At 35.5% G+C, this 1,153,433-nt stretch overlaps 2 protein-coding genes, 2 long non-coding RNA genes, 1 other non-coding gene and 2 pseudogenes across 11 annotated transcripts; 4 read left to right on the forward strand and 3 right to left on the reverse strand.

Moving 5' to 3' along the window:
• Positions 1-35,809: 35,809 nt before the first annotated feature.
• On the reverse strand, positions 35,810-36,999 carry LOC100997613 (annotated as a pseudogene).
• Positions 37,000-142,355: 105,356 nt separating this feature from the next.
• Positions 142,356-732,663, forward strand: GALNT13 (polypeptide N-acetylgalactosaminyltransferase 13). 7 transcript variants are annotated; one of them, XM_031651262.1, is made up of 15 exons: positions 142,356-142,767; positions 170,690-170,761; positions 217,007-217,252; positions 285,936-285,980; positions 417,925-418,093; positions 519,016-519,182; positions 519,662-519,869; positions 522,561-522,731; positions 535,979-536,096; positions 579,063-579,243; positions 674,538-674,677; positions 687,458-687,556; positions 717,076-717,210; positions 725,082-725,279; positions 728,881-732,663. In XM_031651262.1, the coding sequence occupies exons 3-14, from the start codon at positions 217,111-217,113 to the stop codon at positions 725,265-725,267; spliced, it is 1,761 nt and encodes a 586-aa protein (XP_031507122.1). In that variant the 5' UTR covers positions 142,356-142,767; positions 170,690-170,761; positions 217,007-217,110; the 3' UTR covers positions 725,268-725,279; positions 728,881-732,663. The 7 variants fall into 7 exon arrangements, with proteins under 7 accessions (XP_031507122.1, XP_031507127.1, XP_031507126.1 ...); XM_031651267.1 differs by lacking the exon at positions 725,082-725,279; XM_031651266.1 differs by lacking the exon at positions 285,936-285,980.
• LOC116269360 lies at positions 192,043-192,149 on the forward strand. Its single transcript, XR_004176822.1, has one exon. It is a non-coding gene; the product is annotated as a U6 spliceosomal RNA (small nuclear RNA).
• On the forward strand, positions 563,133-565,278 carry LOC103876258 (annotated as a pseudogene).
• On the reverse strand, positions 722,610-736,056 carry LOC103876259. The gene is made up of 4 exons (XR_004176518.1): positions 735,893-736,056; positions 724,512-724,575; positions 724,322-724,399; positions 722,610-722,645 (listed from the first exon to the last, which is right to left on the reverse strand). It is a non-coding gene; the product is annotated as an uncharacterized LOC103876259 (long non-coding RNA).
• Positions 736,057-965,348: 229,292 nt separating this feature from the next.
• On the reverse strand, positions 965,349-975,196 carry LOC116269150. Its single transcript, XR_004176519.1, has 2 exons — positions 973,650-975,196; positions 965,349-968,252 (listed from the first exon to the last, which is right to left on the reverse strand). It is a non-coding gene; the product is annotated as an uncharacterized LOC116269150 (long non-coding RNA).
• A 133-nt stretch (positions 975,197-975,329) lies between these two features.
• On the forward strand, positions 975,330-1,134,698 carry KCNJ3 (potassium inwardly rectifying channel subfamily J member 3). Its single transcript, XM_003907486.5, has 3 exons — positions 975,330-976,540; positions 987,013-987,229; positions 1,131,109-1,134,698. The coding sequence occupies exons 1-3, from the start codon at positions 975,839-975,841 to the stop codon at positions 1,131,693-1,131,695; spliced, it is 1,506 nt and encodes a 501-aa protein (XP_003907535.1). The 5' UTR covers positions 975,330-975,838; the 3' UTR covers positions 1,131,696-1,134,698.
• Positions 1,134,699-1,153,433: the final 18,735 nt, after the last annotated feature.

Below are 1,153,433 nucleotides of genomic sequence, written 5' to 3' on the forward strand. Positions count from 1 at the left end.
TGACTGAAAGGTACCGCTTCAATTTGTAATTGATCAGATGTTTGCTTCCATATTTGTTCAAAGTCCCTTTGAAAAAAGCTAATATGACTAAGATGCAGGAGTTCTTCTTTTAAAGTCCAAAATAATATAAAATAATGGGAAGGTTTCAAATGATAAATGGATAGGGAATAGTTGAGAAAATTTTAAGATTTTTTGGAAAAATGTAAAGTTGATGATATTCTAACCCATTGTGTCCAAAAATCTGGTCCCATGCTGCCAGCTTCACAGATGCTACTTTTAAGGAAGATGGATGCCACTGGCAGCTGGTTCCAAAAATATAATTTGAAACTTTAATTGGCATTCCTAATGTGCTGCACAGCTTAATCATATGAAAAAAGAAGTGTTTCATGAATTTCCACTTTATGGAATATTCACATTGTGCTGAATGTTTAAATGATCTTTTCCCCCTCTTTGTGAAATAAATTATAAAACATTCTTTATACTATCTTTTGTGTGTGTATACAGTTATCTTAATTAGTATAATAATTTTTAATTATACTTTTAATTTTTCATATGAAGTGTTACTAGGAAATTCAGAGAGTAGCTATTTCTTAACAATGATATTTGATTATTATATAAGTTATTGTTCTATTGATGAGTATTTTAATGCCAACATAATCTTAAAATAGGGACTTCTGAAAAAACTAACATTTTCATGTATATTTGGAATGGCTGTTATAGTCCTTTCTAGAGGTACAAATACACATATTCACATGCATATACAGGAAAATTACAGAAATGTGGTAGACACCACTATATAAATGAGCTTTATATATTAGTTATTCAAAATTATAATTTGATATATTTGGACAATTTAATTCAAATGATTGACTGAAATGTTAAGTCAATGCTGTCTTTAGTAACTCTCATAGATGCAACTTGTGTCTTTTTTAAAAATTGCAAGTTTTTTTTCATGTGGAATCAGTACCTTAGGTTAATTTTTCTTTAACCATTCCTTCATGTACCCATAATTTGAATGTCATAAAATATTACTTTGAGAGGCACATTTTAATAAAATTTCTGCAAAGTAAATTTGATAAAAGAACTCCATTCTAGGTGTTGATAGGCAAATAAAACACTTTCAGACAATGAATGCCTAAACTTCTACCTGCTTATTTTCCACATAAGAAATCTCTTTATTTTTAAGATATATATTTGAATAAACCATGTCATTTAGCTCATGTACCTTTTTTTCCTTGTTAAGAAACACATATGACTGGCGCGGTGGCTCACGCCTGTAATCCCAGCACTTTGGGAGGTTGAGGGGGCGGATCACGAGGTCAGGAGATCAAGACCATCCTGGCTAACACGGTGAAACCCCTTCTCTCCTAAAAATACAAAAAATTAGCTGGGCATGGTGGTGGGTGCCTGTAGTCCCAGCTACTCAGGAGGCTGAGGCAGGAGAGTGGCTTGAACCCGGGAGGCAGAGCTTGCAGTGAGCCGAGATTGTGCCACTGCATTCCAGCCTGGGTAACAGAGAGTGTCAGTAAACCATTGGGTCCAAACTGATGATCTGAAATCACACAATCATAACTTCACATAGTAATATTGAAACCTATAAAACATTAATTACTATATAATTTTCAGTTATTGGATATAGACTTTAAAGCTTACCTCTTTCGGAAAGTTGTAGTTAAAAATAACAAAATCAAGGTTTTTCTGATTTCTCACATAATATATTGGTTTTGCCTGTTTGGGAGCTTTGCATGAATATAATTGTTTAGTGTGGTTTCTGATTTATTTTGTTTAATAAAAGGTTTGTGAGATTTGTCCACATTTTTGTTTGTAGTTGTACATCATTCATTCTCATTGTATATTTTGTTTTGTTAATAGGCCACAATTTATCCACTCTACTGTTGATGCATTTGGTATGTTTTTTTTATTCTTTCCTATAATAAATAGTGCTTTCATGAACATTCAAGTGTACACATTTCTGTTAGAATTGACTGAAGTAGAGTTGCTAGATCATATAGTGTATAAATGGTCATCTTTAGTAGCTACTGTCAAAGAGTCTTGTAAAGTGATTTTACCAATTGCCATCCATACCACTCATCTATAAGAGTTCTAGTTGGTCTGGGCCGGGTGTGGTGGCTCATGAATTCCAACACTTCGGGAGGCCGAGGCGGGTGGATCACGAGGTCAGGAGATCAAGACCATCCTGGCTGAGATGGTGAAACCCCATCTCTACTAAAAATACAAAAAAATTGTCCAGGCGAAGTGGCTCACACCTGTAGTCCGAGCCAAGATCGCGCCACTGCACTCCAGCCTGGGTGATGGAGTGAGACTCCGTTTCAAAAAACAAAAAGAGTTCTAATTGGTCTATAGCTTAACACTGGCTATTTTCTCCATTTTCTATTTTAGCTAAATTTTTGGTGTATAAAACAATTGCCTGTGATTTCACCTTATGTTTCTTAATAACTAATTAAGTCAAGCACTTTTTTTTTTTTTTTTTTTTTTTTAACTGTCACTTTAAGTTCTGGGATAAATGTGCTGAATATGCAGGTTTGTTACATAGGTATACTTGTGCCACGGTGGTTTGCTGCACCCATCAATCTGTCATTCAGGTTTTAAGCCCGCATGCATTAGGTGTTTGTCCTAATGCTTTCCCTCTACTTTCCCCTCACCCACTGACGGGTCCCTGGTGTGATGTTCCCCTCCCTGTGTCCATGTGTTCTCATTGTTCAACTGCCACTTATGAGTGAGAACATGTGGTGTTTGGTTTTCTGTTCCCGTGTTAGTTTGCTGAGGATGATGGCTTCCAGTTCCATCCATGTCCCTGCAGAGGAGATGAACTCATTCTTTTTTCTGGTTGCATAGTATTCCATGGTGTGTATGTGCCACATTTTCTTTATTCAGTCTATTATTCATGGCCATTTGGGTTGGTTCCAAATCCTTGCTCTTCTATATAGTGCTGCAATAAACGTACGTGTGCATATGTCTGCATAGTAGAATGTTTTATAATCCTTTGAGTATATACCTAGTAAAGGGATTGCTGAGTCAAATGGTATTTCTGGTTCTAGATCCTTGAGGAATCACCACACTGTCTTCCACAATGGTTGAACTAATTTACACTCCCACCAACTGTGTAAAAGTGTTTCTACCTCTCAACATCCTCATCAGCATCTGATGTTTCCTGACTTTTAAAAAATAAGTTCTTTGAAACCAATGAGAACAAAGAGACAATGTATCAGAAATCTGGAACACAGCAAAAGCAGTGTTACCAGGGAAATTTGTAGGGCTAAATGCCCATATCAGAAAGCCATAAAGATAAAAAATCAACACCCTGACATCACAATCAAAAGAACTAGAGAAACAAGAGCAAACAAATCCAGAAGCTAGCAGAAGACAAGAAATAACTAAGATCAGAGCAGAACTGAAGGAGATAGAGACATGAAAAACCCTTCAAAAAATCAATGAATCCAGGAGCTGGTGTTTTGAAGATTACCAAAATGGATCACTAGTCAGACTAATAAAGAAGAAAAGAGGGAAGAATCGAATAGACATAATAATAGTGATAAAGGGGTTATTTAACACTGATCCCACAGAAATACAAACTACTATCAGAGAATACTATAAACACCTCTATGCAAGTAAACTAGAAAATCTAGAATAAATTGATAAATTCCTGGACACATTCACCCTCCCAAGACTAAACCAGGAAGAAGTCAAATCCCTCAATAGAACAATAACAAGTTATGAAATTGAGGCAGTAATTAATAGCCTACCAACCAAAAAAAAGCCCAGGACCAGATGGATTCATAGCTGAATTCTCTCAGAGGTACAAAGAAGAGCTGGTACCATTCCTTCTGAAACTGTTCCCAACAATAGAAAAAGACGGGCTACTCCCTAACTTATAGCCAATATTGTACTGAATGGGCAAAAGCTCATTGAGATGTCCTCTTTGTAGAGTATGTTTAAAACCCCTTTTCCATTGGATTTCTGACTTTCGTTGATTTGAAAGTTATTTGGATATTTTAGATATGAATAAATGTCTTTTCAGATGTACATATGTTTAATATTTTTTTCTTCTGTGGATTAAATGTTCATTCTCTTAATGCTTTATGTTAATAAACACATGCTTTTAATTTTAATATAATTTAATTGATCATTTAAAATTTTTTTAAGGTACTGATTATTGTGTCATGTTAAGAAATACTTGCCTATTCTGTCACAAAGTTATTGTGCTGTGTTTTTTACTAAAAGCTTTCTACTGTTACTTTTGTATTGATATCTGTAATCCCTCTAATTTTGATATAAGGGTTCGAGTCAAGATTTTCTTTGCCCACTTTCACTATTCCTATTTAACATAGAACTGGAAGTCCTAGCTAGAGCAATTAAAGAGGAGAAAATGTAAAAATCATCCAGATAGAAAAAACAGGAAGTATTCTGATGACATGATCTTATACCTAAAAAATCCTAAAGAGTCATCCAAAAGATAACTAGATGTGATAAATGACTTCAGTAAAACTTCAGTATGCAAAACCAGTATTAAAAAACCAGTAGCAATTCTATACACCAAAAACAATCAAGCTGACAACCAAATTAAGAACCCCATTTACAATAGCTACAAAAATAGTAAAATATCCAGAAAGAGAACTATAAAACACTGATGAATGAAAGCATAGATGACACAAATACATGGAAAAAAAATCCCATGTTTGTAGAATGGGAGAATCAATATTGTTAAAATAACCACACTGCCCAAAGCAGTCTACAGATTCAGTGCAATGCCTATCAAATTACCAATGTCATTTTTCACATGATTAGAAAAAATAATTCTAAAATTCATTTGGAACCAGAAAAAAAGTCTGAATCATCAAAACAATCTTAAGCAGAAAGAGTAAAGTGGGAGACATCACATTACCTGACTTCAAATTATACTACAAGACTATATAGTACCCAAAGAGCATGGTACTGGTTTAAAAATAGATACATAGATCAATTGCAGAGTAGGGAATCTAGAAATAAAGTCACACATCTATAACCAACTGATTTTTGACAAAATTGACAAAATAATACAAATATACACTGCAGAAAGGACACTCTATTCAATAATTGGTACTAGAAAAATTGGATAGCCATAAGTAGAAGACTGAAACTGGACTGCTTTCTGTCACCATATACAAAAATCAACTCAAATGAATTAACAAGTTAAATATAAGACCTGAAACTTTAAACATCCTATAAGAAATCATAGGAATAATTTATGACTAAGATCTCAAAAGCAAATGTAACAAAATAGACAAATGGGACCTAATTAAAAAGCTTCTTCACAACAAAAGAAATTATCAACAAAGAAACCCACAATCTACAGAGGGATAAAATATTTGCAAACTATGCATCTGAAAAAGAACTGCTATCCAGAATCTATGGGGAACTCCAACAACTCAATAAGAAAAAAAACAAATAAGCCCATTAAAAAGTTGGCAAAAAACATAAATAGACATTTCTCAAAAGAAGACATACAAGTGACTAACAAATAAAAATGCTCACCATCACTAATCATCAGAGAAATGTAAATTAAAACCATAATGAGACATTATCTTACACCAGTCTGAATGACTATTATTAAAAAGTCAAAAGACAACATATATTGATGGGGATTCAGAGAAAAGGGCACTGTCGTACACTGTTGGTGAGAATGTAAATTATAATAGAACAACCTCTATAGAAAACGGTATGGAGATTGCTCAAAGAGCTAAAACTATAACTACTATTTGATCTAGAAATCTCACTACTGGGCATCTAGTCAAAGGAATGTGTATACATATATACACATACACACACACAAATATATGCAGGATATATATATATATATATCCTGCATTCACGCATTTATTGCAGTACTATTCTTAATAGCAAAGTCATGAAATCAACCCAAATGTCCATTATTAAATGATTGGATAAAGAAACTATGATATATATAAGGATATATAAGGGTGTGTATATGTTTGTGTCTGTGTGTGTGTCATATATGATGTATTTATATGTGTGTCATTTATATTTCACATATATGATGTATTATATAAAATATATTGTCATATATATGTTGCCTTTTGAAGCAACATGGATGAAACTGGAGGCCATAATCCCAAATAGAATAACTCAGAAAATCAAATACTACATGTTCTCATGTATAAGTGGAAGCCTCGTGGTCTGTACACATGGACATCCAGAGTGGAATAATAGACTTCGGAGATTGCAAAAAGTGAGACGTGGGTAAGGGATGAAAAATCATCTATTAGGTACAACGTCCACCATTTGGATGATGGGTACACTAAAAGCCCAGACTTTACCTCTACACGATATATCCTTGTAACAAAACTGTACTTGTATGCCCTGAATCTGTTAATGATAATATAATAATAATGTGTAGTGTGCATGGCTCCATTAACTCATTTTGCCACATCCTCTTCCAACAGTGAAGCAGGATATTACTGATGCATAGTAACTATGGCACAGGACTATAAACATAGGATTCAAACTTTACCTTATAGGAGGCATTGGTTGATTAAATAGACTTTTTAGATAAGTATTAATTGTTATTGAAAAACTAAGGTTTCAAGCAAAAAATTGGCATAGGAAATATTTTCTATTTGCCAATTTTGTATTTTGATATCATTTTTTTTCTGCAGTGCAGAGCTGCTATAAACTACTGTTGAGAAAGACGCTCTCTAAATAAAACTGGAGAACAGATCCTTGCCAGATATAAGACTAAATGCAGACAAGTGTTTTGTTTTGTTTGTTTTATATAAAGTAATGTGTTCTACTGTGGTATGTGGCACAACGACTGATGCTCGTTGTGCTACATACTGCACATGCAGTCACAACGACTGACTTTATAGTGATAAAGTCATGTGTTGCTGTTTTGAAATAAATATAATTCTCTCTTTTCTCATTTTAGAAAAAGGAACTACATTGTGAGTTTTTGAATTATCGGATACTCTACAGGAGCCATACAATGAGTAGTGGATCTCAGAAAATTTAACATTCAGAAAGATTTTCTGGACTAAAACTATCATTAGGTTATATGTAAATTTAGATAAATTTATACATCCTAAATCCACAGTAAATCATTAAATGGGGTTCAAGGATACATCTCTCATGTTTTGAGATGGGTCTCACAGAAAAAAAATGATACCTTCTTGTTTCAGTGTCTTTTGAGTTCACATTTAATAGTTTTGAATCATTTGCCTAACTGATGTGATTTTTAGTATTTGCCTAATTCGTGAGCATGTGAGTGTAAAATACTAATAATATTAAAATAATACGAACAGACATTATATATTATAATTTTGTTTTGGATTAATTACCACCACAGTTGATTTTCATATGTGTTTAATGAGGCAGAGGGCATGGATTTAATTTTTGGTTAGACCAGATAGCTTTTGTGTTGTAATATAACCATGAACTCTACCCTAGCACCTTTAAGACTTAAAAATGTGTACAACAGCTGAGTAAAGGTCAAGACCCATGTAAGAAGGTAAAAATGTATCTGTTATACTAAGCATATAATTTCAAGTAAAAACAAATGAGAACATATTCATGTAAGTTGAAAAATCTGCAAATGAGTATTAAAACATGTACAGAAACTATGATTGGTTATCCAAATATTATCTTATTAACTAACCCAACTCTGATTATTTTTTAGATAACAAGTTGGAAGACTTTGGATCCCAAGAAAAGTGGATTTGGCCTCTACCCTAGAGATAGGTATGTAATCCAATACTAGCCAATAAAATATAAGGAAATGTTTGTTAGTAGGAACTTACGGGATGTTTTGTTTTGTAATAAAAATAGAGACAGAGAAGAACTGCTTACTCTCCTAGCTTCTCTTGCTGCCTTTGAAGGTAGCTGTGTTTCTATGAGTTGAAATAGCCCTATTGCAAATATGAGGCAACATATCTAAGGATAAAAATTCAACATGTAAAAATGTCAGCGTGGAAGAGTAGAAAGATGTTGAGATCTTGATGAATCATTGAGAAGATAAGCTAAGCCTACTACTACTTACCTTCATATTTCTTGCAATGCAAGGAAAAATAAACCCTTGTTTGTTTGTTTGTTTGAAAAACAAACCCATGTGCTTGTTATTATGGGTGAAAGTATTTCTACCAAACAAAACATTGGCATAATTGGGTTATAGATAATCTCACTTCATTTATCATGTATCCATTGACCTAGATTAGAATATGGAAGAAATTAAGCTAGTGAAGTTAGCCTGCACCTCAAGTTGTTCTGAACACTTCAAGATGGCAGCTGAATTTGTTTATTCATATGCAGCTACTAGCAACATTCCTTAAAGCCTCCATAAATATATGTAGAATGATTTTCTTTGTGCCATAGTGACAAAAATCAGTTGGATACAGCCCCTATTTTTCCTAATTGTCTCTCGCAATACCCCCATGCATACATATTTGCACATTCATCATGCCATGTTTCATGATGAACTCTCTGTAAAAGGGCTATTTCCGGCAACCTTGTAATTCTGCCTTTTTTAGCAAAGACTTTTAGAATGAATGTTATTAGATCTTAAAGTGGCTTCCTCTCTGTGTAAGGCATTTAAATCTGCTATTGGGCAAATGGTTATTGGCAGTAGTGTGATGGTGGAAAGTGGAAGCCACTGCAGGCACGTAGTGGTAGTATTCATTTCATAGCAGGTGAACATGTGGAGTAAGACTTAATCTAAGTCAAATAATTTTGAATAAAGCAAGAGTAGTATGAACTCAGGGTCTTTAGTGGATTTTCCAGCAGACTGTCCTTTTAAAACACCTAAATCCCCTCTGCTACGCAACAGTGTTCTCTTTCAGATTGCTGAATTCATCTTAAAGCCATCCCCTTTTTATTTCTTCAGTGTCTACATTGTGTTTCTTGGGAAAGCAGTCAGGTTGCTTCTTTGTCTCAGAAACACTGGTACAGCTCAGGACCATGTTGGTTGTCTATTTCATTGCTTAAATCATTATGTCAGGTGACTGCCCTAAGACACACATGGTCAGAAGCCATGCTCCATGCAACTCAATTAAGTTTTCTGGCTTCTGGTGCCCGCCATGTGCACTCAGATGTGCTTGTTTTTCATGTTGCACTTTGAGGTCCTCTCTTCAACACTGTAAGACGTTGATCAGGAGAGGTTTTGCTTTTCAGTTTTCATGTGTTATAATGAATATCTCACATGATTGTTTTGACCTTTTCTCTTATGTGTGAACTCTTTGTAATAGTATTTACTAAGTAAATTAAAGCGTGCAGTGGATAAACAAAGAGGCAGTCACCTGAATTGTAATTGTTTTGACTTGTTGACTTACCAAAACAGAAATCTGGTAAGTCTAATCTGAATTTAGTGTAGGCAAACAAGAATGGAGTGGAATCTGAAGAAACATAAACAAGGGATCAGGGATAAATTTGCATATACAAGCAGCCTTCTTAAACTGCAGGCCCTCTAATTATTCAGTGTTATGCATATGTATTAGGTTGGTACAAACATAATTGCAGATTTGCTATTAAAAGTAATACTAATATTTTCAATTGGCTGCAAAAGGGGTGGATTCTGCCCTGTAACTCAGAGCTACTTTTCCTTTTAGGAGAAGCAATGTGGCTTAAACCTGTGTGGCACTGATTCCTCCCTAGGCTGTGACGCTAGATGCAAGTGTATCCTGTGCTACTTTTGAAGTTAGAAATTATATTCTGATCACGCTGACATTTTGGCCTAATTCATAGTTAAACATCTTGAGATATAAGTTGCATTTTTTACCCATAATTGTTGGCATTGTGTTTTTTAACTGGAAATACCAGCTTTTGCATTTTGGAGAGTAACCTCCTAGAGGGCCACAATCAAGATATAGAGCTGTCTTTTCTCTTGCACCTCCCTGAGTACCTGACAATGCAGCCTTGAACTGTGACAACTCCTTCAAAATCTGCAGCTTCCTGGCTGCCAGGCAAAGTGAAAGAACCACTGCTTGATATTACCCGAAGGACAAACCCTGAGTCACAGCTACAGGGCTTCCACTCTGCAGTGTTCCATGTCTTGTTTGGAGCTGCATTTCTAAATTTTTATTTTCAGAGAGTTTAATTAAAATACATGGGAATGCTCTACCTGATTTTATTTCTAAGAGCCAGTCTTGTTCAACTGAATTTTTAAAGTAAAAGAACTTTGAATTTTGTCTCTAGGGGTTGCTGTTTTGTTTTGTTTTTTTTTTTTAATAGTTTTAGTTTGTTGTTCAGCAGAGAGAATATACCTTTTCCCCCAAGATTTCATGCATCAAAGGCATTAAGTTGTCACATACACAGATTTTAGTGAGTAACACACAAAATAAGCTGCCTTTTTAAGCGGTTGCAATGAAAAATAGGTAAAGTTGATATTACTGAAAAAATTTGTAAATATTCTTTTTAGCATGTTATGATGATACTGCTAGGCCATCTTGATATGGACAGGCACAATGAATTTGCTTTTGTAATAACTATGGTAAGATAGATTACCACTATAATTCCACAGATCTTGCTCAAGCTTCCCCAGTTGTCTTAACAAGGGTCTTTATAGGTAACATATCCAATCCTGGATCATGTGCCACATTCCGTTGTCATATTTGTTGAGGCTCCTTCAATCTAGAAGGTATTCCCAGTTCCTCATTGACATTTAAGATCCCATTGTTGTTTAAGATCACAGAGCAATAATTTTGCAGAATATCCCTCAACCTGGTTTGTCTGCTTTCCAGGATTAGATTTGGGCCATTTATTTTGGACAGGAATATCACAGAAGTGATGCTGTGTTCATTCCATTGCTTTCTACCAGGTAGCGCATGATTTTAATTTGTCCCATTACTGGTCATGTTAACTCTGATCACTGATCACTTGATTTAAGTTGGTAGTTACCAAGTTTATCCTCTGTAAGATTATTTTCTTTTCCTCTTTGGAATAAATGTTTTGTGAAAGGGTACTCTGAAACTATGTAAACATTCCATTCCTTATCAAACTTTTATCCACTAATTCCAGTATCAGATAATGTTTTTTTAGTTAAAACAACAGTCACCATGACAGTTACCAAATGATGATGATTCTTTGTTTCCCTCATCATTTCTTCTACATTTCTTCAGTTGGCACTCCATCGTAGATAAAAGCTTTGTTTCTTCCTCATTTACTTATTCATCCATTCATTTAAATCAGTATGCACTCATGGATTCTCACTCTTCTCCATGGGTTTTAGTCTGTTGCTACTGTTATTTTGATGTCCAAATTATCTCATATTTGGCCAATGGGAGCCCTTCAGGATAGCTCCTGTGTCCTTTTGACATGCTGCTTCAATCTTTAAGATGTTGCAAGTTCACCTGTGCTTTCCCTACTTCCCCAATGTAATCAAGTATTTCTTCCTCTCAAGAACTTTGATTCCTTTTAATGGTGAATTCTGTTTAAAAACAAAGATCTAGGCACTAGATGTGTTTATTGTTGTTGGTATATTGCAGTTCCTTGTGCCCTGTCAATGCACCATACTTAGGAACATGTATATGTTCATGTATATTAGCACCCAAATATCCACATTTTCATATGTTTTTCTCTATATCATTATCTATCTATCTATCTATCTATCTATCTATCTATCTATCTATCTATCATTTATCCATCTATTTCTCTATCATCTATTGTTAAAACTTTAGGTTCACACCGATACATCCAGTCTGAACCTAATACCAGATAATTCATTTTACATTTTACCTTCCCAGGTATTCTTGTTTCTTCCTTCCTTCTTTGACATTATCTTCAGTCTATTTTCATTTTCTTCAGTCTCTCTGAATACAACCTAGCTCCTGTGACTGCTGCCACCACCTCCTACCCCCGCCAAATGGATGCCCTCCTCATGTTGCCACCCACTTCGAGTGCAGTTGCCCTTTTCCAACAACCTCTGACATTCTATGTAGAATTGCTACTGCCTTTCCCACTGCCACCATCACTCTTCTGGGAGGGCAGTCCTCTGCAAGCCCACTTGGGATCCAATATTCTATGTTGTTCTATCATCGGGCTGGCACACACATCCACTTCATCCTGTTTATGTTCCAGCAGTCCACACTGGGCCATGCTGGGCCTTTCAAGCACGCGTGCCTGGTGGTTTATGAACCTAATTATTCAGGGAGGAAGAAAGGAGCACAGGCAGGCAGACAGGGAGACAGGGTAGTAACAAAAAAGAGAATTTTAAATGATCAGGAAAGTCGGAACCTAAGAGGTCTTTATGAAAGTGTTATTATATTTTTTAATGGTTTGATTTTGAGGCTTTTTTATTCTTGTTTTCACTAGTCTTGTTACCTTTGTTCAAATATGTTGTTTTTCAACCTGTCTTGTATATATTTATTAGAATTGTGTTTTTTTTCCAATTTTTTTTTTTTATTTTGGTGGCCTTGTGTATTATCAGTTTTTGGACATTCCTTATGTTATTTTTAAAATAAAGCACATTTTCTGTTTTCATTGTGTAATATATATAAATATCTCCTAGGTTGCATACATTCATTATAATATCCAGATTTTCTTCTTCCTTACTTATGTTTATCTACTCTATTTTTAAAAACTTAGGAAATGTATCAAAGTCTTCCTTACATAACAATTCTATTTCGATATCTCCTTCATCATCTAGTAGTTTTGTTTCCTATATCATGAAAATATATTATTTAGCACGTAAAGTTTGGCAAGAGTTTAGCATAGTGTTTAAGAGCAGAAAACAGGAGTCAGATTTACCTATTGTGTTACTTAAACTACAGTTTCCTCACCTGTAAAATAATAATTATAATTACCTCCTGGGTTTTTTATTTATATCTAATTGTAAAGTTCCTAGAATAATGTCCAAGTTCTAATATAGGCTACTTGAGTTGTATTATAGAAATAAATGTAAGTAATATGTTTATGGGAATTATATATTTAACAAATATGCCAAACCGTGTTAATCGTTTGCTGGTCTACTTAATATAGTCTATCTTGTGTTTAACTGTATCTAATGTTACTCTTTCTCTCTTGTTCTGTTTTGTTTTGCTCTTGGGTCTCATTTTTCCAGTATATCTTTGTGAATATTTTTATTTTTCTGGATCTTTTTTCCCTCTTACTTAGAACATTATGTGGGTTTGTTTACTAATCATGTTAAACTCTTTGCTTTTAATACATGAATTGAATATACCTGTGCTTATTTTTATAACAAACTTTGAACTTTCTATTTTCATTATAATTTACAGTTTCTGTTTTTATTCTTACTAGGTCTTTCTTGCCATTTCAATCTTTTACTGTATTTTCCATGTTTTATTGAAAGTAGCTCCACGCTCCCCATGCCCCAACATGGAAATTTGCAAGTTGTATAGTTCACATCTGTTAATTTCATGATTACTTTTAAAGCCTTACATATTTGGGTGTAAACTTACACTTTTTATTTAGCAACTACTGAAATCTTGCCTCCCTTATGAACTACTTAAAAAATTAATTTATATTTCTTCCTACTCTATCTGTGCCACCTCTGATTTCTTCACAATAGACAATGAGCTTTTTGTTTTACTCTCTTAGTATTGCTCTTTTATTTACATAGGTTTATGCTTTTCAAAAACTTTAGTATGTATATGTTATTTTACAATAAAACATGTAAAAAATATGATATCTAGACAACTTCCTTTTTTTCTATTGGTTGAAATATGTCTTCGAGTTGATTTTTTAGGACAAACACATAAGCAATAGAGTTCTTGGGCTCTTTAATATTTGAGCATGTGTATCTACTGCCTATACATGTTATAATAAATTTATCTTAGTATACAATCCTGGAGTCACCCACTACTCTAAAACATTATATAAATTGCTCCATTGTCTTCTTTTTCCTTCAGTTTTTTTTAAATTATAAAAATGTCCATATGTAGAGCAAAGTCAAAAGAATTTTACAATGAACACCCCAAAACTAACCGGTTATATTCTACCATTAGCACTTTACCATCTGTGCATGATCACACATGCATCCATCTATACATCTGTGCATCCATTCATTTATCCATTTTATTTTGTGATTCTTTTGAAATAATTCAATTTAATAGTGCATTTCTCCCTCCAAATACTTCACATTTATATAACTAACTGGACTCTAATGTGTTTATAATTTTTAAATCAATAAATTACATTCAATGACATGTATAAATCTTAAATCTATATTTGCAACATTTTGGCAAGTGGATTTACCTGTGTTACCCAAACTCCTCTTTAGACACAGATAACTATTACCATCACAAAGAGTTCCCTAATACCTCTCCCAAGTCAATTCACATCCTAGTCCCCTAAGCTTATAATTAACAACTGCTTTTTTGTATCAATATATGTTAATTCTATTTTTTTAGATTCCATGAAAAATGGAATTATATACTCTGTATCCTTGTGTGTGAGGTTTTCTTCATTTTCCATACTTTGAAGATGCAGCTAGTTGTGAGTATTACTATGTGCTTTCATCTTTGGTCTTCTTGGATTAGATTTTTATTTTATTTATTTATTTTTTAAGCTTTAGTCTTTAAATAATGTACGTTACATTAATTGATTTATCAATGTTATCACATAAACTTACTTTGGATAAATTTTACTTGATCATGATAAATGATAATTCATATATGTTGTTCATTTTGATTTCTTAATATTTTGCAAAAAATGTTTACACCTGTAGTCGTGAGGCATATTGGTGTATAATTATCTTGTGAGTAATGTCTTTATCAGGTTTTGATTATAGGTTTAGGCTAGATTTACCTTCTAATACAGTTTGAATAATGTCATTTTTCATTTATTAAATATTTAATAGAACTCACCAATGAGAACATTTGTACTTGGAGTTTTATTTGTGGAAATGTTTTTTCTTCATAAAAATTGTATTTCTTCAATAAGATGTAGAAGTATTCAAATTTTCTATGTGATCTTGTGTCAGTTCTGGTATTTTGCAAAGAATTGTCTATTTTATTTAAGTTCTAAGAATTCTTTGCGTAGAGTTCTTCAAGCTTTTTGAATCTTTAAATTTGTCTTTTGCTATACTCATGACATTATCTTCAAATATATTTTCAACCTGGCTACTTTTTTTCTCTTCTACTGGGACTCTGATTACATCTACACTATGTGGTTTGATATTGATGACACAAGTCCCTGAGGCCCTGTTCATTCTTTATAAATGTTGTTTCTATTTTATTCATATTGGACCAATATTCAAGGTCACTGATTGTTTTCTCTTCTACTCTATTCTGGTATTAAACCTATACAGTGAATTTTAAATTTTAGATATTATATTTTTAAGCTCTAGAATTTTTATTACATATTTCTACGCATACCTTGAAAATTCTTACTTTTTCATTAATTGCAAGCGTGTTTCCTATTGCTAAATGGCTGCTTTTAAATTTTTGTGTGCCAATTCTAACATTAGTTCATTTTGGCATTCATCTTTTCTCTCTAGCCTTATTAAAATTTTCTGAACCATTATATGTATAATTTTGGATTTTATCCTGTACCTTATGAATGTTTTGTTTGTCTGTCTGTTTCCTTTTTTTTGTGGAGACTTAGGTCTGGTAATATTCCTTTGGAGTTTTCTGTGGTTTAAAAAGGCAGTTAACTTCATTTAACTCAAACTGCAAACACTGATTTCTGGGTGACAGCTCAAAAGTTGGCTGATGGTTGGGCTAGTTTGTGAATGCTCTGTATATATGCTTTGTTCATTTTCCATTAGATAGTTGAGCAGAGTTTATGCATATCATTTGTGGCAGACCCCTTTCAGCTCTCTCCTTTGCAATATTCCTCTTTCACTTTCTGGTGGCTCACCTCTTAAACTGTGAATTTTCTAACAGTGTTTTAGCCTTTCTGTGTAGTGTCTGCACTTAAACTAAAAGTTATGAAAGTGGGAATTTTAGCCACACTAGAAACGGAAGTCCTACTCCACTGTTTTCTGTCATTAAATGTTGGTTAATAAATGAATGCAAGTATCCTTTGTATTTCTCCAGCTTCTTCTATCCATATTTCCTAAGATTCTTTCTTTGATTTTGAAATTTGGTGAATTCAACAATGTAAGTCTCACTATCACATTTTATTTTTTTCTGGATCACTGTGAGTTATTTCAATCTATTTATTTATAAATACTATCTGTATTTTCTATCAAATATACTTTTCTATTTCATTATTTCAATTTTCTTCTCCAGTCATATCAACTATCCATATATTAATATGCTTTGTTTTTCCATTCTATTAGCTTCTCTCTAAACCTTTCATATCTGTCTTTTCCTCTGCTCTTTAAGAGATTTTTCTTCAATTGCTGTTATGTAAAATTATACTCTGATTCCTACAGTTTTTAAATCTATTTTTGACACAATGGTTTTGCATGTAATCTATGTTTATTTTCTTCATTTCTTGGTATTTCTTGATTCCTAATTACCAGGGAATATAAGTACTTAATACATCTTAGTTGCTGATTAATACTCAGGAGTGGGGTTCCTTAATTATATAATTTTATTTTAGTTTTTTTATTTCAATTTTAATTTTTTATTTTGAACCTACTTTATTTCAAGGGCACTTTTTTGAAGCTTTTGATTTATATATATATATATATTTTTTTTTGCGGATATATTGTAGAGGTATATATTTATGAGGTACATAAGAGGTTTTGATACAGGCATGCAAAGATAATAATCACACCATAGAAAAGGGGGTATCCATCTCTTCAAATATTGACCCTCTGTGTTTCAAAATATTCAATTCAATTATTTTAGTTATTCCAAAATGTACAATTAAGTTATTGACTATAGTCACCCTGTTTTGCAATCAAATAGTAAATCTTAGTCATTCTTTCTATTTTTCGTACCCATTAACCTTCCCCACTTCCCACCCCTACAACACTCCATGACCCTTTCCAGCCTCTGGTAAGCATCTTTCTACTCTCTATCTCCATGAGTTCAATTCCTTTGGTTTTTAGATCCCACAAATAAGTAAGAATATGCCATGTCTGTCTTTCTATGCCTGGCTTATTTCACTTAGCATCATGACCTCCAGTTCCATCTGTGTTGCTGTGAATAACAGGACTATATTCATTTTTACAGCTGAAGAGTACTCCAATCCATTATGTATATGTACAATTTGTTTTTAATAGAGAAAGAAAAGTGATCCCAGGGGACCGGCGCTCAGCATATGGAGGACCCACGACAGCACTGGTCTCTGAGTTCCCTCAGTATTTATTGATCATTATCTTTACTGTCTCAGAGAGTGGGATGTGGCAGGACAATAGGGTAATAGTGGGGAGAGGTTTAGCAGGAAAACATGTGAACAAAGATCTCTGTGTCATAAATCAGTTTAAGGAAAGGTGCTGCGCCTTGATGTGCACGTATGCAAACATCTCAAACATCTCCGTGCATTAAAGAGCAGTATTGCCGCTAGCATGTCTCACCTCCAGTCCTAAGGTGGTTTTCTCCTATCTCAGTAAATAGAACATACAATCGGGTTTTACACCGAGATATTCCATCGCCCAGGGAGGAGCAGGAGACAGATGTCTTCCTCTTATCTCAACTGCAAAGAGGCCTTCCTCTTTCACTAATCCTGCTCAGAACAGACCCTTTACGGGTGTAGAGCTGGGGGACACTCAGGTCTTTCTGTTCCCAGGAGGCCATAGCTCAGGCTATCACATGGGGAGAAACCTTGGACAACACCTGGCTTTTCTAGGCAGAGGTGCCTGTGGCCTTCCACAGTGTATTGTGTCCCTGGGTACTTGAGATTAGATAATGGCAATGACTTTTAACAAGCAAACTGCCTTCAAGCACTTTTTTAACAAAGCATATCCTGCATAGCCCTAAATCCATTAAACTTTGAGTCAACACAGCACACGTCTCTGGGAGCACAGAGTTGGGGCTAGGGTTACAGATTAACAGCATCTCAAGGCAGAAGAATTTCTCTTAGTACAGAACAAAATGGAGTCTTTTATGTCTACTTCTTTCTACATAGACACAGTAACAGTCTGATCTCTCTTTCTTTTCCCCACATTTCCCCCTTTTCTTTTCGACAAAATTGCCATCGTCATCATGGCCCGTTCTCGATGGTCGCTGTCTCTTCGGAGCTGCTGGGTACACCTGCAGACTAACAACAGACAGAACAGGCACACAAGGATTCATATGAAATTTACAATAGTAGTACTTCCAATGGTCTTCACCCAAGTGACAGGGTTAAGATTTGTGAGACCGTCAGAACTCCTGACATTGCCTCAGTTCCTAGTACCAAATTTTAATGGGCTTTTGATGCTTCAAAAATTTGTTCTTCTAATTTGGAAATGTCTAAAGTGAGATTATCTTCTCTTCCCTGTAGTTGACATCTAACCATGTCCCACTGGTGCTCAGACTCAGTATAAACTCAGGGTTTAATACAAAAATCTGATGTATTCCAGTCACACTGTAACTGGAAACGATGTTCTAAGCTCATGAGCCTATCTCCCATCCAAATGACAGTTTGTCTAAGATCATTAATTTAATTTCCAATTTTTGATCAATACCAGATTATGAATTCCACAATCTTGTAGAATTCTTTTGCCAATCGTTAACAAAGTTTACTGTCTGAAAAGAAGGGTGCAATGCAACTCCTGCCACAGCGGCCGTAGATGTGACTGCAATTAATCCCATAATCACTGCAATTAAAGTAAAAATGAATCTTTTGGATCCATTTAAAATGTCTTTTAATACTTCAGTCAAAATATGGACAGATGGTGAAACCTCCCACGGTCAGTCCCTGGACACAGGGATCCACACGCCTTCTCTTGCTCTTACTAGCAGAATACTGTGCTGCCAATTAAAAGTCAAATCAATACAAGTAAACAATCTGCAATTTTCACAGGTTATAGTTTGGGAGTCTCGTTTAATAACTATATTTCCTACAACTAGCACATAAGGGGGCTTTACACAACTTTGCAAAGGAACTGTGAGACTGGAATTTTGGACAATATGTAAATTAGTACAACCACTATAGAGAACAGTTTGGAGGTTTCTCAAAACAACTAAAAATTGAGTTACCATATGATCCAGCAATCTCATTGCTGGGTATATAGCCAAAAGAAAGAAAATCAGTATATTGAATAGATGTCTATACTCCCATGTTTATTGCAACACTATTCAAAATAACCAAGTATGGAAGCAACCTAAGTGCCCATCAACAGGTGAATGGATAAAAAAAAATTGCACAGAAGTTTTTTTTTCCTCTTGTTCTTGGCAGGTAATTTTTATTATTTCTGCAATTTCCATTTCTAAATTCACTGAAAGAAATTCTCAAATGATTGATTGAGCCTGAAATTCTAGTTTGGATTCATTCTTATTAAGCAAAAGTTTATTTAACATTAAACTTCAAATATTAAGCATAGGTTAATATAGGCCAAAATATCACAGTTATTTGTTTGTTTGTAGCTCCTAGTTTTGGTTTGTTGTTTGTTTTTTGAAACATGGTCACACTCTGTCACCCGGGCTGGAGTGCAGTGGGGCAAACATGGCTCACTGTAGCCTGGACTTCCTGGATAATCAAGTGATTGTTCCACCTCAGCCTCCCGAAGTGCTGGGATTACAGGCTTGAGCCACCAGGCTTTGCCTGAAGCTACTATTCTGTATATTGCAGTTTAAATATTTCATCAGAGTTGTTATTAACATCAGAAAACCTGAAACTGCTACTTATGATACATGGCCATAATATGGTACTGGTTTCCTAGAATGTAATAGAAAGTACATTTTTTAAGATGTATATACCTGCCTTACAATAGTGATATGCTATGCTTCACTGAATAAAAGTAAAATTTCTTAATACACTCATTGTATAAATGACATTTTCTACTCATTGAATTATGATATACATGCATAGCAGTGCAAATATCATAAGTGTACAGTTCAATATATTTCCCAAACCTGAACACACCTATATAACCGGAGCTCAAATTATTTTTTAAAAACAAAAATACCAAATAATACCAGCCCCTAGTAAGTATATACCTCCCAAAGGTTACCACTATCCTAATTTGTGGTATCATGGATTAGTTAGGTAATGGATTGGTTTTTTTGTGAAATATTAATGGTTTTGTTTTGAAATATATATGTAGATATGTATGCAATTATTGAATCGTATAGTATGTCCAAATATTTCTCCCAATATTGTTTTAAAATTCACCCATAATATTAAAGAGATTCATAGTTCATTTACTCTTGTTGTGTAATATTTTATTTGGTATATTTTCCACAGTTCACTTACAGTAATGAATATCTGGATGGTTTCTGATTCAGCACTATTCTGAATGGTGCTGCTATGAACATTTTAGTACATGGCTTTTGGAGAACTCATGTATTTCTATTGGGTGCAGTGAAATTTCTGGACCATAGGTTATACTTAATGTTAAATTTTAGTGGAAGCTGCCAAATAGGCAGGTCTTGAGAGTTTAAGTTATTCTGTATCCTTGCCAATATTTATTACTTTCAATTATTACAATTTTAGCCATTCTAGAGCCTGAGGACTGAAAACTTTCATTTCTCTAATGGCTGATGAAACTGAGCAACTTTCAATATGTTTATTAAATATTTGGATATAATTTCTTTAAAAATATTTGCTCAAGCCTTTTGTTCATTTTTCTGTTTGGCTGCCAGTTGTTTTTTAAAATTGGTTTTGAGTCTTTGTGTATTTGATATGAGTCCTTTGTTGATTATTTGTGGCACGAATATCTTCTCCAGCTTTCTGGGTTGCCTTTTAATTTTTTTGTAATTTTTAAAATTTTTAATCTTTGTGGGTTCATAGTAAGTGTATATATTTCTGGGATACATGAGATGTTTTGATACAAGTATGAAACGTGAAATAATCACATCATGGAGAATGGGGTGTCCATCTGCTCAAGCCTTTATCCTTTGTATTACAAACTATCCAATTACCTTCCTATAGTGATTTTAAAATGTACAATTATCATTGACTATAGTCAACCTGTTTTACTATCAAATAGTAGGTCATATTCATTCCTTCTATTTTTTTGTACCCATTAACTTTCGCCACATCCCACCCCCTGAAGCCCCCACTACCCTTCCCAGCCTCTAGTAATCATTCTTCTATTCTAAAATCTCCAAAAGTGCTTTTTTTTTTTTTTTTTTTTTTTTGAGATATAGTCTCACTCTTGTCCAGGCTGGAGTGCAGTGGAGCAATCTTGGGTCACTGCAACCTCCGCCTTCCGGGTTCAAGCAATTCTTCTGCCTCACACTCGCTAGAAGCTGGGATTACAGGTGTGCGCCACCATGCGCAGCTAATTTTTGTGTTTTTAGTAGAGACAGGATTTCACTATGTTGGTCAGGCTGGTCTTGAACGCCGGACCTCAGGTCATTTCCTGCCTCGGCCTCCCAAAGTGCTGGGATTACAGGCGTAAGCCACTGCACCTTACCCAGTTGTTTTGGTTATTAGATCCCACAAATAAGTGAGAAAATGGCATGTTTGTCTTTCTGTGCCTGGCTTATGTCGCTTAACATAATGATCACCAGTTCCATCTATGTTGTTGCAAATGACAGGATCTCACTCTTTTTGTGGCTGAATAGTATTCCATTTTATGTATGTACCATTGTGTCTATGTATCTGTTGTTAAGCACTTAGATTGCTTCCAAATCCTAGCTAATGTAAATAGCACTACAATAAACATGGGAATGCAGATATCTTTTTGATATACTGATTTACTTTCTTTTGAGTATATACATTATAAGTATACATAAAATATTAGTTTGGTGCAAAAGTAATTGTGGTTTTTGCTGTTAAAAGTAATGGCAATTTGATCTTGTTGTGTAATATTTCATTTGGCATATATTCCATAGTTCACTTATCCTAAGGAACATCAGAGTGGTTTCCGATTCAACAATATTATGAATTTGGAGTTTCCTCAAAGAACTAGTTTTCATTCTTTAGAACTTGTGTGAGCAACTTTCAAAATGTTTATTAAATGTGTTCAAAAGTTGCTCATACCCAGCAGTGGTATTGCTGGATCATATAGTAGATACAGTTTTAGTTTCTTTAGGAATCTCCAAATTGTTTTCCATAGTAGACGTAATAATTTATATTCTCACCAAAAGTGTACAAGGGTTCCCTTTTATCCATATCCTTACCAACATTTGTTATTATCTGTCTTTTGGACAGATCATTTTAGCTGAGGTGAGATGATATCTCATTATAGTTTTGATTTGCATTTCTCTGATAATCAGTGATAAGTACCTTTTTCTATGCCAATATGATATTTGTATGTCTTCTTTTGAGAAATGACTATTCAAATATTTTGCCAATTTTTTATTGGATTATTAGATTTTTTTCTATAGAGTTGTTTGAGCTCCTTCTATACTCTGATTGTTAATCCCTTGTCAGATGACTAGTTTGCAAATATTTTCTTCCATTTTGTGAATTGTCTCTTCACTTTGTTGATTGTATCCCCTGCTGTGCAGAAGCTTTTTAACTTGATATGATCCCATTTGTCCATTTATGTTTTGATTGCCTGTGCTTGTGAGGCATTACACAAGAAACTTTTTCCACCCTTATTATAATGATACCTGAAAAAAAGAAAAGAAAAAGAAAGTAACATTTGCCTAGACCAATGTCCTGGATATTCTCCCCAGGGTTTTGTTGTAGTAGTTTCATCGTTTGAGGCTTAGACTTAAGGCTGTAATTCATTTTGATTTGATTTTTGTATATGTTGAGGGGGAGAATTCTAGTTTCATTCTTCTGCATATGAATATCCAGTTTTCATAGCATTATTTATTGAAGAGACTGACTTTTCCCTAGTTTATGTTCTTGACATCTTGGTCAAAAATGAGTTGACTGTAGGGTGTATTCATTTTTTTTCTGAGTTGTCTATTATGCTCCATTGGTCTATGTGTCTGTTTTCATGACAGTACCACACTGTGTTGATGACTATAACTCTGTAGCGTAATTTGAAGTCAGGTAATATAATTCCTCCAGTTTTGTTCTTTTTGCTCAGGATTGCATTTACTCAAATTATTCTGAGTCTTTTTGTTTTGTTTTTTTTTTTTTTTGAGACGGAGTTTCGCTCTATCGCCCAGGCTGGAGTGCAGTGGCCAGATCTCAGCTCACTACAAGCTCTGCCTCCCGGGTTCACGCCATTCTCCTGCCTCAGCCTCCCAAGTAGCTGGGACTACAGGCGCCCGCCACCTTGCCCGGCTAGTTTTTTTTTTTTGTACTTTTTAGTAGAGATGGGGTTTCACCATATTAGCCAGCATGGTCTCGATCTCCTGACCTCGTGATCCGCCCGTCTCAGCCTCCCAAAGTGCTGGGATTACAGGCTTGAGCCACCGCACCCGGCCTATTCTGAGTCTTTTATGGTTTCATATAAATTTTGGCATTTGCTTTTTCTACTTTGAAGAATGTCCTTGATATTTTGATAGAGGTTGTATTGAATTTGTTGATTTCTTTTTTTTTTTTTTTTTTTTTTTTTTTTTGAGGCCAGTGCTTGCTCTGTACCCCAGGCGCTGGAGTGCAGTGGCGCGTCTCGGCTCACTGCAAGCTCTCCCCGCCCCGGGTTCGCCATTCTCCTGCCTCAGCCTCCCAAGTAGCTGGGACTACGAACCCACCACCTCGCCTGGCTAATTTTCTTTGTATTTTTAGTAGAGCGGGGTTTCACCGTGTTAGCCAGGATGATTCGATCTCTGACCTCGTGATCAGCCGTCGGCCTCCCAAAGTGCTGGGATTACAGGCTTGAGCCACCGCGCCCGGCCCCGAATTTGTTGATTTCTTTGCATAGTATGGACATTTTAACAATATTGATTCTTCCGATTCATGAACATGGAACATATTTTCATTTTTTGCTATCCTCTTCAATTTCTTTCTTCTGTGTTTTATACTTTTCATTATAGAGATTTTTCACTTCTTTGGTTAAGTTAATTGCTAGGTATTTAACTTTATATGTGGCTATTGTAAATGGGATTCCTTTTTTATTTCTTTTTCAGATTGTTCACTGTTGGCATATAGAAATGCTACTTATTTTTGTATGCTGATTTTGTATCTGGCAAGTTTGGCAAGTTTTTCAGTTCTAATGCTTTTTTTGTGACATCTTTAGATTTTTCCAAATATAAGATCATAGCATCTGCAAACAAGGATAATTGTACTTTGTCCATTGCAGTTTGGATGCCCTTTATTTCTTTTATCTGATTGCTTTAGCTAGGACAATCAACACTACACTGAATAAGAATGGTGAAAGTACATTCTCGTCATGTCCCAGATCTTAGAGGAAAGACTTTCAGTTTTTCCTCGTTTAGTATGATACTAGCTGTGGGCCTGTTATATATGACTTTTATGTTGAGATATGTTCCTTCTATCTTCAGTTTTTTATTTAGGGTATTTTATCATGAAAGGAAGTTGAATTCTATCAAATGCTTTTAATGATCAATGAAAGAATCATATGATTTTTATCCTTCATTCACTTGATACAATGTATCACATTGATTGATTTGCATATGTTGAATCATCTTTGCATTACAGGAATAATCCCCCTTGTTCATGATGGAAGATCTTTCTAATGTATTGATGAATTGGTTTGCTAGTGTTTTCTTCAGGACTTTTGCATCAGTATTCACTGGAGATATTGGCCTGTAGTTTTCTTTTTTTGATGTGTGTTTGTCTGGTTTTGGTATCACAGTAATACTGGTCTAATAGAATGAGTTTTAAAGTGCTCTGTCCTCCTCTATATTTTGGAATAATTTAAGTAGGACTAGTATTTGTTTTTCTTTAAATGTTTCATAGAATTTCAGCACTGAAACTAAGTCCTGGGCTTTTGTTTACTGGGAGAATTTTTATTACATTTTGATATTGTTACTTGTTATTAGTGTGTTCACATTTTGGATTTTTTTTTTATGGTTCTGTCTTTGTAGGTTGTATGTGTCTCGGAATTTTACTATTTCTTCTAGATTTTTCACTTTGTGGACTTACGTTGCTCATAGAGGCCACAAATAATCCTTTGAATTTCTGGGATAGCAGTTGTAACATCTCCATTTTCATTTCTGATTTTATTTATTTGGACATTTTTTCATTTTTTCTTTGGCTAAAGTTTGTCAATTTTGTTTAATTTTTTAAAAAACAACTTTTTGTTTCATTGATTTTTTTGTTTGTTTTTTATTTCAATTTCATTTATTTCCACTCTGATCTTTATTATTTATTTTCTTCTAATTTTGGGTTTGGTTTGCTCTTGCTTTTATAGTTCTTTAAGGTTTAGAATTAGGTGTTATTAGAGGTTTTTAATCTTATTTGTTTTAGGCACTTAAAGCTATAAGCTTCCCTCTGAGTACTGCTTTTGCTGTATCCCATAGGTTTTGGTATGTTTTGTTTCCATTGTCATTTATTTCAAGACATTTTTTAGTTTCCTTCTTAATTTCTTCATTGACCCACTGGTCATTCAGGAGCATATAGTCTAATTTCAATGTATTTGTAACATTCCCAAAACTCCTATTGTTATTAACTGCTAGTTTTATTCCATGGTGGTGAGAGAAAATGCTTGATATTATTTCAATTTTTTGTGTGTTTTAGGACTTCTTTTGTGACCTAACATATGGTCTATCCTTGAGAATGATCCTTGTGCTGAGGAAAAGAATGCATATTGTGCAGCTGTTGGATGAAATGTTCTGTAAATATCTATTAGATCTATTTGGTCTCTAATGCAGTTTAAGTCTCATTTTTCTTTTTTTTTTTTCTGATGTTGTGTTTGGAAGATTTATCCAGTGTTGAGTATGGGGTGTTGAAGTCTCCAACTATTATTGTACTGGGGCCTATCTCTCTCTTTAGCTTTAGTAATATTTGCTTTATATATCTATGTGTTCCCATGTTGGGTGCATATATATAAAAAATTGTTATATCCTTTTGCTGAATTGACCCTATTATCATTATATAGTGACCTTCTTTGTCTTTTCTTACAATTTTGTCTTGAAATCTGACATAAGTATAGCTACTTCTGTTCTTTTTTAGTTTCTATTGGCACGGAATAGCTTTTTCCATCCCTTTACTTTTAGTCTGTGTGTGTCTTTTCATGTAAAGTGTGTTTACTGTAGGCAACAGATCAATGGGTCTTGTTTTCTTTCATTCGCTCAGCTAGTTGATATCTTTTGATTGGAAAGTTTAGTCCACTTACATTCAATGTTATTATGTATATGTAAGAACTTACTCCTGCCATTTTTTTATTTGTTTTCCGGTTGTCGTGTGATTTTCTTTTCCTTCTTTCTTTCCTTCCTGTCTTTTTTTTAGTAGAGGTGATTTTCTCTGGTGACATAGTTTTCTTTCCTGCTTTTCATTTTTTCTGTATTCATTGTATGTTTTTTGGTTTCAGGTCATGTCAAAGCTTGTACATACTGTCTTATAACCCATTATTTTAACCACATAACAATTTAACACTATTTGCATAAAAAACAAACAAAACTAATGAAAACTCTATGCCTTAACTTCATCCCCTTGCTTTTAAATTATTATTTCTATTCATATCTTATTTTACAGTTGTGTCTTGACAAGATGTTACAATTATTATTCTTGATTGGTTCATCATTTAGTCTTTCTACTTAGGATAAGAGTAGTTTACACACCACAGTTACTGTATTATAATTTCTGTGTGTGTGTGTGTGTGTGTGTGTGTGTGTATGTATGTACTTGCTATTACCAGTGAGTTTTGTCCCTTTAGGTAACTACTTATTGTTCATTAATGTCCTTTTCTTTATGATTAAAGTAATACCTGTAACATTTCTTACAGGCAGGTCTGGTGTTGATGAAATCTCTCAAGTTTTGTTTATCTGGGAAAGTTTTTACTTCTCTTTCATATTTTAAAAATATTTTCACCAGATATACAATTGTAGGGTAAAAGATCTTTTTCCCTTCAGCAACTTAAATATCATGCCACTCTCTCTTTTCGGTCCAGTAAGGTTTCCACTGAAAAGTCTGTTGCCACATATATTGGATCCTCATTGTATGTTATTTGTTTCTTTTCTCTTGCTATTTTTAGAATCTTCTCTTTATACTTTATTTTTGGGAGTTTGATTATTAAATGCTTTCAGTTAGTCTTCGTTGGGTGAAATCTGGTGTTCTATAACCTTCTCATACTAGGATTTTGGTAACTTTCTCTAGGTTTGGGTCCTTTGTTATTATACACTGGAACAAACTTTGTACCTCTGTCTCTTTCTCTGCCTCCTCTTTAAGGCGGATAACTCTTAGATTTGCCTTTTGAGGCTATTTTCTATATCTTATAGGCATGTTTCATTGTTTTTTATTATTTTTCCTTTGAATTCCTTTGTGTATTTTCAAATAACCTGTCTTCAAGCTCATTAATTCTTCTGCTTTATCAATTCTACTATTAAAGGACTCTGATGCATTCTTCAGTATGCCAGTTGCATTTTTCAGCTCCTGAATTTCTGCTTGTTTCTTGTTAATTATTTCAATCTCCTCCTTAAATTTATCTGATAGAATCCTGAATTTCTTTTTTGTTGTCCTGAATTTCTTTAAGTTTCCTCAACACAAGTATCTTGAATTACCTATACAATAGGTCACATAATTCTGTTTCTCCAGGATTGGTGGCTGTTGCTGTATTTAGTTTATTTGGTGAGGTCATGTTTTCCAGGATGGTCTTGATACTTACAGATGTTCATCTGTGACTGGGAATTGAAGAGTTAGGTGTTTATCGTAGTCTTCACAGCCTGGGCTTGTTTGTACCTGTCCATCTTGGGAAAGCTTTCCAGATATTTGAAATGACTTGAGTTTTGTGACCTAAGATGTATCTGTTTTATGGTGCATCCAAAGCCCAGTAATACTGTGATTCTTATAGATGCACCGAGGTCCTACCTTGATAGTCTTGGACTAGACCCAGGAGAATTCTCTGGATTACCAGGCAGAGATTCTTGTTTTCTTCCCTTACTTTCTCTCAAACAAATGGAGTCTCTCCCTCTCCCTCTGTTCTGACCCACCTGATCCTGGGGGGTGGACTGACATGGGCACCCCTGTGGCCATTACCAATAGGACTGGGTCTCGCCTAAGGCTTGCTGTAACCACTTCCTGGCTACCGTCTATGTTCACTCAAGGTCATGAGGTTCTACAGTCAGCAGGTAGCAAAGCCTACCATGCCTGTTTCCTTCCCTTTAGGGCTGTGAGGTCCTGCAGGACCCAGGCAGGTTTAGAGGTGTCATCCAGTAGTTAGGGACTAGAGTCAAAAACCTTAAACATATATTTGGCGTTCTATTTTACTGCAGCTGAACTTGTATGCAAACTACAAGAGAGAGCATTTCCCAGACTTCTCTCCCTTTTCTAAAAACAGAGGAGAGTCACCTCATGGCCTACGACACCACAGTTCCACTGTAAGACTACCATCAATGTTTCCTTCAGGGCCAAAGGCTCTTCAGTCAGCTTGTGCTAAATGCTGGTGGCTGGGACACTCCCTTCAGGGCAGTGGACTCCCCTCTGGCCCAGTGCAGATTCAGAAATGCCATTCAATGCGAAGTCCTGGAATCACAGATCCCAAGAGCCAGCTTGGTATCTACCGACTTGTGGCCAGACTAGTACCTAAGGTGCAAGACAAAGTCTCTTTCACTATTCCCTCTGCTTTTCTCAAGCTGGAGTCTCACATCAAAGCCAGTGCAGCTGGGAATGTGCTCAGTCTCACCTGAAACCAGCAAGTCTCTGACCCTCAATGTAGTACCTGGGTATTATTGCTGGTTATTCAGAGCCCAAGGGCTCTTCAGTTTGCAGGTGATGAATCCTACCAGGACTGGATCCTTCCCTTCAAGACACTGTGTTCCCTTCTGGCCCAGAGTGTCTAGAAATGTTGCACAGGAACTAGGGCCTGAAATGGTGGCCTTGCAACTCTTGACCAGTGCCTATCCTGCTGTGGCTGAGTTGGTATCCAAAGTCCAAGACAGTCCCCTCACTCTTCCTGCTGCTCTGCTCAAGCAGTAGGAAGGAGTCTGTTTTGGAGCTGTGAGCTGTGCAGCCTGGGGTTAGAGGAGGGATGATGTCAGCACTGCCTTACTTTCCTGGCTGGTGTCTTAGTAGTTTGTGTGCCCCCTGAGTCCTCTAGCTCTAGGCCCAGTTCAACACTGGGACTCACTTAAAAGTTGTAATCCTTGTTGTCCAAGCTGCCTTTCAAGTTTATCAGAGCCCCAGAGGAGAGGGTTAGCCCACAGTGGCAAGGCTTTCAGGAAGTCAAATTTTGCCTGCTGGAATTGGCAATTTTACTCTGTCTAGGGCTTGTTTAAATGCTTAAATGCTCCCTGCATGGGTGGATGCCAGCTGAGTTTGGTCCAGTTTTGCTTTCTTTTATAACAGGGTAGCACTGTGTTCAATGCCTCAAAATTGCTACACTATCCCTCTCTCTATTGTGCAGAAACACTCCACACCACACTGCTGCTGCCAGAGGATGAGGGAGGAGTGGTGTCTATAATTTGAGACTGTTTTCTCTACCTCCTCAGTACCTCTTTCAGTTATATGAAGTTAAAACCAAGTAGTACTGTGATTGCTCATCTGACTTTTTGTTCTTATAAAGGTTTTGTTTGTTTGTGTTTGTTTGTTAGTGTAAACAGTTGTTAAATTGGTATCTTTGTGGTTGAGATGATCAGGAGAGGTTTCTCTTCTGCCATCTCGCTCCATCCCTCTCCTTCATTTTTAGTTTTTTGAGGAACTCTATACAGTTTTCCATAATGGCTGTACTAATTTGTATTCCTATCAACTGAGTAATCAATTTCCCATTTGTCCACATCCTGGCCAACACTGTTATCTTTCATCTTTTTCAAAATACCCATTCTGACAGGTACTAGATAATAACTTGTGGTTTCAATGGGCATTTCTCTAATGAGTAGTGATGCTGAGCATTTTTTAATTTATCTATTGACCACTTGTATGTTTTTTTTTTTTTTAAATACCTATTCAGGTCCCTTGTCCAGTTTTAAATTATGTTGTTTTCTTTCTACAGAGTGTTTTGAGTTACTTATATATTTTGTATATTAACCCCTTATCTGATGCATAGCTTTCAGAAATTTTTCCTGAATCTTGTTTGTCTCTTCACTCTGTTAATTGTTTCTTTTGTTGTGTATTTTATTTTTTCTTTAACTAGACTATATTATTGTGGTTGGTTATTTAAAATATCTCCTTCAACATACTTAATAGTCCTCCAAATTATCGTTACGATAAATACCCAAATCTTTATCTTGAACATACCCTCGTCACCAGGCAAAAAGTAATGGACATTTTCTGTAGTCTTCAGTGATTATTCCGGATTAATGTTTACGCCATATTGATTTTGCAAGAAGTTACTTCTGTCATTCTCGGCAACATTTTCAACAAATAATGCCATTAAGTAGGCTACTGGAAAAATATATTCCTACAAAAGTGTTTCATCTATAAGGTAAAAATAATTTATAAGATTATATAGTACAATTGAAGAAGTTTGGTAAGTATACATTCTGTCTTTCTTACCTTCTCTGATTTGATTGGAAAATAAATAGCATTTAAGCACGCAAATAAAAAATATTGTCTTCAGAGGGCAATTATGTATAAGATCACATTTATGAATACTATACTAGGATCAATTTGATATCTTTTGTGGAAAAGCCAATTATGAAAATAAGTATTTTACCTTATTTAGATTAAAAAGAGAAAAATGCTTTGGTGACAAAGAAAACATATTTATAAACCAAGTAAATAAATATGTGAATATAAGTGCTTATAAATTGTGCATTGCTCTGCTAAATGAACTATTTAAAGGAGACAGAACTAGTTGCCATAGCTATTTTATAAAATCAAACGTAGATTTCAGTTTACTTTTGTATCCTTGTAGTAGAACTTCATAAGACCAATAACTCACATTTTATCAGTTCAATTGATTTAAACTGGATTTTTGCTTTTAAATCACATGTTAAGATTGCTCTTAAAAAAAGCAGATGAAACTTGCTTTAAATACCTTATTTTATTTCCACTCATGTTGGGCATGAGTGCCTTTATCTTCTAATTATGAGAAACTTTTTTTTTTTTGGTGTGTATTTCAACATCCTTTCTGCTTTCCAGGTTTACCATTTTAGAATGTACCATTGACTAGCCTTTCCATTCCAAACTAGTATCTTCAAAATTCTCAGTGAAATTTATCAGTTCTATATCTTCAGGAACTACAGCTGGGCTTTCCTTGGCCAAAATGTAAACTACCTGTTCCGGTTCTCTAGGCTTTTTTTTCTACTCTGTTTTTTTCAGGTGTTTTTGTTTGTTTGTTTTCTCATCCAGCCAGTATACTTTTCACGCACTAAACACTTGTGTCACAAATGTAGAATCTCTTCCTTTTTTAGACAGTATTTTTTAAAGAAAATTTATTTATTTTTGTTAGCTATTGACAAATTATAATTGTATGCATTTATGGAATACAAAGTGATGCTATAATATCTGTATACAATGTGGAATGACTGAATTGAGCTAATTAACATAACCATCACTTCAAAAACTTATTTATTTCTCTTGTCTAAATGAAACACTGTACTCTTTTATCAACATCCACCTATCACCCTCCCCCACAGTCGCTGGTTTCTGGTAGCCACAGTTCTGCTTTCTTCCATGTTAGCTTCTTAGCTTCCACATACAAGAACATGTGGCATTTGTCTTTTTATAGCTGGCTTATTTTACTTAGCGTAATGTCCTCCATGCTCATATATGTTGTTGCAAATGATATAATTTCCCTCTTTGTAAAGGCTGAATAGAATTTTATTCTGTGTGTATACTACATTTTTTGTCCATTACTTGACTGATTAAGGTTTATTCCAAAACTTGACAATTATAAATAAAGCTACAATAAACATGGAAGTGCAGGCATCTCCTTGACATATTGATTTCAAATCCTTTAGATATACTGCTGAAATTGTATTTTTACTTTTTTGAGGAACCTCCTCCATACAGTGTTCACCAATGGTTGTACCAAATAACATTCCCAAAAATAGTATAGTAGGGTTCTCTTTCTCCACACCCTCCCCAACACTTGCTATCTTTCATCTTTTTGATAATAGCTATCCTGATAAGTGTAAGGACATACCTCAGTGTGGTTTTAATAGGCATTTCCCCAATGATTAGAGATGCTGAACATTTTTTAAATGTATCTGTCGGCCATTTGAATGTCTTCTTTTTAGGAAGTATCTGCTCTGATCATTTGCCCATTTTTAAAATCAGGTTATTTGTTTGCTTCTGTTGAATTGTTTGCATTTCATACATATTTTGAATATTAACTCCTTATTAGATGTATGGTTTGCAGATATTTTTCTCTCAATTCATAGGCTGTGTCTTCATTCTGTTAATTTTTTTCTTTACCCTATATAAGTTTTAAGTGTGATATAATTCTATTTCTCTATTTTTGGTTTTGTTCCCTGAGCTATCATGGTCAAATTAAAAAAAAATTGTCTAGACAATTATTGTATAGTTTTCCCGTGTTCTTTTTCTCTTTTAGTAGTTTTACAGTTTCACTTTTTACATCAGTTTTTAACCCATTTTGAGTCAATTTTTGTATGTGGCATGAGATGAGGGTTCAGTTTTATTCTTCTGCATGTGAATATCCAAATTTCCCCATTTCCTTTATTGAAGAGGCTTTTCTCTATATTGTGTTTTAGACAATTTTATCAAAAATCAGTTGGCAGTAAGTGAATTTTTTTTCTTTTTCTTTTTTGGCTCTCTATTCTGTCCATTGGTTGATGGATGTGTCTATTCTTATGCCAGTACCATGCTGTTTTAATTACTATCATTTTGTAATATATTTTGAATTCAGATAGTGTAATGCCTCCAGCTTTGTTTGTTTCGGTGTGCAAGATTGTCTTGGAAATTTGTGCTTTTTTGTGGTTTTATATAAATTTTAGTTATTTTTCCATTTCTGTGAAAAATGAATTTACATTTTGGTAGAATTTTCATTCAATATGTAGATCACTTTGGGAAATAGGGACAGTTTGTTTATTTATTTATCTACTGAGACAGAGTCTCAGTTTGTCACCCAGGCTGGAGTGCAATGGCATGATCTTGGCTCACTGCAACCTTTGCCTCCCAGGTGCAAGCAATTCTCATGCCTCAGCCTCCCAAGTAGCTGGGATTACAGGCCTGTGCCACTGTACCCAGCTAATTTTTTGTATTTTTAGTAGAGACAGGGTTTAATATGTTGGCAAGGCTGGTCTCGAACTCCTGTCCTGGAGTGATCTGCCTATCTCCGCCTCCCAAAATGCTGGAATTACAGGCATGAACCATCACACCTGGCTAATAGTGACATTTTAACAATATTAATTCTTCCAACCTATGAACATAAAATATCTTTACATTTACTTGTGTCATCAATTTCATCAGTTTTGAAAATTTTAGTCTGCAAATCCTTCACATCCTTGGTTAAATGTATTCCTAAGTACTTTTTATTCTTAGTAACTGTTGTAAATGAAATTTTTTTCTTGATTTCTGTTTCAGAATGTTCATTGTTAGTGCACAGAAACACTACTGACTTTTACATGTTGATTTTTTTTATCCTGCAGGTTTACTGTATTTATTAATTAGTTCTAACAGTTTTTTTGTGGAGTCTTTAAGTTTTCATGCATAAGATCATGTCATCACCAAACATGAACAATTTTCTTAATCTTTTTCCATTTGGAAGTATTTTATTTCTTTCTCTTACCTAATTTTTCTGGCAAGGAGCGCTGTAGTCACTTGCAGTACTATAGTGAATAGAAGAGGTGAAATTAGACATTTATGTCTTGTTCCTGATCTTATAGGAAAAGTTGCCATTGTTTTCATCATTAAGTATAATGTTAACTGTGGGCTTGTCATGCATGGCTTTCATTGTGTTGAGTTACATTCCTTCTGTAGCTAATCCATTGGGAGATTTTATCACGAAAGGATGCTGAATTTTGTCAAATGCTTTTTCTGCCTCTAATGAGATTGATCATATGGTTTTTGCCCTTCATTCTATTAATGAGGTGTATCACACTTATAAATTTGGATTATGTTGAATCATCTTTGCATCCCTGGGATAAATTCTACTTGATCATATTAAATGATTAAATGATTCATTTAGTACACTGTTGATTAGATATTGCTAACATTTTGTTGAGGATTTTTTGCTTTTATTTTCATTTGGGATATTGGCCTGTAATTTTTTTTTTCTTATAATGTCCTTGTCTGGCTTTGGTACCAGGATGATTCTGCCCTCATAAAAAAAATCGGAAATACTCATTTTTGTAAGAGTTTGAGATGGATTTATATTAGTTCTCCTTTAAGTGGTAGAATTAAGTAAAACCATCAGATCCTGAACATTTACTTCATGGGAGACTTTTTATTACTCATTCTCCCTTTCATGGTTATTTTTTATATATTTTCTATTTCTTCATGACTCAGACTGAATAGGTTGTATCTACAAATTTATCCATTTCTTCTAATTTATTCATTGGTTGGCATACAATTATTCAAAGTAATCTCTTATGATGCTTATATAGCTATACTATCAGTTGTAATTTTTCTCTTTTTTCTGATTTTAGTTATTTGAATTGTCTCTCTTTTTTGTTATCCTAGTTGAAGTTTCATGGACTATGTTTATCTTCTCAAAGAAATTCTTGATTTCATGTATTTTCTTCTATTGTTTTTCTAATCTCTATTTTATTTATTTCTCTTCTAACCTTTAATTTCTTATTTCTTCTAACTTTGGGCTTGGTTTTTTTCTTTTTCTTTTCTTTGAGGTATAGCATTAGGTTTTTCATTTGAGATTTTTAAATATAGAACTGATTTTGCTGTATCCCGTAAGCTTTGGTATGTTGTGCTTCCATTATTGTTTGTCTCAAATTTTTAAAAATGTTCCTTTTGATTTTTTCTTGACCCATTGATTGTTCAAGAGTATGTTGTTTAATTTCCACATATTTGTGAATTTTCCAAGATTTCTTCTGTTTTTGATTTATAATTGCATACACTTGTGATTAGAAAAAATATTTGATATATTTTCAATTTCTTCAATCTGTTCAGACTTGTTTTGTAGCCTAACATGTAATCTATCCTGGAGAATGTTCCATGTTCCCTTGAAAAGAACATGTATTCTGTTAAACGAAAGGTTCTGTATGTATCTATTATACCTGTTTGGTCTAAGGATATTTCAAAGCTAATGTTTTCTTATTAATTTTCCATCTGAATGATTTGTCCATTGTTGAAAGTAGGGAACTGAAATCCTCACTCTGATTGTATTGCATTTGATATCTCCCTTCAGATCCTTTAAGATTTCCTTCGTATATTTAGGTGTTCCAATGTTGGGTGTATTATGTATTTACACTTGTTACATCTTCTTGATAGATTTATCCTTAAACATTATGTAATAACCTTCTTTATCTTTTTTATTGTTTTTGATTTAAAGCCTACTTTAAGTGTAACTAACCTTGGTCTCTCTCTTTTGGTTTTCATTTACATAGAATATTATTTTTCATCCCCTCACGTTCAGTCTATGTGTGGCCTGAAATGTGAGTTGAGTCTATTTGGGTAGCATATAGTTGGGTCTTGTTTTTTAAATCAAGTCAGTAATTCTATGTCTTTTTATTGGACAATTTAATTCATTTACATTCAAAGTAATTAGTGATAGGTAAGAACCTACTACTACCATTTTGTAATTTATTTTCTGATTTTTTGAGCTTTTATATTTGTTTCTTATTTAATTTCAAAAACATTATTATAGTTGAATACTAAAACAAAAACAATAGCAGGTAGTGAACACATTATGATTACAATCCTTCACTCACTCACTCACTACTGCTCATCAAGTGCCAGGAGTGAGTGTTACTCATTGGTCCTTTTATGAAGTTTGGCACTGAACACCACCTCTAGGATGATGTTTATCATCCTCATCTGTTTCTCCATTGTAACAGTGCTGTCTTTCCTGATATGAATCAAAGTTCTAACTTGATCCATTTCATCAATCTCTTCTATTTCCTTCCTGTCAGGTAGAAGTTTACCCAACTGAGAGAGCTTATCATGAGAGAGAAAACCATTCTCAGGAAAGTTTACCTTGAATTTGATGATTAGGTGATGTTTTTCAAATGCTCTATGAAAAATTGGCATGACTTCATTTAGCACACATTTGATATCTCCATGTTTGACAATCTGACCTGGGTGAGAGGTGATGACTAGTTCAGTAGTCAAGAGTGGATATTGGTTTTTGGAAACCATGCAATATTTTAACCAGTTGTCTGTCCATAGACATAAACTAGTCTTCTTGTCAACTAAAAACAGCATGGTCCTTTTCATCTAATTCAATTATAGTATCTCCTGGTTCCAATCCTGGTTCTTTGTCTCCTTCACTATGAAATGTTATCTTCTGGCCATCTTTTATGCCTTTGTCAACACGAACTTCTAGAATCTTTTTCCTTCAAACTATCTTTCTTCCATTTCAGTTTTTACATCTATCTTTAGGACTGATTGATTCTCCATGACCCTGGCACTCCATGCATGCATACAGACTAAGTATGCTGAACCATCCCAGGCCCTGTCGCATGAATTCTTATTTGCAGTCCAGTAACTTGGCAATTGGGACAACATTATACTTCTCTCCTCTTTTTTTTCCCCACTTCTGCCTTCATATTAGTCACAAATTACATTCTTGTGAAGTGCCAATTTTCTTACTGTACCATCACAAACATTTTCTAAGGTTTTTGAGAGCTGATGCACAACAAAGTTACTCCTCTTTTCTCTCTGCATTCTTCTTCCTCCATAAATAATTATATCGAAGATGTCCATAGGGGACCCAGAACTGCCACTTGCTCAGTCCTCTTATTTACCTGTTATCTTCCTTTGTTATGTAATTCCCTTTTCTTGGCATCAGAAATAATTTTGTAAGCTTGAGAAATCTGTTTAAACTTCTCTCCATTTGGATTTTTATCAGGGTGGTACTTCAAGGCCAGTTTCCTATAAGCCTTTTTCAATTCTTCCTTAGTGGTACTTTCTTTGACCCTCTAAAAAATCATGGAAAGTGGTTTATTTCACCATTTTCTACAACTACAGCTAGTAAGGGTGATGAGGCCAGTGTGAGAAAACAGAAACGACTGTAGTAGCTTTTTGAAGCTCAGGCAGCTGCCACTTCTCTGCATCTCACTGAGTCTTCTGGAAAGTTCTGCCTAGTGAACTGAAGCCCTTGTCTTTTGTCTTCTGCTTGTTTTTTATACACGTTTTTTCTTCCTCTATTGCCATCATCATTTGTGACTTAATGGTTTTCTGTAGTGAATTGTTTATATGTTTATATTTATATTTTTAAAATCTAGTATAGATTTTTGCCTTTTTGTTATAAGACTTACACAAAACATACTTATAACAAACTATTTCAAGCTGATAACAATTTAACTTTGATTGCATTTGATTTTGTAGAGTTACAAAACTCTACACTTTTATTCTACCCACTACATTTTATGTTTTTGATGTCAAAACTTACATCATTTTATAATTTGTATTCCTTGAAAATTAAATTTTACCTATTGTTGTTTTGATGCATTTTTATTAACTATCATACTGAGATAAAATTGGTTTAAACATCACCATATCAGAGTATATTGAATACGATTCTGTATTACTTATACCATGATTTTTTTTTTGCTTTTGTATGTTTAAGTTAATAATTACTGGTCTTTGGTGCATTTTAAAGAATGTCCTCTAGTCATTCCTGTAGGGCAGGCTTAGTGTTAGTGAACTATCTTAGTGATATGGTTTGGCTATGTCTTCACCCAAATCTCACCTTGAATTGTAATAATCCCCATGTGTCAAGAGCAGGGCCAGGTGGAGATAATTGAATCATGGGGGCAGTTTTCTGCATACTGTTCTCATGATAGTGAATAAGTCTCATGAGATCTGATTGTTTTATAAATGGGAGTTCCCCTGCACATGCTCTCTTGCCTGCCACTATGTAAGACATGATTTTGCTCCTCCTTTGCCTTCTGCCATGATTGTGAGGCCTCCCCAGCCATGTGGAACTATGAGTCAATTAAATCTCTTTCCTTTATAAATTACCCAGTCCATCATATGTCTTTATTAGCAGTGTGAGAACAGACTTAATACAGTAAATTGGTACCAGGAAGTAGTGGGATGCTACTATAAGGATACGCAAAAATGTGGAAGAGACTTTGGAACTCGGTAACAGGAAGAGGTTGGAATACATCAGAGGGCTTCGAATAAGACAGGAAAATGTGGGAAAGTTTAGAGCTTCCTAGAGAGTTGGAGGTCTCAGAAGAGGAGAGGAAGATGTGGGAAAGTTTGGAACTTCCTAGAGACTTGGAGGGCTCAGAAGAAAAGAGGAAGATATGGGAAAGTTTAGAACTTCCTACAGACTTGTTGGATACCTTTGACCAAAATGCTGATAGTAATATGAACAATGAAGTCCAGGCTGAGGTGTTCTCAGATGGAGATGAGGAACTTGTTGGGAACTGGAGTAAAAGGTCACTGTTGCTGTGCATAGAGATTGGTGGCATTTTCCCCATGCCCTACAAGTCTGTGGGACTTTGAACTTGAGAGAGATGATTTAGGGTATCTGGTGGGAGAAATTTCTGAGCAGCAAAGCATTAAAAAAAAAAAAAAAAAAAAAAAAAAGCAGAGGCCAGACACAGCGGCTCACACCTGTAATCCCAGCACTTTGGGAGGCCAAGGAGGGCAGATCACCTGAGATTAGGAGTTTGAGACCAGCCTGACCAACATGGAGAAACCCCATCTCTAGTAAAAATACAAAATTAGCTACGCGTGTTGACACATGCCTGTAATCCCAGCTACTCAGAAGGCTGAGGCAGGAGAATTGCTTGAATCTGAGAGGCGGAAGTTGCAGTAAGCTGAGATGACACCATTGCATTCCAGCCTGGGCAACAAGAGCAAAATTCCATTTCAAAAATGAAATAAAAGAAAAAAAAGCATAAATGATAAAAGCTGCAAAAATTTGCAGCCTGATGATGTGATAGAAGAAACCCCATTTTCATGGGAGAAATTCAATCTGGCTGCAGATATTGGCATAAGTAAGGAAGAGCCAAATGTTAATCATTCCAAGACAATGGGGAAAATGTCTCCAGGGCATGTCAGAGGCCTTCACCTGCAGCCCCTCCCATCATAGGTCCAGAGGCCTAGAAGTAATAAATGGTTTTATGGGCTGGGCCCAGGGCCCCCCTGCTGTGTGCCGCCTAGGGACTTGGTGCCCTGCATCCCAACTGCTTCACATCCAGCCATAGCAAAAAGGGGCCAACACATGGCTCAGGCCATTGCTTTAGAGGGTGCAAGTGCAAGACCCATGCCTTGGCAAGTTATACATGGTGTTGGGCCTGCAGGTGCACAGAAGTCAAGAATTGAGGTTTGGAAATCTCCACCTAGAGTGCAGAAGATGTATGGAAATCCTGAATGTCCAGGAAGAGATGTGCTGCAGGGACAGAGTCCTCATGAAGAACCTTTGTGAGGGCAGTGCAGAAGGGAAAGTGGGGTGGGAGCCCCTACACAGAGTCCCCATTGGTGCACTGCCTAGTGGAGCTGTGAGAAGAGGGCCACTGTCCTCCAGACATCAGAATGGTAGAGCCACTGACAGCTTTCACTGTGCACCTGGAAAAGCTGCAGACAATGCTAGCCTGTGAAAGCAGCTGGGAGGTGACTGTACTCTGCAAAGCCACTTAGGCACTGCCTAAGCCCATGGGAGCCCAACTCTTGCACCATTGTGACCTGGATGTAAGACATAGAGTTAAAGTAGATCATTTTGGAACTTTAAGGTGTAATGACTGCCCCATTGGATTTTGGACTTGCATGGGACCTGTAGCCCCTTCATTTTGGCCAATTTCTCCTATTTGAAATAGGTGTAATTACCCAATGCCTGTACCCCAATTGTATCTAAGAAGTAAGTAATTTTTTAAAAAATTTTACAGGCTCATAGGCAGAAAGGACTTGCCTTATGTCAGATGAGACTTTGGACTGTGGACTTTTGAGTTAGTGTTGAAATGAGATAAGACAAGGCATGATTGTGTTTTTAAATGTGAAAAGGGACATGAAATTTGGGAGGGGTCAGGGGCAAAATGATATGGTTAGGCTGTGTCCTCATCCAAATCTCACCTTGAATTGCAATAATCCCCTCATGTCAAGGGTGGGGCCAGATAGAGATAATTGAATCATAGGGGTGGTTTCCTCCATATTGTTCTAATTGTAGTGTATAAGTCTCATGAGAGCTGATGGTTTTATAAATGTGAGTCTCCCTTGACAAATTATCTTGCCTGCCACCATGTAAGACATGACTTTGCTCCTCCTTTGCCTTCTGCCATAATTGTGAGGACTCCCCAAGCATGTGGAACTCTGAGTCAATTAAACCACTGTTCTTTATAAATTACCTAATCTCAGTTATGTCTTCATTAGCGGCATGAGAACAGACTAATACATACACTTGGCTTTTGTTTATCTGGAAGTCATTATTTTTGTCTTATTTCTGAAAGACAACTTTGTTGGATAAAATATTCTTTGTTGGTGTGTTGTTTTTTTTTCTCTCTCTCCCTTTAGCAGTTTGAATATATTACTTCAGTTTTGCCGGGCTTTGAGGTTTCTGCTGAACCATTCTCTTATAACCATATTGAGACTCTTTTGTATGTGATGTTTCTTATCTCTTGCTATTTTCATAACTTTTTTCTATGTCTTTGATAGTTGATAGTTGGTTATTATGTGCCATGATGATCTCCTCTTTTGTTTGAATCTAATTGGAGAATTTTGGGATTCTTGTACATAGTTGTTGGCATTGTCACTTAGATTTGGGAAATTTACAGCTATTATTTCTTTAAACATGCTTTCTGGCCCTTTTATCCATCTTCTCCTTCTTAAAGTCCTATTATGCATGGATTAGGCCTCTTAATGATGTTCAGTAATATTCACAGACTTTATTCATTCTTATTTTTTCTTGGCTTATTTTAATGGTTAATTTCAGATATTCTGTCTTCTAACGTACTGATTCTTTTCTCTGCCTGATCAACCCTGTTGAAGCTTTCTATTGCACTTTTCCTTACATCCATTATATTATTTATCTCTAGGATTTCTATTTGTTAGTTTTTTAATTTTTGAAATTTCTTTGTTAGTGTTCTCATTTTGTTCATTTATTACTTTTGAATTTCACTTAATATTATATTATTTTTTACATGTATTCTTGAAGTTATTTAAACTTCTTTAAGAGGATTATTCTTAATTCTTTGTCTGTCACTTCATAGAACTCCATTTCTTTAGAGTCATTGTTGGAGTTTTCTTGTTTCTTTTCACTTTTTTATTTATTTTATTGTTAAATTTCTCTTATTGTTTTTTAAAATATACTTTATTTTAGATTTATGGGCTATATCTGCATGCTTTTTTACATAGGTATATTGTGTACTGGTGGGGATTGGGCTTCTGGTACATTCATTAATGAAATATTGAACACTGTACCCAAAAGGTAATTTTTCAAAACTCACTCCATGTCTATTATTTTGGAGTCCCTAGTGTCTATTTTTCTATCTATCTATCTATCTATCTATCTATCTATCTATCTATCTATCTATCTATCTGTCTGTCTGTCTGTCTGTCTGTCTGTCTATCTATCTATCTATCTATCTATCTATCTATCTGTTCAATTGTTCGTCTTCGTCTGTCTGTCTGTCTATCTATCTATCTATCTATCTATCTATCTATCTATCTGTCTATCCATCCATCCATCCATCCATCCATGTGTACCCATTGTTTAGCGTATACTTACAGGTGAGAACATGAGATATTTGGTTTTCTGTTTCTGCATTATTTTGTTTAGAATAATGGCCTCCAGCTCTATCCATGTTGCTGCAAAGGACATGATTTTATTCTTTTTATGACTGGGTAGTATTCCATGGTGTATAGATACAATTTTTTCTTTATCCAATCAATCTTTGATGGACAATTAGATTGGTTTCATGACTTCACCATTGTAAGTTGTACTGCAATGAATGTATGAGTGCAGATGCCTTTTAATATAATTATTTCTCTTCTTTTAGGTGCATACACACTCATAGGTTTGCTGGGTCAAATGGAAGTTATATTTTTAGTTCTACGAAAAATCTCTGTACTGTTTTCCATAGAAGTTGAACCTATTTACATTCCCATGAACAGTGTATCAGTGTTCCCTTTTCTCCACATCCATAACAACATATGCTGTCTTTTTACAGTTTAGCAGTAGCCATTTTGAATGGCTTTACATGATATTTCATTGTGGACTTAATTTGCATTTAACTGATCATTACTAATGTTGAGCATATTTTTATACGGTTGTTAACCACTTGTATGTCTTCCTTTGAAAATAATGTAGTTTGTGTTCTTTGCCCACTTTTTAATGGAGTGTTTTGTTTTGTTGTGTTTTGTTTTGTTTTCCTGTTTAGTTGTTTGAGTTCCTTGTGGATTCTGGATATTAGTTCCTTGTCAAATGCATAGTTTGCAAATATTTTCTCTGATTATTTAAGTGGTCTATTTACTCTATTGATAATTTCTTTTGCTGTGCAGACACTTTTGGTTTAATTAAATCCCATTTGTCTATTTTTGCTTTTGTTGCATTTGCTTGTAGGGTGTCATCACAAATTGTTTGTCTAGGGCAGTGTCCAGAAGAGTTTTCCTAGTTTTTCTTCTATGTTTTTATAGTTTCAGGTCTTACTTTTAAGTCTTTAATACATTTTGGGTTTCAATTTTGTTTATCCATCCAAAAGACCAACAACTTAGTCCAAGAAAATATTTGTTATAATTTAGAGTTTTCTGAATTTATTAAGACTTGCTTTATGGCCAAGTATATGGTTAATTTTGGAGAATGTCCCATGCACAGATGAAAAGAATGTATATTCTGTGGTCATTGGATGCAATGTTCTGTAAATGTCTTATAGGTACATTTGTTCTATAGTCCAGTTTATGGCCAGAATGTCACTGTTGATTTTCTGCCTTGATGATCTGTGTAGTGATATCACTGGGGTGTTGAAGTCCCGTACGGTTATTGTATTGCTATCAGTTTGTTTTCTTAGGTCTAGTAGTATTGTTTTTTGAATCTGGGTGCCCCTGTATTAGATGCATACATATTTAGAATAGTTAAATCTTCTTGTTCTATTGAACCGTTTATCATTATATAATGCATTTTTTTTTTTTTGGTGTGTTTTTACTATTATTTAAAATCTGTTTTATCTAATGTAAGGATGGCTACTCTGGCTCACTTCTGTCCTTCATTTGTGTTATATATATTTTTCTATCTTTTTACTTCGAATCTGTAGCTGTCGTTAGTCATTATACCTTTCTATTGTACACAGCAAATGGCAGAGACTTATTTTTTAACCCAATTTGCCACTCTGTATCTGTTAGGAGTATTGAGGCCATTTACATTCCAGGTTAATATTATTATGTGGGATTTTGTTCTTGTCATAGTGTTGTTAGCTAGTTGTTTTGACGTTTCAGTTGTGTAATGTTTTCTAGGATTTGTGATTTTTGTACTTAAGTGTTCTTTTATGATGGTGAATACTATCCCTTCATTTCCATCTTTACAACCTCTTTGAGCCAGTCATGTGGTGACAAATTCCCTTAGCTTTTGTTTGTCTGGAAAATACTTTATTTATTTTTCACTCATGAAGGTTAGTGTAGCAGGATACAAAGTTGTTGGCTAGCTTCCCCCACCACCACCCAGTGCTAAAAATGGCCTTCTAAGCTCTTCTGGCTTACAGAGTTTCTGCTGAGAAATCTGCTATTAGTCCGATAGAATTTCCTTTATAGATGATGCTTCTCTATTGCCACTCTTAGCATTTTTTCCTTCCTGTTGACTTTGGATAGTTTGGTTACCATATGCCTTGGTGTGGTTCTTCTTGGATTGTATCTTGTAGGAGTTCTCTGAGCTTCTTGTATCTGAATATTTAAATATTTCCAAAGGTCAGAAGATTTTTCCTGAATTATTTTCTAAAATATATCTTCCATACTTTTTACTTTTTCTGTTATAGGTTTTCCTGTTATAGGTATGGAATACCTATAACTCATAAGTTTGAATACTTTACACAATCCCATATTTCTCAAAAGATTTACTCAGTTTTTAAAATTCTTCTTCATTTTTGTCTGAGTGAGTTAATTCAAAATGCCTCTCTTTCAGCTCTGAAATTCTTTCACTCAAGTTAGCCTATTGTTAAATATTTCAATTGTATTTTGTAATTTCTTTAATGGATTTTTCATTTCTAGGAGTTCTGTTTAGTTTTTTTTGTAATGATGTCAATCTCTTCTTTATATCCTGAATTGCTGTTGTGATCTATTTGTGTTGTTTTCAGCTCTCTATTTGATCTCATTTAGGTTCTTTAAAATGAACATTTTGAGTTTTTTATGTGATATTTCAAACATTTCATTTTGGTTAAGATTCATTGCTGGAGAATTAATGTAGTGCCTTGAGGGCATTGTGACACTTTGTTTTTTTCTCACTTTTATAGTCTCCCCCCTGTCCCCCTGGCTTCTTCTCCTCTGGATAATCTATCTCCCCTTATTTTTTGCATTTGATTTCATTTGGATGAAATTTCCCACCCTACCGCCCATTGTGGAGGTGTCTATAATATATGTTGTCTATGGTCCTTTGACTTTGGTCTGGTTGCTTTCAGTGACCAAGAGTCTGTTTTTAAGGTCCTTGGTTATAGATAGCCTTTTTATAGTGCCTTTTCTAAATTCTGATTGTAGTAGCCATGTTCTAGGCATGTGAGCAGATTCACTGGCACCTGTGGGACTGAGGTGATATTGGTATCAGGAAACTTACCTTGCTACCCAGTGCTATGCACTGGTTTCGAAAGATTTCCTATTGTGTTGTGCTGTTCCTCCTCCAGGCCAGTGGGTGGTGCTCATGGGTAAGAGCCAGAGAACTTCTCCCAGTAAACAAGGATTAAGTAGATATTCATTTGCATCAAGGATCAAGTATATACCCATCTACATCATCAGTCACAGCTGATACATATAGGTATATATACTTATTCCTTGTTAACCTGGAGAAATTTTCTATTTCATCAGATAATGGGCTGATTTGTGTAATGCACAGTAGTCTGAGCTCCCTGCTTAGCCCTGGAGGGAAGGACCAAGATGACAGGGCCTGAGCTGGGCAGACCCACCTACAGGTTCTCAAATGGTAGGCATAGGCACCATCTTTGAGGTATGGTCTTGTGGATAGCCATCAAGCACTTAGAGGTGTGTCTAGGCATGGAATTGGAAAACACACACTTGCCTAAGTTCTCTTCATGGGAAGGGGGGTGGCCTAAACTTCTAATCTAGAAGAGCTGGTGCTCCAAACACCTGGAGATATGTCTAGGTGTCAAGCGGAGAGAATGCCACTGCACTAAGATCTCTGCAACTGAAAGGAAAGGTGGCTCAGGCTCCTAATCCATGCAAATAGATGTGACTAATGCATGGAAATATGCCCCAGCAGTGACTGGAAAAACTGCTGTTACATGGTCTTTGCAGGGGATGGGAGAAACTACTTAAGTTCCTAATCTGGTGTGGAGGGCAGATGTGTCTCAAGGTGGGTGCTATGTCCAGAGAAGGAGCAGAGAAACTGCCACCATAAGATCTTTGTATAGGAAGGGCAGGGTAGTTCAAACACCCAGTATGTGAGAGTGAGTGTGCTAAATGCTTGTAGTTACATCCAGGTGTGGAGCAGAAGAAGTGCCACTGCACCAAGTCCTTTGCATGGGAAGGAAATGGTGCCTTAGGCTTCTATTCCAGGAAGGTATGTACACCAAAAGCCTGGAGATATGTCCAGGTGTGGAGCAAAAAGTTTACCTTTGCACCAAGATTTCTGCAAAGGGGATTGTGTAGTCTCCTAATCTAGGGTAGCTCAGTCTCCCAATCCAGGTGAGTGATTACTTCGATTGCCTGGAAAAATGTCCCTCTGTGAGAAGGGAAGTAATCACTGCTACAACAAAGATTTTGTAGGAAAAAGGAGGGGCACTGCAGGCTGATAATCCAGGTGATCAGGTGTGTGCTGAATGCCTGGAAACATGTCTAGGCATAAAGCAGAGAGGACTCCAGTGCCCCAAAATCTCTGCACGGAAAAAGAGCAAAAACTAATCCAAGTGAGTGGTGATTCAAATGCCTGGGAATATGCCTGGGTGTGAGGTGGAGAGAGGTTCTCTGCACACAGATGCAAGCAAAGGATTGATTGGACCGTACTCCCAATTCAGGGGAGCAGGACTAGGGTCTGCCTTGCTCTTGCTTCTCAAGACTGGTGGGGCACTCTCCCCTGGTTGACCAAGGGAGCAGTCCGGGACACCTAGCAATGGCATATGCAGGCTGGTTCCAAGTGACAAACCTGTCCCTGGCTGCAAATCCCAGATTAAATCTTGGCTTCAGCAACTCTTCCTGCTGCAGTCCTGTGACTGGAGAGAGCGGATTCCAGTGCTTACTGCTGCGGTGCTCTCCACACTTGCCATTCAATTCTGGCTGTGAGCATTATTCCTCCAGTGCAGAGCAGCTACTCCAATCTCTGGCCCTTGACCAAAATGCCTGCAGTGGCTGCCGCTTCCAGGTTACCAAACAATGACTGACTTTCTATAAGCCTGGATTAAAAATGATTTCCTCCTCTCAGTTCTGGGCATGGGAAAATGCCTACAGCTTTTCTCAATGCCTTTTCCTCTGGTTGTCTCCTCAAGTTTTCTCCTGGGCTTCAGAGGAACTAGGTGCTCTCTCTTGGCCTGGGTTGCATGGAATCCTAGTGGAAAGGTGAATCACAGCAGGAGACTCTCCTTCCTCATGTACTGGAGCTTCTCTCACTTTTATCAGCTGAATGCCATCATGGAGGCTGCTTGCCCACTTTCTCCTCCCTGAGGTCTGGGTTGTTGTTCACTATTCCAGTGAATTCTCATTTTCCTTCTTGAATTAAAGTGCAGAGAGTTTATCTTTATGCACTGTTTTGCTATTTCCAAGTGGTTGAGACATGCTAAAAGCCTCTAGTACACCATCCTGGGGAAAAAAGACTTTATTAGCTTTTTCTGGAGCCGTTGTGATCTCCTGATCCCTTATAGTCTTCACGTCCTTGTCATAATGTCGCATTTGTAGAGACAGCCACTCCTCTGGCTTTTATAGGTATTCTTTGGCAGACATAGGCCTTGCCTATTTAGTCTAGCCTATGATTCTAGATGGGCCAGATGGTAACAACCCTGGGCAAGCAGGGCTTGTTTTAGGCTCTCTACATGGCTGGGCTGCTGCCTCTGCTCTAATTTTAGGTGAGACTGCTCGCTGGACTCCCTCTGCAGTGAAACCACTGGCTGAGTTCTGCAATTGAGGAGAGCTGCTGGATGGCCACTGCAGTTGCCTTTGATTGGGCCAGGCCACAGAATGTGGCTCTGCAATTGACCACAGCTGCTGGATGTCCACTGCAAATGCCCCTGATTGGACCTGGCCAATCAGATCTCATTGGGTCTGGCTTGGTATTCCTTGACCGGGTAGTACTGCTATTTGATATTTGTAGTTGGACAAGGTTGCAGACTGGGCCCTGAAACTAGGCTGAGTCACTGCTTGGGATGGTTGGGACCAGTTTCTATGCTCAGTAGAAGTGATAGGTTGAGGTTTGCTTCCCTACCTAGGTAGGGTAGGATTTGAGACTGAGCTGAGTACTGTTTAAGCTCCCAGTGTGACAGAACTAGTTCTGGCACTTGCTGTAATGTGCTGTGGCAAGTTGTCTACCTCTCTGGGCAGGTGACACTCTTCATTTGTCAAACTAATTCTACTATAGTATTGGATACCAAGCCAGTAACATGCCACTTTAATTTGAATAATTTAGATCAGTGAGATTTTTGTAGTATTGTGTATTTGCATTTAAGCTCTATGTGGAATAGAATATAGATGTCCCTTATTGAAGTAATTTTGGATGTCAGAAAGAAAAGATTTCCCCTCTTTTTCTAGATTTTTTTTCTCTTTCCCTTACTTTTCAAGAGAAGAATGGTTGTCATAGCATTTACAGTCAATGTAATATAAGAGATTAACCTCTCTGGAGAAACAACTCACAGTTTAAAACAACTATTTGTGGTCTGTCTCTTTTCTTTAACTCTTATCCCAAGACAATTATATATAGCTCAATTTGTAAAACTGACCCTAATCTTAACTCTACCTGCAAATTCAACTGTAACTCTAACCATGAACACTATATTAATGTACATTGATGTGCATTCATTTATTTCTGACTGATATATATTGATATAATCAATTGGTGATTGATTAGTATAGAATGAATCATACTTTGCTGATGGGGTATAATTTGAATTTTAAGAAACTATTTTTCTGGAAAAGTAGTTGAAATACATATTCATGTTCTTATATTATAGAAACTATGGTATATTTACAGACTTTTAATCATGTATGTAAAGAATTTTTATTGATTAAAGTAATCAATAAATGTAATACATCATAAATATATAAATCATAAATATCTTGAAAAACTCAAGAATAAATGCTTAGTAAATATTGCTAGATATTTATGGGCTTATTGGTGACATTTCTTTTCTCTCTCCCTTTACTCTTTTTTCCATATTTTTCTAATATGTACAAATTAATTTCAGAATCAGAAAAATAATAGAAGATGACATTGCAATTATGAAAAAAGTAGAAGCTAAATTATATATCCATTGGGTTTTACATAAAGAGAGAATGCAGGCCGGGCGCGGTGGCTCAAGCCTGTAATCCCAGCACTTTGGGAGGCCGAGATGGCAGATCACGAGGTGAAGAGATCGAGACCATCCTGGCTAACCCGGTGAAACCCCGTCTCTACTAAAAAATACAAAAAAACTAGCTGGGCGAGGTGGCGGGCGCCTGTAGTCCCAGCTACTCCGGAGGCTGAGGCAGGAGAATGGTGTAAACCTGGGAGGCGGAGCTTGCAGTGAGCTGAGATCTGGCCACTGCACTCCAGCCTGGGCGACAGAGCGAGACTCTGTCTCAAAAAAAAAAAAAAGAAAAAGAAAAAGAGAGAGAATGCAGAGTTCAAGTAAATGCAGAGTTTACTTTTGACAAGAAAACTTTTTTTTTGTAAACTTATTCTTGTTGAAATTTAGTCAAGAACAAAGATAGGCTGGGCATGATGGCTCACACCTGTAATCATAGAAGTTTGAGAGGCTGAGGCAGGAGGAGTGTTTGACTCCAGGAGTTCGGACCAGCCTGGGTAACAATGAAACCTCATCTCTACAAACATTTAAAAACAAAACAAAACAAAACAAAACAAAAAGCAGGCATGGTGGCATGCACCTGTAATCCTAGTTACTCAAGTGACTGAGGCAGGAGGATTGCTTGAACCCAGGAGGTTGAGGCTGCAGTGAGCTATCATAATGCTGCTGTGCTCCTGCTTGGGAAACAGAACGAGATCCTGTCTCTAAAAATTAAAATTAGAACAATAATTTCTGCTGTTGTACTTCTGATCAAATACTGCACATGTCAAGCACATTCTCTGATGGTAGAAAACATCCAAATCATGTGTCATTATTACAGAAGTAAAAATTAATTTTTCTGTCACTTTATTATAGAAAGATAAATATTGCCTTGACTCAAGAAGTAATGCAAATTTTCCTTTTTTAAGAATAAGTAGATAGGAGAGGATGGGGGAGGGTTTAGAGACAGAGGAGGAAGTTTCTTTGCTCTTTAGGACACCTAATATTTCACTAAAATAATGTCATACTGACTTACAAAAATAGATCACAAATGCTTTCACTTTCTAAAACTTAGGGCATTCATTTGGATACAATACATTGATAGAAGCAAAACCAAGTCAAATATTAACACAAAATACATTATTAAAAATTTATTCATTTATTAAGTCAACTTTGAAATTTAGTTTTTCAATATATTGCCGGAATTGATATAGAGGTTGCATAGTGACTCCTAACTGCCTCATTCATATGTTGATATATTCTACTTACTTTTCAGATTTCTATTGAGGGCAAAATGCCAAGTTATTAAATGGAAATCAGTCATGTTATCATGCAAACTATTCTCTTACTAAAAGTAACTGAAATTTTCTATAAACTTTCTTAATTTTTTTTCATTATAAAAGATACATAATTCCCAAGTAAGATTAGGGACACTAAGTCTAATATCTTTTTCATCACGTATTCAGCTTATGTAATTTAAGTAATCTAATATATGTAAATATAAGTAATATGTCTTTATGCTGCCTTAAAAATATTCAAAGTTGTGCACTTATTTAAGAGCAAGAATCACGTCATCTTTCTAGAGCCTTCTTTGGACACAGTGCAACACACTGAATAATATTGAATGACTATGTCTTGTGTAATTACTAGAAATTAGGCTTATACTAAATATACTTCTCCAAGATTTGTTTTAAATTTCATTCTTTCTTTTTTTTAATCTGCTTTCTACTTGTACCTTTATTAAAACTCTAAGATTATTCATTAGAAAATTTGTCAATAATAAATTGTAAAATCACCTTTGAAATTAGGTGGTGATCTTATCATTGCAAATACAAATGAATCAATAGGAAACTTCGAAGAAATATTTTAATGCAGATACTATAATAAACAATAAGAAAAACCTATTATATCTGTTCAAGCACTCTTTTAACTCAGAGATTTGACATAGATGTGAAATATTATTGTAGAAATAAATCAAAAAACAAATAATGAAATCTGCTCTTTTTTTTTTAATTTATTTATTATTATTATACTTTAAGTTGTAGGGTACATGTGCATAACGTGCAGGTTTGTTACATATGTATACTTGTGCCATGTTGGTGTGCTGCACCCATCAACTCGTCATTTACATCAGGTATAACTCCCAATGCAATCCCTCCCCCCTCCCCCCTCCCCATGATAGGCCCCGGTGTGTGATGTTCCCCTTCCTGAGTCCAAGTGATCTCATTGTTCAGTTCCCACCTATGAGTGAGAACATGCGGTGTTTGGTTTTCAGTTCTTGTGATAGTTTGCTAAGAATGATGGTTTACAGCTGCATCCATGTCCCTACAAAGGACACAAACTCATCCTTTTTTATGGCTGCATAGTATTCCATGGTGTATATGTGCCACATTTTCTTAATCCAATCTGTCACTGATGGACATTTGGGTTGATTCCAAGTCTTTGCTATTGTGAATAGTGCTGCAATAAACATACGTGTGCATGTGTCTTTATAGCAGCATAATTTATAATCCTTTGGGTATATACCCAGTAATGGGATGGCTGGGTCATATGGTACATCTAATTCTAGATCCTTGAGGAATCGCCATACTGTTTTCCATAATGGTTGAACTAGTTTACAATCCCACCAACAGTGTAAAAGCGTTCCTATTTCTCCACATCCTCTCCAGCACCTGTTGTTTCCTGACTTTTTAATGATTGCCATTCTAACTGGTGTGAGATGGTATCTCATTGTGGTTTTGATTTGCATTTCTCTGATGGCCAGTGATGATGAGCATTTTTTCATGTGTCTGTTGGCTGTATGAATGTCTTCTTTTGAGAAATGTCTGTTCATATCCTTTGCCCACTTTTTGATGGGGTTGTTTGTTTTTTTCTTGTAAATTTGTTTGAGTTCTTTGTAGGTTCTGGATATTAGCCCTTTGTCAGATGAGTAGATTGCAAAAATTTTCTCCCATTCTGTAGGTTGCCTGTTCACTCTGATGGTAGTTTCTTTTGCTGTGCAGAAGCTCTTTAGTTTAATTAGATCCCATTTGTCAATTTTAGCTTTTGCTGCCGTTGCTTTTGGTGTTTTAGACATGAAGTCTTTGCCCATGCCTATGTCCTGAATGGTACTACCTAGGTTTTCCTCTAGGATTTTTATGGTATTAGGTCTAACATTTAAGTCTCTAATCCATCTTGAATTAATTTTCGTATAAGGAGTAAGGAAAGGATCCAGATTCAGCTTTCTACTTATGGCTAGCCAATGTTCCCAGCACCATTTATTAAATAGGGAATCCTTTCCCCATTTCTTGTTTCTCTCAGGTTTGTCAAAGATCAGATGGCTATAGATGTGTGGTATTATTTCTGAGGACTCTGTTCTGTTCCATTGGTCTATATCTCTGTTTTGGTACCAGTACCATGCTGTTTTGGTTACTGTAGCCTTGTAGTATAGTTTGAAGTCAGGTAGCGTGATGCCTCCAGCTTTGTTCTTTTGACTTAGGATTGTCTTGGAGATGCGGGCTCTTTTTTGGTTCCATATGAACTTTAAAGCAGTTTTTTCCAATTCTGTGAAGAAAGTCATTGGTAGCTTGATGGGGATGGCATTGAATCTATAAATTACCTTGGGCAGTATGGCCATTTTCACGATATTGATTCTTCCTATCCATGAGCATGGTATGTTCTTCCATTTGTTTGTGTCCTCTTTGATTTCACTGAGCAGTGGTTTGTAGTTCTCCTTGAAGAGGTCCTTTACATCCCTTGTAAGTTGGATTCCTAGGTATTTTATTCTCTTTGAAGCAATTGTGAATGGAAGTTCATTCCTGATTTGGCTCTCTGTTTGTCTGTTACTGGTGTATAAGAATGCTTGTGATTTTTGCACATTAATTTTGTATCCTGAGACTTTGCTGAAGTTGCTTATCAGCTTAAGGATATTTTGGGCTGAGACAATGGGGTTTTCTAAATATACAATCATGTCATCTGCAAACAGGGACAATTTGACTTCTTCTTTTCCTAACTGAATACCCTTGATTTCTTTCTCTTGCCTAATTGCCCTAGCCAGAACTTCCAACACTATGTTGAATAGGAGTGGTGAGAGAGGGCATCCCTGTCTTGTGCCAGTTTTCAAAGGGAATTTTTCCAGTTTTTGCCCATTCAGTATGATATTGGCTGTGGGTTTGTCATAAATAGCTCTTATTATTTTGAGGTACGTTCCATCAATACCGAATTTATTGAGCGTTTTTAGCATGAAGGGCTGTTGAATTTTGTCAAAAGCCTTTTCTGCATCTATTGAGATAATCATGTGGTTCTTGTCTTTGGTTCTGTTTATATGCTGGATTATGTTTATTGATTTGAGAATGTTGAACCAGCCTTGCATCCCAGGGATGAAGCCCACTTGATCATGGTGGATAAGCTTTTTGATGTGTTGCTGAATCCGGTTTGCCAGTATTTTATTGAGGATTTTTGCATCGATGTTCATCAGGGATATTGGTCTAAAATTCTCTTTTTTTGTTGTGTCTCTGCCAGGCTTTGGTATCAGGATGATGTTGGCCTCATAAAATGAGTTAGGGAGGATTCCCTCTTTTTCTATTGATTGGAATAGTTTCAGAAGGAATGGTACCAACTCCTCCTTGTACCTCTGGTAGAATTCAGCTGTGAATCCATCTGGTCCTGGACTTTCTTTGGTTGGTAGGCTATTAATTATTGCCTCAATTTCAGAGCCTGCTATTGGTCTATTCAGGGATTCAACTTCTTCCTGGTTTAGTCTTGGAAGAGTGTAAGTGTCCAGGAAATTATCCATTTCTTGTAGATTTTCCAGTTTATTTGCGTAGAGGTGTTTATAGTATTCTCTGATGGTAGTTTGTATTTCTGTGGGGTCGGTGGTGATATCCCCTTTATCATTTTTAATTGCATCGATTTGATTCTTCTCTCTTTTCTTCTTTATTAGTCTTGCTAGTGGTCTGTCAATTTTGTTGATCTTTTCAAAAAACCAACTCCTGGATTCATTGATTTTTTGGAGGGCTTTTTGTGTCTCTATCTCCTTCAGTTCTGCTCTGATCTTAGTTATTTCTTGCCTTCTGCTAGCTTTCAAATGTGTTTGCTCTTGCTTCTCCAGTTCTTTTAATTGCGATGTTAGAGTGTCAATTTTAGATCTTTCCTGCTTTCTCTTGTGGGCATTTAGTGCTATAAATTTCCCTCTACACACTGCTTTAAATGTGTCCCAGAGATTCTGGTATGTTGTATCTTTGTTCTCATTGGTTTCAAAGAACATCTTTATTTCTGCCTTCATTTCGTTATGTACCCAATAGTCATTCAGGAGCAGGTTGTTCAGTTTCCATGTAGTTGAGCGGTTTTGATTGAGTTTCTTAGTCCTGAGTTCTAGTTTGATTGCACTGTGGTCTGAGAGACAGTTTGTTATAATTTCTGTTCTTGTACATTTGCTGAGGAGTGATTTACTTCCAATTACGTGGTCAATTTTGGAGTAAGTACGATGTGGTGCTGAGAAGAATGTATATTCTGTTGATTTGGGGTGGAGAGTTCTATAGATGTCTATTAGGTCTGCTTGCTGCAGAGATGAGTTCAATTCCTGGATATCCTTGTTAACTTTCTGTCTCGTTGATCTGTCTAATGTTGACAGTGGAGTGTTGAAGTCTCCCATTAGTATTGTATGGGAGTCTAAGTCTCTTTGTAGGTCTCTAAGGACTTGCTTTATGAATCTGGGTGCTCCTGTATTGGGTGCATATATATTTAGGATAGTTAGCTCTTCCTGTTGAATTGATCCCTTTACCATTATGTAATGGCCTTCTTTGTCTCTTTTGATCTTTGATGGTTTAAAGTCTGTTTTATCAGAGACTAGTATTGCAACCCCCGCTTTTTTTTGTTCTCTATTTGCTTGGTAAATCTTCCTCCATCCCTTTATTTTGAGCCTATGTATGTCTCTGCGTGTGAGATGGGTCTCCTGAATACAGCAGACTGATGGGTCTTGACTCTTTATCCAGTTTGCCAGTCTGTGTCTTTTAATTGGAGCATTTAGTCCATTTACATTTAAGGTTAAGATTGTCATGTGTGAACTTGATCCTGCCATTATGATATTAACTGGTTATTTTGCTCGTTAGTTGATGCAGTTTCTTCCTAGCCTCGATGGTCTTTACATTTTCGCATGTTTTTGCCATGGCTGATACCGGTTGTTCCTTTCCATGTTGAGTGCTTCCTTCAGGGTCTCTTGTAAGGCAGGTCTAGTGGTGACAAAATCTCTGAGCATTTGCTTATCTGTAAAGGATTTTATTTCTCCTTCACTTATGAAACTTAGTTTGGCTGGATATGAAATTCTGGGTTTAAAATTCTTTTCTTTAAGAATGTTGAATATTGGCCCCCACTCTCTTCTGGCTTGTAGAGTTTCTGCCGAGAGATCTGCTGTGAGTCTGATGGGCTTCCCTTTGTGGGTAACCCGACCTTTCTCTCTGGCTGCCCTTAAGATTTTTTCCTTCATTTCAACTTTGGTGAGTCTGGCAATTATGTGTCTTGGAGTTGCTCTTCTCGAGGAGTATCTTTGTGGCGTTCTCTGTATTTCCTGGATTTGAATGTTGGCCTGCCCTACTAGGTTGGGGAAGTTCTCCTGGATGATATCCTGAAGAGTGTTTTCCAACTTGGTTCCATTTTCCCCCTCACTTTCAGGCACCCCAATCAGACGTAGATTTGGTCTTTTTACATAATCCCATACTTCTTGCAGGCTTTGTTCATTTCTTTTTCTTCTTTTTTCTTTTGGTTTCTCTTCTCGCTTCATTTCATTCATTTGATCCTCAATCGCTGATACTCTTTCTTCCAGTTGATCGAGTCGGTTACTGAAGCTTGTGCATTTGTCACGTATTTCTTGTGTCATGGTTTTCATCTCTTTCATTTCGTTTATGACCTTCTCTGCATTAATTACTCTAGTCATCAATTCTTCCACTTTTTTTTCAAGATTTTTAGTTTCTTTGCGCTGGGTACGTAATTCCTCCTTTAGCTCTGAGAAATTTGATGGACTGAAGCCTTCTTCTCTCATCTCGTCAAAGTCATTCTCCGTCCAGCTTTGATCCGTTGCTGGCGATGAGCTGCGCTCCTTTGCCGGGGGAGATGTGCTCTTATTTTTTGAATTTCCAGCTTTTCTGCCCTGCTTTTTCCCCATCTTTGTGGTTTTATCTGCCTCTGGTCTTTGATGATGGTGATGTACTGATGGGGTTTTGGTGTAGGTGTCCTTCCTGTTTGAGAGTTTTCCTTCTAACAGTCAGGACCCTCAGCTGTAGGTCTGCTGGAGATTGCTTGAGGTCCACTCCAGACCCTGTTTGCCTGGGTATCAGCAGCAGAGGCTGCAGAAGATAGAATATTTCTGAACAGCGAGTGTACCTGTCTGATTCTTGCTTTGGAAGCTTCCTCTCAGGGGTGTACTCCACCCTGTGAGGTGTGGGGTGTCAGACTGCCCCTAGTGAGGGATGTCTCCCAGTTAGGCTACTCAGGGTTCAGGGACCCACTTGAGCAAGGAGTCTGTCCCTTCTCAGATCTCAACCTCCGTGTTGGGAGATCCACTGCTCTCTTCAAAGCTGTCAGACAGAGTCGTTTGCGTCTGCAGAGGCTTCTGCTGCGTTTATTTTTTACTCTGCCCTGTCCCCAGAGGTGGAGTCTACAGAGACAGGCAGGTTTCCTTGAGCTGCTGTGAGCTCCACCCAGTTCCAGCTTCCCAGCAGCTTTGTTTACCTACTTAAGCCTCAGCAATGGCGGGCGCCCCTCCCCCAGCCTCGCTGCTGCCTTGCCGGTGAAATCTGCTCTTTCTTTTGTGGTTCGTTTTAAAAAGTGGTTGAAAGTAACATATTTTTGAAAATTTTATCCAGAATTGTTTCAAAAAACTAAAACACAAAAGAGGGAGAGTTGTTTATGTTTCACCCTTCACAGTTAGTTGTGAATACATCTGTACAAGGCTGGTGTTCTCACACTAACTTAGCTTTGAGAGGCCATAAAATTTCCCTTGAAATGTGTTCAATAAGGCCAAAGAGCACAATGCTTTAGATTTCCCTGTTTATCCTTCCCATAGCACCCTAGCTCTCTCCAAGGACAAAACAGCTTTAGTGCTTCACTACAGCTATTAAGTTATTTTTTATAGCTTCAAAATGTCAATTCCAACAAAGCATTAACATCCTAAAGGAGCTTCTTTCCATTTCTCAGTTGCCCATGTCTTTCATTCCTGATGCTGTCTACCCCAAAGATTTTTGAACTAACTACCTATAAAGCACACATTTATGAAAACATTTGTAAAGTGAATGTTTTTTTTTAAAAAAGACTGTCACCTTCTATAACAATCTTTGTAGCTTCTCTTCTCTGTGCAGCTCTGACATTTCAGTAATTGCTTCAACCTTAGTGCAGCCGGGCTTTGTACTTTTCCTAGATGAAACATTTCCTTGACTCCTTATTTTAGAACTTCTCTACTTTGATTATTAAGGCACTAAGTTTCTCTCCCTTGGCCAAGGCTGCTTTTAGTCTGTCAACATGTCTGAATCAAGTTTTCCCTCAGTGAATACGGAAACCCATGGTGAAAAGTGGTTCTACCATTTCTTGTCTTTTAAGGCTCATTCTGGATGAACTACACACACCTGTGGAAGTGTTTTTCCTTTTTTTTTCTAACTTAATGAAGTAGATTGACATTTTGTAACAACGACAAAGCTACTGAAAAGACATAGTTATAATATGCAGATCAGATGTTAGTGTCTTCTGTACGGTTTGTGGACAGTCAAGATTGTTTCAAATTGAAATAAAATCCTGCAAGGAAATGTAGATGCTTGAGGAGGAAATAAACCAAAACAAAGCAAATGAATAAGAAGTCACTGCTATTATCTTTGTTTAGGGCAGCAGACACTTTCCAGTGTTTCTGTTATCTGTTTGAGAGGTGGGATGGGGTGGAAGTAGAGAAGACTTAGATGCAGTGCATTTCAAAGAGGACGCTATGGTTTGAATGTTTGTGGTCCTCAAAAAGCCATATGTTGAAACTTAATCAGCAATGCGATAGTTTAAGCAGGTGGGGCTGTTGGTTGGTGATCAGGTCATGAGGGCTCCACCAATCATTATGGCAGAAAAGAGGGAGATAGAGGATTGAACGGACAGTTCACTGTGTCCATGTACAAAACTGACACATTTCTACTCACATTTTATTGGCCAATGCAGTAATTCTGAAATGGGAAAAGCTCCCTTGTCCCCCTCGCAGGGTGTGCAATGGGGGTGTGCTTGCTTTTCAGTGCCCCACTGTTCACACCTCTAGGGAAGCATACAGATGGGCAGGCTTTGGGGCTTTGACCCCACAGCAGTATCTAGAGGTGGATGTTTACAGCTCCTGAAGCCCCAGTGAGTGTGTGTTACAGGGTGCTCTTTTAGTTTAACCATCTGTAGGTGGCTTGGCTTAGTCAGCTCAATTAGACCCTCTACCTTGTTGCGAGGATGGAGGGCTTTCCGCATCCCGGGTTCTTGCCTTGTTGTACTGGAAAACTTGGATCACACATGGGCTTGGAGAATGAGTGCAAGGTTTTATTGAGTGGAAGTAGTTCTCAGCCAGAAGGGAGATGGTTTTCCCCTGGAGCTGGGCTGCTTGGCTGCCCAATCTCTCCTCCGACTGTTCTGGCCAAACTTTGCCTTGTTCCACCAGTCAATGGCCTGCTGGCATGCTGATATGCTCCTATGCCGGTGTGCTCCTATCCTGGTATGCTTCTATGCTGGTGTGTTCCTCTCGACGTCCTGCTCTTTGTGTGTTCCTCTGCTGATGTGCTCCTGTAGACGTCCAGCCACGTGTGTCTGCCTGTTAGAGTCTCAGAGTCTTTATAGGTACAAGATGGGGATGTGGCAGGCCAGGGTGGTTTTGGGAAATGCAACATTTGGGCGCCAAGGCAGGAATGCCTGTATTCACCTAGGTTTGTAGACACAGGACTGGGGTGGAGCCCTAGCCAAGGACCACGCCCTGCTCTACCCAGCACTTCCCTTCACCCCTTCTCCACCATTTTAAGGGACCATGCCCTTCCCTTCCCAGAACTTCTGTATCAACATGACAGGCTAAATTAAAAAGGTGAGGAAGTGCAATTCTCCATTCATAAGGAGAAGAGATAATGGAAACAGTAGAAATGTCTACTTCTTTTATCTAACCTACTAAACTCTATTTCCAAGTATCTTATGACTCGTAATAGAAGACAATACAAAAACGATCACATTAAAAGACTTTTAGCCCTCTCTGCTAAATAATCCCAACTTTCTCAATCTCTATTATAATCTCAACTTCTAAACTTTTAAAAAAATTTGTACAAATTTAAGTGGTACAAGTGCAGTTTTGTTACATGGGCATATTGTGTATTAGTAAAGTCTGGGCCCTTAGTGTAACCATCACCCAAATAGTTTTTCTTCGTTATTTTTCTGTACTCCTCTTTGTAAAGCTAGATGTTAATTTATATAGCAAAGTGAGAAGGTAGAAAAGCAGAATAATAGGAAATCAGTAAGATTCATATTCAAATCTCAGCTCTAAAACTGATTAGCTGTGTGGTCTTCGACCCATTACTTAATCTCTTTAAACTCAGCTTCCTCAGCTGAAATTTAGGGTGATCTATTATTAAGGTTTTGCAGAGAACAATTAATGTTTGTGAGCTCCTAATCCAGTGCCTAGTATATAATAAGTACTGAATAAATGAACTAACTTCAGAGATGGGCACATATCCAGGACATATTTTTCCTTTTTTTTTTCTTTGAAGAACTCTTGTTCTAGATGCAAAACATGTAATTTCATTTATGCTATTTGTTGAAAGTTTGACTTTTGTTCTGAGCCTGTGAAGAGATGCTAATAAGTAAAGTGTTGGAAGTTGTGTGGTGTTTCTATTAAAAGCAGAGCCAATGGCACTAACACAGTTTTCAAGTTATAGACTTGACACAGTTACTACAAAGACATTGATTCTGCTTCTCAGGCACCTCATTTAACAATGCACTGTCGTGGTTTAATTATTAAAGTGCATATTCTGTATTATACTTGGATTTTAAAACTTTGGTAAAAGTGGGTAAGATAGAGTTCATATAAACTCTCTTTTAACTTCAACTACTGTGATCTACAAGATTTTAAAAATAGTATATTTATTATTTCGTATTCTTATAAAGCAGGAATTTCAATGTTAGTCCCAAATGCATTGCTATGTTCCACTTTTATATTACAAAAATAATAGGGAAGGCAAAGCTGATCTGTGTATTTCTAGACTCACAATAAAAAGGTAATTTCTCATGAGTGATGGTTTTACTAGAGACCACAGTTTTCATAAAACATCTGGATAACAACAGCTAAACTGGTTCCAATTTTTCTTAGATGTAAATACAATATCCATATGTAGCACAACATGAAGATTTTCAGCTTTTCTTTCTTTTTGTCAGCCTCTGAAGTCTCAGAATAAATCAAGAACTGTTTACATTTTTTTCACTGTTCAGCTTCATTTCCATTTAGTTTAACATGTGTGGTGAATGTAATGTATTCATTTATTCAAGAAAGTTCTCTATTTTTCTGACACCTTGCATGATTCAGCAAGACATCATCAGAGTCAATAATAGCTCTGGTGAACTGCCTTCTTATCTCAGTTAGACTTCCTGAATATACTCATAAAGTAGCCTGTGCGTTTTCTCTCTCATGCCAATGATCAATTATATAATGGTTCCATACAGCTTATATCTTAAATCATCCCATCCTAGGTAACATAATCTTCTTTTGGAAAGAATTTGAAGATATATATACACACACACACACACACACACATATGTGTATATGTATGTGTATATATGTATATATATGTGTGTGTGTGTATATATATCTCAGAAGCTATCATTCTGTACATTTGACCTTAATATAATTCCTCTTAAGCCTCAGTTTAACCTACTTCTGGAAACATTAAAGTCCTTTAAACTACCAGGGTGGGCTGCTGATCCCTCAATGCTGTTCACTGTAATCACACAGGGCAGTCCTTGCTTATGCCTAATCCCTGATTGCTACAAATCTTGCTCAACTTCAAACCCTTGGTTGTGTATTTCCAAGTTTAATCATGTTTCTGGTTGTAAGGATTTAGTATAAATCTTTGCTTTTACTAGCAGACTCATATGAAAGAAACTCTTGCTCTATCTACCCATAATATCTTCTTGATGTTTACACAGTCATGCTCTAACACTAACCACTAGATCGTACCATTGCAGGTATTACAAAATAAGACATCCACATGGGAGAACTACAGAATACACAATGAATATATTTTTGGGGGAGATATGCCCCAAAATATATGATATGCCCAAAATAGTAGCCTACTTTCCACTCAAATTTGAGAACAGCAAAAATATTGCCTGCTCATTACGGCAATAAATTGAGGTGTTATTATGTGCCAAGCACTGAGTTAAGTGCTAAGGATATAGTGATGGCTAAGAGAGATATGATTCCTACCTCCCCAGGACTTACTTACAGTTTAATGGGTAAGATGGATAATTAAACATGGGGTTACAATGTCGTGTGATGAACTCTATGATAATTTGTTGGTGAATGCATGGAATGGTCGTGTGCCTGTTTCTAAAGGACAATTACATAAACTTGGACCTGAGAGGCAATTAGGTATTAACAGAGTGAAGTGGTGGGCTTATGGGAGAGGGTGACAGAGGTAAATAATCCAGGCAGAGGGAACATCATATGCCAAGGCACTAAAGATTTTGGTTCATTTGCTTCCATTGAATTGAAGTTTTGTTGCATAAGATACTGAAATTATCACATAGTCTTAATATTACATTTTGCCACTTTAAGATGTAGCATATTGGATTGAAAACAATTGTGATGTCAGAATCTATAAAATTGTTAGATTAGCTTTGCCACTGAGCAGGTACAGAGATGTGAAGTGACTTTCTATTGCCTCATTTTGCTCATCCTCACCCTGCCATCTTGTCCTGTTACAAGAAAATGCGCTTACATACTTTTTGGTGTCACACAATTAGAATGAACACATCTGTTGAGAACTGATTTGTTTTCTTTCTAGTTGAGATGTACACCATGCACTGGATGAGGAAGCTTCGGTATGCATGCTGGACAAGAATAAGTAGTCAGCTACTCCCTGAAGTGTGAATTCCCCTCTCCATGGCAAGAAAAACTCTCTGCCATTAGAAAAGTGGGCTTTTGTGTATACAACATATAAATATTCTTTATTTTTATGTATCTCAGAAAAGTACTAAAGATGAGGTACTTTTTAAAATTAAAAACTTGTCTTTGAGTTTAAAAAAAACACTGATATCTAAATATAGCAGATTTAACATTTTCTGTTGTTCCAGAACTAGTCAACAAAAATCAAAGTTGAGGAAAAGAGATGAGAATTACTCTAAATTCTATACAGAATTGCAAATGATTTGGATTAGATATCACTTCCAATTAATAGAATATGGAAAATGTCACTTCCAAGATTAGGTTATGAAAAAGTGCTGACTTTGTGTGCTTGCTCTCCTCATTATTTCTCTTACTTACTCTAAGCGAAACCAGCCACCATGTTTTGACCTGCCCTGTAGACAGGTCCACGTAATAAAGAACTAATGTCTATAGTCAACAGCTCAAGAGAGAACTTGAGGCCTGCTATTGTGGGTTGAATTTCATCCCACCACCCCCTAAATTCATATGTTGAAGACCTAACTGCTAGTACCTCAGAATGTGACTGAATTTGGAGACTGAGTATTTACTGAGATATAGTCGTATATGGCTTAATGATAGAGACACATCTGAGAAATGCTTTCATTAGGTGATTTTGTCATTTTGTAAATATCATAGATCTTTCTATGTATCATGGATCAAATATTCCTCAGATATATCTTACACAAGCTAGATCACATTTCTCAGTTGTATCTTACACAAGCTAGATGATATAGCCTACTACACACCCGGGCTATATGGTATATCCTATTCCTCCTAGGGTACAAACTTGTACAGCCTCCTGTTCAGTTCCTGTAATGAGTACTGTAGGAAATTGTAACACAATGGTATTTGTGTATCTATATACATCTAAACATAAAAAAGATATCATAAAATACAATATTATAATTGTGTGGAACCTCTGTTGCTTAAGTGGTCTGTTGTTGACCAAAAAGTAGTTATGCAGTAAATGACCGATTAAGTTAAAATGAGGTTATTAGGGTGGGTTGAATCTAATATATCTGGTGTTTTTATAAGAAGAGAAAATTTGGACACAGACAAAGAGAAGACAATGTGAAGATATAGGAAGACAATGGCTATCTACAAGCCACGGAGCTTTGGAACAAATCCCTCTCTTATGGCTCTCAGAAGAAACCAACTCTACCAGCACCTTGATCATGGTCTTCTAGCCTTTGGGAATCATTAGAAAATAAATTTCTGTTGTTTAGACTACCCAGTCTGTGGACCTTGTTATAGCAACCCAAGCAGACTAATATATCTGCCAACAACCATGTGAGTGAGCTTGTTAGTGGTTCTTTTGAGGCCTGTCAACACCCAGGTGAGTGCGCTTGGAAGAAACTTCTCTCCCAAGTCGAACCCTGGGAAATGGTTACAGACATAATGGAAACAGGTAGGCCCCAAAAGGGAATCTAGAGTGAGTGAAAATTGAGGATGCTTTGGGCTTACTGTAAAGGTAGAAGTGAATTCATCCAAAGGGCTGATGGATATTTAAGTCTAAAGTTTAAGAGTGAAGCCAGTTCATATTGATATAAAAATCTAAATTATGAGAATACATTACATTTCTGAGCTAGAAAATACATATCATGGAAATCAATGTGGCAGTAATAAAGCTTTGGAAAATACGCAGTTTGCAGTTTTAGTATTATAGTGGGAGAGAGGAACCAGCAGGAAGCCAAGGAAAGAAAACTCCCAGAGGTTACATATATCTTGAAACCAAGAGGAAATGACTTCATCTTAAAATTAACAAAATAAAAGAATCATCTAAGATATTTCTGTTTTTGTTTTTTGTTTGTTTTTCCTAGGTGAGAATGTATACCAGAAATAAACCTCATTTTCCTCCCCTTCCATATTTCATCAGTCACCTTCAATGGTACCATATTTCTTTCAGGCTCCATTTTAATGTCAACCTGGACTTCAAACCCCTTTATCAGTTGTCCAAGGCCAAGCTGATAGGGTTTGACTGTGTCTCCACCCAGAATCTCATCTTGAATTTTAATAATCCCCATGTGTCAAGGGCGGGACCAGGTGGAGATAATCCCTTCTCGGGAATAGTTTCCCCCATACTGTTCTCATGATAGCGAGTGAGTTCTCATGAGATCTGATGGCTTTATAAAGGGTTTTCCCCTTCATTCAGCTCTCATTCTTCTCCTTGATGCCTCTATGTGAAGAAGGATATGTTTGCTTCCCCTTCTACTATGTTTGTAAGTTTCCTGAGGCCTTCCCAGCCATGCTGGACCGTGAGTCAATTAAACCTCTTTTCTTTATAAATTACCCAGTTCAGGTATGTCTTTATTAGCAGCATAAGAATTGACTCATACAGTAAACTGGTACTGCAGAGAGTGGGGTGCTGCTATAAGGCTACTCAAAATGTGACCCAAAAATGTTCCAAAGCAACTTTGGAACTGGGTAACAGGCAGAGATTTTAAGAGTTTGGAGGGTTTAGAAGAAGATAGGAAGATGTGGGAAAGTTTGGAACTTCCTAGAGACTTTTTGAATGGCTTTGAGCAAAATGCTGATAGTAATTTGTCCAGGCTGAGGTGGTCTCATATGGAGATGAGGAACTTGTTGAGAACTGGAATAAAGGTAGCTCTTGCTATGCTTTAGCAAAGAGACTGGTGGCATTTTGCCCCTGCCCTAGAGATCTGTGGAACTTTGAACTTCAAAGTGATGGTTTAGGGTATCTGGCAGAAGAAATTTCTAAGCTGCAAAGCATTCAAGAGGAAGCAGAGCATAAAAGTTTAGAAAATTTGCAGGCTAATGATGCAATAGAAAAGAAAAACCCATTCTGGGGGTAGAAATGAAGCTGGCTGCAGAAATTTCACAAGTCATGAGAAGCCAAATGTTAATCACCAAGACAATGGGGACAATGTCTCCAGGGAATGTCAGAGACCTTCACAACAGCCCCTCTCATTACAAGCCCAGAGTCCTAGGAGGGAGAAATGGTTTTGTGGGCTAGCCCCAGGGCCCCCCTAGTCTATGCAGCCTTGAGACATGATCCCCAGAGTCCTAGCTGCTTCAGCTCCAGCCATGGCTAAAAGGAGCCAAGATACAGATCAGGCCATTGCTTCCGAGGGTACAAGCCCTAAGCGTTGGCAGCTTCTACATAGTGTTGGGCCTGTGGGTGCACAGAAGTCAAGAATCAAGGTTTCGGAACCTCTGCTTAGATTTCAGAGAATGTATAGAAACACCTGGATGTACAGGTGGAAGCCTGTTGTATGCACAGAGGCCCCTTGGAGAACCTCTGCTAAGGCAGTGCAGAAGGGAAATGTAGGATTGGAGCCCCCATGCAGAGTCTCCACTAGGGCACTGCCTAGTAGAGGTGTGAGATTTTCCAGACCCCAGAATGGTAGATTCACCAAAAACTTGCACCGTGCACCTGGATTATCCACAGACACTCAACGTCAGCTTGTGAAAGCCAGGAGGCGGGCTGTACCCTGCAAAGCCACAGGGGTGGAGCTTCCCAAGGCCATGGGAACATACCCCTTGCATCAGCATGACCTGGATGTGACATATAGAGTCAAAGGAGATCATTTTGGAGCTTTAAGATTGGACGGCCCCACTGGATTTTGGACTTGCATGGAGCCTGTAGCCCCTTTTGTTTAGGCCAATTTTTCCCATTTGGAACAGGTGTATTTACCCAGTGCCTATACCTCCATTGTATTTAGGAAGTAACTAATTTGCTTTCGATTTTACAGGCTCATAGGTAGAAAGGACTTGTCTCAGATGAGAATTTGGACTGTGGACTTTTCAGTTAATGCTGAAATAAGACTTTGGGGGACGGTTGAATTGTGATTTAAAATGTGAGGACATGAAATTTGGGAGGGGTCAGAGGTGAAATGATATGTTTGGCTGTGTCCTCACCCAATAGCTCATCTTTAATTGTAATAATCCCCACTTGTTAAAGGCAGGACCAGGTGGAGACAATTGAATCATGGGGTCCTGTGTTAAAGGCAGGAATAGGTGGAGATAATTGAATCATGAGGGCAGTTTCCCTCATACTGTTCTCATAAGAGTGAGTTCTCACAAGATCTGATGGCTTTATATGGGGCTTCCTCCTTTGTTCGGCTCTCATTCTTCTCCTTGCTGCTGCCATTTGAACAGGAATGTGTTTGTTTCCCCTTCTGCCATGATTGTAAGTTTCCTGAGGCACCCTCAGCTGAACTGTGAGTCAATTAAACTTCTTTCCTTTATAAATCACCTGGTCTCCTGTATGTCTTTATTAGCAGCCTGAGAACTAACATACCAGCCTTATACCTGTCAAGTGTATATCATCTTCTCAGGGTAATTCTTCTTTGGCACCTCCTATCTCCTATCACAGCTTTCATACAGTTTGCTCTTCCTAATTCCATATCCCAAAAACCTAATATATATTACATTTGAGTGGCATGCCATTTGTGTTATTTTCTATACACATCTATGTTTAAAATACTTCTTAACTTATAAACTAAACCAAAATAAAAGAATATTCAAAAGCCACATAACATTTTTTTTTTTTTAGTAAAAATTGTGGGCTGGCCAAAATGGCTGACTAGAAGTAGTTAGTGTGTACCACTCTCATAGAGGGAAATAGAAGGGGAAAGAAAATATGGCACCTCCAACTGAAACATCCAGTTACAAGCATTGGGATACATCAAGGAAACAACTTGACCCAGGAGAATGGAAGAAAGCAAGGCAGGATGACCACTGCCAACCAGGAGGAGCCACCCCAACCCAGGGAATTCATGAGTGGGTGAATGATCCTGGGGACCCACACTTTTCCCATGAGTCTTTGTGACATTCAGGTCAGGGGATCCCCTCATGAACCCACTCCACCAGGGCCTTCAGTCTGACATGCAGAGCTATGTGAAGTCTAGGCAGAGCAGCCACTCAGGCACACCCAGAGCCCCAGGAGCTTTAGATACCCAGGCTTCTCAGCAAAAGAGACTGCAACTTTGGCAAAGTAGAAGGCTAAACCCACGTACAAACCCCTAGGGCTGAATCCAGGGGGCTGCACAGTGACGTCTGTAGGTCCCACTTCCACAACACCTTGCAAGATAAGACACACTGGCTTGGAACTCCAACCAGCCATGGGTAGCTCCATTACACCTCCCTGAGGTGGAGCTCCAAGAGGGACAAGTGTTTTTGTTTTTTCTTTTGCTGTTTAACTGACTTAGCCGTTGTTGCCTTGGGGCTCTGGGGAATATGAGACAACTAGGGACTGAAGTGGTCCCCTGTCACAGTATAGCAGCTCTGTGGAGAGACAGCCAGACTGCTTTTTAACTCTAGTGCTGGATCTTGGCTCTCTTCACTGAGTGAAGTCTCCAGACTGAGGTGAGGTCTACAACCACCCTCAACAATTTTTTCCAGCCAGCAGCAGTTCCAAACCCACCTTAGAATGGAGCTCCCAGAGGGAATGGCCGAGCTCCATCTTTGCTGTTTCTTAGCCTTAGATGCTGTTGCTTTCAGGCTTTGGAGAGTCTGAGGCAACTAGGGGCTGGAATGGACCCTCAACACAGCACAACTGCTCTCTAAAAACCGGCCAGACTGCTTTTCTATGCAAGTCCCTGATCCTGTTTCTCCTCATTGGGCAGGACCTGCCAAATGGGGTCCCCAACCACCCTGGGCAGTGGATTCAGGTGGGTGACAGGTTTGTGCCCCCCTGGAGTGGAGCTCCCAGAGGAAGGGGCAGGCTGCTATCTTTGCTGTTTCATAGCCATCACTGTAGATATAGCCTTTAGGTACTGGAAAATCTGAGGTGACTATGGACTGGAGCAGACTCCTAGTGTACTGCAGCAGCCCTAAGGAAGTGGCCAGACTCTTTGTTATGTGGGTCCCCAATCCAGTATCTCCTTACTGGGTGAGTTCTACCAGCCTGGGTCTCCAGCCACCCACTCTGGGGCTATTGAGCCTGTAGCAGCTCTGCAACTCCCTGTGACAGAGCTCCCAGTGTGGGCGTGGGGGATGCCATCTTTGCTGTTTCATAGCCCTGGTCCTTGCTGTCTCCAGGCTCCAGAGAATCTTTGGGGATCAGGGGTTGGTCCTGACCTCCAGCACAGAGCACCCACGTCACAGAAAAGTGGTCCGATTGTTCCCCACGCAGGCCTGAGTCCTCACTTCTCACTGGGCAGAGCTGCCTGATGTGGGACTCCATCACAACCACCCTGCTTGTAACTCACCACTTCAATCAGAGGCAGTCCAGTATTTCTCTAAAGAGGAAACCCAGAGTCAACCAACAACCCTTCTGGCACTGCAGTTGCAGTGGTATTACCGTAATAGCCCTTGGGCTGGGGAAAGAACAAAGAACAAAGGGCCTAGTAACTACGCTGATACCTCCAGCACACTGCAGCCACCATATGGAGAGGAATCCAGCCCCTCTTCACCAGTTGGGACTTCACCAGTTGGGACTCCTGGAACAGTCACCCTATACAGCTGAGCATACTCACTTCTAGTGGCCCAGAGTTTTCCTGGGAAGAGACTCCCAGAGGCATTTGACAACTCCTCTGCCACTGCCATAGCAGCACTTTAATCCCTGCTGCCCTTGGGGAAGAAACAAAGAACCTAGGGCTACACTGAGCTTACAGCAACCCACAATTATGATGTTGAGAGGAGATGAGTCTCTCCTCCTAGTGAGCCTTTGATCCCCTGCTCCCCAACAAGCAGGACTCCAAGCTTATGCCAGCAGCGCGGCTGCCCCACCCCGCTGGCTGAACACTCCCAGTAACAGCGGCTCCAAATTCCTTGGAGGTGGAGCCCCCAGGGGCAATTGAAAGCCCCTCTTCCACTGCCACTGCAGTGGTACTACCCCTGCTACCCTCAGACTAACAAAGGAGCAAAGACCATAAGTATCTGTCCACACCTCCAACAAGTAGCAGTTGATCCAAGGAGAGGAGGCCGGTCCATCTTCCATGGGTAACACCCACTCCCACTGTTCATCAATAGGCAGGGAACTGCTGGCTGTGTCCAAAGCACAGGAACCCCATCTTGGGCTAATCACACTGAGTGATTGCTAACCTGAGTTTCCTGGGGTGGAGCTCCCAGGAGACAAGTAAAAGACCTTCAGCCACAACCACTGCTAAGGTCCCTTCCTCTGCTGCCTCGAAGCTGGGGAGAAAATATAAACCCCGAGATTATACCAGAGATATGATGGGAAGCCCAGGAGTACTAAGCTGTGATCTATGTCCAGCACTCAAATGAGAGGAGAGCTCACACTGTCAGAGCATCAAGAGGGAGAACAGCTGCAAATGTGAGGAAATACAGGGGAGCCACACAACTGAGCAAGAGCCTACCAACTGACCGCTACACTTAAGTGCCACCTACTGGATCACAGCCCAAAGCTTCAACACCAAAACTACCTCATTAGCATAACCCCCTGTGAAACCAAATATAAGTCAGCTACATATAAAGACCCTGTACAAAGTCTCAGTCCTGTGAAGATTCAGAAAATAAGTCTACTGACTGTGCTCAATGTATACAACAAAGAAACACCCAAATTCAGAGATGAGAAACAAACCAATGCAAGAACTCCAGCAACTAATTGGCCAGAGTATCTTCTGTCCTCCAAACAACTGCACTAGTTCTCCAACAAGTGTTCTTAACTAGGGTAAGTTTGCTGAAAATACAGAAATGGAATTCAGAATATGAATAAGAATAAAAATCATCAAAATTTGGGAGAATACTATAACATAATCCAAGGAAACTAAGAATCACAATAAAACAATACAAGAGCTGACAGACAAAATAGGTAGTATGAAAAAGAACCTAAATTATCTGATAGAACCGAAAACACACTACAAGAATTTTGCAATGCAGGCCGGGCGCGGTGGTTCAAGCCTGTAATCCCAGCACTTTGGGAGGCTGAGACGCGCGGATCACGAGGTCAGGAGATTGAGACCATCCTGGCTAACCCGGTGAAACCCGTCTCTACTAAAAAATACAAAAAACTAGCCAGGCGAGGTGGCGGGCGCCTGTAGTCCCAGCTACTCGGGAGGCTGAGGCAGGAGAATGGCGTGAACCCGGGAGGCGGAGCTTGTAGTGAGCTGAGATCCGGCCACTGCACTCCAGCCTGGGCGACAGAGCAAGACTCTGTCTCAAAAAAAAAAAAAAAAAAAGAATTTTGCAATGCAATTGCAAATATTAACAGCAGAGTGAACCAAGCTGAGGAAGAATCTCAGAACTTGAAGGTTGGCTCTCTGAAATAATACAGTCAACAAAAATAAAGAAAAAAGAACAAAAGGGAACAAGTAAAACCTCTGAGAAATAGGAGATTATGTAAAGAAGCCAAATCTACAAATCATTAGCATCCCTGAAAGTGACAGGGAGAAAGCAAACAACTTGAAAAATGCATTTCAGGATATTATCCATGAAAACTTCCCAAACCTAGCTAGGGAGGCCAATATTCAAATTCAAGAAATGCAGAAAACCCCTGACTTGGGTCCATTAAAAAATAGATCATCCTGAAGACACATAATCATCAAATACCCCAAGGTCAAAATGAAAGAAAAAATAATAAAGGCAGCAAGAGAGTAAAGGACAGGTCACCTGTAAAGGGAAGCTCATCAAACTAAAAGCAGACTTCTTAGCAGAAACCCTGTAAGACAGAAGAGATTGCAGGCCTGTATTCAGCATTCTTAAAAAGAAAAGTAACTCCCACCAAGACTTTCATATCCAGCCAAACTAAACTTCATAACTGAAGAAAAAATTAGATCCTTTTCAGCCAAGTAAATGCTGAGGGAATTGTTTTTAATCACCAGATCTGCCTTATAAGAGCTTCTAAAAAATTACTAAATCTTGAAAGTAAGGACCATTACCAACCGCCATGAAAACACACTTAAGTACACAGACCAGTGATACTATAAAGCAACCACACAAACAAGTTGGCATAATAAACAGCTAATAACACAATGACAGGATCGAATCCATACATATCAATATTAACCTTTAGTGTAAACATGCTAAAAGCCCCAGTTAATAGGTAGAGAATGGCAAGCTGGATAAAAAAGCAAGACCCAGTGGTAAGATGTCTTCAAGAGATCTAACTCACATGCAATGACACCCAGGCTCAAAATAAAGGCATGGAGGAAAATCTGCCAAGGAATGGGAATCAGAAAAAAAGCAGGGGTTGCAATCCTAACTTCAGACAAAACAGACTTTTAACTAACAAAGATCATAAAAAAGCAAAAAAGGGCATTACATAATGGTAAAGGATTCAATTCAACAGGAAGACCTAACTATCCAAAATACATATACACCCAACACAAGAGCACCCAGATTCATAAAGTAAGTTCTAAGGACCTTCAAAGACACTTATATTCTCACACAATAATAGCGGGAGACTTTAACACCCCGATGACAATATTAGATCACTGAAGCAGAAAATTAACAAAGATATTCAGGATCTGAACTCAACATTGGACCAAATGGATATGATAGATGTCTACAGAACTCTCCACCCCAAGACAACAGAATATATATTCTTCTTATTGCCACATGACACGTACTCTAAAATTGACCACACAATGAAACATAAAACAATCCTCAACAAATGCAAAAGAACCGAAATGACACCAAACACACTCTCATACCACAGCAGAATGAAAATAAAATCAAGACTAAAAGATTAATCAAAACCATACAACTACAGGAAATTAAACAACCTGATCCAGATGAGTTTGGGTAAATAATTAAATTAAGGCAGAAATCAAGAAGTTATTTGAAACTTATAGAACAAAGATGCAACCTGCCAGAATCTCTTTGATATAGCTAAGGCAGTATTACTAGGAAAATTTACAGCACTAATTGCCCACATCAAACAGTCAGAAAGATCTCAAATTAACAGCCTATTATCACAAGTAGAAGAACTAGAGAACCAAGATCAAACCAACTCCAAAGCTAACAGAAGATGACAAATAACCCAAATCAGAGTTGAACCAAAGATCAAGGCACAAAAGTGTATTCAAAAATTCACCAAATCTAGGAGATGGTATTTTGAAAAAAATTAATAGATAGGCCACTTGCTAGACTAACGAAGAAAAGAGAGAAGATCCAAATAAACACAATCAGAAATGATAAAGGAGATTTTACCACTAACCTCCCAGAAAAATGCATAACCATTAAAGGCTGATATGAACACCTCTACGCACACAAACTAGAAAACCTAGAAAAGATAGATAAATACCTGGACACATACACCCTCCTGAGACTGAAGCAAAAAGAAATTGATTCCCTGAGCAGACCAATAATGAGCTCCAAAATTGACTCAATTATAAATAGTCTACCAACCAAAAAAAGGTCCAGGACTAGGCAAATTAATAGTCAACTTCTACCAGATGTACAAAGAAGAGCTGGTAATATTCCTACTAAAACTTTTTCAAAAAATTGATGAGGAGGGACTGCTTCCCCACTCATTCTATGAGGCCAGCATCACCTTGATACCAAAACCTGGCAGAGACACAACAAAAAGTAAAACTTTAAACCAATATACTTGACGAACATCTGTGCAAAAACTCTCAAGAAAATACTTGCAAACTGAATCCAGTAGCACAACAAAATGCTAATCCACCACAATCAATTAGACTATCCCTGGGATGCAAGGTTGGTTCAACATACACAAATCAATAATGTGATTTACCACATAAACAGAACTAAAGATAAATATTACATGATCATCTCAATAGATGCAGAAAAGGCTTTCAATAAAATTGAACGCCCTTTATGTTAAAAAACTCTCAATAAACTAGGTACTGAAGGAACATACCTCAAAATAATAAGAGCCATTTATTACAAATCCATAGCCAACATCATACTGAATGGACAAAGGCTGGAAGTATTCCCTTTGAAAACTGGCACAAGACAAGGATGCTGTCTGTCACCACTCCTATTCAATATAATATTGGAAGCCCTCGCCAGAGCAATCAGGCAAGAGGAATAAATAAAAGGAATCTAAATAGGAAGAGAGGATGCCAAACTATCCCTGTTTGCAGATGACATGATTCTCTAACTAGAAAACGCAAGTCTCAGCCCAAAAGCTCCTTAAAATGATAAACATGTCAACAAGGTTTCAGGATACAAAATCAACACACAAAAATCACTGGCATTCCTATACACCCACAAAAATAAATCTGAGTGCCAAATAAGGAATGCAATACCATTCACAATTGCCACAAAAAGAAAATACCTAGGAATACAGCTAACTAGGGAGGTGAAATATCTCTAAAATGAGAATTACAAAACACTGCTCAAAGAAATAAGAGATGAGATAAACAAATGGAAAGATTTCGTGATGAAGACACCAAAAGCATGGCAACAAAAGCAAAAATTGGGGATCTAATTAAACCTAATTGTTTTCTGCATGGCAAAATAACTTATCAACAGAGTAAACAGGCATACTACAGAATGGAGAAAATATTTGCAAACTATCCATCTGACAATGGTCTAATAACCAGCATTTATAAGAAACAAATAATTTTACAAGGAAAAAAGCAAACAACCCCATTAAAACGTGGACAGCCACTTCTCAAAAGAAGACATACCTGTGGCCAACAATAATATGAAATAAAAGCTCAACATCCCTGATCATTAGAGAAGTGCAAATCAAAACCATAATGTGATACCATCTCACACCAGTCTTAATGGCCATTATTAAGTTGGTGCAAAAGTAATTGTGGTTTTTGCCATTATTTTTGCACCAACCTAATATTAAAAAGTCAAAAAATAGCAGATGTTGGTGAGGTTGTGGAGAAAAGGGAACACTTATACACTGTTGGTTGGATTGTAAATTTGTTCAATCATTGTGGAAAACAATGTGGCAATTCCTCAAAGAGTTAGAACTATTCTACCCAGCGATCCTATTGCTGAGTATAACACAAAGGAGTATCAATTTTTCTACCATAAAGACACATACATGTGTATGTTCATTCCAGCACTATTTATGATAGCGAAGTATGGAATCAACCTAAATGCCCATCAGTGGTAGAGTGGATAAAGAAAATATGGTATGTCTACACCATGGAATACTATGCAGCCATAAAAAAGAACAAGATCCTATCTTCTGCAGGAACATGGATGGAGCTGAAGGCCATCATTCTTAGCAAACTAACACAGGAATAAAAAACCAAATATTGCATGTTCTCATTTATAAGTGGGAGCCAAATGATGAGAACACATGGACACAAAGTGATACTGGAGCCTACCTGAGGGTGGAAGGTGGAGGAGGGGGAGGATTAGAAAAAATAGCTATTGAGTATTAAGCTTAGTACCTGAGTGATGAAATAATCTGTACAACTAACCCCAGTGACAAGAATTTACCTATATAACAAATGTTCACATGTACCCCTAAACCTAAAATAAAAGTTAAAAATAGAAAAAAAAAAATATTGTTTATAATCCTACTACATGTTGGTAACCACCATAAACTTTTGGCCTTTATCTTTGCAGTAGTTTTCTATATGTATGTAATTACCATCAGTCCTCTGTATTTGGTGGGTTCTACACCCATGTATTCAACCAACTGAGGATTGAAAGTATTTTAAAAAAAGATAGTTCCATGGTTGCATTTATACTGAAAATGTACAGACTTTTTTCCTTGTCATTCTCCAAACAATATAACAACTATTTATATAGCATTCACATTGTTTTATGTATTATAAATAACCTAGAGACTACTTAAAGTATACAGGAGGATGTGCTTGGGTTATATGCAAATACTACACAATTTTACATAGGGGACTTGAGCATTTATAGATTTTGGTATTCACAGGGGGTCCTGGAACTACTCCCTAAAGAAACTAATGGCCAATGCTCTTGATTTTTTTTAAATTATTTAATTTGGGATTATATTTTATATTGTATGATAACCTACTTTTATCACTTAAAATTCACGCTGAAAATTTTACACCTTTTCACATTTTTCCAGGCATGATTTTTAATGGCTATGTAATAAATACTTGTACAGGTATATTCTAAATGGTGTAATCTGTCTGCCACTATTGGCCACGAAGGTGATTTTCCTATATCATAGAAATCCTCATTTGTATTTTACCCTCTGTCACTGAGAGAAATTCCTAGAAGAGAATAGGAATATTCTTTTTATTTATTTATTTTTTATTTTTTTATTTTATTTGAGACGGAGTCTCGCTCTGTCGCCCAGGCTGGAGTGCAGTGGCCGGATCTCAGCTCACTGCAAACTCCGCCTCCTGGGTTTACGCCATTCTCCTGCCTCAGCCTCCCGAGTAGCTGGGACTACATGCGCCCGCCACCTCGCCCGGCTAGTTTTTTGTATTTTTTAGTAGAGACAGGGTTTCACCGTGTTAGTTAGGATGGTCTTGATCTCCTGACCTCGTGATCCGCCCATCTCGGCTTCCCAAAGTGCTGGGATTACAGGCTTGAGCCACCGCGCCCGGCCAAGAATAGGAGTATTCTTAAGGCATTTGATTTGTATTGTCAAATTGTTCTCCTAAAAAGTTGTATTATCAATTTGGGAAGAACTGGGATATTTACAACATGCATTTACAAAATGCATGTTTCCTAACAGAAACATACTAGGTCTCTCCATTTATTTAATTCAACTTTAGTGTTCTGAGGTAACATTTTTTTTTTTCTTTTTTTTTTTCTTGAGATGGAGTCTCACTCTGTCGCCCAGGCTAGAGTGCAGTGGTGCTATCTCAGCTCACTGCAACCTCTGCCTCCCAGGTTCAAGTGATTCTCCTGCCTCAGCCTCCAGAGTAGCTGAGACTATAGGCGTGTGCCACCATGCCCAGCTAATTATTTTGTATTTTTAGTAGAGACAGGGCTTCACCATGTTGGCCAGGATGGTCTGGATTTCTTGACCTTGTGATCTGCCTGCCTCGGCCTCCCAAAGTGCTGGGATTACAGGTGTGAGCCACCGTGCCCAGCCTTTTGGTAACATTTTATAGCTCTTATATGCTTTTAAAAAAAATACAGGTTTTTCTACCTTTTGTGTTAAGCTGTGCATTTTTTATATTGTTCTTTGAGATAAAAATGTTCTTGCACTTTGTCTTTATAGTCCAAACCCAGGACAACTTTAAAAAACTGAGCACAATATTAGGTACTCTAAAACTTAGCTTCTTAATCCTTTAATGGTTCAGTAGAGTTGCTCAACCCACAGCTCCTCAAATGACATGGGCAAACTGTATTATTTCATACTGCTCCTTGTCTCTGTTCTCTCACTTCAGAAATCAGAGTTATAGAACTGAAACCTAATATTTTCAGTTAGAAAACACTCTTCTAAAGTTAGACAACACTGTTGTTATTTTGCTTTTAAAAAAAAAAACCCACTAGAAAACACCCTTCCCATATTACATGTTATGTATCAAAGGAAATTCCAAATTTTTGGATTTAAGGACTAGTAATCCACCCTGGAAGAGTAAAATGAAAGGAAAAGAGCATTTTCTTATACTTTATCCACACAATATTTCATTTTCCTCTATAATACCTATAATACTGCAAGCAAAACAGAAACACATGTTAAATGAATAAATACTCTAGAAAGTTGGTGGTCACAATGATGTAATCTCCCACAGTGTATGTAGATTTTCTCTTATAAGGGGGTTGGTCTTGTTAATGCTATATACAGTATATTGTAGTTCCTCTTAGGGCAGACTACTTTGAGTTTTCAGAAGGTAGAAGGATTGTTCCGTTTGCTATAAAGTATCTGTTTTAGCTTTTAATATCAAAGAGTTTAGTTCCATTTTAAGTCTGAAAGCCAAGAAAAAAAGCATGGGCAGTTTTAATCTTGAAATTCAAAACTATTCATCACAAATAACTTAATTCTATTTTTGAGATCCAGGTTAATAAACTTTTAAATTAAACTTCACCTAAAATTTTAAAAATCAAAAAATTTTGATTTAAAAATTATAAACATTAAGTCATTACGTAAGGTACTATTTTAGTGTTCTTTTTTTTTTAATTTAGGAAATTTTACCAGTGGTTCCTTTAAAATGTCTCTCTCTCCCAAGTCATTATCTTTTAGAGTTAGTTTATTATTAGTTATTCAGAAAAATGTACAGCACCATAAAAGAGCATTTCATATAGTAACCTGCAGCTAAACACAATTGTGGTTAACAATTTTAAAACGAATGAATGTTGGGTTATTTTCCAAGAATACACTGTGTTTGGTCGATTAGGATAATTATTTTATTTTTGAGATGGGATCTTGCTCTGTCACCCAGGCTAGAATGCAGTGGTGTGGTCTCAACTCACTGCAACCTCCACCTCCCGGGTTCAATTGATTCTCCTGCCTCAGCATCCCGAGTAGCTGGAATTACAGACGCCCACCACTGCGCCCGACTAATTTTTATATTTTTAGCACAGATGAGGTTTCACCATCTTGGTCAGGTGAATAACTGACCGCGCCCAGCCTGGATGACTTTTTTATTAATGTGATACTTCAGCAATTTTTTTGTAGCAGAAATAAAAGAAATTTAAGCAATGATAAATATGGTTAGAAGAACTGTCATTCATATCTGGTAAAGAAATATTTTATTTATAGACAAAATAATGCTCCAGTAGAATTAGTTCCATTTTTTTCTTTGCCATAGTTTCAAAACAAAAGTGACACTTACATTAAAAAGAAAGAAACAAAAAGCTAAACAGGCCTCACAGGTTTGGCTTTCAGCTGAGCCAGGAAGGGTGGTTGTGAGTGCTCCAGATTTGTGACATTTTCCTCACCATATTAGTTTGCACTCATTTCTCTTTAAAATAATTGCACTAGAAATATCTTGCTAGCGACTGACAATTCATTTATAATATTCTAATTTTATAGACAAAATAATGCTCTCACATTATTTAAAGCATTTAGTTTGATTGGAAATCTGCTGAAAATTGAGTCAAGTTTTGGAAAATAATTGTACCGTACATGATTTTGTAGACATTCCTTGACTAAGGTAGTGGAAAATTCGCTCCCTGTTTACTTCCATCAAAGCTAAAAGGGACATTCTCAGTGGTGAAAACAGAGCTCAATTACTGGACCTTGGATCTGATACATACTTGCCAATGACCACATGAAACTACCTGATGACCTCCTGGGCCCAAATAAAGTGATTTATTTCGGAAAACAAATCCCAGCTAGGTACTTTTTTTGTTCCTTTTCTTTAGCTTTTGGAGGGAAAAATGTATCCTGTTTAAAACAAAAACAAAAACAAGCTTTGTAAGTTTACTTTATGACCTCTACATAAAATATGCTTAATTTATTCTTGGATTCTAGTCAACTTTAGGTTACAATTGATTCCTTGAAGACAGATATTCATGAAAATTCACTGTTGAAAAAGATTATTTCACATTTTTACCATTAGTTCTGTTGACTTGTTTGTGTTTTCAATGGTAAAAGATTACTCTCAATTTGATAAGCTTCATATGTGCTCCTACTATATCAAGGAAGACAGAGCTATGAACACAGGCAGTCTATTTACAATTATTTACTTAAGCTATCTGTGGCATATTTTATACCCATAATATGGTATGTATCTTGCAGTATTCTCTTAGAATTAGTACATGCTCTTGCCTCCATTCTTGAGTGTTTTCACCTGCAGATCAAATTGTGCCAGAATGCAAGTCGAGAAGAATGCCCTCACCTGCACCCTGTAGAGTGTTCTTAGTCCCGGTCAGAGAGTTCAAGCATTCATTTCTACTTCTTTTCCACGTACTTGCTACTTTAGCAATGATGGCCTTTGTGTGCAGATGATGGGTTTTATATAGATGAAGTATTTAATACAGGAAAAGACCCATTATAATGCAACCACATCAATATTGTCCACTTGACTCATTGCCCGTGGTCAGGCTTCTGGTATGGCACAGAATGGGAGAATGTGGTGTCAATTATTGCAAGAAGAGAGAAGAGAAAACACACAGTGGGGAGCATTTTCTCCCTACTGCAGTGTGTGCCACACATAAAACATGCAAAAGGTGAAGGTGACCTGTGCTGGGATCCTGCATTATGCATTACTTAATAAAATGTATTATATCTGTCATAACTCAAATGTTTAAATTCCAAAAGCAATCAGATGACTTGGTAAAAATGATCATGTCATGTGGAATAACTAATTTGAAGCTCTATTTTATCAATTGCCATGGTAAATAATCTTTTATAAAAATAAATATTACAGTAACATATAACAAAAATTATATCACAAATTTACTACGTTGAGATTTAAAGAAAGCATTCTTGGCAGTATAGAATGTTTGAAATTCAATACATGTATCTAGGAAATAAACAATATTGCTAAAAATATATTCTTTGGTCAAAATATTCTCTGTTTTTAACGCGGTAAAGTACATATCCATAGAAGTTTGTGTAGCATCTCAGGAAGGCAAAAGTAGACGTGTTGTTTCACAATACTTCCTTTGGTGTCATAAATTTAAAAAAATATATAATGGCAGGTCTTCTCCTGCCAGTTTAGAGTTAACTCAGCTTTTCCATTATGGCCAAAAAGCTGTATTTTATAATTTCCACGGATAAATGTAAATCATTAATGGGAGAAAATTAGAAAATTTATCTTCTCCCACATGTTTGATGCAGTAAGTTAAAGAGTTTATTTCTATCATTAATTTCACTTTAGTCACTTTTTTTGACAAATGGAAAAGAATGTTTAAAGCTTTAATTTTATATGATCTGTATTATCAAAGGAATGCATTTGATGAGTATTAACATGAAAGCTAGCACTCGGGCCACAATTAATGCCGACTTCATCAGCAGATGTAGAAGACAAGTAAATAACAGAGAGCCTAATGGCAAGTCCGTTAGATGTGTCATGGGCAGAAGCTTTTTGAAATTCAGTAAAAGCATCTAGTACTCAATTTCAATCTGAAAGAACAAATATCTGGAAGCATTGCAATTAGGCTATAAATAACTATTGGAAAGAGGCATGCCATATTTCCATAAATGGTTAGAAAGAATGACTTAGTGATGCTCTTAGTCTTCTTTAAGGTGTTATATTGTAATGTGAGCAAAGGTCCTTTTTGCACTACTCTCTGCACTGACAAAATAACGTTCACTTTATATGGGTCACAGAAGCTCAACCATCCTAGAAATTAATCACATTGGCTCAACATGTTTAATCTCAAGGGATCCCTCCAGGACTTTTCCTGTCACTCTGCTTCCTATGTCACCTCCAGTCTGCATGGGTAGAGATCAGAGGCTTAATGTGTTTCCCTGAAGAACCCATCAACTACGTTTCTTTTGGTCACTGGAAGTGTGTTGTAAAAGAATTAGAAACCTCCCCTTGTGATCAGAGACTGGTACTCCTGTGGGATTCAGTTACATCTTTAGACAAGAAGCTTTGAAGTAAAGATAAAATTATGATAAAGACAGGCAGTGCAGAAGCCTGCTGTTTGACCTTGCTGAGACTCACACTCCATGCTATTGCTGGCCTATGCTCACTGAAGTATACCCATAAGCAGGCTGGAAATACAATGACTTTTTGTCCAAAGGTGATGTGGAATGCCTTCTACATTTTACTGTGTTTTTCTGGAGTAACTCTGACATAAGCCCTACCATCATCTAGCACCCAGCTTTTCATGGGCCACAGCATCAGCATTACTTGGAAGCTTGTTAGAAATTAAGAATCTCAAGTTATTTCAGACCTACTGAAGCAGAATCTGCATTTTTAAAATATCCCCAGAATATTTGTGTGCACACTGAAATTTTAGAAGCCTTGATCTACATTGCCCCTATTTGATTGAAGTCAACACACAACTTCTTTTGTGCTAGCCGGTAGCTTCTCTTGATCTTACAGTTCAGGATTTGCTGTGCTTACTCTCCTACTACCTTTTTCCTCTTCACTGGATACATAGAAAATATTTGATGAGGGAAGAGTTTAGCATTTACTTAAACAAGTTATTTAGTTTCCAATTAAATATTTGAACAATTTTTACTATTGTATGTATAATATAGTTTGAGTAGGGCAATTAGAGGTAAAAAGAAATGTATAAGTGAATTGAATACTTTCTGAGTTTATTACTATATATGTTCGTGTTTGCATCACTGTCCAATCCTTTATGTTTTATGTGAGTGCATCTACTAAGATAAATGCAATGTTTACTTATACTGACACAATAATTGCAAATTGAATTACAAAATATTTATATGCAAACTAGGAATTTTAACAGGTACAGCATAAAAATGTCCTGGTAAAGATACAACCAATTACCTCCTGTTTCCTAATGAATAGGGAATAATGAAAATAAAAACTCCCATGAAGAACCAGTTTTAATAAGAAAAGCTCACTCTAGTGTTGTATGTGGAGAAATTATTTTATCTAAGTTGTTATAACAGATGCATTAATTTTCAAATTGAACTCTTAAAAAAGTTGTCATACTTCTGGTGTCTTTCCATGTTATAGTTTAATTAATTGCCAAGTTTTACTACCCTTTACTTAAAAGTAGTTAAACTGTTTTCCTCACATTTCTATCTGCATAACGTTGAGTACTATTACTGCTGATATTTTCTAGGTGATGTTACAAATGTTTGTGTATAAGCATGTGTACCTGAGAAATACTGACGTATTATTTTCATATCATCTAGATACAAACTCTGTATTTGTTTACTAGTTCTAATAGATTTTAAGGATTAAAATTTTACAGGAGATGAAATGCAAGCTCACAGGCTGCCTAACTGGGTGACTTAACAGGTGTTCATATGAAGAAAAAGTGGGCATTGTGACCCCCATAAGAAGAAACACAGATATAAATAAAGATCATGTCTTTTGGATATTTTCCATTAAGATTTAGTATTTGTTTTTTTCTGTGGTTAGTGTTAAGTTTGTTCTCTTTGTGTGTTCTTGCTAAATGTAAAACATTCGTCTTGCTTCATTGACCTGGAAAAATGAAAAGGACAGCTGCATAGAGCAGGGATTCTTGGAACTTCTTAAGACTTCTTCAAGTGCCTTCAGGCCCTGTCTACCTTCCCAAGCCTCCTCAACCAGAATGGCTCCGATAGTTGATAGAAATTGTATTCATTTATCTACATGCATACCCTGATAGTGTTTGTGTATGCCAATAAAACTGGGAGTAATGCAAAGGAATTGGACAAATACTCAGGAGTCTCAGCAATCACCATGTCAGGTCTCAGAGGCTGGAAAATCATCCAGAGCATAAGAATTGTCAAGTAGGTGTCCATTGCTTCCTATTCAAATGCTCTGCCATTAGAGTAACTATAGTCAGTTATATTATTGTCAGAAGTTATTTGCTATCCATCCCTATGAAATAATTACATTGTCTTGGCCTATATCACCCTATCAGGTATGATTCTATGACTTAGTTTGGCCTATTAAATGTAAGAAAACACGTGACAAACGGCATTTCCAAACACAACCTCTAAGTGCTACCTGTCTTTTTCCTTAGCCATGGGAATGGTATGTACCATAGAGTCCTGTCATTCAGTCAGAGTCCTGAAATGAAGGAACAGAACAAAGCTGCAACTGAGCCACATTGGTATATATTTGAGGGAGAAATAAGCATTTGTTTTTGTTAGACATTGAACATTTGTGCCATTTGTTACTGCAGCATTATTTTGCCTAGAATGACTGGCGTGGTCATCAGCTATTCTATGTTGCTATCAACTGATTTCTTTTATGCTTATTCCATTTAGCTTGCGCTCTCTCTCTCTCTCTCTCTCTCTCTCTCTGTCTACACCCCCACCCCACCACACACACACACGCATATCTCAGAGAAATTGCAGGTTTGTTTCCAGACCACTGAACACTGCAATAAAGTAAATATTGCAATAAATCAAGTCACACAAATTAGGGGGGCTTTCTCAGTACATATAAAAATTATATTTACTCTACACTGTACTCTCTTATGTGTGCGGTATTATTATGTCTATAAATGCACATACCTTAAAAAAATAATTTAATACAATTCCTAATGATCATGTGAGCCTTCACTGGGTTGTAATCATACCGCTGGCAGAGGATCTTGCCTCGATATTGATGGCTGCTGACTGATCAGGGTGGTGGCTAGGAAGCTTGGAGTGGCTATGAAAATTTCTTAAAATAAGACAATAATGACGTTTGCCACATGGATTGACGCTTTCTTTCATGAAAGATTTATCTGTAACGGGAGATGCTGCTTGAAAGCCTTTTACTCGCAGTAGAATTTCCTTCAAACTTGGGTCAATCTTCTCAAAACTTGCAGCTACATTATCATGTAAGTTTATATAATATTATACATCATTTGTTGTCATTTCAATGATGTTCACAAACATCTTCACCAGGAGTAGAACCTAACTCAAGAAACTGCTTTCTTTGCTTATCCAAAAGAAGCAACTCATTTGTTGAAGTTTTATTGTGACATTGCATCAATCCAGTCAGATCTTCAAGGTCTACTCCTAATTCTACTTGCTATTTCCATTACATCTGCAGTTACTTCCTCCACTGAAGTATTGAATCGCTGAAAGTCACAATGCTATTACTTCTACATTGACAATCTGTTGCTTAGTATGTCCGCTTTTACAAATTATTTTAGCTATATATTCCAGATAACTTGCTACGGCTTCTCCATCAGCACTTGCTACTTCACCATGTACTTTTATGTTATGGAGATGGCTTCTTTCCTTAAATCTCATGAACCAGTCTCTGCTAGCTTCCAACTTTTCTTTGGCAGCCTTCTCATCTCTCTCAGCTTTCACAGAATTAAGAAGAGTTAGGGGTGTGTTCTAGAGTAAGCTTTGGCTTAAAGGAATGTTGTGGCTGGATTGATCTTCTATCCAGATCACTCAAATTTTCTTGATATTAGCAAAAAGGCTGTTTTGCTTTCTTATCATTCCTGTGTTCTCTGGAGTAGATGTTTTAATTTTCTTCAATTTTTTTTCCCTTTACATTCACATCTTGGCTGTTTGGCTCAAGATGCCTAGTTTTTGGCCTACCTTGCTTTTGATATGCTTTTTTCCCTATGCTTAATCATTTCTCTCTTTTGATTTAAAGTGAGAGATGTGTGACACTTCCTTTCACTTGAACACTAAGAGGCCATTGTAGAGATATTAATTGGACTAATTTCAGTATTGTTTTACCCAGAGAATAGGGAGGCCCGAGGAGAGTGAGAGAGATGAATGAACAGCTGGTTGGTGGAGCAGTCAGAACACACACACATTTATCAGTTAAGTTTTTCTCTTGTATGGGCACAATTCATGGCACCCCAAAAGAGTTACGATAGTAACATCAAAGATCACTAATCACAGATCACCATCACAGATATAATAATAATGAAAGGTTTCAAATATTGTGAGAATAAACAAAATGTGACACAGAGACATGAACTGAGCACATATTGTTGGAAAATTGGTGCCAATAGACTTGTTGGACTCAGGGTTGGCACAAACTGTCAATTTATAAAACACCCAATATCTGAAAAGCATAATAAACAAAGGTATGCTTGTATATGGCTTTTTTGTATTCATTGTTTCCACTTATGTATGGTATCTATTGCTTCGTGTATTCTTTCATGTGATTTTATTATTTTTGGTCTCCTGTGTCTTTCTGCTTCTAATTTGTACTGTCCACTCTCCAAGTTTCTCATTAATATTCTCAAGAAAATTAGTCATTTTATCATCCTGACTGAGCAGAGTGTTCATGCCTGTCCAGTTTATTGGCCATTAGTCAGCCATTATAGTTGTATATCTGAGGACTGTGTTGTGGCATGTCATTTACTACATGGAGAATATTTTGGTAACAATTTTCATGATAGGTAAAACGTCACATGCTCTTAAGTTTTCTTAGAAATCACGAATAGTATTAAAATATCTTTCTTCAAGACTTTCTCAAAATGTTAGCATCTATAAATGGAATAATTGTATTAGTGCCATGGATTCTATTCAGGAAATCAGATGTAATCAGAAGTTAAAATACAATTAAAAGAAAACTGAGTGTTTCTAATAAGCTTTCTCTTTATTAACTAAAATACATATTATAATGAAAATCACATTGATCTCTCATTTTAGGATATTTGGTTTGGTTCATTCTACTATTAGTCACTCTATTAGTCATAGGAGATGAATGATGTCATCCTTTTCCATTTTCTCTGTTATCATTTTCTTGCAAACCTTATAGTAGAGAAAAAGAGTTCTATATAATCTCAAGGCTCTGCTCACTCTGCTGTGTTTATGAGTCCATCTAATCCTTACAACCACATTTCAGGTTGACAATTGTTAAGACATCAGTGGATATGGATGCCAATTTCGTGAAATATCCCTAAGAATAATACATCCTGAGTTATTTTTGAAACTTAAGGTATTCATCCTGCAGAGGAGGAATAGCTTCAACATTCTTTCATTTCTGTTCAATCAATTTCCACAAATTTGTATTCCAATGCAAGCCTCTTTCATTTAGTCACAGCATTACGGAAACCAAAAGCTCAAAATACCTCTAAAACTACTGAATGGAATCCTGTCAAAATAGAAGCTCAGGCTCATGCCTTAGCATCTGCCCTCAGAAAAACTGTGAAGTTTTTAGTGGCAACAGAGGAAGAGAGGATGCATTAGAAATAGCATTTGGCCTCACATATTTTTAGAGGAAATCTTGATTCCGCTACTTTCTGGCTGTGTGATCTTCACAACTCAGTGCCCTTAACAAGAACACAAATTAGATTTAATATTCATTACATCCAACTGAAGATTCTGATTTTGATGCCATCCTGGATTCCTCTATTTTAATGCCTGTAATTTCAGGGTGGCACTGGTAAGCTCAGTGTTCCCCTCAGGACCACAGTCTATGAGCCTCAAGCTCGTCTTACCCCATGTCCCAAATTCAGATGGATATTTTCATTGTTTTATTTCAAATAGTTTATTTCAGTATATTAATGCTACAGATTGAATTGTGTCCCCCAAAATTTATATGTTGAAGCCCTAGTCCCCAATATAGTTACATTTGAAGATAGAGTTTTTTAGGAAGTAATTAAGCTTAAATGAGGTCAATAAGGGTCTGGTCATAATCCAGTAGAATTGGTGGCCTTATAAGAAAAGGAACAGAGAGAGACTGATCTCTCTCTCCATGAGCACAAAGAGGTCATATGAGCACACAGCACAATGGGGGCCACCTGTAAGCCAAGAAAAAAGGCTTCAGAATGAAACCTATCTTGCCAGCACCTTAATCTTAGACTTCTAGCCTTTATAACTGTGAGAAATAAATTTCTGTTGTTTAAGCCATCCAGTCCATGGTATTCATTATGGCAGCCAAAATGAACAAATACAATTAATCCCTACCCTTTCATCCCTCAAACACTTAACCTGCTGCTGGAGTAACCACATCTGCATTTGTCAAGAGCCTCTTTAGACATTCTTAAACCCATGAAATGACATTAACAGGAGAAAAGGAATGTTGGGATTGAGACATGACAATGCAATAGAAATTAGGGCTAATAAAAAGAAAATCAAGACAGATATAAGTAAGATTTTTGTTGTTGTTGTTTCTTTTTGAGATAGGGTCTGGCCCTGTGGCTGAGGCTCGAGTGGAGCGGTGTGGTCATGGCCCACTGTAGCTTCAACCTTCCTGGCTCGAGTGATCTTCCTACCTCAGCCTTTCCAGTAGCTGGATCACAGTCATGTGCCATCACCAGCTAATCTTCTTTTTATGTTTTAATTTTTTGGTAGAGATGGAGTCTCACTAGGCTGCCCAGATTGGTCTCAAATTCCTAGGCTCAAGCTATCCTCCCAAGTCAGCACCCCAAAGTGTAGGGATTATAAGCATGAGCCACAGCACCTAGCTGGTAAAATTCTAGCAAAGGGGAATGAGTGGAAGGTGACATAAGTTATTAGTGAAAACATTGTATCTGATGGCTTTCCTGTTCTCTTTCCTTCATTTTCATAAAAAAAACCCTCATGACTAATTAAAAGGGAAAAGGAAGAGTGCACTTATTTTTTACCTCTTTAATTATTTTTTTCTTTGCTCTGAAGAAGTTCAGAGTAAATAACATGGAAATCACTACACAAACAAATTGTAACTGATTTCATGTAAAAATGAGTGACACTTAAGTGTAATGTAAAATCCTATACATTTTATTATAATAAAAGAAAATAAAGAGCAGAATGATGTCTACATAAAATGAAAGCACACCAGACATGCTTACATAAAATATGCAATTTTACATTTTCTTTCTAAATTAGTAAGAAGACAAAAAGGTTGTAAAATAAAGGAAACAATGTTAATAAGAATTAGAAAAGTTTAGAACATAAATGGCAGAACCTAAAAATTTATTACATAGAAAATATTACTTAGAAGTTAAAGTAGTCTAAATAAAACACAAGAGTAAATGAGCATAAATTATGAAATATATATGTAATTATGGTATACATAGATTGATATATATGAATTATTAGGTGGAATATAAAGAAAGTAAATTATGAAATAGAATATTAAAATGAGAAAAATTAAAAATAAAGAAATGAAAAGGTTTGAGGAGGAAATGAGAACTATTGATAGTCAAAGAAAAGTCAACATTTAGATAATATGAATCTCTGAAGACAAAAAAAATCAAAGCAAGGGTGTAGAAAAATACTAAAATACATTAAGTAACATATAATGAAAAGAATTATATTCTCATCAAAAATTTTAACACCAATAATTTATTCCAAAAGAAAATTGAGTAATAAAGTACTCAAGAAATTAAAATGTGAGCCACTAATTTTGTATCTAGCAAAGTTGATTTTCAAACATAAAAGTCACAGACAACTTTTTGTGACATATAAAAACTCAGTAAATTGTTTCCTTTTCTGAGGAATCTACTAAAGGCAATAAGTAGACAATCAAAATGACTAGAGAGACATTGACATAACTAGTGATGAACATTAACTATATAGTTACTTGTAGAATGAATCCTACGTCAGAGTTATGAGGGAGAGAACATAATATGCTCGGACCCTGTAGATATAGTTTAACTATAGCAAAAAGCAAGGTGGGGATTATAGGAATACTATATGTAAAAATAGTTTTGAGAGTTCTCAGTTCATGTGGTGGTATTAATATTGTTAGTCTAAAACTATGGTATATGTAATGTGTGAAAAACTAGTACTTAGGAGATTTACTAATTCTGTAATTCATTGTCCTTTGAAAGTAGGATTCTGATTCTTTATGAAGAAGAAAGCAAATACAAGTGTAATACATGTGATTAATTTGAAAAGCCTCTAGTACTAAATTTGAAATGGAAGTATAAATATGGAATTAAGAGTGTCCTGATTTATACCTATATAAACATATATAAAAATATATAATATAGTGTATGTATGTGTATATACAGTATATGTATGTGTGTATATTCCTAGCTTTCCTATCAAAGAGCCTAGAAACAATGACCAGCTCAGAAACAATGTATATCCCTAGCATCTGACATCCAGGTAGTCTTAAAATACTATTTCTCATGAACATACTAGGGTTGCTTAAAAAAAGTCTGATGATGTATCTGTGGCACCAAATGTCCAAGCTAAGTCTAAAACATCTTGTTATACCAATTGGTAATAAAGCTATCAAAGTTTGCTAGAGTAATGTTAAAAATTACTAGATTTATGTCAGAAGGAGACCATTTGAAGAAGCTCTCACTAGCTAAAGATACAATAATTTGTACTTTAATAAGGATAATTGCAATTGACTTAAATGTATTACTATACTATATTGACAAAAGATCAATAAGGGGAAATAAAAAGCATTTATCTTATGCTACTGGGTGACTAAATAATAGAGGAGAAGTGTCTCTCTTTATAATAATATTCTAACTAAAATATAGGCAAGAAATTATATAAATGAAATATCACTAATTTGCAATCCCCATTGAATTAATCAATTCAAGCATTGAATATTAACAGCTGCCAATGTCACAGAAAGAAAGGCAACCACACATTATGAGGGTCTCTAGGAAAGAAATCAATATCATTATCATGATGTCAAAGGGGTTGAACATGAGTCTGATAAAGAGACTGGATTTACCTGTCAACTTGTAAAAACAAAAAATAGGCAGAAGAATATACAAAGCTTTACCATGAGTATAAATTCAGTAAACTTTAGACTCTTTAATGCTGTAGGCCAAATGATTCAGATTCTTCAACAGATAAATTGTAAGGGAAAGGAATAGAAGGGAACCTGTAGATTAAAGGAACTTAACAACATACCAAATTTTAAAAAGTTAGTCAGTGCCACAGAGCTACAGTGTTTCAAGATGTACACGTTGGTGAAAAGAAGAAACTATAATGAAACAAAGAAATGATTACCATAAAAGTTAAAAGCATAATTACTTTATGGGGAAGGGGGAAAAGTGATGGGGATTGGGAAGCAATAGGATTTCAGAGGTGGCTGGCAATGTTCTTGATCTGGGTGTTGGTTACAGGGGTACTTACCATCATCATTATTCATGCCCAATCTGTATATTAACAGCACAAAATAAAAAGTTCATTTCCTCTTTTAGCAACCCCATCCCTCTTCTCTCATAAGTTATCACTTGTGACATACTCATGTATATCCTTCCAGATATTTTTCTAACCTTTTATATTAGATACACACATATATATATACATGTACATATGCAATAATGTATGAATACAAACTTGAATAAGGTTTTTATGTATTTTTTTAGAAATGCAATCAGCCTATATATATTATCCTTTGACTTCCTTTTCTCACTGAAAAATATATCTAAGCTACATTTTCTATTAGATAACTACCTTTGCCTCATCCTTTTGAATGGCTATATGATATTTCTTAGAATGGCCATAAAATTATTTAACTGTTTTATTAGATATTTTATATGTATAAAATGTTTATAAAAATATGAAAAATACAATGATCAGTGATAAAATGGAAACTTCCATCATATAGTTTAAAATATAGCTCAATATCTTTGAAGTTTGCTGTGTATGCCTGACATTATCCCGTCATCTTTCCTGAGTTATTTTACAGTATCAGGTTGATTATCCTCTAAGTTTTTTGTTTTGTATTCATATCTTCAAGCTTTTATTACATTTTTTAAAATGTGTTATAAAATTTATTTTAATTCTGTGTTTGATAATTTTGATATCCACAGTCTTGAGACCCTGGGATATTGTCTTGTATTTCATTTGTTCATGAAACTTTGTTTCCTTGTCCATTTTGTGACTTTCTGTTCACTGTGAGTTCGTAACTTTTTGGATCTTTATTTATAGGAATTCAGTTTTAGGTATGGGTTAAAGCCTTCGGTTATTTTATTAGTGGTAATTTTCATATGCTTTTGATAGATGCCTAGCTAAGTTACTAACCTGAAACCACTTTCAACTGAATTATCAGCTTCAGTTCAAACTTTGTAATCACTGGCTCTTTAATGTGCACTTAGGAGCACATGGAGCAAAGTGCAAAGTCAATGCAATAGCCCAAAGCACTGTAGTTAATACTGTGATAGGCAGTTTAAAATATACGTTACAGAAATGTGACTATGTTTTCTCTTCTATAATACTGGCAGCTTTGGGGGGTTTTCTGTATTATTTCATTCTATACTCAAACTACACTAAAAAGTCAATATTAGCAATACTCTATAGTTCAGCAAACTGAAGTAAGTAAAATTAAGCTATTTTTTCCCCACGACATTTTCAACTGGTGCCTGTTTTATATACCACATTCCATACCCATACCATAAGCCTAGAGGTAGTATAGTTGTCTTTCTTATTTCTTATTACCATTTTCAGCCCTTTTTTACTTTCTACTATTCAAATCTTGGGTTCTTTGAAGTACCTGCTTGCAGACTAGATCTGCTATTAGTTCTCCTTTTTGCTGTCATCTAATCTCCAGGGTTCTCCCCTGGGTTTTTAACTATCTTAATATCCAGCTCATTCCCTTTCTAACTTTATTCCTGTCATTATTTCTTGTGACTTCAGTCTCTTTGGTTGATGTCTTCAGTACTTAGCTTCTCAGAAAATCTCATATATAAGAACCCTACTCTGGGGCGAGGTGGCGGGCGCCTGTAGTCCCAGCTACTCAGGAGGCTGAGGCAGGAGAATGGCGTAAACCCAGGAGGCGGAGCTTGCAGTGAGCTGAGATCGCGCCACTGCACTCCAGCCTGGGCGACAGAGCGAGACTCCGTAAAAAAAAAAAAAAAGAACCCTACTCTGACCACTACATGCTCTCTTTCAAACTCACATTAGCTTCTTCTCTCCATCAACTCTTTTGCCCTCATTGAAACATCCAATGCTTTGGCCCAACCTATTTTTTACTGTCATCTGCTTTATCTTTTTTCTTAATTTTCTCTTTACCTATATTAGCCTCCATAATTAATCACTTTAACCACTCTCTTGCAGAGGCCCTCAACTCCCTGCCCTTCTTTAATGCTGTCAAAACTTCCCTGGCAAAATGCCAAGCCTGCTTAAACTCGTAATTCTGCTTATTCTGTGCATATACCTGAATATCTGAACATTGGATGGAGAAAAAGCACAACTACCCTGACTGTTTTACCCTTAAATTTATAGTCACTAATCTTTAGTGGGCACTCAGTAATGCTAAGCATTCCTTTTATACTTCCCTAGTAAATTGACTTGCTTTGTCATCAAAATGACTCGTATTTTCTCTCTCTCAATCACTTTAAGCTCTCTTCACTGACAGTAAAATCTATTCTTGCTTCACTGATAACACAGATGCCACCAGAATAGAATGCTCTTGTCTTTTTATCATCAAATCTTTCAGCCTCCATTAATATGCACACATTATTCATCGAACCATTTAGGATGTTTTATCCAACAATCAGCAAAATACACTATGAAAATTGGTTTTAAAATGGGTTTTAAAATATCACATTAAAGAAAAACAGAGATGTGTGGTTTCAGTATTGATTAGTTCCATGCTTAAAAATATTACGGCTCTAGGTGGCTTCTCTGTGATTCTCTTGGCTATAAGATAGTTGCCACAACTCCAACATCATGTCCTGATACATCAAAACATAGATAGTAGGAGTTTCTCTTTGCATGTGTCTCCTTTTAATCAAAGAACAAAACAATTTCCCAAACTTTTGAACAAACTATTACCTATATATCTTTGAGCAATTTTAACCATATGCCCACCCCTAAACCAATCATAATCAAAAAGGAAATACGATTGGTTAGGTCCAGTCCATTGAAGTGGGTCTATTAATCCTAGGCATATCTTAACATAATTTGAATCATTTTAGAAAAGATAAAGAAGGAAATAGCAATTTTGGAGACAACCAATATTATGTACTACACCTTTATATTTTGCTTTCTCTATTGTTATAATGGATGACTTGTCTCTATACTTTATTAAAGATCAACTTCCCTTATGCACTCGATCCCATCTTCTCTTGCTCGCGCGACGATTTTGTCTCTCAACCCCTGTTTTCTCTGTATCAACAATTTCTCCCTTTCCAAACAATTGTTGCCATTAACATACAAATATGCTGCAACATTTTTCTTTTTCTTTTCTTTTTTTTCTTTTTGAGACGGAGTCTCACTCTGTCGCCCAGACTGGAGTGCAGTGGCGCGATCTCGTCTCACTGCAAGCTCCGCCTCCCGGGTTCACGCCATTCTCCTGTCTTAGCCTCCTGAGTAGCTGGGACTACAGGCACCTGCCGCCACGACTGGCTTTTTTTTTTTTTTTTTAGTAGAGATGGGGTTTAACCGTGTTAGCCAGAATGGTCTCGATCTCCTGACCTTGTGATCCGCCCATCTTGGCCTCCCAAAGTGCTGGGATTACAGCCGTGAGCCACCACTCCAGGCCAACATTTAGCTAATTAGCTAATTCTTTAGCTAATTCTTTTGACTTGAAAATACCCTACAACTACGCCAGAGAAACAAAATTTTTTCAAAGTGTTGTGTGTAATCATTGTCTCTATTTTTTCCTTATTCTCCATAGTCAGATTAAATTACTGGTATCTATATTACATATTAAGAGGTTTTATCTAATTAAAGTTATTATAATTATTGTGGTTTACTCTCATCACAAGTTCACTGAATGAATGTGTTTTTTTAGGTTCCATCAACTTTATTTTGTTGCTTATACATTTGTTATTTTACAATTGTACCCATTCTTTCAATTAATACCAAAAAGAAAAAATAAAGCTGGGGAGAGAGAATTGAAGAATAAAGAGATAAAGGAGCTCTAAACAATAGTAGTAAAAGGTTTGGAAAAGTATAGGAAAGGATGGGCTAAAGCGAAGACATATTTATATGAAGATCTGTCAGGGCCATTGGCCTTAGAGAGTGGTCATCTTTTATTAAATCAAGGAGGAATACCATATACTTTTTTGTGGATCCTCATTTATCTAACAAAATGCTGTGCTTATAAGTAGGTACAAGACACTTATTTGTCAAATTTAAGTTTTCAAATTGTAGAGTATTTTCAGAAAAACTAACAAAATATCACATGTGATTTGTACAATCACTTCATGAGGTAAAATAAAAAGGAATAATTATCATTGTTTTACTATATTTGTGATTTCAGGCCAGTCATTTAACCTTTTTGAGCCCAGTGCCCCTATTACTACGGCTGTAGTGAGAATTGAATTAATTCAGTACCCAGCACATAGCAAGCATATTTGTGTTAGCTATTATTATTATTGTTATCATTATTATTTTAAAGACAGGGGAACCGAGGTTTAGAAAGGTGAGAACTACCTAACTGGAGAATGATGAGTTCTTGAGATAAAAATCCAGGTCTTTTTATTTCAATCTAATGATCTCTCTACCATATTGTTGGACAAAGTGGGTATCACTTAGTGTGGATTATAACATCAATTCAATTCCAGACAAATTTATTTCCCTTGGGAGACTGACATTTGTCTTCTCTTCAGATAATGGGAGTTAAAACACTGATTAGCTTTACCTCTGTTTACTGGCTGCTGAGAAAATGAATCAAATTTAAAGTGTAATCATAGCAATTATCTGTCTTTATTGACTTCATCTTCATTTTCTTTATATATGTCTTATTTGTATTCTGATTTGTCTTGGTAATTACTTTTTACATATATTTTCATATTAACTGTCCTCAATTTCTTAGGAGAATTGCTCAGCATTGCTGAACAAATAAATATCCGCTACTGCTCTTGTTGGGACTTGCAACATAGAGTTTGCCCATGTGAGAGGTAGAGAAATTGCAAGCCAAAGCCTACAGTTTGGAGCTTCCACCCTTGTGGCTCCTTATTTAGAGCTCACAATTGAAACCACTATTTGTTTTCTCTGTGATGTCTTAATATATGCAGAATGATTCTTTCAATTGTCAGTCACACAAGCCTCTTTTGATTTCTAAGCCTCAGCTGCTCTGGGGGACAACAGTCTTTCTTTTGAAGTGTTCACACTAGGGTTCTCCAAAATTAACACGTTTGCCTCAGAGCTTACATGTTGTCTCAATCTCTCTCTTTTTAAATTGAGATATAATAAACATATAGCAAACTGTATAAAGTACATTACTCTTACTGACGCAGTTTAAGAATTATTTGCATATGTTTGCATTCTTTTAACCATCACCTAGATCAAGATATAGAACATTTCCAGCATGCAATAAGGTTGTTTTGTGCCCTATCTTGTCCATACAACCTCCGCCAGGAGGTAACTTGTATTGTGACTTCTGTCATCAACAATTAGCTTTGCCTGTTCTTAAGTTTTCTGTAAATAAAATCATGCATATTGTATGAACATTTTTGTGTGTCTTGCTGACCTCTTTTTTATTATTCAACACATCTAAGATTTATCCATGTTTTCTCTTATACCTGTATTTTGCTGTTTTTTACTTTGTACATTCTATAATGGACATAAATCTATATGATGCAAGAAAAGGCAAAATTATGGAAGCAATTTGTTTTTGTTTCCTTCATTCCTAGGTTTCTATTGTTAATTTCCTTAATCCTTTATGTAAAATATATGATAAATATGGAGGCCTTGCAAGGGAAAGAGAATGGAAACTAAAATACTTAAAATACCAGAGTTAGAGGATAGAAGAATTTCACTTACTATTAAAAAATACTTCTCTACACATTTATTCATAATAACAAAACTAGTAGAAATTTTAGTTTTTCTTTATGGCCCATTCTTACTTTACTTATTTTTCACCCACAGCACAATAGAGGGAAGAGAATGCTTATTTAGCTGTGGCCATTCCTACAGATTATATTTCTCCCAAATTCTAATTTATATTCCATTCCCTTTAATATTTTCCCCTCTTTCCTTTGTTTATCTCAGGTGGAGGGAAAGGATACCCAGAACTCTTCCAACACTGATACTATCTGAACCACACTGGTGATTTCTCTCTACATAAATATCCTGCTTTCCCTATGCACACAAACTGTTTTCTTTCTAATCTTATGTAAATGGTGATATCTCATAGGAATGTTGACTGTAAAAGATCCTCCAGGGTTTCTTCTCCTTACAAAATTATCTGAACCATTCTACATACAGGTTTTGTGTTATCTTTTTCACTGATATTGCTGAGAGATTAAAATGTATAAAAATCATTAAAGTGGTTTTGCCTTCACTTTATCTTTTATTTTTATCTATATGCTTCATTTCTTATCAATTTTAGTAAAAATCCGATTTCTTGTTGGGTTCATCATTTCATTATTATTTCTCACTTAGGTCTGAGACCGTATATGAGTTTTGAATTCTTATCTGTTTTCAGTGATTCAGAATCTAAGTATACACTTTTCTATTAGAAATGAGTAAGCTAATATTACTGAGGCGGAGGTAGGGGTTTGGGGAAAAGTGAGCAAGTACAACATACTCTTGTTTAGGATTCCCTGGGACTGAATTTGCATGATTAAACAATCTTAAGATATAAAATATTTGCATTGGTAAGTTATTTAAATTATATTTTAAATATTGCTAGGCTATCAAAACAACTACAGACTGATGCATGTCGTTAATTTTCCTAAGTCTTGTAGCTATGCAGCTATAGGTCTCTTCTAGAATCAGAAAGTAGCAGATCACCCAGACCAATTCCCCATTATGAGTTATGGAGAGGATGGGAGGAAGACATACCTTATCTCATATTTTTTCTGTAATCAGAGGACCTGGAAAGGTATTACTATAGTATTCAATTATTAGAAAAGACCCCAGAGGCCATCTGACCTGACCTGACCTATCCTATACTCATTTATTTTCTACAACTTCCCACAAATGATTACAGAATCTCTTCTTGAATACTGCCAGTGGCTGGAAATCTCAATCTGATATGACACATGTGCTGATCATAAGCAGCTAGCATTTCAGAAATCTATTGATGTAGCACAAGACCATATCATGACTTTTAACAACTATAATTTATTATTTCTTGCAATTATATAGGTTAGGAATTTGGGCAAGAATTAATCGGGCTGTTTTTCTAGTTTGCATATTGCCAATAGGATCACTCGCTCAGCCAAATAGGACCCAAAGATTCAAGATGGCTTTATACCTGGCACTTTGGTGCTACCCGATATAGTCTCTCTCTTTCTCTGTAGTGTCTTATCCTTCAAGCTCTATGTGGCTCTATCTTCAGCATGAGAATCTGTAACCCCTTGTAGCATGACAGCTGGCTTCCAAGAGAGAACAAGAAAGTAGCAGGCATCTGAAAATCTAGGTTCAGAACAGTCTCCTCATCACTGATCACTTCTTTCATACTCTATTAGTTAAAACAATTCATGACTATCCCTGATTCAAGGCGTGATGAAACAGAAATACACTCCACTTTTTGAATAGAGTAGCCACAAAGCCTCATTGCCAAAAGCTGTAGGACGGGAGCTACAATTGCAGCTACCTTTGTAATACCCTACCACATTCAGAAAGTAATGCATCACACAACACTGCCTCCTCTCCCTTACCTACTGCCAATCAATGCTCCTGATTGTTTTCATTCTGATGCTCCCTCCACCCATTTCAGCTATCTTCCAACTCAGGCCTTATAAACTGTAATCTTGATTTGTAACTCTGGCCTAACTGAATTTGATATACAGCTGTATTATTCTGAAATACAGTTTTGCTCATTCTTTTAAGTGTTGGAGGTAGAAAATTCCATATCCTAGAGCAAGGCAGGGAGGAAAACAATGCTCTTCATGTCATGTTGAGACATCTTTAACTGTCAAAAATTTTTTCTACATAGAGAACTACAATTCAACCCCCTGCAAATATTATTGTTTCCTAGTTCTATGTGTAAGAGCTATTTAAATGCTAAATACAGCTACAGTGTTCTCAGACAAGCTATTGCCTACTCTTTGCTAAATATCTCTGTCTTCTGTCATTGTTTCCAAACCCTTTACTAGCATAACAATTCTTTTTCAGATGGACTTCATTTGGCTAATATATATCTTAAAGCAGACACAGTTTACTTGGAGAGATGATGTCATTTATATTCTAGTTCTGGACACTATAAATCTGTTGCCACTGTGGTCTTATTTTGAGCCTGTGATGAAACAAAATCTTTAAATGTTGTTCATAATTTCTGTTCACTCATTTATCTCTCATTCTATGGTTAATATACTCACATGGTTGCATATAAACCTGATGTGTATGAACTCGGGTGAAGTGCCTGGAACATTTGGGGAATGTAAACTCACTTTATTCCATGCAGGTACAGCTCAATTACCAAATTAAGAAATATGCACATCTTCAGATGAAAATTTCTAGATGATACAATTACAATTTTTGATTTCCCTAAGGTATATTCCTTTGATATCCTTACTCTCCAAACATATAAACTTTTAATACTTTTAGGTTGTAGCTGTAAGCTACTTCATAACAGGGGAGGGGAGGTGCAGGTCTAGTCATTAGGCAAGATCATTAACTGCATGTCTTACAATAAGAGTTTTTCCATTCTTAAAATTTTTTCTAAAAGTAATAAATCATTTAGAAAATGGTCTCAAATACTCACTTGTCATAATATCTTGAGGAAAGGTTTTCTTATATGTCTCAATTTCTATTGTTTGGTTTCATTAAAATGTGCTCAAGGTTTATTATTCTGTGTTAAGAAGTCTTCACATCAGAAATTCTTCATTCTAATACTCACCCAAGGTTTTAAACCTACATCCAGGATATGTATATTTATTCAGCTAACATGTCAGTCTCTTCTTTCTACAAGATGACTAACTGTGATTATTCCTTCAGTTTCTCAATTCATTCACTCAGCAAGTATGCTTGATGGAGGGTCTATACCTGAAAGTCAGAAAGGTCAGTTCCATGTTCTGTGAGGTTTACATTCTTATGGAAGAAAATAAATAGGTAAATAAATAAATATGTACTGTGATTGTAGTTATAAGTTCTATAGAGAAACATAATCAGAATAAGTAATCAAAAGCAAGGAAAAGTGAATGGGGTAGGAACTACTTTAAAGGCAGTCAGGGAGGAGAGTCCTCTCAATCTGAGGTCATGATGTTTGGACAGATATCTGACTCCTGGGCAGGAGTCAGTCTGAGGAGATGTGTGAGTGGAGTATTCTGCTCAGAGGTGCAGAAGGTGACATGGATTCAGGATGGATCAACTTTTGTGTGTTCCAGAAGTACCAGGAAAGTCGTGGTAAGCAATGAGAAGTGGTAAGAGATAAAGTAGAAGAAATAAGTGGGGAAGGGCAGTTCATGGAATAATTTTCATGCCATTGGACATATTTAGCTTTTAGCTTGAATGCAGTGAAAACTGTAGCAGGCACTGCTGCTGCCACATTTAGAAATATTTTCTGGAGTCTCCAGCTCCCAGCGCGAGCAACACAGAAGACGGGTGATTTTTGCATTTTCAACTGAGGTACTGGGTTACTCTCACTAGGGAGTGTCGGACAATTGGTGCTGGTCAGCTGCTGCAGCCCAACCAGCGAGAGCAGGGCAAGACATCGCCTCACCTGGGAAGTGCAAAGAGGAAGAGAATCTCTTTTCGTAGCCAGGGGAACTGAGACACACAACACCTGGAAAACTGGGTAACTCCCACCCCAATACTGTGCTTTACCAAGGGTCTTAGCAAATGGCACACCAGGAGATTATATCCCACACCTAGCCGGGAGGGTCCCATGCCAACAGAGCCTCCCTCATTGCTAGCACAGCAGTCTGCAATCTAACTGCAAGGCAGCAGTGAGGCTGGGGGAGGGGCACCCACCATTGCTGAGGCTTAAGTAGGTAAATGAAGCCACTGGGAAGCTCAAACTGGGTGGAGCCCACAGCAGCTCAAGGAGGCCTGCCTGTCTCTGTAGACTCCACCTCTGGGGACAGGGCACAGCTAAACAAAAAGCAGCAGAAACCTCTGCAGATGCAAACGACCCTGTCTGACAGTTTGAAGAGCGCAGTGGATCTCCCAACACGGAGGTTGGATCTGAGAATGAACAGACTGCCTGCTCAAGTGGGTCCCTGATCCCTGAGTAGCCTAACTGAGAGACATCCCCCACTAGGGGCAGACCGACACCCCACACCTCACACGATGGGGTACACCCCTGAGACGAAGCTTCCAAAGCAAGAATCAGACAGGTATACTCACTGTTCAGCAATATTCTATCTTCTGCAGCCTCTGCTGCTGATACCCAGGCAAACAGGGTCTGGAGTGGACCTCAAGCAATCTCCAACAGACCTACAGCTGAGGGTCCTGATGTTAGAAGGAAAACTAACAAACAGGAAGGACACCCACACCAAAACCCCATCAGTACGTCACCATCATCAAAGACCAAAGGCAGATAAAACCACAAAGATGGGGAAAAAGCAGGGCAGAAAAGCTGGAAATTCAAAAAATAAGAGCGCATCTCCCCCTGCAAAGGAACGCAGCTCATCACCAGAAACGGATCAAAGCTGGACAGAGAATGACTTTGATGAGTTGAGAGAAGAAGGCTTCAGTCCATCAAACTTCTCAGAGGAATTACGTACCCAGTGCAAAGAAACTAAAAATCTTGAAAAAAGAATGGAAGAATGGATAACTAGAATAATCAATGCAGAGAAGGCCATAAACGAACTGACAGAGATAAAAACCATGACACGAGAAATACGTGACAAATGCACAAGCTTCAGTAACCGACTCGATCAACTGGAAGAAAGAGTATCAGCGATTGAGGATCAAATGAATGAAATGAAGCGAGAAGAGAAGTCTAAAGAAAAAAGAGGAAAAAGAAATGAACAAAGATTTCAAGAAGTATGGGGTTATGTGAAAAGACCAAATCTACGTCTGATTGGGGTACCTGAAAGTGAGGGGGAAAATGGAACCAAGTTGGAAAACACTCTTCAGGATGTCATCCAGGAGAACTTCCCCAACCTAGTAAGGCAGGCCAACATTCAAATTCAGGAAATACAGAGAATGCCACAAAGATACTCCTCGAGAAGAGCAACTCCAAAACACATAATTGTCAGATTCACCAAAGTTGAAATGAAGGAAAAACTGTTAAGGGCAGTCAGAGAGAAAGGTCGGGTTACCCACAAAGGGAAGCCCATCAGACTAACAGCAGATCTCTCGGCAGAAACTCTACAAGCCAGAAGAGAGTGGGGGCCAATATTCAACATTCTTAAAGAAAATAATTTTCAACAGTGAATTTCATATCCAGCCAAACTAAGTTTCATAAGTGAAGGAGAAATAAAATCCTTTACAGACAAGCAAATGCTTAGAGATTTTGTCACCACCAGGCCTGCCCTACAAGACCTCCTGAAGGATGCACTAAACATGGAAAGGAACAACCGGTACCAGCCACTGCAAAAACATGCCAAAATGTAAAGACCATTGATGCTAGGAAGAAACTGCATCAACTAACGAGCAAAATAACCAGCTAATATCATAATGACAGGATCAAGTTCGCACATAACAATATTAACCTTAAATGTAAATGGACTAAATGGTCCAATTAAAAGATACAGACAGGCAAATTGGATAAAGAATCAAGACCCATCAGTTTGCTGTATTCAGGAGACCCATCTCACATGCAGAGACACACATAGGCTCAAAATAAAGGGATGGAGGAAGATCTACCAAGCAAATGGAGACCAAAAAAAAGCAGGGGTTGCAATCCTAGTCTCTGATAAAACAGACTTTAAACCAGCAAAGATCAAAAGAGACAAAGAAGGTCATTACATAATGGTAAAGGGATCAATTCAACAGGAAGAGCTAACTACCCTAAATATATATGCACCCAATAGAGGAGCATCCAGATTCATAAAGCAAGTCCTTAGAGACTTACAAAGAGACTTAGACTCCCATACAATAGTAATGGGAGACTTCAACACCCCACTGTCAACATTAGACAGATCAACGAGACAGAAAGTTAACAAGGATATCCAGGAACTGAACTCAGCTCTGCACCAAGCAGACCTAATAGACATCTACAGAACTCTCCACCCCAAATCAACAGAATATACATTCTTCTCAGCACCACATCGCACTTATTCCAAAATTGACCATATAATTGGAAGTAAAGCACTCCTCAGCAAATGTACAAGAACAGAAATTATAACAAACTGTCTCTCAGACCACAGTGCAATCAAACTAGAACTCAGGACTAAGAAACTCAATCAAAACTGCTCAACTACATGGGAACTAAACAACCTGCTCCTGAATGACTACTGGGTACATAACGAAATGAAGGCAGAAATAAAGATGTTCTTTGAAACCAATGAGAACAAAGATACAACATACCAGAATCTCTGGGACACATTTAAAGCAGTGTGTAGAGGGAAATTTATAGCACTAAATGCCCACAAAAGAAAGTAGGAAAGATCTAAAATTGACACTCTAACATCATAATTAAAAGAACTAGAGAAGCAAGAGCAAACACATTCCAAAGCTAGCAGAAGGCAAGAAATAACTAAGATCAGAGCAGAACTGAAGGAGATAGACACACAAAAAACCCTCCAAAAAATCAATGAATCCAGGAGTTGGTTTTTTGAAAAGATCAACAAAATTGATAGACTGCTAGCAAGACTAATAAAGAAGAAAAGAGAGAAGAATCAAATAGATGCAATAAAAAATGATAAAGGGGATATCACCACTGACCCCACAGAAATACAAACTACTATCAGAGAATACTATAAACATCTCTACACAAATAAACTAGAAAATCTAGAAGAAATGGATAATTTCCGGACACTTAACTCTCCCAAGACTAAACCAGGAAGAGTTGAATCCCTGAATAGACCAGTAGCAGGCTCTGAAATTGAGGCAATAATTAATAGCCTACCAACCAAAGAAAGTCCAGGACCAGATGGATTCACAGCTGAATTCTACCAGAGGTACAAGGAGGAGCTGGTACCATTCCTTCTGAAACTATTCCAATCAATAGAAAAAGAGGGAATCCTCCCTAACTCATTTTATGAGGCCAACATCATCCTGATACCAAAGCCTGGCAGAGACACAACAAAAAAAGAGAATTTTAGACCAATATCCCTGATGAACATCGATGCAAAAATCCTGAGTAAAATACTGGCACACTGAATCCAGCAGCACACCAAAAAGCTTACCCACCATGATCAAGTGGGCTTCATCCCTGGGATGCAAGGCTGGTTCAACATTCGCAAATCAATAAATGTAATCCAGCATATAAACAGAACCAAAGACAAAAACCACATGATTATCTCAATAGATGCAGAAAAGGCCTTTGACAAAATTCAACAGCCCTTCATGCTAAAAACTCTCAGTAAATTAGGTATTGATGGAACGTATCTCAAAATAATAAGAGCTATTTATGACAAACCCACAGCCAATATCATACTGAATGGGCAAAAACTGGAAAAATTCCCTTTGAAAACTGGCACAAGACAGGGATGCCCTCTCTCACCACTCCTATTCAACATAGTGTTGGAAGTTCTGACTAGGGCAATCATGCAAGAGAAAGAAATAAGGGGCATTCAGTTAGGAAAAAAAGAAGTCAAACTGTCCCTGTTTGCAGATGACATGATTGTATATTTAGAAAACCCCATTGTCTCAGCCCAAAATCTCCTTAAGCTGATAAGCAACTTCAGCAAAGTCTCAGGATACAAAATTAATGTGCAAAAATCACAAGCATTCTTGTACACCAGTAACAGACAAACAGAGAGCCAAATCATGAATGAACTTCCATTCACAATTGCTTCAAAGAGAATCAAATACCTAGGAATCCAACTTACAAGGGATGTAAAGGACCTCTTCAAGGAGAACTACAAACCACTGCTCAGTGAAATAAAAGAGGAAACAAACAAATGGAAGAACATACCATGCTCATGGATAGGAAGAATCAATATCGTGAAAATGGCCATACTGCTCAAGGTAATTTATAGATTCAATGCCATCCCCATCAAGCTACCAATGAGTTTCTTCACAGAATTGGAAAAAACTGCTTTAAAGTTCATATGGAACCAAAAAAGAGCCTGCATTGCCAAGACAATCCTAAGTCAAAAGAACAAAGCTGGAGGCACCACGCTACCTGACTTCAAACTATACTACAAGGCTACAGTAACCAAGACAGCATGGAACTGGTACCAAAACAGAGATATAGACCAACGGAATAGAACAGAGTCCTCAGAAATAATATAGCCATCTGATCTTTGACAAACCTCAGAAAAACAAGAAACGGGGAAAGGATTCCCTATTTAATAAATGGTGCTAGGAAAATTGGCTAGCCACAAGTAGAAAGCTGAAACTGGATGCTTTCCTTACTCCTTATACAAAAATTAATTCAAGATGGATTAGAGACTTAAATGTTAGACCTAATACCGTAAAAACCCTAGAAGAAAACCTAGGAAATACCATTCAGGACATAGGCATGGGCAAGGATTTCATGTGTAAAACACCAAAAGCAATGGCAACAAAAGCCAAAATTGACAAATGGGATCTAATAAAACTAAAGAGCTTCTGCACAGCAAAAGAAACTACCATCAGAGTGAACAGGCAACCTACAGAATGGGAGAAAATTTTTGCAATCTACTCATCTGACAAAGGGCTAATATCCAGAACCTTCAAAGAACTCAAACAAATTTACAAGAAAAAAACAACCCCATCAAAAAGTGGGCAAAGGATATGAACAGCCATTTCTCAAAAGAAGACATGCATACAGCCAACAGACACATGAAAAAATGCTCATCATCACTGGCCATCAGAGAAATGCAAATCAAAACTACAATGAGATACCATCTCACACCAGTTAGAATGGCAATCATTAAAAAGTCAGGAAACAACAGGTGCTGGAGAGGATGTGGAGAAATAGGAACACTTTTACACTCTTGGTGGGATGGTAAACTAGTTCAGCCATTATGGAAAACAGTATGGCGATTCCTCAAGGATCTAGAACTAGATGTACCATATGACCCAGCCATCCCATTACTGGGTATATACCCAAAGGATTATAAATCATGCTGCTATAAAGACACATGCACACGTATGTTTATTGTGGCACTATTCACAATAGCAAAGACTTGGAATCAACCCAAATGTCCATCAGTAACAGACTGGATTAAGAAAATGTGGCACATATACACCATGGAATACTATGCAGCCATAAAATGTATGAGTTTGTGTCCTTTGTAGGGACATGGATGCAGCTGGAAACCATCATTCTCAGCAAACTATCACAAGAACAGAAAACCAAACACTGCATGTTCTCACTCACAGGTGGGAATTGAACAATGAGATCACTTGGACTCGGGAAGGGGAACATCACACACCAGGGCCTATTATGGGGAGGGGGAAGGGGGGATGGCATTGGGAGTTTTACCTGATGTAAATGACAAGTTGATGGGTGCAGCACACCAACATGGCAGAAGTATATATATGTAACAAACCTGCACGTTGTGCACAGGTACCCTAGAACTTAAAGTATAATAATAATAATAAAAAAGAAATATTTTCTGATCCATTTATCAGGTGTATTAGGGTTCTCCGCAGAGACAGAACCAATAGGATGGATGGAGGGATAGATTAGATAGATAGATTAGAATGGATTGATAATTAACTATCACATCAAATTACTTAGAAGGCTGCTACTTTTTAGTAGGATCTATAGCAAGAGACAAATTTGTGGCAAGGTCAGATCATAGGTCAGTCTTACTGCTTGGTCCATATGACCTGGCAAATTCCAGAATTCTAAAAGTATCCATAGTAAATAATGGCAATATGTCACATCTCAGGCCAGCACCAATATGTGAGTTTCAATTCAGACTCTTTGGGTTCTGAAACAAGGTCACACGTTATGCAGAAGAGAAATGTTCACTGTTTTAAAAGCTCTCTTGGAATGGCATTGGGCCCCTGTAGAGACAGTGCCTGACCATGGAACATCAAATGTCTATGTAACCAGAGCCACCCATTTTAAGCTATTTTTCATCCCCAAGTTATAAAGTGTGGCAGAAACAGCAACAGTGCATCATATAAAAGAAGTGCTACATTTACAATCAGCCCTAAGCAAACAGCTCTGAACTTCATGACATCCGTTGCACCAATGACTCTTCCTCAGTGTAATCACATGTAAGTTTTCATGGGATGTTCATCAGGACCATCTGATAGAGGAGGAAAAACCTGACCAAGTTCAGAGGTGGGTTTACCCACTGACAAAGACTCTTTGCTTGGCCAAACTTTAGTCAGGCTTTTGAACCTTCTAGGCCTATCCACATACTTTCTCATAAAATTCAGTTTTAGCAAAGAACCCTGATAAATCAGTTTAGCAAGAAATCTCCACCCTTGATAACTGATAATCTTTCATATCTGACTGGGTTTCTCATCCCCCACCATTTCCCAGTTGATGTCTGATCACCCTGACCTGTCTTCAGCAAAAATCCTGTTAGGATAGTTTAGCCAGAATCTCCCTTATCCCTGATGTTTCCTCTTAGTAATTTTCCATCCACTGACCCCCCGCTCCTGCTCCTTGGCTGTAAATTCCCACTTGCTGATACTGTTTTTGGAGTTGGACTGCACCTTTTTCCCCCATTGAAATATCTCTGTTACAGCGGTCCCTAAATTTATTACAAAGGTCCTGAGTAAAGTCTTCCTTAACATGCTTTAACAAGTGTCATTGAATTTGCTTTAACACCGCATAAAATTTTGTACATAAATATTCATAGTAGCATTGTTTATAATCCCAAAAAGTATAAGCAACCCAAATTTACACCAACTGATTAATAAGGAAAATGTGGTATAACCATAAATGGAATATTATTCAACTATGAAAATAAATTAAGGAAGGGGAGGTTCAAGGTGGCTGACTAAAAGCGGTTAATGTGCACTGCTCTCATGGAAAGGCAACAACGACCTTGAGTAAATACCACCTCTTCAGGTGTATCATCTAAGAGATCATGCTGGGATTTACCAAGGAAGTGACAGGACCCACAGAGAATGGAGAGGAATAAAGCTGGGCAGCTGCCCACTCAGAACTGGCATGGAACCAGGGGAAGCTCCCTAATATAGGGAAAAGGTTAGGTGAGTGAGAGACCCCAGAATATCCACACTTCCACCATGGATCTTCGCAATTTTGGGAATGGGAGGACCCATGGTTTCCCCCGAGGGACTCCAGATCGACAAACAAAGTCACCTGGAGGCTTTGTAGAGTCTCTGCTTAAGCCTATGTGGAGCCCCACAGACCTTGGATCCCTGAGCAGCCTGGTGGCAGCTGCTGTAGCCCCAGTAGAGGCCACAGCCACAGTGCTGAAGAGTGGCCAGATTGCCCTGACTACCCTACTGTTTCTCACCGGGCAAGGCTCCCTGTGCAGCAACCCTACCTCTGTCTGAACACTGGGGGGCGGTTCTGGCCCTGTGCTCCTCCAGGAAGTACCCAGACAGCAGACTGTGTGACCTCTGCCCCAGCTTCACCTCACCAGGCAGGGCTCATAGGCTTGGGCTCCCAGCATAGTGACTCTGCCCCTGCCTGAACACTGTGGTCAGTCGTGGCTCTGCTTTCCTCTGGTACAAAACTCCAAGATAACAGGCAAGGCTTGGCACTTCCTTTGTGCGTCCACAACAGTGAAGTGGGAGAGAAATGCAAGTGTGTCACATGCCTGGCAGCCACAAGACTCTATTAGCATAGCTAAAGGCCCACAGCACAGCCACCCTGCCCCATCTGAGCATTTTATCTGCATCCCAGAGCCCTTCCAAAAACTCAGCCCCACTGGTCTGTAATATTCCCTCAGGTTCCCACTACCTAAGTATCCTACTTAACCATGCTTGAAAGTTCAGCCAGTGACCTGAGGATGAGTCCACCCCTCCCCCTCACAGCCAGCACCTGAACTTTGAACCAGCCAGACTTGGTTCCAGCTCCTTCAGCATACATACACGTTGTCCAGTGGGCCATATAGTGTGCTAGGGACTGAGAAACTCTCTACCCCATTCTAATTCTGCTAGCATCTGATCATTTCTCCCAGGGCCTGAGCTCAGGCCGACTCAACCATCCAATATCACCATACCATTACCAACCTATATGGATGCAAAGGTAGAGCCCCCCTTTAAAGAAGCAGCAGTACTGTTACATTTGAGAACAGATAAACCATAAAGCTATCTGTATCAGGCTGAGTGATGAGGTAATGCCCTAAAACCACAGCCATAGAGAGTTGCAAATTAGTCATTTCCCATGGCTCTCAATCACATTGTGGTCCAGGGATATGCTACAATTGCATAAGAACTAGGAGTTACAAGCCCTAGAACAAGGATGTGATAGCGAAACATCAAGTTGCTGCCTATCATGGAAGGGGAACCAGTGAATCTCCCTCACTCCGCACAGAGACTTCAGTGCACTTCACCAAGGCCTCCTCCAAGCCACCATTCTCAGGGCTGGTACCTGCACTTGCCATCAGGACATTTGCTCTGCCCAGCTCTGTCCCCTCACCCACATGGTACAACACTGTCTAGCCCTTCACCTGAAACAGCAGAGAGCACCTCACAGTAAAAAAAATCAGATACATACCCACCTGCTGTCCCATAGCTAGTTATTTCCTGCAAGCACCATCTACTGGCCTGTCCATCTAACCACACAGCCTAATATAAATCCTGCCAGCAGAAGTCCCTAGGACTTTACAAGCAAAGCCAAAGATCCTGTCCAACACACTCCTCTCCAGATGGGAAGAAACCAATATAAGAATTATGTTATCATGAAGAATCTGAATGTTGCAACACCACCAAAGGATCACTCTAGCTCTTCAGCAATGGATCCTAATCAAAATGGAAACTCAGAAATAACAGATACAAAATTCAAAGCATGGATTGCAAGAAAGCTCAATGAGATCAAAGAAAAGGTTGAAAATCACACAAAGAAACTTCTGAAGCAATCCAGGAAATGAAGAAAGAGATAAACATTTTAAAAAGAAGCTGATTAGAGCTAGAGCTACTGGAATTGAAAAACTCACTTAAGGAATTTCAAAATACAATTGAAAGCTAGACTAAGCAGAAGAAGCAATTTCAGAGCTTGAAGGCTGGTCTCTTTGAAAAACAAATATTCAAGAAAAAAAATTTTTTAAAAATGAACAAAGTCTTCAAGAAATATGGAATTAGTTAAAGTGCCAAACACACAAATTATTGGCATCCCTGGGAGAGGAGAACAAGTAAACAACTTGAAAAACATATCTGAGAGAATAATTCAAGAAAATTTCCCTAATATGGTTAAAGAGATAGACATCAAGATACAAGAAACCTAGAGAACACCTGCCTAATAATTTACAAAATGGACATCACTAATGCAAATAGTCACTAGACTAAGGTCAATGCCAAAGAAAAAATCTTAAGGACAGTTGGAAAAAAGATCAGATCCCATATAAAGGGAACACCCTTAGACTAACGACAGACTTCTCAGCAGATACCTTACAAAACAGAAGAGATTAAGGCCCTATTCTCAGCATTCACACACACACAAAAGAAATTTATATCCCACCAAACTAAGCTTCATAAGTGAAGAAGAAATAGAATCCTTTCTAGGCAAGCAAACACTTAGAAAATATGTTACCACTACACCAGCCTTACAAGAAATTCTTAAGGGAGTTCTAAACATAAAAGCAAAATAATAATACCTGCTACCACAAAAACACACTTAAGTACATAGCCAACACACCCTATAAAACATCTACACAATCAAGTCTACAAAACAACCAGCTACAAATATGACAAAAGGATCAAAACCTTATATATCAATATTAACCTTGAATGTAAACAGTCTTAACATCCCACTTAAAATGCACAAAGTAGTGAGTCAGATAAAAAGCAAGAGCCACCCATTCACTATCTTCAAGAGACCCATCTGACATGTAATGACACCCATATGATCAAAGTAAAGAGTTGGAGAAAGATCTATCATGCAAACAGAAGACTTAACTATCCTAAATATATATGAACCCAACATTGGAGCACCCAGATTCTTAAATATTTCTAGACTTATGAAAAGATTCATACAGCCACACAAGGGTAGTGGGGAGCTTCAGCACCCTACTGACAGCATTAGACAGATCATCAAGGCAAAAACCTAACAATAAATTCTGGACTTAAATTCAACACTTTACCAGTTGGACCTCAGATATCTACAGAACACCCCACCCATTAACCACAGAATATACATTCTTCTCATCTGCACCTGGAATATACTCTAAGATCAACCACATGCTTGGCCATAAATCAAGTGTCAATGAGTTCAAAAAAGTCAAAATCATACAAACCATACTTTTAGATTGCTATAGAATAAATAATACAAATCAATACCAAGAAGATATATCAAAACCACACAATTATGTGGAAATTAAACTTCTCCTGAATGACTTTTGGGTAAGCAAAAAAATTAAGGCAGAAATCAAAAATTTCGTCAAAGTTAATGAAAATAGAGACACAGCATACCAAAATCTCTGGGATGCAGCAAAAGCAATGTTAAGAGGAAACTTATAAATGCTAAATGCCTATATCAAGAGGTTAGAAAGATGTCTAATTGAGAATCTAACATTATACCTAGAAGAAATAGTAAAACAAGAACAAACTAACCCCAGACCTAGTAGAAGAAAAGAAATAAATAAAATCAGAGCAGAGCTGAACAGAATTGTGACCCAAAAATCCATACAAAGGATGAATGAAACCAAAAGCTGATTCTCTTAAAGGCTAAATAAGACTGACAGACCACAATCTAAATTAACCATGAAAAAGAGAGAGAAAATGCACATAAGAACAACCAGAAATGACAAAGATGACATTACAACTGATTCAACAGTAATACAAAAGATCCTCAGAGGCTAAGGAACTCAACTCTGTTCACACAAACTAGAAAATCTACAGAAAATGGATACATTTCTGGAAACACACAACCTCTCAAGACCGAATCAGGAAGAAATTGAAACCCTGAACAGACCAGCATGAGCTCCAAAATGGAATCAGTAACAAAAAAAAAAAAAAGAAAGAAAAACCCAGCTAAACAGAGTTCTGGATCAGATGGATCCACAGCCAAATTCTATCAGACATACAAGGAAGAGCTGGTACCAATCCTACTGAAACTCTTCTAAGAAACTGAGGAGGAGAGGCTCTTCTGCAACCCATTCTACAAAGCCGTCATCCCTCTAGTATCAAAATCTGGCAAAGACACAACAATAAAAGAAAACAGGCAAATACTATTGATTAACATAGATGCCAAAATGCTCAACAAAATACTAGCAAGTCAAATCCAGCAGCACACCAATACGTTAATTCACCATAATAAAGTAGGCTTTATTCTGGGGATATAGGGTTAGTTCAACATATACAAATAGATCCATATGACTCACCACATAAACAGAATTAAAAATAAAGGCCATATGATTATTTCAATAGACATATAAAAAACTTTTGATAAAAATCTCAAATCCCTTCATGATAAAAATCCTGAACAAACTAGCCATTAAAGGAACATACCTAAAATAATAAAAGTCATATATGACATACTCAAGCCAACATGTACTGAATTGACAAAAGCTGGAAGCATTCCTCTTAAGGACTGGAACACTGAATGGGCAAAAGCTGGAAGCATTCCCCTTAAGGACTAAAACAATACAAGGATACTCACTCTCACCACTCCTATTCAATATCATATTGGAAGTCTTAGCCAAGCAATCAGGCAATAGAAAGAAATAAAAGGCACCCAAATAGGAAAACAAGAAGTCAAATTATCTCTCTTTGTTTATATGATGCTATATCTAGAAAACCCTACAGACTCTGCCAAAAGGCTCTTAGAACTGATGAACAACTTCAGTAAAGTTTCTGATTACAAAATAAATGTGAAAAAATTAGTAGTATTTATATACATCAATAATGTTCAAGCTGAGAGTCAATTCAAGAACATATTCCCATTTACAATTGGCACATACACAAAATAAAATACCTAGGAATACATCTAACCAAGGAAGTGAAAGTTCTGTACAAGGATAATTATAAAACACTGCTGAAAGAAATCATAAATGGCACAAACAAACAGAAAACCACTCCAAACTCATGAACTGGAAAAATCAGTATCTTTAAAATAGCCATATTGCCCAGGACAATATACAGATTCAAAGCTATTCCTATCAAGCTACCAATATCATTTTTCACAGAAATAGAAAAAATATGCCAGAATTCATATGGAACTCAAAAAGTGCCAGAATAGCCAAAGCAATCCAAAGTGAAAAGACCAAAACCAGAGACAGCAGATTACCAAACTTCAAGCTATGCTACAAGGCTACAGTAATCAAAACAGCATGGTACTGGTACAAAACAGACACATAGACCAGTGAAAAAGGATAGTGAACCCAGATACAAACCCTCACACTTACAACCATCTGATCCTTGACAGAGTTGACAAAAACAAATAATGGGGAAAGGACTGCCTATTCAATAAATGATGCTGGGATAACTGGCTAGCTATATGCAGAACAATCAAATTAGACCACCACCTTTCACGATATACATAAATCAACACAATATGGATTAAATACTTAAATGTAAGACATACCACTCTAAAAATTTTTGAGAATACCTAGTTAATATCATTCTGGACATTGGATTTGCCACAAATGTATGACTAAGTCCTCAAAAGAAATTATGACAAAAACAAAAATTGACAAGTGGGATCTAATTAAACTAAAGACCTTCTGTACAGCCAAATAAACCATCAACAGAGTAAACAGACAGCCTACACCATTGTAGAAAATTTCACAAACTATGCACCCAACACGTTTTAATATCTTGAATCAATAAGAACCTTAAACAATTCAACAAACAAAAACTAAATAACCCCATTAAAAAGTGGGCAAAGGATATAAAAAGACGCTTCTCAAAAGAAGGCATGCAAGTGAATAACAAACATGAAAAGAACGCTCCACATCACTAATCCATCAGAAAAATGTAAGTCAAAACCACAATGAGACATTATCTGACACCAGTCAGAATGGCTGTTATTAAAAAGCCAAAAACAACAGATGCTAGTGAGGCTGCAGAGAAAAGGGAAGGCTTATTCACTGTTGGTGTGTAACAGACACACGGTTGGTGAGTAACTAGTATAAATTTGTTCAATCACTGTGGAAGCAGTTTGGAGATTTCTCAAAAAACTTAAAAGAGGACTACCATTTTACCCAGCAATCCCATTACTGGGTATATACCCAAACAAAATAAATCATTTTACCAAAAAGACAAATGCCCTTGTCTTTTTGGTAATTATATCCAGCATAATATCACCTTGGACCAAGGAATCCACATTTGTTCAGGGAGTTGTGACAATGGGCATATGACCATAAGATCCACCACTCCTGTCTTCTAGTATATAATGAAAAAGCTAGTGGATCGACAGAGCAAACATTGGGATGATGTGGGAGGCAAAATTCTAAGATGGATCCCCAAGATTTCCAGTCCCTGGTGTTTTTTCATATCTGATATTATTTGAATCTGTATTCTTATCCAAATCTCATGCTCAGTTATAATTCCTAATGTTGAAAGTGGGGCCTGGTGGGAGGTGATTGGATCGTGGGGGCAGATTTCCCCCCATTAGTGCTGTTCTCGTGATAGAGTTCTCAAGAGATCTGATTGTTTTAAAGTGTGTGGAACCTCCTCTACCTCTCTGTCCCTCCTGCTCCAGTCATGTAAGATGTGCTTGCTTCTCCTTTGCTTTCGGCCATGATTGAGAGTTTCCTGAGGCCTCCCCAGCCATGCCTTCTATACAGCCTGTGGAAATGTATAAATTACCAGTCTCAGATAGTTCTTTATAAATTACCGAGTTCTTTTCTTTATAAACTACCCAGTCTCAGGTAGTTCTTTATAGCAGTGTGAGAATGGACTAATATAACATCTTCCCCCAGGTATCCAACCAAACACTAATCTAGGTATTGCTGTGAAGGGGTATTACATATTTGGCAATATTTGAAGATGTTTTTGGTGATCAGAACTTAATGAGAACTATGCTACTCACATCAGTGGGTTGAGGTCAAAGATGCTGCTTAATGCTCTATAATGCATAGGACATCCCTAATCATAAAGAATTATATGACCCAAAATGTTAATAGTACTGAGGTTGAATAACTCTTAGATCAACATAAATGCTAACCAGTTTTAAAGGGAATATACAAACAGTGGTAGGAAGGAGATTATAAGTAACAATTTCAGTGTTAGAATCAATAACAGCAATGGCTCCTGTTGTATGTGTGTATATAAAGGCTATGACAAGCCACTATCTTGAAATTAAGTAAGTTATTAATAGATTAACACAGTGCAAATGTTATACTGTCAGTTAGCTCTCAATGTCTCATTCTTGGTCTCTGGCCACTTCACGTTTTTAGGAATGCAGGTATGACTCGCAATTGCTAGTACCTGTGACTCTTTCCATGAGTGCTCTGTGTGTGTGTGTGTGTGTGTGTGTGTGTGGTGTGTGTGTGTGTGTGTGTGTATCCACTGAAGCCTTCTACACCTCAGTGTTGGGCAGGCCAGAAATGCCAGGGAATTAACCCTGGCATTATATCCTATAATCCCCCAAGGAAACCCTTTGCAGGAACAGCCTAAAAAACAACTGACAAGATCTGGCTTCTTTGCTCCTCCAGTGGGATGACTGAGATAACATATTCTACACTGCTTCTAGCATTTTGTATGAAATTCATTTCCACTTCCTCAAAGTGGTGGCTTGTTTGGTGTCTTAGTCTACTTTCTGTTGCTTATAGCAGATACTTGAAATTAGATAATGTATTTATCCTAGCCCCCTGGTACTTCTGCATCAGCAGCTTTCTCCTCCTCATTTTCTCTAGAACATGTCTAATTACTCATGCCAAATTCTGACACCCTTCTCTATCCCCAGCTCTTTCATTAGTGTACTCAGTTTCTATCCAACACCACCAAATACATAAAATGTATTTTTTATACTTCTAGAGGCTGGGAGGACCCAGGTCAAGGGCTTGCATCTGGTGAGGGCCTTCTTTCTGGTATAGACTCCTTGCAGAGTCCCAAGGTGGTTCATGGTATCACATGATGAGGGGGCTGAACATAGTCCCTCAGGCCTCTCTTCCTCTTCTTATAAATCCACCAATCCTACTGCCATGATTAGAGCCCAGTAAGCCATTAAGCCAGTAAGCCATTAACCCATTACTTCCTTATTGAGGGCAGAATCATGTCTTCTCATGACCCAGTTATTAACACGTCTTGAGTGCCTCACCTCTCAATGCTGTCTCATTGTGGATTAAGTTTTAACATGAGTTTTGGAGAGGACAAATATTCAAACCCTAGCACTTGGTAATGTACAATTTTTGACTTTATTCCTTTTACTGTCTTACTTCCCCTACAAGTGTTCCCTGGGATTACCTGTCAAATAAAGTCTTATACTTTAATCCTTATCAAGGTCTGCCTCTGGAGAAACCCAAAGTAAGACAGAAAACTTTAAAGAGTTTTAAACCAGGAAATGACATGATCTAGTTGATATTTTTAATGACCCGTATAGCTATTTTATGACAACTGAATGTCTGGGAAAGAGTGTAATCAGAGAAACTAGACGAAAAATTCTTTCAAATGTTCAAGAGAGATACAGGGGGCTTGGACTCAGGTAGAAGCATCGGATGGGGTAGTAACTAGATACACTAATGCAAAAGTTGGGGATACAGAAAAGTGTCAGATTTTGGCAGTAGTAATTAGGTGTGTTCTAGAGAAAATAAGGAGGAGAAAGTTGCTGATGCAGAGTACCAGAGAGATAGAATGAAACAGAAGTAAGACAAAAAAAATTTTTTTGACATGTTCATTTTGTGAACTCAGACTTTGTATTAGTCTGTTTTCACACTGCTGATAAAAACATACCCAAGACTGGACAATTAACAAAAGAAAGAGGTTTAATGGACTTAGAGTCTCACATGATTGTAGAGGCCTTACAATCATGGCAGAAGGCAAGCAGAGGCAAGTCCTATCTTATGTGGATGTCAGCAGGCAAAAAGAGAGAGCTTGTGCAGGGGAACTCCCGCTTTTAAAACCATCAGATCTCCTGAGACTTATTCACTATCAAGAGAACAGCTAGGGAAAGACACACTGCCATGATTCAGTTACCCCCCACTGGGTTCCTCTGATGACACACGGGAATTATGGGAGTTACAGTTTAAGATAAGATTTGGGTGAGGGTCGGGCGCAGTGGCTAATGCCTGTAATCCCAGCACTTCAGGAGGCCGAGGCTGGCGGACCACGAGGTCAGATCGAGACCATCCTGGCTAACATGGTGAAACCCTGTCTCTATTAAAAATACAAGAAAATTAGCCGGGCATGGTGGCAGGCGCCTGTAGTCCCAGCTATTCGTGACGCTGAAGTGGGAGAATGGCGTGAACCCGGGAGGCAGAGCTTACAGTGAGAGGAGATCGTGCCACGGCACTCCAGCCTGGGTGACAGAGCGAGACTCCATCTCAATAATACAAGATTTGGGTGGGAACACAGCCAAACTATATCATTCTGCCCCAGCTCCTCCCAAATCTCATGTCCTCACATTTCAAAACCAATCATTCCTTCCCAGGAGTCCTCCAAAGTCTTAACTCATTTCAGCATTAAATCAAAGGTCCAAAGTCCAAAGTCTAATCTGAGACAAAGCAAGTCCCTTTCACCTATGAGCCTGTAAAATCAAAAGCAAGTTAGTTATTTTCTAGATACAATGGGTTTACAGGCACTGGGTAAATACATCTTTTCTAAATGAGGGAAATTGACCAAAACAAGGGGGCTACAGGCCCAGTGCAAGTCTGAAATCCAAAAGGGCAGTCAAATCTTAAATCTCCAAAAGAATCTCCTCTGACTCCATGTCTCACATCCAGGTCACACTGATGCAAGAGGCAGGTTCCCATAGTCTTGGAAAGCCCCACCCCTGTCACTTTGCAGGGTACAGCCTCCTTCCCAGCTGCCTTCATGGGCTGGCATTGAGTGTCTGCAGCTTTTCCAGGCACGCAGTGCAAGCTCTCAGTGGATCTACCATTCTGGGGTCTGGAGAATGGCGATGGGCTTCTTCTCACAGCCCCGCTGTGCCCCAGTAGGGACTCTGTGTTGGGGTTTCAACCCCACATTTCCCTTTGGCACTGCCCTAGCAAAGGTTCTCCATGAGACCCCTACCCTGCAGCAAACTTCTGCCTGGGCATCCAGGAGTTTCCATACATCCTCTGAAATCCAGGTGTAGGTTCCCAAAGCTCAAATCTTGGCTTCCGTGCATCCACAGGCTCAATACAATGTGAAAACTGCCAAGGCTTGGGGCTTGCACCCTCTGAAGCCAGGGCCCACGCTGTACCTTGGTCCCTTATAGCCATGGCTGGAGTGTCTGGGACACAGGGTACCAAGTCCCTAGACCACACACAGCATGGAGACCTTGAACCTGGTCAACAAAACTATGTTTTCCTCCTAGGCCTCCAGGCGTGTGAAGGAAGCGGCTGCTGTGAAGAGCTCTGATATGCCCTGGAGATATTTTCCCCATTGTTTGGGGATCAATATTGGGCTCCTCGTTACTTATGCAAATTTCTGCAGCTGGGCTTGAATTTCTCCTCAGATAATGGAATTTTCTATTCTATTGTATTTTCAGGCCTCAAATTTTCTGAATTTTTATGCTCTGCTTCATTATAAAACTGAATGCCTTTAACAGTACCCAAGTCATCTCTTGAATGCTTTGCTGCTTAGAAATTTCTTCCACCAGATACCCTAAATCATCCCTTTCAAGTTTGAAGTTCCACAGATCTCTTGGGCAGGGCCAAAATGCCACCAGTCTCTTTGCAAAAACATAACAAGAGTCACCTTTCTCCAGTTCCCAGCAAGTTCCTCATCTCCATCTGAGACAACCTCAGCCTGGAATTCATTGTCCATATCATTATCAACATTTTGGTCCAAGCCATTCAACAAGTATCTAGGGAGTTCCAAACTTTCCCACATTTTCCTGTGTTTTTCTGAGCCCTCTAAACTGTTCCAATCTCTGCCTGTTACCCAATTCAAAAGCCACTTCCACATTTTAGGGTATCTTTTCAGCAGCACCCCACTCTACTCTACCAATTTACTGTATTAGTCTTTTTTCACTCTGCAGATAAAGACATATCCAAGACTGGGCCATTTACAAAAGAAAGAGGTTTAATGGACTTACAGTTCCACATGGCTGGGGAGGCCTCACAATCATGGCAGAAGGCAAGAAGGAGTAAGTCTCATCTTACATAGATGGCAGCTGGCAAAGAGATAGAGAGCTTGTGCAGGGAAACTTTCATTTTTAAAATGATTACATCCATCTCATGAGACTTATTCACTATCACAAGAACAGCACCGAAAAGACCTGCCCCCATGATTCAATTACTTCCCACTGGGTTCTTCCCATGACACATGAGAATTGTGGGAGTTACAATGCAAGATGAGATTTGGATGGGAACGCAGTCAAACCATATCTGACTTCCATGGTTAGATGCCAAGTAGACAGTTAATTGTGTGTATCTGGAGCTCAGGAAAGAGGTCAGAAAATATAGTTTAGAATAATTAACCTATAAATGGCATTTAACTGATTATTTAACCTAAAAAATGAAGTTTCAAAATTAATATTTGGCAAATTCTATTTGCTGTAAAATGCTTGCATGTTGAATTGAACAGAACTAGAAGCTGATATTTAGAAGAGACTTAATTCCTTTATTTTATTTGTTATTGGTATGGAAGTCTCAGTCTTTACATTTTGTTTTTGGGGAATAGTGGGGAGATCTATTTGCTCTGAGAATGATTTTCAAGTTCTGATTATGTATGTCCTTTAAACAGATGTGCACTACAAATTGTATATCTTAGTGTTTCACTTTATGAATGGAAAATTTTAAAAGTATTTTTAGAAGTAAAACAATCATTCACTATTCTGAAATATTATTATTTTTATATATTACCTAGACTCATACAAGAAACATTATTTTGTATTTTGCTTTTTAAAATTTGCATGTTTTGAAAAGTTTCCCAGTTTATCAGATGTACATTTTTAGAACATGCTTTTCAAAACCTACATAATATTTCATCACATGGCTCTCCATAACTTTCTTATTGTTAGATATGTAATAAATTGACAATTTTCTTTATTATTATAATGACATTGAATTTCACATCCTCAAGACTTTGACTGTACCTTTGTTCATTTTCTCAGATTAGATTCCTAGAAATGGGGAAATTCTTTAATTCTCAAAAATTTTTAAGGGTTTAGAACATATATTGCTATTTTGTCTACTAAACAAGCTGTGCACACTTACTACTGTCAGCTGAGCATGGGAATGCCTTTAATATTGCCAATATTAAGTAGTATTGCCTTTGTCAATTTCATACCAAAAAGGATGAATTTTTATTTTATTGATATCTCTCTAATTGCTAAAGAGGCTTAATTTTTATATGTTCTTTATCTTTAACTTTCTCTTTTACGGTTTGCTCCAATCTTTTGCTCATTTTTCTAAGGAGAAAGATTTGCATTTGTATTCATTTATTATTTTTTTGGCTGCCAAGAACTGTTATCTCTATTCGCACAAATTTGCAAAACTTGTTCCTAGGTATCATTATCCCTTTCATTTTTGCTTTAATAACGTTGCTTTCAGAATTATACATTATATCTAATCAATGTAACTCTTCCTTTAATGTTTCTCTTTATATGTGTTTTCATATTCTTTCCTCATGCTGAATCCAGTAAATAATAACCATCATTTTTTTATATTTTATTGTCTTCCTTTTACACACTTGAAATCTTAATTCACTGAAAATAAAATTGGTTTGAAGTGTTACACATAAGAAAAGAATGTCTCAAATTTTTAGCAGCATTGGTTGAAAATTATTTTACAATTTAAAGACATGATAGTCTGTTTCAATAATTTAATTAATTTACAGTACAATCCTGTTATGGTTTGGAGTATCGTTTCTCATGCATTTTCATGTCCTTAATATAAAACTACTGTTATTATACTTGTTGACAAACTTTGCCTCTTTTTTTCCTTCAAATTTCAGTTCAACTTAAGTTATCATTATTCTATCACCCCAATCCACTTATATCTATTAACATACTTAGGAAAAGTGGACATTTGTTGTACCGTTTAATATGCTATGCTACTGTCTCTCAGCCCCAATTCTGCTCTTCCGTGCCCTGCTCTGAAAACTACATTTCCTTTAATAGTGTCTCTGAGTCTGCCAGTAAGGAGCGCTAGAAGGAGGCAGCAAGGACAGGATCATGGGGCTTGCTGCTTCTTATCGGCTTCCTGTGGGAGATGTGTTCTTCTGTTCCCATATCTTCCTAGAATGCTTGTTCCCTTTGGTAGCAGCAATTCCTTCCTGTAGCAGCCACTGTATCCATTTTGCTGATTTCCCAACCCTCACAGAATCAGCCTCATCACGCCTCAGCACCCAGAAACCCAGCACCATTGCCAATGCCCTCTCTTCACTCTGTGGGAGGCCCTCCTCGACTTCAAATCAACAATAAATCCAGCGTCTTCCCTCAGTTTTTGAAGCCCTAGCAGTGTTAATTGCTTCCGTTGTTGCTATCTCTGTGATTCTATAGTTCTCTTTTGAGTCACCCAGTTGTCAGTTTCCTACTTCTACGTCCTGATTGGGTTCATTTGCTTTTCTGAGTGGACTCTCGCTAATAACTGGAAGTACAGCATATCTCTTGATTTACTGTCTTCTTTGAACTCTGTTAACAGAAATTTATAGTTCTGGTTCTATATTCATGTGACATATTTCTAGTTAATTATGAGGTACTTTATGTTTTGTTGTTTGTGTGTATGGGCTAGCTTTGTCATGTATCTTCGAACAGGTCGTTGCTGGAATAAAGGAAAACTTTTAATTTCCATGTTGATTTTAAGCAATTAATTTTTTCGGAAGTTTAATGAAAGAAGAGAGCTGTATATTTGGGAGCATAATCACTGGAGATGTTTTTAACTATGTTAAAAGCTTATGCTAATAGCATAAATGAAGCCTACCTGTTCCATCAATGACTGAATAATCTGACTGTATCACAATTGACTTTCACTGGGAAAAAATGAAGAAGGCATAGTGGAGACTAACAAAGGACAGGGAAGATCACAGCAGACATTGCTAAAAATAAAAATTATTTCCAAAAGAAATGCTATTCATAGGGAATTACACGTTATGGGTGATGATCTGTGAAGGCATAAAATAAAATTTCATTATTTTAGTATGAGAGTCTTGATAGGTCAATTTTGCCATAATCAAAACAAGTTCAAAAATAAATGGAGTTATTATGGGATTTAAGTTGTTCAGAGAATTAGGTATGTAGTTGTAAAAGATCTTTATTTTGACTCTAGTGCTAATCCTGGGAGTGTGACTAACATAAAATAAAAGTTAGTAGTTTTAGTTACAAAATGGCAGAGTTGATTGATTGCTAACAGATTTCAATATGAATAAATAAATATTATTAATGATATTGTTTTGTAGTACTTCATTTCAACCACGGTCAAAATGAAATAATTAAATTAAAGCTGCAGCAGGAGATTTTAGATCAGGTAGAAGGAGCACTTCTGCTACAAGGGCCATTTTGTGATGTATTCTGGGTACCTAGTTATGTTTTTCTTTAGAAAAGGGATAGACAAACTTTTTCTGTAAAGTGTCAGTAAATACTTTAGGCTCTAAAGCTGGTCAGTCTCTGTCACAGCTATGCAATTCTGACTTTTTAATGCAAAAGCAGCCACAGGTAATACTAAACAAATAGGCATGGATGTGTCCCAACAAGGCTTTATATAGTAGTCCCCTTTTATCCTCTGTCTTGCTTTCCATGGCTTCAATTGCCCGTGGTCAAGCTTGGTCTGAAAATATTAAAAGGGAAATTCCAGAAATAAACAATTCATGAGTTTTAAGTTGCCCACCATTCTGAGTAGCCTGATGAAATCTTACATTGTCCCTCTCCATCTTGTTCAGGATGTGAATTATTTCTCCAGCATCTCCATGCTGACTATGCTCACTGCCCCCTTGTCATTTAGTAGCTCTTTTGGTTATCAGATCACCTATCCTGGTATTGCAGTGTTTGAATTCACGTAATTCTTACTTTACTTAATAATGTCGCCAAAGTGCAAGCATAGTGATGGTGACAATTCTGATACGATAAGTAGAAGTTATAATGTACTTTTTAAAAATCAGAAACATGAAAGTTCTAGACTTAATAAGAACAAAAATTGTATGCTGAGGTTGCTAAGATCTATAGTAACAACAAATCTTCTATCTGTGAAATTGTGAAGAAATCTTACAGTATAATGTTTTGTTCTATTTTATTATTAGTAATTGTTGATACATTTCTTAGTGTATCAAATTTAACTGAAACATTATCACAAGCATGTATGTATTGGGAAAAACATGATGTACATACGGTTCAGTACTACCAATGTTCATAGGCATCCACTAGGCATCTTGAAATGAATTTTTCATAGATAAGGGAAAACTACTTTATATGAAACAAGCAGCAGGCCAGATTTGGGTCATAGATTGAATATTGCCAACCCCTGTTTTAGAAGACTGGAAACAGAAATTGTAAAATCAACTCTCCAGGTAGAACCATTTGGGGAGATTTATATTTTGGCAGGTCTCAAAATATGGTGGTAGCTTGGGGATTCTATGCCACTAAGCTTTCTATTCCTTTTTGATTCCTTTCTTAGTATAATATTGGACAGCCACACCTTTCAGTCTTCAGAGTTATCACTCTAAAAGAGTGGTGTGATTTCTTAGCAATTGTTACTGATAAAAAATTAAATCTTGGTTTTTTTTTGTGATTTAGGCATACTCAATTTTGTTTTTATCATATTAAATTGAAAAAGTTAATATACTGGCCTGCCTGTCCTCACCCCCTTGTAAGGAAATTTGGACCACTTGTAGCTGTTTGTAGTTAGGCAGATATATTTTCTGTTCTAAAGCCCTCTCACTCACAGGACCCAGAGAATATGCTTAATTTAGGGAAGCCCTACCATAGGCTGGTCACCATGCTAAAATGAGACTGGAAGATACGCAAACTGGAAAGTTGCCAGAGGCCAGGCAGATAATATAAAAGACTGAAGGAGGCCAGATTAAACAGTAGTTCACTTTCTTCTGCTTAGAAGCTCTCCTCTAAAATATGCCAGGGCATAAAGACAAAGATAAAAGCCAAAGAATCTCAGCCTTATTGTAGGACAGAGTTGGGAGTGGTGGCAACCTGGACAGCACAGGCTTTGTCCAGGGGACGGTAGCTAATCAGCGCCAAGTAATTGTTAGCATGAACAAAACGCCAAGTGTTGCCAGCTCTTGTTTCTTTCAAGGGATGGCAAAAATTAGGATTTTTTGGTAAAAGTTACCAATTTATAAATATTGGGAGTTAATTCAGTTTTTTAAAACTTTAGTGGACGGGGGGCAACAGTATGTATGCTTAAAACATATCTGAAAGTTTAAAACGACTATTGAGCCACTATTTACAACTTCTATAGTACACATTGATTTTCTTTTTGGGGAACTTGAATTTGGAAAGATAATGAGGCATATAATAGGCTTATATAACAGGCATAATAAGAGGAAAGGAACTGACAAAAAACGGGGTGGAGTTGGAGCCATAGTAAGATGAAGCTCTCTGTACCTAGAACCTAGTCCCTGCCTTGTAAATATTTGCTTTTCAATGGGGATAAACATATTTTCAACTTAAATATTTGAACTACCATAAAGTATGAGTAAGCAGAATTAAGTCAATTGGCAGAAAATCAATTCAGAGAAGAGCAGAAAAGACATGCAAAGAAAAATAGAAACTCAAGAGGAGGTAATTAAGTCTGTGAAAAAGAAGAGAAGAGAGTCTGGTCCTTGGAGTTGCCTCCTTTCATGGTACTTTTTCATTCTAGTTCTAGACTTTTTCCTCTTGTTACCTTACAACAGAACTTCTTATCCTGAGCTGACTTGGATGGATTTTTTTTTTTTTTTTTTTTTTTTTTAATTAAAAGAACCCGAACCAAGCATATAACATTATAGCGTATATCTGGTTGCTTTAGATAGTGAATACAGGGTCATGGTGGTTAACCTTACATGTTGTGTCCCAAGAAAACTCACATGCAAGATAGATACAATTGCAAAACATAAGAATTATTTATGTCCAACAATGTAATTTCTTATTAATTCATTTAAGATTAAAATATTTGTTACCTGTCATTCAAAGCATCTGATTCAATATTTGGTACCAGTGATAGTTTGAGTAATAAAAATAATTAGAATAAAGAATGCAGTAATTTAAAAAATACAAATTTAATGAAAGGGGTTTTGGTTCTATGATGAAACGGTTTTAATGTTATAGTTTCTGGGAAACTGGAATCTTGAGGGTTTTGCTTTAAAAAAATTCCTTTAAATTGAAATTAATAAATTTAAAACTTACTTTTAAAATAATAGAAATACTTTGATAAAACCCAATTTGTCTATGCTTCATAATATAAAGAGTGAATTTTATCTGTTTATCACATATATTTACATGATTATTTTAGTGCTATCACTTCATGTCATATTACAATACTTTAAATATGTATTTCAATAACAAATTTTGGACTTATGGAAAACAGCAGATTAACTCTTATATTTTGATGGGTAATGAGTTCACTTGCTCTGTATGACTTGAGTGATTTGGCCACTCTAAGATTGAATATCAGATTACTCTTCTCTAAGTAATATGTCCATTTTAGCTGTGCCATTTTGGGGGGAATAATGAACCTATCAAAAGCATTGAGTTTGCCTTAATGTGCTGTATGTTATGAAGCTAATATGAATTTATCTTGTCCCCTGATCTATGGTTAAGACAAAATAATTTTAGGAGTCTTTAATCCTAGACTGTCAATCCCAAATTGGCAAATTACCTAAATATATCTGGAAAAGATGCAATATAGCTATGTCTTTGACATCTGAATGCAATGAAGGTGAAATAACACATGGGGCAATTTATTGATGTGATAAGACAAGGAGAAAATATTTTTATTGTATATATTTAAAATGTACAACCTGATATTTTGATATACCTACATCTAGGAAACATTATGCTAAGTGGAACAAGCCAAAAACAGAAAGGCAAATACTGCATAATCTCACTTAAATACATGGAATCTAAAAATGCTGAACTCATAGAAACAGAATAGAACAATGGTTGCCAGGTTATGGGACAGGAGAGGAAATAAGAGAATTTCTGTCATACAGTACAAATTTTCTGTTATAAGATGAATATATTCTGAAGATCGTATGTGTAGCATGATGACAATAGTTAATAATGTATTGTGTACTTGAAATTTGCTAAAAGTAGATTTTAAGTATTCTAACCACAAAAAAATGTAATTGTATGAGATGATAGATGCTATTGAGGTTGATTCTACATCTTGGCTATTGGGAATAATGCTGCAATGCACATGGGAATGCAGAAATCTCTTCCAGATACTAATTTTACTTTCTTTGCATATATTCCCAGAACTAGGTTTGCTGGATCATATGGTAGCGATAATTTTAGTGTTTTAAGGAATCTCCATACTTTTTTCCATAATGGCTATACCAATTTATATAATAGTTTCAATAATGTACAAGTGTTCCCTTTTCTCCAGTCCTCACCAACACTTACTATCATTTGACTTTTTAATAATAACCATTCCAACAAGTGTGAGGTGATATCTCATCATTTTGATTTGTAATTCTTTGCTAATTAATTGACACCTTTTCATATATCTGTTGGACATTTGTATATCTTCTTTGGATAAATCTCTATTCAGGTCCTTTGTCCATTTTTAACCATTTTGCTACTATGTTGTATGAGTTCATTATGTATTTCGAATGTTAAACACTGTCAGATATAAGGTTTGCAAATATTTTGTTCCATTCTATAGGTGGCCTTTTCATTTTGTTGATTTTTTCCCTTTCCTCTGCAGAAACGTTTTAGTTTGATGTAGTCCCACTTGTTTATTTTTGCTTTGTTGCTTGTGCTTTTGGTGTGATATCCGAAAAAGCATTTCCTAGACCAATGTCATGTAGCTTTCTCCCTATATTTCTTCTAGAATTTTTATGGTTTCAAATCCTATATTTAAATCTTTAATTCATTTTGAGTAGTTTTTGTATGTGGTGTAAGATAAGGGTCCAATTTTATTCTTTTTTGGATATATCCAGTTTTCCCAGCCCCTTTATTTGAAGGGATAGCCCTTTCCCTGTCGTGTATTTTTGATGCCTTCATTGAAGAGTAGTTGAATTTGTATGAGTTTTTATTTTATTTTGAGCTCTCAATTCTACTTTATTAGTGCAAAAGTCTGTTTTAATGCCAGTTCCATGGTGTTTTGATATAGCTTTATAAAATACTTTAAAATCAGGCAGTATGATGCATCCAGTTTTGTTCTTTTTGCTCGAGATTGTTTTTGGTCTTCTGTCTATTCAGGGATCTATTCAGGAACTCCTGTGCTTCCACACAAATTTTAGGATTTTTTTTTCTATTTCTGTGAAAAATGTCTTTGAAGTTTTGATAGAGATTGAATTGAATCTTTAGACAACTTTAGGTAATACGGACATTTTAACAATACTAATTATTCTAATCTATTAATAGAAGATATCATTCCATTTGTGTCGTCTTCAATTTTTTATCTTTTTTTCTAAGTTTCTGTGTATAGATCTTTCATCTTTTTGGTTAAATTTATTCATAAATATTTTATTCATTTTGATATAAATTGAATTATTTTATTATCTTTTGGATAGTTTTTTGTAGTGTATATAAATGCAACTGTTTTGTATGTTGATTTTGTGTTCTGCAACTTCACTGAATTTGTTAGTTCTAACAATTTTTTGTGCGTGTAATGTTTAGAGTTTTGTATATATAAAAATCATGCCATGAGCAGAGAGTTTTCATCTTCGTTTCAAACTTAGATGCCTTTTACATTTTTTTCTTGCTTAATTGCTCTGGCTAGAACTTCTAGTACTATATTGATTAGAAATTGTGAGAATGGACATCCATGTTTTGTTCCTGATTTTAGAGGAAAAGTATTCAGGTTTTCACTGTTGAGTATGATGTTAATTGTGGGCTTGTAATACATGGCTTTTATATGTTGAAGAACATTTCTTCTATACCTAATCCATTGAGGATTTTTAATGATGAAAAGACATTGAATTTTGTCAAATGCTTTACCTCTCTCTATTGAGATGATTATAATTTTTATCCTTCCTTCTGTTAATATTGTATATTATATAAGGAAATGTTAATATTATATATATTCCAAAAGGTATTAATTGTGAATTATGTAAGCTTTTTCACAATATTTCTGAACTGGAAATCCATATATTTAATACATTATTCATAATTTGCAACTTTAATAGGTGCTGAATTTTTCTGATCTGTTTTGAAACATATATTTGTATTTTTTTTAATCATTGGCACAATTAGAGACAGGAAAATGTTGGCCCATGTTAGATGATCTTTCTATTCTAAATCACTAAGGAGACATTGTGTATTTATTATCTAAAAGACTCAGAACTTCAAAACTGGGAGTAAATAAACACATTTTTTAAGCTAGTAAGTGTACTGCCAAAATCATGAAAAACTGGCTGTTTACAGAGCCAGCAGAGGATGACTTAGTGATGGGGCGAACCTGACTTAGAACATTTTTTTCAAAAGGTAATAGGATAGGAGATCTAGAAAGGTCCTCCTAGTAAGGAACTATACTTATTTTTCTTACTGCCAATGAATGTGGTTGGCACATTGTAGTTATTGCTTGTTTATTAACCTACATTTTTCTATGTAATGTTGCTCCAATGCATTGAAGAAGTTTGTTTACAAATAGAAAAATGAACAAACTAATACATAGTTCAACGTAAAATTCATTGGCAATAGCATGTCATTGAACAGGTTTTGTTATACTGTTTTCCTCTGGGTTTTGAAAATATTTGGTGTTATACTCCTATAATCTTAAAATATTCATTTATATAATTTGCTTTTACATTTAAAACTACATTTTAAGAGACAAAATGTTAATATATGACATGATGGCAAGCATGATAGACTTTATGAACATACTTGAGAAACAGGTCATTCTGTTGTAATCTACATAATAAAGCAATAACCTTCTGGGTAGCAACAATATATTTATCATATTGAGAAGCAGAAAATGTTGACTAATAAACCACAAAATTCTGAGCTCCTTTAATTTTTCTCATAGTAAAGATACGGTTTTTGTGTGCCTCAGGGTCCTGGCAGAATAAAAGATGGCACATGCAATCGAGTAATTTAAGAAATGCATTATAAAAGGCAGGGCATAAGTAAACCACAAAGGATAGTGGAAAATACCCTGATGCTTATAAAAGCATCTTTAAAAGCTATGTGGTGAGAATTGCCTGGCAGAAAATACAACCTTAAGTAAAAAAAGAGAATAAGCTAGAATGACCCTGGAGGGAGGCAAGAGGGGGACTATATGCCCTAACTTGCCTCTAATCTCCTGCTAATGTTGCTCATTGGATAAACCCAACCAGAAATCTTTTTGAGCACAGCGTAGGATGTAAAAGTATGGCAAGTGCAATTGAAGACATAAATTGAAGATATTCAGCACATATTCTAATCAGGTGTTTCTCAGGCTTTTTTTTTTTTTTTTTTGATACGTAACCTTGGAATGTTACTTAAGTATTCCAGATGTAAGAATTCTAAGATTTTAAATAAGATCTCTTACGGTTCTAAACCCCCCTGATTCTCTGAAAAAAATATTAGAATCAGTCTTGTCAAAATTGGCAAGGTTTAATATTACTTAATGGAAAATATTTTAGTCTCATAACAATTTAAATATTTACTTTCAATTACTCTTAATTTTTAGATGCTCTTCAAAAAGAACTTTAGTTATTTAATATTTTTCTTTCTATAGAGGAATTCTTTTGAACTTCATATTATTCCTCTATAGAAATTCATCATGTTTTATTTGTAAAAAAATTACCACCTTTAAAACTATGTAGCTATTCAACTGAATCTATTCCTTTATAATTTTAGAGCCAAACATTCCAGCATAATTCGAATTTATTTTTAGAAACTTTTACTTCACTGAGGAAATTATTCATAAAGGATATGAATGGGTGGATAATATTGACTAAGCACTTTGGGTAAAGTTGACTTCGAGTTAAATATTTTATATACACATTTCATTAAAACATACATAATCATCATAATATATAAATATTATGATTTAACAGAAAAGAAAATTGAGGAGGAAAGATACTACATTCTTGTCACATAGCAAGTGGTCAAACCAGGACTTGAGCACATACCATCTTATCCCAAAACTGAAGTACTTCCTGAAATATACAGCATAATATTTGTGCTCTTCCCCTACTCTCATAGTTTTTATTATACAAAATGTGCCTATGTTTTGAGAAAAATCACACTAGCATCTGTATTATGGTTAGATCTCAAGTTTAATGTATAACATCTGAAAGTATGTAATTATTATAAGATCCTTCATTATTAAGTAGTCTGTTTATAACAATATATTTTTGGTATCCAAAAGTACAAGTCAACACTCAAAGCAAAGTGCACAAAAGATGATGTTTACATTTCTGATTTGCACTGTTAGCAGTTCTCAGGGTTAGAGTTCAAGCTTGTTGGTCAAAAGGAAGACAAATGAGGCTAGTGCTAAAATTTTATGGGTGTTCTTTCCTATACAAAAAAAAGTACAGTGGGTGTTGGGGAGCATGGTGGAGGGTTGGGAGAGATCCTGTTTCCCATAATGGTAAAATAGTGTATTGTGGAACAATTCTGCTACCGAAAAAAAGTATAAAACTGGGGGTGGCGGGGTGGGGGGCGGGTGGCAGGTATAATCTCTCCTACAGCATCAGAGAACTACCAAGAGAGCCAGAATATGATGAAAAGGAAGTATACTGAAAAGAACCCAACATTCTTTATCCCTTTCTTTTCAAAATTATTTGCCAACTAATGTCACTCAGAGTTGAGAGGCTAAAACATGGAACAAAAGAGAGGCACTTGATAAATAAGAAACTGAGTAGAAATTTTGACAGCCCCACAGGCTGGTGAGAAAAATACTGGTGATTAGGGAGTATCAAAGAGCAGAGGTCCTGGAAGATTCTCAAGATGTACATTTAAGAACCTAGAAGTGCCATCACCTAAGAGTAAGGGTGAACTAGAAACACACAGTCTCTTACAAAAGACTGAAAAACAACTTCCAACCAACTCAGTCCTAAACTAAATGAAGGTCATCTATTTCTACACACACTGCCTGCTAAACAGTAAAAATAGGTTTTTTTTCGGAAGAAAAATTAAACTATCCAGAATCTCAGTTTATCCTTCATTTTTAAAAAAAACACAAGAGCTAGAATGCAAAAATAAAAACTAAAGCATGCTGACAGTGGGGCAAATTACAAAAGTATAACACACATACACACACACTCACACTCACACACACATACACCCCCCTACACCAGACCAACAGGTAATCCAGATGCTGTAATAACCACATATGAACCTTAAGATTAATATGTCTTAGAACAAATATGACAAGATTGAAGCATATCTGACAAGATTCCAGTTTTATCAAGAAAATGGCCCATATAAAATAGTATATACTTGACATTCTAGAACTGGAGAAAAAGGTAATAGTTTCAGATTAAATGAAGAATTTAATACATGTGTTTAGCAGCAAATTAAATATAGTGAAAGAGAAGATTTGCAAACTGGAAAAATATATTATAGAAAATATCCTTACTGAAGCATAGGGGATTAAAAAAGACGGAAAATACATTTTTAAAAAGCTTAAGAGACATATTAGGCTATTTTTGCATTGCTACAAAGAAATACCTGAGACTGGGTAATTTATAATGAAAAGAGGTATAATTGGCTCATGGGTCTGCAGGCTTTACAGGAAACATGGTGCTGACATCTGCTGGGCTTCTAGAAAGGCCTGAGGAAGCTTATAATAATGGCAGAAGGTGAGGAAGGAGCAAGTTTGTCACATCAGAAATGTAAGAGCAAGAGAGGTGGGGAGTGCCACACACTTTTAAATGACCAGATGCTGTGTGAACTCAGAGAGGGAGTTCACTTATCACCAAAGGGATGGCCCAAGCCATTCATGAGGGATCTGCCACTGTGATCCAAACACCTCCCACCAGGCTACACCTCTAACACTGGTGATTACATCTCAACATGAGATTTATACAGAGACAAATATCCAAATGACATCATTCTACCCCTGCCCCTCCCCACAAATCTCATGTCCTTCTCACACTGCAAAATACAATCGTGCCTTCCCAAAAGTCACCCAAAGTCTTAACTTAGTCCCGCATTAACTCAAAAACATAAAATCCAAGGTTTCATGTGTAACATGTGTAAAAAGGCAAGTTTCTTCCACCTATAAGCCTGTAAAATCAGATGCAAGATACAAACTGCCAAGATACAATGTGGTATAGGCATTGGGTAAACATCCTATTCCAAAAGTAAGAAATTGGCCAAAAGAAAAGGGCTACAGGCCCCATGCAAGTTTTATGGCTGACCCAGAAGGGCAATCATTAAATCTTAAAGCTCCTAAATAATTTGCTTCGGCTCCATGTCCCACATCCAGAGCAGACCAGTGAAAAGTGAGGGCTCCCAAGGCCTTGGGCAGCTGTACCCCTGTGGCTTTGTAGGGGCCCCCTGTAACCTGTGGTTGCCCTCACAGGTTGTTTAGTGCCTACAGCTTTTCCAGGAACAAGTGCAACCTCCCTTTGGATCTACCATTCTAGTGTCTGGAGGGTAGCAGTCCCCTTCATACAGCTCCACTAGGCAGTGCTCCACCGGGGACTCTTTGTGGGGGCTCCAATCCCACATATCCCCTCCACATTGCCCTTGTAGAGTGTCTCTGTGGGGGCTTCTCCCCTGCAGCATGCTTCTGCCTGGACACCCAGACTTTTTCATACATCCTGTAAAATCTAGGCAGAGGCTGTTCCTTCACTTTTGTGTTCTGTGTACCTGCAGACTTAACACCACATGGAAGCTGCTAAGGCTTACAGCTTGCACCCTCTGAAGCTGAAGTGGCAGTTCAAGCTGTACATAGACCCCTTTAAGCCAAGGCTGGAGCCAGAGCAGCCAGAATATGGAGAGCATTGTCCTGAGGCTGCAAAGGGTAGCAGTGCCCTGGGCCAGGGCAACAAAATCATTCTTCCCCACCTAGGCCTTTGGGCCTGTAATGGAAGGGGCTACAGTGAAGGTCTCTGAAAGGCCTTCAAAGCCTTTTCCCATATTCTTGGATAAGAGTACTTGGTTCCTTTTTAGTTGTATAAATATCTCTATCAAGTGGTTGTTTGTATTCTTCTGAAAAAGCTTTTCCTTTTTTTGTTCATGGCTAGGCTGCAACTTTTCCAAACCTTCCTCTCTGCTTCCTGTTTAAACACAAATTCTAGCCTTATGTCATTTCTTTCCTCCCACATCTGAGCTTAGGCTGTTAGAAGCAGCCAGCCACATCCTGAATGCTTTGCTGCTTAGAAATATTTTCCACCAGGTACCCTTGGTCATCACTATCAACTGCAAACTTTCAAATATCTCTAGGCATGAACACAGTGCAGCCAACTCTTTGCTAAGGCATAACATATGTGACATTTGCTCCAGTTCCCAGTAAGTTCCTCATTTCTATCTGAGATCTTGTCAGCCTGGATTTTACTGACCATATTATTATCAGCATTTTGGTCACAGTCATTTAACCAGTCTCTAAGAAATTCCAAACTTTTCCTCGTCTTCCTGTCTTCTTCCAAGCCCTCCAAAGTCTTTCAACTTTGGCATGTTACCAAGTTTCAAAGTCGCTTCCATATTTTCAGGCATCTTTGTAGCAGGGACCCCCTCCCAGTACCATTTTTGTGTATTAAGTCATTCTTGCATTGCTATAAAGAAATACATAAAGAAATACCTGAGAAGGGTAATTTATGATGAATAGGGGATTAATTGGCTCATGGTTCTGCAAGCTTTACAGGAAGCATGCTGCTGATATCTGCTCAGCTTCTAGGGAGGCCTCAGAAAGCTTACAATCATGGTGGAAAGTGAAGGAGAGCAGGCACATCACATGGTAAAAGCAGGAGCGAGAGAGAGAGAGAGAGAGAGAGAGAGAAATAAGGAATGGGGGAAGGTGCCACACTCTTTTAAATCACCTGATCTTATGTGACTGAACTCAGAGTGAGAGCTCACTTATCACCAAGGGGATGGCCCAAGCCATTCATGAGGGATTTATCCCCATGATCCAAACACCTCTCACCAGGCCCCACCTGGTGATTATATTTTAACATGAGATTTGGATGGTAACAGATATTTAAACTATATCAAGAGACATGAAGAAAGATAAAACTTTAGTATTTTAGGGGTTCCCAGAAGGAGAAGAAAGAAAATGAGCAGAAGCAATATTTGAAGACATGGTGATACATATTTTCCAAAAGTGACAATAGATGTCAAACCACAAATTTATGAATTTCTTCAAAAATGAAGCAGGGTAAATGTAAAGTACCATACTTTTGTATATTACAAAAGTATATACCAAACACAAATTGTAAAAGTAAACAGGAAAAATGTGTATTATTTTCAAAAAAATAATAAACAATAAGAGTAAGAGCTGGTTTCTCAACAGACATGAAGGAAAAACTAAGATAGTGAAATGACATCTTTAAAGTTCTGAGAGAAACTACTAACCTAGAATTTTATGTCCAACAAAAGTAAAGTCAAAGTAATGGGAAGTATTTTCCAGGATAACAACAATTTGATACCTTTCTATTAGCAAATAAGCAGTAAACAGTAAAAAGAAGTACCAAAGAAAGTAGTTAGGCAGAAGCAAAATGATTCCTTATGAACACATAAGAATACAAAAATAAATTTGAATACACGGAAAGGATAAATATATGGAAAATCAAAGTGAATTTTTCTTAAAACATTAATATTACTTAAAACATTAATACTACTTAAAACATTAATATTAATTGTTTCTGGTGTTTAAATATATGTAGAATTTAAATAGAGGACTGTAATATACACAAGGAAGAAAGTAAAGGGAGAAAAGTTTCCAAAAATACTGCCACTGCCATTTTCAGGAAAGAGACAAAAGTAGAATGTATATTGAATGTGTATAGGTATTCAAGAACTACTGAGCACATTTTTAAGCCAATGAGGGTTAAAAATAATGATAAATATTGTTGGTTCAATTAAAAGAAAAGGCAAACAAGTTGGAGGAATTAGGAAACATTTGTAAGATGTTAGATTTAAACTTAAGCAGGAATCACGTTTAAATGTAAATGCTCTAACTAATATAATTTAAAGATCACATTAAAAGATAATATTCAGAGCAAGCAGATTTGTGACTCTCATAAAGATATGAAAATATACACTTGTTAAACCGTTTAACTCATGAGTGAACTTGACATATGTTACAAATTAGTTCAAAAGAAAATCCAAAAAACAGACTTATTTATAATTCAGGAATAATGAAATGAATATGTAGATAGAGGCAAAAATTTTTCCTACAGGGTATGAAGGAAGACAATTGCATCTGCACCAAACCAAGCGGGGCATAATTTGCATGTCTATAAATTTACAGTTACAACATAGCCTAAAGGAAAAAGGCTAGAATCAGATAACCTGAAGAGGTGTCCCAATTAAAACATATTTTTCCTGCAATAAATATTTCTAGAATGAACATACAAATAAAATATAATTTAAGCTGTTTATAAGAGACATATCTTAAATATAAGGACACCTAAAAGTTGGAAGTAAAAGGATGGAAAAATGTATTCCCTACAAAAACTAATGGAAAAAGCTAGTGAAGTCACATTAATAAAGAAAAAAGCAGATTTCTAGGATAAACAACATTACTCATGACAAAGAACACCTTTCACAATTATAAAGGGGTCTGTTTATCAGGATACATTATATAACAATTATAATTTAATTCATCTAATATTACCTTCTCTTCAAATTATGTAAAAAGAATTATGAGTTTTGAGTAAGTAGATAAAACTACGGGCAGTAATAAAGGATTCTGAATACAAATATTTCAGTAACTCATGTAAGAGACAAAAAGGTCATTCAGAATATAGAGATTGGAATAACATGTTTGACAAATACACGTGCTCATGCACACACACACACACACACACACACCCCATAATATTTCACCCTAAGCTAAAAAAGAGTGGAAATATAACATATTGCAATGTCTCAGCAAATTCTAAAACAAAACCAGAAAAAATGCATATAGAATTAATTATCTAATCAAATTGGGAATAAGTTTGGAATCAATTGCAAAGAGACAACATGAAAATTCCTAGATATTTGGAAATTAAATAACACACATCTAAATAACCCAGGGGTAAAAAATAAATGTAATTATAATGGAAATTAGAAAATATTTTGAGTTAAGTGGTAATAAAAATAAAAATCTTGCAGAACTGTTTCATATATCCTGGAGCAAAAATACACTTAAATGTTTTCAGTTCTATTTCTTTATAAATTTGAGTAACTCTTAATATCCTATACTATAAATTGTGAAGGGTGAATTCCCATGTTTATAGAATTCTTCATGGAGAGAATAATACTATGTTCTTTATGGCTAATAGATTTCATTGCTTTTGGATTATACTGATGACTATTTCAAGGCAATAGTACTTCAAAATAGTGCTACATATTCCACCCTAATATTTCTTTCCTAACACTAATAAATGAGGCATAGCATTTAAATATTTTATAATTTTTCCTTTTTTAAGTGTTAAATTTTAATACTGTTCTTATTTTACTACACCTTACATTTGTAAAATGCTTTATATTTTCCAAAGAATTATACATATGATGTATTTTATAGCATATATATATTTGTATGGTTCCTTTTCATATACATATCATCAGATAATTACTACATACATCTGAATTAATGAACTCATGCATTCTAGGCTAATGAAAAATTCTAATATGTTATATTCTTATATTTAATCTGTACTATAATATGAACTTCTAATATTTTAAAATAAAGAATATCCCTTTATTTATTTAGCTAAGTTTCACAAAATTCTTCATAGTTAATGGTAGTCAACTTTTCCTGCTGGATGAGTCATTCCTTTTTCATTTAATATTGAGAAAATTGCCTCTTCACATCAATTTGGCCACATAGGTGAATTTAAAGTGAAACATATGTTCTCCTTTTTATCCATATCCTAACCAGATATTTAGATGGGATGCAGGACCAAAATTTGTGACACTCCACTTAATACCTTCTACTTCCTCTTCTCTGTTAAAATTGAATAATGTATTAGTTTGTCTACTTAAAATGTTCTTGTCTGGTACACATAAGTTTTGTTTAGTACATTATGTTACGTATAAATAATTACTTTGAATGAGATAGGTGAAGCAAAATGAGGTTTATGATGAAAATCCAATATGATTCTTGGAATCCTTTTAAATATTTAAATTTAAAAAGAGGCTTTCATACTTTTCTTTGTTCCCCATATCTGACTCACTCTAACTCTATAAGTCATCAATGCACAAATGTAAAATTATTGTCTTAGGAAGTTAGAATGATTCAGATATAAGCTATCTGTTGGATAAAAGATGTGGTTGTTACAGTTAGTATGCTGGAATTATGAGTAAAGCCTCAAACAACTAATTAAAACACACTAGAAAGTCCTTCATATAATAGGGAGATATTTTAAGTATAGCTTTAAAATAAAGTCCAAATGAAAACCAATAAAATGTATTATCTATTGAGCTATTGTTTATAAACATTCATGTTTAAAATTTAAATAGAGAAGTATTAGATTCTTAAACATGAAAACAGTTTTGTCATTCTAATGAATTATTCGTAAGCTTTAATAAGCAATCGAAACATGCTTGACATAATTATGCAATTTAATATATATATTTAATGAAATAATAACCATGTACTATGTGCCAGATATTGTACTCGGTCCTGTGAAGCAATGATACAGTCTCTGCCTTCCAAGGATTCACATTCAAAAAGAGGTATGACCATATGGTATATGTAAGTGAAAAAATCTTGAGAGATTGTGTATGTGTAATTGCTTCTTACATTGATTACTGATGGCACTTAACATTTTACTTCATATTTGCCTTCTGATTTGCAGAACTACATGGAAGTTACAAAGCAGCAAATCCACATTGCCATAACTGAATGCCAATACTTTTCCACATTGTCCCGATTTCTGCCTACTTACTTATCTCTGTTTATGAATTCTGGACTTATTATACATAAGTATTTTCCATGTTGTCCTACTTTCTATGTAGTTACTTTTCTCTGTCAAAAATGCTAAATAGCATACATAGTCAGGGTGGCATTACCACAACTTTTCTTGGCAGTGATTTGTTGCTCTCCGCGGTACTGAAATATCATTGTGGGCTGAAAATTAGTTGTTTTTTACTAATTCTTTGACAGGAGTGATTACTGCCCAATCAAGAATTCAAAATATGGAGAGAAAAGGTCTGTTGGGGGAAAGGAAAGATCAAAAACAGAAAGTCTTAAAGGAAAGATTTAACTGTTCATGAATAAATGGTTGGATTCATTTATCCATTCAACAAGAGTTTACTGTATGAAAGGCACTGTGCTTTGAATAAGTTACAACAACCACCTCCCCATATAAACAAATAAGCCTATTTTTTGTTTGCTCTCATATATCCTACTGTATAGTGGAGAAAATATATACAAATCACCGTTATGGAAAAATGCAAATTTGCCACTGTGTTTGGTGCAAATGACAAATGATATAAGGCTTTATGGATCATAAGATAAACTAGAGCAAATTTGAGTGTATTAGTATAAGGTTTAGCTTAAAACTATACTTTCTTCACATTATGAAATTATTACAAATCTATAGTAATAAGAAGATATATTGAATCCTAAGACTTCCAAATAAAACTTTAAAACTTTTAATGAGATCTTGTTTTCATAAACTAAACAGTTTAACAAAAGATTTTATGCTTGAAGTAGCTATATTATTTACTGATTGTGACATTTTAAATGATTGCATAATAGTTTATCATCATAAATGATGAGAAAATTTGTTTGCACAAGTATAGGTGAGAAAGATTGTAAACATTTGCGTCTATGACCAAATATTTACATCAGTTAAAATCTTATTTAAAATATATCATCTCTACTTTTCTTTCATTAATTGATTCATATTTTTTTGTGGCTATACATGGATTTTATAATATCTATTCAACATAATGATAAAGCCTGAATATGAAGAATGCCATCATGCATTATAAGAACAGTCAATCTGCAGCTGACATGGCTACCACTAAAATAACAAATCAACTATATATGAAATAGAATTACTTAATCTTTATGTTGCTAAATCTTTGGGTTATTAGCTGGAGCTATACCCACTAGCAGTTCCTGCCCAACCTCCTTGCTTTCCCACCCACAATGGGCTATACTTTGAACTGAACATGCAGGCCATTCTCTAAGAAGCCCTTATCAAATTTCTTATGACCAAGGCTATCTAATTATGGGCCCTAGCAACTTGAAGCTACACTAGTTGGCTACTGCTGATGGGTGTAGTGATCAATATATTATGGCATATCTATAAACTATTTGTGGTACATGAGTTGAAAAGCTCAACTCTTAGCCTGTTTCAATTTTCATCTAGAATTTATTAGCACCTGACATAAATACACACCTACCTGTTTATTTGGTTAGGACAGCACTCCCCAACCTTTTTGGCCCCAGGGACCAGTTTTGTGGAATACATTTTCCACAGACTGGGAGAGGGGATGGTTTCAGGATGACTTAAGCACATTACATTTATTGGGTACTTTATTTCTATTATTATTACATTGAAATATATTATGAAATAATTATCTAACTCACCATAATGTAGAATCAGTGGGAGTCCTCGCCCTCAGCTTGTTTTCCTGCAACTAGATGGTCCCATCTGTGGGTGATGGGAGATAGTGACAGATCATCAGGCATTGGATTCTTATAAGGAGCACAACCTAGGTCCCTCACATGTGCAGTTCACAACAGGGTTCACACTCCTAAGAGAATCTAATGCTGCTGCTGATCTTACAGGAGATGGAGCTCAGGCAGTAATGTGAGCAATGAGGAGTGGCTATAAATACAGATGAAGCTTCACTGGCTTACCCGCCCCTCACCTCCTGCTGTGAGGCCCAGTTCCTAACAGGCCATAGACCAGTATAGGTCTGTGGTCCAGGGTCTGCAGACCTTTAGGTTAGGACATACCTCAGCAAAATGTAATATTCATGAAGGCAGGATCTATATCTTTTTTCTCACTGCTAGACAGTGCTAGGCATTTTCTTCTACCCTCTGGTAGGCACTGGGAATACAGCAGTGAACCTTAGCCTTAGCTCACTGCTGTATTCCCACTGCCTAGTAAATAACTGTCATTCTGTAAGCGCTTAATGTATATTCACTGGATGAATGACTGAACCCTAAGTTTTGTGCAGGCTGTCTTTACTTTTCTCTTTGTCTTCAATACCTACTGCAGTGCTTAGCTCACTGTAAGTACAAAGGAGGTAAGCAGAGCCCCAGAGTATAAAGGTTCTTATAGGGCATGTTACAGATTTTAGACAATTTCTTAAAATCAATGAAATGTTATAATTAGAAGAAATAATTAGAAGAAAATATTACTAGATTTCATTTTAGAAATTAAAGATATTGCTTTCAGTTTCCCTTAATAATGACATCTTCATCATCCTACTCATCCAATCTCAATCTCTTCAAGTTATATAATACATTTTCCTTTATCCATCATTCCTAATAATTTGCCAAAACCTGGTAATTTAATTTCAGCAAGATAAAACTATCTCACCCTTTATTTTCCTTTAGAATGAGGGCCTTGGTTAATCACATAATAGACAATTGTAGCTGCTAAACTCATATCCCTGTCTTTAGTATACTCTGTAGCTAAGCCCCTTTGGCCTTAAGTTGGCCAATAGACATTATTGGCCTGGTAGCCATTATATTGACCTTATAGCCAAGAATTGTACAGTATTGGTCTTCCATTTATCTAAGCAAATACTTGCAATAGCTCCACTTTGATTAAAGAGAAATTTCTAACTTTCTATTTGAAAAAATATGACTTTTTAATAACTTTCAACACTCATTCAGATAAATTGTTATGGTTATTATTCTTGCGAGGTAAGTAATTATAACTGCTTGATTTTTGGAAAAGTATTGAAACTTCAAGAAATATTGCAAAATTACTACGAAGAATTAACATACACCCTTCACCAAAATTTACCAATAGTGTTATAAAAGGTTGCCACATTTGCTTCATCATTCTCTCTATAGGTATTTCTGGACCTTACAACCTCTATGTTCTTTTTATTTCAAAATATTTTATTATTCTTTTTAAAGATCAAGGGCTTTCTTATGTATGATCACAGTACAATTAAATTAGGACATTTAATATTGATATAAAACTAATTTTATTATAAATAAAAGTCCTACAGTTCAGATGTTATAGTTTTTATTAATATTTTGAATTAGATTATCTCAATAATGTTCTTTATATTAATAGATATTATTCCCAGTTTGCTATCCAATTCTGGATTACACATTGCATTTAGTAGTCATGGTTTTTAAATCTCCATTAGTCTGGAATACTTCCTCAGCTTTTCTTTGACTTTCATCACAGTGACATTTTTGAAAAGTATAGGCAAGATATTTTGTAGAATTTTCTTTAATTTGAGCCTGTCTTTGCTTTCTCATGATTACATTCAAGTATGCATTTTTTTGTCTGGAATCCTAGATAGATAATGTTATGTACTTCTCAGTACATCATATCATGAGGCTCATGATATCACTTGGTCCCATTATTGGTGACTTTAACCTTGGTCAGTTGGTTAAGGTGATGTTTACCAGATTTATTCACTACATGCAATTTATTATTCCCTTGTAATTAAGGATCTATAGTATATTATAAAAATGGCCTCAAGTTATTTTTATTTGTGTATGCATTCTCCTTGAAATATGGCATTATAGTTTTTCCCATCAAGACATGGACTATATTATCTATGTTTGGGTCATGTAACTTCCATGGCTAATGAGACACTAGCAAATGTACGTTCACAGATTCTCAGAGTGCTCCACATTGGAGCTTGCACTTCCTTGTTGCTTTTTGGAGCCCTGCAACTGCGACTACTGCTAGCCTATTGAAGGATGATGGCCTAGATGAAACAAAAGACAAAACATTGCAGCTGAGTCCCACACTCTCAAGACTAATAAGTATGCCACATCAGACAAGTGAGTGAGGCCATCCTAGGTCTCTAAACCAAACTGAGCTAGCCAGGGAAGACAACAACCTGACAACCCACAGAGCTTTGAGAAATTATAGATGTTTATTGGTTGGGGCTAATAAGTTTTGGAATGGTGTGTTATGCACCAAAAGCCAATACTTTCTAGGGTGATACTTTGGGACTATGTAAATATCCAATTACCCAAATAACTTCTACCAAGTTTATGATTCTTGCCTAAGTTAAATATTATCACAAAGATTGCAAGATGGAATTGGGCCTTTTTTTTTTTATGAGCTCGCTTCTGTTGCTCCAGGCTGGAGGCGTGCAGGCGATCTTGGCTCTCCCAACCTCCACCTTGGTTCACGCCATTCTCCTGCCTCAGCCTCCTGAGAAGGCTGGGACTACAGGCGCTCCGCCACCACTCGGCTAATTTTTTTGGTAGAGTTTTAGGGGTAGGAGACGGGAGCCACCTGCAGCACTTGACACCATCGAGGATGGTCTCGATCTCCTGACCTCGTGATTCACCCTCCTCGGCCTCCCAAAGTGCTGGGATTACAGGCATGAGCCACCGCGCCCGGCCGCCTTTTTTTAAGAGATGAAAAACGTAAGAATGGGGGCTTATTTGTCTTCAAAAAACATATGACTAGTAAGTAGCTGTATCAGCATTAGAACCTCAATCTTTTACCTGCTCCACAGTTTTTCTCAGTATACCATGTAGAGGTAAGTGACCTGATGTTAGGACTGTAATTCACTAGAGGGAGCAGTAGAGAGAAATTCCAGAGTGTTATGAGTGGGACCCTGTGTACTCACACATGCACAGAAGCATCTCTGGTAAATGCTCCATAATTGACAGTAGGGCAGGATGGACAATGTAGGAGGAGACATTAATACAGTTATTAACATAGAAGTTTAAATGATAATTGACTCATGAAAAGATATAAAGATAATATCTCTGGAAATTGCCTTTCATGAGTATCATCAAGAATGCCACTGACATACTAGATTATGATTAATAGTATCATATGTTTGTCAAACGTGGCTCTTAATATTTTTATGTAGCCGTTATATCCTCCCCCAATTCTGCCAAAAACATCCTATAAGACATGTGAAGTGACACTGTGAGAAGAAAGGACCCCTGTCAGCCGTTCTTACAAACAAGAAAACTGACACCCAAAGGGCCAAAACTAGCCAAGAGCCACAGTGAATAAAATGCCAAGCAGGCACTTGAACTCGGCAATCCCAATTTCCTAGAAAAGTTCCTCTCCCATGGCAGTGGGGGACAGGTCCCAAGTCTTTCAGATGCTGATAATGCCTGTGTCTTAGGTCTCTGCCTTCTGCCAGGCACTGTTCCAAAATCTTCACATGTATTTAAACTCAGTACCATGGGGGTACTGGTACTACACATTAACTTAGACATGCAAACGTCCAGGTACTTCGGAGTGGGTGTGTGTTTACTACCATACCTAACTGCCTGAGAAAGGAATTCAAAGCCCCACTTTTTTCTTTACCGCTTCATAAAAATTTGAGAGCTACAAGGAAGCGCTGTGTTCCCAGTACTCTTACAGTGCGTTCGGTGGCAGTAGCCACCGCCAACCAGAACACTAGGATCCTGCCAGGGTGTAGATACTGTAACCAACAAGGGGCCAACCTCCGTCCTTTCTGCGGAGGGCGCCGAAGCCTCAAGTACCCCGCAGCATCTCTCCGCTGGAGAGCCGACGGCAAGGGTGGGGTTGCCGGCGCTTTCCCCGAGGGCAATCTCTGATCCTCCAGCTCCCCTCTAAGAGGCTTCCTGGTGCTCTGGGCGAACGCAGTGCACGCAGGCCGGCTTAGACGTTGTGGGGCCCCAAGGCGGCCAGGGGTCGCCAGGCGCCCTCCGGAGAGAGGAGTTGACCCCACGGTTGCTCTTGGGGGCAGTGCCTGCCAAGTATCGCGGGACTTGTGCACATCGCAGAAGCGCCAGCTCCAGGAGCAGCTGGAGCGCGCTCGGTGCGCACCGCCTCAGCCCGGGGAGGAGCGGGAGCAGGGAGGGAGGAGGCTGGGGGTGCTGGTTACGTAAATGATACTAGCCCAGTGAGAGGCCTCCAGGCTGGGGCTACGAGAGGGGGAGGGACCACGCGAGGGGGAGGGACCGGGAGGCGGCGGGCTGGGGTGGGAGGGGGGCGGGGGCCGGGGCGAAGTGACCAGGCGGAGGCGGCGGCGGCTCTGCTGAGGTGACAACGTGCTAGAAGCCCTCGCTCGCTCTCGGCGCCTCCTCGGCCTCGGCGTCCGCTCTGGCCGCGCTCGAGGAGCCTTTCAGCCCGCCGCTGCGCTATGAGGGCCCCTCTCTGGGGCTGGCCGAGGCCGGAGCCGGCTCCCTCTGCTCACGGGGAAGTGTGAAGAGAGAGGCGCGAGCGGGAGCCGGGACTGAGCGCGGCGCTCGCGGGCCGCCGCGGGTTCCAGGTGAGCGCGGGCTTGGCGAGCCCCGCACTCGGCGCGGCTGGCCGGCGCCTGCTGGGCTTGATCGGAGGCTGAATCCCGTGCGTGGACCGCCGTTCCCTCTTCGCGGGATCGTTGGCCACGATAGCAGGTCTCCGTCTCTTTCTCGCTTCCTCTCTTTTCCTCTTGATTGTCTGGGAGGAGCTCCCTCTGGGCTGCCGGAGTCCTGGGGCTAGGTACCGCAAAGTCCAGGCGTCGAGTGCCAGGGCGCGGCGCCGAGCGCCCCGGGCCGGTCCCAGGGCAAAGGCAGGGGCGCGGGCGGACCTGGCGAGGCGGCCTCCCGGGAGCTCCGAGTGCGCTCGCCCTCGGCTGCAGGTGTTGCGGGAGGACCTCGTGGCGCGGAACTTTCTGCCGCCGCCCACCTTCTGCTCTGCTTTTCCGGCTACCCCACTGAGTTGGGGGGGCTCTGGCCTCTTCTGCGTTCTGGTGACGCTCCGCGGCGGCTGTGACTCGGCCTCCAAGCCCAGGCAACTTTCTCGCACCAGCTGCAGGCAGCCCCGGCTGCGTTTCGGGCGTTTCTCGACCCGGCACCAGGCGCTCCCTGGGTCTTGGGTGTCTTCCTCGACGGTTGCCTTCCTATCCTGCCCCCTTTGCCTCGCTTTTTCAGAGTCCTCCTGCCTCTCATTCTCACCATGTGTGTCTCTGCCTCTGTTTCTCTTTCTGAGCCTTGGTCCCCTCAGTCCACACTCTCCGGCCATGTATCTGTTTTTGTTTTCCCCCTCTTATGCTATATTTCCCCCTTTCTTGGGATGTCTGTGTCCCTGTTAATCTGTCTTTCCGCTTGTCTCTCCGTCTTGCAGCATTTGTTCTCTTTCTGTGTCTGCTTCTCGCAGCTTATCTCTGTCTCCCTCTGTCATCTCCCTGCCCCGTCTTCCCGAGCACGAGCCCCCTGATCCTGAAGCGTCTTGGTTAGGGGAGCAAGCCCTGGCCCATCTAATGGGCATCTCCAGGTGCAGAGACTTTCCTGTTTGGGGTCAGCGGGGACGCGGAGGAGACGGCCTGACCTTGTCTGGGCTATTGTGGACCTGAATGAGGGGCGCAAGGCGTAGAGTGGAGGGTGCCGCGGTAGGCTCCCCTCGCCGGGTCTGAGGGCGCTGCGCTGCCGCGAACCTGAGCGCACTGAGGCTGCTACTCTGGACAGCGAAAGCTGCGCAAGCCCCGCCCGCATACCCGATTCTTGGACTGTGGTTAGTTGCATTTCCAGGAGCAGAGTCTACCTCCCCAACCTTTATAGCAAGCTGCAGGAGAACGGACAGTGGACAGGCAAACATAGATGCTTGAAAGGGTGGGAGCTTTCTTCAGGCAAAGGTGTTGCTAGCAGAGGAGAGGAGCTTTTGGGGACTGAGGTATGCCTGCCTTAAACTACTATGTATTCAGTGCTTAGGAAAGCGGTTTCCTTGGAGAGATCGTGGTCAGCCTTCCCTGAAACAGCATAACAACATAGAGGTTTTATTCGCGAGGCTAAAGGAACTTGGCTGCCAAAGCCCCCTTGAAATTTCTGGTTTCCTTGAGTATTTTCAGCTTTATGTGAAAGCTGCCTTTCCTCAGTCTCTCTCTCTCTCTCTCTCTCTCTCTCTCTCTCTCTCTCTGTCTCTGTCTCTCTGTCTCTCTCTCTCTCTCTTTCTGTGTCTCTCTTGAGCTGTCTCCCTGTCTCTCTCTCTGTCTCATTCGCGTTCATGCCCTCTAGTGTTAAAAAAACCTGCTGGTTCAAGAATACTGAAAAGTAAGGTCAACCTATTGGTTATTTACTTTTGGACCTCTCACCTTCCGGGATCATTCTCCTTGTATTACCCACATCCTTTCCTTTTCCTCAATGAATGACTTTTGCATTACATTACTAATCTTTCTTTCCCCCGCACCCCCCTCCCGCGATCTCTATGTTTTTTTCCCCCGTCTCCTGCAGAGTAAGAACCTTCATATTGAAACCCTGTTCGTTTGATTTAGGAATTGGATAGATTTGGAGAATTTGCATAGCCTAAGGCAGACTTTGAACATTAAAAAGGTGCATTTCTCTGCACTGTTTGCTACAAACCAGGATTTCACGTCTTTCCTTTAGCCACTATCCACCTTCAGTTCCATGGAGAATTTTCCTGGCTGCTCCTGCTAGTTTAAATAAATGCTTTTATTTCACCATTTCTGTGATGCTTATCCCATTCCAGGGCTTCAGCTACTTGCTTAAGTAGCGGCACTATATCTCAGATCCGCTTTGGAGAGGAAGAATAGAAAGCTTTTCCAAAGGAATTATAGGGTGCTGTTGGTATAGATTAATTCTAGTTCAGAAAGTCCCAAGTGGGAATGTGAGAATGGAGGCTGTCTCAGATATGTAGTCCTTAGGACAGTGTGGGGAAACTAGTAAGTGCTTAATAAAAACTTATTGGTTGATTGATTAGCATGCAGTGAATCATAGGCTTCCAAGTTACCAGCTGTGTTAAGGAGCCGACAGTTGAATTCCACGTCCCCACTCCTTTTTTGGGAGGTTTCATTTAGATTTTTTATGAATGGTAATTGAGAACTAGTAGAAGGGACATTGAAACAGGAGTCTTCTGTTTCTTTGTAGTTCATGTTATTGCTTGAATTTGCCCCTTTTTGCAAGTTTACAACTTGGCTGGTGTTCTTTAACACAGTCATCGCAGATTGAAGAAATGAGTTTAGAGACCCTGAAATGTGGCATCTCCCAACCTCCTTACCTGAAAGTAAATTGGGACATGACATCATTTTTGGGTGAATACTTTCATGTGGTTTCTAACAAGTGAAAAGTTCTCTCTTTTAATATGAAGAACAGATATATCAGCTTAAAATACTTGGGGGCTATATTGATCTGTAAGCTGGATCACTTACCCTAAATAGTTTATGGATTCCCCTACTGCTTCATATATATATATCTCTCTATATATATATGAGATGTGTGATACTGCGCGAATATGAGAATTTCCTAGAGTACCTGGAAACATAATGCCTCCTAATTCAAAGTAATAATAGGAATTCATGGGCAGCAATACTACTTTTTTGATGATATGCTAGTCACCTCTTAAAATAGTTGGTAATTTACCATGAGTATAGTGCAGGAGCATGTTCAAAGCAATTTTCCTTTAAAAATATTATTTACAAATCACCTGATACTCTACCCAATTTTTATATTTAAAAATAGTAAAGACGTAGTGAAGGTGGAAAATCTGATACTGTTTGAGATACCTTCTATTTGTTTTACAGGTTTAACTTAATGCGTTTAACTTTTTCACTGAATGGGCAGTCATTTCAGCTTGAACGGTTATGTCAGAGTGAAATATGTTTTTATCATGCCAACTTGGTTTCTAGAAATAGTAGTTGTAACAGGAACATTTTCATGTAGTAGAGCTAGAGCTTGTACAGCTTATAAAAACTTTGGGATTTTAGGAAAGGGGTGAGATAAGAAGTAACAAATGGATATTTTTATTCTTTCTGAATGGGCAGATGAAGAGAATCCTGGTGTTTGTGAATAATAACAGTCGAGAAAATGATTGGAAATGAAATATTAATAGAATTGTCTTACTGTGTAAAATAAATTATGATGCTGCATATCTCTGTTAGGTGTTCATTGTCCTTTTAAAAATGGACACTTCATATAGTTATGACCTTTAACTAATTTGCCTTATTAGACATGATATTCTCAAGAGAAACCTCTTGTAACAAACAACACATACTTGACAGTGACTCTTAGTACATCACCTTCTTGTATTTGTGTCCCTATCAGTAGGAACATGTAGACATCTTAAATCTAATGGGATCTAACAGGATCACTGCTTTGAAGTCTGAATGACCATATGCCTAATTATCAAAGGATTTAAACTGGGCTTTGGTTCTAAATCCTTCCGTCTGCTCTTGTCATCAAAATAAACACATGTGAAACATCAAATCAAGACCTACATATATATACTCATATTTATTTTGACAACCTATTTAATGACATTTCTAACAGCACCCCCCCTGCCCCACCACACACACACAGTGGCTAAAGCATATGTTTGGAAACATAAATCACGTTTAAAGATCTGGCACTGTCTGCTTTGATAAACCATTTATTATTTTATCAGATTAGACTTCTGTTTACAATTTCTATCTGAAGGCACATTGTTGAAGGACTTCTGCCATTCAAATATATGCATACCTGTGTTTGAAAAGTCTGGATTTTCATTGTGAAATTTAGCTTTTCAAGGAAATTTATGAAAATGAATACATTTAATTCAGTAATAGTCATCCGTCTGAGGCATTATAAACAATTATCTCTAGTCTTTAGGAGGAGCCGTATAAACTGAACAGACTTAAATCACTTGATATTTGTTTCTTCTTAATTTCATATTTAGACCTGGTCTGTGTTTTCAGTGTAGTATATCTATTATAATACATTTAATTGGTCTTAGCTTGATTACCAAGAAATGATTACAGGTGGCTAAAGACATCTGTGTGATTCTGATTACTGTGTGCTCTCATGTCCCTAAATTCATTTTTAGCTATGAGCTTTTCAAGCTGTTTTTAGTATGTCTTTAGACTTATACATTTAAATGAAATTCTTAATTTTTAAAAGTTGTCACTACAGAGATTGATGGGATCTAAAATTTAAATTGTAAGTTAAAGTTGGGAGACATGCTTTTCCTTTAAGGGCTCAACTTCATTCAATGTCCATGTAATTAGAGTCCTCATGAACTGTCAGGCTCTCTCTTAATGTCTACACTACCATAATTACCTGCCCTTCAGAAATGAACTCAAATACAATTAAAAATATCAGTTATTAAAAATTGTTCCAGGTTAATGGCTAATCCTCTCGAGATAGTTTGAGAGGGATGTAGGGAGAAGAATGACTATTGTTATCACAGATATGAATATATTTGTTATCGTCTTGTAGACTATGTGAGAAAATTAAATACAATGTCCATAATAAATACTTAGATTTCTTTCATATTTTTTAAAGATGTGGTCATTGTTAAGATAGATGGGGGCTGTCCAAGATATATCATGTTAAGGTTTTAACATGAAGAGAAATTAATTGGGACTCTGTTTCATATATCCCGCTACATTGAATTGTCACTTAAATCTTATTTAAGCTCTTATACAACAGTTTCGGGAGAGTGTGATTAATCTGCTTGTTGACACTTTGGTGAACATAATGCATGTGGTGAGTAGCCACTGTAAACAGAAAGAAGAATTTAAAAGCATAGCACAATCAAAAATCATTGAAATAACATCTCGAAGATAGTAGTAAATGTCAACTTAGTGTCTTGTCTTATATTAATTGCCTTGATATTACAAGCAAAGCACCTCTTTTTGGTTAATAAAGTGGATTTTGACATATGAGGAGGATTATGTAGCTTAGAAACATAATAACTGGCTTAATTTCCTCTTGAGATTATTATTATTATATAATTAGTTTCAGATAGAGAGGGTGAGATTTATATGACTATCAAGACCCCAATGAAATACAACCATTAGTTTAAAGAAAGAAAAATGGAATGAAATATATGTAAAGGTATATCCATTCCAATTTATTTATGAAGAAGTTAAGATGGTGTATTGGGTTGTAAAATGGTAAAGTGGCTAAAATTTATTGGCTGTTTACTTTGTACTTGTACTGTCGTAAGTAAATATCTGGCAGGTCTTAACATGTTTTATCTTTGTAACAACAATATGAGTAATAGTATGTTACTGTTCCCATTGTATAAATGAGGCCTTACCTTCTCAGAATCACATAGCTCATATGTGTGAGAGTCAAGGATGACACTAGTTTATTCTGCCTTGAAGCCAATAATCTAATAGTTCTCAGTCTAACATTTTCACTGACTAATAATTTAAAAAAATCAAATGGTAAACTTTATGTGATTATTTTCTTTTGTACAGTAAGAATGATTTAAAAAGTCTACTTCTATCATCACAATTTTATAAGAGTGGACATTTTAACACCAAATAACATGGAAGAACTGAATCTCAAAATAAAAGTTATTTAAAGAGGATAAATTAAGCTCCCTGTACATTTTTCCACATTGTACTCATTTTCCTAATGGGATGACTTGTTCCTAGGGATGACTTGTTCCTTCTTGGTAGTTAACCACCGTTTACTGACACTAAGATGGTGCCACCGTGTGTCCTGGGATTGGAAATGAATATTGGGCAATGACAAAAAGAGCTTGTCAGAACTAATTTCTCCATCCTTCCTCCAAAAAACACATCCCAACCTGTAGGGATCGGTTTGCTCCATTTTTACTTTGCCTTGGCGAAAGCAAAGCAAGTTTGCTTAGTGCTTTTGTAAAACTGGCGGTTGGTTTTATATCCCAGGTTGTTTTAGATAGTTTCCATTTGGGCCATCAAAGAGGAAAAGAATACTGGTGGAGTGTGTGAAATGTGGCGAAATTGACCTAAGACATTAATTTCATTTCTACCAAAGCAGTTTGTAAATCCAAATTACCTTGAGCTTATTTATTCATTTTAGTTACAGGTGTTCAGGTCCCACTGATACAGAGTCTCATTTAACTGGGATGGATCCACAGAATCTATCTTTATACACATTTTCCTATGTGATACTGAGGTGCAGTGACATTTCAAGCAACTAATCTGCTTGTAGTATATCACTTAACAGATTTATTTAACAAAACATGGCAATTACTATGCTCCAGAGCTGTTCTAAGTGCTTTGCAGATACTGATTAATTTAATCATAAAGACCTTCAAAAGTTGATTTTATTAGTATCCTTTTTTTAGAGACAAGGAAAGTGAGGCACAGAAAGGTTAAGTAAGTTGGCCAGTGTAAGAAGATCAGTGGAAGGGCAAGGATGATGCTAATTTTGATGAAATAATTAAAACTACCTACGTGTGTGTGTTTGTGTGTGTGTGTGTGTATGTGTGTTTTGAGACAGGGTCTCCCTCTGTCACCCATGCTGGCGTGCAGTGGCAAAATTATAGCTCACTGCAGTCTTGAACCCCTTGGCGCAGCCTCCCAAGTAACTAGGACTACAGGATTGTGCTGCCATGTCTGGATAATTATTATTTTTTATTTTTTTGGTAGAGACAGAGCCTCACTATGTTGCCCAGGCTGGTCTTAAACTCCTGGCCTCAAGTAATCCTCCTGCCTCAGCCTCCCAATGTGCTGGGATTACAGGCATGAGCCACTGATCCCAGCCGTGCTTTAAGTCACAAAACTTGAAGTAGCAGAATTGAAAATAGAATACAGATTTCTGTGTCTTTTCCCTATTTGAGTAAGTTTTGCCTTTGAAAGTGAAGGAAGAAAAGCTGATATTTCTAGAGTTGGAAATGTTTTTAAAAGTTTATATTTTAGAAGTTGTGGCGCCAGATGAAGAGATAAATATAATTATGAATGGGATAATAAACATGGAAAAATCAGAGTGGTTTTCCTCAGGTAGTGTCATCATTGACTTGGCCTCTAATTAGACATAGACCAAACCAGTATTAATAATCACTACTACATAGTGTTGCAGACAAGAATATTAAAAGATTTAGAAAAGAAATTTTGTTTTCCAAAACAAAATTTGTTATGGGTTGTTTGTTTCAACCCATAACAAAATAACCATATATGCTTCAATACATAACTAAGATTTACATCTGTAACTATACTAAATAAGAAACATTTTATTTCCCTATAATGCTCCTCATAAGATCTTTAAATTACATTAGGAAATACTCATGTTTATGGCAGGATTGGGGAAATTCTACCTAAATTTATGGATTTTTTCTCAATAATTTTGTAAGCTTTGTATAAAATGGAATATTTGTAATTTATAATCACTTGTGAAAACCGATGTATTAATCTTTAAGAAAGTACATTTTCTCCTTTTCTGTTATTTAATATTTTTGTTTAATGCACTAAAATAATCTTGTAATATGGCTTTTCTTTAGTGTTTTTTAAAATAAATTTTATTTTAGACTGATGTTTGATTAAATTATGTAAAGTATTTGAATTCTAAACCCCCAATAATGAGTCATTCCACTTGTGTGGTTTAAAAAAGAGTTAAAAATCTGCATTTAGAAACAATGCGATTTCCAATTCTGTAAATGAGTTAAGGGTTTATGGGTTTACTAACTATTTTACTTTCAAGACTCAATACCATCTTTTCTCTTTTCCTTGTAGCAAATTTCACCAGGATTCCTGAGGCTTATATTTCTTTGATTCTCTTGATCATTCAGTCTCAAATAGGATTATATATCACTTGTCCTGAAAAATATTAGAAACAGTCTGTCACTGAATATGGTGCAGATTTTATTCATATGTTATAGATTTTAAGCATATCTTTTTATTTTTTTCTTAAGGTAAATACTGTGTTTATTATTTTTCAGTGTTCTTTTTCTTTGCCCCATATCTTTTTCTTTGTTCTTCTTTCCATTCTTCTTCATGGTGCTTTTCACTTTAAGTTGTCTTTCTTTTATGACTTAATAAATCTTCATGTAGCCAAACTGAACTATGTATTGATGTCCTTGATTCTGGTAAAACAAAACAAAACAAAAAAAACAACAAAAAAGGAAATAAAAAAAGTCTGTTCATTTCATCATTTAGTTTCTGAAAAGGTGAGTGATACTATAGCTCTTGCATCTAGGTCATTTAACAGGAGGATGGGGATGCTAAATTTGCATCTCATTACTTTTGTCTACTTTTAGATTTGTGTGTTTGGGCCCTGTGGTCAGTTGACAGGTGGCAGGCCATAGCTCCAAAGGAATGCCGTGTTATTTGAGGGGATGCCAATTTCAGTTGCCGCACGATTCTCACATTACTTGGTCAGACTTTTTAAAAATAAAACAATGTATGTTTCATTATTAATGCTAGATTACTGACTTCACGTCAAAAATCATTGTGATATTGATAGACTGTGATAAATATTTTTAACAATTTACATTCTGTGGTACCCACTGTCAGACTTATGGATAGTATTTCCCCTATTTTCATGACCTGGAGCAGACATTTTGTCAAAGATTTTTAAAATACTTTTATTGTTGTACACTAAAGTTGAGATGAATTGTAGGTAATTGGATGGCACAGCTGAATTAACACATTGAATTGCTAGTTATGAGACACATCATTTGCTGTTGCAGACAACAATAGGCCCATTTTTGCTTCTACAATGCACAAATTCTTATTATCTGTATAAAATTATAATTCAAGTGGGATAACATATACATCATTTCCATTCCTTTTGTAAGGAAAACTAACTTCCACAAATGTAAAATATTTACAACTATCTCAAATAATTTTGAACTTTAATTAATCTTTTTTTGCAAATGTTCATCAGTTTTCTCATTTCCCACAAGCAGAACAGAATATAAGGCGTTTAGAACATGAAATCAGTAGCATCAATTTTACCCTGTGTACCTTAAGGTCTGTGCAGATGGGCAATTCACATCTATCTCAACAGAGATCCTTATTTGAATCATTCTGAAGAACATTATTACTGTCGTGATTATGGTGATAGGCCACAGTGTAATAATTTTGTTGGCTCTTGGGTTTTTTTCATTTTAGACGTTTTAAAGTATAGCTTCTTAGTTTTCAATAGATGAGTATCCATTTTAAGAGGAAGGAATAAGAACTATTTTTATCTAAACTACCTTCTGAAAACTCATTAATTCAAGCATTAAACTGAGGGATTAAAAGTTATAAAGCTGTTACAAATTGTAGAGAATAAAGCAAGGCAAAGGAAACTGCCTAGAATGTAGTGGGAGGTCAGCGGAGCGGGGGAAGTGGGTTGGTGGCTTGAAGTTGAGGAGATTCACTCTGCCCATATTAAGGCCCCAAAGGCTTCATGAGGTTCAATAATGTTGAAAAAAGTAGAGAACAGAAATGAGAGTCTGGGGCTAAAACAAAATAATTTATCAAACATGTATAGATGAAATAGCCTTGTATTCACAACTCTACTTTCTGTGTAAACATCTCTATAGTAAGTTTTTCTTACTCGCTCACCTAACTATCCACTCTTAACATATACTAACTGCCAAGGGACAGCAAGGGCAACTAAGGATGGGTCTTAGAAAAACAATGCCCCCTTTATTTTGGCACTTACAGCCTTTAAGCCTGATGGGTCTGCTTTTTGGTTGCCCTAAAGCAAAGTCTTCTAGTCAACAAGACCCACTCAGGTTCACAGAGATCTGCATTTTCTATTCCTTTATATTCTTTACTTTTTTTTTTTTTTTTTTCTTGAGGCAGGGTCTCTTGCCCAGGCTGGAATACAGTGGCATGATCATAGCTCACTACATGTAACCTCAAACTCCTGGGCTAAAGCAATCCTCCTGCCTCAGCCTCCAAAGTAAGTAGGGCTACAGAAATGTCTCACCACACCCAGCTAACTTTTATATTTTTGTAGAAATGGGGAATCTTGCTATGCTGCCCAGGCTGGTATTCCTTCATTTCTAAATACACAAAACAGCAATCAAGGATCACAGACATTTAATAAATAACGTAAGAACAAAAATGTTAAAATGTCTGCAACATGAAAAAAAAAGAGACCAAGTTAAAGAAACCGATAACAACAAGATGACTTTGCAAGAAACACACAATTAGAGGACCATAAAAGAGACAAATGTTATATAATATATATATAATACACATATATAATATATGTATAATTCTTGAAAAGATCCAGGAAAATATTGCATTCATAAAACAAGTGGATGATATAGAAAAGGAACACTAAATGAGCAGGAAAAACTCTTGGAAATTGAATATTTTCAAATATTTTAAGGGAAAATTTTTAATTTTAAATAGAGAAAAATCTTGTCAATTCTAACAAAAATGAAACAAGATGGAAAATATGAGTCATAGTGAATCTCCATGAAGCATGACTTCCTACTAATTGAAAGTCTAGTAAGAAAGCAAAAAATACAGTTCGAGCAAGCATTAAGGAATTGAGGATAATTATCAAATTTCTGAGGAAAGATGATTTACAACTCAGCATACCATACCCAGTCAAAATATCCAGTGTCAGGGTAGAATTAAGACATTTTAAGACATAAAAAGACAAAGGTTATCTTCCTTAAATATAACCTTTCTTGAAAAGTTACTTGAGGTTGAACCCCAGCAAACTATGGTTAAGAAAAAGAGAAAGACATGGCATAATAGCTATGTGAAGTAGTCCAAGAAGGTGAAAAAATTGTGTTGTTTCAACCTGGTGTAGGATTAGTATAAGGAAATGGAGGCTTTGGTTGGTGGGAGGATTTGGGACAAAAAGGGGAAATTATAGAATATTTAATGTTTAAGGAGTATTTAAAAAGACAAAAAATGTACAAAGAAAAAAGTAGAAATGTCAGGAAAAACAAAAGAATATGCAAAAAAGCAAAATAACCATAGGACTTTAGTTGGCCCCAAAATGAATAATATTTTAAAATTAAATATACATGGTATTTACTGACTTTCATCTTTTGATTGATTTTCAGTCAATCTTACTTAAAATGTAGAAGATAATTTTGGTGATAGAACAAAATGCAAATATTATCAAGACTGACAATATCACGATAAACATACAGGTGGTTGAGGTTAGGAATTAGATATGGGGACTGGAGAGAGTTGAAGGAAATGTTAGGGATTGGAAGAGTAGCATATAACAAAATAGGAGTCAAGAGATAATGTCTATAGTTAATATAAGAAATAGCACTGATACAGTCCTTAAAGTTACAAAGATAACCAACACGAGGAATAACGACTACATTAGGAGGAAAGATACAGAGAAGTTCTGAATATGATGTGAAGTGACTTAGATAATGGCTAAACTACTCTGAGTCTGCTTGGTCAAAGTATGCTTTAATTTTTTTGAGAAAAAAATGCAATTATGCTTCGATGAGTGTGTACTTCCCAGATTTCCACATATTCCAGCCACTCTCTGTGGAGTCATCATGATCCATAAAGATATTGGGATTTAAAGGTTCTATTGTAGAGCTAATAAGCAATTAAAAGTTCCTCTGGGGAGAAGAACTGGTTGGGGTTGAGGGGCTTTACTATATAAAGAAATATAAATTCTTGGCACTTCTGTCACTGAACGTCATAGCAATAATTCCCTATAGTACTACATTATGGGACTGAGGGGAACATTGGATTTAGTCCTGATAAAGCCATTAATAAAAGTCTATAACATGTCATTTAAGTTCTCTGAATGTCAGCTTCCTCATCTTTAAAGCAACTGGTGCTGGACATGTAATCCCAGGACTTTGGGAGGCTGAGGCGGGTGGATCATCTGAGGTTAGGAGTTCAAGACCAGCCTGGCCAACATGGTGAAACCCCGTCTCTACTAAAAATACAAAAAAACCCAAAAAACAAACAAACAAAAAAACAACAAAATAGCTGAGCGTTGTGGCACACGCTTGTAGTCCCAGCTACTCGGGAGGCCAAAGGAGGAGAATCTCTTGAACCCAGGAGGTGGAGGTTACAGTGAGCCGAGATTGTGCCATTGCACTCCAGCCTGGCAACAACAGCAAAACTTTGTCTCAAGAAAAAGAAAATAAATAAAAATAAAGCAACTGGTATTTAAAAATACCCAGTACCACTTTGTAGTCTGTTTATTTTGTGAAGATAGGTCTATCATTTTATTGAGAATAAAGTGAATTAGAATTTTTCTAGGTATAAATCCTGAGACTGATAGAGAGCTCTTACTTGCTCTGGGTCTTTATTAGAGTAAAGGTGTTCATTGCCTTCTTAACAATGGTCTTCAGTCTCTGTCCTGTGTCCTTTAAGTTTGATTCTTTACTTTGTGTCTAACTGACTTTACCAATCAAATCAGAATAATACATCTTTAGTTTTATGAATGTGTATACACGGAACCTAAATATAATTGTTTTAATAGAACTTTTTTCATTTTTTAAGGCCTTGTTTTCCTATGGCTTATTTACTTATTTTTTTGCTGATGTAAATATGTACGTTAGAAGATGATTCTTTAAAAGATCGTATCACCATTTCACCTCTGTTTTCCTAAACACTTTCAAAGCACTGAGGAATAATTTGAAACAACATTTAGTATTGGATTCCAGATAGAGGCAGTAAATTTTACAGTTCTCTCTGTTGTTGCATTGTACCAGTTACTGTGATTACCTGATGTGCCTGCAGATTTACAGAAAAATTGGTAAATGAAGGATGGCCATTTCAACGTTCACAGATGTGAAGATATTGCCATCTTAGATCAGCAGCTGCTCTCGAAATGTTCACTCCTTAGTATCGTTGGGCTAACACTAATTTTGTAGCTGATCAGAATAGTTGCTGTAAAGATACTAGCTATTCATAATTAATGTGAGCATATGGGTAGTTCCCGCAAAAAATTTACTAACCTGCTGGTTGTTGCTGTGTAACATGTTCATGCTTTAGCATTCTTAACTATGAACATGAATCAGCTAACTAAAAAATAATCATAGTTAGCTTTCTATAGACAGAAATGGAGAGACAGAGAGAGAGAGAGAGAGAGAAATGAGGAAGGTTCCCAGTTTCCCCCCATAGTGTAGGATATGTATATCACAAAAAGGTATTGTGGAAAACTGAGGAAAAAAATAATTATATGGTAAAACCTAGTCTTTTATAGTATGAAAGGATAGGGGATTCTGAACTGAGGAAAAAAACAAAAACAAAAACAAATTAACAATAAGGCACTCTTTAAAGCTGTGAATATCCGGTTTCTGTTGACAGTTTGTAATTACAGTCTCTCTTGGTCACCTCATTTTACCATTTTCTGGGTGATCTTGATTTAAAGACAGTAAATTGTGGGCAGTTAGAGCTCTTTTGTCCTGTTATTTCATGTGGTTGATGAATCTGGGGTCCATTAAGTTACATATTAAAGTTGAAGTTCTTGGCAATTATTTAGGACCTTTTAGCATATTAACTTCCTCTTCATTCTAAAATAAGATAAATACAGAGATTCAAGTTAGGAGGAGACAGTAAAACACAATTAAGTGTTAAAGACACAAGTTTAATTTTGTGGTGCCGGGAATCACATAAATGTAGTTTAAAAATTCTTATATCTGATTACTAGAAGTATGACAGAAGACAGTTACATAGCCTGCATGGAACTTAGTTACCTCATCTTTAAAATGGAGATAATAGTCATAGTAGCTAACAAGAATACAACCCAGGTCTCTTACTGGGCAAGAAGGTCTCTTTTAAGTGCTTTACATAATATTAACTCATTTAATTCTCATAGCACTATGAGCTAGATATTCTCATCCACCTTATAATTGTAATGACATGAGGGTTGAGGTGACAATACATATAACGTACTGATTGTTGTGCTTGGCACTTAGCAGGTGCTCAATAAGTGTGAGCTGTTTTTTGTGTATCTCCTCTTCAATGGTCTTCTCTTGGTATCTAGTGTGACAGGTGCCTAGTAAATCTGACCTGCTTAACCGATTTTTGAAATAAAATCTCAGACCTGGAAGAGTTATTGTAAGGAGTTACTGCAAAATTGGGCCCCGAGTGCCAATAAATAAATAGGAGTTAAAGATAGGACTGAAGCCAAGTGAAGTAGAAACAGTAAAACTGTGTTAGTGAAATGCTGAGAAATCTTATTTAAGAGAGAAGGGAAGGTAAATGCGTGAAGGCAAAGGTGCATTCATTTCATGATAAATATTATAATATTATACACATTATACACAATGCTAAACAATGACAAACCACTTTGCAAAAAAAGTGTATCTAGCTGAGAACAAGGATGGTAAACATTTTCTATTTGGGAATTTCCAATATCTCTGTTGAGTTTTGTTAGGTGTTCTGCGTTAAGTGACAGCCATCTTGCATTTCCCCCTTAGTTATTTGATCTGCTTTGACTATGTTGTTTCTCTTGTGGAAGAGCCTTAGAGAAATTGAAAGATCAATGCTTTTTGTGTGTGTTAAGTATGGAAAATAGAGAACATTTTAAAACATTGCCATCCCACCCTTCATTTCTGAATGAAAAAGATGAAACATTGTATACTTCTTATGCTTTAAAGACACAGATTTTATTTTCAGTATATGATGTCTAGTTCTTAATTATTTTTATACATGCTTATTTGGAGATTTTCTACTTTTTTAATGTGGAAGAAAGCATAATTTGAAATAACAAATTGTAATTGATTTCCCATTTAGAAATATTTGAATTACGGTTCTCTTTTCTTATCAAGTAAGGAGAATATGTTTTGAGCACTGGTAGTTTGTCATATCCTTCATAATAATTTGTGCAAATGATAATTATACATAAATTAATAAACTGCTGGTAGGAATCTAATGATGCATCATACTGTTTTTGATTTATTTCCAAATCATTTGCAGAATGTTGAAATGTACAAAAACTAATTTTTAAATGTAACCTACAACTTCCTCAGCTCCAAAAACATATTCAGTAAGATAAAATAGTTATTTTAAAAAATGCTGGTACAGGAATAAATTAAATTATGTTTTGTGAGTTTATTATATGAGGACATTATAGGTTATTAAATAGTATTGTGTTTATCTGTGTTTAAAAACTGTTTCATATTGCAAGTAAATAAATTATTTTTAAAACTTATTATAACTTGTCCCATGTGATTCAAGCAATTTTCTAGTGCTGCCTAAAATAATGTTGGGTCCTCAGTTTGTATTTCCTTAGTGCTCCTGTTTTATTCCATCTTGAAGTTTTCTGTGCCACTTGAATACATTTTAAAAGTAATTAAAAACAAAATTTTGTTACAAGCTTCAATAACTGTGTAAGCAATTTCTACATAAAATATTTTTAGAATCAAGTACTAACTCCTGCCAATTCTGGGGACCATGCATGAGGTTAAGCATTTTCAGCCAAGGTAGCCACAGACAGACAATTGATTCATTTTCTTGTATTGTTGCATCTATCTGCCAATATATTACACCAATTATAATTATTTTATTTATAGAGTGATAGTCAATTGATAATTAATCCTGTAGTTTCACTTTCAGACCAGTCTTCATTTTATTCAACACCAAGCACCTTGGAAATTAGTAAGTCACAAAAGATATTTTCCATAGTTATAAAATAATTAGCAATATGATTAATTTTGCAATATATTTTTCATGAGCATGAAATCAAAGATATACTGTTTCCTAGCATAGGGCAGAGCTGATGCAAACTACCTGTGTGTGTGCTTTTCTCCAAAGCACTCCTATGGAAAGTTGATTTTTCATTTTTGTAAGTTTCCTGGCAGTTTTTAAGTGTGGTCCTCCAAGATCTTGGCCTTGGACACCACTAAAGCTAAGTATAAATTACTGATCTTATTTTATAATTCAGATTCATTTTTGACTTTCAGTTACTTACTTCATTAACTCTGGAGTTTATTTTGACCTTATATTAGATCAAATTAAATTTTGCCAGATGGATTTTTTTTAAAAAACGCTCCTTATTCCAAACCTTAACGTTCAGTATAACTGTCTTGTTAGGTTCTACTAAGTAGTTTTGAGTTTTTAACCAACCTCAAAGCCTTCCTGACACCCTTTTATCCTTCCTCACCCCACACTAACACACTCTAAAACTCCCACATGTAGTGGGAGTTACTTTCTGTCTGTTTGCTTTTTATAAAATCTCATATGTATTTACTACTTGCCATGGAAAAATTTTATTACGTGATTTTAATCATGTTGTATTATATGCACTTGTCAATTTATTATAATTCACTAAATACCGATGCGCTTTTATTTGGCCAGAGGCTTACATCTCACAGTAACTGGGTGGTATATAAAATTGTGGGCCAATAAAATGCTGCTACATTTTGATATAGAAATGACCGTACTTCATTGGTGCATGAAAGGATTCCTGCTTAAGCAGTCAGTATACATAATCAATCAATAAATTGGGCCAGTGATTTTGAGATCTACGTAATTTAAGGCACTATGTAAATGCAAGATCAGGCACTTCCAATTTATTGATACATACTTACCAGTGGGTTTTCAGCAGTGGGTTCATGCTCATGGCATGCGATTATTGAATTGCAATTCTAAAACCCTGGGGGTTGACTAGCCAAAATTTAGTTTTGTCTGCACTTCTGCTTGCTTCCTGTGAAGCATCTGCGCTACTGAAGTCTCATACTATCAAGAGAATTGTTCCCTTATTCCTGCTTCTGTTATTTCTTTTCTTAATCAGGAACGAATAACATCTGCAAAATAGAGCTACATGTTTTCATAAGGCTATTCTATCACGAAAGGGCCTCTTTGTCCCATAAACAAATGTAAAAATCATCTGTCTATATGAACAATGTTCCAAATGTATGAATCATGAATTACAAATGTATAAATTACATGTTGTTATTTTGTAGAATTTTTAGTTTTCCTGTTCTGTGTTTTTTAGTAAATGTGTTCATATTATGTTATTTGCGGCTGTGTTTTATGGGAAAATATGTGCCTCATTGATTCATTTACCACTGTGCAGGGGTTCAAGGTCAGGGAGTTCTGTTAGTATCGACAGTTCTGATCTCATGATATACTTGGCTGATTGCCATCAAACCAATCACTCAGGGGACTTAAGAATTCTGATCACATACACCATGTACTTGGTCTAAGGGATAAAATTCACACTGCACCCCAACTTAAAACTTTTTCACGTGTTGCTTCCTCAATCCAGATTCACACCTTTTATTTAGTAGAAATTGTATGAGTTCCTGCCTTTTAGCTGACACCTATATCTGGGTCTTCCTCTGTAAGGCTAAATGCTCTTGTTAGAATGGCACAAAAACAACAGCAACAAAAATAGAAGAGAAAACAAAAGGAAAGGAAGGGAGCTTGTATCCCCAGATTCATGCTGTGCGGTGGCTGGTTTGTTTCTTCTTTCTTCAGCACATCACTCCTGTGACATGCTGTGCCTCAGACTGCTTGAGTCGACCTTGCCGTTTAGAGCTGTCAAACCTGAATAGAGCAGAGCTTTTCTTTACCCTTCCAGTAGGTCTCAGGAGTGAGATCTGGTCACTGGCATTTATTCTCTGACCCTTAACTGTGGTTCCCCTTGAAATAGAGCTAATCAAGGTGTTGTTTCACTTATTCATTGATGCTCATGAAGTATTCATTGTTGGTACATATAATTTTGCCTGTTCCTATACTTGAATACATTCTTTCTTCTACCTAAACTAGGTGTATATCTACATCTATTTGCTGTTTATGGATTAGAAAATCCAGGAAGGCAGTCTAACAGGATTCTTTTTGTGCTGTACCTAGCAAAATGCTCTACACAATTAAGTCCTTACTACATGCATTTAACTACATGCATTTAATTAGATTGCATATGCACAGATAGGTCCCTTGGGCCTTCCAGAGCAGTAGAGGCTACTTTGCGAAATGATGCAGGCTAAAAAGGATTTAGGTCAGTCAAATTTTTATCTGGCTTTCCCAGTAGGATAGTTGAAACTGCCTTTTCACTTGCTATAAGAATGTCTTCCATGCGACTTTTTTTTTTTTCTTCTCAAATTCCATTGTTAGCTAGTAAGGGATTGTGCACTTTATATGCTTGTTGTCAAACTCATTTGGTATTTGAAATCACAACACCTTTATGATTTTCACCCAAGTGGCTTCAGAGTTCTGCCACTTCTGTCATTTATAAGAATTTGCCTGGAACTTGTTTCCTTTGACGGAGACGTAAGTCACAGGGTTTAAGATTGAAAAGGATCTCACGGGCTGATCCTGTCACTCCTGCCAGCCCTCAGTCAAGGTTGTGCTTAATCTAAACCCAAGACTAACATGTTTCTCTAAAATAAAACTACGCCTCATCATGTGGTTTGTTAAATACTCTACATTGCCAATAGAAGGATCTCTCTGAATGAGCATGTAACTCCTGGGTGTTAAAAACCTTCAAAAGCTCTACAAGTTAAATTTCAAATTCTTTAGCATCTCATTAAGGTCCTTCCTAGAGATCTATTTCAAATGACCTTTTTGGCCTTGCATCTCATTTTTTTACCCCCTCTTAATCTATTTTCAGGATTCACTGAATTGTTTCTCTGTTACCTGGACTTATCATAGAAGTCCATGATTGTTTCTTTGCTCACATTGCTTTGCAGCCTTGAATTACCTAGCTGCTCATTTCAGAGATCAGCTCACATGAGCAAATCCTTTTTAAAGGATTTCTCCAAATCCCCAAGGCAAATTTATTCTATTTTCTCTGTTCCCATAGAACTTTGTTTCTATTGCTGTTGCTAACTTTCAACCTGTTATCATAGTGGTGCCCTCACATGTCTACCATTTTAGATGATAAGCTTTTTCACAATGGAGACATCACGTTTCTCATTATTCCTCTGAGACCTACCAAAGTCCATAATATAACCATTCATTCAATAAATGTCTTGAAAAATTGTTAAATATTGATGCAGTAGGATGAAAGGCTATGAATTTAATGATGCTCTATTGAATGAATCTTTGTGACATGCCTTGTATCTTTTTCTGGAATATAATGAGGATATAAAAATATTAACATAATCTCTTACAATGATAATCACTACAAATTTATCAAAATCATGGGTCCAAGAGTACGCTAAAAAAAAATTTCTTCCATCCCATATTTATTGCACACTTCTAGTTGGATCTTTGTTTTAAAGGCCCCAGACTTAAAGTTAGGTTTAAAGATGTTCAAAAATGTCTTCACTTAAAACACAAAAAGACAAAATTAATATTTAAGCAATTTTTAATTTCTAGAAATTTATTTTTACAGTGTAGTGTAAACTCCTCCGGTACTGTTAAAGCTGTTTCTTATAATTTTAAAAATAATTTTTCACATTACTAAAAATAAACATTTCTTTTTATGAAATATAATTTCTTTATCTGGGTCAGTTTTAATGTATCCTAATTTTCCAACTGTTAATTCTTTCCATTTCTGTCCTCTGTCTTCATTTTAAATATGATTTGACATGTGAACCCTAATATTTAGTAATATATGCTAGCCAAATACTTATTAAACCCATGACAAAAAATTTTTCTGTAATCTTATGTGCAAATTTTTAGATAATGTGCATCATTTAGGAATTGTGCTCAGTGTGTATCCAGAGTGGCCTAAAGAAATTGGTACTTTATTTTTCCCTCACAAAATATGAAGTCTTGACGTTGGTAGTCTACTAAGATGACCTTTGTAATGTTACCAGAGATCTTGGATTCTTGCATTCATTCTAGGATTCTTGCACTCAAAAGAGCTGTCAGAGTTCCAATCTTTGTAACTACATTTTGAACAGGCAAAGGTCAAAAAGCATAAATGTGCCAACAGCAGCTAGGAAAGGAGAGATTAGATACGGACGAGGGACCTTTCAGGTTCAACCACATTTGTCAAAAAATCATGTTTTCTTAACTTTTGGAAAATTGATTTTGTTTCTTACTTATGTTGCAACTTTGTACTATTTTCCAGCTCTTTTAATGTTGAAGTTCTGCCTAGTTTATAGCTGTGTAATTGGTTCTTACCTATGCACTTTGTTGCTTTTGTTCACTTTCAGCTTTTAAACTAGTATTTTTTTGGATTATAACATGGTATGTATTTTTTGTCGAAGATTTGAAAATTAGAAAAAGCACTAAAAATATGACAATTACTTACATTTTTACACCATTTAGACATAACAACGTTAACATTTCACTGTATAGTGAGTTGTTATACTGAATTTATATACATATATAGGCACATATATTTACATATATGTAAATTATGTAATTATTTACAAAACAACTTTATTCTCCATATTATTTTAGAAATTATTGATACTGTTTTGAAGATTAGATTTCTGCATATAAGTAAATATTATTTGGGACATTATTTTTATGACTATATGGCATTTCATCATATAGACAAGCCATAATTTACTTAGTTGATCCCTAATTGTTGCTTTTATGGATTTAAAATTATACCAATATAAATGACACTGATTAAGTACTTTGAACATGAAATTTTGCCTGTATATCTAATTATGTCTTAGAATAACTTGATGGAAGTAGAATGGGTCAAAAAGTAAGGATATGCAAAGGAAAAGGCCACATTTCTTCAGAAACTAGGAAATAATGAAGCAAAGGGTATAAAATATGCCACACTTTAGTGTCTGTTTACTGGGAATGGAGTACAGTGAATAAAGCACAGATGTTCCATTTTTCATCCCAAAAGGGGGAAGAGCCAATATTTTCTCCTGTTTCTTCAGGTAGAGAGGGGCCAGTGGTGAAGGAGCTATCATTGAACACTCTTCACGTAGGCTGTTGGCTGCTTGGAACAATCATTTGGCTACTTCTTTTAACAATCAATGAAAAAAAGTGAAATAAAACAAAGGGAACAAAGAATTGACAGAGAAGCCACTTGAATCTCTGGAGACCCCACTTGAGAACCCACACGTCTCTGGCATCTCCCCAGTTGGATGAATAAAAAAGAGGAATGGATGATACAGTGTTCAGTTAGGAAATGCAACAACATGGCATCTAACCATGATGTAGAGACTGGATATAGAATTATGCAGGGATAGAAATTGGCTGATGGACTACAGAGAGGTTATGTTTAAATATTGGTTGTGTATAAATCAGGGGATCCTGATTTGTGATGTCTATGATCGAAAATATCATGAGGTCATTATCAAGTAGTATTTACAATAAGAAAATGTGCAAGGGAGTTAGTGGTCTTGAAGGTCAAATTAGAGAGAGAGATGGGGGTGACAGGGAGAGAGGAGAAGAGGGAGGACATACTAGGGATGACTTTAGAAGTTATAGATTAATCAGTTTGCTTTGATATGTATGAAAATAATAAGACAAAGTGATGATTGATTTCCATACACTTCAAAGAGCAGAAAAAATGGGGTAACAGCCAACATGTTTGAGAGAAGTAAATCACTCAGAGTTAATGTAATCTTCTCTGACACAATAACAGAACTTAAATATGAGAGGACAAAAAGTTCATGTATCTTTACTTTGGTAAGGTTTAGTTTTTGTCTGACATGATGTTCTGATCAACCAGCAAAGAATATATAGTCTTGTATAAAGGGAGGCATAGCCTGTTACTTGTCGCTGAATCAGTGACCTGGTAGGGCAAACAAAGCAAGACTCTAAAAGTGTTTGTTGGAGACTTATACTGAATGATATTTGTAATAATCTCTATAATTTAATAATACAAAATATGGAATCTGCAGACTAGGAAAATTGCTAAATCTGTGTGAATTTGCAGGAATCTAAAGTGAATATGGTAATTAAAAAAGAGGGACTAAAATAAGTTGGTCATCTATGAGAACCATTGATTAAAATGGCATTAAATTACCATTAATGATTAAAATACCATTAAAAATGGTAATATCTAGTGTCGCTGAGGCGTTTTGAAATATTGTTGCTGTAAAATAGAGATGAGACCTGGAATAGTTGTTTGTGTTGTTCAGGGGGATCTGTAGTGTTTCCTGCCTTAATTATATCCCTTAACCTGGAATGGCCATTTTTTTTCTATGTTCTGAGTTTCAAGATTATAACACATCTTCCTCTATTCGTGGGCATTTTTCTTTTATTAGTTCAACAAAATGAATAATTATTTTACTAAAGTTGCTTTGTTTCCATGCCTTTCCATATAAACAATTTTTTCATTTCGGTATTACCTTTTTGTGTAATCTTTTAGAAGACATTTTAAAAGGTAATTAAACTCCATATGTAGAATACCTAGAGTGCATACAACTCAAATGAACACATGACAATATGCAGAACTAGGGTCAAATTGGGGCATCGGCAGGCAACAAACACTTTGTCATGACTGCAACTATATTTCACAGTAATTTTAAAATATAAATTGATTTGGGAGTTGGTCAAATAGGAAAGTTGGGTCTATCAGTTTAATAAAATACGGTTTAACAAGTTTTAACAGTCTCATGCTACTTGACCCAGAAATCCCAGTTCTCGGCATTTTATCCTAAGGAAGCAATCAATCATGCTGTGACAGAAGATACATGCCCAAGGACCTTCACAGTGTCTTCTTTTTGCCACAAATATTTGATGATAATTTATCAGAAAATAAATAAATGATTTCATGCCATAGCAATAGGATATTAATCAGTGAAGTGATCTTGCAGTGTGATGAAAAAATGATGATATTGTCACACAGAGAAATTCACAATTAATTAAGTAAAAAGAGAATATAATCGTAAAATAGTTTATATAATTCTTTAAATAATAGTCTTCAAGTAAGAGCAGGATAGTTGTTTCTGGAATTAAGGATGATTTTATATTTTAATATTTGTTTCCTAAATTAAAAAAACTTGCAACTTTTGATTTAGAAAACTAATTGTATAAGGAAAAACCACTTACATTGGTAATCTTTAAAGACTGATAACCTTTTGTCTTTTTTCTTTAAGTCCTGACTACTTTCACTTATTTTTTGATTATCATTTCATTATTTAACTTTATATTGCTTAATTTGCTGACTATAATATAATGTTGTTTGTGTGGTTTATTTTAAAACTCTAAAGTAGATTTTACGTTTTTCTCATTCTCCTGTATTTTATATATTTAATGGGTATATATCAGTATATAAGTTATGAATAAATATCTTTCATTTAATCTAAATATATAAATATTAAATATATATAAAGATGTAAATTGTATATACATAAACACTATATGATATATAGTATGTAAGCTATCACTCTGGATTTCTTACTATACTAATTATACAAAAACATTGATGATTTTGAATTTTTTTAACCTTTAAATATTTTTCTGATTTATTTATTTAATTATTAGTTATTTATTTTTAACTCTTATTTTAGCTTCAAGTGTATATGTGCAGATTTGTTATATAGGCTAATTTTGTGTCACAGGGGTTTGGTGTACAGATTATTTTGTCACCAGGTAATAAGCATAGTACCCAATAGGTAGTTTTTTGATCCTCACCTTCTTCCCACCTTTCAGCCGCAAGTAGGGCCCAGTGTCTGTTGTTCCCTTCTGTAAAAGACTTCCTTGATGTATGTGTGACTATTATTCTGTGATTCCCAAATATAAATGTCTAGATTAAAATAAAACATTTTATTTTTATTTATTTTTACCTTGTTGCATAATTTTAAATTTTGACATAGCTTCAAATGTACAGAAAATGTACAAGAATTGTATTTAAGAATACCTTTTGTCCAGATTCAACAGTTGTTTACAATTTTGCCTTGTTTGCTTCATTTCTGTGTGTCTTTTCTCTCTATATTCCTGTGTGTGCATGCACACACCACACACACACACCACATTTTTTTCTGAATCATTTGAGAATAAGTTACAGACATCATGCTTCCTTAACTGAAGTGTTTAAGGGTACATTTCCTAAGAATAAGGACATTGTCTTCTATAACAAGAGTATAATTTTTAAAGATATTCAATATTGACACAATATTAGTTGTATTGTGTAACTCACAGTATGTGTCTAGGATTCCAGGTGTATTTTTTGGTCTTATCTTTAAAAGTCCTTTTATCTGGAACATCTCCTTAGTCTAATTACTTGGACATTTGAAGAGTTCAGATCAGATATGGAGTGCAGTATTCTCAATTTGGCTTTACTGAATGTTTCCTAACGGTTAATTCTGGTTTTGCATTTTTGACAAGCATACCACAAAAGTGATGTTGTGTTCTTCTCAAGTGCATCATACTTGGAGACATGTTGTATTTGTCTGATAATTGATGATATTGTCTTTGATCAATTTGTTAAGGTGGTCTCTGCCAAGTTTCTCCACAGCTAGTGACTATTTTCTCCATTGGAATTAATAAGAAATTTGTGGGAAGATACTTTTTGACTGGAAATACCTGTTTATCATCACACTTTTATGCACTGGTGCTGATCCACTAATGTTTTCTTTACTGAATCAGGTACCTAAAATATTATGGTGGTTTTCTAACTCCATCAGTCTGTCTGTACTTTTTAGGTGACATTATACTCGAAGAAAGAGTTTTCCCTTCTTAATTTCATACTTTATTATATTTTCTGTAATAAATTTTAATCCATTACAATAATTATTTATTTTTATTTCCCAATTGTCTCCGATTAAACCAGTAACAGCCTCTTAAAGCTAGGACCTGTGTCCTTTTGACATATCCCCATCATTTTATAAATGCCTTACTTGCTTTTCTTCCAAAAAAAAATGTCACTTCAAAATTTATGCATTTTTGTCTTTTCTCTGTGTCCATATTCTAATGTGCCAGAATAGGTTTGCAGAATTTTCATAGTTTGGATTTTCTGTGAATGATTTTCATGTCACTCTTAGGAATTCTGGTTTCCTTTACCTTCTTTCTCACAGTTTTTCTGGACCCCATATATCTCTGTATATAGGGGCAGCTTAAAGATAGCTGCATTAGAATTGGTGTCTAATTTTCTATTTACGTATAATCTGACATGTTTATTATTCTCCAGCTTCCAGTTGTGCTGAAGGATTTGGATTCGTGTGTTTTAATTTGTTTTGGTTAAGTGTATGTATTTTTTACGGTATGTGAACAGTTTGAGATTTAGGTGGCTCTTACTACCTGAGTTCCTCAGAATGCCAGTCCATATTTTTATGCATTCTGCAAAATGTATTGATATTTGAAGACAATTGCAATATGCCATTATTTAACCAAAATTTGTGGATTGCATAGCTTTACCTTTAGCTGTTAGTGTTCTGTTAATCCAGTGTATCCAACTAAATTGAAGTGTTTAATGTATCATAATTATTTTATTACCTAGTATACCTATCAATCCAGGAAATAACTCACTGGAAGACATACACGTCCATGGTAAATGTAAAATTATTCTTTGAGGTCACTCATTCTTTCACTTGATGATGTACTAATCAATTATGTTTGTAATATTTTCCCTTAGCTATGACAATTATCAAATATATATTTAAAAATAAAATATATTCAAACCCACAAAATTTTAAAACATGTATATAGATTAAAATAAGATAACTAATCAATAGCACCTGGTTATAGGAATCCAGTGAAATGTAGTATTTTAAGTGGTTATTTCAACTGACAAAATACGTTTTTTGAGACTAATAAAGGTAAATCCTTCCTCCAGTTTCACAGCAAAAAAAAAAAAAAAAAAAAAAAAAAAGAAAAAAAAAAGATGGCAATTCTTAATAAAGGAGAGCTTGGATCTGGTACAAAACACTCCAGTATTTAAAATTGTCAGAGTGAAAGATGGTTTGTAAAAGTAGGAAGTAGATGAATATGAAAACTCATGCTATCTAAGAGGGGCAACCATTTTTCTGTTCCATGCCTGAGTCCAGCCTTATAAAAATTTTCACTTTTTCAAAAAAGCTAGATATGAGGATTTTTTATGAGAAATCTTCTGCTTTTGAATATTGTGTAATATTTTAAAAACCATGGTGTGGGACAAACGAAATGTATCAGTAAGCCAGATTTGGTTTTCACACCCCCAGTTTTCAATCTCTGCTCTGGATGCAACCTAGAAATTAGCAGATATTATAGTAAGATGAAACCCAGGTCAGAAAAGCTGGTTTTGAGCCCAGGCTTACCTCCTATTGGCTGTGTCAGATTGAGCAAGTCATGTAATTAGAGTTCATCTCAGTATTCTTGTCTATGAGGATGAGTATGCTAAAGTATGAAGAAATATAGAGATTTGCTAATTGTTATAACTTTATAGTTCTACTGAATTATATGTGAAGAAGAATATATATATCTTTTATTATGTTTTAAGTTTTAAACTTAGAAAATACAAAATTTCTTGGAAATTTCTTGATTTACTTTTTCCATTTAACTATAAACTTGCTAATTATATCCAGTTTTCTCTGTTTGAGAGGTTCTGTGTAAAACACTAGTAAAATCATTTATTCATGGGCCAGGTAGAGACCTGTGCATTCCCAGTGTCTTTAACATACTAGAGGAAGATAAATTAGATTTTCTATTCAAAGTGCTTATTCTGAATGTTGAATTGTTGATTTGGTTACAGTTGGTTTTGGTGAACACAAAAGCACAACTTCTGTATTATTAAACTGCTAGTTCTGCTTAGTACCATCAAGACGCAGATCTCTCTGAGCAGAAATTCTGTTTGTTGCTGAGAACTAATATTCCTTTAAAGATGTTTGGTACTTAAGGGAATTTTTATTTGTATTGTTTATAGTGTGAGCTGTCTGAAAGAACACACTGTGTTTTTAAAGGGACATATATATATATATATTTTTTTTTTTGAGATGGAGTCTCATTCTGTCTCCCAGACTGGGGTGCAGTGGCATGATCTCAGCTCACTGCAACTTCTGCCTCCTGGGTTCAAGCGATGGTCCTGCCTTAGCCTCCTGAGTAGCTGGGGCTACAGGCACTCACTACCATGCCTGGCTAATTTTTATATTTTTATTAAAGACAGGGTTTCACCATGTTGGCCAGGCTGATAATTTTCATTAGGTTGCATTTTATTATATTTCTTTGAACAGTTCTTTTATAACACTGTATTTACTCAGTAGCATAAAACCCATTTAAGTTGAAATATTTTGAGATTCAAAATCAATATGCTCTTTCAAAACCCTACTCTAAAACGAACAAATTAATTAATAATGCTTGATTAAATCACTTTCTCCTTATAATCACATTGATATTCTGAAACACAGAGAATGGATCTGTTTGTGTATTTTTGTGAGGTATGCAGGTCGCATGCCTGCATTTTTCTCAGTGCATGGTTTTCAATTAGAATTGAAATGCAATTACAAAGTGAATTGGTGCAACTCTCTGGATAAATCAAGCAAAATTCTTTTCTAACTCAGTGATCCTCATGTATCAGATAATAGTACCTTTTAAAAACTTGAAATATTTGAATAATTACCTCAACTCTCCAAGTATATTTGAACATCTCATATTTTTGAATTACTTTTATGCCGTTCTGCCAACTGTGTTTCTTGCATATAATTATGAAGCTAGTATGCAGACTTTTCTTACCTCTTTCTTCAAAGTGTCCTCCTTGATTGATGTTTTGGAATATTTGCATGTAGTTGGGAATATTTCTGTTCATCAGCCCATTATACTTTGCTAGATGTATAGTCTACATTTTGCAAAACCTATTTTAGTATGTTACAGTGTATTGTGTTTAAGTGTGTGTTGGTCTGTGTTAGTTTTTCTGTGACCTTGACAAATTGTTTACTCTTTTGGATGTTTTTCTTCCTCCACAGATGCATTTTTGTAGAAGCATTTTGAGGATGTATGTTTGCAAATCATTTTGAAATTGCCAAGTGCAACATACAGTAAGTAATATTTTTATTGTTCTACTCAATTGCAGTCATGCTCGATTAATTTGGCAGTCATAAAAGAACCCATTTCCATTTACAGTCTTTGATATTTTTTGTCGGCGTTGTTAAAGATCAGAAGGTTGTATGTGTGCAGCATTATCTCTGGGGTCTTTATTCTGTTCCATTGTTCTGTGTGTCTCTTTTTGTATCAGTGCCTTGCTGTTTTGGTTACTACAACCCTGTGGTATAGTTTGAAGACAGGTAATGTGATACCTCTAGTTTTTTCTTTATGCTTAGGATTGCCTTGTCTATTTTGGCTCTTTTTTGGTTTATGAATTATAAAATAGTTTTTCCTAATTATATGAATGATATCATTTGTAGTTTGATAGCAATAGTATTGAATCTGTAAATTGCTTTGGACATTGTGGCCATTTTATCAACCTTGATTCATCCTGTCCATGAGCATGGGATGTTTTTCTATTTGTGTCATGTCTAACTTCTTTGACCAGTGTTTTGTAGAGAACTTTCTCCTCCTTGGTTAGCTGTATTCCTAGGTATTTTATTCTTTTGGGGGCTATTGTGAGTGGCATTGTGTTCTTGTTTGGCTGTCAGGCTGGAAATTGTTGTAGAGAAATATGCCTCTGCCCTGATGAAGTGCTCTGGCCAACACTACTCATCAGAGTAAATGAGTATTTTATGACTGAATTCAAATTAAAAAAATAACAATTGCCTTATATTAAGTGTCAGTAGAACCAATCAGCAACCCAAAATAAGTTGCCTTGAACAAAATGCTATTTGATTAGAGAAAACTTAAAAATATATAACAACTCCTCCCCTAATGGCAGAGACAATATCTTACTCTTCTATTATACTTTTTAGAATTAGCAGTGGCTGACCACACCCTTTTCTTGTGGTCCTTTTTAGTTGCTTTCTGCAGTGAAGAAAAGATTGGAATGAAAGGTTGAGCTTTACTTACCATTCTTTTCCCTCCTTATTATCTTCAGATGTGTAATATTCATAGTACTATCCTTTACATCACACTGGCCACATTCATGCTTTCCCTTTTGGACTCTGGTGGTCTTCAAATTCTTTCATGTTAGCCACCCATTGGTCCTAACCCTGTACACTTTATTTCTTGAAACAAACCATCAGTGACATTTTATATGGGGACATTTTCGGAATTCCTGGTATTTAAAAGACTATTGCTCTAAAATTGAATGGATCAGATCGTTCATGCTCCCACACTACTTTTGGTTTTGAGATTGAAGGATTTACAGAGGGGTGAGAATGAAGGGATGAAGTCTCCATTTCTAGATTTGACCTCTGGAAGACAAAGCTAGTGATTTTGTTTAGTAATTTTATTTCATTTGGTTCAATTAATAGTTCATGCTCCTAAATTGAGAGGTACTGTGTTAGTAAGGACTAGAGCAAGTAGGAGAGAAAGACAAAAAGAACTCTTAAGGAAACTTTGTCGTTGGTTTGAGGAAATAAGCTATTCCCTCATATAAATAAAGCAGAGGCTGTGGTAAGTTACATCATGAGAATGGTATAAACTAATACAATTTAAAAGCCATTTTAAATAATTTGAGAAACAATAAAATGCACAGATGTGTGAAAAAAAGAAGCCATTATAGGAGACCTCAGAAAGGAGATATAATTCTGAACCATATTGGTCCAAGGTTTTATGGAAATTGAATTTGGGCTAGATCTTGATGCAGATGGAGAATGTTAACAGAATAGTCAAGAAAATGGCATACTAACATTTAGAAGTAAAGAGGCATACTTCACACTCAATGAATGACAAATTAATTAGTTTGGCACAAGAATACGTTTCTTATGTTGGACTAAAAACAGATAACTAGAAAATAAGGCTGGTACCAGGTTGTGGGAAATACTGATAGCCCTTCAAGAAATTTGAATTTAATTGGTATGTAATTAAAAATAGAGAGCTAATATTTCATGAGGGCTAATCCTGTGAACAGAAAGGTATTTTTAAATGTTATTCTGGTAATATCTTCAAAGTGGATGGCAGTTGGAAGACTTGTTGCAAAAAGATCAATTTTTAAGCATTTATAGAGGGATAAGAATGAAGGGATGAGGGCAAGACCTAAAGTCATAGCAGTGGGGAGGGACTGGCAGGGTTTGGAGCATGTGAGATTTATTTGGAAGTAAATAGGTTCAGGGAGTAATGGTTATACTTAATGCTTGTGCAGGATTTACTGAGTGCCAGGGTTGTTTTAAATGTTAATGACTAATGTCATCCCCATTTGTGCAAGAGGAAACTGAGAGAGGCATCATTTAAGCAAATGGTCCCAGGTCACAAAAGTAAAACATACCATGCCTGACATTTGGGGCCATTTAGTCAAGCTCCAGAGTCATTGCAGTTTACCACTGTACCATCATTTCTCTAAAAAAATAACTGAAGCTTCCAAGTTGACTGAGCTGGAAAATGATGTTGCCAATAATCAGAGAAACATTTTTTTTTTTTTTTCAGAGTTTACCCTTTCTTTAGGTAGGTTTTTGGGTATGCAGAAAAATCTTGACCTTTAGGGAGAAATGTCCCTTATGGTTAGTGATGAATCTCTTGTATGCATTCACTTGTGTGTTGGGCAATAGGAACAGTAATTTATTACATTATTCAATTGTAAGTTATGATAGTAAATATGTCGTCTTAATCAGATTTGTCTTCCTTCCTTAGCAGAACTTAAAAATGAAACAAGGATAGGGTGATAAGTAAAAGATTTCATATCTTGGGTCCATAAAAGACCACTATTTTAGACTTAGTTTACCTATCTTGCAAAACTGATTTTGACAAGAGAAAAACATAACTCTCAGCATATGGAGTATCTTTTTTTCTGTTAGGTTGATGCAAAAGTAATTGCATTTTTGCCATTACTTTGTAAAACCGCAATTACTTTTGTATCAATCTAATATACTGGAGAAGTAGAATAATGTACTGCTTAAGACCATGGGCTCCAGGACCATTCTGCTTCATTGATTCATATTCCAAGTAAGGCCCATTTGCTGTGTGGCTTTGTGTCAATTATTTAAGCTCTCTGTGCCTCAGCCTCTATACCTTCAAAATGTGATATTAGTAATACTGTGTCTTCTGGATATTGTAAAGCTCAAATGAGATAAAGCACCTACAATGGCTCTTGGTACCAGTAAGTTTTAAATAAAAGTTATGTTTATTAAAATTTATCTCAGGTAACAGTTTTCTATTTTTTAATTTCATTACATAATTACTGCTCTTTTAAGCTTTTTGCTTTGAATTTTTACGCATTAAGGAGACAGAACAGTGATTTTCAGAAGCAAAGACCCATGCAACCATCACACAGGTGAAGAAATAGAACAATTGCTGCATCTCCAATCCTACTTTTTCTGCCTGCCAGCCATTACTTCCTTTCTATCAGTTTCCCATGGATAACATTATTCCAGATATTTGTGGGAATTACTTCCTTGCTTTTCATCATAGTTTTAACATTAAATAATGTATCCTTATATGCAAAATATTGGTATAGCCTGATTTTTAAATTAATGTACATAATATTTATATTACACACATTCTTCTGTTCATGGTGTCCTTTTCTGAATGTATGTTTGTAAGTTTCCTTAATGTTTTTATGTGGTTCATTAATTTTCATTCCTATATCGTATTCCATCATATAGAAATACTACAGAATATTTATTCATTTTGTTGTTGATGGACATTCATGCTGTTTCTAGGTTTGAGCCATTATAAATAATGCTGCCATAAACATTCTTTTAAATGTTTTTAACCAAATATATACATATATTTCTCTTGAATATATACTTACCAATGGAATTTCTTAGTCATATTGCATGCAATCTTTTAACTTTAGTAGATACTGCCAGATGGTATTCCAAAGTAAATATACTAATTTCACTTCATTCCTTAGTGTATAAGAGTTTCCATTGTTTCATCTTTACCAAAGATTGGTATAATCAGTTCTTTTAATTGTAGCCATTCTGGTGAGGGTTTGGTTTACATTGTCTTGTTGAATAATATGATTGTGTCATGTGGCTTAATAGCCATGTGCATATTATTGTCTATAAATTTCCTCTTCATCTGTGTATTTTTCTATTGTGTTGATTTTTAAAATTGTTAATATTCACAAGTTAGGTACACTGGATTAAGAGCCTCCCACCAGATAAATATGCTGCAAAGGTCTTCTCCCTTTCTATGATTTGCTTTTTCAGTTTCTTAATGAGGTTTCTCTGATGTTCCTAATTTTAATTTTAATCATTATGTCACCTCTTTATATCTTTCCACTTGTCTTTGGTTTTTGTGAGTGATGTGAGGTAGAAGTCAAATTCTAGATATCCAGTTGTTATAGAATCACACTGGACAATTCTCTCCTTTGCCCACGGTTCTTTAATGTCATGTTTACTACAAATTAAATTTCTATATGTGTCTGGGTCTTTTAGGAGCCAACTATTCTATTTAATTGGTTTATTAGTCTCTTCTTATCACTTATAACACTATTTTAACTATGGCTACTTTTTAAATATTCTTAATATCTATTAAAACAAGTTTTTCTACCACATGTTATTCAAAGGCCTCTTGACTTTGCCTTCTTTCATGTAAATTTTAGAATTACTTTGTCAAGTTAACAAAAACAATTGTTTAGATTTTAGTTAGAATTGCATTCAATCTATTGTTAAGTAAATTTTTAAAGAACTGGCATAATTACAATATTAACTTATTTCATTTATGAACATAATATATACTGCATTTCCTCCTTATTAACTGGGGACACATTCCAAGATCCCCAGTTGATGCCTGAAACTGCAAATAGTACCAAACCTTATATAGACTATGTTTTCTTCTACACATACATACTTATGATAAAGTTTAATTTAAACTTAGGCACAGGATGAGATTAAGAACAACTAATAATAAAATAGAACAATTGTAACAATATACTGTAATAAAAGTTATGTGAATATAGTCTCTTTGTCTCTCAAAGTATGTTATTGTACTGTACTTAACCTGCTTCTTGTGATAATGTGAGATGATACAATGCCTACATGATGAGATGAAGTCTTGTGAATGATTTTGGTCATAACTTTCATAGTATGAGGTGCAACAGCAAAAGTAACATAAATCTCTTGTTCTTTCTTCACAATTTCAAGGATAGAAGAAGCATTCTTACCAGAGAGCTTAGCAACCTGAGCAAACAACTTTCTCTCTTTATTCTTTTCTTAAAGGAAACACTTTATGGCTTCTCTTTGGCATATTCAAATTGTCAACATTATTATTCTTGTAATTTGGGTCAATTATTAAGTAATATAAGGGAGACTTGAACACAAACACTGTGATACTTTGGCAATCAATTCGATAACCAAGATGGCTACTAAGTGACTATAGGGTGGGTTGTGAATGTAGCATGAGGTTGCTGGACAAAGGAATGATTAAAGTCCTAGGAGGAACAGAGCAGAGTGGTGGGAAATTTTATCAAGCTACACAGAACAGCACACCATTTAAAATTATAAATTGTTTATTTCTGGAATTTTCCATTTAATATTTTTGGACCACAGTTGATGATGAGTAACTGGAACCATGGAAGGCAAAACCATAAGTAAGGGGGACTACTGTACTTTATTTATTTTGATCTTTTAATTTTTCTCAATCACATGTATGGTTTTTTGTTTAGAGGTCTTATGTATTTTGGTTAATTTGTGCCTAGAAGTTTAATGCAGTTTAATATTAAGATTATATATATACACATATAATTGTATACATATGTATCATATATACATATAATCACATACATAATACATACATATTATATACACTTCTTAAACTTTTATTTTAGGTTTAGGGGTACATGAGCAGGTTTTTTATGTAGGTAAACTTGTGTCATGGGGGTTTGTTGTACAGATTATTTTGTCCCTCGTATACTAAGCCTAGTACCCAATGGTTATTTTTTCCTGTTCCTCTACCTCCTGCCACCCTCTACCCTAAAGTAGACTTCAGTGTCTCTTGTTCCCTTCTTTGTGTCCATGTGTTCTAATCATTTAGCCTCCACTTGTAAATGAGAACATGTGGTATTTGTTTTCTATTCCTGTCTTGGTTTGCTAAGGATGATGGCCTCCTGCTCCATCCATGTTACTGCAAAGGATATGATCTTGTTTTTGTGTGTGTGTGGCTGCATAGTTTTCCATAGTGTATATGTGCCATATTTTCTTTATCCATTCTACCATTGATGGGCATTTAGGTTGATTCCATATCTTTGTCATTGTGAATAGTGCTGCAATTAACATACATGTGCATGTGTCTTTATGGTAGGATAGTTTATATTCCTTTATGTATATACCCAGTAATAGGATTGCTGGATTAAATGGTAATTCTGTTTTTAATTCTTTGAGGAATCATGACATTGCTTTCCACAATAGTTGAACTAATTTACACTCCCACCAGCAGTGTATAAGCATTCCCTTTCTCCACAACCTTGCCTGTATCTGTTATTATTTGACTTTTTCACAATAGCCATTCTGACTGGTATAATATGGTATCTCATGGTGGTTTTGGTTTCTGTTTCTCTAATGATCAGTGATGGTGAGCTTTTTCATGTGATTGCTGGCCATATATATGAAAAGTGTTGGTTCAAGTCCTCTGCCCATTGTTTAATGGGGTTGTTTGCTTTTTCATTGTAATTTGTTTAAGTTCCTTATAGATGCTGAATATTGGAGCTTTGTCAGATGTATAGTTTGCATATATTTTTCCCATTCTATAGGTTGTCTGTTTACTCTGTTGATAGTTTCTTTTGCTGCACATAAGCTCTTTAGTTGAGTTATATCCCATTTGTCAGTTTTTGCTTTTGTTGCGATTGCTTTTGGTGTTTTTGTCATGAAACCTTTAACAGGTTCTACATCCAGAATGGTACTTTCTAGATTGTCTTCCAGGGTTTTTATAGTTTTGAGTTTTACATTTAAGTGTTTAATCCATCTTGAGTTGATTTTTCTATGTGGTATAAGGAAAGAGTCCAGTTTCAGTCTTCTGCATATGGCTAGCCAGTTATCCAAGCACACTCCCATTGAATAGGGAGTCCATTCCTCATTGCTTCGTTTTGTTGACTTTGTGGAAGACCAGATGGTTGTAGGTGTGCCGCCTTAATTCTGGGCTCTCTATTCTATTCCATTGGCCTATATATTAAACCTAGTACCTTTGTACCAGTACCATGCCATTTTGTCTATTGTAGCTCTGTAGTATAGTTTGAAGTTGGTAACATAATGCATCCAACTTTGTTCTTTTTGCTTAGAATTGCCTTGGATATTCGGGCTTTTTTTTGGTTCCATATGAATTTTAAAATAGATTTTTCTAGTTCTGTGAATAATGTTATTTATAGTTCAATAGGGATAGCATTGAATCTACAAATTGCTTTGGGCAGTATGGCCATTTTAACAATATTGATTTCTCCTATCCATGAGATCCATGAGCATGGAATGTTTTTCTATTTGTTTGTGTCATCTCTGATTGCTTTGAGCATGTTTTGTGATTCTCATTGTAGAGATCTTTCATCTCCCTGGTTAACTGTATTCCTAGGTATTTTATTCATTTTGTGGCAGTTTTGAATGGGATTGTGTTCCTGACTTGGTTCTCAGCTTGGCTCTCACTGCCATATAGGATTTTTTAAAATGTGATTTTTGTACATTTTTTGCTAGTTTCTACAGATTTTGCTAGTAATTTTTGTACATTGACTCTTTATCTTGAAACTTTGCTGAAGTTTATCAGTTTAAGGAGCTTTCAAGCTGAGATTGTGGCTTTTTCTAGATACAGAAACATGTCATCTGCAAACAGGAATAGTTTGACTCCCTGTCTTTCTATATATATATGCTTTATTTCTTTTTCTTGCTGGATGTCTGTGGCCAGGACTTTCAATACTAGGTTTAATAGGAGTGGTGAGAGGGGGCATCCTTGTCTTGTGTGGCTTTTCAAGGGTAATGCTTTTGCTTTTGCTCATTTATTATGATGTTTGCTGTGGTTTTGTCATAGATAGCTTTTACTATCTTGACGTATGTTCCTTCAATATGTAGCTTGTTGAGAGTTTTTAACATGAAGGGATGTTGAATTTTGTCAAACATCTTTTCAGCTTCTATTGAGATAAACATGTGGTTTTGACTTTACTTCTGTTTTTGTAATGAATTGCATTTATTGATTTGCATATGTTGAACCGACCTTGCTTTCCAGGAATAAAGCCTACTTGATCATGGTGTATTAGCTTTTTGATGACACTGCTGGATTTGGTTTGCTGGTATTTTGTTGAGGATTTTTAAATCCATCTTCATCAAGAATATTGGCCTGAAGTCTTCTTTTTTGGTTGTGTCACTGCAAGGTTTTGGTATCAGGATGATGCTGGCCTCATAGAGTGAGTTGGGGAGGAGTCCCTTTTCCTCATTTTTTTGGAAATAATTGCAGTAAGAATGGTACTAGCTCTTATTTGTGTGTCTGGTAGACATTGCCTATGAATCCATCTGGTCCTGGCTGGGCTTTTTTCTTGGTTGGTAGACTATTTATTACTGATTCAATTTCAGAAATCATTATTGGTCTGTTCATGGATTCAGTTTCTTCCTGGTTTAGTCTTGGGTGGGTATATGTGATCAGGTATCTATCTATTTCATGTTGATTTTTGAGTTGTGTGAATAGAGGTCTTCATAGTAGTCTCTGATGGTTATATATGTATGTTTCTGTGGGGTTAGTGGTTATTGCCTTTGTCATTTCTGGTTGTGTTTATCTTCTGTCTTTTTCTGTTTATTAATCTAGCTAGTTTCTATCCATCTTTTTAATTTTTTAAAAATGCCAACTTCTGGATTCACTGATCTTTTGAATGGTTTTTTTATGTCAATCGCTTTCAGTTCAGCGTTGATTATGGTTATTTCTGGTCTTCTGCTAGCTTTGGAGTTGATTTCTTCTTGTTTCTCCAGTTCTTTTATTTGTGATTCTAGGTTATTAATTTGAGATCCTTCTAAGTTTTTGATGTGGGCATTTTGTGCTTCAAATTTGCCTCTTAACACTGCCTTATCTGTGTCCCAGAGATTCTAATATGTTGTAGCTTTGTTCTCATCAGTTTCAAAGAACTTCCTGATTTCTGTCTTAATTTCAATATTTACCCCAAAATCATTCTGAGGCAGGTGAACTTCCATATAATTGTATAACTTTGAGTGATTATCTTGAATTCTCTTTTTATTGTGCTGTTGTCTGAGAGAGTAGTTGCTATGATTTCAGTTCTTTTGCATTTGCTGATCGTTATATGTCATATTGTGTGGGTGATTTTAGTGTATGTGCCATGTGGTAATGAGGAGAATGTATATTCTGTTGTTTTTGGATGGAGAGTCCTATAGATATCTATCAGGTCCATTTGGTTTTTTTGAATTCAAGTCCTAAATGTCTTTGCTGACTTTCTGCCTTGATGATCTGTCCAATACTGTCAGTGGAATGTTAAAATTTCTCACTATTATCATATGGAAGTCGAAGTTTCCTTGAAGGTCACTAATAACTTGCTTTGTGAATCTGTGTGCTTCTGAGTTGGGTGTATACATGTTTAGAAGAGTCAGGTCTTGTTGACCTGAATCCTTTGACTTTACTTCTGTTTTGGTAATGAATTGCATTTATTGCCCTTTTTTGTCTTTTTTGATCTTTGTTGATTTAAAGTCTGTTTTGCCTAAAATTGGGATTGTAACCCTTGTGTTTTTTATGTTTTCCATTTGCTTGATAGACATTTTCCCCTTCCTTAAGTTTGAGCCTGTGAGTGTCATTGTATGTGTGATAGGTCTCTTGGAGACAGCATACCACTGAGTGTTTCTTCTTTATTCACCTTGACACTCTGTGCCTTTTAATTGGAGCATTTAGCCTTCTTACATTTAATATTAGCATTGATATATGTGAATTTGATCCTGTCACTGTGTTGTTAGCCAGTTATTATGCAGATTTGTTTTTATGGTTACTTTTTAGTGCCACTGGTCTGTGTACTTAAATGTATTTTTGTAGTGGCTGGTAACAGTCTTTCCTTTTTATATTCAGTGCTTTTTTCAGGAGCTCTTATATGCACGTTTGGTAGTAATGATTTCCCTTAGCATTTGCCTGTCTGAAAGCATCTTATTTCTCCTTTGCTTATGAAGCTTAGTTTGTTTGTATATGAAATTCTTGGTCAGAATTTATCTTTTTGTAAGAATGTTGTATATAGACCCTCAATCTCTTCTTGCTTGTAGGGTTCTTTCTGAGAAGTTGGCTGTTAGTCTAATGGGCTTCCCTTTGTGGTGACCTGTCCTTTGTCTCTCGCTGCCTTTATCATTTTTTCTTTCATTTCAGCCTTGGAGAATATGCTGATTATGTGTCTTGGGATTGGTCTTGTGAAGTATTTTGTGGGGGTTCTCTGCATTTCCTGAATTTGAATGTTGGCCTCCTTGTCTAGATAGGGGAAATTCTTATGGATGATAACCTGTATCATGCTTTCCAAGTTGCTTCCATTCTCCTTATCTCTTTCAGGGATGTCAATAAGTCATAGATTTGGTCTCTTTATATAATCCCATATTTCTCTGAGGTTTGGTTTGTTCCTTTTTATTCTGTTTTCTTTATTCTTGTCTGACTGTATTATTTCAGAAAGTCAGTATTCAGACTCTGAAATTCTTTACTCAGCTTGGTCTAATCTGTTGCTTTTACTTGCTATTGCATTATGAAATTCTTGTAGTTTTTTTTTTTTTCAGCTCTATAAGGTCAGCTTCTTGCTTTTCTATACTGGCTATTTTGTCTGTCAGATTCTGTATCATTTTATTATGATTCTTAGTTTCCTTAGATTGGGTTTCAGTGTTTTCATGAATCTTGAAAATCTTCATTCTTACCCTTATTCTGAATTCTATTTCTGTCATTTCAGTCATCTGAGCTCAGTTAACAACCCTTCTTGGAGAACTAGCATGGTCATTTGGAGAAAAGAAGACACTCTTGCTTTTTCGAGTTGTCAGAGTTCTTGTGCTGGTTCTTTCTCATTTTTTTGGGTCTGCTGTTCCTTCAATATTTGAATTTCCTATCATTTAGATTTTTTTTCTTTTATCCTGTTTAATGACCTTGGAGGTTTGATTGTGGTATAAGGTGTATTCAGTCAATTGGATTCATTTCTGGAAGATTTTAGGGAGTCAAGGCTTAGCTCAGGACTCCTGGACTGTGTTTTTCTAATTCTGAGCGACTCTTATTGAGCGCTGGCTTTGTTTTCTGGCCCCTCATGGTTAGGAACCTGTTGTGAAGGATAGGCTGAAATGCTCCTGGACTTCTGGTCATAATACTTGTATGCATGGTGCCAGCTAAAGCTCTTTGTAGGGCAGTGGCAGTGGAATCTATACTCATTTGCATGTGCTAGCAGCTGTGGCAGTGGCAGCATGGCCAAGTGCACACTTGTCAGCTGTGGCAGGGTGGTAGTGGGTGCTGGGTAGCCAGCAGGTGTTTGCAGCAATGGTGATGGCAGTGTTACTCAGGGAGACAGGGGTCCTCCACTGGCAACTGTCCATGTGTTTATGCCAGTGTTGGTGTTAGCATGGTAGTGGGGGTGCTGGTAGGCTCAGGACTATGCATGCCCTCTGTGCATGTTCACACTGGTGGTTGCGGCTGCCTAGGTTGTGGGCAAGCTGTCTGTTTTCCCTGCCTAGTTTCACTTTGGCAGCAGTGTCAGTGCAAGGGGTGGGTGCTGGTGGTGGCAGGGTAGGTGGGTTTCATGCCTGCTGATGCTCTGATGCAATGGCAATGTGACAGATGGGGTTGGGGGCAGCATGCACCCACACCAACAATAGTGGCACAGCAGGGTGCATGCACACACATGTGGTGGCAGGGAAGGGAAAGGAAGGTTTGTCTGTGCACACATGTCCTGTCTTATGGGCAAAACAGCCCTTCAGAGTTCAGGTTGGACAGTTCTCCTAAGGCTAAAGTCTCCTATGGAAACAAGTTGAGCCCAGGTAAATGGGCATCCCTGACCATGCTCCACTACAGACACTCCAACGCCAAACCCTCTGGGCTCTGCACTGGCTGGAGTTCTGCCCCTAACACTTTTCTAAGTTACTCTTCCTGCCAACTGAAGGGTCCATGGTGGTTGAGGGGTTTCCTACTGCAGGGATTCCAGAGGACTGTGATGAGAGCAGCTTCCTCCTTGTGTGATCAACTCCTAGTTTCTGCAGGGGTTCTTTGGGGCCAGGAATAAATCCTGGTGAACAGTAGTCCTATGCAGGGTGCCCAGTCTCTTCTCCCTTCAGTACAGCATCTGTGTCTTCCCTCCATCTGTTCTGAATACCTTGCCTCTGAAGATATGCTCAGAGGACTCCAGTCTTTCTGATGTTCTGGTTCCTTGGAGGGAGATGTTCCTCCTAGCGGTGTCTAGTTGGCCATTTTGGGGCAGGCAAGATATATCTTAAAAATTATTTTCTCTTAGTTCCTTGTATAAAAATACATGTTTAAATATCGACCTTGCATATAGTAGATTGTAAACTCATTAATTCTAGTATTTTTACGGTGGATTATTTTGAATTTTCCATGTAAATATCCATGTTGTCTGTGAAGAAAGATAGTATTACTTAACACTTTCAAAATCTTATAGCTTTATTGTATTTTATGTGTCTTATTGACTTGACTAGAGTGTCCAGAACAATGCTGAATGAACATAGGAAGAATGAACATTCTGCTCTTATTCACTAATCAAAGAGAACACTTTCCATCATTTTACTATTAAGAATGATGTCCATGAAGTCAGGAGTTCGAGACCAGTCTGGCCAACACAGTGAAACGTCGTCTCTACTAAAAATACAAAAACTAGTCAGGTGTGGTGGTATGTGCCTGTAATCTCAGTTACTTGGGAGGCTGGGAAATGGTATGTCTAGTTTACCTATCTTATATTAGCATAAATTCAGTTATTTAAGAGAGGACAGTGTCTATAAATTACTAATAAAGGTTGATGGAGTACAAAAGCAACTAAACTTGTTTCTCTTGAGTAGAGCTTTACCTTTTAGATGGGATTGAGTCTCAATTTCTGTTCTTTGATGTATAATTTCTATACTTTGAACTAAACTGAAAGATTGCTCAAAGTTAAGGTTTATGATAGGAGCACTTTATATAATGTTAAACTAAGAAATAGATAAGAATTTAAAGGTTTCTCTTTAACCTTTGCCATTGGTAGGTTATTAAACTTATGAAATAAATTGTATGCCTCTGGGCCTCAGTTTATTCAGCTGACAAATCAGTTGGTTGATGAGATGACCTCTACTACTTATTTACAGCTTTAAAACACCATAATTCTGTGCATTTTTTTTTTTGCCCAAGACAGATTCTTTTGCCAAAAGAAATATCCTAGTCTCTGTTTGTGTCTGTGTGTATATATTTATTCATATTGCCATCATCTTTAGAATATCTTGAAATATATCATATATGTATTAAGATGTGTATAGTACACTAATATTAAATATATGGATTGATGAGTTTTTACATAGTTATATGCCTGAATTACTGCTATCTAGATCAAGAACATATAGAATATTTCTGACCTCCAATAACTTCCCTTTACATCTCTTTCCCATCAATAACCTTCTGGTTTTTATTTTTTTTTTTATTTTGACTTTATGATAATATAATTTGAAAAAGGTATATAGTATTTTGAGGGATAATTCAAACTTCAAAAATATTCTAGAAGTATTAATAATTATGATAAAACCAAAATCTCTAAATAATTCTGAGAAGTGCAGTAAACTATAACAATAATGTCATAAGTAATAAACTTAATTGCACATCCACTGAAATGAAACAGAATTGCATTGTGAAAAATCTCTTAAAATTCTATCCAAATCTCCCACCTGTAAGCCAAAAAATAGAGCTACCACACAGGCTTGTGAGTATTCTATCAGTCATGTTGCCAGGCAACCTTAGTCCGTATGAGAGACACCCAATTGAGCAGCCTTAGAGTCAAACTAAAAGGTATCTTGGAAACAAAAGGGTTCAACTGATAGAGAGGGAGGAAAGAAGGAGAGAGAGAGAGAGAGAGAGAGAAAACAAAGAGACAGAATGTCAATTAGGCAGTTATCTGTGTTAATCATGACCATAAACAGTTTTTTTTTCCTAGTAAAATGCAGCTAACTTACAGCAAAATTACTTGGATTTCTAGTTCCTTCACTGTGTTTTTCTCCTGCATGTACACATGTGTGAGTGCAAAGGTTTGGCAAGATGTATCATCATTACTTTTTTGGAGAGAAGGACGTTAAAAAGCATTTTTAGCATACTCAAAACATGCTAACTAGGAGTTCATTGAGATTTTATTAATTCAGGATTATATTTGATTCAACCATGTTTAAAATAATTAATCTGATTTTTAAATTGAAATACTGTGTTTGAAAAATTGGGAATACGAAGTAAAAATATCTACCACTTGAACTGAAATCCTTGGAGGCTAAAAGGAATGGAAAGGGAGAGGCTCCTAATTCTCTCTGGGTGAACTTTAGTGGAGATAATATACACCAATCAAACAGGGTGAGAATTTGGGATGACAAAGTCAAGTAAGCCCTTGACTCTGAAAAGCAACTCTTAATGTGGTTTTCTAGAGAGGTATCTTCCATTTCCCACAGTTTCATTGTCATATCCAACCTCTGCTACTCCCGTATGCTCTAACCCACCACCATTCTCCCTTCCTTCTTAACAGATCATGTAAAGAGAAAATAGCATCAGTGAGACAGAAACTTTTGAGATTCCTACTAACTTACCAGTGTCCATAAATCCTTTTATTATCCCCTTCTATTGATGCCTCTTCCTCTATAAACCAATTCCTTCATCAATGCTCTGGATCCTACAGCTATCTGTGCATGTTCTAAGGGCGCTAGTTCAAATGAATATTTTAATTTTGCTTGTTCAACCTTATCCCTTTCTCCTGATTCCTTCCTCTTGGCATTAAACGTCAAAATATCTTTCCCCTTAAAACCAAAAATGCATTTATGCATAAATCTTCACCTTATTTTAAGTCCATTTTTAGCTACACTGTAACTATTACCTCTATTCATAGCTAAATGTCTCCAAGATTTGTCAATATTCGGTGTCACATTTATTCACACCTCAACACACTGAGGCTTTCCTTGTCTGCTTGTCTGAAGCTGCTCCAAGGTCACCAAAGTTAGTTATGTGACTTATATTGCATATAGAATATACTTCTTTGCTCTCTTAGCACAAATTTGTACTATTGATCATTCCTTCTATTTCAGAATATTACTTTTTGATGAAATCTATATTATTTGCACTTGTTTTTCTCCTCCCTTGATAGCATTGCCTAATCTCATATGTGTGCTTATCTTTCTTAAAATACATATTCTACAAGATTCTTTATGGCACCCTCGTTTTCTCTCATACTTAGATTCTCACTGAACAAATTTTATCAATTTCCATGACTTCCATTTCCATTGACTTGCTGACTGCCTCATCTTTACCTCTTCTGATATTCAGTCCCTATACTCACTTGCCTTCTAGGCAGCTCTGCTTCTGTATCCCATAGGAGATTCAAAAAGTATTAACATCTACCAGCAAATTTGTGAATACCACTATTTTTCCATTATAAACTTGATTAAAATATGTGATATTGATATATATATATAAACAACAAAATGAAAATAATAAAATTAATATTCTTAACAATGATGCTGACCCCAGAAACTTTAATCTTGAGCAGGCCTTTGATTTTATGTAGAACTTCTAGATTATAAACTGTGAGGTAAGGTGTCTCAAGCACCTAATTTGGGCTAGGGTTGGGAGCATATTATATACTCAAAAATTATTTGGGAAATAAGTAAATAGCTTAATATTTGAATTAATCTTAAAGGATTTTCTTTTTCCAAGTTGCTCGTCCTAATATTGATTACAAATTATTTTGCTCATCCTAATACTGATTACAATAATAGTAATGGCTAACATGTACTGATTAATTACATTGTGCCAGTTCCTCTGATTCTCATTTCATATATATAATCTTTACCATAATTCTATAAGTAGATATAATTCTTATTACTATTTTATAAACATGGGAACAACTGGAGTTAACTGGGCAAATTAACCTCTTCGGTATCTTCAAACTGAATGTTTATAGGGGTTGGACTTGAATCAAAGTTGTCTAATGCCCCATTATATATATTATACAGTTATATATATTATAATATATGTTATGTATATTATATATAACTAAATATAATTATATATATATATGAATTTTCAGAAAAAACAGTACCTTCTATATTCCTGGTTCTTTGATACAGACATTCATGTTCTAATGTTTTTGCTATTAGTAGGCCTCTTCGGATTCTCAGTAGGTGCACATGACTTAGGTGTCATCAATTACAATTAAAGTTTAAGTTGTCTTGAAAAAATAACTTAGAATATGCCTTCAGAGGCTACAGTAATCAAAACAGGATGGTACTAGTACAAAGACCAACACATCGACCAATGGAACAGAATAGACAACCCAGAAATAAGGCACTTCACCTACAACCATCTGATCTTCCACAAAGCTCACAAAAACAAACAATGGGGAAAGAATCTATTCAATAAATGGTGCTGGCACAACTGGCTAGCTATATTCAGAAGATTAAAACTGGACCCTTTCTTTACACTACATAAAAATATCAACTCAAGATTGATGAAAGACTCTAATATAAAACCCAAAACTATAAAAACCCTGGAAGACAACCTAGGAAATACCATGCTGGATGCAGAAACTGGCAAAGATTTTATGACAAAGATCCCAAAGCCACTGCAACAAAGGTGAAAATTGACAAATGGGACCTAATTAAACTAAAGAACTTCTGCAAAGCAAAGTAAACTATTAACAGAACAAACAGACCATCTATAGAATATGAGAAAATATTTGCCAACCATGCATCGAACAAAGGTAGAATATCCAGAATCTTTAAGGAACTTAAATTTATAAGTAAAAAACAACCCATTAAAAAGTGGGCAAAGGACATGAACTGACAATTTTCAAAAGAAGATATATATGTGACCAACAAGAATATGAAAACATGCTCAACATCACTGATCATTAGAGAAATGCAGATCAAAACCACAATGAGATCCCATCTTACAACAGTCAGAATGACTATTATTAAAAAGTCAAAAAATAACAGATGCTGGAAGGTTGTGGAGAAAAGGGAACACACATACATTGCTGATGAGCATGTAAATTAGTTCAACCATTGTGGAAAACAGTAATGATTTCTCAAATAACTTGAAACAGAATTAGCATTCACCCCAGCAATCCCATTTTTGAGTATATATCCAAAAGAATATAAATCACTGTACCATAAAGACACATGGGCGTATATATTCATTGCAGCACCATTCACAATAGCAGACATGAAATCAACCTAAATTCCCATCAATGGTAGACTGAATAAATAAAATGTGAAACATATACACTATGAAATACTGTACAGTCATAAAGAAGAAGATCATATCCTTATCAATAACATGGATGGAGTTGGAGGCTTCTATAGTAAGTAAAATAACACAGGAACAGGAAACCAAATACTCCATGTTCTCACTTGTAAGTGGGAGCTAAACAAGAACACGTGGACACAAAGAGGGGAACAACAGGCACCAAGACCTACTTGAGAGTGGAGTCTTGGAGGAGGGAGAGGATCAGAAAAATACCTTTTGGGTACTGTGTTTATTCTTGGGTGATGAAATAATCTGTACACCAGTCCCCTGTGACAAGCAGTTTACCTGTATAACAAACCTGCACGTGTACCCCTGAACCTAACATAGAAGTTATAATAATAATAAAAAAAGAATGCCTTAAGAGTTCATGTAAGAGTAAGGGAGATAGAATGCAAGTGAAAATTACGAGGAAATATTGAGATGGCCAAGAGATACAGTGTTTTCTCTATAGTAGAGAAAGAAAATACAGTAAATTTGAGAAAGATGGCAGAAACAATGGACAAACAACTAACAGATATATCCTGCAGAGCCAATTAAAAACTGAAATAAAAAATCCGGATCAGATGATATTTATAATTGAAAACAGACTATGGACAGGAAATAAGATGAATAAAAAGGGATATTAGAAATATCATAAGGATAAACATAATTTAAATATGTTAAAATACATCTATAATTTTAAAAATACATATAGAAAAAAATCCATGTATCGGGTTAATGGGCTTTATTAATTTAGATTGCTCTCTTTGTACATATCTTTGCCAGAAATGTGAAGCAAAAAGGAAAATAAAAGTTGATTGCTATTCTGCTGGAGTGGAGCTGAATGGATGTGGGAAATCAGAGAATTTTTGTACTGATTATGGTTTTTTGCAGGAAGGGGAATCATATGAATATTTTCTTCTCAGTTTGAACACTGTTTCATTTCACAGAAATTAGCAGATAAGAGACTTTGAACTAGAGTACACCTACTGATTTGTTCTGATGTCAGTCAGTTGTTAGAATGTATTTACTATGCTTTTCAAAATCAAAAGAAAATATCATAATCATTCAGCCACATAAATAGTGGAAGCTTTTCCTTGGAATAAACAGATCTTTTGATCTTGAAGCTTTATACCTTTCCCATTTAAGTTATAAAAATATATAATCTTTACAGAAAAGGTATGGACTGTTTCCTTTTAGAATTTTACCCTTGTCTCAAAAATAAACTATAATTAGAAAAGCTGTCTGTTAATAACTAATTACTTCCCCCTGCTATCATACCAATTATAAAGACTCATTTTAAGAAAGGAAGCTTTATAGTTAAGGTAAACTTAGGTAGGTGATAATCATTCCTCCCCCAACCCTTACTTTCCACCCTCTCCCAGTCCACTACCATGTTCTGCACAGCTAACTTCTGGTGGATAATGTGTAAAGAAAAACTGTTTTCAGAAATCACTTTAGTTAGCAATGACTGCCATGAAGTGATATATGGCAATGAATATTTTAAAGACTCAGAGATATATTATTTAATAATTATATCAAAGTAATAAGGTCATATCAAGTAGCATTTTTATTTTTATTTTTTATTTTTATTTTTTTAATTTTTTTATTTTTTGAGACAGAGTTTCCCTCTGTCGCCCAGGCTGAAGTGCAGTGGCATGATCTGGGCTCACTGCAACCTCCTTAATTCTCCTGCCTCAGCCTCCTGAGTAGCTGGGATTACAGGCGCCTGCCACTATGCTTGGCTAATTTTTGTATTTTTAATAGAGACGGGATTTCACTGTGTTCACCAGGCTGGTCTCAACAGGCTGGTCTCAAACTCCTGCCCTCAGGTGATCCTCCCACATCGGCCTCCCAAAGTGCTGGAATTACAGGCATGAGCCACCGGGCCTGGCCTGAAATACCATTTTTAGATTAGACATTTAAAAACAGAAAAAAAAAAAATTATGTATGAGTTAATAGCCTTCATTAATTCAGACTGCTGCTTTTGTACATATCTTTGCCAGAAATGTGAAGCGAAAAGGAAAATAAAATGTTGATTGCTGTTCTGCTGGATTAATAGCAAATTATAATAGAACCGATTACATCAGTTATATACTACTACTATATTTGTTAAGTACTTTTTTGGCTTTTGAATAAAATCATACTCTACTTTGCTCACTTTTTAAATTATTATTATTATTATTATTATTATACTTTAAGTTCTAGGGTACATGTGCATAACGTGCAGGTTTGTTACATATGTATACTTGTGCCATGTTGCTGTGCTGCACCCATCAACTCATCAGCACCCATCAACTCGTCATTTACATCAGGTATAACTCCCAATGCAATCCCTCCCCCCTCCCCCCGCCCCCCTCCCCATGATAGGACCCAGTGTGTGATGTTCCCCTTCCCGAGTCCAAGTGATCTCATTGTTCAGTTCCCACCTATGAGTGAGAACATGCGGTGTTTGGTTTTCTGTTCTTGTGATAGTTTGCTAAGAATGATGGTTTCCAGCTGCATCCATGTCCCTACAAAGGACACAAACTCATCCTTTTTGATGGCTGCATAGTATTCCATGGTGTATATGTGCCACATTTTCTTAATCCAGTCTGTCACTGATGGACATTTGGGTTGATTCCAAGTCTTTGCTATTGTGAATAGTGCCGCAATAAACATACGTGTGCATGTGTCTTTATAGCAGCATGATTTATAATCCTTTGGGTATATACCCAGTAATGGGATGGCTGGGTCATATGGTACATCTAGTTCTAGATCCTTGAGGAATCGCCATACTGTTTTCCATAATGGTTGAACTAGTTTACAATCCCACCAACAGTGTAAAAGTGTTCCTATTTCTCCACATCCTCTCCAGCACCTGTTGTTTCCTGACTTTTTAATGATCTCCATTCCAACTGGTGTGAGATGGTACCTCATTGTGGTTTTGATTTGCATTTCTCTGATGGCCAGTGATGATGCTTGCTCACTTTTAACAGGGAAAGTATTTTCTTCATGTTGATTTGATTTTGGAATCTGATTTTTTGTTAAATCTCAATCATGATTTTTTAAAATTTCCAACTTTTATTTTTAAATTCAGGGGCACATGTGCAGGATGTACAGGTTTGTTACATAGGTAAATGTGTTCCATGGTGGTTTGCTGCACAGATCACCCCATCACCTATGTAATAAGCCCAGCATCCATTAGCTGTTCTTCCTGATGCACTCCCTCTTCCCACCCCCTAGCCTCAGATAGGCCCTGGTGTGTTTTGTTTGCCACCATGTGTCTATGTGTTCTCATCCTTCAGCTCCCACTTATAAATGAGAACACATGGTATTTGGTTTTCTGTTCTGCATTAGTTTGCTAAAGATAATGGCCTCCAGCTCCATCCGTATTCCTGCACAGGACATGATCTCATTCTTTTTTATGGCTGCATAATATTCTATGGTGTATATATACCACATTTTCTTTATCCAGTCTATTGTTGATGGACATTTAGATTGATTCCATGTTGTTCTGCTGTGAACATATGTCTGTATGTATATTTATAATAGAACAGTTTATATTCCTTTGGGTATATACCCTATAATGAGATTGCTGGATTGAATGGAATTTCTGCCCTCTAGGTCTTAGAGGAATTGTCACACTGTCTTCCACAATGGTTGAACTAATTTACATTCTCGCCAACAGTGTATAAGTGATCCTTTTTCTCCACACCTCGTCAGCATCTGTTGTTATTTTACTTTTTAATAATGGCCATTCTTATTGGTGGGAGATGGTATCTCATTGTGTTTTTGATTTGCATTTCTTTAATGATCAATGATGTTGAGCTTTTTTTCATGTTTGTTGGCCACGTGTATGTTTTCTTTTGAAAATGTCGTGCTCACTTCGGCAGCACATATACTAAAATTGGAACGATACAGAGAAGATTAGCATGGCCCCTGCGCAAGGATGACACGCAAATTCGTGAAGCGTTCCATATTTTTTCAGCAATATTCTATCTTCTGTAGCCTCTTCTGCTGATACCCAGGCAAACAGGGTCTGGAGTGAACCTCAAGCAATCTCCAACAGACCTACAGCTGAGGGTCCTGACTGTTAGAAGGAAAACTAACAAACAGAAAGGACACCCACACCAAAACCCCATCAGTAAGTCACCAGCATCAAAGACCAAAGGCAGATAAAACCACAAAGATGGGGAAAAACCAGGGCAGAAAAGCTGGAAATTCAAAAAATCAGAGCACATCTCCCACCCCAAAGGAATGCAGCTCATCGCCAGCAACAGATCAAAGCTGGACAGAGAATGACTTCGATGAGTTGAGAGAAGAAGGCTTCAGTCGATCAAACTTCTCAGACCTAAAGGAGGAACTACGTACCCAGTGCAAAGAAACTAAAAATCTTGAAAAAAGAACGGAAGAATGGATAACTAGAATAACCAATGCAGAGAAGGCCATAAACGAACGGACAGAGATAAAAACCATGACACGAGAGATACGTGACAAATGCACAAGCTTCAGTAACCGACTTGATCAACTGGAAGAAAGAGTATCAATGATTGAAGATCAAATAAATGAAATGAAACGAGAAGAGAAGTCTAGAGAAAAAAAAAGGAAAAAGAAATGAACAAAGCCTCCAAGAAATATGGGATTATGTGAAAAGACCAAATTTATGTCTGATTGGTGTGCCTGAAAGTGAGGGAGAAAATGGAACCAAGTTGGAAAACACTCTTCAGAATATCATCCAAGAGAACTTCCCCAACCTAGTAAGGCAGGCCAACATTCAAATTCAGGAAATACAAAGAACGCCACAAAGATGCTCCTCGAGAAGAGCAACTCCAAGACACATAATTGTCAGATTCACCAAAGTTGAAATGAAGGAAAAACTGTTAAGGGCAGTCAGAGAGAAAGGTTGGGTTACCCACAAAGGGAAGCCCATCAGACTAAGAGCAGATCTCTCAGCAGAAACTCTACAAGCCAGAAGAGAGTGGGGGCTGATATTCAACATTCTTAAAGAAAATAATTTTCAACAGAGAATTTCAAATCCAGCCAAACTAAGTTTCATAAGTGAAGGAGAAATAAAATTCTTTACAGACAAGCAAATGCTTAGAGATTTTGTCACCACCAGGCCTGCCCTACAAGAGATCCTAAAGGAAGTACTAAATATGGAAAAGAACGACTGGTACCAGCCATTGCAAAAACATGCCAAAATGTAAAGACCATTGATGCTAGGAAGAAACTGCATCAACTAACGAGAAAAATAACCAGTTAATATCACAATGACAGGATCAAGTTCACACATATCAATATTAACCTTAAATGTAAATGGACTAAATGGTCCAATTGAAAGACACAGACTGGCAAATTGGATAAAGAGTCAAGACCCATCAGGTTGCTGTACCCAGGAGACCCATCTCACATGCAGACACACACATAGTCTCAAAATAAAGGGATGGAGGAAGATCTACCAAGCAAATGGAGAACAAAAAAAAGCAGGGATTGCAATACTAGTCTCTGATAAAACAGACTTTAAACCATCAAAGATCAAAAGAGACAAAGAAGGCCATTACATAATGGTAAAGGGATCAATTCAACAGGAAGAGCTAACTATCCTAAATATATATGCGCCCAATACAGGAGCACCCAGATTCATAAAGCAAGTCCTTAGAGACTTATAAAGAGACTTAGACTCCCATACAATAACAATGGGAGACTTCAACACCCTACTGTCAACATTAGACAGATCAACGAGACAGAAAGTTAACAAGGATATCCAGGAATTGAACTCAACTCTGCACCAAGCAGACCTAATAGACATCTACAGAACTCTCCACGTCAAATCAACAGAATATACATTCTTCTCAGCACCACATCACACTTATTCCAAAATTGACCACATAGTTGGAAGTAAAGCACTCCTCAGCAAATGTACAAGAGCAGAAATTATAACAAACTGTCTCTCAGACCACAGTGCAATCAAACTAGAACTCAGGACTAAGAAACTCAATGAAAACCACTCAACTACATGGAAACTGAACAACCTGCTCCTGAATGACTACTGAGTACATAACGAAATGAAGGCGGAAATAAAGATGTTCTTTGAAACCAATGAGAACGAAGATACAACATACCATAATCTCTGGAACACATTTAAAGCAGTGTGTAGAGGGAAATTTATAGCACTAAATGCCTACAAGAGAAAGCTGGAAAGATCTAAAATTGACACCCTAACATCACAGTTAAAAGAACTGGAGAAGCAAGAGCAAACACATTCAAAAGCTAGCAGAAGGCAAGAAATAACTAAGATCAGAGCAGAACTGAAGGAGATAGAGACACAAAAAGCCCTCCAAAAAATCAATGAATCCAGGAGCTGGTTTTTTGAAAAGATCAACAAAATTGATAGACAGCTAGTAAGACTAATAAAGAAGAAAAGAGAGAAGAATCAAATAGATGCCATAAAAAATGATAAAGGGGATATCACCACTGACTCCACAGAAATACAAACTACCATCAGAGAATACTATAAACACCTCTATGCAAATAAACTAGAAAAACTAGAAGAAATGGATAATTTCCTGGACACTTACACTCTCCCAAGACTAAACCAGGAAGAAGTTGAATCACTGAATAGACCATTATCAGGCTCTGAAATTGAGGCAAAAATTAATAGCCTACCAACCAAAAGAAGTCCAGGACCAGATGGATTCACAGCTGAATTCTACCAGAGGTACAAGGAGGAGCTGGTACCATTCCTTCTGAAACTATTCCAATCAATAGAAAAAGAGGGAATCCTCCCTAACTCATTTTATGAGGCCAACATCATCCTGATACCAAAGCCTGGCAGAGACACAACAAAAAAAGAGAATTTTAGACCAATATCCCGGATGAACGTCGATGCAAAAATCCTCAATAAAATACTGGGAAACCGGATTCAACAACACATCAAAAAGCTTATCCACCATGATCAAGTAGGCTTCATCCCTGGGATGCAAGGCTGGTTCAACATTCACAAATCAATAAACATAATCCAGCATATAAACAGAACCAAAGACAAGAACCACATGATTATCTCAATAGAGCAGAAAAGGCTTTTGACAAAATTCAACAGCCCTTCATGCTAAAAACGCTCAATAAATTCGGTATTGATGGAACGTACCTCAAAATAATAAGAGCTATTTATGACAAACCCACAGCCAATATCATACTGAATGGGCAAAAACTGGAAGCATTCCTCTTGAAAACTGGCACAAGACAGGGATGCCCACTCTCACCACTCCTATTCAACATAGTGTTGGAAGTTCTGGCTAGGGCAATCATGCAAGAGAAAGAAATCAAGGGTATTCAGTTAGGAAAAGAAGAAGTCAAATTGTCCCTGTTTGCAGATGACATGATTGTATATTTAGAAAACCCCATCATCTCAGCCCAAAATCTCCTTAAGCTGATAAGCAACTTCAGCAAAGTCTCAGGATACAAATTAATATGCAAAAATCACAAGCATTCTTGTACACCAGTAACAGACAAACAGAGAGCCAAATCATGAATGAACTTCCATTCACAATTGCTTCAAAGAGAATAAAATACCTAGAATCCAACTTACAAGGGATGTAAAGGACCTCTTCAAGGAGAACTACAAACCACTGCTCAGTGAAATCAAAGAGGACACAAACAAATGGAAGAACATACCATGCTCATGGATACGAAGAATCAATACTATGAAAATGGCCATACTGCCCAAGGTAATTTGTAGATTCAATGCCATCCCCATCAAGGTACCAATGAATTTCTTCACAGAATTGGAAAAAACTGCTTTAAAGTTCATATGGAACCAAAAAAGAGCCCGCATCTCCAAGACAATCCTAAATCAAAAGAACAATGCTGGAGGCATCACGCTACCTGACTTCAAACTATACTACAAGGCTACAGTAATCAAAACAGCATGGTACTGGTACCAAAACAGAGATATAGACCAATGGAACAGAACAGATCCCTCAGAAATAATACCACACATCTACAGCCATATGATCTTTGACAAACCCGAGAAAAACAAGAAATGGGGAAAGGATTCCCTATTTAATAAATGGTGCTGGGAAAACTGGCTAGGCATAAGTAGAAAGCTGAAACTAGATCCTTTCCTTATTCCTTGTACAAAAATTAATGCTACATGGATTAGAGACTTAAATGTTAGACCTAATCCCATAAAAACCCTAGAAGAAAACGTAGGTAATACCATTGAGGACATAGGCATGGGCAAGGACTTCATGTCTAAAACAGCAAAAGCAACAGCAACAAAAGCCAAAATTGACAAATGGGATCTAATTAAACTAAAGAGCTTCTGGACAGCAAAAGAAACTACCATCAGAGTGAACAGGCAACCTACAGAATGGAAGAAAATTTTTGCAATCTACTCATCTGACAAAGGGCTAATATCCAGAACCTACAAAGAACTCAAACAAATTTACAAAAAACAAACAACCCCATCCAAAAGTGGGCAAAGGATATGAACGGACATTTCTCAAAAGAAGACATGCACACAGCCAACAGATACATGAAAAAATGCTCGTCATCACTGGCCATCAGAGAAATGCAAATCAAAACCACAATGTGATACCATCTTACACCAGTTAGAATGACAATCATTAAAAAGTCAGGAAACAACAGGTGCTGGAGAGGATGTGGAGAAATAGGAACACTTTTACACTGTTGGTGGGATTGTAAACTGGTTCAACCATTGTGGAAAACAGTATGGCAATTCCTCAAGGATCTAGAACTAGAAATACCGTATGACCCAGCCATCTCATTACTGGGTATATACCCAAAGGATTATAAATCATGCTGCTATTAAGACACATGCACATGTATGTTTATTGTGGCACTATTCGCAATAGCAAAGACTTGGAATCAACCCAAATGTCCATCAGTGACAGACTGGATTAAGAAAATATGGCATATATACACCATGGAATACTATGCAGCCATCAAAAAGGATGAGTTCGTGTCCTTTGTAGGGTCATGGATGCAGCTGGAAACCATTATTCTCAGCAAACTATCGCAAGAACAGAAAACCAAACACTGCATGTTCTCACTCATAGGTGGGAATTGAACAATAAGATCACTTAGATTCTGGAAGGGGAACATCACACCCCGGGGCCTATTATCGGGAGGGGGGAGAGGGAGGGATGGCATTGAGAGTTATACCTGATGTAAATGATGAGTTGATGGGTGCTGACGAGTTGATGGGTGCAGCACAGCAACATGGCACAAGTATACATATGTAACAAACCTGCACGTTATGCACATGTACCCTAGAACTTAAAGTATAATAGAAAAAAAGAAAAGAAAAAAAAAAAAAAGAAAATGTCTGTTCATGTCCTTTGTGCACTTTTTGATGATGTTGTTTTTGGCTTGTAAATTTGCTTAAGTTCCTCATAGAGGTTAGATATTAGGCTTTTGTCAGATGGCTAGATTACAAAAATTTTCTCCCATTCTGTAGGCTGTCTGTTTATTTTGTTGATAATTTATTTTTTTGTGGAGAAACTCTTTAGTTTAATTAGATCCCATTTGTCAATTTTTGCTTTTGTTGCAATTGCTTTGGCATCTTTGTCATGGATTCTTGGCCTGTGCCTATGTCCTGAATGGTATTGCCTGGGTTTTCTCCTAGGGGTTTTATAGTTTTGGGTTTGTATTCAAATCTTTAATCCATCTTGAGTTGATTTTTATATATGGTGTAAGGTCCATTTTCAATTTTCTGCATATGACTAGCCAGTTCTCCCAGCACTGTTTATTAAATAGGGAATCCTTTCCCCATTGTTCGTTTTTGTCAGGTTTGTCAAAGATCGGATAGCTATATGTGTGCAGTCTTATTTCTGGTGTCTGTTCTTGTACCAGTACCATGCTGTTTTGGTTACTTTAGCTGTGTAGTATAGTTTGGCATCGGGTAGCGTGAAGCCTCCAGCTTTTTTTTTCTTTTTGCTTAGGATTGTCTTGGCTATTCGGGCTCTTTTTTGGTTCCATATGAATTTTAAAATTCTTTTTTCTAATTCTGTGAGGAATGTCAATGGTAGTTTAATGAAAATAGCATTGAATCTATAAATTGCTTTAGGCAGGATGACCATTTTCACGATATTGATTCTTCCTATCTGTGAGCATGGAATGTTTTTCCATTTGTTTGTGTCATCTCTGATTTATTTTAGCAGTGCTTTATAGTTCTCCTTGAAGAGGTCCTTCATTTCCCTTGTTGGCTGTATTTCTAAGTATTTTATTCTTTTTGTGGCTGTTGTGAATGGGAGTTCATTCATGATTAGGTTGTATGCCTGTTGTTGGTGTATAGGAATGCTAGCAATTTTTGCACATTGATTTTGTATCCTGAAACTTTGCTAAAGTTGCTTATCAGATTAAGAAGCTTTTGGGCTGAGATGATGGAGTTTTCTAGATATAGGATCATGTTACCTGCGCATGAAGATAGTTTGACTTCCTCTCTTCCTATTCTAATACCTTTATTTCTTTCTCTTGCCTGTCAATCATGATTTTTTTCAAATCGTTGTGCACCATTGATAGGAGACATTGCTTTTCTAAAGCAAAAATCACTAAGGGTTTCAGATACCTCAAGTTGCATGTGATTTTAATCTAAATCATATTAAAAAAATAATGTTCTGGGGTTGAAGTATGTATGATTTCAATACATTAAAGTTTATTTACATGAGATGAATATACAATTTATTGGTGTTTTTTCTTTTCTAAAGATTTAACTGGATTTGAGGGAAATACAGGCTGCAATGGTGAGAATAGTTAGAAGTGAGTACTCTTTTCCACTTTCAATAATCACTTTTAAATATGGTCCTGATGGATTTAAGGTTGTATTTGTTTGAAACAAAATCCACATATACAACTAGAAAGAGATAGTTCCTGAATTTTGGTTACGAGTCCAGGTTTGAAAAGTTAGCCATTTGCTTCAAAAGAATGTGAAGTTTTAAAATAATTTCATATTTGAGGCAAACTTTTATCTTTCTGGAGTCTGTAATACTAGAGACTAGTAAAAGTTAGAATTTTGGAAGCAGATTACTTAATTCAGGCTTCGTTTTAATGGAGAATTCTGTCTTCCTTTTTTTTCTCATTTATTTCATTTTATGAATAACCCTTGACAGTTCTTTGGGTCTATTGGTCTATGTTTGCATGGTTTTCATGACTGTGTGCGTGCCATGTGCTCACATACACATCAGCACAAATAGCAGATGAGTCAGAAATTTAGTCCGTATCACTATTTATTGGTGATTTTCTTATTACTTTAAATTAAAACACATATCTTCCCCATTGTTTAGATAATAGATACTATTTCTAGTTACTATATAAAAATCACAAAACTAATTAGAGAAACACAATGAAAATTCCCACATTTGCGCATGTTTTTTCCAGTGCTTGTATATGAATAAGTTAAAAACCAGTTACAATCATAGTGCATATGTAAGTAGACATTGTAATTTTAAAAAATAGTGTCATAATATCTCTTACCTTAAGGTAAGCCTTTTCTCAATATGGGGTATTTAAAAGAGTGTCCAGTGGAGAAATTACTAGTTCAAAGTATATGATATTTTTGAGAAAATAGGTCAAAAATCTTATTTTTAATAAATGCTATTTCTTTCCAAAAATGTTTTTACCAATTTATATTTCCATCTGCAAAGAAAGAAAGGACCCATTTATCCCGTCTTTGCTAAAATATAATTTTGTTACAAATACTGTTTAATTTTAATTTATAGTCCTTTAATATGCACAATTATTAATTAAATTAATTAGAAGTTTTGCGAGATGATAGGGGAAATGTTGCTTTGTTTACAGGTTGGATTTTCATGTGCTTGTACACATAATGATAATCTCTGCTTACCTGTTACATCTTGCAATACATTTTTCCTTTTCTCCTATATCTGTGGCAGATTTTCTTATTTTATAGCTTCTCTGTGTTTTCTATTAATGGATTATACGCTCCATTATATTAGTTGCTTTATATTGATTAACAAATTATCATCTTTAGCAATGTTATATGACAAGTTTGCTTTGCTAATAAGAATATGAATTTTAAGTCCATGGGGACTTGATACTTTTACTTTACTGTTAATTAATTGGTGAGTATTCAATATTTGGAATATTTAGTTGTTTATGTAATTGTTTACTTCTTTCCTCTAATTGCCTGTCTTTTAAGGCACTTAACTTATGATTAATAACTTTACCAGGAAGTTTGCAGGAAAAAAAACCAAAGCTGCTAATCAAATTATGAAGTACGTTCATATAAGCTTTAATGAGTTGTTTTGTTTTTTTTCCCCAGAGGGAGAAGATGACTATTTCACCTATTAATACTTTATTATCTAGTTTAAGAAAAGAGTGCATTTATTCCATGGATAAGGTGTAATAAAAAATCAATCATTAAAATATAGGAGCAGACAAATATAACTTTGTTTACATTTTTGCAATTTTAGTATGCTTCTAGAGTACCCTGTAAAGCCCCTTCTTCATCTCTCCTTTGTGCTACTAGGGGTTCTTTTGTGTCTAGGGTTCTGTGCTTTTGTTTGACTTTATTTCACCTTCTATCCCCCATTAATTGTCAACCAGACTAGTCGGAGTGACTCTGACATAATTTTACAAGATAATATAATATTATTCCTCATTATTTTCTATAACTAAATGTCCCTGTTTTGAAATAGAAGCCTACATAAGAAATAACCACATTATTCTACACATTTCAAAGAAAGAACACTTGTAATACATTCCTTACATATTTTGTCATGAAGAATTCAGAAGCCTTAAGGCCAACTAGGAAGCTGAGGTTTAGATTTTCTAATGGTTTGATGTCTCAGTGGAAACGTTTATTTTCTTTTTAATCAGGAGATTTATGGCAGAAGATAGCCAGCTAGCTGACAGATGTCTACTGGGAACCGTCTAAATGCTCTAGTGTTGTTTTAAATCTCTAGTTTTATATCTACTTGAACATTCTGAATTTTTCCCTTCCCCTCTTGGCGACTATTAATGAACAAGCTTGAACCATTGGTTTGCCATGTTATAAGATGAATACTGAGCAGTCATTAAATGCTATATCAAATGAACCACGAGAAATTTTTAGGTTGATGAATACGATTTTAAAAATCACTTAATTTCATTATGTTTTTGAGGCTCATATATTCCTTTTTAAAAGCTTTCTTTATGAGGACTTCTTAATTTCATTATATTTTAATAATTATCTATTCCTTTTAAAGCCCCACTATGATATATTGTAGGTTTTGACAGCCATAGCATCTTCATAGAGTGAATATCCCTAAATTCAAGCATGGCTGAAGGGAGCTCTGTGCAACAAATTGCCTTGATATGCAAGGCATCTGCCTTATAAAAATGTTACTGCTTTCTAAACATTCTCTGTTAATTTAGCTCCACCCTTATTTCACTCACTCTATGGCCAAGTATTGTTTGTCACTTCATTCTCTCAACATTAGTAGTTATGTATAAAAACTATCTGTTAAGAGTTTTACATATTGGAATTACTCCATATATTTCATACATCATTTTCTTATCCCTAATCCACTGCTCTTGTCTATCTCCCCTCCTGGATCCTAAGACAGAAGGCAGGAATTGTGTCTTGTTGTCTGTTTTATTTCATTCTCATATTTCTTTTTATTTAATTCAAGAGAAAAGTTGAAAATACATCACAGAACCTGCCTATCAGATATGGTGAGGTCGAGTGGGCCACAGCACTGGCATCACCCAGGTTGTTAGACATGTGCTATCTCTGGGCTTATCCCAGCCCTACTCTATTGAAATCTGCATTTTATTTTATTTTTCTTTCCAACATTTATTTTAGGTTTACGGGGGCAGGTGGAGGTTTGTTACATGGGTAAATTACATGTTGTGGAGGTTTGGTGTGCAGATTATTTCATCACCCAGGTAATGAGAATAGTACCCAAAAGGTAGTTTTTCAGTTCTTAACCTCCTCATACCCTCCACCTTCAAGTAGGCCCTTGTGTCTATTTTTTCTCCTTTATGTCTATGTGTACTCAGTGTTTAGCTTACACTTATAAGTGACAACATGCTGTATTTGGTTTTTCTGTTCCTGTGTTAATTCTCTTAGGACAATGGTCTCCAGCTCCATCCATGTTGCTGCAAAAGACACGGTTTCATTTTTTTATGGCTGTATAATATTCCATGGTGTGTATGTAGCACATTTTATTTATTTAGTCTACCAGTGATGGGCATCTAGGTTGATTGCATGCCATTGCTATTGTGAGTAGTGCTGCAATGGACATACACATATATATATATATCTTAAGAGTAAAATGATTTATATTCCTTTGGGTATATACCTACTAAAGAAATTGCTATGTCAAATGGTAGTTCTGTTTTAAACTCCTTGAGAAATCTTCAAAATGTTTTCCCCATTGGCAGAACTAATTTACATTCTCATTAGCAGTGTATAAATGTTCCCTTTTCTCTGCAACTTCACCAGCATCTGTTATTTTTGAATTGTTAATAGCCATTCTGACTGGTGTAAGGTGGTATCTCATTGTGGTTTTGATTTGCATTTCTCTAATTATTAGTGATGTTTATCATTTTTTCTTATGTTTGTGGGTCATATGCGTGCCTTCTTTTGAGAAGTGTCTGTTCATGTCCTTTGTCCACTTTTTAATGGGGTTTGTTTTTTGCTTGTTTATTTAAGTTCCTTATAGATTCTGAATATTAGACTTCTGATGGATGTGTAGTTTGTAGATATATTCTTCATTTCTGAGGGTTGTGAAGGTTGTCTGTTTGTTGTCTGCTTTGCAGAGGCTCTTTAATTAAGCCCCACTTGGCAATTTTTGTTTTTGTTGCAATTGCTTTTGGCATCTTCATCATGAAATCTTTGCCAGGACCTATGTCCAGAGTAGTATTTCCTAGGTTATCTTCTAGAGTTTTTATAGTTTTAGGTTTTGCATTTAAGTCTATAGTCTATCTTGAGTTGACTTTTACATATGGTGAGAGGAATTTCAATTTTCTGCATATGCCTAGCCAGTTATCTCAGCATCATTTATTGAATAGGAAGTCCATTCCTCATTGCTAGTTTTTTTGATGTTGTTGAAGATCAGATGACTATAAGTGTATGGCTTTATTCCTGGGTTCTTTCTTCTGTTCCACTGGTCTATGTCTGTTTTCGTACCAGTAAGTACCACGCTGTTTTGGTTACTGTAGTCTTGTGGTATAGTTTGAAGTCAGGTAGTGTGATTCCTCTGGCTTTGTTTTTCTTGCTTAGTATTGCTTTGGCTATCTGGGCTCTTATTTGGTTCCATATGAACTTTAGAATAGGTTTTTTTTTCTAATTCTGTGATGAATGTCCTTGGTGGTTTGATGGGATTGGTATTGAATCTGTAAATGGCTTTGGGCAGTATGGCCATTTTATCAGTATTGATTCTTCCATATTCATGAGCATAGACTGTTTAACCATTGTATCATCTCTAATTTCTTTCAGCAGTGTTTTGTAATTCTCAATGTAGAGATATTTCATTGCCCTGGGTAGCTGTATTGCTGTATTCCTAAGTGTGTGTGTGTGTGTGTGTGTGTGTGTGTGTGTGTGTCGTGAATGGGATTGCCTCTTTGATTTAGATCTCAGCTCTGACATTATTGGTGTGTAAAAGTGCTACTGATTTTTGTACATTGATTTTGTATGCTGAAGCTTTGCTGAAGTTGTTCATCAGACCTAGTAGCCTTTTAGCAGAGACTGTAGGGTTTTCTAGTATAAAATCCTATTGTCCACAAACAGAGATAGTTTTATTTCCTCTCTTTCTATTTGGATAGTTTTTTTCTCTCTCTTACTTGATTATTCTCACTAGGACTCCCAGTATGATGCTGAATATGAGTAGTGAGAGTGGGCTTCCTTGTCTTCTTCTAGAACTTAAGGAGAACGTTTCCAACTTTTGCCTATTCAGCGTGATGTTGGCTGTGGTTTTGTCATAGGTGGCTCTTATTTTAAGGTGCATTCATTTCATGCCTAGTTTGTTGAAGGTTTTAAACATGAAGGCATATTGAATTTTATTGAAAGCCTTTTTTGTGTCTATCAAGATGATCATGTGGTTTTTATTTTTTGTTCTGTTTATGTGTTGAAGCACATTTATTGATTCACGTATATTGAACCAACCTTGCATCCTAGGGATAAAACCTACTTGATCACAGTGCATTAACTTTTCGATGTGCTGCTGGATTCAGTTTGCTAGTATGTTGCTTTTACCTCTATGAAGATTTTTACATCTATGGTCATCATGGATATTGGCCTGATGTTTTCTCCTTTCATTGTGTTTGTTTTTAGGTTTTGGTATGATGATGATACTGGCCTCACAGAGTAAGTTAGGGAGGATTTCTTCCTCTTCAATTTTTGGGAAGAGATTCAGTAAGATTGGCACCAGTTCTTTATAGGTCTGGTAGAATTTGACTGTTAGTCCCTCTTATCCAGGGCTTTATTTGATTGGTAGGTTTTTTATTACTTATTCAATTTTGGAACTCACCCGGGAATTTAACCATTTTTTCTGTTTTCTAGTTTGTGTTAATAGAGGTGTTTACAATAGTGTCTGAGGGTTTTTTGTATTTCTGTGCATTCAGTGACAATGTCTCCTTTGTCACTTATGATTGTGTTTCATTTTCTATCCCTTTTTATTATTCTAATTAGTTTATTAATCTTATTTATTTTTTCGAAGAACCAACTTTTGGCTTCATTGATCTTTTCTATGGTTTTTCACATCTAAATTTAGTTTAGTTTAGCTCTGTTTCTGGTTATTTCCTTCCTTCTGCTTGCTTTGAAGTCAATTTGCCCTTGTTTTACTCATTCTTTTAGGAGTGATGTTATGTTGTTAATTTGAGATCTTTTAAACTTTTTCATGTGTTCTATAAACTTTCTTCTTAATACTGCTTTAACTGTGTCCCAGAGATTCTGGCATGTTACATCTTTGTTTTTCGTAGTTTCAAAGAATTTCTTGATTTCTACCTCAATTTCATTGTTTGCCCAAAAGTCATTCAAGAGCAGGTTAATTTCCATGTAACTGTATGCTTTTGACAGATCTTCTTTTTTTTTTTTTTTTTTTTCTTCTTTTTTTTGAGACGGAGTCTGGCTCTTGTCAACCAGCCTCGAGTGCAATGGCACAATCTTGGCTCGCTGCAACCTCTGCTTCCTGGGTTCAAGTGATTCTTCTGCCTCAGCCTTCCCAGTAGCTGAGATTACAGGGTCCTGCCACCATGCCTGACTAATTTTTGTATTTTTAGTAGAGATGGGGTTTCACCATGTTGGCCAGGCTGGTCTCAAACTCCTGACCTCAGGTGATCCTCCCACGCTGGCTTGCCAAAATGCTGGGATTACAGGCATGAGCCACTGTGCCCAGCCCAATTGATGTCTATTTTTATTGCTCTGTGTTTTGAGAGTGTGGCTGGTGTGATTTCAGCTTTTAAAAAATTTGTTTATAATTGCTTTATGGGTGAACATGTGATTGATTTTAGAGTATTTGCCATGTGCAGATGAAAAGGATATATCTTCTGTTTTTAAGGGGTGAAGAGTTCTGTATATGTCTGTTAGGTACATTTGGTCAAATGTTGAGTTCAGGTCCTGAATTTCTTCGTTAGTTTTCTGCCTAAATGATCTGTCTAATACTGTTGGTTGCATGTTGAAGTCTCCCATTGTTATTGTGTGGTTATCTAAGTCTCTTTGTAGGTTCCTAAGAAGAGAATTTCTGTGTCCCAGTGTTGGTAGCAAATATAATGTCCTTCTTTTGTCTTTTTTGATCTTTGTTACTTTAAAGTCTGTTTTGTCTGAAATTAGAATAGCAGCTCAATATTTTTTTGGCTTTCCATTTGCTTGGTAGATCATTGTCCATACCTTTACTTTGAGCCTATGGTTATCATTGCATGTGAGATGAGTCTCCTGAAGTCAGCATATGATTGAGTCTTGCTTCTTTATCCAAATCTTCACTTTGTACCTGTTAAGTGGGATGTTTATCCTGTTAAGTGGGAATGTTTAGCCTCTTTATGTTTAAGGTAAGTACTGATATGTGTAGATTTGATCCTGTCATCATGTTGTTATAGTAGCTTAGCTTGTTGTTATATAAACTTGATCATGGTAGGTATTTTATAGTGTCAGTGGGCTATTTATTTAAGTGGGTTTGTGTGTGTGGGTGTGTGTGTCGAGTAATGGTCTTTCATTTTCATGTTTAGCACTCCCTTAAAGACCTCTTGTAAGGTGGGTCTGGTGATGACAAATTCCATGAGCTTGTCTGAAAAGGATTTTATTTTTCTTTCTCTTATGAAGCTTCATTTGGCTGGATAGGAAATTCTTAGTTGGACTTTCTTTTCTTTAAGAATGCTGAATATAGGTCCCACAATCTCTTCTGGCTTACTGAAAGGTCCATTATTAACCTGATGGTGTTCCATTTGTAGGTGACCTGCCCCTCCTCTATAGTTGCCTTTAACATTTTTTTTGTGTGTGTTGACCTTGGAGAATCTGATGACTTGGGGATGGTCATCTTTTATAGTATCTCAGAGGATTTTTCTGAATTTATCTTTAGTGCCTTAGCACGGTGTTGGCACTTATGTGGGCACTAAATTGTATCTGTAGGATAAATGAAAGGAATATTTTAGTTTTTGTAATTAAGGGGGTTGTTTTATTCTTAAAGTAATACATGCTTATAGTAAAAATTCAAGCTTACAGAAGACTGCAAATTCTGTTGTTCAGAGATTACCAAGTATAGTGAGTGTATCTTTCTAGAAATTTTCTGGAAATATGAAAATTTACACAGACACACATACATATTTCCTGCTTTTTCTGTGTGTGATGATTTCAGGTCTGTGAAGGGTCTGGAATTTGATTTCACCTCACATAAAAGCTAAAAGTTAGCTTGTTATTATTTCATGGATTTTGGCAGAATAGACTTCTGTATTAGAGCAAAGGACATTTTTTACTCATGGCACAGGAAGTACATGAGCCATCAGATGTCACCTGTCAATGCAGTTTGTCACATGTTGGTCTTTTCACACATGCTTGCGTATAGGGATATCCATTCTATGAAGATGGTATGACTATAGAAGTACAATATGTATTTGTGTGAGTTCCACTTGCTTCCTGTGTTTGTCCCACATGGGACAAACAGTAGCCATTTTTTCTCACCTCCTTTTTCAATATTCCTTACTGCAAACACAATTATGAAAAGTGGCCTGGAGTGTTTGGGGCTTTGCATTGTTGGCATCCCCAGTAAGAAGTATTAGGAATTTATGAGAGTGGAGGAATGTCTCTCAATGATATCCACTCTTGATCTTCCATAATGTTGGCTTCTGGTGAATTTTCATGTGAGTATGGCACTCCATTGAACACCCTAAATAATGTGACAGTGGCTGGGGTCAGATTCACTTAGTTTTTCCTCATACAGTATTTACATAAGGCTATTATGAACAGAACTTCTAACAACAGGATTAGGCCAACCTGGAGTTTTGACTTTACTCATGTTTCCCCATGGTCCTGTACACAGTCACTGTAAATAAGTCTAAGAGGATATCAATAGGTTTTATTCTATAAAGCCAAACTGTAGTAGTCTAAGAACAATGTATTATCCAGCACAACTGATACAAGGGAGTTTACATATAACTGCTTATCTTTGTTCACCGTTGCAATAGATGATTTAATAGAATCTGAATTTCCATGGAGAGATAGTCCATGGCTCACTCTGCCCATGTACAAACATATAGCCCAAAGGGATACAAGTCTGTCCCATCAGAATTTTTTATTAAACTTTATTTGGATCATCATTACGTTGGTCTGATTAAGCATGTGCCATGTCACTGAAGAGTTGTAGCCTGGATTGTATACATGGCATAAGCCAAAGTGCTCAGATATCAGGAGAAGCAAGTGAATTTCTATCAGCCAGATAGAAAAAATGTTATGCAAGTTCTTGTGTTTGTTTAGGTGGGAGGAAGGGTATCTTTTTGGGAGCAGCCATTTATGGCATCAGGCACAGCAGAGCAGTTTAGGACTGGCCATGCCCACATGAGTTTTTCTGTTTCATAGCACTTGGAAGAGATGACAAATGGAACAGCAGGCTGGATTGTCAGCCACAGATGCTACTTCACTCAGGCAGGCCATATGATTATTTTGCCAGGCTCTGATTCTGGAGCTGGGTGACAAACACAGCGTTAATTAACCCATCCTCTTCCCCACAGCTCTTGGTGTACAAGCCATTTCTTCCCCAGATGTCAGAATTATTGCTTTCTCCACAGCCATGAAATTTTGTGTGCCCTATTTCAGTATAACTTTGCTTTTCTTCTCTCCAGTCCTCTATTAATCTAACCCAGAGCTTTCATATGAAAGTGTTAAATGCAAGCGGAACAGAGACATTTTTACAAAATATATAGAGACCCATTATACCTCCCATGTTTGCCCACATAGGCCATGGTAGAGGGATTCAGTTAGCAGTAATGTTAGCCATCTGTGTTTGCAGTTTCTGCATTCACAGATTCAAGTAACCTTGGATTGAAAATATTTGCAAAAGAACACAGTAAAAGTAGAAACACAACAATAAAATCACAGATAAAAACAATTTAGCATAACAACTATTTACATGGCACTTACATTGTATTAGGTGTTATGAATAATCTAGAAATGACTTAAGGACTACAGGAATATGTGCATAGGTTATATAAAAATACTATACCATTTTATGTAATAGACTTGAGTATTGAGTTTGGAAAATCTAATACCTTGACTATCATTATATTATTAGGTGGCCTTTGCAACAAACGGCACAACATTGCCAGACTGTAGATGGGTCTGGAAACCAGCAAATATGACCCAGTTTAGTTTCATGGTCCATAGTGGTATGGCTGGAAGTGACTGATTGGCCTGAAACAGCAGCCCTGTAACCTGAAACCAGGTAGGATGGTGATGTAGGCACCTTTATCAAAGAGAGCCATAAATATTCTTATTCCTGCCATCCCGTCTTAGTGTTGACCAATACTTGTGTTTCAGGCCAAGGATAGGATTTACAATTTATTTTAAATGTGATAGAAGCTGTTGATCAATAATGAGCAGAACAGGGAAGATAACTAATTAAATTAAATTAATTTTTTTTTTTTTTGAGACAGAATCTTACTCTGTCGCCCAGGCTGGAGTGCAGTGGCATGATCTCGGCTCACTGCAACCTGCACCTACAACGTGCAACCTGCACGTTCAAGCGATTCTCCTGCCTCAGCCTCCTGAGTAGCTGGGACTACAGGCGTGCACCACCAGGCCTGGCTAATTTTTTGCATTTTCAGTAGAGACGGGGTGTCACTGTGTTAGCCAGGATGGTCTCGATCTCCTGACCTTGTGATCTGCCCACCTCGGCCTCCTAAAGTGCCGGGATTACAGGTGTGAGCAAATGTGCCCGGCCATTAAATTTAAGTTTTAACAGGAACCACCTGCCTTTTGTGTGAAGAATAGATTATAATGGGGGTACATTTAAGATGCTAAGGCATAGCAGATTATCAAGCAATTCTACACCTAGGTATATACCCAAGAACAATGAAAACATGTCTACAGAAAATTTGTATGTAAATGTTCACAGCTTAAATTTTTCATAATAGTCAAAAGTAGAAATAACATAAATGTGCAGCCACTGATGAATGGATAAATAAAATATATATAGCTGTATAATGGAATATTATTTGGCAATAAAAAGAAATGAAGTACTCGTATATGCTACAACGTGAATGAACATTGAAAACATTGTGCTAAGTGAGAGAAGACAGTCATGAAGGCAACATATTGTATGATTCAATTTATATGAAACATTCAAAATAGGAAAATTCATAGGCAATGAATCAGATTAGTGATTACCTATGTCTATGGATGATGGTAGGATTTAGGGTTCTAGCAAAGGGGAGTGGTTTACTTTTTGAGAAAAGGAAATGCTCTAAAATTAATTGTGGTGATAGACACACAACTGTGTGACTATATTGCATTGTATACTTTGAATGATACAATGAGTGAATTATCAGATATATGAATTACATCTCAATAAAACTTTTTTTAAAACAATCTAAGGCAGCATTTCAGAATCCTGGCGGCTGCTTGGTCTATAGTTGGAGTGGTGGAATTGGTGAAAAGTGGCACAAATCTGAAAGTGGAGCCAACAGAATTTGCTGCACAATCAAATATAAAATGTGAAAGAAACAAGTTGCTAGAAAGGAGTACACGGTTTTTGGCCAGCCTGTACCAAATGCTGCTGAGGATTTGTGTAAGATAATGATTAAGAATTGATCATTGGATTTGACCCTGACCTTGTCACATAAGATTTCCACATAGTGGCAGGACCTAAAGCCTGTGAAGTTTAAGAGAGAATGGGAGGATAGGGATATATAGACATACATAATTATTTTCAAAAGTTTTACATTACGCGTGAATAGATGGATGTAGGGGTACCTGAAGAGAGATGTGTGGTGAAATTACTTTATTCAAAGATTATTATGAATATAACATCTTTGCATGTTGGTAATAATGACTTGTTAGAAAAGATAAACTAATACAGAAAAGTCAAATCCTTGAATATGTGAGGGCAGGGGACTTAAAGGGACAGTTCACCATGGTAACAGCTGGACTTGCCAAATTTGGTATGGGGGTAATAGAAACAAGCAAGCGATACATTTAACATGGTAGTATGCAAAATTCTCTCCTGATTGTTTATATGTTCTCTGTTAAATGTAGATGCATAGTGATCAGCCATGAGAAAAAGAAAGTGTGGAGATGACAGTATAAGGAAGTCAAATAAACTGCAAAATTGTTGTCTGGAAGATGGAGATTGATTTGGACTCCACTGCAATGTGGGCATAGATTTAAAATGAGAAGAGGTGGAATAATTTGGGAGTTTCGTGCCAGCCATGTTCACCTGTTTGCATGTAGAAGTGGAGTACAGGAAAGTGGGTTTAACTAGCCAGTGTTTTCCTTTGCTGGGATTGCTATAATTAATACCACAGACTGGGTGCCTTAAACAATAAAAATGTATTTTCTCTCACAGTTCTGGAGGCTAGAAGTCCAAAATCAAGATGTCAGCAGTGTTGATTTTATTCTGAGGCCTCTTTTTGTGATTGACAAATGGTTGCCTTCTCTCTGTGTCTTCACGTGGTTTTCCTGTGTCCTAATCTCCTCCTTGAAGGGTATCAGTCAGATTAGATTAGGGTCCACCCATCTCACCTCATTTCGTCTAATTACCTTTTTAAATCCACTATTTCCAAATATGGTTCCATTCTAAGATACTAGGGGTTAGGACTTGAACCCATGAATTTTTGGAATGTGGCAGGCAAGGGCAATTCAGCCCATAACAACAAATGCTGTAGTTTTAAAATGTAAATATATTGGAGTTAGAGAGGGTGTATGTAAGAGAAGTGTAATCCTGTTCTCATATAGCTTACCACTTAAGAAAGGGGGACAAATAAGAAACAAAAAACCCACAATTTTTCAGTAAATTGGGGGTGATAATTGCTAAGAAGGAAAGTTAAGTGGGGTGAGAAGATAGAGAGTGAGTAAGGTGTGTGTGCTGTTTTATATAGGCTGATAGGAAAGCTCTTGGTGATGTGACATTTGAGCAGGAAGGAAGGAAGATCTGAAGGAAACAAGACCAGGGAGCCATGAACCTACGACTGGGCAGAGAAAGCACAATCACACATGCGCTGAGGCAAGCTAGTAATTGGCATATTTAAGGAACAGCCAGGAGACCTAAGTGACTGATGTGAACATGGTAGGAAATGAGATCAGAAAGGCATTAAGTAGAAGCTCTCCTATCTGGTGAACTTATGACTACAATTTATTTAATTCAAAAGTTGATGATATCAGGGAATCATATGGTACCTATTTACCTTTAAAAGGGAGGTACAATTTACACAGAGTGAAATGCATTGATTTTAAGTGCACAGTTCGTTTGGTTTTTGCTATTGTAAAACCTTGTGTAACTCATACCACGTTAGAAACTACATCTAAAATAGTTCTGCTACGTGGTGCTCTTGTTCTCCAATCCCCTGAACGCCTACACACTGAGCATGCAATGTTTCCTCAAGGGTGGGCAGGGAGAATCCTCATTATTTTCTCTGGCTCTTTCACTGATGTTTCTGATGAAAACAATGTAAGTGTTACTACTAGTAATAATAACTAATGTATAATGAGTTCTTATGTGCCAGGCACAGTTATAAGAGGTTACATGTTACATCCCTGTACTCATCCTAGTCTTACAAGGTAACTACTATTATTCACATTCTGTGAATAGGAAAACCAAGGCCTTAAACATTTAAGGAACTTGAATCAAGTTGCACAATTAGTGAGTGTTGGAACCCAGACTCAAATCATGACAAAGTAACTCTGAAACGTTTTCTTTTACAGCCTATGTTAGGTTCCCTCCTAAGAATTGAACTTTATGTTATCAATATTCTCCCTTTCCTTAGTTGATATGCAAATGAGGACTTTTTTGTTGTTTTTCTTCAGTTTTGTTTATTTCTTCTCTTCTACCATCTTTCAGTAAAAAGCATTTATTTAGCACTATATTTGTTGGCTTCTTTGTCTCTTAGTTTAACCTTTAGTGTGATGTGGTTATTACAGTGGACACTTTGGTTTAGGCTGTGAGTGGATTTCCTGGGTTTAACTTAAGTTTTTGTCTTTTTTGTTTGTTTGTTTGTCTGTTTTGACAGAGTCTTGCTCTGTTGCCCAGGCTGGGGTGCAATGGCACACTCTTGGCTCACTGCAACCTCCGCCCCGCAGGTTCAGGTGATTCTCCTGCCTCTGCCTCCTGAGTAGTTGGGATTACAGGAGTCCACCACCATGCCCAGCTAATTTTTACATTTTTAATAGAGACAGGGTTTCGCCATGTTGATCAGGCTGGTTTCAAACTCCTTACTTTTAGGTGATCTACGTGCATCGGCCTCCCAAATTGCTGGGATTATAGGTGTGAGCCACTGTGCCCGGCCAATTTTTTATCTTTATTCATGCAAAGATCTGTTTCCCTATCAGTCAGACCTGAAGCTAATTTATGGTGTTTTTTCAGGGCTTACTCACTACATTTATCAGCCTATAAACCAAACTCTGCAAAATTATTTGGTCATTAGCTCACAGAAGCTCCTGCCTAGTTAAAACATTTAAAGTATGCTGAGTGCCTGAAACTTCTGGAAGGATTACCAGCAGCCTTATACTAGTTTCCAGGATCCCTTGGCAGCCTCAAGGATAGCCTCATAAAATAGACTGAAAAAATTTGCTCCCATTACACAATTTTCTACAAAAGAAAGTTTATGACTATAGATAAAAATGTCTAATAGCAAGTAAAGTAGATTCCCTGAGTAATAACTTCCTAATTAAAAAAGAACAACAAATAACAAACCAAAGCAAAAACTTCTTTTTTCTTTTTAACAACATAGTGACAAAGCCCTAAACTTTATCTAGATTTATTTCTTATATTTAAAATCAATTTTTTTTTTTTTTTTTGACATGGAGCTTCTCTCTTGTTGCCCAGGCTGGAGTACAGTGGTGCGATCTCTGTTCATTGCAGCCTCTGCCTCCTAGGTTCAAGCCATTCTGCTGCTTCAGCCTGCTGAGTACATGGGATTACAGGCACACACCACCATGCCCGGCTAATTTTTGTATTTTTAGTAGAGACAGGGTTTCAGTATGTTGGCCAGGCTGGTCTCCAACTTCTGACCTCAGATGATCCGCCCGTCTCGGCTTCCCAGAGTTCTGGGATTACAGGCATGAGCCACTGTGCCCAGCCTTAAAATCAATTTTTAATAAAGATAGGAAATATGGTACACATTTTCAAGTAAAAATACTATAATATAGACAATCTTGCTGATACCATTACTTAATGTTTTTGAAACAATTAGGAAAAGGGTAATAGTATTGGATAGAAAAGGCTGTAGTTGAGACAAGTTGCTCATGCACTACATTGGCTTGGCAAGCCAGGGATATTGAAGAACTTGGATTTTCTGACTGTTTGAGAAACAGAACAGTATTTGCAAATAAGTAGGGGTTTCCTGGAATAGAAACATAATGCAGACGCTGATTCTCTTAAATAAACCTGGGCCACCAACTGTGCTTATGTTGATTAGTATTCTGTGTTTAAAGTACCATTTTTCTGCTCAGTTTTCTTAAGAGGAATATTGAAATACAATATACAAGGTTATTATTTTTTAAGTGCCAGGGGATTAGATCTCTGTGAATGATAAAGTTTAGCCTGTTTTCAAGGCTTAGGTGTTTTCAAGATGTAGATAAAATTTAAAAACTTAAAAAAATAAGGAGAGTCTGTTTCGTAATTAGATAAGAAGTTTAAACAGCAACTTAGTTTTTCACATGAAATGGTATAGTTAGAATTCTTTCAGTGCTAGTGTCTTAATATATAGTGCTACCAGGCTATGAAATCAGGATAATTTGAATACTACTTGAAGTGGCAATAATATGTAATTTTGACTTTTTATCATAACTAAAGTTTAAATTAAATTCTCAATAACCTCAGCTGTTAGGCTCTTATTAGGAAATGACTTAGCTTAGACATTTTAATATTTAATTAATACTGAGTGATTTCAGATTTTCTATTATAATAATATTCTTCATCTTTTCTTAAACAATATTTTAAATTCTTTATCTTGCTTAAGCTTCACAATATTTTGTGAGATTGATGGGACAGGAAATATGTTAAAAACAAATGAAGCACTGAAAAGCAAGATACCTACCTCAGGTCATCTCCTTATTTGATGACAGAGCCAGGCATGGTGCTGTTTACATCTTCCAGGATCATTTATGTATAAGGTACTCCTTGTAAACTTGGGGATGGCTGTGTAGTGACCATCAATGTTATATGTACTTCTCCATGGAATTATTTTCTACGATAAACTGAAAGGATCTACCCTAAGACTGAATACAGAAAATTTGATAGCTTGAATTGTTTCATATCTCAAATTTAGAAAAGAATGTACACAGTAACAGGAAATAAGTATGGGACAATAATTCCTTTATTATCAGGTTTAGAGGCTGATTTCCAATATTTAGCTATCATTTTTATAGAAAATTAAAGTGGAAATGAAACAAAGTAGATAATAACATGTTACTTTTTCTAAGAAAAAAACACCCAAATGTCATGTATTCTCCATTTTATATGTGTGTATACATATATATTCTGAATAATGTAATAAATGTAAATGTAATTTTTTTGTAGTTACTAAAATAAAATCTGTTACAATAATTATTTTGTAACTGGCACTTTATGTGAATTTTGAATTTGTTGCTAGTTTAGGTTGGTTATAACAGGCGACAGAATTTCTGTTGCTTTATGGTGCTGTCAGCTGCTGTTAATTTAAAGAGCTTGTGCTTATCAAATTATATTTGATGTTTTTATTCTGAGACACACGTTTATGAAATATTTCAAGTGTCTTTGTATTTAATACTGTTCACCCCAAATAGCTCTGTCAAAACTTCATCACTTATCTTATTCACATCAATAAGTTTATATTTTACTTGATATTATTTGAAATGTAACAAATGGTATCAGATTATGTTTTGTCTGATTTACTTACTTTATAGATAAAAGTTGGTTAACCAGGTAGTTAAACAAATGTAGTAGTATAAATAAAATGCTCAATGTAGTATAAATAAAACAAATATGTGTAAGGTATTCATTCTACACTTACCTGGGAAAATGTCTCTTAATAATTATGTGTCTATCTTTGTTATAGCCATTAGAATTCTTGCTCTGATTATTTTAAATCATTTATATTAATATGTTTTTCCTCTGATAAATTGGATGCATGCTCTCTATTCTAAATACACATTTATTGTAGATACTTTCTATGCAGATCAGCTGGGATTTTGGAGGCTATGTAATTATTAATCATGTCTTGTAATTGCTCTACTTAAGAATATGAGAACAATTTTTGTTATTTTATATATTTATTTTATTTTTATGTATGTATGTATTATTTTTTTTGAGACAGAGTTTCGCTCTTGTCACCCAGACTGGAGTGCAGTGGTGCAGTCTCGGCTCACTGCAACCTCCACCTCCCACGTTCAAGTGATTCTCCTGCCTCAGCCTCCCGAGTAGCCGGGAATATAGGCATGTGCCACCATGCCTGGCTAATTTTTGTATTTTTAGTACAGACATGGTTTTGCCATGTTGGCCAGACTGGTCTCAAACTCCTGACCTCAGGTGATCCACCTGCCTCGATCTCCCAAAGTGCTGGGATTGCAGGTGTGAGCCACCATGCCCAGCTCTGTTTTATGTTTTGATAATTATCTGTTCTGCAAGATGCTTTATAAGTATGATTCTACGTAATCCTCATAACAAATGAGGTTTAGGTTTGGCATTTCTATCCACATTATACATGCGAGGAAACTGTGGTTTAGAAAGTCTTCTATTCCTAGGAGGTGTATGGACCTAGACGTGTGTGTCTATAAAGGCCAGATCTTAGAGGCTATAATATAATGTATCCTAGGATGATTTCTATTTCAGTATTATTGACTAATCAGAAGTACTGAATTAGAGTAAACTCAGAATTGCACTGTTTGACAACCTGGTGCTATAAAGAATATCATGATATGACTTTAAGGTCATTACAACACAACTTAAAGGAATCAAATAGTTTGTCAAGGGCCTAGCAGAGTAGTGGCAGATCTAGTGTTAGGTATTAAAATGTTAGCCAACTAGCTTGCTAGCAACTTTCATTTATTTAGGCTTTTAATTTTGGATTCGAAGGCTTGAGTGCTGATATACTTGAGAGCACTAAGTAAGTCCTACATTTCATGTTATATGTTCTTTATCCAAAAATCTATGTGTACAATTAATGAAATTTTCTTCTTCTTTTTTTTTTTAATACAGTGGAATGTATGCTGCTTTTATCTTGGAGTTCACCTGTGTGGCTTGGATTTATCACAGTAGCATTTGTCTTCAATCTGTGTGTTAACTAGAAATCAAGGAAAGACATGAGGAGATTTGTTTACTGCAAGGTGGTTTTAGCCACTTCATTGATGTGGGTTCTTGTTGATGTCTTCTTACTGCTGTACTTCAGTGAATGTAACAAATGTGATGATAAGAAGGAGAGATCTCTGCTGCCTGCATTGAGGGGTAAGTGCTTATGAAGCAAATATTTTTATAGAGATGCCTTGACAAAATAAGAAACTTCAGAATCAGAAGAGTTTTGCCTTAGTGAGTTAGAAGAGCATTTTGGCAGCACTATTAATGCATGTTTAACCGTGGGGAAGTTACTTTACTTTTCTTGGTCTTAGGTGTCTTCTTGGAAGAAATAAGAACAGTTAGCTAACCTCTAAGATAGTGTTGAACCTAATAAATTCTGGTGTTCTATGACTGTATGAAAAGAACATTTTAGTGAACATTCAAACTGGGCAGAATTTTAAATCTAGGCTCCTAGAAGCCAAAAGCCTTTAAAGACCAAGCACATAACATAAAACGGAAAAACCACTAAAGTGAGACAGGTGGCGATTTTAGCAAACGAACTGTGCATGAATGACACCACTAAAGACTTCCAAAACAGTTGAAATAAAACAACCAGTTTTTAAAACAAAACACATGGTGGTATGCAGATTTACCAGATTGCAGGCTGTATGTTAAGTGAAAAAGATAATTTCAAGTATACTATAAAATTACTTTAATTCAGTATTTTCCTCTTGAGGGACCAGTTTCAAAGACTAAATATGAATGTAAACATAATAATTTGTATGAATGGTTATTTATCAAGTAAAGCCACAGAAATTTGTTTTCTGTGAAGTTACTCCAAACGATTTTCTCTATGCTTTCTTTTCTGTTGACTTCAAGATCTATAAATATGTTTCTGAAGTATTCCTAGAAAATTCAATACTTCTAAAATATGTAAGAGTACTCAAAATTAGTTTTGTTCTCATTGAACGAACATATTCTCTGTTTGGCAAAAGTTTTATGCATAAATATGACAAAAAGCAAGCTTCAATTGAAGTTTGATGAAATGTTTGTACCTTTTGGAAAAGTGAATCTAAATTATCAAGTTGAGATTTACATTTATTTAATGAATGTGATCTGCTTTTAATGTTATAGATATTTTTGAGATATTTATTGAACAAAATATTTTAATAAGCAGAATTTCATTAACACTCTCGGGTTATATGAAGTTTAGGGAAACAGAAGAGCTTTTCCAAAATTTAATTTTTGTTCAAAGAGTATTTTAGATATGTTGAGTTTGCTTTAGATTACAAAAATACTCTTGTTCATTTAGGGAAATCCTGAATCGCTTCCTTGTCTTTGTAAATGGAGCTTTCATTTTAGATTTTGACTAATATAAATAATTAAACAAATTTTGGGAGTGACTGATGCTAGACCCATTTAGGTAGTTTACATGCATTTTTTATGCCTTTATACTACAGTTATTCTGAGAGGGGAACGTTATAAGTCCGTGTTTTTGACAAATGAACATGGGGAATGATTTGCTGATCTTTAGTTAAAACTCCAGAATTAATCAGCCTTTTCAGCTTCTTTGTCAAAATCAGTTGAGTTGCTGCTTGGCTGAATGTAGAAAAGTGTTTTTGATGGATTACATCAGTTTGGAATGATCACTCTGTCATTTGTTGAAGGAAACCATCTAGGTTGGTCACACACACACAAAAATGTTACAATCTGATTCAGCAAAACTTTGATAGGCTTTTCTACAAGTAACAAAAAGGTACAGTTTTGCTGATTTATGTCCTTAATGCTCCTTAAGTCTTAAATCTCAAAATGTGAAATTTAACAATGCAAGGCAAAAATAACTTTTCCTTGTACTTAAATTGTAATTAAACTGTTGTTCTCTTTGTTTATAAGACTTGTTGTTTTACTTAATTCAAGTTGTTAAAAAAATATAGACTTGGTGGCTAACAAAGAGCAGATATTTATTTCTTACAATTTTGTAGACTGGGGATTCCAAGATGAAGGTGCTAGCAGATGCAATTTCTGATAAGGGCCTATTCCTTATAAACAGCTGTCTTCTCACTAACTTCACTAGGCAGAATAGTTGAGAAATCTCTCTGGGGCATATTTTGTAAGGACACTAATCGCGTTCGTGAAGGTTCCACCTTCATGACTTAATCACCCCCCAAAGGCCCTATCTCCTAATATCACTTTGAGGTTAGGATTTCAGTATATGAATTTTGCAGAGACACAAACATTTAGTACATTGTACTACTTTCAAGTTTTATATTAATACTATTTGTCTTGAATAAATGGAAAATAGACTTGAGGGTTTTAATTTCATTTTCAATTGTCACTTATTTCAGAATTTTACTTTAGGAATTTGTATCTTGTTTTCAAAATATTTTATTTGTAAGCAGATGATGCTATGCAAAATGTACCTAACTGAATTTTTCGTGTTTTAGGTCTGCTAAAGACAGGCTTTTTTACTTATAAAAAGATCCTTCTGAACCTGTGCATGTCCATTATCAAAGCAGAGGTTTTGGAGTAGGCAGTTTCTGAGATCACTTAAATGTCTAAATTTTAAACAATTCATAAGGACCCAATATTAACATACACTATTAGTTAATTTTTGAGATGTTTTCATTCATTCCTTCATTCATCAATTAATTAATTATTTATTAAGTTCTTACTGTATGCAAATCCTGGGGATATAACTGAGGTCCCTGACATTTGGGACATAAAGGAACAAGGCTCCTACCTGTCATGGAGCTTAAAGTCAAATATATAGTAAACATTTTTCTCTTTCTATATGTATTTTTGTGACTCTGTGTGTGTGTGTGTGTGTGTGTGTAATCATGTGACATATAATGATTTTTTGGTCAACAACTGACTACATATATGATGGTGATCCCATAATATTTTAGTAATGATCACCGACATTGAGTTAGTTTTTTTCACATGATTTTTGGCCACATGTATGTCTTCTTTTGAGGAGTGTCTGTTCATGTCTTTTGCCCACTTTGTAGTGTTTTTTTTTTCTTGTAAATTTGTTTTAAGGTCCTTATAGATGCAGGATATTAGACCTTTGTCAGATGCATAGAGTGCAAAAATTTTCTCCCATTCTGTAGGTTGTCTGTTTACTCTGTTGTTAGTTTCTTTTGCTGTGCAGAAGCTTTTTAGTTTAATTGGATCACATTTGTCAATTTTTGCTTTTGTTGCAATTGCTTTTGGTGTCTTCATCATGAAATCTTTGTCTGTGTCCATGTCCTGAATGGTATTGCCTAGGTTGTTTTCCAGGGTTATTATAGTTTTGGGTTTTACTATATTCAAGTCTTTAATCCATCTTGAGTTAATTTTCTATATAATGTAAGGAAGGTGTCCAGTTTCCATATTCTGCATATGGCTAGCCAGTTCTCCCAGCACCATTTATTGAATAGGGAATCCTTTCCCAATTGCCTATTTTGGTCAGGTTTGTCAAAGATAAGATAATTGTAGGTGTGCAGTCTTATTTCTGCCTGCATTCACCGCCCATGTCTGTTTTGTACCGTACCACAAGTTGTTTTGGTTACTGTAGCCCCCTGTAGTATAGTTTGGTGTCAATAGCATGATATTCTCGGCTTTGTTCTTTTTGCTTAGGATTGCTTTGGCTTTTGGGCTTTTTGGGCTTCATATGAATTTTAAAATAGTCTTTTCTGTTTCTGTGAAGAATGTTAAATGGCACTCAAGGACTAGGAAAAAGCCCTGTGCACCATTAGATAATTGCAAATCAGAACCACAATGAGATTCCATCTCATGCCAATCAGAATGGCTACTATTAAAAAGTCAAAAAAACAACATATGCTGGCAAGGTTGTGCATAAAAAGGAACACTTATTTCCTGTTGATGGGAGTGTAAATTAGTTCAGCTGTTGTGGAAGACAGTGTGGTGATTGATTCATCAGAGACCTAAAGACAGAAATACTATTCAACCCAGCAATCCCATTAGTGTATAATACCCTAAGGAATAAAATTGTTCCCATTATAAGTTATATTCCCAAATGGTACAACTCTGTTAAAGGCCTGTATTACAAAATTAATGTGCAAAAATCACAAGCATTCTTATACACACCAGTAACAGACACAAACAGAGAGCTAAATCAGGAATGAACTTCCATCCACAATTGCTTCAAAGAGAATAAAATACCTAGGAATCCAACTTACAAGGGATGTAAAGGACCCTTCAAGGAGAACTACAAACCACTGTTCAGTGAAATCAAAGAGGACACAAACAAACCGGAAGAACATTCCGCTCATGGATAGGAAGAATAATATCGGCAAATGGCCATACTGCCCAAAGAAGGTAATTTATAGATTCAATGCCATCCCACTATACCAATGAGTTTCTTCACAGAATTGGAAGAAACTGCTTTAAAGTTCATATGGAACCAAAAGAGCCCTCAAGATTCCTGCATAATCCTAAGTCAAAAGAACAAAGTTGGAGGCATCACGCCACCTGACTTCAAACTATACTATAAGGCTGTTGTAACCAAACAGCATGGTACTCTGCACCAAACGAGATAGCAGAACTACTGGAACAGAACAGAGTCCCTCAGAAATAATACCACACATCTACAGCCATATGATCTTGGACAAACCTGAGAGAAACAAGAAAAGGGGAATTCCCTATTAACAAATGGTGCTGGGAAAATTCTACAGCCACAGGAAACAAACTGACCTTCCTTACTCCTCTTATATGAAAATTGATTCAAGATGGATTAGAGACTTAAATGTTAGACTCAATCCCATAAAACCCTAGAGGAAAACCTAGGTACCATCTGTGACATAGGCATGGGCAAAAGACTGCTGTCTAAAACACCAAAAGCAATGGCAGCAAAAGCCAAAATTGACAAATGTGGGATCTAATTAAACTAAAAGCCTCTGCACAGCAAAAAGAAACTACCATCAGAGGAACAGGCAACCTGGCCAGAAATTGGCAGCACCCTGCACCTACCATCTGACAAAGGGCTAATATCCAGAACCTACAAAGAACTCAAACAAATTTACAAGAAAAAACAAACAACCCCATCAAAAGTGGGCAAAGGATATGAACCAGACATTTCAAAAGAAGACATTCACAGCCAACAGATGATAAAAATGCTCTTCATCACTGGCCATCAGGAGAAATGCAAATCAAAACTACAATGAGATACCATCTCACCAAAGAATGGCAATCATTAAAAAGTCATGTTCAACAGGGCGCTGGAGAGGATGTGGGAGAAATAGGAACACTTTTAATAACGTTGGTGACCGTAAACCAGTTCAACCATTATGGAAAACAGTATTACATTCCCTCAAGGATCTAGAACTAGATCACATAACTCAGCCATCCCATTACTGGGTATATACTCAAAGGATTATAAATCATGCTGTTTGCACCATGTTCTATTGCGCACCATTCCGCAATAGCAGCGACTTTAGAATCAACCCAAATGTCCACTGCGACAGACTGATTAAAATGTGGCACATATACACCATGGAATACATGCAGCCATCAAAAAGGATGAGTTACAGGTCCTTTAGGGGACATGGATGCAGCTGGGAACCATCATTCTTAGCAAACTATCACAAGAACAGAAAACCAAACACTGCATGTTCCTCACCAGGTGGGAACTGAACAATGTGGGATCACCTTGACTCGAAGGGGAACATCACACCCCTGGGGCCAACGGGAGGAGGGGGAGGGACACTTGGGTTATACCTGATGTAAATGATGAGTTGATGGTGCTGACGAAGCCGGGTGCAGCACAGCAACATGGCACAAGTATACATATGTAACAAACCCGTACTGCTATGCACATGTACCCTAGAACTTAAAGTATAATAATAATAATAATAGTAATAATAATAAAAAAAACCTTTTCATCCAGGGATTGGCAAGATACACACTAATGGGCCAAATCTGGACCACCACCTGTTTTTGTAAATAAACTTTTATTGGAACACAGCCAAAAATAAAAAAATAAAAAAAAAATAAAGAGACATTCATGCATATGTTCATTGCAACACTATTCATATTAGCAAAGACATGGAATCAACCTAAATGCCCATCAGTGATAGGCTAGATAAAGAAAATGTGGTACATATATACCATGGAATACTATATAGCCATAAAAAAAGAATGAGATCATGTCCTTTGCAGGGACATGGATGGAGCTGGAGGCAATTAGCCTTAGCAAACTAATGCAGGAACAGAAAACCAAATAGCTCATGTTCTCATATATAAGTGGGAGCTAAACAATAAGGACACATGGACATGTAGACAGGAATAACACACACTAGGGTTGAGGGCAGGAGGAGACAGAAGATCAGGAAAAATAACTAATGAGTAATGAGTATTAGGCCTAAAACCTGGGTGATGAACAAGTGTGTACAACAAACCCACATGACACATGTTTACTGATGGAACAAACCTGCACATGTGCCCCTGAACTTAAAATAAAAGTTAAACAAATTATAACATTTTACTGTACCTTTTCTATGTTTGGATATGTTTAGATACACAAATACTTACAATTGTGTTATAATTTCTGATAGTATTGAACGTAGTAACATGTTAAACGTGTTTGTAGCCTGGGAGCAATAGGCTATACCATACAGCCTAAGTGTGCTGTTGGCTGTACTATTTAGTCTTGTGTAAGTACATTCTATGATGTTTGCACAATGATGACATCATCTAGTGATGCTCTTCTCAGAACACTTCCCCATCATTATGCAACGAATGACTGAATATTTATTTAACTAAAAAGGTAAAATAAGTTAGAAATGATTACAAAACATAATTGATATTGGGATCGGGAAGAAGAGGACACTGGATCTAGAGTATTGGATAACATTTCCCAAGCCAGGCATGGTGGTGTGTGCCTGTAATCCCAGGTACTCAGAAAGCTGAGGTGGGAGGATTGCTTGAGTTCAGGAGTTTGAGTCCAGGCTGGGCAATATAGTGAGACTTCATCTCAAAAAAGTGAAAAAAAAAATGAACCTTCACAAAGGCTGTAACATTAAAATTTAGGTTTACAGCATAAGAGTAGGAAATAACTAGTAAAAAGCAAAAAAAATACTAAAATTCTAATGGAATGATAAAGATTCCAGAAAGCCCAGGATACTTCTAAAGGGGAAAAATACAGAGTGGGGATGTGACAAGTAACAACTCTTAAAATTTAGAGTAAGTAAGGCTATATAATTGGAACAGAGAAGCACAGGGGGAGACAGATTGTCCAAAGGAAGAGAATTAGCCCTCTGATGGCGAACCACATATGTACCTATGTTTGGAACATTCTGTATATGACAGGAGAGGCACTGCAGATCAATGGGGAAAAGAGAGGCTGTTCAATAAATGGAACCGAGAATAAAAGTGGCAATCCATGTGGAAAGAGATGAAATTGGATGCCTAACTCATGTCTTGAAGTTTGGATTTAGGACTTAAATGTCAAAAACAAAGCTAAAACTTTAGCAGAAAAATATTTAGACATCTATAAGACCTTGGAATAAAAAAATTCTTAAAACATAAAAAAATTACCACAAAATGTTGACAAATTTGACTATGTTAAACTTGAGAAAGTTAGTTCATTCAAATATACCTTAAAGAAGGTAAAAAGAGAAGTTAAAAATCGTAGAATATATATAAAGAAAATGCAGTTGACAAATTATTAAGTACATATAAGTAACTCGATTGTTATATATATCAAGTATATATAAAAATTTTCTATAACTAATAAGAAAAACCCAAATAATCCAATAGAAAAAGTAGGCAACAGAACTGAAGTGACACTTCATAGAAAATGAAACACATATAGCAAATAAATTTGTGAAGAAATGATTAACATGAGCTTTACTTGGAAAAATGCAGATCAAGGCTACAGTGATATATCACTTGTATTTAGTCAGTTGGCAAACACTATAAATGGCTGATAATACCAATTGCTAAAGGTGATGTGTCTCTCCATTTTTATAATAACTTCAGAGAACAGTTGGGCATTATCTCTGAAATCTGAACATTCATATGTAACTCAGCACTTAAAGTCATATACCCAAGATAATCTATTTCACATAAACACAATATCCATAGCACTACAATTCATAAAAATAAAGCCTGAAAATAACCCATAGATCTATTAATGGAAAAATTGATGAATAAATGTTGGTATATCAATACAAGGAAATCTTATATAGTAGTTTAGTAGTTAAAATGAATGCAGTTCATTTTGACTTCCATCAACACGGTTGAATCTTGAACATATAATAGTTAATTATGTACAAAAACTATCTATTGGGTACTATGTTCACAGCCTGTATGATGGGATAATTTGTACCCCAAACCTGAGCATCATACAGTATATCCATGTAACAAACTTGCACGTATACCCCAAATCTAAAATAAAATTATAAAAAAAGAAAAAAAGTTATATCCTTCAAAGATTATATACAGTATAATACAGCTTAAAACACTAAAAATAACTAAAATTTTAAAAATGTAGAATTTAAGAATATAGAAAACTACAACAAAACTTTTCAAAAGCCAAACAATGCTAGTTATGAATATGGGAATTAGGATGTTGTCTGTCATGTGTGTGGGAGATTGAGGTATTAGATGAGGGTGAACATTTTGACTGAATGTAGGGTATTATTACAGTCCTAGATTTGATTTGGATATGGGTTTGATGTGTCTTTTTCATTATATGGATAACTAAATGAATGAATAAGATACACTGAATGGATTAAAAGTGGGAAGCCACTGAATGGACTTAAAAATCAAAGCAAACAGGATACGAGTTGTGTCACAGAGGGATTGCTGTGGATACAATGTAGAAAATGGAATAGAGAAGAGCTATTCTTTCCAGGAGGTCTGGGTAGGAGTCTGTGGCATTATTCCATGTATTCTGTGTAGGAAAGGATGTCTGCTTAGAGCCAAATAGTGCACAGTGAGGTGTGAGAGGAGTAGGTAATACCAAGAGGCATTTCATATATGAGATTAAGATTGCATGCTTGATTCTGGCAGGTGTAGGAGAGGGGAGTGTCAAGGTCAAGTCTCTGGATTTTTGCAGGAATTTGTTTGATCTAATTTCCTGAGAGAAAGAAGGATGTAGGAGATGATTTGAGGGTGGACATTGAGTTTATTTTGGACATGTTGCTCTGAAAGGAACTGTTCAGTAGGAAGTTGGCTACATTATTACACTCTAAATATCAAACTTGAAAAAACAGTCACTTTAATGGACATTTTTCTAAAATGGATTACATTCTCATCTCCTTTTTTAAAAGTGAAGTTTATGGGCTATAATGGAATCTTTGTTACAAAGTCAGTATTATCATTTTACACATCAATTATTGAATGATGCTGTAAAAAATAAATGATTTCAGGGACTTTATGGGAACATGTAGACCGATTCCAATATTAGATACAGACCCATGAACACTATTTGTTTTTCTGTTTTTTAAAGGATTGCTCTTGGGTAACATAAGTACTTGTTAGGGGATGATATTAACCCTTTCATGCCACTCTGATGCCACCTGGAATTAAAGTGCAGTAAAAATATTTCTGACTCCTAAATGGTATGGAATACTAAGTGCTGCTACTCTCAGTTTGGCAAAGTTAGAATAGGTATTTGAGAGAATAGGTGTTTAAAAAGCCGGGTGATGCCACAGTGTACCTGCAAACTCTTTGTGGAAATTTGAGGATGTGTGGTAGGTTTGCATGGACATTATGCAAGGTAGGTTTGCAAGGATCCATGCATAGTGGATCCTTGTCCTGGCTTCCCACTCATGGCCTATATTCTCAGGCAAGTAGGTTAGTCTCTCTGGGCCTCAGTAGTAATATGAAATGAATATGAGTCATGATTTTTAAAATCATGCCAGTCTGAAGTGAATGATTATATGTTTCTAGTTTTAAGAAAATAAGCCTATAGAAAACCAGCTATTTTATTATCTAGCTTTTGGTTTGTCTGTAGATAGTATTTAGTTTGAGATGAGAAATGGTCATACAGAGAATACAAAATGGGAAAGGATCTGCTTAGAAACTCCAGAGGTTTCTTATCATCACAGAGGGCAAAAGGGATATGATGTTATGATATCTATTAGAGTTATCTAGAGGGACAGAACTAATAGGATAGATGTATATATGAAGGGGATTTTCTTAAGGAGTATTTACTGATACAGTCACAAGGTGAAGTCCTACAACAGGCTGTCTGCAAGCTGAGGAGCAAGGAAGCCAGTCTGATTCCCTGAACCTCAAAAGTTGGAAAGTCGACAGTGCAGCCTTCAATCTGTGGTTGAAGTTCTAACAGCCTCTGGCAAGCCACTGGTGTAAGTCCAAGAGTCCAAAAGCTGAAGAACTTGGAGTTCAATGTTCGAGGGCAGGGATCATCCAGCACAGAAGAAAGATGAAGGCCAGAAGCCTTAGCCCATCTAGTCCTTCCTTGTTCCTCTGCCTGCTTTTATCCTAACCACGCTGGCAGCTGATTAGATTGTACCTACTCAGATTGAGGGTGGGTCTGCCTCTCCCAGTCCACTGACTCAGATGTTAATCTCCTTTGACCACACTCTCACAGATACACCTCACAGATACTTGCATCCTTCAATCCAATCAAGTTGACACTCAATATTAACTATCACATGATATTCTAGAAGGGAAGCAAAGCTACCTTTCTTTGTCCTATTCTGAACTTTAAACATATGACATATGCATAGGAAATGAAATGAAATTTACTTGAAAAAAGGGAAAAATAGCAAAGCAAGAATTTCTGATTCTATAGAAAAAAGATACATACATTAGTCAATAATAATAACACAATAATAATTTTAAGTATTAACTGTTCTAAATTATTTAAAGTGCTACGTTAGTAAATTCTCACAAAAAATCTGTAAAGTTGGCATTATTATTATTATTATTTTACATGTGAGGAACTGAGACAAAGAGAGGGTAAAGAGATCTGCCAGAACTTTTACAACCAATGGAACGAGCTTTGGTTATTATAGTATAAGTTCACAAAATGATTCTGTCATCAGTAAATACCAGTTTGCATTGGAATTCAAGCACTGTGTTTTCATTTGGATACCAGTGTGGAGATACACATTCTGAAAACTCCATGTTTTGTCTTTACTCTCAGAGACACTCTACACCCTCCAGGTCTCCCTAGCCTGTAGGATGTGTAAATCTCAGCCAGGAAAATATTTACTAGTGATCATTCTGCTTGCAGATAATTAGTAAGACAGTTATCACCTTCTCTGGCATTTTAAGTTGCTTTTATTCACTTTTGTCCCTCAGACCTCCCCAATGCTGCTCTAAATTGGGGGAAATCAAGAAAATGAGTGGAATTGCTGACCAATGATTTCAGTTCAAAACCTCTACATTTTTCTTGGTGCTGCCAGGGAGACTAAGGTTTCTTCTCATAAATCCAGGGAGACATATGGCCTTGCTCTCTTACATGTTTGGCAAAAGGCTGTTGTGTCAGCCTTTTCTTTTTTAGCTTTTTAAATTATCTCCTCCTTATAGCCATGCACGCATTTATTGAACAGCAAATGTTTGTTGATTTTGTCTGATTAATCTTTGGTGCTTTGGGGGAGAATTCCTGTGTTTACATAGGGGAAAACTAAACACTGGTGAATTAAAGCAATAAAACTAACAGCAAAGTTTTAAAATATATGGCTTCATCTTTTGCAAGATAGGTACAGGGTATGATTGATTAAAATGCATTGTCAATATTGGAATTGCCCTTAATAAATTATAATTACCATTGGAATGTTCAGATTATAATATTTATAATTATAAAACAGTGGAATATACCAACACAATTGATTTGGATTAAGGGCATATATGTCCTGGATAATTTTCAATCAGTTCTATATACAGTTTCTAAAAATTAATAGGCCTTATAAAATTTTGACCTCTGATATTTGCTTTGCTCTTTCATGCTCTTATCCACAATTCACTCTGACCCTTCTGCTCTTCTACACGGGCATAGTCAAGTCAGGAAGAACAATTAATTTTAATCAATATCATAATTATTTTAATAAATATGATAGTTATTATAATAATTTATTATAATAAATAGCAAAAAATTATTAGGTTTACTGTGCTAGGTACTTTACAAGCATTATTTTGAGTAACTTTAAAAGCAGCATTAAAAGGAGGTACTATTATTATACCCATTTACAAATGAGAAACTGGGCTATGGAAAGGTTATTTAAATTCCCCAAGGTTACAAACCTCTAGTAAGAAAGAAGAAAGGACCCACAGCTGATCTGTCAGATTTTGAGCCCATATGTTGAAACAGTAGACTGACTGTGTTGTGCCCCTGACCCAAGCATGCCTAGACTCCTTTTAGCCAAAGTAATCATAACATTTATATACTATGTATGAAGTATTTATACAAACAGGAGTATTTCTGGAGGACGTAGAAAGAGATGGCCACTGACTTTGGGTAAAAAAACATCTTATTTAATAGAAAAGTGAAAAGTACCTTTGCCAGGCTCACCTAGCCTTATTTTAGACTAGCAATTTTGCATTTATTGAGTCTCTAGAGCACACTGATTAATTTAGACTGCAGTTTTTCTCAGCAGTGAATTGTGGGGTCAACCTAACAAGTCTCAGAAAAAAATAGTTAAAAATTGAAAGCAGTAGTGGAACACCAATTTTTCCCCAAAGCTTAATAAAAATATTTGATGCCATACATTCATTCAGTAGATGTACTAGAGGTATGATGTGTTCATAAATAATACATTACAAAACAGAAAGTGGTACCTGCTCTAAGAGAAGCACCACATAAACTTGCATAAGAGTTAAGAGGCCTTGAAATATATGAGTTTTATGGACATGTGAAAATTGGGAGGGAAGAGATAGCAGAAGGAAGTGAAGTATCAGGAGAAGCAGGTGGCCTTTCCCAAAATATGGATATAAGAAATTAGAGAATTCGTTGATAGGAGCAGAATCAGTCATAAAAGAGTTTCTAGATTTTAGGTTGAACATCAGGAGAAAGATTTTAAAGGAATGAATACTGGGGAAAGGAATCTTAACCTTGTTCTTTAGGAACAGGGATCATTGATGGTTTCTCTTAAAAAGTGTGGATTTGATGCAGGACCGGCAAGCCCCAGAGTGGGTCTTAGCCTGTAAAGGTTCTCAGTTTTGCCCAGGAAAGAATTCAAGGGCAAGCCAGAGGTGGAAGAAAACAGTTTTATTGAACAGTGTTACAGCTCTGGTGGGGTTACAGCTCTGTGACTGCCAAGGAGTGCTTGCCCACCTCCACTCTCATCTGGCTGAGAACATCCAGCTGACTACAATTCCCCTGACTTGAAGTCCTCTGGCTCTGGGGGCCCTACCAAGGGACACGATGGACCTGAAGCTGGCAGTGTACTACCCTAGCATTGGTACAGGACAAAATAACAGCTTGGCCATTGACACTGCCTTCAGCACACCCTGAAAAAAAGAGGTGGGATACAAAACAAAACCCAAAATCTATAGGCCAAAGGGAATGGAATTGGGCAAGCACCTGACAATCTCAAAACACTTCTAAGCAAAAACTAAAAGCCAAAATGAGGTTACATGTTGAAGAACACCAATAGCATAGAATTAAGCTATGTTGGGAGAAAACACTGTTCCCATAGACCTCTAAGATAAAGCACTTTAGCATTAGGCCACAACAGCAGTCATAATCAGAGGAGAAAAACTCAAAGGAGCTGACAGAAAAGCCAATGGAGAGTGCTACATGAATCTGAGAAGCTCTCAAAAGAAGTAGATCACAGGATTGAAAATAAAAGTTTCTGGTAATTTAGCAAATTAATACCTTAAGAAAATTTGGTTCAGATATAGAGACTATTTTCTAAAAAGCCTGTTATACACAATTTCATTTTAATACATCCGTATATTCTCCTGTACAAACTTTTCAAAACTTATGCAGACCATCTATAACATGCTAGAATGTTCTGACTTGTTCTATGCTGCCTATTTCTTAAATAACCAGTCATTTTACTCTAGGGCAAGAATTTACTATACAAGATCCCTTCTCTTACAAAATTACTCTTTCTTTATATCCTTCCTTGCAAAATAATAATAAATCCTCTATTCATGATGTTCTTTACATCTCTCTTTTTTACTCGCATGTTCCCTCATATTTTGAACCTCCTTTTTAATAACTACCAAATTAGACAAAATTATTTTTCCCAATGAAGAATACATTTCTTTGGCACATTTTATGTAAACCTAGCAAGGAAGAAATCCTAAACTGCCCACCAGACACTGGCATTCTACAGATAAGAATTATTCTATCATTTTAAGACTTTAAACCACATAATAAACTCACTATTTAAGCATCTATTCCATTCTTTCACTTTTAACAGTTTTATGTAGACTATCTCCAAGAACCAAGTTGTTATGCAACTCTGGTCACCATTTAAAGCCACTTTAACCATTTCAGAGCCTATTAACATCAGTTATTTACCAAGGTAAAAATCTTAATGTCACATTTCAGAAGACATAACATTATTTTCAAACTAATAAATTTTGACTAGTCTTATTTATGAAGATTATTTATAAACCAATTTGATAGCATGCTAGACAAAACACATATCACAATACATGTTTATATGCCTAAACAAACACACTAGATAAAGTTACCTACACAAGACAACTGGATTCAAGTTATTTACAAAATTGGGACCATCTACTTGGCCAAATTTTGTTTGCCCCAATAGGTATGAAAACAGGAAGAGGCAGGGAAGGGGATCCAATAGCATCAAATAAGAAAGGGAGGTAGCGAACAGCACTGCTCGAGGGGAGACCCTGAGCTACCAAAGAGCACAGCCAGCAGTGGAGTCACTGAAGAAAAATGTTCAGGCAGCTGCTTGTCTGCCACTGTGGGAAGCCATCTGCAGGGACAACGGTTCAAGACTCCCAGTAAACTTACTTGAACAAGGCAGTTTGTTGGGGCTAGTGGAAGAAGGTTAGCTCTAGAATTGATGGAGGGCTTTTTTTTCTGTCTCTTACCAGGGACAGTTAGGACATGCTTATTGCCAAGGGCCCTCTTGCTTATAGTAGGTACACTGATTCTGGCCCAGGAGCTGGCAAGTTAGGGGCTCTTGTCTGGGCATCTGATCCCAGATGCCAATTTCATAACATTTTCTCATGATAGGTAACCCTTAGGGGGCAGGGGACTTAGGCAACCGTTAACAATTGTACTTTTTGGCTATTTCTTTTTTTTTTTCCTATTGCCCTGAGATAGTTCTCTAACTGTGTCATAACTGACTGACTTAACCGTATACTTTTTCCTTTACTTTTTTCCCACTGCAGAGCAAGTAGGTAACACTATTTGTAAGTCATGATGAGTTAAATCAAAGAACATGGTCAACTTAACAAACTCCTGTATACACTTTTCTGGATTTTCCGCAAACTTTCCACCTTTCTCCTCATATAAAGTCAAATTAGACATAGAAAATGGCACTTGTATTCTAAGTATTCCCTCACTTCTATTAGGTACCTCCTGCAATGGACACAGATTTGACTTTAGGAGCTGGTATGGGGCTGACTCCTGGTGGTACTGGTTGGGCTTACTTTCTAGGGCAGCAAGGGGTATAGGCTGAGGCTAGTTGGATAAGGATGAGGTGTGCCTGATGTCCTAGGGGTACAGTCCTTCATTAGAGAACTGGTGTACCCCCCAACCCACTCAGAGTTGGTGGACTGAGGAGACCCTGGGGAAGGAGTAGGCCTCCTAGGGGAAGCAGCTGGGAGGGGATCCTTTAGGCATAGATTTCTGGTGCCTGGAAGTAACAGGAGCCAGTAAAGGTCCATAACAGCCTATACATAAGGGACCTCTTCCCATTTTCTTTCTGTTTTAGGAAAGAAGTCTAATTGTAAAGTATCATTATAACATATAGAACCATGTTTAGGTCAAATGTGTTGGCTTGTCAATTTGCGTTGAACGCAAATATTATTGCCATACTAAATGAGTTTCTTCTTCTTTTAGCCGAATTTGAATTTGCTCCATTGGCCTAAAAGATACCCCAGTGGTGGGTCCTCTGGGATGCTTGCTGTTGTACCCATGTCTAGTAAGGATCTCTACAGAGGGTTTTGGTTAGCCTAAGTTTAGTAAATGCCGAGTTGCTTTTTCCCTTTTACATTCCCACTTTTCATAGGTAGCAAGGTGTTACAAATTAGATTACAAGCTACAAAAAGGCAGTGGGATGTTGAACTTAAATTCTAGAGAGAGGGTTACACAGAAAGGGAGGATAAACAAATGGCTGTGGAAGAGAGAAAGGAAAAGGTAAACAACATTGCCCAAGGGGAGACCTCAGAGGCCCTGAATTGCAGGAGATTCTACCCAATAGTGGAGACACCAAAAACAAAAATATCTGGATAGCTTCTTGTCTACTGCTGTAAGTGGCTGTCCATCAGGCCAGGGGCCTAGAAACTCCCAGTTCCTTTGACCAAGAGAGGCTTGAGCAATTCACTTGTTAGACAGCACACAGGAAGGGACTTGCAGCTGGCTGTTAGGAAAATAATACTTCTAACTCTAGGGCAGAAAAAGGTAAGACCAATATTCCCCTAGGAGGAGGGGCTATAACCAACCATACTAGAGAGAATGTCAGTGCTGAAAATCCCAGAGCATCTCAGGGGTGGCCAAAAATACTAATGCTGAAAACCCAGAGTTACTGAGTGTCAGCCAACGAGGGTCCCCTCACCAAATGCTGAAAACCTTGGGACAGCCAGGGGGCAGCCAACGGTGAACCCAAGACCAAGCTGGGGTCACAGAACAGTGTGACTCTGGCATCTCACAGTCAACACAACAGGGAACCTCTAACAACCAAGTATCCTGCCTTAATTGTCCACTCAAAATTAACAGAAAGTTTAAAACAAATTTAAGACTGCACATGAAACACACATTTTAAGGCATAAATCATTGAAGAAAATAAAACAAATGGTGGAGCAATAAAAAAGGATGAGTTTGTGTCCTTTGTAGGGACATGGATGCAGCTGGAAACCATCATTCTCAGCAAACTATCGCAGGAACAGAAAACCAAACACTGCATGTTCTCACTCATAGGTGGGAACCGAACAATGAGATCACTTGGACTCGGGAAGGGGAAGATCACACACCGGGGCCTATTATAGGGACGGGGGAGGTGGAGGGATGGCATTGAGAGTTATACCTGATGTAAATGACTGATGATTTGATGGGTGCAGCACAGCAACATGGCACAAGTATACATATGTAACAAACCTGCATGTTATGCACATGTACCCTAGAACTTAAAGTATAATAAAAATAAAAATAATAATAATAATAATAATAATAATAAATGGAGTTAGAAGACAAAGGACTTGGAGAAGGGGTGACAAGGATGTGTTTCAAGGCACCAAAACTGTGAGGAACTGACAGTTTAGCCAAAGGCTTTTATTCCCTAGCTTTACCAAATACTATGAAAGGAAGGGCAGAGGGGATACCACCCATTCAGCAGAAATGGCAGAGACTGTGGGACTTGATGAAGAGCTCTCTAGGATACCACAGCTTGGGGGAGTTCTGCAGGGCTGCCTCAGGTGGAGAGGCCTGCACCAGTTTGGTAACCTGCCCATTACTAGTCAGAGAGGCAGGCTCCACAGAAGCCAGAGGGCACTATGGCTGCCCCCCACCAATGGGCTTGGCTGCTGAGGTGGGAGAGGCCTGTACAGGCAGGTAACTGACAGGGCTGCCTGTCAGAGATTTCGGCCCCACACAAAGCAGACAGCATCACAGCCATCTCACCAGTGGGCTCAACTGCCACAGTGGGAGGGGCCTGCATGGCCAGTAACCCACTGAGTTTCTGGTCAGAGAGGCAGGTGTCACATGAGGCAGCACACTATGGCTGCTTGTTCATCTGATCAGCTCCACTGCCTGCCAGGGAAAATAATGGCTCTGGAAAGAGCCTTTGGTAGTGACAGAGCTCAAGCGTTACAACTCTGTTTTCCTGCCTCTCCGATCCTCAGTCTTCTGATGACTTTTTGCCACCACTGGCTCTGCTGATCACTGTTCCCTTAATCCTGCCAATTGCTGCTTCGCTGATTGCTGACTGCTGCCTCATTAGTCACCCATTACCATCTTCTGTCATTGCCCCATGTTGGGTGCCAAGCTGATGCAGGGCAGGAAAGCCCCAAAGTTGAGCTTAATCCATGAGGATTCTTGACTTTGCCCAGGAAAGAATTCAAGGGCAAGCCAGAGGTAGAAGGAAACAGCTTTATTGAACAGGCAGTGTTACAGCTCTGGTGGTGTTGCAGTTCTGTGACTGCTCCTGCAGAGCAGGCCCATCCCATAGGCAGAAAGTAGCAGTCAGGGCAGTTTTACAGTCACATTTATACCCATTTTTAATTGCATGCAGATTAAGAGATTAAGGGGCAGTTTATTCAGGGAAGGGGTAGTAATCATTGGGTCATTGCCATGGAAAGGGTCAGCAACTCTGAGGGTATCACCATGTCAATGGTAAATTGACATTGGTAGCGGTGGGAATGTCTGAGTGAAAGCTGCTTTTTCCCTGGCTTGTTTTAGCTAGTCCTCAATCTGGTCTGATGTCCAAGGCCTGCCTCTGTAGTTGAGTCTTACCTCCTATCTCAGATTGATTATTTGCTGATGTTTATAATACAATAGCACTAAAACATTTTAGTATTTATTTAAATAAAAATTCATACTGAAGTTTATTTCATTAATTAAAACCACTCAAATTGATAACTAAATGGAATACTGTCATTTAAAATTTTTACTTTACAAATCAATTGGTGAGAGAAATAAAGATTTTCATTCTGTAAAATTGAGTTTAGATATTATTTTTAAAGGTAACTACTCAAGTCCAAATTCAGCAAAATGTATACATCAATATGTTTATTTTTGTATATCAATTATACCTCAATAAAGTATAAAAAATTAACTACTCAAAAATCTTTACTCATGTAGTATAAGGTGAGACAACTTATCCAAGAAACGTTACTTGAATACTGATTGTGACGGAGCCTAGAGATAGTAAGAGAAAGAATACATATTCTTGTTTTCATGTTTAGCAGGGAAGAAAGGAATTCGGAATTAAGTGAATGAAATGTCAACACATCAGTGCTGTGCTATTAGGAGAGAGAGACTATATGAAATTAAGACCAAAAAATCTATAGGATGCTATCTGTCCATTGAAGGCAATGTCTAATATTTTTTTTTTGTGATATTGAACAACATATTCTATGCAAATACTTAATAAGTTAATATGGCAATGTACATACCAGGCAGATATTTTCATTCATGTTTATATAAGGCAAATGTATTAGTGTGAAGGGAGGTACTACATAATAATAAAGGTAACAGTCTGTCAAGAGGACAGAACAATTATAGACATGTATATACAACAGCCTTTATATAAAATTAGGAAAAAAAGAATTACAATGAAAAAATTAGCAGACCCAACTTCGTAGTTGAGTATGTAGCAAAATGCCTTCAAAAATTAATAGATAATCTTGAACAAATGGAAATAAAAGCTATACAAAACAAAATTTACAAGCTTGAAGATCAAATTTTCAATTCCACAAATACTTGAATTGATTGATTAGAGAGTGGGTAGCAAAACTGTTTACCAAATTGTCCACCAATAAAATGAGAATGGACAAATTTTATCTCTATTCAGTAGAAAATATTTTAATTAAAGGACTATGTTGTACAGAGACAACTGGCTATAATAAAATTTTGTCCACTTCTATCTTCATCACCTAAAACAGTGCCTGGCTTATAGTGAGTGCTCACTTAACAACTGCTGATTGAATAAGGAATGCATGATAAGTTTGGTACTCTGTTTTCACGATCATAGAGTAGCCAGTTTATGTATATAATTAAGAAACTTGATGTAACTTCAAATAGGCTTAAAAAATTGTTTACCTTACACACAACCCAGACGTAGAATATTTTCTTGTGTCTCTTCTTGGTGCATATAATTTGATTTGTAGCCCAAATTGGGCAAATTTATAGCCTGGAGATGATATTTTTTCCTTCAGAACCTGCCTTATGTTACATTGTATATACTTTCACTGTCTCCATGATATACAGAGGTTTTCATAAGATCACTGCATATTGACATTGTAGGAGTCAGTAAGTCAAGAGAGTAAAGTGAGTTATAGATGGAATAGATGTATCATGTGGAGTATGTGGAATGAATCAGTACGTAGAGGACTCAGCAGGAGCACTCACGAAAATAAGATTGAGGAACTTGGAAAAAGGTGGAGATAGGTGGTATATTTGACTTATGTGTAAAAAGCAGCTAATAAATGGAGACAATAGCAAATAATAAAGTAATAATGGAAAGTTTTAAGAGTGAAAAATTCAATCAAAAAGGAAAACTACTGAGAGTAAGGTGATTACATTGTAGGGCAGAACTCATGGTTTATTAGCCAATAAGTAAAACTCCATGGAAGTATAGCTTTGGGAATAAAGAACTTATTTCCAAAATCAACTTTATTACGGTATATTATAAAAAGCTCCATTTTACTTTTACAGTTTGATGAGTTTGGACAAATGCATCCCAGTTTTAATCTCACAATCATGACTCCCCCTGCACAATGTCCCTCATACGTCTAGGCAACCCATTCCTCCACTCGAGGCCTGGTAACCACTGATCTGGTTTTTGTGATTATTGATTACTTTTGTCTATTCTAGCAAATCTGAAAAATTGAATTGTACTACTCAGCATAAGTGTTTTGAGATTGATCATATTATTGGGTGTATCAGTGGTTCTATTGCATAAAAATATTCTGTGGTATGGTTTCTTTGTTGCATGCTGCTATAACAGAACACGTGGGACTGGGTAATTATTAAAGAATAGAAATTTATTTCTTATACTTTTGGAGGCTTAGAAAGCCAAGATCAAGGTGCAAGCAGGATTGTTCTCTGGTTCCAAGTTGGTGCTTTGTTGCTTTGTTCCCCAAAGAGGAGGAGCATTGTTGTCTTTATGTGCCACAATAAATCCTTTTAGTAGTGGCATTAATTCTATTAATTAGGACAGAGGTCTCTCTTCGTAGACACCTAAAAGTCTTCAGCTCCCTATACCTTTATACTGGAGGTCAAGTTTCCAACATATGAATTTTGGGGAAACATTTAGACCATACCATATGGATGGAGTACAATTATCTTTATTTTTGCGCTGGCTGGTGGACATTTAGGTCGTTTCCATCTTTTCATTATTATGAATAAAGCTGCTACATTCATACACAAGTCTTTGTGTGGACATATGTTTTCACAACTCTTGGGAAAATACCAAAGGATAGAAGTGCTGAGTCATATGCCAAGTGTATGTTTAATTTTGTGAGATACTGCCAGTCTGTTTTCCCAAGTTGTTAGACTATTTTCTGTTCCCACCGGCAATGTAGGAAATATCTAGTTACTTAACATCCTTGCCAACACATCATAGCCAGAATTTTAAATTTTAGCCATTTTACTGAGTTCATTGTGGTATCTCATTGTGACTTTAACTTGGATTTCCTGATAACTATTGATACTGAGCATCAATTTCTCTCTTTCTGTCTCTCTCTCTCTCTGTTTCTCTGTGTGTGTGGGGTGTGAGTGTGTGTGTGTGTGTGTGTGTGTGTGTGTGTGTGTTTGGCCAGACTTGTTTTATGAACTATCTGTTCAATCTTTTGTTCATTTTTTAAACTGGATTGCCTGTGGCTTGCCTTTTTACTTTTCTAAATGGGGTCTATGAAAGAGCAGACATTTTTAACTCTGATGAAATCTAATGTATTTTTATGCTTTATTGTTCTAGCTAAGAAATGTTTTCCTATGCCAAGGCCATGAAAATTCTTTCTGGAAGATTTATGGTTTTAGATTTTAAGATTTGATTTAATTTTGGTGTAGAGGGTGAGGAGAGTCAAAGTTCATTTTTTTCCCCAAAAGAAACCCTCCATTCATTCAAAAATATACATCCCTTGAAGATAAGAAAGGCATGAGTTTTAGAAATAAGAAAAGCATTTTTTGCTGGGTCCCAGTGACTCACGCCTGTAATCCTGGCACTTTGGGAGGCCAAAGCAAGGGGATTGCTTGAGCTCAGGAGTTTGAGAGCAGCCTGGACAACATGGCAAAAACCCATCTCTACAAAAAATACAAAAATTAGCCAGCCATGGTGGCGCGTGCCTGTAATCCCAGATACTTGGGAGCCTGAGGCACAGGAATCACTTGAACCTGGGAAGTGGAGGTTGCAGTGAGCCGAGATCATGCCACTGCACTCCTGCCTGGGCTACAGACCAAGACTCTGTCTCAAAGCAAAAAAAGGAACAGCATTTTCATATATTTCTCAGTACTCTCTTATACGTTTTTCTATTGCTAATATGGATAATTTAGTTATGAATACTGAGGTTTTTTTTTAAAATTCATTATGTATTATATGTAATGACATAAAATTCATTAGATAACTTGAAAAATATGTAATTGTTACAGACTGAATCTTCTCTAGATATTTCATTGAAGGATAATGAAAAATATATTTTGTTGAATTTCTTTAAAAAATAGTACTATTTATTTTTCCTAATAAAATTAATATTCATTGTAAAAAAATTAAAATATAAATAAAAATAAAGGAGGAAATTAAATTTGAATTCCACCTAGATATTGCCCTCACAGTAAAATGAAATTTAGTTTTTAAATTAATATATTATGGGCATTTTTTCTTTTGTAAGGTATTCTTTAAAATATAGTTTTAATGGTCATATAATATTTTATCATATGTCTGTATGGTAGTATTCATAACTATTTGTCATGAATTTTCATGTAGATTGCACCCAACTTTTTGCCACTAAATGATGTTATTATAAATATTTTTATGAAGTTATCTTTGAAAATGTGACTCATTTTTTATGTAATGGAAAGTATGTTTCACTATTTTTATGGATACATAACAGTTTTACATGTTTATGAGGTACATGTGATATTTTGATACAAGTATACAACGTGTAGTGATGAAATCAGGGTAATGGAGATATGTATCACCTCAAGCATTTATGATTTCTTTGTGTTAGGACCATCCCAATTTTCTAGTTAATTTTAAATTTATAATAAATTATTGCTAACTATAGTTGTCCTATTGTGCTATCAAACACTACTCCTTCTATCAAAAGTGTATTTTTGTATTCATTAACCAATTATTCTTTTCTACCCCTACCACATTATACCAATTATTCTTTTCTACCCCTACCACATTACCCTTTCCAGCTTCTGATAACCATCATTCTACTCTCTATCTTCATGGAATCAATTTTTTTTAAACTCCCAAATGTGAGTGAGAAAATTTAATACTTGTTTTTCTGTGCCTGGCTTGTTTTATTTAACAGACTCTCCTCCTGTCAGAGGAGAATCTGCGAAGGGACAAATGACAAATTCTACCATTTGTGATTATATGTATAGAATAGGAGGGTCTTGGTTTTTGGTTGTTTCATAAATCCTTTCTTTTCTTCTTAATTTTTTTTATGGATATGTAATTTTATTTGGTAGAAAGTTTTTTTTTTCTTGCTATTTGTTTTTTGTGTATCTATTTTATGTGATGCTTTGTAGTTACCATAAGACTTATAGATAATATCTTATAATCAATGATTTTAAAGCAATGACAACTTTACTTTGGTCACAATGAAAAGGAAAAAATAAGCAAAAAGAAAACTAAAAAACGCTACACTTTCATTCCATCCCCCCAACTTTAAGACTTCTGTTATCTCTACTTATATATTTTATATTATCGATCTCATAACAAATTGTTGTTGTTACTATTTTTGATAGGTTGGTTTTTAGTTTTCCTACTACATATATGAGTGGTTCACAGTCTGAAGTTACAGTTTCAGGGTGTTCTGTATTTTTTTGTGAACTTACTTTTGCCAGTGAGTTTTACATCTTCGTATCATATTGTATTGCCCATTAGTGTTCTTTTGTTTCAGATTGAAGAACTTATTTTAACTTTTTTTTTTTTTTTTTTCTGACATGGAGTCTTGCTCAGTCACCCAGGCTGGAGTGCAGTGGTGTGATCTTGACTCATTGCAAGCTCCGCCTCCTGGGTTCACGCCATTCTCCTGCCTCAACCTCCCGAGTAGTTGGGACTACAGGTGCCCACCACCATGCCCCGCTAATTTTGTTTTTGGTTTTTTTTTTTTGTATTTTTAGTAGAGACAGGGTTTCACCATGTTAGCCAGGATGCTCTCCATCTCCTGACCTCGTGATCCGCCCATCTCAGCCTCCCAAAGTGTTGGGATTACAGGCATGAGCCACCGTGCCCAGCCACATGTCTTGTAAGAAATGTTGATGTTGAAATTCCTCAGCTTTTGTTTGTCTGGGAAAGTCTTCATTTCTCCTAACTTTTCTGGAAACAATACTCGATATTCTAGGTTGGATTTTTTTTTTTTTTTTTACTTTAGCATGTTGAATATGTCATCCCATTCCTTCCTGGCTTATACGGTTTATACTGAGAAGTCTGCTCCTAGATGTATCAGAGTTTCTTAATATGCTATTTGCTTTTTTTGTTGCTGTTATTGGGATTCTTTTTATCCTTGACCTTTGAGAATTTAAATGTTTTATGCTTTAAGGTAATCTTACTTGTTTTGAATCTTCTTGGTGTTCTTTGATGTTCTTCTACCTGGTTATTCACGTTTTTTCCAGGTTTGGGAAGGTCTCTGTTGTCATTTCTTTGAATAAACTTTCTACCTTGATCCCTTTCTCTGTATCCTCTCACCTGGCACCTTAGATTGTCCCTCTGAGCGGCTGTCAGATCTATGGACATCATTCTTTTCACCCCTATCTGTATTTTCATACAGTCTATCTTCAGGTTTACTAATTTTTTGAATCATTTATTATTATTATACTGTAAGTTGTAGGTACATGTGTATAATGTGCATTGTTACAGGAGGTATTTCGTGCCTGTTGGTGCTTAAACCCATCAACTGCCATTTACACTCTCTGTGTATAACTCCTAATGAACCTCCCCCTCCCCCTCCCCCCATGATAGGCCCCCGGGTGTGATGTTCCCCTTCCCAGTCCATGATCTCATTGTTCAGTTCCCACCCATGAGAGAACATGTAGTTTGTTTTCTGTTCTTTTTTTTTTTTTTTTTTTTTTTTTTGAATTTGAGTCTCTGCTCAGGCTATGCAGGCCGGATCTCAGCTCACTGCAAGCTCCGGCCCTGGTTCCCTCGCTACGACATTCTCCTGCTCTAGCCTCCCAGTAGCACAGGGCGCCACCCTCGGCCTCGGGCTAGTTTTTTGTATTTTTTAGTAGGCAGGATGAGGTTTCACCAGCTGCATGGTCTCGATCTCCTGACCTCGTGGATCCGCCTGCCTCGGCCTCCCAAAGTGCTGATTACAGGCTTGAGCCACCGCTTGTTCTGTGATAGTTTGGTTAAGAATGATGGGATTCCAGCTGCATCCATGTCCCTACAAAGGACACAAACTCATCCTTTTGATACATTCCATGGTGTATATGTGCTACATTTTTCTTAATCCACCGTCACTGATGGACACTTAAGTTGATTCCAAGTCTTTGCTATTGTAGGAATAGTGCTGCACAAAACATACGCGGTGCATGCAAGTTCTTAGAGCAGCATACTTATAATCCTTTGGGTAAGGGCGTACCCAGTAATGGGATGGCTGGGTCATATGGTACATCCTAGTTCTAGATCCTTGAGTAACCACAATGTTTTCCATAATGGTTGAACTAGTTTACAATCCCACCAACAGTGTAAAAGTGTTCCTATTTCTCCACATCCTCCAGCACCTGTTGTTTCCTGACTTCAATGATCGCCATTCTAACTGGTGATGGTATCTCATTGTGGTTTTGATTTGCATTTCCATGGCCAGTGATGAGCATTTTTTCATGTGTTTGTTGGCTGTATGAATGTCTTCTTTTGAGAAATGTCTATTCATATCCTTTGCCCACTTTTGATGGGGTTGTTTGTTTTTTTCAAAATTTGTTTGAGTTCTTGTAGGTTCTGGATATTAGCCCTTGTCAGATGAGATTGCAAAATTTTCTCCCATTCTGTAGGCTGCCTGTTCACTCTGATGGTAGTTTCTTTGCTGTGCAGAAGCTCTTAGTTTAATGAGATCCCATTTGTCAATTTTTGGCTTTTGCTGCTGTTTTCTTTGGTGTTTCTTTTAGACATGAAGTCTTTTGCCTATGCCCATGTCCTGAATGGTACTACCTAGGTTTTCCTTAGGATTTTTATGGTATTAGGGTCTAACATTTAAGCCCTAATCCATCTTGAATTAATTTTCTGATAAGGAGGCAAGGAAAGGATCCAGCTTTCTAATTTTATGCCACTTCCCAGCACTATTTATTAAATAGTAAACCTTTCCCCATTTCTTGTTTCTCTCAGGTTTGTCAAAGATCGATGTATGTAGATGTGTGGTATGATTTGAGGACTCTGTTCTGTTCCACTATTCATATCTCGTTTTGGTACCAGTACCCGTTGTTTTGGTTACTGTAGCCTTGTATGAAGCTCGAAGTCAGGTATGCATTCCAGCTTTGTTCTCCTTCTTTTACTTAGATTGGTCTTGAGATGTGGCTCTTTTTTGAGTTCCATATGAACTTTAAAGCAGTTTTTCCAATTCTGTGAAGAACTCATTGGTAGCTTGATGGGATGGCATTGAATCTATAAATTACCTTGGCAGTATGGCCATTTTCACTATTGATTCTTCCTTAACATCCATGAGCATGGTATGTTCTTCCATTTGTTTGTGTCCTCTTTATTTCACTGAGCAGTGGTTTGTAGTTCCCTTCCTGAAGAGGTCCTTACATCCCTTTGTAAGCTGGGATCTCTAGGGTATTTGATTCCCTTTGGAAGCAATTGTGAATGTAGTTCATTCATGATTTGCCTCCTCTGTCAGGTCTGTGCCATTGTAGTATAAGAATGCTGCGGATTTTGCACAGCCACTTTGTATCCTGAGACTTTGCTGAAGTTGCTTATCAGCTTAGATTTTGGCTTATATAACGGGGTTTTCTAAATATACAATCATGTCATTCAAACAGAATAATTTGACTTCTTCTTTCCAACCCACCCTTATCTTTCTCTGCCTAATTGTCTCTAGCGCTAGAACTTCCACACTATGAATAGGAGTGGTGAGAAAGGTCCCTGTCTTGTGCCAGTTTTCAAAGGAATTTTCCAGTTTTGCCCATTCAGTATGATATTGGCTGTGGTTTGTCATGTCATTCTTATTATTTTGAGGTACGCTCCATCAATACCTAATTTATTGAGCGCTTAGCATGAAGGTTACCACCTCATTCTGCCGATCAATTCTGCTTTTTTGAGAGACTCCTATACTTTCAGTTTGTCACTTGAATTCTTCATCTCTAGAATTTTTGCTTGATTTAAAAAAATTATTTCAATCACTTTGTTAAATTTCTCTGGAGAAGAGAGGATTCTGAATTCCTTCTCTGTGTTATCTTGAAATTTATTGAACTTCCTAAAGACAGGTAGTTTGAATTTTCTATCTGATAGGTCACATATCTTTGCCACTCAAGGATTGGTCACTGGCGCCTTATTTAGTTAATTTGGTGAGGCTATGTTTTCCTAATGTCCTTGATGCTTGTAGATGTTTGTTGATATCTGGGCATTGAATAGTTAGGTATTTATCAGTCTGAGCATATTTGTGCTCATCCTTCTTTAGAAGGCTTTCCAGGATTTCAAAGAGGATCGAGTGTTTTTACTTAAACTTGTCGTCCCTGCAGCTGTTTTAGCGGTAGGTGGCCCCCACAAGCCCAGGAACACTGTGGCTCTTCACTTAATTACATACACCGTCTTGGTGGATTTGGGGAAGACAGAGTATTCCCTGTGTTCCCAGGAAAAGCCTCTTGTTTTCTCCCCTGTCTTTTCCCCAAGCAAAAGGAGATTTTCTCCATGTGGCACTGCCTGGAGTTGAGGGAGGGGTGATGTGGGTACTCCCATGGCTATCACAGCTGGTATCATGAGGAGTCACACCTGAAACCCCTGCCTTCCAGAGCAGGACACTAGTGGTGCTCACCCATGGAACACATCTACTCCTGTCTCTCTGCCACGGATATTTTTGTCAAGGCCCAAGGCCACTTTAGGCAGCAGATGGTGATTCTTGCTGAGACTCGGTCCAACCTGTCAGTGCAGTGGATTCCCTTCTGGCCCCTGATGGGTCTAGAAATGCCCTTTAGGAGCAAAGGTCTGGAATTGGGCACTTCAGAAATCTTCCTGATGCTTTGCTTTGCTGTGAGTGAGCCGGTATCCACGTTGCAAGACAAAGTCCTCTGTACTATCTCCCCTCCTGACCCAAGCCGAAAGAGTCTCTCCCAGTGCTGCACTGCCTACTGTTAGGACGGATATGACACAGGCACTCACTTGGCCACCACAGCTGGTGTTGCTCTGGGCCGTACCCCAAGTCCACTATCTCTGAGACCAGCCTAGCACCAGAGTTGGACCAAGGACTGCAGTTACTGTGGTCTGTATGCCACTCAAAGTTATTTGGAGCCCTAGACCATTTTAGTCAGTCACTGATAGAGCTGACTAGAATTCAGTTTCCTCCCACTGGGGCAGAGGATACTTCTCAGTCCCAGTGGTGGTCTAAGTCCTCTCTCTGTGAGCACCAGCAGAATTTTTCCCTGTGTTGTGCTTTACTGTGACAGAGTGGCCCTGACCTTCAATGCAAAGTCCCACACTTTCTTCACTGTCCCTTCTCCAAGCACCCGGATTCTTTCTCCAGGCTATGCCTCCTGGGGTTAGAAGAGGGGTGTTGTAGGCAATGCAAAACTGTTCTTCCTATCCCTCAATGCCTCTTTGTTACTACGCTGAACTCAGGTATGTGGTCCTTACCTGCTTATCTGATTTTTATGAATGTGCTTCCTTGCATAGATAGTTGTTGAATTTGATGTTCCTGTGGGCAACAATCTCTAGAGGGTTATTTTGGTCATTTTGTTCCACCTTCCTCTGAAAAGTAGTTTCTGATTATATTCTTAGACTGGATTATTGGTATTGGATTAAATTTTTAAAGACATGAATATTCTCTTAATTCTCTTGATAGAAACTTTCACTGCTTTAAATAGCCTTGTTTGTAATAGTTTAAAACAATAATTTGTTTTAATAGTTTAAAAACAAGGCTATTGATCTTCTTATCTCATCATCAGTATAGGTGTATACATATCTTACCACAATATTTACAACTTCATTTAAACACATTTGTGAGCTAAGTTAGTTTATAATCACAAATTCTTTGAGTTTTTCTGTGTTCAGTTTTTTTCAGATTGAATAATTTGATCTGTATATATTTTGATTTAGAGTAATAATGAGGATGTATTTTAATTTTTTGATAATGATTCACTTGTAACATATATTGGATTGTCTTTGCTCTCATTACTTATTTGTAATGTTAAAATTAACTTGTAGAAAATCTTTATATATATGCCAGGGTCTGTATACTTCAAAGTCTAATCCAGATATAATCTCACTTCCTCCACTTTCTGAGAATTAAAGAGGTAAACTAAAAAAATGCATTAGGCATCACAAAGGCCTCTAGAGAAAAATATTAATATACAAACCCCATAATTTACCTGAAGTTAATAGTTTAAAAACAAATCTAATTCCTTTAATTAGAAAAACTTAAATTTTTTTTAAATTAAAAATTACCTAAATCAAATATGTGATTTCCTTTTTAGAACACTTATTCTCCTTTTAGGTTACAATAACACATGATCTCTATTTAAACATTTTTTTTTCAATGTAGAAAAATAGAAGAAGTATATAAAAGAACTTATAAGCCCAATATATATATATATAGATTGTTACAATTATAATCTTGGTTTTTTATATTTATAATAGAGATCTTGCTTTATTTCATTTTTACATTCTGCTTTTATTGTCTGAATTTATATTTTGGACATTTTCTTACAGTATTAAATCTTTCTTAAATCACAGTTTTACTGACTGTACATTATTCCACCTATCATAATTTGCTTAAACATTTTCCTCTGGATTTTCCAAAGGGTGATAAAAATTTAAAAATCTTTCTTTACTAGTTCCTCATTCATAACTATAATTATTTTCTGCCACATAGTATGGTTCCATGTGTTTTCCTTTTCTTCTTTAATCTGTGTGTTATAATTTATTTCATTATTATTTTACTTATTTGGGGCATGCCCAATCCTACTTACTATTTATTATTCAAGATGTGAGCGGAATCTGAAAAGATAGATTACTGAAGGTGAGAGATTGTTCTTAAGGAAATTGGCACTCTTGTTGAATTTGAAGGTTTATGTGCATTATAAACATATTCACCATTATTAGAGCTACCACTTATTAGGTGTTTACTACGTACCATGCCATGAATTCAAAGCACACGTGCTATACCACTTAGTTTTCAAACATCACTATGGAGAAGTTCAGAGAGAATTATCTTGACAAAATTTTCTGTACTCATGGTCTCTGAATTCAGTTCATCGTTTCTTTCATAAAGATACTACAGTCAGCTTCTTTTTCACCATGACTTCACCAGAAATGCTTTTATTAAGACCACTTATTGTTTTCATATTGCTAAGTCCAGTGATTCTCAACCTTTATTTTACTTGACTATCAATAACATCTGAAACAGTTCATCATCCCTTCCTCCTTGTATTGCTTTTGTTACTTGTCTTAGAGGCTGTCACACCCTCCTGGTTTTCTGCCTCACTGACGACTCCTTCACAATATCCTTTGCAGGTTCCCTGTCTTCACTTTACCTCCTAAAGTTGAGATAGGCCAAGAAGCAGAATTAGATTTACCTGCTGTTTTTCTGTACTTATTCCTTTAGTGATCTCTTTGAATATATTGTTCATTTATATTCCTTATCATAAATTTATCACTTCAAACTTTCCATAGCCATTAGACACTTGTGACTAAGGCTTACTTGATATATCTTTTTGGATTCTAAGAAACATCTAAACTTACCATATCCAAAACTGAATTTCTCATCTTTCATCAAAAGCTTCTCTCTTTGTCATCTTTTCTATGTCGATTTTTAGCAGTTTCATCACTCCAGCTGCTTCAATTCCAAATTTCAGATATTCTCAACTTTTCCTTTTCTCTCCCATTTCACATTAGCACATCCTGTTTGCATTATTATATGCAAACTTTCTTTAAAGTATATTTAGAATTCAAACTTAAGTCAGATCATGCCATTCCTCTGCTCCAACCTTTCTGCTAGCTCCCCAGTACTCAGAGTAGAAACAAAAGTTCTTATGATGGCTTCCTCAAGTTCTGTGCCTTGAGCACTGGAGTCACATTGACTTTAGGTCTTGGTATTCTCCCCTTATTCATTCTGTTCCAGTCACATTGGCTTTCTTGCTATTCTTGTAATATGGCAGGTATCTTTCTTCCTCAGGACCTTTGTCTTGCTAACTCTTCTGTGTGTAATGTTCTTTCCCTAGTTTACTTCATGTCTTAATTTTCTACCTCACCTTTTTCAGGCATTATCTCAAATGTCACAGTAGACTTTGACTTTAGAAGAAATAAGTCTTGTAAAATAAAAATATAGCCCACATGGCCACGCTAACAATCCTGTAACTCTGTTTTACTGCTGTATCCCCAGTATCTAGAAGTGCCTGACACATCAGATGTGTCAATGAGGGAAGGAATACTGAGTGAATATTTACTTAATGCTGTCATGATAGAAGAATCAGCGGAGCAATAATTCAACTTTTGTTCCAATAATAATTTACCACTAGAGAGACTCATTTCAAGACTTTAACTTGAAATCTATATACAATATAAACAGTATATAAACATACAAAATTTATAAAGAAAGCATGAGGTTTTCAAATATATGTTTTCCAACAACTGAAAGCATCACAAAATTTGCTTTTATGATACAGTTTTATAGTACTGATAAAAATGCATGCATTCTTATAACTTGTAAATCTTTTCATATTTTATACAAATTGATAAAATATATCATAACCATTATAATGGGTTGAATAGTGTCCCAGAAAAAAAATCATGTTACATGGACTCTCAGAATGTAGCATTATTTGGATATAATGTCTTCGCAGATGTAATTAGTCAAGGATTGAGATGAGATCGTACACAATTAGAGTAGGCCCTAAATCCAGTGACCAGTGTCCTCATAGAGGAGAGAATGCAAAGAAATACATAGAAGGGAGAAATTTATGTCAAATGAAGGCAGAGAGTATAGTTATGTTGTCACATACCAAGGAATGCTTGGGTTCATCAGAGGAGATGAATGAGACAAGGAAGGAGTTTCTCCTACTGCCTTTGGAGGGAGTGCGGCCCTGCTGACTTCCTGATTTTGCACTTCTAGCCTCCGGAACTGTGTGAGAGAATATGTTTCTGTTGTTTTTTGACACCAGGTTTATGGTTATTTGTTATGGCAGCCCTAGGAAACAAATATAGCAACTAATAACAATTTTTCAAATGTTCCACAGTCATAAAAATACAGGAAGAGTGAAAACATGGCTTGTCCCAAATCACAAAGTGATTCAGTCAGGATATTGATGTGATATTAAGAAGTCTTGATTCCTGGTTCAAGATGCTACCACAAATATCCTTCTCCGTCTTTTTAACTTTAATATTAGGATAAGCAATATATAGTTCTATAAAAATGTAATGCATTTTTATGGAAGTCCCCTTATTAGAAAAACAATAACTACATATTGAGAATATATAACATTTATCAACTTATATGTAGGCTGCTGGTTATATTTCATAATTTGCAGTCATTACTTCTCATGACAAAAATGCTACAAATGAATTGGGGATGATGTCATAATATGGGCATATAACTCTATATTAGGTACTTGATGTACCTAATATAAAATAATGTATTAATGTTAATATAAGGACATTTATTGCTTTAGCTTATGATGCAGATACTTCCTGCACCTAACATGGAGTTATATGCCTATATTATGACATGTATGTCAAGGAATTCCTTCCTTTAATGAAGTAGAGCTTGCTAATTTAGATAATTCAGGATAACCTATGAAGTGGCCTCATTGATAGAATTTGTATTATGTAACACTTTAGAGTTAGTACTCATGTGACAAAGAATAAATGAAAAGAATGATATAAAGGTAGTCATTGAGTTTTAGAACTGGTCACAGTCTTAGAATTCATCTAAGCTATTTTCAAACTTCTGAAAATTCTCAATGACATAGAATACATTTTCAAATAAAATCTCATGTAAATACAATTTATTAATTGATAAAATATTTAACTCTTCTATGTAAAGAGGGGTTAGTCGTTCATAGCCCCTTTTTTTTCCTAACAAGGAAATGGAAATCCGAGGAAAGTACATCAATTATCAAAGTTAGACAAGTAGTAGAGGCCAAGCTAAAACTACTGAGAGCTTTGAGGATTCTGACCTAGAGCTCTATTTAAAAATTACAGTGATTGTGAAAATACCTCTATAATTTACAACCCTGCTTTTGGTCTTGTTAATTTTATATCTTTTTCTGAAATGTATCAACATCATCCTATCTGCTGTACCAGATATCATTAAGAGTTACTAATGTTTACCAAGCATTACCACAAATCCATTGATACACTATTTTGATGTACTTCGGTGGAATATATTTTATAACTCAATTACTAGCTACTCACTGAAGGTTTCTGCAATGCCAAATTTACAGTAACACATTTCATACAGTAACCCAACTCATATAGTACCTTATCTAAACGTCTCCCATTATAATATTATTATTTTCAGCTATTTATGTGCTTTTTTTGCCTTACCAAAGGCAGTTTGAGTTCAGAACCCATGATTGATCTGTGATTTAAGGAAAGCATCTAACAAAGTGTCTTTCATATAGCAGGTACGGAACCAACATGAATGAATAAACTTTGATGTAGTTTGGACACCCTTTCCTCCTTTTACTTTTTATATGTTCTTTGAAGATATTTAAGTAAGTTTTTTATGTTATTCACATGCGTACCTCGTGGAATGAGGTGAACATGACCATATACAGATGATCTTGTCTTACCAATTGACATGCAGTGTCTGATAGAGTCTGTTGATGATGGCTATAAACATTGCATACCCTCAATAAATATTTCCTGAATGATCATTTGTAATAGGTCCACATCTCAAGCTGAAGAAAAATTTGATGTTACCAATGATTTATAGACTTTTACTTTGGACTAGTTCCTGAAATTATCTTGACATTGTGCTTTTTTCTTTGAACCTTCTTGCTGCCTTGATGTTCTTCCCTTACCAATCTTTTCTCCACACTGATGGCAGATAAATCTTCCTGAAACACTATTTTGTGGCTGTTGCTTGCTTGCTCAGTGTCCTTCAATAATTTCCAACTAATGGCAGCTCTAAGTCATAACTCCTTACTTTGGCACCAGAAACTGTCTATGGTCTGGCTAGACATAGTCTTAGCTTCAAATACTTTCCTAAATATTTACTGTATAGTGGTTAACAAATGCACTTTTGTATGAGACAGATTTGTATTTTAATCAGTCTGTCATTCCCTGAAGGTGTGACCTTGTTAAATTCATTTGCTATTGTGAGCCTCAGCTTTTTCATCTTGAAAATAAGAATAATGACCACATGGATTTTTATTCCTTCCTTCAGTAAATAGCTATTGAGTGTTTTTTATGTGCTAGTCACTTCTTAGGTATTTGGATGAATCAATAAAGAAAGTAGACAAAATTATTTTGGAGCTTGCATGCTAGTGGAGGAGATAATAAATATAACAAATAAATAACCTATAGAGTAGGCTAAAAAGTGGTAAATGCTATGAAAAAAAATAAGTGGGTATAGGGGTATTAGGAATGGAGGAAGAGTTCTGGAGAAGGGGAAGGATGGAAATCAGTCTTAGCATAAATGAGATATTCTTCCTGCCTTGATTTCCAGAAGTCATGGTTACCAGAAGAATTAAGATTTTTAGAGATAGACTAATTCGAGCTTCCTATTATTTGTTCTGTCAGTAGATCCTAGGAGATTGGAGTCGTGTAAGGAAAAGAAAGTTAGTTTTGACAGTCTGGTCTTCCTATGTCTTTGTGATGTAAAATAGTCTAGAGGAAGGAAATCTAAATTGTTTTTTTCTTAAGTGATAAGTGGGAAACTTTCAGAATCTTGGTTAGTGTATTATATGGATATCACCATAAAAAATAATGGAAATTATTTTATACCCATTCCTTGATTTGCCTATGACTGTCTTTTTTGTTTTCTTTATGTTTGTCTGGGTAAGCAAATGAGGTAGGAAAAAAATGAAAAAGAATTTCAGCAAAGCTTTTACTCTTAATTCAAGGAAATGAATTTTGACATTAATGTTTTTAACCCTCATTATTAACCCTATGGTGGCATCTCTTGGCCTTCTTATGGTACCTTCAAGTATGTGATCATTCGTTCCTAACAATGGGTACATGTCACATTTACCTGGAGGATTTGAAAATGTGCTTTTTCTTATATACCATCCACCCCTGCTCCTTTTATATTGGTGCTTTGTCAAATTTCTCAGTTGATTCTAATATGCAACCTGACCTGAGAACTACTGACTTAGGTGGTCTGGCACATGCCTCTCTCTCTAACCTTATCACCTACCATTCTCTTTGCCACTTGCCTCAAAACGCTTTTCCACAGAGGCATTCATTTAACACTTCAACACATATTTGTTAATTAATCACCTATTCACTCTACCATGGATGAAACTGAAAAAAAATAACAATTCCTCTTAATTTGGCTGCTTCTCTCTCATCATTACAGGAGTCAATGGAGGGATGTTGGCCAAAGAAACCAAGTTTGGGAGATGATGTATAGCTTGGTGGCTACAGTTCAGAAAATTGTGTTGCATACTTGAAATTTGCTAAGAGAGTAGGTCTTAAATGTTCTCACAGCACCACACACACACAAAAATGGTAACTGTAAAGTGATGAATATGTTAATTAGTTAAATTGTCTTAATGATTTCACAATGTATACCTATATTAAAACATCACATTGCACCTCCTAAATATATGCAATTTTCTCTGTCATTTATACTTCAATAAAGCTGGAGGAAAAAAGAAAAATAAATAAATATCACATCCCAACATACCTCACCTGACCATTCCAGCTGACACTGCCACTTCAAAATTATTCTCTATCTTCCTTGTTTTATCACAGCTCTTGTTATATATTTTGATTTTGTCTTACATATGTATGTGTTATTGTGTTTACAACCTTTAAAAGGTATGTTCTATAAAAGTGAAAATTTGTGTATCTCATTAGCCATTTTACCCTGAGTGCTTAGATTAGCATTGGCTGGAACATAATGGGTACTCAATCAGTTAATCAATCTGTTTTATAATGTAACTAAATATGGTTTCTATAGTTCCTCAACTGAATCTTATCTACCATAAAGATATTGAAGTTTAACGTTTAGTACCCATTTTAATCATGAACCATTTTCAACCAATTTTATCTTTATAAAGCAGTCCTTCAAAATTCACAAATCTCAAGCCTTATAGTAAAATTTGAATGTCTTCTGTTCCTAAACTAAATTTTCTTCCAACCCAATTACATATTAGTTTATCAGAATAACATTTGTTTTATTTCAGTTAAAGTAGTAAAATAATTCTGCTCTAAAGAACAAGCTATATTGGAATCATGGGTTGAGTGAATAAAACATTTGGAAACAATAATAAATGGTTGAGGTAATAGCTCATTTTGGAAAACAAAAGCCGTTCATTTAGCTTTTCTTGTAGAAACAGAATTTTTTGTCAATCTATTATGTTGGGTTACTTATAATAAGTAACATAGTAAATATATTTAATTCCATATTACTAAGTGATTAATTCCCACAACACATTTCATATTTTTAGAAAATTTGCATATTTTTATAACAATTGGCAAAAAATTAATGTGGAAACATATGAAAAATTATTGATATGGGTATGTATTTAAAATAAATTTGAGCTTAGTTAGGAAACAATAATTTAAATAATTCCATCTACAGATTTTTTTAAGCACTTGCACTATACCTCCTCTAATAATAGAGGGCATACTAGTCATAATTGAACTGATAAATCACTTTATCTTTAAGTTATTTTTAACATTGCTCTTGTCAATGAGGGAATATTTTTCTTTGAGAAAGCAATGAAAGCAACTTTTGTGCTTGAAATAAAATCTAGATGTAGTAAGTTGTCATTCAAAACCCTTTATAATTTGACTTAAATAAACCTTTCCATCAGTTGCCTCTTAAGGAAAGAGTGCTACTGACTTATTCAAAGCATAGATGATTCTTTTATGCCTAATACTTGCTCATATTATTTTATATGTCTAGAATTACCATGCTAGTTATATTAGTATGTTCTCATGCTGCTAATAAAGACATACCTGAGACTGAACAATTTATAAAGGAAAGAGGTTTAATTGACTCACAGTTCTGCAATGCTGGGGAAACCTCAGGAAACTTAAGGCAGAAAGGGAAGCAAACACATCCGTCTTCACATGGCAGCAGGAAGGGAGAGTGCTCAGCAAAGGGGGAAGCCCTATATAAAACCATCAGATCCTGTGAAATCACTAACTCACTATCATAAGAACAGGATGGGGGAAACCACCACCATGATTCAATTACCTCCACCTAGTCCCTCCCACAACCTGTGGGGATTATGGGAACTATAATTCAAGATGAGATTTGGGTGGGGACACAGCCAAACCATATCACTATTCAAAGTGTGGTTCTGAAACCAGCATCATCATCATTATCTCAGAGCATTTTAGAGAAATGCAAAATCTCAAGTCCCACTCAAACCCACTTAATTAGAATCTGTATATTAACAATATCTGAGTTATTCATATGACCATTCAAATTTTAGAAGGTCCAAAATGCCCTTTTCATTAACTTTTTAATTTTTGAAATTCTAACTTTTTCTCAAGACCATACTCATATCCACTACTTATTGAAGTCTTCCTTGAATATGCTAGAGAAATACGTGATCTTTTAATCCTGGGAATTACTCCATTAAAAACAAAAAGTGCCTTCAATTACAGCTATTTGTAGATTATCTTCCTCTTTGGGGATGCTGTACATGCCTCAGCTATCACCTAGAAAAATAGATTTAATAGCTTTCCAAAAACATTGTTTCATTAATTATGGTCATGCTTTCCCAAACATTACAAATGAGGTACTGAATTTAATGCAGAGTAAATTTCTCAGAGATAAGAAGATAGAATATTGTCTATTTACTCCCTAAACTACAGCTTTCGTGCTGGGATTACAGGTCCTCAGGGTCAGAAACTTTCTTTCTACTTCCTGCATGACTAAGATAGTAGCATAAGAACAGAAAATTGAAGAGGTTTCCTACATTTTCATTATGACTGAAACTCAATAGGGTATACTTGAATCATCATCTCTACTTGCATTCAGCCTGGGTATGAATTCTTGCTTTCCTCTTTGTTTTGTGTGACCTTTGTCAAGTATCATAGTTTTCTATGTCTGATATGGTTTGACTATGTCCCCACCCAAATCTCAACTTGAATTGTATCTCCTTGAATTCCCATGTGTTGTGGGAGGGACCCCGGGGAGGTAATTGAATCATGGGGGCTGGTCTTTCCCATGCTATTCTTGTGATAGTGAATAAGCCTCATGAGATCTGATGGGTTTATCAGGGGTTTCCTCTTTTGCTTCTCTCTCATTTTTCTCTTGCCACCACCATGTAAGAAGTGCCTTTTACCTCCTGCTATGATTCTGTGGCTTCCCTAGCCATGTGGAACTGTAAGTCCAATTAAACCTCTTTCTCTTCCCAGTTTCGGGTATGTCTTTATCGGCAGCATGAAAATGGACTAATAAAATATCTTGTTTCTTTATCTATTAAATTGAGCTGGGTGTGGTGGCTCACATAGGCAGTCCCAGCTACTTGGGAGGCTGGGGTAGGAGGATCCTGTGAGCCCAGGAGTTTGAGGCTGCAGTGAGCTCTCATTGCACCACTGCACTCCAGCCTGGGTGACAGGGCAGCTGAGCTAGACTCTGTTTCTTAAAAAAATAAATAATAAGGAAAGATAATAATAATACAGTAATATGCTCCTTGCATCATAGGTTTGTTATTAGGATTAAATTATGTTACATCTACAGAAAATTTTCCATGGTTCTTAATATATAAGAAATACTCTGAAAGGTTAATAATAATAGTTATTATTATTATTTGATTATTTTAAATCTAGGTTACTTTTATTTTAGCTATCCGAGGAAAGCTCACACACAATTTCTTAAAATAAACTATTTAATTTACATTTGCTTATAATGAATTATCCCGAATCAATAGTTTTGTACTTTGAGGATGGGTATTTTTCATAAATCTTAGTGATTCAGGTAGCCACACTTATTTAAATAATATGCTGGGTTGCTGAGGAGCAGAGGATCAAAAATTAATGTGGCAATAAAGGCTTCCTTGCTTTTGAACAGATCAATATCTGTAAGTGAACTAGAGGCACTTACAACTAAATATCCAGGAATGAATTAAAAATAGATTCACTGATGCTTGATGGAGTTAAGGATCTGAGATTATGTTCTTTGGCAAACTTAGTGACCTGAATACATATTCCTTTTCTACCATCCTCCTTTTCTGCAATGTTCATCAATTTCAATAGATATTGATATGCCTGGTTGCATAAAAGGACGTTGAAGAGTTGAGCTCTTTATTCTAATAGCTTTTAAAATACACATGCAAATCATAATTATTCTCTAGTAGAATCTTTGTATATAACATCATATGCACAAATAAAACATTTGTAAGTATGATTATAAACATTCTTCAACCTCATTACAGATCTAAGGAAGCTGACAAAGAGTAGAGAAGGGCAGATTCAACATATACATGAGGCTGATATGTATGCTTTTTGCTGAGACCAAAAAAGATTAAAATGTTTAAGCCTTGTCAAAAGTCTATGAGAACCAAATGAAAGGTAGATTATATTCTTCCTCATATTCCAGATTATTATTTACTAATTCAATGGATAGAGGCTGATGGAGCTCTATTCAGTGCGATACATTAAGTTATGTGCTGTGATATGAGAGTAATCCAGAGAGTTCAGCTAATATTAAACATAAATGTTAAACACAGAATTGCATGTTGAATTACAATTGTGATATATATGACAGCATGAATATGATCTCCTTTGTGAAGGCCCTAGACAAGGAGGAATTAACAGTATTTCAGAGACAGGGAGAATGCTAATACTGCTGGAGCATAGGTGGACCAAGGAGGCTAGTAACATGATCAAATCATTGTAGACAATATTAAGAGTTTTGTTTTTAATTCTAAAAGCAGTGGAGCACCACCGAATGATTATAAACAGGGAACCTTAAACACTAAGGTCAGATATGCACTAAAAAGGATTACTAATTGCTATATGAAAAAATATGTTGGAGAAGATGAAAAGTGGGTGGGAAGGAAGACCTGTTAGGAGGTATTAGAGTAGCTTGGAAATGTACATAATGGTACCCTGAATAAGGTTAGTGAAAAAGAGATGGGGAATAGGAAGAGTAGACTGAATCAAGAAAGAAAGGTTTAGGAGGAGTAATAGGCATAGTTTAGGGATCTTTGGAAATTGTTTATGAGGTGTCATGTGGGTGATAATGATCTTTGCTAAGAAAATGAGTGTAGTCTTGGATAGGTTGCACTTGATGTTCCCTTTAGAGATTCATGTAAGAGTTTTGAGTAGGCAATTGGATACATATTTCTGAATCTTAGAGAACTAAAGGACAACTTTAAAAATTGAAAATTCTTATTTTAAGACAGATGAATGGAAAAACTTCTCTACTCATATAAACCTATTAAATTTGTCTTCCCATGTTTATTGAAATCTGAGTATGAAATAGAAGTAGGCTTCCAAATAATTTAGTCATGCACTGGTTTGCAAGCTTTGTTTGTTAAAGCCATATGGTATCATCAAGGTGGCTGCAGAATACCTTGTATATTGAGGAGGTATCTGTGTATAGGAAGCCAGGCTCTTCCTTTTCAACTCAAGGAACTTTACTTTTATATAAGTTGCAATATCAAATGATATTTTATTCATTTAAAAAATTTTAAAATCTCTTTATTCACGACTGGAAACTCTCTGGTACATTATTAAATAGTGAGATGTCTCAGTTCACACTCTAATTATTTGAGAATGAAGCCATGAAAGCAAACTATCATAATTATCTCCAAAATTATTTCTTTGAAGACTAAATACTAGATTGCAGCTACTACTCATTTGGTCTCATGCAAAATTATGTTCATCCTTGTCATATTTTAGAAATGTAACTTTTCAAAATAATGAGGCAAAAGTTGCTTAATATTCACAGTTTAACACTTTGAATTTTGCCTTGTCACCTGAGTTCAGCAATTCATTGAACCAGGTTATCTCCTTTGGCTTTCACAATTGTTTCTAGCTCATGGTATACAGATCTGTTGTCTATATCCAACAGTCCTCTCCCTGACATAGAATAGCCTGATATGTATATTTTTTGCTAGTTATTTTTTCTCCATTATTATTATTTATTTACTATATATATTATCATGTCTATTACTATAATGTCAGTTGTAGCATTAGTGAGTAGTCTTGTCCTTTTTCTTGCTATGAGGGGCAAATAATTACCACACATAGAATGCCCTTCTGCTACAGAAACTGAAAGGTGTAATTTCAGCTTTCTGATGGTCTTTCAAACTGACACTTAACTGTAACAAATGTGTGTTAGGAGAAATTAATATTTTTTTCTCTCATATTTCACTGCAATCCACAAGAACAAACAGAGTGCCAACATTTATCATTTTAGTTAAGTGAAACGCTAGGAATCAAAGTGACAGGCTCTGAAGAAGTTATACTGTGGAATAAAACTTTATGATCCATTTGCAAGGATGGAAATGTACTTGGATTATCTTAGTAGGTAAATAATGCTAAATTTATTTAAATATTGATCTGTTTTCAGTGGAAGAGTGAAATGAATTTCAAAATGTAGAGGTTATAAATGTATACAAAGCATTTTCTGCTGTAATACCAGTATTATGCTATGTCACTTTACAAATCTGTGACTAGGTTGCTGAAAACTGCAAATTTTGTTGTAAGTGGTAGTAGTCATCTATCACCAAGTTTGTATGTTGAAGTCAGTGTAGGTAAGGAAAATTAGTGACAGAGACAGATTAGTTTCTGCATAGCATCTGTCAGCATAGATAGCTACATCGTTTTATAGGTGAGAAGTTTAACTATCTTTAACAGGTAATATAGGGTCTATTCTAAGATCCACTCTATTTCCCTTAACAAGTGCCATGATGAAGCTCTAACTTCTAACTTAACTTCTAACATGCTTGGATACATGTTCAATAATCTTAAGTAAACATGATACTTTATTTTTATTTTTCAAAAGATTTATAAATTATCAAAGGAAATTTTTTTTGTTGTTTATTATACTTTAAGTTCTAGGGTACATGTGCACAACGTGAAAGTTTGTTACATATATATACATGTGCCATGTTGGTGTGCTGCACCCATTAACTCATCATTTGCATTAGGTATATCTCCTAATGCTATCCCTCCCACCTCCCTCCACCCCACGACAGGCCCCGGTATATGATGTTCCCCTTCCTGTACCCAAGTGTTCTCATTGTTCAATTCCCACCTATGAGTGAGAACATGTGGTGTTTGGTTTTCTGTCCTTGCGATAGTTTGCTGAGAATGATGGTTTCCAGCTTCATCCATGTTCCTACAAAGGCCATGAACCCATCCTTTTTTATGGCTGCACAGTATTCCATGGTGTATATGTGCCACATTTTCTTAAGCCAGTCTGTCATTGATGGACATATTTTATACAAAAACAATCCCAAATGACAGACATATTTAATATGTCTGGGAGAAAAAAAGAATATGAAATAAGAAGTTTTGGTATTTTCTCTGCCATTGTGCTGAGAAAATTTAAGTTACCAGGTGCTGAGAATTTTTGTTAGAATTTGAAGAGAAAAACACAAAAGGACTGAATTTTCTTAATGTATTGAAACAAGAACCATTTCTATCTGGAGATAAATTAGACAGTAATAACAATTTTATAAAGTTAATCTATCAGAAAACTAAAAAGCCATACTGAAATAAGTCTATTCTGTTTATAAACTAATTCTATCTTACATAGAGAGTGAAATTTGGTGTGAATAGCAAGTAGCAGAATTTGCTATAGTTTCTTCAATGTTTGCTGAATTTTTCTTTTTAAGTAAATATAAATGTTATTTTAATCTTTACAAATTCTGGGCTGAGATAGAATTTTCAAAGAAATCTGATGCAGGCTCTTATAGTAGCTTAGAAAAATATAATTACTTATGGTATGAAAATATTATCATCAATTGGTTCAATTTTTTAATTTTAAAAAACATATCTCAGTAGTTTCTACCTAGAAGTTGTGATAAATGATAATTAATATTGATATTTACTTATAAACTCTTTAAGTATTAGAAACTACAACTTAGATTATGCATTTAAAATAATGTAATTTAATTCTCTTCCACCTCTTTTCTTCCTTCAATTTTTGGGTTGGTTGGAGTTATCTGATAAAGTGAATCTGTGACATATACTGAAATGTTAAATGGATGGTTTTTTGTTTGCGGTAATGAAAGATTTAAGCTTTAAATATTCTCTCAGACTCTAATTTCCAAAAATGAAAAACTAAAATGAGATTCCATTTGCATAATAAAGTAGTGAGAAAGAATTTGAGTGTAATTTATTTCATCGCAACCCTTTATGTCCTTGGCATTCTATCTCATTACATAAACATGCTGTTTAACATGTGGCAATGTGTATTGGTCTAAATGGAATGAACATATTTCATTCTGTGCCCTTCGTATTGTGCCATACTGGCATTTTCAATAAAGGTGTCACTTACCTTGTTCCTTCTAGAGAAAATACTATGCTTCTTCTTAAAAGAAACCAAAGATAATGTGAGAACAAGACAGGTAAATGTTTAATGATATCACAGAACTGCAATAAATTTTGCTCGTTAGCTTAAGGAAAGATCTATCATACTTGATTATACCTGTCATCTTTAATTTTAAAGTCTTTTTCTATAATAAAATTCTTCTTATGTGAAATCCATTCAGTGCTTTTTTTATTTATAGAAGCTACAACTTTAGAAGTTTAATGAAATACCCAATTCTTAAGCTATATTGTCATCATAGAGGTTTTACAATAATATAATCTCTTTTTGAGTTCTTGTGTTTTAACATTTATTTGGAATTTGAAATGAAAAAATCATAGGTTGAGTTTATTGCAAGCTTAAATTATTTTTATAATTGAATAGATTATTGGCAATAGTTAACATCTTCAACACAATCATTATGTGTGCAATTTTGTACTGGTATTTGAAAGTATATTTAGGGGCTATATAGTAAAGGATACTAGCTCCAGAAGACTGTGGTATACTAAAGGTATCCAGAGAAGTTAACATTCAAATACCATCCTAACAGTGAAATTTGGAGAGACCAGATTTCTATTACTTTTAATATTATTTAAATATTATTGGAATTATATAAATTTTTTATTTTTATGTTGTATCAACCATCTTTTAAGCCAAATTGTGAGTTATCCATTTGGTTATTTTTTCCTTTAATCAATTGTATTGAAGTGTAATTTACAAACAATCATATTCACCAATTTTAAGTGTGCATTATGATGTGTTTTGACAAGCATATACAGTTGTATAAGCAACATGATGCCCTCCTCTCACCCCAAGTCCAGGAATTTACTGATCTATTTTTAGTAACTATAGCTTATTGTTCTATATATTCCTGATGCTTCTCTTTACTATTTGTTTTATATTTCCTCTATTTTTTTCATTTTGGATAGTTTTCAACACTACCAGGTTCACTGATCTTACCTTCTGCGGTATCAAATCTGCTGTGAATTCTATCTAGTTCTTTACTTCTATTGTATTTTTCATCTCTACAAGGAGTTCTATGATAAAATATGCATAATTTTTCAAATGACTGGGGGGTCAAATCCTGTTGCTGATGTTTTCATTTGAGGAACTTCCTTAATTATTCAGTGCCTTGCAATCTTTTATCTGAAAAATGGGAAAATAGTTCCATGTGTGTTGTAAGATCAACTACAACTATTTATATGTAACACTTGAAAGTAAAAAGTAACCTTTCTGTAAGTACTAACTATTATTTTTGTTATCAGTTAGCATTTATGACTTATTAAATGCCAATTCTTAGAAAAACTAAATAGGCCTATTATTTGTAATTCTCAGCTAAGCACATCACGTTCCTAAGTAAAAGACCGTTACATCTTACTTAATTCCTCTTCCCTCCAAAATTTAAATGTCCATTTCTCTTGAAGTCCATTTGGGTGCATCGTGCCCAGACTCCTCTCCTCACTGTAATACATAGAACATACCTTTTCTATTGTTAGTTGAGTTGTGTCAAGAATTTCCTACCTGTTCAGTTGTATTCCTCTTGTACATCAAGCTTTCCATTCTACTTTGATAATTTACATATGGATTCCTTTTCATAGGACTGTGAGTGACTGGAGAGAATAGATTTTCATATCATTTGTTCTATTTTCAGCACCAAACTCAGTACCTGGCTTAATAGTTACCTAATACTGAAAGGCAAAATACAAAAATAAATAAATAAATAAATAAATAAATTCAAGGGAAGAAAAACACATTATGACAGTTTTAGTGGACTCCTTCAGCTTAACACATTAATGGGCTTGCCTCTTACGTATCTTGGCCAACTATGGAAATGAAGAGCTGACCCCAACTGCTGCTTGACATCACATGAAAACAAGTCCTGACTGAAGGTCTCCCAGAGGAGTTCCAGGCCTATTTGCCTGATGAATTTTCCTGTTTCATTATTTATTAAAATGCTATTCAGTAGGAAGCTGAATTTGATGATAGTTTGCAGTGTTGCATTTTTATTGGAAATCTTTGGCTGTATTTAGTTTCCTTGGTGTAAGTTGTTATGTGATCTCAGCAGAGTTGTTCAGGTCAGAGCACTTTTGTCCTTTTGTGGTAGTTCTGAAACTGGCCCTTGGCCAGATTTATAAGCGTATCTACAAGAAACGTGAAATTGCTAGATAGTATTACCAGTGATGAGGTACGGAAATACTGGGCATGAGACTATCTGACTGTGACAGTAAAAAGACTGTAACTCTGTGACTTTACTTCCTTTTCAAATCATTACCTCATATTTACTTTATATACTAAAAAGCTGGCTTCAAACCATTAAATGCTACATGCATTAACATGGAGATGGTTTATTCTGAAAGAATCTCACACAGAAAATGCAACATTTTCTTTTAAAATTTAGACTTCCAAATCAGAGGAAAAATGTGTCATACTTAAAAATATATATCCCTCATTTAAAACAAAAGAGAAAGACAGGTATTGTTCCAAATGAGACGTTTCTGGGTAAATCAGATATCACACAGTAATCAGTAAGTGCTAGGATTACAACAGTATACTTGGTCATATAATACACATCCACAATATTGATACTGGGATGTGATCGTTACGCTTTTGAAAATCAGTACCTGGAGTTATGATTTGGGCAGCAGTTTCTCAATACGAATTTATGGACTTCACAATTGTGAAGTTGCTTTGAGTAGTTATTTTTTAATCCCCTGCCCTCAAATCCTTTTAGCCCAAGATTATCCCAATCACTGTGACAAGATTTTCATGTCACAGTAGAAGACTCTTTTCTGTACTCCTGCTTTAACTAGCAAAACAGCCTTTGTTTGTTGAAAGCCTCTGAAAGAGCTCAGAATGCTTAAGGAAATGAGTCATATTGGGTGTAACAAAGTGGATGAAGGGGAGAATTATAAGAGAGAACTATGAAAAGCTGGGCAAAAGGCTGCTCGTGCAGGGTCTTCTACATCCTAGTAAAACTTGTATTTCATCTGAAGTACAGTGGGAAGCCACTGAAAAATATTAACAACAGAGGAAGGGAATGAGAAGAAATAATATAATCAGATACACATTTTAGAAATTTTCCTGCTGGGTGTTGTTTGGCAGTTAGTTTAGAGGGAAATAAGAGAAGCATAAGAGCCAGTAAATAGTGTATCACAGTAGTCCCAAGAGGAGAGAGGAAGGTGGTTTGAACTTAGGAGCAGGGAATTCAAATGCCTAGAGTTGATATCCATTTATACACACAATAATATGTCTTGGTATTAGATTGGATCTAAAGGATAAAGGAGTAGGAAGAATCAGGATGAGAGCCAGGTCTCTGGCCTAAGCAAATGTATAAATGCTGATTTCATTTAAATAAAATCGGGCAAGTCTGTAGGAAGAATTGATTGGGAGTAAAAAGAGAGTTCTTGTGAAACTCAAGTTCATTGTCGTCTTTTGGATTTGAGAGGCTCATAATTCATCTAGGTGGTTAAATTCTAGTCTGGGCTTAAGGGAGAGGGGCCTTTTTACTGCCTCTATCTTGGAAACAAGACAACTGTTAAGCAAGAAGGTACCTCTTTAGACACAACGTAGATAAATATTATTAGACTCAATCATTGTAGTGAATGATCTCACACTTCAATGGGAGAAATTAAATATGTATACACATGTCAAATGTTCCCATAGTAAAGCCTAATCTTATGTTTATTGTAGTGAATTTGGGCATATTAACTCATGAAAGAGCAAGAAGCTAGGGATTATATTAGTGTAAGGTATCTTTGGAGGAGTTATACTACAAAATTAGGTGCTGACAATTGACCTCAGAGACTTGACCACATAGACAAAAAAAGGAAGATAGTTTGCCTGTTAAATTCCTGGGCATGGCACTAAATAGGATGATAACTGACCCTGAGTTGGGAGATAATTGACTTCAAGCATCTTGGCAGAGAACGATGCTATGAAATCATTTATTTAGGTTTCTGACCAAAATTATTGCATTGTTTGCAACAGTATTAACAGTATTAATCAAATAAAAACAGTTATAATATTAAAAGGTCTAAAACTATTCCTACAGTTAGGATTAATCCCATAAGTATTCAGGGGAGAAGAGCACCATAGAACAGGATGTTTTAAAAACTATTTTTAAATTAATATTGTTTTGACAAATAATTGTATACATTTGGGGGTAGAAGGTGACCTTTATATATATGTGTGTGTATATATATGTGTGTGTGTGTGTGTGTATGTGTGTATATTCATTGCATAAATGTGTATATACACACATACACATATACAATTTAGAATGATTAAATCAAGTTAATTGACATATCCATTGCCTCTTTGACCTATCATGTTTTATGGTGAAACGTTTATAATTTATTCACCTAGTTATTTTGCAATATACTGTGCATTGTCATTGACTATAGTCATCCTGCTGTGCAATAGATCTAAAACTTATTCCTCCTATCAGAAACTGTGTATCCTTTACTCAACAACTTTTCATTCCCTCTCACCTGCTTCCACCTGCCCAGTCCCTAGTAACCACCATTCTACTGTCTACTTCCATGAGCTCACCTTTTTTAGATTCTACATGTTAGTGAAATTATGCAGTATTTGTCTTTTTGTGCCTTGCTTATGTCACTTAACATAATGTCCTCCAGGTTGACCCACATTATCAAAAATAGTAAAATTTCCTTTTTCTGAGGCTGAATAGTATTCCATTGTGTATATACACTGTGCTTTCCTTATCCATTTATCTTTTGATGGGCACATAGGTTGATCGTGGACCATAAGTTTTAAAATATGAGCAACATTGGAATAAAGCATTGGCAGTGATTATAAGCAGCTGATGTTATGCAGTTGTAGGAAGCAAGGGCATTGATAGCCCTCTTGAGTAATATACATCTACCTAAACCCTCGGTGAAAATTTAAGAGGATGATGAGGACCTAAATATGCAATAAAAGTGACATATTTTTAAGTCTTTGGTGTATTTATTTATATTAAGTTCAGGTGACTAAAGTATGATTTTTTGCATCACTCAGGAAATAAATTGAGCCAAGTAAACAGTAAATGCCAGAGATGGTAGTAAAAAGGGAGAATTCCTTCTCTCATTGAGGTTCATCATGTTGAATTTAAATTGAACCTTAAAAGTGGGGTAATTTATGTTAAATGTTGTTAATCTTGGCCATGCCACGTGCTTGTAATAATAGATAGAGGTGCAATTAAGGAGTAAAGTTACATATTATTGTTACAACATTTTTTCCAAGGCCTTAAGAATGCTTGTATCCTCTCCTAGTCAAACTTTTTAAGGACATTTCTAAAGAATTAATACATAATGATATAAAACCGAGTAAAGCAATACTTTATGCAGCTACCTTTAATCTTGTTAAACATGCATTAACTTCTTATTTTTTTTGCCTTTATAATCTAGATTCAACATGCAATCACAGATCTGCATTGTATATGTTTCAAACTCTTAAGTATAAACCTAAATCTAAAATCATATCCCTCTACTGCTTGTAAGGCCACATCCTTTATGGCCAAAAATTAAGAGAGAGTGGAGAGTTCTTAGTTTGCTTGATTAATTATCTATATTCCCTCCTTTAAAGCACCAGTCATGATACAGATGTGGTCTAAATACGGTGATAAAAGCCAGCCAATACAATTTTCCTCTTTTGGGTTTGTGTGCAAGGAATCCTGGAGATTAAGTGAAGAATACTTCTTTATCTTTGACGCTAACTTACAGGCAGAATTTAGAAATCTGCAACGATGTGAAAGAGTACTCTTGGCAAGGTGGATTATGTAAGGAAAGGTATATGGGTGTAGCAGGTACAGGGCAATTCCAGGGAGAAAGTGAATATCACAGATAACTGTTGAGCATTTGCCATATTTATGCACACTACAAAATACTATAGCAGTCAAATACGCACATTCCTTTTCCTGCTCTCATATGTCAGGGAGTTAGTTGGAAATGCTAGGAAGTAAAATATTTTGATTGAAATGATGTTTTAAGGCATGTTGATATGATCTCAGAATGCATGGTGTTTTTGGTATAGAAAAGTCCAGAGGTAAATAAATTTGTCAGAAGACAATGGAATTAACTCCAATATGAAATGGGTGATATTTACTTTCAGAGATAAAATAAAACTAAAAGGATCAACAATATATGACAATATGCTGGTTGAAATAGAACAACATATCAAAGTAATTTTTCTTGTCCCAGAGGCGTCATAGAGTAACATAAGTAGCATTTATTGGAGGCAGCTTATGAATAATAGTTCTATATAGTATTAGTATTTTTTTGTTTAATCTCTCTGTAGGTTGGTGCTTTTTTTCGTTTCTGTTCATCAGATGTGAAAAATTAAGACCTGAAGAAATTAAATAACTTGCTCAAAATCAGACAATTAGTAAATGGTAGGGTTGGCATTCTGAGTCAGGCAGCTATCATTTTAAAAATAGCGAGGAAGAGAAAAAGATGTAAGAAAGGTGACAAGTTGTTGCAGAAGAGCAACGGAGAAGATACATTTGCCAATGGTGTGTTCTTTGTGTTATTATTTGTATTTAGAAGACTTTCCCACACTTAATTATGTGGAATGCCAATGTTAACATCCTGTCTCTGTGGTATAAGGTCTACGTGTAATAAATGAGTGAGTAATGAATATGCACTTTCAGTTTTTTAGAATAAAGTCTTTCCACATTTAATGCAGAAATGAAAATAAGTCATTGAAGAATGATAAAGTTTAGAAATCCTTGTTACAAGGGAATTAGGCTCTTTAAATCGTATTTTGAGAATGTGTTTCAGAGTCTGGCATAACATTCATTACGTAGAGTGGGGCTCTGTGACTTTGAAAATAAAACAAAAGGGTACGCTTGAGAAAATGGAATGATAAATATCCCAAAGCAGTGTTAGCAACAAGTCTAAATGAATAGTTTAATATGCATTTCCCTAGCCATACAGCTTACAAAGCAAAACTAAAAACTTTCTTCTGCAAATGTGAACTAGTTGAGATGAATATTTTAGAAAATTGGTGTACAAATGGCGATAGCTGTTGTTTCAACATTTGAGGAGCAGATTGAAACACAAAATTAGCTATTAGCCTAAAGCTTAAGTACTCTCTAGGAAGGGGAAAACAACTGAAGCTAGCAAATTGATTTTCATTTGGGATGGGTGCTCATGGTTCTGATGAAACTCGCACGTGGTAACTTCTGAATCTCTGGGGACATATGTTTAACTGACCTTTGGGAAGAAGAGCAAAGAGAAGCTGGGCAGCTTTATACAAAACCACCCTTAGCATTTTACTCAGCAAAACCTTCTCCACCAGAACACAGTATTGCATAAATTTCAAAGAAATCAAAGCCTAACTTGGAGAAGAACAGAATAATTCACTCATAATGTTAGGAATGCTGTTTAACACATCCCAGTAAAGCACCGGCTGGGCAGGGCTAGATTGTGATGGAGCAAAAAACGTGAGGATGAGCTGACACCTGGTCAAATCGAAGGATTGAGGATGCAGGGGCCTAAAGATAAGCCTGAAAAGACAGCTGGAGTGAGAGACCAGGAGTCCGGAAATTTGGTCTGAGTCAGATAGGTTATGAGAGGTGAGGCTGTGCTGGAGGATGGAAGCAAGATTTGGAGGAGAAAACAGTAAACACTGTCCAGAGGTCCCAGTGAGGGAGGAGTGTATGGGCAGGAGGATATACAATATGCCTTCTTTAGGGATTCGGCCTTGATTCTTAAAAATATACAATGAACCATCATTAGAACACTCTTTGGCCACTTCACAAGAAAAGAATGAACTTAGTGTAGGGATGGTGGTGAGGGCCTTATTAACTACTGGTAAATATAGACATCCAAGCAAGTAATTATATTATATTTTGTTAAACAGAGACAATAGTATGAAATGGTTTAAGGGGATAGGCTTGACTATATTTAATTCTCATTTCTGCCATTCCTGGTTGTGTCATTGTCAAGAAATTGTTTAGTTTTTTTTTTTTTTAACATCTATTTATACTTACTTAAAAGGGGTAAATAATATTACCAATGTTACTGGGCTGTTGTTTTGGATCAGGGTGTTGAAGGTCATCATCATCTGATGATCACTCCTATTTTACTAAGGAGAAGCTTGTACTTAATGCCAAAGAGAGAAATAAATAATGTGGAAGGCTGCTGCTGGTATCAACAGTGTGTTTTGAAATCATGGGAGAGTGGATCATGAAAATGAGACATTAATCTGATAATTGTTACCCTTTTAAAGGTGGAATAAACCTTTCGGGGAAATAATAATATCTGATAATTTTGTCCTAGGGTTTTACAATAGAGTGGCTTATCATTGTTATGTTTTTATGTTATGTTTTCAATCCATAAGTTCTTCAAATCACTAGAAAAATAGCAACCATTGTTTTGATTTAAATATTTCAGTATTGTGAAGTAAAATAATAAGAAATGCAATGGTAATTAATAGTTCAGTGTGTTTTAATATATCTCATGCATGTTAATAATTAGTATGCTAAGATTATATACACTTGTTCGTTTAACTAATTTCTAAGGGAGAAGTTCAGATACAAATTGTGCTTTAATGAAAATAAAATAAAAATGTTAGGAATGTTTAATGCTATTTATAATGCATTTATAAATACACTAAAGTTTATGAAAAACATATCTGGACCTAAAATGAAACAGGACCTAGTAATTTAATGCTAAATATTTCATTTTACATATAATTCATTGAAAAATACTTATGTGGACAAAGTTCAACCTGAACACTGAATGATCTGATTGCATAACTTGCTTCTGGGCATCTAGATTCATGAAGCTGATTCCCTAGTAATGGAAAGTCATTTGGGAGTAAGTGTATCCCCTTCTAGTAATTTCTAAACAACAAATTTCATTTGTAATATTTTGCCATGGGTTATAACTTTAGTCTGTGAAAACAATACCATAATGATACTTTTTAAAAAAATTTAGAAAATAAAGTGGAACAAAAAAGCAGAAAACTAATGGCAGCGCTAACAGTGAAAAAGGCGATCTGCTATTAAGTGCTGCCTCATCACCCATGCCTATTAGGCAAATTATTTTTCTTGATGCTTATAGAAGTAAATTAATATTCATTTTATTTGCACATCTTATATCTAATACCCAATTTTCTTTCATCATTAAAACTTTAAAATCCTACAAATGTTTACTTTAATATAAAATATACTGTGAAATTAGACGTGATAGACTCCGGGGAAGCATTTATTTGATTAGGAAATGTTAGTTCAAGCTGTTCTTTATGAAAGAATATTAAAAAATTCAGAAGATGATATATTTAGGACTAATATATTTTATATTTTTACCAAGTATGTGAAGTCAACTTATAAATCACAGAAAATTATCAAGATAAACACCAATCATTTACAACTATTGTATATATTAAGTTTTTATGTGCTATGTTTGACAACTGTAGATATTTACTATAAATTAAAAATCCAGTTCATTCTGAATAGATGTGTAAAAATAAAGTGACTGTAAATTCATTGAATAAAGCGAAATAAAGTAGTAGTAGTATTTAGAATAATATACTGAATTAAAAAATGATTTCTTCCAACATTCATAGTAGAAAGCATTATTAATATGATAAATTTGGCCAGGCACGGTGGCTCATGCCTGTAATCCCAGCGCTTTGGGAGGCCGAGGCGGGCAGATCACAAGGTCAGGATATCAAGACCATCCTGGCTAACATAGTGAAACCCCATCTCTACTAAAAATACAAAAAAATTAGCCGGGCGTGGTGGTGGGTGCCTGTAGTCTCAGCTACTCGGGACCCTGAGGCAGGAGAATGGTGTGAACTGAGGAGGCAAAGCTTACAGTGAGCCGAGATCACGCCACTGCTCTCCAGCCTGGGTGACAGAGCGAGACTCCATTTCAAAAAAAAAAAGAGATAAATTCTAATGACAGATGATTTGCAAAAGGATGCCAAATTTTGGTGGTAATGACTTTTATTCTTTTACATTTCAAAAAAATGTATGTAAGCCCCCTGTGCAACTGTGATCATGCTTCAACTACTTAGATCGTTTTTCTTTTGAATTAACTCTTGTATATTCAACAGAACACTTAATTGCTTTCTTAGTTGTATTATAAAATATGTCTCAGCCAAAAATCTCCTTAAGCTGATAAGCAACTTCAGCAAAGTCTCAGGATACAAAATTAATATGCAAAAATCACAAGCATTCTTATACACCAGTAACAGACAAACAGAGAGCCAAATCATGAATGAACTTCCATTCACAATTGCTTCAAAGAGAATAAAATACCTAGGAATCCAACTTACAAGGGATGTAAAGGACCTCTTCAAGGAGAACTACAAACCACTGCTTAGTGAAATAAAAGAGGACACAAACAAATGGAAGAACATTCCATGCTCATGGATAGGAAGAATCAATATCGTGAAAATGGCCATACTGCCCAAGGTAATTTATAGATTCAATGCCATCCCCATCAAGCTACCAATGAGTTTCTTCACAGAATTGGAAAAAACTGCTTTAAAGTTCATATGGAACCAAAAAAGAGCCCGCATCTCCAAGACAATCCTAAGTCAAAAGAACAAAGCTGGAGGCATCACGCTACCTGACTTCAAACTATACTACAAGGCTACAGTAACCCAAACAGCATGGTACTGGTACCAAAACAGAGATATAGACCAATGGAACAGAACAGAGTCCTCAGAAATAATACCACACATCTACAGCCATCTGATCTTTGACAAACCTGAGAAAAACAAGAAATGGGGAAAGGATTCCCTATTTAATAAATGGTGCTGGGAAAATTGGCTAGCCATAAGTAGAAAGCTGAAACTGGATCCTTTCCTTACTCCTTATACGAAAATTAATTCAAGATGGATTAGAGACTTAAATGTTAGACCTAATCCCATAAAAACCCTAGAGGAAAACCTAGGTAGTACCATTCAGGACATAGGCATGGGCAAAGACTTTATGTCTAAAACACCAAAAGCAATGGCAGCAAAAGCCAAAATTGACAAATGGGATCTAATTAAACTAAAGAGCTTCTGCACAGCAAAAGAAACTACCATCAGAGTGAACAGGCAGCCTACAGAATGGGAGAAAATTTTTGCAATCTACTCATCTGACAAAGGGCTAATATCCAGAACCTACAAAGAACTCAAACAAATTTACAAGAAAAAAACAAACAACCCCATCAAAAAGTGGGCAAAGGATATGAACAGACATTTCTCAAAAGAAGACATTCATACAGCCAAGAGACACATGAAAAATTGCTCCTCATCACTGACCATCAGAGAAATGTAAATCAAAACCACAATGAGATACCATCTCACACCAGTTAGAATGGCGATCATTAAAAAGTCAGGAAACAACAGGTGCTGGAGAGGATGTGGAGAAATAGGAACACTTTTACACTGTTGGTGGGATTGTAAACTAGTTCAACCATTATGGAAAACAGTATGGCGATTCCTCAAGGATCTAGAACTAGATGTACCATATGACCCAGCCATCCCATTACTGGGTATATACCCAAAGGATTATAAATCATGCTGCTATAAGGACACATGCACACGTATGTTTATTGCGGCACTATTCACAATAGCAAAGACTTGGAATCAACCCAAATGTCCATCAGTGACAGACTGGATTAAGAAAATGTGGCACATATACACCATGGAATACTATGCAGCCATAAAAAAGGATGAGTTGTGTCCTTTGTAGGGACATGGATGCAGCTGGAAACCATCATTCTTAGCAAACTATCACACGAACAGAAAACCAAACACCGCATATTCTCACTCATAGGTGGGAACTGAACAATGAGATCACTTGGACTCGGGAAGGGGAACATCACACACTGGGGCCTATCATGGGGAGGGGGGAGGGGGGAGGGATGGCATTGGGAGTTATACCTGATGTAAATGACGAGTTGATGGGTGCTGACGAGTTGATGGGTGCAGCACAGCAACATGGCACAAGTATACATATGTAACAAACCTGCACGTTATGCACATGTACCCTAGAACTTAAAGTATAATAATAATAAAAAATAAATTAAAAAAAAAAAGTAAAACGCTCAAGTTTGCAATAACAAGCAATGTAAAAGGGAAAGATACATGAAAACATTAAAACACATTCACTTGGACTTTGAAATAAAAAAAAAAGAAATCATCTAAGAAAGCTTAAATCTTTAATAAAATGGTGATATATATTTCTAAATAAGATAAAAAATATTGTAATGAATATTCTTATATTAGTATAGACACAAATTATTTGCATATACAGAAATTGTTGATCAACTCTAAAATAGTTTAGTTATAAACCTTTGCATATCTATATTAAATACTTTCCATGTTTTCAGCTTCTTTTTGTATTTAATATAAAACCCACATATTGATAACTTGTTTAAAATGCATAAAATCAACGCCTTTGATTTGCTTATTTAATAAAGAAAATTGAACTCTGTTCATTTTAATTAATACATTTATTTTATATTTAATTTTCTAGATTCAGTGCTGTGTTATACATAAAAATAAATACCACCACCTGTTCGTTTTGGAACCAAAGAAGGGTCGTATGTAAATTAATAAGTATAAGACATTGTCATTGCTCTCGGGAGCTTAGGGGCAACTTAGCAAACTATCGCAAGAACGGAAAACCAAACACCGCATGTTCTCACTCATAGGTGGGAACTGAACAATGAGATCACTTGGACTTGGGAAGGGGAACATCACACACCACGGCCTATCATGGGGAGGGGGGAGCGGGGAGGGATTACATTGGGAGTTATACCTGATGTAAATGACGAGTGGATGGGTGCTGATGAGTTGATGGGTGCAGCACACCAACATGGCACAAGTATACATATGTAACAAACCTGCATGTTATGCACATGTACCCTAGAACTCAAAGTATAATAATAATAAAAAAAAGATATTTTCAGTTATTTCATGACTATCATTTAAATTTTCTTTTTAAAATTTTTTGTTTATATTTGGCATATAATTTTACATGTTTATAGGGTACAGTGTGTTGTTTCAGTACGTGTATACATTGCATGATGATCAAATCAGTGTAGTTTTGATCTATCCCTCAGTGTCTATCCCTCAGTCCTTGATCATTTCTCTGTGCTGATAACTTTCCAGATTTTTTTTCTAGCTACTTTGAAATATGCAATACATTGCTATTAGCTAAAGTTACCCTATTATGTAATAGAACATCGGAACTTATTCTTCCTATCTAACTATAACTTTGATAAACCAACCTCTACCCTAACATCCCCACCTTCTCCCTTTCCTCCTCAGCCTCTTCCTAAACACTGTTCAACTCTCCCCTTCTATGAGATCAACTTTTAGAAATTTCGTCTATGAGTGAAATCGTGCAGCATTTGCCTTTCTGTACCTGGCTTATTTCACTTGACATTATATCCTCTAGATTTATCTGTGTTGCCGCAAATGACAGGATTTCCTTCTGGTTTTAATAGCCAAATAGCATTCCGTGTGTAAATATACCACATTTTCTTTATCCATTCATTGGTTGATGGATGCTTAAATTGCTTCCATCTCTTGACTATTGTGACCAGTGCTGCAATAAACATGAGAATGCAGTTATCTCTTCATACTGATTTCATTTTCTTTGGATAAATACCCAGTGGTGAAATTGCTGAATCATACAGTACTTCCATGTTTAATTTTTTGAGGAACTTCTATACTATTTTTCTGTAATGGCTGTACTATTTTATATTCTAACAGTGTATAAGAGTTCTTCTTTTTCCACACCCTTGCCAACATTTGTTCTTTTTTGTATTTTTGATAATAGCTATTCTAACTAGGATAAGGTGATATCTTATTATGGTTTTGATTTGCATTTCCCTTGATGATGAGTGTTAAGCATTTTTATCCTATATCTACTGGTCATTTGCATGTCTTCTTTTGATAAATGTCTATTCATGCCCTTTGCCTATTTTTGGATGGGAATTTTTTTTTTTTTTTTTGGCTATTGAATTGTGTGAGTTCTTTATATATTCTGGATGTTAACCCCTTGTCAGATGCATAGTTTGCAAATATTGTCTCTCATCATGTAGGTTGTAATTTCAGTATGTTGACTGTTTCCTTTGCTTTGCAGAAGTTTCTTAGTTTTACATCATTTCATCTGCCCATTTTTCTTTTATTGCCTGTGCTTTTCAAGATCTATCTGAAAAATTCTTCTTGAATCAGTTTTGTGAAGTGTTTCCCGTATGCTTTTTTGTAATAGTTTTGTAGTTACAGGTCTTATATTTGAGTCTTTAATCCATTTTGAGTTCATTTTTGTTTATGTGAGATAGGGCTCCAATTTAATTCTTCTGTTTGTGGATATTTAGTTTTCCTGGGACCAATTTTCTTTGATTGAATAGCCCGTCCTTTCTCTAATGTGTGTTCTCAGCACCTTTGTAAAAAGACAGTTTACTGAGATGCATGGATTTGTTTCTGGGCTCTCTATTCTGTTCTGTTGGTCTTTGTGTCTGTTTTTGTGTCAGTACCATGCTGTTTTGGTTACTGTGGGTTTGTAGTATATTTTGAAATCAGGTAATTGGATACCTCTACCTTTGCTTTTTGCTCAAGATTGCTTTGACTATTCAGGGTCTTTTGTGGTTTCATACAAATTTAGGATTGCTTTTTCTATTTTTTGAATGAATGACATTGGTATTTTGATAAAGATTGCATTGAAATTGTATATCACCTTGAATAATATGGACATTTTAATAATATTAAGTCTTCCAATCTGTGAATTTGTAATATATTTTTATTTGTGTCTGCTTCATTTTTTCATTAGCATTTTTTCATTACTGCTTTATAGTTTTTATTGTAGCGATCCTTTACCCCCTTGATTGACTTTATTCTTAGGGGGATAATTTTGGCTATTATAAATGGGGTTACTTTCTTGATTTCTTTTTTACATAGTTTGCTATTGCCTTATAAAAAATGCTTCTGGATTTTTTTGTGTTTATTTTATACCCTGAAACTTTACTGAATTCACTTATTAGTTCTAACAGATTTGTGGTGGTATTGTTAGTATTTTCTGTACATATGGTTATGTCACCTGCAAATAGGGACAATTTAACTTCCTTTTTAAAAAAATTTTTTTAACTGTACTTTTAAGTTCTGGGATACGTATGCAGAATGTGCAGGTTTGTAATGTAGGTATACACGTCCCATGGTGGGTTGTTCACCCATCAACCCATCATCTACATTAGGTGTTTCTCCAAATGCTATCTGTTCCCTAGCCCCCGACCCCCCGACAGACCCTGCTGTGTGATGTTCCCCTCCCTGTGTCCATGTGTTCTCATTATTGAGCTCCCACATATTTGTGAGAAGATGTGGTGTTTGGTTTTTTTTTCTTGTGTTAGTTTGCTGAGAATGATGGTTTCCAGCTTCATCCATATCCCTGCAAAGGACATGAACCCAACCTTTTTTATGTCTGCATAGTATTCCATGGTATATACGTGCCACATTTTCTTTATCAGGTCTATCATTGATGGGCATTTGGGTTGGTTCCAAGTCTTTGCTATTGTGAACAGTGTCTCAATAAACATATGTGTGCATGTGTCTTTATAGTAGAATGATTTATAATCCTTTGGGTATATACGCAGTAATGGGATCTCTGGGTCACATAGTATTTTTGGTTCCAGGTCCTTGAGGAATCACCACACTGTCGTTCACAATGGTTGAAGTAATTTACACTCCCACCAACAGTGTAAAAGTGTTCCTATATCTCCACATCCTCTCCAGCATCTGTTGTTTCCTGACCTTTAATGATCACTATTCTAACTGCCATGACATAGTATCTTATTGTGGTTTTGATTTACATTTCTCTAATACCAGTGATGATGAGCTTTTTTTCATATGTTTGTTGGCAGCATAAATGTCTTCTTTTGAGAAGTGTCTGTTCATATCCTTCGCCCACTTTTTTGATGGAGTTGTTTGTTTTATTGTAAATTTGTTTAAGTTCTTTATAGATTCTGGAGATTAGCCCTTTGTCGATGGATAGATTGCAAAAATTTTCACCCATTTTGTATGTTGCCTGTTCACTCTGTTGATAGTTTCTTTTGCTGTGTGGAAGCTCTTTAGTTTAATGAGATCCCATTTGTCAATTTTGGCTTTTGTTGCCATTGCTTTTGGTGTTTAGTCATGAAGTCTTTGCCCATACCTATGTTCTGAATGGTATTGCCTAGGGTTTCTTCTAGGGTTTTTATGGTTTTAGGTCTTATGTTTAAGTCTGTAATCCATCTTGAGTTAATTTTTTTTAAGTTGTAAGGAAAGGGTCCAGTTTCAGTTTCTGCATGTGGCTAGTCAGTTTTCCCAACACCATTTATTAAATAGGGAATCCTTAATACAAGCAAATGGAAAATCATTCCATGTTCATAGATAGGAAGAATCAATATTGTGAAAATGGCCAAACTGCCCAAAGTAATTTATAGAATCAATGCTATCCACATCAAGCTACCTTTGATTTTCTTCACAGAATTAGAAAAAACTACTTTAAATTTCATACAGAACCAAAAAAGAACCCACATAGGCAAGACACTCTTAAGCAAAAAGAAAAAAACTTGAGGCATCATCCTCCTTGACTTCAAACTATACTACAAGTTTACAGTAAGCAAAACAGCATGGCACTGGTACAAAAACAAATATATAGACTAATGGAACAGAACAGAGGCCTCAGAAATAACACAATGCATCTACAACCATATGAAATTCTTTTTTTTTTTTCCAATTTGAATGCCATTTATTTCTTTCTCTGGCCAAATTGCTGTGGCTAGGACTCCCAATAGTATGTTAACCAAAAGTGGTGAAAATGGGCACCTTTGTCCTGTTCCAGATCTTAGAGGAAAAACTATAAACTTTTCCCTATTCAGTATGTTATTAGCTCTGGGTTTATCATATAAAGCCCTTACTGTTTTGAGGTATGATATTTCTATGTCTAATTCATTGGGAATTTTTATTATGAGGGGATGTTGAATTTTGCTGTTTGCTTTTTCTGAATGTATCATAACATGTCTATGATTCTTTTGCCTTGATTTTGTTAATGTGATTTATAATGTTTATTGCTTTGTGTACGTTGAACCATCCTTTCATCCCTGGGATGAATCCCACTTGATCATGGAGTATATTCTTTGTAATACATTGTTGATTCTGGTTTGCCAACCTTTTGTTGAGGATTTTTACATTTATATTTATTAGTGATACTGACCTGTAGTTTGTTTTGTTGTTGTATTCTTGTCTGGTTTTGGTATCAGGGTAATGATGACCTTGTAGAATGAGTTTGAAAATATTCCCTCCTTTTAAAGTTTTTGCATGAGTTTGAGAAGAATTAGTATTAGTTTTTTTTGTTTGTTTGTTTGTTTTTAATGTTTGTTAGAATTCAACACTGAAGCCATTAGGTCCTGGGCTTTTCTTTGATAGTAGAGTCTTTCGGACTGCCCCAATCTTGTTATTTGTTATTAATTGGCTCAGGTCTTCCATCACTTCATGATTTGATCTTGGTAGCAGTTAGACAAGAGAAAGGTTGTATGTATCCAGGAATTTATCCATTTCTTCTAAATTTTCCAATTTGTTGGTATATAGTTGTTTATAATTATCTTATAATTCTGTATATTGGTTATAGTACCTTCTTTTTCATCTCTGATTTTTATTTAGTTGAGTTTTTACTCTTTATTTTTTAGTCTAGCTAAAATTGTATCTGTTCATATTTTCAAAAAATAACACTGTTCATCAGTCTCTTTTACTTTTTAATTTCTATCCCATCTATTTCTGCTCTGATATTTGTTATTTCTTCCCTTTACTAATTTTGGGCTTACTATGTTCTTTTTCCTTTTTCTTCAGCTATAACATTAGGTTGTTTATTTGAAACCTTTCTTCTTTTTGATGTAGGATTATATTGTTCTAAAATTTTCTCTTGGAACTATTTTTGCTGTATCTCATAGGTTTTGGTATGTTGTGTTTCCATTTTCATTTGTCTCAAAGAATTTTTACATTAAAAATAATTCTTCATTGATTTATTCATGTTGTTGAACGTCTTTGTATTAGAGTTTCTAACATTCCTTTTGTCATTTAATCCTAGTTTTACTCTATTGTGGTGAGAAAATATAATTGATATGAGTTTAGTTTTTTTAAAAAATTGCTAAGACTTGTTCTCTGACCTAAAATATGGTCTATACTGGAGAATGTTCCATGTGCTGTTAGGAAGCACGTATATTTCATAGCTGATGGATGGAATATTCTGTAAATGTCTGTTAAGTCAATTTGGAAAACAGCACAGTTTAACTCCAATGTTTCTTTATTGATTTTCTACCTGAATGATCTAAAATTACATTTACATTGCTAAAAATGGGGAGTTGACATCTCCTACTATTATTATGTTGCATCCAATCACTCCCTTTAGGTCTATGTATATTTGCTGTATATATTTCGGTGCTCTGGCGTAGGATGCATACATGTTTACAATTGTTATATTTTCTCGCTATATGGATGCCTTTATTATTATATAATGGCTTAAGTTTGATATTGTCATTCCTGTCTTAAATTTTAACTGAAACACATGTAGCGACTCACACTCTTTTTTTAAGTTTCAGTTTGTGCAGAATATCTTTTTGTGTCACTTCACTTTCTATCTTTGTGCATCTTTAAAGGTGAAGTAGATTTCTTGCAGGCATCATTTATCTGCACCTTTTAAAAAAGGTTGTATAGTCACTCTATCTTTTAATTGGACAATTTAATTCATCCACATTCAAGGTTATTGTTGACAGGTAAGGGTTTATTACTAACATATTTTTACTCATTTTCTGTTGTTCTTTTTTTGATTCTTACTATCTTTTTGGTTAAATGATTATCTGTATTAGCACATCTTGATTCTATGTTATTTTTAATGCATCTATTATAAGTTTTTGCTTCGTGGTTATCATGAAGCTTACAAAAAATCATATAGTTATAACAGGTCATTTTAAACTCATACCTTCTTAACTTTAATTGCAAAGAGAAGAAACTGAAACACACTCTATAGTTCAAACACCATACCCCACTCTTTTACTTTTTGATGTTTCAATTTACGTAATTTTATATTACATGTCTCTTAAACAATTATTGTAGTTATTATAATACTCTTTTTTGTTTTAGTCTTCATACTAATGATATTAGTGGTTTATAGGCCACAATTACAGTATTGGTGTATTCTTATTTTGTATACTTTTACCACAGAGTTTTATGCTTTCAGATGTTTTTTTGATACATGTTAGAATTTTCTCCTTTCAAATGGAAGGACTCCTTTTAGCATTTATTGAAAGACTTATCTGTTAGTGATGTATTTCCTTAGCTTTTGTTTTTCTGGTAAAATATCTTCCCTTCATGTTTGAAGGATAGTTTTTCTGGGTATAATATTCTTTGTTGAAAGGTTGTTTGTTTTTTTGAGTTTTGTTCTAGCACTTCTAAAATATTATCCCATTCTCTCTTGGAAGGTAGGGTTTCTGCTGAGAAATCTGCTGGAAGCTTTATTGGGGCTCTGTTGTATTTGGTATACTTCTTTTCTCTCACTGTTTTTAATATTCTTTCTTTGTCTTCAATTTTTAATAATTTAATTATGATGCACCTTGGTGAATTTCTCTTTGGATTGAATTTAATTGTTGACTTCTGAGCTTCCTATACCTGGATGTTGTTGTTATTCTCCTTATTTGGAAAGTTTTCAGCCATTATTTTCTTAAATAATCTTTTTAGGCTGTTTTCTCTTTTGTCTCCTTCAGTAATAAAAAGGTTTATTCCCTTTATGGTGTTTCATAATGCTCGTAGGCCTTCTTCACTCTTTCTTGGTCTTTCTTTTCCTCTTCTCATTGGATAAATTTGTATGTTCTGTCTTCAAGCTCACTGATTCTTTTCTCTTTGGATCAAGTCTGTTGTTGAAGATTTCTGGTGAGGTTTTTTGTATTTTTTGTATTCTATAATATTGTATTTATTGTATTCTATACATTTATACATTTATTATATTCTATAATATAAAATTTCTATTTTTATTGTTTTTGTCAAATTTCTCTTTTTATTGCTAGGCAGTTTTTCTTAATTTTCCATACATATTTTCCTGTGATTCTCTGCATTTTTTGAGCATTATTCTGAATTCTTTGTTAGATATGTTATATATCTTTAATTCTTCTGGCTCCATTACTGGAGCTTTGTTGATTTCTTTTGGTGAAGTCATGTTTCCCTGATTTTCCCTTGTGTCTTTATATTCATTCCTGTGCATTTGCTGAAATAGCCACCTCTTCCATCTATTGCAGTTGTTCTTTGGTGGTTTTAGACTTTCACCAATTGTTACCAGAATTTAATCATGGGACCGTTTGTTGCTTTGAATTCTGGGGAGGCCTTATAGTGAGCATCAGAACTAAAATATGGCACCAGAACTTACTCACTGCCCTTCCACTGTTTCCCATGCTGAGGATGACTTATTGCAGTCTGAAGAAAACTTAAGCACACATCAGAATTTAATTGGTAACCTCTCAGGTTTTGCAGGTTAGGGGATTGCTTGACACACTTAGGCTTTGAGAGGAACCCAGCCAGGGTTTTGGGCCTTCACATATACTAGGCTTCCTTTAGCACCAAGACACCAGGCCGCATTCTCAGTATGGCTTCCCAACTGATGGGAAAACAGAACAGATACCAAGATTTTCATGCTTGTCACTGCAATCAGTGTCCCCAGTTTTATTTCCAATTTACCCCACATCATTGAGACCTGTTGGCCCTCCCATTGTTTCCTGTGGAATGAAATCAGTGTGGGCCCCCATGAAGATTCCCAGACTGGTGAGGAGATTAAACATCCACCTTTATTTCTTCCCAAGAAACTGTGAGTCTAAGAAAATTCCCTGAGAGTAGTGTTATGCCTGCTTGGGAGAGGTGGGTGTTTACCAGCTGTGGCTTCTGTCATTTCTGTGGCTCAGGGTATTTTTGTGCTTCTTTTCCAAGTTCTTGTGAACTCAAGGTGGCATTCTTGGCTTTGAATAGTTTCTAGTTGTACTTTTGTTAAGGGGAGTAATGCTGAGGGATCTTCTATCCTACTGTCTTCCTGACATCACTCCTCTTAATTTTCTTTTAAATTATTGTTGAATACAAAGTCTTGTTGCATACTGATGTGGTTTGTATCTGTGTCCTTACCCAAATCTCATGTTCCATTGTAATCCCCAGTGTTGGAGATTGGGCCTGGTGGGAGATGATTGGATCATAAGGGAGGTTTCTCATGAATGGTTTAGCAATATCTCTCGATGCTTTTCTCATGATAGTGAGTGGGAGAATTGTGAGATCTGGTTGTTTAAAAGCGTGTAGCACCTTCCCCCTCCTCTTCCTCGTTCTGTGGCCTTGTAAGATGTGCCTGCTTCCTCTTCATCTTCCACCATTATTGTAAGTTTCCTGAGGCCTCCCCAGAAGCAGAAGTCACTATACTTCCTGTACAACCTGTAGAACCCTGAGCCAGTTAAACTTTTCTTTATAAATTACACACTCTCAGATAATTTTTATAGCAATGAAAAAAGAGACTAATACATACCTTTAATTTTTCTAATTAAAGGACTAATACTAATAACTTTCATTAGATCTTTAATGAATTATAGACTAATTCTAATACATTTAATTTTTCTCCATAGAATTATTACTAATTGTTATTACTTTGCTATAGAATATCCAAATAAAGTGTTTAATTCCCTTTATATATTTTTTTCTTTTTTTGAGATGGAGGCTTGCTCTGCCTTCAGGCTAGTGTAGTGGCGTGATCTCAGCTCACTGCAACTTCCACTTCCTGGGTTCAAGGGATCCTCCTGCCTCAGCCTCCCAAGTAGCTGGGCTGCAGGCACACAGTACCACGCCCAGCTAATTTTTGTATTTTTAGTAGAGACAGGGTTTCACCACATTGGCCAGGATGGTCTCATTCTCTTGACCTCGTGATCTGCCTGCCTTGGCCTCCCAAAGTGCTGGGATTGCAGGTGTGAGTCACCGTGTCTAGCCAGTGCTAAATTTAGTACATTGAAGGAGAGGTTCACTTCTGACAGAACATGGAACTTAAAATGAATATGAGTCAGTCTTTCTTACTACATATGGTAGATTGATCTCTCAGCATTTTGATTGACAGCTAGTATCTCAGTTGTACCATAGATCAGTACTCATCTCTTATGTCACCAGTGTCACAAAAATTGATCTGCCATTACTCTGTTACCTCCGATCTTTGAAGTGGTAGGGTAATAAACTTTTCTATTGGTGATAAACCTAATTTTAGCACAGTTATGTTTCAAATGTATGTTATTGATTGCTAAGAGAATGAATCATTACACAATGCTAAGCAAACAAATACACTGTAAAGCCCACTTATCAGGGTGGATTAGCTTTTTGATGTGCTGCTATTTGGTTTACTAGTATTTTATTGAGGACTTTTGTGTCTATGTTCATCAAGGTTATTGGTCTGAAGTCTTCTCTTTTTGTTGTGTCTCTTCCGGCATTTGGTATCAAGATGATGTTAGCCTCTTGGAATGAATTAGGTTAGAATTCCTTCTCCTCAGTTTTTTGGAACAATTTCTGTAGGAATAGTACCAGCTCTGGATCATACATCTGGTAGAATTCAGCTGTGAATCAGTCTGGTCCAGGACTTTTTCTGTTTGTTAGGCTTTATACTATTCATTTATTTTTGATATTTATTACTGATCTCTTCAGGGTTTCAATTTCTTCCTGGTTCAATCTTGAGAATATATTTTTCAATGGAATATTATGTATTTTATCTTTTTTAGTTTGCATCTATAAAAGTATTCATAATAGTCTCTGAAGGTTTGTGTGTGTGTGTGTGTGTGTGTGTGTGTGTGTGTGTGTATTTCTGTGAGGTCAGTGATAATGTCCCCTATCTCATTTCTGATTGTGTTTATTTGGATCTTCTCTATTTTTTTCTTTATTAATATAGCTAGTAGTCTAGTAATCTTATTTATTCTGCAAAAACAAACTTTTCATTATGTGATCTTTTGTCTTTTTTTCTCAATTTCATTCAGTTCAGCTCTGATTTTTTAAAATTTCTTTTCTTCTGCTAGTTTTTGGGTTGGTTTGCTGTTGTTTTTCCAGTTCCTCGAGCTGTTATGTTAGATTGTTAATTTGAGATCTTTCTAACTTTTTGATGTAGTCATTAGTGCTGTAAACTTTCCTCTTAGTGCTGTTTTAGCTGTGAACCAGAGATTCTGGTATGTTGTATATTTGTTCTCACTGTTTTCAAAAAAATTCTTGAATGCTGCCTTAATTTCATTGTTTACCCAAATGTCATTTAGGAACAGGTTGTTTAATTTTCATGTAATTGTATGGTTTTGAGCGATCTTCATAGCTATTTTTATCGCACTGTGGTCTGAGAGTGTGGTTGGTATGATTTCAGTTTTTTTGAACTTGCTGAGGATTGTTTCATGGCTGATTATGTGTTTGATTTTACAGTACATTTCATGTGCAGATGAGAAGAATGTATATTCTGTTGTTTTGGAAGAGTTTTAGAAGAGTTCTATAGATATCTGTTAGGTACATTTGGTCAAGTGTTGAGTTCAGTTCCTGGATATTTTTGTTAGTTTTCTCCCTTGATGATCTGTCTAATATTGGCAGTGGGGTGTTGAAGTATCTGACTGTTATTGTGTGGTTATCTAAGTCTTTCGTAGGTCTCTAAAAACTTGTTTTATGAATCTGTCTACTGCTGTGTTGGGTGCATATATATTTAGGATAGTTAGGTCTTCTTGTTGAATTGAACTATATGTAATTATGTAATGTGCTTACTTGTCTTTTTGATCATTCTTGGTTTAATGTTTGTTTTGTCTTAAATTAGAACAGCAACTTCTGGTATTTTTTAATTTTACATTTACTTGGTAGATTTTTCTTCATTTCTTTACTTTGAGCCTCTAGGTCTCCTTGCCTGTGAGATAGGTCTCTTTAAGACAGTACTGTATAGTTGGGTGTTTATTTTTTGTCCAACTTGCTACTTTATGCCTTTTAATTGGGGCATTTACCCAGTTTGCATTCAAGATTAATGTTGGTAAGTGGGTATTTGATTCTGTCATCATGTTGTTAGCTTAGTATTATGCAGACTGGATTGTGTAAGTGCTTTATGGTGTGAGTGGACTATGTACTTAGTTGTGTTTTTGTGGTAGCTAGTAACGGTGTTTTATTTCCCTATGTAGGACTTTCTTAAGGACCTCATGTAAGGCAGGTCTGGTGCTACTGAATTCTCTTAGTACTTGCTTGTCTGAAAAGAATTTTATTTTTCCCTCACTTATGAGGCTTAGTGTGGCTGGATCTGAAATTTTTGGTTGGAACTTCTTTTCTTTAAGAATGCTGATGGCCCCCCATCTTTTCTGGTTTGAAGGGTTTCTGCTGAAAGTTTCATTGTTAGCCTGATGGGGTTTCCTTTGTAGGTGACCTGCCCCTTCTGTCTAGCTGTCTTTTTTTTTTTTTATTTCATTACGAACCTGGAAAATCTGATAAGTATGTGTCTTGGGGATGGTTGTCTTGCATAGTATGTTACAGGAGTTCTCTGTATTTTTTTAATATGAATATTGGCCCATCTGGTGACATGAGAGAAATTTTTTGTGGACTGTATCCTTAAACATGTTTTCCAGGTTGCTTGCTCTCTGTTTCTCTCTCTCTCTCTCTCTGCCATGTCAATATGTTACAGATTTGGTCTCTTCACATAATCTCATATTTCTCTGAGGTTTTGTTTGTTCTTTTTTATTTGTTTATATGTCTGATTGAGTTAGTTTGGAGAACTAGTCTTTGAGCTCTGAGATTGTTTCCTCAGCTTGGTCTGTTCTGCTGTTTATACTTTGTGATTGTATTATGGAAGTATTTGTATTGTTTTTCAAGTCTATCAGATTCATTTGTATCTATCTTAAAACAGCCATTTCTTCATTCAGCTCCTGTATCTTTTTATTGTATTTCCTGGATTCTTTGGCTTGGGTTTTGACTTTCTCCAGGATCTTGATGACCTTCATTCCTATGTGTATTCTGTATTTTGTGTCTGTCATTTCAGCCTGGTGCAGAACCATTGCTGGGGATCTAGTATGGGCATTTGGAGGTAAGAAGACACTGGCTTTTTGTGTTACCAGACTTTTTATGCTGTTTGTTTCTCATCTTTCTGGGCTGATGTTCCTTTAATCTTTGAAGCCGCTGTCCTTTGAATGAAGCCTTTTGCTTTTATCTTCTTTGAAGCCCTTTAGTGTTTGATTGTGGTATAGGGTGCCTTTAGTCGACTGGCTTTGATTATGGAAGATTCCAGGGGGCCAGGAAGCCCCCAGCTGTATCTTCTGGCCCCTTGAGGTTATGACCCTGACCGCTAGAGGTGCTGAAGTGTTCCTAATAAGCTAGCCCCAAAACTTTAAGGGGAATGCTAGCTGAAGCGCTCCATAGCGTTGTTGGCAGTGGTATCAGCGCTCACTTGTGCTTGCCAGTCACTGTGGCCTTGCAGTGGAGTGCTTTTGTGTCAGTGGGGTGGTGCACTAGTGGGGGTGAGGTGCTGACAGGGGTGGGCGCACCGGTGTACACTGCGCTCACTTGCGCCAGAGTAGAACCTGCACCGCGGGGGTGGGCGTGCCGGTGTACACTGCGCTCACTTGCGCCAGAGTAGAACCTGCACAGCGGGGGTGGGCGCGCCGGTGTACACTGCGCTCACTTGCACCAGAGTAGAACCTGCACAGCAGGGGTGGGCTGCTGGTGGACGCGAGGTTCTGGAATTTGTGCATGCAGTCGCACCCACCGCTGTGCGGTGGCCTGCCCACACCTCAGCGAGGGCTGGCAGGGGTGGGCAAGGCAGCAGAGTGTGCTCATGACAGCAGCGGTGGGGCAGTGGGGTGCACACTCACATGCCTGGTAGGAAGAGGGTTGGCGAGGTCGTTCGGCCCTTGCGCACACACTGGCAAAGCAGTGAGGGGAGGCTGCAAGTGAGAAGAGGTTGTGGGTGGGCTGGTTTTGTAGACAGAGTCCAGTCTGCTGGACTTCTCTGATGGTTAGACATGGACTGCCAGTGAGGACGCTGTCATGAAGGCATCTGGGAAGTACCCTGGTTGGGCATTTGATGCTGCATTGCAAGCGGGAGCGATCACGCTGGGGCTCCAGGAGAAGCCGGCAGCAGGAGAGGCTGCTCAGATAGAAATGGCTCTGAAACATGGGCAGGACCTCCCTGCTCCTAATCCGACTGTCACCCAAATGCAAAAGTCTAAATTATAGCAGCTTGGTGAGCCTTGGGGGATAGACATCCCTGGCCATTCTCCACTGCAGCCATTTCCCCGACAAACCTTCTGAGCTGTGCCCAGGTTGGAGTCCTGGCACTGGCATCTCTCAAAGCAGCTCTTGCTGCCGGATCAAGTTGTTCCTGGGGGTCCTGAGGTCTCCTACAACTAGGATTATGGGGGTGTGTGGCAAGGATGGGCCACTCCTCACCTGTTAAACTCACCCCTTCCCCAATATTCACTGGGGGCCAGGAGTGGGTCCCAGGGCTCAACAGCCCCATGCAGGATTTCCAGATTCCTCCCGCTTCAGTCCAGTATCTTCGTCCTCCTTCCATCCGCTCTTAATGCCTTCCCTCTGAAGGTTGGCTTGAAGTGTGCTAGTATTCCCAATGCCTGAATCTCTCTGTGAGAGATGTTTAGCCTGGCTGTGTCAGGTTAGCCATCTTGGCTCTTTCCTCTTTTTCTTTTTTTAACTACTTTTTGTCTTTCTGATAATTCTCTTTATCTACCTTACCCAAAATATACCCATAGAGAAAATATACAATTTCCCTTATTGACATATACATTAAATAGAAAAATAAAACAAAACATGCATATTATCTTCTAAAAAATATATATCAATTTTCTATAGCTAGATAAATATTTAATGGAAGAAACAGTGCCTTCTATGTGTGGGCACAAGTTAAAAAAGGAAAATAAAAAGATATAGTACTTCTTTTCTAATACCAGAGTTTGAAATGCTTCCATTCTTATTTTACTTTGTTTTGGTTAGCAACTTAAAATATGAATTATTGCCATCAGAATAAATCTGATTTAGTGAATTTATTTTAAGTTGTATTTGAAAAAAATACCAATATTTGTTATAAATTTAACAATAAAAAATTAAATTAGTTACTTCCTGGTCCTTGATAAGTCCTAAAGCATGACATCATTGTTGAGCTTAGAAAATCTCTTTGCTGATGTAGGTACATCCAATCAATAGGTGGGATTCTGCCACTATATCAAAAAGATGTGTCTGGTCCGCTGATATTTGTTGATGTCACTGATTCCTAGTCCTCTCAGGAATCTCTGTGGCTTTCCAACATTCTCCTGGGAGAAAACACAGCTATTAGTGGACAACTTTTCCGATTTTATTCTGAGTTTTTAAACTATTTTCTGTCCACTTGAAAATTTATGTTACTCACTACATTGCCTTCTCCTGCATTAATTATACTATATTTGGAAGAAATGAACAAAAACTTAAATGTAAAACAGATGATAATATCTACAGGATGCATCTTACTGTCACATATTTTGAATGTTTCTAATTGCAATTAGTTTTCACCCCCCAATATTTATCTTGTCAATGTCATGATTTTGTACTCTCCTGCCTAAAAAGAAAATCTATGTTCTTTCTTTAAATTTTAAAATTATATTTATCCTAATATTTTACATCACTAAGAACATATGACTGTAATCACTTGAAAGGTATTGTGAAAATATGAATGTTTTAGGTACAAACTCAGAGGTGCCAGACAAAATGAAATTAATCAGTATCTACTTGTGTTGAGCAGTTACCAGCACAGATGGTAGCAAATAAGCTTATTGTTTGTCTCAATATATTAATGATGCACAATTACATGTATTTCACTTTGGACGAATATCTGACAGACTAGCAAGCAATATTTTGGAAACATGACCCCTTGATTGATAATGGAGAGAAGTATTTAATATTTATGTCTAACTTAAATTTAATACATTCTATATCATTTTAGATGCCTCCATCCAAACTTTTTAAATTGGGACATGACACAAAGTAATGAAAATAGAGGTTCAGTGACTTTGTGGAGTATGAAGTTAGAATTTTGAATTCTTCATAAACATAGGGGTGATTTTTAAAGATTATGTTTGAAACTTAAGTCTTGATGGTTACCCCCTCAGTAGCCTCTAATCTCTATTTGAAAGATTTATAGGGTGCTAGATTTTTATTTATTTATTTATTTTGGCAGAGTCTGGTTCTGTCACCCAGGATGGAGTGTAGTCGTGCGATCTCGGTTCACTGCAACTTCCACCTCCCAAGTTCAAGTGATTCTCCTGCCTCAGCCTCCCGAGTAGGTGGGACTACAGTCACGCGCCATCATGCCTGGCTAACTTTTATATTTTTAGTAGAGATGGGGTCTCACCATATTGGCCAGGCTGGTCTCGAACTCCTGACCTCATGATCCACCTGCCTCGGCCTTCGAAAGTGCTGGGATTACAGGCATGAGCCACCGTGCCTGGCCTAGATTGTTGAATCAACAAATCAAGCCAACAGGATGATTTGAGGATTTATATAAAACAACTAGAAAACTGAACAGTAATAATTTTTATTTTTAATGAAATATATCAATAATTGAATGTTAAAAGGTGTGATGTAAATGATCATTGTTGAAAAGAAAGAGTGATCAGTCAAGTGATTTTTATTGTTATTGCTGTGGGCTTAAGAAATAAGAATGTGGAATTAATGAGAAGTTGAGAATTTTCTGAGGGGTTGGGTAAGAAAGTACAAGAGATATAGAGAAGTACAGTATGTGGGCAGAAAGCAGTCTTTTTTCCCTCTAGAAGATTAACACATAGACAAAAGAAGACCAGTGAGGAACCCACAATCTTGGGAAGAACACATAACAGAGTATCCACAGGGAGCTGTATCCCAGAAAGGGCACTAGATGAGAAATTCAGACTTCATTTTTTCATCTATAAAATGAGAATTGTTCATTCTCTTTAATCTGACTAATATGAACTTCATGAAGATATTTTAAAATTGTAAATGATATGAAATATAATAATAGATAATACTGGCATTATATTAGTTATAAAAAAAATAATATCCACATATAACTCTTAACATCCTCATATGAGTAGGAATGGGCAGTACTAACTTTGGAGCTATAATGTACTCATTATTTGAAAAAACTGTCAAAATCCACTCTCTTTCTAAATAATTGGTTAATATGATATTAAAATGTAAAATGAAGAATATTCCATGAAAATTACATGATAAGTGTACCACTTTAGTACTTATTTAAAATTTTGTTCTTTATACATTACTAGGGTGTTATTCATAAGTGCAACATTCAGAAATTTACATATTTTCTCAAGAATTTGGGGAGAATGTAATGAATGTTCTCTTCTTGCTTAAAAACACTCACAAATTAATTTGCAACTTATTATTGACTATAAAGTTATTCATATTTCTCTGCCAAATGAGAAAACCCAGTTCATATCTGAAATATAACACTTTTTCTTTCTAAATAAAGAGCAATTTTTACTATTTTTGAAACATCCTATTTATGACTTATCACTACAAGTTAATATGCACATTGTGGAGTTTAGTTTTGTTATTCGTATGGAGGATTTTAGGTATTATAGCCACCTTATAAAGATCTGAAATGAGTTTTAGTTGTGACATGTTTTGTCTTTAGGTTCTATTTATATTTTCAGTTTAGGTGGAAATAGTTCCCTGTTGACATGTCCACTGCTTACTTTTTGTTACTATCCTTTGCTTACTTTTCTGCCTCCAAAAGTTTGTGGCTTTATAATCGATTTACCTTTAATTCACTATAATCTTCATCACAGTAGAATGAAGTAAGCTTGTCAGATGTGATTCCTAGCTCTTTTTATATTTAGGAATTCAAAGGCAATAGCAACTTGAGAGCCATCTTTTCAGAAATCTCAGTACATTGCCAACTGCAATCTCATATACTAAGTAAATATATGAATGGAAACATTGTTTACATTTCCATTTATTTTGTTACTATTCCAATTGCTACTTATTGTCAGGGTTTATTCCATCCTGTAAACTGCCACTCCAAACCATAGGAGAAGGAACCACCTTTGCAAAATGCAATTAAAGTAGCCACTTCCTCCAGCTACCTGGACGTAGTGATTGTCCACACCTTGTCTAAGCTGGGCCAATTAGATTCTCTCAGAATTTGGAATTGGGTCTCACAGATAATCAGTCTCTGCAGTCATTTGAATTAAGTTAGTGTAAACTCAAGATGAAAGAGTTCAACCTTGTTTAGCTTGTGTGTATAGGAAGAGAAACAGAGAATGCCAAACCAGCGAGAAGATAAGAGGATGGGGGAGAGGGAGTCAGAATGAAGAAAAGGGTGAGGGGATAAGAGAGAGGGAGAGAGAATGATGAAGAGGGTGAGGGGCTGAGGGAGAGGGAGAGAGAATGATAGAAATGGTGAGAGGATGAGGGAGAGAGAATGATGAAGAGGGCAAGGGAATGAGGGAGAAAGAGAGAATGAGGGAGAGGGACAGGGAATGAGGAAGGGTGAGATGGAGGATGATAGAAAGGATGAGAGAGGAGGAGGAGGAGAAGAAGGAGAGAGACAAGATGAGGAGAGAGGAAAGAGAGGAAGAGGGAAGCCTGAAAAGAGGAGAAGAAAGGAACAGGAGAGATGAAGGGAGGGAAGAGAGAGAAATAACAGGGATTAGGAAGGAAGAAAGATAAATGAGAGAGAGAGAGAGATTGACTGTAGGAAAGAGCAGAATGAAGAGATTAGGTGTCTTCAGAGAAATAGAAAGAAGCTGAGGCTTCATGCCTCTTTTTATTCCTTGATGCTAGTGCCAGAATCTTGACTTCACTCTCTGCTCTTGGTTTCCTTGAGGTCCACCTATATTGTTTATTTATTTTGCCTCACTCGTTCAATCCGAAGAACCTTAACCAAGATATAAATTAAATCAAAGCTTTACTAATATCATAATTTAAAAATCAAATGGATTGTTTTGGTTTTTGAACATTTAAAGCCATTTAATATCTTGTTTTGCTATAGAAATAATAATTTCTTTAGCGTATTTGAAAAATGCACACATGACCGGGTGCAATGGCTCACACCTGTAATCCCAGCACTTTGGGAGGCCAAGGCAGGCGAATCACAAGGTCAAGAGATTGAGACCATTCTGGCAAACATGGTGAAACCCCGTCTCTACTAAAAATGCAAAAAATTGCTGGGTGTGGTGATGCGCGCCTATAGTCCCAGCTACTCAGGAGGCTAAGGCAAGAGGATCGCTTGAACCTGGGAGGCGGAGATTGCAGTGAGCCAAGATTGCGCCACTGCATTCCAGCCTGGCCAGAGTAAGACTCCACCAAAAATAAATAAATAAATACATACATAAATAAATAACCACAAGAAAAATGCACATATTTAACAAAAAATAAATAAAATTTACCTCTGATCTCACCATCTGGAAGTAGCTTTCACTAATGTTTTAGTACATTTTCTTATAATCTTCTGTGCATGCCAGTACATACACACACACACAACATATTCATTCTTTCTGGACACTAATCAACAGTATGTACAGTTTTACATTATGTTATTTTTATTGAACGAAATGAAGTTTCGAAGACATGGCTTTTATTCAGTATTATCCCACTTAATTAACCATTATTGTATTTATAATCATTCTGGATTTTTAATTTAAACAGTGTGAATTATAGCTTCATTAGTGCTATGATTTTTTATTTCTTCATTTAGTCAATAAATCTTTATTAAGTACTCACTCTGTACCAAACATTTTGACACAACTAACCAGGAAGATGCGTGTCTTGAGGGGATTGTAGCTTTACAGTGAGAAAGACTAGTAAGCAATACCTTCATTCAATTCAGGTCACTCAATTCTTTGAGGGAAAGCGGGTAAGCAACTACTTCCTAGGGGGAAACTGGGTCTTGAACTGAGTCTCAATACATGAATAAATGAGAGGAGGATACACGTGAAGTAGCAGGAGATAAATTAGAAAGGCAGGCAGGTACATCTAGTTCTAGATCCTTGAGGAATCGCCATACTGTTTTCCATAATGGTTGAACTAGTTTACAATCCCACCAACAGTGTAAAAGTGTTCCTATTTCTCCACATCCTCTCCAGCACCTGTTGTTTCCTGACTTTTTAATGATCGCCACTCTAACTGGTACCATATGACCCAGCCATCCCATTACTGGGTATATACCCAAAGGATTATAAATCATGCTGCTATAAAGACACATGCACACGTATGTTTATTGCAGCACTATTCACAATAGCAAAGACTTGGAATCAACCCAGATGTCCATCAGTGACAGACTGGATTAAGAAAATGTGGCACATATACACCATGGAATACTATGCAGCCATCAAAAAGGATGAGTTTGTGTCCTTTGTAGGGACATGGATGCAGCTGGAAACCATCATTCTTAGCAAACTATCACACGAACAGAAAACCAAACACCGCATGTTCTCACTCATAGGTGGGAACTGAACAATGAGATCACTTGGACTCGGGAAGGGGAACATCACACACCGGGGCCTGTCATGGGGAGCGGGGAGAGGGGAGGGATTGCATTGGGAGTTATACCTGATGTAAATGATGAGTTGATGGGTGCTGACGAGTTGATGGGTGCAGCACACCAACATGGCACAAGTGTACATATATAACAAACCTGCACGTTATGCACATGTACCCTAGAACTTAAAGTATAATAATAATAATAAATTTAAAAAAAATTTAAAAAAAAAAAAAAAGAAAGGCAGGCAGGACTCAGATCATGGGGAGGGAGGAGAGAGAAGGGGAGTGAAGGCTTACTTGCCATTATATAAGGAATGGATATCACTGAACATTTCAAATATGCATGTTGGTGGTGGGAAGGGGAGTAAGAATGTAGTAGATTTGCATTTTTAAATGATTATGTGACAGTAGAAGATTGATTTCTCAGGCATAAAACTTGAAGTGGGAAAGTTACTTGAAGTGAGAAATCTACTGAAATAGTCCACATAGGAAATGAGATCTAATATTACACTACTAGAGGAGAGAGATTAAGTTATGGCTATATTGAGAAGACAGTTTATGGTATTTGACAACTAGTTGGCTGTCAGAAGGTGAAGGGTAAGGACAAACTCAAATTGCTCTCAATCTTCTGGCTTGCTATTATTTTATGAGGTATAGAATATAAGAGGAGGGACAAGTTCAGTAGAAAGTATGGATTTAGGTGTGTTTGGCTTGTGTTCCCTGTTGATCATCCAGGTAGAGGTGACTAGTTGTCAGCTAGTGCTGCCATCACAGAGTATCACAGACAGGGTGGTATAAACAATAGAAATTTATTTTCTCAATTTTAGGATCTAGAAGTCTGAGATTAGAGTGCCAGCATGGGCAGGTTCTGGTCAGTCTTTTTCCTGACTTGCAGTGGCCACTTCCTCTCTGTGTTCTCATATGCAGGAGAGAGTGTAAGTTATCATTCTACCTTTCTCTTCTTACAATATAACAGTCCTATTGTATTAGGGCCCCACTCTTATGACCTCATTTGACCTTAATTATCTCCTGCAAACCCTAGCTCCAAATACATTTAGAATGTTTAGAGCTTCAACCTGTGAATGAATTTGGGAGAGTAGGGATATTTCAGTTCGTAACAGCTAGACATAAATCTAGAAGTTAGTGACACCTAGAAATTGGAAGTATAGTTGGGTATGCCTCATCATGAGATTGGGTAGGTACACCCAATCAAGCGTCCGGAGAAAGAATGGAAAAGGGTCCAGAACTGAAGCATTTATGTTGTTCTCGGAAGAAGAGAAGATAGCAAAAAAGACTGAAAAGGTAGGGTCAGGGAGTTGGAGGACAAGCAGGAAGCAGGATGCCTCTGCATGTAAGGAAGCAGATAATTTTATCTAGAGTAGAAGATTCAACAGCATCAAATGATATGTAGAAGTCAAAGAAAATTAGTGAGCAGCTATTTTACCTATCTAAACAAGTCAGATCCCAGTCTTTTGTTCTTGACAGCATATGGTATTGGGGATATTTACTCATTCCTCACCTCTTCCTTGTTCCTAGTTTCTTTTTAGCTATTCCGTCTGTCTTGTTTACCACTGTTCTGTGTTACATTGCTTGTAGTGAACAATGTCAATAACATAACATTGGACTACTTAACAATATAGAAACATTGCTTTCTGTCTGCTTTTCCATAGTCAGTAGATTGATATTTTTAATGTTTGATCATATTTTAAAAATGATCCCTGACTGCTAATCTCATAACATGAGATTAGCAGGGCAAACTGCCGAATGGACAACATATACCTAATCAATGAAAATATGTCATAGATGAGTCACACTTTAGACACTAATCCATAATGGGTCTCTATTTGGAGTTATTTGAATGACATGTGAGATATATAATCCAAAAGAAATAAGCTTAGAACTGTTTAAGCATGACCTTTCCTAGGAGAAATAAAAAATAAATTAAAAAGTTATTTTCAGAAGGAGAGATATTAAACTCATTCCTAGAGTTAAGAAAAGAATGTTAGGAAAAGATTTACCAAAATAAATTGTATAATATCTATAAATATCATGGGGGATAAATAAATAGGAACTGGGAATACATCTCCAGGTATTTTCACAGAACAGCTTAACGACAAAGACATTTTCTAAGGCTTAAATGTAGCATTATTTTGAATTGTAAAAATACAACAAGTTAAACAATATTTGTTGTAAAAATGTTTCTCATATATTATTACATATTGCACATCAAGAATATTTTTAAATAAAGTGAATATTATATACTTGCTTTTTTGGTAAACATTGCCTAAGTAAAATATGCAATTTTGGCTTTTGCTCTCAAAAACAAGCCTTGATGTTCACATAGTTAGAGCTGCAACTGTAGAGCACTGTTGCCAAAGGAGGATGGTAAACTTTTTGGTAATGCTGAACCTACTAGCAGGTGAGGGCATTTAGCATACTGATGGTGATATGAACTAAAGGAAATGTTGACACTGTCCTAAACAATATTCCTTTTATTTTTAAAGTTATTTCCTTGAGGGCAAAATCATAACCTGTATAAGCTCATAGTACATTATGGCTTATTATTTTGCCTTTGCTATATTGCTAAGAAAATTAATTTGCTTATCCTGATAAATTTATTCTTCACAAGGCCATGAATATTATTTTTTCCCAATAGCTTGTAATTTCATTATAGCTTGCAAGTCGATTTTTTCTTTTGTTATTTGCTTCAGTATTTCGCCAAACATAAAATTTTAGATAAATATTCCACTTGGGGGATTATTGTGCCATCCTCTTCTTTCTACTTAAAAGATGCACTTTTTAAAAAGGCAATGTATTTGTCCTTCTCATCTTCCAAAATCTCAAAAATATTCAATGAATTCTAATAAATAGTATTTTTTCTGTGATTATTTTGGCCAGTTCATTATGGAATTGGGGTCTTGCAGAAGTATATAAATTTTTAAATTGTTTAACTTGGCTCATATTTTTATTAGAAGTTGTTTATATTTTAATCAAGGCTTTTCATTCTGCTGCATTTTGTGGGGCATAATTGTGTTTTCATAAGGAAATATATGATACAATATATGAATCAATAACTAAACAGGAGACTTAGACTTACTTCCAACTCCTTTTTGGGGATTAAAAAAAAAATGGGCAGGAGCATCACTTCCAGCTGTAGAACAGCAAGCAAAAAAACTAGAGAGTTTGCAGATTCACAACTTTTCTTGGACTCATCAGAGAACTAAGGTCATAAGGCAACCAACTAACCTGAAACTTAGGAGGAGACACAAGCACTTATTTTACTGGAGCAGATATCTCCAGATGGCAGTAAGAATTTAGCTGAATTTTTAAATCGAATTGATAAAGCCAGTTGCGCACTAGAAAGATAATATAGCAACCCTATTGTCTGCAGATATGAGGGGATTTGCACCGCAGGCTTTTCTCCATAGACTTCAATGTATACTCAAAAAAAAAAAAAAAAAAAAAAAAAACGGCTAGAGTCCTCTGAAAGCATCTCTTCTGATACAGGCATAGCATAAGAAGTACAGGAATCAGTCTGAGAAAGGCAGGAATCATCACCTGGATCCTTCTCCCCTTCCCCCTACAGAAGAACCTGGATCCTTCTCCCCTTCCCCCTACAGAAGAAAAGCCTTAAACTGCTAAGTGTAGGACAGCGGTTCTCTGAAACACAGTGTAAAAGGAAGACCTAAAGTTGAGAGTGGAGCAGATACTGAGAAAAGAAATGGCTATCCATGTATTACCCATCCTAAACACGAGAGAATACTAGAGGAATTTGCAGCCTGTGATGCCAGGTAACCTTGGTAACAACAAATCCCAAACCTAGCTTAACTCCTGAGTAGAGTGATTCACACTCCAGACCTAGCAGAAGGACAGTCATTCTCATTTAAAGACATAAACACTATTTACTCATTCTTTAATGTCCTACACAAGATATTTAGTTTTAAACAAAATGTACAAGATGTGTACAATGGCAACAAAAAATGGGCACACTGCCAAAACAAAAAGAATTTAACAAAACCAAAGATATGACTTACATAATAAAACTATCAGATAGAAAACTTTTAATTACTGTCATTAATATTTTAAAGACTCAAATGGGAAAAGTGAACAATATGCACATCACATAGGTAATTTTTAGCAGGCAACTGGAAACCATAAGATTCACATGGAAATACTAGAACTGAAAAACATAGCAACAAAAGTGAAGAATGCATTTGATGGGCTCATCAATATGCTTGGTACACCTGAGGAAAGAATTATTGTACTTGAAAACAGGTAAATTGAGAGCTGAGGTACAATAGTGTATTTGCAATCTTCTGGGAAGTAATCTTAAATATGTGTACTTGTAATCCCAGATGGAGAAAAAGAGAACAAGACCAAAGAAATATTTGAGGAAATAATGGCAAATAATTATCTGAAATTAATGATAAAGAAATTAATAAGGATTTAATGAGAAAAAAATCAATGAGAGACACCAAAACAGATTGAAGAAGCTCAGAGAACAGTACACACATAAACACATATATAAAAAGGAAACCATACTCAAATTGCTAAAAACTGAAGATAAAAAGAGAATTTGGAAGACATCCCAAGAAAAAGACATATTATGTACAGTGGACTTGTTATCAGAAACAAGACAAGTAAGAAGACAAAAGGATGACATCTTGAAACTGATGGAAGATAGCTACTCTCAACCCAGAATTTTATAACCACTGAAAGTTATCATGATGAAGGAGAAATGAAGATGTTGTTTGACATATAAAAATGGGGAGAATTTATTGTCAGCAGAGCTTCTATATAAGAAATATTAAAGGAGGTTCTTTAGGGATATGGAATGTAATACCAGAGTTAAACTTGGTTATTGATATGGTTTGGTTCTGTATACCCACTGAAATCTCACATCAAATTGTAATTCCCACATGTCAGGGGAGGGACCTGGTGGGAAGTTATTGGATCATGGGGGCAGATTTACCCCTTGCTGTTCCCGTGATAGTGAGTGAGATCTCATGAGATCTGGCTTTTAAAAGTTTGTATCATTAAAAAGTCAGGTAACAACAGGTGCTGGAGAGGATGTGGAGAAATAGGAACACTTTTACATTGTTGGTGGGATTGTAAACTAGTTCAACCATTATGGAAAACAGTATGGCGATTCCTCAAGGATCTAGAACTAGACGTACCATATGACCCAGCCATCCCATTACTGGGTATATACCCAAAGGATTATAAATCATGCTGCTATAAAGACACATGCACACGTATGTTTATTGCAGCACTATTCACAATAGCAAAGAATTGGAATCAACCCAGATGTCCATCATTGACAGACTGGATTAAGAAAATGTGGCACATATACACCATGGAACGCTATGCAGCCATAAAAAAGGATGAGTTTGTGTCCTTTGTAGGGACATGGATGCAGCTGGAAACCATCATTCTTAGCAAACTATCACAAGAACAGAAAACCAAACACCGTATGTTCTCACTCATAGGTGGGAACTGAACAATGAGATCACTTGGACTCGGGAAGGGGAACATCACACACTGGGGCCTATCATGGGGAGGGGGGAAGGGGGAGGGATTGCATTGGGAGTTATACCTGATGTAAATGACGAGTTGATGGGTGCTGACGAGTTGATGGGTGCAGCACAGCAACATGGCACAAGTATACATATGTAACAAACCTGCACATTATGCACATGTACCCTAGAACTTAAAGTATAATAATAATAAAAAAATAAATAAAAATAAAAATAAAAGTTTGTAGCACTCCCACCTTCACTTGCCCTCTCTCCTGTTGTGCTGTGGGAAGCTGTACCTTGCTTCCCCTTCACCTTCTGCCATGATTATAAGTTTCCTGAGGCCTCCCAGTCATGTTTTTTGTTAAGCCTGTGGAACTGTGAGTCAATTAAACCTATTTTCTTCATAAATTATCCAGTCTTACTTTGTTCTTTACAGCAGTGTGAAAACAGTCTAGTATAGCTATACAGAAAGAAGTGAAGGGCGCTGAAAATAAAATGAATGAAGGTAAAAATAACACATGTTTCTCATATTTTTAGTTGCTCTAGAAGATAACTGACCACTTATTAAAAAATAATAGCAATGCGATATTTATTTATCTTACATGTAAAAATAAAATATATGACAAAATACTATAAATGTTGTGTAGGAGAAGTATTGGGATGTAGTGTTACAACATTCTTATAATACATATTAAACAATATAACATTTGGGAGTTGACTAAAGATATATAACTTAAACTAGGGTAAGCATTAGACTCTTTTTGAAAAATTATGTATTGTAAGTTAATACCAGAGGTAATATGGTATCATAAAATATATTTAATCAAAAAAAGAGAAGAAGAAAAAATAAACAACATATGGAACAAGTAGAGAACAGACAGAAAGATGGTAGATTTTTAATTTAGCAATGTTAATAATTACATTAAATGAAAATAGTCTAAACACATTCATTTAAAAACTGAATGACAGATTAGGTAATAAAAGCAAGATCCAAATATATAGTGTGTACAAGAAACCCACTTTATGTGTATGGATATGTATAGAAAAGTAAAAGAATAGAGAAAGAGAGATTATGAAAACATCAACCAAAAAAACTGGAATTGCTATATTAATATCATTAGAGCTCAAATTAAATATATTAACAAGGTTAAAGATGAACATTAAATAATGACAAAGAAGTCAATTTTCCAGGAAGACATCTTCAGTCCCCAAAAAGTGTTTAGATATATATGTACTTAACAACATAGATTCAAAATATATAAGGCAAAAATGAATAGACTTGAAAGGATAAATAGATAAATCCATAATTATATTGGAAGGCTGTAACAGTCCTTTCTCACTAATTAATAAAACAACCAAATAGAAAATGAGTAAATATAAAGAAGACCTGAGCAACACAATAAACTCAATCAACCAATTTGACCTAATTTATATTTATATAACAGTCTAAGCAACAATGCAGCTAAAGCAACTCTTCAATTTGATGCTTATATAGTATTAGAACAGAAAAAACCTCAAATTCATGATCTAATCTGCCATCCTAAGATACTATAAAAGTAAGTGCAAATTAAACCCAGGGCAAGCAGGAGGAAAAACTAGTAAATATAGACGCAGCAACCAAATAAATTGGAAACAGACTAATCAAGAGAATGAATGAAATTAAAAGCTGATATTTGAAAAAAAAAAAGGTATTAAAATATAATAAACCTAATTTTGAAAGATATAAAACACTAACTTTCACTAAAAATATAGGTTATGCGAGTAGTCCTGTTTGTATTTAAAAGTCATTTAATGAAGACACCTCTAGACTCAGATAGATTACTAGTGAAGTCTATTAGCCTGTTAAGAAAAAAATATATAAATTCTACCCAGTCACTTCCAGAAAGGAGAAGAAGCACTTTCAATTTATCTAATACTGAAACCAGACACAGACATCACCAAGAAAAGAAATTGCCAGCCAACACACCAATACTTCTCATGAATATAGATACAAGAATGTTCAATAAAATTTTATGAAAAACATCATCTAGTAATATATTAAAAGGATATTATATTATGAGAAAATTGTATATCTCCAGAATATCCAAAATTGATTTAACATTAGAAAATCAAACAGTGTAATCAATTGTATTAAGAGAATAAAGAAGAAAATTCATATGATGATCTCATAAATGCAGAAAAAGCATTTGACAAAATTCAAAATCTATTCCTGGTAAACTTCTGAAAACACTAAAAATAGGAAGATAATTAGTTAACCTTAAATAAGACACTTATTATGGAAATAACTGGCATCATATTTATTAGTGAAAGACTCAGTGCATTTCCACTAAGATCAGGAACGAGGTGGTGAACATATAGCATATTATAGTCCTTTTTTTTTTTTTTTTACATTGTCCTTGTGGCGTGCAACCTTACTAAAATCTATTAGTTTCAGGATTTGTTTTATAGATTGTTGGGGATTTTCTACATAGAAACCATTATTGCATGTAAATAGATATTGGTGGGAAATATACAGTCGCAGAACAAACTTATACCATTATTATTAATTAATTTTCTTAAAAAGGTGCAGAAAATTCAATGGAGAAAGGTATTTTCAATAAATTGTGCAGAAAGCAATTGGACGTCTATATCTAAAAAATGAACATAGACCCATGTTTCACACCTTATATAAAATTTAATTCAATTGTATTATAAGTCTGAATGTAAAACAAAATGTAAAACTTTTGAAGAAATACAATATTTGTGACTTGGAGTTCAACAAATTCTCAGATATGATACCAAAGTCGACCGGGTGCAGTGGCTCACGCCTGTAATCCCAGCACTTTGGGAGGCCGAGGCAGGCAGACTACGAGGTCAGGAAATCGAGACCATCCTGGTTAACATGGTGAAACCCCATCTCTACTGAAAATACAAAAAATCAGACAGAGGAGGTGCCGGGCGCCTGTAGTCCCAGCTACTCGGGAGGCTGAGGCAGGGGAATGGCGTGAACTTGAGAGGCGGGGCTTGCAGTGAGCTGAAAAGGCGCCACTGCACTGCAGCCTGGGCGACAGAGTGAGACTCCGTTTCAAAAAAAAAAAAAAATTCTTAGATATGATACCAAAGTCATCATCCATAAAAGAAAATATAAATATATTTAACTTTAACAATATAAATTTTTGGTCTTGAGAAAACATTAAGACAATGAAAAGAGAAACCGCAGACTGGGAGAACGTATTTATTTACAAGTCAATTAATTGACAAAGGATTTATATTCAGAATATATAAAGAACTCATACAACTCACTAATAGTAAAAACTATCTAATGAAAACAAATGAGTAAAAGATTAACAGGTTCTTCACCATAAAAGACATATGGATGGCAAATAAGCACATGAAAATATGCTTAACCTCATTACTTGTTAGGAAATGGAAATATAAAACAAAATGAGATACCACTACACACCTATTATTATAACTTTAAAAAAACTGAAAGAGGCCGGGCGCGGTGGCTTACGCCTGTAATTCCAGCACTTTTGGATGCTGAGGCGGGTGGATCATGAGGTCAGGAGTTCGAGACCAGCCTGACAAACATAGTGAAACCCCATCTCTACTAAAAATACGAAAAATTAGCCGGGCATGGTGGCAGGCGCCTGTAATCCCAGCTACTCGGGAGGCTGAGGCAAGATAATCGCTTGAACCTGGGGATTGGAGGTTGCAGTGAGCCGAGATCACTCCACTGCACTCCAGCCCCGGCAACAGTGCAAGATTCCGTTAAAAAACAAAACAAAACAAAAACACCTGAAAGGAATGAGTGCTGGGGAGAATCTGGAGTGACTGGAGCCCTCAGACATTGCTGGTGAGAATGCAAATGGCTGTCATGACACTTTGGGAAACAGCTTGGTAGTTTCTTATGAAGTTGAACTTGCTTTATGACTCAGCCGTCACGCTACAAGGTATATACTCAAGAGAAATGAAAACTTAGGTTCACACAAAATCTTGTACATAAATATTTTAGTAGCTTTATTTATAATCACCAGAAATTGGAAGCCATTAAGATGCGTTCAACCAGTGAATTCGTAAACAAACGGTGGTATAACCTTATAATGGACACTCAACCCTAAAAACTGAATGAACTATTGATATACACACACACACACACACACGTTACATGTTTCCATTTGTATGATATATTGGAAAATATCTTGTAAATAAAATATTTTGAATAAAATTAGATTCAGTAGGTGCAGTTTTGGTTTCACTTGGTTTTCTTTTTTTATTATTTGTATAAATTTAAGGCATGCAAGAGCAATTTTGTTACGTGGATATATTGCATAATGGTAAAGTCTGAGCTTTTAGTATAACCATCACTTGAATAGTGTACGTTGTACTCATTAAGTAATTTCTCATCCCTCACTACGCTCTCATCCTCCCATCCTTTTGAGCTTTTCCACTGTCCATTATCCACACTCTGTGTCCATTTAATAATGTACACATGCTTAGTTTGGACTTATAAGTGAGAAAATGTGGCATCTGTCTTCCTGTTTCTGAGTTATTTCACTTCAGATGTTGGCTTCTAGTTCATCTGTGTTGATACAAAAGATATGATTTCAGTCTTTTTATGGCTGAATAGTAGTCCATTGAAAAAATGCTCAACACTGCTAATCACAGATAACTACAAGTTAAAACCGTCGTGAGGAATCATCTTACACCAGTCAGAATGGCTATTATTAAAAAGTCAAAAAAGAACAGAAGTTAGCAAAGATAAGGAGGAAATGGAATACTTATACACACTTAGTGGGAATGTAAATTAATACAACCTCTATGGAAAAAAGTACAATGCCGTCTCAGAGAACTAAAAAATAGAACTATCATTTGCTACAGCAATCCAGTACTGGGTATGTTCACTTGTATATTTATCACAGCACTATTCACAATAGTAAAGATATGGAGCCGACTAAGTGTTATCAGTGGATGATTGGATAAAGTAAATGTGGAGTATATACACACACATACATACACACTTGGATTTCTTATTGCTTGTCTCTTACAGTATGTGTGTTTGTATGTTTGTGTGATGCTTTTATTAGTAAGCATTTTGGATTAAAATATTATTTGCCATATAAATGAATCCACATAACCTGTAGCTTAATTATTTTTATGTGGTGTAAGTATTTATTAGAAATCAAATGGATGGTGGAATTTAGTATACTATAGAACTTTAACCCCGGAAGTAAGTTATATTTTCTCCACACTGGTTCATGTCACTGCAAGTTGTTTTTCCGTCACAGAACTACAAATGGGAGTATATAGCAAATGTCTAGCATGCTATCTACAATGAATAATGTATGATTAATTAGTCATTTTTTAAGTGGAAAATTATTTCAAAGTAGAGTAGTTTTAACTATTACTTGATTTTCAAATACATTTAAAGAGTATGTTAGATTAGCAAGGGCAGAAATATTTTCATCACTGTGTTATTTATTAATGCCTGGACCAATGTTTGGAACATAGTAGACCTCTGATTAATATTTTATGAATTATTTATTGAATACCTTTGGAATAATAATACATCATAACTAAATATTACAAAACCATTTTTCTAAGATACACTTTAGGAAAATCTAGAATAAACATGAATTTGGGGGTTGTAGCATTGTTATATTATGAATATGAATTGAACACTCAGTAATAGGAGAGAGAGGAATAAAGAATAAATAATCTTTGAGATGAAGATATTTCCATGGCTAATATAGTAGGCAGCAAAAAAGATATACTTATAAACCTGGCTTTCTATTATGTACTGCTTTTCTGATGATTTCATTGCTTTAGTATTTTTAACTTGTTTCTAATAAGAGCTGATTGGTTATTTTTCCCAATGGTATATATAAATATGTATATTTTGAAGAATCATTTATTAAGACAAATTAAATTTTTGTTTCATTTATTGATACAGTTTGCCAGCAATTAGTGTCCAAGTTAAGAAATACTGTTCTAGCAACAGTGATTTCCCTAGATGACTTCTTAAATCATAAAGAGAGTATTTCACATTATATCTGCTTTGTTTAAATTTATCTGTTCTGAAAATAGCAACATTGATCCCATGATATACCTGATATATTCTAATTGCCTAGAATGTAAACCACAAATTCTGCATTGCAGATACCATCATAGTAAATGCTGTTTAACTTATGCAAAATTTATAGAATGATGACAAAACAAAGCTTCTGAGAGAATAATTGTTTCACTACAAGCGTTTTATGTATCTGACTCCATTTCTAAACTGTAAATCAGCCTTGAATTATCATTGAGTCCTATGATACACACTATTAATGGTAAGAAAATATCCCATTTTAAGCTATATTCTTATTGACATGTATGTTTATATGAATGTGAATGTGTGTGTACCTGTGTGTACTTGCTTATGTATGCACACCTTTTTTTAACATACTTTTATTTTTTAACTAAAACGTTTTTTCTTTACTTAACACCATCATGCGTTGTTACTTTGACCTGTACAACCTAACAAATATCTGCCCTTTCATCCAATGGTAAGGAACAAAACCCTGTAAGAGTGTAGGAAAACTGAGGATGGCCTGTCTACAAGTGTGGCTACCCACTGGAAACACTTGCGGAATTTTAAAGATATATTGATACCTTTGTTCCACCCCAGAAGTTCTGATTAAAAATTTATTATATGTACATTGGATATCAGGATTTTAAAATAATCTCCCCAAAAGATCCTAATATGCAGTAAAATCTGAAAATCCTTCCTCTAGAATACAACAATAAAAGTGCCTAATAAACAATGATTAGTGTGTGCTTTGGAACCAGAAACAACCATTTTCTTAACCTTTTATGGTTTAAAAAAAGTATGGTAGGGAAGTTATTTTAAAAGGAATTAAAGGTGATTTTATGTGCCTTTTTTTTTTTTTTTTTTTTTTTTTTTTTTTTTTTTTTTACTGCAATCTTCCACATAATGGTTTTGAATTAAGGTATAACCTGTTCTTCTTGTGGAGTGTGTGCAATAGAAAATCACCCAACTTTAAGGGTCAGAAAATATGAGTGTGTGTGGTGGTTCTGCCACTTCTTAGATATATTGCCTTGGCTGGGTCTCTTATAAGACTTACTTTCTTATTGCCCATGGTAATATAGGTGTTATGGCATTTCAAAAGTTAAATGGTGTGTTTGTAATAAAGGCTCTATGTAACAGACCCATAGCTAACATGGGTTTCCAATACTGAACAGGAAAAGTTGAAAGCATTCCCTCTAAAAACTGGAGCTAGACAGTTTTCTGTTTAGTTCTTATTCACTGTTCTTATTCAACATAGCACTAGAAGTCCTAGTCAGAGCAATTAGGCAACAGAAAGAAATAAAGGTATCCAAATTGGGAAAGAGGAAGTCAAATTGTCCATTTTTGAGCATGACATGATATTAGATACAGAAAAACATAAAGACTCAACCAAGAAACTCTTGGAACTGATACACGAATTCAGTAAAGTTGTAGTATACAAAATCAACATATAAAAATTGCCAAGACCAGCTTGGTTTTGGAGACCCTAACCCAGCAGTGCTAGAGGAATTAAAGACACACACACAGAAATATAGCGGGTGGAGTGGGAAATCAGGGGTCTCACAGCCTTCAGAGCTGACAGCCTAGAACAGAGATTTACCCACATTATTTATTGACAGCAAGCCAGTGATAAGCATTGTTTCTATAGACTGTAGATTAACTAAAAGTATTCCTTATGGGAAACAAAAGGATAGGCCTAAATAAAAGGGTAGGTTTGGCTAGTTATCTGCATCAGGAGCATGTCCTTAAGGCACAGATCACTTATACTATTGTTCGTAGTTTAAGAACGCCTTTAAGCGGTTTTCTGCCCTGGGCAGGCCAGGTGTTCCTTGCCCTTATTCTGGTAAACCCACAACCTTCCAGCATGGACATTATGGCCATCACCAGCATGTCACAGTGCTGCAGAGATTTTGTTTATGGCCAGTTTTAGGGCCAGTTTATGGCCAGATTTGGGGACCTGTTCCCAACAAAAAAATCTTTATCATTCATATACATCAACAATGAATTAGCTGGAAAAGAAGTCAAGAGGTAATCTTTTTTATAATAGCCATAGCAAAAAATTACATACCTAGGAATACATTTAACCATAGAGGTGAAAGATCTCTACAGTTAAATCTATAAAACGCTGGTGAAAGAGGACATAAAAATATTGTAAGATGGCTAGGCACAGTGACTCATGCCTGTTACCTCAGCACTTTGGGAAGCTGAAGCAGGAAGATTGCTTAAGCTCAGGTGTTCAAGACCACACAACATACCAAGGCCGCAACTCTACAAAAATTTTAAAAAATTAACTATTCACAATAGCAAAGACTTGGAATCAACCCAAATGTCCATCAGTGACAGACTGGATTAAGAAAATGTGGCACATATACACCATGGAATACTATGCAGCCATAAAAAAGGATGAGTTTGTGTCCTTTGTAGGGACATGGATGCAGCTGGAAACCATCATTCTCAGCAAACTATCACAAGAACAGAAAACCAAACACCGCATGTTCTCACTCATAGGTGGGAACTGAACAATGAGATCACTTGGACTCGGGAAGGGGAACATCACACACCGGGGCCTATCACGGGGAGGGGGGAGGGGGAGGGATTGCATTGGGAGTTATACCTGATGTAAATGACAAGTTGATGGGTGCTGACGAGTTGATGGGTGCAGCACGCCAACATGGCACAGGTATACATATGTAACATACCTGCACATTATGCACATGTACCCTAGAACTTAAAGTATAATTAAAAAAAAAAAAAATTAGTCAGGCCTGGTGTCATGCACCTGTAGTCTCAGCCACTGAGGTTGGAGGATTGCTTGAACCTGGGAGGTTGAGGCTTCAGTGAGCCATGATTGTGCCACCTCACTCCAGCCTGATAATAAGAAAAGAAAGAAAAAATAGTAAGACAACTCATGCTCATGGATTGAAAGAATTAATATCGTTACAATGACCATACTACCCAAAGCAATCTCAGGTTCAGTGCAATCCCTATTAAAATATCAGTGACAGGCCGGGTGCGGTGGCTCACACCTGTAATCCCAGCACTTTGGGAGGCCAAGGCAGGTGGATCACGATGTCAGGAGATCGAGGCCATTCTGACTAACGCAGTGAAACCCCGTCTCTACTAAAAGTACAAAAAATTAGCCGGGCATGGTGGTGGGTGCCTGTAGTCCCAGCTACTCAGGAGGCTGAGGCAGGAGAATGGTGTGAACCTGGGAGACGGAGCTTGCAGTGAGCCGAGATCACGCCACTGCAGTCCAACCTGGGGGACAGAGTGAGACTCCGTCTCAAACAAATAAATAAATAAGAAAAATAAAAAATAAAATATCAATGACATTCTTCACAGAATTAGAAAAACTATTAACATTTGAATTGAACCACAAAACACTTTGAATGGCCAATACCAAGCAAAAATAACAAAGTCAGAGATATCACATTACCTGAATTCAAAATATATGACAAAGGGATAAGTAACCAAGCAGCATGATATTGGTATAAAAACAGACACATAGACCAATAGAACAGAATAGAAAACCCATAAATAAATTCATGTATTTATAGCCAACTGAATTACAAGAAAGGTGCCAACAATATGTGTTGGGGAATAGACTCTTTTTTCAATAAAAGCTAGGAAAACTAGGTATGTATATGCAGGACAATGTAAGTAGACTCCTGCCACTTGTCAAATATAAATATCAACTCAAAATGTATTATATATTTAAATATAAGGCCTAAAAGTATAAAATCACTGGAAGAAAACATAGGAGTAATGCTTCAAGACATGAGTTCAGGCAAATATTTTATGGGTAGGACTATGAAAGCATAGGCATCAAAACAAAAAGGACATTGAGGCCAACATCATCCTGATACCAAAGCCTGGCAGAGACACAACAAAAAAAGAGAATTTTAGACCAATACCCCTGATGAACATCGATTAAAAATCCTCAATAAAATGCTGGCAAACGCTAAATTCAGCAGCACATCAAAAAGCTTATCCAGCATGATCAAAGTGGGCTTCATCCACCTGGGATGCAAGGCTGGTTCAACGTCGCCAATCAATAAACATAATCCAGCATATAAAGCAGAACCAAAGACAAGAACCACATGAGATTATCTCCAATAGATGCAGAAAGGCTTTTGACAAAATTCAACAGCCCTTCATGCTAAAAACGCTCAATAAATTCGGTATTGATGGGCGATGCCTCAAATAATAAGAGCTAATTTATGACAAACCACAGCCAATATCATACTGAATGGGCAAAACTGGAAAAATTCCCTTTGAAAACTGGCACAAGACAGGGATGCCCTCTCTCACCACTCCTATTCAACATAGTGTTGGAAGTTCTGGCTAGGGCAATCAGGCAAGAGAAATCAAGAGGTATTCAGTTAGGAAAAGAAGAAGTCAAATTGTCCCTCTTTGCAGATGACATGATTGTATATTTAGAAAACCTCATTGTCTCAGCCCAAAATCTCCTTAAGCTGATAAGCAACTTCAGCAAAATCTCAGGATACAAAATTAATGTGCAAAAATCACAAGCATTCTTATACACCAGTAACAGATTAAACAGAGAGCCAAATCAGGAATGAACTTCCATTCTGAATTGCTTCAAAGAGAATCAAATACCTAGGAATCAACTTACAAGGGATGTAAAGGACCTCTTCAAGGAGACACAAACCACTGTAGTGAAATCAAAGAGGACACAAACAAATGGAAGAACATACCATGCTCATGAATAGGAAGAATCAATATCGTGAAAGTAAGCCATACTGCCCAAGGTTATTTATAGATTCAACGCCATCCCCATCAAGCTACCAATGAGTTTCTTCACAGGTGGAAAAACTGCTTTAAAGTTCATATGGAACCAAAAAGAGCCCGCATCTCCAAGACAATCCTAAGTCAAAAGAACAAAGCGCTGGAGGCATCACGTACCTGACTTCAAACTATACTACAAGGCTACAGTAACCCAAACAGCATGGTACTGGTACCAAAACAGAGATATAGACCAATGGAACAAGAACAGAGTCCTCAAATAATACCACACATCTACAGCCATCTGATCTTTGACAAACCTGGAAACAAGAAATGGGGAAAGATTCCCCTATTTAATAAATGGTGCTGGGAAAATTGGCTGGCCATAAGTAGAAAGCTGAAACTGGATCCTTTTCCTTACTCCTTATACAAGTAATTCAAGATGGATTAGAGACCTAAATGTTAGACCTAATCCCATAAAACCTAGAGGAAAACCTAGAGTGAGTACCATTCAGGACATAGGCATGGGCAAAGACTTCATGTCATACCAAAAAAGCAATGGCAACAAAGGCCAAAATGGAGAAATGGGATCTAATTAAACTAAAAAGCTTCTGCACAACAAAAGAAACTACCATCCAGAGTGAACAGGCAGCCTACAGAATGGGAGAAAAGTTTTGAAATCTACTCATCTGACAAGGGCTAATATCCAGAACCTACAAAAGGACTCAAACAAATTTACAAAGAAAAACAAACAACCCATCAAAAAGTGGGCAAAGGATATGAACAGACATTTCTCAAAAGAAGACATTCATACAGCCAAAGGCACATGAAAAAAATGCTCATCATCACTGGGCATCAAATGCAAATCAAAACCACAATGAGATACCATCACACACCAGTTTCAGAATGGCAATCATTAAAAAGTCAGGAAACAACAGGTGCTGGAGAGGATGTGGAGAAATAGAACACTTTTACACTGTTGGTGGGATTGTAAACTAGTTCAGCCATTATGGAGAAAACAGTATGGCGATTCCTCAAGGATCTAAATTAGATGTACCACTATGACCCAGCCATCCCATTACTGGGTATATACCCAAGGACTATAAAATCATGCTGCTATAAAGACACATGCACATTATGTTTATTGGCACTATTCACAATAGCGAAGACTTGGAATCCAACCCAAATGTCCATCAGTGACAGACTGGATTAAGAAAATGTAAGCACATATACACCTTGGAATACTATGCAGCCATCAAGGATGAGTTTGTGTGTCCTTTGTAGGGACATGGATGCAGCTGGAAACCATCATTCTTAACCAAACTATCACAAGAACAAGAAACCAAACACACATGTTCTCACTCATGGGTGGGAACTGAACGTGAGATCACTTGGACTCGGGAAGGGGTATCACACGCAGGCTATCATGGGGAAGGGGAGGGGCGAGGGATTGCATTGGGAGTTATACCTGATGTAAATGACAAGTTGATGGGTGCTGACGAGTTGATGGGTGCAGCACAGCAACATGGCACAAGTATACATATGTAACAAACCTGCACGTTATGCATGTACCCTAGAGCGTAAAGTATAAAAAAAAAAAAAAAAAACTAAAACCCTTCTGCACAGCAAAGGAAACAACCGAGTCAAGACACAACCTGCAAAATAGGATAAAATATTTGCAAATTATTAATCCAAGGAGGGACTAATATCCAGAATATATAAGGAACTCAAACAACTTAATATTCCCCAAACAAATGATTCTATTAAAAATGGACAGAAAATCGGAGTAGACATTTCTCAGTAGAAGATATACAGATGGCCAATAGGCATATGAATAAATGTTCAAAATCACTCATCATCAAGAAAATGCGAATCAAAACCACAATGAGATATCACCTAACCTCAGTTAGAATAGCTATTATCAAAAAGACAAATAATAACAAAGGCTGACGAGGATGCAGAGAAAAATGAAGTTTTATACTGCATTCTTGGGAACATCAATTAGTACAGCCATTATGGAAAACAGTATGGAACTTCCTCAAAAAAACCTAGGAATAGAACTACCATATGATCCAGTAATTCCACTAATGGATATTTATCCAAATGAAAAGAAATCAGTAGATCAAAGAGTTATCTTTAACTCCATGGTTATTGCAGCACTATTCACAATAGTCAAGACAGAATCAACCTAAGTACTCCTCAATAGATAAATGGATCAAGAAAAATGTGGTATGTATACACAATGGAATATTATTCAGCCATTAAAAGAAGGAAATTAGGTCGTCCGCAGCTACATGGGTGAATCTGGAAGACCTTAAGTTAATTAAATCAGGCACAAAAAGATAAATACTACATGTTCTCACTCAAGTGGAAGCTAAAAAAAAAATGAGTTTATAGAAATAGAGAGTAGAATTACGGTTGCTAGAAGTGGGGAGGAGAGGATAGGGAGAAGTTACTTGATGTATGAGGAATTAGAACTAGATGGGAGGAATAAGTTCTAGTGTTCTGTAGCACTGTGGGGAGAATATACCTAACAATAATTTATTGTGTATGTTAAAAATCCTAGAAGAGAGGATTTTAAATGCTTCCTACAAAGGAAATGAGAAATGTTTGAGGTGATAGATATGCTAATTACAGTAATTTGATCATTACACATTGTATACATATACAGGAATATTCTGTGCTCCATAAATATGTACAATTATTATGTGTCAACTAAAAATAAAAGAGAAAAATAGTGTCTATAATTATTCAGGTATAATTTTGTACCGTTTTCTATAGCCTGCTCTGGCCTCTTATGTTTACAGAGTATGTTTTTTAAGTTCACTTTACTGAATGACATATTTACTGTTAACTCATTTCATGTATTTTTTATTAAATAATTTTTCAATGCCTACTACATGCCTGTCAGACACTTGCTAAATGTTGAATGTACAGTGTCATGTGAGACATGATTCCTGTTTCCAGTGAGTTATTGTCCAATGCAGTAGAAAGCTACACACACACATGCACATGTGTATTTTGAAGGGTGGGGTGAACTAAAAGTCCAGGATTACCTAAGTAAAATGTGAAAATGCTCAATTGAGAAGGCCATTGTGTAGTTCTTTAAAGTCCAAACCAAATTTGTTCAAATCTAAGGCATCTTTCTGATGTATCTTAGGCATTGAAGTTTTGGTGCACTGAGTAGAATACATCGTGATTATGAAATGTTTTCATTTGGAGGTAGTATAAATTAATTGATAATGGTAGAGGCTTTGAAATCACATTGTCTTGGTTCATTTTTTTGCCCCTCAACAAATAAGCTGTATGATTATGGATAGGTTTTTATCCTTTGGGTTTCACTGTCCTCATATGTAAAGTAAGCAAATAGTGCTAATACTTCTTGGACTTGTTATTGGAATGAACAGGTAATACCTACAAAATGTTTTGAGTGTTGTTCTTACACATAGGGGTTAGACAATATTCATTATTATTTTAAAGTTACTTTAGTAATATTGCGTATTTGGGAAGAAGATATTTTTCTGCCTTTTCTATATCAGAATGGTTAGTTGAAAATATTTTACTCTTAAGGTAATTATTGAACTGTGAAAATGATATCATCAGCAAGATATAGAAAAAAGTTGGCAAAGGTAAAAATACTTTTATTTTGCATCAAAATATTAATATATTATTTTTCTGATTTATGGCTCAGGCCTATTCATTCATTATTATTCCTTAGATGCTCGAATCCTCTATTTAATACCATGTGGTACTTTTAAAGAGAACATCTGTTTTTGTACGAAGTGTTGCTATGAAATCTCAGTAGAAAAACATAGCAAACACATATAAAAAGTTTAGTACTGCAGTTAAGGCATGGGATTATATTGGTTTGGTCTGACTGTTCATTAAAAAAAGGAAACAGTTATTAGCTAAACCACACATTTCAGATGAATAAGTAAATATGAAATTCAGGGATTATATTGTTCTTTGGTAAAAATCTTTGTGTTATAGATTTCAGTGCCTTGAAGACTCATAGGAAATATAGGTTATTTTATGTTTAAATGTGTTTTGTTACAGAAATTACTCCACCTATCTTAAATGAAGAACTCATTGAAGTTTTTAGACTATATTATTTTTCTTGTATTCCACAATAACTATGTTATTACTTCCAATCTTTGATTCTGAGAAATCTGGCCTTTATCTTCTCTTTATCTCTTAGAGACAGAAAATCTCTTGATAGTTTGAGATATAGGGTAGAAATATGCAATTTTTGATTCCTTTTAAACTTCACTCTTTTATATTAGAAGATGCTCTGTGAGATTTTTTCCTGGACAAATATTAAGACAGAATCAAGCAAAACCGATGTAAACACACTATTACATTTACATGCAAGAAAATAGGTGTGTCATCAATTAATTTACATAAATTATCTAGCTGGCTTTGAAACCTATTGACATGTGAGAAGTTCAGAGTTCCTTCAGCGTAGGGCATTCTGTTAAAAATATACGTGTTTAAACAGACAAAATAATTTATATAGATACTATAGAAATTTTCTTTAATGATATGAAATGTAATTTGTATTTACTTTCTTCAAATATGGGAACTTCTAATGCCTTTCAAAATTGCCATGATGTTGAAGACAGTGTTTATAATGATATCATATACAAGTATATATTTTACTGCTCTTTCTTCTTCGTTTCTGTGCAATCTGTTACACCAACCAAAAATAAGATTGAACCGAGATAGGATTTTTAGTAAACTTAGTGCTTAGTAAATTTATTTAGATGCTTAGTAAATTAACTATAATTAATTTAGGTGTTTAGTATATTTATTGAATGGAATCTCACCTAATATTTATAACCGAAATGTTTTATAATTGATTTATAAAAATCACAAGTGATGTTCTTTTTATACAATATCTATGTCTTTATCAAGTCATAGAGATTGCATACTTAGTATAAAGAGCAACATCAAGATTTTGATGGCTGGAAAGAACACTAGAGGAACCCTGGATATCCATTTTCACTTAACTTATCTGAGTCTGATACCTTGTGCATAAAATGGGAACGATGACATTACCCCAGTAATTATAGTTTTTTATTTTTTTCCAATCTCCTTAGAAATATGTACTGAGTACCTCATTATGTGCTGCTCATAATTTTAAATACTGTACTGAGGATTTACTCCCTACTTTCAAAGAAATACCTTATAGTCAGTGGGAAAAAACAACAACAACAACAACAAAAATACTAGCAGACTCTTTTACTACAAGATAATATGTTATAACATCATAAATTTGGTTTTATTTGTTTATTACAGCTTAAATATCACCTCTTCAGAGGACTTACCTGATCACCCACTTTAAAGCAGCCTTCCAGGCAATATCATAATCTTTTTTAAAGTGCACAACACTATCTACATTTTCTTTCTTATTTGTTTATTATTTTTCTGTCTCCCCTCAAATAAAATATCAGTCTTACGGCTGCAGATACTATGTTGTTCAGTTCTTTACTCTAGTCCTAATCATTATGCCTATATATATATATATGGTTTTCATTAAATATTTATTGAATAAATGAATGAAAGGAAACTTACAAATACTTGTGCTATGGCAGTATAGATAAGGAGATTTTATTTAAATGATATTTGTTTCTACTGTTTTCCAGAGACATACTGTTTGCCCCTGGGAGTACTTTGTTAATCTTAGTCTGGTGGGAAGACATTGATCAGCTTTATAATTTCAAACAATTGTAAGTGCTATGGAGAAATAGTGAAGGGTGGCGTATGACTATGTTAAAGAATAAGGTATCTCCCTAATATGGGAAATTAGAAGCCTTTCAAGGAAGTTTCATTTGAGCTGAAATTTGAACTGTTTGAATTAACCAAGCAAAAGCATTGAGAACATCATGTGCAAAGCCCCTGTGGTGATGGCAGCAGGAGTCTTTTAAGAAAGTGAAAGAAAACCAGTATGGATTAACTGTAGTGGGTGGGCACTTGGTAGAGTGGGAGAGATATGGCTGAAATACTGGACAAAGAACTTGTAAGTCACTGTGCTGACTTACACTGTGCTGGTCTGTATTAATAGTTGATATCAGAAAGCAAAATGTATACAGGAGAAACAGTGTAAACAAAGGAAAAGAGTAAAAAAAAAGTTAGTGATACATATAGTCTTTGTCCTCTGATGTAACTGGGTTACTTTGAAATATCAACATTTTCAAAATCTCTTTTGTCAACACTACTATAAGGATGTTATACATACATATATACATACATACATAAAAACGTGTATTGCAAATAGAAATAAGGTCTCTATTTAAAAATCTAACAGTTATTTGCTAATCACTTGTTTTTATACATATAGGACTTAGAGAAAGAAATAAATATTCATCAGAGTGAATTAAAAACACGTCTACAGTATAATCAGTAAAGAATAGGTCACATTAAATACAAAATGTATAATTAAGTCAAAATATTCATTGAATGTATGACTTGCATAGGAAGAGACACAAGGTCTAGGACTATTTTCAAAAAATCAGCTGATACTTAAAACATACATTTGAAAAGCACCATAACAAACATATGACCTACACAAATATAAAAGGGAATAGCTGAGTAAGATCTAGGCTTGGCCAGGTGCGGTGGCTTATGCTTATAACCCCAGCACGTTAAGAGGCCCAGGTGGGTAGAGGGAGGTGAAACCCAGTCTTTATAAAAAATACAAAAATTAGCCAGGCGTGGTGGTGATGGCATGTGCCTGTAGTCCCAACTACTCACGAGGCTGAGGCAGAATATCACTTGAACCCAGAAGGTGGAGGTTGCAGTGAGTAGAGATGGTGCCACTGCACTCCAACCTGGGTGACAGAGCTAGACTCTGTCTCAAAAAAAAAAAGAAAAATAAAAGAAGTTCTGGGCTTAGTTAAATATAGAAGGCTTTGTAGAGGATCAGGTTTGAATTGAATTTTGAGAAAAGAAAATGATGAATATTAATAAACAAGTGAAGTGAATGGGAGAGGTGCCAATAATCAAAGGCCTGAAGCCCAAGCCATAGAAGTAAGAACTAATGAAATGTGGGAAATTAACAAAGATATAAATTTTATGGAAAGATAAAGCTCAAGAGCAGAGACCTCGATTAAAAAGATACCTTGACAATTATCTGATGGATAAGGGAAGAAAGAGCATTTCAGATGGAGGCACTCCCTGTGTGGAAGTGTGGATCATTCGGTGTCAGTCATGTAGCAAGATGATGTTAGCTTGGAGATGTAGCTATGGTAGAGGCTGACCACTACTAAAGGAACTAGATCAGGATAGGCCTGGTCGTCTCACTATGGAGTTGTAGTCTGACACATTGAAAAAGTACTGAGTGACACAGAAGGGAGCTAGGACATGATTACAGAGGGCTTGGAGGGAGATGATGAATATAAAGGAAAAGGGAAGTGAGGAGAGAAACTAGATTTTAGAGGTATTTAGTCAATTCAATAGGATGTAATGATTTATTGGAGGTAGAATGAAGGGGAAGGAGAATGAAATATCATTCTTATGTCTGTCTTAGCTAATTGAACACCTAAGGGGAACCCGGGCCAACAAGGTTTTTCTTTGTTTGATTTTTATTTTTTAGAAGAGATAATTAATTAATTGTTATTTGCATTTAATCCAAATTAATCGAGATACACAGGATGAGATATCTAGAGAGTAGTCAGGCCCAGCCTTGGTGTTACCCAGTTGGAAGCCATAGCATCGTAATGGATTCGATTTTAGCTGGGCCTAGGAGGATGAGGTGTGTTACGGTCAGTACTAGGGAAAAAGAGAGGGCTTCTGAGCTGCATGGTGACATGTCCATGGAATAAGGAGAAGACAGGTATCACTGAACTCAGCATGTGCTGGAGTAATGTGTGATAAGGATGAATCATGGATCAGTAAGGTGAGGCAAATTTATAGATGGAAGTAACAGAATAAGAGGTGCTACACTTTTTAATTGAAGCAACTTTCAGAAAAGGAAGATGAAATTACACAATGAACGAACTGCTTAAGGATGAATAATTGGGTAGACATTGGAGGACAGGACTTTTTTTTCAGTCAAATTATGTGAATTTTGATTACTGTGGTTGGAAGACATAGGAGACATACATGATAGCTGTGATATAAGAGACAATAAGAGCAACATGGAAATGTAGGCTCAAATTAGATCAATAATTGTATTCGTGATTTATTGACACAAAATGCTCTTTATTGCTTGTATCCCGGATCTTACCTTGTTTCCAGTTAGCTGTGAAGAAGATATTCCTTTGTGACCCTTGCTTTAGTCATCTTTCCATTTGTTTCTTTTCTCTTTGTTTCTGCTGACCTGCTGAGGAGGCTGACAGCTCTGAACGCAAGTGTTTTTGCTTCAGGAGTAGATGGAAGAAAAGCATGTCCTGTAGTTATAATGCTGCATTTTTCTAGGCAGGGAGAACCAGCCTCTAAATTCTAGAAAAATAACTTCCTTAATTCAATGTAGCAGTTCTGATGCTCCTGTAAGTTTACGAAAAAACAAACAAACGCTTCCTCTACTCACTAAACCAAGCAATAACAAACCAGCAAACCAGAAACCTAACTTAAAGCACAGGAAATCCAGATTGTACTTACTTTCACTCACAAACAAAACGATTCAGCACATTTTTACTATCATGGCATTATTGCCATTAAAGCCTTTTTCTTTCTCTATCTAGTAAGTCTTTTCTTCCTGCTCAATACAGTTTTTTGTTGGCTTGTTTGTTGGTTTTTTTTTTTCTGATCTAGTGGAGAGAACAATGCAGGACTATGAATAAGACCCTGAGCTGGATGTCGTGATTCATGCCTGTAATCCCAGTGTTTTGGGAGGATGAGGCAGGTGGAGCACTTGAGACCAAGAGTTGGAGAGCAGCCTGGGCAAAATAGTGAGACCCCATCTCTACCAAAAATTAAAAAAAAAAGAAAGAAAAAAAGAGAAGATGGGCATGGTCGTACATGCCTGTAGTCCTAGCTACTTTGGAGGCTGAAGCAGGAGGATTGATTTAGCTAAAGAGTTTGAGGCTTCAGTGAGCCCTGATCATGCCACTGAGGACAGCCTAGATGACAGACTTTAAAAAATTAAAATTGAAAAGGACCCTGATAACCATTTGTAGATACAAACAAATTTCAAGTTGGGTCTGGTGGGCCGTTTTCCTTTAGGGTTCACCACTTGTGGTGCCATGTTGCAAAGACACGGTGCTATTTATTAAGTAGCTATCTTACATATCTTTTGTCTAATACCTAACAAACTGCTCTTTCAGTTCTCCAGGAAAAAGTTCTGGGCACTTTAAGCCCCATGTCTTGTGCAGAATTGTCCTTCCTATATGTTGTGGTCTAAATTGTGATTCTCCAAAATTCATATCATGAAGCCCCAAAGCATAGTACCTTAGAATGTAACCATATTTGGATATAAGTCTTTAAAGATGTGACTGCTTTACTGTGAGCCCAACAGGGTGGGGCCCTAATTCAATGCAACTGGTGTTCTTATAAGAGGAAAAGGCACTGTGGAGGAAAGAAAGAAGAAAAGGAAGATTAAAAGCCATCTACGCTACAGGAAGAAGGTGGCCTTCTGCAAGCCAAGAGAGAGGCCTGAGAAGAAACCAAACATGCTGACACCTGTATCTTGACCTTCTAGTTTCCAAAACTGTGACAAAATGTATTTCTGTCATTTAGGCCACTTAGTCTGTTTTTTATTTTTCTGTCATAGAAAACTAATATACAGTACTTTCTGGTGAGTAAGTTTTTATTTTCCCTGAGTGAATTTTTAGTAGCACAAAACTTTTCTGTGCTGAAAATGTGAGACCTCTGATGATCTGATGAGCCTTTCCCTTATCCTAACTTACTTTTACACTTATAATATTATACCAAAGCTAAGTGCTTTCTATTCTTATTTTCTTGTTAGTGTGATCTGTTTCACTTAGATGCACTTTTCATTTTTCTAGAAATTTTGAATACATTTGCTAAAGCTGGAATGAAAATATCAATAAATGAATAAATAATGATTTAGTGACATCTGCTGTGTGCTTGAACATTCGATGATCTTTAAGAATGAAATTTTCCAAAAGAGACTGATCATTAGGGGTTTCTGTAGATCTTAAGTATGATGCTTTTTAAAACCTTTTATCAGAAACAGGCTTCTTTAATCAACATGAATATAATATAGTGATGTAGTTAAGAGTATATGGTCTTGAGTTAATATGCTATGGTTTAAATCCTGGCTCAGCCTCTTGGAAGCTGGGTAACAATGAGTGAGATAATTAATTTAATTACAGCCTCATTTTCCTCATCTGTAGAACAAGAGTAATAATAGTTGTGTTCAACTCATAGTACTGCGATGAAGATTGAGTAAGTTAATAAATACAACAGCACCTGGTTCATGGTAAATCCTCCCTAAATCTGGGCTATTGTTACTATTTTTCTGAATTCTATTGCTTGCTGGTCTGAACATCATCTTGGGTTAATATTGTTACTACTGGAACTTTATTGTGATATTAAAGCAGGTTTCTCACCTTTGGCTCTATTGACATTTGGGGCTGGGTAATTCTTTGTTGTGAGTGTTCTCCTGTGTATGTAGCATGTTTAGCATCTGTGGAGTTTAACAGCACCTATAAAGTCTACCTACCAGACGCCAGTAGCACACTGCCTCCCCACCCAAGTTGTGACAACTGAAGGTGTCTGCAGATGTATTTATCCATTTTTCACATTACTATAAAGAAATGCTGGAGACTGGGTAATTTATAAAGAAAAGAGATGTTTGTTGTTGTTGTTGTGTCTCTGCCAGGCTTTGGTATCAGATGATGCTGGCCTCATAAAATGAGTTAGGGAGGATTCCCACTTTTTCTATTGACTAGAGTAGTTTCAGAAGGAATGGTATCAGCTCCTCTGTGTACCTCTAGTAGAATCCGGCTGTGAATCTGTCTGGTCCTGGACTTTTTTTGGTTGCTAGGCTATTAATTATTGCCTCAATTTCAGAGCCTGCTATTGGTCTATTCAGGGATTCAACTTCTTCCTGGTTTAGTCTTGGGAGAGTGTAAGTGTCCAGGAAATTATCCATTTCTTCTAGTTTTTCTAGTTTATTTGCATAGAGGTGTTTATAGTATTCTCTGATGGTAGTTTGTATTTCTGTGGGGTCAGTGGTGATATCCCTTTTATCATTTTTTTATTGCATCTATTTGATTCTTCTTTCTTTCTTTTATTAGTCTTACTAGCTGTCTATCAATTTTGTTGATCTTTTCAAAACCAGCTCCTGGATTCATGGATTTTGAGGGCTTTTTTGTGTCTCTATCTCCTTCAGTTCTGCTCTCTGATCTTAGTTATTTCTTGCCTCTGCTAGCTTCTTTGAATGTGTTTGCCTTGCTTCTCCAGTTCTTTTAACTGTGATGTTAGGTGTCAATTTTAGATCTTTCCAGCTTTCTCTTGTGGGCATTTAGTGCCATAAATTTCTACACACTGCTTTAAATGTTCCAGAGATTCTGGTATGTTGTATCTTCGTTCTCATTGGTTTCAAAGAACATCTTTATTTCTTGCCTTCATTTCGTTATGTACCCAGTAGTCATTCAGAGCAGGCTGTTCAGTTTCCATGTAGTTGAGCGGTTTTGATTTCGAGTTTCTTAGTCCTGGAGTTCTAGTTTGATTGGCACTGTGGTCTGAGAGACAGTTTGTTATAATTTCTGCCTTGTACATTTGCTGAGGAGTGCTTTTTACTCCAACCATGTGGTCAATTTTGGAATAAGTGATGTGGTGCTGAGAAGAATGTATATTCTGTTTGGGGTGGAGAGTTCTTGTAGATGTCTATTAGGTCTGCTTGTGCAGAGCTGAGTTCAGTTCCTGGATATCCTTGTTAACTTTCTGTCTCATTGATCTGTCTAATGTTGACAGGGTGTTGAAGTCTCCCATTGTTATTGTATGTAGGAGTCTAAGTCTCTTTATATAAGTCTCTATGACTTGCTTTATGAATCTGGGTGTCTTGCATTAAGACATATATACTTAGGATAGTTAGCTCTTTCCTGTTGAATTGATCCCCACCATTATGTAATGGCCTCTTTGTCTCTTTTTGATCTTTGATGGTTTAAAGTCTGCCTTTTATCAGAGACTAGTATTGCATTTTTTTGTTCTCCATTTGCTTGGTAGATTCTCCATCTCTCTTTATTTTGAGCCTATGTATGTCTCTGCATGTGAGATGGCCTCTCATTAATCGTTAGAATGGCAATCAATGTCAGAAACAGCAGGTACTGGAGAGGATGTGAGAAATAGGAACACTTTACACTCTTGGTGGACTGTAAACTAGTTCAACCATTGTGGAAGACAGTGTGATGATTCCTCAAGGATCTAGAACTAGAAATACCATTTGACCCAGCCATCCCGTTACTGGGTATATAACCAAAGGATTATAAATCATGCTGCTATAAAGACACATGCACACATATGTTTATTGCGACACTATTCACAATAGCAAAGACTTGGAACCAACCCAAATGTCCGTCAATGATAGACTGGATTAAGAAAATGTGGCACATATACACCATGGAATACTATGCGGCTGTAAAAAAGGATGAATTCATGTCCTTTGTAGGGACATGGATGAAGCTGGAAACCATCATTCTGAGCAAACTATCGCAAGGACAGAAAACAAAATACCGCATGTTCTCGCTCATAGGTGGGAACTGAACAATGAGAACACTTGGACACAGGAAGGGGAACATCACGCACTGGGGCCTGTTGTGGGGTTGGGTGGGGACGGATATCATTAGGAGATATATCTAATGCAAATAATGAGTTAATGGGTGCAGCACACCAACATGGCACATGTATACATATGTAACAAACCTGTACGTTGTGCACATGTACCCTAGAGCTTAAAGTATAATAAAAATAAAAATAAACAAAAAAAAAAAAAAGGAAAAGAGTTTTAATTGGCTCATGATTCAGCAGACTGTACAGGGAGCACAGTAGCTTCTACTTCTAGGGAGACCTCAGGAAAGTTTTAATCATGGCAGAAGGCGAAGGGGGAGTAAACACTTCACATGGCTAGAGCAGCAGGAAGAGAGAGATTGGAGAGTTGCTACACAATTTTAAAAAAGCAGATCTCACAATAACTCACTGTCACAAGAACAGCACTAAGGGATGATGTTAAACCATTGGACCTCCATGATCCAATCACCTCTCATGGGGTAGGGGCCGCCCAACTCTATCACTGGGGATTACAATTCTGTATAAGACTTGGTGGGGACTCTGAACAAAACCATATCACCAGATGTTGCCAAATGTACTCTGGGGGCAAAACTACCCCCAGTTGAGAATCCCTAAAAAAATTTTACTAACGAATAAAATACTGTTTGGGAAAATATATCTAAAATCTGCTTCTTACATGAGCTATACCTGATGCTCCATTTATTTTGACTGATAGTCTTGGAATTTTGTAAGACAGCTTTTCTGTAAAAATATTGTTAAAAGAGGTCATCTACAGTGTAACTCATAATTTCTCTCACTGTGTCATAAGGCCAGAATATCTCGATATGTCTAATTCTCTAAAATAGAATTCATAGCCATGAAAAACACAATTGACTTAAAAACTGATCAAATATGTTTTCATTAAAACATCTAGTAGCTGAAATAAATTATACCTGCAGCTTATTGGAGATAACTCAGAAGTTATCAGAAATGGAATTGTAAATACTTACTTATATTTCTAATGGTGCTGTAGAGATTTGTCTAAAGTTGAATTGGGAGTAGGAGGGAGAAATTTAATTATTCATGAAGGTGTGATGTCGTATTTCATGATTAAAGATACAGAAAGATTAAGTATATGGATAATTTTTAAAATACCATAGAGGTATTTCCTAGAGAAATAAGACACATCACTGTCAAGTACATGTGGATGTATATTATCTTTATAAATTAAGGTATTACATGGAACTTACTGTGGTTCAAGAACTCAGTAGGAAGTTTTTTTAAAAATAAGAATGTTTACATAAATTCCAAAGTATAATGACATCTTGTCTCTGTCATCCCTTTGTAGTACATCAAAATGATTAACGCCTGTCAGTTGCCATTCATTACTCTTTTGCTGCCTGGAAGTTGCAGTGCCTCATCTGATACACTGATACACTGATCAATGTGGAATATGCTTAAAGTACGTTTTGTCAGTCTCTGGAGTTTGTCTTAATATTTACCCTAAAGTATTTAAATACTTAAATAATTAGTATTTATTTTATTTTACAATAAATACTGTTTTATACTTAATATGTGTGCGTATGTATATATGGATATATGTAATTTAAAGAATATATATCACTGTATGATATATAGATATATGAATATATGGATATAATGGTATATATCACTGTAATATGAAATATATAAATATATTTCAAATATTTATTAATATATAAATATATTTCAAATATTTATTAATATATAAACACATATATTATTTATATATAATATATAAAATATATTCATATTTGAAAAATATGTATATTATATATTATATTTATAGAATATTATATATAATAATATATTATGATATATTATATATAAATATTTTATTTATTTATTATAATATATATTTATTTATTATTAAAATATATATTATAAATATATGTATCATATTTATATTTATGATTCTATATCTGATATATAATATGTTATATATCATATTTATAATATATTATATATCTTTTATATGTTATATATTATACAAAATATATAATATATTATATATAATAATATATAAGTATCATATAATATATTATATACTTAATATATATTAATTTATAAATATAAATAATGTATAAATATATAAATGTATAAATAAATAAGATATATAAATGTATAAATATATGTTTAACACTGTAGTGATATATAATATATATTTATATATAATTATATATTTACATGTTAAATAATATTTGTATTATTTAATAAAATAACATATCATTAAATATATAAATATATTTATTTTTGAAATATATAATATAAAACATAAAAATATATATAATGTTATATATTATGATATATATTTATATATTTATTATATACTTCTATATATTTATATATCATTTAATATAAATATATAAATGTATATATGAATATATAATATCACTACAGTATATATATCATATATACTGTATTATATTTATATATATCTCACTACAGTGTGAAAGTCAAGAATTGTAGGAAGCACACAGATCCAGAATTCAAGGAATATACTACATATAATAAATGATATCTAGCCATCTTTCTCCACTAAAAAATACAATTATAGTAATTTAATAGCCTAATGGGATTTTCCACATACTTAATAGTTACCACATCATGTTTTCATGCTAAGGGCAGATTTTCTATAACCCTTTTTTGGCAGGGTGAGAAGCTGGAAAAGAATGGGTTGTCTGTTATTGATTATGTAGTCTCTAAGAAATCGTTTTCTTTTGTTGACAATTTGAATGCCATGTCTTACAGTTTTTGTCAGTGTGAGAATTTTAAAAATTACTTATTTTATTTTTATTTTGTTGGATGCTTTTTCTGTTTGACGAATACCAACAAGTCTTTCCAAAATCAGAATATAGCTAAACGTATCTTCCTTTCTCAATTGTATTAAATGTTTATTATACTATTAATTGGGCTAATTTTTGTATTAATATGTTATTTTAAATACACCGTTTAAAATTAGATTCAATATTTGTGTCATTTATACTTTCTTTCTCTTTGTCCTGATTGTTTTATACAGTCAACATTCAAATTTAGAATAGAGAGAAAGAGAAACAATGGATTTTAAAGCATAATAGTAATGAACCTTTGAATAATTTTTTTCATGCATGACCTTTTAAAATTTCATAATAGTGGGGTGATGTGGATGTACCTTCTAACATCATCACATTTTGGCGGTGAGGAAAGTGAGACTGTGCATGGGAAAAAATGTGGCTGAGTACGTGAAGCAATAAAGTAGAAATAGTTCTTTGTTCTAGCCCCTCTGACCCCAGACCCTGTGGTCTCATGCTACATCGCAGTGTCTGTGGAATAAACTTTTATCACTTTTGTTGTTGAGAAAATGAACTTGAGGTTTCTTATTATGATGTGTAATTTCCCCTGGGAAAGTCCTTGATAGCTTGATAAAGACAGCCAAGAGTTTTGGAGAATGATTAAATACCACTCTTCAATTTTTTTTTTTTTTTCTTTTAAGAAGGCTTTGAGGATCTCTTCTTCTGATGCTGGAAAAACAGTAGCCAACTTAAGGGGGGAAATAATATTAAAATATAAATACATATTTTAACATATTTTAAGTATCAGAAGTTGTAGAGTACTCAAAGAGTGTTTTTGCCCTGTTTTAGCATATGCATATCTGTATTTTTATTTATAAAACAAATATAGTGAAATAGTGTAATGCCGAATATTTTGTTACCTTTTTCTACACACTCATCATCTTCAAAATCAATCAGCCTTCACTTCAGGCATACTGTATGTGGTCTTATACTAGAAAATACATAAATATATTGCTTAAAAGATTAAAAGAAATTAACCACATGCTGTTTGTTTCACGAACCAAAGCTGAGTAGTTTATGTCTGTTTTATAGCACATACACAATACTTGACCTCCCCCTCCCAGCACTTAGGACAATATAAACTCTGAAATAGAAAGTCTTCTTGGAAACTTTGGGAGCATTGTGTCAGACGGAGAGATAGTGCTCAGATGAGAGCCAGCGGTAGTTGTAACTCTCAGTAATAATATCCATCTTATCATCTCGTGGATCAGTGGTTGTCTTAGTGGAAATCAGAAGATAATGCCAAGGAGACATCAAACGTTCAGAATATCCTGCACTGTAGAGTATAACTTGTTAAATTTCACCCCTGTTTAAATCTCAATTACTGGAAGAAGCAGGTGGTAATAATTATCTTTCTCCTTCTTGGATTTTAAGCCATTTAACAATTAATTATTAACCAGGGTTAGAATCAAGTTAAATAATCTCACTTATTTAGATTTTTCCTTCTAAACCGAGTATAAATTCCCGTTGGTACAACTATGATTAAATGGAGCAATGACATGATCTATAGATACTTCCCTTTCTAGGTGAACATGTGTAAATTCACTCCAGCGTGTCAGCTATATGTTCTCTCTAAGTAAACAATGTGATTCTCCTATTTAGCAAGATATTTCATTCAGTGTACTGTCTTATCCTAACTCTGAGCTTTCCAATGTATATTCGGAAATGATATTCCTTTGTAAAAGACTGTATTTCTCAGCGTGCAGACTTGTTAGCAAAATCAAACATAGGGTGCAAGAAAAAGCGGTGAATTTTTTTTTTACTTGTTCCTGTGGTTATATTCATTCTCCGCTGCTCATGTAAACATTTCAGCTCCCCAAACTCAAACTGACTACTTGAAAATCTTTACTAATGATCATTACCTCTTGAATAAAATCCAAATTCCTAATCCTTCAGACTAACCTCCATGAGAGCAGACACTTTGCAGTTGTGCTTGTGGCTAATATCATCAGTGCTTGCTATTGTGCCTGTCCTACAGTAGGTAATCAGGAAATATTTGTGAAAGAAAAAAATATCATAACCAAGGTACTATATTATCTGTCTTCAGTGTACTTTCCTGAGGTCATCTTACACAACTTATCTCGATACATTCTGTGTTTTGGTCCAATGAGACTATTTTTCTTGCACCTGCAGATGACCCCATTATCTCCATGTATGAATCACCAGTTCGAGTGTACTCTCTTCCTAAAGTTTTTCTTATCACCTCGTTTAGATTTTTTTCTTCTCAAACTCTCTTAGAATTTTCTGTTTCTTTTACTAATTTTGTTCGTTTTTCATTGAATCACAGATACTAAATGTATCCTTTTTCAACTCCTTGAGGTGAGTGAGTGTAAGAGAGAGGAGAGTATCTTAACTCTTCTTTCTTCAACAGTGCTCAGCATAGGACCCTCAAGTGTGTTGGCATACAGTACATGTTGGTGTGTTGTGTTGGTGTTCAATATATGGTTGTTGACTGAATGGGCACTTCTTTGTTCACTTTACTACTGAATTGAATTTTTGTTTGTTTGTTTTTGTTTGACACGAAGTCTCACTCTCTCGCCTAGGCTGGAGTGGAGTGGAGTGGCGCGATCTCGGCTCACTGCAAGCTCTGCCTCCCGGGTTCGCGCCATTCTTCTGCCTCAGCCTCCCATGTAGCTGGGACTACAGGCGTCCACCACCACGCCTGGCTAATTTTTTGTTTTTATTTTTAGTAGAGACGGGGTTTCACCATATTAGCCAGAAGGGTCTTGATCTCCTGACCTCCTCATCCGCCCTCCTCGGCCTCCCAAAGTGCAGGGCTTACAGTCATGAGCCACCTCGCCTGGCCAGAAATGACTTTTTTAGTTGTCACTTTTCTCTCTGGATATCTTAAAAAACTTCCCACAGCTGATGTAATTTGATATAAATCCAGTAGAATTTAGTTCTTAAAGATATCTGACAAACAACTTTTGATTTGTAATATTATAATAAGAAAGAACACTGAACTTGGAGGAAGAATCTTGAGTTCCAAAACTGGATTTCTGTGAACTGGTTGAGTAAATTTGACATCAAAATCAATTCTTCACATTAACATCATATGCAAAAGAATTTAATATGGTACATGGTGATAGCTAGACCTCAATAAAGCCTCCTTTCATCCTTTTCCTATTATTATTTCCCTTCACTTAACTTTTGTTTTTCTTTTCCCTTTTCCTCTTTGCCCTCTCCTTTAAAAATAATAAATTTATTAAATGACTTTTAACCTTCTATGACCTAAAACTTTTCTGGCCTGGATTTTATATTAAATCAGTTCAGCCTGCTTTATTAGTTTCTTTGATTTCCCATATACAAAAGTTGGAAAGAAATTGTATTTGCTTTATATTGAAAAACAGAAGACTAAGCAATAGTGCCTTAAGCTCCTATGATGAAATATATAGAGTATTTTTAAAAACATCGTTTGTTAGCAATATCTAGGTATGTTGCTAGCATCTACCTTCCAAATCCACTTTGGAATGGCTTTGTTGCTTAGATTTTAAAGAAGCAAAATTTAAAGAACCTTATAGAATCTAGGCTGGCGATGGGTGAAAGGCCAGGACTGAGCATCTTTTGCAGGGTGACTCAGTCTTCTTAATTGTGAAATGCACCTTTTATGTTGATTTTTCTTTTCCTTTCAAGTGCATCTGTTCTGTGTTTTACGTGGTGGTTAAACACTTTTAACAGAATGGATAGATTTTCCTATTATTTTATCTACAAATAAACACCAGGTTCTTGATACTTCTCTTTCTCCTTTTATCACCTTTTGCCTAAGGAAATCTAATTTATTCATTTTGCCTGTATTTTATACTCACAATATTTTCTTTTTTGCTTTTACCTTCTGCATATAAATACAAAACATTATTATCGCACAGAATAACACATTTTTTTTTGCAAACATATTTACTGTTAATATTTTATCTTTTGAGTCTACATTATGCTGATGGGAAGTTTTTCATATATGATTGTTTCATTTTTATGATACAGGTTCACTTCTTTCTCTTGATTGCCTTGTTTGTAGTTTTTTTCCCTGCAGAATGTTTTGTATGCTACCTTTCTCTTTACTTTTTCCAGACTACTTTCTGAACAAGCAGATTGTGAATTTCAAATAATTCATTTTTATTTTTATGTTGTGAATTGACATTCTTTTCTTCTGCTATTATTCAGATGAGAAAGAAAGATAAAACTGATAAAAGGAACATAAATTCTGCCATAGAAGTTACTGCCAAGTGAATATGTATTCTAGTATGTAGGAGTTTTACTCATGAAATGTTTTGCCTTTACTTAAGAAATCTATGTTAAATAGGAAAATGCTTATTTTCATTTTAAAAAAATTAAGGCATAAATTGTGTGTGCAAGTATATGCACAGTCTCACCAAATTATGTTTTTCTGTATAAATATGTACAAAATTGAATATCCTCCTTTTTTAATGACTCCTTCTTCTATGCAAACAGGAGGGATGGTACTTCATAATTTTGGTTCATAACATCCCTTAAGGAATTCATTCTGGTGGCCAAAAGAGCAACACCTTTGTAGGAGGGAAACAGGATCAATCAAATTAACAAAATTATTGGTATAAGTTTCTTCACAGGAAGTTTTATGAAATAAAGGTTATAGTCATAGTAAAATAAGAAATTATGAATTATGAACTCACCTTAAAACAGTCTTTAAATGTTCTATATGATGTCAGTGGGCTACACAACTTGTTCAGTGTCTAATTATGTTGGTAAAATAAGATAATGGGACTTTTTTTTAGGTGAAAGAATTTCCATTGTAACTTTTTGCATATGTATGACAAATTATTCTCTTTACGCAAAGTTAATTGGAGGTTTGATCAAGAATCTAGGCTCTCTTGTTCGATAAATCCTACATAATTGTTTATTCATATTATTTCCCTCATAAATAGGAATTGTTGTCCTATCATTGTTATTTTGCTGTGTTGCCTATGTAGATACAGCTATCAGTTTGATGCAGCAGTTCTGTCTATGAGAAGATAGAATAATATTTTTGACGGGTTTCTCCATGTCAGGGTTCCTTCACCTTCAGCCATGTTTTCTAATATGTAGTTCTTTTTTTTTTCTTCTTAATTGAATCAGCATTGCTCATAAATTACAATTGAGTACCGATTGAAGTAAATGCAATGTCTTCTTATGAGAGTATGTCACCTAGTATTTATAATGTAATCACAATATTCACAGAAATTTAAACATATTCCTTCTCCTACAACATTTACACTTTTACAGAGACAAAATAAATATATAATCATTAAAACTGTTAGAGGTAAGCAGGTAATTATAAGATTGTATTGAATTTCAGCTATAAGAATGGGAGTGACTAATTGGAGAAAGTATCCTACAGCTATAATTTTAGGGGAGAAAGCCGTGTGGATAGAGGATAGATGCTGTTCTAGGTAAATAAAAGAGTCTGAGTAAAACCAAGGAGGTTCACTCTTAAAAATATAAAAAGCTAGTACAGATAAGTTTCAAAGGCAAGCTAGTATCCATATTCAAAAACATCTTCTTCTTAAATTATATGGTTTTCTTGCCACAGATTTAGATTCATTCTCATTAGGAATACTGCATTTTTAAGTATGGCTTTTAGAGGCTTGTGGCTTAACCAGAGCAAAGGCAGTAGGGTATGATCTAAACGTCACTCTGCAACTTTAGCACAGAGTATAACTGTCTCCTGGGTCAAGATTTCGCTATTCTCTCAAGCAAAGGAGGTTAAATGAAATCTAAATTTTATTGTTAAGTAAACCAATAAGAAGTTTTATCTTTTTAGTTATAATTCTCTGACAAGCTTTTCTTCATGTCAGAATTACTGATCTCTCATAAAGATAAAAGCTTAGGTAAGAAAATGTTTTCATCTGATTTAGTTTTATTGCTTAGAGCTGTGCAATTTTTATATTCCCATTTAAAAAGAAAAAAAGGAAAAAAGAAACTTGGTAAGTTATTTTTTTTCTGGATAAAAGATAATTGGAAAGCATTTCAACCAAAAGTCAATGTAAGTCTATTCTCCAAATATGCCCTCCATTTACTATTTAAAAATCTTGAGTCAACAATGTATTTTATTTGGCTATAACAATTTAAGTAATATTAGACATCTAGGCTTATCATATTCATCATAGAAATACTTTGGTAGCATCCTTATATTTTTAATCTAAAGCACAATATTGATCAGCCTATCCTAGGATGTAGTTAATACATTAGCTGATCAATTTAAATGCCCTGATAACTTCAGACTCACAGATGAAGTGCTTTTTATAGTACTTTGGAAACCCTTGAGTTTTTGATTCTTTGACCTGAATTAATTTTCAGTCTTTTTACTGTACTTAAAGTTATTGACAGTAGAGCCATCATTAAATGAATGGGAGTTTGACCTCAAATTTATAGCTGATATTGGTAACAACTGCTTAAATTTTAGTCAAACAGTGAAATGTGTCTGATAAAAACATCATGACCTAGGTTCCCTGAGTATGTTAGTAACTCCAATTTGTTAGAGTTTATATGTATCATGGTGTTCCATGGGTGATAGAGTGCCAAAACAATACAAACATTTACATATTTATGGACATTTTGGAAACAGTCAATTACCTACTTGTAATAAAATATTTAATATTAGAAAAATTGAAGAATAATATAAATTAATTTATTTTAATTTTAGGTTGAGTTTCTTTGACTCAAGAATTTCTACTTATGTTTTTCATTTCTCTTACTACCTACAACTAAAGAAAACATTAAGAATAAGGCAGGAAGGAAACTTAATTCTTTTTTAAACTTTTTATTTTATTTTATTTTATTTTATTTTATTTTATATTTTGAGATGGAGTCTTGCTCTGTCACCCAGGCTGGAGTGCAGTGGTGCGATCTTGGCTCACTGCAACCTCCGCCTCTCGGGTTCAAGCGATTCTCCTGCCTCAGCTTCCTGAGTAGCTGGGACTACAGGCGTGTGACACTGCACCTGGCTAATTTTTTGTATTTTTAGTAGAGATGTGGTTTCACCGTGTTAGCCAGGATGATCTTGATCTCCTGACCTTGTTATCTGCCCACCTCGGCCTCCCAAAGTGCTGGGCTTATAGGCATGAGCCACCGCACCCAGCCCTAAACCTTTTATTTTAAAACAATTTTAGATTGGAAATATAAGTATAACCATTCAAAGAAGCAAAAACAAAATGTACTGTGAGATTCAAGGCACTGTCTTATTCCCTTTTTTTCCTACTTTTTATGCATTAAATATTTATGTAGTACTGACTTTAAGTGCTGGGGAAACTAAGGTGAATATAATAGCCGTTGCCCTGGAAAATTTCATAATCGATTGTGGAATAGAGACACATTATGAAATAACCCAAATTGACTGTATTAAATGCAATGGCAGAGCAAAGAGAAGTAGAATCACATAGTCCAGCTCTGCAGCTGAGGTGAGGGTGGAGAGCCGCAAAACAAAAGGCAGCAATGGCAAAGGAATTCCTTACATTTTTGCACATGTGAAATATTTGTATAGACATATTTGACTAAGATTTACTCAGAAATTAGAAATTGTTTTGTTTTTGCCTATATAATTGTATCATGTTATGATTTCAATATCATTTAGACTTTATGGATAATCTATACACTAAATGTTTATTAGGGAAGGAAAAGTACTTTTAGAATATGCAACAATTCTGGTGACACTCAATACATTTTTGTTAAATATATTTATTTATCAATTTATTCAACAAATATTTATTGAACAGCTGCATAGTGCTAGTTATTGCACTTGAGTCCCAGGAATATATTGTTATGGACTGAATGTTTATGACCTTCCAAAATTCTATATAGGCTCCTGCCCCCAATGTTATAGTATTTGGAGATAGGACCTTTATGAAGATAATTAAGGTTAAATGAGATGATAAGTGTGGGGTCTTGATCTAATAGGAGTGGTGTGCTTATAAGAAGAGGCACCAGAGAGCTCATACTCTTTCTTTTTCAACCATGTGAGGACATCAGAAGCTGGCCTTCTGCAAGCCAGGAAGAGAGCTCTTACCAGAACCCAATCATACTGCCATTCTGATCTCTAACTTCCAGACTCCAGGTCTGTGGCAAAACAAATTTCTGTTGTAAAAGCCACCGAGTCAGTGGTATTTTGTTATAACAACCTGAGCTGATTAAAACAGTCGTAAAAAATAAGTGAATACATAAATAAGGTTAATATAACCTTATTTCATTATTAACATAAAGTGTAATACGGTAGAATATTATAAGGCAATGACTTGTGGAACACAGGAAAAGTGGAAAAGAGATAGGGAATAGGAAGTGGTGGGATAAAGGGCATCTTACAACATTAAGTAGGAGGTCTGAGTAGGCCTAATTGAAAATGTGACATTTGAGCAAACACATGAAGGTTGTCCTGTGGATATTTGGGAAGTACACATTCTAGGCAGTGAGACCAGCCAGGGTCCTGGCCCTAAGGTGGCATCATGTCGGCTGTGTTTGAAGAGTTGCAAGGGGCCAGTTTGGCTGGAGGAGAGGGATATTAGAAATTAGTAGGCAATAATTTTAGAAATCTAATAGGAGTGAGATACCTCAGGGCCTTTTAAGCTATTATAGATTTTAGGTTTTACTTTGGGTGAAGAGAGGAACCATTGTAGGGTTTTAAGGAGAAGGGTAACATAGTGAAGGGATTTCTCTGACCACTGTGTTATGAATAGATGTTAGGAGGGGGCCAGGCAGAAGCAATACCAATTAAAAGGCTATTATAGTAATCCAGGCAAAAGAAGATGGTGGTACTGACTAGGGTGCAACAGTAGAGGTGATAAGTTATTAAATTCTGTATTTTGAAATCAGAACCAAGTGTTTTTACTGATGGTTAAGATTTGAGGTATGAGACAAATATAGGAATCAAAGATGACTCCGGGATTTGGAGCCTAAGCAACTGAAAAACTGCAGTTACCGCAAACTGAATGAAGGGAAATATTTGTCTCTGTTCGCCTAACCTGCTGTTGTTAATCACTGGTAGAATTCAGGTGGCTTTGGTTGTAGAATATGAACAGAATATTTTGAGAAAAATGAAGGGAAGATAAAAATAATTAGGGAAAATAGCCATGTAATGGTATTTAAGTTGCTTTTAGCTATTTTAATCTTCATTTCTCTTGAATGAACGTTAAGGTCTTGACCATGGCTGCAAGGAGAGTGATAAAATTCAAGTGATAATAATTTATAATATAAAGGCTTGATCAGAAATAGCATGGACTTCATTTTGTTTTTAAGGCTGTGCTTCCTGTATCTATATATAAATATTTAATTCCTACCAAATTGTATATGCACCATTATGTTAAGCTACTCTACAAAAATCTTTTGAGAAAATGTGTGATGGTATCTTCACACAATTAAATTAGTTTCATCCATTTTTCATCTGCGAAACAGCCCATGGAGGTATTTCAAAATGATTAATTTTTCATACTTATTCACAAAGCAGTTCTACTAATAGTTGGATTTTTGTAACATATAGTTTTAAAAATATTTCCAGTATTTAAATACATTACATTTTTCATAGTGTTTTCCTTCTTATTAGCATTATGTACCAGACAAGATGCCTGCGGGAAAGAGATAACACACTCAAAAAGAGTAACTAAAGAAGTTTTAATAAAGGTAATATTCACCAAGTTGTGGGCCAGGTTAAGAAAAGTCAGCAAGGGATGGTGAAGCTTAGGGAGCTGGTAGGGACTGAATTTTTGTGTCCTCCAAAATTCATATGTTGAAATCCTAATCCCTATTGTGATGGTATTTCGAGATGGGGGTTTTGGAATATCATTACTTTTAGATGAAATAATAAAGGGAGGGACCCTATAGTGGGATTAGTGTTCTTATAACAAGAGGAAGAAAAAACAGAGCTCCCCTGCTGCCCTCCACCTATATGAGTGAACATTTGCAAACCAGGAAGAGGGCTGCCACTAGGAATTGAATCGCTAGCTCCTTGATCCTGGATTTTCCAGCCTCCAGAACTTTGGAAAATAAATGTCTGTTGTTTAAGCCACCCAGGCTATGCTACTTTATTATAACAGTGTGAGCTGACTAAGATAGCGAGTAGGCTCACAAGACCAAGATTGCTGTCTTCGTTTTTCAGGTACCTGGAGGGAGAGTTATATCTTTATTTTTAATTTTAATTTTTTTTTTTTTTTTTTGAGGATAGAGTTTTGCTCTGTCTCCCAGGCTGATGTGCAGTGGCACGATCTCAGCTCATTGCAACCTCCACCTCCCAGATTCAAACGCTTCTCCTGCGTCAGCCACCTGAGTAGCTGGGACTATGGGCACATGCCACTATGCCTGGCTAATTTTTGTATTTTTAATAGAGACAGAGTTTCACCATGTTGCTCAGGCTGGTCTCGAACTTCTGAGCTCAAGTGATCCCCTAGCACTTTGGAAGCAAAGTGCTAGGACCACAGACGTGAGCCACCGCACCAGGCCAGTTACACCTTTAAATGTAGCTGTATCTGTATTAGAAGACCATTGAAAAGAAGCAGTAAACTTGGGTAGAGGAACAAATCCTGGAACAGAGCTTGACCTAATGTGGCTCACACATGCTGATTCTGCTTGCATTTCTCATTGGCTAAACACAAGAATGTACCTTAGGAAAGGGAACCCAATTAATATAGTTCCTACAGGTCAGCCTCCAGGGGGACACAGCAAACTGTAGAGACCCGAAGAGTAGATTTGGAGAGACACACAGAAATATCTAGCCGACATGAACTTATAATTTGTAAAGGGAAAATTGATTTACATCAAGATCAACAAATATATCAAGCGTTATGAGCCAACACCCCTAATTGTGCTCCTAAGTAGTCTTCTTAGCTTATATATATGTGAAGTTTTTATTAGAAAATATTTTCAAACTTACAAAAAAATGGCAGAATAAGAATATTACAAAGAATATCCATATCCCTTTTAACCAGATTCACCTATTGTTAGCATTTTACTCCATATACTTTATTATATGCTTTGTGTCTCTTTTTATCTTAGTAATATATTTTATGTTATTATTCTATTATAAAAACATTGTCAGTTGAGGCATTGGGCTGAGTCCCTGACTGCAGCTCAGTAATTGCAATGCGTTGGCTATAAATACCAAGTCTAGTGTGGGGATGGTAGCTTTCCGCCATGTGACCTGCCAGGTAAAAGCCTTTGTAATTGCCTGTAGTTAGGCCTGAAAGATCTCCACAGGATTTTGGGTCAGAGCTGGACTCTTCAATCTTTTGTCAGAAATTATAATTTTATGCATATTATTTTTTAGTCATCATTCTTCCTCTGTTTTAGCTTTAATTCTAAAAATAAACATGAAATTCTCACCATCAGTCCTTTTTTAAAGTTTTTTCACTCTTCCCTTGGTTGGATGAAGCTTATGCTCTAGTAGGTTCCTCACTAAGAGTATATGTGTACAATATCCCTGGGCCTTTGTATATTCTGCTTTTTATAGACTTGATACATGAAAGACAGTTTGACTGAATGTATCTTTGGCTCATACTTTCATTTTTTTAACCTTCTTGAAAATATCACCCTACTTGTACCTTGCTTTGTATGTTGTTTTTCAGAGAAGTTTGATGAAATTCAAATTATTTTGCATTTGTAAGATATTTTCTCTCTTTGCCTAACAGTGCTGAGGATGGTATCTTCAAACTCTAATAGTTTTGCCAGACATGTGCCAGAGTTTAGTGTTCTGAGTCAATAGAAATGGTGTGTCATTCCTATGGGTGGAATCCAGTCTTCTTTTATTTTGGGAATGTATTTCATTATAGTTGTAATAAATTTTTATTTGATTCTATTTTCCCTTAGTAATATTTTCCTTTTATTTTTATTTCTGATATGAGTTATTCTTTTTCTTCTATTTCTTTCTGAAGTCCATTACATTCTCTTATGTTTTCTAACTATTTGATCATTTGTGTTAGTCTGTTCTCACTCCGCTAAAAAGAACTACCCGAGACTGGGTAATTTATGAAGAAAAGAAGTTAAATTGACTCACAGTTCTGCAGGCTCTACAGGAAGCATGTCTGGGAGACCTCTAGAAACTTAAAATAATGTGGAAGGCAAAGGGGAAGCAAACACCTCTTACCCTGCAGGAAATAGAGAGAGAGAACGAAGTGGGAAGTGCTACGCACTTTGAAACAACCAGATCTCATGAGAGCTCACTCAGTATCATGAGAACAGCAAGGGGAAAATCTGCTCCCATGATCTAATCACCTCCTACCAGGTTTGTCCCCCAACAGAATTACAATTGGACATGAGATTTGAATGGGGACACAGAGCCAAACCATCTTAACATTTCTAGTGTTAGTTTTGATACTTCCAATTCAAAGTGTTTTTAATGACCTCAAATGTTTCAGGATATTTAATTCAACATGGAATTTTTTTTTCTCCTTTTTTTAGCTTTATGTTTGTTTTTAGGATAGTTTTCATTAGGAGAAATTGTTTTAGTCATAATTTTACCAGTCATTTAGCATCAATGTGATCTGCTTTTTCTAGCATTATTTATATTATGAACAGGATTCCTAATTCAAGAGTATTATTTTTTGTTATTGTTGCTGTTTTCTTTTTTCTTATGCTTTTTTAAAGAAGGGTGTTGGGGGGATGAAAGAGTTGATGTGTTTTTGTCACCCTTTTTGTTTCTGCAGCAAATATGTATTTCCTTATTTTTCTTCACTGCCTCATTTCAATCCCATATATATATCACATTCTCTTAAGGAAGCAGTGGTCTTAGAAGGCGGCCACTTTGATCCTGCATACCGTCAAGGCTCTTCTGCATAGCCATTGTGCTATAACCAAACAAATGCTGACCCATGTTTAGTATTTTAGCATTTAATGCTGCAGTTTGTCTTTTAGGGACTGATTTGGTCTATATTTCATTGATAACCTCTACTGTCCTCACATTTTTCATGACATCTCTTGTGCCTTCTCTTTCACAACTTCCATACCTACAGATTTATAATACTAGGTGACTTGGTAGAAATCCTGCTGGAAGTTTCTTCTTCCTTTTTGTAAAGGTCTTATTTTTCTTGGTCTCCTAGTTAAATTGAAGTCCTGGATTATGCTTGGATTATTTTGCTATTATTGATTTTATAATTTATTTGGAAGGGTGTGAAGGAGATTCAGAATCAATGGCCCCATCATTATTGTCCAACACCAGAGGTTGCCACTTATCTGTATTTTGAACTAGAGCAATCAAAAATTAATTTAAAGCTATTTTGTTTAAATAATCATACAATTTTGTGCTCATAAATGATGAATATTAAATGAGAGGTCTAGTTTCAAAAGCAAGAGATTTTTTTGCAGTAAAATATGAAAAATAACAACGTTTATGGGAAGCAGAGCAACTTGGCTGCACAGATGCATCCACTGATTTTCCTTCCTGCAGCGACACCAAATTTAACAACTATCTGCACAAAAAAGCAGCACCTTCATAAGAACCACAAGTCAGGTAAGCCATTATAGTACTTCATTTTAACTTCATATCATTGAATGAGGCACAGAAGAGGGTAGGAAAGAAAGTCTTGAATTGTGGACACCACTCTACCCCCATCTGCTGGCAGCAGCCCAGTGGCAGGGAAAATCTGTGTGCTTGCAGGAGAGGGAGCCCAGTGATTATAGGACATTGGATTAGAACCCAGCACTTCCCTGTCACAACAGAAAGCAAAAACTTGCAGAACTTAGCCGACGCTGATGGAAGGAGCATGTACACCCGCCCTAGACAGAGGAGAATCATCCGTCCCAGTGGTTGGAACTTGGGTTTGGCAAACCTCACTACTGTGGTCTAAGGTGCTCTTGATTCCTAAATAAGCATGAAAAGCAGTCTAGGCAACAATAACTGCAATTCCTAGGCAAGTTCTAGTGCTGTGCTGGGCTGAGAGCAAGTGGAATTGGGGAGCATGTGATCTAATGAGACACTAGCCAGGGTGACCTTGGGAGTGCTTGCACCACTCCTTTCATAACTCCAGGCAGCACAGCTCACAGCTCTGAAAGAGACTTCTTTCTTCCACTTAAGAGAGGAGAGGGAAGAGTAAAGAGTGCTTTGTCTTGCAACTTGGATACCAGCTCAGCCAGAGTAGGCTACAGCACTGGGCAGAGTCATGAGGGTCCCATTCTAGACCCTAGCACCCGATGGCATTTCTAGACACACCATGGGCCAGAAGATTACCCACTGCCTATAAAGGAAGGACCCAATCGTGGTAGGATCCATCACTTGCTGACCAAAGAACTGTGGGACCCTGAAAATCAGCAGTAGTAGCCAGGTAATACACCCAGTAGGCCTTGGGTAAGACTGCTACATGTTGGCTTCAGCTGTGATCCAGCAATTCCCAGCAGTGGTGACTATGAGGAAAGATTCCTTCTGCTTGAGAAATGCAGAGTGAAGAGTTAAGGGGACTTTGTCTTGCATCTTAGGTACCAGTTCAGCCGCAGTGGGGTAGAACACCAATCAGGATCTTGTAGTCCTCACTTCTAGGCTTTGGCTCTTGGATGGCATTTCTGGACCTGCCTTGAGCCAGAGGGGAGCCCAGTGCCCTGAAGGGTGAGTCCTAAGCCTGGCATTCAACACAAGCTGACTGAAGATACCTTGGGCTTTCAGTGAACATCGGTGGTAGCCTGGCACTACTCCTTGTGGGTCTGTGGCAGTGGGGACAACAGGGAGAGACTACTTTGCTTGTTGAAAGGACAGGGAAGAGTGGAAGGATTTGTCTTGTGGTGTGGGTGCCAGCTCAGCTGCAGTAGAATACAGCGCCAGGTAGATTTCTATGATATCTGACTCCAGACCCTGGTTTCTGGATGGCATTTCTGAACCTACTCAGGGCCTGGGGAACTCACCAGGCACAAGCCTGGCTGGCTTTGCTGTCTGCTGATTGTAGATCCTTTGGACCTTGAGCAAACATAGGTGGCAACCAGATAGTTGTTATAGTGGAGCTTGACTGAGATCCAGTGCTGTGCTGACTTCAAGTCTGACCCAATACATTGCCAGTGGCAGTACCCGCAGGGGTGCCTGTGCCACCCCTCACCCAGCTCCAGGCAGCTTAGCACAGAGAGAGATTCCATTTGCTTGGTAGAAAGTAATGGAAGAGAACAAGCATCTCTGCCCGGTAATCCAGAGACTTCTTATGGATCTTATGCAGTATCACCAAGGTGGTACCTCTGTGAGTCCACAAGAGCCATAGCATTCCTGGGTTTGGGGTCTCCGTAATGCAGATATGGCTGCTGTGACCAAAACACAGATCATAACACACAAGTCCATTCAAAATCATAGGAAGTCTTCCCTAGAAGGACAGGTATGAACAAGCCCAGACTGTGAAGGCTACAATTAATTCTGGATTCTTTCATGCACAGACACTGACAAATATCCACAAGAATCAAGACCATCCAGGAAAACATGACCTCCTGAGATGAACTAAGTAAGTCACCAGTGACCAATCCCAGAGAGATAGAGATATGTGATTTTTCAGACAGAGAATTTAAAAGAGCTTTTTTGAGGAAACACAACACAATTCAAGATAACAAAGAGAAAGGATTTAAAATCCTATGAGATAAATTTAACAAGGAGATTGAAATAATTAAAAAGAATCCAGTAGAAAATCTGGAGTTGAATAATGTAATTGATATGCTGAAGAATTCATCAGCGTCTCTTAATAGAATTGATCAAATAGCAGAAACAATTAGCTTGAAGGCAGGCTATTTGAAAATACACAATCACAGGAGACAAAAAAAAAAAAAAAGAAGAATAAAAAGATTGAAGCACACCTACAGGATCTAGAAAATAGCCTCAGAAGGGAAAATCTAAGAGTTATTGGCTTTAAAGATAAGGTAGAGAGAAAGAAGTAGAAAGAGTTTTTAAAGGTATAATAACAGAGAACTTCCAAAACATGGAAAAAGATATCAATATTCAAGTACAAAAATGTTGTAGAACACCAAGCAGAGTTAGCCCCAAAAAGACTACCTCAAGACATTTAATAATCAAAGTCCCAAAGTTGAAAGATAAAGAAAGGATCCTAAATGCAACAAGAGAAAATAAACAAATAACATACAATGGAGTTCCAAGTCTGGCAGCTGACTTTTCAGTGGAAACCTTACAGGCCAGGAGAGAATGAAATGGTATATTTAAAGTGCTGAAGGAAAAAGCATTTTACTCTAGAATAGTATATCCAGTAAAAAATATTATTCAAACATGAAGGAGAAATAAACATTTTTCAATACAAACAAAAGTTGAGGAATTTCATCAACACCAGTCCTACAAGAAATGCTAAAGGGAGTTATTTAATATGAAAGAAAAGGATGTTAATGATCAAGAAAAAATCATCTGAAGATATAAAACTCACTGGTAATAGTAAGCACACAGAAAAACACAGACTATGATAACACTTTAATTGTGGTGTATCAACAATGCATATCTTAAGTAGAAAAATAAAAAATAAATCAGTCAAAAGTAATAACAACAACTTTTCAAGACATAGCCAGTATAATAAGATATAAAGATAATAAAAAGTTAAAAAGGTGGGAGTCAAAGTTAAACTACAGTGTTTTTATTAGTTATTGCTTTTCCTGTTTGTTTGTTTGCTTGTTTTTGTTAATGTAAGCAGTGTCAAGTGGGTTATAAGATATTACTTGCAAGCCTAATGGTAACCTCAAATCTATAAACATGCAACAGATACATAAAAAGTAAACAAGAAATTAAACATACCACCAGAGAAAATCATCTTCACTAATAAGGAAGGATGGAAGAAAGAAGACCACAAAACCACTGTAAAAGAAATAGCAAAATGGTGGGATTACATCCTACTTATCAATAATAACATTAAATATAAATGGACTAAACTCTCCAATCAAAAGGCATAGAATGGCTGAATGGATTTTAAAAAATGACCCAACAATCTATTGCCTACAGGAAACACACTTCTCCTATAAAGACACATAGACTGAAAATAAACATAAAAAATGATATTCCATGCAAAGTATAACTAAAAAAGAGCAGGAGTAGCTATACTTATATCAGACGAAGTAGATTTCAAACGAAACTATAAGAAGAGACAAAGAAGGCTATTATTTAATGATAAACAGGTCATCAGCCAGAGGATATAACATTTGTAAACATGCATGCAACCAACACTGGCACAGCCAGATATATAAAGGAAGTATTATTAGAGCTAAGGAGAGACAAAGAGATGTTGAACTTAATCTGCATTATGTCTCAGCATATACAAAAATCAACTCAAAATGGATTAAAGATTTAAAGCTAAGACTTGAAACTATGAAATTACTGAAAGAAAAATTTAGGGAAACTCTCCAGGATGTTGGTCTGAGCTAAGATTTCTTGAGTGATATACCACAAGCACATGCAACCAAAGCAAAAATGGACACGTGGGATGTGTCAAGTTAAAATCTTCTGCACAGCAAAGAAAATAATCAACAAAGTGGTGAGACAATCCACAGAATGGGAGGAAGTATTTCCAAACTATTCATCTGACAAGGGATTATAAACCAAAGTATATAAGGAACACAAACAACTACATTGGAAGAAATCTAATAATCCAATTAACAAATGGGCCAAAGATCTGAATTAATGTTTCTGAAAAGAAAACATACAAATGGCAAACAAGTACATGAAAAAGTGCACAATCATTGATCATCAGAGAAATACAAATCACAATTGCAATGAGATGTCATCTCAGTTAAAATTACTTTTATCTAAAAGGCAATAGTAAATTCTGGTGAGGATGAGGACAAAAGACAGCCCTCATACCCTGTTGGTCAGAATGTAAATTATTACCAGCACTGTGGAAAGCACTTTGAAGATTCTTCAAAATACTGAAAATGGATCTGCCATATGATCCTACAATCCCACTTCTAGGTATATACCCAGAAGAAAGGAAATCAGTATGTCTAAGATATAGACACACTCCCATGTTTATTGCAGCACTATTCACAACAGCCAGGGTTTGGAAGCAACCTAAGTGCTCACAAACAGATGAATGGATAAAGAAAATGTGGTATATATACACAATAGAGTAATATTCATCCATAAAAAGGAGTGAAATCCTTTCATTTGCAAATGAGGTTATTATGCAAATGAACTGGAGATCATTATGTTAAGTGAAATAAGCCAGGCAATGAAAGAAAAGCTTCCCATATTCTTACTTAGCTAGAAATTACAACAATGGAAATTATAGAGAGAGTAGAATGATGATTACCAGCAGCTGGGAAGGGTAGTGGGGCTGGTGGGAAGTGGGGATGATTAATGAGTACAAAAATATAGTTAGATAGAATGAATAATCTCTAGTATTTGATAACAAAACAGGTTGACTACAGTCAACAATAATTTATTGTACATTTTAAAATAACTTTTAGTTATTTAGTATTCAGTATTTTAGTTATTTAGTATAATCGGTTTGTTTGTGATACAAAGAAAAGATAAATGCTTGAGGTACTGGATACCCCATTTACGCTGTTGTGATTATTATGCATTGTGTGCCTATATCAAAATAGTTCATGTGCCCCATAAAGATATACTCCTACTAAATACTTACAAAAAATTACCAACATGGCACAAGTATGCATTTGTAACAAACCTGCACGTTATGCACATGTACCCTAGAACTTAAAGTATAATAAAAAAAATAAAAAAATTTAAAAAAAGCAAAAAGAAAAAACAATGAAATTATGTCTTTAGAGGACTGAAAGGAAAAAAAAAGTCAGTGTAGAATTCTATAATGGATAAAAATATTCTTCAAAAATAATTATTATTTAGACAAAACTGAATGCATGTATAGCAATCGTCATTACAAGAAATACGAAGGAAGTTCTTTGGCTTGAAGGAAAATATTTGTAAACATAGTATACAGAAAGAAGAGAAGAGTTCCGGAATGTTCAACCATAGATACAAAGTCAATAGTAAAAAAAATAACTGTACTGTTAAGAGACTATCTACAAACGATTGCAAAAATGAACCCTTAAAAATGCTATTTATAATAGCATAAAATCATGAAACACAAGAGAGAGTTTAATAGATGTTTGAGACCTCTATTTTGAAAATATTAAAATACTGCTTAGAGAATTTAATGAACAGAGAAATAAATGGAGATCATCTATAAATTTATTATGATTCTAATCTGTATCTAAGCATGTTTCTTTTCTTTTGGTGGACATTAAATAATTTTAATATTTATATGAAATTCAAAAGACATAACATAGCTGGAATAATGTTTAAGAAGAAGAACATGTATTACCAGTTATTAGGATTCATTATAAAATTAGAATAGTTAAATGACTATGGGATTGGCACAAGGATCACATCAAGAGGTGGGATAAACTAGAGTATAGAATAGACCAACACCTATACATTGAGGAAAGGATAATGTTTACATGAAAATAGTAATTTATTCCTTCCATACATACAAATTAACTTGAAATTTACAAAATACATGTCTATGGTATCATTCATGTTTGTTCCCAAGTAACTAGCACATTTCAAGGCACATGATGGATATTGGATAAATAGTTGATGAATCAGTGACAACATAAACTTCATTACTGAGAAAGTTTTATTAGAATGCACTGCTAAAATAAAGAAAAATTAAATTTAAAGAATGCACTACTAATAACAGCAATCAGACTGATCCAGAGTTTAGGATCCTGCAAGTTTTCTTTTTGAGGACTGAAGAAATATAAATGGGTGCTGATGTGCACCCATTTAAATCTAAATTTAAATTTAGATTTAAATTTAAGGGGATTTACAACTGACCTCCAGTCTAGGAATTCATAGTTACTCATTTATTGAGCCTATCACAAAGTAGAGGTCTCTATTTGCTGTTGAAGGGGCCAGGGAAAAAAAGAAATGGAAAAGTGGTATTTCATGTTGCTTCCTTGTTACTAAACATGAGAAACTGCATTATACAAAGTGATCTCTAAAATTTCTATAGTTTCAAATTTCTATAGTTCCACATATCAGTATTAACATATCATACTGTCATACGGTTCCATGTATTGATAATACCATTCTAAATAGTTAACTCGAGAAGTTTTAATCTAAATTAGTGTAAAAAGCAGATATAGAAGAAACACATATGGATGAAATATTGTAGAACTAGTGTCTTTTAGTGAAGAACAGAAGGGCACATGAAAAAATAAATAAACAAAATATGTTAAAATTTTCCAAAAAGAAAAATAATAAAATGATCTACTATCTTCTCCTCTTTTATATTGTGATAAATAGAGATTCAAGTTTTTGAAAAGAAAAATTGGGCCAGGTGCGGTGGCTCACACCATTCAATCCCAGCACTTTAGGAGGCCGAGGCAGGCAGATCACTTGAGGTCAGGAGTTCAAGACCAGCCTGCACAACATGGTGAAACCCCATCTCTACTGAAAATACAAAATTACCTGGGTGTGGTGGTGGGCGCCTGTAATCCCAGCTCCTTGGGAGGCTGAGGCAAGAGAATTACTGGAACCCAGGAGATGGAGGTTGCAGTGAGCCGAGATTGTACCGCTGCACTCCAGCCTGGTTGACAGAATGAGACCCTATTTAAAAAAAAAAAAAAAAAAAGAAAAGAAAAGAAAAGAAAAGTTGGATCACTTAGCTATATATAAGGACACAATAAAATACTTACGGATGATTTAAAATGGATAACAATAAGGTTTTCCTGTAAGTTGTATTTCTATATTTGATTGTTTTTTCTAAAACTTCTGGAACTAATCAATCAGGCCATACTAATTTGCTAAAAATGAATTTTCAAAATAATATTGAAAGTTTCAAAAATCTTTTCTGATTCATGACTTATTTCTTGCAAGTTGGTGCTTTCCCTTTATTAATTCAAACATCATGGCTTCTTTGCCAATATTTTATTCAATTCTGAAAACTAGCATAACTGACATCTATTTATTTTTATGAGACTGATATTGGGGGTTGATGCCATTTAGATAAAGAGCTCAGAATTAAAATTTTCCAGAATTTCTGGGTCTTTATGTTACAGCATGTGTAACAACTACTTCAATATCCTTAATCCTAACATAGGGTCACATGACCTTAAATGTAGGAAATTTGTAAGTGAATGCTCTTACTGCAGACAGAAAAAACATACCTGCAATTTCATCTTTCTGTTGTGGATTGTATTTTTATAATTCTAAAGATGTTTGAACTTTAAATAATATGTTAGCACAGTTAGTCCTCATTATTCATGGATTTCATATTTGTGAATTTAACTACTCACTATGAAATATGTTGATAATCCCCAAGTCAATACTCATGGTGTCTTTGCTGTAATTCATGGACATGTGCAGAACATTGAAAAATGTGAATTGTTCAAACCACATATTCCAGTCATGTGAGAACAAGGCAAAACAGCACTCTGCCTTCTTGTTTCAGTTCTCATGTTATAAACAAGTGTCCCTTTTGCAGTCTAGTTAATGCCAAGAGCTTTGAATTTTTGTCCTTTTTCTTGGTGATTTTACTTTTAAGATGGTCCCAACCAGTGCTGAAGTGATGTTTATGCTGAAATAGACAAGAAGCACAGAAAGGCTATGATGTGCCTTACAATGAGAAAATATGAGTGTTGGACAAGCTTTGTTTAGCATGAGTTACAGTGCTTTTGGCTGTGAGTTCATGTTAATGAATCAACACCACAAATATCCAGAAAAAGGAAGGGGAAATTTGCTGAGCTGTATATGAAGTTGCTTTGTAAAGTGCAAAACTAACATCTAGACTGCATGATAAAACTGTGGAAAACATGGAAAAGTGGCTAAATCTGTGGATTCATGAAATGACAGGCAAGTGTGGAGAATAGCATTATTTTGATGCTGATAGCCAAAGCAATTTATGCTCATGTTATTCAGGATTTTAAAGATGCTATGCTAAATCCTTCTGGACTAGTGCTACATGGCCCACATGTTTCAAAGGGGGATAGCATGAACATGATAAACTTGCAGGTGAGACCTATTCTGCAGATAGGAGGCTATGAAAAACATTTAAAAAAGAATTCCGAATTCTGTACAATTATGTTTATGATGGAACACATTTAGGTTTAGCTTATAGTTTGTTTTTTTATGATCAAAGAGACTGGAGCTAATTGCAACTTACTCTCTTTTCATTATAGTGTATTTAAGATTTGACTCAAAACATCAGTCTAACCCTATAGGTCATAACTATTACTGGTTTTCCAGAGTCCATACTAATACCTCCCTGTTTCATGCTCTTTCGTTTACAATGTGTCACCAAAAAGATTACAAAATGTTTTGGAAAAAAACCCTAGGACATTGCTGCGTGATTATATGTAATAGAGTACTGATGGTACCTATCTATCTACTCCTTATAGCAACTGGTGGTAGGGCTGCAACTACAAGAATTAGATAAAATTGACTGATGGTACTGCGATCTGCTACCAAATTTGCTATTGGAAAATAGTTCACTGATTGTAAGGAACACAAAGAATTAAATGAAAACAGGAGAAATTTCTTCTAAAATAATAAAACAAAGTGTAATAACTTCTACCTACCTCAGGAAGGTAGGGATATGCAAACATTTTCATGACTTCAGGATATTAATATGGTCTATGTCAGTGATTCTCAAATTGTGGTCCCTGGTTCTCTGGGTATCCTTTAAACCCTTTCTGAAGGTCTAATAGGTGAAAACTTTTTAAAAATAATAATAGTTTGATGATTTTGTCTTGTTCACTTTGTTGACATGTGCACTGATTGAGACAGGAACTAGTGGTTAAAATTTCTGATGCCTTCATTTGAAGGAAGACAGTGACTACACATCATTTATAATGGAATGGAAAATAACTGTGAACAATACTGGCTTCATCCTGACATGTGATGAATGTCTAGAGTAAAAGCACTTGTGTGATTGTTTGAGTTGCAAGATAAAGTAGCTAGATTTTTGTAGAACGTCATTTTTAACTGAAAGAATTACTATGGGTAATTTAACTGAAAGAGAATCTATGGATGTTAAAACGGGTATTTTGCAGACATTTTCTGTGAAAATATAGGAAGTGAGTCATTCAAATAAAACAAGTAACTATTGCCAATGGTAAGTCAAACTTTCAAGTGACAATTTGAATTTTAGAAAACTTGTATCCATGTTCACTGTGACCCTGATAGTTTTCCAATAAAGATTTTTCTGAGAAAAGTTATAAACAAATGTATTTTCATATTGCATTTGAAATGTGTCAAAATTTGCAAAATCTGCATAGCCCAAATAACCAGTATTTTCCAAATGACTAATGCAGAATGTTACAAAATCATGAAGACATTTAAAAATTCATTCAAAATGCAAGATATATCAACAGATTTAACCTATTAGAGTATGAAATATTTATTGTTAGGGTTTTTAGTTTTACATTGTGAGTAAACTGTAAGGAACTATTACTTGCTGAGTTTTGATGTAGTATCAAAGCAGAATATATCAATTATCTGAAAAATCTGCCAGAATACTATTCCAATTTCTAACTGAATATATGTGTGAAACAAAATAACATAACAAAAACAACATACTATAGCAAATTGAATTCAAAGACAGATTTGAGAATCCGGCTAGTTTCTAATAAGGCAGATATTAATTTTTTTAAGGAACAAAATGCCATTTTCCTTACTAGTTTTTAGATAAAAGTGTTTGATACTTATATATTTTATGTATATTTATGTTTTAGGTTTATTATTTTTACATTCAAAATTCAGAAATATTTTTAAGTTTTACTGTTAAATTTAATACAATAAAATGTTTATAGATGTAGCCCAAATAAATGCTCTTATAGGCCTTAATCATTTTTAAGAAGGTAAAAGTGTCCTAAGATGAAAAATTTTGAGAGCTGTTATGCAACATTTTGAAAATATCTCAATTGTATAAATTTCATTATTATCTTAAATAAGTTATGCTTAAAAGTGAAATGGTAGTTAAAAAGGATAATCGAAAGGAAGATCTCAGAACTTGCTTGAGATTTGGAGAGCCAGTTGAGTGGTATAACATGATACAAGGACTCATTTTCAAGTGTGAATTAAAATGGTAAAATTTATTGAGGACAATTAGGTTTTTACAAACATAATTTTGTTTTCTTTTCACACAACTTGTTGAGGTAGATGCTGTTACCATAATTTTGTAGATTTCAAGAACATAGCTCACTGAATTTTGGTAATTTTATTGAACACAGAAGGAGAGATTTGAGAATAAGATAAGGGACACCTCCCTAACTAATTCATTCTATGAGGCCAGCATTCTCTTGATACCAAAATCTGGTAAAGATACAACAAAAACAGAAAGCTTCAGGCCAATATCCTTGAGGAACATATATGTAAAAATCCTCAGTGAAATACTGGCAAATTGAATCCAGCAGCACATCAAAAAGCTAATCCACCTTGATTAAGTTGGCTTTATCCCTAGGATGTAAGGTTGGTTCAATATATGCAAATCAATAAATGTAATTTACCACATAATAGATGCAGAAAAGGCTTTTGATAAAATTCAACATCACTTCATATTAAAAACCCTCAACATACTAGCCATTGAAAGAACATACCTCAAATAGTAAGAGCCATCTATGACAAACCCATGGCCAATATCATACTGAATGGGCAAAAACTGAAAACATTCCCCTTGAGAACTGGAGCGAAACAAGTATGCTCACTCTCGCCACTTCTATTCAACATAGTACTGGAGATCCTAGCCAGAACAATCAGGCAAGAGAAAGAAATAAAATGGAAAGAAATAGGAAGAGAGGAAGACAATATATCTCTCTTCATGGATGAAATGAGACGTGAGAGGATCAAAAAACCAACTTTTAGGTACTACGCTTATTACTTGAGTGACAAAATAATCGGTACTGAACCCATGTGATATGCAATTTACCTATATTAGAAACCTTCACATGTACCTCTCAACCTAAAATAAGAGTTAACAACACAGTTCTTGCTATTTCTATTGTACCACTTTGTAATATCAAAGATTCCTTTCTTTTCTTCTTTAGGTTTCAAGCTACATCCATACCTTACATGAAACCAAGTATAGTTGGTTTTTATATTACTTTTTCATTGTAAAATTAATGCATATAAAAAAGTATCATTAAATATTCCTCTATAACAATTTTAGTTACTAAGTAGAATTTAGCTGCATGGCTATACCATAAGTTATTTAACTAATTCCTATTATTGTTGATCAAATATATTTTCAACATTTTGTTATTGTAAATTATGTAGCAATATACACTATTCAATTATAATTTTGAATATATCCATAATTACTTCCTTTACAAAATTATTAAAACTAGAATTATTAAAATGTACCTCTAGATTGTACTGCAGAAATATTGGTGCTGTTAATATTAATCTAATTTGACATTTATTGTCAGTTCATTACTGGGGTAAATACTTTTGTTTTAATGTTTCTTTTTTTTATCTCTAATATCACTAACTTTACATTGTTTCATATGATCATAGGCTATTTGCTTTTTAAAAATTATTCACTATTAAAATGGTATGTGTCAGTCATTGCTCTAAGTGTTTTTTATATATATATATATGTACACACGTATGTATATACACATTACATATATATACATATATATTTATATTGACACATTTAATTCTGAAAACAACCCTTTGAAATAATGTACTGGTCAGATTAGGTGAAGATATGCTGATGTAACGAGCAATACTCAAATCTCAGAGGCATACAACAACAAGATTTTGTTATTGCTCACGTTACATATTTACTGTGGGCCAACAGCAGCTCTGTTCTCCCTCTTCTTCATTATAGTACCCAATCTGAAAATTTCATCCCTATTGGAATTTTAAAAATCTTATGGCAAATGGAACAGGGGGAGGGTTAACCGCAAGATGACCCTTAACATTTCTGTGTGTAAGTGGTTCCCATCATTTTAGTGCACATTGCTTTGACCAAAAGAATTCAAATAAACACACCTTAATGGGATTATGATTTTTAGTTCCTCCATATGGAGGAGGATCAGAAATCATGGACTCATGGTATCAGTGAGCAACAGAAAGTATTATTCTTCTACAAAGAGGGTGGCAAACATTTGAGAACAAAGATATAATCTGTAACACTAGATCTTATTATTTTCCACATTTTGTAGATGAGAAAACTGAGATGCAGAGAGTTTGAATAACTTGCCCATACTGAGAGATTTAATAAATGGTGCAGCTGGGATGCAAGTCCAAGCACTCTGGTTTCAAATATTGTGCTCTGTTCCAATGATAGAAGTTAAATTTATACAGAAAAAGTTACCTAGCACCTCATAGTATTTTATAAATATGACAACCCTGGAAATTATTGTCCAAAGTTGGACCCTTTTCCTTGGATAAAGGCTAAACTTGGTGGAATATATTAACAAGTTTTAACCTGGGATTGTCCCAATTAAACCAAGATGTGAGGTAAATCTTGAGGCAAATTATATAAAACGTTATACTATTGTGTAGTAATTAAGGGTTTTGGCAAGCTCGTTTAAGGAGTATCAAGCAAGGAAACACTTATTATAGAGGCTTCACTGCAAAATATGTTACATAATACCCTCCAATGCACACTAAATTTCTGACTTGGTTTTGCTCCTTTGCTATATTCTGTAAGTGAAACTTATTAATGTTTGCAGCATTTCCCAAGATGGTCTCTAAAATCTGCTCTATTTTTGCACTTTTAAACTACCATTTGAAGTGACAAATATTTCTAAAGGAGGCCAAATAATAGTTGTAAAGTTTGAATAAAGCAGCATAAATAATAAAACACCCTAGGAACTTATTAGTATAACAATGAAAAGAAGCAAGACTTCTAGACTTGAGCTTATATGCCTATTGTTTTGTGTGATTAGCAGAGGAATTTATAAATGCAGCTGAGTATACAAACTATAAAATCTCTGTAATTTTAACATTGCTTGTTTGTATACTAGGAACTTTTAGGGGAGTTTCATTTTGCAAGCTTTTATAGGTTTACCAGACTCATTAATTGCCTGGGAAGAACTTTTCTCTACAGGATTTCCTTTGGTTTATATCTAATCTTTGAAATTGGAAAACTTAAAAAAGTGAAATGTAAATTCCCCATAGAGAAGTGATCATGATATCTGAATATAATCAGGTAATTCCCAAGAGACATACAAGATAATAAAGACACAAAAACATATTCCATATCATTTGTGACCTTATTTGTGAGTTAAAGGGTGGAAAATAAAATAGGATGACATTTTCATCTATCAAATTGGCAAAGATTTTAAAATATAATATTGAATGGTTGTAAGGGAATGGTCAAATGAGCATTCTTTTATATGACTGATGAGAATTTAAATAGAAACACATTTTGTGGAAAGTAGTTTAAAATAAAAAACAAACAAGAATTTATACATGTTCCTAGTCATTGACATCAAGGAATTTATGCTTTGGAAATACAGATTTTAATGCAATATTTATCTTCTAGAATTATTTTTAGTGTTGAAAAACTAGAGGCAATAGTGAAAGATTAAGTGAATTATGTCTGTCGACATGGGGGAAAGTTACACAGCATTGTTTTTAAATCATGCTTTCAAATAATATATCTTAGGAAATTTTTATTATTCAATCTCGAATGAAAATAGCAGTCTGCAAAATTGTTAAACAGAGAATGGTCACAATTTTTAAAAACGGAAGGAAATATAAACATGTATCAGATTAGCAGCAGTTGTAAACTGTGTTGTAGAAAAATGAGTAATGTTTGCTTTTCAAAACTATGGATATTTTCCAAATACTCTGCAGTTTTCTAATTATAATCAGAAAACAGTTATTAAACAAAGTGAAATAAATTAAAGTTTAAATTTACCAGTAAAAGTTGCTTCTTTGGAAGAGTATATTTTAACTTATTGACTACCATCAGATTTACTAAATACCATAGCTCATTATTTCATTTAAATTCTCCACACATTACTTTTCTATGTACTTCATTTACCACAGGTATGATATTGCCATTTGTATTACTAGTAGAAATTATACTTAATACATTGAATTTATGCCATAGGAAAAAGAAAATTAAAATTATTTGCTTATTGTATATGCACATATTTTCTTCTTGATAAAGGATTTCTCTCAGATTGTAATGACAGATGATAGATATAGATAGATAGATAGATAGATAGATAGATAGATAGATAGATAGATAGATAAATAGAGTAAATATGTAAGCTACTACAAGAATCCAATTAGAGTGAATTTAGGTTGGAAGAAGGTTCTTCCTTCATCTTTCTTTATCTCTGAATAATTTCAAAGTTGACAGACCATGGTTGCTGACATCTTCATTGAGAAAACAAGAGTTTTGCCTATGGTTATTTAAATGTACTTATATTTTCCTGTTTGCTTTACATATCAAATATGTATGAACTTTGAGGATGGGGGTCATAATTTCCTTTTTTCTATCTTTCTAAAATATATATGTAAGAACTCAATAAATGATAGAGAATAAATTACTGAACATATGTTTGTGTTCACACAGAAAGGCAGTAAGTGTGGAAGTTGACAGGCAGCTTCTAGAGCCAGATTACTTGTGTTTAAATCCCAGCATTGCTATGTGGCTTCAAGAAAGTTACTCAATTTCTCTGTGCCTCAATGACTTCAAGTGTAACATGAAGAAAATAATGCTACTCATCTTTGGAGTGGTGAAGTAAGTTAATGGTTACAAAACACTTAGAATATGCTGGCACATGGCACATTTAGCAATGATTATTTCAAGATAATTTCCTTGCTAGGTGACTATAGTGATTACAACACATAACTGTAGCTCTGAGGAATATGTTCACATATTCAAACCTGGGAATCGTTTGTTGGCAACTCTACTGGTATAAGGAGGGATATAGAAGAAAATCGTCATATGTACAGATAATCATCAAGAGATTTATGGATATAAAGAAATACATGATAACAAGAATGTTTATTGATGAATTTGTAATTAGTGCAGCACACTAACATGGCACCTGTATACATATGTAACAAACCTGCACGTTGTGCACATGTACCCTAGAACTTAAAGTATAATAAAAAATAAATAAATACATAAAGTTAGTCTGCCAATTAAATATTATGTGTAACTACTCAGCGCTAAATTAAATATAAAAATTTGTTTGGAAGGAGACAAAAACAGAAAAAGAGAAGGATTGATTAATTAGAATATTGATTATACATCAATTAAATGATAAATCTTAAATTTTATTTGTACAAATACTTTTTTCTCACCAAAATATGTATTTAGAATTCATCTGAATTGTCCAATTTAAGGCAAGGATTAGAACATAAAGTATAATAAAAAAAAATACAAAAAGAAAAAAAAAAAGAAGAAGAAGAAGGAGAGGGAGAAGTAAAAGGAAAGAGAAGAAAGAAGAAGGATTAAGTATTACTTTCAGGGCCAAAGAGTTTAAGTGTTTTCTTTAACATTTAATGAAGTAAATAAAGGGAGTAGAAAGTCAAGTAGCAATAAGAAAAACTTGAAATGCACTTGGGCAGGAAATTACTCTGTAAATATGATTAAATTCTAGACCCAACATTCAGTGGAAATAAGTTTTAGAATTTTTCCATTAGAGATCTTTAAAAACATTATTTCTCTCAAACAAGGTGACAAGTTGAAGAGTGTAAACTTGATTTCTACATTGCCACCCTCCTTAGATTCTTCTGACATACTAGCAGTGGCCAAATTCCAGTATACACTCAGAGTTCAATGCACCTTTTCATACTCTGGAGGCACCTGCATATCCACTTTCTCCCTAATCCTTTGACTATTCAAATAGTATTATCAATGTACAATTATGTCAGTGATTTTTCTTCATGAATTGTAACCCTATGCTAGCTAAAGTATGCCATCATCATATCAGTGCTAGTAAATATTGTGGTTCCTTGGGTGGAACTCAAAGACTTGTATTCAGGATTCTTAAACATGTTATCCATCTAGCTTCTAGGAGGGAGGACAGGAAATGTTTAGTTTTAAAGAAAGTTTTGTTTTTTGTGTTTTTCATGGCCTGTAGTGTAAGTCCCCCTATTGTGTAGTCACATTGAAACTTGCTATTATATTTGGTGGTTGCTATGCATCCAAAATTCCTTAGTACTCCTCACATATAAACTGAGTTTTATGTCCTTAGTGCCTGAATTTTCCTTAGAAGTCCTGTAATCCAAATGATTTTAGCATAAACTCCACAGAGAAGTCATGAAGCTTGTAGACCATACTCTATGTAAATCTCTGGTTCATTTCTGGACTAATCTCCACCCTAGTACCCTTCCCTTAACTTTTTCACTTGTATTTTTCTTTTAAACTCTTTCCATATTTAAAATACCACAATATTGACATGTGAGCCATCTTCTTGAGAGAGAATCAGGTATTCTCTTAGCCTTCTACCTTCTGTTGCCGTTCCAAAGCTACTACTGTTTAGAGCGTAACTTCTTGTAATAACTTGCATCACTCCCCTTGTGTCCTCTTAACAAACAATCACATCACTCCTCACTCATCATTTCTCTCAATGTGACAGTATGAAGAATTCAATTTCAGTCCTTGCTATAAGGGAGTGACAGTAGAAAACTGAGCCATGATGGATCAAGCATTATCAATTCTACAGATGCTCTTACCCAAAACTCAGGACATAAATACTGTGAACATACCCTGAAAATAGTTTCTACTGGTATTCCCACCTAAATTATACCCATTTATGCCATAGCACAATACATTCCCCCATACTACTGAGGAAATTCCTATATCCATGAATGCTACAAGAGATCCAAATGTAGTTTGCTTTGAAGGTAGACCATTGTGAAATGACCATTGATTAATCTTATTTATGCTTTGATAATGTGTATAATGTTTAACAGCTTGAAGTAGCCTCAATCTTTAATGGACATTTGTGGTCAAACCACAATAAAACAGTGCTTGAGCCTTGGGTTTTCATAGTCTCTAGGCTCTAATTCAAGCAATTTCCTATCCATACAACCAATAGATTCTTCAAATATCTTGTGAATATGACAAATTTTTTCTAAAATAGCATAGTTTACTAGTTCCTAGCTTCTGCTTAAAATCTAGAAACCAATTTATTATTCCCTATCCAAATATATTCCCTAGATGCATAACTCTATATCCAAAGGTTACAGTGTAAATATAAAGATAACTTTATCAATGGTTTTATGATGTGTATTTTTAAATGAATTACCCCCTTTGTTTTTTAAAACAATATAATCTATATGAACTTTGTTTTCATCTTAAACCAAATGAAACTGAAGTAATTTATCTTACCTAGGGTCAGAAAACAAAGATACAATGGAGTTGAGATTTGACTTGGTGGTGTTGTCTTCATAGTAGGGATTTTCCTCTGTCTTATGTGCCAGAGCAGTTGAGAATTCTGTATGACAATAAAAATCTCTTAATTTTTAGTTCATAAATATTGAAAATTAATTGGATTATTGATTCTGTTGATTAAGGTTGTTGCACATAAAGGTGTCTAAAATTCCTTAGTGCTCCTACTTTCTGAGTTAGCAGGAATGCTTGTGTTTTGGGCATACTTTATGTGCAACTCTATTGTGATGAATATTATGAAATGTAACTGTTTCTTCACTGAAAGGAACAAATGACAAATATTTCATCTAATAAATAAGTACGATTTTTGTTAAGCTTTCCGAGTTGGAGAAAGAGCAGACTTTCTTGAAGAAGTGATTTTGAATCAGAACGAGAAAGATGAGAAAGACATCTTCCTTCCATTTTCCATGGCTACCTCCGCTTCAGACTCACCTTTTTTCTGTTCATATCCTTTGCCCACTTTTTGATGGATTTTTTTTTCTTGAAAATTTGTTTAAGTTCTATGTAGATTCTGGACACTAGCCCTTTGTTAGATGGATAGATTGCAAAAATTTTCTCCGTTCTGGAGGTTGCCTGTTCACTCTGATGACAGTTTCTTTTGCTGTGCAGAAGCTCTTTAGTTTAATTAGATCCCATTTGCTGATTGTGGCTTTTGTTACCATTGCTTTTAGTGTTTTAGTCATGAAGTCTTTGCCCATGCCCATGTCATGAATGGTATTGCTTAGGTTTTCTTCTAGGGTTTTTGTGGTTTTAGGTCTTGCGTTTAAGTCTTTAATCCATCCTGAGTTAATTTTTGTATAAGGTGTAAGGAAGGGGTCCGGTTTCAGTTTTCTGCATATGGCTAGCCAGTTTTCCCAACACCATTTATTAAATAGGGAGTCCTTTTTCCATTGCTTGTTTTTGTCAGGTTTGTCAAAGAGCAGATGGTTGTAGATGTGTGGCGTTATTTCTGAGGCCTGTTGTCTGTTCCACTGGTCTATATATCTGTTTTGGTACCAGTACCATGCTGTTTTGGTAACTGTAGGTTTGTAGTAGAGTTTGAAGTCAGGTAGCATGGTGCCTCCAGCTTTGTTCTTTTTGCTTAGGATTGTCTTGGCTATATGGGCTCTTTTTGGTGTCATATGAAATTTAAAGTAGTTTTTTCTAATTGTGTGAAGAAAGACAATTGTGGCTTGATGGGGATGGCATTGAATCTATAAATTACTTTGGGCAGTATATTCATTTTCATGCTATTGATTCTTCCTATCCATGAGCATCGAATGTTTTTTCATTTATTTGGGTCCTCTCTTATTTACTTGAACAGTGGTTTGCAGTTCTTGAAGAGGTCCTTCACATCTCTTGTAAGGTGTATTCCTAGGTAGTTTATTTTCTTTGTAGCAACTAACATTTTTATGACTTGCACCACTGATAATTAAATGAAGTCTTTGTGTCTTCTCCCCAGATAACCATGTCCCTGCCTGACCTTTCCTTTCATATGGCAGTAGTAGCAGTTCTATTTTAGTTCCTGCTGAAGTGAAGAAAATGAAGTTTTGAGGAAAGTAATGGTTTGTGAATTGGGTGATAATGACAGACTTTAGTAATAAGAGTAGTTTGCCACTGTTGGGGAATCCTAGAAAATGAGTATCAACTGTCATGAAGAATTATTCAAACTTGCTGTTTTCATTGACAGAAAGAGAGAATGATCATATCTTCAACCCAAGGACTGAAAGAGCTCATGTCTTGGGCTCCGTATCCACATAGGCTACCTCTGGAATACTAAAATAAATGTACTTCTCAATTGTTACTGGAGAAGAGATGCAGCTTAAACACTACCACTGAGTTGCTACTTTTAGAGTCCCAAACAGTAATGGTCCAGATGTATTATTTCAACTCTAAATGTCACTTTTTATTGTAAAAGGTTAAAGAACTTTACAAAATAATTTTTTATTAAGTTTCTTACATTTGTTTTTCTGGCCATTCTCTCTACAGTTTTCTAATTATAAATTAATGATGGGAAATTTATTACCAAACTGGTTAACAAGATTATTTGTTTATATAGTTTCTACTATACCAGTTTGACCTGAGTTATAAAAATTAGGTTGATATATCTCAAGTATGAAAGGACCCTTTAAAACTCAATTGTGAGCCATGAAACAGTATTACAACTCTAAGGTAAACCTACTAAATTTTAGGAAATTGATTTTAAGTAGAGTATAATGTAATCCCTAAATTATTTAAGTCTACTTGGAGAGAGATTTTATACTGTAAAACTGCTTATGACAATACTAATGCTTTCACTTGTCTCTATTACAAATGCTGAAAAACTCATATTAAAACAAATCCATCTCTCATGCCAACTATAATACAGATATTGTGTCTTAGTTAAAATAACAGGGAAGCTTGTTAGTGCCCAGATAACATGCTAACAGTGCTGCCTAAGAATAACTTTATATCTTTATATATTGTATATATCTTTAAATATTATATAAAGATTTCCTTCTTCTTTCTGAAAGTTATTTTTTAATTACCCAACACAGACCAATCCTTAGTGACATTGTATTTGAAATTGTTTAAGAATCTTTTTATATTTTGAGTAACTTATCATGATTAACAAAAGGGTTGAACAATTTGCCTCTAATTTCTTAAGAATGAAATTATTTGTATTCTTTTCACTGTTTTACTTTTTCTTGCTCCGGTAAAGGCAGATTTAATTGCTTTCCAAGTAATTTTCAAGGTCGTACTTTGGTTGTGGTCTTGTGCATGTTCTATGGAAGATTTTCTATAATGAATATGCCAGATAACCCAAGTCTACACAACTGATCTATATTTATATTCCTACTGAGTGATGGTAGTCCTCCTTCCCCACATTTGCCTGCTTGTGAAATTGAAATATATAATTTTATATTACACATATTATATAGCAATTATATATATCACATAATTATCTTTATATATCATTAATTATATTTGTATAATATAATATATAAATATATTTACATATTATATATTCATATATTATATAATATTTTATAACACCATGATATATATTTATAATATAACAATATATTATATATTTATAATATATATTATTTGTGTTTTGTGTAATATAATATATATTTGAAATTATATGTTATATATAATATATAGTTATATAATGTATTATATACAATATATAATATATTATATTTGTATAATATATAAATATATGATATGTAAATAATATGTAAATATTTTATATACATATATACATATATATTTATAAATATATAATGTGTATATATATTTATATATTATATTATACACATGTAATATAATATATGTAAATATAAATATATTTTATATAAATCTTTTTATATAAATCTTAAGATATATGTATGGGTAATTATGATTTTATAAACTTTTGCAGGGTTCTGTATATTCATCTGCATAAACTTTTGATTTTATGCATTTTTATATAGGGCACTGACTTATTTTTCTTCCAGTAAATGTAAATTTCTGTCTATAAGAGGATTTATCTTTGATTTCATTTTGGTGATACTTTAAATCATAGGTTAACTTTTAGAAAACCAATTACAAATTACAACTTGGTAACTAAATGATATTTACTAAAGCAAAGCATATCAATTGATATTTTTAAGTTATATGTAAGCATATATATATATATACACACACACATACATACACACACAAACACACACACACACACATACACACAAGATAGGATCCAGACAGATTGATGCCCTAATAAAGTAACATGTTAGTTAAAGATGAAGTGAATTTATAAACATACCATTATATATAACTTTCTAGATGGAACAGACAAATATCACTTGTGATGAAATACATGAAATTTAGTTCACCACATGCACTGTTGTCATCATTTGCTTTTTATGAGATGATTCAGCTATTGTATCAAATGTTTGCAAGTGTGAATTCAGATTTTTGGTAGGAAAAGGTAAAAGATAAATTTCTATCTTCCGAAAGGAGTTGTGAATTGTTCATATGCTCAGATTTTACACTAACGAGAAACCTTAACTGTTTCTCAAAAGAAGAAAGGCATTTCCAGCCATGTTACATATAGCATATTTTTGTTCTTCTGAAAACTTGTGTTTCATTTTCTTTCAGGAAAAAGAAAGAACAGGCTCCTAGACCAATTTTTCAGACTCTTCTATAGATTACTTGAGCAGATATGAAATCAATAAGACCTTAGGTAAACAGTATGATACTTATTTTTTTAAAGTCACTGATACATTGAGTCTCAAAATATGTTGCACATTAACTGAAGATATGTTTGTAGAATTCATAGCACTTATTATATCTTGATTATACTGAAACGTTTTTAACTTTGACAATTACAAATCCATCTTGCAGTTTCTCCAAATTCATTTTATTTTAATTAGCTATGATTTGACATCATAGTCCATTATACACTTACTTGACTAAGTCTATGCTATCAATTTGTCTACCACCACCACTTCCTATCAGTAAATAATTGAAAGGCTTTATTATTATAAAGCACAATTATGTTAGCTTGATCAGTAGACTTCAACTATATCTGCTCATGTGTCCCCTAAAATAATTGAGAAAAACGGTATAAAATCAATAACTTTTGAACTCGATACATTCAAGCAATGGTGTCATTATATATGTGGTTCATCTTCCTGACACATGGGAGATGTTTCTTTTAGACCTCAGTGCCAGAATAGTATAATTTCAGAGCAACAATACTATTTTCTTGGAATATAAATGGGAAGCTCACAACTATTCATATTTCTCTCTTTGTCAAAAAAAAGCTATGAGGTTTAACACAATTATGAAAGCCAGAATACAAATGTATTTTTGTAGCAATCCTGACTTTATGATACTGTGTCTCACGTTCCAATAATGCTTTTTTTAAATAATAGAATTTGTTATGTGTTTCCGCAAATTGCATGATACCCTTTGTGAATGAAGTAGATACTAATTAAATATTTCTAAACAGACCGCTATAATACAGTGTGAAAACTTTTCCCATAACTGAAAATGTGTTAATAAAGACGTGGCTACAGTCTGTGTCTTATACACTGTAATTCTTTTCAGTAGCCTTGAATCTCTAATTGATTTTGGAAAACTAAGGCCTTCATTTCTTCTGTTACATTCCAATGTTCTTTTCTCTTGTTTTATCTTTAGCATGAATCGATATGAAGAAAAAAACTATCCTGTACTTTAACTAGATTCAGATGTGATTTCCTTTTGTTCATTAATCCTACTCTAATTCTCCATATTCTGTATTTTAAAAAATATTCGTACATGCTTTCTAGAAAAGTGCTATATATCCAGCTAATCGTTTCTATGTACAGTTAAAAAGTAGAGGTAACAGTGCTTATTTATTTATTTATGTAGAGACGGAGTTTCGCTCTTGTTGCCCAGGCTGGAGTGCAATGGCACAATCTTGGCTCACTGCAACCTCCGCCTCCCAGGTTCAAGTGATTCTCCCACTTCAGCCTCCCAAGTAGTTGGGATTACAGATGCCCGCCACCACACCCAGCTAATGTTTTGTATTTTAGTAGAGATGGTGTTTCCCCATGTTGGCCAGGCTGGTCTCAAACTCCTGACCTCGGGCGATTCACCCACCTCGGCCTCCCAAAATGCTGGGATTACAGGTGTAAGCCACCGCGTCCAGTCAATGCTTATTTTAAAAGGAAACATCAGGACCATTTGAAAAACATTTTTGCACTAAAGTATCAGGGCTATGTTTTTGTTCTTGATACCAGTTGCCAGCTGATTGCATTATTGTGTTTAAAATTGTCCTGGGGCATCAATTTATCCAGAGTCTGATCTAATTAATTTTAGGCTCCTTTGCAGATAGTTTTAGGGACGAATCACCTCTGAGATTTTTTGTGAACACAGGAGGGCTCGTCTTGACTTTCTCTTTACCTGATTCTCTTTGGTGAATGAATAGCTGGCCTACAGTTTAGCTTGATACTCTCATGAGCTACTATCCTCTCTTAATCTCACTTCCAAAATCTCTATTATTATTCAGAGTGCCTTCAAGTTTAACCTTCCCCAGACTTTATTCCAAACAAATGAGTTCGTTTGAGAAGAGCTTTGGAGCTCTGTTCTTATGGCCTGCCTAGTCCACTGGCAAAATGGCTGTGTCTCCCTGCTCTGTGGTTGACTTTTGGGCAGTGGTCTACTTCTCTCAGAGTGATACTCTGGCTTTACAAGCAGGGTACTGGGTGCAGTCATAGCATCTCATCTTCCTTTTATAGCTTGAAACTTTCCTCTTATAGCATGAAACTTTTGCCCTGTGAGTGAGTAGAGGCAGGGTGATCAGGGCCTGCCCATTCGTTTTCTTGGCTTGCCATACCTGGAGTGGAGCTTTTACCATAGAAGTGAGAGTCAGACAAAGGAAAAAAGCCTAGACCTCTCAGCCGTTGTTGCCTGGAAAAGATTCTGAAACAGAGATTTGGGAACGGGGGCTGGGAAGCACTGGTGCTCTGCCCTTAAAGAGGAGATACCACCCCTCTTGACTAGGAATGGATGGATAGGGAGCCCTATGTTCTTGGCTGCACCCATCTGGAGTGGAGCTTCTCTCATGCTCAGCTGTGGGTGAGCTGTGGGTGTTTGTGGCTCAAATTCCACAGACTCTTGCTGCTCTTACTAAGATTTAGCAGAATTTCTAAAATAAATGTTTCTTCCTTTACTGTCTGCTCTTAGGACAATTTCCAGAGATTACCTTTTTTTTTTTTTTTTAGTATAACCTTCACCACTTTTGGTTGTTTTGCTGTAGAGAAAGACCACAGATTCTAGATTCTACCATCATTCTAGAAACCATCTCTTTGCTGCCTAGATTATGAACATCATTTATTGTATCTTGTTTCAATGAATACATATATTTATGTGTCAATAACTGGGCCAGATACTAAGAGCAGAAAGATGATTTTGTCATGAATGTTCCTTGCAAGAAGCACAAATTGAAACTGGAAAAGTGTAAACAATATTATCACTTGTGTAAAATACAAAATGATGTGAGTACATAGTATCATTGTGAAAGATATCTATGCATAACAAGATAAACACTGGGTGGTAACTTTAGTGTGGAATGCTCCTTTAAAGAAATAAAAATATGGGGATATTTAAGTTTTGAAAAGACAGTGAAATAACTTTATTGATATGTTATTTTCTGGGAATAGGTGAAAATCTACATAATTCTATGGTTCCTTATTTAAACTTGTATTGTCAGCTTAATTTCTATTTTATGAAATGCATATATAATTTAATCAGCTTTTTATTTTATAATATTAAGAAAATATATAGATTTTAAACATTATTCTAATAGAAGTTATTTTTAACAATTTAAAATTTATTTTGTAAATGTAAGTCCAAAATATCAGCACAAAAGAAATGTCAAACTTGATTTACCCATTCCATTCTTTTGAAAACCTAGGTTTTCGATCCTACAAAATGTATCTTCAGCACTTTTCTCAGTCTATTTTAAAATAACCTCTGTGATTGAGCTTCTACCACAGTCTCAGGAACCTGTTCCATAATTCATTTATTGTTCAGAGTCAGGAAATCGCTTCAGATATTCAACTCAAATTTCCTTTACCATTATAAAAATAACTTTCTTCTATTAGGATATTTTGTGTTTATCCTACTTACTGCCCCTAAATTTTTCCCTTGTCACACAAACATGTATATCACAATTATCTAACATAAATATTTATATATTTGTGTGATTTAAAATATTAAAAATCTAAAATACAACATTTTAAAAAATGAATCTACAGTATTGGGCAATATTTTTGGACGTAAAAAGCAATCACAAAATTTTCACATTGGACTCTTCTGCATGAGGATTTAGGGTTCTTAATTTGATAAGCCAGACAAATTATTATCAATATTATTTACAAGGATGAAAAAAAACTCAGGAAGACCCAACTGTTTGCTGTAGCTATAAAAATGGCTTAAATTATCTTAAACTGCATAAACGGATTATACTATTGTGATAATATGCAGTAACGGACTCTGTGTATTTTACTACTAGGGCTGTATTTGAAGTCTAGTGCTCAGATCTTTGATGAAGGCTCTTCCAATATTCTTTTTGAGAAGATCTCCATTTGGGAGTGGAGACAATGCAGTATAAGCTGGATGATGTTATGTTATGAAATTTTATTTTTAATATGTATAAATTTATGTAATTTTATAGCCATATAAGGAAATTTGATTTATATTTAATTTTTAATGTTCTGTTCTTATTACTGACTTGAATGAAGGCAAAGGGCATGTTTATTACGTGTGTAAAACATGGTCCATTTAGAAAGGATATTGATTGTAATGGCTAAAAACTCAAGACTCAATTTTCACAAGATAAAGAAAACCTTACCAATATAAATAATTTGTATTAACCATTATAAAATATACTAAATTAAAAGGATGAGTTGTTACCTTTTATTATTTTTATAGCATACATCATACTTTCTGAATATATTTCATTCTTAAATGTATGCCTTTGATAGTTCTAAATACTAGAAATGAAGGTATTTATCAAATTGTTTATATCATTTTAAGTGTCTTCTGTAATAGGGGATTATTGTATTAAATTGCTTATTTAATTCATTTATAAAAATGTTAGTAAACTACTTATTCAGAATTAGTCATTTCTATTAGAAGATAACATATAATGGTTAAACTGAAAGGCCTTTTATTTTTTCCAGTATACTGAGGTAATTTTAACTATTCATTGAGATAAGAGATATTAACTAACGACTTTGATGAAATGAACCAAATGACTAGTTAAGGTAGGCTCTATAGTCAAAAACTAAATAGAGCATTTAAATTACAGAACTGCTTTAAACTAATCAGATATTTTATTGTACCCTGAGAGTTTATTACAAAAATTTAGATAGGCAAAAGCCCCGTCTGGCAACTCTGTTACTTCAAGCTAAGTACAGAGAATCTTGCTGCCAGCAAAGGCATTTCATGCTTCATGTCTGGGGGGGAAAAAAAAAAAAAGCTATAATTTAGTTGTGTATGTTTGTTCAGACGATTTCAAGTTGATGTTTTTGATAATGCAAGTTCCAGCTGCTCAAACCTATGAGTCCTCTTGTGAAAAATTATGAAATCCCAGCCAAGTTAACTGCAGTTATTTGATAGATCTTATGTATATTGATAGGAATTACTGTACATTGCTATCTTTAAATCTAATGTTATTTTAAAATGAGAACTATTTAAAATCATTAAGAAGAAAATCTGAGGCAAATGTTTGACACTTTGTATGCATTAAATGGCTCTGTCATTTTTGAAGGTATTTTGCTAGACTAAATGAGTTTGGATCTTTTGGAATTTAAAAGCAGCTACGCAATTTGAAATGTGTACTCCATGTAGGCTATAGCTCCTTTAATGCTGAAAATATCTTCCCCAATTAACTTAATTAACTGGAAACTGTCACTGTTGGCATCGCACTGCCATAGCCAAATACTTAAAAATGTGCAATTATTCTTGCTAGAATAAGAAGTGGCTTTAAGGGTACCCAGGAATGTACTTAGGGGCTAGTTAACAGTATCAAGCCTAAGAGAAATTTACATTTGCAGAGAAACATTTACACCATCATCAACATGAACAGTGGTAACCGATGTGAGATCAGGTGAAGGAGCACATTATTTGCAATAGGAAAAATATATTGAATGTTCTTGTGAAGTCAGAGGCATGAAGTATGACTACAGGGAATATTGTGGGGTGAAGGCAGCTGAGGGTAATTCTTTGCTTTAAAGGATTTCATACAGAGAAAAATGACTCTAGATTCTGTGCCATGCCCAAGGAAGAGCTGGATTGCATCCCAGTGCTTGTTCAAAAAATAAATGTAAAATGCACGTCTACTTTTAAAGCACTAAGTAGAAAAAAAATTAAAATATAAATTTAAGTACTTAAAGTGAAATACTCAAAAGATTCCATGTACCATTAAATGAAAATAATGTAGCCCTACTTATGTCTCCATAAAATCTCAATTGTAGGAGAAATAAAATAACATGAGTAAAGAAAATGAGATGGGAAATACTTAGTAAATGGTGAATATTCATTTTAAACTGTATCTTTTTATAAATTATTTAATTATAGGGGATTCTCTTTTACTTTCTTCTTCTATGATTATTTTTTGTAATATCTGCAATGGAAATGCCAATGATTGCTAAATGTTTAAAGAAATTCAAACATATGATTAATTTTTGGAGTAAAGAGTAATTAATGCCCATAAGCATTTTTTTCAATTTTCAATTTGAGCTAAGTACAGTTCAACAATATTCATGTAGCATCTCTAATGTACCTGCACTACACTCTACCTTCACAAAAATGAATCAAGCATAGTTGTGATGTGTGTTTGGTGAGTGCCCAGCACGCTGTGACACCACAAAGCAGGAAAACAGTTCAAACTGAGAGTTTAGGGGAAACTTCCTGCAACAGTTGCCACATTAAAGATAAAAAAAAACTAAACAAAAAATAATAAGTTAAACTATTAATTAAATGACCTAAAGTGTTTAAAGCATTTTGCCACACATTATTTCTTTTTTTTTTTTTTTCCCCCACTGGACTCTTATGGGAATCCCAGATGCTTCACAGGATAGTTATTTTTCTAATTTTGCAAATGAGAAAATTGGTAGTAATGCAGTGAACACTCTTGTGTAATATTCATATAATTCAGTGTACAACTAGTATATTAAAGAACATAACTCAAAACCAGGTTTGAATATACTTGCTCTAATTATATTCTCCCTCCTCCCCATCCCCCATCAATCTGCTTGTTAAACTCGATAAAAGCTGTCTTGTAACAGGCAGTTCCCTACTGACTTCTCATACTAGTAAGATCTTTTGGTATGATGGTTTTGGTTCCTGTTTCCTGTCTGTGGAGACTGTCATTGTTTAGAGTTTTGCATTTAATTTTCACAAGATATTGCATAGTTGTCTCAGAGTTTATAAATATAAAGTACTTTTAAAATATGGTTTATGCAGATAAGTTTTTATCACTGTTTTTCCCAGGCCCGTTTCTTATGTTTAATACTTAGTGTAGTTGAGCAGCCCATTAAAGCCAACTGGACTAGGTCCTATGAAACTAGGCCACCAGGCAGTTTCCAGGGTAGCAAAGTGTAGTTCCTGTCCAATGAGTAAAGCAATAGGTGCAGATCATGAAAGGAAATATTTGGGTCATGTCCTGTTCACCTCTCAGGTTGCTTGCTCAGCTGTAAGCTTTGGTGCAATGCTATACAGATTCAACATATATTCTCATCTATCCTTTATTACTCCAAACTCTTATAGTTACTAAGGCAGTCATTTTATAACACAATAGGATATAAAATACATAAAAATTATTTGCCAGAAGTAATCCTTGCCTTAAATTGGACAATTCAGATGAATTCTAAATACATATTTTGGTGAGAAAAAAGTATTTGTCCAAATAAAAAATTAAGATTTACCATTTAATTGATGTATATTCAATATTCTAATTAATCAATCCTTCTCTTTTCCTATTTTTGTCTCCTTCCAAACAAATTTTTATATTTAATTTAGCACAGAGTACTTACATATAATATTTAATTGGCAGACTAACTTTATTTTTGAAGGCAGATATTATTCATTTAGCACATTCTCTGTTTAAATATGAACTACTCATCTCCCAGTTAGTTACCTTGCTTACCTTCATCTTGAGTATTTCCACTTTCAGATTTCTTAATCTTATGCAACCTACTTCATAAAGTCCTAAATCAGGTATTCGATTAAGGAGAAAGCATGAATAAATTAATTTTTGAACATAATATAATGTATCTTATTATTTTTGTCACCATATAATGCCTTCTATTGATTAAGTTCCCAATACCTATATTTTTGTATTGAATCCAGGTCCAGTTTAAAAAACTGAACTCTTTCTTTAATAGAGAAAATACTTACATATGGAAGATGAATGTCTTCATCAGCTCTACTTGATACATAATTGACTAATGTTAGAAATGTTTTCAAAGGAAGAATTCCTACTGCAAATATCCATGGCTTAATAAATCTGGCATGTATTGTTCACATACAACCAGTTAAATGGTGTCCTGATACATAGCTTCTGTGTAATTCCTTCAGGTGTTAGTTCATTGTCCAGGTGATTTGATAGCTTTGAGCATCATTTAGTCTCATCCCTACTTTAAAATAACTAGAATTATTAGATCTGCTACTAGATGATGCTATAGGAGATATTTACATATAATAATTTGTATTACTGTATCACAAATTTGTGTTTAAAAAATGTTTTTTATAGCTGTAGTTCAATGTGATTGGGTGTTTTTTGCAACCCTACACATTTTCACTGGAATGCCCAAGGGATCTATAGAACAAAGAAAGGTCAAGAACCCCTATTTTAAAATTGCCAATAACAAGCTGATGTTCATACATCACCCCCAATTCATTCTTATTCTTAACTCTTTTTTTTATTATGCTTAATGCCTATGGTTTCCCTACAGAAGAGAAAAAGGAAACAATAGTTTTTTTCTTAATATGTGAATAGAATATACTTCTATCTTTATTCAGTCTTTACTTCCAAATATACTAGTTATTAAACTTAATAAATAACATGGATTACTTCTAGGTTAACTGAGAATTGCATAGTTTTATCTGGATGAATTTTAGGGCATTAAATAACTCACATATTATAAAATATGCTGGCTTTAATATTTAAATCTTGAATACACTGGTTTTGATTTTGTCCTATGTTAAAGATTTCAGTATTGATAATGAACTTCTGTAAGTTCAATATTGTCATTTTCAAAGTGTGCTCATCAGCTCCTGTAAACCACAAAATACATAGATTAAAGTAATCTCTTGATACCACACCTATAAAATATGGTCTTGTCATCTTATTAGCAAAGTGCTAGACAAAATAGCAATTTGAAGTTTCTTTCAACTCTGACAACAGGTATTCTATATAATGCCAATGTATATGTATGTATAATAAGGAAGAATATTTATATTTATTCTTAATATATCACTTTTAGTATGATACATATTTTTACACAAACAAATTGAAATTGAATTTGAAGTCTTCCAGTGGAATGTACCTAACACATTCAAATAAAGTAAAATCTCAAGTCCTGGCAAGTGTTTCTTCATCCCAATCACCAACTCTGTTAATGATATTTGGTATTAGGTATTAGGTACATATCCACTCCTCTTCTGGCTTCTGGCTCTGGGACATACCCAGCTGGCATAATTGGTAGTGTGGGGAAAAGAGACCAATAGTCTTCCTACAAGCCAGAAGAGGTTCATAAGAGGCATTCCACCTTTCCAACCACCATGACATTGAGATGGCTTACAGGAATCTCATGCTCAGTTAAAAATGACAAAAATATTTCTCAACACTAAAATGATTCTCAAAGCCTTCTCATTTCTTGTATACACAAAGACTCAGAGACTTGCATACATAGGTAAATTTATCATCTCTTACAGAATCTTCTCAACTGATGTTCTTGCTTTTTTGATTCCTATCATAAACAACCATTTCCCTTGCTATTACTGATTAGTTATAAAATGCCATCCTTTCACCATGTAGTCCAGATACTATTAATAACTTCTTGTTGGCTCCAGGACAAATTCAACATTAGTAGCATAGTTATCAAATCCTTGGTAGTAATGACTATGAAGAGCACCAATAAATAGCACCCTTCTTCCCTGTACAGGTTCTAAAAAATTAAAATATCTGAAAAGGTCTTAATAAAATGTGACTTTTATTAATGATAAAGATTAAATTGGAAGATATAGCTTATTAAGAGGGCAAAATTGCCCTGTTAATTGAGTCAGAGAATCAGGCAGATTTTAGCCAATATCACATAGGGTATTTTTGTCCTTTGGGAGGAAATATTCTATATCTAAAATATATCTAAAATATAAAATAAAAATTCTATATCTAAAATAAACTATTAAGTGAATAAGAAAATAAGTAAGTAAATATCTTAAAGCCTTAAAAGACATAATATCACATTCTGAATTTATTGCCAATTTTAAGAAGTCTTTATTTTTATAGAGGATTTGCCATAAATGTATACAATTTTTTCCTTCAAATTAATGCTAGACTATTGTTTCAATGAAGTGTTATTGAGTGCTTACTATGTTCAAAGCATTAGCCTAGGTTTTAATGGAGAAACAAAGACCAGGAACGTCTCTGTCCTCACTTAATTCATAATCTAGTGGGTAAGATGAACAAATGAATAAAACCCACAATAATCCAAAACCTCTAGAATTATGCGAAATATCAGGTTAATGATGTGCTACACCAATAGGTGGGAAGAAAAGTTAATTTTCTGTTCAGCAACAGATTCTGCTTAAAAGAAATATGTTAAAATAAGTTGCAATTAAGATGAGGCCTATTTCGTATTTATCTTGATAAACCTAACATAAAGATAATAAACACTGTTTATTAAAACAAACAAAATTGTTAAAACATCTCTCCAGAAATATTTTGCAACTTAAAACTTGAGTAATGATTTAATTATGACACTTCATCCGATAATGTAGTACTCATCATTTTTATTGAATATACATGATCCAATAACCATTAGACTCTGAAAGCTCCTTTGAAACTAGACCTTGGCTCAGAAAAAATATATATATAAGGAGTTTAACAAAATGTTTTCTGAAAAATAACTTTTCACTTCTCCTTAAGAAAAATCCATTACTAGAATGTGAAAGACAAAACAAATATTTTTATTTTACATCATAAGAAAGAGCAATAACCCCAGTAAATTTTTTCATCTCCCTCAGTTTTTTCATTAGCAATTTCTTTACCATATGTAATTTAAAAATAGGAAGTTAACCTAAGGAAAGCAACTAATTTAATCCTGCATTTTTAAAGCTGAGAAATCTGGTGCTCAGAGGGAGTCACAGCTAGTCAGTGGCAGAGTGGAGATGTGACCAAACTCTGGAGTCTCCCTTGAGTACCCTTCCTAGGAGGCAATAGTGCTCTAGGGCTCAGTGTGTGTTTCTCTGCTTGTCCTTTTTGTCAGCAGCTTTAAATTTGAACCTTAATGTATCTGGAATGTGGTCAAGCATTATTAAATATTGTGAACTGCTCCGACATGCCATTACCATATGATGGTGTTACCAGCTGAGTGAGGATTCAGATTTGGCACGTGGTGTTGAGGTTAACATCTCTTCAAGATATGACATGTAAACTAAGATATGTTTTTTCCCCTGATTATCTCCCTCCTCCTTCTATTATAAAACTTTTTGAATGGATTACTTTTTTTATTCGTACTCTTTTCTCACCTTTTAAATTGACTTTATTCAACTTCTATAACTTGTTTAAGCCCTCTTATTTTGTAATTAAAATGGTTTTGTTTACTTATTTTTAGCATTGTTTTATATTCGGGGGTCCATGTGCATGTTCATTACATGGATATATTATTCAATGGTGAGATTTGAGCTTCTAGTGTACCCATCTACAATAGTGAGCATTGTACTCAATAGGTAATTTTTCAACCCTTATTCTCCTTCCATCCTCTCCTCCTTTGGACTTTTCAGTACCTATTATTTCTGTCTTTATATCTGTGTGTACCCATTGTTTAGCTTCACTTATAACTGAGATCATGTGGTATTTGATTTTGTGTTTGAGATATGCTACTTAGGATAATGACTTTCCTTTCCATTCATGTTGCTGCAAAGGACATGATTTTCTTTTTTATGGCTGTGTAGTGTTCCATGGGATATATATACCACATTTTCTTCATCCAGTAATCCCTTGAAGGACAGACTCATTCCATGACTTTGGTGTTGTGAGTAGCACTGTGATAAACAAATGAGTGCAGGTGTCATTATTTATATAATGATTTTTTTTTCCTTTGGGTAGATACACAGTAGTGGAATTTCTGAGTCAAATGGAAGTTCTCTTTTTAGTTCTTTGAGAAATCTGCATAAATGGGTTATGTTCATAGTAGTCTTTCATGATGTTTTGCATTTCTGTGCTATCAACTGTACTGTGATTTTTGTCATTTTTGATTGGGCTTATTTGAATTTTGTCTCTTTTATCTTTAATCTAGCTTGTAGTCCATTCATTTTGCTTATCCTTTCAAAAAATTAACTTTCAGTTTCATTGATCTTAGTATCATTTCTTTATTCTCATTCTTACTTAGTTTTGATCTGATGTTTGGTACTCCTTGTCTTCTCTTAGCTTGGTTTTGGTTTGTTCTTGTTTTCTATTTTCTTGAGATGTGACATTAAATTATTAATTTGATGTCTTTCTTTTATATGTAGACATTTAATGCTGTAAATTATTAGTATTGCTTTTGCTGTATCCCAGAGGTTTTGATATGTTGTTTCTCTATTTTTACTCATTTCAAAAGATGTTTTGATATCTACCTTAATTTCCTTGTTCACCCAAAAGTAATTCAGGAGCAAGTTGTTTAGGTTCTATGTATTTTTTTTTAATTTTAAGAGTTCCTCTTGCTATTGATTTCTCATTTTAGTCCACCCTGCTTCAGTAAGGTACTTGATATTATTTTGATTTTTAAAAATTTATCGAGACTTTATTGCTAGGTATATGGTCAATTTTGAAAACTGTTACATACATGACAAAAATGTTTATTCTGCAGTTTTGGGGTAGAATGCTTTATAAATGTCCATTAATTAGTTCCTTTTGGTCTAAAGTGCAGTTTGAATCCAGAATTTCTTTGTTGATTTTCTGTCTCTCTGTAGTAATCTATCTGGATATCCCCCTTCTACAACTACAGCTAGTGCTTTCTTGAAAGTACCACTCAATCCATTACAGCAACTCAGAAGAGAACAACCCTGCTCCAAAGAAGGAGAAAACAACAGCTAATTCAACTTCCTGTAACACCCTGGCTAACCAGAGGTCCTGAGTCTGTCTACATGACAACTTCACTCTAGCATAATTAGCATTCAAGAAAACCAGTGCACTAAACATGAGGACACAAAGGCATAAGAATGATATAATGGACTCTGGAGACTTGGGGAAAAGGGTGGGAGTGGGGTGAGGGATAAAATACTACACATTGGGTGCAGCGTCCACTGCCTGGTGATTCGTACACCAAAATCTCAGAAATCACCACTAAAGAACTTATCCAGACATTGTAACCAAACATCACGTGTTCCCCCAAAAACTTAAAATTAAAAAAAACTAAATATTGATTTAACAAAAAAAAATCTAGTGAGATTAATGAAGTGTTGAAATCTCCCCCTAATACTGTCTTGCTGTCTCTCAAGTTTAGTAATATTCACTATGAATCTGAGTGCTTGGGTGTAGAGTGCATATGTATCTAAGGTAGTTAAAGTTTGTTGTTTTGAATGCTTTATTATTTTATAATCCCAGTTTAGTATTTTTGTACTGTTGTTGGCCTAAAGTCTGTTTTATCTAATACAATAATAGGTACTGGTGTTTGCTTTGGTTTTCCATTTCTGATTATTTCCTTGTTGATGTTTCTTTTTTATGGTATTTTCCAGGTGTTCTCTGTCTTTCTTGTATTTGATGTCTGTATCTCTAGCAAGATCAAGTATTTTTTTCATTATTCCTTCAAATATATTTTTCAAATTTCTTTTTCTTATTACCCATCAGGAATGCCTGTAAGTCATAGGTTTGATCACATTACATAATCCTCCAAGGTTTTGTTCATTAAAAATATTTTTTTTCTCTATTTTTATATGACCAGGTCATTTCAAAAGACTGGTCTTCAAGTTCATACATTCTTTCTTCTTCTTTTTCTAATCTATTGGGAAAGCTTTGAACTGTATTTTGAAATTCCTATAGTGAATTTTTCACTTACAAAAATTCTGTTTTTTAAAATATATCTGTCTCATCCTGTATGTCACAAAATTATTTATTGATTATTTTGTGTTGGTTTTCAACTTTTTCTTGGATGTCTTGAGCTTTCTTATAATCCATGTTGTCAATTCTTTATCTGTCATTTCAGAATTTATATTTTGGTTGGGATCCATTGCTATACAGCTTGCATCATTCTTGGAGATATTGAAACACTGCCTTTTTGTACTGCTGGAGTTCCTTGGACTGACTCTATTTCATCTGAAGAAGCAATCACCTATATTTGAAATTGGTATTGATTTGATAGGACTTTTAAATTTATTGTTCTTTTCTCCCCTGTGGCTATCACTGTAGGGTATGTTATAGATGAGCATATGTCGTTGTTTCTAGGAACTTTCAGAGAGCCAATGCTCTGTTTGGGTTCCTTGGTGCGGTGGTTTTCTCAAATTCTGGTTGTTGTGGCAATGTATTTGGTGTATGAACCTACTCGCCTGCTGTGGGGATGAGAGTGTGGATGTCTCACAAAGCTTCTTTCATACTCTAGCACGATTCCCTTCTGTCATGAGGTTTTTTTATTTTATGTTCCCATTTAGTCTCCAGTCCAGTTGTTGGCAATAAAGATTAAGAGCTGTCTCACCCTTGGGTAACCCAGTGATGAATAAAAGCACCTGCCTGACCCCTGATGGGAGTAGTGTCGGAAGTTCATGGTGAGATGTGCTGGAGTCTGGGTCGGGGAGGAGACTACACCAGCTTGGGAGCAGACAGACACATGATCCACTTCTCTATCATGCTCCTGTATAAGGGCTTGCTATCTTCCATTCACAGAGACCCTGTCCTTTATCTTCAGGACACGATGCAATTGAGTTCCATAGGTGGGGGATGGCGGGGAGGGGTGTGGTGGGGAACGCATCTGGCAGCACTAAAATGGCCAGGGGAAGAACCTCTTCAGGCAGTCCAAAACAGATAGATTTGCAGCTGGTCTGCCCTCTGATGCAAGGACACTTCTGCTCTGTATAGAGAGGGAGAGGTGAACCTTGCCCTCTGTGTGAGCACAGGCAGTGGACACACTTTTAGTGAATGTGCAGCTATTGTGAATAGCACTGGGAAGATTGTTTTCAAGTGCAGTCATGCCAGCCTCCAGAGGGAAGAAACTTGGCTACATCCATAGCATGGACAGGGGAAGAGGGGGTGACCCTCCTTCACCTCCTTTTCCAGGCAGCCAGTGCTGCCTATCCTCTGGGACAAAACAACGCTCCCTTCTTTCGAAGACCTGGACTGCATCTGTGTTTCCTCTGTGTTAGGAGGTGCTTTGGCAGCTTGCCCTCTCATTTTCCATAGGGGTGGCACATATCATACACTAGATCTTCAGGGATCCCACAGCTCTCCAGGACCTACTGGTCCCTGTGTTTGCCAAAGTCAGAGTGTGTTCTAGGGTGTGTTTGTGGGAGATTTAGTGATGCAGTAACACAAAGACCAAGATTCCCTGGTCAAAGCAGTGGCCCAGAATGGGTGCACAACCAGTATGGCACCCACTGCCTCGGTTCAGGCTTGTGTAGAGTGTAACCACATGTGTGCAAGCAGGCCATCTGGTGCTCTACCCCCAAGAAGTTCTCAAACTGCCACAGTGTTGCCCAGACTTGAGAGGGCAGAGGGATTCTCTGACAATTTGGTACTCAGCAAGCTGTTGCAGGGTGAGGGGGCCAAAGAATTACTTCCATCTACCCTTTTTGAGGCACTCCATGTTCCTTGGGGATCAGTCTCTGCCATATTGTTGCTGCCTTCCTTTTCTGCACCACAGATGCTTCTTGTGGGTGTTCCAACTGATTTTGGCACTCTGCCCCCAGCTTTCCAGTAGGGCCATGATTGTTCACCTATGATCTTGACATTCTTCTGAGGAGAGTTTGTATCTGGTGTCTGTAGCTAGCAATTTTGAATTCAAAAAGCTTTATTTTTGAAAACAGTCATGTACCACATAAGGACATTTCAGTCAAGAATGGTCTGCATATATGACACTGGTCCCATTAGATTATAATACCTTAGTTTTTCTGAAACTTTTATTATGATTATTTATCTTTATGTACATAAATACCATTTCTTACAATATCCTACAGTGTTCAGTAAAGTAACATGATTGTAGTAAAGTACAGGCTGGTAGCCTAGTTGCGACAGGTTATGCTATACAGCCATGATGTGTAGTAGTCTATCCCATCTAGATTTATGTAAGTACACTCTATGATGTTCCTAGAATGATAAAATTGCCTAATGACACATTTCTCAGAATGCATCCTCATTGTTAAGTGGTGCATGACTGTACTTATAATAAACTTTGACAGGAAAACAGAAGTTTGTTTGGACCACATTAGAGAATCAAGACAGTGCTATCCCTTAGAATATTTTGCATTGATAGAAATGTTCTAACACTTGTATTTTCCAATACAGTAGCCACTAGCCCCATGTGAATATTGAGTACTTGAAATATGCAGTGAAGAGACTAAGTTTTTATTTTATTTCAATTAATTTAAATTAAAATAGTTTGACTAGTACCTACCATAGCAGACAACTGGATAGTGTATTTCTGAAAATTAGCTGTGGCACTCTTATATAATTGGTAAGTCAAGGAAGCAAAAAAATGACAAACTGAGAGAAACTAAAGAGATTTCCGTTAGTCTCTGCCACTCACTCAGCTCTCATTCTCCCATTTCAGTGCTAATTTGATCATTCATTGTATATTTTGGGTAGATGTCCTTTGTCAGATATAGGTTTTGCAGTTATGTCCTCACTGTCAGTGGCCTGTCTTTTTATTCTTTTAGCATATGGTATTTTTGTAGCGCAAAAGTTTTTAATTGTGATGAAGTGCAACTTACTTCTTATTTCATGGATCATGCTTTTGTTGGTATATTCACAAACTCATGATCAAACGAAACATCATGACAATTTTACCTTATTTTTTGAGAAAATTTTTAGTTTTGCATTTTTATATTTAAGTTTATGATACATTTTGAATTCATTTGGTAAAACATGTCAGATCTTTATCTAGGTTTATTTTCTTTTGCATATGTATGTTCAAGTTCTGTAGCACCATTTGTGAAATGACTATCTTTTTTTCCATTGAATTCATATGACTTCTTTGTAAAAAATCTGTTGAATATATTTACATGAGTATATTTGGCATTCTATATTTCTTTCTTTAACCTATGTGTCTCTTCTGCCTAATACCACAGTGTATTGATTATTAAAGATTTATAGTAACTCTTGAAGTCAGTTAGTGTGAGTCTTACGTTCTATTTCCTTTAATATTGTGTTCCTTTTTGTGGGCCTTTCCATGTAATCATGTTTAAATTTCTAGAAGTTTTACTATAAATTGACAATTTATAATTGTATATATGTACAGAGTACAATGTGATGTTATGCTTCATTAGTTCAATGGGATACATAAGTCAAGCTAGTTAACATGTGGTTTGGAGATCCCTTTCAAACCTCATGTTGAAATTTGATCCCCCAGTGTTTTAGGTGAGGACTAATGGAAGGTGTTTTGGTCAAGAATGCAGATCTTTCATGAATAGATTAGTATCTTCCCTTAGGGAGTGAGTGAGTTCTCACTCTATTAGTTCCCAGGAGAGCTGGTTGTTAAAAAAAAAACCTGGCACTTTTCCATCTCTTGATTCTTCTTTTACCATGTGACCTCTGCACATGTCTACTCCCCTTTGCCTTCGACTGCGAGTGGAAGCAGCCTAAGGCATCACCAAAAGCTGAGCAGATGCCAATACCATGTATCTTGTGCAGCCTACAGAATCATGAACCTAATGAAACTCTTTTCTTCGTAAATTACTCATCTTTAGGTATTTCTTTATAACAACATAAAATAGATTAAGGCTAATATCTGTTAACTGAAATACATTTGTTGTGTTAAAAAAATTGAAATAGCTGGGTGCAGTGGCTCACGCCTGTGATCCCAGCACTATGGGAGGCTGAGGCGGGCACACGCATGTTGTTCCAGCTACTCGGGAGGCTGAGGCAGGAGAATCGCTTGAACCCAGGAGGTGGAGGTTGCGGTGAGCCGAGATCATGCCACTCCACTCCAGCGTGGCAACAGAGTGAGACTACATCTCAAAAAAAAAAAAAAAAGAAAGAAAGAAAGAAAGAAATACACTCTCTCATGAATTTCCAAATATGTAATACTCTATAATTAACCATATTTATCATGAGGTGCAATAGATATTTTTTAAAAACCCACATATTCCTTCTGTTCATCTGAGATTTTCTACCCTTTGACCATCAACTCTAATTCCCTCCATGCTCCAATGTTTTTTTTTTTTTTTCTGTAAAAGCATTCTGTCCTCTGCCTCTATGAGTTTTATTTCTATAGATTCCATATGTTAGAGAGAACATGTAGTAATTGTATATCTATGCCTGGCTTATTTTACTTAGCATAATGTTCTCCAGTTTTATGTAGTCAAAAATAACAAAATTTATTTCCTTTTAAGCATGAACATTTTGTCATTGTGTATATATACCACATTTCTTTATTCATTTGTGTGTTGATGTACACTTGGGTTGATTCCATGACTTGTCTATTGTTAATAGTGCTGCAACATACATGGGGGTGCCGACATTCCTTTGACAAATTCACATCTTTTGGATAAATACTCAGAAGTGGGATTGCTTGATCATTTGTAATTCTACTTTTTGTGGAGAAATCTCTGTAAAGTTTTCCATAATAACTGTAATAATTTACATTCCCACCAAGAGCATGTAAGGGTTCCCTTTTCTCCATATCCCTGCAATGCTTGTTATTTTTTAACTTTTTGGTAGTTGCCGGTTCTGAAAGGTGTGAGATAATATCTTATTGTGGTTTTAATTTGCATTTTTCATGATTAGTGATATTGAGCATTTTTTATATTTCTGTTTGCTATTTGTATTTCTTTTTTTGTGAGATGTCAATTCAACTTTCTTGCCCATTTTAATTTTTTTTTGTTTTTGTGCTATTGAGTTGTTTCAATTTCTTACATATTTTAGATATTGAGTTCTTCTCAGATATATGCCTTGCACAAATTAACAGTGTGATTTTCACACTGTTAATTGTTTTCTATACTGTTCAGTAGCTTTGTAATGTGATGTAATCCTATTTGTCTATTTTTATTTGGTTGCCTGTGATTTTAGAGTCAAATCCAAGAAAAATAATTGGCCAGCTCTTCCTCATGTAGTTTTTCCCTCATGTTTGTTTTTTTTGTTGTTGTTTTGTTTTGTTTTTTTCTTCTTGTAGTTGAACAATTTCTGGTCTTACATTTAAATCTTCTATCTATTTTAGGGTATGAGTTTTGTTGAGTTTTGCATACAGTATGAGATAAGGATCCAATTTCATTTCTCTGAATGTGGATATTCAGCTTTTCCAACACCATTTATTGAAGAAACATTTTCTTTCCATTGAGTATTCTTGGCATGTTTGTTGAAAGGCAATAGATCATACATGTGTGGGATCATTTCCGGTGTTTTAATTATCATAGTTCTGTGGTATACAGTAGTTTGTAATTAGGTAGTGTAATAAATTCAGCTTTCTTTTTTTAACTCATGATTACCTTGGTTATTTGAGCGTTTTATTGGTTTCGTATGTAATTTAGGAATTGTATTTATATGAAATATGATATTAGAATTTTGATAGAGATTGTGTTAAGTGTTTAGATCACTTTGGGTAGTATGTGCATTTTAATAGTATTCACTCTTCCAATTCCTGAGCATGTAATATATTTTCATATATTTGTGTCATCAATATCTTTCATCAAAGTATTTTAAGTTTCAGTATACTGATATTTTATCTCAATTGTTTCTTGATTTCTTTTTTAGATAGTTTGTTCTTAGTGTCTAGAAATGCTACTGATTTTTGCCTGTTGAATTTGTATCCTGTAGCTTTACAGTATTTACATACTATTTTTAACAATGTTTTTGGTGGTCATTTCCTATACATAAGATCATGTCACCAGCAAACATCAACAAATTTACTTCTTCCTTTTCTATCTAGATAACTTTTTTTTCTCTTATTTTATTGCTCTGGCAAGTGTTTATTTAATAGATTTATTTAAGGGTTTATTTAAGGGTTTATTTAAGTACTTTATTTAATAGAAATGGTAACAGTGATTATTATTGTCTTGTTCCAGATCTTAGAGGAAGGATTTCAATTATTCATCTTTGAATATAAATGTTAGTTGTCAGCTTCTTATATATGGGCTTCATTGTTGTGTTGAAATGCATTTCTTCTATACCTAATTTAGTGAGGTTTTGGTGATGAAAGCTTGTTGAATTTTGTCAAATGCTTTTTCTACATTTAATTAAATAATCATATGGTTTTTGTTCTTTATTCTGTTCATTTGATATAACATATCTGTTGATTTGTGTGAGCTGAACCATCTTTGCATCCCATGGATAAATTTCACATAATCTTGGTGGATGATCCTTTTAGTGTATTGTTGATTTGATTTACATTTATTTTGATGACATTTTTGCATCTATATTCTTCAAATACATTAGCCTGTAATTTGTGCACATGTGTGTCTATTTTGTCCTTGTTCTGGCTTTGGTAACAGACAATTCTTGCCTCTTAAAAAGGGTTTGGATGTATTACTTTCTTTTCAATTTTTGAAAGAATTTGAGAAAGATTGACATTATTTCTTCTTTAAATGTTTGGTAGAATTCAGCAGTGAAGGCATCAGGTCCTGGGGTTTTCTTTGATGGATGAACTGATTCAATCTCATTTGTTATTGATATGTTTGTATTTTGTATGTCTTCATGATTTTGTCTTTTTGTTGTTTTTGTTGTTTTAGTTTTTATTTCCAAAGGACTGGAGGAGCAGGTGTGGATTACTGAGGGTTCTCTAGAGGAACAGAACTAATAGGAGATATGTATCTATATATCTATATGTATATGTATATGTATATCTATATCTATAGAGAGAGGGAGGAGTTTCTTAAGTATTAACTCATGTGGTCACAAGGTCCCACAATAGGCTGTCTGCAAGCTGAGGAAGAAGGAGAGCCAGTCTGAGTCTCAAAACTGAAGAACTAGGAGTCTGATGTTCAAGGGCAGAAAGCATCCAGCACAGGAGAAAGATGTAGGCTGGGAGGCTAGGCCAGTCTAGTCTTTTCACATTTTTCTGCCAGTTTTATATTCTAGCTGGCAGCTAATCAGATAGTGCTCACGCTGATTAAGGGTGGGTCTGCCTTGGACCAGCCCACTGACTCAAATGTTACTCTCCTTTGGCAACACCCTTACAGACACACCCAAGATCAATACTTTGCATCCTTCAATCCAATCAAGTAGACACTCAGTATTAACCATCACAAGTCTACCCCCTGTCAAGGTGAACTCATACACGTCTCCTGAGGTTATACATAATCTTCAAATAAAGAAAATAGTAAGGTCATAATTACTCCTAACATATTACCTTGTACATCCAGAAATGCATCAATCCTGAACCCAAATACTATTACAGAAAGTTAGCAATACTTAAATGCCGATATGAAGTCAATAAATCTTATGTCACATGATAAAGGAGAAAGAAAATAAAATGAAAATATTTTCCAAGTACAAGTATACACAAACATGTTTTTAACAAAAGAAGGAGGAAATATTCATGACAACTACAGTCCTTGTTTCTGCAGCTGGTCATGTGTTTGTAGTTTGTTTTGATGACTACCTCCTCCTACCACCCATTCTGTATTCCATTTGCCTTCAGCAAGTACCTCAGCAGGTCATGTTTTGTTTGTTTGTTTGTTTGTTTGTTTGTTTTTTCTCCTGGTGGAGTGACTGAAACTTTCATTCTTGAAGGATCTGGGACATTTGTAGTCCTGCCTGGATTGGGCTGTTGTAGTTTCCCATTGACCTTAATCACAGGGCATGGTAATACTAAGAGACACCCGGATGGATCTCCTGTATACCATGCATATTCTTCCTTACCTCTGTTGTGGAGTAGTAAACTGATTTCGTCTTGATAGTTCGGGTCAATCACCCCAGCCAACATTGTAACTCTCTTCTTAGCCTGTTGACCAAAGGTAGGAGGAGCCCAAAGTGTTCAGGTGCCAATGTTAACTTCCAGTTTAATGGAATCATTGTGTTTCCTGGTGGCAGCATTCCTCCCTCTGGAACTAAGACCTCTAGTCCAGCAGAACGTAAGGTCACAGGAACAGGAAGCAAAGATTTTGCTAGTAGATCACTAGGGGTGATGGTCAGTGGTGCCACTTCCACTTCCATCCCTTGATTTCTGGACCCGTGAATCCCAGGTATGGGAGAAAGAGCACTATATATTGGACGCTGATTCAGAGCATACACAGCCTTCTGGAGAACTTTACCCCGGCCCTGCAAAGTATTGTCACCTAGTTGGCATTGTAATTATGACTTCAAAAGGCCATTCCACTGTTCTATAAATCCAGGTGCTTCAGGATGATGGGAAACATGGTAAGACCAGTGAATTCCTTGAGCATGAGCCCGCTGCCACACTTCTTTAGCAATAAAGTGAGTGCCTTGGTCAGAGGCAATGCTGGGTGGAATACCATAATGGTGGATAAGGCATTCCATGCGTCCAGGCATGGTAGTCTTGGCAGAAGCATTGCATGTAGAATAGGCAAACCCATATCTGGAGTAAGTATCTATTCCAGTGAGGATAAACCTCTGCCCTTTCCATGACAGAAGAGGTCCAATATAATCAACCCACCACCAGGTAGCTGGCTGATCACCCTGAGTAATGGTGCCATATGGAAATCTCAGTTTTGGTCTCTGCTGCTGACAAATTAGGCACTCAGCAGTCGCTGTAGCTAGGTCAGCCTTGGTGAGTGGAAGTCCATGTTGCTGAGCCCATGCATGACCTCAGTACCTGCCACCATGGCCACTTTGTTCATGGGCCCATTGGGCAATGACAGGAGTGGCTGGGGAAAGAGGCTGAGTGGTGTCCACAGAATGGTTCATCCTATTCACTTGATTGTTAAAATCCTCCTCTGCTGAAGTCACCCACTGGTGAGCACTCACATGGCATACAAATATCTTAACAGTTTTTGATCACTCAGAGAGGTCCATCCACATACCTCTTCCCCAAATTTCTTTGTCACCAATTTTCCAATCATGCTTCTTCCGTGTCCTTGACCATCCAGCCAAACCATTAATGACAGCCCATGATTCAGTATATAATCATACGTCTGGCCATTTCTCTTTCCATGCAAAGTGTATAATCAGGTGCACTGCTTAATGTTCTGCCCACTGGGAAGATTTCCCTTCACCACTGTCCTTCCAGGATGTTGTAGAAAGAGGCTGTAGTGCTGCAGCTGTCCACTTTCAGGTGGTGCCTGAATATCATGCAGAATCATCTGTGAAGCAGGTCCTAGTTTTCTCTTCCTCTGTCAGCTGATCATAGGCAACTTCCCATAAGGCCATTGGTGCAGGCTTGGGGAGAGAAGGCAGGGGGGCCAGAGTACAGACCATGGGCATTTGAGCCACTTCCTCATGTAACTTACTTGTGCCTTCAGGACCTGCTTGAGCCCGATCACATATATACCACTTTTATTTAATGATAGAATGCTGCTGCACACAACCCACTTTATGGCTAAATGGTTCAGAAAGCACCCAGTTCATGATAGGCAGTTCAGGTGGCATGGTGCCTTGAGGACCCGTAGGCAAACATTCAATTTCCACCAAAGCCCAGTAATAGACCTAGACCTGTCTCTCAAAAGGAGAATAGTTATCTGCAGAAGATGTCATGGCCTTGCTCTAAAATCCTAGAGGACTCTGCTCTGATCCACCTATGGAGGCCTGCCAAAGGCTCCATTAAGCATCCCTATCTGCCACTGATACCTCAAGTGCCACAGGATCTGCGGATGGTATGGCCCAAGTGGCAGAGCAGCTTGCACAGCAGCCTGGACCTGTTGCAGAGCCTTCTCCTGCATGGATTTCACTCCAAACTGGCAGCCTTTCAGGTCACTTGATAAGTAGTCCAGAGTAACAAAGCCAAGTAACAAATGTGTTGCCTCTAAAAAACAAATAGATTCACTGGGCATTGTGCCTCTTTCTTGCTTGTAGGAGGGGTCAAATGCAGCAACTTATCTTTTACCTTAGGAGGAGTATCTCAAGAGGCCCCACACCACTGGACCGCTAGAAATTACTGAGGTAGAAGGTTCCTGAAATTCAGTAGGATTTATTTCCCATCCTCTGGCACTCAGATGTCTCACCAATAAGTCTAGTGTGTTTGCTACTTCTTGCCCACTGGATCAAATCAGCATAATGTCATCAACATAATGGACAAGTGTGATATCTTGCAGAAGTGAAGTGATCATGGTCTCTCTAAATAGGATTATGACACGAAGCCAGAGAGTTGATATACACCTGAAGTAGGACAGTAAAAGTAGGACATCGCTGGCCTTGCCGGCTGAAGGCCAATTGCTTCTGGTGGGCCTTATGGACAGGAATGGAGAAAAAGGCATTTGCCAAGTCAATGGCTGCATACCAGGTACCAGGAGATGTGTTAATTTGCTCAAACAATAAAACCACTTCTGGTACAGCAGCTGCAATTGGAGTCACTACTTGTCTAAGCTTACAATAATCCACTGTCACTCTCCAAGATCCATCTGTCTTATGCACAGGCCAAATGGGAGAGTTGAATGGGGATGTGGTGGGAATCACCACCCCTGCATCTTTCAAGTCATTGATGGTGGCTCTAATCTCTGCAGTCCCTCCAGAGATGCAATATTGTTTTCTTTTTATTTGCTATTTTTCTAGCTAGAGGCAGCTCTAATAGCTTCCATTTGGCCTTTCCCATTGTAATATCCCTCACTCTACCAGTTAGGGGGCCAATGTGGGGGTTCTGCCAGCTGCTAAATATGTCCATGCCAATTATGCATTCTGGCACTGGAGAAATGACCACAGGATGAGTTCAGGGACCCACTGGACCCACTGCAAGTCAGACCTGAGCTAAAACTCCATTAATTACCTGATATCCCCAAGTTTCTACTTTAAATGGAGGCCCACAATGATGTTTTGGGTCCTCTCGAATCAACATCAGCTCAGAGCCAGTGTCCAGTAGTCCCTGAAATGCCTGATCATTTCTCTTTCACCAGAGATCTCCTTGGGGAAGAATGGGAAAAATATTAACAGCAAAAATTGTCAGTAGTGTAGTGGGGTCCTTCCTCAAGGGGACCCGGCCTCCCCTTCATTCAAGGGGTTCTGGGTCTGTAAACTGAATCAAGTCTGGAAATTGATTGAGGAGCCATGATTCTCTGTTTTTATAATTCAAATTGGTCTTTTGTCCATTTGACCTAGAAGTTTTCTGCTTATATAAATTAAGTAGGAATTCAGTAGGCTTCCTATTAATTTTACTTCTAGGAACACTGTAATTAGCCAATGCCCGAACTCTACACAAGTCGGAGTATTTTAATTGCTGCTTTGCCTCTGCTGTTTGTTACAGTAGCTATGCTCACCTTGATTTTGATGGTTGAGTGCCACCACTTGGCTTCTGCTGCCTGGGATCCAATTATTCCTATTGTATTTAAATTTTGTAATTGAGTGACTGTGGTTCTGACTGTTAGGTCTGACATAGAGAGAAGAGCAATTACAGGTCTTTTTAAAGATGCAGGTGCTGCCCTCACAAACTTATTTCACAAGACATTGGTCAAGGGTATGTCTTCTAGACACTCCCAGCTGGGATGAGTACATCTAAAGTGACTATGCCACTTCATCATCCCAATCTCCCTAAGTCTTGGGAACCCTTCCTCTACGTTAAACCAAGGGAGATCAGGCATTTCCAGCTCACTCAGTGTGGGATATCTTTTAATCTATATTTTAGCTAACTAAGCAAATAAACTATTAGGATTTTTATTTTATTTTATTTATTTTATTTTATTTTTGAGATAGAGTCTCACTCTGTCGCCCAGGCTAGAGTCCAGTGGCACAATCTCAGCTTACTGCAACTTCCACCTCCCAGCTTTAAGTGATTCTCCTGCCTTAGCCTCCTGAGTAGCTGGGATTACAGGCATCTGCCATGACACATAGCTACTTTTTGTATTTTTAGTAGAGATGGCATTTTGCCATGTTGGTTAGTCTGGTCTTGAACTCCTGACCTCAGGTGATCTGCCCGTCTCAGCCTCCCAAAGTGCTGTGATTACAGGTGTGAGCCACCATGCCCGGCCTATTAGAATTTTTTTTTAACTCCCCAATCTGCAACATTAAATGCAGAGTCCTTACTTAGTGGGCCCAAATAAATAAATTCAGCCTGATCCAACTCGGTGTTCCATCCACCATTATCCCACACCCTTAATATTCATTCCCATGCTTGTTCTCCAGATTTCTGCTTATATATATTAGAAAACTCAAGCAGTTGTTTTCAAGTGTAGCATACCTCTTCATGGGTCACAATCTGAACCTCACCTCTAGGAGCCCCCTGGGACTCTAGTCTAGTTACAGGTCTAGAGGCAAACAGGGGTAATAAGGTTGACTTGTGAAGAGAATCAACAGTATCTTGTCTGGCAACTGCCTCAGGGGAGGCCATCACTGTTGCCTTGGGCAGAACAGGGTTTATCTCTTTAGACAAAGGTAGAAAGACTGATGACAGCATGGGTCTGGGAGGGGATGTTGCCACTACTAGGGATGGGGAAGCTGTTTCTTCTGGCAAAAAAAATGTTCATCATGTTTATAAACTCAGTGTTCCCAGCTTCATCAGCGTCCTCCCACACGTCCTCATTCCAAGTTTTAGGGTTCCATTCTTTTCCAATCAATACCCTCACTTTAACAGTAGACACCTGGTGAGACTGTGCATGCATCTTTCACTGCAGGTCAGCCACTCACATGATAAGAGCTTGTGTCCTGTTTTCCACAATTTCAGCTCTTTCTCTATAGGAGGTAAGACTCTCACTCAGGGCAATCTAAGCAGATTTGAGATTTAGTATCTGCTTCTGAAACAGGGAGCTGGAATCCCTGAGTTCATAATTTTCTTTCATCACTTTGTCCACTGAACTAGGGGCAACCAACCAGCTTCATTGTTTAGAGTCACTAAACTCGTTGCCTCTCATGAGCAGTGAATCAGGACTGTCAGATGCATTTAGTTTGTATAACTCTCTAAACAGTTTACACCAAAACTATCAGTGTTCTCCATACTATTAGAAGTAGAGTCCTTAGCATTTTTGGGTTTAATTCATATTAAGCAGTCAACTCCAGAAACCCCCAAGCCAATGAAAGAATGCCATCCTTAATATTCTGTTTCTCTAGAACCACTCCTGGTACCAAAATCTGTATTAGTCAGTGTTCTCTAGAGGAAAACAACTAATAAGATAGATAGATATAAAGGGGAGTTTATTAAGTATTCACTCACACAATCACAATGTCCCACAATAGGCCAGCTACAAGCTGAGGAGCAATGAGAGCCTATCCAAGTCCCAAAACTGAAGAACTTGGAGTCCAATGTTCAAGGGAAGGAAGCATCCAGCACGGGAGAAAAATGTAAGCTGGGAGGCTAGGCCGGTTTATTCTTTTCACATTTTTCTGCCTGCTTTATATTCTAGCCACACTGGCAACTGATTAGATGGTGCCCACCGAGATTAAGTTTGGTTCTCCTTTCCCAGCCCACTGACTCAAATGTTAATCTCCTTTGGCAGCACCCTCACAGTCACACCCAGGATCAATACTTTGCATCCTTCAATCCAATCAACTTGACACTCAGTCAACCTTAATCACCACAAGGTAGTATTTGGTTACATGAGTAAGTTATTTAGTGGTGATTCATGAGATTTTGGTGCACCCATCTCTGGAGCAGTATACGCTGAACCCAATTTGTAGTCTTTATGCCTCACCCTCCTCTCACCCTTTACCCTGCATCTCCAAAGTTCATTGTATCATTCTTATGCCTTTCCACCTTCATAGCTTACCTCCAACATATGAGTGAGAACGTATGATGTTTGGTTTTCCATTCCTGAGTTACTTCACTTAGAATAATAGTCTCTAGATTCTTTTAGGTTGCTGCAAATGCCTTTAATTTGTTCCTTTTTATGGCTGAGTAGTATTCCATCGTAAATAGGCACATTGACCAATGGAACAGAATAGAGAACCCAGAAATAAACCCAAATATTTACAGCCAACTGATCCTTGACAAAGCAAACAAAATCATAAAGTGGGGAAAGGACTCCCTTTTCAAAAAATGGTGCTGGGATCAAAGCAAGCCACATGTAAGAGAAAGAAACTAGATCCTTGTCTGTCAGCTTATTTGAAATCAACTCAAAATGGATCAAGGACTTCAATCTAAGACCTGAAACTATAATGTCTTCATTTAATCTGAAATTTGCTGAGGCTTGTTTTATTTCATGATGTATTATTTATTTTGGAGAATGTTCCCTGTTGTCTTTAAAATAATTTGTATTCTGTTGTTATCTGTTGGTTGGAAGATTCTATACATGTCTGTTAGATCCATTTTGTCTACAGTGTTTTTTGAGACAATTACTCCCTTATTAATTTTCTGTTTGTAAGTAGGGTATTGAAAGTAGGGTACTGAAGTCGCAGATTGTTATTTGATTGTGATTTATCTCTCTCTTCAGCTCTTTTAACGTTTGTTGTATATATATTTAGCTTTTCCAATTTTGGGTGCATATATATTTAACTTTTTGATGAATTGACCTCTTATTATATTATGTCCTTCTTTGTCTTTTTGTTTGTTTTTACAGTTTTTGACTTAAAGTCTATTTTTTTTAAGTATAACTATTCTGTCTCTCTTTTGAGTTTCATTTGTGTGGAATATCTTTTTATATTCCTTCACTTTCAGTTATGTGTGCCCTTAATAATAAAGTCAATCTCTTTTTAGTAGCAAGTAGGTATTTTTTTAATATATTCAGTAACTCTATTTCTTTTTGTTGAAGAATGTAATAAATTTACACTTTAGGTAATTATTGATGAATAAGGACTTACTACTGTCATTTTGTTTTCTGATTATTTTGGAGGATTTTTTTTCTTTCTCTCTTGCTGTCTTTGTGGTTTGATAGTTTTCTGTAGTAGTTCATGCTTTAAATCATGTGTGCAATTCCTGCTTTGAATGCAGGGATTCATGCTTTGAATTCATTCTGGTTTTTGTTGTTGTTGTTGTTTGTGCTCTACTAAAGATTTTTGCTTTTTTATTACCATGTTGTTTTTCTAGAACATCCTGTACTTACTGCATTCTATTTCAGTCTGATAACAACTTAAATTTTATTTTAAACAACAACTCTGGACTGCTACTCCTCCCTTCACAGTTTATGTTTTTCATGCCAGAATTGATAACATTTTTATTATGTATCCCTTGATAATTTATTTTTGCTATAGTGGTTGTTTTGAATTTTAATCCCCATACTGGGAATAAAATTGCATTACACACCTTACACACACATCAGTAAAATCCTAGAGTACTCTGAAAATGCTGTTTTAGTTATACCATTAGGTTTTGTGCTTTTGTATATTATTGTTGCAATTTAAATATTAATAACTCCCATTAAGATTCCTGTAAGGCAGGTCTAGTGGTGTTAAACTCCCTTAGCTTTCTTTTGCCTACAAAAGTTCTTATTTCCTCATGACTCTAAAAAGACAGTTTTACTGGATAAAGTATTCCTCATTAGCAGTTTTCTTTTTTCTTCAGCACTTTGAATATATTATCCAAACTTCTCCTGGCCTGTAGGGTTTCTTCTAAGAAATATGTTGATAGTTCTATTGTCATTCATTTGTCTGAAATGTTTGTCTTGTTTCTCGCTACTCTCAGAATAGTTTCTTTGTTTTTGACAGTTTGATTATTATGCATCTTGTTGTAGTCCTCTCTGGGTTGACTTTGATTGAGCTCTGTGCTTCTTCTACCTGGGAGTTTACATCTGTCCTTAGATTAGGGAAGTTTTCAACCATTATTTCTCTAAATATGGTTTCTGGCTGCTCTTCCCTTTCTTCTCCTCCTGCAACTCATTATGCAAAGACTTGTACTATTGAAGGTGTCTGAATTTTTAATGGGCTTTCTTTATTCTTTTTTATTCTTTTGTCTTTTTGCTCCTCTGACTGAATTATTTCAAATTGTCTGTTTCCCACTTACTGATCCTTTCATTTGTTTGATCTATTCCACTGTTTGAGCTTTCTGTTGAGTTTTTCAGTTCAGGTATATTTTTTATCTCTAGGATTTCTGTCTGAATCTCTTTTATTGATTCTATTTCTTTGTCAAACTAATTATTTTTGTGTATTGTTTTCCAAACTTTATTACAGTTTTCATCCATATATTCTTGTACTTTACTGAGCTTTTTAAATGAGCATTATTTTGACTTCTTTTCCAGTCATTTCATTGATATTTATTTCTTTTGGATTTATTATTGTAGCTTGATTGTACATTTGGAGATGTTATGACTCCCTAATTCCTCATAATTCTTGTTTCCTTGCATTGTTGTCTGTATGTTTGAGGAGACATCTCTCATCTCTCCTTTGTTTGTAGGTGTTTTTTTTTTTTTTTTTTCCTGTCAGGGATAAATCTTAACTATTTAATATAGCCTGTGATTCTGGAAGGGCAATCTGGTAATAACCCTGGGCTGGTAGAGCTTGCTGTCAATTTTCCAGTTGGCTTGGCTGCTACTTTTGCTGTGATGTCAGGTGGAGCTTCTGGTTGGGCTCTACTATCAGGCATAGCTTCTGTCTTGGTACTGCATGTCCTTTGGCCAGGCTGCTCACAGGTTGTATTCTCTGGCTGGGCAATTCTGCTCTTTGCTACCTGCAGTTGGGCAGGACTGCAGGCTGGGCTTTGAGTTAGGTGCCGCCGCTACCTGGGGGGACAAATAGGACCAGAGTCTATGCTCATTAGAACTGGAAGACTGAGAATGGTTTTCCTGTTAGGTTGAAGCCATGGGGTGAGCTGTTGGCTAAATTGAGTGGCTGTTTGACTTTCCAGGTCAAACCAGTGTATCCCCTTTATTTCTCTGGAATGTATGGAGGTGGAAGTCTCCCTAGCTAGGCAAGGTCATTGGGTGGGCTTTTGTGCTGAGTGGAGCTACTGCATAACTTCCCAGGTCAAATCAGTTTAGCCTTTGTGCTTTTTAAAAAAATGTACAGATGTGGGAGTCTTCCTGTCTTGGTCGATTCAAGGGCATGGGCACTAGCTGCCTAGGGACCCAAGGTAAGTTAAACTTCCCACCATACTTTTGAAGGCAACTAGGTCAGTTTATTAAGTGGGCTGAGAAGTTGACTTATAACTCTAATCTGGTGCCACAACTGGCAGGAAAAGAGAGCAAACACCAAGATTCATGTGCTAGTCACTATGACCTGTACCTCCTTTCTTTGTTTCTGTCTGAGTCTCTGTATTCCTGCCGTTCTGTTTTCCCTAGTGTTCTCCATGAGATGAATTTATCATGGACTTCCTGGGAAATATCTTGGAATTCCAGGGAAGCTGGATGACTACCTGTCGTTTTCTTCTTCCTTTGTAGAAACTATGGGTCAGGAAAATCCTGCCTGTCTGGTATTGTGCCAACTTAGGGAAGGGAATAAAATGGCTCAGTTGAACTAAGACCATTCTTCTTACCTTCTAATTCAGATTTAATTCTGTTCTATGGAACAGATGGATGTTTCAGACATGTTTCCAAGTATTGAAATTTTCAGAAGTTTGTTTTGGTCTGTGGAAAGTTGCTAGTTGAACTTTCTGTTGTGGGTGGGGAAGTGGAACTTGAGACGTTCTATTTTGCCATCTTGCTGATGTCACTCTTTATTAATATTTTGTATCAGTAGTAATGTATATACAATAGTGCACTGACATTTTGATTGGAATTGTGTTGAATTTCTAGATCAAGTTGGGAATAATTTATTCAACAGTATTTTATTCTAATCCATGAAAACATAGTATTTCTCAACTTACTTGGATGTTTCACTTGTTTTATCTGCATTTTGTAGTTTACTACATACACGTTTTGTACATATTATGTAAGATTTACACCTAAATGTTTAATTTTTGGTGCTATTTTAAATTTAATTGTTAAATATTAAGAGTACATTTCCTAAATGTTTATTGCCATATTTTGAGTTTTGTGTATTAACCTTGTATCTTATGACTTTGGTATAGTCATTTATTGGTTTCAGGAATTTTTTTTTCTATTGTAGACACATTGTGATTTTCTTCATAGGCAATATGTCATGTGCAAATAATGACAATTTTCTTTCTTTCTTTCCAATCCATTAAAATGGTCTTTCTTTTTCTTGCCTTATTGATCTGAGATCCAGTACAATGTTGACTAGAAGTGGTAGGAGAGGAATTTCTTGCCTTCTTTCCAATCTTTTGGAGGAAACTTTCTAGTCTTTTAATGTTCATTTTGTTGGTTTAGGTTTTTGTAAACATTTTTATTAAGTCGAGGAATTTCTACAATAGTAATTCTTGATTTCTATTGTCTGAAAGATTTTATGGTGAATTGCTGTTGGATTTTGAAATTTTATGCATTAGTTGATATATTTTTATGCGAATTTTTTTGGCCTGCTTATTTGGTGGATTTCGTTGATGTTTCAAATATTGAATCAGCCATACATACCTAGATTAAATGTGTGCTATACGCTTATTTATTTATTTTTGTTATGAATAGATTGAAATAATCTTTTTATTGTAAATAAATGTAAGTAATCTATTTAGGTTAAAAAATAGCTTCAATTTTTATTCAAATTGGTTTAGATCACTGTTTTAGTACCATTTTGTCGAGGATTTCTGTGTCTATATTCATAAGAGGTATTGGTCCATAATTTTTCTTTTTGTACTATTTTTTTCTGGTTTGATATTAAGGTAATGATGGCATCATAAAATATTTTAGGAAGTATTTCCTCTACTTCTACTTTCTGGAAGAATTGTGGGGAATTGGTATTCTTTTTTCTTAAATATTTGGTAGAATTCACCTATGAAACTACGTGGGCCTGGTGCTTTCTTTGTTCAAAGTATAATTATTGATTCAACTTCTAAACTAGGTATAGGATTATTCAGGTTATGTATTTATCCTTGTGTGGGCTTTGATAGTTCGTGTATTTCAAGAAGTTCTTTTCATTGTAACTAAGTTATAAACTTGATAGATATGGCCTTGTTCATACTATTTCTTTATTGTCCTTTTGATGTTTATAACATCAGTAGAAATAATGATTTTCTGAAACTACAAATCTAAGTAGTGCAAGAAACACTAACAGGATAAATACTAAAAATGTACATTTAGTCACTTCATATTCACACTGCAGAAAACTAAAGGCAAATTGAAAATCTTTAAGGCATCCAGGGGTGGGAGGTAAATGAAAAGGTAACCTCACCTGTACATGGATAAGAAATACAGCAACTTTCTCAATGGTAACTATGTGAACAAGAAGAGAATACAATGGATTATTGAAGTATAGAAGGAAAAATGAATAATTTTATATCTAATAAAATTATCTTTCAAAATGAAGAAGTAATAAACAGTTTTAAACAAAAAGCTGAAGGAATTTTTTTTTCACCCATTACAATTTTTTTTTTTTTATATATACTTTAAGTTCTAGGGTACATGTGCACAGCGTGCAGGTTTGTTACATATGTATACAGGTGCCATGTTGGTGTGCTGCACCCATTAACTCGTCATTTACGTTAGGTATATCTCCTAATGCAATACCTCCCCCCTCCCCCCTCCCCATGATAGGCCCCAGTGTATGATGTTCCCCTTCCTGAATCCAAGTGATCTCATTGTTCAGTTCCCACCTATGAGTGAGAACATGCGGTGTTTGATTTTCTGTTCCTGCAATAGTTTGCTGAGAATGATGGTTTCCAGCTGCATCCATGTCCCTACAAAGGACAAGAACTCATCTTTTTTATGGCTGCATAGTATTCAACGGTGTGTATGTGCCACATTTTCTTAATCCAGTCTGTCACGGATGGACATTTGGGTTGATTCCAAGTCTTTGCTATTGTAAATAGTGCCGCAGTAAACATACGTGTGCATGTGTCTTTATAGCAGCATGACTTAAAATCCTTTGATATACCCAGTAATGGGATGGCTGGAATGTATGGGTACTTCTAGTTCTAGATCCTTGAGGGTCGCCATACTGTTTTTCCAAAATGGTTGAACTAGTTTACAATCCACCAACAGCGTAAAGTGTTCCTATTTCTCCACATCCTCTCAGCACCTATTTGTTTCCTGGCTTTTTAATGATTGCCATTCGAAGACTGGTGAGATGGTATCTCATTAATGGTTTTGATTGGCATTTCTCTGATGGCCAGTGATGATGAGCATTTTTTTTCGTAATGTCTGTTGAGCAATATGAATGTTTTTTTCTTGTAATTTGTTTGAGTTCTTTGTAGGTTCTGGATATTAGCCCTTTGTCAGATGAGTAGATTGCAAAAATTTTCTTCCATTCTGTAGGTTGCCTGTTCACTCTGATGGCAGTTTCTTTTGCTGTGCAGAAGCTCTTTAGTTTAATTAGATCCCATTTGTCAATTTTAGCTTTTGTTGCCATTGCTTTTGGTGTTTTAGACATGAAGTCCTTGCCCATGCCTATATCCTCAATGGCATTACCTAGGTTTTCCTGTAGGGTTTTTATGGTTTTAGGTCTAACATTAAAGTCTCTAATCCATCTTGAATTAATTTTCGTATAAGGAGTGAGGAAAGGATCCAGTTTCAGACTTCTACTTATGGCTAGCCAATTTTCCCAGCACCACTTATTAAATAGGGAATCCTGTCCCCATTTCTTTTTTTTGTCAGGTTTGTCAAAGATCAGATGGCTGTAGATGTGTGGTATTATTTCTGAGGGCTCTGTTCTGTTCCATTGGTCTATATCTCTGTTTTGGTACCCGTACCATGTTGTTTTGGTTACTGTAGCCTTGTAGTATAGTTTGAAGTCAGGTAGCGTGATGCCTCCAGCTTTGTTCTTTTGGCTTAGGATTATCTTGGCAATGTGGGATCTTTTTTGGTTCCATATGAACTTTAAAGCAGTTTTTTCCAATTCTGTGAAGAAAGTCATTAGTAGCTTAGTGGGGATGGCATTAAATCTATAAATTACCTTGGGCATTATGACCATTTTCACAATATTGATTCTTCCTATCCATGAGCATGGTATGTTCTTCCATTTGTTTGTGTCCTCTTTTATTTCACTGAGCAGTGGTTTGTAGTTCTTGAAGAGGTACTTTACATCCCTTGTAAGTTGGATTCCTAGGTATTTTATTCTCTTTGAAGCTATTGTGAATGGGAGTTCATTCATGATTTGGCTCTCTGTTTGTCTATTATTGGGGTATAAGAATGCTTGTGATTTTTGCACATTGATTTTATGTCCTGACACTTTGCTGAAGTTTCTTATCAGCTTAAGGAGATTTTGGGCTGAGATGATGGAGTTTTCTAAATATACAATCATGTCATCTGCAAACAGGGACAATTTGACTTCTTCTTTTCCTAACTGAATACCCTTGATTTCTTTCTCTTGCCTGATTGCCCTAGCCAGAACTTCCAACACTATGTTGAATAGGAGTGGTGAGAGTGGGCATCCCTGTCTTGTGCCAGTTTTCAAGGGGAATGCTTCCAGTTTTTGCCCATTCAGTATGATATTGGCTGTGGGTTTGTCATAAATGGCTCTTATTATTTTGAGATATGTTCCATCAATACCTAGTTTACTGAGAGTTTTTAGCATGAAGGGCTGTTGAATTTTGTCAAAGGCCTTTGCTGCATCTATTGAGATAATCATGTGGTTTTTGTCTTTGGTTCTGTTTATATGCTGGGTTACGTTTATTGATTTTCATATGTTGAACCAGCCTTGCATCCCAGGGATGAAGCCCACTTGATCATGGTGGATAAGTTTTTTGATGTGCTGCTGGATTCGGTTTTTCAATATTTTATTGAGGATTTTTGCATCGATGATCATCAGTGATATTGGTCTAAAATTCTCCTGTTTTGTTGTGTTTCTGCCAGGCTTTGGTATCAGGATGATGTTGGCCTCATAAAATGGGTTAGGGAGGATTCCCTCTTTTTCTATTGATTGAAATAGTTTCAGAAGGAATGGTACCAGCTCCTCCTTGTACCTCTGATAGAATTCGGCTGTGAATCCATCTGGTCCTGGACTTTTTTTGGTTGGTAGGCTATTAATTATTGCCTCAATTTCAGAGCCTGCTATTGGTCTATTCAGGGATTCAACTTCTTCCTGGTTTAGTCTTGGGAGAGTGTAAGTGTCCAGGAAATTATCCATTTCTTCTAGGTTTTCCAGTTTATTTGCGTAGAGGTGTTTATAGTATTCTCTGATGGTAGTTTGTATTTCTGTGGGCTCGGTGGTGATATCCCCTCTATCATTTTTCATTCAGTCTATATGATTCTTCTCTCTTTTCTTCTTTATTTGTCTTGCTAGCGGCCTATCAATTTTGTTGATCTTTTCAAAAAACCAGCTCCTGGATTCATTGATTTTTTGGAGGGCTTTTTGTGTCTCTATCTCCTTCAGTTCTGCTCTGATCTTAGTTATTTGTTGCCTTCTGCTAGCTTTTGAATGTGTTTGCTCTTTCTTTTCTAGTTCTTTTAATTTTGACGCTAGGGATTCAATTTTAGATCTTTCCTGCTTTCTCTTGTGGGCATTTAGTGCTATAAATTTCCCTCTACCCACTGCTTTAAATGTGTCCCAGAGATTCTGGTATGTTGTATCTTTTGTCTCATTGGTTTCAAAGAACATCTTTATTTCTGCTTTCATTTCGTTATTTACGCAGTAGTCATTCAGGAGCAGGTTGTTCAGTTTCCATGTAGTTGAGCGGTTTTGATTGAGTTTCTTAGTCCTGAGTTCTAGTTTGATTGCACTTTGGTCTGAGAGACAGTTCATTATAATTTCTGTTCTTGTACATTTGCTGAGGAGTTCTTTACTTCCAACTATGTGGTCAGTTTTGGAATAAATGTGATGTGGTGCTGAGAAGAATGTATATTCTGTTGATTTGGGATAGAGAGTTCTGTCTTTTAGGTCTGCTTGGTGCAGAGTTGAGTTCAATTCTTGGATATCCTTGTTAACTTTCTGTCTCGTTGATTTGTCTAATGTTGACAGTGGAGTGTTGAAGTCTCCCATTATTATTGTGTGGGAGTCTAAGTCTCTTTGTAAGTCTCTAAGGACTTGCTTTATGAATCTGGGTGATCCTGTATTGGGTGCATATATATTTAGGATAGTTGGCTCTTCCTGATGAATTGATGCCTTTACTAAACATTATGTAATGGCCTTCTTTGTCTCTTTTGATCTTTGATGGTTTAAAGTCTGTTTTATCAGAGACTAGTATTGCAACCCTTGCTTTTTGTTTGTTCTCCATTTGCTTGGTAGATCTTCCTCCATCCCTTCATTTTGAGAGTATGTATGTCTCTGCATGTGAGATGGGTCTCCTGAATACAGCAAACTGATGGGTCTTGACTCTTTATCCAATTTGCCAGTCTGTGTCTTTTAATTGGACCATTTAGTCCATTTACATTTAAGGTTAATATTGTTATGTGTGAACTTGATCCTGTCATTGTGATATTAGCTGGTTATTTTGCTCATTAGTTGATGCAGTTTCTTCCTAGCATCGATGGACTTTACATTTTGGCATGTTTTTGCAATGACTGTTACCAGTTGTTCATTTCCATGTTTAGTGCTTCTGAAGGAATTTTTTCTGGCAGACTTGTCTATAAGAAATTTTGTAATTTATAGAAACTTCTGAGATCAAGGAACTTGGGAACGGGACTATGGTGAACTGAAACACAGAGATGCATAGGTATGCTACCATGATGTCAGCATTGAGAAAGTATTTTTTTGTTCATGTGGACATAGCGTGTATTTCTATAAAGTTATATCTAACGCTGTTCAAGTAATGTGTCCCTGTTGATGCTACTACTGTGGTTCAGTCTAGGGTGACCCTCAAATATTTGCAGGATGGGGATCAAGATGACAAATATAGACACTCCAATTATTTGTCTAAATATTTCCTATTTATAAAATCAATAGAAAATTATTAAATATATATTAGACCCTTTTAAAAAGGCACAAGGGAATATAACTACACACTCAGTAACATGGCTAAAATTACAATGAATGATAATATCTTGCCCTGTAAAAGATGTATGGAGCAGCTGGAACTCTGACACATTTCTAGTGAAAAAGTGACTTAGAGAAGAGTTTGTCATTTCTTAGAAATTTAAGAAATGTACTACCATTTAATCCAGAAAATGACTACTGATACACTCAAAATATAGATGAATCACAAAAAACATTATGCTGAGGGAAGGGAATCAGGCAAAAAAAGACCATATAATTCTATTTGTACAAATGCTAGAATAAAAAAATACAACTTATAGTGACGAAAGGCATATATCAGCAGGTCTGAGAATTTACATGGGCTTCACACAGAAGGAGCACAAGGGGTCCTTTAGAGTACAATGCATATTTTCTACATTTTAATTGGAGCAGTGTTTACATGGGTATGTACATTTTTCTAAACTCATTGAACTCCAAACATAAAATATGTTTTATTTTATTGCATTTGAATAATACTTTAAATAAAGGTAGTTTGAAAAAATGTTTCTTAACTAAGAGGGCCAAGAATAAGCATTAAATTAGTGACACATCTGGGTTCTATATTTTCCCCTATATTGCTTCAAGGTGCACATAAGTAGAAGCTACATCATTTTATCTTAAAAGGGATTTACTCATCCAGATGAGACCAATCTGGTTTCCATGGATGATAAGGAAGTTGTATATCTATTATACAGATGTGATTTAAAAAAAAAAAAAGAAATTAAAAAGAGAGATACATGTCCTTAGGTTTCTAGCCAGAAGGAATATGTTGACAGTCTTTGAACAATGGATTCTGAATTTGAATTGAGTACATTTTCTATTTTATATTAAATTGACTTACTCTAATGTAGTAATGTTTGCTCTTTTATATTTTGTTATAGATCTGTGTACAAGTAATACTGCAAATAAAGCCAGTATTTAATAGACTTCATTTCCTATAGAAATAATTATACAGTTATTAAAAAATTTTCATTTAATGAAATATTTTGATATTTTGATACCTAGACCACCTGTTTTCTATTCCAACCAAGGAAAGTCATGGAATTAAAAAAGTAGTAAAATATATACACTATTGTTGTAATCTTATATACCTCTCACTTGTAGGGAAAATTTAATTATTTTTAATAGTTATGGATTCTTTGATTTAATATGAAAAATAATCAGTTTGGTATTAAAGAGAGACGTTTTAAACCAATGACCATGAGGTTAAGTTAAATTCATTAAGAATATATTGTGCTCTGAAAATTCCTCTATGAAATGTGATACCCTTAAATTAATTTTAAATGTATACCATAGTTTTGATTAGATGAGATTCTGAATTGAGTTTTAGGTTGCTGTAGAACAAATAATGAAAGTAACCACATCAAGAGAAATACTACATAAGCCTTTCTGGAGAGATTTTGAACATTTAGTGGTAAATATTAATAACACAAACTCTGAGGGTAAGCTGCCTGGGTTTCATTAGAATGTAACTTAGTAACTGGGAAAGCTTGGAAGATGACTGAGTTCAAGGGGCTTTCTCTTTTATCACATTGAGATGATTATAAATAATGCCCATCTCATAGACTTGTTATGCAGCTTAAATGAGTTAATATATGGAACATTTTAGAACGGTGTTTAGCACATGAGCACAGCGTAAGTGTTACCTTTTTCATTATTATATATGTTGGATAGTAACGCAATTGGCTATTGAAATTTTCCAGTGGTACTAGAGAGAAAGGATATCAGAGAAGAAAATGAAAACTTTTGGTAGATGAAGTAGAACTATGTAATATGTTAATATTTAGGCTAAGATGCAAGAAATAAAGGTAAAGGTTTGTCAGTTTTCTTACGAGCATACTCCAAGTATCCCAAATACAGGCAGGCAAATAGTAGACAGTCAACAAATACTTGTTCAATTGAATTGAATTACTCTTTCCCAAAACTAAGTGTTCAGTTATATCTGAACAGTTATAATAAAATGTGTAATTTACATAAAAATAGAACTTGGAACTACTTACTGAAAGGATACTGCAAACTTAAAAGGAAATTATGAATTAGATAATCTGCATGTACAAAAATGCAAAACAGTGGCTTGATAAGTCATTGGAATCTGACAGAGCAAAGAGAAGGTGACAATAAGTCATTCTCATTAGATAGGAAAAATTAGGAAGGGATGGAAAAACTCTAAGGAAAAAGATTTTTTATCAATCTTAATGAATTAACTGTTAAATTTGACGAAGTTTGGTTTCATCTTCCGTTTCCTTTTTGTAATTTGAATCACTAAAAGATGACCAGTAAGAATGGAGGTTGGTAAATAACTACAGGAAAACTAAATTTTATAACTCTGCTTTGACCCCCACTCATAGCTTGCTTTGAAGTCCCAGGAAAAAATCATTTTATAAGAGTAGAATGCCTTCATTTAACGACCTCAGATTCTTTCTTACAAGGGATACAATCTACCTTCTGTAATTCCTCAGCCTGGGGATTCATGAGTGTTTTACAGTGGGTGAATATCCATTCAGGAGGGAGCACATGAGGTCTGTTAACAGCCAAAACTATACTAAGTTGCTACTATCATGTGGTTCTGTTTAGTTGGGTACGGTTACTCAAGACACAAAGGCAATTTACTGCATCACTCTCCCTTCCCTGTTCTTTCATCAATCTACTTTTTCCCAAGACCACATAATTTTACTTTTTGAATTATCATAAATGATTACTAAAATCATGGAGATGAATTTGCAGGACTGAATTGCAAGGTAAACTCAACTTTATTTTGTAACTAAAGGACAGCTAGGGTAAAAAAAAAAAAAGAAAAGAAAAAAAAATACTGGTGTCAAACAATTCTATATTTAAAACATATTTGGGCAAAAGAAATAAATTAATGGGCTGGGCGCGGTTGCTCACGCCTGTAATCCCAGCACTTTGGGAGGCCGCGGCGGGCGGATCACGAGGTCAGGAGATCGAGCCCATCCTGGCTAACACGGTGAAACCCCGTCTCTACTAAAATTGCAAAAACTTAGCCAGGCGTGGTGGTGGGCGCCTGTAGTCCCAGCTACTCGGGAGGCTGCAGCAGGAAAATCGCGTGAATCCAGGAGGCGGAGCTTGTAGTGAGCCCAGATCGCGCCACTGCTCTCCAGCCTCGGCGATAGAGGGAGACTCCGTCTCAAAAAAAAAAAAAAGAAAAAAAAAAAAAAAAAAGAGAGAGAGAGAAAGAAAGAAAGAAATTAATGACTGATAAATCCGCAATCTTGAGATTTTATGATTTTCTAGTACTATAAGATTTGCTTGTATGTGGTTTTTGAAGAATGCAAGGTAATGTGGGCTTGACATGCAATGCATATACCAATTCAGGTTGATGTTTTTATTCACTTGGGGGTCTCCCATATGGGAGTGCATGAAATACCACAGTATATGGGGAAAAAGAGGCCAGAGTGAAGAAATAGAGATATGAGGCAAAAAAACAATATCTGAGGGATAATGATAATGTTTTTATAATGCTGCAATGGAGTAAGAACCCAAATTTGATCAATAAGCAATCTTAAAGGTGATTTCTAAAAGAATACTCAGCTGCACTTTAAAAGATAATTTTTAATTACTATTTTTACCTATCTGGACTATAAAATTGTTTTAAAAATCAAATTAGTTTAGTGATGCAAGGAGGAAATATTAAATAACTGAAAATATAACAATATAATGATATATATTAGAGTTTACCCTCCCCAGTAGCATGAATAAAGAGCCACTAAGCATAAATTACAATGGTACCTAATAGGTAGTATTAACCCATAATATAAAGAAATATTAAAGCTGTTTTAAAAAGTGACCACTGATACGTATTTCTGTAGAGATCTTAACTGATTTCTAGACATTGAAAGACTACTGTGCCATAGTAAATTACTTTTTTTCTTGCTTGAATAAATTCACACTAAACATTCCTCAGAAGGTTCATAGTTATCTTGAAAGTCAAACATTATTGCAGAATCTTCAGAAGTAAATTAAAACCACATTGATTTTGTTTAAAGTAGCACAGGATTTAAACTAGCAGTGTTTATTTAAGGAAAATTAAGTACTTCCATAAGTAGTTGTGAAGACGTGAAGAGGAAATATCAAATATTATAAAACAAAAAAAGGAGTATCAATAAAGATATTTTAGAACTTCTAAAAATATAGGAAGAAGTTTGGATGTGTGTGGATATGGATATATATAGTCATATATATAGTCATATATATATATGTCCATATATAAACAACGTGTGTGTGGATATGGATATGTGTGTATATGTGCATATATGTATATGGATATATATACACATATACACACACAAACTTTTGGATTTGCATATATTTCTGCATACATATGCATGCATATATGTATATACATAAATATATTATATGTTTGTTATATATAATCAGGTAAAATTTTAAGGATTTTAAAAGGAAACTATAAATAGGGGAAGTTTATTACTTATCCTTAGAGCTCTGTGTTATTTCATATTGGTTTACTATTCTGTAATGTAATCTTAACTTTTCTATATAAGTAAGCATGCACAATATGCCCTAGACCTTATGATGTAACCAAAATTATTTTATTAAAGCAATGCTTACATGATAAAGGCCAGGGTATGTTTGACAATTTTCTATATAGGTCTGATGACTTGTAAGAAAGAGCATGTTCATTTAAAGATGTACCTACTGGTAATTTAGCCTTGTGTTGATGTTTATAACAGCATTTAAGTTTTGGAACTAGCATATTTCTTTGGCATACTCAGTAAATACTTATTAAATAAGTGTTGACTTACTGTTTTGAATTTTTTAGTTCCTAGAATATTTAAATACTTGAAAAAGGATCAGGAATAGTATATGACCAATTTCTTAATTTTTAATGGCATGCTTGCATTATTTACTTAGCACATTCAGTTTAATTATTTTGATTGTTAAAGTAGGTTTTCCTTTTTATAGTGTATTATTAGTATCCTGGTTCTTTTTATTAGTGTTAACTAACAGAAAATGTCCAGAGGCAATGAAAAACATAAAACCCAGTATAAATCAATCATGAACAGCAAGATTTATAATGACTGTGAGTAAATACAAAGACCAGCAGCTGGTTTATACAGATGGTCAATAAAATGTTGGAATGCCCAAAACATAAACATAAGGGGTGATGGTGGGAGGCAGGTAGTGATTAGATATGTGATCACTGACGTTAACTGTTAGTTTTGGTAGAACATTGAACTTTTTTTTTCCACTAGAAATTTTCTTCATGAAAGAAATTATCAAAATGCTCCAATTCAAATTACAGTGCCTCTTGGAGCATATATACATCAGTTTATTTTGATAACCTGAAAGTGCTGCTAGGGCATCTGAAAAATATCTGATTTAAAAATCAAGTAATCATTTAGGTCATGAGACATTTAGGCCGATTATTTGACAGCTAAATTGAATAATTGATATAATTTCATATTTCTGAATTTACTGGTGAAATATGTGGGCTTCCTCTCAGAATTACATCTAGTCATTCAGAAATGCAAATCTTACATTTATTAGCCTTATTTTTATTTATTATTTTTTTTAGCATCATGGAGATCAGTGATATTTTCACCCTACCTCGAGCAATAGATTCTGATTAACATATAAAATTAAACAATCAAATTGTACTTTTAGGATTCTACTATATGTGCCTCACCATCCTAAACTACCTTTTATAGTTTTTGTATCGTTGCCATCCCAATTACCACACACACCAGAGTACACACATAGATACAGTACCTTAGCAAACCATATTCTATGAAAACTGACAATGTGATTATCAGGAAAGAAAGCAAAGCCTGCTGCTCATTTGAACTTTATCCCTATTTTGGCCCTCAGAAATGTCATCCAGTAATTTTTTCTTCTTCTTGATATTGTGCCAGTAATAGTAATCAATAAGAAAGTCAACCTCATGCCCAGCATGAATAGGTGAGTACTAAAATAAAATAATACCTATATAACCATCAATGCAATCTAACAGTGAAATGTCTTGAGACATGTAAAAGTGCATGTTATCATCACTTTACCTATAGCAATTTTCAAAGTACGGGGTTTGTAACCCGGGAAATGGGGAAGATGCTTCATTGAAGTGGAAAAAATGAAACATTATTTTATTTTTATATCCTTATATATTATATATAATATGTAAAGATATATCATCTTTATATTTATTTTTTTATTTTACCTTACTTTTAATTTTCTATTTTTGTTTTAAAGTGATACCTATGTTAATTCCCAACAAACATAATTTATTACAAATTCATACTCCAGCATTTTTAATTGATTAACAAACACAGGGACTGTTGTGAGAGGATTGTTAATGTACTCCTGCATGTGATCTCCTGATCATCAATTTTCCAATCATGTTGTTTGCAGTTCTCTTACCAGCTGGCCAACCTGTTAGCTGCTGTTCACGGGTTAGTTCAGGTCCCTACCTCAAGCCATCTCTCTCCCTTCACACAGTGCTCAAATTTCGCCTCTGAATTTCTGCCTGATGGAAGGATTTCCTTTCACTCACTGACTTGCAGGATCATGCATGAGTAGGGTTATAAAGAAGCAGCTGCTAGCAGTTGCTAGCATATCGGTGAATTCTTATTTAATCTAAGCTTGCAATTTCTTCCTTTATTAACTGGTCATAAGGTACTCCCTATGAAATTATAGTTGTGGTTGAGAGAGCCAACCTCAGCAACCCCATAGAGAAGAACTATGGAAATAAACGCCTTGACCTGATTCATCTTCTGTCCCCTAATACTCCGTCATTGCCTTACCAACCAGGAGTCAAAGGGAAAGGGACCCTGGCTGATAGGGACATGGAGGTCAGCAACCCAGAGCACAGAGCTGGAGATGGTACCGTAAGGCCTGTGGATCCAGATAAATAGCATTCAGCACAACTGCCCTTAACAAAGTTTCACAGTCCAGCAGTAAATTTAATTTTATAACTTAAAATACTTGAGAGTATTTGAGGTGATCCATTTTTCTGTTCACACTTAGTCCAGTATTATTTTATTGATAATTCGTAATTGCAAACTTTTGTGAAAGAGCTATATATATATATATTTACTTCCCAAAAGGACTTGTTAGAGCCTGCTAATAACTTGCCTCATGTTTTCTGTGACTAAATTAATGTTTGGAGCTTTGTTAGATATTGTATGAAGGTTTATAATATATAAAATGTTACATCGAGAAATTATTTTAAAAATATATGTCCACTTCCTAACTAGATGTATAGTCAATGAATGCAGTACTCTTTTCTTTATGACAAAAGTGAGTATATTTTTCTTTTTTTTTTTTTTTTTTTTTGAGACGGAGTCTTGCTCTGTCGCCCGAGCTGGAGTGCAGTGGCCAGATCTCAGCTCACTGCAAGCTCCGCCTCCTGGGTTCACGCCATTCTCCTGCCTCAGCCTCCCGAGTAGCTGGGACTACAGGCGCCCGCCACCTCGCCCGGCTAGTTTTTTGTATTTTTTTAGTAGAGACAGGGTTTCACCATGTTAGCTAGGATGGTCTTGATCTTGTGACCTCGTGATCCGCCCGTCTCGGCCTCCCAAAGTGCTGGGATTACAGGCTTGAGCCACCGCGCCTGGCCGTGAGTATATTTTTCAAACATGATATGCTGTATGCTGCTCAAAGCTGACTATTTTCTATCTGCGGAAGAACTCATAATGAATATTGGATTATGTAAACAGCTTCTTTTAAATGGCCCTTGTTTTACTTGAGATGTCCTCTTCCAAAGGGCTTCTCAAAACACCTGGCTGCCAGATTGGTGCTTTTGTTTCCAAAAAAATTCATGGTTATTTCAAAAAAATTTATTTTGGCAAAATGGGAAGAATGGGGAAGATAAGGATATTTCCTGTGTAAAGCTGAAACTAAGGCTATTACTCGAGCCGTTGCAAGATAAGGGCCTTTTAAATATTTCTATTGAGGAAGCTTATTCTTAATGCATAAGAAAATAATTTCATATTTCAGCATAATTTTATTACCTTAGTGAACACTTTAAAAGTTGGGTCAATGGTTTCCAGGAAACATTTGTGATTGTAGCATGTGCCAAACAACCTCTTACTGTATATAAGAAGAGTATGAGCTTAATGTGTATTAGTAGAATATATCGTAAAGATGATTGTGAAAGGAGTGGTAAAAATTTTTATAATAATATAGGAGTGTGCTTTTTCCTAAAAAGGAAACAAGGACCTTGCTACTTTTTTTTTGCTCAGCTACTAAATATTTTCCTTATCTGTAAATTGTAATGAATTTCCTGTGAGAAACTTATATCCTAGAACAAATCGTATTTCTTTATGAGTACTCCTCTCCCCGTTTCTCATCATATGTCCATTAAGAAACTGTCTTTCCATAGAACTCTGATCCTTTGTTTTTCATACCCCAACATCTACTGATTCCACTTTGTACCTGTCACTATAAAGGCCAGGTTATATTCATTTTCACTGAAGCCAGATTTTTCATTAATTTGTAGCTAAAATTACCCTCGTGGGTGCATTAGTCAGGGTTCTTTAGAGGGACAGCATTAATAGGATAGATGCATATATAAAAGGGAGTTTATTAAGGAATATTGACTCACATAATCAGAAGGTAGAGTCCTACAATAGGCTGTCTGCAAGCTGAGGATCAAGGAAGCCAGTCCAAGTCCCAAAACCTCAAAAGTAGGGAAGCCAACAGTGCAGCCTTCAGTTTGTGGCCAAAGGTCCGAAAGCCTCTTGCAAACCACTGATGTAAGTCCAAGAGTTCAAAAGCTAAAGAGCTTGGAGTACCATGTTCGGGGGCAGGAAGCATCCAGTACAGGAGAAAGATGAAAGCTAGAAGACTCAGCCAGTATAGTCTTTCCACATTTCTCTGCCTACTTTTACCTAACCACGCTGACAGCTGTTTAACTGGTGCCCACACAGATTGAGGGTGGGTCTGCCTCTCCCAGTCCACTGATTCAAAAGTTAATCTCCTTTGGCCACACCCTCACAGACACACCCAGGACCAATAATTTGCATTCTTCATCCAAACAAATCAAGTCGACACTCAATATTAACCATCATAGTAGGTAATGTACTGATTTAGAAAATATAGATAATGTATAAGAAAGATGTAAAAGACCCTTTAATTAAATGAACCACTGCTAATCTTCATTGTTGATATTTGCATATACTTCATGTAACTTCTGTTTTCCCAAAAATAGGCTTATTTTATAACATTGTTTTATAATCCTTTTTTTTTACTTAGTATAACATGAACATCTTCCACATCATTAAACATTGTTCTATGCATCATTTTAATCACTGCATAGTTTTCTTATATGAATGCAACACAATTTATACAGTACTGTATATAAGATATTTGTGGGGGTGATGATATATACATTTATAATGGGATCCATGTGCAAACACACATGCATACAGAAGCTACTTTATTTTTTTATTTTTATTTTTTTTTTGAGACGGAGTCTGGCTCTGTCGCCCAGGCTGGAGTGCGGTGGCCGGATCTCCAGCTCACTGCAAGCTCCAGCCCCAATTCACGCCCATTCTCCTGCCTCAGCCTCCCGAGTAGCTGGGACTACAGAAACCCGCCCGCCTCGCCCGGCTAGTTTTTTGTATTTTTTAGTAGAGCGGGGTTTCACCGTGTTAGCCAGGATGGTCTTGGCAGTCTCCTGACCTGTTGATCCACCCGGTCTCGGCCTCCCAAAGTGCTGGGATTACAGGCTTGGAGCTACAGCCCGGCCCAGAAGCTACTTTAATCATGTATGCAGACCTGGGTGCAGTAGCTCACGCCTGTAATCCCAGCACTTTAGGAGGCTGAGGCGGGTGGGTCACCTGAGGTCAGGAGTTCAAGACCAAGCTGGCCAGCATGACGAAACCCCGTCTGTACTAAAAATACAAAAAAAACCCAATAATAATCCCAGCTACTTGGGAGACTGAGGCAGGAGAATTGCTTGGACCAGGGAGGTGGAGATTGCAGTGAGCAAGATCATGCCATTGCACTCCAGCCTGGGCAACAGAGCAAGACTGTCTACCAAAAAAAAAAAAAAAAAAAAAATCAGGTATGCAGGTAAATCTTTGGGCAGATCTATATATGTTTTAGAATATATTTTTAAAAGGAATTTCTGAGTTATAAGTTACAAGCTATGACTCATTTGCTTGTGTAGAATAGTATGGGAAGGTGTGATGTGGGCTTCTACTGTAGTGCCTATTGGCTTTGACATATAACCTTCCATCTAAACTAAATGGTGAAATTATTTAAATATCTTATTTAGAAAGAGATTGTGTGCAAGAAAGGCAGAATAAGTAGTCAATGATTGTACAGCAAATAGCTAACAATATTTAATAAGCCCCAGTTTGTGTTGAGGTATTGTTGAGACTCCTTTATAGTAGTTATACAAAATATTGTTTTTATTAAAAGTTACTATTGGGGCATTGAAATAAGTTAATCATGGACTTTTTAAATTTAAATGGTGATGTATTAACTCTCTGCTTATGATCTAATTTGTGGTCTAATTAAACCCATTAAGACCATAGTCTCCACACATTTCATTGTGAGTTGCTGCGATTAAAGACTTTTGAGCTTGTATTAACACATATCAATTTATTTATAATGTCTATACATATGGTAATCTCAACTCAATTCATCTAACTTTTTTCAATAACATAACAGACCATTTTATATATATCTGAGATGGGGAAAACCCACATTAAAAACCTCTATTCTAATTGCTTTTTCATCAGTCTTTTGATAATAGAACTAGATTGTCTAAAAATTGCCTTCTACTTTAAAAAAATTATTCACTGATTAAATGAACAGTGCCAAGTACTGGGATGAGCCAAAATTGATGCACAATGCTTTGGTGAGCTTCACAGACTAATGGGGGAATGAAATCATTACATTAATAAAAATAACACTGACAAGTATAACAAATAGACCCAAAATTCTAATGTTTTAGCAAAATATATTTGTTGTTTTGTTTTGTTTTCTCATGTAAATTTTGCAGTCGATATTTTTCATGAGCAAGTGGCTGTCTTCCAAGCAGTGATTCAGACATCTAGGTTACTGCTGGTAGTGTCGACTGCTGTTTTCCGCACATGGCTTCCGAAGTTGCTACAGCAGGGGAAAGTACATAGAGAACCACACATGGGAAGTTTTCATGAGCCTGGCCTTGAATTGGCGCATATCATTTCTATTCTCGGTTAAGGACCACACCTAACTGTGGGGCAGGCTGGAAAATGTTGCATAGCTATGTGTCCAGGAGGCACAACTACATTAGTTCATTAGTTAGAATCTCTGTGATAACATGCAAAAAATGGCATTGCAACATTATGAAAAGTATAATGGAATAATGTAAAAGAGCTATAAAATTATAAAAGAGGGAGTTATCTTATCTGAAAGTTGAAATTGGTCTTCAGAGATGAACAGAGATTATTTGAATGAGCAGCAGTTGAAGGAACTTTCTGGCAAAAGAAATATACAGAAAGTCCAAGAGATGAGAAAAGGAATAATTCTAATACAGCATGTTTAATTTGCAATTCACCCATTAAATTTCCACCACTTTTTCAAAAGATATTTTCAGGCAATTTTGCAAAGATGTATACACAAGGAAGAATATTAATTGCATTGCTGTTTATAATAGAGGTGATTGAAAACAACGTAAATATTCAAAGAAAAAGCATTGATTAAATAAATCATGGTATATTCAAACTTTGGAATATTTTGCAGCCATTACAAAATAAGTATGAATTCACGTATTTATTTGGAAAGGTTTCCACAAATGTTTTTTAAACGATAAAGATTAGCATGTATAGCCTGCGCATGGCGGCTCATGCCTGTAATCTCGGCACTCTGGGACACTGAGGCCGGAAGGTCACGTGAAGTCACGAGTTCGAGACCAGGCTGGCCAATATGGCGAAACCCAGTGTCTACTAAAAATACAAAAATTAGCTGAGCATGGTGGCGGGCACCTGTAATTCCAGCTACTCAAGAGGCTGAGGCACAAGAATCGCTTGAACCCAGGTGGAGGTTGCAGCAAGCTGAGATCACGCCACTGCTCTCCAGCCTGGGTAACAGAGGGAGACTCCATCTCAAAAAACAAACAAACAACAAATTGGCATGTACAATAATGTTGAATAAAATTATAAAATTCAGCACGTATGAATGGTCCTATTTTAAATACATATGTATGTTTGTATACAGATTATTGCTGACTGTTCATTCAAGCAGCAGTTTAATTGATTTTTCACTGTTTTTCTATAGTGGCTTCCTCCTTTGCTTTCTTCCTGCCTGCCTGCCTGCCTTCCTGCCTACCTTCATTAAATGAGCATGCATTGTTTTTATCATAAAAATAATATATTTTGAGTCAAAAAAATACAGTTTGTGGTCAGTGTTCTCTTGTTTCTGTGGATAATCTCTCTTAGCTAACTGATGTAAGGTGCTACCTTATTGATTATCTAATAGATGACACCCTTCTGAGAAGTAGTAACTAATGTATACTAGACTTGATGCAGCCAGAGCTTGCTATTTACAACTTTTTACATAAAAATGAAAAACAAATCTTATTGTCAGATGTGTCAGATTTATAAAAATTGTATATAGTTTATTTTCGAAGGGATACTAAATGAATTGCTACTTGTCATACATTAAATAGAATAAATTTAGTTGTTTAATTTATAGGTTAACTATCATATTGATATGTAAAGTCTATTTTTGTTTCTAAGAGAAATGGGCCAAAGCAAGTGTATACTGAATCCCCTTATTTTATTAAGAATTAACCCTGAGCCATCAATACCAAATAATAAGAGCTATTTATGACAAACCCACAGCCAATATCATACTGAATGGGCAAAAACTGGAAAAATTCCCTTTGAAAACTGGCACAAGACAGGGATGCCCACTCTCACCACTCCTATTCATAGTGTTGGAAGTTCTGGCTAGGGCAATCATGCAAGAAGAAAGAAATAAAGAATTATTCAGTTAGGAAAGAAGAATCCAAACTGTCCCTGTTTGCAGATGACATGATTGTATATTTAGAAAACCCCATTGTCTCAGCCCAAAGTCTCGCCTTAAGCTGATAAGCAACTTCAGCAAGTCTCAGGATACAAAATTATTGTTAAAATCACAAGCATTCAATATACACCAGTAACAGACAAACAGCAAATCATGAATGAACTTCCATTCACAGTGCTTCAAAAGAGAATAAAATACCTAGGAATCAACACAGGGATGGAAGGACCTCTTCAAGGAGAACTACAAACCTGCTCAGTGAAATAAAGAGGACACAAACAAATGGAAAAACATACCATGTGCTCATAGATAGGAAGAATCAATATCATGAGAAAATGGCCATACTGCCCAAGGTTATTTATAGATTCAATGCCAAAATGTCCCATCAAGCTACCAATGAGTTTCTTAAGAATTGGAAAAAACTGCTTTAAAGTTCATATGGAACCAAAAAGAGCCCACATCGCCAAGACAATCCTAAGTCAAAAGAGAACAAAGCTGGAGGCATCCAGCTACCTGACTAGAAAAGCTATACTACAAGGCTACAATGTAAAACAGCATGGTACTGAGTGCAAACAGAGATATAGACCAATGGAACAGAACAGAGGCCCCTCAGAATACCACACAGCTACAGCCATCTGGTCTTTGTGACAAACCTAGGAAGAAACAAGAAATAGAGGGAAAGGATTCCCTATTTAATAAATGGTACTGGGAAAATTGGCCTAGCCATAAGTAGAAAGCTGAAACTGGATCCTTTCCCTTACTCATATACAAAATTAATTCAAGATGGATTAGAGACTTAAAATGTTAGACCCTATGCCATAAAACCTAGAGGAAAACCTAGGTAGTACCATTCAGGACATAGAAGCATGGACAAAGACTTCATGTCTAAAACATCAAAAGCAACGACAGCAAAAGCCAAAATTGACAAATGGGATCTAATTAAACTAAAGGCTTCTGCACAGCAAAGAAACTACCATCAGGTGAACAGGCAGCCTGGGAATGGGAGAAAATTTTTGCAATCTACTCATCTGACAAAGGGCTAATATCCAGAACCTACAAAAGAACTCAAACAAATTTACAAGAAAAATAAACAACCCATCAAAAGTGGAGGCAAAGGATATGAATAGACATTTCTCAAAGAGGCATTCATACAGCCAACAGACACATGAAAAAATGCTCATCATCACTTGCCATCAGAGAAATGCAAATCAAACCACAATGAGATACCATCTCACACCAGTTAGAGTGGTAATCATTAAAAAGTCAGGGAACAACAAGTGCTGGAGAGTATGTGGAGAAATAGGAACACTTTTACACTGTTGGTGGGATTGTAAACTAGTTCAACCATTATAGGAAAACAGTATGGCGATTCCTCAGGATCTAGAACTGGATGCCATATGACCCAGCCATCCATTACTGGAGTATATACCCAAAAGGATTATAAATCATGCTGCTATAAAGACACATGCACGATATGTTTATTGCGGCACTATTCACAATAGCAAAGACTTGGAATCAACCCAAATGTCCATCGGTGACAGACTGGATTAGAAATGCTTTTATACACCATGGAATACTATGCAGCCATCAAAAGGATGAGTTCGTGTCCTTTGTAGGACATGGATGCAGCTGGAAACCATAATTCTTAGCAAACTATCACAAGAACAGAAAACCAAAACACATGTTCTCACTCACCCAGGTGGGAACTGAACAATGAGATCACTTGTGGACTCGGGAAGAGACGCATCACCCAGAAGGGCCTATCATGGGGAGCTGGGAGAGGGAGGGATTGCATTGGGGAGTTATACCTGATGTAAATGACGAGTTGATGGGTGCGGCAGTTGATGGGTGCAGCACACCAACATGGCACAAGTATACATATGTAACAAACCTGCACATTATGCACATGTACCCTAGAACTTAAAGTATAATAATAAATAAAAATAAAATTAAAAAAGAATTAACCCTGAGCCACGTGTGATGGTGGATTCTTGTAGTGTCAGCTACTGAAGGAGTCTAAGGAGGGAGGATCCCTTGAGCCTAGAAGTTCAAGGTTGCAGTGAGCTGTGATCGTGAAACTACACTTCAGTGTAGGTGAATAGAGAAATCCCCATCTCTTTTAAAACAATGAAAAAAGCAATTACTCAAATGATTATCCTTGATAAACTAGAGCCTTTGGACTGGCAAAAGAGCATGATCTGGGGAACGGTGAGTGGAGAGTCAAGTGTTTTTTGTGGTGGAGGGGTGGTGGAAAAACCAGTGTGGTTTTCTTATCTTCTGCGTCCTCTATAAACAGATGATTGATTGACAAGTCCAAAAGCATTGTTTTAGGGAAATTGATTTATTGGTAGCAGAGTATGAATATTCAAATATGAGAAGGACTAAAAATCAGTGTTTCTAATTTATCACAATTGTAAAATTGGAAGTAATGAAAGTGAAAGATCTGCAATGCCAATGAAAAGAAAGATTTTAAAGGAAAACATACAGAAATTAACAACTGATTAATTGTAGATCTGAGAATAGAAATACAATTTGAAAGTTTTTTTTTGACAAGCAAGGCATATGGGATATTATTTAGATTTTGATTCAATGTTATGCTTGTACCATTATTCATCACATATTACTATGTTCTCTAACAGAATAAAATCATTTCTTTAAAATCAATCAACTTGAAATGTTTTTTGTTGTTTGTTTTTGCTTCAAGCTTTTTCCTAGATATAAACTAGTTCATTTCTCTTTTTTCAAAGAGACACTGCTCATTAATAAAGGGCTAATTCTGCAAATAAGAAAATGTTCATAATGTAATATACATAAGCAAATAATGCAATTGATAAATAGTGTTCTTTTTGGTAGATTTGTCAGTTGGTTTGTTTATAATATGATCATCTTTATCATTGGAAATTCTAAGATTAAAATAAATGTAAATTAAAGTTTTAAAGTGGGTTCTGTGTTAAAGAAAATGAAAGATATAAAATGATTCTGGTTTTATCATAATTCTACGAGCTTTATAATGTCATTTTGAGTCAAATTAATTATTTTTTTAAATAATTTCACTATATAATTAGGAAGAAAATAGCTCATAGCATAATATATTAATCTCTCTTTGCAGTCTACACCAGCTTTGGTATTTGAGCATTTCATCCATATTCAAATCAACAATAAAAAAAACCACAATGTAGATTTACTTGCCTTCTACATTACATTTACTTGTTAGAGTAGATAAGTAGCACACATATTTAAATGGCAAGTGTTTTTTTTTTCTCTGACTATGAGGAAGCATGGTATTTTGTGAGTACATGAGTTTCTTTGTGTGTGTGCTTTGTAGAGCAAATCAACAGTTGAGGAAAATGGATAGAAATTGCTATTTAAAGGTGCTTAAGATCAGCGATAAGTCACAAAACCCAACTGCTTATTCTGTTCCATTTGTTATTTATGCTATTTGAAGAATTAGAAAAGTGTTTTCTTCTGGTAAGATGCCTTCCTCCAGGTAAAAGCCAGAAGAAGTAAAAGGCTGGCTCCCCAGTATAATTACTTAGCATTCTTTTTGCTTGAGCAAAGTGAAAAACACCAGTAGGTCTGCTTATACACAGGAAAGACACACACACACACACACACACACACACATTTTTTAAATGTCAAAGATATACTCATTAGAAGCTGTTACAGAAAAATGTATTTAACTCTGGGGAGAAGACACTTAACCTGATATTCTTTAAGTTGTTACCTATTCTCCACTAAGAAACTGAGAATAATTAGGAGAATGACTACATGTTGTTTCAAGTAGTCCTAGGTATATGGACACTGTTTATGACCATTTTAATTTTATTGATTATGATACCAAAACATGGCACAATTACTCCTGCTACCACTGATAAACTATAACTTACATAATGTGAAAATAAAATGGTCATGCCTTTGAATATATTGCAAATATCAAATATATCTGTGTGCTTTCAATTGACCTTCATACCTTAAGATGTTAGAATTGAGCCCATGTCTTTTCCACAGAGTGAAATTTTAATCCTATCTGCTTCCTAGTCTTGGAAGCATTGTGTTGATTATGGTAACTTTCTCTGCAGCCTGTCTTCTTACCAGTTTACAGACGGCGAAAGGGATCAGAACATGTACCCCCAAATATACCACTTTGGCATATGGGTTATTTTAAGCTGCAGGCTCATTCTTAAGAAAGAGCACATGCAGGAAGCTGTTTCTGATCTCCCCCTTTCTACCTAAAAGAAGGTCATAAAGTCTCCCATGATGCAGATCCCCCCCACCCCTTCCCACCGTATTAGAAAGCAAAAATTGTTCTCATCACCAGAAGTTAGGAGTCAACACTAGAATGGACCTATGCAAACAAGCTTACTAAAATAACCCTAATCTCCTCATAGTTTTCCCTATTTATTTCCTAGTTACTAACCCACAATTTACTGCCCCTAGTTCCCTACCTAAATCTCCTTTGTATTACCACTTACTGCCAATTTATTATTCTTTGTTTAAAATGGTATATAATCTTTTGGGCTTAAAAGGTTCTTTGACTTTCATTTTCCTTCTGAAGACTCCTGTGTACACATAAAAATATAATTATGTGCTCTTCTTCTATTAATCTGTATTATGCCAGTTTAATTCTTAGATCACCACAGAATGTAAGAGGATAAAGAAGGTTTTGTTCCCCTACAAAGGTATTGTAAACAACTGTAAACGGGGAATTGCTTTCTTAATTTCTAAAAATTATTTTTTAAAATGTACCCCAAATTATTTAACCATTCAGAAGAATCACAAATTTTCAAAATGTTAAAAATCAAGATATTTTTTATACCAGGGAAAAGTTATCTCTTTTTTATGGAATTAAAGTTACAGTACAAAATATGTTTTAAAAAAAAAAAAAAACCCTAAACTGATTATTTATGGTTAATATGAGCACCCATGTGACCTGATTATGTTCTTATTTCAGAATCAGAAAGACTCCCAAAGGAGCCACATAAAAATTCATTTAATATTTTCTGTAGACTAAACTATTTTTTTAATCTTAGAAATGAAAGATACCTTAATGTCATTGTCTCACCAACATCACAAATTCATCCAAAGCCAAATTCAATAACGTCATCTGAGTTCAGGGATATTACATGTACTGACACCCAAAGAAAATTATTTTTATTGAGATTTTATTTCTTAAATTTAGAAAAATATACCTTCTCATAACATTTCTGCCATTATTTCTATTTTTGCTTTTTAAAGTGAATGATAATCTTTGTAAACTTTATTTTGATGACTACTTTTTAAATAGTTTGAAATTGAATACATATTTTTTTCTATATACAATGTTTCCTGTTCTAACTATTTTTATATATGTGAGAGGATTTCAAGGCCAATCACCTTTTTTTAACTCATATCTAAAGGTCCTTAGAGATGCCTATTCTCTTATATAGTTTGACTCATGCCATTACAAAGTCATCAACGGAATGGTCAACTGTGTATTCATACTAATAATACCAGCTTTGATGTTTTGTGATGGTCGGCTCAGAGGAACATTTGCTGGGTGTGTTCTATCCTAGATTTTACCCTATTCATACATTATTTTAGAATTTATATTTTTAATGAAATGTTCTAACTTAAAAATTATTTTTATACGCATTATAGTCTTTTTTTTTTTTCAGTATTTCAAGGTATGCTGTGCCTAAATATGTGCCTTTTAATTTATATGGAAATTAAACTCAGTAAGATTAATGTGTCAGGAACTATAATATAGCAAAACATTGGAAGAGTCAAGACCAGAACCACATTCCTTTCACTTTAACCTAATTTAATATCACTGTGAAGAGGAAGTTCAGGATACATTTGGGCCAAATGGAACTTTGTCTTATTACTATATATTAGCATGCATACAGGTATGTGTAGACAACACACACACCCACACACACTTTGAAACATATACTTTAGATCTAGAAGGGACTTCAGTGTAGTGATAACTTGGGAGAAGTGGCGAGAAAATTAGCCTATATATCAAATCCTGCATTCTCTTAATGAATATTCATCCCAGAATATTACTGTGAAGTTTCAATTATAGAGCACACAGTATCCAAATTCAACTTGACATTTGAAGTTATGTGTCACCACTATGAAGCTTCTTTTGACACAATTCAAAATGTTTTGACAAAGGAATTAAATTATTTATGGGATTAAGCCTTATCAGTTTTGTTTGCCTTTATAAAGATGTAATGGCAGTAGATATGTGAGATATCAAAACATTTAATTGGACGTGAAAAGAAATTAATCTTAATATTCTTTAAACTTCTCTTATTTTACATTATTTTGTCTGCCTAGTGTTCAACTTCATTTTTCTCTAATAAGTGTATTAAATATATGACAGAAGTTTTAACATTTGGTATTTTGTACTGTTTAGAATTATTGTCTTAATGTTTAGTCATCATATAATTTACCTAAACTTGGAAGACAACATGCAGAATTGATGTTTTTCTTTAGCATAGTGTGTGGTTTATAAGCAGTAAAATCTTGATCATTATATTATAAAACCTGTATGTAAATAATATGCTTCAGAATCTAAGACACACAAGTTTATTTATTCAGTTCATTATCTGTGTGTTTGTATGTGTGTCTGTATCTCTGTATGTCTTACAGCTGTTATTTCAAGAAACCAAGAAGGGCCAGGAGAAATGGGAAAAGCTGTGTTAATTCCTAAAGATGACCAAGAGAAAATGAAAGAGCTGTTTAAAATCAATCAGTTTAACCTGATGGCCAGTGATTTGATTGCCCTTAATAGAAGTCTGCCAGATGTAAGATTAGAAGGGTAAGTTTTACATTTGTTGTATACTCTTTTATATTCATAATCACCATATTTCAGAATCTCAGAATTTCCACTAACTCAGATTATATCAGTTCTAGAAATGTGTGGTTCTGAGTACCTATCACATAGCAGGAATTTATTGTGCATGCATATGCTGAAAAAGATGAGCTATTTTCTTCCCTGGCAAAGCAAAATATGTTACTTGCAAAGACGCTGCAAAATACTCAGACCAAACAGGTTTTTATTTGTGAGATGTTTTTTGTTGTTGCCATTTTGTTTTGCTTTCTTTATCTACCAGATGTAGAGCAAATATGCTCTTTAATAGATTACAGTTGTATATTGCTTAACACTGCAGAAATGTCCCGGAAAATCTGTCATTAGGCAATTTTGTCATTGCATAAGCATCATAAGTGTATTTACACAAACCTATATGGTATAGACTACTACACTTCTAGGTTGTATAATATAGCCTATTGTTTCTAGGCTGTAACTCTATACAGCATATTACTGTATTGAACACTGTAGATAAATGTAACATTATGTTAAGTATTTTTGTATCTAAATATAGAAAAGGTATAGTAAAAACATGATGTAACACATAAAAATTTGCATACTTGTATAGGTCATGTAGCATGAATGGAGCTTGCAGGACTGAAAGTTGCTCTGGGTGACTCAGTGAGTGTGTAGTGAGTGTGAAGGCTTAGGGCATTACTGTACCCTACTGTAGACTTTATAAACACTATACACTTAGGTTATACTAAATTTATTTTTAAAATTTCTTTCTTCAGTAATGAATTAACCTTACATTACTGTGATGTTGTTACTTCATAAAGTCTTTAATTTTTTTCACTTTTAAACTATTTAGTATTAATACTTAGCTTAAAACACAAGCATATTGTACAGCTGTATAAAATATTTTCTTTATATCCTTATTCTATTAGTTTTTTTCTGTTTTTAATGTAATTTTTAATTTTTTCTGTTAAAAACGAAGACACAAACACACACATTAGCCTAGATCTATTCAGGGTCAGTATCATCAAAACATCATTAGGCAATAGGAATCTTTCTGATTTATTATAATCTTATGAGACCATCATCATATATGTGATCTGTCATTGTGCAATGCATGGCTATATTTGCCTTACTGCATAAAAAGGTCCATATACTTTACATATAAAAAGTATACCTGCATTGTTATTCCAGCATAAAAATAGCTAATTGTCCATATGACTCTTTGACCCTATAAAAGTGGTTTATTATGGTTTCCAGCAATTTATACTGCTGTTTATAATTAGAATGCTTGATTATCAGCTATGGAAGAAATATGCACTTGGAAAATAATATTACATGAAAAATGGTGTAGAAAAATTCAATTTTTATGTGATTAACTGTAAGCTATGCTCTAGATAGTTGAACATATTTTAAATGCATGTAATAAAATGAAATTTAGTGGCAGAATTGTAATTCTAGTATAGAGTCCTTGTAAAGCAAACTCTTGGCATTAATAAAGATGTGTCTTGAGATTTTAGAAAATCCCCAAGTTTACAAATATACTCCAGGACACACTTCCATGTAAATATAAATTGTTCTTTTGAGCACTTAATGACTTTTCTCTACATGCAACAGAACATAATCAATGCAAATAAAAATTGCCACCTCTAGTGGGCTACATTACAGTACTGTGTCATGATATTAGCATCATATTTACTAACTCTTATTGTTTTCTTTCTGAATTACTTCATATAATATGAAAATGTTGGCTGGACTCCGTGGCTCATGCCTGTAATCCTAGCACTTTGGGAGGCCAAGGCAGGCGGATCACCTGAGGTCAGGAGTTCAAGACCAACCTGACCAATATGGTGAAACCCCATCTCTACTAAAAATACAAAATTAGCTGAGTGTGGTGGTGCACGCCTGTAATCCCAGCTACTTGGGAGGCTGAGGCAGGAGAATCGCTTGAACCTGAGAGGCAGAGGCTGCAGTGGGCCGAGATTTTGCCATTGCACTCCAGCCTGGGCAACAAGAGCAAAACTCTGTCTCAGAAAAAAAAAAAGAAAATCTTGTTGAGATTCCAGGGCTCGTAATTGTCAGAGGTTTATTTGGTAGCTTAGTAACTGCTTTGTCACAACCATTGTATACTTTTGAAATGTCTCTCTCAACAAAATCACAAGTAATTACATATTGTGGACATTTTTGGCCCCTGGAAAATAGTTCAACATTTAATATTAAATTTGTGCATTGCAAATTACTATGTAAAAATAGTTTTACATGTAGTCCTGTACATGTATATATATTTGTTTGTATATACATTTAAAAGTATATACAATAAGCATATACAAAAAATATGTACAATAAGCATAGTCTTCAAAGCAATTTTGAGCATTTTGGATGCTAAGTTTATAATGTTTTAACGTTGCGTTTATTACTTTGTTTTATATGCTGTAGTATGCTTTAGTGCAGTGGTCCCCAACCTTTTGGTACTGGGGACCAGTTTTGTGGAAGACAATTTTTCTACAGATTTGGAGGTGGCGGGTTGGGGGTTGGGAGTGATTTCAGGATGAAACTGTTCTAACTCAGTTCATCAGGCATTAGATTCTCATAAGGAGCACACAGCCTAGATCCCTCGCATGTGTAGTTCACAATAGGGTTTGTGCTTCTATGAAAATCTAATGCAGTGGCTGATCTGACAGGAGACTGCGTTCAGGTGATAATGCTTGCTCTCAGGCAGCTCACCTCCTGCTGTGTGGCTGGGTTCCTATAACAGGCCAGGACCAGTACTGGTCCTTAGCCCCAGGGACCTCTGCTGTAGTGTGATAAAATGAGTGGATATGATACTTACATATTCCAGAAAACTAGGTAAACACTATTTCAAGTTTTTAAAAATTCTTGACTTTCAATCGTCAGAATACAAATAAATCAGAAGCATGAATTCAAAAAAACAAAACAAACAAAAAAACTCCATTGAGCTAGTGTTTAAAATATTCATAGTCCGTGATTTTTTTTCTTTTAAGAGTCTCTGCCAGGCACGTGGCTCATGCCTGTAATTCCAGCACTTTGGGAGGCTGAGGCGGGCAGATCACCTGAGGTCACGGGTTTGAGACCAACCTGGCCACCATGTGAAACCCCTTCTCTACTACAAATACAAAAATTACCCAGGTGTGGTGGCCTATGCCTGTAATCCCAGCTACTCGGGTGGCTGAAGCAGGAGAATCACTTGAACCCAGGAGGCAGAGGTTGCGGTGAGCCATGATTTTGCCACTGCACTCCAGCCTGGGTGACAGAGAAAAAAAAAAAAAAGAGAATATCTTAGCTCTAGTTTGTTATCTTAGTCTAAAAAAAAAAAAAAAAAAAAAAAAAGAAGGATCCCTTACCATACTAAGTTTATGAGTAAGTCATAAACTGTAGAGAGATCCAACATTATAAATGAATAAGTCAAGTTGCTTAGCATGAAAAGTACATAAAATCCTATATTTACTCTGGTTACTATTGCTTGGATTCTCGTATTTTACAGTTTCTGAAATAATATTAATGAAATATTTTTTCATTTTATTTTTATATAAAACCACAGTGTATGTTGTAAGTAAGAAAACAGAAATACCATGCAAAATTCCTAGACAAGTCACAGTATATGAGGTTTACCAAGGACATTTGCAAGTCATCTTGAATGACTCAATTGTGGGACTGCCTGGGAACAACTAATGTTGAAAAACTTACCATGAGTCACATAGCCAAACTGTTATTTAAAAGATGTAGAAATGTTAATACTCATTTGATCTAGAAAATATTTTTATAATTTGGTTGTATGTCAGTTACAGTTCAGTTTTTGGATAATTATATCCTAAAAAGATATAGATATATTAAGCTAGCACAAGTGATGACTGATATAAATTATATAAAGATGTAAAAAGAATAGGATTCTAAAATAATTAATTTAAGAAGAAGCTGAATTTATTTTAGTGGAAAACTTGAGTTGATACTTAGAAAGTGTCTGAGTCATCCAAACTGTGAATTCATTCAAATATTTAATCATATTTTACTGCGTTATACCTTTAAACTATTTTGGCTAAATTCAGAAAATTGTCCAAAAAGTTTAATGTTATGTTTGATGTTAATATCAATTTGCAAATACTGGAAAATGTATTCAGGGAATAAATCTAAGCATATATCCTATGTTTACACAGGAACAGACTAGGTAAAAATAGTTTTTTTTGGAGGCAGTTGTGAATAACCATTAGGACAAACTGAAGTTCTGTTCTGTAATATCTATCCCTAGGAATGTTTAAATATTTCTAAAAAATTACTTAAAGTATTTAATTTTTTAATACATGCAACACATTTGTATGTAATCTTATATACTACATATAATATATATATACACACACACATAGAGAGGGGGAGAGAGAGAGAGAGACTACATAAGAATCCCAGAAATGAAGGGCCTTCAAGAAGGTAAAACATTTCATAAAGAGGCATCTGCCCTTTATTGTACTTAAAATATAAAAGTAACATAATTTTTTTGTAACTAGCATCTTATATCAAAAAATTAGGATTGCATACAAATGTGTATTATATATATAATATATAATATAAATTATATTTATATATACATAGAGACTAAAAATTTACATATAAATTTACATATAAATTTTATTTATATGTATAAATAAAATTTTAGACAGCTGTAACCAGCCCTCTCTCTCCTTTGTCCATTCCCCCACAAATAAAATTTTTAAAAGGGAAAGTCTTAATAGTCTATCTGATTCAGAATGTTGAGAAAAATGACTATTAACTAATGGCTCAGCATTAGAAATTTGTTAGCATGTTTCTCATCAACTGTAGGGCTAATATTTGTAAATTTATATATTTTGGATTTCATAAGAGCAGGATTTAAATACTTCTGTTGTCAGAAAGTAAATAAATGGATGTCATTTTGTTTGGTTTTTAACCTAAAGTTATTTCGCATTTACTTGAATTCAGTCATTTAATAACACTTCAAGGGCTGGTATTGAGTTTTTTGAAGGTTATAATGCAGCTAGCATTTAAATATTTTTCATCAGGAAAAAAATTGAGAAAATAGAAATTTTATTTTAGCTTTTTATATCCTAGGCCAAATAACTGCTTCTTAGGTATGCACACTTTCAAATCGATAAAGAGGAAAAGACTCTATCAGCCTTACATTATTAGTGGAAGAGGAGCTGTAGCATACGAATTTTGAGTAAGTTGCTCTCAAAGGACAAAGAATTTATTTATTACATAAAGTAGGAATAAGATATAGTATATATTTTTTCTGTGCTCAATCTCATGAGTACATGTTCATTTATAAGGTTTGCCTTTCCCATAAATTAAAATATGATAAATGTAGCATTGATTGCACAAAAGAGAAATAGAAAATGAGAATATTAATTGGATTTCCAATCTCTGTTCCACATCTTTTCTTTTTAATTTGAGAATTATTGCAACATTTATATGCTGGTAAAAGTCTTCCCTGTGAAGATAATAATAATTTCTTTAATAATTTGATTTATGTAATGTGCTCATGTGTAGAATTAATTTCACTATCCAGATTAAAACTGGTATGTTAGAATGCCTGCATGTTTACATATGCACAAGGTATGTATATATATACACACACGCACGCATACATACACACATAGGTACACACCTATGTATACACATACACACACATATATACACACACTTGAGGCATGTGGATATAAGTATTATTATCATTTGGGGGATAATAATACTGTTACACTGTAAGTTTTCTTTCAAATAAAGTAGAGTAACACATATCTAGGCATGTTCTCAGGGACACATTTAAGTACATCATATGCAGAAAACATGCCACATAACCTTTATTTACACTTGAACTACCCCTCCATGGCTTCCTTATGTAATTTAATTTTCTGACACTACTACCTTCAACTTCTAAAAAAAATGTGGTACTATATGCATAACATAAAATTTACCATTTTAACTATTTTAAAGCACATAGTTAAGTAGTGTTAAGTATAAAGGGCATCAGAATATGCTACCCTAAAATATGCCAATTTATCATAAAGATTATTTTGAGCTGAAGGCAATTAAGGAAAAGCAGGCATAGGAAACCTCTCTGCTCTTCCCCATCTACCTAAAGTAGGGCATACATTTGACTTATAAAAGTATCCCCCACTCTCATACTATGAGGAGAAGAGCAACCTTTATTAGCAGAGATAGAAATGCTGCCAAGATAAGCCAGCATAATCAAATTTCATTAAATAGCCTTTATTATCCATTAGTTTCCCTACTACATTACAGAGTTTCCCACCCTAGAAGCCCCAAAACCTTTTCCTTTGTCTTGCCACTTCTCCACGATTCATCACCCTTTTTTAAAATGCCATATAAACCTACTGAGTTTAACTACTTGTTTGGGTCTTCACTTCTTTTCTATGAAGGTCTCTGTTCATGTGAAAATCAAATGATTATAATCAAATAAAATGTGTATGCCTTTTTTTCCTGTTAATCTGTGGGGTTTTTTTGTTAGTTTAATTCACAAGCCCCAGTTACAGAACCTAAGAAGGTAGAGGAAAGGTTTTTCTGTTCCCTATAAGTGAATTTACATTGTTGTGCAATGGATCTTTAGCATTATTTTTATTTTGTAAAACTGAAATTCTATAGCCGTTAAACAGCAACTCCACATTTCCCCAGCCCCTAGCAACCACCATTCTATGTTCTGACTTTCTGAGGTTGATATTTTCAGCATTTATCAGGACCTAATTGTGTACCCATGAAAACTAAGAGATACGGTTTTACATTAGATAATGGAATATATATATATATATTTGAATGATATATATAATATATTATATATAATATGTATTTTTAAAATGGTATACATAAATCAAAATGATATATATAATTCAAATATATATTTATATATCTCCTAGTATGTAGCAGTGTGAATTTAGAAGTGCCATTATATCAAGGTGTGATGAAGGACAGTTTTACAGGAAGGTGTATTTGGAACCAAGCTTTGTAAGATGAATTTGTGTAGAACCAGGCTGACAGAAACGAGACAGCAGAAAGGATAGTATAGACAAGAAAGCCAGTTCTGAGTAGAGGAGGGCCAATGAAACTGTTTGTTAGGAACATGGATCATAGGTAAACAGATATGGAGCCTGGCTATCATTTTATTTATACTCTCAATAATTTATATATTCACGTTTACCAAATACCTGTTAGTTTGTTTGTTTTTGCAAATTCTAATTGAGAAAGCAGAAAATCTATTTTTCATTTTCTAAATCTACACGGTAATCATGTTTTTGCTTATGTTTTTCCTACTCGAGTTATGTAGGCCTGAAAGGGTTTTTAAAATATTATCCACTATCATGGTTGTTATTATGTTCTCATATTTCTAGTATTTCATTTTGTTCCCTATATTTTTGTTCTATGTGGCTTAAGGCAGACATACTCAATTATTTAAACCTCAGTAAAAATTAGAGTTCACAGCAATTAAATCAGACAGATTTTTTCCAAAAAAATAAGAAAATTTAATACAGAAAAGGTAATTTTTAAAATGCAGAAGGTTTGGATAACCAAGGAATAGAAAACGATGATACAGTTTAGACAGAAGGTATGTGAGGCCTTGTGAGAAGAGAAAACAATTAGAAAGTTGTTAACTATTCATCCAAGCTCACTGGCCTGCAGAGGATGATGAAGAGTCTTAAAAACAATTTTATTTAGAAGGCAACAAGGAGGTTTTAGAACAAAAACATGGTGTGATGGAAATGATATTTAGGAAGAGTTATTTTTGCAGTAGTATATAAAAGGTATTATAGATAAGAGAAGCCTGAATTTAGTAAGATTCCCTATTGGCTATTATAGTCACATAGATCTGATTGGATGAGGAACTTGTCTAGGATAACAGCCTTAGAAACATAAAGCAATATGTAGTAATTAATTAAAATGAAGAGAAAGAAAACACATCAAATTTAAGATAGCTTCAGGAGGGATGGGAATGTGGTTGAATTTTCAACTTTATTTGTATGTGTAAGTATTTGTGTATGTGCATTTATAGGAAAGAGAGATAGGAACTGTAAGTAAAAATTATCATAAGTATATTTTCAAGTGATTTTCCAGAATTGGTGACTTACTAGATACAAGGGAAGTCAAAATATGACTTTAATGTTTCAAATTGGGTGACTAGGAGATTTGTGGTATTGCTGATTGTTTATGTTTGTGTATGTGTGTGTGTGTGTATAAACATACATATACAAAGAGTCACATAAATGCCACTTTTAATATGGATAGTAGAATTTACTTCACATTCACATATAAGAACATTAGATAAATCAAAATATTATGGAAACTATTATTGTTATCTTTAGAGGCAAGATTTTTACCAGCATATGAAAGCTATAGTAATTCTCAACTTAAAAATAAAAGACATGTACCAGAGATCAGAAATTCAATTAATGTCCTTGTTTCTATTTCACCTTTATGAAATCAATGCTGCCTTTATCTGTATATTATTACAGTAATTGTTCAAAATATAATTTTTAAAATCAGTCATTTGAAAGTCAGTCTTTATAGTTAAAATGTGTATTTTTGGCCGGGCGCTGTGGCTCAAGCCTGTAATCCCAGCACTTTGGGAGGCCGAGACGGGCGGATCACAAGGTCAGGAGATCGAGACCATCCTGGCTAACCTGGTGAAACCCCGTCTCTACTAAAAAAATACAAAAAACTAGCCGGGCGAGGTGGCGGGCGCCTGTAGTCCCAGCTACTCGGGAGGCTGAGGCAGGAGAATGGCGTGAACCTGGGAGGCAGAGCTTGCAGTGAGCTGAGATCCGGCCACTGCATTCCAGCCTGGGCGACAGAGCAAGACTCTGTCTCAAAAAAAAAAAAAAAGTGTATTTTTTTTACTCGTCTCATGGAAAAAAATCTAATTTATAAAGCAAAGATTTTTTTTAGTAAACATTTGCAGATCGATTCAACTTAAGAAAGCAGATATTTCTGTTATTGCTAGAAAAATCCTGTGTGGAAGGAATATTTGACTTTGTATTCAATTACCTCTCACTATTTTTTGCCCCCGATGTTTTCTGTGCACATATCAGTTTCTTATGGGAAGGGTAAATTGTTCTAATTCCAGCTTACACTAATATTTTTCTGAGGAAGAATGTGATTTTATAGTTAAATTAATTCATGATAGTAAGACATAGTTTTGTTGACATGAAATATGTTAGCATCTGTCTAAAAATTCTCATTGTATATTATAATTAATATTCTCATCAGCTTGCAAAGTCTCCCCATATAAGCCAGTATACTTTCTGTATGGTAATTGCTGTTTAAATTAGAAAATTTATATTTGGATTTTGAGTTTTAATATTTAATGTTGCTATGTAATTTTGTTCATTAAGAATATTGAAAACAAGGCCAAAAATAAGTTGCATTTTGTTACATTCCAAGTCCAACTTGAAATAAATGGAACACAAGTAATGGTTATACTTTTAGGATAAAACTATATATGTACAAATATATTTTCTACATATATTTATGTATTGCATAATACATATATATTCTACATATATTTATGTATTGCATTTATAGTGTCTTATTTTGTTTTTTCCTTAACATAAAGCACTTTCTATTATTTTTTATGTCTTTTTATTTGTGAGTTATAGTATAGATACAGACAGAGACATTTTCTGTAAAATGTCATAGGAGACTTTCTGGTAATATTTGACCAGATAGTTAATTTTCTAAGATAGTGTTCTATCTTCAAATAGAAATGGAAAGATCAAATATAATGTGATTGTTTTATCATCATACTATATAAAATGGTGTTGAATTCCACAATATAAATTATTTTTTATTTTTAAACTAAATCTTCAAAAATTGTCCTGATATAATAAGAAAATACAGCATCCCAAAACATAATATTAATATTTGTCATCTTTAGTTGCACAGATTCTTTAGTTCTTTGTAAAGAACATTATTAGATCTTCATAAGAAATGAAATATTGCTGTTTACAAGTTTAATGCACATATGTAACCTATAATTCTGTACGAAACTTTTACAATCCCTTAAGAAATGTCCTGCAAATTTGATAATTTTTTTTTAATTTTATTTTTTATTTTTATTATTATACTTTAAGTTCTAGGTACATGTGCACAACGTGCAGGTTTGTTACATATGTATACAGGTGCCATGTTGGTGTTCTGCACCCATTAACTCACCATTTACATTAGATATATCTCCTAATGCTATCCCTCCCCGCTGTCCCCTCTCCACAATAGACCCCGGTGTGTGTTCTCCTTCCTGTGTCTAAGTGATCTTATTGTTCAGTTTCCACCTATGACTGAGAATGTGCGGTGTTTGGTTTTCTGTTCTTCTGATAGTTTGCTAAGAATGATGGTTTCCAGCTGCATCCATGTCCCTACAAAGGACACAAGCTCATCTTCTTTATGGCTGCATAGTATTCAACGGTGTATATGTGCCACATTTTCTTAATCCAGTCTGTCATGGATGGACATTTGGGTTGATTCCAAGTCTTTGCTGTTGTAAATAGTGCCGCAATAAACATACGTGTGCATGTGTCTTTATAGCAGCATGACTTATAATCCTTTGGGTATATACCCAGTAATGGGATGGCTGGATCATATGGTATTTTTAGTTCTAGATCCTTGAGGAATCGCCATACTGTTTTCCAAAATGGTTGAACTAGTTTACAGTCCCACCAACAGTGTAAAAGTGTTCCTATTTCTCCACAACCTCTCCAGCACCTATTGTTTCCTGACTTTTTTTTTTTTTTTTGAGACAGAGTCTCGCTCTGTGGCCCAGGCTGGAGTGCAGTGGCCGGATCTCAGCTCACTGCAAGCTCTGCCTCCCGGGTTTACACCATTCTCCTGCCTCAGCCTCCCGAGTAGCTGGGACTACAGGCACCCGCCATCTCGCCCGGCTAGTTTTTTGTTTTAGTAGAGACGGGGTTTCACCGGGTTAGCCAGGATGGTCTCGATCTCCTGACCTTGTGATCCGCCCGTCTCGGCCTCCCAAAGTGCTGGGATTACAGGCTTGAGCCACCGCGCCTGGCCTGTTTCCTGACTTTTTAATGATTGCCATTCTAACTGGTGTGAGATGGTATCTCATTGTGGTTTTGACTTGCATTTCTCTGATGGCCAGTGATGATGAGCATTTTTTCATGTGTCTGTTGGCTGTATGAATGTCTTCTTTTGAGACGTGTCTGGTCGTATCCTTTGCCCACTTTTTGATGGGGTTGTTTGTTTTTTTCTTGTAAATTTGTTTGAGTTCTTTGTAGGTTCTGGATATTAGCCCTTTGTCAGATGAGTAGATTGCAAAAATTTTCTCCCATTCTGTAGGTTGCCTGTTCACTCTGATGGTAGTTTCTTTTGCTGTGCAGAAGCTCTTTAGTTTAATTAGATCCCATTTGTCAATTTTGGCTTTTGTTGCCATTACTTTTGGTGTTTTAGACATGAAGTCCTTGCCCATGCCTATGTCCTCAATGGTATTACCTAGGTTTTCTTGTAGGGTTTTTGTGGTGTTAGGTCTAACATTTAAATCTCTAATCCATCTAGAATTAATTTTCGTATAAGGAGTAAGGAAAGGATCCAGTTTCAGCTTTCTACGTATGGCTAGTCAATTTTCCCAGCACAATTTATTAAATAAGGAATCCTGTCCCCATTTCTTGTTTTTGTCAGATTTGTCAAAGATCAGATGATTGTAGATGTGTGGTATTATTTCTGAGGGCTCTGTTCTGTTTCATTGGTCTAGATCTCTGTTTTGGTACCAGTACCATGCTGTTTTCGTTACTGTAGCCATGTAATATAGTTTGAAGTCAGGTAGCATGACGCCTCCAGCTTTGTTCTTTTGGCTTAGGATTGTCTTGGCAGTGTGGGGTCTTTTTTGGTTCCATATGAACTTTAAAGCAGTTTTTTCCAATTCTGTGAAGAAACTCATTGGTAGCTTAGTGGAGATGGCATTGAATCTATAAATTACCTTGGGCAGTATGGCCATTTTCACAATATTGATTCTTCCTATCCATGAGCATGTATGTTTTTCCATTTGTTTCTGTCCTCTTTTATTTCACTGAGCAGTGGTTTGTAGTTCTCCTTGAAGAGGTCCTTTATATCCCTTGTAAGTTGGATTCCTAGGTATGTTATTCTCTTTGAAGCAATTGTGAATGGGAGTTCATTCATGATTTGGCTCTCTGTTTGTCTGTTTGAGGTATAGGAATGCTTGTGATTTTTGCACATTAATTTTGTATCCTGAGACTTTGCTGAAGTTGCTTATCAGCTTAAGAAGATTTTGGGCTGAGACGATGGGGTTTTCTAAATATACAATCATGTCATCTGCAAACAGGGACAATTTGACTTCTTCTTTTCCTAACTGAATACCCTTGATTTCTTTCTGTTGTCTGATTGCCCTAGCCAGAACTTCCAACACTATGTTGAATAGGAGTGGTGAGAGAGGGCATCCCTGTCTTGTGCCAGTTTTCAAGGGGAATGCTTCCAGTTTTTGCCTATTCAGTATGATATTGGCTGTGGGTTTGTCATAAATAGCTCTTATTATTTTGAGATATGTTTCATCAATACCGAATTTATTGAGAGTTTTTAGCATGAAGGGCTGTTGAATTTTGTCAAAGGCCTTTGCTGCATCTATTGAGATAATCATGTGGTTTTTGTCTTTGGTTCTGTTTATATGCTGGATTACATTTATTGATTTGCGTATGTTGAACCAGCCTTGCATCCCAGGGATGAAGCCCACTTGATCATGGTGGATAAGTTTTTTGATGTGCTGCTGGATTCGGTTTTTCAGTATTTTATTGAGGATTTTTGCATCGATGTTCATCAGGGATATTGGTCTAAAATTCTCCTGTTTTGTTGTGTCTCTGCCAGGCTTTGGTATCAGGATGATGTTGGCTTCATAAAATGGGTTAGGGAGGATTTCCTCTTTTTCTATTGATTGAAATAGTTTCAGAAGGAATGGTACCAGCTCCTCCTCGTACCTATAGTAGAATTCGGCTGTGAATCCGTCTGGTCCTGGACTTTTTTTTGTTGGTAGGCTATTAATTATTGCCCCAATTTCAGAGCCTACTATTAGTCTATTCAGGGATTCAACTTCTTCCTGGGTTAGTCTTGGGAGAGTGTAAGTGTCCAGGAAATTATCCATTTCTTCGAGGTTTTCTAGTTTACTTGCATAGAGGTATTTATAGTATTTTCTGATGGTAGTTTGTTTTTCTGTTGTGTTGGTGGTGATATCCCCTTTATCATTTTTATTGCATCTATTTGATTCTTCTCTCTTTTCTTCTTTATTAGTCTTGCTAGCAGTCTATCAATTTTGTTGATCTTTTCAAAAAACCAACTCCTGGATTCATTGATTTTTTCGGAAGGTTTTTTTGTGTCTCTATCTCCTTCAGTTCTGCTCTGATCTTAGTTATTTGTTGCCTTCTGCTAGCTTTTTGAATGTGTTTGCTCTTTCTTCTCTAGTTCTTTTAATTTTGACGCTAGGGATTCAATTTTGGATCTTTCCTGCTTTCTCTTGTGGGCTATATTTAGTGCTATAAATTTCCCTCTACACACTGCTTTAAATGTGTCCCAGAGATTCTGGTATGTTGTGTCTTTTTTCTCATTAGTTCCAAAGAACATCTTTATTTCTGCTTTCATTTCGTTATGTGCCCAGTAGTCATTCAGGAGCAGGTTGTTCAGTTTCCATGTAGTTGAGCAGTTTTGAGTGACATTCTCTATCCTGAGTTCTAGTTTGATTACACTGTGGTCTGAGAGACAGTTTGTTATGATTTCTATTCTTTTATATTTGCTGAGGAGTGCTTTACTTCCAACTATGTGGTCAATTTTGAAATAAGTGCGATGTGGTGCTGAGAAGAATGTATATTCTGTTGGTTTGAGGTGGAGATTTCTGTAGATGTCTATTAGGTCTGCTTGGTGCAGAGTTGAGTTCAATTCTTGGATATCCTTGTTAACTTTCTGTCTCATTGATCTGTCTAATGCTGACAGTGGGGTGTTGAAGTCTCCCATTGTTATTGTATGGGATTCTTAGTCTCTTTGTAAGTCTCTAAGGACTTGCTTTATGAATCTGGGTTCTCCTGTATTGGGTGCATATGTATTTAGGATAGTTAGCTCTTCCTGATGAATTAATCCCTTTACTAAACTTTATGTAATGGCCTTCTTTGTCTCTTTTGATCTTTGTTGGTTTAAAGTCTGTTTTATCAGAGACTAGGATTGCAACCCCTGCTTTTTTTTTCTTTTCCATTTGTTTGTTAGATCTTCCTCCATCCCTTTATTTTGAGACTATGTGTGTCTCTGCATGTGAGATGGGTCTCCTGAATACAGCAAACTGATGGATCTTGACTCTTTATCCAATTTGCCAGTCTGTGTCTTTTAATTGGACCATTTAATCCATTTATATTTAAGGTTAATATTGTTATGTGTGAACTGGATCCTGTCATTATGATGTTAGCTGGTTATTTTGCTCGTTAGTTGATGCAGTTTCTTCCTACCATAGATGGACTTTACATTTTGGCATGTTTTTGCAGTGGCTGCTACCTGTTGTTCTTTTCCATGTTTAGTGCTTCCTTCAGGATCTCTTGTAGGGCAGGCCTGGTGGTGACAAAATCTCTAAGCATTTGCTTGTCTGTAAAGGATTTTATTTCTCCTTCACTTCTGAAACTTAGTTTGACTAGATATGAAATTCTGGGTTGAAAACTGTTTTCTTTAAGAATGTTGAATATTGGCCCCCACTCTCTTCTGGCTTGTAGAGTGTCTGCTGAGAGATCTGCTGTTAGTCTGATGGGCTTCCCTTTGTGGGTAACCTGACTTTTCTGTCTGGCTGCCTTTAACATTTTTTCTTTCATTTCAACTTTGGTGAACCTGACAATTATGTGTCTTGGAGTTGCTCTTCTTGAGGAATATCTTTGTGGCGTTCTCTGTATTTTCTGAATTTGAATGTTGGCTTGCATTACTAGGTTGGGGAAGTTCTCCTGGATGATATCCTGCAGAGTGTTTTCCAACTTGGTTCCATTTTCCCCATCACTTTCAGGCACACCAATCAGGCATAGATTTGGTCTTTTCACATAATCCCATATTTCTTGGAGGCTTTGTTCATTTATTTTTACTCTTTTTTCTTTACATTTCTCTTCTCGTTTCATTTCATTCATTTGATCTTCAGTCACTGATAATCTTTCTCCAGTTGATCGAGTCGGTTACTGAAGCTTGTGCATTGGTCACGTAGTTCTCATGTCATGGTTTTCATGTCTATCAGTTCTTTTAAGGTCTTCTCTGCACTGATTATTCTAGTTATCCATTCATCCATTCTTTTTTCAAGGTTTTTAGTTTCCTTGCGCTGGTTACATAGTTCCTCCTTTAGCTCTGAGAAGTTTGATCGACTGAAGCCTTCTTCTCTCAAGTCGTCAAATCGTCATTCTCTGTCCAGCTTTGATCCGTTACTGGCGATGAGCTGTGTTCCTTTGGAGGGGGAGATGCCCTCTGATTTTTTAAATTTCGTGCTTTTCTGCACTGCTTTTTCCCCATCTTTGTGGTTTTATCTGCCTTTGGTCTTTGATGATGGTGATGTACTGATGGAGTTTTGGTGTGGGTGTCCTTTCTGTTTGTTAGTTTTCCTTCTAACAGTCAGGACCCTCAGCTGCAGGTCTGTTGGAGTTTGCTTGAAGTCCACTACAGACCCTGTTTGCCTGGTATCAGCAGCGGAGGCTGCAGAAGATAGAATATTGCTGAACAGTGAGTGTTGCTGTCTGATTCTTGCTCTGGAAGTTTCGTCTCAGGGTGTACCCATTCATGTGAGGTGTGATGTGTCGGTCTGCACCTAGTGGGGGATATCTCCCAACTAGGCTACTCAGGGATCAGGGACCCACTTGAGCAGGTAGTCTGTCTGTTCTCAGATCTCAACCTCCGTGCTGGGAGAACCACTGCTCTCCACAATATAAATTCTTAAGTAAAATTCACATTTTATATTCATCTAGTGTCTCATTTCTAAGCTATATTTTATGAAAAATTTAAAAGCAAGTGTAGCACATAGTTCCTATCCTTGATAAGCTTACATAGCATAATGATTAGGAAGATATATTTTCCCCCATGACACAGTTTAAACATATTAATTAATAAATTGTGTGATAATAGTAAATGTAGCTAAATATCAATATTTATTGAACTTTTAGTATGTATCAGCTATATGTTAAGTGGTTGAGCTCAATTATGACATAGAATTTTCAATCAAAGCCCAATGAAGTATATCATATGCTTTAATGTATTTGTTTATAGATTAGGAAACATACTCAGAAAGGTTAAGGAACTTCCTCAGGGTCATGCAGCTGACATTTGAAGTAAGGCTGTCTAATTCTGAGTATTTTCTCTCAACCATTAGAGAACACTAAAGAATATAAAAGGGGAAAAGACAAGATAGAGAGTTACATTACTAGGAACTTCATGGAAAAGATGAGGCATTGGTTAGTCCTTGAATAAAGGTTGGAACTTATATAGATATAAGGGAGAACACAAAAGTTCCAAGTTGAACGACAAAAGTGCCTCTGTTATTCCATCTCCTCATGCACAGAATAGAATGATTAAATAGTGTATTGAAGAGACTGATCTAATATAATAATGAGTTTATTTGGGAGATGATTCATACAGTCATGCTGAGTTTTCTTAACTTAAATACTTAAATCACTACTCTCAGCCAGGCTTTACTGCTGTCCGTCAGTCATACGATATTTCCCTTGTCTATCCTTTTTTCCACTTTGTAAATTATTATTTTATAAATTCATTACTCCCCTCCCTCACACCAACAATACTTCCTCTGAGTCCTCATTCTCATTATCTTACCTTCTGTTTCACTGAGAAAAATAGATGCAAAGAAAACTCCCCCTAGTCTCACCATGGCATCTACCCATCTACCCAGTTACTTGAATTTGTACCCCTTAACTCAGCCTTCTCCACTATTACTATGAATACATTGTCCATGTTTCCAATTACAACGAGCCCATCGTCTAGGTGTTCTTTCCTCTTATCTCTTAACTACTTAAGCTCAAATGCACTGTTCACACAATTATACCTACTTTTTTTTTTAAGAGATGGTGTCTCACTATGTTGCCCAGGTTGGATTTAAACTCCTGGACTCAAGCAATACTCCTACCTCAGCCTCCCACATAACTAGGACTACAGAATCCTGCTTTCTTCTTTAGTCAGTTTTCTCTCTTGGGTTATTCTTACCAGAATGCAAACATACTGTTTATGCATGTTTATGCAAACATGTCCCTTAAAAACAAACGTATAAACAAAATACTTCTCTAGCGAATGCTTATCATGGATTTCTTCATTTTTCTTTTCTTATTCCAAAAAGTTATTGAAAGAGTTGGCTGTCACTCTCTTGAGCCATCTCCCTACCACCATTTTGTTTTGAATTCCCTGCAGTTGACTTTTATCCCCACAATACAACAAAATTGCTGTTGCCGAGGTCACTAATGGTTCCTATGGTGCTATATTTAACAGTCAGTTCTCAGTTCTCATGTTTCTTGACTTGTCAGCATAATTTGACACAGTTGATTATGATCTCCTTTTTGAAATAAATTTTTCACCTGGCTTTTAAGTCACTACACTGGAATATAATTTTCTCCTACTTTTCTGGTGATCCCTTCCCTTTGTTATTTGCTGAATGCCTTTTCACTCTAAACCCAAGCGTAGATATGTCCTAAGGGTAAGGCCTAAGAGTAATGAACTGGCCAATTTTCTGTAGGCAGTCATTCCCGTGGTAATTTCATGTAGTGTGTCAATGTTCAATATCATTTTAATCTGCAGCCCAGACGTCTCCCCTGATATCCAGAATTGAACATCTAATGGTATTCTGGATATCTTCCCTTGACTATCCAACACTCATCTAAATCTTAAGATGTCCAAAACTCAGCACCAGATAGTCCCCACAAAGCCTCATCTTTTCAGGAAGTTAATCCTCTTAGAAAACAGAAACTCCATTCTTTCATTTGCTCAGGCCAAACCAGGAAGTCTCATTGCACCATCTCTTTCTCTTACTATCAATATCTGACTCATCATCTCATTAAAAATATTAACGCTTATCATCATCTTCCCTGCTACTGTTAATATTTTAGTCTAAGCTGCTGCTATTTTTACCTGAATCATTGTAGCAATCTACTAAGTGTTTTTGTTTGTTTTGGTTTGGTTTTTATTTGTTGTTGTTTTAAATTTTCTTTAGCACCCTTCCATCTCTGATCAACATAACAGTCAGAGTGAGCCTATTAAAATATAAAGTCCTGTTAAATTGTAAATCAGTTTTGTGCTTATTTCGCTCACTCCAAGGCACAGGTGAACCATACTAACAACAATTCTACTTTAGGACCTTTTTACTTCCTATTCTCTCTACCTGGCGGTTTCTCCTGAATATCCACATGGTTTGCTCCCTTACCTTCAATCTCTTTAATTATGCCTGAAGTTGCAATTTTTTTGAATTTGAAAAATCAGACCTTGGCAATGACCTTGAGCAGTAGGATATAAATAACTCCAACATGCTTAGCATTTCAATAATGGAACAGTAGGCATAAATGGGTTAACCCATTTGCCATCTCTCTAAATTCTTCTTTGGTCATATTACATAAAATTACTCCAACCTGTGACACTTTCTACTCCCTTATTCTGCTATATTTTTCTGCTTTGTAGTACTGACTACCTAATATAATGAATGTTTTACTTCTTTATTATGAATAAGGAAATAAAACATATTTCTTTTCTCACTAAACATAAGTTTATTGATTGCAGTGGTTTTTCTTTTTATTATTTATTTATTTATTTATTTTTGAGACAGTCTCACTCTGTTGCCCAGGCTGGAATGCAATGGCACAATCTTGACTCACAGCAACCTCCTCCTCCCAGGTTCAAGAAATTCTCCTGCCTCAACCTCGCAGTAGCTGGGATTACAGGCACGTGCCACCATGCCAGGCTAAGTTTTGTATTTTTAGTAGAGACGAGGTTTCACCAGGTCGTCCAGGCTGGTCTCGAACTCCTAACCTTAAGTGATCCACCCACCTCGGCCTCCCAAAGTGTTGGAATTACAGGCATGAGACACTGTGCCTAACCAATTGCAGAGGTCTTTCTAGGGGACTTTAATCTGTATGGTGGGCACTCAGTAAATATTTGTTGGGTGAATTTATAAATTAATAAATGATGATATATATTCTGATTGCACACGGAAGATGTGACAGGCAGAAAAACTTGACTTTGATTTTGTTATCAAAAGATAATAGGTTTTTAGAGACATACTAAGATGATGAAACAGGTGTAAATCTGTATTGAGATGAGTTAGTGTTTTTTTAATCTAATTTTTTTTCTCAGCAGGACAGTTTAGCCTGGAGCAGAATAAGAAAAAAAGAGAAATTGAAAATAGTCTAATGTTGAGGATTACTACAGTGTGCACTATAAAAAATCAGAGTGTAATTGACATAGTCGGAATTTATTGATAGCTAAAAGAAGACTAACAAATTTTTACAATTACAGTTGGAAGTCCTTTTTATAGCTTCCATTTATTGAGCAACTACCGAGTGCCCTAGGTGCTAAGTCTTCTACCTTAAGTCTTCCTCTTCAATCCTTAAATTATGCTTAAAAAGTAAATTTCATTATTCCCATTTTATAATTAAGGGAACTGAGGAAAGAGAGAGATTTTTATTTGGGCTGAACTACTGGAAATGATTTCTCTTGTAATTTCCTGTAAATTTGCTGCCAGACTTCTCTTCCCAGGCTTTATTTGATTTATCTGAGGTTTTTCACCCAGCTATTTTAAAAGTCTCATTTTTAGATACTATGGTGCAGCCTAGTTTTTAGCTAATACTGGTTGGCCTTCATACTCTCCAATGCGGCATGCATTTATATTTTCATTTTTTGTGAGAAGCATTTTGGAGACTACTTTACTGTAAAATTTCCAGCAGACCAATGACTCCCACCTAATTTCTTTCACTCTCTCTCAGTTCCTGCTTCAGACAGAACACCGTGCAAGAACTTGCTTCTGAGGCTCTCTTACCTCATCAGACAGCCCTATAGAGGAGAGACTTGAGTGCAATAATTCTTACCATATCCACTTCCCTGTAGGAATTCATGACTCCTTACCACATCCAAATTTGCAGAGGTACTTCTTCAACCACTGACTTGTTTTCCCCACTCAGCCCTTACAATCTCTTTCAAGATGATTCCTGCCTTACATGTCTCCAAACATTAAAGAAACCAAGTCATGTTACTATCCCATTACATTCTGTCATAACCTAAAGCATTATTTCAGATTATGATTTTATGACCATTAAATATTTTTGCAAGAGTGAGATGCTGATCTCTTAAAAGCAGCTACAACCTCTGAAAATAGATATTTTAAGATTCCTGTCACTTGGCTCAAGAGATAAGAAGCACACTACTTCCCTTCCCTAGATGTAGGAAATGCCACCGTGTATCCAACGCCTTTAAATTCCCTTGCTTCATTGAACTCTTCTTCAAATTTCTTATCTTCTCCCAAAGAAATTAGAGATATATGATAGATTCACTGTTACAATATCAGTACTGCTATCTTACCAATAGCTTCTTTTAGAATTTGGGGATAACTTATTACTGACTAGCCTCACTTTTCATACTTGCTAAAATTCCAAGAAAATGAAATTTTCTTATCTCGATACTTACCACATTTATCTGTTATCACATAGTATACAAGCCTTACAGTCAGGAATTGAACAAATCTCTCTGACTCCAAAGTTGTACTCTTTCTTCTGTTGCCTGCTTGAATTTCTTGAGAGGGTAAAAGACACTGAAATATGCATGCAATGAGGAGGAAATGGCCAGGATACTAAGACCATAAATGTGAACGTAAATCTGTGAAATGCTGGAGTGTTCTTGGTTCAGCAACTGTATTCCCATTGTCTAATAAATGTGTTCTATATTATTAATGAATATTCTGCTAGAATGGATATTTCTTCATTTAAGAGATCTGAAAGTTCATGCCAGTTGCATCAAGATGATTGAAGCAGTCTAGAGTAGAAAAAATAAATAAATGTGAGTCCCACACTGGTATCATTTTAGGGAGTTCAGAATTGGTATGCATTGTGGTAGGAGTGGGGACAGGAGAGAACAACAGGAATGATTAAGTGGGTGGCTGAGACAGATGGTGTGGACTTCAAATAAAGAAACCCAGAGGGTGGTGGATAAATAATGATGAGAGTAGCATCGGCGAGTAAGGAAAAATTAGACAATTCTATCTCAAGAACACAGGGAATTAAGGATGAAATCAGACCTTTAAATGTTTACTAACTTTAATTATTTAAAGGATGCGACACAAATAACACTTGGAAAATCATTTTTAAATGTTTTTGTTATAACCTCTTATAAACAAGAGGGTTAGTTTATAGGAAAAGATAAGGCTGAGCAACATAAGAAAATCAAGTGTATTTTTTTTTTTTTTTTTTTTTTGAGACAGTCTTGCTCTGTTGCCCAGGCTGGAGTGCAGTGATAAGATCTCAGCTCACTGCAAGCTCCGCCTCCTGGGTTCAGGCCATTCTCCTGCCTCAGCCTCCCGAGTAGCTGGGACTATAGGCACCCGCCACTACACCCGGCTAACTTTTTTTTTTTTTTTGTATTTTTAGTAGAGACTGGGTTTCACCATGTTTGCCAGGATGGTCTTGATCTCCTGACCTCGTGATCCGCCCGCCTCGGCCTCCCAAAGTGCTGGGATTACAGACGTGAGCCATCGCAACTGGCCAATCAAGTGTAGTTTTTTTCTTTTGAAAAATTACGTTGTGATTTTACATTCTAACATAAATACTCTATATCAGAAACGAACAAACAACAAACAACCACTAGAATGAGAAACAAAATGTCATTACACTGGAATGTGGTAAGAAAAAGAAATTGTTGTTGATAAAAGAACCACCAATTTGTATATGTGGGGAAATACCTATTTAACTGTTAAATTTTTGTGTCATGTAGAATTCTTAAATAACATAATAATTTTTTAAAAGTCATCGAGTGCCTTTCATAAACAGTTTTGATAATCTGAGAGCCTATTCAGCTGTGAGTGATTTTAATCAAAGTAATTGCTTCAACTCTGTGCTTAATAGATGGTGTCACAAGATTGCAGCCCAGAAAACAGAATGCTGAAAGACATGAGATGTACATGAGATACACAAGTTTCAGTCATAGCCTGAGTATGGTAGATGTAGTCTAGAAGAACTTGGCTGGGAACACAACACCATGTCTTCATATTCATTTTGAATGAAATAGGGGGTAAACAGAGATAGAGTCTTTCTAAAGAAGTATATTAGTTTGTTTTCTTACATGCATTGAATATTTGTGTCTTATAAAGAACAATGTTAGATAGAAACAGAGTTAAATATCGTAAGATTTTCATTCTCACTGTACTTAAAAATAGCAACCAAAAATATTTGTTGGCAGAATTAAGAATATTATTGTCAGTTTTACCATTATAAAACGGTACTAACTAGAGTGTTGGTGGCACTTTTAAAAATATAAATGTATTTTACACCTTCTTTTTGTGTAGATGAGGTAGTGGAAGTCCATAATAGTGAGCTGAGTTTTCCGAAGTCACTTACGAAAAAGTGACTGTCTCAATCCACATTCTTTAGTACGGTGTTCTGTTATTCATCTCACTGCTGTTGTCCATTTGACACCCAGACTGTGGCAGCTGTGCTGATTGGAGCAGTTTTCTATTTGGCTATTTGGCATACAGTAGCAAGGCTGGCTGTGTGTCCCTTCATATTCTTTAGCATAATCAGAATCATATCTGTACAGTAACAACCCCAAAGCTGTTATAGGACAGGGATAGTGAATATAGATGAACACCCTAAGGAATAAGTAAATAACAATGGGAAGTTAGTAGAAATGGTGGCATTTAAGTAGGGGCACATAGAAATATCTGTTGTAAACTGGGTTTAAAAAAAAAAAAAGGACAAGAATTCAGGATTTCTGAAAATGGCTTCTCTGTCATAAGCTATTTTCCTTAGTTCTCACTCTATATTTTATAGGTCTTAGTTTTTTTATTTATAAAATAATAGTATTGACTTTGATATCATCCAAGGTTTCTTCTAGCTGTAGGATTTCATCTTAAAATGAATATTTCTTAAGGTATAAACTCTTCCTAATTAAGATTACTGAACCATTTGGCATGCCAAATAGTGCAAAGCTTTAGATCATACTGAATCACAGATGCTGAAGTATTTATAAAACATTTTAGTAGGCATCAATGTAGGCATAGTGTAGGCATTACATAGAATTATTCTAATGTCCCAACATAATGAGACAGGAAAAAATAGTTCAGAATTGAACACGGATAAAAAAGGGGTGAATCTAGAAATTCACAATCTTGCCAGGCAAAACTGGTAATAGGGGTAAATTACCATGCAGATGATCACCCCAAAGGTGATCTTTGGGCAATTGGTGGCTTAAATATAAGTGAAATATACACAGATCATCTATAGCATTCTATTTCTGTGTAACATTAATTATATTTGAAATTTGGAGTTATAGCTTAAATTCTTAAAATATTTATATGATTTCAACAACTAGACATATTTTTTAACAAGAGGTAATAGAAGCATGATATACTTGTCCTTCAAGGAAAGATATGATAGATTTATTACAACACACACAAAATCTACACTTGGTATCCAGAGAAACAACATATATAGGATGTGAGATTCAGGAGAACAAACTCTGTTGACTAAACAGAGAATTGTTAAGTCAAAAGGTTTTTTCAATTATCTACTCAAAAAGTTTATTTAGTTTTAATATTGAAAAGTTCTTTGTAAGGAACATAAGAAAGCACGTGATGTGGCGGCCTCAAATACTAGCAATTTAAATTTAGAACTTGATTATAGAATGGATATTTGAATTTGAGGACACACACATGCACAATCTATACAAATTTAGAATTCAGAAAATCAAAAAATCAACCATGTTTATAAAAACTAAAAAACACTTTTTTGGTTTATAATAAGTCTTAAGTTTAAGGATGACAGCAGTTGGGTCTGTTTGTTTTCTTTTTTCGCCCTTTAATACAATTCTAATATCTAGCAAAGTATCTGGAAAATAGTCTCTACTGAGTAACGATATCTTTATATACATTAATAAACACACTGAAAAACTGAAATCCAAGTGAAACTCTAACACACAATGCAAAATGTGTCTACTGTTCCAAGAGCATTTCAAAAACATTTCAAAGGAGAAAATCACAGGGAAATAGTAAGATGCTACTTTCTCATTTTTAAGTGAGTATTAATGTGAGAGAAAAATCAACAAAATATTTCTCTAAAGAATAGAATAATATAATCTAACAGATGTCAATTAGAAGATTGATATTTTTGCATGGGGAACTTTTACCTGCTTCACTGTCTTTTAAGACAAAATTAATCAATAATTTGAAGGAAAGAATCCATCCTGAATGAGCCTTCTCTCCTTTTGAGGGGAAAAGTCCTTTCCCTGTTTAAAGTTTTTTTTTTTTTTTTTTTTGAGATGGAGTCTCGCTTCTGTCACCTTGGTGGGCTGGAGTGCAGTGGCAATCTCGGCTCTCACTGTAAGCCCGGCTTCCTGGGTTTACGCCATTCTCCTGCCTCAGCCTCCCAGTATGGGACTATAGGAGGATCAGCTTTACTCATGCCTGGCTAGTTTTTATATATATATAAAAACTATATATATATATATTTTAGTAGAGACGGGGTTTCACCGTGTTAGCCAGGATGGTCTCGATCTCCTGACCTGGTGATCCGCCTGTCTTGGCCTCCCAAAGTGCTGGGATTACAGGTGTGAGCCACCGCGCCCGGCTAAAGTTTCTTTTTTAAAATTTTTCTTGTTTTCTTCACACATTAGGTAATTATCACCATTTTCAGAGATTGGTAATTAACTGAGACATATGTACATGCTTACACTTACAGCCTCATTATATTATCAAAATACAAATAAAATTAGCTTTAGAAAGGATGAACCACTGATTTGGGAATTTAATCATCTTAAGATGTGCTTGAATGTTTATTAACATTTTATTATTTGTGTTTATATTAAAATTGGTTTTCATTAATACTTAGAATTCTTGCAATTTAATAGGAATAGATGCAACATAACATTCTGATTCCTCATAGTGAAAGAATTTAAAGGATATTCTGGATCTTTCTATTAGAAGAAGAGGCAGTCTAAAAGAAGGGTTACCAAAGGGCACTGATTGTGGTTTTGAGTTGGAGAAAGTGAAATTAGACCAAGATCTGGACTCCAAGCTGAGAAGAAAATTACACGAAGAGAAAGCTATTAGCTGAACTCAGTAGAAAGGATATCACTGGGTCAGACTCCACAGGTGGAAAAGATTTTCGATTGATTACGAATTCAAGAGAGTATTGAACAGAGTCACTTCTTGCTTGGCATCTTTGGGCACAAGGTGTTTATTTAAAGCTCTGTGTAAGAAGTTTGGATGTCATGATCTGTATCTGGTACACTGGTCAATTTTTCTTAAGGTCTCACATGTCTAAAGAAAATAACTTTTTATTTGTTCCAAAAGACATGTCTAGAGGAACTCAATTCAGTCATTAAATAAATATTGTTGGCTGGGCACTGTGTTTAACACCTGTAATCTTAGCACTTTGGGAGGCCAAGGCGGGTGGATCACCTGAGGTTGGGAGTTTGAGACAGCCTGACCAACATGGTGAAACCCCGTCTCTACTGAAAACACAAAAATTAGCTGGGCGTGGTGGTGCGTGCCTGCAATCCCAGCTACTCAGGAGGCTAAGGCAGGAGAATTGTTTGAACACGGGAGGCGGAGATTGCAGTGAGCTGAGATCACGCCACTGCACTCCAGTCTGGGCAACGAAGTGAGACTTCATCTCAATAAATCAAAACCACAATGAGATACCATCTCACACCAGTTAGAATGGTGATCATTAAAAGTCAGGAAACAACAGGTGCTGAGAGGATGTAGAGAAATCTACACTTGCTGGTGGATTGTAAACTAGTTCAACCATTATAGAAAACAGTGTATGCATTCCTCATGATCTAGAACTAGAAAATACCATTTGACCCAGCCATCCCATTACTGGTGTATACCCAGTTGATTATAAACTCATGCTGCTATAAAGACACATGCACACATATGTTTATTATGGCACTATTCACAATAGCAAATACTTAGAACCAACCCAAATGCCCACTCAATTATAGACTGGATTAAGAAAATGTAGCACATATACAATTCATGGAATACTAAGTGTTTCACAAAGAGGATGAGTTCATGTCCTTTGTGGGGACATGGATGCAGCTGGAAACCATCATTCTCAGCAAACTGTCACAAAGAGACAGAAAACTAAACACCGCATGTTCTCACTCATAGGTGGAATTGAACAAATGAGAATAATTTGGACAATAAGATGGGGAACATCACACACTGGGGCCTGTTGTGGGGTGGGGGAGGAGGGAGGGATAGCGATATACCTAACGTAGATGACGAGTTGATGGGTGCAGCACACCAACATGGCACATGTATACATATGTAACAAACCTGCACATTGTGCACATGTACCCTAGAACTTAAAGTATAATAATAAAAATAAATAAATAAATATTCTTAGGGTCTATCAGGTTCCAGGAATTGTGCCAGATCCCTGTGATTGCAAATGTGAGTAAGGCATATTCCCTACCATTGCAGAATTTAGCTTGTATTTGAGGAAAAGTGAAAAGTACACCAAAAAAACCTGGTATATTAGAAAACATAACGTGGTCAATTGATCTGTTTCTCCAATAGGCACATGTAGCACTTTTAAAATTGTATTCTTCTAGGGTTGATAGAGGAATTCTGTTACTAAGTGAGCTTTGCTGATTAAGCAACTTTCAGATACTCAAATATTTGAAAGGCTAAAAAAAGGCACCCTCTTCTTTGAACGCGCTTTTGGGGGTGTTTGCTATCTAACAGCAAACATCTCCTTTGCATGTAAAATTAAGCAAAAGCCTTTCTTTTATTCCTTTCCTTTCCATTCCCCTTTTTCGCTACCACTTCAGCCCAAAGCCCTTAGGTGGCACTGAACACAGAGAACACAGAGGGAGGGCAATGGTCAATGTGAGTAGAGAGACAGGACTTAATGTAGGGAGAGAAAGGCATCCATGTGTGACCACATATGTGGGTATAAATAGGGCAACCACATGGGCATCAGGGCCCAAGCAGGTTGAGAATAGAGTCCTGGTAGAAAAGCAGCCTTGCTTGGAGGGTTAGAACCTCTGCAGATTGGTACCGGCAATCCTATGGATGGTACCCTGGCATGGCATGTCAGAACCTGAGCAGGGTAAAGAAGGCATTCTTGTAGGAGGACTTTTCAAAATGCAATGTAAGAGCCTGACCAGAGTAAAGGGTACTTTCACATGGGAAAGGTACTTTCACCCAGCGAAGTTGGAGTGCCAAAGCCAAGTCAGGTGGGGAGGGCCTCAGTGCATGAAAAGAAAGCAGTTTGGCCTGAGGATCTGGAATCCAAGTGGGGTGGGTGTGTTGTCCATGCAGTATCTGACCCAGGCAGGGTGTGGTATGGAGCCTAGCCAATATGAAGTGGTCCAGTGGCAAGGTAGTGCAGAGCGGCATGTCAGAGAGAGATTTATTTTAAGGAATTGGTTCACATGATTGTAGAGGCTGACAACTGCAGAATCTGCAGGGTATATTGGCAGACTGGAGACCTAGGGAAGACATGATGCTGCACATTAAATTCGAAGGCAGCCTACCAGCAGAATTCCCTCTTCTTCAGAAGAGGTTAGTCTTTATCTATTAAAGCCTTCAACTTATTGGATGAGATGAACCCACATTATAGAAAGTAATCTGCTTTACTCAAAGTCTCGTAATCAACCTAATTCCATCTAAAAAATACCACTATAGAAACATCTAAAATAATGTTTGACCAAATGTTTTTGACCCATTAGTGTTGCTACAAAGGAAAACTTGAGACTAGGTAATTTGTAAGGAAAGAGATTTGGCCAGGTGTAGTGGCTCACACCTGTAATCCCAGCCTTTGGGAGGCTGAGGCAGGCAGATCTCAAGGTCAGGAGCTCGAGACCAGCCTGGCCAACAAAGTGAAACCTCATCTCAACTAAAAAAAAAAAAAAAAAAAAAAAAAAAAGAAAGAAAGAAATAGCCAAGCATAGTGGCAGGCACCTGTAATCCCAGATACTCAGGAGGATAAGGCAGGAGAATCACCTGAACCCAGGAGGCAGAGGTTACAGTGAGCTGAGATCGAACCACTACACTCCAGCCTGGGTGTCAGTGCGAGACTCTGTCTAAAAAAAAAAAAAAAAAAAAAGAGGAAGAAAAGAGATTTATTGGCTCATGGTACTGTAGTCCATACAAAAAGCATGGTGCCAGCATATGCATCTGGAGAGGGCCTCAGGCTACCTCTACTCAGTGTGCAAGGGGGAGGGGAGCCAGTTTGTGCAGAGATCACATCATGAGAGAAAAGACAGAGAGAGAGAAAGGAGGGAGGTGCTAGGCTCCTTTTAACAACCTGTTCTCTTAGGAACTGATACTGCAACAACTCACTCCCTGCTAACACCACAGGGGACATTAATAATGAGGGATCCACCCCCATGACCCAAACATCTCCCATTAGGCCTACCTCCAACACTGGAAATCAAATCTCAACATAAGTTTTGGAGGGGAGGGGTCAAACCATATCCACACTATAGCAACAAATATCTGAGTATTTTAGCCTACTCAAGTTGATACATAAAATTAGCCATCACATTTGGGAAGCAGGCTCTGAGATATATGTAGTCTCAGTATGGCTGATTTTAAGCTATCAACTTCATATCACTGGATGTAAAGTACAGAAGAATTATGTGAACACAACCAGCTCTTGTGAGCAGGTATTAGCCAGCAGCAGCATACCACTGAGTTGACTTGAGTTACAATAAAGTCTGAATGGAATCTTCTTCCAGCCCTATAGAGGGTTTTGAGAATGGGACACAACACCCTTCAAAACTGTCCCATATTGGCACTAGTGAGTCAGATCACTATGCCCTGAATCCATTATCATTGAATACAGGCTGCCTTCAGAAGGGGGCAAGACTTTGAGAAAGGCAGCTCTCTTCAATTTAGGCAGTTTTCAAAGCTGGACTGATAACTGGAGCTGTTCCCCAGCAGCACCCCGGTAAGTTTGGTAATAAGTTACTTATTGGTGGATGAGGATCTAGGCAGCACATCATAGCATCATAGCACCCACCATATTCATATTCTCTCTTAGAGAGAGAGAGAGAGAAAGAGAACCCAGTTGCATCCAGAGTTCTAGGGAGCAGAAGCACAGTGCTGCAAGGAAGGAACTTCACCTGAATTTAAGGCAGACTAAAGCTCAAATTCTAAAAGTATTATTTTCTTATTATCAGCTTAGTTGAGTCATGGAACTAGTCCTTCATCATAGAAAGTGTATACTTTTAATTGATAGGCCTACCGTTTTAGTCAGTGTTTCCAGCTGCAGAAAAGAAAGATAATTTGCCTTTTTCCTGCCTTCCTGTTCTATCTGGGACCTTAGCCAATTGGATGGTGCCTGCCCACATTGGATGAGGGCGGATCTTCCTTACTCAGTCCACTGAGTCAAATGCTAATTTCTTCCAGAAACACCCTCACAGATATGCCCAGAAAGAATGCTTTTCCAGCTATTTGAGTTTACCTTAATTCAGTCAAGTTGACACATAAAATTAACCATCACACCCACCAAAACTGTATTCGATAAGGGAGAGGTAGGAGATTTGATGCTGGACTACTATCTACTTTGTTTACAGTGACCATATATATGATTTACTCAGGTCTATACCTGCTGCCTGGAATAACTATAAAAACTGCTCTTTTACTCCCTAAAGAGCCCAGTTTGAGCAATAAATTACGTTATTATCCTAACACGATTACTTCTACAAGAGAAGCAGAATAGCAAGCATAGTGCCAGATGTCACTAACTTTCACTGCCATCTGAAACCTGGGAATAATCATAATAATACCTTTTAAGCCTGTCATGGGAATTAAATAAGATAAAATATGCAAAAATATACCTGCTAAATTATTGGAATAGCACCTAAGTATTATTTTATTTTCCTTGTGATGGCATTTTATATTGCCCCCAAATGAGTAAATATTAAATGTCCCTACAGTAGAATTCCAACATGAAAATTTCCAATTCCGATAATAAAAAGAAAGAAATGACTGATTTTTAAACAAATGAACACTCTGGAACAACTTGTGTAGTTTACTGGAGAAGCTTTCAATGCGGAAGTCTTGGGTCAAACCCAAAATCTTACAGTTGTTTTTGGGTAATTTGCTTAAACTTTCTCAGCCTTGGGTCTCTCAATTATTCGGTTGTAAATTATCAAAAGAGCATCTTTAAAGCCCATAGTATCTTCCCGGACTTCTCAGACACTCCGCGATGTTAATTTCCCTCTCCTGGCTGAAGAAAGTGACTGAGGTTAGGAATATTTTTGAGACCAAACAACTACATGGAGGGCTTGGAAGGAGTCTTCCAAACTCCTCAAAGCAGAGAGCCTTCCATCCTCAAACTCTCCTTGTCAAATAATAAAATTCTCATTTATGGGGAAGGATGGGAGGGGATTAATACCACCTACTATTCTAGAAACTTGTTCTCAATTCCACTTGCCTTCTACCTACTCCACCAGCAACATTTTCTCATGGCTTGAATGACAGTATGTACAAAAGCATACTGTAAATTTGTGTGTTTTCAATTTCTAAAAATGGTTTCATATATTACACCTCACTTGAAAATCAAGACAATTCATGAGTTGTCAATTCAGGTATTAGTCCCATTTTGCAGATGGGAAATATGAAATCCCAAGAGGTTGGTTGACTTGCCTGAATAATACAGTTAATAACTGGAAGAGACAGGCAGGATATGAACATAGTTTTCTTAGCTCTAAAGTGAATGCTTTGTCTACTTTGGAACACTCTGAAATAGGAGCTCCTGGATGTGTTATTAAGACAGGCACAGTGAAGTATGAATCCATAAGTGCTAAACTGTTTCTCAGCTTCACAACTTGTTTTATCAGCTATTTCAAGGCTATTTCCACTTGAGAGTTTTGTACTTCCAGCCTGCTGTGAGTCACTAATGATGTAATCCATTTTGGAAATGGTGGTAAATTATAGGTTGTGATAACTCTGTTATGAGCTTATTATTATTAATTATTTGCCATCACTTACCATCCCAATTGTGTTTTGTTCAGTAAACATATCTGTGCTCAATGCAAAAATTAAATCTTTTTCTCTCTCTCTCTCTCTCTCTCTCTCTCACACACACACACACACACACACAATGCTAAGCCAATAATGAAGTTTTACTTTCACTTGACCTTCAGTTTGAGCCTCAAATATGAATCTGGATTCCTGAAAAACTGAGTTTCTAATTATTTTTGCCAAATAAATATTTTTGAGGGTGAATTTCAGATGACCATGTCTGATAAAAATGTTACTTTAAAATTTATTTTTATTTTTTACAGATGCATAATAGATGTACATAGTTTGGGAGTACATGTGATAATTTAATACATTCATATAATTTGTAAAGGTCAATCTATCACCTTATATATTTGTGTTTTCTTTTTGCTATACACTTTCAAATAGTTCTCTACTAGCTATTTTGAAATCTACTATAAATTATTTTAAACTATTGTTACCCTACTAGTATATCTAACACTGGGTGTTAATCCTTCGATCATACTGCTTTTTGTACCCGTTAATCAACTTTTCTTTATCCTCCCTCCTCACTAACCCTTTCTGGCCTCTGATAACCACCAATCTTTTCTCTGTCTTCATGACATCCACATTTTTAGCTCCTACTTATGAGTGAGAACACATGGTATTTATCTTTTTGTTATTGGCCTACTTCATTTAACATAATGACGTCAAGTTCCATTCACGTTGCTGCAAATGATAGAATTTCATTCCTTTATATGGCTGAATAATATTCTAGTGTGTGTGTGTATGTGTGTGTGTGTGCATACATACAGAGCACATTTTCTTCATCCATTTATCTGTTGATGGGCACTTACATTGATTCTGTATTTTGGCTATTGTGAATAGTTCAGCAGTAAACATGGGCATACAGAGATCTATACAAGAAAAAACTATACAATATTGATGAAAGAAATTGAAGAGTACATAAAAAAATTGATAGATACCCTATGCTCGTGGATTGGAAGAATTAATATTGTTAAAATAACAACACTACCCAAAGCAATTTATAGATTCACTGCAATCCCTATCGAAATACTAATGGCATCATTCATGAAAAAAAATCCTAAAATGTATATAGAACTACAAAGACCCCAAATAGACAAAGCAATCATAAGCAAAAAAGAACATGAGTAAAACTATAGGCATCACATTATTTGACTTCAAAGTTACTGCAAAACTATAGTAACCAAATCAGCATGCTATTGGCATTAAAACAGACATATGGACAAATTGAACAGAATAGAGGACCCAGATATAAATCCATGTATTTACAGCCAACTTATTTTCAACAAAGGTGTTGAGAACATACATTGGGGAATGAACAGTCTTTTTGATAAATGGTGCTGGGGAAACTGGATAACTGTCTGCAGAAGAATGAAACTAGACCCCGACTTCTCACTATACACAAGAATCAAATCAAAATGGAATAAAGACTTAAATATAAGACCTGAAACAATGAAAGTACTAAATAAAGCATTTGAGAAATGATCCAGGATATTGGTCTGGACGGTATTTTCTGTGTAAGACTTTGGAAGCTCCAGTAACCAAAGAAAAATAGACAAATGAGATAACAAAGCTAAAAAACTTCTGCACAGCAAATACAACAATCAACAAATTGAAGTGACAACCCACAGAATGGGAGAAACTGTTAGCAAATAATTCATCTGACAAGGAATTAATAACCAGAATATATAAGGAGCTCAAACAACTCAATAACAACAACAAAAAAAATTATCTGACAAAGGGTCTGAATAGACATTTCTCTAAAGAAGACATACAAAAGGCCCTCAGGTATAAAAAAAGGTTCAACATCACTAATCATCAGAGAAATGTGAAGCAAAACTATAATGAGACATTATCTCACTCCAGTTAAAATTGCCTTTATCAAAAGACAAGCAATAATAGAAGCTGGAAGCTGACACAGATGTGGAGAAAAGGGAATGCTCATACACTGTTGGTGAGAATGTAAATTAGTACAGCCACTGTGGATGATAGTATGGAGGTTCATCAAAAAACTAAAAGGAAAACCAGCATATGATCCAGCAAGTTTACCACTGGGTATATATCCAAAAGAAAGGAAATCAATGTTCTTTGAACTTAAATTAGATATAGATAATTTAATTGTGATGAGTTTGCAATTTATGATTTTCTTGATTTGTTATGTTTGCAAAGATAATTTAAGATACATTAAAATTATGCAGTCTCTAACCCCTTCACTGATTGGCTGGATGGTCTAAGTGGATTTAGCTAGACAGTACCTCAGAGTGTTTGCAAATGCTTAATCAAATACTGGTATTCCTGTTAAGGGAATGTGACTAGGGCAGATGCAATTATAGTTTAAGCTGGGGTGAGCAGCTCTACTCCAGGGTGCTACATCTATGAAACCACATAAAAAGCAGATACTGATCTATATAGTCAAAGACTCTAAGGAACAAGTGAACTCTGGGTTGTAGAGGGTGATATTAAATAAGAAATTCAGGGAGATAAATCTGAGGACTTTTTAAGCTAACATAACAGTTCCATGAGCAAGTTGGAAAGCATTTAATGAAATAGATGCATGACCTTTGAAAAGTGAACATTAAGCTGTCTAGAATAATCCTTTCCAGTCAAAGAAGGTTTTTAAGTAAGATGCATTTTGGAGTGTTTGAGTTTATTGGGTTTACTTAAAGATATAACCTTTATTTCCTTTCTTCTATGTAAGGATGTACAGGAATCTTGACATTTGGTTAATTGACTTTTTACATTTCTCATTGGGAAATAAGACTGAAGCTTTATGAAAATTCAAATCAATTGCATATATGGGATTTTTGTTTCTGCTATGTCTCATTTTTCATTGATGACTACAATAGAATATTATCACGTTTTTCTAGCTGCCTGTCTATTATAATAAAAAATGTTTTCAGTCTTGGGAAATGAGGAAAATCTTCTTGTCAACATAACTATATTGCTTTCCATATACTTGATTAGAAAGCCTTTGCATATTAAAAAGAGATTTACCAGAAGTTCTTATGAAAACTTGAGCTGATATTTCATTTCAATGTGGTTATAATAACCAGTATATTTTTCTTGAGCAAATAATGTGTAATATTCCCTATCATTTTTTAATTTGATTAGACGGGTTGTAAATTCAGGTTTTCTAATCTTCAAAAAAACCAGTGAGCCAAACATCTGCATATTCTTACCCAGTGAATACACACCTCTGTTAGGAACTTAACTCATAAATGGAGGAATTCTGGCATCCTCGTTTCATTTTCTGGAACATTTTTGTTTATCCCGTAAACACATCAGTACGTGACATAGTTAATCTGTTCTTTTCAGATGTTCTCCTGATCAATACTGTGATCAAATCAATTTATAAACATCCACATAGATCACATAACATGACACTTTCAATGTAGTGAGATTCACTCATTCTGTGGAGAAAGACATGAGTCTTTCTACTGTCTGAAAAGCAACATTTTCATACAGATATTCAATATCAAAGATGTTAGTCAGGTGGCAGAACTGAAAACTATTCTGGAGGGAATAATTGAAGCTAAATGGGATTCTTAGCGCTAATTTGGAATAAGCAGGATATTTTTACCAAGCTGTTTGGGGATTCTTAACCTTTAAATGCCACAGGCTCCTTGGAAAATCTTGTTGAAACTATAGATACCCTCTGAGAATTAGTTTTTAAATGTACAATATACCAAAAAATATATAAATTGAAGTATGGTCACCAAAATAGTTTAAAATAAATGTGTAGTAGGGTAATATATACTGGAAAATTATCTCTATCTTGAGATACTTCTAATAACTATCATAATTTCAAAATAGTAACAAACATAGATGATAATCCCAGATACTTGCAACTATAATGTGCTTATGAAAAATCTATGATTTATATTATGGATAAAGTACAGTTACTGCAGTATGTCTATGGTTTGCTGCCTATAGTCATAATTAAAGTAAATGTCATTTCTTACTTAGAAATTAAGGAAATATGTTTTCCCCCATCCAAGTTTATGAATTCTAAACATGAACCACTGTCAAGGTAGTAAAAAAAAGGGTAAGAAACCCTGTGTTAATGATTTCTCTGAGAGGCAGAAGTGATAACAATAACATTAGACTATGCTACATAGATCAAATATACACATAGACATAAAAGATAGAATATAACCCATTTTGTACTAGAATTTCTGGTTCTTCATTATGGAAATCTGTGCCTCTTAGAAGTCAGCATGCTGCAGAGTATTTTCGTTTACGGTCTAGTAGAACATATATATTTTATTTATTTATTTATTTTTGAGACAGAGTCTCGCTCTGTCGCCCAGGCTGGAGTGCAATGGCGTGATCTTGGCTCACTGCAACCTCCACCTCCTGGGTTCTCCTGAGTAGCAGGGACTCAGGCACCCACCACCATGCCTGGCTAATTTTTTGTATTTTTAGTAGAGACGGGGTTTCACCATGTTAGCCAGAATCGTCTCGATCTCCTGACCTCGTGATCTGCCTGCCTCGGCCTCCCAAAGTGCTGGGATTACAGGCATGAGCCACTGCACCCAGCCTAGAACATATAATTTAATTAATAAATATTCATTTTAAGAATTCTTGATATCAAAAGAATAAAAAGGCAGCTATTTGGTTTAAGGTACATATTTATTATGGATAATGGTATGAATGATGTTACATAAAACCAGGAAGAGGAAAACGGTGATTAAGATGTTCATTTTACTTTGTAGTGTTTCTGTTATGGCTATTGTGCTATCCATATTCCCCTAAAATGCTGATTTTGAAAAAGTGTCTAATATATCTCATTTAACATGTCAAATAAAGCAAAGGGAAAATTCTTAATAAAAAAACTTAGTGACTTCATTTTATTTAAATATTTTCTTAGCCCAAATTTACGGTTTTGGTTATCTAAACTATTGTTACTTAAATTGTGGGCCAGGGAGCAGCAGCATCAGCAAGTGCCTGGGAGCTTATTAGATATGTGAATTCATGAGACCCCTCTCCACTCCATATTTACTGAGTCATCATTTGGAGGAGTATGGCTAAGGAATCAGTCTTTTAAGAACTGTACATAATGTTAAACAACAATAACTTGAATTAACTGCCAATATTTAAACTTAGAAAGATTTTATATCAAAAGAATTCAGAATTCTAATCTCAAGAAAAAAGAAACAGACAAAACAAGGAGCTGCTGTGGTACATCCAGACAATGGCATATCATGCAATGATAAAAAGAAATGAGCTCTCAAACCTCAAAAAGACATGGAGGAACCTAAAAGGCATATTGCTAAATTAAAGAAGACAGGCTTAGAAAGGCTATATATATACTCTATGGTTTCAACTATATGACATTCTGAAAAAGGCAAGTTACAGAGACAGTGAAAAAGCCATGGTTGCCAGGAACTGGGGAGGAGGGAATGAATAGGTGGAACACAGGATTTTAGGGCATTGAAAATGCTCTTGTGATACTATAATGGTGGATACATGTCATTATCCAACAGTGAATCCATACATTTGCCAAAACCCAAAGAAAGTATACCACCAAGAGTGAACCTGATTGTCAACTATGGACTTTATAATGCATCACTATTGGCTCAACCATTGTAACTAATGTGGCACATTAATGCAAGATGTTAGTAACAGGGATACTGTGCAGTAGGAGTTGTGGGCTAGGGGAAAGGGAATATATGGGAGTGCTCTCAAGTTTTCTGTAAACCTAAAACTCTAAAAACAATGCTATTTAATATATATGTACATACATATATGTGTGTCTACATACATCCATATGAGCCAGAGAGAGACCAGACTTGAAAAGAGATCTGGCAACACAGGACTATATTTTTTTGTAATAGCATTCTGCAGCTGAGTAGTAGCTACCCCCTTTTGAAGGGCCAAGGACACACCAACTTGCCTCAATGCCCAACTTGCCATTTTAAGAATCTGATTTATATACTCCTGGCTTCTGAACCTTTATAACTCAAGTAATGCAAAAGCAAGTTTTAAGAGCAGAATTGGCATTAATTCATTCAGTAATTGCAAATTATTTGCTCTTGAGAACTCTGGGAGAGGATACCACTGCCACCGTCTTCTGTTACCACTGTGCTTACTTGTGGTTATTGCTGCAGTTGGGCCAGGAACCATGCCAACCCTTATTCGCCACTATGAGATAGGTGCTAAGATAAGGTAGCAACTTGCCGGAGGTCATACAAGTGCACTGAATGGAAGATACTCAGAATCACCAGGCTATGCTAAATTGTTTCTGGTTACTTTTTCATTCGATAGATTTGGCAGGTATTTTTCAAATGGAAATTACAATTTAGTGTGAAGAAACATTATCTAAAACATGGGAACTGCTTAGTGAGAAAATACTAAGAATTAAGAATGTTTTCCTCTCATGCAATCTGCATATGGAGTTGGTCACCAAGTCCTTAATTGTATCAATTAACATATTCTTCAAGTCTGCTCTCACTCTTCCAGTACCACTGTCCTCATCATTTTTTGCCTGAAGGTTTGCAATAGCTTCTTAATTTATCTCCCTGTTGCCAGTATTATGGTCAATGTCCTTTCCCATTCAGCCAGCTCCAATTTCTTTCATGAGTCTGCCAGAATTGTCTTCTAAATGCAAATAGTAATCCTGTGGCTCCTTTCCTAACATCTTTCACTGATATTCTAGACTAACTGCTTTAGCATCATTTAAAAATCCTTCAGACAGCCTTTCTGAGTTTATCTGCAGCCTCAATCCCAGAGGTGTCTGGGATCCAATCACAGAACCAGCCTGAGATTTTTAGAGCTCTCAGTTTTTTTCTTACTGATAAAATTATTTTACCACGGTGTTCCCTTTGGTAAAATTTCCTTTCTTGCCACATCTGCCCGATAAACTCTCACTTATCCTTCATATCCCAACAAAATTATCCCTTTCTCTGAAACTCCTTCTGCTCTCTTAACTCTACCCCAGGTATGGTAAGTAGTAACCATTACCAGAACATTCTGTTTATACCAATATTATACAGTTTATTATGATTAATTTTACATGTCTGTTTCCCTCATCTAGAGAATAAATCAGAGACTATTTTTTGTCTATTTTCTTAGCATATAGTAAACATTCAAAAAGTGTTCCATGAACAAATAGATATGAGTAATGAGTGAATGAATCTGCATGTGAAATATATAATGCTGTTTTGCTGATTTCATTACAATTAAATTTTGAAAAGGAAAATTTGCTGGTAAATTGCATGTATGATTTAACTATTTATTCTCTCATACTCATTTTAAAATTAAAAGTATACATGAAATGTTCTTAAAGTCAGGAAGTGTGAGGCGAAACTGTCAAATGTGGAATATCAAGTCTGAAAGCAGGCTGGTTTTTGCAGGGTTGTGTCTTTGAGTATTAAAGAACTTTACTAGCATTCATTTGAAATATGTCTTGGGTTTTCATTTTTATTATGAAACAGACCACAAAGACATACTAAATGCTCATCTTTAAGGGCTTTCGTTTTTTCATCTGACCTTTATAACTGAAAGAAGCTTCAGGTACAATTTCATAAGCAGACAAAGCAGCTTCTCAAGAAACGAAATTTAAGTGTCAGTATTTCTGGTTTGCGGAACCTCTTCCACGATTTAAAAAAAAAAAAAATCTTAAAAGGAGTGTTTTCAGCTAACTCAAACATAATTCTGTTTGTTACTTGAGTGCATATCCAATCAGATACTCAGGGAGGCAGATGTTTTGGACACACGTTTCTCTATAGCTGACTTAGAGTGCATTTTATTATGTGCTTGGTTTGAAAACAAATTTCACAGCAAACTTTACAGAAATATGCTGCTTAGTTTGTAATGCAATTCACACACTCAGCATGAATACCAATTTATGAAGGTGTCATCAAGTTGTTTAAACCAACCCAAACACACATAATACAGATGGCATTGTAGGCATCAGTGCCTGAAAAATAATTTGTGACATCTGTAGCCTTCTCTAATCGTTTCAGATTTTTTGTGCTTTTTGTTCAGTTACTCTTTTACGCCATTTCAAAATATAAATAGACTCAACAGTATAGAAATTGTTTTTGAGCATTAAAATGAAAATTTTATTGTATATAATTTTTGTTATTTTATTTTATTTACTTTACCATAGCTAGTATGTTAAACATTTTGGTAGGTCTTTTTTTCCCTTGCCTTTTATGGATCTTTTTGTCAGGCAGTTAACCAAACCATTTATTTTTTTAAAAATACAAATATTGCTATTTAAATTTACATTTACAATTTCTTACTGAAAGATGTACATTTCTACAGTTATAAGTACTATTAAAACAAATAGATTTGTTTTTTTCTGATTATAAATGTAATTAATGCATTTTGGAAACTTTATAAAAAATCCATAACCATGTATAAGAATTCTAAAAATCACCATACATAATAAGGTAAAATGTTGCTGTTCATAATTCTCACCTTCTTTTTCTAAATTAAAGTCCTTATAGAGGTATCTCTATCTGTGTATCTAAATTAACCTGTGTGTTAAATATTTTATGGTAGCTGTTTTATTTTATTTTTTTTCCTAATCTGGTCTATATACTTAATTTCATTGCTCTTTTTTAATGTCATTAACTTGAGATCTTTATAAGCATGTTAGTGATAAACCAAGCGTTAAATGAAAATATAGCTGACCCTTGAACAACATGAGTTTGAACTGCACTGGTCCACACATATGCAAGGATATTAAAAAAAATAAAAAAAATAAAAACCATTAGCCCTTCCCCTTGGTTGGTTCCACATCCACAACCACGGGTGAGTGGTATTGTCAGGATGCAAAACCTGCCATAGGAAAGAGCCAACTTTTCATATCCATGGTTTTCACAGAGCCAACCGATGGACTTGAATATGTGCAGATTTTGGTATCCACTACATTCCTAGAATCAATTTCCCACTGATATCAAGGGATGACTATATTGCTTTGAATTTAATCAATCCTTTATTGTTGTATATTTAGTCATTTTTATGATTTGTAGTCCATATTGACAGTAAAGTGTTGATTATCAGTAACACTTCGGGGAATATATTTTAGCACTAGGATAAGAATTTACAAGGAAATTAACAAAATAAAAATGCATCACTTAAAAGAAATACTTTGTCCTTGAAGAGAAAACACTTCTCAGCTTTGCTACCAATAAGGCATTTATTTAATACTTATAGCATTTCTTATATTTACATTAACATTTTTTTCTCTCTGGCAAGTAATTGGTAAATAACAATTTTAAGTTTTATTACTTGATTTAAAGTGAGTATGTATTTTCCCCAATAATTTAAAGTTGAAATGAAGCAATGCCATTTTGCTTTTTGAGAAACAAGTTTGATAAATTTTTACAATATTATATATATGTATAGCCTTCTAAGTTTTAACTATAAAATACATCCTTTTTCTGTTCACAGTAAATATTTACTGGATTTCATAAGTAAAAATAGAAGCAATTAATGTTTTTATTAATCCAGGATGACTGCAGGTTACCTTTACATATCTCTTAGAGGTTGCTCAAAATATTTTTTCATACTTTAAAAATAAATTACAAATAAATAATTAACATAAGTAATATTTCACCATTTTGATCAGTTCCTTAGTATTTAAGCTAATATTACAAATGTCAAAGTCCACTAATTAATGTATTCCTTAACAACATTTTTAGATTTTCTCCCTCTTTTTTTATGTTATTGGTAATCATTTATCTCTCTTCCCTTGTAAGATCTTTTAATATGAGAGTCTAATAAGATTAATGGTGATAACATAATTGAAATGCCCACAGATATTTACGGAATTCTTACCAAATATCAAACACCATGCTAACTCTCATATATGCGTTGACTATTTAATTTATAACCCACTGAGCTTGTACTATTTCTAGCTCCCTTTGCTTCTACGGAAACAAACACTTATAGAGGTTAAACAAATGGCCCAACCCAGCAGTGCTAGTAAATTGAGAAATAGCGTTTCAAGCCCAGGGTGTCCGACTCCCAAAGATATGTAAATCATTTGACTACTAAACTTACAAGAAAACAGTGTTTCATTTCTTCAATGCATTTCCAGTTGCACAAACTGAAAAGCACACATTTCTGTTTTTTTGTGTGTGAATTTGGTAGAAGTACTTCTAAATATTTGAAAGTTGTCAGTGTATTCTAAATATCATGATCAGATATGTCTGAGCCGTACAATAATATTGGTTCTATTTTGTGGTCATTAAGGATCTTTCTTTCCCCCATCCATGTGGAATAATAAGCCAGGAGTTCTCAAACATTCATCTTAAAAATTATTGAGGAAATCAAACACTGTTTATGTAGGTTATAACTAATTATATTTGTTTTATAAGAAATTAAAGCCAAAAAATATATATGTATTTATTATATGGTATCTAATATTTATATAATATAGAATAATATATTTATTATATTTATATAACATATGAAAATATATTTATTGATATTGGTGTTGACCCCTTTTTAAAATAAGAGTAGGCCTGGCACAGTAGCTCATGACTAATCACAGCACTTTGGAAGGCCCAAAGCCAGAGTAACAACTGAGCTTAAGATAACAATACCGGTCTCGGCCATTTGTTTCTCATGGACAAATCCCACTTGATCATTGTGTCTGATCTTCTTAATATGCTGTTGAATCCAGTTTGCTAGCATTTTGTTCAGAATATTTGCTTTCATATTTATTAGCAATATTGGTCTGTAATTTTCTTTTCCTGTAGTATCATTGTTTTGGTTTGGTATCAGAATAATGCTGGTCTTGTGGAGTGAGTTTATAATTGTTCCCCCTATTTAATTTTTTGGAAGAGATTGAGAAGCATTGGCATTGAATCTTCTTTAAATATTTGTTTGAATTCATCAGTTAAGCCATTAGCTCCTAGACTTTTATTTGTTGGGAATAAATACCAAATCAATGTTTTTAGTTGTAATTAGTATGTTGAGATTTTCTATTTCTTCCTGGTTCAGTCTTTGTGAATTGTATGTTTATAGAAATTTATCTCTTTGTTAGGTTATCCAATTTGTTTGAGTATAATTGGTCATAGTAGTTTCTTATGATCCTTTTTACTTGTGTGCTATCTGTTGTAATATATTCTCTTTCATTTATAATTGTATTTATTTGAGTCCTCGCTCTTTTTCTCTTGTTTAGTCTATCTAAAAGCTTGCAGACTGAGCATGGTGGCTCACGCCTGTAATCCCAGCACTTTGGAAGTTTAAGGCGGTTGATTGCTTGAGCGTAGAAGTTCAAGGCAAACCTGGGCAACATAGCAAAACCCCACCTCTACAAAAAAATAAAAACATTAGCTTGGTATGGTAGTGCATGCTTCTAATCCCAGATACTTGGGGGACTGAGGCAGAAGAATCACTTGAGCCCAGGAAATAAAGGCTGCAGTGAGCCATGATCATGCCACTGCACTCCAGCCTTGGCAACAGAGTGAGACCCTGTCTCAAACAAACAAACAAATTTTAAAAACTTGTCAATTTTGATTCTCTTTTCAAAAAGAAAGCAATTCTTAGTTTCATTTTTCTTTTGATTGTTTTTCTAATCTATTTTGTTTATTTCTGCTATTATCTTTATTATGTTTTTTCTTCTGCTAATTTTGGAATTAGTATTCTTTTTCTAGTTCTTTGAAATGAAAAGTTTATTTGAAATTTTTCTTTATTCTTAATATAGACATTAATTGTTACAGCCTCTGCATTTTTTAATAAATGCAGGGTCTTGCTGTGTTGCCAAGGCTGCCCTCAAAGTCCAAGGCTCAAGAGATTCTCACTTGTTATAACCTTATCATGAATTAACCCATATATTATTTGAATTTATAAATTTATAATATATTTGAACTTATAAATTTATAATAATATGTGGGTAAAATATAGTATATTAATTTATCCATAGATTATTATGGAATAAACTTCTTTATCTCAGTTGTGACAGGTTTTGACCTATAATCTATTTTTTATGTACATATACCTGCCTCTTCTCACTTTTTGTAACTCATAGAATATGCTGTTTTACCCTTTCCTTTCAACCTTTGTGTGTCCTTAAGAGTAAAGCGAGTCTCCTGGATACTGTTTTTAATCCATTCAGTGACTCTCTGTGTTTTGACTGAATAATTTAATTTCTTTATACTTGAAATAATTATTGATTGAGAAGGATTTATTATTATCATGTTAATTGCTTTTCTGTTTTTTAATTCCTTTGTTATTTTTTCCTATCTTGTTGTCTTCCTTTGTGATTTTTTTTTATTTTCATAGTGATATACTTTGTTTCCTATCTTGTATCATTTACAGTTTCTTCTTTGTGACTACCATGTGTCTTAGTCTGTTCATTGTTGCTAAGAATACCTGAGGTATGGTAATTTTTAAAGAAAAGAGATTTATTTGGTTCATGATTATGCAGGCTATATAAGATGTGTGGCAAGAGAGAAAACAAGAGTAGAGAGTAGAAGTGCCAGGCCCTTTTTAACAATGAGCTCTTACCAGAGCTAATAGAGCAAGAACTCACTTATCTGCAAGGACAGTGCCAAACCATTCATCAGTGATTTGCTCCCATAACTCAAACATCTCCCTTTTGGATTAAGCCCCACCTCCAATGTAGAGGATCAAATTTTAACATGAGTTTTGGAGGGGACAAACATCTGTACTATAGTACCATGAGGCTTACATAAAATATCATGTAGTTATGACATTCTATTTTAAGGTGATAACAACTTAATTTCAATCATATATAAAAATTAAACACTCTCTGAATTTTATTTTATTGACATCACAATTTACATTTTTTCATATAGTATATCATTTATAAAGTTATGGCAGCTCTAGTTATTTGTAATACTTTTATCTTAACTTTTATATTAGAATTAAAAGTGATTTATATACTACCATTACAGTATTAGAATTTTCTTAATTTGATGATATACTTACCTTTGCCAGTGAGTTTTATGCCTGCATATGATTTCATGTTGCCAATTAGTATCTTTTCATTTTAACTTGAAGAACTTTCTTTAGCATTTCTGGTAAGGCAGGTCCAGTGATGATAAACTCCCTTAGATTTTGTTTGTTGAAGAAAATCATTATCTTTTGATTTGACAGCTTTAGTGGTTATCATTTTCCTAGTGGGCAGTTATTTTATTTAAGCACTTTGAATATGTCATTCCACTTTCACCTGACATGCAGAGTGTTTCCTGAAAAATTTACAGATAATTTTATGAAGTTTCCCTTGTTTGTGATAAATTGCTTTTCTATTACTGCTTTCTAAAATTCTCTCTTTGTCCTTGACTTTTGACAATTTGATTATCATATGTTTCAGTGAAGATGTCTTTATTCTCAACTAATTGGAATTCTTTGGTCCTTATCAAACTGTATGTTCATTTCCCTATTTGTATTTGAAACGTTTTCTGTCATTATTTAAATAAGTTTTCTAAACCTTTCTCTTTCTCTACCCCTTCTGAGATTCTCATAGTATACATATTAATTCACTTGGTAGTGTACCATAAGCCCTATAGGTTTTCTTCACATTTTTATGGTTTTTACTTTTTGTTTCTTTGACTGGATAATTTTAAATTATCTGTCTTTGTGTTCTCTGTTTCTTATATTTGATTAAATCTGCTGTTAAAGTTATTCATTGACTTTTTCAGTTCAGACATTATATTTTTTAGCTTCAGAATCTCTATTTTTTATATAATTTTTATCTCCTTGTTGAAATTATCATGTTGTTCACTTATTGTTTTCCTGATTTTGTTTAGTAATCTATAAGTTATAGTTTCTACATGATTACCTACAATGAAGAATCTGACTCCATATCAAGGTACTTTCTATACTCTGCCATATTAAAATGTATTGCCTAGCTTGTAGTTCAAGTGGATATTTTCACTTATGCTAAACTTTCTAGCATTATTTACTGTTCATTTGGAAAATATTTTTTACTTAATTATTACAGTCTTCCAAATATAGCATATTTCATATTATACTACTTGGTAGATTTAGGTCGTAAAATTAAATTGGCTAATAGCATCACCAATCTCATCAGATAATTTTTTTTTACACATTGTAATGCTGTCAAGCTCAAGGTAAATGATATAAGTATTCTAAAATTGTAATTTTTGTTTAAAATCTTAAATTTTTATTATTTTTAAAAATCGACTGTCAGCCATTTACATGAATAGCAGCATTATTTTATTAATTTTGAAGAAAATATTAGGCAAATTCCCAATTGTTAAATGATAGTTTGTCTGTCATCCATCCTTTCCAGTAACAATGTCATTAGATGAACAAAACAGATATATTAGCTTGCAATTCAAACAATCTCATGATTGCTTATTTGAGGCAACCATTATAATTATATATGTAGCAGAAGTTCTTTGGGCATGATCTCCATTTCATCTCACAGAATTTTCAAAAGTTATGTGTTGTTGCTACTCACGTTATTTTTACTGGGCGGTGAAGAATGTAATGATCACTAGTACAGTTTACTGCCAACTGGATTTCTCTAAGAGGCCAGCAACTTACCCACCATTGATTTTACATCATCAGTACAAATGTCAACTCTGTGACAAAGGCAAATATCTTAGTTTTGCTTTGAAACTAGTTGAGAAACTCTACAATAATCCATCAACACTTCTTTGCTTGGTTCTACTTGAAACCATATGCCTATATTGTTGAGCTAAAGTAAAATTGTTTTCTAACAATCCTAGTAGACTTACAGGTCAAGCCCATGACTTTGACCCTGAGTGCACAAAACGACTAATTTAGAAGAATTTGTTGCATTAATTGTGATTATACTCTGCCTTCACACTTAAAGCAAATCATATAGGAAGCCAGATGTCAAAGAAGCATTCCGTCATTGCTTCAAGTTTATATATGGTAACAAACTCTGGATTGAGAAAGTATCTTTCTCATCAGATGCCATTAAGACTGAGTAGAAATAAGAAGCAGGATAAAATAACAGAACCAAAAATTAAAAAAAAAAAAAACAGTTTATTATGAAAATAAAATACTATCAAAGTAGTCTTACAACATTTTTAGTTTTATCACTCTTGTAGACTCAGTCTGAATTGGTGAGTTTATTGCTCTATAGAAAACTATCATGGTTACATGAAGAAAAGTGAATTCTGGATTACCAGTTCATATTGCTTAATCAAAATCTGATAAAGCTCTTCAACCTGGTGCTTTTTGTCAAACATATCTGATTTCACTGTATTTTAAATTAAATTTAAAATAGTTTAAACACATAAATGCACTTTTAAAATTATGTCTAGTATAATTTTGGAAACTATTTTGTTTAAATATTCTGCAGAAACTTCTTGGAATAGCTAAGTGAATGAGTAAGAAAGAGATAGGAAACATACACACACACACACACACACACACACACACACACACACAACTTCTAAACATGTTTGGAAATCTCAGGTGGAATCCACTCTGAGGGGCATCAGCCAGAACAAGCATGTTAATATATCACTGTTCACCTCATGATGGTTTCGAACATTTCCTTCTTTTGAATATGCAGATTTGGGCTAGTCGGCTCAATGGTACATTTATTAACATGTAAGCTTAAGTAATTGTTTTATTACTTATCCTTATTACACTACATAACTCATTAAACTTATAGGCATTCTAGGAAGTTAGAGAGACATGTGAGCTCAAAACTGGGTGTAGACCGAAACAACTACCCGAGATAACAGAAAATAAAAACTAAGGATGGGGAAAAGAAAGGCAATTAATTTACTGCATACATAAAAGATATTAAAATGTCATTTTAAGATGTTATAATTAAAATAGGTTTTTGTTGTTTCTGTGACATTTTATTAGGGTATTTTTGATCATAAGTAACAGAAATACAAACCCTACTAGTTCATCAAGAATAGATATGTAATGGAGATTATTCTTTTATATTAGTATTGATGAGAAGAATTCCCTTGGTGATTTCACAGGAAAAGTAACCCAAGAAAAGAGTAGTGATGTAGCTGGGCATCAGGCATTCTCTCTCTCTCTCTCTCTCTGTTTTGGGTCTATATTAGCTTCATTCTTTTCTCACAGCAGTGCAACTTTCCCCAAATGGTGGAAATATGACCTCCAAGATTTCCATCTCTGGTAACATGACTCGTCTGAACAGATGTCCAAATGTCAGGAATGGAACTCATTTGCCTTTGATCAGATGAATTCTCTGTGGCACACGGAATAATGATAAAGAGGTCAAAGTAAGGGCAGTCCCTACTTGAACTATATGGACTGAGTACAAGATGTCAACAATCCCCAAATAAAGAGTGGTTATTGTAGCTGAAGAAGGGATGGCTACTAGGCAGACAAAATAAAAGTTTGCACTGTAGAGATTCATTGTTACAAGATTTTAAAAATCAGGTCAATTAAGTTATTATAAATTACAGTTACAAGATGTATCCATGTTGAATAAAAATGAAATCCATTACTAGGCCAACTGCCAGCTGGGGAAAACAAAACACAAAAAGATGCTATGATTGTGAGCCCAGCAGAAGCTTTGCATGTAAATTAATTAGTATTTATTAACGTTAAAACAAAAAAGATAAGCATATTAATCTCCTAGCAGCAAAGAATATTTGATGAACAGCAGACCATTTTTAAATTAGATTGCTGAATATTTCATTTGTCCTTGTATATAACAAATGGAGTAGGATGTGACCTTTTTTTAACTTTAATGTTATTTTGGAAATAAAAATTATCATGGGGAAAAGTATATGCTATTTCATTCTTAAAGTTCAAAGCATATCTCATACTCAAAATACAGTGTTTCATTTTTTCTGCACGTCTCTCTAGATAATATTTTTAAGACTGTAGTTTGACTGCTTACTATCAGGTTGGTACAAAAGTGATTGCCATTACTTTTAATGGCAAAAACTGCAATCACTTTTGCAACAACCTAATAACTGTAATAGTCTTGAGTCAATTATTTAAATTTACTATGCCTCAGTTTCCTAACATAAAAAGGCTTAATAATCTAATCTAAAACAATTGAAAATTTTGAATTAGGTGATTTAAGGAAAACATTTGGAACTAAGATAATTAAAAAGCTGTTCTTATTCACATAGTTTTACTCTGACCATTCAGACTAGCATATAGAGATGGAATGGAGAGGCTTTTAATTATAAATAGGACATATAAAATTTAAAAGTTGGATAATGTTATGGACTGAATGTTTATGTCCCCAAAATTCATAGGTGGAAGCCCTAACTGCCAATGTCAATGTATTTGGAGATGGAACCTTTGAAAAGTAATTAGGTTATTAGGGCAGGACCTTGGTCTGATGGGGTTAATGGCCTTATGAGAAGAGGCACACAGTGGTTGTTCACTTTCTCTCTTCTCACGTGCACACCAAAAAAAAAAAAAGGAATGTGAGCATGCAGCAACAAGGAAGAGAGTCCTCACCTGACCAGCCATGTTGGCAACCTGATCTTGGATTTCCAGAACTGTGAGAAAATAAATTTCTGTATTCTATGGTATTTTATTATGGCAGTTGAAGCTAAGACAGATAAAAATTAGAAGTTAATATAGAAAAAAAAAAAGAATGATTTGAAATGGTAAACGTAACAGTGTTGTCAGCTTCCATCTCAATAAATACGTCACCACATTTTATTCCGCCATCCACTCCTACTATGGTGGGGTAGGATAAGAATGAATTAGTAATAAGTAAAGCTATTTGATCTACATTAGTAAAAATAGCCTCACCTCATAGAAAAAAATGGAAAAAATTCACATTTTAAACCTATAACAGTGCTACTTAAATTGTTCTATTATCAGCTTTGATATGTAAAATACAGTTGGTTGTTAAAACCATATAAAATCCTGAATTTAAAACTTTTTGTAAAGCTAAAATGTCAGGTCATAAAAGACACCGTATTTGGTATCCTTCTTGTGTGTGTTTTTTTTTTCGGTGTCTTGTTCTCAATGAAATTCCCTCAAATGCTCCTTAGAGGCAGGTTTGCTTGCAGCAGGATCCATGATGTGAGAGGACTGTAACTCAATTTTCTGATTTAGTACTGCAGGGTTATTCAAGCATGAAATTACCTATTCATGTAGAGCAATCCCCTTTGCCTGGCAAGTCAAGCCTCAAAAACTTGATGTCTACTGTGATTACAGCTGTTGACCCAACCAATTGTTGCTAGGATCAGAGTTAAGTTTTTCTGTATGCCCCACTGAGGAAAATATGTCTCTGTGAACAGCTAAAAGATGAAAATAGGTAGGTAGCTCTTCTTAGAATCGTAGCACTATGTAATTAACATGCTGGGTTAAAAAGAACGAAGTATGATTATAGCACAGATGAAAAGTGTATTTTTTGAACTTTTATTTTAGGTCAGGTGTACTTGAAAAGTGTATTTCTTTAATTGACATTCAGTTTAAACAAGTTTCTTTTAACAAAAATTCTACTGGGTTTAATAATTACAGAGAAGGCAGAGTCCAACTCAGCTTTGTCTGTGACCATCTGCTCCGTGGGAAACAATGAAAAACAATTTGGTTTTCCTCATTAACCTAATCAAACACCATAAGTGCAGTTGTTTAGCATTGCAACCTCTGAAGTATGAAAATTCAAATAGTGCAAACCTGTCCAGGAGTACGCTTGAGCCAGAAATTTTAGTTTCATATGTAATTGTATTTTTTCCTAGTAATCACTTCAAAAAAAGAAAACAGGTGAACCTAATTTTATTAATATATGTTTAATTTACCCAATATATCAAAAACATGATTGCTTTCAACACTGAACAAAAAACATGTCTGATGAGATACTTTATATTCTTTTATTCATACTAAATCTTTGAAATCTGATGTGTATTTTATACTTAATGGACATCTCAGTTTGAAATAGTCATATTTCAAATGCTCAATAGCCACATATCTTCTATCATATTGGACAGTGCAGATCTACCATCCTTAACATCATAAAATATTCTCTCTGAACTCAAGGATTTTCAGAGCCTTTAAGTGGCAAACAGTGGAGTATGTGAAATGATTGAGAAGAACAGACAAGGCTAGCTGCTTTAATGAGGTATTTTCAATATGATAAGGCTATCTAAAAAATAGGTTTTCTTTTTTTATGCAATGGGAAAAGTCACAAATATTCTCTCTCACACTCACACATATGTGCGTGCGACACACACACACCCCACTTAAATTTTTGGCTCACTGACTTATCTTTTCCTGAGCAGAGTAATGGATTAAGAAAAGATCTTGGAAAGCTGCAGTTGGAAGCAAGAAAATTGTCATTTTGGGATGAGATTTAACGGAGTGATAGGAGAGACTGAAAACATCAACTTTAGGAAGAGAAATTCAAAGGGGTAACATTTTGTTGTGCGGTATGAATGTAATCAACCTCAATAATCCACCCCATAGTTTTTGGTAAAGTTTAAACCACTTTTCAACTTGGAAAGATGTTTAACTGATGGTTTTCTGAATATAACGTGATACCTATGAAACGGGAAAAGTTCCCTTATCCCCCTCATAGGGCGTGCAGTGGGGTGTGGCTTGCTTCTTCAGAGCCACCCCACTCAAAACCCCTTGGGAGAGCAGGCAGATGGACAAGTTGTGGGGCTCCGACCCACGGCAGTGTCTAGGGGTGAATGTTACAGCTTCTGAGGCCCCGGTGGGCGTGTGTTACCGTGTGCCGTTTTAGTTTAGCCATCGGCAGGCAGCTTGTGTTTATCAGCTCAATTAGACACCGCCTGCCTTATAGCAAGGACAGAGGACTTTCTGTATCCCAGAGGTTCTTGCCTTCGTGTGCCAGAAGAATCGGATCACATGTGGACTTGGAGAATGAGTGCAAGGTTTTATTGCGTGGAAGTAGCTTTCAGCAGATGGGGGAAGCCAGAAGGGAGATGGAGTGGGAAAGGTGGTTTTCCCCTGGAATCGGGCTGCTCAGCAGCCGGGCTCTCCTCCAAGCGCCCCGGCCAAACTGTGCATCGTTTCGACAGTCGATGGCTTGAAGGTGCTTGTCAGTATGCCCTTAGGCCAGTGCGTTTCTCTGTACGTCCAGCCACTTAATCTTCTTCCATCAGTGTGTTCCTCTCCATGTCCAGCCGCTTGTGTGCCTGCCCTCTAGGGTCTCGGGATTTTTATAGGCACAGAATGGGGGTGTGACAGGCCAGGGTGGTCTTGAGAAATCCAACATTTGCGTGTGGAGCCAGGAGTGCCTGTCCTCACCTAGGTCTGCGGGTACCCAAGGACCTGCCCTTCTCCTCCCAGCACTTTCCTGCCCGACTCCTGTATCACCTACATGGGCCACGAAGTCGCCAGGTTTATTTTGGTTATATTTACATTCACATGGATTGAATAACAAACAATATAGCTTTATTTTTTAAAAACTTTTAATCTGCCTGGGGCCAATTATATAGCATACACTTTATATACACACACATACACACACACTCTTATATTTTATATATATACATACACATACACACTTAACAGTATTATGAAATAAATTAACTTGTCCGTTTGTGTATGCAAACAAACATGGTATAAAACTTCAGATTTATCTTTATAAAATTTGTTTTTTATCTTTGTTAGCCAGCAATTAGGTCCATTTTTATAGATGTTTCTAGTAATTTGTTTTAGTCACATACATGAAATTTTTAGAAATATTATTTAAGTTATTTAAAGACTGATCTTGAAGGACAAATGTTTTCAAAGTAAAAATCTAAAAGTTTTAAGGTTGTTATCTTGTGATTTACTTAATTAAGGCTTATATGTAGCTTGAAAAAGATGTTAAAATCTCTTTGCTGTCAAGAGGTAGTTTCAATATTTCAGAAGCACATGACTTAAAAGTCTACACTAACAATTCTCATTCACAACATTGACAGTTGAGGTTTGTTGAGTTCTTTAAATTGGCTATAAGTTCCATTTCTTGAGTAAAAAGCTATTAAAAAATAATTAGAATAGTAAGAGTAAATGTCACGTAAATTAAAACATTTTGACTAAACTGTTAGTGTGTGTTTGCGTGTCAGATCAACACAGTCATGTGTTTCTTAGCAAGGAACTATACACATGCATATGTTTTGCTTCTGCTCAGGATAAGAGTGCAAATGCCTCTGGCTCTTTCTGAACAATTACAACAGATAATTTTATTTGAAAATATTCCATAAATAATATATAACTGTTGTATGCACAAATATTATATGTGTTTATTCTTATGATTCACTTCAACTTTCTCTCAAATGATACTGATATCTCTAGCTGCTTTGTTTTTCATTCTTTTTAAATAGAACTCATGGACTCAGGTTTGGAGGCATCCAAGTTGTGTTGTTCAGTTGCATCTCCAGAATTAGGTCATCTCTCCTTGGGGAGCAGTAGATGACCTCCCTCAGAACTGACCAGTCTGCAGTTTTGTTTCGTGAAGAACCATGACCATAACTAAACATCACTTGAATGTTGAAGGTTTTTCTTTCTCTGTAACTTTTCTCCAGCAGCCTGATTCCCTCCAGATTCCTGGCCTGATCAGTGACAGCCCTTGTCCTGACAGGGGCTGATGAAACCCACCACCATGTCCCAAGAAACTCTTGATTCAGTGCTGCACCCTTGTACCACAGCAATAATAACTCATCTAATTTACCTTCTCTTGTTGCTTGAGAGTGACTGTCAAAAGTTTACTTTGCTTTCAATGTTTATAGGTAATAAGTGTCAGCAAGCTTCTTGGGTTTTAATACCAGCTCCACCTCTGACTATCTATACTGTTTTGGGAAAATTACCTAGCCTCCGTAACCTCAATTTCCTAGTCTGTAAAATGGGAATAATAATAGCAGCCTATTTTGGAGGATTACTATGAAGATTAGATGACTTGAGGGCAAGATGTGTTAATTCCTGTAAACCAAGTTGAATAGGACCTGGCAAATGGTAAGCAACCAATAGTTGCTTACCATCATAAGATAAGTGTATTTTTACAGCAGTGGCTCTAGACTGCACAGCAGAATCACCCAATGAAAATTTTAAAAATCAAGCTACTCGTGTCCCAGCCTAAACTTACTGAATTAGAATGTCAAGAGGTAAGTCTCATCATATGGTTTTTTTTTTCTCTTAAAGTTCCAAAGATGATTCTGATATTGCAGCGAAGTTTAAGTCTTGCTGCTGCAAGAAGATATTATCATTCTAATTGGTGTCCAGTTTTTATTAATTACAAGTTAATCATATACTAACAGTGACCATTCTGTGCTTTACTGACTCTAGACCATTATTCAATGTCATTATTTATGTAGAGATCTCAAATGAGAGGTTGAGACCAATTCTTTTCCTATGCCATTTACATGCCATTTTTAAAAAGTGGAGGTTGGGAAGAAGAGCCCACCGGGTTGAAGTTTAACTATGAAAATACAGTGTAGACAGAAAGGGAAATCTAGATTTTAGTTGAGCCTTAGAGTGAACAGTCATTTCCTGGGGAATTGTTGGTGAAAGGTTGAGTTTACATGAACAGATGGTAGATCTGAATTTTGTTATATCTTTGTTTTCCCCAATATTTCCACTGCACCTTTAGAGAACAGTTGCACTATAGTCACGGTCAACTTTTTCAGGTTTGCCCCAATATTGTTATTAGCTAAGATTTATTAAAGGCCCTCTGGGAATTATAAACTGTTTTAGGGGCTTTACATGATTTTATCTCAATAATGCCATTAACTAGGAACTAGTTAATATCATCATTTTACCTATAAGGAGGCTGAAGTCAGAGAGATTAAGCTACTTGCCTAAAGCTGCAAAGTTTATAAATGGTATAGCCAGGATTTCAGCCTGGACTCCAGAGCCATATATTTTTTTTTTTACTTTAAGTTCTGGGATTCATGTGCGGAATGTACAGGTTTGTTACATAGGTATACATATGCCATGGTGGTTTGCTGCACCCATCAACCCATCATCTAGGTTTTAAGCCCTGCGTGCATTAGGTATTTGTCATAATGCTCTCCTTCCCCTTGCCCTCCACTCCCCGACAGGTCCTGATGTATGATGTTCCTCTCCCTGTGTCCATGTGTTCTCAAGAGAGCAGTATTCTTAACCACTGCTCTGTACTGCTACCTCCCGCAACTGCAGCTCTTCAATTCGTCCCACTTTAGAATAAATACATCCTCTTAAAGATGACTATTTTGGGTAAATGTAAATATTCTTCTTCTGGGCATTTCTTTCTCTCTCCTGACTTTTGCCCTGAGCTGCAGGTTTTGGCCACTACTCTACCTTCTTCATTAAATTTGCTTTTCTTAGCATTTCCAGTTACAGTGCTATTAAAAAGTTTTTCATTTTCTTTTAAAAATGTACCATGGGAGAAATGCAGCCGTCTTTCCTTCAGGGCTCTTTCCTTTAGACATGATTAAACAATTCACATCAATAAATGACTCAACCAGGTGACACAGAGAATTCCTAAGAAACCATAAATCTCACAAGTTTCAAAGGCTGCTGCTCATTTCACATTGTTCAGATGAAATATATCACCCTAAATTCAACTTTAATCATATTATCCTGATTGTCTTTGCTCCTTATACTTCTTCAGATTTTCAACACTTTGGTCTTTCTAATTTTAGTGTCAAGGCCTTCCACACATATAGGAGCTCACAGCTTCTTTTTGGTAATTACAGATGAGCCTCTTTAAATTTTGAAAAAAAAAAAAAAAAATCTCAGCTCTGGGGCTTAAATGAACTCCTTGGTCTCAGGTTTCAAACCATTGGATAGTGATATTTTCCAAACACCCTGCACAGCCAAGCACTTGCAGTGAAGTGATTTTGCCACTGGGGAGCTTCTATTCTGGTGCCCCAACCCCTGCTCATGGTACCAGAACCCTAACTCCACTCTAGAGAACTGTACTGCTCCTATTCATAGATCTATGATTAGGATGATATTGACCCACCTAAGCTAGAAACAGAAACTGTGAAGTCCGGTCTTTTGTTCACCTTAATTGCATGAGGCCTGGGCCTGTGAGTCAGTTCAAACCAATGTGACATTGCAAATATTTGTGATGTCTTCTGGGTAAAAAGCTTGTCTTTCCACTGAGACCTATGAAGACAGTGTTACCCCTTTACTTTTGGACATTGAAATACAAGATTGTAAAGCCTAGAACTGTTGCAGCTATTTCTGATAAAAAGAGAAAAGCCAGTCTTAGAAATGATCTGATACTCAAAAAAAAAAAAAAAGTCTCATGAATCATGTGTGATAATTCAGTCAAACCACAGTCAGAGAACTCTGAGCTTTTTAATTCCTTTTTATGCTTAAGGCTGTATCATCTGTGATTTTTGGCTACATACAACATAAAGAGTTCTAAATTATATTCTAAGAGAGAAACAGAAGAGTTCATGCTTGAATTATAAGTCTTTATAGAAGTTCTTTTATTTGTTTTCTTTAATTTTTTAATTAATCCACTGGTGTTAGTCATACCAAAGACACAGAAAAGTGAAATAATTAGGTAATCACAGATTCAGAGGCAGCATAAAGATAGAAATAAAAAAACAAACTGTAACAAAATTTAATTCCTGTTTAAAGGCTTTGATTCAATCAACATGATCATTAACATGTATTTGAATATTTAGGTGATTCTAATAGGAATCTACTACCAGTCACTGTTAAGTGAGTTTATTTTCAGTTGTATAAACTTTGTGATAATTATATGTTCAACCATAGTTCAGTAGTCACAATGTAATTATAGATGTGGACTTTCACAATCCAAAGCTCTTTGGTTGCTCTTTGAATTCATATTTCCAAGAATTAGGTTCTACTAAAATTATCATTTCATGACCTCTTTGTTGACTGTCCTTTGGCAATATCTTTGCTAGGTGGTCATATATCCAATGCTTAAACATCATGGGTTCTAATCTTGATTGGATTTTACTATTATTATATGTTTCCTTACTCTCAAGAGATGAATCATCTGATTGCTATCTCATTCCCTAAGTGCCATATAGAAATTATGTGTACACATGAAAGCCTTTTCGATGTTCAAAGATGTCCTTTATAACTTTTATGTATTTTTAAATAATCTCCAATATCTTCTCAGGATAAATTCCCCCAACATCCTCAAGTTATTTGATTTTTTAAAAATGTCAGGCAGAGGTTGTGGTGAGCCGAGATCGCGTTATTGCACTCCCACCTGGGCAACAAGAGCAAAACTCCATCTCAAAAAAAAAAAAAAAAAAAAATGTCTATTAGACATTTTCTTTAGGCCAAAGACATGAATGACAGTAAAATATATAAAAGAAAGGTGGATAAGGACCAGAAACATTCATTATTTGTAGATAATATGTTTCTCCAAACAAAAAAGCCCAAAGAAGCCTAGGGCAATGACCACGCATTGCATTCCAGGTGGTAAAGGATGGACTTTTCAATCAACTGAACTGATAAAGTTGACTTTCCCTATTCCAAAAGGGTCTATTAGAAGAAAATAAACGAGTACATCTACCTCACTTGATACACAGAATCAATTCTAGATGATTAAAGACTTCAAACTAAAAAATAGAACACTAAAATGATTATTAATATATTTAGGAGAATGTTTTATCATTTCAGGATAAAAAAGAAAAACTTTTCAAGAACTCAGAAGAGAACATAAGCTCTGAAGAAAAAGACTGATATTTTAAATTAATTTAAAATTAAGCACATCTATTCATTGGACAGCATCCAGTAAAAAACAAAAACAGAAAACAAAACAAAACAAAAACCAAAAACAAACCAAAAAAACTAGCGACGAATAAGCAGAAGATATGTGTAGCATATATAACTGATGACAGATTAATCCAGAACCTACAAAGTCTAGTAAGTAATTCTTAAAAGACACTCATCTAGTATAAAAGTATCTAGATAACAGAAACACAAATGGTCAAAAAATATATGAAAAGAAGCTTACCTTCATTGTAATCAAAGAAATGCAACTAAAAACCATAATGAAACCCAATTTTATATTCATCAGATTTGCACAAATTAAAACAGAGAAAAATAGCAAGTGTTGGCAAGGATGCAAATCAATAGATATTCCCAGACATAACATTGAAGAAAAAACAGCAGCAGATATATACATGTAAAATAAATTAAATTACATTTTTAAGAAATCACCTTTTTAAGAAATTAAAAAGGTAAAATGATTTTACATGTTGTTTAGGAGTACATGCATATGTTTTCAAAGTAGAAACAATGCATAGAAAAAACACATTTAATTCAGAACAGTGAATAACTATTGAGACAGTGAAATGGGGCCATCAGAATAAGTGACCAGGAGGTTTAATTGTACTTCACGTTTTAAATCTTTTATTTTCTTTTTCTTTGTCGTTTTTTTGTTTTGTTTTGTTTTGTTTTTGCTTGGTGACTTTTTTACTGTATTATAGAATATATACACAACATAAAATTTACTATTTTGGTCATTTTATGTGTACAATTCAGAGTCATTAGGTACATTCATAATGATTATGTTTTCAATAGTTAAAATAAGTTTCTTCCCCTTATGGAAGTAACTACTGTCCTGGAACAGAAAATTTGGTTGGACAAGGTACTGAAAATGATTGGAACTTCTTTAACTTACAGGGAACAAGACTTGGAGTCCCTATAGGTACCCTATAAGGGGTACTTTCAGCATATAATCTCCTTCTGGCTGAGATTTGAAAAAATCAATAGTAAAATGACCCAGTAACAAATTAGAATATGGATAGGAGGGAACTGAAGGGTCAAGGAGTTAATAAGGTTATCTTACAAAGTGGAGAATTAAGATATACTGTCTGTGGTTGTTGTAATACAAAATAGAGGTTTAGATATGCTACCTAAAAATATACAAATACAGTTACTAGAGTAATATAGCCTTAGTATTATAAATATATCAGGAAAAGGAGTAGGATATAACTAAACTAAATCTAGCATAGCAGAATGTCAGTGGTTAATGCTGACTTTTCCAACAAAAATGTATGTATATGTTCAAAATAAAAAGTTAATAGTGTATGATTTACAGCTATGGAGAAGTAAGAACAGAAAGAGGTCCAAGTGCTTGCATCTAAGGAGCTGGATTCAGGGTGGGGAAGTTGATCAGGAAATTGTGGCTTTTAATGATAATTTCTTCTATTTTTTTAAAGTAACTTGCTTGTATTCTTTGATTAAAAATAATTATCATGGTATGTTTAGAAAACTGATTCTGTTCTGCTCTGAATGTCTCTCTCAGATTTGTATCTAAATTTTAATTATTATTGACAGTAGTATACCTATTATAGTATTACTGTAAAAAATGGAACGCAGGAAGAAAGGGGAAGCATTTTAAGTGTAGGAAATAGAATAAAATATACTGCAAAAAATGTTTTAGGTTTAGTATTCCTTGAAACATAATTCAATCTTGATTTTCAGGAGAATTTTTCACTGTATAAGTCTTTCTATATAATCAAACAGAGCACAAAATGGGTACACTCAACCTTAGGAAACTTGAGGTTTAGTAAATTTTCCTTTTTTAATACCTCACCAAAAATGGTTGTGTTAATTTAATCTTTTATATTCATGCAATTTACTTCCAAAACAAGGTAATTAACAAGGGTTTTATAGTTGTTCGACAGTGGAAACTAAACAAGATATGTCTCAGTGGAGTAATTATTGCTTATGTATGTATTAGAATTTCTCTGTTAGTAAAAAAACCATCAGTCTTATAATTATGTCATAAAATTTGATTAGGGACATAAAACTGGAGATTGTAATACTATTAGAGTGCAGGGAATCTGCAATTTTCTAAAAATCTAATTTTGGAATGTGTCTCTTTTGGATACCAAATACAGAATTTTTTGACCCTAGGGTAAGTAATCTTTTATCTGAACTCTTTCTTGAATTTTCTAAGACTTGTAATAATCAAGGCTTGGATTGAAAGCGTAATAAATTATTCAGAGATGCATTATATCCTTGATTTTGTAATTACCAAGCAAGAATTCCAGAGATATTCATAGTTGCACATTCCACATAGACTCCTCAGAAATCATATCTTCAACATAAGTAAAATAACTTCCACTAGTAATTTATTTATTTTTTTGTGAGGGATGGGGGGATTAATTCTTAAATATTAAGGCATTAAAGTTTCTACAAATTGTTATCCCTGTAAGATTTTATTCTAGGGGTCATGAAGATATATTGGGTAGTGAACATAGAATTAGATTTTGTCTTTGCATATGCAAGTCAATCCTCTAGGTATGATTATCATTTAACTTATGTAATGCATACTTTTTCTTATCTCTTTTGAGATAAGAAAAGAATGTCAATAGAATTACTGCATTAACTATGGAGATGGGGTGGTGAGTTAAGGGGAATATCCCACCAAAGGTATGAACTGTGGTCTGGTAAGAGTATGGCAAGAGGAATAGAAGAAATGCTACTACATTACTTTTAATGAATTTCCCATGAAGATTGTCTTAGTCTGTTTGTAAAGCTGTAACAAAATATCATAGACTAATTTATAAATAACAGAAATTTATTTCTCACATTTGGAACTTGGGAAGTCAAAGACCAAGGCACTGGCAGGTTCAATGTCTTGTGAATATCCTAGTCTCCACTTCCAAGATGGCAGCTTGTTACTGCATTATCTGGAAGAAAGGAATGCTGTGTCCTCACATGGCAGGGGGTAGAAGGGCAAGAGGGCCAAGTATTTTGTGAAGTCTCTTTTACCAGAGCCTTAATCCCATTCACAAGGGAGGAGCCCTCATACCTGATTACTTCTTACACGCCTCACCTCTTGCTACTATCACATTGGCCATTAAATTTTAATACCGGAATTTTGGAGAGGACACATTCTGACTATGGCAGAGATTAAGCTGTAAAACTTGACTAACATACATGATGAGACAGTTCATCTATTAAGATATATTTTGAACTAAAGAGGTTTTGGAAGCTAGCCTAGAAAATGTATATCTTATATAATTTTGTTTTTCCAAGGAAATGCAATTCTATTTTACAACAATTAAATGAATTTTAAGAAAATACTTTGGGAATAGTATCAGTTCATACATTTGAAGTCTCTTTATATGTATATGTGTGTGGGTAGTCACATCAGGTGGTATAGATAATATTCTTTGTATTCGTTTGTAAGAGCTATTATCAAGTTCAGCTAGCTAACTGAAGAGATTGTGGTCAGCCTACAAAGAGTTGTCATGTGTATTAATAATGTAATCTGAATGAGTGCACAGTGATGAAATTATACTGTTGGTAGTTAATAAAGATAATAGAAAGTCTTGCATGAACGTGTATTGATGACAGCATGGGAGAATAATTCTGTCTAGTTACACTTTGAAATCCTGGCATGTCATAGAAGCTTTGTTTGATTTGTTGCTGTTGCTTTCTTGACAGAAATTCAATTTAGGGAGGAACTCTGAGACCAACGCATCTGTTACCTGCTTTGTGAAGCATGGCATTGAAGACTGTCTTATACCTATTAGCAATCATGGCAAGAAGACATTAGTAACAATAACACACATGCATAGCATCACCTTCTTACTTTATTTAAAGTGTCATGGGATTGGGTCCCTTAGATAACTATTTCAAACAGGTTTAGATAATTTTGCGGTTTAAATATACAGAGGCTACCAAAACCAAGGACCATAAAATGTTGTTCTTTAGATCACATTTTTTAAAAAGTATCCTTGGTTATCTCCTCTTTTCAACGGCTTCCTTTATCTTCATTTTGTTTTGATAATGGTAAGAGTTAATTTTAAATGTTTTTGCCATAAGCATGTGTATTTGGGAATTATTTGCTTACAAAATAGGCATCTAGTTGAGCAAGTATGTCCCAAAAGATTGATGTGTGTCTGGTAGTGCTTGCCCTTCACGTAAGTCCTTGTTCCATTAGAGTGACTATTATTGACAGAGCACCATCTTTGATTCTTCTTGACACCTAAAGACTCAGCAAGAGTCACCTAATTTTATTATTGCTATTTATAATTTGTCCCTTGACAATCACATTTTTACAACTAAGACACATTGATCAAAGTAACTTTCTGGCATTTATACTACTTACCCTTAGATTTAATTCAATCCGAAATACTTTTGTGAAACACCTACTTTGTGCCTGGCTGCAGGCAAGGTTGCTCTGTCTAGCAAGGGAGAAAAATAACTATATTATAGAAGAATAATATATAAGATGTTAATAGAGCATCTATTGTGGAAAAGATAAAAACTTTTGCTTTCATGGGAAGGGGCTAGATTCGGGTAGTCAGGAAAACCCCTGTAAGGTAATATTTGATCTAGATTTTGAATTATATATGTATTTTAATTACATCTAGATTTTGAATTATATATGTATTTTAATTACATGTAGTAAGTACTGTATGTTCCCTGATGAAGTTCTGTTTTTCAGGGAATGCTGCTGCACTTAGAGTCTTTGAGAGCACATTTCTACTTTTGGATTAGTAGAAACATGAATGGAGGTAGCAATTTTTAAGGCACATATTCTTAAGTAGACACTTTACAAATTACGATTGTGATTCTCAGTATCCTCTTTCTTTAGCTGTGGGCCAGGAAGCCAGGGTAACTTAAAACAATATAGGAAAATAATACATTTGAAGACTGGAGAAAATTTAGGAGATTTTACTTGTTACCTGATGGCCAACACCAAGATCCAAGCTTTCTTCACTATGAAGATTTTATAAACATATATTTATTAATCTCCTCACAGCTTCGCCCATCTTTTGCCACCATGGCATTCTATTAAAAAATATTAAGAAGCTTTGTTTATGTTTAGGTCCAGTCTCTTTTGATATTCCAAACAGGCTAAAACCATATACTTCAGCATTTCAGCGTATGTAACAATTATCCAAAATGACTACCATCGGTGATTCCAAGGTAACTGTGCATCAAGTTATCTCAGAGAAATTAATAACACAGAATTCTGAGCCTAACATTGGATGTTTCGCTGCAATAGGCCTGGGCTAGGAAAATATAATAAAGATTTTTAATATGTAATTTAGGCAAATCTGATTCAGTCATTTTATGAAATGGGGCCTGGAAGCCGTTAATCTAGATTTTATACACCTGCTAATGAAAATATACTTTTTAAAGTTCCGGTCTGTACTCGTGTTTTCGGGGGCTATAACTGGCCCCCAAGCAAAAGTATCCCAGAATGTAAAACTTATTGTAACCCAGTGTGAGGCACGGGGAGGAGGGAGATACAAATTAATGAAATTCATTATGAGCACTCATAACTAGTTAGCCATTTTCGCCTTGAGCAACCCTGGCAGAAAATTATGGGAGAATAAATGTCAGTGTTTTGTATTCCTGTTATTCAATTCCAGTTCTCTTTTCATGTTTAACATCTGGATGATTAATAACTTATTAATATTCTGCAATAGGAAGCTCTCAATTTATCAATGTTGAAAGACTTACTGTCAAACTATCAGAATTGGCATCCACAGTTGTAACAGAATTGTCTTTTCTATGAACTGTCTCATGTTGCATTTTCTCTCTCTCTCTTTCTCTCTCTCTCTCTCTGTCTCTCTCTCTCTTAGATAGATAGATAGATAGATAGATAGATAGATAGATAGATAGATTTTTAATGGCAGTTTTTTTCACTATAAAACCTCTTCCTAGTCATGTAATTCCTTTCAAAGTCATTCAGACCAAAAGTCTGGAGGCTCTCCCTAACTCCTGATTTCCAGGGAACCCCCCATTCATCCATTCCACCTCCGGTCTTCCCTGTATCAGTAAATAACGACTTCTTCCACCTGGTGCTTTGGAGAAAATTCCAGGAGTCTTTCTTGACTCTTTTCTTTGATTTATACCACACCTTTCAATTTCCGCTACATGAAAGCCCTATTCATCCAGCTCTATAATGTAGCCTGAATTAATTCACTTCTCTTCCTTTCCTGTAACAAATCACTGCCATTGCCTGTGTTTCTGCTGTTGTCTACCTACAATCCATTATTTATGCAGTAGCAAGAGGAGACTATATAAAAACTAAGTGGGATAGGGTCACTCCTTCAATAGTGATTCTCCAATAGATTCAAATTGCTTTAAATAAGATGCAAAATCTTTACCTTACCTACTATGCCATCAATCTCTGACTTCTGCTCACCTCTTACTATACCTCTAGTATCACATTCCCACAAGCCCATTTTGATCTGAACACACAGGCCATAATTCTGTTCTTTGGACACTGGGACTCATTCACTCTGGACCATTGCCCTCCTTCCTCTGACATATTTTATCCCAGACTGCCTCCTCATTAATAAAGTGTAAGTTCACACATCAGCCATCTCAGATAGTCTTTCACTGATCAGCCTAACTGTAGTGCCACCATTCTATTCCCTCTCTCAATATATTACCCTATTTAATTGTTTCATAGAACTTATTTTGTAATTGTATAGTGATTTAATCCAAGTTTTTCACTCTAAAATATAAGATGTGTCTGTCTTATTACTATATTTCTAACTCTAGAGAAGTCCCTTGTATATTGTAAGTATGCAATAAATATTAACTGAATAAATAAAGTAATACATTTCAAGGCACAATAACTTGAATTATTGGTTTTCATTTTTGCAATTTAAAAGTTCCTGAATTATGAGAGGACCTTAATATTTTTTAAGATTCACAATTATTCTAACAATTCTCCTTTTCCCAGTTGAATCTCACCACATTCCATCTTCCACAGAGTTGCCAGAGTTAAATTTCTAAACCAATAAGGTGATGGACTTCTTACCATTCTCCAAATCCATAAGATAAAGTCAAAAGTCCTGAGCAATGTCTAAAGGCTTTTTGTAGTTTATTCCCCATCTGTATTTTTAGCTTTGTTTTCTGCCTCTTCCCTTCGTATTCTACTATCTAACCACATAAAACTTGAGTAGTCTCAGACATATCATGTTATGTTGTGATCCATGCCTTTGCCACTACTAGTACATTATTCCTTTTGAGGTTCACATCAAGTGTCAGTTCTCTCCTCTTCATTGGCAGTTAGTTGTTTTCACAAGTCTCTGTCTTAGTGTTTAATATAGCATATGGTAATTATTTATATGTTATGCTAGCCCTGACGACTAACATAGTGTGCTCAGCATATGTCCCATATGTGTAAATTGAATGAGTGGATGAATGGGTGGATGGGTAGATGAATATATGAAAGATGTCTTCTACTAATTCATAATCATCATGTGAATAGGATCCTTTCCCATTCATCTAAGTGTTCCCTTGACACTGGGCTTTAAACATGGTAAATACCTTTATTACTTATTAAGGCAGTGGATAAAATAACTGTACTTATTTATCCACTGTACCATAATAAAAGTACTATTAAGAGAGTGGCTAAAGTAATGGTATTCACATACTTTTACCAAAAGAAGCATTATCTTCATCTTAAAAAGTTTTTTTATTTGTGTGTCTTCTACACTTGTGTTAGAGAACACAGGTGTAGAACACACACCTGTGTAACTAGTAACTACTAGTTATTTGAGGGTACTGAGCACTTGAAATGTTTCTAGTCCAAGCCAAAGTGTGCTGTAAGTATAAAATATATACACTTAGCAGAAAAAAAGAATGTAAATTAGCTAGGCAATAACTTAACATGAATTATATATTGAAATGTTAATAATTTGGGTATGTTGTCACATAGACACTGTGTTAGTTCATTTTCATGCTACTGATAAAGACATACCCAAGACTTGACAACTTATAAAAGAAAGGTTTGTTGGACTTACATTTCCATATGACTGGGGAGGCCTCACAATCAAGGAGGAAGGCAAGCAGAAGCAAGTCACATCTTATGGAGATGATGGCAGGCAAACGGACAGCTCATGGAGGGAAACTCCCGTTTTTAAAACTGTCAGATCTCATGAGACTCATTCACTATCACGAGAACAGCACAGGAAAGACCCTCCCTATAATTCAACCGCCTCCCACTGGATTCCAAAAGATCATTTATTTTTAATTTTGGAATAGGTCCAACTTTAGTATCAGGAAAAAAATATTCTCTGGTTTTCTTTATTTGACTTCATTCAGCTTTATTTAAATGTTTTATTTTGCATTGTATTTTATTTACAGGCCCTGACATATATGTTTTGAAACAATTATGATTTTCCTTTTATTTCTGTAGGAAAAATTTTGTTTTTGAAATTATATATCCATCTATTTATCTATCTATCTATCTATAGAGAGAGAGACAAAGACACTTTAATTTTTAGTTGAAAGTTGTGGTTTTCAATGAATCTGCTTACTTACAAATATTTACCTAGTAAACATTCTAGGTTTGGAATCACAGTTATCTAGGGGTACAAGAGGAAGGGGGGCCGGGCACGGTGGCTCACACCTGTAATCCTAGAGGCCAGGGCAGGTGGATCAGCTGAAGGCAGGAGTTGGAGACCAGCCTGACCAACATAGTGAAACCCCATCTCTACTAAAAATACAAAAACATTAGCCGGGTGTGGTAGTGGGTGCCTGTAATCCCAGCTGCTCAGGAGGCTGAGGCAGGAGAATTGCTTGAACCCAGGAGGCGGAGCTTGCAGTAAGCCAACATTGTGCCACTACACTCCAGCCTGGGTGACACAGGGAGTCTCCAAAAAAAGAAAGAAAGAAAGAAAGAAAACAAGAAAAAAACACAGGAAGGGGATTTAGGGGATTTGAGAGGTTAAAGAGTAAGTCTAAGATCAAGAACATGGTCATTTCATCATGCATTTCACCATGCAAATCTGCAATCAGGATTTATATATCAAATTTGATCTTTTTCATCTCTGATATCATACCCTGTTCTAGAGCTTTACTACTTTTTACCATGATAATTTCAACAATCTCCTGTTATCCTTCTCTCCAGTATTGTCTGCATTAAATCCCTGTTCCACACTGCTACCAGAGAGATGATTAAATATTTATAATTTAAAACTATCGCTTTCCTAAGTGAGAGCCTTTATTAATCACTAACTATGACCCCATTATATACAGAGATAAAGTCTAAATCCATAGCTAGGGTATACATGTCCCTGTGCAATTGAAATCTGGCTACCTCCAATATCGTGTCTTGTTTGATGCCTCCCCTACCTCCTACTACATGTTCTAGCAACACCAGTCTTGTCTTCCTCATTCTCATCTCCATAACCTGCTCTTCTCCATTTTCCTTTGCTGACTCCTTTTGTTGCTCTCCCATTAATAATCTGTTGAATTATGTATCATTTCCATACCCGATTTTATTATGAATCTGTTTATTATAAATTACCTGACAAGACTGCTTGTTCTGTAAGGCAGAGATCTTGCCTTATTATCTGTGGCTTGTTTTCCTCATCAGAAAAATGAGAATGACTCATTACTTACATTGTAGGAGGACTGAGTTAATACATGCTCCTGGCAAATAATCAGTGGTCATTAAATGTTAGTTATATCACTTAATATAATTATTGTAATTATCAATATTAATAGTAATTTGTTATTACCACACTGTTAAGCGCTCAGTAATGCGTATATAGTAAATAAAGATCAGGTGATTAATTATATTTAGACTCCCAGGAAAGAGGGACAGGGAAGAACTGAGTAGAATTAAGAAGGAAAAAATTCAAAAAGCAAGCTTGAGACCAGAAGTCTCTAACTGGAACTACTGATTCCTCTACCCTGGTCTAAACCTTGATCATTCAATTAGCTTACATACTAACTGTCTCCTGAGGAGTCATTTTTCATATATTCATTGCAAGTTCCCTCAGAGATCATAGTAAGTATTAGATGATGTCAGATAGGACAAAGGGAACATATGTGGCTTTGGAATAGGACTTTTCAATGTACCCCCTTCAGCATTATCCTGATTTACTTCCTGTAATTCTGTACTGCTAATTTGGCTTTTTTCTATTTCAATAATGAATGCCTAGGGGATTTGTTTTAAGCAACTAATAAGGATGTTGCAATTTTTCATCAGTTCAAGTTAGATCAAAGAGGAAATCTATCATGTAGTTGGTAAAAACAAAATTAACCAAAAGGTTATTCTAGAAAAAGCTGTAAAAAGAGCAAGAAAAATCGCATATCACTTAATTGGTTATGATTTAAGTAGTTAACTTGTTCTCACTTTTTGTCTGACACTAATGATATTATTTAGTAAGCATAACATATTGTTATAGAACAGACCTAGTTCCTGGTTTTTTGAGTCAGTATGAGAAAATCAGAATTTAGAGTCAGAAACTAATTGAACTAGTCATTATGAGAAAAGCAGAATTTAGAGTCAGAAAACTAATCTGTATACAAATAAATATATTTTACATTAAAATAAGTATCAAATCACTTCATACATATTGCTGCAAATATGTAATGTAATGTGTAAAATCTAATATTAGGTAATAGTTACTGAGAATCTATTTTTTCACATGTAATTGTCATAATGATCTGGAGCTCAGGTTGTTTCCTGGAGTCATGCAGTGGCAGAATCACAAAATTCAACAGAGATCTGTTTGACCCTGGAGTCTGATATCTGAAGCACTGCCTTGTCTTATTTTAATCATGTTTGTGTGCGTGTGTGTGTGTGTGTGTAGCTAATTGAACTTTTATGCCTAGAACAGTGCTGGTCTAACATTAGATAAGGATCATAGATAAGGATCATTACCTCAAATGCCCATGAGTATCATATTTTTTAAATCAGTTATCATACTTCAGCTACCCAATCTCTAAAACTATATATATTTTAATCCTGTGGACTATTTTTATAATGAGATCCATGTCTATATTACCTTCATTGAAGCACAAATAAGTAGAAATTCTTTTTATTTCAATTAACTTTGTCTCTGTCCTGCTGCAAGAGATACCTACAATCATAGTATTTAAGGATTTAATAAGTAGGTCTGTATTTCCCTTTTACAATTTCTGTATGGCTTTATCAACATTGTAGACATCCCTTCTATACTGTCCTAATTCCAGATCAAAGACTCATCTTCAGTGTTTTTGGTTATAACAACAAAAACAGGAAGATTTATAATTTTCTTTTAAAAAAAGTGTTTGTTAAAATTCAGGGGAAAGAAGAGAAAGAGTTCCAATAAATGAGATCAAATGATGTTTCCAACTAGAAAAAATGAGAATATCCAAATCCGTCTTAAAAGCAAATTTAATTAAATCTGAGGATACAGTGGGGTTTTGTGATGGTGGTAGTTGTTGACCTATTTTTAGGTCACAAATCTCAGCGGAGAATGTAATGAAAGCTAAGGATTTTTTCTTCCAAGCAAAATGCTTGCATGCAAATAAATACAAACTTTTTTCATAAAATTTCAGGCAATAGGGCCCAAAGGATGGACCTTAGGTTAATAACTTCTGACTGAATCTATAAATTAGGATTCACTTTACTGAATTGAATTCAGTTTTCACTATCTCCTGCTAAAGCTTTGTATCTTCTAAAGCTATAACATGTTTTACTACTTTACCACTTGATGTCTCCTCCTTTCATTTACATAATGCTGATGCTATTTCATCTCTTCAACTCTGCTATTTTTTTCATTAAAAGTTTTAGAAAACATCCAGCCTTTTAAGAATTGTCCCACATGCCTACTATATTATTTGAACATTATCTCAGAGGGATTATTTCATGTTCCCTTTTTAAATTGTTAATTGACAAATTATCATGTATATTTTTGTGAGGTAAATTGTGATTTTTGATATATGTACCTCTGTGGAATAATTAAATCAATCTAATTAACATATAAATCACCTAAAATACTTGTCATTTTTGCGTTAAGAACATTTGAAATTTAAATTTACTCTCCTAGCATTTTAAAAATATATGCTATTTAACTGTAGTCACCATGCTGTGCAACAGATCTCACAAAAATTATCCCTCCTGTCTAATTGCAACTTTGTAGCATTTGTCCAACATATCCGCTTTTCCACCACCTCTCAGCCTCTGGAAACCACTGTTCTCCTCTCTGAGTTTGAATGTTTTAGATTCCACTCATAAGCAAGATCATGTGGTATTTGTCTTTCTGTGCCTTGCTAATTTCACTAGCATAATGTCCTCCAGTTTCATTCATGTTGTCACAAATGACAGAATTTATTTATTTTTTAAGTCTGAATAGTATTCAACTGTACATTTATACCACATTTTCCTTATCCACTTATCTATTAATGGACACTTTGGTTGATCCTGTATGTTAACTGTTGTGAATAGTGAGGCAGTGAATAAAGGAATACAGATATATCTTCAGCATGCTAATTTCAAATCTTTTGGATATATACCCAGAAGTGGGATTACTGGATTATATGGTAGTTCTATATGTAGCTTTTGAGAAACCTTTATACAGTTTCTCATAATGGCTGTATTAATGTACATTCCCACCAATACTGTAGGGACAGCAATGTTGTGTTCCCTTTTCTCTACCATCCTAGTAACACTTGTTATCATTCATTTTTTTCATAGTAGCCATTCTGACACATGTGAGGTGATATGTTATTGTGGCTTTAATTTACATTTCCCTAATGTTGGGTGATATTGAGCATATTTTTATATAGGTGTTGGCCATTAGTATGTCTTCTTTGAGAAATGTCTATTAAATTCCTTTGCTCCTTTTTTAATCAGGTTGTTTATTTGCTACTGGGTTGTTTGAGTTTCTTATGTATTTTGGATATTAGTGACTTGTCAAATGTATGATTTGTAGATATTTTCTTCTGATTCACTGATTGTCTCTTCACTCTATCATTTTCTTTGCTGAGCAGAAGCTTAAAAAGCTATCTTTTTTGGGGGGGGGGGGGGCGATACAGAATCTTACTCTCTCACCCAGGCTGTAGTGCGGTGGCGTGAACTCGCTGCAGGATCCACCTCCCTCGTTCGAGCAATTCTGGTGCCTCAACCTCCTGAGTAACTGGGATTACAAGCGTGTGCCACCACACCTGGCTAATTTTTGTATATTTAGTAGAGACGGGGTTTCACCAGGCTGTCCAAGCTGGTCTCGAACTCCTGGACTCAAGCGATCCTCCCACCTTGGCCTCCCAAAGTGCTAGGATTACAGGCATGAGCCACCTTGCCTGGCCAAGAAGCTATCTTAGTAATAGTATTTCCTAGTCTTGTTTCTCTTTTTTGTGTGTTTCCCCATATTTTATGAATTTTTAGTTATTGGGAGATGCCACATACATTTGGTGATAAAGTGTACAGTGCATTTTAAAGTATGACATTTATGCATTTATTTATTTATTGAAGGTATGTGCCCAGCAACTTACTAGGTGCTTGGAATATGATATGATTGATCTAGAAGGGTCTCTGTTCCAGTGAGGCCTACAGTTTAGAATAAGATTGACAGTAAACCATTAAGCCATAGATGGAGCTGTAATTATAATTTATGATAAGTGGAATGGAAGAAGAGACAGGGCATTGTGAGAAACAGTAATTTGTGCAGGGGCCCACCTATGTGAGGAATATATATTTGGGATATTATATGCTTATGACGTTTTGGAGAAGTTAACCTGATGTCAATAGAATGACTAGCAGCTAGTCAGATGAGAATGGAGCATAAAATTCCAGTCAACGAGAAAAATATGCCTTGAAGCCAGAAAGATCCTGACACAGTTAAGGAACTAAATGAAGCCAATGTGCCTACTCATATAAATTATTGGGAGAATGTCAGACAATGTGATTTGATAGAAAGGCATGGTCCATATTACACAAAATCACAAAATCTACAGGGTCCTATTTAAGAGCTGTCTTTCATTTCAATATTATGGGGGACACTTAATGGTCCTACACTGGAGATTGATATGATCATAATTTTATTTTTGAAATACCATTTTGAAGGGGCTAGGAAAAACGAAATGGAACTGGCAAATATGGTGGCAGATAAACCGTTTAGGAGATGACTTTTCTAGTTCTGATAAGAGAATTATGGTGGTTTTAGCTAAGAAAGTATAGTAATGATGGATAAAAGAAGATGGAATCAAGATACATTTAGGGAGTAGATTTGATAGTTGGGAGGTGGAAGCAATGTTAGAAATGACTCTTAGTTGTCTAGCTTAAATAATTTAATGAATGTATGTATTATTGTTAGAGATGTTGAAAACACGAAGACAGGCAGGATTGGTAGTTCAATTTTGGCTATATGAACTTTGAGATGCCTGTGAGACATTGAAGTGGATATATCTAGTTGATAGTTCAGAGTAGAGACTAGGGCTTTATATAGAAATGTGTGTTTTCAATATCTACACTCATGCATTGCTTAACAGTGGGAAATGTGTCTTTAGTTTATTTTGTCGTGCAAACATCAGAGAGTGTACTTACCATACAGCCTATTACACATCTAGGCTATATAGTAGAGCCTATTGCTCCTAGGCTACAGATCTGTACAGCATGTTACTGTAGTGACTACTGTAGGCAACTGTAACACAGTGGTAACTATTTGTGTATCTAAACATATCTACACATAGGAAAAGGTACAGTAGGCCTGGCGCAATGGCTCACTCCTGTAATCCCAGTGTGTCCAGAATTAGTGGGTTCTTGGTCTTGCTGACTTCAAGAATGAAGCTACAGACCTCCGTGAGTGTTACAGCTCTTAAAGGTGCTGTGTTGTCTCACTGGCCTCAGGAGTGAAGCTGCAGACCTTTGCGGTGAGTGTTACCGTTCATAAAGGTGGAGCATCCGGAGTTGTTCTTTCTTCCCATCTGGAGTTGTTTGTCCCTCCCAGTGGGTTCATGGTCTTGCTGGCTTCAGGAGTGAAGCTGCAAACCTTCGTGGTGAGTGTTAGACCTCATCAGGGTGGCACAGACCCAAAGAGTAAGCAGCAGCAAGATTTATTGCAAAGAGCAAAAGAATAAAACTTCCACAGCCTGCAAGGGGATCAGACCCCTTGCTGCTGCTAGCTGGGGTAGCTGGCTTTTATTCTGTTTCTGGCCCCACTCACATCCTGCTGATTGGCCCACTTTACAGACAGCTGATTGGTCTGTTTACAGAGAGCTGATTGGTCCATTTTGACAGTGCTGATTGGTGTGTTTACAAAGCTTTAGCTAGACACAGAGTGCTGATTGGTGCGTTCACAATCCTTTAGCTACACACAAAAGTTCTCCCAGTCTCCACCCATCCCAGAAGCCCAGCCAGCTTCACCTCTGACTGGCATTCCCCTCTGGACTTTGTGGCATCTAGCCTGGGCACTCTGGCAGCCCAGAGGGAGCTCATCCCAGACAACCAAGAGAAAAAGAGGGGAAGTGAAGAAGAGACAGAGACCTGCCATCCTGGCCAACGACCCCGCAAAGTGGGAACTGCGGCCCACCCTGAACCCGCACCTGCTGCGAGCACCTCGCGCAGCACCGGCTCTGCCTGCACCTCTCCCTCCACACCTCACCGCGAGCAGAGGGAGCCGGCTCCTGCCCTGGGAGCCCCAGAGAGGGGCCCCACACAGCGATGGGCTGAAAGGCTCCTCCAGCGCGGCCAGAGGGGACACGGAGGCCGAGGAGGCGCCAAGAGTGAGTGAGAGCTGCTAGTACATTGTCATCTCTCACTAGCACTTTGGAAGGCTGAGGCGGTAAGATCACCTGAGATCGGGAATTCGACACCAGCCTGACAAACATGGAAAAACCCTGTCTCTACTAAAAATACAAAAAATTAGCCAGGCATAGTGGCACATGCCTGTAATCTCAGCTACTCAGGAGGCTGAGGCAGGATAATCGCTTGAACCCGGGAGGCAGAGGTTGCAGTGAGCCAAGATTGCGCCATTGCACTCCAGCCTGGACACCAAGAGTGAAACTCCATCTCAAAAAAACAAAAAAGAAAGAAAAATGTACAGTAAAAATACGGTATTAAAATCCTATGAGACCACTATCCTATATACAGTTTGTCCTTGATGGAAACACTGTTATGCGGTGCATGACTGGAAATGGCATTTAAAGCTATGGTCCTAGATAAGATATCCCAAGAAGTGAGTATGAAAGTAGAAAAGATAATTCAGTATTAGCCTTGAAGAGGTTTAGCGCATGGGTCAAGAAATACAAAACAAAGAAGTAAACTAAGAAATGAGGGTAGGTCATTTCCCACAAAGGGTAGGTCAAGAAGGCTGTGAGAAAGGAGTGGCAATCTGTGAGATATGTACCAAATAAAAAACTAAGACTATTGTCACTTGAGTTTGGAAAATTGCGTCTTTGGTGATACTCTCCAAAGAAACTTTACTAGCATATTAAGTTGAGAAGCCAGATTGAATTGTGTTGGAAAGAGAATGAGAAGTTAAGAAGTGGAGATAGCAAATGTAGGCAACTTTTCAATAATCTTTGTTCTGAATGTGTACAAAATGTTTTGTGGTGGAGGTGCAGGGGGTGGGGGGTAGCGTTTTGAAGAAATTCAATCAGGATTTTTTTTTTCTTTCTTTTCTTTTGTTTTCTTTTCCTTTTTTTCGTTTCTGTGTGTGTGTGTGTGTGTGTGTGTGTGTGTGTGTGTGTGTGTTGGAGTCTTGCTCTGTCGCCCAGGCTGAACTGCAGTGGCAAAATCTCGGCTTACTTCAGCCTCTGCCCCCTGAGTTCAAGCGATTCTCCTACCTCAGTCCCCGAGTAGCTGAGACTACAGGTGCTCATCACCATGCCCAGCTAATTTTTGTATTTTCAGTAGAGACGGGTTTCACTGTGTTGGTCAGGCTGGTCTTGAACTCCTGACCTCAGATGATCCACACGCCTCAGCCTCCCAAAGTGCTGGGATTACAAGTGTGAGCCACAGCGCCCAGCCCAGGCAATTTAAATGTACATTCTTCCTCTCTTTCTCTCTTTTCCTCTTGCTCCTTTTTCTTCCTATTCTTTTTCTCCTTTTCTTTCTCCTCCTCCTATCCCTCTTCCTCACCTTCTCTTCTCCTCCCACTTTCCTTTCTCCTTCCTCTCCCTGTTCCCCTCCTTCTTCCCCCCATCCTTCTTCTCCTTCTAAGACAATGGATACTAAAGCAAGTTTAAATGCCTAGAGAAATAATCTGGCGGAATAAAAGGACGTTGCCAGTGAAGGTAATATAATCCCTTTAATAAATTTATTTTTCAGACTTGTGCATTTTTTTTCACTTTGATACACACATTTTATTAATCACAATGGTAGAAATAGAGTAGGATAGATCTCAAAGTGTAATGTGGCCTTAAAATATACAGAAAATGTAACATTCATTTGGGATGTTGAAATCAAAGGACTGAGTTAGTATTTGAAGGTCACTTTTAGAATTCGGCTTAAAGAGGAAGAGTGGCTGTATTTGCCAAAAAGATGAAGTATGAACTTAGTAGAAAAGGAAGTCAGGTTTTTGTTTGTCCATTTGATTTTGAGAAGGCTCTGTCTCTGTCACCCAGGCTGGAGTGTAGTGGCACAAGCTCAGCTCACTGCAACCTCCACCCCCAAACTCAGCCTCAGTGGCTGGACTACTAGTGCATGCCACAACGCCCCAGTAATTTTTGTATCTCTTGTAGAGACGGAGTTTTGCCATGTTACCCAGGCTGGTCTTGAACTCCTGGGCTCAAGCAGTATGCTCGCCCCAGCCTCCCAAATTGCTGGGACTACAAGTGTGAGCCACTCTGCCCAGCCCAGTTTTCTTTATATTGAAGTTAAGGTGGTCAAATTACTTTGAATTTGAAAGCAAATGTTGCAGACAGACGAATGGAAAGCAGATTGTATATATGAATTTATAAACCATATTTATGAAGTCAGTTCCAAATTAATATAACATATCTGGAAGACAGCAGATTAGAAAATAGAAAGGACTGGATGGGTATGAGGAATGCGTAAGAGAGAAAGAAGAGAATTCTGCTTAGAAAGTGAAAAAAAAAACGGAATAGACACAGGCAGACAATAAGATTTTGGATGTGTATATCACAAGAGGAGATGGTGACTGAAACTAAATCTGGGAAGCCATTTTTCTGAAAGAAGGAAGTGGGAAATCATGTTTTTATAGCAGGGTAGATGATGCTTCAATAACAGGATAGATGAGACCAATACATATTTATTCATTATTGTTAATTTTATATTTACCTAAAATCAATTATCAGGTTAGAGTTTATTATTATCTGAGAAGAGTTAGAGCAATAGTCATTCTCAGGTACTTCTATTCATCTGTTCTGCTCCTCAGTATTCTTCCTCTTTTTTTTTTTTTTTTTTTTTTTTGAGACGGAGTCTCGCTCTGTCACCCAGGCTGGAGTGCAGTGGCGCGATCTCAGCTCACTGCAAGCTCCGCCTCCTGGGTTTACGCCATTCTCCTGCCTCAGCCTCCCGAGTAGCTGGGACTACAGGCGCCCGCCACCTCGCCCGGCTAGTTTTTTGCATTTTTTAGTAGAGACGGGGAGTAGTCTTCCTCTTAACTACACAAACTTTTCATTATATTCTCATTTAAACTATTTTAACATCCACTTTTCCAGATCTGTTTCTGAGGTCCACCTGCTTCTAGAATATTCCACTAATGTCATTATAAACTCACCAATGATGTAATGAATAATGATAAATTATCATAATTGATAAGAATTTATAAATTTCACTTGTGAATTCACTGTAAGATCCTTTCTTAGTGACTAACTCTACCATTGTCTACTCACTAACACAAAGCACCAATAGTCAATTCTTTCCTCTTTCTTACAACCAATGACCAATACTTCATCAAATGCTGTACAGTCTTCCTCTTTGTTCTAAACTTGTGTTGAATTCAAATGGATTTTCCATCTCCTTAGTTTCCACCCTCATTTATTACATGGTATATTAAAACATTCTACCTAGTGATCCACCTTTGCTTGTTGTGCTATTGTTGTATTTGCCTCTCATTCTCATTCCCATCTTATTTAAACAACATCATTCAAGTTCATAATTAGGGGAATCAGCCTTTCCCTATTGATATGGTTTGGCTCTGGGTCCCCATCCAAATCTCACCTTGATTGTAATAATCCCCATGTGTCAAGGGTGGGATCAGGTGGAGATAATTGAATCATGGAGGTGGTTTTTCCTCTGATGTTCTCATGATAGTGAGTGAATTCTCATGATAGTGAGTGAATTCTCATGAGATCTGATGGTTTTATAAGGGGCTTCCTCCTTCACTCGGCACTTCTTCCTGCCGCCATGTGTGAAGAAGGACATGTTTACTTCTCTTTCTGCCTTAATTGTAAGTTTCCCAAGACCTCCTCAGCCCTGTGGAACTGAGTAAATTAAGCCTCTTGCCTTTATAAATTACCAGTCTCAGGCAGTTATTTATAGCAGTGTGAGAACAGACTAATACACCTATTATCAGTGTGTGTAATTGGAGTGGACTTGTGCTGGCTGTACCCTTAAGAGCCGTCTGTTTCCCTAGCACAATGCTGGATTCACAGATGACATGAACAAGATGATCCATGACAGCACTCACTCAAACTTTGACTTGGGCTGTTGGGGAAAACAGTATTTTTCAGAGCTATTGCTGAGCTGTGTAGCATATACAAGCCAAAAGTTTCTGGTGGTTAATTCTGCAACCACATGTGAAGAGAAAAGTCAACATAGAAGAAAATCAAACCTAGATGAGAAGACAGGCACTTGGCACCATTGTTTGCACACATGGATCCAGCTGTGTGCAGAGCTCTCACTCTCCACTGACTTTGGAAGTTATATGCGCCAATAATTTCCCCTTTTGTGCCTGAACTAATTTGAACTGAATCTCTGTCATATGTAGCCAAAATTTTTAATATACCACTTCTATATATGGACCTTCCAATCTAATTTTTACTGCCACCAGATAAATATTTCTTTTTTTTTATTTTTTATTATTATTATACTTTTAAGTTCTAGGGTACATGTGCATAACGTGCAGGTTTGTTACATATGTATACTTGTGCCATGTTGCTGTGCTGCACCCATCAACTCATCAGCACCCATCAACTCGTCATTTACATCAGGTATAACTCCCAGTGCAATCCCTCCCCCCTCCCCCCTCCCCATGATAGGCCCCGGTGTGTGATGTTCCCCTTCCGGAGTCCAAGTGATCTCATTGTTCAGTTCCCACCTATGAGTGAGAACATGCGGTGTTTGGTTTTCTGTTCCTGTGACAGTTTGCTAAGAATGATGGTTTCCAGCTGCATCCATGTCCCTATATTTCTAACATAGGAACCTGGTTATCAAATCCCTCTGCTTTATTAAAGCATAATAGAGCCCTTGGGATAAACACAGTGCCTCACTGTGACCTGACAGATACCTTCATGATCTAACCTTTGACCTACCTTTCCAACTTTGTCTCTTGGCACTCTCCCTCCACCAAATTTGTCCACTCATGCTTCTAAGTATTCTTATATTTATTTGCTCTGCCTGAAATGTCTTTCTTTTCCCACCTATTAATAGGTAGTAACTATTTGCTTTCCTTTACTCGTCAGGTTTTATGTTTAAAACTCTTCTTCGTATCCGGTAGCTCTTAGTACATTCCTTTATGAGACCCCATAGAATTTATTTCTCTTTCTTTCATTTAAACTTCCATAAAGGGAAGAATTTTTTTCTGAATCTCTAGCTCTTACCAGATCATTTGGTCTATTAAAAAATGTTTACCTAATGAATGCTTGGAGGAGTAAATGAATAACAATCTTTAAAAGGCTAAAATAATAAATTTACAGTGCCTTTTCAGTGGGAGCATGTTAGAATATTTTGCTCTGCTACAGAAGCCTTGCTCATTTAACCTTAGGCATCAGAGTCTAAAGTTTTGGGGAAAACAAACTCTTATACATTTTGTAGTTAGAATAAATTTTTAAATATTTATATGAAAAAATTGATTATATTTTAGAAATATAAAACAAATTAATTATTTTACATTTGATATTTTCTTTACCATTTGTTAACTTACATTACAGTGAATTTAGGCATCTTTCTTACATATTATTTTATTTATGATATATACACACATATCCTTTTGAGCTTCCTGTATAACACTGTCTTACATGTAGTGATGTCTAAAATATTAATGCTTTATTTAGGTTTGAAAACTCCCCAGGAAGATTTGACATTTAAGACTAAATTCAGAGTGTATTATCATGAACTTTACAGCTGAGAGTGTGACTGAAGGGTCTTTGTCCTTACAAACTATAAGCCTATTTATAATGCATAATGAAACACTAGAAAGCCATTTTCCTGCCGGGCGCGGTGGCTCAAGCCTGTAATCCCAGCACTTTGGGAGGCCGAGACGGGCGGATCACGAGGTCAGGAGATCGAGACCATCCTGGCTAACACGGTGAAACCCCGTCTCTACTAAAAAATACAAAAAACTAGCTGGGCGAGGTGGCGGGCGCCTATAGTCCCAGCTACTCCGGAGGCTGAGGCAGTGAGCTGAGATCCGGCCACTGCACTCCAGCCCGAGCGACAGAGCAAGACTCCGTCTCAAAAAAAAAAAAAAAAAAAAAAGAAAGCCATTTTCCTTACATGCGTCTATATCCACCATTCTCTACATACAAAATTTGATTGGTTTTGAGTATTTTTATTTAACAAAATTTAAGAAGTTGGTGAAGATGTAGTTGTTTTATAGATCCCATTTTCTCAATACGAAGCAAATTTCTTATTAATTTTTTATCAATTATAACAAATTATGAATTTGAAATGTACATGGCTTCCACTCGAAAAATGCTTCAGATATTGCGCATCTTTTTATTAAAATGAGATTAAACCAAGATGGTCTAAAACATTATAAGTTTACTTTTCTTTGTTCTTAATTTAAGACAAGTTAGAACTTTCAAAATAACCACTTTACATGGATTTATATTCATGTCCATCTGTCTGCATATAATAATTAAGAAAAAATATTAAAATGATTCAATTTCCCTTCTTTAAAATTATTTTAAAAGGCAAACACTTTTCATTTACTTTCATTTCTTTCTTTCTCTCTCTTTCTTTCTTTTTTTTTTTTTTTTTTTTTGAGACAGGGTCTTTCTCTGTTACCCAGGCCCAAGTGCAGTGGCATGATTATAACTCATTGCTGCCTCAAAATCCTGGGCACAGCCTCCCAAGTAACTAGGACTGGAGGCATGGACCACCACATCTCGCTATTTTATATATATATGTATTTTTAGAGGTAGGATCTTGCTGTGTTGCCCAGGCTTGTGTTGAACCTTTGATTTCAAGTAATCCTTCCACTCAGCTTCCAAAAGCACTAAGATAACAGGCTGAGCCACCTCACTCGCTTCATTTCTCTTTTTATTAAACTATTCAAGTTGCTTCTTACAAAAAGACTTTTATATTCTCAATTATTGGAGATTTAAAAAATGTACCTTATCATTTGCCTCACTTCTTACAAAGAGGATCCCTGAAGAACATGACAAATAACAAATAAAATGTAAACTCCAGATTCCAGCAATGAAATTATCATTACTCAGTATATAATTCACATTTAATTTCTTATTTTGAAACATATGAATGAACAAAGTACTATTTCTGGAGGGGACTACATCTGGCCATTCATTTAGAAACCTGCCTAATGTGTTTGAAGGGAAAATAAAATTGTGTAAATTAGTGGAAAGAAAGGTTATCAACAACATTTTTTTAAGTTTATGTTTTAACTTTATCATATGTTCTATTCTAATTTACATACTTTTTGTTTTCAGTGACATCAAATGATATTATGTACATCTTCTGGCACTTGTTAGCCTCATGAGTTTTGTAGACCATGCTGATGTTGTTGATCCCCTTATGTATACAAAGCTTTGGAAATATTTATCAAAAAAGGAAAAAATCTTCACTGAGGAATTAGCATTCCAGTGATATGAGAATTATGCAATGTTAAGATTAAAATAATTTTCTTTTTTCATGAGTAATGCATGCTCATAGTTATAAAAAGAAAATAAATTAAAACTGCATAGAAGTATATAAAGTGGAAAGTAAAATGAAAAATATGCTGTCCCCACAGAAAATATTTTAAGATGTATTTTCAAAAGAGGGTGTGTGAACAGAATTTATATGCACTTAATCACCTCTAAACTTAGTTGACAATCTAAAAAGTTGTCCAGAATAAGATCTAGGTAAGCAGTAGGGGTCTAGGAGGCTTAAATGACAGGAAAAGATCAGAATTATCTTCTACAAGATATCCAACAAGTCTGCACTTATGAGATCATGAGGACATTTCAGTTTCCAGGAGACCAATATATCACATTAGCTTTGGAATGACATCAGATTTCAGGAAATAATAATAGAAATTTGACAAAACAGCTAGTCAATAAAAGGACAAATATGCAGATAAATGAACCCAGAGAATGGTCTGACTTTCATCAGTTTCTTAGCAGTCAGCCTGAGCATTAACATTCAATCAGTGTTACATTTACTGTTTCCTCAAAGACTTTGAACAGATGATTTCCTATATATCCTAGAATCAGTCATTGATAGAGATGTAACAGTAACTACATTTCCTCAGTCTCCAAACCCTCCTTCACTCCCGACTCGGCCTGTGAACATTCTCCCATTATTTCAGCCATCTAAAGAGGCAAACAAACTTACATACAAGAAATATGCCCTCCGTTTACCTCCAATCCTCCTCCAGATGTTGTACTATTCCTCACCTTTTCTTAAGAGCCAAAATTATAGAAGTAGCTCTTCACTGATTGTCTTTACTCACTCATTTCCAATTTATTACTCTGTAAGAGAAAGACTGAAAGGCCTGCTGGATTTCCCAACATGGAGGCCCTCTGTGACACTTGGGAGAGGAGCACCAATAATGATTTTGGAAAACAGGCACCAGATTACAGTGGGTAAACTAATCGCTTACTTTTCAGTATATTCATTCTCAGCAATTCTAAAGTCATTTTCTACTAGATCTTAAGCTCTTAAATTAATTTCCTGACTTTCTGTTCTTTTTCACTTCAGATCTTAAAAATACATGTGCACATATGCATACACATATTTCTGAAGAAAAGAAAAGTTATTTTAACTTAAATATTTACATTATGAGCTTGGGATAGAAGCTGTTAAAATCTTGATCTTGTACAATTTTTTTTTATGATGAGTTCTATTATTTTGCAATGCCAGTAATAAAGCAAGTTGTAATATAAGTAGTCAACAGTGAATCATCTTATAACAATCAAGGGAGTAGGTGATACTTATTAAATCCTACTTTTTAAAGACATTGTGCTAAGAAGGCCCATTGTTTATCACATTTAATTAATGAAAGATTGCAGAAGTTTGTAAAGTTTAAATAAGACACTTGTGCTTTAGTTTCTGGCCCAAATACTTGTCCTGATTCTCCAAACTATCACCTTTTTGTTTTAGATGAGCACAAAGAAATAATGGCATTTTATAGACAGACCAAATTGAATTATATTAATTTGTTTACTCACATTTTAAGCACATAGTACACTGGAGCTTAGAAAGATAAAGGAATCATTTTCTCTGGACTCCAAAAGCATCTAATAGGTTTTTACCACTTACCAGTATATTAACCAATTCTTTCCACCTGCCAGAATATTCTAGTAATAAAATGCACAAATTAGTATTGTCAGTCAATTAACTTAGCCTTCTTGAATAAAGGCTGTTACAGTACTTGTTGATGCAAACAGAAAAATGAAAAATGAGAGCCTGCTTTCCTTATCATACAAATAATTAATAGAAATAGTAATGTTTACTTTTCATTGTTGTATCATGTATATTGTATTAGACAATAATAATTTTTTAAAGTGAATGATCCCCACCACCGTGTTCAAAGCCAGCATCTATTGTTATTAGAATTCTTATTTGAATAACTCTTTGCTTAGTAATTCAACTAATTACATTGTTTTGTTTTGTAGGTAGGTATTTCTTTTGACTGTTGGCTTGAGGTTGATTTTGTTCCCTAAAATTAGAATCTATAATTATAGAGTAACATTTGAGATCTGAGAGAGCAGTGACCTTGAATTTGTAATAATTTGACAATCACAAGTGCAGTAGGTTCTCCTTAGAGAATGAAAGACAATTCTATTTGAGGTTTCTAGTAACAGATTCCAATGACAACTCATTCCCTTCTGCAGGATATGGAAAAAGGAGTTAGAGTTCAGATACTAACCCTATTCATTACTGTTGAAACCTTCCTTCTGACATGGAAATTCTCTTTTAGAGCACAGAAATTGACAGTAAAATGAAGTTTGTTCTTTTCCTCAAAGAAAACATTACTTGTTTATCTTATTATGAAATTTCATTTGTTTACTGTTTATTAATGTTTGAAGTGGGGCTTTCCTTTTTCCCAAGACACCACACCACTGAAATTCTCAGAGAGAAATGTTGAAACCACCCCAACATTTCTCCAAAATAGTTTTCATTTCTTTTATAGTTGCTTGAATTCCAGCTCTATTTGTTATATTAGGAAAAACTTAAAATGCTATATGTGGGTGCATTTTTCTAGCATTTCAGAAAATGCACCTTTTTAAAAATCTTTTTTTCTCACCATTTATTCTCTACATACCTTTGTTCCATTTCTGCCTGCTCTTTTTGCACAATTTACAGGTTGATCATACTCTCCTTAGAAAAGAAAGCATTGGGTATTTTGTCTACAAATCGTATGTAAGAAATCTTGCTGAAATCAAATAATCTAGATGAAATTTAAATTCCTAAAAGAAAGTTATAGTATCTTCCACAATTAATAATACAGATTATTAGCCAATGAGGCAGATCTTTGAAATGTTTCCCTACTTTTCCTCATGAGTACTTTTTATTTTCAATGAAATTATATTCTGATCAGCCAATATCATGAAAGATAAAGAGGCTTTTATAAGAAAACTGAATAGACCTTACAAAAAAATAAAACAAAGTACCTTATATTATTTTAATCCCTAAAATTATTGTTGATAAAACACAGAATGTATTTTGACCTGGCCTATTCCTTTTGTTTTTAATCTGTTATTTGTTTCATAAAAGGTGAACTATGTAGAATCTTTGCATTTTATGAGTACATTTCCCCTGCAGTAGCTCCTAGACACCCTGAAGAGGAAAGGTCCGTGTTTAGAGAATTCAAAGACTTGATTTCTGGTCAAAGCACAGCCTCCAGCTATTTACAATACTTTTGTCCCATTATTTTCCCTGTTTGTGATGCACTTTCCCCATATGTTGCCTCCTCAATCATGGACTGGTTGAGGATTTATGAATGAGTTCATGGAGTAAGTTGGATTAGAAGCATCATTGAAGTGGTAGGTGTGATTGGTGTCAACAAAAGAGAGACAAACATTCCTTTAAAATTCTGCTTTATTTCAAAAAGATTTAAGGACAACGTAAGAAATGCTGTTTAAATAAATAATAAAGAAGACTAAATTAAGAAAAAAAATGCCAGCTCTAGTTCAGAGTTTACTTGTAGCAAGAGAGGAATACTTGATTTAAACATGTAACTTCTGTTTATTAAGCCAAAAATATAGCTCTTGTTTAAATTATTTGAAGAAAGAATCTGGGATTTCTTTAGCATATAAAACTATAAAAGGGTCCACCTTTAGGTATGTAATCAAGTGATCTTAAAACTTCAATATGATTTTAAAGGAGAAATCTATTATTTTGATATTCAATTTGTTTTTCAGCCCTTTTCATAGAATACAGATGTGAAATTATTTAATAATACAATTAAATAAACACATGCCATGTTTCATACAGCTAAATGTAAGAGATAGCAGTAACATATAAGGGCTTCTGGATAGATACTGTATCTATTTGGGAGTGATTAAGTTCACTATTTCTTTTCACTATGTTATTGTAGATGGAAAGCTGATCCATTTTGTTGATTTTTATTTCTTTTTTTTTCTTTTCTTTTCTTTCCTTTTTTTTTTTTTTTTTTTTTTTTTTGAGACAGAGTTTCGCTCTTGTTGCCCAGGCTAGAGTGCAATGGCAGGATCTTGGCTCACTGCAACATCTGCCTCCTGGGTTCAAGCGATTGTCCTGCCTCAGCCTCCTGAGTAGCAGGGATTACAGACATGTGCCATCATGCCTGGCTAATTTTCTATTTTCAGTAGAGACAGCGTTTCTCCATGTTGGTCAGGCTGGTCTTGAATAAATTTATCATTTTATTTTTAATAAATCATTTGGAAATTATCTTATCACAGGCAAAAGTATTTATCACCCGGGATTTTCATTCTTCAATGGTAATAGCTGCTCTTAACTAGCATTACATTGAAATTAAGGATAGCTATATTTAACATTTTGATATTGCTTGCAGTCAGTGAGGCATGATATTTTATATTACATTTAGCAATTACAATTGAAGCTCAGGGCATTTATGAGGTGTTCATGATGGGAAGGGAGGAGTTGATATATGAAGATTGCTTTGACTTTAGTTATTCATTACACTTCAAAAATGCTCAGTCATAAGGTCATTCTTCATAATTTTAGGAAAAAAGAGAAGTTTACATTATTTATTTATTCATTCATTTATTTATTTGTATGGTATATGTGTGTAGACAGAAATAGAGAAAACTATAAAAGCCCTATATAAAAGTGTATATACCTTGTGATATCATGGCAAAATAATTATGTGGTGATAAAAAGCAAATAAGTGGTTGATCTGTAGGACAGAAAATTTCTTGTGAAGAAATGTAGCTATGATAATTCTTCACATTTTGATAGGAGTTTAGGTTACACAAATGTATGCATTTATCAAAACTTAGGAAATACACATTTAAGCTATGTGCATTTCATGGTATATAAATTTTACTTAAAAATACTGAAACGGAAATCAAACTCTAGTTAATAAAGCACATGGCAATATTAGGGAGGAGTGTGCCTATACTCTGATAGGCATAAAACATTTGATGAATCAGAATGAATAAAGGGGCTCACAAGAAAAAATATGCTAAAATAGCTAGGAAAGCAAAGAAAAAAAGCTACAAGGGAGAACTAGTCTTGCTGGATATTAAAACATAGTATAAAGTTTTATATTTAGAACAATGTAATAGTGGAGCATGGATAGACAGACAAAATGAATGAAATAGAGAATATACAGATACATACAAAAATAAATTGAGGTTTAATATATGATTAAAAATGACAAATTACTCTCCTATCACTAATAATTGATGCTGAAACAACTGGTTTGTCATTTGATAAAAGATATAATTTGACACAAATCTCACATCGGAAGAAAAGACTAAGCTCCATATAAATCAGCATTCTAATGTTTTTGAAAAAACTAGCTAAATTCCTCTTAATGTCGGTGGAGGGAAATGCTCTGTCTGTGGTGATAATGCATATGCAACGGAAGAAAATATTGATACATACAACATTTTACGTAGCAAAGCAGTAAGTTAAATGAAAGGACAAACGTCAAACTGATGGAAAATATTTCCAGATATATCACAACTAAAGTGCTAATATCACTATAAAGATGTCTAAAAAATTGATAGTGTTAAAAGCAAGACAAGCAAATAAACAAAAACCCTCCACCACAATAATGAATGAAAGACTAGAAAAGACATTCACAATACACATGGAGAGATAGATAGATAGATAGATAGATAGATAGATAGATAGATAGATAGATAGATACAGAGAGATTGAGAGAAAATTGACATTTCACATATTCAAAGATGTTTGACTTCATTCTTAATTTTTAAAAATGCAAGTTAAAACTATACTGAGTTGACCTTTATTCACCAGCAGTCTGCTAGAAACTTAAATGTATGATAGCACATTCTGCTTGCAAGTCTATGGGAAAACCAAAACTGTTCACACATTGACGATGTGAAAGTAAACCGCAACAACCCTTATAGTGAGAGATTTGGCAATACCTAATAAAACTGTATATGCATTTACCTTTGATTCAGCAATTCAACTTCTAGGAATTTACCCTCAAGATACAGCTCCAAGTATGTGAAAAAATACATGCACAAGATATCTGTTAAAAGAAATCGTTATCAATAGATGATGTAGGTACAAGAGAAAAACTTCTTCATCCTCTTGATGGTTTGCTGGAAATCACTGACAAAGGCAGATTAATATGAAAAAAAAAAGTCATACAGTTTCATTGTATCACAGTTTTACGTGACATGGAAGCCTTCAGGATAAAACCCCAAAGATATGGGGGAAATTGTCCATTTTTATGCTTAGATTCAACAAAGTATGAACAGCTGTGTAGAATATTACTGGACAAAAAAGGGTATGATACAATGCTAATACACTGAGTGGGGAAACCCAACAAGGGCTGTCTGTCTAGATTTTTACCTCTCTGTGCAACAGTCTTTCCTTATGGGTGTGGGACAGGACCCTCTCCAGAATGAGAATCTTATGACCTGTAGTTAAACAAGGTAGGTCAAATATTTTCTTGATGGACAATTTTTACACAGAAAGTTAGAGGGTGGTGAGTTAGAGTAATATTTTTAGGTTTTGTGACTGGCTTTGGGGAACAGGGTTCTGTTTATTATGACCCACCTTGGAAAAGAGGGATTCTGGCTAGCCTTGGGGGAGAATGAGTGAACAGAGACAGGAGGGCAGGAGAAGGTCAGAGAAAAACTTTTCTTATGAAGCCTTTATTTTGGTGTATCATTTTCTGAGCTCCAATAATGATATAACTAGTGAGTGAAATTTTGATAAAAATTGAAAAATTAGCAAATTCTCCCCTTAAGTGATCAAAGTTAACATTAGTAATGGCACAAATCAACATTCTCTGTCAACTTCTCTGATGCAGTAAGTACACAATATTACTTCTGTTGCATTCTTGTCAAAAAATGCTTCCCTGAATGTAATGACAAATCTCCCTTCCTCCCAAAATGATGTGCCTATAATTGTCATTTATAACAATGATTGTACTTAATGAGAATAAAATACAAACAGAAAAAATAATGTGTTTATTCTTTAAAGCGGCGCATGGAGAAATATGCAAGAAGATAAATTTATGATGCATATAGTTTTTAATTGATACTTAATTTAGCAGCAATTAAACCTTGCAATTACTATTTAATATTTTTAAAATTTTATTTTAGTAGGTAAAACAACATGATTTCTCTGCTTTAATTTTTTTAACTTATTTTACACACAAAACCGATATTAATTGTTCTTACTGATGGATTTAAAACATTTTTGTAAATATAACAATTAGTATTTAAGTTTCTATGCCACAAGAATAAAGTATAGTTGTTCCTTAAAACATTTCTTTAGTGTCAGAAATTCATGATATTCAATTTCAGAGTATTATTAAACACCATTTATATTGATTTTATATTTATTGGCATTAGTATATAGTACTATATAGTTAAAAAAAAGATAGAAATAAATGGAAAAAGTATCTTAGCCAAAAGAAAAAATAAATTCTCACAAAGCCCACATTTTTTTTTACTGTGTGCAGAGAGACTCTCCTCATTGACCCTGCTCAAATAAAGTGCAATTATCTGCCTGACTTTCTGCTCCACTTCATCTAAAGATGCAACTGTTCCTCTGGCAACAGAACATATCACTTCTCGTAGTCAGGGTGATTTAAGGACTCCTAGGCTCAGTACATCCATGCAGAGTGATCCAGTGTGTGTACTGCACAAAGACACCAGCTGAAGAAATGAGTGGGTGCACTCTGCTGATGATGTGGGGAGGGGCTGTCTCACTGAGAAAAGGGTGCCTTTTTCTGGATACAAAGGCTTCATTTGCTTTTAGGTTTATGGAAGCAGGACTCCACTGGCTACCTGGGGCACATTTTTCTAATCACACAAAAATAGGCTGGTTGTGGCCTTCATTCTAGCTTAACCCATTTCCCAGTTGCCCCTACAATACTCACCAGTGGCACTTGTGGCTGTAGCATTTACCTTGAGATAACTTTGCCATGAAATATCTCACTTTTATTATTATATTTGCATGGCTCTAGTATATTGACTTTGGAAACAAAAGACATCATTCTATTTATTGCATTCTGTTTTTAGTAGTGGTATTTCCATTTACAAAATATAGTAATTCTCAATCACTGTAAATGTCAAATCCTAGAAAACATAGCATTCGTATGTATGATGTTAACATTGTTCTCAAACAGTTTGTTGGCTGAAGATTCATTTGATGAATCCAGTTTTTCTGAAATAGATGATTCTTATGATTCAGATGATTCTGATGTTAGTTCTGTTTAGAAATAACTCCAAGAACAGTTTTTATATTTCATTTTCACGTTGAAAATCAGTCAGATTTGCCTCCTCAGCCTCAAAGAGTGTGTTTATGTAAAATTAAGTGAGCACTGGCAGAGATCTGCACTTTTTTTTTCCTAAACGGGAAAGGGTTAACAAGCCCTTTTTACACCTTAATTGACCCTATCTCTTTAGGTTACTACTTTGGTCCTGAGCTCTAGTTCGCATGTTGTACTGTGATCCATGAACTGATTCTGTGTCATACACTTTTGTATGAATATCTTGCTGCAACCAAATCAGAAGCCCTGTTTCTCCATGAAGGAATTATTTTCTCTGGGACTGTGATCTATTCCTGAAATCGTCCCCTGAATGTGGTCGCTGCTATTGTTACTGAAACACTAGAGGTTTGCTGTAGGACCTGCTGCTCACCATGCAGAAAGCCAATGACTGAAAAGATGAATATTGCCAAGGAAGAAGGCTTTAATCGGGTGTTGCCACCAAGGAGCTCAGTCTCAAATCTATCTCTCTAACTGACTAAAACTCGGGGTTTATATAGCTGGGAAGAAATATAACAATGTGTGAGGAAATAAGAACTAGGAAGGGGCAAGGAAACAAGCATGATGAATGAGGGGTCTGGAATCTCATTTTCAGGATGTGGTGATCTGGTGTGTTTCAGTTCTTTGATGCTTTTTTTTTTTTTTTTTTTTTTTTTTTGAGAGGCCTGAAGGTCCTTTCCTGAGGAAGGAACTCAAATAAAACAAATATAAGTTTCAAGCTTTAAGATCAGAAAGGTCAATTTCTATGTTTATCAAATAGAACAGTTTATGGGACTGTTGGGTCAGTTTCACTACCTGCTACCAAACTCTGCAAATACCATCAATTTATCTGATAGTATCCCTTCATTGTGCTCATTGCTGTATACCACAGGAAAGGCTCTTGTCCTTTGCCAACATTGGGCTGTTCTTAACCTAGTATTTTTCTTGGCACTAAGGACACAATATCAGTTCTGAATCTAATGATGTGTAAATACCAGACACATCTCTCTTCCTTCCAGTCATATCTCATCCTAATTTACTCTGAATACAGAGCTTCACTTGACAATTCGAGTTTCATTATCAATAACTACATCTTTCTTCAAGATTGGGTAGCCCATAGCCAACATATGTTTAGTATATACAAATTCTCAAACTTTTGCTGAGTGTGTGTGTGTGTGTATGTGTATACACATAATTTTAAAATTTCTATGGGTGAAAAGTCTCATTAGAAGCATACTAAGAGGAAACAGATCTTTTCAGAGAATCGTTCAGATTTTGCACTGAAAACAGTAGTTACGCTATGATCAGGAATTTTCTACACACTTCAGAATGACTTCATCCTCTCAGTGGGTTTAATTGCCCAATATCCTATTTATATAAGAAGGAAAGGTGAATAAATTTACAAAATATACTGGGAGATGAGGAGAGGGAATAGTTGAATGCCACTGGAGAAAATTAGGATTTCTGAGAGGAAGTGTGACTTGAGGCCTATCTTGGGTAATATATATGAGTTCTGCATGAAAGAAAGCATTCCAGATAGAAGGCATTCTACAGCTAGAAAGAGTTAAAAGCATGAGAGGGCTTTGTTCCCTGAAGAAGCATTGATATGTTCAACATTGCTGAAGAGTTAAAGGCAATAATGAAAGGAAAAGATAACATGAGGTGAAGCTGATGCAGATCCTGTGGAGCCTTTAGACTTTATCATTAGGAAAGAAGAGTCATCAAAAACATTTGAATAAAGGAGTGGATGTTTTAGATTTGCATTTTTGTCTGCCATGAGGAGAATATATTTTTGGATCAAGAATACTCCACAGATGCACTGTACTGACTCCATGCAATAATTTAAGGATTTGTTGATTCATGATGTCAACGTCATCATTGTGATGTCAACGTCATCATTGTAATGTCAACATCAAAGTTTCTGGCTTTTAACCTGGGTGGATAGTGGTTTCATTGTCTCAGAGAGGTAAAAATCATGAGCACCTGGGTGGTCAGTTGACTGGGATAAGACCATAAATGAGAGCAGAAACAAAGCCTAGACCAGAGTCCAGACCTGCTGACAACAAAATCCAGTGTTATTTTTACTAACAAAAGTAAAAATTTAACTTATGAATTGCAGGAGGAAGTTTGTTGCAAAGTCATTTTAATTATAATTATCACAGGCAATAAATTTATTTATTCTAGGCAACTAATTGTTAACTACTTCCAATAGCATGAAAGAATTATATTCAGAGGTTACATAAAGGGAACAATCCCCTAAATTCATGTTCCAAAACAACAAAGGCCACAACATTTACTTGAATGGTGTTCTTTTACTTTTATTGTCATTTATTTCCAAAATTTGAGAGAGTTCTTCACAATAGAAAGAATATAAAACTTGCTTGCACAATACTGTAAGTTATCTCCTTCATTTTTATGTCCTAGATAAACAGGCTGTTTTAAAATTATTGACATTATGGAAATAACTCCAGTGGTAATATATGCTTGTTGTTTATTTAATAGAAATTATATTCATGACATTTTATTTTTAAAAATAACTTAGATATCAGCCTAGTGTACCCTCTGTTAAAATCCAGATGGGGTCCACTAAACCCCAGAAGAATTATCTATGGATGTTCGGAGAGCCGTGCAAGATTTATTCAATTCCCTGGTAGACTTAAGTGTTTTGTGACTGCTTTTGTTACTGCTTTCTCTGCTCCTCACAGTTCAATCCAGATACTAAATTTGGCTTTTTTCTCAAATTAATGACATTGCCATGACATTACTAATATGATGCATTTATTAATAGGCTAAATTTAGTAGACAATAAGAGAGGAAGTGGGCTGGTATTGCAAAATTATAGTGAAACCTGAACTTTAGACACACTCATTTTTCGATTTCCTCCAGCTATCACACCAGCACTGAGGAGCTCACTGGCCTTTTTAGCTTCACATCATTTGACTTGCTCCTTTCCTTATCATAGTCTCTTTTTACTCCTTTCTTTAGTTTTCCCCACCTTAAGCCCCTACCCTCCTGGAATGAAGCAAATATACCCCTTAACTCATTCAAAGCAGCTATTTCCTCGGTTTCCTGGCAATACATACCTCCCTAAAAGAAATTCTTCCTGTCAAAGGCAGTTTCTTTCATAAGTGGGTTGCCAGTGCTAGTTGTTAAAATAATAATATGTTTACTTTCTGAAATAACCTATCTGTGCTTATGATTTAAAGACATGGGGGCCTCTTCAAAACACTCACCTTAGAAGATGGCATGTTTCTATTGATGATGTTGCTCTTATAAATGGATTTTGTTTTGTTTTGTTTTTATTTTGGGTTGCCCTTTCATTACTACTCTGGTGAGGCACTTAATTTATTCAAAAATGATAAAAAAGTTTTATTATTTTAAAGAACTTCAATTAGCACCAAAATACTTTTCAAAACAAGTCTATAAGGGGTGACTATTCCTTTTGAAGTTCTATTTCTATAATTTTAGTAAAAACCACAAGGTGCAGTGGAAGATAAAATGAAATTTTATCATTGAAAGTAATGGCAAAAACCATGATAACTTTTGCACTAACCTAATATCTAACCAATTTTGTTTGGTTTTATTTTTCTATTGATTTGTAAAAACTCAAATAAGAAAAGTATGGCTATATACAATAAAAAAGCACCATGTAAGAAATGTACATGTATGTTATACTATATTCTAGGCACTGGCCTACTTTACATTTACTGCCTCCTGTCTCACAACTCTGCGAGGTAGTTAATATTATTATTCCAATTGTACAACCAAAGAAACTGAAGCACAGAGTGCTGAAAGAAAGAAAGAAAGAAAGAAAGAAAGAAAGAAAGAAAGAAAGAAGAGAGAGAGAGAGAAGCCCAGTCTAACTCTAGGCCTATGCTGCCCTGGACCATCTCAGATAACATTCCAATTATAACAATGCTGAAATGTGATTGGTGAGTTGATCTAATAATTCATGCAATGCCTGCCTCACTGTGAAGCTTTCATTCATTCAACCTCTTATTAAATATATTTTGTGATATGAAAGTACAACTAGTAAATAGCACATTTACAGTCTCTAAAGTTAATAGTATTGATCCTAATTGTCAATGTTCTACTCTGTTCTGCTTCTCTCATGGTGTCCATAAGTTTATTCCCATTTGTTAACCTTCATGCTTTAAGGCACCAAGCCTTGATGGACAGTTACTGCTTTAGACTTTAAAATCATCATCACTCTAATAATCACTGTAGACTTCTTTATATCTAAGTCCTATTTATTTCCATTAACGTATACTGCGACAAAAATAATGTACCATCTTTATTTACCATGTGGCTTAGGACGGTGATATAACTACCATTGTTATCAGAAACACTATCTGAACTAGTAAAAAACTTTATCCCATCAGGAAAGAACATTTTAAATCAGACTGCATGGGTTTGAAACCCAGCTCCGCTACATAGAAGCAAGTTACTTAACTGATTGGAACATCAGGTTCTTTATTTATCAAGTGGGAGTAATAGTATAATTAGGTTTGGTGCAGTGGCCTGTGATACTAGTATTTTGGGAAGCCAAGGTGGGCAGATTGCTTGAACTCAGGAGTTTGAGACAAGCCTGGGCAACACGGTCAGATTTTGTCTCTACTAAAAAATACAAAAGTAAGTCGAGAGTGGTGGCGTGTGCCTGTAGTTCCAGCTACTTAGGTGGCTGAGATGGAAGGATGCTTGAGCCCAGGAGGTGGAGGTGGCAGTGAACCAATATCATGCCACTGCACTGCAGCCTGGATGACAGAGTGACCCCGTCTCAAAAAAAAAAAAAAAAAAGAAAGAAAAGAAAAGAAAAAAAGTACAGTTGGTTCTTAAGGAATATTATAAGGATTATCTTTTCTGTGAACCCCACAAAAGACCACCAGAATAACCTGATGAAGAAGAAAACTGAGTTTATTTCCTGATCACCACCTTAACAGACATCTTAGTAGTCACAGAAAGGAGAGGCCAAGGTGGGTATTTGTAGACATTAGGAATCTGGACTTAAGCAGTTTAAGGAAGTCTTTTAATGTATTGGGTAAAGTACATAATATAATAGTTTGGGATGGGTAGACATAATAAGGAGGTTCTGGAGGTTAATTGATAAGCAACCAGCTTGTCTAGTTAGGCAATATATAATTGTCCTAGGAAACAGGCTGTTTACCCATGTAAGGAACTTACCCTCCTGAGAATGGGGCTGTTTGAACAGTTTATTGTTTGAATAAATTTATTTCCTAGTAGTTCTTGATGCATGAAATGAAGTTATTTATTACTTTTAAGCCTTATCATAGTTCTGATAGGTAATCTGTGTGGTTGCTGGAAGTCTCCGTCCTCAGGAACAAATGACACGATCCATATAAAACACATAGCACAATGCCTGCTATATAATTAACATATCCATAAATATTAGCCATTTATAACTGCCTCTTGTATTATGATGTTTCTTAAATCAGGGCTTGATAGATGGGAGACCTAGCCTAACTCTGGCAAGATGCAAAATTTGGCAACCAGACAGACCAATAGAGTGGAGAAAGTGGTCGAGGACAGTCCCAGTTGTGCTTAGTAGGAGGGGAGCAATATGGCAGATAGCTCATGGATGGTCAGGAGCAGGCAAGAAACAGAGATCTCAGCAAGCAGGCAAAACATGATCCTCTGGGTTCTTCCAGCTGAAAATATTAAACAGAGATTAAGGTAAGTAAGCAGAGATTAAGGTAAGTAAGCAGGAAGAGCTACCAGCAGGCCAGATAAATTTAGGATTAGGAGCTACACATGATTTAAAAGAGCTGAAAGGGAAAGAGGCAGGACCCTAACTCCATACTGCTACACTAGACAAACAGATAAAGCTTCCCTCGAGCCTAGATGGTCTAGTCACCAGATCTATTACTGAAATTTATTGGGAAATAATGAGTATAAAATGAAAGTTTGACCACAGAAATTAAAGATAAAATACAAGATACTAGAACCATGGCAATGATCAGAGTCCTACCAGCAGCATGGCTGACCCAAATAATTTTAGAGACTTTATCTGTAATATTCTGTACAGTGCTTCATACTATAAGAATATTATAGGCCGGGCGCGGTGGCTCAAGCCTGTAATCCCAGCACTTTGGGAGGCCGAGACGGGCGGATCACGAGGTCAGGAGATCGAGACCATCCTGGCTAACACCGTGAAACCCCGTCTCTACTAAAAATACAAAAAACTAGCCGGGCGAGGTGGCGGGCGCCTGTAGTCCCAGCTACTCGGGAGGCTGAGGCAGGAGAATGGCGTAAACCCGGGAGGCGGAGCTTGCAGTGAGCTGAGATCCGGCCACTGCACTCCAGCCCGGGCTACCGAGCAAGACTCCGTCTCAAAAAAAAAAAAAAAAGAATATTATAATAATAAATTCCATTCATATCATTTCATTATAATTTCATATGTTCTCCTCCAAACTTCTGCAATGTGGATATCAGAGCAGTTTTACCCTAATTTAGGTGATGACAAAACTGAAGCTTAGAAAGTTTAGTCACAGATTTTAAATGGCAGAATGGGGAGGCAACTACAGGTTTTCCAGACACAGATCTTTCTCCAATATGTCCAAATAGTAATTATGTTACTGAGGTTTGAGAGGAATGTGTTATAATTGGATGACTAGCAAACTCATTTTCATGTGATCTTTCCCTTTCCCTTCTCTATCTTTTGCTCATTTCTGGTTATAGAAAAACAAAATCAATTGAAGATATGAAAAAATGTTTTTTAAAAAGATATTTCTACACCTCTATTTCATCTTGTAATAATGCAGAGATATGACTGGGGAGTTGATCTGATAATTCATACAATATGACTCCTTATTGTGAAACTTTCATCCATTCAACCACTTATTAACAATATTTTTGTAACATGCAGAATGCTAGATTCTGGAGAGGCAGAGATAAATAAGGTGAACCTTCCTTCTGTTCTACTTTTTAAGAATCCCCTAGTCTACTGGATTCAATAGATTTATTGTGAAAGAGTATAAAAAAGTAAAAGATTAGGCATATTCAAGGTACAAGGCCAGGGAAGAGGGCTGTATATTCTAATATGGGATTAGGGAACAGTAGAGAAATTCCTTGGCTTCCTGTTCCTGTTTTGTCCAGCACTACTATGTCCCACCTGAGATTCCTATGACATATTTCCAACAGAAGCCAGGAAGTATGGGAGCATTGGAAGTACATGCTTCCCAATGACCCTCTCACTCCATCCCCACCAATAATTAGAAGAAAACAGAAGAAGCAAAGAATTGATCAGATAGCAAATACACTAAAGATGAGTACAGCATCTCCCTGGATTTTAAAATAAAGATGTTTGTAGCAGAAGAATACCAATCTGATTGTTTTAAAAATTTGAATTACTCAAGTAATTATGACACAGGAACTTACTTTTGGAAGATTTAACACATTGTAAATATAAACCAACACATAGTAACCCATGCAAAATTTAGTGCTTTATTTTACTTCCGGCCCCAAGCTGCTCAATTGTTATGAAAGAACCACTTTTTGGTTGCGCAAGTTTTCTTTGCATGGATGCATGGGAGAATGATGAAATTTCTCTCTGTGAATATGAATGTTAATGATTGGGAAACACAGAAACCACACAGAATTCTGCAATTCTCATAGCTCTTAAAAATATATAGAGGACTTGTGTTGCAAGTATTTATTTTAATTACTGTTATTAATCATCATTGACTGAGGTAGTAAAAGGCAACCACTGACTCAATGAGCAGCAATCCAACAAGTCATGCAAACTCCAGTGTTGACAGCCTTTGTCTGGAGTCCTGAATGGACTGTGTCTAACTAAATCACTGTGTAATCATGGATCCTTTGTGATTTCACATTCTCCTCTTACAGTCAATTTTTATTTCTCTGATGTGGCATGTTGTTTTCAGTAGCTTATCTGAAAACATCAATACTGTTTTGAAAGGATAAAATCAAATTGTAACAGTTTATGTTTCCATAATGTGTGCATAGCCTAGGGAAAAAGTGATAAATAGGAATACTATTTCACTGTATTGCCATGTTACAGACATTGAAAACATGATTCTGCCTCCATATTCTCTCCAAAGTAGATCAGCTGGATTTATTTTTATATATTTATAAATCAACAGCTAATGGACCATTAGAACAGCATTAGTGTACATCCAGATGACAGAAGAGATTGTAAAAGAAGTGGAGAAGACTTTATGACTTTCCCTGCTTTCATGACAGTAAATAATGTCTTCTTGCTTTTATATGACATAAAAGTAATCTTACTTTTATACGATAGAAACACAAAGAGAGATGTTAACCTCATGCATCATATTTTAAAATGTTGACGTAAGCCTAAAGGTTTTACATATTTCAAAAAGTCTATCCTTACGGTAAAGTACTTGAGTAACCATTCTCAACTTTAGCTACACATTTGAAATTCCAAAGATTTTTTAAAAATATCTTCACCTGTAGATACATTCAGACACTTTAATCAGAATCTCTGTGACAGAAACTCTCACACCTATAGTTTTTTGAGCTCATGAGATAATTCCAATGTCCAGCCAAGATTAAGAACCACAGATATATTATCATAGAATTTAAAAAAATAAACTTTCACTTCCTTGCAAGTATTACAAATTCAGCATGTCAATATAGTGTTCACTGTTGCCATGATAAAGCTTATGATTTCACTGGAATACCAGATTTCAGGTTCTTGATTTGGACATCAAGTATTCCTTTCAAATTGATGAAAATTGCTATTGCCATCTGCCACTTTTACTCTCAAAGTTAATTACATATACATTGTGCACCACAATAATGTCAATTTTTGCTAATCCCATTTAGATGTTTATGTAAAAGAAAACAAATAATAACTTCATGAGACATGTTGCTAAAAGAGTTATTTGGTCTAAATATACATAATTTCAATTAAAGCCGACATTCTATGCTTAGTTTTAATGAAGTGATCCTAGGGAAATTGATATTTCCCTATCTGATATAACGATATATACATTTGAATGCAAGATTTTGGCACATTTTAATATGCTTTATTTGTTCCTAATTTTTCCAATTAATTTTTTTACAATTAATGTCATTTAAAACTTTTGATATAGCATATAAAAGAATTTCAGGCAGAAATCATTAGTATTACTAAATTATTTTTGTTACATTATTATTACTTTATTATAGTACTGAAAGAAGTATACAGCTTGAGACTTGTATTCTGTGATGAATGACTGTTTACATAGGAAGAAGAGGAAGAATTAATTAAAATATTAGCCCTATTTTATTTTTATGCTACATTAAATAATGACAGTGGAAGTTTTCCATAAGTAAACATGATAGCTGCATTAACAGCAAACTAATTCACTATAACTTTGACACATAAAATGAATACTAACTTTGTATTCATTTGTGAGTGGATTTTTTTTTTCTTTTTTTTTTTTTTTTTTTTGAGATGGAGTCTCACTGTATTGCCCAGGCTGGAGTACAGTGGTGTGATCTCGGCTCACTGCAAACTCCTTCTGTTGGATTCACGCCATTCTCCTGCATCAGCCTCCCGAGTAGCTGGGACTACAGGCGCCTGCCACCGGGCCCGGCTAATTTTTTTTTTTTTTTTTTTGTATTTTTAGTAGAGACAAGGTTTCACCGTGTTAGCCAAGATGGTCTCAATCTCCTGACCTCTTGATCCGCCCATCTCGGCCTCCCAAAGTGCTGGGATTACAAGCGGGACCTACCGTGCCCGGCCTGTGAGTGAATTTTTTTAATCACAAAGTAAAGCTTGATAAAAATACTTTAAGATGCTGGATCGAAATATCTGCTTTTAGTTTGACATTTTAAATCATTTATTTAATTGTTGGCATTTAGTGTAACATACAAAAAATGTTGATTGAAAAAATCTTTTTTAAAAAATGATGCTGAGTAGACTTTATTGACTGTAATCCTCGAGTGAAGCCACTGGCTGTTGGCTGTTAGACTGCTTTCAGCCTGTTTTTCCAGCTATACTTCTTCGAGGAGGAGGATGATCTTTACCTTACTCTTGACTTTGCATACTGAAAGTGATTAGGTTTTTTAATGAGGCAGAAGAATGGAAATTTGAGGAAAATGGTAGAGAAAACCCTCTCATTTACCAAGATGACTTTCTAAGTTTATTTAGTGATGAGCTACTTGGAGATACAAGTCAAATGATGAAGTTCATGGAAACCTTTTGAATCTTGCCTCCAGAAGGGAAAGAGATGGCAATAAATCCAACTACTTTTCCCATGCCTTACATGTTTATTTTCCTATATGCACAGTATCTTTTGTATTCTAGATGCTTAATAAATCTTTTTTCAAGTAAATGTATGCTGGAAAATGTTGTAATTGAGGTAAATGGACATTTTTAGCTGGCTATATTACAGAAGACTTTATTGACTAGGTGATCTGTTAGATGGTTTTAAAAGATAATGAAGATCTTAACTGGCACACAATCAAATATTTATTATATGCCTTCATCTTCCACATTTTATTGTATTTTTTTTCACTCCCTTGTGAAGGAAACTAATTTCAACAATGCTGTGTTGTGTCATGCATTAAGCCAGTCATAAGTAGCAAGAGGTATCTGATTCAGTTTATATTATTGTGTTAATTATCTAGCTCTTCAGAATATTTTACATGAAAAATAACCTCAGGTGAATACACTTCTGTTACTGCTTCAGAAACCTTTTGACATTTTTTTTTATAATCTGTAATCACATTGATTTAAAATGACATGACAGAAATGCCTGAACGTTGACAAGGTGATGGGAGCAACAAACACCTGCCTGTTAAATTTGGGCTCACCACCTACAGCACCACACATATCATTGATCCAAGTGTACCTTGACTGATTACTTTAAAAGAAAAATCTGGACTTCTCTGGATTTATAAGCAAAGTCAAAAACATTTTCCAAAATATTAAGTTCTAAAACTAGTAATAATTATGGTGTGGCCCCTTACTAATCAGTGTGCACCAGGGACCAGCAGCCTCTAAATCATCTCGGAGCTTTTCAGAAATGCAGAAACTTCACCCAAGACCTAGTGAATTACAATCTGCATTTGAATGAATCTCCAGGTGATGCTGAAATGGGAAAAGTTGCCTTGTCCCCCTCACAGGGCGTGTGATGGGGCTGTGGCTTGCTTCTTCAGTGCCCCTCTGCTCCAATCTCTAGGGCAGCATATGGGCGGACTGGGCAGGTTGTGGGGCTCCGACCCCACAACAGTGTTTAGGGGTGGATGTTTACAGCTCCACCCCAGTGGGAGCGTGCTGCCGTGTGCTCTTTTAATTTTGCCGTCTACAGGCAACTCGTGTTAACCAGCTCAATTAGACCCTCTACCTTGTCACAAGAACAGAGGACTTTCTGTATCCGGGGTTTTTGCCTTGGTGTACCGGAAGAGTCAGATCACACTTGGAGAATGAGTGCAAGGTTTTATTGAGTGAAGGGTAGCTCTCAGCAGATGGGGGAGGCCAGAAAGGGGATGGAGTGAGAAGGTTTTCCCCTGGAGTTAGGCAGCTCAGCGTCCTGTGCTGTCTCCTCTGACTGCCCCAGCCAAATTCTGCCTGCCCCGACTGGTCAATGGCCTGCTGACTTGCTGATGCCTGTCGGTGCATCCCTCTCCATGTCCAGCTGCCGGTGCGTTCCCCCGCTGACGTGCTCCTCTCCACATCCAGCTGTCTGTTTCATCCAGCTGTCTGTGTCTTCTTGGGCAGATCTGCTCCTCTGGACGTCCAGCAGCTTGTGTGTCTGCCTTCTAGAGTCTGGGGGTGTCAAAAACATTTTTCAAAATATTAAGTTCTAAAACTAGTAATAATTATGGTGTAGCCCCTTACTAATCAGTGTGCACCAGGGACCAGCAGCCTCTAAATCATCTCAGAGCTTTTCAGAAATGCAGAAACTTCACCCAAGACCAAGTGAATTAGAATCTGCATTTGAATGAATCTCCAGGTGATGCTGAAATGGAGGGGGGTGGGGGCTGGTTATAGGCACAGGATGGCAGGCCAGGGTGGTCTTGGGAAATGCAACATTTGGGCAGGAAATGCCATCCTCACCCAGGGTCTGTCGGAGTGGAGCCCTAGCCAGGGACCACGCCTTCCTCTACCCAGCACTTCCCTTCCCCGCTTCCATGTCATTTAAAGGGAACATGCTCTTACCTTCCCAGCACTTCCATATCAATGACTGTGCACATTAAAGTTTGAGAAGTGCTGGTAGTCCATTCCCTTTCCTGATCTCCAAAACATAAGGAAATTTTAGAGGCCAAGATGCATTTAGTAGATTCTGAATCTAAAGGAAACCTAAATCTTTCCTTGGAAGTAGATATTGTTTATAGCATCCTCAAACGGAATTAAAAGCATACATGACTAGATTTAGAACAGAAAAATCTGTTTTACATACTTCAAAATCCTTTGGGCCCGTGGCTGTTTATGTTCCTATGACTTCTTGAGTTATATATACATTTTTATTAACAAAGAATAAAATTATATTTACTAAATGAACTCCTTTGTACCTGTTGTACCAGGTCTTTTATCAAAAGTTTCAGAATGTTATTTTATATTTCTTAGGTTTTTCTTAGACTTGTAGAAATCATGCTGCTTTGTTCTCTGCAGGAGTTAAAATAAAAATATTAGTAATTATGCATATTTAATTTTCAGAATGCCAACTGATTACTCATAGCACTTATAAAAGGGAAATGATTTTAGATATTCATAAAACATTTCCTTAGTAAGGGGCTTTCAAGTTTGAAGTTGTGTTATTACGGATATTTCTTTTTATAATAATCAGGATAAAAAAATGCATTTATTAAGATCCCTCTTCTTTCCTCTTTTTCAGATGTAAGACAAAAGTCTACCCTGATGAACTTCCAAACACAAGTGTAGTCATTGTGTTTCATAATGAAGCTTGGAGCACTCTCCTTAGAACTGTTTACAGTGTGATAAATCGTTCCCCACACTATCTACTCTCTGAGGTCATCTTGGTAGATGATGCCAGTGAAAGAGGTACAAGCTGTTTTTGTTTGTTTGTTTGTTTGTTTGTATTAGAAAGCTTTATTATGGCCAAAAAGATAACTAGGCAATTATCTATATTTGCATTATAATTTTACTAGCCCTGCCATAGCCTATCAAATTCTCATCAATAACCTCATTAATGCCAACTCTAGAAGGAAATAACTAATTCTTTCACTTTCTCTCATGATTCTATATGGTTCTTACTAACCTAAAAATTCAGCCAAAATGACTTTCAATAATATATCTTTTTTTCCAACTCAATTGATTATATTATTGAGCATTCATGTGATTTTATGGATACATGACATTAATTAACTAATGAAATCTCTATTATTTTATATCTAAGGCAAAAAATACTGATAGGAATTGGCCACCATTTCTGTGTGTTAAATTTCCATCTTGGTAGTATCTCTGCTGTTTCTTAAAACAGTTTCAAAAATGTTTCTTATAAATTCTTTTACATGTTACAGATTTTCTCAAGTTGACCTTAGAGAATTATGTGAAAAATTTAGAAGTGCCAGTAAAAATTATTAGGATGGAAGAACGCTCTGGGTTAATACGTGCCCGTCTTCGAGGAGCAGCCGCTTCAAAAGGGCAGGTCATAACTTTTCTTGATGCACACTGTGAATGTACGTTAGGATGGCTGGAGCCTTTGCTGGCAAGAATAAAGGAAGACAGGTAAGAATTTATGTGTTATGTCTGCCTGGGTTATGACTGAACCTCTTAGGACAGTTCCAGATGTCCATCAGAATTTGTCTTCCACGTTCCTATTTTTAGAAGGCTTATTTTATAGCTTTTCTTAAAAGCAGGTTTTCCCACTTGCTTGATAAATAAGACTGCTGTATTCATGCTGGACATAGATAGTTGACTAAGAAATAGTGAAACAATTCAAGTTATAAAAAACATGTTAAATTACTTTTTAGGTGAAGGAATTAAATATAATCTAAAATAGTATAATTGTGTTATAAAGCACATTTTCAAAGCACCTTTTCGTGTTCTCACAACTACCCTGTGAGGTAAGTACTGTAGATATTCTTATCTATAACTCATAATGGGGAGGAACTAAGAAGCTACATCTAACTTGCTCCAGTCATTGGAAGTGCTGGGAACAATTCAGCTCTTTCCAGTTCTCTGCCAGTGTTCTCTAAACTACACGAGCACCCTTAGTCAGTCTAGTTCAAATTCACCTGGAATGTCTTAAAAATGCACACACATACATGCACACACACAGCACTGAAAATAATTATAATTTAAAAAAGGAAACGTAAGAGCACAGCTATACGAATATGTTTAATTATTTCAACAATATTGTCACCTTATACATATACATTTTGAAATCTGGAAAATTGAATAAATAGCACTTTATAGAAATTAAGAATCCTTATACATACCTGCAGTTCCTTCTGTTGTTGATGAAGTACAAGCGTTCTTTTTGCAATTATTTATAAACACTGGTGATAAGAGAGTATAATTTCTAAATACCTAGTGAAGATAACTAACATTGAATGCTATCTGATACAATAACAAAACATTACATAACACCTTACTTGCATAGTCATTTCATCTATAGTAGAAAAGTCCTTCTAGAATTGACATTTTTAATTAGACACTCCAGATAGGAACTACTTAGTCTGAGCTAGTCCAGCCACATCACTTAAACAGCAGGATTTGGTACTTGCCAGGAAGATGGATGGAAGCTGTCAGTAAAATGAAGCACAACAGTTGAAGAAAGCGGTAGGAACCTTTTAGTCCATAGAGTGTTGTACATGGCTAATAACATTTTTCCACTCTGTGTATTGTGCAGTACCCACAGGACAATAAGACTGGCAAAGTAAAATGAACTTAAAAATGAATTTCCTGGCAAATTTTGGTATATTATGCTGTTTTTTTTTTACACACGTGTTTCATATTCAACTCAATGTGCTTTTAATATTTCAATATGGTCATGCATAGGCTATTTTTTGTTTGATCTAACAACATAATTACACTGTATTTGCATATGATGAACCCTATTATATTGTCCTGATTATAAATTTGAAAACTACCCTAAATAGATAGTCTGTTCAAGGTTTTTAGACCTAATTTCTTCTCCTCACAAGTTAAATCATTAAATCTAATAAAGGAAGTGAGAAAAATATTGATTTTTCTGGGGTCCAGAGTCACCAAGAAGCTTTCCCAAGGCTACAGGAGTCTCGTTGATTGCAGATAAGTTGAAGCTCTGGTCAATTTTGTGGAATATAAGACCTTAATTGAAAATGAGTATTGGTGAAACTGGTGTTACAAAACAAGTAAATAATGGACATTTGTGTGCTTTTTATATCTGGAGATGATTCAGAAGCCTATTTGTATATTTACCTTCTACCAAATATGAAAAACCAACTCTGGTCTTCAGAATTAGCTACAACCAGTACGATTTGAGTAGGCCTGAATGTTTACTTGTGGAAATCACAGAAGTTTCATCCCATAATAAAATAAATGGACAGGGGTTAGATCAAGAATTAGAGAAGGCACAACATGGATTAAAAGTGTACCTAATGATTTTCCCAAATGAAATTTTCTACCATAGAAAGTTACCATTAAGAACACCAACCTTTTGGCTCTTACTTTAAGAAAAATGGGATAGGCCAGGTGTGGTGGCTCACGTTTTTTTTCTGTCTCAAAAAGAAAAAAAAAAAAAAAGGATAAAACACCAGAGATTGAAGTTGCTTATCTTTCCCTATCTTAAGCTATCGTCTAGATTATAAATGTAAACTCTCAATTTGAGGACATTTTACTCAGAAATTGTCATGACCCTATCATTTTTCATAGGAAACATTTACTTATACTGACAGATTATGATTTTTATTATTGCTGTTTGTTGATTTTTGTTTGTTTTTCCTAGTAGGTGTTATCTCCATGAAGATGTCCTCAGAACTCTCTAAACTAACGTACCCTACTTGAAATGCAAACTACCAGATCTAATTTGCCATCATCCCTTCTTCCCTCCCTGAATGCTATTGCTTTTCAATGGGTTATAGCTAAAATGATACCTAATCTCAAAGCAGCTCTACTAATCATGCTGTGGGTGGAGGTTTGATGAAAAATAGACCCTGCTCATCTTGCTAAGTTAGTACTTAGAATGCATTTGGAAATAGACTTGAAGGTCAATTAGTGTATTTGATTAGATTTCAAATGATAGCATAAAGTAAACTGTAAGGAATATATATTCAAAGGAAATAATTCCATGGACTAATAGGATAAAATGAAGCTAAGGCATATTAAAGTAACAAAATAATTACATTTCATCATATCAACTGTAATCAGTTTGGAGAAGATAATGTAACATTTTAATTATCATGTGTCTATAAATTGGTTTTAATTTTTCTGCAGGAAAACGGTTGTCTGCCCTATCATTGATGTGATTAGTGATGATACTTTTGAATATATGGCTGGGTCAGACATGACTTATGGGGGTTTTAACTGGAAACTGAATTTCCGCTGGTATCCTGTTCCCCAAAGAGAAATGGACAGGAGGAAAGGAGACAGAACATTACCTGTCAGGTATGTATATCATCTCTCTTGAAGATTATGTATATTCCCATAAAAATTAAGGAATATTATAAATTTCTGTTCTAATGTTTAATTATTTAATCGTATCCTTATTATTCAATATACATATACATTATGACCCTTTACATAATCATATAAGGATCAATGACAATATTAAATCTAATTTAAATTAGTATAAGCAAACTTAAGTATTGGCAAAAATGCTAAATATCTTTTGAAGGTTTATGTATTCTTATATTCAAAATATATTTACTGTGAATTTTCTGTGTGACAGAAATGTGCTAGCCTTGACACTTCAAGTAAATGTATGTCTTACCTTAAAGTGTATGGCTTATAATAGAAATGTTCTCAAAACTGAAATAGCCAAAAATGTTTTGCTAAATATTCTAAATATATCATGTTTAAACGGCTATCTTCCTTATAGATTCCATAGGTCCATTTGGAAAATTTTAATGTATTCAAAATTTCAAAGGGTTTATTGCCCCAAATTACTTCAAATACTACTTAAGTTGAAATATTGATTAGTGAAATATGAGCTTACTTGTAATAAAAAATATCATATACATCTTGAATTGTCTGTATAAGCATTACCCACTTTATTAACACAAAAGTATCATCTTCATACTTAAACACATTGTGAACCTCTTACCTGAAACTAAAAATTGATTTCCTGAAAAATACTTGGGGAAGTATTCACTAGTTTAGTTCTTTAAAGATGAATTTGGCAAATCATCCTTCCTTTGGAACATGAGAAAAATACCCTAACATTCTAAAACCATACACTTTAAGTCCTCACTTAGCATTGTAAATGGGTTCTTGGAAACTGCTACTTTAAACAAAATAACGAAAAACACTGTCATCAATTTTATAATGGAGGGACATTGAACTAAGGGATGTTACTTGGGGACCTTTTGTTTGTCATTTCACTTAAAGTCACAATAGCATTAAGTGAAGCCTTACTGTATGTAAAATCCATGATCTGAACAAGAATGTCTGGGAACCTACTGAAGGGATGAGTTATCTATTGTCACCTACTTAATTATATAATGAATTAATTGAAATTAAACTCTAAAAATTGGCTAATGGAGGAGAGTGGCTAAAGTTATTTGTTACTGAACAATTAAATATTAGAGATGTTAACTTCTAAAGGAGATCTATTATATCAAAGAGAAAAATAAAATGTGACTTCTAACATTTGCATAAAGTCATGTAAGTTATCATGTCAATACTTAAAATGTAACTTAATAGTCTTAAGTCTTGTATAATCTTCAAATTCACCAAGTCTTATTGATACTTAACCTTTAACAAACTGGGAAAATATAGTGGCTCATGTTACCATCATTTATTAGATATTCTGTTTTCCCAAATTGTTTTCATTTAGTGTTAGCTGATATTTAAACTTTAGATCCCATGTGAAAACTATCAGAATGCTTGACCAATACACTTATATATAGATAATGTTTTTATTCATTTGAAAATGCTGTTTATAAGAAGGCATGTTTATATTCATTTAAAAAAACACATTGGCAAAAGACATGCTTTATTTATGTTCTCACAGAGTCAAACAGAAGATAACTAAGAGGTAGCCAACATTCATAGTAAGAAATTACTGATCTCATTCATAAAATAAAGATCTATGTAGAAATCAATCATTATTACTCATCTTTCATTAACTAAAACAAAAGATGAATCATCTAACTTGCTATATTTTAACCATAATTTATATGGTTGTATTACAGTAGCTTGAGAACTGGTAAAATCTCAGTACATTTTGTTTGCTTCAGTAACTGCACATCATTTTATTTTCTAACACACTGAGGAAGCTGAAGCGAGAGAAACAGAGCAACCTCAGTCTTTGCTGAAGTTTCTAGATTTTTGTGGCAAAAGGTTAATTAATTCGTGGGCTCGGTTGTAACAGCCTGCAGGTAATTTTCATCAGCATAGCTGTAATGTGAACGTTCCTTCTACTTGTAATCTATTGCTTGAAGCTGTGATCATTTTTCTCACAGTCATACAAACAGATAAATCATTCTAGATGTTGAAGATAATTTTTTTCCTACTTGATTAACAGAATTCTGAATAGCTAAAGTGATGAAAATGAAGCTGAAATTTTAGTTTTCTTAGTAGAATGCTTTATTTAAAATATCAGTTATGACAGAACTTTGTAGTCACCATAATTGGCTAGTCATCATTTAGAAATACAATCATGCAACTGCTTATGTTGAAAGCCAGGTTGAACTTGTGACCTAAATCAGTTATACTACATCTAAAGTAAAGCTTAACATGGTGATTCTTATTTTTCTATTGCCAACTTCTGGGCTTTGGTATTTTCATTTTCATAATAAATGGAGTTTGTGAAATACTTGTTAATGTTCATATTATAACTATGGAATAATATACATAATTGTGAATATATCGTTTTCTTTAATCAGTAAACTTTTCTTGACATTTAATAATCGAATTATATGACTTTTCAAGAATATTTCAATTATGTGTGCAACAAATAGTACCTTTTAAACTGGAGGTCATAAACTAGGAGCTTTTGTGCCAAATATTCTCTATAGAAGTGTTTTATTTGGCATACATAGTGTTTTACATTTTCAAAAATTACCAACACTTTAAAAATGAGATATTTTAAATAAAAATCTGTATTTCCATCTACTAATAAGTCAGAAGGTCTTACTACAATGGACCAGGATTCTTAACCTGGCACCATCAGGTGGAGTTTAGTAGAAACTGCCCATGTGGAAATGGCATGAAAACTTATCCCAGTCTCCACAACTTCTTCTAATTATGTTCCTGACTCTGAGGCTGAGGGTCATTTGGTATTTGTTATCATTATTGAAATTGAAGAAATATTTATCTGCACCTGTGTCTTGAGGAAAGAGGGAAAATATATTTATTGCAACAAATCCACTTTATATAATTATCTTTATTTGGCTATAATCTTTTAAAGTTTTGACGCTGGTCTTAGAGGCTATTGCCTGGGAAATGGCTGAGTTTGAAACTCATCAAGCATATCACCCCTGTAAAACTATGCATATACATTACCTAATGGAATAGGCAACTAGTAGCAAAGTTACCTGATAATGCAAATAATACTCTAGATCATTTAATTAATTTGGGGATGAGTTATGCATTTTTTCCTAACACATGCAAATGGGAGGTGATTTGGTTTAGGCTATTGAAATAAGTTTGATTCCATACAAAAACAAACATACAAACTGTTCTATTTGTATTCCATGCATACAAACTGTTAGGCACTGTGCTAAGTTCCTCACATACAAACATGGATAAGGCAACCTATGCTGTCAAGTTGCTCACTGTCTGGCACTGGCCACAGGTATGCTGGATGAGGGAAAGAGTCTAGTGTAAATGGTCCAAGTGTGGATGTACAGGAATAATTATGTCTACAACTAAAGTGGTGTGGACCTCTAGAAATGAGCCTGGCTTAAGTCTTATTGATTGCTTTAGTCTCTTAATTATGCCCTGTAAGTGAACCTCAAATAATTATAAAGATATTCATTTCCACTTTAATTTCACACTGATTAAAATAGATTTTTAAAATTAAAAACCTATTGGTAATTTCCAAGTGAATTTAACTTTTTTTACCCTTCACATCTTACCTTATGGACTTTTTTACATTTAATCATCATTAATATTTTTAATATGACTGCCTTCATTTTTACTTCAAGTGCCATATTGAGTATACTTCTAAAGTAAAACAAAAGAGTTTTAGATGTTCTTTTAATTCTGATATAGTAATAAATCAAATGTAAATATTATTGATTTTTATTTCAGACCTATTATACCTAATCTTATATTCCTTTTTATTAGCATACACTTTATTTCATGCATTTATTTTTCACTCAATTAGAATTAGGAGTTTATGAAGATCAAATAAATCAAGTAACATCATTAGTATCTCTGATTATAATTGTGAAAAACTCATGGAATGTTCACATATATTATCTCCTCTATCATTCTAGTGTGATCATAGAAGAAGCATCGAAACTAGCCTTCGAGGATCTGGTTTTATTTCAAGCTCCTCCAATTAAGAAATTACCTAGTCTTCACAACTATAAAATGGAAAATTATTCTCCCTACTTTGCTTAACTCATGAAGTGCTATAAAATATTGAAATGAGCAATGTCCTTGATATGAATTAGATTTTAAACTTATATCTGATAATGTAACATATAGATATTGCAAAATAAATGTGACAAGTACCTAAAAGGATAAAGAAGCAGAACACCAATGAGCCACCTCTTTTTGAATTTGGTTGTATTTTCTTCGAAGGCTTTTCTATTCAATTTTTCTACAATGTAAAAGTTGATATATCATCAATATTTTTCTATGCCATTAATTTTCCCCCCATAGGTTTTAATGGCTGCTAATGTCTCAATTACTGAAGATGTTTCCCTATATTTTTTTTGTTGACTAAAGTTCATCAAGAGTTTGTTTGCACTTTAATTTTTTTATCAATTGTTTCTTCTTCACCTAGTTTTTGCATACAAAGTGATTGCTTTAGAATTATGCATTTGAACATGAAATTTATTTTAATATTCCTGATGCCTTCTGCCAATTTAATTCCTTCCCAAAAATATTATCACTGAATCAATTTATAATTTCACTAGTAAGTATAATAAATTAAAAACACAAATGTTACTCTTCAAAATCTTATACAAATATAAGACGAAGTTTCTTATGTTTAATAGTAACAATTTACTTCTTAATTTTTATCAGATTGTATTACACTTTCCTCAATCCAACCATAATATATGTTCGAATTGGAGGAAAGAAACAGAAATAGATACCACGAAAGCCTTTAAAACACTTCTATAAAATGAAAGATATGAAAACAACAGCACAGGGAAAGGTCAACATTGTGAGCAGAACAAAGACTGAAAGAAAGAACTAACTTTGGAATGCTCAACTAGTAATGCTCTTGCTTACCCCTGTTAAAATCTAATGTATGTTGATTGAGAGAAGTAAAAAATTCTCTCCTCAAATAAAAATATTTGAATCTATATTCTATGAAAAAGAAGAGTACTTTTGTATTGTATTACTTTCGAATAGCTTAGGGGATAATTTGCAAGACTTTCTTAGCAACATGTTGGGATAAGAAAACTAGGGTAATAGAGTGGTAAGTTAAATATTACATTTATATACTGAATAATTTTATCACGTTAACCAAAATATTTTACGACATCTGACCCCAGCTGGCCCCATTGTTTATTTTGATCCCTCGTAAGCATGAAATGAAAGTAAAATGAAAGATTAAAATTTGCACCAATTACTCTACATCCTTGTGGAAGCTTAGGGTTTTATCAGGTCCTAGGAATTATTAAAAAGGACTTAGGGGAAAAAAATAACTACTCCTTTATTGGAAATATAGATTAAAGCAGGCACAGGTTAAAGTATTTGATTCCCATGCTTGTTGGTAAGTAGGTTCTTTGGCAGCAAAACAAATCATTTGCCCATACTAAGCAAAACATTGTATTTTTCTTATTCCTTAAAAATAACACAAATTATTTGTGTTCCATTTTGTGTTCCACTAAAATCCTGCAGAAACACAAATTGTTTCTGCAGGATTTTAGTACGCTTCCATGTCCAGAGCCTAAGCCAGCATAAACTCTTAAAGTAATAGTTTCTTCTCTAGAGAAAACCACATCTTCATACCCAAACATAGGTTCAGATGATTGTAATAGTGTGTGGTATCCACCAAACTTCCCATTTTTAGTTGTAAAAACTTTAATTACATTCAGCATTTAATTATTCATCACTCTGATAGAAGAGCATTTGTGCCTCTGCTTCCTTTCTCTTTCCTCTGCTTTCTATTTTGGTTATACTGCATAGAATATGCAAGAAAGGAGAGAAACTCTTAGCATTTCATTTCCTTTGGGTTCCTAAACCTGCAAAATGGTTAACCCAATAAAGCCATTCGATTTTATAGTTAAAAAAAAATCAGATGTATGTGAAGATTTCAGCTATTCATGCCCATATTTGTAAATGTAAAAAAAAAAAAAAAAAAAAAACCCTCATTTTTATTACTTATCTTTATTAATTTTATAATCTATGGAAAATGTAATTAACACAAATCTAAATACTAACAGTGTAGATATTGTGTTATTTGAACATATAAATAATAGCCTAGAACTCATCTGTAGTCTCTCAAACATTCTTAGGAGTTTTTCTCCAAGGCCCTTGATTATTTGCAAGTAAGATTAAACAGAATCCTGATGTATCAAAAGAAAAAAATAGAAGGAATGGTGTTTCAAAACTTTAAGAGAAATTGTTTCTGAAGGGCAGTCCAAAAATTCACGGGAAAACATGGTACATAAACATGGAGCCTGAAATCAAGAAAAATGTATTATTTTATGTTGTTGTTATTATTATTGTTGTTGTTGTTGTTTTGAGACGGAGTCTCGCTCTGTCGCCCAGGATGGAGTGCAGTGGCGCGACCTTGGCTCACTGCAAACTCCGCCTCCCGGGTTCCCACCATTCTCCTGCCTCAGCCTCCAGAGTAGCTGGGACTACAGGCGCCCGCCACCATGCCAGATTAATTTTTTTGTATTTTTAGTAGAGATGGGGTTTCACCATGTTAGCCAGGATGGCCTTGATCTCCTGACCTCGTGATCCACCCGCCTCGGCCTCTCAAAGTGCTGGGATTACAGGCGTGAACAACCGTGCCCAGCCAGGAAAAATGTATTTCTAGTTACCCCAAATCTTTTGCTGTATAAGGTATATGGACAAATGGAAAGATGATTGATAGATAGATAGATAGATAGATAGATAGATAGATAGATAGATAGATAGACAGATAGATAGGAAAGAAAGAAAAAGAAAGATGACTTTTTTATCCATGCTACCAATTAGTTAGGGGTCCTTGAACAAGTCACTTAAACACATTGCAACTAAATTTTTTGACCAAAACTGTAGGGATTTTAGAGCTCTGAAATATTACATATCTGAAAATTATTTGGACCCAGAAAACAATAAAAATGAAGCGATTTATAATCTTGGTAAACAGAGATGTTTCCCCTGTTTTTATAGATAATATCTAAAATGTATACTATAAGCTTTGTGCTGGTATTGTTTCAAGAGTGTTACATATATCTAGCTATGAAGTCCAGACTTCTAACAACTAAATTTGGCTGCCTCTTGGGGTCTCCTTCCCGGGGTGATTATCCTAGCGTGAAATACAGGATATATTGTCTTCTTGGTGAAAATACAGACATTACATTTTAGCATTACTAAATAATTAAATGTATTCTGTCACAATTTCTATTGATTTGCCAACTTCTGGTGAAAAACCCCAGCATTTTTCCATATCAAATGCATATTTTTTGAGACCTTTACTATTTTACATAGTTACAAATCTTCATATCTTAAATTCTAAAATACTATCAGAAACTGGGCACTGTGGCACGTATCTGTCATCCTATCTGAGACAGGAAGATTGCTGGAGGTCAAGAGTTCAGGATTATTCTGGGCAATAATAGTGAGACCCAGTCTCAAAGTATAACTAAATACATAAATAAATAAAATACTATCAAATTCAACCCCTAAAACTCCTATTAAATGATAGAGCCTTTGAAAATCTTGGAATTAGTGAAGTCATCTTTGTTACTCATCAATTTAGCAGGTGCGAGCAAAGAACATTTTTGGAATTTCAGAAATAAAATTGCAGATAATTTTAACTTTCAAATAGATTGTTCTGTGGCTATAGGGATACATTACTCATTTGTTTGTTTATTCAGTAAATATCCATCAATAGTCTAATACTATTATTATTATGTTATTTATTATTATTATTATTATTATTATTATTATTATTATTATTATTTTTTGAGACAGAGTCCCCCTCTGTCACCCAGGCTGGAGTGCAGTGGCACAATCTCGGCTCACTGCAAGCTCTGCCTCCCGGGTTCAAGCTATTCTCCTGCCTCAGCCTCCGGAGTAGCCGGGACTACAGTCATCAGCCACCAGGCCCGGCTAATTTTTTTTTTTTTTTTTTTGTATTTTTTAGTAGAGATGGAGTTTCACCGTGTTAGCAAGGATGGTCTTGATCTCCTGACCTCATAATCCACCTGCCTTGGCCTCCCAAAGTGCTGGGATTCCAGGCGTGAGCCACCATGCCTGGAATCTATTAAATAGTCTAATACTATTAAACCAATGTATTGGATATGCTTATAGAAGTGGTGAAATGTGCATAGAAATAAATATAATACTATATACAATAGGAATTGGCCGGTTCCTTGAGATAGACAGTGATAAGGGCTTATAGAAGAAGGTGGAAGGAGAAGAATATGTCTTCATTGAGGGAGCAGGGGGCAGGGGCAGTGTTGTTGAAGGTAGGATGCCTAGAGTGTATAGCATTTGTATTAGCCTAAGAATAATCAAGTTTGAACGTACAAGGGGAGTTTTCAAAGAAAAATCCAGGTAACCAATGGATGTGAACAAATATACTGAGGTACAAAAACGTAAAGCATTTACCAGTAACAGCTAAACAGTTTACATGCAGGCAAATAGTTAAAAGGGGTTGGGAGGAGCTCATTGGGTAGTGCTAGATTAATGATGCCAGGATAAGAAGCTAGAATTTATTTCCTTAACATAGATTTTTGAACATCTGGTTAACATTTTTAGAGGAGCATTGATTTAGAGAAATTATTCTGGCTATGATTTTTAGGACAAATTTCAGAAGCAGAAGAATCTAGAGGCATCCAGATCCTCTCAGCATCTAAGCATCTTAGCATCTAAGAGGACCCCATTATTAGCAAACATAGAAGATAAAAGTAGTCACTATGATAACAGAGATGAGTCAAAAATACTTCAGAAGAAAAAGAAGTCTTTTGGAAATAATTGAATTAGGCACAAAAAGAATGTGATTTTTCATTTTATACTAAGAGACTGGAAAGAAATATAAGACATTAAAAGAGAAGCAGATGAGTAACAAATTTTCAGGTCTATGATATATACACTGAACAGAGTCAATGGAGTTTTTTGAAGGAATCATCTAGTGAGTAACTGCAAAAGCACAACTTATGCAGAGGAAACAAGTATGAAAACACAGATTAAGAGTGAACCACAGAGGTGACAGTGAAAGGTATGTGATGGATGATCTTATCTTACCCAGACAAAGAGCACAGAAAGAGAAAAGTGCCTCTGAGAGACCCTTGGGAGGACTACATTTCAGATGAGAGAAGAAATTATTAAATGCATATATCCACAAAATAATATTATGATGGTATATTGGACCCACCTGATAGATACGAAATTAAGAGCTTGTCCAAAGTCTGATAGGAAGGAAAAAGGAGAGGAAGGGGGTATCAATAAGAATCACAAAATTAACAGTCAAAATAGTAGAAGGGAAACCTCTACAGGACAATGCAATGGGAACTAGAAATGAAAATAATTTCAAGCAGGAAGGCTGATGAATTGTACTATATACTTTCAGAGGAAAAAGTTAAAGACAGGTTATTGGAGTTCAGAATCAATGGGGACCTTTCAGAAAGAAGTTAATGTAGAGGTGGGAGCAAGATCTAGCTTCTAGTTAGAAGGTCAAAAGTTGTTAAGGGAGTATGTAGAAATTATCCTTTCAAGAAGGTTACCAGTGAAGGGAATAGAAAATATATGTCCCTAGTTTAAAAGAGTAGTAAGGTGGAATGAAAATGTTTTTTGGTTTAGGATAGAACTTAATTCAGCAGGCTTGTAAGCTCAAGGGACCAATCTAGAAATCAAAGGCATAAAACATAAATGTTAATAGTCAATGAGCAAGGGCCTGAAAGAGTAGTCAGGAGAGAGTCTGTTGAGGCCACAAGCATGAATGCTAGCCGACAAGGAGAGGAAAAGAGGTATTCTTTTCCATGAGACAAGAGGAGAGAGGAGGCCATGAGGAAGACACATTTTTAAACACATTGAGCTAGAGATTGAAGGAGTTTAGATTTCATGATTGAAAGAGTTTAGATTTCCTGCATTTCCTTCATCCCCAGGTTGTTGAGAAGAGTCCAAAGCTTTTGGAAAAGACTCAGGCCAAATGTGGTGACTAACACCTGTAATCCCAGCACTTTGAGAGGCCAAGATGGGCAGGTCATTTGAGCCCAAGAGTTCAAGAACAGCCTGAGCAACATGGCAAAACCCGGTCTCTACAAAAAATACAAAAAGATAGCTCAGTGTGGTGGTGCATGCCTGTAGTCCCAGCTACTCTGGAGGCTGAGGTTGGAGAATCACCTGAGCCTGGGAAGTCGAGGCTGCACCACTCACTCTAGCCTAGTCAGAGTGAGACCCTGTCTCAAAAAAGAAAAAAAAACTCAGTTAAAAATAAGACAGGTAAACAAATAAACATAGATAGCAGGATTGTTAGCAGTTTGTGAATTAAGCAGAGAATCAATAATGTGGACTTGTCCTATAACCAGTTAACCACATCTTATTACTCTTCCAGTGTCTTAATAGCAGAAGTAAATGAAGTGAAAGGTAAATTCACCCAAGCACCAAAATTAAAGAAAAAAAAAGAGAGATAATTGGAAATTGCAGAAAAGCAAGCACAGAGAACCAAGATTCCTAAGCTAGTGTTTTGCTGACATGGCAGAGCCTTGGAAATCGGTTGGGAGAAGGGAAGAAGAAATTCCTGAAAGTTGTTATTAATGTGAGACTAGGGATTAACTAAGGAACCATAATCACTGATGAAGGATAAAATGACTTCTTACGAAAACAGGAGGAGTTAAAGAGTAAGAAATGATGCTCTGAGGCAGATTTCAGTCAACATCTTGGATATGAGGTAGTTCCAAATGGTTTTGAAACCTAAAGTGAGGGTATATATAGAGAGAGGAGCCCAAGTCAAGTGAAGGACAGCAAGGATTTTCCTTAAATGATTAACATCAATAACAACAACAAAGATGAATTACCTACCCTGTTGATTATGTGTTAGGAACTGTGTTAAGTGCTTTACTTCTGTTAACTCAGTTCATCTTTCCTACTTACTATGTGTGGTAGGTAGTGTTCACAGTCATTGAGCTGACTATTCCCCTCTTGTTCAATTGATTAAATTGGTTGTTTGGTTGTATAGACACAACCTTGAAAAGCAAATAATTTCAGCTAATTTAACCATAATCAAGATTTTTCATTTTCTAGATGCTCTGAACACTTAAAGTTTACATAGGCATATGTAAATATTTTATTAAGTATATTACAGGACAGTTAACTTAGAACAGAACGTGTTGCATAACATTGGCTATGGCTATAGGTATTAAACATCGTAAGGCACAATCTCCTATCTGAGAGAGCTAACTGATATTGCAAACCCAAAAATCTGTCCAGGAGTATCTGTCTTCAGAAAATACAGGAGTTTCTTGAAGAATTGTAATTTTATCTTATTATTTTTATTATTTGCAAGCATAAGTAAAAATTATTTGAGTCATTTTCAATAGCATAGTTTATTTTTAGCCACTTACACATTTATCATATATAAGGATGATGACCAACTGTAAGATGAAATTCAATATGTGTTATTTAAATTAAAATGTGCCAGTACTTTATCAGTAAGTAGATAAGTAGATAGGCACTCTGAACTGATCATTAAAAATGCATCACTTAACAATATTAAGCATTTGGTTGCATTATGATAGGATAATTGCAGCAATTTTGGTTCCTAATTTTATCAAATAGACTCTCCAGCACTGTAATATCTTATATATTTATTGCCATAGTGTTCCAAAACCCCCATCAGGTGAGAGTCATGGCTACTTCCTAATTACCATCTGCTTAGCTTTGTTAGTGTTTCTCATTATAACTCAGAAGGTCAATGATACTGTTCATGATAGGAACCCAGCAAGATGAAAAGTAATAAAATAGCTCTGAGACTAAGCAAGGCTCTGCTACTCCAACTGATGGACAGTTAATTACCTGAGCATAAAACAGCGAGAGCACTGGGAGAAATAGAGAACTCTGCAATATGGTAGATGTCCAAGTACAATATTATTTGGTGATTTTTCAGTGAACAATTCTGTTTAATTAAAACATGAGCATAACCTTTGGCAGAGGAGAATATAATTTTGACAAAAGCAAAATATTTGGTTTTTAACAGCTTCACAGACTACTTAGATGAGCATTCCAAATCTCAGTTTCTATAGCAGTTTCTCACCCTTGGCAGTGCATTAGAATTACATAGAAACTTTACATAATACCACCATCAGCCCCCACCCCCAGCCAATTAAATCTAAATCTGTGGAGGGTGGTACTTAAGCATATCCATCTTTTTTTTAGAGGTGCCTCAGGTCCTGCTATTGTGCTTTGAAGATTGCAAACCACTATATTACAACTAACATTCAAAAGTCATCATTGCCAGTATGGATCTATTTTGTGAACAACTACAATCTTCTTTTTAACTTTTAATATACACTGCTTATATATAGAAAGATTTGTGTAGCTCACTCATTAACCATTGTCTTTAATTCATCTTTTAAATTAACAATTAACTAATCCTTTAAAAAATTCACATCTGACTTCTGAGCTCTTATAGAAGAATTAAGAACGTGAAACCAAAAGGCATTTATTCCTAGGAAAAAGTTTTAGTAGAATCCCTTCGAAGTGTCCTTTCAGACCTCTGAATAATAGAAATTCCATAAATCCTATGGGATTTATGTTTATCCGTACAATTACATGATTAATTCTATCATTTTAATTAGTAAAGAGAAGAATAAACAATTAGATGTAAAGCCCTTATGTTAAAAAATACCTTTGTAACTATCACTAGATACTTATTTTCTATAAACATTTTATAGAATTTATTTTTTTTTTCATTTTTAAATAGGCTATGGATCTCTTCATGGTAAAACCATGTCCACAGGTTTCTAGAGTTTACATATATTGTGTGACCTAAGTTCACAACTGGTAGTTTCATGACCAGCTAACCACTTCAAGGACAGTGCCAAGGGCAGAAACTTCTCTTCACTATGATTTTCAGAGGGAATATAGAAGTCCCAGTCTTCCATGGCCAGTGTCACTTTCATGTATCTATTTGATCACCTGTAAGAAAAACAAAAACTAATTTGAATTTTACAGAAAATGTGAAAAAAATGCTATTTATTAATTTTAAAACTTCTTACACCTTGACTTTATGTTTCTAGTTTGAGATTTTTTAATATTTAGAATGTCTCAAAAATATGTGCTACAGTCTCATTAAACTCCACACATTGTTTTCAAAAGATATTCTTTTCTTTTTGTTTTTTTTCAACTAGGACCCCTACTATGGCTGGTGGCCTATTTTCTATTGACAGAAACTACTTTGAAGAGATAGGAACTTACGATGCAGGAATGGATATCTGGGGTGGAGAGAATCTTGAAATGTCTTTTAGGGTAATTGCATTTTATTTTATTTTTTGACGCTGAACATACTATGCTGTAGGATGCACATACCAGACCCAGTAATTTACTGTCAAATCATTTTTGCTAAGTGATACAAATTACTGATCAATTGGTCATCTTAATACATATTTAGAAGATTTGACAGAGTCCTATTGCATGCAATATTTACTGTTAAATGGAAAATTATAGGTAATTTTTGTTTTCAAAAATAATGTTTTTATTCACAGCAAAAATACATTAGGACTTTCAATTGCTGAAATAAAGAAGGGTTTTATTTTTTAATAAAGTGTTACTCTATAAAATCACTTTGTGTTTTTGAACTGAAACTTGGAAGTATTTATGTAATCTGAATTTGCAACTACTGCCTGAGATTGTTTTCAGAAAACTTTAAGAATGAACTGTGGTCAAAGGAATTTGAATAATTCTGCAAGTAGTATGACCATTTTCACTAACATTATTGTTGGATAAATCAGTTTGAATAAAGCAAATTCATTTAATAAATGGCCTTCCAAGTAAATAAAAATTGAGGAGTAAGTCCTTACAAATTGTTATTAGGAAATGTTTAATAATAATTTAAATAATATTTAAATAATTTTTTATATTCAAAAAATAAAAAATGAAGACATAAGTTTGCTTTCATGCTAAGAAATTGATAAGCACTAACATAGTGGTTTTGTTTTTTCAAATCACTGCTTTTTTTCCTACCTAAAATTCAGTGTAAACTATTTGTGTGTGTTTTTTGTTGTTGTTGTTGTTATCACCCAGGCAGGAGTGGTACAGTGGTGCAATCAGGACTCACTGCAGCCTAGACCTCCAGGGCTCAGGTGATACCCCTACCTCAGCCACCCTGGCTGGGACTACAGGTGCACAACACTACTCCTGGCTAGTTTTTTCTTTCTTTCTTTCTTTCTTTTTTTTTTTCTACTTTTTGTAGAGACAGGGTTTTGCCATGTTGCCCAGCGTGGTCTCAAATTCCTGGGCTCAAGCAATCCACCCCCCTCTGGCTCTCAAAGTGTTGGGATTACAGGCGTGAGCCACCACACCCAGCTTCAGTGTAAAATATATGAAACATTCCATCATTTTGCCCAAAGTATTTGTACAATAAAATTATAAGAGTTTAGATATATTTATCTATGAAGTTTAAAAATTATGCCTTTTAATTTCTCATTTCAAAAGCAAAGTTTGTTTTTCATTATCATAATATAAATATGTGTGATGTTGTGTAAGAAAATGTTAAAATTTGAGAATGAGTTACCTTGAATTTCTGTACTGTAGAATTCAGTGGATCTTGGATAAATTATTTTAAAATCAGTAAGATGGCCGAGTTATATTACTATTTTGCCTGTAAACTTTCCTTTTAGCCAGATGTCTGAAACAAACCTTAGTTAATGGAATTTTGTTATTTTTGCATTTGCCTATATGCTTATATTCTCCTGAAACTTGCCAAACCAAACTCAGCACCACACTCAGGAATATCTTCTTGCCTTCAGGTCCATGGACAGTAAATCTTTGCGGAAATTTTGAGGACATTTGAGAACCCAAAATTATTACCTGGTATAGTTCTCACAGTGAAAGAAGTAAGAGGTGACAGAAAAAGAAAAGAAAAGAAAATCAGTATATTCAAAAGTTTAAAAACATTTTGCTTCTATTCTTAGATGTAATAATGAGAGAATTTACTCATTCATTAACCGATATTCTTTGGGTGCTATGCTGGGTTATGTAAGAAATAAAATCAACACAGAAATATTGCTACTATGTAGGATCCTCTTGCTACTTTTTTCTTTTGTCGTCTTCCTAAAATTCGAATTCACCTCTTTCCTCCCTACCTGTTAAGCTTGATTTTCTGCCAATGGACTCCTTTTACTTTTACCACATATGTCCCAGATTGGAGGGAGGCTCTTTATCTAACTGATTGAGAGTAGAATTCAGAAAGAATTTAGTGGAATAATATGATAAACGAGGAGGACCTGATCAGGAAATGTAACAGAGGTATAAATGTATAAAAAGGAAGACTTGAGGATATGATAGGTGAGGCAGATACTAGGCGTACAGAAGGAATGCAGCTAGGGGCCATAAGAATAATCAAATCCCTCAAAAATGACACAGGAGGGTTTCTGTAATTGATTTTTGGGATTATTAAGAAATAAAATACGTATCAATGACTTTTAAAACAATATCAAGTGTTTTAAAATGTATTTTTAGTTTCCATATGACTTTAATAGAAACAAAATATGTATTTTGCTTTTTATTAGACTCTTAATTTATGTTTTACTTTTTTCTCTGTGACATGAATATGTTTGCTTAATAGTTTGTGCTGTAGCTGAGGAAGACATTGAATAAGGAACAGCGCATTAGCCAAAGATTGAGACCCCTCATCTCTCTTTAGACTAATTTCATGACTTGATGAAATGAGGATATGTTGAGCTTTTATAATCAGAGTGTTTGAATCTAATATCCAGCTCAATCATTACACAACAAATATACATTGAGCAAGTTATACGTTTCCAGGGGCTGAGGCTACAAAGATGAATAAAGCATGATGCTTCTTTGCTCTCAAAGAACTACATTCCTGTGACAGAGATGCATAGGTGTTATTGTCAAGAAAATGTGATAATTTCCTTTATAAATTTTTGTGTGAGTTTTTTTCTGTCTCTGTCATGTGAGTATAGGTGAACGTAAACTCAACTGTAAAAAGGTGATTACAATAATAGTGAAGTTATTGTCATTTTGAAGCTGTGGTCTACATAGGTTCTAGTCTAAGTAAAAAAGATAGAAATATTTAGGGCTTGCAAAATATTAAGATTCTGACTGACCCAAGGGATTTAAAGCCAAACCAAAGGAATACATTGCAAATATTTATTTGTAACATATCACTTGATCATTGTACTTAAAGACATTTGAAAATTTTATGAGAGCTGTAGATTTTCTAAGAAAGATGTTTCCAACCTTTTAAAGATGACAGATTTAAATACAGTTTCAAAGGGTTTAAAAATCTCTTGGAACCTTAGGAGAAAGACCCTTGGCATATAATAATAGTGACTATTAGCATTTATACTGGGTAGTAAGTGGAATAGCTAAGGGTTGACCCACAGCATTCTGACACCAAGGACTGTGCTGTTAAATACCATACTCTTACCTCCTCATTAAGGTTCATCTCTCCATAACATAACAAACTTAACAGCTGATGGTATTATTAAGAGAAAGAAAGAAGCTAACATGCAAATACAAGCTTCCTCCACAATTCTGAGATGGTTCTCTCATCTATAATTTTATCTTCCTCTTATAGGCTATAGCCTCTAATGGAAGATGATACACATTCAATAGCAGTGAGAATATCAGGTATATCTATCAGAGGACAGCAGGTAGATCTTAATGCTTCTGAAAGCTGTTTCAAATATTTCTTCTTACTGCATTACACAACAATCACTGCAATAACATAAATTCTAACAGCACTGTCTAAACATAAGTGTTAATTAATTATGTTTAGAAAGTGTTATGTATGTGCTGGGGATACAGTAATGAACAGAACAGACAAAACTTTGTGCTCTTATGGAACTTATATTTTAGAGAAAGAGATGGACAATAAACAAAATAAGTAAAATTTATTAAAATATCAATTATAAGTGTTAAAGAAAAATATGTAAGGAAGGTAAGATTATATGAAATGTTAGATTTTGGAGGATAGATAGGGGTTGAAATTTTAGACAGGAACTGAGAAATTGATACTGAAATAAAATAGTGAGAAAATGAACCAAGAAAACTATTAATTACCATCAAAAAGTATCCTCTGTATTTATTTAATAAGCCTGTTTCAGGATAGGTATCAACCAACAAGGACACCAAAAGTCCTTGTCTTTTATAAGCAATATCATGGGGGGCAGCATTCCCAAGAGTACAGATCATTTTGCTCATTCTAAAATGAAGAAAACTGCTACTGTCCAATCAACTGAGAGCATGGGAAAAAATAAATAAAAGAGCTTGATGACAGCAAAGGAAACAGAAATCTGCCTCACTGCCATGAATGGTTACAAGTATGGACTAGGATTCAGATAGCCTGCATTCAACACCCAGCTCTGGCACTTACCATCTGTGTAAGCTTAGGTAAGATAGCACATCTTCTAAGCTTTAGTGTGTCCATCTCTAAAACAGGAGAGATTACAGCACTTTCCTCATATTTTTAGGGAAAGATTAAATGAGACTATGTATATAGTGCTGAGTACTCCACTCAACACATAAAGTGTGTCATAAATGGCAGCTGTTGTGGTGATTTTTATAAGCTGTGCAACTCAGGGCAAGTCATAACATTCCTGGGAATCACCTAAAAACAATCTTACCTTTAATAATTCGGCTTTGATCATGGTTAATCACAAGAGAGAATGTACATAGAAAGTCATTTAAACCCAGAAATGCAATATGCATAAAAGTATAATTATACTAAGTGCTAGTTGAGATGTACTTCTAAGGCTCCCCTGCTCAAAAAAATATATTAAATTTTAAAAAAGAAAAGAACACACACACAAAATACTTTTTTGTATTTTTATATGCTTCCACAACATCCTTGGAGTTAATTACTGGCATCTAATAATCTAGGGTGGAAAACATTTTTCTACACTCATAAATCAGTTGGAATGAAACAGTTGTTGAGTTAATTTTTAAAAGTATGTATCATCTAGACTTGGAGTAACAAGTACTAGAGTTACCATTCTCTCCATCATTCACCGAATAAATTAAAAAATGGACAAAAATACATGAAATAACACTTTCAAGACATTGAACAGCAGGTCACCCTGAGAGATGAGAAACAAACAAGGAAAGCCCCACAATTGCCTCAGCTTACTGCCTTGTGAAAGTTTCTAGGCCTTAGTGATAAAATGGCTAGATCCTAACAGACTCCATGACTTGAGGAGATGAAGCTGAGTGTCTGGGGAGACCAAGCCTGCTGGAGTTTGGTGAACAGAGTAATGGAATTCTGGGCAGAGCATTCAAGAGATGTACAGAGGTTCCTGTGGGAGTATTCAGCTGTGTCGTCACACATGTGTGAGGAAACAATCCAAGTCTGAGGAAAGAACCTTCAGAAAGGATTAGAGGTCTCATTGCCCAGTGATGACTCAGGACAGTCAATTGTACCTGTATCCTCAAGACAGATTGATTCATGAGGTAAAGGATAGAATAAATATTGAGAAACTACATAACATACTTCTTAAAAATCCGTGGATAGGCTGGACATGGTGGCTCATGCCTGTAATCTCAGCACTTTGAGAGGTCGAGCAGGTGGATCACCTGAGGTTAGGAGTTTGAGACCAGTCTGGTCAACATGGGGAAACCCTGTCTTTACTAAAAATCAAAAAAAAAAAAAAAAAAAAATTAGCCGGGCATGGTGGTGAACACTTGTAATGCCAGCTACTCCGGAGGCTGAGGCAGAAGAGTCATTTGAACCTGGGAGGTGGAGGTTGCAGTGAGCTGAGACCACAACATTGCACTGCAGCCTGGACAACAGAGCGAGACTCTGTCAAAAACAAACAAACAAACAAAACCCATGGATTAAAGAACAAGTAAAACTACCACTATTTGGAATGTAATGAAAATGAAAACATAGCATATCAAAATGTGTAGTGACACTAAAGCAAACTTAGGAATTATTTATAGCACTAAACATCTATATTAGAAAAGACAAAAACTAAATAAAAAAAGAAAGATATAAAATCAATGACCTTAGCTTCCACCTTCAGAAACTAAAAAAAGAAGAGTTTTAATGCCAAAATATCTAAGAAAAAGGAAATAATACAGATAACAGCAGAAATAAATGAAATATAAAAGGAATATATATGATATTCCATATATATGATACATATATGATATATATACATATATGGAAAAGCAATGAAGCCAAAATTTGTTCCCTTGAGATCAATAAAATAGATGATATTTTAGCCAAATTTGGGAAAAATAGAGAGATAGCACAAATTATCAATGCTGGGAATCAGAGAGGTGACATGACCACCATGGATTCTACAGATGACTAAAAGGATTGGAATGGAACGTTATCACTCTCATTATGCCAATAAACTTGACAACTTAGATAAAATGGACAACTTCATTAAAAGATAGAAATTATCAAAGCTCAAAGAAAGAAAAAAATAAACCAAATAGCCCTGTATCTAGTAAATAAATGAAATTTATTCTAAAAATTTATAATTTTTAATACTTTAAAAATACTTTTTACAAAGGAAACTCCATGGCCAGATAACTGGTGAATTCTACCAAATGTTTTGGGTAGAAATAAGAAGAGGTCAGGTCAAGCTCAGTGGCTCATGCCTGTAATCCCAAAACTTTGTGAGACTGAGGAGGGCAGATCACCTGAGGTCAGGAGTTTGAGAATAGCTTAGCCAACATGGTGAAACCCTGTCTCTACTAAAAATACAAAAATCAACTGGGTGTGGTGGCGGACGCCTGTAATGCCAGCTACTTGGGAGGCTGAGACAGCAGAATTGCTTGAACCCAAGAGGAAGAGGTTACAGTGAGCCAAGAGTGCACCATTGCACTCCAGCCTAGGCAAGAAGAGCAAAACTCTATCTCAAAGCAAACAAACAGACAAACAAAAATGCTTCCACAAAATATGAGGTCAGCATTATTTACACAGATACCAAAATTTGATAAAGTCGTTACAAGAATAGAAAACTAAAAATTAATATTCCTGGTAAATAGAGATGCAGAAATTCTAAATAAAATTAGCAAATCAAGTTTCTCCATATGTCAAATAAATAATATATCTGATTAAGTAGAGTTCATTGCAGAAATGCAAGGTTGGTTTAGCATTCAAAAATCCATCAAGGTAACTCACCATATCAAGAAACTAAAAATAAAATTGATTGGTCATCTGAATAGAGTCAAGAAAAGTATGTAACAAACTCAGTCTACTCCTGAATTTATGAAGAAAAAAGGAAAAAAGCCCCGACAAAGGGCTTGAACAAAGAAACCTGCACATACTTAATGCTGAAACATTGAATGTTTTCCCTCTAAGATCAGGAATAAATAAACATTTTGGATCTTACTACATCTACTTAACATTATACTGGAGGTTTTAGGCACAGCAATAAGGTCAGAAGAATAAATTAAGTCATCCATATTAGGGAGGAAAAATTAAGACTGTAATTCCAGAAGACAAGATTATCTACAAAATCCAATGGAATCTACACAAATATTGCTAAAACAAATAAGTCAGTCTTCTTATCAAGGTTGTAGAATATAAGAACAATGTATGAAAGTCAACTTTATTTCTTTACACTAGCGACAAACAGCAGAAAACTGATATTAGCATCTAAAATAATGTAAAAAATATGGAAAAGTTATAAATCTGACAAAAGACGTGCAAGACATCGACGCGAAAAACTACTGTATATTACTGAGAGAAATTAAAGAAGACCTAAATGAATGAGGATAAATACTATTATTTATTAATAGTTAGTAGGCTCAATATGATATTAAGATGACAATTCTCCCTCAGATCAATATAGATTCACTGCAATATCAAGTGTATTGTATTTACTTACTGTTGCATTGAATCTATAATGATATGCAATAGTAAATAAAACTTATTTTGTTAGGTAGAAATTGACAAGTTGATTCTATCCATATAGATATACAAGGGATGTATAATAGCTAAACATGCATTAATAAAGAAAAAGAATTAACCAAATAGGATTTAGAATTTATTATAAAGCTGTAATAATCAAGACTGTGTGTTATTGACATGAAGACAGACAAAGCAACAAAACTGAAAATCTGGAAATAAACTTACACATATATGGACCACTGATTTCTAACAAATATGCAAAGGCTGTTTAGTAGAGAAAGAATAGTAGTTTCAACAAATATTATTAGAACAACTGAATATGTGGGGGGGGGGAAACAACTCCAATCCATAAGTTATACCATGAAAATATTAATTCAAAATTTAAAAACATAAAATTATGAAAGAAAACATAGAAGAATTTGTGTGACCATTGATTAGACAAATATTTATTAGATATGACACCAAAAGTATGAGTCATAAGAGAATGGATTGGTAAATTAGATATCATCAAAATTTAAAAACTTGTGCTTTTCAGGCCGGGCATGGTGGCTCATGCCTGTAATCCCAGCACTTTGGAAGGCCAAGGTGGTCAGATCACTTAAGGTCAGAAGTTTGAGACTAGCCTGGCCCACATGGTGCAGCCCATCTCTACTAAAAATACAAAAATTAGTCAGGTGTGGTCACGGGTACCTGTAATCCCAGCTACTCAGGAGGCTAAGGCAGGAGAATCACTTGAACCCGGGACGGGGAGGTTGCAGTGAGCCGAGATAGAGCCACTGCACTCCAGCCTGGGCAACAGAGTGAGACTTCATATCAAAAAAAAAAAAGAAACAACTTGTGCTTTTCAAAGACACTATTAAGAGAATGAGAAGTCAAAGCACTGACAGAAAAAAAGAAGTTAGCAAATTATGTATCTGATAATGGATTTTTATCTAGAAAAAAAAAAAACTCTCAAAACTCAGTAATAAGAAAACACTCAACTCAATAAAAAATGGCCAAAATAACTAGAATAGACACTTCACTAAGAAAGGTCTACAAATGGCCAATAACCAAATGAGTAAATCCTCAGCAGTTAGTGGGGAAATGAAATTTAAACAACGATGAGATTACACTACACATTTATTAAAAAAAGAAAGATTAAGAAGATGGACCATGTTGGTGATGATATGGAAGAACTGCACCTGCAATGCTGGTGAGAATGTACAAATGCTACACTAAACTCCAAAAAATAGTTTTAGTACTTTTTAAACACTCTTGAGTATTTACTCGGTGGAAAGGAAAATGCATATTCATACGAAGAGTTGTATGCTAATATTCATAACAGCTTTATTTGTAACACAAAAGCCAGAAACAATCCAAATGTCCATCAACAGGTCAATGAATAAACTATGCTTTGTCCGTACAAAGAATGTGTGCAAACTATTAATGCACCCTACAACTTTGGTGAATTTTATAATAATTATGCTGAATGAAACAAGCCAGGCAAAAAGATTATATACTGTATGACTTCATTTGTATAAAATTTTAGTAAATTCAAACTAATCTATGAAATCAGATAACTTGTCTGGGGACATGAAATTGAGGTGGCAAAGGGAGGATTGCAGGGAGAGACTACCAAGGGGCGCATGAAAACTTTTAGGGGTAATGTGTATATTCATTATCTTGATTGTGATGACAGCCTCACAAGTTTCACATATGACAAAACTTCTTATTGAGTGGTACAATTTAAATATATGCTGTTCATTATGTGTTAATTATACTTTAATAAAGCTATTAAGAATTAAAACACAGAGAGAGAGAGAGAGAGACTCCAAGGAGAAACAAATGAAGGAAAAATGTAGTTCAAAATATCTACTTAACAGTAAACCTCTGTACTTTAGATTAGATTCTCAATATATCATAATCCAGTTACTTTTAAATACCCTTGTTGATCTGATTATAACAGTCTACCTCTCAGGACAACTGTATTCATTAAATGAGGTAGTAGTTATTAAAGCTGTTTATAAACTGTATGGCAATATTAATTTTTATTATCATTACCCTTAAAATAAGCTCTTTTGTCAGTAACTATTATTTTAGTTAACAAGATGGAATTTACTTCAAATACCTCAGTTTTCTTTTGCTTGCAAATCACAATGAAAACAGTAGTATATATTACCTGAAAAATATAGCCAAGTGAAGTGTCTTCCCATGCGAAATCCATTTATTTCCAACTTGTACAAGCAATTAAGTGGAAAAGAAATGAGAGCTGACATAGTAGTGGAAAAATGAAAAGCAGGGGTTTCCATTGAACAGAATAGTATGGTAAAAGAGGCAAAGAAATTTGTCAACCTTTAGGGGCTTATAGTATCCAGACTTTTTTTAAGTACTAAAAGAAAGTAAAGAATTTTCTAAGCAATGTCCACACAATTCAAATTTTGACAAGTGAAAATATCAGACATAATAATTTATTAGAAATTATTTTAGACAAAAGTCCAGCTGATTTCTTTCTTTTAGAGTTCTTTGCCTTTTTGTAAACTTAATCATATAAATCTGATGAAAGTAGGTTATTTGTCAGTGTGTAAAACTTGACTGGTTTTTTTTGGGACCAGTCATAGAAACCAAACTATAATAGAAATATGGAGATGGTTTTGTGGGATGCTTTTCTCTAACTATGATAAATCAGTCTCTTAATGATAATATAGAGATTTGTTAGCCTTTTAAAAAAATCCTATGAAATCGTAAACTAACATCACGTGTGCGTAGTCTCCATAAAGAATACAAACCAATCTCAATGATTTGGTTCAGCAAATGTTTCTCTTGTTCCCTATTTGGTGCAGGCTAAACCTTAAACATATTGAAAAATAGCTTAAATTTTTAACTTCTGTGCCTGCAACTAGTTTTTCTGTCATCTGGCCACCACTTTGCTTTGAACTATTGTTTAAACATATATTTTCATTCAAAGAAGGGCTTTTTAAATTTAAACCACAGAATAAAATATTTCTAGATAAGGTACAATGAGACAGTGCTACTAAAGACTGTCATATCTATTTTACATATTTCTAAAGCACAGGCGAGTAGGTGTCACAGAATAATATTTTATTATGTTTCCTAACAGAATTCTGTTTATCCAAAACAAATGTGTTAGAATTTTATTTTGAATATTAACTGCTATAAATAACTGGCTTCATATGCTCCTTTAGAAAAAGTAATTGAGCAATAGGTAAATTAGACATTAATCAAACTTTAGAAGAACATTAGCCAACATTAACAAAACTTGTATTGCTCTTAAAATTATAATAGCTTAAGGCATCATAATTTGAATAACTACATTCCTCTATTAACATTTTTGGTTCAGAAAACTGGAATATGAGAAGAGTTTTATATTAGCCTTTGATATGATGCTTTACCTTGTAAACATTCAATTTGGAGACATGCTTATAGATTTAGAAACATAAAGCATTTTAAGTTATTTAGATACACTAAAATTTGGTGTTAATCTCTGGTTCTCTTTTATATTCATTTAATTATTTCTTAAACTAATTGTTTGAAAATAATTTTGAGGTGGTCAGTACCACCCATAATTTATTTTTAGAGCATAACCAGTTATTTACACCTTTTCTGTTATTTCTATAATCATTCTAAGAGATTATTAACATAAAAATTCACATTGAAATGATTCAAAACAAAGCAACTGAGAGGAAAGATGAAAATGAAGCGCAAGAGAAATAAAGTAACAGGAAAATGGGATAAACTAGTCACATTGAATAATCAATAACTTTATTCAAATATTCCTACAGCTAAAGTGAAAATAAATAAGTTAGCAAATAAAATTGCACTGAACCTTTTTTTTTTTTCTTCTTCAGATGAAAGGAACTAGATTCTGAAAGACATTGTCCAGTAGACACAAAATAGTTGATATTTTAGACCATGTTTTAGCAAACATCCACTAGTGCCTTTAAATGGATGGTGGGTTTTTTGGGTACACTAAGAGAAAATTATCAATTTTATTGCTTTCCAGTGATTTGATCTCATAAAGGAATATATCTTGAAGATAGAGTGTCATTTGGGGTTTTTCTCTAAATAAAACTTACCTAAATTCAATCAAGCTTAACTGTTGGTGAATTCACATTTGAATTATCTTAGCATTCTTTCCTCTTAATAAAAATAGAACTCACATACACAAGATGCAGGGATGTAGATACTAACATTAGTGGCTGGCCATGAAAACTATGATATAAACTTTTTCTCCTACTCAGACCCATCACATTTCTTCACAGGTTTGGTTCACAGAGTTGCTTGTGAATAATGTTATTAGAAAATGGATTTGCTTGGATACAACTTGGTAAAGAGATTAAAATGTAATAAAGATACAAATTGTCTAGATAGTTTTGGTTATGCTATTTGTTATCTGTGCAACCCATAGAATAATTGGCCATTACTATTTCCAATGAAATATCTATGCCAGCTTATAACAGCAGTCTTGGAACTAAACAAACTAAAAATTTTGGAGAAGTTAAATATGAGCTTTGTTAAGGCAATTTCATGAGGATTTAGAAGATGGTAAGACAAATCCTAATTAGAGTTATGAGAAGATAGATGATGTTTGAACTGAGTGTTAAGGAACTGACAGAAGTTAGCTATTTCAGGAATAATAAGAAAGACATTAGAGGAACAGAATACCACATCTATGAGGAATTAGAATATGGATCATAAACCTAGCCCTCTTGCATTAATAACTTTCATTTCTTCTCTTTTATGACCTCACAAAATCTCATCATATGAGTGTTTCTCTGGAGAACTGTAAGCATATATTGTATTGGTAAACCAGCAAAAATACTCATCTGCTATCTAACCAATCATGAATACTATCGTTTATTTTATTCATCTATCTATATCTATCTAATTTATGTGTTTGTGAGTCTATGTGAGGGCAAAAACTCAATAGTTATGAGGTCCCAAAATGTAAGTCTCTAGTGGTAGTTACTGTAGAAGCTATAATGTAACAATGATCTATGGATAAAAATATTACAGTATTAGATGTCTCTATAAAAATAAATGCTGAATGGTACTCACAAGGCATCCTGAATGAGTCGGAACTAGGATAGTAAAGGGAATTATAAAATTATGGAACCCTGAAAGATGGACAGGAATTAAATGCATAAAAAGAAAAAGAAATTGAATGAAAAGTATACAAAAGTAGTAATATACATTTTCATTTCCATTAATAAATAAAGAAGAAGTGAATGATATTTTATAGGGCTTATCCAGAAATACACATTGGAAATAAGTTTTGTTGGAAAAGCAATCTAATTGAGAAAGCTATTCTGCCTTCTTGAATAATACTATTAGATGGAAATAAAAGTACACACAAGAAAAATAAACAATTAACTTCTGAACTATGATAAAAACATTTTTGAAAATATTGTTCTTTAACAAATACAAGGATATTTTAAACATGCTAAGCAGAATGTCCCTGTATATAGCAATAAGCCAGGAATACCTGGCTTTTTAGTGAGTTTCAGTACATTAAGTAACCAATACTCTTATTAGAGACAAATGTCTAAAATGTAAACTTTGAGAAACATACTTCATTGCTGTGGCTTTCTGACCCTTCTCTGCTCATATGAACAGATATTCCATGTGCATGTTACCCTTACAACTCTTTATAATCTTTCTGATCCCAGACATAAAGGACTTAAATTCAGCCATTTGAATTTATGGCAATAAAAACAGCTATATGAAGAATGTTAATGTGCTCAGAATTATTGAACAGAAAAGTCTGATATCCCCTTAAGGCCAGATTTCACTAGAGCCTCCCATTAAGCATGCTTAATCAAACAAAATGGTGCTGAAAATTAAGGCAATTATCCTGCTGATTTAAATTTGAAATGTCCCTAAAATATTCTAATAAAGAAATGTTTAACTTTCTTTTAAATCTAAATATATGCTGCCATGAATTGACTTTTAGCTATTTATTTTACAAATTAGGGTTTCATTTTTCTTACATGGAAAGGGAAAGTTAAAGTAAATAACTTGTAAAAAATTAGCTTTAAAATCTTAAGAAACATTTATACAGATTGGGTTTGATTAATGAGCTACAACTGCCATTAAATTCAAATGAAATGTGCAAATAAGTTTAACTCAGGGAATTTACTGGTTAATTTTAAAATGTTTGCCAGTTCTTGGGCATACTCAGTCCCTGGTCTCCTAGAACTTATGCTAGAGGGAGACCATAGACAATAAATGAGTAAGCAGAAATATTATTCTGTTAATTTCAGATGAAGACAAGTGCCTAGAAGAAAATAAAATTAGATAAAATGTTGTGAATGACAGAGGTGGAGGGTGAAGGGTAGAGAATTACATTACCTAGAGTGGTCAGAGAAACCCTCCTAGGGGACATTTAGGTTGATACCAAGATGACAGGAAGCATCTATCTATGCAAGGATTTGCAGGGGGGAACATTCAGCATAGAAAAAAATGATAAATGCAAAAGGCCTTGTGCAGCTATGAAGTGAGCTCAATTCTCCTGTTCCAAGTCTATAGGATCACAAATATCCTAAAGAACTCGGAGGGTTAAGAGAGAAGTCATCCTCTCAGAATAATGTTTAAGTTGACTGATGTTCAGCATGCAATTAATGTGTACCTATTTGCCACATAAAATCACACACTACATAATGATGTTTTGGTCAACAACAACACATATACAATGGTGGTCCCATAGTATACTACTGTATTTTTACCAAACCTTTTCTATATGTAGATATTTTTGGATACACAAATACTTACCATTGTGTTACAGTTGCCCACAGCATTCATTACAGACACATGCTTTTCAAGTTTGTAAGCTATACCATCTAGGTTTGTATAAGAACATTTTGTAATGTTCACATGATAATGAAATCACCTAATGGTGCATTCCCCAAACTGTATCCCAGTCTTTCACTGTTGCATGTACACCGAATACAGTTACAAAAGATGTACAAGAGATGTTTTCTAAGAGTTTATATTTTGATGAAGCCTTACATTTGAATAATACATAATAAATACATAATAATAAAATCATTTTACAAATATTGTTATAATGGGTCTAGTATAGATTAAATATATGAAATTTTTTCTCATTATTTTGTGTTTTATCTTGAATGCATTTTGTAACATTTGCATTATACTTCAGATCACCTCTAAGTATCAGCCAGCTAGCTATAAATCAACCCTCATTTTACCTATCAATCAGTATAAATAGATACACACCTAAACCTGCAATAGACCCTATGGATGCCAAATATGCAAGGTGTGGTTCCTGATTTCATTCAGTGTGTGGTTATGTAAGACAGCAGGTAGCACCTGATAATGTACTAAGTTCTAGGTATCATTTGAACATGCAGATATAGAGTGCATTAAGTTCAAAGGAGGGAAAGATAGCTGTGGTGTACGACATTCATGGAAGAATTTATAAATAAAAAATGTAAGGGTATATGTAGTCTTGTGAAAAGAAGCAGAAAAGCAGGGCCTGGAAATCTGTGTACTCTCAGTTTACAAAGTTCTCGCTCCTGTGCTCCTTGATATAGTTTGGCTGTGTCCCCACCCAAATTTCATCTTGAATTGTAGTTCCTGTAGTCCCCACATGTCATGGAAGGGATCCAGTGGGAAGTAATTTAATCCTGGGGGTGGTTACCCCCATGCTGCTCTTGGCACTTCTCCTTGCTTGGCACTTCTCCTTGCTGCCACCATGTGAAGAAGGTCATGTTTGCTTCCCCTTCCACCACGATTATAAGTTTCCTGAAGCCTTACAAGCCTTGCTGAACAGTGAGTCAACTAAACCTCTTTCTTTATAAATTACCCAGTCTTGGGTATGTCTTTATTAGCAGCATGAGAATGGACTAATACAGTAAATTGGTACTGGGAGTGGGACACTTCTGTAAAGATACGCAAAAATGTAGAAATGACTTTGGAACTGGGTAACATGCAGAGGTTGGAAGAGTTTGGAGAGCTCAGAAGACAGGAGGATGTGAGAAAGTTTGGAAGTTCCTAGAGACTTGTTGAATGGCTTTGACCAAAATGCTGATAGTGATATGGGCAATAAAGTCCAGGCTGAGGTGGTCTCAGAGATGGGAAACTTATTGGGAACTGTAGTAAAGGTCACTCTTGCTATGCAAAGAGAGTGGCAGCATTTTGTGCGTGCCCTAGAGATCTGTGGAACTTTGAATTTGAGAGGGACAATTTAGGGTATCTGGCAGAAGAAATTTCTAAGCAGCAAAGCATTTAAAAGGAAGCAGAGCATAAAAGTTTGGAAAATTTGCAGCCTGTTGATGCAATAGAAAAGAAAAACCCATTTTCTATAGAGAAATTCAAGCCTGTTGCAGAAATTTGCATAAGTAACAAGGAGCCAAATATTAACCTCCAAGACAATGGGGAAAAGATTTCCAGGTCACGTTGGAGACCTTCACAGCAGCCCTTCCCATCACAGGCCTGGACGCCTAGGAAGGAAAAATAGTTTAGTGAGCTGAGCCCAGGGCCTCCCTTGCTGTATGCATCCTTGAGACTTGGTGCCCTCCATCCCAGATGCTCTAACTATGGCTAAAAGGAGCCAATATACATTTCAGGCCACTTTTTAGGGGGTGCAAGCCCCAAGCCTTGGCAACTTCCACATGGTGTTAGGCCTGTGGGTTCACAGAAGTCAAGAATTGAGGTTGGGGGACTTCTGCCTAGATTTCAGAGGTTGTATGACAATGCCTGGATGTCCAGGCAGAAGTTTGCTGCAGGGACTGAGCCATCATGCTGAACCTCTTGCTAGGGCAGTGTGGAAGGGAAATGTGGGGTGCAAGCCCCCACACAGAGTCCCCCCCTGGACATTGTCTAGTGGATCTGTGAGAAGAGGGCTACCATCCTCTAGACCCCAGAATGGTAGCTCCACCAACAGCTTGCACCGTGTACCTGGAAAAGTCACAGACATTCAACCCCAACCCATGAAAGCAGACAGGAGAGGGTCTGTCCCCTGCAAAGCCACAGGGATGGAGCTACCCAAGGCCTTAGGGGCCCACCTCTTGTATCAGTTTGACCTGGATGTGAGACGTGGAGTCAGAGAAGATCATTTTGTAACCTTAAGGTTTAATGACTGCCCTATTGGATTTTGGACTTGCATGGGGCCTGTCGCTTCTTTGTTTTGGCCAATTTCTCCCATTTGGAATGAGTGTATTTACCCAATGCCTGTACCCCCATTGTATCTAGGAGGTAACTAACTTGCTTTTGATTTTACAGGCTCATAGGCAGAAAGGACTTGCCTTGTCTCAGATAAGACTGTGGACTGTGGACTATGGATACTTTTCTTTTTCTTCTTTTCTTTGTTTTCTTTTGTTTCCTTTTCTTTTCTCTTCTCTTCTTTTCTTTTATTTTCTCTCTTTTTTTTTTTTTTTTTTTTTTTTTGACAGTCTCACTCTGTTGTGCAGGTTGGCATACAGTGGCACACTCTCAGCTCACTGCAACCTCCTCCTCCTGGGTTCAAGCAATTCTCATGACTCAGCCTCCCAAGTAGCTGGGACTACAGGTGTGGGCCACCACATCTGGTTACTTTTTGTATTTTGAGTAGAAACAGAAAATGCAACATCTGCATCTTCACCATATTGGCCAGGCTGGTCTTGAACTCCTGACCTCAGGTGGTCCACCCACCATTGCCTCCCAAAGTGCTGGTATTAAAGGCATGAACCACCGGGCCCTGCTGGACTGTGGACTTTTGAGTTAATGCTGAAATAGGTTAAGATTTTGAGTTAATGCTGAAATTAGTTAAGATGCCTCCTCATTGGGAAGGCATGATTGCTTTTGAAATGTGATGACATGAGATTTGAAAGGGGTGGAATGATAAGATATGGGTGTGTCCCCACCCAAATCTCATCTTGAATTGTAGTTCCCATAATCCCCACCTGTTGGAGGGATCTGGTGGGAGGTAATTTAATCATAGGGGTGGTTAGTTGAGTGCTGCTGTTCTCATGATGGTGAGTGATTCTCACAAGATCTGATGGTTTTACAAAGGGCTTTCCACCCTTTTGCTGGAGGCTTTTTGCTGCTACCATGTGAAGAAGGATGTGTTTGCTTCCCCTTCCACCACAATTGTACATTTCCTAAGGCCTTCCCAGTCTTACTGAACTGTGAGTCAATTAAACCTCTTTCCTTTATAAATTACCCAGTCTTGGGCATGTCTTTATTAGCAGCATGAGAACAGACTAATACACTCCTACTTTGTGCTTTGAGACATATCCAAGTTTAGAGTGGAACATCTGATTTCCTACCTTTTGTTTTCCCTATGGAAGATTATATGAATGAAGTATTACTAAAGCATTACATGTGTATCTTATAAAACTAAGATTTAAATGGCAGAATTAATAAAGTATTTATTAAAAATTCAATAAACTGAACCTGTTATTTTTGTATACCTATATCTGATCCCTTAAAGACATCTAGGACAAAATTACAAATCTGTTGTTTTTGTATATGTTCAGTTAGGAAACTTACTGCACCTTGCTTGTCAAAATTAATGCATTCAAAATCAAATCTATGTATTTTTTATTAAAGAGCCAAATTTAAATCTCTATGGTAACGACTGCAATAAATGTGCAACATCTTAAGCTATGATTATATTGTCACACTTAGTGATGTCTATCTTCAGTACATGACTACCAATCGTTTCACTGTTGTTCTAGTCAACCAGAAATGTAGTTAAAAAAGGAAACCAATTATGAGATTTATTTAAGTAAGACTGAACAATTTCTGCAATAACAGATTCTAGATAGTAGAACTTACTCTGAGTGTGTGAGATAATGTTGAGGGAAGAATTTCATCCAACTGTACAAAAATTGAGTGGTAAGTACCAATACTTAATTACTACTGAGAAATTAAGTATAATTGAAAAGCTAGTTGTTGATTTTCAATAGATATTTTAAATTACCCTTAAAAAATATATTCAACCAAACAATATTTACAACATCTGCAAAATTCCAAATTTGATGCATTATAAATTCTAAAAATATTTTATAATTGCCAAGCTAACCATGTGGTTACACTGCAAATATGCCAAAATTGAAATAAACATTCTTGGTGTGGAATTATTAGCATTTCTTTACTGCCACCATGATGCACCTGCATGTGATAATATATTTCTGCATGCCCTACTCTATTATGAAAGTTCTGGCAACATTTTCCCACTTACTTACTTACCCCATAGCCTAGTAATATGTGATCCTTGACCAAAATATATTTTTCTCTATTTTAATTGGTCAACCAAATTCTATATTTACTTTTTAAAATCCTTTATTGTAGTTGGTCAACCAACTTTATATTCCATATTATTAATTGGCCAATAAAAGCTATTTGCATTTGAGAAAAACATCATAACTTATGGAATTCCTAAATTAAGATAAAAATCTATACAAAACTTTAAGCCTACTGTGTCCCACACTAATCCTGTAATGGTCAATTTGGATAGTAATTAGACCTGATGGAAGACTACTGCTCCTTGATCGTTTCTCTGACCCTACAAGAGAAGACCTCAGGAACTGCAAGATTTATTTTCATATTTGGGGAACAAAATGGAAGTTCTTGATTTTATAAAGTTACGGAAAGTTCAAGATGTATCTGAAGCAGCTGGAAATGTGTTGCAGAGTTGAGACAAAGGATAAGGAATTAAATGGGTGTATGAGGATTGATTAATTTGCCAAGGAAGAAAATAGGCAGAGCAAAAGAGCAAGGCATGTCCTTAGGTAGCACCTACTTTAGGGGTGGGAGAAAGAAGAAAAAGTGATTGCTAAGTCAAAACTGTCAGTGAAGAACAAATAAAATGTCACAAAAACTTAGAAAGTTATGGTGATTGTCAACAGTGTCAAATGCTACAGAGAAGTCAGGAAGTAAGAATAATGTAAGCTCATAAAAAGTTTCATGAGCAGTTTCAGATGATGGATTCAAGATAGTGGAATAAAAAATATTAAGATAATTGAGCTGTGAAAACATGTAGTGGGGGGAAAATCTTTTTAAGACATTTGCCAGCAAATAAGAACAAAAGTCATAGTAACTTTAAGGTTAAATATGAACAAAGTAATTATTTTGTATTTTCTATCATTTCATCATAAATTTTAAATATCCTCTATATTTTAGATAGGTAATATATCTAAAAATGAATAAGGAAGTATTTTTAAATATGAGGTGATATCTAAAAAGAAAAAGGAAGGGATAATTGATGAGATAAGTACTTGCAGGTATTAGGCAAAAGGTATAGCAATAAAGAATATCTGCGTAACACTTAGTTTACAGTGCAGTGTTTTTTACTATGTTCTTACCAGAACACAGTGGATGAGTTCTTATTATCATCTTATTCTATAGTTGAAGTTTCTGAGCCTCAGATAAATTGTCATGTGCCTAGAAATTGGCAGGGCTAAATATTAAACTTAATCTCTTGACTCCAAGTCTAGTGCTCCCTTCATGTGCGTTCAGGAGACCAAGGGCAAGGGTGAACTTTAGAGAAGAGGACTGACTTTCTTTCCTAAAATGGAAAGAAGAAACTAAGGATATTTGAGACATTTAAAGGTAGAAATGAGTAGAAAATCGGGTCAGCTTTTCTTGATCTCAAGGAAAGTGGAGGCAAAAGATTATTTTCAGAGAAGATGGAATTTATGGAGCTTGATAAGAGGTGAAAAGTTTGGATTAATCACAGCTTCTTCAACAAGCATTTGAATGAACATTTGATGTTCTCTATGGAGCTACTTTTAAATTTCACAAGAATAGCATTTTGAAATACTAGTATACCAAGGAAATTATCTTTACTGGACTTTAAGCATCATATCTAGAGAAATAAACTTTGCACTCTACTCTCCTTGTTTGTGACTGATAAGTTAGCAAAGTAATATGCCAAATGTTGCTATTTCAGGGTTACTTCTTTACTCTTCTAAAGTGTAATGTAACCTCCATTGACTAGTACCAATTAATTTTTTAATAATAAACTGTCAAAAGTAGAGTATTAGTTTCCTTCTTAGGAGGTTTGTGGGTTTCTTGAATAAGTACTTGAAGTGACGTTAACATGGATATTTTTAGGTGTTTCACATTGGTTCTTGCCAAACGCTATATAGAAAAAAAAAAAAGAAGTGCCTGTAAGATGAGTTTTGAGAAGTACTCATAGTTTTCCACTGACAGCATTAGAATTTTAGATACGCCCCCTAGGGAAAGTACTCATTTGAAGCAAAACTTACAGCTTTAAAAAATAATGTCTAGGTTCTTGACAAGAAACAAAATGACTCTAGCTGATTAAAAGCCAAGAGAAAGGCATCCTGTCTATGATGATGGTGGGGGTGAGAACCTCTCAAGTCCCCTTCTTGTAGGCATGAGAGACTGTTTATTTATTGATTTATTTCACTGTCAAATGCAAACTGATGACTAGACTTTAACCTTAATATGCCCAGTTTTGACATTCACAACTAGACTGGCCTGTGAGCTACTAGAAAGCTGTGTATTATTATTATTATTTTTCTATGCCCCAGAGACCAGCATTGTGCTTGACAAAGCACAAAGTAATTGACTAATATATATTTGCTGAATATATGCCAGCCAGGATCTTAGAAAAAAATTCTTGAGAGGAGACAAGTTTTCCTATTTCCTCAAATTTATCACAATTCTCTGCCTTTGGGACACATGTGACCACTTTTCAAATTACACAGGAAATTTAATTGAAACTGAAATTCTGTAACTCCAATTAGGAGAGGTGGACATTTACAGATGGAGAGACTGAAGGAAAACTTTTTCTGAGCTACCAGGTTTTCTTTTCCACTCAAGTTCTTTTTATGTATTGCTGGCATCTGTGAAAGAGCAGGAGATGCCATATATTGCAGCTGGGTACCCAGGTGGTCTACTGATATTCAAAGGGGACTGTTTTGGCATGAATTCTAGGGCAGCGTCACGCAGCTGTCATGAGCCACTCTGTGGCTAGAAGCAGCAGATGTTACTGATATCTGAAAGGCAGTCATATCATCAGATATGGGAGAAGACCAATGTAAAATGCAAAGTATCTGACCCAAATATCATTTATGAAATCACACACATTTTCCATTCAGTTTTCAAATTCATGCCCACATACAATTTTTTTTCACAGTTGAGAGTAATTGATAGGCTTAATTATACAACAAGGAAAACAAAAATTCCAATAATTCTACTTTTGTTTTAATAATCACTTAAATGTACTGAAAGTACTTTCAGAGCCTCCAGGATGTATTATACCTTAAAACTGTTAATTATCGAGAGATGAAAAAGTGTTACTGTATCATATTTTGTTTCCTTTTTTCATGAGTTACTGTTCGAAACAATCTGTGCTCATTAAAAAGCAATACTTGTTTATAATGTGAAAACCTAAACATTAATTTCTTAAGCAGAAACATCTTATATTGTGAAGGATTTTTAACATCTGACAGATGGCTTTACATTTTTTATTTCTTGCCTGTTGTATTCATACATTTTATTTACACAGAGAATGGAAGATTTGCCATAATACAATCAGAACCATGTGGCTGGCGTATTGTTGATCTAAAGGACAATTGGGATTTTCTGAAATATCAGCAGCCCTAATAAGTTGTGGAGTAATGACATGTAACAATTTTTCTGATCCCAGAAAATACAGAAGGCATAAAGTGTGGTGATCAACCCTAAAAATCAGAAAACTCCAAGGCAAAGAAAGTTGTTGAAAGGCAAAAAGTGACAGTAGATTGTACATTATGAAATGTTGGCATGTGTGTTTTGGGGGTAGCTTCACTATGTTTTTAGCTGCTAGGAATGGGTTTCTGGTTTTGAGAGGGGTGGGAGATGAGATTAAAGTCTCCATCCATGATCAACACCACTTCACCATACCTCTCATACACACCGGTTCTTGCACATTTTGTTCTTAAACACATCCTCTCCTTCAATTCTACATTCAGTATATACATACCTTTGCATTCTTTCACTCTACATTTTTCTCTCCCTTTCCATGCCCCTACTCTGCCCCCGCTGCTGCTCCCTCAAAAGTCAGTTGCTAGGCCTTTGGAAAAGCAAAAGATAAACTGTGATTGAGAGACATCCTTAAAAAAAAACCTACTTCAAGGTCAATTTGCTAATTCCTTTAGAAAATGAGTAAGTATGAAAAGGACCATTTTGAATTTGGGGCTTTCAGGAACTTCATTACTAAATTAAGCAGAAAATACTTGATAAGGGAATATGCTTGTTAAGTGGACATTTTAGAAGCAAACTGACATTGGTAGGATAAATACATGGGATGGATTCAACTCAGCATTGTCTACGTTTAATGCCAACTTTAACATCTCCAAATTACCCTAATATGGCTATGACCTGAAAAATTATCCTAAAGGGAACAAAAGTGTTCTTCTGTTTTTTCTTGTTTTTAAAACATCTGCGAGCTTTCTAAACGAGAGGAATTCCCATATTTCAGGGGGAAAAACACATTTATTGGCCAGGCATAGTGGCTCATGCCTGTAATCCCAGCACTTTGGGAGGCTGAGGCAGGTGGATCATGAGGTCAGGAGATTGAGACCATCCTGGCTAACACGGTGAAACCCCGTCTCTACTAAAAATACAAAAAAAAAAAAAAATTAGCAGGGCATGGTGGCGGGTGCCTGTAGTCCCAGCTACTTGGGAGGCTGAGGCAGGAGAATGGCGTGAACCTGGGAGGCGGAGCTTGTAGTGAGCTGAGATCGTGCCACCTCACTCCAGGCTGGGCAACAGAGCGAGACTCTATCTCAAAAAAAATAAAAAATTTGTTGCCTCATAATAAGTTTTATAGTGTCAGCTCCTTTATGCTTTCTCTTTTTCACAAAATCACAATCTTATTATATTCTTTTAATACAGCTAAAGTAAAATAAGCTTGCCTTAGTAGGAAAAGTTTTATTTAAATTTTGGAGGGTTTTTATCATTCTCGTCATTCCCCTGCACCCTATTTAAAAAGACTAATCTAAATCATAAATATATGGCAAAGAAACACAAAACCATCATCAACCTCATTCCTTCTTCTTCTGCATGTGAGTTTTCTAAGGACTCTCCGGATTAAATGACTTGTTCCAAATTCTACAATCAGTTTGTGTCTATTTCAAGAACAGAATCCAGCTTTCCAATTTTAAATATGATGCTTTCTTTTATTTTCCATGCAAAATATTTTGTTTAAAAAAACATTAAATTATCAAGTATTGGACAGAATCCTCAGGTGTGTTGAATCTCCCTGTGGCTTCTGGCAGGTGACCACTTAAAGGCCACAATAACTTGATGTAGAAAAATCTTCATCTTGAGATGTTATCATCACATCAGACTTCAACTCTAGCCACCACTCCCAAGTAACATAAATCTACATTACACTGTGAAGTTAAAAGTAGGTCAAGTGTCAACCAAATAACTCAAGAAGGTATTCGCTCAATCAAAATGACAATGAAGAAAAAGTGGCAAGTTTCATTTCAAGAATGCAGAGAAAATGCCTACTATAACCTTCATGCCTGTTCCATTTGAATGACTTTCATGCGTTTTGTGTTTGTGCATGCCAGTTTATCAAGGATCATAGTGCCTTCAGCATCTCAATGAAGGCCTTTTTAGGCTTTGTTTCAATTCAAAGATTTATGGGATTTGTCATCAAGCTACTTGAATTATGGAAAGTGGAGAGTTGATATACTGACAGGGATTTTTATTATTTTTGAAGCAAACAGCAATGTGGAACAATATATTTTGAAAATTAAGTCACCAGTATCTTCAAGTTTTCCCTTTGCCAAAATTGAGAAAATAATAGCTGTTTTTCCTGATTCCATTACATGGTAGATACATTTTGTGTGCCTTGTGTAATTTTTCTGATTTTTCTTTATCAATATTAATAGATCAATGATCAATTATTATTGAGCACTGATATGAGCTAAACTTTTTTTAGACTTAGCTAACACTGAGAGAATGGTATCTTTAATTTCTGATTTTTTTACTATATATAAATTATACTTCAGTTCCATAATGTAGAAACGTGATGCTTTTTCTTGAAGAGATAACGTGAGTGGGACTATAAGGCTAATATATACAAAATACACACATATACACACACATACACACACCTATATATGTGTGTGTGTATATACACACAAACACATACCCACATCCTCACATCCACATACATATACATGAACATTTGTCTAGATGACAAACTGTAGAATTGAGAACTCAATGGGGTGATATAGAGGTAGATAGACAGTAAGTTCTATAAATCAGTGAAAACTTGAGATCAATGAAAACTATCATAGTCAAAAACTGTTTACAGGAAGAAAACAAATGTGGGCTGTGCCTAATAGGGAGGACATAATAGGTAAGGGAAAGTACATATATTCTTTTATTTTTATGTTTATTTGTAATTAACACATAATAACTGTGTATATTTGTAAGATACATTGTATTGTTACATCTATGTATACATTATAGAAAGAGCCAATCAAGTCAATTAACATATCCACCACCTCCCAAACTTATTTTTATATGTGTGGTGAGATGTTAAAATTATACTATTTAAGCAATTTTGAAATACACAATACACCCCGTCTCTACTAAAAAAATACAAAAATTAGCCGGGAGCGGTGGCGGGCTGCTGAGTGCCAGCTACGAGGCAGAGGCAGGAGAATAGGCGTGAAGCGGGGGCTGAGGCTTGCAGTGGCGAGAGTGGAGATCATGCTGCACTCCAGCCCTCTGGAAGCGACAGGCGAGAACTCTGTCTCAAAAAAAAAAAAAAAAAAAAAAAGAAATACACAATACATCATCATTAACTGTGGTCACCCTGCAGTTCAACAGATCACTAAAACTTATTCTGCCAGTCTAACTGAAATTTTTTATCCTTTAACCAACATCTTCTCTTTCCCCATCTCTCCCTGATTCCCTATAATCTATCTATAAGATTGACTGTTCTAGATTCCTCACGTAAGTAAATTTATAAAATATTTATCTTTCGGTGCCTGGCTTATTTCATTTAGCATAATGTGCTCCAGTTCCATCCATATTATCACAAATAATATAATTCCCTTCCTTTCTTCGGCTGTATAACATGCCATTGTATGTATGTATGTGTGTGTGTGTGTGTGTGTGTGTGTGTGTGTGTGTGTATTTTCTTTATCCATCCAGCCATTGATGGGTACTTTGGTTGCATCCGTATCTTGGCTATTCTGAATAATGCTGAAATCCACATGAGAATGCAGATATCTCCTTCTTATATGAATTTCAATTCCTTTGAATATATACCCAGAAGTGGGATTGCTGGATCATATGGTAATTCCAGTTTTAGCTTATTGAGGAACCGTCAAACTATCTCCCAAAATAGCTGTACAAATTTACATTTCCGCAACAGTGTACAAGGGTTCCCTTTTCTCCACATCCTCATGTGGAGAACGAGGATTCGGAGAATTACTGTGAAATATAACACTTATTATCATTTTTCTTTTTATAATAGCCATTCTAATAGATGTGAGGTGGTACCTCATGTGGTTTTAATTTCCATGTCTTTAATGATTAGTGATGTTGCACATTTTTTCACATATGTTAGCAATTCCTATCTTTTTTTGAGAATCATCTGTTCATATCATTTGCCTATTTTTAAATTGGGTTATTAGTATTTTTGCTATTAAGTTTTTTGAAGTCCTTATTTTTGATACTAGCTCTTTATCAGACATATGGTTTGCATATATTTTCTCCCAATCCGTGAGTTGTCTCCTCACTCTGTTGCTTCCTTTGTTATGGAAGAGCTTTTTAGTTTGATGCAATTTAATTTGTCTCTTTTTGCTTTTGTTGCCTATACTTTTGGAGTCCTAGCCAAGATATCATTGCCCAGACTAATATCGTGGAGTTTTTTCCCCATGTTTTCTTTGAGTAACTTTACAGTTTCAAGTCTTATATTTAAGTCTATATTTTATGCAATTTGAGTTGATGTTTGTGTACGGTGTGAAATAGTACAGTTTCATTATTCTGCATGTGGATATCAAGTTTTCCCAATGTCACATATTAAAGACACTCTCTTTCCCTCATTATGTGTTCTTGCCACCTCTGTTGAAAATCAATTTATAAATACTTGGGTTTATTTCTGGGCTTTTAATTCTGTTCTACTGGTCTATGTGTTTGTTTTTATGCCAGTCCCACGCTTTTTTGATTTATAATAGCTTTATAGTATATTTTGAAATCAGGAAATGTGATGCTCCAGCTTTGCTCTTTTTGTTCAAAATTACTTTGGATATTCAGAGTCTTCTCTGCTTCCATATGAACTTGAGGATTATCTTTTATATTCCTATGAAAATAACATTGCAATTTTGATAGGTTTTGCATGAAATCTGTAGATCACTTTCGGTAGTATGAATTCTACCAACATTACCTGACTATGAGATATATTTTTATTTATCTATGTCTTCAGTTTTTTAATCAATGTTTTATAATTTTCAATAAACACATCTTTCACCTCCTTGGCTAAATTTACTCCTAAGTATTTTTTATGTTATTGTAAATGGGATTGTTATTTTCCATTTCTTTTTAAGATAGCTCATTATTAGTGTGTAGAAATACCAGTGATTTTTATATTTTGATTTTGTAACCTACAAATTTGTTTATCAGTTCTAACAGTTTTTTTGGTGGAGCTTTTAGGGTTTTCTACATATAAGATCCTATCATCAGCAAACAGAGATAATTTCACTTCTCTCTTTCATATATGATATCTTTAGCTTATTCTTGCCTAAATGCTCTGGCTAGGACTTCAAGTACTATGCCAAATATAAGTGGCAAGATTGAGCATTCTTGTTGCTGACCTTACAGGACAAGCTTTCAGCATTTCACTGTTGAGTCTGATGTTAGCTGTGACCTTATTATACACGGCTTTTATTGCATTGAGGTACATTTATTGTACACCTAGTTTTTGAGAGTTTTTAACATAAAGGGATATTGAATTTGTCAAAATTTTTTTCTGCTTCTACTCAGATGCTCATGTGCTTTGGGTTATTCATTTTGTTAGACATGCCTTACAAGAAATACTAAAAGGAGTTCTTCAACCTGAAGGAAAAAGTACCACTAGGTAGAAACAAAAATATATAAAAATATGGTCAGAGTGGAAGCAGGTGTGAGAGGGTCCAGCAGAAGGAAACATGGCTGCCAGTGTGTTTGAGTCCATTAGCAAGTTTGGCCTGGCCTTAGATGTTGTAGGAGGCATGGTGAACTTTGCCTTGTACAGTGTGGATGCTGGACACAGAGCTGCCATCTTTGACTGATTCTGTGGCATAGAGGACATTGTGGTAGGGGAAGGGACTCACTTTCTCATCCCATGGGTACAGAAACCAATTTTCTTTAACTGCTGTCCTCAACCATGTGATATGCCAGTCATCACTGGTAGCAAAGATTTACAGAATGTCAACATCACACTTTGTATCCTCTTCTGGCCTGTTGCTAGCCAGTTTGTTGATATCTTCACCAGCATCGGAGAGGACTACAATGACTGTGTGCTGCTGTCCATCACTACCAAAACCCTCAAGTTAGTGGTGGCTCACTTTGTTGCAGGAGAACTGACCACCCAAAGAGAGCTGGTCTCCAGGTAGGTGAGTGATGACCTTACAGGGCAAGCAGCCACCTTTGGGCTCATCCTGGATGATGTGTCCTTCACACATCAGGAGTTTGCAGGAGTTTCCAGAAGCAGTGGAAGCCAAACAGGTGGCTCAGCAGGAAGCAGAGAGGGCCAGATTTGTGGTGGAAAAGACTGAGCATCAGAAAAAGGCAGCCATCATCTCTGCCGATGACAACTCCAAGGCAGCAGAGCTGATCCCCAACTCACTGGCCACGGCAGGGATAGCCTGATTGAGCTGTGTAAGCTGAAACCTGCGAGACATTACATACCAGCTCTCATACTCTGGGAGCGTCACCTACCTGCCTGTGGGGCAGTCCGTGCTCTGTGCTCCTCCAGCTGCTCCAGTGAGGGCCCACCCTGTCTTTACCCCTGAGGGTCAACTGGGCCACAGCCCAGTGATTCTTAATGATGCCTTGCTTTTGCCCCAACCCAGATTGGATTATTTCCAATGACCTGTTTTCTAGTTCATCAGTCCTTCTTCTGCTTGTTCTACTTGCCTGTTGAACTCCTCTTTTGAATTGTTATTATTATATTCTTCAGTTCAATAATTCCTGTTTGGTGTTAACTAATATTTCCTATCTCCATTTTAAAGTTCAGTTTGTTCATACGTTTCTCTCCACACCTCAGTGATCATCTTTATGACTGTTCTTTTGAACTGCCTATCGAGTAAATTCTATGTCTCCATTTCATCAGGGTTGGCTTCTAGAGATTTATCTTATCATTTATTTGAAATATGTTTTCATATTTCTTCATTTTCCTTGACTTTATGTGGGATTCAGTACCTTAGATAAAAGAACCACCTCTCCCAGTCTTGCTAGATTGGTCTTGTGTTGGAGATATTCCTCCCAATTAGCATGGCTGGAGATTCTAGGTGCCTGAAAACACTTTGTTTGTCTAATCCATTTTGCTTTCATTGGCCCCTGTGTTATTCCATTCTCACACTACTAGTAAAGACATACCCAAGACTGGGTAATTTGTAAAGGAAAGAGATTTAATTGACTCACAGTTCCACATGACTGGGGAGGCCTCACAATCATGGTGGAAGGCAAAGGAGGAGGAAAGTGACATCTTACATGGAGGCAGGCAAGAGAGCTTGTATAGGATAATGCCCCTTTACAAAACATCAGATCTCATGAGAATTACTCACTGTCACAAGAACAGCAGCATGAGGGTAACCACCCCCATGATTCAAGTACCTCCCACCAGGTTCCTCCCACAACATGTGGGAATCATGGGAGCTACAATTCAAGATGGTATTTGTGGGGAGACAGAGCCAAACCATATTGTCCCACCCCGGCCCCTCCCAAATCTCATGTCCTCACATTTCAAAATCAATCATGCCTTCCCAACAGTCCCCCAAAGTCTTAACTCATTTCAACATTAGTTCAAAAGTCTGCAGTCCAAAGTCTCATCTGAGACAAGCCAAGTCCTTTCTGCCTATGAGCCTGTAAAATCAAAAACAAGTTGGATACTTCCTAAATACAATGGGGGTACAGTCATTCAGAAAATACAGCTGTTCCAAATAGGAGAAAATGGCCCAAATGAATAGGCCTGCAGGCTTCATGCAAGTCTGAGATCCAGTGGGGCAGTCAAATCTTAAAGCTCCAAAATGATTCCCTTTGACTCCATGTCTCACATCCAGGTCTTGCTGATGCAAGAGGTAGGTTCCCTTGGTCTTGTGCAGCTCCACCATTGTAATTTTACACATCCTCTGAAACCTACTCAGAGGTTCCCAAACCTCAATTCTTGACTTCTGTGCACCCACAAGCCCAACACCATGTGTAAGCCACCAAAGCTTGGGGCTTACACACTCTAAAGCAACAGTCTGAACTCTATACTGGCCCCTTTTAGCCATGGCTGGGATGCAGAGTATCAAGTCCCAAGACTTCACAAAGCAACTAGGCCCTGGGCTGGCCTATGAAAAAAATTTTTTGTCCTAAGTCTCCAGGCTTGTGATGGTACCAATGTACTATATTAGTCCATTCTCATGCTGCTAATAAAGAAATACCCGAGACTAGATAATTTATAAAGGAAAGGGGTTTAATTAACTCACAGTTCCACATGGCCGGGAGGCCTCACAAAATGGCAGAAGGCAAAGGAGGAGCAAAAGCACATCTTACAAGGCAGCAGGCAAGAGAGTTTGTGCAGGGGAACTCCCCTTGATAAAACCATCAGATCTCATGAGACTTAATCACTTTCAAGAGAACAGCATGGGAAAAACCCAACCCCATGATTCAATTACCTCCCACTGGGTTCCTCCCACAACACATGGGAATCATGGGAGCTGCAATTCAAAATGTGATTTGGGTGGGGACACAGCCAAAGTATATAAATCCCCAAGAAATTAGTGATTGCCAAGTCGTGCTATTGCCTTGAGAGAGCTGGAATAGAGGACAGTCTCTTGGGATTCAGCTAGAGAGGCTAGGGTGTTAGATGTGTGTTCCAGTTTCTTCTTTTCTTGCAGAGAAGCTGAGAGCCAAAGTTTATGTCCCACTTATTCTGTCCTTCACCAAGGAGACAGTCTGAAGCAGCTGCCTCTGCTCATAATCAGAATGCTCACTTTGAGTTTAGTGAGAGAGATGCTGAACATTTTCAAGTTTAAAAGTCTTTTCTTGTTCCCTGTGGTCTAGGAGACTTAGGAGTGCAGAGCTCTGTCGACTCCTATAACTAGGTGATTTAGGAGCCAGTCCCTTGGGTAAAGGCTATAAAAGTAGGGGCACTCAATGCATGCAGAAGCCACTCCCAGTGAGAGTGTGCATATCTAGATTTACTGCTGGGGCAAACCAGGGAAAAATATGCAGGGAGAGCCCACTCTCCCATTCAAACAAGTGGAAGTCTCACACCCTTCTAGCAGGGGAAGAATGTAGTCCAGAATTATCACTGAAACAAAGCAGGGAAGAAGGTGCAGAGAATGCCTACTTTTCCAATCAGGAATGAAGAGGTCCCCCAGTCTCCCTCTAATGAGAGATTGCAGAAATTTATCTTAAAAGCAAGGCAAGGAAGGAAGCAAGGGGAGTGCCCACTCTCCTATTAAAGCAAGCAGAACTTTTACACCTCTCTTGTAGGAGTAGACTGAGATTACAGAAATTTATCTTAGGAGCAAGCCCGAGAAGAAGGTACATACAGGACATGCCTTGCTTTCTGTTTAAGCTGGAGAAGGTTTATTCTTCATTTGCTATGTAGGTTCCCAGATACTGGCTTGTTAAAAGGCCAGAACCACAGGAAGCTGATGGGAAAGCCTGAGACCAACTTTGGGGGAATTTAGAAGCTGGGCCAATCCTGAGTGCTGTATCTGCTAGGAGGGCTCATGTGTTTCAAACCTTTTTTTTTCTTTTCTTTTATGCTTGAGATAAATCTTCTGATGCTCTCTCCCTGTGGTTCATCAAGCATGGGGATTGAAGAGCCAAGCCCTCTGTAGAGACTGCAAAAGTTGGCACTTTATGTGTGGTACAAGCCCCTTACCCCCCAGGAAGAAGCTGGTAGTTGAGATTTTTCTTCTCATTGTAAGGCTCTGTGGTCAGGGTGGAGCTAGTGTATGAGTGTATTTCTGCTTTCAGTATCCGTTTTGATGTGACTATTTCTCAGTAGTCTGGCATGTAGGGGTCTTTCATTTGGATTTTGGCTTTCTCTTGGAGAGAATTGACTCATGTTTAGGTGTATACTAGATGTGCCTGTGGGATGAGGGGTAGCCCAGAGCCTGCTCTTTCACCATGTTGCTGACATACCTTCATATATTATTTCCTAATTTTAATTTCCCAAGTTGTGTCAAGTTATTAAATTCCTATTTCATTGCCATCACCTTGGGCAAAGTCATTATCATCTCTATTCTAGATTGTTGCCGTAACTCCTCAATAAATCACTCGTTTACTCCATTCCAATTCATTTGCCAAATAAAAGTTAAGTATCTTTATGTGAATTAGGTTGCCTTAATCCTCATAACAATGTTCTTTTACTAGGATTGCTGGGCTAGATTCTTCTAGTTTATTATCTGAGACCCAAATCATAGAAAAATGACATAACTGAGGTCACCCTGCTAGTAAGTTGCAGAGCTAGGATATAATATCAGGAGCTATAGCCTCTACTCATAATCATTGTGCTATATGGTCCCCATTGTATATTATTATTGTTTGTTTTCATTATGACTATATTGAAGAATGACTTTGGGCTGGGGGCAGTGGCTCATGCCTGTAATCCCAGCACTTTGGGAGGCTGAGGCAGGCAGATCACGAGGTCAGGTGATCGAGACCACAGTGAAACCCCGTCTCTACTAAAAATACAAAAAAATTAGCTGAGCATGGTGCATGGTGGTGGGCACTCGTAGTCCCAGCTACTCGGGAGGCTGAGGCAGGAGAATGGCATGAACCTCGGAGGCGGAGATTGCAGTGAGCGGTGATCACGCCACTGCACTCCAGCCTGGGTGACAGAGCGAGACTCCGTCTCAACAAAAGAATGACTTTGTGCCAGACATAGTATGTTTATGGGTTAGGGGAAAGATAAAGATTAATATAAAAACAAGCAGTTGCATGAATTTGGCACAACAGCTGTAAAATTAGAAACAATAGTAGCAGTAGAACTGAGATTGCAAAGTGGAGCTTATGAAGTTTATGAACTTTAATTAAAATGTCACTGATGTACGTGCCAAAAACCATGAAAAGGATGAAGTATGTTAGTTAATTGTCTCCTAGCAGGGGAAAGAAAATAGAGTAGATTATCAAATGAGCAATGGGCATTTTACATTTTGATTAAGAACCTTCTCCATCATAAGACATTTATAAAAATATCTGGGAACAAAGACAAGTTTTAATTCCCTGTGGATGATAGGATAGTTTATATTGTATACATGATCAAATTTACTTGAAAGAGATAAAATATAAAATATTAATCTGTTGAAAGCCTAGAAAATAACAATCGGATATACTCAGTGATACAAAGTAATTCAGATGTCACTTGTTCATGTGAATGAGATATCATGTTTTATTCAGCTTATAGTGTTTGTTCAGACATTGTAAAATAATTTCAGGGAATAAAATGCAGTATTCTAATTAGAAGCTACTAGACTATTCTTTTAGACTCCACACAATGTACATAACTCCTGGACACTGATGTTGTAATTTTAAAGAAACACAACATTTTTAAGACCTGAATAAAATTCTTTTTAAAAAGCAAGAATGAGCTAACAATCTATAGATGTTGATTTCCCTGAGAAATTATGGCAATAAAAGTTAAATAATATCCAAGTATCATTTTACTTCATCCCATATCAAGTGCCAGACATAGTTCCTTGTTCCTTTACACATAAAATCTTATTAGGGTCTTGGAAGTAGTCATTATTATTCCCACTTTCCATTGGGAAAGTTAAGGCCTTAAAGACTTAAATAATAATTTTCACAAGTATACACAGTACGTGACAGAGCCAGTAGAGAAATTCTGTTTGCTTATTTCATAGCCCAAGTTTTTGTTTTTTGTTTTTTGTTTTTATTATACTTTAAGTTCTAGGGTACATGTGCATAACGTGCAGGTTTGTTACATATGTATACTTGTGCCATGTTGGTGTGCTGCACCCATCAACTCATCAGCACCCATCAACTCGTCATTTACATCAGGTATAACTCCCAGTGCAATCCCTCCCCACTCCCCCTTCCCCGTGATAGGCCCCAGTGTGTGATGTTCCCCTTCCCAAGTCCAAGTGATCTCATTGTTCAGTTCCCACCTATGAGTGAGAACATGCGGTGTGTTGGTTTTCTGTTCTTGCGATACTTTGCTGAGAATGATGGTTTCCGGCTGCATCCATGTCCCTACAAAGGACACGAACTCATCCTTTTTTATGGCTGCATAGTATTCCATGGTGTATATGTGCCACATTTTCTTAATCCAGTCTGTCACTGATGGACATTTGGGTTGATTCCAAGTCTTTGCTATTGTGAATAGTGCTGCAATAAACATACGTGTGCATGTGTCTTTATAGCAGCATGATTTATAATCCTTTGGGTATATACCCAGTAATGGGATGGCTGGGTCATATGGTACTTCTAGTTCTAGATCCTTGAGGAATCGCCATACTGTTTTCCGTAATGGTTGAACTAGTTTACAATCCCACCAACAGTGTAAAAGTGTTCCTATTTCTCCACATCCTCTCCAGCACCTGTTGTTTCCTGACTTTTTAATGATTGCCATTCTTACTGGTGTGAGATGGTATCTCATTGTGGTTTTGATTTGCATTTCTCTGATGGCCAGTGATGATGAGCATTTTTTCATGTGTCTGTTGGCTGTATGAATGTCTTCTTTTGAGAAATGTCTATTCATATCCTTTGCCCACTTTTTGATGGGGTTGTTTGTTTTTTTCTTGTAAATTTGTTTGAGTTCTTTGTAGGTTCTGGATATTAGCCCTTTGTCTGATGAGTAGATTGCAAAAATTTTCTCCCATTCTGTAGGTTGCCTGTTCACTCTGATGGTAGTTTCTTTTGCTGTGCAGAAGCTCTTTAGTTTAATTAGATCCCATTTGTCAATTTTGGCTTTTGTTGCCGTTGCTTTTGGTGTTTTAGACATGAAGTCCTTGCCCATGCCTATGTACTGAATGGTATGACTGGGTCATAATGTTCCTTCTTTCTTTTCTCACTTCCTTTTAAAATGTTGAGGGTACACTAAAGGAAATTATTGAGGTAGTCATTGTGGACTCCACTCAATTTGAGTTCTTTCTGCTTTAACATTTATTTTTTTCACATTACCCCGGAGTCTAAATATATGACATTTATCTGGTCAATATTTCATAAATTAAATGTTTTATTCTTATATTAACTTAGTATTAGTATGAGTAGATATTAGCCTAATTAATGCATAGTGTTATGCATTTCTACCTCAATCTTTTTATTTTTGTACAAATTTTGAGGAGAGGCTTTACCTAGGAAATACAATATCAGCATTTATCTGCACATTCTGTGAGCACAGATGGCTGATGGGAGAAGCACTCACATTATTTCAAGAGTCAGTAGCCTATGGCATACAGGCAAAACATGAGCCAGTGTTCATTGAGTTATGGAACAGTTGCCACCATTTCTTTGTATCTATCCTCAATATATTTAAGAAATGCCTTTATCTGTGAGAATCAAAGTCAGACAGGTTTTTCTTGTCTTACAAATATCAACCGTTGCAGCATTATACCTGTATATGTACATACAAAATGTCATTACATGTCAGGAGGATAACATAAAATCTGCACTTTCATATATCCTTATCTTTGCCAATTACGATGGAAAGGAGTGAGACCATTAGAACCCTACTTTAAAAGATTTCAAACCAGATTTCATTTCCTGTTCTGTGTGCACGTTCAGGATATAGGGGAAAACAAAACAATATCTTTTCCCTGCCTGTCACAAGGTTTATAACTGACACCCTTATACAAAAGACAGACAGATTCACAAAAGGAAATCATGACAAATTTATTTAACCCAAGTTTTATGTCAAATGAGAGCCTTCAGAAATGAAGACCTAAAGATCCAAGAATTTTTATCCTTAGGCATCTGTTTCATAAGTCAACGATACTTTTATCCTTAGGATCCAAGAAGAATGGACAGTCATATAGAAGTATGATTGGACAAAAATTAAGTGTGATCTAATGGAATTAAAGGAAGCGGGGCACTTAGCAAGGTTGGTTTGTTCAGATTCTTCTTGGCCTGCAGCTATAGGGCAGAACCCCTCTAAAATTAGAGTCTTATGATCTTCTTTCAGGCAGAGTAAGTCAGAGAATTTCTTTATGGCTATACTTCAGGGTAGAAAGGTGGGAGAAGGTCAGAGTGGCCTCCTGGCTACTGCAGTTTTTCCAATTGCCAACTTTACATATTTTGGAGTATTATATTCAGAGCCCTGATACTGGCACAGAACCAATAAACCCACAAGCTATGGGAGGACCAAGAAGCAACAGGGCGGAAATAAAGAGCCCTGTGCATCTAACTCACAACCACAGTACTAATCCATATTTGTAAAAAGGCAAATGGAGAGTCCTGAGGACAACTGTCAGTCACTAGTTTATATTAAACAGGGCTTAGTCTGAATTTAGTGGAGTGCAGATTTAAAATGGGTTTTTTTCCTCCAATTATTCCTTTTATGCTCTCAAGAATACTCATTTTCAGTCCTTAATGTTATTTAGCACTGATTTTATAGCTTTGTAATAACTTTTAGTTATTGAAAATTCTTTTTATTTTATTTTTTATGTTTGCAATGGAGTCTCTCTCTGTCACGCAGGCTGGAGTGCAGTGGCGCGACCTCGGCTCACTGCAACCTCTGCCTCCTGGGTTCAAGTGATTCTCCTCCCTCAGCCTCCCAAGTAGCTGGGATTATAGGTACCTGCCACCATGCCCAGCTAATTTTTTGTATTTTTTAAACTTTAGTAGGGACGAGGTTTCACCATGTTAGTTAGGCTGGTTTCAAACTCCTGACCTCAGGTGATTGGCCCATCTGGGCCTCCCAAGGTCCAGGCATGAGGAACCATGCCCAGCCATTAGAGAAAACTCTAATGTCCACTGTAAAGCCTTGATTTTTGTAGGCACATATCGCTCACATTCTCTTCTCTCCCTAGGCCCATGATGAAAGAGGAGCTTGGAATGAAAGAGGGCAGGGGTTTGTGGGTTGCCTTCCCCAGTGGGTAGGGTCAAATAGGAAGGCTAGAAAAATGGCAGGTCTTTTGTGGTAAGTTTGATGATGGCTTGCCGTTGTTGGCTCCATATGGTTCCACTTGCTATTGGTGGCCTTACCCAGGTGATTATTTTCCATACATAGTTTTATTGTTTTCTTCAAACTGTGCTCAGCTTCAACCTTTATTTCTTCTCTTTTCCAAGGGCCTTTTTGGAGGGGGAGATCTTAGTCTCTATTTCACCCAACTGCCTTTCTCAAAGTGTGCCTCCTTGCTGATCTGCCATATTGTTAGTCCCATAGCTCATTCTTTCTTTTCTATGTTCCATGCTCTATAGAGCCCAGAAATGACTGTGGTCTTGTCCAGATGCTATTAAAGACCACTTCCTCCAGGTTCACTGCATCACTGGACCTATCAATTCTGCTGAAACAACCTGTACAATAAACCCCAATCATAGCTTCAGAATTCACTAGATTGGGAGCGGACTCTCTTTTCCTAGGGTCATGTAGCTCTCTGAACGCATTCTTCTCTGTTCTAAAGGCAGCACCAGGATAGCATGCTAATTTGCTGTGCAACTATCCAGCCGGGAGAGAAATGCCAGTCTCTTCTTCATTCCGTTAGCTCCCTTGTTTGGTTGAAGGAGGAAAGAAGCTCTTCATTTATGCATATTCCATAGGAAGGGAGGGAAAAGCCTCTTTACCAGACACCTTGTGTTCCTCACAATAAAGAGAAGACCTTAAATTCCTTCTTATGTATAACAAGTCATGTGTCATTTCTTCTGAAATTGGAGCACCTTTTACAAAAGTCTGGTCATGGAATGAATGTTGAGTACTCTACTAAATCATGTCTGAGAGAGAGAGAGATTTGTGTGATCTTAGTTAAATAGATTTCATAGCACATTAAAAATTAAGATTGTATCATTGAGCAATCTCATTTGCCATAAACTATCAACCATTTCTAATTTTTCTTCGTTATGCTGTGACCTCCGAAGAACTTCCTCAGTTCCCAAGACATGTGGAAAAACAGTTGCATATCATTTGACTAGATTACTTTACCTAGTCTTTTAAAGATATTGCCTACAAAAATGCCATTTAAAATTGCAAAAAAAAAAAAAAGTTTAAACCTCATCACTGTACCAGGAATGTCTTTTATTTTTAATGTTAACCTTGGTAGTTAATTTTGAATTGTCCATTTGTCTGTTCAACCAACATATAGTAACATCTACTATGTATGTAGCACTGGGCTTAGCTCTAGGGCTACAAAAATGACCAGACATCTCCACTGTCCTTTTTAGAGCCTACATTGTAGTTGAGGAAAGAAAGTATATAGGAATACAAATAAACAAGTTACCAATTGTGGTAAGCAAAGAGGGAACTAAACAGCGTTCTCTTAGAGAAAATAACTGGGGTGGGGCTACTTTAAATATAGCAACTGGAGAAGACCTCTCTGATGAAGTGATGTTTCAGCTGAGATGACAAATATGGGAAAGAGGTAGCCAAGGTGAAGGGCTGACAGAATTGTATTCCAGGTACAGGGGAAGGAGATTTGAGAATTTGGTGTGTGAAAAGGTATGTGGTATGTTATTCTAGAATGTGGCAGGGGGCCAATATCACCAGTGTTTTTTGACAGAGAGGGAAAATCAGGTATGGTCTTAGAGGCCCTGCTAAAGAATTGTGTTTACATTCACAGTGCAATGAGAAACCATTCAAGGATTTAAGCAGGGAAGTAAAATTAAGTAATTAAATTTTCAAAAGATCACTTTGATTTCTCAGTACAAAACAAATTGTAGAAAGCAACAGTGAAAGCAGCAAGACAATTAAGAGTCTGTTGAATTGACAGACAAGAGATGCTGGTGATTAGGACAAGGATGGTGGCAGTGGAAACGGAGAGAAGGCTCCCACAAAATTAATGTATTGAAGGCTTCAATTACCTCCTCACATATGGCCTGTGAGGAGGGAATTGAAGAAAAATGAGGTCATAAGGGTGGGGTCCTAATTTGATAGGACTGATATCCTTACAAGAAGAGAAAGAAAAACCAGTGTGCTCTCTCCATGATGGAAGGACACAGCAAAAAGATAGTCATCTACAAGTCAGGAAGAACACCTTTATGAGGAACTGACCGTGCTGGCACCTTGGTCTTTAACTTCCCAGCCCCTAGAACTGTGAGAAGGAGATTTCTGTTGTTTAAGCCTCCCAGGATTTTGTTACGGCAGCCCAAGCAAACAAAGACAGATGGCCATATGGAGAATTATTTGACAGATAGCACTACTAGGATTTAATAGTGGATTGCATATGCATACAGGTGATGAAAAAATAAGTCAATGATATGTTCTAGTTTTATTTATTTATTTTACTTATGTATTTATTGGTTTGACTATCTGGGTGAATGTTGGCACCATATACTATCAATTGGAAAAAAAAAAAATTAGAAAAAAATAAGACCTGGCTGACAGAACAGGGGTGATCAACAAACCAAGTTTGAACATTTCTGTTTGTATGTTTCTGGAACATACAAGAGGAGGTATCAAGTAGATGTATAGATACACAGGTCTGGATCCCAGAAAAGAGGTCTGGGCTGAGATATAAATGTTGAGATTGTTGGCATGCAGGTCCTATGTAAATTAATAGTAACAAATGAGACCGCCCATTAAATGTATAAAGAAAGATTAAGGCCAGCATTGAAATATAAATTTAAAGTAAAAATGGATAAACATATAAGAAGAGGAAAATCAGGAGACTCCAAGAAAAGAGTCAACAAGATCATAAATGCATCAAGGGATATTTGTTATTTTGACCAGAGGAATTGTAAGGAGCTACACAAATAAACAGCAATTTTTACAGTAGGTCAAAAACAAATGAAAATTGAGGAAAGGAAAGAACATGTATCACTAAATATATATATAATATATAAATATATCATATATAATATATAAATATATAAATATATCATATAAATATATAAATATATAATATGATATATTTATATATATTTATAAATATATAATCTTATATATTTATATAAATATATAAGATATATTTATATATTATATATTTATATAAATATATAAGATATATTTATGCTAATATAAACATTAGCATAATATTCTACATTACATAATATTTTACATAATTAGCATAATATAATACAAAATGCTTATATAAATATAACATATATTATAAATTATATATTTATATATTATATATATATATTAATATTTTGTTGTTAGTGTTGTTGTTGAGACGGAGTCTCACTCTGTCGCCCAGGCTGGAGTGCAGTGGCTCAATCTCGGCTCCCTGCAAGCACCGCCTCCTGGGTTCATGACATTCTCCTGCCTCAGCCTCCCAAGTAGCTGGGACTACAGGCGCCCACCACCACACCCGGCTAATTTTTTTGTATTTTTGGTAGAGACGGGGTTTCACTGTGTTAGCCAGGACAGTCTCGATCTCCTGACCTCGTGATCCGCCCACCTCGGCCTCCCAAAATGCTGGGACTACAGGTGTGAGCCACCGCGCCTGGCCACTAAAATATATTTTTACCATATTAGTGATACATGTTCTTTAGGAACGTGGCACCATCTCTCTCTGTTTCCACTGCCACCATCCTTGCCCTAATCCCCAGCATCTCTTGTCTGTCAACTCAATAGAATCTTAATTGCCTTTCTGCTTTCACTGTTGTTTCCTAAGACCATGTATCACTAATGCACTAAAATTACATAATTCATAATTTTACCATGACAAAAATATAAAATACATATTAGAGATACAAATGTATTATATATAAAATATAAAACATAGATTAAATATATATTTTATATTATTTAATGGTAAAAGGAAACAATGAGATACCTAGGATGTAGATATTAAGCAATTGACTTTTTGTTGTGTTTTATAAATTTTTAAAGCTATTTGAAAGATAGACGACTTTAGAGGGTATTATGCAAAGATAGGCATAATCTAGTAATGAGAAACATGATTAATATTTCAGGAGAAAAGCAAGGGGAATGACTAGTGACATCTTTAACAAAGATACAAGGGATATATTAAGGGATATAATGGGGGCTGAAAAAGTATTGATTTATCTTTGATAGGATAGGGATTAACTGCCTCCATTTTAACAGGAAGGAAGAATGTAAAAATATGCATAATGACAAGAAAGTTCATATATTTCATGAAGCTAGAAAGATGAAGTTATCAATCAATGAAATACTTTGATTATTTAAGAATGATCGAGGAAGGTTTCTATTCTTCTCTCATATTCATCTGTATTTCAGTGTTTGTTGGACCTATTTTTCTGCTAGCATCACACTGTTTAATTGCTTCAAAGAGAATAAAATACCTAGGAATCCAACTTACAAGGGATGTAAAGGACCTCTTCAAGGAGAACTACAAACCACTGCTCAGTGAAATAAAAGAGGACACAAACAAATGGAAGAACATACCATGCTCATGGATAGGAAGAATCAATATCGTGAAAATGGTCATACTGCCCAAGGTTATTCATAGATTCAATGCCATCCCCATCAAGCTACCAATGAGTTTCTTCACAGAATTGGAAAAAACGGCTTTAAAGTTCACATGGAACCAAAAAAGAGCACTGTTTAAAAATTATAAAATAAAAAAGAAGAGATTTACATGAAATGCACAAACCATTATTGATTATTATGACTTATTATTTATCATCTTTTATCTTCTGATAAAAAAGTGAATGTATCTTACTGCTACCCAAGTCAAATAGCAGCTCTCTTCTAAGCTAAATGTTATCTGAAGGGCCAGGTGGAAGGATATTTTTCTTTTTTCTTTCTTTCTCTTTTTTTTCTTTTCTTTTCTTTTTTTTTTTTTTTTTTTTTTTGAGATAGAGTTTTGTTCTTGTCGCCCAGGCTGGAGTGCAATGGCACATGATCTTGGCTCACTGCAACCTCTGCCTCCTGAGTTCAAGCGATTCTCTTGCCTTAGCCTCCTGAGTAGCTGGGATTACAGGTGTGTGCCACCACATCCGGCTAATTTTTGTATTTTTAGTAGAGACAGGGTTTTCCCATGTTGGCCAGGCTGGTCTTAAACTCCTGACCTCACGTTATCCACCCACCTCAGCCTCCCAAAGTGGTGGGATTACAGGTGTGAACCACCGCACCTGGCCAGAAATGGCCAGAAAGATATTTTTCTTTCAAAAAAAGTCACTCTGCTTAAATCATATGTATCAAATAAAAACAATGTTAGTTACAATATAAAACCATGTCTTCCAAATTTTGTAGAGCAGTAACTATGACTTCTATTTATTGTGACAAGAAAACATGTAGCATATATATAAGAAATATATATACACACACTTGTATGTATAGTACTGTCTGTGTAAACACATATATAGAGAGAAACAGTATATGTTATGGCTATACAATGTAATTTCATAGAAATAAGTATTTTATGGATAGTTTACATAATACTTAGCCTCAAATACACAGTGAATTCTAGGATACTAAGAAATACATGGTATATTTTCTAAGAATTTATAGTTTTAAAGGAGTGATAAGGAAGTGAATAATTGTATTCGGTCCTTCAGTAAAAAATGCTTAAAATACAAAAGGTACACATTACTAAATCTCCCCCCAGAGCTTTCTAGAAGAAATGATCTTGGTGAAGATGAGTTTTGAAGGATATGTAGATGCTGAGCACCTATAAAGGTGTCCTAACACATCTTAATAATAAATCCAAAGCCTGAAGATGCAAGGTATATGAACAGCTTAGAATAAACGGTCATTTATAATTCCAGGTGGATAGAGAATAACTGATTTTTCTCCAAATCAAATTTAGTTTTTGACAACAGCATATAACATGTACAAATTCATTAATAGCAGATTTGAGTAACAAATCTACTAACTAGCAATTAGGTTAACTACTAGAAACTAGAAATTAGGTATTCTAATAAAGAGATATGAATTAATTATATCTTACCTCCATAATTCCAATGCTTCAAGTATTTTAATATATCAAGATCTTCCAAATTCGCATCCTTTGCCAAAAGTAAGTATAGTGTACTGGTTCTAAATTTTGCGTCAGATATTTGCTTGAAACATGTAAGATCTGAAGATTTGGCCTAAGTTTCAGTTGCTTCATCTCATACAACATTATTGCATTATTTACAATGATTGTTCCTTTTCCCAGATTTGGCAATGTGGAGGCTCCTTGGAGATTGTTACTTGCTCCCATGTTGGTCATGTTTTTCGGAAGGCGACTCCATACACTTTTCCTGGTGGCACTGGTCATGTCATCAACAAGAACAACAGGAGACTGGCAGAAGTTTGGATGGATGAATTTAAAGATTTCTTCTACATCATATCCCCAGGTACACAATTCTGACATTTTTCTTTCTCTACAGGAGAAAATAAAATTGAAACATACTGAACATGTGTTTCATTATTGCTGTCATTCTACTAGTTAAAATATTGTTTATTACCATAATATTGCAGAAAAGTGTATATGAGACAATTGTACTATGAATTTTGATGTAAAATTTTGATGTAAAATAAGAACTATATTTCAAACACCTAAATACTATCTTTTTTGTCTCAACCTGAGTATTATGTTGGAAAAATGGAGCAAGCTGTACAGAGAGATTTATATTTATTATTAACTCAAATTAAGAATATTTTAAAAAATATCTTAGTAGGGGAAGGTTAAATGACTTCATACAGAAACAAGATAGAAAATTAGGCAGATATTCAAATTTATATTTCTGAAGAACATAGTAAATTATTCATCAATAAATATGTGTGGAAAATAATATAAGACTAAAATGTTTTCATACTTTAGTTACAGAGAAGTATATGTATTGAAATAGAAGTAAATATAGGCTATCAGTGGGTGGTAAGATTATGGGTAATTCTTTTCCTTATATTTTTATATATTTTCTAAATTCTCTCAATATTCATACATTACTTATTTTAAGAATTGAAAGTCATTAAAAAGGAAAAAATGAGAAAATCCTATTACTGGGTGGTGGGATTATTAGTAATTACATTCTTTATAGTTTTCTAGATATCTGCAATAGCCACATTACAAAAAGAAAAAGAAATTAAAAAGCTGAAGCATTTAAAAAGGGAGAAAAATAAGGATACAGATGGACTCAGTTTTTGTATAGGCCTTATGGTCATTAGCATCATTATTGTCATTATTATGTAACCCATAAGGACAACAACAAAAATCCAGGCCTGCATACTCTTTCTGTAATATAATCTATTAGCTGGCTTAGAAAAGCCTATTTGATTTTAATTGGCATGCTCTGATTTTTGAAGGTATATTTAAGTGTCAATGAAAAGAGTCAAACTCTGTAAAACATTTAGAGCTTTATTCTGAACCAAATTTGAGTGAACCTGGCCCAAGGCACAGTGTCAAGAGTTCCAGAGAATATGTGCCCAAGATGGTTGGGTTATAGGTTGATGTTATACATTTTAGAGAGACATAAGACACATCGGTGAATGCATATGAGGGATATATTGGTTTGGTCAAGTTATTATCTATAGACCTAGAATCAATGGGAGAGTGACTGGGTTAAGATAGGAGGTTGTGGAAATCAAGGTTCTTATTATGCAGATGAAGTATCATAGGTGGCCACCTTAGAGGCAATAGTTGGCAAGTGTTTCCTATTCAAACCTTTAAAAGGTAGCTAAACTCTCAGTTAATCTCCTCAGGTTTGGGAGGGACTGGAAGGGGAAAGGTTTAGATTCAGATTTTCCCCCACAAAAGATGTCTTTGCAGGGTCATTTCAAAACATGGCAAAGAAATATACTTTGGAGTTCCTTCTTTATCTGTCATATGTTTTTATGCCAGAATCAGATTGGCAATGAAGCGGCTACGTTGTCTGGGGTAAATACTAGGGGTTTGTCCCCTCATGTCAAGAAAATTTAGGACAGGGACACGCAGGAGGAATTTAGGAGCAGAGGTTAAATAGGCAGAAGAGAGAGAAAGGAGGACAGCCCTCTCTCTCTGAGAAAGAGGACTTCCGAAAGGGAAAGACCACCAGAGTCGGATGCACGGGATTTTATAGGCAGCCTTGAGGAGGCTGATTTACTAGGGCCCGCAGAATGGTTCGATCAGGTGTGCCCTTTACACCGGGTGCGGCAAGGCTGGCCACCCCACCCTAATCTTATTATACAAATGGACTTTCCACTCCACTGGCGCCATCTTGTCTGCTCCTTACTGTACATGTGGCTGCCAAAGAGAAAAGGGAAGATGGAGTCGCTGTTTTGAACATGATTGGCCCAGCTGTGGGCATCTATATCTGCAGTTCAATTTTACAGACTGCTCTTTGTTAGAAAATGATTTTGGGGGGCTGCTTTTCATTAAAAAGGAAAACCTTACCGAGAACTCCTGTACCCTCACTGTCTGCCTAAGTAATTTCGTCTTAACTCCTATATCAGCGACTAACCCACATTACACAGGATTAAATAAACCCATCTGATGAGATTGTATGGTCTATAGGGTGTGATAGGAACTTGGACGAGAGAGGAAAGGGTCCAAGTTTAGTCCTCATAAGGAAATTCAAACTTTTTTTTGTTTGAGACTGAGCCTCACTCTGTTGCCCAGGCTGGAGTGCAGTGGCATGATCTCAGCTCAGTGCAAGCTCCGCCTCCCGGTTCGAGTGATTCTCCTGCCTCAGCCTCTCCAGTAGCTGGGACTACAGGCGGCCGCCACCATGCCTGGCTAATTTTTGTATTTTTAGTAGAGACTGCGTTTCACCATGTTGACCAGGCTGGTCACGAACTCCTGACCTCCAGTGCTCCGCCCCTCAGCCTCCCAAAGTGCTGTGATTACTGGCTTGATCCACCGCACCGGCCAAAACTTTTTTATATACAAGTACCTAGAAGAGAAGGAGCGGAAGGAGCAGTATGAAGTTTCTGATTAAGATCCAGCATTCCTATATAGAGAAGAAGAATGAGGGCACTGTATGTTTAAGTGTGTGATTAGGAAAAGGACTTTTTCACACGTTTTCAAGCCTCTTCTATGTTAAAAAACTATTACCAGGAACACCATTTCATGCATAGATGTATTTCTCTTTACAGTAGAACTCTAGTGCAGATGTTCAGAGTCGAATTCAGCAAGAGCGTGTAATATTCACAGCAAGGCAGTGACATTTATGTAACCTTTTCATTTTCTTTTGATGATACTTTTTGAATTCAAATCATTACTTGTAGAAATATATAAGTTCAAATATGAATAAAGGAGTAATGGAGGGAAAAAGTGTGTTATGTGTGATTGCATGCAACAAACACTCAGGAATATGAGTAATTGAGAATAATTGTAATCACGTGTATTATATTCGTCCATGATGAATATTTGTGAAAAGTACTGTGCTAGTCTTTTGTATAATTTTCCACTGAATGAAAAAGGCAGATAAATGATGGAACCATCTCTCAGACTGTAATGAAATGACTATAGAATGTAAAGGGTGGAAAAAAATGCCTGCTATCTGGAACTAATGACTTTATGTTGCACAATAGGGACTGCTTGTATATCCTGGAAAGTGCAGATTTTACATTACAATAAATATTATTTGGGGTTATTGTTCTTATAAAATGGATTTATTTAACTCTAGAAAAGTAGTTTGGGAGGCAGAATAAGGACTTTTGGGGAATGTGTTGAAGATATCTAAGAACTTCTAAAGGGCATTTATGCTTACGTGTGTCTCAGAGACAGTCAGTGCAGCTAAGCAATGGTAGAATCTGCCAGCAATAGTGTGGGCAGAGGGAGGAAACCCCAAACCTGAAACATAAAATAATGAATTGCTTCTCCCTGAAAAAGGAAGAATGGACTCAGGCTGGAAACTAGAGCTGGATGTCTAAAACAATTTTAGCCCTGTGAGGATTTCGGATCATCCAAAAACAGATGAAACAGGTTGTATTCAGGAAGTCGTAAATCTATTATTTTTATGATAACAATTTCAGCCATTGTTAATTTAGGCTAAGACAGTGGTGGTCATTTTAATTTAAAATCAAAATCATACACTTCTTTGCTATCCTCTGGAATTTTTTATTTTCTATTTTTCATCCCTTGGGGAATGGGTGAGTTTGTAAAGAGAGAATCTGGTGTATGTGTTCAGGAAGAAGGGGTGGGAACTACATGCATTTGCATCCACAGTTAGAAACTACATCCTTTACTATACTACACATGCATGCACACACACACACACACACACGCATATTTATGAAAAACTGTAAAGAGTTTATGAGTTTATATTGAGCTTCCCAGAACTTCCTTAACATGGGGAAATAAATAATACTTGTTCTTTCTATAAATTCCTCTATATATTTGTTAATTTTTCCAATGTTTTGTGAGATTTCCGCTTTTTACATGTGGGCTTCTACTCTGAAATTGTATTCTTCACTTAGGCAGTATCTCAAACTTCAGTCTAAGTGCTGAGCCTTTATAACTTTAATTCTGACAATAACTTACTTCCAATATACTCTATAAAATCTCACATGCCTACTTTATTGGTTGGCTTCAGGAATGTTTCAGCTCTATCTGTCTTGAACTATCTGGGTATTCTTTCTCTTTGTATTCCCTGAAGTTTGATAACATGGGCAAACCATCGTCACTTCTTACCATATTGTTTTAATTTTTATTACTTGTCTCTATATCCAAAGTAGTTCAGAGACAACTATTTACAATGCCTAGCAACTTTCCTGTCACTTTGTTTAAAAAAAAAATTGTTGAATAACTAGAAGAATGAATGAATGAATAACTTTTAAAAGAGAGCCACTTTTGTTTCTTTCTTTTTGCTGAATGATCCATGGGTGTCTGGTTTATACCAGGGAAACTCTTCACAAGAATTGTGACAAATAAGCCTTTATCCCACCTCTCTGATCCAGCCCTGGATAAGGACCCACTGTTAAAAAAGAGGTGAAGGGCCTTCCTCATAAATCTCTTTTATTCTCATTATTATACTTTAAGTTCTGGGATACATGTGCAGAACGTGCAGGTTTACATAGGTATACACGTGCCATGGTGGTTTGCTGCACTCATCAACCCGTCATCTACATTAGGTGTTTCTCCTAATGCTATCCCTCCCCTAGCCCCCAACCCCCCAACAGGCCCTGGTGTGTGATGTTCCCCTCCCCGTGTCCGTGTATTCTCATTGTTCACCTCCCACTCATGAGTGAGAACATGCAGTGTTTGGTTTTCTGTTCCTGTGTTATATCATTCTGTAACCACACAGCAGGTTCTCCTTGCCTACTGCCCAGACAGAGCTGATTTATCAAGACAGGGGAATTGCAATAGATAAACAGTTTAAGCCACATAAAGCTGGCTGTACAAAAGATCAGAGTTTCATTATTACTCAAATCAGTCTCCCTAAAAATTCAAGGATCAAGATTTTTAAGGATAATTTGGTAGGGGCGGGGGGGAGTCAAGAAATGGGGAGTGCCGATTGGTCAGAGATGAAATCATAGGGTATTGATTGTAGTCTTCCGTCCCTGAGTGGGATCACAGAACTGGTTGAGCCAGATTACCCGTCTGAGTGGTATCAGCTGGTGCATCAAAAGGCAGGGTCTGCAAAATATCTGCAGCTATGATCTTAGGTTTTACATCACAACAGTGATGTAATCCCCAGGAGCAATTTGGAGAGGTTCAGAATTTTGTGGCCTCTGGCTGCATGACTCCTAAACCATAATTTTTAATCTTGTGGATAATTTGTTAGTCCTACAAAGGCAGACTAGTCCCTAGGCAAGAAGGTGGTTTGTTTCAGAAAGGGCTGTTTTTTTGTTTTTTTTTTTTCAACATTACACTAAATTCACTCCCAAAATTAGTTTGGCCTGCACTCAGGAATGAACAAGGACAATTTGGAGGTTAGAAGCAAGACGGAGTTGGGTAGGTCAGATCCCTTTCACTGTTATAATTTTCTCACTGTTATAATTTTTGCAAAGGCTGTTTCAATTCCTCTGAGTTTTCCATAGAAAAAGAAAATTTCCTTTGGTTTACATATGTGCTTAGGGTTTTATGATTTCACCATAATCATAGGTGCACATTGTAGTATAATTTTACCCTCCAGGGTTAATACAAAAGTCTAACAGGCACAATAAAAGCAGACAATAAAATTGTCTAACAGAGCAACATAATACAAGAGCCCACAAACTAAAATAAGGTTATTTTTGTACATCTTGGTTTTTATATTTCTTGTGATTCCCAATTAATTTAAAGTTAAAAATGAGATGTATAAATGGCTACATGTGTGAATACCTTTATCTGAGTTTTTTCACAATATTTACTGTATATCCTAACAGTCCTGGCCTATGCTCATTAGCCATTTGGTAATATTGACCAAGTTGGTAGGGTTTATTATGTCTTCTAAATAAGTGTGTAAATGAAGAATAGACATACTTTGAAATAGTGTTTTAGATTTTTTTTTTTTTTTTTTTACATTTGTTTAGTTTGATTTCTGGCTGTCTTCTTAAGGATGCAAATACTATAGTATCATTGATTTTTAAAGCCCTGTAGGCTGTTAAAGCCTAAGGCAGTTTTTACAAGTAATTGAGCTGTTTCAGCTTGAACCAATCTGATTGTCCTAGCAAATCCTTTGAAATGAAGTTATGTAAGCAAAAACTGTGATTCACAGAATACCACATTATAAAAAGCAACATTTTCTTTTCCTCTTGGTCACAGGTAAAAAGCTTAAGAACCTTAAGATAAACTATAGTTTATAATACTTTCTGTATATTTGATATGCTGGCTGTTTTATAAATAGTGATTTTCTTTTGGGGGAGAAAGTAGATCTCTAGCTGTATATCCACAGGCATGGTGATTAGAATCAGTGGTTTTATATAACACCCAGGTTCTTCTTCCTTTACTTGATGCGCACTCTTGTTTTGAGCAGAAACATATTAAAATTAAATTTAAAGGATCCCAAAACATACCTTTAAAGGTATTTATATGTAACTAGGAAAAATAGATTATTTTTTCTTTGGCAATATTGTGGTTTGATCTTTATTCCAGTTAAACACAAACACACAATTACAGACTCCTTGAACTTACTTTGAAGGTTAACTCCCTATTCGTTAACCTTTTAAAAATGCTTAAGAAAAATCAACTCACCAAAGGCAGGCTTTGTTAGCAGCATCTTTGCATTGTTATTAAAGTTTAAAGCCTATATGCATTTCCATCTCTTGAAATTTCTGTGAAATACTAGTGTTTTTGACATGCTGATTTTTTGAAAAGTACAATATTTAATAACCAGCTCTTTGAATGCGGGGCCTAATTTCTTCTGTAAGTCATGAAAATGTTCCAGGCTGATTTCGCAACCACATTTTGTTTCCAGCAAAATGTGCAGTGTGAATATTTTTGTAATAATCTAGGAATATTAGTTTTTGGTTGGATTAACAGGAATTCATCTGAAAAGAGTGCAGCACTTCTAAAAAATAAAGTACATTTGTACCTATGAGTTTTGAACTTTTATTTTTTAATAAATGCTTTTTCAGCAGCAGCAACCATAGTACCAATGAGGAAATGTGGTATGATGAGGAGAAAATTCTAAATTATTTTAATGTGCCATGTTATAATAACACATAATGCATTATTTGTGTGATGCCCTAAAATGCTAAATATTGAAAATAAAGAATGACAGCTATATTCATCAACTGCTTTTCCTTGCTACAATCAATTAAAACAGTTTTGGATTCTTTAATTATTTAAGGCATTAGGTTAACATTTTTTATTGGTCCTTTTATTGGTATTTTATGGGTTTTTATTTGTATTTTTATAATAAGGATACTGCCTTACTTCTGTCTTCACTTGTTAAGTGCTTGTTAAATACTTGTTTGTCATTATGGCAAGTAGGAGGGACTATGAACACGTTTAAAATGTTGTCTTTGCCATTAAAGAGTGAACTCTCTACGTGAGCACATGTAATTAGTTTAAATGAAAAATAAGATTAAATGTTTAATACATGGGAAACACATTTTCAAGAATTAATATGATTCTTATGTGAACTGCCTACGTTTTCCTAGATTCTTCCTTCTCACTCACAGTCTTCAAGTGAATCTCCAATTCCTTTCTTTTCTACCTTCTAATTGTTCTCAAATCCATTCATTTGTCTTCATTTCCAGACTCACCTTCATCCACACAACCTCCTGATTATCCTGATGGGGCTCTGTTCTAGTCTGTTTTGTGTTGCTATAACAGAATATCTGATGCTGGGTAATTTATAAAGATAAGAAGTTTGGCTCACAATTCTGCAGACTGGGAAGTCCGAGATCAAGCAGCCCATCTGGTGAGGGCCTTGTGCCACTTCAACTCATGGCAGAAGGTGGAAGGGGAAATGGGTATGTACAAGGAGAGCAAACATGAGAAGGCACAACCCACATTTGAAGTAACTCATCCAGAGATGGCATTGATCTATACATGAGGGATCCACTCCCATGACCCAAACACCTCCCACTAGGTCCTACCTTTGAACACTGCAACATTGAGAATCAAATTCAACATAAATTTGGGCAGGAACAAACCTCATCCAAACCACAGCAGTCTCCCTGTCTCAAAGCTTGCCTACACCTCACCCATCCTTACAGCGCTGCTGGAGGACCTTCCCAAACCAAATTATCACTGGTTTCTTATTTTCCTAACAACTTTTTAATGACTTAACACAAAGTCAAAAGTCATGAACGTGGCCAACAAGGCCCTGTGAGATCCAATCCTTGCCCAACTTTCCAATCTTTTCTTGTACACCTTCTTCCCAAGACTTCCACATACCTGCCATGTGGAACTACATTCATTGGGTCTCCAAGCTTAACATGCTCCCTTTTACCGTGAAGTTTTTCTGTATGTCTAAAAGAGTATTTGAGTGGTTAATGAATGCTGCCACCTTTGCTAAAAGTACCATAATCATCCACCCCTGTCAATCAGGTTTGATGTAATTCCCCCCAGGGATTCCAGTGGTTCCTGTAATTTCCCTAATGTAGCATTTATGCATGTTTCAAGTATTTCTTACCCCCACTAACTGATGTGAATAAAGGGGCTATATCTGTTTTATTGTTTTTTGTTTGATTTTGTCTTTAGAGCTTACTGAGCTCCAATCTATTATATTTGTACTATTTTATAACCTATGTCAGAGGCAAATGAAATATATAAGTCCCAATCACCATTACCATGTATCCTTCAAATCTTTTCCTTATGCATTTACATACATATATGGATACATATTCATATATTTAAAAATCAGTACTGTTGTAACTCCTTTACTTCTACCTTAATATTATGCCCTGCAGTGTTTTACGTACTATTTGCTTAGAATTGTTATTCCATTTTGTAGAGAAATAGTTTCACATTGCATGGATATATCAAAACTTATTTAATCATACCAATATTGACAAGCAATTAGGCAGGTTTCAGTTGTCCCTTACTACAAAAAAGTTACAGAAATCCTCCTGTGACAACTTCTTTGTGAACCTGAGAGGATATTTCTGAGGGATGTGGAAGCACTAAGAATGAGAGCACTGGAGGCAGACTACCTGAGTTAATTCAAATCCTGACTCTACTTAATCTTTCTTTACTTAATCTCTGGACTTAGTTTATTACTATAAAATGGGGATTAGAAAAATATGGCCTTCCACATAAAGTTTTTTGAGAGTTAAGTGAAATAAGATATATAAATCACTTAAGACAATGTCTGGCAAGTATCAAACAATTAGCTGTTATTATTATTATTCATATATATTCATAGAATATTCTATGAATATATATGAATGACAACACAAAGTTTACTTAAATTTATTAGATCAATGGATATGTAGATTTATATTTTGGTAGATATTGCAAAAATTCTTAACTTCTTGAAGTACTTTATTATCACTCCCACCAACAATGCTTGAGCACTTACTGTATACTATCAGCATTCTAGATTATCAATCTTTTTGTTTTTGCATATATATATGTATAGACATATATGTACATATTTATTTATAGTTGTATAGATAATTGCACAGATAATCTGTTTTTTCCCCCAATTGCTGCTAGCAATGAACATATTTTGCAAGTTTCTATTGACATTGGGATTTCTTCTGTAAATAAACTAGTCATCATTTTTATTCATATACTTTGTTCATTTTACCATTGAATATTTTTGCCTTTCTTTTACGTATTCATAGATCTTCAAGTATTGTGGTGATAAATTATGTGCCTGTTATATACATTGTCAAGGATTTTCTCTGAGGTTATTACATGTGTGTTGTAATTTAACTGATATACAAAAAGATATTTTAAAATAATCTAATTGTTGAAGTAAAGTCTGTCTTAGACTTTATGGCTTTTTTGGTTTATACATTGTTAAAACAATCTCCCCTAAGTATAGCACATTTCATATGCCCCAGAAATATTTGTTAAATGATTTAGGCTTGAGTTGAACGAAATTAATGTTTTGCTTGTTTGTTTGATTTTAGTGAAGTCAGTGGTCTCTCTGGGCAATAAGCATGAACAGAATACCAGAATCAGATATCTTTCCTTATGAAAAGGGGGTTTGTTTGTATACATGGAACAAAAATAAAATTATTAGCTTAACAGTTAAAATTAAAGTTTTAAGTAAATCTATTAATGTGATTATATTATAGTAATTCTTCCTAAATATCTTGAATTGTATTCATGGAATAGAACTAATAAGCAGATGGTATAAATATTATTTGTTGAATATTACAAAAATATTGAATTGCAGAAGGGTAGACCATTGCATCCTCATTGACTTTGATTAGCATTTCAACAATTGTTTTGAATAATTAGGTTCCCAAAATAATTTTATCATAATGAAATGTGGATAGTTTCCAACTATTTCTAAAGTGAATAGAACCTAAGTTCTAGTGTGTGTATATGTATATATATACACACACACACTGGATATATATATTTATTTATATATGTATATATACACTAGATATCTGTAAAACACTATATATATTTATATATGTGTGTATGTATATACACACTAGAGATATATATACACTATATATATAAATACATATGTTTAGATGGAGTCTCACTCTGACGCCAGGCTGAAGAGCAGTGGTGTGATCTCGGCTTACTACAACCTCTGCCTCCCAGGTTCAAGTGATTCTCCTGCCTCAGCCTCCCAAGTAGCTGGGATTACAGCACACACCACCATGCCCAGCTAATTTTTGTATTTTTAGTAGAGATGGGGTTTCACCATGTTGGCCAGGATGGTGTTGATTTCCTGACCTCGTGATCTGCCCACCTCGGCTTCCCAAAGTGCTGGGATAACAGGCGTGAGCCACCACACCCAGACCTAGTATATGTTGATTCACAGAATAAGTACTACCTTCTAGGGTTCAGATACCATGATCGTTTGTATATCTTGTTTCTGATTCTCCTTCAAATAAAACATGGATACCTGTAGTCTAATTATTTTTTTTGTACATGCAACTAATACAATAGTCTGAAATTTTGTAATGATAAATTCTACCCCAATTAGATTGGATGGGTCATGATTACTTTCCATTACCCTAAACCTGCTGAATTAGTCAAGGTAGGAAATTACAAAATTTTTCAAATTGGTGCAAATGATCAAGAACACTTACAAAAAAATGCATGGATTTTTGGTCAGTAGTTGGCTGAGTTTTTGTTTGATGTAAGAGTACTACATCTGAATTAAATATCATTCAAGTACACATGGAGGCTTTATTATAACTCCTTTCATCTTGCAACCTGTTCTTCAGAGTATCTCAGTTTTACTAGTTAAATCTAATGAAACTAAAATTGAATAGCTTAAAATTATATGAGTAATTACACTAAATTTCAATTCTAATTTCTTAACAAAATTGAGGAGATCACTCTGACACTTAGCTACAGTCATGTATATAATGTTATTGGCGTAGGTGGTTACACATTGCAGATTTCTTATCTCTAATACTCTCAGTTAAGTCCCCCAAATTAGATATTCTAGTGGTTTGCATTTGCTTGGATAATACTCATTGTTTTAGTCTGATTGTGTTGCTATAAAGGAATACCTGAGGATGAGTAATTTAAAAAGAAAAAAGGTTTATTTGGCTCACAGCTCTGCAGGCTGTACAAGAAGCATGGCATCAGAATCTGCTTGGTTTCTAGTAAGGGGCTCAGGCTGCTTCAACTCAGGGTGGAAGGTAAAGGGGAGCCAGCATGTGCAGAAATCTTGTAGGGAAAGAAAGGAAGCAAGAGTGAGGGAGATAGGAAGTGCCAGTTTCCTTTTAACAGCTAGCTTTCAGGGAAACTATTTTGGAAACCAATAGAGCGAGAACTCAGTCATTACTGCAAGGATGGCACCAAGCCATTCATGAAGGATATACCTTCACTTCCCATTAGGCCCCTACCTCCAACACTGGGGATCAAATTTCAGTATTAGGTTTGGAGTGTCAAATATCCAAACTATAGCACTCATCTTTGCCTGGATTCCAATGTTGAAACATACTCTTCTTTGCCTAAATTCCTATGTTATACTCATTTTTTTTTTGGCTATTTTAAATATAATTTGAGTTCACATCTGGAATGACCCAGCTACATAAACTCTCAGGAAAGTGATCCAAGAATGGCTTAAAGAATTAAGAAACCTAGTCTTTTCTCTACCAAATAATAATATAAGATGGATAAACTTCTCAGATGTGCTAAATTGTCTCTTTAAAAGAGTCACTTATAAAAACAAAAAACACACCACACACTTTCTTACAGGACATTGAACTCTCAGTGACAGATTATCTCAGGACCCTAATAATTTACATTCCCTTTGGAGCAGTTCTTCCTCAGGATATTATTACAAATTGTCTAGAAAATAAAAATTCTATATTTATTAGATATCTTTATCAAGTGGGATTATGAGTTTGAGAGCACTGCAGTAAATCTTCAATAGGAAGGAATGCTAGACAATGGATCCAAGCTGGGATGAAAAGGTGCATCAGGAAGGCAGGGCCATGGCTTTAAAAGCAGAAGGGGAAATGATTTCTGAAGTAGGAAGTTTATTTAACAAATAAGCCTTCTGCCTGATTTTATCAGAAGCACTATTAATGTGGAATTCTTGGTGCCTAAAGGCTGGTGGCTATCATGATGATACTGCCTTGCTATGAAATATCTGGTGTGAAAGGTCTACTTAAGAACACATACACACACGTATACATGATTCGTTAACACATCCTCAGTGTGGTAGGTACTAATTGTATATCAATTGCCTAAAGATGTTTATGTTTTAATTGCAGGAAACATGCACCAAAATTAAATGATTGTTATATTTTACAAATTGATTTAACTGAAGTTTCAAAAATAATGAAGGACTTACTGTTGGTTACTTCAGTTCAGCAAGTGAATTGTAAATTACATATAATATTTGCACACTGAATTAAGTTATATTCTAAGCACACAGGGACACTGATAAAATGTATCAAACCAGATCACAAGGTCAGGAGTTCGAGACCAGACTGACCAACATAGTGAAACTCTATCTCTACTAAAAATACAAAAATTAGCTGGGCATGGTGGCACACACCTGTAATCCCAGCTACTCAGGAGGCTGAGGCAGTAGAATCACTTGAACCCTGGAAGCAGGTGTTGCAGTGAGCTGAGACTGCACCACTGCACTCCAGACTGAGCAACTGAGTGAGATTCCATCTAAAAAAAAAAAAAAATCAAACAGTTAAATGTTTCTAATTTATATGGTTGAAAATAAGATAAATGAAGTTAGAATGATACTATTATTATTACTGAAAGGTATTCTGTCAGAATTGTCATTAGTAAATGAGCTGTATTATGCCATTTTAACTTTCTAATTGTTTTTATAAACTTTGCACATTCTTAGTGTAACATCTCTGTTGTTAACAAAAACAGAACAATTCATCTGAAAATTGTGATCAACTAGGAATTGTGTACAACTTAATAATTTAGAAAATTTTGTCATTTTAGCATGATTTAATTATGTTTTCAACAAAAATTTTTATTCAAATTAAGGAATATAGATTCCAAGTTCCTGAATAAGTTTTCAATTTTTCAAAGTGAACACAAAATCAAATATAACTAAATATAAAACTAGCTGTCTCAGTCCATTTTCTTTTGCTATAACACAATACCCGAGAGTGGGTAAATTATAAAGAAATGAAGTTTATTTAGCTCATGGTTATAGAGACTCTGGGAAGTCCAAAAGCATAGTGTTGGCCTCTGTTGAGGGCCTTCTTGCTGTGTCATAGCATGGCAGAGGGCAACGACATGCTTGTCAGCTCAGGTCTCTTTTCTTCTTCTTTTGCCACAAGTACCAATGTGGGGGTCTCACCCTGATGACTTTATTTAATCGTATTTAACTACCACAGGCCTCCCACCAATCAGCATATAGATTTGTGGATTAATTTTCCAACAAATGAAATTTGGGTGACATATTTAACACATTCAGCCTTTGCCTATGTTATATAAATAACAGTGAAAGGATTGGAGCTTTGACTTGAAAATATAGGTGGACCAGGCGCAGTGGCTCATGCCTGTAATCCCAGCACTTTTGGAGATCAAGGCGGGCAGATCAATTGAGGTCAGGAGTTTGAGAGCAGCCTGTCCAACATGGTGAAACTCCATCTCTACTAAAAATACAAAAATTAGCTGGGCATGGTGGCATGCACCTGTAGTCTCAGCTACTCAAGAGGCTGAGGCAGGAGAATCTCTTGAACCTGTGAGGTGGAGGTTGTAGTAAGCTGAGACTGTGCCACTGCACTCCAGCATGGGTGACAAAGTGAGACATCTTCTAAAAAAAAAAAAAAAAGGAAAGGGAAAAAAAAAAGAATGGTGTAGTGTTTTTATTAAAAGGAGCTGTTATGGAGAAGAGCTTATACGTTTGTACAGATTGAGAAGATAAGAAAATAGATACAATTTTAAATTCTAGATCAATAAGCTTTCCAGAAAACGTATACGGGTTGATTTTTAGTGCAGTAAGCTACAAATCTAGTAATATCTAGAAATGTTCAAAGGCTAGATGTTAATCTTTTAGGGATGTTCTAGTGAGAATTGAATAAGAAGCTGGATTTGATTTCTTATTCAAACTTTCTAACTCTAAAATTCTACCATCATGGAAACTTATATATCAATGAATAAAATCACATTATATTTTTTCTAATAGACTGTATTAAAATGGAAAGAAAATGGATTTCGACTCAGCATAAGAATCTTCTAATAAAAAGCTTTTCAACCATGGGACAGGAATCTTTGAAAGAAGGTGGCTATACATCCCTGTTTCCCTGGGACTCCTGGTTTATGCTTGTTATTTAGAGATAATTATATATAGCACCTCCATTCACTCAGCACAGCATCCTGATTTTTGAACAATAAATTACATAGTCATTTTACTTAGAAGGCATAGAGCACACTGACCCTGGAGGTAACTCTCTCTAGAATGGACTAAGTGGACTGTCAAGGATAACAATAATTCTGACATTGAACAGGACATAGAGTCTTATTCATCCAGATTCTTGTCCTACCAAAGTCTAAAAATATATATATACACACACATATATATATACACACACATACATATATGTCATTTAGGCTTTTGTGGACTATCAGTTTGTAGATAACTGCTCTACCTCAATAAATTTCTTGATACCCAAGACAAATGCCCTCTTTAAAATACTACCCAAAAAGAGGTAACTAATTAAAAATAAGCTATCTCTTTGGAGATAAAATTATATCACTGAGTTTTGAAATATTTTTTGGAAATGCGTTTGCTCTCACTTTCTTATTAATTTGTGTGATTGATTATCCCTGGCTTTATGATAATAAAAACTCAAGTTCTAAATGAATGCTAATGTTTCTAAGTTTAAAGCTTGTGACACCTCAAAGTATCTACGAACATTTCTACAGGAATTTAAATATTCCAAAACACCTTAGAAAACTTAATGAATATTACAATGCAATTTAGTTCATGATATACCATTAGAAAGAAGAAAGGAGTGATGAATTAGTAATTTCACAGATTAAACCACAGGATGTGGTAGCTTAAAGAAATTTAGAAATTATTAGATTAGGCTGGGTGCAGTGGCTCACACCTGTAATCCCAGCACTTTGGGAGGCCCAGGCCAGTGGATCACCAGAAGGCAGGAGTTCGAGACCAACCTGGCCAACATAGTAAAACCCTATCTCTACTAAAATACACAAATTAGCCAGGCGTGGTGTCATACGCCTGTAATCCCAGCTACTTAGGAAGCTGAGGCAGGAGAATCGCTTGAACCTAGGAGGCAGAGGTTGCAGTGAGCCAAGATCGCGCCATTGCACTCCAGTCTGAGTGACAGAATGAAACTACATCTCAAAAAAAAAAAAAGTAATCATTAGATTAAATTAGATTAAAATATAATCTGAAAAATAGAAAAGGGCCAAGATTAGTGGATTCAGTTATTCATGGAATCACCCAATGGTTAAACATGGTTGTACATGCCTCTACATTTTATCTGTATTTTAAGTATCTACACACACACACACACACACACACACACATATATATCATATGATAATCATCCAATGAACTGGTAAGTAAAACAAATTGAATATTCATTATACTGGTAAAGTTGAAAATGAAGTCTCAATAGAACTATTTCTTTTTACCACAGTTTTTGTTTACTTAAGTACAAGTGAGGTACATTAAAAAAATAAAAACTCAATGGAAACCACACATAACCCATGTTAATTGTTTATATTCAAACAACTTATCTGTGTAAAGTATGGGGAAATTAAGAGAATAGGAACCTGAGAAGTTAAAAGTACATAAAATAAATGTATATGGACATTTGAACAACAAGAGCTTTTGTTTCTCATTTAAAAGCATAGGGAAAATGAATACTAATACATAATTCAAACAAATGAGTATACAAATTACTGAATAATTCTATAGTGAATGTTACTGGAAGAAATGACTAGCATTCCTTTTGATCAATCCTTAATATAGCCCAGGGATAGTGGCTTACACCTGTAAGCCCAGCATTTTGGGAGGCCGAGGTGGGTGGATCACTTGAGATCATCAGTAAAAGACCAGTCTGGGCAACATGGTGAAACTCCATCTCCACTAAACATAAAAAATTAGCTGGGCATGGTGGCACGTGCGTGTAATCCCAGCTACTTGGGAGGCTGAGGCAGGAGAATTGCTTGAACCCAGGAGGCAGAAGTTGCAGTGAGCCGAGATCACACAACTGCACTCCAGCCTGGGCGACAAAGCAAGACTCTGTCTGAAAAACAAACAAAAAAATTGTTAATAATGTGATTCCATTTTAACTGAAATGTTGCTTTGATGATACTTTATTCTAGAAATATCAGTTAAATTGAGCATTAACAATAAGCATTATATTGAACTAGAAATATTACTCTTTTCATTCAGTAACATATTTTGATTTATTTTGTTTGTAGTTGTTATTTTTTCATCTTTTTTATATATAGTAGTCTAAACTTTCACTTCATAAAAAATGTAATCTTATTTGACTTTAGTTATAGCAGACATAAAAGAAAAACTAAAACTAAGTGCTGATATATATATCCCTATATATTATATATATTATGTGTGTATATATATTTCCCTCATATATCATGAGTCCTAATTTTGAGTAACTTATGTAATAACAGACTATTGTTTCTGTTGATACTGTGGATCTGACTCTTTAAAAATGGACATTTTTAAGGGTAGCTATTTGCCAAGGTTAGGTTTTACTCTGCCAAATGATTAAAGTGTACAATCAGAACATATTTATCTTTTGAAGTTAAAGTTAATGGCTTACCAATAAAATATCATTTCTTCATTGTCAAGGGAAAATAAGGAAACTTGGAAGTCCGTATTAATGGGCTAAAGAACCACCTACTAAGACATTACATTTGCTAAGTTCTAATTTCTTCCATTATACTTTCCCATGTTTAGAGTCCTTATGTGTTATTAACATGGAAGTAAACAGAAAAAGTAAGCAATTAATCGATGGGCTTCTTATCAGTCTTCTGAGTATGTATTCAGTAGGGATGTTGCCCAGAAATGTTTATTTTTGTTAGGGGCTACATTGTGCCCACAGAAGTCTTTTTCTTCCATTGCTGTCAGTAAAGAGTAGTAAAGGGTGGTGGCTGTGTGGGAAAAATTTCCAATGCATGATGTACATGAATGATAGCATAAAAGTTGTGCTTTATTGTAGAGTCACTGATGTCCTCCATGACTGGCCTTCTCCATTCTCATACTCCAGGCCTTCTTAATCATCTTCAGGGACCACTCTAGCCTGCCTTACACATGGACCAGACAGGCTGAAGAAGGCTCTTTATTTTTTCTGCTTTCAGATGCCATCTTATTCTGGTATTGACAGCCAAATCTTTCTCTGTAAAAACCTAATCATCCAAAATGCTTATTGACAATGAACTTTATCCCAAATCTGACTCCTAGGGACAGTAACATTGAAAAGATCTTCTTTTCACCCTGTAGTAACTTTTCCAATACGAGTTACTTGTTCAGATTTTTTATTTATTGACCTCATTCTGGAAAATCTTCAAATATAGGTGGGAAAGGCAATACATAGGAAACATCTTGGGAAATGTGTTAGCAACTGGCATCACAAGGGTACTTTGCTGAGTTGCCCAGGAAAATGGAAAGATGAGAGGGGATACAAGGATCTGCAGAAGGCAGTTAAGGGAAATAGAACAGGGAGGAGTGGAGGCACAGGAGGAAAAAGAGACCATGGTGTTGTAATTCAGGGGTCAGCCTGGCTACATCATGATGGACACTAAACCCAGATGAACTAAGATTTGGAACAATAGTAGCTGTCTTTCGCAGGTGGAGCTTTGGTCATGTGACTCATTGTCTTTCTTTCTCCTATCCTATAATCTTTGTCAAGTGATCCCTATATTTCCATAGCTGCTTCCAACGATTTGCATTCTACCATCTTTTAAAAATGCCGTTTATTCAAATATAACCAATAACTGCTATTCCTTTTCATCCTTTTGTCTGTAAATGAAGACTTTAACAGAAAAAAAAATTAAACTTAACTTTTTTGATCAAGCATGTATTAATACAGAAATAAAGTCATAATTCAATACTAGCGTTGTAACCTTGGACAAGTTACCTAATATCTTTATGCTCTAGTTTCTACCTCTGCAAAGTAGGAATTTTAATATTTGCCACAGAGAACATTTGTGAGTATTAATGAAATAAAGTATGTAAAGATATTGAAACTGTATCTGAGACACACTGAAGACTTACTGAATTGCAAATAATAATATTAAAAATATCTGGAAAAATAAGGAAGCACTGGCTAAGGACCAAATATTTGATAGATATATATGTATATATTGTATTATGTTTAAAAGCCATTATTTAAAATGTTATTGATAAGTAACAGATATGTTACATTATTGTGCATAATAAAATGGCAAATTCATTTATATAAGCCTATATTTCTGGATTTCTTTAAGGTGATGTTTCTTAACCTGGGGCAGGGATAACAAACTGAAAATCTGATAAAGTCTGTGAAATTATTCCTAGGTATATACATATATGCACAACTTGATTCACACAAATTTGGCATTCATGGAAGCTTTGGTTCCCATTTATGGAATTCACAGGGGTCTAAGACCAAAGGTCTAGGACTCTTAAGGCAAGAAAGTAATTTAGAAATTTTGGTTTTGAGTTTACTTTCTAAAAGATGTACTTATTATTACTATTATTCTGGGATACTGACTCACAGGCATTAAATATTTTCATTTAAATTGGCAGTTGTAAAGGATTGTTTCTAATTCCAACTTTTCACTTTCTATATTCTTATGAAATAACTAACTTCTCCTATCCTTTTGAAATACAAGACCATTTTCTCCCACTTGATCATGCTGGTATGAGTGGGATGATTCAGGAGCACTCACTAAAGAAGTACATCTTCCTCTGCCTCTGGCCTTTTAAATTGGGACATGGCACTAGGGGCAAGAGCCAAAAGTAGAAAAGACAAGAGGCTTGCTCACAGAGACTAAAAGGACAATTAAATAAGGATGTAACTGTATAACTACATATCAGTGGCAGCCTTGGTTTGAAGGCATCTGACTCAGAGTGGGAAACAGCTTTGAACTGTATTAACATCATTTTGTTTATATTTGACTTTTAGTCCTTTGTATTTTTAATCCCCGACTCCTTGTCTTTAAAACTGGTGGTAGTCAGGTTCTGTTGTTTGTCTTGGTTCTAGTTTTCTATTACTATATAACAAATTACTCCAAAACTTAGTGGCTTAAAATAACATTTTACTATATGGCAGGATTCTGTGTGTAAGGAGCTTAGGCTGGACTTGACCAGATGATTTCTCTGATCCCGAAGCCATCAACTAAAGTCCCTCAGTGGTATTCAGCTGGCAAATGGGCTGTTCTGCAGGATCCAACATGGCTTTACTTACTTGTCTGGCATTTTGATGTGATGGCTGGAAGACTTGGCTGACCTAGGATGGTCAACTGAAATGTTTATCTGTGACCCAGAATAGTTATCTCGGGGTACTCAGATAACTTTCAAGGAACCTGGCTTCCCCTAGAGCAAATGTTTCAAGGGGCCTGCACAGGAGCTACAAGAATTCTTATGAGCTCATCTCGGAAATTCTAAAATGACTCAGATTCAAGGAGATGGATTATAAACCTCATGTTTCAAAGGAAGGAGTAGCAGCTGAGCATAATGACTTCTGCCTGTCATCCTAGATACTTGAGAGGCTAAGGCAGGAGGATTCCTGGAGCTCAGGAGCTTGAGGCTACGGTGAGCTGTAATTGTGCCACTGCACCTCACTGCCTAGTCTTTAAAAAATTAAAATAAAAAAGGAGAGGATTAGCAAAGTATTTGTGTCCATCTTTAACCTACCAGGTTTTTCCCCCTGAACTTTGAGTAAAGAGGGTTGAGTTAATCATACTTCTCAGTTTATTGCACATTAACATTTTGGTCCTTAAATAGCTCACTTGTTTGTTTTATCCACCATCATAGACAACTATTGCATTTCGTTTAATATGTATATTTTGTTTGAATGTTTTACTGAAAAATGTGTATTATTTGGGGTTAATTTATTTAGGATTAGCATGAATGGCATTGAGTTATACATCTTACTACTTTTCTTCTCTTTATCATACAACTTTATGTGGTTAAAATTAATTCCTTGTTTCTAAGTGTGCATCTTTGTGTTGCAAAGTACTCAGTAATGGGAATCCACTGCATTTTAACTATTCACCCTTCCAGTGATAGTTACCCAGAGTATCTCCAACTTCCTGTTACTGTTAGTTTCTTCAACAAATAACATCAATAATTTTCTGTGTTCAGGCACTATTCTAGGTAAAAGCAACATACATATTCTTATGGACATATGTCCATAAGAATGGGGAAGGAGGATTTCTTTCTATGAGCAAAATTTCTGAGTTTTAGAAGTTTGTCAGAGAGTTTTGTAGCATCCCAGCAAGTATCATCTCCCAGGTGCCAATTAACTTTGTCAATGGTGTTTCTTTTATTAAACAAGATTCATTTTAAAACATTTTAAATGCCTATCTTATTTTGGATATATAATGCATTCACATGATGCCAACGTAAAAACAATATAGCAAGGTCAATATTTAGAAATCTTAGTCCCATCCTATCTCTACCTACTGGACTGTTTTCCCACACCTTGTATTAGTTTCTTCTGTATTGTTACAATGGGAATTCCTCGATTTTGTTGAAATTGATTTTTTGTCTGTTGGTTTATGCTCTTGAAGTTTTTTAAGAACATATTTTTAGAGTTTTTAAATTATTTTGTTTAAAATTTTGTTTCTTTTTTATTATTTCATTGTCTTTAATAGCCTCAACTATGTCTTGTTTCTAATAATTTTTAAAATTACATATAAAGGGTATAATTTTGTTTTTTTTTTTTCACTAGATAAAATCTCAACTTTGTCCACTGGAGGATATTCACCAATACAACATGTGGCAATTTTGTATATTTATATTGTGATATTTTTAAATTACTAATTTTGAGAAGTTTCTTGTGAATTAGTTGGCAAATGCTACCTCCACCTCTTTTATGAAGCTTTGGTCTATGGGGATAGGGTAGGTTGATTTACATGAGGAGTCCATGGTTTTCCTGAAAAGAAGGAATCATTTGTCTCCAAGTTCCAGGTTTAAGAGGTTAAATTTAGGTGGCTACAAGGAAAGTAGGTTGCAGAGAAAATATGGAGAACCAGTGGGCCAATCTTGCCTCTAAATCAGAAAAGTGGAAATAGAAAGAGTGGTCCTGGTGCACAGAGCAGAAGATGAGGTCACTGATTATAACTGAGAGCCCCCAGGACCAGATGCTTACCAGCAGGAGTGTGGTTGCTTGGCACCAGCCAGTGGGTCTATTTATAATAGGTAGAAATTCTTCTGCCTCACCACAGTGGTCTGGAGATGGTCCTGAGAAGCTCCGGAAGTAGTATGTGTTTTTCAATGAAGAGACAACCTTATCTGTAAGATGTCTCACCCTGTTAAAAAGTTTGCCTCGTTTTCTTTTCTGTTTGTTCATGGGAGACCCAGCCTTCATTCTTCCCTGAGATCTGCATGCAGTGGCACTGTTTCACTGTAGCTGGAATCTCTATCATCTCATCTCCATGAGGCCAAACCTTGGTGCATCTTAGTTGCCTGTGTGAGTGGCTCAGTGAGAAAGTAAGAAAATCTTCATATTAGAGAGCCGGAGCCAGTTTGAGCAGGAACATCCTTATCCCTGAACCTAAACCTATGCCTAAAAAATGATGAGGGCCTCCTCTCAGGAGAGGAAAATACCACCAGTTTTCATGGTCATCCCAAACAGAAAACTTTGCTCCTGTTCTCAATGTGAAATGATTATTCAAAGCCATCTTAAGCTCTGTTACCAGAGTTCTCCACCACTTCCACATTAAAAGAACTAGATCGGGTTCCTCCAGATTAAGGCCCTCAAATACACTAGAATATGTTAAGGTAAATGAGGTGAGGCCTTGGAATGGGATAGATCTTGCTACTACTGCTACTGGGATACTGCAATCTAGGAAGTGAGTTATATCATTTGTACTTGTCCTTTTTACTTATATTAATCATGTATTCTGCCCCCCCCATTATAGGTATTTAGATTTTTCTTTTAACCTTTTTTCTTTTTTTTAATTTTAATTATTATGGATACATAATAATTGTATCTATTTATGGGGTGTGTGTGATGCTTTAACATAGTCATACAATGTATGTCACAAACAAAAAAGAGTAATTGAGGCATCCATCACCTCATGCATTGTAACTCATTTTTAAAACTAGATACTTTTAGTATGTATAATCAAGCTTATATTTCATTTTTTAATTTTACTCTTTCAATATCGTATATAACTAGCTTAGGCATATAGAGATCAGCTGTGAGGGTAACTCATTCACTGATTCTGTGTTCTCACATTAGCAAAATGAGCACCACCTGGGAACTTATTAGACCCACACTCCGAGGGCAGGGCCCAGGAAGCTGTGTTTAATAAGCCCACCAGGTGATTCTACAAGTGCACTAAATTTGGAGAACCACTGTGCTCATCCCCTTCTATTCAGTGTGTATTGTCATCACCTGTGCTTATTAGTCAGGCACAGTCTACGGCCCCATTCCAGGCCCACAGTATCAGAATCTACATTTTAACAAGATCTCTGGTGATTCTTGTGGACAGTTGAGAAAAACTAGTCTGATAAAAATTGCTTGTTCTCATTTTCTATCTGCTCTGGTTGGCCCGGTCTGGTATTGCCCTTCTGGCCGCTGTAATAAATGCACAGGTTTTTCCAACATTGAATCCTTTAATTCTAAAATCACTGAACTTCAAAATATGATTACTTTATATAGAAGGGGATTTCTGCAAACAAACAAAAAAAAAACAATTTAAATCTGAATGTGAGATCAACAACAAATAATATTTTAATGTATGTATGTTTCATGTAACATTCGATACTTGGAACATAGTTATACAAATAAATTATTACTTGTTGATGTGAAATCCAAATTTAACTGGGAATTCTATATTTTCATTTGCTACGTCTGGATATTCTACATATATATATGTGTGTATATATATGTATATAATCTCCTAGGAGAACCGGTAATTTCTGCCAACATCAATATGAATATTTTCTAAAACAGCCCTGTCTTGTTACATAACAATTTTTCAGTTCCTTTGGAAAAAAAAGGAATCTAAAATTCTGATCTCTACTTCTAATAAGCCAGAATCTATATCCCTTTTTATACTTAAAAAGATAAAATCGAGCTTAGTCTTATTATCTTAAACAAGAACTGACCTTAAGAATCAAAACAGTCTGCTATCTGAAGCTAGTAAGAGGGAAGGACAAAAACAAAATTCATTTTTTAAAAGCATTGTCTAACACATAAAAATTAGTATCAACTAATCCTCTTCTAATAAGTTAAATTTTTCAGGTGTTGAGGGCACATTTTGCAACTAAGTCATTTTGGTTTGTCCATCAGGAGTTCCTATGGATGCAAATTTGATACTTTCTGCTGGATTATTTCTAAAGGTCTGATATGGTTAGGCTTTGTCTCCCCACCTAGATCTCATCTTGAATTGTAATCCCTATAATCCCCACAGGTCAAGGAAGGGACCAGGTGGAGGTAATTGAATCATGGGGGTAGTTTCCCCCATGCTGTTCTCACTATCAGTATCCTGTGATAGTGAGTGAGTTCTCACGAGATCGACGGTTTTATAAGGGGCTCTTCCTCCTTCGTATGGCATTTCTCCCTCCTGTCGTCTTGTGAAAGCCGCCTTTGCCTTCCACCATGATTGAAAGTTTCCTGATGCATGCCCAGAATGCTGAACTGTAAGTCAACTAAACCTCTTTCCTTTGCAAATTACCCAGTCTTGGGGAGTTCCTTATAGTAGTATGGAAACGGACTAATACGAGTTCCCTCTGGTCTTGGAGGTTAACTGGTGACACCTGTTCTGAGTTTTTGTTTCTAAGATAAAATTTGTCTGCTATGATCCAAGTTGGGGATTTGCAGTTAAACACAGATTTGGTGCCAGAGAGGGACTAATTCACTTCCCTGAAGAAACCTCTTATTGGTCATCCTTGGGCCCAACTCTATGCGGATATGAAGTGCACTTTTATTTTGATGGAGCACTCTTTAATTTTACTAATATATTCTGAAGCCTATTCCGCTTATCTGGTTTCCAGAACTTACATAAATGACCTTAATTGACAATATCACATTACTGCAATTTAAACTCTTACACAGGAATACTACTGATATTCGATTTGTATTTTCTACCAAAAGTCTTATAGAAGAGTTTAAGGGGTATACTGCTAACAATGTACTCCTGAACATTTAAAGACAATCATTGAATCAAATTAGAATACCAGAGAGCTGTAAATTTGATATTCCCCTGGAAGAATCTTCCTTTTAAAATTAGCTTTTTAAGTTTTCCCTTCAAATTTTATCAATTGTCATACAAGATATAATTTCATACATTTTGCTTTTCACTTTATATGTTGTTAACCTCACTTTCCTATTTTATACACTTGTATTTGTTTATATTATATTTTTAAGAGGAGCATAGTGCATAGCACTTCTGTTTTCTATTATAAAAACATTCATATGATAAAATGCAGTTTAAATAATTACATGAAATGAATATCTTTGTACCCAGCATGCTGTTTTAAAAACTAGGTACTGATTGTACCTTAAAAGCACCTTGTCTGCATCTTAATTGTATCATGTTGATCATCCTGCTGCTAGGGTTAAGTGCTATCTTGAAGATTGTAATAAACTTTCTTTTGCTTTCTTTCCTTATTGAGTTTGTCATGCATGTGTTTGCTTGCTTTTGATCTTTTATATAACTGGACTTATATATTGCACTGAGATTTATTTTTTGCTCAATATTTTTGATACTCATCCACACTGATTCATTTTCATTGGCATGTAATGTTCTACGGTGTTACTGTATCATAATTTATTTTTCCGTGCTACCAATTATGGATATTTGCATTGTCTCAAACTATGTTGTAAATGATGCTGCTATGATCATTATTTTTCATGTTTTCTGGTGCATAGCTACCAGAGATTCTCTGGGGCATGGTACTGAAAGTGTGTAGTCCAGGGACTAGCAACATCAGCATCACCTGGATCTTGTTAAAAAATGCCCCACCCTACAACTACTGAATCAAAATCTGTATTTCAATCAATCATTCCATGGCATATACCTACAGGTGGAATTGCTGAACATGTTTGATTTCACAAGATAGTGCCCAGTGTTTTTGTAAAGTTATGCCAGCATTACTACCCACAAAGTCCTCCTTGCTTCAACATTTTCTCCCACAGCGGCATTGTCAGGCTTTAAAAGTGTAATGAGAAAGTGGTCTTTTTAAAAATGGTTGTATCAATTCTGTCTGTAAATGCAATTGATGTGCTTCTGTGCAGTCATCTTGTTCATTACATTAAGCATCAATTATTTTTCAGACTATCAATATTTCTCCTTCTCTTAAAAGACTGCTCATAATTTTGTTCATGTTTTATTTGTATTTTGTCTTTTCCTTACTGACTTTAAAGTATTCCTTATATATTCTTTGTACTAGTACTTTGTTGGCTATACGTGTTGAAAGTGTCTCTACCCAGTTTGTGGTTTGCAATTTGATTCTTTTTTTCTTTTTGTTGAGATGAGTCTAGCTCTGTCACCCAGGCTGGAGTGCAATGGCGCAATCTTGGCTCACTACAACCTTTGCCTCCTGGGCTCAAGTGATTCTCCTGCCTCAACCTCCCAGGTAGTTGGGACTACAGGTGTTTGCCACCATGCCAGGCTAATTTTTGTATTAGTAGAGACAGGGTTTCACCATATTGGTCAGGCTGGTCTTGAACTCCTGACCTCAGGTGAGCTACCCATGTCATCCTCACAAAGTGCTGGGATTACAGGCGTGAGCCACCATGCCCAGCCTGAAATTATATTCTTTAGAATATTGTTCATTAAAGTTATTTTAAAAATATAGTCAAATTTATCAGTTTTTTAGATGGTTATCAGTGTTTTGGGTTTTTGAATGCGCTTTGCTTTTGCCAGTTTGGTTTCTCTGGACATCTAGTTTTTCACATTTTGGAGACAGAAGACATGGTGAATTTCTTATACTGCAACCCACTTCATATCCAAGCTGCTATAGTTGGGATGTTTGTCCCCTCAAACTTCATCTTGAAATTTGATCCCAGTGTTGGAGGTAGAGCCTAATGGGAGGTGTTTGGGTCATGGGGGTGTATCCCTCAAGAATGGATGAATGTCCTTCCTGGGGGAGGGGTGTGAGTGAGTTCTCACTCTGTTCGTTCCTGAGAGAGCTGGTTGTTAAAAAGGGCCTGGCACCACACCTCTGCCTCTTGCTTTCTCTCTCTCATGTGATCTCTGTATCGAATGGCTCCCTTTCACCTTCTGCCGTGGTCGAAAACAGCCTGAGGCCCTCACCAGAAATATTCTGGTATAATGCTCTGGTACAGCCCACAGAACCATAAGCCAAGAAAAGCTAAACCTCTTTTCTTTGTAAATTACCCAGCCTCAGGTATTTCTTTATGGAAACATTAAATAGACTAAGACATCAGCCAGTTAGTTCCCAGTGGAAGTCCTATACACACAAGAAAATAATAGCCAAATGGCTATTGATATGACCAAATGGCAGATGATATGCACCCATCCTCAAAGCAAGGAGACACAATCTCATCTAGGAACCCAGGCTAGTAAATTTTAAAAATGCATTTTAAATAGAGAATGACCAGCACATGTTTTCTAACCACAAGGAAGCAGAAAGTGCTGGAGAGACTAAAGCCTCGATTCCTGATGGTCTAGTCCAGGAAATCCATTCGTTAGTATAACACTCTCAAGGAATGTTTGGGAACTGAGACCAGTCAAATTTGCAATGCCTTCTTCCACAGCCAGGGAAGGGGAGAACAACAAAGGCAATGAAACGAATATGTGTTCTCATGTTCCTTTACCTGTTGGCCAAAGCTAAATATGGTAAAACAGACAGATAGTAATCACCTTGCGCCCTAATTTATATACAGCTGATTTCTCTTTTCTCTCTTAACTGACTAGGCTGTGGTTAACTAAGAGAAGCTTCTCTGATTCCCAGCTTGATAATGCTCCTCCCCTGCTCCTTCTGATTATCCAGGGACCCGTGATTTGGCCATTCAGCACTTTCTTCCAGAAATCTCTGAAACAGATCTTAATAGGATATTAACATTTCACTCAGACCATGCTACGCCATGGATCAAAAATTCATAGTTTATTCTAAACCCAAGTTTACAGTAGGTTCCATTATGCTGTCCAATATCGTGAACCTGAAACTGTACAGGTTCAAATAACAAAATGAGTCATATTCTAAATTTAAACAACATAACCCTTCCTCACATTAATAAGTTTCTACTATTTTTAAATCCCCTTTGATATCATGTAAATTCAAAGGAATTGTAGTACAACTTAATTTTCATTCACAATTTATGATTTCCCTAGTCTCAGCTGGAAGAGTGATAAGGACAAAAGATATAGGAGTAGACCTGGAGTAATTAATATGCCTGGACACTGTTTCGTATGTTTATAAACATCATGAGGACTTCAAAAAAAAACTTACAGCTTATAATAATTATTCCCTTTATAACATCCCCTTTACAATATTATGCCATATTCTTATTAAAATGCTATGCAAAATAAAAATTTAATCAAGGCAGTGGCTATACATGAGATAAAAGTAATACAAGCTTTAGAGAAGGGGGAAATATGTGGCAACAAGTTGAAAAGATTATCATCTGAAATAATCTCCACTGAAAAAAATCTATTCAGTAACTACCTTTTTTTTTTTTTTTAAACTGTTCCCCTATATTTTATCAAAAGCACTCTTCATTGCAAGTAACAAGTTGACTGGTTTGGAGTGCGGTAGAATTATCATAGCTCACTGCAGTCTCCAACTCCTGGGCTCAAGCCATCCTCCCACGTTAGCCTCGCGAGTAGCTGGGAACACAGGTGTATGCCACCATGCCCACAATTTTATTTTATTTTTTTTAATGTAGAGACAGAGTCTTGCCATATTGCTCAGGCTGGTCTCAAACTCCTAGTCATGAGTTCTACCTCAGCCTTCCAAAGTGCTAGGATGACAGGTGTGAGGCACTGTGCCTGTCATGAAATTTTCATGAAAATAAATTTCTAGGGAGTTAGTTCAGAGGAAGCTAAAGCTATCTAATTTTGACAAAGTAACGTTAATATACTATTTAATGAAGTTTTGATATGTGAGTTTATTAACTAGGATATATTACATGTGGGCATCTGTCTCAGAGTAGTGAGTACTAATTTTAAATGGTTTTTTAAACTTTTTTTCTCCACAACCCCATACATCTAGCTCTTGGAATAAGCTGATAGCCACTTCTTGCTACAGAAATAGAAAACTGTAAATGTGTTTTTTGTGAAAGACACAAGAGCTCTGGAAGCAAATGCCCAAGGCAATCTTCATTAAGGAATAAATTCATTTGACTGGTTTGAATAATTTGAATAGCAATGTGCTGTCTCCATGTGATCTATTTCAGGCTTGAATGCTGTTGTACTGGGTTGAATAATTTATGGAAAATATTTGAAGCGATTACCTCTGGCATTCAAAATACCATGCTTCTCACACATGGATAGCAATCCAGACACACTTAGCCTCTGTATCTTTATATACCCTTATGACCTTTTCTTTTATCTCAAAAAAGGAAAAAGGAAAAACTGAAGGAAAAAAGAACTGAGGTTGTCATTAAGTACATATGTTTTATAAGAGACAGAGAGATTGTGTTTTCTACCTCTGCTGAGCCTAAAAATAACAAACATAAATGCTGACCTTGAGGCCAGAATGTTCAAAGCTTGGTTTTTATAAGAGTTCCCTAGTTTTGATAAATTCTTGAATCTCAGTCTCCTCAGCAACGTCTATCTGTAAAATGGAAACCAATTGTGCCCCTTGCTAACTCCACATAAAAAACTGAGTATCTAACCAGGTAAGCTGTTAAAAAGACATGATATGTGGTCTATAAAGCCCTCCTGCATGGTTTTAAAATGAAATTTTAAAAAATAATCTTTATGGGACCCATTTGTCTATGCACTGAATGCTCAAACCAACAAGTTGAGGAGCCTCTTTGTAAGACACCTACCTCTTCTAGTTTTTCACCCAGCAACAGATCTCTCCAGAACTTGAATCTCTCTTCTGGCTATCTGAGCTGGTTGCCCTGTTTGCAATTTTGCCAGTAGCTGTGACCAGTGCCTCCTCTTTCCCAGAGAAATGTTACTGGTTGAAATTAAGCAAAGTTATGAAATGATATTTAACTCAATCCTAAAGGCAAATGCTGAAAAGCCATCAGTTTTGTTATGTGATAAAAGCAAATGAATGAAGAATAAGAAATCTATCTTCTCATATACGTATTCTCACTGCTTTCAGTTATCCGAATGTTTTGTAGTAATACAAAAAGCCCATAGGTGTATGCCTCTTGGAAGCTTCCCTACACATCATATCTCCTTTTCCTAAGTAGAATTAATCACTTCATTCTCAATGCTTCTGGAGAATGCTTCTGTAGAGTTACCTTGGTTTTCAAATGTCACATGACTTTATAATGACCTTTTTATGAGCCTACCTTCCCCCCAAATAAGGAAAGATTTCTAGGAGCCCCGTCTTTTCCTTTCTGTATTGCCAGGACCTCCCTAGCTCTGCACCTGTGACTCAGTAGAGCCTAAGGAAACCTAGAGGTTAGAAAATAAATACAAGAATTTTCAGTGATTATCACTGATATTGGAGTTATAGTTGTATTTGTAACTATATATAAATAACTGTATATATACATGTAAAAAATACTTATTTTCTAATAGATACGTGTTCATTTTATAGAAGAAATATGAATTATTAAAACAGTTATTTTATTGATTATACAAAGCGATTCTGTAGCCAGGTATTCTAGTCCGGCATTAAAGAACATGTATAACTGTTTTATCTAGAAAGCTTTATTCTTTGAAGGTAGGAAATTCAATTACATTATTGGGTTTGAAATAATGTTTCTCATTTGCCATTTGTTGAACAAAATAATTGATGAAAGCAAAAACAAATTGCACATCTTCAATTGTGCAAAACATTTTCAATGACTTGTCTTTCCCCTATTTTATATTAACTTTTAATTCACTTGAAATAGCAATGAATTCTTTACACCTGTTTAACTATAAAAGAAATGGTGAAAAATGTTTCAAAATATCAGTTGGGCAACGACTAACAGCAGTTATAAATGCACAGCTCCTGCTATTGTAAAGGGAGTTGGCAGCTTATCCCTCCTCCTAAACAAATTAAAATGATGGCTATTTCTCCCTGTTAAGAGAAAATGATAGTTGTTCTACTAAATCTGCAAGTGGCAGCTCATGCTTCATTTGAGACTAGGCTTTTGTTTTAACAAATGAAAATAATCCAGTGTCTTTGCTTGGATACTAATCATGGAAGATTATATCAAACTGGCCTATTTCTACAATTGTAGTAACTTGCAAAGCTTCACAGACAGCTGAGTTCATTATGTTGAAGTTGTCAATCACACAGGCAGTCGTTTATATTCCTTTTGAACTCTGTTATGTTTCCTCATGGATGACTTTTTTTCTTTTCCCTTTTATATGATGTTAAAACGTTCCATTCTATCTCCTTTACAATTGACATTCTAGAAGATCCCCCATGAGATTTTCTTTGCCGTAACAGAGAAATAAAATACTTTGTTCATTCAAATAATGTGAGAGATATGATTCCTTAGGCTAGTCTCAAAAATTTTGAACTCATGTTTTACCATTACATTGATAATTTCTTTCTACCTGCCTTATGAAAAACTATAGGATGCAATAGCATTAGACACCCTGTAAGTTCATTATAAATTCACATAGCATCCACCAAGATAACTCCTTTGTCTATGAAATCAATAGACAACCTTTAAACTAAATTGGAACTGAAAGCATTATCAATACTACAGAAATTTTAAGCTGTAAATATGATGGAGAGAGCAATGTTGAATAGCTGATGTGGATTTTAGTTCTGATCATCTAACCTCCACTACATCAAGAGTTTTGTGGGGTACCCATTTCAGACAAAGGCAGTAACTACTTATTTGCTTGCATCAGAAAACTTGCCATCATTCTTTTCAATTACAAACTTTCTAGCAATCACTACAGTTTGTTGTTTCTAACTCCAAAATATTCCTGGACTTTGTGTATATCTCTCCATTCTCACTACACAGATTTGGGCAATCAACATTTTATGCTTGGTTTATTATAATATACCTTGCAACCTCCAATCTTCTCTCCACTCCAATTCCTTTTCCATATAACAGCCAGAGTGATTCATTTTCCACCTGCTTCCTTAACTCACACCCAGTTGCCCTTTGAGATAAATTTCAGGATGCTGCTTAACTCTTCCAATGATACTAAATTTCTCATTTTTGGTTCCTAGACAGCATCATACTGTTAATTCTCTGCGGGGACAAACTGTGATCCTTCTGGCAGGAAAAACTACATTTTCCCACTAGTCTTCTTTTACTCTAGCTAACTTCTGCTCAGCATAAAAGTCACTTCACTCAGAAAAACTATTATGAGCTCCTACAAGTATTTTCAGAAGACTTCCTATATGTTCTCTTGTACATTTTCATTCTACACTCTACTTTTCAACTGCATCCTAATTGCTTATTTACTTGACTTGATTTACTTCTATGTGGTAGCATTAAAGAAGATGTGGGGGTATAATCTTTTGTTCAACAACTGTTGAAGATAAAAAAAGAATGGAGTCACGATTTGACAGCAAAAGGCATTATTAATATACATTTCATCATAACTCAAATTTATGGACAAATGAGCAGATCTATCTAATTTTCTTCCAGCTCAGGATTTTTAACTCCTTAGCCCTAACCAATTATCTAAAATAATGTCATTATTAAAAAGGCATTGTAATTCTTTTATATTGTTCCAAATGTGTTTTCTCCCCTTTTCAGGGGCTGGGGAATTTTCTGCTTTCTGGAAAAATAAAATCCACTTTTCTCTCACAAGCAACTTTCCTGTTATATAGGTGAGTTTTTACACTGCCAAAACACCAAGGATATTAAATACAATAGACTCCTGGGACCCGTCTCTGTAATGGCCCTTTGTTTTTGTTCCTCTAGGTAGAGGAAAAAACAACTTATATACGTTGAACATTTTTTGTTAGAAGTTATATTTATGCTTCATTAATTATAATACATAATATATGGATTAATCAAAATTATTTATCCAAACCCTCATTACTAGATTCTCAGTTATGTAAATCTGTTATAAACAGCGAAACAATGAATTTTTTTTTTTTTTTTTTTGAGGCGGAGTCTCGCTCTGTCGCGCAGGCTGGAGTGCAGTGGCCGGATCTCAGCTCACTGCAAGCTCCTCCGGGTTCATGCATTCTCCTGCCTCAGCCTCCCGAGTAGCTGGGACTACAGGGGCACCCTCCACCTCGCCCGGCTAGTTTTTTGTATTTTTTAGTAGAGGCGGGGTTTCACCGTGTTAGCCAGGATGGTCTCGATCTCCTGGCCTCGTGATCCGCCTGTCTCGGCCTCCCAAAGTGCTGGGATTACAGGCTTGAGCCACCGCGCCCGGCCAACAATGAATATTTTTAAAGTAAATGTTTGCCCATTCTTAATATGTAAATTACTAGAAGTTAAACTGCTGGAATAAGTAACAAATATAACCAGAAGAAGCAAGTTTCCTCTTGATTTGGCAACTTTATCTCTTATATTTCCACTATGTCTAAATTTATGTGGTTTTTTTAGTGTTTACACATTAGGTATTTACTTGGTACTTCGTTAGAAATCTTTAAGGAATTAATATATAAAAATGCATATATCTATTAGGATTAGTGACAAATACAGAATACCAAAAGACTGAATCCACATGAATTGTGGATTAGAGAAAGAATCCAGTGTCATCCACATATAAAACTTCCTAGCACACCTACAAGTCTAGTTGATTAAATAAGCTCCTTGCTTTGTTTGGAATTAAAAGAACAGATTATGTGGGGCAATCCAAATGGTTAATGGTAGAGGTATTTTAAATAATCAATACAGTTTATGAAGACCAGAGCCACAGACTGGTCTTTTGAAAGTGGTCCTAGCCTAACCTACTTAGTGATAATCAGGAACACCACAGGGCTTTCCCAATCCAGACAATTAGAAACCATGCCCATCAGTGAAGATTACTGCATTCACGTCAGAGATATTCTTGGCTTCCAGCTCATTCATGAGACCACAGGGGCCAATTTAAATTTCAAATCAATAGGACTCATTTCATTTAGAATCTCCTATTAAGCACGGAAAGAAATGCAAAGTTACTGTGTTGGCAAAGCATTTTATTTAAAGTATGGTTCTATTTAAATAATGCTTTTAGAATTTAATTTTGAATTCAGAAATCCTGGAAAATGTCCTTTAAGCAAATAATAAAACCACAAGTCTTTTTTACTGTAATTATAGAATTAGTTTCACAATGGTCAAATTTATTTTCTTAGTAAAAGCTCTTTGTAGTAATAGTAATTTTAACTTGGAATTTGGTTGTGGTTGTTTAAAGTTTTAATGTCCTAACACTTATTATTAGGGAAATCTACAGTGAAATTCCTTCTAGTTAACTTAGCACTCTGCAATGGTACTTCTTGACTACAAGGTCCTTTTGGTACTCAACTGGGTAAACCACTGAGATAAGAATCCTATTTTGTCTGGAATATTAGACTTTTTTCTGGTTCAATTTTCTGAATAACATCTAAGCAGAAATTATTATAATCATAGTAACTTTTCAAATATACTATCTCCAATTATTAATATAATTTTTAAATTGTTAAATTATTTCTCTACAAAAAATATACATGTATGCCTGTTAAAATATGCCTGATATGCCTGGCAGTCTCTGGTAGAGTGCCAGGCCCCGCATAACAGGCATTCCAAATTAAGGGCAAGGTTTAAATTGAAATGCCTAGTTAATAATTTCTAAAATGGAATATAGTGATTCGGGCTAATGTTAGTTCAATATGAAGAGACATTGGAATACCACACCAGGTAAACTTAAAATGTAGTCTTACTGATTACAGAGTAATATATGTTCACTGTAGAAACCTTTCTAAAAAGTGCATATGATTGATAATTGCTTTATTGGTAAATTATGAGGAAGGAAAATGATTAAGTGAAGCTTTTAGCTATATTTCAAATGTTTTATTTTTTAAAAATATAGAAAATTCTGAAGCTAATGTGTTCAAATGATTGACTTTGTTACATCTAGATCTTGGGTATATAGTTTAGTTTCTCCATTTTTGAAATGTTTTAAAATTTAAAATAAAATATTTTAAACCCATAAGCATAACACATAGTGATGATTAACATTTTAGTGCCTAGCATTTCAGCTTTTGTTGTATTAATATTTAAATGTACATTTTGTTATAAATATGGAATTATAATTTTTAAATATTTTTGAGCAATGTATTTTACATTTTCCATAGGCCATATATAACATATATAGTATATATTAATGGCCCAAGTCAAAATAAAAATGTAAACACAAATCTAAATTTAACATTCTTTTTGGGAAGAAAGAATTGTAATTTGAGGCATACATAGAGATCAGGTGGTCTAAAGAACAAGAGAAAATTGGGGGTATTATAAAAGAGAATGTTGGTGGTGATCCGAGAGAAAGCTCATTTGTATTAGTAAAGCTTTAGGGGAACTGGCAAGCTTAATTGGTGGGTGACAAGAGCAAGCAAAATTAGTCCTAGACTTGTAGCAAGTTATCTCAGTAGTTATAGATAGAACTGGTCTCAGGTTATAACAGGCAGTTTCAGCAGCCAGACTTGTAGAGAATTTCTTTGCTAGAGCAATGCTGTGTGCCCTGAGTGCCCTGTCCCCCTGGCCTCTAGACTCTGATTTAGTTGAGTATGATAAAAATAATCCAGTTTGCATGATCAACTTTCACATAATATATTTTTAACAGCACACTATTCCATGAGGCATTTTAGCTAGGTTTTTTTTTTAAATTAGAAGCTGTGTTAATTGCAGCAATATTGGTTTAAGTATTACCAAAGTGTTCTACAGAGAGTTTGTACCAAATTATATGCAGAATAACCAATTTAAAATTTTAGTCAACTTTATAGGTGAAAAGTCTTTTTTTTCCATCCTTTTTCCCATATGTGGAGTTGTTTCATTGCCAGCATTATGAATAGAAACATTTTCACTGAGGAATTATGTTTTAAGGCTACCTAGGATTTGTTTCAATTACGGATGGCCAGACAGGCAGACCTGGAAATTACTGTCTTGAAGGAGGAGTTTTACTGTACTCACAGATTCCTGGAAACGGGAGGAATGGCACACCATGCAAGGCCACACGGAGCAGCCCCAGGGTCAGTCAGGAGGCAGGCAGAGGGAGGTGGTAAAATGTGGGCAAGAGCCCCTATTATGGTTTCCTTGAGAAGAGATGAGCAATAACCAGGTTTAAGATCAACTAGTTTGAATAATTTCTGTAGGCATAAGGACAGTTCCTAGTTGTCTGGTACCAGGCCCCAGGAAATTTAGGTCTGGTGGATAATGGCCCAGAATTTGAGAGCCCTATAGAGAAGGTAATTAAGGTGTGGGCTCTGTCATGCTTGGTTTGCATTTGAAAGGCAGGCTCCCTCATGAGTTTTCTACTGTATCTAGGAATTGGCTAACAAGGGTCTGCAGGGCCTTATACCTCAAAGTATCAGAACATAGAAAATAGACATGGTTAATGCAAATTGGTTTTAAATATGATATTTTTAAATACTGAGCAGAGGTGCATAATGCACTTTGGAGAAAAGAAATTAGACCAAAGATAATATGGTTGTAGAAATTGTTTATTAACTCATTAGGCAAATGTTTACCAAGCATCTACTACATAGTAGGCATTCAATCATGGGCAAAATCAGACCCACATCCTCCTTTTATTTAACTGACACTCTGAATTTCATTTTCAAATACATTATACTGGTGTGGATTTCTCAGTTTCTATTAAAATATTTCAAAATCAAGAGTAACTAATATGCAGTTGGTATATCTGTCATTATTTTCTGTCTTCTATATAGGATGGTTTCTCCACTTTCAGGTTTCCCTTAGTCTTAACTGTAATAATACTGTTGTATCATTGGTTGTTTCTAATTTGGAGGAACTTTGGATAAGTAACAAATTTTTCTTTCAATGACTCAAAAAAATAATGGGTGTACTTCAGGCTAGAATTAAGAACTCTATGATGTACTTTAGTACTTACCACCCTCTGTTAATAAGAACTGTGTTGGGCAAATGTGGTGTTTGAAATATATTCATTATTTGGAAGGAAACTGCAGGAATTTTAAAATATAGTTCTTCTTATAGAAGTATGTTTGATTGGAAATAATTAAATGAATATAAGGAATAGCATTTGCTGTGAAGTTTTACAAAGTTTTAATACTGACTTGTGTTGAGTTCACACACAGAAATAGGTATCTACTTTAGTGACAATGGATATTAAATGATTAGGTTTTTTCAATTATTGATTTAAATTCTGATTTCCAAGGAATCATTTGAACTGCTTTTAGTAGTAAAAATTTTATTTTGATCAGTTTTGGTACCTGAGCTTTTTCTCTCTGTATATGCCAGATTTTCTCAAATTGATGACTTATTTTGCAGTGAATGGCTGGAAAGGATTTTATGTTCAAACTACTAGAGGTTTATCAGCAGGTGAAATATACTCTCAGCTGCAATGCATGTTTTGTAAATATATATTTTATGTTTTTTACCACAGAGGTATTTTGCAGGTGTATTCGGTCATATTATAAAAACTGATTTTCGAAAGTGTCTATTCTAATTCTGTCTTCAAAATGGTAAACATGGAAAGAATCAGAATGTTGTGTATGGCTTTCAAATAATAGACTCTGATATTTCCTAAGACAGGTAGGCATAGTATTTCCATTGGCTGTGCAGATCTCTATTGCTCCAACTCTCTAACTTGGTTAAAATAAGTTTCCCTCATTCTTTATGTTCTACTTGCATCTTCCTTAATCCTCTTTTCTCATCCCTCTTCATTTATTTACCTATTTACCTTTTAGAGATAAGGTCTCACTATGTTATGCAGAAGGACTAGAACTCCTGAGCTCAAATGATCATCCCACTTCAACCTTTCGTGTAGCTGGGAACTACAGGTGCATGCCACTGTGCCTGTCCCTTCTCATTGATAAAACATACATATATTCTCCAAATGCAATGCAGGAAAATTGTTTGGCTCTTAATGTCACTTCACACTGAGTTTTCTTGATGATGACTTCAATTTAATAAAATGGTTTTTTGATTCATTTCTTTATTATTCCTTGTTCCCTGATGTAATATATTGCTGCTGATGGTAAAAAGGATTTTTTTCAAGTCTCTTCCTTTTCTTCCATAGCTGAAGAAAAATCATACCATTATCCTAAATTTAGATTGAGAACTAGTCCCACATTAAATTCACATTACAAAGTCCATGGGACTAAAATAAATATGTAAATATAATTGAGTTATTGCTTAGCCTATAATGATTAGTGTAAAAATATATAGTATCCTCCCTTGGTAATGATCTAACATTGAACAACTAATAGTTTACCAAATATCCTTAACACATTTATCAGATTTTATCCTTCCAATAATAGGTAAGTTAGGCAGTCATAGATATCTTTGTTCTTTGTGTGTGTGTGTGCATGTATGTGTGTGTAGTATGTGCATGTATATGTGTACATTTATGCATATATTCATATATAATACATAGATATTTTCGTTATAGAGATAAAAATTTCAAGTCATAGACTTTTGAACTGACCCAAGAAGACACACATATAAAGTAACATATCTGTATCTTGATTTAAAAGTCTGCACTAGCTTTTTTTTCCCCTTTCTAATAAAATATACAGGCATATACAAAGGAAAAAAATAAAGATCACCCACAATGCCAGTACCAAAAGATGTTCACTATCCAGCAAATGTATTTTAAATTCTTACTACGCCAGGTACCTTTCTTTGTTACTAGAGAGAGCCACAGTGAAACAGGTAAAAAAAAAAAAAAAAAAAAAAAAATCTGCTCTTGTATAGAGTTTACATTCTAGTGGCAATGATTTAAATAGCTAAATTGTGCAATATAAATTAAGTGATGACAATGTGATGGAGAAAAATGAAGCTGCTGAGATGGAGGTGTAGAATGCAGTGTTAAAAGATCTATAATCAGGGAATGCCTCATTGGGAAAATGATGGTTAAACAAAAAACTGTGTTACAAAAAAAGATAGTGTATTCCAGACATAGGTGGGACTGTCATGCCTGAAGAATATCAAGGAGACTCTTGTGGCTGCAGCAAAGTAAGAAGTTGTGGAACATGAGGTCAGACAAGTTGAGAAAGGAGGAGAGGAAAAGAAGCACATAGGCCACTGATATAGGGCTTTGTAGGACACAGCAAGTACTCTGGTATATTTTTCTGAGAAAATTATTTCCTGTTCTGGACAAAGGAGTGACATGATCTAACTTGTAAGAAATCACTCTGAATCTTCTATGGAAAATAGACTGTAAATAGCTGAGGGTATAACATCAAGAGCAGTTGGTAGCTTATTGCAATAATCCAGGTGAGAGATTATGATAATAGTAACAGATGTCATGAAATGATTGTATTTGAGATATATTTCCCAAAGATAGAGCCAAGAGTGTTTGCAGGTGGAATGGATATGTGTTGTAAGACAAAACATATAAATATGACTCAAAGTTTTGAGCCTCAACAAATAGAAGGAAGATTGGGATAGAAAGACTTGGGGGAGAGACTGGTTTAGGAAGAAGATTGAGTTTAGTTTTGGATATGTTCAGTTTGAGATGTAATTGTATAATAAAAACTCAACATCTTCATTCAAATGGAGTCTAGAGTTTAGGAAAAAAGTTCAGGCTGGAGATACACATTTGGGATCCATCAATGTTTAGATAATTTTAAGGTCAGGGCACAATAGATGAGCTCACCAAGAGAATGGAGGTAGGAAAAAATGATCTAATAAGGGTTGAGTACTCAGGTAATTCAAAGATACTAACAATAAAAGAGTTAATTCACCTCTCAAAAGGTGATTGAGTTCTTAAGTCAGCACATAAGACAAACGGTAAACATTAAACTCCTTAAATTACCTCTAAATTTCAGTATACGTGGCTTGGTTTTTACCAGAGGTTAACTATGGCCGTAGAACAAATCCAGGCTGCTGTTTGTTTTTGTTTTATGGCCTATGAACTAAGAAGTTTTTACATTGTACATTTCTAAATGACTTTTTAAAATCAAATGAAATATATCAAAATTCTATCAAATTCAGATTTCAGTGTTCATAAACCTTTAATTACAACACACATGCTTATTTGTTTCTGTGTTATGTATGTGTTATGTGTTATGGCTCAGCTCTACAACAGCAAAGTTGAATAGGTACAACAGAGTCTGTATGTCTCACGAAGGCTATTTACTCTCTGGTCCTTCACAGACAAATTTGCCAACCACTGGTTTATACAATTTTATACAGTTGTATCTATATATACAGTAAAGTATATTATATAATTAAGAGTGTGTGTGTATGTGTGTGTCTACACGTGTGAGATTTCTTAGGGTATTTAAGTTTTAAAATATTTAAAGCATTTTTTCTTATGGAGCTAACTGCTTCATTTGCCTGAGATTAGCTCACTGTTCTTAGGACCATATTTGAACATCTGTTTACCAAGTACATTGCAAGCATTATATTTAGTATGAATTTGCCATGCACATTTTAGAGACAAAGAAGTCAAGGATCACAGAGAGCAAATACATTATGAGAATACAAACTTGGGTGGATCTGGGTTTTACGTCTGGGATCTCTTTTACTTTACCACAAACCCTGCCCTGCCCTGTAGAGCTAAACATGTGGGGCATCAACTCTCTTTCCAGCCAGGTCTCAAGGAAGATACCAGAGACTTGGAGGATATTCTGAGATTTAGATTTGAAAACTCAGTGAAATTAGTTTTAAAAAGAAAATGTCAAGGAATTGTTACCTGCCTCAAGAGATTGGAGCTATCTGTTGAGGGAAGGGGAACGACTTAGTAAATACATAGATTTGCTCATTCATAAACTTATTTTAAGAAAGTGGTTGTTACTGGAGATAAAACGGTGAATGACACATTAAGAAATTTTCAAACTGGCAAGCAAGCAACTTCATTATGCAATAGATACAATTAGGCTGTGATCTCATAAGCCTACTGTTATACAATAGAGTGCTAGAGCTTTTATTTTTTTAAAGAGTATATTTGAGTATTCATTACTAATGTTTGAAACTTACATCAAGTCAGTCAGTAAACTACAGGCATGACCCTGCCCAGCATGCCTTTTGTTGCACAGTTTTTTGACTTGAATGAAACTTACCTATGTTGAGATCTTGAAGATCCCAGATCTTCTTGAAATATATGATCTCAAATCATGGCTATAACATTGATATGTACAGTGAGTCAAGTTCATCCCTAATTACCGACATAATCAGAAAAGGACAGGAGTCCTTCCAGGGATTTTGGTTGCATGAAATGAGGTAATACATTATGAAAATATTTTTTTAAAAAAACTTTATGAGCTATTCAAGCTTGGGAAGATAGCTGCTCTGTTTTTAGTGTGACTAATTGAACCCCTGAGAAGAACATTCTGCATTTTGAGAGGATATGTGATTCTGTCACTTCTATCTATTTATAGATAGAATATTTCAGCGAGTGGCACCTTAGTGGCTTGGAAATATGAATACAGCTCAAAACACTGTTTTCTCTCTCCTTGTGAGTCTTATGACCCATTACTTGACAGAATATGTTTCTAAGAAGGATTTTATATATTCTGTCTCTATGATCTTTACAAATTCCTTACTAGGTAGTGTCATTAAGCTCAGATCTAAAATTTTCTGCTTTTTAAACACAAAAGACTGTTTGCAAATTGCATAATCACATAGTGGGAATTTACAAAATTTAAAGAAAATTGATACTCCATAGTTAACAAGTAGGAGTTCTTGCTTGTTGACTGGCCTGACAAAGACTTCCAGCAAACCATTATGATGTTGTTCTGTCATCCTTTTATCTTCCGACTAACAAATAACAGTCTGACAGTGTTAAAGGACATCAGAATTTTTCTGCAGAAAACAGCCCTGAGCTGACATCAATGCCTTCACAAAGGAATAAAATAAAACTGGTGAAGATATTACCTTGACATCATGGGGAAAAATTGTTGAAATGGATTTACATCTAAATCCATTATTCCATTTAATCTTTGCCAAAAACCCTGTGATGTAAGTGTTGTATTAATTTTTCCTATGAAGATTCCAGCTCAAGGTGGTTTAATAATGCCTGTGGATACATAATTAAGAAATTGTGGAGAAACAACCAGACCTGGGTCTTATTCTAGTTTTTGTTCCCTTTAGATGATACAATCTTGCAATACTACCACCCCCACAAACAGAAAATCTAAATTCTCTTATTTCTAGAACATCTCATTATGCCATCACTATTAATCACAAATTGCACAGATAAGAATTAGTGCAATTTGCTAGAGAGAATATAATTTGAGAAAGGTAGATTTTGAATTCGAGATGGAGGGAGAGAGAAGGAAAGATTAATTATGAGCTTTTAGAAGAGTTAACTGAAAATTGTTGATGGGACCCGTGACCACTGGAGGACACTTTAGGACTCCAAGCACTGTGTGGCTAAAAATAGTAGCAAAAATACAAGAAACTCAGAATATGTGGCTGTTGCTAAACAAACTCCACATGCTTTACAACTTTATCTCTAATTAGAAATGCCTTAGGATCCACTATATGGAGAATTGAGACAACAAGGGCAGAAATTCTTAGCAACTTTTGTATATCTCCTGAAATAAAGCTTTCAAAAAGACCTTAGATAAACAGGTGTTTCACTCCTAAAGATACCGCTGATTAATGAGTGATTCATTCTTGCCACTACTGTTCTTTCTTGACCTCTTGGTAGCTGGAAAGTTCGTAATAATCCTGAAACACCTGGAGCAAAAGACAGATGGTCCCTGAGATCAAGAATAACCTCACAAAAGCTCACCAAATGGTTCAGCTGTTTTCCATGTTCCCCAGGTTAAGATTTCCTCCTTAGAAAAAGCAGCCATAAACTAGGAAAGTTGTTGCTCAAGAGAACATTCTGTGATAATGAAAATGTTCTATAAATTTACACTGTTCTATATAGTAGTTACTAGCTACACTTGAATTCTCAAGAGAATAAAAACTAAAGAAAACATTTGTAGATATTATTTTTCCTCTCTCTACCCCATCCAAATTATCCTAAACCTCTATTCAAAATTTCCATTTTAGCCTGTAGTAACACTCTATCCTCTATAATTAAAGCTCATATTACAGTCCAGCATCATACAAAGTATAGAACCATTAGTCCTGAGACTCAGGTTCAAGCCTAGCTCAAGTCTTTACTGGCCATCTGAATTTAGGGAAACGATTTAACCTTGGTCAGTCTTAATATTCTCATCTGTAAAAGGGAAATGATATATATATATGTGTTTTATAGAATTATTGAAGGAATTAAATAAGATATATATTTGTGTTTATTTTAAATAAGAGAAATAAATGCTTTCCAAAAACTAAATAAATAAAATGCTAGGAAAATGTCAACAAATATAATTACTCTGTCAACCATCTGTCCTTTCTCACAGACTGACCCTTCTTCTCATTTCTAAAGTTATTTCCTTATATAGTTTGGCTGTGTCCCTACCCAAATCTCATCTTGAATTGTAGCTCCCATAATTTCCCCATGTTGTGGGAGGGAGCCAGTGGGAAATAATTCAATCATGGGCATGGTTCTTACGATAGTTGAATAAGTCTCATGAGATCTGATGATTTTATAAGGAGTTTCCTCTTTTGCTTGGCTCTCATTTTCCCTTGTCTGCCACCATGTAAGGTGTGCCTTTTGCCTTCCTCCATGATTGTGAGGCCTCCCCAGCCATGTGGAACTGTGAGTCTATTAAATGTCTTTCCTTTATAAATTACCCAGTCACAGGTATGTCTTTATTAGCAGCATGAGAACAGACTAATACATATCACTAATAATAGCCTATATTCACATAGAACACTATATTTACAATCTGCTTTTAAATATAATACTGCATGTATTTACTGCCTAATGCCACCTAGATTCTCTCCTAGACCCTGGTCAAATAGCCATGCAAATTACGTCTTCTAGAAATATTATCAAAATAGATCAGATACATAATTGTTGTGCACAGTAACCAACCATGGGTTTCATGTGTTCCCATCCTGGTATGAAAATTTTTGTCAGCTACTTCAAAGCTGTTAATCTAATATCTAATTATTATTATTTTTTTTCTTTATGTATGTAGTTTTATTTTATTTTTATTTATTTATTTTTTTTTAAAATTTATTTATTATTATTATACTTATCTAATTATTTTAAGTAGCAATTCCAGTTAAAAATAATGTAACCTTATGCAGAAAATTTGAAAGTTAGGGAAAATACAATGCTAGCAAGTTAGTATGTCATTGGGTATCATCACCAGCAATAATTATTATTAATTGTTAAAATAATAAGTAATTAATGCTATTATAATTTAATTTCTATGCTTGGATTAATAAGTTCTAGAGATTTTGCTTTGTTCAGTAGTTGTATTTCCTCTTCTATACACTCTATATCCTTGCTATTGCCCATTTATTTGTCAGGACCTTAGTATATTGATTATCAGTTCATGGGAGCACATACTGTATAAAAGATGATGATACCACTTGATCTTTCATGCTTGTTACAATATTTTATTCCCAATGCCTTTTTAAAGTTTTTAACATAATTTGAGGATCTAATTTTTAAATTTTCATGTACTTAAATCTGCAATTATGTTTCTCTCTAATTTTTTTATTTTGTAAATTATCTGATCTCCAGTAATTTGACCAATTGTCAGATTTGGTCTCTCCATATCAATATGTCACCTATAGAGTTTGTTTTTTCTCAGCTGTCTTTGCTCATAATATTGGAGCAAATACGATTAAGAGCTCAAATTGTCAGACAAAGTCATAGAAGGAAAATGTTTGGTCTTTTCAATTCTGCCCAACTTGAAATGATGGACAAAGTTTATAATCATAGATTTTCAGTAAAGGCAAAAGGGACTAGCCACATAGTGCTGTAGGCATGTGGTATGTGTGACCTTCTTTCATGTTCAGCACAACTCTCAGAAGTAGGTAGTATTCTTATTTACATGGTAAGATACTGAGGCTATGGGGGCTAAGTAACGTCCTAAGATCATACTGCTAGAAATTAGTGGATCTGGCTTCCCTATCCAGGTTCAGTTGGCTCAAAGTCAGTATGCTCTTCCCTGGACTGTGATATTTGGAAAGCCACTTACCTTATGAAAAGTGTTTTTAAAAAATCAAATACATTCATACTAATAATAATGATTCTGTAATAACCACTAATTATCAAACTTTAAGAAGCAGTTCCTGCTTAAAACCTATCATGCTTTATCTTATTTGAGATTGACTATAATTCTATAGCATTGTGTTATATCCCTGTGTTAAAGACTAGGAAACAGAGGCCCAAGGTCACAGAATTATCAAGCATTGGAGAGAGGCTTATAACCTTGGTCTTGGTTCTAACTCCTGGCCCTTAACCACTGTACAATCCTGCCTCAAACTACTGTGTACTGTATCATACTGCAAATGACTTCCCAGTCATTTGAAAGTGGAAAGGACCTACCCAAATGAATGGCTACCCAAACAGCTTCTTTAGCATATTTGTTAAATTAGGCACTTGTTATATAATCACTTCCATTTGAATAGTGTTAATACTGCTTACTAGTTTCTCTGTGTTAAAGTGTGCTTGCTTGGTTGGTTGGTTGGTTGGTTGGTTGGTTGGTTTGCTTGTTTTAAGTATACTTTCTATTAGTCAGAGATTAGAGTGAAAAGGGAAGAAACACCCACACAATCTTAGGTTTCCTGGCATGTCCTACAACTCCTTTGAAAACCGTGTTCATTGCCTCCTGACAGGAGCACTGACCCTGAAGTCTGTCATATTCATAACAAAGCCACAGCATCTATTTTATGTTTGGGCCTGGCCCGTCTCTAATGTGCTATGACTTGCTTCACAAAGGTGCGTCCCAGCAGGGGAATCTATTTGAGGAAGTCTCAATGTCATTTTATACTAGATGGTAGGAAAACCTTCACAAAGCCCTCTTTGTCACTGTGATTCTACAAGGTCCTGGAAATTCACTTGAATATCTAGAGCTCCGGAGTTTGCACGTTATTCAGAGGTGAACATTCAGGATGAAAGCGCATAGTCAGAATCAAACAGACTTTCCAGAACTTTTTAAAGGGTCATGGAAATGAAAAGACTAGTAAATTCTTTCAGATAATTGTGCCTTTCTGCATTTCTCACTAGCTTTTTAGAAATGAATACTGAAATTTCAAGATAACATTTGTTGCAGGTTCACTAAAATACCTTAAATACCAAATTATTTAAAATTACCACAACATTTAAAAGATTGTCACAACTCATGTGTGCTGTATTAATCAAAGTAATTTTAGAGAGTACCAAGAATGTCTCCACAAATGTCCACATGAGTAATTGTCAGTAAACAGGCACATATAATCCAAGGAGAGAACTAGAAAGCAAGAACCTAAGGATCTACATTTGATAGTCATCATCATCAATAATTAGACACATAATTGATGGGATATGTCATTAGATTTACCCTGTTACATTTTCCTATCCATGAAATGTGGATAAAATACAACTGTTTTAACTGGCTTACAAGAATATTGCAAGGATCATCTAAGTATCACCTAAAAGAGTTTAAAACACTTTTTTAATGAAAGAAACTAATTTCTAGGTTTTTCTCCTCCCTGACCAAAGCTGTAAGTCTTGAATCATAAATATATTCTTTAGAAACTGGAAAAGTCAGAATGTTCTATTGCATAAAATCAAATTATTCACCAACAACATTGCTGTTAGGTCAAACATTAAAGCTGCCACAAGTCATCTTTTAGTATGTGGGTGAGCATGGCAATTTACTATATCATTCAAATTGGGAAAGGCCCTAGAAATGGAGGTAAATCCAAACCCTAGGTTGACACAGGCGCAGAGAGAGAAGCCAGGAAGGGAGGAGATGGGCATATCCAGAATCAGATGCTGGGATGATGTCCAAGCCAGTAAACAGGCTTAATAACCTAAATCTCTGGACACTGATAAATAAGTGCCATCCAGGCCCACAGGCAATGTAAATTGGGTCCAGTGTTAAGTAACTCACTGGTTTGCACATGTTTGCCGAGCTTGGCAATGCTGGATGGAAAGCAGAAGTAGGACCATATTGGAGGAGTCCAGTGGAAGTATCAGGAATCTGGCCATTAGACTGTGCAGTTCAAAAATAGACATCAATTCTAAGTTGCTAAGAGCAAGGCAGGGTTTTAATAACCTAAAGTCTATGGAATTCAAGGACAAAAGATAAAACCAGAAGCAATTTTTATCAAAAATAAAATGTTAGTTCAGAGTGAGAAGAGTAAGTATGACTAATTTATTCATTTGTGCATTCAACAAATATCCATTAACTCCCTGTGATGGTTAATATTGAGTGTCAACTTGATCGATTGAAGGATGCAAAGTATTGTTCCTGGTTATGTCTGTGAGGGTGTTGCCAAAGGAGATTAACATTTGAGTCAGTGAACTGGGAGAGGCAGACCCACCCTCAATCTGAGTAAGCACCATTTCAATCAGCTGCCAGCACAGCTAGAATAAAGCAGGCAGAAGAACATGGAAGGACTAGACTGGCTGACTCTTCTGGCCTTCATATTCCTCCTGTGCTGGATGCTTCCTGCCCTCCAACGTTGGACTCCCAAGTTCTTCAGCTTTTGTATTCTTAGACTCATACCAGTGGTTTGCCAGGGGCTCTCAGGCCTTCAGCCACAAATTGAAGGCTGCATGGTCAGCTTCCCTACTTTTGAGGCTGTGGGACTTGGACTAGCTTAGTTGATCCTCAGCTTACAGACAGCCTATTGTGGAACTTCACCTTGTGACTGTGTCAGTCAATACTCCTTAATTAACTCACTTTCCTGTATACATCTATCCTATTAGTCCTGTCCCTCTAGAGAACTCTGACTAATATACTCCCTACTATGTACAAATGAATATGCTAGTTTCAGGAATGTGTGGCGGGGGAAGGTACAGTAGCCCTCATATGCTCATATTCTAGCTAGGAGACAAATGGGTGAACAGAGGGCAATTAGCATTGTGTAGCAGCAGTGGAAGTCAGTGGGGACCAGGCAAAAACTTTCCAGAGAACTTCACACTTGAAGTATGTCTTCAGTGGTAAGTAGAAACTAGCAGTTCTACTTTGAGAAGAATATTTAGAGCAGAGAAAATGTGTGTTTTAAAATGCCTGTTTTATTGGAGAAAAGTAAATAGTTTGATATTGATGAAGATTAAGGTAGATATGGGAAATGCAGTGGAGCTGGTGCCAGGGTAGTTGGGGACACAGGATTTGCAGCTGCAGAGACAGGAAACTTACAGGCCCATGAAGGTTCAGGTGTGCCATGTAAGGGCTCTAGTCCGCATCATGAAGCACATCAGGAGGCCCTGAAGGACTTGCAACAACAAGGAATGACATCACTTTGGCTCTTATTCAGTCAAAGCTTTGACGGTGAGACCATGGAATATCTTTTGGAAATGGTGTCTTAAAGCTTGATTTTATTATGTTGAAGGATCTGAGTGAGTAAAGCTGAATTTCTCATTTGGAAATATGAATTAACTTTACCATATTCTTCTTGCATCTTGTAGATGTTTCCATTTGTGAGTTTCAAGAACTGAATTGAAAAAAAAATGCAGTAAAGACCAGAGCTCTATTTTATGAGATCACTCTGTCACTTGTACACAATAAATTTTGTATAAGACCATATTGATCTGTGTATCTATCACAAGGAAAAGTATAGGTTCTAAACACTTTCATCAATAAAACAAGTAGTTTTATATATGCATATAAAAATGAAGAAATAAAGCATAGTAATCAAACATAGGTTATAAAAACTTCATAGGGTTCATTTTTCTTTGAAACAAACTACTAGATGTGCCATCTTTTAGGAAGTCTAATTTCATGTGAAGTTTTGCTACATTTTAGTTTCATGAGGAAAATTTTTCATTCATACTTTTTCAGTGTCATTTGATAATACTAACTAGTTCATATATTCTTTTAGTGTACTTACACAATTTTATTTGGTTGCAATGTTGATAATACACTACCAGAAATTTATCTCTTTTAATAAGCTGAAGTTCAAGGAAATAGAAATACCCAGTATTGCTGCACCTGCCTCAATCCCATTTCTTTACATGAACCAGCCTCACCTATACACTAATAATAAAGCTGAACCATGGACATGCCTCTGCAGTTGACCTCCCACAGCCCTGCACTACCTGTTTCTGTTCTGGGACAGTTTATAAGATTATGCCAAGACTGGTTTCTTCCAAACTTGTCTTTGAGTCTAAGGTAGATAAAACAGGTATTTACTTTTACTTCAGAAAAGTAAAGTCCATAGCTATTTATTGAATGCTTACTAATATTGTTAGTCAGACATAGTTCCAGGTGCTGTTCGTGCATTATAGCATGTAAGGCTCATAACCCATGAGGTAGGTACTTTCATTACTCCCAGATTACAGAGGAGAAATTTGAGGCTCAGAGGTGAAATAGCTTTTCAAAGTCACCCATGGAAGAAGCAGTTGTACAGAGCGAGCTTGAATTGAATGCAAGTTAGTCAGGCTCCATGGCTCATAACCTTGCCAACACCACATTCCTCTTACAGTGTGGTCAATATTATGAGAAATGTTTCCCACACTACATAAGTTTCTTCAGTGTACCTCCTAGGGTAAGTACTTTCGATGTGCCTCCCACTTAGGGTACCTAGTTAGTGGCCTCACTTACTGTCTTTCAGCTCTGACTACTGAAATTTAGCCTCTCCTTGGGTTTTGTGGAATTTGGCAGGTCCGGTGCAGTGTCTGAGAGCATCTACTTTTGGCAGCATGAAGTTAGGCTTACTGTTAGTATCCTCCAAACTTGTTGCTGTGGTTTGCTGGAAGCTGGAGTCTAACTTTGACAGTTACTCAGAAATGGAGCACTGGCCTTTTTTCTCTAGTGACTCAGTAGTTCTTTGAAGAAAGTCATAGGAAGGTTATGAGCTTTATACTACAATGACCTGAATGCAAACATCAACTCAGCCATTTACTGTTGTACAGCTTCTATCAAGTGATTTGATCTCTTTGAGCCTCAGTTTATCATCTGTATAATGGATATTAAAATATATACCTCATTAGGCTTTTTGTCAACTTAAATTAAATATTGAATATAGAGAATCTCTATATTCATGGAACCCCTGTATAGTTAGCACTCAATGAACCTGTCTTGTTATAACTTTAAAAACATTATATTCACTTAAAAAAATAAATTGGGTATATCTGAGGTTTACACATGATGTTATGGAATACATATAGATAGTAAAATGGTTATTACAGTTAAGCAAACTAACATATCCATCACCTCACATAGTTACCTGTGTGTGGTGTGACAAAAGCAGCTAAAATCTAGGTATTTAAGAAAGATCCCTAATACAATACGAATTTATTAATAATCCTCATGTTGTACATTACATCTCTAGACTTGTTCATCCTACACATCTGCTACTTTATATTCTTTGAATGGTATCTCCTCATTTTCTCTCCTCTACCCTGGACCCTGGTAACCCCAGGTTTTTTTTCTGTATGTTTGACCTTTTTATTTTAATTTCACATGTAATTGAGATCATACAATATTTTTTCTTTCAGTGTCTGGCTTATTTCACTTAGCACAACGCCCTCCGTGTCCATCCATGTTGTGGCGGATGGCAGGATATCCTTTATTATTGCTGAATAATATTCCATTGTGTAAGATGTATATATACACACCACATCTCCTTTATCCAGTTGACTTTGGTTGTTTCCATATCTTGGCTATTGTGAACAATGCTGCAGTGAACATGGGAATGCAGATTACTTTATAGGTGGTGATTTCATCTCCTTCAGGTATATATCAAGAAGATAGGTTGCTGGGTCATATGGTAATCTATTTTTAACATATTTAGGAACCATCATACTGACTTCTGTAATAGCTATACCAATCTACATTTTCACCAACAGCGTATAAGGGTTTTCTTTTCTCTCTATACTCACCACCTTATGCTATCACTTGTCTCGTTGATAATAGCCATACTAATGAGTGTGAGGTGATATTTTATAGTAGTTTTCATTTGCATATCCTTGATGATTGAACATACATTGTCATATACCTGTTGGCATTTTTATGTCTTCTTTGGAGAAATTTCTGTTCAGGTCTTTTGCACATTTTTAATTGGGTTGTTTCTCTGCTATTGAGTTGTGAGGGTTTTAAATTTTGGATATCAATCCCTTATCAGATATGTGGATTGCAAATATTTTTCCCACTCCACAGGTTGCCTTTTAATTTTGTTATTTCCTTTGCCAAACAGATGCCTTTTAGTTTGATGTAGTCCAGCTTTATTTTTTGCTGTTCTGGCTGAGCTTTTGGTGTGATATCTAAGAAATCATTGCCATGGCCATCTCAGAGTTTTTCCTCTATGTTCCCTTCCAAGACTTTCATGGTTTCAGATCTTACATCTAGGTCCTTTGTTCATTTTGAGTTATTCTTTGTGGGTGGTATAAAATGATGGTTCAACCTCACTTTTTTTTTTTTTTTTTTTTTGAATGTGGAAACTCACTTTTCCAAGCACCGTTTATCGAATTTTCCCCATTGTGTTCTTTTGGTGCCCTTGTTGAAAATTAGCTGATCATAAATGTCTGGATTTATTTCTAGGTTCTCTTCTATTCTATTGGTCGATGTGTCTGTTTATCTGCCAGACATCATACTTCGTGATTTTAAATTATTATAATTTGTAACCTTAGTTTCTCACAGCAATTCTCTGTACTGTTTCTTCGTGTCGGGGTGGTTCTACTTGAATGCCAGTGTTTCTATACGTGGAATTTCCCACTGTTTTCTCTGACACTAACTTTCTACTTGTCTGGATTTCTACCATTGCCTGCCATAACCCTTCCCAGTCAGAAATTAGATTCAGTTGGAATTGAATCATAATCCATTTAATTTTTACCTTGTCTTTTGTGGACTGATTTTGGACTTACAAATAACCTTAAGCTTTAGACCCCACTCAACTGCTATTAGAATAATACACAGCAGCTTTGCGCCCACACCCAGCCACGTTTTCCCTCTTCCCAAGCTCAGGTTGTGTAGCCTGTACACATTCATACCTGACCAAGTACTTTTGGATGTGCCGTCTCATTTAATTTTTGCAGTAATTCTGTTGAAGAACTGTGAAAGGTCACATGAGATAATGGAGACTTGCCTTTTAAAAATATTTGGTTAAACCACATGACATGGCTGATATTTGGATATCTTTGACCTACAAAAACAATTTCTTAGGATTCACTCTAATCCTTCCTTGAATGTGCAAGATTATGAGTTCTTAAATAGTTTTAGTTCACGAAGTGCATCAGCACAGGTACATATAAATGTCACATTTCATTCTGATATTGTATTTGCCACACTAAAACGAGGAAAGGCATCTTATGTTTTCTTCTGGCACAAAGCACAGGATTCCAAGGAACTAATGGTGTCTTGATTTCAACTGGCACAGCATGAACCCAGTTCAGCTTGTTACTTCTCTTCTAGAACTCTAAAGTTAAATTTCCTGGTCGTGCTCAAAAGCTTCTCAGATCTTCTTATATAGTCTTATTTCCATTAATACTTATTCAGTTGCTCTTTCAATATGAGGACTGGTAACATTTTGTGAAAACATATAGAACTTTGTACTGTAGTAACCTATATATCCTTAGTACAAGGCCTGACACATAGTAGCTGCTTAATAAATCTTACGACTTGTTACATAAATTAAAAGAACCAATGAATCAGGGACTACTTAATGGGTAGTATATATGTATTGTACTTTTATTATGTAAAATACTTGTATATCTACTATACTGATAAAAATAGGAACCTGAAAGTAAGGATTCCCAAACATCAGTTGTGTCTATTCAACTCTGTGGTTATTTCCTCTGAGATTTCATGTCACTTAGGACTTTAATTTTCTCAAAATAGATAAAGTGACAAATACATCAATGAGATCTTGTGCCTGGGGCACTTTATTTAAAAGTTTTGACTGGGTGCAGTGGCTCATGCCTGTAATCCCAGCACTTTGGGAGACCGAGGTGGGTGGATCACCTGAGGTCAGGAATTCGAATCAAGTCTGGCCAACATGGCAAAACTCCATCTCTACTAAAAATACAAAAATTAGTCAGGTGTGGTGGCAGGCACTTGTAGTCCCAGCTACTGGGGAAGCTGAGGCAGGAGAATCGCTTGAACCTGGGATGCGGAGGTTGCAGTTGGCCAAGATCGTGCCACTGTACTCCAGCCTGGGGAACAGAGTGAAACCCTGTCTCAAAAAAAACAACAAAAAAAGAAGTTTTAAAGTATTTTTATTGACTCTGATAATACTTCCTAGAACTTCTTAAATATTATTGAGAGTCTCAAAAGGTTTTCTTCCTAAATGCAAGAAATTATGATTCTATTTTAATTAAGTTCAAAGCTCACTTTTAACATGAAAGAAAAGTAGTTTTTGTACAAACACATTTTCACTGAAGTTGTGATCAAAGATGCATGGGAAAGTACCACAAAAATAGTGTTCATGCTTTAATTTACGAAAAACTTTGGGTGCCTTTAACCTTCCTTTTAGGATGTCATTACAGAATTCAAATAATTCCCAAAACCTGGTCGTTAAGTGTGATGTTTGAGGAAAACAGAAGTTTGTAATCTGTATCAAACCAACTGTCCATATATTCTCCATATTGAGATGAAATGCCCTAAATGATTTTCAGATTTTTGAGGATCTCTTAAATATTTTTCAAAACATCCTAACAGTGATGTTACCTTTCTGCTATCCTATCTGTGTATAAAACAGTGCATTTTCCTCAAACTTTTCTTGAAAATTTTCAAACAGCAGTTGACTGAACTTCACAGTGAACAACTGTATACCCAAGCACCTATATTCTGCTATTAATATTATATATAGATTTCAAAGCAAATTGTAGACATCAATATACTTCAATATATTTAATACTTAAATATCTACAGCATCAACTAGAGTTAACATTTCTATAGAAGTTTCAAGTGAAATTTATATACAATGAAATATATAAATCTTAAGCAAATATTTGCTGAGTTCTGACAAATGTATACAATTGTATAAACACCCTGTTAAGAATACAATATCTTACCATCACTCCTGAACATTTCTCCATGCCCTTTAACTGATAATTTCGCCTTCTCAAGGGAAATAACTCTGATGCTTTTGCACCATTGATTAGTTTTGCCTGGTCTAGAACTTCATGCAAATAGAATCATACAGTAGGTACTCTATATTGTAAGGCCTGTTCTACTCACCAATTTTTTTGAGACTTACCTGTGACACTGTATGTTTCAGTAGTCTTTTTCTCTCTATTCCATAGTAGCATGCCATTGTACAAATATACCATAGTTGATCCATTTTGTCTTTAATATTTATTTTATCATTATTTTTGATCCATTTTGTCATTAATGAATTGACCAACTTAAAATAACGTGTATTTCAGATATTTTCCTAGAAGATAAAAATCTCTCAAATTCCTAATAAAATGCACTTCAATTATTTAAACATAATTTAAAGTAATAAAGTATGTAAGAATTCCCAAAGGTTGTGAAGGTACCATGATTTCTGCATAGGAATGGATACAAGAGACTTCTGGTTACATAAATGTAAGCAAACTGTTCATTCTTTATTATAATGCTGATTCTCAAAATGTCCGTATGTATTTGGACAAATTTTTATTCATCTCTGTATTCTGACAACCCTTGAAATACAGTAATTACTAGTTGATCATGGACTTAATTTTTTGGCTTAGTTGGTTATTTATACTATTGTTCCTGGAAGAAAATACCGTGTCTTCCTTAATTAAAAACTGACGGTCGTGGGGGAGGGGTTCCAAGATTTTTAGGTAAGACATGTCTAATTGTAGGTACCTAATAGGTATTTAGGATTCATTTATTGGTACTGTTGACAAAGGCTGCAAATACCTTGAAACTTCATCATTCATATAGATTGACAGTAAATCCCGACTATTTTATGTAATGTCAATTATCTTTTCTCTTTAGGCAAAGGTAATTTATCTTAAGCCATGTGAGATGAACTGCAACTCTAGTTGGCATTGTTTGAATATAAACATAAGAGATATATTTCAGATTTTGCTGAATGATGCCCCAGAATGTATTTCAAATATTACAGCGCAATCCACCTTTTAAAATATCATATATGTATGTGTGTGTATATATATATGTGCATATATGATATAATAAAAGCTTATTGTAGAGCTGGGCAAAGTAAGTCATTCATTATCATTACTGCTAATATGTGTAACTGATAACCCCAGAGTTTATTTATAAATGTAGTATTTCTCACAGCATCCACAAGACAGTTTTTAGAGGCTGCATAAAATGAGTACTTTTCCGACACCCATTTAGGCAAAATTATCCACTCAATAATAATGTTCTAGAACTTTGGACACTGTGTTCTGAGGTCGGATTGTTTTTGATAATGGACTGTGAGGTCATGTTTTTGTCTTGCTACCACTGTACCAAGAAGAGGATTTAAAATTTTCTTAGTGACAGGAATCTCAGTCTGTGCCTTCTGACTTTCTTCCTGCCAGTATCTTTAATTGCCATGTGTTCTTATTGAGAACAAAATGTGTCATCAGGTTCTTTTTGATATTAAAGTGGCTTCAAATGCCTCAATTTGATTTAATTTAGGTCTGATATTACTAAGCCTCTACTAAACACAATTTCAAATGATTTCTCTTTGATCACTATTCTATTACTATTGGTGAGATAAACTTCTCAGAAGTGGCTTAAAATCTGTTTGCTTTATTTTTTGACAAAGTTATCTACAGATTTGCCCATTCGCTTTTTCCTATTAATCAAGTAAATTTAAATCTAACTGCTAAGTAGGTTTTCCTTAGAACTCTTTTGAAAAAACTGTTGAAGAAATGTGTCTCTGGTGGATTATTCCAATTTCCTAAACTCAGACTCTAAAATTGTGTGTTTTCATTTAAGATTTTGAGAATTGCTAGTGTTCAGTTTGCTCAGATTGGATTTTAGTTATGAGAAATCTAGACATATGGAAAAAGTGCTTTTTAATCAGTTCTTGAAATCAATATAGCAATAAAGCAATACATGAGAAATAAATTGTTTTGAAAATCGTACAGGGTGGATGTCACAGAGTATTCGACGTGAATACTCATTTCATATCGTACATGAGGTGCTTGATCATTTACACTAAATTATTCTACTTAGGAAACTTCATCACTCAGGCATCTTTTTGTAAATAACTACCTGTCCTCAATTTTATATGTCCAATATATTCTACTTTAGGTCAGTTTTTCCCAAACCTCTGCCATTAATTTACTTACCTTTTTATTACCTTTGCCATATTGTAATCCATATTTGTTTCTTTAAATTGATTTTCAATCTTCTTACACTTTTAACTGAGCCTTAAACTATGAAACTATATGTTGATGCATATTTTTCAAAAACACATTAAATAAATACTTTGCTGTTAACACATAAATTCATAACCATGTACTACCTGTAGTTATGTCTTCCACTAGACTAGGTACCATAGGTATCTGTTTAGGAAAAGCTTTTGGTTGTCTTATATGATCTACATAAATATAGATATTTGATAATACCTGTTTTTATTAACCTGAAGATTGATTGAAATGAAATAAAACTGTGGGAACTTAGTGTATCAAAAAGAACATTATATTTAGTATTACATGAATTAGAAGATCTGTCTTGTAATTGCTTTTGTACCTCTTGCTTGCAATATAGTTTTGGAGATACACATTTCCAAGGTCAAATCAGTTGCTTCATCTGTACATTAAAGACATAGAATCATTAAAATAATCTCTAAGATCTCTTTTAGCTCTTAAGTTTCTAGGAGAGTCAAAAATTCTTTGTAGCACTCTTGGATGACTTATTTGGGGCAATATGTATTCTAACCTGCATTACTGTTATATTTTGTAACAAAAGTATATTTTGCATTACTGATGAGTATTAACCTTTAATTTTCATATTTCATGTGAGTTGTCTTCTCTTTATTAGAGTTCGATGTTTGGCCTGGGTTCCCTGTTCTGTTTGTGCTTTCTTATTCGACTACATGCACAGTGTAAGAAGTGGGGTGCTGCTGACATTTAAGGCATGTAAAAAGGCATGCAAATATTTAGCTAGCTGAGTTTAGTCGCTAGCAGGTAGTAATCAGGAGGCATTGTGCATAGTGGATGACAACTACAAAAATACCTGACTTGTATCTTTCCTATGACATTAGGCAAGCTACTCAAATACTCTGATTCTCCATGTTGTCACCTGAAACAAAGCTTCATTTAGTGAAGGATATATGGGTCAAGGGATGACTGGTCATTCACTGGGATAGTCATGATACTCATTAATACCCCAGTATCAGTCACATTTGACATTCAGCTGGAGTGATGGCAGAAGTAGGTAACGTCGGTCTTTCAGTGTATGCTTCATGGAGGATAATGATGGTTTGCAGCTATTATATTCAAATGGGCCTTAGAAAATAGCCTACTAATTAAATGACTAAATCAAATAAAACTCCACATTTAAAAATTTTTCTCCTGGCCGGGCGCGGTGGCTCAAGCCTGTAATCCCAGCACTTTGGGAGGCCAAGACGGGCGGATCACGAGGTCAGGAGATCGAGACCATCCTGGCTAACACGGTGAAACCCCGTCTCTACTAAAAAATACAAAAACTAGCCGGGCGAGGTGGCGGGCAGCTGTAGTCCCAGCTACTCGGGAGGCTAAGGCAGGAGAATGGCATAAACCTAGGAGGCGGAGCTTGCAGTGAGCTGAGATCCGGCCACTGCACTCCAGCCTGGGCCACAAAGCGAGACTCCGTCTCAAAAAAAAAAAAAAAAAAAAAAAAATTTCTCCTTTATTTCAACTCAGCAAATTATCTTTTTTGTTCTTCTATACTGAGTTTCTAACTTACTCATCTCAGCACAATTTTTATATATCTGAACTTTGAGTGGACTATGCCCTTCCAAACTATAATACTTCTATAGAATGTGAATATTTTTACACATTGCTTATGGAACACTTGACCTCTTGAAATTCTCATCTGGTTTGCTTTGCTCTTACACAAATGACATGCGCTATATATACATACACTGAAACAAAGCCACCTTTCCAACAGCAAGTTCTCTGACCGTGGAAGTGTGATCCAGTGATCTTTGATATTTCATTTCTCTTAAATATCTTTTAGCAAATCACACATCTTAGAAAGTGTTATCATTTTTTATAAGGTGATATATTTTAGGTGAATTTTTGTATTTCCAAAAAACCTATTTTTTCCACTCTTCACTATGCGAACTCAGAGTTGGTTACAAATACTAAATGCTCTGGCTAAACATCAATGAACAAAAATCATGTATCAGTCTAAACCAACTTTAAATGCATTTATAGAATATATTCACTTTCATATAAAATTTTTCATTTCCGTATATGTTAAAGCACTATCTAGACTCAAAATCACTTAATTTGAAGTTTTTATGCAATTTAATAACTTACTCCTAAAATGGGAGGTCTTTACAATACTACAAAGGAAAATCATAATTGAACCTTATGGGTTTTATTTGCTTTTTTGATTTTTTTTTTTCTTTTCAGGATTACAAACAATAAGTCTTACTGTTTTTCAAATTATATCCTTATTTTCTAATTGATTTACAAATGCACATGATCTTTCAGCCAAAATGCTTGCCCATTTTCTTTGCATCATTCCAATGTTTACGCACCTAACTTAAATACTGAGATACTTGCCACGTACTGTCTCTAGCTCTTTTAGTTTATGAGAAACTGCAATGGAAGAAATGTGTGACTTGCATTCATAGTACTGTGAATTTGTTCACTCACTGAAATTCACTAAAAACAGAACCTGTTTTCAGCCATTCTTTATTTCAATCTGCATTCCTTGTCTGAATAACTGTAATAAAATAGGACAAAACAAATTTTGATGGGCAATTTCATCGCAGCCCATCTGTTCAGTTATGCTGGGAGGCAGGAACCTAGTCTTATCTGTCCTGCTGTTTGTAGGGCTGTCTTAATAAAGCTTGGTAAATCAGAACTACAAGGTATTTCATTTACTTCTATGTGTATTCCTGTGTTTTGACTTTCCTTCCCGTGCCCTTCATAGTGGAGTTAAAGCAGGAATCTAGTGGCATCAGAGGTAGGAGTCTAAATGAGGTTGGAACTAGACCGGATGTCCTATTCAAGGTAGTCTTGAAAATAGAGCACCAGCAGGACAAGTCCCAGGTATCCACTAGAGAAAACTGAAATTCAAACACTAGGAAACCAAATATATACTCCAAGTTCAAATGACAAGAGAAAATTAAAGTGAAGGTTCAGAGCTAAGAGTGAGCAGGTGGGCAGAGACCAGATCAGCACTGGAGCTGATCATAATCCAGCAGGGAGGATTGCTGCCTGCAGCTATGGTTCCTGGAACTACTGTTCGCCAACTGGAGGCTTCCTAGAATTGAAAGATCATGAAAATGTGGACAACTACCTTACTTAAGAGGTAAAATGAGGCAAAGGTTAGACTTATGGTCATCTCTTACCTTCCTGGTAAAATTTCTCAGATCATCTGATACAATGTAAGACAATCTGCTTGTGATCCATAGGCTACTGGTTCTTCCTCCAAAATGGCCTTGTATATTTTATTATATTTTCCTTGAATATAAACACAATTACCAAGCAGTAAAAGATTTTCCTTACCCATTGATTAGTGCATGTTGATGCTGGAGATGCATTGATTCGTACAAGCCTTGCTTGAAATGGAGCAGATGGGTATGTAAAGGTTTCCTCGAAATCAATGTGAATTAGATTGCTGCTCCCCAGTAAAACGAATTATAAGTTAGAATGGCTATTTTCTTTAACTTAATGTAATAGAATCCTGTCTAAGGCAATCTGTTAAGGTAGACTGACTGAAAATGCAGCGTTTGATCTCAAAAGTAAGCATTCCCAAAGCAACATGACTTAATGAGCAAAGACAATATTATGTCTAAGAAAATGGAGTTAAGGCATTTTAGCAAATGTCCTAGAAAAAATGTTTGACAATAGACTTTTCTTTTTTTTCTTAAAAAAAAAAAAAAAAAAAAAAAAATCATGTTCTTTCTAGTTATACAGTATTACACTGACTGCTTTTCTTCCTTGATTGTTTGTAAATATACACATATACATATGTTATATGTTTAATCACTGCACTGCTCACAATGCAACAGTGCTGATGGATAGCCTTTCTTTGTTTTTGAGGCGGAGTCTCGCTCTGTTGTCCAGGCTGGAGTGCAGTGGGGCAATCTCGGCTCACTGCAAGCTCCGCCTCCCGGGTTCACGCCATTTTCCTGCCTCAGCCTCCCGAGTAGCTGGGACTATAGGCGCCCGCCACCACGCCTGGCTAGTTTTTTGTTTGTTTGTTTGTTTGTTTTTGTATTTTCAGTAGAGATGGAGTTTCACTGTGTTAGCCAGGATGGTCTCCATCTCCTGACCTCGTGATCCGCCCGTCTCGGCCTCCCAAAGTGCTGAGATTACAGGCGTGAGCAGCCGCGCCCGACCAGATAGCTTTTCTTAAAGAAATATCGTTAACATTTATATCCTTGCTTACTGCTGTTGCTTACAATGTAAAGAAAACTATAATCCATTTATATTCCCCTGGCTGTATATTCAGTCTTTGTTAATTCCTTTAAAAAGAATAGTCCAACCATTCATGTTCCTGAAATATTAAGGGAATAGGCAATTCTTTGTCCAACTTCTTAAAAAGATCTTGGAGTTTCGGAAAAACCATGGGGGAGAGAAAGGTGTCGGAGGAAGTACCACAGACTGTTTTATCCCAATAGGGTGCTGCTTTCGCAGAAAAGTGAAAAACATCCCCAAATAAGAGTATGCTTTTGTTTTTCCACTGGAATTATTCCTCAGATAGCTTGTGCCTGTTTTTAGAGGGACACAAATTTGCAACAGTATACCTGTGTGTGGATGGATGTCTCATAAGTCTATAGTCATAAATGTGACTATTCAGTGTATCTTTATTGAGCACATATTTTGTACCAAGTAGTAGACTGTGTACTAGACATTTAAAGAAATAGAAAGCAGAGCTCCTGCTTTCAAGGAACTCAGTTTGATGTGGCACCATGATAGCTCTCAGGCAATATAAATCCTATACAAGAATTCAGAGAAGGAAAGATGAGATTAATCCAGCCAAGAAGGGTTGAAGCATTTGACTTGGGATTATAAAGATAAATCATACTTTAGAAGCATGGGGAAGTGAAGTGAAGATGGAATTGGTTAAAAACCTAGGAAATCTGAAAACAAAAAAAAAATTCAAAGCACAATTTGGAAAGATGGGTTATGTAAAACAATTGGAGCATGGAGTGAGTGGTGGGGAAGAAAAGTGATCTTGCATAGACAGCCTAATTTCCCTACACATTTTTCAGACTAAGCACCCAAAAGAGCACCTTATTTGTCTTTGTCTGATATTTAAGTTATGTTTATAAAGATTTTATTGAGCAGAATGTGATCAACACTGCTGGTATTACAAAACATAGGGGCATATTGTAGTCTAATTTGTATAATGTATCCATATATGGTTTATATGCATATATAGCATAAACATTTCCTTCAAGATTGGTATATGTGTAACCTAAATTAGTCTCTAGTTCCAATTCTGATACTGTCTAAGTATATAACATTGGCTAAGTTATAACTTTTCTAAAATGTAACTAGATGGTCTATAATTCTTTCAGCCAAAACTTGTGGAGTGATCTTATGACTTTGTGATTCAAAGCAGAATATTTGGAATCAGACTGTCCTGGATTGAAATCCTAGCTCTCCTGATTGCTGGTTGTATAAACTATCATTTTGCTGTAATACAGTGTACTCTCTAATCCTCAAATCCCTGTTATATAAAACTAAAAATAGTGTCTATCTCATAGGATTGCTTTTAGATTTAGTGTAAAGCGCTTAGCCCATTTCTGTCACATAGTGAGTACTTAACAGATGCTGCCTATTACTATTGTGTGATTCTATACTGATTAGTAAAAGAATCATATCCACTTAATTTCTGGGCCTTTGAATGTCAAAAACCAGGCCTGTATTATTCTAATAAGCATGACTCAGCTTTTTAAATCAACGTTATTCACCTCAGCCTTGGCCAGTGATTCCTCATGCTTGAATTTTAGTTCTGGCTTTCCTAAGACTGCATAGTTTAGCTTCTGGCACTCTTTCCAAGCCTTATTTATTTTGGAAAACTAATATGATTCATCTCTCAAGGTTAACTGGCCCTTGTCTGCTATACTTGATTTAGTTTGCCCACAGTTCTTGGTAAGAGATCCTGCTACTACTAAGCCCAGGCCCATGGAGTCAGCACTAACTAAGCTATCACTTCAGACATAGAGGAGTAAAGAAACGAAGAGTGAAGTAGGCAATTAAGATAGATAGACAACTGAGTGTCCACAGGAACTGGTGGCACCCTATTTTCACAAAAGAATAGGCATCAAGAATTGGAATGGTCCTTGGAAGTTTCTATTCTAATACATATTTTCAGAGTGCAAAAAATGATCACAAATTCTACCCCCGCCCCCACCCCACCCCACATCAAGAAGTGAATCTATCTAGTTTCTTGCTTCTTAAGTCTGGACTAGTCTTATTACTTGCTTTTCTGACATACACGACATAGAATAAAATAGAGTAAGTTTTGATCCTCAGACTGAAGATTTTTATATTTCATCTCTCTCTCTCGCCCACCCCCTCTCCTTTCATCTTTTCTTCTCTCTTTCTCGGAGAATGTTCACCATATGAGCAAGCCAATTTAACCTATTGGTGGGTGAAAGACCATGTGTAGAGAGGTCTCATTCATCCCAGTCTTTCTAGTCAAAGTCATTTTAAATTAGCCAACCCCCACCAACCCAAAAGCTCTTGCCAAGTGCAAGAGGAAACTTGATACACAAGAAGAAAAAATAAAGCCCAGCTAAGCCCAGCCAAATTGTTGACTTACAGAATTGTGAGCTAAAAAAAAAACTGGTCATTGTTTTATGCACTAAGTTTTGGGTAACTGCTATACTTAGCAATGCATGAATCACCTCTAAAATATTGCCTACAAGTGGTCAACTAGCTATTGCATTAAGGAAGAAATTATTTCTCCCCACTTTCATTTTCATGACTGAGGATACTATATGGCTCAATAATTAGTGTAGGTCAACCTTTCACACCCTTTAAAGTATTAAAGTCATTACGTGAGTTTTCATTATAACAGACTTAAATCACAAATGAAATTGTCAGTTTATTTTTGAGTTAACAAATTCCTTACACAGCTTTTAAAGTTTCATTGTCCACTACTGTTTTGCTTTCTCATTTACTTTAACCCAGAAATATTTTCTAAGCTTAAGTGCATTCAAAACTTTTTTTCTCACCTGATTTTACTGATCTCTGGGATTTGTTATTTTCAGAATCCATTGTTTGTTTTTCTAACTTTTTCTCACACTATATTACCTTTGTTGACTTAAAAACCCAATAGGCTTGGTAAGCCAGATGTATGCCTCTCCAACCAGCTCACCCCAGTTTGAATCACTACTCTTTCATCCTCCCTGCCTTCCCAGTATGGCTTAGATGTTCCCAAGCCTTGACTTACTGCCAGCCTTTTCAGAACAGTATTCTGAATTATGTCTATAGCATTTGTTTTAACTTTTTGTGTGTGTGGGGTGGAGGGCGGGGAGCAGCAAATGTTCTGATTATTTATTCTGTGGATTTCTGCAGTGGACCAGTGAGGATTCTGCCTGTCATAGTTACCTCCATCAATCCATCAGCTAATTGTATGACCTTTTCTTAAAAATGCAGTTTTGCTGCAATCACTATTCTGCACACTCTGACCCATTATGGTGATGAAAGAAAATTAAACCACACTCCAAAATATGAAAAAAAGCAAAAAACAGTATGATGAAATGGTTATGTCTATATGCTGAAATGTAAATGTGTGCAAATTCTTTTTCTGTAGGGAGTTTTTATGTGAAGCTCTTTTGCAATAAATATAAAAGATAAAGACTGGAGTTAAATAGAAGTGTTGAATTGACTCCCCAGACCTATGCCTTCCACATCATGTTTATGCAATTGTGTTTTTAAGTCATTGTCTTTATTCATCTGAAAGTATCACCCAAGTGCTTTATCCCATCTACAAAAGAATCATATTTGAGAACTGCTCAGTGGGTAGGCATAGACGTCTCAATTCGTGTATAACCATGAGATGAAAGTATCTAGGGGGTCTAAAAAGTGTAAGTCTCCATCATATACTTTCAATAATTATCTTTTGGTGTTAACATTAAAAATCCATCATCCTTGAATTAAAAATTGAATGAGCTAAAAATCACACAGGTTATATATTGAATGGAATAAAATGAGAAGCATATTATATTGACCAGAGATAAGATACTGTTGTATTATCCTTATAGAATTTAAATGAAATCATAATTTCTATTTGTAGGCAAGCTATATATGGTATTGAGACAAGGAAATAATTTACAACTCTTATAGAAAGGTTATTTCTATTTTTATCTCATGGAGGTAAAATAGAAACTTAATTTTAAATTAATCTCATTTTTGGGAGTGTAATAGCGCAACCTTTTGTTAGCAAGAATATATTTAACCTAACTGTATAAAGCATTAACATATTGTGTAATATCACTTATCCTGTAGGAAATCATCAAAATTTGATGATTATGGAAGACTGGCTTTACAAGTTCAAGGGAGAATATCTCGACTCCAGTGAATTCTATCAAGACTGAGAATAGTGTGATGGGCAGTTAGAAAGTATAGCAAATTAATATCCTTAGGCTGCTTTCTAAGAATATCAGTGAAAATGAAATCAGACCTTTCTTAAAATGCTATTTTCTAACACAGCATTTTAGAAATAAACTTTTAGTCTGTTTTCTTCTAAGGCTGTTGAGTATTGTTACCCTTCACTTTCGTTGTTGTTTTTGTTGTTGTTGTTGTTTTGTTTTGAGATGGAGTCTCGCCCTCTCACCCAGGCTGGAATGCAATGGCACGGATCTCAGCTCACCACAACCTCCACCTCCTGGGTTGAAGCGATTTCTTGCATCAACCTCCCAAGTAGTTGGAATTACAAGTTCCCACCACCATACCTAGCTAATTTTTGTATGTTTAGCAGAGACAGGGTTTCGCCATGTTGGGTAGGCTGGTCTTGAACTCCTGACCCCAAGTGATCCGCCTGCCGCAGCCTTCCAAAGTGCTGGGATTACAGGCATGAGCCACCTCACCAGGCAGTTATCCTTCAATTTTTATGCACATTTGCATTCTTATATTTTTTGCAAAAAATAAGTGCCAGTTTAGCCACTACTAGACAAACTAGTTCAACATTGTTCAATTTTCACATGAAAATTAGAATCCCACCTAGTTGGGGTGATCTTCCCATTCTGCTTTTTTCTTTTCAAATGAGTAAAATCATTAGCTTCATAGAAGCTTTATTTATCCACTTATCCTAGTCACTGAACACCTTTACCAAGTATGTTGCTACTTTAGTCTCTGGGTTTCTAAGAATAGATAAGTTTTTTCCTAAGCAGGTCACAATCAATTGTTGGGTATAAATGATTTTCATACAACTAATTCCAAAGCATTCCCTTCAATTTAAACCAGAGAAATACAGCTACCCACCATCAAAGACAAAAGGAAAAACGTATGTGCTGTATTTATAAATTGCCAATATTTTAAAAGGAGAATGAAAAACTTTGACCTTATGCTAGAATGTGCCATTTTTATTATAAAAAGTTCCTACAATTTCATCTGTGCATTACTATGATTCATCCCAAAATTGTTTTAAAGGGTAAGTTTTCCCACTAAAATTAAGATTCCATTTGGAAACTATATCTATTTCATAAAATAGGGTGGACTTCTGTGACAGGATCGTCCTATAGATGAATTGAGACTTGACTAAAGTAAGGAAATGTTTCTTCAGCTTTATTCAGAGAAAGTAGAAACAGTCATCGACTTAGGGTTCCATTGTCTGCATTCTTTCCTGTTAGATACTCAGTAAATGTAATTAGATTGATTAACTGACTAAACAAGTCTTACTTACTGCATAAGAGGAACTATCTCTGTAAAAGGATATCTCCCTTAGCAGTCAAATTTTCTGAATGATGTCTTCAATGTGAAGAGTAATAAGTATTTTCCTCTACAGAAATCTGAACCAATATCAGCCTAGTGAAGAGACCTAGACCTCTGGCCATTAGTGTGAAGTCAATGCTATTGACAATCATCAAAGACTTTCATCCTTTCCACTAGAGTACTTAAGAACTAAATATCATTGATGAACTAAAGCCTGTTGATGTGTTCCTGTAATTTTAATTAATAATACATTAATTTTTTTTCTGATTGTGTGCACATACATCATTTAACATTGATTTATGCCAAAGCCATTAGGAAAGATTTAGTATCATATCACAGCCAAAGTTACTCTTTTCTTCCTTACCCCTAAAAAATGTCCCAGATGCAGAAAGTCATAATCTAATATTCAAATATTTACATTTAAAAGGTTCCTATCTTTTAAAGAGTTTTCAAAGTTCTGTATCTTTGTCTAAAATATATAGTTTAGAAAATATAATGTATATGTGTATTGCATATATGTATATTATAAATTAAGGATGTATGTTGCTCGCTATATATATGATTAACATCTTTAATCATGAGCACCATGCCTTGCATATATAGCACAACCTCAGACATAAGTCATGTCCAGAGAAGAATGTGACAGAAACGACCAGAACCTCGTAATAAGATTGAGTAAACCAACTCACATCTCTCTTTTAGACTGAGATATCAAGTACAATGAGTTAAACCGTTAAAGCAAATTCAAATCTTCTCCAAGTGAGCGTTAATTTCTAACATGTGTCATACATGCCACAACTTCTGAGCAGTGTTAATCAAGTGAAAATTCTTGGGTGAGAGCTAAGGTTATCTGTCAAGTGAGCAAGAATTGGTGCAGTATGAGAAGAATTCCTCTGTATGATGGACAGAAACAGAGTTGGAGTCCAGCAATGATTACTGTGTGGAAAGTGATCACCAGAGAAGAGGGAAGGAGGAAAGTATAGTTACACAAAAAAGCAAGTCCAAGTTTTAATCAGGTGATTGCAAATAAGTCAATTCCAGATGTCACTTAAGGTACAGGGACTCCAACAAACTGTGTCAAACATTTAAGGTCAGCATATAGGGACTGATCAGACTGGATTATGAATGATGTAAAGGAAGAAATACCATAGAATACTCTGCCTTAGGCCAAGTTGAACACTGAAATGAACAGGTTTCATTGTTGCTACTTTTTATGTTCATTTATTTTAGTTAAATAAACTCCTTTTTTAAAAAAATTGAAATTATATAACAGGGTAAAAATAGAATTCACTTTATACAGTGTAGAGAGTTTCTGGTTATAAAACAGCTGAGATATAAACCATAAATGAAGAGATAAAACATAAGTGATATGAACATAAGCAAGATCATTCTAAAAATAACTACCAGGGAACAAGGGAGTTCAAGATATTAAGAGCCCTTATCTATGTGGAAAAATGGATAACTATCAATCCCCTTTCTAGATTCAGTTCCTAGAAATGAAAAAGAAAAATGAATGATTAAAAAATGAAAAGGATGATGTGAACAAATGGTCCAGACGTAGGCCAGGCAGTAGAAAGCATAATTTTGTTAGCCATTAGTTACATAGAACAGGTTATGTATGTCCCTACCTGGGAAGTCATAAAACATACCTGAAAATCCTAGCTGGCATTTCCAGCAAATTGTGTGAGAGAGCACAATTTTACATTCTGAAGCCCAAGAAGCATTGTTTCTCTAATCTTATATACCATTTCATTACTTACCATTTCAAGAGTATAAAATAACAATAGAATTGGCCTTCTCATTCTGATATTTTAGAAAATTCCACATTTTCACAGTTCCTATTGCAAACAAGAATAAAATCTTTTGGCAGAGCCTGACTCTAAAAAGATCTAGAAGCTATTAATTCTTATCATAATGTAAAAAAAGACTGTTTTTATGACCTTGCCAATTTCTCTATTGATAAAGTGCAGGAAGTGTGGATATGATCTATAAACATATTTTTAAATGACAAGCATAGATAAAAAATTCTCCAAAGCAGAATAATTTATAGAACAAAAGCAGTTAAGGAAGAAAACATTTATCATGGGAAATGGAAATACTGCGAGAAAAAAAAAATTCAAGATAAAGTACAATTTATGATAATAGAGATTCTCACAATATTTTCAGAGCTATAGTTTAATAAAAATATGTAGTAGTTGATTGAAAACCAAAACAATGAATTAATGAAACTAGAAAAGTTTGGGTTTGGGCCCAACAATGGACATTGAAATGTGAGTATTTTTTTTTTTGAATAAACATTTTTATATAGCTCCAGTGAATTCACTTCGATTAAAACATAATTCAATGATAAGTTGGATAAAATATGTTAAAAGAAAAAAAAAAAAAAAACTCTGGCTCTGATGACAAAAAGGCAGTTTCACAGATTTGCTATCAGAAATTACTTTTTCATAGAAACCTACATATTTTTCCTTTTCCTTTATTCTGATATTCTAACTGAATTTCTCATGCGAGATGAGGCAGTACAAAGGCCAGTATGGCTCAGGCAAAGCTGACCACAGCATAGAAACCCTTGCCAACACTGAGTAGCAAATCCCTCTCTGGGGGTGTGACTGACCACATGCAGGCCTGTCTTTCCCAAAGAACCACGGGTGCCACTTCTGTGGCATGAAGGCCTTTTTTAATGGAGAATATCTAGTCAAATGTCTCCCTAATATTACCTTCATAGTTTGTAGAGTAAAACATAAAGGGTTTTAACTTCAGAGGAATTGTGTACAGGTAGGGAGGTGGGTGGAATTGACCTTATGAAGAGATGGGGAGCCATAGCTCACCGGTCAGGTATGTTATCTCTCAATTCTATTTATGCCATTGCCTTGTTATTGGATGGTGCACAGGCAATTGATTTATCTGGTTAAGTTTTCAACATGAAGTTTAGAGGGAGGCAGATATTCAAATCACAGCAGGCTGCTATAACAAAATACCATAGACTAGGTAACTTAAACAACATAAATTTATTCCTCAAAGTGTGGGAGGCTGAGAAGACCAAGATCAAGGTGTCAATGAGCTTTCATTCCAAAGCATCTTCTCTTGGTTGGTAGGCTTCTCGCTGTGTGCTCACATGAATTCTTTACAATGTGTGTGTAGAGAGGGAGAAAGAGTTAGATATTTAAATTCCTGCCCAATCTCTTGAAAGATCACCTTGCCTTTCATCTCATAATTCTCACCTGATTCATACTGTTAGAAGTCTTAACATATATAATGCATTTTAGAAACGATATGGCCATGAATCCTATTGGATTCGAGCCCCACCCTGAGATTTCATTTTTCCTCTGAAAGGCTGTAGTTTCAAATATAGTCATATTGAGGGTTAGTGTTTCAACATACAAAATTTAGTGGGGGACACAAATCAGTCTCATTGAAGCTAATAAGGCATAATTACCAAGCGGTGATTTATATATTGGTAGAAAAGTAGTGTGGGAACAGATTTTGAAGGTCTTCTAGACTCATCTAAGGAGTTTGATTTTTATCCTAAGATTCAAAAATCATTGAACAGGTTTAAAACATTAACAAAATCTGATTTGCATTTTTCAAAATAATTACCATGGTGGCTATGTGGAATGTTAGAGGTAAAGAGGAAGAAGCATAAACAGGAAAACCAGTTAAGACTATTTCACAGTCAAAAAATAACTTGGGTGAGGACAGCAGTAGGAGAGATGGCATAAGTGAAATGGGCTAGGATATGACATAGAGTCAACAGGGTTTGTTAATAGAGTTAATGGAAGGGAATGTTGAAATAAACAGAAGCACAAAGTCTTCTAAGTTTTAGTTATGAGCTGCTGGGTGGTTAGAGGTGCCATTTGCTAAAATGGAGAAGATTGAAGGAAGAACATTTTGGGGTTGGGTTGAGCTAAATCCAGAGTTTTGTTTTTAGACTTGTTGAGGTGTCCTTCTAGATTTTCAAGTGTAGGTGTAAAATAGGCAGACTTATAAATCTTGAGGTAAGTCAGGCTTAGTGTTAACAACTTAAGAGTTATAGATCATATTTAAGTCCATATAACAATTTGAAAGTTATAGCTACTATTTAAATCCATTGGACTAAATGAGATGCCCTAGGGAGAAAGTTTCCATTAAAACAGTCTCAAAATTGAGTCTCACTCAGGGCTCAACATTTAGAAGGCCAACATAAGAGGAGGCACCAAGAAAGAGAACCAAAGATGGCCATAAAAATAGAAAACCAGAAGAATGTGGTGTTATGGAAGCCAAGAAAAGATAAGCTGACAAGAAGGAAATAGGCACCTGTGTGAAATGTTGCTAGAAGGTAAGATAAGACAAAGTGACTACAAGATCAGGTTACATGGAAGCCATTGGTAACTTTGCTTAGAGGAGTTTCATTGGAGTGGTGTTGATGGAAGCCACCTGAGTGTAGATTGAAGGCAGAATAGGAAGTGTGGAAATGAAAAATGACAACATAGGCTAGTGTACCTTAACCCTAGTTCCACCCGTGGAACTTTAGAGAATTTTCAATGCCTGATCCCATACCAGAAGTAGAGGGATGAGCTTGAAAGTATTTTTGAAGCTGCAGTATTGTTAGTGAATTTCCAGGTAATTATAATATTGCTGCCAACATTAAGAATCACTATTATAGACAAAGGTTTCTAGAAGTTTTTGAGTGTATGTGACAGAAAGCAGAGAGGTGACAATGTGGCAAGAAAAGTATATGTTATTACTGTAGTTTTGACTGTATTTCTCATAGGAAAAATAAGAGGATGTTATAAATTCATGAGGAAAATCCTATGTAGAGGGAGAGAAACTGATGATTCAGGATTAAGAGGAAACGATAGCAAAAGGAAATTCCTTGAGGAGGGCACAGGGGACAGAAACTCTGCATAATTTTAGAAATCATATCTGATGGTAACAGGGGTAGGCATGTTCATTTTCACCACTGAAAGAACTCATCTTGCCTGGTTTGCACCTATATTCTGATTCTGAGTCGGGAAAGGTAGAAAACAAGGCCTTAAGCTTTTTTTTTTTTTTTTTTTTTAGTGCTTTAATTAAATCTTAATTTCCCATAGAAACATTAGTCTTTTGGAGTCATTATGATCAGGAGGTAAGTCAACATGCACATAAAAATACTCACCTATCCTTTATTTAGTTAAATAAGAATGAACAATAAGAATATAAATCTATTTAATACAGAACTTTCCAACATTAAAGAACACAAGTTTAACCACTTATACCTGACATAGACAAATACATAAGTAAAATGAAAATTCATTGCCTAAACTGGTACTCAATGAGTTATTACAATGTATTAGAGAAGAAGAGATGCTGTCATCAAGAATGGAAAATAAATGTTACTTTTCAGTGAATAGTACAGTAAGCTTTGAAGATTCTAAAGCTTAATGGCTTTATAAAAAATTAGTCTTTTTTTCAAATTGTAAAGAAGTTACCTGAATTTGTAAAGAAAAAAAGTGGTTTAAGTCAACCTCCAAAATCCACCAAATTGAGTGAGATTTTATTGTCACACTATTTTGAAATTTGTCTAGTTTAAGAGAGGAATAGAATTTGCTAAGGTTGGTAATCCAAAGAAGTCAAGACCTCAGCATATGGAAGAATCCTCTAATCCCCCTGATGTACTGATTGATTGCTGCGGCTGCAAATTTTTCTTAACAACTAGAGGCAATAGAAAATAGATTTCTCGTCCCTGGAGCCCTGTTAAGAAATAAGTTTGCATTCAGATATCTATGTACAAATGCATTCATCCCAATGTCATTTGTAATAACACTTGCACAGGGATAAATCTAACAATGATAGGGGACCGATCAACTAAATCATGAAACTTCTATTAGATAGATTATGATACAGCCACTGAAATATTTACATGTTTATTTTATTAAGAAATTTCTTAGGAAGTGAAGTAAAATATAAACACACAAAAATATAGTATGTTTTCAGCTAGCTGAAAAATACATACAAAATAAATATCCAAAAAGATAATGTTATGTATGCTTATTTTTGGGTAGTGAAATTGTGATTATTACTTTTTATTTTTCCCTTTCAGCATATTTGAGTTTTCAAAGTGTGCATACGTTGCTCTGTTTGAAAAAAAAAATCATTCCTTTTACAGATAAACTTAAATCATGAAAATTGTATAAACTCCATTTACTTTTTTCCTTTTTCAATATGATAATTTTTAAATAAGTTAAAAGATAATCTCTATTTTTTATTTAATCATTAATACTCTGTCAGAAGAATTTTTAGAACACTTTCCTTTTTAAAGAACCCTATTCCTAGGAGCTAAGATAACTGAAATTATATTTTGGTTTTAAAAAGTCAAAATATTTTAATAAATATTTTAACGTCAAAATCAATTAGAGTAATGGAAACATATAAAAAATGAATCATGTGCAAAAATATTTCCTCAGTTTTCATACATTTTATGGTAAACCTTCAACACTTATTTATTCCAGATGCTGAGATTAAGACATCTGGTACAGTGTGAGGAAACACTATTAAAAAAGAAAAAATACATTGAGTTTAGTTGTGCTAGTAACCAAATTAAGTATAAGAAATATTATAACAAAACTGAGGTTGTACTATATATATGTACTCACCATTTAAATTGAGGCTTGAATCATAATGGCACCAGGATTTTCTGTTCCCTTCATTTTTTATTCTGTCTGTCCATGTCTTGATCATCCATATCTTGATCATCCTTAAAGATAATTTTAAATTCAAAAACTTGAGAGCTGATTGTCTAGTTCAGACCTTCAATCTGCTAAGAAAAATGATGTCCAAAAAGATGTATTATTTGTTGAAGACCATATAGACAGTAAGGGATAGAACAGGTAACTTCATCACTGGACTTTTTGACCTCAAAAGATCTTGTATAAAAATCAGACCTGCTTTTAAAATAAAACAGCATCCCATGTTTCCACTGCTTTTTTATATTGCCTTTACTTATATCATCATTAAGTCAAAAGACATGAAACAGGTTTTGACTGCAGAGTAGTAACAACAAACATTTTCCCTTATTGGGCACAAGTCTTCCCTTGGACTTGTAATAGCCGCTTACAGGTGTGGCAGGAGTACTGTTTTAAGGACTTTTAAGGATTCTTACAGGGTGTGAACAATTACAAAGATACTCAGAGCTCTGTGGTTTTTTTTGTTTGTTTGTTTTGCTTTATTTCATTTAAGATTTCATACTTCTGAGTGCCATTTTTTGGTCTCAAGATGTGAGGGTAAAGTTGTGTTCAAAATTTGCTACAATTCCTCAAAGCCTTTTGTGAGTGCCTCCTTCAGACTTGTCAACTGAAACAGTTCACCAACTATAACAGGAAGTACTGTCTTTACTCCCAGCCTTCTTCCTTTCCCGACTTCCTTCCTTCTTCACTCTTGTGCAGTATAGAATTGATGTGACTGGGAGACTGAAAGCTCCATTTTGCAAATTGGTAATATGATTTTATTATCTGTATTGCTGAAAACCATTGAGATATAGGGTGAATTTCTAATATTTGGTAAACATCATTCAGATATTTTATCTAGCTCTCCCTTTGTTGAAGAAGGAATGCTTATATATTATTAATCTGGAGAAGTTGTGGTAGTTGTTTTTCAAATCTTAATTGAGCATTATTGCCTTTTAGTCCTTAAAAGCATATGGGGAGACAGTTAAATGAGTTTTCAATGAAACGTGAGCTAATGGCTCTTGTTTAGTTCAAGGAAAACCGATGAGCTGTTGGAAGAGTTAGAAGCCATTACCAGAGATAAGGCTCTAAATTAAAGCTGAACTATAAACTTCAGAATTGAATAAGGAAAAAAAGGATGGGAGAACCATTACCTACCTAATTATGATGCAATTCAATGGCAAGTATGTAAAGTTGATTTCAGGTACTCTAGCTATACCAGCAGAGGTTGTCATTGCACATTGTTTCATTAGTTATGACTTGTAAACACATGCAAACATCATTCAACTGCCCCTTTTGCAGTTAAAGAGAAGTGTGGCTTCCCTGATGAAGTGTTGATTCTGTACTGAGGTTTGAACTGACAAAACCAGCTTATAATGTACTTTGAAATGTTATGAGCCCAGATTTTTATTTTTTTAACTACCCTTGTTTTAAATATCTTTCAAAAAGACAACAAGCTAAATAACCAATCACATAGATAGTGATTTAATTAACCACAATGATTAAGTCTCATCAGTTATTTAGAATACAGTCATTCATTTCCTGGACAGGGAAATGTAAATACAATCTATAGTTGTTCGCAGAAATATTTTTTTTGTTTGTTTTTGTTTTGTTTTGTTTTGTTTTGTTTTTTTGAGAAGGAGTCTTGCTCTGTCGCCAGGGCTGGAGTGCGGTGGCGGCATCTCAGCTCACTGCAAGCTCCGGTTCCCAGGTTCAGGCCATTCTCCTGCCTCAGCCTCCCAAGTAGCTGGTACTACAGGTGCCCGCCACCACGCCCGGCTAATTTTTTGTATTTTTAGTAGAGACGGGGTTTCACCATGTTAGCCAGGAGGGTCTTGATCTCCTGACCTCGTGATCTGCCGGCCTCGGCCTCCCAAAGTGCTGGAATTGCAGGTGTGAGCCACCGTGCCCGGCCAGAAAAAATTCTTAAGACTGGTAAGAAGACAGAGAGGACAGGCTCAATATAAAAAGATAGAGCTATACATAGGAACAAGGAGGAAACACAGTCAGTCTGCACTTTAGCATCACCCTCCGGAAAAACCCTGGGCTACTTTCCTTTGCTCATTCCGGGAGGATCTAATTTAGAATGTCCTTCTCTGCTCATTGGGCACTTGCTTCCAAGGAACAATAATGGACGGATAGAGATGTAACCACTAGCCTGGGAAATTTATCACTGAAAAAGGGCAACAAGGACGTGGACACTAATGCAGGAAGACAAACCCATGCAGCCACCAAGAGACTAGCTTCAGGAATGAATTTATTCTTCCCATTCTCATTCACCTCGTGGGGGTCAAAACAACTTGAATTTAATAATGCAATTTTCAAAGTACTTACAAATCACGCAAATTGTGGTCTTTCTGATATACTCTTAGGAGAGCGACTTTTTTTTTTCCACCGAGGGAATAGCAAATCCGACTGCATGCATGGTTTTGAAGCAGCTTTAAGTTTTAAAAGGGAAAGGCTTCCATCTACTGGATGCTTTGAGTAATAAAGACTATGAGAATCCACATCAGATTTCCTTTTGTGCCGGCAATGCATAACCGCATAACCTGATATGTTCATTTAGATGTTTTGTAATTCTTTTAAAATACATTTTATTGGAAGAATCTAGTTGTTACTGAATACATTCAGCTTTTACAAAATACAAAGCCAACATATCACAAAAGGGAGTCAAAAGGAATATATAATTTGCCCTTCTTTTCATTTGGAAACAATTTCATGGAGCGGTTAAATATCCAACAAAGACATTCTATTTGTTAAGAAAATCCATAATAAACACAGCTTTAACTGGAATATGAAGATGGTTGAAACAGAATGGGGTGTTTCAGTCACCTCACTTTTTTTCTTTTGTAAAAATTGTATTACTTTTAATGAGCAAATCTCATCTTTTTTTTTTTCTTTTTTCTTTTTCTTTTTTTTTTTTTTTTTTTTTTTTTGAGACGGAGTCTCACTCTGTCGCCCAGGCTGGAGTGCAGTGGTGCGATCTCGGCTCACTGCAAGCTCTGCCTCCCGGGTTCACGCCATTCTCCTGCCTCAGCCTCCCGAGTAGCTGGGAGTACAGGCACCCGCCACCATGCCCGGCTAATTTTTTTGTATTTTTAGTAGAGACGGGGTTTACTGTGTTAGCCAGGGTGGTCTCCATCTCCTGACCTCATGATCCGCCTGCCTCGGCCTCCTAAAGTGCTGGGAATCCAGGCGTGAGCCACCGCACCCGGCCACAAATCTCATCTTCATTAGAGTCCCCCTATTTTGAGTTCAGTTAATTCTATTTAATGACATATATTTTTGCTAATATGTTGCATTAGATAGTCAGATAAGAACACGGGTCTCTTCCTGGGCATATTTTGTAGATGGGATATATTCGAGCTAAATCATGTATTTCTTTCCTATAATGTTTTTTCAAGTCAGCACATAAAAAAATCTTTTTTTCCAGCAGATAGATTTTTTAAAAGAATGTAAGAATTTAATGCTTTTATTTAAAACAAATTTAGTTAATAAAAATTTTAAAAGTACACAGAGTACAATATTTTAGTGTCTGAGTTCTAGTGAAATCTCTTAAATTTATATAAAAGTCAAAATATCAAAATTATACTACCTTTTATACCAAAGAAAACAAGCAAATTACATGTTAATAGTGTCAACTTATAACTATGATAATATTATGGCAAAAAGGACAAAATTTAAAAATGAGAATTTTTTTTAATTCAAACTCAATATCTAGGACGGTAATATTCGTGGGTTTTCCATGTTTCCATAAAGTTAGGTTGAAGAAATAAAGCAGAAAAATCTTAAGACTTGCCCCCTAAACTATAAAATATCTAAGGATTTGCAGATGCATTCTCTCCAGCTTTATTCCTTCCTTTATAAATTAGTAAATATATAATCCCACACCTAGAAAAGATTGTCTTGCTAAAGCAGATTTTTGTTAGGGTTACTGTAGAACTTATTTTGAATATTCTTAGCACCAGAACCTGGAATATAATACAATGTTAGAATCTACCTAGCTCAGATATATCTTTATCATTCTACCTGCAGGATTATCTAAAATAGTACTTTCGAAAACAGTGAAATGATGTGCTGAGAATAATAGGCAATGTAAATTGTTCATATTTAAATATATATTAGCTTGGTAAGTATATACAACAAATATTAAATTACAGAAGATAATATGATAATTCCTCTTTGATAAGGACCTAAATATTTTCACTCAGTGGTATCTTCTCTTTGGGTTGTCTGGGTTCTGTTTATTGTCTTTTTTGTGACCAACATTTTCACATATTTATGGCCCATGCTGATTGACAATGGAAATGTTTATTTCATTTTTACAACTGAAAATTTCTTGGTGTTTACAGAAGAAAGAAGGATAAGAGAGGATGGAAAGAAGGCAGGCAGGCTAGGAGGGAGGAAGGGAGGGAGGAATTAGCCTTTTCTTTGCATTTGTTCCTCTAGCTAAACCAAGCCCAGAACTTCTCAATGTAACAATAAAGGAAGAACCACTCATAGGCTTTAGTCCATACAGTCACCTCAAATTATTTAAATAAGACTTTACTAAAGCCTAGGGGAGAGCACAAAGGAAATAAAAATGAAAAGTTACATAGGTGTAGTTAGTTAATCTGACTTAAAAATAATAGTTCATTCATTCATCATTTATTATCTAATATATCCCAGGCATTCCTGTAGTCCTAGGGATCTAGAAGTACATGAAACAGACAAAATATTTTTTCTTCATTGTACTTAACTTCTAGTATGAAGACAGACAATAAATAAGATAGATTATGATAGTAGCTGAGGAAATTAATAGATCATGAACAGCAACTGGGTGAAGAAGCAAAGTCATTTTAGATAGGGTAGTCAGAGAAGGCTTCACAGAAAGGGGTTAGTGTTTTGATCATATGCTGTGACCTAGAGGAAATCAAAGCTCAATCTCTAAAGACATGCCACCCTTTTGGAGTGCATTCCTTTTTGGCTGGATTGGCCTTCTTCCTTGTGACTACATTTATATGACCCCTGTCCTTATGGAGGGCCCCCAACCTCATATATGTTACTCAAATTTCAGACCCACAGACTATTTTACCTTAAGTTCCCTGTCTGGAGAACGAACACAGAAAATGCCAATTCTCTATAAGGGAGACCCACACTTACACACCACATTTAAGTTCAACCCACATTCAAAAGGTTCACTGGGATCGCAGAAGGAGGTTGTTCTGCTATACTTGCTCAATATTCAGATTAAGAATTGATCATTTATCACAAATGTTACTGAGACTCCTTGGCTGACTATCTTAGGAATGATTTGAGATGTGCAGCCTTGTGCCTTCACTTGAGACAATAAGGAAGTATGTAACTAATATTTTAAGTTAGAGAGAATGACTTATTTCCACACCTCCTGCTATTATGAAATGCTTGAGCTCTAGGAAATATATTTCAAAACCATTATCCATCTTCTCTGTTGTAGGCAACTAATTTAATACAGTTTACACATGTACACAATTGCATTTTATTCTGCCTATGTTTAACAATGCAGACCACAGATTGGTTGCAACAATTTGCTATCTTACAAAAGTGAGTATCGAATATGAATGTTTAAATCACAGATAATTTTTCTTTGTACCCATTGACCAACCTCTCACATTCTTCCCCTCCTGATCCTCTGGTATCGACTCTTCGGCTCTGCTTCTATTATATTAAATCTTTTTTTTTTTAATTCCACATATGAGTGAGATTAACCCTGATTTGATCATTATACCACATATATAGTATCAAAACATCAAATAGTACCTCATAAGTATTTACAATTACAATGTGTCAATGGAAATAATATAAACATTTTTAAAGATAATTTTCCCTGAATGAACAATTGATCTGTACCATTTTGTCATGATGCCTCTACTTTGGCTTGGATTGTCAAGACTCTTTTTATTTAAAATTTGATAAACTGTGACTTTAAAATGTTTCAGGCCTAGTCTCAAGGAAATTTCCTGTTACGCTACGTAAAATGAAACCATAATAACGGCAGTAATTTCAGAGGATATAGAATATGTGGCTAGAAATACGTAATGTGTGCTTAATAAATGATGCCTAGCCCTTTTAAAGCAGAAAACAAAACTACATTAACTATGATTTTTTTAAAAAAACCCTAAATGTTATGTCATTCGCTCATCTTAGTAAAACAGTTAAAAATTTTGTATTTTCATATGATAAAGACATGTCATATTGACTAAGGACTAACAATATGTCTTAATAAAATAAACTCACCTTGCAAAATGCTATGTAGCTTTCTCTACTTTTTTTAGAGGCTTAAACTAGATTTCATAAACCAGGTTTTTTCAAATGTTCTTAACATTTTCTTAATCATACTACAAACTGTCTTTAATAGTAGAGATCATGGTTATGAAGCTGTGAGTGAAAATTAAGATAATGCTTAAGTGCAAATAATTTCGAAGTGATTATTTTTGGTCTGTTAACATTGTCTAATAGTCTCCTACCTATTCAATTCCTTAGAAGGCTGTTTGATTCTCATGTTACGTATTTAAAATAAACAAACTTTAACAGTAAATTGTCTAGAAACTACTTAAAATATAAAAACATACTGATGTTTTAATAATTAATGAGTAGTCCTATAATGTCTGTGTTCTTAAATATTGAAACTCTGCATTGGTTTACTGTCAAACAGAAATCTATATACTATGTAGTAACTGTACAATGTTAATGCTGTTAAAATTTACGATGAATTCTGCAACACTGCCCTGAAGAGTAACTCTTAACTCAGTAAATACTGAATCCTGGGCAGGAAAAAAATGCAAAATTAAGTATTACATTTAAAAAGATTAAAGGAATTAAGATTACTGAACCCCATGAAAATATTAATAAAATACTTAATGACTGTTATGTGAAGTAGCAAATATCTTAATCCATGACTAAAATCACTAAAAATTGCTTTCAAATTTTTTTAATCTAGCAGAAGGAATAAAATTAAACTTACATATTTCTATTTATATCTAAAAATTCAAAAAGTGAAATAAATAAGACAGTAAACTGGTATTAGATTATGAAATACTTTACTGTAAAGTTTATATAACTGAACAAAAGGTATTAGTTTTTGGACACAAGAGTTAACATTCTTTAACTGTCACTGTGCCAAATACTTTGTATACATCATTCTATTTATTTCCTCATAATAATCCCATGAAGTATTAATTATATCTGTTTTACCCTTCAAGAGTAAAGCAACTTATTAAGGGGTCATATAGCTAGCATATGATGTACCTGAAATTCATACTCAGAGGGATCATTCACATGAATGAAATGAATAATCTAAGTCTCCATTGCTTCATGGTTTTCTGCCTAATGCTTTTTAGACTCTAGGATGACATTTTGGTAAAAGGTGATAGCATATCACTTTTTTATGTAGCCTTAAATAGTTATGTGTTAATATTTCCAAAAGTTCAACTCTTAAAATATTTTTGGTGTATAAAGAAATTAAATGATGATCTAAACAACTTTATAGTCGTACTTCCAGAATTTTTCTGTTCATTTTCTTTGAGATTTTCATAAGATGAAAAAGGACTTAATGCTATCAGCATCGAAAGACATTCCAGATGAAATCTGAAGACACAAAGGGGCAACATATTATCTATCAGTATCTACAAATATGTGTACTAAATTGTCACAAACTTAGTGGCTGAAATCCAGACATATTTATTATTTCTCAAGAGTCCATGGATGGCCTAGCTGTGGCCTCTGCTTCAGGGTCTGTTACATGCCTGCAATTAATGTGTTGACAGGGGCTGCAATCTCATCTCGTGGCTCAACTGCGGAAGTCTGCTTCCAATTTTACATGTCAGAATTTAGTTCCTTGAAGATTGTCAGGCTGAAACCTTTAGTTTCTTGTCTGTTTGCCAGCATTTTCTTATGTGGCCCTTTCCATAAGCTAGCCTACAACATGGCAGTTGGCTTCACCAATGCCAGAAATGCAGAGAGTAAATAGGGTTCCTGCTAACAAGATGTAATGTAATCATCAAAGTGACACCTCATCATTTTTGTCCTATTTTCTGGATTAGAAGCAAGTCATAGGTTCTACCTACATGCAATGGCAAGGGGTCACACCTAGACATGAATATCAGGAAGTTGGGTTAATAGTAAGCCTTTTTAGAGTCTGCTTGCTACAGAAAATAATGCAGAACCAACCAAACAAGTAAACAGTCCTTGGAAACAGCCAAATAAAACCCACTTTTTATCAATATATTTTCAAACAATTAAACCAGGAGGCACTTCCTGTAATGCCCACCCACTCTTCTCTATCTCATCTCCCCTACCTTTATGTCTCAGCTCAAAGATCACTTTCCTCAGAGAAGTCTTCCCTGACCACCCCTTCCTGACCACCAGTGAATCAGTTGCCTATTCTTTGCATTTATTCTCTATACATCGATCAAATACACTTGTAATCTCACATTTGTTAATTTTTGTGTTGCCTATTTTATTACATCCCAATTAAGCTGAAGAGGAAAGAAACTGTATAGAGGTTTTGTGGAAAATTATATCCCCATCACCTAGGACAGTGTGTAACACAAGGTGCATGACAAAACACGAGTGAAGGAACAGATGTTAAGGACACTAACCTGGAAGTCAGGAAACCTAGGTTCCAATGTGGACTCTTTCACTTATTAGCTTTTCTGTTTCACCCAAGTCTGATCATATTTCCAAGTCTCAGGTTATTCATGTGTGAAAGGTCATTTTCTAATGCAAATGGTTAGAATTTTGATGCAATTTTTTGATTTTATACTGTTGTTAATAAAGTTTTACTATATTGAAATTTTTTCCCCAGAATCTTTTGGCAGCTGCTGCCTTCATCTTTTGACCAGTGATTTTGAGGTATGCCCAAACAGTTTGCAATAGGCAAAGTTAGAGGATAAGAGAAGTAATGTGAAAAGCTGAAATCAACATTTGTAAATTACATATATTTTAAGAAACACTCCTGATGCTTTTCAGAGTTTGTGCATTTGAATGCCACAGCTATGATATAATTCAAAATGTTTTCCTTTCCCCCTAGACAAATGAAAACCTCACCAGAAAACAAACTACATTACACACATGTTGTTTCCTTTCAAGATGTTGGCATCCTGCCTTCCCCTTCAGCTGCCCAATCCCCTCTATGGACACAGAGGGTTTGTTAAATTAAATGGTAGCATAGTCCTAGACCAATGATATCTTGAGACAAATATAAAGCTCTAAAAAAGAAGAGAGGCATGTTAGAATTCTCTATGTAATAGAGAACTAGACTATTATGTAGAAGAATATTTTAGCATCACAATAGTACAGCTGACATGCTTGGCCTGCTTTCATCATGACTGAATGTTACCCTTATTTAGTGATTACTGAGAAGTTCTCATACCAATCAGTGTTAAGTTCAGTTTTTGAAGTGTAACTTATGTATGCAATAAATAACTTTGCATTGTTTTCAGTATCAATTCTTTGACATGAGCAGTGCTAGAGGATAGATACTGCATGGGAAACCTAGAAGCAGTATGTTACTCTACCATTCTCCGAAGTCATATGTCAAACTCACGGTTATTGAAATTTTGCTCATAGATTGTTCCACAGTTAACAGTGCACACTGTCCCAGGGGTGACTAATGATCCTCCTGTAGCCTTTTCCAGCTTACTCATTTATAGTAGTTTAGGACAGAAGGGGAAAATTGATTCACAATTGAGGCCATGAATAATTTTTACAACTGTTCTTTTGAATCCACAAATTAACATGTTCTCTTAAAACAGTTTTTTTTTAAATATCAATTTCTACTGTTCTTAGTAGTGTGTCTTAACCGAGAGACTATGGTTATGGAATTTGTATTTTTTTCTTTGTTACTGTGTGCTGTATGTGTCAAAATCACCCTGGTGCACAAATGTAGATAGAAATGGCAAGTGCAGAGAGATGTGGTGCGTAAGTGTCGTGTTTATTAGTACTTTGGGGTTAGAAAAATCCTTGGGCCAAGACCTTAAGTGATACCTATAGGAGTGCAATTGTGAGACACGTTGGAGGTGATGTATGGTATGCTTCTTATTGAAAAGGCATCTGAGCCAGAGCAAGCGGTTGATTTCCCACTTCATTCATCTGATACACAACAGAAGTACACAATCCCAGAAAATAGCTAGCCTACTCTTCTGTTAGGAGATGATGTGCCCCTTGAGGTACATATCCACAAGAAAACAATAGACATAATGGGTAACATTTAGTGAGCATTTACTATGCATGATGCACTGTTTGAGTGTTTTATATGTTAACTCATTTCATAATCACAGTAGCAGAAAAAGGTGCTATTATTAGCACCGCTGTATAAATAGAAATCTATACATATTATAAAGAACATTCCCTACTGAAAAAAAAATTGTATGCCCTGTGTTTACAGTCTGTCTAGATAGTCAACAATTGACTATTTTGTAGTTATTATTTCCTTGGTTTAACATGTTCCGTAATATAATCTCAGATGCTCCTTGAGTTACTAAATTGTACCAACAATTCACGGTAGTCTTCCGGGGTCACACTGTTTTTTCTTTACTAACTCATAATTTTAAAACATAATTAGATTTTCTTACTGCTTTGCAAAACAGAATGCTGACTAAATACAGACTAGACCAATGCACTTTAATAAATATTAAAAATTACTTTTATGATATTCTTTTATTAATGAGACCAACTAATACTTTGAAGCCGATTTTTCATAAATTTATTGCTATCGATATAGCTATATCTATATATTACAAAAGTAATATAAAATGTATACCTAAAGAAGTCCAAATCACTTTTTAATAAGTATAAGTAGTAATTCTAAGACATAAAAGCAAATATATATATATTTTTAAAACATACATGTATGTGAGAGACAGCGAGAATAAGACAGAAGAGAGGGCACATGACAGCTCTGCAAGTAGTAGTTTAGCTAATATTTAGAGAATGTCTATTGGCATCAGATACTGTTCTAGGAACAGAATGTAAATATACATATCAACAAATATGTGTTTGCTACCATTGCCTTGGTTTAATTAAAACTTTGTGATTAAAACTTATTAATGGAAGAATTTGAAAAGTACATGGAAGGAATTATGTTTTGTTCAAAAAGATTGTTCCCTAATGGGATCAGTTTATAATTTGCTAGTGACTAATATTTTTGGTTAAATATAGGAAATACAACAATAGTGCATTTCTCAAAATGTTTTCAATGGAGCACTGTTGTCTCAAATTCTGGAAAGGGGAAAATAAGTCTGGAAAATGCTTTGGTTATTCATAATGCACTTTACCATAGTAAAAGTTCTAAGTCCTGTTTAAAGACACCTATTTAATTTTGTTTTACTCATTCTTTCCATTAAAATATAAGCAGATCAGAAATGATTAAAGAATAAATATATTTCATCTAATTTAGGCTGCCATCAATTGAAAGATCACCATTATATATCCCTAATAAAAAATTGTTAAACTATGATGCAAAACTTCCTTTTACCTAGAATTATTTTGTCCCTATTAAAGGAACTCATTTAGACCTAACTAATTCAAAACCAGCTTTTAAATCATACGTCATTCAGGTATATATATAAAAATAAAAATATAAGCAAATGAATTGATCAAGCAGCTTTATATTTGCAGGTTAACTCTTTTGAATCATTTTTCAATGCAAATTAACTGATGTTCATGTGTTTCCTATCCACTGTCATTCTCAGTGCCTTCAAGATGATTGACAATCCAGGCTTTCTTAAAATCATCTTTCATTATTATGCCTGGGATATTCTTTCAAGTTCCTGAAACCATTCAGGAATTTTATCTTGGTATTTTTAAAATTTTACCAGAAGGGATCAAAGGAAGCTTTTTCAAACAACAATTAGGATGCAGTAAAATGTCCCCTAATTTAAATGGCCATAATTATCTACTGAAACTGCAATTGGCTACTGATTTTAGAGATGGGAAAACATATTTGCACATGCTAAAGCAGTGACAACTACAACAAAGTTGCTTTCTCACCAACAGCAATGGTAAGATATCATTGATTATAAAACATAGCACTATTTCAGAAAGGTTCAAATAAGATAGTATGTGGCATATAACTGAAGAAACAGTTATATCTAACTAGCTTCCTGCAGTACTAGTGATGGATGGGACACAATTTGTAAAGCACTTTAGGAAATATTTTGGTTTGTCAGTCAATTGCACACTGAAATCTTCTGGCTTGTATTTGTCAAATCAATAAAGTAACTCATTGTATATCATTATTGATTTTTTTATTTCTATGAATTCAAGTTTGGGATCTTGGATCAATCACATTGATGTCAGATCAGGGAGAATTTGCCACATGAGTCCTTTCATTCAAGGGATGATAATTACCATGTTCTGTACCTGGGAAAATATTTCTCTTTATAGGTTTTTCAAACTTTCTCCAGTTTAATGACTTCATTATAGTAGAGTGAACAAGAGCATGGATTTTGATATTAGATAAAAGTGAACAACATCTGATCCTACTTCTGCTATTTTCTTAAGTATACTTAATAAAGTTATTTAACCATTCAAAGTCTTAATTCTTTCCTCCTTCAAACAAGAAACAATAATAACAGATAGAAATGCTATATCGACTTAATGAGAATGTGTATCCAAAAGTGCTTACTGTGTAGTCTGGAACACGAAGTCCCTTAAGTAACACTTTATCTGTTGTTCCAATACTTCTGGTGCCTAAATAAACCATACTACTCCATGGATGGATAGATGAGTGTCCTCTTTCAATAATGATTCAATGTGGCTTTCTACATTCTAAATTCTTATGATACATGGGAAGAATATACAGGGATACCTCATCAATTATAAAGTTAGCAATGTTTGTCAGATATAGTGAGTCAGTTGCTAAGGACAAACACAGCTTTTCCTGCTTCTTGAGATTTCTAATAAAGACAAAATGCAAACAATAGCAACAACATGTATGATAAGATAGTCAAAGTCCTCAGCATAGCACAAAATGCTGGTACAGTAACAAGTTTGGTGTCACTATTTTTTTGTACTGACTCTGTGTCTTACCAAGATACCAGAAATTCAGTCTTAGGTCCTGCTGCTCGCTGCACAGAAATTCAATCACCAAGACAATTAGTATTGCCAGGGAAGAAGACTTGAAATCAGTGATGCAGCTGAGGAGATGGGAGATAGTCTCAAATTCATCTCCTCAACTGACTAAAATCAGGGATTTATATAGCAGGCGAAAAAAATGTAACCATGTGTGGGAAAACAGAATAAGGGAGGGGTAAAGAGGAGTTGATCCAAAGGAAACAGGTGGTAAGTAAGGCAATCATGATGGATCAGTTGTCTGTCATCTCATTGTCCACATGTGGTGATCTGGTAAGGTTCAGTTCCTTGATACTATCTGGATGGCCTGATGGTTGGTTTTCTGAGAAAGGACTCAGATAAGACAAATATAACTTTCTCAAGTTTCAAGACTGGGAGGGTCAATTTTTATACTTATTCAGAAGAAATGATAAGCATCAGTTCTCTGGGACAATTGGGCCAGTTTTAAATGAACACCAATATCGTAATTCCAAATCCTCATTTAGACTTGATAGAGGTCAAAATAATGCTCAAATATACAGCTATATATTAGACTAAGTGAATTCTAGATAGAATTTTGATAGCCTACAAACTGTTCAGTCTATGTTTGCCTCAATGGATATCAAATTGTTCTTTATTTTAAAAGGCTACTGCAAATATTCACTTTTGTTTCCCATGTTCTCATTGATCTTGAACCAAGCATTTGAATACGAGATCTTTATTGTCAATCGAACTGAAGTTTGAGGTAATTGCCTAGAAAACTCAGTCTCAAGACCTGCTCTAACTTTTGACTGTGGATATTAGAGTTAAATAAATTGAAAGTTGTCTGATAATCCTCTTCCTGTGCGACAGCTCTGTGCAGAAGCTATGATTTTGTAAAATTCATTATCTCATTTTTATTCCATTAAAATAAAATTGCAGTAATAATAGTAAATGATAAATTCAACAGAAGATCACTATGTATTATTAGCTGGAATGGGCCATCAGCCAGTTAATGTAGTTATGTCCACTGACATTCTAATGAGAAGTTATGAGCTAGGGTAATTTGTATGCACATAGGGAATAGATAAAAAGGTAGATTAAGGGAATAGTTTTAAATTTAAAAACAGCAATGATAATTCCAAAAAAACTCCTAAACCTCTGAAACAATGCAGTATTTATTTATGTACTTACAGACTTACTCATATTTTTAATTGAGAAGTTTTAGCAGTAATCATAAGGCACAATGTGATTTTTTGAGATTACACATACAGACCCAAACAGTATGGAATAAATAAATCAAGCTAATTAACATATCCATAACCTTGTTTACCTATTATTTTTAGTGATAAGACATTAGAAATTTAATGTCCTACTTATTTTAAAATACACAATGCATCATTGTTGACTATAGTCACCTGATGAGCAATAGATCCCAAAACTTATTTCTCCTGTCTGAAATTTTGTACTCTTTGATTAACAACTCCCCATTCCTCCCTCCTCATGCCTGTAGCCTCTGGTAACCACAATTCTATTCTTTACTTCTGTGAGTACAACTGTATTAGATTCTACACATAAGTGAGGTCATGTGGTATTTGTTTCTCTGTGCCTGGTTTATTTCACTTAGCATAATGTCCGCCAGCTTCATTCATGTTGTCAAAATGATGAGATTTTCTTCCTTTTTAAGGCTAAATAGTGCTTCATTGTGTAGAATACAACATTCTCTTTATTCATCTGTTGATATATATTTAGGTTGATTCCATTTCTTGGCTATTGTTAATAATGCTGCAGTGAACCAGTGACTGCAGATATCCCTTTGACATATTGATTTCATTTCCTTTATATAAACCCAGAAGAGGAATTATAGCATCATGTGGTAGTTCTATTTTTAGTTTTACAAGGAAGCTCCATACCATTTTTATAATGGATGTACTAATTTATATTTCCATAAACAGTATCTAAGAATTCCCATTTCTCCACATCTTCTCCAAAACGTATGTTTTATATTTTTGATAAAAGTCACTCTAACAGGTATGAGGCGATACCTTATTGTGGTTTTAGTTTGCACTTTCCTAATGATTAATGAGATAAGCATTTTTTTTCACGTGTTTATGGGCCATTTGAATGTCTTCTTTTGACGCATGTTTGTTCACAACCTTTGCCCATTTTTAATCAGGTGTTCTCTTGTTTTTGAGTTGTTTGAGTTCCTCATATATTTTAGATTTTAATCCCTTATCAGATCCATGGCTTACAAATATTTTCTTCCATTTAGTAGGCTTTCTCTTCACTTTGTTAATTGTTTCCTTTGCTGTGCAGAAGCTCTTTATTTGAAGCCATCACACTTGTCCATTTTTGCTTTTGTTGCCTGTGCTTTTATGGTCAAATCGAAACAATTTTTGTTCAGACAAATATGGACTATTTTCCATGTGTTTTCTTTTAGTGTTTTTACAGTTTCAGATCTTAAAATTTAAAATTTTAATACATTTTGATTTGATTTTTTATGTTTGGTGTAAGATAATAAGATCTAATTTCTTCTTTTGCATGTGGATCTCCAGCTTTCCCAATATCATTTATGATTTGGTATTTAGATGCAGTGGAATACAATAATTGCTAGCTGGATTAACAATGGCTTATTATATTATTATTATTATTTTAAAAAGGAGAAAAATGCAGATTCTTATTCATGAAGTTCCTAATTACCATTAGAGTAAATAACAAAGTTCACTTTCTATTTGGAATTTAGAAAATATCACAAAAAAATAAATTATTAGCTTAAACTGTATATACTGGTCTGCTCCTGTAATGTGAATATATATCATTAATATGACATACATAACAGAATTTATATTCAACTGCATTGTTTTGACTGTTAAAGGAAAAAAGGGGCTTTATCTCAATTTTTTTATTTCATATATTTTAATTATTCTGTGTAATAAACATATATTTGGCTTACTAACATTTTTCCATATTCTTATACAGACATAATTATTTTAATACAAGAGTTGTATTTTGTCAACCAGATATAACTTTGATTTACTTAAGCGTTCTTTTTGTTTTGTTTTGTTTTTGTTTTGGGGGTGTGGTTTTTTGAGATGTGGTCTTGCTCTGTCACCCAGGCTGGAGTACAGTAGTGCCATCTCGGCTCACTGAAACCTCCACCTCCTGGGTTCAAGCGATTCTCCTGCCTCAGCCTCCCAAATAGCTGGGATTACAGTCACCCACCACCATGGCCAGCTAATTTTTTGGTGTTTTTAGCACAGATAGGGTTTCACCATCCTGGCTACACTGGTCTTGAACTACTGGCCTCAAGTGATCTGCCCACCTCAGCCTCCGAAAGTACTGGGAGTACAGACATGAGCCACCGTGCTCACTTAAGCATTATTTATTGAAGAAAAATTTCCCCTTTAAGTTACGCTGCAATATGTATTCTGGTACATGAAATTGTAAGCTTTAGCATGCAATTAGAGTATTCTTTAGGTACTTTGATTTTAGAGAGACAGAACTATTAGACTTACTAGGCATCTACTAGGGGAAGAATTTTACTCAAATAATTATTGTCATTGAAATGCCAGGAGTTTGGTCTAAGGCTTGCCTCACAGAAATCCAATCCTGAGACAATGAGTATTGCCAGGAAAGAAGGTTTTAATTGGGTGCTGCAACCAAGAAGATGGGAGAGCAGTCTCAAATCCATATTCTCAAGTGACTAAAATTAGAGATTTATATAGCAGCAAAAAAATGTAATTATGTGTAGGGAAAACAGGAATTAGTGAGGGGTATTAAAGAGGAGCTAGTCAACAGGAAGCAGTTGGTTGGTTTAGACAACATGATGGGTGAGGGGGTCTGGTGTCTCACTGTCCATATGCAGTAATCTGGTAAGTTTCAGTTCTTTGAAAATGTCTGGGTGGCCTGATAGTTGGTTTCCTAAGAAAAGAACTCAGATAAGACAAATACAATTTTCTCAAGTTTTAAGACTGAGAGAGTGAATTTCTATGTTTATATAAAAATACATAAATATCAGTTCTATGTGACAATTGGGCCAGTTTCATTATGATCTTCCATCTAATATCTATTTAAAATTTAAAAAATGATTTCTCTAAAGAGTGAATTTAATACTACAGTGCAATAGACATGAATAAAAGCTTTTTCTTTTACTTTTCAGGGGTACACGTACAGATTTGTTACATGAGTAAACTTGTGTCAAGGAGGTTTGTTGTACAGATTATTTTATCACCCAGGTATTAACCCTAGTACTCATTAGTTATTTTTCCTGATCCTCTCTCTCCTCCCACCCTCCATCCTCCAATAGACTACAGTGTATATTGTTTCCCTCCATGTGTCCACATGGTCTCATGAGTTAGCTCCCACTTATAAGTGAAAGCACGTGGTATGTGGTTTTCTGTTCTTGTATTAATTTGCCAAGGATAATGGCTTTCAGCTCCATCCATGTTCCTGCAAAGGACATGATCTCATTCTTTTTTACGGCTGCATAGTATTCCATGGTGTATATATATCACATTTTCTTTATCCAGTCTATCATTGATGGGCATTTAGCTGGATTCCATGAAAAAACAGCTTATTTAAAAAAAATATAGCAACCCATAAATTTTATCTTTTAGCTATTAATGAAACCTGCAAATCTGGAGTTAATTAAAATACTCTTTTGTTGGTACTCATTATGAATCTTTACTTCATTGTCAAAGCCTTTACATGACTTTTGCAAGTCCCGTTGGAAGACTTGCCTTAAAAACTTATAAATTTTTACCACAGCATGTATCACCTTCTAATGTATTTACTGTTTATTTAGGTCTTTCTCTAGTAGGATATAAACTCCATGGAGGAAGATAATTTTGTTTTGTTCACAGACATATCCCAGGTGCCTAGAAAAGTCCCTTGTACAGAGCTTGACCAGAATAAGTATCTGTTACTAATCTTGACTTGGCCTATGCTTTCTATCTTTAGTCAGTCTTCTGTTTTACTCTCACACTTTGTATCTTTCCATATGTGGATTTATCTTCTATATTGGTGTCACTTTCATAGGCCTTTGTTGTATGGTAGTCCCAAAAACTCCAGGCTTAACTTATCTATACAGCTACCCAGTTCCACAGGAAATAGTTTCAACTTTCTAATAGTCCTAGTATATTCTCAAGGGTATGCTTTTATTAGACTGACTGGTTTATTTGCCCATTCCTGAGTCAGTCATTGTTATCTGGGTTATGTGTAAAGTTGAGAAATAGAATGCTCTAGTTATTTTGGATGCTAATCAAAATCTGGACTGAGCAAAAGCAGGATCCCTTGGAGCTTGTTAGAAATATGGGCCCTAAGGCCCTCACTCAAGGCCAACAGAATCAGTTTGCATTTTAACTAGATTTTCTGGTGATGTGCCTTAGTCTGTGCCCACAGATGAAACTGGAAGAGTGGGGAAGGCAATGAAACCAGCCCCACCCAGGCTGGAAGTGAAGTGGGAATGGTTTCCCAGAGAAAATTCAAGTGTGTTTACCAGAGGACAGAATGGATGTCAGGCATGCAAAACAACAGCTATCCAATGCAATATATAGTGTGTATTAAGTAATTATTATATTCCAGTCGTCGTACTAAGCATTTTCCAGGCATTATTTATTTAGTAGTCACAATATCTTGTAAGATATTATCAGGTAGGATACCTTATCTTTCAAAAAAGGAGATAACTCGTCCAAAGTTTTTGTTGAGAAGGCAATGAGCAAAGTGATCTATAATATGATATCAGATAATAAGTGCCATGGAAAAAAATTAAGCATGATAGAGGGATAAAGACCCAGGAAGATGAGAGAAAGGGATCAATTTTGATAGTAAGGTCAGAATAAACCTGAAGAAGTAAAATTTGAGCAAAGACTTGGACCAAGTGAAGGACAACTCATGAAAGTTGCAGGGTAACACCATTATAGACAGAAAAAAGAAGTATAAAGCCTTGAATTGTTGAATTATGATGAATTATGAACTTGGAATGTTTGAAGAAATGTAAAGAATGAAAAAGGGGGCTAGAATGAAGATGTTACTGAAACACAGGGGTTCTGTCTACGTCCTGCTGCTTGCTGCACCAGAAGCCAATCACTAAGACAATCAGTATTGAAATGGAAGAAGGCTTTAATAGGTTGCTGCAGCCAAAGAGATGGGAAATCAGTCTCAAATTCATCTCCTCAACCGACTAAAATTAGGGGTTGATATAGCAGGGAAGAAATATAACCATGTATGAGAAACCAGGAATTAGGGAGGGGTAAGGAAGATAAATTGATCAACAAGAAACAGGTGGTTAGGCAATCATGACAGGTGAGGGGGTCTGGTGTCTCATTGTCCAGACGTGGTCATCTGGTAAGTTTCAGTTCCCTTATATTATCTGGTTGGTTTCCTGAGAAAGGAACTTAGATGAGACAATTGTAATTTACTCAAGTTTCAAGACTGAAACTTGAGGGCCATTCTTTCATGTTTATTCAAAATAATTAATTAATTAATTAATTAAATAAACATCACTTCTGTGGGACAATTGGGCTGGTTTCAAAGTGAGTATAGATGAATTCAAAAAGCTAGTCAAGAGCTATTTTCTGAAAGATCTTCAGGCAATGGTTAAGAGACATTCAATTATTCTTAGTATTATGGAAAATCACGGTACACTTTTGAGCAGGGGAGTAACATGATTTGATTTGTATTTTAAATATATTGACTAAGGAACAGGCAATAATGAATAAAATATAGGTAGAGGAATGTAAAATGTTTCCAAGCTAGTTAGGAGACTACTGCAATGCTAGTGTAAGCAAGAGATGGGAGAAGTTAGGACCAGGATGGTAACAGTAGAGTGGCTGAGGCTATATTGTGAAGGAGAGCCAACAAGAATTCCTATGAGTTAAAAATGTATATGTGTGAGAGAAAGAAAATTATTTATTTTTCCTTGAGAAAATCAGTGGATATTTGTGCTAGATACCAAAATGAAGAACCTTGGAGATGGAGCAAGTTGGAGAATCAAATTTTTGACTTGTCAAATTTGAGATGCCTAGTATAGATCCCAATAAAATTGTTGGGTAAACAATTAGGTAACCTACTTTGAAGAGGTTTGAATTGGAGATGAGAGTTTGGGGAACAGGTAAGATTATGTATCAAACCATGGATCTGAATAATCTAATTCAGGCTCTACAGTCACTAAATCATACAGTACAAGAAAAGTCTCTCCATCTTGTAGCTGCACCCACTGGGATACAAATCCTCCTCAGTCCCTGTGGTAAAGGAAAAGAAAGCTCTCATACTTCCTTTCCTATCTTTAAAATCAGAAGTGACATAACCCCTTTCTCTCATAGTGTATTGGCCAGGAGCAGTTAGATGTCCCTGCCTAACTGCAGCGACCTGAGAAATATGGGGGAGTACATAGGGTGTTTGTGAGGACTGTTGTCTCTTAATATGTCTCACTTCTAAGAAAAAAAATATGGATGCAGAGAGAAAAAGCCATCCTCACCAAAATGTTGATAGCCCACAGTATTTCTTTGTGCATTTCTAAAGGTAATTTAGCATAATTATCTAGGATTAGAACAAAAGCAAGTTGCAGTGGAAATGCCAAGGGGTGGCTTAGAGGTGACAGGATAAGAAGGCCTTTGCTTTATTCAATAATCTCTATAATTCTCCACTAGCCACTTTTTGCCAAATCCGAAGTGGACAATTAATGTTTTCTCTGACCTTATGTAAAATGGTATGCAAATGAAACTTTAAATTTTCATTTCAATCAGATAACTGCTCATAAAAACCTTCTAGGACTTTATCTTTTAGAGCAGGGGTTGGCTACTATGACCCATGTGCCAAAACCAACTCGCTGTCCCTTTTTTAAATACCCAAGATCTAATTTTAAGTAGTTGGGGAGAAGTCAAAAGAGTAATATGTCATTACGTGAAAATTATGTGAAATTCATATTTCACTGTCCATAAATAAAGTTTTATTGGAAAACACATGCACAAAGAAACCCTTCTAGGAAGATATTACAGAGCCAGAACTACCAAATCTTAACATGATGAAAAAGGGAGGATGTTGATATTAAATAAGCCACCTCAATTAAATCCACCCACCTCAAAAATGAAGACAGAACAGTAAAATTGACTGTTAAATTAAGTTCTCTGAAGATACAGTGTTTCGCCTCCCCACCAGGCACAATGACATCTCTTTATGTGATTTTGAGGACTATGTATTCAATTATTTCAACTGCAATAATACTTAACATAATGAGAAATTCTTCTGGTGATTTACTTTGTAAATACTAAATTGTTTTGAGCCTCTTATTTTGAAGGTTGCATTCCTGATTGGAAGTTCTGAATAGAATTATTTTGAAAGCAAATATTTATCTGTTTAAAAACCCCAAAGACCTTGTTTTCTATCCAAACACCAGCTAGGAAAATCAATATTTTCTCTTGGAAGGAAATGGTTTGGCTGCTTCAGGATCAGAATGCTTTCTAATAATACTATGGCGTTTAATTTTGAAAAAAACAAAAATCCTGAAAAGACAAGGGGGTTGGAACTAGTGAGTGATGAGTTTTGAGAGCATTGCTGCTTTGGAAAATAGTGTCTTGGTAATGGCATTAGTTACAGACATTTAGATTGTCTAAACACTTGGTCCTATTTTACAGAACAGCTGATTGGCTTTGTTACTTGGTTGGGATAGAATATCCTAAATACTAGGCCATTTTGTGCCAGCATGTTGCATAGTGGCCTTAAAGAAAAGAGTTAAACATTGAAATATTTTCAGAATAATCTAAGAAATAATTGCTGTATTGTCACAGTTATTAGTTATTTCAATCAAATGCCAGTTTTAATATAAGGAGCAAATCAAGTTGTCATATGTTTTTATATAAAAACTAGTAGCATTATTATTTCTCAACTAGAAAACATTCTTTTATGATTTTCAGTGGAAATATTCATTTAAATGTCAAATATTCTATTATGTGAAATAAAATTAATCATTTTTCATATATACATGTGAATATATTTCTGTTCATTTGTTTTTTAGTTTCTTTACACTTACATGTTTACTAACTTTTCAAGGACTGGGGTAGCTTAGAATAACTCAATAAATCAATAAAAACATAAGTTTAAGGTAACTAGATAGAAGTTCAAGAAAAAGAATACATGTGCAGTCTATTATGTGAATATTTTATATAAATTTCTCATAAAATCTACAGGTGGTGAATAAGTGACTCTAGGGAAAGTATAAATATTAACAAAAACATTGGAGCTACTAGAATTTTTTATTAAGGAAAAACAGACATATTACACAGTTCAGTTAAGCTTTATGAGATACTAAATACCAATTTACATTTAGTTAATTATTCAATCTAAGTAGTACAAGTACTTCGTGATAAATATTTGCATTTGAAAAGTCATAACCAATGGGAGAAGTGTTATTTATATCTATTTAATGTACTAATTCTATGGTAGTAACAATCCAGTGTAGTAGCAGCTGCATATGCAATTGAATTTGCTGGAATTATAAAGAAAAAAACTGAGAGCAAAGTAAATGGAGTAAAACAGTACTAAAACAAAAATAGCACAAACTGATTTGTGTTTCTCTGAAAAATTCCAGGTGTTGTCAAAGTGGATTATGGAGATGTGTCAGTCAGAAAAACACTAAGAGAAAATCTGAAGTGTAAGCCCTTTTCTTGGTACCTAGAAAACATCTATCCGGACTCCCAGATCCCAAGACGTTATTACTCACTTGGTGAGGTATGAATTATTTATTTTTGTTAAGTTATAAATATATTTTGCAAATGGAGCAATTTCTAAGGAGCTCAGTATTTTTTATGTTATGAAAATGCTGTAAGGGATTTTTAATTAGATCTATTTTAAATAACTTCTCATATTTCAAGGACCATAAAGTCTTCATCGTAAGGAATCATAAAAATGAGCAGAAATTTTAAGATTGAACAAAAAAAATTTTTTTGTTCCAACAGTACTAAAACTTTTGGTCATTTACACTCTTAAAATTTACTGTGTACTCCAAACACCTTTTGTTCATGTGGGTTTACAACTATGATTAATATTTACTGTATTTAAATTAAAATTGAGAACTTTAAAACCCATTTTTTTACTAAACATTATGTAATAAGCAATTACATGTTAATGTAAATAACATATTTTTGAAAAGTAAATATTTTTTTTCCAAGAAAATCAAGTAATTATAAGAGACTACCATTGATTATATTTTTGTAAATTGCATTAGTGTCTGTCTTAATAGAAGATAGCTGGATTGTCATATGTGCTTCAGTATTCAATCTACTGCAGTACAAGGCAGTCTATTACAATAGCCTCTAGAAAACTCTTGTACACTCAGGAGAATGGGAAAGTGAAAACTGAAAGTAATATCTTGGTAGTATAACAAAAGTGGTATTGACTTTTTAGACACTCTGAGAACCATTGATCTACACCATTCTTTTCTACATATCTATTTTATCTCAAAATACAAAAGTGACTTCATTATAGCTATACAAACATGTATATAATGTATGTATAATATATTTGTAATATATTCATACATACAGATATATATATAATACTGCATTCATCTCATAGATTGATTATATATATTTCTATATATCATATATATATATATCTCAACTGATCAAAATAAGAATTATATTTCCTTTATGAATTATATCCTCCATATGGATATTTTCCACTTAATAGGAATCAAAGCTACTTTAATATTGGTTGTGATTAAAGCATTTCAAGAGCAATAAATAGGTGGGGCGCAGTGGCTCTCGCCTGTAATCCCAGCACGTTGGGAGGTCAAGATAGGCGGATCACGAGGTCAGGAGATCGAGACCATCCTGGATAACACGGTGAAACCCCGTCTCTACTAAAAATACAAAAAAAAAAAAAAATTAGCCGGGCGTGGTGGCAGGTGCATGTAGTCCCAGCTAGTCAAGAGGCTGAGGCAGGAGAATGGTGTGAACCCGGGAGGTGGAGCTTGCAGTGAGCTGAGAGCGCGCCACTGCACTCCAGCCTGGGCGACAGCGAGATTCCATCTAAAAAAAGAAAAGCAATAAATAATGCACTTCGGAAATAATTATCAAGTAAGCATGTTCTTAGATTTAAAATTCCATTGTTGTAGGTCATAATGGTAGACTAACTGAAAATTTATATGGCTCAATCTAATACTTTTTTGGGTCATCTGCCTTAATGCTCTCTAACTTTATAAACATACCTTACTTACAGTTAACTAGAAAAAAGTAAAGAAAAAATGTATTTGAGGTGACTGGAGCCCTAGCTGAATCGTTTTTAATGACTGATTTATGTGCCATCTTCATGCCCTATTGTCCAAGTCTCCACTTCCTTATTAGCCATGTAAATATCTCTCCATAGAGCTTGATTTACATATATTTAACTTTAATCTGAATAATGTAGTGAAAAATTTCATGTGTAATAACATTGATGTTACCACTTTCTAAGTGTATGACTTTAGACTAGTCACTTAGTCCTGTGCCTCAAAGTATTTTTTTTTTTTTATTGGAGAAGGGGTATTATTGCTATCATTTTCAAATATGTAACATCCTCATGTTGGCACTGATCTCACAGGGATTTATATTTAATGCAGAAAACATATGACAGTGCTTTTTAAAATAGAACAGTCCTTGCATGTTAGTTATTATAAACCACTGAAGATCTCTGATAAATATGTAATATCCTTATCACTTTATTGAAAATTTGTTTGAACGTTGATGAACCTGACTGTATCCTCAGAAGAAAGGAAGTTTTATATTCTTATTATAAAATGTTTCTTTCACTGTCGCCAATGGACCCAAATCATTAGTAAACATCGATTTCTTTTTCTAAAAGGAGGAATGACCAAGGGCTGTAACAGGACAGAAATGAGCAAAGAAGAGTTTTGGAAATTCTCTGGGGCCACCAAGGTGACTCTTGAGAAAAACTCAGGGCTCTGTAACAGAACTAGATGTTTACTTCCAAGTTAAAAATCCAATTTTATGCTGTCCTGCACTACATCAAGGAAACCTAATTCACTTTCTAAATTGTAAAAATAAAATACAGTGTGGGCAAATTCCTTTGTACAAAGTACTAATTTACAATTAGTTATCTTCTACAATGGATCAGGTGACCATATTTTAATCTGTAGAAATACTTTATGATAAGATTTTAAAGAGAGGAATTGAGCCTTTCGTAGTATCTAAAAGAGGCAGTATGGTGTATTGAAAACATTCTAGCCCCTGAAGCCAAGAATAGGAGGGTTCAAATCCTAGCCTTACAGCTTTCATTTTGAGTGATGTTAAGTATCCTCTCTACTACATCTGTCAACAGAATAAAGATAATAATACTGGGTTATAGTGATGACTGAAGACATAAAACATATAACACAATGCCTAGCAAGAAAAGTAGCACACCGGTAGTTACAGTTACAATTATTATAGCTACCATTTATTGATTTCCTATGCCAACAGTTATTCTAGGTGCTTTAGATGAATTACATAAAAATTAGAACAACTTTCATGACTTAGGTTTTATTATTGCAGGATTAATAAGGAAACTGACACACAGAAAGTTTATGTGCTTGGCCTATAGGTCACACAGCTAGTTAACTATTGAAGTTAGGAAAAATTACATGCTAGTCCAACACTAAGGCTCACTTTTTCTTATAACTAGAAGAAGAAATAGATGATTTTATTATATTTTAATCATTCAAAATGTTTTTATTAAATAAGAGCATGAAGCTGAGTGTGTTGGCATGTGCCTGTGGTCCCAGCTAGTCAGGTGGCTGAGGCAGTAGTATGACTTGAGCCCAGGAGTTCAAGACCAGCTGGGTAACATAGTGAGAGCCCATCTCTATTTAATACAAATAAAAAAAGAACTTGAGCTATGTCTTAGTCCCTTAGGGCTGCTATACCAAAATGCCTTAGATTGGGTAATTTATAAATAATTTATTTCTCACAGTTCTGGAGATTAGGAAGTCCAAGGTGCCGGCCAATTTAGTGTCTGGGAAAGGCTGGCTGCTTCCAGGATGGTACATTGTCACTAAGTCCTCATATGGAAAAAGAGGCAAATGATATATCATCACATGGACAAGGGGCAAGACAGCTCGCTTCAACCTCTTTTATAAGGGCACTAATTCTATTCATAAGGATGAAGCCATCATGACTTAAACACTTTCCAAAAGGCTCCACCTCTTGAATCTTATGATTCATAGTTAGACATGTTATCTCTTGGGCCACCATTCCTCTTGGCCCCGCCTCTTAATACCACTACAATGGGGATTAGATTTCAACATGAATTTTGGATAAATGCATTCAGACCATATCAAACTAAACCTTTTGTTATATGTTGACAATGCAACGTCAAATAAGGAAAGACCTTTACTCTTCAGCCTTTCTACCAAAATACGGATGCGGAGGTGGGTAGGGCAAGAGAGAATCAAACAGGTAAAGAAATTCAGTAGAAGTAAAAGATGCCCTGCATGAGTTACATGATATGCTGTAACAGCTGTTTAAAAAACCTGATACATTTAAAAGATACAGTAAGTTCTGTGCTTTCTGAAGTATTAATGTACTGTAGTTTTCCACTTTAAAACTAGCCTTAAAGAAATGCAATCCAGCATCTGTTTCCATGGAAACAGAAGGACAAATTCACCAAGCACTACCTCCTAATTCAATTTTGCGTGGCCATGTATGCATAATTTAAGATGGACATTTTGATAATGAGTTAGAGTTGAACTGTTAATGAACAACAGTCATTTACTAAAGCTTTTTCCTTCTTACTGCCTGTTATTAACCTTTATTGGAAGAATGTAAAAAGATATTTTTCCTTATGTATAAGGCACTTTCTCTTAAATAATTAGAGTCCCAAAGCAATATCAAGTGTTCAAGCTACTTGTCATCAAAACAAGAACAATATTTCTTTGCAGTATATTCATTTGTACTTCTCACTGAATTTGAAATGAAATTGTGTGGCTTTAACAATTCATTTATTTTTCACTTCAATGTTTCTCAAAGTCTATTTAATATTGCTGTGTATTGGTGAATATAAATGTTTCCTTGTCAATTTCTTTTTATAACTTTCCTTGCTGTGTTGGAATATATAGAGGCAAATATGGTATTCAGTTTCTCCATTATATACCATCACCAAAGTCAATAGTTATTGATATCAGATATCTGTATCTTAATTTATTTTATGTTGCATCTTACTCAAGTAATTGAAATATTGCTTTATCCAGCCCACGAATTACATGCAGTTTCCAATGGGAAGTTAAAAGCTGTGCAATTGCTTTGAACTAAAACCTTTAAGTAAGTTAATGAAGCATGTGTCTTTTAGACTCAGTAAGCAGATCATAATGGAATACGGAAGTTGAGCTCTTTGCAGCATTAAATTCTCTCTTAACTAGCCCTGAAGCTTATGTAGATTTAACAGGCTGGGTTCTGATCTTGTAAATGTAAGTGTAAGACTGAAAGAAATGGCATTCTAAAATAGAATGTCTCAGCCCAAATTTTTGGGTTATGACAGGCTTTCTGAAAAAAAAAAAATACATTGTGAACTAAAATTGAACACAATCTGAGGGCAAATGAAGGAGATGAGGATTTCAGGAGCCAAGTGACAACTCTTGGTGCTTAAAATTTGCATTTGCATGTTGCTTTGAAGATGTTTTGACATTAGTGTATGCATTTTGTATTGTGTACTTGACCTCAGGATTTCTTTTTCCTCTTGTATCCTTTAGCCATAGTAAGTAGTTAAAGTTCTTGCATATATTGTTATTGTATTCCTTAAATATTGCTGAAGGGCAAATTTAAGTAATGAAAAATAGACATCCATGAAGCTGCTAGGCTGCAGAGATTAAGGGTAAAATCAGTTACTGCCAAATGCAGAAGCTAAAACGCTTAAAAGTTTACCCTTTCTGTTGGTAATCAGATCTATTTATAGATTCACAGTCTTCTTGGCCTTTTAATAGGATGACCAGCAAGAAAGCTTTATTTTAGGTGACTTACATAAATGTGGACATTTTTCTGTTCATTTTGTATCCAAAATTCTTGGGGACTCAGTAGCTAATTTTTATCACAGGATTTCTGAATATGTGTATGTATAGGGAGAATATGTCACCCTTTATTGGATGGCTACCTTAAAGTATGTTGGGCTAGGTAACTCACCTGTGAACAAAGCATGCTATTTTTACTACCTGAAAATACTGTATTTTTTTAACTTCATATTTCTAATAAACTAAAATTCATTCTAATTTTATTACTTAAATGTGTATTGGCACAAACAGCTACAACAAACCATATGCCAGTTTGTCATTTACTGAATTCTCTCAGGATTTTGGTTGTCGCTGTTTTTGTTACCAACCAAATAAATTAAATTGTTTATTTTTCTATGTTCTTTACTTTTGGGGGAAAGGGATTTCAGGTATCAGATAATAATAATTTTTAAATCTCAGTCATTAATCAAGGACCTTCTAAATCCAGGTCTGCATAAGTGAAGTCAACTTGAATTGTTTCAATATACAGATTTTGTTCTCATCTTTCTGATTTATTCACAATTAGACTAAATAGAAAATATACTTTAAATGCATATCCACAAGAGCAATCATATTATGGAAATATTAACATTAAGCTGTGGAATTCACTGCAACTGTGCTTATTTCCATATTTACAAAGAAAAGAGAAATGAGGTTAACATTTGTAAAATAATGATAAAAAGTAACAACGTGCAATTGAAGAATAAGCATTTGTTGGGGTAATTAAAGTAAAATAATGCTAGTTTGACAGTCTTTAAAATGGATTTAAAAGAGTTTTTAAAATGCAAAGATTGGTGGCGGGGGCGTGGGGAGTATGTATCTCTCTTTTAGAAATGGAGTTCTCATTGCTACTTGCTTTTACATTCCAGCAGAGGGAGCAAAAGCTAATGAACAAATTATATAAGTGGTGAGAACATTACCAATGATGCTGCAATGCACAGAAACATTTAGAAAGTCTTGCTGATTTCAAATATCAAAACACAAGTGGGAAAAGTGCCCTCAAGTTTATGTCAGTAAGAATTGTTTTCAAGCAACAAAAGATTATGTGTAAACACAGAAATCTCAAAGCAGACAGCCAATTAAAGTTAAAACTATCTTGGCCTTGTGCCATACATTCAAAGCTCTACCATAACATAAAGAATGAGTCAAAAGAGTTTACCAGATCTTAGAGCTACCAGTGTACTCTACTATTTTGATTCAAGTTCTAGAACAGACTTTGTAAAGAATTTTTAATAAAGTTCTTTAGTTGTTGGTTGCTTGGATTTTTCTCAGGATTAATGACATTACCAAGCCATTGTTACTGTCAGGTAATATGGTACCAGCGCCAGAATTGCATCTTTTCTGAAATTTCACTTCCTCCCTTGAACAACATTCTTTGTGAGTATATATTTGAGGTCTCAAGGTGTTCTTAGAAAAGTTCTGATTTTAAAATTATACATGATCATCCTAAATTTGATTATCCTTTACATCTCAAAAGATGAGATGCATAGTTTCAACTCTCCCATATGCTAGTATTGATATACATTAAGAATTGCTTGCTGAGAATCGTTAGAAAACACCAGTGACCATTTTTGTATTTTGAAGACAATACAGCAGATGCCTACAGGGTTGGGCTCGCTCACTTGAGAACAATCTATGTGCTTCTATCTGCCCTGTAGGTGTGCATGGCTTTAAAAAAATCTGAATGTTATAGGCCTAGTAGTGATAAAAACCTTTCAGATTTTAGGCTGGGCATGGTGGCTTACGCCTGTAACCCAGCGCTTTGGGAGGCCGAGGCAGGCAGATCACTTGAGGTCAGGAGTTTAGACAGCTTGGCCAGCATGGTAAAACCCCATCTCTACCATAAATACAAAACTTAGCCAGTCGTAATGTAATTCCATGCCTGTAGTCCCAGCTACTTGAGAGGCTGAGGCATGAAAAATCACTTGAACCTGGGAGTTGGAGGTTGCAGTGAGCCGAGATCACACTACTGCACTCCAGCCTGGGTGATAGAGCTAGACTCCGTCTCAAAAAAGGAAAAACAAAGAAAAACCTTTCAGATATTGTCTCTATCCCAGGTGATATGTCCCTCTTATTTGTTTAAGATGGCAGTTGATATCCTGATTTCCTGACACTCTGTCCTCCACACTGCTAATCTCTCAGGTTACGCTGGACGTAGACAGAAATTATTTGCCTGACCTCAGCTCGTCAGGCTGGCACTAAGCATAAAGAATATTTTGTTTTTAGGCTTTTTGACCTGGTCCCCCAGGCCTAATTCCAGGCTGCCTTTGTGTATCTTGTTTCATATGTCTTCACCAGTTGTCTAGATAACCTCTAGTTAGCTCTGTTCAAGCAGAACTGAGTCCTCCCTTGCTCCTTCCAGGCCTCCTTTCTAAAAAGCACTGCCTGCCTGTCTGGAAGTCAGGACTGGAAATTCCCAGACTCAATAGAATACCTTTACATTCCTTGTTTTGGCAAATTAGTTAACCTCTCTGTATCTTAATATTTTTGTTTGTAAAATGGGAGTAATAGGTTGGCACATACAATTCAAATAGTTTCTTATTTATATTATTATTATCATCATCATAGTGGAGGTGGTAGTGGTTGTCTCTCTTTTCTCCCTGTGGCAGGTTTCCTAAACCATTGACTCCTGTATATTGCTATTCTCCCAGATTCTACATCCAGCCAGACTTGACTTCAGTTCCTATTTTGTATCCACTTAGCACCTGCTGTATTCTGAAGGACAAGTAATATTACACATCCACAAACTACAAAACCACATTGAATGTGGAGTAGTTAGAATGTGCCAGAAATAGGATAGGCTTCTTTTCATGCAGTCCCCAAGAGAAGTCTATTCTGGAATTCTGGGAAAATTGGTGGTAGCAATGACATAGTGTGTGAATCTCTGAATTTTCCCATTAAAACGGAAAAGAACAACTAGGACAGCAAAACTTAAAAAAATGATGAACAATTTTGACAACAAAATTAGGTGGCAAAGTGTTCTCACAAATTCTCAAATATGAGCTGACATTGTCATGACCCAGATGATACTACAATTTTTGCAGGAGACAACAGAGGAAAGCAATGAGGTATCTGATGGAAATGAGGTCAGGATAACACCCAATTTTCTAAGAGATACTCATGAGAAATTGTTTCAGGCCAATTGGATAATAGTAGCTGAAAATGGGAGAAGTACCTTGCAGGTGAGCAAAAAAACTCCTCTCTAATATCTGAAGGGTCGGAACAGTGTGCAGTCTGTGAATTCTTGAAACTCACTAGCCGAAGCTCCTTCTCAGAAGGCACTTCAGAGAATAAAGCCCAACTAGAGTGTGAGGAAAAGGAAATGAATGGTTCAGATTAAAATGGATGAGGTAAATGGGGTCAGGAGGTCTCAAGAAATAGAAGGGTAATTTTTTCGACACTTCAAAAAATACAGGAAAAGGTGTTCTATATTTGTGAAATTAGAAATGGTCTTTTGATCAACCCTTTCCCCATAAAAGACTAGGAAAATTGGTCTTATGCAGAAAAGGAAAGAAGGAAGGAAGAAAAACAGGAAGAGGAACTAGAAGAGCATGACTAATGTAAGAAAAAGATAGAAGTAGAGTAGTATCTCTGCAAACAATGCAAGCACACCAATGCTTTATGCTCATAAGACAGAGGAAAAATGTAATCTAATATTTCAAAAGATGCTAAAATAAATGCTCTAAATGATAGAATATAGAAAAGAACAACATAAATCAAATTTAGAAAAACTGAAATGAGGGACTAGAATGCAGGAAAGAATTAGAAATCAAAGACTAAATGATTTCAGAAATGAACATCAAACTTGTAAGAACACATGAGTGAATAATACCCAGAGAGTATGCGATACGAATTTTAGAAAAGAAAAAGGAGCCACTAAAAAAAATAAAAATTGGAAACTAAATTGTTCAATTGAAAGTGACACACATAGAAGATAAGCAACAAGACCCAAAATAATAGGATTTCCTAAACAAAAACCAATGAAATAAAATGAACATTAGTAACTATAGGCCAGGTGCAGTGGCTCACACCTGAAATCCCAGCACTTTGGGAGGATGAGGCTGGTGGATTACCTGAGGTCAGGAGTTTGAGACCAGCCTGACCAATATGGTGTAACTCCATCTCTTCTAAAAATAAAAATAATAAATGAAAATTGGCCAGGTGTGATAGTGGGCACCTGTAATCCCAGCTACCTGGGAATCTGAGGCAGAAAAATTGCCACCACTGCACTCCAGCCTGGGCGACAGAGTGAGATTCTGTCTCGAAAAATAAAATAATAACTATAATTCCGGGAAACTTTCCTGAAAATAAAATTGAAATGATATTGTGAAAAGGAGCACTACATCCCTGCGAGAGTGATCCTTAATGAGTAATGTCAAGATATATTTTAGTAAATCTCCCAAACTTGAAAGATAAAAAAATCAGTTTGATTTCCAGGGAAATAGATACTTGTAAGAATTAATGGGGGAAAAACCCAGATTGTAATCAGAGTTTCCAAAGGAATCCTTTACTCTGGAAGTAAATGGAGTAACATTGAAAAGGTATTCAAGTTTGGTGAGCCATGGACTTTAGACCTATCAAAGTGATTTTCAAGTATAGCAGCCACAGATATAATTATCAACATGCAAGAACTCAAGACTGTCATTCCTGGTAAATAGAAATAGCATTTGCCCACTTGTTCAGGCCCAAAGCTTGACATATTTCTTGATGTCTTTGTGTCATAACTACATTCAATTCAATGGAAAGTTCCAATGGCTGTACCTTCAAAATATATCTGAAATTGGGCCTTCCACCCGCGTTGTTGGTCTCTTAATCAACCATCCTTTCTTGCTGGCATGACTACAGTGGCCTTCTTCCTTGTTTCTCTGCTTCCAATCTTTCCTCCCTCTAATCTGCTCTCTGCACAACAGCCACAATAAGCTATTATGCCATGCCTATGCTAAAAATCTCATGATTCCTTACTATTACTTAGTCTGGAATACCTCTCTAACCTGGCCCTTGCTCACTGCAGTGCTGGCACAATGCTAGTCCATTATTTCACTCAGTATTGTCCAGCTTACAGGGAGCATCCATTTGCTGTTCCCCTGCCCAAAATGTCCTTCCATAGATGAAAGTATGTTTGCTCTCCTCTTCATTATGCATCTTTTCAAGTGTATTTGTTCAAATTGACCTTTTCTTTCTAAAACAGTACTATCTCCTTCGCTTTATCTACCCTTACTATTCTTTATATTTCTTCACAGGACTTCTTGATTTTCTGACATATTACAAATCTATGTATTTGTTGCTCTCTTCCCTTCTAAAACATAAGCTTTATGAAGGAAGAGACTGTGTTTATTTTGTTGCTTTCTGTATCCTCAGCACCTCAGGTAGTACCTGGTATGAGGTATACATTTTCCTGATACTACTTCTCAATTGAATAAATGAATTCACAAGAGGTGTTACATACTAAAACATAAAGTGTTATCTTTTGTAGAAAATAGATCAATAATAGGTTGTTACTGAAGGCAAAATATTTTGGGGTCATTCTTAAATATTCTTAATTTGTCAAAGAGTAAGATGGCATGCATCTCCAAGAAGTCCCTTTCCAATACCACTGTCAGGGTATGTACTAGACTGAATATGGCTTTGAATTTTCTGTTTTCCAGCAAAGAGAAAAAGCCTTACAAACAATTCAAGCTGTAACCCCTATAATTATTAATTAGTGTCTATGCAAGTACCATGCACCTAGCAGAGAGTCTTCTAATCAGATTGCATACCTTACGTCTAAAAATCAATTAGTCATTTTGTGAGATGTTTATTTCTCTACATATTATGGCATTATACTGTTCTATACTCTTTTAGGAAGCTAAATAGTAATAATGTATAATCTTACTATTTTCAAGAAATCTTCCTTTTATGAAAAGTTAAGAAAATCTGATGTAAAGGATTTAAAAATAATTCAATTTATGTAATTTGATCAGACTATGTGCAACCTACACCGACCTATTTACTACATCATATGACAATTTATCAATTGTTACCTTCCTTAATCCTCTCCAGCTGCAGCTCCTAAAAGGTCTTTTGCTTATAGGTTCAATCCCTTCCAGTGCCTGAACCACCTGAAATCAGATTGAGAATGTATTTCAGCCCTATATGAACTGATACAGGTTTTGCTTCTGGAAGCCCGTGCCCTTTCCTTGTAATATTCAGTGTGTGTTTTGTCTTTTTAATGGATTGCTGCTCAGATTTTTTTTATGAAAGCACATATAACTCTGCTCTAAATTTCAGCCCCTTGAAACAGCGCTTGAAACGTTTACCAAGTGGGAATTCTGATCTATACTATTCTCAGTTACTGATGGGGACCTTAATGCAAGTTATACCACTTTCCCCAACTCCAGGTACTAGTACTTGGCCATGAGGTTCTGCACCACAGAAAAAGTGAATTGTGTAAACCAAATTCATCCTCTGTATGTTTATGTAATAAGTTTCCCATCTTACTCATTTGCCAATGTGAGGAAACATGTACTCAAAGCATAGATAACTAAATAGACGTATCCAATAATTCTCCCAAGTGAACAGTAAAATATGCATGTCTATGGCTCAGAGATACAAACTTTTCAAAAGCAGAGTGGACAGGCGTAAATACATATTTGGGGTTGAGACTAAGTAAAAATCTGAAGTATCCCATTTATTAGAAGGTTTTTTTTCTTTTCTGCATTCATTTGTTCTTGATTCAGTCAGATTAGTATCTTTAAAGTCAATTAATGGGTTTTGTAATTACATTTGGCACAAATATGTATTAACTTTATGTTAATTATGGGACTAATGCCATGTTTTAATGTAAACCAAGAACTTTATGTCTGTAGTCAGCAATTTAATCTTGCTTTTGAGGAATTTGTAATGTGAAATAATTGTTTAGCCTTGTAATAGCTTTCCTTAGGGTTAAGCACTTCTCAGTAAGTTTGGCATTAGGCATGAAAGAAGATGCATGAATATGTTTTAGTCACAGATATAAACAATGTAATCTTTATTAATACACAGAATAGAACATACAGTAATGAAGCAATCTAAAAGAACATAAATTTTAATATTTAGCCAATTTGTTTTTATTTCCTTCCATGCAATAGCATAGGAGTTCAAGAATAGTCAATGGTTATTTGAGTGGAATATGAAAACTGTGTCCTAATTTTAGAGGATTTGGGGAAGAACTCCTAATTCATAATATGTAGCTGCTTCCTTCTATGATACTATGCTATAAATAGGGAATGTCTCTTGATTAGATGCCAATGCCAATTCTGTTCAAAAACTTCAGAAAGAGTTTAGAAATGTATACAGGTTAAGAATGGACACAGAAAAAGAAAAATATATAAGCAGTATGTTTTTCTTGGAGAAATTTTCTTATGAAGTTGTATTATTCAGTTAACAATAGATAGTAACATAAGAAGGATTTGATGACTTAAATAACTGTTTGATTTATGTTTTACCCCCCCCCCCTTTTTGTGTGTTTCCTTTAGATAAGAAATGTTGAAACCAATCAGTGTTTAGACAACATGGGCCGCAAGGAAAATGAAAAAGTGGGTATATTCAACTGTCATGGTATGGGAGGAAATCAGGTAAACTCTCCCTTTTTATTAGCTTCATATTTTAGAGGAAAAATAATGTTAAAACTATCAGTGGAGACCATGGCTCACATGTTAATAACTATAAACTGAACTTAGTAAATAAATGTGCATTCAAATCTATAACTAATTTGGCTATTTAGTTGTCCCAAGGATCTTAAAAGAGCGCTGAAAAATTAAATAAAAAGCAACACTTTCAGTGTGCCTACAGTTAATGAAGATATCCAAATATTTTAGACAATCTCATTTCATCATGTATGAGCAAATGAGGAGTACATTTTATTCTATTAACTGAATATATAAAAGAATTCCTCCACATCTGTGATGCTTTCCCAATGGTTATTATTCTCTATTTCTTTTCAAATTTTTATGTATATTATGATTTTTAAGAGCTTTTGAAGTTTAATAAAATGTTTAAGTGCATAGTTCGATGTTGAAGGCTGACTAAAACTCTTGGACAGATTTTCTTGTGTGTGACAAGAGTTCTTGTGCTCTCCTTAAGCATTGGAAAATAGCTTTGCAAGGTGGGCCACATGGACGCTATTGGACTGTGAGTCTTCAGGCCAGAGCTATTTTACTGCCATGGCCACTTTGAGAGGTAGAATTTGGAGTTCCTGGGAACTATACCAACAAAGCAGAGTTTGAGGTAGCTGATCCTCTGTAAACAAGTTATCTACAGAAGTTTAGGGGAACCTCAAGATTTTTGTCCAGAGGTAGAATTTCTGAGTTAGTGTGAACCGAGGTTGCAAAAGTTATCCTGTCTAGCACAATTATGGTTATATTTGTGTCAAGATTTATAAATGTCAAGATTTATTACAAAAATACTTGTTGATTCTTGTACTATAAGAAAGAAAATGAACTCTTGAGTTTTGGCACCATACTTCAAACATGGTCTGTGTTATCCAATGGAGAACATTAAGAGGAAGTTTCTCTCTTAAAAATTCTTAATTTAAAAAATCCTAATTAGTGTTCCAAACTGTCAATTTGAGAAAGAAAATATTTAAACAAAATTTCTAAATTACAGCATGGGAAATTGACCTTATGGAGGAAGAGGATAGAAACAACATAGGCAGACTAGTAACAAAGCATTCAGAAATGATTCCATTTATTGTTTCACTGATTCATAATGAATGTGACGGGCCTCTACTGCCAAAAACCAACAGAGTCTGGATGAATTCAGCTGGAAACAACAAAATGCTTAACTATAAGAGGACTAAATGTGTGAGGGTTTAATTTTCTCCCGTAATAAGAATTCTAACATTGGTTTAGGACCTCAATGATTTCATAAAGAAACCCAAAACTTTATATCTTTCCATTCTTTGGTGTTTATAGTTAACTTTTATCATCAGCTGGTCAGAAGAGGACTGCTGAAATTCCAGGCATCATTTCCACATTCAAGGCAGGTATATCAAAGTCAGGGAAGAACTGCAATAGCCATGTCTGTTTATCTTTTAGGAAAAGCAAAAGCCTTCCTAGAGGCTCAACACATGTCAATGTATCTCTCTTTGGGTAGAAATGTGTTACTTGGACATCCCTAATACAACAAAACACCTCACACTCACAATTAACTGCTTCTCACAGTTCATTTACCAAGATATTGGAGGGACATTTAGAAATGTCAGCCATAATCTGTTTCAATAACTTATGGCAAAAAAAAAATCAACTAATTATCGGCTCCATAATGTCATACAGAATTTAAAGAAACACTACTTATGAAATTTCTCTCATTCTGTTGCTTATGAAAATGAGAAAGATACCCCAGGTGAATTATCTACATAGAATCATTACAGTGCCATGTTAAAAATTACTTTATTCATCTACACATTTTCAAATACCCAGAAATAAGCTATCCCACTCTACTGCAAACTTCTTGTTGGCAGTCCTAGGTCTTATTCCTGTTTTCATACCCAGGACTTGCTACAGTCTTGGGACATGGTAGGCACCTAACGAATACTGGGCAAGTAAATAGATGAAAGATTGTATGGTCAGAACAGTAGATTTGTACCTTAGAACTTTGTAGACATTGCCAAGAAATAATGAACTGTTATTTTCTTTTTTTTTTTTTTTTTTTTTTTTTGAGATGGAGTCTCGCTCTGTCGCCCAGGCTAGAGTGCAGTGGCCGGATCTCAGCTCACTGCAAGCTCCGCCTCCTGGGTTCACGCCATTCTCCGGCCTCAGCCTCCCGAGTAGCTGGGACTACAGGCGCCCGCCACCTCGCCCGGCTACTTTTTTGTATTTCTTAGTAGAGACGGGGTTTCACCGTGTTAGGATGGTCTCGATCTCCTGACCTCGTGATCCACCCGTCTCGGCCTCCCAAAGTGCTGGGATTACAGGCTTGAGCCACCGCGCCCGGCCGAGCTGTTATTTTCATAGTAACTAAAAGTATATAAGAACAGCTCAGGGATTCATAAAGAAAGTGATCAAATAATAATAAGCATAAAATCTATCCCTACTTTTATTCTAATGTGCTCTACAAGATCAATTTAATGACAAGATAAAAATTAAAACCATTATTTTTCCATCTACATACTTAATTGCACATACACACACACACACACACAAATGTTTTTGGAGCCCTTTTTGTTATAACACAAACAGTGGAAACAATTCAGTATTTACCAAGAGGGGAATGGTTAAATAAAGCATGGTATACACATAGTATAGAAAGTTATATACCATCAAAGTGACTGAGGGAGGTCTGCATGTATGTCATTAGAACTTCAAAAGGGAAAAACAATCCAGACAACTTATTTTCAATAATCTCATTTATGAAAAAATATGTGAACATTTTTCTATATATGGTATCTATATATTTATATGGATGCTATGTAATCTATTATAAATCTATAAAAATCTATCTGGAATATAGATTGTATCTGATGAGTGGATATCTGGAAAGATGACTGAGTTGGAAAAGAAATTTTCCTTTTTACCCCACATTTTTCTGCATACAGTAGTACATGTATTTCCTTCATAATTAAATAAGAATGGGGAAATTTAAACTATTGAGACTAGAAGAACATTGTTGTGTTGCATTACCCCACTCTGATTAATTGGTTAACTTATGGCAAATTACATAACATTTTTGAGTTTTGATATTGATTGTCCATAAAATGAACAAAATACTTCACTCAAATTTTTTCTAAGACTAGGAAAATTCATAAAAAAAATTAACACTAAACATGGCACATACTAGACATGCAATATGTATTGGTCCATTGCCATTAATTAGCCCCTTATTATTTCTATTGATGTTGTTAATTCTCTTATTTCTGAAGTTAAAAAATGTTCATTTGGTGGCTAATGTTAAATGCAAGATGAAAGCACAACACTTCATTTGGTATTGTTGATCTCAAAACAATGAACAACCTCTCCTGTAACTCTAACAAATATATATTACGGAAAAATTTAACCATCACATAAAACTCAATTATTGTGAATTCTGCTCTGATAGAATTCAGTATTTCTAAGATAATTAATACTAGGAACCTGTTTCACTTTTTGTCTTTCTCACTTTAATAAAAAACAGATTTTAGAATTTTATTCTCAGAACTACCCTCCCTGGTTTTTTTGCTATTCTTTTATGTTACCATGGAAGCAGCATTTATTTTTATGGTTATTTGGTTTTGGATGTTTTATAAGTAGCCCCCAACCCATAAAAATTACTCAAGCTTCTCTCTCTTGCTTTTACACAAAAATCACAACAAATGTGAAAATCCTTTTTTAACTTACTCTTCTAAAAAAAGGTATTTTTTTTGTTTGTTTGTGGACAAATATACCTTAACCATTTCTCCTTGCACAGGAGTTTTGATAGTTTGGGGGTTTTTTAAGGCCTTGCAGACATCAGGAGGAAACTTACTTTTCAGTAGTTGTTAGAAATAATTTTCTTAAACACTCAGATTTCCAGCAAAATCTAAATGGAGTCAATGAAAGTTTTTGTAGCAGGAATACTGCAAAAGGTAACAACTGGAAAATTATTAAATTCAACATGACCATTTTGAAGTGTTCTTTTTAAAGCCTTATAAATAAAAACTGTCTTACTCAAAGAATAACAAAATTCAGCACTCCATTTATATCTATTCTTGCACTGATTTCTTTTCATTGTCAAGGAAGTTCATGATGATCATTAACACTTTGAAAAGAATAAGAAGATTTGATTAACTTGAATATAAACTTTTACAAGTGGAAGAACTTACACTTTACTGAAATAAAGTATAGAAGTTAGGAGATTGTCTTCTCTGCACTTCTGAAAGATGACATGGATTCTTGGAAGCACTTCTGTGTCCCCTACAATGTTAATGACTCAGATTTACATATACAACCCCAACCTCTCTCCTGAGCTCTAGAATCTACAGCCAGTTAATTATTGTTAATGTCTGTGGACATCTCAAACCCCCCTGTGTCCAAACTGAACTCATTTCCTTCCCTTTCACACAGTCATCCAAAATGGAAACCTAACATAGAAACTTACTTCTGAAGTCCGATTAGTCAACAATTCCCAACATTTCTATGGAAAAATGTCCCTACATCTTAGTCCTTTTATAACCAGGATCTCTGCCTTTGTTCTAGCCTAGATCTACTTTTACCCATATGGATTTAAAACCTTATTTTCATGACTCATAATTCATGCTACCTTAGTTTAACATCTCATTAAATTTTCAGCAGCTTTCCACTGTCCAAAGAATAAAAGACAAATTCTTTCCTATGGTATACAAACCCCTCATAATTGTATCGCCATCTGGCTTTCCAGTCTGATCTACCTTGATGTCCCATCAGTCTCCTGTGCTCTAGACATATGTCTATAATTTCCCATTCCTTGCATGCCTTCAGTGTTTTCTTATCCTAGCAGTTCATTTACACTGTTCTCTGAAATTGAGCTGTTGGCTACACTCTGCTCCACTAAAAAACTTAAGATACACTCACTGTTGCTGCTATAAGGACACATGCACACGTATGTTTATTGCGGCACTATTCACAATAGCAAAGACTTGGAATCAACCCAAATGTCCATCAGTGACAGACTGGATTAAGAAAATGTGGCACATATACACCATGGAATACTATGCAGCCATAAAAAAGGATGAGTTTGTGTCCTTTGTAGGGACATGGATGCAGCTGGAAACCATCATTCTTAGCAAACTATCACAAGAACAGAAAACCAAACACCACATGTTCTCACTCATAGGTGGGAACTGAACAATGAGATCACTTGGACTCGGGAAGGGGAACATCACACACTGGGACCTATCATGGGGGGGGTGGGGGAGGGATTGCATTGGGAGTTATACCTGATGTAAATGACGAGTTGATGGGTGCAGCACAGCAACATGGCACAAGTATACATATGTAACAAACCTGCACGTTATGCACATGTACCCTAGAACTTAAAGTATAATAATAAAAAATTTAAAAAAAAAAACCCAATAATTTGGCTTCTCTTTTGCTAGCTATTCACTAGCAACTCAACTTAAACAGGACTCATTTTAATGGATAAAATATAATTAATTTATTCATTGTTTTATTTAACATACAATATTTGTAAATGTTCATTATTATAAACTAGGCCCATCAAATTTCCTTGTAGCTAAAATCTGGTGATCACTACTATTTACTTCTTTAGAAATATGTCTAGAAGTACATTTGCTCAATCAAAGGTTATGCAAAATTAGAAGGCTTTTAAGGTATAGTGACAAATTTTTCTTAAAGATTTCAGCAAATTAATAAGACTAATAGCTAAAATAAAAAGGACTGATAAACATTTAATACAAATTACCCTCTTTGAGTCTCACAATGATCTTTGAAGTAGATAGTGTGATTATCTTGATTTTGCTTACGAATTTAATGGAAATCTTGAGTGATTAGTATCATGACTGAAATGGTAAAGCCAGTGTGAACCTAAGTCTGATTCCACACCAGGTTTATAGTCACTGTATTTGCATTGATTTCCAACGACACTTTCCAGGATTATAATCACAGTGGCCAACCCTGTGTATTATTGTTTTTGTTTTTTATCTTTGCCGTTTTAATATGGGAGAAACATTTTAACTTGTTTCAACCACATTTCTAGCATTATCAATGCATTTAATGATTTGAAAAACTGGCATTTAAGCATTTCAAAAATTGTTATTGCAAATTTTCTAGTGATACTGTTGCTTATGTTTCCATTGAGGTTTGAAGGGGTTCTTTCTTGTCATGTGTAAGAGTACTTTGTTAAATACTATTACCCTTGTCATGCATGTTGCAAACATTTTTCTTTTTGTTTACAGTTTGTTTTTATATACAGACTTTTAAGCAGTTTATATACTGCAAACAATGTTTGTCTTAATACTTTCTCTTTTTGGTGTAGAAATGCCATTCATTTTTAAAGTGCTTTGAAACAACATTTATATCATCATAAAGGCATAAATACCAAAATTGATAACTGGATTACAGTCTTATTAGGAATATGTTATATCTACTCAAACTGACACTAATTTTTATTTAAAATTTACATAAAATAGCTGGGCATGGTGGCATGCATCTGTAGTACCATCTATTCAGAAGGCTAGGGCAGGAAGATCTCTTGTACATAGGAGTTTGAGTCCAGCCTGGGAAATGCAGCAAAACTCCATCTCTAGAAAAAAAAAAAAAAAAACTCTGATACATAAAATATATTTATAATTAGGTAAAAATTAAATTAATGTAATATTTATAAAATAAACACTTTACTTTGAAATTAATTACTATAAAAATTTAAAAATCCAATGCTGTTTTCCTTTGAATAGCAGCACATCTTTAATTAAAAATGAATAAAAATAGCCCCATATACATTGTACCTTTCCCTTTTAAAGGCAAAAAAATGTAAAGTAATGGAAAAATATTCACAACCTAGTGAATGCATTTATAATGTTTCTTTTTCTCCCTAGAGCCACTCATTTGGAGAGAGCAAGAAAGCACATGGAAACATTCCATATAATTTATTGCAGTAAATGATTCAGAGCTATTTTTCAAGGTAGCAAGCCTTTAAGGCAGCTTATGCTAGCCATTTATTAAAATGCTATTTTCTGCCAAGATTAAAGAAGAGATCATTAGGTGTTACTACACTTTTATACAAATGTCTCCTCCTCCTCTAACATCTGATTACTTAAATTGAATCTAACCTTATGACAGGTGTATTAAAAATTTAGAGAGTAAACAAATACTTTGTCTCATTACAGATACTCTCCTAGAGAAAGCTTAATTATTTTAGTAATGTGTTCTAATGTAGTCACAGACTGTAATGAATACATTCATTCAACAGTTATGTATTCATTTTAAAGTTTGCATTTTTATACGTACTGTGATTACTTAGAAGCCATTTCAATACTAATTTGGTCCCTTTTTAGTAGCTTGCACAGTGGAATTAAAACTTACCAGGGATTTCACAAAATAAATTTGCAAGTTAAGTAGAATGGCCTATGAGGAAAAAAGGAAAATCTACCATTCATTAAATGTTTAAATGAGTTGGATACATGCAAGCTAGAAGAAAGCAGAGTCACCACAACTTCTATAGAAACAGGAATTATTACAAGAGCCTTTCATTATCATTGATGCTTGACTGGGAGAACTTCTCTGGTCTTTGCTGGCTTTGTCCTCCTGTCAGGAGATTATACTATACTTGGGATGGAATGGTGTCTTAGTCTGTCTGGGTTGCTCTAATAAACATACAATAAACTGGGTGTTTTAAGAACAACAGAATTTTATTGTACACAGTTCTGGGGGCTGAGAAGTCTAAGATCAAGATACCAGCAGATTTGGTGTCTGATGAAGGCAAAGTTCATTGAGGCTTCTTGTTGCCTGCTCACATGGTGAAAGAGAAGAGCTAGATCTCTGGGGTTTCTTTCACGAGGACACTAGTCTCATTCCTCAGGGCAGAGACTTCGTGACTTGATCACCTTCTAAGGGCCCAGACTTCTAAGACTGTCACACTGGGGACTGGATTTCAATGCATGAATTTGGGAGGGGGGACCCAAGCATTTAGACCACAACAAATGATCATTTCAGTCAATCATTCACTTTGGCTAGTTTTTTTAGGGAATCATGAGTTATCTCTTTACCCTCAAGTTCTTCAAACAATGAAGTTTGAAGTTTCCTTTCAAGTAAATCCAATAGGCTCTGCAATCATTGGATCAGTCAGGTGTCAACAAAGCCTTAGGATACGTGTCAGTGACTCTTTTATCTCCTTGCTACTATGTTCAGTCTTGATTCTTCACATTTCATTTTTCTAGAAAATTAATCCCCTCAAGTTTAAGAAGGTGTCAAAGTTGTACCATTTCCTGGGTTTGCAGCCATTGTTTCAAACTCAGTGTGTCTATAATTACCTTATCTTTTATCCCAAGCCTTTTGTCCTCTAATCTCTTTCTTTCATCTTTTACATTTTTCTCTCTCATCTTTCATCACCCCATGCTCGCTACAAACTGGACCCTAAGCCCTGGGAATTCATTCTACTAGTCTTTTTAAAATATATTTCTTCTTTTCCTCCATTAATAACTCAACTTTCTAAATTTGAGCCTTGATTGCCCCAGATTTGAATTACTACAATGATTTTCAGTGTAGTTTCCCCAAACTCTAGCCTGTCCCTATCTTCATTCCACTTTCCTTAAATAATTAAGTGATGACTCCTAAATTATCACTCCCAGACTCCCAACTAGCAAAACATACAAGCACCAAAAAAACACTGAAAGAGTTCCTAGTTATTACAGGATAAAATTGGCATTGTTTACACAACTTTGACCCCTTTCTGCTCTACTCCATCAACTTTATTGACCCTGACCAGATTTGTAAAAAATTGTTATTGTTAGTCGTTGTTTTTCTTATAGCTTTGCCTTTTCTTAAACCAGTTTGCCATGACCTTTCCATGCTTTATTATTATTTTTATTTTTATTTTTTTGAGGCAGGGTCTTGCTCTGTTGCCCAGGCTAGAGTGCAGTGGCACAATTTCGGCTCACTGCAACCTCCACCTCCCGGGTTCAAGTGATTCTCCGGCCTCAGCCCACAGAGTAGCTGGGATTACAGGTACCTACAACCATGCCCGGCTAATTTTTGTATTTTTAGTACAGACAGGGTTTCACCATGTTGGCCAGGATGGTCTCCAACTCCTGACCTCGGGTAATCCACCCACCTTGGCATCCCAAAGTGCTGGGTTTACAGGTGTGAGCCACCCCGCCTGGCCACTTTTATAACTATGTAAATTCTATCAATCTAGTAGATCTAGCAGCACTTCAGAAACCACCATCTCTATATAGTGCTGTATTTTTTCTGCTTTTCAATATACATTTATATTTCCTTTGAACTTACACTGCAGAATTTTTTCTCGTGTTTTTAACTTATATATTATTTCTCAATATTCTATAATCCTTATGTTGTCATTCAATTATGTATGTTTCATTATCCTATCTGCAAAAATAAATTGTAATCTTGTTTTGGATGCAAGAATTTGTTGTTATTCTTAAAAAAAAAAAAAATCCGCCTACAGGAATAAACACTTACTAAATTTACTTATTAAAAGTAAACAATTGTTATAAAAATGTTTAAAGTTACCCAAGAGCCTACTGTTATCACAAAAGTAGCTTCAAAATTGACTACATAAAGTAAAATCATCTTCCTGGAGGATGAAATTGTTCCTATAGAAATGTGTGGATTTGGGGCTGTGGTAACTGAAAATGAATATCAAAAGATATACATGTTCTAACCCCTGGAGCCTGTGCCTTACATGGCAAAAAAGATTTTGTTGACATTATTTTGTTAAAGATCTTGAGATACGGAGATAATCTTGTGTTGTCTAGATAGCCATGCTACCACATGTATCCTTATAAAAGGGAAGCAGAGGGAGAAGAAAGCAGAAGAAAAGATCATGTGACCATAATGGCAGAGCTTGGAGTAATGAGGCCAATAAGCCAAGGAATGGTTGCAGTCACAAGAACCTGGAAAAAGCCAGGGCTGGATTTTTCCCCCAGATCCTCTGGAGGGAAAGAGGCCCTGCTGATACCTGATTCCCACCCAGTAAAGCTGATTTTGGACTTCTGGCCTCCTGAAATGTGAGAGAATAAATTCCTGTTTAAGCTGCCAAGTTTGTGATAATTTGTTTTACCAGCCACAGGAAATTAAGGGCTCACACAGAAAATTCTAGAAACAGTCATAGCTCAGAGTTCATAACTAGCCCACTTATTTGGACAAAAGGTTCTAAGATACTAAACCTTCCTCAAAGTTGGAAACATACATGATTTCATCCTGATACTTCTAAAAATGATGTGATAGCTAGAAAGAATGGACCTAAATTATGTAGTACTGATTCTTCAGAAAGTTTTAATTGTAGAATTTTTGTTTTTAGAGATTCTATTTTAACTCAAATTTTTGTATTCTCTGCTATCATAGTAATTGTAAATAACATTGTCAATGAATTATAAATCCTATATTAATAAAAATATAAAATAACAAATGAAATCCTTAAAATATTAAATGATAATGGCTCCTTCTGTTATTAGTTAATAAGTCCTGCATAGGAGTGTTAAAATTGTTTTATCCAATAATTGAGCAAAAAATCAACAAATAACATTTTCCTGAGTCAAGAAAATTACATTTATATTAGAGGAACATCTGTGAAAACTTGGAGTTGATAAAAACTTGTAGGAATTTGTGATCTGATCCTGCCAGGTGTTGCCTGGCCACAGTATTTTCTGGCATAGAAACATTAAATATGTCACGTTTGACCCTTTTCTTTCGCTGACAAGAGTTACTCAAAAATCGTAAGATTTTTTTTTTTCTTAAGGTCTCCTAAAAATTGAAAACTCGTATTGGCTGTTTTTCAGATTTATCTTTTAAGTATTGTACAGTCTAATTTTATGTTTCTACCTATTGATTGTTAACATGTACCATGTAAGACATTTTTTCAAAAGTCTTAGAAAAATTGTCAATTCAAGTCAATCTAGAAAACACCTTTTCCATTTTCATAAAGTATTTAAAATCAATTTCATGGAATTCTATATTCATTTAAGTCAGTCACAACTTTGGTTCTTTGCTTTCTAGCTATGAGTGCAGAGTTAATTATATGATTCCTTGTGTCAACAACATTAAAAAACAGCTTCATAAAAGTTCAGATATTCCTGGTGTTAAAATCATAAGGATATCTACTATGATTCTTGATAAGAAAAAGCAGTACATGGAAAAGGGACTATGGCACCAACAAGGGAAGGACACCAGACCAAATTGGAGAAGACGGTGTCTAAGAAGGCATCCTAGAAAATAACAAAGTATGTCAGTGCAAATAGGACAAAAAAATTTATTCTATTAATTGGTTAAAGTATATCACAATCATCCAATGCATAACTGAGATTAATATTACAGTTCTATAAGGCTTAAACGTTAAAATGATATTCTTTTTTTAATGTACATAAATGTGTATCAGTTTTATGAATGGGATTCTAAGAATATTTGGAAAAACTGCCCTTAAAGTGAAATATCACAGAAAGTGTATAAAGCAGAAAGTTTACTACCCTGGTTTAATAAAACCCCAATACGTACACAGACACATACACATAGACACAAAGGCGTACCTCAACCGTCAAGACAGCTTTTCTTACTGAAAATGGAAAGCTGTTACCTGAAAAATTTACTAAAAGGAAAATGTTTTGCTACTAACAGCATCCACTTAGTACCCATTACCCACCAATTTATCTCCTCTACAGCTCCTGTTATTTGCAGATGGACTACAAGCTCTCTGCTAACTTTACCGAGATGGACTTGTCTCCATTAAACTAGATATTTATTCCCAGCAGAACTTATTACTCCTGTGTGCTCGTTTAATCTTCTGACCCTCATTCTTTTCTCCACCTTGTCTTCAAATATTTTTCTCCTGTTTTATGCCTAATTCCTTTTGACTTGAGGCTATAACCTTACTCATTACTGTGAAATGTATTCTTGTTCAAGTAACCTTCTGGCCAACGTTTTATCATATTTAATATTTTTTAATTAAATGATTTGAATGCATGAGTCTATGTGAAGAATATTAAGGTCTTTTGAAATACTCTCCTATTCCCCATCACCCTTCGACTAGCTGGATGCCTATTTTTCATTGAGGACCTAATTATTTTCACTATAACCATTTTAAGCATTTTATAATAGACAATATAACTTTATCTTGGCTTAATCTGTGTAGTAACAGTTTATTATTTTCTAGGTAAGGTAAATAATGTCTATGATTTCTAAATTAACAGTGTTGCCTAGCCCACTTTTATATTCTTGAGAAGGCAAGCAGAATCCATACTTATGATTAGTTGCTTTGCTGTACCTGTGATTGTCTTCATCTTAATGCATTTGCAATTCCATCCTAGTTATGACAGTTTTGGAAGAAATTAGGCAAGCGTATTCCTAGTTTTTTGCTTTTTAAATATGAAAACTGATTTTTTTCAGAAATGAAAAGATAGCACAATAAAGCCAAGATGACATAAAACTAGACAAGAAATTCATGTTCGAATATTTGACTAGGCAATGCTAATACTTTATCTCAGCAAGAAAAACATTAAGTTTAGAAAAAGAAAACGTGAAAAATATGCAAGTGAAATGAAAATATTTGATATAATATTTTATAGCACAAAATACATTTTATATTCTGTATAAGATTTTTAAAGGATTCCTTGCTTAAAACTTACCAGTTTTTAAAAGGAGTCATCAAATATAAAATACTATTGAAAGCAGCCCAATGTGAGGAGACTAATCAAATGTAAGCTACACATCAATATGGCTAAAACAAAATGTTTTAGATATGTCATTTAAAGTTAACTATCCCATATATATTTTGCCTTGCTATGAATATAGACATAGTGGTCATACTATGTCAGCAAAGTATCTTCTATTATATATTTTACTTGCCCTAATTATATACTCATGTCAAGTAAAAAGGAATTGGATCTGAGAGATGAGATTGTCATTTTTCTATATAAATGATGAAAAATTATTTCTAATTTTTATTTTCCAAATCTATTCTTACCATTAAAAGATATCTTTATACTGAAATATGTCTAATATATTTTTCTTTGCACAAGAAATTTTTATATATGTTTTCTAGGATTTTATTGCATTCTACACTAATTTGAAGCATGTATTAGTATGAGATGGGTTTTTTCTTTTTAATTACTTACATCATATATAATTACACATATAAAATATATATATATACTTGTTATAGAGAGATAGATATCCCTGGTTAAATCCACTTGGACACAAGATTTAATATAAATAGGCACAAAAACCATATACTCGATCTCATAGGGAATACAAAAGAATCATTAGCAATACACCAAGCATTCATAATGCTCTACAGGAGGCATTCAAAAAAAGGTCTGATAAGGACAGGAATGGAATGGGTCTAAAAGACTCCACAAAGCACTTGGCGTGCACAGAGAGCAGAGGGTGAGTAAGAACAGCAAGGACACTGCGACAAATGGAATTGAAAGTCTGGAGTGGGACAGTGGAAAATTAAGTTTTATAAGTAGAGGAGCTAAGATTACAATAGACGGTAAATGTCAAGCAAGGGAATTTTGACTTGAGGGGACAAAAGCAATGAGCTTTCAGACTACAAAGGTTGTCAAAGGATAGTGTGTAATAAACATCATGAAAATACTTGGACATTCAGTTTTGTTATTAAAAATGACACAGTGAATTCAGCCAAATATGAAAAGGACTTTTTATTCACATTATTTAGTATTGAAGTATAATTTCACAGCAAGCAGGGGCAGACTGTAGAACCTTTTTCAATTCATTTCTTTTATTCTGCTATCAAAGGATTTGATCCAATACAAAGCATGAAGCTGCATGTGGTGTATACAGAAATGATACCTTTCCATTAAAGGAAAAAGGCTTCAGTAGGTAACCATGGAAACAGCCTAGTGTCCATTCCAATTTCTAATAGAAAATCTTAGTCTTCTAATGAAAACCTACCAGATAAACATATTTCTACTCCAACTCTCTAGTTCTAACTCTCTAAAAAGATTTGGAATATTCATTTAATTTAAAAAAGTAAAATATGTGTTTATGACTGTAATATGCAAAATTTGATTTTATTTTAACCAAAAAATTCAAACATGCATTTTAAGATCATAACACCAAGGAATGGTCAAAGCAGTCTTGATAGCTCACTGTGGCCAGTGTCCAATTCATGGTTTACACATTAATGAGAGCAAGTGCCACTTCTGGGTGGCAGAAATTGTCATGTTCCAATCCACCTAACAAAGAGACCTGATTTTTTTTTTTCTTCACTCAGTGAGTAAACCAAGTGACGCATGAGCTGGGCTTATTTTTTATTGTTATACCTTAAGTTCTAGGGTACATGTGCACAATGTACAGGTTTGTTACATAGGTATACATGTGCCATGTTGGTGTGCTGCACCCATTAACTCGTCATTTACATTAGGTATTTCTCCTAATGCTATCCCTCCCCCAGCTCCCCACCCCACAACAGGCCCCAGTGTGTGATGTTCCCTGCCCTGTGTCCAAGTGTTCTCATTGTTCAATTCCCACCTGTGAGTGAGAACATGTGGTGTTCGGTTTTCTGTCCTTGCGATAGTTTGCGGAGAATGATGGTTTCCAGCTTCATCCATGTCCCTGCAAAGGCCATGAACTCATCCTTTTTTTATGGCTGCATAGTATTCCATGGTATGTATGTGCCACATTTTCTTAATCTGGTCTATCATTGATGGACATTTGGGTTGGTTCCAAGTCTTTGCTATTGTGAATAGTGCCACAATAAACATACGTGTGCATGTGTCTTTATAGTAGCATGATTTATAATCCTTTGGGTATATACCCAGCAATGGGATGGCTGTGTCAAATGGTATTTGTAGTTCTAGAACCTTGAGGAATCGCCACACTGTCTTCCACAATTATTGAGCTAGTGTACACTCCCACCAACAGTAAAAGCGTTCCTATTTCTCCACTTCCTCTCCAAGCTGCACTTATTTTTTAAATGTAGGAATCCTAATGTGGTATTACATATAAATCTAACATAAGGACATGGCCCCCAATTTCTGACTTAAGCTTTTAGAGACAAGTTAAAATTGATCTCTAGGATCCCTTGTATAGAAGAATTTCATATAATTTTTGTAGCTCATGCCCGCTCCAGGAAGTACAACATAACCTTCCCCCTCCCCTGGCATGGGTGCTGTGTTGACTTTCTTCCAAAGATTACAATGTGGAAGAGGATAGTGGCAACTTTACAATGGAGAACTATTGGCAAATACTACCTTGAGTATGTAATCAAGATTCTATAATGTAAGTCATAGTGATACCATACACCCTTGATATGATGTGATGAGAGTGGCACTGTACCCTTGTGGTCTTCCACCCCCAGCCCTAGACCCCTAATCCAACCATGAGATAAACATTAGAAAAATTCAAACTGAGAGATATTCTATAAAGTGCCTGAGAAGTATTTCTCAAAACCATCATCAAAAACATAAAAGTCTGAGCATCTATCAGAGTAGGCTGAGGGGATATGATGACTAAAAATGTATTGTGGGATGGGATCTTGGAAAAAAAGGAGCGTGGATTGAATTTGCAGGGGAACATGATGGAAAAACCTAATGAAATCTGAATAAACACTGGAATTTATAAAAGATCACCAAGAAGTGAAATGCTAAGTGTGTGGAAAGAACATGGGACTTGGAGCCTGACAGACCATGGTTCCAAGACTGGCTCTCCCACTTGCAAACGGAGTGACTTTGTAGAGCTTCTTTAACCTTTGCAAACCTCATCATCCTAATTTTCAAAAGAGGAATAACACAGTATGTGCTATATCATATTTAATATACAGTGTATTTTAAATGGCAGCTGTCTTTCCTAACACACAACAGTTGCTCCCAAAATGTTCTTTCTCCCCTTGCTTCCAGCCCAACATCAAAAGGCTAGCACCTCTGACCCTCTGTCTGGAGGTTTGCACTCCAAAGGCTGCTTTGCCCATCAGTCACGTTAAATTCTGCTCCCTGGAAGCTCACCTCAAGCAAAAGGTGAGGGCAGATGATGTATAAATATCTCAGCCCTGTCACTCTTTGAGGGACTAATTCTGACATGCTTATTCTACACTGGTTGCCAGGGATCCCCAACAGAATTAAGCTCTAGTTATCCATAGTGTAAACAATTAGAAAATTTACGATGTATTAGCTTTTTTCTCTTCCCTACCACCACACTTGTCTTTTCTGAGATCATATTCCTAATAAACTACTTGCACTTGAATTACTGTCTCAATGTCTGCATTTGGGGGAACCCAAACTAAATAGATCCTGCTCTTAGTTTGCAGCAATACTGAATGCTGTAAGTAAATAAGATTTCTTTAAACTTGAAACTATCTAGAAAACTTTGATATTATTTGCACCCAATGCAAGCATTGTGGTAATAACTGCAAGGTAAATTTTGAATATTGTGTCTGGTAAAGAGTACTTTCCCTTTACAGATAGAGAGTTGAAAATGATACATAAGTATATCATTATATCATTTAGGACATTATAATTTGGCTTTCTAGTCTTTTTATATATGTAACAATTTTATCTAATTACATGCTTGAATATAACTGGTATAGTATATACCAGAGTTTTAGGAAGTGTCTAAAGATATAAGTGAAAACTTTTAAAATTATATGAAATGTTACAAAAACACCTGTAAAAGACATTCAGATGGGAGAGCAAAAAGTCTTTTATTATTTTTCAGCTATTAAACCGAACACTAAAATTAATATAATAGTTTATATAGGTATCATGTGAATGATATATATTATTGTTGTTATGTCTATTTTACATTCACAGGCTTAGATCAGTAAGAACCTCAAAGACCAGATATGTTGCTGCACAGTGGTACCAACTAATGAGACAGGCATAAAGGAAAACTATGTATGTATGTATGTTACCCATTGAAAAGAAGAATATCTCATTTAGGAGTCAACATTCTTCCCTTGAAATATATGTTCAAGAGTCAGTTCTTCATAGAATAAATATTTAAGGAATGATACAGTTGAAAAAACATAGACGAATATGCCATCAAGAGAAAGATAAGTTGCTAGAAGACCATTATGAAAAGAACGGAGTTCAAATGAGGTTGGAATAGTGGGAGAAATTCTTACCGAAATGATAGCACTGGGTTAGATGTATGTGTATTGAATTCAGCAGTTCATGAAGGTCATGTGTAATTTGGATGAACCAGACACATTCAACACACAGAAAAATATGTTGAATAAATAGATGATTGAATAGCTGAGAAATAGAATGATGGAGATGCATCGTGGAAAATGGTGTTTCACATGGTGAGAACCATTCTAGTTTTTGCATGTTTCCTTTTTCCTGATGGTCCCATATTAGTTTTCTATTGTTTCATAACAAATTGCTACAAATTTAGTGGCTTAAAACAACACAAAATTATTGTTTCACAGTTTGTAAGAGGAATTCAGGCACAGTGTGGCTGGGTTGTCTGCTCAGGGCCTCACACAGCTGAAATTCAGGTGTTGGCCAGAGCTGTGATCTCAGTTGAGCCCCAGGGGATTCCTCTTCCAACCTCCCTGGTTCCTGGCAAAATTCAGTTCCTTGCAGCTGTAAGAATGACTTCCTATCTTTGTTTGTTGTCTGGTTCTCTGCCAGGGTTGCTCTCTGCCAGCAGCTAGAGACTGCCCTCAGTTATGTGCCATGTAGCTCTCTCTAAATCATGGCAGTTTTCATCATCAGGCCAGCTGGAGATTCCCTCTGTTCAGTGCTAACCCAAGGTTGTATCTAATATCTTTGTAATATAATGTAATGTGATCTCGAAATGACCGTCCTGTCATGACCACAGTCTGTCCTGCACTTAAGGAAGTTATATAGGGCATGTATACCAGGGGACAGAAACCTTGGATCATCTGCAGATTATACATCAGTCACAAAAAAAAGCAACCTCTGTACATTCAAGCATAATTCGTGGGATATATTTTGGAAGGGATTCCCAACTCAGCTTAAATTTGCAATTTATATTCTTCAATACTGCAATAGTAAAATATGAGTATCTGCAGCATAATATTTATAAATTAGATTTCCCAAATTGTAGACTTCTTTAAAACCCTTCAGGGCAGAGTCAAATATTAAAAAAATACATACAATTTAACATCGGTAATGTTTAAAATGGGAAGATTTAACAATGAAGTAGAAAAGAGAAATGTCAGTCACATTTTGTTATTATATTACTGCATATTGCTTATTGTATTATCTTGCACTCTTGCTCTGTTTCCCATAAAGACTAGGGAATTTCAAAGACAAATTGTTTTCATTTCGATTCAGTTAGTAATTATTGGACACTACTCTCCTACTAGAACAGTTTGCACAGGGATTCAAAATATATCCTTAGCATTGTTATTGAATCCATGAGATTTTTTTTTAAAAGAACCTAAAAACTGATAGGAAAAGAGGAGATAGAATATAATCAAATGTAGATATTATGCATGAATATTGCACAGAAAATCACTAATATTTAGATATTACTTGAGGCAAATGTTTTGTTTAGAGCTTACAGGAATTTGCATTATTCAATCTGTAAAATAGCCCATGAAAGAGGAGGCATATATTTATCTCTTTTCTCAGATGAGGAATCCAACATTTTGACAGAGACTCCCAGTAACTCTGGTCCTGAGTCATAGCTCTCAAACTTAGGTTTGTGTAATCTTCCAGAGCTCATTTTTCCAGTATTATCCAATTCCAAATATATACAGATATGGTATCTGCAGTATAATGGCAGATAAGCCATCTGGGTAAAAATGCTAAGAGAGTGCTAAATGAAGAAAGTGAAGAATGTATGAAGACTTTAAGGAGACTAGTCTTTTGCTTGGCAAAGTGGAGTGGGAAGGATCGTCCTAGTGATGTGATCAGCACATACCTGGTCAGGGATGGAAGAATGAGATGGCTTGCTGAGTGCAAATCAAAAAAGCATCACATTATTATATTGAGGTGAAAGCAGAAAGAGTTAACGCTTTACAGATGATGTTGAAGACAGGATGAGAATAGTGAACATAAGGTGCATACCCACATCCTGTTTTTAGTTATAGAATTTTAGAGCATTAAAGCTATAAAAAGTAAGTGATATCTAGATGTGTAAGCGTAAGTTAAGAGTATACAGCTAGATGCTACTTACTCCTCCTGACCCTCCTCTGCACAAACCACTGAGCTAACAGCCTATAGATGAAACCTAAAATCAATTCATGCATAGGAAAAGGTGCTGTCTGGGAATAAACTTGGCAGCTCCACTGGTGAATTCAATTCCATCTATGAATTCTCCACACTGACTTCAGGATGATGTGACATGTGGAGGAAGATAATATTTAAAAAAAATAATTTGCATTGCTAAAGGTATAATTTTTGTTGCTAAACAGTTTTCCCTTTGATTTCAATACAAATTTTCTTGGGTTATTCTTACAGATGAGAAAGAAAATCATTATGACAAGTTTATTTTCTTATAAGTTATATTTCTGGATTTTTTTTTTTTTTGACATACTTTTCAAATTGAGTACGTTCCAAATACCTAAAGAGATCTCCCAGAGGATGCAAAGGACCAAAATGACTAAATAATGGGTGTGTAAAGAGAAGTTGAAGCACGTGGACAAGTAGTGGCAAATAGCAGATCTTCAGGTTCAGAGAGACCTCTGTCATTAAGCGGCTTGGACATACTGGGTGAATCCTGTAACTTCTTTGGCTTCAGTTTCATTTAGAAAGCGAAGCCGTTGGCATAATTGGATATATATCAAACTGTGAGCTTTTATAGTAAATATTATCCTGAGGAACTCAAAAGTATTTTATAATTTAAAACTAAATGTAGGAAAATCAAAACCTGTATGATAAAGCTGCAGCAAATATACATGTAGACATTTTGAATTCAAATATCTATTCATTTGTGAACTATACCTTAATAAAAAATAAAACAAAAATGAATACATGTATTTGTATCTAGGAATACATTGTTTTATTACTCTTTGCTTCATTGTGCTTCACAGATATTGCACTTTTTAACAAATGGGATGTTTGTGGCAACCCTACACGGAGCATGTCTATTGGCCTCATTTTTCCAACAGCATGTGCTCACTTGATGTCTTGGGTCATACTTTGGTAATTCTCCCAATATGTTAAACTTTTTCATCATTATTTTATCTGTTATGATTATGATCAGTGATTTTTTATGTGACTATTGTAATTGTTTTGGGGTGCTGCAAATCGTACCCATGTAACAACAGCAAACTTAACTAATGAATGCTGTGTGTATTCTGACTGCTCCACAGACTGGCCGTTCCCTCTCTCTTGCTCCTCAGGCCTTCCTGTTCCTAAAACACAACAATATTGAAATTAGGCTGGTTAATAACCCTACAATGGCATCTGTGTGTTCAAGTGAAAGGAAAAGTCACATGTTTCTCACTTAAAAGCTATAAAAGATTAAGCTTAGTGAGAAGGTATGTCAAAAGCCGACATAGGCCAAAAAGTAGGCTTCTTGCACCAAACAGCTGGCAAAATAGTGAAGGCAAATGAAAAATTCTTGAAGGAAATTGAAAATGTTACTCTAGTAAACACATAAATGAAAAGAGAGCAGACAGCCTTATTCCTTATATAGAGACAGTATTAGTGGTTTGGATAGAAGATCAAACAAGCTATGAAATGCCTTTACGCCAAAGCTTCACCACAGCAGGGCCCTAACTCTAATTCTATGATGGGTGAGAAAGCTGCAGAAGAAAAGTTGGAAGCTAGCAGAGGTTGGTTTATGAGTTTTAAGGAAAGAAGTTCTCTCTATAACTTAAAAGTGCAAAGTGAAGTAGCAATTGCTGAGGGAGAAGCTGCAGCAAGTTATCCAGAAGATCCAGCTGAGATGATTGATAAATGTGAATACAGTAAACAACAGATTTTCAACATAGACAAAACAGCACTCAATTGGAAGAAGATGCCATCTGGGACTTCCATAGCTAGAAAAGCGAAGTCAATGCCTGGTTTCAAAGCTTCAAAAGACAGGCTGATTCTCTTGTTAGGAAAAATATAGTGAGTGACTGTCAGTCAAAACCAATGTTCATTTACCATTCCCCATATCCTAGGGCCCTTAACAATTACACTGAATCTACTCTGCCTGTGTCTGTAAATGGAATGACAAGGCCTGGATTACAGCACATCTGTTTACTACATGGTGTACTAAATATTTTAAGCTCACTGTTGAGACCTATTTCTCAGGGGGAAAAAAAAGATTCCTTTTAAAATATTATTCTTCATTGATAATTTACTCGGTCACTCAAGAGCTCTGATGGAGATGTACAAGGAGATTAATGTTTTAATGTCTGCTAACACAATATTCATTCTGCAGACCATAGATCAAGGAGTAAGTTCAACTTTCAAGTCTTACTATTTAAGAAATACATTTTCTAAGACTCTAACTGCCATAGTGATTCCTGTAATAGATCTGGGCAAAGTAAATTGAAAACTTTATGGAAAGTATTCACAATTCTAGATACCGTAAATAACATTTGTAATTCATGGGAGGAGGTCAACATATCAACAATAACAGGAGTTTGGAAAAAGCTAATCTCAACCCTCTTAGATGACTTTGAGGGGTTCAAGACATCCGTGGAGGAAATCATTGCCGATAGGGTAGAAATAGCAGGAGAACTAGAATTAGGAGTGGAGCCTGAAGATGTGACTGAATTGCTGCACTCTCATGCTAAAACTTTAATGAATGAGCATTGCTTCTTATTAATGATCAAGGAAAGTGGTTTCTTGAGATATAATCTCCTATTGAAGATGCCGTGAACACTGTTGAAATGACAACAAAGTATTTAGAATATTACATAAACTCAAGTTGATAAAGCAGTGGCAGGTTTTGAGAGGATTAATTAAAATTTTAAAAGAAGTTCTACTGTGGGTAAAATGCTATCAAATACACATGCTACAGAAAAATCTTTAGTGAAAGGAAAAGTTGATTTATGTGATAAACTTCATTGTTGTCTTATTTTTTAAAATTACTACATCCACTTAAATTTCATCAGTCACCACTCTGGTCAACCTGCAGCCATCAGCATTGAGGCAAGACTCTCCATCAGCAGAAAGATTACCACTCACAGAAGGCTAGGATGATTGTTAGCATTTTTAGCAATAAAGTATTTTTAATTAAGGAATATACATTGTTTTTTGAGACACAATACTACTGCACACTTAATATGGCTACTGTATAGTGTAAACATAACTCATAGGCACAGGGAAACAAAAACATGTGTGTTGCTTTAAATTTGATACTTGTTTTATTGTAGTGATCTGAAACTGAACCCACAGAATCTCTGAAGTATGCCTGTGTATACGCATGTACATACATACACACTCACACCCCCTTCATCTATGGATAAAAAAAGGAAAGAAAGAAACCCTGTGGCAAGATAGAGCAAGTAGAGGGTGTTTAATTCCTGAGCCCTTTGCAGAAAGAAACGAGATTCAGGTCCCAATAATACAGCAATGCCTTTCCTTTCTTGCTTGTACTGCTGGAACAAGGTTTCATTAGCACAGGCTCACGCTAGAGATTTGAGCAAATTTTTGTTTGTAGTTTTTCTAAAGGGTCATGAAAAAAGTATTTTAAAAGAAGTAACTATATATACATTAGGATTTTAAACATAATACAATTGGTTAAAAAAAAAAAATGTGGACACCTAGTCTTTCATTATGTTAAATTAATTTAACAGAATATTTTAGATCCTTCTCACAGAAGTCCTTGAAATTATTTAGATGTTGTTTTAGGTATTTGAAGAATCTTAAAATGTCTTTGGACATTCTCCCCAAAAAGAAAAATCCAGAACAAACCATACATGTAGGTGAAAAATAAAGAATGTTTACCATCTGATATGATTTGGCTGTGTCTCCACCAAAATCTCATCTTGAATTGTAGCTCCCATAATCCCCACATGTCATGGGAGGGACCTGGTGGGAGATAATTGAATCATGGAGGCAGGTTTTTCCCATGCTGTTCTCATGATAGTGAATAAGTCTCACGAGATGTGATGGTTTTACAAAGGGCAGTTTCCCTGCACACACTGTTTTGCCTGCCACCATATAAGATGTGCCTTTGCTCCTCCTCCACCTTCCACCACAATTGTGAGCCTCCCCAGCCATGTGGAACTGTGAATCCATTAAACCTCTTTCCTTCATAAATTACCCAGTTTTGGGTATGTCCTTATAGCAGTGTGAGAGTGAACTAAAACATCATCTATGGAAAGAAAAATATTGAGATTAAAAGGATTTGAGATTTGAATTGGCTTTATATATAGCATCATCCATTATAGATAGTACTCATTTGATTACAAGATAAATTCAGAGGCAGAAATCATTATGACCCCAATAAAGTATACATAAAATCAGGAAAATCACCTAGTCACATTATAAAACACCTTTATGAAGAGATAGCTATAATAGAAAAGTATTTTGAAAATGGTTGATTTTATGCTGGTGGAAAGTATAACTGGATGTTAAAATTTCAGCCCAGATACCAAGATACAATAAATGTGAAATGTAAAATCAGACTTCCCTATGCAAAATTTGTAATGGCAATCTAAAATCAGATTTTCCTGTGCAAAATTTGAAAAGACACTTTGGAAATCTGATTCTGTGACATTAGACACTTCAACAAGCATGAGGAGGAAAAGGATGTATGTTTGCTGGAGCTTTTGTATAAAATTATTGCAAACTAGGTTTCTTAAAACCATAGAAATTTATTGTCTTACAGTTCCGGAGGCTAGAAGTATGAAATCAAGTTGTCAGAAGTGCCATAGTCCCTCTGAAACCTAAGGGAGAATCATCTTTTTCCGCTTCTAACTTCCAGTGTTTGCCAACAATCCTTGGTGTCCCTTGGCTTGTAGATGCATCATTCCAGTCTCTAATTCCATCATCACATGGCTATCTTTTCTCTGTCTCTATTCTCTTATAAGGACACCAGTCCTTTTAGATTAAGGGCCCATCTTACTCCAGGATGGTTTCATCATAAGGACTATCTCCATAAGTGTACACATTTTGCGGTACTGGTGGTTAGGACTTCAATCTATCATCTGGGGAGCCACAGTTCAACCCATAATGGAAGGTACCAGAATATGGAGAAGATTGTAAGATTTTGCCTGGAGAGAATAGTTGCCCTGCCTCTAGAGAAGATGGGCTGGGATTCTAGCTTCCAGTAAGAAGAGGATTCAAAGCAGGGAAGTTCTTGAGTGTGCAACCCATGCAATCAGAGCCCTACAATCTTGGAATTCTTCATAATTTTATAAAAATAAGTTCTGCATTTTCATTTTGCACTGGGACCTGCAAATTATGTAGGATGCCAGTTGGAGAGCTTGCTATATGCTTCTGGTATATGGCAGGCTGTGAGCTGACTCACACACAATAAGGCTGGCTTGTGACAACTGAATACCGGGAACTGACTGCACTGCCTAGTGTTAGCCTGTCTCCCAGAGTTTTCACAAAAAGTGGCTCACTTGTAAAATATGCATTGTCCTCTTTCTTTGCACTTCAGTTAAGAGGTGCTCAGTGATGGGAATCTCTAAGAAAATCCAAATGGTCTCAGAACAGGGAGCTTTAAATCTCTGGCAGGCCAGAGAACAGGAAGGAGTTATACACAACAGTTCAAGTAAGACCTCTCTTACAGCTTTGCCACTCTGGAAGAATAAAAAAATTAAAAAAAAAAAAAAACTGATTAGCAGACTGGGTGAATTTGGGAGTGGGCAAGAACAGTGAGGGAAAAAAAAAAGCTTAAGACGTAAAACAGAAAAAGCCTTTGCCTCTGCAGGTTGCCAACATAAATTAAGCCCAATGTGGAGAAGGGGGAATTATTTGATATTGCATTACATTTAGAGTTTTGATTAGTAATACTAAACAGTATATTCTAATTTCGGAACTGAATCCCAAGGTGACCTAAACAGGTTAGCCAAAAAAAAAAAAAAAAAAAAATTCACGCACACCATATTTTTCACTTAGGAATAAGGAAAGATATGTTATCTACTCCAATACATTGTAAAGAGTTAGTGGTGGTGTGGCCTGAATTGTGTTCTTCTAGAAATTCATATGTTGAAGTCTTAACCCCCAGTTCCTTAGAATGTAACCATATTAGAGATGAGTCTTTAAAGAGGTAAAGTTAAAATGGCCTCATTAGGGTGCCCTAATTCAATGTAACTGGTATTTTTATAAAAAGAAATTAGGACACATGCAAACAGAGAAGGAAGACCGTGTGAAGACACACGGAGAAGATCCCTCTTACAAGCCAAAGAGAGCGGCCTCAGCAGAAACCAACTCTGCTAAGATTGTGATCTTGGACTTCCAGCCTCCAAACCTGTCAGGAAATGAATTTCTGTTGCTTAGGCCACCCAGTCCATAGTACTTCGTTATGGCAGTCGTAGTGAACTAACACAACAGTAAACAATAAAAACTGAGTTGTTACAGTGAGTAATTAGTTTTGAAAGGCATAATAATCAACACGGCCCATAAACTGGAGCATAGACATTATTACCTGTATCATTATCATCATCTTATAAGATAGCTGAGATTAAAAGAGTTGACTTAAAAAATGGCCATTTTAATGGTTGTTTGTAGACCTAGCTTGACTGAAGGATTACATAAGAATATATGTGATACTAGATAGCTCATAATTTTACAGATTAGACAACATGAACATTAAGTGTGAAACAGAATTTTAAAAGCACTATAAATTACTAAATCCATAGGATTCATGTAAAGAGCTCTATTTGTTACATTTTGCAATACTGTAAGTTGGTATACATTCATAGAAATATAAATGCAATTGCACAATAAAAGAATAGAGCAAATTTATTTAATGTGATATATATGAAGCATAGAACACATTTTTTAAAAAAAAGGTAGTGTTCAATTAATGTTAACTTCCTCCCTGTTTCCTCTTTTATAATGGAAGGAAAGCCACAGAGATTGATTGTTTTTCCCTGCTTCTAGTCACCTTAGCTTAATTAAAGTCATTAGACTTTGAACCAATTAATTGTCATTAAAGTCAGGCTGGCACTGGAACAAATGGAAACATATGCTAAATCTATGGTTCATGTAACTCGGTTCTGCTTTACTAAGTATTGGTAACCGATGATAAAGTAATTTGAGTGATAATCAGAAAAGGAAGAAGAATAGTTTCCATTATTTTAAGAGAATGTACAATGAGATTTTACTAATGAATGAATCAATCTTGTATAGTGTAGTTATCAACATACCTGATAGTTTAAAGTAAAGTGCTTCATTGGTGTTCAGGTTTGAAATATTTTAACTCACATAGGCATAAAGGTTTCAACCACAGCAAGGACAGGCTGGGCCTTACACATACTAACTGAGAGTGTCTGTGGAGTAGTGAGACGGAAAAACAAGCAACAGCTGTAGGGAATAGCTGCTCCTAGGAAATCCAGCGTGAGATTCGGAGATTGTCCCCAAAGTCATAAAGGAACTCATAAGTAGTTAATCTACAGGGTCATAATACAATGCTTAAATTATCAGAAATATCTGTCATCAGGTATTATAAACTCTCCCTCGGGACTTGTACAGCAGCCGAGGGCTCAGCTCAGACGGCAAGAGCAAACATTGCTGGACCCTTATACTAAAATTTCTTGGTGGTGTTGGATAGAAATCCTCAATTTGGGATTAACTCTAAGACTGGGAATAATAACTCTAAATATCAGCTACTGAATTTTGTCTGTGTGCCAGAATCTCTGCAAAGTATTTCACATATAATGTTTTCAGTATACCCAAAGTGTATTTCATGAACCTTTTACAGTAGTAGATATGAAAAAATTTAATAGTGACAATTATGGGTTCAAAAACTAATAGATATAAATGATAAATAATTGAGTTCAAACCTAATAATTTCCAGATTAGGTTTCAAGAATGATATGTATATACTGACATGCACTGATTTTTGTTATTATAAAGAGTAAAAAACATCCTAGAAACAAGCATAAAAATGAGATTATTTCTCAGGTACAAAAACAAATTAATCCTTATTTTACATTAATCCAAGAAAAACAAGGAAGCATTATCAACAGATTGTTTTTAACAAAAATTGCTTGTGAGCCAAATATTTTAACATCCGTTAATTTTTTTCAAGTACAAAGGCCAAAAAATAATTTAACAGACATATAATTTATATGCACATATAAGTACATAAACTATTCTACAAATATATCTTTCTTAAATGTAAATTACTTAAGATAGCTCTAATGACCACAAACTGAATCTAAATTAGAAATTGAGGATCAAGGGATGTGGTAGACTGCTCTCTAAAACTTTCAACAGGTACTGTTTCCAAACTATCTTAAGAGACTCGAGAAGAATATACTGTATAAAAATGGCCTGAGCCATTAGAAAATTAAGGCTGAAATGGACGTTATGAGGTTTCCTTTTACACTGGCATTTGTCGCTTTAAAAGGAAGCAGTTTTAATGTAGAAGGCTATCTTTGAGTATTGAAATAATCCTATCATCTCAGCTTAAGATTCTCACTTGTGTAATTAAATAAGTTTGTAATTGTGTTTAAAATAATACTGTTTGGGGAGGATATGAATATTTCTGTTTGATGGGTTTTTATGTTATTCTTCTTAGGTGACCAGATGTTCTTCATAAAAACATATGAGCATGAAAAAGTAATGAAGCTAGAAAATATATTTGTGAATTGAATACATGAAGTCTGTGATATATTTTGCATAATTCAATTAAATGTACTTCACATTTCTCAAAATTGTATGTTAAGTAAATGTATAACCTTTGTGAAAATTTTTCTGGGTTTTTGTTGTTGTTGTTGTTATTGTTGTTGCCACTGTTGTTGTTGTTTTGAGACTGGGTCTTGCTCTGTCACCCAGACTGAATGCAGTGGTGTGATCATGGCTCAAGTAATCTGCCAACCTCAGCCTCTCCCACTTCAGCCTCCCAAGTAGTGGGGACAACAGGCATGTACCACCATGCTTGGATAATTTTCTTTTAATTATTGTTTGTAGAGATGAGATCTCTATATGTTTCCCTGGCTGGTCTTAAAGTCCTGGCCTCAAGCAATCCTCTTGCCTTAGCCTCCCAAAGTGTTGGGATTACAGGCATGAGTCACCGAACCAGTCCCCAATAATTTCCTTTTAAGCGGTTGACAGAAGAGGGTATTTGTGTTCCATCATTCATTTTTCCACTTCCTCTCACCGCTTCTTGTGATTTTCATAGAAGTCCTGAGAAGCAGTGCTGCAGAGGCAACTCTGCCAAGACTAACTCGTTCAGCTTATGGAGCTCCAGAGTTTATATTATTTGTAAAGCTGACTTCCTCCAATTTCATCAGATATCTTTGAGAAACAAAAAGACCCTGACATGACCTTTCTCATTATCTTTTCTGTTGACATAGCAAGGAGAAAGAAAAACCCACAGAATACTGAACAATGCTTATCGTAGCTAAAAGAAGAAAACACATTCTATAATTATGTGCTTAATAACCCTCATGAGGCTGGGCACGGTGGCTCACACCTGTAATCCCAGCACTTTGGGAGGCCGAGGCAGGAGGATCATGAGGTCAGGAGATTGAGACCATCCTGGCCAACATAGTGAAACCCCATCTCTGCTAAAATACAAAACATTAGCCTGGCATGGTGGCGTATGCCTGTAATCCCAACTACTCAGGAGGCTGAGGCAGGAGAATCGCTTTAACCCAGGAGGCAGAGTTGCAGTAAGCCGAAATTGCACCACTGCACTCCAGCCTGATGACAGAGCAAGACTTCATCTAAAAATAAAAAAATAATTTAAAAAACTCATGAAACTTTAATAATCAATGTTGTAAATAAATTATTCACACCAGGAACAAAATGATAAAGATTATTATAGTTCAATTGAATGATCTAACAAAGAGTCCATAGTCCACCATGACATTTCTTGGATATTTTCAGAAGAATTGATGTAGTTAAGCCTAGGCAAACCATATTAAAGAGATAAGTCTAGAGCCTACCTTTAATGAGATCTCTAGAGAAGATACTTCTACAACCTTCAGAAGCTCACTGACAATATTTAATAAAATTTACACACTGTACTTATGTTATCAGAAGAAAGATTTAAACTTCTATATGAAAGAATGACATTGTAGAATTGGAGAACTGGTCATAAGATGGTAGGAACAGGGACTGCCCTTCATTAAGCTCCATGCAGTTTGCAAACTATATTTTCTTTAACCTATTGTGAGCTTTATAGTGCAAGTATCATGCAAGAAATACAGTGCCAGCAAATAGTGGGTATTTTAAAGTTTATTTTGTTAAACTGAGGTCTCACCAAAACATCATAAAACAGATGACTTTGTCCCTATTTTACAGTTGAGAAAAAAGACTCAAAGAGATGAATTAGCTGTCTCAAGATAACATACTAGCAATCATCTGAAAATACAAGTTTATCTGATATGAAAGCTTCCATGGATAGATCTGCTCTATTGTAACATTTTAAAATGTACATATTATTTTATTAGCTGAATTTTATATTTTCAGGTATTTTCTTACACTGCTGACAAAGAAATTCGAACCGATGACTTGTGCTTGGATGTTTCTAGACTCAATGGACCTGTAATCATGTTAAAATGCCACCATATGAGAGGAAATCAGTTATGGGAATATGATGCTGAGGTATAGTATTTTCCTTAATTTACTTATTATTTGATGCTTGAGCTCAGTTATATATTTCAACATTCAATATTTAAATCTTAAGCTGGTTTTTATCTACATTGGCAGAATTAGATTTTAAGCATGCAGGTTCATATCGGTAACATTAGGATGGCATATCATATAAACAGGTTTTGCCAAATTGGTCCATTAATATAAAATATGAATGAGGACAATAAAATCAGTTTTGTGTATGACAACTTGTATCTCCATGTACATGCCAAACATAAATTAGGCAAGGGGTAAGCTAAGCCTATCTGAGAGGTTTGTATGAAGATGTGTATACAGGATAATATTGACAATATGTACATATTTTCAAATTTTAAATTTTATACCACTAATCACTGACATTTATGTTCCTCAACTGGAAGGAACAATATCTGACAAGATTAACAAGATTTCTTTACTGTTTACAATTAAAAGTATTTCACAGAATTCAGTAAACTAATTAGTCACCTAAAAAGCTGAGTAGCCTCTTCTCAATATAGCACACCTTTCTGACAGAGGAGAGGGAGAGAAAACAACAAAATTACTATTGGAAATTTATCTCCAGGCAGTGTGTAAAAACCAGATCAACCATCAGATGGAGCTAATAAAAAAGAAATATTTTCCTTTGCATAAAGAAACTTACTCTCGAAAACAGCTTCATTTCTTTTAGTTTTCTTTTATGATTAACAAAATGAATTGGTCTTCTGTGTTACATTTCCCACATTATTAAGTGGTAGGTGATTTATTTAAAAGGAAAACTAAAGTTCATTCTGCTTAGAAGATAAATACTACTATAGAGGTAAATGGGTTTCACAGATGCAGTATTCCATGCAAGCCTAAAATTTTCTACAAGAATAACATTTTAAAAACCAATCTACAGAGTTTTTTGGCGTTGTTGATATTTTAACAAGGCCTTTTAAAAACCTTTTTGAATGTCATTTTAATATTTGCATGATTCTGTAGTTTCTTAAGTTGAATATTAGAAAAACTTACTGAATTCTTATAGGATTTGAAACTGGTTATGTAGGGTTAATTTGGGGTCTAAAACTTATAGAATGTTACCAGGATCGTAGGACACAAAATCATCTTCTGAGCCATAATTGAGGACAAACACTGAGAATTCTTCCTACGTTGTACTAATGTGTTCTATTAAGATGCTGTTGCCTTCGCTATATCTTACTCACCTTGTCTGACCACCAATCTTTTTTTTCTCTTCAACTATTATTTATTGGTGCCATCCTTGATATTAAGCCTACAGAAAACAGTGCCTTTGCAAAATACATATAGGTAAATCCTTCATCAGTACTCTATCTCTTCTATGAGGAAAAATGCAGTAAAATGTACAGATACAGTAGAAATCCTATAAGTGACACTTATTTTTAAATAAAACTTGTTCTTGTTGTTACTGTTTAGTTTCTACCAGGAACCTGGGACTCTACTGAGCTTATGCTAAACATAAGAAAATCTAGAATATATTTATTAAGAAAGGGGAATGATCATATGCATTTTTATAAAATGAAGCAGTGTGGAATTTTAGAATACCACTTATAATCTTTAAACTTTTCCATAACTCTTGAGTGAGCAATATCATAACTCAAATTCTTTCATTTCTCAAATAACTACTGTTAGCAATTACGTGTATATTTTTGTTTACATTTTCTGTCAGCTAGTAGCAATGCTATTGAATACTAAGGAATTTTAAGTAAAAAGTGAAAAAAATAGGTAGCTTCACCTAAGATAAATAAATGATTTCTATAAATTTACTCTTTTGGATGACTAGTAGTTATCTGTTGTAGTATTTCAGAGCACTATAACATTTTGTGTCATGTTTACTTTGACTTTGGAACACACACACAGAAAAGCTTATAAAATGCCATAAATATTGAGAAATTTTTATTTTAAATAATTTGATCATCTGAATTATATAGCTTAATTAAATTCTCATATATATTTATGTTTTCAAAATTAACTAGTGATATTTACATTGTCTAATGACACCACTTTGCTAAATTAAAAAATGAATGGATCATAATCTAATAAATGACATGAGAATAGAGCAATTGTAGGAATAATACATTGCCTTTCTGGAAATTTCAGCTTTGAAAGGTGATTTTATTTTTGAGAAGGTGTTAAAAAAGATTTTTTTTAACAAAATTGAAATATAACATTTATTACTATGCTTTTAAGTTTTACATTTAGGGTTTCTTTAGGTCACAGAAGGGTTCCACCCCTTGCTACCCACAAGGTGATTCCAGGAGTAGTAGCATCACCTGGGAACTTGTTAGAAATGCAGGATCCGAACCCATGCTAAACATACTGAATCCAAATCTGTATTTTAACAAAATCTCTGATCATTCATATATACATTTACATTTGAAAAGGACAGGGTCAAATATCTATGTATCTTCCATAGTCTTTTTATACACTGATTAAAGAATATTACAAATTTAGGAAAAGGCATGGATAGAATTTGGAAAATGGCAAGGCCTCCAGAGGGGAGCAAAGAGAGGGAAAGGGAGCAAAAGGATAAGAAGTGTTGAGATGAGAAGGAGGAATAATTGCTCAGTGGTTCTATTCTTCTCATATTCCAACCTGTGGAAAGAAAATGCGTGCTGCTTACTACTTTAACTCAATTCTTTATCTTTTGCTAGCAAGGACAAAAGTTTTCTTTGAAAAATCTCTGAGGTGGTGCAGGTTCAAGGCAGAATAAAAATTGTCGGAGTTCACAGAATTACAGAACTGAAACGTACCTTAAAGTTCTCTCCTTTAAGCCTTTATCAGGAGGAAACTAAAGCACAAAGATTACGCCGCTAGCAGCAGATCTAGAATTCAGGTCCTAATAAAGTATTCCAAGCAAGCTAGCTATCAGTATAATTGTGAATCTCACCATGTGAACAGCAGAAATATTCCATCACCTTATCTCCCATAGTCCTTTCAATCTTAGAAAAGAAAGTCATAAATAGGAGCAGGATTGTTGGAATATCCAGAGAAAAATGGAAACAGTGTCATGAAGCGTCAAAACCTGGAATCTATCCAGCTACTTTGGTTTTGTTTAATTCTTAGGTGAGTGGGGGAAAAGAGAAGGAATAAAGTTCATCACATATTTATCTGTTTTCTCGTGCAATTCTTACAATAGTCTTATAAGACAGATATTCTATTTTTCACATTAGTAAAATGAAGCATAGGGTAAATGCCTCGTTTAAGTTTGCACAGCCAGATTCTTACAGTAAATCCAGCAATTTTTCTACTACACTACGTTGCCTCTCAATGTTATCAAAAAACTAGAAATAATTCGGTTCTTTCAATGGTTATGATATAATAAGCTTAATATACAGTATTTCAAATGGAATAACTAAATGCTATCAGTTATTTGTTATACCAAATTTTATTGACATAAAATTTCTCATTTTTTTAATAGTGAGAAAGATGTTCTACAATAAATATGGTCTATTTAGCTAAATAAGCAGTCATAAAACTACTTTGTCATTTTGCTCTAATTGCTTACAAGCTTCAGCTATACATACTCATAATTGCTTATCCTTGTAATTGAATGAAACTAAGCACAGTTAGTAATAAATGCACTTCTTTGGTCAACTTTGATTTCAAATGTAGTTTCTCACACCCCTAACTAAATAGTTCGTAAATAACCATGAATTTACATAATTGTCATCTTATATATGGCCTAACCTGTTTGAATTGAGGGCATCCTGGGCATCAGTAGCAAAATTGTAGGATACCTATGTGGTCTAGAAGCTTGAATAAATTTCACAAACCCTTCTATGCCATGAAATGTCTATTGCCAGCATTAAATGAAAAGAAAAAAATTTTTCTCACTGAAACATTTTAAGAATTATTTTTATAAAGTTCTGTCATCCATTCATTCTGTTTTATTCAGGTGTTCTTATATTCTGTTTGAACATTACAATTGTGTTCCAATCAATTTAGAATATTTTCCTATGATATATGCACATAATTACATTTCTTTTTGAATAACTAGGCAGCTACATACAGTGTGAGAATCTAATTTTAGATCAGAACACTTACGTTCAACAAACACTATGCAACAAAGAAAAAAAGGGAGAAAAATATGATGCTAAAAATAACTCTTATTTTTCATGTGACTGAGCAAGTGGACTTAGAAAATACTTGTTGTGAATTCTATGTACATCTGTATCAAATAATTTCCAGAGTCACAATATAAGGAATGCTTTTCCATAGGTAAAATGTGTTAGATTAATATTTAGACTTGACTTACACTACCATCTTTTATTTACTTTTATTAGAGAGCAGGTAAATGGGATTATAATTTCAAGGTAAGTGATCTTTAAGTGCATCCCAACCATTCCCCTGTGTAGCATTCCTAAGAAAAACAATGGCTTAATTTACCTTTTGAAGGCTGTGTGCATTACACAGGTATCACCTTTCCATATTCCTATTGACCCATAGCTGTGATTTCTTATTAGAAGTAGTGAGTAGGAATTTCAATAGATTAGTGTCACATTTGTAGTTCCTATATGTTAAATGATTACACTTCCTATTTTATAATATTTCTATTTGACTGAATGCATAGATTACCTTGTCTGGAGATCATAATTAATGTTTTGAGTAATAACTTTGTTATATTAATTTTTAATTGTTATTCTATGCTTGATTAACAGAAGAAATCCTATTATCTTTGCTATTAAATTAAATATCTATAGTAGTCCAAATTTATACTTATTTTGTATATTATTGTATGTAATAACATAATTGAGTGGGTTTTATTTTAATCTTTTAGTATACCAACTTTTAAACTGAGACCTGTGCGATTGGCTCTTAAATTAACTATGCAGTCAGTTCATTAAAATATCTATTTTTTACATTAGTACTTTTAATGCCAAGGTATGGCCTAATTTTACAATATTAATGGCTTTTATTTTGTCACCAAAATTATTTAGCCTGATTCCAGTTGGCTTTAAGTAGGAATTATATATTTGGAAGGGTAAATTTAGATGCTCCATGCCACATTTTATGTTAGTCAAACAAGCAAATATATATAAAGGCAGGAATCATTAATGTTTTTCTTATGTATTTTTATGTTATGATTGAAATATTGTACATCGCAGGAAATACCAAGGCTTTACATTCTAGAGGAGAACAATAAAGTAATGCCGTGTTATAAACAAAACTCAATACTAGCTTAGGGTTTAGATCCTATTTTCTAGTCAATATTTTAAATATGCTATAGGAAAATATATTTGGCAGTAAGTTGCATGTCAGCCTGGATGTCGCATTGTCTTCAAAATTGAGTTAATATAGCTGGATGCGGTGGCATGGGCCTGTAGTACCAGCTACTTGGCAAGCTGAGATGGGAGGATTGCTGGAGTCCAGGAGTTTGAGGCCAGCCTGGGCAATATAGTGAGACCATTTCTCTAAAAGAAAACAAAAGTAGACTAATTAGCCATGTGCAACAAAAACAGATATAACTAAGGGTTGATATGCCTAATAAAGAACATATAAACCCTTAGTTACTGTACTTTTTGAAGGGAAAATAGTATACCACATATAGAAATGTGCAAGGACTTGAATAAACAGCATAGTAGAAACATAGCCAAAGAAAATGGAAAAAAAGGTTTTAAAAAACATAAATACATAAAAATCATTTTATGTGTTATTGTATTCGTTTCTTGTTTATCCTATCAATATGGCAAGAAATGTTTTTAGCAGCAACTTGTAACATTGGTGAAGATGCAGTGATACCCGTATAGTATCCCGACATATAGCAAGCACAAGAAGTGTTAGCTGCTGCTGCTGTTATTACAAAATTACTGTTATAGATATATTTTAAAGAACTTTGCTAATATGTGTTAAAGTATTCATGTATTTGACCTTGCAATTTCACTTCTAAGAATCATTTCCAAAGAAATAATGACAGATATAGACATTGATGTTCAGAGATATTTGCCATTATTTATTATACAATAAATAGTTATATCTGTATGTATTACAAATAATGGCAAATGTCTCTGAACATCAACATATTGATCAAATATCTCTGAAATACAATATATTTTTGTTATTTGCAGTAGCTCCAAATTGGAAAGATATTCCCTGCAAATAAAAAAGTTAAATGGATTTTGGCAAATTCATTTCAGAGAAATAGTTTGTTTCTTAATAGTATGTTTTTAGATTATTTTAGATTATTTTAATGATAGAAAAAAAAATGCTCACAACATGAATAAAGGAATATTTGATTATATGACCTCAATTATATAAATTCATAAAATTATTAGAAGATACACACAATATTAATAATTGTTATCATTTCAAACAGTATACTCAGAAATAAATGAACTATGCTTTGTTTTCAAGCAAATGAAGACACTAAATAATTTTGTGTGTTTTTAAATGAAAAATAATTTTTGTCTCAATAAGGACAAGATTTGTAATTTTTCTTCTGGGCTATGGCTTTTTATAAGTACCTGGAATTAAAGTTCTTTGACTATTTTTTCATGGCCATTCATTTGATAAACACTTTTGGGAGGTATGTTTTTAAATGAAAATTCTATGTTGTATTTATGCCCTGGGGTTATGTTTCCAGAGGGTAAGCAAAATCATTTTTGTTTTGTTTTATGTCATAAAAATTAATTTTTATATTACAAATGAAATTAACATCATTTACACTAATATCTTTGATGTTAAAATGGCATTTTCCAAGAAAAGTTCACTTCAAGAAGAAATATCACTGAGGGTAGAGGATGATCTAGCCTAGCAGTTTTAAACAGTATGATGGAAAAATTCATGTTTGGTTAAAAAAAGAAACAAAAATATAAACTAGTCTTCTTAAAAAAAATCAAGCTATATAGTTAACAATATTATTTATAGTTACAGTTTTAATATCAACTACATAGTTAACAATACTATGAATAAAATGTTATTTTTTTCTTTCTTTACAAATTATATACTATTTTACTATAGAAGATAAATCCTTGAAAACATTAATCCAATAATTTGTGTACATTAAGCTGACTGAGAGAAGTAGCTTAATTTTAACAGAATTTATTGTCTGCACTGGTCTTGTACTAAGCATTTGAATCACCAGACTTACTTAGTGTATCCCATGGGCAGGCACTGAGCTTCAAGATGTAGGTGGCCATAGTCCGTGGCTTTCCTGGAGCTTATGTTCCTATAGAGGAAATAGATGGAGAGCAAGAAACGGACAGATAAATTAATTAATTGAAACTGTTTGGAGAATTAGATTAAGAGTTGATCTTTTTTTTTTTTCCTCCCTTCATTACCTGCCTTTCTAATTGACATCTAACGAAGGTGGCAATGTACATGTGGAACACAACCAGGTTAGCCCTGTAAAAACACAAGTGGGAGCAATTTGAGTACCATACTGTTCAAAGTAAAGCCTTAAAGCTAAATTATCCTCCAAATTTGTCCCTGATATTATTTAATTTTAGAGTGTAAGAATGAGGAGGCCAAGGGCCATAGTTGGACTTATCAACTATTTTGAATATCTACTCGCAAATAACTCATCTGGTACTAAAAAGCATTGTATTACTAGGATGAAGGCTGAGAATATAATCTTTTATATCTAAAAATAACCTTTTGCCAAAAATATTTCATCATTTAATCTTAAGCCCCTCTCCATATTCTCAGTTTTATCTTCATTTACTCCTTCCTTATAGGGTTGATATTAAAGCCATCTTAAAAAATGTGGCTCACAACTCCATGGATGCAATTATTGTGACATGTGCCTTCCATCTTTATCCAGTAGAAATTGCATGTTGCCTAGGATGATTGATTTATTACTGTCTTTGTACTTGATTTCGTCATTATTCATTATTTTCTTTGTCAAACAGACCCACACTCTTCTTCATATAATCACCCAGTCTTGTCTCTCAGTGAACAAAGTAGCTGATGGCTCCCAGCATCCTACAGTGGAAACCTGTAATGATAGCACTTTGCAAAAATGGCTACTAAGAAACTATACAAGAATGGAAATTTTTAGAAATATTTTTGGGAATTCTACTGATTACATTCTCTAATGATTTTTGGAGGTTTGTGTTGCAGATTTTATTAATTTTAGTATTTTTGTTATGTTCAGTTATTGAAATCTGGAAACTCCTTTAAAATGTGGTTAAGAAAAATTTTTATGTACCTTTTCTCCATGGAGTTAACTCTCTGTCTTTTACTTCTTAGTTACTCATTAATTTGGGGACTGCATATATTAAATTGTGTTTAGTCTATCCTTAATGAGTAGGTATGTTTTTGATTTTTTCTTTATTTTAAACATATATATGCATAAATATATTTGATGAACTGTATTATGACATATTAACTCTCTTTGAGGCGAACTATAGCCATGTTTATATGACAACAGGTTCTGCATCATCAGATCTGAAAAATATCAATTAAAAAACTAACAGGGTCAAAAAAAGATTGTTTCTAAAACAACAAAATCATTTATTTTTGTTTCTTTTTATTCAGATACTTTGGTTAAATGCAAATATGGCATATCCTTTCTAAAGTATCTTATTATTTCAATTAAAACACTAAGCAAGCGCATTATTAAAGACTAAGATGTGATTTTTCAATACCTTTATAAAGAAAATTATTTCTAAGCATTTCTTTATGGTTGCCTAAGTGAAATAATACTTTTTTTAAGTTGTATCTTTTATCTCTCACTTGTATGATTTGTGACTATCTTTTCAGTAAGCAATAAAATGAATCATTATTCAGGTCAACTGATAGGGAGTTCTTCTAAAGAGTGCAAATAAGAACATGTCCTACCTTTTAGTTTTAAGGGGTTTATTATCCAAAAAATAAAGGATTTTACTTTGTCCCTTACCTTACAATGAGAACACAGGAAGATTGGGGCATTTTTCTGGTTCAGATGAACCACTTAAATATTGTTAGTGGAGGAAACAATTGAGCTCAGAAGTCTTGTAACAAGGCTGGGAATGAAATTATGGAGAGGGGACAACTCATGGGGTACTAATTAGAACTATATTCCAGTCAAAGACATTCCAAATGTAAGAGTTGGTAAAGCTGGAAAAGTCTACGTCTTTTGCACAAAGAAAACTTGTATACAAAGCAATTTTTGTGTATTATCTTAGTTGCTTTCAAAGCAATCAAACCTGATATATGCATGCCAAAAGAGGAGGTTTAGGTTTAACTAAATTTTTATTCTCACAAGTCTACTATAGAGTGCTAGAGCAGAGACCACAGAGTGCTTCTCTCCATAGGAGAAATTGCGGCAGTTCCCTTAGCAGTTCTTATAGCCTTCTCCACAGGTGACAGTCTGTTGCAAGGAGATGAGATCCACATCAGGCAGATGTCAAAACCATCCTGGCTTACTGGCCTCACAGAAGATGATCTCTCCTTGTAACAACTCCATAGGCCTAGCTTCCAGGAACCGAATAAAACATAAAGAATTAGAAGTCTGCACTTAGAAAAGCCCAGTTTGCTTTTCTGTTAGTATATATATGCAATTTATCAGTTGCAGATGCCGTTTATCAATCAGAGTTCATTTTTACTATAAACAATGTAGGCTAGAAACGTAGTTAACATTTTTACCCTTTTGAGGTTGCCAGGGGATTCCAGTTAGTTGACTGAAGGTCAAATTTTTTTTAAAAAAGGGAAAAAGGATATTTGTAAGCATGTTTAAGTCTAAGTATTTTCTGACAAAGAACATGATTCCTCAGAATAATTCAAAGCATGCCTGAGTGTTCACAGCTAGTAAATAAGGGACAGGAATTTACCTGAGCCTAAAAGGTCTGGTTTTCTACTGCACTGCACTATAAAGAAGTGTTTAGTTGTTTCTTTGTCTCTGCAGCAGTGGGTTTTCACTACTAGTGAATTCCTTCAAATAAATCATGTATTGTTTAGAAAGAATAATAAAAACTATTGTTTTTAAAATTATTATTTGTGCAGTTGACAACATCTATTCACATGATCCTTAAAGAAAAATCTCAAGTCTGTGCTATATTTTGAACTAAGGTAACTGATAATTGATCAAAGCATTCAACTACTATGATATGTGATCGACTGCAATAAGACACTGGCAGTGCTTTCTGGGGTAGCTTAATGGGGAATAACATATGTGATATTTGAAAAATCGTACTTTTTTAAAAAAGGGATCTAATAGAAGTATGCAATGGTAAGTTATATTTTTGAAAGAGAATATATACATAAAGGACCACAGGTACGTAACAAAAATTAAGCCATTTTGTTGATTTTTTAACTAGAACTGTTTAGAAAAAATATATATTGTTTTCATTATGTATCTTTATTTTTTCAAGCTGGCTACTGGTTGAATTTCTGGCATCATAAGTGTAAATCAGCCATCTTCTTGCCTATCTTTGGCCATTTATTCCTTTCTTTGTTTTTTAGTGTAAATAACTTGATTCCATGTTTTGAAAGAGCAACAACAAAGGTCTCAATCTTGAAATCTCCTTTGCATCTAATTGCCTTGCTCTTTTAATTTCCTGCTTGCTGTTTCTTAGGCCTCCTCTACCACAAATCTATTCTCCCTTCCATCGTTTCTTACAACAGTGCAGGCCACGATGTTTTCAGTCCTAATCTAAACAAATTACAATCGTCTGGCTGTTATTTCTCTACCATTTTTATTGCCCACCTCTTATGTTTACTTTCATTCCATTTTCAATGTAGTATCAAGAGGCAAAAAAAAAAACCATTTTGTTTACCTTTAATTTTGGTAATTTGCAAAAAAAAAAAAAAGTAGAGTGCTATTTTCAAGATATATTTGCAAATTATCTCTCATACATTCAAATACTTCGCTTCTGGTTGGAGAGGTTTCCATATAATATGGTCCTAGGTATTGCCCATGAAATAGCAGAAATATATATAATTAGTATGTATAAATCATGTTGATTTAAAATGTATATCTGAAAAGTCCAAAAATGTGATTTCCAATGTACGTAAAGATGCCAAAGAGAAGATATATAATGACTGGTTAACATACAATTATTGGAATTTATGAATAAACCAAAATATAAATATAATGTTTAAAAATATATGATCATCATGCCCCTGTTTTTATTTGTTATATTTTTAAGATTCTTAAAAATACAGACCAAACTATTGTAAAGATTTTATCAAGTAAGACAGATTAATTTTTGCTCTGATAATCACTTTCTACAATGAATGTCTTACAGTCACAGATACTATAGCTTGTTTAGTATTTTGAAATGGGAACATCTCTAGCAGTTTTGTTCATTTGGGTCACAGCTGTGCCATCTATTTGCATGTTTACCAAATGGTTACTGAATAACACATGCCTAAGAAAACTAAGCTTTTACAAAAGCTTGTTAATATTTGCAGTCCTCAACTGAACTCAGAGCTCACAAATGGGCTTTTTGCAAAGGAGCCTGAATTCTTGGCAACGCTTGATAAATGTCAGCCAGTTTCTTTAACCATCTGCAAATAAAGGTATATTAGACAATGATGACTTCATAACAGTCAAAGTTGTATAATAATTAATCCAGGGACACCTGTGCACAGTTCCTTTTACAAACCTATCACAGTGTATTATACTAAAAAAATCATAAAGGATTTTTTAGAGAACAGATTTCATCTGATGTGCTAGTGAAGCTAAAGATGAAATAAGCTGCACTGATTATTGGTTATCTTTTACAGAGACTCACGTTGCGACATGTTAACAGTAACCAATGTCTCGATGAACCTTCTGAAGAAGACAAAATGGTGCCTACAATGCAGGACTGTAGTGGAAGCAGATCCCAACAGTGGCTGCTAAGGAACATGACCTTGGGCACATGAAGACCATGTCCTCCAAGCCATGAAAGTGTCTACGCTTTTGTTTTTCCATTATTTCAATTGGGAGAAAATATTGACTTTGCTGAATTGAAAGTTTTAAAAATCCTTTTAGTATTCTAAAACACAATTGTTTCTAATTCGTTTCTAGAAATGTTTGCTTATTTCCCTACTAAAATTTGTATCTGATAAAAGCACATAAAAATATAAATAATAGCAAATTATTATTAAACAACAGAACAACTTGTAAAACAAACTGTTTGCTTTAAGAAAAATCTTTATTGCACTCATGTCATAGGGTTAATTGGAGGTTATTTTATTTTTGGTTGTCATGGTGATTGAAAGAGATAATGTAAATGCCTTATAAAATCATCTTCATTATGAAATATTATCAGTTGCTTTATAAACTCACCCATTTTACCGATCCTTCATGGAAACATGTTTGAATTCTATGTCTACAACAGGGCCACATATTAAATTATTTCTGAATGGTGAATTCATCCTACAAAATATTCCAAGTTTTGGACAAAGAAAAACATTACATTGGATATTGAATTCATAGAGCCTTTACAGAAGCATCACATTTAAACCAATGTGAATCCAAAAAAGAGAAGGAAAATTTTTAAATTCAATTTAAAGGACATAAAAAAAAGAAATCCATGAAGCATTGAGGGGAACAAGACGAGTCTAATCCGCAGTGCTTCAATCATTGTGAGAGAACTCAAAGTGGGTTGCAATTATTCCTAACACAGGCTGAAGCTAAACAATCTTGCTTCCAGAGTTTATGTTGGAAACTCAATTCTTAACCAAAATCTTGGTCTCCACAAACTCTACCATCCCTTTTCTCTTCACTCTATAGACAGTGGCATGCCACTGATGCTGTACAGAATTGTAGGTGAAAGGGAGAATTTTAGACTTAATTTTTAACTCTATTGCACTTAAAGATTTTAGTTAGGTCACCACTGTCATTTTCATTTTCTATGTTAAAGAATACCTTTCAGTGCTATGCTCCAATATCTAAAAATTTTATCACCAGGGGAATAAACTCAACACACATTCATTAAGCTTTTATTGTAATTAAACTGCTATATATTGTTTGCCATATATTATGGTCCGAGGAACATAGTTATAATTAGGCTAGATTCACATTTTCTTTTCTCATCTTAAAACCCTTTATGCTCAAAATACATTAACAGAGGCCATGAAAAGGAAAAAAAATCAGAATTTTGCTAATAAGTTTTTGTATTTGACAGCATTTAAAATGCTCATAGAGTTACCCTATATATGTATGTTATTCATTATAAATGCACTCAGCAGCTAAGAGAAATTCGAGAGGAAAAATGGAAGAAGTGTTTTCTGGAGCAGAAGATTCCACTTCTGTGGTCCTCATCTTTACTTAAAAAGCTCTTATAGAAAGGATTAATCATTCTGACTGCATACAAACTCTCTATGTCTCTGACTTGCACATACACTGCTTTATAATGAAAATGAGGACACTTTCTGATTGTCAGTAAAATCTTAAATGATTTTTGCAACTGGTATTCCTTCCTCTTTTGACTTTTTATTGGTACAACTGTAGGGAAGAATCTGCAACCTGGAGCATTTCAGGTTTGCTCTTTAAATATAGACACCCCTCACCATGAGCTCTCCGGGAATCCGTGACTTTCCTAAAATTGTAAGCAAAATGTTGAATATCAGGGCATTTTTTTTCTGAAGTGGGAGTATGTCGCTTACAGCAAACTTGGAAAGAAGGCTATGACTCACAAGAGGCAGTGAACCATTGCCTTAAATTATTAGCAGCCTCTCAAGTCCATTGAGGCCTCGTGTAAAATTCCCATCTTTCATTTTTACACTCCTCTTCTCCCCTCATTTCCTTTTCTCCTGACTAAGGTAAAAAGACCCTGCACAGCATTATTACTTAAGTTGAAAAAGCTTCAACTCTCAAGGACTCATGTATACCATATGTTCCACTTATTGATTTGTCAGTCAAAATGCATGTTACGTAGAAAATGGTCAATGGCAAATTTTTATAAATACAGCTACCCCATCAAAGCTGAACTTGAAACATTTTAGCAGCATTTTAAATATGTGAAAGTTCGTTATGGTCATGGTGAGAAACTAAAACTACATGAGTTTCATGCTAGAAAAGAATTTTTCAAGAATCTTCAGATGGCTTGAACGCATGCCATTACAGTATCTAACAAAAAGTGGCCTAAAATATAAAACACTCAACACTAGAAAGCAATGACTAACATATAATTTGTTTTCAAAAATGTTTATTGTCTTCAGTACAAAAAGTTAAAACCATGATTGGATTCATAATGCACTTGTCTTATAGATCCCTTATTTATGGAGCTAGACTGATATATTTCAAACCAATCTCTTCTGTGGTCTTCTCCATCTCAGTTAATGCAACTTCAACCTTCCAGATGCTCAGGTCAAAAACTGAAAGTTGCTTTTGACTCCTCTATTTCTGTTTCAACTTTCATCTAATCCAACAGCAAATTCCCTTGATGCTACCTTTGAAATTAACTAGAAAAGAATGACTTGCCGCCACATCCACTAGGTGTCACTACCTCTAACCTTTTTAATCGCAATATGCTTATTATTTAGTTCCCTAATTTCCTAGTCCTTGTCTTGAACAATCTTTTCTCAATACACCAGCCATAGTGATTCTGTTAACCATGAATTTGATTGTGTCATTTCCCTGCTCACAATCTTCCAATGACTTCTCCCTCCAGTGGCCTTCAAGGTCCTTCATGAGTGTTACCCCTCTACACATCCACACCACTCACCACACATACATACACATGCACACACACACAGATACAATTCCACCTTTTTCTAACGCCATCTCTTATCTCTTATTATTCTGCCTCTTACTTACCCCACTATGGATCCCAAGAAAGTTCCCGCTTTAGTGTTTTGTTCCCTCTGCCCCAGAGAGCTCCCATTAGTGGTCTCAGTTCAAATATTATCTTATCAGTAAGACAAACCCTTCTCCCATCTGCCCTCCCTATCCCCTGTACCTGACAATCTAAAAAGTTTGCTTCTTTATTTCTGTCTGCACTTCCCCCTCCCCAGCCCCAAACATGCCCATCACATGCCCTAGAAGGTAAGTCCCATGAAGGCAGGGGCTTTGTCAGGTTTGTTCATTTGGTATTTCTGGCATATATATTCTTTAAATATTTCTTGAATTAACGAACTGAAAAATGTGTGTTAAAGTTGCTAAGTGTTACTGTATCATACTTTTTTTGTATTTTAAAATTTAAAATAAAGGCTAATATATTTAGACAGGATTTCCAATAACTTTGTCTTCAAGTTATAATTTTCTTCGTAATATTCTTCACATTAAACTGTGGACTATATATTATTTTCTGGATAAAATATCCTGCCTTATGGAAATGAAATATGATATTTTATTAAAATGCTGCTATATTACATAAGTTGCTTCATTAAGCTAAAAATAGTTTTAATTTTTATTTTTTGTGTCCAATGCCACCTGAAGGTATACGATTTTGACTTTTAAAGAGATATCATTGTCTTAAAAAGTATGTATTTTCTTGATTTCATAAGAATTATTACTAAATTTATCTTCTAAGTGCAGTCAATGGAATAAACACAATTAGAGATTTTTAAAGGACTTTACAGATGACGTTGTCTTAGTTTTTCTGTTTATAGATAATAAGACTGAAACCCAGATACGTAATATAACTTTTCTAAAGATCATATATCTATAAGTTGTGTTGCTTGGACCCCTTATTGTTAATGTAAACTAATACTGTCACTCAAAAAATTACAGAAATGGAATAATAATGAGAAAAATATCTTCATTAGACATGTTATGGGGCCAGGCACAGTGGCTTACAGCTGTAATCCCAGCACTTTGGGAGGCTGAGGTGGGCGGATCACTTGAGTTCAGAAGTTGGAGACCAGCCTGGCCAACATGACGAAACTCTGTCTCTACTAAAAATACAAAAATTAGCTGGATGTGGTGGCACACGCCTGTAATCCCAACTACTCGGGAGGCTGATGTGGAGAATTGCTTGAACCTGGGAGGCAGAGGCTGCAGTGAGCCAGGATCACACCACTGCACTTCAGCCTCAAGACTCTGTCTCAAAAAAAAAAAAAAGAAAGTTTCTGACTAGTACATTGATTCTTTAGAAATATTTAAATTCTTACTACTAATTTAAATAAAATTAGTTCTTTAAAATAATACAAGCACTAAGACCTACAGCAGAAATAAACTACCAAGAAAAAACATGATTACAGGAACATCCAATCATTATCTGGCAAACTGGGTTTCAGGGAAGCAAAGCCTCTTCAGTAGTAACTAATGGAACATACTCACTTTCATTTTTCCTTCTAATTATCTTCAAGTTAAAAGTAGGGTTTGGCCCACAGCTTGCACAGAGAATTAGACCATCTATTACTGTGAAGACTGGGTAGGTTCTATGATATGGAGCTTCAAAGACTGCAGTGAAATCAGCAGAGATTTCTAGGCTTCCCAGTGGAGCTCTGTAAACTCTAGTAAACACAATCCATAAATTTGATTTTGCCACGGTGCTTAGAAACAGTCTAATAAATAAAAGGGAAAAAAGTGTACAGAGAGAGAAAAAATAACTACACTAAAACAGAACTGTTTTTACCTTTTAAAAAATTCGGTGGGAGGTTAGGAACATATTCTGAATTGGTTCAGTAAACCTCAAAATACTGTCTCCCCCACACATGGTTTTACCACTTAAGAAATGATGATTGTATCTGCTCACAACCATTTTACTTGCATCTCATTTACAGATGCTAAATCTAGTCTCAGAGGAGGCAAAACTTGTATGCATTCTTAAGTTATAAAGTGTACTGATTTCACAAATTGAAGAATTTTAGAAATTCAGATTTTTCATGGATGTGTCACCATCCATAGCTGTCATGCTGCATAGCTGATATCTGCTGCAAATCTTGAATAAATTTCCAATTCAGTTGGGCAGCAAAAATTCAATTAGATCTTAAGGCAGTTTGTGTTTCAGGATTCCACCTCTGCCCATTTTCCCCAATATGTTAAAATATGGAATAGGTGAAATCAGCCCCTCTTATGTACAGTACATGGACACATCTGTTGTGACTACACCATGTTCGAACTGCTACTAAATATCAGCTGTGTATGAATTTACGGTGTTGAATGAGCACCAGCAATGTGTTTTAAATAATTTGTGTATATTTGTAGCCCAGTTTCTTTTATATTGGTCAATAAATTCTAAAGACACTTTTCATTGTATGTGTTTTAAAAGAAAAATCCCTCTGAAATACTAGTGAATTCAGGGCAGCTCTTTTCTTAAGGATCCTTTAAGATAAAGACCACTTCTGCGATACTTGTGTTATGTTATATAAAGTTATTTTGTTTTTGTTTTTAGCTGGGGAGAACAAATCACTCAATATTCTGTTTTTAAAGAGTTAGAATGAGAATGGAAAATTAGATGATTAAGGCTATAACACTTTTTTAAAATGAGATTTTCATCATGCATTCAATTGGTGTGAAAATGAAAGTAAGCCGCTGCTTGGTTCCAGTTGTACTGAAATTTCAGCTAAAAATAGCACAAGGGGGAAAAAAAGAATGATTACATGTGTTTTTTTGTTTCTTGTGTGTGTGTGTGTGTGTGTGTGGTTTTTTTTTTTCTATTTCAGCTTTTGTTGTTGTTGTTGTTGTTGTTGTTTTGGTCAGTGTAGCCACAGCTAGAAAGGAGTAATTTCAAAAATGTTTTAGATATATGCTTGGCACCTAGTGCTTTAACATTTATAAAAGTAGATTGTGCCTAATGACACATTTTAAATACTGTAAGCATTGCTAGATGATATAATTGTTCTTTTGCTGTAAATTTAAATATTTATACATTTTTGTAGAATTAAAATATGCCAATTTAGTTTTCCTTTGGTATATATTGCCTTTTTTGAAAATAAATGGGTAACATTTCAAATAGATAAACATCAGTATTTTATGCTTAACTTCCATGTTTGTAGATTATTTAAATAAATGATTAAGTGCCTATGAATATCTCCTAGCACCAAGAAAATGTTGTGTTCCCAGCATAATTTTGTTACCAAAATATATAAAATAGAAACACAAAAATATGCATGATTTAAAAGTATTTATTTTTGATTCTGAAATGATTTGAGGTGGATTTTTTCTTTCTGTTTTATAAAAATGACTAATAATAGAAAAATTTAAAAGTCTCATATCAATGATAAAAACTATTTTTCAGAATATAGGCCATGCCCAACACCCAGATTCTAAGACTGAAATCTTAAAAGACAGTCTGCCAGGGTGAGAGGAAGATGGAGAGAAGCAGCCTACTCCACAGCACAGTGACTCCCCAGGATCAACTATTCAGTCTTAACCACCAAGATAATCAAAAAGAGCATTTAATTTTCCAAGGCGGAGAAAGGAAGGAAGGGAAGGAAGAGAGAAGCAAGAATAGAGAAGAAAAGAAGGAAAGGAAAGGAGAGGGAAGGGGAGGGGTGGAGAGGGAAGGGAAGAGAGAAGATTCTAATATCTGTTTTCATAATTTTATTCTGAAGAGACTCATCTGAAATGTCCTGTTCAGAAGTCCATTGATTTGCAAACATGAACGCCTTGTTAGTTTTCCACAACTTATAACTGTCAGCACGTGTAAAGGACATTTCTAGATTTTGTGTCTTACACACAAAAATGTCCCTTCTTGGCTTTCTGGAAACCAAGTGTGACTCCAGATACCCAACCCTGTTACTCTCTTTTCGGTTACTCTTGTCCACGCACAGCATACATTTCCAGCAGTAACCAGGTGCTCAAGTATAACCTAATAAAAGAGCCCCACCCACTTCAGGTTTTGATAGATCCATAACTTACCCTGTCTTGCTTTTCATCAGCACCTGGTAGAAACAGCATGTGAGCTCTTATGCTCAGAACTGTGCTTTCCTCTTCCTCCTCAGCCAAGGATATTATCAGGTAGACTTTCCGCTGACTCACTCATTTTCTGATATAATGAATTTTTTCCCCCCGTAAGACAGAGGATATTAATCACCAATCTCTGCTTCCACTGTGGGAAAGAGTTGGTAGGTAGCCTACTGAAATTCTTTTGACAGAAGTCTCTTCACCAATTTTTTGAAGCAAAAACCTAGGTAAACATGCAAACATCTAAAACAGATTTTACAGTTTTCTCTGCAATACAAAACACATGAACTTGGTGCAGCAAGCACTCTATCTACTACATGATAACATATATAAGGTGGAGGCTGTGAGATCAACATTGTCTAAACAATCAAGGTCAGAATTTAACATACGCTTCCTTAAGACTAACGGGACCTGTGCTCTCAGCCCCGAGTCTGCAGCTTCCTTTCTCTATGTACCTGTGAAACGTTTTGACTTTTAAACAATGACATGAAGTTAAGTTGCATATATAAAAGCACTTCAAATGGGTGGAGGATCCATTTCTTCCCACATACTTAGCTTTTTGAAACTCTAGCTTCCATTAGTGGATTTAGAAACATTTGACTCAGTAGCTCACCAACTCCTCCTTTGGATATACTTTCTTCATTTTTTTGGTTTTACTTCCACCTCATTGGCCAGTGATTTCCCATTTCCTTGGCTAAGCTTTCCCTTCTTTCTTCCATGTCTTAATATTGGAGTGCCTCGAGGTGCAGTCCTTGGCCTTCTCAATTTGCATTGACATCTGAAACTTGGTGTGTCCAAAACTGACCTTTTTGCCTTCTCCTACAAATCTGTTCGACCCAGACATTTTCCATCTCAGTTGATGGCAACTCCATTTTGCCAGTTGCTGAGGCCAATAATCTTGGTATCCTTGAAATCTCTCTATTAGAAAATCTCCTTGATCCCACCTTGACAGTGTTTGCTGAATCTGACCACTACTTTACACCTCAACTATTTCCATCCTGGTCTGAACCACCAACCAACCTATAGCTGGAGTCTCCTGACTGGTTTCCCAGTTGCTTGCACACTTGCCTCCTCCATAGTCTGTCTCAAAGAGAGCCTTAAATTTATATTTAAAAAAATAGTTTAAAAGAGAGCCAGAATAATGCTATAAAATGTAACCCAGATATGTCTCTCTTCTGCTCAAAATCATCCAGTGCCTTCCTGTTTTGCATAAAGTAAAAGGCTATGTCCTTATAAGAGCCAAACACACTGCATGCTGATCTGGCCCCTATTAACTCTCTGACTTCCTACCACACAATGTTTCCCCTTATTCGCTTCATCCCAAACACTCTGTCCTTGCTGTTGATCTGAACAAGCCAGGCATGTCCTTGGTTTAGGGCCTCTACCGGAATACTTGTTCTTAGATATCTACATGGGAACTCAATAGCTTTGATCACAACTAAATTCTCCATGAGATCCCCTATCTGCTCTTTGTCATACTGTAGCCTAATTTACTTATCATTTTTAATGCTTAGTTGTTCAGTGCCTCTTTCTCTCTACTCCTCACCCCTACCAAGCACCCTTGCCCCTTGAATAAAAGGTACCGCAAAACAGGAATCTGGATTTCATTGTGATACAATGCAAGTATCTAAAATAATACCTGGCACATTCTAGGCACCCAATACACATCTGTTGAGTATCAAATGAATTTCCATCCTTCCATTCTATTGGTGCATTGTATTCCATGCAAGGGACTTGGGAGTTGGTGGGAAAAGGGTTGGAGGCAAAGAGAGAACTTTAACATTTTTCTTGTTCTTTATATTGATACAGTTTACACTTTTTTTTTTTTTTTTTTTTTTTTTTTTGAGGCGGAGCCTTGCTCTATCGCCCAGGCTGGAGTGCAGTGGCCGGATCTCAGCTCACTGCAAGCTCCGCCTCCCGAGTTTATGCCATTCTCCTGCCTCAGCCTCCCGAGCAGCTGGGAATACAGGCGCCCGCCACCTCGCCCGGCTAGTTTTTTGTATTTTTTTTTTTTTAGTAGAGATGGGGTTTCACCATGTTAGCCAGGATGGTCTCGATCTCCTGACCTCGTGATCCACCCGTCTCAGCCTCCCAAAGTGCTGGGATTACAGGCTTGAGCCACCGCGCCCGGCCCCTCCACTACACTTTTTAATGTCCTCCTACTAATAGGATTATGTCATTTATCTTCATTGCAAGGCTATTAATTTTTAAGGGAATGGATGCATTTGGAACTTGAGACAATTCCATAATCATACAACTATTAGGCTAATTATATTTTGTATCATCCGGATGAGCATTTTTTTATCTAACAGAAGCATGGTTTTGGGGGATAGAATAATGGAATGTTAGCATGACAAGGCAGCTGGAGATGTGATCATAAAAACAAAAAAAGTTGCGGTAGACTATTTGTACAAATTTATTGTAATATCTTTCTAAGGCTTATTTCTGAAAACTATGTACTTAGACATTCCTAAGGATACATATAAAGGAAATGTATAGTATAAATTTATAGATTCCAAGTTAAAATAAAAGACTGAAAATTACATTCTCCCTCCTGTGTCTTTTATTAGGGTCACCATTTATGTGCCCAAGTCTCTGGCGATAGGTGCGGAGATGGATTTCTCTCTCTGATGTTTGTCAAAATCTTAGGTGGTGTTAGCTGTACACTAAATATGACATTCTCTTATCGTTCATATACTATGGACAGATCCATGAGGTGCTAACTATCCTATCACGATTGGCAAGAGGTGGGAGTACAGGTTCTTTTTAACTGCACTGCAGGACCAGGCTCTGAAGAGAGCTGCTTAGATCTAACAGAGATTTCTTTCAGTAACAATCAAGTAGGAGAAGAGCCACGTTTGCTAAGGTAACTGCTCAGGTCAGTTTTATTTACCTTGAAATAGAATCTGACCTTTTTATCCTGTGGTTAGAGTACAGTAGGAAGAGTATGGATTTTGAAGCTAGGTAACTAAGGTTGTCATCTCACATGGGCCACATACCATCTAAGCTGACAGTTGTACTTGTCCATATCAATGCCAGTGCCCACCGCAGGCCCACCTTGAAGGGCTTTTTTGAGGGTTAGCAATGATTCAGGTAAACTGCCTCTTGCACCAAATATTAGCTACATAAGTTTACTTCAGTCTTCTATGTTCATTGTAATTCTTCCATGTAGAAGAATAACTGACACAAAAACTGCTTTTAATGAATAAGAAATGTCCAGGCATTTTGTTTTTCTTTTCCCTTATTTTCCCATCATGAATAGAAATTGGCTTCTGTTTTGCATCATAAGCAGACTAAACACCCTGTGTTTTGTCCCTCTAGGCCTGCAAGTCAGTGGAGGAGACAGAACCCTATAGCAGATACATTTTGGAACTTCAGATATTTATGTAAGAAGCTCTTGAAATCAGCTTTTCTCAAAAGTAGCACCTTAGATTTACAGAAGTAAGCCCAGAATGCAAACAGTTTTAACCGTTCTTCAGTAGCTACCATACTGACATCCAAAACTTTGTTTATGATAAGCTATGTTGATCCTTAAAGCTGTGCTTTATAGAAAAATATTTTGAAAGGATTTCCAATGCTGTTTGACTTATCGCTGCTTTGTTTTCCAAAGATGCAAGTAGCAGCAGAACTCAAATTAATGTACATGTGCCAGTACATGAGTCATGACGTAACTTACTTTTGACTTTAAGAGCTGAAGTTGCCCATGGCATTGAACTAGTTGATATTTTTATCCTTAATTATTCTCAAGGACTCAAAATTAGAACTATTTATTTTTCACATAATGCTTTATTAGCATATTTTCTATTTTTTTTTTTAAATGTTTAACCTATTTATAGAGAAAATCGCTAAGTCAGAAACATTTGCCAACAGATGAATAGTACATCTTAGGTAAAGTTCATGCTTTCAAAACTCTTATTGGGTTCAAGTCAAACTCTGGATTCTCTTTTTAATTTGTATTTATTTATGTATTTTAACTTACATTTAAAGTTCAGGGGTACTTGTGCAAGTTTGTTACATAGGTAAACTTGTGTCATGGGGCTTTGTTGTACAGATTATTTCATCACCCAGGTACATTCTTTTATAAGGAAAGAAATTCTTAATTTTTAATAATCTGAATATTGCCACAAAGCTCAGTATAGAAACAATTTCCATGCAAGTTAGTGATGACAATGCAGGATATGAGGATTTGTTGTGGTTGTTGTGATGTGCATTATGATTAAACGTCAAATATTGGTTATTATGTGATTAGTTATCTAACGTCAACATGTAAGAATTAAAGAAAGATGAAGACAACAATCTATTTGCATTTTAACAGTTAAATTCAAATTAACTAATCACATTGTAACCTTCAAATAGAATAAGGGAGCCAGTCAGGCAAAAGAGCTTTCTTCATTCCCTACTCAGGCAGAATATTTCAACCCCATTTTCCCTCCTCAGTGCCAACATCTCTCTCCACCTATATGCCAACCAGATGCAAGTTTAGGAAGGTGATGTACTTTTGGTATTCTCTGGGAATTTGCCAAGATCTGAGGCAAAAGGAATTGGGTTTAATGGGAAATAAATAGAAAAGTGAGATCTTTTTTAAAAAATGAAATTACCATAAATCTTAGTGAAGAAATGTTATCCTGACTAAAATAACATGCATAGCTTATAAAAGATGATCATCAGCTAATCTGAGTGCATTGAAACCAAGCAGGATATATTAACCTGTATCCTTATGCTTACATGCTATGTTTTGTGATTAGAGAATATGGTTTGAAACAAATCTTTTTCAAATTAAAGCTCTTGGGCCAACAGCAATTAGATAAATCTCATTTCTGACTGGCGCTCTGTAATCAGATTGCTGCTTGGATATTAAGGTGGAGATCAGATGGGTAGACAGATAGAAAGGCGCATACATTTGTTATGATGTTGACTCATTTTGTGACTTCCTGCCTATTACATCCACTATTTATTCTTCCAAAATAAGAAGTCTCACTTCTAGGTTCAAGTCTGACAGTCAAAAGAGAATGCCTGTAATATTCCTTCAAAGTGTGGTTTAATTCAATGGTAACCTAAAACCTCCACATTTATAGCAAATATGTTTTATAATAACAAGGTGTATTAGAAAGGGCAGGCTTGAAATGGATGAATCAGGACCTAACTGACAATTCTAGCAATGAGAAAGTTCTTGAAAGCTATGGTTTTCATGTGCTAACCATTGCACCCGTCTCCACCTCCTTCCTTCTGGGAACACATGATCAGGAATAAGCCAATCATGGACCCCTTTGCCCCTCTGACTCTAGTGATTGCTCCAGAGATGGACCTGTGATAGAAGGGGGCTAATTAGATTTCTGTTTTTTTCTGCTTTATAAGTGTCTTATTTGGAACTGGAGGATAATCTTCCCATTTCCTCTCATGGTGAATTAAAGAAAAAAGACTATGTCCCAAACTCAAGCATGTGAGGTTTCCTACTCACAAAGAGAAATTGAAAGAAAAAAAAGAGAGAATTAAAGTTTAGGTCCCTAGAACTAAATGCAGTGCAGTTCTGCCCTCATCCTTTCTTTTGTTTAGTTTTTCAAAAAACTCCTCCCTTGCTTAAACTGGTTCAAGGTTGAGTTTAAGCACACACAGATGAAAGTGTACTGGGTAATCAATTATTTAAGCTAGTTGAACAGGTTTCATCGCTTGAAAAATGTAAATAATAAAAAGGTCATCATAGATGTCTTGTACAATTGTAATCTATGCAGAGAGTCTAATTGTGCATGAGTCAAGGGGATGCTCAATGGAAATTAATTTCCTGATGTCAGTGTTATTTCCAACATGCCACAGTAAAAGAACATGTCTAGCAGACCTTATATGCTCAAGTGAAATCTTCACACACCACTAATATACCTAGAGTTTAAGCTAACTGGCTGTGGCTTTTTTGGAAGTGAGGGGCCTTAATTTTTAATACTTTATTATAGTAGAAAAATAAGTAGGCCTAGTGACACAGTCCTTCTCAATTGAGGTTATTTTTTAAGTTTTAATACAGGAAAAAAAAATACAGATTATATAAGTTACTTTTCAAGTGTAATGTGTTGAAGTGTGAAAGTGTGCTTATTAAATAGCATCTATGGTACAGTGACTATGCACTATTATTCCCCCTACAGACCTTACCTGTCTGTTAAAGGATTGCCTTGGCCAAGAAAGCCGATATATTTCTAACTCTCATAAAATAAGTTTTCAAATGGTAGCATGTGAAAAAAGTCTTTGTAGAGGCAGGACAAAGCTAGAAATGCATTTTAGCAATGACTGACAAAGGATATGATTGAATCAGAGGGATAGTGGGACCTATATTTGAAAAGAAAAAGTTAATTACTTTGCATTTGATTAAAATTCATTGAATATATTCATCATAATCAAAATTACTTGTAAGTACCTATATTCCAGAGACTAAGGCTACATTTTCTATGCATGATTTGAATAGACTGAGACCCTACTTTTTTGGGAACTTATGAGTTAAGATGGTAAAATAATGACATTAGAAACAAACATCGACATCATCAACACCTGTGCCTATCTTGATGTGCCATTTGAAAATATATTAACTTAACTGTAATTTTATTTAGTATAATGGACTATATGCAACATTGGAATAGTGTAATATCATTTGGTAGAATGTCTTCAAGAAGGAGTGGCATTGGGTCAGTGTTTAAAAGATAAAACAGAAGTAATTTTGTGATAGCAAGAATGGAAAATCTCAAAGATAATCCCTCAGATACAAAAAAGCAATAAGCTAGTGTTTTTGTGGCTGATGTTTCGAGTAAATATTTAAAATCAAGATTGCTAATAGTAATAAAATGTAGGCCTAAAATCAATTAAAGAAGTTATAAGCTATAAAACATTCTTAACTCCTTTTAAAGGAAAACCTGTCAAAATCACTCATCCATTATTGTGTATACGTGTGGTTGTGTGTGTGTGTGTGTGTATGTGTGCCTGTATGTGTGTATGTGGAGTATTCTTTTTTAAAACACGATAAATAGGCATCTTACTGGCTTGGAAGCAAGCTAAAAATATCCTGCTAAACTCCCCTAGTTTTCATGGCAGAGGCATAGAGCTCAGAGTTAGATAACTGAATTCTGTTTTCAGCTAAACCCCTGACTTGTGAGAGTAAGGCTTCAAGGAGCTGTTGTTATTTGCTAAAGGCAGAGCAGAAGGCATGAAGAAGAACAGTGGTGCTTGCTGTGAAGATTTTCTAATGGAGGTGGTCCAATCCTGCTGTTTTCCAAGGCTACTGTTCACTCTCAAGCTGCCTTCATGATGCTTTCTCTGTGTATTAATTTCCTAGGGTTGTTGTAACAGAGTAATAAAAACAAGGAGGCTTACAACAACAGAAGTTAACGCTCTCACAGTTCTAGAGGCTAGATGTCTGAAATCAAAGTGTCAACAGGGCTAGGCTCTCCCTGATGATTCTAGGGGAGAATCCTATGCCTCTTTTAGCTTTTGGCATTTGCCGGCAGTTCTTGGCATTCCTTGACTTGTGTGAATGTATCATTCTAGTCATGTGGCCGTCTCCTCTCTGTGATGTCATCACATCATCTTCCCTCTGTGTCTGTCCGTCTGTGCATCCAAATTACCCCTTTTATGAGGATATCAGTCATAGTGGATTAGAGTCCACACTAATGACTTCATTTTAACTTGATTACTCCTATAAAGACCTTCTTTCCTTCTTTCCAAATAATGTTACCTCCTGAGGTACTGGAGGTTAGAACCTCAATACACATTTTTGAGGACACAATTCAACTCATAACATTTGGGGCTTATGCCTTCCTTTAAGGTTGACCCACAAAAATAAGAGTCTAAAGGGATTCTTGGAGTAACTTTCAGCACCTTCACTTTGCGCCATTCTTATTCATGTTTCTACACTTGATACATTTCTAGCCTTCTCACACCACGCTCCCTTTTCTTCTAAAATCATAAATATTGCATTATATTCAGAGTTTATTTTTCTTCTTAATACTCTCCCCTACTGCCCACCCCCTTGATAGAAATACTAATGATCTGCAATAAGAACTCCCTATAAAGAGACATAAGAGGGAGATGATATTATTTTTAAATGTCTTTCTTCCCACTCCACCTAACTCTCACCTATGCAGTTTCAACTCCCACATGGACAAGAGTCTACTAATAGATGGGCAAGTCATGTCAAAATAAGAAACACTATAATATTTTGCAGTGGAGAAGCTTCTCTGGGAAAGTGTTAAGATGAAGAAAGCTGTCCTTTTCACTCCTCATTCTAGGAGAAAACCATTTGTTGGATCCAAGAAATACATTAATAGAGAACAAGGGATTGGTGAGTAGAATAGAACGGAACACCTACCCAGTTGTATATTGGTTTCTTGACAAAAATACTTTTCTTTTTCCACTTTGTCATCATGCACCCTAAATCCCTTACTAGAACCTCTCAAACCAAATATTGTGTTAGTTATGCTGAGATGTTGATATCCTTCAATCTTTGGAAGACCGGTGACACCACCTGCTGACAGATGGTGTGCAAGCAGCATCCTACTTTGCCCAGCATGCCTTATAAACCATATTCTAATTATCCATGTGTGCTGTCACATGAAGCATTGCTCTACATTGATAAAGAACAGTGCCCAGAGACTACCAGAAGCATACCCATAGTCAACCAAAATTAGGTTTATTAACCTGCTGCAGCGAAGAACACATATTGTAGTGAACACTAAGATGTGTCAGAAGTTAGTAAGCAAGGAGGGAGAACTTTCTGAGCAGAAGCAGCAAGAGATGCAAGGCATAAAGTTATGAATCATGATGATGTGGTTAAGGAACTGTATGAAGTTTGCTATACCATAAACTGGCTCACATGGAGGTAGACAGAAATAAGAAATAAGCAAGAAATAAGCTGTCGGGGACAGCTTTGTATGCCAGATAAGGGCCTGGGACTTTTTTCCATAGGTAATGGAGTGTCATTGAAGAATTAGAAGCATGCTGGTGATATAATTATATTAGGATGTTGGAAATTGCTCTTTAAAATCAGAAGGAAGCACAGGTTTGAGGGCTTGAGACTTTCATAATCGTTTAGGTTAGAAAGAATGAGACCTTGAAATAGAGCTGTGGCTTTAGGAACGATTTTTGAGTTATGTCAGACAGAGATGAAATTGTGCGGCTTAATAGGTGATGAGGATAAACTAGAAAGAAGAATCTAGGGTAGGAATACTAAATAGATTTCAACACAGAGTAATAACTGATGAATTCAAAGTGCCTGCTTGGAGTGCTCAGTTCAGACTCATTTTATGGCTATGTGAGTACATATTAGGAAAGTGATGAATTAACCACAGTTGCCATGGCATGAGGAGGGAGAAGGAACACACTTATCATGTGAAAATGGCATTGTGGCTGCATAACTAGATACCATTTCATAATTTTCTCTTCCTTCCAGATCTCCTGTTTCTTTTCAGCCAGCCACTTTTATATTTTACGTTCTTTAGGAAAAGGGATCATCTAGGGCAACTTCAATGGATATTCATAAAATATCACTCATCTTCTTTGCAGAGGGATTGTCCAAGAGCTTGGGCCTAAGCCCATCAGCCCCTGTCACTTCCACAAACAAAGAGGTTGGTTTAGAAGTGGGCATGTGATGCCATTCAGGCCAATGAGATGCCAAGAGAGCTTTTCCAGAGGCTTCTGGGAAATAAAGTTTCTTGCTCTTAAGAATAAGCTGGGAGAAAAAAAAAGGGTAAGCTAGGACTAAGCCAACTGTGGTACACCAATAAATATCCATATTGTTTAAAGCAGTTTGAGCTGAGATTTCCATTACTTGTAATCAAAACACATTACGATGCCTTTGTTGTCCTTCCTGTAGCACAACTCCCAAGTTCTTATTTTCAGTGACTAGGTGGATGTTGGTTCTATTCATCAAGCTAGACAACAGAGGAGGTAAAGATTTTAATCCTAGGTTGGTTGGATTTGTGACACATATAAGACAACCAGAGAGAAATAACTAATAAATAATGTACATGCTCATCTATACTTCAAGAATGAGATCTAGCATGGAGTTTTAGACTTGAAAATTACTCATGTTCAATAAGAGCTTTAAACCATTGTGTAAAATGAGACAGAATATTAACTTACAAGGTAAAGGGCAGTATTTGTGTTTTTTCAATGACATAGAACACAGTACTTAGAGTTGAACAGCAGATAAAATATCGATGTATATTGAATGTAATGGGAAAATATTGTTTTTTAAAACTTTCATTTAGTTATATAGCTGTGTGCTCTGGATCATAATATAAGATAGATTTCTTACTATAAGTAGAAGTCAAGATATCTTTCAAAACACCGATATAGAGTGAGAAACTTAGAAAGCTAAGAACAAAACCTGGGGACCACGTAAGGAGAGAGAGCAAGAAAATAATTCTAAACAGGGGAGACTGAGAAGGTAAAATCCACATAGAATAGTCTCATCATTTTAAATTCATCTGTATTTATCTTTTCTTTTTCTTTTTTTTTTTTGAGAGGGATTCTCGCCCTGTCACCCAGACTGGAGTGCAGTGGCGCAATCTCAGCTCACTGCAAGCCCCGCCTCCCGGATTCACGCTGTTCTCCCACCTCAGTCTCCCGAGTAGCTGGGACTACAGGTGCCTGCCACCACGCCCGGCTAATTTTTTTGTATTGTTAGTAGAGACGGGGTTTCACCGTGTTAGTCAGGATTGTCTGGATCTCCTAATCTCGCTATCTGCCCGCCTTGGCCTCCCAAAGTGCTGGGATTACAGGTGTGAACCACTGCCCCTGGCCCTGTATTTATCTTTTAGCAGAAATCTCTGATGCAACAAGAGTAATGGAGAGTCAAATTTGGGTAGGAACAACGTTAGGTTTAGTAACCACTCTGTCTTAACTATCTTGCACCTAGAAGAATATGTCTTTCTTTCATGCACACTGATCCTTTACAGTTTGGACTCCTACAGTGTCTTATCCTCTAAGACTCTATCTTTTCTCAATAGCCATTTCTTTTTCCCTAGTAATGTTTGAATTTTCAATCGCTCTAAAATTTTATATTCAGCTTATTTTCATATCAACTTAAGAATTCTCTACTTGTAAAGTATTGTAAACTTCTTATATGACAACACCATGGGGTGACTAGGAGTGTAAAAAAAAGCAAGGAAAAATCATAAGTTTTAGTTAGCTGAATTATCTTATATAAATGATATTTTTAACAGAATTGGCCCGTGTGAACCTAGATTAGACAGACTGAATCAGTTTTTAACTTGAATCATAGGAAAAACCTCATTCTCACCTAGGAAGTGAGAGTGTGAGTTATAGGAGATCCCCGGAGACTCAGTTGGATCAAAATTCAATTCTGTTTTTAAATAGACCTGAAAAGTGTGGATCACTGTTTTCAGCAGCATCCCACGTAATCATAAAAATTTCATGCTGGCATCTAACAAATCAATGGTGTTTTTCAAGACTTTCTTTTTTTTATACATTTGCTTGAGCGGCTAGAAGGATTAATTTGCTCTCATCAGGGTACACACCACACAATACTGCAGAATGAACATTCTAATACAGTTGTCTATTTAATGATTGCTTCTTTGTTGTATGATGTGTATTTTAATTTTGAAATATATGTGAGATGTTTGATTCTTATTGTATGTTAATTTACATTTCACATGCATTCATCTAAGAATCTCTGAAGAAAAGGGGCTCATCTCAAGGAAAGAATGTAATATTTCATTATTTAAACTGTATCTGAATCACAAAAGCAAAAATATAATATTTAAAAATGCATATTTTTACCCTGAAGATACAAAAAATAAAAAGGAACAATTTATAAACAAGTCTACTTGTTGCAGCATTATTTGTAAAGCAAATAATTTTGTAAAGCAAAATTGCTTTGTAGAATAATTCAAATGACCTTCATCAAGTAGCAGGCTGATTGAGCTATGATATAATCCCACAATAGAATATTATTCAGCTATAAAAATAATGAGAAAGATGTGTGATTATATGACTCTGTAGTAATCTCCAAGACATATTACTAGATAAAAACATTAAGTCGCAGAATGACACATTACATTTTCCACGAGTTGTGTAACATTTTTTTCATCCAACATTCAACATGTTATTCAGAACCCAGTTACTTCCCCTTCAATAAGTGGAGTATATGTCCCCTCTCTTTGAAACATGGGAGACTTTCTGACTGTCTCAACTAAAACAATAGTGATAAATGCTACTTCCAAGACTAGGTTATAAACAGTGATTTAGCTTCTGCCAGCCACCATGTCAATTACTTTACACTACATTCATCATGCAAAGAGTGCACTTTATTTTCACTAGAATAGACACTAATTCTGTACATGGAATTGCTTTTTCACAATTCTTCTTCCAATATCACCATCCTTGCATTTACAACATGCTTTATTCTCCTTCACAATGTTTCACACAGTAGAAAATGTTTCAATGGGTTCATGTTTATGGGATTCATTGGTCTTACCATGTTCCTTTTTACCCTGATATATCTGGCCTGTGGGAAGGGTGGATTAGTCTTTTGAAGACTCAGTTATGGAGCCAGTTGGTTGGCCACACCTTGTGGGTGGGGTGTATAGTCTTCAGGATGCAGTATAGACTCTGAATAAGTGACTATGGGTACTGTTTCTCCCATATTTAGGACTTATGAGTCTGAGAATCAAGGAGTGGAAATGAGAGTGGCTAATCTCCCTATAACCCCACAGATGTGTAGTTGCTTCCGCTGTCTGTAACACTAGCTTCTGCTGGTACAGAAGTCTTAGATTAGAAAAGGAGAAATGTGTCTTCTAGGACATACAGTAATAAATCATCAAATAGAAAGCGACAGGCAAAAATGAGATTTATTGTATTTGCTGGATTGATTGATCCTGAATATCAATGAAAAATTGGGTTACTGCTACACATTAGGGATAAGGAAGAGTATTCCTGAATTCAGGATATTCCATAGGGTATTGCTTCGAACTCCCGTGTCCAGTCATTGAAGTCAGTAGAAACTATAATGACTCAATAGAGGCAGCAATTCTAATGACTATACCTTCAAAAATAAAGATTTAGGTCACCCTACCAAGCAAGGAAGCATCACCCATCAAGGTGCTTACCCAGGTCATAGGGGATATAAAATGTATACTGGAAGATGGTTATGATAAGTATCAGCTATGACAATTTTTCAAGTTGTAGAAAAGAAGTGATAATCATTAATATTTCTTCCTCATTTTGATATGAATATAAATACCTATATGTGTGTATACACATGTGTAACTCATTTTCTTTCTGACTTATATATATGTAAATCATTTTTTTTCATTCTCTCTCCTGTACCTCTACCATCTAACATATGTTCATAGTAACAAGCATTATATCTTAGCATTTGAGAAAGCATGGTTCAATAAGAAGAGGAATAAACATCAGCCAAAGATGGCTAAAAAAACTCTGAATCCTCTTTTGGGAAAGGGGAGTGAGTTTTGGCTATACAAAGTATGGTTGAATCCTATTAGGCAGATTCATGATTTTGCCATTGTATTTATTTGGGAGTTAAGTATAATTAAAAGAGGGATATACATTGGATGACGACCTCACAAAAGATAGACTGTGGTGGCTTTGTAAAGTGTCAGGTTAGTTGGAACTAAGTTTCTCAGTATTCTCTTCCATGTTCAGTTCTAAGTTAAGGTTTCCCACAAGTGAAATTTGCATGGAATTTAAAGTCTAACTGGAATCAGCTGCCAGGATTACACTCAGACCTGTGTGGGGTCGCACACTGTTGCAGCTCACACCGTTTATGACATTGTGGTGGATCTGCATAGTGTAGCAGCTTGGTTGGCAGCTTCTCAAACTGCCCCTGGATCTCCTCCTTCAGCTTTTCTGAAAGCTGCTCATGTCAGAAGCTAATGTTTTGGCAATTTGTTCCAGCTCTTTTGCAGGTTATCAACATCATCAAAGTTGGAGGCTTGGAGGTGCTGAGATACTACTGCCAGTTCAAATGAGAGACAGATATGGATGCCAAGTTTATCTTCACAGGTTCCATTTTGTTCCTGCCCTCTTCATTCTTTCCTAGTTTTAGAGACTTCAAGCCCAGCTCCAGTTCTAAGGGTAGCAAGCTCACATAGCTTAACCGGCTCTCTCAATTGTGTAAGGGGTGTTCCAATAATAAATTCTTAATGTTAATTGTAGTGATTCTGCTTCTCTGATCAAATTCTAATAGATTCAAGAAGAGTTTCTATTGTATGCTGTTTTTAAAAGAAAAAGTGAAAGATAATCTAAAAATTAGTGAAAATAGTTACTCAGTAGAAAGAGAATAATAAGAAACAGAGAATACAAACTTTGAAACTCTGGAAGTATTTTAGTTCATAGTTTTGACTTTCGAATCACGTAAATATGCTTCATGAATTAATAACCCAAATTAAAAGCAAACAAAAATCAAAGTATTCTGTTACAATGAAACAGTATATAAAAAGTCTGTATATGTGTAAATATATATATGAACACATGTACATATACCCACATATATAGCATATTCAAAGAATATAGTATAAATTCATATATAAGGAGTTTCTATAGTGTATAAAATATGTAAAATTTGCCAGCCGTGGTGGCTTATGCATGTAATCCTAACACTTTGGGAAGCCAAGGTGGGCGGATCACCTGAGGTTGGGAGTTCAAGACCAGCCTGACCAACATGGAGAAACCCCATCTCTACTAAAAATACAAAATTAGCCAGGTGTGGTGGTGCATGCCTGTAATCCCAGCTACTCGGGAGGCTGAGGCAGGAGAATCGCTTGAACCCGTGGGGTGGAGGTTGCAGTGACCCGTGATTGTGCCATTGCACTACAGCCTGGGTAACAAGAGTGACGCTCTGTCTCAAAAAACAAACAAACAAATAAATAAATAAAATATATAAAATTGATTAAATAAACAGACATAGAACTGTTCTTTCAAATGACCTTAAAAAACACAATGTTTTGACTGAAAAGGTGGAAGTACATATTCCTCAGTTTGGGATATTAAAAAAAAATGTGGAAGTACATATTCTAAACTCTAAAAAAGAAAAATTAGATCTGCTTTTATTTTAATTAAAATGTAAATAATTTTATTTTGAAACTATATAATGCACATATATAAACTTATGCAAAGGTGAAATTTGGCTTTCTCTCTTGATCAAGATTTTCATGTAATATTAAAGGATAATGAAAGATTTTTGTTTGCCTTTTGAATAAACTCAGGGAAAAGAAGGAAAAGACAAGAGATAGATTATTTGGAAAGCTAAGTCTTCTCTCTACCAATGAGCGTTTTTGCCTGTGTAAAACTTTCGAGTTATCATTTTGGCTAAAGGAATGACTTACTGTGACCTGGAATTCTATTTTATAATGTCAAGTGTTTTAAATCTTTAACGTATTTGATAGGCTTCCCAAAATCAAATTTCAACTTTAGAATGGTCTTTTCTGACCTCTAACTTTGGTACAATACAGAGGGCCCCTGAAGCATCCAAAAGAGAGGTGAACTGGATTATTTGACATGTTAAGTTACATGGGAAGCATTGTCAAAATAAAAAAAACCGCTTAATCTTCTTCAGGTTACATTTTAGTGAATGATATTAATATATGTTCCAAAATTGTATGGATGTTCTAATAGTAAAACCTTATAGACAAATCAATTTAATATTAATCAGTTTGGCCATAAAGTGAGATTCTCATAAACTCTTTATAAACCTTTACAAAAATCTTTGTTTAAGAGCAGATCAGTGCTTGAAAAAAAACCCTGTTATGCTGTTATTCCAATGTTCAATTCCTGGAAAAACTTAATAATACCCTTTAAATTTAGCCAATATGTTCACACACAGAATTTTTTTACAAGATTTTTTTTTTTAAATCTTCCTCAACTTGCTTAAAGCTTCAGCTTTATCCTAATTTAAAACAATCCTTTAGCCATCTAAACTAGGCAAAAATGTACATTCCCATGCCTTACAGTCAGTCTTTTACTAAAAGCACATTTTACTTTCCTCACACACCTGGCATGTAAAACTGTTTTTTTCAGTGATCTCAATTATATGTTACAATGTTAATTCTTAGCAATTTTTATTTTTGGTGAAAAACCTAGTAACTGGTTTTAATTATCTATTAGGTGTGGAGCCTAAGATACCAGACAGAAGTGCAGATAAAGTCTGACTCTTTCCAGCAAAACCAAGGGGTTTGGCTAACTCTACATATTTCCAAGCCTTACCTAGAATTGAATAGCTCCAAAGCAGTTAAGTTGAAAAATTTTCAAAAGTCAAAGAAGCAGTTTATTACCTTAAGGCATTTGGTAAACCTAATATCTGACCTGCCTAATTTAGACCAAGTGTCTTTATTTTACCAATAATCTTTAAAACTCTATTTCTCAAAGCTTACTAAAGTCATATGAACTAAAAGGCATTAGAGTTTTTATTTTTCTGAGAATATATGTAAGTGCTTATTATTTTCAAGCCAATTAATAAGAGCTCTTTCATATCTAAACTTTATACACATAACACATATGAATACACAGAAAGATAAAAGGAGACCTGATAGTTGTAAGATTTTTTATTGGTCAGTTTTTAAATTTCTTAATCCAGCTACTGGCTTCCGGGTAGAGTCTTCAGAGGAACAGGGCTAGGAAAACATGCAGTTTCTAGGGCCTAATAAGCAGGTAAAGCTGTAAAGCAAAATAGTACCCCTGAAATTCAGGGTAGCATTTTTATACTGGATCCTGGATCCCCAAAAGAGAAACACTATGAAACAAAACAGTGCAATGATTTTACCCTGCATTTCATTGCAAAGCAATTCAAAGCTGATCAGCCCATTTTGTGATTAACCCATCCCCACGGAAGTCTTATCGCATTGAGGGATGGAGACATTTCCATATTTTCTAGGTGACCAAGAGGATGCTTCTCTGATCCAAACACGCAAATAACTGAGTATTTCCCCATAACTGCCATTTGTCATCTCTAAATGTATATTTGCCTTAGATTTTGAGAGGGATCGGTCTGCTTTCAATTCCTGGGGTTTCATAAGGAAAACAGAGATTTTTCCCAAAACAGGCTCTGTGGCATTTCCTCTGTTTTTCCCAAGAAATCCAGGCTGTTAAAGCTTGAAATTTCACTTTCAATTAAGCTGGCTTTTAACCATAACACTCTTTAAAAAATATTTTAAATCTCTTATTATCCAACTTTAGCCAGGCCAAATGGCCAATGTTTCTGGCTTTTGAACTTTACCAAAGATAACTTCCCAGATGCTCAGAGAAAGGAAAACTCAAGAAAGGAAGCCAGAAATTGTATATGGAGGGGAATAGTATTGAGAAATGGAAAAAGTCATACAGATATCACCCAGAAAGCACTTACACCCGAAGCCAAGACTGAACCTGGACTGTCTTTGTAAAATGGCAGAGCCTTGGCTGCTGAGCTGTAGCATGGGGTGGTTTCCATTGTCCTTCCCAGAAGGAGCATAGAGCAGTCAGTTTTGAGCTTGCAGTGGCTTTTAACTGATCTATATAATTTTTAGAACTAACTATGGTATGAGCCTCCAAATTCCTATTTCCTGGATATGAGAGACCAAGAGAAAGTACCATCATGTGATTACAAGGTCAAGCTCCCAAAGACATAAAACAAAACAAGATGGAAACCTCATCCAGTTTTGTTTGTTTGTTTTGTTGCTGACCAGCTTGCTGAGCTGTCTTGAACAGCCAGCTTAGGGAGCCCGGGCCTACATTCCACCTTATGGTACACCTTTTTATGACAGAAGGATGTAGAAAGACCAGTTCATAGCATATAGTACACCAGATTTGCTACAGCTTCAGACTAGCCTCACAAATCCTTTTTCTCATTAATTAAACGTTGTAAGAGATAGTAATTTTTACTAGTCCTACAACTACTTTGCACAGAGGAAAGGGAAGTGAGAAAAGCAAGGCCTGCAGCAGGCTGGGAAAGAGAAAGAGCTCAGGGAGGCCAGAGGAAGACCCACCCTTTGCAGCAACATGGAATCAAAAGTTCAGGCGGCCACTTGTCAGTTGCAAAGGGATCTTTTCCAGGAGTCCCATTAGCTCTCAAGTTTCTCCCTTTGTGGAGAAAAAATTCCTCATGTCCTGTGATCCTATACATACCTAATCCTGTCACCCACAACCATCAGCAAAGAGTGCAAGGCAGATTAATCCAAAGAGAATGCAGTTAACATCCCATAGTACCAAATCAATTTTTAACCAAGAGGTACTTTTCTGAGGGGAGGGCATCTAACCCAATCTCATTCTTTACCCAGGTAAAATGTACCCCATTACTTATTCAAAGTCAGCCAATTGGTGCTGCGGTATATATCCTTTGAATCAGGATAGTAACTAAGCTAAAAGGTTAGCAGATTTGATGTTTTTAATCAATTTGTCATTTATGCTTTTTATTTGCCTTCTGTAAAGTCTTTAAATAAAAATACTGAAATTTTCTTAGATGTTTCTGCGTATCAATAGGTATCCCTAGATAAGACTAATTTGGGAGCCCTCATTTTTCAATGCATATCTGTGCAGTGTTGTTCATTTGGTACATTCCACTGTAAGTTATCTTTAGTAAGATTTCACCAGTTCTGTAAGAGTTTGCTGCTTAGTTCATCAGAAATTAAGGACCTCATTTTTACCTCAAATACTGGTTTTGCTCTCAGGTTTCCTGGATCACCTCAGTCAGTGATTTTTTTCCTATCTAAGCACACAAGAAAAGTGGAAAAAAAGGAATGGGACGCAAAAATCCCCATGAATTCCCAAAAGCCAAATTGTATACCCCCTGCAATATTGGCATTTATTATCAGTTTTTTTTCTGACCCAGTCAGATGTAAGAGGCCTCTAGTTGGATCCAAGCCAGTTAATTACTGGATCCAATCCAATCCTAGACCCACTCCAGTTTCTGTTAGGACTCCCAAACCCAGTTTGAACCAGAAATTTGCTCAAAGAAACTCGGAGGACTCAAAACACAAATCTGTGGAGCTTCAGAATCTGAGAGAGAACTTACTACGATCCCCAGCAGCTCCAAGAGAGCAATGGGCACAATGGGCCAGGTGGGAAGCACACTCAGCGCTCCTGGGGGTTGTTAGAAGCTCTTCTTTGGATTCCACTTCTGACACCATCCGACAAAAGAAAAACTTCAACTGAATTAAAATTAAAGGAGTTTAATTGAGCATGGACAATTCACGAATTGGGCAGCCTCCTGAGCCAAAACAGGCTCTGACTCCCCAGCACAGCCACGTGATGAAAAAAGATTTATGGAAAGAAAAGGAAAGTGACGTACAGAAAATGGAAGTGAGGTAGAGAAACAGCTGGATTGGTTACAGCTTGGTGTTGGCCTTATTTGAACATGGTTCAAACAGTTGGCTGCCTTTGATTAACCAAAACTTGGTTATTTGCACAAGTGTAGGTTATGGTCTCTTTACACCTCCACCTGTTATAGTTTACAATGTACAGAGAAACTTTTAGGCAGAACTTAACATACATAAGGAGGCAGATTTAGGCTAAACTTAGTTTAACAAATCCTAGAAGCAAGGAGCAGTCTTCTTGCCCAGACTGTCATCTCTAAATGCAACTTTTCAGTGTAAAGAACCAGGACTCCTTGGACAAATGGCTAATCCAGAGTCTGGAGTAGAAAATGCACAAGATGAAATATCCTGTTGTATTTGAAAGCAACAAATCCATCTAAAAAAGGGGGGCACAACAAGTCACTGGCCAAATATGGGAAAGCCTGAGAATCACGGGTAATGATGACTGCCATGGACTGAAACTGTCAACTATGTTAACGTCTGTGGGTACCTAAAACACAAGGAAAATAAAACAGACAACAAAACAGAGCACAAATTATAGGTCTCCTTAGGGGTTTACTAAGGCACAAACTAATTATTTTAAACATCAAAAAAAGAAAAAAAGAGAGAGAAAGAACCAAGCATTTATTTAGCTTTTCTTCAATTGACTTTCAGAATCACCAAACAGTTGATGAAGAAAAGATCTTTATGTAAGATTCAAAGCAAGTAAATGCAGGAGAATGATAAAACTAGATAAAACTAGAAGGTCACTTTTTTGCAATATCTAATTGATATAGTTTGGATTTGTGTCCCCACCCAAATTTCATGTTTAATTGTAATCCCCATATGTCTGTGGAGGGGACCAGCAGGAGGTGATTGGATCATGGGGCAGATCTCCCCTTGCTGTTCTAGCAACAGTGAGTTCTAATGAGATCTAATGGTTTAAAAGTGTGGCACTTTCCCCTTTGCTATTTCTCTCTCTCACCTGCTCTACCATGGCGAAATGTGCCTTGCTTCACCTTCATCTTCTGCCGTGATTATATAAGTTTCCTGAGGCCTCCCCAGTCATGTGGAACTGTGAGTCAATTAAACCTCTTTTCTTTATAAATTATCCAGTCTCGGATAGTTCTTAACAGCAGTGTGAGAAGAGACTAATACAGAAAATTGGTACTGGGAGTGGGGCACTGCTGTAAAGATACCTGAAAATGTGAAAGCAACTTTGGAACTGGGTAATGGGCAGTGATTGGAACAGTTTGGAGGGCTCAGAAGAAGATAGAAAGATGAGTGAAAGTTTGGAACTTTCTAGAGACTTGTTGAATGACCAAATTGCTGATAGTGAGATGGACAGTGAAGTCCAGGCTGAGGTGGTCTCAGATGGAGATGAGGAACTTATTGGGAACTGGAGTAAAGATCACTCCCTCTATGCTTTAGCAAAGAGACTGGCAGCATTTTGCCCCTGCCCTAGAGATCAGTGGAACTTTGAACTTGAGAGAAATGATTTAGGGTATCTGGCAAAAGACATTTCTAAGCATCAAAGCATTCAAGAAGTGACCTGGTTGTTTGTAAAATTGTATGCTTGTAGGTATGAACAAAGAGATTATGTGAAACGGAACTTATGTTTAAAAGGGAAGCAGAATATAAAACTTTGGAAAATTTGCAGCCCAGCTATGTGGTAGAAAAGAAAAACCAATTTTCTAGGTAGAAATTCAATCCAGCTGCAGAAACTTGCATAAGTAATGAGCAGCGGAATGTCAATAGCCAAAACCATGGGGAAAATATCTCCAGGGTACTTCAGAGATTTTCACCCATTACAGGCCTAGAGCACTAGGAGAATAAAAGTGGTTTTGCTACTAGGTCCCAGGGCCCTCTGCTCTGTGCAGCCTCAGGACATGGCACCTGAATCCCAGCTACTTCAGCTCTAGCCATGGCTAAAAGGGACAAAGATACAGCTCAGACCATGGCTTCAGAGAGTGCAAGCCCCAATCCTTGGCAGCTTCCATGTGGTATTGGAGCTTCAGGTTAGCAGAAAGCAAGAATTGAGTTTTGGGAACCTCTGGCTAGATTTCAGAGGATGTATGGAAATGCCCGTAAGCCCAGGCATTTCCTCTGCTGCATGGGCGGAGCCCTCATGGAGAACCTCTAATAGGGAAATGCAGAAGGCAAATGTGGGATTGGAGCCCACACACAGAGTCCACAGAGTCCTCACTGGGACGCCGCCTGGTGGAGCTGTGAGAAGAGGGTCACCATCCTCCAAACCCCAGAAGGGTAGATCTACTGACAGCTTGCACCTGCCTAAGAACTTGAGAGTCTGCCCCTTATGTCAGCATGGCCTGGATGTGAGACATGGAGTCAAACGAGATTTTGCAGCTTTAAGATTTAATGGCTGCCCTGCCTGGTTTTGTACTTCCATAGAGCCTGTAGACCCTTTGTTTTGGCTAATTTCTCCCTTTTGGAATGGGAGCATTTATTTAATGCCTGTTCCCCCAAGTTAGTTACTTTTAAGTAACTTAGTTCGTTACTTCTAAGTAACTAACTTGTTTTTGATTTTACAGCCTCATAGGCAGAGGGACTTACCTTGTCTCAGATAAGCCTTGGGACTTGGACTTTTGAGTTAATGCTAGAATGAGTTAAGACTTTGGGGGACTGTTGGGAAGACATGATTGGTTTTGAAATGTGAGGAGGACATGAGATTTTCGAGGGGCCTGAGGTAGAATGATATAGTTTGGATTTGAGTCCCCGCCCAAATCTCATGTCAAATCGTGATCCGCACATGTCAGGGGAGGTGACTGGTAGGAAGTGATCGAATCATGGGGGCAGATTTTCCCCTTGTTGTTCTCATGACAGTGAATGAGTTCTCACGAGATCTGATCGTTTAATAGTTTGGACTTCCTCCTCTCTCTTTCTCTCTCCTGCTTTGCCATTGTGAAGATGTGCATGCTCCCACTTCACCATCCGCTGTGATTGTTAAGTTTCCTGAGGCCTCCAGTCATGCTTCCTATTAAGCCAGTGGAACTGTGAGTCAATTAATTCTTTTTTTTTTTTTAAGTAACTAGACAGTTACATCAACAAATGCTAAATCCCTTAGGTGAATATTTGAAACTCTATAAGGGTCAAATGACATTAAAGATTTCTATTACTGTTACTATTGATGAATCTTTACAATTCTAAAGTCAAACAATCCGATACAATGTATCTCTTTGTAAATGCAGTGAGATGCTTAATTGGATGTTCATTAGTTACCTATTTACAGAAAATTCAGAAATACAATAAGAGAGAGAAACATGTTAAACAATACCAAAGGGACATAACCTATCCAATCCAGAATGTGTTTAAATTTTTACAGGACAAATGGCCCACTTTTGTAAACATACAAATGGGAGAGAGTGTATGAATGAGAGAGAATAAGAATGAAAAATTATACCATTAAAAGTGATGTAAGAAACATATCAGCCACATGCAATATGTGGGTAGACCTTGTTTGGACCACAGTCTTAATAAAGCAACTGTAAAAAGATGTATCAGATATTGCTATAAAATTTTTCTTAATTACATTGTCATAATATATATAAAATTCCCTTATCTGTAATATATATTACGTGAAGTATTTATAGGGAAAGCTATGTGATGTCTAGGATTTGGTTTAAAATACTCCAGAAAAACATAATGTTTTTTGAGGATTGATAAAACATTTAGGACAGAAAGTTGATCATTATTAAAACTCGGTTAGGGGCACATGGGAGTTTATTTGATTAGTCTCTCTACTTCTACATATATTTGCAAATTTCCGTAATAAAAAGCTGCACATTTGTAAAAAACAACAACAACAACAACAACAAAACACACACACACACACACACAATGGTATATTTCAGTTTCTTAGAAAATTGAAGCAAAATTATTGCTGAAGAAATAATTCTTTTAGGAGCTTTCTAATTAAAAGCTTTTTGAAAACCTGAAAATTGCATGGTTCCCTATTTCTCTTTCTTTATTATCATATCACAAAAAATGGTAAGTATGTCACTCTATAGCACAAGTTTGGAATAAGGAGGATGTTGCGCTTGCAATGAGAATAGAACTCAGCAATAATATTTCTAATATGTGTCCAATGTACAGTTACTTTAAAGAAGGGCAAAACATTCTTCTAGTTCAAGATATTGTTTCTAAAATTCATATTTTATAACAAACTATAAAATGGAAGACTTTTGCTTTATCTTGCTTTCCAAAAATCTTTTAAAAGCTTACTTGTAAACACTACTTATTTTTCAGGTATAACACTATAGTTAATTTTGTTTTTTGTTTCAGCAAAAAAAATCAGATTTTTACTATTTCCCCTTTTTTGGTAATTTCTTTTAGCAATTAATTTCTGAGGATCTGTGTCTTCTTAATGAGTACATTTTATTTCATGAGCTTGAAACTGCCTTTGCAAAAGGCTTATCTGTGAGAAAATTGTAACAGTAAACTAAGCTAACCCAACTCCCATCTTGCCTTTTCCTTAATTGTTCCTGGGCTATTGGGCCAAGCCAACTTTGGCAGACATTTAGTTTACAATTTAAATGATAATAGACTTTGCCCACAACTCAGCCACTTTTGTAAAGCCAATAGGAGGCCATCAGGCTGAGGGGAGGAGAGGAGCCTTAGTCCTGCTAAGGTCAGCTATTATTTCAGAGGTTATAAAATATGCAACTTCCTCAATTACTCCTGCGAATAACACCACTGTTGTAGACTGGCCTTTTGAGATATCTGTTCAGGTTTTTTGTATGTGTGACTCCCATGGCTCCACTTGGACCCACAACACCCCCACAAACCCCCGCTCCTGTGGCCCCACCTAGAAGCAATTCCACCTGCAAGAGAACAGCTTCAACCCCCTATGATTTCACCTCTGCCCCAACACATCAGCAGCAAGCACTTGTTACCTGGCCACTCGCACCCTTCCCTCCAAACTGCCCTTGAAAAACCGCTAACCCGGGAGCTTCGAAGGTGATGATTTGAGTACAAACTCCTTCTCTCACATATGGCATGGCCATCCTCGTCTATTAAACTCTTTCTCTACTACAGTGCCATGGTCTTTCTATATGCAGAGGCAGGAATAACCTTTCAGGTGGTTACAAGCTTAGAATAGTAGGAATATTCTATAATGATTTCAAGATTGATTGAGTTTGGGAAACTCTTCCTAAAATTCTGAGTTTCCACTTTATATGTGACAGGTAATGGGAGACCAGATCAAACCTCTTAACAGAGCCAACTGCAAACCCATTTTTCTAAAAAGAGACTGTATCCTAATGATTTATTTTTAAGTACAGGATTCGTGCCTTGCTAATTGCTCTTTTTGTTCTCCAACCAACCTGAAAACATTGTACTTAATGGGTGGGGAATTAATGAATGAATAAACTAGTGTGGGAAAACTTAGCCATCAGAATGCATAGTACAGCTCCAAAAGGTTAAGCAACTAACAGTTAAAAGAAATAAATGCTGAAAAAGTGAAGCACTATTCACTAGAGCCACATCAGGGAATGTTTTCCAAGGCAGCTGCACAAATACAGTATACCCATAGGGGTGGGGCAGTTTTCACCCTGCAAATGTTTGGAAAATACATCCTGCAGGCTTCTGCTTCCTGCTGTGGATCCGTAGGGTATATTAATGGCTGGCAAACAGTAGCATGCTGTGTCTGATTGCTCAGAGCATTATTTTTTTCTCTAAAGTTTGCATCAAGGAATATTTTTCAAAATGTTTCTAAAGGTCACTTGGAATCTTCTTGAAACTAAGAAAATAATGAGACGCCTGGAAATGCTGAGACACTTCCTTTCTAATTCATAGCTGAAAACACAATAAGCCTTTATGTATATGTCATTTTCAAGACAGCCTTCATTTTCTGCAGATGCTCACATACCTGAAACTAAGAGTTCAGTATAATCAGTAATGAAATGGTTAGAATATATGGTTCTAAACTCCTATCCTAAAGCATTTTACATATTTCCAATAATATAACTTCATTCCTGCCAAGGGAGATTTCTAACAATTAAAAAAGAGTTACTAAAATGCAGAAGATGGCTGGGCATGGTGGCTTCTGCCTGTACTCCCAACATTTTGGAAGGCTGAGGTGGGAAGACCGCTTGAGGTCACAAAGTCCTCACAAAGGTGCAGCTAATATTCACCCTATGTTGACTTTAAACATCTCATACCCCCTACCCTCCCCCCGGCAGTAAACACCAATATCGTTTAATGTAAAATTCCCTTCAAGCAATGCTTTTGAATTCTAATGAAATCAGTAAAGATGATGTAGATGATTAAAAGAATGATTTTGTTTCCATTTGTGAAGTATATTTACTTATGAGCAAGTAAGTTGGTGCTATTTACCGCTTATAAATTAACATAAAATATTTACTGTGCTAGCTTGAAATTTTTTTTTTAAAAAGCCAAAAGTTTGACTTAATAAATTTAACCCTGTTAAAAATTGTGTCAAAGTATTCCATTCTGAGGAAAGTGAGAGGGAAGACATAAAAGCAACTGTAGAGGTGAAATGAATCACTGAGCTAATTTCATCTACCCTCTTACAGGAGGTCCAGAGAAGGGAATTTATTTGTTCAAAGCAATTAGTCTCAATATAGGGACTGGAACCCCTTAAATAAGGAAAACAGAAAAACAGTAAGGTTCAGAGAAGGTGAGCTATTAACATCTCTCAGGGCATGTAAATCTGGCTTTCCAACTTAGGTAGAGCAGTAGCCATTCCTCTTCTCTTAAATTTGCATTTCTTCCTTCTCTATATATTTACTTTTTATGCCATTTCTAAACTCATGGGAAATGCAAGAGTTGAAAAAGGACTGAGGCAGGGGCACTTAGATCCAAGGTGATACAGGGCTATTTGAGCCGATTAATTTGGGTTGGACCTGCTTTGTCAGTATTCACAGTAAACACTAATTCCTCTATGCAAATAAGAACATAAGATGGGCAAGACATAATGTAGATAATAGCTTCCTATGGATCAGATGCTGTTCCAAAGCCCTTTACATAGATAATCTTATTTAAACTGCTAAATTCTACGAAGCACTTAGCATACATGATAAAAGAAAAGCATATAAAATTTTAATTGAATTACACAAATCACCTAGGTAATTAATGATTGAGTCAGAACTTCAACCCAACCCGGTGATTCTAAAGCCAGTACTCTTGGCAATTATTCCATGCCAGATCTAAAAATTATGCCAATTCTATCATTAAATATTGTACTCACAGTACATTTTCTATTGTTTTATTTGGGTTAATAATTTCAACTACATGCAGCATGTATTTTAACATAATTCATAAGAAGTAAATGTCGCTGATAGGATTTTTAGTTCCTTTGTCTTGGGGGTGGGAGGTGATTCCTGTGGAAATGAAATTCATCAGTCTATTCAGCAAATAGTACCTGTTTTACATATGACATATCAGTCATGGAGATACAATGGGGAGGAAGAGAGATATACAGAAGACAGCGGGTATAATGAAGAATCAATGACAATTAAAAATCCCAGATAATTTTACCTATTTATGTTACATTGAGATAATTTTCGTAAAGTGAAAGTAGAAGAGATGATAATGTGAATAAAAAGGAAAACAAGGTCATCTCTAGAAGCTGAATTATGAAGAATAATTTCCGAGTAACACTGAGTGCTACAAACAGTGAATGTTGGACATCTCCATTCTTCAATATTGATTAGAGTAGAAGGAAGACAGAAACTCTTTCTGAAGGTATAATCTTTAGAGAGATTTCACTGGGACAGTTAGTAAGCAGAAAAAGAATGTCTCTTTCTTTAGCTCTCAAAAGGACATTTTACCCGTTTTTATTTCTTACTCTTCCCTGAACTAACAATGAAAAGGTCAAGAAAAATTTTTTAAACCTCCGCTATACAGCATATAAGAAGTTTCTACAGCATTTATTAAGGAATGACAACATGATTAACAGACAGTATGACCTTCTAGAACATACAGCATGAAATGTGATTTTAAAACTTTTTTCTCACAAGATAAATCACAAGAGGGGGAAATGAAACTTCCTGTTAACCCTAAAATGGGCAAAGCAGGGAACTTGGCACTGATTTTCATTTATCTTATTCCTCTAACCCAGTGTACTTTTCCTTCATCAAATTGGAAGTAAACATGTTCATGTTCATGTAGTCCCCGTATAAAGTTGATTGAGAACTTCTGAACTGTTTTCTAAAAAGGTATGTGTACATGTCCATACTAGCACATTAGACTTAGGTAGAAAAAAACTGCCGCATTAATTCTCTTTGTTCTATTCTAGGACAACACATGTAATTATCCTTTAACGAAAGCTTGCTGAGGAGGGTGACTCATATTCAAATATGTCTCTGCTTCCAGAATGCAGCAGTGAAAAGAGTGATTATCACCTCCAGTCTCTGCCTACTGCTTTAAATCTCAGCTCCCAAAAAGTGGAGGAACTTCAAATTTTCTCTTTCTTTTAGTCCTTTGGGATTGATCCATTGTTAATTTAATCTTTATAAAAGAAACCACCCTTAAGGATATAGAATTGGATTCATTTGCTGTGATTTGATTCGTACTGAATGGCAATTGGGCATTAATACAAAAAAAAATTCTAACAGTCTGTGTCATGCACAGGGTTTTCATATTTAACACAGCTCCTGTACATGGCAGGCGCTTCACAAATATTTGTTTAATGAATGGATGAATCCCTTTTGGTCCAATAGTTCAGAAGTATCCTATCAAAGTGCAGCCAGAGCTAGTTAAAATCAAGGCCCTTAGTGAACTGATCAGGCTAGGCCTCTATAGGGGCAAAGGCAGGTGAGCCGAGTCCTTCAAAGTTATCCACAGACCAGTGAATTCAGAAGAGATTTCAAAGATGAAACACTCTTAAATTAACTGCTTTGCACAGCACCTTGGATAGAAGGTCGTAAAATCATAAAATTATGTCTGTAAACCTTATAAATTATAATTATTGGTTGGTGATGCTGGTTTTCATGTTATATAAATAGGAACTGTGCCAGTGATGAAATTATTGCTCTGAGAACAACACTAGCATGAGTTATTAGCAATGACAGTTGAGGGCTGGGCACCGTGGCTCACACCTGTAATCCCATCGCTTTGGGAGGCCGAGGCAGGTGGATCACGAGGTCAGGAGACCAGCCTGGCCAATATAGTGAAACCCCATCTCTACTGAAAATATAAAAATTAGCCAGGCATGGTGGGTCACGCCTGTAGTCCCAGCAGCTGGGGAGGTGGAAGTTGTAGTGAGCGGGATCACGCCACTGCACTCCAACCTGGGCAACAGAGTAAGACTGTGTTTCAAAAAAAAAAAAGAAATGACAGTTGATGATCTGATGATCTCAGGGACAAAATAGAAAGTTATTGTGCTTAAGGCACTGCAGAGAATACAAAGAAATACATGGAGGCAAGAGGGTTTCTCTCCTGTATAATGTACATTACCTTTTTTAATGCTTGATAACAACACTGAAAGTGGGTGCTATTTGCCCTTATATTACAGATGGGCAGATGAGGCTCAGACAGGTTAATTACCTTGTTTGAAGTAACATAAATAGCCAGAAAATGAACTGACAAGCCAGATGCACATTCTTTGTTATTCTACTCTGAAAACCCATACTAAGCACCAATACCTTTGTAGATATCTGAGTACGGAGAAAATTCAAGGACTGTGCCATATATTAGCAGCATCTAGGCACATAATAGGCTCACCTAAGAAGTTTGTGAATGAGGATGAGAAACACATTTTACAAATTGGTTTTCGAAATACTTTTCACTTGTTTGTGTTACTGAGTTAGTACTATCGGAATACTCCTCCTCCTCCCAGTTTTGCCTAAATTAGCTGAATGGTTACTTTCAGCTCTAGTTTCATATCACCTGAAAGATTTTGGTGTTCAGAGTCTTATTTTGTCATTATGGAATCTGTGTACTTTAGCTACCAAGGAATGAACTGTTTAAGGTCAAATTAAAAAATTATCTTCTTACGCACTGATATGGTTTGGCTATGTTCCCACCCAAATCTCATCTTAAATTGTAGCTTCCATAATTCCCACGTGTTGTGGGAGAGACCCAGTGAGAGGTCATTGAATCATGGGGATGGGTCTTTCCCATGCTCTTCTCGTGATAGAGAATAAGCCTCACAAGAGCTGACGGTTTTATAAAGGGGAGTTCCCCGCAGAAGCGCTCTTGCCTGCTGCCATGTGAAATAGGACTTTGCTCCTTCCTCATTCATCTTCTGCCATAATTGTGAGGCCTCCCCAGCCATGTGGAACTGTAAGTCAATTAAACCTCTTTTCCTTTATAAATTACTCAGTCTCAAGTATGTTTTTACTAGCCTGATAACAGACTAACACAGGCTCTATCCTTTAAACAATTTTGGGTTTGAATTTTCAGACACAGAAACCAAGTTTTGTTATTTCCAAAGTTACACAAGAGCACGAAATGCAGTCTTTGAAAGACAAAACTAAAAAGAAAATGCATTCTCACTCTCAGAACATTCTCAAGTTTATTAATACGTCTCATAGCAAGCTGAAACTATGGTTTCAAATGCCCTTGAGGAAGTTTGTTTAAAAAGCAGGAAAGGGGGTGTGGACTTTGGGATATTTTTATGCCTGCCTAGAAATTCTCTATGGTTTTCTCACAAAGTGCTGATAACGATGGCACTACTAATTTCTTTCTGGTTTATGAATTTATTCGACCCTGCAGGATGCTCTATGGAATTTTCGGAAAGAAAGTGAAACATGTCTGGGTCTAAACAAGAAGTGAATATCTGCTTGGAGATTCTATACAAGATGGTGGGGCTGGAGGAATAACCTAGAAAGCGGGTGGGCTGACTTGTTACCTGAAGTACTTCATGACTCCTAGCGGGGGGAGGGCATTAAAGAATGATACCTGGGAAGTTTGCTGCTGCAAATATTTGAGTTTATAAATAGAGAAAAAGAGTACACTAAGAATTTACCTTCTAATTCAGCATGCTTAATCACCCTTTTCAAAATGCAGCCATCGGTAAAGAGTTACATGCTTCGTGCATAGGTGGGAGGAAATTCAGAGCACACACTCAAGATGAAAATCCCATTCTGACTCTTCCTAACTATACCACCTTGAGAAGTTACTTAGTCTTTTCAGGCCTCAGTGTTTTCCTCTGTAAAATGGAGATAGTAATAATACCTGCTTCATATAATTGTTTTGAAGGTTAAATTAGATAATTCATGTTTACTAATAATAAAGTCTGGAACACGAGTGCTCAAAATGATGATTATTACATTCTCGTAGAACTCAAATTGTTTATAATTATACTTATGACCTTATTTTTTCCTCAAATTGGTACAAAATAAATAGTAGCTTCACTTTCTGATATGGTTGGGGAATAAGAGTTCATGAAACCAAGAAGGTAGTACTATATTATTTTTTCAAAAACTATAAAATTAGAACAGAGCAAATAAGGTTTTCTTGCATTGGTGCATTTAAGGTTGTGTTGTTCTACCCTTAAAAGCTAGAGGAAGGCCATGTGCAGTGGCTCACACCTGAAATCTCAACACTTTGGGAGACTGAGGCCGGTGGATCACTTGAACCCAGGAGACTGAGACCTGCCTGGGCAACACTGCAAAACTCTGTCTCTACAAAAAATACAAAAATTAGCCAGGGGTGGTGGCATGTGCCTGTAGTCCCAGTTACTCAGGAGGCTGAGGTGGGAGGATCACTTGAGCCCAGGAAATAGATGCTACAGTGAACTGAAAACTTGTTTTCAAGATAAATCACAATACTAGAGGGGAAAATAAAACTTCCTATTAACCCTAAAATGGGAAACAGCAGGGAACTTGGCCCTGGTTTTTATCACTATCACCTGGACGGCTAGTGAAACCTTGTCTTTAAAAAAAAAAAAAAAAGACAAAAACCTGGAAGAAGGGCTAAATAACAACCCCCTCTTGTTATATTTGATAGTAATGTTTAGTAAACTGTGAATAAGTGACTTCTCAGGTTCACGGAAACTTAATAACTGGTGAAGACAAAAGCCTCATGTATGTTAAATCCCCAAGGTCAAGTCTGTATCTTTTTAATTTTTACGTTGCTCTTTCTACTTCTTGACAGTTGACTCTTTAAATACACATGAAATTTTGAGGCTAATACTTCAAATTGCACTACATACTTATGGGGAATTACCTGTCAATACACGTAATGGCAACACAGATGATAAATAATGGGGCTCACGATCTTTGGGGCACTGCAGGTATATGAGCCAGACTAGTTCTGTATGCATTGAGTATCCGGCTGAGACTCTAAACCCAACAGACTTCACAACAGGGGGAAAACATGCATTTAATATAAAAGATGGGACTGTAAGCAAAATTTGTTAAGATTGTATCTGCCACTTTAAAAACATTTTACTTCTCCCTATCCTTGTGACTGTGGTCTTGCACATTTTATGTGATTGTAAAGATCAAACTGGCTGAAGGCTGAGCTGCCTCTCTTGCCATGGATTTTTATTTTCAAATTACAGGGGTTCTAATGTGTTATTTAGTCACTTTGGCTTCAGTTAACGTTGAGTTAATCTTACCTGGTAAACTCACTTAATCTTTCAGACCTCTCTCTCTTCCTGTCACCTCTTAGGGATTTCGTGCTTGGTCCCCAGTCAAGGTCAGGTAACTTGCTCTAAGTGCCCCTCTCCATCAATGAACGGACTAGGATCCTTTTCTTTCAGGGCACTTTTCTTCACTAGTAATTGGCATTTGTTACTGTGGTTATTTCATTAATGTCCAACTACCCATTAAACTATCATTTCTGTCAGAGCATTAACTGTGTTCCTTGGCTCACAAATATTTCCCCAGTCCATTATAGTGCTGGGCACCAAGTAGACACCCAGCAAATATTTGATGAATGAACACTTGCTTTGGATTTGATGGAGACATAACTCCTGGGTTCATCATCAATAATTTACCCATGTTCATTTTGAGATAAAAGTTTATATGGAAATAGTATTGGTTCTATGTTTTAGTCTTCAGGAAACTTCTCATTACTGAAATTTTTCAGCCCTTTCCTCTAAAAACAGATCTTTTATTTTGGGTACAGGATGTCACTGAGTTTGTGTTTATAGTGGTACTCAATGAATGGATAAACCAATAAATTCAAGTGACAGACTGGTGATTAGCCACCAGTGTTTTGGTCATGGTTAAAAACTTATGTGATACTGGAAGTTGCCTCATGAGTTTTATGTGTAAGTGCAGTCCCATTACAACCTAATGTACTCTGCCCACAGTTCCATGGAGAACATCTTGATGACTCAACCAGGCACAGATATCTGAGAAATAGTAGTACTAGAAGAAAATCAATGGTCTATGCACTGCCTATGAAATGTGAGCTCTTAACTATCTTTTGTTTTTGCTGGTTTATTTTGGTAATTTAATTACTGTTTTATCCCAGAATCTGCTGACTTGACAGACCCTCCGAAGTTCCAGGGCACAACTGGGAACTCCCCGGTTGTTTCTAGGCCATTACCAAAGTGATACCTCTTGTGTACCTTCAACTATGTCTGCTGGCTTCTGTACCAATGTAGCTTCTTCCCATTCTGCTCTGACTCCCTCTTGGATCATTTTTTCCTGTTGGAGAAATTTCACTATTGTGGTGACCTAAATGAGAATGTCACTACCATGCCAAGGGCTTCCCTCCCCACCTTGCCCTCCCCATGCACCTTCCCTCACTCTCTCTGTACCAGTAGTTAAAATGCTGGAACAGTGTTGATTTCCATGCAGGACTAGGTAGATGTTTACTCCAACTTCTTGACATACATTCCTATCTGGGACATGAACTTTCACAGTCTCCAGGGAATCATTCCTGCAGATTTGGCCCATATTCCTACCTATAGGCACCCAATTCTATTGAACACATATGCTAGACATACTGTCCTACACTGACTAAAAAAGGAAGGCTCATGCATGCTAGTGTCTTGTCAGTTGTTTCCCTTTTACCCCTCCTCCTTTCTGCTACAAAGACGGAGTGAATGGGATATAAATACAGAAAACTGGCACTTAAGCAATTGACTTATTTAAAACTAATTTTAATGTCTTACCTTAGACAACAGTGCCTGTAGCAAGAATTTTCAGGAGTACCCTAAAAATAGACTAATTTTACCTGTCACTCCCTTTCCTCCTGCTGTTATTTTTCTTCCTTGTTAAAATTGGGACTGTCTTAGTGCCCAGTGTTTAAACATTGTTCCCTGCATCTTTCTGGCTGTCCACGTAGCTGCATATTCTTTTTTAACCTTTAAAAGTGAAACCTTCTCTTCAGTCCTTAGCAAGCTAGGTGTGAATCTGATGTTAATAATTCACGGTAAGCAATAAAGAAAGGTAGACGGTGCCAGGAGACATTTCCATTTGAAACATTTGCTAGCCTAAATGTATTTCACATAGAAGAATAAGTGAAAATGGTGTCATTGAGAAAAGTCATTTGCTCATTTCTTCTAGGAAGTGACACATACAGAATCAAAACTTGAGTCACACAGTCTCCTTCCAAACTAGGATCTCGTCATTTCACCTGATTGTGCAACACTGAGGTCATTCAGTAAAGGGAATAAGATAGGTGTTAGTTATGAGGGGTGGGATCCAGTAAAATGTTATATTTTGAAACCTAGCATCACAATTTTTTTTTTTAATATAAAAGCACCAGGGCAAAGGAAAGTAAATTTGAGCAAAATTTAAGGAAATAAGCATCTGGTTATCTTTATCAATTCTTAATTACTAGTAACTTTTTATTTTAAGCCTAATTTTCTTTTGGGGGGGGGTTAGTGTTTTTCACGCAGTAAAAAAATGTATTTCGTTAAATATTAAATTTCCTTTATGCCACTTCTTAAGATTTTCTGTCAGTGGAATTGCTTTTACTCAGATTCCCTTGAGTAAATCATTTGTGTCCTTTAATGGCTGGAGGTCCATGATGGAGACTTCGATTTCCATCAGAAGGCAAACTTCCTCTCTCATTTTTGGGCTTGGCTATGAAAAAGATGGTTTGGACAGGACTGTGGCAAGTCCATCACTATATTCATCCCCCTATTTTTTTTTTTTTTTTTTATCAGCCAGGAAAGCTTTTCTATGGCAATTAAATTTATCCAGTCCTTATATGCCTCTATCACAGATTATAACATGTCCAAATTTGGAGTCAAGCTTTAAAACAAAGAGACAGTTAAGAAGAAAAAAAAACCCAGGTAGGCTTTGTTATATAGGAGGCAAGCCACCACAGTGTTGAATATTGGAAACCTTTCAGCCGAGCAGGTGGACCAGAATTGGCAGAGTCCAGCAATAACTTAGTCTAATTAAGAGTTTTCTTCAGTGATATTTAAAAAGTGTAAATTCAGTTAATAGGCAACAAACAGTACTAAGAACATTCAGGAATTCAGTCAGGCAGTTAAAGAAGAGAAGTGAATAAGCCATAGGAGCTAAAATATTTTATTTCATGACTGACAAAGTTGTATATATTTATCATGTACATGTTTTTATTTGAAACATGTACATATTTTGACATGGCTAAATAGAGTTCATTTACATATACATTATCTCACACACTTAACATTTTCTGTGGTGAGAGCATTTAAAATTTACTCCCCCAATTTCCATGAATATATTGTTCTTAACTACAGTCACAATGTCGTATGATAGACTCCTCCAATTTATTTCTTCAATCTAACTGAAATCTTGTATCCTTTGATTAACATTTCCCTTTCACCACCCCTAGCCTCCTTTACCATTATTCTACTCTCTACTTCAAGTTCACCTTCTTTAGATTCCTCATGTGAGATCATGCAGCATTTGTCTTTTTGTGCCTGTCTTATTTCTCTTAATGTCCTCCAGGTTCATGTATGTTGTCACAAATGACAAGATTTTCTTCTTTCTAAAGGCTGAATAGTATTCCATTGTGTATAGATCACATTTTCTTTATCTACTCATCCAGTGACTGACACTTATGTTGTTTCCATATCTTGGTTCTTACGAAGCAAGGAGCACAGGAGTGCAAATATCTCTTTCATATAATAATTTCTTTCTTTCTTTGGGGTATATACCCAATCGTGGAATTGCTGTATCATGTGATTGTCCTATTCTTAATATTTTGAGGAGTTTCCATATTGTTGTCCATAATGGTACTAATTCACATTCCTACCAACAGTGCACAAGGGTTTTCTTTTCTTTATCTATTTGCCAACACTTGCTATTTTTCGTCTTTTTGATGACAGCCATTCTAAGAGGTTTGAAGTGATATGTGATTGTGACTTTAATTTGCATCTTTCTGATGACTGGTTGAACATTTCATATACCTGTTGGCCATTTGTGTGTCTTTTCTTGAGTAATATCTATTTAGATTCTTTGCCTATTTGTAAATTGAGTTTTTTATTTTCTTACTATTGAGTTCAGTGAAAGAACTCAGATATCTAGACTTTAATATTTAATGAAAATTGAACATTTAAAAGTATATTTATATACTTTTATATTTTATATTATATACTATATATCCTAAAATATGTCACATGGTCACATAGAAAATATACTGAACTTAGATTTAAATGAGGGAAATTTTGTCTTGTTTCCTCCCATTACCATCTACCTGGATAATGGAAAGCATTTCTTTTCCAGTGTGTTATCTATGAAAGAGGTTTATGTGGCCTGCCTTCCTCACAGGGTTAGTATGAAGCTCAAATGAGAGGATGCAAAAAACATGCATTTAAAATTAAGTACTAAGAAGAGGAGTAAATAAGAGTCCAGAACCAGTAATAAGGTGGGCCGCAGGTGTAGTGGAGTAGAGGAAGAAGTCCACAGAAAGAATTCAATTCTATATTCAGACGTAGAGAAACGTAAGTTAGAGCAGGGTGTCCCCCCACAGTACCAGTCTGGACCGTGGCCTGTTAGGAGCCAGGCCACACAGCAGGAGGTGAGCAGCAGGTGAGCGAGCATTACTGCCTGAACTCCACCTTCTGTCAGATCAACAGTGGCATTAGATTCTCACTGGAGTGCGAATCCTATTGTGAACCATGAATGTGAGGTATCTAGGTTGTGGCTCCTTATGAGAATCTAACTAATGTCTGAGGTTCTGAGGTGGAACAGTTTAATCCTGAAACCATCTCCCCCTACCCACGAACATGGAAAAATTGTCTTCCTTGAAACCATTCCTTGGTGCCAAAAAAGTAGGGGACTGCTGGGTTAGAGAGATGTGATGAAAAAGATGATAAGCATACATGAACATTCTTTTGTTGACTTGAGAGATGAAACCCAGATTACAATCACCTCTTCTCATTGTCCTGAAAATGTAAATCAATTCTTGGTTTCAGTGCTTCATCTGCTCTGTACTCTTAAAACATAATTAATGTCTCGAGATTAGTTAGAGCAGTCCACATGAAGTGAAATTATTTTCTGGATGATTGTATTAACACATAGACCACTGTAATACTGTAGACCTATAATAAATAAAATGAAGCTTCTTGAAGTCAGGTTGTTTAACCTTTATCTGTGCACATATTGTCCCTCGGGGGAAGAAAGAAATAAGCAACTACTGGGTGTCCACCATCTTAGGTCAGGAAGTGTGCCTATCTCAATGAGTCCTCATGCCCAATTCATAAGGAAGGTCTGTTAACAGAGGGGAAGATGAAGGTCTGTTGAGGTTAAGTAGACTGACAGTAGGTCCTCTAGAGATATTTGTAAATTCTTAATTGTGATTATGATAAAAAAATCACACTGCACAGGATGAGCAAACATTGATTTTATTCCAATACTATTGCCTGATATAGGGCAGAGAGTATAGATCACGTATCCATACCCAATTCTGCTGAGGCAAAGGGTAGGAGGGTTTTTAAGTGTTTAGCGCTGAATTCTGAGCTGGGGAAAAAGTACTGGAGGACCTCAGGGAAGATGTTGATCAATGGGATATATTGAACACATTGAGTTATAACTGAGTTTGCAAATGTTTGCTCTGTGATTAGGCCCTCTGTGTTTGCTAATTGGTGACTATTCCATGAAGATATGCTGCTACTCTCCCAAAATGTCTGAGATTCTATCTCCTCCTATGTTCAGATTTCAAAGAGATGGTTCCCAGATTCTTGAGGATGACACTTTCGGAATTATAAAACTAGCAAAAGATTTACATACATTTCAAAGGCACAGAGAAAAATTTACATTTGTAAGTATTCTAAAGCAAATGCTCAAGAAAAGAGTTTGGCCGCCTATCGTCAAGAAAAAACCTGTTTAATGTAGTCAAGCTTAGGCTTTTTGGGTCAATTACGTTAAAAAATTGCCTAGGAAATGTAAAATGAACAAACCTGCCAAAAAACAAAACAAACAAACATAAATTCCAGGTCTTATCGTGGACTAATTAAATCTGAAAATTAGAATCTCTAGTAACCTGGGCATCAATATTTTGAAAAGCTAGTCAGGCAATTGGAATATGGACTGAGCATCATATATCTATATGCCTGTCCCATAACATTATACTCTAATACCTGTCCCCTAACTGGGCCATGATGGTCTTTGGCCCCATGATTGGCTTATTGGCTAGGATTATTTTAGATGTATTTTTAGATGTAGTGAAGGTTTGTAGGGGCAAAGGGGAAGTTTTATCTTTGCCCTCTGAAGGCCTCTGAAAATCAACTGACAAAGGGCAGATTAATAGGAGAAATGGCATGCAAATTTATTAATGTGCAGGAGGAGAAATCACAGAGTAATTGCTCCATCACAAAAAGGGGTACAGATGATTAATGCACCCTTCTTCTTAGATTAAAGGAAGATGGGGAAGTATGGATGATTTTAGGGAAGGTAGTAAGTGATTTTTAGGGGAATCCAATGGGTTTGAAGAACATTCAATGGCTTAGGACAAAGTCTGTTGGGCCCACAGAGCAGGCAATGGTTTGTGACAAGCCTGTGTGTTGACAGACTTCAGTCTTTCTTTCAGGGATATGAGTTCAGTTAATGAAAACTCAGAGAAGGTACCAGGGTTAATTGTTTTCTTCTGTGGTAGGCCCAGACTTTAGTCATATAAGGGAACTTCAGAGAACAGCTTCATTCTGTGCTTTAGGAAATAAATGGGAGACAGGAAAAGAGAAGATCAGACAGACTTTGAGGCTTTTTCAGTTCAGTGAGTTAAAGCACCATATTTTGGAGTATTGGTTTCTGAGCTCAACCTTGTAGTTATTTCAGTTTGGGTGATTGCATAATCTAAGTACTTAGTTACATGAATGTGAATGTTCGCACAGACACTGTTGGTTGTCAACTGTCTCCCTTCTATAAACTCCTTTAATTTATAGATTCTCAGTTTTGTTTGAGCAGTAATGCTCTCAGGGAAAGCATGAACCTCCACAGCTTCAGAAAGTGTATAATGATTGGCCAAAGACAGGTAAAGTGAATGTTTTCCCATTTGCTAAATGCTCATTTATAAGTAAACGTGGCCTGGTACTGACAAATAAGATGTAAGAGAAGTATTCTGGGGACCTACTTGGCAGAATATTTTCCCTGGATATAAAGAAATACTGAGAAATCTTGCCCCTTTCTTCTTACTTTGGATGGGTTGTATAGCACTTAATGCTTGAGGCAGGCATCTTGCAACCAGGAGGAAACAAGCTATAATAAATGATTAAAAGTCAAGTTCTCCAACAGAGTGGAGACTTAGAGTCTGGATTCTTAATGATATCATGATGTTCTGTACAACAATTAGAACCACTTACTTCCAGATTATCTTTTGTGCGTGTGAGATTTCTTTCTCTCATTTAAGCCAGTGTTAATTATTATTGTGCTTGCAACTGAAAGCATTCTACTTGATAATGTGTCATAACATAATGAGCAAAAGCTGAGATTTATAAACAGGTGGCAGAAGTCATCAATAATGGAAAAGAGAGTGCTTGTTCTTTGTTTCTGCACATAGCCAGAATTCATCTCTCCTTCTACAGCTTAATAATAGGAATACTTACTAGAGTTTCCATGTTTTAAAATTGTGAATGTGTGTTTCTCTTCCCTATCGGACTGTGGCTCTCTGGAGAATGAAGACTATGTGCAATTTATCTTGGAGTCTCCTCCAGTTCCAACTTAATATTTGCACATGCTATTTGCCCAGTAAGTGTTGAATCAAGTGAATTGAAGTTTGAGTTTGACAGCTTAGTGATTGATGAGGAGCTGAATGATATGTGAGTTGAATAAAGTTCTCATGGAGATAAATATGTTGATAGGATTGAACATGTCTTCTGTGAAATGTGTGACATGGAATCTCCTTAAATTGGTCTTTGCACTATCACCATAAAACATCAGCATTTGAATTATCAAGTGTGGGTTGAATAATCTAGAATTAGGTAGAATTAATCTAAAATAATCCCTTTAACTTTTCATTTTCTCAGTAGTAAACATCTGGTATGCCTGAATAGTTCACTAAAATCACTATTTTTTTTTTTTGTTACCATTCTTTTTGAAAAGCTATCCACTATCCTTAAGGATCATGTGAAACTAAGACTGCACCTCAATCCCTTTCCCCTCAGCAATAGAATCATGTCATTTTGGCTCATTTTCCCTGCAAGGACAGTCATGTGCACTGATAGTGAAGTTAAAAATAAATCTCTGTTTGGAATTCAGGATGGGTAGAAACCTCATCAGCCTACAAGGCCACAGCCTTTCAGAACTGTCAACTGCCACTCAAGGGAGTTAACATAGCTGCAAGGCATTTTAATACCAATATTTTCCTCACAGTCTAAAATGATTCAGGATTGTGCAAGAGGGAAAGAAATGCACGAAGTGTGTGAACTCAAATCGTCTTCTTTGTTAAAGTCATGTGAATTTTTATTTAACATTATTATCTAGTTGCACATAGAGCCCTAAGGTCTCACAGGAAGTTCTAAAGTCATGTAGCTTTTTGACTCTAGGGAGGTCAGTGCCTATACCATCCTCTACAAATTATTGACTGTTCAGTTTTTAAGGGTTGCCAGACAGGGAATTTTGCTAATATTAAACAGAACCTGACCTTATGTTAATTAACATCAGAGTAAAGAAGTTATTTCATCTAATCAGTTGAGCTCTGTGATACTGAAATAAATAATATATCATTATGACTTTGTTAAGGGCAAGGAAGTAGCCATTTTAGGTAAGTCTAAAAATAAAGTTTTAAATTTCACTACAAAAAACTTAGCAGATTCTTAGACTTCATTCTCTCTGAGAATGTTAGTCTCACCCTAAGTCCTTCTTAAGACAGCTCATTCCAACCATGATCCTACTACTACCCATCATTCCTACCCTTAGCAACCATATCAACATGAACCACAGGAGATTTCATTGCCTCATTTAATTCACAACTGTTTGTATGAGGGGTTAAGTGTGTTTCCTTCCTCTCTATGAAATGAAGTTCTTGTGTCTCAGAAAATTTGTTTATGTGGTCTCTCAGCCAGAGACAGACAAATCTAACTAATGTCCCAGCTCTGTACACGAAAAACTACAGAAATTTGCTAGGATAAATTTTATAAGACCCAAATAAATGGTCTTTGCATTGAGTCCAATGACTCAGTATTCTGAAGGTGTCAGTTCTCCTCAAATAGATCTGCAGATTCAAAGCAATTTCAGTTAAAATTCAAGCAGACTTTTCTGTAGAAATTGACAAGTGGATTCTAAAATTTTTATAAATTTTATAATGTTTTTTAAAAAGAATGACAAAGTTGGAGGACTGACCCTATCTAATTTCAAGACTTATTCTAAAATGATAGAAATCATGAGTATGGTGTCAAAGCTGACAAGTAGATTAATAAAACAGAATAGAAAATCTAGAAATAAATTCATATGTATTTGGACAACTGATATTTGTTTCAAAGGCAATTTGGAGAAAGAATATTCTTTTTAACAAATGGTGCAGCAACAATTGTAGCTCTATATGCAAAAAGAGGATAAAAAGCACAGCTCACATCATTTACAAAAATTTAGTTTAAAAAGTGAAGTCTAAAACTTAAATTTCTAGGAGTAAGCAAAGGAGAATGATTTGTGATCTGGGCTAGGCAAAGATTTCTTAGCTATGACACTGAAAGTATAATTTACTAAAGAAAAAATGATGAATTGTACTTCATCCAAACTAAAATCTTCTGCTCTCAGAAACACTATTAAGAGAATCAAGAAACAAGCAACAGATTAGAATAAAATATTTGCAAATTATAAAACATGAATTACATCCAGAATATAAGAATGTTCAAACTCACAAATACGAAAACAAAAGGGCTAATAAAAATAAGCAAAAAAACTTAAACATACTTTTAACTAAAGATATTTGGATTGGAAAATCCAATTTCATTTGTTACTAGACAAATTCATGTTAAAAGTCACTCTGTATTATCCTGAAAAGCTTATTGGGATAATTGAAATAAAAAAGACTGACCATATCAAATATTAGCAAGGATATGGAGAAAATGGAACTCTTGTAAGCTGCTGATAGGAATATGAGATGGTACAACCACTTTGGAAAACAGGTTGACAGTTTCTTAAAAATAAATAAATAAATAAATATACAACTACTATATTATCCAGCCATTCCACTCCTAGATATTTATCAAAGAGGGTATTCACCCACAGACTTTCCAAAAAATATTTATAGAAGCTTTATTTGTAATAGCCTGAAACAACCCAATGACCTCCAACACAAGAACAGATAAGCAAAAGCTACAATAGTACTAACCCACAAACACAAACACACTATTGATACACACAACATTGTGAATGAATTGGCCCCAAATCATGCCATGTATTAGAAGCCAAGAAAAGAAAGAGAATATACTATATGATTCTATTTTTACAAAATGCTAGAATATGCAAATTAATCAACAGTAACAAAAAGTAGATTAGTCCTTGTCTGGGAAGAAGGTTAGAAGGTATAGGAGGATGGGATTGGTCAGGAGAATTTGATGGATGTTAATTATCTTTATTGTGGTGACGATTTCTTAGATACATATTTCAAAATGTATCAAATTGTGCATTTAAGTTTGTGTGGTTTATTCTGTGTAAATTAGACATTGGTAAAGCAGTTTAACAACAACAAAAAGAATCAGGAGATTTTCACTAGTTGTATGTAGGCAGTAAGATTATCCGCCTAAGTTTCTACTTAGGAGTAGAATAGTTGAGTTAGCAGAGGTATATTTAGCCTAAAACTTAAATGACCACCACCACAACAAGGATAGAGAAACGGGGTAGTTGGTAGTTATGAACGAATGAATGGGTGACTCTCTAATCTACTTATCCCTGGCAAGTTCCATTCGAGAGCAAAGAGCAGAGGAAAGAATGCTAACGAGAAGTCTTGCCTTATTGGTGGTAGTTATCCAGCATTGGGTAAGAAAGTTCACATTTTTTTAGCCTTAGTTTTCTCACCTCAAAGAAGAAATCCATGATGTCTGCTCTGGTATAGGCAAGTTTTTGGTGATGGTCACATTTGATAATTATAGAAAATTATTCCATAAGCTATGAAATGCCATACAAACATGAGCAGCTAAAATTGTCTAACCAATTTACCAAATGAAAAGGACACAGTCTGGACCCAACAGAAAATGAATTTGTTATTTTTTTCCCCATTACTCTTCTTAAAAGCTTGGTCAAATCCTTTTCCTATTTTCTGGATCTCTCAGATGCCTTAGGTTTTCTAGACTTTCTCAATAATTAACAAATAGTCTCATTTTTCCAGGTGTTAAAACATTAACCACATCAGTATACAAACTCCATTTTCTCATTTGATTGAAGGCTTGGTCCTCCTCCAGTCCTTCCCCAAACACCTAGGCTTGTTGAGATCAGAACCCTGCATGGGAAAGGCCATAAAAGGTTGCCTCACTATTTATTTCTCTCTGTGTTCTTTGCTACTAGGGAGTTCTCTGTCTCTTACCACAACAGTTGGAAGTGGAAGGTTAGCCAATTTTGATTTGTCTGGTGTTCTTTAAATTTGTGTTTGGAGTTCTCTATTTGTGAGTGCTCAAATGCTACCTTTCTCATGTGGTGATTTTGTAGTTTGTTAGAAGATGTACTCCCATTTCTACACTTTACCTCCAATAGCAGCCTTTCCTGTTTTCAGTGACACATTCATCCAACTGGCTGTTTATAGCTTCTTCCTCAGCTCCAGACTTCCATGCAGGAAGGCTTTTTCTGTTGGGTTGACCTAACCATCCAGTCAGGTCTTGCATGTTAGCATGAGCTAGGTAATTCAATTCTAGCTCACTTCTGCAGTCAGCACAGCTGACTTTTAGAAAACAGTCACCTCTGTCCTCCCAGGTAGAAGACTGACATGTTTCTATTACAGATACATTGCTTCTCTTCATTACAGTGGCAACTCCCAGCAGAATTTAACCTTTAAATATTGTGTACATATGAGTCAGGTATCAGTTGTTGTGGCCACCCAACTTCAAGAAATACATACCAAGTTCTCTTAGGGGTTCTTTTTTGAACACCACCCAACTTAGTTGAGGAAGACAATAATAATTCCTTTCTCTGAGCAGTAAGCCAGGAGGAAAGAAATAACCCTTTGACAATCTTCACAAAGCAGTTTCCCCAGACATTTTCATCCCTGATGACTCTGAGCCTTCCTTTCTGCAGCTGGAGGGTGGAAAGAGGGCTACTTTTAACTATTGCTTTACAAAGTGAGGGTTCATATATTTATTGGCTGTTTGGTTGTCTTCTTTTGAGAAGTGTCTGTTCACATCCATTGCCCACATTTTAATAGGGTCATGTGTTTTTTCTTGTTGACTTTGTTAAGTTCCTTATTGATTCTGGATAGATAGTTTATTTTTGCCAGCTTTGTCGAAGATCAGTTGGTTGTAGTGTGCAGCTTTATTTTTGGCTTCTCTATTCTGTTTCTTTCGTCTATGTGTCTGTTTTTGTACCCGAACCATGCTGTTTTGGTTACTGAAGCCTGTACCATAGTTTGAATTCAGGTAATGCAATGCCTCCCACATTGTTCTTTTCACTTGGGATTGCTTTGGCAATTCAGGCTCTTTTTTTGGTTCCAGAGACATGCAAATCAAAACCACAATGAGATACCAACTCACACCAGTCATAATAGCTATAATTAAAAAGTCAAAAAATAACAGATGTTGGCGAGGTTGTGGAGAACAGGGAATACTTATATACTGTTAGTAGCAATGCAAATTTATTCAGCTTCTGTGGAAAGCAGTTTGAAGAACTAAAAGTAGAGCTACCATTTGACCCATTATTGTATATCTACCAAAAAGACACCTGCACTCATATGTTTATTGCAGCGCTGTTCACAATAGCAAAGACATGGAATCAACCTAGGTGCCCACTAATGATGGGATGGATAAAGAAAATGTGATACATATACACCATGGAATACTATGCAGTCATAAAGAAGAGTAAAGTCATGTCCGTTGTAGCAACATGAATGGAACTAGGTCATTATCCTAAGTGAATTAATGCAGAAACAACAAACCAAATACAGCATATTCTTACTTATAAGTGGAAGCTAAACCTTGGGTACACAAGGACGTCAAGCTGGGAACAATAGACACAGGGAACTCTAAAAGGGGGAAGAGAGGGAGGCAAGGATTGAAAAACTACTTGTTGAGTACTATGCACACTATTTGGGCGATGGGTTCAATACAAGCCCAAATCTCACCATTATGCAATATATAACAAACTTGCACATGTACCCCTGAATCGAAAATAAATTTTTTTAAAAAAAGCACAAAGAATGTAAGAGTTCTTTGGCATATCTGTTCTAAATTTACCTTAGCCAGAAACCACAAACAGTACCTCCTTTTTAAAAGACTAACATTTGATTAAAGAATGAAGCAGAAAAATGCAATAAATTATCTGTTGCAAATTTGTGTTAATGTAGTTTATATGTGTTGGTAGCAAAGCCAAAAAGTCATCTCTTTGCATACTCTAATAATTTATAAGACAGAATATTATATAAAGACTATTGAGTATGCAATTTTTTGACTCAAAAATATAAAGTGAAAGGAAAATAATGATTATGGGAAAAGATGGAGAATTAAGCCATTGTTTTAGTTTTCAGACTAATTCTGGGTAGTGGAGCCTTTTTCATAACAGTCAAAATTACAAAGATAGTTTTGCTTACCCTCGTAATTACTATTTTAAAAGCATAAACTAGCCAGGTACCTGTAATCTCAGCACTTTGGGAGGCCGACGTGGGAGGATCCTGGGCTTGAGCCCAGGAGTCCAAGAGCAGCCTGGGTGACACAATGGGACTCCATCTGTACAAAATTTTTTTTTTTTTTTAAATTAGGCAATCGTGGTGGTGCACACCTGTAAGTCCTAGCTACTAAGGAGGCTGAGGTGGGAGGATCACTTAATCCCAGGAGGCTGAGGCTGTAGTGAGCTGCAGTTGTACCATTGCACTGCACCCTGGGTGACAAAGTGGGATTTGTCTCAAAAATAAGAACAAAAGTCAATAAATAAAAGCAGGAGCTAAGGGGATTGATGTCAACATCATCAACAATAATCATTATTTTAAAATATTCATCTTATCCCTTTTATGTGCTATGATCAGAAAGTTTCCATATAAATTTAATACATCAGAGAGAGATACCTGTGATTGAAAGAAATGACTTACATCTGATATGGTTTGGCTGTGTCCCCACCCAAATCTCAACTTGAATTCTATCTCCCAGAAATCCCACTTATTGTGGGAGGGACCCAGGGGCAGGTAATTGAATCATGGGGCAGGTCTTTCCTGTGTTATTCTCTTGATAGTGAATAAATCTCAGGAGATCTGATGGATTTATCAGGGGTTTCAGCTTTTGCTTCTTCCTCATCTTCTCTTGCTGCCACCATGTAAGAAGTGCCTTTCACCTCCCACCATAATTCTGAGGCCTCCCCAGCCATGCGGAACTATAAGTCCAGTTAAACCTCATTTTCTTCCCAGTCTTGGGCATGACTTTATCAGCAGCCTGAAAACAAACTAATACAACATCCGATATCTCACAATCATTGGTGTATATACATAATATTTAATAAACTCAATAAACAAATGGTTGTGTTTAACATTATTTGTAAATACTTTAAAACATAATGAGTTATCCTGCCTTGATTATACATCATAGAAACAGTATTTAAGATCATGTTATATAAAATAAATAGATAATAGAAACAGTATTTAAGATCACTTTATATAAATAAATAGATAAGTTTGGACTGCTGTTCTTCAAATCTGCTAATGTGAAAGCTGTGACTTAATTGTTTACTTTCATCATTAGTCAAGGAAGAAATGTTTACAGTTACTTACTAAGAAATAGACATTCTGTATTCTTAGGAGGCCACCTCTTGTCAGATAACTAATGCTAGGAGGATAAAACATATGCTGGAAAAATGACACCTAAACAGCATATTTGTGTTTTACTTTCCACAAATTAAATTATGTGGTACTAACATCTAATAGCTTTTATTTCACTACAGGCAGTGTTTTAATGTCTTTTTGTCTTAATGTTTTAATGTCTTCTATAAACAAAGACAAGGAGGGAATTATAAAACATGTTACATATGATGGTAATTATTTTATATCTGGATCTAGACTTGGATCAAATATGGAGCACTCTTGGTCCCCACATCCTACAAATGTGGGGTTGTATAGTATTTGGCTTGACTTGGTCAATGAACAGTTAGGTAAAAACAGACTTAATTTCAAATGCTTCAAAAAAATTAAAAAATTGCAGATTTATTTTTAAATGTTAAATTATTCATATACCAATTTCATCTTTCACATTTCCCCATTATACAGAATTAAAGTTGTCTGCATTAGCTAGACCCAAACACTCCATCCTGTGGTTTTTGTTTGTTCTACCTGCATCTTTTGCTTCTCCTTTGAAGTCCAATTCCTCATCTCCTCCACATTTTAGATGTTAAAGTCCTTGTGTTCTCTTTGTGGCTCCTCCTCCTTTCAAAACTGGGAAAGCATTTATTTCATCTTTTTAAACTTGTTAATCAATAGTCTGGTCATTTTTTTCTTTTCAAGGAGTTTCAGCCAATGCTTTAGCTCAACCAATCACTTGTCTTTCAAACCTTTCATTTCTAATCAGAAATGTGGATATATCTTCAAGCATATGGCAAAGTATTTTGAGGAGCCAGTAGGTCCCTGAAAGTATACTATAGCAATTTAAAAGAATCTTGTTGAGGATTAGGATGACTACAATGTGTGGATTGGCAAGGAAGTAGGAAGGCAGAAAGACTTGTCTCCCAGATAATCTCCTCAGAAATTTTGGAATTGAGACCAACTGCATCCACAGAGCTTAATGTGGAATAAAACCATCTCTGTCAGTTTGACTCCAGCATTTATTTGAGGAGAAAGAAATGTTGGGTTTCTTTTTTATACAGAAAAAATTCTTTTGAATTTCTCTTTTATGCAGGAAAATGATGATATAAACTAATGACTTTAGAAAATTCCTGAAAATCAGTTTTTCCAGACAAATAATTTCCTCATCTGAGTAAACAGGTTTAATAAACTTTTGTCCAGCAAAAGTTTAATAAACTTAACTTGAACCACTGAGACCAAACCCAAAACCCTATAAAAATCTTTTTTGCCCTCCCTTTCTGAGGTACTATTGAGATTATCAAGATGTTGTTCATCCTTTCTGAAAAAACTTTAATAAACTTTGCTTTGCTTGATCAACAGGGTAATTTGGTGGTCGTTTGAGAGTGGGGTAGCAAGCAGTAAGGTAGCTGACTAGTCTTAAGTACATTTGTAATGGGGATTGTTTCTGCTGTTATTTTTTGTCTGAAATTGACTTGTTCTAGTACAGATGGCCCTGTAGGGGCCCCTAGGGCCTCTTCTCTGCACTAAAAACACTAGGGAAATATTCTGTTTCTAAAGCTATTGCAATTTTGTTTTTACAAACCTGCCCTTATTATAAACAGAAACTTCTACTTCTTGGAACACTTTCCCATTTCTGATTTCTATTTCTAGAAACTACATTTCTGATAGAGTTGTCTAAATTTATGTAATTGAAATAATGATTTCTAGCAAGGGATTTTAGGAATAGATAACAACTGAGGTTTCTTTGAATGCAAATATTTCAAGATTCTCTGAGCTTGTATTTGGATTTGTTCCCTTTATGAATAGGCAAGACACTTGGACAAAAATATCTGTCACTCAACTAATAATCGTGGTTGATTTAGCTGATTTGCCTGACATAGATTTACTTTTCTTCTCACAAGAGCTACATGGAATCTTCCTGAATCTGAGAGTTTATTTGAAATAATAACTTTTTAGTAGAGATTTATCACATTGTAGAGTTCAAAGAGCAGAACAACAAAAGCGTGTACTCCAGATTAGAGATCTGTGAACACAGTGCAATTACTTCTTTACTTTATAGTTTCTAAGGCCTAAATGAAATTATGAGAAGGCGCTCACTTCAAAATAACTTCCAACAAAAAAATTAGAAAGTTATCATTATTAATATTACCTAATTAGTGAGGAATGGACAGGTTTCAATAAATAAAAACTTTTCTACCTACATTCAGAATGATCAGAAATTACATGAAGCCATTGGCCTGTAATTTTTGGCTTACAAATGCATATGTGATATTTTTCAGAAATGAAATGAATCACAGCATATGGTACCTTGGGTTTGGTTTTGTTTTGTTTTGTTTTGACAGAGTCTTGCTCTGTTGCCCAGGGTCGAGTGCAGTGGCAGGATCTCGGCTCACTGCAAGCGGTGCCTCCCAGGTTCACGCTATTCTCCTGCCTCAGCCTCCCTAGTAGCTGAGACTACAGGTGCCCGCCACCATGCCCGGCTAATTTTTTCGTATTTTTAGTAGAGACGGGGTTTCACCGTGTTAGCCAGGATGGTCTCGATCTCCTGACACATGACCTCATGATCCGCCTGCCTCAGCCTCCCAAAGTGCTGGACTTATAGGCGTGAGCCACCGCGCCCAGTCGGTACCTTGGGTTTTAAGAGAACAGAAAATATTTACAGATTAATATTTTCTGAAATTTAAAGTATTTTTATAAGATATATACTGTTAACAAATGAGTAAGAAGCCGGGCGCGGTGGCTCAAACCTGTAATCCCAGCACTTTGGGAGGCCGAGGAGGGCGGATCACGCGGTCAGGAGATCGAGACCACCTTGGCTAACACGGTGAAACCCCGTCTCTACTAAAAATACAAAAACATTATCCGGGCGTGGTGGCGGGCGCCTGTAGTCTCGGCTACTCGGGAGGCTGAGGCAGGAGAATGGCCTGAACCTGGGAGTCGGAGCTTGCAGTGAGCTGAGACTGAGCCACTGCACTCCAGCCTGGGTGACAGAGCGTGACTCGGTCTCAAAAAAAAAAAAAAAAAAAAAAAACGAGTAAGAAAGAGAATGTAACATATTTTAGAGAAAAGAATACTCAATACACAATGAATCCTACAAATAATATGAACATTTAAATGGAAAACAGGGAAAAATAATTATAGACATTAAAATATAAATGGTTAATAATTATATGAAAACATTTAATTTTGCTACTAGCTACATAAATAAAAAAATATCAATCAGATAAAACTTTTCAGCCGTCATATTGGTAAAAATTTTAAAAGTGCAATTATAAAATTTTAGTGTGCACATAAATACCTGGGAATGTTTTTAAAGTGCAGATTATTGTTTGCTAGGTCTAGGAAGGGACCTGAGAGTCTGTATCTCTAACAAGCTTCCAAAACATGCTGATGTTGGTCTGAGGTCCACACACTGAGAAGAAAAGACTTAACAGACACTCAACCCACTGACTTTAAAAAAAAAAAAAAAAAAATTCCTCCCTTAAGCCTGAAAATAGTGTCTAAAATCTCATATGCAATAGACATTCCTTAAGTTAATTCATTGTTCATTAGGTTTTACCATAGCTAGATGACATTTTACAATGGAATCTCATGAACCAATTAGCATTGGAGTTCATCAGATTAGCTAGTTTTTAATGAAGCATGACACTGAAAGAATGGGATACAGAAAAGTTATGTTCCCATTGGAAACTGAAAAAAGAGGCAAAGATATAGAACACAAAGAGATGGCTAGGTGGAGGACTAGCGGGGCCTGTGTGGCAAAATGACAATGTCCTTCCTGTCTGTACATGGGGATCTCTTAAAAGAACAAGGAGCAGTATTAGGAAAGGAAAGGGTGTTGGAGATGGATTTTCATCCTAGACATCAGCACAGAGGGAACCCTGAAAAATGTGAGTACAGTATGAACAGTGGGAATTAAAAAGGTAAACACTTTCTGGTTGTATCTGTTTTTAAAGACAGTAACAACTACTATATAATGTCGGGGTTTAAAAAGAAGTGTTTGGAATATAAAATCACTCTTTGGTTTAAAAATACTGAATTTAATAGAATTGATTATTTTCACACCAGAAATAACCTACTTGCCTACGCTAGTGAAAAACTAAGAAATACAAGGAATTAAAAGCATGAATCAAGTTGTTTATTACAGCTTTATTCTCAAAAACCTTGTGATTACAAGCAGATTCTAAAAATTAAGTTTAAATCCACTATGTATTGCTCAGTCCAGATTCTAAAAATTAAGTTTTAATCCACAATGTATTGCTGTACTCAACAAAGCCAGTTTAGTAGATACTGTGATTTTCTGTAATGTTCAGCATCAGTCCTCCTCACGGGTAATTCTGTTCAGGGCCTGGCATCCTGGGGAAGTTAAAGCAGCAGAGCGATGTCCACTTCCTGGTTTTGTCTACATTACACTCCTCAGAACGCCCTTAGAATTCTGACTTTCCTATCAAGAGAGGACTATACTCGCAACAAGGGTCTATTGACTGGCCTAATGTCTGAATAAGAAACACAACATAAAAAGATTCAACAGGGCTCTGGTGTTTGTATTTGTATGACATCTACATAATGCATTTTTAAGAGGGATTGTACAGTAGATACAAAGATGTTAAACAGTCTCATTATCTTTCAAAGGAGTCCTGTCAATACTCCTTTGAAACAGAGCTATGGATTAAAAGCTAGCTGAGGGATAAAGAAAAGTTAATGTGTAATCATTTTTGATGAATGAAGGGGAGCTATCATGTGGAGTGCTACAGAAATCCGTGTGAGACCTCACATTTAACATTTCTCACATTAATCACCCAAAAGAGAAGGTAAACATACATTAATTAAATCAGCAGATGATACTAAAGCTCATCATTAACTCCAATAGAGGGCAATATTTTCATAAAAGAGACTCTTTGAGTTGGGAACGGAGATCATAAAATTCCTAAGTCAGATGTCATCTTAAAACAATCTGTTTATCAAGATATTAGCATCTTGTAATAGAAAAAGAAAAAACTACAATGTCTTTTCCTTCTCTTCCTCCACCCCCTCCTTTCTAAACTGTTTATTATGCAATGTACACTATGGACAAAACTGAAAATATGCAATTAAAAAGAACAAATATTAATAGCTACCATCAACATTTTGCTTTTTATTTTCCAGACAATTTCCTTTATGTATATAGCACATTCACTTGTATTTTTTAAAGTTTCTCTAAATTTAAACTTTTTAATGGCAATGTCTTTCTCTATTAAGAAAGTTTATTTAGGTATTTTGTATCCTGTCTTAAAGATTTGTCCTTGTTAGTATGTGTCAGAATGTTCTTCCTTTTAAAGTCTGAATAATATTTCATTGTATGTATATACCGTATTTCTTTATCCATTCATCCATTGATGAACACTTGGGTGGCCACCTTTTGGCTATTTTGAATGCTGCTGCTGTGAACCTGGATGTAGTCCCTGGTTTCAGCACTTTTGAAGATACAGCCAGAAGTAGAATTGTTGCGTTACATAATAAATTCTGTTTATAATTTCTTGAGGAACTACTATACTGATTTCAAAAAAAGCTGCACCATTTTACATTCTCACCAGCAGTACACAAGGATTCCAAATACTTTTCTTTGAAAGATAGGCGATTCCATTTTTTTTTCCCCACTAATATGTGATGGAAAGCTTTCTTCCTAACATCTGATACCCTCTGTTAAAATACTACATTTGCTTTAGTAGAACACTTTGCCTTTTTATATAAATAGAAAGGAATTTATAGATGATAAAAAGGTGCAAATGTGATATCTGCCAACTCGCCACTGCTTTGATACTGACCTGGTATTCTCTATTTTTCAGTCTGCCAAAAATATCCCAGATGTTTCTGTCAGCCATGAAGAATACAAAATTTTGTGATTAAGTATTTTAAGTCTTTTAAGAAAGAATTCATAGGAAATTTTAGGTATAGAAAATGCACTTTGTTGTGTTTTTTACTCACTGCCAAAGAGGCAAAAAAAAAAAAAAAAAGTGAGAGAAATAAATAATACTCCAGAAATTAAATCAATAGCTTAATGAAATCTATTTTGGTTCCATCTATTATTGTATAACACATAAGAATAACTATCTCTCAATTGCTTAAACATTTCTTTCTTTCAAGGCCTCTTCATAATGATCATATATGCTTCTGAGGGTATTGAATGCATGCCATTGAACAAAGGAATACATAGAACACTAATCTGTTTGATATTTTTACCTAGTACACATGTTATTTCAAATTATTTCAATTCTTAGGGCAGGTTAGTAGGGCATAACATTAATAGATGGTCAAGCACACAAAACCTCTCATCCATTTCAGTGGTTGTAAGCCATTTCAACAGATATCTGTAATTGCTGACTGCAGGGTATGAAGCAAAAAAAATAAGAATCAAATGGGAAGTTTTAAACAGAACTGTGGTCAATGAACACATCAATAAAGCGAAAGTATCAATTGTCCTATTACCTCCTACAATTAAGAAGGCTTTAAAAGATCTTGACTTCTGCTCCTTATCTAAAAATTGATATTTGACTTGATTTACCTGATTTACTAGTTTTTTATTCTAAGCTCTCAAATCAGGGTAAAATTACAGACTCTTAGTTTTGTCTGCAATAGGACTAACATATGTGGAGCATGTGGGATTTGTGAATAGTGTGCTTTGCTGGGCCAACAGCCTCAATGCCAGCCTAATTGTTCCAAGTAGTAGTTTGTTCCTTAATGAAGATTCCGCAACGTAATTGTTGTAGAAAAATAATGATTACTTTAGGACAGATGGCAAAGTGGCAAGATGGGGAAATTGTCCATATAATTCTGACTCTAAATCCTGAGCTTGATGAAGGATAAGTGTTTGAATACTCCAGGAGAGGTATTTATAACAGCTCTGAATCACCCACTTACTGCTCAGCTCTTCATTCTCTTTTCCTTAAATAATGTAAGCTTTGCCTGCAGGGCTGAAAAACTGAAAGACAATATTCATCTTTAAACTAATTAAATACTTTGAGTAATGCCAAAGCATTGTTATATTTGTGCCTGTATGTATTCTCAATTCCAAAATGCAAAAATAAAAAATAAAATTTAATGTCCAGAAAAATATATTTTAAAAATTAAAGCACAAATGGCTCACTCAACCATCTGGATTATTTTAGATTAAATGTGGATACTCCCTCTTTTGGCTTTTACATTTGTTTCAGCAGTTGTAGGTCTATGTTCAAACATCATCTAGTTCAGCACATACGTCTCCAGAACTATGAGCATACAGACACATATTTAATAAAGGAAATATTTGGTACCTTGCATCAAAAACTAATTTTTAAATGATCCATTACTATTCTTAAACCAATAATTTTACTTTTTGGCTATATCATCTACTCTAATAGAATATATAATATTGTCAAAATTTTTCTTGATGTAACTTTAAAACCCACTTAACCAAGCACAAAGGAAATTAGAGATTGATTATAGCAGAAATTTTTAAGCTAAACTCAGTAAAATACTGAAATATTATATATAAATTTATAAATGTAAGTTTATATACACATTATTTTTCTAAAAGTGGTTTTAACATTCATTTAATTGCCATAAGAGTGGTCTGTAATTCAAATCAGATTAGGACTACCAAAATACATACAATGTTATGGTATATGTGCTTTTCAAAGGATTTTGCCTAATTGTTTCTGAGGTTCCTTTGTTTTCATGTATCTGTCCTAGAGTGGACATATATAAATCAGAGTACACAAAAATTATCTCATTGGTTCAGTACATGTGTTTCAATTGCTGTATCAGTCATTTTTATTAACCACCACTACTGCTTAGCTATTGACAATGTAGGTACTTTACTTCACAACCTCCCTTTGTGTTGATAGATCTGTCTAGTCATGAATAATATATTACAACACATTTCTAGCATTCATTCATTCATTCATTTTGGAACACTTTTTGAGCACCACTAAATACCATACAAAGTGCACCATGAGCCATTTAAGTGAAGATAAGATCTAATATTAGAAAGGTAATAAGAGGTCCTACCTTCAAAAATATGCATAACAGGCTAAGGATTTGGGCATTTATTTGTAGAAAATAAGAAGGTATTGGAGGGTTTTTAGCTGAGGAATGACACATTGAATTTGCATTTTCCATGGATCCTTCTGGCAGTAGAATGAAAATGAATTTGAGTTCAGAAGCAAAAGTGTGAGAGATAGAGACAGAAAACTCACTTCTGCCAAGTGGAGGCTGGAATCTAAGAGAGTGGACTGATTTCAGGAATATTTGGGAGAAAAAATTCACAGGACATAAATCAATTTAGCTATATTTGAGATAGAGAAGATAGAGGAAGAAATGACATTGGAAGAAAAACTAAGATTTCAGTTTATGGTTTTTGTTTTGCTTTTTGTTTTTTTAATTTTATTTCCAGTTGGAACTGTACAGCAGACATCTGAAGATGCAAATTTTAAATCTGGAGAATAAGTTTATGATTAAATGAAATTTGAAAATGATCATTTTTGTAGTAGGTAAATCATACACATATGTGAAATTATGAGAATACTTAGAATGAGAAGAGTAACAGGACAAGATCTGAGTCTTGAATTGTATGACTTTGTAAATTTTCAAGGGTGGGCACATGAAGAAGGGTCCTTGAAAGAGAAAGAAAAGGAATGGTCAGAAGAGTTGCAGATCAACCAGAAGATAGACTGTCATTAAGGCAAGAGAATAGAGAACTTAAAGGAGGAGGGAAACTTAAATAGTATCAAGTGATGTAGATATGAATATAGAAACACTCACTTTTACATTTGGTAGTTTATGAATTGTTACTGATCAGTGAAACCGTCTTCACAAATCTGCTTGCTGCTTTCAACAGACGTGACAAATTATACTAAAAAAACTAATGATCTTATTGATATTATACTATTTCCATTTTATGAGGAGGGAAATCAGTATGCATGTGTATATGTTATATATTCTATATTTTTCTAATTATGTTTACTCAGTTCAATGGCTAAAATGAGTATGATGAGCTCATTCAATGAGAGATTTTATATAACAATATATCATAATTTTCCTGATGTTTTCACTTCACCATAGAAGAGCAGTTGGGGGCAGCAGAGGGGAATGATGGGATATTTACACAAGCAAAATCCAGTTATTGAATGAGGGTTGCCTTAGAGAGTGTTGTAATTTAGGACAGGCATAATTTCCCTTGATTGTTTTGGTCAAGGGAAATTCATGGGGAGGTACCAGGCTTCCCGTCAGTGAGCAACACTCCCAGCACCTAGGGCAATGGTGCTCAGTCCTAAAACCAGGGTTCTGGGCAACACCACAGAATTTCCTCATCATTCTTGTAAAATAATCACACAGAACCTGGCATATAGAATATACTTAGTAAATGTTAACTGATCTTATTATGTATTTGAATAAAATACCTAAAGACTTTACATGGCTACAAGACTTTGCATTGCCTAGCCCCTACAAAACTCTTCATCTTCAATTCGTACACTTGTTCAAGTCTCCCTCACCCCCATGTACATTTTCTATTTCCTAAACTTGTCATCCTCCTAGTCTGCAAATATAAAGTTTCCTTTAGCTAGAATCCACCCCTACCTCCCAAATTCTTAATTACTTTCTCTTAATTCACAACTCAAAACCAAATGTCCCTCTCCAGGGAATTTCTGTTACTCTCAAAACATGGGGTTTCTCCTGCTTGATATTCTTATGGAGTTATGTGACTTGTGCTTCAAAGCACCTATGACCGTTGAAACTAGACTGATATTTGGTTGACTGTTGATTACTATAATAGCTATTACCTCCGCTAGATAGGAAGCACCATGAGGGCAGGAAATATGTTTGTTTCTTGCCTCAATACCTAGCAATAAATATTGTCCTTAGTACCTAGCAAGAAATAATTATTTGAAGAAATGAGTTAATGAATAAACCCATGTTGATTAAATGCTCTGAAATGAATAAACATTTTCCATAATATATACAATAAAATTACAATAATATTAATAGAATAATCCCAAATATCAGGATTTTGTTTCCTCTCTCCGGTCTCTTTTACAACACTGCATTTAAAAAAATAACACTAATGTGTATATATATGTAAACAGAGAACTGATCCTAATTAGTTGTGATCTACTTAACTATAGGAAGGATTCATTTAGTGAAGTAAGGGGTTCCATTAAATAGCAGTAGCATTTTTTGTTTTCTATAGTGAACTAGGAAAAGTCTGCAGCTATGAGTAGGTAATTCTTGCACACCTAACTGTAATCTAGACCATCATGACAATAAGGGTGTGTTATTCTCTTGCTAAATCTTTTTATCTTCACAACTGAAAACATGTTTCTGACTCTAGGATGAAATATCTCCCTTTGATCCAATTTACTGAAAAACGCTCAAATTAAATTGAGTATATATTTTCAATTACAATTAAATTCTAGTGTAATAATTAGCACACTAAGCTAAAGGTCCTTCCTGACTAAAATTAATGAGCTAGAAATGCTATAGCAGCTTGGCCTGTGAAGGGGATTCTGGGAGGCTTTGGATGTGGGTACTACCATGAACACCAGCTTGACCCACTTCTAGAGTAGAAATATTTATAAACAGCATGAGTTAACTCTCAGCATGAAAACTTCCTGAAAAGTTTTCTCTTCCTGCTATATAATAGTCTTTGACTGTGGGCTCTCAATGTTTACTGTAGCAGAATGCCTGGAGGCCCGGTGACCCAGCTCAAGCCTGTAATCCCAGCCTTTGGGGAGGCGAGGCGGTGGGATCACGCAGGCCAGGAGAGATCAGAGACCATCCCTGTAGCTAACACGGTGAAACCCCATCTCTACTAAAAATACAAAAAATTAGCGGGCGAGGTGGCGGGCGCCTGTAGTGCTACTTGGGAGGCTGGGCAGGGGAAAAGGAGAATGGCGTAAACCCGAGGCGGAGCTTGCAGTGAGCAGAGATCCGGCCACTGCCTCAACCTGGGTGACAGAGCGAGACTCCGTCTCAAAAAAAAAAAAAGAAAAAAAAAGAATCACCTGGAGAGTTTGATAAAAATGCATATTCCTAGTTAAAAATGCAGACTCTTAACCCCGCATCCAGATACTTTAATTTGGTTGCGTTAACAAGCACCTTAGGTAATTCCGATAGATTTCCAGAACAAAGGGATTATGTACCAGCTCCTCAGATTAATGCCTGTGGAGCTCTCTAGCCTGGCACCCACCCTGCTTCCTTCCCAACCAACTTCACACTTATAGGAAGCACTGACCACAACACTTAGGTTACTTTATGATTTGTGCCTTTCTTCATACTTTCCCCTCTACTTTGACTGCTCATTACCACCCACCTTCTTCATATATAGGTCCAATTTCAAGGGTCTTCAGAAATGTCAATGATCCTTTGAAAACCTCTGCCTCCTTATTGTGCACCTGTTCTGCACCACACAGCAGAGACAGCAAATAGACAACATGCAGACTGACCCTTTCCATCCCAGACATATGGCAGTCATCACCAGTTGATCATGTTGCAGACTCCTTTTCAAATCCTTCTAAATCACGCTCTAGGAGCTACCATCAACCTATGAAGTTTCGCAGATGAAATAAAACCTATTGGCCATTCCAGTTAATTATTTTATTATTATTATAATACCTATAGTATTGTTTACATATGTGTCTTCTATTAGACAGAGATAGCTGGCACAAAGTCGACCCATAATCAAGATTTGATTAATTTATAGCTGAATAATACTGCTTTCTTGCATAAAACAACATACATTTTCTATGTTCACCTACACTTTAGAAATAGCTTCTGCTTTTATTCCTTTGATTATAGCTTCACTCACTCAATGTCTTCATAATCATTCAATTGAATTCAATAGCTAGATGCAAATGGATCTGTCTGACAGATATTTTTGTTATGTCATTTGTATGTCATGAAGATCTCTAAGCCAAAATATACAACAATGAACTCTTTCTTACTGGTGGTTTGAGTAAAGAATTTAGACTGCTCAACTCACAAGCATCAGGAATTAAAAGAAGATAAGAAATCTGAGGCTAAAGGCTCCTGTGTCTTAATTCCCACTTATCTTTGGGTAAATGTCATTTTATCATCATTACAGTGATAACATTTATTGAATATCTTCTAGGCCTCTGACTTTTAATATATGAAGGTTTCACATTACTGACCTGCCCTTAAAGAGTTTTAATAATGCTTATTCTTTTTAATGAAGTGAGATAAGATTGCGTTGGAATAGAATATGCATAATCAGGAAAAAGGAATCAGGAGGAGCAAATGTTCAGAGCATAACAGGTACGGTTAATATCTTCATAGAAGCATTAAAATTTCTATAGACCTTGTTAATAACAAGAACAGTACCATTTATAATATCACTGTGGATTTATAAAACAAGTATCCTTCAAAAAGCTTGAAATAAAATGAATTTGCTAAAGTTGTTTGGTTGATGAGTTGTCTCTCCAAATAAGTAAAGTGGGTGAGGGAAACACACACACACACACACACACACACACACACACACACAACCAGTAGCTTCCTGAGCTCTCAACTATGACTAGGCATCAGACAAATGTTTAGTGAGAGAATTAGCTGGCAAAACATGCGCTGGTCTATACGTTTGTGGGATGTTTCTTTTTTTTCTTTTTTTGAGACAGAGTTCTGCTCTTATTGCCCAAGCTGGAGTGCAATGGCGCGATCTCAGCTCACTGCACCTGCCAGCTTCTGGGTTCAAGTGATTCTCCTGCCTCAGCCTCCCGAGTAACTGGGATTATCGGCGCGCGCCTCCACGCCTGGCTAATTTTTTGTATTTTTAGTAGAAATGAAGTTTCACCATGTTAGCCAGGCTGGTTGCAAGCTCCTGACCTCAGGTGATCCGCCTGCCTCGGCCTCCCAAAGTGCTGAGATTACAGACATGAGCCACCATGCCCGGCTGTGGGATGTTAGTTTCTAAAGAGTAATGCTGCAGTCGTTCTAAAACCTCAAGAGCTTCGTTACAAAATAAAGGCTCTTGAAGGCTGTTCTTGATTGCCACTTTAATTGTCCTCACATCCTGTTCACCCTTCTTTCTAACATCAGACCCTATTCATTTTGTCAGTTTAAAAATCGCTCTGAGCTGAACATTCAGGTTTAGACCACTTTGCCTAATGGAAAATACCATAGTGAGAAATTGATGTGTTTCAAAATGCTCTTTTGTCTTTAAAAAAAATTATCTGAAAGTTACAATTGCCAAGAATGATTATTTGTGTCCCTGAGAGAGATAGTATGGAGAATGAATACATCAACAGGGTTTGAGACAAATGCAGGGTGGGGTAAGTACAAGGTTATTAGAGCGTTGGTTATGATCCCAAATGATTGGGAATAACCTAAATTTTTTCTAAATTAATAATCTATTGATTTCCAACTAATAACCTAAATGCCCATCAATAGTAGACTGGCTAACAAATTATGATACATCCATATTATGCAAGAGTAGGTAGCCATAAAAGAAAGTTTTTTCCTAAGCTTATATTGAAAAATAGTTACAAAAACAACAAGTTATAGAGGAACATATATTATATGATACTTTGTATTTAGAAAGGAGAGATTATATATGCCCATAGATATACATATTTGCTTATTTATGCATTTGTTTTTCTTTTAGGACACATAAGAATCTGCTAATATTATTAGGATGAATACCTAATGCATGCAGGGCTTAAAACCTAGATGACAGGTTGATAGGTGCAGTGAACCACCATGGCACATGTGTCCTTATGTAACAAACCTGCGAGTTCTGCACATGTATCCTGGAACTTAAAGTAAAAAAATAAAATAAAATACTCAATATAAATTGCAAAAAATCTGCTAACATTGATTGCTAACATTTGCAATTTGAACCATATGACTATAAAACATTTTTCAAAAAACTCAGCAAATACATTTTTAAAACATTAAATTATAAATATAAGGATACAGATGCCAGAATTTTGCCTAGGTTTGAAACTTGGATCGCCTAATCCCAGTTGCGTAAATCTGAGTAATTTCATTTAACCCTTGTAAGTCATAGCCCTCATCTGCAAAATGAGGTTAATATAGTACCTGCTCTACATCTTTTGGGAGAGATTAAATGAGATGGTATATGGAAAGCATTTTCTGACAAATGATATCGTCATTATTTTCATAGCATTTCAATGGGCTCATTTGCCTGGTTTAAATAATCCTTTCTTTTTCAAAAGTGGCCCAGAATTCTAACTGGGAAATTTAAAGATTTGTCCATTTCCCACCAGTCAGAAATTATAAGGAAACTGGAAAATGAAAAAGCTGCTTATGTTGAATTCCAAAATCCTTTTTTAAGAGATTTTACTGTGGTTAGTCGGTTACATACTCCTTGAAATGGAATTTCTCACTATGAATTTGAAATCTTGAAAGTTTCATGTGACCTCCTAATTGTTAAATGTAATTTCTTTCTCTCTTTTCATTCTTTAATGATTTTTTTTTCAGTTTTTAATTTTGGTGGGTACATAGTAGGTATACATATTTTACAGGTACATGAGATATTTGGTTATGGGCATGCCATACATAATAATCACATCATGAAAAATGGGGTATCCATCACCTATGTATTTATCATTTGTGTTACAAACAATTAAATTATACTGTTAGTTATGTTAAAACATGCAATAAATTATTATTGACTGTAGTCCCTGTTGTGCTATCAAATATTAGATCTTATTCATTCTTTCTAATATTTTGTTTTTGGACCTGTTAACCATCTCCACCTATCCTTTCTCACCCCAACTAGCCCTCCCAGCCTCTGATAACCATTCTTCTACTCTCTATTTCCATAAGTTCAATTGTTTTGATTTTTTGGTCCCCCAAATAAGTGAGAACATGGGATGTTTGTCTTTCTGTGCCTAGCTTATTTCACTTAACATAATGATCTCCAGTTCCATTCATGTTATTGTAAATGACAGGACCTCATTCTTTTTTATTATTGAATAGTACTCCATTGTGTATAAATACCAGTTTTTAAGCCATTCATCTGTTGATGGACACTTGGCTGTTATGAACAGTGCTGCCACAAACATGGGAGTGCAGATATCTCTTTGAAACACAGATTTCTTTTCTTTTGGGGTATGTACCCAGCAGTGGAATTGCTGGATCATATGATAGTTCCATTTTTAGGTTTTGTGAGGAAGCTCCAAATTGTTCTTGATGGTGGTTGTAGTAATTTACATTCCTACTAACACTGTACCATGGTTCCCTTTTCTCAACATCCTCGCCAGCATTAGATATTGCCTGTCTTTTAGATATAAGTCATTTTAGCTAGGGTGATATGATATCTCATTGTAGATTTGATTTATCTGATGGTCAGTGATGTTGAGCATCTTTTCATATGCCTGTTTGCCATTTGTATGTCTTCTTTTGAGAAATGTCTATTCAAATCTTTAGCCCATTTTTAAATCAGATTATTAGATTTTTTCCTACAGAGTTGTTTGAGCCCTTTATATATTCTGGTGGTTAATCCTTATCACAATGGGTAGTTTGCATGTATTTTCTCTCATTCTGTGAGTTTTCATTTCACTTTGTTGGCGATTTCCTTTGCTATGCAGAAGCTTTTTACCTTGATGTGATTTCATTTGTCTATTTTTGCTTTGGATGCCTATGGTTGTGATGTATTACTGAAGACATTTTGGCCCAGACCAATGTCCTAGAGAGTTTCCTCAATGTTTACTTTTAGTAGTTTCATAGTTTGAGGTCATAGATTTAAGTATTTTATGCATTTTGATTTGATTTTTGTATATGGTGAGAGGTAGTTTTATTCTTTTGCATATGGATATCCAGTTTTCCCAGCAACATTTATTGAAGAAACTCTTTTCCCTAGTGTATGTTCTTGGCACCTTTGTCAAAAATGAGTTCATTGTACGTGTGTGGATTTGTTTCTGGATTATCTATTCTGTTCCATTGGTCTATGTGTCTCTTTTTATGCCAGTATCATGCTGCATGATATAGTTAATATAGACCTAGAGTATAATTTGAAGTCAGATAATGTGATTCCTTCAATTTTGTTTTTTTTGTTTAGGATCGCTTTGGTTATGCTGAGTTTTTTGTGGCTTCGTATACATTTTAGGATTTTTTTTTTTCTATTTCTGTGAACAATGTCATTGCTATTTTGATAGGGGTTCCATTGAATCTGTGAATTGTTTTTGGTAATATGGACATTTTAACAATATTGGTTTTCCAATCTATGAACATGGAATATCTTTCCAATTTTTTGTATCCTATTCAATTTCTTTTGTCAGTGTTTTATAGTTTTTATTACAATCATCTTTCACTTCTTTGGTTAAAATAATTCCTAGGTTATTAACTTCAACTGTGGCTGTTGTAAAGAGGTTTATTTTTTATTTCTTTTTCAGATTTTTCAGTTTTGGCATATAGAAATGCTACTGGTTTTTGTACGTTGATCTTGTATTTTGCAACTTTACTGATTTTCTTTATCTGATAGGCTTTTGGTGGAGTCTTTCAGTTTTTCCATATATAAGATCGTATCATCTGCCAACAAGGATAATTTGACTTCTTCCTTTCCAGTCAGTTTGGATGCTCTTCATTTCTTTCTCTTGTCTGGTTGCTCTAGCTAGGACTTCTAGTACTATGTTCATTAACAGTGGTGAAAGTGGACATCCTTGGCATGTTCCAGATCTTAGAAGAAAGGCTTTCAGTTTTTTCCCCCATTTGGTATGATACTAGCTGTGGGTCTTTCATATATGGCTTTTAATGTGTTGAGGTATATTCCTTCTATACTCAGTTTTTTGAGGGTTTTAATCAGGAAGGGATGTTGAATTTGGTCAAATGCTTTTTCAGCATCAATTGAAATAATCATATGGTTTTTGTCCTTCATTCTGTTAATATGATGTATCATGTTAATTGAATTGCATATGCTGAAGCTTTTTTGCATCCCTGGGATAAACCCCACTTGGTTGTTATGAATGATCTTTTTAATGTATTATTGAATTCAATTTGCTGTTTTGTTGAGGAGTTTTTTCATCGTTATTTGTCAGAGATATTAGCCTATTTTTTTTTTTTTGGTGTGTCTTTAATTTTGGTACCAGAATAATACTCCCTCCTCCTCTACTTTTCAGAATAGTTTGAGTAGGTATTAGGACTTCTTTAAATGTTTGGTAGAATTCAGCAGTGAAGCCACCAGGCCTTGGGCTTGTCTTTACTGAGAGAGTTTTAATTACAGCTTTGATTTCATTACTTATTATTAGTCGGTTCAGGTTTTGGATTTCTTCACAGTTCAATCTTGGTAGATTATATATGCCTAGGAACTTCTCCATTTCTTCTAGATTTTTCAATTTATTGGCATATAGTTGCTCATAGTAGCCACTAATAATTCTTTGAATTTCTGCAATTTATCAGTTGTAATGTCTGTTTTTTCATCTCTGATTTTATTCTTAGCCTGGCTGAAGGTTTGCCAATTTTGTTTGACTTTTAAAAATCAGCCTTGTGTTTAATTGATCTCTTGTGTTGTTTTCTTCATTTCAATTTCATTTATTTCTGCTCTGATCTTTATTATTTCTTTTCTTCTACTAATTTGGGTTTAGTTTGCTCTTGCTTTTCTAATTCTTTAAAATGCATTGTTAGGTTGTTTATTTGCAGTTTTTTTTTTCTTTTTTGACATAGAAACTTTTAGTTGTAAACATCCCTCTTAGTACTGCGTTTGCTGTATCCCAATAGGTTTTGATATGTTGTATTTCCATTGTCATGTCATTTGTTTCAAGAAAGTTTTCAATTTCCATCTTAATTACTTCATTGATCCACTGGTCATTTAGGAGCATAAATTTAATTTTCATACATTTGTATACTTTCTTCAATTCCTCTTGTTATTAATTTCTACTTTTATTCTATCATGGTCAGAGAAGATGCTTGATATCATTTTAATTTTTTTGAATGTTTTAAAACTTGTTTTGTGACTTAACATATGGTCTATGCTTGAGAATGATCCGTGTGCCGAGGAAAAGAATGTGTATTCTGCAGCTGTTAGATGAACTGTTCTGTAAATATCTATTAGGTTCATTTGGTCTATGGTACAGATTAAATCTGATGTTTCTTTGTTGATTTTCTATCCGGAAGACCAATGGTGAATACTGGCTATTGAAGTCTCCAACTATTTTTACATTGAGGTCTATCTCTTTAGCTCTAATAATATTTGCTTTATATACCTGGGTGCTCCAGTGTTGGATGCATAGTTATTTAAAATTATTATATCCTCTTACTGAACTGACTCCTTTATTATTATATAGTGACCTTTTTTCTCTTCTTATAGTTTTGGTCTTGAAGTCTATTTTGTCTGATACAAGTATAACTACTTCTTTTTTTGATTTCCATTGGCATAGAATATTTTTTCCGTCCCTTTATTTTCAGTCTGTGTGTGTCTTCATAGGTGAAGTGTGTTTCTTGCGATAACAGATCATTGTGTCTTTTTAAAAAATTCATTCAGCCACTCTGTCTTTTTAATGCAGAGTTTAGTTCACTTATCTTCAATGTTATTATTGATAATAAGCAGGGGCTTACTCTGAGCCATTTTAAAATTTGTTTTCTGGTTGTTTTGTTGTCTTCCTTCTTTCTTTTTTTTCGGTCTTCCTTTTAGTGAAGGTGATTTTCTCTGGTGATATGATTTAGTTTCTTGTTTTTTATTTTTTGTTTATGTATTGTTTGTGTTTTGACTTGAGTGTAAGATGATGCTTGCAAATACTATCTTATAGTCTGTACGTTTAAGCTGATATTAACACTTTTTACATAAACAAGGAAACAAAAACTAATGAAAGCTCCATGCCTTAATTTCATCTCCCTGCTTTTTAAATTTTTGTTGTGTGTGTTTATCTTATGTTACTGTCTGTCTTGAAAAGCTGTTGTAGTTGTGATATTTTATTGGTTCATCATTTAGTCTTCGTAGTTCATACAACACAGTTACAGCATTGTAATTTTCTGTGTACTTACTATCACCAATAAGTTTTGTACTTTGGGATTATTTCTTATTGCTCATTAACATCCTTTTCTTGCAGGGCAGGTCTGGTGTTGAGGAAATGCCTCAGGTTTTGTTTATATGAGAAAGTCTCTATTTCTTCTTTATGTTTGAAGGACATTTTCACCAGGTATACTATTCTAGGGTAAAAAATTTTTTGTCTTCAGCACTTTATTTTATTTTATTTTTGGAGACAGGATTTCACTCCTGTTGCCCAGGCTAGAGTGCAGTGATGCAATCATGGCTCTCTGCAACCACTACCTTAAGAGCTCAAGCAATTCTCCTGCCTCTGCCTCCTGTGTAGCTGGGACTACAGGTGTTTGCCACCACACCCAGCTAATTTTTGTATTTTTTGTAGAGACGGGGTTTCACCATGTTACCCAGGCCGGTCTCTAATTGCAGAGTTCAGGTGACCCACCCGCCTTGGCCTCCCAAAGTGCAGGGATTACAGACTCTTTCAGCATTTTAATTATGTCACACAACTCTCTATTGGTCTGTAAGGTTTCCACTGAAAAGTCTGCTGCCAGATATATTGAAGTTTCATGGTATATTATTTGTTTCTTTTCTCTTGCTGCTTTTAGAATTATTTATTTATCCTTGACCTCTGGGAGTTTGAATATTAAATCCCTTGAGGTAGTCCTCTTTGGGTTAGATCTGCTTGGTGTTCCATAACCTTCTTACACTTGTTGATATCTTTCTCTGGGTTTGGAAAGTTTTGTATTATTTTCCCTTTGAATAAACTTTCTACCCCTATTTCTTTTTCTACCACCTCTTTAAGGGCAATAACTCTTAGATCGGTCATTTGGGGGCTATTAGGCATGCTTCATAGTTTTTTATTCTTTTTTTTTTTTTTTTCTGCTCTATGTATTTTCAAAGAGCCTTTCTTCAAGGTCACTAATTCTTTATTCTGCTTGGTCAATTCTGCTATTAAAAGACAGAGGCATTCTTCAGTTTGCCAACTGTATTTTTCAGGTCCAGAGTTTCTGCTCGATTCTTTTAAATATTTCAACCTCTTTGTTAAATTTATCTGATAGAATTCTGAATTCCTTCCCTGTGTTATCTTGAATTTCTTTGAGTTTCCTCAAAACAACTATTTTGAATTCTCTTCCTGCAAGGTGACATGTCACTGTTTCTCTGGGATTGGTCCCTGATGCCTTACTTAGTTCATTTGATGATGTCATGTTTTCCTGGATGGTCTGGATACTTGTAGATTTTCTTCTGTGTCTCAGCATTGAAGAGTTAGGTTGTTTATCGCAGTTTTCACAGTCTGGACCTGTTTTGTACCCGTCCTTCTTGGGAAGGCTTTTCAGATATTCAAAAGGACTTGGGTGTTGTGATATAAGTTGTATCTGCTTTAGTGGGGCACCCTAAACCCAATAATGCTGTGATTTTTACAGACTCATAGAGGTACCGCCTTGATGGTCTTGGACAAGATCCCGAAGTATTCTGTGGATTACCAGGTAGAGATTCTGGTTTTCTTCCCTTGCTTTCTCCAAAACGAAGTCTCTCTCCCTCTGTTCTGTGCCACCTGGACCTGGGGTTGGAGTGGCAGAAGCAATCCTGTGGCCACCAGCACTAGGGCTGCACTGGGTCTCACCTAAGGTCTACTGTAACCACTCCCTAGCTACTGCCTATGTTCACTCAGGGCTCTGAAGCTCTAGAGTCTGCAGATGGCAAAACCAGCCAGGCCTTCCTTTCAGGGAGACAAGTTCTCCCTGGCCCCAGAGTGGGTCCAGAGGTGCTGTCTGGGAGCCAGAGCCTAGAGTCAAAATCCTTAAAAGTCTACGTGGTGTTGTATTTTACTGTAGCTGGGCTGGCACTCAAACCACAAGGCCTAGTCCTTACCACTCTTACCTCCCCTTTCCAAAGGCAAAGAAGCTTTACCCCGTGGCCACCCCCACCATAGGCCCAAGGGGAGTACTGCCAGACTATGGCTGATGCTCCTTTTAAGGCCCAAGGTCTCAACTTATCAGTCAGCTTGTGGTGAATGGTGCCTAGCCTAGGACTCATCCTTTAGGGCAGGGGGCTCTCCTCTAGCCCAAGGAAGGTCCAGAAATGCTGTTCAAGAGCCAAGTCCTGGAACTGGGGACCCCAAGAGCCTGCTTAGTGCTCTACCGCTCTTGGCCTCAAGCTGGTATCTTAGCTGCACCTCAGAGGCCAAGCTAGTATCTAAGGAACAATACAAAGTCCCTTTACTTTTCCTTCTGCTTTTCTCAAGCTGAAGGAGTATTGTCCTGTATCCACCACAGCTGGGAATGTGCTTGGTCTCACCTGAAGCCAGCAAATCTCAGTCTCATCCAACGCATTTGATGTAGTACTTGGGTACCACATCGGGTTATTCAGGACCTAAGGGCTCTTCAGTTTGCAGGCAATTAATCCTGTGAGGACTGGGTCCTTCCCTTCTAGGCAGTGGTTTCCCTTCTGGCCCAAGGTATGTCTGGACTTGTTGTCCAGGAGGTAGAGCCTGGAAAGGGGGCCTCACAGCTCTGACCAATGCCCTCTCCTGCTGTGGCTGAGCTGGTATCCGACATGCAAGACCAAGTCCTCCCCACTCTTCTTTCTCCTCTCCTTGAACAGAAGGAAGGGGTCTCTTTTGGAACCACAAGCTGTGCAGCTTGGGTTTAGGGGAAAGGTAAGGCCAGCCCTCCCTCACCTACCACAGCTGGTGTCTCAGTAGGTCCTCTAGTCCACTCTCTCTGGGCTCAGGTCAGCGCTAGGAGTTACCTAGAATTTGCAGGCCTTGTGGCCTAGACTACCTTTCAAGTTTATTTAGAGCCCAAGAGCACTTTAGCCCATGGTGGTGAAGCTGTGGGAACTCCAGTTCAGATGCTGGGATCAGGGATTCCCCTCTGACTAAGGCTAGCTGAAATGTTCCCTTTGTGGGTGGACATCAGCTGAGTTTGGTCTGGTTTTGTTTTCTGCTATAACAGAGCAGCACTATGTTCAGTGTCTCACAACTGCTGCGCTCTCCCTGTCCTCAGTGCACAGAAATGTTCTGTGCACCACCCTGCAGCTGCAAGGGGATGGGGGAGAGGGTCACATCAGTGATTCAAGACTGGTTTTCCTATCTCTCAGGGTCTCCTTCAGTGACATGAAGTTAAAACCAGGTACTGTGAGTGTTCACTTGATTTTTGGTTCTTATAAAGGTGGTTTTTCAGTGTGTAGATAATTGTTAAATTGGTGTCCTTGTGGGAGGGACATTCAGTGGAGCCTGCTATTCTGCCATCTTGCTCTTCCCCTTCCTCCTAAAAAGATTGAACATTAATATTAAAAATACACTAATACAAAACTAAAAATTTTGGTCCCTTATGTTAGAACAACAAGGTTTTCTTAAATTGATTGACTTTTAATAAAATTACATTTTAATTAAAAATAAAAAATTACATCTTTAAATTTTGTAATCTGTTGCTTTTTGAAACTTCTCAGATACATATCTCAGAAGTTTAATTTTTGCTGTACCTTACTGCATGTGATTTGTAGGCATATATCATTGCCTTCTGTTCTTTCTCCTCTTAAAAAGATACATTCTTTTGTTTGTTTGCTTGACTGGGATGATAACTCTTTCTTTCAACATTTTTGTCAATTCCTGTAGTTTTTTTCCCTCTGGTTCTAACTTTGCTGTCATGGCCTGATGCTGAAATGTTTATTTTGAAGGTCTAGAAAAGCAATGTTTTCTTCACATGTAACTTGATCTGTGCACCTGGCTTTGCTTGGTGTGTCTAAATTGGTCAATGTAACCAGGAAACTTCCCGAGCTGTTACTAAGAGCCATATATTTCCCATTTCAAGGTACCAGTTTTCTTGTTTACATTCCTTTAAAATATAATGTGTACTCGTAACCCTGAACCTGGTCTTTCTATGTCTAATTAAATTCAAGTATCCTTTTCATCAGTCTTGACTTCCAGGTTATCCAAATGGGCTTCACTTAAGGAGCCGTAATCACCATACAGGAAGTTTTTCTTGGCCTTTTTGATACTGGCATAAAAAACAAAGATTTTACATTTTATCAAGATAATTCCTGTGTTGTCTTATTTAGATTTTTTGATTATTTAGGATAACTGAGCTTTTAAAGGTTGAGGTTTTTGTGTCTTTTGATTATTGCTCTAGTTAAATAAATAGCTATTATTTTACGATGACCTGTGATTCTGTTTTGATTAAGTGTTTTACACCTTTTGAGATTTTTGGCAGCTTTCTCCAGGATTAATATCCTAAATTAAGTCTTTTGGGTCTAAAATTAATGTTTAGATTTTCCAGCTGGGTTTCTGAGAAACCTCACAAAATGTCTCTCATCTTGTAGAGAGATATTAAATGATTAAATTATTTGGTAAATTGTATGTAAAATATTATCCAATGATAGATTATAGTAAATATATAAGCTTTTGTTATCCATAGTTATTGTTCTAAATTTTTCTTAAAAACATTTGCAGTCAGCTTCAGTCTAAAATTGCTTTTCATGAAAAGGAATCTAATAAATATAGGTAAAAAGAGGAGACAAAAAAGAATAATACAATTAATGAAAGAATATGCAAATGTATGTCCTGGTTTTATCGGATGATTATCATGGTTTTTTTTTTTCAATCCTTAATTCACTTTGATTTTATTAAGTATATTCTGCTATATATAATTTGCAGTATCTTTGTAGTAGTTCTGTTGAATATTATGTTAAGTGCAGGAAAAGACAATGTTATGTTTGGTGCAGAAAAAAGGTGAACAGGCAAAACTTCACTCCTGCTGAAAATCAAAGCACATTTCAAAGCCAATTCAGATTCAGCGGAAGAGGAGATAGTCTCCACTCATTGATGGAGAAGCAGTACAGAATTTGTGGTAGTCTCTAACTTACTACTCTTTCCTTTCCGGCTGACTACTCTCACTTAAACTTCTCTCATTTGACAGACCCAGCCCCCTTCTGCTTGTCAAATCCTCTCCTTTGTATGGTTTTGGTTTTGTTAGCGAAATGGGAAATTGCATGAAGTTTGGAAGGTGGAAATGAAGTAGTAATCCTTACTCTCCGAAGATCTCTATTATTAGCTGTGGTGAGAAGACAGACTCATGAATGGCAAGATTCCTGCTGTCCTCACTCTCTTCCACTCCACGTTCAGCTCCTACACAACTGCTGATCCTTCTAACCAAGAGTGGCCCCAAGTCCCTCACTAGACACCTGGTTGAAGACCCATAGAGTCAACAGTTTCTTAAGAACTTCTCCACCAGCTCACCCTTTGTAGTTCCACCTCAGTGCCTGCACTTGCTTACTTCTTACATTGACTGATGGGTGTCTCCTCTGATTCTTCTATTCTCTCTTTCAATACTGTCCTTATCCACTGCCTCCTCCAATTGTGTAAGGCCTAATTTCTAAAACAAATCCCTTATCCCATAACTCTTCAGAGCTCAGCTTCTCTGATTAATTCCTGACAGATACACCCAGATAACTATCTTCTTTAAAAACTTTATAACTGATTTTTAAAATAGCTGAAATGCAACATTTAGAATGGTATAAGGAAGAGTTGTAGAGCATTATCATTGATTTTTGTTTCTATTGCAATAAAATTCTGGGGACAATTATGTTTAGGGAAAAATAAATACAAAACAATATAGACAAAAGTATTTATTGACCACAATGCTTCTATAGAGACTACACTGTATACTGAGGTGAAAACTATAAAATCAACTGAATAAGTAATCCCGTACCAAAAGTCTCTTGACTAACTTTGAAGACTCTATTATTGATAATCTCAGCACCTTAACACATAAAGGTTTGCTTTTCCTCTCACTATGTGTCCAGTGTAGGCCACTTTGAAGATTTGCTGTATAGCATCACTTGGGTGCCTACGCCAATAGAGGCTCTACCATCTTGGAGCTGTGCCATCTGGCACAGGAAGCCTTATAGTGGTAGAGACAACTTATGAGTTGAGCTCCCACTCTTCTATACTTTTGCTCAGAAGTGACACATTTCACTTATTTTCCAGCCAAAACTATTCACATGGGTCTATCCAACTGCAAAGAGGCAGGGGATGTGTGAGGCTAAAGATGGAATGTTTGATGAGGGCAACTCACTCTGCCATAGAGAGGGAACAAACATTAAAACCTGAAAGACATTTTCACAAAATACCTTAAAGTAAGAACAAATAAATAATAAAAGAAACTCTGGGAAGACTCTGATGGAAAGAGTGATTTAAATTAGTTGACGAATTATTATGGCTAGAAGCTTTCTTGAAAAATGAGGACCATTGAGGCAAGATGCAAAGAATATGTTGAGTATGGATTAGTGTTCATAGATAGTCAGACCCCCTGGTAAAAGCAGAAAGTTAGAGGTTGATTATTAAATGCTGTAAATTAAGTTCCTATGGGAAAAGATTCTCATACAGGTAAGAAAATAATGAGAAAAGTAGCTTAAAATCAGTCACCTAACAGTTAAGGTAGGATGGTTGATGAGAAGGGCTTTAACTGTATGTATTAGTAATTTGACTCTTCAGTTTAAAAAATTCCTACTGGATTCTGAAGTTGTGTACATGGCCAAACTCAAAAAAAAAAAAAAAAAAAAAAAGAAAAGAAATTAGTCTAGTCTAGCAACCACGTGAAGAGTAGAGAGAGAAGGCTGATAGTCATAACAGTCATATACATTGGTATGTTCTTACTGGATATTAAAATCTCATATCTGGTTGGGTGTGATGGTTCACGCCTGCAATCTCAGTACTTTGGGAGGCCAAGGCAGGCGGATCACTTGAGGTCAGGGTTTCGAGACCAGGTTGGTCTATATGGCAAAACCCCGTCTCTACTAAAAATACAAAAATTAGCTGGGCGTGGTGGCACGCACCTGTATTCTCAGCTACTCGTGAGGCTGAGGCAGAATTGCTTGAACTTGGAAAAAAAAAATATCACTATGAAACAATTTCTTACTGAAACTAACTATAAAGTTGTCTGCTGGGGTATATATAGTCTTACGTTCTTGGACGAGTATTTCCTTGAACAAACAGCTAAGTCTTGTTGACATAGGTGGCCTCAGTTATCAGTCCTAATAGTTGAGTTGTTGATAAAAGTGGTTTCAAATCTCACAAGGAAAGTTTGTAGACAGAATAATAAGACTTAGCTGCAAATTGACTGGAAAAGGGTTGAAAGAGTCTAAATTGACTCCAGGAGTCAATGTAAGAACTTGGAGGATCAGATAATGCTTTATGGGAAGAGTCTGTGATCTTTATTGCTAATATAAATGACCTAGCAAAATTATATGGCCTCATGGTTATGAAACAGGAAACTGAAAATTTAGTTTTCAGTCTCTAATAATTGACCATTGAAATCCTGTGAATTAGTGAATGTAGAAGGAAAAAGAATGGGAGTAAAAATAGTGCAAAAATAAAGACTTAAAAATTACCTCAGGGATGATAGTTGCTAATAGCCAGTAATGAATAATAAATTAATGCTAGAAAGGAAAAGAAGATAAGAAGGAGAGTGCTATTATGGAAGCTATGCACGATAGGTAGATTTATGGTATAAAATTAAAGAGTTAAATGCTTGGCTGTGGTCTAGTATAAGACTTTTATTTCACAAATTAGAAAACTGAGATTAAGAATGACTGATTTAGGCAAGACCATTCCACTGGTTACCAGCAAAGCTAGGATTTAAAGCAGGTCTTAGTTTTTGGCTGGCCTATGTAACACACCGGCTGGCCACTTCTGTGCAAATAAGACATCAACATGTATAAGCACTTAGAAGAGAGTGCTGGCTTTGCCCTGGAGGAAAGTAAGAAATGACTCTCAACTTAACACTTGCTGAAAAGTTATGACAAAACAGACCAGAAATTTTGCCTTGAGGAGTGAAATTGGTGAGGAGAATAAGAGGTAGTGGATGGAAACTACCTATTTGCATAGCTTAGGCAGGCTGGCCTGATAATTAAGAGGCATTTGTTTGTATTTAGGTCATCTTAGCTGAATTAAGGCTTAAGCTTTTTTAAATCAACAATGTTTGTATTTCATATTTTTAGAACTCTCCAGTTTTATTTCTTCCAGATTTTCTGTGGCATAGCCTGTCAAAAAATGCAACCTTAAAAAGGTCAAACCTATTATAAAGCAAGAGTGTATGAAAATTTTCCTTGTACCTTCTTTATACTTTGTCTTAATTTTGAATGGTTAATTGGAAACCAAATTCAACTTCTAATGCCCAATTCTAGTTGAAGACAAATGCTCCTTGTAACATGGCTAGCTGACTGTCAAATCTGCTCAGCAAAGTTATGTCCTTACTTATTTGGGAGACCTTGAGAGTGAATTTAACCAATAACATATTTAACCAATAATACCTAGTTCATCAGTGTAAGGGAGGGGCAGGTATGCTTTCAGCTTTGCTGTCAGTAGATCAAGTAGGAAGTAGTCCTTTAACAGTTTCCTCTGTTAGTGTTAAAAATTTCTTTGAGCTAAGGTGCCTGATTTTTACTGTAATTATGAAGGTCCCACTACTGTGAGCCTCCAAATAACCCTGAAATTTGTTTTGCTTGCAAGTATAAGGCCAGGCACTCATACACTCAACAGTCTTTTGGGGGCAAGTTTACACTTCTCTCTGACTAATACCAGGGCTTGTGTTCTTAGGGAAATCCTGGATCCTTTATTTACCAGCCACTATCCTTAGTGTGAAACGTTTTACTTGGGGAGCCATTGTTTTCAGCTGAGCTCCTGCACCAGGCCCCAGCAGACCAGACAAAACTAAATAGGGTTTACTTGTGCAAAATGCTACGTAATCAAACTGAAACTTTAAGAAAGCTGCTAAATCCCTGAACAGGCTGGTTTACCCTAAAAACAGGAGATTCAAAGCAACCCATTAGAAAAGGCACAGTCAACCTGAGTTATCATAAGGAAATTCTCTTGGCTCTAACCCTTACAAGAAAAGTAACCTGAAGTAAACTGATGTTAACCAATCCAATTTGTTCTATTATTCTGTTTCTGTGTTCCCATGTTACAAAAACCAACTGTTCTGCCATGACCAGTGGAGCACGCATTCTATTTTGTAGAATAAAATGCTGCCCAATTCTAGAATTGCAAATAAAAACCAATTAGATCTCTCAGTTTGTTGCAATTTTGTTTTTTGACATTAGGTAAAACTGTCTAGTCTTCACTTGTTTCCATTGTAAAATTGAGCTAGGAATAGAACTTGTTGTGCTAGATTATGTTGAAGATAAATGAGAATACATTTGTGAAGCCTTCAATATATTGACTAACTTGATGAAAGCTTCAAAACTAATACATGGTGGAAATTGAATTCACACTCAGTTCTACATCTTCCCTTCACAGTAAATATAATATCTGGTTCATAAATGTAGCTGGTTACTATGGCTATAATTGTTGTGTGCAAAATATCTGCAATTCTTGTGGAATTGCAAAAGTTAATTAGACCCTACTCTTCCCTGTATCACCATAGTATATAACAATGCAATTGAAAAGGGGGGATATTCCTAAAAGTGACAAAAACTACTCAGGAGGTGGAACCAGGTGCCAACTGAACACTGGACATTGGCTGTATGAGGGAAACTGAAACTATTTCATCCCAAAACATACGTTTTTGACATATTTCAAGATGCCTATTCAGAGGAGCTAGAACTACAAGAATAGCTAAAAAGCTGTCTTTTGAAGGGAGATTTACATCTGTAAAAGAAATAGTAAACAACAGATGCAAACAGACTTTCTCTGAAGGCCCCCTTGTCCATATCTAGAAACCTTTAAAGGTCTGACAGAAACGTTTACCACTGGCTACCATCTATTCCTTCTGGGAGCTGCTACCTGTAAGATTTCATCTGTACCTTATTTAGGGAGGAGAATAGGGCCTGGAGCCAGGGAATCTAAGGATTTCCTAGAACTAAGTCAAATAGAAACACATCAGCTATGACAGAAAACATTCTCTTCATTTACATAGGGCATACACTGAGTAAAAGACTTTGTAACTTCATCTTCTTCATTTACATAGGGTGTACACCAAGCAAATAACTTTGTAACTTCACTTTAGCCTCTTCATTACATAAGGTGTATACCAAGTAACCAATGGAAACCTCTAGAGGGTATTTAAACCCCAGATAACAATGTAACTGGGCTCTTGAGCCCACTCATCCCACTCTCACTCTGTGAAGTGTACTTGCATTTTCAATAAATCTCTGCTTTTGTTGCTTCATTCTTTCCTTGCATGTTTTGTCCAGTTCTTTGATCAAGACCCCAAGAACCTAGATACCCTCCACTGGTAGCATTATCTGTATAAAAAGTGACTTTTCTGCAGGTCTTTCCCCTTCACTGTCTTTGCCATGATCCAATCAATCCTCTATTCTTTCTGTAACCTCAAGATGATACAAAAGTGGCATCTTGCCTTTTTTGGGGTTTTTATATTTTATATGGATCTTGTGTATACAATAACTTTTGTATGCCCTTTTTTCCTGGTAATCAGTCTATTATCAGTTTGTTTTACAGACTCAAATTATTGAAACTTCAAGGGAAAATATTAAACTTCCCTATATGTGTTAAGATTCAGATTGAAGGAGAGATATGCGAACAGGCAAGCTTCATGAAGAAGGGACTTGAGCTAGACTTAGAAGGGGTGGTCAATTGTGAATAAAAAGAATGAAAAAGGAAGAATATTCCTAGCCAGAATTAAGTACAAGCAGAGGAGCTTGTAGGGACCAGGGAGATTTGGCTGCTGGAGTGATTGAGTAGAGAAACAAGGAGTAATACATAGAAAGAGAGAGGCAGTGATGAATGGTAGAGCACTTTGTATGCCAGGCTAAAAGTTTGACTTTGCCATGAATAATGGTAAATTGATAAAGTAGTTAGTGCTTTTGCATATGTATTTTATCTTCTGATCAAATTTTCTTAAAACTGCTGTCTGAAGTTGTGTCATGTTTTCAACTGGCATTGGCCTGAATCTTATTAATTAGCTAAAAATCACAATTTCTCTAAGTTTAGTAAGATTTATCTCTCCATTCATTTTATAGTGAAAGTAGAAATAAAAAATGCAGATTGGAAACCCCCTTAGAAAATATTTAAATAAACTACAACAACAGAAAAATTATGAACAAGAAAATTCCTGACTGAATTATTTTCAGTAGGAAAAATAAATCTTTATAAGAAATTTAAAAATTGTTTATGTAGAACATTTTCTTAAATATTGTTAAGATAAGGCTACATTAAATCTAAAGTCTAGAAACACAATATTGTCGTTATCCTCTGCTAGCTTTCTTCTCTTTTTTTTTTTTTTTTTTTGAGACAGTCTCGCTTTGTTGCTGAGGCTGGAGTGCATTGGCGTGGCGCGATCTTGGTTCACTGCAACCTCTGCCTCCCGGGTTCACACCATTCTCCTGTCTCAGCCTCCTGAGTAGCTGGGACTACAGGCACCCACCACCACGCCCGGCTAATTTCTTTTTGTATTTTTAGTAGAGATGGGGTTTCATCATGTTAGCCAGGATGGTCTCCATCTCCTGACCTCATGATCCACCCGCCTTGGCCTCCCAAAGTGCTGGGATTACAGGTGTGAGCCACCTTGCCTGATCCTTCTGCTAGTTTTCTATAGATTCTAACTTTGTTAACATTATAGGTGATTCATAAAACTAATCATTGATATCACTTGATCAAACAAAACCAACACTACTCCTAAACCTACACACTCACACCCTTTCTATCATATTGTATAATTCTTTTCTTCTCTATTTTAACAAACCAAACGATCATCTAGAATGTTTTTTTAAAGTCTGGTAAGTGTTTACAGGAATACCTTCAGCTCTGTATTTAAAGTTCACCAACAATTTGTCTTTATAAGTCTCTATTTTTAGAGGTTTATTCCTTAGCAAAATACAAATACTGTTATAGTTTAAAATATGGTGTACATGAACTCTGTCAAGAGAAGATGGTCACACAAGCTTTTGTTTCTCTTTAAAACAGGTTATTTTGACTGCATGTTAGTTTTAGAAAAGCTGAGCTAAAATGGGAGATTGTCATTTTTACACTTACTCTTTCACAGCTACTAAAATAGCTCCACTTAATTGAGTAAAACCATTTTAGGTCACTACGCTGTTAGGTAGTGGGAAATATACATAGCAGCAAGAAGTTGACATTTTAAATGTAGATAAATTCTGAAGAGTAATAGGTTGCTGATTGACTACAAATATACATATACTAAGAAGAGTTTAAATAAGGGTTATTTCTTGAGAATATATTTTGTACCATCTCAGAGTCACACTCTTTTATTCAAAATTCACTATATTCATCTATATGTGCATATGCCTTTTAGTATATTTTCATTTTTTTAATTCACAGAGGCTTACATTTATTTAAAGGGAATTAAAAGGATATTGTTTGGTTATCAGATTTAATATAAACATTTTTGTTATTCAAAGGAGAAAGGTCAGTGTTAAAAATCTTATGACAAAAAGCAGTTTATTAGTAAATTGTGGATATTTGGTCACTTAAATTTTATTGATAATGTTATTTATAGTTTATAAAGCTTAATAGCTCTTAAATTACATTCTAAGAAGATTTTGTAATCTTACCCTCACAACAATAAGGAAAACAGAAGAAATGTTATTTCTGTTTTATGGTAAATACAAATAGAAGCTTCAAAATTCGTACTTCTTTTATTCAGTCACTCTTACCTTTCCCAGTAGTCTGTTATGAAATCAGAGTCTATTTCTGGATATAAATACTTCATTGCTTTGTTTCTGGCATCAATAGTTCTCTCTCCTCACATCATCCATGGCCCTAATATTAGCTGGGAAATGAGGTTGAGACATTGCTTCTCTGAAAATGGGAGCATCTTGCTATCCCCCAGCCAAGAGAGCTAGGTAGCCAGAAGCAGAAGGTGGGAGCTACCCTAGCTGTTTAGTCAATTTCCTCTGTCCTTATTTTGTTTAAACTTGCTTCCTGGATTAATATTCTATTTTCAAGTTCCTGTCATTTTCTTCCTTATATTACTGTCAATTTCTAAATTACCTGATTATGCTGTGAACACAAAAACATTCAACAGTTTAAGGCAGGTTTTGTTTTTGTGTATGTAGTTAGTTATACTGCTGCAGCGGTTGTTATAGTAACCAGTTCTCTTCAGCAGGGAAAGGACTGTGGACATTTGACAATGCTTAAGATTTAATAGAATGAGATAAAGTTTCTAAATTTCACATTTTATTAGAAGATGAATCCAGGGCAAATGCTATCTTTTAAAGTCTCTATTTTTAAGTAAACAGTAAGTTAAAAGCAGGTGCTATCCTTTTTCCTAAATTAACCTGGATAAATTCAGCCTCCATCAGGTACTTTAATTGGTTTATGTGGTTATTCCCCAAATGCATATTCAGATATTTCACACAGAAGTGCCCAAGTGCTATGGTTTGAATATTTGTCCCCTCCAAAACTCATGTGGACATTTAATCCTTAATGTAGCAGTATTGAGAGGTGAAGCCTTTAAGAGGTAATTGGGTCATGAGGACTCTACCTTCATGAATGCATTAAGCCATTTATGGATTCATAAACTAATGGTTTATCATGGGAGTGGGACTGATGGCTTTAGAAGAAGTAGAAGAAGAAGAAGAGAGACCTGAGTTAGCACACTCAGCCCCTTTGCCATGTGACGACCTGCCTCACCTTGGACTCTGCAGAGTCCACAACAGCAAGAAGGCACTCACCAGATGTAAATCCTCAACCTTGGTATTAACACTAAAGCAACTCCGCTGTGCATGCTAACCTGCCGTGTTTGTTTCTGATTAACCCCTGTTTCAGGAGGGCCTGTAAGATTTCCAGTTTGTGTATTGCTCCTTCTGTGAGAGCACATATGTACCATAAACCTTGCCCTCAGATCAAACAACATTTGATGTTATCATACTTCAGTTGTCCTACACATCCCTTCGGAGTCACCCTTTCCCTGTGGTAGATAAGCCCTGGGTCTGGGGGCATAATGGCATGGGGATCCACCATCTCTCTCTGCTGCCCAAGACACAAGCATGACTTCTGTTCATAAATTCCTATTAAATGTTTCCAAGAAACTAGATTTGTCAGCTTCTTTTTTCAGCCTCTCAGCTTCCTTGGACTTATTTATTTGGACTTTGGGGGTGGGTTTATTATATTTATTTGGACTTTGAGGGTAGGTTTACATAGGCCTACATACTACAGAACGTTTGGATTTCTCAACCTCTGTAACTGTATTAAGTAAATTCCTTTTTGTTACAAATTACGGTTTCAGATATTCTGTTATAAGCAACGGAAGACAAACTAAAGTACCAAGTTACCCAGAAAAATGAGCACATATCATAAAGTCAATTTTGTATGACATAGCCACTCAGAGCATACAATTTACCAAGAAGAGCAAGCTTTGCAATGAGCACTTTCCTCTTTTGCTTCTTTATATTTTATTTCAGTGATATTTTCTACTGGTTTGAAAAGTTCTTTACTCTTTTTATTCTCAGTTGTCTCCCAGAAGTAGCTCCATTAACAGATCTATTTTTATGCAATTATAAGAATATGAATATTTAGGCCAGGCATCCCAGCACTTTGGGAGACTGAAGCAGGTGGATCACGAGGTCAGGAGATGGAGACCATCCTGGCTAACATGGTGAAACCCCATCTCTACTAAATATACAAAAAAAAATTTGCCAGGCGTGGTGGCTGGCGCCTTTAGTTTAGTCCCAACTACTAGGGAGGCTGAGGCAGGAGAATGGCGTAAACCCAGGAGGCGGAGTTTGCACTGAGCCTAGATCATGCCACTGCAGTCCAGCCTGGGCAACAGAGCGAGACTCTGTCTCAAAGAAAAAAAAAAATGAATATTTATAGCTGTGTTGTGCTTAAATCAATGTTTATACAAAAAAATAGGCCTCAAAAATATTTATATTTGATCGTAGGGATCAAATATATTTTTATTCATCTAATATATCATGAAATAATTTCTATGTTTAAAGCTATACCTTATTAAAATAAAAAGTGTATGGTATGTTTTGCTGTAATTTATGTAAGAAGGGCCTATTAATGAAGAGTTAGGTACTTTCTAACTTATTGCCCTGATAAATCAGTGTTCTGAGTGTTCTCATCCCCAGAATATATATTGATACAGGAATTGCTTGATCATAAGAAATCTCATATTTTATAGAAATATTTATAAGTTGCAGTGAGCCGAGATCGTGTCACTGCACTCCAGCTTGGGCTACAGAGTGTGAGACTCAGTCTCAGAAAAAAAAAAAGAAATATTTACAAGTTAAAATTATAAATGACTCAACTGCCATCCAAAGTATGTCACAATTCACAATGCTGTTGCTATTGATTATATATAAATATGCTAATTTCTTCATACCTTTATCAATGACAGATACTATCTCTCTTTCAAAAATATATTGCCTATCTAGTAGGGAAAAAAAAAAAAAATTTAATGCCTCTACTTACACTTCCCCTTTTTAGGTTTGTTTTTAGCGGGGCATGGTGGTTCATGGTTCACGCCTATAATTCCAGCTACCTGAGAGGTTCAGACTAGAGAGTTGCTTCAACTCAGGAAGCAGAGGTTGCAGTGAGCCAAGATCGTGCCACTGCACTCCAGCCTGGGTGACAGACAGAGGAGGACTCTGTTTCAAAAATAATAATAATAATAATAATATTTTCTAAGGTGTTATATCTGTTCACATAACAGAAAATTTAATATTTTTGTTAGCTGGTCCTCTATCCAAATAACTCACTAAATGACTATGTTAGCTATTGTTATATTTTACAAAGCACTCTTTAATGAAAATGTTTCTTATATTTTACCATTTAAATGTATGCTGCCATAAGTTTCTATGTGATATATTTTATCAAGCAAGTTGTTTTTCTTATACTAAAATACTTAAAAGCACTTGTTTGGTGTTAAGAGTGGAATCGTATGAACTTTTCAAGTGAAAGCTGATTATATTAAAATTCTAGTCCCAGCAACATAGAGAAGCTTACGTTGGACTAATTCTCCCACACAAAAAGAGCATAAACTCCGTATGAGTATGTAACTTTTTGAGGACACTGAACAATGTAAAAACAGATAGAAACTACAGGAGTTGGTTCCTTCAAAGATGGGCAAAGCACTTAGTGAGATCTTTTACATTTATGTGGCTTTTACCCTACAGCACTCTGTAGTCTCCAAGAAGGGAGATTTAGAAATGATTTAAAAAAAAAATCACTCTTTGCCTGACCCCTAAGTATACATATGTAGGCACAACTCCAGGGAGCTCAACAGAAAGCAGTAGCTTGAGGATTAAAAAAAACTTAGGCATATATTTCCCATTTTGCATAATTGAAGGGACATAGAGTTCAGAATATGACTTCAGCCAAGTTAGAGACTGTGTGTAAATGTCTTGGTTTTGCAATGAAAACTTATGAAAAGTCACAAGTTAATAGTAAACACTATGTAACAGAACAAAGGGATTTACCTTGGACTAAGGGCTAAACTGAAATAGACAAGCATTAATAAAATATAAAATCAAGTCTCCAAAATTTCAACGTGGTCTCTACATAATTTAATAGAGCAGAATTTATACATTTCAGATGACAATAATGTAATATAGCCTGTACAATGTGTCATCCACCATAATTAGGATACAGCAAGGAGAAAATTACTAAACATGCCAGGAACAAGGTTATGTGACCCATAATATTCAAGGGGAAAAACAATGGGTAGAAAAACAGCCACTGTGACTCAGAATTCTAATTGGAAAATAAGAAATTGCAGGCAAGGATTGTCTTCATAAGTGAACATGAGGATTGGGAAATGTCAGGAGAGAAATAGAAATTATTAATCAAATGAAAATTTTATCACTGAAAAGTACATTAACTGTGATGAAAAATTAACTGAACTAGATATTGGAGATAGAAAAAAGAGTTGGCAAACTTAGAAACAGATTATTATACTTTATTCTACCTGAGGAACGGAGAGAAAAAGGAAAAACAAATCTTAAAAGACATGAGGGGTAATAAGGAGCAATTTACTAATAACATACATATGATTTAAATCGCAGGAGGAAAAGAGAATGGTACAGAAAAATATTTGAAGAAACAGTGGTCTAAAATTTCCTAAATTTGGTAAAGAATATCAAAAAGCTTAATGAATCCCAATCATGATAAATGCTAGGAAAACATACCTAGTTGCTTCAATTCCATTCCAAATCAAAGAGGAAATCTTTAACGCAGCTACAGGAAATAAACAGGACATATTGCACATAAGGGAACAGCTATAGAAATGATGCTGACTTCCCATAAGAAAAGTTTGGGGCCAGATTGGAATGGAACACCTTTCAAATACTGGAGGAAAAAAAATCCTGTTATACTAGAATTCTATGTTCAATAAAAATGTTATTCACAGATGAATAATAAAGTTGTTTCAGATAATAGTTGAAAAAAATTATCAAAAGCAGAGTTGTTCTATACAAAGTACTTAAGGAAGTTTTTCAGGATAAAGGGGAATGATAGATGGAAACCAAGTTCTACTTGCACAAAGATTACTAAAAGTAGTACATATGTTATCCAGACAGCTTTTATTCTATTTTATATACACATATTAATCTCACAAAAGACATTTATTTTAAAGTAATAACAAGTACTGTAATGTATTTGAGTAATGTATTTGAGAGGAGGTATAGAATTAAAATATATAAAATAAACAAAGTAGGGGAATGCTAATTGGACATATAACACCATTTCTACATTGTTACATTATTTGTGAAGTAATAGAATAATTTTCGAATGTAGACTGTGGGAAGTTACAGAGCCATGTTCTAAATAAACACCAAAAAATACAAAAAGGTATGGCTAAAATGTTATTAGAGGAGATAAAATGGATCTTTAAAAATATTTTCTTTCCATACAATGGCAGGGACATGGAAACAGAGGAAAAAAAGCAGTTGCGACAAATAGAAATCAAATGCTAAAATGCTGAAATTATATCCAAACTCATCAATACTTAAATTAAATGTAAGGAGACTGAATACTTCAAGGAAAAGCTTTTCATATTGGATTTATAAAAAACAAGAACCACCTATTTGTGTTCTACAAAAAACACATGCAAAACACAAAAAACACATACAGGTTGAAAGTAAACTAATGGAAAGTATTAAGAAAATTGTTGTGACTGCCAATATCAAAGAAGACTTCAAGAGGAATGCCAAGTAAAGGGTTCTATCACGGTGAAAAGAGTCAACTAATTGACAAAATATAAATATTGAATGGGTATGAAACCAATAACAAAGCTTCCCAATTCATGAAGAAAATTATGTCAGAACAGAAGTGAAATATCTACAGATTTATATTAATATCAGAGATGTACTCCATTTTCAAATAGAAAAGGTAGATCCTCCCAAACCATGTAGATCTATATGACTTGAATAATACTATCAATTAACTTTTTTCTAACAAACTTGCCCTAATTGACATTTTTAGATCACTACACCCAACAAAAATATTATGTGTGGCTCATTCACCAAGATTGACCAAATGCTGAGCCAGAGTAGAATTAAATTAGAAATCAATAACAAGAAGATACTTACACAATTCTAGAGATTTTGAAACATGGGGATTTGAAAATGAGCTACTAAATGATCCATGGACTGAAGAAAAATTATGAGGTAAATGTGAAAAAATATTTTGTGATTAAAAAAGTGAGAACACAACATAAAAAATATGTGAGATATAGGCAAAGCAGTCCTTAGAGTGACATTTAAGTTTGAAATGCTTAAAAGATAAAAGGCTTAAAACTAATGCACTGTGCTTCTACCTTAAGAATCTCAAAAGAAGAGCAAAGTAAACAAAATTAATTTTAAAAGGAAATGATAAAAATCAGAACATAAATCAATGAAGTGGAAACAATAGACTAAATCAAAGAAATCATGTGATTCTTTGAAAGACTTCTAAACATGATAAAAGTTTAATGAGAGTTATAAGATAAAAAGAAAAATTTAGCAACATAAATTATGAATGAGAAGATATAAACAACTTTATAACTTAAATGATTTTCTTTGAATAACAGAAATTATAAGAATTTAATACATAAAACTTTAAAATGTAATAGTTATAACTATTATATATATATTTAGAAATTGAATTTATAGGCCAGGCGCGGTGGCTCATGCCCATAATCCCAGCACTTTGGGAGGTCGAGGCCAGCAGATCACGAAGTCAGGAGTTCGAGACCAGTCTGGCCAACATGGTGAAACTCCATCTCTACTAAAACTACAAAAATTAGCCTTAGCCAGGTGTTGTAGCAGACACCTGTAATACCAGCTACTTGGGAGACTGAGGCAGGAGAATCGCTTGAAACCAGAAGGTGTAGATTGCAGTGAGCCGAGATCATGCCATGGCACTCCACCCTAGGCAACAAGAGCAAAACTCTGCCTCAAAAAAACAAAAACTAAATTTATAATTAAACTTTCTACAAATAAAATCCTTGGCACATTTGACTTCATTGATGAATCTTTAAAAATATTTAAGGAAGGAAAAAATATCATTCCTACACAAACTCAGACAAAAGAGGCCAAAAGAATACTTCCTAATTCATATTAGGAAACCGCTACAGCTCTGATACCAAAACAAATCAAAAATATCCCAAGAAGAAAAATAAATTAAGACTAATATCTTTCGTGAATATAGACATAAAAATTTTAAAATATCAAATTGTCTGACAATGTGTAGAAAAGATAGTACACCTGATAAAATTGCACTCACAATAGCAATGCAGGGTTTAATATAGAAAAATTAATATAGCTCATGTATTTACAGATTAAAGGAGAAAGTTCATATGGTCGCTTAGTTAGAAGCAAAAATAAGCTTTCTAAAAAAATACATAAAATGCCTCAGCAAACTCTGGATAGAAGAAAACCTGCTAAAGAACATTTACCAAAATCTTATAGCTAATATTGTATTTAATGATGAAATATTAAATGTCATCCTCCTAAGAGAGAAGGACAAGATTGTCTGTTCTATTTCTATTAATTTTGTACTGGTCATACTAACAGTGTAGGGGACAAGATAAATAAATACAATTTAATATACAGACAGGATGAAGTAAAATAGCCTAATCTCACAAATGACATAATTTTGTAGGCAGAAAATCCTTAACCATGTACAAAGACAACTATCAATAAAACTCAAAGCATCCCACCTGTCCATCAACAGAGGAATGTAAAAACAAAATATGTTATTGATAGGATGACAATAGTAAGCAAGAATGTACTGCTGACACAAAAATAACACGGATAAATCTCAAAAACATAATGCTGAGTTGAGTAAAAGTCCCATATTAGAGAATCCATTGGCAGGATACTGTTTCTACGATGATGAAGAACTAGCAAATAGAAGTCAGAGCAGTGGTTGTTAATGAGTGGCAGTGTTTGAAAGGGAACATAAGGAAACTTACTGGGGTGATGGAAATTTTCCTGATTTTGATGGATTAATAGGTTGCATGAGAAATTACATGTATCAAAACTCATTGAAATTCTTAAGATCTGTGCATTTCATTGTGATATGGTTTGGCTGTGACCCCACCTAAATCTCTTTTTGAACTGTAGCTCCCATAATCCCCATGTGTCATGGGAGGGACCCAGTGAAAGGTTTTTCCTGTGCTATTCTTGTGATAGTAATAAGTCTCACCAGATATGATGGTTTTATAAAGGGCAGTTCCACTGTACGCACTCTCTTGCCTGCCACCATGTAACATGTACCTTTGCAACTCCTTCACCTTCCTCCATGATTGTGAGGCCTCCCCAGATGTGTGGAACTGAGTCCATTAAACTTTTTTCTGTATAAAACCAGTCTTGGGTATTTCTTCACAGCAGTATGAAAATTGACTAAAACAGTAAATTGGTACTAGTAGAGTAAGGTACTGCTATTAAGATATCTGAAAATGTGGAAGCAACTTTGGAATTGGGTAACAGACAGAAGTTAGAACAGTTTGCAGGGCTCAGAAGAAGACAGGAAGATGTGGGAAAGTTTGGAGCTTCCTAGAGGCTTGTTTGAATGGTTTTGACCAAAAAGTCTAGGCTCAGGTTGTCTCAGATGGAGATGAGGAACTTGTAGCAACTGGAGTAAAGATCACTCTTGCTATGCAAAGAGACTGGTGACATTCTGCTGCTGCCACAGAAATCTGTGGAATTTTGAACTTGAGAGAGATGACTTAGGGTATATAGTGGAAAAAATTTCTAAGTGACAAAACATTCCAGAGGAAAGACAGTATAAAAGTTTGAAAAATGTGTAGCCTGACAGCTGGCTGCATAAATGTACATAAGTAATGAGGCTCTGAATGTTAATCACCAAGACAATGGGGGGAAATGTCTCCAGGGCATGTCAGAGACCTTCACAGCAGCTCCTGCCATCACAGACCTGGAGGCCTAGGAGGAAAAAACGGTTTCATGGGCTGGACCTAGGTACCCCCTGCTGTGTGCAGCCTAGGGACTCAGTGCCCTGTGTCCTAGCCACTTCAGCCATGGCTAAAAGTTGTCAAGGTATAGCTCAGGCCATGACTTCAGAGGGTGCCAGCCCCAAGCCTTAGCAGCTTCCACATGGTGTTGAGCCTATGGGTATACAGAAATCAAGAATTGAGTTTGGGGAACCTTTACCTAGATTTCAGAGGATGTGTGGAAATACATAGATGTCCAGACAGAATTTCACTGCAGGGGCAAAGCCCTCATGGAGAACCACTACTAGGGCAGTGCAGAAGTGAAAAGTGGAGTCAGAGCCCCCACACACAGTCCACACAGGGGAACTGCCTAGTAGAGCTGTGAGAAGAGGGCCACCGTCCTCCAGACCCCAGAATGGTAGATCCACCAACACCTTGCACCATGCACCTGGAAAAGCTGCAGGCACTCAATGTGTAAAAGCAGCTGGAAGGTAGGCAATGTGAAAAGGCAATGTGCAAAGCCACAGGGGCAGACCTACCTAAGGCCATGGGAGCCCACCTCTTTCATCAGCGTGACCTGGATATAAGACATGGATTGAAAGCAGATCATTTTGTAATTGTAAGTTTTGATGACTGTCCTATTAGATTTCAGACTTACATGGGACTGGTAGCTCCTTTGTTTTGGCCAATTTCTCTAATTTGGAATGGGTGTATTTACCCATTTCCTGTACCCCCATTGCATATAGGAAGTAACTAACTTGCTTTTGATTTTACATGATCATAGGTGGAAGGGACTTGCCTTGTCTCAGATGAGACCTTGGACTCTGGACTTTTGAGTTAATGCTGAAATGAGTTAAGACTTTGGGGGACTGTTGGGAAGGCATAATTGGTTTTGAAATGTGAGGACATGAGATTTGGAAGGGGCCAGGGGTGGAATGATATGGTTCTGCTGTCTCGCCACCCAAATCTCATCTTGAATTGTAGCTCCCATAATCCCCACATGTCGTGAGAGGGACCTGGTGGGAGGTAATTGAATCATGGGAGTGGGTTTTTCCCATGCTGTTCTCTTGATAGTGAATGTCTCATGAAATCTGATGGTTTTATAAAGGGCAGTTCCCCTGCACATGCTCTCTTCCTTGCTGCCATGTAAGACATGGTACCTTTGCTCTTCCTTCACCTTCTGCTATGATTGTGAGGCCTCCCCAGCCATGTGGAACTGCAAGTTCATTAAACCTCTTTTTTCTTTTCTTTGTCTTTCCTTTTTTTTTTTTGAGATGGAGTTTTTGCTCTTGTTGCTCATGCTAGGGTACAATGGCACAACCTAGACTCACCACAACCTCCACCTCCTAGGTTCAAGTGATTCTCCTGTCTCAGCCTCCTGAGTAGCTGGGATTACAGGCATGTGCTACCACACCTGGGTAATTTCATATTTTTAGTAGAGACAGGGTTTTTCCATGTTGGTCAGGCTGGTCTTGAACTCCCAATCTCATGTGGTCTGCCTGCCTTGGCCTACCAAAGTGCTGGGGTTACAGGCATGAGCCACTGCACCTGGCTAAATCTCTTTTTTCTTTATAAATTACCCCGTCTTGGGTATTTCTTCATAGCAGTATGAAAACGGACCAAAACGCACTATATGTAAATTATATACATATGAATATGTTTATTATTTATTCTTTCAATGCTCTAATCTATACAAATTAGAAATAGTGGAATGAATTCCTGTCAGGGTTCATTTTACAGTTTCCTAGGATTACTGTTATAATTCTTCTCCCTTTATTGAATCTTGGTGTCAAAATTCATTGGAAATTCTTGGGAAGAAGCTCACGTGTGTGTGTGTGTGTATGTGTGCATGTGTGTGACAGAGAGAGAGAAAGAGAAATAGAGAATCCATTTGTATGTGCTGTTTATTTTTTAGAAATTCCTCTATTTCTATCTCATTCTGACCATGCTTTCTGGTTTATATAGTTGCTCTGGATTGATTTGGTGCTTTAGAGCAGCAGTTAGGTAGGAGAAAGCAGGTATTGAGAAGATACTGCCTTTATCAAAATGCCTGGCTAACTTGTGTATCACTTATTCACGTAGGATATTTTGGAAATCAGGTTTAGAAATTCCCTAGTGCTATTTTAATAATATTCTTATTGGATCAAATGTATTTTAGAAATGTAAATCAAGGAAGGAGGTCAGTTTTGTTTTCCTGTACTAATTTTATTATTTTTATTTTTACCCTTTCAGTACATTCCAGTTACTTTGGTTCAGGAGACTATGTTGCCTTGGCAACATTTCATATTTTGGGCAAAATTTATTGCTAAAAATTAAGCAATTTAACAAGCTTATAAAATATTACTTTGACCAAATGCTTTTTTATAGCATGCCAAGGAAAAACCGAGTGATGAACGAGACTATTATTCTTTTGTGACTATTTAAAGTACTGAAGTGAGAAATCTGCAGCTTGAAATAGAAAACAAATAAATGTAATCAATGTTCTCATAGCAACAAATACTCGAGCCATTGTGTTCACTCATAAGCTGCCATGGTATGGGAATGGTGTTGTGGGGTGATATTCATTGAAGTAAGTGACAACTACCCTTGTTTAGTTAGAAATACCATTCTGGAAATATTAATTCTTCTACCTCTTTGATTCTTACTGAATATAATGTAGTCTTTCCAAGGCTAAGTATTTTGGAGTTTGCAGACCCATTATTTAACACTGATAATTTCATCCAAAATCATTCATTTTCATTTGCCATGGATTTTGGATTTTCTTGGGGATTGAGAGTAAGTATTTTGAATCATTAAACACAGTCCCAATATTGGCTGCTCACTTTGGGATCTTAAGGTGAATCAGTGTATTTGGAGCTATTATGAGACTAAATTGTGTGTGTGTGTGTGTGTGTGTGGCCTAGATTTGGTAGGGGTACAATAAATGTTGCTTACTTTTTATTTTGTTTATATGCTTTATATGAAGTATCAAGTAATCCTGCATTATTCATTCAATTATTTATTAATTAACTGAATTACCTCTTCAGAACTAAAGAGAAAAATAATATCATGGAGAAAGAGAAAAATGAGGGAAAATGGGAAGAAAGAAAGAAGTATCAATTTGTGAAAGAAGGTCATGTATATTCACAAAAGTTTTTATAAACTTACATTCTAACAGATTCACAATTGCTTGTAAATTGTAAAAAAAGAAAAAACATTTTTAGATAAATTTTAGCTTTGGAAATAAATTCTAGGACTTCTAGTATAAACAAAGTTGACTGATCTCAAGGATTTATTTCCATTCCTTTCCCAAATCCCACTGAGAGTACAGGAAAAAATGTGATTTGAGAATAAATTAAAAATAGCACCAGCAAGCTGGAAAGGTGCCATCAGCAAGCTGGAATAGATGGGAATTCAGAAAGTTACAAAGCAGATGCTATCAACTTGAGAGAGAAACCCAAGAGAACTGAGAAATCTGCTACCTCATAAAAATGAAAATGGAAATCTCCTAAAAAGCTGCATTTCCCTGGTAGAACATCATCAGAGGTGCTGTAGGCTGACCAAAGGGGTAGAACAAGTGGAAGAACTTCAATATTTGTTGTCGTCCTCCAATTAAATTTGTGCATATAATTCTTCCAATAACCACGGTGTTGTTACCAAGGAGACTTGCAGAGTTGGCACTGAGGCCAAAGTGGAAGAACAGTGAGAGCCACAGATTACTTAGGCCACCAGAAAGCAAGTTATCATACCTAGAGTGAAAGATAAGCTAACCCCAACACTGGAAGAAAGGTTTCCTTGTGGTAAGCCTCACTTTCCCATATGGGGAAAAGGCCACTGGCTTTGGGCTTCCTGTGAGGCTCTGTTTTCCCTCATATACAACCAACACTATTCTCCTGATTAGCTCTTCTGTAATTCAACATCTCAGTTAGTGTCATATTTTGGGGGAAGACTTCCATGACTACCCTACTTAGAGTAGCCTCCTCTTTGTTATTCTCTAGCTCAGTTCTTGTTTGTTTTTTAGGTGCTTGTTATGAATTGAGATTATTTTATTTTACTGCTTACTTATTTTACTGCAAACAGTTTGTCTTCTATAACCAAAATGTGAGCTGTATCACTGTGACCTTGTTTTATGTTCATGGTGCTATTCCCTTTCTTTCCCAGAGCTTGGCACAAAAAAAAAAAACTGTTCAACAAAAGTTTTCTGAATGAATGAGTGAATGAATAAAGCACTCATAGAACATTTCAAAATAAGCCATGTTTTTATCTACAAGAAAAGTATTTCCTTAGAAATAATATAAAACATGTTTTAGTAAGCAATGTAATACTCTAGAAATTATCTCAAAAAGATAATGAGAAATGAAACAAACAAAATCCATCTCTATCCAACTAAGCCCCTTATAAGTTAACTCTAAAGGTAAAAACAATTTCCACTGAAATTACAGATTTTAGAAATAAATGGAAAACACTGACTGCATACATAAACTGAAGGAATGAGCCTTGTACATGTTTTTGAAAATATGAGTTTTTTTTAAAAAAAGTTCAATTTGAGAAGCTAAGGTAGATTAAATAAAATTTAAAATACAAGAAACAAACAAAAAAAAACCCTAAAGATTAAAAATGTAAAAATAGATTTTATAAATAAAACTAAAAGTTGGTTTTAGGGAAAGGAACAATAAAATAACAAGGCTTTGGTATGTCTGATCAATACAGGTATATTAGCTTGCTAGGACTACCATAAGAGAATATCACAGAGTGGGTGGTTTAAACAATAGAAATTTGTTTTCTCACAGTTCTGGAGGCTGGAAGTTCCAAGATCAGTGTGTTACTAGTTTTGGTTTCTTCTGAGGCTCCTCTTCTTGCTTTGCAAATGACTGTCTTCTCACTGCATCCTCACATGGCCTCTTCTCTGTGTGCCCATGTTCCTGGTGTCTCTTCCTATATATATGAATCTTCTCTTTACACAAGGATTCCAGTCAGATTGGATTATGGCCCACTTGAATGGCCTCATTGATATGGTTTGGCTCTGTGTCCCCTCCCAAATCTCATGTCAAATTGTAATCCCCATGTGTTGGAGGAGGGACCTGGTGAGAGGTGATTGAATCATGGGGTGGGACTTCCCCCTTGCTGTTCTCATGATAGTGAATGAGTTCTCACAAGATCTGATGGTTTAAAAGTGTTTGGCACTTCCCCTTTCACTCTCTCTCCTGTGCTGCCATGGTAAGACATGCTTGTTTCCCCTTTGCCTTCTACCATGATTGTAAGTCAGGACTGTGAGTCAATTAAACCTCTTTTCTTGATAAATTACCCAGTCTCAAGTAGTTCTTTATAGCAGTGTGAGAATGGACTAATATACTCATTTTAACTTAATTGCTTCTTTAAAGTGACAATATGCAAATATAGTTATACTATTAAGTACTAGGGGTTGGAACTTCAACATGTGAATTTTTTGGTGAGGAAGGGACACAATTCAGTCCCTAGCAAGGGGCAACAGATGTTAGGAAACTATATTAAGTGTTAGAGGAGAGTTTGAACCACATATGTGGATAATTTAAATATCTTATAAAATTACATTAAAAGTTGTTATTTTTTGAATGATTCACTAAATCTCATAAAATGAATTTGTCCAAACTTGATTAGTAAAACAGCATAAAACTTGAATTCTCTGCTAGTTTCAAACAAAACATAAATGGTAGCCAAATCTAACACACCATCCCTAGTTTTACCCTTAGAGTTGCTAGACCCGGGCAACATCAAGTAACATGGTTTCTATGTATATATTTTTTTTTCTGAAACAAAGAAAATAAAGTTTCTCAACATGCTCTATCAATCAGTGTAATATCCTTGACTCCTCACAAAAAAACAAGAATGTTAGAAATATAATATCCCAAATTAATTCAAAATAATTATAAATATTCCAAATACACAATTGCTTACGCAATCTAGCAGAGGACTAGAGGACAAGTACAACATACCTATGTAGTTATTCTAGAAAATGCAAGGAGATTTAGCACTAGGTAATATGGTAAACTTAATTATATTAATAAAGTACACACAAAAAATATATCAATAAAAGATAAAAATATATTTGATATAACCTAGTAAGTCAAAAAAAGAAAATCATGTCCTAACTCAATAGATTGAAATATATGAGAAATATTATACTTAGAGTCACAATGTTAGGATCATTTTCTCTAAAGTTAATTAGTGAGTCTGGAAAAAGTCTAAATGTCCTAGCCAATTCAGTAAAGTAAGGAAAAGTGCATATACAGTAGATTTCTCTTTGAACAATATTCTCTCTGGGATATTGTTCTTTTAGCATTGTAACCTTGACTACCTTGACTTTAATATACCTAAGTATTTGGGTATGTGTACACAGACACACATATGTATGTGTAAACATCCTTACAACATATTAATATTTATATACACACGTACATACTTTAGCACATACAAAAGTTGTCTACCCAAATAAGTAAATATTATTTGAAGTAGTTTATTTGGAAATTCATGAATCTAGTGACCATTTCATCATACACAAGTGTTTACTGCTTTAGAAACTACTACAGTATAAAGCACAAGCAGGGATCAAAAAGCTATTTTTAATATAAGACCTTAATGGAAGTACCATTAATAGTTTGTATTACAGGTCCTATTTGTGCCTGTGGCAGCCTCAAACCAAATAGTGATGAGCTATTTAAGGATCAGTCGAACGCTTATTACTGGACCTATATTTGCTCATGGCATCATTTGCTGTTTTATATGTGTAAAATTATTCCAGTATAAAACACAAGCTGGTGAAAGGGCATGGGGGTTCATCAACAACAATCTAACCCTACTCTTCTCAGAATGCTGCTTCTGATAACCATACTAGTGTAGCACACACTTCTCATGTTATATAACATGCCTACATATCTTAATATTTTTTCCAGGCTGGGCCCAGTGGCTCACACCTATATCCCGAGCACTTTGGGAGGCCAAGGCGGGTGGATCACCTGAGGTCAGGAGTTCAAGACCAGCCTGGTCAGCATGGTGAAACCCCCTCTCTACTAAAAATACAAAAAATTATCCAGGATGGTGGTGGGTGCCTGTAATCCCAGCTACTTGGGAGGCTGAGGCAGGATAATTGCTTGAACCCGGGAGGTGGAGTTTGCAGTGAGCTGAGATTTGCAATAATGCATTCCAGCCACGGTGACAGAGTGAGACCATGTCTCAGATATATATGTATATTGGGGTATATATATATATTTATTTTGGGGTATATATATATATATACCCCAAAATAAACCCAAAAACATAATTGCACAGTATCGCTTTAGAAATACTGCATAAAGAAATGTGCCAAATATTTATCTGACTTCAATCTCATACTCTCCTGTGTTATAAGTGGTTAGAATTTTAAATTATATTTCTTGGACTCCCTTGTGAACTGTTTGCTGGTTAGATTCCGCCAAAACAAGGCATTTGTTTTAGACTGAAACTTTATAAAAAGTGTAGGCCATATTGTTTCTGCATAGCAGGATACTGGAGGTAGCCATTTGCTCCAACAGTGGGGAAAGCAAGCAGCATCTCTGGGAGACTGGACTTCACGCTCCTGCAGTATCATGGTGTGGGCTCACAGCTGCCTGCTAGGAAGCCAGTCTGATGGCAAGGAAGCCACAAAAAAGAGCTGTAGGTAATACTACTTTCTATTTCACTCTCTAAACCTCCTAACACTTTTATAGTCAATTCTTCTATTAACTATTTTTTTGTTGGAAATACCTAGAGTGGTTTCTCTTCCCCAGCCTGGACTGATAAAACACAAGATAAAAAAGGAATTTGAAGACTTAGGAGTTATATAAAACAGATGTGAAATCTGAATAATGACATACAGTGTTGTTAAGGCCTTGAGAATTACTCTCAAACAGAACTTGCTGCAGATAGCTGTTAGTTTTAGGAGATGTCTTAGTCTGTTTTCTGTTGCTATAACAGAATACCTGAGATAGGGTAATTTATAAGAAAAGAGTATTTTTTTCTTATAGTTCTAGGGGCTGGAAAATCCAAGATCAGGAAGCCACATCTGGTAGGCTTCTGGTAAGGGCCTTGTGCTCTGTCATAACGTGATAAGAGGCATCACAGGATAAGAAGACAGGAGCCTGCCACTTCAGATTTCTCTTCCTTTACTTATAAAGCCATCAATCCCATTATGGGAGCTCCACCTTGATGACTTTATCTAACTCTAATTCAAAGGCCCCACCTTTTAACGTCATTATAATGGGGGTTAAGTTTCCCACACATGAAATTTGGAGTGCATATTCAAGCCACAGCAGGAATTATAATAATTGGAATTTCTAACTCCCTATATATAGGCTTTTCTTACGCTTTTTTTTTTTATTATTATATAACAAGTTGGTTTGGGACAGCCCTAGTAAGTTATCACATTCTTGTCTACAGCTTGCATGGCTTTGCTAGAAAACTATGTTTCACTTTGGCATGTAAAATTTTCAAAAAATGGGACTTTAAAAACACCATCCTAAAATTAGCTATAAAAAGGAAAATCTTCTTGCCAAACTATTTACCAAGAATATATGACTCAAGATCAATATTCATCTCAGCAATGATATTTTTGTAGTTGATATCAACTTGTATTAAAGTGCATTCCATGTGGAGCTTCAGAAATCATTTTATTTCCTTTCAAAAACTCCATTAATTCTAAGGAGTTTTATCTTTACCCAAAATTTGTATAAACTTGCTTTGTTTTTGTTATTTTCAGATTATACCAGAAGCCAAAAGAAGGTCAGGGATGAGTGTGGAGTGAGGTAGGGAAGATTTCTGTACAAGGGGTTAAATTGAGGAATTACAGTATGGAGATTTATGTGAGTTAGATGGCATAAAGGTGATGAAATTCATAGATTTTTATAACTGGAAAGCTTATTATTTGAAACTGTATATCATTTTCCCAAAATATGTACTCCATATATACAGATCTGTTTCAAATGTATAGTGTTTGTTAAAATATGTGCAGAACTATAATATCATACACATTACCCAAAGAACCATATACTTCAACCTAAAGTGTTAGAATTATCCTACTGAGCAAATGACTCCTAGCAGAAGAAATAATGTTATAAGAGCTATTTTTAAATAGTCGGATGTGTCACAGAAGCTCTTCAAGAAATACATATTTTAAAACCTAAGTTATATGTATATATAAAGTGTGTGCTAGTCCTCTAAATAGCATATCTTACACATAAAATAGAAACTAGTTAATTTAAGCTCTTAAAATTTCATATAACAAGTCTGCTGGAAATTTTTGTAGAGTTTGGTGATGAGAACTTGGCACAGGGATTGGGAATTTATGTTCTAAAGATGTCTTGGATTGCTTTATATGGATCAAACCAATTGTGGTGGCTCCCTTTGCTTATTCAGGCAATGAGAAAAAAAATATCAGCCTTTCATTTTCTGGATGCAATTTGAAAAACAAAGCAAACTCTTTTATTGATGTTTATAAGACTCAATTTTTAAATTGAAAAAAATAAATGCAAATAACTCCGTTAAAAATAACTCTAAAGATTGAAATATGAAAAACCCAAGTCTTACAGTATTATAACAGCTCATAATTAAGGGTGCTATCTTAATCCATTCACAGTTGTTTTTCTGGGCTACATGAGGCACAGGCAGTAAGAAGCACCTGTTAATAGGTTACCTAGGTTACCTCTACTCTAGTCATGAACAAGTGAACTTGCAGAGCTCTTTCGGTTTGGCTTGAGATGTCTTGAGCCATGCTCAACAGCGGACACAGTCTCTGGAAAATGACCTCTTCACTGGAAGACAGGCCTCCCATTTGGTTTTCCCACCATTAAGGAAAATTAAACAATATACAGAACTTTAGCAACAACAGATTTTGGGGAAAGGATGTTTAACTTTCCTGTCTCTGATATACAAAAATATAAAAGAAATGAAAACGAAGATACTAAATGATTATATACAGCATGTATGTAGAATAAAAGCAATGTATAAACTTACTTTGAATCATAAAGAGTTGACTATACACTGTAAATTCTCCTCCATTTTTCACAGTTGATTGTTTCTTTTGCCTCATTTGCTTTTTAGCTAATAGGAAATTTGTGATGCAGAGCTCTTGGGGGAAATATCTGTGGAAAGTAAGGAAGGCGAACATGATTGGGCAGTGGAGTAATTTGGCTAAGGGAGTAAAAAGTGGCACCTAAAGTGGTTCACTTGAGTGTGAACCATGTTTTTTCAAGCTCCCATTGTGTAATAGTAGCCAGACGTTCTCCAATTATCAACATCAGTACATCATTTCAGAATGATGACTTTTCTACCTGCTAGTCCCTTGACATGAAGAGCTAAGTGCTCCTGTGATATTTATAGTTTATAGTCCAATGAGATTCTTGCCAAATCTCTGTCTGAAGCATCCTCCAGCAGAATCATTCATTGTTTTGTCAGAAATTTGAGAATTTTTGAAAGAATTTTCCTAACCAGAATATTTTGAGTAAAAAGGGGTAAATAATAACAGGCAAACTCTGCTATCTGGTTACTATAATCATGTATGACAGTATAAATAATTATGCAACTGTTGCTAGAGAAGTAAATCTGGTTTAATATAATAACACATAAGGTTGTATTTTAATGGAGTCAAGTTGATTTTTCTATACTTCCATTATGTTATGCATGATTATGAATGGCAAATTAACATAAGGTATAGATCTTTTTGTATTATGTTAGAACATCTATGCAAAACAAATATTTTGGTAGGTAGGTAAGCTCTCAGGCCTTCTCAGTTTTCACCATAATTCAAAAACATCATTTTAGAGTATGACTAATTTCATTTTCTCCAACCTATAAAAGAGCAAAACAAAGACAAAACGAAAGAAATAATCCATTACAAATAAAGACATTCTTGCTTGAGAATGTGATCTGAATGACTGCAAAGACAGAATATTTTCCATGGAATAGAGGACTTTTTATATTGCTCATCTGAATATTAATTGTCCTAATGCTTTGGAACATCTCAAAATGCTGAATGAATCAAAATTCCTCATTTGTGCAATGGAGGAATAAGAAGGAAAATTAAAAGATTATTATATTAAGAAATCATGAAGTTTATTGACATTAAAGTTTTTATGAAAGTTACATAATTATGCATATATAGGTGAAAAGAAATTGTTATTGTCTAAAAGTGTGGATGTAGTTGAAGTTATACTCACTGTTGACGGGGTATACAAGAGAAACCAATGACTGATTGGAATTTTCTGGGTATAATCAAGCACTAAGTGCACTTGCACTCTTGCACTTTAAAGACCAAAGTCTATAATTTTTGACTACTGAATTGCCTTTATAATTCTAATTTTCTCATATGTTCTCTATTGCTTTCCAGTGTATTTATTTTCTTAGTTTTTCTTTTCAATACAGCATCAAGTTAACTCTCCAATTCTTCCAGCTTCTGGTGCAAATAAGGAAACTTGCCCCCAAATTAGTTTATTTGGAGTTATGTTTATAGGATATTGGCAAGTTGCCAGCATCTGCATGATAAATGTGAATGTTATACTCTCCTAACATTTCTTACAAATGATTTGTTTTAACTATAAAAGACAGATGTATTCATATGATTGAGTAGTCTACATTTTGCATAATTTGGGGGAATGAATATTCCTCTTCTGCCAGAATAATAGTCACAGAATTTTCTGTGTGTGAGATTTGAAAAACCTTGTGTTTTGCTCTTATTGATAGATGAACTAAGTAACTGCAACAAAAAAGTAACCCAATGATAATTATCACTTGTTTTGGATTCCAAATATTATTGTAGAAAAGTGACATCATCTCTACTGTCAGATATTAAATTATCATTATTTTTTCTTATTGTAACTTTGATATAATTTAATATACTTTTTCAAATAGGCTGCATCTCTAATTATTTATAAGAGAATCTTCATTAAGGAGTTGTACTAGGAAATTTTAAACATTCAAACAATATTTTCCCAATTATTGAGTCTCAATACAAAGTGCTTATTTAGTTTTGCGCTTATTGATAGATGAACTAAGTAACTGCAACAAAAAAGTAGCCCAATGATAATTACCACTTGTTTTGTATTCCAAATATTATTGTAGAAAAGTGATATCATCTCTACTGTCTGCTATTAAATTATCATTATTTTTTCTTATTTTAACTTTTATATAATTTAATACATTTTTTTCAAATAGGCTGCATCTCTAATTATGTATTTATAAGAGAATCTTCATTAAGGAGTTGTACTAGAAAATTTTAAACATTCAAACAATTTTTCCCACTTATTGAGTCTCAATAACAAAGTGCTTATTTGGTACTAAGAGCATTTGAAAGGCCTTATCAAAAAATCTATCATTCCGCCAGGCGCAGTGGCTCATGCCTGTAATCCCAGCATTCTGGGAGGCCAAGGCAGATGGATCACCTGAGGTCAGGAGTTGGAGACCTGCCTGACCAACATGGAGAAACCCCATCTCTACTAAAAATACAAAATTAGCCAGGTGTGGTGATGCATGCCTGTAATCCCAGCTACTTGGGAGGCTGAGGCAGGAGAATCACTTGAACCTGGGAGGCAGAAGTTGCAGTTAGCTGAGATCACGCCATTGCACTCCAGTCTGGGCAACAAGAATGAAACTCCATCTCAAGTAAAATAAATAAAATAAAATGGGATAAGATAAGATAAGATAAGATAAGATAAGATAAGATAGTCTGGTACCTGCTCCTCTTTGTACCTCTGGTAGAGTTCGTCTGTAAATCCGTCTGGTCCTGGGCTCTTTTTGGTTGAAAGGCTATTAATTACTGCCTCAATTTCAGAACTTGTTATTTGTCTATTCAGGGATTCAACTTCTTCCTGGTTTAGTCTTGTGAGGGTGTATGTGTTCAGGAATTTGTCCATTTCTTCTAGATTTTCTAGTTTATTTGCATACAGGTGTTTATAGTACTCTCTGATGGTAGTTTGTATTTCTGTGGGATCAGTGGTGATATCCCCTTTACCATTTTTTATTGTGTTTATTTGATTCTTCTCTGTTTTCTTCTTTATCAGTCTGGCTAGTGGTCTATCTATTTTGTTAATCTTTTCAAAAACTAGCTCCTGGATTCATTGATTTTTTTGAAGGGATTTTTCATGTCTTTGTCTCCTTCAGTTCTGCTCTGATCTTAGTTATTTCTCATTTTTGGCTAGCTTCTGAATTTGTTTGATCTTGCTTCTGGACACAGGGAGGGGAAAACCTGGGGCCTGTCAGGGCATTGGGGTCTATGGGAGGGATAGCATTAGGAGAACTACCTAATGTAGATGAGAGGTTGGTGGATGCAGCAAATCACCATGGCACGTGTATACCTATGTAACAAACCTGCAAGTTCTACACAGGTATCCCAGAACTTAAAGTATAATAATACAAAAAACTATTATTCGTATTCGATAAAAATGCAGGAGATAGTTTTAGATGAAAAAGGTAGGTCAAGGTCAGAGGTAGCTAGCACTTCTTCAAAAGCATAGGTCACAAGTACTTTCAGATGGAATGATACACCTATTGGAGCATTATACCTGGGATTCTCTTGAAAATTAAGGTTCATGTCTGTTATATAATTGCTTTGTGATCAGGAAAGAATATATTATGAGATGTTTAGATTCTGCTAAAGTTATTAAATCAAAGAAAACTGATTATCTACATCATTGGTGATGTAATAGGAAGTCAGTTATTTAATATTGGATAATTCTTTGATTATTTCAATAGTATGTTCCTTTTCAAAGTACCACACCATCTTTTAAAGATAGCAAAAAATAAAGGGAAACTTAGCTGTTTCGTGCAATTTGATATAGATATATACATACAATGTGTAATGAATCAGGGTAATTGGAATATCTATCACCTCAAACGTTTATCATTTCTTTGTGTTAGGAGCATTCCAAATCTTCTCCTAGCTATCTTGAAATATACAGTAAATTATTGTTAAGTATAGTCACCCTACTGTGCTATTGAACCCTAGAGTGTATTTCTTCTATCTAACTGTATTTTTGGGTCAATTAACCAACCTCTATTTATCTCCCTGTCCCCCCTTACTTTTCTCAGCCTCTGGTAACCTTCATTCTACTTTCCACCTGCATGAGGTCAGCCTTTATAGCTCTCACATATGAATGAGAGCATGCAAAATTTGTCTTTCTGTGCTCGGTTGATTTCACTTAACACAATGTGCTCTAGTTCCATCCATGTTGCTGCAAATGACAGAATTTCATTTCTTTTCTTATGGTGGAATAACATTCTGTTATGTATATGTACCATATTTTCTTTGTCCATTTATTCACTGGTGGACACTTAGGTTGATTTCATATTTTGGTTATTGTGAATAGTACTGCAAGAAACATAACAATGCAGATATATTTTCAAATACTCATTGTCTTTCTTTGGAATACATACCCAGCAATGTGATTGCTAGATCATATGGTAGGTACATTTCTAGTTCTTTGAGTAACTCCATACTGTTCTATATAGTGACTGTATGAATTTACATTCCCACCAACGGTGTGAGTGTTCCCCTTGTCTGCATCCCCATCACCAACTGTTATTTTCTTTCTTTGTGATACCATTTTAACTGGGGTGAGAAGATATGTCACAGATTTTGATTTGCATTTCCGTGATGATTAGTGATGTTGAGCATTGTCAAATGTTCCTGTTGGTCATCTGTATGTCTTCTTTTGAGAAATGTCAATTCAGATCATTTGCCCATTTTAAAATCAGATTATTTGGGTTTTTTTGTTTTGTTTTGTTTGGAATTGAGTTGAGTTTCTTGTATATTCTGGTTACTAATGCCTTGCCAATGGATAGTTTGCAAATATTTTCTCCCATTCTCTACATGCTCTAGGTTGTTCCTCATTCTGACCTGCCTGCCTGCCTGCCTCCCTTCCTCCCTCCTGTGCAAAAGCATTTTATCTTGATGCAGTGTTATTTGTATATATTTACTTTTATTGTCTGTGCTTTCAAGGTCTTACTGAAAAAAATCTTTGACCAGAACCGTGTCCTTAAGCATTTCTCCAAAGTTTTCATCTAGTAGTTTCATAGCTTCAAGTCTTACATTTAAGTCTTTAATTCATTTTGATGTGATTTTTTTTGGTATATTTTGAGAAATATGGGTCTAGTTTCATTCTTCTGCATATGGATAGTCAGGTTTCCCAGCACCATTTATGGATTAGACTGCCATTTTTTCCAGTGTATGCTGTTTGCATCTTTGTTGAAAATGAATTGGCAATAAATACATGGATTTAGTTCTGGAGTCTCTATTCTGTTCCATTGGTTTATACATCTGCTTTTATAACAGTATCATACTGTTCTGGTTACTATAGCTTTGTAGTGTATTTTGAAGCTAAAATGTGATACCTCCAGTTTTGTTCATTTTTCTCAGGATTGCTTTGGCTATTCTGGGTCTTTTGTGTTTCTATATGAATTTTCTGTTTGTTTTTTTCTATATCTATGAATAATGTTATTGGTCTTTTGACAGAGATTGCATTGAGTTTGCAGATTGCTTTGGATAGTGTGAACATTTAAAAAATATTAATTCTTCCAATCCATGAGCATAGGATATCTTTCAATTGTTTCATGTCCTTTTCAATTCTTCATCAGTGTTCTATAGTTTTCATTGTAGAGAGATTCATTTTTAGTTGAATATATTCCTAGGCATTTTTCGTACCTATTGTAAATGAGATTGCTTTCTTGATTCATTTTGCAGATTGTTTGTTGTTGGTGTATAGATATGCTACTGGCTTTTGTATGTTGACTTTGTATCCCGCAAATGTACTGAATTCATTTATCAGTTTTAACAGGTTTTTGTTGCCATCTTTAGATTTTTCTAAATATAGGCTCATGACATCTATGAACAAGAATAATCTGACTTCCTTTGCGATTTGGATGCCCTTTATTTCCATTGCTTGCCTATTTTCTCTGGGTAGGCCTTCCAGTACTGTGTTGAATAAAAATGGTGAAAGTGTGCAAACTTCTCTTGTTCAAGAATTTAAAGGAAATAATTTTAATTTCTTCTCATTTAGTGCATTACTGTGAGTTCATCACATATGGCCTTATTATTTTGAGGTATGTTCTTTCTATGCCAAGTTTGTTGAGAGTTTTTATCATGAAGGGATGTTAAACTGTATTGAATGCTTTCTTAGCATATGTTGAAATAAAATTATATGATTTTTCTTCTGATTCTGATAATGTGATATTTCATGCTTATTGATGGGCTTATGTTGTACCATCCTTGTATTCCTGGGATGATCCCACTTGATCATGATGAATGATATTTTTAATGTTGTGCTGAATTTTGTTTGCTAATATATTGCTGAGAAAGTTTGCTTTTATGTTCTTCAGGGATATTTGTAGTTTTCTTTTTTTTTTAAATTCATCCTTGTCTAGTTTTTGTTTCAGAGTAATGCTGGCATCATAGAAAGAATTTCAAAGTAGTCCCTTCTCTTCAAATTTTGAAATAGTTTGAGTAGATTTGGTATTAGTTATTCTTTAAATGTTAAGTAGAATTAATTAGTAAAATTATCTGGGCCTTTCCTAGGCTTTTCTTTGATGGGAGACTTTTTATAACTTCTTCAAACTTACAATTATTGGTCTGTTCACGTTTTCTATTTGTGGTTCAAATTTGATAGGTTCTATGTATTCAGGAATTTATTCATTTCTTCTAGATTTTTCTAATTTGTGGGTGTATAGTTGTTTATAATAATATCTAATGATCTTTATATATGTGTTGTTTCATTGTAATATATCTTTTTATATTTCTAATTTTATTTATTTGGGTCTTCTCTCTTTTCTCTGAGTCTATCTAATATTTTGTCGATTTTATCTCTTTTTAAGAAAATAACCTTTTGTTTTGTTGATCTTTTGTATTTTTTTGCCTTATTTTTATTCATTTCTGCTCTGATCTTTATTGTTTCCTTCTACTAATATTGGGTTTGGTTTGTTCTTGCTTTTCTAGTTTCTTGAGGTGCACTGTTAGGCTTTTTGTTAGAAGTCTTTCTAATTTTTAATATAGGCATTTATTGCTGTAAACTTCCCTTTTATAACTTTTTTTTTTTTTTTTCTGTATCGGTTTCAGTAGCTTTTGTGTGCATGTTCTCTTATCTCAAGAAATTTTTAAAAATATTTTTAAATGTCTTTATTAACTCATTTGTTGTTCAGGAACAAGTTATTTAATACCTATGAATTCATAAAATTTCCAACTTTTTTTTTATTGATTTCCAGTTTTATTTCATTGTTGTCAGAAAAATACATGATATTATTTTGTTTTTTCAAAATTCGTTAAGACATGTTTTGAAGACAAACATATGGTCTATTCCTGGAAAGGTTTAATTGTGACAAGGAGAAAAATGTTTGTTCTGCAGCTATTGGATGGAATGTTCTATAAACGTCTGTTAGGTCCATTTGTTATAGAGTACAGTTGTATAGAGTCCAATGTTTTGTTGTTGATTTTCTTTGTAAATGATCTGTCCATTGCTGAAAATGCTGAAAATGGGGTTTTGAAGTTCCCTTCTATTATACTGCAGTCAATTTATCCCTTTAGGTCTATTGATATTTGTTTTATGTATTTGGGTGTATTGATGTTACGGGTGTGTGTGTGTGTGTGTGTGTGTGTGTGTTTGTGTGTGTGTATTTGCAATTGTTACATTCTTTTGCTGTATTGATCTGTTATTATATAATGGCCTTATTTTTCCTTTTTTATTCTTGAATTAAAGTCTATTTTATCTGTTATAAGTATAACTACTTCTGTCATTTTGTTTTTCATTTACATGGCTATCTTTTTCCATCTCTTCACTTTCAATCTGTATGGGTCTTTATAGGTGACGTGAGTTTCTTGAAGAAAGCGTATACTTGGGCCTTGCTTTTTTAAGAAATCCTTTCAGCCTTCATATATCTTTTAATTGAATTATTTATTTCATTTATATCCAAAGTTATTTTTGATAGGTAAGGATTTACTACTGCCATTGTGTTACTTGTTTTCTGGTTGCTTTGGGGATCCTTTCTTCTTTTTTCCTTTCTTACTATATTCCTTTGCAGTTAAGTAATTTTCTGTAGTAGTATGTTTTGATTACATGCCATTATTTTTGTGTCTATTATAGGTTTTTGCCTCATGGTTATATGGTTACAAAAAAGTACATAGTTAGAACAAGTTATTTTAAACTGAAAATGACTTAACTTTGATTGCAAAGAAAAGTAACACAAATTCTATGCTTTCACACTAGTTTATCCCCACCTTTTGCCTTTGTGATGTTTTTATTTACATTTTTATATTGCCTCTTTTTTTTAACCAAGGTAGTTATTATTGCTTTTAATAATTTCGTATTTTAGCCTTTATATTTAAGATACAAGTTATTTACTTACCCCAATTACAATATTAGAGTTTTACAAAGTTATCTGTTTTCTTTCTTTTACCAGTGGGTTTAATACCTTCAGCTATTTTCTTGTTACACTTCAGTGTTCATTTCTTTCAGAATGATGAACTCACGTTAGCATTGCTTGTAAGACAGTGTTGGTGCTGATGAGTTCCCTCAGCTTTTGTTTTTCTGTGAAAGTTTTTAGCTCTCCTTCATATTTGAAGGATTGGTTTTTTTGGGCAGACTATTCTTTGTTGGCAGTTATTTTCCTTCAGCCCTTTAAATATAGCAATCCACTCTCTCCTGGTCAGCAAATTGTCTGGTAAGAAATCTACTGAAAGCCATATTGGTGCTCTGTTGAATACCATGTTTCTTTTCTCTTGCCCTTTTCAGTATTTATTCTTTGTCTTCAAATTTTGCTACTTTGATTATGATGTGTCTTGGAGAATTATTCTTTGAGTTGAATTTGATAGATGACCTAGGAGCTTTCTGTACTTGTATGCTGCTGTATTTCTCTACATTTGGGAAATGTTCTGCACTATTTCCTTAAGTATGTTTCTAGGCCATTTTTGCTCTAATCTTCTGTGAAAATTACTATTATGCAGAGGTTAATTTTCTTGACAATGTCCCATAATTCTCGTAGGCCTTCACTTTTTTAAATTCTTTTTTTTTTTTTTTGAGATGGATTGTGACCCTGGAGTGCTATAGCACTGGCCAATCTCTTCAAAGAGTTGTATCTCCATTGATTAGAGTGCAAGTAGCCATCAACATCTTTGTGCCAGTCACTTAGCTGAGCACCCTAGTCTTTGTCCCCAATTCACCCCACTTGGTTCAGCCCTCCTGACACTTTCAATGGTTCAAATGGAATAGGACTGAAGTAGGCTTCCTGTGAATATTCCTAGAACAGAGGGGAGATTAAAAATTCACCTCTAATTCTCTCCTCTTGCTTAGAAACTATCAGTCTAGGAAAATCTGAGCGGAATTATGCCAGTTTTGAGGAAGGGTGATACAGTCTAAAATAACCATTTCTCTTACTCCTCATGGCTTCTCTTGATTCTGTGGACCCAGGGGTTTCTTCACTTCTCCCCAAATTCCAGTGAATTCCCATGGTAGTCTTATATTTGAATAGTTTCTAATTGTATTTTTGTAGGAGGGAGTGATCCTGGGGTATCTTTTAAATTGAAATCTTGCTGACTAACTCCTTGCATTATGCAATTTTTTATCTCAGGTCAACTACCAATAACTCAGAAAACATTTACCTAACATAAGATGCCAGTTCAACTATCTAAATGTTATATTATTATAGCTTCAATGATGTTCACTTCTTAATATTTACTGAAGTTGTAATTTTACATTTTATGAAATTATTTGATAGCTGTCTCTCCCACCAGATTGTGAGCTACATCGCAGGCATTTTGTTCTTTGGTTTTCTTTTCTTTTCTTTTTTTGGTGAGAGTTGGCAGGCAAGATGGTGATTTTATCATCCTACAACTAGTGCCTAGTAGAGTACACAATAAATAGGAAAAAAAGGTATTTATTACTTCAATGACTGAATAATAAATAAGGGTTGAAAATCATTACTGATTTTAATTATCTAGGTAGTTGTTGTGTTTAACAATGAAGAGGACCCAGTCAACATAGCATCCTGCAGTTATTTTAGTCTCTCTCCATAAAACATCAGAAAAAAAAAAAAACAGTGAAATGTAAAGCATATAAATAATAAAAAGGATTAGTGGTCTAAACAAAAATCCATAATACAACAAGTTAAACACTTACGTAGACCAAAAGTAGAAAAAAACATATATCAGTAATCTTGGCCAATGTTTTAGACTTACTCCAAGCTTAAAAGACGATGGAGGTGGGTGGTAAAAGGGAGCTCAAAAGCAACATTTTGGTGGCAATGTCCAAACCCAAGAGGAAATTTACAGAAAACAGGGCAGTAATGGCCTGTGCAAGAAATATGAAAAGATTGTGATTATTATGTGAGATCAACAGCGTTGAGCATTGATAGCTTTTAATGTTTCTTAAATTAATCTATTGTTTTAATATTACCAAGGTTGAGAACCATGGGACTAACAAAAGTTATTTTTAATATATTTAAGTAAATATGTAACATATATGTAAAACACCTTCTACAAATAGAAACATGGACTCTTCATGCTAACATTTCAGAGAAAAGAAAATGTGTAAGTTCATAAAGTGAAAGTGTATAAAAATATATTCCAATTTACCAGTAATCAGAGAAATGAAAATTAAAACACTGTTGAAATATTCATTTTCAAGGACTCATAAGTAGGAAAAAAAACAGGTTAAAATTGGAAAGTTTGAAGAAATAGAAATTTTATACATTATTGGTGCTAATGTAATGAAATTATGGGAACCAATATAAGTATATATAGTGAAATTGAAATTTTTTTAGAACTTCTCAGTTTTCTTTCTAAGCATATACTTCAGAGAAGTTCTTATTCATGTACTCAAAGGAGTCATGCTCATTGCATTGTTTAGAGGTGGCAAATTGGACACAGCTTAATATCCATCAATAAGGAAATAAATACCTACATAGTCATATGTGGATCTGATTCTTATCTGTATTAGCTTTTGCTGCATAATAATACAGCAATGATTAAAATTTAATCATTGAAAACAATGCCTATTTATTTAATTCATGTTTCTGTGGGTAGGCAATTTAAACTGGGTTCACCTGAAAAGTTCTTTTTGGTTGTGACTGGGCTCAACCGTGCATCTGCAGGCAGCTGCTGGTATGTGGCCTTATTCACAAGTCTGGAAGTTGGCAGGCTGCTGGCTCTGGAGAGGGAATAGCAGAGTCCATGTGTCTCTGATCAGCAAGCAGGCAAGCCCAGGCTTTTTGTCATGGTGGTAGTCACAGGATTTCTATGAACAGCTACTAATCAAGATCCAATATGGGGGCACCTTTCAAGCTTCTGCTTGTGATCCATCACTAACATGCTACTGGCCAAAGCAATCAAATAGCCAATCCAGACTCAAGTTGTAAATAAATACACACTACCTTCTCATATGAGAAGTTGCAAATTATTGCGGCTATTTTTTTCAATCTACCCTTGGGGTTAGAAGTGTCTTCAAATTCAGAAATTTTTCATTGTAGAAAAGTGATTAAATGCATGTATTAAATATTCCCTGAGACCTCAAGCAGAATCTGGAATAGCTCTCTATAATCAAGCTCATTAATATACAGTAAAATATATAACTATTGATAAAGGTAATAAATTACATCAATGTAATTCAGGAGTTTTGTTAAAAAATTAGTTTTGATATCAAATTTACAAACATACAACAAAATAGCAAACTTTTGGATTTAGAACTTTTGAGGTTTCAGAATTGTGAATAAGTGATTTTGGACCTTCTAAACATGAGTTAAAAATAAATGAAGTTGATCATATATACCAACTTTGATAGAGCCTAAAACCATAGTTTAGATGAAAGAAAGCAAGTCACATAAAGATACTTATCACAGTTTAACATTTATATATAATCTTAAAATCAGACAAAATAATTTATACATATAAGTGCATTAAAATATAAAAATACAAATTGAAATAATATACACAAATTTCAAAGGGGTACTTAGTTCCGAAAAGAAAAACAATGACAAATCAGACTGTGGTAAATAGAAAAGGAAAATTATTTTAAAACAATCTAAAGCAATACAAATAAGTAGAGATGGAAGCTTATTATATAATATATCATGTATGATATGATGTGAATTTCAAATCACTAGGGAAAAGTCATACTTTTACATAAATGGAGTGAAGAATTTGATGGCCATTGGAAAAAAAAATTGGACAATTGGATCCTTACTTCAGACTACACACATACCTCATACCACACACTAGAATAAAACCCAAATAAGTCAGAAATTCCACTTGTAATAATCAAGCCAAACAATTACTTCAAAAATTGATTATTTTATAGACTGAGAGTGGATAAAAGCTTTCTAACTGTGATTAAATGCAGCCATGAGAATTATGAAGAAAGATCTTATATATTGAATGTGTGAGATCTTTGAGACATATTGCTGGGAGAGAAAGAAAAGTGTAGAATAATATATGCACCCTACTTCCTTTTGGATAACAGAAGAAAAGGAAACAATGAAATCTATAGACCCACATAATTCACTTAGTTTCAAAAAGGAACACCTGTCTATGGCATGGGAAGAGGTAGGCAAAGTGGAATAGCAATGGATGCAATACTTCTTTTTATAGACTATTAAATATAGCTTTGACTACAACCACTTAAATGTTTTTTTCAGTTAAATAATAAACTTGGTTTAAAAAGAAAACAAATCAAACCCCATACTATTGAATATAAGAGGAAGCAAATCACTAGTTTTGATCTCAAATTTATAAATAACAAAATAGCAAACTTTTGGATGTAGAGCTTTTGAGGTTTCAGAATTGTGAATAAGTGAATAGCCTATTTACCATGTGATATAGTTAGGATATTTGTCCCTGCCAAATCTAGTGTTAAATGGTAATTCCCTATGTTGGAGGCCGGGGGCCTTGCAGGAAGTGTTTGGATCATGGAGGGGACCCTCATGGCTTGGTGCTTGCTGTCTTTGTGATAGTGAGTTCTTGTGAGATCTGATCATTTAGAAGTATGTGGCACCTCCCCCAGCACTCTCTCTCTTGCTCCTGCTTTCTCTATGTGATGTGCTTGCTCCCAGCTTGCCTTCTGCGGTGATTGTAAGCTTCCTGAGCACTTCCCAGAAGCAGATGCTGCTATGCTTCCAATATAGCCTGCAGAACCATAAGTCAATTAAACCTCAGTCTCAGGTATTTCTTTATAGCAGTGCAAGAATGGCCTAATACACCACATTTGTAACATAACCACACAGAGAAAAAATTTCAAGACTGCACTCTGTACATTCTTAGAGGAATATATCCTGAAGACATAAACAACAAAGAAATCTTAAACCTCAGATAGCATCTTATTTTTAATATGACTGATATCATAGAGTTAAACCATTTAATTCATATATTGTAGGCAAATTGCAGAAATTATGTTGTGATATTTTGGAAACAATGTTTTCAGAGAAAGAGAAAATGCATATTAATATACTAGTACACTAATATATCATTGTGCTAACGTATGTTTATACTTATATGCTAATATAAAATCAACAAAATTCAGAAAAATCATTTTGATGTTTGAAAGTGAATTGGAAATACTGATGTAAACTCATTCTATTTTTAAAAACATATATTCTAGTTTTGTCACTGACAGGGCCTAGAAACTGTAAAGCATCCCTAGGGCCCCAATCTTGTTTTTTAAACGTAATATTCCATTGAAAGCAATTAGAACTCCTTCAAGAAATAGTTGATTCCAGATCTAGGGAAAGAAAGGTACAGATATACGTGGATAACTTATGCCAAAAAGCAAGGAAATGCTCAAAGAATAAGGGAGTAAATCAAAAGGATATAGAAGTAAGTTTAACTACATGTTAATTGCTTTAAGTGTTGGATCCTGAAAAGACTCCCAGGACTCCAGTACTTTCACTCATGGACTAGCTTTTATAGGCAAAGGAGGCAGTACAACGACTGCAGGGGAAGGATGTGGATTGAAAAGGGATATGGAGATCTCAGGGTTAGGCTTCTTTGTTTTTCCACCACTGGATCGCGGAGGAAGCACTGACAAATCAAGACAAATCTTCAACTTTGGATCATGAGTGGCATGCTTGAGAAGCAGCTTGGTAGCAGGAAACCCAGTTCTGCTTGTGAGAAGAATCTCTTATATTAAGTAAGTCTTATACGTACATTCCAATTCTATAATCACCCTTAACCATCAAAACCCCTGAGTCTCTACTAAAACCATGTGCAAAACATGAGTCCAATTATCATTGCCGAATTATGCTGACAGACAGGTATGTCCTGCAGACCTGTAGTTAAAGGGCATCACTTATCTGTAGTTAATGTAATTCATAGATTGGCCAAGGGATTATTATATTCCAGGCTTTTCTGGAGCAAAGCCAATGATTAATCCAAATCAGCTGAGTTTAACTCATGCTATGCAAAGGGATTCTCATTAGCTCAAATCAGGGCATTTCAAGCACTAAAAGAAACAGTGATAGGTAACACATAAAAAGTTTTTTAAAATTATCCATTACTCAAAATGAAAGCTTTATTCATAATTTATTTTTTCAGTTTTTTCTAAATATTTTAATATTAATATTCAAAAACATTTATTTACACTAAAACAATAGTGTAATGAACACCCATACATCCAATTTTTAAGTTTGCCACATTTGCTTTATTTGTATCTATATTTTTTTCTGAAACATTTCAAAGCAAGTTGCAAACTTCACACTTAATTTCTAAAATTACATTTTGCCACTCCTAAAATAAGAACTTGCTCTTATACAATCATATATCATTATGTCACATAAGATAATCTTAATTGATTATAATATAATTTAAATCACAGTTTATATTCAAATTTTCCCCATTGCACAAAAAATTTTTATTAATTTTTTTCAATAAATCTTTTAAGTTTCATGCATTTAATTTGGTCATGATTTTGCTTCCATTTCTATCATTCTAGAATGGCTCTCATTTTTTTTTTCATGACCATAATTTTTTAAGAGAACAGGTCAATTATCTTGCAGTGATAATATTATTGGAATCATGTGATTGTTTGTACATGGTTTCATTTAGCTTACATCTCATAATTATATTACACAGGCATCGTAAGTTAGAATTGAAAGCTTGATTTTTTAAATATATTTTTTGCAAGAATATTTCATAGGTCATACTGTATATTTCATATTATATCAGATAGCAGACAATGTTAGGTCATCCCACTATTAGTGGTAACAGATTTGATCACTTGGCTATGATAGTGATAGCCAGATTATTATTTTTTGGAAAGTTTTTTTTTTTTTTTTTTTTTTTTGCATTTAGAACATAATCTGCTGGATAATCTGCAAATATCCACTTTCACTCAACCTTTCACCTAATGGTTTTAGCGTTCATTAATGATCTTTGTATGAATCAGTTATTTCACTGGGTGTTACAAAATTGTGATTTTTCTAATTCTGTCATTTTCCCCCTTCATTTTAGCTGACATTGTTACCTGATAGAGTTTGATCGTCAGCTGCTGTGGTGAACTCCAAAGTCTTATGAAAATGCAGACTAAATAGTTGATTTTGTATCTTTAATTTTCAATTTCAGTGTAAGGAGGTCCTGTAATAATCAATTTCATTAATGGCATATGAATTTTTTCCTCTTTCTTTCTGACTTTCATTATGAGTTTTTAAGGATCGAGTTTATAAATAGCAATTGTAGATGCTATTTATTTGATATTTATATTGTACCTACATTGGCCAGTGACAATTCCAGTAATAATTCCATCTGGGTCCTGGGTCCATTTGATATAGTATCAGCAGTCTTTGAACTCTTCCTTGTTTTCTGGCTATAACAAGATGTCCTACAATAAGGTATTTTTTTTCCCACTTACATGGAATACTACTAATTTCTCCAGGAAGCTCTGATTTGTTTTAGTTAAGAATAATATTTAAAACCAAGATTTTATCCTAGCTAACATGGTGAAATCCTGTCTCTACTAAAAATACAAAAAAATTAGCTGGGCATGGTGGCGGGCGCCTGTATTCCCAGCTACTTGGGAGGCTGAGGCAGGAGACTGGTGTGAACCTGGGACACAGAGCTTGCAGTGAGTCGAAATCACGCCACTGCACTCCAGCCTGGGCAGCAGAGCAAGACTCCGTCAAAAAACAAAAAACAAACAAACAAAAAAAACAAGATTTATGTGCAAGGAGTGCTCATTGCTATTGAGATAACTTCAATTTTTACATTCAGAGACCAGAGCTAGAAAAAAATTTAAATCAACACCTTGTGATCATATTGATATTTTTTACTTAATTTGGTTGATTTTATATTTGTATCTTTTTTTTTTTAATTTTATTTTTTTGAGATGGAGTCTTGCTCTGACACCTAGGCTGGAGTACAGTGGTGCAATCTTGGCTCACTGCAACCTCCGCCTCCTGGGTTTAAGTGATTCTTGTGCTTCAGCCTCCTGAGTAGGTGGAATCACAGGCATGTGCCACCATACCTAGCTAATTTTTGTATTTTTAGTTGAGACGGGGTTTCACCATGTTGGCCAGGCTGGTTTCGAACTCCTGACCTCAAGTGATCCGCCCACCTCAGCCTCCCAAAATGCTCTGATTACAGGCGTGAGCCACCATGCCCAGCCTGCATTATTTTTTATTGCACTGAAAACCTTGATTACTAATATAATATATTAACATAATTATTTGTTTTCTTTATCTTACACAGGTAGTATATTTGCAATAGTTTCAAAGTTACCATGGTAATAATATTATTAGGATTATACCTATTGAGTTAGATTAAAGACTTCTTTGCTGGATTTTATTTTCTTTCTTTTTTTTTCTGTTTTTTAAGTCCTTAACATATGTGTCACCAAGAATATACAGACTACAGTATTTAAAAGTCTCTTGAAATAATGTTTCTGAGGCCGGGCGCAGTGGCTCAAGCCTGTAATCCCAGCACTTTGGGAGGCCGAGATGGGCGGATCACGAGGTCAGGAGATCGAGACCATCCTGGCTAACACGGTGAAACCCCGTCTCTACTAAAAAATACAAAAAACACTAGCCAGCCGAGGTGGCGGGCGCTCCGTCTCAAAAAAAAAAAAAAGAAATAATGTTTCTGAGATTACACCTCTGTATAAATGTGTCCAAGTTGATAAGTAGCTAGGATTGTTTATTTCCATTCATTATTCTTAGTTTTAGCATTTGGTTTTTCATATAACTTTATATTTTTGAGTACATAAGACACACATGTGTCAAAATTATATAAAATCTTGTATTTAGGAAAGTCTCTTTTCCTTTCTTATCTTTACCACACACTTCCTCCTGCCCTCTGTAGTTGTCTATTTTAGCTTCTGGTGTATACTTCCAGTGTTTTGTGTGTGTGTGTGTGTGTGTCTGTGTGTGTGTGTGTGTGTGTGTTTGCAAAAATGGACAAGTATGCCTATATTTTGTACACTTATAATTATTATATTCTTTATACAATTTCTTTTTTAATATGGAATATGTACTATATGAACTGTTCAGTTCTTTGCTTTTTTAAATTTGAAACATTGAAAATTACTAGAAATTGTTTTCTAGAAAGCAAACCAAAATAAGCTCATTTATTATTGCTCTTATTTTATCTTATTTATCACACATCATACAAAGCAGGTAAATTTACAATGTATATTATTCTTTTCATCTCAGTCATTGTCTTCAAAATCTTCTCACAGATTAAGCTGTCTTTCATCCCACCCTTAGAGGTAGTAGTAGTTTTTCTACTATTGTTAGTGCCCATGTATGACAAATAGCTTGCTTTACTGAAATAGTCATTCTACCTATCTTTCAACAACTGATATCATATTACTCTCATTTGGGAACTAACTGGCTTCATTAAAGTTTAAACAAGAATCTTTTAAACATTCTATAAAAGTAGTATTAATTAATTAAGGCAAGAAAAAGAAAATTAGTATTGCTCTGTTAAACATTAAGCATCTGAGAAAATTGCTTAATAACTCTACATAAAGAATTTTAATTTATATATTCAAAATATGACAACATTCCATGTACTATTCATTTACTTTTTTTTGAGCATGTTATTGGAATTAAATAAAATTCATATGATTACACTCAATTTGCAGTCAAATTTCAAAATGAAAGCAAACAATTTTTTTTCAATTTTTTGAAATTACATCCTTTTAAAAAATCAGTTTCTTTCTAAAAGTTAAGCTTATAGCCCCAGGTATAATGATATTTTTTGAATACTGTTTTTCCCTAAAATTTAGTATATAGGCTATTTCTTTAGTGAATTTAATTTCCTGATCTACATTTTCCTTGTATTTGAAAATTGATTGATATTCAGATCTAGTTATAATTTTGCAATGCAAAAAATAATACAAAGTGATCAAAAAATGAATATTAATAATTATAATTTATTGAAACGATATCAATTTTTCAAAAACTAATCCAAATATTATTTGCAATGCAGATGGGTATTTTATTAATTTGCTATCTGTTTGCAATTTGTTTCAACGATTCACCGTTTGATTCATACAATACAATGATCCATATAAGGTCGGAACACATAAACCAAATTGGTAATTGCTGAACTTTTTACCCTTTCTCACTGTAGCCTGAATTTTTTTTCACAAAGAAAGAAATGTAATAGAGAAGTTACTACTTCACTTAAAGGTCAAAACTTTTGGCTTTAAGGAAGACATAAGTAAAGCTAATATTTTAAATTAAAGAGAAAATTAAAAGTACAAGAACATATATGTCATTTACATTATGTTAATACGTGTTATAGAACATAAAATATATAAATAATATTTTATATTAGTAATGCCATTCCAAAATTCCAGAATAGAGCAAAAAAGCCCAGATACGGGAGCCAGAAAAACCCTCACCAAATTCTGCCATATTTCTTATTTGAACACATTTCTTAACTTTTCTTTCTTTCTTTCTTTCTTTTTTTTTTTTTAATAAAATTGGAGTGGAGTATATCTAATTGATAGAGCTCCAAAAAGGATGGTCTGAAATAATATATGCAAATAAAAAACAGCTGGCATCTCTGCACTGGGATAGTGACATGTGTTTTAGATTTACCAACTTTCCAAAATCCTTTAAGGCAAACTGCATTTATTATCCCCAGTCTACACATGAGGAGGAAAAACGACGTACTGAGAGAGTAAACTCATAGCCTGAATTCACACAGCATGTGTGATCAAGGATCCAAATCCAAGTTAGCTTGCCTTGCCATCTACTTCCCTCTAACATGCATCCACTTCTACTGAGCTAGGTATATTGCAGGTGCTCAAGAAATGCCGGGTGCCTTCCTCATTCTTTTCCAATGCTAAATGTTTATTGGTCAATCAAGTTATCTACCCAGTGTTATTACCAAAATGTAGTCTATGAGCATTTTCTGCCTATAGTTTGTCTTTTTGGTTGGATTTACTGCTGAAGGAAAAGACATATTGTCAAGCCAGGAACATAAGTTGTCTATTGGTCTGGCCAACAGACATGGTAATACGTGCTAGGATTCCCCACTTGACTTTATTAGCTACCAACAAGAGTATGCTGTCATAGAGACAATTAAATCTCCTTATTTAGTTAACTTTTCTGAGAAACTGGGCACTTGGTTGCTTATTTTGACGAGCCTTATTGGTCATCTTACACTTGCTTATGCACCACTTATTTTTCTCACCAGGGTCATCTAGGCTTTGTTGTCCAGCTGAAGGCAAGAGAGTCAAGAATATAAAACCAGTGTCCCCTTTCTCTCTGTGTTCTGTTCTGTTTGGCCTCTCAATTTACTCATTCTTAACATGAATGTGGTCTGTGAATGAGGTTTCTTTCAGCCAGTAGTAGAAGCTCTCTGCTTCTTTTAATTGACCACACTTGGGTGGATGTACATGGGAGTTATTAATGTTTGCTTTCTACATTTCTGTAGTGTTTGGCAAAATTAAGTTTCCATGCCCTTTCACAGTCCTAACTACCCGGAAAATTAGATAGGCAAGTATGATTATTCAAAATCACATGCTGAGAAATTTGGGTGTGAACTACTTTTAAAGAGATCCAGCTGGTAATTAATGATCAGTATGCAAATCTGCATCTCAAATACCTAGTCCAGTGCTTTTGGTCACATACAACAACAGAAGAAGTTACTGTAGTATGGGGTCATTTCTTTCTTAGCTGCCCTAAATAAGGTTTAAATAACTAATTTATTAGGGAAAATAATTTCCTGGCAGTTTCCTTAAAAAAGTAAACATAAGATAAGATTTATCTTAAATCTTAAAATAAAAGCACAAGGTACCAGAGGAATAAACCACCTGCCATCCCAGTCTTAGGCTCAGCAAAAATGTTCATTAGAATAATTTTCTCAGGGTAATTCCTTAGAATCTGGAAGCTACTGCAAATATTTTAGGTTTGGCATAGAACTAAAATCAACAGAACAATTAAAAATTGATTGGAGCCTTCTGGATTTACCTCTGACATGTAACAAGCTTAGAAGTCATCACGCCCTTCCTAATAATAAGAAAAACCTGAACAAACTGAAAATAATATCTTTTACTGGATCTGTCAGGGGACTGTGGTCACAGGGAAAATCGCCGCCCTGAAATCTGGAAAGACAGGTGAATAGAGTCACAGCTGAGGTTGGCTTGCTCTGGACCCATGTGTTTTTATTGTCTGTATTCTGATTCTTTGACATCTGGGGCCTTGCTGGCCACGGAGGGACTGCCACTCTCAGGGTTCATCAATTCCTAGAGACAGTTAACAACTCGCGTGTGACTGCACTTTTTAAACACAAAACAACCAATCCAGAGCCCACGCCCCAACCACTCCCTTTAATTGAAGGCTCTTACACAGAATGACTATCCTCCTGCCCTCTTTGCCACAGGCCTGGATACCAGACAGCAAAGAACAGCATTTATGTTCAGAGTTTGCTGAAATTATTCAAACTAGCCAATCCTAAAACTGCTTGCTCTGTGTTTCCTGTTCCTTTCCACAGAAAAATCACAATAAGTCTTTTGCCAATAGTTTTCTCCTCTCCCGCTACCCCTTGACTGACCCTGATTCTTCTTCATGTGGCCCCTATGGCATGACACACCCTCTCTTCTTGGGAACTGTAACTGTCTTGTCAGTGGCAATCATCTCCTGATATGTTACTGTACCTCATTTAAAAAATTAATACTGTATATTTTAAAATAAGCCATGAACTGGTAACACTTAAACAGGATACTAGACTCCTAGAGGCTGAGAGTGGACTAGACTGACGGTGACAAACTGCTGGGGGCACCTGACGAAGCAGCCACATTGGCTTCTCGTGGGGAGGAACAGAGAATCCCACAGTGGCTCTGGCAGGTGGAGTGGAAAAGTAACCATTTGAAACAGACCAAAGCATTGTCAATAACAGTTCTACTTGCCAGGGAAAAAGACCTTACCCCAGAGCCTTATCCATTGCTGCAGAAGGGAATTTCTCCAACTCCAGTGCCCTTTAGCCTTCTTGTCTCCCCAAAATGGGAGAGAGAAGGGGAAGAGGAGAAGACAAAGCTGAAAAACACTTGTAAAGGTCATAACCAAGGGGGATAAGCCCATTGAAAGAGTCAAATTTAAGATTATAGCATGCTTCCCCACTCCCATACCTTACTGCTATACCAAGAGGCCTTCAGTATAAAAACAGTGGATTACAATTGAAAGTACTTTACCCACATACTCTATTTGAGCAAGACTTCCAAGGAAAGCCCAGAAACAATAGGGAAGATAAGAACAAGGACATTACAGGTATTTGAAATCTCTTGTTATTGGCACCGACAGCTACAGAAAACATTAACCATAGGCTGTCTCTTTGTCAGATTAACATGAGAATCTCATGCTGAATACTTATTTATCTCAGTCCAATTACCCAGTTTATTATATCCAGCTTTCAACCAATAATTACAAGCCATTCTTAAAGGTAAGGAAAATAGTCTGGAGAGAAAAGCAAACATCAGAAACAGACTTGAATAGGAAACAAATGTGGAATTATCAAACAGTGAATTTAAATTATGATGTATATGGTAAGGGCTTTAATGGAAAGAGTGAACAACATGCAAGAACACATGGGTCATGTGAGAAGAGAGATGATGGAAACTGTAAGAATCAAAAGGAAATGCTAGAAATTTAAAAAATACTGTAATAGAAATGAAGAATGTATTTGACAGGTTTATCAATAGCCTGGACATGAACAAGGAAAAAAAGCCAGTGAGCTTGAAGATATGCCAATAGAAACTCTCCAAACTGAAATGCAAAGGGAAGAATGAAAATAACAGAACAGTATATTCAAGCACTATGGAACATTTACTAAAAGTATAACATATACGAATCAAGAAATAATCTGAATAGACCCATATCTGTTAAATTGAGTCAAAAATTAATAACTTTTCAAAACTGGAAGCAACAGGCCCATATGGTTTCACTGGTGGTTTCTACCATACACTTAAGGATTAAATAATACCAATTCTCCAAATCTCTTCCAGAAGTTAGAAGTGGGGGGAACATATCCACATTCATTCTATGAGGCCAACATTATCCTAATACTAAAACCTAATAGAGATATTCTGAGAAAAGGAAAGACAATATTTACATCTGATAAATATGGATGTAAAAATCCTCGATAAAATATCAGAACATTTATCTAGCAATATATCAAAATAGCCGGTTAGTATTCTTCAAATGTTTCAAGATCATAAAAAACATGGGAAGTCTGAGAAACCATCACAGCCTAAAGGAGTCTAAAGAGACATGATGACTAATGTCTTGCGGCATCTTGGATGGAATCCTGGAGCTGACAAAGGAGAGCAGGGAAAAATTGGGAAAATCCGAATAACATAAGGGCTTTAGTTAGTAATAAAATATCAATATTTGTTCTTTAATTGTAATACACATATATACTAAAGTTCTAGATGTTAATAATAGGGAAACTGGAAATTGGAATTCTGAATTATAGTAATTTTTCTGTAAATCTAAAACTTTTCTAAAAGGAAAGTTTATTTTAGAAAATATATAAAAGGTATCAGATATTAACCTCAATATTTTTCAGTGTTGTGCTTGTGTAGCAGTACGAGCCACGGACAAAACCTGTCAGACACCGAGTTGTAGAAGGAAGGGCTTTTTTCAGCTGGGAGCATCGGCAAGCTACTGCCTTAAAATCCGAGCTCCCCGAGTGCATAATTTCTGTCCCTTTTAAGGGCTCACAACACTAAAGATTTCACATGAAAGGGTTGTAATTGAGTAAGCAATCTAGGGAATACGTGACGGGTCTCATGCACTGGTAGTCAGAGAGAAACAGAACAGGGCAGGGAGTTGCACAATGTCCTTCTATACAATGTCAGGAACGTCGGTGTCTAAGTCATGGGTTGATTTTTAACTACTGGGTTTAGGCCAGGCAGACCCAGGCCTGGTTCCGGGCTTGGCGCCAGGCTGCCTGTCTTTGGTTTTACTTCAGTGATTTTTTTTTTCATAAAACAGGTACTGAGTATAAAACAATATTAAATAATATGAGAGGGTCTCTCTCTTTCCTCACTTGTAAGTCTTTATCGCAGATTATGCCTTCACTTGCTAGTAAATTGTCTATCAACTTTGGTCCATGCTCAGAGGTTCTCTACCTTCAAAGTGCTATGCTTCTTTGTTTATCACTTTTGGGTAGAGAGGAGGTGAACAGTTTAGGAAACCCTGTTGGTATTTGTTTTCTACTGAAAGCTTATCTTGTTTTATTAGAAAATCTGTTAATTATAAAATTTCACACCCGTTTTCAAAAAGCAAGAAACCTTTCTTAAAAGGGAAAAACCACTTTTAAAAAAATAATAGACCAGAATGTTTCTTTATATCCATTTCTTTCATATTAGGCCTTGCCTTTTCTAGCTGTGTTCAGTCACAGGCACTGAGGCCAAGTGCTAGATTCAGCACTGCCTCGTTTCTAAGCCAGTCCTAATTTGTTAGTCTTCTGATATCAGCAAGGTAAAGTGCAAGTTATGGAGCCTTGCGCATGGTTAGATAGCGAGTCAGTTCCCATAGACTTGATTCCCACATGTACTGTCTTCTTTCTCTTTCCAAAATTGCCCATATAACCAAAATATCATAATGCTTTCAGGCTTAGTGGAAGTAATGACAAAAATAGAGAGCAAAATATTTTGTCACAGATAATAATCTAATCCCAGTTTCCCACGAGGGTTGTTCAATATTTGAAAGTATTTATCAAGTCATTATCCAGAAATGGCTTTCCTCTAGATTAATTATGTGCATTTCTGGACTTCCACAGCCTTGATTGTACTTCCATAAAGGACATCTCTTTCACTCATGTCCGTATGAAGAGACTACCAAACAGGCTTTGTGTGAGCAACAAGGCTGTTTATTTCACCTGGGTGCAGGTGGGCTGAGTCCGAAAAGAAAGTCTGCGAAGGGAGATAGGAGTGGGGCCGTTTTATAGGATTTGGGTAGGTAAAGGAAAATTACAGTCAAAGGGGGTTGTTCTCTGGCGGGCAGGGGTGGGGTCACAAGGTGCTCAGCGGGGAAGCTTTTGAGCCAGGATGAGCCAGGAGAAGGAATTTCACAAGGTAATATCATCAGTTAAGGCAGGAACTGGCCATCTGGATGTGTACATGCAGGTCACGGGGGATATGATGACTTAGCCTTGGGTTCAGAGACCTGACATTCCTTTCTTCTTATATTAATAAGAAAAATAAAATAGTGGTAAAGTGTTGGTGGGGGGGTGAAAATTTTGGTGCGGATGGTATGGAGAGATAATGGGCGATGTTTCTCAGGGCTGCTTTGAGCAGGATTAGGGGCAGTGTGGGAACCTAGAGTGGGAGAGATTAAGCTGAAGGAAGATTTTGTGGTAAGGGGTGATATTGTGGCATTGTTAGAAGAAACATTTGTTGTATAGAATTATTGGTGATGGTCTGGATACGGTTTTGTATGATATGAATTGAAAAACTAAACAGAATAAGAGCAGGAGAAAAACAGGTATTAAAGGACTAAGAATTGGGAGGACCCAGGACATCTAATTAGAGAGTGCCTGAGGAGGTTCAACATAGCCCTGCCAGCAAAGATTATTTATTTACTTTAAGAGTTAAGAGTGGCGGGGCCAGGCGCAGTGTCTCACGCCTGTAATCCCAGCACTTTGGGAGGCCAAGGCAGGCGAATCACGAGGTCAGGAGATCAAGACCATCCTGGCTGACACGGTGAAATCCCATCTCTACTAAAAATACAAAAAAATTGGCCAGGAGTGGTGGTGGGTGCCTGTAGTCCCAGCTGTTCAGGAGGCTGAGGCGGGAGAATGGCATGAACCCGGGAGGCGGAGCTTGAAGTGAGCAGAGATTGCACCACTGCACTCTAGCCTGGATGACAGAGCGAGACCCCATCTCAAAATAGAAAAAAAAAAAAAAAGAGTTAAGAGTAGCAGTTTGGGGATAGCACCAGGAGGTATCAGCTGTGATGGCTTGGAGAAACAGTGCAAACCGGCAGTGTAAACAATGGCAGGGCATTTATGAGTAGTTGAGAATGGTGGATAGGAGTATGACTAGACAGAAGATAGTAGGGATGACAAGATTTTGGGGCACAGTCCAAGTTGGTCTGGTGTCTGGAATCAGACTGGGGTCTAATAAAAAGGAGTGTCTATACAGGAGCTTAAATGGACTGTACCCTGTAGCATTCCAAGAAGACCTGAATTCTGAGAAGGGCAAGTGGTAAAAGTATTGTCTAGTCCTTTTAAAGTTGGTGGCTGAGTTTCGTGAGGTGTGTTTTTAAAAGACCATTAGTCCGTTCTACCTTTCCTGAAGATTGAGGACCGACTGTAAGGGGTATGAAGGTTTCACTGAATACCAAGAGCCTGAGAAACTGCTTGGGTGATTTGACTAGTAAAGGCTGGTCCGTTACTAGACTGTATAGAGGTGGGAAGGCTAAACCGAGGAATTATGTCTGACAGAAGGCAAGAAATGACCGTGGTTGCCTTCTCAGACCCTGTGGGAAAGGCCTCTGCCCATCCAGTGAAAGTATCTACCCAGACCAAGAGGTATTTTAGTTTCCTGACTCAAGGCATGTAGTAAAGTCGATTTGCCAGACCTGGGCAGGGGCAAATCCCCAAGCTTAATGTGTAGGGAAGGGAGGGGGCCTGAACAATTCCTGAGGAATAGTAGAATAGCAGATAGAACACTGAGAAATGATTTCCTTGAGGATAGATTGCCATGATGGAAAGGAAATGAGAGGTTCTAAGAGATGGACTATCGGCTTGTAACCTACATGGAAGAGGTTATGAAATGATGACAGAATAGAATGGGCCTGTGAGGCTGGAAGGAGATTTTTTCCTTGGCCCAAGAACCATTTGCCTTGTGTGGGAAGAAATTGATAGGTGGAAGTTTTAGTGGGGAAGTAGGTGGGAGTGGCCAAATGAGAAGGAGAAAAACTGCCATGAGGGATAGAAGTTGGAATGCTAGCTGCTTTTTTAGCTAACTTATCAGCATAAGCATTGTCCTGAGTGATGGGATCTGATGCCTTTTGATGACTACTTTTTTAGCTACCTTATCAGCATAAGTGTTGCCCTGAGTGATGGGATCTGATGCCTTTTGATGGCCCTTGCAGTGAATGACTCCAGCTTCCTTTGGAAGTAAAGTGACTTTGAGAAGTGTTTTTAATAAAGAGGCATTAATGATGGAGGACACTTGTGTAGTGAGGAAACCTCTTTCTGCCCATATAACAGCATGGTGATGCAGGATATGGAAGGCATAGTTAGAGTCAGTGTAAATATTGATGCTTAGTCCTTTTGTAAGAGTGAGGGCTCGAGTTAAGGCAATGAGTTTGGCTTACCAAGAGGTAGTGGAGGGGGGACAGAAAGCATAAGCATCAGGTGTGAGGAAGAAAATAGATTTTGGAAGTTATGAGAACTGTAGAGAATGAGTTGAGCACAGTTTGTGATTTTGAGGGCCTCTAAAACTATTAAAGCAGCGGCAGCCGCTGCACGCAGACGTGAGGCCTAGGCTAAAACAGTAAGGTCAAGTTATTTGGACAGAAAGGCTACGGGGTGCAGTCCTGGCTCTTGTGTAAGAATTCTGACCACACTAACCATGCCTAGGAAGGAAAGGAGTTGTTGTTTTGTAGAAGGATTGGTATTTGGGAGATTAGCCAGACACAATCAGCAGGGAGAACATGAATTATGCCAAGATAGGTAGCAGATGAGGAAGAAATTTGGGCTTGCTGAAGTAATGAGGACTGTCTGTGAAGCCTTGTGGCAGTACAGCCCAGGTAATTTGCTGAGCCTAATGGGTGTCAGGGTCAGTCCAAGTAAAAGCGAAGAGAAGCCAGGATGAAGGGTGCAAAGGAATACTAAGGAAAGCATATTTGAGATCCAGAACAGAATAATGGGTTGTGGAGGGAGGTATTGAGGATAGGAGAGTATATGGGTTTGACATCATGGGGTGGATAGGCAAAACAATTTGGTTGATAAGGTGCAGATCCTGAACTACCCAGTAAGGCTTGTCTGGTTTTAGGACAGGTAAAATGGGGGAATTGTCAGGGGAGTTTATAGGCTTTAAAAGGCCATGCTGTAACAGACGAGTGATAACAGGCTTTAATCCTTTTAAAGCATGCTGTGGGATGGGATACTGGCATTGAGCAGAGTAAGGATGATTAAGTTTTAATGGGATAGTAAGGGGTGCGTGATCGGTCACCAAGGAGGGAGTAGAGGTGTTCCATACTTGTGGGTTAAGGTGAGGGGATACTAGAGGAAGACATGAAGGAGGCTTTGGGTTGGGAAGAAGAAGGGCAGTGAGATGTGGCTGTAGTCCAGGAATAATCAGGGAAGCAGATAATTTAGTTAAAATGTCTCAGTCTAATAAGGGAATTGGGCAGGTGGGGATAACTAAAAAGGAGTATATAAAAGAATATTGTCCAAGTTGGCACCAGAGTTGGGGAGTTTTAAGAGGTTTAGAAACCTGGCCATCAATACCCACAATAGTTATGGAGGCAAGGGAAACAGGCCCTTGAAAAGAAGGTAATGTGGAGTTGGTAGCCTCCATATGGATTAAGAAAGGGACGAACTTACCTTCCACTGTGAGAGTTACCCAGAGCATCCGTGATGGTCCAGGAGGGTTCCGAGGCGATCAGGCAGTGTCAGTCTTCAGCCGCTAAGCCGAGAAGATCTGGGAAGAAGGCAATCAGAGAGCCTTGGCCCAGAGTTTCAGGGGCTCTGGGAGTGGCTGCCAGGTGAGTTGAACAGTCCGATTTTCAGTGGGGTCCTGCACAGATGGGACATGGCTTAGGTGGAGTCCCAGGCTGCAGGCATTCCTTGGCCCAGTGGCCAGATTTCCAGCACTTGTAGCAATCTCCTGGGGGAGGGGGTCCTGGAGGAACCCCTGGCAGCTGCGGTTCAGGTATTTGGAAGTTCTTGTCTGCTGGACTTGTGGCTGGGGTTTGTCTCACAGTGGAGGCAAGGAATTGCAACTCAGAAACACATTGCTACTTGGCTGCCTCTACTCTACTATTGTACACCTTGAAGGTGAGGTTAATTAAGTCCTGTTGTGGGGTTTGAGGGACGGAATTTAATTTTTGGAGCTTTATTTAATGTCAGGAGTGGATTGGGTAATAAAATGTATATTGAGAATAAGATAGCCTTTTGACTTTTTAGGGTCTAGGGCTGTAAAGTGTCTCAGGGTTGCTGCCAAACGAGCAATGAACTGGGCTGGGTTTTTATATTTGATGAAAAAGAGCCTAAATGCTATCTGATTTGGGATAAAGGAAAAGGAACATTAACTTTGACTATGCCTTTAGCTCCAGCCACCTTTTTAAGGGAAGTTACTGGGCAGGTGGGGGAGGGCTAGTCACGGAATGAAACTGTAAGCTGGACCAGGTGTGAGGAGGGGAGGTGATAAAAGGATTATAGGGTGGGGGAGCGGAGGCTGAGGAAGAATTGGGACCTAGCTCAGCCTGGCAAGGAGCAGCCTGGGGAGGTGAGGTCAGATGGGTCTGCAGAAAAGGAAGATTGGAAAGACTTGGCGAGGCTTGGGGTTGGGACTGAGGGGGACAGGCAGGAGGGAAAGAAGGAAGATTTGGGACGAGTTGCATTGGGAACAGAGACTAGGGAGGAACTGATGTATAAAAGAATGCCTGGACGTCAGACACCTCAGACCGTTTGCCCATTTTACGACAAGAATTATCTAGATCTTGTAGGATGGAAAAATTGAAAGTGCCATTTTCTGGCTATTTGGAACCACTGTCAAGTTTGTATTGGGGTCAAGTGGTGTTGCAGAAGAAAATAAGAAGGGCTGGGCGCGGTGGCTCAAGCCTGTAATCCCAGCACTTTGGGAGGCCGAGACGGGCGGATCACGAGGTCAGGAGATCGAGACCATCCTGGCTAACACGGTGAAACCCCGTTTCTACTAAAAAAAATACAAAAAACTAGCTGGGCGTGGTGGCGGGCGCCTGTAGTCCCGGCTACTGGGGAGGCTGAGGCAGGAGAATGGTGTAAACCCGGGAGGCGGAGCTCACAGTGAGCTGAGATTCGGCCACTGCACTCCAGCCTGGATGACAGAGCGAGAGTTGAAGAGGTTTTAAGTTCTTGAGAACACAAGCTAAGGGAGAAGGAGGAATGGAGGGTGGAAGGTTGCCCACAGTGAAGGAGGCAAGTTTAAAGAGAAGGGTAGAGACGTGGAGAGAAGGGGTGGGGGTTCTTTGCCCTCCAGGAAAGTAGGGAAGGGTGGGGGGTGCTTGCCCCTCAGGAAAGTGGAGAGAAGAGAGGGTAGAGACACGGAGAGAAGGGATTGGGTGAGCAGCCCTGGGCTGCAGTGTGGGTGAGCAGCCAAAGCAGGCATCCCTGCAATTGACTTGCCGATAGGGGAATATGGGTGAATGACCAAGGCAGGCGTCCCGGTGCTGATCACCAATTGAAGTGTGGGTGAATAATCAGGCAGGCATCCCTACGTGATTAAACACCAAGGGAAGACTGTATTCCTGAGTCTGTGACTGGCGCTGGAGTTTTGGGTCCAGGGATAAAACGCATCTCCTTTGTCTCTACCAGAAAAGGAAAGGAACTGAAATTAAGAGAAGGGAGAGATTGAAGCGTGGCGCCAAGATTGAAAAGAGAAAGAGGTTGAAGGATAGTGAGAGAGGTTGTGGAGAAGAGAGTAAAGAGAGGCCGTTTACCCAATTTAAAATTGGTGAGATGTTCCTTGGGCTGGTTAGTCTGAGGACCAGAGGTCGTAGGTGGATCTTTCTCACAGAGCAAAGAGCAGGAGGACAGGGGATTGATCTCCCAGGAGAGGTCCCCTGATCTGAGTCATGACACCAAAAGTTCACTCATGTCCGTATGAAGAGACCACCAAACAGGCTTTGTGTGAGCAACAAGGCTGTTTATTTCACCTGGGTGCAGGCGGGCTGAGTCCAAAAAGAGAGTCAGCAAAGGAAGATAGGAGTGGGGCTGTTTTACAGGATTTGGGTAGGTAAAGGAAAATTACAGTCAAAAGGGGTTGTTCTCTGGCAGGCAGGGGTGGGGGTCACAAGGTGCTCAGCGGGGAAGCTTTTGAGCCAGGAGGAGCCAGGAGAAGGAATTTCACAAGGTAATATCATCAGTTAAGGCAGGAAGAAGCCATTTTCACTTATTTTGTGGTGGAATGTCATCAGTTAAGGCAGGAACTGGCCGTCTGGATGTGTACATGCAGGTCACAGGGGATATGATGGCTTAGCTTGGGCTCCGAAGCCTGACAATCTCCTATTTGCCTATGGTCTCTAAAGGCAAGACCTTATCCCATTGCTGACCCCCATAATCATCATCTTCATCAATAAGTAAGTGCTTATTAATTGGCTAACATGATTGCAATGCTTGTAAAATACTAACTAGCATATGGCGGGTTTGCAGATTACTTAAAAATGTCAAAAATATCTTTGCTTTTTATATTCTAAAAACTTCATAAAACCATTTTAAAATAATAAGACATGTGATAAACTCCCATTGAATGTCTAGCCATATAATCCTCTGGGAATTAAGAACCACCAGTGGTCACTTCAAAACCTGATATAAATAGAGAAGGCTTTATGGAGAAATTGGTTTAAAGCTGGACATTGAAGGACATGTAAAATTTTTGGGGGGTAATGAAAGCTATTTTCTGTAGCAGAAAACTTATGCTCAAGTCATCATCAGGGGTTCATGTATATAATATAAGTGGCTTCAACTATGAGAAGCTTGAGAAATAGAATATTGATTCTGTACAGAGAAGTTCTCCACCTGTTCGGTGACCATATTACACTTTGCAGAACATTCGGGGCATTCAGGGAAACTCATCTTGTCCACCTATTAGCAATCAAATGCCACACTATTAGTACCATAGAAACATGGGTTGAATAACCAACATGGACACCAAAGAGTTCTGAATATCCATTGTGGTCTAAGGTAACAAAGCATGAATCCTTTAAGCTTCATGGGCATCCATCCCAAATGTGGGGCCAAGCTGGCATAAAAGGTTGTGGAAAATGAGAAGTCTTAATCATAATCACTGAAGACTCTTAGGGTTCTAACCTGACTTTCTACAGCATTCACTCTGACCACCAACTTTGTGAACAGATGATTTGGAATCTTGGTTCCTCTGAGCTGTCTTTCTGATAACAATAATAGCTAATTGTATAAATCAGGGTTTTCCAGGGAAACAGAACAATAAGAAACAGAACCAATAAGAAACGTGTTGTAGGGGAAGCGGCGTGTGGTGTCGGTGTATATACATATATTATAGAAAGAGATTTACAATAAGAAATTGATTCATGTGATTCCAGCTCCAATAAGCTGAAAACCTGGAAAAACCAATGGTATAGTTCCAGTCACAGTCCAAAGGCCTAGTAAGCAAGAGAGCTGATGTTGTAAGTTCTAGTCTGAGTCTGAGTCTGAGTCTGAAGGTCAGAGAAAACGGATTTCTCAGCTCAAAGACTGCAAATTCTCCCTTAGTCTTTTGGCCTTTTCAGGCCTTCAACAGATTGGGTGAGGCACATCCACATTGAGGGAGCCAATTTGCTTTACTTAGCCTACTGATTCAAATGTTAATCTCACCCAGACACACCCTCATAGACATACCCAGAATAATATTTAATCAAATATCCAGGCACCTTGTGGCCTAGTCAAGTAGCCAAAACAATCAACTATCACACTAATATTTACTGAGAACCCTATATATCCCTGTCACTTAAGCTGGACTTTAGTCCTATTATATTTGATTTAATCTTTTCAGAAACTCTGAAAGATAAGGTACAATTACTGTCCCCACTTTTTCAATGACAAATAGTAAGTACAATGTTGTTAAATATTGTTATGGACTGAATGTTCCCCCAAACCCCCACCTAAAATTTATATGCTGAATTCCTAACCCATAATGTGTTAGGATCTTGTGAATGGGATTAGCACTCTCTTAAGAGGAGACATGAGAGAGATGATTTTTTTGTTTGTTTGTTTGTTTGTTTTTTGGTCCATGTGAGGATAAAAGAAGACAGCCATCTGCAAAGCAGGAAGAAGGCCATTACCAGACACTGGATCTTGCATTTCCAGCTTCCAGATCTTTAAGGAATAAATATTTAAGCTACCTAGTCTATGGTATTCTTTTTTATAGCAGTGCAAGCTGACTTAAATCTTTTCCAAAGATCACACTTCTAAGTAGAGGAACATCTGTCTAGCCCCAGAGCTGACTCAACTATTATGGACTAACTGACCCTAGTACGCTTGCTTTTTTGAGTCCAACTGAGCCAGCTGAAAGGACAACAATCCCAGCTTTGGTAGCAATGGTTGTTCCAATAAAAGTGAACTTCAATCACACTATTGTTTATATATTTTGTCCAGTTAGCATGGCTGAGGACCTAGTATCCCTACTTTTCTAAGGTGACTGCGGGGAAGAAAAATCACAAGGCTTTTTGAATGGTCTAGAATGTTTATATTATTAAAAAATCTTAAATAATGACAACCGAATTTATACTCCATATTCTATTGCACCAAACTACTACCTGCTCACCTTTCCACATTATTACATATCTCAACTCAGTGATATGCTGCAGTCTGCTCTTACCTGCTTGCAAGAATCAACTGTGCACATTCCTTCCCCAGAGCCCATTGTTAGACATTTAGCAGCCCACCACTGACTTTATTCCTTTGCTCATGCTGATCACTTTTCTTCCATGATCTTCCTTGCCATTTTCACTGGGTTTAGTTTTCAAAGGTCCTCATTCATCCTGTAAAAGTAATGTGTTGCCTATGTAAGCAATTCCTAAACTCCTTTCTTGATGCTTTTGCAGTATTTCACGGTATGTATGTACTATTGCCTTTTTTATTGTTTTAAAATTATTTAGTTCTTTGAGCTTTTCAAAGATAGAGCCAATATTTTATTTATTTTTATATTCCCAGGATATAACAGAGCTCCCAACATATGGTTGATGAATCTTAGGCAGTGGATCTACTGAAAGTTTTTGAACACAGGAGAAATGTGATCAAAACACTGCTTGGAAAAAATGACTTTGGCAGTGGTAGGGCAGGCGAATTAAAGTGAGGAAGATTGAAGAACAGAAGCATGGTTAAGTGTCTGAACCAGGATGGCTACGGAAGAAATGTCGAAAAGTTCATGAAGAAAGACTCAACAGGATTTGTTAATAATCAGCTGTGATATAAATCCTTGCTACAGCATGTGTGGTGGTTGAGCTACCAGTATCAGCATCTCTTGGAAGCTTGTTAGACGTGTAGAATTACTAGCCTTACTGGAAACCCAGTAAATCAAAATTTGCATTTGAATAAGATCCCCAAGTGAGTTGTATACATATTCAAGTTTGAGAATCCTTGGTCAAAGAAGAGGAAAGAGTATAAGATGACAAGCTTCAATCCTTTGTTTTTTAATCAAAGGCTTTCTCAATATTTCCTTCTTTTACAGCTTCCTTTACTGATTCCTGTGAAGTAACTGTAGGCCAGGGACAGGTGAACCATTGGTTCTTGCAAAGAAAAATGGAAATAATTAGATTATTGGTGCCTGTGTGGAAAATAAAGCCCCTTATCCACAGAATGGATGCATATCCTTAAACAGCTCATGGAAAAATGTGCTGCAATGAAACTTGTTTTCTACTGCATTTTTGTGGCAAATATATCAACTATTATGTGCAGAGATCCCTAAGTCCACAAGTAGCCTTAATTCTCAGGTATTACAGTGTGTCCTTCAACTCAAGTTTATCTGCCTCATGGGAACCTTTTTCAAATAATTTTTTTAACCCATTATTTCTAGCAGTCTTGTTCCTCAAGGCCATTTTTGAAGCTAAATTCCAATTAGCTAAACTGGTAGATTAGTTGTCATGTGACAATGTTAATAGTAATAGTAAGAGTGATCATACACATAAATCTCATGATATGCCAAGCCCCGTTCTGAGTGTAGCAGGATGAGTGGCAGATAAAACTCCTCAGACACCAAGTTAAAGAAGGAAGGGGTTTATTCGGCCGGGGGCGTCGGCAAGTCTCTTGTCTCAAGAGCCGAGCTCCCCCAGTGAGCAATTCCTGTCCCTTTTAAGGGCTCACAACTCTAAGGGGGTGCATGTGAGAGGGTTGTGACTGATTTAGCAAGCAGGGGGTACGTGACTGGGGCCTGCATGCACTGGTAATTAGATCGGAACAAAACAAGGTAGGGATTTTCACAGTGCATTTCCATACAATGTCTGTAATCTATAGATAACAGAACCAGTTAGGTCAGGGGTCGATCTTTAACTACCAGGCCCAGGGTGCGGCACTGGGCTGTCTGCCTGTGGATTTCATTTCTGCCTTTTAGTTTTTGCTTCTTCTTTCTTTGGAGGCAGAAATCGGGCGTAAGGCAATATTAGGGGTGGTCTCCTCCCTTAAGCACTTTATGTATATCAACTCGCTAAATCTTCATAACAACATTATGAAATACGTATACAGCCATACTACCCTGAATGTGCTTGATCTCCTCTGACTTTGGAAGCTAACCATAATTGGGGCTGGTTAGTACTTGGATGGGAGACAACACTATGAAAATGTAGCCTACATTTTACAAAAGAAGAAACTGAAGAATAGAAAAATTAAGTGATGTGCTTATAGTCACACACCTAAGTAGCAGGCTTGGATTCAAACTCAGTGACTTAAGAGGCAGTTTTCTTAATGACTCTGCCAATTGTTCTGAAACTGTGGCATACATCAAAATCACCAGGAGAACTTGTTAAAACACAGGTATCTGCCTTCCCAAGAATTTCAAATTCAGCAGGGCTGGATAATTTGCATTTCCATACATTTTCAAGGTGAACCTGTGGCTGCTGGTACAGGCATCACGCTTTGAGGATCACTTAATTATGCTACATATGACCTCTCTGTGTTTGATAAATTTCAGCTTACCTAATTATGTTTTAAAATAGCCTTTTTGTAGAAAAATAAAAACTAGACCCAAATGAATGATATGCACTGAGAATTCCCAGATGCTTTGAAGAAAACATTTTCTTTTTTTGTTGTTTTTTTTTTTTGAGACAGAGTCTCGCTCTAAGATCGCCCAGGCTGGAGTGCAGTTGCGCGATCTCAGCTCACTGCAAGCTCTGCCTCCCGGGTTCACGCCATTCTCCTGCCTCAGCCTCCCCAGCAGCTGGGACTACGGACGCCCACCACCTCGCCTGGCTAATTTTTTGTATTTTTAGTAGAGACGGGGTTTCACTGTGTTAGCCGGGATGGTCTTGATCTCCCGACCTCGTGATCCACCCGCCTCAGCCTCCCAAAGTGCTGGGATTACAGGCCTGAGGCACCGCGCCTGGCCTAACATTTTCTAATTAAGCAAATCTTTTGGAGTGGCTTGTACCACCAACGATTCATTGCCTTTTCTTTACAGCTAACCCTTTTTTTGGTAATTCTATTCAGGCAATTCTTTTTTTTTTTTTTTTTTTTTTGAGACGGAGTCTCGCTCTGTCACCCAGGCTGGAGTGCAGTGGCCGGATCTCTGCTCACTGCAAGCTCCGCCTCCCGGGTTTACGCCATTCTCCTGGCTCAGCCTCCCGAGTAGCTGGGACTACAGGCGCTCGCCACCTCGCCCGGCTAGTTTTTTGTACTTTTTAGTAGAGACGGGGTTTCACCGTGTTAGCCAGGATGGTCTCGATCTCCTGACCTTGTGATCCGCCCGTCTCGGCCTCCCAAAGTGCTAGGATTACAGGCTTGAGCCACCGCGCCCGGCCTATTCAGGCAATTCTGTTCTGAATTTTTTTCTTTTATCCCAGAAAGAATAATTTGAGTATTTGATATATACAAAATTTAATTTCTGGTTCTGAAATACTAGGGAATATAACGATTTCAGTATGATGAGTTAGAAGTAGCAGGCGACCTTGACACTCTACTTGTTTCTGTTTTGTCATGAATTATCTTCATGCCCCATGCAAGATCACGTGACCTCTATTTCTTTATCTGTTACGTGAGAATCTTGGACTAAGTTTACGTGTTCCCTTTGTCTTAATTCCATAAATGAACAATTCAGGATTGAGGGCCAACAATCTCCCATCAGAAGGAGATTAGAGACCCTACTGCAGAGTTACTTTATGATGTTGCAATGATGCCCATGGCTTTCTTGTTGCCAAAAAGGAGGAAATAAAAGAGAACTCTGTCAACAGTGTACTAATCATGAATCTATGCAACAGCGACAGTTAATCTTCTTTTCCTATTAATAGATGCAGGTGCCTAAGGGCTTAACATTTTCCTACTAGCTTAACAAGGAGAAAAAGATTGAAGGGGAAGCAGAGATGCCTAATTGCATAGCCAGCAGCTATTACAGTGTTGCTCAAAGGGAGAAACTCAAAAAGAAGAGAAAGAGGCAAGATAGAAATTCAGCATTGGCCATGCCAGCAAGCTGTCCCCTCAGGAAATTAAAAGCAAGTCATTTTGATCTGTTTTGGTGCATCTCTAGGAGAATATTCAATTAAGAACCCAGATGAGATTTCACTCACCATTGCGCCTGCACAGCTGTATAAAACAAAGCTGAAGATATATTGATCTCCCTGAGTATGCCATGGAATACTTACTGCAAGTTTACAAAAGAAAAATAAAGCTAAGTCTTTCTGGCTTTGCAAAACCATTTTGATTTTCAATTCAGGAAGTCATCTTACGGTGCTTCGATGTTTCACTGGCATTTGAACATAGGAAGGTTGTGACAGGGAAAGGGCCATGCATGCTTATAAAATGGAAAAAAAAATTCACATGTGTGACTCTTTGAATTTTTTCTAGTTTCATTTACAAATTAAATGGATTTCTGTTACATCTTTAAGTAACATACTCTGACAGTCACTCTGGATTCCTCAAATAATATGTTCCCAATAGAGGAAAAATAGTACCTTAATAATAACATATTAATTAAGAAATAGACAGTTACATAAAAAAGCTAAGTCTTACACATTAAATATACTTACCTTTAAACAACTTCCTCACTAACAAATAGCCACTATATAGACTGTTAAAATGATGTTTGGTAAGCTCCTATTCTGAGATTATAAGTAATGTCTTGATGGATCACATTGAGTAGCAATTAATCAAATTTAAATTAAACAATCATGCTTGAGTGCTTACTGTTGATATTGGTGGGCTTAGAGAGGTCCCCAAATACCAGTGGGACCTCGACCCCAGTTAGTGTTCAGGGTCTTGACACAATTATGTGAACAAATTCCAGGCTGAGTCAAAAAATAGTGAAACTATGAAGATTTATTGCAAAGTGAAAAGTACACTCTCAAGAAAAGGGAGTGAGGGTATACTCAGAGAGAGTCTCATACAAGGGGGTTCGAGACTTCCTACCTTTATGCGTTTCTTCAACCCAGGGGTGGAATATTGATGAAGATTCTTAGAAAAAGGTAAAGATTTTTTGGAATTGTGATGCCACCCATTTTTACATCAACTATAGATGTTTCCAGAACTGTTATGATGCTGGTGAGTGTGGTAATTTAGCATAAAAATGACTGTGTAATGAGGTCCTAGATGAAATCTAGGTCAAATGCAACACCATGTTGGGTCCAGTGGGTGTTAGCCAGCTTGGCCCATATCTTGTTTTTCAGGATCTTATAGGCCCCTAGCTTATGAATCTATTTCAACAGTTTCCTTTTGCTAGTCATGTGAAACTGCTGCCTAGAATTTTCTATTCTCTGGTGATCACCCTGTATTATTCCTGTCTCACTATGAGCCAAGTCTTCTGCTAGATGTTGAGCACACAGATATGAAGAAGAAAATTGCCTAGCATCCAGTAAGTTAGTGAGGAAGCAATTCTATTTAGAAATAAGAAAACCTTTGAAACCACCTTTGCACAAATTATAGGCATGAGAAAAGGATGACAGTGGAATATACCTGATCTAACCCAGCCCCTATCTTACCTATAGCCTCCAAACTGCCCTTAGTCATTACTAGGCTTGGGCCAAGCTAGCTTTGGGAGAAATTTAGTTTATAGGTTAAATAATAGCCCTTCCCCAAAACTAAACCACCTTTGAAAAGCTAATGAAAGGTCTCCCAAGTTAGGAGGATGAGAGGATCCTGAATTCTGTCTGCTAAGGTGTAGACATAAAGGATTACCAGCCATTATTCCAGAAGTTGTCAGACTTGCAACTTCCCTAATTACTCCTGCAGATAATACCACTATTGTAGAACTTAAGATAGGCCTTTTGAGATGTCTTTTCAGGATTTTGCATTTCTGATGACCAATGGCTCCACCCAGACCGCCAGCAAATCCTGTCACCCCACCCAGAGGCTGATTCAGTGCACATGCCGACCGTTTTCCACAACCCTATGATTGCACTGCCAACCAATCAGACACAGATATTCCCTTGCCCGCCAAATTATTCTTGAAACCTCTAGCGTCTGATTTTTGTGGGAGTCTGATTTGAGTAATAATAAGGTCTCTCATTCAGCCTACTGTGCGTGAATTAAACTCTTTCTCTGTTGCAATTTTCTTGTCTTGATAAATGCCTCTATCTGGGCAGTGGGCAAAATAAACCCACCGTGCAGTTATACCTTATCTACTTAACTTCTCATATTTCTCCAACGTGGGAAAGGTGTGTTTGAATTCTGGGAAGCCTGAAGTGACTCATATTTGTTACAACACTAAAAAAATCTGTGAATTTTCATTATTCTGTTATTAATTTCTGTTCATATTTTAATCTGTTGTCCGTAATTTATTAATCTGTACTATAGTGTCTTGTACATATAAGCTCCTTGTTCTATCCAAAGTTTAGGTTCCTCATCTCTAAAGATTATATAATGTATTTAAGAGAGTTTTATGAGAATTCAGTAATATCATAAAAAGAAAAGGTTTTTTTAGAAAACCAAAAAACACCTTAAAATGCAGGTTTTCACATACAAGTGTCTTGTACTATGGGCAGCAATTTAAGCTCACAGATGAATACAGTAGGATCTTGATAGTTTAATATTTATTTGTTATTGTGTTATATCCGAAAGAGGCTGTCAGCATGGAGATGACTATTTCATCACTTTTTGTGGAAAAATGAATTTCATCAGAGTGATCACACCTTGACTATAATTTATAAATATTTACTTACAACTCCCCCTTTTCATTGTAACAATGACTAATCATGCATCATTTAAGATGGATTGTATGAGTGATTTAAGGAACATTGAATTATTTAAGCTGATTGAGGGTTTAGATATTCAACAGAGTTGAAATTGTCAAAAGAGGTACTTGTGAATAGGAGAGACGGCGTTGTTTATATTTAAATTGTGGAGCCTAAGATACAGACTTTTTTTTTTTTTTTTTAGACCGAGTTTCCCTCTTGTTGCCCAGGCGGGAGTGCAATGGCACAATCTTGGCTCACCACAACCTCTGCCTCCCGGGTTCAAGCAACTCTCCTGCCTCAGCCTCTTGAGAAGCTGGGTTACAGGCATGAGCCAGCACACCTAGCTAATGTTGTGTTTTTAGTAGAGATGGGGTTTCTCCATGTTGATCAGGTTGGTCTTCCCTGACCTCAGGTAGTCCACCCACCTTGGCCTCCCAAAGTCCTGGGAGTACAGTCATGAGCCACAGTGCCCAGCCCGAAACAGATATTTTAAACTAAATTTCTCATTCTAGTCTTGTTGATTTTGTGTTCATTGCAACTGTTGTACAGATACTTCTTTGCAGTAAGAAAGAAACTTGGGGAAGTACACTCTCATGTGTCATAACCAGCTCATGGGGAAAAATGACTTTGGACATTATTTGAACCAAAATACATTTATTGTTTGAATAAAAATGTATTATAGGAATGAATTTCAAATTGAGATTAATATAAATCTTTTTATTCAGATACTATAAAAATGATCCATAATATATATTATTTCATTTTTTAAAATGACATTTTGATAAGCTCACATAAAGTAGATTTCACCTCAACTCTTCAGTTTGCATTAACAAGTCAATTATTATTGTGTTTAGCTGTAGTGAAACCATTAGGACATTGATAAGACAACTATGATGAGAGCAATTGTGAATGTAAGGGGTAGCAGATTGTAGAATGCAGTGAGGTTAATCTCTAGTATACTTCATAGGGAATGATAAAATCAGGCAACTCACCAGGACACAGTAACTTTCCTAAATGACTCATTTCTCTCTTAGAAAATAGTTTAAAAATAAAAGATACTTTGTAAGAATTAGTTTCTTTAAGACCAGAGATAACATATAAACTGAAAACTTGATGCCTTTCTCTGCTCTTTTGTTTGCACTTTCTTCCTGTGGTGTTGTATTCTCCTTGTCCTTCCAGTGTGTGAGTAATCTGTTTCCCAAAGACGTATGGTAATAAAAGGTAAAGAGGGTTTTTGAAAGTATAACTGTGTATTTAAGCTATCTTTTTCTTCCTGTGCAAAGTTATTTACCTTTTTAAAAAAATTGAATGACCTTAGGTATTTCACATGATTTAATGCCATTTCCCTATTAATAAACTTTTAAGCTATCTCTGTATTTTTAGTACTGGAAACAATGTGACAAGGAGCACACTTGTATTAGTGTGCACAATTGACTATTTGTATAGAATATATTCCTAATCTTTCTGGGACAAAGAAATGTATATACAGAATTTCACAGATATTGCTAACTTTCCCTCCAAAAAGCTTATGACAGTTTATACAAACAAACAATTGAACAACGGCGACTTACCTTCCCAATATTTTCAATCCTCTTTAAGAACTTTTTTTTAATATGTAGCCTATTTCTTTTAAAGCTGTGAAGTCATAATTTTACTTGACAGTTTTATGCTTAACATTGTATATTTCTGTAATGAAGAATTTTCTTTCTAGATAAGTTTCTTTCTAGATAGGCAATTTCTGAAGGGGGATGAGAATAGCATTGGAATTCTCCAAAAAGCCAAGTTTGTGGTTTTCGGAAAAAAATTCAATTGTGATATACTAACTTTGTTAAATAAAAGGTAATTTAAGTTGTGCGATTGTCATTATGATGTGTATATATGAAGGATGTCTAGGATTGTGTTTGAAGCATTGTATAATATTGCAATTTAACTTGTCACTCAAGAAACAGAGAAATAAAAATCTATGTTGGTTGAACAAAATATAGTGCTTACATTTATTAGACACACACAAAAAAGGTGTTATTAATTAAAATGGCAAATTCAAAATTGACGTTATTTTTATACTTAAATCTTTGTATGTAGATGTATTTTTGCATAAAGAGAGATTCTCTTTGAAACAAGAGGAATAACACAAAAGGGTAGATACTGTGTGATTCCATTTATGTGGTATTCTAGAAAAGGCAAAATAATGAGACAGAAATTAAATCAGTAGTTGCCAGAGGCTGGGATGGGGGAAGGAGATTGACTGCACAGTGGCCTAAGGGAAATTTTGAGGTAATGGAGATGTTCTTTGTCTTGATTCTGGTGTGGTTACCTAACTGTCTGTGTGTCAAAACCAATCTAACTGTATATTTTAAAAGGGGGAATTTTACTGTATATATCATATCTCAATAAACCTCCCTTAAAATTTTTAAAAATTTTAAAAAAAGACTTCCTTACCAAATTCCTGGGTATAAATGATGAAACAACATTTATATAAGAAGAGTGAGAAGAAGGCTGGCTTTCAGTACATTAAATGATTTTTTTTTTTTTTTTTTTTTTTTTTAATCCCCAGAATAGCTCCTGGCCTTATAAATTGAGACATTTATAAAACAAATGATTCTCTAGCCTTGGTGCTTGACTAATGTTATAACACTAAAGACCAGTTGACACTGCATAATGATTACATGTGACAGTGGCTTTCTAAATGCGTCCCTGATTTTTCCTTGAAAACCACTTTACATTTTGGAAACACCAGCTCTGAATAAATGTTTCTGTAATACACTTTTACTTTCAGGTTTTGAGATTTATTCATCACAACTTGCTGTACTGAAAGTTCTCGCAATTGCAAGTCGCTAAACATTACACAAGTTGCTAAATAATTTTATGCAGTATTAGTTCTTCTAAATAAATTTTCAATGTGTTTAAATTAAAAATGGAGTGTTTTGAGTGTGTTAATGAGATTACTTAATGTCTCATAAGATATTATTTTAAAATGTTATTGTAGAAATTACAGCACTAAATATTATAAGTAAAGCACCCATCCCCTTCAAAAGCTGTTGTTAATATTTGGTGACTTTTTTTTTTTTTTTTTGAGATGGAGTCTTGCTCTGTCCTCCAGGTTGGTGTGCAGTGGTGTGCTTTTGACACACTGCAACCTCCAGCTCCCAGGTTCAAGCGATTCTCCTGCCTCAGCCTCCGGAGTAGCTGGGACTACAGGCGTACGCCACCATGCCGGCTAATTTTTGTATTTTTAGTAGAGACGGGGTTTCAGCATGTTGGCCAGGATGGCCTCAATCTCCTGACCTTTTGATCCATCCACCTCGGTGACATTTAAATCTAGTATTTTATTCTAGAAGAAATAAAACCATGTTTACACAAAAGATTGAATTGTCAAAACAGACTGATATGAATCACATTTAACCAAAAATAAACAAAAAACAAAAAACAAACCTCTCACTGTTACTACGCAGAATACTTGTGGGCAATGACTAGAATAGTGTCTAGCTATTGTTCTGTAAATCCTTGATTTCTTCAAGATTTCTATTTGTCTTTAAGTCAGTTTTTATAAGTTGGAGGTTTCTGGAAATTTGTCCATTTCACTCATATACATTTTCAAATTTCTTGGTATAATGTTCATTTAAATCATATTTTGATATGTTTGTAATCCATATATAATCTGTAATATATAATATGTACATATGTATATATAAATATGTATAAACATACTCTATATATGTAATCCATAGTAATGTACCCATTTTCTTTCTGAAATAGTTTTATAATGTTTCCCTTTTTTTCCCCTTGCTTTCCTTTCCTCTCTCTCTTTTCTTTTTTTGTTGTTGAGATGGAGTCTCACTCTGTGGCCCAGGCCGGAATGCAACAGTGTGATCTCAGCTCACTGCACCCTCCACCTCTTGGGCTCAAGTGATTCTCCTGCATCAACCTCTGGAGTAGCTGGGATTATAGGCTCATGCCACCACGCCTGGCTAATTTTTGTATTTTTACTAGAAATGGGGTTTCACTGTCTTGGACAGGATGGTCGGTCTCAAACTCCTGATCTCAAGTGATCTGCCTGCCTTGGCCTCTCAAAGTACTTGGATTACAGGAGTGAAGCACTGCAGCTGGCCCCTTGTTTCACCACAGGGGTGTGAATCTTATTTATAAAGTCAAAAAAATCAACTTTTAGCTTTGTGGATTCTTCATTATATGTTTGTTTCCATTTCATTATTTTCTACTTTCATTTTTATTATGTCCTTCCTTCTAGTTTCTTTTAGGATTTGTGTGCTGGGATTTTTCTTCTCCTTTAACTCTTGAGATGAATGCTTTATTTATATATATATATATATTTTTGCCTGTCATAAAAAGTCAAAAAAAACAGATGCTGGCAAGGCTGCAGAGAAAAGGGAATGCTTATACACTGTTGGTAGAAATGTAAAATAGCTTAGCCACTTGGAAAGCATTTTGGAGATTTTTCAAAGAACTTAAAACAGAGCTACCATTAGACCCAGCAATGCCATCACTGGATATATACCAAGGGAAAATAGACTATTATACCAAAATGACACTTGCAGGCATAGGTTCATTGCCACAATATTTACAACAACAAAGACATGGAATCAACCTAGGTGCCCATCAATGGTGGATTGAATAAAGAACATGTGGTTCACTTCTATAATCCCAGCACTTTGGGAGGCCGATGGGGACTGATCACTTGAGGTTAGGAGTTTGAGAATAGCCTGGCCAACATGGTGAAATGCTGTCTCTACTGAAAATACAAAAATTAGCCAGGCATGGTGCTGCATGCCTATAATCCCAGCTACTAGGGAAGCTGGGGCAGGAAAATAGCTTGAACCTAGAAGGTGGAGTTTGCAGTGAGCTGAAATTGCCCCACTGCACTTCAGCCTGGGTGACAGAGTGATAGTCCGTCTCAAAAAAAAAAAAAAAAAACCAAACCATGTGGTACATATTCTACCACATCAATATACAAATCTGTTTACTCTTTCTATGGGTAGCATTTGGGTATTCACAGATTTGTGGTTGTGTGTTATGTGTTTATTCAGTAGTTTTGTGGATTTGTTTTTAAGCTTTATATGACTATAGCCTTATAGACTTTGTATAATTTATACAGCTTTGTATATAACATAAATTTATGGTTAACATTTCTTTAGACTTATATTACTGTAAACGGCTCCACTGATTTTGAAACTATTTTATTACGTTTATATACATTTAGCAATGTTATATCTCTTTGGTGAACTAAAAGTTTTTTTAATTAGTAGTATCATTCTAAACTCTAATTATGCTTTTTGGGTTCAAACCTATTTCTCTTTTTTACTAATATAACTAAAAAAGCTTTAATTTGAGCAGTCTTTGAATGTTATTTTCTATTTCTTCACATTAAACTTCTCTGCATGAAAATGTTTCATATATATTTCTCACAAAGGACATGTAATTTTGTTTTTAAATTAAATATATCATTCTGTGCTTTTTTTTAGCTAGTCCATTCATTCTTGTCTTTGAGATGGGTGGCATTAATGACCTATTTCCATTTGAGTTAGCCATCTTATTATATGTTCCCTATTTGTCCCTGTAGCTGTGCTTGTCTTCATTCAAAATGTTTCTTTTATATTGAGTTTTACGTTTTTTCTTCTGCTGCTTGTACAGAGTTATAGTATCTCCTTTTATTTTTGTTTTTATTGTAGAAATTAAAACATACATGTTTAACTTAATATTTTCTCACAGTAGTTAATATATATTACTCTTCTCAGATGTTACAAATATCTTTGAATATTTTAACATCATTCCCAGAGCTCTCAACATTCTCTACCATTGGTTATTTAATCAAACACTAATCTAGGCATTACTGTGAAGAGATTTTGCAGATATAATGCAAATCCCAAGTCAATTGACTTTCAGGTGATGAGATGATCTGGGTGAACCTGACCCAACCAGGTAAACGCTTTAAAACTGAGAATTTTTGCTGGCTGGTGGTAGAAAGGGAAGGTAGATTCCTAATACCAAAATGATTTAATGTGCTATTGCTAGCTTTAAGATGGAGAGGCCCCATGGGACAAGAAATGAAAATGACCTCAATAAGCTGAGAGCAGCTTGTGCTGTTAGCTAGCAAAAAACCTCAATCATAAACCTGCCAGGAATGGAATTCTGCCAACAACCTGAATGAACTGGATTAATCCCCACTTATTCATGGTTTTCTGTATACTTATGTAACTGATTATACTTTTTTGTTGCCTATGCAAAAGAATATAGGAGGTGTTTTTTAAGGTTGCTGCCTGGATGACTGGGGGGCTCAATTGGACCCTTTCTTAGGCAGGCCTTGGACTTTGGCTTCTGTCATGCATTGTCCCTGGAGCTCATCAGCATCAAAGCTCGAGTTCACCACTCTGTTTCACCAATATTGATCTGCTAAAGTATATTATTTAATATTTTCTCAACAAATGTCTGGGTTACTAAGTGCTTGCAGCTCTTAATTGTCTGAAAATATCTTTATGGTAGCCTTATTCTTGATGTTAGTTTAGCTTGACATAAAATTTCAGTTCGGATTTATTTTTCCTCGGCATTTGAGGTTTTTTTTTCTGGGATGTAGGCTATTAACTACGAGGTTTTTCCCTTCTAAGTAATCTGGCTTTTCTGATCAATAGTTTTCATGTTTTATTTCCTTTTGTACATTATTTTATTTACTTTTATAATTATGCCCTAAATATAAATATGTTTCTGCTAGGTGGCTTTTGTTGAATCATTTCAATTTGAACATTGATATTCTCAGTTCTGTAAAATGATCACTCATTACCTTTTCAAGTATTCTCTTTGTGCTATACTCTTTCTTTCAATCTAAAACTCATGACAGAAGTTTGAAATTTCTTCATTTCAAAATATTCATGGAGATTGTTTTGTCTTTTGCTAATTTAAGGTGGAAATGTATAACATTTCTAACATCTAAATGGTACATTTTCTTTTATTGTTTTTATTTTTATCTTTTTGAGATGGAGTCTCACTCTGTCACCCAGGCTAGAGTGCAGTGGTGCAATCTCGACTCGTTGCAACCTCCGCCTCCCAGATTCAAGCCATTCTCCTGCCTCAGCCTCCCAAGTAGGTGGGACTACAGGCATGCACCACCACAACCAGCTAATTTTTGTATTTTTAATAGAGACAGGGTTTTGCCATGTTGGTCACGCTGGTCTTGAACTCCTGACCTCAGGTTATTCACCCCCTTCGGCCTCCCAAACTGCTGGGATTACAGGCGTGAGCCACCATGCTCGGCTCTAAATGGTACATTCTCAATGCTTATTCTATTCTTGTTTCTCTAGATTTTTAAACCTTCTACTCTTATTTTGAGAATATCTTTCCATTATTAATCTCTTTGAAGGTTTGTGCCATAATCACATCTCCAGAGTCACTTTTGACATATATGGTATTAATCTCAGGAATTAAAATGTGGACAGAATGGTTGGGGGGCATAATCTAGTATATGAACTCCATTTTATCTTATTGATCTATTTCTCCATCATAGTGTCTTATTTACTGGAGCTTTATAATAGATCTCAATATTCAAGAGTGATAAAACTATTCTTATTCAAGATTGCATTTTATTTTGCTCTACCTACTGAGATATTTGTTTTGAATGCATAACATTCATATATTAATTTCACAAACTTTAGCACGTACACATTTTTGTCTTTAATAATTGCACGGATTTAGAAGGTACTTTTAAATTTCTCAATAATTACATCTATTTTGAAAACAAAATTCTCTTAAAGCAGGCTAGCCTTGGGGAGGTCAGACTTGTTCAGAACATGCACAATTTGTTTTAGAACATTAAATATATCTGACTCCAGTTACACATGCACTTACTGATTCAATGTTAACTTGAAATAGTTCCTGCTGGTAAACTTGCATCATCATCTTTTCTATTCACCAACTTGCTGAGGTCAACTTTCTTCCTTGGATCTTGGTTGTCTAACTTTATTCTTTTCATTTATATTTATTCCTAGCTTTTTTGTATGTGCTCCTGATGAGTATAAAGGAAACCAAAGGCTCTCAGCAAAGTTGCAAAACAAGAAAAGACTGATTTGTAAAGATATGATGCAGACATATTTTCTAGAACATAAGTGCAGAATCTCTGCAGCTTCACTACCTGTACTAAATATGTCTACAGATGCCAGAGACTTAAAAAATATTTTTTAAATGATTTATGTTATTTGTTGAGTCAGGTTCCCTTAGAAACAGACCGAAGCGAGAATTTGTGTGCATGAAAGGTATCTATTAAGGGTGATCTTAGGCAAAATCAGCAAGGAAGTGAGGGGAACTAGAGAGGATTGGGAAATAGCAGTACAAGAGCAAGGTGTCAGGGGACGTCTAGCTTCCATCTGATTCATCCAGAAACTTTGATGCTCACATTGCAATGCAGGTTATGCCTCCTGTAGGCAAGGAGGCTGGACTTTTGTAATTCCGACTACTCTGTCATTGAATATACCCTTGGCTGTGTAACCCTAAGACAACTACCAGCGAAGTGGCACCAAATGCCCAAGGGTGAACCTCTGAAGTTGCTGGGTAGTTACAGGTGTGAGCCTTGTGACCACTGTGGGGATGGACACTCAGCAAGTACAAAGGTTCCCAGTTGATTTATCCTGGAGCCAACATCATATGTTACATCTTTTATTCCCTTGTGAGCTCTCTTTTACATGAACACTGCTTATAGCAAATACTGATCTTATTGTTAACCATGATTTCTCATAGTATTTAATATTTTTTAATTGTATGAATTGATTTATAAGAAATTTATTAATCTGAAAGTATACATAATTTTAGAAGGATATTCTTTGGTTTCTTACATGGGTTTAAAAATTACGCCCTGGGCGCAAACATTTTTAAAGAAACATACATTGAAATTATAATGTAAATTAATAGGGTATTAATGGAATTAAGAGGCTACAAATGACACTGGCTAGCTATTTACCAGAACTATTTTCCTGTTCTTTCTTTTCTTTTTAGACTGTATTTCCCAGCCTACCTCTATTGAGAGGGTTGTTACGAGGTTATGCCAATAAAATGTTCATGGATATTATGTATGTGACTGCCAAGCCTGATCTCCCATACAATCCTCAGGCTTGCTCTTTCTCCGTGGGCTGCTTGGATGTCAATGCCCAGGTTGACCAAGGGATGGGGGATGGGGGATGGGGAGATGTGTTTAAGATGGCAAAGCCTCCAGCCATCTGAGTTCCTGAATTACTAACAGAGCATGTCACATACCTTGTCTCTAAGTGGACTCTAAAATGAGCAAGTAATAAACTTTAATAATACTAAGCTGTGGAGATTTGAAGGTGTGTAGCTAATGCAATTACTAGTATTGTCTTGTTTAACATATATACCAGAATATATGCACAAACATACTTTCAGGAGAGTATAGATCCTAAAAGTTGTTAAACACACTTGTGTATGTTTATCATTAGTATATAAGGGTAAATAGTAAAATCTTAAGATTAAAATCCTTTTCTATTATGTCATCCTTATTGGAAATGTATTTTAGAATTCTTTCCATTGTAAATACTATTGCTTAATATCTTGAAGCCAGAATCTCCCTTAGACTTATATATTCTACCTAATGCTTAAAATAATTGTTGAAGAACAAGAATAGCAGTAGTTTTAGAGGTCAAATGAAGAGCATTTTAAGAATGACTGTAAAATTTCACATGAAGTTTTGTTTCGTTTGAATTTGCCTATGCTTGATTTTTTTTTTTTTTTTTTTCTGATATGGAACCCTGAGCCACAGTAGGCATTAGAGCATTTGTTTTTCTACTCTCAGCTTATATAGCTAAGCAGCAAACCAGCTCCCCAAGGAAAATCAGAGAAATATCCATTCTTTCAGCTACAAATTTGACAACAGTGAACTCACCAGGCACTTTAGGTGACCATGATTAATGGGAAGTCAGTCAGCTCAGACACAGTATCTTATATTATTGATATCCCACTAATTAAAATAATTTGAGGGATAGCAAATAATTTGAGGTAGAATTTCTGGAAATATATGAAAATAGGATGATCAGCTGGTAACTAAATAATATTCATTGACACAGTAGCTTGGTTTACCAGATAAATTATCATCAATGAATAGGGTATGAGATGAGATTGAGAGAGGTTTTGAGAAAGGGAACATAAAAGTGAAGGTCTGTGTTCAGTTTTTTTTTCCTTGATACCTTAGGAATAATTTGTGCTGCTTTTGTCCTAATTGTGGAAAAGAATGAGTCCAGGGACTGTAGAGGACAGGACAACACCACAACTTGCTGCTACAGAATTACAGCTAGGACAGATCTTTTTTCAAAAGAAATACAGAACTTGGTTGGGTTTGGCATTACATTATCTCTAAGGCATTTTTATCCATGTGGCCATGCTTGGAAATCAAAACACTTTTTTCAGTAAAAATCTACTTAATATGATAAAAGGTGTGTTGCTAGTACCTGGGTCATCGTGACTTCAAAAAGAGCATTACTTGAGGAGTAATACAGTTCTTCCTTTCCAGGATACGGTCCCCAGAAACATAATTTTATTCATAATTATACTTAGAAATTATGTATGATATTCAGGAAATTAAATGTATGCTTTATTTTGAAAGGTCAAAACATTGTTTCCAACACTAAGTATTTATTAAATATCCCATTTAATTCATGACAAAGAATAAGAACATTCTAGAATTATAAATGAGTTTAATTTCATTTCCTAATTTAAATATGAATGTGGTGATTTGCATTATTTCTTCAAAGGCCACTATAATAAATCTTTCTTCAATGGAATACTTCTAAAGATCTAAATTATGGTGATTTTTGTTGTTGTGTTTTGAGAAGTAGTAATTGGCTTTGCTGCCCTTTTAAGTGAATTATGTGGAAGGAATCTCTACATGTTTTCTGAGACCTAGAAACAATCAGACAGCAGTAGTCATGTCTCTCTTTAGCATCATTGAGATTGTATAAAATAAAAGGAAAGCCCACTTATAATTATTTTTATTTTCATAAATAAAATTAGGTGAAAGGGTCACAGAGTATAGTTTTAATAATTTAAGCTTTTTTAAATCCTTAAGGTCATAAAAATTGCTTAGCAAATTGCTAAGCTGAGAATAAAAGATCCTAAATTGTCACTTAGGTCTAAGCAGTGTCTGCTCTCTTAAGTAAAATAACACCTTTTCTGATAATATACAGGATATTTATCCAATATCTACTGGATATTAAATGTAAAATATTCTTTCTTTTTTTTTTTTTTTTTTCTGAGACGGAGTCTCGCTCTGTCGCCCAGGCTGGAGTGCAGTGGCAAGATCTTGGCTCACTGCAAGCTCTGCCGTCTGGGTTCACGCCATTCTCCTGCCTCAGCCTCCTGAGTAGCTGGGACTACAGGCGTCCACCACCACGCCTGGCTAATTTTTTGTATTTTTAGTAGACGCAGGGTTTCACTGTGTTAACCAGGACGGTCTCGATTTCCTGACCCTGTGATCTGCCTGCCTCAGCCTCCCAAAGTGCTGGGATTATAGGCATGAGCCACCGCACCCGGCCAATGCAAAGTATTCTTTCAAAGGTGGCTATGAGATATGGTATGGTTTAGATACTAACCCAAAGATTTAATTCTGGATAACTGGATAATTTGAAGGAGGGCCATAGAGATTCATTTGCTCTCCTAAACCCATAGCCTTATTTAGATAAAATTTAGATTTGGAGATGTAAGTCAAGATGCAGAGAGTGCTTTGAACATATACAGGGGAGAGAAAAACTTATACATATTTAACTGATAGTATTTACCAAGATTTGAAGCAGGTACTTTATATACCACATTTATGAAATCTCCATAATAGCCATGTGAATTAAACACTAGTTTTCCTATTATACAACAGATGATCTTCTAGAGTTACCTGTAAGAAAAATTCAGAGATATAAATTACAATGGGCTCTTTTACTTGGGACCATGCCAGCCTCCTTACTTAATGTCTTCTACCCAGCACTATCTCCTGGAGGGAAAGAACTTCTCTCTTGATCATTCTTAGGCTCTTCTTCCCTGAAATTTTCTTGCAGTGAGAGAAGAGCAAATATTTATGGGAACACTGACTAAGGCCTACTTGTTTCTTTGTGAAGTTATTTACCACCCGAGGAATTCTCACAATTGTGTAACCACAGAGAAACAAACCTATCTGTGGGCTGCATGACCCAAGTAGTTCCTGTCAGGTGGCCAAGCCAGGAGGAACACTTCTGATACCCAAATTTCCCAGATGAGTAGGGTTCTAGAATAGCAGGTTTCTCATATTAGTAAGGCCCAACTATTGATCATAAAGCTCAAGTTTTTCCAACTTGATTGGGTCCCCGCTGCCAAATCCAACTCTTTGTAAACATGTGTTTCTAAACATAAGAGGCAGCAGGGCATGAGATCCCCCTCTAGTGAGTCCAGCTGTGGTTGAGCCACATATGTCTCTTCATGTTGTGCTAGAGCCTGGGGAACCCTGTCATTCACCAGCCCTGTGCCTGAGGATGTCTGTTTGAGAATTTCCTGTGGATTATTTGTGCTGCTTAGCTTAATTCTCAATTCAAAAATAGCTAAATGGAAATTATTTTCCCCATCCTGTTTTTTTGTATAACTGTAGGCATGGCTTGGGGCAGAAATGATATTGGCAGAATTTAGGAGGCAAAACTCAATATTGAACTCTACCTGTGTAAAAAAGACAGAAATATTTCCTTTATGCTATTTGCTTTACCATTTCTCAGCTTAGCACTTCACATTTTATTTTATTTTTTTTTTATTTATTTTTTATTTTTTTTTTTGAGACGGAGTCTCGCTGTGTCTCCCAGGCTGGAGTGCAGTGGCGTGATCTCCTCACTGCAAGCTCCGCCTCTCGGGTTCACGCCATTCTCCCGCCTCAGCCTCCCAAGTAGCTGAGACTACAGGCGCCCGCCACCACGCCCGGCTAGTTTTTTGTATTTTTAGTAGAGACGGGGTTTCACCATGTTAGCCAGGATAGTCTCGATCTCCTGACCTCGTGATCCACCCGCCTCGGCCTCCCAAAGTGCTGGGATTACAGGCTTGAGCCACCGCGCCCGGCCAGCACTTCACATTTTAAATGGAAATATTTCAAAGCAAATAAAATACCTAAAAAGTAGTCATGACATTCTATGTAGTAAAAAATAAACCTATCAGCAGAAAGGTGGGATTTATAGTTCTGCAGAGTGTACCTTCTGAGTTATGTGAGCATTAAAAAAGATGGGGGAAGAGAAAGAGCTACTTCAATTATACAGGGATAAGTGTCACAGTGTTTTTAATTGAGAAAAAAAAAACTGACTGAGGAGCAAAAGGGAGAGCTCTTGTTTTGGTAGTATCAGACTATTGATGAGAATAGAAAATAGTCTGCATATGCCTGTTAAGTTATTTTTTCTGCACTCTGCATCAATTCATATTATAGCTGTCAGAGTTGGTGCAGGTTTTCAAACAAATTCAGGTAATGCATTCACTTTTCTTTTTCCCCATTTATTCTTCTCTCTAACATAGGGCCTTAAGTTGCCCTCAGACTTGCATCCTGCCTTATCATAACTAACCATGATATTTCTAGCAAAACTGGTGTCAACCTACTTGAAAGTACATTTCCATTTTTTCAACAGACTAATTGTCTCCTTCAATCCAACATCTGCTTGCAGAGATTTTAAATTAAGCCCCAGAAGATTAAATAAGTTATATAGTTATTAGCAAAAAGAGACGGTACCAGAATATATCAAGAACTTAGCAAAATGCAAATGCTATACCAATATCAAGTATAGCAAAGTATGTCTTCCAAATGCAAAAGCCTAACAGAAATCCATATATTTATTTTATTGTGTAGATGTCAATATAACACTTGTTAGTATGTATGAAATGGTGATTTGGAATCTTTCCTAAAGCAGCAAATGATAACTTATCCATGGATGTCTACACTATTTCCCTATTGACTGGCAATCTAATATTTAACTAAGCTAGCTTAAATTGAAGTACATTTCAATTGTATAATTTCCTTTGAGAGCAGATTGAAGTTTTAAAATTCAGTAGGCTGAGGTATATCAGATATGACCATGCTAAGGGAGAAGACTGATTTTCTGTAACCGATTGCCTCCTAAGAAAGCGAAATAATGAAGAAATAACCTTGGACTTTCAAACTGTAGAAATATAATATTTGTTTCAAAAATAACAAAATAACAATAGCAATTAAAAAACTGAACCCTTGACTTATGAAAAAGTGTATTAAGATCTATCTAAAAAAACCTATTAGACTTTACTAGAAAATTCTTAGAGAATACCTGAGGCTATTATTTCTATGTCAAAATGATGAAGATTTGGGTATTCAGTTATTTGCCTATAGACACTTTATTCATTAATAAACATGTATTAAGCATTAATTCCTGAAACCCGGTATAAAAGGTAAAAGAAAATTACTGGCAATTAGTTGTATCAGGTTGCTAGTACCTAAAATGGTGGGAATCATAAAATAATCAAATAATAAAAAATAACTTGTGTTTTAAATTTACAAAACAGTTTAATGAATTGTTTTTATTAAATATATGTTTGTAACCATAACATTCATATCAATATAAATAGATACATGGCAGTGCTTGACAAGTTGTACCAAGTATTACAATTTTACATTTAATTTAGCCAGAAATTGTTTCTAATACATGCTCAGAACGCTTTAAGCAACAAATGCCATCACCAGTGTTAAGGCCCCCAGAAGTGGGGTTTGAAACACTAAGCTGTAAAATATATTGGGCGTCTTTTTCTTTTTCTCTTGTTATGAACATCCTAAGACTCTTTGAAATTGAATGTTGCTATTTTCAGAATACAGTAAATGTGAGCCTTTTCAAAATCTTTTGATAGTTTATGCCATTTTTTTTACCACAATAATACTTTTAGAGCATTTTGTTATTTTTCAACTAGTATATTTCTTCTCTTCTACTGCACAGTCTTGAAGTCCTGTCAGATTTCCCCATATGATCAACTCATTCCACATTCAGATGAATAGGTATAAGATCCATGCTGCCCAATTCTTCTATATGCCCAGCATACATAAATAAGGAGCTATCATTAAGAGCTTCACTGCTATACCACTTGTTCATATAAGTTATTAAAAACAGGAGCAACTCTGTTCCCAAAAATGTTTCCACTGACAGCTCTAGGGAAACTAGAAAGCCGTAGCTGATATGAATGTAAAAATGGGAGTGACTTTACAATATATGTCTTTCTTTCTTTATTTTCTAGGCTACAAAACTATGTTGAATTTCAACTTCATATTTGATTTTTACTGCATTGAAAAACATCAGTAGTTATTTTTAACAACAATTTTTTATTCTTTCCAATACATACTGGTTGAAAATAAAATTAATCAAATTATTTCATTATATTGTTTTTCAGAGTTAATGAAATAAAAGTTTGATAACATGTGTTTTTTATTCTTTCCCCCTTCTTTAGCTACTTCAGGAATATTGGCTTCCTTTACAGTTTTTAAAAAATTTTAAACTTATGAGTAATACATTTCTCTCTCTTTTCCAAGAGATTTGCATCTTATATTACTTTTTTGAGTAGACATGGTCAAGTATCATTGAAGGGGCAGCCAATTCCTGCTCTGTGAGGCCATTTTAACACCGCTGCCCCTAACCCGGAAATGCTTGTGTTACCATAGGTATTAACATCAGGTCCTTCAGCAACATGATGTCAAAATATGCACTTGGTATATTCAAATAACTCATTGAAAAATAAATCGACAAATTTCTTGGCTTCAGTGGCCAGGCTATTAAATATTCTTTCTTTCTTGGATGGAGTTTCACTCTTGTCACCCAGGCTGGAGTGCAATGTTGCGATCTCGGCTTACTGCAACCTCGGCCCATTGGGTTCAAGCCATTCTCCTGCCTCAGCCTCCTAAGTAACTGAGATTACAGGCATCTATCACCACCACTATTAGCCCAGCTAATTTTTGTATTTTTAGTAAAGATGGAGTTTTGCCATGTTAGCCAGGCTGGTTTTGAACTCCTGACCTTAAGAAAGTGAAATAATAAAGAAGTAACTTTGGGCTTTCACACTTTAGACACAGAATATTTGCGTGTGATCCACCTGCCTTGACCTCTCAAAGTGCTGGGATTACAGGCATGAGCTACCGTGCCTGCCCATAAATATTTAATTCTTTAGCATCTCACTTTTGTATTCTTGGGTTCATATTTATGACTAGGTCTTGACACTGTGTCTTCAAGTAGCCTCTTGACTCCTGCCACAAATTACAGCTGTATATTGTGTTATCTCAATTACCTAAAATCATGACTATTTTCCTTTTTTAAGAAAAATCAAACTTTGAGTACTTAGGTATAGGTTTTAAACAAAACACGGTAATGAGAGCCTTTACATATTCAATAATTTAGCAGTCCAATTATATCCTTCTGTCCTCTAAGTCAACATGTTTCAATTCAATAGTGAGAGCATAGTAATTTTAAATCTACCTATATGGAAACCATGTTCTTTTTTAAACAAAAAAGCAACCTTTTAGCTTTGATATGAGGCAATTATGTTTTTCAGTAATATCTGGGATCTATTCTACCTGTTACAATTCTGCATGTCGTAATAAGCCACATAAAACTGTTGTAGGAATTGAAGGGCTTGGGAAGTAATGCCTTTGACTCTTTGCTTACATAACTCCCTGGCAGAAATTTTTCCTTCCAGTAAAAATACAATTTGAAAAGCTGGTTACTGCTCAAATCAAGTGTACCTGGGAGCTCACTAGATAAAGGAGATTTTTTTTTTTTTTTGAGATCTAGTCTCGCTCTGCTGCCCAGGCTGGAGTGCAGTAGCGTGATCTAGGCTCACTGCAAGCTCCGCCTCCTGGGTTCACACCATTCTCCTGCCTCAGCCTCCCGAGTAGTTGGGACTACAGGCACAGGCCACCAGGCTCGGCTAATTTTTTGTATTTTTAGTAGAGGCGGGCTTTCACCATGTTAGCCAGGATGGTCTGGATCTCTTCATTTTGTGATCTGCCCCCCTTGACCTCCCAAAGTGCTGGGATTATAGGTGTGAGCCACCCGCATCTGGCCTAAAGGAGATTTGTGATAACAACTGAAAGAATGAAAAAAAGGCAAAAAGATAGTAGTTTAGAAGGTAAGTAGAATAATAATTATATGATTTCAGCTTTATTTTTAAGAAAAAAGGACTCATTCCAAATTAAATGTGGTTCCTGTTATCTGTGAAAACATTGAAAAGTTTAATGTTTTTATATTCTACTTATATTATTTCCAAGTTAAAAACCCCAAATAAGTCTTTTAAGACAAAGTATGCATACCATTTACTTTAAAGATAACTATTGCAGCTAAGAAACAAAAAAAAGATATTTCTTGAAAAATTTTAATTATCTTACACTCAAATATCTTGTGATTACATGCTGGAATCAAATACACAATATTTTTAAAGATCCTAAAGCAGTATACTTAATTCTATCAAGGAAAAACTATTCAACATATATACCCTTCATATCTAAGTTTCCCTGAATCAGGTTTCTAATTCAGGAGGTTGCTTGGAAAGGCTGATGTATGAAGTGCTCTAATTTCCACTTGCATTAGAATGCTGAGGTCCATTCCTTCTAAACATTTTCCAAAAACATTTTTGAGTATATCATTTATTCATTCATCCTTTCAATTGATCTGACAAAGATTTTTTGAGCTCCAGCTACATCCTATGTTCTGTGTTTGGGATGTCACGGTAAACAAGAAAGGCAAAATCAATTTGCTCTCAAGGGATTTATACTCTAATCAGGGAAATCCACACTTGTTTATATGCTTATATAAACAAGTATGTTTATATCTTTATGTGCTTATATATGTTATAATCATGTATACAAATTAATAATTAAAATAACTTTAGATATTTAAAAAATTCCTGGATGACATTAGCCAGGATAACCTGGCAAGGCCATTTTAAGAAGAATGCATTTCAGCTGCGTCATGAATAGGAAAATAAGCCAGCCAAGCAAATGTCTGATGTAAGATGTCTTCAGATAGAGGAAACTACAAGAACTGAACTTCTGAGACTGGTACAAGGTAAGAGATAGACGTAGACAGTAGTGGCCAGATGGAAAAAGACCTTATAGGCCTTAGAAGGAAGGAAGGGAATTTTTGTTTATTTTCTTTTCTAATAATATTATAATAAGGATTTTTATCATAGGAAATATGGGATCTGATTTATACTTTAAAAGACCAAATGGAAAGCGAGCTCTAATTAAACTAAATGGAAAGTGGACTAACTCTGGTAAGGTGTAGATTTAACTATGTTAATCTATCCTAGCACTGTTTCAGTTTAAAAGACAATGTGCTGTGTTAGTATGATTCTTTGTACAATCTTTCATACTAGAGGTAAGAAAAAGAAGTTTCAGTCAGAAACCTCCAAGAGTGTTCCTTATCTCTGGGCTTTACTAAGATACCCTTTTCATTTCTCTCTAGCCTTTCATGCCAGAACAGAGAGAAGCTTTCACCCAGTGGCATAGGGACCAGTTAGTTGGTTCATGTCTCTAGCAAACTTTCCTCTTATTCCACCACCAATTCCAGCCAACAAATTGGGAATCTATGGGCATTTGTTTCAAAGAGCTCACAGCCTCATTCACAACCAAAAATATTGCAGAGTGTACTCTGCAGTAAGAGCTATACCATAGTGTGAACACATTGCAAAAAAAGACAGAGGAGAGAGAACACTTCCGTCTTGGGGAAATTAGGGAAGACTGTATAGAGTTGTGTTTGAGTGAGACCTAAAGACATCTAAAGTGGTTTTAGGAAGAGAAAATATGAATATAAAATTTTCTCTAAATTACAAGGAAAAGTAGCATGAATTAGAGCATGTAAGTATGATCATATATGATTTTTAAATAAATGGAAAAGCATATGACTTCATCAGAAAAAGTGAAGATTTTTATGTCACTGGCAGTGGTAGCAAATAAAATGAAACAATTTATTGTTTGTACCCATGGCATATGAGCATTAATTTTTCAGGCCTTTAATAGAGTCAGCAAATAATTTTTGAGCATCAGGGTGACCACCAAATTGCTAAGGAAGAGTGTAAAGAATGGATTGAAGGAGCAAAAGGGCAAGAAACTAGCAGCAGGAAAACCTGTTAGAAGTCTTTGAAGTGATCTAGGTTAGATCAGCTAAGGGGCTGGACAACGAGAGATGGAATCAAATAGGGAAGAGAGATGAATTAAAGAATGATGTTGGTGTAGAAATGATAGGGTTCATATGTGAATCAGGTTTATCTGCAAGAATAAGTGACGTTAATGAAATTTATCAAGCTTCAGGCTTAGACTACTTACTGGATGCGGATGCTGGCAACCTACTAATCTATGACGTGGCTCAGGTATTCCAAGGATTATAGTCACTTGTTAGGCTAGAACTTCACCTAAATCTCCTCGTAATCATCCTAACTTCCAGTTTCTTTTTTTTTTTTCCCCCATCGTTGGTGTTTGGTATTTGAATAATGAATGTGGCTCTCCAAGTAAGGTGCAATATGCTTTGTGTTTTAAGTTGCAAATATCTCCTGCCTACTAGTTTTGCCAGTGTGTTTAATGTTTGTTGTATTTTTCATAGATGAATTGATTTTGGTTGAGCCATTGCTCCTAACAGGTAATAAAGTCACATATTGTTTTCAGTCCTCCTTTATAAAGCAGCCATATTTTTCACTTATGGCTGATTCACATCTTCTCATGAATTTAATTTTCTTCCATCCACATTAATTATCTAACTAAAGATGATATAGAGTTGTAATATCATATCAGTGATATAAATTGCCTATTACATAAAGTTAAGATATATTCAGTTACAAATAACAAAAGAGTCAATACAACTAATTTTTAATGAGAGATTTTTATGTTATATATAAAAAGAATAATGCAACTACCAGGTTGGTTAATTGAAAAACTAAATATAAAGCAAATAAATAGTTTCCTTCTGTCATCTTGCACTGCTATGTTCGTCACACCAGGTTATGTTTTCATGGTATCACAGGTACCTTAAAAAGATATCACCTGTTCTGATAAAAAGATATCACCATTTCTGTGATATCACTTTTTAAGATATCACAGAAAAATGAATAATTCTTATGTTGTGTCCCTTTACAAGGGTTTGAAAACTTTACTAGATGGTGTTGTCTAGACTTCCTCTCACATCTCATTGGCCATTTATACAACACTTGCTCTATCTAAGCCAATCAAATGTGATGGCAAGAATAATGAAACCGCTATGATTGCCTTAGACTCATCCTTCTCTGAAATGCATGACCATCTAATACCTGAGCAAAATCAGGGTTTTATGTGAAAAGATGGAGGAGCATGGAATATGATTTTCTAAATAGGCAACTAATAGTATTCATCACTACAGTATTCCTGAAGGATGTTTCTTTTGGAATATTTTATGATTTGTCAATTACATACCTTGATCTCTGGGTAGATAATGCTCCCTGAATACCTGTCCCAACCTTGGAGCTTTCAGCATTAATTGGTCACTCATTTGGAGAAGACAGAGGAAAAAAAAAAGTCATCAGAGTTCTTACCTATTGTGACACAGTCTCAGGAATTTGAGCCGGGCATTGGCGAATTTCAATATTGGTCCTTGTTCAACTGCCCCTCCAGTGCCATCCATCATGCTGTTAGGAATCTGGTCCATACATGCTGTCTGTGGCTGCTCAGAAACTCCCTAGGAGAACTTTAAGTATTTTCTTCCGATTAGTAGCTTTCTGTTTCAAACTCATCTATTTTGACCAAAGTGTAACTGTCTTCTAGTCTCAGAAGCATTTCTGATTCATATAAGAAGCTAAGCTCTATCTTTGTATTCACTGGAAGTAATGGGTTAAAAAAATTCATTTCTCAAGCAATAGAAATGTATTTTGACAAAGATCTGAAGGTTCTAAAGATTATTCAAAAGAGGACACTGTTTGAAGCAGCATTTTCTAGTTTGCTGCCTATTTGACATTTGGCCATGCACTGATTATATCACATCTCAAAAGCAGCACTTTCCCACCTCCATTTCTGTACTATCCCATTGAAATAATACACATTAGAGGGCACTGACATTGTGAGGCGCTGCTCCAAGAAGTTCTTAGGACCTGGGGCAGAAGCTACAGATTAGAAGACCATGAAAATGATGAGTATTGTTTCAGACACTAGCTAGCTTCCATTTTTGGAGGAACCAAAGTGTTGAAATTCCAAGTAGTCAGAGTGGTGAAAATTTTAAATTATGGAGTGATCATCCTCTTCACATCTCCCAGAAGTCATGGAGTAAATATTTTACAAACAATTAATTTTTGATCTCCAGTTACCCAAGAATGATCTGATTACTTTCTATGAGTGAAAAGTTGTGGTATAGTGATAACAGTAAAAAAAAAAGAATATTCTAGTGATTATTGCAAATGTCATCTCTTCATGCAGGAATATAGCATTAAAACAATTGGGACTTACCAGCTCTGTATATGTGTGGGGCCACAAAGAAATTCTAATGAAATCCCACGCTAGTGTAATAAATGTTTTAGTTTTGCAATCTATATATTTCCTGAAATTCAACAGAAAGCATGTCTTCAGTGTCCTGAGTATTTAAAACAAGAAGAAAACTTTATTTAAAAGGGTTTTGATGGCAGAAGAGAAAAGTTAAAGTTTTCATTTCTTTCATCCTTTTATCTACCTTAGTTTTTCTGCATTTCACATCTGTCTTTCTTCTCTGAATACCAAAAGTAATTGATGTTAACTTGATAGGGTCTCACAAATAATTTAAATTATTAAAATGTAGTTCCTGCAGGTATAAAGAATGTATCTATGCCATTTTATTCTTCACTATTTCAGAATGACGTCCTGCCCTCCTACCCACGGTGTAGCCTTCTCCACTTATCTGAACATGAACGACATCTTTTATGTATAAAGACTAAAGTGAAGTGCCATGAATCATTTCTTTTTTAATGTTTCCCATGGAGCATTTCCTCTCCCTGTCAAATAGAAATCCACTTTATTCTCTTTTACAGTTAAACCTTAATGTATTTTCTTTTTGCTTGGAGTATTTTTCTATTTTACTTGGTTTCTGCATTGCTTCTTATATCAGGTTCATTTGCTCCATCACTCTAGGTGCCCATGCTATCTTTTTGTAACCTGACCTTGTTCAGGGAAATAGGTCTCTCAAAAGCACTAACTGTCTGAAACCATGACCATTTATAATAGGATGGTATAGTACACAGTAAGGATCCCCAAACCCTGGGCCTACTGGTACTGGTGTGTGGCCTGTTAGCAACTGGGCTGCACAGCAGGAGGTGAGGTGAGCAGGCAAGATAATGTTACTGCCTGAGCTCCACCTCCTGTCAGACCAGCGGTGGCATTCGATTCTAGGAGGATGACAAACTCCACTGTGAACTGCGCATGTGAAGAATCTAAGTTGCATGCACCTTATGAGAATCTACCTAATGCCTGATGACATGGGATGGAACAGTTTCATCCCAAAACCATCTCCCCTGCCCACTCTGACCATCGTGGAGAAATTGTCTTCCACAAAACCAGTTCCTGATGCCAAAAAGGTTGGGGACCGCTGGCACAGAGAGTCAAAACATGATTATGAATTATAAAGTTTTATAAAATTAAATAAATGAAACCTGAGAAGTAACCATTACAATTACCAAAAACAGAATAGAGTTGTATATTTTTTAATCAACCATATGTATAGTGTAATAGAAGAAATCTTTACCATAGAGTCAGAAGATGCCCCTAACAAGCTCTATGAACTTATACAAGGCTTTTCTCAGCCTCGTCATCTGCTTCCACATTTATAAATATATGGAAATATATGAATCTTGAACTAAATGATCACTGTGACCCCTTCCAGGTCAAATGATCTTGATTATCAATATAATAATAGGTTATTTTATTTTTATCTTAATCAACTGGAAATGGACTTTTTAATAAAAGCATTAACATGGAATGCTTCCTCTTCTTATGTGGAAACAACTCCTAAAGCACAAACTTGTAATTATGGTGCAGAGGAATCTTATCATAGGTTGCAGATTTTTAGGCAGTTTTCCATAATGATTTAGAAATTATATTAGGGAAACTTATGATGGGGTCAGTTACTTATAATGTTTATTTTGTTAGAGAATATAGTATACATTTTGATGGAATAAAAGCTATTTGGGAGGATATTGCCCTGTTCTCTCACTCAATTTTTTACATGTCTTTTATCCTACAGTTGCTGTCTAAGTCTTAATATCAAAATTTGCTCCCTATGGGTAACTATCCATTTGCTACCTAATCTGGGTAATGTTGTAGAACAGGTCTGTTCTCCATCATATATCCCTGTCTATCCAAATTGATGTTGTCTTTAGTGTGAATAATGAATATTTAGATAAACAATTTGAATAGAAACGGATATAACTAAAACTATTCAGTTCTGGGGTTTGGGATAGTAAGAGTTCAAAGAGCAAGAGTTTGAATGTGAAGGAGGGGTTGGGTAATATTTTCTTGGGGAAGCAGAATGCCTTAGTGAAAAGGGTACAAGAGTTCATATAAGGAAAGATAGACTCACTCAATTTCTTTTTCTTCTACTTGCTATCTGGGTGACCTGAAACAAAGGAATTGGCCAGATATGTATGTTAGGATTCACAGTTGTAGGTAGAAGAAACAAACTCTGGCTGATAAGTACAACTTGATTTATTAGAAGGATTTATATATGGCTCAGAAAAGCAGTAGAAGAATGAGTGTTGCATTTCTATTATAATTATAATTACATTATAATTACATAGAATAGTAATGATGGTATGTGGTAAATATACAATTTTTGAAGCTGGTGTTATACTGATATTGTTTGACATTTAGTACTAATACTCTAAAAACGGCTATTTGATAAGAACATGAAGAACTTAAATTGGACATTAGCTAGTGAATGATTTGAAATTCTATCATGATCTGTTCATTTAATTTTGTCTTGTCCTTTCTGAAAATGAATCTATAATTTGTAACTCTCAGGTAATAAAACAATATTGAAATCTTCACATAGTTCTATTGATTAAAATTTTATTTAGGAGATATAGATGTTAAAACAATCTTTTATTATAAGACCATTATCACACCATTATCTTATATTATTATATCTTATATTTATAAGTACTTATATCTTATATCTTATATTATTATAAGACAATTATCACACCATTAAGATGGTTACCAGAAAGACTTCAGTATTTTTACTAGTTCTTTGTGTAACTTTTTTTTTTTTCTCTTAGTTCTCTTAGTGTTTTTTTTTTTTTTTTTTTTTTTTCCAATCTTTCTAATTATCACCTACTCTACCTATAGGCATCTTAGTCAGTTTTGGCCATATACATTTACTCAGAATTCCAGAAGAAAATTAGATTGTATAGTACATGTTTGATTTCCCTTTATGTTAGCTTGACAAGTAGCAAGTGACAAGATTAGCCATCCAGGAATCCACAATTAAAGAATATGGTTTAATCATAACCATGTTAATCAGACTGGCAGAAATTTTGCTCAGTCCTCTGATAAACCAGTAACAAAAATTACCAAAGTCCTCGTTGGTGTAAAGGGAGGCAAGGATAATTTGTGAAAATGATAACTTTTGCTGGAAAGATACAGAGGTTTACTCATTATGTTTTCTAGAATGTTTTCATTATATTTTCTAAAATAAGAGAATTAGCTTATGGTGTGAGATTCGGGGTTCTTGAGTTTTAGAGTTTTAACTGTTTTCAATGAAAAGGAAACATTATGCACAATACTGTTGTTATGACCATTTTACTTAAAAAAAAATAATTTACAAACAAGGACAGCACGTGTTTTAAGTTATGCTTCTTTGCATTATCCATGACCTGTGAAACTGTTATTACCATCAGTGAAAGGATGAAAGAAATTCTCTGACCTTGGAAAATAGTAACCATTTACCTTTAGTCACCAACACTTTCTTGTGATGAGATGTTCTGTCAGTGGCTATACTTATACTTGTTATCTCAGGGTAAATGACTATGTACTGTTTCATTCATACACTGATTTGCAGATGCGCAAATTAGAGACGTCTACTAGCTAACATTCCTTTTCACCCAAACTGCAGAGGAGAGATGCTTTCACTCTATTAGTTATATGATTACTTTGCTGAGACCATTTAATGCTAATATGTGCTTTTGTTTGCATTCATCTTTTTGCTTTTAGTTGTTGTTACCCCCCTCCTCATGTGCCTCAGCCTTGCTATTGGAGCCATCTACCTGGCTGACTTAGTCTCTATTTCCATAGAAAATAGACATGTACGAGTTTAATAATTCCCTATGACATAGCAAAAAAAAAAAAAAAAAAAAAAAAAAAAAAAAAAAAAAAAAAAAAAAAGCCCTGTAGAGACTTATAAACTATTCTTTACAGGCACTTAAGAATGAAATATCACATTGCATGATAAGAATAGTGATGTGACACAATTAATGGTCTGTGCTAGAACTGCCATAGTGAGGCTCTTCATATTTTTAGTCATCAGTCATCCATTGAATATGTATTAATACATGTGTGTATTAGAGTTCTCCAGAGAAACAGAACCCGTAACTTATATATATATAAAGATATAAAGAAAGAGACGTATTAGGAGGAACTGGCTCATGAAAGATTACGGAGGCTGAGCAGTCCCACAATTTTCTGCAAGCTGGAGGCTCAGGAAAGCTGGTGATGTAGTTCTAGTTAAAACCTGAGGCCTGAGAAGCAGTGGAGCTGACGATGTACTCCCAGTTTTAAAGGCCAAAATCCTGAAAAGCAGGGAGCTGGAGTCTGAAGGCCTAAGAACCAAGAGCACTGATGTCTGAGGGCAGGAGAAGATGAATGTCTCAGTTTAAGCAGAGAGAGCAACTTTGCCCTTTCTCTGCCTTTTTATTCTTTTCAGGCCCTCAGTAGGTTGAATGGTGCCCATTGGTGAGGGCAGATCTTCTTCACTCAGTCCACTGATTCAAATGCTAATCTCTTCCAGAACACCCTCTTAGACACACCCAGAAATGATGTTTTACCAGCTATGTGGGCATCTCTTAGCTCATCCAAACTGACACAAAAGCTTAACTCTCACAACACCACATCTCTCTCTCTTCCTTTCTCCCTTTCTCCCTTTCTCCCTTTCTCCCTTCCTCCCTTCCTACCTTTCTTCCTTCTTTTCTTTTCTTTTCCTTTCCTTTCCTTTCTTTTCCTCCCTTCCCTTCCCTCTTCTTCCCTTCTCCTCTCCTCCCCTCCCCTCCCTTCCCTTCCCTTCCCTTCCCTTCCCTTCCCTTTCTTTCATACCATTATCTGTTCAGGCAGAAAGTAAAAGTCATAATAAAGTATTTTGATAGTAGTATAGTCTAAATTCAGACAGACCTATGTTTGAATCCTGACTCATTCTCTTACTAGCAAGTTTACTTAGCGTCCATGAAATGGGTTTTACCTTTTGGGATTATTCTGAGGATATGATAAATTGATAAGCTTAAAGTGGCAAACAGGGTCTTACCGAATCTGGGTCCCACTCTTAGGTGTGTAGTTTTGGGAAATAAACTGCTTCATGATGCTCTAATGCAGATACATTTATGTTGTAGATTCCCTGAGGACTGTAAATCACATTGCTATGATGAAGGTGTTTGGTGACAAGGACATAGCAGTACAGTGATTGTGATGCCATGGAGCTAGTATAAGTAGGATAAGTGGTTTTATTCTATATATAGCCATGGGCAAGATGAGATGGGTATCCCTTTGGATATTTATATTTTGTCATTCCTTAAAAAATTACATTGCTTCAAAAATAATTTTCACTTTATAATTCATTTATTTTTTTTTTAAGTAACTTTCAGTCATATAAAATTTGTAATGGTAATGATTCAAGAGAATCCCAAAATTGTGTTTAATAAAAGTTTTACAAATAGCTTTTCTACATTCCTTTATCTGTCATTACATTTGATTTGTTTTTAATCGTCTTTGATTTTCTCCCTTTCCCATTCTTGGAGCATCTCTCACTATACTCTCTCCATGACCCTCAGTGATTACCTAGGTCCTACTTCCTTAGTAGATCAGGCCTGTGTTCTTTAGTTCATCAATTGCTTACACTTCTAACTATAAACTTATCGGATTCTCAACTATCTCTCTCTCCTTGCCTTTAATCACAAATGGTGTAGGGTACTTCTCTTTCTTCAGGTCAAACTAGGTCAACCCAGGTCAATCTCCTATGTTCCTGACTTCTCTCTCTTAAGAGACTGTGAGCTCTTCAAGGTCAGTTATTATGTCCTAACCACTTTGGTGTTCTCTAGCAGGTGTGCAGATGGCCTCCTTATATCCGCTGGGCCTTACCATTTGAATGACTAAACTGGACGTTCTTTGCTTGGGCTTGCTCTAGCACCCCAAGTACCTCACTCTACTGACACGCACTGCATGTGGAGATCCTAGATAATTAATCGCTCCCTTCCCCAACCCAGGTTCCACTCTCAAATGATGACTTCTAAAAGTTGGTATATAAATATTCCAGCCGTCTTGCTCCTCAGGCAGGATAACTAGGATGAACGTGCTCTATATTGGCTACCAGAATTCATCAGTCTGATTCAATTCTAGTTGACCCACAGTAATGCTTAATAATGTACCTTTCATCAGTTGTTATCTTTTCCCTGTTTCTCTTTGCTTTCCACTTCCCCTATGCAGGTGCTTCCCTGGATCACTTCCCAAGGAAATAACTTGCAAACAAATCTCAGTGTCAGGGTTTGCTTTCAGGGATATGTAAAAAAAACAAAAATGTTTTCTACACCCAGCTCTGAGACTATCACATAGAGCATTATAAGTGTTTGTTGAATGAATAAATGAATAAAATTAACAAATCATGAATCTTGCCATGTTACTTGAATTCATGTGAGCTAAACTGTGTTTTAAGGTTTTAAATAACTCAGCTACTACTCTTGCCATATTTTTGCACTACATGTTATTCAGTATCTTGTCTATATTGTAGTAAACTTAGATTATCTTTGCTATAAATTGCTTTATCATGTCAGTACATATTCTTTCATGTTAATATTTTTCTAGATTGTAAAAACATTCCCAGGAGATTAAAGCACGTGCAGTCTACATGCCAGGAATGGTTCACAAATAGCAGAAGTTTAGGCTAGTAATGCCAGCTTTATCTGCAAAACAGATCACAATGACAATTGCAAGCTTCTGCTGTTGATGTTGAAAACATACATTTGCTGTGCCTCCTACATAAAAATAAAACCTAGTCACAGAAGACATATTTGTGCTAGGCAGAGACCTCATTGGAAGCCCTTATTACTTCTCAGCTATCTGGGGCCAAAATACCCTTGAATTTTTTTTTGATCATTGCCTCTCTTAATTTTTCCGTAATTATAAAGTAAATTAGGCACCATTTAAAACTTTGGGATTTGAAGATGCTTTTTCTCTTTGTCCTCCACAGTCCAGCAGAGGGAGCAGTGTGTCACCCAGAGAAGCTTCAGCCACACACAGACCTGAGCACTGGATTCTATGAGACAGACAGATGCTTGGATTTCAGTGACAGGTATCCTTGACATAAGCTGAGAGCAGAGACTCAAAAATGCTAGTGAAAATGAAAGGACAGTCACATACACAGTGAAATTTGAGAGACTGAGTCAAACACATCTCAATCAACATCTGCTTTATAATCAGTTCTACTGATGCACTGAAGATTCCTCTGAAAAAAAGAAAATATTGTTCAGAAGAAGGGAAAGTCACCCTTGGGAATTACAACTGATGAAAATCTTCAAATGGGTTAGTCAGTAGGAAGCAATGAGTATGAAGACTAGCAAATTAAACTTTGGTCATGCTGTGGACTCAATTCCTGACTTTCGCGTATTAACTGTGTGACTTTATTCAAGTGATATAATACCTTGAACACTCACACTCCACTCTTTACCTTAAAAGTGGGGATAATAACATCACCATCACAGTACAGTTATAAGTATTAAATACCATAAAAGGGCTTAGCATGAATCATCAATAGTATCTCAGTAAATGTTAGCCCTTCTTGTTCGATTGATTAAAGTTATTTATCATGACCCTCAGGAAAAGAAACAGGCTAATGTGAAATCCAGGGCAGATAATGAAACACGGAAAATTACACAGGTAGAAAATTCTAGGGAGGAGATAAAATGATAGGTCTTGAATTTTGGAGGCTGCCCAGTGTGCATCCACTGATACTAGGCACCAGAGAGTAGAAATATGAGGGCAGGAGAGGTCACCAGAAGCAGCAGGAAGTAATAGTATTTAAGTCAAGTACTGCCTCGTTTACACATTTAATCTGGCTTGATTGTGCCACAAAAGTCTTCTTTCACTAGGACCAAAGGGTTCAAAAAGAGGGTGAAATAACTAAACTCAATGCAGAGATTTCTTCAAGTCAAATTTTCTGGAGTGTACAAAACATTAAAATGTTGGCAAAGGCATATGAATACTTGGCATCAAGGGCAACTAGGAATAAATGTAGATTGAGCTTCCTTTTTTTGTGTGTATCAATCTTATTTTAGCTCTGTTTGGATATGGGCCAGCCCTTGGGATGCAATTTTTCCCCTGCTCTTACCTCAAAAATCATCATTGTGTCCATTATCCCTGCCTATCTTTCAGGAGTATCATTCCTCTGTGTTAGATTTTTTGGAGGTGTATCCACAGCTGTATGGAACCAGAAATGACCAATGCTAAAATAGTTTATCCATGCTGCAATCTGATCCTTTCCTCTTTCTCCATCTCTTTCTGACTCCTTATTCCTCCCTTGAAAAATCAACTGTTTTATTTCATAGTCCATTGAATTTTACCTGTATTTTTCCCCTCAATTTTTGTGCATGTATATCGAAGGGTTGTTGCTGTGGCAACCTTCTGTGAGGAAGCTTTTGAGCTGTTCTATTACTATATATTAAGGTAGATTATAGAAGGCATCATTTTTAAAATAGAAATTTAACCAAATTTATATCTAAAAATGTTAGAGCACCAGGACTCTGAGTGTAAAAATATTCTGTAATTGAGTTCATTATTTACAAATATTATTAGTGTTATTACTCTTTGTGTTCACTTTTACCTTGGATTTGGAGAACCATTTTCATTTTTTTTTTCCTTTTTACCCTAGAGCATACTGCAAGTCGGCATCTGGTACAATTATTCTCAAGTGTATTTCTCAATATGTGCTATATAATAAATGTCTCTCTCTTTATTTTCTTTAGTTTTCAATAAATATTTGCTCATAATTTTTCTTTTCCTCTTCTGAATTACTCTTTGTGAAGCAAAACTTCCATGTATAGAATATGTACTGGATCCTCTCTTAGATGAATCTGTCATGTATCAGACCATCATGCCCTCAGAGTGTTATGGAACAGCTGTGATTTCTGACCGTGACTCTCAGGTGGGTATCAAGAAATAGGAATATGGAAAGTGAAGTCTAGCCTTCTGTAGTTTCTGTAGTTTTTCCTTTTCCTTCATTTCCACAGCTTCTACTTATGAACTGGAATTCTCTTGTTCTTCCACCAGTGGTGTTTATGGCACATGCAAACATACAAACACACACTCCTCATTCAGAGAATTGTAGAGCTTACTAAGGAATTTACATATTGCTTTTGGTGGGAAAGTTTTAAAGTGCATCTTTCTTATGGTTTCTTTTTCATGGCTCTGTTTTACCCTCATAGTCTACATTTTTCAAGCCTGTGTCTTTAGAGTCTCATAACTTTTAGGTGCACTAGACTGAGAATTCCTGAGAAGAGAAGTTAGAGCTTTCTCATTTTTAACATACCCTAGCACAGGATCTGGCACATTAAAGGCACCTGGTAAATGATTTGTTGTGTGCCGTAATGAAGGTAATACAGATACTATATATACATAATTTTATCTTTTTTTTGAGACGGAGTCTTGCTCTGTCGCCCAGGCTGGAGAGCAGTGGCAGCACCTAGGCTCATTGCAAGCTCCACCTCCCAGGTTCACGCCATTCTCCTGCCTCAGCCTCCCGAGTAGCTGGGACTACAGGCATCCACCACCATGCCTGGCTAATTTTTTGTATTTTTCTTGGAGACGGGGTTTCACCGTGTTAGCCAGGATGGTCTCCATCTCCTGACCTCGTGATCCACCCGCCTCGGCCTCCCAAAGTGCTGGGATTACAGGTGTGAGCCACCACGCCCGGCTATATACATAATTTTAAAGAATCATAACCATTGTATTATGTCCACTGGAATTAACAATGTGCAATACAGTGTGTCCCCCATGTAGCAGTGGCATCAAATGCACTGCTACATAGGGGACACAGGCATGGTGACTTACGCTTGTAAAGCATAATCCCAGCACTTTGGGAGGCAAAGGCAGAAGGGAAGCTTGAGCCCAAGAGTTTGAGACCAGCATGGGAAACATGGCAAAACCCCGTCTCTTGGCAAAACCCCCCAAAATACAAAATTAGCTGGGTGTGGTGACACATGCCTGTAGTCCCTGCTACTTGAGAGGCTGAGGTAGGAAGATCACCTGAGCCTGGAGAGATTTAGGCTGAAATGAGCTGTGATTATACCACTGCACTCCAGCCTGGGTGACAGAGTCAGCAGAATGAGACTTTTTTCCTAATATATATATATATATAATTCATATAAATGAATATAATATATAATATATACCTATTTATAATACATATTTACATATATATTTATAATATATTTATATATTATATATAAATATGTAGACAGAAAATTCATATATATATGAAAATTCATATATGTGAATATATATATAATATACATATTTTTAATAAATATTTACATGTATAATATATATTTATATATTATATATAAATATGTAGACAGAACATTCATATATATATGAAAGAAAATTCATATATATATGGAAGTTAATTCAGTTCATCTTAATATTTGTTCTACATTTTTGGACTGATTGAATGACTATCCTAAATAATTTGTCTTTACTGACACTTGTATAATAGATCCCTGCCAGTACTGAAATGTGTTGAAGTGGTCTGGCACTTCAAGGAATACTTCATGAATTCTAAGGCGTAAGGCCATTCCCCTCCCTGACATATTTGGTACAGAAGATTTAACCTCCAAAGTATCAAGCTTATTGTGAAAACTAAGGTTTTGCTTTAGTATATATTTATATTAGAAACTTCACTTTTTCAATTCTTTTCAGTTTAATATAACAAAAAGCTTTAAAATATCTCAATATATATTAAAAAATAAACTTTGTGTTGATGTTCTAATTTTAACTAACCATTTAAATTATAGAGTAAGCCATTTCCCTTCAAACTTTATCAATATCAGAATTATACAATTGCTATCTTAATTGTTCAGTTTTAATTTTAAATTTATCTTTTTGAGACAGAGTCTTGGTCTATCACCCAGCTGGGAGTGCTGTGGTGCGATCCCAGCTCCCAGGTTCAGGTGATCCTCCCACCTCAGTCCCCCAGGTAACTGGGACTACAGGCAGGCACTACCATACCTGGCTAATATTTTAAAATTTTTTGTAGAGATGGGGCCTCACTATGTTGTGCAGGCTGGTCTCGAGCTCCTGGCCTCAAATAGTCCTCTAACCTTCGTCTTTCAAAATGCTGGAATTGTAGGCCTGAGCCACCATGCCTGGCTTCAATTTTGATTTCAGAGAATATAAATTTAGTGCTTGCTATTCAAAAATATCTTCCATTGGAATATTCTTGATGTGTTGGCCATCTAAGCAGTATTGTCCTATGTGCTGGCAATAGATAGCTAGTGGGAAAATGAGCTTTATAATTCTGTAATTTATGTTTTTTATTTCTCCTTCATCCATTTTTCAATAATTATTAAATTTGGGGTTGTGATGTTTGTTTTCCCATTACACATTTTTTCCTAGGAAATTATATAAACATCATAAATTGTTTCTTTGATCATGAATTTTCAAATATTTCAGAATAACAGATTATAGGTACGTATTCATTCTAAAGTGGACAATTTGGTAATATGATACTAGGTTTTTGCAAATATATGTACATATGTATTCACATTTTATATAATGCTTAAAAAGCCATACTTTTATCATCTCTGGCCCTCACCTCCTTACCTGCAAAGTGAGGGGTTCAATTGAATTGTTTTTGCACAACAGCTTCTGGGTTTTAATTGCCATATTCTGAGTATAAATTCATCTTAAACTTATGATTACCTTTCAGTTTGACTCTCGATGCTCTTCCATTACTCGTTCTTCCACTGATTATCCCCACCATTCACAGTGTCTCATCAGTCAGAAAAAGAGTATTTCTTGAAACCGTCCTGTCTTTCTCATCTTTAATATGTTATTGACTCTTGTTTGAGTTTATTCCTCAATGTCTTACCTATGGTCTATATCCATTTCTCCATAATGTTCCAATCCATAATCATATATTGCTTGGAAAATTGCAGTAGCCTCCTAAGGGGGTCTCCTTGAATCTGTTACTCTCTTCCAATCTCCTCTTAAATGGTACTCAGAGATATCCTTTACAATTCCAATTGCTCATGTCATTTTCTGCTTGAAACACTGCATTGGGAATAAAAAAACAGCTATGTTAACTGGTCGTGCTAGACCCTAATTAATCTATTCCTACTCCTGTCTGTTTCTCCACTTCTATCTTGGTACATTTAGTCATCTTTTTTTCTTCATTTTTCCATATTGGATGTCTTTCAGTTCTTCAAACATGCAATATTTTCATATGTCTCGAGTCTTTTGGTATTCTCTTCTCTGTCAGCATCACATTAGCTCATCCCATTCTACTTTTACTACTCAACTTCTGCTTATTTTCTGCTGTCCACCCCAGAAACACTTAGCTAGGGGAGACTATTGAGACTCTGTATTAGAGCAAGATGCTGTTATACACTCTGCTTGTTTCATATAATATCTTAATCTGCCAGAACTCGTCAAAGTACTAAATATTTTATAATTCATAAACATATTACTTCCATTAGATGAGAAGCTCTCTGAAGAGGGAATTGTGTCCATTTCATTCACCATCAGGCATTAACTATTAAGTCCACTGTAGAAGTAGAGAAGAACCACCTATTGGTAAGCTGTAATTTGTACTGCATTATAGATGACACGTCTCAACATAGGATACACTCATCCATCCCTGTAAAAGAGAGCTTTATAAAAATTGAATTATACAGTACATACCATTTATAACCTGTTGTATTCACCTGCAAATTCAATAAATTGTCAATATGTACATGTTCTCACAAAAATCTGCATTGATTTTTGTAAACTGTATAGAAGTTAATCATAGGAATTGAATACTCTTACTATTTTTTACCTGTTTTGTTTGCTTTGTGTTTTGATTTTTTTTATTAAAACAATTACATAACCATTCAGAAAACTATGTATTTGTGTACTACCTTGATCATTTCCAAGGAGAGTGTTCTACAAGTTGTTTACTTGGTGTATCCCTAAAGCAGAAGAGAATAGAAGAATGCCAGCCACACCTAAAGTGGCTCGTATAATAATGGAGGATTTTATACACACATACATAATATACCTATATTATATTTACATTATATGCATGTTATATGTGCATACATATGTAATATTTTCTTTAAATAAAAGCAGATAAATTTGAAATACAATTTATAATCTGTGTGTTCTAACAATACATTTGAAACTGTTTACAAAAAATACTAATGATTGCCTGTGGCTTCACCGTGTAATTAGTAAGATATTATTGCATTGAGTCTATAAATTTTTGAAAACAGAACCAAATTACATGGCCTATAAAATCCAACATCCTGCTAACTTTTGTATTCTTCTTTGTGTTATGATATTTCAAGAAACTAAACTCATATGTATGTGTATGTACAAATGACAATAATATTTTCATTACTTTATTCTTTTATAATAATTCATGAAAGGAAATGGCAGGTTGCTGCTGAAGGACAAAGTACAGTCTTTTCGGTTTACTCTTTGAGAACATTGATAGGTCTCATCTTGGTTGGATGTGAAGACACTTGGGTATTGTGGTGGATTAAAAGAATATCTGATCTACTTGTCAGTCTATTTCAAAATCCAAAGTCTTCTCTCTTTTTTTTTCCAATGCAAATAAGCCAAAATTCACTAATAATTCATGATATCCATCAGCAAGATTTATCACTTATAAATCAAATTTGCTTTCATTGTGTTTTGTCATGTGTAGTAAAAACAGCCACCCATTTGTCACTTTTAACATACACAATTTCAACAAAAAAACTTTTAAATTTATGAAATAAGTTAATTCAATACTACAATTTATTATTAAGGTTGGAGAAATGCTTATTGATCTTAAGTAGATGTTTTCTCTCTTTTTTTAAATGTTCTTTTCTTTCTTTCATAAAAATCAATACAACAGATAATTTAACATTTTTATCAGAACATTCTTTCACATTACATCAGCATATAGCTTCCTAGGATAAATTATTCTTAAAAGTTTTCTCCATTTAATTAAATATTACTTTAAAAAAATATTCAAGACTTTTTACACCAAAGAAAAAGCATATTTTTTCATTGTGTTTGTTTCTATTGAGCACAATTAAAAAACAAAACTTTGATGCAACATATATTTGATGAAAAATTAGGAGGTGGATTCTGATACATAAAGGTTTGGATAAAAACTATCACTCCACAGTTCTTTAGTGTCAAGTTCATTATCCAGAAGCCTCAGGTCAAGACAATGATGAGCAAGATTTATGATTTTATGTACTGCATTTTCCTACCGATCTTTTCCATCAGAGTTTTCAGTTATATATCCAATTTTTATTTTTAACCACAAATCTACTTTCTTGATTAAATCATACTTTTAAAATGGATATAAATATTGATATTAAAATTGCTAACCTCACATGTTTTAATCTTTGCCGTTAATAAGTACTCAAAGATAAAGTGTAACTAGGCTGGGTGCAGTGGCTCAGGCCTGTAATACCAGCACTTTGGAAGGCCAAGGTGGGATACAGTGAGGAGATAAAGAACAGCCAAGGGCAACATGGCAAGACCATATCTAACAACAACAACAAAAGGTCAGGTGTGGTGGTGCACATCTGAAGTCTCAGCTACTCAGGAGCTGAGGTCTGAGGATGACTTGAGTCTAGGAGTTCTAGGCTGCCATGACCTATCAACGCCACTGCACTCCAGCGCAGACAACAGAGCTAGACCCTGTCTCTAAGAAAATAAAATCAAAAAGTAAAAACTGTAAAAATTTGCAACATTCACAAGGGGTTGAATTGGTTTACTTGAATATATGATTCTTTGGTGGCGGGGCCAGGGGGAGGTGAATCAGGACACAGAGAAAGATTATAAATGACAAGGACATATAAAAATATGAATTTTAGTAAATTCTTAGTACTCACCAAGAAATCACACAGTCTAGAGTAATTGCACAAAGAAGTGGAGACTAGCCATTAGCCCAATTCATATTGACTGCATTTTGCAGGTTCACTAATATGAAAGTTCCACATTTGTCAATCTATGCTTATAGGAATGCTACTTTTTTGATGTCAAGAAAAGAAATGAATTCTCCTATATCAAATCAAGATGCTGATAATTTGAATATATTTTAGTATGCCATCTCACTGTCTTGTAGATATGCAGGAAAGTCAAGTTTGAGAAGACAATCTTAGGATACATTTTTAGAAGTGGTTTTCATCACTGGGTCAAAGGATACTTCTAAGTAAGCATTTTATTTGTTTTCTGAAACTGCCCATTTGAAAGGTAGTGCAATTTTATACTTTCACCACTAATCAATATGTGTTTGTTTTCCTTCTTGTAACAGCATCAGTGGGTTCTTCTGCTTAATTATTTTATGTGAAAAAATCTCTTATTATGAAGGGAAAGCTAAGGATAAAAACAGAAACAATGTTGCAATTGACAATGTGAATACCATAGTAAGGGTCTTTAACTTGGGTATGATAATTAAGTGGACAAAATGTACATTTGTAATCCTCTAGACCTTTTCAACAATTCCCACCCACCTGTCATGGTCAAATCGTCAAAAGACTGTTCAAATCAGCAGCAGAGTCTTGTTGTCAGCACACAAATTTATTCTGGAAAGACAAAGGAGTTATTCCTTCTACACAAAGACAATCAGGAAGTGCCACATGCTCAGCATGGCCTAGTGAGATTATACCACATCTCATCTCAGCTCCACCAGTACACCCAAAAGCTAGCATAATATATGGCAGAAAGCACACACTTAATATTAGAATATGTGGATGGATAAATGAAGGGGTTTGTATATGGATGGAAGGGCAGATGTCCTGAAAAATGTTATATTGATTTAAAAACTTGAGTATCTTGGGTATACAATGAAGAAAAGAGCAAATTTTGAAAACCTATGTATATTTTCTCTGATTCTTTTATTATGACTTTTCAAAATTTGGAATATATAAAAAATAAATTTTAATAGTTTTTTTTTTCCTAAATAGAATGACCTACGTAGTCCTGAAAAATAATAAAGGTAATTTATAATATTTCACTTTTCTCTTCCAGGTCAAGGAATTCTATTTTGAGGGAAAATATCCAAGGAGACATTCTAAAATTACCAGTAACAATATCAGAAAAGCAAAACCACATATTTAAATGTCCATAATTTTTTTAAACATTTAATATCAGATATTTTACTGAAAGTCTTGACAAATAGGTCTTCAGGTTTTCTCAATGTGGACAGATCTAATGTCACTTATTTTCACTTTGTGAGTATCTCTAATGTTACATTTTATACTCAAGATGTCTTCATTCATTTAAGCGGCATTTCTTTTTATTTCAGTTTATAATTAGCCTTAATCTACACTTTCATTCTTATTAAGTAGTTGAACAGATGACAATTTCTGGAGGGATTTCATAGTACACTGCACAAAAGAAGACAGAGTTTCAGAAGGGAAATTTCTGGCAAAAGTAAAAGCTTGGGTAAGGATAAAAATATGTGTCATTGCTTTTCTTGGAGCAAGTATGGTTTAAAATTATTTCTGAAATGTCTGGAGATTAATCCTGAAATGTTGTCTACATCTCCTCCCATCAACATTTAAATCTGAGTTTCATATAATTCTATCTAGAGATGAATCTCTTGATTAAATTACTAATAATAAAAGTCAGGTATAAATAAACCATCATCAAATAAAAAAGGGTAAGTTAAACATGAAATATTCAGCTTCAAAAAATCAAAGGCATTAGCTATTTTGGTTTGTGAGAGAATAGTGATTAAGGGTATTAATCATATTAATTTTGAAAGCTGTTTCCAGAATTTGTTTTCAAAAGTAGGAATGTCTCTCATTGGATTGAAAAACATTCAAATTCAAATTAAAAACACTTCCCTCTTAGGAAAAAACATAATTCTATAGCTTCAAAGAATATGTTATCATTTTTTGCATTTCTATTCTATTTTCTCCATATGTGATATTATTTCCATATAAATATATATTTAAACTGCTATTGGCATTTTTTTTTTTCTATTTTGAAACTGATTTTATCAAATGAAATTGGGAAATTTGGAAAAGCATACAACAGAGCAGTTACAATTCTTTGTGTATATGTGTTTCTTGCTCTCTCTCCCTCTTTTTCCAGTCTACACTGTACTATATTTATGACTTAATATCCTACTTATTTTCACCTAACTGAGTAATAAGGTCAGCAATTCCTCATGATCTCATAGTTGTTTACAATTGAATAAGTGGTAGCATAATATTCCATCAACTGGAAATTCTATTTAGATTGCTTCCAACTTTGCCTTTACAAATAAAACTTCAATGCATATTTTCATAAACATTTATGCACAAATTTCTGATTATTTTCTAGGTATATTTGTAGAATAAGGTATATGATCATTTTTTAAAAGTCTGTGTTATTTGGCAAATTGCTTTCCAGAAATATTCTGATTTATGATTATACCAACATTTGAGAGAATGCTTATCTCACAATGTGTTCATATTATCAATTGCAAACTAAAAACTATACCTCATTTTATTTTAGTTATCATTTAAGCTGTTTATTTTGTATATTTATGAATATGAATTCCATAAATTGAATTTTTATATTTTTGATCCTCATAGTGTTATACTGAATGATATATATACTTTAATATAACAAGATATATATGTTTTAATGGATCAAATTTATGTATGCATTTTAATGTGTATATATTATAAATAGTATGTGAATATATACTTTATGAAAATACATTAATTTTAATCATCAAAGATTATATGTATACATATATCTATCTTTACAAATCTTTACACAGATTAAAGCTACATAATATCTTTGTGTTTTACTTATTTTCATCTAATAGTCTAACATTAATAATTTCTTATGGTTTTTTACATTGTTTGAAACAATGAAAAGAGGCAGCATAATATTCTATCAATTGGAAATTTATAGTGAGATTGAGTGAAATGTAAAACTTAAAATAATAAAATGAAAAACTGAAAAGATATCCAAATATAAAAACAAAAACCTTTTTGTATTCTCACTTCCCTGACTGCCTTTGTTTTGAGTCTCTGGCAAAGGCTGGCTCTTTTGATATAGGACGCTCTGAATAAATAGGTTCTCTTCCCATTTTGTGATCTTCATTTCCTTTCGTTGTAACATGTGTCTTGAACCTGAATACTTTGTGGAGTTTTGAAATTAGAACCATATAAAATTATCATTGTATGTCCGGCTGTAGATTGGTCTTTTATCATTAGTTTTGTGTGGAATTCTGTGATTCCTCTTGATTTGTATACATTTTTTTCCATAGCATGTCACATATTGTTGCTTCTCTTTCTGTTTTTAGATTTCTTACTTGCAAGCAAGTGTCGTTCTTGTTTAGGTCTTAAATCTCAGAATTCTGTATCTTTTATCTTCTCTGTCATAGTTTTAACGTGTCCTTTACTTTTCTATTCTTTTCTGTTTTCTCTCCGAAACAGTTTGTGTACTTTTATTCTACCCTTATTAAGGTAAATTTAATTCTGTCACTGTCTTTTGGGATTTCCTATACCCTTACTTTATCACCCATTCTTTTGGTCTCCCTGATCCCATTTAATTTTGTTTTCATCTTACCATTACCTAGACTATGTGCTTTACAATGGTTTTGAGAGCATCATGCAGAAATCTCCCATTTTTTTTTTTCCTATTTACTTCATGTAAGTACTTTTGAAACTACTAGCTACAACACTAAGGAAACATTATAAAACCATGGGTAAGAAAGAGATGGTCTTCAAGGTCAAATAACTAAAACATGACCTCTGACTCTTCCTAATTGTGCTCGGTTGGGTCAAATTTCTTAATTTTCTCACCTGAAAGTGGGAATAATAATACTTATCTGCTTGGGACCACTGAAAAGTTTTCTTTTGAAGTTTTTTCGTAAGGTGGGCAGCAATCAAAATATTTTTCCCATCTTCTGTTAGTTTGTCTGTGACAGTGATTCTCAAATGTTTGCAGGCATAAGGACCACCTGGAGCACTTGTTAGACCACTACCCACCCCAGGTGGCTGGGCCCCACCAATAGTTTCTAATTCAGAGGTTTTGAAGTGGGCTGGTGAATTTGCATTTCTAACAAGTTCCCAGGAGATGGTGCTGCTGGTGGTCCTGTGATTCTAGGTGCACACTCTGAGAACCTCTGGGGTGTGATTTTTTTGTTATTGTTGTTTTTTTGTTTCCCAAAGATGGGATACTTGATACATAACTGAAGCCTCTGCTTCTCAATACATTAGCAACAATAAAGTTAGTGAACTTCCTTCTGCCTGTTGTTACAAGGTTTTAATTTTATCTTTCATTCCAGTGCTACTATTTGATTTTGGCTTTTTGGATATATTCACAGGCATTTTAAAGGAAGTGTAGAGGACAAGTATTAAAACTGGAAAATCTTGCTACCATATTAACTAGGGAGTCCAACATTTCTGTACAAAAATACACCATATATACAGGTAATTTGTCTTTTCTGATTATAAATTCATTGTTAAAAAGCCATGTTTTAGACCCAAGTAGTGATGTCTTATAAGTTACAATTGACAAATGGTAACCAAAAAGTAGTTTTATTCTTATTTCTTTGCATAGCGTTTTGTAGTTTACAAGTTGGTTTCACACATGCAATCTCACTTAACTATCATCACAAACATGCTGTTTTTGTTCTATTTTCCCCATTTAAAAGTAAAAATACCCTGTTGGTAAATGATAGAACGTGGCAAAGCAGAGCTTATGTCCGCAATTTCCGATTCCAACACTCTCTCAACCACAGAGCAGGTAGTGTGTTACAACGTTCATATAAAGACCGTAGGTGAACAATACTCTTGAAAAAATAGGTAACAAAATATGCCAATCTGTAAAATATTGAGGCACAGATTTGCCACATCACATTTGGCTCCTGCCTCATGAGCTATCACAGCATACAAAGCCAATTTCACCTTGAATCTCATATTTATAGTGATGGGTACTACAAAACCTGAAAGCCTTAGTGAACAATTTGGCATTCTTTATATGACTTTTAAAATAGCAGTTAAAACTGTGTGGACTGTGCGCCCATATGTAAAATGTATACATATTACTTGTATAGTATATGTAAGTATATAGTACTATATACTATCTTTTATACATATTACAATATAAGTAATACAGATTACAATTTAAGTAATATGTATAAAAAGGAAAAGAAATACACATATATGGCATATACATATAAGTATATACATATGACATGTAGTATATATAAGTATATAGTACTATATACTATATTTTATACATATTACTATACGTCTTATGTATAAAAAGGTAAAGAAATACACACATAATATATATATGCCTATTATATATGCCACAAATATATATATATATATAAAATGTACGTATTTCTTTTCCTTTTCTTTTCTTCTGAAAATGTCCAGATTACCTGCATGTATTATATAAATATATATGCTTATGTATGCCTAATAGCATATATTAATATATAGGCATATTACATATATATATGCATATATATTTACACACACAGAGTTTCTCTGTGTGTGTGTGTGTGTGTGTGTGTGTTTCTTTTCCTTTTCTTTTCTTCTGAAAAAGTCCAGATTGCCCCCTTTGGTGATTTAGCCAAATCAAAGGGGAGAGATTATAGCGTATTAAATAGTTCTAAAATGTGTCTGTATTTCCCATAATTTTTGGACCTACTTAAGTTTCTGTAGTACAGTGCCTTCTCCTCTTGCTTGCAGTGTTGGTGAGGAGATTCCATTTCTAGCCTCTCTTCTTTTGTATCAAGCTTTCTATTGTATGAATGTTTCATTCTCTTCTGTAGCATGACTCACATAAAGAGGTTTTCCGTACCTAATATGTTAACTGAAGGTGGAAGTTGGACTTGATAAATTATGAAAGCATTAAGCGTTGGATTTCTGAACTTGTTTTTACTGATAAATGGGATTTTCAAACTTTAATGGAATGTTTTCTATCTTAAGTTCCTGGGATTTTTACTATTTAGCTTTTGAGATTGGATGAGGATATGTGATTTTTATTTGCCAACGAAAGATTAATTTTTGTTGCTAAGAGGTTGATTTCATTCTGCCTTCTGAACATATTTTACTTCTCAGCTCCTGTAGGAAGTTGAAAACTGGATAGCATTCCCTCTCATGGTGAGTTGGCAAGGATTCCTGCACTTGATACGGAGATATTCTAGCAGTGAAAGCATAGTGTTTTAATTCATACCCCCTACGATGAAATTTTCTGCTTACTCCTCAGAGTAACCTCTTCATTGCTCATATAAATTGGGGCAAACTGATCATTAAAAAACATTAATTATACTTTTAATTAGATGATTCAATCACATATAAATCTCTTCCAGGCTCCCTTGTGTGGTGACTGTATAACCTACTTTTGCCTTCTCTGGGAACTACTCCTTGCAGTTTCATTTGTATCATGAAATATTGTCGACCTGACCATGACTTACTGATTAAGTTGGATTTCTGTTGGACTTCAAGATAACCTTTGATAACTTACTCACGTATCTTTTTTAGGAAGTGCAAAATTTCACTGTTTTAGACATTCAGGTCTTTGCTCTTGTGTATTTTTAAAATTCATTTCGAATATACAATTCAATGATCAGATCATGTTAAATTAATAGAAATTAGGTAAATATTATTTACATGTAGATAGTTTCTGAATATTTAAGATGGTTATGCACAAGTGCAAATGGTATGAGTAAAGGCTAAAATACATTTCATAATTGGAGACCATGTGTTGACTTCAGCAATGGACAATGAATTTTTTCACCTTTTTCAGAATGTCAACAGTTCTCCTTGGATAATAGTAAAGATGAGGCAATTTGCATTGTGGTCAAATCTGTAGGCTGTGAAGCCGGATTTGATTCTATTACTAGTTCTGTCACACAATATCTGCGTGTCCTTGGATGAGTTGTTTACATATTCCATAATTCCCTTTCTCTAAAATATCTATAGTAGCAGTGTTTTATTTCTGAAGATTCTTATGAAATTTAACATTCAAACATTAAACATTCAAAGTGCTTAAAATAATACATTACTGGACACATAGGAAGCATTTAATAAGTTATTATTACCATTACCATTATTATGAATGCAGAAAGAATCTAGTCTAGATTTTCTGAATTATTTTTCTTACTAAAAGTGTTTAGAATTTAGCTACAATATATAAATATGCCTCATATAGGCTATGGAGTTTTACAGCTGTATTCTAACATAAATTCATGAGGGAACATGTGTTTTATTCAGAACTGTCTCGTGATAACAATTTGGGTTTCATTTCCATCAGGCTAATTTCATCATTTTCATAAATGTGCCAGGCCTACATGGAACTCACAAATTATATTCTCACAAACCATAAAAAGGCTCCTGATCCTTGTGCCAAGACCTTCATGCAAGAAAGGGCAAAGCAACACTTCAAAAGAATTTAGCACCATTGCAGAGCTACTTAGAAGTACAGCAAGTAATATTTGGCTGCAAACCATCATCTCTGTTAGGAAGCTTGGAAGCAGAATATCACTGTGTCCCACAAAGTGTTATAGCACATATGGTAACTGTTCTTTATGAAGACTCCTGAGAGGTTATCTGTGTTTGGGTCAAGATAAGTTTGGCTCTGCCTTCTCTACTCTGCTCTGGCAAACAGTCCCCATTATTGTAAAATAATTTTATTCTGGGAAAAAGGTATCCCAATACAGCTGTAGCAGAGAGACATAAAAGGCATTTTATCCATTTATATTATTATTGATTTTATTTCAACCCTCATTGCATTTCATAGATATGCTGACTTATATTCACCTCTAACAGCCTTAGGATGTGATAGTTTATTTTTTAGAAATGAGTTCGTAATTATCTTTATTTTTTCCTTTAGATCTAGGAGATAGCTATGTACTTTTTGAGGTTTTGGCTGGAAGAGAAGTTTCCAAGTTATTTGTCCTTGAGGATAACCTGGAGGGTGAAGTAGAATTGCCAGGTGTTATAGAGTGATGATAAAGTACCAGTGTAGTCCACAAACTAAAATCAATACAAAATCTGAGTCTTTCCTGAGAAAGTGTGGGTCTCCCTCTGGATAGTGCCCTGAGAGATTCTGTAACTCCTTTCTTTCACAAACTTTTATTAAAACACTATTGTGTTAACTGGTGTGAGAGATTCATGGGTGAATAATACATTCTGTCTTTTTCAGAGCATTCATGATAAGAACAGATCTAGAATCACAAACCTAAATAATAGTATGATACAGAACGACGTGATTTGAATGCAATACAAGGAGAGATGAATTCTGCCTGGGAGGTGAAGTTGTTGCTGTGGAGAGGTTTTCAGAGAAACTACTGAGCTAGGTATTGAAAATAAGTAATTGTTTTCTAGGCAAATGAATGGAACTGTTTTCCAGGACAACTAAAGCAGAGGAAGAAACATATATAACTGCATGGAGTCAAGAGGAAACATGGCATGCTTGTGACAACAGTGAGACTTTCAAAGTGGTCAGAATCTAGAAACGTGCGAAAGAATAGTAGTAGAAGAAAATCAGCTTAGACAGGTGGAACAGGTTCTGGTTATGAAGAGCTGTGGAAGACATACAGAGCAGTATGATTATCCTGTAGGCAAAAAGAGTGAATAACATTTTGATTTAGAAAGATCACTGTGACGATTGTGACTGAAAGATAGAAGGGAAAAAAATCACGGTTGCGTGTTCAAATAACAGGTGATTGTCACACTCCATGTGATTGATGACAAAGATCTTGGCATATAGAGTTACGTAATACAAGGCAAATAGGAAATTCAGAAATATTTTCGGAAGTAGAAAAGACAAATATTTTCGGAAGTAGAAAAGACAATTCGGTGCTCAGCAGTGATGTCTGACATGGATATGTCAACACAAAGACAGTCATTAGAGTCTGGGGGAATATATGACATCAACCAAGGAGGTACTTAGATCAAGAACAAAATAATGACTGTGAACAGAATGATCTGATCTAATCATATGATTAGAAAGAAATGCAGAGAATGGTTTTCTTAATTGAGGTGCTTTTGTATCCAAGGAACAAAAATCCTGATTTAACCTGGCTTAATCATGAGAGGAATTATCTATAATGGGAGAGAGTCCCTATCTAAACTTCCCAATTTTTGTCACAATGATTTTTCAACTTTAAACTCTTTCCCAGCCTGGCTTCCTTTATCAGTAAAAAATGGCTGCTAGAAGCAATTGGGATTGTATGCATGAGAAGAGAGAGATACAGAAACACTCCCATAGCCGTGAAAATAAAATCTTCCCTTCAGAAGGATAAGAACAATTAAACAATCCAGTCATCCTTGGTCAAATAACAATCACTAGGGAAAGGCCATTTCAGCTCATTGACAGGTGGTATAGGATTAACATAATTGGGAATAATTAGGACCTACTGAAAATAATGTACAGTAGAGGTGAAAATGATGTAAACTTTTCTTGAGTCACATAGGACAAACTGGGAGGGGTAGATTCCTGTATAAAATGTTGATTATATTAGAAAGGAGTAATAAAAGCAATGGTTCTTAGATAAGCAAACAACAGTCTCTACCATACTGGTATTGTAAAGAGTAGAATGTGCACTTTATGCTTACCAACAGTTACTAAAATGCAGTCGTGTTGGTGTGCGCTCATATATAACATTAGGAATTTTTTAAGGGATTAAAAAATGTTTAGGGCAGAAAGGAAATAGGACTGTATGTGGGACAATACCATCATGACACCACATTGGTTTTCTGAGAGCAAGACTTCAAGCACTATTTGTAGATAATATTTCACATTTATTAAGTGCTGTCTCAATCCTAGATATTTTGCAAAGTTCTTTACATGGGTTATCATAGTTAATCCTTTTAACACTACGATGCAACAGATACTCAACTTTGCATAAGACCGTATCGCCAGCATATGATAAAATCAAGATTCGAACTCAGTCCAGATCAAAGAATTAGGGTCTGTTCTTATCTCTGACACTCCTGTCATCGTGTTCCACCACGATTCACTGCCAATGAAACGGGTTTAAAAACTATGTGAGTTATTGGGTACCCCAACAAATGGGTTGAAGTTTAAGATGGTTTGGACAGAACCCCAGCTGACAAAAGGAGTAGCAGCCAACATGACTGAGGTTAAGAGAAGGACACTGTGTGACCTGCAGAGAGATTTCCAGGGTTTAATCCCATATTTGAGGTCAGTAGTTGATAACAGTAATGTCAAACCCACCTGCTGAGGGATGGAAGTTCCAGTCTGAGTTTGGATTGACTCAAGGACTTGGAGAGAACTTACGTGTAAAGAACATAAATATGTATGTATGATTGCAAAGATGTAGGGAAGATGAGTTTTGATAATGCAGTCAGTCACCAGTTGCACCAACACTGAATAATTGCCAGTCATCAGCCTCTATCCTCCCCTATACAGTTTACTGATAACCTCACCAACAGGTTCAAAACCATGCCAGTTCCCAAATCAAACCTTTTAACACACTAACTTTTTCTCAGCCTCTTAACTCCCTTACTTCAAGTAAGATGAGCCCTTTCTCAATTCCATAGTAAGGATTTTTTTTTTTTTTTTGGTGTAATTCTGACTTGTAACTTAATATGCTAATGCTATCCACTGAGTCCTCCACTGTTACCGAGTTGCAAATTCAGGCTGGGAACATGAAGGAGGGGCCAAGATAGGCTCCTCTGGCATCCTTGCCCCTCCTTCATGTTCCCAGCCTGAATTTTTCTATATCCTCTAGTCCATGGTTCGTGACTTTATTTCAGATTCTCTGTTTCAAAAAAACTTTTTTTTTTTGAGACAGAGTCTCACAGGTCTCCCAGGACTGGAGTGCAGTGGCCATTCGCTCACTGCAAGCTCCACCTCCCGGGTTCACGCCATTCTCCTGCCTCAGCCTCCCGAGTAGCTGGGACAACAGGCGCCCGCCACCACGCCCGGTTAATTTTTTGTGTTTCTAGTAGAGACGGGGTTTCACCGTGTTAGCAAGGATGGTCTCGATCTCCTGACCTCGTGATCCACCCGCCTCGGCCTCCCAAAGTGCTGGGATTACAGGCGTGAGCCACCACGTCCGGCCCTGTTTCAAAAACTTCTATTGTTCCTCAAACTCCTTTAAGAACTCGACTTCTTCTGGCCCTTTCCCTAGGAACTTGAATCCTGATTCCTACCACAGTCATGTGTTGCTTAGCAACAGAGATACATTCTGAGAAACCTGTCTTTAGGTGATTTCGTTGTTGTGTGAACACCATAAAGTGTACTTACACAAACAAAGATGGTGTAGCCTACTACATACCTAGGTAAAGTATCTTGCTCCTAAGCTACAGATCTGTACGTTACTGTACTATGTAGGCAATTGTAACATAATGGGAAGTATTTATGTATCTAAACACAGAAAATGTACAGTAAAAATACAATATTATAATCATATAGTACCACTGCATATGTGATCCATCATTAACAGAAAGATAGTTATGGGTGCATAAGTGTAGTTCAATTTGCCCCCGGTCTGAATAGCGAATGGAGGCTACCAAACAGCTCACCTGCTATATTGAATATTCATTACCCCTCAGGCCCCTTCTAAGTACCCCTATTATCTCAGTGGGCAATTCTAAGGCTAAGCCTAGGCTCTTCTCTGTACCTGAGATATCTGACAACAAATAAACTACTCTGCATCATAGATGAATGCTAAGAGAAAGCACATGTCATTGTCAACCCCACTGCCTCTGTAACCATAAACAGATTTTCACAGAGTTCTATGATTCAAAAATGTGTCTATATCACTGATTTTACAGAATACATATTATTTGGCATATACTAGTGGCTTAATATTTTATTTATCTTTTGTACAGAATTGAATTGATTTTTAAATCAAAGGCAGGAAATATATAAAAATAACTGAGAAGAAATTCATATATTACTTGAACTCAATCTATTAGTTAATTTTACTTTATGTAGTTGAAAATGGAGTAATTATGCAATTTTTAGAGCTAACACAAAATTCACCCTACCTAATACTATTGAAGAATCATGACTATTCATATCTAGCAGCTAGCAAATGTTAAAAAAAAAAAAAAAAAGCAAGTTAAAAACTCTAGATGCCATCTATAAAGAAAAAGATACATTTTCCAAACCACTTTAGTATTTCCAATCTGCAAATCTGAATTTATGTCACTAACTTGGTTACAGATGAATCTGTGTTGCCTCTGGCTTGACAGGAACTCTGATTGCAATAACTTTAGCTCTTCTGTGATTCTGAGGCTGTCAGGAAGCCAATATTTGTGAAACATTTTAGAGAAATTACGTTCATATCTAATAGGGACATTGTTCATACTATTGATTGTCCTTGATTTATGTTTTGTCTTTTAAGCCAGGTAAATGTCTGAAACTACTCTTTTTAATAATTTTCTTCTCCCTAGTCCACCTTATATACAGGATGGTTCAAAAAGAATCAAACACTTCAAAACATGTATTACTCAGTACGTTGGTCATATGTGAGCATGTAGTAACAAACAATTTGAAAAGAACTAACACAGGTATTGTTATACATGTTCAGTATTTGTTCTTCATTTCACAGGCACACATCAATTTTTGTGGCCTAATTATTCCCATATCCCTTTTATTACACATTGCCTTTTATATTGTAATAGAATCCACTCTGTGTGTTTTTTACCTTCTTTAAAGCTTTGAGAAAGACGTGGAAGAACATTAGTGTTATTAATTTATCCCTCTCATAAAGTCTTGTGGTTTGCTATCTCGGGATCCAAGTGGCAACTCTGTAAGTACTTACTGCATGCGATTGTACATACACATTTTTATTTTCAGTTGTATTACTCATCATAATTAGAGGTGATTATGTCTTATTACAGTAGAATAAAAGTGAAAATTGTTATATTTCTTGACCACTGTGAGAAGATATTGAACAAATGTTTATCTTTCTGATTTGGCAGACAAAGTGAGTAATTTCTTGAATATTGAAGGTAGGTAATAAAATAGTTTATTCTAATTGTAAATATGTTACATATAGCAAGAATAAAGGAAATTGTGAAATGGTAAAAAGTGATAATTTTTGAGATGCTATGAGAAATTAGCACTTTTTATCATATGTTGATGTACCTAGGAAGTCTTGAAAATGACCTTTCTCAGTAAGCAGTCCTAATCCAAAAATGCATTGCAAAAGTGAATTATAAGAGTAGCAAGAAAAACAGTGCATCATTTTATATAACAGATCATTAATTAGTTTGTCACCCACAGACATAATGTCGATGAAAAATAGTTAGAAGTTAGCAATACAAAGATGACTAGGAGAATCAAATTTGTTATTAAAATACAAAAAAAGTATGTACACTTTATCATAATTTATAAGGAAGACTTGAATAATGGCGACCCCTCAGAATTCCTAATTTCATGGAACTAAGTGATGTACTATATTTTTACATCGGAGTTTTTATATAGTAGATAAACACACAGATTGTTGTATCAAAACCATGAGAGAAGATGCCTTTGACTCAGCTTCAACTTTACAATGTAATCTCTAATTTTTATATATGCTTTACTTTTTATTTGATGTTTTCCTTAAACCAACCAGATTTAGTCTTTGAACTCCAATATCTCACGTTTGGAAGTCTTAAAATTATTTAGCAAATGTTTCCATTCATGTGATAATAAGCATGTAGTTATATTATTGATTTCTGTTCAATATTATAATACAGAAACATAAGATACTTTAAAAAGGTCATAATGCGGCTGGGTGCAGTGGCTCATGCCTGTAATCCCAGCACTTTGGGAGGCCGAGGTGGGCGGATCACGAGGTCAGGAGATCGAGACCATCCTGGTTAACACGATGAAACCCTGTCTCTACTAAAAATACAAAAATTAGCCAGGCGTGGTGGCGGGCGCCTGTAGTCTCAGCTACTCGGAAGGCTGAGGCAGGAGAATGGCATGATCCGGGAGGTGGAGCTTGCAGTGAGCTGAGATTGCGCCACTGCACTCCAGCCTGGGCGACAGAGCAAGACTCCTTCTCAAAAAAAAAAAAAAAGCCATAATGCATATGTTAAAAGAAAACAACTATAAAGTCAGAATAGCCTCTAAAAGCCAAATGAATGCGTTTAGCTTTGCTTCATGCTCTGTGCAAGATGCAAATTTTTAAAGGTTTCTTTTCCAAGATATGAAATTCACTATAACTATTAGAGAACAGAAGGGAGGCGACACATTAATATTTAGAGATTGATTTTAAACACACGTGAGGTAATTATTATAAACCAAAGCCACCAACCTTGGAGAACTTGGAAAATCTAAAATGTTATCTGGAAGATTAGAATAAATGAATGGTTATTGAAGTGCTATGGTGGAAAATGAAAATATCATTTTAGTATGGAGAAAGATAGTAATGAGAACAACTACAACTACTGAAATAAAAGCCAATACTTCATACTTGCAGAATTGCTTTTTCTGTCATTTCTCCTCTCCTAGGAATAGATTCCAAGTATATGCTGTATATAAGGTTACCCAAAATTTATCATGTATACCAGGACACATCTGATCATGAATTGAAGTACTATTAACAGTTACTACAGACAAACTGGCATGTATGTTCATCCTAGGTGGCAAAGGTATTTTCAAAGACTGCCTAGGCTAAAGTTCCATTCCAACTGTTACCAGTGGTATAACCTGTCTGGAAATGTTGCTTAGTCTCTATACGCCTCAGTGTTTATTTCCCCAGTGTAATGGAAATAATAATAACACATTGGGTTGTTGTGTGGAAGTCTCCTAAAATTACTATATTGTTTCCTAATTTACTTTGTTTCACTGCTGCTTTGTGTTCTACTAATAAATGCACATAAGTTATTCACCCAGTTTAGATTATTTCCAATATTTTATTATCATAAACAATTCATCAGTGTTGTTGCATTATGTCATTTCACACATGTGAATATAAAGATGTTTGTAATTTTGTAGATATGACATTGCTGTGTCAAAGGGAATATGCATCAAAGGTGTTTAATGAACAAACTCTAAAGTTTGTTCTTTGTTTTGAAATACATAAAGATATACATTTAGTTATGTCAGAGGTAATCTACTCAAGGAATCATGTCATGTACATATTTCAGTTCTGAACATTTCCTGTTATAATGATTATTGAATTTTTACATGTAGAGAATTTCACTATGGCTTTAATATTGCACTGCCAACTGATGATGTCTCATTACATATTTTTCCCAGTTTCTTTTTTCTACTTGTTCAACTTTCATTTTAAGCTTTTACTTTAAAGAAATATCTGATAAAATTTTGTGTTTGAGATGGGGAACAAGGAATAGAAAAGGAAGGTAAAAGAACATGGAAAATTGGTTGTAGCAGAGGAAAGATAATTTTATAACAGTAACTGCTTTTTTAATTCACATCTTTGAGATGGAGCTCAGAAACAACTCATTTTCTTCATGCTTGGCAGAATCACTTACATTTACTAAGTGGTTTCTTGAGCCTTGTTGCTCATATTACTCCTAAGATGGCACACTCATCCCAATAGTGTGCTTTTCATACTAAGTACCAATTTCCAGGAGCTCACAGTAATTAATGTTTGTTAATTATATAAAATGAAGTAAATGCATTGAGGCAAAAATCAATATGTCACCATTATTGCTCAAGTAAACTTTAAAAAGCTGGGCAGGCAGAGGCCCTGGAAAGATCTGAGTCCAGTCACACATACCTGGCCTTTATGGTCAGATTCTTTGTTATGGATGTCATGCTTTCAACCTTTGTTTTTAAGAGTTTTAGTGGACTCTAGAGTAGCCTTTACTCTAAGACTGGTTTAAGTTGCAAGGAATGACCCTAATCAAATCTTTACTGGATGTCCCATGTGTCCAACAAGATCTCTTCACTCTGATTGGTGGAAACTCGAATGACTCTTAACCTTATGTGAGTTCTTGAAATTATTTGACTTACATTATTTTTCTTTCTCTTGAAGTTCTTTTCTACTCAGGCTTGTAGGCTTTCACTCTATATGTGAGAAGATTAATATTCATCCGTGAACTACAGAATACTCTGTGTCCTGATGATCTCTGTTTCTTGGTGTTAAGCCCTTATTATCCCCTGTCCTTGAGCTTGGGCAGGACTTATGACTGGATTCTAGCCAATAAAATATGGCAAAGGTGATGAGATGTCAAATCCACAAATATTTATGCTACATAAGACTTTTTCTTAGCAGGCTAGAGAAGAGACTCATTCTCCTACTGCTCTTAAAGAAGGCAACAACTGTTTTGGAGAACTCCTTATCCAGAGAGCCATCAGGAAGGGAACTATGGGTGGCTTCTAGGGCCTGAGAGTAACTTCTAGCCAACATCCTGTAAGAGGCCAGGGTCCTCAGTTCTATGGCCACAAGGAAATAAATTCTGCCAACACCCTGAGACCCACTTGAAGCATATCTTTCCCCAGTTGAGCTTTGGATGAGGCCACAGCCCCAGTAGTCCCTGATCGCAGCCTGGTGACACTATGAAGCAGGGCCTGCATTTCCTACTTTAAAAACCTGTGAGATAATAAATGTGCATAGTTGTAAGCCACTATATTTGTGGTAATTCATTATGTAGAATAGAAAACAAATATAAATCCAAATGTAGATTTCTGGAGCTCTGTGTCTGACTAGCTACCTCCTTTCTAGTACACTACCCTGCAAATTTTAACCACCTCTAGTGCTCCAACCTCTGTCTCTGCAAAACGTCAAGATTGCCTAGTTCTGTTTTGGTTCCCCTAGACTATTCTGCATTGCAGAAATTGCCACCAGGTCGAAAACTGAAACAAATAGAAGGTTCATTACATTTGTGTCTCTTCCTGCAAGGATCACAGTTCTGTGCTGTGTGTTGCTTGGTGTTTCAAAATAGTTGTTTATGTATTTTTCCCACTTTTTTGTTTATGTCTAGCTCTGTTATCCCATCATATCAATGAGCAGAACCTATTTTCATTTTTGAAAACTACATTCTCTGAGTACCAGTTTCTAGGTTGCAAGTTCTTTCCTTTCAGTGCTTTGAAGATAAGTCTATACTATTCTAGCTTCCATTTTATCTGCTGACAACTCAGCTGTCACTTTTGTGGTTGCCCCTTTGAAGATAGTGTCTCTTTTTACATACAATTCTTTTTAAGATTCTCCCCTTGGCATTTATGTTCAGTTATTTTGCTATGCTGTTAATGTGATTTTCTTTTTATTTATTGTGCTTGTGGTTATATTGCTTCTTAAGTCTGTGGTTTCATGTTTTTCACCAGTTTGAGAAAATTATTCGGCATTATCACTTCATCTATTTCTCCAGCATTGTGTTTTATCTCCTTTCTGGGACCTCAGTCGCACTTATGTTAGACATTTTCACTTACTCTCATACTTTATTATTATTATTTTGGTATTCTTCATCCTTTTGTCACTTTGGGCATCATTATGAGTATTTTCTTCTGCTCTATATTTTAGTTCAATAAATCTCTTTACAGCCATTGGAGTTCACTGTTAAATCAGTGTTTTTGAGACCTTAATTTCAGTTAATGTGGTTTTTTTGGTTATGCACTTCGCATTTGGTTATGTTTTATGACCCAGCTTCTTCCAGACATCTAAATCTTATATTTTATTTCCTTGAGCATATTAAGTAAAGTTATGGTAACTCCATTATATGTCTTTCTTGTGTGGCAGGTGCTATCAATACTCTGCCCATATCCCCTAGGTATTTATCTCTAAATATCCAAGCACTCTTCAAACATCTCTTCCTCCAGGCTTTTCACCTTTGTTTTGCCAGTTGGAGTATGCTTGGCTTATACACAGTGCAAGCTGCAAACGTTGAAGAGGGAATGCCTGTAGAAGTAGCCCTCATCCAATGATTGTTGGGAAGTTGATGGACAAATACAACAGCTTTCTCATCCCTTGGTTGGGATGACTCTGAGACATGTTTTAAAATATCTCCTTAAGTTTCCCAGAGAGATTGAACTCCAGTTATCCTTAAAGGGAATTGTTTCAGTAATGCATCTGGCATGAGTTTTCTTTTTTCCCTCTTTCTTGCCTTTTCAGTACTCTAAAAAAGTTTTCTAGGAACAGGTAGGTGCTCTCAAAAATATTTGTGCTTGATGCACTTTCTCAGGATCTGGTTCTGAGAGAAACCTCTATAACTTTGCTTCCTCTTCCTTTGTACTTTGTTAATTTTGATTGAGAGTTAGACATTATATATTTAAAAATACAAGAAAAAAAAAAACAGGTTGTGAATGATGTTACCTTCCTTTAAAGATGATCTAAGTTATTTGCTGGCAAGGAAACTTGTCTAAAGCAGATACTGCCAAACCTTTTCCAGTGTAGGCCCAGGTTGTAAGTATTTTAGTCTTTGAAGGCCATGTGGTCAATTCTACAACTGTACCAAGAACACAGCCATAGATAATGCAAAAAAAAAAAAAAAAAAAAAAAATGAATATGGCTGTTATCCAGTGAAACATTATTTATTTATTTTATTATTATTTTTTTGAGACAGAGTTTTGCTCTTGTTGCCTAGGCTAGAGTGCAATGGCCTGATCTCAGCTCACTGTAACCTCTGCCTCCCGGGTTCAAGCAATTCTCCTGTCTCAACCTCCCAAGTAGCTGGGATTACAGGTGCCTGCCACTATGCCTGGCTAACTTTTGTATTTTTTAGTAGAGATGGGGTTTCACCATGTTGGTTGGGCTCATCCTGAACTGACCTTGGCTAATCCACTCACCTCAGCCTCCCAAAGTGCTGGGATTACAGGCGTAAGCCACTGCATACATAATTTTTAAAGATAGGTAGAAGGCCAGAATCTACCTGTAGACAAATCTGTAGTGTCCTGACATCTGGTCTACAGGAACGTGCAATCCAAGATAATTTTAATCAGATCAGGAATTGAGATAATTTAAAGCTAAGCATCTGTCTCTGTGAGAGCCAATATAGTTCTGATAGGAGACTTGGAAATCTCCTATCCAAAGCCTGGGAAGTTTTTCAGTACCTCCTCCAATCCTTAGTAGAATTTAATTTTAAATTTATAACCTACGACTAAGGTTACAAATACTTATACTTCCAAATACTCTTGGGAGTATTGTAAGTCCTTACTCATCCTCTTAGGATTTTTTTTTCTTTTTTTCAATTATTGATGGTATCTCTTTGAGGAAAGCAATCCCAAGTTTCGGGTTACCTCTTGGTTTTCTTCCTACCTCTGGTGGTCTTGGCTCATAATTCTTCACTGCCTTTGTAGCTCTCTAACGCTTTTTAAGAAGTTTTGTTGTTGTTGTTTTTAAATATTTTGAGCAGTTATAACTCTTCTCAGTGAGAGAGTTACTCCATATTCCCCCATCTTTCATTATTGAAATTGGAACCCCTCTACTCCCCTGTAGTCATCTGTGGTCAGGATCTCTCAGTCCTTGAAGATTTCTTGGCTCACTGTCAATAATTCTTGTACTGCAAAATTAATATATATTATTTTTCCAATATACTGGCCGCTCAGACACTTGCCCTTGTTTTTGCCAGTGATCGTGTCCTCCACCGTGAATCCACTGATCACTTTTATGATTTTATCTTACCTAGATACTGTCATTACTAAGAATTGCATTTCAACCTCAGACCAATATCCCTTCTCTTTCTAGTTTATTGCTTCTGGAATCCTTTCTTGACCTTTAATGGTCTGTTTTGCTAGTTCTTTCTTATTTCCCAAATCTGTAAGTACTCTATGGTCTCAGAGCTCAGTGACCTGGTTTTTATGTACACTCACTACCTTCATGACCATTTCTAGTCTCACCGTTTCCCCTCAAAGAAAGGCAGGAATCCACAGGAGGGTGTGTTCAGAGCAAGTCAAGAGACTTGTCCAGAAGCCAGGAACTTGGAATTAAATTTAGAGTTGTGGATTTAAGTCTAGGTCAAAAAATGCTCAGAAACAAAGACAGCAAAGAAAAGCAAAGTCTTGAAACTGGAGGAAATCTTGCCTCAGATAGAAAGCTTTCTAGACAAATTTTTGTTTCTGTGGGAGCAAATTAATGAAATCTTGGGGCATTATTCTAGGGTATGAATACTGTAAATGCATTGGGAAAATAATAAATACACTTAAGTAAAATAAAAATACTTCTGTAGGCCTGCAAACAAATTTCCCTTTTTTTCCCCCGTACTCTGTAAACAAACCAACTAATTAGAAACAATCCTCTTTTGTAATTTCAGTCCTTGGGATTACCAGTTATCATATTGAGGACAAAGAAAAACTGCAGATATTACCTCCACGAAGTCACCTAGCTACATTGGATTAGGTGCAGAGTTTTCTTTAAGTTCTAAACAATTCTTTCACAGTAACATTTGAAAACCTTTGTCCTAGTTTAGTCCCTTTCCACTACCATAATAATAAAAAATACCAACCTATAATTGTCACTGTCTGGAGGCAAATAAAGAGCCCTTCATTTCACCTTGTGCCATCATGGGTATCTACTCTTGTAGTTCGCAGTGAAGAATCTTGCCTTATTCTTGTGAAAGTTTGAAATGTTATGACACACTGCTATTCCTTCCACCCTGGAAAATGTTCTAGGTCTATCTGGGCTCTCTGACACTTTGGCTCCAGGGGTATTCCTAGGGTGGAATACTAGATTAATAATTCTTGCACATCAAGGTGAAGATTCTTAAAACAAAATAAACAAAATCTAGATTATCATCTTTTAATTCTGTTTATTAGAAAGTAGGGTTATACAAAAATGCCTACATTCTTATTTCTATGAAGATACGGAAAAGTACTATTTAAATAACATTTGACATCAGAAATCTCCCTCTCCACCCCTCATATTCTAGTGGTTAGTCACTTCTGCTAGGTCTCTATAGCAAGCTTTCATTATTTAGGAAATTCTCGGATAACAGCATGGAGAATCTACCTGGTATAAAGGCCTGGTTACGTCACATAATAGGACTATACTGGAACAAATATTTTATGTTTCTGCCTAGATAAGCCCATCTTCAAATGGGTTGTAAGGATTAAATAAGATAAACACTGCAAAATGTTTCCAACAGTGCCTGGCATATAAGGAGCACTCAATTGATATAATTGATCCTCATCACCATCTTCATGTTTGTAATTTTTTATAATCATTATATTATCACATACTTTTGTACAGAAAAGATAAAAATTCACAAAATTGTTATAATAACTGGGAAAAATTACAATGTAGTATACTTAATGCAACTATATAAAACATGTTAGCAGGTAAAAAACCATATGGCTATTTGCAATCATCAACACAGTTTTGTTACCATGGAGTTTTCCTAATTATAATATTTTATACAATATTGTCTTAATTGTAAAAAGTCATAGTCTCTCCTTGCTTTTAAACAAATCTTCCTCACCTACCAATAAATTAAGCCCAACTTCATTTTCAGTTTGTTCAGTGAAAATGTGAAGTGAAATTCCCCTTAGGAGAACTCTAGATTAGTGTTACTGCACTAATCCTCTCTCGACCATCCTTGAAAGATATTTCAATCTCCTGGTGAATGCTTCCAAGTTACTCATCCTAGGTCAGAGAGTTCTAATGGTTAGAAAATGTCTCCTGCCGAACTTAAATCTCTCTCCCAGTTATGGGCATCGATTGATTCCAGTTCTGCCTTCTGAAGCTGTACCAGTAATTCTAATGTGTTCTGAGAAAAATATCCCTTCACTCTTACCATAGGGGATTTGAAACAAGCCTAATCAAACAATGTGTCTATGGATGTGCATGTCTGTTTTATTTGTAACTTCAACCATGAGGAAATAATCTAGTATTTACACACAATGTTATGACTACCTTTTATACATCTTAGGATTCTAATTTTAATGTGCTTCATCATATTATGTAAATAAATTATTTCAATGAATGTTATTAATAAATACATTTTTCTGTTTTAAAATTTAAATGTAAATTCAAAACTAAACAAGTTTGCAGTTGAAATATCTTGAAAGCACTTTCTGTCATTAACTACATATGATGTGCATATTAGGGAGTGTTACAAGCTTCCAATTTATAGAAAATGAGGTTTTTATCTTCTCCTTTGGATCTGTAAAATTGATGTTTAATTTTTTTGAACTTCTGAAAGGAGAAATGCTTTTTGTTTCACTAACCTTGCAAATGTCAGCCCAGCAGGAGAATTTTTGGAGAGCTCTGAATAATAGAAAATACAGCTTACTAATCATAGTTATCTTGCTGGTAGGTTTGCTTTTGCAAACACTGTTATACACAGTGGTTCCAAAGATTACTAAACTGCCAAAAATGGTCAGAAATGGAATCTGAAGTAGTTCTCCTAAATATTTGGCAGTTTATCTTTAACCTGATTTTTATTTTGGAATGTACTAAAAGTATAACACTACCTGAACTGAACATGCCTATTTTACAAATACAGTGTTTAGCTGGAGGTTAGTGTATTTGTTATTTTAGAAAGAGGACATTTTATTTAGTTACCCATTTTTACAGTTTTTAAAATTTACAGTTAAATAAATGGAGTAAAAATGGTACTCCTGCAGCATGGTAATTTTACTTCTTGCCAAGATTCTATGATCCTTAAGTCATATTTAGAGATTGAGGATTTTTTTTTCCTTCCTTGAACATATAAAGACAAAACAGAGTAAAGATGCAATTCTAATACTACATTCTGTAACAGTTAATTTATTTCACCCTTGATGTGACAAAATGAAAGATCAACACCGTCAGTCTCATGCAAGAATCATCAGGTGGGAAGTTTTTGTTTTTTTTCTAAGCATTTTTTTTCTCCTAATTTACTCTCTTATGTATAGGTTGAAATGAGAGTTATTAAATTAACCAAGAAAGAGATTTTTATGTGTTTTTATAAAGCAAGTAATGTTCTATTCAATAGACCACTGGATATAACCAATATTTTTTAAGCATCTGCTTTCTGGTAAGCTAGGTAATTTTTATAAACACATTTAATGATATGAATGAAAATTATCATATCCATTATCAAACAAAGAAACTTAAGCTAAAGTACTATACAATTTGTGTAAAATTGTATAATGAATTTGGAGCTTCAGTGTTAATACACGTAAGTCCTAGCTCTAGAGTTGTGACATTTCCCTCTCAGCTATGCTCCTGCTACAATAAGATACCAGATAATCAAATCAGTATGTCCAAAACCAGAGTTCCTATTAAGACATTCCTGATGTAAAGCCTTTGGAAATTGTACATCCTGAATCTGTCTGACACTCTTCTAAACAATTATAATATGACATAATATTTAATGTGTTATATGGATGCAAAATTTCTTTGTACATAGAATAAACACTCATTATTGCAATAATACCGTTAATTGAATGGGATGGTTATATACTGACCACATAATTAATAGATGAGAAAATGAATGCAAAGAAGGCTTAGGGTTATTAGTATAGAACCAAAGGGTAAGAACATTAAGAGACTCTCGGAACATCCCCTGTCCTCCATCCCTGTTTGAAGAATCTAGATATTTCTGCATTACCACTACTTACCCTTACAAATATAGGCCCCTCTCTCTCTCCTCTCTCTCTCTCTCTCTCTCTCTCTCTCTCTCTCTCTCTCTCACACACACACACACACACACACACACACACACACACAAATACAGAGTTTTCTTGACCTCATAACTTGGATTTGGACAAGGTACCAGATGGTACTGAACTCTGTTAGTTTTGGTAAGGATCTGTAGAGAATATGTAAAACTTCTTCAGAAGTTGTTTAAAGTATTTACAGGAAGTATTATAAGCAAATTTGTGTTTATTATGGCTGACATTTTAACTTTCAATTTGTATGACCATACACACTTCTGAAAGTTCATAATTTTCTTAAAATAATAAAAACTTGTAGTAGTTCACCATTGATTAATTATTACAGTACATGCAAAAAGATAAGTGCTTGGAGATATTGTGGATTGATTGGTGATAATTTTGTTCAATTGTTCTCTTTTTTTATATAGTTCTGAATTTTGTTGCCTCTGCCATAATATGACATGGGCGTAATGTTTGACAATGAAGGACATATAGGTCAACAGATCCAAGAGCCCTGAAATAAAACTGGATAACACTTAAAAAGGATTCTTTCTTTTACCTTCATTAGCAAACTGTGAAATGCAAAACAACAAGTGTGCCTTAGGGATAATTTAAATGTTTATCTTTCTTCCTTTAAGAACTATTTTTTTCTGAATATGCATTCTCAGCAAATATCCTGTTCTTGTAGACATGGATAAGCAATTCAGTTTTTTACTTGGTTGGGTAATTTCCTAAAATGCCTCTATAATCCAAATGTAAGTTTTAGTATAGCTTATTTCAGAGGTATTGAGCCTCAGGATCTCATCCAGCAATGAATGGAATTTAGTATATTCTGATAGAGCACACAATATTACAGTTCTAATAGACATAAAGAATTTCATATTGCTTTGGACTTGTAAAATTATACTCTAGCAGCCCACTATTGTTCCCTCACCCTTTCTTAATATTCAGGGAACAGAACATTATTTTGAGATTTAAGAGTGGAGTGAACCCTATTTTCTTGAATGTCAAGAAATGCAGCTAAAAAGAGTGGTCGAAGACAATGCTTAACCAGCAGTGACACACATACATTTTTTTCTTGGTACCTGATCCTCTTTGTCTACTGGAGTAAAAATAAAATAATCACATTTTATTTGTCGATTTTAAATCACATTTTATGTAATTTTATTTTTTGAGACAGAATCTTGCTTTGTCTCCCAGGCCTGAGTGCAGTGGCACGATCTCGGCTCACCGCAACCTCTGCCTCTGGGGTTCAAGTAATTCTCATGCCTCAGCCTGCTGAGTAGCTGGGACTACAGGCACATGCCACCATGCCTGGCTGATTTTTTGTATTTTAGTAAAGATGGGGTTTCGCCATGTTGCCCAGGCTGGTCTCAAACTCCTGAGTTCAGGTAATCCGCCTGCCTCGGCCTCCCAAAGTGGTAGGATTACAAGCATGAGCCACCACACCCAGCCTTAAATCACATTTTAAATATTAAACTTTTAATAAAGAAATCCTATCTAACATTTAGCTATAGAGAATTGAACCACCATAGGTAGAGAGAGCCATTTTCTTATTTTACAGACAAGTGAAATAAAACCATTGACTATACCTAAAGTTAACATTAAAAGGGTACTAGCTGAACAATGGTATCACAAAAGGAAAAAGACAACCTGGTAAATGCTTGCCACATAATTTTAATAGCTAACATATGCTTTGGGCCAAAATACATTGAGATGATACATACTTTACATGTATCATCTTATTTAATAGAAGAATCATAAGATAGGTACTACTGTTGTTCTGATTTTCAGCGAAGACAATGAAAACTTAGAAAGATTAACCGTATTGCTCCAGATTTTTTTGTACTTGCAGATCTACATCTCCAAATTTCTCTCCCATTCCCAAGCCTATGCACTTAACCATTCAAATGTAAACTTGGGTAAATAGTGTTTTATCTTCCCTCCACTCTAGCTGACACCGTTTTGTTCCAGTTCCCAGGATAAAAAAAAAGATGAGAAGGGATAAATGAGAACAACTGTTCATTAGTCCACCTTATTTCTGGGTCATTCGAGAAGACTCCAAGTATTTGGCACTTTTGTACTTTATTCTGAGATTTTGTAGGTCCTAAGGCTTTGCTTCTCGGCCTTCCCAGAATTAAGGTTTTACCAGACCGCTAGTTTTCCAAATAAAATTATTTATAGGACTGTATAGAATCCCTCATTAGAAATGCTTAGTATTAAATTTAAAATGAGATTAACAAGGTGGCCTTGGTCAAAAATATAGCTATAACATTGATTAGAGGATAAAACACAGATATTAAAGCAGATGCAATTATATGTCATTGCAGTTAGAGTCATCCTGGATGAATTAACCAGTTAATTTAGAATGTTGGTAAATGTATATTCTTGTTTTGAGTGGATCCAATTTGTATATGCATTCATTTGTTGCTCATTAGATTAAAAAATATTTAATGGGCTCCTACTATTTTCAATAGATTGTGTCCATCATGAGAATGCAGATATGATTACTAATGAATTTAAGAGAAAAATAAATATCAATGTCGTGAGTTTTACAAATGAGTTATCTTTTGGATATCTTTGGTAAGATGGGACAAAAACTATAAAAAATGAGAATATAACTTCTGAAAAATTCAATGTCTTCATTTTAGTTGTAAAAATCCTCCTTTTCACATAAATGCTTACTAGCTCTGCTATAGTGCTACACATATATTTGATCTGAATTTCAAATTTTGTGCACCTTCTCATGAATATTAATGTGAATATCACTAAAAAAATTTCCAAAATGGGCAACAGTAGAAAAAAAGGAAAGAAAAGAAGTTACTGGTTTGAATAAATCTCAGATTTACCAATAGAGTGAAACAAGTCAAAGAGCAGAAGTCAGATTCTGATTTGTTGGGTAACCTTTCAAGGAGCTCACCAACCAATGAAAGAGGATACGAGATGGTTTAAAATTCTCTTTACAGTGTAATGATACATCAGAAATTTTACGGTGCCTTGAGTCTCAAAGCTCTAACTGGTGAAAAAAAAGAGTTTTTCTGTTATTTCTTTCTTTCTTTTTTTTTTTATGAGATGGAGTCTCCTTTTGTCACCCAGGCTGGAGTACAGTGACGCGATCTCGGCCCACTGCAACCTCTACCTCCTAGGTTCAAGTGATTCTCCTGCCTCAGCCTCCCAAGTAGCTGGGATTACAGGTGCCCACCACCATTCTTTTCTTTATTTTATGTTTTAAATTGACAGATAAAATTGTATGTATTTATCATGTGCAGCATTATGTTGAAGTCTATATACATAGTGAAATGGTTAAATCTAGCTAATTAATAAATGTATTAACTCTCACAGTTATTCTTGTGGTGAGAAGGTTTAACATCTACTCCCTTTGCATTTCTAAAGAATACAATATATCATCATTACTATAGCCACCATGCTGTACAATAAATCTCTTTAATTTATTCCTCTCATCTAACGGTAATTATATATCCTTTGACCACTATTTCCTCACCCTGCCTTCCCTGTAATTGTCAGACTCTGATAACAACCATCCTGATCTGTACTTCTATCAGAGCAATTTTTTTCAGATTCCACATAAAAGTGAAATTATGTGATATTTGTCTTCCTGGGCCTGGCTTGTTTCACTTAACATAATGTCTTCCAGGTTCATCCATGCTGTTACACATAAGATTTTGTTTCTTTTTCATGTCTGAATAGTATTCAATTGTGTATATATAACATATTTTCTTTATCCAATCATCTGTTGATCATTTGTTGATGATTTCATATTTTGGCTGTTGTGAATAGAGGGAAAGGTATGTCAAGCAAACATTAGGGATCTGTCATTAGCAATTGTGGGGATGGTGTTTAGATATCTGATCTTGTTAATCAGATACTCATGTGCATTTAGCCTTATTGTCTTTAAGTGTTTTTGTAATGAGGAGGAACCAGGAGAGGGAGAGTTTTACTGCTGTACACTCATCTTCACTACATTGACAATGCACTCTAATCCCACACATGGAAATCACAATTACACAACATGGTGCCACTCCCACTAAAAACTAGCTCTGGGGATTGCAGATCTGTTTATTACTGTAGTCTCATTGCTTTACTTCTATTTCTTATCATCCTTTTCTCTATTCCTGTGTCTAACTGAATGCTGAACCTAAGACTCTGTGTCTCATTCTTTACCCTGGGAACAGCTTTCTACTTTTGATCTCTTAAACTCTTATCTATGATAGTGTTTCTGATGCCACTGCATTTGCTTCTGGCAACTCTATGTAACCACCAATGGGGAATGAAAACTCAATATTTTCCTCACATCTCACTGTCTGACATTCACAGCAATTTTTTTGCCTCCCCAACCTCAGCAACTCACCACCTCTCTCTTCCATTTCACACACATCACCTAAAAATGACCATATGCACAACCCAGCAATATCTCTTAATTCCAGCTTCCCGAAAGAGGATAAACTGGAACGTGGTGACAGACCAACAATTCAGGGTAGGTAGCTGTAAAATGATGGGATTTCAAAATAGTAGGCAGAATTGGATTTGATTTGAGAGATGACTGCAAAAGTTCCATAGAGTGAAGTGTGTATTCATAGAATTTAAAGAAAATTTGGGAGGACTACATTCACACAGGAGCCCAGGCCATTACATTAGATGATGTTTGAAGTGATAACGAATTAGACTAAATGATTTGAACTCTGAAAGAGTTTTTGTGTTTTATTCTAGCTACCTATTTATTTTCTCTATTTACTATTGAAGCATGGATTACTTAACTGGCAGAAGAGTCATTTACATATAATCCCAGAGCATTTTTGCAAAATACATACTAGGTAGATTTTGATTATCAACCTCTTCCACATTTGACACATGGGGCTTTATTTTCATTGCAATCGTAGTTTCAATTGCTCGAAGTTCACAATCAAATAACTTTTGTGTTGACCATTGAGATCAATTTTGATTTTACCCAATTGATTTAGAAAGGATATTGCATGGAGAAATATACATTTCTGAGTGGTGAATTATTTTATTTATACTTATCACATTTTATGCTTTTTGAATTTCTTTCCCTCCCTCAATTATCCTTGTAACTATGAATAAATGATTTTACTTTTATAGAGGAGTGAAAGGAAGTAGCAAAGTTGTCAGGATCTCGTATGCAACAAAAGTTGCTAATATAGAACAAATAGGTCTTCGTATTATATTTTGGTAAGATCCAAAATATTGTAGGTGAAACAATGAATTATTTACTGGTTGGGTAACATTTTTCAGGGCATTTGTGGGAAAGTTCTTATCTTGTAACAGATAGGATTTGTGGCTCTCTCAGATGACCTTCCAACTAAGAATAACCACCAATAGAATGTCATGTAAAACTTAAATAAAAATGTGAAGGTGAAAATTTGTACATAAACTAATTAAAATACATTATAAAAATATATTTTAGACTCAGTATATAAAATGAAAGTAAAATATTCATTTCAGAATATCATCTATTTCAAAAGTCTAATTGTTATGTATAAATAAATCTGGATTTAAAAGTGTTAAATAAGTCCTCATATTGCAACAATACATACTACACATTTGTAAAAAGGAGAACTTTTTTGAAAAAATGGATCTCATGCTACCTAAAAAAATAGATCCAGAAATGGTTATAAGAACTCAATATATTTCTAAGTATTTACTTGATTTCCAAAGTGTTTGGCAATATGTTAACAAACCTTGTACCTTTAAAGAATTATGTAGGTGAATTAAAACATCTTCCTCAAAATTAACATGATTTGAGATAAATATAAACCTAAATTATCTCTTATTATAGTATTATCTCATCACATCAGTTATCTCTTATCACATCAAATTTCATACTTCAGTGACTTGGTTCACACGATTAAATGTAGCTTCCAATAACCCTTAAACTTTTTCCAGGGTTTGTAAAACCTACATACCTTTTAAAGGATAGCTCAGATGTCATTTCTTCTTGCACACTCTTTGTGATCTATCCTAAGACAGAATTTTGTATTTACTTCTAATTGCAAGAGAATAATTATAGAATAATATCCTTTGTAAGCTTAAAATATTACACACAGGATCTCTGTTTTCTAGTAGGATGTAGTGTGTTGTATCAAAGAAATGTTCACTCTACATCCTGTAAAAAAAAAATAAAAAAAAAACCAGAATTATACAAAAAATCCCATATTAAAAAAAAAAATCAGAGAGCTGTGAAATCAATGCAGACTATATCAACAAAAATGCTAGATGTGGGGAGAACTTTTCTGAGGTGAACTGATGATTGCCTGGCACTTTGCTTTTGAGAATACTAGAGATTACATACTTAGATCAAGGGCCTCTACTGAGAACAAGAGAAAACAGAAAAGTGTGTAGTGTTGGATAAGACTGAAGTGAACAATTTGATCTTGATGGGCCACAAATGCCCGAAATGCATGGTTGATTTTAAGCACTGAATGCTTGCTTTGTCACGAGGCTTCAAGAGAAGTTGGGAAGTTAGCCTGAATGCTTCTGAATGACAAAGGCATTTATCTTGTAGTGCCATGGTATTTAGGAAAAATTCTTCTGGGGAAAATAAGTTGGTCTAAGTCCATGACGAGACTCACTCAAAATGTTTGTCAGATAACTTCCATGGGGCTGGAAGTAGAAGGGCTGGACTCAGAAGTTCACATACCTGGGAAGGGCATCTGAAGTGCATAGATTTCCCATGGTCTTTCAGGACCGGAGAAAGCTCACAAGAGCTGCACCCTAGGAACTGAAGGAAATTAGAGGTAGACAGAACCTTACTATAATGTAGCACAGCCCCTCCTCAGCTCAACTACTAATATTGAGCTGATCAATCTTATCTACTTAACAGAGCAAATAAATATCTTCCTTTCTGGAATGATATCACAAGAATAACATGGCACAGCCCCTTCTCATCTCAACTACTAATATGATTGAGCTGATCAATCTTATCTGCTCAACTGAGCAAAGAAATATCTTGTTTTCTGGAATAATATCATATATATAAATATATCATATGTATATATCTCATATACATGTATAAAAATACAAAAATCATCAACATAAAAATAAAGATAAATGAAGTAAAATCATGGATGACCCTGATACTGGTGAAAATGGAAATGAATATTAAAATCTTTGTGTTTATTATATAAAAGTAAAGGGGGAAAAGTTGCACAAAATGAATTAAAAAAATGGACAATTTTACTAGATACGTTAAATTTATAAAAATAACCAAATATGTGTTCTAGAAAAATAATATGTTAGTAAAGTTAGTAACTTGATATACATGTTTAAGTGCAGATTGGATACAGCAATAGACAGAATTAATAGACTGGAAGACAATTAAGTAACTATTGTCCAACTGAAGCAAAGAGGGAAAAAAACGAAAAGAAAAATCACAGTATAAGACATTTGGGATCTGTTCAAAGACTTTATATGTAAAACTGGATTCTTGGAAGGAGAGCAGAGAGGAAATGAGGCAGAAGCAATATTGGAAATGTAAATGACTAAGAATTTTCCTCAAATGTTAAATTATGTATACCCACAGATTGAATAATCTTAATGAACCCCAAGTAGAATAAACACAAAGAAAACCACACCCCGTTACATCATAGTAAAATTGCTAAAAATCAAAGACAAAGAGAAAATCTCAGAACCAGCCAGAGAAGACACATGATCTTAAAGAGCAATAATAAAACAGACAGCTGGCTTCTCAAGGAAAACACTGGAAGCCTGAAGAAAATGAAATGGTATCTTTAAAAGGCTTAAAAATCAACTTAGATTTCAATACTTGGTAAAAAAAAATACGCTTCAAAAATAAATATAAAATAAAGCTTTTTTTAAAAAAAGAAAAACCGAGAAAAATGCCAGATTCCTGAATAAAAAGGAATTCTAAGAGGAATTCTTTAAAGAAAAAAAATCCTGTTCAGAAATTTCAAAAGAAATTAGGAATAACAGAAAGGGTAAATGTGTAGATAAATATAAATGAATATTGAGAGTATACAATTATTTTTAATATTTTCTAAAATTTAAAATATATCCAGAAATAAACTGCATAGTAATAATAATACAGATAGTAGAATAACGTAAAGTTAAAAGAGTCTAAGTTTCTAATGATAACAGGGAAATGCTAAAGCAGTGTTTTGTATGAGACAGTAAGTAATGATTAACTTTACAAGGTGACTTGATAGGGCTAAGAGGTACCCAGATAGCTGGTAAGGCATTATTTGTTGGCATGTCTATGAGGATGTTTCCAGAAGAGATTGCTATTTGAATCAATGAACTGAGTAAGGAAGATCTGCCCTCACCTAGTGTGGGTGTACATCATCCAATAGATTGGGCTTAGGTAGGAAAAAAAAAAAAAAAAAGAGGAAAGGTAAATTTGCACTTTCTTTTCTGGAGCTAGGACACATATCCTTTCCCGCCTTTGGATATCAGAATTCCAGTTTCTCAGACCTTTTGCCTTGGACTGAGAGTTTCAGCTAGTTCTCAGGCCTTCAGACTTGAGAGCCGAGTGATGCTACTGGCTTCCCAGTTTCTCCAGTTTACGGATGGCATATTGTGAGACTTCTCAGTTTCCATTATTGTGTGAGAGGTTTCATAACAAATTCCCTTTTATGTATTTATATCTATATTATATCCACTATGGGTCCTGTTTCTCTGGAGAACTCTGACTAATACACTGTAGCACAATAAGGTTGCATTCTATAATGTCTAGAGTAGTGGTACTCATAGTCCCCAGACCAGCAGCATCAGCATAAACTGAAAATATAATAGAAATGCATATTCTTGACCTCATCCCAGAACTACTGAATAAAAAATTCTGAATATAAGGCTTAGTAAAGCTCTGTTATATAAGAAGCTCTCCAGGCAATTCTGATTAATATTAACATTTGAAATTTGAAATTAAATCAAATATATATTCAAATGAAAGTGTATAATATATAAATAATATATACATAAAACCTAGTATATAACAATCTATAACTAAAAAATTAATAGAAACTAAAAATGGAATAATAAAAAATGATTTATCCAAATAAAACAATTAAGGAGAGGAAAAGGACACAACCTACGTGGACCAAATTAAAATTAGATGCTAAGATGGTAGGTAAAATCTAAAATATATTAGATAGTATATTAAATGTAAGTAGACTAAGTCAAAGGTTAAGATTGTCAAACTGGGTAAGAAAATAAAACTCAAATATATGTTGTTTACAAAAGCCACACTTTAAAAATAGGACAAAAATATTTGAAAACAAATGGTTGAAATAAATATATAACCTAGACATTAACCAAAAGAAAATTGGTATTTGTACTCTAATATCAGATAAAATAGCCTTTCAGTCAAGAGGCATTACTAGGTATACACAGAGATAATACATAATCATAAAGGGTCCAATCCAAAATAACTAAATCACACTCCTAATGTACTAAGTATGTTCTCTTTACCACAGTGAACTTAATCTAGAAATAAATAACAAAAAGAGAAGTTAGAAAATCAAAACTACCAGGATATTAAACAGTATACTGTTAAATAATCTGCTGATTGAATACAAAATCAAAACAAAAATTATAAAATATTTTGAACTGAAAGTTAATGAAGACACAAGACATCAATCATGTGAGGTCCAGCTAAAGAAGCATTACACAGAAGTGTATAGGCTTGAATGCATCTCTTAGAAAGGAAAAAATGACACTTCTTTTATGAAGGTTGTAAAACAATTATACATCCAATTTAGGCAAAGCAGTAGAAAAGAAATAATGCAAATAAGTTCAGAATTCAATAAAACAGAAAATAAATTTCTTATTGAAAAAATTAACAGTCAATTATTTGAAAAAAATAAATAGACCCTAGCAAGTCTGAATTTTTTAAAAAAAGATAAAAATACACAAATCACCAATATCTAGAATTGAAAAAGATTTACTACAAATTTTAGAGACTTCAAAAAGTAAATAAGAAAGCATTAATAACATCTTTATATTGATGAATTTGAAAATATGTATAAAAAAGACAAGTTTCTGAAAACAATACAAACATCCGAAGTAGATAAACAAGTCTGAAGAATTTTGTGTTTATTAAGGAAATTGAATCAATTATTTAAGAAAATTTTAATGAAAGAAACCAAAAGTCTGGCTTCACCAATGATATATTCCAAACTTTCAGGGAAGAAATAACAAAAATTTTAATATTCCAGAGAAAAGGAAAATTTGGGACACTATCTTTTTTAATTAGTCCAGCATAACTTTTATTCAAAATTTGGCAAAAATGTTAAAAAAATGAAAATTATAGATTAATTTCCTAACTAGGAAATAAATTTAAATTAAATAGATTTAATTTAAACATTTTATCTAATCCAATCAAGGAATACTTATAAAAGGAAACTGTGTCATGACTAGGTATCTTATATTCTGGGAATTCAAGGTTGGTTTAACATTCAAGAATCAATCAATGAATTTCACGTTATTAAGAAAAAAACCAGAAAAACCATACGATCATCTTGATAGTCACAGAAAATAGGTTTCGATGGAATTCAACATAAACTTATTATATTACTAAATGAACCAATTTTAGCAAATAGATACACAATGTCTACCAATAAATGTATAAAAATAGTGTATGTAATAATGAGGAATTGAATTATTTCCCCTCAGAGACAACAAGATGATTAAGCCCATTATGACTTCCTATGGAAGTCTGAGCCAGTGCAAAAAGTCAAAAGAAATAAATAATACATGAATTAGAAGTAAGGGATTAACTGTCATTATTGTAAAATGACATGTTTGTATCTCTAATTGTTTACAAACTATGAGAATTATTAAGTGAGTTAGTAGGGTTTCTGGATACAAGGTCAATGTTAAAAAAATCTATTAAGCTGAATGTGGTGGTATGCAGCTAGAATGCCACTACTTAGGAGGCTGAGGCAGGAGGATCACTTGAGCTAGGAGGTTGAAGTTGCAATGGGCTGTGACTGTGCCATTGTACTCCAGTCTGAGTGACACAGTCAGACACTGTCTCAAAAAAAAAGAAAAAAATCAATTAAATTTGCATATGACAGTCTCAAACAAATAACATTATAACTTACAATAGCAGCTAAGCCCATAAATACCTATAACTATATATACTAAAACAAATGAAATATCTTTATATTAAAATATATAAAACATATTAAGACAAATTATAGAAGACCTAAGTAGGAAAGGGATATACTTTATGGATTGAAAGAATCAATATTGTGAAGAAGCCAAATCTCCCTAAATTATCAATACATTTAATACTATCCCAATATAAATTAGAACAGGTATTTTCATGGAAATTCTAAAATTCACATGGAAATGCAAAGGTCAAGGATACTTAAGCCATCATGCAGAAGTGCAACAAACCTGTTATACAACCAAGGTCCAAGACATACTGTAAAGCTATAGTAATTAAGACAATTTGGTTTTGGTACAAGTTTGGGAGGGGGCAAATAGCCAACAGAACAAAATAGAATCTAGAGATACTTGCTATTGTCTGGATGTTTGTGTCCCTTCGAATTTATGTGAAAAAACCTAATCTCCAATGCAACATTATTAAGAGGTGGGGCCTTCAGAAAGTGAGGGCAGAACCCTCATGAATGGTATTGGTGCCCTCATGTAAAAGACCTTAAGGAGCTTGTTTGCTCCTTCCATGTGAGACTATAGTAAAAGGATGTCAGACTATGGGAAAGAGGGCCCTCACCAGACACCAAATCTACTGTGGACTTCATCTTCGATTTCCTAGCCTCCAGAATTGTTAGCAATAACTTTGTTTTATTTATAAGCCATCCACTTATAATATTTTTGTTATAGCAACTTGAATGGACTAAGAAAATACCTTCACGTGCAATTGTTTGATTTATAACAATGCAGTGTTCTTGATGTGCTTAATCAATTGGATATTTATCTGGAAAAAAATGAGTCTTGACTGCTTCCTCGCACCACATACACAATTTAATTCTAGATGGATTACAGATCTAAACATAAAATATGAAACAATAAAGATGATACAAAGAAAAACATAGTAAATCATCTTTGTGACCTTAGAATAGGCAAACTTATTAAATAGAGGCTACAAATCACTAACTATAAAAGAAAAAAAATTGATAAATTGTACTATATTAAAATTAAGGACTTCTGTCATCAAAAATCACAAGAGTGAATTTGTAACCCTCAGAGTAGCACATATTTGCTATTTCTGATAAAGGGCACAAAACCAGAATATATAGACAGCTCTTTAAAACCAATAACAAAAATAAGGGACACACAAGAGAAAAATGAACAGAAGATCCTAACAGAGAGTTCATAAAAGAGTATTTTCCAATACAAATAAGCCTATTAAAAATGCTTTTTAATAGCTATTCAACTATCGCTTATCAAGGAAACGGAAATTGAAATGGTAATAGGATACAACTGCACACCCACCTGAATGAATAGAATGAAAAGTCTGAAAACATGTTGGTGAGGATGTAGAGCAACCAGAACTTTTATACACAGTTGATTGAAATACTAATTGTTTGGACAAATATTTGAGAAGGTGTGCTAAAGCTAAACATGTACACACTGTGACCCAGCCATTGCACACCTCGGTATATGCTCTCTCCTTAAATGCATGCATTATGTTAACCAGAAGATGAATCCTAAAGTGTTCATACAAATGCTGTATGCGATCATCTCAAACTGAGACCTATGCAAGTGTTAATTGTATGAATAAATACATGTGGCAGATTCACACATGGAATAAATGTCTATTCAGCAAAGAGATGAATAAAATGCAACTACATATGTCCTTGCAGATAAATGTTAGAAACATAATGTTGAGCAAAAGAAAGCAGACACAAAAAAGAACTTTTTGTATGATTCTATTTAACTGAAATACAAATCAGACACATTTATTTATGCTGTTAGAAAACCACGTAGAAGTTACTGTTGAGGGACATTTAATGACTGGAATGGGACATGAGACAGACTTCTCTGGTATCAGTGTTTCGTAGGGTATCAGTATTTCATAGATGTATTCAGTTTAAAAAAGGCAGTTTTAAAAAGCAGGACACTATGGCATGCCATTTTATATGTGTGTATTATACTTTTATAATATGTTAAATGTCAGATATTAGCTAAAATCCAATTTTACCACTGTCTCTAATGATGTCTTCCTTTATCAGGGTAAACTGGTTCACATAATAATTTATTTTGTGTTTACATGAGATCTACCTCATTCTTGGAGAAGTTAGTTTTTCACATGCTGATCGACACTCAGTGGGGAAAGGTGATTCTATTATTTGCTCTTTCAGAAAAGCCTGAACTAAACACCCTTATACATTGTTTTCTGTGTACATTATGTCTGTTGAGCCAAGGTAAAAATATGCAGAAGGTGAATTGCTGTAAAATAGGATATGATTATTTCAATTATGATACATATCGCCAATTTTACCACCCCAAATTTATACTCTCACCAGCAGTGTTTAGAGTACCAGTTTCTTTACACCTTCATCAAACTTGTCAACCTTTTTTTTTCTTTGTTTGCTGTAACATTCTTGTTTTAATCTGAATTTCCATGGGCATGGTGAGGAGCTTTTCATTTGTTTGGCCTTCTGATTTTAAGATAGAGTCTACATTGCAGTCTTCTACTCCCTATATTAAATCCATAAACATGATAGAAAAGAACATATAAATGCATAAAGACCTAAGCCAGGAAATGAGAAGACAGCCTCTTCACAGAACAGAGGCTGAAAAATACCAGCTCGAGTTCATTTTCTCCATTCATTTTTCTTCTTCCAGGATGTTGCTCGAGTCTATGTTTTAGCACCAATTTAATTCTGCTTACAACTACAGTTGGCTAGTTTTATGTCTATCAACTCCTACTAGTTAGTAAGCACAACATTAAAAATGTTCTATTACTTTATTCAGGAAGTAGCAAATATACAATAGAGCTCTGCCTATTTTAGACATTTAGGAAATATGTGTTGAGTAATGTAACATTAAAAATGGGAGAAAATCTTTCAAACTGGATATACTAGTTTTAAAAGTCTCTGAATTTACTTGCCAAAGCCTATTAATATTTTTATAATCCAAAACTAAATCTGTTGTTCTCAGAGAGACCATACAAAGCTGTATTATTTTGCTTCATAATATTAAAATAATAGTTCGCTCACTGTGTAATCCACAAGACAAAGGAAAAACTACAGTGAGAAAAATATCCCTATTTCCAACAATCTCTGTGAATCAACTTTGCATGAGAAAAATTTGCTAATACAATTTGAATATTCTGTTTGCAATGTTAGTTTATGGCAGAAATACCTGGAGAAACTCCAGAGAACTTCTCCACTGTAGACATTTCCAATAAATATTTTCCTAAAATACAAATCAAACAAAAACACACCATAGTTGAGATAGGATGAATCTTTGCACTAAAAAGGAAGAAATATGGTGAGATGACTAATGGATGAAGATATATCTTTGAAAATTATTGTCAAATATTTAAGTTACAGTTTCTGGAGCCCAAATTGTGACCTAAAAATAAATTGTTCCTTTATCAATAATAGTCCATTTACAACCTCACAAAAATGTTGACCTAAAGGACTTATTAACATATCATACAAGAAGTTGTTTATTTTAGAAGTTATTTTAAAAGCATGAAAGGACAGAAAAGGAAGTTTCCAGTCCAAAAAAACATTATATTTTCAGCACCATAATTATTGTCATTTACAGTGCTGTAAAGCTTTAATCCAGGGGAAACTCATCAGTGGAATATGACTCAGTTTGATCTAAAAGTCCTTGAGAGGAGAACTGTCTGCAGATGGTTGCTCATCTGCATCTTGTAATTACAGTATATGTTCGTTCACACTCTAATAAACCTAAAAATATATGAGGACCAATATAGCCAATCTTCTGAATAAGCAATAACTAATGAACAAACATCTGGAAATGGCTACATGACTTATAATTGAGTAGATAATTTCCAGATCAATCAATGAAGTGTTGGCTGTTAATTTCTTAGTGTAAGTGCTACAGTACCACCTAAGCATTTAAAACCACTAGGCCTATTTGAAACATTTATTTGTGCAAATTATAATATTCTATAATCCTAAATAAGTCTGTGTGACAGTGAACTTTTTGAAGATGGACAACTACATGGTTTGGTGAGTGACTGGAAACACCAATAAAATGTTTCTAGGAAAAACAGACCGGTTAGTGGGAAAGTAAATAAGTTCTGTTTGCCTACGTCCTATAACTGTAGCTGAGCTACAGACAGGAGCATCCTCAGAAAAAAAGACTCAGGCCAGTCAGGAGTAGCCTCAATTTCAAAGACACCTCATTTTCTGTTGCCTTTCTAATTTGGTTGCACTCAACATTATTATGGCATCTGTGTAAAATGAATTACTAAACTTATTCACTGGAAATCTTGACAGTCTCTAAGCTAATGATTTTCTAAATTGCTATTTTACTTTTGTGCTCTAAACTCTTGGTTTCCAGACTCTGCTTCAACCACAGTAGCTCAGTTTTTACTTGTTTTGTATTTTCAAATGTTATTAGTGCTTTGTTTTTGAGAAGGCATTGTGCTACCACTGAAAAGGGTTTAAAACCTACTCTTTCTTTTTTTAAAATTTATTTTATTTTTTTAAAATGATACTTTAAGTTCTAGGGTACATGTGCAGAATATGCAGGTTTGATACATAGGTACACATGTGCCATGTTGGTTTGCTGCACCCATCGACTCGTCATTTACATTAGGTATTTCTCCTAATGCTATCCCTCCCCCAGCCCCCCACCCACTGACAGGCACCGGTGTGTGATGTTCCCGTCCTGTGTCCAAGTGTTCTCATTGTTCAATTCCCACCTATGAGTGAGAACACGTGGTGTTCGGTTTTCTGTCCTTGCGATAGTTTGCTGAGAATGATGTTTCCAGCTTCATCCATGTCCCTTCAAAGGACATGAATTCATCCTTTTTTCATGGCTGCATAGTTTTCCATGGTGTATATGTGCCACATTTTCTTAATCCAGTCTATCATTGATCAACATTTAGGTTGTAAAACCTACTCTTTCAAGTATCTTTTTATTTTAAAGAAGACAGATCAATTTTTGAAATCAACTGATGAATTATAGAATGTGAAAGTTCAGGAAAATAATATAGTACACCTGAAAAGTAGATGAAGTTTTTAAAAACATGGTATTTCTGGTTCTCTGATGGATTTTGCACCAGAGACAAACTTTGTAACCTGCAGCAAACATTGAGACAGCTCTTACAGAAAGAAAAGGCAATATGTTGGTTTTTCAAAAAAGTACAAATAAAACTACTATATGATCTAGCAATTCCTCTTCTGAGTATGTACCCAAAAGAAATATCTGAGATATCTGAGCTGCCATGTTCATTGCAGCATTATTTACGATAGCCAAGATATAGAAACAAATGTCTATCAATTAATGAATGCAGAAAGTATTGTGTGTGTGTGTAATGGACTATTATTCAGCTTTAAAAAAGGATATATTGCCATTTGGAACAATATGGATGAACTTGGAGGATATTATGCTATGTGAAATAAGTCACAGAAAGAAAAATATTGCTTGATCTCACTTATGTGTGAATCTTAAAAAAGAAGTTGAGTACATATAAACAGAGAGTAGACTAATGGTTGCAAGGGAGAAAGAGGGGCAAGAAATGGGGAGATGTCAGTCTAATGGTACAAACTTGCAATTATGTAGAATAGGTAAGTCTAGAGACCTAATGTAGAGTGGGAAGATTATAGTTAAAATGTTGTATTTTATATTTAAAATTTACTAAGTGAGTAGATTTGAGGTGTACTTCCCTATCCCTCCACCCAACCACACACAGTGGTAGCAATGCAAGGTAATTAATACGTTAAGTTGTTTACTTGTAGTAGTTTTACTATGAATATGCATATCAAAACATCATGTTGTACAATGTAAATGTATATATTATAATAAAAAAGAAAAGCACACAATGAAAATAATCATGAAAATGGCAATAATAGTAATTTTGCACTTAGATATGATTTCTACATTTTTTGTTTTCAAAACTTGAAATATTACCTCTCTCTAGTTTTTAGATAAAAATGAAAATGAGAAGGAACTGAAGGAGTGAAAGCCCTTTTTAAAAATCCTGTTGTGGGTGTTAAGTACTTAACAGGCATTATCTTACTTAATCTTTACAGTAACTTGTTTAATCTTCATAAAAATAGTAAATACTATTTCTATCCAATTTAATAAATAGAGAAACTTGACCTGAACACTTCAAAATTTGTGACCAACAACATTTGGGTTCTAAAGTCACTTCTTTCCATAGTCTTATATTTACAAGAAGATGATTCTTGAAAAGGATTAAAAATGCGGCCTTATATAAGTAGACTAGCCTTGTCTGGTCTTATGTTCGTATTTTTCTTAGGAATATGAACAACAGCAAAAATAAATTCTGTATATTGTAGAGAATTCAAAACTTCAATACCTGTTACTGTAGATATACAAATATGATAAAGAAAAATCTTTTCAAACTAACATAGTGGTCAATGTTTATGCTTCTCCTCATGTAGACAGTTCTCATTGCATCATTTATTTTGGAGTAGTGACGATGCAGAAGACGAGACATGCCTTTTCCTTCATGAGCTAGTAAAAGCTCCCAATTACATACTTTAGGTTTTTAGTTTATTATAAATTTAAATTTGTATGTAATATTCACCTATTTTTAATTACCAACTAGTTGCTAAGGAGTAAAAATGTTTAGTTTTATTTAGAAATAGATAATTTTGTTTCCTCCACTAGATATGGTCGTCATTTGGTAGTTTACAACAGATTTTTTTCCCTAGTCCTAACTCTGATAAATTTATTTGGATGTTATTTTAAGTAGTTTTTACCTGATAAAAATATTTTAACAGCCTTCATCTAACATTTTGGTCTTGATATTCAAAACTATCGTGCTTAGTTTCTGTAGTACACATATTATCCTGGCCATGTGGTGCTGCTTTATAAGTTATTTACTTTGATTTCATCAAACTAAAATAAATAACTTCTCTTCAAAGTTGTAGTTTATGTAGTGCATTAGAATAGCTATTATTATAAACTGAATTGTGTCTCCTAAAAATTCATATGGTGAAGCCCTAACCCTCAGTACCTTAGAATGTGACTGTATTTGTACCTTCAGAGAGGTAATTAAGATGAAATGAGGTGAATGCGAGGCTACACCCCAATCCAATATGACTGGCATCCTTTTAAGAGTATGAAGAGATACCAGGGACATGTGCGCATGCACAGAGAACAGGTCACGTGAGGACACAGTGAGAAGGCAGTAATCGAAGGCAGGTGCATCACATTGTTTCCAGATACTTTAAAAAAGTCCATCATATTAAACAATTTCTTTGATTATCAGTATAACATTGATATTACATAATATCCTATGGTATCATAAATGCCTTTTCTTTTGAATTAAAAAAAATTAAGACTCTACAAGTGAGAGCATTTTTTCTTTTGCCTCATTGTAGAGTAAATATAGCTTCTCTCTTCAGAACTCTTTTGTACGAGTATCAACTGTTGATTTGCTAGTGAGGGACTTCCCTTGATATCTCTCAGATTCTGTTGAAGACAATTTCAGTTGCTAACTCAACCTTATATGTTTGTAACTGAAGCCACCCAAACCACCTATTCCGTCACTAAGCTGCTTCTTTCTACCTTTCTCTCAGGTTGCTTTGGGTGGAATGCATTTATCTTTCCATTGTGTCGTAATTCCTGTTTCCCAGTTAGTGCTAATGATGTGCCTGTCGGTTGGTCCTATACATCTCTGCAGCAGAAAGCAGAGTGCCGACACAAGCCATTGCTCTGGCAGGATGTGTCACTGAGCACTTTCAAGAACAGCCTTGCTGCAGTTGTTCTGACTACAGGGAAAGGCTAATGATGCATTGCCAAGATTTTTTCTTAGAGAAAGCAATTACCTAGCTATAAGGGCTTGAACAACAGCAACATGACATTTGATTATGACACTCCCTTTATTGATTTTTAATTATTTCTATGCAGATACCCAATAATATTGACAAGATTTTATCTAGTAAATTTGTTTTTGTGCAACCCCTGAATCATAGGTTAAAAAAGCTGCTGTAGCAAAATTTTATACAAGACGCTTATTATATATTTATATTCATCACCATATTCTAAAAGGTGATAAAGCATTATTTTTACGTTAATTTTGCTGACTATTGACTTCTTTTTTTTGCCTCAGTTCTAACATACATAAGAAAATTATTATTGTGTAATAATAAAGTACATTAGACTCTTCTGAATACTTCAAAATATTGACAATGATGTCTTGTCAATACGAGGATTGGATAAAAAGTCTAATTCATAGTATTTGATTTCTTATTTTCATTTATTGCTAGTACCATTTCTGGTTATCCTTCTTCTAGTCAACATTTATTTACTTCTTTGTACAAAAAGATACAATCTACATCTGATTAAAGCACAGAAGCTTAAGCTACTGGAACTTTTGGAGCCAAACATTCTGATATTTTATATACATTGACCTTCTCACAAGCTACTCTTCCAGGATCAAGTGGACTTTAGCTCATAACATAGAGATTTTTTTTAATCATTTAATTTTTGAAAATATACAGCTCAGCTGAATTAAAATATAGCAGGCAACATAGATTGGTGATATGTGTATGTGTGTGCCTGCATGTAAATGCTGAGAGAGAGACAGAGACCCAACACAGAGAGAGGCAAATGTGTCTATCAACTTGTCATTATCTATGGTGAAATTTTCTTTCATATTAATTGGAAGCATTTATATTTTCACATAATTGACAGTTCCTAATCAGTTTAATTACCTGTTTGTTGACTTACTGTTTCAATTAGGAGGCCATAAATTGCAAATAACAGAAAACTCAACTTTAATTGACTTAAAAAATGAAAAAAATATTTGGTTAAGTGCATGTGTTAATGGATGGGGAAGGGCTCAGGCATGATTTCATGGAGAGGTTTACAGTATCATGAGAGATCCAGCTCTGTATTTCTCAGCCTGTGCATCTTTTACATTGGTTTATCTTCACAATAACTATATTAAAATGTCTACAGCAGGCCTAAGCTTCATATCTATATATGACATCATCCAAAGAAAGAGAGCTTAGCTGCAATCCTTCAATAATTCTGGGATTTACTGTTATTATGCAAGCTTAGGATGAATATTCAGGTCTGAACCCAATGATTATGATGAAGGAAATGGGATGTACTGTGTCAAGGTCACATTTCCCACACTTGAAGCTTGGAGGATGCCCAGGTCACATTTTCCACACCTGAAGCTGAGATGGAACCCAGTTTTCCTGAAAGCACTAGGATCTCTAAATAAAACCAGAGCCTCTTTCAAAAGGATGAAAGGAAAGTGCGTAATAAAGATATAATCAACGAAGATAGATTATAGGTGCATTTTTAAAATCTGCATTGTCTGCTGTAACAAAAAAAAAAGTCTGCAGTATTCAAACTGCCATCTTCCATTCTATAAGGAAGGATTGATATTATTCTAAAAGATATTTTAGCTATACCTTGTTGGTGTCAGAGAGTGGGTGTCAAAGAGGAGTTCGGCAGGGAAACAGAATGAAGAAAAAGCTGGACAATTTCCCAGCTTTCCTGAGTCAGGTCTTCACTGTATGGCTTCATTAATCTCTTTGAAGTAATTTCTCAGAACATCAGACACACATTCAAATGTTAGTACAAAAATATACTTCAAAGCCAAATGTGAATACTTTTTATACCATGTATCACTTTGGATTAACAATATCTTTTTGATAAGGTATACCTATTTCTCCAGGATTTAGGTAGGCTTAGGAGAGATATTCAAAATATTTAACAACAGATATTTTGTGAACTTCTGGCAATTAAAATGTCCCCAGCAAAGCTGAAAGTTGGATTGCCAGCTGATGTCACTAACCTGTGAGTCGTGGCTGAATGACAGCCCTGGTTAGGTCCTTCTGTAGGAAATCCTTGAGTTGTTATGGATGAGCCTAAAGAAAAGTTATTTTAAAAATGCAAACCTAGTGTTGAAAGTTGCTGTCAAATGGTTTGATATTTGTGAGTAGGAGGTCCTCCTTTTGGCGTTTTCTAGTTATTCTGGGGCTGCCTGCTTTCACCGTTGCTCTTTATTGTTGGTCCAAACTTGCTGTTCTTTAAATAGATGGTTCTCAAACATATTAGCTTTTTGACCTGTAAGAACAGATAAACTTTTCCATTATAAATTATTCCTTTTACAGTCATAACAATTTTTTGTTTTGTTTCTCATCTGTTGCTCCTATATCAATAACTTTATTTTACCTTCTGGGAGAATGCATTTGCTGAAAAAAAGTCACCATGTCTTTGGTTGCCATCCACCAATTGTTTATCTGTATTCGCAGCCCTATCAAACTCATAGATGAGTGATTACAGGGTCCATACCTGAGATCTGCCTAGCCGTAAGAGAATGTTGATTTTGTTGGGAAACTCAACAATTCTCGGAGGGGCACTGTTGATAATTTCTGGAAAATGATTGGTGACCACTGCTTTCCAGACACCCAAAATTTCCTGATGGCATACTCACTGTTTTCAGATTCACCACAGAAGTTAAAACCCTCGAGCCAGGAAAATCAGTCCTTTTGATATGTCACACAACATTTAGACATATTTCTGTGGTGCATCAAGAATAAATCATAACAGCCTGTGGTGATCTATTAATATCTTAATCAAATAAACTTTTATCAAAATGATTAGAGCCAGATTATTATTGACTTTAAGTATTACTAGCAAGTGCTTATTAATTGTGGCCTCCCTTAAATTCTGGAAAAAAAAAAAAGAACATTAAAAAAAAAAACTGTTTGAAAGATTGTTTCTAAATGTTAGTCATCTCTTTTTCATTTCTCCTTTTCAGACCAGGCAATGCACTACCGCTATGCTTTGAATGTGTCCTGCAAATTTCATGTGTTAGAAACTTAACCCCTCAGTTCACATGTTGATGGTATTTGGAAGTGAGACCTTTGGAACGCAATTAGAATTAGATAAGGTCATCAGGGTGGTGCCCCCATGATGGGACTGGCGGCTTTTCAAAAAGAGAGAAAGCTGGCATGTACTTGCCCTCTCACCATGTGATGCCCTCTGCCATGTTATGACACAGCAAGAAGGCCCTCACCAGATGCTGGCATCATGGTCTTGGACTTCTGAGCATCCAGATCTGTGAGCTAAATAAACTTATTTTCTTTACAAATTACCCAGTTTGTGATATTCTGTTATGGAGACAGAAAAGAGAGTAGGATTATCATTTTAAGTGTAGTTAAAAGAGGCACATCTTACCTGTACTTTGAGTAAGTAAACACACACACAAATCTTTTCCCACTGCAACATCTTATATTTACTTCTGAATTCAGCCCTTATCTCATCTCTGTAATAATTCACAGTCCTTGCAACCAGCATAAGTGTTATCAAAGAAGAGATTACTGAGTTTATCACTTTAATGCTTACTGCCAAATTTATATTTGTATTCTAGACATACATATAAAATTTCTTGCACATCAAGCTCAAATGCCAAAAATGGAGTCAAAACTTGATCCTCTTCACTGTTTCCTGTTTAGTAAGTGCCAGCATCTTGTTGCCATCATCTGTTGCTTTTGACACCTAGGAGTGAAGTCTGACCTTTCATTCTTTCTAATGCCTACACCCGGACAATCAATTGATAATTTCCTGTCAGTTCCAGCTCCTAATGTACCTCAAATCTACCAGCTTTTCATTTCTTACTGCTACTTTTCTGATCTAAGTCACTAAATCTTCTTATATCCACATCTGCCCCCTTCACTCAATTCATTCTCTCCTAGCCGCCATGATATGCATTTTAAAAAACTCAACCCTGGTAAGAACATTTAAAATTTAGTAGCTTTTAGTGATTTCCTATAGCTCTTAGGATTAAAAACAAAACAAAACAAACAAAAAAACCACTGATCTTGAAATAAGGTTAAAATCGATGGTCCTGTATCATGGGTCCTCAGCATATAAGGTCCTGTATCTTGGGTTCTCAACCCTGGCTTCATATTATAAACATCTGGAATTCTTTTAGGGTATTCCACATGCCCCAAGGAAGACTGACATCACTTCCTCAGCTTTATTTGTAGTGTTCTGGAGAAAGAGTCTGATTGGCTTAACCAGACATACAGGTTAGAGTGGACAGGCAGAGGAATAAATGGGATAGGAGTTCCCAGAATATTATATAGTGCTTGCAAATGAATCGATAGAAATTCCATAAGCCAGCTTGGGAAATGTTTGGACTAGAGTGATTATGCAATTACTGCCATGGTTTCCCGTGTGTGTGTGTGTAGACAGAGACAGATCAGAAGGGCAGGAGCTGGGGATGTGAAGGAGGGGGCTTGGATAGATAGACAGAGATTTACTTGAAGAAATGGACTCACATGATTGTGGAGGCTTGGTGAGTCCAAAATCTGATGGAGGATCCCAACACATTGGGGACTCGGGAAAGAGTTGCAATTTAGTTCCAAAGTCAGTCCACTGGCAAGCCAAGAAGAGCCAATGTTGCAGATAAAGTCTAAAGGCAGCCTGCTAAAGAATCTCCTCTTGCTCATGAGAGGTCAGCCTTTTGTTCTATTCGGGACTTCAGCTGATTGGATGAAGCCCATTCACGTTATGAAGGTCAATGTTCTTTGCTCAAAGTTCAGAAATTTAAGTGTAAATTTAGTTCAAAACATCCTCATAGAAACATCCAAAAAATATCTGACCAAATATCTGAACACTGTGGCCCAGGCAAGGTGACACATAAAATTAACAATCATAGCCAGTTTGTCCTCTTTCCTCCATGTAGCCTTTAAATAGACTGTTATCTGTGAATGCATATCAAGGCATTTGTACAACCAACACAGATTGATGGAATCAGGACTTCCCTCTTTTAATGAGGACAACAAATCATTTTCCACCTAGGAAAAGTTGAGAATAGTTTGTATTTGTTCTGAAAGAAAAAAAATCATAGATATAATTATTTCCTTGGAATGTTTGCTTTACTATGTACAGAGTCACAATCCATTTATCTGCTTTCTGTTGTCAGCATTGCCGTGGGTTCTCAAGGACTTAAATGTACATTTTCATTAAAAGTGAGAATATAATCCAAAAGCAATATTACATGACTATTTAATTAATTTATTATTGTTGTTGTGTGGAATAGGGCATCATCCATAATGTTTGCTTGGAATGCCATTGGAAAAATAACCTTGCCTAAGCTGCTTTCACTTCCCTTGCATAATATCCGAAACTTAATTAGAATAAAATTGTATACTTGGGTCATATGATATATTATCCTGAAGAATAAAGATATACATGAGAGGAAGCTGTCTTCATTACCTTCATACAGTGAATTTGTGTATTTGTTTATAAAAGCATTTCCAAAGTCATTTTGTTAGAGCACTACTCATTTCAAAAACTCATTCAGTAGTCAAAAAGTTCATTTCATATTTTATGCTACATTGCTTTTTTAAAGAGTCATAATATGCATTAAAGAATATTAATGATTTGGGGAAGTACTCCAGTTTAAAATATGTTTTATTTATTTTTCAAAAATGCCTGAGAGTTGTTTGTCTATAAAGCCACAATTTTATACTACATTATTTAACATACTTGTTGCATATATTTTGGAAAATGCTGATTTAACAGATCCTGTCTTTAATGATTAATTCATTCAACAATAGCCTTTTTTGAACTCCTACACAGCTCTAGGCAATGTATTACACTCTGAGACATAAAACTGTGAATAACATAGAGTTTCTACTGTGAGAGAACCCACAGTTTGGAATTTTTGGACACATACATGGATAAATTGTGAAACTATGACCTAGATGTTTAAGAGAAGCCCAAACAGTGTGGTATAAGGGTTTGAGGTTATGTATTTGTCTTTTAGGTAAACATGAGGTTAAAGAAAAGTGTTGTTTCAAAAACTAAAGTCTTGTGATGAGGAATGGAAACAAGAAGAGGTTTCAAAGCAGGATAGGGGCAAGATCAATTAAAAATGCTTTCAGGAAGATAATTTGGCAGGAATCTGGTGGAGAGACTGTAGTTGGGAGGGCCTGGTGTGAGAAAGAACAGATGGAAAGCTATTGCAATATTTCAGATAAGTGATCCTGAGTTTCTGAACTAAGGCATTTGCAGTGGAATTGAAGACAGGCCAGATTTTAGAGACATTCCGAGAAAGAACTGACTAGAGAAATTGACTTGTTGAATATGGGGAAGGAAGGTAGGAAGAAAGGGGTGTCAAAGATATTACTCTAAAATTTCTACCTTATATTTCTACATGGATGTTAATTCCAATACTTTGCAAGACAGGAAGGAAGGGACAATGATATATCCTAGAAAAGGAAGTATTGATTTCAGTTTCGAATTCACAGAGTTTGATATTCCTGTAATGAAAAAAGATGGGCATATCCAGTTAGAGATAGAAATATTGATATGGAACTCAAAAAAGATCAGAATTGGCAAAATTGATTTGGAGCTCTTTAGCCTGTAGATAATTAATTCTGGAGTGTGGCATCAAGAACATTAAGAGAGCATACAGAGTGAGGGAGAAACAGAAACAAGACAGGGATCTGGTTAGGACTAACGTGTATAGTACAAACTACTGAGGGGGAGTCCTTGAAGGAGACCAAGATAAAGCAATTCAAAAACATACATACAAGAGGAACAAGGAGAGAAATAGTATTCTGGATGATAGTGAAAAAAAAAAAAAAAAAAACTTTCAAGAAGTACATCTAAGCATCCCTTAGTGAAGCACAGAGATTGTATTTCCCTTCTCATTTTCTTTTGGAGTCTCTTCTGTTGCTGGTGTCCTCAGAAGCTCTTCTTTGGAGATATTAAACATGCATCAATTTACCAATTGCAAATTGCAAAGGTGCAATTAAACAATGCACCCTTTTTAATAGTTTCATTTTTCTAAATGTAAATATTTAACTATTGGCATTTATTCTGAATATAATGTCACATATACTTTTAAGTTAATGCCCTACTCCAATCCAAATTCAATTTATCTGTCTCAGACAGGCATCACTTTACAATGGTTCTGCCTCAACTGTTCTGTTGCACGTGTTTTACTTGTTTTGGCCCCAGTGACTACTGTCAGGACCCACTGGGGGTAGCCTATGGCCAACTTCCCAATACAGGACTCCTGCCTCCTACTCTAAGGCTTCCCTATTGATGTAGAGAGGTGAGAGGTCACCATTTCTCTTTGTGTAACAATGTGTTTGGCAGAGGTAGGGGTTTGGATTGATTAATCTCCTTGGGGCACACTGTTGACTAATCCGTGACAGACAGTGGGCCTAAAGATTAATTCTTCTGCTTTCTGACCCCAGGTGGAGTGTGGTGAGAAGCAGTTGCTTTTATAGCCTCTTAGAAAGTGGTCTTCCAAGGTGGAGCAGTCAGTCAACTCAGTCATTCATTCTTGCTCCCTCTATTGGTTTTTCTCTTTCTTTGCCTCATTCCCCTTCCCTTCACTCTTACTGTCTTGGATTATGCTCTTTAATAAAGGGGTATTGTATAAGTCTTTGCCTTAGGACCTGCATTCTGTGGATCCAAACCTAACATTACTCATCAATAGCAACAGCATCAGTATTTATTATGAACCTGTTCTTTTCTCACTAGTTTGTAATTTGTTTATACCATAATAGGTTATTAGGTGGGTTTCTGGGTGTGTAATCTATTCAGCTGACATTTCTTTAGTTAGCTTATTTTTGTTACATAACACATTTTAATATCATACAGATCATTTCTGTCTACAGAATAGAAAGGGGGAGAAAGGTTTCCTCAATCCACTTAGTGTCTCTGGGTATGCCTGAAAGGAAAACTGAAAAAGTCATAGTAAAGAGAAACGCATATACATTGATTTATTAAAAGTTTTATGTGACACAAGAACATTTGGAAATAAAGACTCAAAGACTCAGGGAAATACATGTATTTGTATGTTAAGTTTGATGAAAGTCATGGGACATGGATAGTTATGAAGAAATAGGATTACACAAAAAGGGGTATGGTTTAATGATAATAAACTGGGAGTACTCAGCAGGATCTGTTTGTTCAGACTTTTTTTTTTTTTTTTTTTTTTTTTTGAGATGGAGTCTCACTCTGTCACCCAGGCTGGAGTGCAGTGGCGCGATCTCTGCTCACTGCAAGCTCTGCTCTCTGGTTCACACCATTCTCCTCCCTCAGATTCCTGAGTAGCTGGGACTACAGGCAGCTGCCAACATGCCTGGATAATTTTTTGTATATTTAATAGAGACAGGGTTTCACTGTGTTAGCCAGGATGGTCTCGATCTCCTGACCTCGTGATCTACTTGTCTCGGCCTTCCAACGTGCTGGGATTACAGGTGTGAGCCACCGCGCCCGGCTTGTTCAGGCTTTTTCTGCATCTCTGTGTGCCATTCCTTCCCCTTGGGTATGGAGTAGGACATCTGTCATATGAGGGTCTTCAGGGGATAAGAGATGGAAGAAGTCAGACAGTGACCTTTTTAGGTTTTATGGCTTGGTCAGGGTAGAAGAATTCTAGTTTCTGTGACCCACTTCAGAGGGCCTGGAGAGACACCTTCCTGCTTCTGTGGTTTTCTTATTTTTTTCAGTTTAAAACAGTATTCTAAAATGCCATAATTTAGGGTATCGTGTTCTGAGCTATTACTATTTTCCAAATGTTCTTACTTCATCCCACCATATTGTGTTATCATCCCATCATATTGTGTTATCATACTGATCATTTATTAACGTGATCAATATATGTGCCATGGTTTCAATGTGTCATCCAAAGTTTATGTGTTGGAAACTTAATCCCTGATGCGACAGTGTTGGGAGGTAGATCCAACAGGAGGTGATTGAGTCATTAATCTATTAATATGCTCTGCCATCACTAATGGATTAATGTTATCTCAGGAGTGGGTTAGTTATCAGAAGAGTGGGTTTGTTGACCTCTCTTACCCATCCACCATCTGCTATGGGAGATGAAGCATGTAGGCCCTCACCAAGTGCTGATGCCATGGTCTTGGATTTCTCAGCCAAATAAACTTCTATTGTTTATAAATTGACAAATCTGTGCTATTCTATTATAGCAACACAAAGTGGGCTAAGACAATATGTGACCAATATAATGATTATATGAATATAATGTGATAAATATATAAAGTGATTAATGGGTAATATTATCATTATATCTGCGTTTCATTCAACATGGACCTCAAAAGTCACAAACAATGTGACAAAGTCCCTACACTTCTAAAATTAGGTGCTAGAAGTCTTTAAGACATATTCAGAGATTGTGAAATTGGCTCAGTCAACATTGTTCCATTAGCCATTTCCAGCTGAATATAAGAAAACAAAGAATTATCTGAGATTAAAAATTCTGTAGGGAGAATTGCTTTGTAAAGAGTTGACAGAATATGATATGACCTCCTCTCAACTGCCCATGGGAGGAAGAAGAAGAGAAAGCCAAATGGAAAAAAATTCAAGATAATACTCTGGAGCTGTTAATATGGGTCCACTGGAGCTTGAAGACCACTGAAACAAGGACTTGCATCACACTTGCAAAGTGTAAAGAGGAAGGGCTATGCCTGAGTGGAGTACTGAGGAAGCCTGGGAAAAGGGCTTTCATGTGGAGCAAGCTATGCTTGTTTGGGCAAAGCATTTTGGGGGATGCAGCTGGCTCTGAGACTTTTCATAAAGGACCCCAAGGATTCTCTTGAATGGAGAGCAGGAGTTGTACTGGCAAAGGCAAGAAGCCAAGGGAGGAGTCACAGGCAGCTAGCATGTCCCACCTGCAATTGGAAGGTAACATTAGGGAACTCTACAGTACTCAAACAAACAAACAAACAAAGAAAAAAACCACCTACTCAAAATATTTTCAAAATGGAAAATCTTCCATCAAAGAGGCTAATGCCTGTAAGGTTCAAGTCCTTTTAATTCTCTGCCACTTTATGAATATGAGGGACCTAGATGCAGGCTCTGGTGCATACTAGCAGAAGGGCATATTGCAGCCACTCAGGGAGAATTAGGTGGCTCAAAGGGAGGCACTGCTTGAACCAGCACCTGACGGTTGCATCTGGAACACATCTGGGACACAGTTTTCTCTGCCCAAAGTTCCAGCTCTGATGAGTAAGATTGTCTTATTATATATGTGGCTCCCTCTCGACGAAGACAAATCTAGTCCCATGAACACAAGGTCAGGGCAGAAGCCAGCTCTCTGTCACCTTATGAACCCAGAACACCAAGCTCCTAGTGTCCCATCTGTCATCCACGTGGGGCCACAACCTCTAACAAACCAAGGCTATGGCCTCTTAGCCATTACTAAGGAGAGCAACTCCCAGTGATTTAAAGATGTATTATCCATCTAACCAGAGCTGCCCTCAGTGATTCTACAGTAATTTCTCATCTTTATTTGCCTGTAACATTGTGCCAGGTTTTTTTTCCCTACCAAAGAGAAGGGGAAATCTACACATTCACTCTCTTGTTAGGCAACTGGGAGGGAAGGCCACCTGCTACGTGTGAACTGCAGTGGATCATGGCTCTCTACTTAGCAAAATGTGAAGTGACTGAAAAATTTCAAAAGGGGCAATGATAGGATGTGACAATGAGTAGAGGAGGAATGTAAACATTTCTTTTCTCGAAATTTAAGAGAGTAAAAGTTATGCAATTCCGTTCTATATTACTAAGCTCCTTTTCATTGCCACTTGATCCCAACATTTTATTTTTTAATTAATGTAACTTCCACTGTCCATCACTTTTTTTTTTTAATCTTCTGGTGGTCACACATTATTGTTAATATATAAGTTGATGTCTGGTCCAGTAACATAACCTTTTTTTCACTTTTTTCCTGTTCTGCCCACTAAGGGAAGGGAATATACCACACAGAGAAGAAACCTCTGTATGCTTCCAGTTCTCTGGCTTCTCTTGGGTCCTGCCTGAGGAATTAAGTGTGGAGCTACCTTTACTGGGCATCACATGCTCCAGATGTGATAATATCCCCGCTCCCACTCTTACCATTTTGAAACTGAAATCAAGTGCATTCCATCACATAGCAGCTGGGCTAGGCATATTTTGGGTATTCCAAATGCTCAGACACCCAGGTTTTTTTTTTTTTTTTTTTTTTTTTTTTTTAAAAACAACCCTTTCCTCTGCACTGCTATACTTTTCCACAGGGGAACCAACACATGCTGCTTATGCTCAACCTTTGTCTTTTTTTTTTTTTTTTTTTTTTTTTTACAGAAATCTTAATGAAACATTTCCCTTTTTATTTAGAATCCCACCAATCCTTCCAACATCTGCACATTTGCAAGACTCATGTATCATATTAGACCATTACTGCCTAGATGACAGATATTTCAAACTACAAGTAACAAAAAATAAAACAAGTAACACGAGGCGCTTCCCTGTGTGATTAGACTTTGTTACTAGCTTCTCTGCTTTATTCTCTCTTCCCTTCAAGGGGATGAGTTAGGTCTTTCATGAGATTTTCAAGTCCCTCAAGGAATTCACTTTTGCAGTCTGCCTCATCATTCATCCAAATTTGAGAGAATCCCGTAAGTGAGCAGAGTTTGGGATGAAGTTGGCATCTCTCCCTCAACCCAATCCCACTTCCATTCCATCTACCGAATTCCAGAAAATGAGAAAGGATGAACTTTGTCCCTCAGAACCCTTTAGTTTCTTTAGCTTTCCCTTGGGGCCACCATGAGAAAGGAGAAAGGGTCCAAGTTGGTGGCGTTTTGTGCCCCAGCTTCAACAACAGTAGCTCTGCTTCTATCTGTTTTATTTTTTCTCCCTCATGAGCTTCCTTTATAAGGAAGAGTTCGAAGAATTTTATTATTTCCCAATCCCGAATCAGTGCTAAAAAGTGGTCAGAGTGATAAGTTATTCAACATTGATAGCTATTAGCTGTAACTGGTATTAGTGTAGTCAATCCTAACTTTTTGCAAATAGATGGTGAATATCAGGCAATTCAGGAGAACATACTTTCAGGGTAAAATTTGTCTTCTCCCTAAACTTTCATTATTAACAGTTGCATAAAACTAACATTACTTTTAAGTGTCCTTGCCTTTTGATATGGTTTGGCTCTGTGTCCCCACCCAAATCTCATCTCAAATTGTAATCCTCACATGTAGAGGGATGGAACTGGTGGGAGTTGATTGGATCATAGGGGCAGTTTCCCCCATGCTGATCTCATGATAGTGAGGGAGTTCTCATGGCATCTGATAATTTACATGTGGCAGTTTCCCCTGCACAGTTTCTCTTTCTCTCCTGCCCCCTTGTGAAGAAAGTGCTTGCTTCTGCTTCTGCTTTCACCAGAATTGTTAAGTTTCCTGAGGCTTCCCCAGCCATACAGAATTATGAGTCAGTTAAACCTCACTTTTAAAATAAATTCCTCAGTCTCTGGTAGTTCCTTATAGCAGTGTGAAATGGACTAATACACTTTTGAAAATTAAATTCTCTTGCCCTAAAATATGTGTATAAAGATTTTTCTCAGGAGATTGAATATATTTATCACTGCTACGGTCTTTGCTTTGTTGAGGTACACACTATAGTTACAGTTTTTCATACTGTTTGAAAGGCATGTAGAATTGAAGTATCAGTGACACTTTTTATAGTACAGCTATTTTGCCTTTAAATAGCGCCAATTTAAATGTTCATTATTCTCTTTGGTGGTCTTAGTTTCTAAAGTCATTATTTGAAATACTCTGTGAGTGTTGCTAGATTGTTATCTGCATAGTTATTTTAATAGCCTGGTTCACCTTTATCTCTTAATTTCAAAATGTTTTTCCTATTGTGTTATTTTGTAACCTACATAGAGCACAGTGAAAGGTTAATGGTGAAAAAGTTGATGTGGTACAGTGCCTGGTCTCTGGCTTGGTGAGGAAAATATTTCTAAATGAATCAACCAAACAACCAGCAACCAACAAACAAAACCCTGAAATCAATTTATAAAGCAAGAGTCATCTGGGAATCCCCTTGTCTCTTAGAGAACTGTTCCAACTCGACTTGAACCTACAGCCTAATCCAATCTAAAACCCTCAAAGAGAGGTATTTGAGTTTTTAGGGTTTATTTCCTCCTGTGACTCCTTACCTTTAAGCTGTTGTACCTATAAATACTGCCTTAGCTTTGCCTCATATCAGGGTGAATGTGAAGTCTAGGTAATTCATTGGCTTCAGAAAAATCATGAGACAGTTTAGCTTTGTGAATATTGAAGACTATCATGAGAGAGAGTCACCTACCAGAGCGACAGGCCTCTGCTCCTAGTGCTGACACCTCTTCCAACTCTTCCTCTCTTCCTCTTATCCTTCTTCCTCTCAGAAGTAAAAGGCAGTTCTTCAGGTCTCCCCCTGAGACAGTTCTATCCGCTGTCAAATGTCCCAGTCTGACAGGCTCACTTCATTTTTTTTTTTTTTTTTTTTTTTTGAGACAGAGTTTCACTCTGTTGCCCAGGCTGGAGTGCAATGGCGTGATATCAGCTCACTGCAACCTCCGCCTCCTGGTTCAAGCGATTCTTCTGCCTCAGCCTCCTGAGTAGCTGGGATTACAGGTGGCCACCACCACAACTAACTTTTGTACTTTATGGTAGAGACGGGGTTTCATCATGTTGGCCAGCTGGTCTCAATCTCCTGACCTCAGGTGATCTGCCCACCTTGCCCTCCCAAAGTGCTGGGATTACAGGCGTGAGTCACCACGCCTGGCCAGGCTCATTTCTTAAGTGTTCTGGTGAACAAGTCTTTCACCATTTCATTACAGGAAAAACTTAAGGAAAGTTTTGTTTTATTTTGCTTCTTGTAGTAGTTTTGTAGTTGTTGAGAGTTGGAGGGGGTGACAGTTTTGTTGGGTTGCTAAGCCACTTCTTTATATAAAGGAAAGGATTTCCTAAGTTGTGGAATATGGTCATAAGTGGATTTTCCCTTTCATTAATATGCAAAAATATCATGAATAAGAATGAATTAATGTATCTATTAAACCAGAGATCGTAAATCAGAGTAGTGGAATTTCAGATACAGCTAACATTTAAAAAGTAACAGGAAAATAGGAAAACGTAAAGAGAAAAAGCAAGCACATTCTTATTTCTGTTGAGTTGAGCTGAGAAAACATAGTTTGTAGTTTATAAATCTAGAATGTTATAAAGAAGGGAGGACACAGAACTCTTTTGAACTTAGTTATTGCTTTAATTTCACTTTATTTCTATAGCTACAAAATCATCTGTAGGCTTATTAGCAAATTAGAAGTTCTCCATGTGGATTTTATTTTCAAGAAATGATAATTTTAGAATGTGTTTTCACGTATCTTGAAAATACTGTGTGACAGATCTTAGGCACTATGCTTTATGTAGATTTTCTCATTTAATCCTTTTATCAAACTACCTCACAGAGGCAGGTGCTATTTCTATTTCATTTTAACAGTGAGAAAATACAAGAACAGCAAAGTTAGTCATTTGCCTAAGTACACACAGCCAGAAAGTGCAAAGCAAGGATTTACACTCCAATAATCTCAGGGTAGTATCAGAGGTCATTTTTAAGAAGATCTTGAAGTTCACACTGATTAAGATGACTTTGAATTGTGTTTTGAGCATCAAGTGTTTTAGTATGGTTAACAGAGTGGAAGGTTATCCCAAATAAAATAATACCTTTTAATTAATTATACCTTAACAATTTAAAATGTCTGATAACAAATTTATAATTACCTTAAAATTTTACTGATGGAGTCGATAGAGTATTTTCAAAATGCATGCTTTTGTTCCATTGATTAGTGCTACATCTCTTATTACTCATTAGTAGATTTGGAACAGGAAGCAATATAGAATTAGAACAACTAAGGTGTTAACTATCTTATTCACGTTCTGTACATTTTGCTGAGACATTATCATCCCAGACTACGTTAATAATTGCAGTACCCTTAAAAAATGTAGATTCCAAATTCAATCCCAGAAGCAAGAACACTGGGAAACAATGACAAATTAAAGAAGAAAAAGAAATGACACTTCTCTTTCAGTGTGAGTATCTACATGGTAGCAGAGATTCAGAAATGCATGGTAATTAGGAAATGTCCTGCATTAAATTGTTTAGGCAATATTCCTTCAGGAGAATCACAGTAGTATTTACTGTGATGGCTATTGCAGACATATCTAATTTAATAGCACAGTTTAAATGAATTCTGATAACTACTTTGTACTTCATCTATGTTACCTATAACAATTGGTATGCAACCTTTCACAGACATAGAGGCAGCCTTGTCATTTATTGGTGTTGTCAAGAAGCATAAATAATCACTAGGTGACATTTTGACACGAGGGTTTATTTAGTGATGTTTGCATCCTGACATTGACAGAATATGTGAGGACATTTTATCAGCAGCACCTCCAGCCTCACAGAATGCAAAAAAGAACGTGCACTTTACTGATAACTGAAAGTGAGATTTGACCTCCCTCTCCCAACTTCCTTATGTTTTCCTCCACATTTCTCTAATTGTTACATCCCCATTCTTTGCTTTTATTAAAAAGAATTTGCTAACAGAACCTTCCTTGTATCCAGGAAGTTAATTCATTATTTGGTAATTTCATGACATGTTTTTATTCACTTTTTGACGTCTGTTTGTAACATTAACTACACAGAATGTTAATGTTAAACAATAGGTATCTCCTTAATATTATGTGTCTGATACAGTGCTAACATCCATTCACCCTCTTTAATAGGGAAATTTGTGTATTTTCAAAATTCTGTCAATCATCTTTGCTGTGTTTGGCGAATAGATTTTCCAATTAGTAGATAGAGATGAGAGAAGGAAAAAGAGTAGCTTTTGAAAATCATTACATTTTATATTTTAATTTGCTATTTGTATACCAAGATGTTTCTAGAGTCACATCACCTATGTGGTAATAATAAATAGGTAGATGCTCCCTATGAATGAATTGAATACAATTTTTATTTTCAGGTTAGTTTTAAATAATAATTGTTAATTACTCAAATGGAAATTTGAGTTACAAGCATGCATCTTGTAGGGTGGAGGAAAGACCATGTAACAAGTAGAGAATTTTAATACATTCCCACTCTACCAATAAAATCATCCCCAGGGCCTCTTCCGTTATTTCCAGGAAAATCATGAAGATGATCTGAGGATGGCTGGGTAATCATGAAAGTGGGTGAGTTTTAGTGGCCATTTTATAGGGTAAACTCAAAACAGTTCTTTCCTCAAATGAAAATATTTTAAAGTTCCCTTGAGGAAAAACTGGGAGGAATTCTACAAATGAGTGTGTAAAAATGACATTCTAGTTTCTAGCATTTTATTTTCTGTAGTTGTTTTTTACCCACTATCTAGAGATCTAAATAATCATATTATATAGAGCAGATGACCAGCATGGCTGAACCCGGCTTGGCTGTGTATCTTTGTGGACACACGGTGATGTGGTCTTCCTCCAACTTAACGGTAGCCTTTGTGAGAATTTTAATTTTTGTGTTCTTCCTTCCTCCTGGGAAGTATGATGCATAGTGGTGAGAATTATAAAGACAGAACTTCTACACACACATACACAAAAAGCAGAAATATTACTAACGGAAGAAGTTTAAACATTTATGGTCTTTACAATTCAGCCGCTCCAGACTCCCCCATCCATGTTCGTTATTTATGCCTGCATGGGTGGTGGCACTGGATGAAACTGCAGTCACTGTACAGTGTGTCCTGCTTTTCCCAGTTGCTTTTCCACTGAGGGGAAGATCCTCCCATGAATGAAAGTTCATATCCACACGTTGGACTCTTGCGATCTGTGAGAGAGCAGGGAACCAGGGTTTACTAATTTCAGCTGTTCCTGCTGCCAAAGAATGAGGGCTCTCAGGAGTGAGGAAGGAAGATTGATGGTGTTTCTGTGTGTGACATTTCCCAGGGAAGCTCCTCTGCTAACAGGCATGCCGTTCCCATTGATCAGTTTCTTAATCCTAGCTGTGTTGTCAGAATCACCAATGGAGCTTCTGAAAAATACCGATGCCTTGGTCCTCCCCCAGATGTATAATTGATTGGGAGTGGAGTCCTGAGGTGATTCCAATGCATGGCTAAAAACTATAAACACAGCAATTTAATTTCAGAAAATTCATTTCACCATTCTCCCTTTATATTCACCATTCTGTTTACCACTCTAACCTGTATTACCTGCCATTAAATGTTTGAGTTCTGTTCCCTACCCCTTTGTCACTGAGGGTCTTTCCTGCCTTTCTGGCTTCTCCCTTATTCCCCGTACATCCTATTGTCCAACTATTCTGTTTCTCCTTTCTCCGCCTCCGTACTAGAGGATGCTAGAGGAAGTTACATAGATACATGTATATCTTCTAGCCAATTATAATCAAAACAAAGATGAGCATGGATGGCTATGGGTTATGCCCTATACCTCTGTCACCCTTCACTCCACAAAATGGAATTCATGTGATTGCACCGAAACTAAAATGTAATGCATACATTCATAATCAGCTGATTAGATTATAGAAACATTTCTGGATATTCGTAACAAAACTTCTGAAGAGATACCCGTAAGTTCCATTTCTCTACTCTGCCTGGCAGCCATGGAGATATGCCACTGGATCTTCCTTCAAGAAGAGCTTGCCCTTCAGCTGGAGGCCATGCAGTTAGCTCACGGCCTCCAGCTACAGCACCCTTCCAGATCTGAAGCAGCATTCGGCTGAAGACAAGGACTGACAAGGGCAGCTCCCAGACACTGACAACTCGGTGGGCCATTAGGACCAGGCCATCTATTCCCAATGTGGTACTCTTCTAACGGGCAAGCTGGGCTCGGGAGCCCCCGATTGAGTTAGCCAAGACTTTATCTGACTTACATCTGATTTACATCATAGTCTGAGTCCCTCTCTACTCAATTCTTCCTACACCTCTCCATCTTCCCTTTCACGGGTGTCTGCATCAGAGTTGAAGGCTGTCTCTGCCTCATTTTCTTTTTTCCCCTTTTATCTTTCTTAGGCATTGAACCCTGAGAAATTTCCCCTCTTAGCTTTCTCTCAGCATCTGCTTCCCAGATAAGCTGTGTTGACATTATTATCTGCCTTAATATTTTTAAATATTGTTTAAAAGTTGTATTACTGTTTTCCAATTATTGAAAAATAATTTCAATCTTTTCTGTATATATATACACAGAAAATTAGAGTGAAAATTTTACCACCTCTAAAATCTACTGTTTGTATTTTTCTCCCAGAATTTTAATACATGTTTGAAAGGTTCTATAATGTGGTTACAAATTATTTCTTATTTTATTCTAATTGTGTAAAAATCTTACCTCTTAAAAATGTTGTCATTAAAAATCCATTTTCAGAGTTCTAAAATTAAGTAGTCTGAGCAGAGAGAATTTAATGCTAAACCAAATGTAAGTGATCCCAGTTTGATAGGTTTGGAAAACTCCCATTAGACAGAGCCATATTTCCTGAAGGGACTTACTAGTTCCTCTGACTGCAAATAAAGCAGTCTTCTTCCTTTAGGTACTTACCACATTGTATTGATTATTATTATTTTCATTATTATTTTGAAAAAAATACATGTTGTCATAATATATTTTGTGGCATAATTTCTTCCTTTCTGATCTGCACAAACCTTGGCATAGTGCTAGATACATGGTTTGTGCACATTAAGTGTTTATTATACTGAATTAGGCAAAATTCTTACACATGTTTTGACATTTGCAACTTCATTGGTGTTCTCAGGGGAGACATCCTCGGTATAACTTCCATGTACATAGATGAGAATAGGAAATTGTTATTTTTCTGTGAAGCCCTGCCAGAAAAACTTTAGGTCTGATAAAAGTTATTTCTTTTTAAACAGATGTCGAGCTCTTGAAGACTTTAAAAGTCCTTATTCTTTCATAAATCAGAATACTCCAATGTACAGCTTTGCAGTAAAGACAGGGTTTAAGTCAGGAAAACCTTGCTAAATAAATGGTCTACAAGTTAGAATGGCATATTGCCTTTCTCTGAATCCTCAGGCAGAGGCCAGGGTTTGGAGCCAAGATTAAAGGCTGGATGAGTCATCTGCCATGGTATGGCAATGCCTCTGTTCTCACGTCTGCGCAATCAAATCTCAAACTGATTTCTCCTTCTCGTTTTTTTCTTCTCTTTTTGGCAAGAGAGAAAATAACTTCAGCATTCTTTTTTAGGAGGGTAAAAAAAAGGAACACCATTCTATTTCCCAAAATTGCATATAGAATTTCAAAGAGTGACCTCTTCCCAGATATAGCAAAACTTATGGTGGCAATGGGAATGTGTCACCTTTTGAAGTAAGAAAGCATTAGATCCCCAGGCCTGCCCATCTCTTCATTGTACTTTTGGAGAATGGTAGGATTAGGAGTAAAGGAGTATTAAGTATAATATCATCTTCCCAGAGAGTAATTAATATTTCTGGCCATGCGGACTGTCACGTGGTATGTCACAGTGGCAATAAGTGAATGACGAGAAGACAGACTCCAGGGATACTGAGATGTTCAAAGCCTTGCTTTTGTCACAGTTGGCCGATTAAGTCATTTTTAGAATTTGGACTTCTCAGGGGCAGAGGTTTTTTCTTTCATATTAGATACACTCTTTTCCCCACACCATTCAGTTACATAATAGAATAAGTGCATGTACAAAGTCATGCCTTTTTAGTATAAAACACAGAATCATATTCATTTTTGAAGTTATAGTTATTCATGATATTACTAATTTTGGACACAGCAAATAAGACATTGCCAGAAGTACTTTCCAGGCAGAATAAATATGTAGCTTGCTCCTAGCCGAGTTTGTTAAATATAGCTTTGATCCCCCCCACCCTCATGAACTGTATGGTAGTTTTCTCGTAATCTACCACCCTATCTTTAAATGTTAGACTCCAGATGATTTTGTATTCTGCAGTTACATTTTCCAGATCTTTCCTGGCTTTGTGACTTGGCCTGAAGTTGTATGCCTCTCTCTCCTTTGACCCATTCTGCTTGCAGTGTTTCACTTCAGTTCATCAGACAGCACCTGATTAGGAGGCCTTCTATCATCCATTCCCCATGCATCCGCCTGGCCTCTGCACCATGGGGCTGGCTGCCCTCCAGAACCTCATCCTGGAAGCAGCTGCCCTCACAGGAAAAGATGAGTTTGGTTCATCTGTGAACATTTTCAAGGAGTTGGACTCAATGTCACAAATAGGTCAAAGCCTCAGTCACATAAAGTGTGACACAACGGCATCCTTAAAAATATTTAATTTCCCTGGCAGGACTGTGTCATTAAAAGAATAGAAATCTTGACAATAAGCAGATGTGTTTTGGAATTCCTGCTTCACTGCCTTTCTATCTATATAATATAAACACTAACCTGTAAAGTTCTAAGCACATTACCTGGCACATTAAAGTAGGCTCTTAATAAATTTTGGTTCTCTCTAAAACTCTATCAAGTGTTTATCATGCGCAAGGTCAGTTTGGATCATGGAATAATGGATGGTACCAAATTATTAGGAAGTCGATGCTCAGGGTGCTCAGAGGGAATCTTGGTAAATTCTAAGCTGAAATACAAGTTAGAATGTGAAAAATGCCACATTGCAAATCTAGGGAAATGAGAGTTCAGAGGAGGGATGCATTACTCTTAGTGAGAGTATAAGGAAAAACTTTATGACAGCAATAGCAATTGAAATAAAACATGAAGAAATCCTTCCCTTTCCTTACATACTAGTGCCTATTATTTGGACTTTGCAGGTGTAGAAAAAAGATATTCTAAGTGATGAGGAAAAAAGCGAGCAAATGAAGATAATATACGGCACGTTTGAGAAATACCTAACAGTGAAAGTTGGCTAGAGCAAAGTGCCCATTAAAAGGAAGACAGGAGATAATTTGGAAAGCTAGATTATGCCATATGTTGGAGGATCTTAGATTTCACCTGCATGAGAAGCTAGGCCTATAAAGGAAGAAGACCTTCGCTATGAATCAGGAATCCTAGGTCCCTTTCTTACTCTGCCACTACCTGGTAAGGGATGGCAGCGCATCCAGGTTCTACAGTCATATTGTTCTGTGGTCAAATCTCAGTTTCCACTTAATCAACTCTGTGACATTGAACAAGTTATTTTGCCTTTCTATCCCCAATTTCCTCACTTGTAAAATGAGAGGATTAGACCAGACCATGTCTCCTGAAGTATAAACTTATTTGTTTACAAATTTGGTTGCTAGAAAATGGCAAAGGTTTTTCACGAAAAAGTGTTTTTCAAAAAGTGGGAATGTTTTAAAATCTTCCAGATGAAATAACTGGAGAACTTTTATTTTCTATGGCAATGCTAAACATATGGTTTAAGGCGAGAGATCTAGTACTACTATCCCGGGCAGTTTGAAGGAGAGGAAAACTGAATAAAGGCAAGAAAGTTATTCAAGTTGGGCCTAACTTGAAATGAGAATTTGAAGAAGGGTAATGACTTTTTTTAAAGAGAGGGGAAATTATGAGAGATATTGCAGCAATAACAACAACAAAAAAAAGACTTGGAAACTGATTATCATTTCTAAAGCTAATGAGCATAGGGAGTATTACTCTTTTTAAACAAAAACTTACATGTTTTTTATATTGTCATATAAGTGATCTGATTTAATGATTACCCTTATTTAGTTCCATATTACTCAGAGAGTTTCAATGCATGTAGTTTCCAGTGATATAGATTGGCACGTTATTGATCTAATACGTATTTATTGTGGACCTAGTATGTGATACGCTTCTAGGTGTTGGAGACATAGCAGAGAACAAGACAGACAAGGTCCTTGCTCTTGTATAGCTTACATTCTACAACTGATAATGGTGGAAGAGAAAGACAACAAACAAATGAAGAAAACAGTAGCTGTAAAAAAGAGCGTGATGAGGAAGATAGATAAGGTTGATGTGATGGGAATACCTGAGATGCTAGGGAAGGCTTCCCTGAGAAGGATGCATTTAGATTGAGAGTTGAATGAGTGAAGGAGTGAGCAACATGGAGCGGCAGAGCAAGCACTTTCCAGGTAGAGGGAACAGATCTAGTGCAAAGGTCCAGGGCTGGAGCTATGCTCTGGTGTGTATCAGGAATTGAAAGAAGCCAGGCTGCCAAGGGCATAATGAGCTTGGGAGAGAGTAGTCAGAGATGAGATGAGAATATAGGTGTTAGTTCACAGCATAAAGCTCATTTGTAATCTCTTCTTGGCCTCGTTGCAACTTTATAGTCCACTATACAACATTCTTCATAGCAGAAATAAAAAAACACATTTACTCTCTTTTTTCATACCAACACTAGGAAAATGTTCAAACTCCCAATTTTTCAGGGGAGAAAATTAGGTCTCAAAGTTGTTCAGCTACTTGCTCAAGGTCACACAGCTTGTAAATGGCACAGATGCGACTCAAATCAGGTCTTATGATTCTAGGACCAGAGAAGTTTCCACTTCCCACAGTGTCACTTTCCCTTCTTATGTAATCTTAAGAGAACAAACAGAGAGTTACTGACCTTTTATCAGCGAACTGGCAGGAGAAGCATCTGTAACTGAGGATAGATGTTTTAACCAAATAACAGTGAAAGAGTCCCCTGCTTATGGCTGACAACCTGACACGCACTTTCCTGCAGTTGGTTTATAAGTAGAGAGGTAGAGAGGAGTACCTATTGGCAGAGAATGCATAGAGTAAATTATGTACTTATTTTCCTTTCCATGGGAAACTTGTAGCAGCCTTTTGCTTTTATAATGCCATGATTTGATGAATTTCCAACAAAATCAACTTCATGTATCTGGGCTGACTGAAATATGCCATAAGATACCATGGCATTTTAAAGCAAACGTGAAATGTGGTAAACAAGCTGGTATTTACTCATGGGCACTCTATTAGCTATTTCTGCACTTTGCCCCTCCATTAAGTTAACTGCCAGGCTGAGGCCATTAAAATCCAGCCTTCTTCCTTCAATTACAGGCACACATTAACTCTAGATATTCTGAGCCTTTCTAATAGAGCCATTTCCAGAAAGGATTTCTATTAGTGTCTCTCTCCTTTCTGTTCTCATCCTAAGGCCCCTCCTGCTTCCTGCAACTTTGAGTTCTGAATATGCCTACCTCAGAGCCAGTTGGGATCTCTGTTTATGATGCAACCCCAAATCCAGGCATCCGTTTAAACGAGTGCCCAGTTATAGAGACATATTGTACTTCTCTTCTTTCAGAGAGCAGCATTTGCTTTTTGCTGGGGGCTTTCTGACTGATGCAGGGGGCGAGAAAGGAGAGTTGGCGGGCGTTTGGGAGCAGATTTAGAGCCGCTTCTCATTGGAGGGGCTCGCTTTTCCTGAGCTGCCAGACACTGCAGGCTCAACTGAGGCTCGGAGGTGCAATTCAGGCTGGTGGAGCAGCGGGGGAAGGCAGGGACAGGCGGGGCTAGCGCGGCTCTGCAGCTGATCACACGCACCACCACACACACCACATTCCTGCTGCCCCAGCTTGCGCCTCGCATCTTCCACCCGGGGCCACCGAGGCGCTGAAAAGGAGTGGGGGACAGAAGAAGGAAGAGGCAGAGGAAAAGCTAGAGCGGCGCTACTGTTTAACCTGAAAGTCTGACCGGCAGTCCAAGGCTCGAACCCCGTCCAGCAGCACCGCTGTCGCCTGGAAGGAGGGCACAGCGCCAAGGAACCCACGAGCCTCCGCTCGAGTCATTCTGTGGTGTGTGCGCCAAGGATCTTTCTGGCAGGGACAGCGCGGTGCCCTCAGGGAGGTGCGGAGCTTGGGGGACCTGCATTGGCGCCCATCGTGGTACACCAGGAAAAGTGGGAACGAGGAAAACAGCCGTGAGCGCAGAGTGCGAGGCCAGGCTGCCGCTACCGCCCGCTGCGCCGCCTCCTGCCCTCTCCCGCTGGGTGAGTGCCCAGGCTTCGCGCACTGCCGTGTCTCAGCTGAGCGCGGGGGCGGCCTGCGGGCCCTTGAGGGTCCGCCGGAGGGCCCCGGTGGCGCCCGCGGAAACTCGGCGGTCAGGGGACGCCAGGCGGACAGGTCTCTGGAGTCCGGAACCCGGGAATCTGAGCCCGGAGGGCGCGGGTAGGGGGCGTTGCACCAGTACCCGGCAGACATGCCTTTGGGCGGGATTTTGGCTAAAAGATAGGAGACAGGTGCGCCGGGGGTGCGGGGAGCGGTCCCAGGGGGCGGGAGATTGGGGAGCGGCGGGGGGGGGGGGGAGGGTCTGGTCCAGGCAGGTAAAGGCAGCTTCTTAGTCAGCCAGCGAGTTGGCAGGTGGGTTGGGGCTCGCTGGTCAACTCATTTATTTTAAGCAGCCAGTTTGGGGGTACTGCAGGATAATCAGGAGGGCCGTGGGGAGTCAAGAGGTGACCCGGGATGCCGGTGGTGGAGAAAGAAAAGAGGAGCCTCGGGAAGCTTGGAGGCAAAATTGCGCTTGGGTTCCTGGTCCTTGCATCCCTCCTGCCTTGAGTGCGGGAGAACACTTTTTTAAGACTCACCTTGGCAAGAAAACCTCCGTCCTAGGGGAGAAGGAGAGGCGTCTTCTGCAGGGGGCAGAGACCGCAGCTACCTGCCGGGTGCGCCCCCCACCCAGGAGCGCTCGCTTCGCCCCCTTTCCTCCCCCGCCCCCACCTCTTTATTGGTGCTAGTTTGCAGCGCCCAGCTCCTGCGCCTTCGCTTTGCGTTTGAATCTGGCTCGCCCCTTCGTATTATGTCTGCACTCCGAAGGAAATTTGGGGACGATTACCAGGTAGTGACCACATCGTCCAGCGGCTCGGGCTTGCAGCCCCAGGGTCCAGGCCAGGACCCTCAGCAGCAGCTTGTGCCCAAGAAGAAGCGGCAGCGGTTCGTGGACAAGAACGGCCGGTGCAATGTACAGCACGGCAACCTGGGCAGCGAGACGAGCCGCTACCTCTCGGACCTCTTCACCACGCTGGTGGACCTCAAGTGGCGCTGGAACCTCTTCATCTTCATTCTCACCTACACCGTGGCCTGGCTCTTCATGGCATCCATGTGGTGGGTGATCGCCTACACTCGGGGCGACCTGAACAAAGCCCACGTCGGTAACTACACGCCTTGCGTGGCCAATGTCTATAACTTCCCTTCTGCCTTCCTCTTCTTCATTGAGACCGAGGCCACCATCGGCTATGGCTACCGATACATCACAGACAAGTGCCCCGAGGGCATCATCCTCTTCCTCTTCCAGTCCATCCTGGGCTCCATCGTGGACGCCTTCCTCATCGGCTGCATGTTCATCAAGATGTCCCAGCCTAAGAAGCGCGCCGAGACCCTCATGTTCAGCGAGCACGCGGTGATCTCCATGAGGGACGGAAAACTCACGCTTATGTTCCGGGTGGGCAACCTGCGCAACAGCCACATGGTCTCCGCGCAGATCCGCTGCAAGCTGCTCAAAGTAAGTGCTCCCCGCCCCTTCCCCACCGGGAGACCTGCGTCCCCCAAACCCGGGGAGTAACTCGTCTGAGAACCAGCCCGGGCCCCCTCCCCTGGTTCTACCTATCGCCACAGGTAAACTTCCTTTTGTGAGGTTGGGGGTTGGAGGACTGGGCAAAGAATGCGGTTGACAGTTCTGTTCCTTTCCCACTCACTCTCGTGCTCTTGTTTATATTCGTCATTTCGGATGTGCTTGTATCACTTACTGGACTAGTAACACTTGAGGACTGGTGTTGGCTCCTGGAGCCATGAGGGCAATTAGTGCCCTGTTCCCCTTCCTGTCTCTGTTGTTTCGCTCTCCAGAGCGATTTTATTTGTTGTCGACACACTACCTCATTCAATGTGAGGTACTAGAACTCAACTAAACAGCTGTTATTTTGAAGAATTAGGTGCTGAACTTGCCTCAACTTTCACGATGGGCTTTTCTTATTTATTTATTTATTTATTTATTTATTTTCCACCTAATAATATTGGAGGCGGATTACTCCTCTAGACCCAATGACTTTAACTCTATGGTCATCTTTTTAACAGATACAGGAAGCAGATAATAAAGTGGAAGAAACTACACTTGGTTCTTTTAAATTTTTATTTTTACCAAATATTTTCTTAGAGAAGTATTATTTGAAAGCTTGAGTGCTTTTCCTGTAGGGCCTCTTGTTAATTTTGTTCTTAATTGCCTGTTTCTATGAAGCCTTTGTCAATTACAGATTTCACTTGAAGCTTTCAGTGTGCATTAAAGAAGATTGCTTCCTACCATCAACGGTGTAAATGCTAAAACAAATTGCACATGGAGTGATTATTAAAGCAAGGTCCGTCTAGTCGTTAGAGGGCACCACCACAAACAAGAGAAGTCCTTCTTAAACACTCATCCAATTAGAGTATGGGAAGGGAGACTTAAAGCCCAGTTGTTTGTCTCTGTGTAATTTACAATTCATTTTTTTCCCTAGGGGGATTTGTCTTAGTAGTTTTCAAATGTTCATAAATTGAAAAAGATGGCCTTAAATAAATAGTTCATACAATGAAAAATATTTATCTGAGGTTGTGTAGAGAACTGAAGCCAGATTCTGAATTTAGTATTAATAAAATGAAAATCTGATCAATATTTGAGATTTTGCCTTTGAAATTTCAATTTCCACTCTACAAGTACATACTGTTTTACACAGCCCCAACTTAATGTTGTAGTTAAAAGGGATCCAATGTGCTTTTAAAAAGTTTTGCTCTTGTGTCATTTTCATTATTCATTTACAAGATGTTAACATAATTATCCTTGACCAAGTTGCTCAGTAAAGTGTTTAAATTAAAGCAGTTCACTTGTCCTGTCACTTCATATCATATACATATTTACTGTGCTACATACAGTAAATAAACTAAATTTTGTATACCATGATGGAAAATTATCAACCTGGTTCTGATGTAAGTGTTCGTTAAGGTAACTATGAATAAATAATTTGGGTAGATCATATTCATATATAATTAATTTCAATGAACTGCATACAAAATTTAACTTAGTGTATTGTTATTGACCACTGTTTGAACCAAGCAGTTTGTCAGATCAAGCTGAGCAGTTGTGTTGTAGATATGTTATTACAATGGCAACTGTATGTGTCTGTATCTTGGCATAGACCACAATATAGCACCTGTTTCTTTAGGTTAGGCCTACTAGATAGATAGAAATACTTTGTTACTATAGTGGCAAGGTTTCTGTTCAAGCAATCCATGTTTATGAATCACTTTGAGACTTGCTGAAGAGTAGTTTACCATATTAATTGACGTAATGGAAATTGAAAATTAGACATTAAAGGTTATTTATAGTCATTCTCTAGTTTTTTAAACATATACGGTTATTTATTACAGATATCTTCTCTAGACAAAATATTATTGATGTTTATAGATTTTATGACATTTTATTTCAACAAAGCCAGTCATAATTAGAGTTAACCCATATGTTAGTTTTTGTTTCTTTTCTTGATACAAAGGTACGATGATTCTGAGGCACCCAGTCTCTACACTGGTGCAGAGTACGGATTATAATTTTTCTGCCTAAGGAATGTACCACATATACCATAAAGAGTATGCTAATTAAAAAGATGAAAGATTTATACTGTCGACAAATTTGGAGCAAGGTGCTATATTAACACAAGGTGATAAAAACATCTAATTAAAATAATACATATAATATTCTTATAAAGTCTTTTACTTTTGATTCGTTAGGAAGATGTCAGTGCTAGATGTAAACACGATTTACTTGTGGCATCAATTTATATTTAAACACAATGATGGTGAAATTCTCCCCTGTTTTTTGTAAAGAGAAAGAGTTGATCCGTGGGTAACTTTTCAACTAGCCAGTTAGTGTAATTTGTTCAAAGTTAATATTTCCTGTAGCCATGGTAATTTAAATGAATTATTGTAGCTCTTGTTATTCCTCAGACTTCATTAAAAAGGAGTCATGTTTTATTGGGGAAATAATAACATTCAGCAAAATTAGAGGGGAGATTTGCCTTTAACAAGTTGTTCTCATTTTCTCTTAGGGACTGAGATTAAGTGACCTAAAACAGTCAACTCTATTTTTAAAGAGAAGCTATACCAAAATCTTGAAGTAATAATATGTCCCTATCAGTTTTATGCATTATTATTATTAAATGTACACACAGTTTCCCCCTTTAAACTTCGATTTAACAATTTAAATGCAAAATTTATGTGTCTTTAATGCAGAATGTGTAGAATTTTTAAGGCAACAAATCCAGTATAATATTTAATGCTAGTAACTATAGTGCATGTATGCTTTTCCTATTACCTAATTTAATTTACTAATTTTTCTATTGCTGTTTTCTTATTTGCTAAATAAAAGCTTCTTTAGATAAATGCAGCAGTTCTATTTAATAATTAGAAAGCACTTTTTGATTCTTGGGGAGACAATAAGAACATGGGCATGGCTTTCTAATGCTTTCTGTTATGAAATTTCTCATGCATAATAGTTTTCAAATGCCTAACTTTTGATGGAAGTTTTTTTGTAAAACTTCTTTGCCTAATTTTTAATTATGCTTTTCACTTATTTGAAAGCACATTTTATCTCACCTCTATTCCTGTTGTCCAGCCTTACAAACACTAAAATTTCTTTCAGTAGTCAAATATAGATCTTTCAACTTTATGCCTGGAGGGGTCAGTCCTTTTTCTACTCATAAAAAAAGAAAGTAGATTAAATAAAAATCAAAGGCTATAGTGTGAAGTTCCTCATTAAAATCTGTGATTGAACTATAAATATAGCTATAGACAGCTCTTTTAAGATGAATATTCTTTCTTCCTCTCCTCCCCATATTGAATTTTTACTTGAATTTTCCATTTATTTTAGCTGTCTTTTCTTTTTTGGCTTTACCCAGAAAATAGGGACTAGCTAGTATCATGGCTATGGTAAGTTACTATGTCATCCAATTGAAAGTTTTTATTAAAATGCCTGGATTAAGGAGTTGAGACCAGTAGTTGTAATGTTGAACCCTATAGTTTAGTGCTGGGTTTAAAGGATTTGGAAGTCTTACTCCTTTCTACCAACCTAACAATAATGGTTAATAGACCTAGGCATACAACTTGTTAGGGCAAGAATTAATTACTATTCTTTGATACACTGTTCAATAAATTACAAATTTATTATCTCAGTGCCATCATGTATATGGTTATATTCATCCAGTCAGCACACATTTTTTATATAAACATGAAATAAACTATGATTGCATTCATATTTTGAAACAAAAAGATAAGGATTAATTTTCTGGAAGCATAATGTTACTTCCTTGTAGTTCTATTTATTGCCAATAGGCATCCTCTTTCTTTCCTAAGAGGTCAGCTATGCAGTCCTTAACTTTCACTTGTCAAAAGGTAATAGAGTACATTCCTTTCCTCTTCTAACATCACATATGTTATTTTTGTGCTCACCTTCTTTTATCCTCCACATATATATATGTATATATTTATATACATATTCCAAATTGGATATTGTCTTGTTTCTCCATATGACTATTATCAAGTGCAGATGCAATAAAATATGGTGGTCTGAAAAACCATTAAGCTCTTTATCCTCCTCATATGTCCTAACATTTTGCTAATCTAACCACGATTCCTGAATCACAGGATTCCTGCAGTTTTCTCATATATTTATAGGTTTGCTTTCATTTTATATCTTGCAATGAAATGTGATTATGTTTTTGACTCAGTATGATCTTAATTTTATAACTGACTCTTCAATTGACCATGGCCAATTTGAACTTTATTTTTAATCATGAGACAATTATTTACCTCCCTTTCCAAAAATAAAATCCACAAATGAATAGCTATATTTGTAAAAGCCCTGTTCTTCTGAATATCATCTAAGCCATTAGTAAAAATACTCAAGAGGTCTAAAGCTGAGTGCCTCAGAATGCTCAGGAGCTAGGTCCCATATTGGTTGGTGAGTTGTTCAGGTGGATTCATTTTATCCTTAAAATTAGCACAGTTCCTATTTAGTCCAGTTTTTCTTTCTCTGACACAAGTATACTAATTCTCTTAATAAGTATAGAACTTGGCTTCTAAAAATATAATTATTATTCTTTTTGAAATAGTAGTAATACATTTTGTTTGGTTTTGTTTTTTATTTTTAATATGATTCCTGAAAAGTAAAGGGTGGCTTGTGCTCAGGGAATAAAAAGTGAACAGAAATTAGGGGCGTAAAGACCCACAAATAAACAGCAGTAGGTAAGAACAAATGATAAAGAGAAGCAGGAAAAAGCACTTGATAGATTGGAGGGTGTTTGGCGAGTAGGAGGAAATGTGCAGTAGGGTTACAAAGCCTGTCCTCAGTTATAATAAATGCCACAAAGGCCCTCAAAGAATTAGAAAGCTGCTCTTTCATTTGAATGGTATGAAAGTCTCACATAATCTATTATAAGATAAATTACATTGCATTATATAAGAAATGTTCTTTTCATAAAATTGAACATATTTTTGTGGGTTAACTGACTCAGCATTAAAAATCCTTATTTTGGACTTGACATTGGGTCATAGTTTTCCACCTACTATTCATGTAATTTCAAGCTTAAGGAGTCCAAATAAATGTACAATGTAATTGTAGACAATGCCAATAAAATTCTAGGTCTGCATTCCCCTCCACCTGACTACTTGAATTTTGGTCTGGGCACCAAAGCCATTGCCCTAACTGCTTTGTGTCCCAAGGTACTTTTGTCCCTGATCCTGGTACCTGCATTTGGGCCATTTCCCAATGTTAGTTTCCAGATATTACTCTGACCTCATTCCATGTAATTTTTTTTTATGACTGCAGCATATATTCAGCATGCACACATACACGCACACACACACATAAATACATATTACAGGTATAAAGAGGATAAGTGAAATTACAGATAAAATTGTGGGGAAGTGGTAGGCAAGAATGGCCTGCTTTCTCCGTCTTAGCCTCCTTTGCTTTCCTTCCCAGACCACTGGCCCTGTGGGCCCTTTTCCAGCAAGGACTTGTGAAATGTGGTGAGGCATGGATCAAACTTTAGAATATGATAGAGATAAATCTATAGTGTAGGGCAGTAGTGATTTAATGTGCTATTCAGAATTCCTTAAGCCTCACTCCAAGGTAGGAAAGAACATAGTTACATATTAGAGAGATGGGAGAGAGAAAGGGAGCAAAGATACGAATTGCATTGGTGAAATGTGGCCTTGACAAATGAATGTGGACACTTGGCCACATATCCACCAGAAGGGAGGGGCCAAATGTGGATCTGCTTGTGCCAGGGCAGTGCTAAATGTGTATTCTAGAATCATGTATGTATATGTATGTGAGTGTCTGTCTGTCTTTGAATAAGCACTTAACAGTTGCCCTCTGTAATATGAAGACTGTTTGTCTGCAAAGTACATGACAATGATGATCCCTTCTAGGCACCTGTGACTTTTGGTTCTTTTTCCACCTATAGTGAGAATTGTAGTTAATTATCTTGTAGGCCTCTTTTGGGGCTCTAAGGAAGTTCAAAGGCCTTTGACTTGAATTGCTTCTTTGAAATTAGTATAAATGATTATAAAATGTGGCACAACACTTAAATTCTACACATAAGGTATTTACATATAATAAAAATGTGAAGAATTGAAATATTATTATTAAATGATATATATATTACAAGTAACTTCAAAATTATTGCCACAACCAAAATTGTACAGAATTATCGAAAAATGCTTAATGTTCACATAACTTTTTGGACAGTTAATTTAAACAATTAATTTATTTAAATAAATTTTAAGCTCTAGATTTCTTCAACTTTTATAACTCCCAGAATTTTTTGTAATGCAGTCAACAAGATATACTAAAATGGTGGAAGGACCTTTATTTCCTTCCCAAGATTCTATAAAATTGAAAGGAGAAGTTGTATGGAAGTCATTCTCAAGCCATAGTTTTTTCAAATTATCTTCTAAATTTTTAAGAATTAATAATTTTTATTCACTTTCTTTAAACTTCTTTCTTCCTTATTTATTCCACAGTTCTTGGGATTCTAAATAATTTTCTTATAAACTAAAAGTTAAACTTAGTAATCAACCTTTTTAGAAATTTAAATAATTTACTGCATAAATCTTAACTTTTAGCAATCACTTTGAATTTGAAAATAATTTAAATTATTGTTGATCTAGACCATATCAATTTATACATTTGTATCTAGAAAATGATCCCGGTTCTATGTTTCCTTGGGAGTTAGAAAGTTTATTGAGCTAAAGGAGATAACTGCATCATCAACAAATTGCTCTATCAATGGAAGGTTTCTTGTAATGCTTAATATGACACAATGAAGAAAGGTTAAATTGGTTTTTATCTCAAAATATTCTGCTTACTATCAAATATTTTTGAGTGAAATATGGTAGTTAATTGCTAAATAATATGAAACTGATGGAATATCAGTGGTGCCAATTTATTATATACTCAAGTTACAGAAGAAAATTGATTTTATAAAGACACATACATAACTCACCTTTATTTTTTCTTTCACTTTCATATACATGTGTTTATCACAGTTCCTTGAACAAACATTCAAACACTCTCTCACTCCTCTTATACAAGTTGAGATTTAAAACTAAGACACAGGCCGGGCGTGGTGGCTCAAGCCTGTAATCCCAGCACTTTGGGAGGCCGAGACGGGCAGATCACAAGGTCAGGAGATGGAGACCATCCTGGCTAACACGGTGAAACCCTGTCTCTACTTAAAAAATACAAAAAACTAGCCGGGCGAGGTGGCGGGCGCCTGTAGTCCCAGCTACTCGGGAGGCTGAGGCAGGAGAATGGCATAAACCCGGGAGGCGGAGCTTGCAGTGAGCTGAGATCCGGCCACTGCACTCAAACCTGGGCGACAGAGTGAGACTCCACCTCAAAAAATAAATAAATAAATAAATAAATAATAAAAAATAAAATAAAACTAAGACACAGGCTTTTTTTTTTTTTTCCTCCTCCTGCAAATCCCCAGAATTGCACCAGAATTAGGGCAGCCTAGATTATTTAGAAGCCTAAATAATCTTAGAATTATTTAGAAGCCTAAAGCAGAATGTATGTGCTTCTGAAAATGTATTTGGTAAGCATGTGTAGGTTTTGAGAGCATCAAAAGCATGTGACTAAATCCTGCTAAGATAACTTGGCTGTAGTCAGAAGCTCAGACTTCAAACAACTGTAGTATTCCAGGCACCTGCCACATTATAACCACACCCTTCACTTTTGACCTGAGCCAAAGTCTATGGAATTTCAGGGATTAAGAAGCTCCTCAGTGTACTACAAAGTCAAGGAAGAAAGAAAATCAGGGAAGTGAACGTATTAATAGTTGAAATATTTGGTGACCTAATATAAAGGAAGAAGGAACTGGGCAATAAAATTGTGAATATGTGTAGCATCTTTGTCATTTTAAGAAAGGTTAAGTCATATAGTATCCACTGGATACATATGTAAATAATTCAATACATATGTAAAGAATTTCACTTATCTGAAAAATATATAAACATTGAAAGCATGTTTCCCAAAGTGTCATATAATAGGAAGACCTGGATAGGATATAAAGTATTTGCGGTGGGAGGGCGGGGATAGGGTAATTTTGAGTACAGGTGTAACTTTGAGTGTATAGAGCAAATATTTAAAATCAGAAGGTATATTAAGTCTGAATGGAACAGATCTATGCATATTTAAGCCAAAATTACTTATGTCTGAGTGAACTACTTTGGTAAAAATAAAGTATTTCTTATTCCAAGTTGTCATCCTCCTGATAGCCTGCCTGTTTCTAGGCCACTTATATCCATGGGTTGTTAAGTGATTAGGGAATACAAAATTTAATAGCTTACTCTAAAGCCTTTTAGAATGAGGCACAGGTATAAATAACAAATGTATGAAAAAGGAAGACAAATTTTAGTATTTGTGTACATATATAATACTTGGGAAAATATATCTTCTTTGGGGAAAATTAACTTTAGAATAAATGGGAGATTTAGTTTCTAAAAGAATTATTATTGTCAACAATGCCATGTAGTTCAGGAAAAGCAGAACTTAGAATGATCAGCAAAAAGACCCAAATTAATTATACACATCAGAATACCACCTTGTGTTTATATAGCACCTGTTTCTTAGTAGGTGAGAGAAAAATGACACAAGGTTTTTGTTTTTGCTGCTTTAATTTTGTTTTGTGTTTGGCATTTATTTTGTTATGTTAATCAATACTTGTTATACAGCCATGTAGTTGGAAAGATGTTGGTCTCATTTATATTTTACTAATTTGAGAATAGATTTAGAAAAACGGATGACTCAAAAAAGCTCTTTTGGGAGCATTTTCAGGATGTCTTGGACACGCCTAGTTTTCTCCAACATTGGTTGCTAGAGCTGCTGTCTTAATTTTTGCACCATCAGATTTTTCAATGGGCTCTTTTATTTGTTTGTCAGTAATCGTTTTTTTCATAGTCTTCTTTTTTCAGCTGCACACAAGTTACAGAAGAAAAATAGTCTTCCTTTCATTAGGATTTTGTCTACACAAATAGTATCCCTGAATATTTCTAACTACAAAGTAGCCTCTCCAGTTGACTAATTCTCCTGTTGAAACTCTTTGTAACCATTGCTGCCATAATAAAGCACCACCAATTTGGAACCCTTCGTTCTGTTTTGCCACAAAGGACATGTTGCTAAGCCACATTTCTCAGTGTTTTCAGACTCACTTACTCCACATAAAAAGTCAATGCATTTTTTTTTTGGAACTCTGAGAGTAAGAATTTTGTCTTCAAACTATAATTTCATTGGGCAGACCAGTCTTATAGATTGTTTTGTTATTAAATTTGTTTTACATGGAATCTGTTAAAATATATTGGATTCATCAAAGTCCCATTTGACCAGCAGCATGCTCCACCTTCCCCCCATTTTTTCTGTATTTAATTCCTAACTATCTAGCCTTTATTTCACCCCATAATTACATAAATTAAATGCATATGTTTGCTTGTGCATGATTATTATATGTGACAGATATGGAAAACAAAGAGAAAACGAAGATGAGTAATTTTACTCTCATAGTTTGCTAATTTTTAATAGTCATATTAAATTTTCTCATAGAGTCCTAAGCATGAACACAATTTACTTAATTAGAGTGATTTATACTGAAACTGAATGTCACTACCTTAGAAACATTTTATTAAATTATGTTTCTCCGGTATAGCTTTTCGAAATTGCATTTTGATTAAAGAAAGTTCAATTTAGTGCAGTTTTTTCACTGTGTTTTAAAACTCATGGAATGACAGAGAAGCAAATATTTATAATGCAGTTTATTATTAGGAGTTTGAAAACCATTAGCTAACAACATCTGCCATTTATTTTTATTATGTAAGCTCTTGTGTACATAACAGAGCTTAATATGAGAACATCTTCACTCTTCTGTTCCATTTTATATGTGTTTGTTACTTTTCGAAAGTCTGAAAAATAAATTGTTGTGTTTTGATTTTCAGTAATCAATAAATCTCTCTCTAAATGATGGTCAATCTTTGTCAGCTTTAACACACTCCATAAAATTGCCTACTTACTTATTTGCTTTGTCGAGAAAAAAAAATATCTGGCATGCAATGAGTTATCCTGCAGTGATTGCTGTCAAGCAGCAGCACATGCACACTCAGTTCCACAGTTTGTGCTAACAACCATTGTTGGACCAGGCATTTCTCCAAAGCTCATGAGTTAGGGAATGGTAATTATAGCAAGTTGTGTATTATAAATAATGCATGTATGTTCCGCATGAGCTATGTGGGATTTCGGCCCATTTGCTAGAACATAGTTGCATAATGATTTGTTTGGATTTTGTTGCAGATGATTGATAGTGCAGAATGTTGGCAATGATGTAAATTACTGTTGGGCTGCCTTGAAATTTTCAGTACAAGTGGTGATTTCTTCTCTTTTTCTGTGTGCTTGTCTAGTCTCGGCAGACACCTGAGGGTGAGTTCCTTCCCCTTGACCAACTTGAACTGGATGTAGGTTTTAGTACAGGGGCAGATCAACTTTTTCTTGTGTCCCCCCTCACAATTTGCCACGTGATCGATGCCAAAAGCCCCTTTTATGACCTATCCCAGCGAAGCATGCAAACTGAACAGTTCGAGATTGTCGTCATCCTAGAAGGCATTGTGGAAACAACTGGTGAGTAAAAACAGATATGCCATAAAGTTTCTTTATACCATAATGACATTATATGATATGCACAATACTTGTCATGAATTGGGCGAAATGACTCAGAGTTTACAATAGTGAAAGTAATGATTTGCCTTTTATTTATTTGTAACATTAAATTGATACCGTTTTGAAAATTAAAATGTACTGTGTTGATGGTTACATACATAATATTAACTCAGGAACACTCACTGTAAAAAAAAAAAGTGAGATGACTTCTTGTAAATGATTATGATGTTCTATTATAATTACAAACTTGGCTTTCTTATCATCATGATTTTTCTTTAAAGATTTAAGGCTCAAAAAATGTAGGGTAATTAGTGAGCAGCCTGAAATCAGCATGCATATTCTGGCCTTGGGGATGGTGATTTGGGGTGTCATTGATAGAGCTTCGATATCCGCTATGTGCAACCTCAGTGGAAAATTCCCTGTGCGTGTATCTGTGTATGCTGTGTGTGCTAAAGCAGCATTTTAATTTCGAAGTGGGTCAGCGGATTTCCCCAGCTGAACCTTGACCAAAATTTCATTTCAAAAAGAGATTTGTATTCTTTTTCTGCTCCTGTATAGCTATGTGCTATATGTTTTTCCTTAGCATGCAATATTACATTGGTCTGCCACAAATACCAATACCATTTGCTATTGTCTGAGGACAGTTAAGTTGACAAAGGAAATAAACAATAGTTATGAGCATATTATTTGGGGCCTAAACATTTCTTAGTTAGTCTGGAACCTACTGGATGTTTGCGATTAATAATGTAGTATCCATATGATTGTATGTATATGTATATATGTGTGTGTGTGTGTGTGTGTATTTTGAGTTCTACACTTTCTATAAGTACTGAGAAGACAAGAAATATTTTAGCTTTTAATTGTTTTCTACTAGTATCATCTGAATTATATAATGCTAATGATTATGTATAAGCTATAGCAATATTGAAGTTAGCACTGGCAATACTATAGATAAATTCAAGCTTTATACCAAGGTGGAAGATCCTTGATTACGTAACAGTCAGTATTGTCCAAGGAACAGAGGGAGGCAAGTCATTGTAATTTTAGCATGTCTGTCACATAACACCTATCTGAAATTTGCGCAACATATCTACTCTCTTAAAGCTTCTTTTCTTCCTCTTCAAAGTGAGGATGATATAATAACCACCTCAAAGCTGCTTGTAGTATTTTAAACTGAAGCACTATTATTAGTTACTGAAGCACTATTATTACGATTTTAAGGGCAGTGAAAAAAGATTTAATGTATTAATCTATATATGAAATTTTATTTCTGCATACTATTTTATGATTTAAAGCTCCCACCCGTTTTTTCAACTTATAATTGAAATATCATAATATTTTTAAAAATACCATATATTGGTAAAAAGTATAACCAATTTATAAAGGCTCTTAGTCCAAGAAATCTTTACATTTCCATTTTGATTCATCTCATTTATTAAAGTAGTAATGTATTAGGGCTTAAAAACAGATGTTGCCATTTTTATTGGTTTATTTCTTATGGCATATGGTTCTTTCTTTCATACATCTGCTTATAGTTTACCAATTGCTTATTACTATTCTCATCACTGACATTAATGCATTTTTGTTTCACTTGATAGCTTTAAACATGTTTTATTAGATCTATCTATCTACTTATCTATCTAGCTACCCATTCATTCATTTATGTTTTTCCCTAAATACTGTATATATTTGTTAGGCGTGAGTGCATTTTTCTATGAAATCACAGTCTAAAGATGAAATAGTTCTTCAACATTATTTTGTGTTTCTTAACCTTCATATACTTGAAAAATTGGGCCAAGCATTTTGTGGAATGTCTCTCAATTTGGATATGTCTGTGGTATCCTTATTCATTCTTTTGATATTTGGCTCTTACATGGCATCTTAAGGGAATAATGAAGCAGGTTGTTTGTAAATTTTACCTATTTTTCAGAGGATCATGGTTAGTACATAATATCCTATATGAGATTATAAAGAGTTTTATAACATAAATTGTTTATCAGAATTATAGATGTTATTTTACCACTTCCTCCCTCCTGCCTTAAAAAAATAATAAGCTGGAAGATAATACTTTCCACAGAAAATGTGAAAACTTGGCTGGAGACTGAATTTCTTATTTAGAGATTGCCTTTTATGGAGAAGAGCTTAAAGTCCACTTCCTCTTAACCTCTTAATTATGCCTGTTTTCTAGATCTAATATAGCAAGACAAATAAGAAAAACGTTACTCATAATTTATAGAATTTATTTTGTGGAAAATTTATCTGACATTTTGTTTGTGTGCATGCCCTAACTAATTAAATCCCACACTGTTCAAACTCTATAAAATCTCTGTATATTTCCAGACCTCCCTGAGCCTGGTAAAAATAACAAAGACATTTTTATGTCCATTTGATCATTTAAAATTTTACTGAGATTTATTTAGGTTCATCTTTAAGGATGTTTCTTCCTTTATCCTTTCATTCATAATCAACTTTACCTTCTCATAATATGTATTGCCTAGAACAAGAGAAATATGATCTTATGGGATTGTTTCAGGGAACAAGGATACTGTTTTTACTTCTTACTATCTTGTGAATAAACTTTTCACTACTTTGTGAATGAAGTTAGTTGATGTAACTTTCTATCATATTTAGCATTAAAAAACAGCTTTTCATCATTCAGTCACTCATGTATTAGATAAGTATGTATTGAATGTGTGTTGTGCGCTTGAAAGTGTGTGAGATGCTAGAGATGTAGCGGTGACCTGGACAGACAGAATTTCTTTCCTCAGGGGGGTTATATTCTAAGGAGGTGGCAGAGTACACACCCAGATAAATAAGGGAAATATCAGATAACATTGTGCTGCTGGGGAGTGGGGAACCATACTCAGGAGGTGAAGTGGAAGGATCGCTTGAGCCTGGGCGACACAGTGAGACCCTGTGTCTAAAAATAAACAAACAACAAAACCAAGGTGATGGGATAGGGATAAAGGGTTCCTGTAGGCTGCTTTAAGCTAATAGTCAGGGAAGGTCTGAAGAGGGGACACTTAAGCTGAGACCTGACTATCCAGAAGGCCCTTCTGGGCCAGTCTGGGGGAAGAGCGTGGCAGACGCTGTGGAACAGCTGGTGCAAGGGCCCTGAGCTGGGAATGAGCTTGATTTATTCTGGGAACTAAAAAAAAGGTGGAGGTGGTTGTAGCAGAGTGAGCCATGTGGAGAGTGGGGTGAGAAGTCAGAGAGGAGGAAGGGCCATATCTGCATTCTAGATGGTTTTATTGCACCAATAGGAAGTGTTAGGATTTCATTAAAAAGCAGAGCCTGTATTTATATGAAAGAGTAATAATTTACTAATCTCAAAGTGTATATAACAACAAAAAATCCACTTTTTACCCATAGTGGGTTGCATGTAGTTAATTTAAAAATTAGTCATTCTGAATGCCTTGGAAATGCATTCTGAGACACTCTGATGTCTCAAAAATGCACAAAATTTTAGACAGCTACCACTTTTGTATTAATTGTATTCCCTCTTTTACCCTCCTACCCTAGCACCCCTACCCAATTTCTCCATTCACAGCACTGCGCTGGTGGTAATAATCTTCTCATTTCATTTAGTTTTCGCCCATTCCCATTGTTGTGGTCTCAGCAGGAGTGGTAGGGGGAGGGGAGTGAGAAATTAGCTTTCTAATTTCCTTGAAAGTTTCAGCTTTCAGCCTAGGACTCAAATGTTACTTTCCCCACTTTTTTGAAAGTGCTCCTCATTGATCAGACACAGGTTTGTTGGCCTCCTTGCTTCAGATGAGTTGGATTTTCACTCTTAAGCTTTGCCTCTTCATTAATAAGCTTTACATCTTTGCTCATGTAGCAAATTTCAAAACAGAGGTTACCTCTCGCTCTTGCTCTCTTTGCAACTTCTCCCAGGAGAGAGAGCACTGCTAGCGGCAAACAAAGCATTGCAGATTTGGCTCATTAGAACTCCATGCTTTCAAACTTCAATCTGGTTTCTGCTGCTATTTGGCAGTCTTTTTAATTGTCTTTTCTGTACTCTCAGGCCTGCTCCCCATGGGATCTATTTTAGACCTTTTCTCTCTTTCTACACTCCCAGTCCCAGCTGTCCCATCCCTGCCTTGGCATGTCATCTCTCCACCTAGTCTATTAAAAAGAATGTGACACTTCAATTTTTATACATTTCTTTATCTCTATTCTTTTCTCATAGTTAGCTTCTCTTTCTCTTTCCTGGTGTCTGGAGAAAAGTGTCTATTCTTTTCCAAAACTATGTCTTTTATAGCTACAAATGTTTCTTATGCATTGCTTTCCACCACCTATGACTCCAGCTCCAGTTCTTAGCATCCCTGACATCTAAAATCCCATTGACTCCTTTCTGTTTGCTCTGAAATATTTTCAGTTCTTTCATACTGGAAAAAATAAAACCCTGTTATTTATTTGTCCCTTTATACATTTAAGGTTCTTTCTGAAATTCAGACACACTTCATTTTCCCTGCTTTCTCTCTTTTTTCTTTCTCTTTATATTTTTCATTTGTTCCATATATCCTACATCCCTGCCTCTTCTTACTCCTCCTCTCTCCTGTAAATATTTTTTAGTTTTTCCTTTCTAGTCTAGATATTTCCTTCGTTTTAGTGAATTCACAAAGTGCCCATAAGCCCATCATTTCTTTTATCTCCAACTATGAAACGTCCCCCCAGCTGTGATCTTCTATTTGTTATTTAATTTCTAGGCCATTTTTTCCCACTTGAATGTCAGTATTTTAATTCAAAGTCACGTTGTTCAAATACCAAGTCATCGACATACCCTCAAATTATATCCTCATTCAGAAAATCTGCATCTATTAATGGTAGCTATTTTATCCCAGCCCCCTGTTTTTTATTATATTTAATTAATTTGTTCATCCAGCAAATGCTTATTGAGCAGGTATTGTAGGCTAAACAATTCTAGACTTTAGGAGACACAGTTTGCAAAACAAAATCCCTGTCCTGTATGGATACTTACGTTATGTGGGATACAGACAATAAACAGAATGAAGTGCATCATCTAGAATGTTAGAAAATGATAAGTGCTTTGGGAAAAAAATGCAGCGAGGCAAGAGGGATTGGGAACGTAGGGAGGTTAGGGAAGGCTGAGTAAACAGGTGATAGCTGAGCTGAAACTCAGTATTTTGAGCAAAGCAAACACTAATAACTCAGAGTAGAACTTTCCAGGTAGAAGTATCAGCAATTACAAATGCTCCAAGCGGGGAGGGTACCTGGCTGCTACTCCCTGTTAGTAATAACTCTCAATTCAACTGTTCCTTTTTAAGCCCACATCATGGTACTTCTAAATCGCAGTAGTTGTCTCAGAAATGGATTTAGTACCTGGAGGATCTCTGTTTGCATACAGATAGCACACTACTGCCTGGTAAATTTGTGTACAGCACTACTCTCCTGATATACTTGTGCTCAAAGCCCCTAATGACCGCTCCATCAAAACACACACATTTCTTATTGAGAAAATTAGGCTGCCCTTCCTATGGTACTGCTCATACACTGATGCTCATTCTTGCCTCCCATATTTGTGATCATGTCATTTTTCACTGCCTAGGATAGGATTTCTATCTTTTCTCATATAGCACAAGAGTGACATATTTGTTGAATCTTCCCTGGGCAACTTTAATCCATAGTTTTTATTTAATACCTTATTAAAACACAACTTTTACTATGCAAGTGCTATTAAATGCATTCTTATTATAGAAAAAATGTACAAATATGCAAAATATAAAGACTTTACTCTTAATTTTATCTATTGCACTGTCAACACATTTGTGAGTAACCTTCCAGGGTTTATATTCAGATATATTATACTTCTGCTACATGTGCCATGTTATAACTGGCTTTATTGTTTAATCTATTATTAATCTGTTTCATGTCAAGTTACTGATCTACACCATTAGTTTTAATGACTTTACTGTATGCTAGTTTATATATCTATCTCAATTTTTTATTATTTATCTCCTAGTTTTGGATCTTGAGGCATTTCATTTTTAATAAGGTTAAATACCTTGATAGGCCCTAGTTTCAATGTACTTGTCACCAACTTTACCATTTTAGATAAATTCTCTGCAGGTAGAATTTCTGGGTAAAGGCCCACATATATCTGCTGGTTCATAATACATATTTCAGGGTTGCTACCAAGTGCCCATTTCCTCATACCCTTGCTAATAATGGACATAATTATTTTATTTTTTCAATATTTTTTCTCTTTGATTATTAATAATAGTGAGATTGAAATTGTTGTGTCTCTCTATTGGCTATGAATTTTATTTTGCAAATTGTCAGTTAATATCGGTCATTTGCTTGCAACTCTTCTTATGCATACATTGCTCATATAATTAGCACATTATTAGACAAAATCATATTTCTAATAGTCTGAATACTTTTATCAAAATGTTTTCCTAATGTATATGTGTATAATTTTATATTTATCTCAAGTGTTTTGCTACATCTCTGAATAAACTATAAACTTCTGATATTGGTTATGGACCTTGTTTATGGCTATTTTATATGCCATAGATCCTGGAAAGTGGTAGAACCTAGTAAACACACTTGATCTGTTTGTTTTTATTTTTAACTGATTTTAATAGAGTTGCCTTCCTCATAAACTTACTCTTGTGGAATTTTTTCTTACAGGAAATTAATCAATAAGTGTTTGTTGGTTACCCATGTTATTTTAGGTTCAAAATAGTGTAAGATTGATTAAGGAGAAAGTCCGAAGTCCAGAGGGAGAAAGGAACTGAATGAAATCAAGTAGTAGCACTGTGTACTGAAATGAATAAATTAGGCTACAGCAGGGACTTAGAGGAGTGGTCCCTAATGGATTTCTTCCAACGGAGGTCTGAGAAGTCTCTCCTGAGAACATGGTGTGAACTGAAACCTGAAAGTGAAGCAGAAGCTCAACAGGCGAGTACAGGTAGCTAAGCCTTCTGGCCAGAGACAAGTTCAGGCACTTAGGATTCATTTTATTAGGGGCGTCATAAATAATTTGGTATAATGAGAGTGTAGAACAAGTCTAGGGGAACTGACTGGAGATGAGCCTAGAATTAGCCCTGGATAACAGTTTGGACCTAATCCTACAGGCCATAAAGCTCTTGAAGGATTTTAAGCAAGAGAATGCTATGATCATATTGGTGTGCTAGAAACATGCCTCTGGCTCCAGGTGGAGGATGGATTGAGTGTGGCTGAGACTGGAGACAGTCCAGTTATTAAGCTGTTACAATAGGCTTGACCAGAGGTAATTGGGTCCTTCATGAAATTTTCTGGCTCAGACAGCCTGGGACTGTTTAAAATAACAAAAAAAAAGCCCTTGGTTTCCAAGATGTTACTTGTGATTAGGCAAAAATGGCCCCAGGATTCTTCCTCCCGAAGTTCTGTAGGCTACTTAAAAAGCCAAGACACCTAGATAAATAAAAATGATAAATTGAGAATGATAAATAAAACAGCACTATCAAGCCATTGACTCTTTTCCTTATTAGTGAAAAACAGCTAGGAATTTTCTAATGAATATATCATAAAGTAGAAGCTCCATTTGTGAATAATTGAGGTGTACCTGTAATTTTCCTCTCTGAATGATTGGACAATATTTAGCTTTATTAATTGTAATTAATCATTACTTTTTAGTGATCTGTCAAAAGACAGTGATCAGCAAACTACCTAGTGTTATGGTAAGTGAGGTAGGACTCTACTGACCATTAGAAATGTTCTTTATCCTTCCTAATTGCAGTTTCTGGGTCATTAACCTGAGAGCGCCGCACTCTTGTTATAGCCATAATCTAAGTCAGGGGTGTCGTGTTTACCTCTCTAGTTTCCCTGTTTCTGCCCAGATTGCTGATTCCTTTTAAATTAATTCCTGGTGTTTTAGAAGACTTGCTACCTTATCAGGAAAAACAAATGACACATGTATTTGTATAGATTGGACATCTCGAAGTAGGCTCCTCCTGGTAATTTCCATTGTTATTAATTTGTTATTCATTGCTTCTTAATTGTGAATTTATTTCTCTTTAAGACATATCTTATAAGTAATTCATAGGTCAAAACTCAAACTTTTTGGGACCACAGATTCCTTTTCAATCTAAAGCAACTTTTTATGAGGAGTTCCTAAATAAAATCCAACTTTATTATTTTATTTTGATAGGTAATTGTAGAAATTTTCTGCAGACTTAAAAAAAATACTTAAATATTGAAGCATGAAGTAAGGTGACAACTGTCTTAGTTTGCCTGAGGCTGAAAGGTTTTCCAGAACATGTGAAACTCAGTGCTAAAACCAAGAAAGTTCGGTGCAAACTGTGATGGCCACCTTACTCAGCAGTCTGAGAATGTTAATTCAGCCTTCCTAACTGCCTGCCTCAATTTAATTGGGCAGTTTACTCTATTGATAGTGAAATGTCTTTTTGCACTTAGGATTGGTATATTCCACCATTTCCTGACTTTACTTTTGTCAAGGCTGAAATCACAAAAATACATGGAAAGGATATTTGCACATATGTTATTTTCTGTATGGTTTTCATTGCAGTGTTTTATAGAAAATTTCATTAATACAGCCCTTAGCATCTTAGGGTGGACAGTTTTCATTTGCTATGTGGGAGATTGGTATGTGTGAATTACCATACTAATGTGAAGTGGGTTGAAATAGGGCTGACACTACATTTGTCATGATCAGGACTTATATGGATAAAGGAAGTCAGCACGCCTTATGGATAATCTAGTTAATTTTTAAATGTAAGCACAGGAAAATTGTAGTTGGGGGACAAGCAGTTTTGGTTAAGATGTGTCATCGTGCAGTGACAAGGAACTGCACAATTTACAGTAATTCATTTCCAGAGTTTTTCAAGATGAGGTCTTGGGACTCCCTGTATCGTAATCTCATGGGATTCTTATTAAAATGCTGACTTGCGGGCCCTCACCTAGATTTTACAGTGTTAAAATGTCTGAGGTTTGTGGTCCAGGAAACGTGCATTTTTAAAAAAACACACAGATGATTCTTAGTAAGAGCGCTAAAGTGTAGGACTCCTCCATCTAGCAACTAGGAAAGCCACTAGGATTTATTGAATTAACTACTCAACTGCAATAGCTTGACTTAACCTAAACCATTGACATGTGGTAAAACTCGAAGAGAACATAGCCCTTTAAATTTCTGAAGTCTTCGGAGGTGAATCTTTGTTGTTAATTCAGACTGTGCCGATCAATGTAGCCAAATGAAAATTAATGTGGGTAGAAAACAGTGAAAATCAAGAGTATGAATTAAAATGCATGACTATTCATTATCATAACCAAGAACAAGATGTGATATTTATTGTGGAACATTGTGTGAAGATGTAATATAAATGCCATACAAGGATGTTAGTGCCACTCACTGATGGAGAGAATTCTGATCCTTGAAACTGCTACACACTCATGAAACCAGAACACCATGTGCGATTATTTACTGTTTCATGGGAGAGAATATCATTATGCTTACAGCAAAGTTCAAAATGACAATTTTCATAATTTTACACGGGGGCTAACCCTGGCTGTTAGTCATTAAAACTAAACTATTTGAGGGCTTCCTTTTCTGGGGAAAAATTTCCAGAATTAACAATGATTAAATATAAATAGGCTTTTAAGAGGTAATGATAATGAGTTGATAAGGTCTGAGGTCCAGATAGAGTGAGTCTCTCTTGACAAATAAACATTCTAGGCCTACTGTGACATTGCCTCAATTTGATTCGTTTTAACTTTGTTATTTCTATGCCCCAGGCTCTGTCTGAGAAAGAGCTGAGATTATTTGACCTACTCGATTCATAGCAGTGACCTTAGCACTCAAATTCCAGTGGAAAACCATAGCTGCTCTTGTTATTATTATTGTTGAAAATACATGTTCAATTAGATAAAATAATATGACGTTATTTTATAAACTGGAACATCCTAATATTTATTAATGGTGGAAGCAGAGTGCCATCAGAATATTGAGAAAATACCCTCTTGGGACAGGCTAGGGAGGGAAGGAAGGAAGACCATCAATCCTTTGTTGTCCAGGGGTGACTTACCCTTGGAGCATATTATTAACTGTGGTGATTACATATGGGCTGTATTTGTTTAGCCTTTTATGTCAAAAATATACTCATAAGCCTAAGAGTAGCTCTAGTTCCGATCCATTCCTGCTGCCCACCTCAGAGAATAGCTATGTCTAGACCATTTTAGAGGGATGATTAGATCTTAAAGCCTTTTGAAGAAAGAACATCTTAGTCTCCCTTAAATTACTGTCAAGCAATTTTTCCATATGACTCTAAATTAATTTTTAATATAATTTAAGCCCTTAATTTTATTTTACTCTATTTCCATTTCAGATTCCTTGTCATTTAAGTTGGAAAATGTCCTGTTCATATTTCAGAGCCATCTTATTCACATGTAGTACCAACTCTGTGCTATACCTTACCATTTAGATACAGGTAAAATCTGGTTCCTTGGAAACAAAATTTTCTCCCAAACACACATGAATATGAGAGGATAAGTGTAGGAAGGGATGAGTGCATAGTGCTTTAATGACTAGAGAAGGTTTGGACCTTATGAACTGAAAGTACGTGTATGTGTATGAGCTTTCAGCACTATTTTAGTACTTTTTCTTCACTAAGGGTTTACTTTCTGACTCATGCTCCTGATTCAGCAGTTCCCCAGAAATGGCTTCAATCCTTCTGTATTTGGCAGCACTACTTAGAGAATGTAGAGGGAAAATGATGTAGCCTCTTTGTGTGTGTGTGTATTTATTCAGATTAGCATTATCGGCTCTAAAAATGTTTTAGCATGTGTTATCTAGTTTTTTTTTCTATTTTTGCTTTGCTATACATTTTTCCTAGTGGCCTTTTAAAAAATATGCTTCATTACCCTCCATTTTAATTTTTCTGCATTCTATGCAAAGCTTTGTTAAACTCATGTGATTTATTCTATTCATTCAGTTAAGATTTTTAATGTTTTATAGCCTGTAGATTGTAGAACAGTAGTGCTTTACAGTAATCGTTTATGCAAAAGGTCAGGTCTTTTAAGTGTTTAAAGCAAGTTTCTAAACTTGAGGGTAGGCTTTGGTGTTGAACTTTCTATGTCCCATGCTGTGAGGCACACTGATCTATTGGTTTTAATTCAGTTTTAATTAATTGCATATTGTTGGAATTCAGTCTAACAAGCTGAATTTGTCTTGTCTGCTAAATATATCTAAAATGTTACTAAATGAAGAGATGTAACAGAGAGCTCTCCTAGGTTCCAAGTGCTACTAGACCAGTAGTACATTTAAAATATTGTTTCTTATTTGAATTGATCATTTAATCATATCTGCTTGATATGTCTTATCTGGCTTGGATATGCTTGGTAAAATCTAACATGACATGTTCAGCTTTGGAAAGTATATTTCTTTATTTTTTTATAGTGGAAGCCAAAATATTATTGGAACCAGAAAACGATGAGAGTTGGAAAAAAGGCACATTTATGATTTTTTAAATCTTAGCTGCCATCAAGTTGAATAGTAGAATTGGAATGATAAAATTTTTATAAAGATAAAATGCATCTTAATGATAATCTAGTTAAAACTCTCCATTTTACAGAAATGGAAACTATGATTATTGAGATGAAACAACTTGTCTGTCTTCTCAGAGTCCATTGGTGGGATGATCTGGAATATGTTTTCGTGCTTTGATTCTTATTCCAGTGTTCTTCCCATTACCAATAATGTTTCAGTTATTTAAATGCATGTCTTGCTTGCCCACTTTAAAATAATTTATAGTGACATAAAGACTATATTTTGTTAATATTTGTCAATAATCTTCTCTATTTCTAGGGTCTAAATTTCAGATCAGATCCGATAGTTACCTAGCTAACTAGAGAGGAAGGCAAGTCAATAGATTTTTGTTTATAGGTAGGCCTTCTCTTGAACAAAATTGCAAAGAATTTTTTTTTTCAGCAAATACACTAATAGTTGTAGCTATTATGACAGCCATATTGTCTGTAACTGTGCATAAACAAACTACGTATCAAGCACTGTGCCAGACACTGAGTACACAATGTTGAATAAGAAAGTCCAGGGGTCTTAGCCAGTGTAATTCATAATCCAGTGAGAGACAAAAACATGTACACAGGCAGTGATGAGTAGTGTAAATTGGGAAATGTACCATGCTACTAGGGGATGGATGAGATCACAACTTAGGCTGAGGAAGAATGAGTGAGACTTGGCAAAGAAGGGGAAAAAGAAGATTATCAGAAGAGTGAAGAAAGTTCGGAGACCTCAAGTGTAAGAGAAGAGAAAAATTTGCTGTTCAAATTACTGAATGATATTCATATGGTTAGAGGTAGAGTGTGTGTGAGCTAAGTGTGTTTCAGGAGATGTTAGTGGAAGAGTAAAGGCTGGAAAACATAGCACTCCTAAGTCACATGTGGGCACTTAATTGTAAACAGCAATGGGGGAGCCACAGATGGCTTTTAAGCAGGAAAATGACAGAATCACAATTGTGCTTTAGAAAAAAACCACACTGGCTGACCTTGGAGACAGTGTAAAATAGGACAAAACTGGAGGTAGGTAGAACAATTAGGGTACTATGGCAGAAATTGAGTTGAGAGATGATCATTTATTCATTTATTGCTAGAGGAAGTTTCAAGAAGCATCCACTTTTGGCTGGGGTATTGGGGAAGACTTGAAAACTCAAAGTATGTAACATTTAACTTTTCCCTTGATAAAGTTTCATGCTTTGAAGATGGAGAGGAAGACATTTAAGATGGTAAAACAGTGCAGGTTTTAGGGTATGAAAATGCAGGACATGGGCTGAGCGTGGTGACTCATGCCTGTCCTTGCAGCACTTTGGGAGGCTGAGGCAGTTGGATTACTTGAGCCCAGGAATTCAAGACCAACCTGGGCAATAGAAGAAGACCCTTTATCTGCAAAAATTACAAAAATAATAGCTGGGTGTGGTGGCACGTGCCTGTGATCCCAGCTACAGGGGCGACTGAGATGAGAGCATTGCATGAGTCTGGGAAGTCAAGGCTGCAGTGAGCTGTGATGGTGCCACTGCACTCCATCCTGGGCAACAGAGTGAGATACTGTCTCAAAAATAAAAAGATAAAATAAAAGCAGGAAATATATAATGGAAGAGTTTCTAAATTCAGGTTTGGACTGCAGGGTGAGATATATGAAGAGGAATAAGATTAAATAGTAAGGTGTAAGCTAGAAATGTATTGGGAGTAGGTTGTGGATAGCTGAGAGAGCCAGACCTTCACTTTATGAGGCAAAAAACAAACAAAAAAAGAAGCTATCACAGATTTTTGAGCAGGAGATCGCTGGGATCACATTTGTATTTAAGGCCTTTGGGTAATAATATGTAAAATAAGTAACAATAGTATACACAAGATTGTCTTTCTCATTTTATTATGTTCTGTGTTCATTTTGTCCCTTTTGTGAGAGGATAAATAAATGTAGTTTGAATTCATTTAGCTTTGTAAAAAATGCTTTACATTAATGGGATAAGTACATTTAAAAAGTAGATTAAATATGCTCAGTATTTCAGTAAAAATAAATTGTCCAAATTATTATTTTTACAAGTAAAAAAATTACAAAAGTTTATTTTTAGGAGAGTATTTAGCTACCTAGAATTAGTTTGTGTTCAAAACATAGTCTTTTAAAAATCCTTCAGAGTGATATGAAAAATAAATTACAATTTATAGCTTAAATTATAATTCCAAATTATAATTAGATTTCTAAAGAGCTTTTTAACAGGAAATCTGTGAAAACATTTGAATCACCCAATTATACATTTGTATTTCATAATTTAAAATTAAATTCTAGAGAGCATTGTTGAATCATGCACCGTTTGTCTCTCAGAATTCTTTGACAAAGAAAAGAATGACTGTGAAGAAAAAATAAAATATCAGAAACTTGATATGTGTTAAATTAGATTTATGCTTTGTGTGAAGATAAAATGATGAATGTTATAGTTACAGAAATTAGTCTTATGGTGACAGTGTCCCATTAATAAACACCAAGAAGATCTGAGATTACACAGTGTTGTTGTGGGTGTGTGTCTGTGTATGCCTTCTGGCTTCTGATGCACACACTTAAGGTTAATCAAGGACCATTAAAATATAATCATGGTTATTATTATATTATCTATGCTATTATTAGAATAGCTTAGTTCAGTAAGTGCTGACTATAGATAAATTCTGCCCTTTTTTTTTTTTTTTTTTTTTTTAACAAAATGCATTTAAACTGATTCAGGGAGAGAAAGGTATAGATAAGTCCACTTCTCCTACAGCTCGAGAATTTTCTTTTGATGTGTCGCCAAGGTCAGCCTAAGTTATTAAACATTTCCTGCCCATGCAGTGAGCGAGCAAAAGTGAGAGTAGAGCATAACCTGTTGAAGAATGCCTTCCCTACACATTTCAAGTCCTGGAACTGTGCCAGCAATTATGTACTATAGGAATGGTTTATTGCCTTTTAGCTTTAGCTTTGCCATTCTCCAATGTAATCTCATGTCAAATGGGAAAATGAAGATTTTTTAACTGCCTGAGAGAATAAAACTTACTGGAATGGGTGTTAGTCAACTCTATACTACTATCATACATGTAATGTTTATTTTAATTATTTATAAATAGAAAAATGTTGTTTTATTATATATGTGTGTATATATACAAGATATATATATACACACATAAATATACATATATATATATACACACACACACCTTTGAGGCAGACCTGAGACATGAAGAAATACTTTACTCTGAAGAGATTTTAATGACTCACCTGGGCTTTTAGTGTTTCCCTTGGGAGATTCTTCTGCTCCTTAATGGTACATGTTTCAAAAATAATTTTCTTAGACATTCAAATATCTCCTTCAAGAAATATAACTTTATTGGTATCATATCATCTATAGTCTATTGTTTGAAAATAGTATCTTTCTAATTGTTACTGGTTTTGATCACATTCCAACCTTGTCATTCTCTAGTCAAACAATAGATGATTATGTTCTGTTTTTTTTTTTCCTTCAAACTTCTCTTCTATAGACATGCCCTCTACTACTTTCTATTTTTTATATCTCACCATTCTTCATCAACTACCCAGATGTTTTGGGAAGATATCTTTTCTTTGTAAGTTTGCTTTTTTTTTTGTTCCCGGAAAATAGTAGTAATAATATAGTAGTAATAATAGCTTCTCCACATAACTGTCAGATTTATCCTGAGAAACGTTTTCTAGCTCAGTGTGTCATTTTGTCTTCCATTTTTCATTCCTCCATCCCCTGCAATTATTTAAAACCATAAACTTTCATTGTTCTACTCCCAGTGTTTCTTTCTTAGAAATACTTGGTAATTTTCCTGTATCAGACTTTATTTTATTAGTTCTTCTAGAAAAAAACAATTCTAAAATTCATATGAAACCAGAAAAGAGCCCACATAACCAAAGCAAGACTAAGCAAAAAGAACAAATCTGGAGGTGTCACATTACCCAACTTCAAACTATACTTACTATCAGGTTATAGTCGCCAAAACAACCTGGTACTGGTATAAAAACAGGCACATAGACCAATGGAACAGAATAGAGAACCCAGAAATAAAGCCAAATACAGCCAATTGATCTTTGACAAAGCAAACAAAAACATAAATTGGGGAAAGGACATTCTATTCAACAAATGGTGCTGGGATAATTGGCAAGCCACATGTAGAAGAATGAAACTTGATCCTCATCTTTCACCTTATATAAAAATCAACTCAGGATGGATCAAGGACTTTAAGACCTAAAACCATAAAAATTCTAGAAGATAACATTAGAAAAAACCTTCTAGACATTGGCTTAGGAAAAGATTTCATGACCACTATCCCAAAAGCAAATGCAACAAAAACAAAGATAAATAGATGGGACTTAAACTAAAAAACTTCTGCACAGCAAAAGAAATAATCAGTGGAGTAAACAGACAAGTCACAGAGTGGGAGAAAATTTTTGCAAACTATGCATATGGCAAAGGACTAATATCCAGAATTTACAAGAAACTTAAACAAGTTTCTTGTTTTAGCAAGAAAAAAAGAAACCATCCCATCAAAAAGTGGTCTGAGGACATGAATAAACAATTCTCAAAAGAAGACATGCAAGTGGTCAACAAACACATTAAAAAATGCTCAACATAACTAATGATTAAGGAAATGCAAATCAAAACCACAAAGCAGTACTACCTTACTCCTGCAAGAATGGCCATAATCAAAAAATAAAAAAAAAATAGATGTTGGTGTGGATGTGGTGAAAAAGGAACACTTTTACACTGCTGGTGGGAATGTAAACTAGTACAACCACTATGGAAAACAGTATGGAGATTCCTTAAAAAACTAAAAGTAGATCTACTATTTGATCCAGCAATCTCACTACTGGATATCTACTCAGAGGAAATGAAGTCATTATATGAAAAAGATATTTGCACATGCATGTTTATAGCAGCACAATTCACAGTCACAAAAATATAGAACCAGCCCAAATGACCATCAGTCAAAGAGTGGATAAAGAAAATGTATATATATACACCATGGAATACTACTCAGTGAAAAAAAGGAATAAAATAATGGCATTTGCAGCAACCAGGATGGAATTGGAAACCATTATTCTAAGTGATTCAAACTCAGGAATAGAAAACCAAATATCCTATGTTTTTACTCAGTGGGAGCTAAGTTATGAGGACGCAATGGCATAAGAATGATCAGTGGACTTTGGGGACTCAGGGAAAGGGTGGGAGGGGACTGAGGGATAAAAGACTACGCATTGGTTACAATGTACACTGCTAAGGTGATGGGTGTGCCAAAATCCCAGAAATCATCACTAAAGAACTTATCCATGTAACCAAGCAGCACTGTTCAAAAACGTATAGAAATAAAAAAAAATTTTAAAACCTCTATTTTACTAGATCTTAACAATACTCTTAATTTCCCATTTTTATCAACTTGTTGTAATCTAGACAGATCTTACAGTGACCTGAAAATTATATTAATTTATGAAAAGAGCATAAATGGCTGGGCACCGCGGCTCACGCCTGTAATCCCAGCACTTTGGAAAGCCAAGGCAGGAGGATCACCTGAGGTCAGGAGTTTGAGACCAACCTGACCAACATGGAGAAACCCCGTCTCTACAAAAAAAAAAAAAGAAAATACAAAATTATTGGGCGTGGTGGTGCATGCCTGTAATCCCAGCTACTCAGGAGGCTGAGGCAGGAGAATTGCATGAACCCAGGAGGCCGAGGTTTCTGGTGAGCCGAGATCGCGCCATTGCACTCCAACCTGGGCAACGATAGCAAAACTCCGTCCAAAAAGAAAGAGAGAGAGAAAGAAAGAAAAGAAAGGAAAGAGGGAAGAAAGGAAGGAAGGAAGGAAGGGAGGGCATGAATTAAATTTATTTTAAAACTGTTTCTTTTAGTGTTTACAGAATATCATAGGTTCAATATGATTTCTCACGTTAAAAATTTGCTTAGATTGAAAATTTCTAGGGTGCGGCGGTTGTACATGATGTTAACTTTTTTAAAATGGCGTTTAGGATAGTCTAATACCTGCGAGGTCAGCTGTCGTAGTAGAAAAAATGCTGGGTTAGAATCCAGTTCTGTCCTTTACTGGTCATATTATTGTTGCCAAAGTCAAATAATCATCTTGACTATAATTATCTTTGTTTATAACATATAATTTATAATATATAATATATTTTTTTATTTAGAGTATATGGATAATATATTATCCTGGAATTTGCTAAATAAAGTGAAATATTTTATAAAATTATCAAGTTCCATAATGTGAAAACAATGATTTTGATTAATGAAAATAACTTAAATATTATTTTCCCATTATTCTTATTAGTATTTCACTCAATTCCATTTCATTAGCTCTTTTTTTGATTATATCAAAATTTCATTAGTATCCTATGTCATATGGCATACGTATTAGTATAGATACATTCTTGGTTATTCATTTAGATCTCATTACTCTTAATGATAGTGTGGTTATAGCCAGTAAAATTGCTGATACTCTTGGCATTGTTTATTATTTACAGAAATGAACTTGTGTCTTAATTTTATCTACTTGCTTGTTGGATGCTTGTCTTTATGTATTTTTCCAATACTTTGCTCTAGTGCTCTGATGCTGGGCAGCATACAAATGTCAGCACTACTTTTTATTGATGTCGGTTTGGAAAGGGGATATCTAAAATAGCATATCTTCTCAAAGTTTTGTGAAGTTACAATAAACCTTTTCCCTATTAATATACCACAGGCTTGGTCTCACTTTTTGGGAATTTACGTGGTTGTTTCCTGGAAACACTGGAACAAATTTGCCACCTTTAGTTAAAAAATTCAATATCCACAGAGTTGTCTGAATTTCCTGTGGAAGAATGTAGGCCGGGCGCGGTGGCTCACGCCTGTAATCCCAGCACTTTGGGAGACCGAGAGGGGCGGATCACGAGGTCAGGAGATTGAGACCATCCTGGCTAAGACGGTGAAACCCCGTCTTTACTAAAAATACAAAAAAATTAGCCTGGCGTGGTGGTGGGCACCTGTAGTCCCAGCTACTCGGGAGGCTGAGGCAGGAGAATGGAATGAATCCGGAGATGGAGCTCGTAGTGAGCCGAGATCGCGCCACTGCACTCCAGCCTGGGCGAGGGAGTGAGACTCTGCCTCAAAAAAAAAAAAAAAAAAAAAAAAAAAAAAAAAAAAAAAGTAGCACGTGATATTTAAAACTTGCCAATTTAAAAATATGTCAGGTGATTGGGCTATAGTAGTTTGAAGATTTAGCACCTGTGGTGAATTTTGGTCTAGACTGGAATCAGATTGCCTGGTTTTAGTTTCTATATGCCATGTAGTATTTGTGGGATTCTGGGTCAGTTGAATAACTTCCCCTGGCCTTGGTATCTTCATACGTAAAATGAAGGTAGAAATTATACCAGTCTTATTTTTTTAGTGGGAAGGGGAAGGATTAAATTAACAATATTAAGGTGTTAACAATATTAAAACATGTTAGTGGGCTTAGCACATTATCTAGTACTCCAGGCCATCCAGTAAATATTAGTAATTATCATTTTTGCCATCAAAATCATTAATATCATAGGGTTCTAAGTTAAACTCAGTTTTGAAGACTAATAATGTTTTAACATCTGTAATATATACCAATTTCTTAAATAAATTCTCTAAAATCATTAATCAAGAATGGAAATTGTTTGAAATTACAACATATTTACAAGAAAACCTTTTTAGTGAGTGCCAGAAATGAAGTCTTCTTCAGTTTCAGAATTTTTTTAGTTGACAAGTGCACATTTAGCGTGACTTGAACAAACTGCAAATCGGGTTTCTGTATGCCATTTTGGGAGGATCACTTCCAAAATTTATATGTTGTACAATTAACTTTGCCAGCCAGATCATCATAGAAGAGTTTAACTAATCCTTTAATTTTTAAATGCAATAAAATGTCATAAAGTGATAAGAGGAGAAACTTTTAACTGATTGAGCCACAGTCATTTAATTAAGTTCCTTTGACTTAGACTATGAACCTAAATATAATAGTCAGTGTTCTCAATACCCCTTGTAGATTTTATTTTATCAACAACTGTAAGTTTAACTCCTAGTTGATTTAGGCCTTTTTGTTGTTGTTGTTCTTGTTACATAGCATTTTTGAAAGTGTTTTTCAGTAGCTTAATCATTATATGAACCATCTGCAATGAAGCAGAATATTGGCTTATAATGTTTGATAACAAAAGTTAATTACCATGACTTCTCATCATCAATGAGAAGCAGAGACTGGGGACTAAGATGCTATATATAAAGCAATACAGCCTACATAAATCAATTTTTAAAAACAGAGTGAATAAGAATAATGTTTTATTAGAAAGCAAACTGTAATGAAATAATTTTAAATCAGAATAACTTTATATCAGAAATCTGGGTTTATACTTGCAGTAGATTTTCTTCTAAATAATATTGCATGAGTTAGAAATGCATTTGATTGCAAATAGTAGAAAACCCAACCAACCATGACTTAAATAGCTGAGTGCTTATTTTTCATCTGTAAGGAGATGTTCAGCAGCAGGCAGTCAGGCTGGTCCATCTGCTCGAAGACTTCATATAAAGGCCCAGGCTTCTCTTACCCTCCTTTACCGTCTTTAACACTTGCTTTTCCTAGTTGGGTTCATTGAGATGGCTGCTGCACCTCTAGGCATCATTTCAGAGTTATAAGCAGAAAACAGTTGCCCCTGCTTTCTGCTTATAACTCTGAAATGATGTAACTAAGGACCAACAGGGCTTTCTCCGGGAGAGACTCTGCCATTTTATTCAGAAAAGGACATTGCCTAGGAAATTATCTCTCCATTGCATTGATCAGAACAACCTCCTCCTACCCACTGACCCCAACCGGAAGAGTTAAAAAATGGAGTAGTTTTAGTTGTACATATTTTTTGATTAAATTAAAAGATTCTCTTAGTAAGAAATAATGAGATGAAAGAATGGATAATCCGAGAAAAAAGGAAATCCTTGCTCAGCCAAGTTTTAAAAGTTTTGTTAATAAAGCAATAAAATGAAAAGGTATTATTTTATATAAAATTTCTCAAGCTTAATAATTTAAAAGTCCAAGTAAGACAATGAAGATATTTAATATTTTTCCCATAAAAGCTAACTTAAGTAGGAAAAATAGTGGTAAAGAGTATTAAAATTATTAGTTTTAGTGATTTGGTGTTAACCTGTATTGCTTTTTAAATATGAAATAAGGCTAAGGTGTAAATAAAGAAAAGCTGCATCAACTTTTTTTTTAACTACCAATTAATTTTGCAGATATAAACATTAAACCTCATAAAGTATTACAGAAACAACAAATTTTATTGTAACCTTAACTGTGCTCAGATGAGAAGCTCTTTTCTTCCGTTCTTTTCAACACATTCTAGTTTGAATCTCATCATAGATTAAAAATGCCCTTCCACTAGATGGTTCTTCATCTACGATACATTGTCAAATCACACTCTGCACTAACCTATAATTATTCCCTATTTGAAGTATGGTGAAATAAACCTACCAAAAATTGAAATCACATTTAAAAAGTAATTTAGCATATTTTTTTCTAAAAAGAGGTAAGAATATAATTCATTTAGACTCTGTGTTATGATTCTTATAATAGAAGGATGTGGAGTACAGAAGGATCATTTAGATAAGAATATGATTAAATGCCTCTGAGAGTCTGAGGTCAAGGTAGCCTATTCAGATGAAATGTCATCTCACTAGAATTTTAAAACGATGAATAGAATTTTAGCCAGCACTAAGAGCAAAGGCTTGAAGGAGTGACACAGTATGGTATGATTTGAGTAACATTACCTGCCCTTCTATGTGAGACAGGGTGTGAGAACTCTGAAATTCTGCCTATCAAAAATAAGAGGTGGAGTTGCCATATCATGAAGCTATTCAAATAGATTCTTTTGGATTAGCAAAATCCCGAACAATTTTGAAAACTCAAATTTATATGATGAAAATTTTATGTTAGAATTAGTAGCTTTAATTTCGTATCATTTTTACACTTTGTACCTAAGTACAAAGTGTAAAATTTATCTGTTTTGTGAATTTATCTGTTTTGTGAATAAGATAATTTATCTAGTTAATTAAAGGAAAATACTTTTTCTGAAATGTATGTGTTATATACATATTTAGCAGGTTGCTTACAATTAAGGCAAATGACTTCTTTTGGTATCTTTTAAATATATATATATATATATATATAAAAAATATATATAAACTAGTGCTTTTTGTTTATAAATGTAAGGATGGTATCTATGCATTGCTGTCTTATATATTTGTTGTCATATGAAATTGCCTTTTCAAATAGTGATAGGTGAACAGGTCTGCTCTGACAGAGGGTGTTTTTGTATTCAGTACTTTTCTTTTTTTTTCTTTTTTGTTGAGACAGGGAGTCTGCGGCACATTAAGCCAGACTGGAGATGCAGTGTCCGGATCATCGCGAAACCGCCTCCAGGATTGCGCCATTCTCTTGCCTCAGCCTCAGTAGCTGGGACGCCACCTCGCTTAACCAAGTTTTTGTATTTTTAATGAAGGCAGGGGTTTCTGCGTCGATAACGCTCAGGATGATCTCGATCTCGAACCGATCGCATGCGCATCAGCCTCCCAAGTGCTTTCAAGTTCAAACTTAACTCCTACAGCATCTATCAATACTTTCAAATAAAACAATCTGATTCACTTTTTTTTTCCTTTAAAATGGAGGGGATTCCAGGGTAAGCCCATGCATTCTTAGATAAAACATTTTCCTATCAAATGAAAATAATTCATTTCAGTGGGTCTTTGGTAAAAAATTATCATCATGTTCTACTGATATGTAATGCTAGTACAGCAGTAGTGTATTCATTACAATGTGCCAGGGAAGACAGTAAACATGTTAAAATACACCTTTTTTTTAACTCACACTATCTCCATGAGTTAGGCATTATTTCCCCATGTTTGTAAATGAGGAAATGTCAGAGATTAACTTGCCTCTTATAAGTCAAAGTCTCAATTTAAACTTTGACCGGCGTGATAAAAAGTCAAGGTACTGCCTATTAAGTTAAAAAGTACTAGAAATACATTTTATTAATTTTGATCTCCTTATGAAATGCAATTTTTAGAGTTTTGTAAGAAGTGAGTTTTGCCCCTTGCATACGTGTGCATTTTTTATTTCTAAATGTCTTGTTTATCCCAGGACAATTTGGTTGCTACGGGAATTTGTCACTGTTTCCTAATTAGAATAGCATTTATGGGTTCTGTTTTTCATTCCTTCCTTTACTTCATGACAGTCAATACTTTTCCTACCCATTGATTGGTGTTTGGATAAATGAAAGACAATTGCAGACTTTAATGGATTCTTGAGAAACAGACAAACAAAAACATGTTACAGGCTCATGTTTTGGAACAAGATTCAAAAGACTTGTGACTTCAATCAGTTTTTTTCATCGTATTACCACTTGGTTTGAAGTTTTGTGTGATAAAAAATTATCATCATGTTCTACTGATAAGTAGTGCTAGTATAGCAATAGTGTATTCATTACATTGTGCCAGGGAAGAGACTAACACATGTTAAAATATACCTTTTGTTTACTCACATCATCTCCATGAGTTGCCATTCCAAGTAGCTCATTAGCTGCTCATTTCTGTTTTCTTTGCACTGTTTTGTTAACTGCCTATCAAAATCCAATGTGTAGCTTTTGGCCTGCTGTAAACAGTCTGGCAAGAGATCATTCAAAATCATGCATTATTTACAGATCACTTGGAAGTACCAGGGATTAATCAAGGATGGAAAGTACAAAAGCACATTTAGCATTTATCAGTGATTTATTTTAAAAGTGGAAAACAAATCACATGTTTAGTGCATTTCTAGGAAACAGAAGCCAAGTCTGCCCAGAACAACACTGGAAAAAGCAAACTAATAAAAAGTTAGTGTTGATTTTTGGTTAACCTATTTGTATGTACATATTTTGTTTTATAAAATCTACTTTCCTTTTTACAAACTTAGAGATAAACTGGTCATTTTACTTATGGTAAGAACCCATATTGGGTGTTGAAACAGATTCTATCACTGGCAGATTCTGTTTTACTTCTTTTATTACAAAATTAATTTTTTAGTGTCTGTATTTGAACTATCTACCCTTAAACCTAATTCTCAAGTGAATGCTTTTTAAAATTAACTTGCTCTATATTAATTATACATTTAAATTTAAAAATCTTAGAGTCCTACCTCCTGCAAAATTAACTTGCAATGTTTTCCTTTTCATTGAGATACAATGAACATTTATAATAAACAGTGAATGTTCTGCTTTGTTTCTATTTTGCCTTGAAAAACAAAAACAAGTTTTCCTAGGAAAATAAAATAAAATATAAAATAAATTTATCTTCCTGCATATTTTCATTAGTTTTAAGTTGAGGCCCTCTTTGGATGAAGGAGGAAGCCTGAGTCAGTGATATCCACTTGCATTGTCTCAGGTGAATGAATGCTTATATAATAGACATTTCTATGAAAAATTCCTTGCTGTCTTAAATTGAAAGGTTGAAGCCCCAAAGCTGAAATTACTGGGTAAAAAGTGCCTAGCTACATTCATGTAGGACTGTCAAAAATGATTGAAAAACTGCTTCAGTGACTGTTCACCCCCATTGCCAGCCTTGATTTGTGGAAGTATGTTGACAAGAATTATTAATGCAGAATGTGTCAGCCTATTGGGGAGTTTGTCGTCCTGGGGCATTTCATCATTCTTATCCCATAGAAGATTGAAGAGGACAAATCCTAGTGAGAGTTCCTAGGAGACCTGACACGTGTTTGATGCTGTTGGGGTTTGGTGTGCCTAAGTGAATAGAGACTGTCAGAAGCATCCAAGATTTGTGAGTCCTGAAACTTATACAATATAAAGAACTCTATATTACGTTTGCAAATTTTACAAACTTTCACAATGTCAACATATTTCTAAGTCCTTCATCAGGGATTTGGAAGAGTCTTATGGAAGGGATGCTGAAGTTTAAATATCCTTAATTTCAAAATGAATATACTTCTAACAGAAACAAATATTTGCACCCCACTTGCATGAAGATACCCTAGAAGACAGAATTCTGCAAGACTGAAAGCAGATAATGCGTCTAGCATTTTAAATGGCAAGGATGCCTTAGTTTGCCATAAGCGAACTGCATTCTGGAGGAAATAGCTGGAAATACCTGTCCTAAGAAGAATTTGCCAAAAAGGGCTACTTGCTGGAGGGGAGCACCTCCTAACCTTAAGAAAATCTAGGATGATTTTCCGTGGTTGGAATCTGAGAAAGAAGTCATTAGAATTACAGCCCACCCTCTCCTTCATCCTCTACAAAGAGTGAATTAGTAAAGTATCAACCATAATTAAGTGTGAGGCACCTCAGAACAAATCAAAACAAACAACAACAACCCTATATGTGTCCTATAAAAAAACCCAGCATCTGTTGATTGCTAGAATGGAGAGCAAGACCACCAGCGTGTGCTCCACAAGATAGAATCGAGAGGTGCTTGTGTTTCACCCCTGTACTATTAATTACCATGCCTACTGTCCTGTCCAATTTTGTAAGAAAGAGAAGAAGGAAAGAGGGTGAGGGAGGAGATGGAGAGAGTGAAAGGTCAGACTATACATCCCTATTGATAGCGAGTGAAAAAAATTGAGAGTGAGGTTTGATTTTAGAGAGTTTTGAACTACTTAGTAATAAAAGTGAGTTGTAGTTATCGGTAAAGGTACTCTTTTATACCAGGAAGTTACCTGAAAGGCTGAGATGTTGTCAGAGTATTTAAGAATGAGGACTCAACAGAATGAAATGAACGGCAGAAAATAGAGAAAAAGGGAGACTTTCCCCCCAGGCTGTTCAGTAAACAAGTTCCACTTATGTTTAGTCAAGTAATAGTCATGGCTTTAGCTAGCTAACTTTTCACTCCCCTTGTGGGCCTCTTTCTTTCTCTCTCTCTTTCTTTCTTTCTGGTGTTTGTTTGTTTGTTTGTTTTTTTTTGACGGAATCTAGCTCTGTCACCCAGGCTGGAGCGCAGTGGCGCGATCTCGGCTCACTGCAAGCTCCGCCTCCTGGGTTCGCGCCATTCTCTTGTCTCAGCCTCCTGAGTAGCTGGGACTACAGGCGCCCGCCGCCACGCACGGCTAATTTTTTGTATTTTTAGTGGAGACGGAGTTTCACCGTACTGTTAGCCAGGACCGTCTCCATCTGCTGACCTCGTGATCCGCCCACCTCGGCCTCCCGAAGTGCTGGGATTACAGGCCGTGAGCCACCTCGCCCAGCCACGGGCCTGTTTCTTATTCTGTATTCCTGTTCGCTTAAACCACCTGAGATTGGAAGACAGTTTTATAGGGTAAGAATTGTTTTAATTATGTGGCAGCTTTTCTCCAAACATGAAGAGAAACGTTAGAAATACACTTAATAAAATTCTGTATTATTTTGTTTTCTTCTGGGAAGTAGTTAATTTAATTTTCTTGACTTTTTGATGTTAGTACCAAACGTTTTTGGTTATTAAGAATTCCAGATGTTCAATTTAAAAATGGAACTAGACATACATACAGGCATTAACAATTGTTCTGAAATGTAGTTTGTCCTTTATAAGTTATCTTAGATGACTTCATTTAATTACTATTTTAATATTTATTTTCTGCAGAATATTCCACATTTTTGAAGAAATACATTGTTTGGAAATCTTTCACTTCGCCTGCCCTATAGTTTTCAAAGCAAAAGAAAACTGAGTAATCTTGGAGTGACATGCCTTTCACTGTTTCATAGCAAATTGTTATGGCTTGGATTTAAAAAATTATCTCTATCTTTCTTAATTGATACATTAAAATCTGTAATAAGTCCCATTTTGAGTTTTAAGTTATAATTTCTACTACTAGGGAGAGACTACTGTGTCTCTATTTAAGTCCGAGGACAGTGCGTAAAATTTTTTGTGGCTTTACTTTTTGGAACCTTGCAATGTCTCCTGAATTATTCTTGGAGTTTGTTTCCTGTGCTCCTCTTTCCTCTCTTGTCATTGTAAATGATATATAGTTTTTCTAAGTTTGTCATATGTTGGTTGGTATAACAAGTCATAATCTTAATTATTGCAGCTCTTATTGTGGGTCATTTTAATACTTAGAACCTCAGCCTATTTTAAAACTAAGAGACACTCAAGGCGACAAAAGTGTGTACCTGTTTGCCATTGGATCTTGCCCTTTTACAGTGGAAGAGAGTGACAGGAGTAACTAGTTCATAAAATAATAATAATAAAAAAAAAAAAATAAAAACAAACCTGACACTGGATTCTGCTTGTGGCCCCCTGATTTGACTTACTCTAAAACAACAACAAAAACAAAAACAAACCTGACATTGGATTCTGCCTGTGGAGACCCTGAGTTAACTTACTCTTACCAACTCAGAGGGTTTTACAATGTATATATGCAATGAAGCAACAGAACTTGTAAAGAGCAACAAGTGTGGGGAGAAAAGAACAAAGGAACAGACTCTTATCTTTAAAAGGATATATATGAAAGAAAAGCAAATCCAGAATTCCATACTTTCAAAGATGGAGTAACAGGGACAAGGTATACTCTTCTACCTGAAACAACTGAGCAAAATATATTAAACACCAATTTTCAGGACAATTGGATGTCAGACAGGGAAGTCCGTGATTCCTGAGAGACAAGAAACAAATGAGGTAAGACCTAAAACTGCCTCAGCTTACTGCTTATCCTTTTTCCAGATTGTGGGTGCAGAGAGGGGAACCCATGTGAAGCATAGAGGTGTCCTTGAGTTGAGGAGAAGTTGGAATCCGGAGAGGTCATCGTAGTGGCTAGAGTTTATAGACAAAACATCAGAGAGGGGAGAGCTACAACAGAGAAATAACTCTGGACATCTGCAAAGATCTGTAGTCTTCACCTGGGGACTGATGAGCTCATGTCCATGAATGAGGACACTACCTGAGGCTGAGAAGGAACCACTCAAAGTGAGTAGAGGTCATGTGCTGGAAATCAGGCAAGGCCAGGGAAAGTTCTTGTTCACCCAGACAGAGAAGAAAACCTCATAATTTTGTGACATTGTGTAGAATATGCAGGCAGGTTTTGTTTCAATATTGGGGCAAAATTGTCTCTAGATTGAAGTTTGTTCTAGATCTGCTTAAAAAGGCTTAAAAGCAAGATTTGAAAAGGTGAAACTATTTACAAATAAATTTGCTCAGAAAAAAACTCAAAAATATTTATGGAAATACAAAAATATTTAGTACCTAACAATGTAAAGTTCACAGTTTCTGTCATCCAATAAAGTAAATTTCACAATTTCTGGCATCAAATTAAAAGTAACCAGGCATTCAAAGAAGCAGGAAAATATGATCCACAAAGAAGAGAAAAATCAATCAAGGACATTAAGACAGTTATTAAAACTGTATTCCTTATGTACATAAAGCTCGAGGAAGGACTGAACCAGTAGAGATACATAGAAATATTAAAAATACTCCAACCAAGCTTCTAGACATGAAAACTATAATGTTGGAGATGAAAAACAAACTGTATGGAATTAATGGCAAATTGAACATTGCAGAAGAAAAGACTGATGATTTTGAAGACATGGTAATGAAGACTATTCAAAATGAAACACAGAATTTTTTTTTTTTTAAAGAGCATCAGTCAGGTGGGGGTTCTCTTAAAGGTGAAGAGTGGGGAGACGAAATAGTTGAAGAAACGGTAGCCAGAAATTTTCCAAATTTAATGAAAACTAAAACTCCATGTACATATGTATTCAAGAAGCTCAATAAATCTCAAGGAGTTAAAACAAAGAAAACTACCCTAAGACATACCATAATTAAATTCATTAAAATTAATGATAGTACTCCATTGTATATGTACCACATTTTCTTTGTCCATTCATCTGTTGATGGACACTTAGGTTTCTTTCAAATCTTTGCTAGTATAAACAGTGCCGCAACAAACATAGAATGAGATCCAGTCATTTGCAACAACATGGATGGAAATGGAGATCATTGTGTTAAGTAAAACAAGCCAGGCACAGAAAGACAAACATTGCATGTTCTCACTTTTTGTGGGATCTAATAATCCAAACGATTGAACTCATGGAGATAGAGAGCAGAAGGAGGGTTACCAGAGGCTGGGAAGGGAGGTGGGGGTGGGGGTGGGGAGATGAGGATTATTAATGGGTACAAAAAAGTAATTAAAGACTGAGTAACACTTATTATTTGGTAGCACAATAGGATGTCTGTAGTCAATAATAACTTAATTGCACATTTTAAAATAATGTAATGCCTGTAACTGAATTGTTTGTAACTCAAAGAATAAATGCTTAAGGGGATAGGTAACCCATTCTCTATGATGTGCTTATTTCACATCGAATCCTATATCAAAACATCTCATGTACCCCATAAATATGTACACCTACTATGTAGCCACAAAAATTAAAAACTATATACTACAAAAAAAGAATTAAAAATTAAATTAGTGTAGACAATCTTAAATGTAACTGGAGAAACAAAAAGACACGTATGTATAGAATAGAGGATGACAGCAGATAATCCTCAAGATGAATGCAAGCCAGAAGACAGTGAAAAATATCTGTAAAATGCTGAAAAGGGGAAAAGAAACCAAGCTAGACTGCTGTAAACAGCAAGGACTATCTTTCAAAAAACGAAGGTGCAATTAAGCAATTTTTTTTCATACATACTAAATGGAAATAATCACCGAAAGCTCCACATCATGAAAAATTGTTAAAAGAAGTCCTTCAGGAGGAGGAGAAAAATAGTACCAGATGAAGTGAAGAACATGGAAATGGGGACTACATTAGTAAATATCTTAGAAACCCACCCAAAGTTCTTACTTTAAATTATTTATTGTTGTTAGTGTAGTACTTATTTAAAAAACTGGAAAGCAGAAATCATAAATTGTATAATTAAGAAAAAATAACTTTCAGACTTCTTATCTTCTAAAGTTACTTTTGTGGGAGTGGGTAGAACCTCAGGTGCTGTTTTTATACTTTTTAGTATAAGGGAGTTTATAAAATCTATAGCATGCGGGAGTATTAACCTATTATACTATTTCCTATGCAAAAAGAGATCTTAAATTACTACAGAGAACTAAATGTTATTTTTATACGATAACCACTGTACCAGCTTCTGAGAAAATTTTCAACTTTGTCCAAAATTTCACGTTGGACAGAGCGCAAGATATTTTTTCTTTCATGTCCTCATTCCCACATAAAGAGTTCAACTTCCCAGTCTCTATTTAAGATTCTTAGAATAAGCATCCACTTGAATTTTCCATGACTGATGAGTTGGTGCTCTCACACAATAGTTGATTACTCTCTTTTTCTCTATCTTTCTTCTGTCATTTGGCTTCCTTATTACCACTTGGGGAAGGACCATCCATCCTTCTTCACCTTCGTTTTCATGTAGCTATAAATTCCTACTCCCCAGAGACTCCCAACCTTAATCCTATCTTGGCTTTTGGAACAGAACGACTCAAGCATACATCTAAGTCTTTCAAATATTTCTTCTATGCCCAGAGGCTTGAGGCTTCCTTGAGTCATTGCTTTAATATGGGTAGGGGAAAAGAAAATTAGCTCACAAACTGGAGTTCCCTTCAGATTACGGAATGAGAAGTGTGCACAAAATGTATACGGAAGAGTACTCGGGTTAATACTTCAAGATACAGCCCACCAAATGTGTTTTGACAAATGTGTCTTTTCTGCCTTTATTTCACTATTTGGCAAGTAACTCAGCATTTTCATATGTGTTCAGCAACGAATATGGCATTGTATCCTATAGGGACATATATGAGTTTTCCTCTCTGTAAATAGAAACGAGAAGCAGTGGGGTACAGAAATGGAAAGGACTGACTGATGAGAAGAAAATCTCTTAATCTATTAGCCTTAGAGTAAAATGAGATAAAGCAAACATAAACTCCCCAGATAATAGTAGTAATTATAGATTATTTTTCATTTTTAATGCTGGATGTTACCTTTGAGTTACCAATTTTTATTATCACATAGTTGTCAGTGTATTGTTAAAAAAGACGGATATATTTCCTTATTGTTTTTAACTCTGCATTGGGATTGGAAACTATTTTTAGTAATGGCTTCTGTTATTATTTCCCTGATTGATTTTATGTTTCCTGTTGTTGCCAGTGATTAAAAAAGTACCTGCTGGTCTCTTAGAAACTTGTTCAATAGAGTACAGATTTTACTTCCAATCCCACAGACCAGTATATTCATTTTTGTTACTAGAATTTTAGTAGTGTAACTATTTAATGGAAGCCATTCTTCATTAAGGAGGGCGCTTTGTTTTTTCAATAATACCTCGTTGCCATTGTGGTGACTGTTGCCTTTTTCGAGAGAAATTATAGGACTCTGATGTCACGCCCTAGATGAGACTTTCCAGTTTTAGCATCTGTCCCCTTGGCATGTTTCCTGGTGTTGACAGTTGGGTAAGAAGACACCCCTGGGTTTTATAAAGTCCTCCTGCTACAGATGGTAGGCTTTTGCTTTTAAAGAGTCTGTTTTAGCACTGACTCTCTTTTTAATCTCTTTCTATATTTTTTGGTGAAAGTTTTATATAATCAAAAAATGACAATTCTTGCACAGAAAATCAGTACAAAATCATTTTAATGTGGTACATGAGATGAAATCAAAACCACAAGTTTTGGATTGTCAGAATCTACCTGTTCTAGATCTGCATCTGACTTGTCAGATAGAAAATAATGCAAATTGCAAATAAGACCAGTACAAAGCACTTTAGTCACCTTCCTTGAGTGTTTGTACTGGGCACCAAATAGCTGAATATTTCATCCAGCACAATATAGGTTTCTATAGAATCTTGTAACTGTAATTAATGTTGAGAGAATATTCAGTCTGAGTTTCTGGGAACCACTCCATGTATGGTTTCTAAGAAACACAGGTTTTAATAATCTTAGGAAATATTTATTGAGAAATTGTCAGATGCTGGTCTTTATCTTAAGTGTTTTTATAGATTATTAAGCCTCACATTACCTTATGAGGTATAAACTATTATTACATTTTACATTAGATGAATCTGATTGTAGGAAAGATTAAGTAACTTCTTCAAAGCCACACAGCTAGTTAATGGTGCATCTGAGATATGAACCCTTGCAGTCTGACCACAGACCACATTCTGATAACTGCTTATCTCCAGGATAAACTATAAGCCCTCTTTTGACCCACATTTCCCTGATGAGTTTAATTCTAACTACCTTATAAACAAAAATATGTTTTCGTTACCTTTGATACGTCATTTTATAGAGTTGCATTTTAACGAATTTTTTTTCCATTTAGGCTTTTTGTTTTGGTCTTCCTTAAAATGATTGACAGAGAATCAATTGTGTTAAAAATTATCAGCATCAAAGTGTTTTATTGTTATTGGGATGTGGTCATTTCTTCAGTCAAATCATCTGCTTATGGAAGTAGGTAAAATCAGATGAAAATCTAAGTAAAATGAATTTACAATAATTATATGGAAAATCATAGCTGAAAACAGAATTTAGAGGACTGACTTGAGGTTTATGATGGCAGATTAAACACGTGAGTTTAGTTCCCCTCATTATCCAAATTTATTTGAAATGACAGAGAAATATATGTGCAAAGAAATGAGTCTGTAACAATCCTGGGAAACAGAAAAGAATACATACAATTACTGATGTAGCTTAAGATATTTTGATGAATTTTGTAGTTTTCAGCATACAAATTCTGTATTTTTTTTGTGGTAAAATACACATAAAGTTTAATCTTAACTATTTAAAATATACAATTCTGTAGTATTAAACACATTCATAATGTCATGCAATCGTCACTATCATCCCTCTCCATAGTTCTTTTCCTCTTAAAACTGAAGCTCTGTACCTGTTAAACAATAACGCCTCATTCTCCCAGACACGCTTAGTCCCTGGAAACCACCATTTGACTTTCTGTCCCTATTATTTTAACTTCTCTAAGTACCTCATCTAAATGGAATCATATAATATTTGTCTTTTTATAATTGATTTATTTTGCTTACCATAATGTCCTTAAGATTTAATCATGTTGTAGCATGGTCAGAATTGTCTTTCATTTTAAGGCTGAGTAATATTCCATTGTATGTATATACCACATTTTGCTTATCTGTTGATAGGTACTTGCATTGCTTGCATATTTTAGCTAATGTGAATCTGCTGTAGTGAACATGGGTGTACAAATATCTCTTTTAAGACCCTGCTTTCGGTTTTTTGGGTATATACTCAGAAGTAAAATTGCCAGGTCATATGGTAATTTTATTTTAAAGTTTTGGAGGAACCACCATAGTCCTTTACAGCAGCTATGCCCTTTTATATTCCCACCAACGGTGCACAAGGGTTAAAATTCCTCTACGTGTTCACCAACACTTGTTATTTTCTGTTTTGATACTAGTCATCCTAATTGATCTGAGGTGGTATGTGATTATTGTTTTGATTTGGAGTTCACTAATGATGACTGATATTGAACATTGTTTCATGCTTATTGGCCAGTTGTTTATTTTCTTTGGAAAAATGTCTATTCAAGTTCTTTGCTCATTTTTGAATTGGGTTGTTTGTTTTATAGTAGTTGAGTTTTAGGAATTCTCTCTATACATCAGATGTCAATTCTTTATCAGATATATGATTTGCAAATGTCGTGGGTGGCCTTTTTACTTTATTGATAGTGTCTTTTGAAGCAAAAAAATTAAGTTTTCATTAAGTCCAATTTGTTTTTTATTTTGTTTTGTTATCTTTACCTTTTGTATCATAGCCAAAAAAAATCAATGGTCAATGTTGTAAGCTTTTGCTTTGTGTTTCCTTCTAGGAGTTTTATGGTTTTAACTCTTACATTTAGGTCTTTGATTCATTTTGATTAATTTTTGTGTGTGATGATATGTAAAATTCCAACTTCATTCTTTTGCGTGTGGATATTAGGTTTTCTTAGCACCATTTGTAGCAAATTCTGTCCTTTCCCTCATTAAATGGTCTTGATATCTTTGTCAAAAATTATTTGACCGTGTACATGAGAGTTTATTTCTGGGCTCTTTATTGTATTCCATTGGTCTATATATCTGTATATACCCATACCACACTGTTTTTATTTTTTATTACTGTAGCTTTATAGTGAATTTTAAAATCAGGAAGTATGAATCTTCCATCAGTTGTTTTGGCTATTTGGGGTCTCTTGAAATTCCAAATGAATTTTAAGGTGGGTTTTTCTGTTTCTTCAAAAAATGTCATTGAGGTCTTGATAGGGATTGCATAGAATCTATCAATAGTTTTGAGTAGTATTGACATCCTAACAATATTGTGTTCCAGTCTATGAAGATGGGATGTATTTCTGTTTATTTATATCTTCTTTATTATTTCAGTCATGTTTAGTAATTATATACATTTTGTCAGATTTACTCTTAAGTGTATTCTTTTGAGTAGTTATACATGATGTATTCTTTTGTTTTAGTGTCTATATGCTCATTCATTGCAAGTGTATAGAAATAAAACTGATTTTTTTCTGTTTATCTTATATTTGTAAACTTGCTGATCTTACGTATTGTTCCAAGAGGTTTTGTATTTAAAGGTTGCTAATTTTTTTTCACAAAGAAAATCATGTCATCTCCGAAAAAGCAGTTTTATTTTTCTCATTTCAATGTGAACACATTTTCTGTTTTGTTGTTGTTGTTGTTTTGTTTTTTCTTCCCATAATGTAGAGTCTTGAACTTCCAGCACTATGTTGAGTAAGAGTGATAGGTGTGGACATTCTTGCCTTATTCTCTATCTTAAAAAGTAGCTTTCAATCCTTTAATATTAAATAAAAGATATCTGATTTCTGTAGACATTCTTTACAAAGTTGAGAAAGTGCCTGACTACTCCTATTTTCTATATGTTTTTATTATGAATGGGTATTGAATTTTGTTACGTGTTAGTGCTATTGTACTAGCTGTATCAGCTGATATGATTTTGTGATATTTCTCTTCAGTTAGTTAATATTGCAGATTAAATGGACTGATTTTGAATATTGAATCAGCTTTGCAAACCTGGAATAATAAACCCTACTTGGTTATGATGTATAATTCTTTTTATATGTTGCTGAATGCTATTTGCTTAAATTTGTTAGAAACTTTTATAGCTCAAATTTGTGAGGGATATTGATGTGTAGTTTTCTTTTTTTATGCTGATTGTGTCTGCTTTTGGTATCAGGGTAATACTAGCTTCAAAAAATGAACTGAATAGACTTGTTTTTTGGAAGGTATTGTTTATAACTAGTGTTAATTCTTCTTTAAATGTTTTATAAAATTCTACAGTGAAATTAGCCTGAAGTTTTTATTTGGGCATTTTTAATTAGGAATTCAATTTCTTTATGGCTATGTGACTATTCAAATGTTCTATTTCATATCATATTTTGGTAGTTCATTTTTTTAGAGAATTAGTTCTTCTAGGTTGTCAAATTTATATATGTAGAGTTGTATATTATATTCCCTGTTAACCTTTAGATGTCTGCATTGTCTATAGTGATATTCTCTGTTTCATTGCTGATATTGGTAATTTGCATCTTCTCGCTTTCTTTGCTAAAGGTTTATCAATTTTATGGATCATTTCCAACAACCAGGTACATGTCACATTGATTTTTGAGTTGTTATTCTGTTTTTAATTTTATTGATTTTGCTCTTGTCTTTATTATTTCTTTCCATCTGCTTGCTTTGGATTTATATAGTGCTATAAGTTTCTGTCTCAGCACTGCTTTAACTGTGTTGCTCTAATTTAGATATGTTGTGTTTTCATTTTAATGCAGTTTAATCTATGTTTTATTTTCCTTGAGATTTCTTCCTTGACCCACAGACTATTTAGAAATATGTTGCTTGGTTTCTGTTTGGAAATTTTTTTTGTAATCTTTCTGTCACTGGTTTCTAGTTTGATTCCATTGTGTTCAGGGAACACACTCTGCCTCATTTAAAACCTCTTACATTTGCTAAGGCTTGTTCTATGGTGCAGTATAGACTCTATCTTGATACATGCTTTGTTGGTACTTGAAAGAAATATGTATTTGATGTTAATTGGTGGAATGTTTTTTATCAATTAGATCCTATTGGTTTATGGTGTCTAGAGTTCTTCTATATCCTTACTAGGTTTTTGTGTAATTGTTCTATCAATTGTGGAAAGACAGGTGCAAAGTCTTTAACTCTTGCTGCCAATCAGTATATTTCTTCTTTCATTTTTATTATATTTTATTTCACACTTTTTAAAATCTCTGACGTTAGTGTATATACATTTAGGACTGCTATATCTTCTTGATGGATTGACTCATTATTTAATATACTTCTCTGTCCTTGGTAATTTAAATTTCAGTTATTGTGTTTTTCAGTTCTAAAATTTTCATTTGGTTCATTTTTATATTTTGCATTTCTTTGCTGGCAGTATTTTGTCATTGTTTTCAAGTGTGATTACAATTGCTCATTAAAGCATTTTTAGAATGTCTGCTTTAAAACTTTTTTCTAGAGAAGTCTCACACCTTTGCCATCTTCATTTGGCCATCTATTGGTTGTCTTTAACATTTATCTTCATGGTTCTTGGAATAACTAGAGATTTTCAGTTGAAACCAGGACATTAGTTGAAACTTAACCTTATCTAAATTTTCTGGTTCAGCTGGCTTCCTTTCATACTACTTGAGCAGAGGAAGGTGAAGTACCACATCATAACTGCCAGTTGTACGTAGAAGTTCAGATTCCCACTCAGCCGTCATTGATGTCATAGCTTTCTTACTGCTAGTCAGAGGTGGGTACTGGCCTCCTGCTAGGTCTCCATTCCCTGTCTGGGAGGTGTAGAAATGCCACACTAATGTTCCCCAGGTAGCTACCCCTAAGACATCAAGACCAACTCCTCCTTTTCCTCTTCTTTCTCAGCTTATTCAACTTGTACATGACAAGAATGAACACCTTTATGATGACTCACTTCTACTTAATGAATAGTAAATAGATTTTCTCTTCCTCGTGATGGGTTTTTAATAATGTTTTCCTTTCTCCAGATTACTTTACTATAAGAATTCAATATGTAAACATATAACATTAAAATATTTTTAATTGATTGTTGAAGTTATTGATAAGGTTTCCAGTAAATAGTAGAGTGGTTATGTTTTGGAAAGTCAAAAGTTGTGTGTAAACTTGTGCCTGCATGGTAAGTTGGCAGCCCTAGCCCCCACATTGTTTAAGGGTGAACTGTATAACCTATGTACATCCTCCTATACGCTTTAAATAATCTCTAGATTACTTATAATACCTAGTATAAAATAAATGCTATGTAAATAGATGTTATACTATATTGATTTTTATTTATGTTCTTTTTATTACCGTACTATTATTTTTACAAATATTTTCTATCTGCGGTTGGTTGAATCCATGTATGCAGAACCTCTGTATATGGAGGGCCAACTGTATATGTGTGTGTGTACACACAGATATATATATATATATATATATATATATATATATATGTATGTTTTCAAATATTTCAAGATATTTCAATTTTGAAATTTATTTAGAAAAGGAAACACAGGGAGCACAAGACAATTCATAAAGTCGTTTAAAAACTACATAGGAAATTAACAGGCACCAAACTCTTCCACTTGGAGGTTTTCTTTCTATAACTTCCTGGAAAATGATTTGTGAAATATATTCCCTAAGTCATTACATCATAATAATATGGACAATGTTATTATCTAAATTAGCAATAATAGCAAGTTGCTTGAATCTTACCGGTAACATCTAGTCTGCCTCTTGTAAAATGACAGTAAGAACTTCAAACAGGAAAACTACTTTCTGCTGTTGCTGTTGAAAGAACAGAGAAGTCCCATTACTTTTGTACAACAGGTAGCACATCTCAAACTTACAGTGTATTTTTATTGTATAAAGCACTTGAGAGTTGTATTTTATGGTTACTGAGTAAGAAGTGAATTATTTCCATTTTTTACTTAGTGACTATAGATAATAGTTTATAATTTGCCTCTCTAAGGAAATCAGTGTTGTACTGTCATAAAACATACACCCTTTGAGCTATTAACAATTAGTCCTTTTACTCATATGTCAGTATGATTAGGGCTGTGGTCCCTAGTTCTTATAGAATTATTTGTAAAGTAGAAGAGTTGTAAGAGATAAGATTAAAGGGTTTTTGAGGGGGAATTTGAAAAGGTTTAATTAACATTCTACTTCATTTTTAATCTTTTTGCTTATGTATATATTTATAAAACTTATATAACAAGGTATATTTTTAAGAAAAAAAACCAGTGCCCAGGATTTTTTGTTGCTATGGACCCATTAGGGAAGAGTGGTACCAATTTGTATTCTCCCCATTTCCAGGTAGGCAGGGTTGGGGAATAGCCTTAATGTTTTCACAAGTCTGACCTCTCCTTATCTTACCCCTGTCTCCATTATAAGTAAACAGCTTTGTGATTTCATTCCTATTCCAGAATAGAGAAAGGAGAGGTTATTGCTTTAATTTGAAAAAGACAAATAGCCCTGCGTGGAGTTAATTTTCCAAGAGAAATGAAATTAGAGTTGTGGGTCTTGGAAGTGGAAAAACTTTTAGCCTAAAACTTACAGAACCCCAGATAAAGGCCTGATGTTTGATGTCTGATGTATGGCTCCTGGGAGCTGAATACCAGGGACCTTGGTTTGGGGAAATAAGGTGGAAGATTTCAGTGGCCAAGGCTGAAAAAGAGTCAATTGTTGGTCAAGTACATGGTCTTGGTCAGGAAGCATCCTGACCAGTACTTACCAAACCCAATGTTCTTCTTCGAGTTTTCTGGATGGAGAATGCCTCTTTGGGAATCTAATAAAACCCTAGAACCCTAGAGATTGTTGAGGGTCCCTGCCTCCATCTCCCATCCCAAAATACAATACATGACTGATTTAAAATTTTCTGTCAACCCTATGTGACAAGAAGAAATAAACAGTATTAGATTATTTTTGATTTTTTGAAAAGTTATGAAATGACTTTTCTTTCACTTGAATGACATTCATGGACCAAATTCATATCTAAATACACTTATTAAATAATACTCTTTTTATAAAAAATATACTGTGACTTTCATATTAAAATTAACTTAAAATCACTTGATTTATTTCCTTTTCTCTTTCATGTGCTAGGCATATAGTGGCCTTTCAAGTAAAACTTGCAAAAAAATAAAAATACATTGGCATTTTGAAGATTTGATAGTGCTCCTTCCTTGTTCCCTTTAAGAAACGAAAAGTAGAAAATTATGTGTGGAGTTTCTGTTAAAAACTAGGTTTTCCTTTCAAATTGTTATGGAGTGTGATGTCATCTAGTGAGAGCAAGTGAGGAAGCAATTCTACATGACATTTCTGGGATGCCCAGTGCCCTTTGTCCTGTGCCTTGGAACCAAACTCATCCAGTTGTAAGATATCTAGTTTAAAATAAATATGAGTGAATTGAACACTATCAGTCGTACATCAATTGACAGATTACTGTCAATAGCATAGAAACCTATGCTTGTCTTCATTGAGTTGTATTAGGAAAATAGAATAAGTAATTACTTACACCCTCAAGAAACAGTGATAAAATTCAAATGTTTCTTTTAAGTACAGCTGTCAGTGAGAAGACAGATCAACATACTAGAAAACACAAATCGTTTCACCTGTCGAATCTTTGGAGATTAGACATTTGGTAAATGTACCATGGAAATGGACATATTAACAGTTATCTGTCAGCTACGTGACTTTTCCTCGCTTTACAGTGAAAAATGAAGTGGCTTGCAAGGCACTTGGCAAGTTTCAGCTGACCTGACTTATCACAATGGAGAACTACCAATATTTTTATTCTGCAACATCAACAGATATTATTCCCGTTTAATTTTTAAAAGTTACCAGATGCGCTGCGTACCGAGAATCATTACTTTTGTTTTTGTTTGGAATGGGCAGTGGTGGAGTGAACTGAGCCCATGCAGAAGTCAAGCTGTTCTTGTAGAAGCCATTAGTTATAAATTATCATTTAGAAATTAGCCACTGAACACTAAATAATAGATTCACTAACAAGTAAGAGACCTTTCAAATGAATTTCGATACCAAGAGACCCCCCTCAAAATTAATTAAACTTTCTGAGATATGTGCCTTTATAGCAGGCTCTTCTACATGTCCATGGAAAAGTAGGATATGCTCAACAGTTTTAACAGATCTGCTTCGTTATGGTTCATGCAAGTAATCAGTTTGCCAGTCCTTAGGATGGTAATCTAGTTCTCTGTCAAGCATGTTGTGGGAAAATAAGCAAAAAATTTTTTTTCTTGCATCTAATTGTGATAATTTTGCATAGATATTACTTGAAATTTTGAACTCTGTAAATATGTAGCCCATGTCAGAGGGTTGTACTGCAAGATCATGTGTTTTGTGCTTTCCTTTATTTTAAGATGTGTTTGGCTGCTGGTTTGGTCACATAGTTTTATGACCTTGCCAAAGTAACATAAATTTCCTCACACTCATTTTCCCTTATCTGTAAAGTGGGAACAGATTATTACTGAGGGAGTGGTAGTGAGTGCATATATGTAATTTTTTTTCTTTTTTTTTCTTTTTTCTTGGCGCCTTTCCTCCATCTTTGAAGACAGCAATGGAAGTCAAGCTTTCCTCATGTCTTGGCTCTCTGACATCCTTTCTGTCTCTTCCCCTATGTATAAGGACTCATGTAATTAGAGTGGATGCACCTAAATAATCCATAACAATCTCCCTGTCTCCAAACTAGCTGATTAGTGACCATAACCACTGAAATAAATGCTTATTTATTTACCTTTATATGGACTCAAAACTGAAAATCATGCCTAAAATAGTAGTTTATTGTAAATGTCTTGTGGAAGAAAGCCTAACGAATAGGAATAAAGCAAGTATATCCTCTTATTAAGGTGTTGCATTTCCAGAAGTTATATTTTTTCTCATATTTCTCCTATTGAACAGCATTAAAGAATAGATTATATGAATATTATATGCAACATATAAATGAAATAAGAGCTTCCTTATGTTTTATTTGTACACAATTATATTACACTGCTATAATTAATTAAGTGATTAATTGACAAACTTCATTTTAGTTTCAGTATCTATAGTGTTAGGTCATAAACTTTGCTAATTTGTAATAGTATTATGCTACTAATTGTTGCTAATAAAATTAAAATATCTGTACTGAAGAAATTTTAGATGCAACTTATATATGTAAATTATGGAACTTTTAAACATTTATAAAGTTACGTTGCTCCCTAATGCAATGGTAACTTATTCCAAAACTGATTAGAATTCTATTTCTGTAACTTTTATAAATTCTTATCTTGAAATTATGTTATTTATGAGATAGCTTCTGAACAGCATAATTTTATTGCTATCCGGCTAGCATAAACAAATAGAAAAATACATAAGCAACAACAATAAAAACCTTACATTATTGATTTATTATCATAGCTGCTTGTGCCTTTCATACAATTTTTTCACTATGCGGAACTAATTTAATCTATGGCTTGGATATGTCCTTGTGGATTTGTGATTAACCAGCAGCTTTTGCTATTTTGTTTTCATTGCAACTCTTCCTTCTATAGATCAAAATGAACAAAGGTGTAGGTTTGGAGCCTCAAATAACAGTGAAAATTCTCATTATTTATATTTTCTAGTAAAAAATAAGTATATTTCACTTTTTTCCATGGTGGTAGATAATTATTTTTCTCCAGAAAAACTGAAAATTTGTATTTGCGATTTGGAAAAACTGAGTTTTGCATATTATCATTGTAATAGCAAAACCCTTCGTTGTCTATATTGCTTTATAATAATAACTTGGGGGTGAGGGATAAAAGACTACAAATCAGGTTCAGTGTATACTTCTCGAGTGATGGGTGCACCAAAATCTCACAGATTACCACTAAAGAACTTACTCATGTAACCAAATACCACCTATTCCCCCAAAAACCTATGGAAATAAAAAAATTTAAAATCAGAAGTTATTTTACTGATATTTTTCTATTTTTTGAAATGGAAGTTTAGCTTATTGACTTTTGGCCTATGTTTTTAATATATGCTGTACACTTTCTTCTAAGATGCAAATTTCTCTCTAAGGAAAGCTTTAGCTATATCTCATAAATTTGAATAGTATAGTATTTCATTACATATCAAAATAATTTCTAATTTTTATTTCATTTTTGAACCAGGATATTTAGTACTTTATTTCATAATTTTCCAAATATGTGACATTTCAAATTAAGCTTTATTATTAATATCTAGTTTAGTTGCTTTACAGACAAAGAATATGTCCTACACGATCTGCATCCATTCACCTATCCATTTTTATTATGTGTGCCTTTCTGTGTATTTATTACATTTCACCTAAAAGGTTGAAAGGTTAAAGCAGTCTCTCATAATATGTAATACAATTAAATAATTATATCCTTTAAAAAAAAGGTTTTGTTTATTTCTATTATGGTAGTTTCTCAGGGCTGTCTTAATAAAGTACCGAACAAGGTGGCTTAAGCAATAGAAATTTGTTTTTTCACAGTTCTGGAGGCTTGAAGCCCACGATCAAGGTATCAGTAGGGCTGGTTTCTTCTGAGCCCTCTACTTGGCTTATCAATGGAATCTTCTCCAAGCGTCTTCACATACTTTTCCTTATGTGTTTGTGTGTGACCTAATCTTCTCTTCTTATAAAGACAACAGTCATATTGGATTAGGGCACCTTAATTACTTAATTTTAACTGATGTACCACCTCTTTAAATACTCCTTTGCCAATACAGTCACATTCTGAGGAATTGGGGGTTAGGGTTTAACACATGAATTTTGGAAGGACACAATTCCCACCGTAACACCAATTAAAATTACTTTTTACTCATTAAAGGCAATGTAACTTCGTTTATTTTCATTATAAAGTAATTTCATCTTATACATTTCCATACAAATAAAATAGCTTGATGTTTTCTTAAGTGCTGAAAAATATATTCTTGAACATGTAAACATTTTGGTGTATTCAAATTGAGATTGTTTTTCTTTAGAAAGTGCTATTGTCATAATAAAAGTAATACAACAAAAATATAGTAGTTTTCCTTTGCAATAGCAATAGTCAACCAGGAAATGTGATGGAAAAAAATCAAATCCATTCATAATAACAACATAAACTACCACATAAACTACAAAATACAGATGAATATATCAAAGAAAGAATGTGAAAGATAGACAAAATGAAAAGTATGGAACTTTAAAGAAGGATTTAAAAAACGATGAAATTGTGAGATACATGTTTTTGGTTAAAACAAAACTTATAAGCTATTAATTTACTAAAAATTATTTATATAGTACATTATTAAGTATAAAAATTGGAAATATTATGAAACTTTCTATGATGATCCCAGTAATAGCTAATCACTAAGTTTTCCTGACTGTTTACTATTTGTAAATTTTCAAGTGCATATTATTTGTCAGGTCCAAAAATTTCTCAAATATTTACTATTTGTAAGATTCTATGTGAGTCTTCATACTTCTTTATCCTTGATATCCCCAACTGTAAATTGGGGACAATAATTGTGCCAGTATGACAAAGTGTTAGTTAGCTTGAAACTCTGTTAAACTACATAAACATATAGAACACTGTAAGTAAAGGAAGCTATTCATGATGTGACTTGATGCAGATTAAAATTTCTGTTTCATAAAAAAAACATGAAGAGAAACAATAACAAAACAATTATGTCTAAAACATTAAAAATATATAACCAATCAGTATGTGACACTGTTAATAAAAATATGTTGATCAATCTTTAGGTATCAGTTATTGTTCTAAGACAGCAATTCTATTTGGTTAGCATTATTGACCTCAGATGAAGACTCTAATTCTCTCTTATTGGATAAGAATTTTTCTCTAATGATGTTTAATGCAATGACCATTGTTTTTGTAACAAGACTTTTTCAGTGATTAAAATATTTCATTGTAATGGATTGCTAAAACTATAATTATAAAGTAAAAGGCCAGTGATATGACAATCCCCTGTTGCTTTCAATACAGGTTATACCAATTATACTCCCACAGAAATGGATGATAGTAATGTTTATTAATAGAAACATTCTGATTGACTAAAAGCCATTTGGAAATTGCATGGCATGTTGGCTTATTAAAATTTTGTTGCTACTAACGTTAGGAAAAATGTCTGTATTTCTTTTGTTATTTCTTTATTTATTGTTGCCTTTATGCACATTCAAGATTGTAAGAAATCATATTAATTGTGGAGTTTTTTCCCCCAGATTTTAGCACTGAAGTATAAATCCCAGTCCTTCACTCAAGTTTTAATTTTCAGTGGAACTACCTTTTCTCACACTTACTGTGTTTTATGTTATGATTTCGGATCCTGAATATTTTGATTTCTTATAACTACATGAATTGTTTTTAATCATGGTTTTAAAATTACATTTAAAAATATTATGTATTTGACAACTCTGAAAGAATGGAGATGGAAAAGACTTCTAGAAGGTACTGCAGGTGTTGGGAAGGGCTGACTCTGTGGCATTTATAAGTGATAGATTTTAAACATCATTCAGAAGACATTAAAAAAATTATACATTTACTTCTGTTGTATAATACATAGATTTGTTCATTTATTCATGAAATTTGTCTTATCCTTTTTTTAGAAAGCACATTATTTTGAAATAATTCTACAGAAAAGTTACGTAATTAGCAGAGTTCCCACTTACACTTAACCTCACTTTTAATTTTAGTCTTTTAGAACCATAGTACAATTATCAAAAACAGAAAATTAGCATTGACTCCATAATTTTTTACTACGAATCTTACTTGATTTTTGTCAATTTTCCCACCACTGTTTTTAATAACCTTTTTACTTTAGAATAGTTTTGGATTTTATAGGACAGTTGCCAAGATTTACAAAGTTCTCATCTATTCCCATTTTGTATCATGAATAAATACTAACCATTATCAAATACTATTTCTCAATCTACTGAATAGTCTTTTTATGACATTAATGTGATAAACACCATTGATGTTTGAATATTAACTTAGCACTCTTTCAATAAACCTTGTGTGAACATTTCTTTCTTTCTTTCTTTTTTTTTTTTTTTTTGAAACGGAGTTTCTCTCTTGTTGCCCAGGCTGGAGTGAAATGGCACGATCTCAGCTCACTGCAACCAACCTCTGCCTCCTGGGTTCAAGCGATTCTCCTGCCTCAGCCTCCCGAGTAGCTGGGATTCCAGGCACGTGCCACCACGCCCAGCTAATTTTTTGTATTTTTAGTAGAGATGGGGTTTCACTATGTTGGCCAGGCTGGTCTCAAACTCCTGACCTCAGGCAATCCACCTGCCTTGGCCTCCCAAAGTGCTGAGGTTACAGCCGTGAGCCACCGCACCTGGGTGTAAACATTTCTTTAATGATACTTCAATACATGGTATAATATCCTTTTTATATCTTGGTGAATTTGAGTTGGAACTATTTTACTTAGGGCTTACATGTCTATTTTTGAGATACTAGCTTACAGGATTTTTTCAGTGAAAGTTATATATAATGTCCTTGTGAAGTTTGTCATGAGGTTATACAGGCCTTATAAAACTAGTTGGTAAAACTTTTCTCTATTTTTAAGAATGCATAAGATTGATATTATTTCTGCTTTAAATATTTGATAAAATTTGCTTGTGAAGTTATCTGTGGTTGGAATTTTTAATGTAGCAGGTTTTAATTGCAAATTTAATTTTTAAATCAGATATAACACTATTAAGATTTTCTACTTTTTCTTGTGTTGGTTTTGGTCAGTTATATTTCTAAGGAATTTGTCTATTTATTCTAAGTTGTCAAATTTACTGATGTAAAGTTGTTTGTGATACCTTTGTATTATTTTTATAATATTTTCAAGATCTGTAGTAATACGTCTCTTTTCATTACTATAATTGGAAATGTGTATTTTTTACCTTTTTCTTCCCATCAGTATTGCTAGAGATTTTTCCACATTTTTAAAGTTTTTCAGAGAATAAAATTTTGAATTTCTCTATTGTATGTCTGGCATATTTGCCACTAATTTATTCTATTACCATTCTTTTGTTCTTTATTCTACTTCTTGAGATTGATTTACCATGTTTGTTTTGAGATGTAAGCTTACATTAATGAGTTTTTAAATTAAATTCAAAATATGAGTATTCTCTGGTTTTCATTTGCATAAGTTTTGTCATGTGTCTTTAGAGTTTTGTTGCTAAATTTTCAAGTATTTTAATGTTTTACAAAATCTGATATTAGACATTTACAAACATTATTCTGTCTAAGGAATCCATGCCACAAAAAAGGTTAATTTATACCTGTAAATAAATGTAGCCATAGGAGGTACTCAAATTCAAGTAATTTTGCTTTTTATTTCAGCATACTAGATTATTTCTGACCATGGTCAGCATTTTATGTTCATAAAATCTATGAAGGCATAAATATTTTGTACTAAGGTTCTTATTCACATTGTTATTACAAATCTGATTTTCTTCTTTGCTTGAAATTGAATGCAAACTAATATGTTCTTTATTGCTTTTTAAGTTTGCTTAGAAATGAAGTTATACAAAAGGAATGTAGAAAATGTAACAAATAATTCCATCTAAAGGCTAGTGTGATAGGGTGGGCAATTTAGATTTGGTTCTGTCTTGTACTAGCTTTCTGGTATTAAGTTAATTAATAAAAGTTTCCTTGAGCTTTTTCATATGTGAAATAGGGATAGTTAATAGAGATACAACTGTCTCAAAGATGTTAAAACAATTTCTGTTACATTTTAAATATACCATTTTTCCTGCACATCATCTACCCCTAAAGATGTCACTTTGGGGCAGATGTTTTTTATTTCAGTCTTCAGCATCTTTATATTGTGCCTCCTAGATATCCAGACGGGTTTATATCTTTATGTAAGCAGCATACTTATTACATACTTTTTATTATTGATATTTGATCGATCTTTCTTACAGTCTTCATTTTGAATAAACTACAGCACTTGATACCAGTATCAACTAGAGTTAACCATTACCTATCTAGATAAATAATAATGATAACGATAGTAGCAATTGTCATATATATTATTTCTTATAGGAAGGTTCTAGCTAAAATACTTTACAGTTGGTATTTTATTTTTCAAAACAGCACTGTATTATATACTTGTGCTCTGATATCCTCCAGCCTAATTGTGACTCATGTTTGGTAATTTAGTGAATATCAAATAGATATATAATATTAGATTTTATATAACTGGTGCTGTGAGTAATATTTTCATAATGCCATTTTCATTAAAAGTGTTGTGTCCTAATGTTATCCCTAATGCTATCCCTCCCCTAGACCCCCACCCCGTGACAGGCCCTGATGTGTAATGCTTCCCTCCCTGTGTCCATGTGTTCTCATTGTTCAACTCCCACTTATTAGTGAGCACTTGGGGTGTTTGGTTTTCTGGATAGCATTAGGAGAAATATCTAATGTAGATGACGGGTTGATGGGTGCAGCAAACCACCATGGCACATGTATACCTATGTAACAAACCTGCATGTCCTGCACATGTAGCCCAGAACTTAAAGTATAATAAAAAATAATAATAAAATAAAATAAAATAAAAGTGTTGCATCATATAATAGAGCAAAGTCCTTTGTTTTCAGTTTAATTTAATATTTAGGACAAAAGCAAATTTACAAATTTGACACCTAAGACATTTGTACTGTAGAAAGAGTATAAGATATGTGTGAGAGGATTTTGACTGAAATATACTCCTGGAAACTATATAATCTTGGAAAAATTGAACTCATCTGTAAACTCCTATATTCTTCCAGGACAAATGTATAAAATAGGATAATTTCACAATTCATTAGAAATAAATTAAAAATGAATTTAAAAAGTATTTTTAAATGTCGAAGTATTATATATATATATTTTTTCACAGCAATATGGATTTTTCAAAGTGGAACAGGACATATATGAGTAGATAAAATATTATAAATCAAGAGTATAAGTCAAGACATTTGAATTCAACAGAATGCCCTTTCCGTCCTTGTTTTGTGTTTTGGGCAGGTGGGGTAGCTTTTTTCAAGATGAGCAACTAAGGAAAGCTGCTGGTTTTCTATTTGTGAGCAGTAGAGCAGTAAAATAAGTGAGGTAAATATTTTTGGGAAGAAAGTTTAGTATTGCAAAGGCTGGCTCAAGCTGTTCCCTTATCAGAAATAGTGTTTCTAGAGTATCAAAAGGAGGAATAGGAGCATAAAATACAATTTTTACTCAACTAAATTAATTCTGTGCCCTTTTCCCCCCGCTGAAAATTTCTCTCCATATCTCCCCATTCTATATATGTGCATATTTTGTTGTTTTTTCTCCACATGGGATCTTATTATGTAGTAAAAATTAGAAAAAAAGGATGTAGATGTAATACTTCACTTTATTTTGTAAATTTGTTTTCAGTCTCTGATTTTTACGGTGTCTTAAACTGTTCAGGCTGCTATAACAAAATGCTTCAGGCTTTGTGATTTATAAATAATAGAAATTTATTTCTCACAGTTCTAGAGGCTGGGAAATCCAAGATCAAAACACCAACAGATTTGATATCTGACGAGGACTCTCTCTACTTCAGCAATGGTGCATTGTTGCTATGTCCTCACATGGTGGAAAGGAGCAAGGGAGCTCCCTGGAAGCTCTTTTATAAGGGTACTAATCCCATTCATGAGAGTGGAGCCCTCATGGCTTAATCACTTCTCAAAGACCCTACCTCTTAATACTATCAAATTGAGTATTATGTTTTAATATAGAATTTTGTGAGGACATGAATATTCACATCATAGCAGATGGCATTTAAAAAATTATATGCTTAGTATTTGAGAAGTACTCAGCATTTCAAATTTATTGAACATTATTTCTGCTAGATAAGGTTCCTTTATTTCAGGCCTTTTAAAATTTCTTAACAATAGAGAACGTCTTGACACTTGTTTCCTACGTTTAAGCTGAGTGCATTTGCAGGGCTTTTGGTGGGGAATCTCAGAATTTCAGAGTAAGGATTGTTTTTCTTATGGCTACTATGGCACTCGATCAGTAGCATTGTTTAGAATTTATACTTGGTGTTGACTTCTAGAGGAGTGGTACATTAAATAAAATTGAATAAAAATTAAAGACAAACATGCAACATAGTACAGTTGTTCCTTGATATCTGTAAGGGATTGGTATGAGGACCTTACCTACCTCAGGTACCAAATATGTGGGTGCTGAAGTTTCTGATATAAAATTACATAGTATTTGCATATAACCTGTGCACATACTCCTGTATACTTTAAATTCATCTCTAGACCACTTATAATACGTAACACAATGTAAATGCTATATAAATAGCTGTTATATTATATTGTTTAGAAAACAATGACTAGAAAAAATGTCCTTACATGTTCAGTACAGACATGACTATCCATTTTGTTTCTGAGTATTTTCAGTCCCTAGCTGGTTGACTCCACAGATGGGAAACCCCATGGATACCCAATAAAATACAGTTGTGTTCTAATACTAGATGTCTCTGGAGAAATTTCAGTCTTGCAAATCAGATGACATGTGTTAAGGGAGAAAACTTCTTTTGTTGACTTGAAAAAATTGTGACTTGAATCAAATGCTGATCTCCATGTTGGATTAAACATTAAACTGAATATGAAAGAGGACAGTTGAACCAGTTGAGAACCCAGCTTTAAGGAAAAGGGCGTTCTAAAGTATTTGTCTTGACAGCTCTTTTTTAAGCTTTTTCTTCAGGGCATTATGTTTAGTTATTTCAAGTTTGCTTCTCATGCTGTTGATTGGAGTCTTGGATTTGCCCTAGAGGCCTTTAAAAACAGAAAAACAAGTTTCATAAGCAAAAAAATAAAATGGTTGGTGGAAATTCTCTGTTTATGCTGACTCAGGAACAGATGGTACTTATAATCCTTCTATTAAATGCCCATTTAGAATGTTCATATCTGTAGCCAACACAGAGCAAGTCTCATGGCTATGAAAGCACAGGATTGTGTAGAATTGAACACTGCCACAGCTCCTAGTGCTGGGACACTGAATTTTGTTCTTATTTTTTTTGTATAGTTGAACTAATATAATACTTTGATCTTGTGTTTGGACTGAGAATGAGTCTCTAATGCACCGGAAGTATTTTTTTTGATATTGATAATGGTTTTAGAAGTCTTCTTTTTTACCATTTGAGCTGAGTTTTTTTGTTTGTTTTTTGCAGTATACCTAAAGGACCGTCATATTGGTGTTAAATTCAACTTAATTTTATTTGTACAATATATTTCAAACATATAGGTAAGAATAAATCCTTGTGTATATAGCCTCCAGATATAATAATTGTTTATATTTTGAAATATTTGTTTTGTATTTCTTGAAATATTTATTTTTTCTTTTAACAAAATCTGTCTATAGATATATTATATATAGATAGATATAGACACATATCTGTATACATAATCACTAAGGCCAAAGCACCTTTTTCTCTCTACTTCTTACTTCTCCCAAGGAAATTCAAATCCATGTATTGATTTTTATTTTAATCATATTTATATAAGCTCATGAAAACAAATATTGTTCTACTTTTAAAATGTAGGTAAATTGTATCATTTGCAGTTTGTTTCTTTAACTTCATTGTACTTTTCAAAAAATAAAATTTTGTTCATGTATTTGAACCGCTGGATAGTCTTGCATGCTATGAAAGAGTGTTCAATAATCAGTATTTCATTGATGGATCATTTGTTTCTAATTTTACATATTAACCAGCGCCACTGAAATCCATATCATTTTAGATGTTTCTTTAGATAAGACAGGGTTTTACAAGCCTACAGAACTATTTAAAGAAGTACTGATTGGTAGGGAATATACATCAACAGATTTTCTAAATACTGTAACACAGTGCCAAATTGCTCTGCAAAGTGATTACTCCAGTTACACTCTTACCAGCTATTCATGAACTCTATAACTAAGACATACTAACCAGCACTTGATGTTATTAAATCTTTAAAATTTTGGGCCAGCTGGGTTACTGTGAAATGTTACACTGTCATTGTTTTAATTTACATTTTCCTGATCCTAGTAGGGTTTAACCTTTTTTTCATATAATTATTGCTCATTTGATTACCTTCTGAATTATCTATTATTTACTGACTTACATGAGATAGTCATTATTTTTCTGACATAACCTTCTATGAGATATGTGTGTTATGACTGTTTTCTCTAAGTTTTGGGCTTTAAATATTTATGTAGGAGTTTTTGTTGCATAGTAGCCTTCAGCATATTATTAAATTTATTGTCTCTTCCTTTAAAAATTAGTTGTTTTATTTTAAGGGATCTTAATTACTTTGAGTGAATTCAATTTTTCCAAATGTTGTGAAGTTTTGCTTTTCACTTCTCTCTCTCTCTCGACAGAATCTCTCTCTCTCTCTCTCTCTCTCTCTCTCTCTCTTTCTTGGCAGAATCTCATTCTGCCACCCAGCCTGGATTGTAGTATTATAATCGTGGTCTGGTGTAGCCTCAACCTTCTGGTCTGAACTAATCCTCTCACTTCAGCCTCCCAAGTAGCTAGGCTTACAGGCTCATGCCAACACCCTGGCTATTTAAAATTTTTTTTTTTTTGTAGAGACAGGATCTCACTATGTTGCCCAGGCTAGCTTTTTACTTTTGGTCTGTAATCCTTTTAGAATTCATTTATCAGTATTATATGAGGTAATGATTTAACTTCAACTTTTTTTTTTTTTTTTTTTTAATATGGATAGTTGACTTTAACACAAGAAACAGAGCATATTTTCTCCATCAAACTGTAGTGCCACTTCTACCTTCACAAGTTTCTGATTATATTGCCATCTGTTTTTAGGTTTTAACTTCCTCAGAGATATGTATATCTATCCCTATATCAATCCCTACTAATTTAATTATTGCAATTGTAAAATAAGACATGATATCTTGTGGGCATATGCCCCCATCATTATTTTTTGTCATTTGATCTCTTTCATAATTTTAGGATCTGCTCTATCAAGCTCTAGAAAAAGGCTCACTGTGGCGCTGATTAGAATTTAATTGCACTTTTAGATTTATTTAGGAGAACTATGAACTTCATAATATTGGGTCTCTACATCCTAATATGTCTTTTAATTACATCTTATTTTATTATGCTTTCTAGGACACACATACATATCGAATGAAATAGATAAGATTTTCTGACTTTATTCCATTTTGTACTTTAAAGGGAATAATTTAATTTTTGCCATTAAATGTGAATCCCTTTTTTAACTTCTGGAAATGGCTATATCAGAGCCTATGAGAATTATGTAAAATGTAATTAGTTAGGGTGTTTGCTTTTTAAAATTTACCTTTTGTAGTAAGCAGAAAAATGACTCCTTAAAGATATCCAGGTCGTAATCCTCAGAACTTGTGAATATTTTACCTTACATGGCAAAAGAGACTTTGCAGATGTGGTTATGTTAAATATCATGAGGTTATGTTAAGTATCATACCTAGATTATCCAGGTGTACCCAGTGACATCACAGAGTCCTTATAAAAAAACGTCTGAGAAGAGGATATAATGATGCATGTGGAGAATAGATTGATGCAGCCAGTAGTCAAGGAATGTGGGTAACCTCTAGAGGCTGGAATAGACAAGGAATGAACTCTCCCTTGGAGCCTCCAGCAGGAACACAGCCCTCTCAATGCCTTGGTGTTATACTTCTGATCTCCAGATAGTAAGGTAATTAATGTGTGTTGATTTAAGCCATTAAGTTTGTGGCAATTTTTTCACAGCAATAATAGGAAACAAATATACTTTGTCATGAAATTGTTTTGCAAGACTCTGATCGGATTCAATGTAATAATAATAATAATAATAAAGTGCCTTTAATATTATGTGTCAAATAACAAATGTTCGTTTAGTGACATTAATCTAGAAGTAGAGAGGCATTTAGAGAAGGTTCAGTCTTAGCAGTTAGACTTTCATGATTTATGCACAGGCCCCTGGAGAGTGGGCTAGGATTTAAGGCTGGCTGAATATAAGGGAGGTAGCCAGTTGTAATAAGGAAGTTCCAGACTAGATTTTTTAAGATCTGATAGTCATTTCTTTACAAAAGTGTTCCCAGCAAAGCCAAATCCCCTCTTGGGAACTTGGTTTCTTTTTGTAAAATAGGGTTATAATAACTTTCTTTTTTTCCTTTTTTTTTTTTTTTTTTGAGGCCGGGTTCACTATGTCAGCCCAGGCTGGAGTGCAGTGGCCTTGATCTTGGCTCACTGCAAGCTCCGCCTCGGGTTCAAGCCATTCTCCTGCCTCAGCCACCTGAGTAGCTGGGACTACAGGCGCCCGCCACCACGCCCGGCTAATTTTTTCTGTTTTTTAATAGTTTTTTCTGTTTTTTAATAGAGGCGGGGTTTCACCGTGTTGTAAGTTAATTTGATCTCTGACCTCGTGATCCGCCCTCTCTCGGCCTCCCAAAGTGCTGGGATTACGGGCGTGAGCCATCGCTCCCAGCCAGTATATTCTATCTCAAGGGGTTATTGGGAGAAGTAAATAAAATCTTATAACTAATTCTCAGAGTTATATACTGCTTGTACTGATAAGAGAACTCCCTCCTGGGATAAAAGGCAGTATTGGAAAGAGGAAAGCAAATTGGTAATGACAATGGATGTGAGACTCTTTTAACTGTTGCCATTACATTACACTGGCTATTGACTTAAAAATGTAAATAGCCTCAATGGTTAGAGGGCTGGGAAACTTTAAACTACATGGCCTAGAGAAATAAAAAGGGGGCCGGGAGGGGTGGATACAATGCCTTGTAAGTGGTGTCATGGACAGTGCAGAGAAAATTTCATTTTACCATGAATTATCTTCTCAGATTCGAAATTTAATTTCTCCAAGCCTAAGTTTCTTCATCTGTAACATGACAATTGCAGAACTGTTGTGATGATAAAGGGAAATAATATAATGACAATACCCATTCCATTGTATCTGTAACTTTGGGATTCACATTTCTGACAATTTTGTGAGAACTTTATTAAAAGCATAAATATCTTAGAGTACACCTTTTAAGTTTGTTTTATATGCTGCCAACAGAATGAATCTAGTCACTTGTCTGTGTCTACCTAATAAGGCTTAGAAGCTAATGTGCTGTCTAGAAGACATAAACGGAATCTTTTTCTTCCCCATTGGATTTTCTCTAGGTAGGGCTATGGTTTTCATCCTTTTAAGGTGTTTCTGCACAGGCCTACGCTGCTTGGAATACTAGCATTTCTTACTGACATGAATGCTTGTTCTTTTCAGCTGCTTCTTTTATCTGCATTACTTTTGGTGACCTGGAGGATGTGAGATAGTGCTGATCCATGTCACCGACCCTCTATTCACCATTAACCCCAGGGCACAGGATGTGATAGGCTTTCTTCATGAGAGAAAGATTTGGATGTAGGTGCTCACTTCAGGGTCTTCCCAGCAGCTGTTAGAACACCAAGGAGCTAGAATGCAGAAGAAGAATCACTTGCAGTGTAGAGGAAAGCTAGGTTTTCCCCTTTACAGAAGGGAAGTATGATATGGTAGGAACTTGCATAGCGAGAGATGCTGATAATCAAACCCCAGCTCTACCTTCTAGCTTCCAGCTTCTAGCTTCTAGCTGCCAGAGCTGGGCAAGTGACTTTTCCTTGTATAGACTTAGTTTTCTTTTTCTTAAAATGAAGATATTTGAGAGGTTAAATAGAAACAAGTGAAAAGATTTAGCTTTAAATGTGGCATATACAAACTAGGTCTTTAACAAATACTACATCCCTTCTCTTTCTGTTGTTCAAGTGCTAATATGAGGAACGATTTTTAAAGAGTCTTTGTTGCTTATCATGGATATTGTCTGATGGTCTATAAATTAGGATGTTGCTGATTATGTGTATCACCCTTGAAATATCCAGAATTATCATTCAAACCGAGATAGTCTCTCTGTTCTCAAGTGTGATATCAATGTTAGTTGTCAGCTTACTACATCATTGAATTGTTTAAGCACGAAAAGTGCTAGCACTATCTCAGTTATATTCTAGGCTAACATGAATATTGTTAAGAGTAATGAAAGTATTTATTGAAAAGGAAAGCTAAGGGGTGAAAATAGCTCTGATTATATTTTTAGAATGCCCTCCTCTCTTTTACCCTTTGGTTGCTTTGGTTTGATCAGGTTAGGCTTGATTAGCCTTCAGAATCTCCTGGCTGCTTAATTGCCAGCACATCCATGGTATGGCCACTTAATGACTGTGTGGGTTTTTGTATAGACAACTTGCCTTCCATCCTGTATCACATTTCGTAGAAGAAAATGTCGAATACTATATACAGCCTGGCACTGGCATGAATAATTAAAATAATAGCCATTAATCTTCCTTCTACTCTAAGGAATATTCAGGCAGACTCACTTTTTTGATTTTCTTCTAACTTTCTTGAGTGAATGTTGAGAATTACTGCAACTTTCTACAGCCGGTGGTGTCCAATCTTTTGGCTTCCCTGGGCCACATTGGAAGAATAATTGTTTTGGGCCACATGTAAAATGCACTAGCACTAACGATAGCTGATAATCTAATTTAAAAAAAGGTCTGGGCATAAATCTCATCATGTTTTAAGAAAGTTTATAAATTTGTGTTGGGCCTCATCCAAAGCTGTCACGGGCTGCATACAGGGCCATGGGTTGGACAAGCTTGTTATCCTTCATTAACACCAGCCCTCTCTTGGGTCCTTGAATGCACCATGCTTTTTGCATTTCAGAGTCTTTGCACATGTTGTTTGCTCTAGCGGAAATGCCCATTGATGCTCTCCACCCCCCAAACATACACCCACATACACTCTTTTGGCTATTTAAAAACTTTTACACTTAAGAACATTATTTCTCAAGGTGGACGCGATTGACATTTAGGGTCAGGTAGTTTGTCGGGGGAAAGGGGCATGAGGGCAGTGCTATGCATTTTAGGTGCTTAGCAGCATCCCTAGCCTCTACCCACCATAGTGCCTGTAACATTCTCCACAGCCCCAGTTGTAGCAACCAAAAGAAATTTGCCACACGTCCTGTGGGGAGCAAACTCGCCTTCGACTGAGAACTACTGCTTTAGAGCTTACTGCAAATCTTATTTGCTTATTAAGGAAGCCTTCTTTTATCCCCTGAAATAACTTGGCTCCTTTCAATCTTTTATTTATTCTCAAGTCATTCTATCCTATTCGTCTATCAAAGTCTCCTTTGTGACACTTATTACCAGTATCAACTACAGAATGAATATTTATATACATATTTTGCTTTAATTTCTCTTGCTAGAATGTAAATCACAAAAGGAAGTGACTTGTTCTGCCTGGTTCCCTACTGTATTTCTAGTGCCTAGCATACTGCCTTGCACATAGTTGGCACTCAATACGCATTTGTGAACTTAATGATCTTTGATTTTGGTTCTCTTTATTCCTACTACGTAAAACTAGTATTTTTGAAACTAGCGAATATTTGCAGTGATCAGAATCCTAATAGTGAATTTTGTTATTGTGATTATATTAATATTTAGCCTAGTGGTTCTTTAACTGGGGAGCACAGCACTGCAGTGAACTCTTGGGAGACTGTGGAATATTTTAATCTTCAAGGAAAATGCAATAACATTTACATCCTGGAAACTAGTAGCTCTAGTTAGTTCACAGCTTCAACACTATAGCACATTACATTACTTCTTACCATGTCATATCTTTGCAAAGCTGTATTTTTGACAGTTGCTGTGATGAAAAAGCAAATACTAGAAGAAAAATCAATGTGGAACAGAAAATGAGGGTGGTGATGTTTAGTCTGATTCTAAGATTCCAGAAATGGTATGGCACCAAACAGGTGCACACATGCCATTAGTAAGTAACTGTCGTTACTAAAGAATGAAATGAAATGCTATTTTTCTATTGATGTGTACTAGTTTTTGAAATGATCATCAAGTTGCTAAGGACATAAATAATTAGTAGGTTGTTTGAATTTAACTGCTTAAGAAGCAGAACAATAGATATTCCTTTTTGCAAAGGGGCATAATTAGCAAAAACGATAAGGGGGTGATGAAGTGAGAAAATTTGGAATCTCTGCATTAACCAGTTTAACCATTTTCATTCTAACCACTTTCTTTTTATAGACACTATTTTGCATTTCCTTATTAAGCAATAATATATTTTAACAGGTCTGAGTGTAATATATTTATGCCATTATATATCATTGTGATCTGTAGAATATATGGCAAGAAACTTAGGAAAGATATAGGTGCAGGTTTTCTTCTGCTGTGATGCTAAAGCTCAGTATTCAAAGAAACTGGTGTTGATTTTAGAGACTTTTCCAGGTTACCCAAAGTAGATAAAGAAATTTTAATAAAAATGATCCATCGTTATTTATATATTATTTATTCATTTACTTATTTTTATTTTATATATTTTTAAGACGGAATCTCACTCTGTCACCCAGGCTGGAGTACAGTGGTATGATCTTGGCTCACTGAAAACTCCACCACTGGGTTCAAGCGATTCTTCTGCGTCGGCCTCTCGAGTACGTGGGATTACAGGTGTGTGCCACCATGCCTGGCTAATTTTTGTATTTTTAGTAGAGTCGGGGATTCACCATATCGGACAGGCTGGTCTCAAACTCCTGACTTTGCGAGCCGCCTACCTCGGCCACCCAAAGTGCTGGGGTTACAAGCGTGAGTCACTGTGCCTGGCCTAATTTTTATTTTTATAGGGACCATCTATCTGGTAATGCCGAAACTAAACTGTTATGCTGAGTAGACTTTATCACTGTATCTGCCAGAGGGTTACTAAGCTACTCATAGGCTATTAATATCTTGACTGTACTAGATAAGGCTCTTAGAAGAATTTGTTTGGAGTAAGTCTTAACTGTCACTTTTCATTAAACTATAAATTTCTTTACTTTTTGTTTTTTCAGTAATTTTCATTCATTCGTGCCACAGACTGCAAATCCTGTTTAACTGCTAGTACATTCTTTACCTTTTTTTTTAATGCACTTTATATACTATCCCAACATTCTGTGGTTATATGAATTACTGCAGAAATGGGTGGAAGGAAAGCTTTATGAATCACAAAACTAATAATAAATTTTGCTTATTGGTATTTTTCCTCCATTGATAGTTTTAATGAAGAAATTTTCAGTAATAAATTCAAGCTTTTTAAAAGACATTTTAAATAAGATGATTATGTCTTCAGCACTATATTATTACTGGTTCTGAAAAAGTATTTCTAGTGAAAGATTAAGTTTCAGAATGAGTTGCCCACCTTAACTGAGGAGACAAGTATGTCATCGGGAGGCAATTCAACAATCTGCAATTCTCAGTATCAAATATATTTACCACAAAGTTTATAATCACGAGCTTTACTTTGCTTCCTTACACCCTCTCCTTAGTACATAGCTTTGCATTTAACTGCCCTCTGAACAATCTTCTTTGAAATCCCAGATATTGTACACTAAAGTAATTTGTGAAGAATTTGTATCACTGAGACTTCTTAGAAAGAAGAGTGGATTCATGTTGGTGGAAATCTTCCTAGTTCTTAATTCTGTTCCTTCACAGCTCTTGGAAACTGGGAGGAGCATTTTTGGCAGCTTGAAGAAATTTGAGAAATGGGATTTTTTTTTGCCGCAATTTTTTCTTTTTCTCTTTCTTTCTTGTCTGTAGTGTTTTAAGGATATATTATTGTGTAGTATCTTGATCATTTCCTTCCACTGTTGATAGATGATTTTGTAATTCAAATGAGTTGTCCTCAGTCTATTTCATTTATTCCACTGCTGATTCTTTTTAAATCATAGTTTTATTGTTGTTTTGGATTTTGAAAAGTACTTAAGAGTAGGTTAGGAATCATAAAGATCCATAAAGATCCTCTAATTTTCATTCACTAGAAAAGTAGTTTTGTTACTCCCTATTGTAGTCTCTGGATGACAGCTCTTCTACAACAAAATACTCAGGACATCATTTTGAAGGTGTGAAAAGAATTTGATTTATGGGATAAATTTGTGATTGTAAAAATATTAAATTTATTTTCATAGTAAGTCTCAAGACGATATTTTTTCTTTTGTTTTTTTTGAGATGGAGTCTTTCTCTGTTGCCCAGGCTGGAGTGCAGTGGCACAATCTCAGCTCACTGCAACCTCAGCCTCGCAGGTTCAAGTGACCCTCCTGCCTCAGCCTCCCGAGTAGCGGGATTACAGGCATACACCACCACGCCTGGCTAATTTTTGTTTTTTTTTTGTAGAGACGAAGTTTCACTATGTTGGTCAGGCTGGTCTCAAACTCCTGACCTCAAGTGATCCACCCGCCTCGGCCCCCTAGAGTGCTGGACTTACAGGTGTGAGCCACCGCGCCCTCCCAAGAAGACAATTTTTAATGGTTATTTATTAAAGGAAATTTATCTGGAAGAGGAAGGGGAAAAGCTATTGATTCCGTCCACCATGTAAAACATGGCTTTTTAATCAACGATGTTGGGACAAGTGAGCAATCATCTGGAAGAGAAAATAAATTCAGATGCATCACTTGCATAAGCTAAATTGCAAATATATCAAATATTTAAATATATAACCTGATAGCATGAAAGTAGTAGATGAAAATACTGGAGAATTGCTTTATAAACATGGAGTGATCCTGTGAAAAGCTAATTTGATTTCAGTGAGCAGGAATCTAGAAGAAAGTTTGGAACTACTGAAGTAGGGCAGCTGAAAGGATAAAAATGAGTGTGCAGAATAGGGCATACTCAACCATGGGACTAGAGAGGTTGTCTGTTCCAAAAGGTAGAGCCCCGTATACTTTGGACCAGTTATCAAGCAATTGTTCTCCATTACAGTTGGTATCAACTGTGTCCAACTTGGCTAGAATGTTTTAAGAATCCAGTAGAAAAGGGACAGTTCAATACGGTTTAAGAGGCAAATACACTCTGGGAACTAGACAACATTGTTGAGAGATGGCAGGACCATACCTTAGATTGGGGTCATGGGTTGTACTTCTCTAGTCTTAAGGAAGGAATTGGTATCAGCAAGGTTGAAGCACTATGCAAATTACTAAATAGATACCCTGGAGTACAATAGTGGTGGCTTCACACCCACGGTCACTTGTTACTAAGTATTAGAGTAATATGCTAGCTTGAATTCCTATTGCTTATGTTTGCAAATACTGTAATTGGAAAAACCACCCAAGGTTGAGGACATTTAACTTCATGTGTGCTAGAAACAGATGCAGGGACAGAAATGAAAGATCTGTTGTCAAGAGGCTAAAAATACATAAACTGAAAGATGACTGATTGGCCTTGAGTGAAGCCGTAAAACAACATTGACACTAACTAATCATTTGTAATGACAATTTGAATTTAAGCGAAAATCTAAATAGTGATGAATGTTTTACTGTTTTGCAAAAAGATAGGATATTTTCGTATTTTATATAGTGAATATTGTCCTGAGTGGATCGGTCTCATATTCCTGTTCCCACTCCTTACATATGGGATAGTACATTATAAAAAAGAGAGAGAACAAGAGATAAAGGCTGAGAGTCACTATGGCGAAGGGTTTGTTTTTTAATCTCAGTTCATTTCTTAATTTGCTACATACATTGGAATATATGAAAAGCCTAATGTGTTTTCATGGGTATTAAAAATACTTCATGGAATTTGTAATGGTTGAAACACAAGTAACTATAAAATCTACTTTAAATGTTGGTTTTATTCTTGAAATAGGATTTTTGAAAGTACAATGCTACATGGTCGTTTTAACCTTTAACTTTCCATTTTACTTTCCCTCAAATTGTTAAAAACAAATATGTACTGTATAATGAATGAATGTTTACAATATTTAATCTAGTTTAAACATTAACTGAGAAAATAAGAGTCATCTGAAGTCTGGGAGTCATGCTGCAATATTATCCCTAAACTTCTGTTTTCAGAGACCATTTCCTGTAAACCTAAGTAGAGATGACTGCAGCAAACTTCAAGCCTCAGTGTCTTTACTCATCTCAGTGTCTGAGAGTCACAGAAAGCTTCTGTCATACAAACTGCAGTTAACCAAGTGTGATGATTTTTTTTCCCCAAAGTAATTTTATTAACTCAATTTTGTTTTAAAATAGTATTTCTAAGTTTAAATATACCTTATTCTAGAAAAAAATCATTGGAATATTTAGTGCTATAAGATCTACAATCCATGAATCCCTAAAAAGTGGGATTGCAAATTGCCCTGAATACATTCATATAAAGTAGTGAACTAAATTAAGCAAGGGATAAAAAAGAAACCTTTGGTGAAAAGTTATCACATGTAATTGGGGAAAAATAGCACATTTTCACTATTGAAATTAACTGTTAATATCCATTATTTTAATGCATTTAGTCTTTGCTTTTAATATGTAAGCATCTTTTTGCATGACTTACTATATTTCCCTACACATCATATCATAGGATTGGTTTCTTTTTGATTACCTGCTGAGATTAGCACCAAAATATAAATTTCAAGAGCATGTGCATGTGTGTGTGGTGGTTAAGGATGATATGTATCTTTGGAGCATGGGCTGTTTTGCCAGCTGGTTGGCTTAAGTGTGATTCTGAAATAGGAATTTTGGGGTAGATTAAAGGCAACATTAAGATATTGGGTATGGGGGGGAGATTTAATGACCCAGAGATTAACTTTGTTTTTGAAATAATTTCCGGTGATATTTAGATCCATGGTGCTGTCAAATTCACTTGCTCTTCCACATGCCAAGGACGATTAAGCCAGAGTCATGTGAAGTCATGTTTCAATTAATGTCTTTTTATTCTGACTTTGATATCACTAGTATTCTGTATTTTAATGACTCTTTTAATAATTCAGACCTATCTTTTTTAGGTTGCACATTTTTCATTTATGCATTTTCAGAAGTTTTGAAGGGTTATTAAATTGATTGAATGTCTGATATTCACACTTGAAGCATGTCTTAATATGTAAATTATATCTACTAAAAACATTGTGTAGTCATTATGAGATGTTAACTTTCTTCAATACTTTGTCAGAGAATGACTTTTTCGTTGCAAATGTATTAGTCTTTAGCTATTTTTATACTTACTATCCAGCGTTAGTACCGCCAATTCATAACTGCCTGATGTTGTTCTTCAATTCTGTCCTTTCCCTGGGATTCGTATTTCCATATATATCATCCCAATGAGCTGCAAAGAAGGTTTACAAATGTAATTTTGACATGTTAAGTTACCAAAGATGCATATTGCTCTCCTATTTTATTACGTTTAAAATTTCATTCAGTAATACTTTAATATCACTTCCAAGTAGACTGACTCTCATTTGGCAATCATAATTAGCTTCTAGCACATTATTTTAGAAATGACATATATTCTCAAAATGAAACAACTCACTGGTCCAGGACAAATTCTTTAAAGGAGATTTTATAGAATAGAACTAGTTTATTCAAATAAAAACCAATTTCCATGCCTGTAAACTCTACTTCATTTCATCTCATCTCCAAGACTAGTTTTACAACACTTGGATAAATAAGGCTATGCTCATTTACCTTTTCATCATTTGCATTGCTTCAGTGTTTTAATGGAGCAATTTATGGTCAGAAGGGTAACTGTAACATACTATATAAAATTTTTATAAATATTAACATCTTCATTTAGAAAAAAATGATGTAATTTTTGACAACATTTTTGGCTTATTTTAAGATTTAATTATTTAAATTAATATTTATGAAGAAAACTATAGCCTTTAGAGGGGTAATGATTTTCATTGGTTTAAAGACCTGCTGCAATACAAAAATACAAATATTTTCATGAAATGGTTAAATCAAGTGGGAACACTATTCTGTAATACATGGAAAAAAATCTTAAAATTATGAAGATATTAGAAACGGGGAACAGGCAATTGCAAAGTTACTTTTATGAAATCATGATAAGCCCTTTAGGATGTCACATTTTTTAAGCTTTTATAGTGACAATCACTGGCAACTTTTATGTTTAAAATTTAGATAAACAAATGTTGAAGTTATCCTTCTATTTTTGTTAACATCTCCCAATGAATGTTATTTTTGCTAACTTTTTTCTTTTTTTGTTGTTTTTGTTTGGTTTGGTTTTAGAGATAGGATCTCACTCTGTTGCCCAGACTGGAGTTCAGTGGCACGATCATGGCTCACTGCAGTCTCTCTACCTCCTTGGCTCAAGCGATTCTCCTGTTTTAGTGTCCGGAATAGTTGGGACCACAGGCATAAGCCACCATGCCTGACTAATTTTTGTATTTTTTGTAGAGATGGCATTTCACCATGTTGCCCAGGCTGGTCTCGAACTCCTAGGCTCAAGCGATCAGTCCACCTCAGACTCTCAAAGTGCTGGGATTACAGGCATGAACCACTGCACCTGGCCTATTTTTGCTAAGTTTTCTTTGTTGTAAGACGAAAGAATTGCCTTCTTCATAATATTTAGTGAATATCACAGAAAATTATAAATGACATGTTTTCAGTTGGGTAGAATTAAAAAAAATCATTTCAAAGATGCTTGGTTAATTTATTACACTATTCTGGAATCAGTATTTTGCAGCAGACATTTTGCTAAACCACTCATCTGTATTATTGATATCTGATTCCTGTATCATAGTGCTATTTGCTTCCCAGAATTGGGCATGATTTTTTTAGATGTTTCCTTAATATGTACATTCCTTAATGTATTTTACTTTCGTAAATATCACAGACTGCTAAAAAATAAAAGATTGAGCTTACAAAGCATTTTATGAGATAAGTAAACAAAAAAAGATCAAATAATACCATTTACTTAAATATACTAATTGAATTTAGAACAGATTTTTATTGTTATAAATGTCACTATGTACCTCAGTATTCATTTTAGGATTAAGGAAATTCAATATATGTCCTTTTGGGAGTTTACAGAGGTTCTCCACTAAAAGCATTTGGGTACAAGTAATTGCGTAAAACATGAAAAGACAAAACCTTAGACCAGGACAACTTTGGGAAAATATAAAAAGTACCAGGAGAAGGGGATGATGTAACAAAAGTTTAAGTAAACTTACCTATGAGGCAGACAAAAATTCCTTCCAAAATACTGAGCTCGTTTTCTTCATATTGTATTCTGCAGTACATAGTAGCATTTCTATTTTTCAGACAGATAAGCTTTTTAAAAAAATGAATTCAGGAGAAGGGAATTTTTTTTTTTTTTTTTTGAGATGGAATTTCACTCTTGTTGCCCAGGCTGGAGCGTAGTGGTGCGATCTCGGCTCACTGCGACCTCCGCCTGCCGAATTCAAGTGATTCTCCTGCTTCAGCCTCCCGAGTAGCTGGGACTACAGGCACATGCCACCACACCAGGCTAATTTTTGCATTTTTAGTAGAGACGGGGTTTCCCCATGTTGGGCAGGGTGGTCTCGAACTCCTGCCCTCAGGTGATCTGCCCTCCTTGGCCTCCCAAAGTGCTTCGATTACAGGCGTGAGCCACCACTCCCGGCCAGGGATTCTTAGTACTTGTGCTCTTCCTGCGTCACAGTTCCGTTTCCTACCCCCAACCCCCATCTGCTAAGAGGTTTAGAAAATAGCTGGGGACGGAACTTGAACAAAAGCATTTGTTCGTTATTGGCCATCACAAAATCATGTACACATAATATATTGACATATATATTAATTAATTAAGTGGATTTGAAGCTGAAGATTTCAATTATTTCATGGTAACTTTCAGATCTCATTATTTAGTAAAACAGGTTCTTATCATTCCTGAAATTGTCACATATCTAATTTAGGAAACATTCTTTCAATTATATGACTGTACCTCTAGAATATAATTCAGTAAGGAGACATAAGTACTTTGAAAATATTCATATGATTATATTGCATTAATATCCTAGTCCCTCTGACGAAAAGATATGTAACTACAATCTCAGTTGAAAAAAATACCATAGTTAAATGATTATGACAGTACTAGACATTTAGCAGTGTTCCCAAGATGATTGAAATGTTATTATCTTTGGTCTTTATTTTTACATTTCTTAGCAATCCATTGGCAATAAATAGAAAAAAAATTCCTCTACATTAACAAAAAGGAACTTAAGAAGAGTGGAGTTATGTTCTAGTGTTCTATTTTAAAATGACATCACACATACCAGGCACACTCCATTTCTTAATGTTCCAAGGAAATCTTGTGCTAGTTTATCCAGAAGTCTTTCCAACCAGTTTTCACACGTACACACACACACACACACACACACACTCATTAAATTGGAAAGATGCAGTTGGGACATGAGCTAAATTTGTCCAAAGGATCAAAATAGCAAATCCAGCCTGCAAATATCTCCATACATAATGCACATATATGAAAACATTTTGTGTAACTAGGGTCTTTTCAAACAGTTTTCATTGAGAATGTTTGAATTGCATTGCAATAGGCCTCATTATTTTCCTGTGACTACAGTGTTTCTGCGACTTATTCTTGAATATATGTGTGTGTGGTGGTTGGTGTGTTTGTGTGTGTCTCAAACGTAAGCAAATATTCTTTTAAATTTCCCATCCTCAGTGAAAACCATGTATATTTATTGGGTTAGCCAGGTTGGCATTGTCTGCTATCGAAAATTACTGACCCGGAGCAAACCAAAAACAAACAGTCCTGTGAAATTTATAACTTATCTTCCTTTTCTGTCACAAATTTTATTTATCTTTTGTTTCTACTTCGCTTTTTCCCTTTCTTCATTTCCTGCCTGCAAACTGATACTTTTTTATAGCTCTGCATGATATAGGATATTGGAAGGGGTATTATTATTAGTTGAATCAGTAACTGCTTTTTCTCCCACCCCCACCGTGTGGTATATCCTGTTTAGATACATAGGACTTTGGGAGTGTTTTAATTTTTTTTCTTTTGAAATGTATTTCTTCAGTAATGCTTTTGCAAAGGCTTAAAATATTTTTCGCATAAACCTACTGAATTTTTCAACTCTAGCTTCTCTGAGTCAGTTGTCCTAATTTAATTTAGACTCGGTTGGCAAAACATACTGAGGAGAAAAAGGGAGATTGGCTTTATGGTAGCCATTATAAAATAAAACATGAACATATATATGGATCTTTAATATGGAGCTTTCATGGCAAAAACGAGCTCAATAAACCACTTCATCAATAGTTTGTGTTTCCTGCTATGCCAAAGTAGTGGGTATTCCCTAGCTAGTTTATTAATTTATTCTCTCCTAATTCTTCTTCACGAAGGAGAGGAATAATTAGAAATCGTAAAGAAAAGATACTAGGTGTAATACTTTATAGCATTGTGTTGCCTTCTAAATCTTTACTGAAGAGTCCTTAGGTCTAGCTACACAATTTGATTATTGAAATGATAAAGGTTTCTTCAGTTTTTATGACCAAATGCTTATTTGTAGTTTCACTACTGAAACTCGTATTTTGGAAAAAAAAAAAATTCTGAAAAAAGTGTTATGTAATAACTCATTTTGTTCTTTTATTAAAACAAAGACTTAGCAATCATAGCTTCTAATTAGTATGTGGTTACCAAGATTACTGTAGTGAGTTGAGATATTTAAAGGCTAGTGCAAAACAACGGATCAAATTGTCCCTTGAAACTCTTTCAAGAATAAATGACAGATTTCCATGTGATAATTTCCGTCTAGTAACCAAAATCCCTAGGATGGGAAGTATGTTCTGCAATATCAGTCAGGAAGTGTTGTTTATAGTGACTGAAAACATTAAGCTCCTTTCAAACTCTTAGCCAATTACATTATAATGAGATTTGTCACAGAATTAGACAGGGATAGATTTCCCTTAAGACAATTAAGCACCATGTAAATGATGGAATAGGTTTAGGAGCTGAGATAATTTTTTTAAAATTATTATTGATGTATTTAATCATTATACATATGCATATGCTCTTTTTGGAAAACAATAATATTCTTATAAAATTATAGTTGAGATCGGGAATAGTTCTTTTTTCTCCTCCTTTCCTGTGGTTAGAAGAGTGGTTAATTACTGAAATATTTTTTTCCCTTAGGTCTATGGGGATGTAGAAAAACTTAAGAGTTTAGGGCATCAGCTTAGTTATTGAAGGGGTCTAAAACTTTTAACCTTAGCACCAAAGGGTTGATGCAATGCCCTAAATTTTAGTATTCCCCTATGTGAAATAGAGATAATAATATACTTCTGAGGTGCCATAGGATTAAATATGTGTAAATTTCATAGGAGAGTGCTTGGCAAATGGTCGGTACCTAGTAAAACCTTAGCAGTACTTATTCTGAAATGAAATAAAAATTATTGCTAATTTTTAAATGATTTATTCTATTCTTGTGTGGTACAGGGAAAACCACACAATACACTGACCGCTCATTGTATAGCTTAGAGCAAGATTTCATGCAGAATCATTTGAGAAGTTTAATGGTGTTGGTTTTGAGTCACTTACCTCTAGCCCAAAAGTGATTTCTGTTGACCTTGTGCAAACAAATTATTGGTAAAAAGAGACCACATGAGATGGTGCTTAGGAACCTAAAAGTTGCTCAAAATACTGGCTTCTCTAACAGGAGAGCTCCTTCTGCATCCCAGTGGACTCAAATCCTCGGAGACTTACGAGGTCAGTTTATTAGACTTGATATACATATATATGTATATATATTACATATATATTTATATATATAATTTTGGAGACAGAGTCTTGCTCTATACCCTAGGCTGGGGTGCACTGGCATGATCTCGGCTCACTGCAACCTCCACTTCCTGGGTTCAAGGGATTCTCCTGCCTCAGCCTTCCAAGTAGCTGGGACTAGAGGCACACGCCACCATGCCTGGCTAATTTTTGTATTTTTAGTAAAGACAGGGTTTCACCATGTTGGCCAGGATGGTCTCAATCTCTTGACCTCGTGATCCGCCTGCCTTGGCCTCCCAAAGCACTGGGATTTCAGGTGTGAGCCACCGTGCCCAGCCAAGTTTGAATCTTTTATGTGCCTTACTAGTTTAGGATTATGATAAGGTATTATATTTTATTTTCTATGGCTTCACAACATGCCTCTGTTTGTACTATTGTCTTTGTTAAAAGGAAGAGGAAAGGAAGAGAGGAAAAACAGGTGTGTGTGTGCATGAGAGAGAAGCAAGGGCTTACATTCAAGAGTAATGTAATAAACACTCTAATAGAACAGTATATCATGTACCATGGGAATACAGAGAATGAAATGTAATACCTTGGAAAGGTCAGGAAATAATTTACTCATGAAGAAATATTTGAAGTGGATTATGAAGAGGAGTTTTTGAGACACATGAAGGAGGGATTGCAGTAAAGAAAAAAGGCACAAATGCAGGAGGCAACCTGGTACGTTCTGGTTATAATAAGTGTTTCAACATGGATTAAGGTGTGCATGTGTGTACATGCACATTCGCACAGGTTTATGTGCCTATATTGTGAGAGAGGCTTGTGTTTTAGGTGATATGACTGCTGGATAGAAACAGTTGCTTTCTTAAATGACTTAAGTTTATCCTGTAGGTGATGGAGAACGATGCAACAATTTTAAGCAAAGAGGACATGATAGGATTTACATGATGTATAATGACTGTGTCATCAGTATGAAGGATGTTAGGAAAGGAAACCACTGGTAACAGTCAATAGGAAGAATTCAGGCAAAAAGTGAATAGGATTCAGAGCAAGGCAGTGGAGACAGAGAAGAGGAACCTAGTTATTAGTGCAGTGGGTTAGCAGGAGTGTTGGGGGTTGGGGGCCAGGGAGGGGCTCCTGAGTTCCAGCTTACACGGTCTCTCAGATATAGGCTACAGGATATTTATGCTTATGATTTTTTTGTTTCATACATATATGTCATACATAAATGTTATACATGTATATCACACACATGTATTTAGAAATGTATGTCCCTCCAGCTTTACTCTTTTTTGAACAAAGAAGTTGACATAAATAATTTCTGAACGGCAAAGAAACAATGGTCCTTTTGTGGTAGGAAGAATAATGGCTGCCCAGAGGTGTTCACTTGCTATCCCCAAACAGCTAAATATGCTGCGTTACATGACAAAAGGAAATTAAGGCAGCACCAGGAATTACAGTTTCTAATTCGCTGACTATAAAATGGGAAGATTATTCTGAATTATCTTGGAAAGGGCTTTCACTGTAATCGCACTTGGTCCTTAAATGAGGATGAGAAAGGCAAGAGAGTCAGCTTCAGAGTGATGAGATGTGAGGACAACTGGCCCTTTGAAGATGGAAGCAGGCCAGACTAAAGGCAGCCTTTAGAAGGTGGAGAGGCAAGGAAATGGATTCTAGCCTAGAATCCCCAGGAAAGATTGCAGCCCCGCCAGCACCTTCATTTTAGCCCAGTGAGACCTGTTTCAGGTTTTCGATTTATAGAAATGTAAAATGATCTTATTTTTATAACAAATAAGTTTGTGGTATAGCCACAACAAGAAATTAATTCACCCTGGACCATGAATGAGCCTTATGACTGTATGTTTTTTTCTGCCATCTTGTGCTCAGTTATTTACATGAAGTTTGCAAGTGATAGATGAATATGAAATTATCCATAACTTTTCCAAGGAAGCCTTACCTTTGAATTTTAGTATTTTGCTGAGAGGAAAAAAAATACAGTCTCAGAAAGAAAAAAGAAGCAGCACACAACGAAACAAAGTACAGATGCAAGAATTAGCTATGAGGAATCTGTTTTGAAATCTGTACCAATTAAAGTGTATTTTAATTGCTGAAATGATAGCAGAATTTAATAGCATGCAAGATCTTGGCTTTTGATTGGTTTGTTTCTTGGCCACTGATATTGCAGGTTAAAAATAGATCTTAAATTGAAAAAAAGTCAATATTTAGATAATTGTTATTTGCCTGAACCATTTAATAATTTGTTTGCAATAGCTATGTCTAATGAATATAGAGATTATGATGTAAATGTGGAGTATATCTGTGACTTTTAATTTCTCCAACAATGCTTACTTTACTCTTAGGAGGGGCTCAATAGAGCCCTAAGGAGTATAATTACATTTATTCCGTGTTTTAATTAGTCTGGTTTAACAAATGGTGAACTGGTCTCTAAGTTCAGTGGTTTTGAGTGCTTAGAACATTCTTATTTAACCGGATAAATAATTCTTTGCACTTTTAAATCTGTTTTTGTAATGATTTTTTCCGTGATATTGAAGTATATACAATTATTGTTTAGTTTTGGGGTACTTGTAGGAGCTTCATCATGTTCATGTTTGTGCATTCAGTGATTATTAGGAAGTCTTAATGAGTGAGATAGTTTAAAGAAACATTGTAATGCTTCAGAGGAAGATCCAGGGAGCCAGAATACCTGGTTAAATTTGGTTCTGCTACTTGCTAACCAAGTAATTCTGGGAAAGTTTCTCATCTGTCCATGCATCAGGATTTTTACTGTGTATAAAATGGGGATAATAATAATGCCTATTTCACAGGGATGTTGAAAGGATTAAATGAGTTAATACATTTAAGGCGGTTTGAACAGTGATTGACCCATGATAGTTGCTAACTAAATGTTAGCTTTAATTATTTACGTAAGCAACATAGTCTATTGAAAATAAGCCAGGCTTGCATTTAAAATTGTCATGATATGTAGCATAATAATACCCTACATAGTCGCATTCCTACAACATACAGGCACACACACACACATACTCACACGCAGACTTTCACATCCAACATGCATTTTATAGGTCAGAAATTGAAGGCAAAATGACATGATAAAATATCTACTAATAAATCTGTGTCCCCAATTGCCTGTCTAGTGCCATGCATGACAATAATAAAGTGTTCTCTCTGTGAAAAGATTTGGAAGAGAGATATGGTTGTCTCACAGTGTTCTACAACTCAGATCAAAGCACAGAGAAGCCTATCCCTACTTGGTTTAATTTTTCAGTTGACCAGGGTGTATACAAATACAAAAGAAGACTCGGGTTAAAATTAAATTAAAACTTCATATTTCCTTTTGAGCTAAAAGCTCTGAATTTAAATCCCAAAAGAATACTTTTAGTCTAGGCGTGGTGCCTCAAGCCTGTAGTCCCAGCACTTTGGGAGGCCAAGGCAGGCAGACCACCTGAGGGCAAGAGTTCGAGACCAACCTGACCAACATGGGGAAACACTGTCTTTACTAAAAATTCAAAAAAATTAGCCAGGCTTGGTGGCGGGCACCTGTAATCCCAGCTGCTCGGGAGGCTGAGGCAGGAGAATAGCTTGAATTCGGGAGGCAGAGGTTGCAGTGAGCCGAAATTGCGTCACTGCACTCCAGCCTGGGTGACAAAAGTGAAACTGCCTCAAAAACAAACCAAAACAAAGAAAAAAACAAACAAACAAAAAACAGTACTTTTAGTATGTTTGGGTTAAGAAATATGCAGAGGAGACACTGAAACAACAAGTAGGATTTTAATGGAATTTGAATAATCAAAGCTGTTAAAAAATGTGTATGTGCTTCTTCAGTGCATTTTACATAACTCAAATTTTTTAAAATGAGCTTTAGTGATGTTAACAGATCTGTTCTTTGTTTGTTGGATTCTTTGTTTTGCTTGGAACAAGACAGAAGCAAGGAGACATCGTATTATGCTTTCACTTGATGCAGCAAGAAAAGGCTCTTTATTATATTTTCCTGCCACTAGTAACACCCTGGATCTGTCTCAAAATTATAATACTTACATGACTTTTGAAAAAACACATACAGAAGATAGTATGTTCAAATCACATTTTAAGTGCCTTATAAATATTAACTTATTAAATTTTCATAAAAACTTCATGAGGTAGGTATTATAAGCATTCCCATTTTATGGAAGAGAAACTAAGGCACAAAGAGGTGAAATAATTTTTCCAAGTTGGCATAGCTGCTAAGTACTAGAGTCAGATTTAAACCCAGGTGATCTTATACCCTACCTCCTTAACTACAAGAGATAGTGTTTCTTCTCTTTACAAGAAACTCAATGGCAACTGTTTCCATTATTCTATCTTTTTTTTAATTTGCTCAGTTTAAATTCTATGTATACTGCAACCTTAGAATGAATTTGGATTACCACTATTATTGATTGAATTAGATGCAAAAATAATTTCCTGAACATATATAATGATGGAATAATACAGCATTGATTCATAGAGGAATGATAGAAGAGTGTGGTGCTCTTTTATTTTACCAACCTTACATAAAAATCCAGTAGTTAAAATTTCTTGCTGGGTGATAAAATTTGAGGTTTATAAAATGACTTACTTAGATGTGAAGGTATTGCTTTAATGATATGTCAACAATTGTAACAAGCATAAGTACATTTTTTGAATTGATAATGTTAACTCAAGGATTTTCAAATCGTGTTTAATATTTAAAATTTCTAATTTATCACAGAAATATTATTTGTTTAATGGCAAAGTTGGACAAAATTTAGATTTAGCTTATCTGAGCTAAAAAGACTTTGCATTTTGTAAAAGAGAAAAATGCTTGAGTGAAAAGTGGACATGACTTTTGTAATGAAGACAGGTTATTTTAACAGAGCGATTGAGATAGAATGAAAAATAGTCTGTTTGTTTGTTTGTTTGTTTTTTGAGATAGAGTCTTGCTCTGCACCCCAGGCAGGAGTGCACAATCTCGGCTCACTGCAACCTCTGCCCCTTGGGTCCTGGTTCAAGCAATTCTCCTACCTCAGCCTCCCAAGTAGCTGGGATTACAGGCACGCACCACCATGCCCAGCTAATTTTTGTACTTTTAGTAGAGACAGGGTTTCACCATGTTGGCCAGGCTGGTCTCAAACTCCTGACTTTGTGATCCGCCTGCCTCAGCCTCCCAAAGTGCTGGGATTATAGGCGTGAGCCACCGCGCCCAGCCTGGACAGTCTAATTTTTTAAAAGTCAAAGTGGTGTTTTGGTAACCCTTTAACATATTGGTTAAATAACGCAAGTAATGTTGTGCTATCTACATTGCATTTGTAAGCTGGCTCTGCAACTTTGGTCAAGGTACTTAATTTCTTTGTGTCTGTTTCCAAATTTTTGAAGTGAGCACAGCAATGGTACCTACCTTACAGAATCATTGTGATAATTAAATGATTTAGTGTGCAAAGCATTTAAAGTAGAGCCTACAACATACTATGTGCTCAATAAAAGTTAGATTATATTGTGATGGCGATAGCAATGTGAGGAGAAGAAGGCTTTACTGAATTATGGTCTAAATGTGCCAAAGAGCAGATAAGACATAGCAGCATTACATGAGTGAAATATTACTCCAAATGCTGATGCTATAAACTCTTCTCTCATAGAGAATATATGATGGCTAAATAAAATGTGTAATTTCATGTAAATAGCAAGATGTGTGGTAAAGTCATTGGGTTAGTTTGCTAGGGCTGCAGTAACGAAATTCCACAGATTGGATATCTTAACAGAAACTGATTCCTCACAGTTTAGGAGGATCGTAGTCCAAGATCAAGGCGTTGGTAGTTTCGGTTTCTTCTGAGGACCCTCTTCCTGCCTTACAGATGGCCATCTTCTTGCCTTGTCCTCACATGATCTTTTCTCTGTGCACATGTGCTATGGTTTGCGTGTTTGTCCGTTCCAAAACTTGTGCTGAAACTTACTTGTCATTGTAACAGTATGAAGAGGTGGGGCCTTTAAGAGATGACTAAGTTGGCCGGGCGCGGTGGCTCACGCCTGTAATCCCAGCACTTTGGGAGGCCGAGGCGGGCGGATCACAAGGTCAGGAGATCGAGACCACGGTGAAACCCCGTCTCTACTAAAAATACAAAAAATTAGCCGGGCGCGGTTGTGGGCGCCTGTAGTCCCAGCTACTCGGGAGGCTGAGGCAGGAGAATGGCGTGAACCCGGGAGGCGGAGCTTGCAGTGAGCCGAGATCGCGCCACTGCACTCCAGCCTGGGCGACAGAGCGAGACTCTGTCTCAAAAAAAAAAAAAAAAAAAAAAAAAAAAAAAAAAAAGAGAGATGACTAAGTCATAAGGGATCCACTCTCATGGGTGAATTAATGCTGTTATGGAGAGAGTGTGTTAGTTACTAGGGGAGCGGGCTCCTCGTAAAAGGTTCATTGGCTCCATACCATGTGATGCCTTTTGCTAATGGGCTTACCCTCCCCAGTTGCCAGTACAGTGCTCTGCACTTCTCCACCTTCAGAAATTTGAGAAATAAATTCCTTTTCTTTATAAGTTACCCAGTCAGTGATATTCAATTATAGCAACAAATATGGACTTAGCACATATCCCTGGTGTGTCTCTGTGCATTCAAATTTCTCCTTCTCATAAGGACACCAGTCAGATTGGATTAGAGCCCATCTTAATGGCCTCATTTAAACTTAATTACCTATTTAATGGCCTTTTCTCCAAACAGAGTGACATTCTGACATACTAGGGGTTAGGGCTTCAACGTAAGAATTTGGAGAGAAAACACAGTTCAGCCCAAAGCTGTCACTTTTGAGGTAAATGAATTTTAAGACCTGTGACTAAATGTCTCGGCTAATGTTAAGGTGTCAATGTTTTAATCATGAAATTGATGGTTATCTATCTTTTAGGACTACTGTAGTAATATGGAGCTTCATCTCTTGGGGAAATGGATTGCTTGTAGTAGAAGCACAGCTCACTCAGACTGAGGCCATTGTAAAGTTTCAGATCTGGTGCTTTTAGATTAGGGTTTTGACTACATTTATTTAGAGATAAAATAGCCACCAGTTAGAAGAATTTAGTCTTTTTACCTCAGTGTATTTCTAACGAACATTTTATTCCGTTACTTTGATAACTGTGGGAGGAAAATTATAAACATTTCTTTCTGTAGACCCTTTGGAACCAAGGGGACATAGAAAGCCAAACATTTTCTGGAAAAATAAGTACTCAAATTTATAAATATTTCATTCATTTCTGAAGGATTAGACAATAGACATACAAAATGTTTTCAGTATCAATGATGCTATCCACCAAAGCTGTATAAATTAACAATTTGTTATTGGACACCATTTATGTGAGGAATGAAATGTCACTTGCCACATTATTTTCAGTCAGTCGAATTGCTTCTGAGTACTTGATGGTCTTCTATTTTGCACCAGTGAGATGCAGATATATATGTATATATGTATTTAAGACTCCTCTATTATTTATTGCCCCCGGCCCAAACACGCCAAATGAAAATATTTTCTGCCTACATCATGAATTGCTGTACACCATAGATAAAGCTGTCACAAAATGAATTTTTAGTTAACTGAAAAAAAAAAATCAAGAAAAAATACATTTCCCTTTGTTTAGAATAGTAGTTGCCAAAATTGAATTATAAAATGTATTGTTTTTCATTGAAGAGCAAACCAAAAATAGACATGGACTCTCAGGGGATAATGTCCACTGGTACAGGGAAAGCAGATTTAGTGGGTATGTTTACAATATGAGCCAGAGAATACTAATTTGTTATTCTAAAATGTAGCTTTCTATATAACTTGAGGTATGAAGTGGGAATAGGCTGTTAATAATTATAATGGTTGGCTTACTTGTTGGAATCTTCCAATAAGTGTTTTTATGACCACTAGAAAAAATGTGTGTAAATTTAAAAATAGTTATAAAGTATATTGAAAAGATAATTTTAAAATTGAAAAAGGAAAGAAAACAACATTTAATATTCTGTTGTGGAATTACGACTCTCTTTCATTCTCCTCACATTTTCAATAATACTTAGTATTATTGACATAACTTTGTCTTACTTGAATTGCTTCTTGAGCTCTACCATTCGCTAGTGGCTTTTGCTTTTAGCATTGTTGTGAAAAAATTAATTTTCAGTCTTTTTTTTTCTTTTTTGTGCCTTCTTAATACTCTTTTTGAACAAAACCTTTAGTAGAATTTCAACATATCATGGAGCTGCTCTCAATCAGGAATTGACTCAGCCTTGTGCAGGGACTGAACCCTCTTTTTCCCTCTTCCTCCACCACTGCAACAATCATCAAGAGCCTCTTTGAAACCTCAGGACATCAGGAGCAAAGAGTGAATGTGGCTATTCCCAGCAATGCAGATCCATGTATTTACCTCTTCTTATTCTTTCTGTTTTCTCAAACTTTTCTGAGTCCAATTCTCACAACAAGTAGCAATTAATATATGGCAAAGCCATATCTTGGTGGATTTAGATGTAGATAATTTGGCATCTCTTACCCACTCTTCATGCTGTACTGCTCAGGTTCCTTGAAACTAGCCTGTGTCATTTTGCACTCAAACATTTTTTTCATGACTTTCCCTCTAACTGGAACACAACTTTTTTTTTTTTTTAATCTCTTCCATTTGAAAACCTGTACATCATTTGGCAGTCATTTGTAGTATTCCAAATATAATTTACTGGTGCTGTCAAACTAAATGAGATCTAGTACTTTTTATGACAATTATTTAACCCCTTGCTTATAATATGACTCAGCATATACTTGTGTTAGTTAATTGGTCAAAAGCCAATTGGTTTTTGGAGAGAAGAGTGTTCAGAAAGACACATAGACATCTGTCCACACCCATTTTTTCAGTCTAGAAAATTAAGAGATGGAACAGCTGATATTTCTATAAAATGCATGAAAACTGAGCTGGGAAGATGTGCTTGGACAGAGTATAGAAGGTGAGCAATATTTAAGATACAGAAAAGAAGGCCATCAGAGAGAGTGAGAAGAAGCAGACACATCCTACATCTAAATTCTTTTTTGCTATACAAGGTAAATAAAATCAACATAAGTATAGTCTAGCCAAAATATGCAGCTGGCAAAATGGAGATATTGAGAAGCTATAATAAAGAAACTAGAAAAAAATATTGCAAATTATTATATTCAGCTGCTTTCTGGTAGATAGGAATTGCTTGAGTTTAAGTTCAGGAGGAGAGTCAGCAGCCCCAGTGAATAATAGACTGGTGATATTCTAGACTTTAATCAAGGTGCTATATTGCTACAATTGTGAAAAAATGGTGGTCTTTTTGCATTTTGCAGAAAAAGCAATTTAATGGTTAGAACTTTCCTGTGTCTAAACAGATGTTTTATCATTTTTCTCATATTCCTTTGATACTTACTACTGTTTGTCTGCTAGCAAAAGTTGTCTTTTAAATAAATATTGATGGGAAAATTTGAGAGAGCCAGTAACACTTATTATTGACATATGTTTTGCATGGTCATGAATTTTTCCTCTTTTTAACATAGTGATTTAAAATATGTTTATGCTTCCTGCTGTTAAAATTTCCATAGATTTTAATATGGTTGGGTAAATATCAGTATGTGAGTATGAGGTGTTTTTTATTTTTTTAAAAAAGAAAAACTCAGGTGTAAGAATTACTAGCAAATATATTTGAAAGGATAATTTTCAAGAAGTGAGGCATCATGCTGCATGAAAAAAAATGAGGATATGCTGGAGAAAAAGGTTACTCAGAATTGGCCTCAGCGTGTCTATGGCAGTTCTTTAAAAAAGCTGTGTTACCTGTTCTTGATTCAGAGTGGTTTATGACTCTCATTCTGAAGTTTTGTTTTCAAGTTTGAGAAACCTTTACCACGTGGTTGAGAATTTGTTGGTGTGAATGTTATTTTTTGCTATTATAGATTGTCCTGTGTTATGTTGACTCCAAAACCTTAAATTTGTTGAAGATATGGACATTCGGTGGCTATTTTCCAAGTTGCATACTATTGCAAAAAGAAAAAGCACAAGGATCTTTGAATATTAGATTTTTTAACCAACAAAACCAGAAGTTACCATGTACCTAGGGCCTAATAGTAATCAGTAAAGTAAAGAAGACAGTCGCCACAGGGGAAATTAAACTGACTGTCTCCTTGTTTGTTGGAATATCATGGGGCTTTTATGTGAGGAAAACATGTTTGTTTTATTTAATAATCTAAATTGTGTAAATTTGCTTTATGCAAGGCTTTATTAGGAATTAGAAGAGCAAACGAAGCTAGGGACCTAGAGTTACCTTCTTTAGAAAACATATTGCGCCCTTGATATAATTAACAGATTGGTGTAGAAGTCAAACCTGATTACTGGGATAATGCATTCAAAAGTGCCATGCAAAACACCATTCAAATGTTAGATATTATTAGTTTATTAAAACATAAGCTTCTGGGCAAGGTAAAAAAGTAGCCAGAAAATACATATGCATAATTAAACTTACTCCCTTTATCCTCTGTCCTCACATTATATACACACATATGTATTTGCACTCAAGTAATCCAAATTGTCATATAATTTTTAAAATCTTTGTTGATGTTCAGTGTAAAATATGTGACTTTGTTATTGAAATACTTGCCTAGGAAAGGCTTTAGCTATTCAAACATAAATAGGTCTAGAGATAATCGAGAGTTCAAAGATGGTGCAATGGGGAAAATAAAGATTTGCAACAGAGAATTTGAGGCAAAATAAAGGAATATAAAATGAACACTAATTTTATCAGAGTTCTTTAATAGGAATATGATGTATAATAATTTATAATGTTTGAGGATTTCACAGAAATCAAGTTCCATCAGGTCTTAATAAGAGGCAGTTTCATTCCCTGTAGGAAAAAAGGAAAGTAAATGATCTGACATGTTTCATAAATGCCAGTGTCATTGGGAGGCATGATCTTACCTCTCTCTGATGACAGATAAACAGACAGAGAGAACACTTTTTAACAGAAAATGTCCAAAAATAGCACGGTGTTCAAGACAGATTGACCAGATTATCCAACGTAAAGCAGAGAACTAGAAAGATAGCCAAGGAATATTTGTTTTTCCATCACAGGTGATGCAGTGATTTATAGAACAAACTATAACTTTAGTAATCCAACTCTAGAAACTAAATGACTAAGGAAACAGAGCAGCAGACACCAAAGATAATTTGTACCCTCTCTGACACTTCTGATGTTTTCCTAATGGTGTTGTTGCATAAACTTCAATCATCTCTTCCATTTGCTTTTGTTATTTCTCTTACATGGTTTTTCTGAACCTGACACACTTGAACTCATCTGAGGCTTCCCAAAAGAATAACTAGGAGGATATAATGATAGAATGATAGATATACTAATGCTTAGCTATGTTGCATGTCTCTCATTTCTCACTGTACTTCCATGGTGAAGTTAAATGCTTTGAAGAAAGTTATCGCCCCCACAAAAAATCGAACAGGTTATAAAGTGTCAGTTATCACAAGATATAAGAGTGTTTACTTCTTCATGTTTAAAATTTTGCATTTTGGGGGGATGTAGAAAACATAGGCCACTTATTAGAATGCCTACATTTTCAAGTCCATGTACTTTTAATGCATGTGATGATCCTAGCAGAAAGATGTATGCAGTATACAGCAGCAATTGCGTGGGAATCCTGAGAGGTCTGCCAGGGAGAATCTGCCTGTTTTGACAAGGAATGGGGTAGTGGAGAGACCCCCAGAAAGGGGAGAGAGTGATCTTTGAGTAAGTCAGAAAATAATAAGAGATTACCAATATTTGTATTTCAACAATCTTAGTAAAGTAAGACTTTCCTCTTATCATCGCATTTGTCCCCTTTATCTCCAGTATGGGGCCCCAGAAGCTGTACAGTGAGTACAGGGTGGGGCTTGCAGGAGGTGAGGAAGAACACAGGAAAGAGTACTGGAGAAAGACAGAAGCCTCACTCCACTGTTGGCTGGTGAAATTTGCTGGTCTTTCCTGATCTAGGGAAGTGTTGAAATTTTATTTGGTTAAGATTAGAGTCTTAGTAGCTTAAAATATATCACCTAAGAATTGCTTATTAATTAATTTCTGAAAGCCGTTAAAGTGCTAAAGCGTATGCCCAAAATTTGGTCTAGGAAAGAGGAAGATAAGGGTGCCAAAGCTGATTTTGGAGGTGTTAAAACTAAGTGATAGAAACAAGTAAAGTTTGTTATTCTTTCCTTAAGCCTTCTGAGTCCAGCCTGTTCTGTAAACTGGTTACATGTGCTTTACTTCATTGAATCCTTATGAGATGGATTCTATTATTGTTATTATTTGAAGAATGTGCATTTAAGAGAGGTTATAAAACTTGTCTGAGTTCACACAGTTAGTGGATGGTAAGGCCAGATTTTGAAACTAGACACTAACCCTTATCCAGGATGGATAGGTATGAGAATTGGGTAAAATGGGAGGTAAGAGCCCATGACTGTGGACAGCAGCAGTATACAAGCTCTGAAATAGATAAAGGATAGGAGATTTAAAGCCAGGGTTTGGGAACCAGAGGATAAAATCAGAGACTAGAAAGCCTTTAGTGTTAGTCTACAGGGTCAAGACAAATTTTAATACAGCCAGGGTTAGTGCTTCAAGCAGAAAATACACAAGATCTGTGTGGTTAATCAGCAGAATGCTCAACAGAATGTTACAAGTACACTGGCAAACAGAATTCATTTACTCATTCAAGAAAAATATATTAAAAACTCTAGTACAGGCGAGATTTTGTATAAGGCCCAGAGATTGCATTAGTCAGCAAAGCAAATCAGGGCTTCTGTCCTCATGTGGCTTCTTTAGGAGGCAAAGTAAAAGTGGGTGTTTTGTCTTTTAGCTGCTTTTATGTTTCTAGTCCTGTACACGTGGCTTCCCAAACACAAAACAGTGTTCAGATCTGCTGGAAGGCGGTCCACCGCCGTCATCTTGTGCTCCCACTTGTCTTCCTGGGTGTGCCAAAATGACAAGGCCCTGACTATTCCTTCACCTGGGCCTTTTCTCAGGATTGTTTATGCAGCAGCCATTTCTGGAAACTGCGGCCATGCATCCCAGGAATGCATCATGTTTACCTGAGGTATGCTTGGTCTCCCCATGAGTAGAACAGAGGCTTGCTTAATGTGTATTGTAAAAGTAGTGTGCTCCTTAAACTCAGGGCTCCTCTCTGATGATACACCCTACTGAATATACAGTCTCTACCTAGCCCTTTGGGTTACCCTGTGGAATTTAGGGCTTGGGGAATCAGCACTAACTGATCAACAACTGTGCTGATATTTCTGCTTTTGTTACCCAGGAGTCCTGTGTCTGCTGTCAAAGTCCATGGAGCTCGACAAGCTAATCAGTTAGCTTATACAGTTGTTGCAGTGTGAATCGTCCTGCTACAAGGTCCCCTCCCAATATCACACATATTGAAGTAGGGTAAAATTTCAACAGACTCCTCTTAGGAGCCATGCAGATTATTCAATCAGTCTAGTATGAGATTGTGTTTGCCAGGAGAATCATTCTCCACTTTTTCATCACCAAGCCCAAAGGCAGAGATATCTATGGCCTCACAGAATGGTTGTCTTTGTTTATTGTTTTCTCTTTTCGTTATTTGGGTGTTTTTAAAGAAATCACTATTCGACCTAAAAATATTTGCTTAGTTTATCATGCTGTCAACCATACTTCAACCTACTTGGCAAACTGTTTTCTGAACAAAGTTGTCTTGTAATTATAAATGGAGACCATGGAGGTAGGAGAAAGATAAATGTTTACCACAAATCCCTAGGATGAATCTTTAAAAAGATGTCTACAACAGTTTTATTTGAAATGAAAGGCCAGAGTTGTACTAATTAGCACATTGGAAAGTGCTTCTTTACATGGTTTGTTTTATGGGAACAGAATAAATTTAGGACACAGTCTGATTTAAGATTTTTTTTTTTCCCTCCGAATATAGTATAGTTTCTAAGTATTCGTATCATGACATTCGAAAGTGAAAGACTTCAAGATTTTGTGGAAATAAGTGAGTTCATGAAAAATGCAGGCATAGGTCATAAGGATTATATTATATTGGCGAGTTTTTACTGTATTTTTTTCCCTCTCTTTGAGGCAATCCAATACTTGCAATCTTCTTTTCACGACTTCTCTTTGCTCACCGGACAATACTCACTGATGACAGTGAATCATTTTGAATAATCAAAGGTTACTGCATAAACCCTATCAGGTTTGTGCCTTCTAGGAACATGCTTATCAATTTATGGTGAAAGCTAGCAACTGCAGGTCTATATACAAACAGATAAAAACAAGAAACCCACACTGTATGAGTGATCTTCCTTTTAACATCTTTTTAAAAAAATATGATTTCCAGGACAATAGTGTATCAGAAAAGTGTGATTGCTTGGGCTTACCATGACTAAATGGCCCTGAATTCTTTAAAAAATATTTCTTATCAAATTAAATTTTCTAAAGTGTTGTCTAAAGCTGTATCTGTAGTTTAAAACACATACACTTCTAAAATTTTAGTTCTGCGAAGTATTAGCCACTAGAAGTTTCTGATAAACACAGATACACACATAAACTGAACTGAGGTTTAAGTTTTCCTGAGATCCAATGACTAACCGTTAATATGTTTATCTGTAAGCTCTTCAAGTAGTATAGGGAGCCTGGCATTTAAATATTTGCTGGATGAATGAATAAATGAGTGAGTTGTATCAGAGGGAATGGCTATGGATTAAATACATGTAATTGGATTTAATGCCTCTAGGCACTTGTACTGTAGATTCTGAGCCCAAACATTATGGTATTTTTTTTTTTTTCCTGAAGCAAATGCCTTGCTATTTTCAGGGACTGTTATGTGTTCACTTTCAGCAATGTAATGTGGAGGTGTCTGGAATCTCCTCAAAGCTAATCTATGAGAAAAGTTTGGTTTTGCTGAATTGGGAGATGACATTTCAAATCTAACTAAAGAACCAGATTAATATATTCTATAATTTTATGTCTTGGGCTATTGGGTAAGAATTTCAATTGCTTTATTTTTAGGAAGCTGGTCAGATAAGGTTGTTTTTGCCAGATAAAAAGTGACATGTATTTTCTTGTCATTTTTCTTTGATGTTTTTATTTCCTTTAAGAGAAATGATTTTACATTAAAACTTTTATTCTTATTCAGTATTTCCTTTCAACGTTCTTTAAAAATATCTGCCAATGAAACTAATTCACCTTCTTGCAAAATGTTAACATTTTCAATTTTAAGTAGAAACCACCTTGCCAACAGTGTTATTTCAAAACGTTTGATTTGTCATGATATGTTCAGTCTATTTTTAAGATTCTCCAAATTGAATTTTGAGGTTGGTGCTTGTTCCAAGTTAGAGCAGCATGCAATATGTTGCAGTATGACTGAGTGGAGGAGAGAAAGAGATCCAGGAATAAATATATCTAGAAGAGTGCTCACAGAAAAATTCTGTCTTTTCATTTCCCCAGCAAAGAAGATTAACTTGCCAAATGGCAACTTGCCCTCAAAGTCATAATGAATCTCATTGATGAACAAGTGTGATAGTTACTTTTGATGAATATTTCCATTTATGTGAAGCACAAAATATTGCTGAAGAATAAATGAATTATCTGATTTCTCAATTTCAATCAAAATAGTTTAGTGATTAGTCATATTGAGATGTTTGTGCACAATGCTGAGCACATAGTAGGTATTCAGTAAATACTAGTGAACGATGAGGTACTGAACATCCTTAAAAGAAAGCCTGCTACTCGTCCTAACAAAGAATAATTTTCTTTTCTAATACCCAACACTAAATGCCAAGCACTGTTTAATTAGACATAAAAATGAGGATAAGACAACATTCTAGCCATCAGGAAGCTCACAGTGAAGTGAGGGATACAGACCTATAATACTAAGGGGGAAATATTACTAAGGACATTAAGGAACCTTCATCAAGGAAGACTGTCCTCTTAGTGACATTTACAAGTATCTTGAAATAACTGGATTGAAATTCCACCTTTTTGAATAATCTGCTTTTTGAACAGCCATAGTTTCTTTTTATTTTCTATATGAATGCTATGTTTTAATTTAGCAAACACGTATACATTGTTTAACAGCAATACACATGTCCCTTGGCACAAATCAGTGCTCCTCAGTAAACAATTTTGATTGAAAGAATGACTCTTTACTAGATTACATTTAGATTTTTAATATTAAACATGTTGATTTCTCTACCAAGAATGTCTCAATTTTAATTTTTTTCTTCTTACATTTATACTTTAAGGAAATCTATGATGTTTACTGACCCTCTTGTTACTCCTTAATTGGGCTTGGTGCATAATTATGACGTATTTTCCACAATTTTAGAAGAAAATCTGTGTTCTATAAAATTGGAGATTTTAAATCAGTAATCTGTTGCAGTTAACATTGTTTCCACATTTAATGGAATTTTTACGTCTTTAGCTTATGAAGGGCATTTTTATTTAATGTTCCAGAGTCAATCTAATAGGCTTAAAGTCTTTAATGTTTCATGTTGATTTGGTAGCTTTCTAGATGAAATAATTTATGAGTTTTTTTTTATTATGCACACTGGAAAAACAGGCCTCTTTTTGAGTCATATAAGAATACCTGCTGCTTTATTTTTGCATTTCTTTGTGAAGTGCTTTCCCTTTTATCCCCTTTGCTAAATCAGTGTGGAGCCCAAAGCATCGTTACAGCATAAGGAAAGAATTGAATTTCTACTTGGGAAATTGGATTTTGACGAGTTGGATTTCCCCAGTGGAGTATGAATGACAGTAACTCAAACTCTAAGAAAAGGGCATCTTTGGAATATGCTTGTAGAATAGTTCACAGAATCCTGGGCCATAATTTTAGTGTTCTTTTCTTTTCCCCTACTAGATTGTAAATTTCCTCATGTGCCTTTCTTTAACTATCATGCATATAATCTGAGTGATGGACTGAAACGCAAACTGTGAAGATTGTCTTAACAAAGGTTGGGATGCAGTGCTAAATTCTGTAATCGTGTGAGGTTATCTGAGGAATTAAAGGAATTGAGGTCTACTGCTGAGGTACAGTGTCTATTTGTACAATAGAAGGATTCATTCTAAGAGTGGCACTGAGAAGATGCAGTCAGAAAAGAAGAAATGCCAAGCTGGGTGGACATTCAAAAGCTTCTGTGGATTTCTGTGGACGTATAATACCTCTTCATACCAAAATTAAAAATGCAGTTTGCCAATTATGTTGTCCAGACAGTATTGAAGTATTCCAATTTCCTTTATTATTATATCTCAATGATTTCACTGTTATATTGACATAGTTATTTGCTTTGTATCTTTTAAACACCTGACCACCTTGCTAAATGAAGTGATACCTTTTGGGCATTACTCAGTTAAGGATCCTGGGTCATGTTTTGTACCAAATGCAAGGCAAAGAATTTAGCATTTGAGAAGGCAGTGTAGAAGTCTGTGTTGCTTATTAATGTTTGAGTCACTGAACTCAAATCATGTTTTAAAGTTTTTTGTGATAATTATGAAAAAGCATGCTATATAACAGAGTTGAATGACCTGATGTTGACAACATTTAAAGTAGGTTACCTAGAATACTAGTTGATTACCTTGTTAGCATTATTGCAATTTATTAATTTAAATTGGGAAGGGTGCTTAAGAGTCACAGAATATGCTTATTAGAAGAAGCTGTATTATTCAATTTTATAAAATATTCTCTTAAGGATAAAAAATAGTTTTCAAAATACTTGCATCAAAATCAGTGGCTATAGCTGGCTGAGCCAGCCCATTTTATTCTAGACTCATTGTAGCCCATTCTATTCTAGGACTGCTGGCCAAGAGACTTTAGCACATACCTGTAGAGCGATGTCTAGCAAAATGCTCACCTGTACAAGGTGTGAGAGGAGAAAGAGCCTCAAATTAGATGTTGAGATTGCTGGTCTCTAGAAACAGTCTATCTTTTATTCATGCCATTGAGCTTTTACTGAGAGACACAATGCTCCACCTAATGTGGGAGGTGTTTGGCAAATGTGGGCAGCTGTCACTTGTCTGGTGCCGAAGCATTTTAGTTACATTCTGTGGAGCATCTTTTGACTTGTTTTCTCATTTGTAAAACTGAGGTATTAATGTGTGGTTGTGTTTCACAAAAGTTAATATGAACTTTAAATTAGATAATATATTTTTGGAAAAAGCCTTTTATTTGATACTATGATACATACACAAATATATATTTAATTATAAAAGTAAAATATGAAATATGTCTTCTTTTTAAAATATTCAATAAACCAGAACTCCATAAAATAAAAAGTGAAATTCTTCCAGGGCAAACCCTGCTGTCTATAGTTTAGTGTGGTATCTGATGATTTTAGCCGTGGTTATGTATAGAAGCAAACACATTTAACTTTGATATTGTTGCTGTTTTCAGTGTTATTATTTTATAAAAATTAAAAGATGTATGTATGTATATTGGTGTAATTATATATACATATAAATATAATCACTATATATATGTATTCATATAAAATCACATATGTACATATGTCCTACTGTAACTTGCCTTCTCCTTAGAAGTTAAATTTACATTGGGCACACTCTTCCTATATAAAATGTTTTACAGAATATATGATGATTTATAAAACCGTTCCCTTTAGATTGAACATTCAGATTGTTTCTACTTATTGTTATTATATTGTATTATTATCATAAAAGTACTTAACATGAGATATACTCTCAACAAACTTTTAAGGGTAGAATACAGTGTTGTTATCTGTGGGCACAATGTTGAACAGCAGATCTCTAAAGCATATTCATTTTGCATATTTGAAATTTTATACTTATTGAACAATTCTTCATTTCCTGGTCCTCCCAGCCTCTGGCAACCACCATCAGCACTATTCATAAGAGCCAAGATGTGGAAACAGTGTTACATGTTTACACACACTACACATAGAGCATTCACATACACTCCACACATACCATGCACATAAACACACTACACACACTCTAAATGTACATACACCACAAACACCCATCATTCGAACACCATACACACACACACACACAATCTGTTCTCTAGCCACAGCACTCCTGCCCACTACAACACCGAACGAAAGACATATGGTTAAACTTAAAAGATTACTGGACTAAAGGTCCTATGCTTCAAATACGTCAACTCTTCCCAAATACATATGAAATTCAGTGCAATCTTAATCAAAATCTCAGCAGGTTGCTTTTTTTTCTGAGAGCGTGTCAAGTTTATTCTAAAGTCCATCTGGAAGACAAACTGTGCAAGAATAGCCAAGGTATTTCTTAAAACAAAGTAGAATATTAAGGGATATTTCTTGCTATCAAAACATACAGAAGGTCGCAGTGATTAACATAGAATGGTTTGGTGTCCTGGGATATATTGGGATAGATCAGTGACAAAAAAATAGAGTCTGTGAATATTGGAACCTGAGCATTAAGATAAGTGAACCATGTTAGTCCCTGCAACTTCATTTAATATTTTTAAAAAGGTAGTCTGCCCTTCTGTAATGGGAATATTACCTTAGCATAATGTCCTCAAGGTTCATCCATGTTGTTGCATATTGCAAAATTACCTTATTTTAAAAGGCAGACTATTTCGTTGTATGTTTATAGCACATTATTTTCAGCCATTTATCCATCGATAGAAAATTAACATTGTTTCCACATCTTGGCTGTTATGAATAGTACTGATGGTGTGTGTATAGTGATGTGTATGTGCATGCCGTGTGTGTGTGTGTATGCCATGTGGTATGTGTATGTGGTGTGTAGTGTGTGTGGTGTGTCAGGTGTGTGTGTGTATAGTGTGTGAAGTGGGAGAGAAACAGGGATGAATACATTAGATGGTAGATCTGTGAGAATTATGTATGTAATTCTATGAATTTAGCAACTCCACAGTCAAAAGAAAAGAAATTGTAAGGTTTTTTGTTTTGTTTTTGTTTTTGTTTTTGTTTTTTGTTTTTTGTTTTTTGACAGAGTCTTGCTTTGTGGTCCAGGCTGGAGTGCAGTGGCACGATCTCAGCTCACTGCAACCTCCTCCTCCCAGGTTCAAATGATTCCCCTGCCTCAGCCTCCCAGTAGCTGGGATTACAGGTGTGTGCCACCACGCCCGGCTAATTTTTACATTTTTATTAGAAATGGTGTTTCACCATGTTGGCCAGACTGGCCTCGAACTCCTGACCACCTCAGCCTCCCAAAGTGCTGGGATTACAGGCATGAGCCACCATGTCCAGTCAAAAGAGTAAAATTTTAAAGCAGTTCCTGATAAAATTCTGAGGAAGGAGGAGGGGTGACTGGGTCTGGAGGGAGGAGGATGGAGAAGACAATGATCTAATCAACCCCAAGATGTTTCCAAGGCTCTGCATGCTGGACGCAACTACCCTTTTTTCTTTTACCTTGGACAGTGCAAAGGCTCAATCTATAGCCACTAGAACTGTCTCCAGACTTAGCATACAGTTCCCTCTTCCAATCTACCATTCCAACCACATTTCAGGTTCTTTAAGTGTAAGTGCTTGAGGCCTGCTATTTCCTACTGTGTGTGCAGGCTGCTCTCCACCAACTTCCTAGGTACTTCACTCCTTAATAAATCGAACACTTGTTGATATCCTAATATGCATCAGGGTCCTCTGTTCTTGGAATTCATACCTGAACAGCATTAAAAATGTCCCATCCCTCAAGAAGCTTACATTCTAGTCATAATTCACAAGAAATTGTGTAGTGTGTTAGCAGATTTTAAGTGCAAAGGATAAATAAAAGTCGAACAGAGTGGGATCTAGCTGGAGAGTGGGTTGAAATTTCAAACAGGATGGTCAGGACAGAGCCAAAGACAAGATAACATTTGTAAAGATTGGTGGATTTATCAGTGGAAATACCTGGACTCTACACTAAATAGCATGTTTTCATTACCCTTGATGCTCAAAACAAGATGTATATATTGGTCCATTTGCATGATGCTTGTCTGGTCTTCATTGTTTTATTTTGATTTATAGGTTTGTGACCTCTTTGTCTCCAGCTCTAGAAAGCTTACTATTAATAACTTTGAATATAGTTTAGGCTGTTCTGGTTTCCTCTGCAGGCATTAAAAGTCAAGCAAAATGAAATCAAGTGATCTGCTTCTTTCAGTTTATAAATTCTGTAAAAATATGGACATGATTTTAAAGGCAAGAGGTTTCAATTTTGGTCAGTCCTAGGTAAATACTTGTTAAGTATTTGTGAAATGGAGGAAGGAATGTAGAGATTTGTACTCCATTCTCTTTCTCCCACACCTATCACATTTCTTGTAGTTTTTCTTCCAGTGACCTACTTCTTTATTTTCACAGTGCTCTCATCAATTTTGTGTTTTAAATTCTACTTTTTATTGCCTTCAAGATGACTTTTAATTGAGCCTTAGTATTTAGAATATTTTGCATTTTTTCTTATTTCTGCCAACCTCTTTATACTATCTTGTTCATCCTTGCTTGTCTTTTCCTTATGGCTCATTTTCCTGTTTCATTGATCTTGACACTTTTTGATGACACCAAGCAATTATTTTCAGAAATGCATTTTAAATCCCATTTAACAATATTTGTCACTGCTGTGCTGTTCTATAGTGCCTTTGGAGAAAGATTCTGCTTTTTGTATAGATTATGTTTGAAGTACAGTGTATAAAAGTATAACTGGAAGATGGCCACACCATGCAGAATTCTTGGCGGTACCATCACCATCCAAAGAACAAGCTCCTTGGCCTTCCTATCCCTATGAGCCTCCTGCCCCTCTGGCTCCCACGTGACCTGGGGGAGACATCTCTTAGTTGTTTGAGCATCTATCTTAGACAGTCTCACTGTTTTAAAGCCTTGGATATAGCAGGTACAGTGTAGTATTAACCCTGTGTACTCTGGAGCCAGATGCCTGAGTTTAAAGCCCACTTTGACGGACCTGTGTCAGCTCCATGACTCAGGGAAAGCTACTTACCTTAATTTCTCTGGTCTTCCTTTTCCTGATCTATAAAATAGAAATAACCACTGATTTCAGGAGGATTAAATGAGTGAATGCAAGCACTCTATGAATGTTAGCATATTTATTCTTAATTTTATTTACTATTAATTATAAATTCTATAGTTTTAGTGAATTGTTTCTGTTTCCCAATCTTTGAAAGAGAACACGTATCAATTGTTGGCCTTCACCAGTTGCCGGAAGGAGGAACAGTTTGATCACCTGCCACATCAGTTTTTCCCAGGATGGAGGAGCTGACTTCATTCCGGCTTTCTTCCTCCTCCTGGCATCCATCCTCCTTCCTTTCATTGTACCATTAACCATTTCCTTTATTTCCATTTATTATTATTCCTTCATTCCTGACTTCATTCCCTTCCTTGTATCCTCACCATATATCATTTCATTTCAACAAAAGCTAACTTCCTTCCTTCTTTCCTTCCTTCTTCCTTCTGTTTTTTTGTTTGTTTGTTTTTGTTTTTGAGACAGGTTGATACAGGGTCTCATTCTGTCACCCAGGCTGGATTTCAGTGGTGTAACATTGGCTCACTGCAGCCTCTACACTCCAGATTCAAGCTATCCTCCCACATGAGTCTCCCAACTAGTTGGGACTACAGGCATCTGCCACCTCGCCTGGCTAATTTTTGTATTTTTAGTAGAGACGGGGTTTTGACATGTTGCCCAGGCTGTTCTCGAACTCTTGGGCTAAAGCGATTCACCTGCCTTGGCCTCCCAAAGTGTTGGGATTACAGGTGTGAGCCACTGCAAGTGGTCTTCCTACTTTCTTGTTACACCTAGAATTAAAACAAAACAGAACAACAACAAAAGTGATTAGCCTAACCCCCATCTCATTTTCTTGCCATTAATGTTGTTTGCATCTGTAGAACTACTGCTTTGGGATTTTTCTCCTGCTCTGGCTCTTTGGTTCTAACTGCAATTGTGTCAGGAGTAATGTCTATATGTTTATATATCTTTGATAAAAGAACCTGCTGCCCATTATGTAATTTTTTTTAGGTTTTTAAGGATTTGGGGAGTTTTTTTTTAAGGCAACAACTTTCCTCTTATGCACTACCTATAGCTTGCTTGTCACTCCAGTTGTTTACAGTGACATAGAATGTGCTGTAATGTTCCATAGATGGGAACATAGGTGTGGTCATGTGAGGAAGCATGGTTCCCCGTGGCTTGGATTAGGGATCTTAATCAGGATTATGGTTGCCTGATATTATGGTCCCTGCCATGACTTGATTGTATTATCTCACGTGTAGTTCATTTCACATTGCCAGTTTTTACAGCTGTATATTTTCATAGTGTTTCTGAATAAATAGCGAGCCGCAGAGAAGGACTAAAGGAAACCTGGGTTGCATGCTTTTAATCATGATTTTATCTTTTAAGTATATTGACATTTTGACTAAAAGATCAACTGTACACTTGCATGATACATATGCATGACTACATTTTCCTATAATAAAATAATTTATATTCCCAGTTCTCTTTCATATACACAGTAATTCATGGCTTTAAGAAATTAATTCTATCTTATTCAATCTCATAGTTTCATAGATATGTGAAACATATAATACATTGATTAACAGTTTTATAGTAAGATACATAGCAGCACAGCCATTTTATAAGGTAACTAACTGAAGGTGATACGGATAATTTAGTGACTTTTAGTTGGCTTTTAAAATGAACTACACATTTTTTTTTTTGAGGGGATGGAGGAATTGCCTGTATGGATTGAGTAAAATAGTTTACAGATTCTAGATTTTGCAATTAACCTACCCAATTTCTAACAGTAAATTAAATAATATCTTAAAGTCTCTGAAACCAATGATGCAATGTAATTCCACTATTGGAACTAATGATGAAAAGAACAGAGATTAAGGAAATAGCTGAGAACAATGTTAAGTTGTAACTTACTGTTGCTTAAGGTTATTTAGATGATCTCCATGACACAGTGGGAATAAATTTGGAGATTTCTTAAATTTTACAGATTATATCAATATTAAGTGTTTTAAAATTTATTTTAAATGCATTTTTCATATTCAGAGAATGTATTATTCAAGAAGCCGAAAAGCTACTTTTTAGCAAATAGTATTCATTTCCTATATTTTCTCATAAATCTATGAAATGTAAATTTGGTATATCATGAAATCAGAATTGAATTAAATGAGCATCTGTTTTAAAAAATAAGAATTGGAATAATTTAAAAATCATTCTCAAACCTTTGTCTTTTATAAAGTTATTTTTAAATTAAAATAATTCACACACACAAACACAGAAAATAATTGATAAGGATTCAATGTATTAATTTATAAAATATTTAGTGGCAGTTTCAAGTATGATGGCAAAAGAATAAAGAATGATAAATCACACTCTTTCCTACACAGAGTTAAGAATCTAGTATAATTAAACTTAAACCAAATTATTGTCTCCCTTTAATTATTACTTCAAAAACCTAAGATTTAAATTCTGAGTTCTAATTTACATGATGGTAGGTTGACATTTATTTTTTTCTCTGATGAAGTTGAAATAAGAATAAAAATAGTTAATTAGAACATCTCACTGACAATATGCATACAGAAATAAAAATATATTGTGGTATGGAAATGAAATGCAGTCAAGATTAATGCTGAATTTGAATTGAAGCTTAATATAAAATGAGTAAGTAATGATTGTGAAGTTACATTACACTTACTTGTGAAGTAAGTGGTTGGGCTGTATGTGAATAAAAATTCTGGATTCAGAAAATTATGACATTTTAAGTATCATTTTTGAACTGAAGGAAAAAATTTTAAAAAGCAAAGGAAAGTTACAAAATTTAATTGTTGCGTTAGAGTATTTTAATGCATTCTAACAAGTTTTTCAAGCTTATTTTTTAAAAAGGTTTTGTATTTCTAAGAATGATTTCAGTATTTTGAAGGCCGTTTCAAAATTTGGAGTCCTTAAATGTTATTGGCTATTATAAAGACATAGCTAATAAAATGATTTAAAAAAAAATGCTTTAATAGATACAAATAATATCTGTTTCAAAGGGTAGTCTTCAGGCAGGATAAATATAATACATGTAAAATTGCACAACCTATGATACATGGGGCATCCCAATGAATGTTGGTAAATGTTGAATCCAAGGGTGCAGGTGTACAAAATGTCCCTAAGGAAATAATGATAAAAGTTTCAACTTCAGTGAAAAGTGCTAGTTTTAGTGAAAAATTAGTTAAACATATTTATGATTGAGCTGTTTCTGATACTGGGTCACTTGATTTTCTTGTCGGTCTCAAACTTTTCTGTTTTCCTCCACTGTCTGCATTTGCAAAATTTCTTTATTTTCCTATTGTTTTAGAAGATATCTCACATTGTTGCACTGGGAAGAAATAGTCAGGTGAGTAAGAATGAAGCAGAAGCCATCTACTGTACTCCTATTGAATTTTCTGCTAAATTTCTCATCAGGTAATAAGAGCTCTGACTTATTCTGTAACAAGTAAGTGTCAAGTATTAGGCAAGGTGCCGTTTATATAGCATCCAATCCTGTGAAGTAGGTATTATCTACATTATATTGACAGATACTCCAAGACAGAGAGAGTTAAGGAGCTTATCCATATTCATACACTAAAAAGTAATGGTGCCGATTTTGAAATCTGAGTCAGTATGACCCGAAGCTGAGTTCCCAACTGGAGGAAGTATCGTTCCTCTGACATGCTCCTAAACTTTGTAAACATTAAACAAAAATAGTCTACAGTAAGAATTACACATTATCAGTTTTTTATTGTTACATCATTTGAGTTGTTTATATTGAAATATATTTCAATATAAAATTATAGAGAACCCCCACATTAGAAATGGATTACGTTTCAGAAATTTATTTCCATTATCAGATCTTAGAATGTAAGGATAAGAAACACAATGAAGGACTGACAAATGAAATCCGGAGAAGAATGAACAATTTTCCTAAGAAGTAAACTTAGAAATTGGACTATGGTGTGGAATTGAAAAGTCACAATCTGTAAGTTTGTGTTCAAGAGAGGTGAATTTAATAACTTGTGAAATATCACAGAAAAAAAATTTTTTGGGGTACAAATTGTGACCTAACAGACTAAAGGGAGGGCTAATTTGAGGCAAGATAATTTCTTCTTGTGCTGACGAAGTATTGCCTTCAGCCTGGGGTGGGCAGATTGCTGAAATTGTGTAAGTGCCTTGATAGGAACAAAAGCTTCAGAGGGAGTAGAAGAATGCCAGGCTAAAATGAAGGAGAAATCTTGTGAAGTATTTTTTTCTCTGCTTCAGAAAACATTTCAATAACATTTTGAAATGATTTTAAATTTGCCTTTCTCTCCTTCTGGTTAATTATTGAATGGTAGTGCAGGGATAATTTTAAAGTCAGCACATCATATGAATTACACTTGGGAGCAAAGGAGCTAAAAGATTGTATTTTTACTTAGCAAATTCCTGGCATCTAAATATGTGGAACTTTTTAGTTAAAGGGCTATGATAGAAGTATATTTAAATTATTTTAAATATTGAATCAACTCTCTTTAACTGTTATATGCAAATGATAGATTATGATGTGTAGCATGGGCATATTACAATTAAAGCTCTAGTTTAAGAATGTGCATATATCACACAAAATTAAAAAGAATAATGATGAGACTCATCAAATTTACATGAAGTGATTTCCAATTTAGAAAATAGGATTTAAAAAAATCATAGTTACTGAGTTATAAGCAGAATTACATAAGATAGATATGGAAATTTTATAAACAAAATGTAAAATATTCTAATGTTTCAATATTCTACATGAACATATAGGGAAGCATAGACAATAGCCAAAAATATGTTCTACATTCATATACTAGTTCAAGTCCGAGTCTGGCTACTTTCTAAGTAGTGTGCCTTTTGTCAAATTATAAAGATACATTCCATCTGTTTTTTGAAAATGAGTGAGATGCTTAAATAGAGTACAGTTATCTCATTCAAAGTGTATGTTATTTCCTCTCAAGATTGTGAAGGTTCTGAGATTTAATTTTACTCTACTTGTAAGTGAAAAGGCAGCCTTCCTCCATTACATGAATGCTGACAGAAGACACAAGACTCTTGGGTCAGACGTAAGGATGTTATTACTCATGACACAGTGAGCAGTATGAGCATCAGCATAGTTATATCTGTCTCCTTTGCCTCTCAGGTACCAAAGGAGCAATGCAATGGAACCAGGTAGATGTTACACAAGCAGTGGGTTTGCTTCACAGCTGGGGAATCCAGGACTAAGGGCCCAGAACTTTTTGATCAAGGATCAAACATTGTGGGAAATGGCAAACGAGCAGATTCCCTGTCCACCAGGGAGCAAGCAGTTACATGGTTGTCATACACTGGTAGACCTGACCTATTTAGTTGCTTATGCGATTAGCTAGAAAAACTGCTAAGTATCAAGAGACAAACAAGCCTTGAAGTCTGGCGTGCTCAGCAATAACATACTGGATGCTCAGAGAACTGGAAGACTGCCTCTCCCCACCAAAAAAACACTCTGTGGCCCTACATATTCTTAGCTGCACTCAGATTTTCACATCATGTGTAAGGCTACTATCAATCAGACTCCAGTCAGCAGGATGGCACCGACCTACACTATTCACCTCAACCATGTCTGCCTTCCTCAGGTTTCCAGATTCAGCTAGCTAAGCAAATCCTATAAAATTTAAAATATAGCTTAAAAAGACATGTAGCTTTCTCTTTAAGTCTCTGCACTGACCTTTCCTCTTGTCCAAGGGAACAAATCCAGGTACACTAGGGTATATTAGATTGCACAGGTTTCTGGTCTCAAAGAGGGATGCATAGGACAATACTGTTCTCCATAAGAGTCTTGCCAGATAGTTGAGGTGACATAAATGCCTCTGTTTCCATAATGGTGTCATTGATAATTTCAGCTAAAATCAGGGACATATTTATTATCACTATTTCTAATTGAATCATATCAGTCATAAAAATAACCACCCACAGAGTGCACAGAAACATTCGGTCATTTCTTCCCCCCGGAAGCTCCTTGAATAGTGGCCTTTTCCAGAGAGATTTCCACATTCATCCGGGGACTACGTGATTGATTAGTGGTGTTTCATCAAACATTTGGAGGGCTCTTATGACCATTCCTTGGGTACAGGTTACAGCAGGCTTGGGGGAAAGACAATTAATGCATAGCATTCACAAAAATAGTACAATCTTGGTGACACACATAGTACCCTTGGAGTGAAAATGTTAATTATGATAGTCGTTCACCCAATGTGTGACCTACATCAGTCAAGGACACAGGTTGACAATGCCTCTGATGTGGCTTCCTGGCTAGGTTGTAAACCTTAAGGTCTCCAATTCAGTTAAGCCTCTGTCTTTGGAGGGATAACCTGAGAACAGCAGTCTGATCTATAATATTTGTCTATACCAACTACCAGGTGGCATTCATCTATCCCATGGGACGATCTACTGATACAAATGGGGATGGAGATGAGAAGACATCTAAAGGTAGTGACAGGTGTTTTGCCTTGGAGCTACAGGAGCTAGGGTTGCCTCTTAATGTTTCTGATTGACTCCTTGGTAAACTTAGAGACTGGTGATCAAGTCATGGCTACCACCATCTGGTGAAGAGTGGCAGATCTAGGAGTTGTTTAAATTTAAACAGCTTGCTATCCTTTAGGAGAGATGCACTGGGACACTGGGATGTGTTTCTTTGTGAGGAAGGCACCAGGGTGACTCTGAAAGACAAAAATATCATTAGTGTCTCTCCCTGCTCTATCCCTCTTGGATTCTAAGGCATTTCCTCCCCAGGTGTTGGAGTTGGTGCTCTCTCTGTACTCCCCCAACATCCGTGTGTCTCATTTTAGTACCCATAAACTCAACTTTTCCTCAATCATAATCTACCTGCACCCAAATCTTGCATCTGGAGTGTCAAATGGAAGAGGGATAAGGGCATTTAAAACATTTTTTTTTTCCGAGACAGTCTCACTCTGTCACACAGGCTGGAGTGCAGTGGAACGATCTCGGTTTATTTCAACCTCTGCCTCCCAGGTTCAGGCAATTCTCCCTGCCTCAGCCTCCCGAGTAGCTGAGACTACAGGCACATGCCACCATGCCTGGTTAATTTTTGTGTTTTAGTAGAGATGGCATTTAATCATGTTGGCTAGGCTGGTCTTGAACTCCTGACCTCAGGTGATCCACCTGCCTCGGCCTCTCAAAGTGCTGGGATTACAGGGGTGAGCGACTACACTCGACAGGATAAGGGCATTTAAATAAAATGTGTTGAGGTGGATTACACTCCCTACTTTGCCTCCTGTGGGCCTCTATCACAGACTCAGGATCAGTGCACTCAGTTAGTGATCATTATCCTTATGACCTAAGAACAATAACAACCCAACAAGACAATTCAGGTGGCCAAACAAGAATTAAGTGTTAATTCCTTAGACCACCTTTGGTCCAGGTTGCCACCTAGTCTGAGTACCTACCAGGCTGGCTTGAGGTTGTTTATAAGGGCAAAAAAGTAGCATCATGACCAAAAAATGCATGGTGGCATTCCAAATTTTAAAAATAGACTCATGTAACTCCTCAACAATTTTATTTTGATTATTACCCATGAGATAATCAAGAAAAAAAATTAACCATTTGGGGAAACTGCCATATTCTGTGACCAAATTGCCTTTACTAAAGTGTATGGATCAGGAGAAGGTGAAGGAGGTGGGGTCATGAATCTTTTTCTGTATATTTTTATACAGTATATTTTTATATTCCAACTCTTAATGACATCAGCATTTAAGAATGAAAAGGGGTATGAAATGTCCATTGGATACCTTGATTATTGGCCCACTGCTAGGTGACCTTTCTGACAAAAGTTGTATCATTGTCAGATGGAAAATGGTCTGGAAAGCTAAAAGCATGACACAGTTTAGTTTCATGGGCCACAATGAGGTAGCTGGAGTTGGCTAATCAGCTTGGAATAGTAACAGTTTTCGTGACCCCTCCCCACCCCACAAGCTTATTCCCTCAGATATAATCAGCCCTGGACAGCTTTGGGTAGCCTGGTCCAGCAATGAGCATCTTACTGCATAGCAGAGGAAAGGCAAGAGAAGAAACCTGCAACTCTTGGTAAATCAACCAGGTTTTTTCTCTAGATCTTACCAGTCAGATAAGTAAAAACCCAATGAGAGGAGGTTTTCCATTAATGCTGAGAGATTAGAATTTTTATTTCATTACAGAGAAGACTGAGAAGAGGAGTGAATGATCTTACCTACAATAAGGCTGTGAAAATGAGTAGACTGGATAGTTGGCTAATTAAATGAGATAATCAGGTTAATTACCAAATTGAGAAGTAAAGTGAATTGTCTATAAAAGCAATTATCAGAAACACTCAGACAAGGCAGAGAATAAGTAACATTGGATTGACAAAGAGTGGTCAGTTTTTTCATTTTAGGACCTTCTACCACAGAGAGCCTTGGCTTGAGGTTTTCCTTTGTTCACCGGTTTTCTATTTTAGGCAGAAAGGTCCATTGTCTATTTGTGAACTTGAAACCAAAACTTAAAGCAGTCTTGGTCACGTACTCATACAGAGCAGTAACATACTTTGCAAAGTGATATCTTATCCACAATAATTTTTTTTGCCTAATACTCAAATAGCCAACATTGCATAGCTAGTTTATGCAAGTTTTTATACCTGTGTGTGAATATTATAAAGAAATAACATTGTCTGTTTTACATATTACATATGAAATTGTACATCATAGAAAATATTATATATATATACACACACACACACGTATATACTATCTGGATATACGCACATACATGCATGCACAGATTTATTTTATTTATGTTTTTCCAAAGTTCAGTTCAGTATCACATATATGGAACATTTATATGTGCAAGGCACTAAATACGGTTTAAACAATGATTAATATTGTTCTCTCTCTCTCTCTCTGCCTCCCTTTTTAGAAGGGTCTCTCTCTGTTTCCCAGGCTGGAGTGTAGTGGCACAATCTCAGCTTACTGCAGCCTTGACCTCCTGGGCTCAAGTGATCCTCCCACCTCAGCCTTTACAGTAGCTGGGACTACAGCTGTGTGCCACCACACCTGACTAATTTTTTGTATTTTTTGTGGAGATGGGGTTTCACCCTGTTGCTCAGGCTGGTCTTGAACTCTTGGACTCAAGGAATTTGCCTGCCTTGGCCTCCCAAAGTGCTGGGATTACAGGCATGAGCCACGTAATTGCAACTGTGGTTACAATTGCAATTACAATTGACTGTGGCCCAGTCAATAAGGTTCTCTACGATAAATTCAAGGAATAAGAAAAACAGGCAAAACAAGAACACGTTTAGAAAACATTTCCTACCAGATAAGGTATGATAAGGGCCAATTATTGAATCAATTATTGAAAACTAAGAGATCCAATATTTAAAATAATACTATTATAAGACTAGCCAGATCAGTTAATCAAAGTAGAAGAACCAATAAATTTGGCATTTAACTGGCATCTCAAATCTATTTTCATTTAAAAAAAATCATTAAGTGGCATAACAGTTGGCTTACTATTTGAAAAAACTAGTAAAAAAAATATCAAATCAAACTACAGATGAATTTAAAAAACAAAATTTAAACCAAAATTAACTAGCTAGAAATATAATTGAAGTATTTATTTGAGCTCAGTGCGGCTAAGCTATTTCTCAGGCTACTAAAATTTAAGAAACTATAATGGCTAAAGACTGATATCTAACATATAACTTTCTTTCCTGGCAAATGATCTCAGATTCATGTAAAACTTTGTCAGAATAAAGATATTTTATTTGCCAGTGCTCATGCACGATCCTTTTACTATCCCAAGTTAAACGTTATTTTAAAGCACGCTGTTGGAAGGTCTCTTGCATTCTCTTGTCCAAATGAAAATAGAATGACTAGGTTTGTTCATGTGTGGGATAAAGCCTGAACAACTTTCTTCACCTTCATATGTTTATTACGTTTAGTATATGCTTAATATGTACCAAGCACAACTCTGGGAAAATCAGGATGTACACATTCAGAAGCTTAGGCAGTAGGGGTGTGGCTTGGGGTTGTCTCCTCCCCCACACCTTCTAAATCTTCTGGAATGCATGGCCAGAGACAGCTAGGAGACTTGGTATATGTCAAATGACAGGTTATATTAAAATGTGATGGGAGGGTGGTGGCTCAAAACTGGTTCCATATGCTCTTGGAGTCTCTGCCAATGAAATACTTCCTCAGGAAAGATAAGTGTTCTGGGGGCAGTTTTCAGCGAATTTTCTCCCTCAGCCTCTCAAGTAGCTGGGACCACAGATGCGCACCACCATGCCTGGCTAATTTTTTTTTTTTTTTTGGATTTTTTAGTAGAGATGCGGTTTCACCATATTGGCCAGGCTGGTCTCGAACTCCTGACCTTGTGATCCACCCACCTTGGCCTCCCAAAGTGCTGGGATTACAGGCGTGAGCCACCTTGCCCGGCCCACTCTATCACTTTCTTAGATAGGGGGAAGCTTTGTTGCCTTTTGTCCCCTATCAGTTCATGAGCCCTCACTCCACTATACCATTGTCACTTCTTGCGCTACTCCCATAAGCTCTAGCAAGTCTTTGGTATCCAGAAACATCTAGCTAAGAAGCAAATTTCATTGTGTTTTTCAGCCATCTTAGGGAAATGGGATGGAGGAAGAAGAATTGTAGGTTTGTAGCAGAGATGGGTGGTATTTTACTTAATTCTGCCACATTTAATATACTAGCCTGGAATGAAGGGTCTGCTTCCTGTTCTTTCAGATTATCTTTAGAATAAAAAATACTTGAAGCCTCCTGTGTTTCTAGGTCTTTCACCAGTTTTCAATTGTTGGGCAAAGAAAAAAGTCCTGTTCAGACTCCTTTTCTATTAGTGACAACTAAACAAAATTCTTTAAGAGGAAAATGATCTCATTTACCAGAAGTACAAAATAACTTGGAATAACCTTGAAAAGAAATGCTTAGGACACATTTTAAGAGCATTGCAAAAAATAATTGGGTGACATTTATGTATTCCTTTGATAAATGCTTACTGAGTGATTATTGTACAAAAAACTTTGAATACCATTGTCCTGGATGAGAAGAGTCAATATTATAAAGGTAAAACTTGGCTCAAATTTATCTCTAAAATTAATACAATTTTAATCCAAAGCCCAGTAGAACCAAGCAGATGCTTACATAATCAAGAAAATTTTGACAAACTGCCTTGTCATGGTGTGTGGGACACAGAATATATCCAACTTTTAGGTGAAAAAGAAGAGTTAGGACAAAAATTATAATATATATATACACTTTTAATTTTAAAAGGGTCTTTAAAAAATCTCTAAGCTTTCCTCATCTACCATTACTAATTCATGACTCTTCTATTGTGAAAGCTGTAGAATCTTCGGAATTCTGTTGAGAAGACAAATTAGAAACCTCAAGTTGCTTGGAATTTCTTGTAGGACATTGATTTCATCGTAAAGCAGTAGTTCTGATCTCCAGAGTAACCCCTTCTTTTGTACTAAATAATTTTTTGTTTTAAATCTGGGGAACTTTCTGTTTTTTCATTCATACAGGTGCAGTATAATATTGAGAGTTGATATAGGCTTTTCAACTGTTTGCTTTGATTTATTTTGGCTCTCCTATAACCAGGTTAAAATATATAAACAGTTTATAATTTTCTTTGCTAGGTCATATGTCAGATTGACTGTGAATCAAGCTGGAAAAAGGGCAGTAAAACTTCATTCTGGGTATTGTATAAAATAATCTTAAGTAACATTTATTGAACACTTCCTGTGTATCTTATATAGTATATCTTATATCTTATATATGATATACTATCTTATATATATCTTATATATGTTAATGTTTTACATTTAGTGTGTTCACTAATCCAGGCAGTATTGCTATCATTCCTGTTTTTCAAATGCAGAAACTGATATTAGTAAGGCTAACTCATTAACCCAGGTTACACAGCTAGTAAATAGCTAGAACTCACTCCTAATCACTTATGTTGGATTGCTGAAGAGTTTCATTCATAACTTAGTAGTTAGCAGGACCAATCACATATTTGTTTCTAACCTACTTGCCCTCTTTAGTAACTAGCTTGCAGTTGTGCTTCATTTCCTGCCCGGCACAGTGGTCTTTTCCACGTGCAAATCATGGAAAGCTCTGTGAAGCTTCTGTTTGAAGCACTGCTGATAAGAACCCCCATCCGTAATCTCTCCGAGATCATATTGTTAATGGTCCCCTGAGTTCTGCTCCACTTGTTTCCCGAACAAACTTTTTCATCATGCATGGAGCCCTGGATCAAAGTGGCCTTTCCATCCTCTGGTTCTTTCTATACTCTATTTAGCAGAAATTACTCTTACTAGAATCCAAAGATTTTTTTTTCTTTTTCTTATGTTGTTGACTGCTTCAGTGAATTCTGGTAGAACATAGGTTTAGATAGATACGCTAATTTGCCACTTCTCAAGACAAATTTGTTATCATTTGGGATGTTTTATCACTGGTTTAGCAAAATATGTACTATGTAAAATATATAATATAAATTATCTTGATACTATCCAGTCAGTTGAATCAAATTTCATATCTAGAGATGGAAATGTATAACTCCTGTTATTGACCTTATAAATGCAGCCTTTTTACCCTAAGGATACAATGTTAACACTGTGTGAGAGAGAGCTTTAGTTATAGGCCCTGATGATGTCAACCGGCATCTTCCTCATATAGGACAATGCTTTACACTCCTACTGAACCAGAGATAAATGCATTATTCCTTTAATGTTATTGGGTTTACGTGCCCAGATAGTCACAATTTGTTGCCTTTAAAAATGTGTGTATTAATCAACCTGTTGTGTGGTCCACATATTTGCCACTGACTGGTCAACTGCTACATTTCTCCTACAATGTCTTAAATTCTAGTCTCATCACATTCTCTCCTACCCTGTCATTGCTTCCTCAACAGTTCTGTTAATATTATTGCCTAAGACATATTTTTGAAAAGTTTAATTTACTTTTTAAAACTAAATTGAGTAATTTATTTTGTTGTTCACCTAATTGTGTGACTTTTGACATAAGGTGACAGCTCTATTCCCAGGGCACATGCAATATGATAAATTACTAGCAAATCTTTCACATATATAGTGTCTAATATAATGTATAATTATAAAAATATTATAATCCTCAACGTATGTATCAGGTATAAAATGAAGTATATTGACTGGGTGCGGTGACTCACGCTTGTAATCCTAACACTTTGGGAGACTGAGGTGGGCTGATCACCTGAAGTCAGGAGTTCGAGACCAGACTGGACAACATGCATGGTGAAACCTTGTCTCTACTAAAAATACAAAATTACCCAGGCCTGGTGGCAGGATCCTGTAATCCCACCTACTCAGGAGGCTGAGGCAGGAGAATCATTTGAACCTGGGAGGCGGAGTTTGCAGTGAGCCAAGATCGCGCCTCTGCACTCCAGCCTGGGCAACAAGAGCGAGACTCTGTCTCAAAAAATAAATAAATAAATAAATAAATAAATAAATGAAACAAAATAAAATAAATGAAGTATGTTGAGGGAGGAAATCTCTCAATACATAAAATGTACAAAAATCATTTTTACTCACTTTCCAGTCTTTTTATTTTATAACTATCTCCATAAAAATGCCTTCACAGGCCTTCAGGTAAAAATTTGTAGTCAATGACTTTATATGCATTATCATGAAAGATGACACTCAGGAACATTTTGTAATCTTTATTAAGTTCTAAGTTCTAAGAATAAAGTGGTAGAAACAGCATTTACTATAAGATAGGAAATTTAACAGCTAATACTTTTAGAGCCAGAAAGCAATTCTGGACAAGATTATAACCGTAAGTAAGTAAGACGGTTAAAGCAGGCATCATGACTTGCACAAAAGCAAGGCTTGTGTGTATACGGTGTGCTGAATGTGCAGGAATAGCTGCTACTGTCCCTAGGAGTCAGGCAAATGAGTTGCCTAATTCGCTTGACTTCTTTTCAATATAAACATTTCCTTTAAAGCCATATCTGTATATAAATTATTTTTTTCTGTATCTTTTCTTTTCTCCTTAAGGAAGAGGGTCTTCGCAGCTTCTTCAATCTATGTTTCAATTTTAACTAAATCCTAAAAAGGTAAACATACATGGTTATTAATTCAGATGTAGACAATACCCAGAAATTAAAAAAATCTCAATGGCTAATTCTATTCCAAAGATCTATATCAATAATTGGTAATAGCAAGCCGGAACTACGTCTTTTGTTCAGTTCTTTTTTATCTCCTCTTTTTTCCTTTTGAATCTGCATTAGACATTAGTATTGATTGTGTAGTCAGCTTTCAATGTTGTCCTTTGTAATTTATTTATAGGACTATCACACATGCCCATGTTCACCAGAAAGAATCAATGACTAAATAGATGGAAAATGTATTAATTAACCCAGTATTGAACTTGGGTGTACTTATGCATAGGCATATATGAAGTGCTCATGCATTTTGACTTGAGAGAGAAATGCCCTTCCTGTCTTCCTTGTATGTTATATTTTTTCTGTCAATCTATGAGGCCTGCATAAGCAGATTCCTTACTTGTTCCCTGATTCAATTATTAATATTCATTGCCTCACTGCAGGCCCTTCAGCCATACTAGACAGAATACTGCTGTTCTTACTTACCAAGCCTGTATCCATCTCAGGGTCTTTGCATTTACTGTCCTTTTGCTGAAACCCAGTTCTTCCACTTATTTCCGTGGTTTTCTTTGCTCACTTTATTTACATACCTACTCATCAGGGAAGTGTTGCTTGGCAGCCAGTGTATAAATGTGTGTCCCGCCATAGTGCTTTAGTATTTTTCAGAGAATTGATCACTGCCTGCAAGCCAATTATTTGTTTGCTTGCTTACTTTTTTCCTCTCTTTTCATTAGAATGCAAACTTCATGAGGGTGTTGTTTTGTCCCGCATGTAGTAGATTCGCAAAACTGTGAATGATATAATGAAGAAAACTGTATTTGAAATTCAGAATATTCTTAAATACAAAGGAGTAAATTACTTAACACGATCAAACAGTTAAAAAATTTTATAAAAGTAGCTGCAGTATGTGAGTAAAAAACACCTTACACAATATTATGCAAAAAGAATATTGCTGTTGGGACTTGATCAAAGTCTTTAAAAAGTTGCTCATTTAAAAATAGCTTCTACACTACAGTTTGGATGTCACTGATTAAAAAGGAAAAAAAGCATCATCATTTGGTTTTGGTTTTTGACCTGTTTTTAACTTTTCCTTTTATGCAGCATACATTTTGGAATGCCTGCTGTATCACACAGTGTAGTATATGAATAAATGAAATCCCAAAGCTGAAGGAGCTCATTTCTATTTGGAAATAAAAGCACATTCACAAATATTTTTAAAGGCATGTGAACTGGTGAAAACAGAAAAGTACTGACAAATGACTGTAATAAAAGTTATACATATGGTGTTTCATAAATGCAAATAATTATATATTGGTAAGCTCTATCTTTATAAATTTAGACCATAAAATAATGGATAGAAAAATTTTGAATACATCAGCAGATGTCATAGCAAATAACTTTCACCATTAAACTTTCAGTTTATGTAAGCCTTAGGAAAAACAGATTTTCCCGAGGTGATGTTTGCATGCAAGTATTAATTCTTGCATGCAAGAATTAATTCTGTACACACATTCTAAAATATGGATGTAAAATGTAGCCCTTCTATCCTTATTGCAATTTCTTATTGGCCTTTACATTAATCAGGATATTAGTTTCATATCTGAAAGATAAAGCCCTGTGAGTGATTTTAAACAGTTTATGACTTTATTTTTCTTCTCCTGGCAAGTCATTTGGCCCTGAGGCATTATATCACATCTATGGCAGTCCTCAGTATAAAAATAATTAATGTGAGGAAACAAGAATACCACAATCATTTGAGTGCATTAATTGCATTCAAGATACAATCTTTTTCTTCCCCCTGATAATAAGAACCTATGTTTGGTTTTCTTCCCATTAATTTCATACTTTTGCATTCCAATAATAACCTGTAGTCTGCAGCCTTAATCATGATAAGCAGTCTCAAATCACTTTATCTCATCACAGTGTTGGATAAACACTTCTGATTTAAATTTCAATAATTCTACATTAGCAGTGCCGATAGGAACCTTCCATGTCTGATGGAAATTCTACACAAGGATTACTTAGTAATTATTGGTTTCATTGAGGTTTATGTTAGAGCCAGAGTTAGCTTTTTTGCCAGAAATCCAAGCCTCAGAGAGCAAGCTGGGCCAAGTTTGCACAATCACTGCTGTTCACCTATTAGATGTGTCATAAAAAATGAAATTACAGTCTCTCTAGTGAGTGATCAAACTGTCTAAAACACTCATAGAATTTTAGGATTATGGAAATTTAAAGATGAGACAGCTCTATTAGATTATCTAATCAACCTATCTCCCCGTTCTTTCTCTTGAGGGACTGTTCTTTTAATGCCATTTTTGATTATTTTGTCTAGTCAACTGAAATGATTTGGTCCATAAGACTTCTATAATTCCCTCAGGATGACTTTCCCTGCTCTAATAGATTTCATTGTTAGGAAGTGCTTCCTAATTACTAAACCTTCCCATTCACCCCCTTTAATTCATTCCATTCTCGTATTTTAACCTGTGTTTTACTGTCCATTAGTTCCTGTACCTTGTATAAAACCCGCATCCAAATTGAGATTCAAAATATGGTCAATAAAAGCATGTCCAGGCCGGGCGCGGTGGCTCAAGCCTGTAATCCCAGCACTTTGGGAGGCCGAGGCGGGTGGATCACGAGGTCAGGAGATCGAGACCATCCTGGCTAACATGGTGAAACCCCGTCTCTACTAAAAATACAAAAAACTAGCCGGGCGTGGTGGCGGGCGCCTGTAGTCCCAGCTACTTGGGAGGCTGAGGCAGGAGAATGGCGTGAACCTGGGAGGCGGAGCTTGCAGTGAGCCGAGATGGCGCCACTGCACTCCAGCCTGGGTGACACAGCGCGAGACTCCGTCTGAAAAAAAAAAAAAAAAAAAAAACAAAAAAACATGTCCAACAAAGTCATATTTATTAATCAAATAAGAAAATTTCTTATTTCATGTCTTGTAGAAACTGATATAATCATTTTTATACTATTATCTCTCTCTCCATGTTCTTATATGAAATAATGAGCCACACTTGATCATGCAAAGCTATTTACACCCCCTTTTCAGTGGAAGAAAAGTTAGAATAAATATTCCCTTTATCATATGTTAAATTATATATGATATATGGGTTATATGGTTTGATAAAAGTATACTTTATTTCCTGATACTTTTATCATACCATATAGAACCTTGGACTCCACTAGGTTATGGAGAACAACATAGTCTTTCTCAATTTCTGAAATTATTTGAAGTATGGGTCTTGGATTGGAGTTAACATTGAAAATATTTTCCCACTGAAATGGCTAGGGAGGGAAACTAGATACAAATTTTTAAATTTGACATAAACTAGTTGTTTGCATCCTGTCATAGACCATTGTTGTTCAAAAGAAACATCTACTTCTCCATCTGGAGAACAGAAGAATTGAGATAGCATCATTATTACTTCATTTTACTTAGCAGTTATTTGCATCAAGCATTTTCCTGAGTGTTTTACATGTGATATTTCAGTTATTTCTCAGAATTCCAACGACAGGTATTATTCTCTTTTGTCAGATGAAGAAACTGAAGCTTAGAGAGAGACTAGAAAAGCCATACACCTAATAAAAATGTCTGATTCTAAATCCTGGTTTTAACCTTACTTCTATGCTGCCATTCTATACTTATTTTGAAACTTTAAAAAAATGTGTAATGACAAGAGTATGCAGACATTTAAGAAACTACTGTTTTCTTTAATTGGTCTGTGATTACATGCATAGAAGTTTCAAAACTTCTGAAAAGCTTAAGTGTGGACAAAACACAAGTGATTCTTTTGACATTTTGTCCGTTTTGTTAGAATTCAGCAGCCAGCTAAACATAATAGAAATCCAATAGAGCTTGAGCTGCAGCTGCAAAAGCCGTTTTGGTTTTTTTTTTTTTTTAATCATCTTGTGAAATTCTACTGCAGGCCATCGGGGACTGCCAGGCAGTCCCTGCAATAGCCAAGATCATGAGGCAAGGCCAGAATGTGTCTATAATCCCAGCTACTCTGAAGGCAGAGGCAGGATTGCTTGAGCCTAAGAGTTCGAGACCAGCCTGAGCGACATAGTGAGACCATGTCTTTGAAAAAGAAAAGAAAAAAACAAAAGATCATGAGGTAACTATTGCAACTCAGCATATAGTGAATGAAAGGTATGGGCAGAGGCTGAAATGGGCCCAGAACTTTGTTCTAGTTTCATGGCCAAGCAAAAGTTAAAAATGGAAACTTTTAAATAACTTTTTATTGTTAGGGTTTGCAAACAAACACAAATGTGGAGATGATATAGTAAACTTCCATCTACCCATCCTCAGATTCACTCAGTATCAGTGACAAATAATCAATGCTTAATTTTCTTTTTCTGTTGAATTTTTCAGTTGAACACTTAGAATCATGACATTTTATCACTAAATACTTCTGTGTTTTTCAAATTAATGATATCTTCTTCTCTAAACACAGTAACATTTTATTTATATTTATTTATTTATTTATTTAGAGATGGAGTCTTGTTTTGTCACCAGGATGGAGTGCAGTGGCATGATCTGGACTCACTGTAACCTCTGCCTCCCGGGTTCAAGTGATTCTCCTGCCTCAGCCTCCTAAGTAGCTGGGACTACAGGTGTGCACCACCACGCCCAGCTAATTTTTGTATTTTTAGTAGAGATGGGGTTTCACCCTGTTGACCAGGATGGATTCAATCTCTTGACCTCGTGATCCACCCACCTTGCCCTCCCAAAGTGCTAGGATTGCAGGCATGAGCCACCACTCCCAGCCACAATACCGTTATTATACCTAACAAACTTAAGTTTAATGTATAATACTGAATTTATATTTAAGTTTTCCAGATTGGCAAAAAAAATCCCTTTATAGTGGGTATGTTCAACTTCAGGACAAAACAAGCTGTGTGCTTTGCATTTGTTGTGTTTTTGTCTATTAAGATTTTAAAATTTGAAATCATTTTAGAATTATGGAAACATTGCAAAATAGCACAGAATTGGATAATACTCTTCCCTCAGCTTCTACTAGTATTAACATCTTACATAGCCATAGTGCAATAATCAAAACCAAGAAATTAACATTGGTCACAATATTATTAATTAACCTACTGGTGCATTCGAATTCTACCAGTTGTTTTCATTAATTATTTTTTCCTTCTTCTTCCAGGATCCAACCCAGGATCCCTTGTTGCATAGACAGCCCACTTTCTCTCCCAACGTTATCAAGTTATTGAAGAAACCGAAACACTTGATAGGATTTCTACATTCTGAATTTTTCTGTTTTCTCAGAATGTTAGTCACTATGTATCTTTATCCATTGTATTCCCTGAAAATTAGAAGATAGACCAAATGATTTGATTTGATTCAGTGTCATCATTTTTGACTAAAATATTTCAAAGGTGATGCTGTATACTTAATATTGTATCACATCAGGAGACACAACATTTGCTTGTCCCATTTTAGTGGTGTTTGGAGGTTGAAGGGTGCAGATGCTTGCAGCCAGGTTGTTCTGTTGTAAATTTTCCCATCAACTTTTCTCCTGATGGTTTTAGTATTATGAACAAAAGTTCTCTGAAAAGGGATTTGGAAGACAGAAACTTTATTCTAGTGAACAGTTTGCAACCCGCCAGATAGAGCTTTCAGTGTCTAAATTCCTTTTCAGAGAACGTTTATTCATAGTATCCATTGATAATCATTGCATGAATCACTTATTTCATTTGAGGTTGCAAAATGATGGTAATTTTCTAATTTTATTGTTTCTCTTAAGATTTCTTGTCTAGAATTACTCTGTAAAAGAAAATTTGCCCTTAAGAACTAAAGTGATTTAGTTACCCTGAATTTTAATTTCTCCCTTTAATTACCAACTTTTAGAGTAAAGGGTTGGTGCTGTAACTACCTTCAGCCGACAAGAGATTTGATTTTCTCTTTCATTTTGTTTGAGTAATTTGTCTCTATCACATCTATGTTTTTAGGTATCATTATAAGCTCCTGGATATCATACATTCAATGTTTCTCTTAATTATGCTCGTTATTCTTTTCCGTGCTCAAATTCCTTGTCTCTTATCAGTACTAGCCCAGTCAAGCTGGCCCTCATGCCCTTTGCACACAATTTCATTAGACATTGGCAGTTTTGTTGTTTGTCAGCACAAGTTGTCAGTCTCATCTTGTGCTTTTTTTGCCCCAGATCTGGAATGAGCCGATCCTTCCAAAAGCCCAAATTTCTCTCTTTGTGAAAGAAAGTGAAAATGGTATTAGGAGATCATAGCCTGGATGTGAGAGTCAAGACATAGACACTATTTCTTGAAAGTGCATTATTTTCATGAGCAGATTACTAGGCAACTGACTGTTAGAAAACAATCCACTACAAAGTTTAAGGTAGGAAATTTTGTTTTGAAAATATTTTCCCTGTATCCCTTCAAAGCCAAGCTATCTACAAATCAGTTTCTGCACAGTAATTGCAATAAGATTTCATTAGTGTATTTTGTACCTTCCTTGGGATGGCTTTCTAATTTAAAGAACAGCCTACCTCAAAAGCTTACAGTGACTGAGCAGATATGCTAGCAGTGACTTTTCCAAAAAAGAACAAGAGAATATGTGATTTTTTTTTTTTTTGAGATGGAGTCTCGCTCTGTTATCCAGGCTAGAGTTTAGTGGTATGATCTGAGCTCGCTGCAACTTTGCCTCCCTGGTTCAAGCAATTTTCCTGTGTCAGCCTCCCACGTAGCTGGGTCTACAGGCATGTACCACCACACCCGGCTATTTTTTGTATTTTTAGTAGAGACCAGGTTTCACTATGTGAGCCTGTCTGGTCTCGAACTCCTGACCTCAGGTGATCCATTCGCCTCGGACTCCCAAAATGCTGGGATTACAGGGGTGAACCACCGCACCCAGCCTGAATACGTGATTTTTTTTTTTTAAAATGTGCATCTATTGACAACAGAACTACACCAAAGAGTGCAATCATTCTACTTTCTTATTTCTGGACTTAACATATGACAATGTTACTGTTCACTACCTATACAGTATTACACTTGCCAAACTTAATGATGATGTTCTCCACAAAACTGTCAGAAACAAGGCAGCAGTGTAACATTTTTCTGACTCCAGTAAATAGTTTTGTAATATATTTGCAGATATTTACAAATGAACATGAGCAGGTTTGCAAATATCTGAAGTGGAATAAGTCAAATGTATGTGATCATGTAAATTTTCTTAATATGTAAGATTGAAACTACAGTACTAAATCTACAGTACTAAAATTCATTATACTTTATATTTTTGATCTGTATGCCTCATAATTATCTTGAACCACTAAGGCATTTCTGCAGCTCTAACTGACCTAGGATGACATTTACAAATGGTCTGTTCAGTTTCTCTAATTGACCATATGGAATAGTACTGTGGCAAATACTAGAATTGGATCCATGAAAATCTATCCATTCATTTTTACAAATAAAATAGTTTTCTTTCCTCTTGTCATTTCTTCATTGACAAGATGAACAAGATTGACAAGATGAACTAACCAGTTTAGTTAATGTAGTTGACACTTTATGTAGCAGTTTCTGAACATTTTGCTGTGCTAATGAATACTATGTTTGAATGGGAGTAAACATACCTATTTGATTACAGGAGTAAAGTTTTCGTTCCTCCAAGTAAATGAAACATTAATTAATATGCTAATAAGATACTTTTAAATATATATCTTCAAATTGCTCAAATTATTAAAATAAAATATATTTTCTAAAAGTACCAGCAGTTGAATTCACAGTATATCAAAAATAGTTGAATAAAATAATCTGATATAGTAGACACAGTTTGTGGTACCATAATTCTAAATGCTTTTAGCTTGACTAAGTAATAGTGTAATATTTGTTAAATTTGGCACTGGATATTATATGAAACCAATAATACAAGTATATAATTACTATGTATTAATCATATGTAATTAATATTTAACATTAATATGTTTCTTATGCATATTAATATATTCAAATCTGATATTTTTATAACATGAAAGATATTATTTTTATGAAGTACATGTTTGAAGTACATTGCTTGACTACTGGGAACCTGAACAGATGTTTCTAATAATTTACATTGCAAAATAATATTGATATGGTACTAATAAAAAGTATGGTACATACAATCATGCATATGCAACATTGAGTTGACTTTTAATCCTTTATTACTGCACAATTAATGGAATTATATAAATAATAATCAAAAGGACAAAAAGCAGTGATAAAATAAAGAACAGCTAATGTTTTGATAGAGAATTAAAAGGGCAGAAGGAGATGGAAAACAGAGAGAGAGAGAGAGAGAGAGAGAAAGAGGCCAGGATAAAGTAAAGAGATTTGCAGTACCATAGAAACTTACCACATTATTTTTTTTTTTTTTACATCAAGTCAATGACTAAAGTCCAACAATAATAATGGTTTTATTTATTCAGTCTTTTATCTCTTCAACCAGCAGATATTTAGAGCATCTACCACATGGTAAGAACATAGATCCTAATGCCTACATCTCTCAAATGTAAACTCCTTCTCTGATCTTACTGCCTTCATTGACTCTTGAATATATCAATTCCTTGTTTTTTATTACCCTTTTCAATATAATGTATATCTGCATTACAAACTCACTTCATATATTGCCTCCTAAGTGGTGTCCCCAATCGTAGCCCAATATAAATTAGTTTGTTTCCTGTTATCACAATATTTATACACATACATCTTAGTTTATTTATATTTCTTTTTTGTAAGGTGTTTATATTTATATTTTTGTCTTCTTTTTTTTTTTGAGACGGAGTCTCACTCTGTCGCCCAGGCTGGAGTGCAGTGGCGTGATCTCCACTCACTGCAAGCTCCGCCACCTCCTGGGTTCACGCCATTCTCCTGCCTCAGCCTGCCGAGAAGCTGGGACTACAGGCGCTCGCCACCACACCCGGCTAATTTTTTTGTATTTTCAGTAGAAATGGGGTTTCACCATGTTTCCCAGGATGATCTCGATCTCCTGACCTCGTGATCCGCCTGCCTCGGCCTCCCTATAGAAGACTGTGATGTCCATGGAGTCAGGGGTTTTGTATAATTTATTCATCTTTGATCTTATGACATTTTAGTGTTTAGCATAAAGGAAGTACTCATCATATAATTGTTGAATAAATAAATTAATGAATGAAGAGCTACAACTTCCTTGAATTAAAACTTATTGGTGTATAGAGTTTTGTTTGTTCCCTTTGGAATGAGAAATTGAGAAAATTATATTTGGCTTTAAATTACCCTATACTTAGGCCTGTTGTAGTATGGCTCACACCTGTAATCCTAGCACTTTGGAAGGCCAAGGTGGATGAATCGCTTGAACTCAGGAGTTGGAGACCAGCCTAAGCAACATGGTGAAACCACATCTCTACAAAAAATACAAAAATCAGCTGGGCGTGGTGGCAAACACCTGTAGTCCCAGCTACTTGGTTTGCTGAGGCGGGAAAGATCACTTGAGCCTGGAAGGTCCTAGGTGCAGTGAGCTGCGATGGTGCCACTGCACTCCAGTCTGAATGACAGAGTGAGATCTCATCTCAAGAAAAATAAAAATAAAAAATTGCCCTATACTTAAGAATATATTACTGTCATATTATTTTTATTAATATTTATTCTTGATATATTCACACCAGTCTCCTTAAATATTAAATATCAACTTTTCATTTTAACAATGGTTTGAGTGCCTAAAATATGACAGACTATGTAAATTTCACTGCACCAAATTTGTGTTTTAAAAGTGATTTTAGGCCGGGCGCGGTGGCTCAAGCCTGTAATCCCAGCACTTTGGGAGGCCGAGGCGGGTGGATCACGAGGTCAGGAGATCGAGACCATCCTGGCTAACATGGTGAAACCCTGTCTCTACTAAAAATACAAAAAACTAGCCGGGCGTGGTGGCGGGCGCCTGTAGTCCCAGCTACTCGGAGGCTGAGGCAGGAGAATGGCGTGAACCTGGGAGGCGGAGCTTGCAGTGAGCCGAGATGGCGCCACTGCACTCCAGCCTGGGTGACACAGCGCGAGACTCCGTCTCATAAAAAAAAAAAAAAAAGTGATTTTAAAGTCAAGAATTTTTCGAGGTTCTAACACTGAAATAAAACTAGTGAATAATCTATAAGAAGCTTAAGATATACCTCTTATTTGCAATGGTATTTCTTGTGTTGAGAAAAAATATAAATGTATTTTAAAAATAGGAAAACAGTGTTTATTTTTAAATTATGTAATACAAACCATTGTCATGTATGGAAATCAGGAAGCTGAATCCAGCCACAAGAAAAGAACGTTTCAGAAACCGGATGAATAGTTGTGTAACTGGAAGATGGTTTATATAAAAACCACATTAATAACTTACCTTGCAGGGGTGCAGACCAAAACAACTGCCGTGCACTAATGACTGCAGTGGGGTCTTCTCAAAAGTAATGCAGTGAAGCATGTGCGAATCCTCTATGGGAAAATAGTATGTGGATGATTTGGTGTTGCAGTTCTGTGCCATCTGTTTTGAGTATTTCTCTTCAGATAAAGTTCAATCTGCTTACTATGGTTTCATGGTTCTCTGTGACCCGGTCACTGCTTGTTTACTTGATGTCTCTCCCCTTCCTTTTGAATAGTCTATGCCTTGTTTATAACTTGTTTTCTTTAATACATTGAAGGTACTTTCTGACTTCCCTTTTGAGCATGCTGATAGGCAGATCTCTTGGCCTGGAATAGTCTTCCTCTCAACTTACCCTTCCCTGTCATCCTTCTGTGTTTTTCCTACCTTGGGAAGTCTTCTCACTCTTCTTGACCTCATCCTAAGGGTGAATGCCCAGCTTTGTGTTCCAAAAGTGCCTGGGATGGAATTCTCAAACTTTGCCAAAATGTTGTATTTAAAAATCTATTCATTGTTTATTTCTTAGGTCCATATGAGTGGGAATCTAACCTCTTTTGCTTACCAATTTATCTTCAGTGCCTAGTACAATGTTCAATAACTAATGTATGAGTGAATGTTAATGATGTAACTGAAATATTAGGAGAAATGTTGGGTAGCAAGTAGCAATTTCAAAGATCTAGTCATAGTAATGAAGGTTCAGGGGCCCCAAGAACTCATGAATCTATTTATTTATGTATTTATTTATTTATTTATTTATTATTTTTTGAGACAGGGTCTTGCTCTGTTGCCCAGACTGGAGTGCAATGGCATGATTACAGCTTATTGCAACCTTGACCACCCCGACTTAAAGTGATATTCCCACCTCAGTCTTCCAAATATCTGGGACCACAGGCATACGCCACCACACCCAGCTAATTTTTTTGATTTTTTGTAGAGAATGAGGTCTCGCTATGTTCCCCACGCTGGTCTCAAACTATGGGGCTTCAGTGATCCTCTCACCCCAGCTTCCCAAAGTGCTAGAATTACAGTCATGAGCCACTGCACCTGTTGTTTTTTTTTTAAATTAATAACCTGTTACAAACAAGCTTAATTATGCAATCACATTCCACCCATACAGGGCTGTGATAGAAATGTTAATAGTCAGTGGTAGAATTACCTAATATAAACTCACAATTTGTTCTATTGAAACAAATCTTTGCTAATACTTCCCTCCCATTTATTGGTCTTATAGCGTAAATATTTCCCATATTTAACTTAGAGGGAAGAATAATAGAAATTGATTGAGGCTCTGACTAACTTACCTATGGCATCCTTTTTCATTTGGTTTCAAGATTCATGAGTTGTTTATTGAGGACCAGCTATGTACTAGACTAATAATTAGAAGGGGCACAGATGAATAAGAAATAGTCTGCCCAATGCGATATGTGAAAATATTTATAAAGAGTGGTTCAGAATACATAGCAGTTTGGCTAACAACAGCTTTTCATTCTGAAATGTTAACTTTGGCATCTAGAAATTTTCAAATACTTATAAACTGTTGAAAGAATTTCAGATCCTTATGTTTTCCTCTTACTTGTATAAAATGGAATTTCTTGAAGACGCTAGTCATTTGCGGTGTTGGTTAATGAAGTTTTGAAAATTTAACTTAATGTTGGAAAAGCCATTACTATTTTCACATACATAATTTACTAAAAATTGTCAATAATATAAGCTTTGCAGACATAAAGTTAAACCTTGTTTTATATGGAGCTAGAAATAAATACATGCTGATACTTTTGGACTGTTGTTTCTCTTTGACAGGAGCACCTCGAGGATTGGGGTTGTCCCACCATGATATATGATGAGTGTTAGCAAGACTCCTTTTTACAAAATGTTCCACAATGAATTCAGAGGGCACCAATTTTGTTATGCATGTTTAGATCAGACATTTTATTTTTATTAATGAACCTGTTGGTGCACATGTGTGAATGTGTGTGCATGTCAGGAGTGGGGAGATATTTTCTGCAATTTCATTTTAATTTAAAGCAGGTACACTTCATTTATCAGAATTTTGGACTTAATAAGTTTGTATATTTTGTATTTCTTGTTCAAAACAGCATGTGTGATTTGGGGACCTCTGGGCATCTTGGACAGTTTCCTTTTTCAGAGCAGCTCAGAGTGTGTGTGTCTCTGTTTAGCTGAGCCTCCAAGATCCTTGTTTCCTTTTCTGAGTGGTATATCCTGTTCTCGGGGACAACAACCTTTTGCCGAATCGTATCCTTCTCCCAGCTTAATAAGTCTGTTTTTATTTTGCTTGAATTTTTTCCATTCTGATAGTTTAAAATAAGCGTATCTTTTAATTGGCTTATATCTTTTTTGATTTGCTGAGAAAATCTGACTCCTAAAGGCAAAGCATTCTAGGCATAGGCTTTTCTTTAGCTTTTTAATTTCTTGGCTTCATTAATCTTTGGGGTATTTTTCTATTTTATTCAAAAAGATTTTCAAAAGAACCTCTCATTCTTTTTCACTTGTATGATGATAAAATCTATCATTGTCCTGTGATTTAGTGCTCTAACCCAGAAATTTCCCCTAAGGCCTTTCAAAGGTGATATTTTTCCTAAATCAATATAACAGATGTTCTGCTTAATATCCTGCTTTATGTTAATGAGACTGTTTCTGCTTGGCAAGTATGAAGAGACAGGGACCCTTTCCAGTAATGACTCCTGCTTGAAACACAATTTACAACAGGCTCTAAGCCTCTGGAAGCCTCTCAGTCTAGTGACATTTGGAAGACTCAGGAGGAGAGGAGGGTGTAAACAAATTGAATATAGGCTTATATAGGAGCTTTCTATAAATGTTCAAGAAATTATTAGGTTTTTGGCATGTGCATTTAAGGTTTTATTCTTAACCATGCTTTTACTATATTAGCTATATCCACTGTAATATACGCTAATCAAGTGCATCTTAATAGACATTAATAAATATAAACACGTCCTAGTCATAGAGTACCTTATAAGCATTATAAGCAATTTTGTTCTTCAATATAGCTTAACAATTCTAATGATCAAATTCTGGAAAAAACAATATATTTTCTGTAACTAACTTAGATTTTAGAAAATATAAACAGATACTGTCAGATATTTAATCTTGTGTTAGACAAAAGAACACGTAATTTTTGATTTCTATACTTCATTATCTTCATATGAATTCTTTTCACATTAAATGGGTGGCAAAGTTGATATCCTCATTGTAGTTACGCTAAAACTAAGTCTTAGAAGACAAACATTTATACTGTAATGACTCAGTTCTGAAGAATTACTACTACTTACCTATTATTGTCAACATTTAAAAATTATAAGGCACGGTTTTTACGTTACTACATGGGTAGATTTCACTGGTGAGAGCCATCATATGAAAACCACGTGAACCTGAACTTTGTAAAAGCTATCCAAGTGTTTTAAACAGATATTAAAAGCTTTAGATATCCTACTGGGGCTCCCAGTGATCGCAGTCCTCCCCACCTCCCACATGCAAAGGCCATCAGGGAAGGGAAGCGTGGAAGTTCCCATGTTCTGGGAGTGGGGAAAGTTGAGTTAGAAGCATCAGTATGATCAGGATCATCAGTTTATTGAATGGGGCACAAGTGTTGGAATTTTTGGGTGGTGCTTTGTCAAGACTGGTCGAGATTTGAAATAATCAGTGTATTTCATGACTTTGAGTTTGAGAGATGTCAACATTACCCGGCAATAAGAACAATAACTAGACTCTTAGCTCAGACCAAACAGGGCTATTCTAGTCCAATGTGAAGCACAAGTTTGGGCATCTCCTCAGTTCCCAAACTGCCCCTTGAATGCTATTCCCTTTGGCAGAGGTGAGAAATTGCTTATAAACTAATTATCTCTTCTCTCCATGCCTCTGGGTATGTAAAGTCTCGTATCTTTTCAAAATAAATAACGTTTGCTCTATATTGCTAAATAAGGAGATTTAGGGGTAAAATATTTAGTTTGATTAATTTTGTTTTTCAAACAAAATACAGTGGAAAAAATAAAACTTATTTAACCAATTAACTAAATAAAAAATATATTATGCCAGGTATGTGCTCTTATGATATATATCTGATTTTACATAATGTTTATGTCTGAAGTTAAAAAACTTAATAAACACTTAATAATGACTATATCTGCTGTACCATCTTGATTGTGTTACTTTCTTCTGTGCCCTGGTAGAGGTTGAAATATCTGAAGGGACTTCAGAATGGGTATACTAAGGGACTGAAACTCAAATATTATTTATTTATTTATTTATTTATTTATCACCGACATTGTAGGTTTAGGGGTGCATGCCCAGGTTTGTTATATAGGCAATTAGCTTGTCACAGGGGTTTGGTGTACAGATTATTTTGTCACCCAGGTAATGAGCGTAGTACCCGATAGGTGGTTTTTCAATTCTCACCCTCCTCCAAGCCGCTACCCTCACTCAAGTAGGCCCTGATGACTATTGTTTCCTTCTTTATTTTCATGTGTACTCAGTGTTTCACTCCCATATATAAGTGAAACCATGCAATATTTAGTTTTCTGTTCCTGCATTAGTTTGCTTAGGTTAATGCCCTCCAGCTCCATCCATATTGCTGCAAAGAACATGATCTTGTTCTTTTTTATGGCTGTGTAGTATTCCATGATGTATATGTATCACACTTTTAAAATCCAGTCAACCAGTGATTAGCATTTAGGTTGATTCCATTTCTTTGCTGTTGTGAATAATGCTGCAATGATCATATGTGTGCATATGTCATTATGGTTGAGTGATTTATAGTCTTTTGGGTATATACCCAATAAAGGGATGGCTAGGTCATATGGTAATTATTTTAAGTTTTTCGAGGAATTGCCACACTGCTTTTCAGTGTATAAGTGTTCCCTTTGCTCTGCAACCTCACTAGCCTCTATTTTTGACATTTATTAATCAATAGGAAGTATTAATAACATTGTTATTATCAATTAATAATAGCCATTCTGATTGATGTGAGATGATATCTTATTGTGGTTTTTATTTATATTTTTCTAATGATTAGTATGTTGAGCATTTTTTATATACTTGTTGGTGACAGATGTGTCTTCTTTTGAAAAGTCCTAAATATTATTTATAAATGATAGTAGAGAAGGACACAGATGGCTGTTTCCTTCACATATACTAGTAGCAACCTGTAGTTAAAATAAGAGGTAACTCAGAATGTAAGTAAACCTGTACAGAAGTTCATCTAGAAAACCTTGAATTATGTTATAAAAAGTGAAAATAGATAAGGCTAGGATATGTACAGGTAATTCCTCCTCTGTACCTCAGTTTCCCTCTTTGGTATAAGCTAGTGTTTTAAATTATGTTTCCTCAGGCTTCTTCAACTCAAATTAGTCTGGATTTTTAAATTGCACTATTCAGGCGATAAGGTTATTCACTTACAAAAGACGTAATTTTTATTTCATCAGATCTGAATAAAGTACATTTTCTTTGCCTGTTTTGTTCTCATATTCCTGAAAATGTAGCATTGAATTATGGCTATATTCCAGCAGATTCCTGTTGATTATAAGAAAGTTAATGGCTTTTATTAAAACTGTATTTTAACGTCACCAAAACACTATAAGATTATTATACCTGTTTGTCCAGAAAAGAACCTTGGAAAAAACAGTTGCATTAAGATGCACATCTTGTGTTTCAAACTTAATGTATTTAATCTGATTAGTTGGCTGAGACCCAGCCAGTGCTCTGTCAGCAGATCAGGAGTAAAATAAAGAGGCTATAATTAATGAAATTAATGCCAGATATAGAAACTTGAGACTTGAGGTGACACTTTGGTCATAACATTTCCTTTGAACTTGGCAGAATGGAGAGACAGCTTAGTTGGAAGTAATTGTTCTTAGTTTAATGGCACATGATTAGATGAGAATGATTATTTTTCTCATTCTACTGGCTGCTAAGACTGTTGGCAGGCATGACTCTACAAAACTGTCAGACAAATTTGATCAAAAAGTTCAGAAAATGAAAGGGCGTGATTTAATTTACTATTTTTATCTTTTCTTTCTTACAAGAAGTACAAGTAAAATTTCAGAGTATGTCCATCTTCATCACTGCAGCAATAAGAAATTGTTCGTAGCCAGCCTTCCTCACTTGCTAAATCCAATTAGTTGTCAAGTCCTGTTAAATTTGCCTCCTAAATATCTTTTTGATCTATCTCTGTGGTCACTTGTTTGGCCATTGTCTTTTACTGCAGCTTCAGTAAAACCATCCCAGTTGGTTTACTTGCTTCAGTCTTGACCTCATCAGATATTTTCTCCAATGGGCAGTCAAAGTGATCTCTGCAAAACACAGTCTCATAAGACTGTGTCACAGCCTTTGATAAAGCACAACAGTTACCCCTCACTGAATGGAATAACATTTTTTTCAGGTGATAAGTGCAATTTCCCTTCGATATACAACACCAAATACTCCTTATCTGATGGAGGCTTGTCATCATTCAAAAGAAATGGAAAAATCTATTTTACTCTAAAAATAGTTTTGTATAAGACCCCATTTCATAAGATTAAATCTTGAAATATTAATAATTATGGTGCTAATAATAGTCAATATTTATTGAGTAGCCCTTGAACGAGAAGAAGGGCAATTGTGAGGAACTGTTTTAAAGTCAGGATAATTGCCAGGTCTGTCAAAGACTATTGTCAGGACTAGCTTTAGCATGAGGTCGGGGAGATGATACCAGGTGTAAGGACAGTGTCCAATGGGCTATAGGTACGGATAAGATGTGTAATTGAGGGAAAATAGGCAATGTCTATAAAAGGTGTGCAGAATGTGTATTCTGCTCTCAGTATTCATAAATATTAAGAACAGAAAATTTATGCAACAATACCACCACGGTACTGGCAAATATTTTTAACTGTACATGCAGTCTAGGTCAGGGAACATTGCTTTGATTACATGTTGTAGCACTTTGCAGGAGCACATCTAGGTGGGGATGTATCTTAGTCCATTTGTGTTACTGTAAAAGAATACCCAAGGCTAGGTACATTGTAAAGAAAAGAAGTTTATTTGGCTCATAGTTCTGCAGGTTGTACAAGAAGCATTTGCTTCTGGTGAGGACTCAGGCTGCTTCCAGTCATGGCAGAAGGTGAAGGGGAACCAGTGTGTGCAGAAACCACAGAGATCATGTGGTGACAAAGGAAGCAAGAGAGAGAGAGAGAGAGAGAGAGAGAGAGAGAGAGAAAGAAGGAGGTGCCAGGCTCTTTTTACCAGCTGTCTTTGGAATTAATAGAGTGAGAACTTACCACCTGGAGAATAGCACCAAGACATTCATGAGGGATCTGCCCCCATACCTCAGACACCTCCCACCAGGCCCCATCTCCAACATTATGGGTCAAATTTCAGGAAGATAGTTGAAGGGTTCAAGTATCCAAACCGTAGGAGTGGGTTTCAATTTAATAAAAAAAAAAAAGTATGAAATCAAATGTATGAAAATGGAAAGGACTTGTGCTAGTGAATCCCTGAAGCTTAATCTTCACAAGTATGTTAAATCCACCTCTGGCCAATTGAAGTTTTGAATGTTTAGTTATCTTGAAACATAGTCTATGCATTTTTCTCTTTGTTTGATGGTGATGGGAACATTTCTCTTTTAAGATTATAGCATATTCTCATTATAGTCCTAAACTTGGATCTTATGTGATAATACTTTATAGTAAGCTCTGCTTCTTCCACCATTTATTAGATATTTTATGTACTTACCTAATTGATGTCTAAAGGAAGATTAAGAAAATAATATGTATTGCTTGAGGGAAGAAGCAGATATGAAAGAGTATGATAGCAGCTGATACATAACTTGGAGTTATTAACATCAGAGGAAATGGAGCTTATAGAGTGTATAAGCAATAGTGATGGCTTTAAATGGAGATGCTTTACATTTTGAAGAATGGTTAAATAATTTTATCTTTGTTCATGGAAACTTTAACATTAGACTGAGGCTTCTTAAATTGGCTTATAAGGCACAGAAAATCAACGTGTTTCTTGCCTTCATTTGTTTTGGGGAGTTGTGTGGAGATATGCAATAGGTATGACAAAACAGATTTGCCTATTTAGTTAGGTCACTAGGGAAAATGTTGCCAAATGTGGTGAGCAGGGTATTTAGAATTCACAAATTTCAGCACAACAAAAATAGGGTTTGACTATGTGACTTCTCATTCCACCCTTAAAGGTATTGTTTTTAAATTTTTAAAATTCCTTTAAGTATGGTTCTAGGAATTATTATAATGAAAATTTAGAAATTGTTAAACAAGTAAGCAGATTTGGTGGTAAATCGTTATGTTAATAATTTTTATTTCATTTCATTATATGCATCATGGTACATAGGTCCTTTATGGCATAGTGAAATGGCTGAAATGTAGCATATAATCATACAACCTTTGTGGAATAGTTAAAGTATAGAAATAATGTGGCTTCACCACTTACCAGCTGTGAGGCCTTAAGCAAGTTATGTAACTTCTCTTAAGTACAAGGTTTTTCTGTTTTTGTTATTTAAATTTTTTAAACTTAAAAATTTTCCAATTAATAGACTTTATTTTTAGAGCATCTTCAGACTCTCAGCAAAATTAAGCAAGTAGTACAGGGAGTTTCCATGCATGTTTCCCCCAGCCCAGTCTCTACTTCAGCTTCTCACACCATCAGTATGCAGCACATTTTGGTACATCTGTTACAATCAATGAACCATACTGACACATCATTATTCAGCCAAGTTCATAGTTTACATCAAGGTTCATGCTTTGTGTTGTATATTCTGAGTTTTAACAAAGGTATAATGATGTATAACCACCACTGTGTATCAAACAATAATTCCACTGCCCTAAAAATCTCTGGTGTTCTATCTATTCATCCCTCCCTCTCCCTAAACCCCTAGCAATCACTGATCTTTTTACTCTCTCCATAGTTACATTTTCTAGAATGTTATATAGTTGAAATAATACAGGATGTAGCCTTTTCAGATGACTTCTTTCAAATCATAATATACATTTAAGGTTTCTTCATGTCTTTTTGTGGCTTAATAGTGCATTTGTTTTTATTACTAAATAATATTCTGCTGTATGGATGTACCACAGTCTATCTCCTACTGAAGGCATCTCGATGGCTTCCAAGTTTGGGCAATTGTGAAGATTTTTACATGGACATAACTGTCCAGTTCAACTGGGTAAATATCAGGGAGTACAACGGTTGGGTCGTATGGTAAAAAATATGTTTAGTTTTGTAATAAACTGGCAAACTGTCTTCCGGAGTGACTGTGCCATTTTGCATTCCCATGAGCAATGAATGAGAGTTCTTGTGATTCCATAACCTTACCAGCATTCGGTATTGTCAGTGGTTTGGATTTTAGCCATTTTGATAGCCATGTAATGGTATCTCATTGCAATTTAATTTGCAATTTTCTGATGACATATGATGTTGAACATCTTTTCATACACTTACTTGCCATCTGTATATCTTCTTTGATGAAGTCTCTGTTAAGGTCTTTTGCCCATATTTTATTCAGGTATAGATTTTTCATCTGACAAATAAAATATTAATTATATTACAAGGATTTGAAAATAAATCATTTAAATCTTTTACCATAGAACCTAGCATATAATATATATGCAGTAAATTTTAAATGATGCCATTTTTATGAGTTATCTACATCATAATAACATACTTAATAACAACTTCTCATTCCATCCTTAATAGTAAATTTTAAAAGTTTAAAATACCTTTAATTATAGCTTTATGAATTATTTTAATCAATTATAATAATTAGAACCAAATGTTGCTCACTCCTCCTCACCCCACCAACCAGCTTCTCTTCTTCTTTTTTCTTTTTTAACATCAATACCTCTGATATTCTTCCTTTTGATTTGGCTTAAAGTATTTCTGTTATTCTTGATTCATAAACTAAGTACAGGAAAATTTCTGTCATTTTATTTCTCTGAAACTTTTGTTAAATAAGACATGAATCAGTCATTACTTCATTAAGTAGGCTCAGAAAAATTTTGGATGCTTTTGTCAATATATATAAGAAAGGATTTAATCATATACAGTTTATATATTTTTCAGGTTAATTGGAATATTACCTTGTTAATTTTTGAAATGCTTATAGGCAGCTTAAAATGTTACTTAAAATAACTTCATGACAATAAATTATTTTCTACTTATTGTTTTTTTTGTTTACTGTTCAAAAAGTAATATATTTAAGGGTAAATATCACTAGCTAAAAGGATGTTAAAAATTTGCAGATTACATATGAAGGTAGGCATTTTCTGAATGACATAATAATTCATACCTATGGATAAGTTTGGTCACAACGTAAACTTTTTCTTCACCAATTATTATTTCTATCTAATGATTCCTAAGTGAGTATATGGCCAAAGAGCTCGATTTCCAAAATCCCAGGTGGAATAGTTTACCCAGCCTTCCTCCTTTCTCTTTCCCTTCCTTGTTTAGACGTTAGCTATGTCATTTTGTAATATTAACAAGCTTTTGAATATTAGGCAGTTTAATATATTTTATGTCTTAACATCATTCATATAATATGGATAATTATGTTCGTAAATGTCAAAACATTCTTCACATATGAAAAAAATTTTCTGAAAGGTCACCAGACTATTAGAGAATTTTACATCTAGACCTTGTCTCTCTATTTTGACAGAATGCTTATAGACAGATTATCTTTTAGTTTAAAATCCAGCCCAGCATTTTGGGAGGCTGAGGCAGGTGGGTCACCTGAGGTCAGGAGTTTGAGATCAGCCTGGCCAACATGGCGAAACCCTGTCTTTACTAAAAATACAAAAGTTAACCTGGCGTGGTGGCATGCGCCTGTAGTCCCAGCTACTCAGGAGGCTGAGGAAGGAGAATAGCTTGAACCCAGGAGGCGGAGGTTGCAGTGAGCCAAGATCACGCCACTGCACCCCAGCCTAGGAGACAGAGCAAGATTGCATCTCAAATATATATATAGGAGAAAATCTAGCCTGCCTTGGAGTTGAGCTACATTTCAGCATTAAACTTACAGAGCTAAATTATCATTTCTTTTCTGAAAATGTCAATTTTAAGGAAGTCACTGTTTGCATCTCATATGTTATTTGTCTCAGCATTTTTATATCTTTGACTTTTTAAAAGTGATTTTCTTTTTTTTTTCTTAATTGAAATAAATTACATCTAAGGAAATGAGAAACCATGTAGTTTAGGAAACTTTTAATAATTTGACTTTAAATGCCTATTTATATGATGGCAGAAAATTAAATTCCTTTATCAGACTTGTATATACATGGTCAAAGCAATCATTTATTTTTTCTTTTAAAATACATGTGACTAAAATATATATTTGTGATTATCAGTGTGATGCATTTTCGCAACCAAAATAAAAAGCATTCCAAAATGTTTTCATAAAATTATAGGGAATTTATTTTTCACTTAGGTTCTATAAATAGCACAAAAACAAAATTAGAAGCAAAATTCTCTGACCTTTTACTGCAAAGCATAGAACCAGAACAACTGCTGAATTGCAATTATTTATTCAGGCCCTGTTTTAAGCCTGCAAGCAAACAAAATGTATTTGAATTTCTGCCAAAGGAGATGTTAAAAAATAGCCATAGTTTGTGATTTAAAAAGATGTGGCAGCCTATGTAAAGGGTAAGACTCATGAATTGGGGTAAAACAATTTTAAAATTGTCAGGTAAAAATAGATACAGTGTATTTTAAAGGTGATCAATTATAATTGCACTAGGGATAGAAATTTCACCAAAACTTTAGATTCCATGGAGGTCAAGTATTTAAGTGTATCAAAATGTCCAATTCCTGTAATTATTCTATGGTTTAATGATTGAATGACGATAAAGCCAACTTCTTTAGTAAATGTAACTAGATATGGATCTATCTGTATATAATTTCATAAAGGTGAAAGAGAAAAACACATCTGGTTATTACTGAATTTGATTTGTCAGCAAGTGTATCTTACTTTTTTGTGTAAAAGTCATTCATGATTTAAACAACGATTATATGTAATTTATGTTGACATTCTTTCCCCCTCACTAATAATATAAGAAGCTCTTTGTATGGATGTTTCAAAGTCTATTTTTGAGTTCATGAGTTGAATTGATTAACATATCATTGTCGTAAAAGCACAGGAAATAGTCCAGATTGAAATGTTGCATATATCTATTTCAATAATAATTATATTCCTTTTATTTGTATTTGTGACCCTCTGGAGTGGTGGTGAAGTGGATTGGTATAGTAATGGGAATGGAAGATCTGTATTATTCAGAAAGTTGACTTCACCTCTGCTAACATTTTCAACCTTCCCATTCTTCCTCTTTCTTCATTCCTTCTGCTGTCTCTCCTGTGGAATGAATTAATCATCTCATACCTGGCACAATGCTGGGTAAGGGGATGAATAATGTATATAAGAGCTCGTTTAAGAAGCTTAGTGTAATCTGAAATGTGTCTGTACTGCAGTGGATTATAAATAGGAATTATATGTTGACTGGTGATGCCTTTGCATGTGCTCTTTTCTCATCCACTCCAGAATGTAGTTTTCTCACATTGTGGATATAGACTATATGGTAAACTGCTACTTGTCTTTCAAGAATAGGTTTAAAAATGGAATTTGAGAGAGTTTATTCTTCACTTTATTGCCATAGCATCTTGTAATTTAGCATCTAGAAAGCCTGGCAGAAAGGAAATTTTAATAAATAAATAAATGTTCAATATTATTACTGATTGAACTCAAGTATGTATGTCATTGAGACGTTTACAGTACGTAGCAGGTGTGGGATGAGTGTGTGTATATGAATGTATGTTTGTGTGTGTGACAATATGACACATTCAAAAGACAAATTAAAATGGAGAAATCAGGAATGACTTCATAAAATTAAGAGCATTTGGTCAACCTTGAATGTGAGGAGTTATGTCAACAGATGGACAGATGGAAGAGGACATGCGAATTTATAAATAAATAATACTTTTATTGGGTTAAGTTTATGGATTAATTTAGGAAGAAATAAAATCTTTGTGATGTTTAGAATTCTTAAAAAAAAAAAAAAAAAAAAAAAAAAAGAGGACATGCCAGGCAGTTGAAACAGCATCAACCAAGTAATATGAATAGGAAATAGTAGTTTCTATCTAGCGGAAAAGTCAATAATTTATGAAAACAAAATAACAGAATAGCGTGGAGGTGAAAAAGGCTGGCTCTAGAATTGAGAGACTGAGTGTGTATTTTGACTACAACCATCTCTTGTCCTGTGATTCTCGACAAGTGACTTTACCTCCCTATACGTCAGTATCTTTATCAGTCATGTGAGACAAAGAACCGTACCTACTTCCTAGGGTAGTGAGGAGAATTATATGATAATACACAAAGAGACACTTAGGATCCGGCACGTTTTTTTGTTTTTTTTTTTTTTTTTTTTTTTTTTACTAGGTGTGTGGTTATTGTTTTTAAAGATTTTTGAGAGTGAAAACTGTAGTGGTAAGTTAGAACTAGATTTTGAAGGAACTAGAAAGACATGCTAGAACATTTGGGGTTTATTTTTATTTTTTTTATTTCCTACTTAAATTTTATTGTTTATTTTATGTAAATATAACATTGTAAAGCATAACTGTAAAGAAAGCTTTCTTTTCTTTCTTTTCACTGTAAAGAAAGCTTTAGTAATCGTTGAAAACAGAGATTAATCTAAGCACTTGATTATTGTACTTTGCATGTAAGATTTAGAAAAAGTTGACACAGATGTCATTGCTTTATACGATATTTCAAAAGATTTTCTTCCCTATGCTAGGGATAATGTTTTCCAAAATAATTAAATTCCAGCATTGCCTGAATGTTCCATTTTTTTAAGCTAGAAATTTTTAATTAATTAATTAATTAATTGTTATAATTTAAGTTCTAGGGTACATATGCACAACGTGCAGGTTTGATATATTGGTATACAAGTGCCATGTTGGTTTGCTGCACCCATCAACTCATCATTTACATTAGGTATTTATGCGAATGCTAACTCTCCCCCAGCCCCCTACACCCTGTTAGACCTCAGTGGGTGATGTTCCCCGCCCTATGTCCAAGTGGTCTCATTGTTCAATTTCCACCTATGAGTGAGAACATGCAGTGTTTGGTTTTCTGTCCATGAGATAGTTTGCTGGGAATGATGGTTTCCAACTTCATCTATGGCCCTGCAAAGGATATGAACTCATCCTTTTTATGGCTGCATAGTATATGTGCCACATTTTCTTAATCCAGTCTGTCATTGATGGACATTTGGGTTGATTCTAAGTCTTTGCTATTGTGAATAGTGCTGCAATAAACATATGTGTGCATGTGTCTTTATAGTAGCGTGATTTGTAATCCTTTAGGTAGATACCCAGTAATGGGATTGCTGGGTCAAATAGTAATTCTAGTTCTAGATCCTTGAGGAATTGCCACACTGTCTTCCACAATGGTTGAACTAATTTAGACTCCCACCAACAGTGTAAAAGCGTTCTTATTTCTCCACATCCTCTCCAGCATCTGTTGTTTCCTGACTTTTTAATGATCACCATTCTAACTGGCATGAGATGGTATCTCATTGTGGTTTTGATTTGCGTTTGTCTAATGACCAGTGATGATGAGCATTTTTTCATATGTTTGTTGGCCATACAAATGTCTTCTTTTGAGAAGTGTCTGTTCATATCCTTTGCCCACTTTTTGATGGAGTTGTTTGCTTTTTTTCTTGTAAATTTCTTTGAGTTCTCTGTAGATTCTGGATATTAGCCCTTTGCCAGATGGGTAGATTGCAAAAATTTCCTCCCATTCTGTAGGTTCCCTGTTCACTCTGATGCTAGTTTCTTTTGCCAGGCAGAATCTCTTTAGTTTAATTAGATCCCATTTGTCTATTTTTGCTTTTGTTGCCATTGCTTTTGGTGTTTTAGTCATTAAGTCCTTGCCCATGCCTGTGTCCTGAATGGTATTGCTTAGGTTTTCTTCCAGAGTTTTTATGGTTTTAGGTCTAACATTTAAGTCTTTAATCCATCTTGAATTAATTTTTGTATAGGGTGTAAGGAAGGGATCCAGTTTCAGCTTTCTACATATGGCTAGCCAGTTTTCCCAGCACCATTTATTAAACAGGGAATCCTTTCCCCATTTCTTGTTTTTGTCAGGTTTGTCAAAGATCAGATGGTTGTAGATGTGTTATTTCTGAGGGCTGTGTTCTGTTCCATTGGTCTATCTCTCTGTTTCACTACCAGTACCATGCTGTTTTGGTTACTGTAGCCTTGTAGTAGAGTTTGAAGTCAGCTAGCATGATGCATCCAGCTTTGTTCTTTTGGCTTAGGATTGTCTTGGCAATGCGGGCTCTTTTTTGGTTCCATATAAACTTTAAAGTAGTTTTTTGTTTCTTTGTTTGTTTTGTTTTGTTTTCCAATTCTGTTAAGAAAGTCATTGGTAGTTTGATGGGGATGGCATTGAAGCTATAAAGTACTTTGGGTAGTATGGCCATTTTCATGATATTGATTCTCCAATCCATGAGCATGGAATATTCTTTCATTTGTTTGTGTCCTCTTTTATTTCGTTGAGTAGTGGTTTGTAGTTCTCCTTGAAGAGGTACTTCACATCCCTTGTAAGTTGGATTCCTAGGTATTTTATTCTCCTTGAAGCTATTGTGAATGGGAGTACACTCATGATTTGGCTGTTTGTCTGTTACTGGTATATAGGAATGCTTGTGATTTTTGCACATTGATTTTGTATCCTGAGACTTTGCTGAAGTTGCTTATCAGCTTAAGGAGATTTTGGGCTGAGACGATGGGATTCCTAAATATACAATCATGTCATGTGCAAACAGGGACAATTTGACTTCCTCTTTTCCTAATTGAATACCCTTTATTTTTTTCTCTTGCCTGATTGCCCTGGCCAGAACTTCCAACACTATATTGAATAGGAGTGGTGAGAAAGGACATCCTTGTCTGGTGCTGGTTTTCAAAGGGAATGCTTCCAGCTTTTGCCCAATTAGTATGATATTGGCTGTGAGTTTGTGATTTTTGCACATTGATTTTGTATCCTGAGACTTTGCTGAAGTTGCTTATCAGCTTAAGGAGATTTTTGGCTGACACGATGGGGTTTTCTAAATATGCAATCATGTCATCTGCAACAGGGACAATTTGATTTCTTCATTTACTAATTGAACACCCTTTATTTCTTTCTCTTGCCTTATTACCCTGGCCAGAACTTCCAACATTATGTTGAATAGGAGTGGTGAGAGAGGGTATCCTTGTCTTGTGCCAGTTTTCAAAGGAAATGCTTCCATTTTTTGCTTGTACAGTATGATATTGGCTGTGGGTTTTTCATAAATAGCTCTTATTATTTCGACATACGTTCCATCAATACCTAGTTTATTGAGAGTTTTTAGCATGAAGGCTGTTGAATTTGTCAAAGGCCTTTTCTGCATCTATTGTGATAATCATTTGGTTTTTGTCATTGGTTCTGTTTGTGTAATGGATTATACTGATTGATTTGCATAATGTTGAACCAGCCTTGCATCCCAGGGATGAAACTGACTTGATTGAGGTGCATAAGCTTTTTGATGTGCTGCTGGATTTGGTTTACCAGTATTTTCTTGAGGATTTTAGCATCGATGTTCACCAGGGATATTAGTCTAAAATTCTCTTTTTTTGTTGTGTCTCTGCCAGGCTTTCATATCAATATGATGTTGGCCTTATAAAATGAGTTAGGGAGGATTCCCTCTTTTTCTGTTGATTGGAATAGTTACAGAAGGAATGGTACCAGCTCCTCTTTGTACCTTTGGTAGAATTCAGCTGTGAATCCATCTGGTCCAGGACTTTTTTTAGTTGGTACGCTATTAGCTATTGCCTCAATTTCAGAGCCTGTTATTGGTCTATTGAGAGATTCAACTTCTTCCTGGTTTACTCTTGGGAGGGTGTATGTGTCCAGGAATTTATCTGTTTCTTCTAGATTTTCTAGTTTATTTGTGTAGAGGTGTTTATAGTAGTCTCTGGTGGTAGTTTTATTTCTATGGGATCGATGGTTATATCCCCTTTATCATTTTTTATTGCGTCTATTTGATTCTTCTCTCTTTTCTTCTTTATTAGTCTTGCTAGCTGTCTATCAATTCTGTTGATCTTTCAGAAAAGCGGCTCCTGGATTCATTGATTTTTTGAAGGGTTTTTTGTGTCTCTATCTCTTTCAGTTCTGCTCTTATCTTAGTTATTTCTTGCCTTCTGCTAGCTTTTGAATGTGTTTGCTCTTGCTTCTCTAGTTCTTTTAATTGTGATGTTAGGGTGTCGATCTTAGATCTTTCCAGCTTTCTCTTGTGGGCATTTAGTGGTATAAATTTCCCTCTACACATTGCTTTATTTATATTTATTTATTTATTTTTAATTATACTTTAAGTTCTAGGGTACATGTGCACAACATGCAGGTTTGTTACATATGTATACATGTGCCATGTTGGTGTGCTGCACCCATTAAATCGTCATTTACATTAGGTATATCTCCTAATGCTATCCCTCCCCCCTCCCCTCACCCCACGGCAGGCCCTGGGTACACATTGCATTAAATGTGTCCCAGAGATTCTGGTACATTTTGTCTTTGTTCTCATTGGTTTCAAAGAACATCTTTATTTCTGCCTTCATTTCGTTATTTACCCAGTAGTCATTCAGGAGCAGGTTGTTCAGTTTCCATGTAGTTGTGCAGTTTTGAGGGAGTTTATTAATCCTGAGTTCTAATTTGATTGCACTGTGGTCTGAGAGACAGTTTGTTGTGATTTCTATTCTTTCACATTTGCTGAGGAGTGGTTTACTTCCAATTATGTGGTCAATTTTAGAATAAATGTGAGGTGGTGCTGAGAAGAATGTGTATTCTGTTGATTTGGGGTGGAGAGTTCTGTAGATGTCTATTAGGTCTGCTTGTTGCAGGGCTGAGTTCAGGTCCTGGATATCCTTGTTAGCCTTCTGTCTCGTTGATATGTCTAATATTGACAGTGGAGTGTTAAAGTCTCCCATTATTATTGTATGGGAATCTAAGTCTCTTTGTAGGTCTCTAAGGACTTGCTTTATGAATCTGGGTGCTCCTGTATTGGATGCATATATATTTTGGATAGTTAGCTCTTCTTCTTGAATTGATCCCTTTACCATTATGTAATGACCTTCTTTGTTTCTTTTGATCTTTGTTGGTTTGAAGTCTGTTTTATCAGAGACTAGGATTGCAACCCTTGCTTTTTTTTTTTTTTCTTTCCATTTGCTTGGTGGATCTTCCTCCATCCCTTTATTTTGAGCCTATGTGCGTCTTTACACATGAGATGGGTCTCCTGAATACAGCACACTGATGGGTCTTGACTCTCTCCAATTTGCCAGTCTGAGTCTTTTAGCTGGGGCAGGTAGTCCATTTACATTTAAGGTTAATATTGTTATGTGTCAGTATGATCCTGTCATTATGATGTTCACTGGTTATTTTGCCCATTAATTGATGCAGTTTCTTCATAGCATCAATGATCTTTACAATTTGGTCAGTTTTTGCAGTGACTTGTACTGGTTATTTCTTTCCATGTTAGTGCTTCCTTCAGGAATTCTTGTAGGGCAGGCCTGGTGGTGACAAAATCTCTCAGCATTTGCTTGTCTGTAAAGGATTTTATTTCTCCTTCACTTATGAAGCTTAGTTTGGCTGGATATGAAATTCTGGGTTTAAAATTCTTTTCTTTAAGAATGTTGAATATTGGCCCCCACACTCTTCTGACTTGTAGAGTTTCTGCTGAGAGATCCACCGTTAGTCTGATGGGCTTCCCTTTGTGGGTAACTCGACCTTTTTCTCTGGCTGCCTTTAACATTTTTTCCTTTGTTTCAGCCTTGGTGAATCTGACAATTATGTGTCTTGGTGTTGTTCTTCTCAAGGAGTATCTTTGTGGTGATCTCTGTATTTCCTGAATTTGAATGTTGGCCTGCCTTGCTAGGTTGGGGAAGTTCTCCTGGGTAATATCCTGAAGAGTGTTTTCCAACTTGGTTCCATGCTCCCCATCACTTTCAGGTACACCAATCAAATGTAGATTTGGTCTTTTCACATAGTCCCATATTTGTTGGAGGCTTTGTTAGTTTCTTTTTATTCTTTTTTCTCTAACCTTATCTTCACATTTTATTTCATTATTTTGATCTTCAATCACTGATACCCTTTCTTCCACTTGATCAAATCAGCTACTGAAGCTTGTGCATGTGTCACGAAGTTCTCATGCCATGGTTTTCACCTCCATCAGGTCTTTTAAGGTCTCCTCTACACTGTTTTTTTTCTAGTTACCCATTTGTCTAATCTTTTTTCAAGGTTTTTAGCTTCCTTGCATTGGGTTCGAACATCCCCCTTTAGCTCAGAGAAGTTTGTTATTACCGACCTTCTGAAGCCTACTTCTGTCAACTTATCAAAGTCATTTTCCCTCCAGCTTTGTTCCATTGCTGGCGAGGAGCTGCAATCCTTTGGAGGAGAAGAGGCCCTCTGATTTTTAGAAGTTTCAGCTTTTCTGCTATGGTTTCTCCCCATGTTTGTGGTTTTATCTACCTTTGGTCTTTGATGTTGGTGAGCTACAGATGGGGTTTTGGTGTAGATGACCTTTTTGTTGATGATGATGCTATTCCTTTCTGTTTGTTAGTTTTCCTTCTGTCAGTCAGGCCCCTCAGCTGCAGGTCTGTTGGAGATTGCTGGAGATCCACTCCAGACCCTGTTTGCGTGGGTATCACCAGCAGAGGCTGCAGAAAAGCAAATATCGCAGAACAGTAAATATTGCTGCCTGATTCTTCCTCTGGAAGCTTTGTCCCAGAGGGGTAGCCGCCTCTGTGAGGTGGCTCTCAGCCCCTACTGGGAGGTGTCTCCCAGTCAGGCTACACAGGGTTCAGGGAGCCACTTGAGGAGGCAGTCTGTACATTCTCATAGCTCAAACGCCGTGCTGAGAGAACCACTGCTCTCTTCAGAGCTTTCAAACAGGGATGTTTAAGTCTGCAGAAGTTGTCTGCTGCCTTTTGTTCAGCTATGCCCTGCCCACAGAGGTGGAGTCTAGAGGCAGTAGGCCTTGTTGAGCTGTGGTGGGCTCTGCCCAGTTCAAGCTTCCCGGCCCCTTTGTTTATCTACTCAAGTCTCAGCAATGGCAGATGCCCTTCCCCGAGCCAGGCTGCCGCCTCGCAGATTGATCTCACACTGCTGTGCTAGCAGTGAGCAAGGCTCTGTGGGCGTGGGACCCACCAAGCCAGGCACAGGAGAGAATCACCTTGTCTGCTGGTTGCTAAGAGCTTTGGAAAAGTGCAGTATTTGGGCACTTCCAGGTAGTCTGTCGCAGCTTCCCACAGCTAGGAAAGTGAAATCCCCCAACTCCTTGCGTTTCCTGGGTGAGGCAACATCCTGTCCTGCTTCAACTCACCCTCTGTGGGCTAGACCCACTATCCACCCAGTCCCAATGACATGAACCAGGTACCTCAGTTGGAAATGAAGAAATCACCCATCTTCTGCGTCGATCACATTGGGAGCTATAGACCAGAGCTGTTCCTATTCGGCCATTTTGGAATGCCTTAAGCCAGAAATTTGTTCTATTTTTCTTTTGAAAAAAAAAAATGTATTTTTTGAGACAGAGTCTGCAAGGTCTGCCAGGTTGGAATGCAGTGGCATAATCTCAGCTCACTGCAACCTCTGCCTCTTGGGTTCAAGCGATTCTGATGCCTCAGCCTCCCAAGTAGCTGGGATTAGAGACACGTGCCACCACGCTTGGCTGATTTTTATATTTTTAGTAGAAATGGGGTTTTAACATGTTGTTTAGGCTGGTCTCGAACTCCTGAACTCAAGTGATCCATCCACTTTGGCCTCCCAAAGTGCTGGGATTACAGGTGTGAGCCACCACACTGGGCCTGAAAAATATCTTTTCTGATGTCAGTCTTATGGAGTATCTTTCAACAATAGTTATATTATATTGTAGTTAGATAGTAAAGATATTTTGAAAGCTAAAAATTGTATCTTACTGGGGAAAACAATAGCATGAATTTATTTAGGCAGCTATTGCTTTTATTCTATAATTAACAATGCAAAGAAACATGCTTTAATAAATATCATAAGGAGAAAGCAGAAAAAGGTGTGAGGAGACTGGGACATTTCCACTGTTCCACTGTTCGATTATTATTAAGTAATAATAATCAGTTGAAAGTGAATTTGGGCTGTGTGCGGTGGCTCACGCCTGTAATCTCAACACTTTGGGAGGCTGAGGCGGGTGGATCACTTGAGATCAGAAGTTCAAGACTAGCCTGGTCAGTATGGTGAAACCCCTTCTCTACTGAAAACACAAAAATTAGCTGGGCATGGTGGCATGTGCCTGTAGTCCTAGCTACTCAGGAGGCTGAGGCAGGAGAATCACTTGAACCTGGGAGGTGGAGGTTGCAGTGAGCCAATATGGTGCCACTGCACTCCAGCCTGGGCGTCACAGTGAGACTCTGTCTCAGAAAAAAAAAAAAAAGAAAGAAAGAAAGTGAATTTGGCAAATTCTGCAATGCTTCTAATTGAAGTAAGAGTAGAGAGTTAAAGGTAGTGCTTTGTCAACACAGCAGATAAATCAATTATATTTTGAAGAAAGTAGTTACTACAAAGTTAGTTACTACAAAGTTAAGTCAAATTTGTTCAGAGCAGGCCAGGTTGACAGTGATAGTAAATTGGGCTCAGTTCCTCATGTTTGTTTTACTCAGTTTATATACACTTCCTCGTATTCCAGATAAATATAGACAACATAGTCTGTATCAAATTGCCAGAAATTAACTTAGTGAAAATTATTCTATGCATTGATCTGTTTCTGAGAAATTAGATGATCACTAAAGAATTATTTAAAATATATCTGAACTAATCTTTTAATTAATTGGAAACTTAATAATCATGACTGATAATAGTGATCAATGATTGAACCTTTATTATTTACCAGCTAATATAGTAGGCCCATAATTAGGTTATATCATTTATAGTCACAATAACCATATACATTATATATTTTATATGGTACTACTACCCATATTTTATAGCAATCAAGGTTCGGATAATTGTAACATGCCCAAGGTCTTACTAACAGTGAGATATCCAAACAGGAACAATCTCAAGTTTATATTCAAAGCCCATGTTTTTTTGCTTAATTTTTCCCTGTCTCTCCTAAATCTATTTTCAGCAATACGATTGTGAAGTTTCTGTCATGTTTTCTACCTGACCGTGAACCTTTAGCATCTGCACTTATCTTCCTTTTAGAACATCTAACGTTGTGTTCTGTTAATCATTGCTAAAAATCTGTTTTTTCTTTTGTTCTGGGAATTTAGAAACCTTAAGTATTGTATTTGAAATATTTGTTTATAAAATTCTTACTGAAGCTTTATTTTCTGACAAATGTAACTGGGCTTTTCTTCTTTTGTATTTTTAGTTTTTTAAAATTCTTTGACCTAGCTTGAACAGTAGTGGCAAACTGATGTCTGAGAACACGTTGTAAGACCAAGTGCTTGTAAATAATAGAGGATAATATTGAGTTGAATGCATGCCAGAACCTTCTACTCCTCACTAAAAGTCTATTTTGAGCAGAATATGTGGAGATAAAGAGATTCCATCTTTTTGAAAACTGCAGTTTCTAGAAGCAATTTATGTATTCTTAATGATTTTGCAACCTATATCTCAAAAGAGCCTGTTGCCAGTAACCTTATATTGTTGAACTGTATTGTATACAGCGTCTTTGTGTTTTATAAACAAGATTTAAAAATAAAAACATCATAAGCTTCTTCAGAAAGTTTATACTTTGCATTTGGGTTCAGCTCAGTACAACGCAATAGAGAACATGCAGAGAATGCCAAGTTAGTGTTATAGTTAATATATCTTGGGAGATGGGTGAAATTTTGGAAGTACCTTAGAGAAGAAACAGCTATAGTCCTCATTTAGTAATCCTCAGGGCAATATGTAGAGTGGACTAAGAGCATGGTGATATACAACATGCTCTGCATGCTACGCTATTAGCTGATTCATTTATTGAAACAACTACCAATTTGAAGAAAATAATAGAATAGATTTAGGGAAAAAAACTAATATGTTATTTGGTTAAATTTTCAGGTTTTTTTCTTCTGTGTATGTGCCTGTGTAAATTAAAGTTGTAGTCATATAGCCTGTATTTAAGGATTCTTCTGGGAAAAAATTATCAATATTTATTGTGCATGTAGTTCACATATGTCACTTAATTTCATTTAATTCTCACAATCTTCATGTGAAATTAGGGTGGGCCTTAATTTACAGATAATGAAACTAAAGCTTAAAGAGATGTATTAGTTTTTTTAAGGTCACGTATTAATTACTGGTGGAGCTGGGATTCAGTGTTTGATGTTAGGTGCATCTGGCATTAAAACCGATGCTTTATCCTCTCTGCAACTGGCCTCTAGGGCTGATATGACCTGCTTACTGTGGATACCAGAATATCAGCTAGCATTGTCCTATAGAATCTCTTTGCTTCAGATCCTTCTAGTGATACCAAAAGGTTTTGTTTATTCAGGAAAGTAATTAAGAAATCTGGATCCCACACTAGAAATGAACAGTGTACAATTTACTTAATAACTAATAACTCAAATATATGTATATACACATACACATATACCACCTGTATATATTTGTACAAATAATATTAATTTTTAATTCTATGTTTCGGTTTAATATGCTTTCACTAAGGAAGTCATTAGATAGTAAAGTTATTTGTTAAGAGCTTAGGTTTGGGAATCAGTATGAGTTCTGGACTTAGCTCTGCTGTTTACTCTCTGTTACTTGAAATTTCAAGCTCTATCCTTCTCCTGGAAATATGAAAATAATAAAATCTTATTTATAGTTTTGCCTTTATGAGATAGTGAGATGAAATATATAAAACCTATATATAGCACACTACTTGGTACATTGTTACTCAACATGTAATTATTATCACCACTATGATTTTTATGTTTATAATTAGCAATTTTAACCAACAGTCACATGAGCGAATATTTATTTTTCCCATCCAGTAGGAAGATGATTCATTCATTATTTTAATTCTTAAAAATTCACTCATCAATTGGTTTCCCATACTTTTTCCACATGTAATAGCAGCTACAATAAATATCACTAATATTAAGACATTTGCTAAACACATTGCATACAATAGCTCATAAAATTATTCCAATTATCCTAGAATACAAGTACTATTGTTATTATTATTATCAAGATTGGGAAAACGGGGGTTCAGAGAAGCAAAGCACCGTCCCAAAGTTAAACAGCATAGGTGCTAGAGCTGGGACGCGGCCCCATGGTTGTCTGACACCACAGTACTTACTCCAGGGAGTTGTGCAGAGTGCCTCTGGTGTTCATCCCTGAAGAAAGGTTCATTTCTTTCATCACTTGCTTTTATTTTTATTGTGTCACCTCTGGTCCCCTTGACCACAAAATCACAGACTTGATGCTCTTGTACCCAAAAGTTGACACTTTAATTTGAATATTCATTAATTATATTACTAGTGCTAAACTCTCTTTTGTTTCTTCTTTTGCCTACACGGTACTACTTGATAGAGAGACAGGATTAAGAGCATGAATCCTCAAGCCTGATTTCTTATGTTCAATTTCCAGCTGCTTCAACTTTATGGGATCCTACTATCTTGTATCCCTCTGTGACTCAGTTTCCACCTCTAGAAAACAGGAAGGGGGATAACAGTCTCTTCCTCGAGGAGTTGTGAGGATTAAAGACAACTCGTAAATAGTGTTTAGAGAGATACTTGACATATAATCCTATAGAGACATTATTACCACATGGCTTAACTGAAGGGGATTTGCTTTTTTTTTTTTCTGCTTTTGTTTAACGTATGTGTGACAAAACACAGCCACAGCCACCATTACAGGAGAATGCTCTTTTGCTCTCTCTCCTCTCTCTTTCTCTCTCTGGCTCTGATTCTCTTTATCCTTCTATCCATCTTTCCTCCTTCCCTTTCTTCTCTCCCCCAACCTCCCCCAAACACATCTATATTGGGTAAGGTTTAGATAAAGCCTCCATGTGCAGAAGTTATTGATTGTGTGATACTTTCTGTGTCACAGCATTCAGACATTCCCTATTGGCCTGTAGTTATATTGTTTTTAACCATATTGTGCCCCTTTTGTGTGAGTGACACATCCACCATCTCCAGCTAGGAGAAACAATGGAAAATAACTGAGTTAGAGATATCCTGAAAGTTTAATTAAGGACTTGTCAAATAACAACTCACTTTGTCATTTTCACTTTAAAACCTTCCACAGATCTGTTCTTTGAATGAATGTTTAATTCAGTTAAAAGGATGAACTTAGTTCAGTTTAAAGGCAGAGTCAGGAAAGGAAAATGTCAAAAATAAAGAGGTTAGACTATGTTGCTTCTACCATTTTAAATGGACATGCTGATACTGGAATAAATTACACTAAACAGTAATATATACCCTTTTAAATCTGTGAATATTGCAATGCAATGCACAGAATAAATCTTTTTTTTCTTTATACAAAATTTTTTTTATCTAAGGATTCAAAAGTTCCAGCTATTTCCAGTAGCAGCATCTGTTGCTTTGCCAGTTTCCACAGAGATGAGCTCGTGTTGATTTTCACCACATTTGTTCAAGTCTGGAATCTGGTTAAAACATGCAAACAGTTGTGTTGCTGGCTAAGAGGTGCAATCGCATAGTACCCTTTGAATAATAGTAGTCACTTGCATTTATTTTAATTCAAATGGCATTTCCAGTTATGAATCTAAGCATGGATTATTTTAAAATAACTTTAATTAGAATAAGAAATATAAAGCATTCTAATTCTAGAAGGAAGAATGAAATGATACATGCATGTTCTTAGAAACCATAATGATATCTACTTTAAATCTTCTCAGTTGAAATTTGCATTTTATTTTTTCATCACCATTTTGGGATAACTTTTGCAAAAAGAAGTACTCTCTCAATTATATTTATCTTAGTTCATTGTCTAAGATGCAGATTGGCAAACATAGACATTTTTCTGTTATCCAATTTATAAATCTTCCATATCCTTATCCATGTATTGATTGCAAATTCATAAAACCTGAGATGAAACCAGATTTTAAAACTATGATTGTGAATTGGAAATGTCTGCTATTTGGGTACCTACATCTAATGAAAGTAGGACAGGAACAGTAGAAAAACAAACAAAGGTTAAGGTGCTGGCAAATGTTCTTGGCATGTTTAACATAGTATTAACATTGATTTTAGCCATTCTGCTTGCTGCAAGCCTTTTAATACACCCCATATGTCCATACTTAGTCTCCTCTGCTATTAGGGATAGTTAGGTGGAAAATGTTGAGAAACCCTAAAAGCTGGAAATATGAGTAATATAACTTTTTTCTATATTTTTAAATATTTTGAATGTTTAATTGTCTGACAATTTTAAAAGCAAATTACTGGCTGGGCATAATGGCTTATACCTGTAATTCCAGCACTTTGGGAGGTTCAGGTGGGAGGATCACTTGATGCCAGGAATTTGAGAGCAGCCTGGGATTTGGGAGGCTGAACTGAGAGGATCACTTGATGCCAGGAATTTGAGAGCAGCCTTTTGTGAGACCCCATCACTACAAAAAATTAAAAATTAGCCAGACTTGGTGGCTCATGCCTGTAATACCAGCTACTTGGGAGCAACAGGCAAGAAGATTGCTTGAGCCCAGGGGTTTGAGGCTACAGTGAGCTGTGATCCCACCACTGCACTCCAGCCTGGGTGGCAGGACAAGATCCCATCTGGAAAAAAAAAAAAGAATGTTATATCATAGCCAGTGACTTTTAAACTTAATTCTTAATTTTCTATATTACTCATATGGGATAAATTACAAAAATGTAAAAATTTCTCACACATATTAAGTCACCTTACTAATTTTCAGGAAGAACAGGAAATGCAAGTGACTAGTATAGAACAATAAAAACACTAGTCATTAATGGGCATTGCCTACACAGCAAGCAAGGTTCTATGTCTTTTACTTTCAAACTCTCAGTAGGTTTCTAAGAGAAGATATGTTGTTATGCCTAATTTATAAACGAGAAAACAGGGCGAGAGAGCTTTAGGTAATTTTCACAAGCTATTTAATAGTGACATTGACAGCCAAATTCATAAACTTTTTAATTATGTTTCAGATGTTGCCTCATGTATGTGAGTTTGCTGGGAAAATAAGTAAAGTTAATTTTATATAGTAAAATAGATTCTCCACCTTCCTTTTCAGTCGAAATCATGCATTGGCATTTCAGTAACAATGATTACAAGTATTTTAATGCCAACAAACATTTGAACACACGTTTCCACTGTAGATGTCGTAGCACTTTAAGTAACTTAATAATTGATGGCCTGTTTTCCCAGTGTTAACATTTTATAAGACTTTATTTTCCCAATTGTCATGGTAAAAGCAGGGGCAAAATTTTGATTTCTTATTTAATATTATTTTCCCAATGTAAAAAAAAAAAGATCACCAAAATGAAATGGGCTAAGATGGCGATATCATCAAATTTTATTTCAAAATTTACTTTGTGATTGTTAGAAATAATTGAACAGACTTCATAACCTGAATTTACTTTAACTTGATGTTAATATGTATTTATATTAATCAAAGGACAAACTTACAAACTTTCCTTACATTTTAAGACACTGAATGATATTAAGTATGTGACCTCACTTAGGATAATTCTGCCTGACATCAATTTTCAATGAAAGAAGTTTTTAAAATTAAAAAAATGGCTGGGTTCAAAATGAGCCTGAGTAACATGGCAAAACCCTGTCTCTACAAAAAAATACAGCTACTTGGGAGGCCGAGGTGGGAGGATCACCTGATCCCAGGGAGGTTGAGGCTGCAATGAACTGAGATCGTGCCATTGCACTGCAGCCTGGGCGACAGAGACCTCATCTTGAAAACAAAAAAATAAAAAAGATTGTAAGGCAGTATTATCACTTAGTAAAAATATAGTCTTTTTTCTCAAATTTAAATTAATGTCTTGGATGGGAAAGACTTAAAATGACAGTGGTTGCTTTTAGGGAGAAAATATAAGGCACTTCCACATTATTTGTTTTATTATTTCTTAACAATAACATCAGATATTTATTCTTTATTCTAGATACTTTTCTTTATCTTTAAATTTCTCAAAATAAAACCAAGTAGATACATCAGGAAATACGTTTATTTTTCCTGATTAAGTGATAATCTATGATTTTTCTTATGAAATACTTAGAGGCCAGAAAGTTATTAGAAAATACGGAATGCTGCTATGTGTGTGTTTACACTTAATATTTTAAAACTCATTTTATTGTCTTATATATAAATGTTTCTGGAGCTATTCCTCACATAAAATTGATTATAAACACGGATATTTGATCATGGTCAGATTTGCACCATTACAGAGTTTAAGTGATAACTGCATTCCTAACTAAAATATTAGAGACATTACAGCAAAGTAAAATAACAATGACAATTACACACACACACACACACACATAAATAGGATGATACATTTTTTCTCTATAGCTTATTAGATCTGTGCTCAAGAAAGGTCAAGAGACTTAACCTCTCTGAGCACTAAATTCCTTGTTTTTAAAATACATACAAGAATATCTTCTTAACAGGACCATACTAAGGATTAGAATGGAAAAAAAAAAAAAGAGGGAAGAAGAGAGAGAGCACCTAACACAGTGCTAGTCACATGATAGATACTAATTTTCTACATGAGTTTATTTTAAAGCTGTCATAAAAAATAGTATATAGTGGTAACTAATTCTTTGGTAATATCCAACAATTTTCATAAGGCAAGATTTTGCAAGGATTCAAATGTGGCTTCTTAATTACGCATTATATCCTAATTATCTATATGTATTGTATGTGTGATTGCTAGTCAGTTAGAAAAAAGACAGACATCCCTTCCTCCAAACTATGCCACGCTCAAAAACAATAGAAATTACTTATAATGGATGGGGGAGAATTGAAATGAATGAAGAAAAACTATCATCATTTATTTAAATTACACTTAATTATTGAAGGGATGATTTTTAAAATTCATCATTATCTTACATTTTAATAGCCTTTAATAGAAGTCTGATAGACTTCTATTAAAGTAGAGAAATTGGTGAATTTTACTACTTACAGAAAATCATGTCTTTTGACTAACATGAGACAGAAACTTGATACATGTTTTTAATTTATTCCTGTACTTCCAGTCTTCACAAAATGAATATTCACAAGTTGACTGATTTGATTGTAACACAATCGAAATAAATGATTTATGAAGAGAACAAAATTGAGTAAATTAGAATACCATGAGGCAAATGATATTCAAGGAACATAATTGATAAACTGAAAAAATTTACATCTGATAGCCAGCATCCGGGTCCAGATATTCCTAGAGCAAGAGTGCAACTTGATACATCACATGGCCCAGATCACTGATTTTAGCATATGGATTTCTGAAACTTGAGCAAAAGTTTATTCTGGCCTTACAGATGCAAAAGAATGGAACCACCAAAATGGCTTTTCTTTTTCTAGCATGTAAATATTACTACCTTTTATTGGTTTAGCAAATACTTGGGAGAGTTACCTTTTGTCCTCCTGCCCCCCGCCCCCCGCCCCATAGCAAGCCTTTGCTAGGTAAAGAGAAAAAGGTAAGCTCTCATTAACGGAGTCACCTATTGTAGATATTATATGACAAATTTTACATTTCTGTATGTGTTATTTCATGGTCACAGCAACATTGTGAGACAGGTGTTGTTGACAGTGCTTTACTCTGCAGAAGAATAAAGTGATACTCAGTTAAATATATTTTCTAAGTTTACACAGTATTAAAGTTTAGATTCAATGTCAGATTTGCTTTATTTATGACACTGTTTCTTAAATGATGAAAAATTGTTACATAATTTTTCCACTTATCTCCTTATAGGGACACGTATGTTCTGAAATTATTCTATGCTACTTCTGCTTTTGGTTTGTGGTTAATATTTATGTAATGACGCATCGTCCTTCTATGTATCAAAGCTATTAACTTAGAGTACAACTTTTAATCTATTCTATTATTCAGGCTTCAGATAAACAGTCCAAAACCTAGATAAGAAAGTGAAATGAATTATTTAGGCCAAACCAGCTTTACATGTGCTTCCACTATGTATAATTTATCAAGAATTTTCTCTTTTCTTGTAGGGATGACTTGTCAAGCTCGAACATCATATACTGAAGATGAAGTTCTTTGGGGTCACCGTTTTTTTCCTGTAATTTCCTTAGAAGAGGGATTCTTTAAAGTTGATTACTCCCAGTTCCATGCAACATTTGAAGTCCCCACCCCACCTTACAGTGTGAAAGAGCAGGAGGAAATGCTTCTCATGTCATCCCCTTTAATAGCACCAGCCATAACTAACAGCAAAGAAAGACATAATTCTGTGGAATGCTTAGATGGACTAGATGATATTACTACAAAACTACCATCTAAGCTGCAGAAAATTACTGGAAGAGAAGACTTTCCCAAAAAACTCTTGAGGATGAGTTCTACAACTTCAGAAAAAGCCTACAGCTTGGGAGACTTGCCCATGAAACTTCAACGAATAAGTTCAGTTCCGGGCAACTCAGAAGAAAAACTGGTATCTAAAACCACCAAGATGTTATCTGATCCCATGAGCCAGTCTGTGGCTGATTTGCCACCAAAGCTTCAAAAGATGGCTGGAGGAGCAGCTAGGATGGAAGGGAACCTTCCAGCCAAATTAAGAAAAATGAACTCTGATCGCTTCACATAACAAAGCACTCCCTTAGGCATTATTTAATGTTTGATTTAGTAATAGTCCAATATTTGGCGATGAGGTAATTCTCCCTAAGGAATCTGAAAGTATATTTTCCTCCCAGTTCTACAAGCATATTTGAGAACCCTTCCTTTCCCAAGTATTGCTAATGTGCAGAAAGCAACAGTTACGGAGGGAGGACATCATAAGGAAGTTATTAACGGGCATGTATTATCACATCAAGCATGCAATAATGTGCAAATTTTGCATTTAGTTTTATGGCATGATTTATATATGGCATATTTATATTGTATATTCTGGAAAAATATATATATATATATATATTTAAAGGGGAAATACTCTCCCCGACATTTCTAACATATATATTAAGCCAAACATGAGTGAATAGTTTTCAGGGCGATAAAACTAAATATATGTCTGTGTGTGTGTGTATGTATACACACATATACATATATATACACATACATACACATACATACATACATACATATATATCTGATAAAATTGTGATGTTTTGTTCAAAGTTGTAGTTCTTGTGCATGTTTACTTTATTAGAGTAGGAAGGCTACTGGCATTAATTATTAATACCAAATATTTTAGCCTTAAATTTTTGTCATTTTAAAATCTGATTTAATGTTTTCTGCTGTTTAAGGTCCTGGGAGGCTTTCAATTGTATTTTATATGAGAGAATCACACAAGTTTGTGCTATCTATGGCCCTGCAAAAATATAACCATTACATGTTTAAATTGTAAACTTTAGAGCATACCAGTACTCAGTATAGCACCGAACATTTCTTATGATTTTTAAAAGTTGCTAGTACTGGGGAGAAATAATTATTGATTAATTTGAGAATTATTCCTTTCCTAGACTAATTAAAATCTGGAAATCTATTTTGTATATGATCTAATACAAAGATGAGCTCTGAACAAACACTGAATCATGTTATTAGACAGCAGCCAGGTTATATTGAATATATCAGAATCTGTGTGAAGTTATACAATTAATGGTCCCTGTTTCAAACTGACTAAATTGGAAACATTTTCATTCCTTTTCTGGAAATTTTGTCCATTTTAAAGACCAATCATTTTAAGAAGACATGACAGTGCAATGAAACAGATGATAAATATTTATGCTTAAAATATGTATGTCTAATTGAGTCTCTTTTTAATTCTGTTTTCTTGTTTATGGCATTTGTTGTAACAGGATAGACTTTTTCCTCACCTGGGGAACCTATCTCATGCCTGTCACTTATAGTTCAGGAGGAAGTTTTTGCACAGACCAGAGAGAAATTAAAATTAGATAAATTGAAGATATCTTACACACAGTTTTTTGGTGAACACTGATTTTCTTGGTGTCTTGGATCCCTGGTCTACCCAAATAATTTTAACAGTACTGTTTTTTCTAATCCTGAAGTCTGATATTTATGACTTATAAGCAGGAATCAAAACTAGTGATCAGTAGAACATTTTCAAAATAAAAATTTGGAATGCAGAGACTTTTATGAAAATGTAAAAGTGCTCCTTAACAGAATATCATGGGTTTTCCTATAAAACTTAAGTATTTATAATTTAAGTCTGCCCCAAATTTTAAAAAGTTCTCATTAATATGTAAGTCATTAATTGCTAGTTTGGGCTCTCATTATTTCCTATTTTTTAACAATTTTGTGATAATTTTATTATTGGCAAATTAATACATCACTTAAATCATTGACTATAATAATACCTTCTGGCTACCTCTGTATCAACCAAATTCTGTAGGTGCAAACATATACCAGGGAATTCTTACTGGCAAAATGATCTATCTTGAGTGTGCATCCACTGTGAATGGAGCGAACTGCCCTATACCCATTGATAACCAAGCTTTCTTATTTTGTGGATGTAGGAAACAAAATAGTGACAGAGAGAGAAAGGGGTGCACAGGGCATGGTATATTGATCAGCAGTGGAAAAAAAGTGCATAGATCATTTAGTCCAAGAACTTAAAACTAAATAGAGCCATAATTTACTTTGGAGAGTCATTTTAATTTGTCTTTGGTACCAACGAGAAGACAGAGCCAAAAACAAACTCTCCAAGTGTATTCACACTTTCAACAAAATTTTTGCATGCCTTCTATGTCGTAGGCATTTTTAGTTCCTGGGGATTTGGACATAGCTAAGTCAGAGGAGGCTGTTGCTCACCATGAACACTGTATACCAGAAGGAGAGTGGGGAGGAGACAAACAACAAATAAGACCACTTCAGACAAAGTATCAGTTAAGAGAAGAAAACAGGCCTGACGCAGTGGTTCACGCCTGTAATCCCAGTACTTTGGGAGGCCGAGGTTGGGGCATCACCTGAGGTCAGGAGTTCAAGACCAGCCTGGACAACATGGTGAAATCCCGTCTGTACTAAAAATGCAAAAATTAACTGGGCATGGTGGCAGGCACCTGTAATCCCAGTTACTGGGGAAGCTGAGGCAAGAGAATCGCTTGAACCTGGGAGGCAGAGGTTACAGTGAGCCGAGATTCTGCCACTGTACTCCAGCCTGGGTGACAGAGCAAGACTCCATCTCAACATCTAAAAAAAAAAAAAGAATAAAAACAGGGTAACATAATGCAAAGTAACTGTGTGGAGTAAAAATTGATTATTTTAGAAAAATGTCACTGGCTTAGGACAGGGATAATATGTGAACAGAAATCTATCTGATGAGAAAGAGCTACTGTTGTTGAAATTACCTTATCTGAGTGAATGGTGTTTTTTTTTTATCTTTTCCACACATGCGTGGGAAAGGTATAATTTCTGCATGTAATTGCAGTTTAACCCTTATTTCTAGGTTGATCGTAGGTCCCAGTTTACCCAGGAAGATTCCAGTTTATACCTGTTGTACCTGTGTAATTATTGGTAGCACTCCCTTTCACTCTTACAATGTCTTGGTTTGGATGATATATGGTGAAGTTTTTGTTGAAACTAAATTATGAAGTCTGATATATTTGGATAAAAATAAAGAATTGCTTTTCTTCTCCTTTTGCTGATTTTTTGATACATCATTCTAAGCAAAATCATCTCAGCTTCATATATTTCAGCCTGAAGTAGTTCTTACCAAAGTTATTTCATGTAACACTTGTTCAATATGTTCGTGACATGCCTTTCAGTAATGAAAAGTTATGCATTTTGCTGAATGAATAAAAACCTAACCTCTGCTATTTCCATTTCTGGAAGTTGTAAGAGCTCACATTAAAGACAGTAAAAGTCAATTTAAGCCAAGATCGTTTTCAAACCACCAATGTCATGACTATTGGAAAGGAAAACCTAATGTGATCATTGAACTGAATAACTCTACATAACAAGTGGAAACTAGACCTTTTTTGTAGCATTTTCATGATATAGGTCCTGTTATAGTAAGATATTTCATTCTATTTATCAAAATGGTGTAAATAAAAGAAACAATTATTTTGATAATGCTTATCTTCATTTTAAATGTTTCTTCTTTTCAGAAATAGGTAAATACACTTTTGTAAATATATACAAAATGAAAAATAAGGATATTTTACCATCAATTATTTCTGAAAGATTCTTCTTATGCTATTTTAAATTTATCTATATATGGCTAAAAATATTATGAGAAGAGCCTTTTTGTCTGGACAAAATGGCTCATAGTACAGTATTTCTACTGGAAGAAGGCTGGGTCATGGGAAAGCTGGCGTACATGCTATTAGTTCTTACATTCTTCAGAATTTATGTTTGAATTACATTGTACATATTTAAATTAGCATCAACCTAATTCCATTTTCTGGCATGCAATCTATAATTATTTAAGTGTAAAAGGTCATTTAGGTTCAAAAATATAAACTCATGTATTCAATACTGCAAGTTCAATTTTATAAAAAATGGTATTAAACTTTTGAAACATGATTGGGTTTAATTTTTAGTGTACTCATCCTTTTTGCACTCTTGACCACTTAATTATTCACATTTCTTGACTCCATTTGTTTATCATAAAACTCTTAATTCCTGAAAGACAATCATTAAATCCATCACAAGTCATTCCTTGACAATTCCTTTTATTTTGGCTGCTTATTGGTAAGATGCTTCAGCAGTACCAAACGTCAGCTTAATAATGCAGATACTCAGGACCTATGTTTCTTGGAGGAAGCTTCATGGTTATCCTACCCCTTGCTGAACCAGTGTTTTAAAAGCTACAGTAAGTAAAGCAGTAAGTAAAATGCATAGTTTTTCTAATTTTGTTTAAATATCTAATCATCTTTTAATAAAGCATTCAGTTGCTTCACCTGTGTTTCATAGAAAAATGTGTTCTTAATCTTGGATTAGATGAGTTTTGTGATGTGTTATGTACCCAACTCCCAGGCACCTCAGAGAATTAATTTAGAAAAGCTAAGTTGCTGCAGCTTCTGACCTGGTAGCGTTCCATGCAGATGGTCTTTTATCATTTAGTAGAATTGTTAGAGTTGTTCCTCACAATACATTTTGTTGTTGGGTTTACAATTTTCTTCTGGACTTTCTTGTTGCTTAAAAGTCTATTATATGTCTGAATGCTGTGTTTTCAGAGAGGAGGATGTTTGCATATTCTCTTTGACTTAGATATTCTTCAGTTTCACTGTGATTTCTCTGGGATTTTTTAATCCACTTGTAAAGATTTTTTGAAATTATAGCTCTTTCAGACTATCTGGGCTTTTTCTGACCAATGGATGCTATAGAGAACAAATACAGTAGGACCTACTATATCCTCCTTGTTTACTAAGAATCAAATCCATACTTCTATTTAACCTTTCCCAGTTCTGAATGTATCAATCACATACATGGTGACTTGTACACATTATTTAAATATTAAGAAACAACTCTGCATGGTAAAAATCATCCCTATTTTACACTTGAAGAAACTTATTCTCAGAGAGGCTGTTTAGCGGGCTTTTTAATTAAATACACAAACATGAGGTATAGTCTCTGCTCCCTGGGAGGATAAAGAATAGAGAGAATCCCTTTTTTAAACAACTGCATATTCCAGAAAATTTGGATGCATGAACATAAATATTCAATGACTGTGTGCAATGGCTTCTAACCTAACAGAATGCCTTTTACAGTGGAGTTTGCTTTTTTCCTAGCTGTCATTTGGAGAAGTGGTGGATGGAAAATGATAGCAGTGTAAGGAGTAGTTGTGGTCAGAATTGTGTGTTGGTTAGAGGGGGGAAAAAAGTAGGTAGAAAGCAAGGACAAATAAGAATGAAGAAAATGTGGAGGAAAGTAGACACTTGAAGTGTTGCACAAAGACATACCTAAGTTGCAAAGAGGTAAAATGAAAAAGACAAGCTAAAAAATCAAGAGTTCACTGGATACTTGAAAAAATACCTCAAATAAGCAGAAAGTTTCTTCAAACCCAGGTACTTCAGACCCAGAGGTTTTTTAAAAAAATGGTACAGTAACATTTTGCTGTATTTACCTCCTACTTATTAAATAAATAAAGTGTCAAAGAAATCTAAAACAGGCCGGACATAGTGTCCCACCTATCGTATCAGCACTTTGGGAGGCCAAGGCAGGAGGATTGTTTGAGCCCAGGGGTTCAAGACCAGCCTGGGCAACAGTGAGACCTCATCTCTACTAAAAATAAGTTTAAAAAAAATTAGCTGGGCATAGTGGCATGTGCCTATAATCTTAGCTAATAGGGAGACTGAGGTGGGAGGATCTCTTGAGCCCAGGATTTCGGGGTTGTATTGAGTTATGACCTACGACACTGCACTCCAGCCTGGGTGACACAGTGAGACCTTGTCTCAAAAGAAAAGAAAGAATAAAAAGAAAAAGGAAACCTAAAATAGTCACTTTGTCTCTTCCAAACTCTACGCTACTCCATTTCTCTTCCTCGTCGGAAGCCATCACTACTTAGAAATGACTGTATATTTCCTGTGCTGGTGTGTATATGTATACTGCATATACATAAATTTATATGTAATACATACTATAACAATCTGATATTTGAATATATTTCTATACAAATGTTTTATATAAATACATAAAATATATTTGTTATATAAATATGTTTCTATAAAATATGTTATATATAACAGGCTATATAAATATATATTTAATATAAATATTCATAGACACATATCTACTGATAAATTTGTTTTTATTTTTTCTTCTCTTGGATTTTGTATTTTTTTCATTGCCTTTTTAAAAAAAAGTTCCATGTCTATTATTTTAGTAACGTTCAAAATTTAAGCTTGCATACAGCAACTAATGAAACCAAAGCTAATTAACATCTCCACTTTCCTTTCAAACAACGCAAGGATCTTACAGCATATTAAATTCAGCCACATCTTCTCCTGTTTTCTCTATTTTTGCATAGTATTACACTTGTTTTTAATGTTGTAACAAAAAACTGTTATTTTTAAGTCAATGCATCTTTATAATTGCCTATATATTTACTGATCATTCACCATAGCTTCTTGCATCCTACCCCTTCATTCTTCTTTTTTTCTTAATTAAGTATATATTTTAACAGTTATTTAGGCAAGCATCTGTGATAAGAAAGCCGCAGTTCTTGATCATCTTAAATGTCTTTTTTCTTTTTTTTACATTTTTTTTCTGGACATTCTTGTTGATTAAAAATATATTATATGTCTAATTGATGTGTTTTCAGGAAGCAAGATATTTTCATATTCTTCAGTTTCACTAGGATTTCATTTTTCAGGAGCCAGGTAACAAAAATTTCTTCACATGGGATATCCTGGATAAAATATCCATAATTGCATGATGCTTAGGTTTGAGGTTTCAGCTTCTCCCAGAATGCCTTCTGCTGTCTCCATAGCCCCGTGCACAGACAAACTTCCTTGTCACTGGGCCTTAGGTGGAAAGTTTGGTTCCTGATAAGGTTTTACAGAGCCCTAGACTTATTCAGGGTCTTCAGTTCTAGTTTCCTGTTTAACAGGTATCGAAGTTGCACCTTTCTCATTATAGGTGTTAAAATCTCAGTACCCAAATTAGAACCTATCTCCATGTCTAATTCTCTTGAATTTACACACACTCTCTCTCTCTCTCACATACATGGAAGAAACTCCTGAATTTTAAAGACATTGTTTCATATGTGTGGATAGACAGATAGATACATAGAGAGATGAAAGTCACACATACACATAAAAAGTCATGAAATTTTTACAAGGCTTTTTACAATAAAAACAGCCCCCACTCTCTACCTACTCTCTCCTCACTCTCTCTCCAGAGACAAAGACTTTCAACCCTTTTAAATGACTCCATTGTTATTTACATGCAGATTCTAAGCATTCTTTTATTGTTTCTTTTGGTTTTCCATTTAGGGGTATTATTTGTTTGCCTTCCACTGTGGTAAATGATTTAGTTCTATTTTAACCCTTGCTACCCACGATATGTCTTCAGCATCCACTCTAGTATGGTTAGATTTCCAACAGTTATATTTCAATGGTTTAATTATCAATGTCCTCATTAAGTTCTATCACAATCGAGCCCCATGTATTTTGATTTTTCTCACCCTTTGCAGCTTCTTCCTTCTAGAGTTGATAACTGACTTCTTTGTTCTTTGTTCATTTATGTATATATCATTAATACAGCCATAGAATCTTTCCCAATTATGTAAATGATTTCCTGTTAATTTGTCAGACTCATTAGATAACCTACCAGTTTCATCTTCTTGAAGAAGCCTCCACCAAGACATCCTGACCTGCTCTACGAAGGAAAATTCTTTTGACTGCTGTACAGGTGTTTTCTTGGGATCTTCCATTGTCATCATCCTGGAGAGTCCATTCGCTTTGTCTTGGTGTAGAAACCTTGTTTCATGGAACATGTTTTTTTCTTTCTGTCTTTACCCTTTGTTTTGTTTTGATAAAATTTATTTTGATAAAACACATTTTCCAGGGGTTTCTGAGAAAGAAATAGTGATTAGCTTTTAGAAGGCTTGAATATATTTAAATAAATCTTTACCTTGTAATTAATTGTTTGGCCTCCTGTAGAAATTATTTTTTCTTCTGAATTTCAGTGACATTGTTCTCTTTTTTCTAGTTTCCAGTGTTGCTATTGAGATGTCTAATACTGTTTTGAATTTTAATCTTTTGTATGAAACTAATTTTTCTCCTTAAAGCTCTTAAGATATTCTACTCTTCCTCAGTGTTCTAAAATTTTCAAATGATCTACCTACGTATGGGCCCACTTAATCCCTTTTGCTGGGCCTTTGCAATCTGTATCCTCATGGTCCTCTCCATTTTCCTCTATTCTTTCTTTCTGAAATTTTTATTGTTTGACTGTTGGAGCTCCTGGAATGATTCTCTAATACCTTCATATTTCCTCTTTTGTCTTTTTGCATTTTTTTCTGTACTTTATTGGGGACTTTCTTGACTTTATCCTTCATGATTTTTATTTCTGTCCATTTATTTCACTTTAGGTCATTTATCTTCCAGATTTTCATTTCTGCTATACTAGTTTTAATTTTCAAGTACTTTTTCCTGTTCTATAAATGTTTCCTTTTTTGAGAGTCTGTTTGTTGTTTCATGAATGCTAATTTTAGCTGTCTCAAATTATTAAAGATAGCATGTTTTAAATGTTTTCTTTCTCTCTGTGTTGTACCTATTTCTGATTTCTTTTTATATGTATGATTTGGGGTTCTATATTTCATATTAGATTGTTTTCTCATATATCTGATGATTGTTAGGTCTTTTCTCATACTTAAAAATGGAGCAATTGCAATGATCAATGAAGTTCTGTTCAAATGTATGGAATAAATCAAACTGATCTTCACTGGTGTGTGATGTGGTTGAGCTATTTACCTGAGCTTAGTATATCCTTCAGCTTGTTATTTAAGGTCAGTAACTGTGCCCAGGTAAGACTTTCAATCTCCTCTTGCAGTCTCTGAAGGGTCTGTACCTGGCCACCAGTGTTTACAGGGAAGAGTGAGTTCAGGTATGACTATCCTACTTTCAGAACAGGATCCTCATTCTCAAGACTGTTTAGGCTTCTGATTCTATATACAATTATGCCCCCATCCAGAAATAAACCTTCAGTTTTCTGCCAGGATATGAGAGAAGCAATCAACAAGTTGAGTTGATTAGAAGGGTATCTGCTCCTTAAATGGGCTTTCAGTGAGTTTCTTACTATCATTTCCTTTCTGACCTCTTTGCTCTACTATACTTTAATATCCCTCAACTATTGTTTTAGTAATTTCAGAAATAAATAAATAAATAAATGCTTATATTTAAGTTATTTTGAGTCTTAATGAACAAACTTAATGTATTTAATTAGACTATAGTATCACTGTTGTGATAAATTATCACAAATTTAGCAGCTTAAATAACACAAATGTCCTATCTCACAGTTCTGAAGCTAGAAGTCTGACATTGCTCTCACTGGGAGAAAGTCAATGTCTTACCAAGGCTGAGTTTCTTCTGGCAGCTCTAGAAGAGAATTCATTTCCATGTCTTTTCCAATTTCTAGAGCCCATCCACATTCTTTGGTTTGCCCTTTCCCCCATCCTCAAAGCCAGCAAAATGACCTCCCTCTTTGCCTTTTTTCTATAGACACATCTAGCTCTGACTCTGTTCTACATTATTCTAACAACCGTGGGAAGCATTGCAATTACACTGGGGTATGTAATCCAGGATAATCTCACCATCTCATAATCTGAAGTTCCTTGGCCTAATCACATCTTCCAGTGCCTTTTGCAAAGTAAAGTCATATATTCACAGGTTCCAGATACCAAGATATAAACTTCTTTGGGGGTCATTATTCTGCCTATCTCACTAACCTTTCTTTCTTCTTCCCATTTATAAAAAGAGAATATAAGAATAATTTTTTAAAGTATGTTCTTTCCCAAATCTAAGTATATTTATGAACATTTTAAAGTAAGAGAAGACACTTACTGCTATTAATGACATCTTTCCTTGTGAAGAAATATATTTACCCATATATTGTTTAATTATTCTCTTAAAAATCTATTTCTGTCACAGTCTGTGAACAAATGTCTGGCCAGGTTTTATTTTATTTTATACTTCTTTGTGGAAGATAAAACAAAACCAAATGGATTAAAATTAACATCTATAACTTCAGTATTCTGAATCTAAGAATGTATCTCAAGTCCACTTTCTTTTGGTTCGCTACCCTACCCTATAGTCTTAAAACAATGTCAAGGTTAGATTTAAGTTTCAGTAGATCAACTTGAGAGCTGGTATCAGTGTTTATTGGGAGAAAAACTATTACTGTGCCACACAGACACGTAAAATGTATAAAAACTTGTGGCCTAGAAATTAATTTTAGAAAAGAATTCCGACGTATTTTAACCAGGTGATCAATGAAGTGTATATAGTGACTTTGGATAAGCCCATGATAGTGGACACTTTGATAAATTTTTAAGTTTCAGTGACTGACTCAGTGAGAAGAACAAGTCAGAAAATACCATTTAGATGCAGGTTTAATTTTGTAAATGAAAGACGAAAACATATCCTCTACTAGTATCCCATTGTCATACAGAGGGCTGCGAAGTCTGATGAGATTTATGGCTTTCTTTCTTAGTAAAAATTCCTAAATAATTATTCTTTTTGTTACCAACTTTTATCTCCCATCCACCTCACAGCTTAAGTGATTTCTTAGTTTCATAAAGCAAGCTATATTGAGGGGAAAAGTGGGCAAAGAATAAAACAATTATATTATAGTCCCATATTTTTGTAATACTATGCAAGTTTCACTTCACTGGCTCTTGCTTTCTGTATATATAACATTTGTAGTGTGAAATTATATTCCAATACTTTTCATACTGAGATTCATATTTCATGTTACCTACAACTTTTTAAAAATATCTAGATTTGGACATGTGAATAAAATCTCTCATCTAACTATAGATTTTTTAATTAAATATAAGAATCTTGTATAGAATGCCAGCCATTACAGAGTTGATGTTCAACTCTTAAAGAAGATATTAAGTGGAAGATATTTAGAAAAGTGATACCTACACTATGTTAGAAATATGTAGTGATTAAAAAATAAACACTAATCAGAAAACTGAGGCTTGTTAATTGATAAAATTCTTATTGATGGCTAAGTCATAGGAAAAAATTGCTTTGGAAATTATGCATCATACTTAGCCTTGAAGAGGGTCGTTTCCTCTTCAGATGAGAATTAAAATGTTGGAATAGAAGAAAAGCTGTGAATGAGCACTATTCAAACCAATATTCTATTATCCTAAGCCAAAAAGAGATTAGTCACTTTTTATGTATTTATTTGTAATTTTTTTCCCCAATACTTTATGATAACTTTTGAAATTGTTAAGCATGGATTTTTATGGGGGAAGCTCTTACTTGAGAATTATGGAAGCAGTTTGTGCCATGTATAGAATCTGCCCCATCTCTTGCCGATTTACATGAACTTTGTTAGTATTCACGTACAGGAGTTTCAAAGTTCCACAGAGACCCATCAACTTAAAAGTATTAAGTCAACAATCACTTGTTTGACCAATTTCGTGTCATGTTGTAGGTGTTATTGTATGCACCAGGGTTATAGAAAATAATAAAGGGAAAACGTTATAAACTTATTCAAAATGACTGACAATTAAAATACAGCAAATGTTTTGAAACATAACTACACAGCATGTTATGGGAAAACTGAAGAAGGTGATTTAACTCATGCATGATGTGGAATTGGGTGAGGCTAAAAAAGGTGGGAAGATCTTGAAGAGTATTTTATAGTAAAGAATACTGGAATTGTGTTTTAGAAGATTTGAATAAATTACATAGACAATGAAAAGGAGGAAAAGTAAAGAAAGAAGCCTGTATAGAATTTGGAGAGAATATTATGTTTTGCAAATACAAGTTTAAGAAGACTAGAACATGGGGTGTGAGAAGAGGATCAATATGGGACATACGTAGAGAAACAAGTAGGCACATTGATAATGTGTACTATAACCTACAGAAAATAGTTAGATTTTTATGTTGAAAGCAACTTTTTAAGATGTTAAAGGGATGGTAGGACCAGATATGCATTTTAGAAAATTTACTCCACCAACATGTATTAAAGATAAATTAACTCTATAATTTTTTATTTTATTGGAACCAATGTATTTTTCATTAAACTTTATAGTTCACGTTTTTCAGAAAAATAATTTATGAAGCTTAAAAATGTTACATGAAAAGATGAATAATATAAAATACACAATGAAGATAAGGGAAAAAGCAAAAATAATTTTAAATGCAGAAGATAATACAGATGCTGTTACTGAATGTAATATTTCACTCTTGTCAGATGAGATTTAGAAAAGCGTGGGGATCACGTGTGTAGTTCCCCTTATCTGAAAAGGAGAAAGCCAACAATTGCCCAAAGGTCAACCAAACATTTTAGTACTTTTTAGTTCTCATTAGACTTTCACAACAATGTCTCTTTCCTCAAGCGTTGCAATCAAGCCCTCCATCTGAACCATTCCCAAAAGGAAGCTGTTTTGAAAGTTTATTTTCTTGACGTGGGCACGTTGGCTCACTCCTGTAATGCTAACACTTTGGGAGGCCGGAGTGGATGGATCACCTGAGGTCAAGAGTTTGAGACCAGCCTGGCCAATGTGGTAAAACCCCACCTCTACTAAATATACAAAAATTAGCTAGACGTGTTGGCGCATGCCTGTAATCCCAGCTACTTGGGAGGCTGAGGTAAGAGAATCTCTTGAACCTGGGGGGTGGAAGTTGCAGTGAACCAACATCATACCATTGCACTCCAGCCTGGGCAACAAGAGCAAAACTCTGTCAAAAAAAAAAAAAAAAAAAAGGCTATTTTCTCTCTTTTTTTCCTCTTGTTGCATTTAAGAGTATGAAGTTTGTTTAAATAAAGGCAGTAAAATCCAGACTGTGAAAAAGCAAGTATGAGAAACATAACAATATTGATATGGAGATGCTTGCTAACCAAGAGGTGATTTTGTATTAGGTATGTTTTTCAGATGAATAATTCCTAGATGAAATTTTTAAAAAGAAAATAAATGCCCAGTGGTGGTACATAGTCTAGAGCCATCTCAAATAATATTACGGATATTCCATTATTTGAAATTTAGTAATAGTCATTTGTTAAATCACTAGAATTTAAAGTATATCCAACATAGGGCATTTTTTCAATAATTATTTTCATTAAAATAAATAATTGGTTATTAGGATATAATAAATGTTCATACATTAAACCTCCCCTTCAACAGAGGAGTTCAGGAAAGTGACTGATCAATATAGACAACATGTGAACTGATATTCATACATAAGCCATCTGCATTTACCTTCCCGGAACTTGTATGAACTCTGATGAACTACAAATCAGAGCTGCTGCTTTACACTTTTAATTTACAGCTAATTCCCAAATCTAGAAAAAGAGAAATGAAAGCACAGCCAATCATTGGCATTTACGTTGGTGTCCCTAAAATCAAAGATCATTTTGAAATATCAACAGAAATTGACTACCCTAATCAATATCTGGCTTGAAGGACAAAAATGCAATATATCCTCTGAAGAGGTTGGTTGAGTTAAACATATCCCAGCTTCCACTTAGTCTTACAATGTAACAAATGGAAAATTACACAAATATGGCAGATGTTTTTGAGCTTTCTAACACAGGTTTATTTTCAAATATCTCTCAGAACAACTTCTCAAGAGAGTGCTCACTTGGAAGAAATTCATTCCTGGATTTATCTGAGTACCCAGAATGATTACTAGCAGCTGACTGGGCAAAAATCAAAAGGGATGCAACACTGAGACGTCTGGCAAGAAGGAAAACAAGTCAGCCAAACTCCACCTCAAATCAGTTTTGTGAAAAAATATGTAAATTGCCAGATCACTAAACCAAGTAACTTGCTTTAATTAGTGTTAGAATCCATGCCTATTCAATGCATAAAAATAACTAGATTATAGTTTTATAGTAACAAATGACCTAATATATTTTGGTGTACATATAATTGTACACATTCTCAGAGAATTTGAAATGGGAAAATTATGCTATCTTTGTTAGGAGAGAGACTACATTTATTATTTTAGATGCTTACATGCACATGTGTAAATGATTTCAAAATAGATGTGTAATTAGTATAATATGGAAAACAGACAAAATACTCAGATAATTTTTAGCACATCAAGAGAACTACTTCTGTATTTATTAATGAATGAGCCACTTAGGTCATGGAAAATTTCAGCTGGGTCTTGAGGAGAGAACTAATTATAATGGAGAAAACTCAGTGCCATTAGTCAGCACCAGGCCTCCATGTAGAACAATCGGGGTGTTTCAAACAGTTTCCTTCATGCTGTAGCTTGATAGTTTGTCAATGACTATTTTCCATAAGCAGATGACACCGTAATCGCCAAACCGTAGAAAACTTTTTGTTTTTCTTAGCCATTTTCCAGTGAGAAGTCCCATGCTGGTAAGAATATATTAATATTTCCTACTGAATTACATCAGGTTCTTCTCTTTAATTACGGCACAAGGAAACAAATTTCTCAGCTGAAAATGAGTGTGTAATTACTGTTACAACCATCCCCCAGAAAATTTTAGATAGGAATCCAGTGAACTCTTAATCTGCATTCCTTTCACATCCAACACAATGGTAGCTCTTAATATAAAATATGCAATATAGTTGCCGAGTGCTATTTTCCTGATAAAGTCTAATTAAAGTCACTCCTTTGATCTCCCAACTTTGTATGAAAAATATATGAATCTACTTATTCCTGAATAATAATTAAGTGATGCACTATTATAATCCTACTGCTCAGAAGTAATATAATCAGAGTAAGTAAGAAAAATTTCTTTTCTTATAGCTGTAGGATTCATGGCAATGTGCTTCTTCAAAGTTAGCAAGGGAGAGAGAGAGGGACCCCAGTAGGACTGTTGCTATAGTTTTATGTATCACATACAAGTAATCTAAATCCCATTGCCTTTGGCACATTCATTTCATTTAAGCAAGCCATAGGTCTTGCTCACACTCAAGAGGAGAGGATTATATAAGGGCATTAATCCCAGGAAGTGGGAATCATATGAGAGATTTTTTCTCTCTGGTCTGGAGACTGATACTTTTAAATAGAATTTAACAATCTGAATATATAGATAAATTCCCAAGATTCTAGGTGAACAGGCAATTGCCAGAATATGTCCTCTGCTACTTTCTCCATCTTACAAAATATCAAATATGGAGGACTCCACACAAACCTCCTGTAACTTATCAATTACGTTTTTATTTAGTCCTATATAAGTTTCAAACTTTCTAAAATTACTCAAAGGAAAGATACAAACCTATGAGTCAGATCTTACCCATGATGTGAAGTGAGAACTTTTATGAAAAATCTGCGTAGCGGTAAGCAGGTGAGAGAATTTTCTATTTATCCTATTTTCCTTTTCCAATATCAATTACAAATATGTACCCACTCTATTTACTTGTATATTTATTCATTATTTATTTTACTTCTTTCTCTGCTTTTTAGATCCTCATCCACAAAGGATTCTGAGATAGCTTTTAAATTACAATAAAACTGTAAAATTTAAGCAAAGTTATTTTAAATATAATTTAAAAATGCTCTTAATAAGAGTATGCCCAAATCTAAACTAAACAGAAATTTGTGACATATAAGGCCTTATATTTTGTTTTAATTTGGCTGAGAAATTTGGGCTCACTTTACAAATAAACTGAAATAAGGAACATTATTTTTTTTAAATATGAAAAAACAGGAAAACAATAAAAGTGTTTTAAAAATAATAAAACCACTACAATATATCGACTATTCACATTGTATTAGGTAGTATAAGTAATCTAGAGATAATTTAAAGTATATGGAGGGATTTGCATCGTTTATATGCAAATACCATTTCATTTTATCTAAGGGACCTGAGCATCTGCAGATTTGGGGGTCTGCAGGGGCCCTGAAACTAATACCCCATGGATATTGAGATTATACACCAGAGAAGCTCAGTCACATTTATACCAGGATACACATGAAAGAGTATTCACAATAGCATTGCACATAATGTAAAGATTCATATGTCTTTTAACGGTAGAAAGGAAAAATAAATCATGATAAATTCATAAAATTAAATGTAATAAATGAAAATAAAGGATCTAGCTTGTAGATAATGATGTGGATTTATCTTGCATGCATAATGGGTAAAAGAGAATTTTTTTTTCAAATTTATTTTTCACATGCAGTTTTCACTAAGGACACCTTGACGGAAACCATAAATGTCCTCAGATTCTGTCAGAAACTGGTTACTGAAATAGCCAGGCTTATGTAGCATCATCCTCTAGTGTCCTTATGGTACATAAAACCTAACAATCACCCACCCTGGCTATTACCACAATATAACCTCACAAACTATCTTTTGAAAATTTCAACATACTTATTTAGGTAACAACTTAAAAAATTCATCAAGAAATGTTATGATATTGCATTTCCCATGAACATAACCAATAACAAGATGGCAATTTCTGAACATGTTCATGGACTAAATATTAACCTGTTTCCAAAAGCACAATGTGATTTACATCCAATGTTTTGATTGTTTTTGGTGTTTTCTATGGATTTAGATCATATAATGTCTTTTTAAAGGGAAATGATTTATCAACAATTTTTTCCTTTAGTAATTTAGGCTTTGTATTTTTCCTTAAAATCTTTTTTTTACAGAAGTAAATCCAGTGTGAATTTAAGCCTATGCATACAAATTCATTCAATTACTGGATTCAAAAATTGTTTTCAATCGGTAAGCATGTTTGAAACTGAATTATTCTATAAATGTATGTCCTTGTGGTAAAGTCAAAGTACACTTAAAAGTACAAATAAGAGAAATGTTTATTTCACTAGGTTTAATTTAAAAAGCAGAACAGTCTTTGATGGTGGCCTTCATTTTGGGAGGGTAAAAAAAAGATAACATTTTTTGTGTGTATGCATAATACATGTTGGGCATACAGTAATTGTTTAAAAATATTTCACCTTCTGAGATCAGTTTTAAAATTGGATGTTGAAATTTTAAATTAGCAATGTTCAATTCAAAAATTCTTACAGAAGATAATGTTTTTCATAGTGTATCTCAAAATCAGTAAGATCTTTAGATAAAGCTGATTGCACAATAAACTACTTAGACATTTTGACATTGGCATTCTTAAAGCTTTTTGATGAAGCAAAAATAGTGTTACTAATTTGCTGGTACAATTGTATCCATTTCTCTAGGGAATTATGTTTTAGGCAATGCAGCAAGAAGAGTAAAAGCATAAAATTGAAGATGACAACAAGAATGAGTGGAGATATATAAGTAAAATTCCAATAATACGGAAGGGAAAGTGGTTTGTTACTCAACTGAAATGGAAAACATTTAAACAGAAGTTATATTAAGAAGTGAAATGATTTAGTAATAGAGGTTAGAGGCTGCAATTGCTTTTGAGAATTAAAGCCTTGGGAAGATCAAATGTTTACCTGCATGTTTTGGACTTCACAGCTTGAGTCACGAAACAGATGAAAGATGAATTCTTTGCTTCAAAAGATGATGTTTTGATTTGACAGTATACAAAGAGGAGATTTATGATAAAGTGAAGTAGCAAGATAGAGGAGATGAAATTATAGAATTGAAATGTACTGCCATGGTAGTTGTAGAATGGAAGGCAAATACTAATAAACTTCTGGAAGTATGAGTCTTCTTTAGTTAATCAGCTTTTAGTTGCCCAAACTCTTTTAGATTTGAATAAGCAGAAGGTTTTTGTTTTGTTTTTGTTTTTGTGTTTCTAAGAAGCCCACATATGAGCAAGCATATGTGATATTTGTCTTCCTGTGCTTGGCTTATATCACTTAATGGCTTCCAGTTTTATCCATACTGCTGCAAATGACAGAATTTCCTTCTTTATATGGCTGCATAATATTCTTTTGGGTATATACATCACTTTATCTATATCCGTTTATCCACTGAGGGGCACTTAGGTTGACTCCACATTTTGGCTATTGTCATTAGTGCTGCAATAAATATAGGAGTGTCGATATCTCTTTGAAATGTTGATTTCCTTTCTTTTGAATATATATTCAGTAGTGAAATTACTGAATCATGAGGTGGTTCTATTTTAATTTTTTGAGAATCCTCTATACTCTACTCCATAGTGGTTGTACTTATTTACATTCCCATCAATAGCTTACTAGGGTTTTCCTTTCTCTACATCCTCACTAGCATCCATAAATATCTTTTTGATAAAAGCCATTTTGACTCTCATGAGATGATATCTCATTGTGCATTTGATTTGCATTACTCTCATCATTAGCAATGTTCAGCATTTTTAATATGCTTATTGGCCATTTGTATATTTTCTTTTGTGAAATGTCTATTCAGAACCACTGCCAATTTTAAAGCAGATTATTTATTTTTCTGCTATTGAGTTGTTTGAGCTTCTTATATATTCCAGTTATTAGTCCCTTGTCAGATGAAGAGTTTTGCAAATGTATTATTCCATTCTGTGTGTTGACTCTGCACTTTGTCAATTGTTTCCTTTGCTGTGCAGATCCTTCTTAGATTGATGTAATCCCATTTCTCGATTTTTGCTTTGATTGCCTGTACTTTTGAGGTTTTATATAAGAAATATTCCTGCTCAGACCAATGTCCTAGAGCTTTGCCCCAGGGTTTCCTTCTGGTAGTTTCAATGTTTGAAGTATTAGATGTAAGTTTTTAATAAATTTTGATTTGATTTTTGTATATGGTGACAGATACGGTCTAGTTTCATTCCTCTGCATACGCTTATCCAGATTTCCCAGCACAGCCTATTGAAGAGATTGTTTATTTCCTTATGAGTGTTCTTGGTGCCTTTGTGGAAAACTACTTGGCTGTGAATGCAAGGACTTGTATGTGGATTCTCATTTCTATTCCATTGGTCTATGTGTCTGATTTTTATGCCAATACCATGCTGACTTGGTTACTATAGCTTTGTAGTATATTTTGAAGTCAAACAGAGTAAAAGCTCTACCTTTGTTCAGAATTGCTTTGGTTATTTGAGATCTTTTGTAGTTCCATATAAATTGTAGGATTTTGTTTTTCTATTTTTGTGAAGAATGTCATTGGCATTTTGATAGAGATTGCATTGAATCTGCAAGTTGCTTTGGGGAGTATTGTCATTTTAACTATTTTATTTCTCCAATTTTTAAGAATGAAGTATCCTTCCATTTTCTTGTGTCCTCTTTAATTTCTTTCTCAGTGTTTTATAGTTTTTCTTGTATAGATCTTTCACTTATTTGATAGATTGATTCTTACATAATTTTTATTTTTTGTAATGATTGTAAATGGGATTATCTTTTTAAATTTGTTTTTTAGGTTGTTCTCTGTTGACATGTAGAAATGTTACTGATTTTTAAAAAAGTTTTATCTTAGGTTCAAGGGTACATGTGCAGGTTTTTTTCTATAGGCAAATTGTGTGTCATGAGGGAGTGGTGTACATATGATTTTGTCATCCAGGTAATAAACATAGTGCCCTATCAGTAGTTACTTACCTTCATCCCACCCACCACTCTGAAGTAAGCCACAGTGTCTGTTTTTCCCTTCATTATGTTCATGTGTACTTCCTGTTTAGCTCCCTCTTATAAGAATACGCAGTATTTGATTTTCTGTTACTGCATTACTTTGCTTAGAATGATGACCTCCAGCTTCATCCAAGATGCAGCTAAGGACATGATCTCATTCTTCCTTATGGCTGTGTAGTATTCCATGTCACACCTTTCTCTTACTTTAGTCAGAAAAGGCTATCACCAAGTCCTCCTCCTGAGATTTTCAGCATTCTGCATTCTTTATGCCATAACTACATTTCTTTTCCTCCAAATTCTTAACTGGATTCTTTTTCCAGTTTCTCTTTCTCTCTCTCTGTTTTCTTTTCCCTTTCCTTCTCTTTATACTCTTTCTTCTCCCTTTTGAAAAAAACTTATTTCAGGTTCGGGGTGACATGTGCAGTTATATAGGTAAATTGTCTGTCATAGAAGTTTGGTGTATGGATTATTTCATTACCCAGGTAAAAAGCATAGTACCTGATAGGTAGTTTTTCAATCCTCACCCTCTTTTCACCCTCCACCTTCAAGTAGGCTCTGGTGTCTGTTGTTCTTTCTTTATGCCCATGCATACTCAATGTTTAACTCTCACTTACAAGGAAGAATGTGTGGCATTTGGTTTTCCTGTTCCTGTGTTAGTTTCATTAGGACCATGGCTCCAATTGCATCAATGTAGCTGCAAAGGACACGATCTTTTCTTTATTATGGCTGTGTAGTATACTATGGTATATATGTACGTTATTTTCTTTATCAAGTCCCCCATTGATGGGCATGACATTGAGTCCATGTCTTTGCTAATCTGAATAGGGCTGTGATGAACATACATGTGCATGCGTCTTCATGGTAGAATGATTTATATTCTGTTCGGTATATACCCAATAATGGGATTGCTTGCTCAATTGGTAGTTCTGTTTTAAGTTATTTGTGAAATCACCAAACTGCTTTCCACAATGACTGAACTAATTTACACATCCACCAACAGTGTATAAGCATTTCTTTTTCTCCATAACCTCACCAACATCTGTTATTTTTTGACATTTTTACAATAGCCATCTGACTGGTGTGAGATGTTATCTCATTGTAGTTTTGACTTGCATTTCTCTAATGATTATTGCTGGTGAACATCTTTTCATATGCTTGTTGGCCACATCTATGTCTTCTTTAGACCCTGTCTGTTCATGTTCTTTGCCCACTTTTTAATGGGGTTGTTTGTTTTTTGCTTGTAGGTTAAAGTTTCTTATACATTCTAGATATTAGACCTTTGTCAGGTGCATAATTTGGAAGTATTTTCTCCCATTCTGTAAGTTGTCTTTTTACTCCATTGATAGTTTATTTTGCTGTGCAGATGTTCTTTACTTTAATTAGGTGCCATTTATCAATATTCATATTTGTTGCAATGGCTTTCAGAGTCTTCAACATAAAATCATTGCCAGGGCCTATGTCCAGAATGGTATTTCCTAGCTTACCTTCTGGGCTTTGTAATTTTAGGATATACATCCAAGTTTTTAATCTGTCTAGAGTTGGATCTTCTCTTTTTTTTTCATTATTAGTCTAGCTAGTGGTCTATCAATCTTATTTATTCTTTCAAAAATTAATTTCTGGATCCATTGATCTTTTGTATGGTTTTTCATGTCTCAATTTCCTTCAGTTCAATTCTGCTTTTGACTTATTTATTTCTCATCATGTGCTAGCTTTGGGGTTGCCTTATTTTTCTTTTCTAATTCCTTTCAGTTTGATGTTAGGCTATTACTTTGGGGTCTTTATAACTTTTTGTTATGTGCATTTGGCACTGTAAACTTTCCTCTTAACACTGCTTTAGCCATGTCTCAGAGATTCTAGTATGTTGTATGTTTCTTATCATTATGTTTGTTTCAAATAATTTCTTGATTTTGCCTTAATTTCAATGATTACTGAAAAGTCATTTAGGAAGAAGTTTTAATTTCTATGTAATTGCATGGTTTTGAGAGATCTTTTTAGTATTGATTTCTGTTTTTATCAAAATGTGGTCTAAGGGTGAGGTTGCCACAGTTTCAATTTTTTTTTTTTTGAATTTGCTGAGAATTGCTTTGTGGTCAATTGTGTGGTCAATTATAGAATATATGCCATATGCAGATGAGAGGAATGGATATTCTGTTATTTCTGAATTTTGGTTGGAGAGTTCTGTAGTTGTCTGTTAAGTCTATTGGGTTAAGTGTCAGGTTCAGGGCTCAAATATCTTTGGTAGTATT

The sequence above is a fragment of the Papio anubis genome, chromosome 10 (assembly GCF_008728515.1).
Source record: "Papio anubis isolate 15944 chromosome 10, Panubis1.0, whole genome shotgun sequence".
In the NCBI taxonomy this organism is placed as follows: Eukaryota; Metazoa; Chordata; class Mammalia; order Primates; family Cercopithecidae; genus Papio; species Papio anubis.

Bases quoted from the DNA above. Each gene is read 5' to 3' on its own strand.
- GALNT13 (XM_031651262.1), top strand. From the start codon at position 217,111: ATGAGGAGATTTGTTTACTGCAAGGTGGTTTTAGCCACTTCATTGATG. The intron at 217,253-285,935 runs GTAAGTGCTTAT...CTGTCATTTCAG, and splicing joins TCTGCTGCCTGCATTGAGGG to CCTGGTGCAGAACCATTGCT. The intron at 285,981-417,924 runs GTAAGAAGACAC...TATGTCTTACAG, and splicing joins TCTAGTATGGGCATTTGGAG to CTGTTATTTCAAGAAACCAA.
- KCNJ3 (XM_003907486.5), top strand. From the start codon at position 975,839: ATGTCTGCACTCCGAAGGAAATTTGGGGACGATTACCAGGTAGTGACC. The intron at 976,541-987,012 runs GTAAGTGCTCCC...GTGCTTGTCTAG, and splicing joins TCCGCTGCAAGCTGCTCAAA to TCTCGGCAGACACCTGAGGG. The intron at 987,230-1,131,108 runs GTGAGTAAAAAC...CTTTTCTTGTAG, and splicing joins AGGCATTGTGGAAACAACTG to GGATGACTTGTCAAGCTCGA.